A 1,153,433-nucleotide genomic window follows, 5' to 3' on the forward strand; every position below is an offset into this window, starting at 1 on the left:
GGGGGGGACGAGAGGAGAGAGGATGAGAGGAGGGAGGAGGGGGAGGGAGACGAGAGAGGGGGAGGGAGGAGAGGCGGGAGAGGGGAGAGGGAGAGAGAGGAGGAGAGGGGAGAGGGGGAGAGGGAGAGATGGGGGAGAGGGGAGAGGGGAGAGGGGAGAGGGGGATGAGAGGGGAGAGAGGGAGAGAGGGGAGAGAGGGAGAGGGGAGAGGGGGGAGAGAGGAGAGAGAGGAGAGGGGAGAGGGGAGAGGGGGAGAGGGGAGAGGGGAGAGGGGAGAGGGGAGAGGGGAGAGGGGAGAGGGGAGAGGGGAGAGGGGAGAGGGAGAGGGAGAGGGAGAGGGAGAGGGAGAGGGAGAGGGAGAGGGAGAGGGAGAGGGAGAGGAGAGGAGAGGAGAGGAGAGAGAGAGAGAGAGAGAGAGAGAGAGAGAGAGAGAGAGAGAGAGAGAGAGAGAGAGAGAGAGAGAGAGAGAGAGAGAGAGAGAGAGAGAGAGAGAGAGAGAGAGAGTGTTTTAGTGATATTATAATATCAAGTAAGGCTGCTTGCTTGATTACTAGCAGGATTTGCATCATACAGATGAATGTTGGTGCAAGAACCCTGAATACAAAGGGTTTGTTGCCCATTGAATTCTCTAGGGAAAACTCGTGCTGCCAGTTTGGAATTTTTTAGTATTTTTGGAAAATGGTATTTGAACAACAAAAATCAAAATGGCTATATGATTGGAGAGACTGCCTGATTGAATAGAGATAACTTATTGTATCTGAACATTGCCTCATTGAGAACAGATACATGTTAACATTCACAAAATGAAAGTCTGATTTTCTATTCTTGCATTGCAGTAAATTGGTATTGGTTTATATAGAAACGAGGAACTGCAGATGCTGATTTACAAACAAAAGACGAAGAGCTGGTGTAACTCAGATGGTCAGGCAGCATCTCTGGAGAACATGGATAGGTGATGTTTTGGGCCAAGACTCTTCTTCAGACCGATTGTTGTGGGGGATGGGGGAAGAATGCTGAAGGGGAGCAGGGAAGGACAAAGCCTGGCAAGTAATAGATGGAGTACAAGTGTTTGCCAGGCTTTAACCTGCCGATCTTCTCTTCCAGCTTTTTTTCTCCACACCCCCCACATCATAACTAGTCTGAAGTAGGATCCTGACCTGAAATGTCACCTCGCGAAATGCCTTTTTTTTATGCTCCATCCACCAATTCTGCATGATTGTATTACGTAGTAGCAGAAACTGCTCTCAAAAGTTGGATTATAGGACCAAGTATCACAGCCATTGTTTGATTTTTATTGTAAGTTTTATACTTGTACTTTGATATATGTTGCTGGGGGGGTATTAGTGGTGAAAAATGAAACAATTTACTTTTGCAGTGATAATGTACTTAATCTCAGTATAATTCTATTACCACAAATTTAAAAGACAATGGTTCACTTTTTAGTGATCTAGGAAAATGTAATTATATGTTTAAATATATGTTCTGCAGATATGCTGATGTGGTAATTAAACGGTTAAAATGCACAGAAATTATATTTAACTTAATTTTTGAGTTATGTTTCACCCTCAGGACTTTGTGACAAATATACTTCATTTATCACAGAGAAAATAGGCCGCTTCTTTATGGAACATTCAACCTTAGCTAATAGAATATACTTCAACATTTCTGTCAGTCATATGATAAATCATATAAATCTACCTTTTATCTTCAACTTTGTTCATGATATTTTTACTGTGAGTCTAACTGAGAAGAGATGTAAGACTAATACAAATTAACTTCTCTGATTTATGTTTCAGTGCTAACCTTGCCTTCTTTCCTTGCATGACTTTGTGAAGAAATGTACTGTTAATGTATTGAAATTACTTGCTACCAAAGATGGATTGCAATATAATTAGATACTTGATCTTTTTGAAGATTTCCTGTTGGATACGTTTATATCTGTCTCCACGTGTGTATGTTCGCATGTGTATTTTCCTGCTTATGTGTTTGCGTGTGTGTATGTGTGCATAGTGGTCTAATCATAGATTAAATATACTGTACATGTTAACATTTCAGGTTGAAACGAAGACCTAGATTCTGGTGAATGGTTTCAATCTGAAATGTTAAGAATGTTTCTCTTTCCACAGATGCTGCCTGACCTAGTGTCCCCATTTTTCTGCTTTTATTCCTAGATTTCAAAAATGTGCAGACATCTTTTGATTTTTTTTGTTTGTTTAATGTTGAGTTTAATAATGGGAAGCATGTTACTATATATATCTGAGATTGTCAAAATATATATATTTATTTGGTCCTTAGCCTTACAGCATGACGTGGCTGGAGCCACCCAATGTGTGTGACTTTACACTGTTTCTTGTTGGCCCAGTAAAGCATTGAGTTGTACCAAGCTGCTAATAATGATGAAACCGCATTGACTATCTGGCATTTATGTTGCTTTTAGTCCAGTCCTGTAAAATTCCCCTCACTGATATCTGGGAACTCTTTCCAAAGCTGGGAGAACTGTTCCACAAGTTAATCAAGCCAAACATGGACTTATTCACGCTCATGGGATCAGTCATTTCAGTACATTTTCCAGACTCCTTGAGTACTATAGAGCTGGTATCACAAGGTTATACAGTTGGGAGAAAGTCATCCTAGAACAATTCAGCATTGATACCGGAGAATGTGAAATCTTACGGCATGGGATCAAATGTGGAATTGTTTTCCACTAATCACTATCAGCTGATTTATGAATCTGTACTTTTCCGTGCTGATCAACAGTTGGAAGAAAGATGAGAGAAGTAAGAGCAGACAGAATATGCTCTGGGTGAGAGACCTCAGTGTCCATTAGTAGCACTACTACTGATCCAAATGGCTTTGTATCGAAGGAGGTAAATACCAATATGGTCTAACGGCACAAGGCAAGGAAATCAATATGAGATAAAGGCCCTCTTTGCAATCGTCAATCATTTCACCAATAGTTGCAGATATATCTACTCTTCACACCATTGTTAGGAATGATTACCATACACTTCTTATGAAATAAAGTTCTGTTTTTATTCCAATGACACCCTCCATCAGGTTATGTGATTTAAGTGTTTGCTGAAATAACTCAGCAGGTAATCCATCTTGGTCACTTCTGAGGTCCCTGCCAGCACAGAAGTCAGTCTTCTGACAATATAATTCAACATGAAATCAGCAAATGCCTAAGTGCATTGGATGCAGCAATGCACTGTCCTGAACGGCTTCCTGTCCTGCAGCTGTCCGTTTTTTCCCCTTCTTTTTTATTATTTTTAGTTTGTTAAATGTACAGTCAGGGGGTCTAAATCTTTTATGTGTGGGGGGTGGTGGGGGGGAAGGGGGAAACTGCTTTTCTAAGTCCCTACCTGGTCGGAGGGGTTGCCTTCCTCCGAGCAGCGTCTTCGACCTGTCCTCGCGGCCTAGCAGCGGGTCCTGGAGCGACGTTTCCCTGAGGGGATCTGGCCAGAACGTCGGCGTTGGCGGCAGCGCAGAACATTGGCTTTGGCGGCGGCGCAGCGCTGGAGCGCTATTGCGGAGCGGGCGATGCCTTTCCTGGGTCGCCGCGCTGGGACTCCAGTATGCCTGGTACCGCCGAGGAAAACATCGTGGAGCCGCGGTTCTGCGGAGCAGCCAGCTGCGACGTTGAACTTACATCTCGCCGAGATCACCAGTGTGCGGAGCTCCGTCTGGCGTGGTCTGTTGGCTTCGAAGCCGCAGGCTCCGGTGGGAAGGCGGCCGTTCCTGGCACCCCAAGCCGCTGGGGGTTCTCCCGACGCCGGAGTACCATCACCCGGCGAGAACATCGGGCGCCGTGGCGGCGACTGTGGAGGCCTCAATGGGCCCGACTATGGGTGGACAAGAGGATGGGGACTGGACTTTGTGCCTTCCCCCACAGTGGGAATCACTGTGGGGGGATGTTTTGGTGTTGAATTTCTTTATGAATACTGTGTTGTATTTTTATTAGTGTGCTGCATGGACATCAGAATTTCCCCTGAATAAGGGGATTAATAAAGTATTTATCTATCTACAGGTTGTGAAATATCCCAGCTGCAACAGTGTGCTAATCAGATAAATTCAGAACAAAGGTAGGATTTAAAAGCTTTGCTATGGATATCAACAGACTTATCTTTTATGGCAATTTGTATCCTCTTTGCCGAGCACATCGCTTACTCTAACATTACCAATGCACTAGGTAACCAACCCTGGTTCAAACTGGAGTAGAGAAGACCATGCAAGAAGCATTGAAAGGTATTTGAGACAAGGTTTCCTACACAGAGAGTGGTTGATGCCTGGAATGTGCTCCCAGGGACAGTGATAGAAGCAGATATGACAGCAGCATTTAAGGGGTATTTAGACAGGCACATGAACAGGCAGTGAATAATAGTTTCTTCAATGGTTTCTTGATTGTCACATGTACAAGGTACAGTGAAATACATGTTGTGCATACAGCTCTGCAAGGCTAGCCCTGTACATAAGCACATCCAGCCATGAATGGTCATGGACAATAAAACAACCGATAGGAGAGGGAACATCTATGAGCATTCTACCCAGCGGATGGTGAAATCCAGAAAAAGAAAAGGCTGAAGCATTTGACCCCATCTTCAGCCAGCAGTGCCAACTATGTCTACCTTCTCCTAAGGATGCCAATGTTGAGAGACTACCTGCCTCCAATACATCCTTTGGCAGCTGGTTACATACACCCACTACACTCTGTGTGAAAAAGCTACCCCTCAGGTTCCTATTAAATCTTTCTCTCCTTACCTTCAAGGAGAATTCATAGGCAGAAACTGTCTCTTAATCTGGATTTTGCTGTAATCAATCATTTGACTTCAATTTCAGTTGTGGTAGGTGTTCAAATTGCATTGCAGAATGCAGTCCAGACTTCCACTGTTTCCTATCTGCTCATCTTTAATCTTGGACCTTGATTACCTCCAACTTAAACCACTTCAACATGAAGAGTAAGACTTGTAAAGTATATCTGAGAACAGAGTTTGTTTTTTTGTTACTGTTCAATCTTACTTCTATTATTTTTGACGTATCAAGTAACACGAGACACTTCATGGCAAAATAGCTGAATATCTCTTTAATTCAGTACAGAGACTGGTCCATCTGCACCTAGAGAGATCTGTCTTCCATCTGTTTTTGTATATTTTGAGCTCTCTGAAGAATTATTGAAAATTACAAGGTTTAATACATTAAAAGTACATATCGCAAACAAGACATCTTGATATATTATTTACCAAAACTTATCATAAAATTGTATTCATTGTAAGCACTTGTAATTATTTGCTCCAGTACTACTTCCCTGAAAAAAAACTGTTATGATGTAACTGTGCTTAACTGCTTTGAAAAAGAAACTTCATTAACAGTTATTTTTCTGTTTTGCCGTTAAATGACCCGTCTATGTTCATTATTCCAGCCACTAAATTTGCACCTTAATCACCTCTGCATGATATTGTTATTGTTACTTACTTTTGAAACGCGACAATTTCATGACAGTAGACAAGCGATGTTTTTTATTCAGTAATTATAAATCTGTTGAAGAGTTTTGATCCTGAAACGTTAACTCTGTTTCTCTTCCCCCAGATGCTGCCTGACCAGCTGAGTGTTCCCAGAACGTTTTATTTTCATTTCGGACTTCTGGCACATCTTTTTTTTCATTTTCAATTATAAATCATAGATGTTTTAAAATATAAACACGGTTGGTTATTAAGTTTTGCTTTCCCAAGAAATTGTTGTGTAAACTCCATACAGACAGCGGCCATAGTCAGGATCGAACACGGGTCTCCGGTGCTGTAGGGCAGCAAAGCTACCACTGCACCTCTGTGCCATCCCAAAGAAAAGCAAGTAAAGAGTCTTCCATTGCACTCTTGACTTGTTCCCTGTAGGTGGTGCGGAAGTGACAGGTGATGAGTCACTCACCCAAGGATTTGTCAGAAATTGGACCAGTATCAGGAAGTAAAGAAAATTCTAAAAGATGGAAATTAATTAAGTTAGGAAGGAGAAATACAACAATAGAGCTATATTGGGATGCATGGCATATTGTATAAGAACAAAGTAAATGAGGCACAAATACATTTTTCACATGGTAACCATTACTGAAAGATAAGTCTTACTATCTGCAAGATGATTAGGGTTGGTAGGTATATCTGCCAGGTTATAGGGTTTCATGAAATATGGCGACAATTTGAAAAGAGCAAAATTGCTTCAATTATTGAGATTGAAATTACATCAATCATGAGACAAGGGCTGTTGGTGCCGACTCTGATTTGTTATATACATTTTCATATCTCCAGTTTTCCACTCCCCTGACACTCAGTCTGAAAAAGGATCTCGACCCGAATCATCACCTGTTCATTTTCTCCAACGATGCTGTCTACCCCACTGGGTTACTCCAGCATTTTTTGTCTAACAACAAAAGAGGAGTTGTGGATATATGGAGAAAATTGAGGGAACAGAAGGGAGTGGAACTTCTGTTTAAGCTTCACAATTGTAGCTGTGAAGTTGCATAACTGAAAAAGTTGTTAAATCTCCCAAAGATTAAATTCAGTCTAGTATTCAAAAGTCTTTGAGAACAGCAACCAAGGAGGACTAAATTTGGTGGTCTGGGGGAGGATGTCCATAGTATACTGAGAAAATCTGTTTATGGTTAAAATGGCAGAAGATCAATGGGATAATTTAAAAAAAAATTTAATATGATGCAGCATCAGTTCATGTCGTTGAAGAGGCCATGTCGCAAGAGGCCTTGTCAACAAAAGAAAACAAAGGGTGACAAGCAATAAGAGGAAAAAAATGTAAAAGTAAACTATAAAGAAAACACTAATATACATACTGGTGAATTGAGAGGGTGTGCGGGGGTGTGCGGGGGTGTGGGGGTGTTGGGGAGGGGTGTGTGGGCGGGGATGGTGTGTAGGGAGGGGAGTGTGGGGGTGGAGGGGGGGGGGTGTGGGGGATTGGTGTGTGGGGGGAGGAAGGGTGTGGGTGTGCGCAAGGGGGTGTGTGGCGGAGGGGGTGTGTGGCGGAGGGGGTTGTGGGGGAGGGGGGGGTGTGGGGCAGCAGTGTGGGGGAGGGGATATGTGTGTGGGCGGGAGGCATGTGGGGGGGAGAGGGGTTGTGGAGATAGGGGAGGGGGAGGGGTGTGCGTGGTAGGGGGGAGGGGGAGGGGTGTGCGTGGTAGGGGGGAGGGGGTGTGTGTGGGCTCAATGGCTCACGGCTCTGACTGCACTTACCGGTGTCAGGACCCGGCTCCGGACTCACTCAGTGGCTCCCGTCCCCGGCTCCCGTCGCACTCAGTGGCTCCCGGCCCTACTCAATGGCTTCCTGCTCATTGTGGTTGTCGCCCTCAGACACATCCCCACCCGCAGAACACAGCCCCCGCCCGCCCGCAAACACGGTGGGACAAGATTAGGCTGAAACAATGGGTCTTCCAGGCCAATCTTTGAGATACAATTAGTACAGGGCTTAGGACATACTTTTAAGGTTGGAGGTGGTGGTGGGGAGATAACCAGAGCAGAATAAATCAGTAATGGTTTGGGAGGTGGTTGCCTGGTGTTTGGCCGTGGGGTCATGGTTAAGAGGTAGGTGTAAGGGGCTGTTCGAGAGCTTGAACTTGGCCTCTGCACGGTAGAGGTCAACCCGTCAAACTGCAATGGCATCTATATTGTCGGCGGATTTGATAACAATAATAGGATTGTTACAGAATGAGCAGAGGGCTGTGTGTAAAGATGAGGCAATGGGAGCTTAGGAATTGAAAGTTATCGAAGTGTTGAAAGGTTTATGAGGTATCTTGGATGTAGCTTAGAAGGGACTGGGCAAGGAGGGTCTAAGATGAGACAATGGAGACCTATGGGCAGTCACAGTGGCGCAGCGGTAGAGTTGCTGCCTTACATCAAAATGCAGCGCCAGAGACCAGGGTTCGACCCCGACTACGGGTGCTGTCTGTATGGAGTTTGTACATTCTACCCGTGATCTGCGTGGGTTTTCTCCGAGATCTTCGGTTTCCTCCCACACTCCAAAGACGTACAGGTTTGTAGGTTAATTGGCTTGATAAAAAAATGTTAATTGTCCAAGATGGCAATATGCAGAGTACTGCCCTGCCGACTACAAAATTCAGGAGGTTCAGAAGGTATTAAACATTTAAGAAAGTTATTGAGGTGTTGAAGTGTGTATGAGATGTCTTGGATGTAGGTCAAAAGGGTCATGAAAAGGGGGGACAAAAATAAAATGTGCTCTATTTCAATCAATGTAGGTAGAAGCATCAGTTACTTAACAGTCCTTCATTTCTTACGTGGAAAATTGTGAGTCTGCATTGTGAGCAGAAAGTACCATACTTGCAACCTAAGCCGAAACATCTTGCTGAAACGTTTGTGAAGCGGGGAGGGATACAGCACTGTCATTGTTTGTTTGGATGAGACATTGACTTAATCTTTTTTCTGCTCTCTCAAGTGGAAGTGAAACATCCTATGGCACTGAATTATGTCTACTTATCTGATCATTATTATTCTATTGGCTGCTGATGTAAAGAAGATACAAGCAATAATGAGGGACAGCCAGATTGCTGACCATGGCATGTAGGAGTTATTAAAACATGTGGAGGAATGAACAGAAATGACGTATAGTAGCTCTGAGAGATTAATAATTAGTGGACAGGTATCAGGCTTTATAAGCAGAATACAGTCATGTGGTGTGTTGCTGCCTTGTTTCCCAGAGTGAGGAATGGCTTAGAAGGATCTTGGAAAGGCAAAAGGGCAGAACTGATGTTGTGGCCCATTTTGAGAGCATAATCAAGGACGAGTCGCACTTTGGCCACTCTTCTCCCCTCTCCCATCAGGCAACAGGTATAGAAGTGTGAAAATGCACACCTCCAGATTCAGGGACAGTTTTTCCCAGCTGTTATCAGGCAACTGAATCATCCTACCACAACCAGAGAGCGGTGCTGAATCTACCTCTTTGGTGACCCTCGGACTATCCTTGATCTGACTTTACCTTGCAGTAAACATTATTCCCTGACTGGATAGCACACAACAAAAGTGTTTCACTGTACCTCTGTACCTAAGGAGCTTGAACTTGGCCTCTGCTGTGGCCGATTAGGAAAAGGGGAAATGCAACGAGACCTGGGTGTCATGGTACACCAGTCATTGAAAGTAGGCATGCAGGTGCAGCAGGCAGTGAAGAAAGCGAATGGTATGTTAGCATTCATAGCAAAAGGATTTGAGTATAGGAGCATGGAGGTTCTACTGCAGTTGTACAGGGCCTTGGTGAGACTGCACCTGGAGTATTGTGTACAATTTCGGTCTCCTAATCTGAGGAAAGACATTCTTGCCATAGAGGGAGTACAGAGAAGGTTCACCAGACTGATTCCTGGGATGGCAGGTCTTTCATATGAAGAAAGACTGGATAAACTCGGCTTGTACTCGCTAGAATGTAGAAGATTGAGGGGGTATCTTATAGAAACTTACAACATTTTTAAGGGGTTGGACAGGCTAGATGCAGGAATATTGTTCCCGATGTTGGGGAAGTCCAGAACACGGGGTCACAGGTTAAGGATAAGGAGAAAGTCTTTTAGGACCGAGATGAGAAAAACTTTTTTCACACAGAGAGTGGCGAATCTGTGGAATTCTCTGCCACATCAGACCAATTGTAGAATATGAAATACAGCATATTTAAATTCAGTGATAAAGCAGATAATGAACTGTGCAGGTGGAAACATTAAATTACAGATATCAATGAATTAAGTGAATAAATTAAACTATGGCAAATTAACTTCGAAGCAAGCAAATTAAAGGCCATCTAGTGTACGAAAGAACTGCAGATGCTGGTTTAAATCGAAGGTGGTCACAAAATTCTGGAGTAACTCAGGCAGCATTTCTGGAGAGAAGGAATGGGTAACGTTTCTATTATTGATCCTTAAAGTGTAAAACAACTATTGGTCTGTTAATGTGCTGGCGCTTATATGTAGACCAAAAGGCGCTACGTAGCGCTTTTTCAGGTTGGCTGCCAGTGATTAGTGGAGTTCTGCAAAGGTCAGTGCTGGGGCCGCTTCTCTTCACATTGTATGTTAATGATTTGGATAAGGAGATTGAAGGCTTTGTGACCAAGTTTGCAGATGATGCTAAGATAGGTGGAGGGGCAGGCAGTGTAGAGGAAGCAAGGACTCTGCAGAAGGACTTGGACAGGTTAGGAGAGTGGGTAGAGAAGTGGAAGATGAAATTCAGTGTAGCAAAATGTGGAGTCATACATTTTGGTAATAAGTATAAAAGCGTAGATTGTGGAGAGAGAATCCAGAAATCGGAGGTGCAAAGGTACTTCGGAGTGCTGGTACACGGCTCCCAAAAAGTTAATTTGCAAGTCGAATCAGTAGTAAGGAAGGCAAATTCAATGCTAGCATCTATATCAAGAGGTCTAGAATACAAAAACAGAGATGTAATGTTGAGGCTCTATAAGGTGCTGGTCAGGCTGCATTTGGAGTATTGTGGGCAGATTTGGGCCCCATATTTGAGGAAGGATGTGCTGGGTCTGGAGAGGGTCCAGAGGAGATTTACAAGAATGATTCCAGGAAAGAGTGGGTTAGCATATGATGAGCGCTTAACAGCACTGGGCCTCTACTCGCTGGAGTTTAGAAAGTTAGGGGGACCTCATTGGAACATACAGAATAACAAAAGGCATAGATATAGTGGATGTGGAAAGGATATTTCCACTGGTGGGAGAGTCTAGGACCAGAGGTCATAGCCTCAGAATTAAAGGGCACTCTTTTAGAAAGGAGGTGAGGAAGAACTTCTTTAGTCAGAGGGTAGTTAATCGGTGGCATAGATGGCTGTGGAGTCCAAGTCAGTGGATATATTTAAGGCAGAGATAGACAAATTCTTGATTGGAATGAATGCCAAGGGTATGGGGGGGGAAGGCAGGAAAATGGGATTAGGAGGCAGAGATCAGCGATGATTGAATGGCAGAGTAGACTCGATGGGCCGAAGGGCCAAATTCTACTCCTATAATTTGTGAACGTGAAAATAATACAACAGGGTGAAGGACAGTTGTCATTCCATAGCTATATAAACCCCCGTTTTGATCACATTAACACTGTTTTTACTGCATTGGGGGTACTGTCAGCTATTATTCAGGTTTTGGACCACTGGTAGAGGAAAATGGTACATTGACCATCCTGAGACTCTGAATCTTCAATTTTAATGAACAATTACATACATGCTAAATGGAGAAATAAGCTAGAATAAAAATAATTGTTTCCTTCAGGACTGCTTTAAAATTTTCAAGATATTAAAGAGCTGTGCCAGGGTAGACAGTGAGAGATTATTAACTTTGATTTACTTTGAGGTATTGTCAAAGTCAGTCATAAAGTCACACAGCTGTACAGCATTGAATCAGCTTCAGAATTGTTTCATGTGTGGTAATGTTTGCAAAGTATGGTTTGTTTAATTCGACAAATAACAAATTATATTTGATCAATTGTGAATTTTATGTTAAAGGCTGATAGATATTTGTTATTTAAAGATGTGCCGTATAGGTGTATGCAGATTGGTTATAGATAGGCCATTGAATGATGGAATGGGCTTTCTTGTTGGAAATGGGCACTGGATGGGTTTTTCATGCATTTGTTATTACAGTTGCAAAAACAGAATAACCCTGGATGCTGGGTTGATTACACAATAGGTGCTTCTCATGTGAGAAATATTTTCTAATTTAATCAGAAGTGTTAAAGGCTGATTTTCTCTGAATATTTCAATGTTAGGAAACAATAAGATATTTAAACGAGAGACGTCTTCAAAAAAATAAAATAAAGAACTAAAATCCTACCAAAGTTTGATACTTAACTTAAGATGGACACAAAAAGTTGGAAAAACTCAGCGGTCAGGCAGCATCTCTTGGGAAAAGGAATAGATGATGTTTCGGGTCAAGTCAAGTCAAGAGAGTTTATTGTCATGTGTCCCAGATAGGAGAATGGAATTCTTGCTTGCTGCAGCACAACAGATTATTGTAAGCATAAACACAGAACAGTTCAGTGTGTCTATATAGCATGGACCATATATATACACACACATAAATAAACAGATAAAGTGCAATAGGCTGTTATAGTTCAGAGTTTGTTTGATGGCGAGTTTAATAACCTGATGGCAGTGGGGAAGTAGCTGTTCCTGAAACTCGATGTACCAGATTTCAGGCTCCTGTTTCTTCTACCTGATGGCAGCGGAGAGATGAGTGTGTGGCCAGGATGGTGTGGGTCCTTGATGATGTTGGCAGCCTTTTTGAGGCAGCAACTGCGATAGATCCCTTCGATGGTGGGGAGGTCAGAGCCTATGATGGACTGGGCAGTGGTCACAACTTTCTGCATTCTTTTCGCTCCTAAACGCTCAAGTTGCCGAACCAAGCCACGATGCAACCAGTCAGTATGCTCTCTACTGTGCACCTGTAGAAGTTAGAGAGAGTCCTCCTTGACATACCGATTCTCCGTTATCTTCTCAGGAAGTAGAGGCGTTGATGTGCTTTCTTTATAATTGCATCAGTGTGCTGGGACCAGGAAAGAACTTCGGAAATATGCACTCCCAGGAATTTGAAGTTCTTGACCCTTTCCACCATCGTCGGGATATAAACAGGATTGTGGGTCCCTATGCTACCCCTTCCAAAGTCCACAATCAGTTCTTTGGTTTTGCTGGTGTTGAGATCCAGGTTATTGCGCTGGCACCATTTGGTCAATCAGTCGATTTCACTTCTATACTCTGACTCATCACCATCAGCGATTCGTCCCACAACAGTGGTGTCATCGGCGAACTTGATGATGGAGTTTGCACTATGTCCAGCTACACAGTCATGATTATAGAGTGAGTACAGCAGGGGGCTGAGCACGCAGCCTTGAGGTGCTCCCGTGCTGATTGTTATTGAGGATGACACACTCCCACCAATACCGACAGACTGTGGTCTGTGGATGAGGAAGTCGAGGATCCAATTACAGAGGGATGCGCAGAGACCCAGATCTGAGAGCTTGGTAACCAGCTTGGAGGGTATGGTGGTGTTAAACGCTGAGCTGTAGTCAATGAATAACAGCCTGACATATGAGTTTCTGTTGTCCAAGTGGACCAGAGCAGAGTGCAGAGCCAGTGAGATTGCATCCACCATTGATCTGTTGTGGCGGTAAGCGAACTGCAGTGGGTTGAGGTTCTTGTCGAGGTAGGAGTTGATATGCGCCATAATCAACCTCTCAAAGCACTTCATCACCACCGGCGTTAGTGCCACTGGTGGATAGCCATTGCAGCACGTCACCTTGCTCTTCTTGGGCACCGGTATTATTGATGCCCTTTTAAAGCAGGTGGGAACCTCAGACCTCAGAAGTGAGAGGTTGAAAATGTCCGTAAAAAGTCCAGCCAGTTGGTCCGCACAAGTTTTTAGAACACGGCCGGGTATACCATCAGGTCCTGGCGCTTTCCGAGGGTTCACCCCCTGAAGGATCTTCTGACGTTGGCCTCTGTGACTGTGACTGAAATACCATCACCGCGAATGGGGGCTCGGGAAGGCACATCAGTGTTCTCCCGATCAAAGCGTGCGTAAAACGCATTGAGCTCGTCAGGGAGTGATGCTTTGCTGACAATTGAGCTGCCTCCTTGTAGGAGGTGATTGCATTCAACCCCTGCCACAGTTGCCGAACATCCATCTCATCCTCCAGCTTGGAGCAGAAGTCCCTTTTGGCCTTTTTGATGGCCTTACCAAGGTCGGATCTGAACTTCTTGTAGACCTCTGCATCGCCAGACCTGAATGCCCGGGATCTGGACTTCAGAAGAGTGCTGATCTCATGGTTCATCCAAGGCTTCTGGTTAGGAAACAGTCAGAAGGTTTTTGTTGGAATGCAGTCCTCCACACATTTCTTTATGAATTCTGTAACGACTGTGATGTATTCATTCAGGTCTGTTGCTGAGTCCCTGAACATTGCCCAGTCTACAGACTCCAAACAGTCAAGACCCTTCCAAACAGTCAAGACTCTTCCTCAGACTGAGAGTCAGAGGATAGGGAAACAAGAGATATAGTTCAAGTTCAAGTGAGTTTATTGTCATGTGTCCCTGTATAGGACAATGAAATTCTTGCTTTGCTTAAGCACACAGAAAAATAGTAAGGCATTTACTACAGTACAGATAAATGTGTCCATATACCATGATATAAATATATACACACATGAATAAATAAACTGCGAATAAAGTGCAAATAACAGAAAGTGGTTGTTAATAATCAGAATTTTGTCTGAGCCAGGTTTAATAGCCTGATGGCTGAGGGGAAGTAGCTATTCCTGAACCTGGTTGTTGCAGTCTTCAGGCTCCTGTACCTTCTACCTGAAGGTTGCAGGGAGATGAGTGTGTGGCCAGGGTGGTGTGGGTCTTTGATGATACTGCCAGCCTTTTTGAGGCAGCGACTGCGATAAATCCCCTCGATGGAAGGAAGGTCAGAGCCGATGATGGACTGGGCAGTGTTTACTACTTTTTGTAGTCTTTTCCTCTCCAGGGCGCTATAGTGGTGTTATGGTGATATAGAGAGATATAGGACAAATGAATGAAATAAATACAAAAAGTAATGATGATCAAGTAAAGGTGGAGCCCACATGGTACATTAACTGTGGGCTAGGTGATAACGAGTTCTACAGACAGTGAAACTCAACAGGACTGGAGTTTTGAAAATTAAATAATGCTATGAAAATTAACTTGATGCCATGAAAACACAAGGCACTGCTGCTGCTGGAATCAAATTATTGCAGGAACTTGAGCAGCATTTGTTTGGGGGGATGGAATTGTCAATATTTCAGGTTGATACACTGCAGGATCTTGACCTGAAACATAGACAATTCCCTTTCACCCCACAGAGTTCATCCTTGATTGCATGAATTGCTTTGCCAGGTCCAACCTTTGTTGCAGGGTCATTGTAGGAGTCATGGAAATGTATAACCTTCACTTTGAATTTCCCTGGTGAATTACATGAGGAATCTGGCACTGCAATACAATTGTCTTGGGTGGCACAGTGGTAGAGTTGCTGCCTAACATCTGGTCCTGACTATGGGTGCTGTCTGTACGGAGTTTGTACATTCTCCCTGCGACCACGTTGGTTTTCACCGGGTGCTCCAGTTTCCTCCCACACTCCAAAGATGTACAGGTTTGTATGTTAATTGGCTTTGGGTAAAAATTGAAAAATTGTCCCTAGTATGTAGGATAGTGCTAGTGCACGGGGTGATTGCTGGTTGGCTCAGACTTGGTGGGGCGAAGGGCCTGTTTTAAGCCCAAAGTGCAAAGGGATTGATACATCTCCGCCTCTTGCTGGGATCTCAATCATAATAGACGTTAGTCTTCAGACTGTTGAGCAGATCTCCCATATGCTAAGGATGAAGTTCCAATCTACCTCATTGGAGTCCTTGTACAGCTTTTTTATCTGCGCTTAGTCTGAAGGTGTAATACAATATTCTCCGCTTGGTTTAATTTCCATTTTGCACTACCCGATGTACTCATGGGGATGACGTGCCTGGATAATACGCAAAACAAAGTTGTTCACTGCATCTCAATAACATGACAATAATAAACCAATGCCAATATCAGTAATGCACTTTCCTGCCACAGAAACTGCTACAGAGTTGGCAACAGTCAAGTTCATTTCAGAGGTCCCGACACCCAGTTGCATTCACAACGGTGCAGGTGCCCAGATTCACTCAACAATTTTACCAATTTACCTGTTCATTCTCCAGTGCAGTGAATGTTCAGGATTTCCCCCCCAATTCATTTCATAGTTTTACCGATTTCTATTTAACTGTATGACAATTGCCTATTATTCCCTTTTTGGCTGCCCCAGGATCATTCCCTCCTGTTTTACAGAGTCTACCATCATTGCTTCATATTACTTGAGGCTCACCACCATCCTGCAGCGTAACAGAGCCCACAACCCCATCTTGCCAATGCCAACGATCATACGATGTCAGGGATTATGCTTTATTTGGTTTCCTTTCAAGACACAAGAGTTGCAGATTTAAACAATGCCATTATTAAATTTCTACTGGGCAATTGGCTAAATAAAACCAATCTGAATCAGGCAAGAGTACTTGAATGACATTATATGATCTTATCTCTACAGCAAATCAAGTATTTTGTTTGAATTGCACAACTAGTTTTCAGTGTTGTGCGTGACCTATTTTTTAATCTCATTATACTTGCCCTGTGACTTGTGATAATGAAAGATGTGGGTGTCATCCATTAACTAAAACCCATCTGGTATTACTTCATTGTAAACTGATTATAATAAAGTATATGTTGCCTATTGGGAAATAACTTATAACAAATTGTTCAAGCGTAGGAAGTGATTAGTATTATAAAAATAATAATGATGATACATACAATTAAGTTGCAGAAGGCACCAACACATTTCAGATATACTTCGCGCTACATTTTGCTTCGTCATGAAGAAAAGACAAACACACAGGATTTTGAAGTATTTGACACACAATAAAGCTACCTATCTATGGTTATGGTTGGATTTAGTTGGTAGTTCTGCATTGGAAGTTTTGTCATGTCTTAGCACAAACTCAGGTATGCTATTAAATAAACTCCAGCAGAAATTCCTGGCTGCACTCTGCCATTAGACTGCCAATGGAGCTTCTTGAGATTCCCAGGTTTTATACTCAGGAATCTATTATTGGATCCTGTATCATGTTTGACCTCGTGTGCAGGAATATCCTATTTATAAAAATGGAGGCTGTATGGCCTCGAAGAAATACAAGAATGAGGTACGTCGCAGTGTTTCATCTTATTTAAAAAAATCAAGTTCTTTTGATTTTTAAAATTCATTTTTCAGTAAATAATCAGAAATTGGAAAGCTTTGATAGCTATGAGAGATGGAAAGTTGGGGAAGTAAAGCAGCACCTGTAGTTCCTCATCTCTACAAAATGTTTTGCTGTCTGTCAAGGTTTCCAGAGGGGTTTCATGGACGGAGCTTGCTGTGACCTGGCACCTATCACCATGAGGACCATCACCATTTGACTGCAGGACATTCTGAGCTGCAGAGATGAGCCTTTTAGATTTGAAGAAGGCAAGTCTGGAGGAATGGGGGAATCAGAGGCCTAGTCTGGGAAATCCAGAACCTTCGGGGTTTTTTCCAGGTAGAACAAGATAAAAAGAAGACATACATCAAGTCATGGCAAAAAAAAAAGGGACTGAGTTAAGGGGGCAACTTATGCCTGTGTATTTTTACTGCTGTGTTTTGCACCAAAACAGCAGTAACAGACTACACTCCCCAAGGCTTAGTGAACACTGTTACCTCTTAGCCATTTCTGTCGACATGTGCAATGCATTTCGTCTGGATTTGAAACAAGAAACCATGAGAGTATTTACATTATGCATTACGTTTTTTTTAAAACAAAGTGGATTTCCATGTATGCTATTATTTTTCCCAGCACGATATTAAATATTCAGTTCAAGCCTTTGTTGCTACTAAACTAGTACCTTGTAATCTGAATTACGTCTTTGATGTTTAATTAAAAAGGGGACATTTATTTAAAAGAAAAGTTTCGTCTTCTTCAGTTTCCATGGTTAATAATTGATGATACATCTGGTAACATGTTCAATACCTGTAATGCTGCCGTCAAGTAGCCTCCGCCTATACATTGTTCTGCTAAGCAAATAAATCTTTGCCATCCACTAGTAGAATGAATTGCTCAAGAGAGTATTATGAAGCTGTCTCACATTTACCGTTTGCAATATTTTAAATAATTCAGTGAAAAAAAGTTTGCTATTTTCTCTCTCAAACAAAAACTTTTGATGAGATTGTTGCACAGCTGCAGTTTAAGTACAGACCCAAGTTTTTCAATAATTCCAACTTGATGCGTTCAAGATAGGGAAAAGATAAGCCTTTTTCAAACATTAAATTAATTAAACTGTTGAAATTATCTCCCAGGTTCTCTTTTAAATGTAGTTCAAGTTATTGTGAGATTGGGGAATAACCAACATTATTGAACTAGGTAATTACTTCCTCTTAGAAGGACAGCATTGTTAATTCCTTGAGATTCTCAGATTTGTTAACTCCTTCCTCTTAGAAGGAGCAGCATTGCATTGCTCCCCCTACTTACCCCTGGACCATGATCCCACTGACGAGCACCAGGCCACCATCTCTAGCACCATCACCGACTTCATCAACTCCGGCTCCCTGCCCCGGCTCCATGGTTCCCCAGCCCCGCACGGCCCGATCTTACCTTCTCCCCAAAATCCACGAACCTGACTGTCCTGGTAGACCCATTGTCTCTGCCTGTACATGCCCCACCGAACTCATTTCCACATACCTTGACTCCATCCTATCCCCCCTGGTTAAATCCCTCCCTACCTATGTTCAAGACACCTCAGACACTCTCTGTCGTCTCCGCGCATTCCATTCTTTAGGCCCACATCCCCTTATCTTCACCATGGGTGTCCAGTCACTCTACACCTCCATCCCCCACCAGGATGGCCTCAAAGCCCTCCGGTTCTTCCTCGACCAGAGAAGCAACCTATACCCGTCCACTGATACTCTCCTCCGCCTAGCGGAGTTGGTCCTTACCCTCAATAAATTCTCGTTTGACTCCTCCCATTTCCTCCAAATACAAGGCGTAGCTATGGGCACGCGCATGGGCCCCAGCTATGCCTGCCTCTTTGTCGGGTACGTCGAACAATCCTTGTTCGAGGCGTACCAGGGCCCCATCCCTGACCTCTACCTCCGCTACATCGACGATTGCTTTGGTGCTACCGCCTGCACCCACACACAACTGACTGACTTCATCCGCTTCACCACCAACTTCCATCCGGCACTCAAATTTACCTGGACCATCTCCGACACTTCCCTACCATTTCTTGACCTCACTATCTCCATCGCAGGTGATAGACTTCTGACCGACATCCACTATAAACCCACTGACTCCCACGGCTATCTAGACTACTCTTCTTCCCACCCTGCTTCCTGTAAGGACTCCATCCCCTACTCCCAATTCCTCTGCATACGCCGCATCTGCTCCCAGGATGAGGTGTTCCACACGAGGGCATCGGAAATGTCCTCATTCTTCATGGAACAGGGTTTCCCCTCCCCTACTATAGATGAGGCTCGCACCAGGGTCTCTTCCATACCCCGTAACACTGCTCTCTCTCCCCATCTCCCCACTTGTAACAAGGGCAGAATCCCCCTAGTCCTCACCTTTCACTCCACTAGCCGTCACATACAACAAATAGTCCTCCGTCATTTTCGCCACCTCCAACGTGACCCCACCACTCGACACATCTTCCCATCTCCCCCCGTCTGTTTCTGCAAAGACCGCTCCCTCCATAACTCCCTTGTCAATTCTTCCCTTCCCTCCCGCACCACCCCCTCCCCGGTCACTTTCCCTTGCAACCGCAAGAGATGCTACACTTGTCGCCTTACCTCCCCCCTCGACTCCATTCAAGGACCCAAACAGACATTCCAGGTGTGACATAGGTTCACTTGCATCTCCTCCAACCTCATCTATTGCATCCGCTGCTCTAGATGTCAGCTGATCTACATCGGAGAGACCAAGCGTAGGCTTGGCGATCGTTTCGCCGAACACATCAGCTCGGTCCGCATTAACCAACCTGACCTCCTCCATGGCCAGAGTGAGCACCACCGGAAATTGGAGGAACAGCATCTCATGTTCCGCTTGGGCAGTTTGCACCCTAGTGGCATGAACATTGAATTCTCCCATTTCCGGTAGCCCTTGCTGTCTCCTCCCCTTCTCAGCTTTCCCTCAGCCCTCGGGCTCCTCCTCTTCCTTTTTCCTTTCTTCTCCCCACGCCCCCACCCCACCCTCCATCAGTCTGAAGAAGGGTTTTGGCCCAAAACGTTTCCTATTTCCTTCGCTCCATAGATGCTGCTGCACCTGCTGAGTTTCTCCAGCATTTTTGTCTACCAGCATTGTTAAAAGCTCCTGGAACGTTGCCCACTGAAATAAGATTTAAAACAAATTGATAAAAGTAGGTAAATTATTAATCTAAAGCAAATAATTAAAAACAAAATACGTTAAACCATCTGCTGATTTGAAGCAGGGTCTCTTTCTATTCAACCATTTTACACAGCACAATGTCACAAAATACACAAAGACGAATGCACAGTTAGGCTATTTCTTGCACTGTTACGAACAAGTGTGTTGGTAGGTCACAGAGAGACAACGTCTTTCCTGTTTTCAGTGTAGTACCTCTCTGGCACCATTGATATTTCCCTGAGCAAGCAGAGAAGGCTTTGGTTTAACAATTGATCTGAAGACTGTCATTGCTGACATTGGAGCACTCCATCAATCCTACACTGCATTGTATGGATTATGCACTCAAGACCTGGAGCAGATTTTCAATGCATAACCTACTGAGAATACAATCAATTGCGTCATTGCACTGCTCAGTGTGCAGTAATGAGGTGTTATTGCCTGGTAAAATGCAGTGAAATAATCTCAGCAATTTAAATCCTCTATAGGTACTGCCACATGCTTCAATGACTTGGGTTCAATCCTAACCTCAGGTGCTGTTTTGCATGGTGTTTGCATATTTTCTCTGTGACTGCATGGGTTTCTCATGTGGATTCTGTGATTTCCTTCCACATGCCAAGGATGTGCTGGTTATTAGCTTAACTGGCCGCTGTAAACTGTACCTATTGTAGGTGAGTTCCCAGAGTATGTGGGGGTTTTAATGGGTATATGTGCCCACAGGGGAAGTAGTGCAATGGGATCAATGAGATAGCCCTGAGATTTGGTCGGCTAAATAGTGTCCTTCCATTTCATCAGGAAATATAAGAATTTCTACTGTAAATTAAATAATTGCAGGAGAGTTAGATGGAGATATGAAGACATTAAGGGGACAGGGCACTATTTTACAATGTTTTACTACACTCACTGTTATTGCATTGTTTAAGTCTGTATTACGTATGAGGAATTTGTCCCATAGATCTTTATGGCAGTTCATAGAGCAAAATATTGCCCTGAGATAAGCCAGATAATTATCTGAAAATTGGCAGATAACACCCTTCTAATTCCCGACTTGTGGTGCTGGAGGCTGAGGTTTTCCATCTGTTGCACAGACTTATAATATTTCTCCTTGTAAACTAGAGGTTAAGCTGTATTTTAAGGTCTGTGCAGACACCTGGCTTCTGGTTCCTGATTACCAATTGAGCTATGCTTTCAAAGTTCATGTCATTAAAACTGAGATAAATGAGGGAAAATGCCCTGTGGAGAATGGGATTTGAAATGAATTTTGCCCCTTTTTACAAATAACAGGAATTATTTCCAAGACTTGGACATATTCATAAAATGCACTCCATTTTGTTTTTACACTTCAGAGGTGCATAAACTAAATCCATCAGCTGAATAGATGCACCAAACTTTAAGCTGTCAGCAACAATACCATCAGAGAGCCATTCAACATGGAAACCAGCCCTTCGGCCCATTGATTCTGTGCCGGCATTATATCCCATTATATCTCTATACTTTCCCCTCAACATTCGCCAGATTCTGCCACTCATTTACAAGATTGGGGCAATATAAGTGGCCAATTAATTCAGAATCATTGGTATGTGGGAGTGAACTGAAGCACCTTAAATGATAATCACCCAGTTAGATGGTGACGGTATAAACTCCACCAGAAGCACTTGAGTTGATGGCATTGTTGAGCAGTAGCCCAACTAAATATGCCACTGTGCTGCCCAATGGTGGATAGGGCTTTATGTTAATTAGGTGAGAGTTGAGAGTAAAAAACAGCAGGGACATAGGCATCACCTTTGAGGTAAGAAGCCTGTGGGGGAGGGGAGAAAGGAATGAAGATGTATGAGGTTGGGGGGTGGGATGAGGGTCGGGTGGTCAGAGAAGTTGGGGGGGATGGGGTGGGATGGGGGTCGGGTGGTCAATGAGCTGAATAGCATAGGCGACGAGCAAAGACAACGGGCATTAATGATAAATGTTGAACTCAGAAATGTACACTTCACTTCCCTACAAGTCAATGTATACCCTCTATTTTAACAATATACTATTTAAAATATAAGATATAGTTATGTGCAAACTGCAAAATGATTCTCTTATGACATTTATGTGCAAAGTGCAAAATTTGCACACAGGTTGCAAAGTTGTATGGCTAATTTATTTTACTGCCTTTGGTGTGCAGAGTAGGGACCAATCTAATCCTCAATCTAATTCTCCTTCCCACCCCCTCAATAATATAACCTGGGCTTGTTTAATGTTCGCCCCTCCCCTCAAAGCATTGTAGTTTAAATTCTTGCATTACACTACATTTTGGTTGAATGAAGGAAATTGATTTTATTTTACTTGCTGTACTGTAATCAATTCTATCAAAGTCCTCTATCAAAGAGTGTAATGCATGAATTAAAAGCTCCACGCAGTGCGTAGAAAATAACCAGTGAATAAGGTCATTATTTGCAGCAGTGCAATAACTCCTTCAAGCCTGTTCCCTCATATTGCAGTATCAATTGCACTTCAGTGATTAACATTTTAAAATCTATCGACAGAGCACACAGCACACGTGACACATTGATGCAACATGCAAATTTGAGATTGGAAATGTAGGGAGAAGTGATTCTGAGCTAACTCCAGATTTTTGTGTGTGGTTTCCTTCTGCACTGCTGTGTTTTCCAATTTTACCAGGAATTTCCATCTTCCACCTTTGGTTTCCTTGTACCTTTGTGAATTCTGTGAAAACATCACAATATTTCACAGAAACCATTACTGTAATTCAGCAAAACAAACTTTATACTTTTCAACCAAATTCTGCAAATGACCATGTTGTTAAAAAAAAATCTCTACTACATCAGTCATGCAAATCCTTGAAAAATTAACGCTGAACATTTCCAGAAATAATAGTGAGAGATATGTCATACAAAAGTGCGTGTTTGGTCCACTATGGTTGGCTTGGTGAAGTTAGAACATAGAACGGCACAGCACAGGAATGGTCCTTCGGCCCCCAGTGTTCCTGCCAAACATGATGCCGTTAAACTGATCTTGTCTGCCTGTACATAATCCATATTCCTCTACTCCCTGCACCTCCATGTGCCTATCTAAAATCTTCTTAAATGCCACTAATCTGTGTCCACGGACACTCCTGATGATATGTTCCAGGCCCCCATACCCTTTCCTCCTCTCACCTTATAGCTATGCAGTCTAGTTGGACATTTCCATCCTGGAACAAAGGTTCTGACTGTCTACCCTATCTAAGCCTCCAATAATTTTATATATTTCTACCAAGTCTCCCATCATTCTCTGACATTCCAGAGAAAACAACATAGAAACATAGAAATTAGGTGCAGGAGTAGGCCATTCGGCCCTTCCAACAAACCTCTTCCTGTAGCTGAATCCCTCTAATCCAGACAGAACACTGATAAGAAAGACTGACGTTTGAAGAAGGGTCCTGACCCGAATGGTCACCTATCCATTTTCTTCAGAGATGCTTCTTGACCCGCAAAGTTACTCCAGCACTTTGTGTCTACCTTTGGTATAAACCTGCAGTTTTTTTTTTCTACAGTGTGCTGCTAATCCTTATCCATGCCCTTTCATTTAAAAGGCCATAGGATCTTCCTTAATCCGACTGGCCAATGAAATTTTGTGACCCTAATTGCCCACTTGAGTTATTTCCTACTTACTTTATATTCCTCATAAGCCCTGACTGATGCCACCTACTTAAACCTGACATACACATCCTTTTTCTTCCTGACCAAGTTTACATCCTCCTTGGTCACCCACCTTTCTGTCCTTATCCCTTCTCCTTACAGCAAGAGATGCATGAGATAGCCCAGCTGTTGGAGGTTGTGCAGTCGCAAGCAGAAGAAACATGCTAATCCTGCACTTTGATCAGCTGGCTTTTAAACAACTCCCACAAACCATTGTGGACTTGCCCAATAACAACTGCCCTCCCTAGTTCCTGCCAATGGAGTTGTGATCACGATCTCCAAAATGCTCTTCCATTGTTTCAGCTTTACTCACAATACTCCAGGCATTGGTAAGCACATTTCAGCCCTTCATTTTCCTCATGAACCATTCCCAGCCTGTCCTTCATTTGACACTTACTTGTCATAACCTCCACTTTCTCATCAGCCCTTCCATTTGCTGACCTACTTCTCTGGTTCCCACCCCCCCTGCCATCCATCCATCCATCCATCCATCAACCCTTAACTAAAACTCTCATCTTGTCCTCTTCCGGTTGGCGTTTTTTTAAATTTAATTTGGGCAAAAATTGTATGCCTCCTTACTCGCCACCTCTTGTGCTGCAAGTGCACCAAGTTTTCTTCTGATTGGTGGAATATTTCAAAAGTTATAAAGGTTTAAATATCGTAAAAACTGCCCCTTTCCGGCACCCGCTGTCAATTACCGGCGGAGAGGAGAATAAAGCTGAGGGAGTGGACTGAGGCGAGTGTGGAGAGTGAGCGCGGCCGGGAGCAGAGGGAGTGAGTGCAGCCGGGAGCCGTAGAGTGAGTGCGGCTGGGAGCCGGTGAGTTAGTATGGCTGGGACCTGCACCTCCCCCCCACCTGCACTACACTCCACCCCACCCCCACCAGCCCCGACAACCCCCGCCTGAAACTTCCCCCCTATTCCGGACACCCTGCCCCACCCACCCCCCACGGCACCTGACGGCCCCTGCCTGAAGCCGCCCCCCTCCCCCTGGCTGTAGGACGCTCCCACTGCCCACCACCGACCCTCGACAGCACCTGCCTGAAGCCGTCCCCCTCACCTGGCTGCAGGATGCTCCCCCCCCCCCCCCACCTGCACCTGCCTGAAGCCATCCCGTCCCCAGTTGTAGGACGCTCACCTCCCCCCCCCCCCCCCCCCCCCCCCCCCACTGGCCCCCGCCTGAAGCCATCCCCATCCCCAGCTGCAGGATGCTCCCCACCGGTCCCCACCTAAAGCCAGTGGGGAGCGGCAGCGGTTACCATGACAGCGATAGGCCACGACAGTGGCAGGGGTAGGCAGTGGTAGGCCAAGGCAGCGATAGGCTACAGCAGCGCCCACCCCTCTTCCCACCAGCCCCCAACAGGCCCTGCCTAAAGCCGTCCCCTCCCCCAGCTGCAGGACGATCCTCCCTTCCCCACTGGCCCTCGACAGCCCCTGCCTGAAGCCGTCCCCCTCCTCCGGCTGCAGAATGCAACAAGAGACGCAACAAGAAAGAATGGACTGAATAAATCTCATCTTTAACGTTTAAAGTGTTGTTATATTTTAAGAGTTATTCACATTTTAAGCTATAATAAATCCCTTTTCCACTTGCCGTGCCCGTCCGCTGCGCAGTGATACCTGCGTGTTCTACACCCCTCGTGTGCTGCAGCCGAAGCCACCCCCCTCCCCCGGCTGACCCCCCCCCCCCCACCCCCACCCCCCCACGGTAGGCCATGGCAGCAGTACGCCAAGGCAGCGGTAGGCCACAGCAGCATTCCCCACCCCTCCAGACCCCTCCCCACCGGCCATCGACAGGCCCTGCCTGAAGCCACCCCCCTCCCCCGGCTGACCCCCCCTCCAACGGTAGGCCATGGCAGCGGTAGGCCACAGCAGCATTCCACACCCCTCCAGACCCCTCCCCACCGGCCATCGACAGGCCCCGCCTGAAGCCATCCCCTTCCCCCTGGCTGCTCCCCCCACCTCCACCGGTCCCCGACAGCCCCCGCCTGAAGTTGTCCTCCTTCCCCGGCTGCAGAATGGAACAAGAGACACAACAAGAAAGAATTGAACTGAATAAATCTCATCTTTAACATTTAAATTGTTGTTATATTAGAAGAGTTATTCACATTTTAAGCTTTAATAAATACCTTTTTCACTTGCCGTGCCCTTCAGCTGTGCCTGCGCAGTAATGCCTGCGTGTTCCACCTCAGAATGGGAACCCAATGGGCGGGAATGGCTGCGCCACCGCAGCGCCGCCGCAGTGCCGCTAAGAGTGGATGGGAGGGGGGGTTGAGGGGGAGATGGAGTGAGTGCATGTGGGGGGGGGGGGGGGGGGTAATGGCAAGGGGTGAAGTGGGGATCAGGAGCGTCACAACGTGAACCCATCAGCCGCGCCTGCGCAGCTGGGGGCTATGTTGCGTGAGAGAGACACACACACACACACACACACACACACACACACACACACGCACACGCACACGCACACGCACACGCACACGCAGCTTTTTTTACACAAAGACTGGCGGGTATATGAAACGAGCTGCTGGAGCAGGTAGTTGTGGCAAATACAATCGCAACTTTCAAGAAACATTTAGACAGGTGCATGGATAGGATAGGTTTAGAGTAAAATGGGTCAACCGCAGGCAGGTGTAGTTGTTGGTCGGTGTGGGCAAGTTGGGCCAAAGGGCCTGTTTCCCCACTGTATAACTCCATCACAATACCATTAGTTTCAATATAATTATGGAGAGGGACAAAACTGGACCTAGGGTTGAGAGTTTTGATTGGAGAAAGGCTAACTTTGAGGAGATGCGAAAGGATTTAAAAGGAGTAAATTGGGACAGTTTGTTTTATGGGAAAGATGTGGAAGAGAAATGGAGTACATTTAAAGGTGAAATTTTAAGAGTACAGAATCTTTATGTCCCTGTTCGGTTGAAAGGAAATCGTAAAAATTGTAAAGAGCCATGGTTTTCAAGGGAAATTGGACACTTGGTTCGGAAAAAGAGGGAGATCTACAATAGTTATAGGCAGCATGGAGTAAATGAGGTGCTTGAGGAGTATAAAGAATGTAAAAAGAATCTTAAGAAAGAAATTAGAAAAGCTAAAAGAAGATATGAGGTTGCTTTGGCAAGTAAGGTAAAAGTAAATCCGAAGGGTTTCTACCGCTATATTAATAGCAAAAGGATAACGAGGGATAAAATTGGTCCATTAGAGAGTCAGAGTGGCCAACTATCTGCAGAGCCAAAAGAGATGGGGGAGATATTGAACAGTTTCTTTTCTTCGGTATTCACCAAGGAGAAGGATATTGAATTATGTGAGGTAAGGGAAACAAGTAGAGTAGCTATGGAAACTATGAGGATCAAAGAAGAGGAAGTACTGACACTTTTGAGAAATATAAAAGTGGATAAGTCTCCAGGTCCGGACAGGATATTCCCTAGGACATTGAGGGAAGTTAGTGTAGAAATAGCAGGGGCTATGGCAGAAATATTTCAAATGTCATTAGAAACGGGAATAATGCCGGAGGATTGGCGTACTGCGCATGTTGTTCCATTGTTTAAAAAGGGGTCTAAGAGTAAACCTAGCAATTATAGACCTGTTAGTTTGACGTCAGTGGTGGGCAAATTAATGGAAAGAATACTTAGAGATAATATATATAAGCATCTGGATAAACAGGGTCTGATTAGGAACAGTCAACATGGATTTGTGCCTGGAAGGTCATGTTTAACTAATCTTCTTGAATTTTTTGAAGATGTTACTCGGGAAATTGATGAGGGTAAAGCAGTGGATGTTGTGTATATGGACTTCAGTAAGGCCTTTGACAAGGTTCCTCATGGAAGGTTGGTTAAGAAGGTTCAATGGTTGGGTATTAATGGTGGAGTAGCAAGATGGATTCAACAGTGGCTGAATGGGAGATGCCAGAGAGTAATGGTGGATGGTTGTTTGTCAGGTTGGAGGCCAGTGACGAGTGGGGTGCCACAGGGATCTGTGTTGGGTCCACTGTTGTTTGTCATGTACATCAATGATCTGGACGATGGTGTGGTAAATTGGATTAGTAAGTATGCAGATGATACTAAGATAGGTGGGGTTGCGGGTAATGAAGTAGAGTTTCAAAGTCTACAGAGAGATTTATGCCAGTTGGAAGAGTGGGCTGAAAGATGGCAGATGGAGTTTAATGCTGATAAGTGTGAGGTGCTACATCTTGGCAGGACAAATCAAAATAGGACGTACATGGTAAATGGTAGGGAATTGAAGAATGTAGGTGAACAGAGGGATCTGGGAATAACTGTGCACAGTTCCCTGAAAGTGGAATCTCATGTAGATAGGGTGGTAAAGAAAGCTTTTGGTGTGCTGGCCTTTATAAATCAGAGCATTGAGTATAGAAGTTGGGATGTAATGTTAAAATTGTACAAGGCATTGGTGAGGCCAATTCTGGAGTATGGTGTACAATTTTGGTCGCCTAATTATAGGAAGGATGTCAACAAAATAGAGAGAGTACAGAGGAGATTTACTAGAATGTTGCCTGGGTTTCAGCAACTAAGTTACAGAGAAAGGTTGAACAAGTTAGGGCTTTGTTCTTTGGAGCGCAGAAGGTTAAGGGGGGACTTGATAGAGGTTTTTTAAATGATGAGAGGGATAGACAGAGTTGACGTGGAAAAGCTTTTCCCACTGAGAGTAGGGAAGATTCAAACAAGGGGACATGACTTGAGAATTAAGGGACTGAAGTTTAGGGGTAACATGAGGGGGAACTTCATTACTCAGAGAGTGGTAGCTGTGTGGAATGAGCTTCCAGTGAAGGTGGTGGAGGCAGGTTCGTTTTTATCATTTAAAAATAAATTGGATAGTTATATGGATGGGAAAGGAATGGAGGGTTATGGTCTGAGCGCAGGTATATGGGACTAGGGGAGATTATGTGTTCGGCACGGACTAGAAGGGTCGAGATGGCCTGTTTCCGTGCTGTAAATTGTTATATGGTTATATGGTTATATGACAACAATTTAGGGGTAGCAGAACTAGTCTTTAAAAATCCTCACTTACCAATCCTTTCCCACAAATTCAGCATGTGCTGCTTATTAATTATATTTTTATGATCTGTGAACACTAAGGTTCGATTTGTACAATTGAAAACCAAACAACTGCAGATGCTTAAAATCTGAAGTAAAGCCAGAAATCATGGGAAGCATGTCAGATTAGGCAATGTTGTAGGAAATGCTTGAAATTATAAGAAATTTGTAATATGTATAACCCGAGGGCACACAGTACATATTAGGAAGCATAATGGGAAGAGGCCAACATAATTAAGGTAACATAGAGATCATGTCAGGAGAGGCAATAGACAGATTTAGGTGGTGTTGAGACTACAAGACATAGCTAGTTTGAGTAAAGATAAACATGAAATTTTGTGGAGGATATGGGCAATAAAACTAACCATGAGATACGGGTTCTTTGATTGCATCCATTTGTCAGGCAAATAGGAGGATGTATTTTTTTAATTACTAAAGTGGAAACAGATAGTTGAAGGTTAATCCAAGAGAGAGAGATAAGGATGAATGATTGTACAGAACCATTGATATCTGATGAAATATTTATAAAATGGAATATCTGTGTATAACCAGTATATTAGAGGCTGTGTGTGCCGTGAGTCTTTAAAACACTTTGGGTACCCTCAGAATGTTTCTCATGGTGTACTGTTAAAGCTTTGAATAAACCAATTTGTTTAAGAAAATCACCACTACTCTATGCAATGTTCTTTGTACCTGCCAGATCTGAGCTGTAATTAAGAGGGAGACTGGGTCCCATGTGAAATCCACATTTAGGGCACATGTTAAATACACAATTCACTCCAACAGGATGTGTAGAGAGAAACAGACATAATGTTTTCACTCCACTGAAAGGTTATCAAATTGAGGCATTAATTGTCTTTCCCTTCTCCTTCCAGTTTATTGAGTGTTTGTAGCTATTTCTATTTTTTATTTTAAGTTATGCTACGGAGCTTAATCAAAGCTGCCATTGGCCATCTAACATCTAGATTTACTTTTCTTGAATGCCCCTGATATGAAGTCACTGGCACAGACCTTCCACTATGCAGTGCCCTGTGAAAAGCATAGCGATTTGCTAAATGCACCACATTTGTTGCTGACATTCTTTGTTGAAATCTGATCTGGATTCTCAAGAATACAATCACAAGCTTTTGGCTTGAGAGGAGATGCTGGCAGTCTCAGGTTTATCCTGGTGATCTCAGGTTTATCCTGGCAGCTCAGCTCTGGGCTTGAAGAGGCAGCACTGACAGTCTGTGGGTTATCCTGGTGGCTCAGTGTGTGGGTGTGGTCCCTCGTTGTCCATGGCAGGAGGAGATATTGGCATCTCACCCTTGCCCCAGCCACTCAGACCTCGCATCAGTGAAAGGCGCTGGCTGTCTAGGGCTTCTTCCCAGCAGCTCAGTCTTGACCAGATATTGGCACTGATAATCTTGCGTTTGTCCCAGTGACTCAGTCTTCCTCAAACCGGCAACTGCAGAACACAGCTAACAGGGAGCCTCACCTTGCCTTGCCTGGGGGTTTTATACAGAGTAGGCTGACAAGATTCAGGTGGCCAGTCTGATGGTCAGCTAATTGGACCCAGCTGTTACCAATGATGCTGGAGATTGGCCTCTCCTGTCCTGTCAGCCAGTGATAGGGATCAGAGCTGCATCCGAGGGAGGGAGCACTGTCACACAAGGTTTTTGAAAACATCCCATATAATCCAAAAGGTAAAAACACATGGGATCATAAAGCAAGCTGGCTAACTGGATCCAACATAGGCTTTGTTATACATAGCAGAGGGTAGTGGTAGAATAATTATTCTTTAACTGGAAGTCTGTGACCAGTGGTGTACTGCAGGGAGTGGTGGAAGAACTTTTATTGTTTTTGATATATATTAACATGAATGTGGGAGCCAAAAATTAGTAATTTTGCTGATGACATAAAAATTGCAGAGGTGTAGATAGCGTGAAAGGTTGTTTAAGGTTACAGCAGGATTTAGATCAGATAGAAAGTTGGGTGGAGCTTAGGCAGCTGGAATTCAATCCTGATATGTGCGAGGTGATGTATTTTGCGGTCAAATAGAAATAGAACTCATAGTAGAATAGAGGGGCATTTTCTCTGCTGTACAATTCAGTAAGTCTAATTCTATCCCCACTCCCCTATTGAGGATGCAATCAGATCAGCCTGATCTTATTGACTAGTGGATCAGGTTTGAGGTGGCCAAGTAGCCTATTTTTCTTTCTTTGTCTGCAGGTTCACATACATATCTTTGTTTCCACACTAATAATCTTGCAAACAACCCTTGGCCTACTGCCTAACATATTTGATTAAGTTTAGTTTAGAGATACAGCATGGAAACAGCCCCTTTGGCCTTCCGACTCTGTGCCGATCAACGATCACCCAGATACTAGTTCTATCCTGCACACTGGGGACAATTTGCAGAAGCCAATAAACCTACAAACCCGCATGTCTTTGGGATGTGGGTGGAAACCGGTGCACCTGGAAAAAACCCATGCGATCATAGGAAGAATGTGCAAAATCTGCACCATTTCTTTCACAACAACCACACTCCACAAAGGCGGAGATTCTAGAGAAAGTCTTTGTGCATGTTTTGTCATATGTGATAGTATATGTGGCTTTGACATGCATTTTAGGCATGTTACAATTTACTCTGCAATTGGGCAGTTTTCAATATATCCTGGATTTGCGCACAGCATTCTCTGTGATGCACCAATCCTCCAGCACTCCCTTGATTTTACCGACAGGCTGAGCTATTTTTCTGGTGCAGTTTCAGCCACAGTTGAACTCTGCAGGCATTGAAACCACACAGCTACTGTGTACGAGTTGCCAGGATATAGTGGTATTACTGCTAATGATCAGCAACCATAAAAAGCTATAAAGTCACAAGCTATTAGAAATGAGATAAATGGAAAAATGTTTCCAGTGAACTAATTATACAAATGTGCATCTTATTACTGTTGATTTAAATAAATATTAGTTGCATACCTACGATCTATTACTGCACTCATTATTCTTTGCTTAGTTCCACAGACTACTGAAGAACAGGAAACTAATGTAGTTATTTATCTTAGATCACCATAAGAGAATATTAAACCCCTTTTTATTATTTTTCCAACAACACAATTATTTTTTGGTTCTGAATAGCAATATAAACACACTAATCATTTAGTTATAAAAACCTTTTGAAGTCTATTAAGAATGTCTTTGGTTTAAAACTATTCAGACTACCGCAAGACTTATCAAATCAATCTAAGCACCAGAAGAATATTATCTAAAAATATTAAATGGCTCGTGATCAGTTGTTAAGCATCTAATAAGAGGCAGCTGTGGTTTTTAACTTGGCTCTGAAGTTGTTGAAGTCCAGTTCAAGGGGCAGGCACCATTGCATTTAAAATGATCAGCTTTCTTTAAAAAGCAAGCTGTATTTCAGGGCAGCATTATTACTTTGTTTTATGTGTTCTGAAGGAGAGCTTCGGGAATTCATTTAGTTTCATGTGCTAGTTTCTTAACAAGAGTAAGAATGGTTTTGATCATTTGTAATGGATACATCTTTGTGTGATAATCGAGTGTCATAGACTTCGAACAAGTGGCTTTTAAGACACCTGACCCCACAACCCCCTCGATCCTTTCTTTCAGATCTTTCAATTAATTCTCACAGTATTTATTTGAAATTTCTTTATAATGTTGCAGTTCACTTCCAACATTTGCAGAGGGATCAGCAAATAAAAAAGGTCAATTAAATAGAAGCTTATAGATAGTCTCCTTGCCTATTCTGCACTTCAATAGAGGGTGCTGTCCTCAAGTTTAGCTTGAAGTAAACCACAAGGTCATTCCTTCAATTGATAAATCACACTACTGTGATACGTAACTGACAGCTCAAACTAACATCAAACTAGCTGGTGGAGAACAAAAGACTATCAACTAGCCATTTTTGTGACACTTTTATTCAATCATCAGAAGATTGCTTACGACAGGGATAGCAGCTGTTTTGTCTTCATCTTTCCACATTTGATAAAATGTGTCAACTCAATTTTTTGTAAATACTTCACTTACCACCACTGCACACACCAGTAATGCTCAGCATATGTATTCCACGTTGGCGGATTATGGGACCAAGTCAAATCTCACTTACCCAATAAAGGTCGTTGTGATTCCAAAAACAGCATTAAGAAAGCAGAAATATCTCTGAACCTCAAAGATAAAAGGTCACAACATGCATGAATCATAATCGTACATTACCCAGATTGGTACTTTTAAAATAAAATGTGGTACCCATTAAGCTGGTTGCACGCCGACATTTTCTCTTGATACCGATTTAGTAGAAGCACAGGTAATAAGATTAGAATTAATTTTAAGCTCACAGCAAAAAAGAGAGCCTGGATATTTCTCCACATCATAAGACATCTTACTGCATCTAATTTATTGCCACACTAAGTTTCATTAATGATAACATTTGTTCTAAACAAACTATGCGGTTATAATACTGCTGTGGTGTACCTTTCAATCTAAATTCTAATGACTGGGTATGACATTAAAGTGCTTTGTAAGTGTAGTTAGTAGTGATATTTGAAATGATTAATAGAGGGAACAAGACTGTCATGATGTCATAGTTTATCAGTGGGTATTAATCTTGTTATTTCACATTTATAGGATGGGAGTTGGTTATATATTTTGTGAATTGGCAATAATATCAAGTGTCACACAAGCTCGGTTTACCCTAGATCATTAACTTTGCCAGTGGTTTTATTTTGAGCCGTCAAACATGAAAAGACAATAGCACGGCAAATTGCAATAGAGCAGGCATTGAGCATGTTAATTACATATTGGATGGTAAATCAATCAAAGACGCGATAACAACAAACTGCACGGTGGCATGAGCTAGTTAGCAAGGTGAGAAAATAGGTGCTGGAGTTAAGCTGGTGAATGAGTGATGTGAGGAAACCCCAGCCGCCCACATCTGTCACACAGGACTATGATCTTCAGCTTCAGGTGCTGCCATGTCTTAATGGTCACTAATTTTGGAAGCAGAAAGGGAAGTAAAAAAAGGTGCAGCAGAATGGAAAGAAGAAGAAGGTGAGCAGTTTAAAAAAGGAAATCATTTTATCCAAGTTCCTGAAGCATGCTCGACAATTTACGCCCATCCCTACTTAGTGAGTAAAGTTATGCCCCTGTCCCACTTAGGAAACCCGAACGGAAACCTCTGGAGACTTTGCGCCCCACCCAAGGTTTCCGTGCGGTTCCCGGAGGATTTTGTCAGTCTCCCTACCTGCTTCCACTACCTGCAACCTCCGGCAACCACCTGCAACCTCCGGGAACCGCACGGAAACCTTGGGTGGGGCGCAAAGTCTCTGGAGGTTTCCGTTCAGGTTTCCTAAGTGGGACAGGGGCATAACACCATTAAAATCACGGGAAACATCAATTGTTAGATATTATTCTTTCAGATTGAGCTGATATCTGGACATTGTTAACTGGGTTTGCCACCTTTGCTTGGACATATTCATGGATGTCCCCCCCCCCCCCCCTTTCCCTCTCACCTCCTTAACCCATTCCACATTGGCCTCTCAGCTTATTAATCTTTATAAGGGAGAAACCCTTTTTAAGATTGGACGACGACAGAAGCCAACAGTGAGCTACATCGTCTGACACACGAGCAAACGAGGGAGAAACAGAAAATGCTGAAAATATTAAGTGAGGGAGCACATTATGAACACTGAATGCGGTATATTAGATTAGAAAAAGTGAAAATGGATTGACGTTTTACCTGAGAGGACTTCTTGGGATTCTGAATGGTGAGAAAGAGGAGGAGAAAAGGGAAATGTTTCATCTTCTACAGTTGCATGGGAAAGTGCCCTGATACAAGAGATAGCAGTATCTGCTTATCTGCATTTTCTCTCCTTATTTCAGATTTCCAGAATCTGTAGTTTTGAACACATTTTTTTTCAATGCTGTTATAATTTCTCTTGCTGGATCTGTTCACAGTAACCATCTGAGAATTTAATATCAGTAACTGGAAAGTTTAGTCGGAAAGCAATATTATTGTGTACTTCATCCATTTTGTCTATTTTATAAAATGCCTAACCTTAAATAGAAAATCAACTATAAAATGCTGTTATTGTTCCTGATGTCATCTGTGTGGATTATGCTTTTCCTGAAACAATACATGATGTTCCCATTTTCATCTGTTCCTCAGCACATAACATTCCGAACTGTTGTCTTCCACATCACAATTACAAATCACGGTAATTATGAACAGGATCAACATCAAATAAAAACAACCCCATGAGGAGAAACAAAGAGAGTTAAATGGAAAATATATTCTGCAGTCAAGGGAAAGGAGTAGGAAGCACTTTCTGCAATCATCATCAATATGAGGGGACATTTTACAAAGTATACAGTTTTTTCACCGAGCTGAGTCCCAGTCCCTTAAGGATGCCAGTAGATGCATACAATACTGCAGTGCTTGCATGCACAGGACTAAAACGAATCATAAAGTAGTTCTACAATTATACTGGTTGTTCTGCAACATCGCATGTTTCCATAACACAAATTGGATATAATGTGATTGACGAATACAGTTTTATTACTCGAACTAAATTAGTTATAATGTAATTTCAATTGTGAAATAGAGAACCACTTAAAAATTACTTTGGAAATTGACAAGCAGAAAAACAAATGTCTTGGATTTAAACAGTTGTAGGGGTAAAAAATGTGTTTCCATGTAATGTCCCCACAATAATCAGACATAATTGTGTCTTAAGAATATCCTGGTAGTTTCACCGTGGGTGGCCATAAAATTGACAAGCAATTGCTTCTATTGACACTAGTGCAAAGATACTCTATTAAAAATGTAACATACAGCATTTACTATTTCTAGCTTGCAGTAACAAAAATAAACATATTGCCATTGATGGGAATTTTATTTTTGAAAATCTAGCAGGAAAAGTAACTTTATTCTTGCAACTACTAAACTCTCTAGCCCATAAGCCCTCCTTTCCCCCCATTGACACAGTTGTCTTGATAATGTAGTTTTCTTCAGCACATTGTTTCTTAGGGATGCAATTATCATATCATATTATAGCATAACTAGCTATAACGCAGTAACTATTTTTTACAGAAGCTCTTTTAAGGAGTCCGTGCTTCAGATGGTTAGCTGATATTGTGACTATTCCTCAGGAAGGTCCTCCTGTCCCAAGTTGCATATTCACGCTGCATTTGTATTTTGTGCAGTCGCACCATCACATCTAGATCACAGCCACTGGACAATGTCATCATATCAAAAGTTGTGTTATTTAACGATAAACTTGTATCTTCAAGAATAAAACTTGCCCCCCATTACAATAGCAATGCTTAGATGCATTGAGAAAGAACCAGGAATAGGCAGTGGATGGAAGTAGTTATACCACGTACAGGGTGTGCAGTTTAATGTGGTGTCACAGTCCACACAAACATCGTGGGCCAAAACATAGGCTAAAGGTCAGCTACGATAATGACAACAAATATAGGCCAATAGGCGAGGCATTCGAAATCAGCTAGGAGCATCCTGTCTTTAATGAGTTGAGGAAAGCAAACATTGTAAACTATGGTAAAAATCAATGTGTAGTAATGACTACCGATCTCTTTGACACATGTGCATAATGCAAGGTGAATGAACCTGCAGGTTTCTCCACTAATTGAATGAAACAATTTCATGATGGCTGTACAATTTTTGAAAGGACCGAGTGTCTACTCATTATTTTTGTTGGTAACAACCAATATTCCTGGGTAAATAGCTATCCAGAGAAAGTGCATAAACTCTTTCTTATTGCTGGGAAAATTGATTACAGCAGTAACTTTAGCTTTCTGTTTACTATAATGGAGAATCAAACCAGATAAGATGTTCAACCAGCATCACGACTAATGAGATTAATTCCCTGCAGGATGGGTTAGAGTAAGAGCATCCTCAATGTCAGGTTATGGTACATACACTATTCTTTCCAGAAGTTCATCAATATATAAACTATCAACGGGATACGGAGGTTAGAAATTCTTCTTAGTCACTGGCACTGAACAAGTAATATACTAATGGCTGCAGGTTATGTACCCTTTCTAAAATCAAATTGAAAGGAGACTATAGTTGACACATCGCCTCAGATATTGCACTTTAACATTAATGCTCATGGATGAATTTCCACTCCAGGGAATCTTTTTATTTAATGTACTAAGTACAAAAAAAGCCATTGTTTAACAGACACGGGTTGATATATTTTAGAACGTGGGGATGGACCAGAATTAATTGTGCCAAGCTTTCCTGAGGGAGTCATCCTGAAGTGCCAGTTGCTTTTGAAGAACAAAGGTTTCCGTTGATTGCGAATGACTTTCCGGGTGTTAAATAAAACATTGGGAGTCAGGCATGACTGGATTGCGAGCAATGACTGAGAGAGAAAAGCAGCATTGACTGAGGGGCCGTTCATGTCTAACTATAGCTCCACACGGCTTGTGTATTAACATTCTTTTGAAGAGCTGTTAGTAAATGCCACCAAATATTGTTGATTTCCACAAACTCAAGAGCTTGAGGGGAGGGGGAGGTGCATTTAGACAGAACAATACAACAGTATATTAGATGATGAACAATTTGCGTTGTCATATTTCATCATAAGGTCATTCCTAAGTGTATACTCTGTGGTTAGATTTTTGTTCTCAGATTGATGTTGGCAGATAAAAGGCACCAGGTGACTATCCAGTCCTGTCACAAGAATTACTTGGTGTAAGGATGCTATGCAGTTTTGCTTTATATAGTTCACTTGTGAGTAAGTGTTTTTGAATTTTGATGAGCAAATTTGGAACATTAGAAGTTCTTGTGTAGGACTGCAAAGGTTTGCTTTATCCATTAATTGTTTTGCATATTTGAGTTCAATGCTCATAAATTGTTTGGTGAAAGTTGCAGCTCATTGATCTCTGGGCAGCCCAGCAGTCCCACAGCTCTGTGTTTTGGTTTGAGTCTAATTCAAGAGGATAGTTCATTTCTGGAAAATAAGTGGGGAACAGATTGATGGTATTGCTGTGAGATTCAGCATGGACTCAGTGGGCAAAATTGCCTCTTTCTATGTCATAACGAAAACATGAAGAGATATAAAACAGCTTAGACAATGTGGAATTTGAGGTCTTCCAACTGGGATGAGGGTTGGGGGGCAGGGGGGGGGGAGTGGGGATTTGAAGATGTCAGATCATGTGGTGAAACCACCAGAAAAACAACTAACTAGTGTTAGCAATGTTGTTACCATGATAACATCCTCAAATAAATGGGCTTTTGGAAATGTGCCCAGATCTGGAAAACCATCATCTGCTTCTCCCTAGAAACTATGGACAGGAAGCTGCGAACTCCAGTGGTTTTAGCACCTTGATTGGTGATTGAAGACATGCATTGCTGCTCTATAAAATGGCTGTTGCGTTATTGCCTTGCAAACTACTGAATATGGTCACAACAAGTTCTTAAAAGGGAAATGCACACAGCATTCTCCAAGTGAACAAATAACATATTAACAATATCTTGACCATCCTTTGAAATGTAAGTGATCTTTGGGCAATGCACCCAAAGTCTGGTCATAATTTAAATCCCAATAGTAAAAAAATCCTCGTATTAAATATTATTAGTTTATATTATTATTAAAGAAATAGTATTCATTATTATATAGTATTAAATAATATTAAAGTACCAAGTCGGGTGAACTTCAGAATTAAGAATAGATTAGCATAAGTTTTGCAGTAATAATTTGATGCATTGGGGAAAGCCAGAATAACCAGAAAGAGAATTATAGATGTTAAAAGAAAGCATTGGCCCTGATGTAGATAACAAGACACCATACAAAGTACTGGAGTTTAAAATATTGCTGCAGACGTTAGGAATCGCTGCTTAGTAAATGGGAGGACAAGTTAACATGAAGGACAGCTTTCAGTTCCGATCAAGGTTAACTGCTCACTATGTTAACATCTTTTCCCTGCCGTGGCTTGAGCAGCTGAGTGTTTCCAGCATTTTCACATTGGTAATGGTAGTGTATGATTTGATTACAAGGAAAGCAATTTGAGAGCATCTAGTGAGAGCAGAGGTAATAAATCTATGCTGAGAATAATTTATAAAAGGCAGGTCATTACTAAAAATGAACATGGCGGATACAACACATCTTACTTTCAGAAAGTACTTAATAAGGTGCCTCTTTGTAGATTTATGACCTAAAGAACAGGCTTGTGGAATTATGGAAAAAGTTTAAAATGTATTAACTAGCTAATAGAAAACAGAGGGCACCAATTGATCTTAATAAACATCTGCAAACGATGTTCTGTTTCAAAAATCTGTCCTAGGGCCATAGCTTTTCATAAATTGTTATCAGTGTTCAATATGTTATTGAAACAATGATTGAAATATCCTTGTGTTTCATTTATAATGTATAATATCAGATACCTGCTCATTTGGGTCAAGTTTTAATAGTTTGGAATTGCTTATCCTGCCCCCCCCATGACATAAGTAACAATGCTTGATGCAAGTCACTCCTTGTATTCATGTAATTTGTGTTAAGGTATCAAATGTGTTGCCCAGACTACACTGCAATATCATGTATTGTTTTGGCCATAACTCTGCAGAGAAGTTATGTTGACTGGTTTTATGGTGGACCCAGCTCACTGCCTGCTGATGAGAGGGTGATGTCCCATCAAGCTGACCATTCACACGTAGGAGGCACTCTGTGGGGTGGCGTGAGCTCTGGGGAATGAATAGTCATCATAGATCAGATTGCTGAACCTTTGCCCCTTGAATACCTCCATGACATTTGAATAACTTGCCACAGTCACGGTTTAGAAATTGTCAGAGACAATTTTGAATCGTTCCATTAGGCTAATTTAGTTTAGTTTAGTTTAGAATAGTTTCGAGATACAGCACGAAAACAGGCCCTTCCGTCCAACCACATAATAACACTATCCTACACAAACTAAAGACAATTTACATTTATACCAAGCCAATCAGCCTACAAACCTGTACATCTTTGGATTATGGGAGGAAACCGGAGCTTCCCGGAGAAAACATATGCAGATCACGGGGTGAAAGTACAAACACTGTACAGACAGCACCGTAGTCGGGATGACACCCGGGTTTGTGGCACTATAAAGCAATAACTCTACTGCTGTGCCACCGTGCCACTGTTCTATAATGAAAATAAATTTAAAATATTTTAAACGTGTAAAATATGAAATTGAATATAAAAACATAAAACACTATCAAGTAATTAGAACATTAGAATTAAATAAAAATAATTCAGCACTTTACCCCAAAATATTTCCAGCCTTTTCAAATTTTATTTTTGAACACTTTACAGTCTTACTAAGAGAAGGTAAGGGAAAATATATAAAATATTAAATGGTGAACATCAAATAATAACTTCAGTTGCTTCAAAGCAAGTCAAGAGACTGCAAATGGAAATAAGTGAAAGACATCTTTGAAGCAAGCATCAACATCTGAGTGTTTTGGGATAAAGCCAATGATGGAGTAAATAGAGCAAAAAAAAGTTCTGGAAGTCCATCAAAAGTAGATAAAATGATGGGTGTGCTGGGGTAGAGCAGGGAAATTCTTTAATTGGTTCATAAACCTCCCCCTCATTCCTGATTTACTTTCTGTGACTGTTAATTTTCAAATAATATAAATTTCAACATATTTAGATTTCCAAATGTTACTATTTACATTGTCATAAAAATGTGAAGTCTTTCAATATGAAGGTTGTTTGTGCTGCATTCAAACCACTTTCCATTCTGTGAATTGCTACAACACTATTAGAAACACATTGCATTCCCTTTCGGAACCAGTTATCTGTTATAACCATTGTTCTCCTTTGCTCTTTCCACATACCAAATGCCTAGTGGTATCATTGGCAGCATTTCTGTTTAGCTTTTGATCTTTGCTATTTTATTTATAATCCACAGATTGGATCAGCAAAATCTGGCATTCAAATCATAAATTTATATGTAGTTTATGTCAATAATCTCAAATTTTGATTGACTGAAATATAAAATATGGTGATCTGCTCTATTGAAACTGCCCCTGTTTTACTGGCTTTACTAAAATACATTATTTGATCATAAACATACACGTATAATTCAAAAACATTTATCATGCCCTTTGGACATGTGACATTTTGTTATATGATCATAAATCAACAATACAATATTTGATTTCTTTACTGGAGTCATGTGCATCACTACTAAATAGCCCTTTGAATATGACCACTGTGTAGCCTAATTTAGGAACCAAGAATCTGGTAGACTTTCTTAACAAATAGCCCTTCTTTAATATTGTGATTATAATGCAATAAAGGCAACATGAGGTTAGCACAAGAGACAACGATATGAACTTCATAATTAATGATACTCATTTACAATACTAAACATTGTGTAAAAAAAAACACATTATGAGGAACTTCAATAGAAAGATTGGTTATTACTGATTTCTGTGTTCAATGTATCTTGGGTGAAAAATGTCATCTAAATCCTGGAACATTGGGCCACAAATGAATTAATTGACAAAATTTACTGGAGATTTTCACACAGAATACATCATAAGGAAATTGTAAATGTTAATTCTGAAAATAAATGTTAAAACATTTACGAACCTAAAGGTTCAAGAAAAACGTGCTAATGCACCTATTGAGCACAAAACCATAAGTGGGAGAGAGCTATGTTCGCAAGGTGTCAACAGCGGGTCTGCTCTCCATCCAAGGTGCCAAACATGCATTCACTCCTAATGGAGGACAGCTAACTGTCCACACTGCTGATCCTATGGGGTGAATAGCTGTATGCCCTCTCTTCTGGGGTACAGCTGATTGTGTGTTCCCGATCCAGCTGTAGGACACTTCTCTGGGGTATATCTGTGTGCTCATTCTTTGGTGCTACAGCTGTGTGTCTCTCCTCTGGATGATACAACTGTGTGTCTCTCCTATGGATGATACAACTGTGTGTGCCTTCTCTGGGGGTCTAGTTGGTGTCTCTCCTCTAGGGATACAGATGTGTGTGTCTCCTCTGGAGATAGTTGTGTGCTTATAGGGCAGGCATGGTGGCGCAGTAGTAGAGTTGCTGCCTTACAGCGCGTGCAGCACCAGGGACCCGGGTTCGATCCTGACTATGGATGCTGTTGGTACAGAGTTTGTACGTTCTTCCCGAGACCTATGTGGGTTTTCTCTGAGATCTTCAGTTTCCACCCACACTCCAAAGACATACAGGTATGTAGGTAAATTGTCTTGGTATAAATGTAAATTGTCCCTAGAGTGTGTAGGATAGTGTTATTGTGTGGGGATCGCTGGTCGGCGCGGACCTGGTGGGCTGAAGGGCCTGCTTCGGCGCTGTATCTCTAAAACTAACAAAAACAAAAACATTCCTCTGAGGATACAGCTGTGCGTATCTCCATTTGGGGGAAACAGCTCTCTCCTTCCTCTAGGGATCAATGTGTGCTCATTCCTCTGGAGGTATGGCTGTGTGTCTCTCCTCTGGTGATAGCTTTGTGTGCTCATTACTCTGCGGATCCATTCATTGTTCTTTATCTCCCTCCATCATCGTCTATATTTCTTGTTTTCCTTATACATAACCAGTTTGAAGAAGGGTCTCGAGCCGAAACGTCACCCATTCCTTCTCTCCAGAGACGCTGCCTATCCCGCTGAGTTACTCCAGCATTTTGTGTCTATCCACCGGGGATACAGCTGATTCTCATGCCTGGGAGTACAGTTGAGTGCTATATTCTCTAGGTGTACAGCTGTGTGTCTCTTCTGTGGGTACAGTCATTTGTCTCTCCTCTGGAGCTACAGTCATGTGTCTATCCTCAGGGGGTACAGTTGTGTGTCTTCTGTCTAGGGGTGTAGTGTGTCTCTCCCCTGAGGATACAGTTGAGTGCTCTCTCCTCGGGGGGTACAGTTGAGTACTCATCCTCTCTGGGGGTACAGTTGTGTACTCATCCTCTCCGGAGGTTCAGCTGAGTGTCCTTTCTCTGGGAGAACAGTAGTGTGCCACACCCCTGGGGATACAGTTGATTCTCTTCCCCAGGGATACAGCTGTGTGATAATTTCACTGGAGGTACAGCTATGTGCTTCTCCTCTGGGATACAATTGTTTGTTTCTCTTCCAGGGATAGAGTTGTGTGCTCATTCCTCTAGAGGTTAGACAATAGACAATAGACAATATGTGCAGGAGTAGGCCATTCGGCCATTCGAACCAGCACCGCCATTTAATATGATCATGGCTGATCAACCCCAATCAGCACCCCATTCCTGCCTTGTCGCCATATCCCATGACTTCACTATCTTTAAGAGCCCTATTTAGCTCTCTCTTAAAAGGTTCAACTAAGTGTCCTTTCTCTGGGAATACAGCACTGTGTCTCTGCTTTGGAGGTGTAGCTGTGTGTTTAACCCTGCAGAGGACTGTTCCGTGTTCCCTCTTGTGGTGGGATGGCTTTATCCTCACCCCTGCAGAGAGAGAATTGTGCTATTTTCCCCATGGAGGGGACAGCGGTGGATTAGATTGCCATTTTTTCTGGCATATTTTTTGCAAGTTTGTTGGTTCCATTGGAAACACAGGCATTTTTACTCTCTAATGCCAATAGATCTCAATTAAAACTATTTCTCCTAGTTCGTATAGTTAAAAGTTTCCTGAAAAAGTTGTGCATATTTGGTTCAAAGAATAGTTTACATTTCATATTTTCAGTCTGTGAAAATCAGGCTGGAATGCAGAGAAATTGAATTTCTTGGCACTTAACTTGCCTTTTATTGATATTATGTATTATTAATTCAAATTAAAAATCTGCTCCATAATCATAACTAATATTACAGTTTGGCGGTCTGAAGAACGACAACTGTGGTTTCCAACAGATCTTTATTCAAAAGTTCGATTTCCAGTATACAGGTTCTTTAGACACCTCTGCCCACAACGGTGGTCAGCGCTGAACTAACGCGTGCAAGCAAAAAACAAGCGAAACAAGCGGCCTGTCCTGAATCACTTGACCGCTATCCGAACGCCAGGTTCGATCTCTGCGTACGCCAGCAGATGCTGCTTCATTGCCCAACCCAGAATCCGCGGTATGGAAACGCACGGGTAAACGGATGGTTCGACCGGAAGGCGTAGTCCGAGGTCGCGGGGCGAGCGTAACAGTAGGGACCGACAGAACAGGACTGGAGGAGCGCAAAAAATGTGAACGAGAGACGGGCGTAACAAAGGGAACCGGAGAAACATGACCGGGGGTAACAGGTGCAGAGGGCAGTAAAACGGCCGGTGGACGTCCTCTACGCCGCGGAGTAGCCACTGTCATTGGGCTATGCTCGTCGACGTGTGCTGGCTTAAGGCGGCTCACGGAGACGAACTCCTCCTTGCCACCCATGTCCAACGTAAACGTCGAGACACCAGTACTGAGCACCCTGTACGGACCTCGTCCACCCGCTGTAACGGCAAGGTCCGTACAGGGTGTACAACGGAGAAAAACATAAGCACAATCCCGTAACATAGTAGGCATATGCGCCGCAGATGAACCATGCCGGGAAGTGGGAACCGGGACCAAAGCGCACGCCCGCTCGCTAACAAGGTCCGCTAACAACGCTGAAACGGGACCTCTTGATCCTGGGGGACAGGCAAGAAATCCCCGGGAACACGCAAAACCGAGCCATAAACCAACTCGGCCGAGGGGGCCTTGATGTCCTCCTTAGGCGTTGTTCTGATGCCTAAGAGGACCCAATGCAACTGGTCGACCCAATCTGGGCCGGTGAGTCGAGCTTTCAACGCCGACTTGAGGTGCCTGTGGAAGCGCTCAACCAAACCGTTGGACTCTGGGTGATACGCGGTGGTCTGATGCAGCTTCGCGCCATACAGCTGCGCCATACCGCTCCACAGGGAGGACGTGAACTGGGCCCCACGAGCGGTAGTAATATCTGAGGGGACCCCGAAACGAGCGATCCAATTGGAGACAATGGCCCTCGCGCATGCCTCAGCGGAGGGATCCGTTAACGGTATCGCATCCGCCCACCTGGTAAACCTGTCCATGATGGTCAGTGAGTAGCCCCACGCGAACACGGCAAGGGACCTACCAGGTCAACATGGATGTGCAGTAACCTGCTGTGCGGGACAGCAAAATCCTGGACTCGCGGGTGCAAATGTCTCTGCACCTTGGAGGTCTGGAATGGGATGCAGGAATGAGCCCATGTTGCGACCTGCTTCCTTAACCCGTGCCAGACGAATTTTGCCGCGACCAAGGCAGATGTGGCTCGAATGGACGGTTGCACTAGGTTGTGGATAGTGTCGAAAATCCGCCGCCGCCGCCAAGCGACTGGGACAATGGGACGGGCTTTGCCCGCGGAGATATCGCAAAGGACTCGCACGCCGGAGGCGCCACAGGGCACCTTAGCGAGCTTGAGACCTGATTCAGCATTGCGGTAAACCTCCATACCGGCATCTGCCTGTTGGGCAGCGGCCAGCTCCTCATAATCTACGCCTAGGCTTAGCGCTGAAACTTCGGGCAGCGCTGGATGGGTCAACGCGTCTGCCACAATGTTCAGCTTCCCTGCCACATGCCGAATATCAGACGTGAATTCGGAAATGTAGGCGAGGTGCCGTTGCTGTCTGGCAGACCAGGGATCAGATACCTTGGTCAAGGCGAACGTTAGCAGCTTGTGATCTGTGATTGCAGTGAAAGCGCGCCCCTCCAGGAAATAGCGAAAATGGCGGATCGCTAGGTAAAGTGCGAGGAGCTCCCGGTCGAAAGCGCTTTACTTAACTTCGGGGGCTCGCAGCTGCCTGCTGAATAATGCCAGTGGCACCCAGCGACTACCTACACGCTGCTCGAGGACGGGGCCTACCGCGACGTCGGAAGCGTCTACGGTGAGGGCTGTTTGGGCTGACGCCCTAGGGTGTTCCGGCATAGTGGCGTTGGCCAATGCGGTTTTAGCCCCCTCGAACGCCTTCTGTGCCTCCTTGGACCAGACCAGGTCCTTGGGCTTACTGGCCAGGCATTGGAACAAGGGCTGAATGATGGCGGCTGCTGACGGGACGAATCAGTGATAGAAGTTAACCATCCCGATAAACTCCTGTAGACCCTTGACCGATAGGGGCCTCGGGAAGCAACGGATAGCGTCGACTTTCTCGGGCAGTGGCTGCGCACAGTGGGAGGTGATGCTGTGACCCAAGAAAGAAATGGAGCGCAACCCGAACTGGCACTTCGCAGGGTTGATCACCAACCCGTGTTTGTGCAGCCATTCGAAAAGTAGGCGGAGGTGCCTGACAATGCTCCGCTTGTGAGCTGCTGACCACCAGGATATCATCCAGGTAGATGAAAATGAACGGCAAACCCCGACCGACCTGATCCATTAGCCTTTGGAACACCTGAGCAGCGTTCTTCAAGCCAAAAGGCACGAAACAAGCGGCCCGTGGCTTCCAAACGACGGGTTCGATCTCTGCGTATGCCAACAGGCACTGCTACAACAGAATGGATTCTTCTGAGTCACATAAATGGACAGTATATGGACATTGTGCCTTCCCCCACAGTGGTATCCATTGTGGGGGGGGTGATTTTTTTTTTTTTGTCTGTAATGTAATCCTGTTAGTCTTTGTCTAAGATGGCTGCCGTGGAGGGAGAGTGGACGCTGGCGCGCTTTGGCTGCCGCTGCTCTCTCTTCACATTGTGTTTTTGATTTTCTGTTTTTGGACTGAATTCTGTTTTTAGTTTGTGTCTCTGTGATGTCTTTATTATTTATTTTACTCTGATTATATGTTTATATTCCAGTTAATCTATGTAAGGTGTCCTTGAGATGTCTGAAAGGCGCCCAACAAATAAAATTTATTATTATCATTATTATAAATAAACACATTCTCATATTTCCTTCATACATTTTGGCATTTCGAGTCTCTGCCGGTTCACAGAACAATCCCATTCTTCACTAATTTATTTTGTAACCTATTCTCTCCAATTTCCATCAACTTCTGCCTAGATTCACTGGCACAGTAGGGACAGCTCTCAGTGGCCAGTTAATCTATCAACCTTCACATCTATGGGATATGGGAGGAAACCAGAGAACCCAGAAAAAACATATGTGGTCACAACCAAAGATGCAAACTACACATGGACAGCACCGGAGGTCAGGACTGAACCACTGTGTGGCCCAGTGGCAGACTGACCAGGGTGTCAGCTTGCCCAATGGCAAGTGGGCCCCTGATGAAGTGGGCCCCCTATATTAAGTGGGCCCCTGATGAAGTGGGCCCCCTTTGTCTCCTGGCAACTAATATCTTTAGACCCAGTCCGCCACTGGTGTGGCCCAATAACACTTAAGGCATTCAGAGTAACAGAGAGCGACCATTTGCTCCATTATGCTTGCACTGGTCCATTACAGATGAATTAATTTACGATAAACATTTGTGGGAAGGAATGCACATCTGATCAGAAACTTTTACCTCACAGAATTCACCAGTAAAAAATATTTTGATTTCCACGTAGATGTTGGATTCTGCAATTACTAATGTTATTGCTTTAACTGGCGGCACATTTAGGAAGTTGCATTTTTTTTGTCGATTTTGCCCTTTTTACACATACACTGACATTGTTTGGTTTTCACACTTCTGCTGGTTTGCACAATAGTATCATACTCGTTGATTTGCTGAAATCTGGAGAACTGATGAGGTATTATTTTTACAACACCTCAACATAAAATACTTGCGGCAAGATATGAGAGATGCACGAGTTTACTGGCTAAACTTTGGCATAAAGAGTGATTTACAGCCATGACAAATGACATGAAAGCACAATCTTAAATTGTAGTTCAATTGAAATGCATTCTAGCTGGAAGTAAGAGAATTTTCTTGACTGCTGACTTTACAGGATAATGCAAAGATTAGCAAGACAGCTATGACTGATTTTCAGTACAAATAGCTGAGATGATGACAAATAAATGGGAATTAAAGAATAGCAGATTTTTTTTGTTTAATGTGTATATGCATTAAAAAAAACATTTTAATCTTTACATTTATTTGAAATCATACTGTGGAATATTGCCTGATTAACACAATCGATTCAATTGTCCCTTGAATGTAGGCACTAAACCATTTTAAGATAACAACTTCAAATAATATAAAGTCTGTACCTCTGGACATTGATTAGAGCTTTGTGGCTTGCATATTTGGATGCTTACAAGCCTATTGGCGGATACTGGAAAGAACAAGCATTTTAAACATTTACTGTGCAGATACATCATGTCTTGACATACTAAGAGTTGGCCCTAATTTTGAGAGATTTTGCATATTTTATGTACAATTTCTGGCTTTGCAAATTTGAATTTTGGAAAAGAGAAACGGAAAGAAAAGATGTCATAAAGGTAGAAAGAAAAACAAGATAAAGGAGATGAGAAAAATATGACATTTTGCTTGTTAATGATACTAAAATGGAAAACATTCAACTTTCCAAAACAACCCTGTCATTTAACAGGTGACCATTATCTCATGTTAAAAGACATTTAGACAGGTTTGGAGGGCAAAACAGGGCAGGTGGGATTAGACAAGATGGACATCTTACTAGGCATGAACAAGTTGGGTTGAAGTTTCCATACTATATGACTCTATTACTCTAAGTGAATTTAATAACATTATTTTTCCTGAGGCATTACCATAGGTCAAAGTAATGTTTCAAGAGAAGACTGACTTCCTGTCAGCAACCAGTATATGTTCAAAGTTGAAATTCCTGATTTCATGTTCTGACAGAAAAGGATCTGGAGCAGGGGTGGGGAACCTTTTCATGTTGGAATGCCGTATTAAGTTAGCTGTAATCTAATAAGGCCACATCCAAGAAACGTCAATTAGATATACTTCAAAATGTACATTATTTTGTAAAAATCTAATTACTATGCACTAACTTCAAGAAAATGGGAAAAAAATGTTAATTCTAAAGTTAACTAACCTTTTAATTTGTTGTGACTGCTTTTTGTGGGAAAGCATTTGAATATTTAGTTGCAACATGGAGGTACGCAGTTTCAGCTGATCATCTAGATGGGTATCCATCATTTGTGACCTTAAGGGCGTCTTGATTTAGGTAGGAGAATGTAGATTCGCAGCAATAAGTGGTTGAAAATCAAGAAAGCATTTTTCGTGCATGTTGCCGAAGATGTGGGTATTCTATTGCATTTTTCCATATTTCAATCGGATCTTTCTTAGCATCAAATAAGGACTTTAAAGTGTCATCTTCTGAGAGCTCAATCAATTCCATCTGTAGTTCTTTAGGAGCCTTGGAGACATCAGCTAGGTAAGGTTGAAATGCTAATTTGAGTGTGATGTCATGATTCTCAAAGTCAGTGAACCTTTCATTGATTTCTTTAATTAATGTCTGTAACAGCTGCGTATTCTTCAAATGATTCACGTGAATCCTCCTGCTCATCATTGACCTTCGCTAACTGGGGAAAAAGTTCATCTGAAATTTCATTTTGAGGAAGAAGTTTTGAAAAAAGATAGGTTTTTTTCGAAATGCTTGGATTTTTTACCACACAAATATAGACTTAGTTTTACCTTACAAAGAAACATTCAAGTCATTTTGCTTTGACATGATATCACACAAAAATGCAGTATATAGAAATCTTCTTTCAATAATTCACATTGCTGATTCTGTTCTTCATGAAATGTAACTATCTGTTACAAAGATAAATATTTTGCTAACACCTGTCCCTGCGATAGCCAACGGCATGATACGGCAAATCCACACTGAATGCCACATCGTCCAAATTTAGCATATTACGAAACTGACGATGCCGTGTTGCATTTGAACGAATATAGTTAATAATACTTATAACTTGTTGCAAAGTGTCACTTAAAATAGTAGATTTAGCACAGAGATTTTGCTGATGTAAGATACAATGAAAAGAAATGAGAGCATCTGGATCTGATAATACCTTTTTTATCTGTGCAATAAACCCTTCATGTGTTCCTGTCATGGAAGGTGCACCGTCTGTACATACATTCACTAAATTAACCAAATCCAGTCCAATGACATTTATCTTGAAAGTTGTTGAAGAAATCTATTCCTCGTGTTCCACTCGTAAGAGTGCCTAAAGCGCGTAACTCTTCATAGCAAAGAAAATCTTCTGTTATGACCCAAATTAAATATAAAACCTGCGCTGAGCCAGTAGTACCAGTTGATTCATCCAAAGCGATTGATTAATATATATTTTCCTTTTGGAGTATTGGGTGGTTGTTCTGTTACGTTGAGGGCTAATTCATGCTGCCGATCAGATATAGTTCTCCTTGAGTTGTTTGCACTTTGAAACCTTATCGGGGTCTAAGCATCCTACAACTTCAACAAAGCATTTTTTTAAACAATTTCTACATCACTAAATGGCTTCCCTTTCCCCCCCCCCCCCCGAGTATATAAGCTACTTTATAAGTCGCTTCAGTAGCATTACTTCCGGTTCTTACCACTGCTTGAAATAACTGCCTTTGCCTTTGCCTTTGCTTTCCATCCACTAATTTATGCAATGCAACCTTTCGCGCCTCACTCTCTAATTTGAAATATTTGTGGTCCTTATGAGTGACATAATGCTGATGAGCATTGAATTTCTTCAATGTTGATATTGCAGTATCACAAGGCACCGCTATCAAAAGTTGAAAATACTGAAGACTGGACGGCCAGCGGACTCTCCCCGACATTTTCCCTCTCGTCAACCAGCCTCAGGCGGTGGTGGCGCCAGTCAGGCAGGGAGGTTAACGTACATTCTAGATTCACATTAGGGCTAAACCATGAGCATAACAGGTGTTAAAATAGCCCTCATGACTTACTAATGTTTTAATCGTGGCCGTCAGTCAGGGAGGATTATTTAATTGAATCTTCTTTTACTCTTTGGTATTTTAAATACGTTCATTTCAAGATTAAAATTAAAATAATAAAAGATGAACAAAAACATATTAATAAAAATAAAAGGATTTGTTCTACAAAATTTGGATTCATTCAAAAGGCCGCACTTAATGGCCTTTAGGCCGCAGGTTCCCCACCCCAGATCTGGATATTCCAGTGAAACGCTGATGTCTTTGGGTCCTCTGACCATCTTTCCAAAGGATTTCACCCTCCTCTCACCCTATCATCATCCAACTCCCCCAATGAAAGAAAAGCTTGGCCGATGAGGAAGATCACAAAACAGGTTTTAATTACCATGTTTCATTGTGACATAGAAGGAGTCTATTTCAATCCAATGAGTATATGCTGGTTTAACGAGCTACCCCATTTCCCATTATTTTTTCCTTTTATCTATTCTCCCCATATTCCCATTGATGCCCCCATCTCCCCCCCCCCCCCCCCCCCCCCCCCCAGATTTCACTGCTCACCCAAACTAGAGGCAATTTATAGGGGCAATGAACCTATCAACCAACATGTCAGGGGGAAACAAGCATCCGGGGAAACACAGGGAAACACAAAGAAAATGCACAAGCCCACGCAATAATAACTCGAAGTTGGCTTTGACTCTGGGTGAGGCAGCGACTCTACTACCTGTGCAACTGTATTTCCCAAGCTAAGATGGTTAGAAATCTGAAGTGGAGTAGTGCCAGAACTGTGCCAGAAATTACAAACAAGGCACCACCATAAAATGTGGAGAAATTACATTTCTGGATATTTAAGAGATATTTAAGATTGGAGTAGAGAAAATATCTTGGAGTTGAATAAAACTGGAGTAACACCCAAAAGGCAGAGATACAGTTAGGTGACTTGCTAGACGTGTGCTGGAATATTCAAGTGGTGTTGGTGACCCCATAGAAGCCTCTTCCTCTCTCCTGTCAGCACATCCCATTAATTCTCTTTCCATCGCCCCCTGCCACAATATCTCGTTACATATCGCAACGCTATTTACCTCATTTGCAATGCGTAATTGCTTATTTGGTTCTTCCTGTAGCATTTAATCGTTGGCACTGTTAAAAAATACAATTATTTTCAAATCTACATAATCCATATTGTATTATTAACTTGAAGTTTTGCTTCAGAAAGTAAAAATGCAAAACAAGCCTTATGTTTATTAGCAAGTGAGTTATGTTGTTCAAGTTGTTAGTTTACCTGAAATATTTTACGGATTAAACTACTGTTGGTGATATTAGCAGCTGAGTGAAATCCTTTGTCCTCGATCTAAACAGAGGCATTGAACCATTTAAAATAAACAGGCTAAAGCTCTGAAAAATTGGAGCCCTTCTTATATTGTGTCTATTATTCATCCACACAATTGTTGATCTCCCTGGTCCATACTATGGATTAGATGTGTTATGTGCCAGTAATAAGGTAAGCTCACTCTTTTTTCTCTCACAGATTTGACAGCTGACGTTGATCCACCTCCTAATCTGAATTGGTTGTACCCCTCTGATCTTTTCAAGTTTTCCCAATTTGGACCCTTCAGTCAATTAAATCCATACAATCTCTCATCTGGAACCCAGGATTGATGAATTAAAGCACTGAGATTAATAATTTCCAAATGACCCTTTGTGAAGTATTCATAAATTATGCAGGCATACATTCCTTGTCACTTGACCTTTACTTTTACAGAGATAAAACTTTGACATGAACAAAGTTTCAACAATGAATATTTAAATGGTAAAAATCAAAGGGACGATGGAAAGTAATCTGTCTCAGCGCTGATCAATCTGGTAATTTCAAAACTGATTAGTCTGGTGATATTTTTATAAATACTTTTGTTGCAGTAAGATCGGGGAGGTGCAGTCTGCCTCAAAAAAAGCTTTTAAATTTTACATCTTTGTTGGAATTGTTATTTAGATTTTTTTTTTCCAATTACTTTGTTGCTAGCATGTTAACATTTCTTTGCAATGGACATCGTTAAACTGAAAAACAGCCATTTGGGGATTTCTGACTTTCATGGACTCCTCCTACCCAATGGAATAAAAATATTTTAGGAATTCAGAAAACAATAGAAGGTGAACAAAAGACAGCAGGAAGGACATTGTGAAATGCAAGAAAAGAAAGAACACAGGGAAAAATAAAACAGGTGAGAAAAATTGATGTAAACAGGAAAATACACAGAAGAGGAGTGAATTTGAAAAATACAGACTGAAATTATGCAGGATAGTAATTTTAACCTACGGTGGATATAAAAATACAGGCACCTAAGTCAAGAAAAGTCAAGGAATTAGTATTTTTATTCATTAATATTATTTGTATTTGCACAGACATAAGACAACAATTCCAGGGGTACCACTGTGTAAGACTTCTGTTTAAATATACAACATGGAAACAGGCCCTTCAGCCCACTGAGTCCACACCGACCATCATTCACCCATACACAAGTTCTATGTTATCCTACTTTCACACACTAGGGGCAATTTACTGAAGCCAATTAACCTACAAACCAGCACATCTTTGGAATGTGGGAGGAAACCGGAACACCCAGAGAAAACCCATGCAGTCACAGGGAGCATGTACAAATATCTCACAGGCAGCACAAATAGTCAGGATTTAGTGGTACAGCATGGAAATAGGCCCTTCAGCCTACCGAATTCACGTTGACCATCGATCACCCATTCTTACTTGTTCAACGTTATCCCATTTGGACATCCACTCCCAACACCTTTGGGGCAATTCACAGAGGCCAGTTAACCTACAAACCCACACGTCTTTGGAATGTGCATGGCAGCCGGAGCACCTGGAGGAATCCCACATGGTCACAGGGAGAATGTGCAAACTACAAACTGTTAGCGGCTGATATCAGGATCGAACCCAGGTCTAAGGCGCTGTGAGGCAGCAGCTCTACCACATGGCTGCCCTGTCTTGTTGATTTACAGAAAAAACATATTAATGCATGAGCACTACATAACATTTAAGAGAACTTCTGATTAAGAAAAAAGCACCTATTTGGAATTTAGTGAACAGTTCTGATGCCATGCCTTTTGTCAATAATATAACAGATTCTTGTGGGGATATAAATTCATCTAAAATGATTGGATCCCCATTTACCTAGGAAGTCGGCCTATTATATCTACCATTTAGATTCCAAGTACCAACTGCGCCAGAAATGACCATATGAGTATGAACAGGGAATTTGACAACATCATAGTTCTATGGCTTCCACCCTCCATTTCGCAGAATATGTACTGAGTCACTTGATAAGATTCAAAAAAGATTCACAAACCACTTACCAGAACCTAAAGGTTCAAACCATCAGGACAATTGTGGGTTGAGGCTCTGTTTGTAAACTGAACAGTTCACACCTCAGAAAAGCATCCGCAAACCAAGTTCTCATATGGCAGAAGATATGGCTGAGAGCCCTGCAGGGAGGAGCAGTAAATTCTATTCATGCGTGGAATTCAAATCTAGGCACCATGAAATTGAATAGATCTAATATGGAATTCAGAAGAATGGTTTGAATGTGGGGTTAGTGGGAAAGGGTGGATCGAGAAGAGGGGACTGAGACGAGTGGAGTATAAGCATCATCTTAGACCTGAGTGGTCTGTTTTGTTAGAGTGATGCAGTTTAAAGTTGTATTGTAGCAGCCTTGTTACATATGAAACTAAGGACCCTGGAATTAAAGGTGAAACAATAATCCCAAATGTCCCCAAAACTTTTTTCTGTCTATTAACCCTCTTTGCGTATGTACGTAAGTTTGGTCAGGACAAAATTAAGTTCAGCTGCTTTGGTTTACTTGACAGGTAGCCTGCAGAGACTCATAGACCAAGCACTTGTATGAAAAATGGCCACTTGGATGAGGTATTGGAAAACTGTCAGTGACCATGGCATATTGCCTAGGTATTAATCATTCGATTCTGAAAAAGTGAAACTAATATGATAAATAAGGTCGGTTGAGTTGGAATGGTTGGGGAAAATAATTACAAGATGCATTAAAATCCATAGTTTTATGGTAAGGACAGTGTTCATTCAGTTTTAATGTAACATTTTTCTAAAGTTTTAAAACGTCAACATTAACATCTCCAAGACATTATCATTAATATTTTAAGCCTACTGAATAAAATGAACATTAAGTAGAAATTCATGTTATGCCCTGGAGTTCTTTTGCATCAAATATTATAATGCACTAAAGAGATGTAGGGTAAAATTATCCATTTTAATATATTGGTGATTACCACAATCTTAGAAAATTATCTTAAGCATTGAAGGAAAGTGTTATAGGGGTGACTTGTGCCAACATTTAGTTTACCAAGTGCAGAGACCATCTTGGCTTCATTAAATGAAATTAAAAAAAAGAAATCCCATGGTTAGCAAGGACTTGAACAAAGATATGCTTTTACATTTGAAAAAAGTCATATCTAATTCATGCATCTATCAGATTTTCCTCTTCTCGACATAGAATGGAAATGACACAGTACTCTGGCAGCTTGTTAGGCATAAGGATGTAATGTGCATCTCTATTCCAGGCTTAGGCAGCCATTAATCTTACTGACCCTCTATGTTGTTCTTTCCACACCCCCACTGCCTTTATTAATACGCAGCTATGTTCTACTGATATGGACTATTGACACCCAAGTCGGATTATTCACTTTGATGCTGAGCAACTAACAGCATCGTATCTCCATCAAGTCAGATGCTGAGATGGGTTTTACTGTGCCGATGGACTGAGGCTGCATGATTGACCACATCCCAACAGTTGCTTTGTCCTCCAGTCCAGACCATAAGCATAACACATGGGCAGGGGCATGTACAAAACTGTGAAAGTACTAGTTATCATTTTGGTCACGTATAGAGATACAGTGAAAAACTTTGTGTGCTATCCAGACAAATCATATACAGTACAACAGGTGATGCAGAAAGAAAAAATAACCTGAGTGCAGAATGTAGTGCTGCAGTGTTGCAGTGTTACAGCTATGGAGGAAGTGCAGAAAAAAACAAGTGCATGGGCTACAATGAAGTAGGTTGGGAGATTGGGGCGACATCCTTAGTTTACGAGAGATGTGTATACGTAAAAGCTGTTTATGAATCTAGTGGTACCTGCTCACAAGCCTTTGAATCTTTACTTACTAGGAGAAGCGAGGGGAATCACCATGATGTGAGGGGGGGGGGGGGGGGAGTCGGGGCGAGGAGTCTGGTTTGTATGACGGTCAAATCAGTATATGGACTTCATTTCATTTTTGGACCCAAATAATCACCAACAAGTCAACATTTTTAGTTTATTATTTGGGACCTGTCCTGCTTCTAACTCTGCTTACAAGTATGTGGCTAATTTAATCTGGATACAGACCTAGTGTTTATTAAACTGAAGAGAATAGTGTGTAGAAGTTCTGTCCATCATCCTGAAATATCCTCACAGAAAATGATCTTACAGTGTGCCTAGCTAAGCAATTAAAGCAGTTAGACTGGATAAATCATGAATATAATAAATAAAAGAAGCTTTTAATTGCTGTCTGTATTATGACGTACTTTCTCAGGACTGAGACTAGTCACTGAGGAGAGTGTGGGAGTGGTGAATTTGAGCAATGAGCTGAAACCAAGTCACCACCAGATTTGTATGGACTGATTGGTATCCTAAATAGCACTCTTGACATTTTTGTTCAGTGTTGGGCATTAATGATTTTCACGACCACCCAAATACTTCTAGTAGTCCTTTTGGTTGAGCAGTTTCTTCATGATCTATCCTTTTTGATAATGGCTAATGAAAGATCCTGTTCATTGACCAAGTTCCATTTTCTAGCAGCTGCAAATTGCTCAACTTGTCCATGAGAGAGCTGGCCATTCCAAATCTCTTCATTTGCAACCCTCAATTTGAATGATAACTTTAAGTATAAGACCAACCCTTGCTGAATCAAATGTCTCCAGCTAGATGTAAAGGAGTTGGTGGTCAACTTGTTCATTTGTTGATGCAGTGAGGAATAACCAACTGTTGGTAAACTTCCCTCTCTTAAAGAATTTTGCCCAGATTTCTTAATTTAATGCCTAAATCAGGCATAAGAGAGATTTGCATCTGGCATGGTGATGCTGTAATTGGTGAATTAATATGTTTGGGGTAAAGGACAACTTTGGAAAGTTAAAGCTCAGCTGTTGCTGTCTTCCACCACATCTAACTTGATTTTTAAACTGGCCTTAATCAAAATGTCTGTTAGGATTAGTCATCTAGTATTGTTTCTTAGACTCCACTTCAGGCTCTTCTTCAGACCACATGAACTCGGGACACTGATAATTAGAATGAGATTATATTGAGAGGAAATAAAACAATTCCAATTGCCTCCTCTTGGACTCCCCAGAACGGCCTTCTACCCTCTCTAGACCTCTATTTCTAACTGCCGGCGTGACATCAACCATCTCAACTTTTCCACCCCCCCTTAGCTACTCTAACTTCATCCCCTCTGAAAGTACAGCCCTCCACTCACTCTGCAGCAACCCTGACATTAGAATCAAACCCGTCGACAAGGAAGGTGCCGTGGTAGTCTGGCATGCTGACCTCTACTGGTGTCAACTCTCAGAAACCTCCTCCTACATATCCTTGGACCATGATCCCACAGACGAGCACCAGGCCTTAATCTCATACACCATTTCTGATTTCATCACTTCTGGATGTCTGCCTTCCACATCTCCAACCTTAATGTTTCTCAGCTCCGCACAGCCCAGTTTTATCTTCTCCCCAAAATCCACAAACACAACTGCTCTGGCAGACCCATTGTTTCTACCTGCTCCTGTGCTACATAAATGATTTCCACATACCTCGAATCCATCCTATCCCCCCTGGTCCAATCTCTCCCAACCTATGTCCAAGATACCTCACATGTCTCTTTAATGACTTCCGCTTTCCGAGCCCCCACTCCTTCATCTTTACTCTGGATGTTCAGTCACTCTACACCTCCATCCCCCACCAGGAAGGCCTTAAAGCCCTCAGTTTCTTCCTCGATGGCAGAACCATCCAATTTCCCTCTACTACCCTGCCTAGCAGAGCTGGTTCTCACCCTCAATAACTTCACCTTTGACTCCTCCCACTTCCTCCGTCCAAGGCGTAGCTATGGGCACCCACATGGGCCCCTGCTATGCCTGCCTTTTTGTCAGGTATGTTGAACAATCCTTGTTCCAGGCGTACACTGACCCTATCCCCGAAGTCTCTCTCCATTGCATTGATGACTGCATCGGTGCTATCTCCTGCACCCATGCAGAACTCATGGACTTCATCAACTTCACCACCAATTCTCACCCTGCACTCAAATTTACTTGGACCATCTCCGACACCTCCCTCCCCTTTCTTGATCTCACAGTCTCCATCACAGAAAAATAGAGTATTGACTGACGTCTATTACAAACCCACTGACTCCCACAACTACCTCGACTACATTTCTTCCCACCCTGCTTCCTGCAAAGACTCTATCCCCTACTCCCAATTCCTTGGTCTACGCCCCATCTGTGCCCAAGATGAGATGTTCCATATTAGGACATCCCAGATGTCCTCATTCTTTAGGGAACGGGGGTTCCCCTCTCCCATCAAAGATGAGGCCTTCACTCGTGTCTCCTCGGTACCCCACAGCTCTGCCCTTGCTCCCACTCCCCCAAGTCGCAATAGATAGAGACATCACCTATTCCTTACCTTCCACCCCATCAGCCGTCGCATACAACATATAATCCTCTGACGGGATCCCACCACTAGCCCCATTTTCCCATCTCCACCCCTTTCTGCCTTCCACAGAGACCATTCCCTCCACAACTCCTTGGTTAACTCATCCCTTCCCACCTAAACGACACGCTCCCGTGGTACCTTCCCCTGCAACCGCAGAAGATGCAACCCGCTTCGCTATACCTCCTCCCTCGATTCTGTCCAGGGACCCCGACAGTCCTTTCTAGAGAGGACTGTCTAACAGAGAGGTTAGGCAGAGGTTCCCTTGCACCTCCTCCAACCTCACCTACTGTATCTGTTGGTCAAAATGTGGACTCTCATACATCGGCGAGACCAAACGCAGACTGGGCAATTGTTTTGCGGAACACCTTCGCTCAGCCCACCTGAACCTACCTGATCTCCCAGTTGCTGGACACTTTAATTCTCCTTCCCATTCCTACACAGAACTTTTGGTCCTAGGTCTCCTCCATTGTCAAAGTGAGGCTAAATGCAAATTGGAGGAACAGCATCTCATATTTTGCTTGGACAGCTTACAGCCCAGTGATATGAATATTGATTTCTCTCACTTCAGGTAGGCCCGACATTCCTTCTCTCTCTATCCCTCCCCCACCCAAGTTGCACTAGCTTCTCATTTTCACCCGACAAACAGCTAACAATGGCCTGTTTCCTTTATCTTCCTTAGTTTTTTGCATATCTTTCATTCATTGTTGTTTATCTCTCCACATCACTGTCTATATCTCTCTTTTCCTTTATCCCTAACCAGTCTGAAGATAGGTCTCGACCCGAAACGTTACCTATTTCTTCTCTCCAGAGATGCTGCCTGTCCCGTTGAGTTACTCCAGCTTTTTGTGCCTATCTTTGGTTTAAACCAGCAACTGCAGTTCCTTCTCACACAGGTTCCAATTGCTATTCTCTCATCACATTTTTTTTGTGGTGCCATTATGGTGCAGGGCCCTGTATCAAATGCTGCTGCATATTTGTACTATAAAATTGCCCCTGCTTTTTGATTGATTGGCACATAGTTACTGAGCAAGGCGAATGAGATGCTGGATGTTCATCATGTTGAAATTTGTCCTCATTTTGTATCTTTAAGCCATGCAATGATGTTACGTTCATGTATTGAACACTGATTATAATTTCAGTTCTAATGATTTCAATGGACCTGCACTTCAGAAATAAAGTTCAACATAAACAGACAGTACATAACATTATGTGAACCATGGATAGGGTAGATAATCTGAGTCTTTTCCCCAAGATAGGATGTCAACTACCAGAGGATTTTAGTTTAAATTGAGAGGAAGATATTTTAAAGGAGATATATGGGGCAAGTATTTTACAGATAGTGGTAGGTACCTGACACTGATAAGAGGAGGTGATAAAAGCAAACACAGTAGTGAGCTATATGAGGAATTTAGACGGTCCCATGAACAGGTAGGGTATAGAGGGATACAGACTGCATACAAGCAGATGAGATTGGTCAGAAAGCATCATGTTTGGTGTAGACATGGTGGTCTGAGGACCTGTTCCTGTGCTATGCTCTTCTATGTCATATTTAAATGTGTACCATGCATTTTGTATGTATAAATAAATAAATAGATGAATTTCTAAAATATAACAGAAAATATTTCAGGTTAGAAGACGCTTCATCAGAACTGCTTTTGCATGAGCAGACCTGATCAAAAGCCTTCAACACAAAAGAATAACTGCTCCTTTTTCTACAAATGCTGCCTGAGCTGTTGAGTATTTTCAGTATTTTTTGATTTTCAGGTCCTTTGTATTGTTTGAAGACATCCTTTGAACAATACACACAGAAATAATTGCTCCCAAGGGGTTTACTTTAGCCTCCCCTATTTTTTTATGTTCTCTAGGATTTGGGATGGTCCCTAGAACATTTGAATTGGTCCCAGCATATTTTTGGAATGAATCATTACGCCATTAGTAATATTTTCTAATATCCCCATTGCATCTTCAGTGTAGTTCAGTTTAGTTTAGAGATACAGCACGGAAAAAGGCCCTTCGGCCCACCGAGTCCATGCCAACCTGCGATCCCCGCATATTACCACAATCCTACACACTCTAGGGACAATTTACACATACACCAAGCCAATTAACCCACATACCTGTAGGTCTTTGGAGTGTGGGAGGAAACCAAAGTTATCGGAGAAAACCCACGCGGTCACGGGGAGAACGTACAAACTCCGTACAGACAGCCCCCGTAGGTGGGACTGAACCCGGGTCTTCGGCTCTGCAAGCACTGCAAAGCAGCAACTCTATGGCACGACACAGTGTCACCCACAATGTAACATAGAAACATAGAAAATAGGTGCAGGAGTAGGCCATTCGGCCCTTCGAGCCTGCACCGCCATTCAATATGATCATGGCTGATCATCCAACTCAGTATCCTGTACCTGCCTTCTCTCCATACCCCCTGATCCCTTTAGCCACAAGGGCCACATCTAACTCCCTCTTAAATATAGCCAATGAACTGGCCTCAACTACCTTCTGTGGCAGAGAATTCCACAGATTCACCACTCTCTGTGTGAAAAATGTTTTCCTCATCTCGGTCCTAAAAGATTTCCCCCTTATCCTTAAACTGTGACCCCTTGTTCTGGACTTCCCCAACATCGGGAACAATCTTCCTGCATCTAGCCTGTCCAACCTCTTAAGAATTTTGTGAATTTCTATAAGATCCCCCCTCAGTCTTCTAAATTCTAGCGAGTACAAGCCGAGTCTATCCAGTCTTTCTTCATATGAAAGTCCTGACATCCCAGGAATCAGTCTGGTGAACCTTCTCTGTACTCCCTCTATGGCAAGAATGTCTTTCCTCAGATTAGGAGACCAAAACTGCACGGAATACTCCAGGTGTGGTCTCACCAAGACCCTGTACAACTGCAGTAGAACCTCCCTGCTCCTATACTCAAATCCTTTTGCTATGAATGCTAACATACCATTCGCTTTCTTCACTGCCTGCTGCACCTGCATGCTTACTTTCAATGACTGGTGTACCATGACACCCAGGTCTCGTTGCATCTCCCCCTTTCCTAATCGGCCACCATTCAGATAATAGTCTACTTTCCTGTTTTTGCCACCAGTGGATAACCTCATATTTATCCACATTATAGTGCATCTGCCATGCATTTGCCCACTCACCCAGCCTATCCAAGTCACCTTGCAGCCTCCTAGCATCCTCCTCACAGCTAACACTGCCCCCCAGCTTCGTGTCATCCGCAAACTTGGAGATGTTGCATTCAATTCCCTCGTCCAAATCATTAATATATATTGTAAATAGCTGGGGTCCCAGCACTGAGCCTTGCGGTACCCCACTAGTCACTGCCTGCCATTGTGAAAAGGACCCGTTTACTCTTACTCTTTGCTTCCTGTCTGCCAGCCAGTTCTCTATCCACATCAATACTGAACCCCCAATACCGTGTGCTTTAAGTTTGTATAGTAATCTCTTATGTGGGACCTTGTCGAAAGCCTTCGGAAAGTCCAGATATAACACATCCACTGGTTCTCCCTTATCCACTCTACTAGTTTCATCCTTGAAAAACTCTATAAGATTCATCAGACATAATTTACCTTTCATAAATCCATGCTGACTTTGTCCAATGATTTCACCACTTTCCAAATGTGCTGCCATCCCATCTTTAATAACTGATTCTAGCAGTTTCCCTACTACCGATGTTAGACTAACTGGTCTGTAATTCCCCGTTTTCTCTCTCACTCCCTTTTTAAAAAGTGGGGTTACATTAGCTACCCTCCAATCCTCAGGAACTACTCCAGAATCTAAAGAGTTTTGAAAAATTATCACTAATGCATCCACTATTTCTGGGGCTACTTCCTTAAGTACTCTGGGATGCAGCCTATCTGGCCCTGGGGATTTATCGGCCTTTAATCCATTCAATTTACCTAACCACTTCCCGGCTAACCTGGATTTCACTCAGTTCCTCCATCTCATTTGACCCCTGGTCCCCTGCTATTTCCGGCAGATTATTTATGTCTTCCTTAGTGAAGACAGAACCAAAGTAATTATTCAATTGGTCTGCCATGTCCTTGTTCCCCGTGATCAATTGACCTATTACATGTGTGTCTATGCATTGCCACAATGGATGACATCAGTGTTTCTGCTGAAGTGTTGCAGTAATAGATGCTGAGTTCTGACTTTGTAAATTGTTGATGTTGCTAAATATTCAAGATATTATAATTGGGTTTTAAACCTGAGTTAGCTTGGTTTAGAGTATGGAAACAAGCCCCTCGGTGCATCTTCTTGTTCTTGGTTTCTTGGTCCTCCAAAATATTCCAAATGGAATTTAAACTGGAGGTGGTGAAGGGAGGGCTTAAGCCAGAAAGGGTTATTGGGAAGAAAGAGCTACTTTAAATTTAATTGCATCTGTTTGGGTAACTATAGTTGGGTGGAGATTATTCCATGCTTTAATTGTGCGGGGGAAGAACGAATTGCTGTATACATCTGTCTTTGTAGCTGGGATCACAAATTGGATCGAATGCCCTTGTCTGCTCCTAATTGGTTTGGGTTTGGTGTAGGTCTTGTAATCTATGTCGAGCTGACCATTTAACATTTTGTAAAAACAGATCAAACGGTGAGCCTCACGTCTGTCTTGGAGAGGGTTCCACCCCAGAGAATTCAGAAGTTTGGTGACACTCGCTTCTCTCTCATAGGTATTAGTAACAAATCGAGCTGCCTGTCTTTGGACACGTTCGATGGAAGAACTGTTTTTATTTGTGTATGGGTCCCATGCTGCAACTGCGTAGTCCAAATGAGGTCTAACGAGGGTGAAGTATAGCTTCTCCTTGACAGAAGTTGAACAATGATGAAAGTTGCGCCTCAGAAAGTTTAGGACACCTGTTACTTTCACCGTTGCATGATGAGTCTGACCATTCCAACGCAGATCATTCTGCAATTTGATGACAAGATACTTGGTTTGTTTGGATTCTTCAAGGGTGGCACCAAGTATATTGTAAGATGTTTCACCTGGATTCCTCTTTCTGGTGACATGCACAGTTTCACATTTGGAAGGGTTGAACTGCATGCCCCATTGTTGTGACCACTCAACCATAGTATCGAGATCCTTTTGGAGAGCATCTTCATCATCAGCTGACTTAATTGGACGGTACAGCAAACAATCATCAGCGAATAGTCTGGTCGTACTTACGACTTTTTCATGGATGTCATTTATGTAAAGCAAAAATAGGTGTGGGCCAAGTACTGTGCCCTGAGGTGTACCACTCAACACTGGATGCCAATTGGAGATCTTTCCGTTCACACACACACGCTGAAGACGTTTTGTCAGGAAACTGGAAATCCATCGTTTCATGTTGGAACGAATATCATAGAAGTCAAGCTTCCGAAGCAGTCTCTGGTGTGGGATGACATCAAATGCTTTTGAAAAGTCCAGCACAACTAAATCCGTGATGGCGTTACTATCAAGGAGCTTGGCCAGGTCATTTGTCGTCAGGATAAGCTGAGACTCGCATGATCTATGCCTCCTAAATGCATGTTGGTTGTTAGCAAGAATGTTGTGTTTGCTCACGTGTCGCATCAGATTACTATCAATTAAATGCTCTAGCAATTTGCAGCAAGTACTTGTTAATGAAACAGGACGATAATCCACGCTGACCATTGAGCACTCATACACTACTACTTCTATGTCCTACACACCAGGGTCAATTTACAGAAACCAATTAACCTACAAACCTGCTCGCCCTTGGAATGTGTGAGGAAACTGGAGCACCCGGAGAAAACCCATGTGGTCACAAGAAGAACGTACAAACTCCGCACGGACAGCACCCTTAGTCAGGATCAAACCCGGGTCTCTGGCCCTGTGAGGCAACAGCTCTATTGCTACGCCACTAGGATGAAATTGTTTGTGGAACTGTAAATTAACTTGTAATGACAAGGAACTGCTGATGCTGGTTTACCAAAATGAGCACTTGATTTTAGATTAAATTAGTAACTTTTTGCTATTATCACCATTCCACTGCTAAATTGAAAGAATTTGTCAAAGTTAGCACTGGAATTGTTCCTCCGTGTGTTAATATTGGCTAAAATAGAGATATATAAAATGGAGGATCATTGCATCTGCAAAACCTGTTTGGTCAATTTCTGTGCAAAGCTGAAAGCTGCAAATTGGCGCCAGCTAGTCCAGGTCTGAGATTGAACTATCAGATAAGGTGAAGTCCAGATGTCCTCTCTATAGTTAAAATGTATGAGTACTTTGCAGCCTGTACTTGGGATAGAAACAGAGAAGTAAGTACATAGCATTCACCAGGGGGGGGAAGCGCCTAACACCCCCACCCAAAGATACTGAATAAGTTTCTGAAAATGAACAAAAAAAATCACCAAATTTCAGCAACTATTCAGTAACACAGACATCACTGGCGCGACAATGCATCAGCCAATACATCATCCTTGCCACGGATATGCCAGTCAAATGAGACAACCGCAAGGGAAGCGTCTCCAAAGCCTCAGAGTTACTCAGCTTTCCCTGCGTTACTGCCACAGACTACCGTGCCTCCCCCCACATCACCACCCGTGTCAAGGGGGCAGCACCACTGCAGCCAAAACAGGCTTAGAAGGACATAGCTCCGACCCATCAACCTCCACAGGCTCCTTCCTGTCGAACCAGTCCTTCATCCTAGACTGAGCAGAGGCAAGATTACCCATTGCCAGTTCGCATGCCCTCCTCAGTCTAGAGCGAAAAGTACAGACGTGGTCTAAAATACTACGTTTTGTATCCTCCTGCAACCATTTCTCCTTCAGGACCCTCAACGGACCACGTACAGTATGCGCGAACACCAGGTCAGCAGGACTGAACCCTAAAGACTCCTGCACGACCTCACGCACCGCAACCATAACTAGATGAACTCCCTCATCCCAGTCTTTTTCAAACTCCAGGCAGTAAGTCCCCCAGTAGATATTAAGCATTGTTACTCCAGTGCGTATCATCCTGAGAGCCAGGGAGCTCTCGAGAGGTTTCACCAGACTTTGAAATCTATGTTGAGGACTTACTGCCTGGAGTTTGAAAAAGACTGGGATGAGGGAGTTCATCTAGTTATGGTTGCGGTGCGTGAGGTTGTGCAGGAGTCTTTAGGGTTCAGTCCTGCTGACCTGGTGTTCGCGCATACTGTACGTGGTCCGTTGAGGGTCCTGAAGGAGAAATGGTTGCAGGAGGATACAAAACGTAGTATTTTAGACCACGTCTGTACTTTTCGCTCTAGACTGAGGAGGGCATGCGAACTGGCAATGGGTAATCTTGCCTCTGCTCAGTCTAGGATGAAGGACTGGTTCGACAGGAAGGAGCCTGTGGAGGTTGATGGGTCGGAGCTATGTCCTTCTAAGCCTGTTTTGGCTGCAGTGGTGCTGCCCCCTGACACGGGTGGTGATGTGGGGGGAGGCACGGTAGTCTGTGGCAGTAACGCAGGGAAAGCTGAGTAACTCTGAGGCTTTGGAGACGCTTCCCTTGCGGTTGTCTCATTTGACTGGCATATCCGTGGCAAGGATGATGTATTGGCTGATGCATTGTCGCGCCAGTGATGTCTGTGTTACTGAATAGTTGCTGAAATTTGGTGTTTTTTTTTGTTCATTTTCAGAAACTTATTCAGTATCTTTGGGTGGGGGTGTTAGGCGCTTCCCCCCCCTGGTGAATGCTATGTACTTACTTCTCTGTTTCTATCCCAAGTACAGGCCTCGTGGCTGTGAGTCTGGAATCGAGGGGTTAAAGGCTCCTGTACCCGATTGGCCCAGCTGCGTCAGGTGACGGGTGACTCATCTGAAGTATAAATACGAGAGCTTCCCAGGATTCTCTTCTCTTCGTCGTAGACTCTGACTGATGAGCAGACTGTTGGTGGGGGCTGAGGCAGCCTGACCACATGGCATAGAACTTTGTGTATTTTCACCATTCCTTGTTAACAGATATTGTATTGGGACGGATAAGGGCTGACCTTAGAGTTTTCGTGTATTTTGGTTTCAGGGTTGTATCTCTTTGGGCAGGTTTTGGAATCTCCGGTTCGACGGCCCATGGTGTGGCTGGCTGGAGCATTATTAAATTGTTTGTCGGTTTATCCATATCCCTGACTGGGTTGTTTAAATCAGGTTTGAGTTTTGTGTTCCATGAATAATTAAAACTGTTTTTTTGAACCTGAACCTGGTTTTTGACTTGTGTTACGTGGCTCTGAAGTACTTGCATTCGGGAGTCGTAACAGTGGAACTGTAAATTAACTTGTAATGACAAAGAACTGCTGATGCTGGTTTACCAAAATGAGCACTTGATTTTAGATTAAATTAGTAACTTTTTGCTATTATCACCATTCCACTGCTAAATTGAAAGAATTTGTCAAAGTTAGCACTGGAATTGTTCCTCCGTGTGTTAATATTGGCTAAAATAGAGATATATAAAATGGAGGATCATTGCATCTGCAAAACCTGTTTGGTCAATTTCTGTGCAAAGCTGAAAGCTGCAAATTGGCGCCAGCTAGTCCAGGTCTGAGATTGAACTATCAGATAAGGTGAAGTCCAGATGTCCTCTCTATAGTTAAAATGTATGAGTACTTTGCAGTTAAACTCAAAGGTGCTGTAAACACATTAGCATGATAGGCTGGCTGCAGAAGGATTGTAAATACTGTTATTAATGTTGCAAGATGTTTCTGTTACTGTTTGATGATTGGCTGTAGTGTGAAGCCTTGTTTGAATTGTTTATACTCCTCAGGAGAATGTTGCATTATTTGATTGATTGACTTCCTTCCAGAAGCTTCTGTAGAAATATTGTAATGGGATGCTTTGTAATTGCGTTGGGGGACTGTCAATAACACTTTAATGTGATCGATTTCTGTGATTGGTTTGTAGGGGTACCACTCCCATGTCGATCTGCCCCATGGGGTTCGATGACCTATAAAAGGTAACCCCCACGAGGTTTGTTGTCGATCTTCTGGAGGAGCGCTTTGGGCTGCGCAACCTTTTTGAAGTATCTGCTTGCATGGAGCTGAAGGGCTCGGACAAGCAGAGACAAGGATCGATCCCGCGGTGTGGCTAGGTATCGTATAGGGAATTTGTTATTGTTTCATAAAATAAATGATTTAGTGGTCCAGTGCTTGACTCAGTGTTATACTGAACTTGACTAAAGGGCCTGTCCCACTTTCACGACCTAATTCACGACCTCTGCCGAGTTTGCCCTTGATTCAAACCCGCAGCATGGTCGTCACGAGGTCGTAGGAGGTCGTAGGTAGGTCTTGATGCTAGTTGTAGGTACTCGTGGCATCAAGTAGGTCGGGGCATTTTTTCAACAGGTTGAAAAATGTCCACGAGTAAAAAAGGTTGTGAGTTAGGTCATGAAAATGGGACAGGCCCTTTAGGGGGTTAGCTCCAGGAGCATAATTACACATGTACCAGACAGGGACAACCTTTATCAACAAATAGAGGCAGCGTCACATCTGCTATCTCGTATTGCACGTACCCTGTGCTGGAAATTTCTAACATTTGGTATTCGTGCTTGGTATTCCCGCCATCCGAATAGCCCTTCGGCAGATTACGCCATCCAACGGTCTTCAAGCGGGCCCAGACAAGCCTTCGAGCAGGTTCCTGGTCCCGTCAGCCGTCGAGCTTTTGGGCAAGGTCCTGCCACTGACAATTGTTTTGACAAGGGCTCTGCCGTGCGGTACCTTGGGAAGTCCTTCGCATGACAATATGCTCTTGTCCACAACAGCTTGTTGATAATATTAACATCAAGGAACTTGAAGCTCTCAATCTTTTCAAAGAAAATGATTTCCAAGGAAAGCAAGGATGTCTCAATCTCTGACTACACTCCCAATATACACATGGCTATATGGCTCAGTTTGGCTCTAACTCCGGCTATAAGTTTGTAGATGACACCACTGTTGTGGACCAGATCATGAACAATACAAGATAGATTAGAGGTTAAAGACAGAGTAACTTGGTGTCAGGCCATTGACTTCCTCAATGTCAGCAAGACAAAGGAACTAGTTATCGACTTCAGGAATCAAAGCACTAATCAAAGCATGCACCAAAATGCATTACTGGTGCCAAAGTGGAAATGATTGCGAGCTTCGTTCGTTGGTGTTAATATTACCAACAAGCTTTTGTGGATCAACCACATTGATGTGACATCCAAGAAGGCACACCGATTTCCTGAAGAAATTCGGCATGTCTCCAATGACTCTGACAAACATCTACATATGCACCATACTGCTGGGTTACATTATAGCTTGGCTTTTGGAACAGTTCTGTCCATGACCACAAGAAATTGCAGAGAGATGGGAATGTTGCCCTGCCCATCACACAGACCAGACTTCCACCCTTGACTCAATTTACACCACTCTGCATCAGAAATGCAGCCAATATAATCAAAGACTTGAGTAGACAAAAATGCTGGAGAAACTCAGCGGGTGCGGCAGTATCTATGGAGCGAAGGAAATAGGCAACGTTTTGGGTTGAAACCCTTCTTCAGACTGATGCAGGGTGGGGGGGCGGGAAGAAGAAAGGAAGAGGAGGAGCCAGAGGACTGAGGGAGAGCTGAGAAGGAGAGGAGACAGCAAGGGCTACCGGAAATTGGAGAAGTCAATGTTCAGGCTACTGGGGTGCAGACTGCTCAAGCGCAATATGAGGTGCTGCTCCTCCAATTTCTGGTGGTGCTCACTCTGGCAATGGAGGAGGCCCAGGACAGAAAGGTCAGATTCGGAATGGGAGGGGGAGTTGAAGTGCTGAGCCACAGGGAGATCAGGTTGGTTAATGCGGACCGAGCGGAGGTGTTCGGCGAAATGATCGCCAAGCCTACGCTTGGTCTCTCACCGAAGTAGATCAGCTGACATCTAGAGTAGCTAATGCAACAGATGAGGTTGGAGGATGTGCAGGTGAGCCTCTGTTGCACCTGGAATGACTGCTTGGGTCCTTGAATGGAGTCGAGGGGAGAAGGTAAAGCGACACGTGTAGCATCTCTTGTCCGGGAAGGGGGTGGTGCGGGTGGGAAGGGAAGAATTGACCAGGGAGTTATGGAGGGAGCGGTCTTTGAGGAAAGCAGACGGGGGGGAGATGGGAAGATGTGGCGAGTGGTGGGGTCACATTGGAGGTGGCGAAAATGACGGAGGACTACGTGAAGGCTAGTGGGGTGGAAGGTGAGGACTAGGGGGACTCTGCCCTTGTTCCGAGTGGGGGGATGGGGAGAGAGAGCAGTGTTGCAGGGTATTGAAGAGACCCTGGCGAGAGCCTCATCTATGGTGGGGGAGGGGAACCCCCGTTCCCTGAAGATTGAGGACCTTTCCGATGCCCTGGTGTGGAACACCTCATCCTGGGAGCAGATGCGGCGTAGACGGAGGAATTGGGAGTAGGGGATGGAGTCCTTACAGGAAGCAGGGTGGGAAGAAGTGTAGTCTAGATAGCCATAGGAGCCAGTGGATTTATAGTGGATGTTGGTCAAAAGTCTATCACCTGCGATGGAGATAGTGAGGTCAAGAAATGGTAGGGAAGTGTCGGAAATGGTCCAGGTGTATTTGAGTGCCGGATGGAAGTTAGTGGTGAAGTTGATGAAGTTAGTGAGTTGTGTGTGGGTGCAGGAGGTAGCACCAATGCAATCGTCGATATAGCGGAGGTAGAAGTCGGGGATGGGGCCCTGGTACGTCTCGAACAAGGATTGGTCGACGTACCCTACAAAGAGGCAGGCATAGCTGGGGTCCATGTCAAAGACTTGTCCTACCCTGGTCATTCCTCATCTCCCTGCTCCTAAGTGGCAGAAGGAATGGAAGATAGAAAGTGTGTACCGCCAGACTTAGGAACATCTTCTTCCCCACCATTATCATGCCTCTGAACAGTCCTACCCAGGGTACTGTCCGATTCACCTCTTACCCAATGTAGACATTGGACTTTTGTCTATAAACTGACACACTACAATGTTGAGAACTATAGTCTGTGCTCTGTATCTTCCGCTTTGCTCTATTTATTATGCTCACTTTGTTTGACGATTAGATTTATGTATAGTATACTTGATCTGTTTGGATTGCATGCAAAACAACAAAACCAAAACCTATATTTATTGTTTATTTGGCACAGTTTCCCATAGATATCCTTGCATGTATTTCTACTGATGGGGCGTATATTTACTTGCTATGGAAGATATCTTCTACTTTCACATAGTGGCCTCCTAGTCATGGTCTCTTCAATGAGCAAGGATCAGAGCTATAATTTTCTAGTTGTGTAATTTCAGTTCAGTGAGCACTGAATGCTATGGTGGCACAGAGGTGAGAGATGCTCAATTTAATCTTGGCCTTGGGTTCTGTGTCTGTGGAGTTCTCCATGTGACTAGCAGAAGGTAGCGCTTGCAAGAAGTTTCCAGAGCAGCAGAAAAAACACTTCAAAGATGTTCTCAAACTCTTGCCTCCAACCCACCCACAGGGCTTGTTTACATTCTGTGTGACCCTCAGCCTCCATCAATAATTCCATTGACTTTTTTTAATGAAAATTCTGAGCAATTTGTCCGATTGCTGTTTTTTCCTCAGTGAATATTATTTACTAAATGCTCGTACGCACTAGACAGAGATAAAAGAAAACTGTAGGGAGACTATGCTCACGCGTTTTGTTCTGATGCATCTCATTATACTTCCAAGATGTACAAATTAATCATCTGCTGTCCAATGTGCCTGAATTATTGACTTGCAGATGTCTCCGGCTACTGATTCATGACAGTGATGCACAAAGCAAGGCCATCACTGGGAATTTGGACACCTGGCAGAGAAGTCTTTTCATTTGAGCTGCCAAGCATGAGCAGTGTGAGGCGTTCCCATTAGTAAAACACTCCTAATATGCTGCAGTGATTCTCTGTGTATGGCATGTGGCTGCAAAAGGCTATCAGCTTTCTGGCAGCTTTCTGCAAACCTACTAAACTAATTTGCCACTCATCTGAAAAGAAGCTAGAATGGAATAGAACAAGATGTGAGGAGTAGGCCATCCAAAACAACCTTTAGTAAGATAGAATTACAAGAGTTGTCGGGCTATACCGCATGAAAAGACTCTTCAGCCTAAATCATTTATGCCAACCAAGATACACCAAATTTAGAGCTATTTGCTTGCACCTGGCCCATATCCATCTAAACCTTTCCTATCCATGTACCTGTACAATTGTCTTTTAAATGTTATTATTGTTACTGCCTCAACTACTTCATCTGGCAATTCCTTCCCATATACCCACCACCCTTTGTGTGAAACGGTTGCCTCTCAGGTTCCTACTAAATCTTTCCCTTCTCATCTTAAATCTCTGCTGTCTAGATCATGATTCCCCTACCTTGGGAGAAATAATGTGTTTCACCTTACCTATTCCCCTCATGATTTTGTACATCTCTATTAGATCAACCCCAACCTCCTGCGGCTCCATGAATAAAGACCTAGCCTGCCCAATCTCTCTCTATAGGTCAGGCCAACAGGTCATGGCAACATCCTCTTAAATCTTCTCTGCACTCTTCATAACTTAATCATAAAATAAGATCATGGTCAATTTCCTGCCCGATTCGGGACCCTTCTTCAGACTCAGGTCTATGCTCCTTGTAAAGCAATGTCATCAATCCCAACGCTCCACTCTTTCCCCAGTGCTGAACACCATCCTTCCTTATGCCTATCTTGCTCCCTTTTGAAGGTACTGAGTGACTGTGTGCACCACTCCTGGAGGGATATGAGATTTAGAGGGGATCTGAGGGAGATCTTTTCACCCAGAGTGAGGAATATGTGGAATGCACTGCCTGAGTGAGTTCCAGAAGCAATTCCTCATGGCATTTAAATGTCAAACTAAGCAAGTAAATCATCTAGGCAAAGATGTCTACAGGTTAAGTGCTGGGAAATGGGATTAATACAGAGGAAAGTCCACTGGTTGGCAGTAACATGGTGGGATGATTGGCCTGTTTTCATGCTGCATGACTCAATGCGGACCATGGGTTCCAGATCCCAACCAATACCTGAGAGAAAAAAAATCATCAAATCCCCCCTCAACTTTCTGCATAAAAGTTTAATTCGATGCTCCCAATTCTTAAACCATCTGCCAATGGGAACAAGTTCCCTCTATTCATCCTCTTAGCACCTGTAGCAGTTTTTTTTAAATGTCCACCAAGTTTTATTTCATGCCCAAACACTCACAATTTCCAAAAATCAATCAATCTCCACATTTGTGTGGTACAATGTCAACATTTAAAGGATGCTTGGACACGTACATGGATAGAAAATTTAGGGGGATAAATGCAGGCAAATGGGACTCTGTTTCTTGATTCTCCAACCTTCACCTGGTCCACCATGTTTCGACTAATGCAATCAACCCGACGTGCACAAACAATTAGATCAAATGGAACAAGTTGACCTACAACTTTAGGCTGTGCACACCATACGCAAGAAGACCCTGGGTAAAAGACTTTGTACATTCACCCTATCTAATCCCTCATGATTTTATATGCCTCTATAAGACCCTCTCCTTAGCCTCCTGCACTCCAAGGAATAAAGTCCTAGCTTGCCCAATCTCCTCCTACAGCTCAGTGCCCTTGAGTCCTGGAGACATCCTCTTTGTAATATAGTGCTAAACTGAGACCCTACAACAATAATTCCCAAATTTGATATTTTGCGGAACGTTTCCCCATGGTACTAACTCCTCCCGTCAAACAATTCACCATTACCCCCCTCCCCCCCCTCCTCCCCCGCTTCTCCCACCCTGGGGCAAACAAGGGGAAAAAATACCATTTAGGATGATATCAAATCTCGAGAAAGTTCAGATTCTGGTTAACACCCCCAAAAACAGTGTAAAAGGAACAATTTTACAAAGTGTAATTATTTTCCATTGTATCATCTGGCTTCATATTAACCTAAGATATGAAGCATCTGTTTGTATCTACTACTTGTTGAGTGATGGCCAAAGCAGCTTCATAGTCCAGAATCTTTCACTAAGATTGTCAGTGCTTTGGCCTTCCTGAACATTAAAGAAACAAAGGCAGTGATTGTGTTGCTTGGTCCATGCAGTGAAATGTTCTTGATTAAATGTCCACTATTGTATGTACGAAGTATGCATTAGTGAAAGTCTACCCCTGAACACGAGGAATGTAAACACACCTGATGGTTAAAAAACAGTGAAAATATCTAGGACAGACTAAAGATTTATAATGCCACACTTGATGTGTTTTCAGTATTACAGCCATTTGGAAGAATGCCTGGAAAAACATCAAGGATGTCCAGGAAAATGTATGGTTGATCAAACAAATATTCTTGGAACACTGGGATGAGAACACGTCACCTAGACGAATTTGGAAGACAGCCTCACATTGAGTAAATATTCCAATTCATAACTTGTTATTAAAAGAATCTATTGTATTTAAGATGAAGCAAAGCTGCTATGTTGCACCATTTTGTGGAAAGATTGAGGCATTTTTGTATCTTACCTTTAATGGAAAGGTGGGCTCACTTTAATTGGTTCAGAACTAAAATGGAGTTGAGAACTGCAGGGCCCTTGGCATTGATCAGTTCATGTAGAAATGTGAGGAGATACTCCATGGAAAATGTGAAAATATCTTTGGCTTTAAATCTAGAATATGAAAGCAAAGAAGTAATATTTCATAAAAGGATAATCTATTTTTGTCAAGCGGTCCTGGATAGGACAAATGAGGATGATCTATTTTTCTGGTACTGATCAATAGTCTGAATAAATATTAATTAGAAGAGGGATTTAATAGAAGATGGGAAGAAACTGTTTCATTTAGATGGTAGCGTATGGCTGAGATCCATTGCCTGAGAAGGTGGCAGAGGAAGAAATCCTCCCTGCATTTACAAAATACTGGAATAGACATTTGTAATGCAATCATGAACTAGGAAAAGAGCCAAGAGAGGGGATGTGGGATTGATGTAGGATAACTTTTCCTTACTCAGTAAGGACAGGTTGGCAGCATGGTCACCATTTTGTTCCATTAACATCTATGCAGACAGCAGTTACAGGATTATGCAGTATTTTGATGAGAGCTACGGAAACCAGTAATGCAGAGATTCACTCGGGTGCTCCCAGAGACAGATGATGTTTAGGAGGAGAGTTGAAAAATTAAAGCTCTTATTCATGACAACAAAGGAGATTCATGCATAACTGATAAACAGTCTTCAAGTTCTGAGAATGTAAAGAGCAAATGACCAGTTGTCAAGATGTTAATGAGAGGGCCTGAATTTAAGGGAATCATAAAAGAAAGAAAATAGAGGATGGAAGTAAATTCTTTGAATTTAAGACAGTTAGAAGATAGGATATTCTGTCATAAAACTTCATTCATCCAGGTGTAATAAATTCATGTTAGTTCATGTACATAAGTCATAGGAACAGCATTAGGCCATTCAGCCCATCAAGACTACTCCACCATTCAATCATGGCTGCTCTATCTTTCCCTCTCAACTCCATTCTCCTGCCTTCTCCCCATAACCTCAGACACCCGTACTAATCAAGAATCTATCAATCTCTGCCTTAAAAATATCAATTGAAGGCCTCTTCCCACAGGCAATAAGAATGGTTAACGGACTGTGTCCCCTCCCCATATATCATACACCAACATATCTAACCTCGCCCATACTTTGACAGCTAGGCACCTGTCAAAGTAAAGCCACTGTTCGGTCTGAATGTCAATTTTTATTTCAATTTATAGGCCTATTTTTAGATATGATAATTTTTTTTTTTTTAAAGCTATATGTATTTATTCTGTTTTTATTAACCGCACTGATGGTAACTGATCGAGAAACATTTTTTTCATTTCATCTGTGTATGTAAGTACTGGAATAGACATTTGCAATGCAATCATGAATTAAATGACATTAAAGTAAATACTGATACTGATACAGCTTTCTGAGGCAATGAATTCCACAGATTCACCACCCCCAGACTAAAGAAATTCCTCCTCATCTCCTTTCTAATGGGCCTGTCCCATTTAGGTGACTTTTTAGCCGACTACAGGAGACTATGCGGTCGCCACATGGTCGCCGGTGGTTGGTGGGGTATTGCCTGTATAGTCGTGAGTAGTCTCCTCAGTCGCCCAATGAGTTATAGCGTCTGTTCAAGAAGGAACTGCAGATGCTAGAATAATGAAGGTAGACAAAATTGCTGGAGAAACTCGGCGGGTGCGGCAGCATCTATGGAGCAAAGGAAATAGGCAACGTTTCAGGCCGAAACCCTTATTCAGACCGCGTCTGTAGCGTCTTTCTGGTCTTACTTAAAGTTACTGTCTGTCTAGCTCATGGTTGATCTTCTACTTCAATGTCTTTTCCTGCCCTGTCCCCAAATCCTTGGCATCTTGTAAGATTATGAAACCTGTTGATCTTAGTTTTAAATATAATAACGACTGTGTCTCCCTGGCCTTCTGGGGTAGAGAAATCCACAATCATCATCCTTTTAGTGAAGAAATTACTGTCACCTTTGTCTTAAATAGTGACCGCTTATTTTGGGACTAAGTTCCAATCTCCTGAATCAAAGTAACATCCTCACCACATCGACCTGGTTGAGCTGTCTAAGAATGGTGTATGTTTAATGAGGCTATCTCTCAATCTTCAAGTACTCAGGGAACAGTGGCCCAACCCTGTCCATCTCTTCTCCTGTGATATTCCTGTCATTCCAGTAACTATTTTTAGATTAGATTAGATTAGATTCCTTTATTGTCATTCAGACCTTACGGTCTGAACGAAATTATGTTGCCTGCAGTCATACACAGAACCAATAAAAACAAAACATACAATAAACACAAATTAAACATCCACCACAGTGAGTTCACCAAGCACATCCTCATTGTGATGGAGGCAAAGTCTTAGTCTCCGTCTCTTCCCTCCTTGTTCTCCCTCTGCGCTGAGGCGATCGATCCAGGCCGGAGATGCCGCCCTCCAGTCCAGCGGACCTCCGTGGTGATGTCGCCGCCGCCGAAAGCCGGAACGCCGTCTCCGCTCCGAGACGGCCCGCCACAGCATCAGCTCCGGGCAGCCGCCCCAGCTCCAGGCCGCCGCCCCAGCTCCGGGTCCCGCAGTCTCCGCTCCGGGCCGCCGCCCCAGCTCCGGGTCCCGCAGTCTCCGCTCCGGGCCGCCGCCCCAGCTCCGGGTCCCGCAGTCTCCGCTCCGGGCCGCCGCCCCAGCTCCAGGTCCCGGAGTCTCCGCTCCGGGCCGCCGCCCCAGCTCCAGGTCCCGGAGTCTCCGCTCCAGGCCGCCACCCCAGCTACGGGTCCCGCAGTCTCCGCTCCTTGCCGCTGCCCCAGCTCCGGGTCCCGCAGTCTCCGCTCCGGGCCGCTGCCCCAGCTCCGGGCAGCTGCCCCAGCTCCAGGCCGCTGCCCCAGCTCCGGGTCCCACACTCAGCTCCGAGCCCCGCTGCATCAGCTCCAGGCCGCCGTCGAAAGCCAGCAAGTCGGGCCACCGCTGCCTCAGCCCCGAAGATGGCCAGCCTCTCGTTGGTGAGTCCTGGCTGGCTCTGTCTCCGGAGCCAGGGAGACACAGTTGTTATTATATTTAAAACTAAGATCAACAGGTTTCATAATCTTACAAAATGCCAAGGATTTGGGGACAGGGCAGGAAAAGACATTGAAGTAGAAGATCAACCATGAGATAGACAGACAGTAACTTTAAGTAAGACCAGAAAGACGCTACAGACGCGGTCTGAATAAGGGTTTCGGCCTGAAACGTGTAATGGATCTTCACCATGTTCCATTCATGGACAGTATATAGGTTTGAGGATAGACCAAAATTGTACACCTGCATGGCCCTATTTAATTGCAATAAGACTGTTTTTATTGCACTGAAGGCCAATGTTTTTGTTGCACTGAAGGCCAATGTACCAATTGGCTTCCTAATTGCTTGTTGTACATGTATGTTAGTTCCTAGTGATTAGTACACAAAGACTCCCAGATACATTTCAACTTTTCCAACCTCTCACCATTTAAAACCATAACTCAAAATGTCTCCTTTCCTTCAGAAATGGATAACGTGCCATTCTGTATTTGCCAGCTTCTCCAGCTTGTCTCTATCCTTTTGAAGACGATTTGTACTTTCATTACTGTTTACGTCCCCACTTGGTTTGGTGTCATCAACAAGCTCAAAAGTGTTGGATTTGGTCCCCTCAGAGTATTGTTGATCTGGACTATGAATAGCTGAGTCCCAGGTACTGATCATTATGGTACTACACTTGCCACAGCCTGTCAACCAACGAAGGATCCATTTAATCATACTCTTTGTATTTTGTCTGTTAACTAACTCTTGATCCATGCCGGTATACTACCTACAATGCTATATGCTCTACCCTGGTTCACCAACTTCCTGAATGGGATCTTATTAAAAAGTTTCCTAACATACTAAATACTGGTTGGTCCCTCATCTGCACCATTAAATAGATCCTCAAAAACTCCAATAAACTGGTTAATCATGATTTCTCTTTTATAAATCCATGTGGAATCTGCTCAGTCATGTTATTATATTCTAATATCACATCTTTTATTATAAATTTTAGCACATTCCCTCCACTGACGGTTATCAAAAGGTTTACCCGCTCCATGTGTTAACTCTCTCCCTCCTTTCTTAATTAGTGAAGTTGCATTTGACAACCACCATTCAGCAGGGATTATTTCAAGATCTTTAGTTTAGAAGATGATAAACAAGGCATTCACTCTCTCTATAGCCGCCACTTTTAAAACTCTGGGATAGAGATGATCAGTTCCTGGGGATTTATCAGCTTTTAGGCTCATTAATTCATTGTAATATTATTTTATTAATATTAATTTCCTGGAGCCTTGCTTGTCAGTTCAGTAGTTTATTGTCACGTGTACCAAGGTCCAGTGAAAAGCTTTTGTTGCATGCTATCCAGTCAGCAGAAAGACAATACATGATTGCAATTGAAAAATTAACAGTGTATAGATACATGATAATGGAATAACATTTAGTACAAGTTAAAGCCAACAAAGACTGATGAAGGATAGTCCAAGGGTCACCAGTATTTTGGGTTGGTTTTGAAGTGCCTTTTCAGTGAAGATAGATACAAAACTTTTGTCTAATTCCTCTGCCATTTCTTTATTCCCCCATCATAAATTATCCTGTATTTATTTGTAGGGGAGTTGAACTTGCTCTTGCCAGCCTTCTTTTTACATATCTGCAGAAGATGAGCATGGTGCTGCTTGAAGGGAAACAGCAATGTTCACCCTCATGATTTGGAAATTATTTTTTAAATTTCCTTGCTATTTTTCTTACCTTGCCTCAGGAGTCACACTTCAAAAGGGCTGACAACATAAAACATACAAAGCTTGTTCTTTAGTACCTCGTGGAGAAAAATACTTGATTTGCTTCCCATCAACTTGCAGGCTTTTGAACCACCCTGCCAAACTCTAACCACAATCCTACCTCAGCACCGAGCTACTACTATGGACTTTACCAACTAAGTTGCACCATATACTGCGGCTTGCATCACCATGGTCTGAATAATTGATAATTGATTGTATCTTTACTTGTTGTGCTATTACGTTTAATGTGATTGTAAAGCTACAGCAAGTAAAGATTTCATAGTTCCGGTCCCGGTACACATGACAACATAATACTCATGGCTCTTGAATTAGACATGAATGCAAAAGCTATGTATCTATTCATTCAGGCATTTGACTCATCGTAGCCTGTTGGTCTATTGTTATAAAATGCAAAATATTGGAAAATATTTTGAAAACTGAAACAGAAAATACTGGAAACACTCAGCAAGTCAGGCAGTTAACTATTATTCTGTCACTTACCATTGCACTTTACGGTCTTTATTTCTGCAAGAATGCCATACATAACCCTATATTCATAGAGCAATTTATTATAAATCCTAATGAGTAGGTGTCCCTGAAAATTATACTTTGGCATCATTATTATTTTTGCAAGGTCAAAGGCAGTCATGTGCTGGAACTCAATCCATAGTTTATGTAAATTTGTTTACTTAAATTCTGTATTTGACTAGGTTTTAACTTTATATCCACCTAAACTGATAATTCAACAAGCAACGTATGTCGTTTCTCTGCCTTCACATCTGCTCATAAAGTTAAACAACTCCAGCCGTCAGATTCCTGATTGGGAACAAACCAAGAAATTCCAAAGTGCCGACTTACTTATATTCTGCTTGGTATTTTTCTCTGAACTGAGCTCGAATATTACAGTCAACAAACAATGGAAATTCTGAATTCATGGTACTATTTTTACCAAGCAGTAAATTGTTGCAGCCAAAGGAATGTTTTTTTTTTTACACTGGTGAATGCTTTTATGTTCCAAATTTATGACAGCGTTTTCATATACATTGGACTGTTTAGTGCATTTCTTTCATTATGTTACCTTTCTGTTGTATTTTCTTATGATTAAGGGTTCTAACATAATCAGGTATGAACTCTGGGTAGAAATGATAAATAATGAATCTTTAACGTCAGAATTAAAACAAATATATCTTTGGGTATGTCATGTGCTGCAAGATATTGTTCAACTCTGAGTATTGCATTATCTGCAATAAAGCAACCCTGAGAGTGCAGCATTTTCTCAGTACTGCATTGCATAGCACCAGAATAGATTAGATCTCAAGGTCCTCGTATAAGATTTGAACCTACGATTTTCAGAGCCTCAGAGATGGGAGTCATATCAACTTCATCAGATTTGCAGTAAACGCCACTCCTAAATTCCTGGTTGTGCTCCTACTGAAACACAGATTCAAAACATTTATTAGAGTGTTATGATAAGAAACATGATGGGATCTCAATTCAAATGTGTTCCTGCAAGACTATTCTTTAGAATAGTGCACACAGGTCCATATGGGCAATAAAATTATAATATCAATGTAGAGATATTAGTGAGTGGGAAGTGTTAGGGATGTAATGTTGTGCTTTATGCAACAAGAAACGAGACCTGGGTGTCATGGTACACCAGTCATTGAAAGTGGGCATGGCTGCTTAATTTCGAGCTCCCGATAGCAAGTTTAAAACTAGCCTCCCTTAATTCACTAATTGCTACATAATTCACAGTTTTCTGTTTTGGAATGAGTGGGGGAGCGACAACTAGAAGTCAAAAGAAACGTGACGGATGAGAAAGAAAGAATTCACCGGAGATGGACAAAGCTCAAAGCTCAAAAGATGACTCAGCAGAAACCGTGCGCTCAATGCTACACAATATCAGTAAGGAAATACATGACTTCAGGACTGAATATAAAGTGGACTTACATAAATTTAAAGAAGAAATCAAAGAAGACATGAAAACCGAACTCAGAGTACTGAAGCAAGAAATTTATCATAAACTTTCTGCAAACTCCAAACAAATCCACGCCCATGAAACTAGACTAAACAAAGCTGAAGCACGAATTGAAGAGGCTGAGACAATTAACGTGGCTGTGAAAAATGTGCTGTTTAAATCTATGCAAAAACAGAAAGCCATGCAAGAAAAACTGACTGATTTGGAAGGACGGTCTAGACGAAATAACATTCGCATCTACGGTGTACCTGAAGAGAAAGAAGGCAAATCTATGTCTGAATTTGTGGAGCAACTTTTAAAAACTGAACTCGTAATAACAACGGACACCAACGTACGGATCCAGCGCGCGCACAGAGCTTTGGCTCGCAAACCGGAAGGTAATTCACCACCTAGGTCTATAGTGGTAAATTTCCTGGAGTTTAATACCAAAGAAATGGTATTGAAAAAGGCCTGGGGAAAGAAGATAATGATTGACGGGCGACATCTATCATTTGACCACGACTATGCAACGGAGGTTGTCCAGAAGCGCAAGGCATATAAGGGAATAAAGAGGGCCCTGAAGGAGAGAGGTATCCGCTTCCAGACCCCGCTGGACAAGATGCGTATTCACTGGGACTCAGGAACATGCACATATCATAGTGCACAAGACGCAGCGCAGGAATTGAGGAGGAGAGGCTACTCCGTGGAGACACCTGATTACAGCGCTGAGGAGCTGGCGGTCCCAGAGATGGAGCGTCTTCTCCAGGCTTTGACATGGCAGAGAGTTGGAAAGAGGAGCGAAGATGAGAGTGAGACAGCAAGAGAGCGACTACAGGAGTCTGAGCAGACCCCATCCAACTAGCTTTTATTGTGTCACAAATTCTTTTGGACTAAAAAATAAGTGCTATCGGATGACGTTGGACGATACTAGGATGCGTGAAATGGAGTGTTTCACCTCTAGTGAGGGGCCCTCTGGGAGGAGGTTTTCCCCTATACCTGCCAACTCAGGGCTGTTTTTTCTTTTCTTTTCTTTTTTTTATTTGGCACATGTTGTCCAGATGTTCAGACCTGCACAGTTTCAAGTTATCTGGAGATTTATGAATGCAAGACAGGAGTAGGTAAATTAAATGTCACGTAATACTATCAAATTGGTGTCACTCAATGTAAATGGGATGAATAATCCAGTTAAAAGGAGCAAGGTCCTGGCTAAACTGAAAAAAGAAAAGGCCCAGGTACTATTTTTACAAGAAACCCACCTGCCTCAACAAGAACATGAGAAACTAAAACGCTGTGGCTTTAGAAATGCAATTTATAGTTCCTATAAAACTAGCCAAAAGAGGGGAGTGGCTATCCTTATTACAAATGTAGTCCAATTTGAATGCCATAAAGAAGTAATGGACAAAGAGGGAAGGTATATATTAGTTAAAGGAAAGTTGGAAAACAAAGTCGTGACACTGATCAATGTATATGCCCCCCCAGAGAGTACCAAATGTTTTTTCAAAACTCTGTTTGACATTATTGCTTTAGAGACTGAAGGTATTTTGATATGTGGCGGGGACTTCAATGTGGTCATGAATCATAATTTGGATACAAAAAGCCTAAAAAAACCCAAGATGCATCTGACCAAGTTTATTAACACATCAGTACAGGAAATGGGCCTAATTGATGTTTGGAGAGAACTTCATCCTTTAGAAAGGGACTACACACACTATTCAGTACCTCACTCAGTCTACTCCAGGATTGACTACTTTTTAATGAATACGGGTGAAAATCACAGGATCACGGAGTGTAAAATCGGGGTGGCAGATGTATCTGATCACAGTGCGATCAGCTTGACAGCACACCTGAATAGTAGAAAAAGAAATACTGTTTGGAGGCTCAATGTGGGTATTTTGAATAATAAGGCAAATGTGGAACAAATAAGGGAAGAGATAAAAAGGTACATAGAAGAGAATGATAATGGGGATGTGGATCCTGTAATACTGTGGGATGCTATGAAGGCAGTTATACGTGGAAAGCTGATCGCTCTGACATCATGACAAAAAAAAGGCCCGGCTAGCTACGTATGAACATAAAGTAGAAAAACTGAAAGAATTGGAGAAAAACATAAAAACATACAGGATCAGTTGGTACTAAAACAGATTAAGGAAAAAAGGGGGGAGATAGATGAGATCCTCAGGGGAGATATGGAAAAAAGGGCAAGATTCGTAAAGCAGACCTATTATGAAGCAGGTCCAAAAGCAACTAGACTCCTGGCCAGACGCCTGCGTAAACAGCAGGCCTCTAATACAATTCATAAAATAAGAGATCCTAAAACCAATCAATTATCACATGAGCCAGATGAGATAGAAAGAATATTTGAAGAATACTATAAGAAACTCTATTCTAAACCACCATCAGCTGACGAAAGGACAATGAGAAGTTTTCTTAACTCACTTGATCTGCCATCCATTGGTGAGACACAAAATAATACCATTACGTCACAATTTACAGTTAAGGAGCTGGAAGCTGCAATCAGTAGACTCAAGGCTAGTAAATCACCAGGCAGCGATGGGTTTCCACCAGAATGGTACAAGGCCTTTAAGAAAGAGCTAACACCTCTGCTCCTGTCTTGCTTTAACTGGACCCTTAAAGAGGGCAGGGCTCCCCCATCATGGAAGGAAGCAATTATTACCATTTTACCCAAGGAAGGCAAAGACAAAGAGCAATGTAAAAATTTCAGGCCAATCTCAATTTTAAATGTAGACTACAAACTATTTACCTCAATCATTTGCAAAAGACTCGAGACTTTTGTACCAGATCTGATTAATGAAGACCAAACTGGATTTATTCGGGGGCGTCAAACACAGGATAATATTAGAACAACCCTCCACATTGTGGATAATGCTAAAAAAAAGGATACAAATATGGTCCTGGTCAGTTTAGATGCAGAAAAAGCCTTTGATAGTGTTAGTTGGGTATTCTTATATGAAGCACTGAGGAGATTTGGTTTCAATGAAGATGCAATTCGGTGTATTAAAACAATATATCAGGAGCCTACAGCTAGGATTAAGGTAAATGGAAACATATCAAAAAGGATCCAGTTAGAGAGGGGCACAAGGCAAGGATGCTGTCTTTCTCCTACTCTCTTCGTTTTGTATATTGAACCCTTAGCACAAGCAATGGCAGAGAGAAGACCTGCAGGGGGTCAAAATAGGGGGAAAGAACATATAATTGGTCTTTTCGCTGATGATATCATTATTTTTCTTGAACGACCAGATATATGTCTCCCAAATCTAATGAACCTATTTGAAACATATGGATACTACTCAGGGTATAAATTGAATATAACAAAAACACAAATTCTTTCATTCAATTATTCTCCATCCCAACAAATCAGAGATGCATATAATCTGAAATGGAACTAAAATGATGCAGTATCTTGGTGTAACTATAATCAAAACACTTTCCAACTTGTTTGAAACTAATTATAACAAAATTGAAGAAAACATCAAAAAGGATGTTGAGAGGTGGTCGACCCTTCCTCTAGACTTCAGTGCCAGAATACAAACGGTAAAAATGAATATCCTACCTAAACTACTATATTTATTCCAATCTCTCCCAATTAATGTTCCCCAAGATAAATTCATAGCCTGGGATAAAATGATCTCTAGATTCATTTGTAATAGCAAAAAAACAAGAATAAAACTAACAACACTTCAACTGCCGAAAAGCAAGGGTGGAATGGCTTTACCAAATCTGAGGAAATACTTTTATGCAGCTCAACTCAGACCTCTGGCTTGTTGGTGTAGACCTGATTATGAATCTCGATGGAAAGAAATGGAAAGGGAGATACAGGGTTACCAGACCCAGATTTTGGTGGGAGACAAATATCTGAGAGGGGCTTTGAGACATGCTATGGATCCAATAGTAGCATTTACGTTAGAAATATGGAATGTTATAGTGGAAAAATACAAATTAAAAAGAGGGGTTCACGCATTGAATGGTTCGCATATGACTCAAAGTTTAAGCCAGGGGTGTATGATTCAAAATTCAAAGAATGGGCACAAAAAGGCATAACGGCAATGTATACAGTTCAGAAAATGGCGAGTTTATGAGCTTCCAAGATTTAAAGTCAAAGTATGGTCTCGAAAACAAAGATTTTTTTAGATACTTGCAATTAAGAGACTACTTTATAAAAGAGATAAGGCCAGAACTAGATGAAACTTCAAATAATGTGATCAAGGTGATTGTGGATGCATACAAACAGAAGGGGTCTCGGGTCATCTCTGCTTTCTACCAAGCTCTGGTGGAAAGCGGGGGAGAATCAACGCTCTACATAAAAACAAAATGGGAAGCAGAATTAAAGATTCAAATAACAGAAGAAGTATGGTATCAAATGTGTGAAACACAATGTTCATCCACAAGCTCACTAGTATGGAGAGAATTTTGCTGGAAGAATCTATCTCACTTTTTTATAACACCCAAAATAAAAAGCAGACAACTTGCTGTCCAACAACACTGTTGGAGGCTGTGTGGGAGTACGGAGGCAGACCACTCGCATATTTTCTGGAACTGTGTAAAGATAAGGCTATACTGGGAAAATGTTAATGCAGCTGTAAATAATATCTTGGGTTATAAAATCCCAAATACCTGCCCTGTGATGTATCTGGAGCATATTAAAGATAGTGTAAAAATAGAAGATACATATTTGATTAAAGTTTTGCTTGCAGCAAATAAGTAGGCCATTACCAGGCAGTGGCTTAATGAAAAAAGTCCAAAACAGGAACAGTGGTTAGAAATTGTGCGAGACATCTTTAATATGGAGAAATTGACATATTCCTTGAGAGTCAAGGAGAATTCATTTGAGAAGATCTGGGAAAAATGGACTGTTTATTTGAGCCATGACACCAATTAGATAAATGCCGAGCTAGATATGGGAAGATTGTGTTATATAGAACTAGATGGTATGTTTGTATGAATGTTAAATTATCTCCAGATAACTAATCAATGTAATGTTTTTTCTTTTTTAAATTTGGTAAGTGAACCACACGGTCTTATTCCAATTTTTTTACTTATCGAGCTACTTATTTTTTTATTTTGATTGCTGTTTTTCTTACTTTGTTTTATTCATGGTGATGGTGTTGCACTGTTTTGAAAATATCTCTTAAAAATCAATTAAAATTTAAGTGAAAAAAAAGAAAGTAGGCATGCAGGTGTAGCAGGCATTGAAGAAAGCGAATGGTATGTTAACTTTCATAGCAAAAGGATTTGAGTATAGGAGCAGGGAGGTTCTACTGCAGTTGTACAGGGTCTTGGTGAGACCACACCTGGAGTATTGCGTACAGTTTTGGTCTCCAAATCTGAGGAAGGACATTATTGCCATAGAGGGAGTGCACCATTATTGCCATAGAGGGAGTGCAGATAGAGAAGGTTCACCAGACTGATTTCTGGGATGTCAGGACTTTCATATGAAGAAAGACTGGATAGACTCGGCTTATACTCGCTAGAATTTAGGAGATTGAGGGGGGATCTTATAGAAACTTACAAAATTCTTAAGGGGTTGGACAGGCTAGATGCAGGAAGATTGTTCCCGATGTTGGGGAAGTCCAGGACAAGGGGTCACAGCTTAAGGATAAGGGGGAAATCCTTTAAGACCGAGATGAGAAAAACATTTTTCACACAGAGAGTGGTGAATCTCTGGAACTCTCTGCCACAGAGGGTAGTTGAGGCCAGTTCTTTGGCTATATTTAAGAGGGAGTTAGATGTGGCCCTTGTGGTTAAAGGGATCAGGGGGTATGGAGAGAAGGCAGGTACGGGATACTGAGTTGGATGATCAGCCATGATCATATTGAATGGCTGTGCAGGCTCGAAGGGCCGAATGGCCTACTCCTGCACCTATTTTCTATGTATCTATACTCGGTCTAACAGGACCACAATATTTAGTAGGATGCTCATAGCTTTTCTTTTCAGCAATCATTCATCAATTTATAACATCTTGGCATAACTGACAACATCAGCCATCAGCTATTTTGATAGCTGGGACCCCGAGACACTAGATACAAATAATATGTAATCGTTAAACAAAGTATGTATTGGTTTGGATTATGATATGCTTCTAATAAAAAAAATATTATTAAAAAAACCAAAAAACATCAGCATTCAATGCCTTTCCTTAAATCCCCTGGGACTGATGAATTTGGCAAGACGTTATAGTGGGCACTTCAGCTTCCACCAAATGTTGACTTTCTGAGTCACACATTGGCCTGGTCAGGTCAGCAGATATTTATCTGTTAGGCTCCTTGGAAACTCTATTTTGGTTTTTTTTTAGAAAAAAAAATGGCAGTGTTCTGGCCGCCGTTATATTTTAATTCCAGCATTTCACCTTTTGCTTTTAAACCCCCCAACTGTTGGAGTAAAGGGCAACCTGAAGATCATCAATCCATTCCTCTGGGTTGCTAATGCAATAATCCAAGCAGTATGCTCCCAGCATCTGAAGATTATGCCAGTAAACAAAGCAAAATATTTCCATCAGCAATTGGTTGAGTTTTTGTTTGAAGTCTGCAAACAAAATTCCATATACAGAAAGTATATTAATATTATGACTATTCCAAAAATATTTACTGTCAAATACACCTTTCACTCCCTCGTGATTATTCTATAATTAATTATTCTACAGTCCATAGATCAACTGGGCCCGACAAAACAGGTTGATAATTTTTATGAGACAAGTCTGTTGAGAGTAACGGAGCTAAAGTGGCTATTTGGAATGAAGAGGCATAGATCGGGTAGATAATAAACGAGGTATCCCGATAAAAGAGGTAACTAAAACACTCTGGTACGGATTCAGGATAATGTCAGCTGTACAGAAGCGTTGAACCTATTACCTCTAAAGGGCCTCAACTAATATATCAGACAAAGAGAGTCTCAAACTAAAGTTTAGTATAACTTAGTCTTCCTTTGTTTCTTTGACTTAATAGCATACTCACAAAAGCTCTTAATTGTACCCCGGTACACGTGACAATAATAAACTGAACTAAACTAAAAAATGAAAAGTTACTTCAACATGCCATCATACAATTAATTTCCAATAATTCTACATTTCATTCATTGTTGTAGTTTATCACTTCATTGTACTAAATCACAAGACTCACAACTTGGACATAAATACCACACATGCAAGGTAACCTGATAAGGCTTACTCCAATGGGAGTTGCAATCTTCACTGAATTCCAGACTGGGGATTATCCTTCTATGATGGTTGTTCCTGGATTATCATTACTCATAGAAACATAGAAAATAGGTGCAGATGGAGGCCATCGGCCCTTCGAGCCAGCACCGCCATTCATTGTGATCATGGCTGATCGTCCCCTATCAATAACCCGTGCCTGCCTTCTCCCAATATCCCTTGACTCCACTAGCCTAGAGCTCTATCTAATTATCTCTTAAATCCATCCAGTGATTTGGCCTCCACTGCCCTCTGTGGCAGGGAATTCCATAAATTCACAACTCTCTGGGAGAAAAAGTTTTTTCTCACCTCAGTCTTAAATGACCTCCCCTTTATTCTAAGACTGAAGACTGATGTCCTCCATTGCTTCTTCCCATCAATCATCAAGCTCTTGAACCATCCTGCACAATGCTAAAAACAACCTTACCTCAGCACTGAACTACTAAGGACTTTTCACCACTCAGGTTGTACTGCTCAATGAGTTTTGCACTATCACTAGAAAAAATGATAATTTATTGTATGTTGTATTGTTGTGTTAATATGCCTGTAAAGCTGCAGCAAGTAAGAGTTTCAGTGTTCCAGTCCCAGTGTAAATGGCAATGAAACACTCTTGACTTTTGACTCAATGGTCATAAAAATGAAGGTCACTTATTTCTGAAGTAGGAGCTGATGGTATCCATCTCTGGATCTAAGCATTGCATTCCGGAGATCCATCCAGGCACGTTCACTTTCTTTGGAGCATTCCTGGGGATATTAGATCGCATTGTTCTAACACTCCATTAATATTCCCACTTCCTGAATGACGTTACCACAGCGAAATTCTTATTTAAAGGCACTTCTCCTCAACCTGTGCCCCTTTCTCCACGTGTGTAGCCATCCCAAAACTTTGATCTCGAAATCACAATTAAGTTTGCAACTGCAGGCCCCATCTCCCTTTACATTTCCCAGATCCTGCCCCAAACCCACGGTGCCTACACAATCTACACCATGAAGTGAGTCGTGTCTGACACCTTGGGTCTCAATCATTGCAGAACTTGGCAGTGGGTCCCACAATTTAAATGGGTTGTTGCCAAATGCCTCTATAGCACCTATTTAGCGACACTCATCAATAATCTCCAAAATCTCTTGAAAACTGGGTAACCATTTTCCCAGCACAAGGGGAGAAAATGGCAAATCATTGATTGGAACAGGAGGTGAACCTTTCATTTTTGTTCTGCTTATATTTTCAATCAGTGCAGAATGTCAATGTGAGAATCCCCAATTAAATCAGAACGCTGGGAGGACTGGAGTGCATTGCATATGACACAAAGCCAATATATTTTACAATCACTCAATTCAGTCATGAAAGTGCAGCTTGGAAACGCAGCTCCTGTAGCTAAAGCTAACCATTAAATAGGCCGGAACACTTCACTTCCACTGCAGTTACACAAAGCTCCCACAAGATGGAGCTTAAATAGTCACTGAGAAATAATTCATTTTTTTACTCAAACACTCCCAAATTCAATTCCATTCTACTTTAATATATTTCTAACTTTTATGCATTATTCTGCTCACTATGTAATAAGGGAGTTCATTTTTCAAGCACATATTAATTTTGTTTGGGTAAGCACAACCTTTGTGGAATTCTCTGCCACAGAAAGCAGTGGAGGTGGTAGCATGAGGTGGGGAGGTATGTGGGTGGGAGGGGAGGGGGGGTTGGAGTGGATCATCACTGGATGTTTTCAAGAGAGAGTTAGATTTAGCTCTTAGGGCTAAAGGAATTAAAAGATATGAGGGAAAAAACAGGAACGGCATACTGATTTTAGATGATCAGCCGTGATGATATTGAATGGCGGTCCTGGCTCGAAGGGCCGAATGGCCTACTCCTGCACCTATTTTTGCATGTTTCTATGCTTCTATTTTGTTTTTGTTTGGAAGGTGCATTTGAAGATCTGTTGTGCGACCTCAGATTATTTTATCGCCCAGGCCTTAATTCCATCATCTGGGACAATGAATCTTCCTTCAAATATTGGTAGGAGTTCGGCACCCGTGTACTCCTTCAGTTTTGTTCACACCATGGGTGGCTTGTAGGAACTATTTTACTGCCTAATGTGACCCAGGGGTTGATCTGAAGTTCTCCAAGGACAAGTAAAACAAAGAGGCTCCAGATTAAGTAAGTTCCCAGTTATGACAGGCAGAGAGAAATCAGGCCAGAGCCTTAAACTTTGGCCCTTTGGCCTTCCACATTGACCACCCAGCATGCACCTGGACTGATCTGTGGTAGTCACCCCTGCCCCGGCCTGGAAACTGACCATGAGTCCTCATGGCCAGTCAAATCTTATTTGTAGTATGATCCTTGGAAAATTCAAAGCTGGTAAAGGTAGAATCTAGAATTTAGTTCAGTTTAGTTTGGAAATAGAAATGGAATCAGGTCATTTGGCTCACCGATTCCATGCTGACCAATGATCACCCATATACTAGATTTGTTCAGTTTAGAGATACAGTGTGGAAACGGGCCCTTTAGCCCACCGAGCCCGAACCGACCAGCAATCACCCGTATAGTAGCGATGTTACAATACCAACCGTCAGCGGCGCTGCAGTTCTGCCACTGGCCGTGTGCGCGACTTTGGCGCCTTTGAGGGGGGGGGGGCAGGATTAAAATGCCGTTTCCTCCTGCCTGTGTTGGAGTCAAACTTTCTCAGGCTGTTCAGCTGCTGCAGAAAAATCATTCCGACTTCCGTTCTCGGAAGTTTAAAAAAAAAAATCGCGGGACAATTTAATCCCTGGAGTAAAATAAAAAGCTACTTCTAATGCCGTCAACATCGACAACAGGACGGATCTCACATAGGGGACAAAACATAAGGTAAGTTGTTTATTTTACATATAAACTTGCTTCTTCTTAGGATGACTTTAATCCAAATTTCATTGGTGAAAATGTGATTTTGGCCGCATACGACCCGGCAGTGTTTTTCCTGCCGATATGGGGTTCAAATTCACGGCAACCGCAACATTCCAATCGATCGCATTCCACAAAAATCCACTCGCAAGATGATTAAAATGCTCATTAATTTACGGGAATTAAACATTAAATTCCTTCCATTTGGCCTATAAACTCATGATAATGAGATTTAAAAATCATGTTATATTGTGAATTCTTGCGTGAATGTTATTGGGACACTTAGGCTATTTAAAAGATGTTAACCTTTTCTTAAGAAATGGATAGATGTTTAGATCTAGTAATTGAATTTTGTAATTAGCTACAATTAGGTAACTAACTAATTATATGCTTTAATTTCATATCATCCAAGTAAGATTGTTTCATATTTGTTTCTGAATGCTTCAATCTGTAATAACTGAAAGTTTCATTCAGTTCTCTTAATTTTTAAGAAAGTTATGGGATTTTGAGTTAAGTCAATGGAAAAGCAATAGGGAACAAGATGCTAATTTCAGAGTATGAAAATGGCCATTACTTTTTTAATACTGAAGATATGAAAGTGAATTAGGTGTTAACTTAAACTTATTTTTATGCTTTATGATGGGATAAATTGCAGACTTGATTTTTTAAATCTCAAAATTTTGTAACATTGCTACACACTAGGGACAATCTTACAGTTGCCAATTAACATACAAACCTCCATATCTTTAGAGTGTTGGAGGAAACCCGAGTACCTGGAGAAAACCCACGTGGTCACAAGTAGAACATAAAACTCTGTACAGACAGCACCCATTGTCAGGATCAAACCTGGGACTCTTACACAGCAAGGCTGCAGCTCTACCATTGCGCTACTGTGCAGCTGCTGGTCACAGGGAGAACAAACAAACTCTGCACAGACAGCACCTGTAGACAGGATTGAACTACCCGCTGCACCACTGTGCTGCCCAAATATGTTATTGGAATACTCTGATAAAGAGTTGACAACATGTTTACCTTGACAACTGAGAGGATGATTTGGGGGCTTTGTGTACAAACATGGAGGTCATGGGAATGGGGGAGCTACTGGTCTGACCACTGTGCTCTAACAATGGACTCATTTTGATGCCTAGTTGTGGAGCACAGCCCTCCAGCAGATTTCTAGCAGGAAGAAAATGTCCATTCAATTGTTTGGCAAAGGATGACTATTAGGACGATAGGCAAATTACAAGATGATGTATAATTTTCCATTCACTTTAATAATAATAATAATAATAATAATAATAATGGATGGGATTTATATAGCGCCTTTCTAATACTCAAGACGCTTTACATCGCATTATTCATTCAGTCACACTCGGTGGTGGTAAGCTACTTCTGTAGCCACAGCTGCCCTGGGGCAGACTGATGGAAGCGTGGCTGCCAATCTGCGCCTACGGCCCCTCCGACCACCACCAATCACTCACACACATTCACACACATTCACACACAGGCAAAGGTGGGTGAAGTGTCTTGCCCAAGGACACAACGACAGTATGCACTCCAAGCGGGATTCGAACCGGCTACCTTCCGGTTGCCAGCCGAACACTTAGCCCATTGTGCCATCTGTCGTCCCATTGAACGTTAGTTAGTTTAGTTAGTGCAAATAGTTAATTGCTACATTAAAAAAAATTTTTTTTTGATTGAGGCTGAATGTTTATAAATATTAAAGACATTTAAAATATTCAATAACAAAATTCACGCTGCTTTGGTTCAAAGCCTTTGTTAAATGCTTCACTCCAACCATTTTAATAGCAAAATGTGCTCAGCTACAGTATTTAAGATTTTCTGCCAGGTGGGTAGGATCTGTTTTTAGCAGAGTGGGTGAAATGGTATCTTCTTCTATGTTGTAATAAGGTTTGTTATTTTTTAGAACCAATACACATGACACTTCTCAATATTAAATAGTATTTTCCATTCATCTCTTCAGTTGTTAATCTCCTGCTGACTTTCAGTGTAATCCTCATTGGTTCCCCTCAGCTCAGCATGATCTGAAACCTTAGATATTTTATTATCAATGAGGTAATCTACAGAGCAAATTCTCAGGACAGACTACAGCTACCACATGAGAAACACTACCACTGAACTCTATTCTTTGTAACCGACAACCTACCTTCGTAAGGCTGCAATGTGGAGCAGCATTAGAGTTGCTGCCTTGCAGTGCTAGAGACCCAGGTTCGATCCTGACCATGGGGGCTGTCTGTATGGAGTTTGTACGTTCTCCCTGTGACCTGCATGGGTTTTCTCCGGGAGCTCCAGTTTCATCCCACACTCCAAAGACATACAGTTTTGTAGGTTAATTGGCTTGGTTAAATTGTAAATTGTCCCTCGTGTGTGTAGGATAGTGTTAATGTGCGGGGATTGCTGGTCGGTGTGGACTCTAAACTAAACTAAAAAAACAATTATGTATAAAATCGGGGGCTGCATTTTACCAATTCTTAAAATTAATTTAATGCTTAACCAATTTATTTAATGTATCAAAGACATGTTCAAGCATAACACCTAATGTTTATTGTTAAATAGGTTTTTATTAGGAAAGAACATTAAGACCAACTGAAGATGTGAATTTCGCCCAATATTGGAGACTTCTCTCCATCTCCCAGTGCTCAGTGATAGACAATAGACAATATATAATAGTTGCAGGAATAGGCCATTCGGCTCTTCGAGCCAGCACCGCCATTTACTTTGATCATGGCTGATCATCCACAATCAGTACCCCCTTCCTGCCTTCTCCCCATATCCCTTGACTCCGCTATCTTCAAGAGCTCTATCTAACTCTCTCTCGAAAGCATCCAGAGAATTGGCCTCCACTGCCTTCTGAGGCAGAGACTTCCACAGATTCACAACTCTCTGTGTGAAAAAGTTATTCCTCATCTCCGTTCTAAATGGCTTACTCCTTATTCTTAAACTGTGGCCCCTGGTTTGGACTCCCCCAACATCGGGAACATGTTTTCTGCTTCTAGCGTGTCTAATCCTTTAATAATTTTATATGTTTCAATAAGATGCCCTCTCATCCTAAATTCCATAGTATACAAGCCCAGCCACTCCATTCTATCAACCTATGACAGTCCCACCATCCCGGGAATTAACTTTGTGAACCTACGCTGCACTCCCTCAATAACAAGAATGCCCTTCCTCAAATTTGGAGACCAAAACTGCACACAATACTCCAGGTGTGGTCTCACTAGGGCCCTGTACAACTGCAGAAGCACATCTTTGATTCTATACTCAACTCCTCTTGTTATGAAGGCCAACATGCCATTCGCTTTCTTCACTTCCTGCTGTACCTGCATGCTTACTTTCAGTGACTGATGAACAAGGACCCCCAGATCTCGTTGTACTCTCCCTTTTCCCAAATTGACACCATTCAGATAATAATCTGCCTTCTTGGTTTTGCCACCAAAGTGGATAACCTCTCATTTATGCACATTAAACTGCATCTGCTATGTATCTGCCAACTCACCCAACCTGTCCAAGTCACCCTGTATCCTCATAGCATCCTCCTCACGATTCACACTGCCACCCAGCTTTGTGTCATCTGCAAATTTGCTTTTAATCACTTCATCTAAATCATTAATGTATATTATAAATAGCTGCAGTCTCAGCACAGAGCCTTGTGGTACCCCACTAGTCACTGCCTGCCAATCTGAAAGGTATCAGTTAATCCCTACTCTTTGTTTCCTGTATGTCAACCAATTTTCTATCCAAGTCAGCACCCTACCCCCAATAAATGAGTGAAACATTTCTGTTACAAGGCTTCTACTACTGCTCTCATTTCTTGAAGTGCTTTTGGATGCATTCCATCTGGTCCTGATGCTTTAAGGATATCCAAGTACTTTTTAATGACCGTTTCATTACCAAATTTCCTAGTTTCACCTTCCAAATGCCTGTCAGTTCCTTATGAAGGTAGAGAAGAATAGACTGTGCATTCTTGTGGAACTAGCCAGCAATCAGATGCAGTCATTTGTGAAGGAGATGGACAGTCTCTCAGTTGATTTATCTCAATATTCCTGGTTGCCAAATAGCGAGCAAAATGTCAGGAGGCATTTGTTCCTCCAATCTCTTGCAGTCTGTTGGAGAAAGTATAACTTTGCTGATTTTTGGCTTCAAATTGTCCTCTAAAAGACATCCAAAAGTGGAAAACATTTATAATGGGAACTAGACTAAGTGGGACCCGTTGGGTCCCAGCATCACACAGGGGGGCTGGTCATCCAACGCAATATTCCACCTCTCCACCAATTCTAATATTGGTGGCCAGTTGAGGGGGGGGGGGCTTTCTGGAGCGCTAGTATGGGTGTTGTGGGCTGAAGGGACTGGTTTCCAGAGGGCTAGTATGCAAATTGTGCGCCATATGGATTCTTGGGCTGGCGTCTCAGTCAATCAAGCCTGTTGTGCTGGCAACTCACTCACTCACGGCTGGTGGGCTGGTAGTTGACTCACGGCTAATCCTTGAAATTCTATTTCAAGCAGGGTATAAGGCCACCAAATTCAAGTGCAGTTTCTTACCACTTCTAGCAGGGTGCAAGGCCACCAAATTCAAGTGCAGTTTCATACCATTTGAAGTAGGGTGCAAAGCCACTAAAGACAGCGAGTCGTGACCTCTCCCTCCTCCATCTTGCAGAGACTGAGCCACACCCACATTTACAATGCACCCAAGCCACCATTTGCAGTAAGTAGTGCATTTCAACCATGCCACCATTTGCAGTGCCTTTCAACTTAATGCCAAAGCACCCAAGCTACAATTTGCAGTAAGTAGTGCCTTTCAACTTAATGCCAAAGCACCCAATCTACAATTTGCAGTAAGTAGTGTCTTTCAACTTCAAGCCAATGCACCCACGCCCCCATTTGCAGTAAGTAATGCATTTTAACTTCAAGCCATTGCACCCAAGCCACCATCTGCAGTAAGTAGTGCCTTTCAACTTCAAGCCACACCCAAGCCACCATCTGCAGGAAGTAGTGCCTTTCAACTTCAAGTCAAAGCTCCCAAGCCACCATTTGCATTAACTAGTGCCTTTCAACTTCATGCCACCATTTGCAATAAGTGGTGTCTTTCAACTTCAAGCCACACCCAAGCTACCATTTGCAGTAAGTAGTGCCTTTCAACTTCATGCCACCATTTGCAGTAAGTGGTGTCTTTCAACTTCAAGCCACACCCAAGCCATCATTTGCAGTAAGTAGTGCCTTTCAACTTCAAAACTCCCAAGTCACCATTTGCAGTAAATAGTGCTTTCAACTTCAAGCCAAAGCACCCAAGCCACCATTTGCAGGAAGTAGTGCCTTTCAACTTCAAGCCAAAGCAACCAAACCACCATTTGCAGTAAGTAGTGCATTTCAACTTCATGCCACCATTTGCAGTAAGTGGTGTCTTTCAACTTCAAGCCACACCCAAGCCACCATTTGCAGTAAGTAGTACCTTTCAACTTCAAGCCAAAGCAACCAAGCCACCATTTGCAGTAAGTAGTGCCTTTCAACTTCAAGCCAAAGCAACCAAGCCACCATTTGCAGTAAGTAGTGCCTTTCAACTTCATACCACACCCAAGCCACCATTTGCAGTAAGTAGTGCCTTTCAACTTCAAGCCAAAGCAACCAAGCCACCATTTGCAGTAAGTAGTGCCTTTCAACTTCAAACCAAAGCTCCCAAGCCAGCATTTGCAGTAAGTAGTGCTTTCAACTTCAAGCCAAAGCACTCAAGCCACCATTTGCAGTAAGTAGTGCATTTCAACTTCAAGCCAAAGCAACCAATCCACCATTTGCAGTAAGTAGTTTCAACTGCATGCCACCATTTGCAGTAAGTGGTGTCTTTCAACTTCAAGCCACACCCAAGCCACCATTTGCAGTAAGTAGTGCCTTTCAACTTCAAGCCAAAGTAACCAAGCCACCATTTGCAGTAAGTAGTGCCTTTCAACTTCAAGCCAAAGCAACCAAGCCACCATTTGCAGTAATAGTGCCTTTCAACTTCAAGCCAATGCACCCACGCCCCCCATTTGCAGTAAGTAGTGCCTTTCAACTTCAGGCCAAAGCTCCCAAGCCACCATTTGCAGTAAATAATGCCTTTCAACTTCATGTCACCATTTGCAGTAAGTAGTGCCTTTCAATTTCAAGACACACCCACGCCAAGCCAACCAGGGGATGGGAGGGCGCTTTCTGGAGCGCTAGTATGAACCATTTTAGAACCAATAGACTTTTTTTTTTTGCAAGCTTTAGAACCAATAGAGACACTTTTTGCAAGCTTTAGAACCAATAGACATTTTTTTGCAAGCTTTAGAACCAATAGACATTTTTTGGAAGCTTGAGAACCAATAGACATTTTTTTTGCAAGCTTTAGATCCAATAGACATTTTTTTTGTAAGCTTTAGAACCAATAGACATTTTTTTGCAAGCTTTAGAACCAATAGTCATTTTTTTGTAAGCTTTAGAACCAATAGACATTTTTTTGCAAGCTTTAGAACTAATAGAGACACTTTTTGCAAGCTTTAGAACCAATAGACATTTTTTGCAAGCTTTAGAACTAATAGAGACACTTTTTGCAAGCTTTCGAACCAATAGACATTTTTTGCAAGCTTTAGAACCAATAGACACATTCTGCAAGCATTTTAGAACCACTAAGGGCACTTACATTTGAGTGGACATGTGTTCAGTGTTATTCACAGCTCAGAGAAACGTGACCCTCTGCCTTCCTCCATCTTGAAGAGTGAGTGAGGCACACCACTTCCTGGTTTTATAGTCGCTCCCCCCTGCCGCCAGCGGGGGCAGCAGAGAGAATGGGGAATTTTGTAAAAACATTAATATCTCTGTCTTTTGTAATCGACGGGAAAAATCCTCAGCACACATGCGGCGGAGGGGAGCTCTGAGAAAGGTGGCCAAAAAATGACGGCCGTAGGTGGCGGCGTTCTCTCGGAAATCGCAGCACAGATGGCGAAAACCGGTCAAGAACAGACTTTTAGTAATATAGATAATGCTACACAAACCGTTTTACAAAATGCGGATTCCCTTAAATTACATTTACTCTCACTTACAGGAATGAAACAATAAGCGCAACCCCTTTATTGAAAGTGAACATGAAGTCATTTAGTATTTTTTAAAGCACTTTGACCTTTTGAGCATTTCACAGGATTTTAAAACTGCATGATCTGATTAAACCAAAACTGAAGGTACAAATCAAAAGTAAGCGCTGCCTAAACATGATCCTAAAAGAAATCCAAACCTCTTGGGTTTATTCAGATTCGGTCATCAATAAGGAATCCATGGTCCATTGATGGCCGCTAGTGCTGGTAGTATGAATACATTGAATGGTTTATTTTTGGAACCCATTTATCCAAGAATAAGTGATGCTGTCAGAATGTGAAACCCAAATTTTGAAATCTGTTCAAAGCTACAAAAGGATTTATTCGGTTTAAGGAAATTAAATTAAACTTTGATACAAATGCAATTTTAACTTTTACCATTTGGACTGTAGAATGGTGGTTCAGTGCTTGTTCTTTTCAATCAACATTGTAATTCATCCAACAGCAATTGAACAGATTAAATTAAAATTCTGTTGATAGCTAATGAGGAAGGTTATCAAGGCCCCAATATTCTGGTACTGGGTTTATGGAGGAGTCAATGCAAACTTTGAGATTTGGGGTAAAGCAATGTTGTGCAGAGGCATTGTTCCGATAATCGTCACTAATTAGTTCCTGGATTGTAGATGACATTAGATCGTAATCTGAACTGGAGTTAGAAATATTCTTTCCTTCTATGCACACCCACATTGCGTAAAATTTCACCAAATAGATTTCAAGACTGGGGGGGATTAATTGTCCTCTGAAGAGAGATGAAGCAGACTGGAGTTAGACTCTCTGGTTTAGAAGATATAAAGGGTTAGGCAGAGATGGTGTTTTCTCTGACTGTGATGTCCAGACCAGGAGTCGGAGCTTTTTATTAAGGGGTTGATCATTCAGTTCTGGAATTCTAATCCCAAAATGGATATGGAAGCTTCATTTGCTGAGTACATTTAAGCAGAAATCAATAATTATTTGGATGTTAAAATAATTAAGATTTGGGGTTAGCATAGAAAAATGGTGCCGAGGTGAAAACACAGCTGTGAGCTTGTTCAATATAAAGTTAGCATGAGGAGCTGAATGCCCCATACTGCTTCCATTTCTTACATTTTAATGACAATTCTAGGCTTGGTCTGAGACTCCTAATGACAAATCATGGTCAATTTGCTGATGTGTTTGCAAAATGAGAAGGTGTAGACAAAATATGCAAATAGTGCTGAGTGGTGAGGTAACAGATTGCAATGGAATACGATTCTGCATTCAAAGCTTCATTGATGCTCTGCTAAACTTTGTCTATCTCATTTAGCAGAATGATAATGCCACTGGAGGGGCTAAGACAGAACCTTTCTCCAAGGATAGCGGAGTAATCACTTTTACCAGTATTGTCATGGACAAGTCTGGTGGGGATGAGGTCAGTTTGGTTTGTTATCCATGTTGGAGTAACCATCACTTGGTGCAAACCAAATCTGACTACTACAGTCTTCAGGACTTGGTCAACCCACTCAGTGATGTTGCTGCTGAGCCACTGTGGTGATGGGCATTGTTCTTCTGAATGTTATTCAACCTAGAGCCATACATATTATTTGGCTAATAGAGAATAGTCGATTCTAGTCAAGTTCAAGTGAGTTTATTGTCATGTGTCCCTGTATAGGACAATGAAATTCTTGCTTTGCTTAAGCACACAGAAAATAGTAGGCATTTACTACAAAACAGATAAATGTGTCCATATACCATGATATAAATATATACACACATGAATAAATAAACTGGTAAAGTGCAAATAACAGAAAGTGGTTATTAATAATCAGAGTTTTGTCCAAGCCAGGTTTAATAGCCTGATGGCTGTGGGGAAGTAGCTATTCCTGAACCTGGTTGTTGCAGTCTTCAGGCTCCTGTACCTTCTACCTGAAGGTAGCAGGGAGATGAGTGTGTGGCCAGGATGGTGTGGGTCTTTGATGATACTGCCAGCCTTTTTGAGGCAGCGACTACGATAAATCCCCTCGATGGAAGGAAGGTCAGAGCCGATGATGGACTGGGCAGTGTTTACTACTTTTTGTAGTATTTTCCTCTCCAGGGCGCTCAAATTGCCGAACCAAGCCACGATGCAACCGGTCAGTATGCTCTCGACTGTGCACCTGTAGAAGTTAGAGAGAGTCTTCCTTGACAATCCGACTCTCCGTAATCTTCTCAGGAAATAGAGGCGCTGATGAGCTTTTTTGATAATTGCGTTAGGAGATGATTCCCTGTCTTGTCATTAGCCTGAAGCAATGCAGCCTCATGAGCTTTGGAGACAGTTTTAATAACTTTCAGACCCACTCCGTCCTGTTTACTCACCACTCTATTACTACAATTGCCGGGTCAGTCTTTCTGGTGGGATGGTGTTGATAGAGTTTGGGACATTGCTGTATTGACAGGTGCATAGCTTCCAACCAATGTCAGTCAGTCATCACTCCCTATTTAGGTACCAGTCTCAGGATGGTCATTGGAAACTCAAATTGACACATTGAAACAGATTGACACATTATGTCTGAAATGAGTGCTGTGATCATCATCAACTCATCCATTTGTATTTCTTATTATAGTGTTGCAAAACATGGTTTTATTAAATCTGAATGTCTTAAGGAAAGATAGTAGACCAGTTAGGTTTTACTGATGTCTGGTAATTTTATAGATTTAAGTTTCACAATTATTGAGATCAGTTTTTAATTTTATAATTTTATATCAATGATATTTGTACAATTACTATGCCATACTTCAGGAATCGCAAACAATATGAATAATACACTTTTCAGCATAACAATATGAAAAGATCCATGTGCAGCAAACATTTGCTGCTGTCTTCAAATTAATCTAAGCTAGTTCATATTCATGATATCAAACTTCTAGGACAGGAAATTAGTCTAAAAACTAAGAGCTACAATCAACTTTTCGAAAAATAAGCCCATAGAGTGATTACACCCACTGCAGAGAATGACAAGCATTATCAACAAAAATTAATCTGGCACATCTCTTAGTGAACTCAATTAATAATGCGCAACAACAGGGCTCCTTTCTTAGATGAAAATTAATTAGTGGAGGTAAGGTCACTTGGAGACACTGACATCACTCATCAGAAGACTCTGGCAGGTCTAATTATTTGTCTTCCAGGCTTGAGTGATCAAAAATTATTGCAATACCTGGGCAACATTTTGAAAAAGCTTTGTGCAAATCTTTTTTTTAATCAGAGTTGGTATTTGATTAATATCAAAGAGGCATTTGGAGCAACCTCTTATCATGAGTGACTGATACATTTTGAGTAATCTTACAGTGAAAGATAGGTCACTGACACACCTCAGCTCTCTCTATCTCTGTTTTTTTTATCTTCTTCTCCATTTCTTTCTTTCATCTTTATCATGTGCTTTCTCATCAGCATTTTGTTCATGTTTCTGGAATCAGGACAGTTTGGCAGTTTGCTACAACATTACCTCGGAATAAATCAACCACATGATAGCAGATAATAATGTCAGCAATATGAACCAATCCTTAGACTTTTATTTTTAACTAGACATGTGTAAGTTCTTGCCTGAGTTGAACTGAATTGTGCAATTAATGCAGAATTTAAAAGCAGATACACTTTTTTAGATTATATAATGATGTAAAACATTTTTGATTTGGGAATAGAAATGAAATATTTCACTAGTATAGTTTAGTTTATTATTGTCATATGTGCCAAGGTACATGACAAGCTTTTTTTTTGCATTCCATCCAGTCAAAGAAAAGACTATACATGAATACAATCAAGCCATCCACAGTGTACAGATAAAGGATAAAGGGTACAGCATTTAGTGTAAGGTAAAGTCTGATTAAAGATAGTTCGAAGGTCTCCAATGAAGTAGATGGGAGGTCAGAACCTCACTCTAGCTGGTGAGAGGATGGTTCAGTTGCCTGAAAACAGTTGGGAAGAAACTGTCCCTGAATCTGAAGGCATGTGTTTTCAAACTTCTGTACCACTTGCCTGATGGGAGAGGGGAGAAGACGGAGTGACCAGAGTGAGACTCGACCTTGATTGTGCTGGTGGTCTTGCCGAGGCAATGTGAAGTGCAGATAAAGTCAATGGAAGGGAGTTTGGATTGCTTGATGGTCTTGGGCTACATCCACAACTCTATGTAATTTCTTGTGGTCTTGGATGGTACTGTTCACTAACCATGCTGCGATGCATCCTGATAAAATGGTTTCTATGGTACATCTGTAGAAGTTGATGTGGGTTGTTGTGGACATGCCAAACTTCCTATGCTTTCTAAGGAAGTAGAGGTGTTGGTGTGCTTTCTTGGCCATAGCTTTATATTACTAGGCCACTATAATTCACTATGCATTGTATTATGCAATAGGTATGTTAATATTCCTGGAGACAATGAAATACTTGCATTTATCTGCTATCTGCTATCAGATTATTTGGAATCTCAATCATTCAATAGCTGGTTCATCTGTCCCCATTTTTCATTCTCCTTTTAACCCCATTCCTCTGCTCACCTCATTGTTTTTAGTTATGCCTTTAAACCTGCCTGATTTACTGGAAAAAAAACAATCATATTCTACCGTGTAAAACAATTGAATTAAATAGGTGTTGGGGTATGAACAGGAGTAAAATCCAATAGTTCAGAAAACTTGCCATTGTTCCACTGCCAAAGTCTGGAGGGTGCCAGATTATTGTAGTTTGCTGTAATGGATTTAATGACTTTAGGACATTGAACAGCTGATGAAGCCTCGTAACTGTTTTAAAATGGCAAACACGGCATCTAACCTGTGCAGTGCAAGGTACCGCAAACAACAATGTGATATTGGTCAGATAATCATCTCCACTTGATGTTGATTGATGGATATATAATGGTCAGGACAATAGGGTCTTCATCAACATGACATCTTGGAATTCTTAATGTCTTCTGAGCCCAGGGCCCAGAGTTAACATCTCTTTCTGCTCTAACAGTGCAGCACTCCCTTAGCACTGTACTGGCTTAACCAACTGTGCACATAGACTACTAGATTGAAAGTTTGCAAGTATTTATATGTGCTATGATTTATTTAAAGAGTTAGTGGCAATGTTCAGTGATTCTTTCAATGACTATCCAAAAAGCATTTGGAAGCTTCCCATGAACAGAGACCTCGGTTCGGCACCTTCAGGATAATGGTCTCAGCTGCACTGTCTCCAAGCCTAACGGCATCAATTCAAATTACTAGAAAATTAACAGTGCAACACTTTCAACCTGAGAGCAGATTTGATCCAAATAGTCTTTAAATGCCATTTCTGTTCCTATTAACCTAGAGATCTGTGTGGCGGAAATTTAAATGCAGCTGCTCTGAAATACAGGGTGTTAATGGCTGAATTGTGACAGCACAATTCATGATGATTTATGATTCTGTGTATAACTTGATTACTCCTCTGCTGACTCTGAATACTATTTCAATTAGTACACTGAAGGTCACTTCTGAAATATCCCTCCATAATCTATTCCTATTAATACTAATTCATGGACTATCCAAATGTATTCACCCTTGTTGATTCAAATCATCTGCAGCTCTAACAATGGACATGTTTACAGATTTACCAGTTTAGACATCTTCACAGATGTTTGTGTTGAAGCACTTAATTAATGGCAGCAGAAAGATAAGCATTCTTAAAGGTACCACAAAAAATAGGTTCAGTTTGACTTGCATTATGTATTATAACCAGAAATATATTATGTTGTTTCACATGTCATTTACAACAGCAAATAAGTTGACAAAATGTTCATCAGTAATGGGCCTGTCCCACTTAAGCGATTTTTTCGGCAACTGTCGGTGACTGTCATAGTCATAGCAGATCGCCGATAAACCAGCGACTGGACCCCCCTACAACAATGTCTATGATAATGTCTACAACAATCTACCTCCTAGTTGATGTAAAGCTACAGCAACCGGCGACCCATTAGAAGTCCACCTACAACCACACCTACGACAACCTACGCGACAAGCTACAACCCTGTCGGCGACAACTGGACAACTTAAGACAATTCAGTCGCAGGCACCTGTAGCCGATTGATGTAGGTTGATGTAGGTAGTCGCCAATGGAATTCCCCGGTCAGCACCGGCGACAACCTACTTCATCCTGGCGACAATCTATGACAGTATCTACATCAGGAGAAGTCAAGCTATGCTTATTGGCGTCAAGCCAACTGTCGGCAAAAAGTTTTGAACATTTCAAAGTCCAGCGGCGACCAGAAAAACGCTACGTTTTTTTGGGCGACTGAGGACACTACTCACTACAGGAGACACCCCGGTGAACATGTTGCCTGCAGTTGCTTAAAAAAATAATCTGTGGGACAGGCCCATAAGTCTCCCGGTGCCTGTTCATAGGCATCTCCTAAGACCCTATTCCCTGTCTATAAGGTGTAGGACCTGTGTGTCTTCCTGCCAACAAGGGGGCCATTCATTCAGTATGTCTGGCTGCACAATCATTCTGACCCAGTATTTGTACACATTAAAAAATATATATACTGTGGTGGAATACCTTTATTTCAGGTTGAGATATTACAGTGATTTTAATAAAATAGCTGAGAAGGGGGCCCTTTCCTTTCCTCCTATTCCTCTTCATTTATATACATTTATTTATTGTATGTTTATGTTTGATACATGTATAATTTCTATTTGTATGTGTTGAACTATTGTGCAAGACTTTCATTATAACTGTACCTAACTGCACTTGTAATAAACTTACAACTTACAACTGTTCGATCAATCTGCCAACAGTTGAAACATGATTCTCAGTAATTGATTCCTTAAACCTTCATGAACGAGAGGCATTTCTTTTCATATGTAACTCCAATTTCATAAACACCAAAGACTGCAGCTTCTGTTTTGATCTAACACCTAATTTTTCCCATATCCTTCCCCCTTACGCTCCCTTTCAATTTCCTACCTAGCTTTTGTGTCAACAATTTTACAAGATCACAAATTTGATTTCCAGTTCAGATGATTAAACACAATTTCAGCAATTACAATAGTAACACTATACTCCGTAAATGATCTTGGGTGCTAAGGCAGTTGAAGGGAATTACACATTCACAATAGCAATCATTTTATCTGCGGGAACAAAATCAAATCTGAAAATGTCCCAGCACCTGTGTGGTGTTATTGGATCATGCAAACCCCAAACCATGCTTAAACAGACATCTTCTGCCTGCCAATGTTTCAAGCCACAAGAGACTGCAGATGCTGGAAACTGTAGCAAAAAAAAAGAAAGCAGCTGGTGGAACACGACTGGTCAGGCAGCACGTTTGAAAGGAAATGGACGTTTTCGGTCGAGACCCATCAATTAGACTGAAAGAGGTATAAAGTATCAGTATAAAGAGTAGGGGGGAGGGGTGGGTAGAAGTGAGCTACCATTAGTCAGATACAGATGAGAAGAGGTTAATTGGCAGATAACAAATCAGGTGCGGGGGGGAAGTGTAAGTGAAAGTAATCATGCAGGTACAGCAGGCAGTGAAGAAAGCGAATGGCATGTTGGCCTCCATAACAAGAGGAGTTGAGTATAGGAGCAAAGATGTCTTTCTGCAGTTGTATAGTGCCCTAGTGAGATCACACCTGGAGTATTGTGTGCAGTTTTGGTCCCCTAATTTGAGGAAGGACATTATTGCTATTGAAGGAGTGCAGCATAGGTTTACAAGGTTAATTCCCAGGATGGCGGGACAGTCATATGCTGAGAGAATGGAGCGGCTGGGCTTGTATACTCTGGAGTTTAGAAGGATGAGAGGGTATCTTATTGAAAGATTATTAAGGGTTTGGACACGCTAGAGGCAGGAAACATGTTCCCGATGTTGGGGGAGTCCAGAACCAGGGGCCACTGTTTAAGAATAAGGGGTAAACCATTTAGAACGGAGATGAAGAATTTTTTTCCACACAGTTGTGAGTCTATGGAATTCTCTGCCTCAGAGGGCGGTGGAGGCCAGTTCTCTGGATACTTTCAAGAGAGAGCTAGATAAGGCTCTTGAAGATAGCGGAGTCAGCGGATATGGGGAGAAGGCACAAATGGGGTATTGATTGAGGATGATCAGCCATGATCACATTGAATGGTGGTGCTGGCTCGGAGGTCCGAAAGGCCTCCTCCTGCACCTATTGTCTATTGTGTGGAGATAGCAACAGAGCCTAGGAGCAGGAGATATGCGGAAGGTAAATAGCTGCAGAGGAAGATGAAGAATGAAACTGAATGAGGAGGGGCGTTGGCAGCTGGGAACAATAGAGGAAGGGGAGGCAATGTGAGAAGAGGGGAGAGGATCCAGTGGAAGGAATGTGTGGAGGAGGAAGAAGAAAGGAGACCATCAGTATGAAGAAGGGTCTCAACACGAAACGTCACCCATTCCTTCTCCAGATATGCTGCCTGTCCCGCTGAGTTACTCCAGCATTGAGGATCATGACAGAGGCCTCCTCGTGGCGATTCCCGGAAATGACGACACGATGCACTCTGTGACCCATCGGGCGACCAATTCTGTCAACATGTTGGACAACGACAGAAGCCAACAGCGAGCTGTACGTCGTCTGACACACGAGTGAACGAACTCCAGCATTTTGTATCTACCTTTGATTTAAACCAGCATCTGCAGTTCTTTCTTACACGTTACATCTTCTACTGTTGCAGAGGAAAGTGTCTAAGGAGGGGTGGGGTTAGTTAGGGAGGTATGAACAAACTAGGAAGTCCAGGGAAGAGTGGTCCCTGTGGAAAGCAAAAAGGGGTGGAGTGGGGAAGATGTGGTTATTGGGTGGGATCATGTCTGGATATATGGTTTCAACCCAAAACGTTGACTGTCCACATCCATCCACAAATGTTGCCTGCATCTCTCGAGTACTTTCAGCTACTCCCTTTTCCATAAATATTTCTAAACATTTCTAAGGACATCAGCAGTCCATTGCAATATTGTGAATCGTATAGCTGCAGAGCCATAAGACGTTAGACAAATGTCTCTGCCTGTCTATCTTTCTGATGCTCTCACTCTTTGTCTCACATCATTTTTTGGAATTGTGGCACAATACTCCCTTCTGCTGTACAACTGTCAGTACAGTCACGTAGCCCTGGTAAAGTAGGTTCAGGAAGGCACTCTGCCTCATGGCTTGCTACCAAACTCGAGAGTAGAGTTGATGTAAGCATGCCGCCATATGTCACTGTAGCATTCCTCTGTTATTACTATGGAGTAATAATAGGTTTATTACTACAAACTATTCTGACTTGGAAAGATGTTACAGATCCTTCATTATACCTGGAACTATATTCTTGGAGTCCCAACCAAATAATACTTCAACAGAAGGATTGCAGAACTGCTTACTAACTCCCATGTATGAATTTTAAAGAAAATGCCATGTTATACATGCCTTATAAAATTTGAATCAGACTGTCTTCAAACTGGAACGATTTTTAACTGGGTGCCTGCTTGACTTTCACTTGGGTATGGGTGTAGTATTTCCCCTCAAATTTCTAACCTTAAAATGATCGGTTAAGTTTAGTTTAGAGATACAGCGCAGAAACAGGTCCTTCGGCTCTCTGAATCTTCGCCGACCAGTGATCACGCTAGTTCTATTCTACACACTTGGGACAATTAACAGCAGCCAATTAATGCACAAACCCGCACATCTTTGGGACGTGGGAGGAAACCAGAGCACCCAAATGAAACCTACGTTGTCACCGGGAAAACATGCAAACTCCACACAGACAGCACTCGCGGTCAGGACCGAATCCAGGTCTCTGGCACTGTGTGTCAGCCAGGTCAACAAACTACACCACAATGTCACCCAAAAGATTACAGAGGTACATTAAGCAACTTGGCCTATTTACTATAGAGCGCTGCAGAATTGAGAGATGTCTAAAAAATGATTAAGTGGCTGACCAGTAAAAGACTGATCTTGACAAAGGGCCAGATAAGGCGAGTTTTATTTATCAGATTAAACGTTTGGTGACTCTTTCCTGAGAGTGAATGCCTTGTTAATTGGCGAGTTGGACGATACAGGTCTGTATGTCCATATAAGGCGACCTTGGTCCCATTCAGCAGACAAATCAGTTCCTAACTAGAGCAAAGATTGGATCATTTCAAACCTAAGCACCTGTATGAGAATGACATCTTCATCTTACTATATCCCGCTGTGGATATAAGTAGCACATTCTTATTTACACAAGTTAATTCTAAGAATTAGTTAGTTTCCACATTACTTAAATTAAATATTTACCTTCATTTATTGAGCATGCCTGCAATTTAAGTTTCTTTAACTTTCACAATAAAATGCATTGAATCCAGGAACCATTCAGTTTCTGTTTGGGTACCATAAATCATCGATGACCCGTTGTAGCAAAAGTGACCAGAATTAGCTGCATATTTTAAATGGCATTTACATTTTTAAATCATGATATTGAATGTTGCTATAACATGTGCTGACGATTGTTTTCTTTAAATATAGGTGCGAATGCCACTGAGTATGACACTTTTTAATGTATAGACTATTGAAAGGATAGACACTGAAAGAGAATGAAGGGTTTTTGCAAAGTTTTATGTTTATTTAAAACATTTAAAAAATAAATAAATTGAACAGAGGTTCTGAATTGGGAATTCAGTCCGTTGAACATTTCCTTTCACATCAAGTCCGTGCCTCGGTCTGTAAAGTGTAATATTGTCTTCAAGCACCATGCAAATAATTTTATTTCAATCACTATCCGTGTTTCATACTGCACACTTGCTTGTTGTTGGTTTGATGGCAATGGGGATCTTGCCAGAACAAGTGGCAAGAGCAAATAATCTCAGAGATACAAGAACAACAAAGAAGAGAGTGTGTGAAGCCAAGTTACTATAATGAACACAATGTTCCCAACACTGGACATCTTTCTGGTCCACTGAATCATGTTGCAATGCATCTCCACCTTCACAACCAAACCCACCCAGTTAATAAAATATACAGGGTAGAAACAAAATGCTGGAGTAACTCAGCGGGACAGGCAGCATCTCTAGAGAGAAGGAATGGGTGGTCTTTCTGGTCGAGACCCTTCTTCAGACTGATGTCGGGGGAGTGGGTGGTACAGAGATAAAATGCAGTCAGAGATAGTAAGACTGGTAGGAGAACTGGGAAGGGGGAGGGGTTGGAGAGAGAGGGAAATCCAGGGGATTACTAACTTCAAGTAGCCCTTGCTTTTCCTCCATTTCCCTTTTTCTCCATCTCCTTCCCCTTCCGAGTTCTCCAACCAGTCTTCCTATCTCTGACTAAATTTTATTTCTGTATCACCCACTCCCCCGACATCAGTCTGAAGAAGGTTCTCAACCCGAAACGTCATCCAATCGTTCTCTCTCACGATGCTGCCTCTCCCACTGAATTACTCCAGCATTTTGTAACTACCTTCGATTTAAACCAGCATCTGCAGTTCTTTCCTACACAATAAAATATACACGTTAACCCTGAAACAAAACCTCCTACCCTTAAAGGGAAGCTTTTCATCTCAAGTGCTAGTTGGAAAACATTCTTGGCCTCAAAGTCAATCTCTCCTCATCAGAGCATTAACAATGAGATCAGGCCTCATTTGGGGAGGGAATGGGCTTTACTTTTGAACTTCATGTTGAGCTTGTTCAATGTCAATGAAGCATATGGACAGATTCTAGGTTTAAGTTCATTATGGTCACATGTACCCAGATGCAGTGAAAAGTTATGTTTTGCATGCTATCCAATCAGATCTGATAATACTATGCATTAATACAATAAAGTCAAACTGAAGTACAATAGATAGAGCAAAGACCAAGATACAGAGTGCAGAATATAGTTTACAGCATCGTTGCACATTATTTCCATAGTCAAAATCCAATGTCCACAATCGGGAATATTTGCAAGCAAAGTGACTGTCTTATTTGATTTGGTGACCACACCTCAAAAACATTTTATTGACTATAAAGCTGTTGGGTTGATCAGGAAAGATCTGATATTTATGTGCCAAACTTCAAAAAATTAATCCACCATGTTTAGAGATAAGCCGCTGATATTTTCCCGCTAGCAACTAAAGACTAAAGCGCGTGACAAGCACTGGAGCCCTACTCATTGGAGTTTAGAAGGTTGAGGGGGGACCTTATTGAAACTTACAGAAATATGAAAGGCATAGATAGAGTGGATGTGGAAAGGATTTTACCATTGGTGCGAGAGTCTAGGACCAGAGGTCAGTCTCAGAATTAAAGGATGTTCTTTTAGAAAGGAGGTGAGGAGGAACTTCTTTAGTCAGAGAGTAGTTAATCTGTGGATTAGAGGGCTGTGGAGGCTAAGTCAGTGGATATTTTTAAGGCAGAGATAGACAAATTCTTGATTAGAATGGGTGTCAAGGGTTATGGGGAGATGGCAGTAAAATGCAGAGTTCGATGGGCCGAATGGCCTAATTCTACTCCCATAATGTGAACTAAATTTCCCCTCACATGTCCAGGAGAAGTGTCTTTGTTTATGTTTCGATTAAATGTTGGCGTGAACACAAATATCAATGAGAATGTTGACAGCCATGAGTATTATTTAAGCACTAAGTTAATAACCATTGCTCGGTCTAGAAAGTTAAATATTTTACAGTTATCAGAAATACTTACAGAGACTGGAAGAGGTGCGCTGCAGGCAGTTGTAAGATCTATCTTATTTGAAAAGTGCAGCTTCACATCTAACTGTGCTGAAGGTTATTTGTAGACTGAAGGTCTTTTCTTGTCAAGACATGATGAATACCGTGTGCATAGACAGAAGAGCATTGGGCCCTGTATTAACCGGAAAAGCCACTGATCTGTGAATAACTTAAAAAAGAAAACCTGAAGATTAGCAGTGTTGCTTTTTAAAATGATCCATCAAATTCAACCAGCACATCCACAGAGATGAATCATCTGCTGCCTTTGATTTGTACCCATAAGCAGGTCTTATTTTTTTTCTTAGTTAAGGCAATAAAAACACAAATAAAAATAAAAGCAAGGACTTCTCTCTGCTTTTTGGAACTTCTTTAAGGATCATTTTTCACAAGTATATAATTTCTTCTGAATTATAGGTTTCTGCTTGTCTGAAAAGAGGTGGATTGTAGAATCAATCTTCTTCCAGAAGTTTGTTCCATGTTTAGGAATTCTCCTGTTGTTTAGCTTTATAATGATACTTTTACCCCCTGTTTGCCATTTCTAAAATAAGATAATGTTGTTCTTCATCACATTATAGCGATTGACTGACTTGAGAACAGCAATAAGATGGTTGTAAGCTTTGCTGACAATTAGAAACCTTTGCAACTTCAACAGGTGGAATGAGGTAATTCCCTATGAGTTTTCGGATTCATACGCTCATTGACTGACATCTTGGCTGGCTCCAAAGCAATGTTCAGCAAACAAAAGAAACTAGCTAGGCAGTTGTCAACATCCTCTCTCTCAGTACAAAATTGATCGTTGCTATGATAAAAATAAAGCAAATGGGATGCTGAAGGTCTGCTTAAATAACTAAAAGGAAACGAGGGAAAGACTTGCTGTGGGGCTAACTTCAATAGACACCAAAGATTGAGACAGTGATTGTGGTAAGTGAATAATTTGCTGAATGTATCGAGGGCATATTGGGAGTGCACGGTGGTGCAGCGGTAGAGTTGCAGTTTTACAGCACCAGAGAGCTGGGTTAGATCCTGACTATGGATACTGTCTGTATGGAGTTGTACCTTCTCCTTGTGACCAGGTGGGTTTTCTTTGGGTGCTCCGGTTTCCTCCCACACTCCAAAGGCATACAAGTTTGTAGGTTAATTGGCTTCAGTAAAAATTGTAAATTGTCCCTAGTGTGTAGGATAATGCTAGTGTTCAGTGGACTCAGTGGGCCGAAGGGACTGTTTCTGTTCTGTATAGTTATTTTTTTAGTTTAGAGATACAGCGCAGAAGCCAGGTCTACAAACTACACCACTATGTCACCCGAAAGGTTACAGAGGTACATGAAGCAACTTGGCCTATTTACTACCTGTCTACCTATCTTTTTGAGACAGGTGGCGCAGCGGTAGACTTGCTGCCTTACAGCGCTTGCAGCGCCAGTCCCGGGTTCGATCCCGACTACGGGTGCTGTCTGTATGGAGTTTTACGTTCTCCCAGTGACCTGCGTGGGTTTTCTCGGAGAACTTTGGTTTCCTCCCACACTCCAAAGATGTACAGGTTTGTAGGTTAATTGGCTTGGTATAAGTGTAAAAACATTGTCCCCAGTGTGTGTAGGATAATGTTAAGGTGCATGGATCACAGGTCGGTGCGGACTCAGTGGGCCAAAGGGCCTGTTTCCGCGCTGTATCTCTAAACTAAACTAAAGGAAAAGGCAGGATGTGCATGTGCTGAGGCTCAGGACACCAGTGGCCTGCAGGCAAAGCAAGTGTCAAGCTGCCAATACCAGCTTGTTGGAGGATTAGGATGCGCATGGGTTCTGCTGTCTAGGACTCACAATGAAGCTCTCGTGAGGCAATGTAGAGAAGATGTCCAATGGACATGTACAGTAAAGTGCTTGGCGTACTGACAGCCTCTACCCCATGGGCCAATGTTGGGTGTTAAGGAACTTGGTCCAGCAGCACATTGTCACAATTATTTACACGCACCCTATCCTTTCCAGCTAGGAAGAGGTGGCCAAGTGTGTGGGTGAGTGATGGATTCTGCAGGGAGCTGATGGGAATGTGGGGAGAATGTAAAAATGGGATAAAAGTAGGATTCCTGCAAATAGATGGTTGATAGCTGGCATCAGTGGGCTGAAGGGACCGTTTCCATGCTGCATCTGTCTGTAACTTAATGAAGCCCAAGAGGTTCATGGACCATCCAGGATGTGCATTATCTATTGATTCTTCCTTATCTATTCTGCCGGTTACATCCTCAAATTATTCCATATATGATCCCCTTTCAGGTAAGAAACATGAAGGTTTTTTGGCTGCTTGATTATGTTTAATTCGTGCTGTGGCCTTTTCCATGTTTGACGCTTCAAAAGCTGTTTGAACGTCTGAAACAGGGAACGCAGTAGTGGGTCATTAAGGATTATTTTGCCGATTTAAAACTCTGCAACAACCAGAGATGGATGGATGGATGTACAGTGCATTCAGAAAGTATTCAGACCCCTTCACTTTTTTTCACATTTTTTAACGTTAGCCTTGTTTTAAAATGTATTAAAAAAATTTTTTATCATCAATCTACACACAATACCCTAGAATGAAGAAGTGAAACAGGTGCTTAGAAATTTTTGAAAAGTAATTAGAAAGAAATAACTGAAATATCACATTTACATAAGTATTCAGACCCTTTGCTATGACACTCAAAATTGAGCTTAGGTTCATCCTGTTTCCATTGATTATCCTTGAGGTGTATCTACAACTTGATTGGAGTCCACCAGTGGTAAATTTAATTGATTGGACATGATTTGGAAAGGCACACACCTGTCTATATAAAGTCCCACAGTTGACAGTGCATGTCAGAGGAAAAATTAAGCCATGAAGACGAAGGAATTGTCGTAGACCTCCGAGACAAGGTTGTGTCGAGACACAGATCTGGGGAAGGGTATAAAACAATTTCTGCAGCATTTCAGGTCCCGAAGAGCACAGTGGCCTCCGTCATTCTTAAATGGAAGAACTTTGGAACCACCAGGGCCCTTCATAGAGCTGGTCGCCTGGTCAAACTGAGCAATCGGGGGAGAAGGGCGTTGGTCAGGGAGGTGACCAAGAACCCGATGGTCACTCTGACAGAGCTCCAGAGTTCCTCTGTGGAGATGGGAGAACCTTCTAGAAGGACAACTATATCTGCTGCACTCCACCATAGGCCTTTATGGTAGAGTGGCCAGACGGAAGCCACTCCTCAGTAAAAGCCACATGACAGCCCACTTGGAGTTTGCCAAAAGACATGAGAAACATGATTCTCTGGTCTAATGAAACCAAGATTGAACCCTTTGGCCTGAATGCCAAGCGTCGCATCTGGAGGAAACCAGGCACCGCTCATCACCTGGCCAACACCATACCTACGGTGAAGCATGGTGGTGGCAGCATCATGCTGTGGGGATGTTTTTCAGCGGCGGAACTGGGAAACTAGTCAGGATTGAGGGAAAGATGAACGGAAGAAAGTACATAGAGCAAACTTGCTCCAGAGCGTTCTGGATCTCAGACTGGGGTGGAGGTTCACCTTCCAACAGGACAACGACCCTTAGCACTCAGCCAAGACAATACAGGAGTGGCTTCATGACAAGTCTGTGAATGTCCTTGAGTGGCCCAGCCAGAGCCCGGACTTGAACCCGATCGAACATCTTTGGTGGGACCTGAAAATAACTGTGCATCGACATGCCCCATCCAACCTGACAGAGCTTGAGAGGATCTGCAGAGAAGAATGGGAGAAATTACCCAAATCATGTGTGCCAAGCTTGTAACGTCATACCCAAGAGGACTTGAGGCTGTAATCGCTGCCAAAGGTGCCTCAACAAAGTACAGAATAAAGGGTCTGAATACTTATGTAAATATGATATCAGTTATTTATTTTTAATTACTTTGCAAACATTTCTTAACACCTGTTTTTGCTTTTTTATTATGGGGTATTGATGATAAAAAAAAGAATTTAATCAATTTTAGAATAAGACTGTAGCGTAACAAAATGTGAAGGGGTCTGAATATTTTCTGAATGCACTGTATTTGGCTTTCCCCATGTAATACATCTTTGCATGAGAATGAGGAACGCATCAGGTAGAGAGTAGAATGTTAGAATATGCAGGAGGAAGTGGGAGAGAGGCAATGAAATATTATTAATGTATAGTCACAGCTCCAATGTTGGAAACACTCCTGCCAAATGGTACAGAGCAAGATCCCACAAACAACAATGCAGATAAACTATGGCTGGTTGAGGGCACACAGGGGCAGAATTTGTAATAATCACATCTGCAGATCCTGAAATATCCTTAGCTGTAAATTGAACCAGAGGGAATCACTTGCCACAGCAAGAAAATTAAGAAGGGCCTACTGATTTTCTTCAAGTTTTCCTTTAAAGCACATCTAATGTCTTGCATCTATAAGGTCTACTGGTTATGATTAGCTTGAAATTAACTCCACTGGGCTACAAGCATGATGCTGAGCCTTAATTAGCACTGAGTTTTAGTTAGCGTTTGGCATTAATGGCACACTAACCTTTGAACATTAAAAGGCCGCAGTCGTTTGTTCCTGCTGTCGTAGCTATTTCTACATTAATTTTCTTTTCATGAAGTCGGTTTGAATTCAAGCCTCAAGGGCATTTCTACATAAAATGCCTTGTTATCAATGATACCTTCCTGTTCCTGTCTTTCTTCCATTTACGTGATATATCCTCGAGTAGAACAAGTCATCAAAATGAAAACAATAAGAGCAATAACAATATTAATTGTACTTATCATTTGTGGTAAACACTTAAACTGACATGACCTTCACACAACAATATTATTTTTAATTCTAAAACAATAATGGAATGCTTTCCATTCATATCATTCGTACATGAAGCACAAATTCAATTTACCGAACTCATCCAATGAATACAAAACCCATCAATTACCTTGGCAGAATTTTATCAACAAAATGTCTGAACAAACTGTAGGGTTTATGTATTGGTTTCTTCAAAACACTTCAAATAGAAATATTCACAAAGTGTTGAAAGGTTCAAAAAAGACACTAGTTGTTTTTCAAAAAGACTGCTTTGAAAATAACAAAACATTGATTCCTGCTGAACATCCAATGTTTCTCTCAATGTTTCCATATGTTTTCCCTTTGTATAGTATCGTCTGTTTATAACATGTAGTTTGCTTTCATCTTTGAACCTCTTGTTAATCAACCTTTTTCTCATGGGTCCATTTAATAAAAAGAAAATGAGCCTGATCTATTTTCTCCATTTCTCATTGTATTTTTTTTAAAAACAAATTCCATTTGCTCCTTTTCTGGGTTAGAGAGTCCGAGTTGAATATATTTTCAGGTGTTAAAGATCCCTGTGGTGACAAAGAAGGGGTCTTGAGATAGAATGCAGAAGTGACTCACATTTAACATGAGACATGGTGAGGAAGCTGACACTTGTGCTGGGAAAATTGTTCAGAAATTGTGAAAGAGTAAAGGCAATTTGAGTTTGTATTCCGTTCCCTGGCAGCCAGTGAATTTAATTCAATTAATTAACTGGAAAAAATATTCTACGATGAAAAAAGCAAATCATAGTTACCAAGACACTGTTGGATTATTTTAAATCCACTTATTGTTTACAAATGTCCTGAAGGATTAAGAATCCAGAGGTCACCTATTAATTTTCTCCAGAGATGCTGTCTGACCCACCGAGTTACTCCAGATTTTTGTATTTATCTTTGGTTTAAACCAGCATCTTCAGTTCCTTCCTACACAAGAATCTACCAGGCTTGTTCAGTTAGGCCTATGTGTGATTCTTAGGCTTTAGAATGTAATGATACAGCACGGAAACAGGCCCTTCTGACCAACGATTCCGCATTGACCAGCGATCACCATGCGCACACACTAGGGACAATTTACAATTTTACCTAAGCCAATTTACATACAAACCTGTACATCTTTGGAGTGTGGAAGGAAACTGGAACATCCAGAAAAAACACCATGCAATAACAGGGAGATAGTACAAACTCCATACAGACAGTATTCATAGTCAGGATTAAACCAGGGTCTTTGGCGCTGCAAGGCAGCAACTCTACTGCTGAGCTATTGTGCCACACAAAACTCTAGACTCACCAATGTGATTCACACTTAAACATTTAGGAGCTACTAGGAATAGGTAATAAATACAGCAATGTCCACATTACGAGAGCACATAAATAAACATTACCTGATGCACATTAATAGGCACATAGATACTCAGATAGTGGAGCCACTGCCTCACAGTGCCAACACTTGCAGTTTGTTAAGTTAATTGGCCATTTTATCTTGATTACTGCTCCTCTCACAATAATGTCTACCCAAGTATTCCAGCTGTACTTTGACGAGCTACACCTTCTCATCAAAACATGTTGTCGATACACCAGCAATGATCTTTCTCCTATTTAATTGAACGATACATCATGGAAGCAGAGGTCCATGCCAAAAACCAATCATTCCATTCATATTAATTCTATGTTATCCCACTTTCATATCTACTCCCTTCACACTTGGAGCAATTTACAGAGTTCAATTAACCTACAAACCCACAAGTCTTTGAGATGTGGGAGGAAACCAGAACACTCAGAGGAACCTATATGGTCAGAAGGAGAACATGTTAACTTCACACAGACAGCACCCAAATTCAGGATTGAACTCTGGAGCTGTGTGGTAGCAGTTCTACCAGTTGTACCACTGTGCAGCCCCTACTGTGTATCTAGAAGTGATTTAACAGCCCATATCCTTGGGTGGGCGGCGTGACCCACGTTGCAGCAGCCTCTGCAGTCCGTCTGTCTTTTTTTATTTTATTGTCTCGTTTAAGTGTAGTTATAGTGTTTTTTTTAACTGGGTGGGTGGGGAAACTTTTAAAATCTTTTCACTGTACGGAGGACCCGACCTTTTCCCTGTCGGGTCTCCGTTGTCGTTGGGGCCTAGCACCGTGGAGAAGCCTCCAACTGGAACGACCTGGGGCTCCAGTCGCGGAGCTGCGGACTACTCACCATCGCGGAGCTGGCCGAGTTTGGAACGGGAGGAGCTGTGGTGGCGCGCTGCTGCGGCCCGACCCCAGAGATTCGGAGGCTCCAGCCGCCGGCCGGTGGACGGTGACATTGGGAGCTCGCGGGTCCCAGGTGGGAGACCGCTTTTCGGAGCTTCCGCAACGGCAACTTCTCCCGCCCGAGTTGCGGGGTTGAAAATGACCTGGAGCAGGGCCTTACATCGCCCGGCCAGGCTTTAATGGCCGCGGGACTTGCTAGCGCCTGCCGGGGGCTTTAACATCAAGACCCGGAGCACGGCCTTGCATCGCCCGGCGTGGCCAAAATGGCCGTGGGACATATTTACCATCGCCCGCCGGGGGCTTTGACTTTGACATCGGGAGGAAAATGGGGAGAGCAGGGGAGAGATAAGACTCTGCCTTCCATCACAGTGAGGAGGAGATTCGCTGTGATGGATGTTTGTGTAAATTATGTTGTGTCTTGGTTCTTTTTTTGGTTTGTATGACTGCAGAAACAAAATTTCGTTTTAACTTCAATGAGGTTCAAATGACAACAATTTGAAGTTGGAACTTCAACTTGCCACGCCAACTCTCGGATCTCTACAAAGCTGAGGCCACGCGCCAACTCTCGGGTCTCTACAAAGCTGAGGCCATGCGCCAACTCTCGGACACCTCCTCCTACTTACCCTTGGACCATGACCCCACTGACGAGCACCAGGCCACCATTTCTAGCACCATCACCGACTTCATCAATTCCCACGCCCTGCCCGACCAAGCTCCCAACCTCATCGTTCCCCAGCCCCGCACGGCCCGTTTTTACCTTCTCCCCAAAATCCACAAACCCGGCTCTCCCGGCAGACCCATTGTCTCTGTGTGTTCGTGCCCCACCGAACTCATCTCCACATACCTTGACTCCATCCTATCCCCCTTGGTCAAATCCCTCTCCACCTATGTTCTAGACACCTCAGACACTCTCCGCCGCCTCCACGCATTCCACTCTCTGGGCCCTCACCCCCTCATCTTCACCATGGATGTCCGGTCACTCTACACCTCCATCCCCCACCAGGATGGCCTCGGAGCCCTCCGGTTCTTCCTTGACCAGAGGAGCAACCTATACCCAGCCACTGACACTCTCCTCCGCTTAGCGGAGTTGGTCCTCACCCTCAACAACTTTACATTTGACTCCTCCCATTTCCTCCAAACACAAGGCGTAGCTATGGGCACACGCATGGGCCCCAGCTACGCCTGCCTCTTTGTCGGGTAACACTGCTCTCTCTCCCCATCCCCGCACTCGCAACAAGGGCAGAGTCCCTCTGGTCCTCACCTTTCACCCCACCAGCCGGCAAATACAACACATAATCCTCCGCCATTTCCGCCACCTCCAACGTGACCCCACCACTCGCCACATCTTCCCATCTCCCCCCATGTCTGCCTTCCGCAAAGACCGCTCCCTCCGCAACTCCCTCGTCAATTCTTCCCTTCCCTCCCGCACCACCCCCTCCCCGGGCACTTTCCGTTGCAACCGCAAGAAATGCAACACCTGTCCCTTCACCTCCCCCCTCGACTCCATTCAAGGACCCAAGCAGTCGTTCCAGGTGCGACAAAGGTTCACCTGTATCTCCTCCAACCTCATCTACTGCATCCGCTGCTCTAGATGTCAGCTGATTTACATCGGCGAGACTAAGCGGAGGTTGGGCGATCGTTTCGCCGAACACCTCCGCTCAGTCCGCCATAACCAACCTGACCTCCCGGTGGCTCAGCACTTCAACTCCCCCTCCCATTCCCAATCCGACCTCTCTGTCCTGGGTCTCCTCCATTGCCAGAGTGAGCAACAGCGGAAATTGGAGGAACAGCACCTCATATTCCGTCTGGGGACCTTGCGTCCGGATGGCATTAACATTGAATTCTCCCAATTTTGCTAGTCCTTGCTGTCTCCTCCCCTTCCTCCACCCTCTAGCTGTCTCCTCCCATCCGCCCGCCCTCAGGCTCCTCCTCCTCCCCTTTTCTTTCCTACTCCCCCCCCCCCCCCCCCCCCCCCCCCCCCACCCCCCACCCCCCATCAGTCTGAAGAAGGGTTTCGGCCCGAAACGTCGCCTATTTCCTTCGCTCTATAGATGCTGCTGCACCCGCTGAGTTTCTCCAGCAATTTTGTGTACCTTCGATCTTCCAGCATCTGCAGTTCCTTTTTGAACAATTAAATTGTATTGTATCATTGTATCTGAAGGAAACTACTGATGTTGTACTATTTGTTGAAGTCTCAGATCAGGTGAGGGGAGTAGATTTCCATCCTCTAGAATAATAACTGCAATCTAGGGTTTTCATGGTTACCATTTCTGATGCTTGTTTTTATTTGTTTTGATAATTCAAGAATTTGCTAAGTTAAAATGCATTTAAATTTGCCAACCATCATGCTGAGAACCTGGCTTATTCAGTATTGACTTTCTAATTTCCTTTCCTAGTTATATTACTAGAATGCTTTTATAACCATATTCATGGTACTCTAGATTTAATTCTACAAGACACGTCTCTCGCATAGCAACATTGTTCCTTCCTCCCTTCCTGCCATAGAATGATTTGCATAATGACAATGGTCTAAGGCCTATCCTGGTTCTGGAACTCATTTCTGTTGCTGTATTTTAATGCCAACCTTTCTTCTGATGTTTTCTTGATGATAAGCTCCACATCTTACAGTGGAATCCCAATCTGTGCAATTTCTCCTTACAAATAAACCCTTGGAGGTCAGGCATCATTCTGGTAAATTTACGGCATTTTGGTATCTTCCTTTCAGCTTATGTCAACCTTCTTCTTTATTTACATCATGCACAGGATTATTTTTGTATAATTTGGAGGTTTACATAAAAAAAGCTGTTATTGTTTGCAGTTATAATCAGAAAATGTAATTATTCTCACAAGTTTGCATCTTTGTGTCGCATGCATTTTCTACAAAGGTTGTAGTTAACCCATTCAATTCATTATACCTCGTCAGCATAGTAATGTAGAAAATATGAGAGCGTTATAATGCTGCAAGCCTAAAATGTAAAGGATGCTAATATTTCTTGATTGCGCACTGACTTGAATGCTTGTTAAGTTGGTAAAAGGAAAGAATGTTATGAGTGTGCAAATTGCAATTTATACACACAGGTGTGAAAACAGATCAATATGCAATGCTATTTCAATAAATCATTTTAACTTTGTAATTGTTCCAATTTTCATTCCCCATTCTCTGGTAACCTTGCATAAATCAGTGCATTTACAAAATGCCCTTAACCCGAGGACAATACGTGGAAGCAGAGTTTCAAGTATCGAAAATGCACTGATTGGGAAGTCTAGCATCTGTTCTTCTCACCCGCTGAGTTTCTCCAGCATTTTGTGTCTATCTTCGATTTTACCAGCATCTGTAATTCTTCCTTACACATTCTGTTCTTCTCATGCTTTGCTGCCTTATGTTAGAATCTTCCCCCAGTTCAACATTGTTTATCCATCTCTTTAGTGCCTTTTTATTTTACATGTGCAATAACTGGGATATCTTTGGGGCAGGATTGGGGTAAAGGGGACAGATGACTTTGTTTATACTTGGTAACCAAGGTTTCATTGATAATGGAGACCCGAGTATTGTTCTTTCTTTCAAAATTGGTTGCAATGATCTCAATTTATCGAAACTAATTATTGCACATATATTACAATATCACCATGAAATATGGAGCTTCAATTTGCATTTGCAATAACATCGTGACCATCCCTCTCAGTTTTTTTTTCTGCTCAGTTCAGTGAATTGATTGTGAATGCTATCATTATCCTAAAAAGACACAAATTGCTGGAGTAACTCAGAGGGTCAGGCAGCATCTCAAGAGAAAATGGATAGGTGACATTTTGGGTTGGGACCTTTCTTCAGACAGTGTGCAGTGAAAGACAAAAGAGTGGTGGGGGCAGAACAAAGCCTGGCAAGTGCTGGGTGGACCACTACTTCCCATCTGAATCCACCCATCATTTTCCAGGCTTTGCCCCACGCTACCTCTCTTCCAGCTTTCTCCCCCCCTCTGCTCTTGATCTTGTACCTTACTACTTCTTCCCTGCACTCATTCTACATCTGAAAATAGACACAAAATGCTGGAGTAACTCAGCAGGAACGGCAGCATCTCTGGAGAGAAGGAATGGGTGATGTTTCAGGTCGAAACCCTTCTTCAGACTGAAAGTCACAGGAAAATGAAATGAGAGAAAAGACAATGATGTAGAGAGATAAAAAACAATGAATGAAAGATATGCAAAAAGGTAACGATGATAAAGGAAACAGGCCATTGTTAGCTCTTTGTTGGGTGAAAATTAGAAGCTGGTATGACTTGGGTGGGGGAGGGTTATTAAGAGAGGGAATGCTGGGCCTACCTGAAGTGAGAAAAATCAATATTCATACCACTGGGCTGTAAGCTGCCCAAGCGAAATATAAGAGGCTGTTGCTCCAGTTTATGTTTAGTCTCACTCTGACAATGGAGGAGACCTAGGACAGAAAGGTCAGTGTGGGAATTAAAGCATTTAGCAACCGGGAGATCAGGTAGGTTCCGGCGGACTGATCGCCCAGTCTACGTTTGGTCTCGCCAATGTATGAGTCCACATGGGAAAAATAGGTGCAGGAGAAGGCCATTCGGCCCTTCGGGCCTGCACCACCATTCATTATGATCATGGCTGATCATTTAAAATCAGTACCCTGTTCCTGCTTTTCCCCCATATCTGTTGATTCCTTTAGCCCGAAGAGCTAAATCTCACTCTCTCTTGGAAACATCCAGTGAATTGGCCTCCACTGCCTTCTGCGGCAGAGAATTCCACAGATTCACAACTCTCTGGGTGAAGAAGTTTTTCCTCATCTCAGTCCTAAATGGCCTAACCCCTATTCTTAAACTGTGACCCATGGTTCTGGACTCACCCAACATGGGGAAAAATTTCCCGCATCTAGCCTGTCCTATCCTTTAAGAATTTTATGTTTCTATAAGATGCCCTCTCATCCTTCTAAATTCCAGTAAATACAAGTCCAGTCGACCCATTCTTTCATCATATGTCAGTCCCGTCATCCCGATAATTAACCTGGTGAACCTACATTGCACTCCCTCAATAGCAATAATGTCCTTCCTCAAATTAGGAGACCAAAATTGCACACAATACTCCTGGTGCGGCCTCATCAGGGCCCTGTACAACTGCAGTAGGACCTCCTTGCTCCTAAACTCAAATCCTCTTGCAATGAAGGCCAACATGCCATTAGCTTTCTTCACTGCCTACTGTACCTGCATGCTTACTTTCAGTGTCTGATGCACAAGCACACCCAGGTCTCGTTGCACCTCCCCTTTTTCTGATCTGACACCATTCAGATAATAATCTGTTTTCCTGTTCTTGCTACCACAGTGGATAACCCCACCTTTATCCTCATTATACTGTATCTGCCATGCATCTGCCCATCCAAGTCACACTGCAGCCTCATAGCATCCTCCTCGCAGCTCACACTGCCACCCAGCTTTGTGTCATCCGCAAACTTGGAGATGTCACATTTAATTCCCTTGTCTAAATCGTTAATATATATTGTAACTACCTGAGGTCCCAGCACAGAGCCTTGCAGCACCCCACTAGTCACTGCATCTTGAACAATGGGTATAATAGATGAGGTTTGAGGAGGTTTCAAGTGAATCTCTGCCAAACCTGAAAGGACTGTTGGGGTCCCTGGACAGAGTCAAGGGAGGAGGTATAGGGGCAGGTGTTGTATCTTCTGCAGTTGCGGGGGAAGGTTCCTTCCTACTCATTCTATATTCCTTGATTCCCTGAATAATTAAAAAGGCATCAATCTCCAACTTGCATTAACTAAACAGCTGAATCTCCACAGTGCTCTTTGGGAGAGAATGCAAAAGATTTGCCACTCTCTAGGTGAAGACGTTTTTCCTTGTCTTTGCAATAAAATTAACCTACATGAGACAAGCGGTATTCCTGCCTGAGAGAGGGGCAGAACTTCAAGGTGGACATTCCTAGGGGAATCAAAGGAGTGATTTAATCAATAATCCAAAATTCCATTGTGCTGAACTTTCCCTCCATTCTCTGGTCTATTGATATTTCTGTTTTTTTCAGAAATGGAAATCAGATTTCCTGCTGCTTCATTGCTAATGCAACTCAATGACATTCAGCGTGGAAGCAGGCCCTGTGGCCATGCCGGCCTCAAGCATCCATTTTACCTGCCCACATTCCCATCAACTATCTCCACTCATCAATGCCCCATCTGCAACAATCTAGCTAGATCAAGTTGGAAAAGGCCTTCTGGTCCATTCCTCCAATACATATTGCTATTTCCAATAACTCAACAGTGCACTGAGACCTTTGACATTTAGAGGTCTGACCTCAAGTGACGAATATAGTACTGCTGACTCTGGCCATGCTCCTGAACTAAATCAGGGTATATAATATAGGGTTTGATGTGCTCGCGTCAAGTTAAACAATTAAGGAAATGGCCCCACTGAGGGCATTTCTTGCTGAAAAGAAACTGATAATTAGACAAAATTCAAATTGTGTCTCTTCAGTTACTGAGGATTTATTTTAATTGCTGTGACACTTCTAATAAGATGAACAGACTGAAACTACCAACCAGTAGGCTTGCATTAGGCAACCCTCCTCTTCTCATAGTTGTTTGGCAATTAGTTATTTGCTTCCCTTTCCAGCTTGCATATAAAAAACATTTTTTTTGATTTCTCTGCTATTTATAATTGATAGTAATATGTTTATTTTTATGCTCTGTTATTGATAATTATAACCCCCCTTCAATTTGCTGTTTCATTTCTAAACTTTCTTTCTTTGAATGAATAATGGGAAATCTCAAGATAATAAGATTCTTCACAGTTTTCAGAGTTCCCATCCTTTATATGATTGCTGCTCTTGATTTATTTGACTATTTTCTTAACTAAGTTGCTCCCAGTTAAACTACACATTATAAATATTGCTTTGCACTAGGGCTTAATATTCTAATTTGTTGTTTTTTTGGAACATAGATGTGTGCACGTATTTAAATTTGGGTGGGTATGTTCAACATGGGTATTATACACACGCACATGTCATTAATAGGCATTAGCTGTCCAGGTTCCTGCTTGTGCTCCTTTGCAAGGAGTGTGTTCTTAACTCAACATACAATACAATACAATACAATACAATTCAATTTATTGTCATTTGGACCCCTTGAGGTCCAAACGAAATGCCGTTTCTGCAGCCATACATTACAAACAAATAGACCCAAGACACAACATAATTTACATAAACATCCATCACATCGCTGTGATGGAAGGCCAAAAAAACTTATCTCTCCACTGCACTCTCCCCCCCGATGTCAGAGTCAAAGTCAAAGCCCCCGGCGGGCGATGGCGAATTGTCCCGTGGCCATTAAAGCCACGCCGGGTGATGCAAGGTCGCGCACCGGGTCTTGGTGTTAGAGCCCCCGGCGTGCGCTCGCAAACTCCCGCGGCCATTCCAAGCCGCGCGGGGCGGTGATGTAGCCCCCGCTCCAGGAGCTCTTCAACCCCGCAACTCGGGCGGGAGAAGTCGCCGTTGCGGGAGCCCTGAAAAGCGGACTCCCTCCAGGGACCCGCGGGCTCCCGGTGTCGCCGTTCTCCAAACCCGCAGTTGCAGCCACCGAATCTCCGGAGGTCGGGCTGCAGCAGCGTCCACCACCGCTCCACCCGCTCTGGACTCGGCCAGCTCCGCGACGGTGAGGTGAGTAGTCGGCACCAGAGCCCCCGGTCTTCCTGTTGGAGGCCGCTCCTCGTTGCAGCCCCAACGACAACGGAGACCCGACAAAGAAAAGGTCGTGTCTCCCGTGCAGGGAGAGATTTAAAAGTTACCCCCAACCCCCCCCCCCCCCACACCACCCCCACCCCCCCACACACATACCCCAACAAAAAATAACAAAAACTACATAAAAACATAGACATAAAATAATAAAAAACGCAGACGGACTGCAGAGGCCGCTGCTGACGAGAGTCGCGCCGCCCACATGGACATCTCTGAGGTAAAAATATACATTAAAGGTAATTCTGTGTGAATGGTGAAAGCAGGGCCAATAGAATCACCTCCAGGGTTGAGTCATGGGTGCCGTCTCTGTGGCTCCTAAAAATAATTGAAGTAACATGAGAGTTTCCTTGGGTCACGATGGGAGACACCATTGTTGCTGCAACTTCCTGGTGGAAATTGTGATGTGTGACTTGCAGCCCTTGCAGTAGGGACGGTCTTGGTATTAGGGCAACTGAGCAGCTTCCTGCAGGGTGAGAGTAGAAATGGGTCACTTAGATGTCCTTAAACCACTTCTGTAGCTAATCCGACTGGTCAAGGGCTACCATGATGACATGGGGCTATCTTCGAATCCCTGAAACCTGCCATTACGATGAGAGAAAAACCATGCAACCGATTCTGATCTGCTCATTGCCTAGGAATCCGATCAGGACTAACTCATGATTACTGATTTGTCAAGAGTCAAGAGTGTTTTATTGTCAGATGTTCTGAAACGGAACAATGGAATTCTTACTTGAAGCAGTACAACAGATATGTGAATATAGCACTCTGTAAACAGCATGATAAACCCCGTCAACGGAAAGATCTGGTGGCTGAAGATTTGCTATTCTCACAGTCTAGTTTGCAAATTGATACATTGAATATGCATGTTGTCTTCACTGAACAGGTTAACAGGAAATGGTTACCCCTAAAGATGTGACACTAGTTAAATGTGAAGTATCTCTTGATAAAAATGATAAAGAATCGTGTTAATTCAATATAGCGAGGGAAAGCTAGAAATTTAGACAGCATAATGCATTTACAGTGTAAAATGAAGTTTCCATGTGACTGAAAATGAGTTATTGGAATTATGATAAAATCCAATGAATTAGTGCTGAAGAGAAAATGTAATGGCACAGCAATGCGCCTTCTTGACTTCTTAGGATGCCAATGTAGGCACAGTTTATGATACCATGGCTGCTGCTGTTCAGGAACATATTTACTATAAACCGTGTTCACCTAGGAGGCACATTGCAGTACATCAGCATAAATTGTTCTTCCTAATTTCATCAGTGCCTGTAAATGAAAAATAATGATGCTGACACACATGATTAACAATGAAAAATGTAGATTGTTGTAATTACTTTTCTCAAAAACACAAGGAACTATATTCAAGGTAGCCTTCCTGTTATTTGGACTCATGGTAAAACAAAGGATCAGGATTGTTTTTATATTTTGGTCAGATGTAGAAGAGAAGTTAAAATCTTTTGTGATAATGTTTTGCTCAGCTGGGAATTTATTGCTATGCATAATTATGCAAATGTGATTGCAATTAAGCATGAGATCTGTTGTAGGCTTCTATAAATTTATTGCAAAGCTGGCATCTGCATTACTTGTGATGAATTTTGGCAGTACTTATTTGGAAGCGCAATGACATTCAGAAATGGTCAAAGATCTAAAAAAACATTCCGCACGTCAATTAATTTTCCTTATAAAGGCTGGGTATGATATTATTGTAGAAAGAGAATTGTAGCAATCTTAAACTCAATGTCATTTTTATAATGGCAATTCTTTATCAAAAGCTTCATTTTAGGAAAATGGTTCTTGCACATTTGTTGCTTTTTTTGCAACCAGGGTTTATAATGACACATTGAAAGAGATAGAGGGTTATTAACCATTTTGTGTTGGGGTATGTTGTCTCGAACAAGAAGTACAATACATGAATGATGCAGTCATGTTTGAGTGAAGCAGTTCTGGGTCAGGAGTGAAAAATGTTCTGCATTCAGAGCTGCTTCTATTTATACTTAATTCTTTTAAAGCCACAGCATCATTATCCTGGTGTTATCTATGGCTGCATAATACAATTTGCTGCAGACCTTGCACCTGCGGTATATCACCTCAATGAAAATAAGGATCAATAGTAAGGTATGGAATATGATCATGCAACACGGTGCATGTGGCTAGGTGTTCTAAATATTATTTAATGAATTTTCATTGATTCTATAACTGAGCCACACAGAGGATGTCCTTTAATGAATAGTGATATCCCATGTGTGTTATCCAGTGCCTCTGTAGACCACACACATGGTATATAGAAATAACCATTATCATGCAATAAATGGGCACTTCATTACATAGTAATTGACTGAGCTGCATTGAATGATGTCTTTCAATGTGGGGCGGGGGGGGGGGGTGAGGGAGAGAGAATAAGACAAAGGTTTTGCTGACCTGTGCACTGAGAAAATTGAATGTGGCCTCTTTCTCCTTGTGACACTTGGGAACCTGTATCCCAAAACTAGACTAAGTGGGACCCGTTGGGTCCCAGCATCACACAGGAGGGCTGGTCATCCAACGCAATATTCCACCTCTCCACCAATTCTAATATTGGTGGCCAGTTGGGGGTGGGGGGTGGGGGTGGGGGCTTTCTGGAGCGCTAGTATGGGTGTTGTGCGCTGAAGGGACTGGTTTCCAGAGGGCTAGTATGCAAATTGTGCGCCAAATGGATTCTTGGGTTGGCGTCTCAGTCACTCAAGCCTGTTGTGCTGGCAACTCACTCACTCACGGCTGGTGGGCTGGTAGTTGACTCACGGCTATTCCTTGAAATTCTATTTCAAGCAGGGTATAAGGCCACCAAATTCAAGTGCAGTTTCTTACCACTTCCAGCAGGGTGCAAGGCCACCAAATTCAAGTGCAGTTTCATACCATTTGAAGTAGGGTGCAAAGCCACTAAAGACAGCGAGTCGTGACCTCTCTCTCCTCCATCTTGCAGAGACTGAGCCACACCCACATTTCCAGGTTTTATAACCCCTCCCCCCCCCCCCCCCACCGGAAAAGGTGTGGCTTTCATGGAGTGATTGACAGGAGAGAGATTCTCAACATTTAAAAAAAAACTAATAACACATTTATTTTTCATTGATGGGAAGAATTCTCTGCGCCTGCTCAGCAGAGGGGGGACTGAGGAAGATGGCCAAAACTCACAGCCGTAAGTGGTAGCGGTTTTATCTAAAATCAATATACAGCGCAAACAGGAAGTGAGTGCATTTACAGTAGTGCCTTTGAACTTCAAGCCAATGCACCCACGCCACCATTTGCAGTAAGGAGTGCAATTCAACTTCATGCCACCATTTGCAGTAACTGGTGCCTTTCAACTTCAAGCCAATGCACCCAAGCCACCATTTGCAGTAAGTAATGCCTTTTAAATTCAAGCCATTGCATCCAAGCCACCATTTGCAGTAAGTAGTACCTTTCAACTTCAAACCACACCCAAGCCACACCCAAGCCACCATTAGCAGTAAGAGGTGCCTTTCAACTTCGTCAAAGCTCCCAAGTCACCATTTGCAGTAAGTAGTGCCTTTCAACTTCATGCCACCATTTGCAGTGCCTTTCAACTTAATGCCAAAGCACCCAAGCTACAATTTGCAGTAAGTAGTGCCTTTCAACTAAATGCCAAAGCACCCAAGCCACCATTTGCAGTAAGTAGTGCCTTTCAACTTCATGCCACCATTTGCAATAAGTGGTGTCTTTCAACTTCAAGCCACACCCAAGCCATCATTTGCAGTAAGTTGTGTCTTTCAACTTCAAGCCACACCCAAGCCATCATTTGCAGTAAGTAGTGCCTTTCAACTTCAAAGCTCCCAAGCCACCATTTGCAGTAAGTGGTGTCATTTCAACTTTAAGCCACACCCAAGCCATCATTTGCAGTAAGTGGTGTCTTTCAACTTCAAGCCACACCCAAGCCACACCTAAGCCACACCCAAGCCACCATTTACAGTAAGTAGTGCCTTTCAACTTCAAGCCAAAGCAACCAAGCCACCATTTGCAGTAATAGTGCCTTTCAACTTCAAGCCAAAGCAACCAAGCCACCATTTGCAGTAAGTAGTGCCTTTCAACTTCATGCCACCATTTGCAATAAGTGGTGTCTTTCAACTTCAAGCCACACCCAAGCCATCATTTGCAGTAAGTGGTGTATTTCAACTTAAAGCCACACCCAAGCCACCATTTACAGTAAGTAGTGCCTTTCAACTTCAAGCCAAAGCAACCAAGCCACCATTTGCAGTAATAGTGCCTTTCAACTTCAAACCAAAGCTCCCAAGCCACCATTTGCAGTAAGTAGTGCCTTTCAACTTCAAGCCAAAGCAACCAATCCACCATTTGCAGTAAGTAGTGCATTTCAACTTCAAGCCAAAGCAACCAATCCACCATTTGCAGTAAGTAGTTTCAACTGCATGTCACCATTTGCAGTAAGTAGTGCCTTTCAACTTCAAGCCAAAGCAACCAAGCCACCATTTGCAGTAATAGTGCCTTTCAACTTCAAGCCAAAGCAACCAGCCACCATTTGCAGTAATAGTGCCTTTCAACTTCAAGCCAATGCACCCACGCACCCATTTGCAGTAAGTAGTGCCTTTCAACTTCAAGCCACACCCAAGCCATCGTTTGCAGGAAGTAGTGCCTTTCAACTTCAAGCCACAATTTGCAGTAAGTAGTGCCTTTCAACTTCAAGTCAAAGCTCCCAAGCCACCATTTGCAGTAATAGTGCCTTTCAACTTCAAGCCAAAGCAACCAATCCACCATTTGCAGTAATAGTGCCTTTCAACTTCAAGCCAAAGCTCCCAAGCCACCATTTGCAGTAAATAGTGCCTTTCAACTTCATGCCACCATTTGCAGTAAGTAGTGCCTTTCAATTTCAAGACACACCCAACCCAAGCCAAGCCAACCTGGGGAGGGAGGAGGGGAGGGATGGGCGCTTTCTGGAGCGCTAGTATGAACCATTTTAGAACCAATAGACATTTTTTTTGCAAGCTTTAGAACCAATAGAGACACTTTTTGCAAGCTTTAGAACCAATAGACATTTTTTGCAAGCTTTAGAACCAATAGACATTTTTGCAAGCTTTAGAACCAATAGACATTGTTTTGCAAGCTTTAGAACCAATAGACATTTTTTGCAAGCTTTAGAACCAATAGAGACACCTTTTGCAAGCTTTAGAACCAATAGACATTTTTTGCAAGCTTTAGAACCAATAGACATTTTTGCAAGCTTTAGAACCAATAGACATTGTTTTGCAAGCTTTAGAACCAATAGAGACATTTTTTGCAAGCTTTAGAACCAATAGAGACACCTTTTGCAAGCTTTCGAACCAATAGACATTTTTTGCAAGCTTTAGAACCAATAGACATTTTTTTGCAAGCTTTAGAACCAATAGACACATTCTGCAAGCCTTTTAGAACCACTAAGGGCACTTACATTTGAGTAGACATGTGTTCAGTGTTATTCACAGCTCAGAGAAACGTGACCCTCTGCCTTCCTCCATCTTGAAGAGTGAGTGAGGCACACCACTTCCTGGTTTTATAGTCCCTCCCCCATGCCGCCAGCGGGGGCAGCAGAGAGAATGGGGAATTTTGTAAAAACATTAATATCTCTGTCATTTTTAATCGACGGGAAAAATCCTCAGCACACATGTGGCAGAGGGGGGCTCTGAGCAAGGTGACCAAAAATGACGGCCGTAGATGGCGGCGTTCTCTCGGAAATCGTAGCACAGATGGCGAAAACCGGTCAAGAACAGACCTTTAGTAATATAGATAGATAATAACAACCTAAATCATTCACGCATAGGAAGTTTAAAATAAAACAAAATACCAGAATCACTCAGTAAGTCCTTTCATAGCAAAAGGATTTGAGTATAGGAGCAGGGAGGTTCTACTGCAGTTGTACAGGGTCTTGGTGAGACCACACCTGGAGTATTGCGTACAGTTTTGGTCTCCAAATCTGAGGAAGGACATTATTGCCATAGAGGGAGTGCAGAGAAGGTTCACCAGACTGATTCCTGGGATGTCAGGACTTTCATATGAAGAAAGACTGGATAGACTCGGCTTGTACTAGCTAGAATTTAGGAGATTGAGGGGGGGATCTTATAGAAACTTACAAAATTCTTAAGGGGTTGGACAGGCTAGATGCAGGAAGATTGTTCCCGATGTTGGGGAAGTCCAGGACAAGGGGTCACAGCTTAAGGATAGAGGGGAAATCGTTTAAGACCGAGATGAGAAAAACATTTTTCACACAGAGAGTGGTGAATCTCTGGAACTCTGTGCCACAGAAGGTAGTTGAGGCCAGTTCATTGGCTATATTTAAGAGGGAGTTAGGTGTGGCCCTTGTGGCTAAAGGGATCAGGGGGTATGGAGAGAAGGCAGGTACGGGATACTGAGTTGGATGATCAGCCATTGAATGGCGGTGCAGGCTCGAAGGGCCGAATGGCCTACTCCTGCACCTATTTTCTATGTATCTATGTTTCTAAGTCAGCAGGTCCCTACAGAAGCAAAAAATCTTAACATTTTCAAGCCACAATTTTCATTTATCAAGGCTATCAAATTATAAACAGGGACTGATAAATCTCCTTATGAAACAATTCTTGACCCCATCTCAAGTACTCATTCACTTATTTTCAAAGAAGCAGCTCTTCTGCTGTAACTTTATAAAGTATTTTAAGCCATCTTCCATAACTAATCTTATGAGCTAGTGAAATAAAACCATTGAAAATATTACCAGTATTTTTTTTTAACCAAAAGATACAAACTGTTGGGCTCAATCATGTTGAAACTCATGGTAATTTCTTAGAAGTAGCCCCACTCTTTTGATAGACACAAAATGCTGGAGTAACTCAGCGATTCATGCGGCATCTCTGGAGAAAAGGAATAGGTGACGTTTTGGGTTGAGCTCCTTCTTCAGGGTGAAAGTCAGGGGAGACAAACTAGAGATATGAAAAAGTACAGAGGAAATCAGAGCTGGCACGGATGACTCATAAAAGGTGGTTGAAATGTTTTGATAGAATGTAATGTTAAGGAATGACGGACAACAATCAGTCTGACAACAATTGCACGAAAATACTGCAAAATAGAAATTTCTAATTCATTGTATGCCCCCCCTGCTCAGAAGTATTTTGTGAAAATAAAATCACAATATCAAAAGGCATTTTTTTGGTGTGAATTTCCATAATCACTATCCATATGACCTTAATGGTTGAATCTGCTGTGAAATGTTAATGTTTGTTCAACTGCATACAATTTTAAATTGAAGCCTTAAACACACAGAGCTCAACATGTTTCACTTAGAATTTAAAGGAGAACTTAAACATTATAAGTTTCATTACATTTGTTAGGGCGTGGTGATTGGTTGTGATGAGGATCCAATTCTCGAATTTCAAAATAATGTTATTATTAATAATCTGACATGTACATTTATCTCCACACACAAAATATTATCTCAGTCAGTAAAAGCTATATTGCCAATGGCGGATGGGGTGCAGAAATTGCCTGAAAACTTTAAAGCAGCATTGCTTGGAACCTCTCTGTCAGTTTTTCACATGTATCCCAGCAGTGATATTCTCTGCAGTAGTAGAATCAAATTATTGAATTGCAATCCAGAGGCAAGGATTATTGATTTGGGGGCATAAATCTGAATCCAACAAGGCGGCTGGAGAATCTGAATTCATGCAATTACATTTCAAGAATATGGAACAAAATGAGAGCTATGGTAATGTTAATCAAGAAATTATGACGTTGTTGGATAAACCTACACTCTTTTGGGGAACAAAATCTGTCATCCTCGCCCATCTTGGCGTTAATGTCAAGTCACATTTATTTATATAGCACATTTAAAAAACAACTCTCGTTGGCCAAAGTGCTTTACATTTGTTATAAGAATAGTATAAACAAACAAACTACATACATATATACATGTAGCCCTCGCTCAGTGGACGTCAGGAAAGGCTTGGGAGTATAGATAAGTTTTTAGTCTTGACTTAAAGGAGTCGATGGAGGGGGCAGTTCTGATGGGAAGGGGGATGCTGTTCCACAGTCTAGGAGCTGCAACCGCAAAGGCGCGGTTGCCCCTAAGCTTATGCCTAGACCGCGGGATACTCAGCAGCCCCAAGTCGGCCGATCTGAGGGACCTGGAGGTGGAGTGGTGGGTGAGAAGACTTTTAATGTAGGAGGGGGCAAGCCCATTGAGGGCTTTGTAGACATAGAGGAGGGTCTTGATATGTATACGGAACCGCACAGGGAGCCACTGGAGAGAGGCCAGGATCGGGGTGATGTGGTCCCTTTTTCGGGTGCCCGTCAGGAGTCTCTCTGCGGCATTTTGGACCAGTTGCTGGCGGGACAGGGAAGATTGGTTGATGCCAGTGTAAAGAGAGTTGCAGTAATCTAGGCGGGAGGAGATAAATGTGTGGATGATCTTTTCGAGGTCATCAAAGTGGAGGAATTGTTTTATTTTAGCTATTGTCCGAAGCTGAAAGAAGCTAGCTTTTACCACGGCATTGACTTGTTTGTCAAATTTCAGTGCTGAGTCAAATATGACGCTGAGTCAAATGTGCTGAGTCAAATGTGATTTACAAACTAAACTTGATTCTTAAATGCTTCCTATAATGGTTTTATCAAGTTGCAGCACAGGGGCAATTAGGGGGAGGGGGCAATAAATTGTCAAGAAGGCCCAGATCCATGAATGGATACATTTTATAAAAGAATAGCTGGATTAATTATAACTGCTGAACAATATTTACTGTTAATGAACTCGTCAAATTAATTCTGGTCATGTACTTCTGCATTTTCTGTGCCTTCAACTACTTCTGTTTAAAACTGACAATATTTCTAGCCAAACAAATCACCAAACTGATTTGGACTTCATCCCAGTTGGTTTGATTTGTAGCGTTGGACTGTGTAGCCTGGGTTGAGAGTGATCTTATAAATAACCTCTTCTCACCTCCTGCCTAGTGATGGGAAGGCACAGAGCAAATGTTCAAATAATGTATTTGAGTGCCAGTGATTGTGACAAATACACAACTATAGGAGAGAGAACATGAACGGCAACAGGAAAGCTGAATTAGAAGTGAAAACAAAGGAAACTACACGATAAAAATAACAAAATAACCTGGTGTGGAGCTGACCTTTAATTGTAATTGTGCTCCTAGAGCTAACCCCCCTTAGTCTAGTTCAGTAAAACACTGAGTCAAGCACTGGACCACTAAACTTTATTTTATGAAACAATAATGAACTCCCTATACAATACCTAACCGCCCCGGGTCCAATCTTTGTCTCTGCTTGTCCAAGCCCTTCAGCCTTGTGCAAGCAGATACCACCAAAAGGTTAAGCAGTCCCAAGCGCCCTTCCAGAAGATCAACAACAATCCTAGTGGGGGTCACCTTTTATAGATCATCGGACCCTGTGGGGCAGAACTACATGGGGGTGGCAGCCCCTACAAACCAATCACAGGTATCGATTACATTAAAGTGTTATTGACAGTTCCCCAACCCAATTACAAAGTGCCCCATTACAATGTTTCTACAGAAGCTTCTGGAAAGAAGTCAGTTAATCAAGTAATGCAACATTCTCCCAAGGAGTATAAACAATTTAAATAAGGCTTCACACTTCAGCCAATCATCAACAGTAACACAAACACCTTGCAACATTATTAACAGTATTTACAACCCTTCTGCAGTGGGCCAATCCTGATAATGCATTTGCAACACCTTTGAGCTCCTCTGCAAAGTCCTCATACATTTTAACAATGGAGAGGACATCTGGTTCTTTCCCCATCCTGCATATCAATCTTGGGTCTGGTTGAGCTGGTGTCAACTCACAGCCTGTAGCTTTTCACAGACAGAGGCCAAGCAGGCCTTGCAAATGCAATGATCCTCCATTTTATAATAACTCTAATTTAGTCAATATTTACATAATCAGCCTTCTTGCAATATGGAAGGTATTAAAAAAACCTCTGGCTTGCCATACAATGGACATGAACTAAACATATTGTCATGCACTGAACATATACACTCACCTATATTGCAAAAATCAGTTAAAAAAATTAGGCTGGCAATTACTGTGAACGTTTCAAGTATAATTAACGGGTGTTAGAACTTGCTCTATCATCACTAGCAAGACTGACCTGCAGCGAATATTGAGAGAGTTAATTTGTTTTACAATGTAATATCTCTTTCATGGATCAATCCCACATTAAATTTGTGCTTGCTATTGAAGAAACTCAGTGTAGAGGAAAGTAAAATAAAAACCATGGTGTCTGATGGAGATTTATTTAAATACATCCCTGCATAAGCAGATGGATGTTTCAGATATTAATCTGTTAAAATAGAATATGTTCTTCAATATATTCTGAAGTTATTAGAATGAAGTTGTGCATTGATGTTGCAGACACTGACAGAACTCATGGACGATTACATAAAGCAACAAAAATGCAGTAAAAACTCAGTAGGTTTAACACTCTAGGTTAATGTTCATTTGAAATAAGAGTTAATTCCCTGGACTGACTGGAACCTACAAGCTGGATAATAAAAATCATGAGTGTAAATATTTTTCGAATATTGATCCGCACAGCCAAAGCTTTTAGTGAAGCTGATGTTTGCTTTCTTGAGAGATGCCAAAAGACCAATGGCTTCCTCATATCTTAACAATTTCTACAGTTGTGCCATGAAACGTATCCTGTCAGGATGCATCTCAACTTGATTTGGCAACTGCTTGCCAAATTAGTCCACATGAAACTGCAGAGAATTGTGAATGCAGCCCATTCCATCACCCATATTAGCCTCCCCCCCCCTCTTAAAACTACCTTGGGAGCAGTCAACATTATGAAGGACCACCCACACCCTGGTCTTTCTTTCTTCTCCCATCTCCCATCAGGAAGAAGATGCAAAGACCGGAAAGCACATACCACCAGATTCAAGAACAGCTTCTTCCCCGCTGTTCTCAGACTCTTGAACCAATCTCTCATCTTTATTCCTTAACTTCCAATCTATCTTGTTGCAGCCCTTACACTTTATTTTTATCTGCACTCTCTCCGTAGCGAAAACATTATATTCTGCACTCTTTATTTTTCCTTTTGCACTACCTGATGTACCTGTGTATGGCTTAATTTGCCTAGCACACCAAGTTTCTCATTGTATCTTGGTACACATGAACATAATAAGATTAAACCCTCGTTATAACAGACCAGAGAGAGGGGAATGGTGTACATTATTGCTCACTGTCCACTATAACCGAATAATCCAAGGGAGAGTTTTGGAAGGTCGACAAAGATCCTCAGAGGTAGCGTTCATGGCAGAAAATGGAGAGAAGCTCAATTCGATAAAGTCACGTTCTCAGATTTAGCTTAGTTTAGAGATACATCATGGAAACTGGCCCTACCAGCACACACCACATGCACCCACACCACCCCCCCCCCCACACCCCGCGCACCGCGCACCACCCACACACCACATGCACCCACACCACCCCCCCCCACACACCCCCCCCACACACCACACCCCGTGCACCGCGCACCACACACACACGCGCACGCACGCGCACACACACACACGCACACACACACACACACACACACACACACACACACACACACATCTCCTGACTCCACAAGCCCCACTTCTCAGAATTAATGCCGTTTCTCTGTTAACTTTAACATTAAAAGATGATCAGCCAACTGGAAGCAAGACCAAAATATTTGTTTCCAAACTTCAACGGCATGTTCAGGCTAAACGATGGTTCCATCAGTTGTGAGGAGGGAATCCTTGTGGCCCATCTTCTTCTCCCCCCCCCCCCCCCCTCCCCGCACCAGCCCGTTCGCTGTTCCCAGGTCTCTGTCTGCATCACCTCTCCAGCGCACAATTAAATCTCAATTTTTAAATGCCAATGTTTCCTGACCTGCCCAATGTGAATGGACACTTTGGTTACAACAAATTTCATCTGCTATAATCAAAATCCATCATAAAGAGGTCCATAATAACAGGGGTAGACGGTATACCAATATCCACTGAATGGGCTGGATCTGCAGTCCAAAGCAGGCCTTTGGATTGATTTCAATTGCTTAAACTGTAGCGAGGTTTAGACTTTCACCGATGTGCAGTAAAACTTAAAATCCATGACTTACTGACAAAATGTGGATGCTGAGATAGAGTCATAGAGTGATACAGTGAGGAACCAGGCCCTTCGGCCTAACTTGCCAACACTGGCCAACATGTCCCAGCTACACTAGTCCCACCTGCCTGCACTTGGTCCATATCCAACCAAACCTGTCCTATCCATGTACCTGTCCACTGTTTCTTAAATGTTGGGATAGTCTCAGCCTCAACTAACTCCTCTGGCAGCTTGTTCCGTACACCCACCACACTGTATCTGTCGATCCTCTTCAGCACTGGACTCCAATAGTCTCCAGTCTGAGGTTAGTCTCACTGAAATTCCACAACACTAGGGAGTTGCCCTTTGAATCTGGATTTGGGACCACTGTGATTTCAACCTGGATCAGAGGGCTGTGCATTGTGAGACAAAGGAGAAGATATATTACTTTAAAATATTATTTTGCTCTATTTTAATGTTTTTTAACTATTTTAAATGTGCTTGGTACTTTTAATGAACATTTAAAAATGTTCTTTGTTTTTTTTCAGACACTTAAAATATTTCAAATGTACTTTACCCTCGTGTGATAAAGCAGGGCTTTATGGTGACGTTTGAGGGTTAGGGTTGCCTCGTTACACACTTGGGATTCTGTCACTCCTCAGACACTGCTGGAATCCATCACATGGAGGGCTGGTGACAATAGGCCTCCACATCCAGCTCTGGTAAGCACAAATGTGGGTGGTAATTCAGTGGAAGTGTCAGTCCTGTCAAGCTTTAGCTACCACTGGATTTAAAGCACATACAACCAGATTCAATTACAATTTCTTGCTTGATGTTATCAGATCTTAAGTGGACCTCTTGTAACCCAAGGAAATATTCCCAATCTACCTCACAGCAACTCTTGCACTTTTTTTTACTCTGTACTTTTTCTGTTGCCGTAACACTCCATTCTGCATTATACTTTGTTTTCTTTCCCTTCTTGCACTAACAGTTGTACTTGTGCATGGACTGATTGTAATCATGTATGGATGATTTACCTGGATACCTTGCAAAACAATGTTTTGTGACAATAATAAATCAATCCCAAGATTCTCAGTTGAGATGGTTGCTGCTGTTTTCTGAGTTGCTTGGAGTATAAGGTTATCTTATGTAGGCCACGTGGATGTTGTTTGATATGTTTCAGAAGTATTGTGATTTTTAGGTTTTTGGCGGTCTGAGAAACGACTACTGGAGTTTTCAACGTAACTTTATTCGAAAGCTCAAGTTGCAGCATACAGGTTAATTAGACATGTCTGTCCACATCGGTGGTCAGCGAAAACAACAGCCCCTACCGAGTCACGTGACCGCGGCTTCCGAACGCCGGGTTCGATATCTGCGTGTGCTAGCAGGCGCCGCTACAGGTTCTTCATTCATTGTCCAGTGTTAGGCACCAATTTTAGGAAAACTGTAAAGCCTTTTAGAGGGTGTGGAAGAAATTTACTGAAATTATAGCAAAAATTAGTGACTTACTTTTGAAAATAGATTAGAGGATCTCGGGGCTTTCTGCCAGAGAATAGAGGTATATAAAATCATAAAGGATCTAGGCAGACGATGTTGGTTGGGCTTGTGAACCAGAGATAACTGTGGTAGTATCAGAAATGTCGTGAAGGAAATATGTTTTATGCAGAGGCTAAGTAGGGTCTGGAATGCGTTGCTGGGAGTGATGGAAATATTAAAGATGGAATGAGTGGTGGTGATTGATTGCAGTGTTCAAAGGAGGTGAATCAAAGGAAGAACTAGTTGCTGGGCTCTGGGGAGAAGGCAGGGGAGTGAGGCCAACTGTATTACTTCTGCATAACCATACCATGGACTCAATGGACCAAAAGGCCTCCTTCCACTTTGTAAACTTTATGTAATTCTATTTTGTTTGAGTTACTTTTGCATGGCGCAGATTTGCATAAATATATATCAGTGGATGGAGAAGATGCATAAAATAAATTGTGCATAGTCCAGTGAAATGTCATACTTAATGTATCATGCTCTTTCTCATTCAATATCTAATATTCCTCCAAGAGCAGTATTCATGTGCTTTAAAAAAAGTATGTATGTATTTTAAGAAAATTAAGGAAATAGTATATTTAGTAAGTAAGTTTATTGGCCAAGTATTCACATACAAGGAATTTGCCTTGGTGCTCCATCCACAAGTAACAACATGACATACAGTGACAGTTATGAATGACTCAGAAAACACTAAACATTAATAATAATAAAACATTAATGATAAAACACCATTGATCAAGCATGTGAACCAACACAATACCAGATCAAAGGGAGGCTACAGATTTCCGGCTGTTGAGTAGAGCAACTACTCATGGATATTATTACTTATTAACATCTGAAGGAACAAATCATATTATTAAATCATAAGCAATTAAAACTTTTATTCGCCAAGAATTAAAGAAATAAATGTTTTGTTTTGAATTTCACAAAGTAACCAGAATACAAATTAATATACTGTCAGAGATACATTTAATCTTATTTGCAAAATTATATACAGCTTGTTCAAAGTTTTTGTGCAGCACAGTTTTTAAGAGTTATGTTTTCATTTAAGAGAAAAGAAAAGTAGATTGGGATTAAACAAGACATAAAATCATGAGAAATAATTATTTTTAATCTGCCTTGCTTCAAAATATTTACAAAATCTAGCCCAGAGGAAAAAAGATGACAATATATTAATCAAAAGTTAATTTATTTAATTGCATGAGTATTTTGTTTATTTTCCATTTAATTTTTCTTATTTCATTCACCGTACATGTTCTTCCTGTTCACCTAAAGAATAAAATTCATGTTGTAAGCCACAAATCTCCAAAATCACAACAATCTCATAATGGATGCATAATACATGCACTGCAATTATTCACACAGGCTACACATCCTACCACCCAAAACAATTAGGACATCAGGCCCAGAGGAACATCACTTCCTGCTGGTTACCCTCCAGGTAACACACCATCCTATATTGGAAATCTGTTACCGTTCCTTTTAGTCACTGGGTTTGAATCCTGGAGCCTCCTATCCTTCAGCACTATGGGTGTGGCTACACCAGAATGACTGCAGCAATACAGAAAGGTAGCTTGTCACCATCTGTTTCAGGGTAATTCTGAAGGTGTGCTAAATGGCAGCATTGCCATAGATGCCCAGATCCTGAAAATTAATTAAATAAAAAAGCTGAAAAAAAGTCAAATTCCACTTCTGATACTTCGTTCCATTGAAGTTAAAGTAATGTAATTTCAAAAGTGACATTTAACAATCTAGTGGTACTATCTTTTCCATTCAAGGCATGCAATAGAGATTGAATGTCCACCCAGTGATCTTGTGCTTAGCAGGATGGCTCCTGGCTGTTTTGTCTGTGGGTATTTGGCATGATCTGGAATCAGGTTGGGAATCAGATCAATAGAGCTGTATCCATTTCACCTGTAGGCAGTGATGTTCCTCTGGGCCTGATGCCCTTATCCTTCTTGGTGGTAGGAGTCGCAGGCTTGCTGTCCTAATAGTCTGTGTGAATAATTGTGGTGCATGTATTATGCATCTTTCATGAGATTGTTGTGACTTTGGAGATTTGTGGCTTATAACATGATTCTTTATTCTTTACTCCACTCCACGATTACTTGGTATCACGGGTGCTTGGGGATCAGACATTCAGTCCAAAACCTTGCCATGCGTTTCAACAGAGCTAGCCGCAGAATCTCAAATGATCTGCTACATAGGATTTGAAAACATTTAGTGGATCATTTCAGCTGCTGGATGAGCTAAATATTTATCATAAAACATGTCAAAGTAACTGCATGAGAAGTACGAAAGAAGTATTTTTACAGATCATTCCAGAATAGCTGATATCCTTTCTTATACACCAATAGTAAGTAAGTAAGTAAGTTTATTGGCCAAGTATTCACATACAAGGAATTTGCCTTGGTGCTCCACCCACAAGTAACAACATGACATACAGTGACAGTTACAAATGACTCAGAAAACACTAAACATTAATTATAATAAAATATTATAATATAACCCCACTTTTTAAGAAGGGAGGGAGAGAGAAAACGGGGAATTACAGACCAGTTAGTCTAACATCGGTAGTGGGGAAACTGCTAGAGTCAGTTATTAAAGATGGGATAGCAGCACATTTGGAAAGTGGTGAAATCATTGGACAAAGTCAGCATGGATTTACAAAAGGTAAATCATGTCTGACGAATCTTATAGAATTTTTCGAGGATGTAACTAGTAGCGTGGATAGGGGAGAACCAGTGGATGTGGTGTATCTGGACTTCCAGAAGGCTTTCGACAAGGTCCCACATAAGAGATTAGTTTACAAACTTAAAGCACACGGCATTGGGGGTTCAGTATTGATGTGGATAGAGAACTGGCAGGCAAACAGGAAGCAAAGAGTAGGAGTAAACGGGTCCTTTTCACAATGGCAGGCAGTGACTAGTGGGGTACCGCAAGGCTCAGTGCTGGGACCCCAGCTATTTACAATATATATTAATGATCTGGATGAGGGAATTGAAGGCAATATCTCCAAGTTTGCGGATGACACTAAGCTGGGGGGCAGTGTTAGCTGTGAGGAGGATGCTAGGAGACTGCAAGGTGACTTGGATAGGCTGGGTGAGTGGGCAAATGTTTGGCAGATGCAGTATAATGTGGATAAATGTGAGGTTATCCATTTTGGTGGCAAAAACAGGAAAGCAGACTATTATCTAAATGATGGCCGACTAGGAAAAGGGGAGATGCAGCGAGACTTGGATGTCATGGTACACCAGTCATTGAAAGTGGGCATGCAGGTGCAGCAGGCAGTGAAGAAAGCGAATGGTATGTTAGCTTTCATAGCAAAAGGATTTGAGTATAGGAGCAGGGAGGTTCTACTGCAGTTGTACAGGGTCTTGGTGAGACCACACCTGGAGTATTGCGTACAGTTTTGGTCTCCAAATCTGAGGAAGGACATTATTGCCATAGAGGGAGTGCAGAGAAGGTTCACCAGACTGATTCCTGGGATGTCAGGACTGTCTTATGAAGAAAGACTGGATAGACTTGGTTTATACTCTCTAGAATTTAGGAGATTGAGAGGGGATCTTATAGAAACTTACAAAATTCTTAAGGGGTTGGACAGGCTAGATGCAGGAAGATTGCTCCCGATGTTGGGGAAGTCCAGGACAAGGGGTCACAGCTTAAGGATAAGGGGGAAATCCTTTAAAACCGAGATGAGAAGAACTTTTTTCACACAGAGAGTGGTGAATCTCTGGAACTCCCTGCCACAGAGGGTAGTCGAGGCCAGTTCATTGGCTATATTTAAGAGGGAGTTAGATGTGGCCCTTGTGGCTAAGGGGATCAGAGGGTATGGAGAGAAGGCAGGTACTGGATACTGAGTTGGATGATCAGCCATGATCATATTGAATGGCGGTGCAGGCTCGAAAGGCCAAATGGCCTACTCCTGCACCTAATTTCTATGTTTCTATGTTTCTATTAATGATAAAACGCCATTGTAAAACGTCATTTGTAAGTTAATTGGCTTGGTATAAATGTAAAATTGTCCTTAGGGTTTGTAGGATAGTGTTAATGTACGGGGATCACTGGCTGTTGCGGAGTCGGTGGGCCGATGGGCCTGCTTCCTTGCTGTATCTCTAAACCAAAAGATTGATTAATATTCCCAGGATTAAAAAAATTTTATTTTGGATTTCTGCGGTATTTTTTTTAATTCCCAGAAATATTTTTCCCCATAAAGATGAACGGCCATTTGATAAAGAATGAGCTGAATTACTTCTGTACCAACATGAATAGAAAGTGGGTTACAGAAGGACTGTCAATAAAAGTTTTTATACAATCAACAATTGCTGACAGTGTTGATTCTGGTTCTGGTCCAGTTTCCCCTGATTCGAACTCAGAGAATTACGGTAATAGCCGTTCATAGGTACTTAGGGACTCTCGTGGACACTCACCGCACTGTTGAAAAAACTTCATGAGCTTACCGCGTTTCCCAAGTACCTGCCGTTAGCGTTACGAGCCGCTAAGAGACATCCCAAGCTCCGACGTACCCGCTACGTACATTCTATGTACTTACCACAAGTTTGTTTTTTTTTTAAACTCAGGAGAGCTCTGGGGTAAACTCGTATAGTGGGACAGGCCCTTAAGATTCCTCAAGATTAACTGGTAGGTGCAAACATTGAGTGAAACCTCTCACAGTTCCGTTTTTTTTAACATTAGTTGCCTCTGTATTTATGAAGCCATTTTGTTTGGCTGTGCCTAGTCCAGCTGGTAACTAGTTTAGTTCATGGAATAATGGAAAGACCCTTTGCCCTAACTTGTTCATGTTGACCATGAATCCCATCACTGCTAGTCCCATTTGTCAGTCTTGACCCATATCCCGTAAATTTTCCCTGCCATGTACCTGTCTAAATACCTTTTAAATTATATCATTGTACTCACCTCAACCACATCCTATGGCAGCTTCATAGCTTAATGGATTATTTTTTTTGCTGTTGTAATGGTACATTACCTTTGTTTTAGAGGAACTATTGTAAGTTCAAGTTTAAGTTCAAGTGAGTTTATTGTCATGTGTCCCTGATAGGACAATGACATTCTTGCTTTGTTTCAGCACACAGAACATAGTAAGCATTGACTACAAAACACATGAATAAATAAACTGATAAAGTGCAAATAACAGATAATGGGTTATTAATGTTCAGAGTTTTGTCCGAGCCAGGTTTAATAGCCTGATGGCTGTGGGGAAGTAGCTATTCTTGAACCTGGTCGTTGCAGTCTTCAGGCTCCTGTACCTTCTACCTGAAGGTAGCAGGGAGATGAGTGTGTGGCCAGGATGGTGTGGGTCTTTGATGATACTGCCAGCCTTTTTGAGGCAGCGATTTCGATAAATCCCATCGATGGGAGGAAGGTCAGAGCCGATGATGGACTGGGCAGTGTTTACTACTTTTTGCAGTCTCTTCCTCTCCAGGGCACTCAAGTTGCCGAACCAAGCCACGATGCAACCGGTCAGCATGCTCTCTACTGTGCACTTGTAGAAGTTAGAGACAGTCCTCCTTGACAAACCGAATCTCCGTAATCTTCTCAGGAATTAGAGGCGCTGATGTGCTTTCTGGATAATTGCATCAGTGTTCTCAGACCAGGAAAGATCTTCAGAGATGTGCACGCCCAGGAATTTGAAGCTCTTGACTCTTTCAACCATTGACCCGTTGATATAAACGGGACTGTGGGTCCCCATCCTACTCCTTCCAAAGTCCACAATCAGTGCTGGGGAATCTGTGAAAAGTGACTCAAGCCATAACCCACCAAAGCTTTGCCATCAATAAACTCCACAACATACAGGACAGTAATTGCTATGCAATGTACAAGCTTTTAAAATTGACCTTTTCACAATGTGGTTATAATATAAACCTTCTGCAGATTACAGACTAGCAGCTTGCCTTAGAAACCTGTAACATCTGTCACCCAAAAGTATAAAAGGGGAATGCAACAGCCTGTAAGAATCTGCCCCAATTCTGCGGCATCCTGATGTGGCAATATACCACTGAAATTTGTTTCAGTAGGCCAAATGCACATTGGTAAGATCTTCAATTCAGTAGTCTGAAAAGTCAGCTCACCGCCAATGGCCATTTGGGAAGGGCATGAAATGTGTTTTTGTTTCTTCTTCTCATCCCATAGAAATATTTGCAACCCCCCTGTATTTTCAAATCTGAGATGGCACAGTGGTGCAGATAGTGGAGCCACCGACTCGCAGCAGCAAAGATCCAGGTTCAATCCTGACCTCAGGCATGACTGTGTGGAGTTTGCATGTTCTCCCTGTGATTGAGCAAACATTGCTCCAGCTGTCTCCCGCATCTCAAATGGTTGAGGGTAGGTAAATGGCCACTATAAATTGCTGCAAGTGTGAAACCCTGGTTGTAGTTGAGGGGAATATGGGAAGAATACAATTGGATTAGGGTAAATGGTTGCTTGATGATCAGCCGGGTCTCAATCGGTCGAAGGAACTTGTTCTCTGCTGTATGATCCCGGACTCTAACTATGACTGTTTATTTTGATCTTAATAATCCTCTCTTTTCCTGACTAGTAGTGTGACATTAGCAATTCTGGGTCTTTAGCACTATAATAATGATGTAAAAACTGACCGATTATGAGCTGAGCTTTTGATATTTATACCTTTCTTCTTTCAGTAGCCATGGGGTTTTTTTCATCCGACCCAAAGTTCATTAATGCTAATCTTTTTGCAGATCTTTTTATTTTGTTATAACCACCCTCATTGCTTTCATTGTAACCTTTTTGCTTCTTGTTTGAAAACAGATATTAAGGACGTGGCGGCCATGGTGGTGCAGCGGTGGATTTGCCTCTGCAGACTTTGCGCCCCACCCAAGGTTTTCGTGCAGTTTCCGGAGGTTGCTGCAGGTGGTTGCCGGAGGTTGCAGGGAGTGGAAGCAGGTAGGGAGACTGACAAAAATCTCCGGGAACCTCCGAGAACCGCACGGAAACCTTGGGTGGGGCGCAAAGTCTCCAGAGGTTTCCATTCAGGTTTCCTAAGTCGGACAGGGGCATAACAGAGCTTGCAGCATCGGAGACCCGGGTTCGATCATGACTACGGGTGCTGTCTGTACGGAGTTTATACGTTCTCCCCGTGACCGCGTGGGTTTTTTCAGAGATCTTCGGTTTCCTCCCACACTCCAGAGATCTACAGGTATGTAGGTTAATTGGCTTTATGTATGTGTAAAAACAGTGTCCCTAGTGTGTGTATGATTGTATTAATATGCGGGAATCACTGATCAGTGTGGACTCGGTGGGTCGAATGGCCTCTTTCTGCGCTGCATCTCAAAACATAAACTAAACATACTCATTAAATGCATTTTACAAAATATGAAGATTTTCTTTAGGAACCAGAATGAGTCCAAAATGTTCCCTCGTGAGTCATCTGCATTTCATTGACAAATTAATATCTGTGCAACAGGGATTCAAGTTGTCTACATCAAGCTTGCATTTTGATATGCTTTGCATTCAGTCAAATATCAATATGCTTTAATGAAAATATCAGTAGCAAGGTTATGGGTCAGGTCGTTAAACTTTAAGTGATTATGCAAAGTGGAAGTAACCAGTGAATGACAACTGAATGAAGAATGGTCAGTTAAGTGGTGCCTACTGTGTCCCCAAGGAACAACTATTGATTGTTGTGCTGGATTCTTTGCTTCTCTGTAAGCAAGCACAGCACTATATTGAACAGAGCAAGGATAAACAATGAGATAAATGCCAGTTTGCCTGAATTTGTTGGTTGAGGAAAGCCATTGGGGACCACCTCTGTTATTTGAAATTAATTTCATATCATTTATAGGCGGTTGAACAGCAGACAGAAGATTGGTTTATTATCTTACAAGTAATACACACTTCCAATGAAACAGCACTTTTTTTTTAATGAATGTCAAAACACCAGAGGCTGCATTTTGAAGAAGATGTTCTATCTTTGGTGAGGGTGCAGCAAAATTCACCAGAATTAAAGTAAGACTGCAAGAGTTAAATTGTGAGGGTGTGGTACAGAGACGAGAGTTGTATTCCTCTGAGTATGGAAGATTAAGGAAGAATCTGTTTGAGTATTTTAAATAATTAAAGGATTTGTTAGGGTTAAATAGAATAGCCATATTGAAGATGTGAAGTCTGAAGAAGGGTTTCGGCCCGAAACGTCACCTATTTCCTTCGCTCCATAGATGCTGCTGCACCCGCTGAGTTTCTCCAGCAATTTTGTGTACCTTCGATCTTCCAGCATCTGCAGTTCCTTCTTGAACAGAATAGCCATATTGTCCGGTTGTAAAACCCAAATGTGACATGCATTCAATTGTTAAAATTGTGTTTAGGAGACCGTTGAATAAATTGGATACATTAATGGTATGGAGAGATATGGATTATGTGCAGGCAGATTAGGGTTGGGTTTAGCATAGTGTTCAGTATACACATTTTACTAAGGGCTTATTACTGTACTATTCTATGTTCTAACTGGCACAATGTACTAAAATTAGCCTGGCTACCAGATTAACTGTCTGCACAGCTACTTCATTCAGTATGCCAAACCACTCAGCAGGCAGAATTAGCTCAGCCCTAAAACAGTCAGTCTCCACAAAGTAAAATGTTGTCTCACATCTTAATAAGAATGAGAACAATTACTCAGAACTTCCTTGGAAGACCAGGGTGCTAGATCAGCACTTATCTGGAATGGATCCCAGAACAAATTTCTTATTGACGTGGCACTGTTGATCGTTGAGGCTTTGTGGAGTTGACAAAATCCTGGTCATAATCAGGAAGCCCTACCCATAGAAGTGACAGCCAGCTAAGTCCCACACTTAGGCTGAATCGACTGTTAAAACTGTCATGGATGAGGAATGTTGTTGATGTCTAGCACTCCAACACTCAAAACACTGTGAACAATGAATCATACCATTTTAAATAATATAATAATACTAGATGAAGTGGGACCCGTTGGGTCCCATGTTCATATGGGAGGGCTGGTCCCCCAACGCAATATTCCAACTTTCCACCAATTCTAATATTGGTGGCCAGTGGGAGGGGGGCTTTCTAGAGCACTAGTATGGGTGTTGTGGGCTGAAAGGACTGGTTTCCAGAGGGCGAGTATGGACATTGTGGCCCAAATGGATTATTGGGCTGGCAGCTCAGTCACTCAAGCCTGGCGTGCTGGCAGCTCACTCCCTCACGGCTGGTGGGCTGGCAGTTGACTCACGGCTACTCCTTGAAATTCCATTTCAAGCAGGGTGCAAGACCACCAAATTCAAATGCAGGTTCCTACCACTTCAAGCAGGGTGCAAGGCCACCAAATTCAAGGGCAGTTTCCTACCACTTCAAGTAGAGTGCAAGGCCACCAAATTCAAGTGCAGTTTCATACATTTCAAGCAGGGTGCAAGGCCACCAAATTCGTGCAGTTTCATGCCATTTCAAGCAGGGTGCAAGGTTGCCAATTTCAAGTGCAGTTTCATGCCATTTCAAGTAGGGTGCAAGGCCACCAAATTCAGTGTAGTTTCATACCATTTCAAGCAGGGTGCACAACCACCAAATTCAAATGCAGTTTCATACTATTTCAAGCAGGCTGCAAGGCCACCAAATTCAAGTGCAGTTTCATACCATTTCAAGCAGGGTGCAAGGCCACTAAATTCAAGTGCAGTTTCATACCACTTCAAGCAGGGTGCAAGGCCACCAAATTAACGTGAAGTTTCATACCACTTCAAGCAGGGTGCAAGGCCACCAAATTTAAATGCAGTTTCATACCATTTCAAGCAGGGTGCAAGGCCACCACAAAACACCACATAAAAACCATATAAAAAACACATAAAAACCACATAAAAACCACACACAGTTCAGTAGACATTCAGTGTGTTCTGTTGGTTCACAGCTCAGACAGAGAGTTGTGACCTCTCTCTCTCCCCCATCTTGCAGAGACTAAGCCATGCCTACACTTCCGGGTTTTATAGCCCTTCCCCCTCCCACCGGAAAGGGCGTGGCCTTCGTAGCATGATTGACAGGAGAGACAATCTCAACATTTTTTAAACACTAATAACTCTTATTTTTCATCGATGGGAAAAATTATCTGCACCTGATGAGTGGAGTGGGACTCTGAGTAAGATGGCCAAAAATCACAGCCTAAATGGTAGCGTCTTTTCTAAAATCAATATGGAGTGCAAACCGGAGTGCAAACCGGAAGTGGTCAAGTTTAGACTTTTAATTATTAGCTTTTTCAAACCAACCAACCACCACCGCATTTGCTTTACTTTTTCAAGCTCTATTTCAAACCGCATTAAGGGCACTCACAGATCAGTAAAACCACTCACAGTTTGGTAGACATGTGTTCAGTGTTATTCACAGCTCACCCATCGCTCCCCCAACTCACAGAGACTGAGTCAGTCCACACTTCCGGGTTTTATAGTCCCTCCCCCTCCCACCAGAAGGGGCGTGGCCTTCATGGCGTGATTGACAGGAGAGAGAATCTCAATATTTTTTAAACATTAATAAGTCTTTTATTTTTCATCGATGGGAAAAATACTCTTGACCTGCACAGCAGAGTGGGACTGAGTAAGATTGCCAAAAATCACAAAAGTGGTAGCGTTTTTTTCTAAAATCAATATGCAGTGCAAACAGGAAGTGGTCAAGATTTGAGTTTTAATTATATAGATAACAATTAAAATATTTTTAATTCATTGAAGAGTTTTAAAAAATCCCCAAAACATTGGAAAATATTTAAATCGATTAAGTACATTTGACCAAACTCAATGAATTCAAGGTTTAGTTCGTATCTTCATCTTTAATTAAACAAATGATAGACAAGGCCTTGCAGTTCTTGCATGATGCAGGTTCTGTGGGCAGATTTCACAACAAAGCCTATGGAGTCCCACCACTGGTGCACCTACAGAATGACAGCAGCCAAAACCTCTTGCAACATTTGGGACCTGCGCTTCAAACTCCCTGACTGTTACCTGGGGATCCATCATGAATCGGTCTGTCTCCAACTACATTTTATCGCTGTACCGCTCACTCCCCTGGCATCAGTCTGAAGAAGAGTCTCGACCCGAAACGTCACCCATTCCTTCTCTCCAGTGATGCTGCCTGTCCCACTGTTACTCCAATATTTTGTGTCTATATTCAATTTAAACCATCATCTACAGTTCTTTCCTGCACATCATCAATTCTATATGGGCTGCCTCCAAGCTATAGGGTCATACAGAAAACAAACAGGTCCTTCAACCTGCCACGCTCATGCTGAATTGTTTTGCACATTTACAATGATCCTATTTGGCTGCATTGGGTCTGTACCCTCCTGTGCCTTATGTTTAATGCCCATTAAACCGAATAATTGTTTGTGATCCCATCATCTCCTCTGGAAGGATGCAATCAGGAAAAAAACATGCCCAAATATGTCCTGTTTTGAAAATCTGGATTTTTTAAAATCACAAGATACAAGATACAAGATACAAGGTAGATTTAATTGTCACATGTGCCAGATGGCACAGTAAAATGAAATTCCCATACAGCCATACAATAAAAATAAAAATAAAGGACACAACACACTATAGAATTTAACATAAAACATCCCCACACAGCAGAATCAAAGTGTCCTACTGTGTGGGAAGGCACCAAAGTCAGTCTCTTCCTCCACTGTTCCCCGTGGCCAGGGCCTCCCCAAGCCCTCCGCAGTTGCAGCTACGGGCGGCCCGATGTCCAGGACCGCTCGCCGGGGTGATACAAGTCTGACGTCGGGGCTGCGGGACGTCCTCAGTGGCGTGGACACCAGAGTCGGCCCCCTCCTACCGGAGTCGGCGGCTCCCAAAGTCCGCAGGCCGCGCCGGGTGGAGACTGCTGCTGTAGACCCTCTGCAAGGCGCCCCAGGACTCCACGATGTTGTTCAGCGCCGCCCGCGTTGGAAGCTCTCCGCACCAGAGCTCCACGATGTTGGAGCAGCGGCCCAACGCTCCAGAGCTCCAAACGGCGACCCAGGTAGGCATCGCCCGCTCCGTGGTGACTCCAGCGCTGCGCCGCCGCTGTAGCAGCCCTGGTCCGGTACTCGGTCCCCGGCAGGAAAGGCCGCTCCGATCCAGCTGGTAGGCCACAAGGTGGGGGGCGAGGACGCGACTTGGAGAAATAGTCGCGTCCCCGCCAGGAAGAGACTGGGAAACGGTTTCCCCTTACCCTTCCCCCTTCCCCCACATAGAAAAGTAAAAGTTTCCCCCCAAAACAGACTTTGGACTAACTGAAAATGAAAAAATTAAAAAAAGATAGAAATGACTGCCAGTGCAGCGCCCCTAGAGGACCCAACAGTGGGTTAAGAAAACTGAGAGAATATCAAAAGCCACATTCCAAAAAAAGAATCACAGAGGCAGCTTCTGCTATATGTTTTAGGTAAATGTTTTCATTCAGTGTCGAATAAGCATGCTAAAGGATCAGTTTCTATGTAGAGTTCCATTGATGCTTACAGATTTTCCATCTGCTGAAATCTTCAAAATCCTTTCTTTATAAATTTGATAATGATCTACAGGCTTCATGTTTCCCTTTACCATGTAACTATTCTGATATGAATTTGCTTGCCGAGCATTTATACTCATATTATTTTGCACAAATCAGCCAATCAAATACTATCTGAAGAAGGGTCTCGACCCAAAACATCACCGATCCAATTTCTCTAGAGATGCTGCCTGACCTGCTGAGCTACTCCAGCACTTTGTGTCCCTTTGAGTATTAATTTCCTTATTTCTACATTCAAGTACTGTTGTTTTTACTGGAACGCGGAGAGGGAGAAATCTTAACATGGGCAAGGAAAGGGTTAAAATTTAGTTCTGTGGAAGGTGTCCCTGGTGAGAATGTGTAATTGTTGACTCTCATTTTAAGCACCCCTCTGCATATCTGCAAACACTTTGGGGACTCTGGAAATTCAAAACAATTGCAAATGAAACCTATACTTTTCTGCCGTGGGCATTCCGTTAGTGTGTTGCAGTAGGTGATGTTTTTCGTTCTCCTAAAACTCCTCCTCTGTATTGCCCCAGGCTTATCTCTGCACATCAAAGCAGCCTGGTCCAAACTGTCCAAACTGATGTGTCTCTGATATCCCTGGGAGATTTGAAACTCATTGCATCTATAATACTATTTGTCGCAGGCTACACCAAAAATATCATTATCAAATGTAAAGTGTAAAATAATTTCATAACACAGGAAATTGATCACTGAATGATAACAAACTGCAGCAATGTCTGACCTGGACCTACACGTATGACTACCTTAAATCATGTGAGGCTCCACTTCCAAGCCTCTGAATTAGGAGCAGGAATAGGTCCCTTACCACTCAAGCCTACTTTGCAATCTAATAGGATCATTGGTGATCAGCCTATAACCTCGAATGCCTATTGTTTTCTGTCCGAAGTAACCTTTCATACAGTAAAAGCTAACTGCCGGAGGAACTGAGTGGATCAGGCAGCATCTGAAAATTGGATGTTTTGGGTTAGGAGCCGCCTTGGAAACATTTTCTGTCCATTTCCCTCCAGAGATTCTATCTGATCTGCTGAATTCCTCCAGCAATCTTTTTTTCTGCTTAAGATTCCAACCTGTGTAGTCCCTTGTGTAATCTTTTACCCCCTTCCTTATCAATAATTTATCCTACGTCTGCCTGAAAAACATTTAAAGTCTTTGCTTCCTCCACTTTTTCAGGAAGAGAATGCTATGGACTACAACTCACTGAGAGGACAACTAGGGGGCCACGGTGGGGCAGCGGTAGAGATGCTGCCTTACAGCACTTGCAGCGCCAGAGACCCGGGTTTGATCCCGACTACGGGTGCTGTCTGTACAGAATTTGTACATTCTCCCCGTGACCGCGTGGGCTTTTCCGAGATCTTCGGATTCCTCCCACACTGCAAAGACATACAGATTTGTAGGTTAATTAGCTTGTTGTATGTGGAAAATTGTCCCTAGTGTGTGTAGGATAGTTAATGTGCAGGGATTGCTGGTTGGTGCAGACTCGGTGGGCCGAAAGGCCTGTTTCCGCGCTGTATCTCTAAACTAAAAAAAACCCAAAATGCTTCATCTCTGTGTTAGATAGGCGACCCTTATTTCCAGATTCTTCCACAAAAGGAAACATCTGTTCCACATCTACACAAAAAGGGCCCTTCAGGATTTTGCTTTTCAGTCAGGTTGAAAAACATTCCACTCTTAGAAACATAGAAACATAGAAAATAGGTGCAGGAGTAGGCCATTCGGCCCTTCGAGCCTGCACCACCATTCAATATGATCATGGCTGATCATCCAACTCAGTATCCCATCCCTGCCTTATCTCCATACGCCCTGATCCCTTTAGCCACAAGGGCCACATCTAACTCCCTCTTAAATATAGCCAATGAACTGGCCTCAACTACCTTCTGTGGCAGAGAATTCCACAGATTCACCGCTCTCTGTGTAAAAAATGATTTTCTCATCTCGGTCCTAAAAGACTTCCCTCTTATCCTTAAACTGTGACCCCTAGTTCTGGACCTCCCCAACATCGGGAATAATCTTCCTGCATCTAGCCTGTCCAACCCCTTAAGAATTTTGTAAGTTTCTATAAGATCCCCCCTCAAACTTCTAAATTCTAGCGTGTACAAGCCGAGTCTCTTCTAAACTCCAGCAGACCAAGCCTTTCCCTGTAGGACAACCCACCGGGTATTAGTTTTGTAAACTGTCCCTCAAGCTTTATAATGCATCTGGTGGGATGATTCTAATATTTCCAGTGGCATTTACGAGGCTTTTAGATGGGCACATGGATATGCAGGGAATGGAGGGATGTGAATCACGTGCAGGCAGTGGAGATTCGTGTAGCTTGCATCATGTTTGACACGGACATAGTTTGCTGGAGGTCCCTTTGCTGTGCTGTACTGTTCTATGTTTTATATTTAAATAAGAAATATTACCTACTAAAAGGTGCTGTTTGAAGATTGCCCAAATTAATTACAGTAGGAATGGATTATAAAAGCAAGGAAATGTTGCCATAATGCACAGGATGTTATTGAGACCCGAATGTTGAATGCAGGCTTGGTTTTCTAATTTGAGGAGTAATATACTCTGTAGGGGAGGCTGTTCGGTGGTGGTTTTGCTGGTATAAGGGGTTGTGCCTGCACTCATTGGAGTTTAGAAGAATAAGGAGTGATTTTAGTGAAAAAGAGTTGCTATTGATTTCTTTGAGGAAGAAAGGGAAATGAAGGACAAAGGTGGATGTACTATTTCTAAATGATCAAAGGATCTTCAATAAAGTTCAAGTGTTGAATATTGAGCAAGTTCAGATTGTACAGACAGGATTTCGCACAACAAATAGCTAACAATGCTAGGACTAAAACAGACATTTTTTTCTGGGTGCTCCCGCACATAACAGTCCTGGGGTGATTTTTGTTCACAATTTATATTAGCAATCTGGAATTTTGAATGAAAAGCACAATTTATAAATTTTTAGATGTCAGGAAACTAAGACATAATGGTTTCTATTGAGGGAGACTGCAACAAATTACATCAACAAATTTGCAGAACAAATGTAAAATCGGCAGATAAACTTTATTGCAAACAATTGCAATGTATCACATTGTAATGAGATTGTATGTTGCATCGAAAATAAGACTCTAAAACAGGGAAGAGAATAAAAAGATCTCGGAGTACAAATACACAAATCTCTTAAAGGCTATAAAAATAAAGCAATCTAAGAAATGAAAAGTTTGAATGTTATACTAAATTTGATTCAAATCTTGGTGAAATTACTCTTGGAATTGAGTGTACAATTTTGATCACCATATTTGGTCAGATATGTAAAGTTACATCTATTATGAGAAAAATCAAACAGCAGGATTTATCTTCTATGCGATGTGGGTTACTGATTTGATTTTGATTTGATTTGATTCAATTTATTGTCATTGTCTTCAAGTAAGAGACAACAAAATGCTATTTCCCATACAGTCATACGAATAAAAAAAACAAAAACACAGAACACAATAGTCCACAACACAAACATTCCCACAGCGGCACTGTGAGGGAAGGAGCCAAAGTCCAGTCAACCTCCTTGCTGATGCTCCTCGATGATCACCCTTGGTCGTGGCCTCCCGAGCCCACCGCAGTTGCCGCTACGGGCGGCCAGATGCTCAGGCCCTCTCGCCGGGAACGATCGAACCCCAACATCGGGCGGAAGAACATCCTCTGCGGCCTGGACCTCTGAATCAGCCACCTTCCACCGGAGTCCGCGGCTCCCGAAGTCCACAGGCCGAGCTGGGAGGAGATTCAACGCTGGCAGCCCCCGGCAAAGGGTCCCAGGACTCCGCGATGTTGGTCAGCGCCGCCAGTGTTGGGAGCTCCGTGAACCACAGCTCCGCGATGTCGATGCAGCAGACCCAACACTCCGGAGCCTCAAACGGCGATCCCAGGTGAGACATCACCCGCTCCGGGATGTATCCAGCGCTGTGCCGCCGCTGCTGAAGCTCTGGTCCGGTCCCGGCAGGAAAGGCTGCGCCAACCCAGTTGGTAGGCTGCGAGGAGGGGGGCGAGGGCGCGACTCGGATAACAGTCGCATCCTCGCCAGGAAATGACTGAAGGACGGTTTCCCCCTTACCCTACCCCCCTCCCCCACATAAAGTGCTAAAAAAAAAAAAAAAACATACTTTAAACATACTAAAAATAAAATAAATAAAAAGACAAACAGACTGCAGGCGGAGGCGGAGGCAGCCATTAACAGCGCCGCCAGATGTCCCTAAATACTGATGGTAAGCTAATGAGGTCTTTAAAATTATGGAAACGTTGGCAATTTAAAGTGAAAAGAGTAAGTCTCGAGAACATAAATATCAAATAGTCATTAAGAAGATCTAACATTAAGAATGAAGAGGAAACTTACCATCATAGGTAATTGAGATGTTGTGTCCTTTCTCCCAGCCAAGATCTTCAGTGGTAAAGCCTTAAGCCCCTGTCCCACTTACCTGTCCTTGGCACGCTAATTACGAGACCTCGTCATCGCGTTGAGGCGCGACGGTCCCGCGAGAGTCGGGCGCGTCATCATGCGCCCGCACAGCCGTCTGGAGCGCGTTACGACATTTGAATATGGACACAAAATGCTGGAGTAACTCAGCGGGACCTGCAGCATCTCTGGAGAGAAGCAATGGGTGATGTTTCGGGTCGAGACTTCTTCAGTCTCAAAGAAGGGTCTTGACCAGAAGCGTCATCCGTTATTTTTCTCCAGAAGTGCTGCCGGTTCCGCTGAGTTTCTCCTGCATTTTGTCTCTATCTTCAATTTTCTTGACCCCGCTCTGGGAGTAGAAGTGGGGACGGATCTGGATCCGCAACGGCCGTGAGCCCCAGGCTGAGTTCGACGATCGTTTGCCTACTTCTGCTGCTGTTGGAGGTGAGACGTTGCGTTGCGCCAGGGTCCTGGGCCAGCCCCACTTTGGCCGTCAGTTATGCGACAGGCCGGTGGCGCGCGAAGATTTCGTTCGGTACAAAATCCTGGAGCGCCGTGTGAAACCGCGCACAACTCCATACCCCTCCGCGCTTCTCAGTGGGACCGGCCCCGCGCGGCCACACGATGCCCGTGCGCCTCAATGTGATGACGAGGTCGCGTAATTTGCGTTCCAAGGACATGTAAGTGGGACAGGGGCTTTAATTACTTAATTAATTTTGATCAGGCCACATGGTTTGCATGCTAAGCATCATACTCCTGAATGTGAGAATCTCTTCTGAACTTTGCCAAGGGGTTTCCAGCAGGAAAAAGGGAAATAATTCATAGATGTTCTTAAAACCTCCTTGCAACATCCCTTCTAACTACTCTGAATCGTTAGTCTATGAACACTCAAAGTGGAATTTGAGCATTTGGAATGATAATAAGAACCTTGGGTCCATCCTGTTGAGCATTTTTCTAATCCATCTGTGGTAAAAACTGCAGATCATCACCCCATCAGAACCCATAGAGAGAAGTGGAAATGAGTCACCCTCATTCCCAAAGAACTTCCTAAAAAGAGAAAGGTAATTGAGATGCAAAGGGATGTTGAATACGGTATGATGAAGAAGGAATGAGAGGAAAATTGATAGATTGCGGTAAGTGAGAATGAAAGATGAATGATTTAGCATTGTGGCTTGCATGGAATGGTTAGGCAGCTTTACTGCAGTAATTTAAAGCAATTCTTGCTGTAAAAAGACAGCATGGTGATGCAGCGGTAGAGTTGCTGACATATAGCGCCAGAGACCCTGGTTTGATCCTGACCATGGATACTATTTGTATGGAGTTTGTACGTTCTCCCCGTGACCTGCGTGAATTTTCTTCAGGTGCTCTGGTTTCTTCCCACACGCCAAATTGCAAATTGTCTCAAGTATGTGTATAGGATTGTGTTAGTGTGTGGGGATCGCTGGCCAGCATTGCTGGGCCGAAGGGCCAGTTTCCAATCTGTATGTCAAAACTAAACTAAACTGACCATCATTAGCCTCAGATTTTTTTTATTTTATAAAGAAGGAATTATTGGAATAAATGGAGTGAACATCCTCTAGAAAGTAGGAGGCCCGGAAAGTAAAGCACAAGCAGTAAGAAAAGTAAGAAAAAATGCTGAATGTGATAAAAAAAGACTTTCACCTCAAGGACCATGTAAATGTTATAGCCACTTTCCAGCAAAAAAAACTGCCAAAGGTAGTTTAGTGTCAGCTGGTCTGAAAGTAGGCCACACAATGTCTTGAACTAAATCATCTTGATAGCACTTCACTTTGGCCCATTTTTACTGACACAAATGTCCCTGCAGGTTTACGTTTAACATGTACCCTTGTTAGTATTGTACTCAAGCAAAATGTTTTACACTGGAGACTTAACACCAGTATAAATCTGGTGAAATTTCACAAGTCATTGAGAGTTTGAAATTGCGTAGAAATCCAACACAAAGCAGAGTGCAATCATTTATTCCCTTGACTGGGTGAAGAGGTTTGAAAGTGGAATTAATTCTGACAAATCCTCATGGTTTCAGTAAACATTATAAAAGCTTATTGCCTGGAAATTCATCCCTGGTCAGAAGCACTAACCATACATTGCAGTTGTGACAGCGAGTTGTACTCTTTCTCCAGAATTTGGTGTCCAATCATACTGACAATGTGTCGCACGTTGATACACACTGGGCATCAGCTTCAGCTACATCTCATCTCTTGGTCTAATCCTGGATTTATTCTTAAATCCAGGAACTAACTGTACCATATGGCTGGATACATTTTGTACCCCGCCTCTCTACTCTGGCCTACAGATGCAACCCCATTTACTTGAACATGGGACCAACTCTCATAAAAAGTTATATGTGAAAGTAATTACATTTTAACTTTTAAATTAATAAAAAATGTTAACTAAAATAATTTCAGAAAAATGACTTTCTAAGTGAAATGTATTATAAGTTTGTATAAGTTTTTAAATCACTTTCAATTGTTTCTAAATGTCTCTGATCATCAGAAACACAGAGCAAATGTAAAAAGGCCTTTGACAGTGCGAGGTTTCAGTAGTTCATCAGGATAGTCTCCGAGTGGGGCTCTTGTTTCAGCTGCCTTCTGCCCATCCAACACTAGCTGATCGCTTTGCTGAGTGACAAGACCAAGGGTGTACTGTTGGAGGTAACCTTAGGCCAAAAAAAGTAAGCACAACCAGCTCTATGCTAACCTAGAGTTTAGCATAGTCTAACCTTGGGGCTAGCCTCGAGTCAAATGCAATCCAGCCCATTCTGTAGACTTCAAATCAGCTCAATGTCAATTCAGCTCAAGTGTCAACTCCATCCATTGGGGGCTGGCAGTCCTATTGTAAGTTATCATTGAACAAGGAGATGTGGAGTCAGTATGGATAGAACTAAGGAATTGTAAGGGTAAACAGACCCTAAACGGCCTGTCCCACTTTCACGACCCAATTCACGACCTTTTTTACTCGTGGACATTTTTCATCAGGCTAGAAAAACGCCCCGACATACTTGATGCCACGAGTACCTATGACTAGCATCACGACCTATCTACGACCTCCTATGACCTCGTGACGACCATGCTGCGAGTATGAGTCAAATGCAAACTCGGCAGAGGTCGTGAATTAGGTCGTGAAAGTGGGACAGGCCCTTAATGGGACTTATCAACAGGCCACCAAACAGTAACATGGATATAGGGTACAAGTTGAATCAGGAGTTAAAATTGGCATGTAGTAAAGGTAATGCTACGGTTGTTATGGGAGATTTCAACATGCAGGTAGACTGGGTAAATCAGGTTGGTACTGGACCCCAAGAAAGGGAGTTTGTGGAGTGCCTCCGTGATGGATTCTTAGAGCTGCTTGTATTGGAGCCTACCAGGGAGAAGGCAATTCTGGATTTAGTGTTATGTAATGAACTGGATTTGATAAAGGAACTTAAGGTTAAGAAGCCATTAGGAGTTAGTGACCATAATATGGTCAGATTTAATCTATAATTGGAGAGGGAGAAGGGTAAATCGGAAGTGTCAGTGTTACAATTGAATAAAGGGGACTATGGAGCCATGAGGGAGGAGCTGGTCAAAGTTGACTGCAAAGATACCCTAGCAGGGATGACAGTGGAAAAACAATGGCAGGTATTTCTGGGAATAATATAGAAGGTGCAGGATCAGTTCATTCCAAAGAGGAAGAAAGATTCCAAGGGGAGTAAGCGGCGACTATGGATGACAAGGGACGTCAGGGACAGTATAAAATAATAAGAGAAGAAATACAACGTAGCAAAGATGAGCGGCAAGCAAGAGGATTGGGCAATGTTTAAAGAGCAGCAGATGATAACTAAAAAGGCAATACGGGGAGAAAAGATGAGGTACGAAGGTAAGCTAGCCAAGAATATAAAGGAGGATAGTAAAAACTTATTTATGTATGTGAAGAGGAAAAAATTAGTTAAGACCAAAGTTGGACTCTTGAAGATTGAAAAAGGGGAGTTTATTATGGGGAACAAGGAAATGGCAGATGAGTTGAACAGGTACTTTGGATCCGTCTTCACTAAGGAGGACACAAACAATCTTCCTGATGTACTAGTGGCCAGAGGATCTGGGGTGATGGAAGAACTGAAGGAAATCCACATTAGGCAGGAAATGGTGTTGAGGCGTCAATGATGATGGCGGCGTCTCGCGGCAGCGGCCTCTGCTGTCCGTCTGTCTTTTAAATTAAAAAAAAATGTTTTTGTCCTGTTGAGTGTATAGTTCGGTTGTAGTTTATATATTGTTTTTAGCTGTATATATATATACTTTTAAATCTCTTCCCTGTACCGGGGACCTGACCTTTTCCCTCTTGGGTCCCCGTTGTCATTGGGGCCTAGCACGGTGGAGTGGCCTCCAACTGGAATGACCTGGGGGCTCCAGTCACGGAGCCTGCAGACTCACCATCGTGGAGCTGGCTAGCTTCGGAGTGTGGAGAGCTATGGTGGCACGCGGCTGCGACCTGACTTCGGAGCTTCGGAGGCTCCGGCTGCAGGCTGGTGGCCGGTGACATTGAGAGCTCGCAGGTCCCTGGTGGGAGACCGCTTTTCGGAGCTCCCGCAACGGCAATTTCTCCCGCCCGAATTGTGGTGTAGAAAACGACCCGGAGCGCGGTCTTACATCGCCCGGCGTGGCTTTAACGGCCGCAGGACTTTCCATTGCCCGCCGGGGGTTCCAACATCAAGACCCGGAGCAGGGCCGTACATCGCCCGGCGTGGCCTTAAAGGCCGCGGGACATGCCATCGCCCGCCGTGGGCTTTAACATTGGGAGAAGAATGGAAAACAGGGGAGAGACAATGACTTTGCCTTCCATCACAGTGAGGAGGAGATTCACTGTGATGGATGTTTGTGTAAATTGTGTTAATTGTGTGTCTTGGATTATTTCTTGTTGTATGACTGCAGAAACCAAATTTCGTTTGAACGTCATTTGAGGTTCAAATGACAATATTCAAAAGACAACGGTATTGCATGAATTGTTGTATGGGTAGACTAATGGGGCTGAAGGCTAATAAAACCCCAAGGCCTGATAGTATGCCAGGGTACTTAAGGAAGTGGATCTAGAAATCGTGGAAGCATTGGTGATAATTTCCCAATGTCCCATGGATCAGTTCCTGTGGATTGGAGGGTATCTAATGTTATCCCACTTTTTAAGAAAGGCGGGAGAGAGAAAACAGGGAATTATAGACCAGTTAGCCTAACATCGTTGGTGGGGAAGGTGCTGGAGTTAATCATAAAAGATGAAATAGCGGCACATTTGGATAGCAGTAACAACCAGTGGATGTAGTGTACCTGGACTTTCAGAAAGCATTTGATAAGGTCCCACATCTATATTACTAAAAGTCTGTTCTTGACCGGGTTTGGCCATCTGTGCTGCGATTTCCGAGAGTACGCCGCCACCTACGGCCGTCATTTTTGGCCACCTTGCTCAGAGCCCCCCTCTGCCACATGTGTGCTGAGGATTTTTCCCGTTGATTAAAAATGACAGAGATATTAATGTATTTACAAAATTCCCCATTCTCGCTGCTGCCCCCGCTGGCGGCAGGGGGGAGGGACTATAAAACCAGGAAGTGGTGTGCCTCACTCACTCTTCAAGATGGAGGAAGGCTGAGGGTCACGTTTCTCTGAGCTGTGAATAACACTGAACACATGTCTACTCAAATGCAAGTGCCCCTAGTGGTTCTAAAATGCTTGCAGAATGTGTCTATTGGTTCTAAAGCTTGCAAAAAATGTCTATTGGTTCTAAAGCTTGCAAAAAATGTCTATTGGTTCTAAAGCTTGCAAAAAGTGTCTCTATTGGTTCTAAAGCTTGCAAAAAAATGTCTATTGGTTCTAAATCTTGCAAAAAAATGTCTATTGGTTCTAAAGCTTGCAAAAAATGTCTATTGGTTCTAAAGCTTGCAAAAAAAATGTCTATTGGTTCTAAAGCTTGCAAAAAAATGTCTATTGGTTCTAAAGCTTGCAAAAACATGTCTCTATTGGTCCTAAAGTTTGCAAAAAAGTCTCTATTGGTTCTAAAGCTTGCAAAAAAAATGTCTCTATTGGTTCTAAAGCTTGCAAAAAATGCCTATTGGTGCTAAAGCTTGCAAAAAAATGTCTATTGGTTCTAAAGCTTGCAAAAAAAATGTCTATTGGTTCTAAAGCTTGTAAAAAAATGTCTATTGGTTCTAAAGCTTGTAAAAAAATGACTATTGGTTCTAAAGCTTGCAAAAAAAATGTATATTGGTTCTCAAGCTTGCAAATAAAATGTTTATTTGTTCTCAAACTTGCAAAAAAAATGTCTATTGGTTCTAAAGCTTGCAAAAAAATGTCTATTGGTTCCAAAGCTTGCAAAACATGTCTATTAGTTCTAAAATGGTTCATACTAGCGCTCCAGAAAGCGCCCTCCCCTCCCCTCCCCTCTCCTCCCTCCCCTGGTTGGCTTGGCTTGGGTGTGTCTTGAAATTGAAAGGCACTACTTACTGCAAATGGTGGCATGAAGTTGAAAGGCACTATTTACTGCAAATGGTGGCTTGGGAGCTTTGGCTTGAAGTTGAAAGGCACTATTACTGCAAATGGTGGCTTGGTTGCTTTGGCTTGAAGTTGAAAGGCACTACTTACTGCAAATGGTGGCTTGGTTGCTTTGGCTTGAAGTTGAAAGTCATTACTTACTGCAAATGGTGGCTTGGGTGTGGCATGAAGTTGAAAGGCACTACTTACTGCAAATGGTGGATTGGTTACTTTGGCTTGCAGTTGAAAGGCACTACTTACTGCAAATGGTGGATTGGTTGCTTTGGCTTGAAGTTGAAAGGCACTATCACTGCAAATGGTGGCTTGGGAGCTTTGACTTGGAGTTAAAAGGCACTACTTACTGCACATTGTGGCTTGAAGTTGAAAGGCACTACTTCCTGCAAACGATGGATTGGGTGTGGCTTGAAGTTGAAAGACACTACTTACTGCAAATGGTGGCTTGGGTGTGGCTTAAAGTTGAAATACACCACTTACTGCAAATGGTGGCATGCAGTTGAAACTACTTACTGCAAATGGTGGATTGGTTGCTTTGGCTTGAAGTTGAAAGCACTACTTACTGCAAATGGTGGCTTGGGAGCTTTGGTTTGAAGTTAAAAGGCACTATTACTGCAAATGGTGGCTTGGTTGCTTTGGCTTGAAGTTGAAAGGCACTATTACTGCAAACGGTGGCTTGGGTGTGGCTTGAAGTTGAAAGACACCACTTACTGCAAATGATGGCTTGGGAGTGGCTTGAAGTTGAAAGACACCACTTACTGCAAATGGTGGCATGAAGTTGAAAGGCACTACTTACGGCAAATGGTAGCTTGGGTGTGGCTTGAAGTTGAAAGGCACTACTTACTGCAAATGGTGGCTTGGTTGCTTTGGCTTGAAGTTGAAAGGCACTACTTACTGCAAATGGTGGCGGGTGTGGCATGAAGTTGAAAGGCACTACTTACTGCAAATGGTGGATTGGTTGCTTTGGCTTGAAGTTGAAAGGCACTACTTACTGCAAATTGTGGCTTGGGAGCTTTGGCTTGAAGTTGAAAGGCACTATTACTGCAAATGGTGGCTTGGTTGCTTTGAATTGCAGTTGAAAGGCACTACTTACTGCAAATTGTGGATTGGTTGCTTTGGCTTGAAGTTGAAAGGCACTATTACTGCAAATTGTGGCTTGAAGTGAAAGGCACTACTTCCTGCAAATGATGGCTTGGGTGTGGCTTGGGTGTGGCTTGAAGTTGAAAGACACCACTTACAGCAAATGGTGGCATGAGGTTGAAATGCACTACTTACTGCAAATGGTGGATTGGTTGCTTTGGCTTGAAGTTGAAAGGCACTACTTCCTGCAAATGGTGGCTTGGGAGCTTTGGTTTGAAGTTGAAAGGCACTATTACTGCAAATGGTGGCTTGGTTGCTTTGGCTTGAAGTTGAAAGGCGCTATTACTGCAAATGGTGGCTTAATGCTTTGGCTTGAAATTGAAAGGCACTACTTACTGCAAATGGTTGCTTGGGTGTGGCTTGAAGTGGAAAGACACCACTTACTGCAAATGAAGGCTTGGGTGTGCTTTAGTTGAAAGACACCACTTACTGCAAATGGTGGCTTGGGAGCTTTGAAGTTGAAAGGCAATACTTACTGCAAATGATGGCTTGGGTGTGGCTTGAAGTTGAAAGACACCACTTACTGCAAATGGTGGCATGAAGTTGAAAAGCACTACTTACAGCAAATGGTGGCTTGGGAGCTTTGACTTGAAGTTGAAAGGCACTACTTACAGCAAATGGAGGCTTGGGAGCTTTGGCTTGAAGTTGAAAGGCACTACTTACTGCAAATGGTAGCTTGGGTGTGGCTTGGGTGTGGCTTGAAGTTGAAAGACACCACTTATTGCAAATGGTGGCATGAAGTTGAAAGGCACTACTTACTGCAAATGGTGGCTTGGGAGCTTTGACTTGAAGTTGAAAGGCACTACTTATTGCAAATGATGGCTTGGGTGTGGCTTGAAGTTGAAAGGCACTAGTTACTGCAGATGGTGGCTTGGGTGCAATGGCTTGAAGTTGAAAGGCACTACTTACTGCAAATGGTGGCTTGGGTGCTTTGGCATTTAGTTGAAATGCACTACTTACTGCAAATTGTAGCTTGGGTGATTTGGCATTAAGTTGAAAGGCACTGCAAATGGTGGCATGAAGTTGAAAGGCAGTACTTACTGCAAATGGTGGCTTGGGAGCTTTGACGAAGTTGAAAGGCACCTCTTACTGCTAATGGTGGCGGGTGTGGCTCGGGTGTGGATTGAAGTTGAAAGGCACTACTTACTGCAAATGGTGGCTTGGATGCAATGGCTTGAAGTTAAAAGGCATTACTTACTGCAAATGGTGGCTTGGGTGCATTGGCTTGAAGTTGAAAGGCACCACTTACTGCAAATGGTGGCATGAAGTTGAAATGCAATCCTTACTGCAAATGGTGTCTTGGGTGCATTGACTTGAAGTTGAAAGGCACTACTGTAAATGCACTTACTTCCTGTTTGCACTCTATATTGATTTTAGATAAAACGCTACCACTTACGGCTGTGGGTTTTGGCAATCTTACTCAGTCCCCCCTCTGCTGAGCAGGTGCAGAGAATTCTTCCCATCAATGAAAAATAAAAGTGTTATTAGTTTTTTTTTAAATGTTGAGAATCTCTCTCCTGTCAATCACTCCATGAAAGCCACACCTTTTCTGGTGGGGGGGGGTGGGGGGGGAGGGGTAATAAAACCCGGAAATGTGGGTGTGGCTCAGTCTCTGCAAGATGGAGGAGGGAGAGGTCACGACTTGCTGTCTTTAGTGGCTTTGCACCCTACTTCAAATGGTATGAAACTGCACTTGAATTTGGTGGTCTTGTACCCTGCTAGAAGTGGTAAGAAACTGCACTTGAATTTGGTGGCCTTATACCCTGCTTGAAATAGAATTTCAAGGATTAGCCGTGTCAACTACCAGCCCACCAGCCGTGAGTGAGTGAGTTGCCAGCACAACAGGCTTGATTGACTGTGACGCCAGCGCAAGAATCCATTTGGCGCACAATTTGCATACTAGCCCTCTGGAAACCAGTCCCTTCAGCCCACAACACCCATACTAGCGCTCCAGAAAGTTTTCTTTCCATCTGTCTTTTAGAATTTTTAGGCCTAGTTCCTCTTCCCAGTCTCTTCTAATTGCTTCTGATGATAGGATTTCTATATTTAGAAGGGTATTATGCAAATATGATGCTAAGTTATTTGACTGAATTTCTATTCATACATTCGTCTAGTATATCTGGCAGCAAAGTTTGGTAGTCTTGGGTATATGTTTTCAGATAGTCTCGAATTTGAAGATATCTGAAACATTGATTACCTTTCACGTGATATTTCGACTGTTATTCCTGAAATGAGAGAAGAGTTCCCTTCTCGTAGAGATCTCCAAGTTTTTTGATTCCTCGTCTTTCCCAATAAGTAAACGTTTTATTTATAATAGATGGCTTAAACAAAGGGTTATGGGCTATTGGTGAAAGAAGAGATAAATGTCTTAGTTTAAAAGTTGATTTTACTTGTCTCCAGATTCGTAGAGTGCTGTGAATAATCGGATTTTTATCATATAGTGTGTTCTTCAAATTTGTTGGGGAGAGAAGAAATGCGCCTATATTAAAAGGCGAGCAATCCTCTCTCTCCATTATTAACCAGTCTACCTGTTGGCATGAGTTATCCAGTCAGTAAATTACATTTTAAATATTCGTTGCCCAATAATAGTATTAGAAGTTGGGAAGAGCCAATCCGCCCTTTTCTTTTGGCTTACATAGATGCCGTTTATGAATTCTATGTGTTTTATAATCCCAGATAAAGTTTTTAATCAGAGAATCAAGATTTGTGAAAAAAAATTTAGGAAGGTATATCAGTATTGATTGAAATAAATACAGAATTTGTGGGAGGAAGAACATCTTTATAGCATTTATTCTGCCTATTAGAGACAATGGGAGTGTTTTCTAAAATTGTATAAGAGCGTTTAATTTAGTAACTAAAGGCGGTAAGTTTTCGTTGAATAAAGAAGTATATTTTCTGGTTACCTGAACACCCAGATATTTAAATTTTTTCGTAGCAATTCTGAAAGGGAATATTAAAAGGTGTGTCGGCTCTTGAGGTTTTATTGCCATAATTTCACTTTTGTTCCAGTTTATTCTATACCCTGAAAAGGAACCGAATTCCTCTATAAGATTTAATATATTTGGAATAATAACTTGAGAATTGGTGATATATAATAATACATCATCTGCATATAATGATATTTTATTATTGGAGTATTTAGAATTATAGCCGTGAAAGTTCGGATGTACTCTTATACTTTCTGCTAGAGGTTCAATCGCAAGGGCAAATAACAGGGGTGATAATGCACATCCCTGTCTATTGCCCCTGGATAGCTGGAATTTAGGAGAGAGTATATGGTTAGTCAGTATTCTGGCAGTCGGCTTATCATATCACAGTTTTATCCATGAAATCTGAAATTTTTGCAGTACTGTAAAAATATATTTCCATTCTACTTGGTCAAATGCTTTTTCTGCATCTAATGAAATAATTGATAAGTCTTCCTCTTTAGTTCTGTGTGAGTACATTATGTTAAAAAGGTTTCTCAAATTATTAAACAAATGTCTTTTGGGTATAAACCCCGTTTGATCCGAGTGTATTAATTTATTAACGTATTTACTTAATCTTCTTGCCAAAGTTTTCGCTAATATTTTCTGATCTGTATTTAACAGGGCGATTGCTCTGTATGATCCCGTGTCTTCTAGATCTTTATCTTTTTTGGGTATAAGTGTGATAGTTGATTCAGCTAGTGTTTGTGGTAATGTCTGTTCTTTAAATGCGTTTGTATAAAGCTTGTGTAAACGTGGTGAAATTATCTCGTGAAATCTTTTATAAAATTTGTTACTAAACCCGTCTGGTCCTGGTGTTTTACTGTTCTTCAGTGAATTGATTGTCTCTTCTATTTCTTTAATTGAAATCTGTGCTCCTAATTCCTTTTATTCCAGCGGATTAAGTGTTGGAAGTTTACAGTTATAAAGAAAGTTTGTAATTTTTCTCCTTTCTGTTGATGTATATAAGTTTTGATAAATTTGGGCAAATCTTTCATTAATGTCTTTTGGAAGCGTTAACAATCACCTTTATCTGATTTGATTTTTAGAATAGTACTAGACTAAGTGGGACCCGTTGGGTCCCAGCATCACACAGGAGAGCTGGTCATCCAACGCAATATTCCACCTCTCCACCAATTCTAATATTGGTGGCCAGTTGGGGGTGGGGGGGGCTTTCGGAGCGCTAGTATGAACCATTTTGGAGCGCTAGTATGGGTGTTGTGGGCTGAAGGGATTGGTTTCCAGAGGGCTAGTATGCAAATTGTGCGCCAAATGGATTCTTGGGCTGGCGTCTCAGTCAATCAAGCCTGTTGTGCTGGCAACTCACTCACTCATGGCTGGTGGGCTGGTAGTTGACTCACGGCTAATCCTTGAAATTCTATTTCAAGCAGGGTATAAGGCCACCAAATTCAAGTGCAGTTTCTTACCACTTCTAGCAGGGTGCAAGGCCACCAAATTCAAGTGCAGTTTCATACCATTTGAAGTAGGGTGCAAAGCCACTAAAGACAGAGAGTCGTGACCTCTTCCTCCTCCACCTTGCAGAGACTGAGCCACACCCACATTTCCGGGTTTTATAACCCCTCCCCCCCCCCCCCACCGGAAAAGGTGTGGCTTTCATGGAGTGATTGACAGGAGAGAGATTCTCAACTTTTTTTTTTAAACTAATAATTTTTTTATTTTTCATTGATGGGAAGAATTCTCTGAACCTGCTCAGCAGAGGGGGGACTGGGTAAGATGGCCAAAACTCACAGCCGTAAGTGGTAGCGTTTTATCTAAAATCAATATAAAGTGCAAACAGGAAGTAAGTGCATTTACAGTAGTGCCTTTCAACTTCAAGCCAATGCACCCACGCCACCATTTGCAGTAAGTAGTGCCTTTGAACTTCATGCCACCATTTGCAGTAAGTGGTGTCTTTCAACTTCAAGCCACACCCAAGCCATCATTTGCAGTAAGTAGTGCCTTTCAACTTCAAAGCTCCCAAGCCACCATTTGCAGTAAGTGGTGTCTTTCAAATTCAAGCCACACCCAAGCCATCATTTGCAGTAAGTGGTGTCTTTCAACCAAGCCACACCCAAGCCACCATTTGCAGTAAGTAGTGCCTTTCAACTTCAAGCCAAAGCAACCAAGCCACCATTTGCAGTAATAGTGCCTTTCAACTTCAAACCAAAGCTCCCAAGCCACCATTTGCAGTAAGTAGTGCTTTCAACTTCAAGCCAAAGCACTCAAGCCACCATTTGCAGTAAGTAGTGCCTTTCAATTTCAAGCCAAAGCAACCAATCCACCGTTTGCAGTAAGTGGTGTCTTTCAACTTCAAGCCACACCCAAGCCACCATTTGCAGTAAGTAGTGCCTTTCAACTTCAAGCCAAAGCAACCAAGCCACCATTTGCAGTAAGTAGTGCCTTTCAACTTCAAGCCAAAGCTCCCAAGCCACCATTTGCAGTAAATAGTGCCTTTCAACTTCATGCCACCATTTGCAGTAAGTTGTGCCTTTCAATTTCAAGACACACCCAAGCCAAGCCAACCAGGGGAGGGAGGAGTCGAGGGAGGGGAGGGGAGGGGAAGGCGCTTTCTGGAGCGCTAGTATGAACCATTTTAGAACCAATAGACATTTTTTGCAAGCTTTAGAACCAATAGAGACACTTTTTGCAAGCTTTAGAACCAATAGACATTTTTTGCAAGCTTTAGAACCAATAGACATTTTTTGCAAGCTTTAGAACCAATAGACATTTTTTTTGCAAGCTAGAGAACCAATAGACATTTTTTTCCAAGCTTTAGAACCAATAGACATTTTTTTGCAAGGTTTAGAACCAATAGACATTTTTTTTGCAAGCTTTAGAACCAATAGTCATTTTTTTGCAAGCTTTAGAACCAATAGACATTTTTTTGCAAGGTTTAGAACCTGATGTTTGAAGGAGAAAGCATACGATTCTTCAGAGATTACCCAGCAGAGGTGGTGAAGAAATGTGCCCTTTTTACGAAGACCCGTCTGATTCTTAGGGACATTCCAAACCTGAGATATGGAATAATGTATCCCGCCAAACTGAGGGTCACATATGAAGACTCGGAGCGTTTCTTTATTGACTTGAAGCCGCATTCAAATATGCCCAAGACTTAAAAAAAACACTCTAAAGGATAAGTAGAATGCTACGGCTGTGTTTGATTAGCAGGGCTACTGAACGCTTACTGATCTTGTGGGCTAAACCGCATGTTTAATGTACACCTTTTATATATATTTATAAGGGGTAGATTGAGAAAATATGTTTTTTTACACTAAAAGATGTATAAAAGTTGTAGATAAGATGGCCGACAAACTAACACGTGCTTATGTCTAGACACTCTTATCATTGATAGATTGGAATGTAAGCGGATAGAATGTTCAAGGCCCTCATGTTTAATAAGAAAAAGTTCAAGACACTTGAATTATGCAGCATAGAAAACAAATTAAACCGATCAGAACATAATAATCTACTAACAAATTATATAATTAATTATATCATTAACACATAAAAAACTAACAATCGCACCCACCCAACACCCAGAAGGTTGAGTTATTGTGTTGCACCTTCTGAAACAAAGGAACCCATGTAAGCTATAATGCAAGACGACCGCTGAAGAAAACTGGAGGAATTACATTTTGTAGCTGGAATATTAGGGGCGCTAATGAGCCAAATAAAAGGGGTAAGATTCTTGCCCAATTAAAATCACTTAATGCCGACATAATATTTTTACAGGAAACGCATCTTAAAGCACGAGCTCAGACCAGGCTGAAGGTCAATTGGATCGGTCAAACATATCACTCCTCCTATCTCTCCAAATCCAGAGGCACTGCAATTATAATCCATAAAGGCATACCATTTAAACATAAAAACACCATTGCAGACAAAGATGGGAGGTATGTCATAGTCTCTGGGGAGATATATTATACCCCACTTACTATGGTAAATATTTATGCTCCTAACTTTAACAACCCACAATTTTTAAAAAACTTAAATATAATTTCAGATTCCACCCAACTGATAACTGGGGGAGATTTCAATTGCATTTTGGATCAATACCTCGATAAATCTGCTCAACAAAAGAGATATAATATAAAATCAAAATCCAGTGAACTCTTAAATACGTATATAAGAACTACAAATATAACAGACGTATGGAGGATTGCAAACCCACCAGGAAGAAAAGACTCCTTTTATTTATCAGTACATAAAATCTATACACATATTGACTACTTCCTAGTGGACATTAAATTAATACCTTTCACAATTAACCCCAAATACCATAATAGTACTATTTCCGATCATTCTCCGCTAACCTTCACCTTAAAACTCGAAGGAATGTTTTAGAAAAAAATCGTTCTGGTGGTTTAACCCTCAAATACTAAATAATCCGGATTATTGTAAATATTTAAAACATCAGATGGAACTCTTTTTTGAGACCAATGATATCCCAGGTATTTCGTCCTCGTTATTATGGGAATCTTTTAAGGCTTTTATTAGAGGTTCTATCATTTCATATCAAGCATATCAAAATAAAAAGAATTGGACGGAACAATTGCAATTAGAAGAACAGGTCAGACAACTTGACTTAGAAAACGCGATAGATCCGACTATAGATAAACACAACAAGGTAGCAATATTAAAATTTAAGTTAAATCTAATTCTATCTGCAAGAGTTAGTAGATTATTTCAAATTACAAAACAGGAACATTTCGAAATCGGCGACAAACCACACAAACTTTTAGCACGCCAGTTGAGAAAAGTTGAAAAGGACCATCTATCTATCTATCTTTCTTCTATATTACTAAAAGTCTGTTCTTGACCGGTTTTCGCCATCTGTGCTGCGATTTCCGAGAGAACGCCGCCACCTACGGCCGTCATTTTTGGCCACCTTGCTCAGAGCCCCCCTCCGCCACATGTGTGCTGAGGATTTTTCCCGTCGATTAAAAATGACAGAGATATTAATGTTTTTACAAAATTCCCCATTCTCTCTGCTGCCCCCGCTGGCGGCAGGGGGGAGGGACTATAAAACCAGGAAGTGGTGTGCCTCACTCACTCTTCAAGATGGAGGAAGGCAGAGGGTCACGTTTCTCTGAGCTGTGAATAAAACTGAACACATGTCTACTCAAATGCAAGTGCCCTCAGTGGTTCTAAAATGCTTGCAGAATGTGTCTATTGGTTCTAAAGCTTGCAAAAAAAATGTCTATCGGTTCAAAAGCTAGCAAAAAGTGTCTCTATTGGTTCTAAAGCTTGCAGAAAATGTCTATTGGTTCTAAAGCTTGCAAAAAAAGTGTCTATTGGTTCTAAAGCTTGCAGTGTTAGTGTTAGTGGCGGCGCCTAACGGCAGCGGCTCGACTACAGTCGTCTGTCTTTTTTTATTTTTGTCTTGTTAAATGTATGTCTTGAGTTAGTTTTTATTATTTTTTTTAGCTGTGTATATGTGGGAGGTGGTGGGGGGGGGGGCTGTGGGGAAACCGTTTGAATCTCTTCCCTGTGCGGGGACCCGACTATTCCTTGTCGGGTCGCGGATGTCGTTGGGCCTAACATCATGGAGCTGGCGGCGACCTCCGGCCGGGACTAACCTGAGGGCTCCAGTTTCAGAGCCTGCGGAACGGACATCGCGGAGCTGGTCAACTTCGGAGTGGGAAGAGCTGTGGTGGCGTGCGGCTGCGACCCGACTTTTGGAGTTCGGAGGCACCGGCCGCAGACCCGGTGGACGGGAACATCGGGAGCTTGCAGGTCCCTGGTGGGAGACCGCCTTTCCGAGCTCCGCAACGGCGACTTCTCCCGCTGGAATCGCGGGTTTAAGGACATGGAGCCGGGGCCTAACATCGCCCGGCGTGGCTTAAACGGCCTCAGGACTTACCATCGCCCGCCGGGAGCTTTAACATCGGAGCCCCAGTTCGCCTCGACACTGCAGTGGGACTGCTGGACCACGGGAGAAGGAACAAAGGGAAGAGATAAAGACTTTATCTTCCATCACAGTGAGGAGATGTTGGAGACTCACTGTGATGGATGTTTATGTAAAACTGTGTTAAGTGTGGGTCTTGTAAACTGTAGAAATGATATTTCGTTCAAACCTAGGTTTGAATGACAATAAATTGCATTCTATTCTAATAAATTGCATTCTATTCTATTCTAAAAAATGTCTATTGGTTCTAAAGCTTAAAAAAAAAGTCTATTGGTTCTAAGGCTTGCAAAAAAATGTCTATTGGTTCTAAAGCTTGCAAAAAAATGTCTATTGGTTCTAAAGCTTGCAAAAAAATGTCTATTGGTTCTAAAGCTTGCAAAACATGTCTTGGTTCTAAAGCTTGCAAGAAATGTCTCTATTGGTTCTAAAGCTAGCAAAAAGTGTCTCTAGAACCAATAGAGACACTTTTTGCAAGCTTTAGAACCAATAAAGCTTGCAAAAAGTGTCTCTATTGGTTCTTAAGCTTGCAAAAAATGTGTCTTGGTTCTAAAGCTTGCAAAAAGTGTCTCTATTGGTTACTAAGCTTGCAAAAAGTGTCTATTGGTTCTTAAGCTTGCAAAACAATGTCTATTGGTTCTAAAGCTTGCAAAACAATGTCTATTGGTTCTAAAGTTTGCAGAACAATGTCTATTGGTTCTAAAGCTTGCAAAACAATGTCTATTGGTTCTAAAGCTTGCAATAAAATGTCTATTGGTTCTAAAATGGTTCATACCCCCCCCCCCCTGCAAATGGTGGCTTGGTTGCTTTGGCTTGAAGTTGAAAGGCACTACAGTGCAAACGGTGGCTTGGTTGCTTTGGCTTGGTTGCTTTGGCTTGAAGTTGAAAGGCACTACTTACTGCAAATGGTGGCTTGGGTGTGGCTTGGGTGTGGCTTGAAGTTGAAAGACACCACTTACTGCAAATGGTGGCATGAAGTTGAAAGGCACTACTTACTGCAAATGGTGGCTTGGGAGCTTTGGCTTGAAGTTGAAAGGCACTATTACTGCAAATGGTGGCTTGGTTGCTTTGGCTTGAAGTTGAAAGGCACTACAGTGCAAATGGTGGTTTGGTTGCTTTGGCTTGAAGTTGAAAGGCACTACTTACTGCAAATGGTGGCATGAAGTTGAAAGGCACTACTTACTGCAAATGGTGGCTTGGGAGCTTTGACTTGAAATTGAAAGGCACTACTTCCTGCAAATGATGGCTTGGGTGTGGCTTGAAGTTGAAAGGCACTACTTACTGCAAATGGGGGGCGTGGGTGCATTGGCTTGAAGTTGAAAGGCACTACTTACTGCAAATTGTGGCTTGAAGTTGAAAGGCACTACTTACTGCAAATGGTGGCTTGGGTGCTTTGGCTTGCAGTTGAAAGGCAGTACTTACTGCAAATGGTGGCTTGGGTGCAATGGCTTGAAGTTGAAAGGCACTACTTACTGCAAATGGTGGCTTGGGAGCGTTGGTTTGAAGTTGAAAGGCACTATTACTGCAAATGGTGGCTTGGTTGGTTTGGCTTGAAGTTGAAAGGCACTACTTACTGCAAATGGTGACTTGGGAGCTTTGAAGTTGAAAGGCACTACTTCCTGCAAATGATGGCTTGGGAGCTTTGACGAAGTTGAAAGGCATTATTACTGCGAATGGTGGCTTTGGCTTGAAGTTGAAAGGCACTACTTACTGCAAATGGTAGCTTGGGTGTGGCTTGGGTGTGGCTTGAAGTTGAAAGACACCACTTACTGCAAATGGTGGCATGAAGTTGAAAGGCACTACTTACTGCAAATGGTGGCTTGGGAGCTTTGATGAAGTTGAAAGGCACTACTTACTGCAAATGATGGCTTGGGTGTGGCTTGAATTTGAAAGGCACTACTTACTGCAGATGGTGGCCTGGGTGCAATGGCTTGAAGTTAAAATGCATTACTTACTGCAAATGGGGGAGTGGGTGCATTGGCTTGAAGTTGAAAGGCACTACTTACTGCAAATTGTGGCTTGAAGTTGAAAGGCACTACTTACTGCAAATGGTGGCTTGGTTGCTTTGGCTTGAAGTTGAAAGGTACTACTTACTGCAAATGGTGGCTTGGTTGCTTTGGCTTGAAGTTGAAAGGCACTACTTACTGCAAATGCTGGCATGAGGTTGACCGGCACTAATTACTGCAAATGGTGGCTTGGGTGCATTGGCTTGGTTGAAAGGCACTATTTACTGCTAATGGTAGCATGAAGTTGAAAGGCACTATTAGTGCAAATGGTGGCTTGGTTGCTTTGGCTTGAAGTTGAAAGGCACTACTTACTGCAAATGGTGGCTTGGGTGCATTGGCTTGAAGTTGAAAGGCACCACTTACTGCTAATGGTGGCTTGGGTGTGGCTTGGGTGTGGTTTGAAGTTGAAAGGCACTACTTACTGCAAATGGTGGCTTGGATGCAATGGCTTGAAGTTAAAAGGCATTACTTACTGCAAATGGTGGCTTGGGTGCATTGGCTTGAAGTTGAAAGGCACCACTTACTGCAAATGGTGGCATGAAGTTGAAAGGCACTACTTACTGCAAATGGTGGCTTGGGAGCTTTGACTTGAAATTGAAAGGCACTACTTCCTGCAAATGATGGCTTGGGTGTGGCTTGAAGTTGAAAGGCACTACTTACTGCAAATGGGGGGCGTGGGTGCATTGGCTTGAAGTTGAAAGGCACTACTTACTGCAAATTGTGGCTTGAAGTTGAAAGGCACTACTTACTGCAAATGGTGGCTTGGGTGCTTTGGCTTGCAGTTGAAAGGCAGTACTTACTGCAAATGGTGGCTTGGGTGCAATGGCTTGAAGTTGAAAGGCACTACTTACTGCAAATGGTGGCTTGGGAGCGTTGGTTTGAAGTTGAAAGGCACTATTACTGCAAATGGTGGCTTGGTTGGTTTGGCTTGAAGTTGAAAGGCACTACTTACTGCAAATGGTGACTTGGGAGCTTTGAAGTTGAAAGGCACTACTTCCTGCAAATGATGGCTTGGGAGCTTTGACGAAGTTGAAAGGCACTACTTACTGCAAATGGAGGCTTGGGAGCTTTGGCTTGAAGTTGAAAGGCATTATTACTGCGAATGGTGGCTTTGGCTTGAAGTTGAAAGGCACTACTTACTGCAAATGGTAGCTTGGGTGTGGCTTGGGTGTGGCTTGAAGTTGAAAGACACCACTTACTGCAAATGGTGGCATGAAGTTGAAAGGCACTACTTACTGCAAATGGTGGCTTGGGAGCTTTGATGAAGTTGAAAGGCACTACTTACTGCAAATGATGGCTTGGGTGTGGCTTGAATTTGAAAGGCACTACTTACTGCAGATGGTGGCCTGGGTGCAATGGCTTGAAGTTAAAATGCATTACTTACTGCAAATGGGGGAGTGGGTGCATTGGCTTGAAGTTGAAAGGCACTACTTACTGCAAATTGTGGCTTGAAGTTGAAAGGCACTACTTACTGCAAATGGTGGCTTGGTTGCTTTGGCTTGAAGTTGAAAGGTACTACTTACTGCAAATGGTGGCTTGGTTGCTTTGGCTTGAAGTTGAAAGGCACTACTTACTGCAAATGCTGGCATGAGGTTGACCGGCACTAATTACTGCAAATGGTGGCTTGGGTGCATTGGCTTGGTTGAAAGGCACTATTTACTGCTAATGGTAGCATGAAGTTGAAAGGCACTATTAGTGCAAATGGTGGCTTGGTTGCTTTGGCTTGAAGTTGAAAGGCACTACTTACTGCAAATGGTGGCTTGGGTGCATTGGCTTGAAGTTGAAAGGCACCACTTACTGCTAATGGTGGCTTGGGTGTGGCTTGGGTGTGGTTTGAAGTTGAAAGGCACTACTTACTGCAAATGGTGGCTTGGATGCAATGGCTTGAAGTTAAAAGGCATTACTTACTGCAAATGGTGGCTTGGGTGCATTGGCTTGAAGTTGAAAGGCACCACTTACTGCAAATGGTGGCATGAAGTTGAAATGCACTACTTGCTGCAAATGGTGGCTTGGGTGCTTTGGCTTGAAGTTAAAAGGCACTACTGTAAATGCACTTCCTGTTTGCACTGTGTATTGATTTGAGATAAAACGCTACCATTTACGGCTGTGATTTTTGGCCATCTTACTCAGTCCCCCTCCGCTGAGCAGGTGCAGAGAATTCTTCCCATCAATTAAAAATAAAAGTGTTATTAGTTTTTTTTAAAAATGTTGACAATCTCTCTCCTGTCAATCACTCCATGAAAGCCACAACTTTTCCGGTGGTGGGGGGGGGAGGGGTTATAAAACCCAGAAATGTGGGTGTGGCTCAGTCTCTGCAAGATGGAGGAGGGAGAGGTCACGACTCGCTGTCTTTAGTGGCTTTGCACCCTACTTCAAATGGTATGAAACTGCACTTGAATTTGGTGGCCTTGCACCCTGCTAGAAGTGGTAAGAAACTGCACTTGAATTTGGTGGCCTTATACCCTGCTTGAAATAGAATTTCAAGGAATAGCCGTGAGTCTATGTTTCTATGTTTCTATGTTTCAACTACTAGCCCACCAGCCGTGAGTGAGTGAGTTGCCAGCACAACAGGCTTGATTGACTGAGACGCCAGCCCAAGAATCCATTTGGCGCACAATTTGCATAATAGCCCTCTGGAAACCAGTCCCTTCAGCCCACAACACCCATACTAGTGCTCCAGAAAGCCCCCCCCCCCCCCAACTGGCCACCAATATTAGAATTGGTGGAGAGGTGGAATATTGCATTGGATGACCAGCCCTCCTGTGTGATGCTGGGACCCAACGGGTCCCACTTAGTCGAGTAATTATTGTAGATCTCTCTCTTTTTTCTGAACCGTGTCCAATTTCCCTTGAAAACCATGGCTCTTTCCAATTATTACTCTTTCCTTTCAACTGAACAGGTACATAAAGATTCTGTACTCTTAAAATTTCACCTTTAAGTGTCCTCCATTTCTCTACTACATCCTTCCCATAAAATAAAATGCCCCAATTCACTCCTTTAAAATCCTTTCGCATCTCCTCAAAGTTAGCCTTTCTCCAATCAAAAATCTCAACCCTTGGTCCAGTCCTGACCTTCTCCATAATTATATTGAAAGTAATGGTATCGTGATCACTGGACCCGAAGTGCTCCCCAACACACTCCGCCACCTGACCTGTCTCATTTCCTAACAGGAGGTCCAGCACTGCCCCTTCTCTATTAGGTACCATTATGTATTGCTGCAAAAAACTATCCTGCACACATTTTACAAACCATCCAGCCCTTTTACAGAATGTGTTTCCCAGTCTATGTGTGGAAAATTGAAATCTCCCACAATCACTACCTTGTGCTTACTACTAATATCAGCTATCTCCTTACATATTTGCTCTTCCAATTCTCGCTCTTCATTAGGCATTCTATAATACACCCCTATAAGTGTTGCTACACCTTTTCCATTTCTCAGTTCCACCCAAATAGCCTCCCTAGACAACCCCTCTAATCTATCCTGCCAAAGTATTGCTGTAATATCTTCCCTGACAAGCAATGCAACACCTCCACCTCTTGCCCTTCCAATTCTATCACACCTGAAGCAACGAAATCCTGGAATATTTAGTTTCCAATCACAGCCATCCTGCAACCATGTTTCATTAATCACCACAGCATCATACTTCCAGGTGTCAATCCAGGCTCTAAGCTCATCCACCTTTCTTACAATGCTCTTAGCATTAAAATATACACATTTAAGAAACCCACCACCTCTTATTCTCTGTTTATTATCTTTTTCTTCTTTCTCCCCTACATGTTGGGTCTGAGTCGAATTGAATTGAATTGAATTGAATACCTTTATTGTCATTCAGACCTTACGGTCTGAACGAAATTTCGTGCCTGCAGTCATACATACAATAAAAAACAACAATAAACACAAATTAACATCCACCACAGTGTATCCTCCAAGCACCTCCTCACTGTGGTGGAGGCAAAAATCTTAGGGTTACTGTCTCTTCCCTCCTCTTCTCCCTCTGCGCTGAGGCGATTCCCCACCGGGCGATGACACAAACAGTCCCGCGGCTCACCGAACCCCGCGAACGGGCCGGTTCAAACACCGCGACCCGGGGTGGTCGAAGCTGCCGCCCTCCAGTCCAGCGGACGCAGCCGCTGGCCCGCGGCTGAACCCAGAATTCAGGTCGCCGCCGCCAGAATGCCGTCCCAGCCACCGGAGCACCGTTCCAGCCCCGAGCCGGATCGCCCTCACGTGAGTGCCGTTCCACCCTCGGGCTGGGCCACTCCGACGGGAGTGCCGTTCCACCTCGAGCTGGGCCACTCCGACGGGAGTGCCGTTCCACCTCGAGCTGGGCCACTCCGACGGGAGTGTCACAGCCCCTCACGAGAGAGTCTCAGCCCCTCGTCAGACCGCCCTCACGGGAGCGAGCCCAGTGCAAGTCCTGACAGGCTCTGCCTCCGGAGCCTCGAGGTCGCCAGCTCCGCCATTAGGCCACAGCGCAGACGGAGGCAGAGAAGGGGGATACGACAAAAAGTCGTATTCCCCCGAAGGGAGAGACAGCAAGCCCCGTTTCAACCCCCCACCACCCCCCCCCCACGTAAACACAGCTTAAAAACCAAAAGCGTAACTACACAAAACGAAAAAAACAACACAAAAAAGTAAAGACAAACGGACTGCAGGCGAGCCGCAGCCGTTCCCAGCGCCGCCACTTCCGGTTATGTCCTACCCTTCTCTGCCTCCTGCCTCATCCACTGTCTACCAGCTTTTTCTATTTGAGCCCCTCCCCCCAACCGTTCTAGTTTAAAGTCTCCCCAGTAGCCTTTGCAATTCTCCCCGCCAGGATATTGGTCCCCTTCAGGTTCAAGTGCCACCTGTCCTTTTTGTACAGGTCACACCTTCCCCAAAAGAGGTCCCAATGATCCAGAAACTTGAATCCCTGCCCTCTGCACCAGTCCCTCAGCCACGCATTTATCCTCCACCTCACTCCATTCCTACTCTCACTGTCGCTTGGCACAGGCAGTAATCCTGAGATTGTTACTTTTGCGGTCCTTCTCCTTAACTCTCTTCCTAACTCCCTAAATTCTCCTTTCAGGACCTCTTCTCTTTTTCTACCTATGTCATTTGTACCTATATGTACCACAACCTCAGGCTCCTCTCCCTCCCATTTCAGGATATCTTGGACATGTTCAGACACATCCCAGACCCTGGCACCAGGGAGGCAAACTACCATCCGAGTCTCCTGACTGCGTCCACAGAATCGCCTATCTGACCCCCTAACTATAGAGTCCCCTATTACTATTGTATTTGTATTTGGTGCCCTGCACTCTGCTTGACATGGTATGAAATTGCATTTGAATTTGGTGGCCTGCACTCTGATTGAAATGGTATGAAATTGCATTTGAATTTGGTGGCCTGCACTCTGATTGAAATGGTATGAAATTGTATTTGAATTTGGTGGCCTGTACTCTGCTTGTAATGGTATGAAATTGCATTTGAATTTGGTGGCCTGCACTCTGCTTGAAATGGTATGAAATTGCATTTGAATTTGGTGGCCTGCACTCTGTTTGAAATTGTATGAAATTGAATTTGAATTTGGTGGCCTGCACTCTGTTTGAAATTGTATGCAATTACATTTGAATTTGGTGGCCTGCACTCTGCTTGAAATGGTATGAATTGCATTTGAATTTGGTGGCCTGCACTCTGCAAATGGAATTTCAAGGAATAGCCGTGAGTGAACTGCCAGCCCAGCCAGCCCACCAGCCGTGAATCAGTCAACTGCCAGCCCACCAGGCCTGAGTGACTGAGCTGCCAGCACACCAGGCCTGAGTGTCTGAGCTGCCAGCCCACCAGGCCTGAGTGACTGAGCTGCCAGCCCAAGAATCCATTCGGTCCACAATGTCCATAGTAGCCCTCTGGAAACCAGTCCCTTCGGCCTACAACACCCATACTAGCGCTCCAGAAAGCCCACCCCCCCACTGGCCACCAATATTGGAATTGTTGGAGAGGTGGAATATTGCATTGGGGGACCAGCCCTCCTGTGTGAACATGGGACCCACTTAGTCTCGTATGACAATAAAACTCGACTCTCTCTTGACTTTTGAGATTATCCTTTGCTCATCTGAACTCGAGAGCTTGCACTGTAGATGCAGCTTTAAAAGATTGTATATGTTGGAAGCTGGAGTAAAATGCTGGCGGTGACTCAATGCGTCAAGCAGCATCAGTGGAGGTAAATGGACAGACAACATTTTGAGCTGGGACTCTTCATCAGACTGATGGGGTAGAACGGAGAAATCATTGGTTGAATGTGATGAAGGGAAGAGGTGAGGCAAGAACTGGCAAGTGATGGATGGATCTAGGTAAGGTGGTAATTGATTGTCATGTGGGGAGGGGAGGGCGAAGATAGTAACTGGAAGTGATAATTGGAGAAGACAATAGGGTGCAAATATTGGAATCTGATAAGAAAGAAAGGCAGGGAGTGAAATGTAGAACCAGATGGAGGGATACTGGATGTTAAGGAATGGGAGAGGAAAGAAAAAAGGAAAATGGAGTAGGATATGGTGGACAATGAGCAGATGGGGGAGGTGAAAGGAACTAGGTAATAGTGGGGCAGAAGGAGTGAAGGGAAAGGTGTGCACAGGTGTGGGGAAACGATGTAAATGTGACTGGGCAATCACCTGTCAAATTTATCCAAGTCAGTCAATGCTTTCACTTGCTTTTATTCAGACATTTTCAGCAAGGAATCGGTCATCACTGTACTTGTCCACCAAACTGAAAGTGGGAACAATGTTTATCAATTCTGCAAGTGTCTCCTTTTGAATGGCATGTTTGCAGATGTTGGAAGCTGGAGTTGGTTGACTCCTCAAATACATTTGAGCTTTCCTTACTTATGCTGGTGAAGGCATTAACACTTATCTTGGGACCTTTTCCTAATATTGGCTTTGCTCTGATTTTCCTGGCTGCCAATAATGAATGTTAGTAAAAGTAAAACTTGCATGGGGCTTGGAGAAAGAAATGTGCTACTACTGATCTAGGTTAGATAGACGATAGACAAAAGTGCAGGAGTAGGCCATTCAGCCCTTCGAGCCAGCACTGCCATTCAATGTGATCATGGCTGATTATCCCCAATCAGTACCCCGTTCCTGCCTTCTCCCCATATCCCCTGACTCCGCTATCTTTAAGAGCCATATCTAGCTCTCTCTTGAAAGTATCCAGAGAACTGGCCTCCACCGCCCTCTGAGGCAGAGAATTCCACAGGCTCACAACTCTCTGTGAGAAAAAGTGTTTCCTCGTCTCTGTTTTAAATGGCTTACCCCTTAATCTTAAACTGTGGCCCCTGGTTCTGGACTCCCATGATTGACTCTGCACACACCCACACTTCCTCTCACTGACACTCCCTCCCCAACCCTCACTTCACCTGAGGCAAGTGGCACAGCAGTAGAGTTGCTGCCTTACAGTGCCAGAGACCCTGGTTTGATCTTACTATGGGTACTATCTGTACGGTGTTTGTATATTCCCCCTGTGACCGCATGGGTTTTCTCCGGGTGCTCTGCTTTCCTCCCATATTCCAAAGACATGAAGGTTTGTAGGTTAATTGGCTTCTGTAAATTGTCCCTGGTGTTGAGGGTGCGCAAATGGAAACATAGAATTAGTGTACAGGTGTTCCTTGGTCGGCATAGACTCGGTGGGCTGAAGGCCCTGTTTCTGTGCTGTGAACTAAAAATGGATTGGGATTTGCTGCCCTCTTTGTAAGATAAAGCCCGCAGTCAACTCTTAGAGCGTTATACAGGTAGTTCCCTTGTTCCTGAGGCTACAACCATTGTTTAGCTGTATTCCAAAAGGATTTCTATGTTGCTTTGTATCTCCAGTCATCCGAACCTTCCCAACTTCACTCATCACCAGTATTATAGAAAACAGCATATTGAAATGGTGAACGAAGAAAGAACACTTTTTAATTTGAATGTAGTTTTGCTGCTTTTAAATACCTACTCTCGCGTTAAATCCTTTAATTTTCAATTAAAAAAATAATTATTTATTTTGAACAATGAGAAATTAAGAGCAGGAGTAGTCCATGATTCAATGTGGTCATGGTTGACTTCAGTTTAGTTTCAATTTAGATTATTGTCAGGTGTACCGAGGTACATTGAAAAGCCTTTGTTGCGTGCTAACCTGGTCAGCCCCAAGTTTCATCTCCTCTTCTGCGCCAGTTGCCCAACGTCATTATGTTTCAGGTTTCACAGGTGCAGAGCGAGCTTGAATGCCTGTGAGTACTAGATAATATTTTGATGGTGGTGAGCCCAGGAGTGGGGTCAGGGCAGGGGCATTGCCGGTTGGCTGAGCCATTCTTTGAGAACAATCAGTGTCTGTGCTGAGAAGGGCTTCTTTGTTGCGCTGGGTAACACCTTTGAGCTAGGACCAAGAAGATAGAAACTGAATGCGTAAAAACCGAATAGTGAAAGGCTTGGGTAGAGTTGATGTGGAGAGGATGTTTCCACTAGTGGGTGAGTCTAGGACCAGAGGCCAGAGCCTCAGAATAAAATGACTTGCCTTTAGAAAGGAGATGAGGAGGAATTTCTTTATCAGAGGGTGGTGAATTTGTGGAATTCAATGCCACAGAAGACTGTGGGGGCTGTCAATGGATATTTTTATGGTGGAGAATGATAGGTTCTTGATTTGTAGGGGTGTCATGGGGTATAGGGAGAAGGCAGGAGAACGGGGTTGCAAGGGAAAGATAGATCAGCCATGGTTGAATGGCAGAGTAGCTTGATGGGCCGAATGGCCTAATTCTGCTCCTGGAACTTATGAACGTATGAATGGTGCAGAGGGAGGGCAGGTGATTTTGGGTTAGTTAGATCTGCTCCCATATTGTTGAGGTACTGAGATAAATATTAGTATGCTCTCGCATGCTCTTCAATGTAATATGGTGCAGCAATAATTTAGGACTGGCAATTCCTTCCTTAAAGAAACTTGAAGGCAATGATGGTGATCATACAGCGATGGTAATATTAGAAATCACATTGAATCACCAGACCTACACATTTTACAGCCTGAAACCTGAACGACGCAGACATACATTCCCATCAGAAATGGTGGCATGTGAAATTTCCACACTATTAACTTGTAATTGAAGAACCTGTCTTTGCCTTATTTTGCAGTTATTTGCTCATGTGTGTCACCAAGCCAATTATTAATACACTGTTATGAAATCTCTGCTCACATAAAAACACATTTAAACCTTATTACCCTCAGTATTCCACTTGATTTTTTTAATATAGCAGTTATGTATTGATCCTGAAATAATTATATCTGAAGTCTCATTAATTCAATATATTATTATCATTATATTATGTATTGAGAAAAAGAACTTGGTGGTACATCAAGTGGCCCAATTTTCAGATTGAGAGGCACAGATGAGATTAAAGAATTTATTTTAATGTTTATTTGGATCACTAAATATTATTCATTATTTAAGCTGAATGGTCTTAATTAGAATCAATGAATCCTGATCTCTACTGATCCTTAGCTTCACATGGGAATTGGTAAATGTTTGATCTGAAGAATTCTTCTGTCAATTTTATTTTACTGCCGTGTCTATCATTTCCTGAGGGAAAACTGTCATTATATTATTTGTCATAAAAGAGTGTCTAAGAATCATTAAGGCTCAAACAGGAGCCTGCAGCAGGTAGATTTGTTGACACAATCTCAGAATTTGATAGGAAATGAATAGGGAAATGAAGCACTATGATGCACAAACTACTCAGTTTAGACATATTGAGAGGCAAAAAAAATGTGATTGAAGCTCGAAGCAATCTTTTAGCAACTATTTTAATATGCTTATCAAAGCAGATTGAAGATAATAACTTAGGGAAATGGAGCTTAAAATGCACCTTTAGAAATCTAGCAGTATTAGTCCAGTTTTTACAACAGTAATCACGACAGTTATTTCTGATCAACATTATGGCACATTGAAACTGTCAACAACTTTGTACTTTCTGTGTATTTGCGGTCTAACGCAAAGTTCTTTGGGCTGTCAGCAATTCATTACTACCCCAAGATGTACATTGTTTTGCTGCTTTCTCTTAGTTAGCTGAAGAAGTTTCAGGCAATTATTGATAATTTTTGATGTAATATGCCCTGAAGATATTAGAAAATGTCTCAGGATATTACGGGGATTGGAAGGTTTGAGTTCTAAGGGTAGGACAGTGGTGCAGCTGGTAGAGCAGCTGCCTCACAGTGCCAGAGACCCAGGTTTGATCCCGACCTCAGGCACGTTCTGCCTGTGACTGCGTGGATTTCCACCGGGTGCTCTGGTTTCCTCCCACATCCCAAAGACATACGGGTTTGTAGGTTAATTGGCCTCTGAAAAATTGCCCCGGGAATGTACAGAGTGGATGAAAAAGTGGGATAACGGGTGATCGATGGTCCGTATGGACTCAATGAGCCAAAAGGCCTGTTTCCATGTTGTATCTCTAAACGATACTAAACTAAACTAAATAAGGAGAGATTAGATCTGCCGAGAGGAGACCTTGCAGAGGTTTGTAAAACCATGATGGGCATAGATGAAATGAATAGTCACAATCTTTTCCCCAGGATCGGGCTAAATTTACGGTAAGAGGAGAAAGATTTAAAGATGGTCTGAGGAGACCTTTTTTTCAGAGTGGTGGATATATGGAATGTACTGCCAGAGAAAAAAATAGAGGTAGATGCAGCTGTCTCCTTCCCAAGTACTGATGCCAGTGTCCCATGAATCTGAACCCATTTCAGCCACACCATGCTTTCAGCCATGCCCTTACCTCTCAAATTATTTTTACCCCATTCCAGTTTGTATGTGGCTCAGGTAATAATCTGAACATAATCACTGTTGTGGTTCTGCTTCTCAATTATGCCCCAAGCTCCTCATTATCCAACCTCTTTCCACTATCTATGTCTTTAATGGCCCACAACAACGGGACCCTCCCCATCCCACTCCAAGGTCTTCTCCAGGCCACAGCAGATGTCCTTAACCCCAGCACCAGGCAGGCAACACAGCCTTCGGGACACTGGCTTTGCAGGAGAGAACAATGTTTGTTCACCTGGCATCCTGGTTAACTCGAGAGTCATGGGCTGAAGGGCCTGTTCCTGTGCTGATTTGTTCCGCATTTTGTGTTCTAAGTCCTGGTTATATCGCTGGAAAATGGCCTTGATCTTCTTGTTTGGCAAAGCAGATTGAAGAGTTGGATGGTCTACATTAGTATTTAATTCTTACCACCTTATGTAACTCACATGCAACTTAGGAGTCAATTAACATAAATGGTCTTTAAAGGCAAGTAAATCAGTTAAAAAAAAAGTCATGACAAGATGCTTTGTTACTACAATACAAATAGAGAAAATCAACTGCGTTTGCAGACTGACATTGTTATGGCAAAAATAAATACAAAATTGCATTTATGTAATTCTGTATCAAATCCTCAATATTTCAAGTGATGGATTACTTAAAATTGGCCATTACTCATGTTATATGAGGAACTATCACAGAAAACTTCTGCAAGCAACAAATAAATGAGGACAAAGTTATTTGATTTTGGTGAAAATAATTTAGAAATACATAACGTGGAAAATAATTTTGAAGCACATTGTTTAACTTTTTAATATCAAATTTATTTTATATATATATTGTAATCTCCCTTTTGTTCCTTCAGGTGATCCTTTACTGTACACTATTTCCCTGACAACTAAACGTAATCCGCTCCTGTGCTCAACTTGTTGAGATGGGTGCCTTTATCGGCCTGGGAATTAACCTGTGGATTGTTTGGAATCACTGGGATTGAAATGCTTAATCCATTTTATTAACAATGAAAATGCCCGTGAGCAAGATTATGCTAAAGTTCTACACATTGAAATTCCTGCAATGTCATTGACAATCTTTATCTGTTGGAGTTTTAAACCGTTTTCAGAAACGACAGACATGGTAATTCGGTCATTTGTGCTTTTGCTATCCAAAATGCAATTCATGTCCTCTTGTTTTTCACTGAAGCTGATAATATTTTTCCTTCAACTATTTTTCCAATTCTCCTTTGAATTTTGCCATTAATGTCATTTCCGCTGTCACTTCACGCAATGTCACCCAAATCATTCCACGTTTCTTCATGCTATCTCTTGTTCTTTTGACAACAAGCTTAAATCCTTGTCCTACGTTTACTGACCTTTCCGTCAATGGATATGGCTTCACCTTATTTACTCTATGCGCTTGCCTGTTAACTGCCCTTTCAAATGGCTTAGCGAGCCACTCAGCTGTACAAAATCTCTCCAAGCGGTTCAAGAAGGCGGCTCAATGGCAGTTTGAGATGAGCAATAAATGCTGGCTTTGCCTGCAATGACCCTCATCTAGTGCATAAATTAAGAGAAACTCCTGTCATGATCATTTATCACTTCCATTTCACCTTCTCTGCTGCAATGCAGCAATCCCATCTCCTCCATTCTTTCCAGATATCTGAATCCCTTCTGCACCATTCGAGGATTCACTTTCAGCGCCTTTTCTAGGAACATACAACAATACAGCACGGGAGTAGGCCCTTCAATTTACAATGTCTGTGTGGAACATAATGTTTGGCTAAACTAATCTCCTCTTCCTGGGCGTGACCCATATCCCTCCATTCCCTGCATATTTATGTGCCTATCTAAAAACCTCTTAAATGCCACTATCGTATCTACCTCCACCATCACCACCCTCAGCAGGTCGTTCTGGCCACCCACCACTGGTTTGGGGTTTCTGAATCATAACTTCACAGTATTCCCTTTGTGGCAATTTTAATTCTTAGTTTGAAATGGTTGCACTGATAGAGAGACGTGGGGTAGAATTATTGATACGGAGTGCCAAAAATGGCCCTTTGGCCCACTGAGTCTGCACGGGTGTATCCTTTGCCACTAACCCTGCACTTGTTCTATTTTATTCTCTCCAGATTCCCATCAACTCTCCCCAGATTCTATCCTTCACCTATATGCTTGGGGAATTTTACAATCAGCAATTGAACTATGACCTGCGCATCTTTGGCATGTGGGGGGAAACCGGACCCCGCGAGCAGGCACAGGGAGAATGTTCAAACACCACACAGTCAGTGCCTGAGGTCAGGATTGAACCAGAGTCGCTAAAGCTGTGAAGCAGCAGCTCTACTCACTGTGTTATTGTGCTGTCCAAAGTAAGTCTACATATCTACAAATGCAGCAAGTAAAGGTGAGTTTTAAGACCTCCATGGAACCCTTTCTCATTGTTTAATTTAGTATAGTTTATTTTAGTTTAGTTTATTGTCATGTGTACCGAGTTACAATGAAAAGCAATGTTTCCTTCCCTCCAATGCTTCTCTGTCACTTGAAATTGTTATCACTGTGTGTGTATGGCTTAATGTATAGATCTTGACTTAAGGCTAAGTATTATATATTTTTTTTAAATATTTGTGTTTTTTTTTAATTTTAGCTGCATTCTTTAGACTTTAGACTTTAAAGATACAGAGCGGAAACAGGCCCTTCGGCCCACCGAGTCCGTGCCGACCAGCGATCATTCTGTGCTCTAAAACTATCCTACATATTAAGTACAATTTTACAACTTTTTACCGCAGCCAATTAACCTGCAAACCTATACGTCTTTGGAGTGTGGGGGGGGGGGGGACTGGAGCACCTAGAGAAAACCCACACAGTCACAGGGTCAACATACAAACTCCGTACAGACAGCACCCATAGTCAGGATCAAACCCAGGTCTCTGGCACTGTAAGGCAGCAACTTTACCGCTGTGCCACTGTGCTGCCCGGAATTCCCATTAGAATGTTAATGTTGTCCGAGCTGTATATCTCTTCTCACAACATTCTATGTACCTGAGAACTGACGAGGAAGAATATGATTTAAAATGTTTCTTCCTTGTACTCAAACCTTTCCATGGGTCTTGACTTCCCAGCACCTGTGATCTCCTCCGGTCTTTTAATGTCCTATGGAGTCTACACTCATCTAAATCTGACTTCTTACTTAGTTATCATTTTATCATCGCTATTTGCATCTTGAGCTGCTGAGTAAATTCCAGTCCTTTACTTTGGTGCCCCCCTAATTCTTCAAACTGCATAGATTTCTGATCATGGTTCTCTGGTTTAATAGTTCTTTTACAGAATGTGGTTTAGTAGTTGAATTTGGATGTTAACACATTTTGTTCCACTACCTTTATTTTGTGGGGAAGTGATAATATATATAAGTCCAGCCAATTTTCTGGGGTGGACACAAAGACGTTAATGGCACAACTTTGCAAGAGCAAGCGTATAAACCCTGGAATCCATACTAATAGGAAAGTCCAAACCAATATTCCCAAAAGATATTATGCGTTGATCTGATTTTCCATATGTTGAAGAAAGCAAATGTAAATTGGATGACCACTTTATAAAATACCTCCATTCAATTTGGAGACACAAGATACCGCAAACTGAGCAAACATAACGACAGGCAGAAGATGCTAATTTCTGATAGGGAAGGAATGAAAGTGAATTGTTGCAGCTTTCATTAATAAGTTTGGAAGGCTGCAATGTGCTGAGGTTGTAGATTAATTGGCCTCTGTAAACAAATAATTGTAAGTTATCCTTAGTGCAGACTCGGTCATGTTGCAATCTGTAAACCAATTCTAACGCAGTTATCATGTATCATTTTTGTGCCCTGTAACATTGGAAAGCACACAGCAGAAGCTTTTCACTGTACCTTGGTACACATGACAATAAACTAAATTGAACTGAACTGATGGATTATTTTGTTTCTAAGGGACACCTTGCCCTTCTCTTTCTCCGTGAAATGGCATCACAATCTTCCAACACTGAATGCCACATGCTGAGGCAAGGCTGACACCTTACTGCTGGAATTTGGTGGATACATTTTTGTCAGAGACTAAATCTGTTTCCATGTCAAATGAGAAATGGCTGTTTGCGCAAACTGATCCAAACAAAAGCAAATAAAACAAATGCCAGACATTTAAAAAAAAAACTATATCAGGACACCTTCTTAAAATCAATGAACATAAGCATTGACAACAGCAATGTTTGGTGATAAAATCTCAGCTGACATTTCTTTTGACTACTAGAGGGCTACCAGGGATGTAGTGATTTAAATGGGACATTAAATCAAGATTCTATCTGCTCTCTCAAATACTTACAAAAGATTACGTGGTAAAAGAAGAGAGATATCCCTGGTGTCCTAACCTATGCTTGTCTCTTAACTATACCGTATACTTCAACCTGGAAATATATAGAGATATAAAAATCATAATGCCAATGTTGATCTGAGAATATCTTTCACCTAGCAGCATTTCTATTCTCCACTTGCGCTATTTTATCATAATATTAAAGCTATTCCATGCTAAATATACAACACTAAGATATTTGAGGCTTAAAAAAAAAAGCAAATATTAAGGAGCATTAAGTTAAAGCGACCAAAATGCTCACACTTCATTTCTAATTGCTGTTTTAAAATGGGTCCCTATATTGATAATAACAATTATCTGGAATTAATTGATTTATAGTTAATTGAGCATCTTAAATCGTCACAAGACTTATGAATTAATCACTTTTTAATAGATGTGTTATGTATCAGTTTGCCTTGCAATTTTGTATAAATGTATTTTGTAACATGAGTGAAGAATTGCAATCAGAACAAAGGCATGTATTCAGATTACATTTATTAGTGTGAGCTGCCATACTTTAGAGCAGACAGGATTCCTTTGAAGTTGCTGATTGTACTGCTTTGTAAGTACCAAATGGGTCTTACCAAGACTATTTCTTATGTAGTTGAAAATATAACATCTCAGAGTAATGGAAAATGAATAATAGATACAGGCCGCATTATATTCAGGAACGCAATTAATTCTTACCATCATATTACAATGCCAGAAGCAGATCAAACGGCATTGCATTCATATTAGAGCCCAGGATTCATCCTTAGTCAATGACGTGCATTCTATTCCAAGCAGGCACTCCTCTTTTGATTACTGAATTCCATTGCCATCATTAATCGTTTATAGAGTTTGGAAGAAATGAAAAAGTCTCTAAATGGGGATGATTGTACAATTTAATTAAATTGTCAATTAGCTTAATGATAAAGTTAATATATAAATGTATACTCCCTTTATACATGAAGCACAGCACTTGGCATGAAACTTACTTTTAATATTTTATTTTCAGATTACTTTTAAATTAGTACTTTTAATAAGTTTAATATTAAGTTTTCATCTTTTTTCATTGCTTTTAATATCTTTACTTAAGTATGTCTGCATGCACCTACATGCATATATGTATGTGTACACACAACTGCATACAGTCACAAATCTGAATGTATACAGAAGCACATGGGTACACATGCATGTGTATACACAAGTAAACAAACACTCATGAAAACAAGCACTGTGCACTCATGTGCAATACACACACAATTGCACAACACACTTTCTCATATAGAGTCCACGCAGGATTCACACACAAACACAAATGGACATGCCCATAACATACAAATATACAATGGCCCACACACACTTTATCATGTGTGTTTAGTTAAGTGGAAAAAATATTTCCAAATAACCAAGGGAGAGCTGTGCTCACCATTGGATACTATCTCTTTGTGTCTGCAGGAGTTTTAACTATAGATTCAGCTGCCTTGCAGTCAGTAGAACCTAATAATGGGAGTTGAGAACAACCAACAGACAATATTTTTGGAGGCATTAACTCCTTGTGAACTGAAATGAGTTTCTGATATACGAATTTTAATAGGCTCTAACAATCACCGTAATCATTTAAAAGGATGGCAAAAGAGTTAAAGTGATATCTTCTCGACTAGTCAACACTCAATATTCCCCCATTGAATTTAAATTCACTGGAATTAAAGATTGGGTGCTATGGCCAACGAATATAACCATCTGTACTGTAGTATTGTTCAAAGACATAGCTGTATCTTTCCTCACTTGTGGCCAAAATATTACAGCAGGCTGTTGATTAGTATTCACATCATATTTTTAGCCTTCAGCGTAAAAACTCCAAAATATTAAATTAAATAAATAGCGGGGTTGACATTGTTTGCTTATATATTAATTCTGCCAGATTTTACCTAATTTAACATCACAAAAAAGGAAGTTTATTTATTTTTTGGCCATTAATATTCACTTTCTATTCTTCCTGTTTTGTCCGAATCTACCAAGGATACAAAGGATACAAAGGACATTTATTATCACATACACCAATTGGTGTAGTGAAATTTGACTTGCCATTGCAGCACACAGATAAAGATAAGACACAACATCAAAGAATTTAACTGTAAACATAAAAACATCCCCCCACAATGATTCCCACTGTGGGGGAAGGCATCAAAAGTCCAGTCCCGTCCCCTGTTCACCCATAGTCGGGCCTATTGTGGCCTCCGCAGTCGCCGCTACGGCAGCCCGATGTTTCAGGCCCTCTCGCCGGATGATGGAGCTCCGGTGTCAGGTGAACACTCTCAGCGGCTCGGAGTGTCTGGAGCGGCCGCTTCCTCCTTGGAGACCGCGGCTCCCGAAGTCCATGGGCCGTGCTGGTCAGAGCTCCGACACTGGCGATCTCGGCGTGAGATCCCAGGCTCCATGGTGTTTAAAGCTCAGTGTCGCCGGCGGCTGGAAGCTCCGCGGACCACAGCTCCGCGATGTTGGAGTCGGTGGTCACAGTACTCCGGAGCTTACCGCACGGCGACCCGGGTAAGGCATCGCCCGCTCCACGATGGTGCCTCAGCGCTGTGCCGCCGCCGATGCTGAAGTCCTGGCCGGACTCAGCAGGAAACGCAGCTCCATGGTGGTAGGCCGCGAGGAAGGGGCGAAAACACGGCTCGGAGAAAAGCAGCATCTTCGACCAGGTAGGGACTGAGAAAAATAGTTTCCCCCTTTCCCCTCCCACCCACACCCCACATAAAAAGACTAAAAGACCTCCCAATCAAACACTTTTACAAACTCACTAAAAATAAAAAAAGGGTGAAAAGACTACCAGCAGCTGGCAGGGCAGCAATACTCGATGCCACCCCCTACCTCTGTTACAGATATGGTGATAAGATGTCGGGGCTCTCAGGAGCATAAGCGGTGAAGATGTGTGTGTTTTCTTTATACTTTGATGTGACGAGAACTACATTAGGAAGGTTGCCATTTGGAGTCATAAAGTCATACAGCATGGAAACTGGTCCTTCAGCCTAACTCATCCATGCCGACCAAGATGGCACATATAAGCTAATCATGTTTGTCTATCTCTAAACCTTTCCTATCCATGTACCTGGCCAAATGTCTTTTAAATGTTGCTATTGTACCTGCCTCAACTACCTCCACAGGCAGCTCATTCCATATACCCACCACCCTCAGAACGAAAAATTTGCCCCTCAGGTTCCTATTAAATCTTTCCCCTCTCACTTTATATCTATGTCCTTTGGCTCTTAATTCCTGTACCCTGCATAAAAGACACTGTGCATTCACTCTATCAATTACCCTCATCATTTTATATACCTCTATCAAATCACCCCCTAGCTTTCTGTGGTCCAAGGAATAAAGTTATAGCTTGCCCAACCTTTCCCTATAGCTCAGGCCCTTGAATCCTGGCAATATCCTCATAAATCTTCTCTGCACTCTTTTCAGCTTTATGACATTCTTCCTCTAGCAGGGTCACCAAGACTGAACACAATACTCCAAATGTGGCCTCAGCCATGTCTTCACAACTGTAACATAATGTCCCAACTTCTGTATTCAATAGATAGGCACAAAATGCTGGAATAACTCAGTGGGTCAGGCAGCAGCTCTGGAGATTTGTGTCTATCATTGGTGTAAACCAGCATCTCTAGATCCTTCCTACACATTCTGTGCTCAATACCCTGACTGACTGAAGGTCAATGTTCCAAGTGCCTTCTTTACCACTCTATCAACCTGCAATGCCACTTTCAGGGATCAATGTACTTTGCTCCTAGATCCCTCTGCTCCACAACACTCCCCAGAGCTCTGCCTTTCAATGCGAAGGGTCTGCCCTGGTTCAATTTCCCAAAAATGCAACACCTCACATTTAAATGCCTCCTCTGTTCACAAGCAATTAAGAATCAACAAGATTAAAGAGAAAAAAACCTACTGGTGACATTCAGTGGGTTGTTCAACATCTGTATAGGAAAGACAAAGTTTTGGGTTAGGGCTCTTCCTTAAACTCCACCAGCATGTTTTTGTTCAAGAGTCCAGTATCTGTAATCTCTTGTGTCTCTGAGAACATTAATGAGCCTGAAATCAAACATAAGCCAGACTGGGTAAGGACAGGATTTTTTTTTAATCTGCAGGACCATCCTGGGTTTTTACAGAAAGTTGAATGCTTGTTAAGAACTTGTATTAAAACTCCCCAGCAATCCTGGTGAGATTCAAACTTGCATCCCTGGCTCAAAAGTCACGACCTCTATACATTTTCCAGTTAACAAAACTTGGCATTGTATACCATTGCATCTACATACAGTACGTGGGTGTGTATACTTGTATGTGCATGTCTGCAAGCTGTGCACGTGTATGTGTACGGATTTGTGCTGTATCAAGGCTATCAAAGTGAATGAGGTTGCACAGTTGCAAAAGAGGAGGAACAACTATAGCTTTTTCAACTGGCAAGCGCAGCAAGTAGAAATATTCGAAAATTAAAAGTGAGTTTAGCAAGCAAGGGGGCAACTTTCTAAAGGCTTAGACGGGTCATAGGGTCCATTTATCAAGACTCATTCATTGGGGCCCCACATAAGAGTTGCATTTCAGGAAAATGCACTTCACTAGATCTTTGTTGTTGATTCCATCAGGATCTTTAACCACTGGAATGGAGTCATGGAGGATGGTGTATGAGAGGAAAGAAAAAGTGGATGATGACGGCGTCAAGTTGGGAAAAGGGGAAGTACAACAGTATCTGGGGGTCCTTGTGCATCAGCCTATGAAAGTAAGCATGCAGGTGCACCAGGCAGTGAAGAAAGCGAATGGCATGTTGGCCTTTATAACAAGAGGAATCGAATATAGGAGCAAAGAGGTCCTTCCGCAGTTGTACAGAGCTCTAGTGAGACCACACCTGGAGTATTGTGTGCAGTTTTGGTCCCCTAATTTGAGGAAGGACATTCTTGCTATTGAGGGAGTGCAGCGTACGTTTACAAGGTTAATTCCCGGGATGGCGGGACTGTCATATGCTGAGAGAATGGAGCAGCTGGGCTTGTACACACTGGAGTTTAGAAGGATGAGAGGGAATCTCATTGAAACATATAAGATTGTTAAGGGTTTGGACATGCTAGAGGCAGGAAACATGTTCCCAATGTTGGGGGAGTCCAGAACCAAGGGCCACAGTTTTAGAATAATGAGTATGCCATTTAGAACGGAGACGCCTATCTAGCTCTCTCTTGAAAGCATCCACAGAACCTGCCTCCACCGCCTTCTGAGGCAGAGAATTCCACAGACTCACCACTCTCTGTGAGAAAAAGTGTTTCCTGCTCTTAAAAAAAGCGGAGTCAGGGGATATGGGGAGAAGGCAGGAACTGATTGGAGATGATCAGCCATGATCACATTGAATGGCGCTGCTGGCTCGAAGGGCCGAATGGCCTACTCCTGCACCTATTGTCTATTGTCTTTTGAAACAAAAGATGGTCCATCATTGCTGTTGCCCCCCTCTTCTTGGGCTTCAGGCAAGTCTCCCAATTTCTTGTTTCTAATTATTTTTTAGCACAGAAATCCCAAAATACTAATTTCTACCATTAATTTCTCCATCTTTTCATAACATCACCATCAGCCGCACTTGCTAGTGTTTCATCCCAAACAGAGGTTTCCTGAGGAGAGATCTTGCAAATGAGAACTCTTGGCATCTCACTTGTTTTCAACACTTACGCTTCCACTGTGGGCTGTGTCGTCAATTACCAAGGGCCTAAGCTTTGGAATTCCCTCTGTGAATCTCTCCTCCTCTCTACGCCTGCAAGGCATTCTTTAGAAGCCGCTTCTTTGAGATCATCTACTCTCAAATCTACTTACATGGCTTGTGTCAACATTTTGTTTGAAAGTGCTGTAGTGATACACCTTGTGATCTATTTCTACATTTACAGCATTGTACAAATGTAAATACACACTCGTTCAATAATGTCCTATGTAGTATGCAGCTTCTCGATGGCTACGCTTTTCTTTTGTCCTGACTTTTGATTGCAAAAGCACATAAAGTCAATGCACCATCTGCCAGTCTGCATTGCAATCCAACACATTTTCAAGGAAGTACGTCATTTGCATGCCAGTCAATCACTGCTGACATTTTTTCCATTGGTGTTGTCAATAGCAATATGGCATGCCATTTTACCATCCATCTTGTGGGGTAATGAAGTAGTGAGCATTCATTTTCTATTACTTTACGTACTGCATGCCAAGTGAAAGACAGATGTATCTCTCTTGGCGTGTTTCCCAGGTATTCTTCTTTACTCTTAAGGTGGAAAGTGTCTGCCAAGACCATGGCACGATATTCCTTGAGTTTTGAAAATCGGGATTGATGCCCAGGTTATATTGTATTAACCACACATTGCAAGAATGCACAACTTAAGGGCCTGTCCCACTTAGGTGATTTTTCAGTGGACTGCCGGCAATTGTCAAGTTCGCGGCACTCGCCTGAAAAACCGGGAACTGGAACGGCGACTGTCAGGGTGGAACAGACAGACACACACGCACACACACACACACACACACACACACGCACGCATGCTCGCACGCACGCACGCACACAAACACACACACACACACACACACACACCTCTGACACCTCAAGCCCCACTTCTCAGAATTAATGTTGTTTCTCTGTTAACTTTAACATTAAAAGATGATCAGCCAACTCAAGTTCATCAAACTAGAAGCAAGCCCAAAATATTTGTTTCCAAACTTCAACGGCATGTTCAGGCTGAACGATGGTTCCATCAGTTGTGAGGGGGGAATCCTTGTGGCCCATCTTCTTTCCCCCTACCCCTTACCCCCCCTACCCCACCCCACCCCCCCCCCCCCCCTCCCCGCACCAACCTGTTCACTGTTCCCAGGTCTCTGTCTGCATCACCTCTCCAGCACACGGTAAAATCTCCATTTTTAAATGCCAATGTTTCCTGATCTGCCCAATATGAATGGACACTTTGGTTACAACAAATTTCATCTGCTAAAATCAAAATCCATCATAAAGATGTCCATAATAACAGGGGTAGACTGTATACCAATATCCACTGAATGGGCTGGATCTGCAGTCTAAAGCAGGCCTTTGGATTGATTTGAATTGCTTAAACTGTAGCGAGGTTTAGACTTTCACCGATGTGCAGTAAAACTTAAAATCCATGAATTACTGACAAATTTGGATGCTGAGATAGAGTCATAGAGTGATACAGTGAGGAAACAGGCCCTTCGGCCCAACTTGCCCACACTGGCCAACATGTCCCAGCTACACTAGTCCCACCTGCATGCACTTGGTTCATATCCAACCAAACCTGTCCTATCCATGTAGCTGCCTAACTGTTTCTTAAATGTTGGGATAGTCCCAGCCTCAACTACCTCCTCTGGCCAGGGAAAGTGGGGGAGCGCTGTCTGAAATTCTCACGGAGCAAAGCCAAGGTGATAGAGACACACACTGGACAGGAAGGTTAAGACGGTTCGCACAATGTACGGTAAGTCCTTTAAAAGATGGGGGGGGTGGGTGGAGGGGAGAAAGGTGAGGTGGGGGGAGAAGGAGGGGAGACACTCTTAATAAGCCTGAGATACACAGCGGTGAAGTTTGGTGAACATTTAACATTACCAGTCGGTTATCCTTTGTTCTGAATACTCATGCTTATGTTTTTTTTCCCCCCAATGAGCCAATGAAAATGCCCAGTCAGCAAAGGCCAGGCATTTAACTAAAACTACCTCGACTACCCATAACTACATGGCGACCCCTCTACAACTGCACCTACGACTACAGGATTATCGATTTTCTCCATGGCAACCAATTTTTGGTTGCAGAATATTTTTCAACATGTTGAACAATTTGCGGCGACCATACTGAGGCTGTTCCCAGAATGCGGGAACTCCTCGCGACCATGAAGGAGACTCACCAGAACCGCCAGCGAACGTATGGCGACCATGTGGCGACCATGTGGCGATCATGAGGCGAGCGCAGAGTCTCCTGCACTCGCCTAAAAACTCGCCTAAAAACTCGCCTAAGTGGGACAGGCCCTTTAGAGCAATGTTTCCTGGGACTGTAATTGTTAATTGGTCATGGTAGAAATGCAATGGTAATCCTGGTCAATTCTAATCCAACCAATATCCAAAATTAGGTTATCACATCAAAGGATAATGAGAATGAGGGAGAGATGATAAAATGGAATCCATAGAAGAGAGATTTTAGTTAAAGATACTAGAGTAACTCAACGGGTAAGGCAGCATCTGTGGAGAGAAGGAATAGGTGATGTTTCGGGTTCAAGGCACTTCTTCAGACCGTTGGAAGAAGGGTCTCGACCCGAAACGTCATCCATTCCTTCTATCTTCCGTGTCTATCTTCAGTGTAAACCAGCATCTGCAGTTCCTTCCGAGAGTTTTTAATTATCTGGATGATGTTAACAATCATGAAAAGTTAGTGATAAACAAGGATAGGTGGTGAAGTAGGTTACCTGATATGAGATTTGAATATAGACTCTAATGATAGTTGGCTTTAAAGTGGTGATAGGAATACTAACACATTCTTGTCTAAAAAATACTTGTGTTCATGTAACCTTCTGGTGGTTATAGGTCAGGTTACCCGTAGGACCTGCTCTTCCGCATTATATTTGGTTCAGCCCAAACTAGTTTGATAAAATATACACAAAACCAATATTTGTACATGTAAATGATCTAAAGCGTTATCTCTATCAATGTGCCCAATAAATTATTTTGATGCTTATACTAATTGAATGTTCTGGTGACTTCTGACGTGGCTTTCCAAACTCATTAATGGTACCGCCAAGGCAAGATTTTAACATTTACCACACACGGTGCCTCAGGAAGGCCGTCAGCATCCATAACGACTCCTCACACCCTTGTAATGTACTGTTCGAACTACTTCCCTTCGGCAGACGTTACAAGGCCTTCTACGCCCGAACCTCCAGACTCAGGAACAGCTTCATTCCCAGAGCTATAGCGGCTCTGAACTGGCCCTGCTGAGTGCCCCCCAACCCCCCTGGACTGTCTCCCTCGGATGGTCACGTCGCACAGACACATATGCACTTTAGTCTGTTGAACTGTTTTGACTGTTTCACTGTTCTATTACAATCCATGTTCTCGGGATATCAATATCTAAATCCAAATTTTATTAGTTATTTATGTTATGACATCGGTTGGAAGCTGCATATCAAATCTCGTTGCGCTTATGTGCAATGACAATAAAATATGTTTTTATTATTATTATTATTATTATTATATTATTATTAAAACAAGACAGACCACACAAAGAACTTGATTCAGATGGATAAAGTTCTGCTCAGCCCAATTGATTCTATCAAATATACATCACTAAAACAGGGAGAGATGTCCCATGGAGTTATCAAGAGTCATCCTGAAATGCACAGAATCACACTTCTCACTTGATTATGCCAATTCAGTACAAGAACTGTAACAGTTGAAGAAGGTTTAAGGTGTGGAGGTAAAAATGCAATAAGAACCCGAGGGGTAACCTTTTCACACAAAGGGTGGTGGATGTATGGAACGAGCTGTCAGAGGAAGTAGTTGAGGCAGATACTATCGCGACATTTAAGAGACATTTAGACAGGTACATGGATAGGACAGGTTTAGAGGGATATGAGCCAAACGCAGGCAGGTAGGGCTAGTGTAGATGAGACATGTTGGCCACTGTGAGACTCTACGACTCTAAGTCAGCTCACCACCACTCTCCCAAGATCGAGTGCAGAGAGGCATCTTCGACATCACCCTCATCCTCGGAGAGGCAAATACACTGAGCTGTATTCATCAGGCAGAGATGTCAAATCAAACAAGGCAAACTTTCACAGGGAGGGAAGGGAAATCGGAGCAACAGATCTCTTCCCATTCTTCCCACTCACTGACCAATGCCAGAGGTGAGAGAGAAGGTCACCACAATTTGGAATGAAAATCTAAATTTAAGACAAAGACAGGAGATATATAAATTGAATGAAAGTCACACAACATGAATATTATATTGCAGACCCTTTGCTACTGTTAATTCTGAAGTGGAGTAGTTATGGTACGTATCAATCTAGAGGTGGCATGTTAATTTCAATGTCAGATTCCCCTCACAGAAATGGGAAATCATTCAAAGCGATGAAAATGGAAAAAACGGGACATCCATCAATAATAAGCTCTGGCAGCACATTAGACAATTGATTAATAGACTGCTTAACTGAGATTTTCATAAATAATCTCTTTTGTTGTTAAGTGAAATGTGCAGAAAACATTTTATGCTGCATGTTTCAACAGTGGAACTGCTATATAAATATTAACACAGTCTGACTATCAAAGATAATTTTCTCCAACATTAACATTACCATATCCCCTATATTATCCTAAGTAGAACCAAACCTTCTTTAATTCAAGCCTGCAAAATGTTCTCTTTCACTTAACTCAGCATGCTTGGAAAATCTGCGAGCATTAAATAGTGTGAAAAAAGTGCTGATTTATTTGATTTTTACTCTTCTTCCCTTCAGAGACTCTCTCTGTATAATAGTCATGAAGATTGATTAAACGGAATCTCTACAATTGACTGCAAGAAAGTGCATGAAAGGAATTCTGCAGTAGGTTCCTTCCGCTCATGCAGAATAACACTGGATACTTCCTCAGTGCATATTGGTTGAGCACAGTACACTTTTTTAATTCATGAATGTCACTATCATTGGCAAGGACAGCAAGTATTATTCATTCTCAATTGTGCATGAACTAAATGGCTGTCTGGGCGTTTCAAAGGCTAGTTAAGCGACAATATGTTTGCCGTGGTTGTGGAGTTACATATAAACCAGACAGGGTAAGGAAGGCAGATTTCCTTCACACAATAGCATTGATTCAGTTTGATTTTTTTCACAATCCACTCAATTCTTGGTCAGCACTACTCAGGCTGGGTTCATATTTTAACAATGAAGTTAAATGGCTCACTTATTGCAGTGCAACTTGAACTCGTGCCCTCATATACTTCAGCTGGGATCAGTCCCATGATATAATAAATAAGTTGCTATTTCCCTTGAGTGTGGGCACTTAGAAGTAACTTCCATTCTCCAGTAGCATGCTTGCTTTCAGTATTTGTGTGACCATGTGATAATTTTTCAATTTTCAATTCTCCTTCTTTCTCCATCTCACCCTTAATCTTTTATAATATGCCCAGTTACATCTCCAAATAAACCATCTGCAGCTATATATTCCAAGTGCGTTGTTGTATTTGGGCAGCATAGCGGCACGGCTGGTTGAGCTGCAACCTCACTGCGCCAGAGACCCGGGTTCAAACCTGACCTCAGGTGCTGTCTATGTGGAGTTTCAACGTTCTCTCTGTGGACCTGGACCTCTGGGGCCTGTTTCCATGCAGTATCTCTGAAATGTACTAAACCAAAATTGCAGACTCACCACTTTCTCAAATAAAATACACGGATTTGCATGTGAGCGATCTCTTAGTGTGGGTAAGAGAGTAGAAAGATCCAGAGAATTACTCCGAAACAGCTGAGAGCTGAAGTGGGGTTTGGACCAGAAACATTACCTATCCATGTTCTCTCGGGATGCTGCCGGCCCCCGCTAAGTTACTCCAGAACTTTGTGTCCTTTTTTTCTTCTAAATCAGCATCTGCAGTTCCTCTTGTACATTTTACCCCTGCATTTTCATATTGTATACCTAACAGCATTTCCATTAAAGAATACTCTTATTTTCATTTGTGAAATATATAGCAATGTTACAAAATTTTGAGATTTTTAAAATCAAGTCTGCAATTTATCCCATCAGATAAAGCATAAAAAGAAGTTTAATTTGACACCTAATTCACTTTCATATCTTCAGTATTAAAAAAGTTATGGCCATTTTCATACTCGGAAATTAGCATCTTGTTCCCTATTGCTTTTCCATTGACTTAACACAAAAGCTGTGATCAAGAACAGTCTAAAGCCCATAACTTTATTAAAAATTAAGAGAACTGAAAGAAATGTTCAGTTATTGTAGATTGAAGCATTCTGAAGGTTCACCAGACTGATTCCTGGGATGGCAGGACTTTCATATGAAGAAAGTCTGGATAGACTCGGCTTGTACACGCTAGAATTTAGAAGATTGAGGGGGGATCTTATAGAAACTTACAAAATTCTTAAGGGGTTGGACAGGCTAGATGCAGGAAGATTATTCCCGATGTTGGGGAAGTCCAGAACTAGGGGTCACAGTTTAAGAATAAGAGGGAAGTCTTTTAGGACCGAGATGAGAAAATCATTTTTTACACAGAGAGTGGAGAATCTGTGGAATTCTCTGCCACAGAAGGTAGTTGAGGACAGTTCATTGGCTATATTTAAGAGGGAGTTAAATGTGGCCCTTGTGGCTAAAGGGATCAGGGGGTATGGAGAGAAGGCAGGGATGGGATACTGGGTTGGATGATCAGCCATGATCATATCGAATGGCGGTGCAGGCTCGAAGGGCCGAATGGCCTACTCCTGCACCTATTTTCTATTTTTCTATGTTTCTATGAAACAAATATTAAACAATCTTACTTGGATGACCTGAAATTAAAGCATATAATTAGTTAGTTACCCAATTGTAGCTAATTCCAAAATTCAATTACTAGATCTAAACATCTATCCATTTCTTAAGGAAAGATTAACATTTTTAAATAGTCTAAGTGTCCAAAGAACATTCACACAAGAATTCACAATAAAACATGATTTTTAAATCTCATTGCCATTAATTTATAGGCCAAATGGAAGGGATTTAGTGTTCAATTGCGGTAAATTAATGGGCATTTAAATCAGCTTGCGAGTTGGATTTTGTGGAATGCGCTGGTTTGAAACGCTGCCATTGCGGTGAATTTGAAGCCCATATGGCATGAAAGATACTGCGGGATTGAATGGGCCCCCAAGTCAGCTACTCGCAACATAAAATTTTATATAAAGGGATCTTAAGAAGCCCTTTTTAATGTAAAAATAAACAACCTACCTTGCCTTGTCCCCTACATGAGATCCGTCCCATTGTCGGGGTTCGCGGCTTTAGAGGATGATTTTTAATCTACTATAACAATTAAATAACCCAATTTAGTTTAAAAAATAGCTGCAGCGAACGTACCTCGCAGCAATGTTTTGTCAGCAACTAAGTAGGCTGAACAACATCGATTTCAACAGCATAGAGAAAATCCTTTTTTATACCCGCCCCCCTATCAAAGGCGCCAAAGTCGCGCACACGGGCAGCGACAGAACTGCAGCGCCGCTGAAGGTAAGTTTTGCAACATACCTAAAATATGGACATTACTGGTAAGGCTGACATTGCTCATCCCCAGTTATTCTTTAGAAGGAGCTGTACTTCCATCATGAACCATATAGTGTTAGGAATTTTACAAGATTTTGACCAAATTATTATGAATTCAGAGGACGATATTCAAAGCTTGTGACTGTGTTTGCTATTGCCCTTCTGGGTAGGAGAGATTATTTATTTGATGAACCCCTTCAAAAACCATTAGCAAGTAACTTATGTACTTTGCAGATGCTCTGCACTGTACCTACTATGGGCTGGTGTGGGGAAGGGATTTGAATGATGTTTGGGATGCTAATCAAGTTAGTCCAGGATATTGTTGGTCCTGTGATTCTCCAGGCAAATGGAATTGATCAAATCACACTCTTAGCTTCTACCTTATAGATTGTGTAAATATTTTGGGGAAGCCAGGAAGAGAGTCAATCACCACAGGATGGCAACATTTGTCCTGCTCTTGTAGGCACAGTGTTTATGTGACTAGTCAGTTATGATTGTGTCAATGGCGATCTACTGAATAATGAGAGCGAGAAATTCAGCAAGGATAAAGGGCTTGTCCCGCTGCGGCGACCTAATTCACGAGTTTACAAGAGTTTGCCCCCAACTCATACTCGCAGCATGGTCGACACAAGTACATAGGAGGTCTTTGTAATGCCCCTGTCCCACTTAGGAAACCTGAACGGAAACCTCTGGAGACTTTGCGCCCTACCCAAGGTTTCCGTGCGGCTCCCGGAGGTTGCAGGTGGTTGCCGGAGGTTGTAGGTAGTGGAAGCACGTAGGGAGACTGACAAAAACCTCCGGGAAACTCCGGGAACCGCACGGAAACCTTGGGTGGGGCGCAAAGTCTCCAGAGGTTTCCGTTCAGCTTACCTAAGTGGGACAGGGGCATTACTCTCCTTCATGCTTGAGAGAGGCCCCCGTGTACTCGAGGCCTCAGCTCGGTCGCGGCGTTTTTTTCAATATGCTGAAAAATGGCCGTGAGTAAAAAAAGGTCGCCATGGAAAAATATATTTTTTTTACTAGTTGGTTTAGTCGAGGTAGGTCGTAGTAGGTCGGCATGCTATCCTAGATAATCGAAGGCAATTGAAGGTAATCGAATGTAGTCGAAGGTAAAGCTCATTGAGAAAATAAAGATAAGTAAACCGACCGGTAATGTTAAATACCCACTAAAATTTATTAAACATTGTCTGGCTTCTTAAAAGTGTCTCCACTCTTCTCCCCCCCCCCACCTTCTCTCCCCCCCCCCTTCTCCCACCCCCCCCTTCTCCCCCCATCTCTCACACCCCCTTCTCTCCCCCTATTCTCTCCTCTCCCCTTCTCTCCCCCCCTTCTCTCCCCCCCCCCTTCACCCACCCTTCTCCCCCCCATTTTCTCCCCCCCCTTCTCCTCCCCTTCTCTCACCCCCCTTCTCCTCCCCCCCTTCTCTCCCCCCCCTTCTCCTCCCCCCCCCTTCTCCTCCCCCCCCCTTCTCCCCCCCTTCTCTCACCCCCCTTCTCTCCCCCCCTTCTCCTCCCCCCTTCTCCTCCTCCCCCCCTTCTCGTCCCCGACTTCTCCTCCCCCCCTTCTCCTCCCCCCCTTCTCCTCCCCCCCCTTCCCCCCCCCTTTTCTCCCCCCCTTTCCCCCCCCCTTCTCCTTCTCCCCCCCCCCTTCTCCTTCTCCCCCCCTTCTCCTCCCCCCCTTCTCTCTCCCCCCCTTCCTTCCCCCCCCCTTCTCCTCCCCCCCCTTCTCTCTCCCCCCCTCTCTCCCCCCCCCTTCTCCCCTCCCCCCCCCCCTCACTCAGACAGCGCTCCCTGTGCCCCGCCTGCATAACGGGCTGGTGAAGGAAGCGATGTGTGTGTGTGTTCCACTCTGACAGTCGCCGTTCCAGTTGCTGGTTTTTCAGTCGCCGGCAGTCACCTGAAAAATCATCTAAGTGGGACAGGCTCATAGGGCATTATTTTGACGGACACTCGGGACATGCCAGCTGAGATGTACTTGCCACTCAGAGATGCTATGCTTTGCAGAGTAACCTGGATATGTTTGATTAGCCCTCTATATGTTAAGAGTGGTGGAAGTGACAAAGTCACCACATGAAATATTAACACTTTTTTTAGTTTAGTTTAGAGATACAGCGTGGAACCAGGCCCTTCAGCCCACCGAGTCCACACTGACCAGCAATCCCCGCACATTAACACTACCCTACACACAGTAGGAACAATTTACACTTATGTTAAGGCAATCAACCTACAAACCTGTAAGTCTTTGGCGTGTGGGAGGAAACCGAAGATCTCGGAGAAAAACCATGCGGTCACAGGGAGAATGGATAAACTCCGCACAGACAGCACCCATAGTCGGGGTCGAACCAGGGTCTCCGATGCTGTAAGGCAGCAACTCTACTGCTGTTCTCTCTTTTACAGGTATTGCCTATCCTGCAGAGTGTTTCCAGTCTTTTCTGTTTTTTTATTACAGGTAGGTGGAAATGGGTCAGGCACCATGAGTAGTGAATTTAAGCAGTGGGTCAGATCCAGGATAATTTGGCCCACTGTGTTTTGACTGGAATTAATTTGGGTGTAACTGCCTCCTGCTGAGACAGTTACCCAGGCTTACCAGTGAGTAATGCTTCTTTGGGTGACAAGCTGCTCTGGCATGTCAATCTCCAAACTTCAGGAGGGAAAACACAGCAAAGGACACAACATAAGAGATGGGAATTGCCCATGTATGGAATCACTGTGATCGGATTCTTAGAAGAGTTAAAAAAGATCTGATCTTTGTGAAGCATCCACAGATATTTATAGCGATGCCTTTTTATATAAGCTCATCTTGTGATACAGTTGAATGAACGAGTATATTGATTTCTTTCCCTCCCTTTAACAGCACTACAGCACAAATGGAAAATATCAGGCTTGGCAATCACTTCAATCATGTGGAAGTTTCACAAACCGAAGAGTATTTTTTATGTGCCTCCAACTGAATAAATAGAACAATTTTTACCATTTGCAGACATGCCCCTTAACAGCCTAGCATGGACAAAGTATATCCTTGCTCTCTGTAATAAACCAGTGAATCTTTAGTTGAGGCCCAATCCAATGTTTTTCCTGTCACAAACTGAAAGAAGATGGAAGACGTGGACTTGTATAAATGGCCTTGCTGAGCCATCAGTCTTTTAGCTGTGCAAGGTTGCAGTGCCACTTACATTAGTCTGCGCACCAAATAAAATTGAAGCAGGTTAAGTGTGACCTTGGCTTTGACAGTTCAAGTAGAAATAAACTAAACTGACAACAGAAAAGCACAGTAACAAATCTGTCAACTTTGCCCATCCCAATATGATACTTAATACAAATACACCTTCAGAGAATATGTCATTTGTACTGAAGAATACATTTTATTTGGTTCAATGAATATCTGGGTAACTCAATGCACAGGGGCAAACATTTATGGTCATTGGCAAAGGAATTGTAGGGTGGGAGAATAATATATTTCTCCCTGTTCTTGCCTTAATCTCTCTCCCCATAACCTCGAGGTGTGATGGAAACAAATTAAATGAGAATGTTCAAAAGGGTGACGGATAAATTTGAATGGATATTTTGTAATGTTGAAAGGGCATGAGTATCGGACAAATGAGAGGTCTTTCAAAGAACAGACAGGCAAAAATGACAGCAGAGTTTCTTCTCTGCTATATCATGTTTTAATTCTTGTGCTTGCTGTTAGTAAGTGTGCCTTTCTACTGCTCTGTTTCATATCTATAGTATTATATAGTGCAGAAACAGACCTGTCAGCCCACTGAGTCTATGCTGAACATTAGGCTCTCAGTTACACTAATCCCATGAATCCCCTCGTTCCTGCTCACCAGATTTTGCCACTCATCTGCACTAGAAGTAATTTACAGTGACCAATTAAATTAGCAACTTATCCTTGGGATGTGGAATGAAATGGGAATGCCTGGTAGAAGCTCCCTGTGGTCAAACGTGGAGTAAAAGCTCCACACAAACTCTACCATGTCAGGATAGAACCAATTGTCATGATTGAAGCATCACTTCTAATGCTCCAGTTGTACAAGACATTGGTGAGGCCACACTTGGAGTACTGTGTTCAATTTTCGGTCATCCTGCTATAGGAAGGATGTCATAAAGCTTGAAAGAGTGCAGAGAAGATTTACGAGGATGTTGCCAGGACTTGAGGGGCTGAGTTATAGGGAGAGGTTGAGCAGGCTCGGACTTTAATCCTTGGAGTGCAGGAGGGCTGTATACAATCATGAGGGGAATGGATATAGTGAATACACAGTGTGTCTTACCAAGGATAGGAGAAAACCAAGAGAACGTATGTTGAAGGTGAGAAGGGCAAGATTTAATATGAACATGAGAGGCAATTTTTTCACTCAGAGGGTGGTGGGTATATGGAATGAGCTTCCAGAGGAGGTAGTTAAGGCAACACTATAACAACAGTTATAGGACATTGGACAGGTACAGGGGTAAGAATGATTCAGATGCATATGGGCCAAATGCAGGCAAGTGGGACGAGTTTAGATGAGCTTCCTGGGACCAAGATGGAGCTTGGTCGGCATGGATGAGTTGGGCAGAAGACGTTATGACAGTAAAAGAAAGGATATGAATGAAGCACTTTAAATTCCACCCCCTCTCCTGATCAATATCTCACTGTTGACACTTGTACATCGAGCCCTTTTACACACATGGACATAATTTTTTTATGTAAAAAATGGTGGAGAACAGATCAATATTTCACACCATATATTATTGTTACAAACTACCGGAGATCTTTGGGATGTGGGAGGAAATTGAATATCTGGATGAAACCCACGCAGTCTCAAGAAGTCCATGCAATATCCCCATGGGCAGCATCCGAGTTTGAATTTAACCTAGTTTACTTGAGCTATGCAGCAGCAGTGCTAATCACCGCATCACTAACACAAATCATATTATTAACAATGTATTAATTGATTAAATTACATCGTATGCAAGAAGCAGAATTTAGTATATTTAATCCATTTAAATAAAATATTACCTCCCTTCCCTGAAATGAAATGATTTGCTGTCCCATTGCAGAGGAGGAATTTGCAATATCATTGCAAGGAAACTGCTCATGATCCAGGAAGAATCCTTTGCCAAAAACACAGTTAAACTGAGAGCAGAGAAGGCACCTCAGGAAGTTTAGGGTGCGTACATTTTCACAAGGCGGAAAATCCTACGTACTTGGAAAAAGTGTAATGCTCCGTCACCCATGAGTATTCTGCGGGGAATCAAAGGTTTAATCAGTTGGGCTGGTGGACTTCTTGCGTTGCTGTGCAGTAACTGCGCATATTTGTAAGAGTCGTACTTGACCTGTGAACCAACCTCTTTAATGTCCCATCGCCAAAGTGATGGTTCTTGACTTGCACCAATGCAGACACTGTGGGGTGGGTGAGAGATCTATGGAGATCAGCGTATCAGGACCTACCAGCCAGTATGTTGAAACAAGGAACTGCAGGTGCTGGTTTACACAAAAGGGGACGCAGTCCTGGAGCAACTCAGCGGGACAGGCAGCATCTCATGAGAACATGGGCAGGTGACCTTTTGGGTTGGGACACTTCTTCAGTTAGAGTCAGGCCACATGCAAACTGAAGGAAGAGCACTTCATATTCCATTTGGTAACTTACAACCCAACATTCTTTTCTCCAATTTCAGGTAACCTCTAACCACCCCCTCCCCTTCCCCATTCTCCCCCACAATACCCATTTCTCTATCCCCCAATGATGTTGGTGTTGACTGTTCCATTAAAGATTCCTAACACTAAAGATTCTTAACACTAATTCATTGTCATGTTTCTCAGATGCAGAGATGCATCAGTAACATTAAACGATGAGCAGATGTCGCTGTTGTATGCGCAGGATGATTTGTACGTACCTACGTCATATTCACAGGAATGCATGATTATAAATTTTAATATGTAAGTTGTTTGGTTAAAAGTCAAATGATTGGTTTTATGTTTCATTTCAATAAGCCATTAGTCACAAATTTTGCTTAGTAATTAAATTTCCTGTCCAAGCTATTTTTCTGGACTTCATTCTTGTTTTTTGGTAACCCAATAGAAAAGAATGGATGATTTGAAAGATTAACTCGTTAGACTTTAGTCATTTTGTAACAGATTGGGATTCTGAACAATTTGATTGCCAACGAGGCATTTGGTGCAAGATAATTACTATTTTCTCTGAAGGAACATTGAATAACATATTCTAAATTATTAACACAGCCTAATGAAATTGTATCAATTTAACAATTATTACATTTATTTTCCTTTCTCTGAGTACAAGACACCTTTAAAAAGAATTGTGAATTCAGAACAGCTGCATGTTACCAGGAAGGTGATGGTCAGATGTTGAGAATATGAAGATCATTTGTAATGAAAGCCATGTAAGCATGTTAGACAAGTTACAAGTAAATATAGGTAGCATGTAAATTAGGCCATGGCTTTTTTATTATGTCATTCCAGTGAAAGGGATACTATAGATTAATGACTCTATGAGTATGGAGAGACACATGCACCATTTGCTTCCTCCCCAATAACAGTGTTAACTATGATTTTACACTTTGTCATCTTTGGAAAACTGATTAATTAGTTAAGAAAGGGAAATTATCCTATTGAGATGTGAGATTCAGAGGGCGATTTACAAGATGGATTCTGAAAGAGTTATCTAAAACTAGGGTGTGGTTTCGAAATAAAGGGTCTCCCCATTCCAGATAGAAGTGTGGAGGGATTTCTTCTCTTAAAGGGGAATGCTAAACCTCAGTCCTGTGGAGGTAGTGTCCTTGAAAACATTCAAGATGAAGATTGATGAAAAATCAAATTGTAAGGGGGTCGAGGGTTCTGGGGAGATATTGTCTAAAATGGGATTACCCATGATTTTAATCTATGGTGCAGCAGGCTCAAGGGAGCAATTGTTGTTCCTCTGCTCCTGTGTCTTATGCTCTACACACCTTTCTGTACTATCCTCTTCCTCTCTCACACTGATTCTAATAAATACAGAATTTGTTGTATATATTGAGCAATTTGTTGCAAATGTAATGATAAGTAAGTTTGCAAATTACAGCAAAATTCATGACATGGTGGTCTGTGAAGAAGGTTGCCTCAGATTATAACAGGATTCAACTGTGAAAGTGGGGAAGGAATGAAGATGGAATTTAACTTGGACAAGTGCAAAGTGATGCATTCTGGGGAAGTTAAATCAGGCTGGGATGTAAATAGTGAACGAGAGGGCTCTGGGGAGTGTTGTAGAACATAGAGACCCAGGGATTGAAAAAAATGGCAACACAGGTGGACAAGTTGGTTAAAAGAGCATTTTGCACACTTACCTTCATCAGGTGGGACATTGAGTACTAGAGTTATGTTACAGCTGTTCAAGGCATTGGTGAGACTGCACCTAGAATATTGTGTGCAGTTCTGGTCACCCTACTCTCGGAGGCATGTGATTAAACTGGAGAGGGTGCAGAAAACATTCAAAAGGATGTTGAGTTATACGTTGAGACTGGATAGGATGTGACTGTTTTCCCTGGAGGAAAGCAGGCTGAATGAAGACCTGGTAAAGGGATATAAAACTCACAAGGGGCAAAGATTAGAAGGTTTGTTACTGTCTTTTTCCTCAGGGTGGGAAAGTCTAATACCAGGGGTCATAGTTATAAAGTGGAAGGGGAAAGATTTAATGGGTATCTGAGAGTCAATTTACTTTTCACACAGAAGTTGTAGTAGGTATGTATATGGAACGAACTGTCAGAGAAAGTGGTGGAGGCAAGTAAAATTACAATGTTTAAAAAAAACATTGTTACAGGCACATTAATAGGAAAAGTTTAGAAGGAATCACAGCGTTTCTGAAGAAGAGTCTAGACACAAAACATCACCCATTCCTTCTATCCAGAGATGCTGCCTGTCCCGCCGAGTTACTCCAGCATTTTGTGTCTATCTAAGGATCTGGGCCAAATGTGTATAAATGGGAAGAGCATATGGGAAGAGCCTTGGCGGCATGTACAAGTTGGGTCAAAGGGCCTGTTACATTGAACCTGAGATGTGAATTTGGACACAGAAGTATAGGGAATTAAGGTCCATTTATAAATCTGCAATAACTAAAATATGAATCAGTAATTGGAATTAAAACATTGGGTTTGTCATAAATCCATTTGCTTCACGTGTACCCTAAGGAAGATAGCCTGGTATTTTAAACTAACTTGAGTAATTGTCCTCTTTATTGGTACAGCATCTTGGTTAGTCTGGGGTCTATACAGAAATTTACCCAGTGCCACCCATATTGCATGAACAATTCAAACAAAGAATGACATTGAAATATCCAGTTAAGGTATTTGACCCGTAGCATCTAACTTAACCATTGTATGATTGAGCCTATACATAATGTCAGACCTCGTTACTAGCTTGATAATGTTACAACAAACTGGGTCAATTCATTTTATTTTCTTCATTCCTTGGCCTTATATGTGTCCTTGGAAGTCCAAAGAGAAGTATTTCACAACAATTCCTGTTGCCAAGGGATTTAACAAAAATAAATCTGTTATTCTGCTGGACCTCAGTTGTTCCCATGTGATTTAGATACAGATTGTCATGTATTCTGGGTGAGAGACCATTGCATATCAAATGTGAGAGACTGTTAAATATCAAATGAATTGAGAAAGTTTTAAGAATATATAAAGAAAACCCAATGTGACCCATGTTTAAGTCATTTAGGTCTTGTTTTGATTTACGTCTCATTCTTCATGCCAGGAACTCTGAGAATCAGACAGAATGTTTTTCATTTACTAGCCTTGATCCATCTTTGCCGTCACTGTGGAGATTTTAGCATTTTTCTTGCTGCTTTTGCATTGTTTTTAACTCCACAACCTGCAAACTTAATCCGTTTTATTCCAGGAAGATATTTGTCCTCTGTAGGTTGTTTTTAACCTTTGTTAATCCAAGTTCAGGAAAATAAAGATTTTACGTTTGTCTTCTTTTAGCTGGACTTCAACCCTGAAGATATTGGCCTAACACTGTTGTTTTCACTTTTGCTTTATCTTGGTCATATGGTATTTTATGCTGCCAACATTACTGTTGAAGCTTTTCTGTATAATCCTTGCATTTAACAGTATGCATCCCAAATAACAACGTTTTGTTTGTTATTTTCCATTTTTCTTTTGATTGGTTCTTCCTGCCTTTATTCTTCCTTTTCCAAGACTTGAGGCCTGTCCTGACCCATAATTCAGTTCACTCTAAAGCTCTGCACCCACATTATTTATTTGCTTCAAGTTTTTAACTAAATTATTGCTGTTCATGTGCTCATTTAACAGTTTAATTCACATGGTTTTGGCTTTACCTTGTGTTTACAGTACTACTAAATCTCATACAAATCCTCCGTGTATCTTTTGTCAAAATTAATGTTTTATTAGCTACTTCTGATGATTTGGAAAATGTGATGCCCAAAAATATATGTTATGTGTGGCATGTATTTACCAGTTGCTGGTGCAATGAGGGCAACCCATACACTTTGATAGCAATATTGAAAAAGTAAAACAATATTCCAATGGTCCAAGACTGTTCTGTGTTGGCATTCATGTGCCAATCCCTTGGCAACATGACTATTATATATTGGAACTCCTGCTATTTCTTCTCAAACTTCCCACAGTATACTTGAATATATCTGATCAGGTCGTGGAGATTTATCCTGCTTCATATGCCTTAGGACTTCCAGTATTTCCTTGACCATAAATATGGACTACCCTTAAGACATCTCCATAACCTGTCCCAAATTCTCCATCCTCGTATCTTTCTTCATAGTAAAAATGGAGCAGAAAAACTAATTGAAATACTCATTGAAGGCCTTTGATCATCTCCCGCATCTCCACACATGGATGATCACTTTGGTTTCTGAAGGGTCCTATTCTCTTTTCCTTAATATTCATAAAATCTCTTTGGATTTTCCTTAATATTATCTGCCAGAGCCATCTCCTGTCTCCCTTTTCCCTCCTGCGTTCCTTCTTAAGTATGCTCCTCAGCCTCTAAACTTCGCCAGGGATATGCCTGATTCCAGCTGACTATACGTGTCCCATGCCTCCTTTTTCCTGATCAGATCCTTAACTTCTCTCGTCATCCAGGCTTCCTTACTCCCACCTGCCTGCCCTTCACTTTAATAGGAACCTGCATGCTTTAAACTCTCACCATCACACTCTTAAACTCACCCCACTTTCCTGAACAACTGGAAGCTCAACATGTCCTTTGCAGACATAGAAACATAGAAAATAGGTGCAGGAGGAGGCCATTCGGCCCTTCGAGCCAGCACCGCCATTCATTGCGATCATGGCTGATCGTCCCCAATCAATAACACAATCCCCAGATCCCTTGATTCCACCGGCCCCTAGAGCTCTATCTAACTCTCCCATGAATCCATCTAGTGACTTGGCCTCCACTGCCCTCTGTGGCAGGGAATTCCACAAATTCACAACTCTCTGGGTGAAAAGGTTTTTTTCTCACCTCAGTCTTAAATGGCCTCCCCTTTATTCTAAGAGGACAGGAGAGATGTTCTAGGTAGAAGTCATCCTACCTGCTTTGGGTTTTGCCATTCTAGAGAGAGCCGTATTGTGAGCACTGAATTCAAAATACTTAAATTAGAAGTTCACGTGTATTGCTGTTTCACCAGAAAGATCTGTTTAGGTGTCTATCTGGTGGGAAGGGGTGAGGTAAAAAGGCAGTTGTTGCATCTCTTGCAGTTGCATGCAAAACTGCAGTGAGAAAAGGAGTGGATCATGGAGATGAAGGAGTAACTCATCTTTCAGATGCAGAAGTTTCTGATGCAGAAATCCTTTTGGAATTCCTGAAAGCCTAAACAATGGTATGCTCTGGTAGGATGTGTGGGACATGAGGATATGAGGACATTATTCTTGCTTTGGTTAAAGCTAAAACTCAGCTACCTTTTCAGGTGAGGATATCACAGGTCTGCAATCTCCATAGTCCTGATCAATATCTGTTCCATGTTCTTATCAGAACTAAAACAAATTATTTTTTCGTTATTATTTTGCTGCTGCTGTGAAATTTTACTTTGGTATATTTTGGCTGACATATTTTAGGTTACTTCAATGACTTACTCTTCAAAAGTGAGTTAATTGGCTATAAAGTGCTTAAAAATATTATGTGATTGCAAAGACACTATTTAAATGACATGTGAGATGTTTACCCTTAATTAATATCATTTCAATTCAACATTACCAACTCTCTAATGCAACTTTTATTTTGTATATCTGCTTACATTTGACAATATGTCCAAAAATAGCAAAAATAATGAGAAATAGAATATGGTCAGTGTTTGGGCTACTTATGTTTACAGATAAATTGAGTCATAATATTTACAACTTTTTAAATTTAAAGAATTACTGTTAGCGGCCACTACACAGCTATTCATCAATTGTTCAAATATGGTGAGTACAAAGAGAAAATTGTCCATTTTTCAGAATAAGATCATGGTAAAAATGATCAATATTAGCAGCAATTGCTGCTGCGAACAGTTTTGATGAAAATATGGATTGTGTTTTTAAATCAAAATTGCATGTACTTTCAGCAACATGGACCCACCTATCTGTAGCATTCATGATCCACCTTGTTATCACCAATGCATTGTTAATTATTTAATATAAAAGAAAACCTTCCATTGGACATTTACTAATTGCAGGAAAATTAAAACATGTCTTGTTCTGTGTATGCTGTGCTTATAAGATCAGTAAGGCCAATTATTGAAAAGGATACCAATTTATCTTGCAGTTAAGACTGCAAAAATTGATTTCCAATGCTTTTCATTTTCCACATTTAGATTAACCCTGCAGCACAGGATCAAAAAATTGTTAGACAACACAAAGTCAGATCTGTAGCATGTACCATCACATTGTTCAAATTTAGTCAGGTCTTGCTTTTCAACAACATTATTTAGTATTCGACAGCTGGATTTAAATGGCAAAAAAACCTCCAGCAGATGCTGGAATTCTGAAATATAAAACACTATGAACGTACTCAGCAGGGAAATCTTTATCTGTGGAAAATAAAGCAGAGTTATTGTTTCAGGTTAAAGATCTTTGTCAGATCTGGGAAGGAGGAAAACACAAAATAGGCTGTAACTAATTCAGATACTGTCTGGATGTAGATGTTTTTATATTTTATCAACACAATGCATTTTCTATGTGACCAGTTATAGAGGAGAATACCATCGCTTGTTAAATTAATAATGACGTTTCCTAATGATGGCCCAGTGATTCTTTGTCATATCTCAGTTTATTGAAAAGAGATGACAGCTAAGACAGACTTACACTAAGGCATTCTACACTTTCCATTTCCTCTTTGACAGTGTAGATCTCACTTGTTGGGTGTGATGTTTATCCTGGACCAGAACAAATCACTTCTGTTTTGTTGATAGAGTTAGTTCTAGGTTGTTGTTAGTTTCGGACATGCAGTTAGTGTTCAATTGTAAGTCTTCCTTTAAGTATACATTTACAGCTTGGACTTCATCTGTATCTGTATCTGCATCTTGACCATTTATTGGTGTTGATGAATAGCATTATAAACATCAGAACATTTCAGAATCATGGCTAAAGCAAATCATGCCATTGAGCTGTGACTACACATATGACTAGAGATGGCTCCTCCATTCTGAAACATTATTGAATATCAAAAGCCAAGGGTTTTTGCCAAAAGCCAAAAGCCAATAATTGTTATGTGCAGAAAATGGAACAATGAATGTGATCATGCTTAATCTCTTATTATATCTGCCCAATATGTAAACAAGGCAAATATGAATCTGTGAAAATGATTGATTTTTGAGCCTCAGATATCCAGCTACATCATGGAAAGGCAAATAGATGAGGATGTATGATGTAAGGTTAGCGTGGATGTCTGACCTAGTTTTAAGTAAGGAATTGACAACCTAATCCATCACATTGTGATGCAGATGGTTACCTGTAAGAACTTGAGAAAGGAACTTTGAAACTTTTGCATTGTACCATTTGGTTTTGAGGTTCAAATATTTCATGCAAAATGATATATCCCCTTGAAGGAATTGTGATTTGGCAACAACTTAGTTTTGTGAATATGTTCTTACATTTTTCATTGGTGAGTGTTGATATACTGTAGCTACAACAAATCTTTAGGTTAAACAGACCATTGTTAAATTATCAATTTATTTCATTCAAATTACATTTAAAAGTATTTTAAAGATAATTAATCAATCTAACAACCTCTTTCTTCATAATCACCATGTTTTGTCTGAGTGTCACTACTGTAAATCTGTGCCTGCTAATTAAAATGGAGCTCTATTAGTAAGTACACAAATTAAGTTCTGTCATTGCGATTGCTTTTACTATTGGTCACTCCTAAATGCTTTTTTAATCTCCTAAATTATATATTAAAATGCAATAGCTTTATAGTTTTAATCACACTTGGATCAAATTTATCATTAGCAACAGGAAGCCAGATGGTATAATTTTGATTTACCGGAGTTAAGCATGAATTAATGTACTGAGCACCGATAATGAATACATCAAACCTGATATAGCCAAAACTCATCAATCTGGCATATTGAATTAATAATACACACTATGCATGGACTGAACATAATCTCATATACAACTGAAAAGCAATTTATTATGGTACAACATTGTAATGTTCCTCACTCCTACTTTTGGGACAGCATTTAATCATCTTTTCAAGCAGCAATCCAATGAAAAATAATAAAGAGAAAATAATACTGCAGATGAAAAGACTTTGAACAGTTACTCTTTACACATCACCAGAAGTGCATTCATTTTCACGGAGTCTTCTATAATCCAAGACTAAATGTAGACCCACTATCAGTTATCAGTGATGCAGCACAGTTTACTGTCAGCAACTAATGACTCCCAATCTTCTGAATAATTGATGAAAACAATAACATCCTCCATGATTGACAGCTATAATTCAGCCTTCATATCCGTGGACTTAATTGATTAGGTCTTTTTTATTTTTACCAGTTGGCGTCCTCTTTTTAGCTGAATTGCTTTTGCAGTTAAATTTTAAAAAGATTCTACTCTATAACCTAAATTAATAACTCTGCTCAGAATTTTTTTTAGGAGATTTTAGGAGATTTTTAGGAGATTCAGAATGTAACATCAATTTAAGTAATTCCCAGTAATACAGACTGTTTAGCACTGGCCTGGTGCTTGGAATCATTTCCTTCTTTAGTCTTCTTTCAACAATTTGCTTGACTGTGCCTCACACCAGGAATGACACCAAGCATTTCTTCTCCTGCAAAGGGTAAAAGATATAATTAAAAATACCAAGTATGCTTTCTTGGTATGCAGTAGAGTTGCTGCCTTACAACTCCAGCAACCCAAGTGCTAGGTTTGATCCTGACTACAGGTGCTGCTGTCCGGAGTTTTCAACGTGACCTGCATGAGTTTTCTTCGATTTCCTCCCACACTCCACAGATCTACAGGCTTGTAGGTTAATTGACTTTATATAAATGTAAATGGTCCCTAGTGTGTGAAGGATAGTTAATGCGAGTGGGCCGCTTGTCGGTGCGGACTCACTGGGCCGAAGGGCCTGTTACCGCGCTGTATCTCTAAACTAAACTAAACTATAACTCCCACTGTCGCTTCTTCTAGTTTGTTTGTCAGGACTCAATTACTTAAGAAGTATAGACGAGGGTAGTATCGGTAAAGACGAGAAACAGAAGGATTGAGATTGGTAATGTTAATTCATCCACAAGACTTCCTTGAGTGCCCAGCTTGTTCTGCTCTTGACCCCCCCACCCCTTGTTTCATCAATTTTAATAGTAATGATGAGTAGAATAAAACCTGCAGTGAAAACACTGCCCAAAACAGAGAGCTCATTCAAAATTCAATGGCACGATTCTCTGGGGTGAGGCCTGCTACCACGTGTGAGAATGAAGGGGGACCCGGTGGGAGGTGTGGGGGCAGGCTTGCGACCACTACAGTGGCAGGTAGTTCGGTGAACTTTTGCAACTTTGTCGGAGCCAAAATGTGGTGACTCTTGTGTACTGCCCAGGTGAGGTCTGCTATATGATTTTACTGGGTTGCATGCAAAACAAAGCATTTCACAGTACTTAAGTAAATGCGACAGTAAAGAATCATTGAAACATTTAAATGTAATTTAAAACACCACATGCATTTTCCAGCCAGTCTAGGTAGAGAAAGCAGTAGATGTACAGTATGTGGATTTGGTTTACTGTTTACTCCTGTCAGTTCTATTATATGAGAGACTTCCCTGATGCATGTTTAGATACTTTAAACAGCCAGGTTTCAGTACAATTTGACTTCAAAACAGAGATAAAGCCCAATTAAATGAAGCCACTGGCTTTTAAAGCATCAGAATGGATCTCATTTTAGATCTGGGCAAGTGGCCAAGTTGGGCAGATTTATATCATAGGCTGTTTTTGAAGAAGGTGATTGGATCATGGAAATGTTTCAACATGTGGCTATTAAACACAGTCTGACTTAATTTTAAAGAGATTTGGAGAATTATTTTGAAAAGAAGATTACAAAAGGATTTAGGAAACAGGGAGTGGAGGCAGCTCAAGTGAAAAGTTACCAGTGAGTTGTATTCATAAATTAGTTTCCCATTAATATGATTGACTTGCCATGATCAGTTTATGATAATTAAAATGAACATTGTGCATTGCCTGAAAATGATAATTAAACACACAAGGATCACATGGAAACCAATCAATATGGGTGATTATGAATATGTGGAAACCTGTTTATCTGCATACTGAGTATCATTTGAAATTGATCAGGCAGTTTTCGATATGCTTCTAAGCATATTGAAAAACTACAGATGAGCAAAGGGTCAGACCTAGGGTCAAAATGTAACTTAACAATCAATTATCTGGGGAGAATTTTTTTTCACAAATTTGTATTTTTCATTTGTTCTTTTGAAATTAATACTTTAGGTAAAGTATCACATTCTCTGTTGGTTATCTGTAATATAATTTAATACTCCCTAACAAAGAAAATATCTGTACATTTCTGCTTTGGTGTGAATAGCACATTTTTATATAATATGGAATAAACTGGTATATAGAGTCATAGAGCATCGAGTGATACAGTGTGGAAACAGGGCCTTCGGCCCAACTTACTCACACCGGCCAACATGTCCCAGCTACACTAGTCCCACCTACCTGTACTTGGTCCAAATCCCTCCAAACCTGTCCTATCCATGTACATGTCTAACTGTTCCTTAATCGTTGGGATAGTCCCAGCCTCAACTAACTCTTCTGGCAGCTTGTTCCATACACCCACCACCCTTTGTGTGAAAAGGTTACCCCTCAGATTCCTATTAAATCTTTACCCCCTCTCCTTGAACCTATGTAGGAAGTATCTCCCCTATATCAGACTTATTAGCCGAGATTCCTGTACTTAAATCTCTGAAGTAGATGTTTTCTTATTCATTTATAGGATGTGCAAGTCATTCTGACTGCCAGCTCTTATTGTCCATTTAAATACTCTGAGCTGACGAGGCTGTTAAGAGTCAGCCATTTGTTGAGCCTGGAGTTTCATGTAAACACAACAGGCAATATCTTCAGGAAGATGTGTTTTAAATTCTCAATTGATCAAAATTGACAAACGTACTATCAAGCCTGCAATGAGAGACCACAGGACCTTTCTAAAACAGCTTTCCGGAACAAAGAAAAAATCTACAAGCCTTTAGCAGGAAATCCTGTTTTCTTTCACAAACATGATTAACCCAACAACAGTTTACATTGTGAGTAGGAAGGAACTGCAGATGCTGGTTTACACCGACGATAGACATAAAATGCTGGAGTAACTCTGTTAGACAGGCAGCATTTCTGGAGAGAAGGAATAGGGACTTTTCGGGTGGAGACCCTTCTTCAGTCTGAAGAAGAAACGTCACCCAGTCCTTCTCTCCAGAGATGCTTCCTGTCACACTGAGTTCCTCCAACAGTTTACATTACCAGTTTACCCCACAAATAATTTTGCAGTTTGATTGTCAAAGGAACAAATTGAGTAGGGACAAATTTCCCAAGTGCTGAGAAATGCAGAGCTCTTCCCCATTGCAGCTTTTTAATGAAAACTGTGACACTGGACCAATTGGGATAGAGTGTATGATGTTATAACAAATAAATTAGACATTAAAAGTGCAAACACAAAGCAAGAGTTTTAAGACAATTCTTCTGTATTATAAAGAATGTGTGTGTGTGTTTATGTGAATGGATAATTTGGGGGGGGGGGGGTGGCGGGGGAGGAAGCAGAGGTGAGGGAGAGTTGGGAATGAATTAGATAGCTTTCAAAGAAGTTACAGACAGGCCTCATCAATCTGTTTAGGGGAGACCAACACCAGCGTGAATTGTGCTCAGAATCAGAGTTAGAACTATTTGCGTGGCGGTTGAAGTTAAAAGTTGCATGAAATTGTAAGAGCACAAAAACTGAAGTAGTGCACATTATCATAGTTTGTAACTTTCTTATCATATATTATTATTTCATGTAATTCTTCTTTAGTTTATAATATTATATAATGTGTGATAAATTAATGATACGATTAACTATCAATTGGCCTTTATAAAGAAATCTGGGTTATTCTGCACTATTATGCTTGGCTACCTTTATCCTGCCTGGATGTGGTCAGGGTCTGAACACAGGTATCAAGGAGGATAAGCTACACTCCCCTGATAGACTTGAAAGAAATTGAGGTTGTTTTAATGACAATCAATTAGGATCATGGTCACCATTGTAGCCCGAGTTATTTAATTATTTAAAGTTGCATTTCCCAGTTATCAGGGTGGGATCAGGATCAATCATCCAGACCTCATTCAGCATAATCACCAGTCTTCATTATCCATTTTGGAGGCAACAATGGTACAGACAGAGCCATGGCCAACAAGCTAGGCTTGGATAGAGTGGATGTGGAGAGGATGTTGCCACGAGTGGGAGAGTCTTGGACTAGAGGTCATAGCCACAGAACTGAAGGCCATTCTTTTAGGAAGGAGATGGGGAGGAATTTCTTTAGTCAGAGGGTGGTGAATTCTTTGCCACAGAATGCTATGGAGGCAAAGTCAATGGATATATTTTCGGCAGAGATAGATACAGTCGACTCTTGATTAGTACGGGTGTCAGAGGTAATGGGGAGAAGGCAGGAGAATGGGGTTAAGAGGGAGAGATATATCAACCACGATTGAATGGTGTAGACTTGATGGGCCGAATGGCCCAATTCTACTCCTATCACATGATTTTATGAAGCTTTAAGCTTTGCATGTCAAATGTACTAATTTGGTATTTTAAGCATAAGATGAACTAAATTGTGATATATTGTATGAGTGCTCCTAGCTCTCTGGCCAGTCAGCCTGCAGAGAACTGACAATTAACTACAGTCTTCATTTCTGTGCAAACATCGCAAATGCACATGCCTCTCACTTTTTATGCAGGGAAGGACTGCAGATGCTGGTTTAAATCGAAGGTAGCACAAAATGTTGGAGTAGCTCAGCGACACAGGCAGCATCTCTGGAGAGAAGCAATGGGTGATCTTTCGAGTTATAGAAACATAGAAAATAGATGCAGGAGTAGGCCATTCGGCCCTTTGAGCCTGCATCGCCATTCAATATGATCATGGCTGATCATCCAACTCAGTATCCTGTACCTGCCTTCTCTCCATACCCCCTGATCCCTTTAGCCACAAGGGCCACATGTAACTCCCTCTTAAATATAGCCAATGAACTAGCCTCAACTACCTTCTGTGGCAGAGAGTTCCAGAGATTCACCACTCTCTGTGTGAAACCCCTGAGTCGAGACCCTTCTTCAGACTGATGTCTTCAACAGTCTTCAACAGTCACCCATTCCTTCTCTCCAGAGATGCTGCCTGTCCCGCTGAGTTAGTTCAGCATTTTATGTCTACCCTTTCACTTCTTATCCTGCCTGAGATTTCACAAATGGATCCAGGGCTATTCCTTAACTTATTGAGCTGGGGGTTGGAGACAGCTGGTATCAATAGTTGACACTTCTAGCATTCCCGTGTACTTCTTATAAGTTCTGCATATGTATCCTTCACATCTATTTTCATTGGAAAAACAATTTTCAAGATTTTATCCCTATAACCTTATTGTTAATTTTATCGTGAAGCCTTGGTTTCGGAGCCCCTCACCAAAAACTTTCTTATCTCCTGCTTTGACAATGAGTGCCCTTAAAGTGCAAACATTTAAAATTCAAAATGAATCTAAACACTGTGCACCATCTTGCTAGGTGGAAGGGACCATGGGAAAGGTCAGTCAGCCAATGGTGCTAGCGGCAAAAAATAAGAAGGCAATGAGTGAAGGAGGAAGCCAACCTTCCCCAAATGACACTAGGCTCAACCATCAGATAAAGGTTGGAACAGGCCCAAATTCTAAGCTTACCTGGTAACCTCACAATGGACTTTCCAGGGTAGATCTCTGCTGTGACTTCACCAGCATAGAACCAGCTTTTCCAGACTGAGTGGTTGTGAGTGGTTGCAGAGCATTGTGGACAATCACAGCCCAGACAATCACACACAAACCAACCACCCTTCACTTGACTCGATCTATACTTCATGCTGCCTCGGCAAGACCACCAGCATAATCAAGCATGAGTTTCATCCAAGTAATTTCCTCTTCTCTCCTTTCCCATCAGGCAAGAGGTACAGACGTGTGAAAATGCATAGGTCCAGATTCAGCAACTGTTTCTTCGTCGCTGTTATTAGGTAACTGGTCCATACTAGAACAACGTGAGAGTGTTACTATCTGCCTCAATGGAGACCCTCAATCTATCTTTAATCGGACTTTACTGGACTTTATCTTGCACTAAAAGTTATTCCCTTTATCAGGCTTAACTCAAGTGGAATACAAGAGCAAGCTACTGATTATTAACATACAAATCTCTGTCATTGAGGTTTAGGTCACCAACACAATTCTTCATTACTGAAATCTGTGCATGTACGTTCCAAGTAGGAGTGGAGATGGAACAGCGACAGTGATCCAGGACTTGGAAAGGTCAATGGAAGCTCACCAATGGTTTATACAAACAGCACTCACAAGTTTCACTGGTTGAGAAAGATGGAGAGCGTGCTTTAAGAAAATCTACTGAAGGTTCTATTCAAAGATCCTCTCAAGAATTACTGCCACTTCAGAGCAAGGCCAAAGCTCTGAAGCACTGGCATAGTCAGGGTAGGTCTCTGGAAATTCAGCATTTCTACTAAACATTTAGAACTTTGCCCACAGTTTAGTTTCGTTAATTTTAGTGTTGTTTATTGTCACGTCTACCGATGTACATTGAAAATATTTTTGTTGCGTGCTAACCAGTCGGCTGAAAGACTATAGATGATTACAATCAAGTCATCCACTGTGAGTTAAACCTACCAAAGGTATTGCCTATTGCATATTTTCACAACTTTTATCTTTCAAGCTTTTCATTTCAGAATGTGAACGTTTATTAAACTGATATAACGGCCCTGGAACTGAAGAGGCAGTTGAAATTCAACCTCACTGGTGGTCAGAGAGTCATTTGAAACCAGACTGAGTAAGGATGACAAATTTCCTTTCCTGGTAATGAACCAGATGGGTTTTTATTGGCTAGTTACCAAGATGAAGTACAACTCTGCATCTATTTAATCACATGAATTTAAATTCCCATCTGCCATTAGGAATTCAAATTGAATCACTGGATCAATGACTTTGAGAATTGGATACTGATCTAGTAACTTAACTACCATGCTGCCAACATTGTACCAGGTAAACAATAGACTGACTCAGCAAAAAAAACTCTTTTGTCCCGAGGTTCGTTATTGATGTGAATTTTGGACGGGTGTTCATATCCTATGATGTGTTCACTGTTTTCTTGATACTAAATTCTGTGCCAAACTTTGTACATAAATAAGGCACCTTGTTCATCATGATCAGCAGTTTATAAAATGAATGAAAGGTGAACTGAAAGTCCCCTGATAAGGGCAGATCCTGAATAGTGAGAGGAGTGTCACTCCTTTTGATCTGAAATCAACTGGCATTAAAAAAGCTTGCATGCTGCACCGATCGTTTCGAAAAGCCAACTAGAGAAGGATAGGAAGAAGATGCCAAGCTGGATGGAGCTTTGTTTCCTGCCAGAATCACTACTAACGTCAAATAATGTCACTGGAAGGCTGCTTCATGTAACCTCTAAAAACAAGAAGACTATATTTTTCGGATAGCCAATTTTCAATAGGATTTGTGAGACCCATTCCCAATTATGTTACATACAGAGAGGTGCCTGCTGTTTGCCGATCATCCTCTTACACCTAGCACATTATGATGGAACATGTCGAGGAGCTCTCTTCTTTCAATTAGACTAGACTAAGTGGGACCCGTTGGGTCCCAGCATTACATGGGAGTGCTGGTCCCCCAACGCTATATTCCATCGCCCCACCAATTTCAATATTGGTGGCCAGTGGGGGGGGGGGGGGGTGGGGGGGCGGATAGGCGGATAGGGGGGAGGGGGGGGGCTTTCTGGAACACTAGTATGGGTGTTGAGGGCTGAAGGGACTGGTTTCCAGAGGGCTAGTATGGACATTGTGGGCTGAATGGATTCTTGGGTTGTCGGCTCAATCACTCAAGCCTGTTGTGCTGGCAGCTCACTCACTCACTCATTCACGGCTGGTGGGCTGGCAGTTGACTTACGGCTATTCCTTGAAATTCTATTTCAAGCAGGGTGAAAGGCCACCAAATTCAAGTGCAGTTTCATACCATTACAAGCAGGGTGCAAGGCCACTAAAGACAGTCGTGACCTCTCCCTCCTCCATCTTGCAGAGACTGAGCTACGCCCACATTTCTGGGTTTTATAGTCCCTCCCCCTCCCACCAGAAGAGGCTTGGCCTTCATGGCGTGATTGACAGGAGAGAGAATCTCAACATTTTATAAACACTAATAACTCTTTTACTTTTCATCGATGGGAAAAATCCTCTGCACCTGATGAGCGGAGGGGGACTCATACATGAGTATGATGGCAAAAAAATCACAGCCGTCGTACATTTTTTCCTAAAATCAATATTTAAGCGCAAACAGGAAGTGGTCAAGATTAGACTTTTAATTATATAGAAGGCAAGGCAACTTTAATTAGGCAAGGCAACTTTAATTAGGCTAAGCAACTTTAATTAGGCAAGGCAACTTTAATTAGGCAAGGCAACTTTAATTAGGCATGGCAACTTTAATTAGGCAACACAGCTTTAGCATTTCCAAACCAAAGTCAACACAGCTTTAGCATTTCCAAACCAAAGGCAACACAGCTTTAGCATTTCCAAACCAAAGGCAACACAGCTTTATCATTTCCAAACCAAAGGCAACACAGCTTTAGCATTTCCAAACCAAAGGCAACACAGCTTTAGCATTTCCAAACTATATTTTCAAACCACATTAAGGGCACCGACAGGTCAGTAAACCACTCACAGTTTAGTAGACATGTATTCACTGTTATTCACAGCTCAGACTGAGAGACGTGACCCTCTCACTTCCCCATCTTGCAGAGACTGACTGAGGTACTCAACACATCTGGGTTTTATAGCCCCACCAATGGCCTTCAGGAGAGAGAATCTCAACATTTTTAAAACACTAATAACTCTTTTATTTTTAATCGAAGGGAAAAATCCTCATGTCCTGCACAGCGGAGGGGGACTCTGAGTAAGATGGCCAAAAATCACAGTCGTAAGTGGCAGCGTTTTTTTTCTAAAATCAATATACAGAACACCAGGAAGTGGCCAAGATCAGACATTTATTATAGATTATCTCAATAAGAGTGGGAGTCTCCGGAGCTGGATCTTCTAAGCAATTTCCGGAGAAGATTGAGCAGAGATGGTCCTTGGCAACAGTTGTGGTCTGTTCCTTCAACTCTGCATCCTTCCCCTCACCCCAATTTCTCCCTCTGCACCTGGTTGCCTTGGGAAAGCATCCATCATAATCATTTTTCACCTTTGTCATATCCTCTCCTCACCTCTCCCATTAGGCAGAAGATACAAAAGGTTGAAAGCCAGTATTGCCAGTTTCAGGTACAGCTTCTTCCCTGGTGTTATCAGAAAGGTCCTCCCATAAGCTAGGATGAACTTCCAAACTACTTCAATGTGGACTTTGGTCTGTTTCTTTGCAACTAATGCTGTAATGCTGCAAACACTATCTGTACTCTGCTGTTTTACTCTTTGTACTACCTTTTGAACTTGTGAATGGCTTGATTGTGCTAACATATAATATGATTTGACTGGATAGCACGCAAACTAAACTTTTTACTACCTCAGAACACTAGACAATAATAAACCAATAACAATATTATTTACTTGCCAGGCCAAGTGTCTCTTACAGTCCTTCATAAGTAACACAAAAGTCCCCTCTTTCAAAGTAGTCCTTAGTCTTTTTGTGTCGGTCTTGCAGAGACCTTTGGGAACATATGTTCGAGGCTTGGTTGGCCACAGATTTCACCTCAGTAACATGGGAGTTCTGGAATAAATTATTTGCTGAAGTAATGTCAGGCAAACTGAGTTTTTCTTTTGAGTGGGAGCAGTAAATGTTCAGATGCTGTGATCCAACAAAGTCATTTTTCCTTTGTTGTTCCATAAACCTTACATTTATTACCCTAATGTATTACTTTTATAGCTATATGCATTTAGATCAAACAGCTCATTTGGTTTGAATTGGATCCTATGAATGTCATCCTCATCATATACCTCCGCTTTCTGCAGTGTACTGAGAAACGATTCATGTGGTACTCTGCTGGTCACCGGCATTTATGCAAACTTCTTCTGTACATTTTCATCTTTTCCTTTCTTCTGTAAAACCCATTCCAATTTAGATAATTAATGTAATACTAATTCAATGAGCTGCTCTCTTCCTTCAAAGCCGCAGCAATGAGATGTCATCAAATGCCTCAAATCAAAGTAAATTACACCTATCCATTAGTGTACTTACCTTTCCCTCAGAACTTCTGTACATTACTGAAGTGTAACTAGCTTGTTCAAACTATGCCTTATGGGATTTTAGCTCTTTACACAAAGCAAGAAAGAGCACATTTCCCTGGACAAACATAAACCATGTTCCATAAAAAGCTCTTCAACATCTCCATACTATTGATGTTAGATTAACTAGCCTACAGTTTGAAGTTTAATGTTTTGAACATCTGAATAAAATTATACATGCTCCCATTATTAATTTTTTTGGCACTTGCAATAATATTAACCATACGTTTGCCAAATGTTCATTCATTGAAAAGTCTAGGAGCGCATATTAGTTTGCCTCAGGACCTCATGCCCTGTTGACTATTAAGGAGGAAATTTCAGCCTTGATCAAGAACAGGGAACCTAAGAAACAAAAACATAGAAACATAGAAAAGAGGTGCAGGAGTAGGCCATTCGGCCCTTCGAACCTGCACCGCCATTCGATATGATCATGGCTGATCATCCAACTCAGTATCCCATCCCTGCCTTCTCTCCATACCCCCTGATCCCTTTAGCCACACGGGCCACATCTAACTCCCTCTTAAATATAGCCAATAAACTGGCCTCAACTACCTTCTGTGGCAGAGAATTCCACGGATTCACCACTCTCTGTGTAAAAAATGATTTTCTCATCTCGGTCCTAAAAGATTTCCCCCTTATCCTTAAACTGTGACCCCTAGTTCTGGACTTCCCCAACATCGGGAATAATCTTCCTGCATCTAGCCTGTCCAACCCCTTAAGAATTTTTAAAGTTTCTATAAGATCCCCACTCAATCTTCTGAATTCTAGCATGTACAAGCCGAAAAGTAGGAGTAGTCCCCTCCATCCCTCAAAATTTGTACCATTCTAAAAACCCACAGAGGCCTCTACACCACACGTCCACTTCCCCACCCAAACTGACTTCAGTATCCAAAAATGGATCAATCTCTGTCTTGAAAATGTTGCCTTACTTTTAACACAAGCCCTCATTCCAAAAATAATGGGGTCTAAAAACAATTTCAGGGGATGGCTAATACTCACCTTCAATAGTCTGTTGGTAAGGTGGCTTCTTGCAGCCAGTGTGTAACAGGTTTTCCAGTTTTGATTAATACACCTACACCCCAGAGCCAAATGTTAACGCAGTGGAAAGGAAGGACATTAGCTTGGAAGATGTGGAATCGGTATGGGTAGAGCTGCGAAACACTAAGGGGCAGCAAACGCTGGTGGGTGTTGTGTACAGGCCACCTAGCAGTAGTAGTGAAGTTGGGGATGGCATCAAACAGGAAATTAGAAATGCGTGCAACAAAGGCAAAACAGTTATAATGGGTGACTTCAATCTACATATAGATTGGGTGAATCAAATTGGCAGGGGTGCTGAGGAAGACGATTTCTTGGAATGAATGCGGGATAGTTATCTAAACCGGGATAGTTATCTAAACCAACATGTAGAGGAACCAACGAGAGAGCAGGCTATTCTAGACTGGGTATTGAGTAATGAGGAAGGGTTAGTTAGCAGTCTTGTTGTGCGTGCCCCCTTGGGCAAGAGTGACCATAATATGGTTGAGTTCTTCATTAGGATGGAGAGTGACATTGTTAATTCAGAAACAACGGTTCTGAACTTAAAGAAAGGTAACTTTGAGGTGGTGGCGCGACTCGTTGCAGCGGCTCCTACAGCCTGTCTGTCTTTTTTTTATTTTTGTCTAGTTAAATGTAGTGTTTGTGTTTTTTTAAGCTTGGTTTTAAATGTGTATATGTGGGGGGCGGGGGGGGGGGGAGGGGGAAACCGTTTAAAATCTCTTCCCTGTCCGGGAGACCCGACCTTTTCCCTGTCGGGTCTCCGTTGTCGTTGGGGCCTAGCACCGTGGAGCGGCCTCCAACCTGAACGACCCGGGGGCTCGGGAGACTGCGGAGCTGTGGAGCTGCGGACTACTCACCATCGTGGGGCTGGCCGGTCTCGGAACGTGGGGAGCGGTGGTGACTCGCTGCTGCGACTCGACTCCTGGGGCTCGGAGGCTCCAGCAACGCAGCCGCAGGTCCGGTGGACTGGGACATCGGGAGCTCGCGGGTCCGGGGGGAGAGAGAGACCGCTTCCCGGAGCTCCCGCAACGCGACTTCTCCAGCCCGTGTCGCGGGGTTGGAACGACCTGGAGCGGGGAAGTACATCACCCGGCACGGCTTCATGGCCGTGGGACTCACCAGCGCACGCTGGGGCTCCGACCTTGTACTTTCAGACCGGGAGCTGGGCCGTAAATCGCCCCGCGTGGCCTAAAATGGCCGTGGGACTTATCATCACCCGCCTGGGGCTTGGACATCGGGAGAGACATGGAGAGCAGGGGAGAGAAAAGACTTTTGCCTTCCATCACAGTGGGTTCACTGTGATGGATGTTTGTGTGAACTTAATTGTGTGTATGTTTGTAGGACATTGTCTTTGTTTGTATGGCTGTGGAAACAAAATTTCGTTTGAGTCTCACTGGGGCTCAAATGACAATAAATTTGTATTGTATTGTATTGTATTGTATTGTATGAGACGTGAATTGGCCAAGATTGACTGGCAATTAGTTCTAAAAGGGTTGACGGTGGATATGCAATGGAAGGCATTTAAAGACTGCATGGATGAACTACAAAAATTGTTCATCCCAGTTTGGCAAAATAATAAATCAGGGAAGGTAGTGCATCCGTGGATAACAAGGGAAATCAGGGATAGTATCAAAGCAAAAGATGATGCGTACAAATTAGCCAGAAAAAGCAGCAAACCGGAGGACTGGGAGAAATTCAGAGACCAGCAGAGGAGGACAAAGGGCTTAATTAGGAAAGGGAAAATAGATTATGAAAGAAAACTGGCAGGGAACATAAAAACTGACTGCAAAAGTGTTTATAGATATGTGAAGAGAAAGAGATTAGTTAAAACAAATGTAGGTCCCTTGCAGTCAGAAACAGGTGAATTGATCACGGGGAACAAGGATATGGCGGACCAATTGAATAACTACTTTGGTTCCGTCTTCACTAAGGAAGACATAAATAATCTGCCGGAAATAGCAGGGGACCGCGGGTCAAAGGAGATAGAGGAACTGAGTGAAATCCAGGTTAGTCGGGAAGTGGTGTTGGGTAAATTGAATGGATTAAAGGCCGATAAATCACCAGGGCCAGATAGGCTGCATCCCAGAGTACTTAAGGAAGTAGCTCCAGAAATAGTGGATGCATTAGTGATAATTTTTCAAAACTCTTTAGATTCTGGAGTAGTTCCTGAGGATTGGAGGGTAGCAAACGTAACCCCACTTTTTAAGAAGGGAGGGAGAGAGAAAATGGGAAATTACAGACCAGTTAGTCTAACATCGGTAGTGGGGAAACTGCTAGAGTCAGTTATTAAAGATGGGATAGCAGCACATTTGGAAAGTGGTGAAATCATTGGACAAAGTCAGCATGGATTTACGAAAGATAAATCATGTCTGACGAATCTTATAGAATTTTTCGAGGATGTAACTAGTAGAGTGGATAGGGGAGAACCAGTGGATGTGTTGTATCTGGACTTTCAGAAGGCTTTCGACAAGGTCCCACATAAGAGGCTAGTATACAAACGTAAAGCACACGGTATTGGGGGTTCAGTATTGATGTGGATAGAGAACTGGCTGGCAAACAGGAAGCAAAGAGTAGGAGTAAACGGGTCCTTTTCACAATGGCAGGCATATCTATAAAAACTAGTGGGGTACCGCAAGGCTCAGTGCTGGGACCCCAGCTATTTACAATTTATATTAATGATCTGGATGAGGGAATTGAAGGCAACATCTCCAAGTTTGCGGATGACACTAAGCTGGGGGGCAGTGTTAGCTGTGAGGAGGATGCTAGGAGACTGCAAGGTGACTTGGATAGGCTGGGTGAGTGGGCAAATGTTTGGCAGATGCAGTATAATGTGGATAAATGTGAGGTTATCCACTTTGGTGCCAAAAACAGGAAAGCAGACTATTATCTAAATGGTGGCCGATTAGGAAAAGGGGAGGCAGCGAGACCTGGGTGTCATGGGACACCAGTCATTGAAAGTAGGCATGCAGGTGCAGCAGGCAGTGAAGAAAGCGAATGGTATGTTAGCTTTCATAGCAAAAGGATTTGAGTATAGGAGCAGGGAGGTTCTACTGCAGTTGTACAGGGTCTTGGTGAGACCACACCTGGAGTATTGCGTACAGTTTTGGTCTCCAAATCTGAGGAAGGACATTATTGCCATAGAGGGAGTGCAGAGAAGGTTCACCAGACTGATTCCTGGGATGTCAGGACTTTCATATGAAGAAAGACTGGATAGACTTGGCTTATACTCACTAAAATTTAGGAGATTGGGAGGGGATCTTATAGAAACGTACAAAATTCTTATGGGATTGGACAGGCTAGATGCAGGAAGATTGTTCCCGATGTTGGGGATGTCCAGGACAAGGGGTCACAGCTTAAGGATAAGGGGGAAATCCTTTAGGACCGAGATGAGAAGAAACTTTTTCACACAGAGAGTGGTGAATCTCTGGAACTCTCTGCCACAGAGGGTAGTTGAGGCCAGTTCATTGGCTATATTTAAGAGGGAGTTAGATGTGGCCCTTGTGGCTAAAGGAATCAGGGGGTATGGAGAGAAGGCAGGTACGGGATACTGAGTTGGATGATCAGCCATGATCATATTGGGCGGTGCAGGCTCGAAGGGCCGAATGGCCTACTCCTGCACCTATTTTCTATGTATCTATGTATCTATGTTAAGTGTAAGCACAATTCTACTGCAGCTCCTATATTTCCAGCCTGCGCACTTTACAGCCCATAAACCTATTGAACATCACAGAGAATTTACAAAATCTTAAATTCCATGTGTTTGATACTTCTTCAAAGCTGCACAAAATCTTATTAATATCTGTAATACATTCCCTCCGATTAACCATAATCTGCACATTTATGCTTATCCTGGTTTAAAATTTACCTCAGCAAGGGAACATAATGAATCACCTATTGCACTATCATAGGTCAGTTTCATTTGTGTTTCTGCACTAATGTATTATTTTTGCAGTCTTTCTCTTGTCACTGCCTTGTATGTATAATTTACGTATAATTATGTTTTGTGTGTTTGTCTCTATGTGCTTGTGATGCTGCTGCAAGCAAGCTTATCATGAGAGCCAAAATGTATAGGCACTAAATAACACTGGAATAGGCAGGCAAAAAGGCATAATAAAATGTCAAAAAGGCACGAAAAAGGCATTTATTGACATAAAAAGGCATTTATTTCCACCACCAAAAAATATGGTTTAAAACGATAATATACAAGTATACTACATTAAATGTCCAAAATTGCCTGGTTGCCCATAATTACTTACATTTTTCTCAAATTACCTGGTGTTAAACGATGCCGTCTATCAGACAGAATATGCTTCATATAACCATATAATATAACCATATAACAATTACAGCACGGAAACAGGCCATCTCGACCCCTCTAGTCCGTGCCGAACACAACTGCCGACAGCCTTCAGTTGTGAAAAACCTATTTCTACCTCAGCTGAGGTCACTGGTGCATACCCGAAACAAGGTACAGACTCTATATTCATGTTGATATCTTGTGCATTACAAATACCTTTGAGAACTTTAGCTATGTTTTGTATTTCTTCAAGATCTTTGTTAGCTAACATCACTTTCTCACATTTTCCTTGTATGTCTTTACCTACATCGCCAGGAACTTTACGAATATCGTCAGTTACTTTGTTGACAACCTGCAAGTTATTCACTAATGTTTTGACACATTTCTCAAGGGAAGTGTTATCTTGTGAGAAGTTTGCAAAATTGGAAGCAATAAACACAAGATCGCAGTGGGGGAACTTTTTCTGCATGATTTCACTGACGATCCTGACTGCAGCAGATTCCTCTTCTTCAAAACAGTTGGTGATTTATTTTATCTTTTCAAAATTTGAAGCATAGTAGAGTACAGCAGAGAGCCATGTACCAAAATGGGTTGAGGAGATAGTAGACTCTCGGGTGCCATTCCCTTGAACAACTGCACAAGTAACGGTGTTTTGAGGAAGATTTTCTTAACATTGGAAACTAGGCGATCGACATTTGGAAACAAGCTACGTATATGGTTGACAATTCTATGAAGTCCTTGAGCTAAGCATGTCAAATGCAACATTTTGGGGAATAAAATAAATCGCAAACAGAAGAACATTCTTGTGTTTTATACCTTCTGGCCAAAGTACAGCAAGTGTAGATGTAAACAACTGAGCAATAGTTGAGCTGTTTGACTTCTCCAATACTTCTGATGTCAACAAATACTCCTTTGATGGTTGACCTGCCTCCAGTGTACCGATGACCACATTGGCAACATATCTCAGCAACAGCACCGTTTGTCTCGTCTATTGAGATCCATATTTTGTTTGCATGCAACTTCATCTCTAATGTTCTGCACAACAATGTTGAAGTTGATGTCAACATAATTTTTCTGTAATGATGACTCGCTTGGTATATGTTCCTCTGTGTATTTCTCTAAAAAACCTCTGAGAGATTTGTTTTCCAATTTCCACGGTGGAATTCCAGCATCAATGAATGCCTTGCATAGATCACTTAAACTCAGATTTACGACTGGAGCCAGCAGTAAATGTAGTGAGGAAACAAGCTTGGGTAATTTGTTTGGATAGTCTACACCCCAGCGGTATCAACATTAACTTTTAGATAGCCCTTGTCTTCTCCCTCCTCCCCCTCCCCCTTCCCAGCTCTCCTTCTAGTTCTATTGAAGTCTGAAGAAGGGTCTCGACCCGAAACGTCAACTATTTCTTCTCTCCATAGATGCTGCCTCTCCCGTTGAGTTTCTCCAACATTTTTTGTCTACCTTTGATTTTTCCAGCATCTGGTGTTCTTACTTAAATAGATCTTGGAGAAGACTGAACCAGTGGGCAGCGGCATGAACGACTGAATGACTGACGGTGGTGCCCCCGGTTTCGCCTCGGTGGTGGACGTTTTCTTGTAAGTTATATTATGTTAACATGTTAATAATAAAATTAATATTTATGTGTTAACATAGAAAACGTCATTGTAATCACGGTAAAACTAAAGAAAATAGCACGACTTTTTAGCAAAACGTCAGAAAAAGGCTGATTTAGGCACTCAATCATGAAAAAGGCATCACCCTGGTGAAATCATCAAAAAAGGCATTTATGGCAAAATCCTGGCTCTACTTATGATTATACCTGCACCTCATTGCACTTACTGTAATTCTCATTGCAAGTATAAACTCAACTTGACTTGACTAACATTCAAGCATCAGATTTTCAAATCCCATATAGCTGGAGAACATAGGTAATTAAGAATATTTGATGCATCTTCTGCCATTCATACATTTCTTTTATTTGCACTGAACATAAATCTAAAGGGGCTATCTCACGGGCGACCTAATTGGCGAGTTTAGAAGAGTTTAGGAGAGTTTGAAAAAAATGTCATGTTGAAGATCTCCATTGACTATGCAGAAGACCTCCATTGACTATGCAGAAGACCTCCTTTGACTATGTTGAAGATCTCCATTGACTATGCAGAAGACCTCCTTTGACTATGTTGAAGACCTCCATTGACTATGCAGAAGACCTCCTTTGACTATGTAGAAGACCTCCTTTGACTATGTTGAAGACTAGCTTCGACTAGCTACGACTAGCTACGACTAGCTACGACTAACTTCGGGAAAATTGGATACCGAATAATGGAGAGTGAAGACGACCTCCTGCGATCTCCTTCGACCTCCCTTCAACCTCCCTTCGACCTCCCTTTGACTATGATGAAGACAATCTACGACTACCTTCGACTACCTTTGATTATTTCAACATGTTGAAAAATATGCCGTGACCTTGCTGAGGCCTCGAGTACACGGTGACTATCGAGCATGAAGGAGAGTTACAAAGACCTCCTACGACCTCGTGTCGACCATGCTGCGAATATGAGTTGAAGGCAAACTCACCAAAACTCGCCAATTTGGTCGCCCAAGTGGGACAGCAGCTTTAAAACCTCATGTTCCAAATACAATTGTCTTTACATTCTCTTATAACTGCAGTCACTTCAGATTTTGAGATTGGTGTTACATTAAAGGTTTATACATCATTGACTGAGTCTGTTATATAACTTGATTTACAGGATTGTCCTCAAATGACAATAGTTTAGCTAAATATACAAATAAAATATTATGGAGATCTTTTGCTGTTCGAAGGCAGTACTGCTGGGCAAGTATAGAAAGAAGCCTATCCAGAGGCATCACAGCTTGGTATGGCAACTACTCTGCCAAAGACAGCAAGAAATTGGCAAGAGTTGTGGACGCAACGCAGTCCATCACACAAACCAGCCACCCCCCACACTCCCCTTGACCATATGTCCCGAAATGAATGGAACAATGGAATTCTTACTTGCAGCAGTACAACAGATATGTAACCATTGTACTCTGTAAACTATCATAAACACCAACAAAAAGTTTAGTATTAAAAGTTAAGTTTAGAGATTAAAGAAAACAGACAAATAAAAATAGTATTTAAAAGTTTTAAAAAATGCACCCAAATCTATATAGTTCTGAGCATATTTGGTTGTAGTGTTTGATAGCCTGATAGGTGCAGGGAAAAACTGCTTCTGAACCTGGACATTACAGTTTTCAAATTTTTAATCTTTGTTTATTAAATAAAAAAGGCTCCAGTTATCTTTTTCCTAGCATCTGATTTCTCCCATTCATTAGAATGAGGATGGCTGTATTCCAGCCAGGATTAGCCAAGCATGAGGCTTGCATGAGACCTGGGAACTCTACAGTGTTTGTGTGGGCCACTTGTGTTGGTACACCATGACAGACAGAAGCCCTGGTGATTTGAAGAAAGATGATAACATTGGCTTAAGTGACGATCAGCCATGATCACAATGAATGGGGGTGGTGGCTCGAAGGGCCGAATTGCCTCCTCCTGCACCTAATTTCTATGTTTCTATGTTTCTATGTTTAACACAACTGCCAGGTGGCAGAAGTTTGACTGAGAAATATGGACAAGTCTTGGAATAAGGTTCGGCATTAATTAAAGGGGAGGAAAGATCTGTCCCATTGATCCTTTAACTAACTAATTTAATGCCTGTTCATTTTTGGAATTCAATCATTCTGGCAAAACAACATCAGTTTCCAGGATGCACTGAGGTCTGGACAATCAATTACACTTTGTTCAGTGCGAATGGAACGCATCTGCTTACATTTGTGAAACTAACCTGTTATGACACAGCTTCATCCCTGCTCAAAGAAAAGTACAGTTCTCAACAAGAAATTGCTTCTGTGGGTGAAAGGATTCACAGCTGGAAGATTAATAAGTAAAATGAATTTGAACATTAAAAATGTGTAATTCGAATAAGAGGAAATTGTACTCGTGGGTGAAGTCATTGGTTTTATTTTATACCAGTTTTCCTCTCTGATTATAGATTTCTGCTTTTGTAATCTTAGTGGAGAGTGTTGCCAAATTTCATTTAATCACTGTTTAGAACCATGGAGTCACACTACATGGAAACAGGCCCATCAGCCCAATTCGTCCAAAAAATGTTGCCCCTCGAGATCCTATTAAATCTCAACCAACTCACTTTTAACAATACTAAAACCATTTACAAATAGTTTAGAGATAAAGAGTGAGGAATATATGTAACTTAATACATGATTAGATTTGATAAGTCGGAATGAAACATATATATATATATACTGCAACTGGGTGAAATAGAACTTATTTGGAAACGGTACCGACCCCCTAGGGTTTGGGTAATAAAGGCAGCGGGGCTAACCTTTTAACATCTACGCCGGAAGCGATATAGATGTCGTACCCCACAGACGAGTGGGTCACTCACTACGGTGTCCGAAACTCAGACACCGTAAATTTATTTGATATACTTTTTTTTTAAATTATCACAATATGTCACATCTATGTGTTTTCTTTTCAAGGACAATCGCAGAGGGGAACTACCAAGGAAGTCTATATTATAAATGCTCCCAAAATAACCAGAGTCCTGAGGTATGAATGCACCATAATAAATAAGGTCATCAAAATAGGTAGAAATGTATGACGACAATCAAAAGAAAATGGGAGGAATCACACTATGCAGTTGGAATATAAGGGGTATTAATGAACCTATTAAAAGGGGCAAGATACTAGCTCAGTTGAAATCATACAACACGGATATTTCGTTTCTACAGGAAACGCATCTTAAACATCAAGATCAGACGAGACTGAGGGCGAACTGGATAGGCCAAACATTTCACTCTTCATTTACTTCCAAATCTAGAGATACCGCTATCATTATCCGTAAAGGAATTCCATTTAAATCAAAGAATATTATTTCAGATAAGGAAGGGAGATACCTTATAGTAGCAGGAGAGATCAATAATACGCCAATTACGCTGGTAAACATATATGCGCCCAATTTTGATAATCCTCAATTTTTTAATAAAATTCTGAATATAATTGCAGAATGTAATTATCAAAATGTCATAATTGGAGGAGACTTTAACTGTGTTTTAGACCCTTATCTAGATAAATCGATGCAAAAACAAAAAGGTAATAGGAAATCTAAAACCAGTGAACTTTTACATACATATATGGAAAACACAAATATGGTAGATGTGTGGAGGATTGCAAACCCGACGGGAAGGGATTATTCGTTTTATTCAACGGTGCATAAAACATACTCACGGATAGACTATTTTCTTGTGGATACAAAATTAATTCCGCACACTATGAACCCTAAATACCACACTAATGCGATCTCAGACCACTCCCTGTTAACTTTTGTTTTAAAACTAGAAGGAATGTCTATGAATAAATCGTTCTGGAGGTTTAACTCGCAAATTTTAAAAGACCCACAAGGGAGTATATATCTAAAAAAAACAGATGGACCTATTTTTTGAGATAAATGATACACCAGATATATCCCCCACGCTATTATGGGAATCCTTCAAAGCATTTATTAGAGGAGTCATTATTTCATTTCAAGCTTATCAAAATAAAAAGAATAAGAATGAACAAAGACATTTAGAAGAACAAATAAAACAATTAGATACAGATAATGCTAAAGATCCAACTATGGATAAACATAATAAAATCCTATTATTGAAATTCAAGCTAAATAAATTACTGTCAGAGAAAGTTATAACATTATTTCAAATCACAAAACAAGAACACTTCGAATTCGGGGATAAACCCCACAAACTTTTAGCACGCCAACTGAAAAAACGGGAAAAAGAGAATGCAATATTAAAGATTAAATCAGATAGAGGGGAATTATTAACATTACCCAAGGATATCAATAAAAGATTTGCTCAATTTTACCAGAATCTATACACATCTAAAACGTTAATAGACAATAATAAAATGTCAGAATTTCTAGATAACTGTAACCTACCACAATTAGAACTGAGGGAACAAGAGGAACTGGGAGCACAAATTACTTCTAAGGAGATAGAAGACACAATAAAAACACTAAAGAATGGAAAAACACCAGGACCAGATGGATTCAGTAATGAATTTTATAAATCCTTTTATGACATAGTTACTCCACGATTACAGAAAATGTATACATATGCTTTTGAGGAGCAAAGCTTACCTGAAACACTAGCAGAATCAACGATCATATTAATACTTAAAAAAGATAAAAATATAGAAGAACCAGGTTCATATAGAGCTATTGCTTTGTTAAATACGGATCAAAAAATAATAGCGAAAACACTAGCCAGTAGACTAAGCAGGTATGTTAGTAGACTAATAAATGAGGATCAAACAGGATTTATACCTAAGAGACATTCATTCAATAACTTGAGACGTTTGCTTAACATAATGCACTCACATAAATCTCACGACCAAGAGTTAGCTATCATCTCACTGGATGCAGAAAAAGCGTTTGATCAAGTAGAATGGGATTATATGATTAAAGTATTGCAAAAATTCCAATTGGGAGAGAACTTCATTGCATGGATAAAACTATTATATAACAAACCTACGGCTAGAATACTAACTAATAATATATTATCCTCGAAATTTGAACTATCAAGGGGCAATAGACAAGGTTGTTCATTATCTCCGCTGTTATTTGCTTTGGTAATTGAACCCCTTGCTGAAAAAATAAGAACACACCTGGATATTTACGGTTATAATACAAAATATTCAAATAACAAAATATCCCTATATGCCGATGATGTACTACTGTACATCACAAAACCACAAATTAGTATACCGAATATATTAAATTTAATTGAGGACTTTGGATCCTTTTCAGGATATAGAATAAATTGGAACAAAAGTGAAATTATGTCGATAAAACCAAAAGACTCAACACATCTCAGGAAATTCCCCTTTAAAATAGCTACAGAAAAATTCAAATATTTGGGAATTGAAATTACTAGAAATTACCAGGATATGTTTAAAGCCAATTATAATCCCCTATTTAAGAAATTAAATAATTTGATTAAATTCTGGAAAACACTTCCGATGTCCTTAATAGGCAGAATAAACGCTATAAAAATGATTTTCTTACCACAAATTCTATACCTATTTCAATCAATACCTATATATCTCCCAAAAAAGTTTTTCAAAAAATTGGACTCCGACATTACAAATTTCATATGGGATTATAAACCCCATAGAATACAAAGAACACACCTTAATAAACGAAAAGAGTGGGGGGGTCTAGCGCTCCCTAACTTTATGTATTATAATTGGGCAGTAAATATTAAAAATATGATTCACCTGCTGGACAATTCTGCCCAGCAGGCGGACTGGATTGTAATGGAAAAAGGGGATTGCTCCCCGAGTAATATAGGAGCGATTATCCTCTCACCAATAAATCTGAATAATAAAAATTATAATAAAAACCCAATTATACATAGCACAATTAGAACATGGAAACAAATAAAACAGAATCTAAAATTAAGAAACCTATCTCTCTCAATACCAATAGCCAATAACCCATCGTTTAAACCATCAATCATAGACAAATCATTTATACATTGGGAAAGAATGGGAATCAAAACGCTCGAAGATCTGTATGAAGTGGGAAAATTACTATCATTTCAACAACTACAACTGAAATATAATTTGAAAAATAACCAATATTTTAAATATCTTCAAATCTGTGATTATTTGAAAAAATACACAAAAGACTATCATAATATGCCTTCCGACTTACTGGATGAAGCAATGAAGACAAAGGCGGAATCAGCTAACTTAATATCGTACTTATATAATATCATTTTAAACATAGAAATACCCTCAACAGACGGAATTAGAAGAGACTGGGAACAAGAATTAGCTATAAAAATTTCAAAAGAGAGCTGGGATAAACATTTACTACAGGTGCATAAATGCTCGATCAATGTACGACATACGCTTATCCAATTCAAAACATTACATAGACTATACTATTCAAAAACTAAATTAAATAAAATCTTTCCTAATGTTTCACCAATCTGTGATAAATGTCTGTGTCAAGAAGCTACCATAGCGCACTCTTTTGTTTTTTGTACAAAAATCCAAAAATTCTGGCATGGAATATTTGATATTTTTTCAAAATTAATTAAAATAAAACTGGTACCAAAACCAGAATGGATCATTTTTGGGATATCGGAAGGTATCCCTGAATTAAACGTGTATCAGAAGAATTTACTCAATTACGGGCTAATAATGGGAAAAAAGCTCATACTTAAATTCTGGAAAAATGCGCCCACACCAACAATAAAAATGTGGATATCAAATATGTTTGAAACATTACATCTGGAAGAGATGAGATTCCTCTTAGCAGATAAAGCAAACCAATTCCAAAAGACGTGGTCTACGTTTATGGACCTATTACAAGCATGAGGTGCAATAGTAATTTAAAAAATAAATAAATAAATAAATGGTATCAGGACCTGGCATTGGGAGATAAAACAACAAAAACAGACTTGGTTGGTAGTCTTTCTGCGGAGTTTAATGTTATAATAGAGCGATTGTCCTTACTTTCTTTTTCTTTCTTTTCTAGGGTCTACTTTCTTACTTTACTTCCTTCTCTAACTTCTTTTCTAAGGGGCTTTCTTTTCCCAACACTCTCCTGCACTTCACAACTCTTGCGCACCTTCTTTACTTTCCTTACTTCTATCTTTTTCTTAAAGCTTTAAAAAAAAAAAAAAATGAAGCGGTACAAAAAATGTATTAAGATATATGTGTTGTGTGTTATTGTAATTTACCGTACTTCTAATAAAAAAAAATAAAAAAAAAATAAATAAAAATGTGTAATTCGAATAAGAGGAAATTGTACTCGTGGGTGAAGTCATTGGTTTTATTTTATACCAGTTTTCCTCTCTGATTATAGATTTCTGCTTTTGTAATCTTAGTGGAGAGTGTTGCCAAATTTCATTTAATCACTGTTTAGAACCATGGAGTCACACTACATGGAAACAGGCCCTTCAGCCCAATTCGTCCAAAAAATGTTGCCCCTCGAGATCCTATTAAATCTTTCCACTCTCACCTTAAACCTATGTCTTCTGATTCTTGACTCCCCTATTCTGGGTAAAGGACTCTGTGGAATCACCCTCATGGTGTCAAGTTGGGAAAAGGGGAAGTACAACGGGATCTGGAGGTCCTGGTTCATCAGTCAATGAAAGTAAGCATGCAGGTACATCAGGCAGTGAAGAAAGCGAATGGCATGTTGGCCTTTATAACAAGAGGAGTTGAGTGGAGGAGCAAAGAGGCTCTTCTGCAGTTGTATAGGGCCCTAGTGAGACCACACCTGGAGTATTGTGTGCAGTTTTGGTCCCCTAATTTGAGGAAGGATCTTCGTGCTATTGAGGGAGTGCAGCGTAGGTTTACAAGGTTAATTCCCGGGATGGCGGGACTGTCATATGCTGAGAGACTGGGCTTGTATACTCTGGTATTTAGAAGGATGAGAGGGCATCTTATTGAAACATATATGATTATTAAGGGTTTGGACAAGTAAGAGGCAAGAAACATGTTCCCGATGTTGGGGGTGTCCGGAACCAGGGGCCACAGTTTAAGAATAAGGGGTAAGGCATTTAGAACGGAGACGAGGAAACACTTTTTCTCACAGAGAGTTGTGAGTCTGTGGAATCCTCTGCCTCAGAGGGCAATGGAGGCCAGTTCTCTGGATACTTTCAAGAGAGAGCTATAGGGCTCTTAAAGATAGCGGAGTCAGGGGATATGGGGAGAAGGCAGGAACGGGGTACTGATTGGGGATGATCAGCCACGATCACATTGAATAGCAATGCTGGTTCGAAGGGCCAAATGGCCTACTCCTGCACCTATTGTCTATTGTCTATGATTTTATGCACCTCTATAAGATCTTCCCTGAGCCTCCTGCACTGTAAGAAACACAGTCTTAGCTTGCTCAACCTCTCCCTAAAGTGCAGGCCCTCATGTCTTGGCGATATCCTTTGTAAATCTTCTCTCCACTTTTTCCAATTTAATGTCATTGTGAAATTATTCAAGTCAAGGGAGCTTTATGTCCGGAAACAGACATTTTTACTTGCAGCAACACACAGATAAAGATAGTAATCTGTAAACACTATAACAAAACAAAAAGAAAATTCAGCATATAAAAAAACTAACAATAAAAATGCTAAAAGAAAAACAATGCCCCCAATTCTAGGTAGTTCGGTGCTTAGTTGGAAGTTGTTGTGTTTAATAGCCAGATGGTTGTTGGGAAGAAGTTGCTCCTGAACCTGGACATTATAGTTTTTAGGCTCCTATACCTTCTTCCCGATGCATGATTGAAATGAGAGTGTGGCCAGAGTGGTGTGGGTCTCTAACGATGCTGGCTGCCTTTTTGATGTGGGGAGGTCACCCTACAATGGTGAATACCGATGATGGACTGGGCAGTGTTCACCACTTTTTCTAATCTTCTTTGTTCCTGGGCATTTGAGTTGCCAAACCAGGCCGTGATGAAACCTGTCGATATGGTCTCTACTGTACACCTGTAGAAGTCAAGACAGCGTTCATTGACATACCAAATCTCTTCAATCTTCTAAGGAAGTAGAAATTATTTAAACTGTTTTAACTTTTCACCCACACAGCGAATACTGGTTGCAGAAGTCCATGGGAGCTACACTTGATCTTACAGTTTAACTTCAGCAAGATTAAGGCTCAACTAAAAAATGGGCAAAAACCTGTTCATATTAAGACCTAAATTGTCCTGCAATCCAAACACAGGGGAAGGGGGAAGCTACCTTTCCGGGTCCCTACCTGGTCGGAGAGGCAGCTTTTCTCCGGGCTGCAGCTTCGACCCGTCCTCGCGGCCTACCAGCGGGCCTGGAGCGGCGTTTCCTGTCGGGGACCGCCCAGAACCTCGGCTTCGGCGGCGGCACAGCGCTGGAGCGCTATCGCGGAGCGGGCGATGCCTTGCCCGGGTCGCCGTGCTGGAACTCCGGTGAGCTGAGACCGCCAATGAACATCGCGGAGCTGCGGGACTGTGGAGCGACCAGCTGCGGGCGGCGGCGCTGAACTTAACATCGGGAGCCTGGGATCTCTAGATGAGATCGCCAGTTGTGTAGCTCCAATCGGCGCGGCCTTGTTGGCTTCGGAAGCCGCGGCCTCCAGTGCGGAAGCGGCTGTTCCAGGGTTCCCAGGCCGCTGGGAGGACTCTCCCGACGCCGGAGCAACATCACCCGGCGAGAACGGCCTGGAACATCGGGCCTCCGTAGAGGCAACTGTGGAGGCCTCAATGGGCCCGACTATGGGTGAACTGGGGATGGGGACTGGACTTTGTGCCTTCCCTCATGGTGGGAGCCATTGTGGAGGGATGTTCTATGTGTTTAACACTCTCATTGGTGTTATGTCTGTATTCTTTTTTTGTGTGCTGCAAAATGGCAAAAAGCATTTCACTTCACTACACCTAGGTGTATGTGAATGTGACCAATAAAATACCTTTGATACCTTTGATACCTTTGATAACATTCCATCTGAGGCTTTTAATTAGCTTATTGCTGTAGTTTGTAACTTGACTGCTATTCATAGAATTTTTAACATAGTGGCTGAAATCCTGAGGGAAGAACATTAAACTGTGACAAATGTTTCAAATGAACCTGCACTGGAATGGCTTGAAAGGTCAGGCTGTTCAAAGTACATGGAGACACGAGAGCTCTGTCTGTCAGAGCCAGCAGGGGCTCTTGGTTGTCTGGCGATTTTAATTCCCCTTCCCATTCCCATTCCCACACCAAACTGCCTGTTCTCAGCCTCCTCCATTGCTAGATTGAGGCCACATCCAAATTGGAAGGGCTGTGCCTCATATTCCTTCAGATAGCCTGCAAAACAGCATGAACATTGATTCATTTAATTACCCTGCACCCCTCTTCTTTTCATCTACCCAGCTCCCCCCTATCTCCCACACACACACCTTTCTTCCCATACCCCCAGCCCCCCCATCACTCTGTTCCTTTCCTCTCCTCTATCGATTTATTACATACTTCTCCCTACTTCGATCTCCCATTTCCACCCACCCTCCCGCTCCTTTCTACCTACCACCCCTCCTCTGGTTCTACATTTCACTCCACACTTTACTTTCTTATCAGATTCCACCATTTGCACCCTTTTGTCTTCTCCATAGAAACATAGAAACATAGAAAATAGGTTCAGGAGTCGGCCATTCGGCCCTTCGAGCCTGCACCGCCATCCAATATGATCATGGCTGATTATCCAACTCAGTATCCTGTACCTGCCTTCTCTCCATACCCCCTGATCCCTTTAGCCACAAGGGCCACATCTAACTCCCTCTTAAATATAGCCAATGAACTGGCCTTTGGCTATACCCACTTACCCTTATGTCTTCTCCACTTGCCTTGGTTACTATGTCCACATTTCTTTCCTCCACCCTGACTCATCTGACAACTTTCTTTACCACCCTATCTACATGAGATTCCACTTTCAGGGAACTGTGCACAGTTATTCCCAGATCCCTCTGTTCACCTGCATTCTTCAATTCCCTACCATTTACCATGTACATCCTATTTTGATTTGTCCTGCCAAGATGTAGCACCTCACACTTATCAGCATTAAACTCCATCTGCCATCTTTCAGTCCACTCTTCCAATTGGCATAAATCTCTCTGTAGACTTTGAAAATCTACTTCATTATCCACAACCCCACCTATCTTAGTATCATCTGCATACTTACTAATCCAATTTACCACACCATCATCCAGATCATTGATGTACATGACTAACAACAGTGGACCCAACACAGATCCCTGTGGCACCCCACTAGTCACTGGCCTCCAACCTGACAAACAACCATCCACCATTACTCTCTGGCATCTCCCATTCAGCCACTGTTGAATCCATCTTGCTACTCCACCATTAATACCCAACCATTGAACCTTCTTAACCAACCTTCCATGAGGAACCTTGTCAAAGGCCTTACTGAAGTCCATATATACAACATCCACTGCTTTACCCTCATCAATTTCCCGAGTAACCTCTTCAAAAAATTCAAGAAGAATAGTCAAACATGACCTTCCAGGCACAAATCCATGTTGACTGTTCCTAATCAGACCCTGTTTATCCAGATGCTTATATATATTATCTCTAAGTATCCTTTCCATTAATTTGCCCACCACTGACGTCAAACTAACAGGTCTATAATTGCTAGGTTTACTCTTAGACCCCTTTTTAAACAATGGAACAACATGCGCAGTACGCCAATCCTCCGGCACTATTCCCGTTTCTAATGACATTTGAAATATTTCTGTCATAGCCCCTGCTATTTCTACACTAACTTCCCTCAATGTCCTAGGGAATATCCTCTCCGGACCTGGAGACTTATCCACTTTTATATTTCTCAAAAGTGTCAGTACCTCCTCTTCTTTGTATTTCATAGTTTCCATAGCTACTCTACTTGTTTACCTTACCTCTCATAATTCAATATCCTTCTCCTTGGTGAATACCGAAGAAAATAAATTGTTCAATATCTCCCCCATCTCTTTTGGCTCTGCAGATAGCTGTCCACTCTGACTCTCTAATGGACCAATTTTATCCCTCGTTATCCTTTTGCTATTAATATAGCTGTAGAAACCCTTTGGGTTTACTTTCACCTTACTTGCCAAAGCAACCTCATATCTTCTTTTAGCTTTTCTAATTTCTTTCTTAAGATTCTTTTTACATTCTCCTCAAGCACCTCATTTACTCCATACTGCCTATAATTATTGTAGATCTCCCTCTTTTTCCGAACCGTGTCCAATTTCCCTTGAAAACCATGGCTCTTTCCGATTTTTACTATTTCTTTTCAACCGAACAGGGACATAAAGATTCTGTACTCTTAAAATTTCACCTTTAAATGTACTCCATTTCTCTTCCACATCTTTCCCATAAAACAAAATGTCCCAATTTACTCCTTTTAAATCCTTTCGCATCTCCTCAAAGTTAGCCTTTCTCCAAACAAAAATCTCAACCCTAGGTCCAGTTCTGACCCTCTCCATAATTATATTGAAACTAATGGTATTGTGATCACTGGTCCCGAACTGTTCCCCAACGCATACCTCTGCCACTTGACCCGTCCCATTTCCTAACAGGAGGTCCAGCACCACCCCTTCTCTAGTAGGTACTTCTATGTATTGCTGCAAAAAACTATCCTGCACACATTTTACAAACTCCAACCCATCCAGCCCATTTACAGAATGTGTTTCCCAGTCTATGTGTGGAAAATTGAAATCTCCCACAATCACTACCTTGTGCTTACTACTAATATCTGCAATCTCCTTACATATTTGCTCTTCCAATTCTCGCTCCCCATTTGGCGGTCTATAATACACCCCTATAAGTGTTGCTACCCCTTTCCCATTTCTCAGTTCCACCCAAATAGCCTCCCTAGACGAGCCCTCTAATCTATCCTGCCAAAGCACTGCTGTAATATCTTCCCTGATAAGCAATGCAACACCTCCACCTCTTGCCCCTCCAATTCTATCAAACCTGAAGCAACGAAATCCTGGAATATTTAGTTTCCAATCACAGCCCTCCTGCAACCATGTTTCACTGATCGCCACAACATCATACTTCCAGGTGTCAATCCAGGCTCTAAGTTCATCCACCTTTCTTACAATGCTCCTAGCATTAAAATATACACATTTAAGAAACCACTCTCTCTTATTCTCTGTTTATTGGCTTTTTCTTCTCTCTCCCCTCTCTTCCCGAGAGCTTGTGAAACTAAACAGAAAATGCGATGGATAAAGTCGCATGTTAAAAACTGCAAGTTGTTAGAGAGTCGCCCGAAGCAAGAGGTGGGCAGAACTGGGGCATTGATACCCGAAGCGTTTATTTCTACTTTAGTGCCAGCAAAGTTCACAACACGCGAGGATTATGTGTGTCATGTATTCGTGTGAATGAAGCGTGTTGGTTGGCGGGCAGTGTGTAAGGCAAGCAAGATGGATAACAATGCCATGGGACAAACTGGAGTCATACATAAACAATAAAGAATAGGACTCGAGAATAGAAAACTTCGTGTCCTTTTCTCCAGAGATGCTGTCTGCCCCGCTGAGTTACTCTGGCTTTTTCTCTCTCCTCATGGGTTTAAACCAGCATCTGCAGTTCCTTCCCACACGCTTCAACACTACAGGAGAGCCCGGTGTGGGGACTCAACCCAATCGAGGGACGGCCGCTTCTTGCTCAGGCTTCAGGAAGCCGGTACAATGGAGAGGTACGAGGCTGCCATGGTCCTTGGAGCACTCGGGAATGCCATGGGCTATTATAACGTTACGGGTCACGGGTGCAACAAAGCTGGATTCAAGCTGACCGAGTCTGATTTATCAGCAGAGATAGACATCTGCCTGCCCGCTGAGTTAAAGAGTTCCCCCGGTAGACTCACGATACACTAAGGTAAACGCACGGGCCACTACGTTCTTACAACGAGTTAAAATGTTTCAATTCTTAACCACAAGAGTAAATTTGACTCGTGGAAAACTTTAAACATGTTTGATTTTTTCAAGAGTTGACAAGTTTCACGGGTACCTGCCGTTCGCGCCACGAGTCTCTAAGTTGCGTCCACGAGTTCCGACGTTACAGTTACGTTAATCGTACGTTATTACCACGAGTTTTAACTCAGGATTAACTCGTGTGTCAACTCGCTCCATCATACAGGGGTTTAAGTAGGCCAGTGCATTACGTTTATAAATCAGAGCCCAAGCTATTCATTCTGATGAGATGAGAATTTTCTTTATCGCTGGCCTTCAAAGGCTGAGAATAGATCTAGTATGCAGCATAGCAAGGAGCAATTTATTTGCTAATTATGATTTTTATAATCATTAAGAAAGGCACCCTGCCAGATAAATTTCCAAGAAACTTTGTCTTCAAGTCTGAACTCGCCAACAAATCATCAGCAACTTGCAACCACCTGGGTGATTAAAATAATTAATATTGATTGCTGGGCAATTGAAAAAGGATCTGAAACTTCCCTAATGCATTTCTATTTTGCAAATAAATTTGCAGTTGGTTTGAAGTCTCAGAAGCTGCCTTGAGCAAACTTACTGCTGCCTTATATTGTACAGCGAGCCCACTAATTTGAACTGCATCTTTATTTCACTTGCCAATTAATGTGATTGAGGCATCACATAAGGTCATCAATATTTAAGTTTGTAATATGTTAACAGTGGTTATTTTACACATCAGAAATGTGAAGAGAAAGAATGAGCATGTGTTTATATTATCTTAACTATCTCAAAATGTCTTTCCTCACAACAATTCCACACAAAATCTCTCATGTGTCTTTCACTATCTCAAAATGGCACAGTGCACTTATAGTCATAGAGCTATTCAGCACTGTTTTTTTCAGTGCACCTTGCCCATACTGGCCAGGTTGACATACCGGGCAAGTTACATTTGCCTGCATTTTGGCCCATTGCCCTCTAAATCCTTCATATCCATGTATCTTTCCAATTTTTTGCAGTTTACAGCAAGTAAACTATTTTTGAAATGTTTGGAATGTAGGAAACATGGTAGTAGTATTACAAAAATAGCAGCACGGATCCTGTTCCTCTTTAGAGTAATGCCATGGAATCTCTTATATTTAACTCAGGAGGCAGTACAGATCTTGGCTCATCAGCTTAAATGAAATGTAGTGTCTCCAATGGTGTGGCACTTTCTCAGTACTGCACTCAGGTTTGTAGGTTAATTGGCTTGATAAATGTAAAAAATGTCCCTACTGTGTGTAGGATAGTGTTAATATGCAGGGATCGCTGGTCGGTGCGGACTCGGTGGGTCGAGGGGCCTGTTTCCGCGCTGTATCTCTAAACTAAACTAAAAAAAATCACCATGAGGATATACTCAGTTATCCAGAGTTGGCTTTAACTGTCCTACACCAGTCCCATAGTCTATTCCATTGTCAAATAGTGGTTTCTTATCTCTGGGACACAGAATTTCTGGAATTGGTTTATCATCACATTTACCGAGATAAAGTAAAAATCTTTGTTTTGTATGGTAAAAGAGGCAGATCGCACCATAGGTAAGTGTAACAGGTTATGTGAAAAAGAAAATAAGCAGAGTGCAAATTATAAGGTTACAGTTACAGAGAAAGTGCAGATTAAAAAAATTGTACATTGGCTGCAACAAGGTAGATTGGAAGATCAGGAATACATAATTAGCATATGAGAGTTTTTACTTTTTTAGTTTTAGAAATACTGTGCAGAAAGGCTCTTGGGCTTACCGAGTCCACACCAACTGGCGATCCCTGCACATTAATACTATACTAGGGACAATTCACACTTATATCAAGCCAATTAACCTACCAACCTATACGTCTTTACAGTGTGGAAGGAAACAGATCTTGGAGAAAACGCACACAACCACGGGGAGAACGTACACACTCCGTACATACAGCACCTGTAGTCGGGATCGAACCCAGGCCTCTGGCGCTGCAAGTGCTGTAAGGCAGCAACTCTACTGCTGCGCCACCGTGCCACCCACGGTGGCGCAGCAGTAGAGCCAAATAATCCTTGTTAGTCGGTGTAAAAAGAACAAATAAAATCATCGGGAATTACTTTATATTTTAGTCACAACATAGAAAAATTGGATTATTTTCTGTAATTTTTGACATCAATTTTATAGCAAGAAATTTTCTAAATATAAATGTTATCTGATATTCTAGTTTTTGAAGGAATAATTAAATAAAATATGTGAGAAAGCAAAGCAATGTAGATGTTGTAAATCGGAAATAAGATGAAAAATATTCGAACCAGTAGTTTGATGCTGGCTGTGCCACTATGTACTTCCATTGTTTTAGTTATTTGAAAATATTTTTTGGAAACAATAATGAGTGCATATCATTCCATCACAAGAAATTCACCCAGAGAGTTGTGAATTTGTGGAATTCTCTGCCACAGTAGAGGCCAATTCACTGGATTAATTTAAAAGAGAGTTAGAGGAGCTCCAGGGGCTAGCGGAATCCAAGGGAATGGGGAGAATCCATGGGTATGGGGAGAAGACAGGCACAGGTTACTGATTGTGGATGATCAGCCATGATCACAATGAATGGCAGTGCTGACTCGAAGGGCCAAATGGCCTCCTCCTGCACCTATTTTCTATGTCTATATTTTCCATTCAAAAGTCTGATAACTGCAGAGAATAAGCTGTTCTTGAATCTGGCGGTATGTTTAAACGCTTTTATATCTTCTGCCCAACCTAGAAGGGAAGAGGAGAGAACGACCAAGGTGTGAGTGGGCCTCCTTCCCTTGAAATAAACACACCTCGGCCCATCAGCTTCATCATAAGCCTGTCCTTTCTTTGAGACTTCTGTTCCTAACCTCTACCTTCCCTTCGCTCCTTCCAATTTCTGACCTGCTATTCTGTTTTCTATCCCTCTGCCTCTCTAGTTTAACCCCATCCAAGTAGCACAAGCGAACCTCCCTGTAAGGATATTGGTTCCCCCTTCAGTTTAGGTGCAACTCAGATTGCAGTTGGTAACATAATGGCAAGAATTGGTAAGGTTTTCATTAATCAAAGATATTGGATTGATGTAAGGAAAATTGAAGTTAGTGGTTCAACCATGATCTTATGGTTGATAGAACAGGCTGAATTAAACAAATGTTCCCCAGCTAGAACATAGAACAACACGACACAAGAACAGGTCCTCCGGCTCACAATAACTGTGTTATTCCAATGCTTCAATATATTTCTATGTTTCTGAGATCCAGCTCTGGAGTGTTACATCTCAGGAACCAGTCTGGACTGCCAAGCTGCCAGGCATCAGCAAGGGTTGTGAGGATGACTATCTTCTTGAGAGAACAAAACAAGTTTAAGCTGCATCACTCCCATTCCCCCAAAGCAGTACTGCCTAGTGCGGTGTTGGGGAAGGTTTACTGAGGTATTCAGCAAGCCATTTTACAAACTATATTGCACACTGCAGAAATCTAAGCTTGCAATACAATACAAGATATTGGCAGTACAAGCCATTCGGCATTAGATTGCAGATAGGCAGGTGTACCACGGGACAGCAACAGACCCATATTGTGAAGGTTCCACCATCTGCAGCCTCTTGCATCCCCAGTGTAGAGGATAGGGTCCAACCTCTGTACCTTGTGGCAAGTTAGTGCTGAACTCCTGCAAACCCTCAGCGCTCTATGACATGTCTGTCAACGGCCCAAGGATTACATTTTTGCCTTTCCATTAGTCGCTTTCTGCAGCCTGCTTCACTCTCTCATAATTTAAAGATGACAATGTTTAGTGCCCAGTCCTGAATTTTCTATAGCCATGTCTCATTAATCCCTGATATATCTGGTTTCTAACAACCTATTATTTCCCTGGTTTATTATGGACATGGTCTGCATGCTGTATAATTTTTTAACTAAATGTTGATAGCAAATCCTGCCACTTTAACTTTAGCCATCTCACTGCACTCCACGTCAAAATTATATTTGTTCTCCTGCTTTGTTCAGCTGGTTCATTTCTTAGCATGGTGTAGCTTTATCACCATTTTGGTTACTTTGTAATTATTACTGTTCCATTCTTATTGTTCTTTCCTCCTAATTTTTTTCTTTAAATATTGAGAACATATAATATAGAAATGGACAAAACAGGAACAGGCCCTTCGGCCCATAACGTGCTGAACAGGATGCTAAGATAAACAAATCTCATCTGCCCACACAAAATTCGCACTCTACAACTAATAGCCCTGTTTAGTCTCCCGAGTTTGCCCTGATTCGAACTCGGAGATTTACGGTAATGGCCACTCGTCGGTACTCCGGGCTCTTGTGGCCATTTTTCAACATGTTGAAAAATCTTCACGAGTCTTCCCGTGCTTACCTGCCGTTAGCAAGTCTACCCGAGTACCTGCCATTAGCGTTACGAGCCGCTAAGAGACGTCCCCGAGCTCCGACGTACCCGCTACGTTCATTCTCCATGCTTACCACGAGTTTGATTTTTTTTTAACTCGGGAGAGCTCTTGGAATGAACTCATACCGTGGGGCAGAGCTTTAAAGGAAATAGGTTGAAGATGAGAGGAAAAATATGAAAGAGCTTCTGAGGGACAAGTTTTTCCACACAGAGATTGGAGGATAGACACAAAATGCTGGAGTAACTCAGCAGGACAGGCAGCATCTCTTGATAGAAGGAATGGGTGACGTTTTGGGTCGAGACCCTTCTTCAAACTGAAACAGGGGAGAGGGAGATACAGATATAAGGAAATGTAAGGTGTGAAAATGAGACAAAGGGGATATAGGTCAAGGAAAATGTAGACTGGATTGTTGTTGGCTAGGAGAAAGTAACAACAAAGCAAACAGAGATAAAATGTAAATGAGGACGGTCAGACTAGTTAGAGAACTGGGAAGGGGAGGGGGATGGAGAGAGAGGGAAGGCAAAGGTTACTTGAAGTTAGAGAAGTCAATATTCATACCGCTGGGATGTAAACTGCCTAAGCGAAATATGAGGTGTTGTTCCTCCAATTTGTGCTGGGCCTCACTCTGACAATGGAGGCCCAGAACAGAAAGGTTAGTGTGAGAATGGGAGGTGGAGTTAAAATGTTTAGCAACCGGAAGATCAGGAAGGTTTAGACAAACTGAGCGGAGGTGTTCAGCGAGATGATCGCCGAGCCTGCGCTTGGTCTTGCCGATATATAGGAGTCCACACCTGGAACAGCGGATACAGCAAATGAGATTGGAGGAGGTACAAGTGAACTTCTGCCTCACCTGAACAGATACATGGATGGGAAAACTTTAGAGAGAATATGGGCCATTGCAGGCAAACGGTATTAGCTTCATGGGCACGGATGTGCTTGGCCTAATGGCATGTTTCCTCACTGTATGACTTTATGACTCTATGATAGACAAAAATGCTGGAGAAACTCAGCGGGTGAGGCAGCATCTATGGAGCGAAGGAATAGGTGAGGTTTCGGGTCGAGACACTTCTTCAGACTGATGTGGGGGGGGGGGGGGGAAGAAGACCCGAAGAGGTGGAGACGGTAGGCTGTGAGAGAGCTGGGGAGGGGAAGGAGGGAGAAAGCAAGGGCTACCTGAAATTGGAGAAATCAATGTTCATACCGCTGGGATGTAAACTACCCAAGCAAAATATGAAGTGCTGCTCCTCCAATTTGCGGTGGGCCTCACTCTGGCCATGGTGGAGGTCCAGGACAGAAAGGTCAGATTCGGAATGGGAGGGGGAGTTGAAGTGCTGAGCCACTGGGAGATCAGGTTGGTTAATGCAAACTGAGCGGAGGTGTTGGGCAAAACGATCGCCAAGCCTCCGCTTGATCTCACCAATGTAGAGCGTTTGACACCTGGAAAAGCGGATGCAATAGATGAGGTTGGAGGAGGTGTGGGTGAACCTCTGCCTCACCTGGAAAGACTGCTTGGGTCCTTGGATGGAGTCAAGGGGGGAGGTAAAGCGACAAGTGTAGCATTTCCTGCGGTTGCAAGGGAAAGTATCAGGGGAGGGGTGGTTTGGGTAGGAAGGGACATATTGACCAGGGAGTTACGGAGGGAGCAGTCCCTGCAGAAATCGTTTTGCCCAACATTTCCGCTCAGTTCGCATTAATCAACATGATCTCCCGGTGGCTCAGCACTTCAACCCCCCCTCCCATTCCGAATCTGCCCTTTCTGTCCTGGGCCTCCTCCATGGCAGAGAGAGTCCCACCGCAAATTGGAGGAGCAGCACCTCATATTTCACTTGGGTAGTTTACACCCCAGTGGTATGAACATTGACCTCCAATTTCAGGTAGTCCTTGCATTCTCCCTCCTTCTCATCCCCTTCCCATCTCTCCCACAGCCTACTGTCTCTGCCTCTTCCTTTCTTCTTCCCGCCCTCTCCCCCTCCACCCTCACATCAGTCTGAAGAAGGGCCTCGACCCGAAACGTCACCTTTTCCTTTGCTCCATAGATGCTGCCTCACCCGCTGAGTTTCTCCAGCATTTTTGTCTACCTTCGATTTTTCCAGCATCTGCAGTTCTTTCTTAATCATGACTCTATGAAATTAGTATACCACCAGTAGATGGCAGCGCACTGCCCAGTGCGGCTTTCTACTCAGTTACGTATGGTGAATCTCTATGGAAATGGACAAAGATTGTAGTGCCTGAAGAAGGGTCTTGACCTGAAACGTCACCCATTCCTACTCTCCAGAGATGCTGCCTGTCCCGCTGAGTTACTCCAGCTTTTTGTGTCTATCTTTGGTTTAACCCAGCATCTGAAGTTCCTTCTTACACAAAGAACCACAAGGCACAGCCATTTGAGCAATCCTTCAACTGCGTGGATTTGGTGGAAGAAGCCTAGGTACAATGCCTAATAATCAATTGATTGATTGATTGATTGATTACTTTATTAATCCCCTTATTCAGGGGAAATTATGATGTCCTTGCAGCACACTAATAAAAATACAACACAGTATTCATAAAGAAATTCAACACCAAAACATCCCCCCACAGTGATTCCCACTGTGGGGGAAGGCACAAAGTCCAGTCCCCATCCTCTTGTCCACCCATAGTCGGGCCTATTGAGGCCTCCACAGTCGCCGCCACGGCGCCCGATGTTCTCGCCGGGTGATGGTACTCCGGCGTCGGGAGAACCCCCAGCGGCTTGGGGTGCCAGGAACGGCCGCCTTCCCACCGGAGCCTGCGGCTTCCAAGCCAACAGACCACGCCAGACGGAGCTCCGCACACTGGTGATCTCGGCGAGATGTAAGTTCAACGTCGCAGCTGGCCGCTCCGCAGAACCGCGGCTCCACGATGTTTTCCTCGGCGGTACCAAGCATACTGGAGTCCCAGCGCGGCGACCCAGGAAAGGCATCGCCCGCTCCGCAATAGCGCTCCAGCGCTGCACTGCCGCCAAAGCCGATGTTCTGCGCCGCCGCCAACGCCGATGTTCTGGCCAGGTCCCCTCAGGGAAACGTCGCTCCAGGACCCGCTGGTAGGCCGCGAGGACAGGTCGAAGACGCTGCTCGGAGGAAGGCAACCCCTCCGACCAGGTAGGGACTTAGAAAAGCAGTTTCCCCCTTCCCCCCCACCACCCCCCACATTGGGCAGCTGGCACTGCATCTCTGCACCCGAGCAGTTGCAGTGACTCTGTGTTGCAAGCAGAGTCACCACTGCACTCAGCTGCTCATTGCAAGCAACCACTCATAATTGTGTTCCTTTGCATCAATCTGTCTGGTATGCCAGGTAAGAATATTTACAACCTTCTTCTTGGAAAATAGGGAACGATATGCCACAATTCCTCTTGGAGGCTCACTTGCCAAGAATATAAGGATTTTTTTTTTAAATAATGAAAAGAGGTTACATGTACATAGGTGTGGCTGATAATATTTGAGGGCACTGCACAGAAACGGGGCTTTCAGCCCAACTCATCATGCTCACCTTAGTGCCCATCGTCATTCTTCCCAATATGTTTGCCTTTGAATTAATTCTCAACTCATCCTCTTACATAGGGTTCTGCGAGATCTGGTTCTCTGCCATGTTTAAGCAGGATAGGAGAAGTGGTCTAGCATAGGCCATTGCTCCACTTTAAGCCTTTGAAGTCAAATTCCTGTTAACCTCTGGTCCACATTACACCAAGCTCCCTGTAGAGAGTGCAGAGAACTCATGGTTTGGCTCAAGGAATGTGCAAACCAATTCAAGCACTGAAACAGACATTTTGTTGGATTCATCTCTGAATTAATCAAGGTATCTTGGAAAATATAACGGGCCATATGCAGAAAATATGCAACTTGCAAACTATTTCTTTCCAAGTGCTATCAGTATGGAATGCAAGAGGCAGGACAACTTCATGTTGATTGCACAGAGGTACAGCTCTGAAATAGTTGGTTAAATATCATAAAGGTCATGCAATTAAAATTAAACATGTTCCCATGTGTACCTTTCACATCTAATAAAGAAGGTGTAGGGAGGATGAAGCTCCCCGTTCTCATTAGTCAAGTCAAGTCAAGTCAAGTCATGTTTATTTGTCACATACACATACGAGATGTGCAGTGAAATGAAAGTGGCAATGCTCGCGGACTTTTGTGCAAAAAGACAATCAACCAAACAACCAAACAAACTATAAACACAATCATAACACACATATACCTTTACATAATAAATAATGGAAGGAAAAACGTTCAGTAGAGTTAGTCCCTGGTGAGATAGGCGTTTACAGTCCGAATGGCCTCTGGGAAGAAACTCCTTCTCAACCTCTCTGTTCTCACCGCATGGCAACGGAGGCGTTTGCCTGACCGTAGCAGCTGGAACAGTCCGTTGCAGGGGTGGAAGGGGTCTCTCATGATATTGTTAGCTCTGGAGTTGCACCTCCTGATGTATAGTTCCTGCAGGGGGGCAAGTGAAGTTCCCATAGTGCGTTCGGCCGAACGCACTACTCTCTGCAGAGCTTTCTTGTCCTTGGCAGAGCAATTCCCAAACCAGATGGTAGTGTTCCCGGACAAGATGCTTTCCACCGCCGCTGCGTAGAAGCACTGGAGGATCCTCGGAGACACTCTGAATTTCCTCAATTGCCTGAGGTGGTAAAGGCGCTGCCTTGCCTTACTCACGAGTGCTGAGGCGTGTGATGCCCATGTCATATCCTCGGAGATGTGGACTCCCAGATATTTAAAACAGTTCACCCTATCCACAGGATCCCCATTTATCCTCAATGGAGTGTACGTCCTCGGATGATGTGCTCTCCTAAAGTCCACGATCAGCTCCTTCGTTTTTTTGATGTTCAAGAGGAGGCTGTTATCCTGGCACCAGAGTGCTAGATCAGCCACCTCCTCCCGGTAGGCCTTCTCGTCGTTGCCTGAGATCAGGCCCACCACCACAGTGTCATCAGCAAACTTAATTAATGAGTTGGAGCTGAACCTAGCCACACAGTCATGTGTGTACAGGGAGTACAATAGGGGGCTGAGGACGCAACCCTGGGGCGATCCTGTGCTCAGGGTGAGGGACTTCGATGTATTCCCTCCCATCTTGACTACCTGGGGCCTGGCGGTGAGAAAGTCCAGGACCCAGGCACACAGGGAGGTGTTGAGTCCCAATTCCATTAGCTTCCCGGCCAGTCTGGTGGGGACTATCGTGTTGAAGGCTGAACTGTAGTCTATGAACAGCATCCTCACGTAGTCCCCCTTCTGGCTGTCCAGATGGGAGAGAGCGGTGTGCAAGACCTGGGAGACCGCATCGTCCGTGGATCTGTTCGGACGGTATGCAAACTGCAATGGGTCCATGTTCCGAGGGAGGAAGGCGCAGATGTGTTTCTTCACCAGCCTCTCAAAGCATTTCATGACTACCGAGGTAAGGGCCACCGGACGGTAGTCATTCAGACAGGCAGGGGAGGCATTTTTTGGTACCGGTACAATGATGGATTTTTTGAAGCAGGCAGGGACCACGGACTTGTCCAGGGAGAGGTTGAATAATGTAGTGAGCACTGGAGCTAGCTGCGTAGCACAGGACTTGAGTACTCGCCCCGAGATGCCCTCGGGGCCTGCAGCTTTTCTCGTGTTCACCCGTGTCAGAGCCCTCCTCACATCGTGCTCGGACAGCGAGAATGTGTGCACATTCCTCCCTTCAGCTTCGGTAGCCAGCCCGCTGGCGGTATTGTCGATAGTCGGCAGACCTGAGGTGTTGGCATTAAAAGAGAATTGCACTCTAGAATGGAATTGCCAGTTGGAAAGTCAAATGATCTATCTGTTGAAACTGCCAGCACTCATAAAGTAAAGCAGAATGAGCACAAGCCAAAAAATATAAGGAACTGATCTATGAATAAAGAACAAATATAATTAACTCTAAATCTCCATTAATTTCTGTTGAATACATCGTGGATACCGTAAAAAGTAAGTGGAGTGTTATTTGCAACTTCACATAAAGGCAGTGCTGTATAACAAAATGTTATCTGGAAATCATAGAACATATTAAATAAAAACACAATGAATATTTGTGGTCTTTTAGTCCTGAGTCCTAGCTGCCTATTAAATAAACTTTACTGACACCATCTGTGATGTCATGTGTTAATATTGCAGTGAAATGGTTTTGGAATGTCTCAAATGAGTTCCCACAGAAGTCTGTTCTTATCACAATTCCACTCATAATTCAGCAGTAATTGAGCAATTTCAATTGGACAGATCATAAAAGGAGACACGATGTGTGAAAAGAGTCTATTAAAATGAAACCAAATCTAGGTTTTTTATGACTTGCATTTCCAACAGATTATTTCTCACAGATACTGTTTGAATTTTGAATTGCAGAAGTTATGTTATTCATACTTATCAATTGGTCTAATGATTATAAAAATCTATCTACTTGTCATCCACTTATCATCAATCAAACTCATTCAGGAATCCCACACCCGACATTAATACCGGCTCAGCAGTTTAGCCTCTTATACTGGGTGTGGGCAACAATTTCAACTCAAAAGCTACCAAGAAATATGCCTCTTTTAAATTTTAACAAAAATAAATAAAATAACAGTGGTACAATCCACACCATTCGGAAAGTTTGACCTTGTTTGATTGCACAGGCATAACAAAATGTGGCTGCTGTACATTGATGTACACTTCTGAAACTGACCAGGAGCCAAATTTAGGCATGCGGTTCATGAAAATGTAATTACAGATACTTACTGGCTGGTTTGAACAATTAATTTAAAGTAGGAAGAAAGTACACCCGTTGGTACTAATATAATATTTGGTGAATAACTGCAGAAATTCAGCTCATGTGACACGGTCTAAACAGCTTGTAGCTGCATTAAATCATATTCCTAAGTATTAACAGTTATAAACATCGAATTCTCCAATTTTAGGTAACTACAAAACATTCCCCCTCTCCCTTCTTCTCAACTAATCCCCCCCCCCCCCCCGCTTTCCCCCCACCCACTTTTGTGGCCTACCTGGACTCACATCTGTTTCTCCCCTCCCACTCCCCCTCCTATTCCACCTACATTCCTTCCTCTAGCTTCACAATTTGTAACTCTTCAACCCTTTTGTCTCACACCTTCTGTATTTTCATGTCTGGCCTTTGTCCAATATCTGCCTATCAAAAATCTCCCTCACCTATGCCAAGCAATTATTTGCCAGTCTTTGTCCTGCCCCTCCTCTCTTCCAGTTTACTACCCCCACTCCCCCACAATCAGTCTGAAGAAGGGTCCCGACCCGATATGTCACCTGTCCATGTTCTTCAGAGATGCTGCCTGACCCACCGAGTTACTCCAGCAGTTTATGTTTAAACAGCTACAGTATGTTTGCTATATCCAGCATCATTTTGACTTCAATTGTGTGAAATTTCAGAGGTACAGTACAACAGTGATATGCAACGTGATACAAACGTAAGCATATGTGATACAAAATGGATTTCATGCATGTTTTTAATTATGTAATCAGAAGAATATGATTTCATCAGCAATTATTCTGGGAGCTTTTATGGACATCTGTAAATGGAGTTTCTTTAAATCCATTCCAACAACCCAAACTCTACACACTTCATCAAAATGTTAAATACTAAAGTTATCACAAATTACTCACACGATATTCGCACAATATCCATTTCCATTGCAGCCCCTTGGAAAATAAAGTCAAAGACTGCACATTCAGGACCTAATCAATAGACTGATAATTTGACCAGATGAGCAACTGGTATGGGTCTAAGTACCAGTACTTTGGGTCAGGAGGTGGTTGGATTGGCAGAGATGTATGACGATCACTGAACTTTTGCCCTTACGATTTCCCCAGATGTGGTCCCTCACTGTGTTGTTGGGTTCTGGAAAGCTCCCAGATGTCGCAACAGGTCTTGACAATCTATCCAGCACTGACTCTTCTTGGCATATCTGGACTGCTGAATGTATCGGAGGCCACTGGCTGAGTGATACCTTGGGAAGGAACAGGGTCAGTGAGTCACACTGGGATTGGTGTTGTGGGGGAGAGGAGCTTGAATGTAGGATCTCCTACAGGTGGAAGATTTATCGCCTCCTGAACTGAAGCAATAAAATAACTGCATGAAAATCTAACCAGATATGACAGACCTAAACTCTGCCTGAATTATGCTTGCTGATGGCTTGTGTGGCTGTAGTTTGCGTGTGTCTACGTGTGTCAACACCAACCACCCAAGGGTTTTTTGAGCAGCAACAGGGCATAAAAAATGGAGGAATGGAGGGGGATAGAGAGAGAGGGAGAGAGATAGAAAGCGAGAGAGAGAGCAAGGGACCTCTTGCTTTATACTCATTATTCTGCCGTCTTTAAATGTGATACAAGAACCTATTGCATCTGCCCAAGCTCCTTGCCACATGGACCCAGTGCCTCAGAGGCTGGCTCCTTGATCTTTATTCCTCTGTGCCTACCTAAAATTAATTTGGCATTTTCACTGATAAACATTGCAATGTTATTTAAGAAGGAACTACAGATACTGGAAAATCGAAGGTAGACAAACGTGCTGGAGAAACTCAGCGGATGCAGCAGCATCTAAGGAGCGAAGGAAATAGGCAACGTTTTGGACCAAAACCCTTCTTCAGACTGATGGGGGGTTGGGGGGGGTGCGGGGAGAAGAAAGGAAAAAGGAGGAGGAGGAGCCCGAGTGCTGAGGGAGAGCTAAGAAGGGGAGGAGACAGCAAGGACTAACGGAATTGGGAGAATTCAATGTTTATGCCACTAGGATGCAGACCGCCCAAGCGGAATATGAGGTGCTGTTCCTCCAATTTCCGGTGTTGCTCACTCTGGCCATGGAGGAGGCCCAGGACAGAGAGGTCGGATACGGAATGGGAGGGGGAGTTGAAGTGCTGAGCCATCGGGAGGTCAGGTTGATTAATGCGGACCGAGTGGAGGTGTTCGGCGAAACGATCGCCAAGCGTATGCTTGGCCTCCCCGATGTAGATCAGTTGACATCTAGAGCAACGGATGCAATAGATGATGTTGGAGGAGATGCAGGTGAACCTCTGTCGCACCTGGAACGACTGCTTGGGTCCTTGAATGGAGTCGAGGGGGGAGGTAAAGCGACAAGTGTAGCATCTCTTGCGGTTGCAAGGGAAAGTGCCCGGGGAGGGGGTGATGAGGGAGGGAAGGGAAGAATTGACAAGGGAGTTATGGAGGGAGCGGTCTTTGCGGAAAGCAGACAAGGGGGAAAATGGGAAGATGTGGCGAGTGGTGGGGTCACGTTGGAATTGGTGAAACTGACGGAGGACTATTTGTTGTATGTGACGGCTAGTGGGGTGAAAGGTGAGGACTAGGAGGACTCTGCCCTTGTTGCGAGTGGGAGGATGGGGAGAGAAAGCAGTGTTACGGGGTATGGAAGTGACCCTGGTGCGAGCCTCATCTATAGTAGGGGAGGGGAACCCCCGTTCCCTGAAGAATGAGGACATTTCTGATGCCCTGGTATGGAACACCTCATCCTGGGAGCAGATGTGGCGTAGACGGAGGAATTGGGAGTAGGGAATGGAGTCCTTACAGGAAGTGTGGTGGGAAGAAGAGTAGTCTAGATAGCCAGGGGAGTCAGTGGGTTTATAGTGGATATAGTCGGAAATGTCCTAATTCTTGCAGCCATTTTTGCAATCGGGGTGGTGGCCATGTGGCAGTAGGCCATGGTGGCCATTTTGGCGGCCGGCTGCGGCGGCGTTCAAAGCGACTCGAGCGCCTCGCTCCACTGCTGCAGGTAGGGACTCCAGTCACCATCGCTGGTGTCGATGGAGACTGGCTGCGCTGCCGCGCCCTCGGCGGAGGCTGGAAGTTGCCGGGGAATCCGTTGCGAGACCGCTGACTCTCGACTGGCTAAGGCTCCACCCCGCTGTTGGACCGGACGGGCAGCCAGCATCCAGGGATCTTTGAGGTACGCGCCGGAGAGGAGCAGTAGGACGTCTTCGGGCAGCCGCCCCAGGTAAGCCCGCCCTATCGGGTGGCTAGGCCTTGTCATGAGAAATCCTAAATCCCAAATTTGGATCATTAGGGTCACCAATGTGGATCACTTCGGGGTCACCAATGTAGTGGCACCAAACGTGGTGAATAAAACAGTTGCTTTATTCAGTGAGAAAATAGGTTTGAAATACAGTTTGGTCCTCTAACATAATAATGTCATTGCTGCTGCAGCTGAGCGAGGGTGTTGTGTCGAGCTTAGCTACCTGTTGACTGGGATGATCTCAAGGTGAGATATGCTTATGTAGCAGGACACTCCCCTTAACCCATGATGTCACATGACAGCCCTCGTAACCACTGACGAGGGTTTGACCATAAGTGGTCTGACCATCAGCTGACACCACAAAGTTAACTTATTGTCTAAGAACAGATGAGCTTGTGCACATACACGTGTGTGCATGCACAAGGGCACAAAGTAAGAGATGCTGTCTTATAGCGCAGAGACCCAGGTTTGATCCTGACTATAGGTGCACTCTGTACGGAGTTTGTACATTCTCCGCATGAGTTATGCCCCACACTACAAAGACATACAGGTTTGTAGGTTAATTGGCTTCTGTAAATTGTAAATTGTCCCTCGTGTGCAGGATGGTGCTTGTGTACAGGGCGATTGCTGCCCGGCATGGACTTGGTGGGCCCAAGGGCCTGTGCCAATGCTGTATCTCTACAGTAAAGTGCTAAAATATGTGTAAACACAAACACACACACACACACACACACACACACACACACACACACACACACACACACACACACACACACACACACACACACACACACACAATCACACACACAGATGCACACATACACAATCACACACACAGATGCACACACACACAATCACACGCACACACACGCACACACACACACTCGTAAAACAGGCAGATGTACGAGAGATGTGCTGAGCCACCACAGGGCTTAGTCTTTTTGTCACTGCTTCTAAAATTCCAGTAGGTGCCATTAGCATTTGTTTTGGCATAATGCTGAGAGCCTCCTAGATTAATCTTTTCTGAAATGCTGTGAGGATTTTTTTTTTCTTCAGAAATGCAAATCTTGACATTTACCACTTATAGTCCAGATCTGTTTATGGACTGTAAAACTGTGCATATCATTAACTTGGAGCAAGTGAAACAAAAATGTTTACGCAAATACACTTGAATATAATAAAACTCTGATTTATTGTCCATATAATATAAAAATAACTGGCTTTGATTTATGGCGTGTGCATTTCATTAATTTTCATGAACCTAGTCAATGCATTTTATAGAATTTCCTTTATGTCTTTATGTTTTGAACGGTAACAGGAATAAAATTTGCACAGACTCAACCTTGTGAGAGAACTCCCCACCAATGAAACCGTGTCAGCAGTTTTTTTTACACCTTTCAAGCCAACTTTTTGAAAACTATTAGCATTCCTAATTATATCATCTATTTCCAGCTGGCAACATAGCTAGTAATCACATAATTTCCATTTTCATAGAACGCAGATATGCAACGGGAGATTTGGACCCAACAGCTAAATAATTTCTAAGCGTGTCGAGTGTGCAGTTAGGTTTCCTGTGAAAAACGGTAACTGCCTTGTCCTGATTATTTTCTTAAAGTGAAAGCAAAGACAAAGCAAATACTGATTAAGCCAATTAGAGCTTCCACCTTACTTGTAAAAGGAGCAGAGCTATGTCAGTAACTACCTGCTGTGTATTGCGTTTTAAGTTGTGCAGCAGCACAGTGTGATAGTTGCACTTGCTACAAAGGCAGAGGATCACAGCACAGCTTTGGTCCATGGGTCGATTCAGGATGACTGAAAGCCTATGCCTCCACAGCAAAGCCCTCAACTGTCCACCATTCGTGGCCTGGTCTGTCTCAGAAGCAGACCCAAAGTCTAAGTTGAGCGGAGGGTCATGACCTGTGGAGCATGGACAGGGTGGGCACACTTCACATAGGGCTCCACAGCTTTATACCAGGGAGGACTGATGCAACAAATGTGACTCCATACAGTACATTTAAATAGGGTCACCTACTCAGTGAAAATATGCAAATGCAGATTAGCATTTGAATTATTATGCTTTGTTACTTTATTTTAAAGTTCTAATTAATTGTTACCATCACATGTTCATTTGCTTTTCATTTACTTGAGCTGTTTTGAAATGTCGCCACCACTAACAGTCCATCATGAGTGATTAGCATATCATGGAGCAGTTGTTGAGGGGGAGTAGGTCTCACTTAGCTCTGCAAAAACTACCTTTCTTCTTGCGTATGGCGTACACAGCCTAAAGTTGTAGGACAACTTTCTCTATTTGATCTTATTTGATTGTGCACGCCGTGTTGATTGCATTCGTTGAAACAGGGCAGACCATGTGAAGGTTGCAAACTTCCACCCCAAAACTACCTTTGAAAACTTACAGAAACATCTACTGTATCTTCAGATTTTTGTTCCAGAAAGCAGAAAATGGTTCTCCAAGTTCACTGGTCCATATGGATACTTTAACCAGATTACCTCCTGAGGTGCTTATGAGGTAGGATGGGATGTGGGATTAATCTTAACTATCCAGATTTACCATGTACTATGATCACAATGAATGGTGGTGCTGGCTCATAGGGCCGAATGGCCTCCTCCTGCACCTATTTTCTAAAAAATTGTGAAATGTATGTTCCTTAGGGCAAAGGTTTCTTTGCTCACACAAGAGGACTGTGTATCTTTATGATTCATCAGTTGAAAGAAGATACGAGATTCATGTTGGTCAATGTGGCTATGGATTTTTATGGCCTTTTTATAAAAAAATAAAATGTTATGAAAGAAATATCAATGGTACTATTTAAACTGTTAATAAATTCGCATAGTAAAATTGTAAAATTTGCACAAAGGTCAAAATTCTATGGTCTTAATTAAAGTACTAAACTATCTTCTGACTGTCATTTAAAGAAAAATACTGTTACATTCTAGTGCAGTGGGCCTTGTTATTAATATAAACTTTTATTTGATATTATTATGTTTAATGATACTTTTTTGCGTTACAGACATTTGGGTATTGTTAATGACAAGTAGATGACCAGTTTACTTAGGATATCAAAATGCGGAATGCTCAAACTTTCCTCAACTTAATGTTTGTGGAAATGACAGGCGGTGAAATATCCACAGCGAACAAAAACAAACCAGACATGCACACAATAGACAACATGCTGAAGTGCCAACAATGTTCCAAGACATTGTCAACTGGTGGTTTATCTAGCAATAACCCAAAAGACAAGTAAAAATAAATGTAACCAACTGAAAGAAATCCAGACAATTCCAATCCTGCACATTTTGAACTATTAATGACAATGTTAGCCTTGGCACCTAGCAGCTTAATAGTCATCAGTCAGATAGATAATAAAACTGCAGTGTCAGAACCTGCTGAGTCTGTGCCTGGATGTGAGAGCTGATAGCTGCCTCTATTTAATCATTTGATAGCTGGAGTACACATTTGATTGGCACATTATTTTTCTACAGATGTTCTTTTAATTATCTAGAGACACTTGTTTGCCTCTTTAAAGTTTGTGGGTTGTATGGGGGGGTTGGGACATTATAGTTTGTGAATTGTGATAACATGAGATAAGGAACACGTTTACAATTCAAAACAATTTGAATATGCTATATGTTATCTTGAAACACATGCTTGGTTTATGTTCCGCATTGAGTTTCTTCTTCAATCATCTGAGAATATCTGTCTCTAAACAAGAAATAGAATCTAGTAAAATGAACAATATGGTTGTTTCTTGTTCAGAACATGGAAAATAAAAAATCTAACTACATCATGCAGACAGCCGCAGAGTGTTGCAAACAATGCATTAAACACGGTTTACTCTCAGTAGAATAGGATATTACAATTCAGCGTATATTGTGTGTAGAATAAAATTCATGCATTTGTATATCTAATTTCAATCTCTGCAGGGTTTACTGAGTGTCATGACATCTGTGCTCCATTATAATGTTAAATATTTGTTTTGAAATTTGATTAGCGATACTGTTTTTTATCGATACCACAAGTATGTCTTCTGCATTGGGTGCACATGTATAGAGTGTTTCTAGGGAAATTAGGTAATGTCATTCTGTGCTGCACCAATCTTAAGTACTCTCAACCTGAATGTTTTAATTGCATATCCTTTAATGCAGTTGAGTGATTTAACAAAAAACCTTCCTAAGCAGTCCTGGAAAGCTGACTCAATTCGGTCCTCTAATAATTATTTAAGCCATAAAGGCCTGTCCAACCAGCATGCGATAGCATGCGTCTAGCGCGACTAAACGTGGTCGCTTGTGGCGTACGGCCTCGCGGGGCCGGTCCCACTTCGATCGGCGGAGGAGTATGGAGTTGTGCGGGGCTGGTCCTGACATGGCGCGGGACTCCAAAAATCTTGCACTGTCTGAAAATCCCGCGCGACAATGGCTTGTCAGCACGCAGCCGCATTGAGGCCGTACGCAGCGCCTCGACGGGTGTACACAGCATCTTGACGTCGTACGCAGCGTCTTGATGGCGTAAGCCTAGCGCATGCCGTTGCACGATTACGTCACCGCCCGTCGTGCCGTTGCGAGATGACGTCACCGCCCGCCGCCGTGCGACATACAAATTCAGTCGGCCCGACTCCTGCACAGCTGATTGGTGAGTATGATGCCGGGACCAGCCCCGCACAACTCTATACGCCTCCGCGGTTCAAATTGGGACCGGCCCTGCGAGGCCGTACGCCTCAAGCGACCACGTTTGGTCGCGCTAGATGCATGCAATCGCATGCTGGTGGGACAGGCCCTTTAGTTTCAGTGTATGTTCCACTCCATTATAACCAATCTGCATGCTATCCCTCTACCAACTCATGATGCTCACTGGGCACCCAATCCTCTGGCCCACCAAACCCCTGTCACCCCAAACCCCAAACCTCTTACAGGACCTCTGGGTACCAGCTACAATCCCCAATTCAGATACCTCCAGCTGGCAGAGTAGGTGACCACATCACTGGCACTCGGCCTGAGCTCCATTGTGATCCCACGTCCTACCTCCCCACCAGGTCCAGGACCCTCTTCCTTATGAAGCTGTAAAACTAGTGCACAGATTATTATTCAATAAGGCTCAATGGTCTTGCAATCTGTCCCCCAATAGATCACTAGGACTGCAAAGGCACCATTTTGGAGAGTGGCTGTGGCTCAGTGGAGCAGAGATCTGCTGGTTTCTCTGGGAATTTGAACATTTATGGTCTCACCATCAATGCTTTTGCTGTTCATCAAGAACTATTCAACCCACAGTCCCACTCTTGATACAGGAATGCAGTTGAAAAGCAGGCCTTTAAATTTGCAGAGAGCATAAGGTAATCGAAGCAATGATTCATTAAACAAGATTAATTAACAAGATAAAAGTAATAGACAAGCCAAATCAGAAAATACACATATGAAAATTATTTTCATTGTGATTAGATCTAAAAAGAAATTTCTTCTGAAAAGCATGAAGATGTGGAGATCCAAAGAAGAAGAGACACTCGTCAGCATTGATAAAAAAACATCAGGGACTGGCAAAGAGAACCAGCACATGGTGTAACGGAGTACTGCCATTTTGATCTGAATATGTGGAGGTAGAAGTTGTGTCCCAGGCAAACAGGGCACTGGTTAGATCAGTACTGGAGCCCTCTGGGCAATTTAAGGCACCATGACTCAGGAAATATATACAGTCAACTTTTATTTATCTGGTATTTATGCATCCAGAATTCTCATACAACTTTGTATAAATTCTAAGAATATTATACTAATTCATAACATTTTTCAAAAATCTAAATTGAAATTTAACACACAGTCAGATAACTGCATTGCGCTTAAAATCACACTGCAAGTTTGCATGGAGAAGTGTAATTTAGTTTCTCCCTTTATAAGGCTTTAACATGCAACATTGAGACATGTATTGTTTGTTGTTTCCAGTGATATCAAGTGCACCTCAGAAAAACAGATCAAGAAATTGCACAATCTGTGGCTTTCAAACCTATTAAAATTATTAGGCAGAAAATCACAGGCTACGGCTGTACAAGTTTCCATTATGTGCTTCCAGGAAAAATGAAATGGAAAATCTTCATTTCAACATCTTAATTCAGATAATTTGCAGTGGATAGTGCACAGTGTCATTTTATAGGTGGTGTGAATTAAACTTAAAATTGCATTAGTAACATCCATCTGCAGATCATTGATTTAAGGTCTGGTTTCACAGCTTCCTCGCTGGTTTTGCTGAACCCCATTTCAGAGAGATTTCTTCTTTCCAATTTACTCCATTATCCATGCTAATTTTAAACAAAAAATGAATATTTTCACCCAATGTACACTCCCATGTGCACTCTCATGTACATACATTTTACCGTGTGCATCCCCACTAAGCCAGTTTACATGCTAATGATCTATTGGAACGATGGATAGTAATGTCTACATTGTTATGCCAGATTCTATAACACCTTCTCTGGAAAGGTGCAGATTCCAGAACTGTTTTAAAAAGGGAGTTTAAAAGGGAGTGTAGAACAAAGCACCACAAATCCTATACAGATTTAGCGTAGACACAATGGGCTGAATGACCTATTTTGTGCTGGAAATTTCCATGAATCTATCATTGGTCACTCGTGTCTATTATTTTGGTTCAACTGGCTATAATAAGTCCAAGGGAAAGCTACATTTCCTTCAAAAATGCTTTATGGTTTTAAAAGACCTTCTTCTGTCTTCAGTGAATTCATAAGATGTTTAAAATAAATGAATTATTCACTCTTAGGAGGGAGTGGAATGCAAAGAAAACATTCTAAATGTTTGACATTAATATTCCAAACTACATAGAAACATAGAAAATAGGCGCAGGAGGAGGCCATTCGGCCCTTCGAGCCAGCACCGCAATTCATTGTGATCATGGCTGATCGTCCCCTATCAATAACCCGTGCCTGCCTTCTCCCCATACCCCTTGACTCCACTAGCCCCTAGAGCTCTATCTAACTCTCTCTTAAATCCATCCAGTGACGTAGCCTCCACTGCCCTCTGTGCCAGGGAATTCCATAAATTCACAACTCTCTGGGTGAAAACGTTTTTTCTCACCTCAGTCTTAAATGACCTCCCCTTTATTCTAAGACTGTGGCCCCTGGTTCTGGACTCGCCCCACATTGGAAACATTTTTCCTGCATCTAGCTTGTCCAGTCCTTTTATAATGTTATATGTTTCTATAAGATCCCCCCTCATTTTTCTAAACTCCAGTGAATACAAGCCTAGTCTTTTCAATCTTTCCTCATATGACAGTCCCGCTATCCCAGGGATCAATCTCATGAACCTACGCTGCACTGGTTCTATCACAAGGATGTCCTTCCTCAAATTAGGAGACCAAAACTGTACACAATACTCCAAATGTGGTCTCACCAGAGCCCTATTCAACTGCAGAAGAACCTCTTTACTCCTATACTGAAATCCTCTTGCTATGAAGGCCAACATTCCATTAGCTTTCTTCACTGCCTGCTGTACCTGTAAGCCAACTTTTAGTGATCGGTGTACAAGGACGCCCAGGTCTCGCTGCACCTCCCCCATACCTAACCTAACCCCATTTAGATAATAATCTGCCACCTTGTTTTTGCTGCCAAAATGGACAACCTCATATTTATCTATATTATACTGCATCTGCCACGCGTCTGCCCACTCTAAACATTTTTTCAATCACACTGGTTTCAGAACACCTTAAAAGAAGAATATGTGACAGAATGAAATATTATGATAGCATCTATTACTTTCTTTGAAAACGCAAAGACAAGCAATAGAATTAATTTTGAAGTAGTTCCTTGCAAGTTCCTTTTACGTGTATGATATCAGTTCGGATATAATCCGTATCATATAGAAGAGGAAATGACTAAACAACTGGCAGGAGCTGTCACTAGTGCTGAAATTATTTTGGCTCCATTTTGATTTGAGGGCACTGAGATCTATAATGACAACAAAATGATTTTTATAATGGTTCAAATCTCAAGCAACTATACGCTCAATATATTCAGTTCTGATTATCAAATCCATGGAAGTATACACTTCCTCAGAATCAGTTATTTGTTCATATACAATAAATAGTCTGAAGCAAACAAATAATGAAACTATAACATCAACCAGCAGCTGATTTATTATTTATTTTCCTTAATCCTTCGGATGGGGAATTGAAACTATTCCTCCCATCAAAGAAGCCCATCCAGTGTTGCCCCTCAAATTAAACTCAAAGAGATTAAAGTGAAGATTTCTTCAGGTTCTGTCATACATGTTCCCTGATATCAAAAATAAATATATGCCCATCAACTTGGCACTGGTAATAAAATAATTTGAGAAGTTTCTCTCCTTTTCACAAGCATCATTTAGACAAGTGTTAATCTCTGCTGCATCAGAAACCTCAACTGCACATAGAATGCAGGTGATCACTGTGACAAAACCTTGGCTAGAGTCAATGACACATCTCCCAGCTTTGGATATGTCTACCGAAAGATACAACATTACTTTCACCCATTCAAAGCAAAACAGAACTCAAGCACCATTCTGATGGATCGAGCCTTCCTCGGTTTTTGCCATTCTCAACACATTTCTTCCTGTTTCACACTGAACTCCCCGTCATTTCTATAGTTAAAACTACGGAAGATAGTTTCCAAAGTTAATACTAGGCGGTACGGTGGCACAGCGGTAGAGCTGCTGCCTTACAGCTCCAGCAGCACCAGAGACCCGGGTTCGATCCTGACTATGCAGCCTATATCCCTCCTGATGCTAATGCCAAGCTTGCAAAGAAAGAGCTGCATACTGCCATTAGCAAACAACAGACGCACAACCCCGAGGCGGCCTTCATTGTTGCGGGTGACTTCAATCACTCCAACCTGAAGACTGTACTCCCCAAATTCCACCAACATGTCTCCTTCCCCACTAGAGTAGACAAGACACTGGACAAAGTCTACACTAACATGGCTGAAGCTTACAAAGCCGTCCCCCTCCCCCACCTTGGTCAGTCTGATCACCTCTCATTGTTCCTGCTCCCTAAGTACTCCCCACTCATCAGACGGGTTAAACCCACTGTGAGGACAGTTAAAGTCTGGTCAGAGGAAGTGGACTCCACACTTCAGCAGTGTTTTGGAAACACTGACTGGAAGGTGTTTGCAGCCCAGGCCACCCTTGACTCCCACACGGACATTGATTCCTACACATCCTCTGTTCTGGACTTTATAAACTCCACCATCAATAGTGTCACCTCCCTCAAACGGGTGACCATATTCCCGAATCAGAAGCCATGGATGAACAGCGAGGTCAGGCTACTGCTGAAAGCACGGGACACCGCTTTCAGGTCAGGCGATGCTCAAGCCTACAGTTCATCCAGGGCTAACCTGAAGAGGGGCATCAAGAAGGCCAAGCACTGCCATAAGCTCAGGATTGAGGAGCACTTCAACAACAACTCCGACCCCCGACGCATGTGGCAAGGCATCCAGGCCATCACGGACTATAGACCCACCAACACCACCCCCACATCCAGTGACGCCTCCTTCCTTGAGGAGCTTAACCACTTCTATGGCCACTTCGACAGGGACAATCTAGAGACAGCCATCAAGGCTGTGCTCCCTGCTGATCACCAACCCCTCACACTCACCCCCTACGACGTGTACGTGGCACTAAGTGGGACAAATGCACGTAAGGCTGTTGGCCCTGACGGCATCCCCGGGCGCGTCCTCAGGGCCTGTGCTGCGCAGCTGACAGACGTCTGGACTGACATCTTCAACCTGTCACTTGCCCAAGCAGTTGTCCCCACGTGCCTTAAAACCACCTCCATCGTGCCGGTGCCAAAACACTCCACTGCGGCAAGCCTCAACGACTTCCGCCCAGTTGCACTTACCCCCATCATCACCAAGTGCTTCGAGAGGCTGGTCCTGGCACACCTCAAAGGCTGCCTACCCCCCACATTGGATCCCTATCAGTTTGCCTACCGCAAGAACAGGAGTATGGAGGATGCCATCTCAACGGCAATTCACTCTGCCCTCTCCCACCTCGACAACAGAGACACTTACGTAAGAATGCTGTTCATCGATTACAGCTCAGCATTCAACACCATTATACCCTCTAAACTGATCACCAAACTCGGTAACCTGGGCATCGACCCCTCCCTCTGCAACAGGATACTGGACTTTCTAACCAACAGACCCCAGTCGGTTGGGTCAGACAACCACACCTCTTCAACCCTCACCCTGAACACTGGCGTTCCACAGGGCTGTGTGCTGAGCCCCCTCCTCTACTCCCTCTTCACCTACGACTGCAGACCTGTACATGGTACTAACACCATCATCAAGTATGCAGATGATACAACAGTGATTGGCCTCATCAGCAACAACGATGAGTCAGCCTATAGGGAGGAGGTCCAGCTCCTAGCAGCATGGTGTGCTGACAACAACCTGGCCCTTAACTCCAAGAAGACCAAGGAGCTCATTGTAGACTTCAGGAAGTCTAGGGGCGGCACGCACACCCCCATCCACATCAACGGGACGGAGGTGGAACGTGTTTCCAGCTTCAGGTTCCTGGGGGTCAACATCTCCGATGACCTCTCTTGGACCCACAATACCTCAACTCTGGTCAAGAAGGCTCACCAGCGTCTCTTCTTCCTGAGGAGACTGAAGAAGGTCCATCTGTCTCCTCAGATTCTGGTGAACTTCTACTGCTGCACCATCGAGAGCATCCTTACCAACTGTATCACAGTATGGTATGGCAACTGCTCTGTCTCCGACCGAAAAGCACTGCAGAGGGTGGTGAAAATTGCCCAACGCATCACCGGTTCCTCGCTCCCCTCCATTGAGTCTGTCCAAAGCAAGCGTTGTCTGCGAAGGGCGCTCAGCATCACCAAGGACTGCTCTCACCCCAACCATGGACTGTTGACCCTCCTACCATCCGGGAGGCGCTACAGGTCTCTCCGTTGCCGGACCAGCAGGTCCAGGAACAGCTTCTTCCCTGCGGCTGTCACACTACTCAACAATGTACCTCGGTGACTGCTAATCACCCCCCCCCCGGACACTCATACCACAGGAAAAACACTATGACTGTATGCATGTAAATAGATTTATTTATTGAAATCATATTCTATGTCGCTCTTCCAGGGAGATGCTAACTGCATTTCGTTGTCTCTGTACTGTACACTGACAATGACAATTAAAGTTGAATCTGAATCTGAATCTGAATCTGAATCTGAATCTGAATCTATGGGTGCTGTCTGTACGGAGTTTGTACGTTCTCCCCGTAATCCGCTAGGTTTCCTCCAATATTTTCTGTTTCCTCCCACATTCCAAAGGTATGTAGGTTAATTGGCGTGGTGTATATGTAAATTGGCCTTTAAGGTGCAGTGTGATCACTGGTTGGCGCGGACTTGGTGGGACGATGGCCTGTTGTCGCGCTGTATTGCTCAACTAAACTAAACTAAACTCACAACAAAACATTTTCTCTCTCTTCAGCCATCGTTTCCTTCTTTTGACAATGAGAATTAAGAAATGCATCAATCTGGTTAATCTTTTATTGAATGGGTTACTGAGTTCACAGTGAATGCACAATGTAAGAAAGCAGTGTAAGCAGATATTACTCATCAGGTAAAGCGGATTTGAAACCTGTGCTGCTAGTTTGGAACCCAATGATCCATCCCCTCTTAATTAACATAATTCTCACCATTGATCATGCATGTAAGCACTGACAGTGTCATAAATGATTTCTGTTTAAAGCAATCATTATTTACTTACAATTTTTGTCATTTGTTGATTTCCTCTGCGTGTTTTTGTGAAGCCACGTGTTTGCCATTTTCAAGAGTTGTTGGGAATTGCACAAATCTGCAGGGACTGGAGTAGCAAGGACTCTTTCTTGACTTCAAGGTTTTTCTTTTTAAATAACCCAGTTATTCAAGTTGTGGGCAATGTAAAAAAAGCTTTCAATGTGGAATACAGTACAAAGAGAATGCAGACAGAGTTCTGAAAAGCTGTCAGGAGTTTAGCGCAAAATTGAAAGCATTGAAGGATGGAATGGCAAAATCCAATGTCGGATGGGTTAAGAGGAAAAGGCAACAGGAATGAATGAAGAGTTATGATTCCAGAGGAATATGCTTATGGAACAATTTTCTTCTAGCAATAAAATTTAGCATGAGATATCTACATGATATGAACTTCAAGAAGGATTTCTTCAAATACGGTTACCTCAAGGCCATCTTTACACCAGGGCAAGAATTGCATTGCCTGAGGCTGTCAAGTTTTCTGTGGCTACTAATGTTTATATGTATTTTTATTCCTTTGCCAGACAACAAATGAATTGGCAAAACAGGTGACTTTGGAAAATTCTGTATGGAGTAAGTTACAATTGATTGCATTGCATTAGTTTGTTTACATTGTGTTGTTCTCTGCCTGAACTGAAACGTATTCCCCTACCTCCCATCCAACTGGTGGGTTAAATTAGCAATGAATGATATATCCAGAAGATGTACTGCAAAATCTTACTGAGCGACTTCAACAAAGCCTCTTAAACCAGTGGTTAAACATTTTCAAAGGAGCTTCATCAGAACCTCATCAACAACAAGTCCTCTATCAAAACACTTTTTTCTTTCTCATTACTGTGCAAGAAATCTAGAACTAGTTTCCTAGAGGGAATGTATGTGTACCTCTGCTCAGGGATTGCAACAGTTCATTAAGTGATTCATTTGCTCAATGAAAATTAAAGATTGACAAAACAGGAATCTTCACATCTCATTTAAGAGACTACATAGCATAAGACCATAATGAATGTACAAATTCTTGAGAACATGGATCTTGCATTGCAAAATCCAGGTACTTGATAGACACAAAAAGCTGGAGTAACTCAGCGGGACAGGCAGCATCTCTGGAGAGAAGGAATGGGTGATGTTTTGGGTCGAGACCCTTCTTCAGACTGGTTAGGGATAAGGTAAACAAGAGATATAGATGGTGATATGGAGAGATAAAGAACAATGAATGAAAGATTTGCAAAAAAGTAATGATGATAAAGGAAACAGGCCATTGTATGCTGTTTGTAGGGTGAAAATGAGAAGCTAGTGCGACGAGTAGGGGAGGGATAGAGAGAGAGGGAATGCCGGGGCTGCCTGAAGTGAGAGAAATCAATATTCATACCACTGGGCTGCAAGCTGCCTAAGCAAAATATGAGATGCTGTTCCTCCAATTTGCATTTAGCCTCAATCTGACAGTGGAGGAGACCAAGGATGGAAAGGTCTGTGTAGGAATGGGAAGGAGAATTAAAGTGTCCAGCAACCTGGCAATCAGGTTGGTTCAGGCCGGCTGAGCGAAGGTGTTCCGCGAAACAATCCCCCAGTCTGCATTTGGTCTCGCTGATGTATAAGAGTCCACATCTTGAACAATGGATACAGTAGATGAGGTTGAAGGAGGTGCAAGTGAACCTCTGCCTAACTTGAAAGGACTGTCGGGGTCCCTGGACAGAGTCGAGGGAGGAGGTATAGCGACAGGTGTTGCATCTACTGCTGTTGCAGGGGAAGGTACCTGGGGAAGGGGTGATTTGGGTGGGAAGGGATGAGTTAACCAAGGAGTTGCGGAGGGAATGGTCTCAGTGGAAGGCAGAAAGGGGTTGAGATGGGAAAATGTGGCTAGTGGTGGGATCCCATTGGAGGTGGTGGAAATTTTGGAGGATTATGTGTTCTATGCGATGGCTGATAGGGTGGAAGGTAAGGACTAGGGGGAGGGGGAGCAAGGGCAGAGATGCAGGGTATTGAGTAGATATGGGTGATGTTGTAGTATGGAACACCTCATCTTGGGCGTTGATGCAGCGTAGACGGAGGAATTGGGAGTATGGGATAGAGTAGGTATGTTACAAAACTTACCATCAGCGGCGCTGCAGTTCTGCCACTGGCAGTGTGCGGGACTTTGGCGCCTTTGAGAGGGGGGCGGGATTAAAATGACGTTTTCTCCTGCCTGTCGGGAGTCGATTTTCTCAGGCTGTTAAGCTGCTGAAGAATAATCAATCCGACTTGCGTTCTCTGAAGTTTTTATAAACATCGCTGGACAAGTTAATAGCAGGAGTAAAATAAAAGTTGACTTCTAACGCCGTCAACGGGACGGATTTCCTGTATGGGACAAATAAAGGTAATCCGTTTATTTTACATATAACCTTGCTTTTTAGGATTACCTTAATCCACATTTTACGTTACGCAAAGGTGATTGAGGCCTCATACGAACCGGCAGTGTTTTTCCTGCCGATATGGGGTTTAAATTCACCGCAAACCACAACGTTGCAAACAATCACGTTCCACACAATGTCACTCGCAAGATTATAAAAATGGCCATTACTTTACGGGAATTAAACACTAAATTCCTTCCATTTGATCTATAAATTCATGACAATGAGATTTAAAAATCATGTTATATTGTGAATTCTTGTGTGAATGTTATTTGGACACTTAGGCTATTTAAAAATGTTAACCTTTTCTTAAGAAATGGATAGATGTTTAGATCTAGTAATTGAATTTTGTAATTAGCTACAACTAGGTAACTACCTAATTATATGCTTTAATTTCAGGTCATCCAAGTAAAATCTATATTACTAAAACTCTGATCTTGATCGCTTTTGGCCCACTGTGCTGCGATTTCCGACAGAACGGCGCCACCTACGGCCATCATTTTTGGCCACCTCACTCAGAGCCCCCCTCGGCCTTACAGGTGCGGAGGTTTTTCCCATCGATGACAAATCAGAGAGATATTAATGGTTTTTTTTAAATCACAATTCTCTCTGCTGCCCCTGCTGGACGGAGGGGGAGACCCTATAAAACCAGGAAGTGGTGTGCCTCACACTCTCTGCAAGATGGATGAAGCCAAGGGTTACATCTCTCTGAGATCTGAATAACACTGAACAAATGTCTACACAACTGTGAGTATCCTTAATGTGGTTTGAAAATGAAAATATGGTTTGTTTGAAGTAAAAAGACACTGTCTGCAAATGGTTGTTTGGGTGCTTTGGCTTGAAGTTGAAAGGCACTACTTACTGCAAATGGTGGCTTGGGTGCTTTGACAAAGTTGAAAGGCACTACTTACTGCAAATGGTGGCATGAGAGCTTTGGCTTGAAGTTGAAAGGCACAACTTACTGCAAATGGTGGCTTGGGAGCTTTGGCTTGAAGTTGAAAGGCACTACTTACTGCAAATGGTGGCTTGGGTGCTTTGCTTGAATTTGAAAGGTACTACTTACTGCAAATGGTGGCTTGGGTGCTTTGGCTTGAAGTTGAAAGGCACATCTTACTGCAAATGGTGGCTTGGGTGCTTTTGCTTGAAATTGAAAGACACTACTTACTGCAAATGGTGGCATGTAGTTGAAAGGCACTACTTACTGCAAATGGTGGCTTGGGTGCTTTGGCTTGAATTTGAAAGGCACTATTTACTGCAAATGGTGGCTTGGGTGCTTTAGCTTGAAGTTGAAAGGAACTACTTACTGCAAATGGTGGCTTGGGTGATTTGGCTTGAAGTTGAAAGGCACTACTTACTGCAAATTGTGGCTTGGGTGCTTTGGCTTGAAGTTGAAAGGCACTACTTACTGCAAATGGTGGCATGCAGTTGAAAGGCACTACTTACTGCAAATGGTGGCTTGGGTGCTTTGGCTTGAAGTTAAAATGCACAATTATTCAAATGGTGGCTTGGGAGCTTTGGATTAAGGTTGAAAGGCACTACTTACTGCAAATGGTGGCTTGGGTGCTTTGGCTTGAAGTTAAAATGCACAATTATTCAAATGGTGGCTTGGGAGCTTTGGATTAAGGTTGAAAGGCACTACTTACTGCAAATGGTAGCTTGGGTGCTTTGGCTTGAAGTTTAAAAAAATCACCATTCTCTCTGCTCAACGTGCTGGAGGGAGGGGGAGGGTCTATAAAACCAGGAAGTGGTGTGCCTCACTCAGTCTCTGCAAGATGGACGAAGACAAGGGTCACGTCTCTCTGACCTCTGAATAACACTGAACAAATGTCTACACAACTGTAAGTACCCTTAATGTGGTTTGAAAATGAAAATATGGTTTTGTTTGAAGTAAAAAGGCACTGTCTGCAAATGGTTGTTCGGGTGCTTTGGCTTGAAGTTGAAAGGCACTACTTACTGCAAATGGTGGCTTGGGTGCTTTGTCTTGAAGTTGAAAGGCACTACTTACTGCAAATGGTGGCTTGGGTGCTTTGGCTTGAAGTTGAATGGCACTACTTACTGCAAATGGTGGCTTGGGTGCTTTGGCTTGAAGTTGAAAGGCACTAACTGCAAATGGTGGCTTGGGTGCTTTGATTGATGTTGAAAGGCACTACTTACTGCAAATGGTGGCTTGGGTGCTTTGGCTAGAAGTTGAAGTACTATTTACTGCAAATGGTGGTTTGGGTGCTTTGGCTTGAAGTTGAAAGGCACTAACTGCTAATGGTGGCTGGTGCTTTGGCTTGAAGTTGAAAGGCACTACTTACTGCAAATTGTGGCTTGGGTGCTTTGGCTTGAAGTTGAAAGAAGTTGAATGGCACTTATTACTGCAAATGGTTGCTTGGGTGCTTTGGCTTGAAGTTGAAAGGCACTAACTGCAAATGGTGGCTAGGGTGCTTTGATTGATGTTGAAAGGCACTACTTACTGCAAATGGTGGCTTGGGTGCTTTGGCTAGAAGTTGAAGTACTATTTACTGCAAATGGTGGTTTGGGTGCTTTGGCTTGAAGTTGAAAGGCACTAACTGCTAATGGTGGCTGGTGCTTTGGCTTGAAGTTGAAAGGCACTACTTACTGCAAATTGTGGCTTGGGTGCTTTGGCTTGAAGTTGAAAGGCACTAATTACTGCAAATGGTGGCATGACGTTGAAAGGCACTACTTACTGCAAATGGTGGCTTGGGTGCTTTGGCTTGAAGTTGAAAGGCACTACTTACTGCAAATGGTGGCTTGGGTGCTTAGGCTTGAAGTTGAATGGCACTACATACTGCAAATGGTGGCTTGGGTGCTTTGGCTTGAAGTTGAAAGGCACTACTTACTGCAAATGGTGGCTTGGGTGCTTTGCTTGAAGTTGAAAGGCACTACTTACTACAAATGGTGGCTTGGGTGCTTTGGCTTGAAGTTGAATGGCACTACATACTGCAAATGGTGGCTTGGGTGCTTTGGCTTGAAGTTGAAAGGCACTAACTGCTAATGGTGGCTTTGTTGCTTTGGCTTGAAGTTGAAAGGCACTACTTACTGCTAATGGTGGCTTGGGTGCTTTGGCTTGAAGTTGAAAGGCACTACTTACTGCAAATGGTGGCTTGGGTGCTTAGGCTTGAAGTTGAATGGCACTACATACTGCAAATGGTGGCTTGGGTGCTTTGGCTTGAAGTTGAAAGGCACTACTTTCTGCAAATGGTGGCTTGGGTGCTTTGCTTGAAGTTGAAAGGCACTACTTACTACAAATGGTGGCTTGGGTGCTTTGGCTTGAAGTTGAATGGCACTACATACTGCAAATGGTGGCTTGGGTGCTTTGGCTTGAAGTTGAAGCACTATTTACTGCAAATGGTGGCTTGGGTGCTTTGGCTTGAAGTTGAAAGGCACTAACTGCTAATGGTGGCTTTGTTGCTTTGGCTTGAAGTTGAAAGGCACTACTTACTGCTAATGGTGGCTTGGGTGCTTTGGCTTGAAGTTGAAAGGCACTACTTACTGCAAATGGTGGCTTGGGTGCTTAGGCTTGAAGTTGAATGGCACTACATACTGCAAATGGTGGCTTGGGTGCTTTGGCTTGAAGTTGAAAGGCACTACTTTCTGCAAATGGTGGCTTGGGTGCTTTGCTTGAAGTTGAAAGGCACTACTTACTACAAGTGGTGGCTTGGGTGCTTTGGCTTGAAGTTGAATGGCACTACATACTGCAAATGGTGGCTTGGGTGCTTTGGCTTGAAGTTGAAGCACTATTTACTGCAAATGGTGGCTTGGGTGCTTTGGCTTGAAGTTGAAAGGCACTAACTGCTAATGGTGGCTTTGTTGCTTTGGCTTGAAGTTGAAAGGCACTACTTACTGCTAATGGTGGCTTGGGTGCTTTGGCTTGAAGTTGAAAGGCACTACTTACTGCAAATGGTGGCTTGGGTGCTTAGGCTTGAAGTTGAATGGCACTACATACTGCAAATGGTGGCTTGGGTGCTTTGGCTTGAAGTTGAAAGGCACTACTTACTGCTAATGGTGGCTTGGGTGCTTTGGCTTGAAGTTGAAAGGCACTACTTACTGCAAATTGTGGTTTGGGTGCTTTGGCTTGAAGTTGAAAGGCACTTCTTACTGCAAATTGTGGCTTGGGTGCTTTGGCTTGAAGTTGAAAGGCACTACTTACTGCAAATGGTGGCATGCAGTTGAAAGGCACTACTTACTGCAAATGGTGGCTTGGGTGCTTTGGCTTGAAGTTAAAATGCACAATTATTCAAATGGTGACTTGGGAGCTTTGGATTAAGGTTGAAAGGCACTACTTACTGCAAATGGTGGCTTGGGTGCATTAGCTTGAAGTTGAAAGGCACTACTTACTGCAAATCGTGGCTTGGATGCTTTGACTTGAAGTTGAAAGGCACTACTTACTGCAAATGGTGGCTTGGGTGTTTTGCTTGAAATTGAAAGGCACTACTTACTGCAAATGGTAGCGGGTGATTTGGCTTGAGGTTTTAAGGCATTTCTTACTGCAAACGGTGGCTTGGGTGCTTTGGCTTGAAGTTGAAAGGCACTACTTACTGCAAATGGTGGCATGACGTTGAAAGGCACTACTTACTGCAAATGGTGGCGGGTGCTTTGGCTTGAAGTTGAAAGGCACTACTTACTGCAAATGGTGGCTTGGGTGCTTTGGCTTGAAGTTGAAAGGCACTACTTACTGCAAATGGTGGCTTGGGTGCTTTGGCTTGAAGTTGAATGGCACTACATACTGCAAATGGTGGCTTGGGTTCTTTGGCTTGAAGTTGAAAGGCACTACTTACTACAAATGGTGGCTTGGGTGCTTTGGCTTGAAGTTGAAGCACTATTTACTGCAAATGGTGGCTTGGGTGCTTTGGCTTGAAGTTGAATGGCACTACATACTGCAAATGGTGGCTTGGGTGCTTTGGCTTGAAGTTGAAGCACTATTTACTGCAAATGGTGGCTTGGGTGCTTTGGCTTGAAGTTGAAAGGCACTAACTGCTAATGGTGGCTTTGTTGCTTTGGCTTGAAGTTGAAAGGCACTACTTACTGCTAATGGTGGCTTGGGTGCTTTGGCTTGAAGTTGAAAGGCACTACTTACTGCAAATTGTGGTTTGGGTGCTTTGGCTTGAAGTTGAAAGGCACTTCTTACTGCAAATGGTGGCTTGGGAGATTTGGCTTGAAGTTGAAAGGCACTACTTACTGCAAATGGTAGCATGAAGTTAAAAGGCACTACTTATTGCAAATGGTGGCGTGGGTGCATTGGCTTGAAGTTGAAGGGCACTACTTACTGCAACTGGTGGCTTGGGTGCTTTGGCTTGAAGTTAAAAGGCACTACTGCAAATGCACTTACTTCCTGTTTGCACTGTATATTGATTTTAGATAAAACGCTACACTTACGGCTGTGATTTTTGGCCATCTTACTCAGTCCCCCCTCCGCTGAGCAGGTGCAGAGAATTCTTCCCATCAATTAAAAATAAAAGTGTTATTTAAAAAAATGTTGAGAATCTCTCTCCTGTCAATCATGCCCTGATAGCCACACCTGTTCCGGTGGGAGGGGGAGGGGTTATAAAACCCGGAAGTGTGGGTGTGGCTCAGTCTCTGCATGATGTGGGAGGGAGAGGTCATGACTGTCTGAGCTGTGAATCAATTGAACACACTGAATGTCTTCTGAACTGTGAGTTTGGTGTTTTGTGTGGTTTTATGGTGGTTTCACCCTGCATGAAATGGTATGAAGCTGCATTTGAATTTGGTGGCCTTGGACCCTGCTTGAAGTGGAATAAAACTGCACTGAATTTGGTGGCCTTGCACCCTGCTTGAAATGGTATGAAACTGCACTTGAATTCGGTGGCCTTGAACCCTGCTTGAAGTGGTTGGAAACTGCACTTGAATTCAGTTGCCTTGCACCCTGCTCATAGTGGTAAGAAACTGCACTTGAATTTGGTGGCCTTGCACCCTGCTTGAAATGGTAGGAACATGGATTTGAATTTGGTGGCCTTGCACCCTGCTTGAAATGGAATTTCAAGGAATAGTCATGAGTCAACTGCCAGCCCACCAGCCGTGAGTGAGCTGCCAGCAGATCAGGCTTGAGGGACTGAGCTGCCACCCCAAGAACCCATACCAGCACTCCAGAAAGCCCCCCCACTGGCCACCAATATTGGAATTGGTGGAGAGGTGGAATATTGCGTCGGGGGACCAGCCCTCCCGTGTGAACATGGGACCCAACGGGTCCCACTTAGTCTAGTTGTTTCATATTTGTTTCAGAATGCTTCAATCTATAATAACTGGAAATTTCATTCCATTCTCTTAATTTTTAAGAAAGTTATGGGCTTTTGACTGTCCTCGATCACAGCTTTTGAGTTTAGTCAATGGAAAAGCAATAGGGAACAAGATGCTAATTTCAGAATATGAAAATGGCCATAAATTTGTTAATACAGAAGATATGAAAGTGAATTAGGTGTAAAATTAAACTTCTTTTTATGCTTTATCTGATTGCAGACTTGATTTTTAAAATTTCAAAATTTTGAAACATTAATAGATAGAGTCTTTGCAGGAAGCAAGGTGGGAAGAAGTGTAGTTGAGATAGTTGTGGGAGTCAGTGGGTTTGTAATAGACGTCAGTCAATACTCTATTTCCTGTGATGGAGACTGTGAGATCAAGAAAGGGGAGGGAGGTGTCAGAGATGGTCCAAGTAAATTTGAGTGCAGGATGAAAATTGGTGGTGAAGTTGATGAAGTCCATGAGTTCTGCATGGGTGCAGGAGGTAGCACCGATGCAGTCATCAATGTGATGGAGATAGAAGGTAGACACAAAATGCTGGAGAAAGTCAGCGGGTGAGGCAGCATCTATGGAGAGATGGAATTGCCGATGTTTCGGGTCGAGACCGTTCTTCAGACTGAATTCAGAGGTGGGGGTAGGGGATAGGTAGAGGGCAACTTTTGTCCCACCCCCTCCCCTGACATCAGTCTGAATAAGGATCTTGACCCGAAACGTCGCCAATTCCTTCTCTCCATAGATGCTGCCTCACCCGCTGAGTATCTCCAGCATTTTGTGTCTACCTTTGATTTTACCAGCATCTGCAGTTCTTTCTTAAACATAATGGAGATAGAGCTCTGGGATAGGGCCAGTGTATGCCTGGAACAGGGATTGTTCAATGTACAGGCAGGCTTATCTGGGGCCCATGCGGGTGCCCATAGATGCGATTGGAACTTGGAGGAAGTGGGAGGAGTCAAAGGAGAAGTTGTTGACGGCGAGGACCAGCTCCTCTAGGTGGAGTAGAGTATTAGTAGAGGGATATTGGATGGTTCTGCGGTTGAGGAAGAAACGGAAGGCTTTAAGGCCTTCCTCATGGGGGATGGAGGTGAAGAGTGGCTGAACGTCCATAGGAAAATTGAGGGAGTGCGGGCTCGGAAAGCGGAAGTCATTAAAGAGACGAAGTGAAGTATCTTGGACATAGGTCGGGGAAGATTGGACCAAGGGGGATAGGATAGAGTCGATGTACGTGGAAATCAATTCCGTGGGACAGGAGCAGGCAAAAACAATGGGTCTGCCAGGGCAGTTGTGTTTGAGGATTTTGGGGAGAAGGTAAAAATAGGCTGTACAGGGCTGGAAAACAATAAGATTGGAGGCAATGGAAGGCAGACAGCCAAAAGTGATGAAATCAGTAATGGTATTTGAGATTAAGGCCTGGTGCTCATCTGTTGCATCATGGTCGAAGGATAAGTAGGAGGAGGTGTCCTATCCCTTTTTAAGAAAGCATGCTGCCTGGTTCCAGACTCCTCAACCTGGGGGGGGGGGGGGGGGGAGTCTTCATTACACCTAATCTCTTAAACCTTTCAAAAACTGTACACCCCTTCCCATTTTTCCAAAATCAAGGGAATACTGTCCCAGTCTATTTTGATTTCTCCTTATACTTTGGGAACCTATCTTCCCAGCAACCAGTCAAATGAATCTCGCTGCACTTTTATGACAGGTTCTTGAGTAAGCTATCTAAAAGTGCACAATACCCCACGTGCTGTCACACCAAGGCTCCCCATATATTTGTAGTATGACTTCTACACTCTTATATTCAATTTTTTTTAATAATAAAGGCTTAATTATGATCATTTATATGTACTATCATGTATGGTTCTTTTTCCAGATAACCTAAACTGTTATTCAGACTGGAAGCTGCTTTAGTTCAGAATTTGTAAATGGCCACAATAATTCTGAAATTGTGCTATGTTTTATTCTGTTTTGATGACATATAACAAAAGAAGTCTAGCTTGCATTACTGACAAAATATTTCTGCCTTAAACTTACACATATTTTTTTCTTTACAAAGACTCAGCTGTTTCAGGATAATCTAACTTTTTCATCGCTTTGCATGTTTCATTATGATTCATGTCTTTATTTTCAATTTAAAAAATGACCACAGTAAGTTGCTATCGGCAAATAGAGTTCAGGACCATTAGCTTTAGAAATGCTTCAAGATAATCTTGTGCAAAATTGAAAGGGCAGCCTGGATGGTGGAAAGATCTCCTGATGCTTAAAATCATTACTATGCTTGTGATCTATCCTGACCATTGATGCCACCACAGTGTATCATCATCTCATCATGACAGGTGGTTGTGTGGAGTCAAAGTCAACAGATTGCAAGTGTCATTGTTTCAGAGGATTAAATCTACACTGAATAATATATGCCAGTGAGGTAATTTCCCCGTACATCAAATACCAATTACGTTCAAATAAAGCTGCAATAACTTTACAATTGGAATATCCTCATGCATCAACAATGTGATGTGGACTTGTTCCTGGCTTTCGTATAGTTCAGACCAGAAACAGAACTAAAGCAAACAGAATCTTCTGTAGAATTAGGATAATTTATAAATGGCTTCAATGCATGCCACATATAAAGTACTGAAAGTCTAACATTACAATTGTCTAACCAGTGGTTTGCTGGCAATAGATAAATGTAAGAAGTTAAGTTAAGTTAAGTTGTTAACTTAACTTAACTTAACTTAAGTCTGACATTGCAATTGTTTAACCAGTGGTTTTGCTGGCAGTATATAAATGTAAGAACAATTCATCAAAGCCCACTCAAACCAAACTATTAGGTAGATTTTTATTTCTCCATGTCATTTTTGGTTGGTTCTTGCAGACATGAAAGTATAACCTCAGGAAAATCAAAATCTGCAATATTGGAAAGGATGAGACAAGAGAATGAATGTGCAGGGAAAGTCAAGTACATATGTGATAGGTCATGCATATATCATTGGAATATTTTCCAGCTCTTCGTAGACTCAGATATATAACGATGCTCAGATTTCTCATAGTGGTTAAACTGAATTCAGACTCAGCAGTCATTATAAATTTACAATGATTTATAATAGATCTTTAATAATTAATTCTTCAAATGAATTAAATTATATTGAAGCCAATTTGAATTATAAAATGTTCAATTTATTCACACACATTAGACTAAAACAAACCTGCACTTACACAGGGAGTAAATTCAAGAAATAAATCACATTTAAACAATTTTTCTGATTTTCTTTTTCTGTTGATGACTTGCACAAATGGATATGTATTTGATAGTTTATGAATGAGCAGGTGAATCATCTACTGTGTAACTGAAAGAAGCCAGCTTGTATTTTATGCCTAATCTGGTTTGCGGTTTCTTGATAATCACAAAGCGTTTATTGCGCTCCATAAAATATACATAAGTATATTTTTATTTAATAGCCAACACATACAATATTAACATTGTAAATATTGGTATAATGTAAATTACTAAGTGTTATTGAGCATAGACAATAGACAATAGACAATAGACAATAGGTGCATTCAGCCCTTCGAGCCAGCACCGCCATTCAATGCGATCATGGCTGATCATCCCCAATCAGCACCCCGTTCCTGCCTTCTCCCCATATCCCCTATCTTTTAGAGCCCTATCTAGCTCTCTCTTGAAAGTATCCAGAGAACCGGCATCCACCGCCCTCTGAAGCAGAGAATTCCACAGACTCACAACTCTGTGAAATGACAATATAGAGGTGTATGTAATTGCAAGAGGAATAGATCGAGTAGCCCGAATAGTGGAGTAAAATAGTGGAGTAAAATCGACCAGTAACTATGTTGTACAATGGGATTATCTCTTTCATTAGCACAGATGGGGTAATCTTCCTATTGCTTTATGCTTGTTGATGCTACAGTTTCCAGTGAATTATTCACCTGACCCACATAGTATCCAGCTGCCATGCATATTGGATGTCAATAAATACTCATCATGCTTGAGAATAGGAATGCTAATGATCTAAACATTTTGTCAGAATACAATATGACACCTTCATAAATACAGGGTGAGCAATAAAAAGGAACAAAGGTATGTCATTGTGGTCCTTCATTAATCAGTAAATAGGTGTGAGATACTTGCAATCATTAGTAATTAAGTGATTCAGAAGAGAACACAAAATGCTGTAGTCACTACACCAGATCAGGCAGCACCTCTGGAGAACAAGGATAGGTAACATTTGAGGTTGAGACCCTTCTTCAGACTGATGGTGGGGGGAGAAAAAAGCTGGAAAAGGGGAGAGGCAAGGAATCTAGGGTGACAAGTGGTGGTGCAGTAGAGTTGCCACCTTACAACGCCAGAGATCTGGGTTCGATCCTGACTATGGGTGCTGTCTGCACGGAGTTTCTACGTTCACCTGGGGCTGCATGGGATTTCTCTGGGTGCTCTGGTCTCTTCCTACACTCCAAAGACATACAATTTTGTAGGTTAATTTATTTCAGTAAAATTGTAAATTGTCCCCAACGTGTGGGATAGTGCTTGCGTACAGGGTGACCCACACTATTGGGGGTTGTTGGAACGGGTTGGAGCGGACTCAGTGAGTCGAAGGGCCTGTTTCCTTGCTGTATCTCTAGAGTCTAAATTCTACAGTACATAGTTCCTAGAAAGTGCCATTATGGCAGATAGGGTGGTGAAGGCTTTTGGCATGTTGGCCTACATAAGAGTGCAAAGATTTACAATAATGTTGCTGGGACTTAAAGGCCTGAGGTATGAGTGGTTGAGCAGGCTAAGATTTTATTCCTTGGAGCGCAGAAGGTTGAGGAGTGATCTTATAGAGATGTATAAACTCATGGAGGGAACAGATAGGGTGAATGCACAGATATGTTTTTCCAGGGTAGAGAATCAAGGACTAGTAGCATAGATGTAAATTGAGAGGGAACGCTTTAATGGGAATTCGAGGGGCAATTTTTTCACACAGAAAGTGGTGGGTATATGGTATGAGCTGCCAGAAGAAGTAGTTGATGCAGGTACAATAACATTTCAAATATATTTATAAATATAGATGGCAAGGAAGAATTAGAGGGATATGGGCCAAATGTGGGCAAAGTTACTAGCATAGATGGGGTAGCTTGGTCAATATGGACAAGTTGGGCCATGGGGCTTGTTTCCGTGCTGTATGACTCCATCATTCTACGGCTCTATGACTTCAAACGAATGTGACACAATAACCAAATGGGACAGGTGGAAAATATTTTACACTTTGTGTGGCTAAGGTTTGGAATGCAAGTGGAATAGTGAAGCAAGATTCAATTACAGCATTTAAATGGAAGATAGATAGGCAATGGAAAGAATGTGCATGGCTTTGGGAAGAGGGTGAGGGGAGTGAAACTTGCTATCTTGCATATATTTGGAACCAATATGGAGTTAACAAACTTAAATGCCTCAGTTCATGGACACTTTCCCTGAATCAATGACCATGAATCTATCTCAGATTTATAAAGCCGGTTGCCAAGTGCTTCCCCAAGTCCTGGGAAGCAATTTAAAAAAAAATCAAAACTATGGGCAATATCAGCTTTTACAAGTTATATTCCAGAACATTTGCCATTTGTCCAACAACATCTGTGTTTTTCATCAAGCACTTGCTTTTCCACAAGATGGGTTGTTGAGCATGGTTATTTGATTAAACAATATGAAATAGTTTGACCGTAATGCATGATCTGCCAGTTGAGAAGTGACACAAGCCACACTGTTCTCTCGGGACCGACTAATCATTGCTCTGCAGATGCACCCATATATCTGCATCTATCAAAGAACCCCTCAAAGTGCTGCAGATTAAATTGCTTTCTAAATCCTGATCGTTCACGCAGCATCAGATTTAATCATTCTCTGCAGATCTGCAGGACTTCAAAACACACTTTCATGTATCATCTGCCCAATGATTCACTCAGCCCAATGGTAAAAGCAATGAAGCAGAATTAGGCTGAGCTTCTGAAATTCAAGGCAGGGAGCAGGGCAGAAGTACAATCATATCTTTCAACTTGGAGTTAAAATTAGGTTGTGTCAAGTGATGATTGAGCAATATTCTTGGATTTTATGAAATGGGGGAAAGGCCAAATGATTTAGATATCCAACTGTCATAGATCCACACAGAAGCAACAGGACAGTCCACTAATTAATCTCAAGGCAGATGTATCATTATTGTTGAGCACGCTTGCGACAAGCCTCAGTAAACGTTCTCCTCACACTGCAATAGAAAGTAGAAATGTGATTGTTTTTAATTAATCAAAGAGGTGAAAGGTCAGCTTCTGTCTACATTTTTAATGGAGAGGTCAAGTGGGATTCATTTAAATCATTCTGTCTGCCTTGAATTAAAAAAGACACCAACCTGTCTCAATGACAATATAATTACCTATTCATCTTCTCTATGATATTTTAACTGACTGTAAATTCCAGTTTTGTTATCCAGTATTTGGCTGGGTATTTTGTAAATTTAGAGATACAGGCCCTTCGGCCCACCGAGTCTGTGCCAACCAGCGATCACCCGTACACTAGTTTTATCCTACACACTAGGGACAATATTACAGAAGCCAATTAATCTATAAATCTGCACATCTTTGGAATGTGGGAGAATGCCCGAACACCCAGAGAAAACCCATGTGGTCACAGGGAGAATGTGCGAACCCTGTACAGACAGCACTCAAAGTCATACTCAAACCCAGGTCTTTGGTGCTGTAAAGCAGCAACTCTACCGCTGCACCACTGTGCCACCCTTATTGAATAGTTTTATTCAGATAAATGCGAGTCTTTGCATTTTGCGAAGTCAAATCAGGTCAGACCTTCACAGTGATTGGTATTGTGCTGGGGAGTGCTGTAGAGCAGAGGGATTGCTGCTGATGGGTTGTGATTTTTATTTTTTAAGTATTTTCATTAAATGTAGTGTGCCTGGATATACAGAGCAATCTTGGGGGTCCAAATCCATAGCTCCCTGAAAGTGGCAACACAAGTAGATAGAGTGCTGAAGAAGGTGTGTTGTACTTTATGCTTGCCTTCATCAATCGGAGCATTAGCTATAAGAGTCAGGAAGTCATGTTGCAGCTTTATAAAAGATTAGCATGGCCACATTTGGAGTATTGTGTGTAGTTCTTGTTGCACTATCACAGGAAGAGTTTGAAGGTTTTGGAGAGGGTGCAGAAGAGCTTTACTAGAATGCTGCCTGGATTAGAGGACATTAGCTATAAGAAGAGATCGGACAAGCTTGCATTGTTTTCTTGTAGCATCAGAAATCGAGGGGAGACCTGATAAAAGGAGGAAAATGTTTGGAAAGGTTGCAAGACCTTGTAGGACTAAAGGAGGACTGTCACAGATTCTAGCCTCCAAGTGTGGGATCATCCCATTTCAGAAACAATAGATTCCAGATGTGGCTGAGAGAGATACCTCTGCAAAAACAGCAACTTCAAGTATTAAAGTGAGAGGATCCAAGAGAAGAAAATGCAGATATCAGCGTCCAGGATGGAGATGGGCTTGCTGGGAAGTAAATTCCAATCTGAGGGTGAGGGGACAGAAGAATATCGATATTATAATTTCGGAATTGCAATTTTTATTTTAGAAGTATTTTCATTTAAATCGTGCCTGCTCTGCTAGACAATATGGCTGATCTTTCACCTGAGTGCCACTTTCATTCACAATCTCTATATCCCTCAATTACTTTTATACCTAATAATCAATTGATCCCTATCTTCAATGTACTCAGTCACTGAGACCAAAGTTTTCTTGGGTAAAGAATTGCAATGATTCACTGACCTTTGTGAGAAGAAATTTCTCTTCTCTGTCATGAAAGGCTGACCCCTAAATTTGAGATCATGATCCCTGGTTTAAGGCAGCCAGCCAGAGGGAAAGATTATCATTGCATCTGCCCTGTCAAGTCTCATCAAAACTATGTAGGTTTCAATGAGATCACCTCAGGCTGGAGGTCAATAGACAATAGACAATAGGTGCAGGAGTAGGCCATTCGGCATTCGATGTGACCATGGCTGATCATCCACAATCAGTACCCTGTTCCTGCCTTCTCCCCATATCCCCTGACTCCACTATCTTTAAGAGCCCTATCAAGCTCTCTCTTGAAAGTATCCAGAGAACCAGCCTCCACTGCCCTCTGAGGCAGAGAATTCCACAGGCTCACAACTCTCGGTGTGAAAAAGTGTTTCCTCTTCTCCGTTCTAAATGCCTTACCCCTTATTCTTAAACTGTGGCCCCTGGTTCTGGACTCTCCCAACATTGGGAACATGTTTCCTGCCTCTAGCGTGTCCAAACCCTTCATAATCTTCATAACCCTTCATCCTTCTAAATTCCAGAGTTTACAAGCCCAGCCATTCCATTCTCTCAGCATTTGTCAGTCCTGCCTCCCAGGAATTAACCTTGTGAACCTACGCTGCACTCCCTCAATACCAAGAATGTCCTTCCACAAATTAGGGGACCAAAACTGCACATAATACTCCAGGTTTGGTCTCACTAGGGCCCTATACAACTGCAGAAGGACCTCTTCCTATACTCAACTTGTTATGAAGGCCAACATGCCATTCGCTTTCTTCACTGCCTGCAGTACCTGCTTGCTTATTTTCATTGACTGATGAACAAGGACCCCCAGATCCTGTTGTACTTCCCCTTTTCCCAAATTGACACCATTTAGATAATAATCTGCCTTCCTGTTTTTCTACCAAAGTGGATAACCTCACATTTATCCACATTAAACTGCGTCTGCCATGCATCTGCCCATTCACCCAATCTGTCCAATTCACCCTGCATTCTCATAGCATCCTCCTCACAGTTCACACTGCCACCCAGTTTTGTGTCATCTGCAAATTTGCTAATGTTACTTTGAATCCTTTCATCTAAATCATTGATGTATATTGTAAATAACTGCGGTCCCAGCACCGAGCCTTGCGGTACCCCACTAGTCACTGCCTGCCATTCTGAAAGGGACCCATTAATCCTTACTCTTTGTTTCCTGTCTGCCAACCAATTTTCTATCCATGTCAGCACTCTACCCCCAATACCATGTGCCCTAATTTTGCCCACTAATCTCCTTCGTGGGACCTTATCAAATGCTTTCTGAAAGTCCAGGCATACTACATCCACTGGCTTCCCCTTGTCCATTTTCCTAGTTACATCCTCAAAAAATTCCAGAAGATTAGTCAAGCATGATTTCCCCTTCGTAAATTAATGCTGACTTGGACCGATCCTGTTACTGCTATCCAAATGTGCCGCTATTTCATCTTTTATGATTGACTCCAGCATCTTCCCCGCCACCAATGTCAGGATAACTGGTCTATAATTCCCTGTTTTCTCTCTCCTGCCTTTCTTAAAAAGTGGGATAACATTAGCTGCCCCCAATCCACAGGTCTGTTACCACTGGAGTTCCACAGGGATCTGTATTGGAACCTCGGTTCTTTGTGATATATATAAATGATTAGACATAATTGTAGATGGATTGGAGGGTAAGTTTCCTGATGCCACAACATTGGAGGAGTTGCAGACAGTGAGACAGGAGAATGCCATCAGAAGATACAGTGGGATAAAGACCAGCAGCAAAAATAGGTGATGAAATGGCAGATGGAGTTCAACCTGAGCAAGTGTTAGGTGTTGCACTTTGGGAGGCTGAATATAAGGAGAGAGTATACAAGACCCATAAAAGCATTGATGTGCAGAGGGATCTTGGAGTCCAAGTTGATAGCTCACTGAAGGTGGCAGCACAAGTAAATAGAGTGGTTAAGAAGATTAATAGAAAGATTAAACGAGAATTTACCGTTTGAAGTTTGATCTTTATTTTATGAGAAGTTGAAGTGAGGGAATACGTGAAGAGCCCGCCAGCCCGCATGCGCGTCAATCTTCAGAGCAGCTGTATGAAACCATAGACCAGTTGCTGAACTTAAGCTATAGAAAGATTAACGACCTTAGAACTACCGAATGATCTTTATGAGAAATAGGGTTGGGAGTGGAAGGCACGTATTCCCCCACTTCAACTTCTCATAAAATAAAGATCAAACTTCAAACGGTAAGTTCTCGTTTAATCTTTCTATTTTCTTTCAAAGTCACGTGAGTGACTACGTGAAGTCTTCAAAGCACTGTGGTTTCATGCAGTAACCCAATCTGTGTGTGAAACACTTAAACAGATAAACCATTAATGGTAGAAAAACATGGGTTATTAATACCATGATGCTAGCTTGCATACATGGCCATTGTTCTTAACCGGACCATAGTCCCAATTGACTTTGAGTTGGACAATAACGCATGCAACACTGTGCAGAGTTCTATCTGCAAATATCCAGACATATTCAACCAAATTTTTTAATTTATTAACACGCACTATGTAAGCCTCTTGCTGTATGATGAAAGGGAACTATCCATTCTATTGGCTGCTAATGAGCCATCAGCAATATCTTGAGACTATTGAATAACAATAAAGAACGATCTTTCATCTCATAGGTACTAGCAAGCTCAGTTCACTTGTATACCTAATGACACCCCCAATCTCTGCTCTGATGGGTATGCTGTCAACTTCAAATGGACGCAATAATGCCCATTTTGCTTATGAGATAATTCCCATAACAAGCTACCCTAATGTCAGTTATGACCCAGAGACCAAGCCAGAGATTGAGTAAAGACTGTGTTCTTAGTGCTGAGATCAGTTGCTGAAAGCATAATCATCTTAAAAATACTGCTCCCATTAGGAATACAGTAGAAAAAATATTTGCATAATAATTTACTGATATACATCGCACACTACAATGAGTGTAGGCTTAGAGTGGTCATATACACGACACCCTGCATAACATTAGTGAACAGCGGGTGAATAACCAATCATTTATTGTCCCACTTATGGTACTATAGAGCATGACAAAGCAGCACAAGCAGTGTCAATTGTGCTAACATATAAACGGTTCTCTAGGCTCAAACTGAAACCCACACAAACCCCTGTTACTTCAGTTTAAAAGTAACTCAGATATATTGTTCACAAACTTCCCATACAATCGTGCAGAGCTAGCTGCCCGAGAAGACAGGCTGCTTTACCATGGCCTGAATGAATAGTCAAAATTGGCACTATTAATTTTCATGTTGCCTCATTCTTAACATCGCAAGAGGTATCTACTGATAACCCCTAAGTTTTATCAGCTGCAAATTTTGCATATTATCTAAACCTTGATGACACAATGCCCTTAGATCTGAGTAGGGCAGCATTAGCTTCCACCACTGGCTTTGTTATCAAAACACCAGATAATCTGTGCCTCATGTGTATAGATATGGCAAAGTATGTATCTTGAAGATCGATTCTCTGAATCAGTTAAATTGTAGAAAGCCAATCATCCATCTTAAACTGGGTAACTAAACACATGATCAGATTAGCCAAATCCTAACCAGATTCGGCATGCTCCATGTTTCTGTAATCTTGAGAAGTATCAGAAATATACCCCTCTTGTTCTTGGGCAGACCACTCATCCTCCGTGAGATGTCATTGATTCCACTTGGAACCACCGTTCCTCTATTGACGGTAATTTTTTTGACTTATTTTGCCGCGGAAGATGCATTATCTAGTTGTTCATATATTTCGCTGATAACATATAATCAGAACCTTATGACTAGAGCTGAAAACACAGTCTCCCCTTGATGTGGGAACACGAGTTCCCTGTCAACTCTTGACTATAAGAGTCACCACGAATACTCAGCGTTCTTACTCAGAGTGGAATTTAGCATAATGCAAACCTGAATCAGGAATTGCTTCACAGTCCTCTGACTGAAACCACTTGTCTGAATCGGCAGAATGCGCAACACAATCTCTACGACCCGCCACTCAATCAGGAATACTGGTATTGAGAGCCTACAGATTATTATAAATACATCTTTGATTCACAACATGAACCTGCAGGTCAGATAAAAATATTATATGCCAGACCAGCTTCCTGCTGGTAGCTACCTATCACAGAGAGGGTGGCAATAATGTTTCCAATAAACTGGAATTCCACTAACTGAGCTGAAATGTAAACATGTCTTGAGGGAGACTTCAACTACTTCATTCTACTGAGCAGCCTGATAACCTCAATCACAGATGTTGAAACAGTGCTTCCCTGGTCAATATGCCCCATATGGCCAGCCAGATGGTGTAACCTGAACCAGGGTAACCCAGCTGTTCCTACTTGGAACTTCCAGAGGTTACTATGCAAGGCACCCTGCCAATGTCTCTGCATTAACCTGATCTTTCCCAGAGACAGTGAAAATATACTAGATAGCCCATGCTGCCAGTAAACCCAAACCTGGGTAGACAGACTGCTCCATTTCGGAGTTTTACAGAGGTTAATAAAGAGACCTTACCTGCCAGTGCCTCTGAACCCGGGTCGATCTCTGTCTGACCACATCTCCTTCAGCTGGTGTGATGTTAGGTAGCTGAGATCACTGGCCAACTCCTCTTGTAGTGGCTTGCCCGTCCCCGAGGGAACAGCAAATTTAGAGGCAAGAGCAGGGGTTGCCACAGGCGTGTGACAAACTGCCTGTACATGCCTCCATAACAAGGAGCATATTACATGCCACCATCTGATTCATCAGATGTTCCAATTAAGACAAATGGCCAATCACATCTGCCATAGATGTGGGGACAAAATCCCCTTGACCCAAATCGTCCGACAGGACTTGTCTCACAGACTTGGCTTTGACTTTGCCCCGACTCGGGGTTGCCAAGCTGCTCCCTCTAGGAGCCGAATCGGGACTAGTTGTGCAGATCGGCGCTGCCAGCGATTCCGAAGTGGCCGTTGGCTTTCCACACTGTGCTGTCGGTATAGCACATCATTATTTATTGTACTTACCAGATAGGTTGCACCTGCTAGTGACTTTGAGTCCTTGCTCCCTTCTGGAGCCTCAATTGAGTATTTTAGGGAGGAAATAGAGCGCAACCCTGCACCAGGTGTTGCTTCCTCAGACCTCTGGCCCCCATATGACCTGGATGAGCCAGTATTATAATCGGAGTCACCTCTTTCCGATACTCCCCTAGACAGAGTGGGAGTGCCAGGTGTTGTCACAGGCAAATAGCTGGAGCCGTTTGTAATGTCTCCGGTATACGGAACATAGTTTGTTAATATGATTAAAAAGAATAACCTCATTAGATCAAAGATTCGGCTGCTTTATCGATACCCACATGGTTGGAGTCTCTTATGAAAGAATCTCCATCAGTCCCCTCTACTGAGCGGAAATTATCATGCCGCCACCCCGAACCAGGTGTAGCTCCACAGGTGTCTGACAGACACAGCTCAAAAAAGGCTTTCTAAGCCAGGAGCTCTGGACTGCAATGGCAAGTCAAATTTCACTGCACCATTTGGTCCTTTATATTTAATTTAATTCATTTTCAATTTAAAACTTTATTGCATGATAAGATACATCATTATATTGCCAAAGTATTAACATAGAAACATAGAAAATAGGTGCAGGAGTAGGCCATTCAGCCCTTCGAGCCTGCACCGCCATTCAATATGATCATGGCTGATCATCCAACTCAGTATCCTGTTCCTGCCTTCTCTCCATACCCCCTGATCCCTTTAGCCACAAGGGCCACCTCTAACCCCCTCTTAAATATAGCCAATGAACTGGCCTCAACTACCTTCTGCGGCAGAGAATTCCAGAGATTCACCACTCTCTGTGTGAAAAAAGTTTTCCTCATCTCGGTCCTAAAAGATTTCCCCCTTATCCTTAAACTATGACCCCTTGTTCTGGACTTCCCCAACATCGGGAACAATCTTCCTGCATCTAGCCCGTCCAACCCCTTAAGAATGTTGTAAGTTTCTATAAGATCCCCCCTCAATCTTCTAAATTCTAGCGAGTACAAACCGAGTCTATCCAGTCTTTCTTCATATGAAAGACCTGACATCCTAAGAATCAGTCTGGTGAACCTTCTCTGTACTCCCTCTATGGCAAGAATGTCTTTCCTCAGATTAGGAGACCAGGGGTTACAGTGGTTTAGATGGGGTTTACAGGAGGTTACAGGGATTTACAGTGGGTTGGAGGGGTTTACAGGGAATATAGGTGAGTTTAGAGGGGATTACAGATGGCGTAGGTGAGTTTAGAGGGGGTTACATGGGTTCGCAAGGGTTTAGACTAATCTTGAGAGGTTTAGAAGCGTTTACTAGGGTTTACAAGGGTTCACGTGTTTAGAGGGGTTGGGGTGCTTACAGCGGTTCACTAGGTGTGTAGATGGGTTTAGATGGGTTTTGAGGGGTTTAGAGGGGTTTAGAGGGGTTTACGTGGGTTTAGAGGTGTTTACACGGGGTTACAGGAATTTAGAGTGCTTTAGAGAGGTTTAGAGGGGTTTAGTGGTTTAGACAGTTTAGAGCGGTTTAGGGTGGTTAGATGAGTCTACAGTGGTTTAGAAACATAGACACATAGAAAATAGGTGCAGGAGTAGACCATTCGGCCCTTCGAGCCTGCACCGCCATGGCTGATCATCCAACTCAGTATCCTGTACCTGACTTCTCTCCATACCCTCTGAACCCTTTAGCCACAAGGGCCACATTCTAACTCCCTCTTAAATATGGCCAATGAACTGGCCTCAACTACCTTCTGCGGAAGAGAATTCCAGAGATTCACCATTCTCTGTGTGAAAAAAGATTTCCTCATCTCGGTCCTAAAAGATTTCCCCCTTATCCTTAAACGGTGACCCCTTGTTCTGGACTTCCCCAACATCGGGAACAATCTTCCTGCATCTAGCCTGTCCAACCCTTTAAGAATTTTGTAAGTTTCTAAAAATCCCCCCTCAATCTTCTAAATTCTAGCGAGTACAAACCGAGTCAATCCAGTCTTTCTTCATATGAAAGCCCTGACATCCCAGGAATCAGTCTGGTGAACCTTCTCTGTACTCCCTCTATTTCAAGAATGTCTTTCCTCAGATTAGGAGACCAAAACTGTACGCAATACTCCAGGTGTTGTCTCACCAAGACCCTGTACAACTGCAGTAGAACATCCCTGCTCCTATACTCAAATCCTTTTGCTATGAATGCTAACATACCATTTGCTTTCTTCACTGCCTGCTGCACCTGTGTACCTACTTTTAATGACTGGTGTACCATAACACCCAGGTCTCGTTGCATCTCCCGCTTTTCTAATCGGCCACCATTAAGATAATAGTCTGCTTTCCTGTTTTTACCACCAATGTGGATAACCTCACATTTATCCACATTATACTGCATCTGCCATGCATTTGCCCACTCACCCAGCCTATCCAAGTCACCTTGCAGCCTCCTAGCATCCTCCTCACAGCTAACACTGCCCACCAGCTTCGTGTCATCCGCAAACTTGGAGATGTTGCATTGAATTCCCTCGTCCAAATCATTAATATATATCGTAAATAGCTGGGGTCCCAGAACTGAGCCTTACATGAGTTTAGAGCGGTTAGAGTGCTTTCGGAAGGGTTTTGAGGTGTTTCGAGAGCTTTCCAGGGAGTTCGAGGGGTTTAGAGGGGTTTCATTGGGTTATGAGGGATTTCCAGTGTCCAGTGGATTTCCAGTTAAACATGACCTTTGTATGCTATCCGCTATTATAGTCACAAACATGACCGAGCGCCAACCGGTATTAAAAAACCCAGCAACTTTATTTATACCCGCCATAAAAAATAACGCATACACTATACGCTGCTCCATAGTAAGCTGTCGACCTTAGCTGGCTGCCTCTATGATTAAAAAATGCTTGGTGCTACGGCAGCTGAGCTTAACCGGCGGATGCCCTGGCCATGGCTATTTTTAGCTTACCGACTGCTGCTATTTTAAGCAGCGATCGCTGACCTGGCTGTGCCGGCAGCCGCATAACATATCCTAGCTCCTACGGAGCCCCATGGCGGCCTTCAAATCCGGCCGCCTGCTCCCGTTCGGAGCTCCAATGGCGGTAGCCGTAATTTGGAATCCCAGCTCCTTATGGAGCCTCCACGGCGGCCTGCAGATGCGGCCACCTGCTCCCATTCGGAGCTCCAACGGTGGCAGCCGCACAGGCAGCTCTCGTCAGCTGCTGCGCCCGTCAGCTAGTCCGGCCCGCTGTACCTGCTCCTGTTCCGAGCCCGCAGTGGCCCGCTGAAGAATAAAATTAACTTACCTGCCAGAGCAGTTTCGAACTACTCCGACTCGCGCGCCATGCGCCGACGTATTGACGCGCATGCGGGCTCTTCACGTAGTCACTCACGTGACTTCGAAATAAAATGGCATGGTTGCCTTTATTGCTAGGAGGGTTGAATATAAGGGGGTTGGATACAAGAGTTGGGAAGCCATGATATAGCTCTATAGGAATCTGTTAAAGCCATATTTGGAGCATTGCATGCAGCTCTGGTCACCCCATTGAGGAAAGATCTGGAGGCTTTAGAGAAGGTGCAGAGGAGATTTATCAGAATGTTATCATGATTAGAGGATTCCAGCTACAGAGAGACATTGGATAGATTTGGGTTGCGTTCTCTTGAATGTCAGAGGTTGAGGGGGATGATAGAAGTAACTAAAATGATGAGAGGCATAGATATGATAGACAGTCGTAACCTTTTTCTCAGTATGGAAATGACTGACACTAGAGGGCATAGCTATCAGGTGAGAGGGGGCAAGTTTAATGGAGATGCGTGGGGCAAGTTTTTTACATAGAGGTTGGAGGGGGCCTGGAACGTTTGGCCCACTGTGATGGTGGAGGCAGATACAGTGGTGTTTAAGAGGCTTTTAGATAGGCACATAGAAGTACTGGAAATAGCGGGGTGTGGACCGTGTGCAGGCAGATGAGATCAGTTTAACTTGGCATCATGTTCGGCACAAACATTGTGAGCCAAAGGGCCTGTTCCTATCGCTGCACTGTTCTATGTTCTATGTTCTATGTTCTACATTTTAATATGCAGTACAGCAGCCAGACTATAACTCCAGGAAACCAATAATAATCAATAACCAATAATCCAAAGTCAGTCTTCCCCACTGACCATATTCACTCTGATATGTTTTAGAGGTTTATTTATGCAAAAATGTAACACTGAAATGAGTCCTGGTTGTGTAGAATGGAGGCACTGCTGTCGATATAACAGCTTTGTTGAATTAACATTCTATTGGTGAAGGCTGGCTACTATCATTTGCTTAACCAAGAAACTCAACTATATCTTGGTTAAACTAAATTAACATTGACATGTTGTTTTTAATCAGTATCAGATACAGGTATGTATGGAAACTGAAGGAAGAGTACTGCAGATTAGATTAATCAATCATCAAATCCATCAATATGTTAACAATGAGTACAAGGTACTTTATTGCCATTCAATCACTCAGTAAAAATCTTTTTGTCAGTTGTTGCATCTCATCTCGAACCAGCTTCATTCTGTAGTGCAGATAAACTGCAAAACAATTAGGAATCTGATCAACCTTATGCCCCTGTCTCACTTAGGAAACCTGAACGGAAACTGCTGGTGACCTTGCCCGCGACCCAAGGTTTCCATGAGGTCGCCGGAGGTTTTGGTCCCTCTCCCTAATGGTCGAAAGTGGTTTCCGTGTGGTCGAGGCTTCTTCTAGGTTGCTTCGATTGTTTCAACAAAATCAAAACCGGCCTTGACTAAAAATAGGTTGCTGTTTGGTCGAAGCCAGTGGAGTGGGGTCGCTATTTACTTACAGGCAGTCGAAGGCAGTCTCCTTCACTGACCGGCCATTTTGATTGGCTCATTGGAGTTTTCAGGACCTAGAAGACCCGCCAGTAGGTAAAATGCCCGCTAAATGTATTAAACTTCTTAAAACTGTCTCCACTCCTTCTCCCCCTCCCTTCTCTCCACTTCTCCTCCACTTCGCCTCCCCTTCGCCTCCCCTTCGCCTCCCCTTCGCCTCCCCTTCGCCTCCCCTTCGCCCCCCCTTCGCCCCCCTTCGCCCCCCCCTTCTCCCCCCCCCTTCTCCCCCCCCCTTCTCCCCCCCCCCTTCTCCCCCCCCCTTCTCCCCCCCCTTCTCCCCCCCCCTTCTCCCCCCCCCCTTCCCTCCCCCCTTCCCCCTCCCCCTCCCCCCCCCCCTCCCCCTCCCCCCCCCCCCTCCCCCCCCCTTCCCCCCCCCCCCTTCTCCCCCCCCCTTCTCTCTCCCCCTTCTCACCCCCTTCTCCCCCCCTTCTCCCCCCCCTTCTCCCCCCCTTCTCCCCCCCCCTTCTCCCCCCCCCTTCTCCCCCCCCCTTCTCCCCCCCCCTTCTCCCCCCCCTTCTCCCCCCCCTTCTCCCCCCCCTTCTCCCCCCCCCTTCTCCCCCCCCTTCTCCCCCCCCCTTCTCCCCCCCCTTCTCCCCCCCCCTTCTCCCCCCCCCTTCTCCCCCCCCTTCTCCCCCCCCCTTCTCCCCCCCCCCTTCTCCCCCCCCCCCTTCTCCCCCCCCCTTCTCCCCCCCCCCTTCTCCCCCCCCCCTTCTCCCCCCCCCCTTCTCCCCCCCCTTCTCCCCCCCCTTCTCCCCCCCCCCTTCTCCCCCCCCTTCTCCCCCCCCCTTCTCCCCCCCCCTTCTCCCCCCCCCTTCTCCCCCCCCCTTCTCCCCCCCCCTTCTCCCCCCCTTCTCCCCCCCCCTTCTCCCCCCCCCTTCTCCCCCCCCCCTTCTCCCCCCCCCTTCTCCCCCCCCCTTCTCCCCCCCCTTCTCCCCCCCCCTTCTCCCCCCCCCTTTTCCCCCCCCCTTTTCTCTCCCCTTCTCGCCCCTTCTCCCTCCCCCTTCTCTCCAAAGGACTTACCATGTTCTGTGGCAGCCATTTACCTTCCTCTTCATCGCGCAGACAGCGCTCCTCCGCTCCCATGGCCCCCACTTTCACGATGTGTGTGTGTGTGTGTGTGTGTGTGCAGTCTGTAGCTGCAGCTCGCGCTTCGGTCGAGCTAGCTCGAGGCTTTCCAGGCGAGTGACCAAAACCTCCGGCGACCTCATGGAAACCTTGGGTCACGGGCAAGGTCACCAGAGGTTTCCGTTCAGGTTTCCTAAGTGGGACAGGGGCATAAGTTACCTCCATTCCACCACTGAGGTCATTCAGCTTCAGTCATTTTGCAGACAATGATGGCTGAGTTATAAATGGTTGTTGACTCATGCGCTGAAGCATACACAAGAATGGGCCCTACAGCAAAGCAATGGTTGCAGAGTGATGTAGATTAGAAACTGACCTTTTGACCCATTGGGAATGTGCAGATCATTAACCACCCATTCACACTAATGCCATCTTGTTTTTGATAGCCCTAACCGAGGGTTGACAGTCTATCCCAGTGGTTCTTAACCTGGGGGTTGTGACCCCCTATGTGAGTCATTTGGGCCTTTGCCGGGGGTCATGAATGGGACACAAATAACATATCAATTTGTTGAGGCCATGTTTAGGAACCAAACAAAGGTACATACTGCATACAGTATTTTGTTTGCGTATGCGTGTACTTGTGCCAAAAATGTTAAGAACCACTGGTCTATCCTATCTATGCCTCTGATAATTCAATATTCCTCTATCAGAACACCTCAGTCTCCTATGCTGCAGCCTAACCAATCCCTCCTGAAAACTAAAGTCCTCCAATCCAAGCAACACTCTGGTGAATATCGTCCATTCTTTATCCACTGTCACCATACTTCCTGTGGTCTAATAAGTGCTTGGAAAATTGGAACAGAACATCCCAACAATTGTTTTCTATGCCTTGACCTATAAAGGAAAGCATACCATATGCATTTTCCACCACCCTCTCTACCTGTGTTGTTGGTTTTAAGAACTAGGATGTACACTCCCAAGATCACTCTGTTCATCAACATTCCTTGGTACCGTGCCATTTATTATATATGTTCTCTTTTTGCTTCCTAAAATGCAATATCTTGAACATTTTGGGAGTAAATTCCATCTGCCAAAACTCCATCTTCTATTTGACCTACACCTCGCTGTAGGATAAGACTACCTTTCTCCTTATCCACAACACGACCAATGTTTCTATTAAGTGCAAACTTACTAATCATACCTTCTGCATTCACACCTTGTCCTCCAGATCCACTGGCAGAATAAGCAAATCAATGTCTCTGTCCTCTCTCTGGCCTTGAGGACATAATTAACATAATGGGACACATTGAACAAAGTGTGGGTATTCCCACAGTGTGTTTGGAAAGGAGCATCTTCACCAGATGGGCGGCAACCACTAAAACTGGTGGCTTATGACCATCTTCTCAAAGGTAATATAGTCTCACGGGTTAATACAGGCTATACGTTAGTTGGAGATTTCAACATCCTCGATATTTACTGGGTCTCCCATAGCTTTAAAAGGCTTGGCCAGGATAAAATTTGTTAAATGTGTCCAAGAAGGCTTCCTTATCTGAATGGTGGCCGATTAGGAAAAGGGGAGATGCAACGAGACCTGGGTGTCATGGTACACCAGTCATTGAAAGTAGGCATGCAGGTGCAGCAGGCAGTGAAGAAAGCGAATGGTATGTTAGCATTCATAGCAAAAGGATTTGAGTATAGGAGCAGGGAGGTTCTACTGCAGTTGTACAGGATCTTGGTGAGACCACACCTGGAGTATTGCGTACAGTTTTGGTCTCCTAATCTGATGAAAGACATTCTTGCCATAGAGGGAGTACAGAGAAGGTTCACCAGACTGATTCCTGGGATGTCAGGACTTTCATATGAAGAAAGACTGGATAGACTCGGCTTGTACTCGCTAGAATTTAGAAGATTGAGGGGGGATCTTCTAGAACCTTACAAAATTCTTAAGGGGTTGGACAGGCTAGATGCAGGAAGATTGTTCCCGATGTTGGGGAAGTCCAGAACAAGGGGTCACAGTTTAAGGATAAGGGGGAAATATTTTAGGACCGAGATGAGAAAAACATTTTTCACGCAGAGAGTGGTGAATCTCTGGAATTCTCTGCCACAGAAGGTAGTTGAGGCCAGTTCATTGGCTATATTTAAGAGGGAGTTAGATGTGGCCCTTGTGGCTAAAGGAATCAGGGGGTATGGAGAGAAGGCAGGTACAGGATACTGAGTTGGATGATCAGCCATGATCATATCGAATGGCGGTGCAGGCTCAAAGGGCCGAATGGCCTACTCCTGCACCTATTTTCTATGTTTCTATGTTTCTTAACCGATATAGTCAGCCATACTATCGTGTGTGCAACATTCAATCTCCTTGTAGAGAACAAGGTAGGTCAACTATCTGAAGTGTCAATGGACGAGCACTTTGGGACCAGTGACCATAATTAGAATGTAGAACATCGAGCAATACAGCACAGGAACATTCTCTTCAGCCCAAATGTCTGTGCTGAATATAGAAACATTGAAACATAGAAAATTGGTGCAGGAGTAGGCTATTCGGCCCTTCGAGCCAGCACTGCCATTCAATATGATCATGGCTGATTATCCAAAATCAGTACCCCATTCCAGCTTTTTCCCCATAGTCCTTGATTCCCTTAGCCCTAAGAGCTAAATTTAACTCTCTCTTGAACAGATTCACAACTCTCTGGGTGAAAAGGTTTTTCCTCATCTCAGACCTAAATGGCCAAGCTCTTATTCTTAAACTGTGACCCCTGGTTTTGGACTCCACCAACATCGGGAACATTTTTCCTACATCTACCCTGTCCAATCCTCTAAGAATTTCATATGTTTCTATATGATGTCCAGATAAAATAATCTCATCTACCTGCTCTTGATCCATAACTCTCCACTCCCTGATAAATGTGCCTATCTAAAAACCTTTTAAATCCCACTCTTGTGTCTTGCCTCCACCACCACCCAGGCAGCACGGTGGCGCTGCGGTAGAGCTACTGGTTACAGTGCCAGAGACCCAGGTCAAACCTGACCACGGGTGCTTGTCTGTATGGAGTTTGTACGTTTCTCCCCTTCTCCCCATGACCTGCGTGGGTTTTCTCCGAGATCTTCGACTTCCTCCCACACTCCAAAGACATACAGGTTTGTAGGTTAATTGGCTTGGTATAAATGTATATATTTTCCTGGTGTGTGTAGAATAGTGTTAATGTGCAGGGATTGCTGGTTGGCACAGACTTGGTGGACTGAAGGGCCTGTTTCCACGCTGTATCTCTACACTAAACTAAACTTAACCTCCCCTGGCAGAACAAACCAGGCACCCACCACCCTTAGTGTAAAAAAAAACCTGCCCCTCGCATCTCCTTTACATTTTCTCACTTTCATTGTAAACTTATGACTCTTTGAAATTTCAGCCTGGGAAAATGGTTCTAAGTGCCTACCCCATCTTTGCCTCAAACCTGTTTTATACATTTATCAGGTCTCTCCTCAACTTCCAGAATTCTAGTGAAAACTATCCAAGTTTGTCCAACCTCTCCTTACAGCTAATAATCTATCTATCTATTATACTAATACTCTCATCTTGTTTGTTTCTACGTGTGAGTGTGCGTGTGCGTGTGCGCGTGTGCGTGTGCGTGTGTGTGTGTGCGTGTGTGTGTGAGTGTGCGTATGCGTGTGTGTGTGTGTGTGTGTGCGTGCCTGTCTGTGATCTCTGATTTGGTGATGTCGTCAAAATACGCCAAAACGGTACACGATAGTGCTACAATTTTTGGACCACTTTACTCACAATTGTCATTTAGTGGATTGTATCAAGTTTTGTTCAGATTGATGTTATATTTCACAATTTATTCACATTTTTTAATTCACAAAACAAATGAAAAACATTTTCTTCCCTCTGCACTGGCACTTACAACTATGACATCGCAATGGGATTGTAGCCCTGCTCGCTACAATGTTGCTATCGCAGGACACTGAGTCCTGCCAGCCCTAGCAAGTGCAATTGCAAGCTACAATGTTGCAATCCCTTTTTTATATTCTTGGCAGCAAGGATTGTTAAAACAGTTTAATGAGGGAGGGTGCATTATTTTATATTCCTGGCAGCAATAATTTTTTTTAACTTTAATGAGGGAGGGTGAATAAAGGGAAATGAGCTGCCCCTGAGCAGTTGAGGCCTATGGGTGAATGCTAGAATATTGCGTTGAGGGAACATGTTGCGTTGGGAGACCAGGCCTCCCGTGAGGGCTATGGGTGAGTGATGGAATATTGCGTTGGGGACCAGGCACCCCATGTGACAGGGTGCCAATGGGTCCCACTTGGTCTAGTATATTACTAAAACTCTCTGTTTATTTGTATGTACGTGCGTGAGTGTGTGATGATTCAAAAAACCCTCCAAAATGGTACACGATAGCACTACAATTTTTGGCCCACCTTACTCACCATTGTCATGGGATGTAAAAGGGACAAGTTTCATTCGGAATGAAGTTATATTTTACAAGTTATTGACATTTTAAACTTTACAAAAGCCACTTTTTAAAAAAAAATTTCCACTTGCCCTACCTGTCAGCCATATCACAATGACGTCACAGTGGGATCCCGAATCTCATTTACATTATAAAAAATCACGATTTCAAAGGAAATCCGTTTTAATCAAATTCTTCTGTTTTCATTGACAGGTGTTTAGGTTATTCTTTTAAAAAACACGATTTTCATTGAAAATTCCATTTTTTTAAAATCGCGATTTTCATTATGGAGGGAGGGAGGGAGTGACTGAAGGTAAGGGAAAGGAGAGGGAGGGAGAGGTGAGGGAGGAAGTGGTGGAGGGGAGGAGGAGATGGGAAAGAAGAGGGGGGCGAAGAGGAGGGGAAGGGAGTGCTGGGGGATGAGGGAGAATGGAGGAGGATAGTGATAGGAAGAGGGATGGTGAGGTAATGGAAGAGGGGAGGGGGAAGAGAGAGGAGGGGAGGGAGGGGGTGAGGGGAGGAAGCAGAGGAGGGTTGGTGGAGGGTGGGGAGAGGGAGGATAATGGAGAAGGGGAATTGTGGACTGAAGAGGGAGAGTGAGATGCGTTCACTTTGATCTTATACTTAAAAATGTTTTGACATTTTAAACTTTAATAATATCAGCCGCGCCGGCGCAGTTGAGGGCTGTGGGTGAGTGGTGGAATATTGTGTTGGGGGAATGGGACCCAACGGGTCCGCACTTGGTCCAGTACTTAGTATATAGAGAATTAATACTCTAAGGCAGGAACTGTAGGTACACAGTTTGTACATTCTCGCTGTGACCACATGGGTTTTACCCGGGTGCTCCTTTTTCCTCCCACATTTCAAAGACGTGCAGGTTTTTAGGTTAAATGGCTTCTATAAATTGTCTCTAGTGTGTGGAATTGAATTAGGGTATGGATGATTGCTGCTCAGCGTGGACCTGGTAGGCCAAAGGGCCTGTTTCAATGCTGTATCTCTAAAGTAAACTAAACACTGCATTTGATATTTATTTATATTGACTTAAATGGAACTGAACAGTCCAATACAGGCATATTACCATATTATGCATTTTGCTTAAACAATGGCAATATTTCTTTTCTGTGTTATGTGCACCTTCCTGACCTAGTTTATATGCAACTAAATGTTTTTTTGTCTCATTTACCCATAAGAGCTGATATTGTACCATCTCGTGCTTCACTGGTTGTCACTCTGTCGTTGCCTTCATTTTATTGTCCATTATTACCATTACTTGATGACATGAAATTACTTTTTACAATTCACTACCTCTCTTTTGGTTTCTGAAACATCTTATTTTGCAGGTGCTGATGGACTGAGCCAGTTAAGAATCCAGTAGCAGTAGGTAAATGGATTTGTTGAGCTCCTGGTGGCTTCTCTCTCTCTAATAATGAATTCTTACAGAAAAGGATGAAGTTGTATTCACTGTAACATGGGTTAGAATTTAGTGCAACCGAGTGGTTGGTTCAGTTACATCACAATTGAATAAGTTACACTCGTTACCAAAGGTCAGGTAGGTCTGTTCCAGTTGTTAAACTGTTTAATCTGTATTATTACATCTTGCATTCCATAGGGTAGGTTTAACTTTCAGTTAACATGTAGCAAAGCGGAAAATAACATTTTAATAGATGAACAGTAACTGCAAGTAATTACCATGTGTTTATTGCCCAAATAGTCTTAACAGCCACAGACAGTTTGATCCAGTGATTTTTTTTCTAAATAAAATGGATGTAGTGTATCCATTTTATTGGACTTTCCGAAAGCCGTTGATAAGGTCCCACATAGGAGATTAGTGGGCAAAGTTAGAGCACATGGTATTGGGGGTAGGGTACTGACATGGATAGACAGGAAACAAAGAGTCGGTAGGAATTAATGGGTTCCTCTCAGAATGGCAGGCAGTGACCAGTGGGGTACCGCAAGGCTCAGTGCTGCAGGGACGTGCGGTCAGGGAGCCAGGGGAGGCAGATCCTTGTCTGTCATACTCCCAATGAAAATAGCTGTTTAGAAAAGTAAAGATAAATAAAATAAAATAAAATAAAATAAATATAAAGATTTTTCCACTGATCTGTTATAAATGTAATTTCTCTATGAATCGAATCATTTTTTATAGTCAAAATCGCCAAATTTGTGCAGCTCCGCTGCAAATACAGGGAGGGAAAGGTGAGGCAGCGACAACCTAAGCCTCCCCTCTGATTGCGTAACCCCTCGGAAACTGCATGGAGCGCGGGCAATAATCGTGTGCCTGTTGCTATCTCTATGTATGTCACCAATGTAATATGTGTAAACCCCTTCATTACATGTCCTTACCTTCCATAGTCCAGGCAGCGTATTTCACATATAAATATATTAAATTTGTGCTTGCTGGTCTCATCATAAAACTGCAATGAAAAAAAGCACCAGGGCGGACTCTCCTAGTAGCAGCATGCTGTAAGGTTGCAAATTCGTTTGCTCCCTTAACTTTTAACTTTTACTTACCACTCTTTCAATGTTACTTGTTATTACTTGACTTCAAGGCACTGTCTTTTTCATAAAGTGTTGATAACACTTTTATACGCCTTAATTGTGTAAAGGATGGAGACAATAGAGAAAGGAGGCTCTCCAAGGAAGGAACGTGGGAAAGCCACAGCCACAGCTTCTGATTCTAGTATCTTAGTAGCAATATCGAAAATAAACGATGAGCTGAAAAATGGTCTTTAGTTTTTAGTTTTCATTTGTGCAGAATCTGAACTACAAAAAATGTCTGAAATGTCATCACCTGGTTCCGCCCTAGATTTTTCTTCTTCCAGTATCATGAACTATTATGCTTTAATAAATTAACCCTTTACATCCCACATGATTTTTACAAACAATATGGATAAAGTTATTAACTTCCTTTCATGGAATGTGAATGGCTTGAACCATCCCATTAAGAGGCAAACATTTTAAAAGTTATTCGTAGACTAAATGCTCAGATTATTTTTGTTCAGGAAACTCATGTAAGGCAAGATGACAATCAATGATTTTTCAAGTTTTGGAGAGGACAGCAGTTTCATTCAAATTCACAGGAGTCTCTATTTTTATTGACTCCTCAATTACGTTTGTTCATTATGAAACAATTTCTGATCCATATAGTACATTTTTGGTGATTACTGGTGTTCTTTATAACCAAAATGTTGTTATGGTGAATGTTTATGCACCAAATATTGATCACCCTGAGTTTTTAAAACAGCTAATTGCATCCTTTCCTAATTTAAATGAACACTTTTTAATAATGGGTGGAGATTTTAGCTGTTGTTTGAATCCTTCGATTGACAGATCTACATGTGATCATGTACTTCCAAATAAATCAGCTAGTTTTATCAATTCTTATTTACTTGATTCTGGAATGTTAGAAGTCTGGAAATTCTTACACCCAAATGACAAATAATTTTCTTTTTATTCTCATGTATATCATAGTTATTCTAGGATTGACTACTTTATAATAGATTCTCGGCTAGTTTCATCGGTCACTGCATGTGAGTATGATGCAATTGCTATTTCTGATCACGCACCATTGAAACTATCAATCAAACTACCTGATTCCAAGTTTAGTGCTAAACAATGGCGATTTAATGCTACTTTGCTTCAAGATTTAAATTTTGTTAATTTTATTAAATATCAGATTGCTTTCTTCTTCTTAACAAACTCTACTGAAGAAATATCCAATGGTGTAGTCTGGGATGCTTTTAAGGCATATATTCGTGGACAAATTATTTAATACTCCGCGGGATTAAAAAACAAACTCAAAAAGAAATACGTATATTGGCTGATGAGATTAAAGAAATTGATAAAAAAATATTCAAAAGCTCATAGTTTAGAGCTCTGCAAGAATAGAGTTGAACTTCAATTGAGATATGATTTGTCATTAGTATCTCCGATTGAGAACCAGCTACTTAAAACCAAAAGTTAATTTTATATACATGGCAAAAAATCTGGTAAATTACTCGCTAATCAGTTGAAAGCGGTGTCGGCCAAACGTCAGATTATTCAAGTGAGTAAACGGGATGGTACACTAACTGTAGACCATGACGAAATTAATAAATCCTTTCAAGAATTTTATACCTCTGAAGAGCACAGGTTTTACTCATACTTTACTCGTTACTCATAAAATCGTTACTCATACTTTAACGTTAGGAGATTAATGAATATCGTATATACATCTTCAAATAAAACCCCAGAATGTGTAATTTCACTTGATGCCAAGAAGGCGTTTGATAGAGTAGATTGGGAATACTCATTCAATACACTTGAAAAATTTAAGAATGGTCCAAAATGTATTTCTTGGATCAAGCTGATACATCATATACCTCAGGCTTCTATACTTACCAATAATCAGAGATCCCCTTTTTTCAGGCTCTTTCGAGGTACTAGACGGGGCTGTCTTTTAAGTCCTTTACTGTTTGATATTGGTTTGGAACCTTTGGTCCATATTAGGGAATCCCCTAATATTTTTGGTATTGTCCCCGGGAATAAGACACATAAGCTATCTCTTTACGCAGATGATCTGTTATTATTCATTTCTAATCCTGAGAAATCTCTTCCAGCAATAGCAGCACTACTTAATCAATTTAGTAGTTTCTCTGGTTATAAACTAAATCTTAGTAAGAGTGAGCTTTTTCCATTAAACAATCTAGTTTCGAATTATGGACAGTTTCCATTTAGATTGACTACCGAAAGTTTTACATATTTAGGTATTAAGATCACCAAGAAACACAAGGATTTATTTAAAGTTAATTTTACGCCTTTAATTGACCATATCAAACAACAGTTAACTAAATGGTCACCAATGTCCTTATCTTTAATCGGCCGAATCAATGCCATTAAAATGTTTGTCTTACCTAAATTTTTGTATTTATTTCAGACGATACCAATTTTTATTGCCAAATCTTTCTTTGATATTAGTGATTCCAAAATGTCTTCATATATATGGCAGAATAAAAATTCCACACTAAGTAAAAAATACTTACAGAAATCACAAAAAGACAGTGGATTGGCACTGTCGAACCTTAGATTCTACTATTGGGCAGTTAATGTTTGTTATTTAACATTTTGGACAAAAGATTTAGAAGATACCCAATGCCAAGGATGGATAAATCTTGAACGTGATTCTATCATTGGCTTCTATTCTAGGGGCCTCGTTATCTTTTACAATTACGAGATTGAATAAATATACGACTAACCCAATAATAAGACATACATTTCGAATATGATTTCAATTTCGTAAGATTTTTGGATTGAATTATTTAACTTATCGAGTCCTATCATAACTAATTTTCTCTTCCAATCTTCTAGTACTGATCAAGCCTTTCTGTTATGGAAGAGGAAGGGGTTAGTAGCTTTTCGTGATTTGTTTTTGGATGGTTGTTTTATGTCTTTCGAACAACTCTCCAATAAATATAATTTACTTAATTCACACTTTTTAAAATATTTACAATTTAGACATTTTTTGAAGGCTACTCTACCCTTTTTTCTGTTATCACATCAAACCGAAATCTTGGAAACAATTTTTGATTTGAACCCTTATCAGAAAGGATTAATAACGACTATTTATGTTGATTTTGAAATTACAAATAGATATATTTGATAAAATTAAGAATGACTAGGAAAGAGAACTCCAAATTTCTCTATAGAGAAATGGGAGTGAATTCTTCAATTAGTTAATACTTCCTCAATGTGTGCAAGACACGCTCTGATACAATTCAAAGTGGTTCACAGAGTTCATGTCAAAAGATAAGTTACCTCAGTTTTTATGGTCATATAAATCCTACCTGTGACAGATGTAACTCTGAAGTGGCCTCACTGACCCATATGTTTTGGTCCTGCCCACTTATGGAAAAATATTGGAAATAAATCTTTGATACTATTTCTGTAGTTTTAGGTATTGATTTACAACCTCATCCTATTACTGCAATTTTTGGGCTACCAATGTTAGATTCTATTCATTTGTCCCGTTCCGCCCATCGGCTGATTGCTTTTACCACATTAATCGCCAGAAGATCTATTTTATTTAAATGGAAAGACTCTAACCCTCCGACCACACTCCATTGGTACTCTGAAACTATATCATGTTTCAATTTAGAAAAAATCAGGAGTGATATTGTTCAACCCTTGGTTAAATTTGATAAGATTTGGGGAAGATTTATTCAACATTTTTACACAACATAAATTGTTCCCTCTCCAACCGTTATAAAAATTATTTTACCTTTATATGGTGGAACGGACTTGATGACAAACAGAGACTTAAATTGTTGAAATTCTTTGCAGCTCAGATTCTGTTTTGCTTTTTTTTTCTAGTTTAGGGGGTTTCTTCCTTTTTTCTCTTTTTTTTCATTTTTTTCTTTTTATCTTTTTGTTTTGTTTATATATATAAGTTTTCTTTTAAACATTTGACTATATTTACATAGAGGCCTATATTTACACCGGGAGGCCTATATGCAATGTGTATTTTGATACCTGGACTCATATTTAGGTTATGCCTATTATTAATGTAATCCTGATCCCTATGTATCAATATCATTGTTATGTTTATCATTATTCTGTTTGTTTTGTTTTGTTTTTGTTTTGTTTTTATTTTGGGGGGAAAAAAGCTAATAAAAAGATTTTAAAAGAAAGAAAAAGCACCAGGGGAGGCAGCAATCACATCTGCCTCATAAGGGGGCTCAGCCCATGTAATTGACGCTGCCTCTTTCTCTCTCTCTCTCTCTCTTAGAGAGTAGGAGTAGAGAGAGAGAGAGAGAGAAGAGAGAGAAGCAGGACGCGAGGAGAGAGGGAGAGAGGGAGCGAGGTAGAGATAGAGGGAGAGAGAGGGAGAGAGGGAGAGAGGGAGAGAGGGAGAGAGGGAGAGAGGGAGAGAGAGAGAGAGAGAGAGAGAGAGAGCGAGAGCGAGAGAGAGAGAGAGAGAGAGAGGGAGAGAGAGAGAGGGAGAGAGAGGGAGAGAGAGAGAGGGAGAGAGAGAGAGGGAGAGAGAGAGGGAGAGAGAGAGAGAGAGAGAGAGAGAGAGAGAGAGAGAGAGAGAGAGAGAGAGAGAGAGAGAGAGAGGAGAGAGGGAGAGAGGGAGAGAGGGAGAGAGAGAGAGGAGAGGGAGAGAGAGAGGGAGAGAGGGAGAGAGGGAGAGAGGGAGAGATGGGAGAGGAGGGAGAGGAGGGAGAGGAGGGAGAGGAGGGAGAGGAGGGAGAGGAGGGAGAGGAGGGAGAGGAGGGAGAGGAGGGAGAGGAGGGAGAGGAGGGAGAGGAGGGAGAAGAGGGAGAAGATGGAGAAGAGGGAGAAGAGGGAGAAGAGGGAGAAGAGGGAGAAGAGGAGAAGAGGGAGAAGAGGGAGAAGAGGGAGAAGAGGGAGAAGAGGGAGACAGAGGGAGAAGAGGGAGAAGAGGGAGAAGTAGGGAGAAGAGGGAGAAGAGGGAGAAGAGGGCGAAGAGGGAGAAGAGGGAGAAGAGGGAGAAGAGGGAGAATGAGGGAGAAGAGGGAGGAGAGGAGAGGAGGAGAGGGAGAAGAGGGAGATGGGTAAGAGGGAGAGGGAGAGGAAAACGCGGGAGAGGAGGGAGAGGGAGAGGAAAACGCGGGAGAGGAGGGAGAGGGAGAGGAAAACGCGGGAGAGGAGGGAGAGGGAGAGGAAAACGCGGGAGAGGAGGGAGAGGGAGAGGAGGGAGAGGAGGGAGAGGGAGAGGAGGAAGAGGAGGGAGAGGGAGAGGAGGGAGAGGAGGGAGAGGAGGGAGAGGAGGGAGAGGAGGGAGAGGAGGGAGCAGGAAGGAGAGAGGGAGCGGAGAGGAGGGAGAGGAGGGAGAGGAGGGAGAGGAGGGAGAGGAGGGAGAGGAGGGAGAGGAGGGAGGGAGGGAGAGGAGGGGAGGAGGGAGAGGAGGGAGAGGAGGGAGAGGCGGGAGAGGAGGGAGAGGAGGGGGAGGAGGGAGAAGAGGGAGAAGAGGGAGAGGAGGGAGAGGAGGGAGAGGAGGAGAAGAGGGAGAGGAGGGAGAGGGAGAGGAGGGAGAGGAGGGAGAAGAGGGAGAGGAGGAGAGGGGAGGACGGGAGAGGAGGGAGAAGAGGGAGAGGAGGGAGAGGGGAGAAGGGAGAGTGAGAGGGAGATGCTGTGAGAGGGGAGAGGGAGAGTGAGAGGGAAGGAGGAGTGGAGTGGAGGTATGGGAGGGTAGATGGGAGTGTCTCTTATGTCGTATGTATCTGTGCGTTTATCGTCTCTCTTTTTTTCTTGTCTTATTGCTTCTTTCTCTTCTTTAGCTTTATCTTGCTTCTCTTCTCTTCTCTTTCTTCTTATCTTTCTTTCTTTCTCTTTCCTTCTTTCTCTTTCTCTTCTTTCTCTTTCTTTCTCTTTCTCTTCTTTCTCTTTCTCTTAGAAACATAGAAAGTAGGCGCGAGAGCAGACCACCAGGTCCATCGAGCCCGCACCGCCATTCGCTCATGGCTGAACACTAAACAGACACACTTACCCACAAACAGTAGACACAAGACACAGAACACAAGACACTACCCTCCCCTTTTACCGCTATCACCCCTCTCCACCCCAAGAACCTCGTGATCTCCTGGGGGAGGCAAAAAACCGGATAAAAACCCAGGTCCAATTCGGGAAAAAAATCCGGGAAATTCCTCTCCGACCCCAATCCAGGCGATCGACACTTGTCCAGGAGATCACTCAGGTCTTACTATACTAACCATACCTAGGTCCATATCCCTGCCCTCTCCCCGTAGCCCCTTATCCCCTTGGCAGCTAAAAACCATCTATTTTAGTCTTAAATATATTTAAAGTTTCTGCTTCCACTGCTCCCTGGGGCAGTGAATTCCATAAATTAACCACCCTCTGGGTGAAGAAGTTCTTCCTCATCTCAGTTTTAAAAGAGCCCCCCCTTATTCTGCAACTATGTCCCCTAGTTCTAGTTTCCCCGATCATTGGGAACATCCTCGGTGCATCCACCCGATCAAGGCCCCTCACGATCTTATATGTTTCAATGAGATCGCCTCTCATTCTTCTAAACTCCAAAGAGTAGAGTTCCAGCCTACTTAACCTTTCCTCATATGTCAATCCCCTCATTGCAGGAATTAATCTTGTAAACCTTCGCTGCACTGCCTCCAGGGCTAGTACATCCTTTCTTAAGTATGGACCCCAGAACTGTACACAGTATTCCAAATGTGGTCTCACTAATACTGTGTACAGCTGCAGCAAGACCTCCGTGTTTTTATACTCAATCCCCCTAGCAATAAAGGCCAAAACTCCATTGGCCTTCCTGATTGCTTGCTGCACCTGCATACTAACTTTTAGTGATTCATGTACTAATACCCCTAGATCCCTTTGCGTTGCATTACAACGCAGCTCCTCCTCATTTAGAAAATAACTTGCCCTATCATTTTTTTTCCCAAAGTGAATGACTTCACATTTATTAGTGTTAAATTTCATCTACCAAGTTGTTGCCCACTCACCTAGCTTATCTATATCCTTTTGCAGACTCTTCCTATCCTCCTCATCCCCTACTTTTCCTCCCATTTTTGTATCGTCCGCAAATTTGATATATTACACTTGGTTCCCTCCTCCAAATCATTTATATAAATTGTGAACAACTGGGGTCCCAGCACCGACCCTTGCGGAACCCCGCTAGTTACCGGTTGCCATCCCGAGTATGAACCATTTATCCCCACTCTCTGCTTCCTATTTGTTAGCCAATCCTCTACCCATGCTAATATATTACCCCCAATCCCATAATTTTTTATTTTTAGCAATAGTCTCTTATGTGGCACCTTGTCAAAAGCCTTTTGGAAGTCCAAGTATACCACATCCACCGGTGCCCCTTTATCCACCCGGGTTGTTACTTCCTCAAAGAATTCGAGCAGATTCGTTAAACAGGACTTCCCCTTCACAAAACCATGCTGGTTCTGTCCGATGAAGTCATGTTTATCCAAGTGCCCCGTTAGTGTTTCTTTAATAATTGTCTCTAACATTTTACCCACCACCGATGTTAGACTAACCGGTCTATAGTTACCCGCCTTCTGTTTACTTCCTTTTTTAAATATATGTGTTACATTGGCCATTTTCCAATCCACTGGGACCGTTTCTGCCTCCAGGGAGTTTTGGAAAATTATCACCAATGCATCCACAATCCCCACCGCTATCTCCCTCAAGACCCTTGGATGTAATCATCAGGCCCAGGGGATTTATCCTCCTTCAGTCTCATTAATTTCCCTAATACCACCTCCTTGGTGATCTTAATAGTATTTAGCTCCTCCATTCCTACCGCCCCCTGTTTATCCAGCGTTGGAATATTTTTTGTGTCTTCTATGGTGAAGACTGATACAAAATACTCGTTTAATGCCTTTGCCATTTCCATGTTCCCCACCAACAACTCTCCAGTCTCACCCTCCAATGGACCAACGTTCACCTTAGCCACCCTTTATCTTTTTATATAGCTATAAAAACTCTTACTATTAGTTTTTATGTTGTTCGCTAAATTCCTTTCATAGTCTATTTTCCCCGTCTTAATTAATCTCTTAGTTATTTTTTGCTGACCTTTAAATGCTTCCCAATCCTCTACCCTCCCACTATCTCTGGCTACCTTATATGCCCTTGCCTTCAGCCGAATACTATCCTTTATAGTTTTACTGAGCCATGGCTGACTGTTCTTACCCTTACCCCTTTTTTTCTTCATAGGAATAAATTTTTCTTGAAGGTTATACAGTATACCCTTAAACGTACACCACTGCTCATGTACCGTCTTATTCTTGAGTCTGCTATCCCAGTCAACTTTGATCAGCTCAGTCCTCATACCTTCATAATCCCCCTTATTTAGACTAAGCACCCTAGCCTGCGTTTCAACCTGCTCCCCTTCTATTTGAATATGGAATTCGACCATATTGTGGTCACTTGTTCCCAACGAGTCCCTAACTATGACATTTTTAATTAATCCTGCTTCATTACACAGGACCAGATCCAAGATTGCCTCCCCCCTTGTCGGTTCTGTGACATACTGTTCTAGGAACCCGTCTCTAATACATTCTATAAACTCTTCCTCTAGTCTACCCTGCCCAGTTTGGTTTGCCCAATTAATATGAAAATTGAAGTCCCCCATGATTACAGCAGTTCCCTTTTTACATGCGTCAACTATTTGCAGATTTATGTTCTGACTAACAGCGTCACAGCTATTTGGAGGTCTATAAATTACACCCACTAGTGTTTTTTTTCCCCTTATTATTCTCTATCTGTACCCAAGCTGTTTCACTATCCTGATCCTTCAACGCAATATCCTTCCTCTCTATTGCCGTTATTCCCTCCCTTATTAAAAGGGCCACCCCTCCTCCCTTTCTTTCCTGTCTATCTTTCCTAATTGTCGAGTACCCCTCTATATTTAACTCCCAGTCCTGATCCCCTTGCAGCCATGTCTCCGTAATGGCCACGATATCATAACTATATATACTAATTGCACCGTTAATTCATTTATCTTATTACGAATACTCCGTGCATTTAGATAAAGCACTTTCAGATGATTTTTACTACCCTTCCTTTCCGTTTTTGCCCCTTTTACATCTAGAGCTTTATCTTCACACATTCTGTCTCCTGTCACATTTTGACTTTCCGCTTCCCCACTGATACCCTGCTCTATTTCCTCTACCCCTGCCGTTATTACCCCCCTTGATACCTCCCCCCCGCTACTTAGTTTAAAGACCTCTCTACTGCCCTAGTTATATGATTTGCCAGGACCCCAGTCCCAGCACCGTTCAGGTGAAGTCCGTCCTTACAGAACAGATCCCCCCTGTCCCAGTACTGGTGCCAGTGGCCCAAGAAACCAAACCCATTATTCCCACACCAGTCTTTGAGCCACGCATTTAGCTTTTTTAATTTTACGTACCCTCGCCGATTTGGCCCGTGGCTCAGGTAGCAATCCGGAGATCAGTACCCTCGAGGTTCTGCTTTTTAATTTATTCCCTAACTGCTCAAACTCCTTCAGCAGATCCTCCTTCCTCGTCCTTCCTATGTCATTGGTCCCCACATGGACCACGACCACTGGATCTTCCCCCTCCCACTGCAAATTTCTCTCCAGCATCGCAGAGATATCCTTAACCCTAGCACCGGGTAGGCAACACAGCCTTCGGGACATGTTCTGCTGGCCGCAGATAACCTTATCTACCCCCCGAATAATACTATCCCCTATCACTACGGCATTTCTTCTAACTCCCCCCTCTTGAATGGCCTCCTGATCCACGGTGCTGCAGCCAGGTTGCTCATCCCTCCCACAGCCCCTGATCCCGTCCTTACATTGAGTAAGAGCCTCGGTCATGCTCGTCAGGGACAAGGGCTGTGGCTCCTGCCGCATCTCCTCCTGGTTCCCCCTACCTGCCTCGCTTATGGCCACACCTTCCTTTCCTTGCTCACTGCCTACTGAATTAGTTAAACTGGTCGGTGTGACCATCCCCTGGCACAAAACATCCAGGTAATACTCCCCCTCCCTGATGTACCGCAGCGTATGAAGTTGGGTCTCCAGCTCATCAATGCGGAGCTGGAGTTCCTCTAGCCTCAAACACTTACTGCAGCTGTAGGGATCTTCTACATCAATGGTGTCGACAAATTCCCACATCTCGCAGTATTGGCACATCTCCTGACCGCCCATCTTATATAAGTAATTAACTGGTCCTATTTAAGAATCCCCTACTGTATTGATACACCCCTTATTTATATAATCCTACCTCCTATAAATGGGAAAGTACTCACCCCAGCCGTAAATTACCTACTGGTTTGGCTGTCTAGTGGTAATTCCTTCCGCTCTTTCTGTCTGGTCCACTGCTCCCTTGCAGTGCGTGGCAAACCTCTTTGCCTCTGTTAGTCTCTGTTAGTCTCGAGTCTCTCGAGTCTCGAGACGCAGGATCGTCCGTATCCCTCGGCGACAAGCAGAACCAGGTGCAGAGAATCATTCGCGGTATTCAGGGAGCTGAGGGAGGAGGAGGGAGAGGGAGAGGCGGGGAGAGGGAGAGGAGGATGAGGGAGAGAGGGAGGGAGAGGAGGAGAGGGGAGAGGGAGAGGAGGGAGAGGAGGGAGAGAGAGGGAGAGAGGGAGAGGGAGAGGAGGGAGAGGGGGGAGGAGGGAGAGGGAGGGCGAGGGAGAGGAGGGAGAGGGAGAGGGAGAGGAGGGAGAGGGAGAGAGGGAGAGGGAGAGGGAGAGGAGGGAGAGGGAGAGGAGGGAGAGGGAGAGGGAGAGGAGGGAGAGGGGTGAGGAGGGAGAGGGAGAGGGAGAGGGGGAGGAGGGAGAGGGAGAGGAGGGCGAGGGAGAGGAGGGAGCGGGAGAGGATGGCGAGGGAGAGGAGGGAGAGGGAGAGGAGGGAGAGGGAGAGGAGTGAGAGGGAGAGGGAGAGGGAGAGGAGGGAGAGGGAGAGGAGGGAGGGATGGATGAGGAGGAGGGAGAGGGGTAGAGGGAGGGATAGGAGGGAAGGGAGAGGAGGGAGTAGGGAGAGGGCGAGGAGGGAAGGAGAGGAGGGAGAGGGAGAGGGAGAGGAGGGAGAGGGAGAGGGAGAGGGAGAGGGAGCGGAGGGAGAGGGAGAGGGAGAGGAGGGAGAGAGAGAGGGAGAGGGAGAGGAGGGAGGAGGAGGGAGAGGGAGAGGAGGGAGAGGAGGGAGAGGGAGAGGGAGAGGGAGAGGGAGAGGGCGAGAGGAGGGAGAGGGCGAGGGAGAGGAGGGAGAGGGAGAGGAAGAGGAGGGAGAGGGAGAGGAGGTGAGAGGGAGAGGGAGAGGAGGGAGAGGGAGAAGGGAGAGGAGGAGACGGGAGAGGAGGTAGAGGGAGAGGAGGGAGAGGGAGAGGAGGGAGAGGGAGAGGGAGAGGGAGAGGGTAGAGAGAGAGAGAGAGAGACGGGGAGAGGGAGAGAGGGAGAGGGAGAGGGGAGAGGGAGAGGAGGGAGAGGGGAGAGGGAGAGGCGGGAGAGGGAGGGGAGAGGGGGGGAGGGGAGGGAGAGGGGAGGAGGGGGGAGAGGGAGAGGGGAGGAGGGAGAGGGAGAGGGAGAGGAGGGAGAGGGGAGAGAGGATGAGGAGGGAGAGGAGGGGAGAGGAGGCGAGGGGAGGAGGGAGCGGAGAGAGGGGAGAGGAGTAGGGAGAGGGGAGAGGAGAAGGAGAGGTGAGAGGGGAGAGGGGGACGAGGGCGAGTGGAGAGGTGGGAGTTCTGCTTTAGGTCTTTTCTGTCTCTTTTCTACTTCTATTTCCTCTTTCTCTTCTTTCTCTCTCGCTTTCTCTCTCTCTGCCTCCTTCCCTTCTCTTCTCTCTCCCTCCCTCCCAGCCATGGCTCCACCCCTCTCCCTCCCTCCCAGCCTCTAGCGTGTCCAATCCCTTAATAATCTTATATGTTTCAATAAGATCTCCTCTCATCCTAAATTCCAGTGTATACAAGTCCAGTCGCTCCATTCTTTCAACAAATGACAGCCCTGCTATCCCGGAAATTAACCTTGTGAACCTACGCTGCACTCCCTCAATAGCAAGAATGTCCTTCCTCAAATTTGGAGAACAAAACTGCACACAATACTCCAAGTGTGGTTTCACTAGGGTCTTGTACAACTGTAGGAGGACCTCTTTGTTCCACAGTTTAAGAAAAAGGGGTAGGCCATTTAGAATGGAGATGAGGAAAACCTTTTTCACCCAGAGTGCTGTGAATCTGTGAAATTCTCTGCCTCAAAAGGCAGTGGAGGCCAATTCTCTGGATGCTTTCAAGAGAGAGTTAGATAGAGCTCTTAAAGATAGTGGAACCAAGGGATATGGGGAGAAGGCAGGAACGGGGGTACTGATTGTGGATGATCAGCCATGATCACAGGGAATGAGTATAGGAACAAAGCTCAAAGGGGCAAATAGCCTACTCCTGCACCGATTGTCTATTGTCCATTGTCTATTGTCTAATGTCTTTTGTCTATTGTCCAGGATTAGACTCACTTTAAGAAGAACCGTAACTTCTTAATCCAGAGAATTGAACTTTGTACATTAGACCAATCGCTGAAAATTTTGTGCATATTGCAACGTACATTAATGGGAGAGAGTGGAATTGTGGACAGTGACTAAGACATTGGTATAATCGTCGAGGATGTCTAATCCTTAATACTGGAAAGGGTGGAAAGGGATGAATACTTGGACAAAGGAGATTTCTACATTGGGAAGGAGAATCAACTTGGTTGGGAAGCTCCTGGGCAAGGTCTTTGGGTGAGAACAGGCACAATTCTTAGGAAATTTGAGGCTAGTTTTTATGATGCTTCTAGCAGAATACTTTGAGTACTTGTGCGGACTGGGAGGAAAAGTACCAGAAGGGGAATCATGTTGAGAATGGTATTTTAATGTCATAGGATCGTTAAACTAAGTATGACTGATTTTTTTGGGAAACCCAGCCTTCTTGTGAAATATCACCGATTTTGCATATAGAGGATTAATTAGTTAAATCAGAACAATATTAAGTTCTAATGAAGGTAATCCAGAATTACAACAATATTTAAAGCACCCACCACGGGCCCGTCCAACCTCTGGCACCCACTCTGAGGCAATAAAGTGAAATCTGTCTGAGAGGAAAAAATAGAGCTTAAAGGGCCTGTCCCACGAGCGTGCGAACCTGCATGCTGCAAGTGTGACCAAATCGGAAGCGGGGGCCGCGCGGAGGTCTAGTGATTCCCGTACAGGGCCGGTTCCACCAGCATGTGCCTGCATGTGGCGAGCGCGACCAATCTGGAAGCGGGGGGCCGTGCGGACGTCGAGTGAGAGACGTGAAGTTCGAACGAAGTCCACGGGAAGTTCGCGTGTGACATACGGCATCAAGATGTGCGTACGGCGTCGAGACGCTGCGTATGCCCGTCGAGGTGGTGCGTAAGGCGTCGAGGCGGCTGCGGGCTGGCAGGTCGTTGCCGCACGGAATCTTAAACACAGTCAGTTTTTCGGAGCAGCTCCGCACAACTCCATACGGCTCCGACGATTGAAGTGGGACCGGCCCCATGAGGCCGTACGGATCAAGCGACCACGTTAGGTCGCGCTTGCCACATGGAGTCGCATGCTCGTGGGACAGGCACTTTAGTTTAACACTCCATTCCACTCCAACAATGTGGCACTATCCCAGTAATGCATCCGAGTGTCTCTGGATAATGCATTCAAATCAGGTGTGGCACCTGAACTCCGAACATTTTGATGGAAAGAGAGGATAGCGAAGGTGAGAGACAGCTAACTCTAAGCATTAGGAAGAACAGAAAAAAATGCAAAATATGTGAAATAGCAAGATAAAGTTGAGGATAACAATCTAGGTATAGATTGCTGAATACAGTGAAAAATGGTTCACTGTCACTGAAAGAGAAAAAAACAAGAGCTGTTGTGCATTTATATAGCACTATGTATGCCCTATGTATGCCCCACAACGTTTAATGGTCTAGGAAAAATTGACACAAAAATTATTTGTCCTAGGCACCACTGTGCTAATGATCGGGTGATTGGGCTCAGTGGTAATTGAACCTTTATGTCTACCTGAAAAAAGCAGGGAGCTCTGTTCAACACTTTCAGTGAGTTACTTCAGGCAGGGGGAGGGGAAAGTGATTCCGCCTTAAGTAAAATATGACTTACATAAGGGTTCGTGAAAGGCAACCCTTACAAACATAGAGGAGAGCCTATATAGGTTTTACACACATATCATGCATGAAGAAATTACATTATTAGAAATGTCTGGAATTTTTGACATATATCTTAATTTCCCATTGTTTTTAATTGAAATTGGTGAATTTGTACCATTTCCATTGACCTCTAAAGTGTGGTTTAGTCTATAACTATCAATCTGGAAAATTGTATCTTGAGTGTATAACTCAAAAAATTGACCAATTTTGTACAATGCTCTATTTTGTTTCTACTTTATTTTGAGCTGTGAGAGCAATTTTGCAATAAAATAAAGCAACCCTGGGGATCTGTATAAAAATTGCTTCAACATATTTCACTTAGGAGGCTGACAGCCATAATATCTCCAAACTATACAGTGGCAGACTTGCACTGATATAAAAGTATTTCTGTGACACAATTTATCATGTAAAATTACTAGCCTAGATTGATATGATGTTATCCGTCATTCACACCACTTGTAATCTAACCATTGCCTCAGAAACAAAACAAAGGTGTTTGTGAACTCTTCGATTGAATGTGTGTTGGTATAAGCATTTTATCAATGTTTAAACATCCCAGAAGAAGGGTCTCGACCCGAAACGTTAACTATTCCTTTTCTCCAGAGATGCTGATCCGCTGAGTTACTCCAGCTTTTTGTGTCTGTCTTCAGTTTAAACCAGCATCTGCAGTTCCATCCTACACATACCAGATTTGATTTCCTTTGGTTTGGTTTGGTTTGGTTTGGATTGGTTTGGTTTGCTTTGGTTTGCTTTGGTTTGGTTTGGTTTAGTTTAGTTTAGTTTAGTTTAGTTTAGTTTAATTCAGGGATACAGTGTGGAAACAGGCTCTATGGCCCACCGAGTCTGCGCCAACCAATGATCACCCATACATTAGTGTTTAAGAAGGAACTGCAGATGCTGGATAATCGATGGTACACAAAAATGCTGGAGAAACTCAGTGTGTGCAGCAGCACCTATGGAGCGAAGGAAATAGGCAATGTTTCGGGCCGAGTCCCTTCTTCAGACTCTTTTTCCTTCGCTACGGATGCTGCTGCACCTGCTGAGTTTCTCCAGCATTTTTGTGTACCCATACATTAGTTCTATCCTACACACCAAGGACAATTTACAGAAGCCAAATAACCTACAAATCTGCACGTCTTTGGAATGTGGGAGGAAACATGAGAACCTTGTGAAAACCATGCAGTAACAGGGAGAAAGTACAAACTCTGTGCACACAGCATCCGTAGTTAGGATCGAACCAAGGTGTCTTGTGCTGTAAGGCAGCAACTCTACTGCTGCACCACTGTGCTGCACTCAGTTCGTTCGCTCGTGTGTCAGACGACGTACAGCTCGCTGTTGGCTTCTGTCGTCGTCCAACATGTTGACAGAATTAGTCGCCCGACGCGTCACAGAGTGCATCGTGTCGTCGTTTCCGAGGATCGCCACGAGGATGCTTCTGTCATGATCCCCGCTGCCCTCAGTGATTCCAGGTGAAGTCAATAAGGGCTTGTTTCATGGTACCTTTAACAAATCAACATGCCTCAGGTACCTTACAAAGTGAAGTGAGAAATTTCTGCTGAAAAGTGGTTAGAAGACGTAACCAGAATAATATTCAGAAGAATCAATAGTAAGGAAACTAAAAATGCAGAACTCTTATAAAGCCATAAAGTTGTACAGCATGGAAACAGGTCCTTTGGACCAACTTGCCAAACTGGACAAACATGCCCCGTCTACATCAGTCCCACCTGCCAGTGTTTGGCCCAAATCCCTTTAAACGTATCCTATTAACTTACCTGATTAAATGTTTCTTAAGTGTTATGATATTACCTGCCTCAACTACCTCCGCCGGCAGTTCGTTCCATATACCTACCACCCTATAAATAAAGTTGCCCCTCGGGTTCCCATTAAATCTTCACCCCTCACCTTGTACCTATGTCCTCTGGATCTTGATTCCCCAACTCTGGGTAAATGACTTTGTACATTTACCCTATCTATTCCTCTCATGATCTTATACACCTTTATCAGATCACCCCTCATCCTCTTGCACTCCAAGAAATAAAGTCCTAGCCTGCTCAACCTCTCCGTATAGCTTAGGCCCTCGAGTCCTGGCAACATCCTCATAAATCTTTTATGCAGCCTTTCTAGCTTAACAACATCTTTTCTATAACAGTGTGACCAAGGCTGAACACAATACTCTAAATGTGGCCTCACCAATGTCTTCTACTGTTGTAACATGGCCTCCTAATACTCTGATTAAAGGAAGGGAGCCAACTGCAGAGTTGGGAGAATTTAACAATGGAATTTCAGGTAATGGTATTTGGCATCTATTACTGAAGACAAAGGTTGTGTGACACACAAGAGCCTTACAGTACCAGATACCCAGGTTAATACAGATACGGACTACAGGTGCTGAATGTGTAGAGTTTCTACATTCTCCCTGTGACCACATGGGTTTTCTCCTAGTGCTCTGGTTTCCTCCCACATTCCAAAGACGTACAGGTTTGTAGATTAATTGATTACAGTAAAAAAAATGTAAATTGTCCCCAGTGTGTAGGATAGTGCTGATCTGTATGGGGTGATCGCTGGCTGGTGAGGGCTCAGTGGGCCGAAGGGCCTGTTCTGTTAATTGACAGGTGGTGGTATTCCCAAATACCTTCTCTTGTTTTTTGAAGACAATAAATTAATGGATTTCTGAGGTGGTGCTGACATAGCCTAGGCAAGTAATTGTGATGATGGTGTACGCAATAGCCACAATGTGCCAAAGATGGAAGAAATTAATGTTAAAGGCACCTTATGCGGGAATAATCAAGCGGGCTGCTCTGGGGGAAAAGCAGGAACGGGGTACTGATTTTAGATGATCAACCATGATCATATTGAATGGTGGTGCTGGCTTAAAGGGCCGAATGACCTACTCCTGTACCTAGTTTTCTATGTTTCTATGTCCTGGATAGTATCAAGCTTCTTGAGATATTTTGAAGTGGCACTTACCCAGGCTACTGAAGTGTATTCCTTCACACCCTGATTCCTGTCTTACAGATGGTGCAAAGGCTCTTGGTGTTAGTTCACTGCTGCTGGATACCCAACCATCTTCACCTGTCAGGTTTACCTGTCATTCTATTATTTCAGCAATGCATTTCAGTAACTTTTAATCAATTGCATTCAGGCAGATGTGGATGATGATTTGTCCTTCCTTGAATGTGGCACAATAGCAAGTGCGCTGAATGTCAATGGGACTGAATTTTGGAAGTCTAATATTTATGCATTTGTTTAGCGTGACCAGGATAAACTTTCACCGCTTGGATAGCAGCAGTTCAGAAAGATTGCCTAAGTCCACCCTCTTAGGCAGCTATGAATGGGCAAGAAATATGATCCTTATCACTGGGTCTATCATCCTGAGTATGAATCACAAAATATTTTCATCTTTTAACATTGTTGACATATCTGTTTCTCTGTAATATTCTTGGCTGCATTAAGTCTGTATAACAGCTACATGCTTGGTATTGATGACTTTCAAAAGCCACCAATTACTTTCTGATCGCATTCTGTCTCAATTTTCCCCATACATAGATATAAGCAAGAAAAACTGTATACCAAGAAAATGGTATTAAACTAATGTGTTATTGATCTTACATCAAATCATAATCAGTGACAAAATCAATGTTCAATTGCACAATATCTTGCATCACTTTTACTTTAAATGTCCACAAATCCTAAGCAAACCCCAGTGTAGCTAGATAGGCTCACAATTCATCACATGTGCTACTGGAAGTCAAGCAGTTCAAAATGATAAAAGTCACTACTAAGGCACGCTGCACAATTTCAGTTTAATGCTCTAAGTAGAGAAGAGTATTTAAATTAATTCCTTCCCCTAACGTTTCCTTATCTCCAGCTAACTTATGAACAGAATCCTTCGCTGCAACTATTGCAAATTGAGATACTCACATTCCAGCTAAATTTCTTTCCACTAGAGTGGGAGCAATAAAACTCCTTACGAACATCCTCGGCAGAAGTAATTTGAAAGTGCTGTTGTATCAGTAACTTTTATGTATTAGTTAACTGTACTCTGGAGACCTGCAAACTATGTATTCATATACCAAGCAATCTCAGTGTGGGGATCTCATAATTCTGGTTCATGGACTATAAGGTTATTGATTTTGCAATTAAACCACACAGCATTAAGAAAATACATAGCATTCACTACGCCACGAGAGATATAAAGAAGAATAACGCTGCCACTTACTTTTCCCTGATTATGGTTTGCTTAATGTCTGGTAGAACTGCTGGACTGAAAAGTTAACAAAACCTCAAGGAGCTATAAGATCGTATTTTCATGAAATATGCAGAAAATTTTACTGCAACATATGTCTTCTTCGCCAAATGTTATTTAATAACATGAATAGATATTCCACACATGGTTTTCCTTTGACATTTTTTAACACAACATAGTTTTTTTTGTTAGACAGCACAATTTCGCATTAGCATTTACACAGGAAATTTGTCAACCACCAAATTGAGTGTCTGCTGTTTTATGTACAGCAGATCTGCCAAAGGCAGATGCTCACTGGAACGCCATGGTCATTTCAAGGACTTTGAAATAATGTTGTCACGTTAAGAGTGCCAACTATCATTTGGTTACGTGATAATCACAATGTGTAAGCAAAACACATTGATTGCTACTCCACCATCACATTATAATTTCCTGTACCATGCAGCATTGTAATAAAAGTAAACAGAAGATACTGAATTGTTAATAAATTATCATTAAAAATAGACAGTAAGACTTGGTCATGAAATTATACTCTATAAAATATTATGTTTCACAGGACAACATTAATTAACAATTATTTGAAAACTCAGCCAAATATCCCACATTACATGAGAAACCCCATTTCAAGAGTATTAAATTGGCTTAGAAGTAGCTTGAGACATCTGGAGGCTGTAAAAGATACTATGTCAATAGAAGTCTTTCTTTTCATTTAACAAAATTCGCAAGATGGTGAAATTGTGAATGTAATTTAATATCTTCAGAATATTATGTCATTGTCTCAATCCCCGGACTGGATTATTTCCTTGCATTTAACTGACACCAAATCAGACCCCTTTCTGCATTCTGAAATGTCATGCATTGTACAATGATCTACATTGTGAATTTTAAAATAGATACACTGTACATATTTGAAGAGTATCTGTATTCACTGACTGCAATGATTCTAATGGTAAATAGCCATTGCACAAATTGTAGGAAACTATATGAGTGCAGTTAAAGTAACAGTGAGTTTCAAAAAGAAGACAGTGTGACAGCTCTACATTTTCTACATTGATTAGAAAGTTGACTATAAATAATGCATTTGACAATATGGCAGTTCACTGGGGACAATGCACCATTTATAACCAAATAGGATAACAGCTGGAACAGGAGCTAGTGAAAAATAAATAAAGTGGCTCATAGGAACAGCCGCATCAATATCAAATTTTATTTTCCACATTTTATTAAACCTCATTGTAACATGGTTAACAAACACTAAGCAGGCACATATTTTAAGATTACCTAAGGTCATTTGATACTTAAAAATACCCAATCATCTTGCAAATTTAATTCTCTTGTAGTGAATGATGGAACTAATTAACAATTTTTACGTGTTGTCTGCAAAACTCTTCGTTACAATTTCTAGATGTTGTTGAGTTAATGAATTATGTCTTATGATAACTGACATTACCAAAATATAAATGAAAGAACTACTTCAATTAACTTGATTTAATGTGTTTAAAATGTCAAATCTAATAATACAAATGGTATTTTGTTATCAAACTTATGTTGATGCAGAAGATGTGAGATGTATTTGAACATTTCTGATACGTTACGTATTTGTTTGATTAATGTTTCTATTACATTAATCTGCCAGATTTTGAGGGAAAATAAAGCTATAGATATATTTTTTCAAAGCGGCAGAAGGATTAAGATTAAGATATAGTCATATTTGGTGGTTAAGATGTTACATTAATCAAGTAGTTGCTGTTTAGAGTTCTGGAGGAGTCAAGTTAAATATAAAAAGGGCCCATATCTACATTGACCAGACATAATTTTGGCTGCTTCGAGGTAGAGTACGCAGAAAGATACAAGATAAATTGGACACAAAAAGCTGGAATAACTCAACGGGGCAGGTAGCATGTCTGGAGAGAAGGAATGGGTGACGTTTTGGGTCAAGACCCTTCCTCAGACCCAAAACGTCTCAACCCGATACGTCACCCATTCCTTCTCTCCAGAGATGCTGCCTGTTACTCCAGCCTTTTGTGTCTATCTTCGGTTTAAACAAGCATCTGCAGTTCCTTCTTACACAAGAGAAAATTGATTGGTTAACAGTAGTGAGAAGTGGTACGTTTCAGTGATAGAGAAGGGTGGGTCACAGTTACTAAAACATCTCAGATTGTATCTATCCATTAAACCAATAAGATTTAATGACTGAGAATTTTGGTGAAGCAGAATTAAATATACTACTTAAGTTTGCAAAGAAAATTGCAGAATTCAACCATTTGACTCACTTATGGCTGTTTTGCCACATAATAAGATCATGGCTGAGTTTTAACATTGGTGTCACTTTCTTGCACTAACACCTTGATATTTAAAAATCTATTCATCTCCTTCATGATCATATTCACTAGCTAAGCCTCAACAGCCTTTTGGCGTAGAAAATGCTAACGATTCTCCTCTCTGTCCTAATGGTTGACCCATTATCCCTGATTCCAGAGATTAAACCCAACAAAACGTCAACCCTGTATCCATCCTGTCAAGAACCTGGAAGAACATTTTCTGTGTCAATTATATTACAATTACCTAACAGTGGTGCAGAGATTGTGCACATCAGTGATTGGGAAAGGTGGGAAGCTGTTACCAGAATATCTAAGATTTTCTATCTTTTCTAAACTCAACTGATTACAGCCCAGAATGTTTAACTCATCCTCAAAGAACAGTATTCCCTACACATTTAAAACTATAAATATCTCTAACAGCAATTCCCAACCTGCACTGATGGAGTCACAACTTCAATTGCTCCTTTTCTGGCCCATTAAAATTAAATACAATTGTACAAATGTGAATTATCCAAATAAAATGGTGAGACTGTTGTTAAGTTGCCATCCTATCATTGTGATTAGTCTATTGGGTTTTTTAAATGAGTTTAGAATTCTTTTTTTTTTAAATCTTGTGGAAATTGAGGCTTTTCTTGAACCTAGGCTGAAGGAGAGTTGCATAATTATTCCATCGCTTGGGCATATCACTTATTTCTCACGAGTCTTTAGATAATTTGTCTACTATCAACATGGAACTTCATTAAACTGACCCATTATATTGGAAGCAAATTCTGGGTCAATTATCTAAATTAACACATGGATGTAAGACCATAATGGAGATATTTTATTAAGTTCCTGGAGAATGTGATATAACTTGTGGTGTCTCAAAACCACTCTGCAGAGGAAGTAATGAAAAACTTTTGAAAAGCAGAATTAAAATTGATTAAGATCTTTAAGGTAAAAGAGCAAACAAAATATTGAATTATACTTGAAACATGATGTTTTATAGAATTGTAATAAACCAAACATGGATCAATATTCTTCATTACAATATTGTGAGTTCTACACTAAGGGTATACCATAATAATATATATTTTCTTAATATATAACTTTTATATCAACATTACAGAAACATGTACCGAAAGCGTAATGTGTGCTTCTATGACATGCCAACAGATTTATCAGGCAAGATCTCCCCTTCGCAAAACCATGCTGACTTTGGCCTATTTTATCATATGTTTTTAAGTACTTGGAAACCTCATCTTTTATACTCTAAAATCTTACCAACCATTGAAGTAAGGCAAACTGGCCTATATTTTCCCCTCTTTTGATGCACTCTCTTCTTGAACAGCAGAGTAGCAATTGCAATGTTTTAGTCCTCTGGTACAACTCTTGACTAGTGATTTTTGAATGATCATCGCTAATGCCTCCACAATCTCTACAGCTACATTGTGCCCTCAATTCCATTTGACTTGCAAGCACAATACTTTCAGAAAATAATAGTTTTTAATGGCTCAAATATCTCTTACATTGGAAAGACAAACTCAATCAGGAGAATGTAATTTAATCTAACACATATTTAAATTTTGGCCACTGAGATTAAAGGACATGACATGAGTGCATCTACTGACAATATCTCTGCTCTATGTTTTTCTATGCATGTACATTTAATTGAGATTGTAGTTAGAGTGTTGCAGTTTTTCAGATAACATGTTTAACAGAGTCCCCAGCCTACCTTCTCAAACATTGTATGGCATGATCATGAAGAAGAAAGGTGAATTATTCCCAATATCTTGAACAATAATTTTCTCTCAATCAATCTCACAAAAAAAATGATTATCTGATAATTATCTCATTGCTATTTGTAGGAAATTACTGTGAAACATTTCCTTATAGCAGTGACTATATTTCCAAAGTATTAACTATAAGATGCCCTGTGATGACACAGCTGCAAAAGGTGCTGAAGAAACACAAGCCTTCCTAGTTTTTTGTTCTGCCTCTGGTAGGAAAGCATTTTTTTTTCAAGTTCCAGCCATTGGATCACATTTATTTATTTGAGTTTGCGAAGATACAAATATGAAAACAAAAATAGCTGGAAACATTCATGAAGTTAGGGAGGATCTGTGGAAAGAGAACCAGAATTATTGTTTCAGACCCTTTATCAGAACTTTAACTTCAGATTTTCAGATCAGCAGTTTTTGGAGTTTCATTTACTATTGATTTCATTGACACCTTTTTCCAGGAATGCTAACCCTAAGAATGCTCCACAAGGCTCTCTGACTGATTTTTTAAATCGTTTTTTTACATTGCACACTCTCAATGTGTTCTGTTTTCCTTTTCTATTTTAATTTATTTCATTCTCTTGTTATTCCATTTGATTACTCTATTTCATTCTCTTGTTATTCCAGAGTGTTTCCTGCAACTTTAGTTTTGATTTCAGATTTCAACATCTGCAGTTTTATTTTGCTATACATAATGCAACTGCTTAACTGAAGAAAATCAATATTATGGGATAGGAGTGATGAAGTTTAGTAATGAACTGGATCACATTACTGAAGATTCAAAGCCAGTTACTTATATGACTGGCTCTGCACATTTAAAATAAAAGAATAAAAATGTGCCGAGCCAGTTACTTACTCTTATGACTGGCTCTGCACAAGAGGCAGAATTAAAGCAGAGATAAAATGTAACTTCCATCAACCAGCATAAATTAGTGGGTGTAGTCAAAATATTGTTTTCAAGCACTGGAGACAAAAATATAGAAATTAATATGTGACAATGTGAAGCTTTTCATTGTTCAGGCTCTTGTCTAGTCTGGTTCAGATGGGAACTGGCAATTCTATCAGCAGTAAAATATTTATTTATGTTGTGTTCATTCAAACAAATCCACAATAATGCATTACCATTGCTCCTTAGTCAGCCCTGGTTACTTGGCCTGTAATCATCCCTCACACAACAATATCTGACATATTATTTTTTGTTGGAGCTTGCTGTGCCCAAATCGGCCGCCATCTTTCATACATTGTAATAGTTACTAATTTTGCAAGATCCAACAAAAGGCATAAATCACTTTTAGATGACTTAGTATCGTGCAAATCCGATCAAAATACAGTTCTTTGTGTTTTTTTTAATAAACATCTATCCATCATTGATGCACATGAAGGAACAGCTGCTTTCCTCTTACTATCAGGTGCTTGAACTAACCTGCACAATCCTAATTCGATCTCAACAAAAAAACACTGGTCCACCTCTCACACGAACATGGACTTGGGTTGTTTTCTAATTATACACAACAATACGATACAATAGAGCTTTATTTATCCCAGGAGGGAAATTGATCTGCCAACAGTCAGATAAACACAAAATATGTGAAACATGGAATTAAAGTGAAGAGTGGAAAGGATTGGGGATGTGCAAAGATTGGGGAGGGGGGTGGGTAGTCAGTCTCAGTCTACTCCATGACAGAATGAGGAATAGTTGTACAGTTTGATAGTCACAGGGAAGAAGGATCTCCTGTGGCATTCTGTCCTGCATCTTAGAAACATAGAAACATAGAAACATAGAAAATAGGTGCAGGAGGAGGCCATTCGGCCCTTCGAGCCAGCACCGCCATTCATTGTGATCATGGCTGATCGTCCCCTATCAATAACCCGTGCCTGCCTTCTCCCCATATCCCTTGACTCCACTAGCCCCTAGAGCTTTACTAACTCTCTCTTAAATCCATCCAGTGACTTGCCCTCCACTGCTCTCTGTGGCAAGGAATTCCATAAATTCACAACTGGGTGAAAAAGTTTTTTCTCACCTCAGTCTTAAATGACCTCCCCTTTATCCTAAGACTGTGACCACTGGTTCTGGACTCGCCCAACATTGGGAATTTTTTTCCTGCATCTAGCTTGTCCAGTCCTCTTATAATTGTATATGTTTCTATAAGAGTAGGAGTGAACGGGACCCCCTCATCCTTCTAAACTCCAGTGAATACAAGCCTAATCTTTTTAATCTTTCCTCATATGACAGTCCCGTCATCCCAGGGATCAATCTCGTGAACCTACGCTGCACTGCCACAATCACAAGGATGTCCTTCCTCAAATTAGGTGACCAAAACTGTACACAATACTCCAGATGTGGTCTCACCAGAGCCCTATACAACTGCAGTAGAACCTCTTTACTCCTATACTGAAATCCTCTTGTTATGAAGGCCAACATTCCATTAGCTTTCTTCGTTGCCTGCTGTACCTGTAAGCCAACTTTCAGTGACCGGTGTACAAGGACGCCCAGGTCACGCTGCACCTCCCCCTTACCTAACCTAACCCCATTGAGATAATAATCTGCCTCCTTGTTTTATCCGCCAAAGTGGATAACCTCACATTTATCTATATTATACTGCATCTGCCATGCATCTGCCCATCACTCAACCTGTCCAGGTCACCCTGCAACCTCCTAACAGTTCACACTGCTACCCAGATTTGTGTCATCCGCAAACTTGTTAGTGTTGCTCCTAATTCCCTCTTCCAAATCATTAATATATATGGTAAACAGTTGCGGCCCCAAAACCGAGCCTTGCAGCACTCCACTCGCCACTGCCTGCCATTCTGAAAATGACCCGTTCACTCCTACTGTTTGCTTCCGGTTTGCCAACCAATTTTCTATCCATGTCAACACCCTACCCCCAATACCATGTGCTCTAATATTAGTCACCAGTCTCCCGTGCGGAACCTTATCAAAGGCTTTCTGAAAGTCTAGATACACTACATCCACTGGCACCCCTTCATCCATTTTACTTGTCACAACCTCAAATAATTCCAGAAGATTAGTCAAGCATGATGTCCCTTTCATAAATCCATGTTGACTTGGACTAATCCTTTTACTGCAATCCAAATGCCCCATTATTATCTCTTTAATAATTGACTCCAGCATCTTTCCCACCACCGAAGTCAGGCTAACTGGACTGTAATTCCCCATTTTCTCTCTCGCTCCTTTCTTGAAAAGTGGGATAACATTAGCTATCCTCCAATCCACAGGAACTGATCCTGAATCTATTGAACATTGGAAAATGATCACCAATGCGTCCACTATTTCTAGAGCCACCTCCCTGAGGACCCTGGGATGCAGACCATCAGGCCCAGGGGATTTATCATCCTTCAGTCCCATTAGCCTACCCAATACTATATCTCGCCTAATGACAATTTATTTCAGTTCCTCTTGGTGGAACCAGTCTGTTGCTGAAGGTACTCCTCAGGTTGACCAGTGTGTCATGGAGGGTGTGAGCTGTATTGTCCAAGATGCTCCGCAGCTTGAGGAGCATCCTTCCCTCCAAGCCCACCTCCCATCCAACTCCAACTCCAACCCCGCCCCCAGGATGGAGCCAGCCTTCCTGATGAGTTTAGTAATCTTATTGGCGTCCACGGCCTTCGCCCTGCTGCCGACAGTGAAGAAGATGGCACTGGCTACCATCGATTGGTAGAACATCTGCAGCATCTTACTGCAGACGTTGAAGGAGCAGAGCCTTCTCAAAAAGTACAGCCGACTCTGTCCCTTCTTGTACAGGGCCTCAGCATTCATGGACCAGTCCAGTTTACTGTCCAGGTACACTCCAAAGTATTAGTACTCCCTGGTAAACTGCACATCCACCATTGATGGAGACAGGGAGTAAAGTCTACCACTAACTGCTTAGTCTTGTCGGTGTTGAGCTGCAGGTGATTCAGCCCACAGCACTCAACAAATTTGCTGACTACACCTCTGTATTCAGTTTCCTTCCCCGCACTGATGCAGCATTAATATTTTTTTGTGTCGTCTTCTTGTTTGAAGACATTTATGTGTAATTTATGAATAATACATATGTAAATTGTACTATGTGTTTTTTTTAAAATATATTTGCTTGTGATGCTGCTGCAAGCAAGATATTTCATACCTCATCATACTTGTGCATAAATATGACTTTATTTGATTGTTTATATGTGACTAGACCAAGTGCAGACCCGTTGGGTCTGTTCCCCCAACGTGCGGTTGTGGGGGGGAGGCGGCATGCAGCGGCACACACACTAACTATCCCCTCCCTCCCCCCCCTCCGCACTCATGCTAATTACCCCCCTTGATATTATATTAATATTATTAATTTGCTCCTTTTACCCCATAACCACCCTATCTACTGACGCATAGCCCCCAACTTGCAGTCACATCTAGAGAGGGGGGGAGGGGGGAGGGGGGGGGGGGGGGGGGGGGGGGGTAGAGAGTGAGGGCAGAGAGAGAAGGGGCTGAGACAGAGAGAGAGACAGAAACAGAGAGAGGGGCAAGAGGGAGAGGGGGTGGAGAGGAGGAGAAGAGGAAGGGTGGGTGAGGGGGGAAAGGTGAGGGAAGGGGGAAAGGTGGGGAGGAGAGAGAGGAGGGTGAGAGTGAGGGGGGAGAGAGATGGGGTGCTGAGAGGGTGGGAGCAGGGAGGGGGAGGGGGGGAGGGTGGAGGGTAGGGGGTGTGGAGGGGAGGGGAGGGGGTTTTAGGGGAGGGAGGATGTGGGAGGGGATGGAGGGGAGGAGGGGAGAGAGAGAGAAGGGGGGAGAGAGAGGGGGTGAGGGGGGAGGAGAGAGGGGGAGGAGAGAGGGGGGGGCGGAGAGAGGGGGGGAGGAGAGAGGGGGCGGGAGGGGGGGGCTTGGGGGTAGAGGGGGAGAAGAGGAGGAGGGGGTGGAGGAAGAGGGGAGGGGAGGGGGTTTAGGGGGGGGAGGGTTTAGGGGAAAGAGGGGGGGGAGGAGAGAGGGGGGGAGGAGAGAGGGGGGAGGAGAGAGGGGGGGAGGAGAGAGGGGGGAGGAGAGGGGGGAGGAGGAGAGGGGGGGAGGAGAGGGGGGGGAATAGGGGAGGGAGAGGGGGAGGGGGGGAGGAGAAGGGGGGGAGAGGGGAGAGGAGGATAGAAGGGGGAGAGGGGAGGAGAAGGGGGAGAGGGGAGGAGAGGGGGGAGAGGAGAGGAGAGGGGGAGAGGAGAGGAGAGGGGGGAGAGGAGAGGAGAGGGGGGAGAGAGGAGAGGAGGGGGGGGGGGGGGAAGAGGAGAGAGAGAGAGAAAGGGAGAGAGACAGGGGGGGGGAGAAACAGAAAGAGAGAGGGATAGGGAGAGATAGAGGTGGGGAGAGAGAGGAACCCAAACCCCCCAAACATCCATTTGCAGAGAGTGATTGAGGCACACCACTTCCTGGTTTTATGGTCCCTCCCCCTCCCTCCAGCGGGGGCAGCAGAGAGAATGGGGAATTGTGTAAAAACATTAATATCCCTCTGTCATTTTCCGTCGACGGGAAAGATCCTCGGCACCCATGCGGCGGAGGGGGGCTCTGAGCGAGGTGGCCAAAAATGACGGCCGTAGGTGGCGGCGTCCTCTCGGAAATCGCAGCACAGAAGGCCAAAAGCGGTCAAGAACAGAGATTTAGTAATATAGACTTGGATGCAAAGAAAAAACAATTGCAATATATCTCCAGAACTTCCTATATCCGTTAGAATACTGCACTCTACTACTTGATAATTTGCTATCCTTGGGACTTTGGTGATGGCAGAATGGCAGATTTTCTGCTCTACTAGGTGTAACTCATATTAATATGCAAATGCATATTTATTTCACTTTCTTAATCTTCACACAGAAGTATAGTTAGTTTTTAGTGGACCCAGTGAGTTCCAATCCTTGCATTTCTTCTTCTTCTTCGGCAATCCGTCGGAATGGAAGATGATTTACTTCATGCCCAATTTCATGGGTTTTGAGGGGACTATTTAGGCTTTAGGCTCTTTCACAAATGGGGCGGGCGGTGGTCTGTTTCTTCCACTGTTTACACAGTCCTCTATTTGTTCCTGACCCCTGGACTCGAGGGTCTCAATACTATTCCATATATTTCATCTCTATTTTGAGTAGTTTTGAGTTGGAAATTTTCAGCAGTTCATGGGAATGTTACATTTCTTCAAGAAAGCTTTGAGCGCATCCTTGAAACTTGTCCTCTGTCCATAACCTCTTCCCATGACAGAGCTTAGAATGGTTTATTCAGCGAGTCTGGTGTCAGGTATACAAATGACAAGGCTTTCCCTATGTTGCCAACTGAGTAGGGCCTCAGTATAAATATTGTATGATATACGATCTTCACAAGATATAATTAAATGAATATTTAAATTCCACCTGGGGCCCCTCCAATTAAACCCTACTGTGCCAAATGACATGTTATTTATTTAATGGAAAAACAATCATGCTTAAGCAAGCTTTGCAATATGATACAAAGTCAGCAAACATATAAAAGCTAAAGGCAAACATCCGAATTGGGATAAATCACCATGTCTATTTAAATGTATTCTTGGCAAGGCCATCACCTGTTCTACATTATTGACTGCCCTCAAGAAAGTTAGTGTGAGCCTCTTCTTTGGAATGTGACAATCAGTACAATGGTCATCACAAAATGCTGTTGCTTGGGATGGTTCAGGATTTGGACCCAACAAGGATCCGGGACAGGCAATATATTTCAAGTCAAGCTGATGCACGAAGTGAAGGGAGGCTGTGGACAATGATGTTCCCATGTACCGGCTCACCTTTTACTTCTGGATGGTGGAGTTTAGGGTTTGGCAGATATATCAGAGGAGTTATCACTCTGCCTCAGAAGGCAGTGGAGGACAATTATCCGGATGCTTTCAAGAGAGAGTTAGATAGAGTTCTTAAAGATAGTGGAGCCAAGGGATATGGGGAGAAGGCAGGAATGGGGTAGTGATTGTGGATGATCAGCCATGATCACAGTGAATGGCAGTGTTAGCTAGAAGGGCCGAATGGCCTACTCCTGCACCTATTTTCTATTGTTTATTGAGATGCTGCTGTGCAGTTTTCAAATTAATCTGGAATTTATTTAACGTGCTGCATACAACATTCTCCTGAAAGTCACCACATTTCTCTCCTTTTGTTAACATGAGCTTTTAAAAAGCACAAGCTACTTTGAAATTCAGTTTTAAAGGTTATTTATTTTATTCCTTTTGTATTTTTTCTTATTTTTCTTTCCTTTCCAAGGACTTTATTCAGCAATTGCATATTACAGTGTAGCAAAAGTACATACATGTTCAATGGTTACAATACATCAAGCAGTCATTATAATGCAATGGTGCAATCTTTATCTACAATGCTCTCGACCCCCCGCGGCGACCAGTGTTCACCGAAAGCCTCCAGAGTCCCCGTGGACACCGCGTGTTCCCTCTCCAAGTACACGCAAGCAGCGACCTAGGCCCGGAAGAGGGGCAGGCAGCCGACTTTGTTGTGACCATAGACCGCCCGCTGCCTGGTCCCACGAATGTCCATCTTGGCCAAGCTCAGGAGTAAACTGACAGAGAGATCCCACCTTCCCGATCAGCCCTCCCCACTTCCTGCCCTGTGCCCAAACACCAGGATTGTTGGACTAAAATGCAACCAAAACTTGAGGAGCAGCTCCTTCAGATATTCGTACAGAGACAGCAACCTCTCACACTCCATATACTCGAAACACGGTCTCTTCCTCGCCACAGAAGTTACAGGCGAGTCTGTGAAATGACTCAAAAATGTAATACACGCCACGGCTCTGTGCAACACTCTCCACCCCAGGTCCCCGATGTAAAGGGGAGCACTCCCTTGTAGAGAGACCTCCACTTGGCCCGCCCGCACCGTCAGGTGTGGTAACACAGACCGCCATGTTATGTCCGGACGGAAGACGAAGGCAAGGACGGTGTAGAGTGTGCAGAGCATACTGTACAGCACAGTCTCTCTGTGTCACGGGATGGCACTCGGAAAGGAAGCTCATATTGTGTAGGGGGCCGAAACCGGGGAAATAGTCCAGTGCCTGGACCCGATGAAGCAATCCGGCGGAGCGTGGGGATAAGCACGTAGAATCACTCCGAGCACACGCCTCTACTCGAAACACAACGTGAGAGGGTGAGGCTCTCCCTCTCCCTCTCCCTCTCCCTCTCCCTCTCCCTCTCCCTCTCTCCCCCCCCCCCCATGTGATGACCAGCACCCACAGAAGGCCTCCAAAGTCCGCGTGGACACCGCGTGTTCCCTCTCCAGGGACACACGTGCACGGACGTAGGTCCGAAAGAGGGGCGGGCAGCTGAGTCTAGCCTGACCATCGACCGACCGCTACCTGGACCCGCGGACTTTTATATGTCCCGGGACCTCGAGGGGCCCGAACCACATGGGGGTGGTCTCTTAATAATCCAATTACAGATATCGATTCATTCTATACATTTTGCACCTAATTGACAGGGTCTGCAGATGTTCTTATTATTTTCTTGCAAATTGTATCTAGGCACCACTCTGCAGCTTGTCCCAGCTCTGCAGAGAGCAATTCCAAATTGACCAAATTTCCCAGTAGCCCTGAAGCTTTTACCCCATTTTGAAGTCATAGCCTCTCCAATCAGACTTTTAGGCATATTTGATTCAAAATTGCATCCAACTGGATAGGTGGCTTAGTTGAGGATATCATTCCCATGCCTTACACCAGCTGTGTTCAGAAAAGTGGAAAAAGGATTGGTTTCGACGCTGCAAAGAAAGCTGCTTTGATACATTCAGAATATAGTGTCTGAAAACAACCCAAAGATCAGTCTGAAGAATGGTCTCGACCTGAAACGTCACCCATTCCTTCTCTCCAGAGATGCTGCCTGTCCTGCTGAGTTACTGTAGCATTTTGTGTCTATCAAAGATCTTCCCTGCAGCCTCACCTGCTCGAAGAATAGGAAATTCACCAAAAGTAATCAACAACATAAGGTTACAGCAGGATTCAGATCCCACCCTTTCGTTTTATAGTGCAATGGCAATTAAAAGTGTGATAGAATGTTAGCAAGACATATTCAGTACACCTGCACTAACATTTTGAAAGACAGCCGCAGTGCTCTACTCTTTCATCACAACCCTGACATTTTTTTTTGAACCAGACTATTTATGAAATCATCTTCTGAGGGCTAGCAACCCAACTGCTTCATTCTTCCAGGCTGCCCATTTATGGTCATAACAAGTTTTGAATTCTTCTATCCAATTTCCTCTTAGCCTTTATCGCTCGAAGCCTATCCCAGCTTCAAAGAACAAGCATTCCTTAGACATGTTTTCTTTGCGATTCCATTTGGTCGTTGTACATAAACACTGAGCACATCCGACTCGTGCATGGTGGCCTCTACACTGAGTCAGGAACCATGAAAGTTCAAATAAAAAATGACAACAGAAAATATGCTTTAATCAGAGGATCTATGGAGAACATTTTAAACCTTAATAGTGAATCACATCAGTGTTTGCAACTGATCTACTCATTAATTTTGATGAAAGTTAAAATTAGTTTGAGGATTTTGCTACATCTGTGTCTATGGAGAAAAAAATAAGCCCCCTAGGTAAAAAATGCAGTCTGCAGAAGGTACATAATTACCATGATCAATGCGAAATTACATCAGTTAGAATGCAAGTTTAATGTTATCAGCTATACTTAATAAGTATAAAAGTTAAAATTTGCTGGTAGCTGTCACTAATCAGATGATTACTTAAAGAAAGAGTACATTCAGAGAGTGTGCTAATTGAAGATGTCATGCTTAGGGTTGAAGTATATCTTATTGGATAACACACAAGTAGCTCTTGAGATTTACCAGGCCTATATTGTCGTACAATTACAATTAAGTACAATTATCGTGCATAACTAATTAAGTTATTGTGGAGGTCACTGGATATCTACAATCTCTCACTTCAAAACTCATCACACACACACACACACACACACAGACAAATATCAGATTAAAAATTGGTTAAGGAACAGGGTTTTTATACTTTAATCAATATTACGTAGCAATGTTACAAAATTTTGAGATTTTAAAAATCAAGTCTGCAATTTATCCCATCAGATAAAGCATAAAAAGAAGTTTAATTTGACACCTAATTCACTTTCATATCTTCAGTATCAAAAAAGTTATGGCCATTTTCATACTCGGAAATTATCATCTTGTTCCCTATTGCTTTCCCATTGACTTAACACAAAAGCTGTGATCAAGGACAGTCAAATGGCCATAACTTTATTTAAAATTAAGAGAATTTATAGATTGAAGCATTCTGAAACAAATATTAAACAATCTTACTTGGATGACCTGAAATTAAAGCATATAATTAGTTAGTTACCCAATTGTAGCTAATTCCAAAATTCAATTATTAGATCTAAACATCTATCCATTTCTTAAGAAAAGACTTACATTTTTAAATAGCCTAAATGTCCAAATAACATTCACACAAGAATTCACAATATAACATAATTTTAAAATCTCATTGTCATAAATTTATAGGCCAAATGGTAGGAATTTAGTGTTTAATTGCTGTAAATTAATGGCCATTTAAATCATCTTGCGAGTGTTTTTTTGTGGAATGCGCTGGTTTGGAACATTGCGGTTGCAGTGAATTTGAAGCCCATGTCGGCATGAAAAATATTGCCGGTTCGGATGGGCACCAAGTCACCTTCTCGCCACTTAAAATTTTGATTAAAGACATCTTAAGAAGTACTTTTTTATGTGAAAATAAACAGCCTACCTTGCCTTGTCCCCTACATGAGATCCGTCCCGTTGTCGGCGTTCACGGCTTTAGAAGATGATTTTTAATTTACTCTAACAATTAAATGATCCAGCGCTAATTTTAATAAACTTAATAAAATGGCAGTCGAAGCGATTTTTCTTCAGCAACTAAACAGTCTAACAGAGATCTATTTGAATAGGCTGCAGAAAAATCGCATTTTAAACCCGCCCCCCTCTCAAAGGCGCCAAAGTCGCGCACACGGACAGCGGCAGAACTGCAGCGCAGCTGAAGGTAAGTTTTGTAACATACCTATTACAAGGCCACTATTAAACCCCACGGAATGCCATTTTTAAATATGAGACTCGCCGGTTAATACAGTATTTTATTTTCTTATTATCGCTGCATGCTGTTAGGTTCTAGATAGTGGCAGTAATTTTTATATCTTGCCATCAGCCATCAAGATGTTAACAGCAAATCTACTCACTGACTTGTCTTAGATTAAGCAGACACAGTCTTCACCAAAAACTGCAGTTCAATTTCATTCACAAAGTCTCTTTATTAAAAGGGGCAGTAACTTCAGTGAGATCCTGTCTTCTTGGTAGCCTTTCCCCTTTAAAAATGACTAATTCTTTGCATGAACATTTTTGTTAAATTAAATAGCCATTAATTTATTTGTAATTTGTAATCTACACGGATGGTTACAGGATTAGTCGGCATTTTATAATACGTGGCATAAGTAGAATAGTAATTTGAAGCACTTTTATTACAATCATTAATTGTAATAATTGTAATAATTATTACAATCCGGAATAATTTTTGTGTTGTTTTTTTTGTCTAGTTTAGTAAATTTTTTTGGTTATTAGGTGGTGTTATGTGTGTGTGGGGGGGGGGGGGGGGGTGAAACAGGGCTTTCTGTCTCTCCCTTCGGGGGAATGCGACTTTTTGTCGTATCCCCCTTCTCTTCCCCCGTCTGCGCTGAGGCCTAATGACGGAGCTGGCGGCCTCCAACCTGCGATCGACCTCAAGGGTCCGGAGGTAGAGCCAGCCAGGACTTACCAATGCGAGGCTGGCCGTCTTCGAGCTGTGGCGACGTCCGGGCAGCGGCACGACTCGGCCCTCCGGTGAGGGCGGACGGCGCGGGGCTGAGACACTCCCGTGTGGGCGGCATGGCTACCGGCTGGAAGGCGCTCCCGTGTGAGCGGCCTGGGTCCCGGCTGGAAGGCGCTCCCGTGGGGGCAGCCCAGTGCGGGGCTGAGACGCTGCCGTGTGGGTGGCCTGGCTACCGGCTGGAAGGCGCTCCGGTGAGGGCGGACCGGCTCCCGGCTGGAAGGCGCTCCGGTGAGGGCGGACCGGCTCCCGGCTGGAAGGCGCTCCCGTGGGGGCAGCCCGGTGCGGGGCTGAGATGCTGCCGTGTGGGCTTCCAGCGGGTGGAGACGGGTGGAGACGGTGCTCCGGCAGCTGAGGCGGCGTTCTGGCGGCGGCGACCTGGAGCTCCCGTTGCAACAGCTGCATCCGCTGGACTGGAGGGTGGCAGCTTCGACCACCCCCGGGCCGCGGAGCTTGAACCGCGGGACTGATACCATCGCCCGGTGGGGTATCGCCTCAGCGCAGAGGGAGAAGAGGAGGGGAGAGACAGTAACTCTAAGACTTTTGCCTCCATCACAGTGAGGAGGTGTTTGGTGAACTCACTGTGGTGGATGTTAATTTGTGTTTATTGTGTGTTGTTATTATTACATGTATGGCTGCAGGCAACAGCATTTCGTTCAGACCGAAAGGTCTGAATGACAATAAAGGAAATCTAATCTAATCTAATCTAATCTAATAAATGGATCACGATCAATTTGTGGATAATTCTTTCTTTAGATAGCATGATTCATTTTTGAAGTAATGTTCCAAATATTTGGAGCCGCCACATTCATCGGTGAACTCATTGAACACTATTCCTCTACTCTGACTAAAGTTTTCTACAACCTAAATGATGAAACACCATCATAATTCAATACAAATAATTGTTAAATGAAAAAAATTGCACGTGGCAGTGGCATCGCCTACAATGTTTCACTGTCAAACACACAGGCAAATTGTAGTGTATTGTGGGGTTTTGTTAGCTGGTTTCTGAAGTTAAGTTTCACTTGGAGACATGAGAAACTGTAGATGCTGGAATCTTGCATAGGACAAAAAATGCTAGAGTAACACGACAGATTGAGCAGCACCTCTGGAGGACTCTAGTGGATGTAGTGTACCTGGACTTTCAGAAAGCATTTGATAAGGTCCCACATAGGAGATTAGTGGGCAAAATTAGAGCACATGGTATTGGGGGTTGGGTACTGACATGGATGGAAAATTGGTTGGCAGACAGGAAGCAAAGAGTAGGGATGAACGTGTCCCTTTCACAATGGCAGGCAGTGACTAGTGAAGTACCGCAAGCCTCAGTGCTGGGACCGCAGCTATTTACAATATACATCAATGATTTTGATGAAGGGATTCAGAGTAACATTAGCAAATTTGCAGATGACACAAAGCTGGGTGGCAGTGTGAACTGTGAGGAGGATGCTATGAGGATGTAGGGCAACTTCGACAGGTTGGGTGAGTGGGCAAATGCATGGCAGATGCAGTTTAATGTGGATAAATGTGAGGTTATCCACTTTGGTGGCAAAAACAGGAAGGCAGATTATTATCTGAATGGTGTCAAGTTGGGAAAAGGGGAAGTACAAAGAGATCTGGGGATCCTCGTTCATCAGTCACTGAAAGTAAGCATGCAGGTACAGCAGGTAGTGGAGAAAGCTCATGGCATGTTGACCTTTGTAACAAGAGGAGTTGAGTATAGGAACAAATAGGTCCTTCTACAGTTGTAAAGGGCCCTAGTGAGACCACACCTGGAGCATTGTGTGCAGTTTTGGTCTCCAAATTTGAGGAAGGACATTCTTGCTATTGCGGGAATGCAGCGTAGGTTCACAAGGTTAATTCCCAGGATGGTGGGACTGAAGTAAGTAAGTGAGTGAGTGAGTGAGTGAGTGAGTAAGTAAGTAAGCCAAGTATTCACATACAAGGAATTTGCCTTGGTGTTCCATCCGCAAGTAACAACATGACATACAGTGACAGTTATGAATGACTTAGAAAACACTAAACATTAATAATAATAAAACATTAATGATAAAATACCATTGATCAAGCATGTGAACTAACAAAATACCAGATCAAAGGGAGGATACAGATTTTTGGCTGTTGAGTAGAGCAACTACTCGTGGATAAAAACTATTTTTATGTCTGGCTGTGGCAGCTTTGACAATCCGGAGTTGCCTTCCAGAGGGAAGTGATTCAAAGTGTTTGTGGCCAGGGTTATGTTTCTGATTTTCAAACCTGCAGTAAAACTCATTCAGGTCGTTGGTCAGCTGACGTTTGTCCAAAGAGCGGGGGGCTTTCCTCTGGTAGCTGGTAATTTCTTGCAAGCCCTTCCAAACTGAAGAAGAGTCACTAGCTGAGAACTTGCTCCTCAACTTCTCAGAGTACCTTTCCTTGGCAGCTCTGATTCCTCTTCTCAGCTTGTACTTGGCCTGCCTGTAGAGGTCTGCATCCCCGCTCCTGTAGGCCTCCTCTTTTGACCTCTTTTGTCGGAGCTGTCTGAGTTCTGCAGTGAACCAGGGCTTGTTGGTGTTGAACCATGTCTGGGTCTTCGCAAAAGCTGACATATGATGACACAGTGTCCGTATACTTATCGAGGCTTGTGGTTGCTTCCCTGAACACATTCCAATCCGTACAGTCAAAGCAGGATTGTAGGTTCTCAATGCTTTCGCTTGTCCACCTTTTCGTTGTTCTGACCACAGGCTTAGCAGCTTTTAGTTTCTGCCTGTAGGTTGGAATAAGGTGAACTAGACAATGATCAGAGAGACCCAGACCCGCCCGGAGAACAGAGCGATATGCGTTCTTGATTGCTGTGTAACAGTGATCGAGTGTTCTCTCCCCTCTGGTAGGGCAGGTAACATGAAGTCTGTATTTTGGAAGGTCACAGCTGAGATTAGCTTTGTTAAAGTCCCCCAAAACAATGACCATGGAAGTCACTCTCTACCCTCATTACCTGGTCAGTGAGTTGCGTTTGTGCCTCACGTACACAGGCTTGGGGGAGGAATGTAAACTCCAGCGAGAATAGAGGAGTTAAATTCCCTCGGAGAGTAGAAGAGTTTGCAGTTTATAAAGAGGGATTCTAGGTTGGGAGAGCAGAAATTTGACAGTACCGTGATGTCGCTGCACCAGTCCTGGTTGGTATAGAAGCATATTCCACCCCCTCTTGATTTCCCCACTGCCACCACTTTGCGATCCGCTCTGTGAAGTTGGAAGCCAGCCAGTTGCAGCGCGCTGTCCGGGGTCGACTCACAGAGCCAGGTCTCGGTGAAACACAGGGCAGCAGCTCGCGAGAAGTCCTTGTTTGTCCGATGCAGGAGTTGCAGTTCATCCACTTTGTTCTTGAGAGAATGTATGTTTGCCAGAGATGTGCTTGGGAGTGGTGTGCGTGATTCTCGTTGCTGGAGTCGGGTGAGTGCTCCAGGGCGCTTCCCATGGGTCCTCCTCCGTCTCAAGACCTTGAACACATCCACAGCCCCGCCAACGAGTATGTCCAAATAATCCAGCGAGTGAGAGGAATCCGGAACGATGTTTGGAGGTACCGTATGTCCGATGTTTATGAGTACCTCTCAAAGTAATCTTTGTAGGGTTTTCACAGACGACACAAATGAACAAACACATACAACACAGCAAGAAGCAGTACACCGTGGCCAACATCGCTGGCGCCAGCAGCAGCAAGCAGCAGCAGCAGCTACACTGCAAGCAGCAAGCTGTGTTGATAGAATGGAGCAGAAGGGTTTGTATAGAAGGATGAGAGGCGATCTTAATGAAACATATAAAATTATTAACATAGAAACATAGAAATTAGGTGCAGGAGTAGGCCATTCGGCCCTTCGAGCCTGCACCGCCATTCAATATGATCATGGCTGATCATCCAACTCAGTATCCCGTACCTGCCTTCTCTCCATACCCTCTGATCCCCTTAGCCACAAGGGCCACATCTAACCCCCTCTTAAATATAGCCAATGAACTGGCCTCGACTACCCTCTGTGGCAGGGAGTTCCAGAGATTCACCACTCTCTGTGTGAAAAAAGTTCTTCTCATCTCGGTTTTAAAGGATTTCCCCCTTATCCTTAAGCTGTGACCCCTTGTCCTGGACTTCCCCAACATCGGGAGCAATCTTCCTGCATCTAGCCTGTCCAACCCCTTAAGAATTTTGTAAGTTTCTATAAGATCCCCTCTCAATTTCCTAAATTCTAGAGAGTATAAACCAAGTCTATCCAGTCTTTCTTCATAAGACAGTCCTGACATCCCAGGAATCAGTCTGGTGAACCTTCTCTGCACTCCCTCTATGGCAATAATGTCCTTCCTCAGATTTGGAGACCAAAACTGTACGCAATACTCCAGGTGTGGTCTCACCAAGACCATGTACAACTGCAGTAGAACCTCCCTGCTCCTATACTCAAATCCTTTTGCTATGAAAGCTAACATACCATTCGCTTTCTACACTGCCTGCTGCACCTGCATGCCCACTTTCAATGACTGGTGTACCATGACACCCAGGTCTCGCTGCATCTCCCCTTTTCCTAGTCGGCCACCATTTAGATAATAGTCTGCTTTCCTGTTCCCTGGTTCATTGCCACCAAAATGGATAACCTCACATTTATCCACATTATACTGCATCTGCCAAACATTTGCCCACTCACCCAGTCTATCCAAGTCACCTTGCAGTCTCCTAGCATCCTCCTCACAGCTAACACTGCCCCCCAGCTTAGTGTCATCCGCAAACTTGGAGATATTGCCTTCAATTCCCTCATCCAGATCATTAATATATATTGTAAATAGCTGGGGTCCCAGCACTGAGCCTTGCGGTACCCCACTAGTCACTGCCTGCCATTGTGAAAAGGACCCGTTTACTCCTACTCTTTGCTTCCTGTTTGCCAGCCAGTTCTCTATCCACATCAATACTGAACCCCCAATGCCGTGTGCTTTAAGTTTGTAAACTAATCTTAAGGGATTGGACGCGCCTGAGGCAGGAAACATGTTCCCGGTGTTGGGGGAGACCAGAACCAGGGGCCACAGCTTAAGAATAAGGGGTAGGCCATTTAGAACGGCAGATGAGGAAAAAACTTTTTCACCCAGAGAGTTGTGAATCTGTGGTATTCTCTGCCTCAGAAGGCAGTGGAGGTTAATTCTCTGGATGCTTTCAAGAGAGAGTTAGATTGAGCACTTAAAGATGGCAGTCAAGAGATATGGTGAGAAGGCAGGAACGGGCTACTGAATGTGGATGAGCAGCCATGATCACAGTGAATGGCGGTGCTGACTCGAAGGGCCAAATGGCCTACTCCTGCACCTATTGCCTATTGTCCATTGTCCATTGTCTCCTGACTTGGATAGGTGATTCTTCAAGTTGAGACCCTTCTTTGGACTGATTGGAGGGGGGGGGGGGGGGGGGGGAATTGGCAGATAGGTGGACAATGGTTGAGATGAAAATAGAGACAAGAAGGTGACAAAAGGAGGCAAATTTAGACAAGGAGACAAAATGGGATGGGATAAGGTGAGAAAAGGAATGAAATGTAAAGACAGTGGAAGGGATATAGGAACAGGGGGCACAGGGTGGGAGTAGGATAGAGGGATAAATTGGTGTGCAGCAAAGCAGGAGGGATAGGTCAGGAAGGGGTTTTACCTAAAATCGGAGAATCCAATGTTCATAATTATTGAGTTATGAGCTACCAAAACAGAACATGAGCCGCTGTTCTACCAGTTTGCAAGTGTCTCACTCTGGCAATGGAGGAGGCTCTTCACTTGCCCACATTCAGAGAAAGGTCATAAAGTGCACTAAACTTTTATGTGTGATGAGCTGTCTTAAAAATGCACTTCAAACGTGGTTCAAAAAGGTTATGATTTTAACCATGTGACAAGTAAACATCGAAACAGAAAATAGGTGCAGGAGTAGGCCATTTGGCCCTTCGAGCTAGCACCGCCATTCAATTTGATCAAGGCTGATCATCCAAAACAGTACCCCATTCCTGCTTTTTCCCCATATCATCCAAAATCAGTACCCCATTCCTGCTTTTTCCCCATATCCTTTGATTCCATTAGCCTTAAGAGCTAAATCTAACTCTCTCTTGAAATCATCCAGTGAATTGGCCTCCACTGCTTTCTGTGGCAGAGAATTCCTCAGATTCACAACTCTCTGGACGATTTCACTGATTCATGATTCTCTGGGTTGAAAAGGAACCATAAGGTATCACTTTTCCTGAGCAACAAATAGCCATTCGCACCAAGGCGATTGGGAGCTTACTTTCTCTGAATGACTTAGTGGTCCACTGTGCACAATGGAAATCTCAATATCTTACCTTAAATTGCAGTTCTTTATATTGACTTTGCTCAAAATAACTGAAGGCATAAATGGCCATTCATTCCCCAAAGCCTACCGGGTAATTGCAGGGAATAAACAAGACTATTGCTAACTGCAAAAGCCTCTCCCATAGCTCCTCTGTGGGTAGGCCCTAGACAAGGGGTTTTAATATAATTATAGCCAAATCATGCAAGGGTGTTTCCAGAAAGCAGTTCATTACAAGGACAATGGTAATCTGGAAATCTCACCTTCAAAATGCCACTGAGGCTGAGGGATTGGCTGAACATTTTTAACCATCTGATTGGTAGATTTTTTGGGATAAAGTTACAGAAGGTGAGAGGACCAAGTTGAATGGATAGAGTTAAGTTACAAATCAGCCATGATCTGATTGAATGGTTGAGCAGGCTGTGATGTCTGAATGATTTTTTACTGTAGTTGTAAATTGAAATTTTAATTTTGTTCTGTCGTTATTTTAATTCTTCCTTTTTGAAATTCCCTGGGTGCCTTTGTGCACAGTGGACCACTAAGTCATTCAGAGAAAGCAAGTTCCCAATCAAAGAGCTCCCTGGGTGGCCACGGTGGCTCAGCGGTAGAGTTGCTGCCTTACAGCGCTTGCAGCACCAGAGACCGGATTTGATCCCGACTACGTGCACTGTCTGTACGGAGTTTGTACGTTCTCCCTGTGGCCGCGTGGGTTTTCTTCTGTTTCCTCACACACTCCAAAGACATACAATAAATTCCATTGATTCCCACCATCTCTCTGACCTGCTCTCCACCACTCTCCCCCTGGACTCAACCCCCATCTCACCTGATGATCTCACAAACCATCTCAACTCCACCTTGTCTACCTCCCTCAACACTCTGGCCCCCCCTCAAAACAAGAACCGTAACTTTCAACACATCTTCACCCTGGTACACACCTGCACTTCGTAAACTGAAACAGACTGGTCGCCAACTCGAACGACTTATAAAGAAATCATCTCTCACAGTCCACCTTGAAGCTTACAAACTCCACCTCACTGACTACAAAGATGCTCTCATTGCTGCGAAATCTGCCTACCTCTCCTCCATATTCACCGATCCCTGCCTAAACCACAGAACCCTCTTCTCCACAGTGGGCAACCTCCTCAAGCCTCGAGCCAACACTCTCCCTACCTCTACTCCGGATCTCTGCAACTCATTCCTCCACTTTTTCGCTGATAAAATCAGCACCATCTATCAATATTTATCCCCTGTACCCGACTCCCCAGCATCTACTCCACCACCTACCAAGGCCCCTCCTTTCAACATCTCCACTGACCTCCTTACCCCTCCTCCACACTGCTTCCTCTCCCAGTTTGACCTGGTCACCCCTATTGAAATCTCCAAACTCATCAGCTCTTCCAAACCCACTACCTGCTCCCTCGACCCTCTCCCCACTCCCCTGTTGAAGTCCTGCCTCCCCGTTCTCTGCCCCTACCTTACTAATCTCTTCAACTCCTCATTGTCCCAAGGAATTGTCCCCTCCGCTTTCAAAACTGCTGCCGTTACACCAATCTTAAAGAAACCTGGTCTTGATCCCTCCTCTCTCATTAACTACCGCCCAATCTCAAACCTCCCCTTTCTTTCAAAAACCCTGGAGCGTATCATTGCCTCGCAACTTCATTCCCACCTCCTTGCGTATAACCTACTTGAACCCCTCCAATCTGGCTTTCGCCCCCTCCATAGCACAGAAACTGCTCTCCTCAAAGTCCTCAACGACCACCTCACCTCTGCTGACACTGGTTCCCTCAACATCCTCATCCTCCTCGACCTGAGCGCAGCCTTCGATACAGTGAACCATAACATCCTGCTCACCAGACTCAAAGACCTCGGCATTGAAGGCTCTGCACTCAGCTGGCTCCGTTCCTACCTTTCCAACAGATCCCACTTCATCTCTCTCCACAACCACACCTCTGCTACAACCGCAGTCACTCAAGGCGTTCCCCAAGGCTCCGTACTCGGCCCCCTCCTCTTCATCATCTACATCCTCCCCCTTGGTCAGATACTCCGCCACTTCAATCTGGACTTCCACTGTTACGCCGATGACACCCAGATTTACCTTGGCACCAAATCCCCCCACAACCCCCCCCCCCTCTCCCATATCAACTCCTGTTTGTCAGCTATAAAAACCTGGATGCAACATAATTTCCTCAAACTCAACAGCGATAAGACAGAATTCCTCCTCATAGGCTCCAAAGCCACACTCAGCAAAATCAATAACCCCACTCTCACCATCGACGGCACCACTGTCTCCCCATCTCCCCAGGCCCGCAACCTTGGCGTGATCTTTGATTCCACCCTCTCCCTTGAGCCTCACATCCGCACTGTCATTAAAACCTCCTTCTTTCATCTCCGCAACATCGCCAAACTCAGACCCTCTCTCACACCACCCGCTGCTGAAAGACTCATCCATGCCTTCATCTCCTCCCGACTGGACTATTGCAACTCACTTCTCCTTGGCATCAGCTCCACCTACATCAACCGACTCCAACTGGTCCAGAACGCAGCCGCCCGACTCATCACCCACACCAAATCCTGGCATCACATCACTCCAGTCCTCAAACAACTTCACTGGCTTCCCATCTCCCACCGGATCACCTACAAAATCCTGGTCCTCACCTACAAAGCCCTCCACCATCTGGCCCCCCCATATCTCACTGACCTCCTCTCCCCCTACCAACCCTCACGGTCCCTCAGATCCACATCAGCCGGTCTCCTCTCCATCCACAAGTCCAACCTCCGCAGTTTTGGGGACAGAGCCTTCTCCAGGGCAGCTCCCAGGCTCTGGAACTCCCTCCCCCAACTGATCCGCAATTCCGTGTCCCTCACCATCTTCCAGTCCCGCCTCAAGACCCATCTCTTCACCTCTGCCTATCCTTAGCCCCGCGTCCCCGTCCCTTTTCATCTGTGCATTAATTGCCTCATACTGTGTTTTGTATTGAATTCTGTCTTTACTTTGTGTACTAGTCATGTCTCTACTATTTATTTCATTCCCCTTACATGTTTTTCCTCTACATGCTCAATTTTTGTAAGGTGTCCTTGAGGCTCTTGAAAGGCGCCCATAAATAAAATGTATTATTATTATTATTATACAGATTTGCAGGTTATTTGGCTTGGTGTATGTGTAAATTGTCCCTTGTGTGTGTAGGATGGTGTTAATGTGCGGGGATCGCTGGTCGGTACGACTTGGTGGGCTGAAGGGCCTGTTTCCATGCTGTATCTTTAAACTAAACTAAACTATATTAGGTATGGGATGATCAGGTTGCAACTGAGATGACACATGTGCTATGACAGACTTGAGGAAGGGCAAAGTGGAAAAACTGTTTTTAGAAATACTGTACTTTTTTTCCTTTGCTGTACTTTTCTATGTTTTAAAATAAAGTGGTGTTTTCAACTTCCTAAAGTTCCTGCGAACTGTTCTAAATGAATCTTAGCATACATTCCATCAGATTGATTCATTTTAATTACTCCATGGCCATGGTAACAAAGGGATTCTTAAAGCAATTAACATCACAGCATCCAGTTTTGCTTTAGGTTTTAATAAAATATTGTGTCGCCTGGCAGAGAGATAAATTGTTCCTTTTAAAGAAGCAAACGTAATACAGTGTATAATAAAAATGTGAATAATAAATGGCATTAAAATCTCTCATTTTACCCAATACATAGGTAAATAGGATAAGTAATGCAATAGACTGTTTTAAAATCATGAATGTGCACTGCAATGTGCACATTAAATCTGCTTTCCAACAGTACTTGTTTTGTTTACACTCTAGAGAGAATTATATTTTGACACTGCTCATTATTATTTGTTCAATTCTGGCTCCCCTTTGCTCACAGTTTATGTTCTGGTTTCATTCTTTTTTATGTTTAATTACACAGAAAAACAAATGAAAAACCAATTAATCACTTTATTTCTTCAGGGTACTTGATAATTATCATTAAACTTGGTTTCAATTTTGCATATTGATTTTCATCATCCACATTAGCATTATGATACATAAATTGGCATGACTATGAATTAGAGTAATATAATGGTTCACTGAATTTTACTGATTCAGCTGGGCTTCATATAGTGCAATGTATTTGTATGGATTATTTTGGTCACACATTTGCTTAAACTGAAAACAAAGTTAATTAATGCAGAGTTAACTGAATTAATTTAGATAGTTATTCATCATTCAGAGGGCATTCCACTAGCACCTTTACACAACAAACTATTCTACATAATAATCTTTTTCACTTGGATTCCATGAAGTAACCTCATTTTAACTCATTGAAGATGGTAACATCAGGAAATGCTGGAGATGCTCAGTACGTCAGGCAGCACATATGCCTCTTTTCTGAGTTACTTTATACTGGGTTATACTGGTTACCATTTTTAAGTATATCAACATTTAAATAGAGAAACAATACAACGTACATTCTACTACTGTGCTAATTTTTCGGAGATACAGATTTAGAGATACAGTGTGGAAACAGGCTCTTCAGCCACCCGTGATCACCCATGCATTAATTCTATCCTACACACTAGGGGCAATTTACAGAAGCCAATTGACCTACAAATCTGCATGTCTCTGGAATGTGGGAGGAAAACGGAACACCAGGAGAAAACCCATATGGTCACAGAGAGAACATGCAAACCCTTAACAGACAGCACCCATAGTCGGGATCGAACTCAGGTCCCTGGTGCTGTAAGGCTCCAATTTTCTACCATGGTGTGGCCCATGCTTGCAATGGTTTATAGAAGATTTGGGGTTTGTGATATTGGAACTGGCTTTTAATAACACCAGAATGATAACATGTTGAAATTAATGTTGATTTGAATATAAAAGAGCTCTCCCTCAATCTATACAACACTCTCTGTATATAGTCATGAATTGGCTGTAAATAAATAGCCCTCAACATGATCTTACAATCTTATCAACCTCTTAAATTACATAATTTATAACTGATAAACCACATACAGGCAAAGTTAAACAAATACCAATGGAGGAAATGGACAAGCATTGTTTTGGTCAGAACCCTTCGAAGACTCTTTGGGACGCTTTGAGAGACTCCCTTCTCAGCTTTTACTCCCCTCCCCCATGCCCATTCCATCTGCCTGAAGAAGGGTCTCAACTCGAACGTTGCCCAACATTTCCTCCAAAGATGCAGCTTTACCTGCTGAGTTCCTCCAGCACGTTGTGGTTTGCAAAAGATTCCAGCATATGCAGATTGTGTTTCCAACAAATATTTACTCACGTGAAAGAACATTTAAAATAAGCCTTACCATTCTCTAGCCAGTATTAAAGTTGAAATTATTCCAGATAAGGTCTAATACAGATTAAACATTGTATGCCACTTTTGGTTGTCTCTTCCCAACACCTAGCAGAATTTTGCATCCATTTTTATTCAGGGAACAACAATCAATCTCCATATAGTTTATTCACAAATGCAGAACTTCAGCCCAATTGTGCTCTTTAAACCCTTTGCACAGGTTCGGCCTAATGGTTTTCCTAAGCAGGTTTGTGCCAGTTAGTACTGAATGGTGGACATAACTATGTCTACTGCATGGTATGGTTTTGGTCAAATTCATTACACTCAATGAAATCGAGATGTAGCCCCATTTCGTTGAAGGACTTCAGTAAACCAGAGGCAGGGCTGTATTCCTCAGTGGCTGAGGGTGACACGGTGGGGTGGTGCCTTACAGCGCCAGAAACCCTGACCACGGGTGTTGTCTCTACGGAGTTTGTATGTTCTCCCTGCGACCTGCATGGGTTTTCTCCGGGTGCTGCGGTTCCCTCCCACACTCCAAAGATGTACAGGTTTGTAAGCTAATTGGCTTGGCATAATTTTAAATTGTCCTTAGTGTGTGTAGGACAGTGTTAGTGTGCGGGTGATCGATGGCTGGCACAAACTCGGTGGGCCGATGGGCCTGTTACCCCACTGTATCTCTAAACAACTAAACTAAACTAAACATACAGAAGGCAAAAGGTGAAGATTTCTAACACCATTCCACATGTCAGGGCTGGAAATGAAAAGATAAAATACATAAATACTGTACATCAGTTGTGTGCCTTTTTACCTGATCCTCTGGGCTGTATGCAACTTTATGAATTGTTCTGATATATTACTGTATATCCAAATTGTACACTTATACTTACCTCAACGCTCCATACTATGTTTCACACAAGTGTTCCTGAAAGTTAAGAAATCGTCATGAGTTGTAATCAATAAATGTGTAAAATTGTAGTTTTCACATCGTGTCCCATTATGAAATTTGGATCTAATTACTTCAGTAAACTGCAGTTCGGTAAGCATACCTTGCGACATCTTGTGTTTACCATGTGCAACAGATGACACATTACTATTCTATCATATCGTGTTTACCCATTTTGCAATTCTTACTTCGTTCACATTCTTGTCAAGTAACAACAGGTCCCATGTGATCACATATCATGGTTGTGCATCCTCTTTGCTTCTCATCAACATAATGGCTGGCAAATCCTTTTGATGGATGGATTAATTTTCCCTCTATTATCTTTGCCTTTTTGCTTTTGTGCTAGTTCTTTCATCCTGACTTCCTGTGCTATTACTCTTTTATTTCAATGTATGCCTAGCTTTGATCCTATCAGAGCTATCAATTTCCTTCACTCTCATTTCAATTTGACATCAGAACTCGTTTTTAATTTTATCTCAAGCAACATCCAATGCCCACTATTACTATCTAAAACTAATACATGTTCAGGCTGATCATAACAACCCATCCTAATGGATCAGCGCTTCCATAGAACTGAGATTTAGAAATCTCACTTACAGGCACTCACTTACTATTTGTCCTGGCAATCCAATACTCATCGAAAATCTAGCCATTGCAACGTCCATTAAAGCTGAAGAGAGTATCAATGTTTTTTGTATTGTCCTTTTGGGAGAATCTAGGGCAGATGTCCCCAATGATGGCCATATGCACCAAGATAGCTTGAAAAGTGGTGTTATTGTGTGAGATAAGACTGTCCCTGTTGGCTCTCATCTTCCTACTTATAGCCATTAGGTGAAGGTGTAGTTGAAGCATATGGTTGAGCTGCATGGAAGGAGATACTGACAAGTATATGATCAAGAAGAAAATTGAGGATTTAGATAAGGAAAAACAGGCAGAAGCTCGTGGGCCATGACTGTTGACATGATTCGTTGGGCTAAATTATGCATTCTAAGCAGAATAAGGTTGGGAAATGCTAGGAACACACAGCTGGTCAGAAAGTATCTGTGGAGAGAGAAAATTGTTTCAAATCTAAGGCAAAGGTTCTAGGACCTGAATCGTTAACTATGTTTTTCTTTGCACAGATGCTGAATATTTCTAACATTTCTCAGTTTTATTTCAGATTTTTAGTTTCTGCAATTATTGTTTTAAATTTTCATCTTAAGTAATTTATGCAATGATTTGTAGTTCTGAAATTTCCTGGAAAGATTTCCAATGCTTGCATAACTGTTTGTCGAACAAAGAACAAAGATATTTACACATCACTAACCTCTTCTGTAATGCTGAGAAACACCCTTAAGGATCTGTCCCACTAATGTGACTTTTCAGCAACTGTCTTCGACCTTCAAGCTCAAGGGCAATCGCCAGAAAAACCTCGAGCTGGATCGACCGTCAGTGATGAAACCGCGAACCGACCGCACACACACACACAGACACAAACACATCGCAAAGGCGAGGGCCAGGGAAAGCGGGGGAGCGCTGTCTGAAATTCACACCCGCGATGAACAGGAAGGTAAAAGACGGCTGGCACAGTGTACGGTAAGTCCTTTAGAGAGCGCTGAGGGGAGGGTGGGGAGAGAAGGGGAGAGGTGGAGAGAAAGGGAGAGAAGGGGGGAGATGGGTGAAGAAGGGTGGGGGAGAGAAGGAGTGGAGACACTTTTAAGAAGCCAGACATCTTTTAATAAAGTTTAGCGGGCATTTAACATTTTCAGTTTTCCTTGGTTATGAAAACTCCAATGAGCCAATTAAAATGCCCGGCCAGCGAAGGAGATTGCCTACGGCTACCTCGACTGCCTATAACTACATAGCGACCCCACTCCACTGCACTACGAGTTCAAAAGAACAATGCCGACAAATTTTGACTCGCGGAAAAATTTTCAGCATGCTGAAAAACTTTCCTCGACCAAACTGAAGCCGCGAGTATGCGGGGACTTCCCTTGAGCATGAAGGAGAGTTACAGTGACCTCCTAGGACCTCCTAGGACCATATGTCAACTATGCTGTGAGTTTGAGTCGAGCGCAAACTCTTCTAAACTCACAAATTAGGTCACCGCAGTGGGACAGGCCCTTAACTGTCCATTAAGACATGACCTATTGGTGTCACTCAATGGTGCTCAAAACATCTCTTCAAGTCAATGGCTAACTCACGCAAAGTACCAAACTCGATGCTGGTGCTGGGAGTGATATTGACAAAGACGTACAACACACAACCAAAGAGTCAAAAAGTCATATGGCTTGGAAACAGGCCTTTTGTCCCATCATGTTCATGTCAGCCATCGTTATCTATTTTCATCTCATTTTCCAACACTCAGCCTATGGCCTTTTCTATGCCACAGCAATTCATGTGCTTAATGAAGAATAAAACAGGAATGCATTGTTATTGATTACAGACTGTCAGAACATTAACACAGAGACGTATTGAAGATGTTGATCTTCCGAAAACCAAATAATGCCAAAACAGGCTGAAAATCTCAAGCATGTCAAGTGGAAATGGATTTACTGGCTTTCCTACTAGTCATTGACCCATAGGAAGAAGAAAAACATGTAGTTGCAAGGATCAAATTAAATTATAATAAATTTGCATGGCAGCTAATGTTATTGCACTGATTATTGTCTATGGTGAATTTGGGTCAAAACATAATTTTCCTATGTTTCTTAATGCAGGGAAAGCATTCTGGCTGAAAATAATATTGAAACATTGATGGTTAGAATAAGCAGAAAAAGTGGATATTACTTTAGACACCTATGTCTAGGTGGTCAGAAAGACACACAGATAATGCATTCTTCACCAGTAAGAAACAGAGCACAAGATCAACAGCTGAGCTGACATAAAGGCAGCATATTGGCGCGGCAGTAGAGTTACTGCCTTACAGCACCAGACACCTGGGTTCGATCCTGACAAAGGTTGCTGTCTGTTCAGAGTTTGTACATTCTCTCTGTGAACGCATGGGTTTTCTCTAGGTGCTCCGGTTTCCTTTCACATTCTAAAGAAGAGCAAGTTAGTAGGTTAATTGACCTCTGTAATTTGTCCCCAGAGTGTAGTCTAGAACTAGTGTATGGGTAATTGTTGGCTGGTGTGGACTCAGTGGGCTGAAGGGCATGTTTCCACACTGTATCTCTGAACTAAGCAAAACTAAACTAAACAATTGGTTTCATGGAGTAAAGGGCCTGTCCCACTTTCACGACCTAATTCACGACCTCTGTCGAGTTTGCCCTTGACTCATACTCGCAGCATGGTTGTCACAAGGTCATAGGAGGTCGTATGAGGTCGTAGGTAGGTCGTAGGTACTCGTGGCATCAAGTAGGTCGGGGCGTTTTTCTAGCATGATGAAAAATGTCCATGAGTAAAAAAGGTCGTGAATTAGGTCATGAAAGTGGGACAGACCCATAAGAAAACAAATCTACAACCTCTCAGGACTTGTCAAGGTCTGTAGATTTCATTTTACCTCATTTAATCTCTCATCACCATCTGCAATCTCACTGCTCAAAGTAAGAATGTTTGCAATTTGCCATTTTAACCTCTAATTAAACTTCATTTCTCACACAGGCTCTGCACATCTACTCTCACGGCAGTACACCTTAAACATTTGCACACCACACAACTCCCACATATCAAAGATTTACATTCCACTTGCAAGCCTGTTTCCGTGCTGTATAACTCAATGAACCACAGAACGTACAGCACAGGAATGGGCCATTAGGTCCACAACGTTCGTGCCAAACATGACGCCTAGTTAAACTGATCTCATCTGCTTGTATATGATCCATATCCTTCTGTTCCCTGCACTTCCATGTGCTTAACTAAAATCCTCTTAAATGCCACGATCGTACCTCCCTTCACCACCACCCCTGGCAATGCGTTCCAGGCCCTCACAGAGTGGTGTAAAGCCCTTGCTTTGTACATCTCTATTAATCTTCCCCCCTCTCACCTTATATCAATGGCCTCTAATGTTGGACATTTCCACCTTGGGAGAAAAGGTATGATTGCCTACGCTATGTATGTCACTCATAATGATAAATCTAAGCCCATTCAGTTTATTTCTAACGTAAAGTATAGCTGTATTCTGAGACAAGGAACTACTGCAGCACACAAGGTTGGAAAGATGGCCTAATGTTTTAGAATGAACTGAGTGAAGCAAAACCAAGTCTGGATTCTAATCTAAGTACAATGTCTCTTGTTTCTGGTCAGATGAAGAAACAAAAACAATCACATGACCTTTGAAGCTATCAATAACGTTCTCGACTGATAGAAGTGCTGCCAGTAATGAACGCTATTTGCCTGGAAACCTTAATTCAACTAAATGGTAGGTTGCTGTTTCAAAAGAGTTTACCTGATAACATAGTGTGCCCGATAATTGAAATGGAACTGATCTTATTGAAGTGGATTGTGCTATGTAGGTGCTCCAGCATTAATTATTGTTATTGAAATGCCAGGTGTATTTTCTCTACATGTTATAAATCCAAAATAGAAACTCTGGCTACAAAAAAGCATTTCTATGTGATGGGAAATTGATAGGATCAGTGAAATACTGGTTGCACGTTCGGTTTTAAGATCGCCATTATCTCTTGTGATTTTACTGTATTTTTGTTATGTGTGACATGCTTGCTTTAATCCAATGTGGGCCTGGCTTAGTTATATTTTCAGGTACAGGGTGTGAGAGTAAGACAATGAGAAACTCATAAATTCTTGCAACCGGAATTTGTGTACTTTCTTTTTACTCCAAGGAGATTTTAATACTTTGAAAATCAAAGAAAAACAGCAGATGCTGGAAAACTGAAATGAAAAACATAATTAATATTTCAGGACAATGACACATGCCAGACAAGTTCTGATGATGGGTCTTGAATGTGAAGTATTAACATGGTTTCTCTTTCCACGGTTGCTGCATAAACTGCTAATGTTTCCAGCATTTTCTGATTTATTTAAACTATTTGTTAATTCAGTCTTGCTACACATTCTCCCAATGTGCATAACAAAATGCTGGAGACTTGTGTACCTTTTCTCAGAATTTCTGCTCAAGATTTGTTGTAAATGACCAAGCATAAAATCTGCCCTGAACGAGTGTAAAAAACTTTTTGAGAAAAGGATTTTATTTTAACAAAATTCTTTGATGTTTGTAAGAATAGAGGTAAAATTTGATTTTCACAAATGATAAAATCTTTCTTTATGGATATAGGAAAAATTATGGATTTTAAATAAGCGTTCATTCACCACTTGTTTTCCTTGCAATCTCCTGGAAATGCAACGAGAGGAAAAAGGATCTGATCATAGAAGGTGAGCAAAGAACATTAATTAAAACTGAGGGTAGACACAAAAATTTGGAGTAACTCAGCGGGACAGGCAGCAGGAGAGAAGGAATGGGTGATGTTTCGGGTTGAGACCCTTCTTCAGACTGGATAGGGATAAGGGAACAAGAGATATAGACGGTGATGTGGAGATATAAAGAACAATGAATGAAAGATATGTACAAAACTAACAATGATAAAGGAAACAGGCCATTGTAAGCTGTTTGTAGGGTGAAAATGAGAAGCTAGTGTGACTTGGCTGGGGGAGGGATAGAGAGAGAGGGAAGGCCGGGGCTACCTGAAGTGAGAGAAATCAATATTCATACCACTGGGCTGTAAGCTGCCCAAGCAAAATATGAGATGCTGTTCCTCCAATTTGTGTTTAGCCTCACTCTGACAATGGAGGAGACCGAGGACAGAAAGGTCTGTGTAGGAATGGGAACGAGAATTAAAATGTTTAGCGATCAGGTTGGTTCAGGTGGGCTGAGCGAAGGTGTTCCGCGAAACGATCGCCCAGTCTGCATTTGATCTCGCCGATGTATAAGAGTCCACATCTTGAACAACAGATACAGTAGATAAGGTTGGAGGAGATGCAAGTGAACCTCTGCCTAACCTGAAAGGACTGAGTATGGCTTTTGACTCAATATTTTTTAACAACTTTGAACTTGAAGGTTGCAAGATTGTACGGGAAACGTGACAACTTTCTGTGTGCTGTCTCAGTGTCGTCTACTATTCCTACACGCTTGTATTTAAGTATGATTGTGCCTATGTATAATAAGATTTGTACTGAACTGTATGCAAAAGAAAAATAATTTCACTGTGCAAGTGTACATGTGACAATAAAGTACCATTGACTGTAGAATTGAAATATTATCTCTATTTGCCTTTTCACAGATGCTGCTTGACTTGTTGAGTGATTCTAGCATTTTATGTTTTTTGTATTAGATTTGCAGCAGCTAAATATTTTCGATGATTGTCATTCTTTAATAGTCCACCAACCACAAAAAAATCTGAAAAACTGTTCGAGTCAATCAGTGACTTCAAAAATATGTTTACATGGTATGAAAGAGTTGACAGGTAACATGGAATGTTTCTTGCAAGACAATTGAGTTTAGGTTTTAGTATTATGGACTACAGGAAGCTTGCAAGGATTTATTAATATATGACAGTGGTAATTCTGCTTGCTGGCCGGGGCAATCAGGATATCTTAAATCAGACAATGCTGGCAACCGCACTAAAGAATACATACTTGTATTGGTATAACACTTTACTTTATCTTACAACTTCTCTGAATAAATCTCAAGGATATTAACAAACATAATATGAGACAAAGCTCTTGAGACAGGCATGACCAAAATCTGGGCCAGGTTTTAAAAAGCTTCTTAAATATAGAGAGAACTTTCGTAGATTATGGGGGAATTCTGGAGCTAAGAGAATAGATATCTGAAGGTAGGCTAAATACATCCAGGAAGAATTAAAGACCAGATGTACAAGGATGCAGGAATACAAATTCACCCTTGGTAATGAAATGTATGTTAATATTCTCTACGCATAAAGCTTGAATGTTTTTTCTTCCAAGAAACATCCTTAAAGACTTGTTCAAATCTGTTTTTTTTAAATGTTTTTTACACTAATGTGAACACTGTGGCAAATCAGATTTATCTGTGGACACATTGGAATACATTAACCGGTGATGAACCTGGGTGGCACGGTGGCGCAGCGGTAGAGTTGCTGCCCTACAGAGCTTGCAGCGCCAGAGACCCGGGTTCGATCCCAACTGTTGTTGCTGTCTGTACGGAGTTTGTACGTTCTCCCCGTGACCTGCGTGTGTTTTCTCCGGGATCTTCGGTTTCCTCCCACACTCCAAAGTCATACAGGTAAGTAGGTAAATTGGCTTGGCAAATGTAAAAATTATCCCTAGTGTGTGTAGGATAATGTTAATGTGCAGGGATCGCTGGTCGGCGCGGACCCGGTGAGCCAAAGGGTCTGTTTCCGCGCTGTATCTCTAAACTAAACCAAACTTTGGAGACGGTGCGTGTGTGAAGGGAGGAGGGTGAGGGAATTCAAATTGCAAATTGCAGACCATAATGGTAGACTTCAAATGTCCATGTGTTGTTACCAATTTAGTTGTAATTTACTGTAGGAACCAAAAGGCGGTACAAACCCAAAAGATACAGGCATTGAAAGCAGTCCAAAATAGATTCACTAGGATGAAAGATCCTGGGATGAGAGTGTCGTCCAATTATGAGCAGCTAAAAAAAAATATATATATATATACTAGACCAAGTGCAGACCCGTTGGGTCTGTCCCCCCAACGTGCGGTTGTGGGGGGGAGGCGGCATGCAGCATCACACACTAACTACCCCCCCCTCCCGCACTCACGCTAATGGAGGGGAGGAGGGGGGAGAGAGAGAGAGAGAGAGAGAGAGAGAGAGGGGGGGGAGGAGAGAGGGAAGGGGAGGAGAGAGGGGGGAGAAGGGGGGGGGGAAGAGAGGGGGGGCGAGGGAGAGGTGGGGAGCAGGGGTGGGGGTGTGTGGAGGGGAGAGGGGTTTAGGGGAGGGACGGTGGGGGAGGAGAGGGGGGGAGGGGGGAGAGGAGAGGAGGGGGAGAGGAGAGGGAGGGGGGAGAGGAGAGGGAGGGGGAGATGGAGAGGGAGGGGGGGAGATGGAGAGGGAGGGGGGGAGAAGAGAGGGAGGGGGGGAGAGGAGAGGGAGGGGGGGAGAGGAGAGGGAGGGGGGGAGAGGAGAGGGAGGGGGGAGAGGAGAGGGAGGGGGGGAGAGGAGAGGGAGGGGGGGAGAGGAGAGGGAGGGGGGAGAGGAGAGGGAGGGGGGGAGAGGAGAGGGAGGGGGGGGAGAGGAGAGGGAGGGGTGGAGAGGAGAGGGAGGGGGGGGAGAGGAGAGGGAGGGGGAGGAGAGGAGAGGGGGGGAGGAGAGGAGGGGGGGAGAGAGTGCCTTTTTACTTCAACCCAAACCCAAACAACCATTTGCAGGCAGTGCTTTTTTACCTCAAACTAACCATATTTTCATTTTCAAACCAAATTAAGGGTACTCACAGTACTGTAGACATTTGTCAGTGTCATTCAAAACTCTGATTGAGGCACACCACTTGCAGAGACTGATTGAGGCACACCACTTCCTGGTTTTATAGTCCCTCCCCCTCCCTCCAGGAGGGGCCGCAGAGAGAATGGGGAATGTTGTAAAAACATTAATATCTCTGTCAATTTTCATCGACGGGAAAAATCCTCGGCACACATGTGGCAGAGGGGGGCTCTGAGCGAGGTGGCCAAAAATGACGGCCGTAGGTGGCGGCGTACTCTCGGAAACCGCAGCACAAAAAAACAAAACAAGTAGAATGGGATTATATGATTAAAGTATTGCAAAAATTCCAAATGGGAGAGAACTTCATCGCATGGATAAATTTATTATATAACAAACCCACGGCTAGAATACTAACTAATAATATACTATCCACGAAATTTGAATTATCAAGGGGTAATAGACAAGGATGTTCATTATCACTGCTGTTATTTGCTTTGGTAATTGAACCCCTTGCTGAAAAAATAAGAACACACCCGGATATTTATGGTTATAATACAAAACACTCAAATAACATAATATCTTTATACGCCGATGATGTACTATTGTACATCACAAAACCACAAATTAGTATACCAAACATATTAAATTTAATTGAGGACTTTGGATCCTTCTCAGGATATAGAATAAACTGGAACAAAAGTGAAATTATGTCGATAAAACCAAAAGACTCAACACACCTCCGGAAATTCCCCTTTAAAATAGCCACAGAAAAATTCAAATATTTGGGAATTGAAATTACTAGAAACTACCATGATATGTTTAAAGCCAATTATAATCCCTTACTTAAGAAACTAAATAATTTGATTAAATTCTGGAAAACACTTCCGATGTCCCTAATAGGCAGAATAAACGCTATAAAAATGATCTTTCTACCACGAATCCTATACCTATTTCAATCAATACCTATATATCTCCCAAAAAAGTTTTTCAAAAAATTGGATTCAGACATTACAAATTTTATATGGGATTATAAATCCCATAGAATACAAAGAGTACACCTTAATAAACGAAAAGAGCTGGGTGGTCTAGCGCTCCCCAACTTTATGTATTATAATTGGGCAGTAAATATTAAAAATATGATTCACCTGCTGGACAATTCTGCCCAGCAGGTGGACTGGATTGTAATGGAAAGAGAGGACTGCTCTCCGTGTAATATAGGAGCGACTCTCCTCTCACCAATACATCTGAGTAACAAAAATTATAATAAAAATCCAATTATACATAGCACAATTAGAACATGGAAACAAATAAAACAGAACCTAAAATTAAGAAACCTATCTCTTTTAATACCAATAGTTAATAATCCATCGTTTAAACCATCAATTATAGACAAATCATTCATACAATGGGAAAGAATGGAAATCAAAACACTCGGAGATCTGTATGAATTGGGAAAATTACTATCATTTCAACAACTACAATTTGAAAAATAATCAATATTTTAAATATTTTCAAATTCGTGATTATCTGAAAAAATACACAAAAGACTATCATAATATGCCTACAGACTTACTGGTAGAAGCAATGAAGACAAAGGCGGAATCAGCTAATCTAATAGCGTACTTATATAACATCATCTTAAACATAGAAATACCCACAACTGATGGAATTAGAAGAGACTGGGAACAAGAATTAGCTATAAAATTTTCAAAAGAGAGCTGGGATAATCATTTACTACAGGTGCATAAATGTTCGATCAACGTACGACATACTCTCATCCAATTCAAAACATTACATAGACTATATTATTCAAAAACTAAAATAAATAAATTCTTCCCTAATGTCTCACCCATCTGTGATAAATGTCTGTGTCAAGAAGCTACCATAGCGCATTCTTTCGTTTTTTGTACAAAAATACAAAAATTCTGGAATGAGATATTTGACATCTTTACAAAATTAATTAAAATAAAACTGGTACCAAAACCAGAATGGATTATTTTTCGAATATCGGAAGGTAACCCTGAACTAAACGTGTTTCAGAAGAATTTACTCAATTGTGGGCTAATAATGGGAAAAAAGCTTATACTTAAATTCTGGAAAAATGCGCCCACACCAACAATAAAAATGTGGATATCAGATATGTTTGAAACACTACATCTGGAAGAGATGAGATTCCTCTTAGCAGGCAAAGCAGACCAATTCCAAAAGACGTGGTGTACGTTTTTGGAACTATTACAAGCATGAGGTGCAATAGTAATTTAAAAAATAAATAAATAAATGGTACCAGGATCTGGCAACAACAAAAACAGACTTGGTTGGTAGTTCCCTTTCTGCTGAATTTAATGTTATAATAGAGCGATTCTTTCTCCTTTCTTTTTCCTTCTTTTCTAGGGTCTACTTTCTTTCTTTCTTTACTTCCTTCTCTAACTTCTTTTCTAAGGGGCTTTCTTTTCTCAACACTCTCTTGCACCTTCACGACTCTTGCGCACTTTCCTTACTTTCTTTACTTCTATCTTTTTCTTAAAGCTTAAAAAATGAAGCAGTACAAAAAAATGTATTAAGACATATGTGTTGTGTATTATTGTAACTTACCGTACTTCTAATAAAAATATAAATAAATAAATAAATAAATAAAGTTACATTTCGCTGGTTAAAAAAAAAAAAAGAAAAAAAAAAGAAAAGAAAACCAAAACCGGTCAAGAACAGAGTTTTAGTAATATATATATATCACACACCATGCTCTATATGTAACGTGTTTGACCAAAGACAAGTTTCTACCCCATTGAGTTTCTTCAGGGATGAAGAAGGTTACAGAGCTAGGGAAGGGAAAGACCCTGGCACAATGGGAACTAAGGGTCTGAATTTAAAACTTGATGCATTGATGCATGTGGAAACAATGCTGGCTAACCCTTGCAGGGATTGTTCTGTTATGACACAGGCAGCAAGGCTTTGGATAGGTTCTGACATAGATTATATAGATTAGTCTATATAAATAAATCAAGGGAAGCTGTGATTACTGGCTGGTTCGAAGGCTGGGAGACAAAAATACTCAAGTGGACCAATGTGCAGAAAACCTTTTTTACATTCTGGAGCTTGCTAGCTCTAACACTTCTGGACACAGAGTCAATTTGGGTTTTCAAAATAACATTTGCTTAGCATTTGGGAGAGGGTTATATACAGGAATATGGGTAAAGAGTGAGGAAAAGGACTTTGTGGTCCTTTTCCTCAGGAACTCAGGGGGCGACACAGTGGCGCAGCGGTAGAGTTGCTGCCTTTACAGCGCCAGAGACCCGGGTTTGATCCTGACTACGGGTGCTGTCTGTACAGAGTTTGTACGTTTTTCCCCCTGACCTCCCTGAGTTTTCTCCAGGTATTCCAGTTTCCTCCCACACTCCAAAGACGTAATTGGCTTTGGTAAATTGTAAATTGTCCCGAGTGTGTCTAGGACACTGTTAGTGTGTGGGTATCGCTGGTCGGCGCAGACCTGGTGGGCCTGTTTCCGCTCTGTACCTGTAATCTAAACTAAGCTAAACTAAACCTACCACAAACTGAAAGGGCAGATTGGCCTCCTTCTGTCCCCTAACATTTCTATGATTCTATAAATTAATACAGTAGATATGAAATATAAAACGTTACACTGTGCAGACAATGGATCTCAAATGGGTTGCAAGCTAAGCTGCAAGCATCCAAACCACTGGTGTATTCCATCACACATAGATACTGTACCTTTTTAGGGACATGGGATTTGACAGACAACTTATTTCAGTGGAGTTAGTTGTCTATCATCATGTAATTTACTCGATTCAACAGCTTGGGAGTTGTTTGCAAATCATGGACTAAAGTTCTGAGACCATGCTAACCTTTATGAACAAACATTTGATTCCACATTTGGTCAATTGACAAACAGCTGTCAAACAGACCCTATGGCTGCAATGCTGTTACCTTCTGACCCTTTCTCCTTTGAATGCAACCATTACCCTGGGAGTTTCAAGTGCAGAATAATCAATCTTGTATTATATATACAGTTTTAAGTAAAGGAACAGATGTCCGGATACCAGTCCATTTCTGTATGAACTGGTTCCTTCGACCAAAGCTCGATCACGTAGAGACCGCATTTAGTATTTTAAGCTCAGCATAGACTGTCTGTGTTCATCAGCCATTAAACAAAATCAGCACACATTTTTAAGATTTGTTCAGAAAACATGCAGAAATGTGGACTAGAAGAGGATAGAACTGGTGAATGAGCTGGGATGTGGCTGGAGATGAAGAAATGAGTTGGAGTTTCGTTCCAATATGAGAGGATGAAGTGGGAGATGATGGAACATCCATTTTTCAGGAACAAATGTTGATTTGCATCAGAGAATGAGAGTTAAGTGAAAAAAATCTGCTTAACTGCACTAGGATCTCCTGTGAGATAAATTTCCATCTGAATCACTGTAATATTTTTTGAGCCATGAATCATTCAGTGAATTATTGGTTTCAGTCATGCTGCAATGAATGTTATTATTTAAACTACAATTATCATCTTTATCCATTGAAATTAACAATTTTATATCACACTTCAATGAATTACTGCGTTTAATCATTCTGCTGCTAATAGCTTAATTACAATGAATTGCTTAAATTCTCAAAACCTTCTGGTCCCATATATATTTAGAATCTCTTATTCCGCTGCCTCTTCTTTCACCAAGTCTGAAAGCTCGCACATTGTCTCTGCCAGATACCAAACAGTTTGTGTCTGCATTCTTGAATTTAGAAAAATGAGCAGTGACCTTATGGAGGCATATGAAATCCTGAAGGGGAATGACAGGATAATGTAGAGATGTTTTCACTCATTGAAGAGTCCTGAACGAAGGGACATAGTTATGAGATAAAGGGGCAATCATTTAAAATGCATATGCGTTGAAATTTATTTGAACTATATAACACGGAAAACAGGTCCTTCGGCCCACCTTGTCCATGGTCGGACAAGGTGGGCAATTGAGAGAAAATTAAGTTGGCATATTGGGCTAATTGCATTTGGCTGTATTCTACTTATCTATGTTTTTAAAGCCATGTGTATTTTAAACAACATAAATGTATATAGTACTATAGCTTCCTCTGGTAGCTGTTTCCAGATACAGACTATCATCTGAGTACAAAGGTCTCTCTTAAGACTCTCCACTCTGACCTTAAGCTTCTGCCCTCTAGTTTTCACAAAGGGTACTTGCCCAAGTTGGTTGATGAGATCATTAGAATTACCTCAGGTGGAGGTATATAATTTTTGAAAGATTGAAGACTTGAGACAATGGAGAATTGGTGCAGACGGGAAATTGAAGCAAGCATAGATCAGCAATGATCTTATTTAACAATGGGGCAGGCTGGAGGGGCCTGGTCAGCTACTTATGCTCCTGTTTTCTTATGTTCAGGTGGCACTGTGACAAAGTGATAGAGCTGCTGCCACACAGCGTCAGAGACCTGGCTTCTATCCTGACTATGAATACTATCTGTGTGGAGTTTGTACGTTCTCCCTGTGACTGCGTGGCTTTTTTCCAGGCATTCCGATTTCCGCCCACATTCCAAAGACGTGCAGGTTTCAAGGTAAATTGGCTTCTGTAAATCGCCCCTAATTTGTAGCTTGCGAAAGTGGGATAATATAGAATAATGTACAGATGATCAATGATTGACATGGATTCAATGGACCGAAGGGCCTGTTTCCATGCTGTATCTCTAAACTAAACTAGAGAAAACAGCTAAAACAGTGAACAAATATTGGTTATAAAACATTTAGTTAGTAATATGAATCCAATGAGAGTTTGGAGACTTGTGGCTAAGGTAAGCTAGCCAAGAATATAAAGAAGTAAAAGCTTCTTTAGGTATATGAAGAGGAAAAAAATTAGTTGACCCTTGAAGACTTTAAAAGGTGAATTTATTATGGGGAACAAGGAAATGGCAGATGAGTTGAACAGGTACTTTGGACCCGTCTTCACTAAGAAAGACACAAACAATCTTCCTGATATAGTGGTGGCTAGAGGACCTGGGGTGACGGAGGAACTGAAGGAAATCCATATTAGGCAGGAAATGGTGTTGGGTAGACTAATGGGACTGAAGGCTGATAAATCCCCAGGGCCTGATGGTCTGCATCCCAGGATACTTAAGGAAGTGGCTCTAGAAATCGTGGATGCATTGGTGATAATTTTCCAATGTTCTATAGATTCAGGATCAGTTCCTCTGGATTGGAGGGTAGCTAATGTTAGCCCACTTTTTAAGAAAGGCGGGAGTTAGAAAACAGGGAATTATAGACCAGTTAGCCTGACATCGGTGGTGGGGAAGATGCTGGAGTCAATTATAAAAGATGAAATAACGGCACATTTGGATAGCAGTAACAGGATCGGTCCGAGTCAGCATGGATTTACGAAGGGGAAATTATGCTTGACTAATCTCCTGGAATTTTTTGAAGATGTAAAAGCCCTGTCCCACGGTACGAGTTCATTCCAAGAGCTCTTCCGAGTTTGCCCTGATTCGAACTCGGAGATTTACGGTAATGGCCACTCGTCGGTATTCGTGGCTCTCGTGGACATTTTTCACCATGTTGAAAAATCTTCATGAGTCTTCCGTTGCTTACCTGCCGTTAGCGAGTCTTCCCGAGTACCTGCCGTTAGCGTTACGAGCCGCTAAGAGACGTCCCCGAGCTCCGACGTACCCACTACGTTCATTCTCCGTGCTTACCACGAGTTTGATTTTTTTTTAATTCAGGAGAGCTCTTGGAATGAACTCGTACCATGGGACAGGGCTATAACTAGGAAAATGTATAAGGAAGAGCCAGTGGATGTTGTGTACCTGGACTTTCAGAGAGCAGTTGATAAGATCCCACATAGGAGATTAGTGCGCAAAATTAGTGCACATGGTATTGGGGGTAGAGTGCTGACATGGATAGAAAATTGGTTGGCAGACAGGAAACAAAGAGTAGGGATTAACGGGTCCCTTTCAGAATGGCAGGCAGTGACTAGTGGGGTACCGCAAAGCTCAGTGCTGGGACTGCAGCTATTTACAATATACATCAATGATTTGGATGAAGGGAATCAAAGTAACATTACCAAATTTGCAGATGATACAAAGCTGGGTGGCAGTGTGAACTGTGATGAGGATGCTATGAGAATGCAGGGTGACTTGGACAGTTTGGGGGAGTGAACAGATGTATGGCAGATGGAGTTTAATGTGGATAAATGTGAGGTTATCCACTTTGGTATCAAAAACAGGAAGGCAGATTACTAACTAAGTGGCGTCGTTGGGAAAAGGGGAAGTACAACGGGGTCTGGGGGTCATCAGTCTAGGAAAGTAAGCATGCAAGTACAGCAGGCAGTGAAGAAAGTGAAAGGCATGTTGGCCTTTATAACAAGAGGAGTTGAGTATAGGAGCAAAGAGGTCCTTCTGCAGTTGTAAGACCACACCTGGAGTATTGTGTGCAGTTTTGGTCCCCTAATTTGAGGAAGGACATTCTTGCTATTGAGGGAGTGCAGCGTAGGTTTACAAGGTTAATTCCCAGGACGGCGGGACTGTCATATTCTGAGAGAATGGAGCGACTGGGCTTGTACACTCTGGAATTTAGAGGGATGAGAGGGCACGCTAGAGGCAGGAAACATGTTCCCGATGTTGGGGGAGTCCAGAACCATGGGCCACAGTTTAAGAATAAGGGGTAAGCCATTTAGAACGGAGATGAGAAAACACTTTTTCTCACAGAGTGTTGTGAGTCTGTGGAATTCTCTGCCACAGAGGGCAGTGGAGGCCGGTTCTCTGGATACTTTCAAGAGAGAGCTAGATATGGCTCATAAAGATAGCGGAGTCAGGGGATATGGGGAGAAGGCAGGAACGGGTACTGATTGGGGATGAACAGCCATGATCACATTGAATGGCGGTGCTGGCTCGAAGGGCTGAATGGCCTACTCCTGCACCTACTGTCTATTGTCTATTGTCTATTGTCTATATTTATGGCAATCAACCATATCACTTTATAAGCAGCTCTGGTTAGATGAAAGAGTGTAAAATTTAGAGAGATTTCCTAATAGTTAAGAGCAAGGCAGACAGTAAGATATTGATACTATGCTGGCAGGACCACCAGCACTGAGTAATCATTGCAATAGCAGAGCATGTAGGTATTGGTGGCAAGGCTAACAATTATTATCCATCCTCCTGGCTTTCTACGCCATTTTAAAGGACAGTTATTAGTCTGTCATGTTGGTAGTCTGGACTCACTTGTGTGCATGGACATGGACATGGATTTACTTTGTGAACCTGGTGGCTTCTTTAACCAATTTATTAATTCCATAGCCACCATTCATTTTTTTCATTTAAATCCAGTCCAGGGCCAAGCTTTTAAAAAAAATTAAATCAGTCCAGCGCCAGTCCATGCAAGTCCAGTAATGATACCTATAGTTTCAGATCATACCAAGAAAACAATGTTCAAGTGAAATGTTTTGCATCACTGAGGACTTTGGTTGGCTAGATTCTGGACACTAACTGTGAATTCTGTGATAATCTTGTGTGCAAAAGTGCTTTGTCAATCAAATGTAAAATTAAGGGGTTTGTACTGTACTCTGACGAGAGGGAGAGGGAGAGGGAGAGGGAGAGGGAGAGGGAGGGGGGAGAAGGGGAGAGGGGTAGAGAGAGGCTGTGCTTTTTTCTCAGCTCTGCCATTGAGAACGTTTGAAGCAGCCTTTCAATGATTTTGTCGATGGAGAAGGAACAGAGGCAGAGGGGCTACATAGTTTGAATTATCGTTGGACTGCTGAAACTTTCCTTTGCTTAAGGATTCCTCCACCAGTGTGAAATTCCTGAGTTTTCTCTGCATTGCCGAGGGTGTGGATGTCGTTGGCGGACTGCCAAGAGTGCCTGGAGATCGAGGGTAGGAAAGATTTTGGTGTCTTTGTTGTTTTAGCACCGATTCTCTGCCCTAAAATCATTTTGCACAGTGCGGCTGTCTGACTTAATGTGAAGAAGGTACTTTTGCTTCCGGCAAGGCTGTAAAAGAGCTTCCCAAAAGCTGCTCTCAGATGTGGACGAACTTGGGGACTTTCCCTACTTCAGCTGGACGTTTCTGCTTTCTGCTACTTGTCTTAGACTGTGACTGTCTCTGGGACTTCACTTGGAGCTGAGCTGCTGGGGTGCCTGGAGCTCGTTTGTGCCACTGTCAGGATGGCGATGGCTGGGAACGCGGACAAAGGTCCGAAGCTACGCAGTGGTGGTATCAGCTGCGGCTACGAGGCCATTTGAGCATAAGCCTTATGTTGACTTGGATTGGGAAGGATTTGGTATCTCGGTCCAAACTGGGCCCCTGTGGACCAGGGGAGCAATTACGAAGGGCATGAATGACCTTCTTGAGAGGGGGGCTATTGTCTCTTCCGAGCTCGAAAGAGGAAAGGTTGAGATAATACTAAAGACCCGGGAGGATGTGGCCCTAGCGTTAGAGAGGGGGATCTCAGTGGGGGGGCACATACAGGTGGATCCGTGGGTGTCCAGGGTGAGACCGGTTCTCTTGCGGAGCTGTGCAACATGTATTCTGGATGCAACACTTCTTCCACACCTGTCTAAGTTTGGGGAGGTGCGGTCTAAGTGCTTTAGGCTGATGCACCCAGGGGATGACCCGGAAGAAAAAGAGGTCTTCAGTTTCAAGAGGAGGGTGTTCATGAAGGTGGGTGAGGGGAAGGCGCTGAGGGGAGCTTCGAGGTGGAGTGTAAAGGTCTCCCTAGAACCGTGCATTGGAGATGGGGAAAGGCACGGTGTCATGCGTGTGGTGAGTTTGGACATCTCCGTAGGGAGTGTCATAAGCGCGAGGGCGTGGCTAGAAGTTCAAGCGTTGTGGCCCAGGAATGCACTGCTGGCCCATCCGGGGTGGCTCGTCATGCCTCGGTTGTGCGGGGTGGTACTGCTGACCCGGCTAGGGCTGCCGGCTCTGCCTCTGTGATCCGGGGCGGCGGAGATAGCCCTTCTGGGTCTGCAAGTTCCGCCTTGGGGACCCGGGGCAGCGATGGACCCTACCCCCTACGTCCTGAACCTGTGGTGGTGGCTGATGGCGAGGCGCAGGGAGAGGATGTGGGGGGGGGGGGGGGGGGGGGGAATTGGAGATGCCGAAGAAGAAAGGGAGGAAGAAGAAAAAGCCCACCCAAGCGAGTCAAACGCAAGAGGGTGGGCACTTGCCTAGATCTGAGATCACCCAAGGGGTGCCTATCAGCTCCAGTGAGGTCCAGATTGCAACTGCCGTGGCCCAGCAAGGAGCTGAGGTGGTTCGGAAGGGGGAAGGGAAGATAAAACGTGCGGGTGGAAAAGTGGCAGTTGGTAGTGTGGAGGGGGAAGATCCTTCCTTCATGGAGGCCACCGTACCGCCGCATGCCAGTGGGTTAAAATGGAGGCATGCGCCTGGTGTGAAAGAGCAAGGTCGTGGGTCCAAAGCTAGGGGGATGCTTATTTCGAGACCTTCCACCACTGATGTGGTTGGTGGTCTGAACTAGTGTCTTCCGGGTTGGAGGTTGGGCCTCTATTTCTGAGATCATCAGCGGGTAATACCAGATCAGGTGCTGGGGTTGACTCCTCTGGAGTTATGTCCTCTGGGCGGGTGGATGTCCCTTCATCTCAGGGGCCCTCCGAGGGAGTTATCTCATCTGGTGTTGAGGTTAGCTCCACTGGGTGTGTGTCCTCTGGGTCGGAGGAGGTCCCCTCGTTTCAGAGACCTTCTGAGGGTGATGGCATGCCAGATGATGGGGTAAGCCCCCCATGGTAGTGTGCCCCCTGAGGCGGGGGATGAGCAGAGTCAGCCCGAGAGGGGAGGTTTGGGGGCATTGTTGTTCCAGTCTGTGCTCCATATCAGAGCCAGTGGAGGTGCTGGGGGGTGTGCTGTGCTGCCTCGCCAGCTGAGGGTGCCAGTGTACCATGGGCCCTGGGGATGCCTCTTGCTTTTTCTTCCCCAGGCCCAGATGTGGGGGGTGGTGGGAGAGTGCAGGAGCCCGGCTGTTCAGTGGGCTGCGTGTTGCGGTCAGGGGTGTCAGGACCCTCCCCCGGCATTGATCCTGGGGGTGGTGTCGTGCCGGAGGAGGAGGTGAGTGACGAGGCCAGCTTGTGTAGTGGGGTCAGTGAATTTTCAGAGAGTTCTGGTCTTTCGAATTCTGACAACGACCTTGAGCGCTGTGTAGAAGTGTTTGGTGTTTCAGGTGCAGGTGGGTTGGCCGAGTGCCCAGGCTCCAAGGCCATGTCTCAAGCAGTTGTTATCCATGAGGTGCGGGAGTTTCTAAGAACAAGCCGTACCGCCAGAACAAAAGTGAAGGCTGCAAAAAGACGGTGGGCTGATTGGCCAGGTTTGATTAAGACTCTCGAGGCTATCCTTGGCAACAAGGGCAGTGATCTTCCTGAGTCTGAGAAATGCCAGTTTGGGGACTTTTTGGAGTTCCTCAGAGAGAGAGTTTTTGAGTCTATGGGGAGTGCGAGGTTCTCAATCTAGTGTGTTTGCACATTTATAGTAGCCACATCAAACTTAAACGGAAGTCGAGCGAGTTTTTGTAGATTTCAGCATTTATCAGTCCTTAGAGAGGGGATATTTGCAGTGTGTTTTCTGCAGGAGATGCATACTGTTGACAGTGACGAACCTACCTGGCGACTGGAGTGGGAAGGGGGGGTCTACATGAGCCATCTCAGCTCGAATTCGAGTGGGGTGGTCTTTCTGTTGGCCCCGAATTTTCTGCCAGATGTCCTAAAAGTGCAAGATTGTGTGCCAGGATGTTTGTTCCATCTGGCCGTGAGCCTGGATGGCATGCCATTGCATTTCATTAACGTGTATGCTCCTAGCTCCGGCACGATGCAGGCTGGCCTACTTCAGGAGGTGACTGCTCTGTTGAGCACTATTGATAGGGGAGAGTGTGTCTTCCTTGGGGGGGGATTTTAATTGCACACTTGAGGCGTGAGACCGTTCCGGTACTCAGTGTGCCCCTGCTGTAGCGAAGAAGCTGAGAGGGTTGATTGACTCCTTTGAGTTGGTTGATGCATGGCGGAAACTCCACTCTGATTCCACTGCTTTTTCACGGAGGTCTGAGGGCGGTAGTTCCCGCATTGATCTAATATATATTTCCAGAGCGTATGTTTCTCGTGTCTCAGTGGCCTCAATGCGGCTGGTTCTGTGCTCGGACCACTGTCTGGTGTGTGTGGATTTTAATCCGGCGCGCGCTCGGGCTGGGTCCGCGTACTGGCACTTTAACAACAGGCTGCTGGAGGATCAGTGTTTCCGGGAGTCTTTCAGCCAGTTTTGGGTGAAGTGGGGAGAGAGGCAGAGGTGCTTCTCTTTTCTTAGGCAGTGGTAGGATGTGGGGAAAGCTCACATCCGTCTCCTTTGTAAGGAATGCACGTGGGGGTCGACCAGACGGCGGGACTCAGCGGTCGAGAGGCTTGAGAGGGAGCTACTGGATGCAGAGACTCGCCTGGGTTGGGTTGGTGATGACTCCTGCGAATGGGGAGAGTTTCAGGAGAAGAAGGAAGTCTTGAGGAACCTGCTGCTTGAGCGGTCTGAAGGTGCTTTACGTGAGGTCGCGGGTCCAGATGCTGCATGATCTGGACCGAGCTTCGCCTTTCTTTTTCTCTCTGGAGAAAGGGCGGGGAGCCCGCAAGCAGCTCGTGGAGCTGCTCGCAGATGATGGCTCCTCTGTCACTGATCCGGAGAGGATTAGTGCCTTGGTCAGGTCCTTTTATGGGTCCCTGTTCTCCACAGGTGGATTCAGCGGGGAGGCTCAGCGGGACCTGTGGGAGGGTCTACCGACTGTAGATAGGGAGGTGGCCAATCTTCTTGATGGCCCCTTATCACTGGAGGAGTTAACTCGTGCCCTGCACCAGCTCAGGAGGCGTAATTCCCCCGGGCTGGATGGGTTGATGGTAGAATTTGTTAGAGCTTTCTGGGATATCCTGGGGGGTGATTATATGTTGGTTCTTGTGAAGGTTAATAGTGTGTTGTTGGCTCCCTTTCATTTTGGGAGGGGGGTCCATCAGGGGTGCCCCATGTCGGGTCAGTTGTACTCGGTCTGTGTGGAGCCGTTCCTGTGTCTTCTTCGGAGGAGGTTGACAGGCCTGGCCCTACCTGGCCCAGGGGTGGAGGTGGTTCTTTTGGCGTATGCCGATGATGTACTTCTTACGTTCACTGATCCTGGTGACCTGCGGAGGATGCGTAACTGCCAGAGGATTTTCTCGGCTGCATCTTCTGCCAGGGTTAACTGGAGTAAGTGCTCTGGACTTTTAGTGTGTCAGTGGCAGGTAGACTCCCTGCCGGAGGAGATGACAATGTATGTGTGGAGCACCACGCACCTCCTCTATCTGGGAGTGTACTTGAGTCCCACTGAGGATGCTTGGCCAGCAAACTGGCAGGAGTTGGAGATGAAAGTGGTTACCCGGCTGGGGCGCTGGTCAGGCCTGCTTGGAGTTCTTTCCTTTCAGGGAAGGGTGCTGGTCATAAACCAGCTGGTGGCCGCCATGTTATGGTACCGGCTGGCTACTCTTGTCCCGCCTTCCATATTTGTAACTGCTTTACAGAAGAAGCTGGTAGATTTATTTTGGGGAAATAGGAAGCACTGGGTTTCCGCAGCGGTCCTGAGTCTCCCATTAGAGGAGGGCGGCCAGTCCTTGGTATGCGTGCGTACCCAGGTGGCGGCTCTCTGTCGCAGGACTCTGCGGAGGTATATGTATGTAGAGAACCCCCCCAGATGGCACGCTCTGGCCACATATATTTTCCCGTCGGGGTCGTTGCCTAAGTTGTTCCTCAAGTTCTGGTTGCATTTTAGTCCCACGATTCTAGTGTTTGGACACAAGGCAGGGAGTGGGGAGAGCCCATCGTGGGGGGGGGGGGGGGGGGGACACTTCCCTGTCGGTTTGCTCCTAGGCCTGGCCAAGATGGCCATTCGTGTGTCCAGGCAGTGGGCGGTCGATGGTCAGGCTTGAGTCAGCTGCCTGCCCCTCTTCCGGGCCTACGTCCGTGCACGTGTGTCCCTGGAGATTGGTATTGTAAAGATGCGTTTTTAGTTTAGTTTAGAGATACAACGCAGAAGCAGGCCCTTCAGCCCACAGGGTCCGTGCCGACCAGCGATCCCCACATATTAACACTATCCTACACACTAAGGACAATTTTCACATTTACCAAGCCAATTTACCTACATACCTGTATGTCTTTGGAGTGTTGGAGGAAACCGAAGATATAGAAGAAAACCCACGCGATCACAGGGAGAATGTACAAACTCCCTATAGACAGCACCCATAGTCGGGATTGAACCCGGGTCTCAAAAGGCAGCAACACTACCGCAGCGCCACAGTGCTGCCCTTGGGGTAGGGATATAAATAAACATCATCTGCTTAAAAATAAGCATCAAATATGTACCTTTTTCCCATGCATATTCCCAGAACTAATAGACAACAATATCATGTAGATTCAGCCCTTGGAAATGAAACTCCCAAATTGGAGCATGTAATCAGAAAACCATCCCTAAATGTCTGAGTGGTTGATAGAAACGTTTCAGCTTTTGTACATATGAATCCTGGACATGATAAATGTTATGATGGGTATATCTAATTGTTTTTTTTCCATAAAATAACCAAAACCTTTACTGTGGGAATAAGTTATTGAATGCAATTGACCCTCATCTCCTATAAAAGGATGCATTCTTATTGTCCCTTCCTTATTAACTGTTGCAGTGATAGCACGGGTCTTGCCTCCAACTCATGCTTAATGCCTATCGATTGTCTCATGATGCAGAGATATGTCAAAACTATGCAGTAATTGAACCAGGCTAGATACCATCATTGATATCAAAATTAAATTAGAAACTCCTCCAAGAGATTTGAAATCCACTGAAGTCTATCAAAGGGTTATTTCAAACGTTCAACTAATCAGCAAATTAGGCTTGTCAAAAAAGGAAATTGAATGCATATTCAGATTTCTGACAATGGACCAAATTCAATCTTATACATGCTCAGTACTCTTTAAGGAAGATACGTAATTCTTTGGCTTTTCTTTGGCATTGATTTGTACATCACACAATTGTGTGATTATATGAACAGAATGATGTTGCAGGCACATTGATTGATGACAGTGTGATAGTGGGATGTTCACCAGCAGAAGAACATGACTTTGACTTCATAAAGATTTGAAGTTACTGGAAGGTTCAACCTGCAATGTAAAAAGACAACTGTGTGTGCGGAGTCACTGAGCTGACTTATGTGGGTGACATGTTGACAAATGAAGGCGTCATGTAGGACAATCCGAAAGCCTCAACTATTGTACAGAGAAGGCAAACAAAGACTTCTAGCTGTGGGTAATTCTTGAGTTATTTCATTTCTAATGTTTGGGAGAACAGCATAACACTGGGAGAGCTAACACTGCACCAATCCATGTTAGATTTATGATTCATAGCAAGCAGTCGACTGCTTAGCCGAATAAGCCAAGTTACTCAATGTATCTAAACAGGAAACAGGAACACAATCAACTTCTTCCAAGTTCAAAGTACATTGTCCAGAAAATTCCAGTTGGAGATAGTTAGATGTAAGTTAAACTTAAAATTAATCTTAACCACATATGTTCACCAATCATAATTAACAGAGACATAAAAACGTTCCCATTAGTCAAAGCTCACATAAGAGGGAAGTGGAAAAGCCCTAGAGGAAAGGTTTACAAAACTAATTATTTTTGTCCTTGGACCACAATAGATTTTCAGGCTTCTTCTGTTAATGGTTTCACCCTTCCTAATAACAGCCTCCTGCATATATATTTTTCTATCTTAATAAAAAAAATGAATATAAGAAATAGGAGCATGTCTATTGTTTGTCCGCTCTAGTCTGTTAAGTAATTTATTAAAATCCTTGGCTCTACTTCTCTGTCATCCACCTATTTCTTCAATCTCCACATCCGCCCTCTCTTAAAATAGCTGACAGCCTTTTGTGTACATGTTAAATGGCTGAGTATCCACAGATCTTTAGAGCAGAGAATTCCACATATCCTTTCCCCATCCTGGCACCATATATCTAATTCCTTATCCAAATCTATTCCTCTTGGTACTCAAGGAATCAGAATATCAGAATCTTGTATGTTTCAACTGAGTGGGTCCATTCTATTTACCTCCTACCTGACCTGCTCCCACTTACCACAATCACAATCACAAAGAACGCCCATCTACAGCTCCACTCCCTTAGTTGTTTGAGGAGATTCGGTATGACTTCTTGAACTTCTACCGGTGTACACTGACTGATTGCATCACAGCCTGGTTCAGCAACTCGAATTCCCAGAAATTAAGGCGATTACAGAGAGTGATAGACACCGGAAACATCACAGGTACTGATCTCTCCACCATCGAAGGGATCTGTAGGAGGCAATACCTCAAAAAGGCAGCCAATATCTCTAAAGACTAACATCATGCTGGCCATACTCACATTTCATTCTTACCATCAGGAAGAAGGCACAGGTGTCTGAAAACATGACCATCAAGTTCAAGAATAGCTTCTTGAACACTACACACCACTAACCTCAACTATGAAATTCCATAGACTATATTTGGTTTGGACTAAGGACTACCATTTTGTTTCCACCAATACTCTGGTGATTAATTTATTGATGTTATTTTGTTTATTATTTTTTATCTGTGTGTATTGCTTCTACAGGCCTGTTACATTGCTGCAAGTAAGAATTTCATTGTTCCATTGTCAGTTCCATTGGCAATCTCGCTGGCTCTCCACTCCACTCTGGACCACTTGGACAACAAAAACTCATATGTCAGGCTGTTATTCATTGATTACAGCTCAGCATTTAATACAATCATCCCCTCCAAGCTGGTTACCAAGCTCTCAGATCTTGATCTCTACGCATCAATCTTCAATTGGATCCTCGAATTCCTCATTCACAGACCACTGACTGTTCGTATTGGTGGAAATGTGTCAGCCTCGTTAACAATCAGCATGGGAGCATCTCAAGGCTGCGTGCTCAGCCCCCTGCTGTACTCACTCTATACTCATGACTGCTTAGCCGGTCATAGTGCGAATTCCATCATCAAGTTTGCTGATGACACTACTGTTGTGGGACGTATCACTGATGGGGACGAGTCAGAGTATAGAAGAGAGATTGGCCGACTGACCAAATGGTGCCAGCAGAATAACCTGGCCCTCAACACCAGCAAAACCAAGGAACTGATTGTGGACTTTGGAAGGGGTAGAATGGTGACCCACAGTCTCGTTTATATCAACGGGTCGATGGTAGAGAGGGTCAAGAGCTTCAAATTCCTGGGCATGCATATTTCTGAAGATCTCTCCTGGTCTGAGAACACTGATGCAATTATAAAGAAAGCTCATCAGTGCCTCTACTTCCTGAGAATATTATGGAGAGTCGGTTTGTCAAGGAGGACTCTCTCTAACTTCTACAGGTGCACAGTAGAGAGCATGCTGACCAGTTGCATCATGGCTTGGTTCGGCAACTTGAGCGCCAGGAGGGGAAAAGACTACACAAAGTATTGCCCAGTCCATCATCGGCTCTGACCTCCCTAACATCGAGGAGATCTATCGCAGTCGCTGCCTCAAAAAGGTTGGCAGCATCATCAAGGACCCACACCATCCTGGCCACACACTCATCTCCCCGCTGCCTTTGGGTAGAAGGTACCGGAGCCTGAAGACTGCAATGTCCAGGTTTAATAGCCATCAGGCTATTATGAAACAAATGAAACAAACTCAAATGAAACAAAACTCTGAACATTAATAGACCATTATCTGTTTATTTGCACCATATCTGTTTATTTATTCATGTGTGTATATATTTATATAATGGACACACTGATCTGTTCTGTATTCATGCCTTCTATATTCTGTTGTGCTGAAGCAAAGTAAGAATTTCATTGTCCTATCTGGGACACATGACAATAAACTCTCTTGATTCTTGAATCTTGAATCTTGAATATGACAAGTAAACACTCTTGACTCACCAAACAGCTGCTACTTGTTAAAGTTTGGGTGCACAGCTCACCAGTGCCAGCACACAATTCACAATGAGAGGTTCAAATCAATATGGTCAATAGATTTGATGTTTCACTTAATCCTTATATCATTCCACCCCAAATTCAAATCACAATGCAATGTTAAAGGTTAAGATTTTCCCAGCAAAGACTTTTAATAAACATTTTTTGTTAAATTTTGGAGGGATTTCAACATATCAGAGTAACAGTTCTGTTTTATGTGTTATGCTGTAAATAATAACTAATGTATAAACCAATAATCATGAGGACTGTTTCAATTTGAGATCTGTTTTATTATAAAAAAAAGTGAAAGCATATTAAATGTACCATTTATATGACACACTCTCTCAGGCTATAATTGCACTTTAAAGGATGTGGAAAGAAAAGCCATTGTTTTATTTGGACCACAAATGTTTACAACAGAAAATGCAATCATTAGTAGTGAAGGTTTCTTTGTTTCTCACCATTGTTTCTGAAGGACAAGGATTTATATTGAAGTAAACACAGTCATTGAATTGACTGATTTTTGTGAAAGCACATGAGCATTAAGTTGTTGCTTTCTTTTGAATGGCTCTCCTTTCACCAAGTATTCTTCTTTTACCAGGTTAGCTCACATGCTGTGGAAATCTCCCTCATCCACAATGATCAATATGAATTAAACACATTCTCAAAAGGACAAGGTTAAGGAAAAGCAAAACTGTTTTTGTTCACTTCAATTCCAATTATTCTCTGGCGCCTATTGATGGAACTGATAATTTAAGGGCTAATTTAATCCGAAACCTTCGTTGACATGTGCCTGAGCCCATGTAGGGCATGAAAATATGGCAAACATGGAGAAAATCATGGAATCAAATCATTATTTGAAATAGGCAACAATCTTGAACACAATGGCAATACGGGGGATTCTGCTGTAATGCTTGTTTTCATAAAGCAAATTGGATACCCTGCAATTGACAAAATAGGAGCACTTTTTGTAATATACGTAGCAATGTTACAAAATTTTGAGATTTTAAAAATCAAGTCTGCAATTTATCCCATCAAATTTATCCCATCAAATAAAAATAAGTTTAATTTGACACCTAATTCACTTCCATATCTTCAGTATTAAAAAAGTTACGGCCATTTTCAGACTCAGAAATTAGCATCTTGTTCCCTATTGCTTTTCCATTGTCTTAACTCAAAAACTGTGATCGAGGACAGTCAAAAGCCCATAACTTTCATATAAATTAAGAGAACTGAATGAAATTTTCAGTTATCATAGATTGAAGCATTCTGAAACACATATATGAAACAATCTTACTTGGATGACCTGAAATTAAAGCATATAATTAGTTAGTCACCTAATTGTAGCTAATTACAAAACTCAATTACTAGATCTAAACATCTATCCATTTCTTAAGAAAAGGTTAACATTTTTAAATAGCCTAAGTGTCCAAATAACATTCACACAAGAATTCACAATATAACATGATTTTAAAATCTCATTGTCATGAATTTATAGGACGAATGGAAGGAATTTAGTGTTTAATTCCTGTAAATTAATGGCCATTTTAATCATCTTGCGAGTGGGATTCTGTGGAACAGGATCGATTGGAACGTTGCGGTTTGCGGTAAATTTAAACCCCATATCGGCAGGAAAAACACTGCCGGTTCGTATGGGGCCTAAATCCCATTTTCGCAATGTAAAATTTGGATTAAAGTAATCCTAATAAGCACGTTTATATGTAAAATAAACGGCTTACCTTTATCTGTCCTATACGGGAGATCCGTCCCGTTGTCGGCGTTGACGGCGTTAGAAGTCAAGTTTTATTTTACTCCAGCAATTAATTATCCAGCGATTTAAAAAAAAAACTTGATAGAACGGATGTCGGAGCGATTTCTCTGCAGCAGCTAAACAGCCTTAGAAAATCGACTTCGACAGGCAGGAGAAAGCGGCATTTTAATCCCGCCCCCCTCTCAAAGGCGTCAAAGTCGCGCACACGGCCAGTGGCAGAACCGCAGCGCCGCTGAAGGTAAGTTTTGTAACATACCTAATATACTGACTAAATTAGTTATTACATGAAGAAACAAGGAACTGCAGATGCTGGTTTCCAAAAAAAGGTACAATACCACATCTGAAGAAGGATTCCTGAGTCAAAGCATCACCTATCCATGATCTCCAGAGATGTTGCCTGACCTCCTGAGTTACTCCTGCACTTTAGGTCTCTTTTTAGTTAGAACACAATTTAAATTAGAAATGAGAGAATCACTTAAAAGTTACTTTGAAAATTGACAAGCAGAAAAAAAGTTGCTTTGGAAAAATAAACAATCTAGGGGAAAAACCCCCATCATATAACCTCACTGCAGTAATCAGACACCATTAGCTATTAACAACACAGTCTGTCAGCTTCACAGCCGGAGGCCACTGAAATTGACAAGCAATTGCTTGTATTGACTCATGTGTAATGGAACTCTATTAAATAATGTAACACAGCCTTTAGTATGTTGAACTTGCATTAACAAAAATAAATAGACCTATTAAAATACCTTTTTTTAAATCCTGCAGTGGGGGGAAGGAATTGTTATTGTGAGTCTGAAACTCACAAGTCAATAGCCCCGAACTCCCCTTTACCACACATTTGATTGTACATCGCTATTATCTATAAAGCAAGGTTTCTTATGAATGCAACTATTGCATTACGAAAGTACTATCTGTACTTTTTAGTTTAACCACTGCCAGGTAAAATATAGGAAACTCTAAACAGGACCGAGAAACACTTGGTTGCAATGATCACTTCATACATCAGTGATGTGTTAGGAGTTCTGTGAAATGTGACTTTGATACCTTCATCAATCCATGGGCTCCGTAATAACAATTCACCCCCTCATCTTCGTCAAAGACACCCAGTCTCTATATACTTCCATTCCCCATCAGCAAAGCCTTAGAGTTCTCTACAGCTTTCTAGAACATAAATCACACCAATTCCCTTCTACTAACACTCCTTTGCCTGGCAGAACTTGTGATTACCCTGAACGACTTTTCTTTTGACTGTTCCCACTTTCTACACATCAGAGGTGTGCCTGTGAGCACTTGCATGAGCCCAGCCATGCCTGCCTCTATATTTGCTAAATGGAGCATTATGTGTTCCAAACCCACTGTGGCACTACTCCCCAACTCTTTCTCTCAGTGTTCACTCATGCAATCACTCAACAATTTCATCAACTTCGACTCTAACCTTCGCCCTGTACAAATTCCAAATTTACAGACAATTTCTGACATCTTTCTTCCTCCTCAATAAGAGGAGATCTCAGTGAGGTCACTTCTCATTCTTCTCAATGCTAGAGAATATAAGCCTAGTCTACTCAATCTTTCCCACAAGGCAAACTCACCAACCCACCAATCTGGTAAATCTTCACAGCATTTCATCATTAGCAACTTCTAAGTCAGAATTCCAAATGTGACTGGTACTGCAGTATTTCCAGGCACTGTCTCATCGGGCCCCATTTAATTACATTAGGACTTCTTACTCTTATGCTCAAAACCACTTGTAATAAATGCCAACATATCACATGATTGTACTTGTTCCAACAGTCACCATAGGCCATTACAATGTCCCCAAGCCTGGGAAAATGATTAGCCATTGCCTTAAGAGTTTATGAAACATTGGCCAAGATAGACTGGCAATTGTTTCTTAAAGGGTTGACGGTGGATATGCAATGGAAGGCATTTAAAGGCTGCATGGATGAACTACAACAATTGTTCATCCCAGTTTGGCAAAAGAATGAATCAGGGAAGGTAGTGCATCCGTGGATAACAAGGGAAATCAGGGATAGTATCAAAACAAAAGATGAAGCATACAAATTAGCCAGAAAAAGCAACCTACCAGAGGACTGGGAGAAATTCAGAGTCCAGCAGAGGAGGACAAAGGGCTTAATTAGGAAAGGGAAAATAGATTATGAAAGAAAACTGGTAGGGAACATAAAAACTGACTGCAAAAGTTTTTATAGATATGTGAAGAGAAAAAGATTAGTTAAAACAAATGTAGGTCCCTTGCAGTCAGAAACAGGTGAATTGATCATGGGGAACAAGGACATGGCAGACCAATTGAATAACTACTTTGGTTCTGTCTTCACTAAGGAAGACTTAAATAATCTGCCGTAAATAGCATGGGACCGGGGGTCAAATGAGATGGAGGAATGGAGTGAAATCCAGGTTAGCCGGGAAGTGGTGTTACGTAAATTGAATGGATTAAAGGCCGATAAATCCCCAGGGCCAGATAGGCTGCATCCCAGAGTACTTAAGGAAGTAGCCCCAGAAATAGTGGATGCATTAGTGATAATTTTTCAAACTCTTTAGATTCTGGAGTAGTCACTGAGGATTGGATATAGCTAATGTAACCCCACTTTTTAAAAATAGAGGGAGAGAGAAAACAGGGAATTACAGACCAGTTAGTCTAACATCGGTAGTGGGGAAACTGCCAGAGTCAGTTATTAAAGATGGGATAGCAGCACATTTGGAAAGTGGTGAAATCATTGGACAAAGTCAGCATGGATTTATGAAAGGTAAATTATATCTGACGAATCCTATAGAATTTTTCGAGGATGTAACTAGTAGAGTGGATAAGGGAGAACCAGTGGATGTGTTATATCTGGACTTTCAGAAGGCTTTCGACAAGGTCTCACATAAGAGATTAGTATACAAACTTAAAGCACACGGTATTGGCGGTTCAGTATTGATGTGGATAGAGAACTGGCTGGCAGACAAGAAGCAAAGAGTAGGAGTTAACGGGTCCTTTTCAGAATGGCAGGCAGTGACTAGTGGGGTACTGCAAGGCTCAGTGCTGGCACCCCAGCTATTTACAATATATATTAATGATTTGGATGAGGGAATTGAATGCAACATCTCCAAGTTTGCGGATGACACAAAGCTGGGGGGCAGTGTTAGCTGTGAGGAGGATGCTAGGAGGCTGCAAGATGACTTGGATAGGCTGGGTGAGTGGGCAAATGCATGGCAGATGCAGTATAATGTGGATAAATGTGAGGTTATCCACTTTGGTGGCAAAAACAGGAAAGTAGACTATTACCTGAATGGTGGCCGATTAGGAAAAGGGGAGATGCAACGAGACCTGGGTGTCATGGTACACCAGTCATTGAAAGTAGGCATGCAGGTGCAGCAGGCAGTGAAGAAAGCAAATGGTATGTTAGCATTCATAGCAAAAGGATTTGAGTATAGGAGCAGGGAGGTTCTACTGCAGTTGTACAGGGTCTTGGTGAGACCACACCTGGAGTATTGAATTCAGTTTTGGTCTCCTAATCTAAGGAAGGACATTCTTGCCATAAACAGAGTACAGAGAAGGTTCACCAGACTGATTACTGGGATGTCAGGACTTTCATATGAAGAAAGACTGGATAGACTAGGCTTGTACTCGCTAGAATTTAGAACATTGAGGGGGGATCTTATAGAAATTTACAAAATTCTTAAGGGGTTGGACAGGCTAGATGCAGGAAGATTGTTCCCGATGTTGGGGAAGTCCAGAACAAGGGGTTACAGTTTAAGGATAAAGGGGAAATCTTTTAGGACTGAGATGAGAAAAACATTTTTTACACAGAGAGTGGTGAATCTCTGGAATTCTCTGCCACAGAAGGTAGTTGAGGCCAGTTCATTGGCTATATTTAAAAGGGAGTTAGATGTGGCCCTTGTGGCTAAAGGGATCAGGGGGTATGGAGAGAAAGCACGTACAGGATACTGAGTTGGATGATCAGCCATGATCACATTGAATGGTGGTGCAGGCTCGAAGGGCCGAATGGCCTTCTCCTGCACCTATTTTCTATGTTTCTATGTTTCTATGAAAAGGTTCACAAACACCTGTTCATGTGATGATCGCACACCTAAATAAGTTTATGACAGAACCTTTTATTGCCTCAATTTCACTCTTCTGCCTGATCTACAAAACCCCTGGTTTCCCAATAGTTAAAATATGTATCTCAAACTTGAATACAACTTATTGCTCAACATCTATAGGACCATTTGGTGATGGAAGAAAGATAATGTAGATTCTATTCTTTAATCCAATTTTGAGGGAAAAGTTGCAATTACCCAAGCCAATGTACAGACGAATAAGTTATGGCAGAAAATAGATGTGAGAAATAATCAGGGTTTGTGAGGAATAGGGAAGAGAGGCTCGGAGAGAGTAGAGAGAGAGCGGAGAGAGATGAGAGGAGAGAGAGAGAGAGAAGAGAGAAGAGAGAGAGGAGGAGAGAGATAGACGAGAGAGAGAATGAGAGAGAGATTAGATGAGAGACGGAGGAGAGAGAGAGGAGAGATGAGAGAGAGGGAAGAGAGAGTAGAGAGAGAGGAGAGAGACGAGAGAGAGGAGAGCACGAGACGCGAGAGCAGAGAAGAAGAGAGCAGAGAATAGAGAGCATAGAGGAGATAGATAGCGCTAGAGACTCTCGCGATCTCTCATCTCTCTAGCTCTCTCTATCTTCTCTCTCTCTCTCTCTCTCTCTCTCGCTCTCTCTCTCTCTCTCTCTCTCTCTCTCTCTCTCTCTCTCTCTCTCTCTCTCTCTCTCGAGGAAGGGAGGAGGGAGTGAATGTCTGAACTGTTATCTTGGCTTTCAGAGAGGAGAGTGGGGGGTGGCGCATCCAGCTCTTGGTTTTCGTTATCAGTAGGTTCATGTTTTAGCAGGTGCACATTTGTCTTTGGGACGGTTCGAGTCGCACAGCAATGGCAACATTTTACGAAATGGTTACATTTTTTACAGTAGTTGCAATGCCATCTTGGAGGAGGAGGAGCCATCTTGGTGAACGGCTGCTAGCCAGCAGCCGTCCGTTTTAAATTCGTTTTTTTTATAGTTTTTAGTGAGTCCTGTCTTTTGTTTGTAGGGGATATGGTCTTTTTAATGCGGGGGGTAGGTGTAAACTTTATTTCTAGGTCCCTACCTGGTCGGTGTGGCAGCCTTTTCTCCGGGCTGCCCGTCGACCCGTCCTCGTGGCCTACCTGTGGGCTTGGAGCGCCGTTTCCTGGCGGGGACCGCCCAGCACCTCGGCCTCGGCGGCGGCACAGCGTTGAAGCACTGGAGCGGAGCGGAGTGGAGCGGGCGACGCCTTACCTGGGTCGCCGCGCTGGAGCGACGCGCTGGACCGCCGAGAGCAACATCTCCGGGCTGCGGGTCTGCGGAGCGGAGAGGCGGCGGTGCGGAGAGGCGGCGGTGCGGAGAGGCGGCGGTGCGGAGAGGTGGTGGTGCGGAGAGGTGGCAGTGCGAAGAGGCGGCGCCGACTTTTTCATCTGGAGCCTGGGAGCTCCAAACCGGCACGGCCTTCTCGGCTTCGGCAGCCGCGGGCTCCAACCAGGAAGCGGCCGTTCCAGGTGGCCCAGCCGCCGAAAGGACTCTCCCGACGCCGGGGCAAGACCACCCGGTGAGAATGGCCAGGGACATCGGGCCTCCGTAGAGGCAATTGCGGTGGCCTCAATAGGCCTGACTTTGGGGTGAACATGGGGTGGGGACTGGACATTGTGCTTTCCTCCACAGTGCTATACACTGTGGGGGGATCATTTTATTTTTTTTGTCTAATTGTAGTCCTGTAGGTCTGTGTCCAAGATGGCTGCCATGAAGAGAGAGTGGACGCTGGCGCGCTTTGGCTGCCGCTGCTCTCTCTTCACACTGTGTTTTTGATTTTCTGTTTTTGGATTGAATTCTGTTTTTAATTTGTGTCTCTGTGATGTCTTTATTACTTGTTATATTCCGATTTTATGTTATTCCGATTAATATGTAAGGTGTCCTTGAGATGTCTGAAAGGCGCCCATTAAATAAAATGTATTATTATTATTTTTATGCCATTTCTCCGTGCACAGTTCCCCTGCACGCCTCCTATCTGACAACAGCAGTCAGTTCACCAATCAGCTCTTCAGAAACTTTGCTCAATGATGGGACTTTCGACATATCACCAGCTGCCCTGAGTTTCCGCAGTCCAACGGACTCGCCAAACGGGCTGTCCATATCGCAAAACTATTAATGGAGCATTGATCATAAGCAGAATAATCCAACCACATTTTTGTTTGGAAGTGGAAAGAAATAATGGAAATTGCATTCATTGCAACGTGTAAAACGAGTTGAGATACTGTATTATAATTTTGCTGCATGTCATTGTGGTATATATCATGTCTTGATTGGTGAATATGTTTAGTTTTTGATTTTATTTGAAGCAGAAATAATACGTGAATGCTTCATTAAGCATAATTCGACTGGTAACTACGCACTTCGTCCGAGCACATTATCGCACGCGTCATGCATGCTGTCTTAAATGACCACCTAAACTGTCATCTGGCAACTTAAAAAGCTGCCAAGGGTGCCCGGCTAACAACAGAGAAAAAAAAAATTAAGTGAGAGCCCTGCAAGGTGTATAATATTTTTGACACTGTCATAGGCCTTTCTTACTTATGCTGTCACAATGCATTGTAGTCTCCAAACAACCCTTCAGTAATTTTCCTTGCCCTCCATTTCAGAATAATAGTGTTTTAAGCCAATAACTCGACACTAGCACTGGCAATAAATAAATAAATAAATATGCGCAGCTTTCAGGCCTCTTATCTCATTGGCCACGCTCGGCCGCAAATCGGTGTCAATCTGGTGGACCATCTTCCTCTAGTCGTGGGGGTGGGGGATTGGGAGGGGCCTCTCAAGTGGAACAGCTTAGGGCCTCTCTTCATCTAAATCCGGCCCTGACCAATGGAACTGGTTTAGATGGGGCATCTTGGTCGGTATGGACAAGTTAGGCTGAAGAGCTTGTTCCTCTGCTATATGACTCCATGACTGTATATCTAATTGTAACAGGGACTATTTGATATCTGATTAATCTTGTCTTTTATTCAAGTTGCCTCTAAGCTCCATATCCAGTGGTTTTGGAAATAACATAATACTCGCATTTATTTCAAAAGAGCTTGTATACAAAAACAGGGATGTAATGTTGAGGCTCTATAAGAAAGTCTTGAAAGCAAAGTCGCAGCTAAGGTGCTGCAACACAAAGAGGACAGCCAAGTCGTGAAACCAGTCAAACTTTGTGAATCAACTGGAACTGAAAGGTCAGATCTAAAGTCTGAATTTATGAAAATTAATCTGTATGAACTTTGATTAATTTAATTGCACCCTTTCCTAATGTAAAAAAATGAGATTTGGAGGCTGTACATTCACACATTCATTCACTCATTCACTCATTCATTCACTCATTCAATCGCTCATTTACTCATTCATTCATTCATTCATTCATTCATTCATTCATTCATTCATTCATTCATTCATTCATTCATTCATTCATTCATTCATTCATGAAGTTGATGGCCTAAACTATGTGTATCCATAACAAAGTAAATCAATGATGGGACTTTCGACATATCACCAGCAGCCCTGAGTTTCTGCAGTCCAACGGACTCGCCAAACGGGCTGTCCATATCGCAAAACTATTAATGGAGCATTGATCATAAGCTCAATTAAACATTTACACTAATGCCAGCTTGTTGTAGTCTAATAAGTCTTTAACATCTAATCTCGGAGCTGCCTGCGATCACTTACCAAGTAAAAGTGCTCCGACTGCGAGGCCTAGGTACTTAACATAGTGAAGCCGCGGTCTCAATTAAGAAGCGGCCGATTCGCGAACGTGGAGCCACAGAGTGTGTTTGGATCATCTCTGCGGGGGGGGGGGGGGGGAGGCTGTACATAGTGCCGTCCGTAGCGGCCATTTCCAGGCCTCGGGAGAAAAACGGAGGAATATTGACTGCACTTTATAGGCTTCCATCGGAGTGAGAAATGGTCAGAAATGGCTGATGTTTACGTAGAAATGAATTGGTGTTTGTGAACTTGAACTAATTTATCTATGGTGGTAACAGTGTTATTCTCATGAACATTAGGAAGAGGTTGAAATTCTATGAATTGATGTCCATGCAGACTTAATGACTATGAGATTTTTTTTTGTAGCCGCTGCCTGACCCTCCACTTGAACTTGAACTAACTTATCAATGGACTTATCAAAACTTATCAAAAGACTTGGAATCTGATGAAGAATATTCAGATGAAGATCAGATGTAATGTAATCAAATAAATTGGGGAAATAAATGATTATATAAAGTTTTATTTTAATGTTGATCGTTTCACTGTTTATTTGGTCAAATTATTTAAACAATGAGTGAATTACTTATGATAATGGTGTGCTGGTGAATGACAGTGCGACAGTCCACCCACCCATGCACACATACATACATACACACATCCACACACACATCCATCCGTACGCACACTTCCATGCATGCAAACACACACATACATGCACACATACATCCACACATACATCCACACATCCATCCATTCACACATACATACATCCACACATGCATACACACTTACATCCACACATCCACAGATACACGTTTGACAGGTATACACAGACACACACACAAACTACAGATACTCAAACAATGCAACACTTTTAGGGTTATTTTTGGTTAAATGTAATAGCCCTCATTTGCAAAGGCACCATCGGGGTGGGGGGGGGGGGGGTTCTCTAACATAAATATAGGCTCATTGCAGCTTAAAATGAATACTCATCGAGTAAAGACCAGAGCATTCGATTTTATTTTTTTTTTTTTTTTTTTTTTTTTTTTATTAGAAGTACGGTAAATTACAATAATACACAACACATATATCTTAATACATTTTTTGTACCGCTTCATTTTTTTGAGCTTTAAGAAAAAGATAGAAGTAAGGAAAGTAAAGAAAGTGCGCAAGAGTCGTGAAGTGCAAGAGAGTGTTGGGAAAAGAAGTTAGAGAAGGAAGTAAAGTAAGAAAGTAGACCCTAGAAAAGAAAGAAAAAGAAAGTAGGGACAATCGCTCTATTATAACATTAAACTCTGCAGAAAGGGGACTACCAACCAAGTCTGTTTTTGTTGTTTTACCTCCCATTGCCAGGTCCTGATACCATATATTTATTTATTTATTTTTAAAATTACTATTGCACCTCATGCTTGTAATAGGTCCATAAACGTAGACCACGTCTTTTGGAATTGGTCTGCTTTACCTGCTAAGAGGAATCTCATCTCTTCCAGATGTAATGTTTCAAACATATTTGATGTCCACATTTTTATTGTTGGTGTGGGCGCATTTTTCCAAAATTTAAGTATGAGCTTTTTTCCCATTATTAGTCCGTAATTGAATAAATTCTTCTGATACACGTTTAATTCAGGGATACCTTCCGATATTCCAAAAATTATCCATTCTGGTTTTGGTACCAGTTTTATTTTAATTAATTTTGAAAAAATATCAAATATTCCATACCAGAATTTTTGGATTTTTGTACAAAAGACAAAAGAGTGCGCTATGGTAGCTTCTTGACACAGACATTTATCACAGATTGGTGAAACATTAGGAAAGATTTTATTTAATTTAGTTTTTGAATAATATAGTCTATGTAATGTTTTGAATTGGGTAAGCGTATGTCGTACGTTGATCGAACATTTATGCACCTGTAGTAAATGATTATCCCAGCCCTCTTTTGAAATTTTTATAGCTCATTCTTGTTCCCAGTCTCTTCTAATTCCATCTGTTGTGGGTATTTCTATGTTTAAAATGATATTATATAAGTACGATATTAGATTAGCTGATTCCGCCTTTGTCTTCATTGCTTCATCCAGTAAGTCGGAAGGCATATTATGATAGTCTTTTGTGTATTTTTTCAGATAATCACGAATTTGAAGATATTTAAAATATTGGTTATTTTTCAAATTATATTTCAGTTGTAGTTGTTGAAATGATAGTAATTTTCCCAATTCATACAGATCTTCGAGCGTTTTGATTCCCATTCTTTCCCATTGTATAAATGATTTGTCTATGATTGATGGTTTAAACGATGGGTTATTGACTATTGGTATTGAGAGAGATAGGTTTCTTAATTTTAGATTCTGTTTTATTTGTTTCCATGTTCTAATTGTGCTATGTATAATTGGGTTTTTATTATAATTTTTAGTATTCAAATTCATTGGTGAGAGGATAATCGCTCCTATATTACTCGGGGAGCAGTCCCCTTTTTCCATTACAATCCAGCCCGCCTGCTGGGCAGAATTGTCCAGCAGGTGAATCATATTTTTAATATTTACTGCCCAATTATAATACATAAAGTTAGGGAGCACTAGACCCCCCAACTCTTTTCGTTTATTAAGGTGTGTTCTTTGTATTCTATGGGATTTATAATCCCATATAAAATTTGTAATGTCTGAGTCCAATTTTTTGAAAATCTTTTTTGGGAGATATATAGGTATTGATTGAAATAGGTATAGAATTTGTGGTAAGAAAATCATTTTTATAGCGTTTATTCTGCCTATTAAGGACATCGGAAGTGTTTTCCAGAATTTAATCAAATTATTTAATTTCTTAAGTAAGGGATTATAATTGGCTTTAAACATATCCTGGTAATTTCTAGTAATTTCAATTCCCAAATATTTAAATTTTTCTGTAGCTATTTTAAAGGGGAATTTCCTGAGGTGTGGTGAGTCTTTTGGTTTCATCGACATAATTTCACTTTTGTTCCAATTTATTCTATATCTTGAGAAGGATCCAAAGTCCTCAATTAAATTTAATATATTCGGTATACTAATTTGTGGTTTTGTGATGTACAGTAGTACATCATCGGCATATAGGGATATTTTGTTATTTGAATATTTTGTATTATAACCGTAAATATCCAGGTGTGTTCTTATTTTTTCAGCAAGGGGTTCAATTACCAAAGCAAATAACAGCAGAGATAATGAACAACCTTGTCTATTGCCCCTTGATAGTTCAAATTTCGAGGATAATATATTATTAGTTAGTATTCTAGCCGTAGGTTTGTTATATAATAGTTTTATCCATGCAATGAAGTTCTCGCCCAATTGGAATTTTTGCAATACTTTAATCATATAATCCCATGCTACTTGATCAAACGCTTTTTCTGCGTCCAGTGAGATGATAGATAACTCTTGGTCATGAGATTTATGTGAGTGCATTATGTTAAGCAAACGTCTCAAGTTATTGAATGAATGTCTCTTAGGTATAAATCCTGTTTGATCCTCATTTATTAGTCTACTAACATACCTGCTTAGTCTACTGACTAGTGTTTTCGCTATTATTTTTTGATCCGTATTTAACAAAGCGATAGCTCTATATGATCCTGGTTCTTCTATATTTTTATCTTTTTTAAGTATTAATATGATCGTTGATTCTACTAGTGTTTCAGGTAAGCTTTGCTCTTTAAAAGCATATGTATACATTTTTTGTAATCGTGGAGTAACTATGTCGTAAAAAGATTTATAAAATTCATTACTGAATCCGTCTGGTCCTGGTGTTTTTCCATTCTTTAGTGTTTTTATTGTGTCTTCTATCTCCTTAGAAGTAATTTGTGCTCCCAGTTCCTCTTGTTCCCTCAGTTCTAATTGTGGTAGGTTACAGTTATCTTGAAATTCTGAAATTTTATTATTGTCTATTAACGTTTTAGATGTGTATAGATTCTGGTAAAATTGAGCAAATCTTTTATTGATATCCTTGGGTAATGTTAATAATTCCCCTCTGTCTGATTTAATCTTTAATATTGCATTCTCTTTTTCCCGTTTTTTCAGTTGGCGTGCTAGAAGTTTGTGGGGTTTGTCTCCGAATTCGAAGTGTTCTTGTTTTGTGATTTGAAATAATGTTATAACTTTCTCTGACAGTAATTTATTTAGCTTGAATTTCAATAGTAGGAATTTATTATGTTTATCCATAGTTGGATCTTTAGCATTATCTGTATCTAATTGTTTTATTTGTTCTTCTAAATGTCTTTGTTCATTCTTATTCTTTTTATTTTGATAAGCTTGAAATGAAATAATGACTCCTCTAATAAATGCTTTGAAGGATTCCCATAATAGCGTGGGGGATATATCTGGTGTATCATTTATCTCAAAAAATAGGTCCATCTGTTTTTTTAGATATATACTCCCTTGTGGGAGAGCATTCGATTCTTGGTCAGGATGTGACATTTACATCAGAAATAAGACAAGTCTCTTACAGGTCTGTCACCCAGCCTGGCACTGCCCCAGTCCCACTAGGGCCGTGACCCCCACTCTGCACACTGGCAGTCAGTGGGGTTCAGTAAAGGGAGGAACCCACAAGAACTGCCCTCACCCATTAATTAGACTGGTTCAGGAGCAGGACCTCTGCGACAGTGGTCATTAAAAAAACACTCACAATTATATTCATCAAATTATTTTTATATAATATAATTATACTTGATTATATATGATTACAGTCATATTTACAAGTCATATATATATATATTTAGGTATAATAATATATAGTTTAAATGGACTGCAACACGGAAATAGGCTGCCCATGGTGTAAGGAGGAGGAGGAGCCACCTTGGTGAACGGCTGCTAGCAGCAGCCGTCCGTCTTAAATTCGTTTTTTTTTAGTTTTTAGTGAGTCCTGTTTTTTTGTTTGTAGGGGATATGGTCTTTTAATGTGGGGGGGTAGGTGTTACTTTATTTATAGGTCCCTACCTGGTCGGTGTGGCAGCCTTTTTTCCGGGCTGCCCGTCGACCCGTCGTCGTGGCCTACCAGCGGGCTTGGAGCGCCGTTTCTTGGCGGGAACCACCCAGCACCTCGGCCTGCGTGGCGGCACTGCATTGGAGCGCTGGAGCGGAGCGGAGCGGGCGATGCCTTGCCTGGGTCGCCGCGCTGGAGCTCTGGCGAGCTGGACCGCCGTGAGCAACATCTCCGGGCTGCGGGTTTGCGGAGCGGAGAGGCGGCGTGCGGAGAGACGGCGTGCGTAGAGGCGGCAAGGCGGCAGTGAGGAGAGCGGGCGCCGACTTTTTCATCTGGAGCCTAGGAGCGCCAAACCGACGCGGCCTTGTCGGCTTCGGCAGCCGCGGGCTCCAACCAAGAAGCGGCCGTTCCAAGTGGCCCAGCCGCCGAAAGGACTCTCCCGACGCCGGGGCAAGACCACCCGGTGAGAACGGCCAGGGACATCGGGCCTCCGTAGAGGCAACTGCGGTGGCCCCAATAGGCCTGACTTTGGGGTGAACATGGGGTGGGGACTGGACATTGTGCCTTCCTCCACAGTGCTATCCACTGTGGGGGGATGATTTTTTTTTTTTTTTTTTTTTGTCTAACTGTAGTCTTGTAGGTCTGTGTCCAAGATGGCTGCCGTGAAGGGAGAGTGGACGCTGGCACGATTTGGTTGCCGCTGCTCTCTCTTCACACTGTGTTTTTGATTTTCTGTTTTTGGATTGAATTCTGTTTTTAATTTGTGTCATTGTGATGTCTTTAATTACTTGTTTTACTCCGATTATATGTTTTTATTCCGATTACTATGTAAGGTGTCCTTGAGATGTATGAAAGGCGCCCATTAAATAAAATTTATTATTATTATTATTATAATATGGGCATTGGCCACTAGATGGTGTTTACTCTCCCGATCTCATTTTCTAATTAGTTTAATTATTTAATGTGCAACGTTTGGCACTGACGAGTTATGATATCCTTCTCAATTATATTTCATTTAAATCTGTGGAATATTTCATGTAGTTCCATGACGTGGATCACAAAAATGGATTTCTAGACGCATTTTTGATGCTCGGCCCACAGCCTAAAGTCAGTCATACAATAAAAAGCAATGGAACATACATAACTAATTTCAACATAAACATCCGCCACAGTGACTCCTCCACATTCCTCACTGCTCTCCTGCGGTCGGGGGCCTCGAGCCTTCTGTTGACGGGATGATTTAGACTCCCGTAGCCAGCAGCGTTTTGGCCCTCCACATCGGGGCGATCAGCTCCTGCATCGGGGGGGCGTCAGCTCCCCGCGCCGGCGATCGAACTTCGCGTTGGGGCTGATCGAACCTTCCGCAACGTTGGAGCTTCCCGACTCAGCCTCTCCTGCGATTGTGACTGCGAGCTCCCGATGTAAAGTCCGTAGGCTGCGGTTGGAGCGATCCTAGGCAAGGGATCTACTCAACATCAGAGTAAACCTCCAACCACACCCCGCAGTGGGGCCCGGGGTCAGTCTGAGGAGGCCTCCAGCTCCATCGATGTTAGGCCGCAGAGCTACTGGAGACATGATCCGAAAAGTAATCGCATCTCCGGTAAGGTAAGAAGTGGAAAAATAGTTTCCCCCTCCCCCCACCCCCTCCCCCCACATAAAACAAACCGGAGAACATTTACACAAACTTTTAACACACACTAAAAAAAATGTAAAAGACGGAAAAAAAAGACTGCCAATCGTGCGGCTCTGGAGAGGGTCCAGAGGAGGTATACAAAAATTATCTTGGGAATTAAGTTAACCTATGATGAGCGTTTGTTGGCACTGGGCCTGTACTCGCTGGAATTTAGAAGAATGAGGGGGGGGGTGTGTAATTGAAACATACAGAATAGTGAAAGGCTTGGATAGAGTGGATGTGGAAAGGAAGTTTCCACCAGTGGGAGAGTCTAGGACTAGAGGTCTTAGCCCTGCAATTAAAGGACATTCTTTTAGGAAGGGGATGAGGAGAAATGTCTTTAGTCATAGAGTCGTGAATCTGTGGAATTCTTTGCTACAGAAGGCTATGGAAGCCAAGCCAGCTGATATTTTTAAGGTAGAGATAGATAGATTCTTGATTAGTACTGGTGTCAGAAGTTATGGGAAAGCAAGAGAATGGGGTTAGGAGGGAGAGATAGATCAGCCATTATTGAGTGGTAGAGTAGACTTGATGGGCCGAATGGCCTAATTCTACTCCTACTCCTTATGACCTTATGACCATTGTGTTCATGAAAAAATCCACATTATTTTACTTTCCAGATGATGATTCTCCAACTTGCTAGTCTCTTGAAAGTTGATTGGCAGTTCCAGGAGACTCCAGACTTACCCTATAATAGTAGCAACTCTGTGCTTACATTGTCAGAGCACTTATTGTTCTCTTGTGCATATAATGTGCAGCTCTTTCTTTTTCTGTCTGCCAAAAAAATATTACACGTCACCTTTTGGAAGCCGGCAGAATTATTCACTATAAAATTTAATCTTTAAAAGATAAAAATGAAATCCTTGTGTCCCTGGGTCAGAAAACTGGATGTCTGCAAAGTACTAGTCCACTAGTTGATGAGAGTGCAAGTGTTAACACTATGCCACTAATATAGGCAAACCACATCTGGAGACCATATCAGCAATATTATATACAATATTGGCGTCCTTATTTAAGGCAGGATGTAAATGTATTAGAAGCAGCCAAGACTAAAACCTGTGTAGGATGGAACTGCAGATCCTGTTTTACTCCAAAGATAGACATAAAATGCTGGAGTAACTCAGCGGGTCAGGCAGCATCTCTGGAGAAAAGAAATAGGTGACGTTTCGGGTTGACACCCTTCATGAGACTCTTATTGAGGCCTGATGAAGGGTCTCAACCCAAAACCTCACTTTTTTCTTTTCTCCAAACATGCTGCCTGACCCGCTGAGTTACTCCAGCATATGTGACCATTCATGACTAAAACCGTAAGGTAATGGTTTGTCTTTTGAGGAAATGTTGACAGGTTACACTTGTGGGCAGATACTACAGCGTTGGTATGCATTTCTAGGAATGAGAGAGCTAATGAAATTCATGGTAAAATGTGTCATTGTAGTATTATATGCACAGCAATGTCTTACTGACTGTGTGGTTGTGCTGAGAACTTACTGCCAACATTGAACATGGTACCACAGAGAAATTCCCGTGCTGGTGGGAGTCAAGCATCCAAACGAAGAGAACAATTTCCATCCAAGGTCAACGCGCGATGAGAGAGGCTGCAGGATTTGGCTGACATGTCAATATAAGGAGTAGATGCCGCCAGCCTTCAGCAGTGCCCTGCACTCACAGTGACACCCAGGTTGCAGCTCTGTGCCCTATATCTTACCACTGAGTGAGTGTTCCATGCACCACAACCTGCCCAATATCAGTTGTCACATGGTGCCTCTCCTCACTGAGCCATGGGTGATTAGTTTCTAAGATTCCTGAAGAGTAGTGCTCAGTGTGCAGCCTGAGCAATTGTCTTTCTTAATGTGCAACGGGTTACGTAGCACTGAGTAATTTAGAATGGATGCCCAAGAACGTTACAATGCGGTCTCATCGGATGGGACCCCTGGTACATCGGCTGCAGTTTGGAAGATTAAGAGACCACTTGGTTGAAACAGTTAATATCCAGAGGGGTTTTGAATGGGTGTATTTTCTTGTGGGAGAATCCAAGCCAGGAATCACTAATTAAAAATAAGGGGATACCTGTAAAATATTTAATTGAGGTTAAATATTTTCTCAGATAGGGAAATAAGTCTTGTGAATTCTCTTCCTCAATGGTTGGTGAAAGTTCAGTTGTTGATTACTTTGATGGCAGAGGCAGGTAGATATGTGTTAAGGGTGAAAGGTTATTGGAGGTAGACAGGAACGTAGAGTTAAAGTAACAATCAGAACAGCTATAATCGTAACTGATGTTGGAGCAGATGAGTACCCAATTACTACTGCAGATAATTTCTATACAGGTAATAGCATTCTCAACATATTATAATTTTTAAATTCCTTTAATTGTTAAACATTATTCTCAGCCAAAGTTCTGCAGGAGGCTTATTCTATGCAAACTTAAATATGAAATATTGCCATTTGTTGAGCAAGATGATTTTATTTATATGTAGGCTTTGGTTCAATGTTTCTTAAGCACCAGTTATTTTGTACATTTTGCCTCATTTCATACTTTTACTACTGAGTAAAAAAAATGTCAAATCTTTTGTTGCCCTTTGCTTTGATTTTAGACTGTAAAACTAGATGGTATTGAGAGTTCTTAGCTAGGTGAAGCATAAAATTTCATAAGGCATAATTGAGATGAGGGATTGTAATATGTTGCAGATCTTCAAAAAGCAACCGATATTGCATTGCAGGAGCATTTTTGAACAAAATTAAACACCACACAAGGAGATAACACGGTAGGTGGAGAACGTGGTAACATTTTAATGAGAAAAGAGAGCTAAAGAGGTGGAAGGGTTCACTGGGGTATTACAGAGCCTAGGATCTTTGTAACTGAAAGATTAGTGGTCAATGCTGAAGCAAATAAATTTGGGGAAGAGCCTCAAGAAACTGTAAATGGAGACATCCGTAGGTTGCCGAGCTGGTGTAAAATACCAAGCCAGGAAGGAATGAGGCAATGGAGGTATCTGAAATCATGGATTATATAAAATTAAATTACAGCTTCGCTGGGAGGCAACGGTAGTCAACAAGAATAGGAAATGTGCCCGTTACTATACCAAGGACAACAAGTTAAACTTACTGGAACATTTCAGAGGAAGGACATTTTTCTTGCCTTTTCTTCATATGGCAAAGTAGAGACCTCCACATCGACTCAGAAATTCTATTTGAATTATGAAACCCAGCCTTCATGATACCTCATCCTTCCTATCTACTTAGCAGGCATAAGCCACATCGTACAATCTGCTGTGCACACACTTAACAAATAAGTGGCAGCTACTATATTAGCAAGGGACAAATTCTTTGTCACATTCCCGCAGAATCAAGGCATTGGCTAGGTTTCCTTAATGATTAAGTCACATATGGGAACCATGTGGACATTGAAGCATTTGGATGTGAACTCCATGGTCTTAATGAGCAGAAAAGATTTACAGTTAACAAACTTCAGATTAAATCAGACTATATAAACATAGTTATACACATCCAAGGCCATTAACCAGCAGCAATCCATGATGTAAAGGTTCAAAAGGTTCAAAGGTTATTTATTAGTCACATACACCTAGGTGTAGTGAAATGCTTCTTGCCAATGCAGCACATGAAGAAGGAATACAGACATAACATTAATAAGAGTTTTAAACATAAAGAACATCCCCCCACAATGGCTCCCACCATGAGGGAAGGCATAATGTCCAGTCCCCAACCCCAGTTCACCCATAGTCGAGCCAATTGAGGCCTCCACAGTTGCCTCTACGGAGGCCCGATGTTCCTGGCCGTTCTCGCCGGGTGATGTTGCTCCGGCGTCGGGAGAATCCTCGCAGCGGCCTGGGACACCTAGAACGGCCGCTTCCATACTGGAGGCCGCGGCTTCCGAAGCCAACAAGGCCGCGCCGTTTGGAGCTCCACAACTGGCGATCTCATCTAGAGATCCCAGGCTCCCGGTGTACAGTTCAGCGCCGCCGCCCGCAGCTGGCCGCTCCTCAAACCCCCAGCTCCGCGATGTTTTACTCGGCGTTCTTCAGCTCACCGGAGCTCCAGCGCGGCGACCCAGGCAAGGCATCGCCCGCTCCACGATAGCGCTCCAGCACTGTGCCGCTGCCGAAGCCGTGGTTCTGGGCAGTGCCCGACAGGAAACGCCGCTCCAGGCCCGCTGGTAGGCCGCGAGGACGGGTCGAAGCTGCAGCCCGGAGAAAAGCTGCCTCTCCGACCAGGTAGGGACCCTGAAAGGCAGTTTCCCCCTTCCCCCCCCCCCCCCCCCCCCACCCCCCACATAAAAAAGTCTAGAACTCCAGAAACAAAAACACTTTAACTAACTAAAAATAAAAAAAAGATGAAAAGACAGACATCTGCAGGCTGGGCAGCCGCGCACAGGTCAGCGCCCCCTGTTGGTGCTGACCTGTGCACCAACGGTAATTATTATGCAATGAAAGTAAATTGGAAGAAATGGTTTGAAGAACATGTTGACTCAAAGGAAACAGCAGGATTTAGAAAGAGTTGGACAAAATCAAAAAAAAAAGGGTGGAACACCATCAGACAAAAGGTAGTATGTACATAATTATTATACAATCAAAATTGTCAATTCAAATATGAACGGAATGGATTGGCATTAGTCCATCTGCAAGGGATTATGGTACGGCTTTGATGTTCTCCTGCCTGGAGAGGGGAATGTTACATCTGTGGTTGCTTTTCGTGCTGTGGCTGATGAGGCCTATCCTTGACAGTCAGACCCTCCCACAGCTTCAAATAATTAACAATGAGGATAAAGATGGTTGCTGGTAAAACTTATCATAGTCATTGCAAACAACAATAAATCCATTGGAAACAAGCAAATGCTTATCTATATTACTAAAATTCTGATATTGACCACTTCCTGTTTTACTGTTTCATGATTTTGGAAAAAAAACGCTGCCACTTACGGCTGTGATTTTTGGCCATCCTACTCAGTCCCCCTCTGTTCAACAGGTGCAGAGGATTCTTCCTATCAATGAAAAATAAAAGTGTTATTAGTGTTTTTATACAAATGTTGAGAATCACTCTCCTGTCAATCACACCATGAAGGCCACGCCTCTTCTGGTGGAAGGTGGGAGGGATTATAAAACCCGGAAGTGTGGATGTGGCTCAGTCTCTGCAAGATGGGGGAGGGAGAGGTCACGACTCTGTCTGAGCTGTGAATCAACTGAACACACTGAATGTCTACTGAACTGTGAGTGTGGTGTTTATGTGGTGTTTTGTGTGGTTTTATGGTGGTTTCACCCTGCTTGAAATGGCATGAAATTGCATTTGAATGTGGTGGCCTTGCACCCTGCATGAACTGGTATGAAACTGCATTTGAATTTGGTGGCCTTGCACCCTGCTTGAAATGGCATGAAACTGAACTTGAATTGGGTGGCCTTGCACCCTGCTTGAAATGGCAGAAAGCTGCACTTGAATTTTGTGGCTTTGCACCCTGTTTGAAATGGCATGAAACTTCTATTTGGCCCACAATGTCCATACTAGCCCTCTGGAAACCTATCCCTTCAGCCCACAATACCCATACTACCACTCCAGAAAGGTGGAATATTGCATTGGGGGACCAGCCCTCCCGTGTGAACATGGGACCCAACGGGTCCCACTTAGTCTATTTTAATATAGATTTAGCATTGTCATAAATTATAATCCGAGCAAAGGTGATTGAGTGTTTTCCACAGAGCACCCAATTGAGTTTGACACCCATGTTATTGCATTGTCTGAATCTCTGTGCCTGTGATGCTGTTGCAACCAAGATTTTCATTATATCTGTGCCTCAACCATGTGTGTGCTTATGACAATAAACTCTTTTTAAATCTGTTTTTGATGTATCAGACAAAAGCAATGAAATCCATAATAAGGAGCTGGGGGTGGCTAATGCGGGATATTTGGATGTTAAAAGCTTGAGAACTACAGTGATTTGGCCATTTGGATTCAGTGTTGACTTACTCACAGAGGATAGAGGTTGTGATGGAAGGATGTAATTCTGGCTGGAGGTCCATGAACGTCCACAGGGCTATATATTGGGACCTCTGTTGCTTGTGATATATATGTATATAAAATAATTGCGCACACACACACACACACACACACACATATATATATATGCATGACCCTTAACAGCACTGATCTATAGAGGGATCTTGGGATCCAAGTTCAGAGCTCCCTGAAAGTGGCAACACAATTAGATATATTGGTAGATAAGGTGTGTGGTATAATTGGAGCACAGGGTATCAGAGTCAAGAAGTCATTTTTCAACTTTAAAGGACTTTGGTTATACTCCATTTTGAGTACTATTGGTAGTTCTGGACTTTTCAGGGAAGGCTTTGGAGAGCGTGCAGTAGGTTTACCAGAATGCTGCCTGGATTAGTGAGAGAGGTTGAAAATGTTTGGGTTGTCTTCTCTAGAATGCCAGAAGTTGAGGGAAGACCTGAAGTATATACAATTATGTGACGCATAGATAGGATAGACAGACAGAATCTTTTCCCAGGTGGAAATGCCAAGAGGGCATAGCTTTGTGAGAGGATAAAGTTTAAAGGAGATGTGTAGGGCAAGTTTCTTACACCGAGAATGGTGGATGCCTGAAACATGATGCCTGGGTTGGTGGTGGAGGCAGATACAAAAACAGGAATTGAGGTTTTCAGATAAGCACATGGATAAGCTGAGAATGGAAGAATATGAGTGGATGAGTGAATGAGTTGAATGTGCAGATAGCTATTAATGACTATGATATAGTTGGGATCACGGAGACATGGCTCCAGGGTGACCATGGGTGGGAACTGAACATCCAGGGATATTCAATATTATGGAGGGATAGACAGAAAGGAAAAGGAGGTGGGGCAGCGTTGCTGTTTATGGAGGAGATTAATGCAATAGAAAGGAAGGACATTAGCTTGGAGAATGTGGAATCGATATGGGTAGAGCTGCGAAACACTAATGGGCAGAAAACGCTAGTGGGAGTTGTGTACAGGCCACCTAACAGTAGTAGTGGAGTTGGGGATGGCATCAAACAGGAAATTAGAAATGCGTGCAACAAAGGTAAAACTGTTATAATGAGTGACTTCAATCTACATATAGATTGGGTGAATCAAATTTTCAAGGGTGCTGAGGAAGAGCATTTCTTGGAATGTATGCGGGATAGTTTTCTAAACCAACATGTAGAGGAACCAACGAGAGAGCAGGCTATTCTAGACTGGGTATTGAGTAATGAGGATGGGTTAGTTAGCAGTCTTGTTGTGCGTGGCCCCTTGGGCAAGAGTGACCATAATATGGTTGAGTTCTTCATTAGGATGGAGAGTGACATTGTTAATTCAGAAACAAGAGTCCTGAACTTAAAGAAAGGTAACTTTGAGGGTATGAGATGTGAATCGGCCAAGATAGACTGGCAATTGATTCTTAAAGGGTTGACGGTGGATATGCAATGGAAGGCATTTAAAGACTGCATGGATGAACTACAACAATTGTTCATCCCAGTTTGACAAAAGAATAAATCAGGGAAGGTAGTGCATCCGTGGATAACAAGGGAAATCGGGGATAGTATCAAAACAAAAGATGAAGCATACAAATTAGCCAGAAAAAGCAGCCTACCAGAGGACTGGGAGAAATTCAGAGTCCAGCAGAGGAGGACAAAGTGCTTAATTAGGAAAGGGAAAATAGATTATGAAAGAAAGCTGGCAGGGAACATAAAAACTGACTGCAAAAGTTTTTATAGATATGTGAAGAGAAAAAGATTAGTTAAAACAAATGTAGGAACAGAAACAGGTGAATTGATCATGGGGAACAAAGACATGACAGACCAATTGAATAACTACTTTGGTTCTGTCTTCACTAAGGAAGACATAAATAATCTGCCGGAAATAGCAGGGGACCGGGGGTCAAATGAGATGGAGGAACTGAGTGAAATCCAGGTTAGCCAGGAAGTGGTGTTAGGTAAATTGAATGGATTAAAGGCAGATAAATCCCCAGGGCCAGATAGGCTGCATCCCAGAGTACTTAAGGAAGTAGCTGCAGAAATAGTGGATGCATTAGTGATAATTTTTCAAAACTCTTTCGATTCTGGAGTAGTTCCTGAGGATTGGAGGGTAGCTAATGTAACCCCACTTTTTAAAAATGGAGGGAGAGAGAAAACAGGGAATTACAGACCAGTTAGTCTAACATCGGTAGTGGGGAAACTGCTAGAGTCAGTTATTGAAGATGGGATAGCAGCACATTTGGAAAGTGGTGAAATCATTGGACAAAGTCAGCATGGATTTATGAAAGGTAAATCATGTCTGATGAATCTTATAGAATTTTTCGAGGATGTAACTAGTAGAGTGGATAAGGGAGAACCAGTGGATGTGTTATATCTGGACTTTCAGAAGGCTTTCGACAAGGTCCCACATACGAGATTAGTATACAAACTTAAAGCACACGGTATTGGTGGTTCAGTATTGATGTGGATAGAGAACTGGCTGGCAGACAGGAAGCAAAGAGTAGGAGTAAACGCGTCCTTTTCACAATGGCAGGCAGTGACTAGTGGGGTACCGCAAGGCTCAGTGCTGGGACCCCAGCTATTTACAATATATATTAATGATTTGGATGAGGGAATTGAATGCAACATCTCCAAGTTTGCGGATGACACGAAGCTGTTGGGTAGTGTTAGCTGTGAGAAGAATGCTAGGAGGCTGCAAGGTGACTTGGATAGGCTGGTTGAGTGGGCAAATGCATGGCAGATGCAGTATAATGTGGATAAATGTGAGGTTATCCACTTATGTGGCAAAAACAGGAAAGTAGACTATTACCTGAATGGTGGCCAATTAGGAAAAGGGGAAATGTAACGAGACCTGGGTGTCATGGTACACCAGTCATTGAAAGTAGGCATGCAGGTGCAGCAGGCAGTGAAGAAAGCGAATGGTATGTTAGCATTCATAGCAAAAGGATTTGAGTATAAGAGCAGGGAGGTTCTACTGCAGTTGTACAGGGTCTTGGTGAGCACACCTGGAGTATTGCATACAGTTTTGGTCTCCTAATCTGAGGAAAGAAATTCTTGCCGTAGAGGGAATACAGAGAAGGTTCACCAGACTGATTTGTGGAATGTCAGGACTTTCATAAGAAGAAAGATTGGGTAGACTCGGCTTGTACTCACTAGAATTTAGAAGATTGAGGGGGGATCTTATAGAAACTTACAAAATTCTTAAGGGTTTGGACAAGCTAGATGCAGGAAGATTGTTCCCGATGTTGGGGAAGTCCAGAACAAGGGGTCACAGTTTAAGGATAAGGGGGAAATCTTTTTGGACTGAGATGAGAAAAGCATTTTTCACACAGAGAGTGGTGAATCTCTGGAATTCTCTGCCACAGAAGGTAGTTGAGGCCAGTTCATTGGCTATATTTAAGAGGGAGTTAGGTGTGGCCCTTGTGGCTAAAGGGATCAGGGGGTATGGAGGTACAGGATACTGAGTTGGATGATCAGCCATGATCATATTGAATGGCGGTGCAGGCTCGAAGGCCGAATGGCCGAATGGCCTACTCCTGCACCTATTTTCTATGTTTCTATGTTAATATGATCACATGCATGTCGAGGTGATTAGTTTAACCTGGCATCATTATATACCATGGACATTGAGGATCAAAGGGCCTGTTTCTGTGCGGTACTGTTCTGTTTTCAATTTTATTTAAGGGAATTAAAAGATATTATGTTAGTGTAGGGAAATGGTTCTGAGGTAAATGACCAACGACCTAAATGTAGTGACCTTTCTTTTTGAAACTATTTGTAAACATTGTACATTGTTCTATGTGCTTTCATATTAACACAGTTGCGATGGACCAAAGCAATAGATAGCTATGTGCATGGACAAACGAGCCTATCTGAAAAATAGCGTAGTAAATAAATTTACTGTATATATCCTATAGAGGTCGCTTTTATCTCATTATTCAGAGAACTCGCATTGAGGAAACCAGCGAGCGGATCACAAAACTATGCCGAAACTTTCATAAGCTTACACCGTTTTATCCATGTGTTCGTTTAAAAAATCTGCGAGCACACGGATTTATGTGTAAAATAGCATTTAACAAAAGGCAATAAGGAAGCGCTGGGAGTATCTTTCGTTATTTGGAACATTTTGTCAGGATATTTAAACGCCACATGGAATTATAAATTCAGCCCAAAAGTATTTTCATTAACAAAATGTTTAAAATGCAGTCAGAATAATGCGAAATCTCCGCGATAAAACTCCAATATTCGACTTTCAAGAACTGACCACAATATCTCTGAACTTCTCAAACATTATGCGTGCTAGTAATGGAAACGGGTGTTCGGAAACCAGAAAGATTAATGTGGAGAGGCTAAGAGGTAATTTCAAATTCTGCAGAGCTCGGTTTAGTATGATTAATTCCTTTGAAAGGTCGCCTTTTAGCCAGACAATAAAATGAAAACAAAATCGATATTCGCCCTCATGTTTGTTTACTGTTTTAATGCATTTGATATTGGCTGCAAATGTTCCACTCCCATTGTTGTAAGCATACTTTGGAGGCTCAATGAGGCAACAAGAAAAAAACGGACCGTTGCCTATGCGAGTCTGTGGGTACATATTTATTACATTTCAACCATTAAAGGTTTGCACAGTTGTCCCTGTAATTACACCCTGTGCCTCAATGTGCAAGGAGCGAGTCGGCGCTAAATTGATCTTTCATCTGATGTACAGCTGGATAATTCAGATATCCACGCCCTGGTCTTTAGAGCGTGATCTGTCGGAGGGTGTTCCAAAGTAAAGTTATTTTGAATTAGATGTTGGAGCTACAGCAATGCTTCCGGACGACAGTGGTTACTAGTCTTTAAATGGCCTTAGAGGGTCCAAGTGCCGCCGTTATGAGCTGTTCCGGGTGATCGAACTAAATTGACACGTCTTTATTCTTGAAAGTGTCAACAATAAAGCTCAAAAGCGCATCAACATTAGCAAAAAAAAATTAAAGAAAAAAACAGATACACAGTAACAAGTTTTTCTATGCAAATCTCCTTTACACGTCGCCTGTAATAAGTAAGTCAGGGTCCAAGAAACGAGATAATTGGCTTTGAAACTGACGAGGAAATTGCCTGGAAATCGATCAACTGTCAGTGAAGAAATGAAGAAAATTGTCATCTGAGCAACCTGTCCATAACTGACATGGATCATATCTGCACTGGAAGCTAAAGAACCCGCACGTTGTAATTACAAAGAGCATCACGTTAAGAGAGTCCATGTAAACTGCGTTTCGTTTAATTTCTCACTGCCTCTTTTGACGATCGAGCTGAGGGACTAGTATTTGCTATGATTTATAAGCGTGCACGCTGATCAAACTGACACGAGGTTTTCGGATCCTTCGGGGGAGATGTCGAAAATCAACGGGCCTGTGCACAAAACGTAGCGTCTTATTTGTTTGCTTGCTAATCCGCCACAGGGCTGTGGACGAGAAACTGCCACGTTCTTTCGTTTAAGTTGTCTCCAAAAGAGTCAGATTAGTTTGTTGTCGTATACGCCAAGGCGCAATGGAATTCCTGTTGCCATGAAGTTATAGGGCCAAATGGCTTGTTGCTGTGCTGTTCCTCCGCTCTACATTCGCCGAGTATATACATGCAGTAATGATAAACACAACAATACATACACCAACCAGTGAAAAGCAGCAGAACGGTGCAAGATTGGAAGAAGCCACGCTCTTGCAATAGTTTTTGAGTACTCTTAACGTATCTAATGGCTCTAGGTCCAACTCGTTACTCCAGCACTTGGTGTTTTACTCAAGATTCCAGCACTAGTTCCTTGTGCTTTCGTGGATATGTGATTGTAGGTTATTCCAATCCACGCATATAAAATATATGCATTTATGTGGTGTTTGATTAATAAGTGTTTCATACTCAAATAGCACATTGAATCAAAAAACAATCTAAATGTGCATTTACATCCCCTTTTTTTTATTTTCGAGATTGTATGAATAAATTAACGGTCGAAGTTATTTATTGACAAGGTTTGTATTTTTGCAGATTTTGAAAGTGATATGAGTTGTTTCAATAGAAAAATGTCCCTCAGCGGCTCAGATGCTGGACACAATTGAATCTCTATGAGGAGGTGTTTGTTACCTATATAGCCACGTGAGAACTCAAGTTTGTCGAACAGTTCGCTGTTTATAGGGAACCCATAGTCCACACAACGTATCCCGTTGCTTTGTAACTCTCCGGAACCACCACCAGTGTGAGGTGACACATCCCGTGTTCCCATCGCTATTAAAATGCTGAATTCAAGTTCACGTCTGTAGTCTTCACGGCAATAGCGAAACCGGGAAACCACAAATACTTATAAACAATGCTGTGTGAGTGAATGAGTGAGTGAGTGAGTGAGCGTGAGAGAGAAAGACAATGACAGCTGCACAAAGTAGCCACCTTTGGATGAAAGAGATGAATGACTAAATGTATGGTCTGATAATTAAAATAAAATCTGCACCTTTCTAGTTCAAAAAGAGTTTTAAAGTCTTAGATTTTCACTTTCCCTTTGCTCCCAGAGCTGTTTTCTTCACGCTCGATTCTACAACAATCTTTCACCAGAACAGCTCCACATTTTAAGACAAGATAGTGATTGTGGTGTGTGTCGAAAATAAAATATTGTAATAGTTATTGGATGCTGGCTGCTGTGAACGGTTAATGTCAGTTATTTTCGTTTTTTCTTTCCCCAGCACATTGTGAAATATTGCTTGTTTGTCAAATCAACGTCGGCCTTAATCAACATTTCTGCGGTCAAGTCGGTTTTTTCTCTCTCTCTCCCTTCCACATGAATTCAAATGCGAGTTCTTGAAGTGGTTTGGCTTCAATTAAAAAGCAAATACAATTACCATTGGGTCGTGCCTGGAATATCAGTCCGACACTTGCATCTATTAATCATGAGCTTCTTCTGGTCACCATTTAAATGAACTTCATATTTGACTGTCAGCTGCTTTGGGAATTAAGCCATGTTTATTCACAGCTTCTGATCTTGCATGTACAAGCCTCTGCAAAATGACAAACACGTTTAGGGGGGAAATATACGTAACGGGACACGCTCTCCGTACACCGAATCTTTCGAATTACATCGAGTAAGACTAAAATACCGCGCGTGTGTGTGTGTGTGAGAGAGGGAGAAAGAGAGAGAGAGAGAGAGAGTGGATGTGTGTGCGCGGCGACCTGTTGAAAAACAAAACAAACGGGGAACTTTGCGCCCAGATGCACGCCAACGGTTCTGTTCTGGGAGATTTCTATTTGTTTATGAATATAAATGAGTCCCGCATCAATTAACCATTGGTCCAGTAGTGAATAACCAGTAGTGAATAACTCAGCAGTTTGTTCAAATGTTCCTTCACCAATCCCCTCCCTCCCATCCCATCTCCAACCCCCCCCCCCCCCCTCCCCCCCTCCCCTCCACCAAAAAAAAAGGATTGTGTCGAGTTAGCGTTCTTGACAATACCTCGTTGAGACTATAAACTGTGACTAGAGCTTGGCACGTAACAAAAGGACAATTTGAAGACCTCGTCTCGGAGCCGCTGAATTTTAAATGATCTTATTGATTTATTTCGCATCACAATCTGTCGCTTCTGCACTTAAAGAGCAGCAATTCTCTATTTTGAAAGATAATTTGTGGTCTCTCTTTCTAAATTAAAACGGGGGAGGGGTAAATGTATGTCATTGAATTCTATGTGATTGTTTTAGCAGAAGCTCCAATTATTCCCAACGCTGTTTTAGAAGCCGTGACTTTTGAGTCTCAGCTGTCCGCTGAGAAAGAAAAAAATGCTAAGGGAATGAAAAGAAGCGGGTTTCCCCCAATACCCACCACCCGCCTCCCTCCCACACGCACACACACACACGCATCAATAATGCTGCCACTCAAAATATTTTTCATATTTACATTAGAAACTTTACTCTTGTCTCGCGTTAAGAATCTCCCACTCCCCGTCACACACCCAACTTGTTTTTAAATCCACGAACGATGGTTTAGAACCAGTTTACTTGTTAATACGTGCGCTAGTCTCATACAGAATGGTTACATTTCAACCTGTCGTGTTAATACGGCGTGATGCCTAGTTTGTGTACAAAATCAACGCACTGGGTATAGACCTTGTGTCGTTGTTTGCTTGGTGTGTGTGTGTGTGTGTGTGTGTGTGTGTGTGTGTGTGTGTGTGTGTGTGTTTCTGTCTGTGTGTGTGTTAACTGTGACAAAATCCCCTGGCTAAGGTATATTGTTTACCCGACGGCCGCTGAAAAGGCTGACCTGTTCGTTCTGCCCCGCTGTGTTTTAATAACTTTGGTATTTCTTCATGCTTTTCATATAAAATGACAGGCTTGAGCCGAGAGGGACTAGAGGGAGCGGGGGTCCTGCAGGTATTTGTCTCCTGGGTGTGAAAGCTGATTATACCAACAATGTAAGATTCGTCTTAATAGTTACTGTTGTTCTGTGTCCCCTCTTTCTTTAATGTCACATGTTTAGTACAGGAACTGGTAGAAGACCGATAGATGCGCCCCCGGTGTAGAAGCGATTGTGGCTTGGATCACTCTTACTCATAAGTAAATTGATACTCATGCGCGTACACACACACACACACACACAACAAACCCCACTGACGGCGAAGATAGTACAGAGTGTAAGCGGCCCATCGTGTTGTCGCAAAGTTGATCCATTGATGCCTTCAGATCTTTGGCGATGAAATAGTGAACGCATTGATTTCAGTGCAATAATCCGGTTTGATTTATTCAGGTGGAGGGCTGGATGGGGAGGGGGGGGTGGGGGTGGGAGAAGAGAGGGTGAAGAGGTCTGTTTTGTATTTTGAAGGGTTGTGTGGAGAGGTTGCGGATTCGGTGCAAAATGTTGGATGTGTTGCTCCTTGATTAGTATTCGGCTGAAACAATGTCGGCTGCGTGAATCACAGATGTCGGACAGTTGTTCTCTCCCTATCTTTCTGCATATATATATATATATATATATATGAACCGCTGTAAACTGATCTCCAGGAAAGACTTCGAGATCCCCAACACCGACTGTTGATGCCTGCACACATATATCTCGCATTGCAATTATATTAGAGAAGCGAATTGTCGTAAACTAGTTCCGTCCCACTTGAAGCGCTCTATCCCTAACTATTCTCGTGTACGAATCAGCGTGCCTCTCTCTCTCTCTCTGATGCGAGTGGAAAGGGTGCCATTTGATTTATTCCTGACTGGAAACTTAATTGCTCCGCCCCCGGGATACCGTGTGACAAGTCATTTCTCCTTTTGATGTGTATGTGTGTGTGTTATGTGTGTGTGTGTGTGTGTGTGTTATGTGTATGTGTGTGTTTGTCCGGCGGACCTGCTCTCCGAGAATCTTAAACATAACTTCAACAAAGCCTGTGCTGGACTTCTGAGTAGAGAGAGAGAGAGAGAGAAATACAACTTTGATCAAATACAGAGCCAACACTGAGCTTTTTTTTTGTTCTATGATTCTTGGTTCTGATAAAAAGGAGAATTGAGGCGCTTGGGTGTTTCACCAATTTCTATATGTACCAGCGACCATGGCCACGCCGATGGCTCTGATCCCGCCTGCTCCGGTGAATCAGACTCTGATCGCGACCCCTTCGTCCTCTTCCTCCTCCTCATCTTCTTCCTCTTCTTCCTCGCCGGCCATCTCGTCCATTCCTGCGTCCTCGGCGACTGGCGGCGGAGGGGGTGCCGGGGCAGCACAGACTCTATACCGAGCGGACGGGAGCTCCAAGCCGGTTTACTCCACGCCGTCTCCGGTGGAGAACACACCGCAGAACAACGAGTGTAAAATGGTCGAGCTGCGAGCGGCCAAAGTGGCCTCGTTCACCGTGGATGGACACGAGCTCATCTGTTTGCCTCAGGCTTTCGACCTGTTCCTCAAACACCTGGTCGGGGGACTTCACACTGTCTACACCAAATTAAAGAGGCTGGATATTACACCGGTGGTCTGCAATGTGGAGCAAGTGCGCATTCTCCGAGGGCTGGGGGCAATTCAGCCCGGGGTCAACCGCTGTAAACTGATCTCCAGGAAAGACTTCGAGGTCCTCTACAACGACTGTACCAATGCCAGGTAAGTGGCCCGCTGGCGCTGCGACTTGTCTGCCTCAGAGGAAGATCTGGACGGGACAGAGCGAGCAGCCGCGGGCAACCAAGGCTTCTCTCCTCCCCCCCCAGCACTGTGAAAGTGAAAGTTTAATTCTTAATTTTAAATCGGCAGGAACTAAAGTTCCTGAAAAGCGAGAATAACATTTCACACTGAAAGAGAAAGAGAGAGGGGGAGGGGGGGGGGGGGGGGGGCTGCGGTCGAGGGGTGCGAGGGCTTGGTTAGTTTCAGCCCCTTCTTGCCAATCGCATGGTTAAAGTGGTGAGTTTCACAGCGGGACTCTCCGGAGAGATTCAGAGCTCTGCCCTGCCACTTCTTCATAGCAGTTCCCCGGGACACACTTCTGACTCTGACACACTTCACCCACATCCAAGTTCAGCGTTTCTCCGCGAACACGCTACGGGTTCCTGCGCTCTTAACACTATCAGCGCCACCTGTTTGATGTGCTCCCTCCCTCCACTGCAAGTAGCCAGAACTAATGAAGGTTTATAAAATAAAAACTCAAAAGCACGCGCTTCCCGTTTAATCCCCCCCCCCCCCCCCCCCCCCCCCCATCTCCAGTTTAGAGACTAGATCTAAAGAGAGAGGAGCAAAGACTCAGCGGGTCAGGCAGCATCGCTGGAGAAGGAACTACGAATTAATGTTTCCGGTCAATTAGCCTTTCATCGCCTGTTATTATCGGATTTCATCTTTCCAATAGCTGCTGCCAATCTTATCACAGGGCGGTTTTAAATGGTTCGCTTTCGTTCTGTCAGAGGTTAGAACTGATGTGAGGAAATAAGTTTGTTCACAAGTAATGCTCTAATGCACGCAAGCGAAAACATGTTCAGTCAGCTTGCGTGGAAACTTTGGGGATGTTCTGTTCTATGGAGTAGAGAAAGATATCCGAAGAGAACTTTAAGGTTTCACACCCCGCCTGGTTTCTCCAATCTACCTCACACACCTTATCGCAGAACAATTAAACAACTCCGTGCTCACATCGCCATATGAGCCCACGTCTGTCTCCTCTTAGGAACATATGTTCCAACGAGTACGCATATCGGGGAAATTCTGAATTATATTCATGGTACATTTTACTTTGAAATCATTCAAAACACAATTCTTCATTTTTGCTGTTACTTTAGTTCAAACTAATGTTTAATCTGATTTAGGGAAAAAAAATCTACTAAATCCTTGAGTAATAATTAGCCACATCAGTTCAAAGAGAGATAAGATGTAAGCGGCACAAATGCTCGACTTATTTTTCTTATTACTTTTAATGTACGGTTTCATGAATAAATGTTTCAAGTAATAGAAACCCATTGAGTGCATTCTCGCTAATATGATGTGTTGCAAAATAACAGGCTGTACCAGATGGCTGCCAACAATTGTGCTTTTACACCACCCATTAATAGCTTCACTTTGATCTTTTTATGCTTTAGAATATATGGCACATCGCTGAGTTCTGACGTGTACGTTGTACTGTGCCCTTTAATGATCCATATCAATTTAAAAGAGTCTGGCAGTATCACATGTTGCAAGGACAACATTCACAACAACCCACACTGGTGTCTTCCTTTGCCCTCATCAGGTTTCTGTTGATCTAAAGTAATAGGGCCGGCTCTGTGTTTCGTGTTTTTAGTCAAAATGACTTCATGCAAGAGCTAAATTTATAATTTGCAGGAATACAGAGTTAAATTGATACTTTTCAATAACATGCACTATCCCTTATCCTGTTATGTTTCACTGAAGAATCCATTAGTGTATTAAAAGTGTTGGTATCTTTTCCTGAACAATGCGGTCTAATGTTCAGTAAAACGATCTTATCTCATGAAAGAGTTGCTTCAAAATATGTTACCTTGATGACACCTCTGTTGAAAGTTGTCATAGCTTTCGATAAAAGCATGATTAAATGGGTGATCTTTAACCTCCCTTATAAGAGATTTCACATGTTATCTGGCTACTGCAGTATCATTCCACAGATTTAAAACTTAAATTTAAAATTATTCTTGTTGGGGTTTTTTTGAGGGGGAGTGTTAGTTCAGTTTTAAGCATAATTAGACCATGGATAGCTTAAACCAATGAGACAAGGTTACAACATCTTGCTTAGCCACATCTGTCATTTAATGCTCATTGTTTCACAGAGAGCCACAGATCAATTTACCCTTCAGGATGATCAAAATAGCTTAGGCAATGAAATTATTAAAATGAGTCCATGTTATGCAATTCATCAGCGGCTCAATAATTTTTTGCAAAGCATAACTTAACCTGCCTCATATTGACTCAGCTCATAATCATAATAGTGATTTATTTTGGTCCACCAATAAGTGTAAAATACTGTCAAAGCATTTTCTAGATTACTGAGTGACCATGGAAATCTCTACACATCAACGAGCACCTCTTGAATTACTTCATAGTGAGTGGAAGTTTTGCTCATGCAGTTATCACGTAAATTAGCCGTGTGATGCAAGGAAATACAAAATACGGGAAGTCTGAAAATCTTTGTAATATTGAATATTTTTATTGCTGTTAATGATTAGGCACATATTTAATCATCAATGACTACGATTATATATCTTAACCATTCAGTATTGGAATGGTTACGATATGTTAAAAAAACAGCAATGAGATTTTTGAAGATGCATATGAAAATAATAATGATTTCATGCTTAATAGTAGGAAATTGCCTAATATATCATCATAACCCATTTCTGACTACTAAGGTGCAAAAATCTGATTTTACTTATTTTTAACATTAGCATGATAAGACAAGGTGGAATAATTTCTAGAAAAGTATGAATCCTGTTCAGTAACGGTACCCAAGAAATGTTTGTCTGATATGCTGCACACATTATTTCAACAGATCAACGGCTAATTATAACATTCTATATTTGGATAATCTAGGTGAGCCTGAACAAAATGCATTACATCATATTTCATTGGTGTCATAAAGAAAGAGCATTCCCTGTAGGGTTGAGAAATAATATTCTGTTCAATGCACACACTGTACAAATGTTCTTATTAGCAAAGTCGTTTGCCAGATCATTGTACATTTTAGTTTTTGGTCAAAATTAGAATACTACATTTTACTATTAAAACATGTCATTGGAACCTTATTTTCTGTGTGCAGTTCTCAAATGATACAATTTTAAAAATATGTTACATCCTAAAGAAAATCAGAAAAAAACATTATTGAATTTTAGTCGTACTTTCAAAATATTCTTCAGTTGGATATTCTTCAGTATAATTTCAAATTGGTTAAAGTAATGATTGGGAGTCTGTAATCTAGGACCGTGAGCACATTTACTCTCCAGGAATTATCCAAATATGCTAACACATGAAAATTTGTTCCACCAAATGATTCATTCCAAAATAAAATTTTGTTAAAATGTCCAATTTACATGCTTAAAATATTGTATTATCTTTACTATGCAATAACGGATCTAGCAATAGATTACAGAACTTTCAAGTCCTTGCTTGCCCAACATAAGATTGTTATTCTTCCTAAAGACAGTCTTTAAGACATCACCTAGTTTGAAAAAAATCTCCAGAGAAAGGCAAATCTGCTCAATGACAATAGCAACATGTCATGTAGAACAGAACATCTACAAAGAAACAGGCAGCAAATTATCCAATAAGTAAAGATTGCCATGATGTGTGTAGTTGGATTCCAATTGAAATTGATTGCATAAAGTGAGAGACTGAAAATTAGAGTATTTTGTTTGAATTGACACTTGCAGTAACATCAGCAATTTACTTTGCTTGGTCCAAAGTGTTCACATTAGTTTTGCATCAAGAGAGTACAAACAACTTTCCACTAAATGTTACATGTACAAGCATCCAGAGACGTATAACTCTTTCCTGCTTGCTAACAGCTCAGACTGCAATTTAATGCCAAGATGCAAAAAGAATAACCCAAAACAGATCTTAAATGCACTACCTAACATGTTTTCTTGCGCTCTTGTGCTCAATACATAATCTTCATAGGGTCAAGGGTCCTTCTGTGAGGGAAGGAATAGGAAGGAAACTAGTGACAGACTTTGATATAAGTCAATTGGTATGCTATATTTTACATAGTCACTTGAATGTGACATAACTTAAGTTTTTCTTTGTAAAATGTATATAGGAAGGAGCTCTGTTTATATGTAATGAAACCACAACTGACACTAAGAGGTAAGTATGCCTTTGGTTAGAATTGCTGCATAATCTCATATGTTGGGCTTATCTCATACATAGAAATACAGTTTGATTCATGGAGAAAAAGATATTTGTCTAAAAAAAAAAAAAATCTGATTAGCCAACTATTAATAAAGATCAGAATAATGTACGGATGCAAATTGTAAGTTGCCAACAAGTATTTGAGCAGGTTGGACTGCTTTTAGTAAGCATTTATTTTATTACATTAATCAAAAATGTCCTTAACATTTTGGTGCTTTCTGCAATAATCAGCTTTACTTTGACTTTCTGAGTAACAATAAGCTTGTATCAAATTAAAAATTTCAGAGATTTAGAACAACCAAAATATTACTATATTATGTCGTTTTGACCAAATAAACCTCATATTTCATGTAACAGGATTTTGGAGCCATTGTAAGGAGTATAGTTATTAACAGGAAGAGCACTGTGAGGAAACTTGATAGTCGAAGATTACTTGGACCTCATTGAACAAACAATGATAAAACCATTACAAAACTTTTTTTCCTGAACTTGAGTGAGGGTGAAAATTCTTTAAAATTTTCCATCTTGACACAATTTTAGATTTGTGAAACAGACCTTTATGTTAGACTACTTGATAAACTCTAATTGTAGTCATCAGAAAGTGATGTCATGATAAGTGGATCTTCACATATTGCCTAATGGTAACCAAAATTCATAACAAAATATATGATGTACCTGCAAAGTCTGGCTGTTTGAATCCTAATTGTATATGAATATGAATCAGTACTGAGCAATAGGGGAATGATAAGTCTGGAAAAGATAATTGTTACTGAATATGGAGCGAGGGGGAAAAGCGGTAGTGATACTATCTTTTCTTTAACACAATGGCACAAGGGAGTTTAATGATAGGATGGTAGTTAGCCAATACTGTCACACACAAGTCTGCAATTGCTTTTGAAAGCACCTGGTGGTGGTAGATTGAAATCAATCACAATCACAATCGCTCTGGACTATTTCAGGAACCTTTACATCACAATTGAAAGTTTGTTTACACGCACAATCAGAATTCAATTCATCTTCAATCAGATTGTATTCTTGGTTTGTAATACCGTCCGGCTACCATTGGTCTTTCAGAGACTCACTAACTCAGTGATGGTTTCCACTGGGTTATAGATTTGTGGCCAAGATGTATCATAAGAAAGGTTTTGGTTTCTAAGTACTATCACAAATCAAATCACTTTGGAAGGACCTGCTAAAATGGGATAATCTTTAGGTGTCCTATACAAATAGTTGTTGGACCTACCAAAATTAAAGCATTCATGCCATTCATCTGGGTAATTTATTTTGAAGATCGTCCAACAAAGTTTGCAACATTTCGTGATCACATATCTGAAAATACCTCAAGATTGGAGGCAGGCACCAAAATCCTATGCATTCTTAATAGGCTTGCAAATGTGAATGGTATGAACATAACTCAAGATGTTACAAGAAAAAAATGCTAAGTCTGCCCCTTGACTCAAGACTGGCCATTGTAAGCATCAATGGAAAGTAAAGTTGTAGAGATCATGTATTTCTCCAACTTTACTGGCTTCACCTTTAATTTTTAAGGAAGCCAAAACCTCTCAGATAGACTGCTCTATTCGAAAATACAAACATTACTACACGCTGGAAGTCCAGTGCTTACGGGAAAGATCAAGAACGGGAATGTTTATGGAAACAGTGAGGAATAACAGAGCTATTGTGGTATTTTGGTATTGTTGCATTGCAAAGAGTACTATGGTGCTTGGATCATTTTCGGGACTGGCCATTCCAACTCTCATAGGAGAGATTACACTTCAGCAGTGCTTTGGGTGCGCTTTGGTGCATGAGATAAAAAAGTTGAGACAATTAAAGACCAACATTTACTTTGCGATTTAGCAAAGGAGGGAGGAGATGTGCCCTTCATCCAAGAGAGTATAGTGAAAATGAATGCTAACATAGTAAATACACAGCATCTAGGCTAGCAATCATTCACATGGAAGAAACAACGTAAGGTCAGTGGTGTTGAGATATAGTGTGCAGATATGAGATAATTTAATAAATTGATTCAATGTTAGTCAAGACAAAATGACGCAGTCTGATCCCAATTTTCAGAATGCTTTCGTAGATTGGGAATTTAGGCTCTCACTGGAACAAATATAAACAGGGGCATAATGTCTATGAGGAAGCTTCATTCTGTTACATGTATGAGAGATTAAGAATACAGCAATCACTGCAGTGTTTTGGTGCAGCTATGGAAAAATAGAATGAAAAAGTTCATAGTTACCAATGCGCTTTGCTTTTCTACAACGGAACGAACGGGAGCTGCAACATGTACTTTTATACCCTGTGCTCTTTTTCATTTAAACTGCCATGCTGAAAATTTTCATGCTACTTTGGAAGAGGTGATGAACACTTACCTCAAATTTTTTGCTGTCCCAAAGAAAAATGTTATTAATTAATACCGTGCTTCAATGGAAAACAAGTGTTTGGTCCGTACTATTCTGAGTAGTACTCCATTACCTCCCATCTCCTGCCTCCTCCCCTACGCAAACACATTTTACTTGTTTACTTGGCGGATTACTTGTGCCCCACCATCTCTCCCCCACTCCTTCAACATCACTTCCTTCCTTCCCTATCTATTTAGGATGTAATTCGCAACTATGAATAATCCAAATGCGCCGCCAATATCTTCAATTCATGCACTGACCTTCTCAAAATGTCCAATGCACTGTCGTTAACGATTCAGTTGATGCCTGGTGAAATAATTTTTCACGGAGAGGGGAAACCATGACTGCTAATTGCATTGTAATATCACTGTCATGTATTTTTGAATGCATTACTGTTCGGTAGTGAATTAGTGAATAAATCAATTATGGTGACCAAAGGCACATTCTGCGGGTATATGAAGACTGATCAGATCAGCGGGACGTTTTGCACAAATGTGTGCAACTGACCTTAATTTGATTGTTAATTGTGACTACCCCTTCCCAAAACAAAATATTCTAAATGAACACATCTCCACTCCCTTTTATTGCAATATCACTTAGCTGACATCCTCACACCGAGAAGACTTGAAGGAGACAGGAACCGGGTCTTGGTTAGGCGTGTGCTTAATATGGTCACGTACAGAAATTGATTTTCTTCAGAAATTAATTAATTTTTCATATCGCCCTAAGCTGCAGTTAAAAAGAGTGCACACTTGCCTGTTTTTTTTTGCAGAAATATTGCCTAATCATATTAATACGATTGCCCTAAGGGTGGAAAGATAATTGTACAAACGCATTTGGAAATATGTATCACTGAGTATTTATGATTAAATTATGCAAATCGCCCATCTCCCATCCTTTCTAGCTGCGGATCCTCTAATTAGGATTGATATGCTGAATAGATGTTGCTGAATCTAGATACAAGCATGACCAAAAAGCATAAAATTGGAAATGACAGGGCTGGAATTTAAGAAACTATCTCTCCAGTCATTTCCAAACTTTGAGTAGCATAACATGGCTATAAGAATGAATGTTCCAATGAAATGTCAATGTAGCATATTTCAGCATAGGGGAGGTAGTCCACACGCTTTCCAGCTCTCTGGCCCTGGCTTTTCATCTGAGCGATGACGAATTGCTGTGGTTAATACATTTCAGCTTTTGTCTTCGAGTGTCTTGCCGGAGAAAGAGTTGTGGGGGTGGGCAGTCAACAATTTCAGCGGGGATGTCAGAAACAGCTCCTTTCTTATGTTAAAAAAAAACCTTAACCCGGGTAGGCTGAAACCCGGCCTACCGATTGGTCGGAAATGCGGCGACTGCTATGTCGCTCCAGCATTAACCCTTTATTTGAGATGTGAAATAGCGAGAGGACGTTATCATCAGAGATCGCACGGACGTGATTAGCGACCAGTCAGGCTGATTTCCGTAATTTACCATGGAAGAGTTCTGCTGGAATCTGCAAACAGGGATGGACTTCAGAACATCTCCAGATTTTAAAAAAAAAGGAGAGGTGGGTGGTGGGTCACCTAGGCAACTGGAAAACTTACTCTCTGGAAGGATTCAACAATCTCACAACTGGTCAGAAAGATTGCGGATCTTTATTTTGCACTTCGAAATTACAAACGTAAGGATAAGGAGATTTGCTTCTCCGCAGGCAGCTATCCCCCATTCTATCGACATTAGCTCCCTTTTGGTTAGCAGAAACACACAACATACCGCGATTAGCGCTTTAAGGCAAAACAAACTCTAGTAACATACAAGGCGAGTGCACGAAGCTGCAAATATCCCTAGTTACAGAGTGCGGAAGAAATGGTCAGGTCTCACCGCTTCTATGGACGCCGACGTAACTCACATTCTGTTAGCAGAATCCATGCAAAAAAAAAGTAAATATTTTCATTAACTGGGTGGCAGAGGAGTTTAATGCGCATTCTGCTTTTCTGTCGAGAGACTGAAGATTGCCATTTCTTGGTAGCGTGGAGCACTCTTCGAAGCCCTTGAGCCTCGCTTGTTTCCCACCCTGTTGTATCTGAGCAACCGGCAAAGTTGTATTTACAACCACTCAGGTTGGAACCACTTTGCTTGCTGGTCAGACAAGATTTGAGGGAAAGTTGAACGGGATCAACGTTTCGGGTTGATCTTCGGCCTGAATCATTAACTCTGATTCTCCTGAGAGAATGGGTTGGCAGACAGGAAACAACGAATAGGAATAAACGAGTCCCTGTCAGAATGGCAGGCAGTGGCGAGTGGAGTGCCTCAAGGCTCGGTGCTGGAGCCGCAACTATTTACAATATATTTTAATGATTTAGATGATGGCATTAAAAGTAACACTAGCAAATTTTCAGATGACACAAAGCTGGGTGGTAGTGTGAACTGCGAAGATGATGCAAGGAGTTTGCAGGGTGACTTGGACAGGTTGTGTGAGTGGGCCGATGCATGACAGATGCAGTATAATATAGATAAATGTGAGGTTATCCACTTTAGCGGCAAGAACAAGGAGGCAGATTATTATCTCAATGGTGTCAGATTAGGAAAAGGGGAAGTGCAACAGCAGGCAGTGAAGAAAACTAATGGCATGTTGGCTTTCATAACGAAAGGATTTGAGTGTAGGAGGAAAGAGGTCCTTCTGCAGTTGTACAGGGCCCTGGCGAGACAACACCTGGAGTATTGTGTGCCGTTTTGGTCTCCTAATTTGAGGCAGTGCAGCGTAGGTTCACGAGGTTAGTCCCCAGGATGGCGGGACTGTCATATGAGGACATATTGGGAAGACTGGGTTTGTAATCACTGGAATTGAGAAGGGTGAGAGGGGATCTTATAGAAACGTATAAAATTATAAAAGGACTGGACAAGCTAGATGCAGGAAAAACATTCCCAATGTTGGAGGAGTTCAGAACTAGGGCCACAGTCTAAGAATAAGGGGGGGGGGGGGGGGGGGGGGGGGAGCACCTTAACTGAGATGAGAAGAAACGTTTTCACCCAGAGAGTTGTGGATTTGTGGAATTCTCTGCCACAGAAGGCAGTAGAGGCCAATTCACTGGGCATTTGCCACCGCGATGGAATGATTAAAGCATGAATGAAAGTTAGTGAAGGCCAGATACGAGTGATCTCTGATCGTTGAACCACGAGGGTTGGTTGGTGTGGGTGGGGTGATGGAGTTGAGATGGTGGCGGGAGTGGGAGGGATGGAGGCAGGGGTAGATTAACACGAACCAGTGGTGTATGATAACCAAGGTGTTTGATGAACAGAATCGTCAGGATGGCAAAGCAAAACTCCCTGACACAATTGCTGCTTTAACGACATTATTATAGAAGGCCAGAAGGTCCACTGTAATTAAAGTGCTTAAATCTGCTAAAGAAACAGCCGTTTGGATAAATGAACGAATAGGTTAAAAAAATAATTTCCCGCGCACATTAGAATTGCTACCACAATATTTCCCACTAGCAATTACTTGCTAACGAGCAGTTCCATTGGCATAACAATTATGAAAATGACACAAATCGAGAGCAAGCTGGAAATGGACATCACTGCCACTGCACATAGTCCCAAAGACACGGCTGCATTTATTAAAGGAGGCCAGGAAATTAGGAGATTTATGGAGTCACGAGGAAAGTTATCTGGGTCTTTCAAAGTGGCATGATGACCTCACACGAGGAAGAAAGGCAAGCTAATATTTTTAAAGCATTAATAATCGTAATGGGTAAAAGAACATGGTTGTTTAATGCCAAGATAGACGACCCGGATTGTTTTATTTTAATACTCAGCAATTTCGAAGGCATAGACTGACATCAAATCGTTTAAATATATCAGAACGAATGCGAATCGAAGAAAAAATGCTTAAGCAGTTCTTTGGAAAGTGCAGTGGGAATAGCAAAAAATAAAACATGATAAATAAAAGGTCTCCAGTCATTATTCCCCAGTGCCCGGGGAGCCGCTTAGATGGACTTTCCGAAGAGCTTAATGCAACCCATCGGAGATTTCAATTCCTGCCTGGTAAATAGAATGTGAAATCTATCGCTGGGAAATCCACGGCTGAAGTTTAAAGAGGTTCACATGATCCTTCAAGGCTATCATTTAGCAGAGTGATTTATCTGGTGTCGTCCGTGCATTGCAGATTGTGGATTGGTTATTCCGAATCTAGAGAGAATTAAGCCAAACTGACATCGCATGCCAATAAGCATTGTTTCATTATTAAAACAGGATTCATTGCTGGCCTGCAGTGATGTATTGCAAGATTTGCAATTATGACCAGATGACCTACTTCTGCGGAGGAGAAGACAAATTATTTTCATGGCTCAAAACATTTTGTTTTCATTTTGAAGACGCAATCTTTCCATTACTTTGTTTTGCTTTAATATAAGGCCCCTGTTACGAAAAAAAGAATTCCCAGAACACGTGCAAATGGACGAGGGGAGATAATGTTATTAGGCAGGAGTACAACTGTTTTATTTCAGGGCCTATGTTGAAAGTGTGCACTGTTAGGTTAAAATGCAAAATTGTTCCGCGAACTGTGCTATAAAATAGTGTTTTAATGAGAGTAGTAGCGTGAAAAACACTCAGTACACGAGGCATCGAACTAACAGGAGGGGCACGTTGAGTCAACGTTGACCATGTGAATCGGTGCAGATATATGGAATGAGGAGGATACCATCAAACACAGCTGCAAAGAAAGAATGCAACACTACCGGGTTTTAATACGCCACTTTTATTGTGTAGATTGTCTACGTTCTGCATTTAAAATGTCAATTTGGAACCATTTGAAACTAAGGTGCTGAGGGGCAGAAAAAAAGAGTAATCCAACGAGTTCGGTTTTATGGGCATGAGACATCACCGGGGAAAGTTCGCATTCATATAATGCCTTTGAAAACAACCCAGTGTGTTTTATACACACTGTTCTCATTCAGGATTGAGCCCAAACTTGTTTACCTATCACGTCACTTCAACGGACGATAAACCAACTTGCTGGCTGGCCATTATCAGAGACGTCCTTAAGTCGATTTTGTCCGTATATCGGAAATCACACCCAAATTATTCGATATAGTAACAATTCCTCCATGGTATTGTAGTGAATGGCATCAAAAGCACACCAGACGGATAATAAAATAACTACTTAGTGAGAGAGGGAAATAGTTGGGGGGGGGGGGGACCCGGTAGTCCTGCTGTTTCCAGTAACAATACTTGGTAGAGAGGTCCAATTTTGATTTCATTACATAACGTGAGCTCGGGGTTGTCCGTAAACCCGGCGTTCTCAACCCGAGTCAGCCCGTACTTTCAAAGTGCAGTTACAGTTGTGGTGACGACACCCTGCTGCCTGTTTCTGCACAGCAATCTCCCACAAACCGCAACGTGATAGAAACGAATTAATCTTTTTTTTTGGATGCTCGTTGAAGGATAAATGGCTGGTCTAACGACACTGTTCTTATTCTGGATGGTGCCTTAGCTTGTTCACCAATCGCATTACTTCACAAACTGCCCTTGCCTGGAGCTGGTGATCAAAGATCCTAGAGCTCTATGATCTTTGCCGGTGATAGCGTGCATTCTCCCGCTGTAATCTCACTGATCACCCAGGCCCAGCGAGTCTTCAGGTTCCTTGATAGGTGTTGTCCCGAATGCAGTCGGTTATTATGGTGCTGGTGAGCCGGGAGTTTCAATTTTTCAAGTATGCACCTTAATGCATTTTTTTAAAGGGCAACTTTTTGAGCTGTATGCATTTATGCTGGTAACTTGACACTCCTGCAGCAATGCAATAGTGACCGCTACAATGCCACAGTCACCCCATCATTGATTGGACTCGGTGTGGAGTGAGCCAGCAAGCTACTATGCAGATGATGTGAAAGAAGGCCAACGTTGACTGATCTGGGGCAATCCATGCAATCGCAGGACTCCGGGTTGCTTTTCACGGGCGTCGTTATTGCTGGGCACAAGAGAGTGCAGATGCTGGAATATACAGCAACATCCAATCTGCTCAGTGATTCGAGCAGCATCTGTGGGGGAAGGGATAAGATTTGTTGAAGTTTCAGGTTGAAACCCTGCATCATGATTCTTTGGGGACTACTGCTGGGGAATTAGCTGTAGCTGCTCCATGTGCTGCCCCTCTGCCCACTCTGTTGGTTTATGGGCATTGAACCAGTCAGCATAGAGTTGCATGGTCAGAGCGAAGAGAAGGGGAGATTACAGCAACTGTCACATGAAAGTGGAAGTGGGGAAGGAGATCACACGATCTGGGCGGTCTGCCGACATGTGGAGCAGGCACTTTCAACACAGTGGAGCACAAGAGGCTGCAGAGATGGTGAACTTAGCCCAGTCCATCGCGGCACAGTGGCTCGGCGGTAGAGTTGCTGCCTGACAGCACCAGAGATCCAGGTTCGATCCTGACTATGGGTGCTGTCTGTATGGAGTTTGCACTTTCTCATTGTGACTGCATGGGTTTTCTCTGGGTGCTCTGGTTTCCTCCCAAATTCCAAGGACATGCAGGTTTGTACGTTAATTGGCTTCTGTAAATTGTCCCTGGTGTGCAGTATAGAAGTTGTGTTAGGGTGATCACTGGTTGGCGTGGACTGGGTGGGCCAAAGGTGTTGTTTCCACGCTCTATCTCTAAACTAAACTAAACTAAACTAAGCTAAATGAAACTGCCCTCCCCATCATTGAAAATGTCTACATGAGGTGCTGGCTCAAGAAGGCAACATCTATCATCAAAGATCCTACAATCCTGGCCATGCACTCCTTTTGCTGGTACCATCAGATAGTTACATACAATAAGAATCTTGCTTGTGGCAGTATCACCAGCACATGGACTCAGCCAACTGTGTTGCAGTATTGCCAGCAGAGGGGTGGGCCCTATATCAGTTTCTTGGTATAACAGGGAACAACAGTAGGAAGGGAAGGGTAATGCCTCAGGTTCATGGACCAGTAACACCATCAGTGAACATCTGCATCTAAATGCCCTTCTTTAGCACTGATTCCATTAACACTTGTTCCTGGGAATACATTCTTAGCACTAAATGAATTACCTATATGCATGGGTGTTCTAACGGTAACTGGTAGGAACTTCCCTAAAGTAGAGGTGGCAGTTCTTTAAGCTCCACCAAAAACCTACCAGCCTTCAAAACTCTCACTGCCTTTGAATGTCTGTGACATTCACCAATGTTCAAAAATATTCAAAAACTATTTGTTAAATATAAAAGTAAATTACATTTGTTTAAACAATATAAAAATTAAAAATATATTAAATAATGAAATACAATTTAAATCAATTCAAATAAACTAATAGAAAATGATTGTATTTTCTCCTCAATTATATCTTTACATTAAAGTGAACAAGCCTACTATATTAAATGGAAGATAGACACAAAATGTTGGAGTAACTCAGCAGGACAGGCAGCATCTCTGGAGAGAAGGAATGGCTGACATTTCGGATCTCGACCCAAAACATCTAATTCTTTCTCTCCAGAGATGCTGCCTGTCCTGCTGAGTTACTCCAGCATTTTGTGTCTATCTTTGGTGTAAGCCAGCATCTGCAGTTCCTTCCTACACAAGCCTACTATATTGATCAAGGTTAACCTGGCAAGCAAAAGGATTTGAGTATAGGAGCAGGGAGGTTCTACTGCAGTTGTACAGGGTCTTGGTGAGACCACACCTGGAGTATTGCGTATAGTTTTGGTCTCCAATTCTGAGGAAGGACATTATTGCCATAGGGGGAGTGGATAGACTCGGCTTGTACTCGTTAGAATTTAGGAGATTGAGGGGGGATCTTATAGAAACCTACAAAATTCTTAAGGGGTTGGACAGGCTAGATGCAGGAAGATTGTTCCCGATGTTGGGGAAGTCCAGGACAAGAGGTCACAGCTTAAGGATAGAGGGGAAATCCTTTAGGACTGAGATGAGAAAAGCATTTTTCACACAGAGAGTGGTGAATCTCTGGAACTCTCTGCCACTGAAGGTAGTTGAGGCCAGTTCATTGGCTATATTTAAGAGGGAGTTAGATGTGGCCCTTGTGGCTAAAGGGATCAGGGGGTATGGAGAGAAGGCAGGTACAGGATACTGAGTTGGATAATCACCCATGATCATATTGAATGGCGGAGCAGGCTCGAAGGGCCGAATGGCCTACTTCTGCACCTATTTTCTATGTTTCTATGTTTCAGGAATCAGAACTTCCAGTCTAAGTTGGAGCATGAGTATCACTGGATTGCTAATTAGCTGAGATATTTCAGCTATTCCACACAGTTTGTTGGGTCAAATAATTTGGTTCTGAGCAGAAGCACTGGCTTTTAAATGGACGATCCAAGCCAGCACCTCTGATGGCGCAGCACTCACTCGAGCAACACATTTTCAGGATACTTTTTTGTTCTCAATTCTCTGAAGTGGGACTTGAACTCAGAACCTTTTGGCTCAGAAGCAGAAGCACTACTAACTGAGCCCCAGTTGACTAATCTTGGCGTCTGCTCAGAATTGGATTTGGATCAGCTGAAAGGTTCTCAAATTTGTTCAATCAAATAACTAAATATAACACCCGGGCAGACCACCCACCCTCCTTATGCTAGCGTGTAAGATAATAAAGCAAAACATTTTTGGGACAGAATTTGTTTCCTTGACATTAAAGGTAGTTATTTTCAAAATCTTCTTGGTATTTACACCATTCATCCCACAGCATATAATTTTGTTCTTGAGATTGAAAAGGTAGCCTTGTTTTTTCAAAGTTCTGAATAAGTTCTCCAGATCAAAAAAAAAGTATCATTAGAGACAAAAGAGAACTTTGAATTCAGGTTTAAAGAGATTTGTTTCTTATTTTGATTATATGTAGGCAGTGGCTGATTTTAGTATTAAACATTGAAAATTGTTCTCAGGTAGAGTTAAAATGCACAAATTACTTTAAACTTGTATATTTTCCTTGTTACTTTCTTTCACTTTGATAGGTATTAAAATAAAAAAATTACATGGGTTTTGAGCCATTGTCACTATTCTGATATAATTGCTTTGAGTCTGTTACAAAAAAAGTAAAAAAACTGTGAGGTTTTCTATATTAGAGGCCTTGTTTGAGTTTGTTATTTATCACATGATGGAGGCATGTCTAGTCAAAAATTAATTTCTGTTCCTGTGCTTATATTTTAACAACTGCCCTGCAAAGACATTCATCATTTGCAAGCACTAACATTTAATATATGTTCAAATAACTTGAAGGTGCGTCAATTATTGCAAGAGATTAAATCCTCAAAACAAGACTATCAATGATTAAAGCCCCTCAAACTTAAAAAAAAATGGCATAACCACAAACAAACATTCCAACCAGCTATGTATTAAAAAGAAGATTTGCTTATCAGGACAATTTTGCTATCTGACAAAGGAAGAATTGAAAATTAATTTCATTTGGACGTGAATCATTAAAAGAAAGAAAATCTGCTTGTTTGCTGTCTCAACTACAGGGCCTCAGAGCAGTCACTCTTCATTGTCCCAATGAAATTGGATGACTAATTGCATAGGCAGAGTGAAAACAAGAACAGCTCTGTCTCCAACACCCCCCTTCCTCCCATCCCCCACCCCCACTTACAAAACAAAGTAATTTTAATTAACAGAAGAGTACAAAGGTTAGCAAAAGATGTCCCTTTGATGAACGTTGCTAGATACTTTGGGAAAATGTTTTGCATTGTTTCCCACTAACCATTACACAAATGGTAGTTGCGGAGCAGAGCATAGCAATGAAATAAAATTGTACAATTGACATGCAGTAGCTTGAGCGGAATGGGAACCATGAAAGTTTGGAGAAAATTATAACTGAGACAAATGTATGCTTTACATACTTTTAATATTGTTTGCCTTGTCAAACACGCACATTACTGATTTCTACTTTCATGTAGCCTTACACACGCAAATGTTTTCGATAGAGTATCTTTCCTCTGTAGCATCTCCCAAATGTACTTAATATTTTATTTTCACAATTGATTCTTAAGGTTGAATATTGGGAGGATAATAATAACTTCAAAAATGATTACAAGCAGTTAATTAAATGAATTAATGCCCTTGTTTTTTCCTCCAGCAGTTCCTATTAATAACCTTGGTCAATAAGCTCCATGAGTAACTAAGACCCTGGAATGTGCACTCCCTGCCAGTCAGTCTTACATTCCCATGACATCTCAACATTGGGGAGGTGGGTGCAATTTATCAAATCCTCACACATCACCAGCAGTATGAAGCGTTGTGTGGACATGCTCTTCACTTGAAACCCCATGAGAACTGTTTGTGCTGACATTTTGGGTGTGGAAAAATTAGTCATGTGACATATCTTCTCAATGGAGAACAACTGCTTCCATGATACTGCTGTCATAAAATCATGGTTGGTGAAGCTGCATGAGCACATTGTCTGTTGTTTTAAGAGTTGCCATTTCTCGATCTTTTACAGTGCTTGGTTTTACCAAAGGATTAAAGTTACAATATGTTTTCTTGTGCATTTGGAAAGAATGCATTTAAACTGAATTGGAAGCACACTGTTCACTTAGACTATGATTATAGGACTAAAGTAGTTGATTGTTAATCAGTATATTTTCCAAATTAACAAGTTCAAAGCCAGTGCTGCATTCCATTGGGATAAGGAAACTAACCTTGATTTTATTTGTCTGTAGGCCATCCAAGCACATCAAAGATTAAAGCAGGATTTCTATTATTATTTCAGCATAAAAATCAATGGTAAAATGAGATAGTAAACTGGCAACCATTTCAAGAGATAAACCTGGGCCTTTGTAACATTCGTGGCCATGCTGGAAAAGTTTTACCTTCAAGTTCCATCTCAGAGTGAGATCTGATAATCTCTCTGACATAGTAAGGCAGTACCAAGGGAATGATACATTATTTGAGGTGAAGTACAATGGACAGAATGTTAAACAGAGGTCAAATCTTTCTGTTTGGATGGTTCAGCCGGTCTTTTAAGATCTAAACCTTTACTTAAAAGCTGTGTCTTTTGACCAATATGCTTCCTGCAAATAACGACGCCAAGAAATATCTAATTAGGCATTCATCTCATAATAGTTTGAGCAAGAATCGTGGTTTAGAATGGCTGCTGTGTTCATCAACATAATAGCAGTTTTCACACATCAGAAGTAATTAACTGCATGAAGTGCTTTGAAATGGTTTGATCTGATAAGTCCCTAAGTATGATCAAGAACTATTTTTGCCTGGTTTGATTAAACAGACCAGTTTTGTGTTCACATGAATTTTCCACCTGATGTTGCTTCACTCACTAATATTCCTTATGTTGGCCCAAGTTTCTGATGGATTAACACAGATGACATTACAACGGTTATTAAATACAGTGCTCCAGAAGTTATAAATTTCTTTTAAAAATCCTAGGTATTTTCAAGTTGGTAGACTGTGAGAAGTTTATTTTCATAAAAGGTGACATGGCAATATGACAATTGTCTGGTTACGCTGTTTCAGCTATACTGGACAGACTGATGAATTGTATATTGCATTGCCTGTTTTACAAAGCTACCTTACATTTACATATTTCATTTGTTGAATACGTGATTAGATAATTATTTAGAAAAAAATATTATCAGATTACATCATTATTTGAAACTTCAGTGCCAATTGTATATGAAAATGGACAATTGATAAGTTTTGACAACTGTTTCATTTACCATTACAGACAATGGCATATTTTTAATAGACTTGTTACTGTATAAACATTTGCATCTTAACTGAAGTAGATAAAAATTCAAAACCAGTTAATAATTATAAATGAGGAAAATATTATCCAATTTATTTTGCTGCATAAACACTTGACTGGCAAATGATTCTCTAGAGAAAATAAAGATAAATTATTTTAATAAGTGAATAAAACTGCATTGGGAGAAACAACTTTCTCAGAAACCTTCCATTTTGTTCAATCTATGTTGCAGGAAATATGATAGATACATTGAAGATCTGTTTATTGTCCCACAATAGCCGAGAAGGAAGCAACTGTTTACCAAAACTTTTAATTGTGAAGAAGTAGATATAGCTCTTATTTTGGGGAGCAGGAGGATTGGATCAAATTACCCACCTCGTGGAATGTGTCAGCTTAATCACTTTATTTTCCTCTCCACATCCCCATCATCTCTGTTTAGAAGAGCAGATTAGTTTAACTAGATTGGCTTGGGCTTTATTGGTATAATGCTGGCAAAACTGTCAATGCTTGGTGTTATTATTCCACCAATATGAGAGCAAACATCTGATTTCTAGACACACATGTTCAACTTGGAAACGCTGCACTTGCCCTTCCACAGGCTGTGCTGTTTTACAGCCATAATCACGGGAAATGAGTGCAAGTAGGAGACACAAGAAACTACAGATGTTGGAATGTGGATCGAAACACAGTGCTGGAGGAGCTCAACAAGCCTGGCAGCATCTGTGAAGGAAATTTACCTTTTGGGTTGATTGGAATAGGGGAAGGTTACAGCTGGAAAGGAGAGGGGGTGGTGATACAAAGCTTGGATAAGTGATAGGTTGATACAGTGGTAGGATTGACAGATGTAAGTGAGAAAGCTTGGAGGTGCAAAGGAGACAAAAGGATGCCAGATAAGGAAAGGAGAGGAGGAATGAGATATAAAGGTGAAGAGTGGAATTTGGGTGGATTTAGGTGGATATAGGTGGATTCCCATCCCAGTCCCCCATTTTCCTTTTTATCTATCCCAGGGGAGGGAAAGAGTGAGTCATGGAAGGAAAATGAAGGAATGAAAGGGGAAATAGAAAAGCTTTTTTATTATTGAATAATTTGTCCAACACTTATTAACGTCACTAAAGAAAGACGCAAATGCTCATATGTAGGCAGCATGTGCAAGGTTAGCTTATCATTCCAAAGCCCATCAAATTTAAAGTTCGAAATAGTGATGTAGGGTCTTGAACGGAACTGTTGACCATTCCTTTCCCTTCACAGATACCGCCTGAATGGCTAAGTTTCTTCAGTAGTTTGGACTTTGCTCCAGATTTCAGCATCTGCTGTCTCTTGTGCCTCCAACTGTATCCTTGGTAAAATAGACATAAAATGCTGGAGTAACTCAGCGGGACAGGCAGTATCTCTGGAGAGAAGGAATGAGTGAGAATAGCTGATAGATAATATATCATAGGTGATAATATATCATAGACTTTAAAATGTCTATGATATATTAGACCATAATTATTATTTGACAAACCACTGGCTCTAACATTTTGATATTTTTGTAAATTCCAATTCCCTTAGGGCAAGATAAAATTAAAAAATATTTTTTACAGTTTTGTTTATGATATTTCAGCCTCTGACAATCTTAAATGTAAGTCTGACTCATTAATTCATTCAATTTGAAATGTTGATATAATTATCTGTAAAAAAAAATTAACATTTATTTTCTGGTTATTGTTGGTGAGAATTCATCAAAATGATTAGCTACCCAATCACCCTCATGACTTCACTTGTCTTTGAATGCCAATGAACCCCCACTTGAACTGAGTATTATAGTTGATGTTGGAGAAGAGGAAGTTCACACTGCCATGATTATTCGTTCTCTGTGGGCAGGTTTTTGCCCCAGTCAGCGACCAGCGGAGTCAGTTTGCAACTGACTTCTTATCATTTATTTTACTTCTGGTGTGGTCTCAAACTAATAACATAGGCAATACAAGAACCAAGAATCAGATTTATCTAAATTTGAGTGAGAGGGTGAAATGTAGACAGCACTAAAAGCAATTTTTCAGCTTTGGACTGACAAATTTTGATTTATTTTTCAGAAATAAACTGGAAACAAGGAACTGAGTCATGCTTTTACATAGCTGTTAATTGAAAGAGCATTTGTTTTCTGTCATCAAGTTTTGTTTCCAATATGGACAATGTACTGTACTTTGCCATTTATTTTTTGCCTTGCTAATTAATTCACTTTGGATATCACAGAGGCCTCAAACAAAGCCCCTAAGTAAAATGACAGCAAACATTTGCAATCTATTTCCTGATAGATATACATCCACAATAACACACTTCTGCGCATGATGCACCATTGATTGAAGTGGACAATTTCTGTCAGTGAAGAATTAATGATCGCTAGTGCGAGGAATGAAAATCTAACACCAGTGCAGTGTGGATAGTTTTGTCAGGCTGGGGACTTGGGCAATGGTTGATGTGTTATGTCTGTGCGATTAGTATTTCATGTTGGTTAAAGAAGTGAAAATTAAAAATGATTCAATTCTTGATGCAGTCATCTCTCACTTTAAGAATAATAACACCTCTCTGGAGTATCATATTATCTTGAGAAGGGAAGGGAAATCAGAAGAGTCTTTTTAGTGTAGGATAATTTGGCCATTAACAGAATGCTGATGCTAGTTTAAAATTAACTACAGAAGGAGGTGACTTTCTATACCAGAGTATTAACACAATGGATGGTTTGTCCTGCCAAACTTAATTTACCGCTGAATGGAGGTCATACTTACTTGAGGTGAACTCTGCTCTCCGAGGTGTTTGGTCTAGTGGTCTTTGTAATTTTTTTTAAGGTGAAAAAGCAATTTATTTTAGCCATGTTCACTTTTTTTGTTTGCAAATAATGGAATTACTGGAAAAGTAGATTTCTCAGAATATCCGTTTCTCAGCTCTATTCATTATTTTCTACTCGCTGGTGGAAATATCGTCCATTGTCTATCTATATTTGTGTTAAGTTAAATTTCAGTTGGAATAACAGAAGAGCGATGCGTATAGATAATGTGGTGTGTCAGAAATGCTTGTGTGATGACAGACATCCCACTGTGTTGTCACAGCAGGAAAACATCAGTTAAAGTAACAGATATGGTCCTTCTATAAAGTGTGGTCAGTAGTATGGTCAGGGTTTCACAAGATTATTAATCACCCCGGGGTCACTGTTTTCCCACCAGTAGGACTGGGCTGTTGTTTTATTGTTGTAATTTAATAAGTGAAGCAAGCAAAGGACAAAATGAGTCTATTGCCCTGACCTTTGATTGGTTTTCTTTGAAAGTAAAGTGTACAGTTACCTTTCCTCTGATGTGCCGGTTTGTATGCAAAGGGAACACTTTGATCCCCTGTTGCCCTCTGTGACACAAAAAAGAAAGTGAGACTCTATAACATTTCCATTTGCAGCATGAAGCGAATTGCTTGGGAAGGTGATAAACCTTATTGTACAACCCTGCTTGAGAAACTACATTCCCAGCCAAAACAAAAACAGTCCCACTGGCACAACAAGGGTAAATTAAAAATAGCATCAAGCAAGCATGAACAGGAATTTATGCACTGATGTAATGGCATTGGGAGATTTTACAATGGTAATGTTTTTGAAAATTGTTAGCCTGCTTTTAAAATATGCACGATTTTGTTTTAAAAGCTCTACCTAATGTTTGGACTATGACTATAATTATAAAAGATTTTGTGGGATATGTTGCGACTGGTAGGAAAGCAAAGAAAACAGAAGTAAATAGAGCATTCAGTGATTTTTAAATGAACTGAGCAACCCAAGTGTTTTTTTTCCAAATGTAAGCTCAGTTGCTACTTCAGCACATGGTTTTGCTTTGTGCATGGAAAAATTGTGACAGAATCCTGCAGCAGTACTTACTATTCCCAGGGTAGCACAGGTTTAAAAATAATTTTGGTCAACAGCACAGTTCTTCACTGAAAATGTATTTGTCCAAATAAAAAAACCTCACAAACCCTGGACTCCAGTCTGAATCACTTGGAGTGACAGAAAAGACAGGTTCTATTGACTTTTCTCTGTGAAGCTGTGGGGAAAGTTAGGCTTGTGTGAAATGCTGTTTGACTTAAAGTTTCCCCGGCTCGGTGTATTAAAATCTTCAAATGTTATCTGTTCAACTTTGATGGTTAGTGGGTTATGTTAGGAGTCAAACTGACCCCTGGAGATAAACTGTCAGATGTTAGGGTGATTTATTAAATTCTGATTTGTGAGAAGAGATTTTAATGTTGAGAGAATGAAAATACATTGCAGGTGGCTGACAGCTCCAGGCAAAATTTGTGCTAAATTGCATACACCATAGGCAAGTGAGTCAAAAAGAAAAGAAAAAATCCCTGTTGGATTTCAGTACTTTGTTGTGGATGGAAGTGAAAAATGCTTCATGTATAAGTCGCTGCCTTTTTTGATGTGATTTTTATAAGAATAACATTCTGTCTATTTATTTGGAGGCTTTTAAATAAGCAAAGACTTATTAATAGGCCAGTGTTGTTAGTTGTAAAAATGGTTTAAAGTTATTACATATTTTCCTGGGTGGTCTCATGGCTGCTCTGTAAATCACTTGAGGCTTTTAAGGGTTTACTGTAACTCAACTGGGTCTCGCTGACCAAGGTTTGCAAAATACAACTGGGCCACTAGATGGAGCATCAAAAGGCAGAGGACACCACAGAATGGGCTCAGACACTACTCATGGTGGTAGGCCACAGGTCGAATTGCTCCTTGCCGTGCTACCTGATGAACATTGACGCAAGCTGGAGCACACCAATTAGATTTTCATTTCTAATGGGGGATAGAAAAGTTACGTTCATCAAAAATTTACAGATATATTGATTGATCCTTCCTTTGTGGATACGGGTTTTCTCCACTGTTCATTGGAGCAGCTCATTACGATGTCCAGTTTGCTGTATTGCATGGCAGTTGATGTTGATAAGACAAGGTCATTTTAAGGGGTATTGTGAACAAAACAACATGGCAACACTATCCACAAGTATTTTATAACTATGGTAGTCAGTGGGACACCTATGTTTAGTGAAGTAGACAGCATTGTTTATCTAATTATTACTATTGCTTATTATCAAAGTCTCTCCTCATAGGTTTAAAAACAGGACAATGTGGGTAACATAGTCACACAGCACCAGAGATCAAGGTTCAACCCTGACCATGGGTACAATCTGAGTGGAGTTTATATGCTCTCTCTGGGACAATATGGGTTTCCTCGGGGTGTACCAGTTTCCTCCCCCATCTCAATGACATGCAGGTTGGTAGGTTAATTGGCCTCTGTGAACTTACCCTCATTTGTAGGTGAGTGGTAGCATCTGGGGCAATTGATGAGCATGTGGGAAGATAAAACACACAAGATTAATGTAAGATTGGTATAAAGGATGGTCCAAGCCTGGACTTGGTGGACCTGTGTCTACGCTGCATCTCTCTGTGATCCCTAACACATTAATCTAAACACCAAAGGAAAAATAAAAGTGAACTAGGAGTACAAGAGAGGGTCGTATTAAAAATATTATCATCTTTCCAATGCCAAATATCAGACACCATTTCGCCTAAAATCTCCCACTGATTGTATATGTGCAAAGTAGCTTTAAAGTACAAATTAAAAAATAAAGCTAACTGGGAAAATGGGTCAACTTTATAATAATAATAATAATACATTTTATTTTTGGGCGCCTTTCAGGAATCTCAAGGACACCTTACAGAGATTAACAGGAATAAAAAACATATAATCAGAATAAAATAAATAATAAAGACATCACAGATACACAAATTAAAAACAGAATTCAGTCCAAAAACAAAAAATCAAAAACACAATGTGAAAAAGAGAGCAGCGACAGCTAAAGCGCGCCAGCGTCCACTCTCCCTTCCGACAGCCATCTTGGACAAAGACTAACTTTCTGGCACTAAAGTCTACATTTACATGTCTAATCTTCACTCATAATAACGAAGAAGGAGGTCCAATACTTGCCCTCAAGGGAGCAATTCCTGAATCTGAACAAGGTTCCCTACCTGAAACATCACCTATCCATATTCTCCGGAGATGCTGCCTGACTCGCTGTGTTACTCCAACACTTTGTGTCCTTTTGTGTAAACCAGCATCTGCAGTTCCTTGTTTCTACAAACCCTGATTCTTATTCACCATCTCATTATTTGTTTGCAGTTTATCTCACACAAGCCCATCAACTACCCTTCACTAAGGGGTAAGTTTCAGTATCCAATTAACCTACCCAAGGTCTTGGGTTGTAGGAGGAAACTGGAGCACCAGAAGGAGAGATTGTGCAAGCACGGCACAGACTGTACCCAAAATCAGTACTGATCCAGGACCCCTGGAGCTAAGAGGCAGCAGCACTAAATTGCTGAACAACCATGTTGCCCAATGTAACCCAGATATAATCAGAATTTTATGAACAATGTGCTAGTGCAATTCCTGTAGCCACTATTTTTTATTAAAGGGTTAGCAATGTAGATAAATTATTTAAGGAGGTGTGACAGAACTTATTCCCAGACCTTGTTAGCTGTCTGTGGAGCATCCACCTATTCAAGGCTGACTGAGCATAGACTGAGCGATCGTTTTGTCAAACACATGCTCTGTCTGCCAAGGCCTGATGGATCTCCCCGTTGATAACCATTTTAACTCCTCTTCCCAATCTCAGACCAACCTTTTGTGCCTTGGCCTCCTCCGTTGACAGAGTGAGTTTGCATGCAAACTGAAGGATCAACACCTCATATTGCATTTAGCTTACAGTATGAAATTTAAATTCTGGAATTTCAAGTAATGACCCCTGCCTTCCACCTCAGTGTGCATCCATTTCTCCCACCATCTCCCAACCCATCACGGTCACACTACTCATTGCTCCTCCTTCGTACACTCATCGCCTATTCCCGTGACCCCATCTCCCTTTTTAATCTCCCTCTTTCCCCTCCCCTTTCAGCCCATATCCCTCTGTCCATTTTACATGTCACTCCTCCTCATCTCTCCTAATCTGGCATCGCTTTGGTTCTCTTTCCCCTCTAGCTTTTGTCACTCACTCACCCATCTGTCAATTAACCTCCTGGCTGCCACAGTGTACGGTAAGTCCTTTAGAGAGTGCGGAGAAGGGGGGGTGGGTGGGAGAAGGGGCGAGAAGGAGAGAGAAGGGGGGGGGAGAAGGGGAGAGAGGGGGAGAGAAGGGGGGAAGAAGGGGGGGAGAAGGGGGTAGAGAAGGAGTGGAGGTCTTCCTTGGTCCTGAAAACGCCAATGAACCAATCAAAATGCCCGGACAGCGAAGGAGATTGCCTACGGCTGCCCTCGACTGCCTGTAACTAAATAGTGACCCCACTCCACTGCACTACGAGTTAAAAAGACCCATGCCGACCAAATTTTACTCGCGGAAAATGTTTCAATATGCTGAAAATGTTTCAGCTGAGGCCGCGAGTATTTGGGAACTTTCCTCGAGCATGAAGGGGAGTTCCAGCGACCTCTCAGGACCTCCTAGGACCTCGTGTCGACCATGCTGCGAGTTTGAGTCAAGGGCAAACTCGTCCAAACTCGCAGATTAGGTCGCCCAAGTGGGACAGCCCCTTTACCTGTGAAGTAGCTATTCATTCACAAGAAATCACCAATGACCAGTTTTTAAAGCAAAATAATAATTCTCGTATCACTGAGGGATTGCAAACTTCTATTTGGCTTACTCATCAATAGCATCACAGTGTCTCAGTACAACGAGCAAAACCCAAAGTGACAGTCTCTGAGCAAATGAAATGAATTTAGTGCGCCTATCCTTTTAAACTGATTTAAATTGATTTGAATTAGATTTATCCACATTGAGTTGGACCCAGGGCAGGTAAGGATTTAGATCAATCTGCTCTAAGCTTAAACTCGAAGCCATCTGTTACGAGAAACTTAAATTGATCTTAAAAATGCTGATGTGCAGACAAGGCTCTGCAGAATATGATTACTGTAGAAGGCAATAGACCACTTCTCTCACATACAGATCTGAGCACTGGACTCTTTGTTTTTACCCAGCAAGGCAATTGGAGCAATTGTGAATTCATATGGAAATTATTGGTGAGCCGTTGCTGAAATAATCAGTTAGCAAAGGAAACACGTCTAACTGGTGCTGCTCTGGCATTAACTTTAAATGTCATACCATTTTGAGCAAGCATAAAATAAATCTCTCATTGTATGTGTGTGTATGCGCAAGTTTATATCATCTGCTTTAATGAATATTAATGCAGACTAAATGCAAGCAAACCACACTCACATTGAGATTGAACAGATACAAAATGATTGACCAATGAACGTGCATTTGAATGAACGTGCCAATTTTTGACAATTTTGATTCAATGTATTCAATTTGTTTTTATTTGTGGATAAACCGGGTGACCAAGGGGAAATCTGATTGAAAAAGCTTGCAAGGCTCCCATGAATGACTGCTGATCTGTGTCTCTCTACCTTCCCCCTTCAATGGCATTCTTGGAAATACGGTGGCTTTGAGGAACGTGCTTCTTGAGTCCTGTTTCTCTGCACCATGTGGTGCGTTGCACAGACCCACTGCTCATATTCCAAAGGGATGAGCCTGCAGCCCAATTTGTACTTGTGGCAAAGAGTTGTTTTACCTGCTGTGATTGAATGGAGACCATGTGTTGTCAACCCTCAGTACTATTTCCAGGTTTAGTTTAGTTTCGAGATACAGCGCGGAAACAGGCCCTTTGGCCCACCGAGACCATGCCGACCAGCGATCCCATACACTAGCGCTATCCTACAAACTAGGGACAATTTACCATTTTTACCGAAGCCAATTTACCTACATACCTGTACATCTTTGGTGTGTGGGAGGAAACCGGAGCACCCAGGGATAACCCAGGTGGTCATGGGGAGAATGTATAAATTCCATACAGACAGTACCCATTTTCAGGATCAAACTCGGGTTTCTGGCGTTGTAAGACAGCAACTCTACCGCTGCGCCACCATGCCGCCCCTAAGAAAAATTATCCAAATAAAAACCAAGATAAAGTATTGTACACATATTTTAGCAACTCTGAACAAAAGTTGTTTGGACATTAAAAAAAGGTTTAATTTTCCATCCCTTTGAGCACTTTGTTCATCTTTGTAAAAGTGTTGGAGAAAGAATAAAGTAATATATAGGCAATATATGAATTAGGAGATGGCCATTTGGCCCCTCAAACCTGCTTCACCATTCACTGAAACTTAGCTTTGTGTTCCTGTCTCTGTGGTAACCTCCCATCCTATGCTTATCAAATGTCTAAGCGCCTTTAAATTTGTTTAAAAATGATTCTGCTTCCACCACCCTTGGAGGAAAAGAGTTCTAAATATTTACGATAATCAGTTTCCTTATTATCAGATTCGAGCATCTGCTGTCTCCGGTGTCTCCATTTATTACCTCCCAGCCCTTGTTTCTATCTCCCCCTCCCACCCCTCCCCCCTCACTTGACTTCATCTGCCTCCTATTACCTTCCTTATCCATTACTATCTATTACTCAGCAGCTGCTGTCTTCCAACTCCAATCCTCCCCCCCCCCCCCCCCCCCCCCTTCCTGGACCCATATGTTCATCATTCACTTCCTCACCTGGTTCCACCATTGAACCCTACTGGATAATGAAAGGCCTAGATTGAAGGGATGTGAAGAGGATGTTTCCACTGGTAGAGAGTCTCGGACCAGAGGGCATAGATTCACAGTAAAAGGATGTACACTTTGATTGCAGATGAGGAGGAATTTCATTAGCCAGAGGTTGGCAAATCTATGGAATTCATTGCCACATTCAGCGGTGAAATTATTGCTGCACCATTTTGCAACTTCCAAGTTTCTGACAAGCCTGATCTTAGTTTAGGTGATATGCAATTCACTATTTTCTCGCTTTAAAGCCTATGGTCTTGGTGTCACTGGATCAATGAAGTAGCAATTGGTCTAACACAGCACGATGCCGCCATCTCCTTCCACCTCCTCTCCATGTAGCTGCCACGGGCTGTGCTTGATTAACTTGCGCACCTGGCTGCTGGCGGGCCTCCTGTGACCCCCTCCACTGACACCACAACCAGTAACCACCTAATCGTGCTATGCGTTTAGATTAAAATAAAAGCAATCCCCGCACACTAACACTATCCTACACACACTAGGTTACATTTATATCAAGCCAATTAACCTACCAAACTGTATGTCTTTGGAGCGATGGGGTAACTGGAGAACCCGGAGAAAACCCATGCAGGTCATGGGAAGAACGTCCAAACTCTGTAGAGATAGCACCCGTGGTCAGGACTGAACCTGGGTCTAAGGTGTTGTAAGGCAGAGCCTCTACCACTGCACCTCCGTGTCACCACTGTTGAGTTTAATAAAATGCAAGTTTTGGGTTATTATTTCACTTTCAGTGTCTTATTAATCTGAAACAGAGGTCTAGATGAAAGCATGAATAAAATAGCTTTAAAAAGGTTTTAAATAACGTTTAGGATAAAAGAACTAAAAATGCAACTTTTCTATATTACCGTTAAGGGCTTGTCCCACTTTCACAACCTAATTCATGACCTCTGCCAAGTTTGCCCTTGACTCATACTCGCGGCATGGTCGTCATGAGGTCGTAGGTAGGTCGTAGGATGTTGTGATGCTAGTCGTAGGTACTCGTGGCATCAACTAGGTCGGGACGTTTTTTCTAGCATGATGAAAAATGTCCACAAGTAAAAAAGGTCGTGAAAGTGAGACTGGCCCTTTACACTATTAACGAGGTGTTCAACATTTTACTGAGAGTTTGGTTTACTGGATGCCTGTGTTGGTTCAGTATTGGATAATATTTTTTCTTAACCTGAAAAATTTGAATGGCAGCATGATTCAACAAAGTTAAAGCAATACCTTATTTAAAAAAAAAAAGTCAAATCCCCTCAAAGAGTCAGTCTGAAGAAGGGTCTTGACCCAAACAGCACCCATTCCTTCTCTCCAGAGATGCTGCCTATCCCGCTGAGTTACTCCAGCACTCTGTGCCTATCTCCTCAAAGAGAAAGCAGATTCAGATCAGCTTGTTTCAGATTACGGATCATTGCTCAGAACTCTGGTGATGGGTTATTGACCTCAAACTTTAACTCTCTTTCTCTCTTCGTAGGTGCTGCCTGACCTGCTGGGCATTACTCAACATTTCCTGTGTTTATTTGCAGAATCTGCTGTACTTTGCTATTTTTTCTTACATGATTAAATAAATGATAGATCAGACTATTCCACTCTCATTTTGCAATCTCCTAAATGCATTCCTGATGACCAGTATTGATGGATTACATTTAGAAAGTTCAGTGAAGCATCTCCTGTTTCTTTTGATTAAATTGCCGTGCTGATACTTTTGCTGAGTTGAATGCTTTGCTGAATCTTTTCTATAATGCCAGGTCTCAATTAGATCATCTGTATAATATACTACAGTTTATTGCTGATCCCTTCATGACTTTTTCAATCAGAGTGAGAGAATGTCTCAGAAACTACAAGTTATTTGTTAGGCCTCAGACTTATCCGGTATGTCTCTAATACACGTTTTAATTATTTAAAAAAAGTAAAATGGAAAACTAGGAATTCAGCCTCATGTGATTGAAAAGTTAATTCAGGTAAAATTGAGCAGCTCTCATAGATTAAAGAGACTCCTCAGAAGACAATGAACAGGTGACACAGGAAAACAGGGGTTTGTGTTGTTTGGACCGAGTCTGCCTGGTATCCTGGTATCCATTAGGATTTATATGGATTGCTAGGGCTTCTAGTAGTTGGTGCCAATGTAAGCGTACAATGGACAGATTTGCTAGTTGCTGATATGGCTTTGTCCGGCCTCCTCTCAAAAGATGCCCATCCCGTGTCTTATTTGACAGGTGGTTTGCTGCTTGGCTGACCTGCTGAATTTTTAAGGAGATTCTGAGATGTCACATTGTGAAGGCAAGATAAATAAAAGGAGATTAGGCTAATTAAACTGACGTCAGTCAAAAGCCTGTGACAGGAAACTACCTTGGCTTTTGGTCTGTTGGATAGCTTGAAAAATTGTGCTCTGACACCACAGACATTTCTCCCAGTGGCATCTATTATTTTATGATGCTATATGCAGCCAAGAGAATTCACTTTGGACACAGTCACCGATCCAGGCGCAAATTGCTTTCCAAATTGTGCCAAGTTTCTGAATTGAATTTCTGTGCAAGTTTCTACTGAAACTTATTTGCAAACTGCCTAAATTGATTTTATTTTCCCAAATCGGCAGAACTTTGCTTTTTGCATTACAAACTTCTATATACTTGGGAGAGATGTACAGGTGTACTTTGGTTACTTTAATGGAAATGAATTCATCTTTTTTTTTAAATGCCACTTGGGCAGTCCACCACCTTTGATTAGCCTCTTGTTAAGTAACTGGAAATTGATTTTTTTTTTAAACTATAAAGGAAGCCTTTAAGTGTTACATCATGCACACTATTGAGTTTCTCAGTAAATTACGGAAATTTAAAGGATTTGTTGCCATCACCTAATAACAAACATGTTTAATTTTAATAATCTTTTCATGGGCCTGTAAACAGATGCAGTTGGCTGAAACTTGTCATGATGATTGTTTTCTACTGTGAGGGCAGGGTGTGAATTAATTTATTTGTAAAATGACACAATGTGCTGGAGTAACTCAATGGTCAGGCAGTATGTTTGTGGAACATGGATAGGTGAATTATTGAGAACATGCCTTTGCATTAATACTAGATTCCTTGTATTATGAATATATTATATACTAGATCAAGTGGGACCCATTGGGCCCCGTCCACCAATGTGGGGGGGAGGAGACGCGGCATCACACGGGAGGGCTGGTCCCCGAATGTGCCGTTGGCGCATACCTCAGAGACAGGCGCCCCCGGAGCCAATCAACCCCGTCACCTGTTCCCCCAACGTAACCCATTCACCCAACGCAATATTCCACCACTCACCCATAGCCCCCAACTGCGCAGGCACGGCTCATTTCCCCTCATCCCCAACACTCCCTCTCCCTCCTATTCACCATTCCTCTTCTCTCCCCTCCCCTCCTCAACTCCCTCCTTCACCTCTCCCTCTCCTTTCCCCTACCCTCAGTCACTCCCTACCTTCAGTCACTCCCTCCCACCCTCCATAACCTCTCTCCCCTCCGTACCCCCCTGACCCATTGTGCCACGTTTCCCCAACGCAATATTCCACCACTCACCTGTTTCCCCAATGGAACCCATTTCCACCACTCACCCGTTCCCCCAACGCAATCAATCCTCCCCACATGGGTGCGGGGGCAGTCGGCGCTTCCCGGAGCCAATGATTGGGCTTGACTTTTGGGTTGGTGTCGGCGCTCCCTTGAGCCAATCAATCCTTCCCATGTGGTGGTGGTGGGGGGGCAAAAATCTCACTCTCTCCTTACTCCCCGAGAAGCTGCTGATCCCATTGTCTCTCTGTCACCTCTCCCTCCCTCTCCTTTTCCCAACCCTCAGTTACTCTCTCCCTCACCTCTCCCCTTTCGCACTCCCCCATGAAAGACAATGTTTAAATAACATTTCTTCTCCTCCCATCCGCACTCCGTCAACTCTCATAGCTTGTGTATTGGCAGCAGAGATCACATTTTGATGTCATTTTCGTTTTTTGGAATATTCAAGGCAGCTTGTGTAAATGAGATCCCATTGTGATTGGCGGACTGTGAGATGCCATTGTGACATCATCACTGGAAGCTGCTAGAAAAGTCTCACTTTCAGAGGCAGTTAGGCTTTTTTTAAAATAAACTTTAAATATCAATACCGTGAAATTTAACAAAACATGAAATATCAAATGTGAAGAAAATTGCCACTATTGACCACGGGAAAAAGTTGAGTAAGATTCTGCAAACATTTTCACGCTATTGTGTAACATTTTGGCATAGTTCCTTGATCTCACAGCGGACAGACAGACAAACAAGACAAGACTTTTAATAGTATATAGATAGATAGATTTGGAATATAATTATTTGGGAGAGTGCTTAAGGGGAATTTGTTTTCCCCTAAAGATCTCAAATGTTATGGATTCTTGTTTTCATTGAAACTCAAACGCATTCAACTTCATCAGTGAGAGGATTATACAGTAAGGTCCATCCAAATTTTGGTCAAGTGCTAAGAAACCTCAGAGCTGCAGATCAAACTAATTCAGTTTCTTGCTTTTCCAGTCTAAGAGTGGGAATAGGCCACTCAGTTTATTCACTCTTTAACGCTTCTCAACGATTTATAGACTTAGATTTGTACAGCACAGGCTCTTCGGCCACCTTATAGTGCGTGGGTCTCAAAAGGAAGCACGAAGTCCAGTGTTTTGAGAAGCACCTTTTATTATGTTCCTCCCGGTTGTAGGGAAGACCAAAACAAGAGAAAGATGGCACCCAAACCCCTGCCTTTAAACCCTCTGGCTAAGGGCCGCCTCCGGACTGAACCACTCCCATGCCGAGGGGTTCGACAGTATGATGGCACGACCCTTGGGAGCCGCCACAGGACCCCCCCCCCCCCCAGAACCAGAGGCACGAAATGCACCGGCGGGTGCACGACCCGGCCGGCCCGCGTGCAGAAGTCAGCCGATCGTGGGGCTTTCTCTTCTCTCCATCATGACGCCAATGGAGCGTCGGGGGTCACCAATGTAGTGCGTGGGTCTCAAAAGGAAGCACAAAGTCCAGTGTTTTGAGAAGCACCTTTTATTATGTTCCTCCCGGTTGTAGGGAAGACCAAAACAAGAGAAAGATGGCACCCAAACCCCTGCCTTTAAACCCTCTGGCTAAGGGCTGCCTCCGGACTGAACCACTCCCGTGCCGAGGGGTTCGACAGTATGATGGCACGACCCTTGGGAGCCTATCTATAGTTCTTGCCTGCATAAACTCAATATCCCACCTTGCCCTGCCCATTTAAGTACCTTTCCAGATGCCTCTTAAATGCTGTTACTGTACCTGCCTCCACCATCTCTTCTGGCAGATCATTTCAGGTATCATCATCTCTTGTGTGAAACATCTATCCCACCGATTCTCTTCAAATCTTCTAACTCTCCTTATACTTTGATCTTCTAGTTTTAGACATGCCTACAATGAGAAAAAGACACTAGCTATCTCCAGTGGCAGCAAGGAAGTTTGCTGTCCTTCATTGATACACTCTCTAATGATTCATGAAAGGAACAGTGGATCATGGTTAGTGACATTATTTATATTAGCAATTTACCAGGACCTTAACATGTTTCAGCAGGTGTACAAATATTTGCTTTTAAGCTGCCTCCAGGAGAAATGTCTAATGTCTTGAGGACAAAACATAAGAAAAGTGTATGTGCTGTTAATATTTAAGGCTGAATCTGATTGACAAATAATCCAAAAAAATAGCCGTATCTGATTTATCAGTATTAGATTAAGAGCATTTCATAGATAAATTAGAATCTATCTCTGACTCTCTCAGTTTCTGTCTCTTCTCTGCATTTGTTGGACATTGCAAGAAATGCTTACATTTTCCTCACAAGAATACATATTTTTTATTAAATACAAAGACCATTTTGAATTATCTTTAAATGATTGTGGCATTGTTAAAAGATCATTCTGCACAAAGTGCAGTATTTGGGTAAACATGTTAAGGTGGTTGCATATTGACAATGATGTACGGGTGTCACAGTTTATTTACTGTCATTGAGATTGCAATATTCTACAGTGTTACTGATTCCTCCCCAGTGTAAGAGAAAATCTCCCTTTGATATTCCATTGACATAGAAATCAAGCAGTTAAGATCTCGACAATTGTAATGTAGTCAGGGCACCTTATCAGGGTTGTCCCTCGTTTATATCAAGTTGTATGGTGATAAAATAAATTTGAATGACACATGATAAAAACAGTTTGTGATTTTAGACGATGTGAACTCATGCAGTTTACGCTTTTTTAATATTAAGATATTGGCCTCATCAGTCATGAAAGGGACATACGACATGGCCATCTCACCACTATATCTTTCATTCTTGAAACATCAAGGCAACAGAAATGGTGCACTTTATCATATGTACATATTAAACATCATAAGGCCTTTATTTCCTTGAATGGTAAATAGTCAATTAGAAAATTATGCACTTTCACATAATTATATGCCACATTTAATAAATTGTTTGCAGAGAAAGCTTCAATCTATATTTCAGGTACTTCACTCTGCTTTGTATGTCTCAGTTTGAGAAAGTGCATTGAGGTAATGGTGATGAAACAGTCAGTGTTTCTGTCATTGTGCAACAAAATTGGCATTAACTTCTGGAGTACACATATGTGCAGTCATATGTGGAGTATAGAGGTTGTTGCTTGTGTATGCTTGTTACTCCCATGGGTCCAATCTTTTTCAGAATGGACTGATGTATCTTCAGTACCAAACACTAAAGGAGCATGTAGTGCCAGCAACACACTGTATGCTGCTTGCAAGATTATTTCCCATTAAATAGAAGCAGTTGCTATTACTATATTGTGTCCTGGTTGACCTGCACCAAATTCCTCAAGGCACTGGAAATATACCAGCAACATGGTCTCTGCAAAATCCTCCAAAATTATTGGAAGGATAATTGAGTCAATGTCAATATTCTGTTCCAAGCCAACATCCCCGGCATTGTGTTGCTTGTAAGGGGCGCCAAGATGGCACAGCGGGAGAGTTGTTGCTTTACAGCACCAGAGACGCTGGTTCGATCCTGACTATGGGTGTTGTCTGTATGAAGTTTGTATGTTCTCCCCATGACCACATGGGTTTTCCCCGGGTGCTCTGGTTTCCTCCCACACTCAAAAGATGTACAGGTTAGTTGGGTAATTGGCTTTGGTAAAGAATGTAAATTGTTGTTAGTGTGTAGGATGGTGCTAGTCTACGGGGATTGCTGGTTGATGCGGACTCGATGGGCTGAACGGCCTGTTTCCGTGCTGTATCTCAAAACTAAACTAAACTAAATTTGCCATGATTGGTGGGCTATTACATTCACATGTCTGACACCAGACCCTTGAAACCAGGCCATCAGAAAAATAGATTTTGAGATGTCCATAGAGCTTTCTTGAAATAATACATCTCCACTCCAGGGAAACTTTAGCCCATTACCTTTCAAAGTGGAGAACAAGCATTGAGGATGGTATTAAGAAATTCAAGGCCTTGCATTGGGAGCAGACTGAGGCCCCACATAAGCAGCAGAAGGAATATGTCATCCACAGAAGAGCCAATTATTCTCATATTGGCCTCATCAGCCACCTCAGAAGCCACAGAACTGGAGTCATGAGGGACTGCATAAGAGGAAGGAGAATCACGTTAGTTGCTTGCATTGAAAGTTAACTTTTAAGGGTCCATTCAGGAAAAATTGAAACTGAACAACCCTTCTATACTTTTAATTGTGTGGATTGTCATTCCAAAGTTTAAAAAAAGTGATATGCAAAGAATTCTAAAATTACTTTTGCCGAATGTAAGACATTTTTAACATCCACTCTAATTTCTGCATATTTCTGAGTATTTTGCCACTTGTAAAATTAAAGCAGGAAATCTTTACTTCCTCATTTGTTGTCAGTGAAAACTCTACATTATTTGGCTGCTCTTCTTCCTGATGATATCATAGTTCCTGGATGCCAGCCATGTCCTCGAACAGATGCCTAATAATCACCAATATGGCATAAGGGGATTCTTGCCTTAAGATCTTTGGTGCAAACATTGTTTAATGGCAGTGGTAAACATCATCGTTTGGCAGGTGACTATAAGATGCAAGCCAAAAGATGTCACTAATACGGACATTGAAAATAATACAAAGAAGGAGATCATGTTGTATATAAGTGTGGAGCTTTAATTGCAATCTCATAAAGGGACTGATGTCAAATATTCCAATTGTCACAACCTCCACTATTCCTTCACCAATTTCGCAAAAACAAAATACAAAATAACAACATTTTGGTTTTCAATAACACCATCGCTCTTTTTTTGTCTCTCATCACTCCCCAAACAAGAAAGGACTGAAAAACGTTTGCAGTTTATATTTTCATTTTCCAATATAGATTGCAGCCTTCTAATAGGAAAACATTGAACTGAATATATCAAGGGTTCTAATCAAGTATTTATTTTATTTACATTCATTCCCATCTCGATTGTTAACATCAAGCTGAGGTTATTGGTTTTGGGCTTCTGATATTTATTAGATTGCATTATTATGCATTATGCCCCATGGAAAGCTGATGAGTTTGAACATTTAGCAGTAGTGTTCTGTTTCTATTTCTCCCTCTCGCTGTGGAAACAAATTTGGATTGACCTACATTATAGGGGGGAGGTGTAACTTGACCCTCTGTGACCCCATGGAATGCAAAAAGCAAGTTTTATTAAAGAAGCAACAGGGGGTCATTGCAACCAGCTTTGTGCATTCATGTGTCATTCTCTCTTTGGATATGCCTTCTGCTTGAATTTAGTTGCTTCACTCGTCTGGTTCCTTCTGAGTTAATTCCCTTCATCAACATTCACTTACCCGTCTGAATTCAAAATATGAATTGAAAAAAAAAAGAAATACATGCTTTGGGACTCTCCAAACAAAAGACTTTCTACGGGCAGAATGGGAGTTTGTATTCCATTTGAGGATAAAAATAAATAATGTTACTTTGATTGGCCAATCATAGAATGGATTTAATTAGAATTCATCAATATAAATCCCTGATTTTACACTTTACTGGAGTAAACTGGGTCTTTGCAAAATACTAGAGTGATCCTTTTTTTAAAAGTGACAAATAGGATTTAAAGATATTTTAACATTTATCGTAGTTTAAGGTAAAATATATTGTAATGCCAGGGGAGGATTTTTTTAATCACCACGGCAGTTACTTGGCTTGCTTCGTTGTATTTGAGTAGGATGGCGATGGGTTCAAGTTCTTGGCAGAGACTTCAGAATTGGTTCTCAGGTCCTTAACTTGCCAGGCCTGAAGAATTATGTTATGAGGAGGGGAGTGTTGTCTTTGGAATTAATGAAATTGAAGTGAAGTGTGTAACATTATGAGGAGCTGAGAAGGGTAAACAGAAAGGACTTCCTCAGAAGGGAAGTCAGTAACTACATGATTGTTTTTTTAAGTTAATTGGTAGAAGGATTTGAGATAGAGAACAAAAATGATGTCAGTCCATGACTGATGGGGATCTGGAATACACTGCCTGAAAGAGGGATGGAAGTAGATCCCTCCCCATATTAAATTAATACGTTGATGAGCCAAAATCCTGCACAAGAAGAGCTGAGAAATGGGATTCACCCAAATTCAGTTTTTATCTGGCAACTTCCTTTGGAGCCCATTAATTTCGACAATGCTATTGGAAGCGGATCTGGCAGAAGTTTATATTTCATTTAAAAATATAATTCTCTGGCTAATTGTTATATTGGTGTTTGTGTGAACTGGCTTGGTGCAAATTCCTACATTACAACAACAACTGCACTTCAGAAAGTGGTTCATTAGCACGTTTTACAGCACGTTGGGGCTATATGAGAGATACCATAGTGCACCAATTTCGTCTTTTAAGTCTTTCAACTTGCTATTTTCCTCCTACGACAATTGTGGCCTGAGGTGACTGTTGAAAATATCAATAACCTTAGTGTTGGATATATACTGAAACAGAAATATACAACAAATCTCCTAAATATTCACTTTCGTTTTAATTGTCATAAAGTTCAAGGCATTTTAATTGCATTCAGTCACCATGACAGTTGTACTACTGAAATTAGCTCTCATCTTTATTTATGGTTCCATAAACATTATCATGTAGCAATCAAACTAATTTGCTTTTCAAAGATATTCAATCCAAGCCTGAGCATTGGTGAGGGGGAGGGAGAAAGAAAACAATGTATTATGAGGAGATTTAATCTTTAATAATGCAGCAGAGTACTTCATAGAATTTCAACAAGCTGCAAGATCAAAAAAGTGCCCTTTGCATCTAAAGCTCACTCTGTGTTGCAGTGTGATGTTGTTCTGAATGCTGCAGCCCGCATTATAAAGTGTGCACCACAGAGCAACCCAACCCTGAACTGTCGTGAAACATTTCAATGTGAAGCCTTGGATTACATCAATAGCATCTACATGCATTCCCATAAATTAATAATTGGCCTCGGATCCGTTGCACTTTAATCAGTTGCTTTAGGATGCAAGCTGTACACATGACAGTGCTTATTTGCAGCAAAACTGAACATCTGGTTTGTCAAAATAGTTTAAAAGGAAATTGGTTAAAAATAGAAAAAGAAATAAATGCTTCCTTATTTACAACAGAAAGAATAAGCTATTCTGAGTTTAGTGCAAGGAGGTAGAATATATTTACTTAAAAAGCAGACAGTGTGAGGGGATTAAAAAGCTCTCTAATCAGATAGAAATCGTTCGGCCACTTGATTAGGGCTGATTTCCACCATCTGGTGATACTTAAGGAGGATCTACCCTTGCTCATTGAACACTGTAGCTGCTTAATTTGTTCAGTTCCTAGACATTTAAATCTCTCTGCAAGCAAATTAACAAGAGGGGGGGGGTGGAATGGAGTGTTTCAGGTTTTGTTTGCACTGACAGATGGATGGAGGGAGCTCAGATTGAATTCAGCCTAATTACATTGTGCTGTTTTATAATTCTTATCTGCCGTGTGTGCCTTGTTTACAGGTTTCTGACTTCAAAAGCCTCGGAAGTTTCAATGCAAGCTGAAACAAAACGCTGCAATTCTTTATGGCTTGGTATTCATTACCCTGTTTTCCCTGAAGGGGAGACTATTCGAAAGGGCAGAGAATTATTGTGTATGGAGCATTGCACATGGAACAGGCATTCTATCCTCTTCGAAGTGTAACTTGATTTACATTGAATTAGCAGCTGGAAAAGTGGCGGATGGGCCTAATGCTTTCTGTTTCAGTAAAGATTCTGTTTCAGAAGAGGTCACCTTAAAAAGTGACTGTATCCATTTTGCCCAATTGCAAAGGCTATGCTTAACAATGACATAAATAATTTGACCTCACGCAACCACAACAAATGGATGAATGTGTTTCTCTCCTAAATTCTGTACAACTTTTGCTCCTGCCATTGTTGCTTGGTTCTGAGCAAGGATACCATCTTTGCAAAGTCAGTAATTAATACGAAGGTGTTTCCACTTCAGCCAAAATGTTTTGGCCAGATAAAAGGATTTTTTAAAAAAGATGTAAAAATTAACCCTTTTCAGATGTCAGAAAATACTTTACAGCCAATGAAATAGACTACCATCATGTTGTGGACAATCATTTTAGACAATTCTTACAAGGCAAACCTCCACAAATGGAAATATGATAATGTCTAGATAATCTACTTTGGTAATGTTAGCTCCCCTCTTGTTCTTTGAAGTACATCAATGTTTTTTTAAATCCACGCCATAGGATTGAAATGGGACCTTGGTTTAATTGAGCTGGCTTTGTCTCATCCAAAAGATAACATCTCGTGGCAGTGTGGCATTCTCACAGTACAGTAGTCTTGATGTTTCATTGAAGTCTTTAGACCTGAACTTAAAACAAAAACTTTTGACAAGAGGCCAGCATATTATCTACTGAGTCACAACTGATAGTCGCTGGTCACAAATCCAGTCCAATTACATCTTCATTCAGTATAGAGCAAAACCCTTAGCTTATGTTTTTCACCAATCATACCTGTTCATGTTTTGTTAAAAAATAAACCACTGACTTACATCTGAGTGAATATTTGATTATAGATTAATTTTCCTATTTTAACACCACCCACTATAATCCATACAATCTTTTGCAAAATACCCCAATACATTATATGATATATACAGGTTGGTATTAAAATAATGAAATATTTAATGCTGGAAAATAACTTCTGATTTATAACTACCCTGTTGAACAGAAATCTGCAGGTCAGAAAGAAATACAGAGAAAATGATTAACTACATTGCTTGGCAAAGTTGTAAGGTAGAAAAGTTACCCTGTTCATACAAATTTAAAAATAATGTTCAGAAATAAAGGTTCAATGATTGAGAAAGTAAATCACGAACCGTGAGATTTGCTGACATTTGATATACCTCTCAGTGTACATCCAAAGTCTGTAGACTGCAAACTGTTGTCAAACAGTGAAAATGGAGTTAAATGAAATTTGAGGTATTTTTGTTGGATTTTTTTTCATGGAAAAGACAGAAATTAATGGTGACTATGGACAGATGTTACTAAGGAAATACACACACTGGCTTATTGTTTTTCTTCAAATCTTTATTCCAGATGTCCTGTGTGTGGTACAAAGTTAGTTTAAATTTCAAAGTTAGTTTAAATTTGGGTGGCAACATGTCAGAAAGCAGTGCCATCTTACTAGGTCTGTTTTGCTTCATGTCTGATATATTTGACAGGCCAGCCTATATACAGTGTCTTTAAAAAGCAGAATGAACAGCACGTCTTTCACTGTTCTTGCGCATCTGTTTCCTTGAAGGCTTTTTTGAGAAGCAAAGAGATAATTAATGGTGTATAAACAATCAGCAGAAACACAACCTGAAGGACAAGCCAAGCAATAGTGGTGGATCTTTGCTTTAAGCTCCAAAAGCCTGGAGGAATAAGCTTACATCAGCCATTCTGTTCCTAATGTTACAAAACATAAACTTCTTTGGTTCCATTCATTAGCGAATGAACCGAAGTTTCTGACCTAGCAAATATTCAGTCACATAACTAAGCGCCATAATGTTGCAATGGGCATAAAACAAAAGTGCCTTATTTTTTCATATACAGTACTTTGTAGATTTGGCTGGATATATATCCTCTCTCCTTTCTAGAAATGAGTTTGCTGTTTCTGATGCAAGTTTCAATATAAAATGCCAAATTAAAATGTTTAAGATACAGTGAGTTTAATGGAAGGTTGAGTCGAAATTTCACGGGGAAAGGTTGTAGTGGGAAGCAGAGTGACATTTCACTGCTGCGGCAATTTTAGATGGACAAATTGCAGACGGGAAAATTTCCTGACTCTGTAAAATGAGCAATGATGACATCTGTGGATACTGGTCTGTTCATATCTATGTGAAGCCTTTGGGGAAATAAATATCTCTGAACATTCGGTGAAATGAAGCTCACTTAATAAATCAAACTGACACAATAACACTTCTGGCACATGTCTCTCTCTCTCTCTCTCTCTCTCTCTCTCTCTCTCTCTCTCTCTCTCTCTCTGCCAACACCCCCCCTCCCCCCTCTACACACCCTCCGAGCCGTCTCTATTTTTGCACCACCAAATGTTGTGTCCCTGAAGGCACCTAAATCAAATCAGCACAGAACCACGATGGGAATTTATTGAGATCCATTTTTGTTCTATGAGGAAGTCAGTTGCTAAACAGGCTGGGACAATAATAATGTTTGACCCTTTAAATGCTGAGCGGGTACAGGCAACTTCTGACTCTGGGTAAATGGCTGAGTCAGCTTTTCTCTAGGGCTGTTGCTGGAGGAGGATGTGGTGAAGGAAGGAAAACATGGTGTACTCAGGAAAAAGGAAGAATTGCGGACTTGTTGGACAGCTTGCGTTTACATGCATTAAGCCAATAATGCAACAAAGTCATTTTGCATTCATCTCCCCCATTTATGCCATGTTAATTCACACAGTCTTTAAGCGTCTAGAATCCAGGGAAGGAAAGTAATATTCAATGCTATACTGTAACAGCTGATTTTGGGTAAAAAAAACTCGAGGATTTTCACTATATTTGAGGTCAAATAGAAAACTGTGGTATTTGTGTAAGATATAGTTATTATCCTATCCACAGACATCCTTTTGATGAGGTACTATTTGTTTCGGAGCACAAAATTATAAGGCCTGATCTCGAGGGCATAAAATATCCTGAAAGCTGTGATGCATCAAAATATATTCTTTTCTTTCCTTGAATATCACAAAACTGCAGATCTGTATTAAAAGAAATAACAATTATCTTAGTTTTTACTGGACAAAAAATCGCAATATTGGATATCTCACTCTCTCCGTTCTCTAACCAATTTGTGTTTCATAATATTAGCAAGTATGGAACTAAAGTTAAACACCATGTTAGAGTTGTTCCCCTCTGTCACCTCAGAGATATCAATTTGTGACTAAAAATTGCCTCTCGTCAAGCACTAACACTCCAAGGAGGCTGCATTTCACCGGGATGGGGAATGAAGCCAAACTTTGCACCTGTGCTTTGCATAGAGTTCTTTTATACACCTGTGTATCCATTAGAAATCCAGGCTCATTATAATTGTGCTTGTTCAGTTAATATGTTTACAGTTACAATAGCTGTAAATTCCTGGTAAGTAAGCAACTGTTGCTAAGATTTCACATTTAGTCAGATTTACAGCCTATTTGTCACTCAAGGTTAACACATTTCTGCATATTTGGTAGAAGCATGCATTTATTATGTTCCAGGAAATACATTTGTCTGACTGTATATTGGTGTTGATAAAGGGGAGGGATGTCAGTGATGACAAATAGGTTGAGTATAACAATGGTTAGATCCAGATTATTATCACATCCATTGCTCCGTATTATTCACTGTTCACATTTTATAATACCAGTGGAAAGACCTTTAGCAAGAGATGTATCTTTACAATTTTGTTTTGAAGATAGAGAAACTTTTAATGACACTCATTTATGAGTTCCAGCAATGTTCTCTCAATTACCTACATTTAAGCAGACCTATGCCGTCAGGTTTTGAACATAGCATGAGTCATGTGTTGCATAGAATCCTATCAACCTATTGCTAAAATTGGGGATACCTTCAGCTAAAGGGAATACATTTTTAAAAGAGTCCATGTGGCAAATGAATAATTTAATTTGCAACAAAAATGTTGACTTTTGCTGCTTTGCTGAACTCTGCGGTTATTATGCACAAAATCAATATTGAAAGGCAGGGCAAAGTTATCTAAATACTTTGCGGCATTGCTGGTAATCTGTTAGTGCATTCAAATGATTTTCTTAAAGGTTTGAATTGGGGAGTTTCCAAGGAAACTTACTTCTCATAAAATATTCTTTATATTACAACAGGAGTCCATGCATGGTGACAAATTCCCATCAGTGCTGTGTGCTTCAATGCGGCTTCATTTGTTTAATTTTCATTTCTATTAAAATTAATATTTTCACAATCAACAGGAGTGATCAGTAATGTTTACATTTTGTGTCTGGCTGTTGTGTCACATTCCTCAATCCCTCCTCAAATTATTTATTTTACCTTAGCTTAGATTTTATGGTCAATGAAGCAACAGCACTAATCCAACGACCTCAAAGAAAAATGATCATTAAGATGTAGCGATCTCCATAGAGAGGACCTCCAATTTCCCCAGAGTCTGTTACCGTCAGGCATCTGCTGAACTTTAACATCCTGCAATATTAATGCCATCAAACTGGTTGCCCCCCAATCATATTGAAGAATTCTTATAAATAGCAAATCAGGAAGTAAAATGGACACATTTTTAAAAGCTTTATTGAGCATGAAATAAAATCTGAAACTGAGATGAGGTGAAAAGTCATAAGTAAACTTTAAAAAAAAATCTTAAAAAGTGCACAACTGTGTAGAAGGTGTATATGGGAATTATAATCCACACATCCACACATATACAATTAAAAAAAACATTTATAGGGGGGGGGGGGCAGTAGGAATTAAGCAGATAAATTACTTTGAATACCATTAAAATTTCAAGTGTAGCTCAAGTCGGAAAATATCATGGTTTTGTTTCTTTTGCGGGAAGTAGTTCATGAAGATCTGAGGTTTAAGTAAGTTCACAAGTTACAAGTAAGTTCGCAAGTTTTGGCTAATTGTGCTGGAGGAAACCACAAGAGCACTCCTTGCAAAAGACGAAAGAATCACTGACGCAATTTCTGATTAATTCCTCCTTAATGCATTTAATGGTACAAAATGCACCCAGAAGATGCTGTCAGATTCCTGCCCCATTGTAACATTGGCACATGAACATCATAGAAGTAACATAATGCAGTGTTAATGTGCAATTTCTACAAATATGTTGTGCATATGACAATGAACTTTACTTGACTCGACCTTATCGTGATGCATTTAATGGTACAAAATGCACCCAGAAGATGCCCTCAGATCCCTGCCCCATTGTAACATTGGCACATGAACATCATAGAAGTAACATAATGCAGTGTTAATGTGCAATTTCTACAAATATGTTGTGCATATGACAATGAACTTTACTTGATTCGACCTTATCGTGATGCATTACAGAGCTTGGTATGACAATTGCTCTGTGCAATACCACAAGAAACTGCAGATTTGTGGTGCAGCCCAGTCCATCAGACAAACCCGACTTACCCAGATGACCTTCCCCGTCGATGCCTTACACCTCACATTGCCTCAGGAAAGCTACCAACCTAATCAAGAATTGTTCTCTCTTCTTCCCACTCCTATTGGAAAATAATATACAATATTGAAAGCATGTACCTGTAGATTCAAGGGCAACTTCTTCTCCACTGTTATTGGATTCTTGAATGGATCTCTCATAAGCTAAGGATATCTGATCATCCAATCTACCTGCTGTGACCCTTGCACTTATTTTCATCTACACATTCTCTGTAGTTGTAACACTACATTCTGCACTGTTGATTTTTTCATTTTGCATGAACTAATGTACACACCCAGGGTGTGATCCACCTGGATAGTACACAAAGTATTTATCTTACCTCGATACACCTGATAATAATAAATCTACACTAATACCAGTACCGTCTCCACTGAAAGAACACTCAATTCACCAACGGTGCTGGGATCTTTCACTTTCAAGTGGCTGGAATGACAGTTTACTGTTCTATTTTCTACATTTCAAAATATATTTTGTTCATAATATGTACATTAAATACAATCAGTACATGCCTTTCTCTACATTCATTGTGTCGGTAATTCAATATGTTCTCTGACAGAATGATAATGCTATTTCTTTCCTCCTTAAACAATACACTCATGAAGTAAATGAAAAGCTGTTACACCGGCCCCGTTCATCTGTTTCCAGTGGCAGCAAGACTCTGAGGGAGGCACAGTGGTGCAGCGATAGAGCTGTTGCCTTGCAGCGTCAGAGACCCAGGTTCGATCTGACTATAGGTGCTGTCAGGGGTGGAAATCGCTATCCAAACATGGGGGACACACACAATTGTTTGATGCCGTGCACACACACACACGCGCACAAGCACACACGCCACACACGTACACACACACACACACACACACACACACACACACACACACACACACACACACACACACACACACACACACACACACACACACACACACACACGGCTTCTGCCGTGGGCCCTGTGGACGGTAACATCGGGAGCTGACCTGGTTGGTGACCGACTCAGAACTCCAACAACGGCAGCTTCATCCGCCCTAAATCGTGGGGCTTCAATTGGCCCGTTCGCGGGGCCTTTCATCGCCCGGCGCAGCTTAAAATCGCCGCGGGACCTTCCATCACCCCGCAGGAGCTTCAACATCGGGAACCTCGATTGCCTTAGCAATTTGACTGCAGGGCAGTGGAAGATCCAGCAGCCAATTTTATGCCGAGCTGCACAATGAAAAGCCCCACGAACTGGCCGATTCAAGCTCCCACCCACACTGTCTCGCGGAAAACGGAGATTTTTCATAGATTTTTCATAGATTTCACCGTATTTCAAAATCTGGATTATAAAACATGGGAGGGGGGGGGGGGTTGTCCCCCACCTCTCAAAACAGGAGGGGGACATGTCCCCCTCCCCCCCCGAGGGATTTCCGCCCATGGGTGCTGTCTGTACGGAGTTTGTACATTCTCACTGTGACCATGTGTGTTTTCTCCGGATGCTTCAGATTCCTCTCACACTCTAAAGATTTACAGGTTTGTAGGTTAATTGTCTTTGGTAAAGATTGTAAATTGTCCCTATTGTGTCAGATATTGTTTGTGTACAGGGTGATCGCTGGTGAGCCGAAGGGCCTGTTTCTGTGCTACATCTCTAATATCTAAAGAAAATGTCTAGGACATGTCACTCCTCAGAGAGCATTCGCTTCAGTACATCACTCAACATGTACTCCCATACCTTGGGACGTGCCAACCGACATAATTTGGTTGCGGACATCTCTTTACACTGGAAGACCAACCCAAGTATGAAGCACTGTACTTCTAAATCCTTCCTGAATTAAATAGCTTTTTTATTATGGGCAGCTCCTGAAAGTTGTAACTTTCCCTTTTAAATGACAATAGATTTTGCAGTTTAATAAAACAACTGTTGGCCATTTTCTGACTATTTCTTACCTTCCCTAAAGGTACATTCCACAGGCACCAGTCAACCTCAGTGGTCGTGAACACACTTCTCGGTATCTGCATAAAATGGTGTCTGTCTTGCACTTCTTGTGCTTCTTGTGCGTAGTGGGGGAAAGATTGGTGAAAACAGGGCCGCGACTTGAACGGTCTTTCCTTGACCCCATCACCTTGGTGATAGTGAGTAGTCCAATCCCTTCCAACACTCATCTCGATGCGGTTGCCGGGGGTAGCTTCTGACTGAGGATGCAGGGCCTTCCTCTTGTGATTAACAAGCTTCACTTATTTGATACTTTGATAAACCAGGCCACTCATTTTACCACCTGTTAAAACCATCTTATGCGCTTGGAAAGTTTGAAGACAAACTACTAAAACGAACATAGTTTTAAAAAAAAATGACATCAATACTTAAAAAGAATTTTACTTATATAAATAAAAACAATTAAAACACAAGTGCTCAAAAATAAAAAAGAAACAACTAAATATAGAAAATTCAATCTAAATTAATTCAAAGAAATATAAATAGGCAAGTATTTACTGAATCTTCCAAAAACATTATTGTAAATAAAGTTGCTGACGTTGCCTAGTCTAATTTGGCAAAAGTTCAGTTCACAAACATAGCAGAGAAACTTCAAGACATTGGTGGTTGTCTCTTGGGCTCCATTTCATGAAGCTTGGGTCAGATGAATGATGATCAGAAGTGATTGAGGCTATGATTTCGATCCCCCTGCATCTGTGTTGTGCACCAGTGCCTTGCTATTTCTCCTCATCAAGCACTCCAGTCTCTCCTTAGAAAGTTACTGTGAAATGTTCTCCCACTGCCCTTTCAAATATTGCAGCCCAGATTGTGGCAACTTATGATACCATATTCCCTCATGTTAGATTTTGCCAATGACATGTGGCAAGAGATGAGTGAAAATCAGGGGATTGGATAATGAACAGATTCCCTAAGCACCAACTCAGAACTATGTTACAATGCCCCTGTACAATGTAGCAGGTTGTCAGTGCTTGACAAATATTCATTATGATACAGTTTTCTACTTTTGTGAGATTTTTCAGTGGAGGGTGACAATTAGAAAGGCATTTTGGTATTGTACCCTCAATAGTGGATGAAGGATACATATGAATAGGGCAACACAACATATACATCCTCCCAACACAACAGCTTCAAGAAAAATGATTAGTGATGTCTTAAAGAAATCTAAGCCACAAAGCTAAAGAATGAACAATCAATTTGATGACATATCTTAAAACAAAGGACTAAAATTAAGTTAAGAATTAGATTGAAAGATAAAATAAACTTAAAGAATAAATGACATTGTTGTTTTTTTTTTGAATTAGGATGATAGGGTCGGAGAGTAATACAGCATAGAAACAGCTCAATCAGTGTGAAGAAGGGTCCTGACGCAAAATGTTGCTTATCCATGTTCTCCTGAGATTCTGCCTGACTCACTGAGTTACCCCAGCACTTCTTTAGAAACAAGCCTGTTGGACCACTGAGACTGCACTGGCCATTGAACTCCCATTTATGCTACCCTAATCCATTCCCCCCACATTCCCCACAGTTTTTTACCACTCACCTATACTCTGGGGACAATTTACAGTGACCTATTAACCTATCAACCAAAAACAATTACTCTACCAACCAATTCTCCACAACAATTGATATTTAGACAAATGAGCCTCATGACAATGTTGTTTTGCAGTAATAAAAAAAGTTATCATACTATTAAAATAGACATTAGAGTAGGAGTAAACGGGTCCTTTTCACAATGGCAGGCAGTGACTAGTGGGGTACCGCAAGGCTCAGTGTTGGGACCCCAGCTATTTACAATATATATTAATGATTTGGACGAGGGAATTGAAGGCAACATCTCCAAGTTTGCGGATGACACTAAGCTGGGGGACAGTGTTAGCTGTGAGGAGGATGCTAGGAGGCTGCAAGGTGACTTGGATAGGCTGGGTGAGTGGGCAAATGTATGGCAGATGCAGTATAATGTGGATAAATGTGAGGTTATCCACTTTGGTGGCAAAAACAGGAAAGCAGACTATTATCTGAATGGTGGCTGATTAGGAAAAGGGGAGATGCAACGAGACCTGGGTGTCATGGTACACCAGTCATTGAAAGTAGGCATGCAGGTGCAGCAGGGAGGTTCTACTGCAGTTGTACAGTGTCTTGGTGAGACCACACCTGGAGTATTGCGTACAGTTTTGGTCTCCAAATCTGAGGAAGGACATTATTGCCATAGAGGGAGTGCAGAGAAGGTTCACCAGACTGATTCCTGGGATGTCAGGACTTTCATATGAAGAAAGACTGGATAGACTCGGCTTATACTCGCTAGAATTTAGGAGATTGACGGGGGATCTTATAGAAACGTACAAAATTCTTAGGAGGTTGGACAGGCTAGATGCAGGAAGATTGTTCCCGATGGTGGGGAAGTCCAGGACAAGGGGTCACAGCTTAAGGATAAGGGGGAAATCCTTTAGGACCGAGATGAGAAAAACATTTTTCACACAGAGAGTGGTGAATCTCTGGAACTCTCTGCCACAGAGGATAGTTGAAGCCAGTTCATTGGCTATATTTAAGAGGGAGTTAGATGTGGCCCTTGTGGCTAAATTGATCAGGAGGTATGGAGAGAAGGCAGGTACGGGATACTGAGTTGGATGATCAGCCATGATCATATTGAATGGCGGTGCAGGCTCGAAGGGCCGAATGGCCTATTCCTGCACCTATTTTCTATGTATCTATGTATCTATGACATTCACTTTGGAAATGAACAAGTCCTAATTACTTTTTATTAATTCTGGTGAGTTCAGTGGGTATCTGTCATATAAATGCAACAACGTCATATAGTTCATTCTGTTTCATTGTCTATTCCCTTGGGGAAATAGTTGTAAAACCAAACTTTTGGAGAAGCAGGTCCATGTGGACTTCTAACTTCCTGATTGCTGCATTCATCTGGTGCCCCCGTGGATGCGAGAAACTGCAGTTCAGTTTGTCCTTCAATAATGATCAGTCCTGATAATCTTGTTGATTTTTTTTGTTGCGTTGTAAAACCTAACCAAATAAAACTAAACATGACAATGGCCAGTAAACAAATTTACAGTGAGGAAATGAGGAACCAACAACAGACTAAGCTGCCATTATTGGGTTTAATAATATGCTTTTAACAAGGCACATCACAGCCTTTTCGCAGTTAATGAACCACCAGTGAGGCCCTGCATGAAAGTCGCAGCTGGCATGATCAGCCTCTTTTGTTTTCCTGAGGTCAGGAGAAATTCCCATTTCAAACTCTTATGCACCCTGCTCCTTATCTCTGTTTGCTCAGTTGTTTGCATTATCGCACACTGAAAGAATTTCAATAGTGTGTGCCATGAAGTCATTTGTTATCCTTTATTGGGAATTATGCTCTCTAAATTGTGAAGACAACCATGGGAATTATCCATGGCTTAGCTCATAAACATCTGCAAGTATATCCTGTAAGGTTCATATTCCATGCATGTGTTTCAAGACAGGCTAAAGTTACTACTATCAGAAGATCAGATGATTTCTTGCTATTGGGGTCCTACACAACTTCCTCGGGATCCCCAGTGGCACAGACCTTGAGAAATGCTACCTTTTTATTTCCGTGTGTCTCATTAGTTCAATAGAAAAGCAACGGAAAGCTAGAAAATTTGATTACATAGTTTACGTCTGCACAATTGTCTAATGCAGCATCAGCTTGTTGTGAGGAAGTACATATCACTTGTTTCCCAGGCTTTTTTAACATGGAACATAGAACAGTACAGCACCAGGAAAGGCCCTTTAGCTCAAGATGTCTGTACCGGACATGATGCCAAATTAAACTAATCCCTTCTGCCTGTACAAGATCCATATCCCACTATTCTCTGCATATTCATGTGCCTATCTAAAAGCCTATTAAAGACCATTATTGTATCTGGTTCCATCAACACTATTGGCAGCATATTCTGGACAGCTACCACTTTGTGTGAAAAAAATGTTCCAGGCTTCTCCTTTAAACATTTTGCCTCTCACTTTAAAGCTATTCTGTTCAGTATTTGCAAATTTCGTCCTGTGAAAAACAAAATAGTCTCTCTACCTTATTTATACCTTTTAATATTTTATGAACTATCATGTCTCTCCTTAGCCTCTGGTGCTCCAGAGAAAACAATCCAAGTGTGTCCAACCTCTTCTTATAGTTCATACCCTCTAAACCAGGCAGCATTCTAGTAAACCTTCTCTGCACCCTCTCCAAAGCCTCCACGTCCTTCCTGTGGTGGGACAATCAGAACTGTACACAGTTCTTCAAATGTGGCCCAGCCAAAGATTTATAACGTTGCAATATGGTTCCCTGATTCTTATACCCAATGCCTCGGCCAAAGAAGGGACTCCTTCTTCACCACTCTATCTACTTCTGTTGCTACTTTCAGCTATCGGCTTGGACCCCAAGATCCCTCTGAACATCACTGCTGTTATAGGGTCCTGTAATTAACTGTATACTTTTCCCTTACCTTTGTCTGCCAAAGTGCAACACCTCACACATGCTTGGATTAAATTCTTGTTTAATTGACCAAGTTCCCAAATCCATGTTGGAATTGAGAATAAAATTGAGTTGTGAATGCACAGAGGCTTTACCTTCTACAACTAAAGTCATCAACTCTTTCTTTCACTCTGCCATAGACTTGTAAGACAACAATAAAAAAAACAACACCCAGGAATGCAGGAATTTCCCCAGTATATGTAACTACGCAAACATAATTTCATATGACATAATTTCCCTTTTGTTAATGTTAGCATTACTATTATGCTTCTAATTGTGAATGAGAATAGTTTAAAATAAACAGTTGTTCTGATCGGATGTGTTGTTATAAGCATTCAAAACTAATGGCAGGTCAGACCAACTGGTCCTTGAACCACACATCATGTTGGTTGGGCATCATGATTTAAAGCTTCTCACCAGCCCTCTACCCAACACTAAAACCTCTGATGTGACTTGGGCTCAGAAACCTAAATCTGACACTACAATGCAGTACAATACAATGCAATGAATGTGAAGGAGGGTCTCGACCCGAAACGTCACCCATTCCTTCTCTCCAGAGATGCTGCCTGTCCTGCTGAATTACTCCAGCATTTCATGTCTACCTTCGATTTAAACCAGCATCTGCAGTTCTTTCCTACTACAATGCCGTGTTCATTGTTGAAGGTCCTGGCTTTCAGAGATATCAAACCTCATGCGTTCTTGCAGGTGGAACACAAAAGGTCCTATTTTTTATGGAATTCGTGTACAATTATTCCTGATGTCCTGGAAAATATTTAACCGTTATCGAAGATATCTGGAGTAAATTATCTAGTCATTGTCACATTGTATTTACAAGAGATTACCGAGCAAGTAAAAAGTGAAAATGCAGATGATGGAAATCTGAAATTAAAAAAAAACATAGCATGCTGGAAACCCTCAGCTTGTTGGACAGCATCTATAATGAGAGAGAAAAAGTTAGCATTTCAGGTCCAAGGCCCTTCATGTTCATTTCAGACTGCTGTGCATAAATTGGTAGCTATGTTTTCTAAAATGTAGCTGTCTATTAAAAAGTTGTGTAAGTTGCTAAAAAATAAAAATCAGGTTGGCTTTGCAGCTAGTGAAGTATTCTTGAAAGGAGATGGACACTAACTGGTGGAATAACCTAGCGGGTCAGGCAGCAGCTCTGGTGAAAAGGAATAGGTACTGTTTCGTGTTGGAACCCTTCCTCAGATGAACAGTCTGAAGAAGGGTTCCGACCTGAAACGTCACCTATTCCTTTTTTCCTGAGATCCTTTCTGACCCACTGAGTTACTCCAGCATTTTGTGTGTGGCTTCAGTATAAACCAGAATCTGCAGTTCCTTCCTACATGTTCTTGAAAGGAGTCCATTGGTGATAAAAGGGAAAATGGCAATTAATTTATGCATATTAAGATTCCAAAAATGAATTAAATCAAGTTGCGTTTATTTTGCATATGTACCGACAATGGAACAATGACATTTTTACTTGTTGTAGCTTAAACAGACAGTAAATGCAATACACACAGATAATATATAATAATTAAAAAAATCAGTAAATGAATAGCCATAATACTAAATAACCATAATAGTGCAAAAAAACCCAAAACCCTACAAATCCACAGTGCAAGTCCATAGGTTCATAATTGCTGTTGTTAGAGTCTCTGATCCAAATAGTTGCAGTGAGATGCTATTCTTGAACCTAGTGATCACAGTTTTCTGGTTCTTGCACCTTGTTCCAAATGATGGGAGCAAAATGAGAGCATGGCCAGGGTGTTGTGGGTCTTTGATAGTACAAGATTTATTTTTGAGGCAGCTGTAATGATCAGGAATCTTGGAGCTCTCCCCTGTTCTTCTTTGGAAAGCACCTTTTCATCTAAATTATTCACTTGGTTTAATGATTCAAATGTAAATCGCTCTTGTGTTGTTACAATTGTCCTTCCATTCTGCACTGGAATGGTGGCATAGATTTCATTACTTGGGTCTCTGGAGTGGTGCTTGAACCTTTGGCCTTGCATCTTGGAGGTATGAGTGCTATCAAAGCAACAAGGCCCACATCTAATAATTGGTACCTCATTCATGTTCCAGTGAAACATACACTCTGATTGTTTGAGTACTGTGGCCTTCACTTAGATCACCTTGATGCAGTTAGTGATAAAGTCAGGTATAAGGATTGTATACTGCTTTCAGCACTGACCATGCACATGTTACCACAGGCCAATTTAAGGTGTCGCCCATTGACATTGTTTAATGGAGTTCTTTGTCACGGCATTGATGTCCGACTGAGATGTTAGAGTGACATTGTTGAAAAATATTTTGCCTGTGACTCTTTGTGCTGTTCTATTCAGATATTTTCCTTCAAAGTCTTGCCACATTGTCTAACTTGTTTGCTGAAATGCTGTAGTCGTAAATATTCTGAATCAATACTTTAAATGTTTTTCAAATATTGCTTAAATGCTTAACTAAGCATGAAGTCACTCCGAGTAGATACATTTTAAATATTGCTTTTAAATTCATAAATTTTAAATATTGCTTTTGACAGGAAGTTGTTCCCATTTTAAACAGATTATGCAATTGCTCCATACGTAATGATGACTCCGGTTCACTGTTAGAATACTTGCAAAGAATAAGATGCAAAGTACGACAGCATGATATGCGTCGTATGAAACTTTTTCCACCCTCTCATCTTCCCTTATCACCATAACCCTTCATCTCACCTCCCCATATCTTTCTTGAGCTTCTCCTTAAATATATTTATTTGCTCCAGCTAATCTCTAGGGAAACGAGTTTCTTTTTTGTATATCCGATTAGATTTACTTGTGACTTGGTTATATTTATTACCTCCTGCATTGTTCGACGCCAAAGCTGGAAAGTCTCTCTGATCGAATCCTTCCATGATTTTAGAGATCTCTATCAGGTCAGCTGTAAAGTTTTTCTTTTCCAGAAGTAAATGCACTGCTTGATCAGCCTTTTCTGACATGTTTGATCTGTTTTTCTCCTTGTAAACCATTGTGTTCGCAGATTCAGCTCAGTTTCTCCTATTTATTATATAAAGACCAGAACCATGTGCACATTGTCAATTCAGAATCCTTTACGAGTGTTGTATTATGCCTGTTTTTATTAACATAAAAATAGGAGCAGGAATAAACTATTTTGTTCCTCAAGAATGCTCCGCCTTTCAATACAATTGTGGTTGATTTGTTCTTGGCATCAGGCCCATTTTGACCAACCCCGGCTTCAGTAAATAGACAAGTAATAATTCAAAAAAATATTACTGAATCTTTTATAAATAAGAAATTTGATCTTAAAATAGGTTATACTGTAGTAGACAAATGGGAAATAACATTTTCTTTTGCAAAGGAATAAGAGTAAGTTCTGTCCTGGGCCTGATAAACTCCCTTCTTAAGATCCATACATGTGGATACTTTGCAGCAAAACTTACCAATGATTCTGAGTGTGAAACTCTGTTCTATGTTGGGCCTTTACAATGGGAAGATTGATACATCACTCCTATCCTACCCAGAGTTTAACTGGTTGAACTATCATTGGACATTTATTCTATCCAAGTTCAGTGGCAGTGCTAACAAAACCAAAGAGTTATAAAGCTTTCAAAGTGCAGATTTCTTGCAGTGTGCTCCTTTTGTAGTGGGAAACTGTCTGCACAGGTGTTTTTCTGGAACTCTAATCTGCACCTGTGATGTTGACACTGTGCTGCATTACCAACATTCATCTAAAAGGGTAATTCATGGATTGAACTTTTCCATGCAGACCCTGCTTCCAGGACTCTCACTGCAGCACTCCCTCCAGGCACGGTGGAGAATCGATGTCAGTGACCCTTGGCATCTAGGAGTCCAGCTATGAGGTATTAGTGCGGTGCAGGTTTTGGCCTATATTGTCTGAAGTAAAGGTGGAGGCAGGGGCTTATGGCGTAGCTCTCCATCAATTAAACAGGTTTTAAGGCCCTGATATTCAATGACATTAAAAAAAATGTAAATAAGAAAAGTCATTTGGAAAAGGTAGTTGAAACACATCCAGATCAATATAAACTGAAATAAATTATAGAATTCCACAACGCTGGAACAGACTTTCTTGGCCCACCTCATCCATACTGTCCCTCAATATGAATCCCATTTGCCTCGATAAGCTCATATCCTTCTACTCCTTTTCTGTTTAAGTGCCTATCCAATTGTAACTGTAACTGCCTCCACAACCTCATCTGTAGTTTGTTCCAGATAACCACTACCCTTTGTGTGGAAAAACTTACCTCTCAATCTCCTTTAAAATTCCTCCCAACTCAACTTCAATCTGTGCCCCCTTGTTCTTGGTTCCCATGCCCCGGGTAAAAATACTATGACCATCTATGTAGGAAGGAACTGCAGCTGTCGTTTAAACCAAAGATAAACACAAAAAGCTGGAGTAACTCTGCGGGACAGGCAGCATCTCTGGAGAGAAGAAATGGATGACATTTAGGGTCGAGACCCTTCTTGTCTTGACCCGAAACATCACCAATTCCTTCTCACCAGAGATGCTGCCTGTCCCACTGAGTTACTCCAAATTCTTGTATCTATCTTCTGACCATTTATGTTCCGTAAAATTTTATAACCCTCTATAAAGTCAGCGTTCAGCCTCCCATATTCCAGTGAGAATAAACAAAGCCGATCCAATCTCTCCTGATAACTACAGCCTTTCATTCCAGGCAACACCCAAGTGAATCTCAGCGGGTGCAGCAGCATCTATGGAGCGAAGGAAATAGGCAACGTTTCGGGCCGAAACCCTTCTTCAGTCTGAAGAAGGGTTTCGGCCCGAAACGTTGCCTATTTCCTTCGCTCCATAGATGCTGCTGCACCCGCTGAGTTTCTCCAGCATTTTTGTGTACCTTCGATTTTCCAGCATCTGCAGTTCCTTCTTGAACACCCAAGTGAATCTCTCCTGCACTCTCTCTTTTCTGCCACCATATTCTTGCTGTAGTGTGATGACCAGAACTGTGCATTATGCTCCAAGTATGATCTAACCAATGATTGATATGGCTGCAACATGACACACCAATAGTCTGCCCAAGTTTCCCGTTGCTCCATGTCCCACTGTACCCTTAGACAACCTTCTTTGCTATCCACAACTCCTCAATAAAGTAAAATGATCTAAGTAAAGTAAAATGCAATTGCTTATTTTCCAAGTTGGGAATCTACGTTAAGATAAATGGGGTCTTAGATTGTACATCTGTTCTGACAAGCGCAGAGTTGGTGAGGCAGATTCAGCAACTGAGTTTAGTCCTTGTTGCTCGACACATCTTGGACTTAAGGTGGCTCTATCTGAGCCTGGGAATTACCTGGCTGAGGATGGGTGAATGCCGGTGATTCCCTTTGGAAAAGCCAGCCATAGCCAGAAAATTATGTTTTCTGAGGCAAAATGACAGTGGATTATATACTGTAACTAGCATTGGTCTGAAGAAGGGTCTCGACCCAAAACGTCACCCATTCCTTCTCTCCAGAGATGCTGCCTGTCCCACTGAGTTACTCCAGCTTTTTGTATCTATCTTCTAGCATTGGTAAGAAGCAGCCTACAAATCAAGATAAAGGCAGCACACACCAAACAGGATGTACTGGATGAATCTTGTTCTATATTAAAGACCAAGCAGGAATCTTCCCTAAGGGGAAGGAGGAGAAAATGGAATTGAGAAATTTCCTGTCTTGTATTATTGTTCTTTTAAACATGTCTTCTCTAATTTGCTGAATCTAGTGACTTTCACATTGTTTGCTGAGTGCATCTATTCCTCTTGCTGTCAACTGTTCATGTGCTCTTTAAATCAGCACCCACTGTGAACAATCCGTCACCTCAATAAAACTACTGAAGAATCGATGTTTACTATAGCAGTGGCCTATTTACTTTGCTGCTAATGTGTCTGTTCTGTAATGTGTTGATGCCTTAATTTCTAGACAGCTTGCAATGTTCCAAGCATTTCATGTGTTTGCTTGCGTTTTGTGCATGAATTTGCCTTCCTCTCTACTAAAGTATTTCCCAACATTCCATACTTCTGCGCAGGTATAATTAAATCAAACTGTTTGGTAGAAAGCTGTGAGTTATTGACGTACAGAGGCAGGTGAAACATTTTTTCTCCATCTTTTGAAACTGGACAGGTCACATTTCTGATTTGATCGATAAGAGAGAAAATAGCAGATCTGTCCTCAGAACCCTACATGTAAAGAGCAGGGAGTTGTGCTGGCGAGTGCAATGATTTTATGTTGATAGGTGAATTGAGAAATTGTATTCATTTCTAATGGATAAACGTCCTCAGTTTAATATGGGATAGTCATGATCGCTTGCTGGGAGATGAAAGTATGCCAAAGATCATTCTCTCCTCCAAGTCCCGTTTATCCATTTCAGATAATCTAGGATCTTACAGTTCTCATCTTTTTTTCTCTTCCTTCCATGATCTTGGCCTTCCCACCGAAGTTGTAATCCATTGGGATCTCTGTCTCTCCCCAATCCTAATCATCCCCATATTACCGTCCTCCACCACTGGTTACTATGACTTGAAGCTGACAAGGACCCATAGTCTGTAACTAAATTTCTGATTGCCACCTCTTTTCCCCTTTTAGACACTATTAGCTTCTTTGACTAAGCTAATGGACATTCGTCCTTGTATTTCCTTTATTATCCAGTCAAAATTTGTTCAATAATGCAATTGCGCAATATTAAGGATATTTCACTTTGAAGAAAGTAATATTTATTGCATGTCACTGTTTCTGCAGTAATGTGTCTCTGGCCAGTATCTACATCGTCAATCCATCCATAGGCCAATTATCTACTGTCATGGCTTCAGCATTGGCCATTTTGAAAAGACCATGAAGATTTTATTACAAATGCGACTAATTCATCTACTGATAATTGGTTGTTGTTGTCATGATTTAATGATATGTACAATCATGGATCTATGGCTATTTCAGCCATCATCACATGTTTGGCCAAAAGATGAACTAGAACAAAATGGGATAAAGTTTCCCACTAAAATTAAGGCTTCCTCAGACATTCCCTCATTTTGAGACAGGAAAAGCTTAAATTACATTCTGATTTCAAGAACACTGAAAGTACTTTTCCAATGTATCCCAATGAAGTTGTAATAACAAAAATATCATAAACAATATTTGTACAAAACCAGGAGCTGCATAGCAGCAATTAAATAATGACTTTATGCTCTGTTTCAATTATGCTGGTCATGGAAAATGTTTGGCCAGGACATGAGACAGCTACAATTCTTTGAAACTGAACCATAACATATTTTATGTTTACCTGTGAGGACAGACACAACCTCAGTTTAAAGTTTCATCTGAAGATGACACGTTTGACTCAGTCACACACGCAAAGTAAAGCAATGGAAAATTCACTTGGATTTTGCAATCCTGGACTGGGACTTGATCCCGAAATCTCCTGACTCAGAGGATAGTGAGCCATCAACTAATCCATGCAGCTTAGTTAAAAACTGTTAGTCATAAATCCTGTTTTTCACAATTTTTTCACTGCTATGGAATTGAAAATTGATTTTTCAGCGCCAGAGTATAATGGGATAACAGTTAGGTCTGTTCATGGCTATCCAGGAAGTCAGCCAGTTGGAATCTCCCTGCTGTTCCTAAAGCCCATTTCCATCAGTAGCACATGCTGGTATCACTACATGTGCTACACTTCCTTTGGAACATTGTAAGGAAACTTGGACCACATAAGACATTCCCTGGGTTCAAGGCCACATTGCTGGACTAGGACATGAGACAAGTGAGGGAATTATATTCTTTCATTCTTTCCCATCTCCACCATTCTCCACTTTTACCTCCCAATCTCTTACTTATCTCCCCACGATGGCATCAGACTCATTTAGATAGACACAAAATGCTGGAGTAACTCAGCGAGATTGGCAGCATCTCCGAAGAAGGGTCTTGACCCAAAACGTCACCCATTCCTTCTCTCCAGAGATGCTGCTTGTCCCGCTGAGATACTCCAGCATTTTGTCTCTATCTTTGGTGTAAACCAACATCTGCAGTTCCTTCCCAGATATCTTTACCAGCACTGATTTTTTTCCCACCCCTTCCCATCCCTTCCCATCCCATTTCAAGCTGTCCGTGTTATATCTTGCTTCCATTCATCACTGAAATAGTCTATTTGTGTCTGTAGCCACCAATCCTCCCCATTCCCCTAACTCCCTCCATCTGTGTCTGAACTTGCTCTCAGAAAGAACCTACTGGGCTATTTTTTCTCTGGTGTCAAAATTGCGCGCAGGTTCCATCAATATTTTGGAAAGCCTTGGGTTGTGAGCAGGTCACTGCTGCATCTGATGCACCTGCTGGACTGTGTTAGAATTTCCCAGCAGGTTAGCTCATGTGTCAAGTGAATCATCCTGTCTTGCAGTCATTGCAGATGTCCATTATGGGGCTGGATCAGCCTGAGTATCTGCTCATACTCACCGTTCATATTCCCTGCCTACTTCATTTATGATGATCCAGGTATGGATGCCTGAATAAGCTCAACCTCCTTACCCAGGGGTGTAAATTCAAGGGATGGGTAAGCTCAGGCAGTATACAACCAAGAGCCTGCACCCAGTGAGCAATGACTGTCTTTAACCAGAAGGATGGTTGTGAGATGAAGCCTCTCCTCCTCTCAACACAGGGAGGTTTTTCTTTGCCTATTCTTAAATGTCTCTCTTTTTCAGAGATGTCTAACAACTGGTAAAGACTATTCGTTAAATAATTGAAACTTTGACAATTATAAACATTTGAGAAGATAATTTGAACTAATTGAATCAGCACTGAAACAAAGTAAAATAAGTGGAAAACGTATTAACAAAATGTTACTTACTTACATTTCCCATCGACTCGACAGGGCTATGAATCATTGTTTAAATTAGTGGACGGTGCTTCTATTTATAAACGTGGTAAATCAAAGCATGATAGGCTTATATTTGTGGACTAAATTACCTGCCCCTCCCCATACCACACTACATAATAGAGTGGGCTGGTATTGGTCTGACATTGGTCGATTATCGCACCGTATTCTTGCAGTGATGTGCATACAAGGCCTGGACTCACCTTAACTGGAAGCATCTCTATGCCAATGTTTTCCTTTAGAACAGTTGCCCTTAGTTTCATCCATTCTCTGCGACAGTAATTTGCCTTGAGCATGGTGTTTTGCTTTTGTATGCATCCGTTGTCAAGAATTAAGAGTGTTTAATTGTCATATGTACCAGGGTAGAACAATGAAATTTTTATTTGCATCATCTTTACTGGCACATGAAACCCATAAGACAACAAAAAAAGATACAATAAATGATCATGAAATCATGGAAATGATAGGATAAATGCACAGAGACTTTTACCTATGTTATGTGGAATCAAGAACCAGAGGACATAGGTTTAAGGTGTGAGGGGAAAGATTTAATACGAACCTGAGAGGCAGTTTTTTTCACTCAGTGTATGGTGTGTGTATGGAACGAGCTTTCAGAGCAGGTAGTTGGGGCAGGTACAATAACAATATTGAAAAGACACTTGGACAGGTAAATGGATAGGAAGGGTTGAGTGGAATTTGGGCCAATGCTGGCAAATGGGATTATTTTAGATGGAGCACTTTGGTCGGCATAGACAAGTTGGGCTGAAGGGCATGTTTCAATGCTGTTTGATTCTATGAATCGGTTATTCTAGGTAAACTAAACCACGATAGTGCAACCCAAAGGACATGTTGCAACCCATGTAGTGCAAAGTCCACAGAGGTTTGCTGCTGAGGTAGGGTCATGGTTAGGTTGTTTTCTTGCAAGAGCTCCATTGAAATGAGAAAAGACATGATACATGAGAATAAGAACCATTCAGTCCACAAAGCTTGTTTTTGGCTCAGACCACATAATTCACCATTCTCAGTGCACTGCCCACTGCTCCATCCTGGTCAACATCTGAAACTCCCTGCAGTATTTCATCTAATCCCTTGTAACTTTCTTCCTGTTTATCAAAAACAATCCCAGTTGGAGCTTTTACCAATTTGGGGGTTATGAAGGCGGGTTTACTGACTACTGAGACATAGTTGCCATTCCCAAGTTTGTAGTTGTTATCGGGTTACTGAAATGTACCCCAGCCCTATCACTCACCAAAGGCTCCTCACCTCTCGACGTCTCACTAGACTCCCATATTCTACCCTAGGTAAGGCTATCAACTATATGAGCTCCCTGATATGGAAATGCTCCTAAAAAAACTTTTGACTTCCCTTTCCCTTTGTGCGAAAGGTTTGTCAAATCTCATTTGTACAACCCCTTGGGATGTTGCACAATGATGTAGAGGTTTTATAACTGCAACTTGAAGTTGTTAAACATGCCAGACTTCTCAAGGCCTGCTCATTCAAAGCAGAAATTCCAGGCAATGTTGCGGTAATGAAATTGTTAAAGATAACTATTTTCCATGCTTACTTAGTTCCCCACCTGAAAGAACAAGATGGCAGTGTAATAAAAGCAATCGCAAGTAGTAACAATGCTTCATTGTCCTTCTGAGGAAGTGTCAAACCAAAAATCCTAAAACCAGTTGTCCTTGATAGGAGGAACTGTTAACAATTAAAACTCAGAAGGGGTTGTGTTTGTTTGTAAAAGGTAATAAAACCTATCACCAGCTCCAACTTTATTGAAATCTGATGAACAAACCTGAGATTATTTATTATTTCCATAATCTGCGTGAACTGATATCAGTTGTAGCTCCCTCTCAGTCACCGCAGCAGATATCAATCATCTCAGCACAATTTCTCAATTGCATTCTACCAAATGGCTCTGGTTGTTGTGTGTGGTTTGGCATTTGTGCAGTTTTGAACAGAGAATGTAGAACATAGAACAGTAGAGCACGGAAACAGGTATTTTGCTCACAGTGCCTGTGCCGAACATGATGCCAAGATAAATTAATCTCATCTGCCTGAGATCTACTTCTTTCCATTCCCTGCATATCCATGTGCCTATCTAAGATGCTACTATCTTAGTTGCCTCAGTCTACCTTCTTAAATGCTACTATCTTAAATGCTCCTATCGTATTTGCCTCAGTCTCCACCCCTGACAGTGCATTCCTGGCACCAACCACACTCTGTGTAAAAATTTACTTTGCACACCTCCTTTAAACTTTGGAGAAACAAAGAACTACAGATGCTGGTTAATACCTTTGAACAACACAAAGTGGATCAGGGAGCATCTCTGGAAAACATGGCTGGGTGCCGTTTCGGGATGGATGAAAGGTCTCAACCCGAAACGTCACCTACCCATGATCTCCAGAGATGCTGGAGTTGAGTTACTCCAGCACTTTGTGTCCTTCAAACCTTCTTACCTTAAAGCTATGCCCTCTAGTCTTTGACATTTCAACCCTGGAATAAATGGTTCTGCCTGTCTACACTATCCATACCTCTGATAATTTTATATACTTCTATCAGGGGTCCCCTGAATCTTTGGTATTCCAGAGAAAACAATCCAAGTTTGTCTAATCTCTTGTTATGAGTTATGTCCTTGAACCCAGGAAGCATTCTGGCAAGCCTTTTCTGCGTCTTCTCCAAAGCCTCCACATACTTCTTGGGGCATACATTCCCCCCCCCCCCCCCCCTATTATTTCCACTACAAATAAACTCCCATGCCCCCATCTATTTTCCTGAAATCCTCACTGAAGAAGAATCTCTGTGGAAGGTATGACCATTCTGAGAAAATCCTTATGCACATGCAGGCATATACACAGAATCACACACACACACACTTGACAGAAAACACACACATACAATTGTAATGTAATAACTTAGGAGTGGTAGTTACTCCAGCATTTTGTGTCTATATATTATACAAACACAACTTCTGTACATCGGCGAGACCAAGCGCAGGCTCAGCAATCGTTTCGCAGAACACCTTTGCTCGGTCCGCCTCAACCTACCTGATCGCTCGGTTGCTCAGCACTTTAACAACCCCTCCGATTCACAATCTGACCTTTCTATCCTGGGCCTCCTCCATTGTCAGAGTGAGGCCCAGCGCAAATTGGAGGAACAGCACCTCATATTTTAGCTTGGGCAGCTTACACCCCAGCGGTATGAACATTGACCTCTAACTCAAATAGCCCTTGCTTTCCCTCTCTCCATTCTCTCCCCCTTCCTAGTTCTCCCACCAGTCTTACTGTCTCCGACTACATTCTATCTCTGTCCTGCCCAGTCCCCTGACATCAGTCCGAAGAAGGGTCTCGACCCGAAACGTCACCCATTCCTTCTCTCCAGTGATGCTGCCTGACTCGCTGTGTTACTCCAGCATTTTGTGTCTACCTTTGATTTAAACTGGCATCTGCAGTTCTTTCCTACACACACGCACACACATACACATCATCATATCATATCATATACTTACAAAAAGTCTGATCTTGTGCGCGTGTATATGTGTGTGTATATGTGTGTGTATATGTGGTTGTCTTTACATCTACACAGTAATAATTGCATTTTTACACATTCCGACTGACATTTTCCCCCTCTAGGCAGAGAACACCTTCACTGAACATTTTATGCTTTATTTCTCGACTTATTCTCGACACATTACTGATTAAAAATGCCAACTTTCACAAGATTTTTACTGTTAAAGTCATTCCTTCCAGCTTCCAACACACTTCGATCCAATGTTGCGACACAGGAACGCTCTGAACCTTTCACCTCACTGGAGGGGGAGGGCGAATTGCTATTGCAACACACAGGGCAAGTGCAATTGGGGGCTACGGGTAGGGAACGGGTGCGTTGGGCAGCAGACCCACTGAACTTGGTCTAATATATATAATATATATATTATATATATTATATATATATTTTAACAATCTGAATGTATCCATTGACATTTCATTTGATGTTTTGTCATTCCATTCCTCATTTGTGCATGCACATTTGCACAGCACCATTGTTGCAGTAACATTTCAAAGAACTCCACAGGAGATAAATCAGATGAAGTATGAAAGTCAGCTATATAAGGACATGGCTTTTCATGACAGTGAACAAATCATTGAATATCTCTTCAGGGATCTTTTAGAGGAGCAGAGACAGGATAAGACAATTGTAAATGGTATTCTAGAGCTAAGGGCCTCAAAAGTTGGAAACACAGTTGTCAATGGAGAAAAAGTAATCAAGTGTGGAGATTAGAACAGTACAAGAATCTGGGTGTTATAAGGCTCGGGCGGTTCACTGAGTTTGGACAGGGCAGCAGATTGTTAAGCTTTTACCTTTTCATATGAACATGCGAAAAGGAACATGGTATTTTTTTTTATCATTAAGGCATATTAAATTGTAATATTTTATGTGCTGGATTTGCAATCTACTGTTAGATGAAATAATTCAATACATTCTATTTTTCTAATTCCAATATGTTTTGATGCCAACATTAGAAATGAACAGAATCTCTCCAAAGTAAAGTATTAAAATTCAGGCATTTAAACCCTGCTGCGGTTGAAATGCTGACACCAACAATTAGGGCTCATAGATTCAATTACAATAATGTTACTGGCCAAATCCCCATAATTAAATTCAAGGGTCCATTGCTTCCTCCATAAATACAGAAACGTAAGTAGTTTTGAATCTTTTTCAGTAGTTACGTTAGTAACAGGCAGAGGATTCAATTTGATATTATCTGAAGGTCAACCAATTAGTTACAGAAAAATTAACAAGCTTTTGCTGACTTGAAGCTGATCTTTTCTGTGTTTTGCTCTGATTCCATTTATAGTGCACACATTTGTCATCTGCATATCCTAAAGTGGAGTAATTCTCTTTACAGTATTTTATGGCTCCTTCTTTTGGATTTAATGATCAATATCACATCTTTGCTGGCAGATCAGCAGAAATCCAGTGATGCCCTCCTTGTGAGTGTGCTCATCTTTGACATTCTGCCCGTGCTTTGTAAGATGGATGTCAGAGATGTGCTGTAAGTCCGCTGCTGATGTGCTTGTTCAGTCCTTTTGTGCTGGAAGCAGGACTGTATTGAGAGGAGGAATACAAATGTCCTGAGCTTCAATAAGTAGGATGACCTCATTCTCTTTTAACTTAGATGGAGACCATTTGGCCCATTGAGTCTATGGCAGTCTATAAAGCATAAAATAATGTGTGCTTCCACACTTGCCCATGACAACCCCCCCCCCCCCCCCCCCCCCCACACACACACACACACACACACACACAATTCTCATATCAGCCACTTACTGGAGTATATTTACAAAAACTAATTAACATGTAACAAGCACTTTCTGGTTAAATAAGAACGTGTTGATATTGGGCAACTAAAATGCACTTTTTGAATAGGATTGCTAGCCTTAATTAAAATACAAAGTCCAGTGTGTTTTTCTTAATATTCATTTTTACAATAAATTTCTAGCACATAAAATTGTTTTTCAATAAAAGTATTTCATTATTTTTAAAACATGTATTTAAAATTGTTTGTATTATTTCTACATCTAAATGTCTCTGTATCAGAGAAATAAACAGAACTGTGCAAAGGCTATCAACAACACTGAGCCATCAAAAGGCCAATAAACAAACTGCTGGAGAAACTCAGCAGGTCAAGCAGCACCTGTGAAGGGAAGTAGAGAGGTGGCTTTTTGGGTCAGGACACTTCTTCAGATGTCCATTTCACCTCAGAGGTACAGTTTGACCTGTTGAGTTCCCCCAGTAGCACAATTTCTGTTCAGGTTTCCAGCATCTGCAATCTACGGTGGTTCTGCAAAAGATCTTCAAGGTATTACAAGCAGCTAGTTGCTATTTGAGGACGCCTCACAAAGACAGTTGTGACCAAAGACAATACTGACTGGACAGGCAAATGTGGGGGTTGAACACATTGAATCCAATGTCATCAAATTCTGTTTCTGTTACTTAAGGAAGAAATATTTTAACATTCAAGTGTTGTTTTTGTCATACTTTCCTTCGAACTCTGAAATCAATGTTGAGATGTAAACTAAATTCAACAATTGAGAGTTATGAATGGGAAATTACACCTTCAGGGGCAGCAAATCAAACTGCTTTTGCTTGATAAATTCACATCTGTCTAATATTTATATATTCACCCTATTGGAGATCCAGCCAATGATCTGATGGTGTTTGTCGCCATGAGTTACCTTTTTCTTTAAAAGGAGATTTGGTACTTGTGGTCGTAACTTATACTTTGCTCCTTGATCGGAGGAGCTATCTGATACAAATGGTTGTTCATTATCCCTCATCCATGAACGATGTGAAACATTGATGGGAAGATCCATTTTATCCTCACCTTCCTCGCCTTCTGTGACCATTTGTATGTCCCTAGGAGCACCAGTATTACCCTATATATTTCATCAGTCCTGCTCCAAGAAGGTTAATTGCAGGGCTTCATGGTGATCTAAGCAATGATTCTGGGACCTCCTCATCTGCAAGATTGATTAAAGACATACCCTCTACTCACATGCTAAGCTACCAGGAAAACCACAATGATTATGATTGAATCGGGTATTTAAGAAACTTTCTTAACCTTGTCCCATGGTTGAGGACTTCCCTTTGAATTAGTACCTCTGACTAATGAACACTTTCTAGGCATTTGAGAAAACCATGATATTACCATCTTTTTATTTTCTGCTTCATGGTTTGTGTTTATGGTTAACATTTAGGGTGCCATTGTTTTTAGGGCTGAAATATTTAGAAAATGTTCATAGTGACTGTTCGCTTGATCAAGAACAGCGTTTCATTGTTTTATTATTTCTTGAGTGAGATTGTCATCTAAATTGCAAAATTCTTTGGTGGAATCCTGTTTAAGGAAAACTCAACAGCCTGTTAAAGTGACTGGTGAGAATGTTTAAACAGCGAAATATAATGTTCTCTTTCATTTCTGGTTTCTTTGTAGTAGGCTTATTTCTCGCTGGAATTGACTTATTGAAATGAAACAAAAATTAGCAGCATTAAAATTAAAATACTGGGGTTGCTCAGGATCTGAAATTCAAAGCAGAAAATGGTAGAAATGCTCAGCAAGGCAGACAGAGTTTGCAGAATGTGGAATACATCTAGAGTTTTATGTTGATGATTGAGGTGTTCGGCTTTCAAGGGAAAGAGGATGGTGATAGGGACCGACAAAGGGGAAGGTTAATCTGTGCAGAAGGCAGAAAGAATTACATGCTAAAAATATAAGATAAAATGAGGTGATAAGCAAAAGGCTGAAGGATAATAGAGAGGAGTGGCAAATGATTTAGGCAGAGTTGCAAGTGAAGAGGATAGATTCAATGTTTGACCAATATAGAAGCTTAATGTGCTGCTGACTGCTGTCATTAGGGCATTTCGGCTCATGCTATCATGGACACTCTTTTTGCTCCACACATCCCTCCATTACTACTATCCTATTGAAAACAAATTTGTATTTTTTTCTTTCCAAATTCAGATGAAGCAACTCAGACATTAACTGTTTCTCTTTCCACAGATGCTACATAACCTGATGAGTTTTTCCTTCCTAATTTTATTTCAGATTTTCAGCATCTGTAGTTCTTTAGAGTTTTATTGGGGAATGGAAAGGCCAGCAGTTCCCACTACTATCCAAACCCATCCCACCACCAAGGTATTTGCCCACACCTCACCTGGTGGTTGTAGTATAACTCTCTTTCCTAATATGCACCAACTGTCTAAGTGAAAACTGTAGGCATGGGAGACTCATTTTTAAGTTCATTGTTAAGGACTGAAGCTGCTGTGTGCTGAGAATGTTGGGTCACTTTAGGTCTGGCACGAAGGGTCAGAACAGGAGTCTGTGAATAATTCTGTCCTCTGGTGTTTTTCCCTCTTCACCTCCTTCACGTTATCACGTTATAGCTCTATGCTGGGGTGCAGTTTTGAGTTTTGAAAAATGATTGGATCAACATCTAGAGTGTAGCCATTGGTATAGAGTGCAATTAATGCTACTCTCAAGGGCTCACTTTCAGGGCAATTACCTTGTGATTTTGTTTAGTCCACCGAGTCCGCGCCGAACAGCAATCCCTATAGACTAGTACTATCCTACACACTAATGACAAATGTTTAACAAAGCCAATTAACTTACAACTTTGGAGTGCGGAAGGAAACCGGAGCACCTGGGGAAAACCCACGCAGTTATGTTTAGAACAAACAAACTCCGTACAGACAGCACCTGTGGTCAGGATCGAACTCCAGTCTCTGGCGCTATAAGGCGGCACCTCTACCGCTGCGCTGCCGTGCCACCCACAATTGTCACATTGCTCTTTGTGGGACTGTGCCTTGTGCAAATTGGCTTCCTTGTGTCCTACACTACAACACCTAGTGCACTTCAAAATAATTTTGCTGTCTATAACGTCCATCGAATCACACAAAAGGCAATAAAGAAATGCATGTTCATCCTCTCCGAAATCCTTAGTGAATGTTGGGTGTTTATAGACAACAATTGCACCACTTTCATTCTCTCATGTCCTTGTGTACAACTCACCATTCAGGCTACTAATAGTATAAATTAAAGTTTTTTACCCGTGATTTTCTGCACCGTCTGCTTCAACTATCCATCTGCTAATTTTACTCAGCATTTTCGGCACTAGCATTTTAATTGAGTTAAATTTATTGTCTTGGTTAATTATTTAATTTTGTTATCCAATTGATCAATTTCCCCCTGGGATGAATAAAGTTTGTCGTATCGTATCGTATATCGTATCGTATCAAGACTGTTGCAGACTACCAAAATACCAAGTGGAGCTTGCAGCAGGGATTTACTCCGTGAGATCAGAACCATTTATCTGATGCATTGCTCTTCGTGACACATTTCAGGGATAAATGCAGTTTGAAAGTTGATTGTTCAAATATCTTATTATTTCTGATGTGCTAACAGGTTAGGTCATAGGTGAACTCAGAGGCCTAATGGTGCTGCAGAAATGATATAATTTATCAAAACTATTATTAGCCAGCATTTGTTTGCAAAATCAATTGTGACAGCACCGTGTGCAGAAATTTTGTTATTGGTGCGTGGCTCCAATGCAAATAGCCTGTTCAGCAGTTGAGATGCTGTTAGGTGAAGACATTCAGCAATTATTTTTCTTTGAAGCAAGATTGTTTCCTCATATGCAAAACACAGTGGAGGTCTTTGAGCAAACATTGTGAGACGTTCATCAAAGGGACAAGTGTCTCACTGGGGAATTAGGCATGGAGGGACTAACGACTTTCAGTTTGAAATATGTGACTTATAATGAGGAGTCCATTCAGCCCTTTGGGTCAAGCCTTTCTGTATTCCCCCCTATTCAGTTCCAATCAAGAACTACAGGGAATAGGTTTAAGCTGAGAGAGGAAGGATTCAATTAGAACTGAAGAGGCAACTTCTTCACAGACAGGATGGTACATATATGGAATGAGCTGACAGAGGAAATGGTTGAGGCAGTTACAATAACAGTTAAAAGAAATCTGGTCAAGTATGGATAAGAAAGGTATATGGGTTAAACACAGGCAAATGGGATTAGTGTAGATTTGTATCTTGCTCTGCATGGACAAGTTGGGCTGAAGAGCTTGTTTCTGTGCTCTATGATCAAGTCAAGTTTATTTGTCACATACGCATACGAGATGTGCAGTGAAATGAAAAGTGGCAATGCCTGCGGAATGTGCAAAAAACTACAAAACAGAATAGAACAGAATCAGTAATTACATATTGGTGAGGAAAAACCCCCGGCAATTTAAAAAAGACACAACACAGCAGTAGTTTGGTACAGTAAGTTAGTCCCTGGTGAGATAAGAGTTTACAGTCCTAATGGCCTCTGGGAAGAAACTCGGTCTCATCCTCTCTGTTTTCACAACATGACAGCGGAGGCGTTTGCCTGACCGTAGCAGCTGGAACAGTCCGTTGCTGGGGTGGAAGGGGTCCCCCGTAATGTTGCTGGCTCTGGATCTGCACCTTCTGATGTATAGTTCCTGATGTTACTACTTCAAACGTTGCTGTGCTCTACTTATTCCCCCTCACACATACCTAAAAACTCTAAAGAAATGCATTTTATTTCTTTTTTGCCATTATCCAATTCTAAGGGATAATTGAGAGAAGCCAACTATCCTATCAACACATCTTTGTAATGTGGGAGCAAACCAAAGTAAATTCCCATGATCAAGGAGAGATAATGCAATTTTCACACACGCACACACAGCACCCGAGGTCAGGATTGAACTCAGGTCCCTGGAGCTGTGAGGTAACAGCATTAACTGCTGCACTCACTACTGTGCTGACCTTAAAAAAGATGTGGGCAGAACTGGGATATTGTAGCTACAAGATTGGATGGACTGGTTATTTTTTTAGGTTATCGATCACTACTTAATTAAAGACGGTAAAATTATAAGTGGCTTGAATACAGTAAAAAGGCAAGACCTGGCAGAAAGGTTAAAAAAAACCAGGGGACAAAAATTAAAGTAATTGGTAGAAGGATTAACTAGGGATGGGTGGAAGGGAAAGATTTACCACCCGATGAGGTTGGAGGTTGGTTTGTGTGATGTACTGGGATGAGTTCACAGCTCTCTGTAATTTTTTAGTAGATTTGGGCAGAGCAGTTGCCATCCCAAGTCAAGATGGATCTGGATAAAATGTTTTTTTATGATGCTTTTGTAGAAATAAGTAAAAGCTATTGGAGGCATGCCAAATTTTCTTAGTAGAGGCTTCGGTTTGTTTTCTTGGCTATAGGTAGTACCTTTACTTCTATAACCAAATTCCCTTGCAATAAAGATTAATATACATGTGTCTTCCAAAATGTTTGCTCTATCTTCATGATAACTTCCAGCAATTCTTGTGCATAAATATTAAAGTCTCAAGTGTAACAGATTATGCCTTGCATCTGCAAAAAAGAAAATGGGTTGGGGTTACAGGGTAAGGTGGGTCTAGAATTCAAATTTAGTCAGGGGCGTGGGTGGGAAATTGTGACCTCAAATGCCCTTCCTCAAGATCATAAGATCATAAGTGATATGAGTAGAATTAGGCCATTCGGCCCATCAAGAATACTCTGCCATTCAATCATGGCTGATCTATCTCTCCCTCCTAATACCATTGTGCTGATGTTGACTCCAAACAACCATGCACTGAATATCATCCATTCCGGAGGTTTTATTTTTATGATGCCATTTAAACTTCACTTGGATTTTAATCACTTTAATGTAAAAGTAATTGGGAATGGGGAGCATTGGAACAAAAATTTGCCCTCGGTACATATTAACTGTAATATAATAATGTATTCATGTTGGTAGATGCAATCAAAACAAAGATCTTTTTATCATTGTTGTGTTATGAATACCACAGAAAATATTATGTACTCTCAGGATCACATTAAATAGAATATTATTGCTTAAATATATATTGTTATTGAACTTTGCGTATTGGGGGTGAAAATGACTTCAGGAAGGAAGTTTGTTAGGAAAATGAAGGAAATTGTAACAGAAAACTTATACAGCTGAGTGAGTATAGTTTTATGGATGAGAAATTGTGTTCAACCAATTTGACAAAGTAACAAGCATGTTATGGAGCCAATGGATGAAGCCAATGGATGTAGCAAATTTTGTTATACAAAATTTGGACCGTGAAGTGCCCCATAAAAGATTACCACATTAGATAAGCACCTGTGGACTTGAAAGTAATAGGTTAAGTCCAGGGGGTTAGATATGGGGCTTTATGTGTGGGCAGATATATTGTCAGTGCAGAGGGGCTAGGAGCAAGGCCAAGTGTGCATCCAGAGTCATGGTCTGGAATAGTACTAGCTGTGCAGTCAGGGTAGAATAGGGAGCCAGGTGTAAGGCTGGACTCAGGGTCAGGATTGAGAGAAGGTATGCAACTGGTCAGGGTCATGGGTAGTACCAGGTGTGCAGTGAGACCCAGGTTGGTCAGCATGGGCCAAGTGCTTGACTATAATCTGATTTCGATACATGAATACACTAAGATCATTCATGTGCTGCACCTGTTGATCAGAGCCTGGTTCTACTGTGAAATGTAATTAGGAATGTAATTTAGCCTAACCTTATTCATAGCTAATCCAATTTAAAGCATAAATATTGCATTGAAGTGTAAGTTAAAAGACTCGCTACAGTATGCACCAGATTGCACAATTTCAAGCTGAAAAATGCAAAAGCTCCATACCATGGCAGCCCCCTCCCACACCCTCCCAGCCCTCGGTCGCTACGCTCCCTCGGGCTTGGTCTCTCCAAATTTCTCACTCCCCACTCTCACCCAATGTTGGCAGCCCTGAATCTATCCACTGACTTTGCCTCCACAGCCTCCTGCGGCAAAGAATTCCTCAGAACTGGGAAAGATAGTGAATAGGTTAATTTTCTATTGCAAAGAAAAGAGGAATGAGTAAAACAAAGATAATTTCCCTGCAGGAGGAGACCAAATGAATAAATATAGTAGACAGGCAACAGTTGGGATCTGATGTAGCTTCTTCTTCTGTGCCACGTGTTATAAATTACCAGGCTGTGAATTATGCTAAGCAGACCAGTTTGTACAATGAGGAAATGAAAAACTGAATCAAAATGTTGACAGGACGAAAAGGGACAGGTCTCAGCAAGAAAAAGTGAGTTGCCAGAATGTTGCAGAATATAATAATTAGTTAAGAAGGCTGCGACATTCCCATACTGAAGGTGAGGTGTTGTTTCTCAAACTTGCATTGGGCTTCTTTGTATCAGTGAAGGAGGCCATAGACAGATAGGTCCAACTGGGAATGGAATGACAATTGGAGTGAATGTGAGATTGATTCTGGGATTGTGACCTCAGTGGTCAGATGGAGCCATGGAAGGGGGGAGGGGTTATCACTTGAATGGGGTTGTGTAAGGGCTATCAGAAGCGTTCAACATGGTGGAGCTTGGGGATGTGATTGAGCTGTGGTCTGGTGGTGGTGAGTCTAAAGACATCTGTGCAGAATGGAGGAGGAGTGAGGACTATCAGAACCAAAGGGCAAGTAAAAATCTTAAACCCAACAACTTAGTTTATTATTGTCACATGTACCGAGGTACAATGAAAATATTTTGTTGCGTGTATCCAGTCAAAGACACGGCCATACATGATTGCAATAAAACCGTTCATAGTGTACAGATAAAGGATAAAAGGTATAACATTTATTGTAAAGTAAATACTGATTAAAGATAGTTCAAAGGTCTCCAATGAGGTAGATGGGAGGTCAGGACTGCACTCAAGCTGGTCAGAGGACGGTTCAGTTGCCTGATAACAGCTAGGAAGAAAGTCCCTGAATCTGGTGGCATGGATTTTCAAACTTTTGTACATTTTGCTTGATGGGAGAGCGGAGAAGAGGGAATGACCAGGGTGAGACTAGTCCTTGATTATGCTGGTGGCCTTGCATCAGATTAAACTGCCATGGGTCAGGTAAGGCTGGTCCCCTTTTAAGTGACAAGAAAGCTTACCCAGTGAAGGCTTGCTTTCGCATGAGTGGTCCAAATTAATTGTGTGCAAATGACATGATAACAGCGAACTTGGAATATCTGGACAGCTCTGCATCTTATGCATGTACAACCCAAAATTAATATTGTGACCTATTTAACCTGTGCCATGCAAACCTATTACATCAGCAGGTACTTGATTAAATTCCTTTGATCCATGCAGAGAAACCATACAAAATAATGCGACATGCACCTGTTTACCACCCTTTGGATGCCCTGACGTTAACAAGTCTTAGATTTTTTAAATGTAGAGTAATTTCACACAGGCTGGAGCTGTGCCACTGATAGTAAGATTTTTAGTGCCTGTGATTAGGTTTGCCGTGAGATCTACAGGCTGCCTGATCTTGCTTCTCAAAGTAGCCTCTGAGAACTTACAACTGACAATCAATGCTGACAATCATTGCTCAACTTTCCTTATCTTGCTGCAAGCATGACTTGTCTTTCATTTTCCACTGTGTTTGCATTATTCACTTGAATGCACTGTGAGAAAATCTGAATGCATGTCATAAATTTGAATATTTTGACAAACAAGGTTTAAGCAGTTCTGGAAGTGACAATGCAGAGTTCTCCCCCTCCCCCCCCCCACCCCCCTCCTCCTTTCTTCTTTAGATCCCTGTGGAAGCTTTAATTGCATCTGCTCTTTCACAGTGACTGGCTAAGCAGTGTCCAACCTCCCAGCTGAAGCATTCGTTTTTTCAGACCTATTACTCTGTGAAGGATATTTTTTTCTCTCTCTGTTCCAGTCTACGGAGATAAGGCCACAATAAAAGGCAAGGAACGAAGCATTATCTGGGACTGCCCTTCACAATCACAGTTGAAGCAGGAGGCAGGGAAATGCATGACTAACTGCAAGGAGACAAGTGACATGGATTTAGCCAGTACCCTGGGAAAGACGGCCACCAGGTTAATGCAGTGATCAGCACACTGTACAGAATGGAAGCATAGGTTATATTAACTCTTTAGAAAGTGAGGATAAACCCACATCAATCACTTTCAGTCCTCACCCTAACCCTTAAATAAGGTTTCATAAATATAAAGAAATAACAATTTTTGTTAACAAAAAAATATTTTTTCTCAAAAGCCCTTTCTTTCTGTTGACCGAATGTACAGAGTTTGTGATCATAAAGACAACAAAGATAATGACATGTGCCGTAATTGCTTTGTGAAACTGACAGCGACTTTCTACGTTTATTGTGTTTCACAGAAATCCCAAAGTTCCTATTCGTAATCTGGCCCTCCGTCCAAGATACTGTTTGTAGTCTGCTCCGTTCAAATCAAGAGACATCACTTCAATTGATGTGAGATAGTCAGAAAATGTTATTTTGTTTCATAGGTTTTAAGTGACATTTAATCATATATCAAACCATGAAATCTGCTAAAACTCCCTAACCTTAGTAGGCTAAAGTTAACTACACAGATTATGATTCCCTCATATAATAATTCAAGTTGTAATGTATTGTATATCATATATATATATATATGATTGTCAATTTATACCTGAATTGGGTGTTTGTTTTCTGAGTTTATTTAGCAGACTGTTGACATTCCCATCGCTGGTTTCCTCTTTGTGAGAATGCTAAATTGAGTTATCAACTTTCTTGAGAGAAATGGACAGCTGATGTTTTGGGTCGAGACACTTTCTCTGGATCTTTGGTAACTATTTCCCTCCACAGATGTTGCCAGACCCGCTGTGTGTCTACCAAGTTTGTTCTTTTAGTTACATATTCCAACATCTACAGTCTTTTGTGTCTCCTTTGCAACCATCTTGAGGAGTTCATAGCTACTGAGGGTCAGGGCTCTCATTACACAGACCCTTAAAATTAACCAACATTGGGGAAGGGATAATACATATCCCAGAGCTTGGTAACTGTACACTGGCAACATTGGTCAGCTGCTGACTCTAAAATCTGAGCCATTAGTTTTGGGTTGTCATCAAATATTTCTGCGTTTCTTGTATCGACAGTTGGAAATTATTTTTAGATTTAATGACAATATCACAGAAACTGACTCCAGTCAAACCAATTGGAATTCTATGTGAGATTGTGGATCATTATATTGCACCCATGCCTATTGTATTAAAAATATTATCTTGGGTTACACTCCGTTAGCTTCACATATAATTTCCATAATACTTGAATACAGATCTACACACTGTATGGAAAGCAAATCTAGGATGTTTTAACTTCTTTTGAGAAGGGGAAGGGCCTGTGCCACTTGGGTGACCTAATCCGCGAGTTCTGGCGAGTTTGCCCTCGACTCATAATCGCAGCATGGTCGACAAGAGGTTGTAGGAGGTCTTCGTAACTCTCCTTCATGCTCGAGAGTGGTCTCCGCGTACTCGAGGCCTCAGCTAGGTCGCGGCGTTTTTTTCAATATGTTAAAAAATGCCCGCGAGTAAATAAAGGTTGCCATGGAACAAATTGATGCTTTTTTTACTTGTAGGTTTAGTTGTAGTAGGTCGTAGTAGGTCGGCATGGTAGTCGCAGGTAATCTAGGGTAGTCGAAGGTAGTCAAAGGTATTCATAGATAGTCTTCATCATAGTCGAAGGGAGGTCGAAAGAGATCGAAGGAGGTCGTCTTCACTCCACTATTCGGTGTCCAATTTTTCCGAAGTTAGTCGTAGCTAGTCGAAGCTAGTCTTCAACACAGTTGAAGGACGTCGAAGGAGGTCTTCTACATAGTCGAAGGAGGTCTTCAAAATGTTATTTTTTCAAACTCTTCTAAACTCGCCAATTACGTTGCCCAAAGGGGACAGCCCCTTGAGAATAAAACCATGTCAAGCACTCTTAGTCCCAATACTAATCCTTAAATAAGCTTTTACTAAATATAAATAAATATCTATTTTTAAGGGAGTGTGCTACTGGCATGAAGCACCATATACTGTACATAATCATAGAGATATTTAGTCTGGTTCAGGCCCTTTGGCCCACCAAGTCCTTGCTGGCCATCAAGCATCCATATACAGTACACTAATCCCATTTTTTATTCTCCCCACATTTGCTTCAAACTGTGTCAGATTCTAACATTCAACTGTACATTAGGGACAAGTTACAGTGGCTGATTGCCCTACCAACTAGCACATCTCTGGGATCTAGGAGAAACTGAACCCCAAAAAGAAAAGTTTATAATAGTCATCGGGAGAATTTGCACATTCCGTACAAACAGCCACGGTGACCACCGGTGGCAGTGGTCTCTGATGTTTGAGGCAGCTGTTCTGCTGTGCCATCTTCTTCCTTGCCAATAACAAATATGCAAATATTGTAACAAGTATTGTATTCAACTTCCAAAATTCAATTCCAGGCAAACATTTTGTAGAAACAAGGAACTGCAGATGCTAGTTTACAAAAATGGAAAGTTGTAGCCAGAGGAACTAAAGATTCTCAATCACACCTCCCTAGAGTGTTACTGCTTGTGTGGAGCATTGGCCTGGGAAATAAAATGCCACCAAAAAGCAGTTTCCATCATTTTATTCGCTCTGTGAGTCTCTCACTTCTGAATTAGAGGGTTGTGTGTGTGTGCGTGTGTGTGTGCGTGTGTGTGTGCGTGTGTGAGTGCGTGTGTGCGTGCGTGTGTGCGTGTGTGTGTGCGTGTGTGTGTGCGTGTGTGTGTGCGTGTGTGTGTGCGTGCGTGTGTGCGTGTGTGTGTGCGTGTGTGTGTGCGTGTGTGTGTGCGTGTGTGTGCGTGTGTGTGTGCGTGTGTGCGTGCGTGTGTGCGTGCGTGCGTGCGTGCGTGCGTGTGTGCGCGCGCGCGCTACTCCAGAGACTGGAGCACCAAATCCAGGCTAGTGCACTAGAGTGGCACATAAAATAGCTCTCTCTCTTGGGTGGGAGTTATAGTCCTTGGAGCTACTTCAAAGAAGATCAACAAAATATCTCTCATCCAACATTATTAAATTGTCCATTGTCATATTGCCATCAATGGGTTTGTTGTCACGTTGCTTTTTGATAACCTATTACAACAACTTAAATTACTTTCTTAGCATCAAAGCTTCTTGACTGGGTCTAAAGACATGAAAGTTTGTAGAATTGCAAATACTTTCCATGCCAGCACAATTTCTTCTTTACCATCAGCACCTATCAGTTTGCTTGATATGCCATTTGTCTCCACTGCTGCTTGCTTCAGGTTTTTGCAAACTCTTAATGCCATTTATGCTCCACATTTTGGATAGCTTTGAGGAGGAATTGTCTATAGTTTCAGCAGTGAAGGAGTTAAAAAGGTAAAGATGAAAGTTCTTATTGTTCTTTGGAATCTAATTTTAGCTCTGCTTGCCCCAAGATTGACAAATACCTTTTCGTTCCTGCCTTGTAACTTGTGACAAGTAACATACAGGAAGGACAGTGAAGAGATGTTTAGGTTTATTATCTAATCAACTCAACATGCCTTGGTTGGCAAGGATGTGCTAATACTACTTATATGCACATCTTAGGCCCTATGGGAGTGTGGTGCATGCACCAGACTGCACAAAAGAGGTTGCCATGTTTCCCACTGACATGACCTTACCACAAACCTCCTTCCCCAATTGGTTTGATCTCAATCTTGAATAGTGATTGCCTGTGACCACATGGTTTTCCCTCTGATGCTCTGGATTCCTCCCACATCCCACAGAAACAGTAGTTAGGGTAAGTTATCTGACCATTGTAAATTATCCCAAATGTAGGCTGAGAATCATGTATGTGAGAGAGAAAGGGCTACAATAAATGTGAAAATAAATAAGTGAATTAAGTGGAGGAATATTGATGGGAATGCTCTGAACTACAGCATAGATTAGATGGTCCAAATGGTTTCCTTCCATGTCATAAAGAAATATGAGAGTACATGTAAAAATAAAAGGTGAAAATTGCCATGCTGACCTATGTGTTTCTCAGGGGATTTCAGTTTTGCATTTACAATGATATCAGCCATACAAACATGGATTTTGTGTAACTCCTCACACTATTCCTGTAGGAATACCATCACTGGGAATTGTCCCTGCATCTGCCAATACTTGTAAGGGGATTCACAATAATGTTGTTTTTCTCCTTAAAAAAAAGTCAATTTGGCAACTCAACAATTACTAAAGTCCTCACATCGTCTGCTAAAAATTAATTTGTATTCCCGTCAGTGGCCAGTGGCTTAAACAGCCGAGCCTTTAAAGTTCAGTGTACATTGAAGCAGCTAGGATTAGTTAGGATGGAAATATGGAAGCGGTCCAAAAGAGATTCTCCAGGAAATTCTTATGATTAGGCAATAGACAATAGACAATAGACAACTGGTGCAGGAGTAGGCCATTCGGCCCTTCAAGCCAGCACCGGCATTCAATGTGATCATGGCTGTCATCCCCAATCAGTACCCCGTTCCTGCCTTCTCCCCATATCCCCTGACTCCGCTATTTTTAGGAGCCCTATCTACCTCTCTCTTGAAAGTATCCAGAGAACCCGCCTCCACGGCCCTTTGAGGCAGAGAATTCCACAGCCTCACCACTCTCTGTGAGAAAAAGTGTTTCCTCGTCTCCGTTCTAAATGGCTTACTCCTTAGTCTTAAACTGTGGCCCCAGGTTCTGGACTCCCCATCATCGGGAACATGTTTCCTGCCTCCAGCGTGTCCAAACCCTTAACAATCTTATATGTTTCAATGAGATATCCTCTCATCCTTCTAAACTCCAGTGTACAAGCCCAGCTGCTCCATTCTCTCAGCATATGACAGTCCTACCATCCCGGGAATTAACCTTGTAAACCTACGCTGCACTCCCTCAATAACAAGAATGTCCTTCCTCAAATTAGGGGACCAAAACTGTACACAATACTCCAGGTGTAGTCTCACTAGGGCCCTGTACAACTGCAGAAGGACCTCTTTGCTCCTATATTCGATTCCTCTTGTTATAAAAGACAACATGCCATTCACTTTATTCACTGCTTGCTGTAACTGCATGCTTACTTTCATAGACTGATGTACAAGGACCCCCAGATCCCGTTGTACTTCCCCTTTTCCCAACTTGACGCCATTTAGATAGTAATCTGCCTTCCTGTTTTTGCTACCAAAGTGGATAATCTCACATTTATCCGCATTAAACTTCATCTGCCATGCATCTGCCCACTGTCCCAACCTGTCCAAGTCACCCTGCACTCTCATAGCATCCTCCTCACAGTTCACACTGCCACCCAGCTTTGTGTCATCTGCAAATTTGCTAATGATACTTTGAATCCCTTCATCCAAATCATTGATGTATATTGTAAATAGTTGCGGTCCCAGCACCGAGCCTTGTGGTACCCCACTAGTCACTGCCTGCCATTCTGACAGGGACCCGTTAATCCCTCCTCTTTGTTGCCTGTCTGCCAACCACTTCTCTATCCATGTCAGCACTCAACCCCCAATACCATGTGCCCTAATTTTACCCACTAATCTCCTATGTGGGACCTTATCAAATGCCTGATTAAACATAGAAAATAGGTGCAGGAGTAGGCCATTCGGACCTTTGAGCCATATGATCATGGCTGATCATCCAAAATCAGTACCCCATTCCTACTTTCTCCCCCTATATCCCTTGATTCCATGAAGGGGGTTCTCTGACCACAAATGGCTAAAAAATAGATCTCTATTCCTTGGAGTTTGCAAGAATGAGGTGTGATCTAATTGGAATACCTAAGGTTTTGAGGAAAGCATGACAGCATGGATGTTGATATGTTTCCACAAATGAGGGAATCATGAACATGGGCCCTTTGCATAAAAATTTGTAAATTTGAAAGGCCTACTCCTGATCTTATGTCCTTATGAAATAATTGTTTTATCAATCTTGTAACAGACTACAATTAATCCTCCTTTCTGCTCCTGTAACGGCTTGGTGTAAATTCACACTGAATGATGACAGGATTAGAATGCCTACAATTGTCAATAGTCTATTTACAGTCAACAACAAGTTTGGCACATGGAAGTTAATCACTAGATCTTATTTCCATTGGCTGTGAGATTTAAAAAACTTGAATGTTCAGGATTAGCTAGTTAGAAAATTAGGCAAGAAAAATTGAAGTGAGCCAAAAAATTCCAGTGTAGATAATAGACTGAGGAACATTGAATTAATGCTGACTGTCCTTATTCATGAATCTCTATTTCTGTTACTTTATTTGAAGAATATTTCCAATTATTGGACATGTAATAAATGCTCATATGTACCATTTTGCAGCTCACATCACATTAGTTGTAATTTCACTCCAAACCGTTATTTTATGTATATAGTAACTGCCAACCCTCAAACTAACAATCTCATCTACTCATATGGTGCCTTTGGTCGCCAATGCTAAACACATGGAAGTGTATCAGATGATTAATGTATGCATCTTTAAACATTCATTGACTATGGGAAATGAATGTGCAGACGGTGAATATGAAAAACAGTTTGCCAACACGCACGCTAACACGCGATTATTGCTGGCTATTGTAGACACATTTCTCCCAGCATCTTTATCACAGGGCTGGACCACACCAACTAATTTTTAAAATAAATTGCTGCTGTTTAGTCATTTAAATGGCAGTAAGTCAGGGAGTTCACATATGTGGTGCCAAACATGAGTGTTAGATATAGCCTATGAATTTATTTTCTTTATTGAGTTTTGACAGGTTGCAGATCTTTGCCTATAATCTCTTTGCTGTCCTTGTTAAAATGCTAAGATGGTATTCTTTTTTAATTGAAATTAAGACATGAATTAATTTTGTCTGCTCTTAATTATTTTAATTACAGTACCATTCCATCAGAGGAAGAGCAGTGATGGAGTAATGATAGCTTTTAAATACAACTTTGCATTCTGAAGTTATACAATTTCTTTGTACAGATAGCGACACAGATATTGTGAGCTGTAAAGCCTGTTCCTGTGCTGCACTGTCTACATTCTATGTTCTATTAAGAGGATAGAGATTGTTGTTGCTGTGTTGTACAAGTGGAGGGGAAGTTGGGTACACGACAAATGAAATTGAAATCTCTTCAATTTCACCATGACACTATGATTGTCTTTTTTAAATTTCTGTTGTAGGAAAACATTTAGTAAATGAGAACCATGTCCATATTGTGGAGGGAGTAGAGTGAGGGAGTTCAAAGTTAAATTAATCTACACCCATGGAATGGTCTTTATCAATCTGCTTAAGGTCCAATAATAGGTTACACCATAGCTGGGGCCAACTACTGTGACCTGACATTGTGAAACAATATATCTTATTGCTTATTGTTTGAGTGGTTGGATGAAATATTAAATGTTGTCCTACTAGTCAATGGCACGGTGGCACAGCTGATAAAGCCGGCGCCTCAAAGCACCAGAAACCCCAGGTTCAATCCTAACCAGGGGTGCTGAGTGTGTGGAGTTTGCACATTCTCCTTGTGAATGCGTGGATTTCACCCAGGTCCTCCTGTTTCCTCCCACATCCCAAAAGATATGTTTTGGAAGACTAATTAGCCACTGTATATTGTCCCCAGTATGGTTGGGAGTCAAATAATCTGTGTGTGTGGGGGGGGGGGGGGGGGGGGGGGGGGGGGGGGGGTGGCATTGATTAGAATGAGGGAAGTTTTTTAAAAGAGAATAATGTAGGTTAAGTGTAAATAGTAAATAAAATGGTTTATGTGTAATAGTTGGTTTAGTGGTTGATGGTTGGCACAGATGGTGGGCCAAACAGCCTGTTCCATGCAGTATATCTCTATGACTATTTCCTGTAGTAACACTCTGATTAAGTAGGCTGAGTAAATGTCCTGTATTTATGGCTTTAAAACAAAAGTAAGCTAGTGTGTAAAAAATCACCTAAACGTGTTCATCAGAAATTTGCATATCGCCAGAGTAAACTAACCCATCTTCCTCAATGCCAGCTCCTACCCAGTCAAGTTCTGGAGTTTTCGGAGAAACCCCACTTGCTGCTTCTGCCACTGATCCTCCATCATCACTTCTGCTTTCTTCCATGAAGCCAATTTTCTATCCAGTCAGCTGTCTCTCCTTGGATACCATGTGATCTTCCAGAGCAGCCTACCATGTGGAACCATGTCAAATGCCTTGCTGAAATGATGCAGTCAATTACAGTTTTGTAAGCTAAACTAATACATTGGAACAATTGGCCTAGAAGAGGTGTGAGAAATTAGTTATTTCTATTTCCAAAGGGACAGGAGGAGCATGAGTTGACTCTGGATGTCACAGGAACATCTTGGGCCTTTTTCAAGGTTTCCCTGCACCACCCATCCATTTCCTCTACCGCTTCATGCCTTCCATCTAATCACCATGAGCCATTCCTGCTGGTAACCTCCATTTTCTTACCCCTGAATACTTGCCTCATTAAAGTCAGATATACACCTCGTTAAGGAAGCATGAGAAAAAATTAGATCAGTGCAGCAAACCATATTTTAGTCTGAAAGAGGCAAACTTCATTTTACCTGATTATTTCCCATCAATAATAAATAATGAAAATTCTCCCTGATTGATATGGATTGTTTATTAAGGAAATATAATTTTCATGACTTTGCTGTTTCATTAAAACCTGAAATATGAAAAAACTGTCCCTGCTGTTGACTCTGGTAAGCAATTAACCCATTTTGGCAACACATTGTTCCCTTGCTTATGGATATCTGGATGTCCTTTGCTGATTATGATACTTACAATTTTCCTAATGACCAGTAGAGAGATTTTTTTTTAATTCATAGAACCTTTTAAATCAGATAGATGTGCTATTCCAAAGCTCCAATATATTAATGAAATTCAATAATTATTGAATGTGTTGCTTCATCTCCTTCTATTAACTTACTGAATATTATTCCCTAATTGGGACAATTTCACTTCAGTTGGCTGAAGGAAGATTTACTCTCTCCATGATCTCATAGTTAATATCCTTGTAATTCTTGCATGGCTGCAAATGGGTCTTTCAAATGTGACGTTATAAGTCATAGAGCGCAGAAAAAGATCCTTTAGCCCATTGTGGCCTCACTGACAATTGTGCCCATTTGCACCGATGATACCCAAACCCTATTGTATTCTCCCTACACTTCTATTTACAGTAGCCAATTAACCTCACAGGCAATTAATCTTGTGGATGTGGAAGGAAACCAAAATCCCTGTGGTCGAAAGGAGAAAGTGCAAACTTCACACAGACAGTTCTGGAGGTGAAGAATATAGAGTCACTGGAATTTAGAACCTTCACCACTGTCTCGCACAATGCTAATCTGAAGTCTCATCTTTTTTCCCAAGTGAATATTAAACAAGCTGTGGAACTATTTTTAAAAAATGCAGGGAAGGTATCTGCTATGTGACGACTTCAGTGAGGAAGAGATTATTTAGTTGTTGCTGCTTTTGGTCTCTTCACCTGCTCAATGTTGCTGTCATATCTCTTACAATCCGATTTTAGCTTTACTTCAAAGATAATTAGTTACAACAAAAACTTTGGACATCCTGATAGAGATGTCATAGGCATACAGCATTGAAGCAGATATTTTGGCCCACCATGTCGATGCGCCACAGAGGGCTGTGGAGGCTAAGTGAGTGGATATTTTTAAGGCAGAGATAGACAAATTCTTGATTGGAAAGGGTGTCAAGGGTTACGAGGAGAAGGCAGGAAAATGGGATTAGGAGGCAGAGATCATCCATGATAGAATGGTGGAATAGACTCGATGGGCCGAATGGCCTAGTTCTACTTCTATAACTTGTGAACGTGAATTTGTGACCGTCGTACCTAATTATACCAGTCACAAAATGACTCAAGTCCTCATCCAGATGCATCTGAAATGTTATAAGGCTGTAATATGTCTCTCACTGTAGCATCTTAGATAGTACAAACATTCCTTGGCTTCTCAAAATAAATTGTATGATAATCTTCAAAAGTGCTGCAGGAAATTAATAAACATTGAGAATGTACTCGGTTCCTAGGAATAAGCATAACAAAGACATGGCTTCCCTGATTCCTAGATCATTCATAGCTTTGTGGTGGACCATTCTATACTAATTTCCTTGCCTAATTGTAAAATAAAATAAATTCAATTCAATTGCTCAGTTCCCCATAGCAAATGCAGAAACTGTCTTAATGCTGAACACAGCTGTTTTAAGCCATTTGCTTCCTTCTGTCCAAGTTTGGCTTGTTCTAGGGAAGTGCCATGTGTGACACTAATTCCGAGTGGGAGCCATCAGTTGAAAAACACCAGCATTTGTTCTAATGTGCTCCATACTGGGAAGGTGCAAAGAAATCCTGATGCCAACCATCAGAATATAATCACTGCTATCTGGAAGAAGTTATGGGTGATGAAAGGTTTGTGGTACACAAAGACAGAATCCATCAAAGTTGAAAATTATATATGTAGCAGATATATTGTTATAACAGTTTTCAACATCACATATCCTTTTAATTCCATAAATTCCCCTGTAGATTTAGCATCCATGCACACATTACTCTTGTGTTGTAGGGAGTCACAATTTTGGATGTTGATTGGATAACACTTCAATCTCTCTCCATTGTGCTTTCTGAACATATTTTTATGATGAGTTTCTAGCCTTGTAAATATTCCCAGATTTCCATCAACTGCTTATTACTCAGTTGGATAACTGCAAAGTATTTTGTTAATGCTGTGAGCGAGGAACACTGTGGAACTGAAGAGTTGCAAAATCTTGAATGGGGTACAAAGATTATCCTTTGGAGTGTGATAAACAATACCATACCATCGATAATTAAATATGTAGACTTTGCTATCATTACTTTTAATTATTTTCCTTCTTCAATACCAGGGGTAAAATATCTAAAAGTGGTCCCTGTTGGAATTCGCAAGTGTCTTTTTCATAAATATGTATAATTTTTGTTGCTTTGAGGATCCATACTTCCACCGTGCTTGCACAAGGAGGCAGGTTGCATTGAGAGTTGGATGATTATATTATTTAATTCAAGATCTGTGAAGCAGTATAATAGAGCTTAATTATTAATCGTTGACCATTTGCTACAAAACTCAACTTATGACAGCATTTTCTACCTGTTCTATAGTAGTCCAGCCTGTCTCCTTAAGGTAGAGGGCAACTGGTACACCCATTGGATTATCGACCTTGGTTCTGCATACTAACAGCACAGTTTTATGCCAAGAAGTTCAGTCAGGTTCAGTAGGGCTGCCTTTTTCAGCAGAATGTGCAGGAAAATTGATGTTTTCTGGAGTACAATATGGTTACACAGCTTTCAACAAGGAAGCAAAATTGAGATAGGTTGCCATGTTTGCACAGATCGAGTCATAGAGTCATGCAGCATTGCAACAGGCCCTTCGGCCCAACTTCCCCATCCCGACCAACATGCACCATCTACACAAGTCCCACCTGCCTGCGTTTGGCTCATATCCCTTATTCTATCCATGTGTCCGTCTAAATGTGTCTTAAATGTTATGATAGTACCTGCTATGTTTTGTTTGAATTGTTTTCTTTGTGGATGTATACCAATCCCATTTGCAGCTATTGGTTCGTAGTCTTCCATGTTTGGGCAATTCACTTGTTTGTCTAGATATTTCTTAAATGCTGGAATAACTCTGAAGTCTGAAGAAGGGTCTCAACCCGAATAGTCACCCATTCCTTTTATCCAGTGATGCTGCCTGTCCCGCTGAGTTACTTCAGCATTTTGTGTCTATCTTCGGTGTAAACCTGCATCTGCAGTTACTGGTGTAGGAAAGAACTGCAGATGCTGGTTTAAATCGAAGGTAGACACAAAATGCTGGAGTAACTCAGGAGGACAGGCAGCATCTCTGGTGAGAAGGAATGGGTGACGTTTCAGGTCGAGACCTTTCTTCAGACTGATGTTCCTTCCTACACTCTGTATGGGTCAAGACCTACTAATAAGATTGAATCTTTACTGCCTTTTCTGCTCAGGGCCAATTCACTTGTTTGTCTAAATATTTCTCCCCCACCCACTCAGGCAGCATGTTCCATGTTCCAACCAGGCTCTGTGTGAAAAAGTTATTTCACAGAATCCCTAATTTTCTGTGGGATACATTTGTTTGGTCTGTGGTTTTGTACACCTCGGCTACAGTGAAATACTGTATTTCTTGCTACTTACCCTATTGAGACCCTTCAAAATGTTGTATACTTCAGTTTATACTTCTATTTTCCTTGCTGTATATCTCTCTATGTTTCTTTGTACGTTGCCAAGTGCTGAATTATTGTAATAAATAATCTTTGAGGAATAAAGGAAGTCAGATAGATTTGCACTAATATAGTGTTTCCAACACCCTCACACTTTTTCTGGCAATCTGAATGTTTACAACCAATTTGACTGCCAACGAAGTAGCTCTGGAAGTAGACGTATGTTTGCAAACTCTTTTTCTCATCTATAATTTGTGTCCTGATCAGATAGAAAGAAACTTTGGAATAACCTTTAACTTAAGATTTTACATTCTGACACGTTCCAGTAACTTAACCCTATTTGGCAGTGAAATTATGTAAGTTACTAAAGTAGGAGGCAAAGGTCTGAGCAATTAATTCAGAAGCATGGGTTCAAATCGACCATGGGTATTACAATTTAAGTAATTAAATAATTCTGAAAATTAAGTCATCAAATAAATCTGAAATGGATAAAAAATAATGATCACAATAACTATGAAATGACTGGATTGGTGTTTAAAAAATAATCCAGCTTTTTATGTCTATCTTCGGTTTAAACCAGCATCTGCAGTTCCTGCCTGTTTGAGGGGCTGATTGGCCGACACTTGCTCCTATTTCCTTTTGTTCCTGAGGTTCAATGATATTAAGCAAGAACCATCCCTTCAACAACTTCCAAATGTATGGATACTTTCAATCAGGTTTTGAATTTACTTGGTACATGCGCAAACGCAAATACATTTCTCTGCTGAAACAGCAGCTGTAATATCATATGCCACAGACAGCCACTTGATACATGAGATCTGGAAACTGACTAGGATATTTATACAACTAATAACTAGTTGCTAAATGTGACTACTTCAATTTCTACTTTGAAGAAGTTCTTCTCCTCTCTCCGGCAAAAGTTCAGTAATTATTTCCTACGCATGTTATGAGGCATGTGCTGGAAGATGAGATTAATTTGGATCCATTCCCGCTAGTCGATGTGGACATGATGGGCTGAATGGCCTGTTTTCATTCGATATGACTCTGTGACTCAATGATAATGGTTATAATAAAGATAGACACAAAATGCTGGAGTAACGTGGCGGGACAGGCAGCATCTCTAGAGAGAAGGAATGGGTGACGTTTTGGGTCGAGACTCTTCTCTCCAGAGATGCTGCTTGTCCCGCTGAGTCATTGCAGCATTTTGTGTCTATCTTTGGTTTAAACCAGTATCTGCAGTTCCTTCCTACACAATGGTTACAACAATTGGATTAATGATATGTGACAACCTCAACGATTCCAAACAACCTTATTGTCTTGTGTAATAAAATTTATCTTGAATAACAACTTTGCATAAACTGTGCCAAAAGTTGGCATTTGAACAATAATAGGGCATTAGTAGCAATAGAGTTATTTATTGAGTTGCGAATATATGATTCACAAATTTTCACTACAACATCATTGGAATACGCATCTTTGATTTGCGAAGCTGTTTTCTCCCTGACAAATTTCCCATTATATATTTTAGCCAGCCTTTGCTATTTACAAAATTTCACGTAATAAAATGTTTTCCAGAAATATGCCACGTTCTTAAATTACGGAGCTAATTCATGCTACTAAACACTGTACTCCCTGTACATACATGACTGTGTGGCCAGGTTCAGCTCCAACTCCATCATCAAGTTTGTTAATGACACTGTGGTGGTGGGCCTGACCTCTGATAACGATGAGAAGGCCTACTGGGAGGAGGTGGCTGATCTGGCACTCCGGTGTTGGACAACACACACTGCCGCACTGGTGAGTAAGGCAAGGCAGCGCCTTTACCACCTCAGGCAACTGAGGAAATTCAGAGTCTCTCTGAGGATCCTTCAGTGCTTCTACTCTGGGGCTGTAGAAAGCATCTTGTCCGGCAACATCACAATCTGGTTTGGGAACAGCTCAGCCCAGGACAGGAAGGCTCTGCAAAGAGTAGTGCGTTTGGCCGAACGCACTATGGGAAATACACTCGCCCCCCTGCAGGACCTATACACCAGGAGGTGCAGATCCAGAGCCAGCAACATTATGGGGGACCCCTACCACCCCAGCAAAGGACTGTTCCAGCTGCTACGGTCAGGCAATCGCCTCCGCTGTCATGCTGTGAAAACAGAGAGGATGAGACGTAGTTTCTTCCCACAGGCCATCAGGACTGTAAACTCTTATCTCACCAGGGACTAATTTACTGTACTAATTTACTGTTGTGTTGTGTCTTTAAAAAAAAAAAAATTCTAACTTGTAAATACTGATTCTGTTCTATTCTGTTCTGTTGTTTTTGCACAATCCGCAGGCATTGCCACTTTCATTCCACTGCACATCTTGTATGTGAATGTTTTACATAAAGTTGACTTGGCTTGACGACTTGACTTGAACAGGCACATGGCAATTTTAAAATTAGAAATAGATTTCCTTGTTTATATTTGTCGAAGAAATTAAACCACAAACACTGTCTGAAATTCTTGGACGAAGCAACTTGTCTGGTAAACAAAATTTGGAAAATATAACTTCTATAGCGACTGAAACACGTGATGTCTGAAAAACAAAATTATTGCATGCAGTATTTATCTATGTGCATGTAGGTTCGATTTTAAAGGGAGCTTTTCAAATGAGTGATGTAATTGTATCTGACTTCAGATATTGTTCCTTTTGGAGTGCAGCAAATTCTAAACAGATAGTCCGGCTGGTCATTATGCTTGCCAATAGTTCATGATAAAACAACCCTTTAAGCCCCTGTCCCACGATGCGAGTTTACCCAAGAGCTCTCCCGAGTTAAAAAAAAATCAAACTCCAGGTACTTCATCACGAGTATTTTTTTTCTCTTGGAAATTTTTCACAGTGTTGAAAAAACTTCACGAGTTTCACGAGCTTACCGTGTTACCCGAGTACCTGCCGTTAGCGTTACGAGCCGCTACAAGACGTCCACGAGCTCCGACGTATCCGCTACGTACATTCTACGTACTTACCACGAGTTTGAATTTTTTTAAACTTGGGAGAGCTCTTGGGTAAACTCACATCATGGGACAGGCCCTTTAGGCTAATACTGAAAGTTGTTGAGTAAGATGACAGTCTAAGGAAAATCTCCTTAAATACATATTTAAGTTCAAATGCAGAAAAATAAAGGCAACAATCTTTGATTGGACTTTACTGGTTTGACCTTGCACTAAACGTTATTCCTTGAACATGTGTCTATACATGTTTGATTGTATACATGTACATGTGGCTCGATTGTAATCATGTATTCTCTTTGCACTTACTGGTTCGCATGCAACAAAAGCTTTTCACTGTACCTCAGTACACGTGTCAATAAACTAAACTAAAATTTAAATAAAATGGGTTTTAGAAACTGTGTCATAGAACTATAGAAATTTATGGCACAGGTGAGTCATTTGACCAAACCTGTCCATGCTACTTAAAATTGGACTCTCTCAGATCATGATCTGTAACCTTGTATGTTATTGGCTTCAGGAAGTTTGAGTGTCACACCCATCTCTACCCTTACAGAAAGGGAGTGCTGGACCATCATTTATAAAAAAAGGCTTTATCTCAAAATCTTCTCAAATCTCGCATTCAATTTATACTTTAATTGACATTCTTACGATTCGAGCTCTGACTCACTGCTGAGGGAAATCGGTCCATCCTGCTCACATTGTCAAGGCCTCTCAAATTATAAACCCGCTGATTCAATTCCCCCCAGTTTCTTTTGTTAAAAAGAAAATTACCTATCTTCACCACTATTCTCCAGTCCTGACAGCATTTTCCTAGCCTTCCCCCACACCAAACACGATGCGATTACATCCTCCTGTAACGTGGTGACCAGAACTGTATCCGATACTCTGACTAGAGGTTCATTCAGTTTTAGTGTGACCTTCCTGTATGCCTTTATGCCCAAATATGTATTTAGAGATTCGTGAGATTCCTTTGTGAAATTGTGATTGAGAATCATGTAGAGACTGGACCCATTAACATAACTGCTCTTTATTGGATACAAGCAAAAGTATGATAGTGGAATAATTTCCCTAAAAATCAAATATACTGTATTTTATGAAAATAAGACACCAGTAGATGATGGAAATCTGAAATAAAAACAGAAATACAGGTAAGACCCAACGGGTCAGACGGCTTCTGTGGAAAGAGACATGGTTCAGCATGTCCCCAACAATCCTCACCAACCCAGCACTGCAGAAAGCATTTTATCAGGATGCATCACAGCATGGTTTTGGATCAGCTCCATCTAAGACTGCAAGAAATTTCTCAGAGTTGTGAACATTGCCCATACCATCACACAAATCGACATCCCTTCCATTGACTCCATCTACATCTCACGCTGCCTCGGAAAGGTGACCAGCATAATCAAGGAGCAGTTTCATCCCGGTGATTTCCTCTTCTCACTTATCCCATCAGGCAAGAGGTGCAGAAATTAGAAAATTCTACACCTTCAGGGATAGTTTCTTCCAGCTGTTATCAGGCAACTAAATCATCCTCTCACCAGCTAGAGTGTGGTGCAGACCTCCAGCGTACCTCATTGGAGACCTAGAAACTATCTATAATCAGACTTTATTGGACTTGCACTAAACATTATTCTCTAGATTCTGTATCTGTACACTGTGGCAGCTTGAGCCTAATCATGTATAGTCTTTTCGCTGTCTGGATAGCACACAACAACAAGCTTTCACTGTAACTTGGTACACGTGACAATAATAAACTAAACTAAAATAAAACTAAACTAAACTCTCAACATCAGTAAGACCAAGAGAAAGGTGGAAAGAGTCAACAACTTCAAGATCCTGGGTGTGCATATCTCCGAAGATCTCTCCTGGACCTAGCACTTTGATGCAATCATAAATAAAGCCCATGAATGCCTCTTCTTCTAGATGATTGAGGAGACTCAGTATGTCAATAAAAACTCTCTTGAATTTCTGCAAGTATATGGTAGAACGTATATTGACTGGTTGCACCATGGCTTGTTTCGACAACTTGAACGGCCTGGAACCAAATTATACAGATACTGAGCTTCCCACCATCAAAGGAATCTATAGGAGGCTGGCTCAAAAAGGCAGCCAGCATCATCAAGGACCCACACCACCCTGGCCATGCACTTATTTCACTCCTGCCATCAGGAAGGTTTAGAAGTCTGAAATCAGTGACCTCTGGATTCAGGAACAGCTTCTTCCCTACATTCATCTTTCTTATCACATATCACCAACTGAACACTACAAACACCAACTAAACTATAAATTGCCTTAGTTACGTTCGAAACTTTTTAGTTTTTGTTTTGGTGTCACAATATCTTTATTTAATTTATTTAACTTTTTTTATGTTTATTTTATTATGTTGTCTATTGAGTACTGCTGCAAGTAAGAATGTCATTGTTCCGTGCAATTAAACACTCTCAACTCTCTTGACCCTTGATTCTTACTAGAAAATGTGTGGCGGCCTGATTATATTTCTATAGCTTCGGCCAACCAAATATCCCGTAGTTACAGCACATTTACAGAGAAATGTGAGATGTTGGTTTTTGGTAAGTCTAACATGGGCAGGGACTACGTATACAGTGAATGGTAGGGCTCTGGGCAGTTTTGTAAAGTAGAGGGATCTAGGAGTGCAGGTGCATGGTTCCTTGAAGGTGAAGTGGCAGGTAGATATGGTGATCAAAAATATGTTGTTACATTGGGCTTCCTCAGTCAGAGTATTGAGTGTAGAAGTTGGAAGGTCATGTTGCAGCTTTGACTGCATTTCGAGTGTTATGTTCAATTCTGGGCACAATGTGATAAGAAAGATGTTGTCAAGCTGGAACGGGTACAGAGAAGGTTTACGAGGATGTTGCCAGGACTCTATTCCTTGGAGCACAGGAGGATGAGGGGTGATCTTATAGAGATATATAAAATCATGAGAGGAATAGATTTGGTAGATACACAGAGTCTTGCCCAGAATAGGTGAATCGAGGACCAGAGGACGTATATTTAAGGTGAAGGAGAAACAATTTAATGGGAAACTGAAGGTAACTTTTTCATCAAAGTTGAAAGGTGGTGGGTGTATGGAACAAGCTGCCAGAGGTGTTAGTTGAGGCAGGGACTATCCCAACATTTGAGAATCAGTTTGACAGGTATATGGATAGTGTCAAGTTATTCTTATAATAAGGCTCGTACAACGACGTAATCGGAGTCTGTCTTTATTTAGCAACTATGTACAGCAGCAGCATCTTCGTGTGCAGGCCCGGGCCTCTCCTCAGCCCAACCTCCGGTTCCGCCCCACAGCGCCCTCTTCAGCCCGGATGCCGTCACTGCAGCCTGTCCTTACACTATTATTCCATAATACCACATTTCCCTTTCTTTGAGAACAAAGGGTGGACTACCTTTGTCTCTGCAGGTCTTAAGGGGTTTATTCTGCCCTTTTGCTGGAAGACCTGTCCCTGACCTGTCCCTGTTTCAAGCATGCAAACTAGAAATAAAATAACTTACGCGTTACCATACTGTCAACTATTACTTTAGCAGGCTGTGTTCTTCAAAACTTAAACTCTCAGGTTTCAGGTAAATGTAACAGGTTTAGCAGAACAATTTCACAATCACTTTTTCTTTACCGTAGAAAACAAATCAATAAATCACCAATCAAGTCTCTTCGGCTTTCTAACCTCTCTCCCACACCTGGTCCGCACAGTCTCTGTGGTGGGGCCCTCTCTGCTGGGTGATGTTGTCACTGGTGGAGCTGGCTCTGGTGTAGGTGAATCTTCTCCCACCGGTGGCTCATCCGCGTCGACTACCCCACTGTTGGTCTGCAGCGGCACCAAGTGATGCCGGTTCCTCCTCAGTGTGCCCTGAGGCACCTGGACGATATAAGAGCGAGGGGTATTGTGTGTAGATAGCACTGTGCCCTGGGCTCGTGCATCGGTGATCCACACATCCTCCCCAGGTACGAGTGGCTCCAGATTTCTCGCTCCGTGCCTCTTGTCGAAGGATCTTGCGTCGTTCCTCCTCTTCTCCCTTTCTTTGGCCCCCAGCGCGTTGTAGCCAGGCAAAACTGGATTCAGCAGGGTTGGAAGGGCAGGAACTGTAGTGCGGAGGTGGCGCCCCATCAACAGCTCGGCCGGGCTATAGCCGTTCTGTAGAGGGGTTGCTCTGTAGGCCAGCAATGCAAGATATGGGTCTGATGCCTTTGTTAGCAGGGTTTTCACGGTTTGTACAGCGCGTTCCGCCTCCCCATTGCTCTGAGGAAACCTGGGGCTGCTCGTGATGTGCACAAAGCCATACTCTGCTGCAAAGGCTTTAAAGTGGCTACCTGAGAACTGGGGCCGATTGTCACTTTTAAGAAATTCACAAATTCCATGACGAGAAAACATGGATTTCAGGTGCACCACCACATCTGTGGACCTTGTGGGTGACAGCAGCGCAACTTCCACATACCTTGAGAAATAATCTACTACTGTCTTTCAGCGTGAACAGGTCAGCTCCCAAGGTTTTGCCACGGCCTGTCTGGCATCTCCGTTGGCATCAGCGGCTCTTTGACGTTCCTTCTCTCTTGGATGCAGGTTCTACATTTCAGCACCATGTCATTCAGCTGGCTGCTGAGTCCTGGCCACCATACCGCCTGTTTGGCCCGGCCCCTGCACTTTGTCACCCCCAGGTGTCCCTCATGTAGTCTCTGCAGCACATCACCTTGTAAGGCTGATGGGATGACGAGCCTCGTGCCCCGCAGCAGCAGCCCATCGTGCACAGTCAGCACTGCTCTATCAGCCCAGTAATGTCTCAGCACTCCCTGCAGTTGGCTTTTGTCGGGCCAGCCGTCTGTGCAGTACTCCATCAGTGCAGAGCATGTGCTGTCTGCCTGCAGGTGCTCACGTAGGCTGCTCAGATAATCTCCACTGACAGGAAAGTTGCTGATGACAGAGTCTACATAGATGTTGGTGTCCTCTAATAGGCTTGTGTCTGTGTGTGTTCTTGCGGCTCTCAGAGGAGCACGAGATAAGGTGTCGGCTGTCCACAGGCTTTTGCCAGGGACATGATCGACGGTATAGTTGTACCTCATGAGTCTCATCCTAAATCTTTGGACTCTTGGTGGGAGGTCATCCAAAGCTTTCCCTCCCAGCAGACTCACCAACGGCTTATGGTCAGTTTCCAGCTCGAATGGTCTTCCCAGGATGAAACAGCTGAACCTTTCACATGCCCACGTTGCAGCCAATGCCTCCTTCACTACTTGAGCATAGCGCTGCTCTGTTGGTGTCATTGACCTGGACGCATATGCCACAGGTGACCACATGGCATCGCTCTTCTGCAGCAGGACTGCCCCCAGGCCAAAGGAAGAGGCATCAGCAGAGATCTTTAGTGCACTGTTTGGGTTGTATAATGTGAGCACTGGTGTGGATGACAGCTCTGTTTTTAACTGATCAAAGGCGGCCTGCTGTTCTGTCCCCCAGTACCAGTGGTTCTTCTTGGACAGCAGGTCTCGTAGCACTGTCTTTTTCAGCCAGGTTAGGCAAGAAGCGGCCCAGCTGATTGACCATGCCCAGAAAACCCCTGAGTTCGCTGACATTTTTGGGTGCATCCATCTCTTGTACTGCTCTCGTCTTCTCTGGATCTGGCTTCACTCCATCTGCTGAAATCACATGACCCAGGAATCTGACTGTGTGGCGTGTGAGCTCACATTTGTCCATGTTGAGCGTAATGCCGGCCTTATGTGCCTTCTCTAGCACCGCATGTAGCCGCACATCATGCTCCTCCTGCGTCTGTCCCCAGACCAGGATGTCATCCATGTGACACAGTACCCCCTCCAGGCCACCGGTCACTTCTGTCATCATCATCCTTTGAAAGTGCTCGGGGGCTGATGCTATGCCAAAGGGTAGACGGTTAAAATAGTAGCGCCCAAAAGGCGTGATGAAGGTGGTGTATTTGGCAGACTCTTTTGTCAATGGTACTTGCCAAAAGCCCATGTTGGCATCTAATTTGCTGAATACTGTTGCGCCAGCTAGCATGCCCAGAGTGTGCTCGACCGAAGGCAGGATAAACTTTTCTCTGCATACTGATCCATTCATCATTATGAAGTCCACACAAATGCGAACATCACCTGCTTTTTTCGGCACCACCACCATCCCGGCACACCAATCAGTCGGCTCCTCAATCTTGGTGATTACGCCCATCTTCTCCATACGGTCTATCTCCTCCTTCACTTTTCCCATAAGCGGCAGAGGGACTCTGCGTGGCGTGTGGAGAGAGAAGGGCACAGCCTCTGGCTTCAATTTAATTGAGTATGGCCTCCGAACAAGACCCAAGCCGCTACACAGCTTCGGATATTGTTGTTTCACTGATTCCAAGGTGATGCCATCAACCCTGCACACAAGCTGAAGCCGTTCTATGGCAGGCCTTCCCAACAGTGCAGTGTGCAGGTCTTTTACTACATAAATGTTCTCTATGGCTGTCTTTTTGCCTCTGCGCAGTGTTTCTCTGGCTACACCCAGGACAGAGAGTGCATTGCCCCCTGGCCCAAACAATGGGCGTGTCGACACTGCCAGGCGCTTCACATCATGCCCCCCTGTAATGTCATGGTACACCTCGGCTGGCATGGCGGTGACATCAGCACCAGTGTCTGTTTTAAAGCACACTTTTTTTTGTCTCACTTGTAGCTGCACCGTCCACGGGTCTTTTCCAGCATCCACGGCTCCCAGGAAAAAGCACTCTTCTTCCTCTGTAGTGACAGCATTGAGAGATTTTGCCCTGTTTCTGCACACTTTCCCATAATGTCCCTTTTTGCCACAGTTGTGACACACAGCATCTTTAGCAGGGCTTTCCAATATTCCATGCGAGGGCATTTTTCCACATCTATAACAGGCCTTTGAACCTGGCTGTGGCCGTGTATTAAGTTTATTTTTGCCTGGTGTTTGTGGTTGTGGCTGAGGCTTTGAGGGAAATTTGGGTTTTCTGTTGCTTTTTGCATGCTGCATGCTACATTAGAGCACTTGCTAGCACCGCTATTTTCTCCTCTTAAGTCAGACCGCTGTCGTCTAACTTCTTCAGACTGCCTTGTCTTTGTTATAGCAGTTCCAAGGGTTAGGTCTCTGTCTAGCTGTAGTTTTTCTGACAATGAGACGTTTCTCAGCCCGACGACTAACTTGTCGCGGATCAGCTCGTTCTGTAACTGTCCATAGTTGTAGTGTTCAGCTAATCCGTATAGAGCAGTGATGAAGGAGTCCACCGTTTCTCCTGGCAGTTGCACACGCTGATTGAACTTGGCTCTTTCGTAGATTACATTCTTTTTAGGCACAAAAAATGCATCCAAGCCCGCCTTGACATCCGTGTACATCCTCCTCTCTTCTGCAGTTAGCGTTAGCCCCTTTAGCACATCTTCGGCTTCATCGCCCATGCAATACACTAATGTGTTCACCTGGTTCTCTGCCGACGTCGCGTTTAAGTTGCTTGCAAGCCGAAAGCGGTCGAATCTCCTGATCCAACGCTCCCATTCTTGAGGCTTGGTAAAATCGAATGGCTCTGGAGGTTGTATTGTGAACGTAGCAGTTGGTGTAGGTTGCGCCATATCTGCCGGCTCGTCTCCCCTTTCCCGCCAAAACGATACACCCTCCTCTTCTTATTTTTTTTTTCCTACTTACAAGTCTCCCAGTTCTGACACCATGTCAAGTTATTCTTATAATAAGGCTCGTACAACTACGTAATCGGAGTCTGTCTTTATTTAGCAACTCTGTACAGCAGCAGCAGCTTCGTGAGCAGGCCCGGGCCTCTCCTCAGCCCAACCTCCGGTTCCGCCCCACAGTGTCTTCTTCAGCCCGGATGCCGTCACTGCAGCCTGTCCTTACACTATTATTCCATAATACCACAGATAGGACAGGTTTAGATGGATATGGTCCAAACACGAGAAGGTGGGACTAGTGTAGCTGGGACATTTCGGTCGGTGTGGGGACGTTGGGCCGATGGACCTGTTTCCAAACTGTATCACTCCATGACTCTAAAAGGCCCAATGGTTCTTTATAACAAGATTATTGATTGCTGTTTTCAGCCATCTGATGCATTCCACACATCTTAAGATCACATGGATCTCTCTACCCTGAACTCACTGGCTTGGACTTTCAACCTATCTCTCTAGGACTTGGTGGTAATCCAATTAACATGACCCTTGACTCGGTTGGCTTGAGGAGGCCTCATTATATTTCTATAGCTTCGGCCAACCGAATAGCCCGTAGTTACATCACATTTGCTCTGTCTTACTATTGAACAAATATATTTATATACATGTACACATTGAGGAACTAGTTATTAGTTGTATAAATATCACAGTCGGTTTCTGAATCCCATGTATCAAGTGGCTGTCTGCTGCATATGATGTTACAGCTGACATTTGTGTATGCGTATGTACCAAGTAAATTCAAATCTCGATTGAAAATATCTATACATTTGGAAGCAGTTTGAGGGAAGGTTCTTGCTTAATATCATTGAACCTTGGGAACAAAATGAAATAGGATCAAGTGTAGGACAATCAACCCCTCAAACCTGCCCTGCCATTCAACTTGTGTAGGCACGAACTGCAGATGCTGGTTTAAACCGAAGATAGACAAAAAAAAGCTGGAGTAACTCAGCGGGACAGGCAGCATCTCTGGAGAGAAGTAATGGGTGACGTTCCAGGTCGAGACTCTTCCTCAGACTGATGTCGGGGGGGGGGGGGGGCAGGAAAAAGAAAGGAAGAGGCGGAGACAGTAGGCTTGTGGGAGAGCTGGGGTGTAAAATGATTATGGCTGATCTATCCCAGGGCTTTAGTACTCTTTTGTACCAGATCTCCACAGCCCTTAATCTCCTGATCTTTCAAAAAAATATCTACCTATACTTTAAAAATGTGTAATGAACGCACCTCCACAGTTCTATGAGATAAAGAATTCCTGAGATTCACCATCTTCTGTGTGAAGAAATCTCTATGCAGCTTGCTTCCAAACAATGACACCTTATCTTAAAAATATATCACCATGGCCATGGCCCTATCCCCGAACTCTACCTCCGCTACATCGACGACTGCATTGGTGCTACCTCCTGCACCCACACACAACTCACTGACTTCATCCATTTCACCATTAATTTCCATCCGGTAGTCAAATACACCTGGACCATTTCCGACATTTCCCTACCATTTCTAGTCCTCACTATCTCCATCGCAGGTGATAGACTACTGACCGACATCCACTATAAACCCACTGACTCCCAAGGCCATCTGGAATACACTTATTCCCACCCTGCTTCTTGTAAGAACTCCATCCCCTACTCTCAATTCCTCCCTCTACGCCGGTTCTGCACCCAGGATGAGGTGTTCCAAACCAGGGCATCAGAGATGTCCTCATTTTTCAGGGAACGGGGGTTCCCCTCTTTCACTCCAGATGAGGCTCACACCAGGGTCACTTCTATAGCCCGTAACTCTGCTCTCACTCCCCATCGCCCCACTCGTAACAAGGGCAAAGTCCCCGTTGTCCTCACCTTCCACCCTACCAACCGTCACATAAAACAAATAATCCTCCGACATTTTCGCCACCTCAAACCGGTTCCCACCACTCGCCACATCTTCCCATCTCCTCCCCGGTCTGCTTTCCGCAGAGACCACTCCCTCCGTAACTCCCTGGTCAATTTGTCCCTTCCCACCCAAACCACCCCCTCCCCTGGCACTTTCCCTTGCAACTACAGGAAATACTACACTTGTCACTTTACCTCCCCCCTTGACTCCATTCAAGGACCCAAGCAGTCATTCCAGGTGCGGTAGAGGTTCACCTGCACCTCCTCCAACCTCATCTATTGCATCTGTTGCTCTAGGTGTCAGCTGCTCTACATCAATGAGACCAAGCGTAGGCTTGGCGTTTGCTTCACCCAACACCTCCGCTCGGTTTGTAATAACCAACCTGATCTCCCGGTGGCTCAGCACTTCAACTTCCCCTCCCATTCCGAATCTGACCTTTCTGTCCTGGGCCTCCTCCATGGCCAGAGTGAGGCTCACCGTAAATTGGAGGAGCAGCATCTCATATTTTGCTTGGGTAGTTTACACCCCAGCGGTATGAACATTGACTTCTCCAATTTCAGGTAGTCCCTGCTTTCTCCTCCCCTTCCCAGCTCTCCCTCAGCCCACTGCCTCCGCCTCTTCCTTTCTTCTTCCCGCCCCCTCATCAGTCTAAAGAAGGTTCTTGGCTCGAAATGTCGCCTATTTCCTTCACTCCATAGATGCTGCCTCACCTGCTGAGTTTCTCCAGGATTTTTGTCTACCTTCGATTTTCCAGCATCTGCAGTTCTTTCTTAATCACTTCATAAAACATTCCCTCCCCTAGTGAAAACACCTTCTCCACCAAACCCCCTTATGATCATACATGCTTCAAGTTTCAAGTTTATTACCACATGCATGACTACAGTGAGGCACACATACAATGAAAAACTTACTTGTAGCAGCATCACAGGCACAGAGACAAACATAGAAACATGGAAACAGAAAAATAGGTGCACGACTAGGCCATTCGCCCCATCGAAATACACAAAATTGAATTATACTAAATTATACATAATATTCTTTAATTAAAGCGACTGTGGAAAAGGAAACAAGACATTCATTCAAAAACTTAATGAGAAAATAAAATAAAAATAGCTCGCTGGTGCAAAAGGTGAGCTGCAGTGTTCCCTTATTAAGGTTTCAGTAAGATCCCTCTTCAATCTTCCTATATTGGTTCCTATTTGACTAAATGCCCTGCAACTGTGTCTCTCTACCCCCATCTCCCCCCAGACTGGGTTGTAATTTTAGCTGTTCAGGAACCGATTCCGGAAGAGTTTTCAAATACTTAGCTGAAATTACATGCTGAGCTTGAGACTTTTATTTAAAAACATTGATGCAGAAATGTAACGTCAATTTTAAAATGGATCCTATCCCTTTAAATAAGGACACAAGCGTTTTTTCCTTTGCAATTGTTCAAAAGACAGTAAGTAATGATTAAAATAGCAATGCGGAATGCTGTGAGATTAAAGTGATGCTAATGATAACTGAAAGAAGAAAAGGCCAAGCAATATTTTAATCCCTGAGAGAATGGTTAATGACTTCTATTGCCTGAGATTAAACTAAACCTGTCTCATCCGCTTTTCCTGCTCTACAAAAAAGCTTTCTACATTTCGATATATTGAAGTCAGTTCTGATGCATTGCATTTAAACATGGAACTACTTAAAAGCTGCACGTAGCTTTACAGTGGCTAGATTATTCTGTGAGTATCTTATTCTACACCAGAGGCCTGTTCTTGGTATTATAAACTTTTTATCTCAGAAGCTAGGAATGATAATTAGGAATGTGATTGATTAAAGTGAAAAACCTTTATGTTGTTCAAAACATCCTTCCCTTTTACAAAGAGTAGATGTCGATGGCGATTAAGTTTCTCTCTGATTCTTGTACATTCTGAATAATTTCTGTTGTGAGAATCTGTACTATTTGAAGCAGTCATTTCATTAGTAATGCATTGCTTCTCCCTCAGACCAACATGCTTTGAATAGTACAATGGGTGGGTGGGTGTGTATTTAAATACATTTCCAGTCATTTAGAAAGAGTTCCTGTTATCTCACTGGAAAACCTTTCCGTTTACTTCAGATGCATTTCATTTTAATAATTAAAAATGAACAAAAAAATGTATTGAGTTACAGTATGGAGAAACAATTCCATTCTGTTGCCAACCACACTTTCAACAGTGTCTCCTAAACCTGTCACATCTAATATCCAAAATAACAAAAGCAGGAGGAGCAGGTATCAAGCTTTCTTCTCTATTCACACACGAGACTGACATGCTAATTCATTGCCATTCTTTCTTCATTGCTAGGTCTAAATCATGGCTTACCTGATTACACCTTCACCAAACAGACAGTGGTTGCATAAAGTAACTCACAATCACTTTATCAAGCAGTTACCACAGGCAATAAAGGCTGGCTTTGCCAACGATGACCACATCCTGAAAAGTAGAGTGGATGTGGAGAAGATGTTTACACTGGTGGGAGAGTCTAGGACCAGAGGTCTGAGCCTCAGAATTAAGAGCCTGTCCCACTTGGGCGTCATTTGCGCTTCACGCAGATGGCGCGCGAAGATTTTGTACATCCCAAAATCCTGGGGCCCCTCGCTCGACCGCACATCACTGCCTACATCACCATGCGCGCCTAATGCGCATCATGTGTGCGTCACGACATGCGTGTCGTGTGTCGTGACGTGTAAACGATGTCGCACAAATGGCGCGCAAATGATGCCCAGGTGGGACAGGCCCTTTAAAGGACGCTCTTTAAGAAAGGAGATGAGGGTTGTGAACTTGTAACTGATATAATTTACTTTCGAATTGCACTCTTGTGTTATTGCCCAATTTAAAAAAAATAGATAAGGTACTTATTGAAGATACATTTATAGAAATCTGTTAATATTGAGTACTAAATACTTTTGGTGATGATTACCACCCACCTAACTTCCAACAGGCCATTGGTCTAATTGCAAGACAAAGGTCACATCGCACGATAGATCAGAGGTGAACCATATGTAATCCGAGTTGTCCCAGCAAATCAAGGCAAGTGCTTGTATCAATTTAACTCTGGAAATTGAACATATGTTATTACACTTGCAGTTTGACACTAACTAACTTGACAATGCACCAAATTACATATATGTTTAGAAGGGGAAGGTCTAGGATATTTTATGCTGCATGTAAATTTGAAAGAAATGAAAATGTTTACTGATGTAAAATGCGCTTTGAGTTGAGATTTCACTCTTTTCCTTTATGCAGTGTTGTTCAATCCAAGTGGACTGAATCCAAGTGTATTTTGCTAGATTTTTGAAGAGGTCCGCATTGCACACAAAATGATTGGGCATTAAAGTCATACATGATTCAACAGATATTTATTTCATTTTCTTATACATTTCTTTTGCAAAACTGCAATTATTCATTTAAGCTTGAGGCATGATGGCAATGGGCTTTCTGAGGATGCTCACCATCAGAAATTATTTTTAAAGTTGAACACCTGCAAACATAGAAACATAGACATAGAAAATAGGTGCAGGATTAGGCCATTCGGCCCTTCGAGCCTGCACCGCCATTCGATATGATCATGGCTGATCATCCAACTCAGTATCCCATCCCTGCCTTCTCTCCATACCCCCTGATCCCTTTAGCCACAAGGGCCACATCTAACTCCCTCTTAAATATAGCCAATGAACTGGCCTCAACTATCTTCTGTGGCAGAGAATTCCACAGATTCACCACTCTCTGTGTAAAAAATGATTTATCTATTGAATGATTTGTCTAAAGAAAGTCTATTGACTATCCATGGTTTTGGACAACAGAATAATTGTTTTTGGGATGGCTGCTTTGTAGTCAGTTATGGTATGGGGAGCCTTCTTCTTGCGTATGGCTTGCACAGCCTAAAGTTGTAGGACAACTTGTTCTATTTGATCTTATTTGATTATGCACGCCAGGTTGATTGTATTCGTTGAAACAGGGCGGACCACGTGAAAGTTGCAATCTCCCACCCCAGTATAGGGAGTGGGAAGCAGTGTGAAAATATTTCCACAGGCTCTTTCAAAATGACATGAATCTAATTTCACAAAGCATTTAAGGAAATTTAAAATGCATTTCTTATGCCTTAACTTGGAAATTTTCCACAAATTAATTCTCTCAAAAAGTGAGGCACTAATTGTGCTTGTAGGTGAAGCTGACTGGGGGTCCGTAATATTTTGATATGAAATTTTCGGATTTAATGTTGGTGCAAGTTACCCAGGGTTATGAAACTGACAGCAACTTAAAGATTTCAGCACTTGTAGTTGAACGCAGAAATCCTGATGTTTCTGACAACGTCCATAGCGTTTGCAGCTTTCTCAGACTGAATGAAAGGAAATCATTTGATCTGCCACAATTTGAGCTACTTATGAACTGGGCCTGCTGTGAAATACCTTAAAATTACTAGACCTTGTTGAATGAGGTCTAGGTGAATTCTGAAGGGTGCAATGCACCATTCATTGCTTAGTACACAATCTTACCATATGAAACTAATTATGAATGACAAATAATGATATTATTATTATTTAACACAAGGTAAGTATGATGCAACATTACAGCTTAATGGTATTATACATATCTTTGCATGATTGACATGAGAAAGCCATTTGGTCCATTGAGCATGTGCGGCTCGCAGAGCAATCCTATTCCCTGCAATCCATTCTTGGTCCTACCTCCCCGATGCTCCTGACATCCATCAACACCAGCGGTAATTTATTGTACCCTAGTAACCTGCTAACCAGCGCATCTTTGGGATGTGGTAAGGACTGGAGCTGTTGGGGGAATTCCATGCAGCCTCAGTGAAAACGTGCAAATATCACACAGACAGCACCATAATAATAATAATAAATTTTATATTTAATGGGCGCCTTTCATACAAAATCTCAAGGACACCTTACATAGTAATCGGAATAAAAACATATAATCGGAGTAAAACAAGTAATTAAAGACATCACAATGACACAAATTAAAAACAGAATTCAATCCAAAAACAGAAAATCAAAAACACAGTGTGAAGAGAGAGCAGCGGCAACCAATTCGTGCCAGCGTCCACTCTCTCTTCACGGCAGCCATCTTGGACACAGACCTACAAGACTACAGTTAGACAAAAAAAATCATCCCCCCACAGTGGATAGCACTGTGGAGGAAGGCACAATGTCCAGTCCCCACCCCATGTTCACCCCAAAGTCAGGCCTATTGGGGCCACCGCAATTGCCTCTACGGAGGCCCGATGTCCCTGGCCGTTCTCACCGGGTGGTCTTGCCCCGGCGTCGGGAGAGTCCTTTCGGCGGCTGGGCCACTTGGAACGGCCGCTTCTTGGTTGGAGCCCGCGGCTGCCGAAGCCGACAAGGCCGCGCCGGTTTGGCGCTCCTAGGCTCCAGATGAAAAAGTCGGCGACCGCTCTCCTCACTGCCGCCTTGCCGCCTCTACGCACGCCGCCTCTCCGCTCCGCAAACCCGCAGCCCGGAGATGTTGCTCACGGCGGTCCAGCTCGCCAGAGCTCCAGCGCGGCGACCCAGGCAAGGCATCGCCCGCTCCGCTCCGCTCCAGCGCTCCAGCGCTCCAATGCAGTGCCGCCACGCAGGCCGAGGTGCTGGGTGGTTCCCGCCAAGAAACGGCGCTCCAAGCCCGCTGGTAGGCCACGACGACGGGTCGACGGGCAGCCCGGAAAAAAGGCTGCCACACCGACCAGGTAGGGACCTATAAATAAAGTAACACCTACCCCCCCACATTAAAAGACCATATCCCCTACAAACAAAAAAACAGGACTCACTAAAAACTAGAAAAAAAACGAATTTAAGACGGACAGCTGCTGCTAGCAGCCGTTCACCAAGATGGCTCCTCCTCCTGAGGTTAGCCTGAGGTTAGCCTGAACCTGGGTCGCTGGAGCTTGAGCCGATACCTCTACCAGAGTGTAGATATACCTATAGAGATTTGGTTTAGTTTAGTTGAGAGATTCAGCGTGGAAAGAGGCAATTCGGCCCACTGAGTCCGCCCCGATCAGCAATCCCCGCACATAACACTATCTACACACACTAGGGACAATTTTTACATACCAAGTAGCCAATTAAACTACAAACCTGTACGCCTTTGGAGTATGGGGGAAACCAAAGATCTCACTGTCACGTGGAGAACGTACAAACTCCGTTCAGACAGCACCGTTACTCGGGATTGAACCCACGTCTCTGGGACTTGCAGCAGCAACTCTACCGCTGCACCACTGTGCTGCCCTGAGGTAGGCAAGTTTTCAGTGTAAATAAATAACACACTAATAATAACCTTTGTCCTGCTGGCTCACTGGGAAATTGATTTGCTTCTAAGTTGGGGTTAATGGGTTCAAGCCTTAACCCAACAACAAGAATTTTTAAAATCCCTTCTGATGTCCCTGTATTTTACCATCAGAGGCTCTGCATTTTAGCTGAGATATTAAATTGTGGTCCAGACTGCTCTATCAGGTAGAAGATCACATGGTACTGCTCTGAATGATATGGACAAGTTAATTGACCCATATTTAATCCTAGAGAAATTGATGACCCTTTGGGAACTAGGTGTGCAAAAATTAGCTGTTGTATTTTCTGCGTCACTTCAAAAACACGTAAATGGTTGTGCAGCACTTGCGAACATCCTCAAGAGGATGGGGAAAATGCTGTTGAAATGCTGTTTGCTTCATGGGTCCTTTAATAGGAAGATGGCTCAGAACACTTTATACTAAAGGACGGAAAAGCAATTGCATTGGTATCCCGACTGGAGTAGTTAGTTGAGGTTTTGACGTACTTAAATTGCCATTTCATCATGACCCAGCATGGGAGACCACAGCATGCACAGCAGAAGTAATTTGCCATGCCTTATCATGAGACAGTACCTGCACTGACAAGAGGACAATCTAACAACTAAGGTTTATTGATGTGAACACAATTGGGAAAAAATCATCCAAAATAATACATTACAAAATAAGTAAAGTATTGGGAATTAGAATTGATTTGTTACGATTTGTAATCATTCTAATTATGAATGATGTTATAATTATGTGCTAATTTTGAAATAACAACGGTTTATATATAATCATAGAGTCAAAGAGGCATTACAGTGTGGAAACAGGCCCTTTGGCCCAACTAGCCCACACCGACTAACATGTACCATCTACACTAATCCCACCTGCCTGCATTCAACCCATATCCCCCTAAACCAGTCCAATTCATGTACCTGTCTAATTGCTTCTTAAATGTTGCAATAGTCCCTGCCTCAACTACCCCTTTTTGACCACTCTATCTGTGACGCCACTTTCAAGGAACCCTGTACCTGCACTCCTAGATCCCTCTGCTCTACAACACTTCCCAGAGCCCTACCATTCACTTAGTTCCTGCTTTCCAAAATGCAACACCTTATCTTTCTCTGTATTAAATTCCAGTAATATGGTAAAAGTCCAATATTCTTCTATCCCATTACTCAGAAATCCTGATGGTTCAGCATTTGCCTCATCTGCTTCTGTTTCATGTGCTTCCTTAAAACTCACAGGGCACTACTTCCCAAGCTGCCTTTAATCTCATTGGGGTCTGATATCCCATGCTCCCTTTAAATGTGCTCCCTTTAAACATAACAGAATCAGTGGAAAATGTATCATTCCAGGTGTGACACGGGACAAAAGTGAATTGTTCATTAATAGTAGCAATATTGAGTAGTCTAATAAAATCTGCCATTCCAGCAGCACCAAAGTCCCGAGGTGGTGATTACCAGAGTTTTACTGTATCTTCCCTTTAAGCATCTCTGCTCTGCGCACAGGTTTATCATATTTGTTCAGACAGTAGCTTGTGTGTACACACAAGAATACCAATTTGCCATATATAGTGAACATCCATGATTAACCCTAACTGGACATGTACAGATACACAATAATTACACATGTGCATATTGTATAGCTTGCACGTGCATGTCAACAACAAATGATCGATCTATGTTGTTTTTGGATCTGAAAATACAAGGAACCAGGAAGGGAGATGAATGAAGCTCATAATAAATGCTGTACAACTGGGAATATATTTGGAATAACAAACGTGTAAGATCTCTGCATTTCATTGGGCATGAGGGTCAGAAATTAAAAAGGAATAGTATATGATAGTAACATTTTTTCTTTCCTTTTATATTTAGATTACTTTAACAGGGGAGGTAGAAATTTTAGCCTTGATGTTTGATTGGAAATCTCAATGTTTATGTATGTCATAAAGTTCTAGAGTCATGCAGCATGGAAACAGGCTCTTCGGCCCAACTTTCCCATGCTGACCAAGATGCCCCATCTAGATTAGTCCTACCTAATCACGCTTGGCCCGTATCCCTTTAAATCTTTCTTATCCATGTTCCTGTCTGAAAGCCTTTTAAATGTTGTTATTGTATCTGTCTCAACCATATCCTCTGGCAGCTCATTCCATATTCCCACCACCCACTGCGTGAAAAAGTTACCTCTCAAGTTCCTATTAAAGCTTTCCCCTCCCAGCCTAAACCTGTGTCCCTGGTTCTTGATTTCCCTCCTCTGGGTAATATTTCAGAGTGTGCTATGCAATGCAATCTCTATGAAAAGAACTAGTAAACAGAATCATAGACATTCTTCCACAGTCCTTCTGGATACTCCATGCATTTGTCCAGTGCACCTAGATGCCCTGTTAACTGCAGTTCACCCACACCCCATGTTTCTTGGCGCAGTGAACCTTGTGTGAAATTGAGTTTCCTGTCAGTGGGCTCACCAACAAAATTATGCTGCCATATGAAGAGCATAAACTGTAATAGTTGTTTGCAGACCGCAATCTACTCCTTGTGCTTGTTTCTGATTGCAAAGACGTTTTCACATGTGAAAATGGAGAAAATTATATAATCAACAAATAGAGTTTATTATCTGCTAGACTTCCCTGTTTTCTGTTGCCTTTGTAATATCATAAAGAATAAATAAGGTAGAAATTCTTCCTTAGCCAAAAATGTTGGGGTACATGAATGACTATATGTTCTCTTCCACTTCTAAACTTCTATCCCAAATGATAGTAATGGAACTGGATTTGGGAAGCAGGGTTCAATACGTTTAGGGAAGGTGACTGAGAATTAACTTCTTCCTCGTAAGAAATCTGTGGGCGACACAGTGGCGCAGCATTAGAGTTGCGGCTTTACAGCGCTAGAGGCCCGGGTTCGATCCTGACTACAGGTACTTGTCTGTATGGACTTTGTACATTCTCCCCAAGACATACTTGGGTTTTCTCCAAGAGCTCTTGTTTCCTCCCACACTCCAAGGTTTGTAGGCTAATTTGCTTGGGATTATTGAAAATTGTCCCTAGTGTGTGTAGGATAGCGTTAGTGTGTGGGAATCGCTGGTCGGCACGGATTCAGTGGGACGAAGGGCCTGTTTCCATGCTGAATTCTCTAAACTAAATTAAACTAAATTTAAAATTTGAATTTGTGCTTGAACCTTGTTCCATTTCATTTTAACACTGAACACCCACATGAAGCCAAGCTTGCAAAATGCTACTTGCTACATGTCTCAAAGGAGTGTGTCTGTTATGGAAGTGACACAGATAGGGTAAACCATGCTTTTTCATTCATTGGACTTATAATGCCATACTATCACCAGAACGCTGTGGCACTCTTGGGATATTCTGTACGTTTGCCATTGTTCTACATGTGCAGATATTACCACTGTGTAGGGGAAGATGCATGACTCGGATCTGAACAACTGGAGAAAGATTAACTGCCAGTTTGACTCTGTCAAATGGTATACTTAGTATTGACCTTGTGTTATGCTGAGGACTGTTTTTGATAACCTGTCTTGCAATTTAAAATACATTTGATAAATGCATTCTTCAAATGGGTCATTTTCTATACTGGACTACATGGTGATCTAAACTCATCTAAAATAGAATGCTCTCCCTTGCAAAGCAGTATGCTTTAAACATCTAAAAATTGGTTATTCGGAAATATGTGGTCAGCAAATGAAGAAGGGAAACATGAGGTGAGCAAGGAGTGGCCATTAGCTAGAGTGGTGTAATAGGAACAATATCAATTAGCATCAATCATTTGCTGTGAGTACTAACTGGGGAGCAGAACTGGATTTTAAAGGAATGATTAAGTAGATTTTTGTCCTCTGTTGTATGCTGTGTAGTAACATATGCACATCAGAAATTCAGTTCCGTTCCTGATGCATTTGATGAAGATGGAGGTTGGTGGGATTAGCTGTGGAAGAAAATCTGCAGAATAGCAAGTCAAAGAAAGACTTAAGTAAAAGTTGAATGATTCAAGGATGGAGGAGAAGGAGATTGGGGCTTTATCAATTCTAGAGATAGTTCCAATCTTTGAAGCCAAAGATACTGTACAGTATGTCCATTAATTTCCAGACATTAAAATGAAGCTTGTTTAATTTAAAACCAGCCTTTTTCATTAATTCATTAAGGTTGTAGCCATTGTTTTAAATAGCTCGTTCTAAGCTTTCCCCCAGTCTAGTTTCAGTCAAAAATCACTGTCAAGCACTTGCGCATCTACATTTTATTTTGACAAAACACAATTACAGTTCCCACTACTGTACCTAACCACCGCAGATTCAATCCTCGTATCTGCCTGATCAAGCCCTCTTTAGCCTCGCTCAAGCAGAAGCACTCCAGAAGGTCATGCAGTCCTAAGCGTTCTCCCAGAAGATCGACACAGGACCTTGTGGGAGCGGTCTTTTATAGGTCCCTGAACCTTGAGGGGCTGATCCACATAGGGATGGTCACTTTACAGTCCAATAGCAGTTATCGATTAACACAGTATATGATAGACATTTCTCTAACCCAATAATACAGTGACTAATACAATGTATTCAAATGAAACTTCTGAAGAGGAAACAAACATTGCAACATGTGCCTTGATATTCAAGAATCCAAGACAAGGCTCAATACTTAATCCAATCAACATCTAGCAAAGTAAAGCTTTGCAACAATATGTACAATGTGTATGTCTGTTTTGCATTCATCCAATCCATTCCATACAATTTGCACCTAATTTTCAGGATCTGCAGAAGTTTCATTCTCTTCCAGCAGCTCTTATCTTGGCTCTAGACAAACTGGCACCATTCTACAGCCTGTCCCATTTCTGCAGAAGAAACATTTAAATTGACCAAATGGCCTGGCAGCCCAAAAGCCTTTACTCAATTTTAGTGTCCTGGCCTCTCCAATCTGGCCAGAATTAACATTCCTTCCTTTTATCTTGTAGGATAAACCATCATTTATGGTAACTAAATAGTCAGATAATCAAATAACCAGATATACATATGTGTGTCTATTAAATTCTCCATCTATTAACAACAACAAGACGATGATGTTTCTTCCCAGAATCTTGTCCAGCTTCCCGAATTTTCGTGACCGTAGCTTCACAATTTCCGTATGATGAGTCTTCACCTCCCGAGTTTTCGTGGGCGCGAATTTCCTCCATCTGTGTTGTTGCCCATTCTTCCATCCCTTTCCATTCTCGAACCTATAACTTATAATTCCTGAAAAACTTGGGACAAAGTAAGTTACCACTCATGTACTAATGCTTTCCCATACATTCACTGTAATTCTGCAATACTATCCCTTTTCCATTTCACTATTCTGCTCTATTATATTCTACTCTATCATTGTATTCCTATTACTATTCTGTTCTATAATATACTCTAGGATCAACACTAATCAGCTCTCTCCGTATTCACACGATGTTATAATACGTATATCTGATGATGGTTTCTCATATAAATATCGGCTGGGTTCAGATCAGATTTCCCTATAGGCGTGACTCTTATTTAAAGCAAACGATGAAAAATGTTTCAATTCAACCAAATTCAGTCTCAGCCTTCAATTTAATATTTTAAATTTCAGTGTCATCCTTCTCATTCTACAGCATTGTGGCCGATAACACAATTCCATTCCAATTCTTGTGGAATTCCCAGCTGTTCAAATGTAATCAATCAATTTCCATATGTTGTCAATTTTATCATAAATCCAATTAAGAATGCCATTTCTAGGGACAATTTCTTTCCACCTTGATAATAGAAGCCGATTTACTATCAAGGGTTAAACAATTTAGATCCATCGGTCAAATACATCGACTCTGATATCTCCACACCCATTCAAGTTTCTCCTTCAAATTCAATAGACTTCTCCTCCAGTATTTCTTCCTTAGTATGTTGGCTCGGGTATTTGGCCAGAATTAACATTGTTAACAGAGGCAACATTTGTTAGTCCACTCCAATGCAATTTTCATTTCCAAGGACAGTTCACAGTAAATCAAAATAGTCACAAATAAGACAAGCGACAAGAGTTCTGATCCAGTCATTTATTTCATGACATTTTTGTGACATTTTTTAAGGTGAGGGGGTAAAGATTTATATACAAACCTGAGGGGCAACTTTTTTTACACAAAGTGGTAAGCATATGGAACGTGCTGCCAGAGCAGTTAGTGCAGTCACAGACCATCACAACAATTAAGAAACATTTGGACAGGTACATGGATAGGAAAGGTTGGGAGGAATATGCGTCAAACGCAGGCAGGTGAGACTAGTGTAGATGAGGAAAGTTAGTTGGCATGGGCAAGTTGGGACTAAGGGCTTGTTTCCATACTGAGGCTCTACAGCCCTATCAGTCTGTTGTTTGTGTTGTTGTTATTTCAAAGATTAGCTTCATAATACTACACTTTTTGAATTAAATTTAAACTCCCGAGCTACCTTTGGGGTGATTTGTGTCTGTGTCTCTGAACTTTGATTCCGTGTTCAGTGATACTGTACAACAACCATGTTACCACTTGTAGTCAATTGTTGGCAGTTTTAAGCTTTCTTCAGACTTCTGAAGCTGTTTTTTTCTTACTTGGCTCAAGTAATCTCTCAGCAATGTATGTAATTATGTATTTTGATGACTTGCATGTTCAACATGGAACCTCAAGCTCTTCATTATTACTATCTCACCAGAGTGAACAGCAGGCTTAAGCCCATCTTTATTTTTGTGGTCGCACAGGCTTACACAGTTAAGATGTATTTACAAGGGCTACGGAGTCTGAAGTACTTTGAGGTACTGGCAGCAACATGATTGGTTGAGGTTGTCATAGAAACCGATTAGCTTTCATTTCTGTGGCAGTGTCAAGTGTATTGTACTTCTGCCATAAATTATACTTGAGAAAAGGTTCTGACAAAACACTACAGTGAGGCCATGGTGCCTTCTGACGTTGAATAGAAGAGGCCTTTGCAAATGGCAAAACCTGTGATAACAAGTACCAATGTAAAAACAGCCTCAGTGGCTCCTGTTAAACACAATAAATAATAGATGACTGAAACTTAAAAGACTCAAAGCGAATATGCTTTTCTTTAGGTCTGTTTGTCGTCATGCAGCATAGCAAATATATATTAACTTAAATGAGTCATTATAACCCATGGAATCATTTTTGTCTTGCTGGTGGAAAAGTCTATCCTGTATTGAAGGGAACAACTTCAGACTAATGGCCAAATAAGCCTGCAAGAAAGAAGAAACATTTCCACAGATGTCATAGCCAGGAAAGGTCTGGGTTGTGCTAACGTAGGAATCATTGAAACTGGTTTGCTTACAGCAAGATGATAATGCCATATAATCTGTTTAATTCATGTTGAATGAAGGTTAACTATTAACCCCTGCTCTTCTTCAAAGTAGTGCAGTGTGTTTGGAGTCCATCCAAGAAGGCAGATAGGGCATCAGTTTAAAATCTCATCTGAAGGACAGCAAGGAATTTAGCAGTGTGTCAGTTAGATACTTATTCCTCAAGAATTCAGGGGCCTGAGGCTTTTCACATGGATGCAAGTGCTACCATTGATGCAAGTGTGCCTAATTTGGATCATCAAATTGATGTAGAAGTAGGTCAGTACAAACAGTGAGACGTTTTCTGGAAGGATGCTACATGGAGTCGACATGGAGAAGTACAGACATACAGATGTACCATATCAAAAGACCTGAAATGCCTATGGTCTGCTTGAACATTGAAGATCGGCCTCTGATCATCTCTTTAGGGCTTAAAAGTTCATCCCTGCCAAAGACTCACTGCTAAAGGACCATAGGGTGATGCACAACCATCACAGAATAGTAGAAATAGACAGCGGATCAGGCAGCAGCACTGGAGAAAATGGATAAGTCTTCAGAACCAACCCGAAATGTCACCTATCCATTTTGTCCAGAGATGCTGCCTGACCCGTTGAAATACTTTAGAATTATGTGTCTATCTTTAGTATAAACCAACATCTGCAGTTCCTTATTATTACATATTAACAGAAAGTTGTAGCATAGGAAGGGTACATTGACTCCATATTGACCAAAAACAGCTATTTTAGATAAACACATCTCCTCATTTTCCATCTGTTACCCTGATGATTTTGGTTCTATCAATGCCTATTTAGTCATTTGGCTGCTATAAGCGGATTGTCTTTTATAAATGAAGTAACCAAGACATTCTTTATTCTTGACTCCTAGTCCCTTATGATGGACTCTGATAGAATCTGGAGCAATAGCAAGGAATGAAGGAGCTTTTAATTTCACACAGTAAGCTAAGTGTTAAAAGGGTTGGAAAAACATTATTTCAACATGCCTGTTCCATTAGAATTCACTTGGGTAGTTGAGAAAATGGTTCATAGATCCAAGAGAAGTGTACAAGCAAAAACATTCCTATCCTTTATATGTACTAAATTCCCCAAACTCATTTCTCACAAATCTGGGCTAAAAATAGCCATGCTTTTTTTTTGTTTTTGAGAGAGAGAATGCTGGGAAAAACACGTACCAAGACATTTGTCTGCAAATGACTCAATGCATCGTGAACTGACTGAATGTTAAATATTATTTGCACCCTTTTGGAAGGCACCGTACCTTCAGATGGAACTGAAAAGACTGCATTTTGCAAACTCAGCTTTGTCAACGCTGCAGAAGTCAGTGAGGCAGAATTAATCTGTAGTTTTCTGTCAATAAGTGACAGGCAAGGGACTTGAGACAATAGGAAGACACATAAAATGGGAAGTAAAACAATTGCACTTCACTGCTTCTTGCCATTCACTTGCCATTTTCTGTGAAGAATATTTTTTTAAACGCTTTAGAACACTTGGCACTGTAAATGTTTTACACATTAGTTAGATGAGCAAGGTATATTGTTTAAGAAAAATATTTTTACATTTTCTGTGAGGAACATGAAACGACTAATTCAGAAAGTGCGTGTGCATGAGTTTCTTGTGTGCAACTGAAATCAGAGTTCTGGGAGATTTGCTTTCTTATTAGTTGGGACTGCTCATCTATTACTTTAAAAAGGAACATATTTGGTGAGCAATTAAATTGTGTGCTGTTTTACTTTTCAAAACAACACATGATGCAGCTGAAAATTGCGCTTTCCAGGAATGAAGCCCCAAAATTACCATTTTCAAGTTATGGTAGACAAAAATGCTGGAGAAATTCAGTGGGTGAGGCAGCATCTATGGAGAGAAGGAATAGGCGGCGTTTCGGGTTGAGACCCTTCTTCAGACTGTCGGGAGGGGGGTGCGGGAAAAAAGAACGGAAGAGGCAGAGACTGTAGGCACCTCCTCCAACCTCATCTACTCCATCCGCTGTTCCTGGTGTCAACTTCTCTACATCGGCGAGACCAAGCACAGGCTTGGCGATTGCTTCGCCCAACACCTCCGCTCAGTTCGCACTAACCAACCTGATCTCCCAGTGGCTCAATACTTCAACTCCCCTTCCCATTCCGAATCTGACCTTTCTGTCCTGGGCCTCATCCATTGCCAAAGTGAGGCCCAGCACAAATTGGAGGAACAGCACCTCATATTTTGTTTGGGTAGCTTACACCCCAGCTCTCCCACAAGCCTACTGTCTCCGCCTCTTCCTTTCTTTTTCCTGCCCCCCCCCCGACATCAGTCTGAAGAAGGGTCTCGACCCGAAACGTCACTTATTTCCTTCTCTCCATAGATGCTGCCTCACCCGCTGAGTTTCTCCAGCATTTTTGCCTGCCTTCGATTTATCCAGCATCTGCAGTTCTTTCTTAAACATTTTCAAGTTGATGTGTCACTCAGAAAATTTAACTAAGCATTTCCTGTCATTATTTACCCTTGCAATCCTGATGTGGTTTCCCTGTGAGGGACACAAGTTGATGTTATTCTCCTGGGAGCATTGCAGGGAACTTGGAACACATTGCCCTGGAGAATTGGCATTAGGTAATCCCAGGACAATGAGGTCGCCACACCACAGCATAAAAATGGAAGGCCTAGGGAGAAATAGGATTCTCATCCTTTTCTTAGCCTGTAGGCCACGAGCATGCTAAATGCTTCTCCACCATAGCCTGACTTCTAGGAGATCCCCTAAGCTCCTCTCAGTCTCTACATCTGTATCTCCTCAACCCTGTTATTCCTCAGCCTGTTTCCCCCTTGCAGTTGTCACCTACTTTCTGATGGAAGGTTACTGATCTAAGTGTTCTTAAATCGTATTCATGTGGATTGGTACTTGATGGTTGTCATCGACATCGTGGGCTGAAGGGCCTGTTTTTGAACTGTATGACTCTTTGACTGTCTCTGTCAGAAGAGTTCAAAGAAAATGTAAATTATTTTTTTTTTAATTCCACGTTTAAATTCTAGGACACTTTAAGTTATATACTCGAGATTCATCTTTCACATTTAGATACTTCAGGCTAATTCTGGACAACATAAAGGGAGTTTGTTCAAGTTGAGGAAAGGAAAGCAATTAGCAGAAACTGTCTTGTGAGTGCAGTCTTTTTCCATTAGTGACATCAACGGAGAATGTGAATAAATAACTCGGAACTGAATGCCGTCTGTATGGTGTTTTTTTGGTTTAAGCTGAATAATCGAATATTGTGAGACCTTTTCCCACCGCGGGAGTGTTAAAAGGCCTGATTATGGCGGCAACTAAACTGCTGACTCGTACTATGAAAATAAATGGGGAAATAAATTTATGGGCTGCAAAATGAGAAATTGGGGGAGGAAGACAACAGAAATAGGACTCTTGATTCGAGTCTTCATTACTTTCCTAAGTGGAACAATGGTGAGGGAGTTTTCGGAATATGTAACGCTAACTGTAAATCCAGCAGACCTTACGATATAATTCTGTATAGAGTTTAGGCTGAATTGTGAGTGGTAATCAAGATCTTTGTTTGAATGGGTGGATGCCTCTTCAATAGTTCTGCAATAGTTTAAATAAAAATCTAACACAGCATTTTTGACTACATTTATTGATGGATGCCAGGACACCATGGTGGCTGTGTGCTAAATCAATGACATGGAATAGAAGGGGAGAACCTAACCTTCATGTCTGCTGCCCCCCTTCCAATTCCATGACACAATAAACTATTGTCTTAGAGAGTGATAGTGTAATGCAGCAAAGGGGAAAACTACTGCTCAGATTGGGTAATGCTGTTTATTTCCAGCATTGCATGATGGCTGATAATTTTTAATCCCCAAGGGGAAGCACAATAGTGATTAATCCTCCATCTTTTATACATCATTCCAGAAATTCACCAGGATGTTTTGAGTGTACCTTTCACACATAAGATAAGGTGATAGATAGGATCACAACAGGTAGGGTGCATGCACAGTTTTTTTTTAAATCAAAGAGAAGGGGAATCAAAGACCAAAAGACAGAGGTTTACAATGAATGTGGAAAATTTTAATAGGAACCTGAGGGACAACGTTGTTTCATTCAGCGGGTGGTGGGTATATAGAACGAGCTGCCAGAAGAGGTAGTTGAAACAGGTATTATAACAATATTTAAAAGACACCTGTACAAGTACATGGATAGGAAAGGTTTAGCGGGATTATAGGATAAATACTGGCCAATGGGACCAGCTTAGATGGGGGGCATCTTGGTCAGCATGGATGAGTTAGGCCAAGAGGCTTGTTTTCATGCTCTATGACTTTATGACTATATTATCGTTCCCCATAAAACGCTCTTTCTGGAGCAGTATGGAGGAATTTTCCAAATTGTCCTCAGAGGTTAGACCATTGGGATAGCCGTGTGTTCATTCTGCAGTGCTGAAATGGGGCTCTTTTAAGATTAATCCCATATTTACTTGATCTCTTGGGACCTTCCTCCAACATAACACATACATGTTAGCTCTTTTTGGGTTTCCACAGATGATACTGACTTCCTGAGTGATTTGAGCATTTTCTATTTTTGTTTTGTGCTTTCAGCAGCTGCAATTGTTTTGACTCTCTTATACAGACCCTCTCCCCACTATCATATTTAGCACCAAATGCCACTGATACTTCGAGGCATATGTATGTTCAAACAAGCAATACCACCATTAAGGTCTGTGTGGTACTGCTCTGAGTTAAGGCCTGCTATGTAGTCGGATTAAAATGGAAGATGCTTTTTTCGACTCTGGTACTTCTCAGCTAAGAAGTTTATTATAGGAGGAGAGAAAATTCAAGACTGAGTTGTCTAAGGATGTACTTTTTTGTACCCCAAAGAAATAAGTCATCTCAGCATCAGATAATAATTTGCATTTCTTGATAGGGATCTGAAACATCCAAAGATGTAGAATACATCTTCCAGAGAGTAGCAAAGGGAACATCACATTTTGAATGCAAAATGCTGTCAGAAGTATAAATCTTAGGAACAGAGAAAAAAAAATTACAATAAACCTCCAGATTCTGTTTGTGAACTTGTTTTTTTTTCTCCATACAAAATGTACTAAGCATATTCACCAAAACAAAAACTTCTGAACTTCCTGTTTCTTTAAAATAAATATTCTCGCTATTCTGTCACCAGTGTTTAATTTTAAGGGAAGGCTCTTCCATCTATAGTTCGGGATATGTATAATTCAGCCTAACCGTGCATAAAGTTGTTAATTTCACTCTTGATTAGGAATCTGTTATGGCATCTCATGGGGTTAGCATTTCCACAGCTTCGCACTCCTCTTTTTTATCCGTCCTTGCTTTAAAAAAAAACTCAACCAAATCCTCACTCATCCTGTCCTTGGGAAATGATTGAGGATGGAAAAGCTATGGTTGTTAATGCCCAAGGAACATAAATGTGTGTAAATGGGTGTGTGAATGGGTGCGTGCGCACATGTTTGTGTCTATGTGCTATAGTTATATTTGGTTGTGGCTTTGTATGTGTTTGTGTATCTGTTTGCAGAGAGTTTTATCATCACTCTCTCTCTCCCCTCTTTCTTCCTTGGGCTCTGTTTAAATCTGTCTACATTTTTAGGGGAACGGCATATTTGGCTTCATTATCAGAAACGCTGCCCACATTCCTTTGGCAACAAAAGTTGAACAATGACAAAAACTGACAAAGCTATAATCTTTCAGTTATCCTTTTACTGGCCCTGTCTCTTCTCTGAGACTTTTCTTCCATTTTTCCTTTTCAGCCCACTTCCCCTTTAGATTGATGTTTATTTGGATTATATACTTTTTTGAAGTAATAAGGATCAGCAGGGATAATGACTGGTTTGTCTCAGAGCTTCGGTTAAGTTAGGGCCGCTTCTTGTTTGAGTACACTGTGTGTTTGTGTGTGAATGGGTGCGTGCGCACATGTTTGTGTCTATGTGCTATAGTTATATTTGGTTGTGGCTTTGTATGTGTGTGTATCTGTTTGCAGTTTGTGTTTTCATATGTGTGCGGTTGAGTGTGTTTATGTTGAATGTTTATTTGTGTGTGTTCTGGGGCATTTTGTGTGTGTGCATATGTAATATGTATAATTATATGTGTGTGCGCACTGAGTGTGTGTGGAATTGTATTTGTTCTCCTGTCTGCTGGCTGGTTGCTCTCCACTGGTTATTTTTCTGCAGATAAGTAGGCCCAGCACTGGACAAACAGTCAAAATGAGAACCACTGAGAATCATTCACTTCTTGTTTTCCCATGGCAGATTGATAGACGCCCAGTCACAAACCAACACCCCTACCACCACCCCTCCCCCCAACTTTAGCAAAATGATTTTGTCACCACTAAGCAAATCCAATTGAGAATTTCCCCAGGACAGTAAGGCAATACCAGTTGTCAGAATCAGCAAATGTAATGAAAGGAGGCGAGTGGAATAAATTGGTGTCAGGTACAGCAGTCTGTGTATGATAGGCTGCTGCATTGTGTCTGGTAGACATTCAACGATTTCATATATAATGGGAGAAATTAATGCAAATGAGGGGATGGAATTGAAATGTATTTTAATGCAGATTCGTTGTGACCTGCTGACTGCTTTGATAACAAGTTGCTTCAGGAAAAGGACAGCATTGTGCTGCATCATTTTTTCCCCATTTCTTGTCACTTGTGCCTTCTAAGGATCCATTGTTCTGCTAAGTAAACTCTTTTAAGCTATTGACATTGCTCATTTATTTGAATTTCAGATGTCCCCCCCCCCCCTCCCTCTGTCTCTCTGCTGACACTGTTGCCACAGGAGATCTGGGAAAACATTAGTAGCTAGAGAACAGGGGCTCGATCTGCGACATAAGATGAAATCATTAAGTGCAATGTTGTCGCTGTCCATGTCTCAGTATAGCCTGCAATCCAGGCAATAAACTATACTTTTTCCACAAGTAGCTCCCCGAGTAAATGAATTACTGCAGGCGTGGGACAGTTTAAAGCGACAAGATGCTTTATGTTTACAGAGTAAAATTAGAGCCATTACAAACATTGCTCTGTTTATTAATAGTGCATTATTTTTCCCATCTCTACCATTCCCTATCTCAGTGGGTCCCAAACATCTTTTTACTGCAAATTACATAAGATTTCCATATCGGGCTTGGATTTGTGGAGGAAGATTGAGATGCTGAAAACTTAAATGTACACAGCACCCAGTCACTGTGACCACAATGTAATCACTATTGTTAATTGCACTGCTATTGTTAAGCCACAATGTGTCCTTGCAACAACTTCCCTTTATACGATATTAACATACTGAAGCAACTCAGCAGATTTTACAGGAGTGCTGTCAAATAAAAGAGTAACACCAAGCCACATGAGATACATACAGGCAGATGGCAAAAAGCTTAATCAAGGTGGTAGATTTAAAGGAGTATCTTAAAAGATGAAGGAGCAATGGAGAGAATAAAGACACAAAATGCTGGAGTAATGCAGCGGGTCAGGGAGCATTTCTGGAGAAAAGGAATAGGTGACGTCACCTATTCCTTTTCTCCAGAAATGCTGCCTGATGGGCCTGTCCCACTTAGGCGATTTTTCAGGCGACTGCCGGCAACTGTCAAGTCCTAGCAGGTCGCTGAAAAAACGGTGACTGGAACGGCAATTGTCAGAGTGGACCACGCACACACACACATCCTTTACCAGCTAGTTATGCAGGTGGGAAGGTGGGGAGCACTGTCTGAGTGAAATTCACATGGTGCAAAGCCAATATGATACAGACACACACCCTGATGAACAGGAAGGTTGGTGCTGTAATTAAGCCGGTGAAAGCACAGTGTAGGAGAACGGTTACTTAAGTCCTTTAAAAGAGAGGGGGGTGGGGGGGGGGAGAAGGGGAGAGAAGGGGGAGACGAGGTGGGGAGAAGGAGTGGAGCCAACATTTAAGAAACCAGAGATACACGGCTGTGAAGCTCGGCGGACATTAATATTACCGGTCGGTTATCCTTGGTTCTGAAAACTACTGTTTACGGTTTTTTTCCCAATGTCTGCTCCGGCGACAACCTACGACAATCTATGACAACCTACGACCTCCTGGCAACCCACTACCACTGCAGCCACCTCACGAGAATTCTCGCTACTCTCTATGGCGTCAAAATTCTGGCCCAGAATGAAGCTGCGACTAGTTACGAGAATGCGGGAACTAATCACCATGCAGGCAACGCCCTGGCAACTTCCGGCGAACATGTGGCGACCTTGTGGTAGGGGCCTAAAAAGTAGCGTATGTGGGACAGGCCCATGACTCGCTGAGTTACTCCATCATTTTATGTCTATCTTTGGTGTAAACCAGCATCTGCAGTTCCTGCTCACACAATGGAGAGAATACGTTTGGGGAGGCAATTTGGCTGTTTGGCATTTAAAAGATACAGCTGCCAATACTGAAGCTCGTAAATTTAAGGATGAATTGTAGATCAGAATTAAAGGAGCAGAATTAAAAGTGTTATCTACAGACCCCCAAATAGTAGCCCAGATGTAGGGTGTAAGTTGCAGCAGGAGTTAAAACTGGCATGTAACAAAGGTAATGCCACTGTGGTGATGGGGGATTTCAATATGCAGGTAGACTGGGAAAATCAGGTTGGTTCAGGACCCCAAGAAAGAGAGTTTGTAGAGTGCCTCCGAGATGGATTCTTAGAGCCGACCAGAGAAAAGGCAATTCTGGATTTAGTGTTGTCCAATGAACCAAATTTGATAAGAGAACTCGAGGTAAAGGAACTGCTTGGAGGTAGTGATCACAATATGATTAGTTTTAACCTGCAATTTGAGAAGGAGAAGGTTAAATCGGAAGTGGCAGTGATGCAGCTAAACAAAGGGGATTATGAAGGCATGAGAGATGAGCTGGCCAAGGTAAGCTGGAAAGGGATACTAGCAGGAATGACGGTGGAACAGCAGTGGCAGGAATTTCTGGGCATAATCCGGAAGACGCAGGATCATTTGATTCCAAAAAGGAAGAAAGATTCTAAGGGGAGTAGGAGGCAACCGTGGCTGACAAGATAAGTTAGGGATAGAATAAAACTAAAAGAAAAGATGTATAACACAGCAAAGAGTAGCCGGAAGCCAGAGGGTTGGGAAACTTTCATAGGACAACAGAAGGAAACAAAACGGGCAATACGGGCTGAAAAGATGAAGTACGAAGGGAAGCTGGCCTGGAATATAAAGAAGGACAGTAAAAGCTTCTTTAGATATGTTAAGGGAAAAAGAGTAGCAAAGTCAAATGTGGGTCCCTTGAAGGCAGACACGGGTGAAATTATTATGGGGAACAAGGAAATGGCAGAAGAGTTGAACAGGTACTTCAGATCTGTCTTCACTATGGAAGACACAAACAATCTCCCAGAAGTACTAGAGGACAGAGGATCTAAGGGGGTAGAGGAACTGAAATAAATTTTCATTAGGCGTGAAATAGTATTGGGTAGGCTAATGGGACTGAAGGATGATAAATCCCCGGAGCCTGATGGTCTGCATCCCAGGGTCCTCAGGGAGGTGGCTCTAGAAATAGTGGATGCATTGGTGATCATTTTCCAATGTTCAATAGATTCTGGATCAGTTCCATGGATTGGAGGATAGCTAATGTTATCCCACTTTTCAAGAAAGGAGCGAGAGAGAAAACGGGGATTTACAGACCAGTTAGCCTGACTTCGGTGGTGGGAAAGATGCTGGAGTCTATTATTAAAGAGGCAATAATGGGGCATTTGGATAGCAGTAAAAGGATTAGTCTAAGTCAGCATGGATTTATGAAAGGAAAATCATGCTTGACTAATCTTCTGGAATTTTTTGAGGATGTGACAAGTAAAATGGATGAAGGGGAGCCAGTGGATGTAGTGTACCTAGACTTTCAGAAAGCCTTTAATAAGGTTTGACACGGGAGACTGGTGACTAAAATTAGAGCGCATGGTATTGGGGGTAGGGTATTGACGCGGATAGAAAAATAGTTGGAAGACAGGAAGCAAAGAGCAGGAGTGAACGGGTCCTTTTCAGAATGGCAGGCAGTGGCGAGTGGAGTGCCGCAAAGCTTGGTGTTGGGGAGATGGAGTGGAGACAACTTTTAAGAAGGCAGGGATACACGGCTGGGGAGCTCGGCGGACATTAACATTACCGGTCGGTTATCCTTGGTTCTGAAAACTACTGCTTATGTTTTTTTCCCCCCTGAGCCAATGAAATTCACCGGTCAGCACTGGCTACAACCTGCGAGAACCTACGACAACCTTCGACCTCCTGGCAATCCACTACCACTGCACCTACGGCACGAGAATTCTCGCTACTCTCCATGGCAGCTTCATTCTGGTTGAAACATTCGCGGTGACCATAATGAGGCCGCGACTAGTTCCAAGAATGCGGGAACTTCTTACGACTATGAAGACGACTCCCTGTCAACCACCCGCGAACATGTAGCAACCATGTGGTGACCGCATAGGCTCCTGCAGTCGCCTAAACGTTGCCTATTGCCTTCGCTCCATAAATGCTGCTGCACCCGCTGAGTTTCTCCAGCACTTTTGTCTACCTTCGATTTTCCAGCATCTGCAGTTCCTTCTTAAAGACTTTGGAACAATTTCAGGCTCATCTGGAAGGGAATGAGAAAGACCAGTAAAGAATGTGTTGTACCAGTCTACACCTGAGGTATCGTGCCATGCATGTTTTACATACCACAGCATGCAAGATGAGTCGATTTAAACTATTTTCCCCATGGAAAATAAATCCATCCTGAATCCTACAATAAAACAGATTTTTTGGCAATTGTATTTAAATAGAGGATGTGTACAGCATAATAAACAAGCAAGTCCATCTGTCTGTTGGATAAATATTGTATCTTGTGGGAATCTGGCAGCTCATTTTCTACTCAAAACATAATAAAAGTGCCTTCAAAATAGTTGGATTGCTGACTAGGAGATCTGATGCATTTTCAGTTCACAAAATTTGAACTATTTCTTGCAAACTTTATCTACTGAGGCATTACCTAAATAATTTAAGATGGTTTCATTTTAAGGAAGATAAGCATTCTTAGAGTTTCTGGGGTAGATAATCATCAGCTGCTAAAGGTGGGATACCTTCCCTTACCTCATTTTCCATTAAATCCATCAGAAATTGAAGTTGTGCAGTTTCCACTCAATATTCAAACCCGTGTGCTTTGTAAATTCCTGAAGGGTGAGGGATGATTCCACAGAGGGTCTAAAACAGCTATGTGGAGGACTGCCACTTTATCCCTGGCTCTTGAAGCAAGTAGCTCCATCAGCTCTGCCCTAAATATGCAAGTTATCGTCTTGAGTGACAGTCCCCTGTTTGCCGATTCCACCATCTGGGAGGCATCCTCTCAGCAACGACCCTGTCAAGACTGGCATTCTTTAAATAGATTGCCTTTCATTCTTCTAAACACTTAATGCCATATTTTCCAATTATTTCACACTTCCCACAGAAAACAATTCCTTCATTCCATCCTATTGACCGTGGTCCTTTGAGGTTGAATACATAACATATACCTGATCTAGACATTTATTCAGAAATAGTAATAATGTGACATCTACTCTTGTTTTTTACTTGTTCCAAATGGAGGAATTTACAGGCAGTGGGCAGGAACTTTATTCCTTGGGATGTGGAAGACTGAAGGTTGACCTTACCAAGATAGCATAGAGGAGGGGCTTAAGGTGAGAGGTGAAAGATTTAATAGAAACCTGAGGGGCAACCTTTTCACACAGAGGGTAGGAATTATATGGAATAAGCTGCCAGAGGAAGAGGTTGACGAAGATACTAAAGAACATGTAAAAGACATTGGGACGGTGGCCCAATGGTACAGTTGCTGCCTTACAACACTTGCAGCGCCAGTGACCTGGGTTCGATCCCAACTACGGGTGTTGTCCGTACAGAGTTTGTACAGTACATTCTCCCTGTGACCGCATGGGTTTTCTCTGAGATCTTCGGTTTCTTCTCACACTCCAAAGTAACAGGTATGTAGGTTAATTGGCTTGGTGTATGTGTAAAATTGTCCCTAGTGTGTGTAGGATTGCGTTAATGTGCGGGGATTGCAGGTCAGTGGGGACTCGGTGGGCCGAAGGGCCTGTTTCCGCTCTGTATCTCTAAACAAAATTACATGGATTGAAAGGTGATATGGGTCAAAAGCAGGCAAATAGGACCAGCATAGATGGACAGTATGGATAAGTGGGCTGAAGGTCTTGTTTCTGTGGTATATGACTCTATGACGTGATGTGTAGTTATGAATACACATTATACACATTGAAAGAAAAACACTTCAACCCTTTGAAACTATTCTTAAAATCAGTGCCCCTAGTTTGTTCTCTTGATCTTGCAAATGCTAGTCGGTGGGGGCGCTGCGAGCCGGCTGCTCTGCCAGCAGCGTTAGGTTTTTCTACATTTTTGTTTTTTTAGTGTGTCTCAATGTGAGTTTTTAATGTTTCTCTGTGTGTCTTGTGTGGGGGGGTAAGGGGGAAACCGCTTTGGTCGCCTCCTCCAAGGAGAGGCGACTTTTTCCATGTCGCCTCCCTCGTGGCCTAACATAGAGGATAGGTGCGGCCTTTCTTGGAGACGCGCCCGGGGCTTCAGCAGCGGACGCAGCGTGGACTCTTTCGTCGCGGAGCGGGTGCAGCGGGGACTTACCATCAGGAGCGGGATCCCTCGCCGGGGATCCCTGGAGAGGAGCTCCGACCGCCGGCCCTGCGGTCTGCGGTGCTTCTGGCCGTGGCGGAGACTTTAGATCTTCCACCACCGGCCTGTGGCCTACACCACCTTGAAGCCTAGGTGCCCGGTGGGTAGGCACCGATTCAGGACTTACCTGGACTTACCTTGTCTGCACATCTGGACGCCCGCAGCGGCGACTGCGGAGGATTGTGGTTCAAACCACGGGGGAAAATGGAGGAGGTCTGACCAATCTTTGTGCCTTCCACCACAGTGATGAATGCTGTGGTGGTTGTTTGTGTTAAATTTTTATTGTGTGTTCTTTATCATTGTACCGCTGCTGGCAAATTCATTTCACTGCACTTTATGTGCAATGTGACGAATAAATCTGACTTGACTTGATCGGTGATATATTTCAACAGGACAACTGCTTCATTCTTTAATTTTCCAGTATGTTGGCTCTGTGAAGGAATTAAAGAGACACTTGGGTGAACTGTTTGAAGTCAACGAGTCTCCAGTTCAAAGATAAACACAGATTCGCAATCCTTGCAAGTTGTTATTGAGGGATTAGATTTTTAAAGTTTGAATATGAGGACCATTGATAAAATTCTGACCTTACAGATCTCCTCCCTGAACACTTAAATCTGTATGTTAAATTCCACTTCTGAAATGCGATTCCATTCGTTAGAGGAAAATTACATGTCAGAAGGAAATTTCATTTTGACAATTATGGCTATCATTGATAGTTGCAGAAAGGTGTGCGAGCTCCATTGGATTGCTTCATGTATGAGAGATTTTTTCCAGCGTTCATATACCTGCACAATCTTCCTTCTCTTAACTTAGTTTAGTTTAAAGTTGCAGTGTGGAAACAGATCTCTGGCACTGTAAGCTAGTAACTCTACCTACATCTACCGACATCTACTACAAACCTACTGAATCCCATGGCTATCTTGACTACACTTCTTCCCACCCTGCTTCCTGTAAAAACTCTATCCCCTACTCCCAATTCCTCCGTCCACGTCGCATCTGCGCCCAGGATGAGGTGCTCCATACCAGGGCACCAGAGATGTCCTCATTCTTTAGAAAACGGGGCTTCCCCTCTTCCATTATAGATGAGGCTCTCACTAGGGTCTCCTCGATATCCCGCAGCTCCGCTCTAGCTCCCCATCCCCCCATTTGTAACAAGGACACAGTCCCCGTTGTCCGCACCTTCCACCCAATCAGCCATCGCTGATTCTACCCAATCAGCCATCGCATGCAGCATATATTCCTCCAACATTTTTGCCACCTCCAACAGGATTCCACTACTGGCCACATCTTCCCATCTTTAGGTAGACAAAAATGCTGGAGAAACTCAGCGGGTGCGGCAGCATCTATGGAGCGAAGGAAATTTGGCAAAGTTTCGGGTCACAACCCTTCTTCAGACATCTTCCCATCTTTCCCCTTTCTGCTTTCCGCAGAGACTGTTCTCTCCGAAACTCCCTGGTCAACCCGTCCCTTCCCACGCAAACCACCCCCTCCCCAGATACTTTCCCCTGCAACCACAGGAGATGCAACACCTGTCCCTTTACCTCCCCCTCGACTCCATCCAAGGACCCAAACGGTCTTTCCACGTGAGGCAGAGGCTCACTTGCACCTCCTCCAACCTCATCTACTGTATCCACTTTTCCAGGTGTCAACAACGGCGAGACCAAGCGCAGGCTCGATGATCGTTTCTGTTCTCCCGGTGGCTCAGCACTCCCCCTTCCATTCCCAGTCTGACCTTTCTGTCCTGGGCCTCCTCCATTGTCAGAGTGAGGCCCAGCGCAAATTGGCGGAAGAGCACCTCATATTTCGCTTGGGTAGTTTACACCCCAGCGGTATGAAAATTGACATCTAACTTCAGATAGCCTTCTCTCTCCTTCCCCTTCCCCTTCCCAGTTCTCCCACCAGTCTTACTGTCTCCGACTACATTCTATCTTTGTCCCGTCCCCTCCCCTGACATCAGTCTGAAGAAGGGTGTCGACCTGAAACGTCACAAATTCCTTCTCTCCAGAGATGCTGCCTGACCCGCTGAGTTACTCCAGCATTTTGTGTTTACCTTCGATTTAAACCAGCATATGCAGTTCTTTCCTACACACTCTATCTACACGACTGTGTTATAGAAAAAATGCATTTCTGAATTAAATTTCAGATCTACGATTATAACTGCAATTGACAGTTGCAGGAAGGTGTGTGAGCTCCATTAGAATGCTTCATGTATGAGAGTTTTACAGTGTTCACATATCTTATCTACACAACCTTCCTTATCTTAACTCTGTAGCCGACTAGTGCTTTAAAACTGTGAGAACCTTGTGGTTCTTCAATGGGCATCCCTGATTATCTTTGAGACTTTTGTAATTCCCTCCTTAAGCCTTCCCAGCTTGCTACCTCCTTCGATTAAACTGCTCTTTCAAATCTAAATCTGCGGTCCACTTTTTGTCTTATTCTGTCACCGGTTGTGAATAAATATACGGGGATTTTGTTTTACTGCATTAAAATCACAGAATAAAGGCAAGATGTTGTGAACAAACAACAGCCTCAGCAGTATTCGCAAGGGCTAAATACATTGCAATAATCTCTTGAAAGAATCTGCTCGCAATGGAAATAAAACTGCTACAAATATATATTGCTGATCCAATGGATTCGGGGACAATACCAGCAGAAGAAAGATGTAACAGATTTGCTTCTGAAAGTTACAGAATGTTGATTAATGTGTGAGATAATGGACTTGGGAAATGAGTAAACACTCCTGTGCTCCCTGCTCTGTGCTTGAATGACTCAATGACAAGGGCAGAGCAAGGTGAGAATTTAACAGGACTGCGGAAAAGCAGAATGATGCAAAGGATGACTGAACCTGGCAACAACATTATCTGAGTGGGAGGCTTTAACTTAATGAAAGAAAAGTGCAAGTTTTTAGAACACATATAATTAAAATAGCTCAAGGGAATGTGGTGTAATTTCTCTTGTAAGCCTATGCAGATTTAATTTGCAGCTTTAAAGAATCTTTCAGGCTACCAGGAAAGATGTCAGTTTAAAAGACTGTAGGGAACAATCTCAAGTTTCAATTACTTTAACAGATTTTAACAGCTCAAATATATTTTGGGTGTTTAATAGATAAGAGCTCATGACATCCTTTGAATGTATTAATTTACTTATTTTTGCCTGTCCGGTAGATTGCAGAAAATCTTCCTCTTTTCAGGCAGTCCCTTGGGATTGAGGAAGATTTCCATCCTTGCTGTTTCTGTGGGCTCTGAGATGAAGCCAGTATGGGGATTGCAGTTTCATCCACCGATGGGTCAGGAGATGGCTGATGGGCTGAGAGTGGGTAGTTTGTGAGAAAGGGGTACTCCTTGGGCCACTGTGTGCTTTGGTTTGTGTTCCCGAGGTTTTCAATATTATCCTGACGGTTCCTTCTTCACTTTGGCCATCATGGGACAGAGATTACCAGGAATAAGTAGCAAGGTTGTATTTCTATGGAGAGGCTTTGAGCACTTTTCCTCTAGTCGGCTGTGACAAAGCTTGCTGTAGTGTCTCGTTTGGAAGGTGGATTGTGCCTGTGGCCTAGAATGATACATTTGTTCCTCCTTCAGAAAGTAGAATTAAATATTTGGAAAGATGATGAGAAAAAAGTGAAATGTATAGGCATGCCTACTTCAAATGGATAGGGTGATGGAATAAAGTTAATTAAATTCTTACCTCTGATTTTATTTCATGTATAGCTTAATTAATCCTTAGAAAGATGGCAACAATTACACATAGAGCCTCCTTCATATTGCAGTGTGATTTAACAGTGGTGAACAACTGGCCTTGTCATGCTGACACAAGTTGGGAAATCTTTTGTGTTCATCTGGACATATGTGGATACTATCTGTGCAGAATTCAGCAGTAGATTCTGATTGTTCTTCCTTTACTGGCAGTTTACTGGAAAATCTGCTTCTGCAATCTTGTGGCTGCCATGCCTGGAGTAGGATCAGAATCCCCCTTCATTTAGACATCAGAGACACAGTGTAGAAACAGGCCCTTCAGCCCGCCAAGTCTGCACCGACCAATGATTACCCCGCACACTAGCATACACCACATATAGAACACACTAGGGAAAATATACAATTTCCAGAAGCCTTTTAAACTCCAAACCTGTGCATCTTTGTAGTGTGGGAGGAAACCTGAGCACCTTAACAAAACCTACATGGTCACAGGGAGAACATACAAAATTCATACTGATAGCACTCATAGTCAAACCCGGCTTCTGGCGCTGGAAGGCAGCAACTCTACCACTGTGCCACTGTGCTGCCCCTATTTGAATTAGGATATCTGATCTGGGATTAGCAAGAGAAAGGAAAGTTATCTTATTTATTACCACAGTTATTTTGTTTTAAGCTTATTTTCTAAATTATTTATTCATGTTTTAATGTCTTTCATCAATTATTTAAATACTTTTTACCGATTTAAATTAGTTGTTCTCCATTATATGAAACAATTTTAGTAGTACTTAAACATCTCAACAGCAAGTTACCCCTCCCCTCCCCAACACCTTTCTCCCACCCACCCGAGTTAAGCTTCCCATCAAAGGCTGTCAGAGTGTGCCAGTGGTTGGAGCTTCTTAAATAGATAGTCTGAAGCTCACTCACCACCAAAGTGCCACTTCACCTTACCAGGCACTTCCCAGTTGAGTGTGCGTGTGGGGGGATGGCTTTCAAATCATTCACTCTCACCACCCAGATCAGGTAGGTTTTGGGTGGCCACGTGGGTGTCAAGACCAAGAGGTAGTTCCAACAACATTCAACCCAAATAGCACTTGCAGGATGACGAGAGTCTTAGCCACAATGTTTAAGGGATTGTTTTTGAAGAGTGTTAAGACAGCAAGCAGAGGCGTTTGATGAAACTGCTCACTGTGTGCAAGGATGTGTTGCCATCACATTTACAGTGGAAGCAGGGATCATGAAGAATTTGGAGAGACTAAAGTTTGAAACACACTGGAGGTAGTGCTGAAGGTTTTGAGAGAACTGTGAGGGGATTTGAATGAGACAAGATCAATGCACTCAGGGTCTGTTAGAAAGATAGAGGATGAGGATGTGGGAGCTAAGGAGTGCTGAATGAGTGAGAAGGTCCTTACTTATGTTTCCGAGCTAACATTGGGAATGTTGAACGATGAACTATTGACATCTTGTTAAAGAGAAGCCAGAGAATTTCAGTAACAGAATTCCGACTGCAAGCTTTGGAAGCTCGGAATTAGCAACCTTAGTAATGGATTGAAACTATCTGGGACTCAACTGGGCTGAGCAGCTGGGAACCGAAATAAGATCACCGCTTAATGCAGTATGATTCTGGCAAGGGACAAATAGGATTACTTCAGCCCTGTTTATTATAAATAGAGATAGCTCTAATAGGTTCAGACATCTGAACAGTGGACTGCCAGCTGGAAAAGAAAGATGGACACAGACGCATGGTATTAAGTATCATCTGTGTTCTATGGAAACAGTTGCCATGTTTGCAGACTGTTTTAGCATATGAATGGGTGTAGCTTATGTGAATAAATGTGATGTAATTTACCATATGTGCTAATTATGTACATATATGTAGTTTAAGAACCTGAAGTAAATCTGTCACATCATTGGGAACCACTGGGATCTGACACAAATAAATCTTTTTGGAACTATCCATGTTTTCTATGTTTTATTCTACACACTCTGCAGGTTCCTGTCATAAGAATTTACAAAGAACGTGCATTTCAATGAGGAATACAGGGGTGCCAAAGATGAAGTCTTGGGTTCAAGAGATGCATGAGTAAATGCAATGGGAGAAATGGTTTTTGAAGGCAAATTGAGATCGGCATGAAGTGAAGCTGGTGGAAGTACCGCCGTGATATTTCATGTACGTGCACCAGCTGATGGGCTGAGTGATGGGATCCTATCCCTGCTACAAAATTCACCCGAATTAGAAGATTGTGGGTTTGTTCCCCTCTTGAAGAAAATTGGTAAAAACAAATTTGGCAAGATGACTTTTCCTTGGTTAAACAAATGCGGAGATTATGCAGTAGTTTTGGACCGGTAGTGAGGTTAAGGGAGGATTTGACAGAGGTATTCACAGGTTTTGGTTGAAGAGTTAAAGGTAATACTGTTTGCTGGAGAAGTGGTGTGGCCTCCTCGATTTATCCTAATGTCAATGACACAGGAAAATATTTCTAACCTTGCAAGTTGTGACTTAGCATTCACGTCCTGGAAGGATAACTTGAAAGTGGCATCATATTAATATTTTACGGGGAATGGGATGCAAATACTCAGAAGCTCTAACTGCAGAAAACTGTGGGAAGAGATCAGAGGACTGAATGGTTGGCTCCTTCCAATTCTGGCACAGACTAGTGGGCCAAATGACCTCCTATTATGCTTCCTTGTTCAACGATTCTGTGGTGTCACTTTTACCACTAGCCTTGCTAGAAATGTAGCAGCACAGTGTTCACATTGCAGAATTTCCCTGTAATTTTCATGTAGCCTGTGTGGTCTGCTTATCTTTACATTCTTTAGAGATTTTCTCTTTATTTATAGTTTTAGTTTGGAAGGAGAAGTTTCTGGTAGAATTATTTTTTTAACAAAAGAAGATTAAACAGTAGGAAAATCTTCTGGGAGTTTCATTTGCCAATATTTTGTCTCCCACAGGACGCCCTTTTTAAATTCCCATTGTGCGAGTCTCAGAGTTCCAGATTCAATGAGAATGTAATAAAAACTTTGGAAAAATAGATATTGTTTTTAGTTTGTCTGAGGTTGTGTTTTACTTTTGCTTGATTTCCATTAATTAACAAAAATGTTGGCACTGACTTCCATGACACGGACCATTATCTGAAATCCTGCAGCTTTCTCGTAGGTGCTTCCCTGATTGTCTGCAAATTATATCTCCTTTCATCTCACGCACACAAATGCATGCCAAGTGAAACCTTTCCAGACATCCAGGCAAATTAGCAGGCTCTATCTGGTGTTTGAGTATTTTGTACTCATCAGTCCCTAGTCAACCATAGGCAAGTTTGCAGAGATGGGAAAAATATACTCTTTTAATAGCATTAAACGAGCCATGACAATTCACAACCTAGTGATTCCTTTACCACTTACAGCTGTGTCTGCTGCTGTGTTGAAGCAAAAATTTGTTTCCTTGGGAGACCAGGGAGAATGGAGTTCTAAATGCTCTTGGCTATTTACAAGATATGTACAGTATGTACATATGCTGCAGTTCAACATGTTCAAAGATCGGTTTCTTCTTTGGTTTAGTGTTTCCCAGCGAAGATAGACACCATATTGACATTAGTTTACAGATCATTTCAGGGGGGATTTTCTAGAGGCAGTGTTCATGTTTTTTTTCCCAGCACTTTGAGATGCTCATTGTGGGTAGTTGGAGTCACAGAAATAGATAGAAGACCAATGAGAATTCTGTTTCCTCAGTCAATCAAAGGTGATGCTGGCACACCAATGTTGATGAATGAATGAATGAATGAATGAATGAATGAATGAATAGGTTTCTTGGCCAAGTATGTACACATACAAGGAATTTGTCTTGGTGCTCCGCTTGCAAGTAACAACACAACATATAGTAAACTATTAAGAATAAAACATAAAACATTAAAACATTAAGATAAAACATAATAGTTTAAACATGTGAGTGAAATAAAATACCAGAGCTACTGCTCGTGGAAAAAAAGCTGTTTTTATGTCTGGCTGTGGCGGCGTTGACTGTCTGTAGTCGCCTTCCAGAGGGAAGTGCTTCAAAGAGTTTGTGGCCAGGGTGAGAGGGGTCAGAGATGATCTTACCCGCTCTCTTCCTGGCCCTTGCAGTGTACAGTTAGTCAATGGGGGGGAAGGTTGCAGCCAACAACCTTCTCAGCTGATCAAAGGATTTGTTGCAGCCTCCGGATGTCGTGCTTGGTGGCTGAGCTAAACCAGACCATGATGGAGAAGGTGAGGAGAGACTCTATGATGGCAGTATAGAATTGGACCATCATTGCCTGTGGCAGATTGTGTTTCCTCAGCTCGCAGGAAATACATCCTCTGTTGGGCATTTTTGACTGTGGAGTCGATGGTGGCCTTCCATTTAAGGTCCTTGGAGATTATGGTTCCAAGGAACTGAACAGACAAGCTTAGACACAAAATGCTGGAGCAACTCAGCAGGTCAGGCAGCAGCTCTGGAGAAAATGGATAGATGATGCTTCGGGTCAGGACCCTTCTTCAGATTGCTTTCAGTCCCAACCTGAAACATCACCTATCCATTTTCTCCAAGTTGCTGCCTGTCCTGCTGAATTACTCCACCATTTTGTGTCTACCTTTGTTATAAACCAGTGTTTACTGTTCATTTTTATTACATTGACGGTGAGCTTCATCATTGATGAAGTTTTAGAGCAGTGGGATCTAGGAATAAAAGTACATAATTCCCTGAAAGTGTATCACAAGTAGATAACATGGTGAAGAAGGCTTTTGACATTTTGTCTATCATCAATTTGGGAATTGAGTATAGAACTTGAGATGCTGTGTTATGGTGTACATGACATTGGTGAGGCAACACTTGGGGTGTTGAGTTCAGTTTTGGTCACCCTGTTATTGGAAATATGTAATTAAGCTGGAAAGAGTGAAGAGATTTATGAGGATTTTGGTGCATTCATGTTGGGCTGCATTTGGAGTATTGTGTACAGTGTTGGTTGCCTTATTACTGGAACAATGTGGAGACTTTGGAAAGAGTGCAGAGGAAGTTTAGCATAATGCTGCTTGGATTAGGGTGGTATAGGATACAGGGAGAAGTTGAACAGACTTAAATTGTTTTCATTAGAATAATGGAGGTTGAGGGGAGATGATGGAATTATATAAATAATGAGAAGCGTAGACAGGGTAGACAGTCAGAACCTTTGTTCCAGGGTGGAAATGTCAAATACACGAGGTCATAACTTTAGGGTGAGAGGGGCAATTTAAAAGAGATGTTCATAGCAAGATTTATAATGCGTGGAATGAGCTACCAGGAGTGTGGTGGAGGCAGATTTGATTGTGAAATGTAAGAATCTTTTGGATAGGCACATGGATGTGCAGGGCATATGGATTGTGCGCAGGCAGACGAGTTGGTCTTGGCATTATGTTCAGCACAGACATTGTGTGCTGAAAGGCCTGTTCCTGTGCCATATTATTCTACATTATAAGTTGCCAAGACTCAAGTGCCTATGCTAAAGGGAGATGTTGGGATGCTAAGATTTTATTCCTTGGAGCGCAGGAGGCTGAGTGGTGATCTTATAGAGTTGTATAAAACCATTGGGGGAATAAATAGGGTGAATGCCCAAAGTCTTTTTCCCAGCCTAGGGAGATTGAGAACTAGATGGCATTGGCTTAAGGTGAAAGGGGCAAGATTTAATAGGAGCAACTTTTTCACATGGAGAGTTGTGGGTATATGGAATAAATTGCCAGATTAAGTCGTTGAGTCGGATGCAATTAAAGAAACATTTGAACTGGTTGATGGAAAGGAAAGGTTTATTGGGATATGGGCCAGGAAAGACAAATGGCTTAATGGGACATTTTGGTTGGCATGGTTGAGTTGGGCTGAAGGGCCTGTATTTCTGCTGTATGACTCTGTGATGCTATGCCTGTGCTTGCTCATACATGATCCCCAAGATATGAGCAGTAAGCCATGAGTCATTATTGCTGGAGGGAATAGTATTGCCTTGCAGATGATGAGTGTAAAGACCATTCTCTTGTATGCTTAAGTGAATGAGTTGATGATGACTTGGACTTTGACCTCCAAACATGCAGGTATCCTCTGAAAATTGTAACTTTGGTGATTTTAGTTCTGGATGTAGGTGTCATATCGTGATCATTCTCCCGTTCATTCCATGGAGCCTATACTTCTCCCAGAGGTGACGTGCACTTTCACCTTCTCTGGAGTACACGCAGCCTACTCTGTTCAGCAGGCTGCAACATTCACATGCTCAACACCAGATTCTTGAAACAGCTACTCTATTCCTGACTAAAAGCAGAAAAAGCTGGAAGAACTCAGCAGGTCATACAGTACGAACTTTTTCCCAGCATTTTCTGTTTCCATTTCAGTTATGTAGTTTTCTTGATTTTCATTCTATTCTGAGTGTCACGAGAAGAAAATGTCAGGCATTCAGAGAAAAAAAGATTCAAGGTTGTTCTCAAGGTTTTTTTGAAAAAATCTACATCCCTATTAGCTTCTGTGAATTCCTAGTCCAAGATGACTCAAAGTGGAGAAGGAATATTTCAGACGGCACTGAGATGCAGGAATGAATATGTTAACATATGATGAGCGTTTGATGGCACTGGGCCTACATTCGCTGGAGTTTAGAACAATGAAGGGGGACCTCATTGAAAAGTACAGAATAGTGAAAGGCTTGGATAGAATGGATGTGGAGAGGATGTTTCCACGAGTGGGAGAGTCTAGGACTAGAGGTCATAGCCTCAGAATTAAAGGACGGCCTTTTTGAAGAGGAATTTCTTTAGTCAGAGGGTGGTGAATCTGTGGAAATCTTTACCTGACTTTACCTGTGGAGGCAAAGTCAGTGGTTATCACTAACCATCACTAACAATAGCAATTGAGGAGGTGGAAAAGCTATTCAGGAGACAGAAAAGCCGGAACTCTCCAGGACCGGGCAGTGTTTCCCCCTATACCCTCAAGCTCTGTACCGAACAACTGGCATCAGTCCACACAGACATTTTCATTCAGTCCCTGCAAGCCTGCACAGCCCCTGCCTGCTTCAAAGTCTCCACTATTGTTCCCGTACCGAAAAAGCCAAGGATTACTGGTCTTAATGACTACAGGCCTGTCGCACTGACCTCTGTAATCATGAAGACCCTTGAAAGGCTTCTGCTGACCTACCTGAAAAATATCACAAACCCCATGCTGGACCCCTGCAGTTTGCATACTAGGCAAATAGATCAGTGAATGACGTAGTCAACCTAGGCCTGCACTTCATCCTCCAGCACCTAGACTGCCAGGGGACCTATGCAAGGATTTTGTTTGTAGATTTTAGCTCTTCATTCAACACCATTGTGCCAGAGCTACTAAACTCCAAACTCTCCCAGTTGACTGTGCCTGAACACCTCTGACAGTTGATCATGGACTTCCTGACATGTGAGCAGCATGTGAGGCTGGGAAAACTCATCTTGGACCCACAGACCCTTAGCATAGGAGCACCGCAAGGCTGCGTTCTCTCCACTCCCCTTTACTCTCTCTACACCAACAGCTGCACCTCCACAGACTCCTCTGTCCAGCTTCTCAAGTTTGCGGACAGCACAACCCTGATTGAACTGATACAGGATGGGGAGGAATCTACCTACAGACAGGAAATTACACAGCTGCCGTCCTTGTGCCATTGCAACAAACTGGAGCTCAATGCTCTTAAGATGGTGGAATTGATATTAGACTTTAGGAGAGCTCCCCCTCCCCTCCCCCCACTCACCATCAACAACACCACAGTCACATCTGTGGAGTCATTTAAGTTCCTTGGAACCATCGTCTCTAGGGACCTTAAATGGGAGGCCACCATCGACTCCACAGTCAAAAAGGCCCAACAGAGGATGTACTTCCTGTGGCCACAGTTAAAACACAATCTGCCACAGGCAATGATGGTCCAGCTTTATACTGCCAACATAGAGTCTGTCCTCACCTTCTCCATCATGGTCTGGTTTAGCTCAGCCACCAAGCATGACATCCAGAGGCTGCAGCGCATCATTCGATCTGCCAAGAAGGTTCTTGGCTGCAACCTTTCCCCCATCAACAAACTGTACACTGCAAGGGTCAGGAAGAGAGCGGGTAAGATCATCTCTGACCCCTCTCATCCTGGCCACAAACTCTTAGTAGCAGTTCCCTCTGGAAGGCAACTCCGGACTGTCAAAGCCGCCACAGCCAGACATAAAAACAGCAAAGTCTCTACTCAACAGCCAAAAGTCTGTAGCCGCCTTGTGCTCCGGTAATTTATTTCATTCTTCACGTGTTTAAATTATAATGTTTTATTTTTTAATTGTCTACTGTATATCGTGTTGTTACTTGCGAGCAAAGCACCAAGGCAAATTCGTTGTATGTATATATATTTGGCTAATAAAATGTATTCAATTATATTTAAGGCAGAGATAGATCGATTCTTGATTAGTATAGCTGTCGGAGGTTATGGGGAGAAGGCAGGAGAATGGGGTTAGGAGGGAGAGATAGATCAGTCATGATTAAATGGCAGAGTAGACTTGATGGACCGAATGGCGTAATTCTACTCCTATCTCGGATCTTATAGAAACTTACAAAATTCTTAAGGGGTTGGACAGGCTAGATGCAGGAAGATTATTCCCAATGTTGGGGAAGTCCAGAACTAGGGGTCACAGTTTAAGGATAAGAGGGAAGTCTTTTAGGACCGAGATGAGAAAATCATTTTTTACACAGAGAGCGGTGAATCTGTGGAATTCTCTGCCACAGAAGGTAGTTGAGGCCAGTTCATTGGCTATATTTAAGAGGGAGTTAGATGTGGCCCTTGTGGCTAAAGGGATCAGGGGGTATGGAGAGAAGGCAGGGATGGGATACTGAGTTGGATGATCAGCCATCATCATATTGAATGGCGGTGCAGGCTCGAAGGGCCGAATGGCCTACTCCTGCACCTATTTTCTATGTTTCTATGTTATGATGTTATGATGTTATGATCTTTAAGGTCATGCATCGGATCGGCATCAAGTCCAGTAGGTAAGGCGGAAAGAGAGCACCATATCTGTAACTAAATACTCACCTGTTCTGTCAGACTGCTCTGCCCCATCCGTGGGAGTATCTGCCTTCCTAGCAGTAGTTTCAAAGGTTTCAAAGAATTCAAAGGTCTTTTATTGTCAGATGTACCAATTAAGGTACAGTAATATGTGAATTACCATATAGCCATACGATTTAAAAAAGCCAAAAGAAAATGCAGAATAAACAGCACCAGAATCATCCTGGATTCTGAGGGACTGTCTCAGAAGAAGTGGGACACGATCTAAAGTACCTTATAATTTATTTGTTTAGATGTGTGTTTGTTTTAAGAACTATTAACTGCATTTAGCTGCAAATTGAAATATGAATTAATTGAAGGAATGAATTAAAACCAAACTAACTCGTTTTTGGAAATAACCTGGAATTTATTTTCTATGTCGAATCCATCAAGACATTGTTTAATTTCTCAGTTTAAGAAAGAACTGCAGATGCTGGAAAATCGAAGGTAGACACAAGTGCTGGAGAAACTCAGTGGGTGCGGTTAATTTCTCTGTTGGGTCTCAATATAGCTGTGATAAATGGAGGCTCAGGAATAGATCAACAATAGTGGATCCATGGTCAGATATGTAACAAGCAACTAAGTTTTATGCAGTACTTATTTCCCTGAGTGTACACATCACAATAAACCAGTCAAAGTATCAGCAAGGTATTTTACCTGCATTCGTCAAGGGTTTGATGCCTGATGATTGAATGGTTGAATAACACTTCTTGTTTTTCCTTATCAAATATAACAGGTGAAAAAGTTCAATTGAATGCAGGTTCTTGCTTCTTACTGGACATCTTGGGGCATCAAATAACCTTCTATGCACCCCAATTTCTAGAGCATAAATTAATAAATAGCTTTCAGTCTGATGCCTTGAGAGAATTAATGCACATCAAGAATCAAGAGTCAGGAAGGTTTAATTATCATGTGTACCGAGACCAGGACTATGACATTCTTACTTGCTGCATCTTTACAGTCACTTTATTGTAACAATACAATGCATACCTATGGAATACATTTTCAGTTATTCTAAGTTATGATAGTGATTGTGCAAGCCAAAGTAGGTAGTGCAACCTTAGTCATGTAAAGTCTAGTATACTGTATTATATATATATATATATATATACATTAGTTCAGTTAGTTTAGTTTATTGACACGTGTACCCAGGTACAGTGAAAGCTTTCGTTGCGTGCTCACCAGTCAGCAGATAAACAATACATAATTCAAAAGTCTGATACTTGATGGGAATTAACTGTTCTTGAACATTGATATAACGTTCTTGGACTCATGTACATGTGTCCCATGATCCAAAAGTTTTTTGTGTACTGTGTGCAATCACTGACTTAAACACGCTTGGTATTTCTGCAAGTAATTTTTGTTGTTGTGGGAATTTCATGGTAAATACAAAGGGGCCTGTTTCCATGTTGTTTGACTCTATGATGATGCCTATCTGAAAGACAAGGCCTTCAACACTTGCTCGGTCCAGCATTGTGGTAGCATCTGATCTGTTTTTGTTTGTGAAAATTTGGAGCGAGACTTACAGTAAACCCACAATCTCTTGACAGGAAAGTGATAATATTACCAAATTAACCGTTGCTAGAAATAGTATTGATATGAAATATTCCGTGATTCATATTTACCAATACAAATGTCAATTTCAAATGTGCTCCACTGTTATGCTGCACATGTGTATCTGTATTGCACTTGATTTCTTTGTTAAGCCTATGGTTAGAGCAAGACATAAAAATCATTTGAAAAAGTATTTTCATCAATTTTCAGTATACCAATAGGAAGAAATACTGATGGTTATGCTTTTCTTGGATGTTGAGTAAGACTGTCTAATCAAGGGCATGTTACCTCATGGAAGACCTCATATTTACAGAGGTGTTAAACCAGAAGTCCCTGGCATTACTTGAAAAGATGGGAGGGTATTATCTTTGGTGTCTCACCCATTATTTATCCTGGAATCAACATTGCTCAGACAGATAACATGTCTCATTGTTTGTGGGAACTTGCTGTGCACAAATTGACTGCTGCATTCCTCACTTCATAAGTATGCATACATTTTAATAAGTATTTCACTGAAAGCACCATAAGACCTCCGGAAGGACGGTTGTTCATTGATGTCGTAGAAGATAGATATTATTGAATTTCATAGAATTTATTGAAAATTCATTGTACATTGGGAAAATCATTCAGCCCATTGTGACTAAATCAGTCAAGAATTACTCATCTTAAGCCCATCTTCTGGCATTAGGTCACTAGCACCCTAAACCTCAATAAGTAAGACCATAGACCACAGGCATAATTCAGTGGGTCAGGCAGCATCTCTGAAGAACATGGATAGGTAACATTTTGGGTTGGGACCTGGACAGTCTGAAGTAGGGCCCCAACCCAAAATGTCACCTATTCATGTTCCCCAGAGATGATGTCTGACCCGCTAGCACTCTGTATCCTTTTGTGTAACTCAGCTTATGTGGTTCCTTGTTTCTACGCATCTAAATACTGTGTATTTTATTTTGGAGCTGTACTTCACTTCATCCTTATTGCAACACCTGGTCGAAGCTGACTGTGTGTTTCTGAGGGACTGCTGCACTCCCAGCAGTGTTCACTTTCAGACAAAAACTTAAACCCTCAAAGGAGACCATTTAAATCACTGTATTATTAAATGAAACACAGGGGAGTTCTCTTGGTGCTCGAACAATATTTATCCCTCAACTATGAATAGCTAAACAGTTTAGCTGGTCAAGTTGCTCATTGCTTGTTGTGGGATTTTCTAAAATGCAAACTGGATGCCGAGTTTCAGCCACACTGCAAAAGTAATTAACTGGCTGAAAAAGGTCAGGAAAGGTCCTATATAAATGCACATTCTTTCTTTCTTGATGTGATGATAATTCCACTGACATTTGTTAATTCGCCACCCTACCTCTCCTGTAGATTGTTGTGAACTTTTTCATCAATCTGTCGATTTAACAATGGGGAACAACACAATTCTGACAAAATGATTTAAGGATAGATTCAGAGTTGTGAAACTTTGCATGTTGCATTTTAAAAAGGACAGAGCCTCATTTGAAAAGCATGATGTCAGCTTGGGGACATAGAAACAAAATATCCAATAGAAGTCCTCGATTGTTTTCCATTTAATTATTTCAGCAAAAATGATGTGATGTTTCAAATTGTTCAAATCTTAAATTTTTTCGACTTTCCAAATAAAATAAAAACAAAATGCTTTGTCCAAGAAGTAAGCAAGCATGATGGGATTGTTATATTATTAAGACCGCAATTACTTTGTAATGGTGCCTTCTAGACATAAGCAGTTACTTAATTAGAAACAAGAAGAAAGTCCTGTGGAGGATTGCCCTCAAGCATTGCATTTTCCCTGGAACCACATCTGAAGCAAATGCTATTTCTGGAGAGGAGCTTGACACACGACATTGTCCCTCTGCTGTTATTATACCACTGGTCTTGCCCTGCTTTCTACTCCCAAGTCTCTTGCTTTACTCTGCTACTGCATTGGATTTGGCTTGATTCACATACCACACAAATGAGACATGTGTTTGAGCAATGTCATTCAACCATATTACAAACCACATTGAAGTAGTTTAGTAAAGTACTTGCTCTTGAAATCAGGAAAGGATGGCAGTCAATTTTCACACAGCCACTCTCAAAACACCAACTGATATTGGCTCGACAGTCATATTTGGCAGGGTGGATTCAGGAGTATGTAGTGAGCCAGCATAGTGAGTTTAACTCTTCAACTCCTTAAAATGGTGACATGTTATCTGTTAAGTTCTCCTGAGAGGCCAGACTGGACCCTGGGGTAATATCTCACCCAAAAGATGTCTCTCCAATCATGTAGCATGATCCCCTAGCACTGCACAGCTAGGTATGTTTGTGCTCTGAGTGAGACCTGAGCCCACATCATCCTGATCCAGAGGTGACTGTGCCACCTATTGCTCCACAACAAAGCTCAATTGCCTCAAATTGTGCACCAAATATTTATAATTTCTTTTTTCACATGGTGTTCTCCTCATACGTCTGTCGACATCATAAGAAATCTCTCATCTTGTCCTGTCATTTGTTGGAATGGTACTGTCTATCTTGAGCAAGACTGCCAGGATTGCATAAGCAATAACATGCCATGCCCAAGGTACTTTTCACAGGCAAATACCCATGCAGATTTTTGTGCCAGCTCCTTCCACCATGATCTCCCACCATGGAGGAGATGTACAGTTCAGTGGAGCGGAAGAAAATTGTGAGGGTTGGTAGAGGATGTGAAGATAGAAAATCACTTGTGGGGGAAATGATTTGATATGGGAGGAATGGGCTGAACAGACGGAAGAATTATCTTATTTCCAGTATGCTATTCTGTCTCTCCTTGCTTATCCATCTCCCCCATTTTCAATTTGTTTGTTATTTTGAATCTAGGCCCTGGGGCTCACTGAGATATCCTCCCTCCTTTACTCCTCATGTTTACACTGAAGCTTGCACCATTCCTATCAGGAAAGGACAAAAATGGCAGTAGGAAAGCATTGTACACAATGGTCTCCAAGGTTGAAGATACTTTATCCATGGCACGGTGCTTGTGACAGAAAGGGAGAAAAATGACAACAGTACAGCTATTTTTTTTACTACAAAGAACGCATGGAAAAATATGCAAAGGGATCAATTGGGGTAGGATTTTATTTCATGACTAATAACCCAGCAAGGTTACGCGCCAATAAAATTGTGTGACATTAACATTTTAACTGTCCCAGTAGAGGTGTGATTGCAGCTCAGGGACATTCATTAACAAAAATTCACCACAATGAAACTCTGCTCTGACAGTAGGTTGTAAAATATCATCATTGTTTCCATAGCACATTTTTAACTGAATTTGTTGCAACCAATGTCAAAGAATAACATTAATAAGACTGACAAGTAATTTTAAATATGTGCTTATGATTTTGTTTCACTTGACAAACTGGGGTGATCTTGCTTTGGCGTATTAAAGGGAAGGTTGAAAGGCAGACTGTTGTTGCTTTCTGGAGGATCAATATGTTATACAGTAGGTGGATATATGGTCTCAAGATCACAGTCCGATGCATTTCCTCCCTTACTTCAAAACTGGTCTTGCAAAGATGTCCTATGTCAGCGAAGCAAAGAGAAATATTAGGATGAATCATTTAAGGTCCCTGTATGTATCCAGATAGTCAATTATTGAACTATAACTTCCAGAATCAGCTCGGTGGAATTTGTGGAAGATAGAGATTTCAAAGCAACAAACGGATGAACTTTTCATGCGAAATGTGAGGTATTCAAGAAAGAGTTAGATATAGAATAAAGGGGAGGCCATTTAAGACTGAGGTGAGAAAATACTTTTTCAGAGAGTTGTGAATTTGTGGAATTCCCTGCCACAGAGGGCAGTGGAGGCCAAATCACTGGATGGATTTAAGAGAGAGTTAGATAGAGCTCTAGAGGCTAGTGGAATCAAGGGATATGGGAAGAAGGCAGGCACAGGTTATTGATTGGGGACGATCAGCCATGATCACAATGCATGGCGGTGCTGGCTCAAAGGGCCGAATGGCCCCCTCCTGCACCTATTTTCTATGTTTCTATGTAGCTCTTAGTGCTAACAGAAGCAAGGGATATGGGGAGAAAGCAGGAATGGGGTCTTGATTTTGGATGATCAGGCTTACTCCTACACCTATTTTCTATGTTTCTATGAAATAGTCTGTTAATTCTAATTGTTCGTGGTTAGCTCTTGTTCAAAACACCAAGTGCTGGAGTAACTTAATGGGTCAGGCAACATCTGTGGAGGAAATGAATAGGTGTTTTTGGGTCATAACCCTTCATCAGACTGAGTGTAATAGGTGGGAGAAAGCTCCCAGGTCACGGAGTGTCACGGAGGGGGAGCAGTGAGAGATGATCTCACAGAACTCCTATCAGTGAGATGAGAACTTCTTCAAAGTGGCCATTCTTTGAGGAGATTTCACCGTAGAGTAGTAAAATGGAGTCACAATGAACTGAGGATGCTGGAATCTTAAGCAAAGTACATATTGCTGGAGTAACCCAGAAAGTCAGGCAGCATCTGTGGAGGAAATGGTTAGGCAACATTTCGTGTCAGGACCATTCTTCAGGCTGATTGTGAGTTAGTTGTAAGTTAACATTTCACTTAAAAACGTAATCACAAAATCCAGGTTCCCCCTTCACATCATACTGCTGCATTGTGGGAACATCAGGAGACGCATGATGAGATGTGAGTTCTTTATTATATTTATCTTTCAACTTTACAACCTAGCAGATTTGTCCAATTTATGCTTTTACATCAACTGAGGTGCTAGACAGATCCAATTATGCGACTGCACTGTCTTAAACTAAGGGCAGGAAGACACTTGCAATTAATTGGTCCATCTGCAGAGACACAACTCTACCTGGGTTTTAAAATGAATGGTATGGTGTGACAGAGTGCAACTTGGAGGCAAGTGTTAGATCAGGCAGTGGGTTGGATCAACCATGTTACTCTCATAAGTCGTTTTTGTAAAGCTTTGGGTATTTACGCAGCATCATTAATGGTGGACTAAAACATTTTGGGTTTTTAAAGGAGACAAGTAAAATTGAAGAAAAGTCATATTTACTTTTTTTTAAATTTAATTCAATAGATAAATTTGTTTCAGTAGGAAAGAAATAGCTTAAACTATAAAACATGATATATATATATATATATATTTATATACAGATATTGTGCCCTTATATCATGTGTTTGGTAAGCTTCATTTTTATAATCATGTTTTTTTTCAATAATACATTCTGTATTACACTGCAATATATTGCTCCAGTTCAGGGATGTGATTGATTTGTTTGCACTATTTACTGCAGAATCAGGTAAGCTTGGTCTCTGACTTTGGCTGAACATGCAGCAAGTTCTGAAGGCAACCCTAAGGGAGGCTAAAGGTTGATTAAAATAGATGGACAGAGACCCTGGGAGAGGCTGAGGAGGCCAGGGACATCTGGAGCTGTCAAAGGTGAGGTTGGGTCATCAGATGCAGTCAAGACTGGCCTTCAGGAGTCTGGCCATGATGGAGGTCAGAATCATGCGCACGCTAAGGATAAACACGGGAGTCCCAGAAAGTGGGATCTAGCCTGAGAATCTGGCCCAATGTGGAAGAGCTCAGATATTAGAGAGTTCACGGTTTCTGCATTATTGAATTTAGGTTGGGGCTTCAGCATCAGTGCACAATTTTCATTTAAATAGCCAAGGTTATTTCTTTCTGCCCAAGGTTCTATTCTATTTTTATTCTATACTTTGTCACCAGTGACTTTGTTTAGGGATTGTCAGGCACAAAGAGTGTCATGATGCAAGGCATTTACTGCTGCTGTCTCACAGTTCCAGGGCTCTGGGTTTGTGCCTGACCTCAGGTGCTGTCTGTTGGTCATGTACACATTCTTCCAGTGACTGTGAGGGTTTTTGCTACAGGCCGCAGTTTTTTCCCCACATCCCAAAGACATGCTGATATGGTTATTAGGCTGCCGTATAATACCCTATGTTCAGGTAAGTGGGAGAAAAAAAATAAGGTTAGTTAATGGACACATGAAAGAAGATAAGTTGTAGGGTACAAAGGGATGGGGAATAGAACAAATGGAATTGTTCTGCTGGGAGTCAAGGGACTAATTGGCCTCAATATGTGCTGTTTTAAGTAAACAACGTTTCCATTGTTTTCTAGCACTAATATATTGATCAACACGTGAATTGTATACACTATTCATTACAATTAATTAATCAAGAACAGAGATAATACATCATGTCAATTTGATGCATTTTTTGAGTCATAGAGTGATACAGTGTGGAAACAGGTTCTTCGGTCTAACTTGCCCACAAAGCCAACATGTCCCAGCTACACTAGTCCCATTTGCCAGCATTTGGTCCATATCCCTCCCTGTCCTATCCAGGTACCTGTCTAACTGCTTCTTAAATTTTGGGATAGTCCCTGCCTCAACTACCTCCTTTTGCAGCTTGTTCCATACATCCACCACCCTTTGTGTGAAAAAGTTACCCCACAAATTCCTATTAAATCTTTTCCCCTTCACCTTAAACCTATGTCCTCTGGTCCTCGATTCACCTACTCTGAACTCCACTGCAGCCTTTCCAAAGTCTTGTACAACTGCAACATAACGTCCCAACCTCTATCTGACGGATCTCGACCCGAAATGTCACCCATTCCTTCTCTCCAGAGATTTTGCCTGTCCCGCTGAGTTACTCCAGCTTTTTGTGTCCATCTTTGGTTTAAACCAGCATTTGCAGTTCCTTCTTACACACTATATACTTAATTTCCTGACAGATGACAGCCAATTCCCAGCTGATCAAGATCCTGGTGTAATTCTTGATAGCCACTTTCACTGTCTACTATACCACAAATTTTAACGTAATGTATATACTTACTAATTATATCTTAAATATTATCATCCTGGAAGTGGCCCTGGACTGAACCCTGAGGCCCACCAGGCCTCCCGTCTGAAAAAGAACATTGCACCATCACGTTTAAGAAGGAACTGCAGATGCTGGAAAATCGAAGGTAGACAAAAATGCTGGAGAAACTCAGCGGGTGAGGCAGCATTTATGGAGCAAAGACAATAGGCACCATCACACTCTGCATCCTACTGTGATGCCTGTTTTGTATCCAGTTATCCTAGGAACCTCCAAGGTTCCAGGTTGTCCTTGGATCCCATGTGATGTGTCCTTCGAGAGCAGTCTGATATATATATAGAGCCTAATCAAAGGCCTGCTGGCATCCACATAAACTATGTCTATGGCCTTGCCCTCATCAACCTTCTTGACTTCTTAAAACAATTTAATCATAGCCGTGAGACATGATCTCCCACACACAAAACCAAGTTCTCTATCCCTAAACAATCCCGTCTTGCCAAATTTGTGTATATGTTAACCCTCACAATCCTCTTCAGTAAACTTCACACCACAGATGTTTGCCCTTTGGGTCGTTTGTGAGAATGATAAATTTCTTGAGCTTACTGCAAAACTGGGGCTCTGGCCTTCCCCACACGATTGGCAATTCTGCCACAAGCACTGTCTTTAGTAGTGATTGTGAGGCTTGCAATCCATGCTAAGTCTCTGAGTGTCTTATGATCTATATAAATTGTAGGACAGGTCTCTCAAGACTCCCATTGTTGCTGACTGATTGGATTCGAGTGACTCCAAGAAATTTGGGGAAAATAGAAAATTGAATCTGTTGAACAGCTTTCTATGTGACCCAGCTGTAAAGGAGGCTGAAGAGGACAACAGCAAATTGGATGGATAACTTATTGTTTCAGATCATGATGTTGATAACATAACGCAGGGTGAAATTTCATGCACTTGACTGTGGACTCTACATTTACAGGATGCAGTTTTGAGATTTATGTGGCATTTGTAACAAAAAAGGTGAAATATTGCACGGAATATGGTACCAAAGGTAAACCATGTCAATGTAGGACTTTATTTAGGCCACATTTGAAGTATTATATGCAGTTCTGGTTGTCCCATAACAAAAAGAATGTGGAGGCATTGGAAATGATGTAGAGGGGATTTACCAGAATTATGCCTGGATTCGAGGATATTAGCTACAGGGAGTAGTTGTATAGACTTGCATTGTTTTCTCTGGAATGCCAGAGATTGCGGAGATATAATAATGAAAGGTACAGTCAGAACCTCTTTCCCAGCATGGACATATCAAATACTCTAGGGCATAGGTTTAAGATGAGAAGGGAAAAGTTTAAAGGAGATGTGCAGGCCAGGTTTTTTACACAAGGAATGGTGAGTGTCGGGAATACATTGCCAGGGGTGATGGTGGAGACAGATATAATAGTGGAATTAAAGATAATTCTGGTTGAGCACATGGACATGCAGGGAATGGAGGGATATAGATTGTGCAGGCAGATAAAAGTCAGTCTTGACATCATATTATGTAGATATTGTGGGTCAAATGGCCTGTTACTGTGTTGTACTGTTCTATGTTCTATTAAATGCAGCTATCATAAAAAGGAAATAGTCTTGATAAAACAACTTCCCTTTAAAATAATTAACCTTCAGATAGAGGTAAATGGACATTTTAATGGTCAATTGCAATAATCTGGTGTGACTGTTTGGATTTCAGTGATTTGCTGGGTTTAAACAGCACAGGAAATACTTGTTAAATTTAAAAGATATAGCAGCAATAATGTATGCAACATTTTTGAAGGGCAACATCTGTTTGTATAGTAACCCTTGAATAAAGTCTGCCTCATTTGGAAGACAGTGCTGTGTCAACCTCGTTAACGTTGATCCCGTATCCATGTGGAATGAAATGGATTGTTGGAGGGAATTGGTGAGGGACACCCAGCATAATAATCACACAGATCCCTTCCCAGTCCTTCATGCTAAAGATAATCTTTGCATTCCTGATATGTGTCTTTTTACAATACTGCACACAAAAATGTGACAATTGGGGTCAAATTTCAAATTCCTTCAAAAACGTTGACAAGCACTTTATTGGGTTCATGACTAACATAGTATCAACAACAAATATAAGAAAAGATAGCATATTGATGGCAAGTTTCTAAAAATGGCATCAGAATACACAAATACATTTTGTGTAACCGTCGTTGCGTGGTGTCCACCAGTGACCTGGTTGGCACAGTAAGTGCACGTATTTCTTATTCCTTTCAATGTTTATGAATACCACATGGAACAATAAAATTGCAAACACCATTTCCACTTCATTTACCTGATCATGTAGTAGAATGCTGCATCCATCTGAGTGGACACCGCAACACGCGTCACACATCATACACACAAACGTACGTTGCGGTGGACACAAAAAAAAATGTTTGTTTTGATGTCCCAGCGAAAACCAAGCATTTTCAGCGATGCGATCTAAACGGTACATTACCTTATGGATCTGAGCGACATCGATGGCCAATGATTCGTCAGATCGTTTGATTTGTGCTGATTTTATTGTAAGTAAAATGTCTCCGTAATGATCATTGCGGAGTGTCCCGAAGTTGACACGAAGGAATGAAGTTAGCGACTTGGTCCGTACAAAAGGTAAACAAGAGACAGTGTGTTGCCAAATTGTAGATTGACTCCGTTTCTTAGTTTTGATGACCAATTTATGTATTTTTAAAATTTTAAAAAGTCGGGAAATAAATCGTAAACGAACGTTGCGTTTTTGACATCACGATGTTTTTGATATATTAAATTGCAAAATAAGAAAAAAATAATTAACTCACGCAAAGATTGCTACTACCATAGGATACCTCGTTAGGTGTTTGAAAAGCTTTAGGTTTGGAGCCTCCATGGTTTGACTTACGGAGGTACCGACCCCGATAACTGACGTTGTGACAATGGACACCAAGCACAACGACCGTTACGGGATCTTTACTGTACTGTATTACCTTTATGTTACTGTATTTTTCTCCTAGTATAGATGAAGATATTTCCCTAGACCATTATCAAAACGTATTTGTATGAGGGGCCATATGAAGTTTATTTATGAATTAATTATTCATGACTAAATGCGGCAGAGTTTTTAATGTCACACTTTTAGTGTCCAAAATGATGGGAAAATGATGAAAATTTGTCTATTATGAAAAAAAATTTTGACTCGGTCTTGAGGTTATCTAAGTTATACCTGCTATTTATAAGGTTTCACATGATGGGTAGATTATTTGTTAAGAACAGTGTATTGGTGTAAAAAAGTGAATACTAATCTTGTTCATCAAAAACTCTCCAGTATTGTAAAAAGACACATATGGTGACCAGACTTTTGTGTTTGAATGCTGGTATAACCCTTGCACTTCTATTGATAATTACACACAAGCACATTAGTAAATTATCAGAGTGACAATTGTTGGATTAAGCCTTCCTCTGGGCTGAAGAAGTGAAAGGGAAAGAACATAGTTGAATTATAAGTTCAGCATGAATAAAACTGACCTCATCAGCAACACAACAATCCTTCCTTTCCAATATGGCCAGTAGAGTTGCTGCCTGACAGCGCTTTCAGCGCTGGAGACCCGGGTTCGATTCCGACTACGGGTGCTGTCTGTATGGAGTTTGTATGTTCTCTCCATGACCTGCGTGGGTTTTCTCTGAGATCTTCGGTTTCCTCCTACACTCCAAATACGTACAGGTTTGTAGGTTAATTGGCTGGGTAAATGTAAAAATTATCCGTAGTGTGTGTAGGATAGTGTTAAGGTGCGGAGAACGCTAGTCGGCGTGGACCTGTTGGGCTGAAGGGCCTGTTTCCGCGCTGTATCTCTAAACTAAACTAAACTAAACTAAACTAAACTAAACTAAACTAAACTAAACTAAACTAAACTAAGTGTTGATCAAATAATCTAGTGCCATATTGGAGCTAACTGTCATGGTATCTGTTATACTATAATTTCTTAGTTTTTGAATATGGCTTAACCCTAACCCTAAGCCATTATGCCTGAATTTTTTGAACATTTTATGTATTGGTGTTTCTTTTAAGAAAAAGTAGGAATCGTTGGGTTTTGTTCATCTTGTTCTTTAAGCAGATCAAAAGAAGCTTAATCTAGCAAGGAGCTGTTTCCTTTTGGCCTGTTGTTTTCAGTAACGGTGATGGAAAAGGTCACCTGAATCATATATTTTAATAGAGGTCACTTTAGTGTCCAAAGTGAGTACTGACACAATGCCATCATTATTGCATTGAAAGATAATAAAGAAGTAGAGTGTTATTTGTGAGTCAGTACACTAACTATATACACCATTCGTTCTTGGTGAAAATTGAATGTCTGTTAAACTTAAAAGCAGGCACACCACATGACTCCTGTTCAATAGGATCACAATATAACCACATACATAAATACTGAAAGAGCAGCGGATACATTAGAAAGGTGTCTGCAATCTGCTGAGCCGATATATATATAGGAGGCCACATTGAGAATATTGGATGCAGTAGATGGGGTTAGAGGAGGTGCACATCAATATCTGTCTCATCTGAAGTGACTGCTGGGTACTGGTGGAGGTGAGGGAGGTGTCGGAGCAGGTGTTGCATCTGATGAGGTTGCAGGGGAAAGTACTTGGGGAGGGAATGTTTTGGGTGGGAAGGGATGAGTGAACCAAGGAGTTATGGAGTGAGTGGTCTCTCTGGTAGGCGGAAAGGGATGGAGATGGAAAGATGTAGCTGGTGGTGGGATCACGTTGGAGGTGATGGAAATGTCTGAGGATGATACATTGTATGTGGAGGCTGGTGGAGTGAAAGGTGGAGATCAGGATGGGAAGGAAGAGTAGAACTATGGGACACAGAAGTAACAGGGGTGAGGGATCCATCTGTGACAGCAGGAGGGATACCCTATTTACTAAAGAAAGGAGGAACTGGAGGAACAGCACCTTGCATTCCCCTTGGGTGACTTACAAACTAATGGTATTAACATTTAATTCACCAATTGTAGGTAACCTCTAACATCCTCCCCTCCCCTTTCTCCCCCCACAAACCCCCTTCCCTCCCCCTCCTCCCTCCCCCATATCCCACCAGGATGTACCTATTTCTCCCCTCCCCCTCCACCTACATTCCTTGCTCTAGCTTCATAATTTACAACTCCTCAATCCTTTTGCCTCACGTCTTCTGTATTTTCACCTCTTGCCTTTGTCCAACCATCTGCCTATCAAAATGCCCTCTTGCCTGTGTTCACCAATGACCTGCAATGCTATGTCTTGCCCCAGCTCTCTTCAGCTTTCTTCCTCCTCACCTCTACAATCAGTCTGAAGTAGTCTCCTGACCTGAAACATCACCTCCCCATGCTCCACAGTGATGCTTTCTGACCTACTGAGTTCCATCAGCACTTAGAAACATAGAAACATAGAAAATAGGTGCAGGAATAGGCCATTCGGCCCTTCGAGCCTGCACCGCCATTCAATATGATCATGGCTGATCATCCAACTCAGTATCCTGTACCTGCCTTCTCTCCATACCCCCTGATCCCTTTAGCCACAAGGGCCCAATCTAACTCCCTCTTAAATATAGCCAATGAACTGGCCTCAACTACCTTCTGTGGCAGAGAGTTCCAGAGATTCACCACTCTCCGTGTGAAAAAATGTTTTTCTCATCTCGGTCCTAAAGGATTTCCCCATTATCCTTAAACTGTGACCCCTTGTCCTGGACTTCCCCAACATCGGGAACAATCTTCCTGCATCTAGCCTGTCCAACCCCTTAAGAATTCTGTAAGTTTCTATAAGAACACCTCTCAATCTTCTAAATTCTAGCGAGTACAAGCTGAGTCTATCCAATCTTTCTTCATATGAAAGTCCTGACATCCCAGGAATCACTTACTGTCCTTTGTAAACCAGCGACTGCAGTTCCTTGTTTCTACACTAAGAGAGGTGATGGTTTGTTAATTGCTTCTAATCTGTTTGCAAGGGTGCAAATAAAGGGAGAAAGAGAAACAAAGATGCAAAACAGCTGATTCTGAAAGAATGCTGGAAATAAATAAACAGCAGAACAGACAGCATCTGTTGGCACCATTTTTCATCCTGGACATGCTGCTTCATTGTACTCTTTCCTCTATGGACAGTGATTCTAGCAAATGCTCAACACCAGTTTGGTTTTATGTTGTGGCATATCCTAGCATGCGGTGCAGCTCTATCTAAGTAACCACCCATTCATAATACAATACAGACAGATCGTATTTGTACATAATAATAATAATAATAATAATATATTTTATTGTCATTGCACGTCAGTGCAACGAGATTTAGTATGCAGCTCCACCGATGGATACACATTGGAGCCAGAATCAGGATGTTTTCATTCAAAGATTTTTGCTACAGTTACTCTGCATTCACATCTTCAGTGTTGGAGCTTGTCATGTGTTTTGTAGTGTTAGACACTGTCAGGGCAAACAAGACTTCTCTTCAACAGAGACCTTTCCAGATGAAAGCCTCATCAGATTACAACAAAGCCCTGTGAACGTTTGTGGTCGGTCCATCTCAGGTGCAGAAGCCAGATCCAAAGATAGATACAGTCATCAGGTTTAATGAGAGGCCTCTTCATCCCATGTTATGGGCAAGCATCTAATAAGAATAGATAAGTCTGTGGAAAGTGAAATTCATCAGATAGAGTACAAGTAAATCAAGAATAGACTTGAATCATCTTGATAGAGAGATGACAAGGTTTCTGAAGATCATAATGGTTATCTCTGTGTTTTTTTTACTCTTTTTTTATTCAGAGAAATGGTAAAGGAAGCTCCCTTTATTTATTAGCTTTCCGTCTCAGGTTCCAGTGAATTATGCTTCATGAATGAAGAAAAAAATGTTTATTTTTTCTCTTTGGAAGAACATCCAATAGCCGAAAGCAGTTCTGTTCTGATGAAAAGATGCGACTAATTTTATCTGTGAATGCATTTGGGTGCTGTTAGGCAGCTGGTTTTACCAAGTGTAAATGCAAAGTGAGGGTATTACAGTAAACAGCACTTAAGCACAGCTGGCAGAATTGATCAGGGCCACATTAGAATGTATTTCAGTAGATGACTGGAGTAGCAGAAACAATAACTAAATATGCAAACAGTTTCCAACAGCCAATCCTCTGGGGATGTGGCACCATTATTTCTGACTTTGAAGATGGTAAAGTGTGCAAATTTGTAACCTTCGTCTATATAAAAAGGTTCTGGGTATTGTGCAAGCATCTGCCTGTGATTATACTGTCATAGTTAGCAATTTCAAACTGTTAACTCCCTTGACTGTATTTACATTTCATTAATTATTAAAGAGGTAAGACAATAAACACTGGTATATTTGTGTTTATAAGAACCTATCGCTACGTTGCAAGGCCTCAAACCAATCAATATTAATCAGAAAGGATTTCCTGTTGAACTCAAATGCAAAGGCATATTAATTGTCTCTATTTTGAATATCTGTTTTCTTTCTATTTCCTGTGTGGGGATCTACAATTGAACACAAAGAGATTTTCCACTGAGTTGAAGGAGAAAAGGGAAATTGCAAAATAATTTTAAAACATACCGATTTCTTAATTGTCTGAGTTGATTCTGAATTAGTGCAGAATATATTTGTGCTATGAAAAGCATGTTAGATATGGAATCATGTGGTCCAGTCAAGGACAAACCTACTGAGCATTTTTTTAACTTGGCTCGGTGCCCCCAACAGTTTTTATTACTATTAATTTTAATGAATACAAATTTAAGGAGAGCTCAGATCTCTGCTGCATGTGCAGTCTTCCTCTTATGTAAATACATTTCATGTCTTGAATTATTAAATGATTCAATGTAGATTTTATATCATCAACCCAATAATCTATGATTATTAATGGTTAGGAATTCTTATGTTTGTAACTGAAATCCTCGGAGATGTATTTTAATGCAGCATTTCATTTATTATCATTGATGATTGATTTCTTTGCAACACAATGGACCTCTTAACACAAGGTCAACCATTTGGAATGTCCAACTGCAGCTCAAGCACTTAATATGACACTTAATATCCCATCCCAGTTTGAATGGATCTGAATTTTGGAAGGAACATTTAACACGGGAGAGATGCAATTCTGCCAGTGTGGCAGCATCATAACTGAATGCTTTTGAGGGCTAATTGCTGAGTGATTGGCATCAAGTGTCTCCGCCTTTTAATGGATGCAAGTGCAAGTCATAAGCTTGAATATTCAAACTGTCCTGACCTGCACCAAATCTGCTGGTAACATAACGGCATGCATATGCATTCAGCTGCAAAATAACTTCACCAAGCCAGATCTACAAGCAAGACACTTCGAATTTGAAGAGCATCACCATTTGGTGTTCAGTTGTTAAGGTATCAGCTTTACAATTTCTATTAAAACCATGTACAGTACAAACAATTTTTGCATGGTTGTCAATAGGTCTCTTCAGCTTTTAATTTCTTAGTTATTAATGTTTAATAGGTAAGAAGTTGTTCAGTGTGTAACTGCTATTACAATATATACTGTGTGCAATGCTTGACATTGGGAGTGCTGATTCAAGGTTGCTTCAAATGTAATTTTGGGCGGGACAGTGATGCAGCGGCAGAACTGCTGTCTCAGAGCACCAGAGACCCAGATTCGAGGGAAAGAACTCGAATGCTGGGAAAGAATGATGCTTAATTTGACACGCTTGTATATATCAGAAGTTACCGCACTTGTTTACAGTGTCTTGTGATACAGTCGATTAGCTTTATTACTGCATTCATGAGCTCATTTTGTTGGATGTGTGAACTGATAGAGTTGTGGTCAGGATAAACAGGCCATCCGTGACCTCAGTGTGAATTTAACCAACACTTACCTCCTTAATTTAATGGAATTTAGTGACCTGAAAAAGGAAAAAGAAAGAGGAATAACAGAAGGGGTAGGTAAATTATATTCACCTCTCCAAAGGAAACAGCCTGATACAGTAAAAGAACCAAAGGGGGCCGGGGGGAAAAATCGAATGTATTTTGGGATCCAGATTTTGTCCCACTGATTTGCAGACAAGGTTACCCCAGGCTAAACTTACAGTGCCCTCCATCATTTTAGGGACACAGGCCCTTAATTTAATTATTTACCTATGTACTCCACAATTTGATTGTAATTTTAAAAAATCACACATGGTTAAAGTGCACATTGTCAGATTTTAATAATGGCCATTTTTATACATTTTGGTTTCACCATGTAGAAATTACAGCAGTGTTTATACACAGACCCCCCCATTTCAGGGCACCATAATGTTTGGGACACAGCAATGTCATGTAAATGAAAGTAGTCATGTTTAATATTTTGTTGCATACCCTTTGCATGCAATGACTGCTTGAAGTCTGTGATTCATGGACATCACCACTTGCAGGGTGTCTTCTCTGGTGATGCTCTGCCAGACCTGTATTGCAGCCATCTTTAGCTTGATTATTTTGGGGGCTAGTCCCCTTCAGTTTTTTCTTCAGCATATAAAAGGCACGTTCAATTGATTTCAGATTGGGCGATTGACTTGGTTATTTTGGAGCTGATGCTAAATTTTAGCTCAAAACAAAGCTTTCCATGAACTTATTCATCTCATAAATGTGGTTACTTTATGACTTCATTTAGTGAAACTCCACAGAGTTCATTTTTGGTGAGTAAGGTACCTGAAATGATAGATATTGAAGAGCATCACCATTTGGTGTTCAGTTGTTAAGGTATCAACTATACAATTTCTATTAAAGCCATGTACAGTATAAACAATGTTTGCATGGTTGTCAATATATCTCCTCTACGGCTTTTAATTTCTAAGCTATTAACTTTTAATAGATAGGAAGTTGTTCAGTGTGTAACTGCTATTAAACTGTGTGCAATGCTTGACATTGGGAGTACTGATTCAAAGTTGCTTCAAATGTAATTTTGTGCGGGACAGTGATGCAGCAGCTCTGAGCACCAGAGACCCAGATTCGAACTTAACTACAGGCGCTGTCTGTGTGGAGTTTATACGTTCTACCTGTGACCACGTGGATTCCCTCTGGGTGCCCCGATTTCCACCCATAGTCCAAAGATGTGCAGGTTTTTAGGTTAATTAGAATCTGTAAATTGCCATGATTGTGTAGGATGTGAAAGTAGGATAACATAGAACTAGTGTGCAGGTAATCAATGGTTAGCTTGGAATCAGTGGACCACAGGGCTTGTGATAGCTCTTGATTCCACAATGTAACTCTAAACAAATGTGTTTTTCCATGGAAGGAAGCAGACGGTGATGGTGGAAGGTTGCTTCTCAGAATGGAGACCTGCGACTAGTGGTGTACCACAGGGTTCGGTGCTGGGCCCGTTACTGTTTGTCATCTGCATCAATGATTTGGATGAGAACATACAGGGCAAGATTAACAAGTTTGCTGATGATATAAAAGTTAGTCATTTTGCAGATAGTGAAGATGGTTGTGAACAATTGCAGCAGGATCTGGATCGACTAGCCAGGTGGGCGGAGGAATGGTTGATGGAATTGTATACAGAGAAGTGTGAGGTGTTGCATTTTGTGATGTCGAACAAGGGCAGGACCTACACAGTAAATGGTAGGCCTCTGGGTAGTGTTGTAGAGCAGAGGGATCTAGGAGTACAAGTGCATTGTTCCTTGAAGGTTGAGTCGCAGGTAGATAAGGTGGTTAAAAAGGCTTTTGCCACTTTGGCCTTCAGAGTATTGAGTATAGAAGTTGAGAGGTCATGTTGCAATTGTATAAGACGTTGGTGAGACCGCATTTAGAATATTGTGTTCAGTTCTGGGCACCATGTTATAGGAAAGATATTGTCAAGGTTGAACTCCGCACAGACAGCACCCATAATCAGGATCAAACCCTGATCTCTGGCGCTGCAATGCAGTAACTCTACCGCTGCGCCACCTGTGCCCATGCCCATCGTGGGATGATCAGCCATGAATGTACAGAATGGTAGAGAGAGTTGGAAGGACTGTATGGCCTACTTCTGCTCCTTAGTTTCTATGTTCATTGAGACAAGTTTCAGCTAGGCTGTCTATAAAAGTCTAATGAGTTTCATTTTGTTGCTGGCAAAGACAAATATGATGATAACAGGAAGAAAATCCAGCCCCTAACAGTACCTTTGCTGCTGGATTTTGGGAAAGGTTAACATTCATTGATGAGGGAAGTATCAGAATGTTTCTTATCATCACTGTGTTGAGCTCCTGCAATTTTGAAACAGATCCTGTTATAATTTTCCATTGCCATGTTAAATAGCTTCCATCTTAGGCTTCCCGTTACAGCTTTACATCTATTTCCATCGACTTCCAGTTTCAGCATCAACTTGCATTACTTTTGGATCTCCAATACCAAATCAGGAAGCTATATTTGTGATTCTGTTGATCTCAATGGCTGGCTTGTTCTGTCAGATAACCAATCTTGGGGTAGATTATCACTTGTTTGAAGTCTCAGCTGAGGAGTCTTTGACAATAGGAGGTCTGCATTGGTTTAAAATAAAGACAAAAAATAAAAGAGAGGTGATAAAATGTATGGAAAATGATTGCATCTTCTGGTGCTATCTATTTTCCTAACACACAAACGCTATTGAAAAACATACAGTTGCACAGTTGCCATTTAGATCAGACTTTCCTGGCAGATGAAACAGTGACATTTGACTTATTAGTTAGCTGCACTGGGTAAAGCTCCATACTTCCCCAGCTGGTGAAGTTTCCAAGCAAGGACTGGTACTGTGCAACCTCTAAATATACAGCTCTTATTTTCCACAAGAAGGATGAATAAACAACCCTGTAACTGCAGCCACACTTCTAATTCTACCTTTCATTAAAATGTTTCAGACACAGCCTGATGTCTTGTTTCCCCGCTCCCCGGTTTGTGTCGTTCAGCAGAGCAGGTGGTACAGATTGCTCGAAATGAAATAATGTTCCTTTTTTTATAAGCAGGAAAATTATTTTGCCATTGCAACACAGCTTGGGCCAATTCTTGTAGACAGCTCATGCTGGGAAACTTTGGAACCAAAAATCTGTCTACAATCAGGGGAAATAAACAGCTGAAAATTAGTTTTAGTAATATTTCATAAACCAAACATTCTGATTTATTGGAAGTACTGAGGTTGTTAATGTCGAGGGAGGCACTGGGAGAGGGATTGTGTTGATTTTGCTTGTGGTTAGAAAGTTTTCTTTAATAATGCGTATAAATGATTACATTGTTCTAGTTATAATTACACAGTTGATGGATTATTTTTCCAGGGTATGCTGCAGTAGTTATAACTGCATATTCTTCTCTCGAGACTTGTTTCTCATGTGATATGGAGCCATGAAAATTAACGCAACTGTGCTCAAACATGCCCAATATGCTTACAATGGCTTCTGACCTCCTCCAAAGTAGTGAGGTACTGATGGCACAGAATTACTAATGGGGCTTGAGTGCGTGCATGAGTGCGTGTGCGTGTGCGTGTGTGTGTGAACGTGCGTGTGAATGTGACAATACTCTCAACACCTTCATTAAGATTTATTTCCATTAAAATCTCCATCAAAATCATTTGGATTCAAACACATGTATTCATTTTTTAAGAATTATAATGGAAAGGTAATTGGGACATTTGATTTGGATAATAGTATTGGTAGAAAGCAAAGCAGCCCACTCAACCTAGTAACATATCTGCACACATGATTATTTTGCAGGTCTCCAGATATATTATAATGGGGCGATGACAAGCCCATCAGTTACTACATGTCCTTGACAAAATAGTGCGACTCTTCTGGTCCTGTGGGTCAGATTGTACCGCTGCAGTTTGTGGTGAAGATACTCATTGTTCTACTGTGATGTTGGTTAGACTTCTGGGTTTTGACCCAGAGACCTCACAATGGATGGAGAGCTGAGTAGGATGCATTTCTGAGTAGGATGTGTGCAACTCAAGAGTGGAGCCCACAGGTTATCCCGTGTGCCTATTCTTCTTGGCCTTCAAGGTACTGAATGCCACAGGTCTGAGAGGTGCTGTTGAAAAAATCTTGAATGAATTGCAGCAGTGAATCCTATGAACAATATGTGGGATTGCTGGTGTGCCCTGGGGATGGAGGGATGGAAGGTTTAGAGCAGAGGAAGTGGCTCCAATCAAGCAGGCTGTTTTGTTCTCAGTATAGTTGTTTCTTAAGTGTTGTTGGAGGTCCACTTATCCATGAGAAAGAAAAATATTCCATCATTGTGATATGTAAATTGCAGATGATGAAAAGGTTTTGGGCGGTCAATAATTGAGTTCACCATTTTCCATCTCTTGGGAGCCACTTGTAAACAAAGGTCAGCATTGATGATGGAAGGTGTCATTGCCTTCTGTGCACTACCACAATGTTTTGCCATCTGAGTTAGAGAGTCTTTGAAGATCAAGATCTTAAATCCAACAATGTTCTTTCCCTGCTAGGTCTCTCTATAACTCCATGATTTAAATGGCAGAATAAGAAAATCAAACTCAGCATCATGTACCAGCCCCACAGTCTGAAGATAGAAGAACTAATTACTCTAAGTGGGCAGGGCATATAGTTTACATGCTTGATGCTAATTCCAAAACAAAAACTCCACTTGGAGTATTATCTGGGTATGAGATTACTAGGTAAACAGCCACCAGTGATGAACGCCACCTCCTCTATGGACGTGTACCCCCGGCCCAACGGCTGAAGTCCAGGAGAAGCTTTCTCAGCCATGTCCAGCCCCTAATAACATCACGGGAAGAAACCAGACTCCAACTATGGACAAAAAGGCTTGAGGACGACCCCCCTCCTACTGACATGGGTATCCCTCCTTCTGAAGTCCTCCCTCCGGGCTCAGAAGCACCATGGGTCCAGTGGAAGACGCTCAACCGCCTGAGAACAGGAACAGGGCGATCAAAAGCTGCCATGGCCAGATGGGGCTATGAAACTGGCCAAACCACCTGTGAATGTGGAGAAGAGGACCATACAATGCAGCACTGCCTTGTCTGCCCCCTACTACCCAACCAGTGCAGCTCAAAGGATCTTGCAGTGTTCAACAAAAACGCAAAGGACTGTGTAAAGGACTGGGAAACTGTCATATAGTCAACCAGCTTCAAAGACACGAAAAGAAGAAGAAGAAGGTAAACAGAATAAATTATTCAACGATGTTCTCACAGCTTTGCTGAGAAAGTGTAACAACCCCATTGACTTGAGAAGAAAATGCATTCAGAATGGCATCAAAAACACGACCACATGTCAGGATCCTGTGGAAGCTGAGATTAAATCGCAGGAGTCCCAAAGCTCACATCCACCTGTCCTGTTCATCACCTGTTGGCAGATTCCACATGTCCCATTTCCAGGTCAATACCATTCCTGTGGTATATCTAAGACAACGAACCATAGCAACTTATAACTGTGTAGGAGAAGACTGCTCTATTGAGCTAACTTTCTCTAATGTTGGGAAAGAATGATGCTTAATTTGACATGCTTGTCTATATCAGAAGTTACCACACTTTTTTACAGTGTCTTCTGGCGGGAAGATGACGTCATGAGTCATGGGTGTGCCCAATTGCAATTGCAAGGACTCAGTTAGTGCTCACTCTCAGCACGTGCGTCTCTGCCTATGTATCTGCCAATAAAGATCACTTTGTTCTCAAATGTATGTCTCGCCATATTGGTGACCCCGATGATCCAAAACGGATTTTCATGATGGACGCAGCTTACAACCTACCTCAGCAACCCAAAGCAGCCGACACCCGGCTCAACAGAATGCCGTTTCTCTCAAGCTGCCCGTGTTCTGGACGTCGCAGCCCCAGGTGTGGTTCCAGCAGGCTGAAGTCCAGTTCCATGTTTGATGCATTATGGCCGATGACACAAAATATTATTATGTGGTCAGCATGCTGGATCAGGACATGGCCTTGTACATTTCCTTTGCCAGACGCCATCCGCTGACATGTACGAGGGCCTCAAGGATCTCCTCCTGAGGACTTTTGGTCTCAGCCGCCACGATCGGGTGGCGAGGCTCATGGGGGAGTCTCGGTGGGGGGGTCTCGGTGGGGGGGTCTCATGGGGGGGTCTCGGTGATCGCAAGCTGTCCATGTTAATGAGCGAGTTGCTCACTTTGATGGATGGTCATCAGCCCTGTCTCCTTTTTGAGCACGCTTTCCTGGAGCAGATGCCCGAGGACATCCGACTACTCCTTGTGGGTGAGAATTTTGACGATCCCCTGCAGCTGGCTGAGTGAGCCGATGACCTGTGGCAGACCAAACAGCATTGTGGTGCTGCTATCGATCGGGTGTTGGCAGTGCCTCGGTGGGCCCAGCGGCCAGTTCCTGCATCCACCGGGGGTTCGGCTGTGAAGCCGGGCCCGAGCAACGCCGGTAAGGAGTCGTGGTGCTTCTACCACCAGCGTTGGGGTTCAGAGGCCCGTCGGTGCCGCTCACCCAGCACGTTTCCGGGAAACGCCTCGGCCAACTGCCAGTAGTGGCTGCTACGGTCGGCCTGAAACATCGCCTCTACGCCTGGGACCGTCATTCAGGACAGTGCTTCCTCGTCGACACGGGTGCAGAGGTCAGCATTTTGTCCGTGTCGGGACTTGGCACTCATTCCGGTAAGCGGGGACCTTCCCTTACCGCGGTTAATGGCAGCTCTATCCGGACGTTTGGAGTTCGCACGGTCCCTCTCATCTTCGGCTTTTTACTTGGACTTTTACCATTGCTGATGTCTCCCAGCTGTTGCTGGGCACCAATTTCCTCCGGTCTCAATCCCTGCTAGTCGATGTGAAGGGGCAGCGCCTCTTTCGTCTGCCTGTTCGTTTTCGTTACTCTGGTTCTGCGGGGCGGGGCGGGGGGGTCATGTGGCGTCATCTAGTGGTTGGGCTATTTATAGATCAAACCCTAGGTACACAAAATTGCTGGAGGAACTCAGCGGGTGCAGCAGCATCTATGGAGCGAAGGAAATAGGCGACGTTTCGGGCCGAAACCCTTCTTCCATTTTTCCATCTTCCATCTTCCATCAAACTATAGATCAAACCCTTATTAGTAGAACTGGAACGGGCATGTGATTGCGTTAGCCGGGAAGATTACATCATTAGTCACGGGTGTGCCCAACTGCAACTGCAAGGACTCAATTTATGCTCACTCTCAGCACACGAGTGTCTGTCTATGTATCTGCCAATAAAGATCACTTTGTTCTCAAATGTGTGTCTCGCCATTTCATCCGTGACCTCAGTGTGTGTGTAACCAACGCATACCTCCTTAATTTAATTACCTGAAAAAGAAAGAGAGGAATAACAGGAGTGGAAGGTAAATTATAGTCACCCCTCCAACGAAAACCATCCGATACAGTAAAATAGCCAAAGGCGGGGGGGGGGGGGGGGGGGGGGGGGGCGGGGGGGCGGGGTTGGGAGTAATCTAATATATTTTAGGATCCAAATTTGTTCCCACTGATTTGCAGACAAGGGTACACCAGCCGAAACCTACCTGCACTTTGAAGTCAAGACAAGGCCTGGCATGGTGACACACTGGTAGTGTTGCTGCCATACAATGCCGGAAACCCGGGTTTGATCCTGACTACGGGTGCTGTCTGTTCGTTCTCCCCGTGACCTGCGTGAGTTTTCTACAGGAGCTTCGCTTTCCTTCCACACTCCAAAAAGGAACACGTTTGTTGGTTAATCTGCTTTGATAAAGGTTGGAAATTGTCGCCAGTTTGTAGGATGGTTCTAGTGTACAGGGATCAATGGTTGCCGGACTCAGTGGGCCAAAGGGCCTATTTCGAAGCTGTATCTCTAAAGCTAAAACTAAAACCAATTTAGTGATTGGTGCAAGAGCTGGAATAATGTAGAAAACCCCCCCACCTTTCCACCCTTCAAATACACATGTTAACATTGAGCGTTGTGGTAATCTTAGCAGCATTATTTTTCCAGGAAAGTTTAATAAATGTTATAAATGATATTTTACCAAAACTGTATGACGTCACTTTCACAGGGGTAAAGCCAATCACCTGCAAATGACCCCACCAAGTTGTAAACCATCCTGACTTGAAAATATATAATTGCTTGGTAATAGTCATTGGGTCTAAACCCTGAAACTCTCTACCCAACAGCACTGATTAAGAACTTCCACCAGAAGGACTGCTGCAGTTTAAGAAGATGGTTCCCCACTACCTTGTGAAGGGCAATAATTGCTGGCTTTGCCACCCACTGCCAGATCTTGAAAAATAAATTAAAAAAAATATTTATAAAATGATCTGAATATCCAAGCTGGTTATTTTTAATACAGGATTTAAAGTATCTGTCACAAACTGCTCCAAAAATTTGAACTGCAACTGGTAAGATAAAAAACACAAAAATGCAGTGGTACGTTTTGATACGGAGAGCACACTGAATGATGCTTTGAGCCCTTTGCTTGTCAAAGGTTTGTAATGAAGGGATAAAGATTACAGAAAGCTAACAGCAGACAGTCGGTGGAAAGTTTGCAAGAACGTGTGACAGGCTTGCACTCTCCCTCATTTCAAATGTTGGCAGAGGAACAGGCAGCTCCAAGGGAAATACGATGCTTTCATACTTGAGTAATTGATGAATTGTATGCAATATGCAAATGAGAATACATAAATCTTATGAATGACAGCTTAATTTATGTGAGCCTTAATGAATGCAGGATTAGATTTTAATTAAATATCCTCAAAGGCACCCTGACTTGTTTTCTGGCCTTCTTTTTGAAGACTTGTTCCACATTTAATGGATTCTGTGAAAAGTAGTGGATCAGTCAAAACAGGTTTTTCAGATTTGCTTTTTGCTTTAATGAGATTCGGTGTTGCCTGTTGTTTGAGTAGACAAGCATTTAATATCTATCAAAAATCAGATCTACATAAAGAAATGCATTTTTGTTATTTCTCTGCCAAATTTCTTATGAACCTTGTTACATCAAAGAAACAGCGAGTGAATATTGTTTTAGAACTATAAATATTTATTTCACTCCAGTGGCAGTCAGATATGCAGAGCAATTGGATTTGTTGCCAAATCCTTGTAAAGCTAAATGCGATAGAGTGGGATATTTTTGCCAAGATTTCTTACTGGGCACTACTGGAAAAATACAATAGCATGGCATTTATTTCTGAGTGTATGTATTCGCATGTACAATGTATCACTCTTATGTTGCCCACTCTCAGAATGATGTCTGCCATCAATCTGTTTTATGTTATTTTATCCTTAGACGGCAATAAGCCCAGTGGAATAGTCATCTGCTCGATTGTATGAAAACACCTGAGCCCTATTAGGACAAACCATTCTGCGAGGAAGGCATGGAAATCTACAACTGCAAAATGATACACATGTCTGTGATCGGACAGCGAATAGCAATGATATTTGTGTGAGGGAGAGGACAAGTACAGGTTATTAGAACACCAAGGAACACTGAGGCAATTCTCAACCTGCTAATTCAGCTCTGGAAAATCCAACCATTGGATTAGTGGTGGGTTACAAATTATCAATATATTTAATTGGATCCAAAAGCAGATAGCTTGAGGTGGTATTTTCCTTTAAATAAAACATTAAAAAAATATCTCCATGCCTTTTGCAAGTGTTGCAAATTAAAAGGAGAGCATGACAGATCCGTAGCCAACATTTTCAGACCTAGGTAGCAGCAGCTGTCTTTTACCTGTTCTCTTTAAACTGATTTTTGTCCATATAATGTCTCCAGTTGTCTTAAAAAGAACAAGATGCTCACTGCCAAAAAAGAATGTGATTCTCTTTGAACAGTGGTAAAGAACTTTTCTTTACATCTGGGCCTGTCTGATAATCCGACCATGATTCTATGGAGTTGCTTGCATCCTGACAGTTTAGAGAGATGGATGATTGATAATACGTTCTTTTCTCTTCAGTATAAATCAACTGTTTTATAATGCTGTCACAGCATGTACTGATGAAAACACATTACGTTACATAACATCTTGCTCAGCATATAGTATCCTGATATGGCAAGGGTTCGGGTCTTATGATTCTGCATAATATAACCTTTTAAAGCACCAGTCTTTTTCAAAAAACAAAATAAAGTCTTCATTTCAAGTCGCAATTTATTAGTAGATGTTGCTCTTCAAATGGCCACAAGAGATGAAGATTATGCAGTAACCTGTCTTATTGATAAGTCTTTCTTGCCAACATATTGACATTGAATAGATTTGAGCTCTGAGTGTAAAAGTAGTTGTGTTTCAATATCTATCTGTCGTAAATGGAATACTGCATCTTTTTATCTCCTCGGCTAATTGTAGCATAACTTGAACCCACTAGTGTTAACCAATTCATTGTTCATTGGTATCTGTTTATTAGAAAACAGCCTGAGAAGATTTAAGTCTTTTAGGAGGATTATGCCACCCAATCTTAATCAGGAGTACTATCCCGGTTTGATGACTTTGAATGACCATACAGCAAGTGCAAAATTGTGAATTAATTGCAAAATCTGAATGGCTCTTACTTTTTCCTTAGGTACATAATATTCTGAAAGGATGTGTCACTTATCTGGACAAAAAGAATGATCACTGTAGTGTATGAGATCATAATCGTCATTCATTGTAGTACTTCTGTTCAGATTCCCTGAAACAAAGGCAGGGTCAAAAGTCTTTCTTGGATTCTATTACTTCAAGTGGTACTAAATGGTTCCATCACTCAAATGGAACTATGTATTTAGTAGACAGGACCATTGTTTCTCATTGGCATTCAATGATGACTTTCAACTTCTCTCCCCTTCCCCCATGATATTTTTTTCACAGAACCCCAAAGGAAATGTGGCGGGGATAGTTTACATGCTCGCTGGCACTTCCTGGAGACCAGTGGTATTAATGGAGGTCTCTAAGCAGGTCTGAGTAAAATATTTTAAACAAGATGGGTTTTCCCTAGGATGATGCAGTTCATCCACTCTTTACATTAGTATTTGGTTCATGAAGAGAAATTGAATGCAAACATTGAGCTAAAATTTGAAGGTAAGCACTGAAATAATTATGATTTCTGCCTTAAAAACTCCTATTAGTTTTCAGAGGTATAACATATTGTGACGTAAGAACACAGACATGTACTGATGTTGCAATTATAGACATTTATTCAGTCGCACATCGCCATACAACCGCAAGATGTGAGAATCAGTGTCATGGATATATTTACATTTTTCACATGCTAGCTCTTACTTTTATGGCTCTCAATAAGTGCACCATGATTGCTTTGTACATTTTAAACAATATAGAAATTCCTCTTTGACTATTAGTGCTGATGAGTACCCATTATACTCTCAACCCAGTGGCTTGCAATCAAATATTGGAAATGAGTTTGCCTTTCAAGATGAGTCAAAAGTAGCAATGAACAATGAAACTCAATCCACAGTACTTTTCCACACTTCTGAAACTGGGGAAAATAATAATGGAAAGGTAGGATTGCCCTGGAATATAAATACCTTTAAATACTATGCTCCAAAATTGAGAAATATTAACATATTGTTTTGCCTGCATTGGTGTTTATTGATCTGGGTTTCATCGCATGTATTGGTGTTTACTGATCTAGGTTTCAATTTATTAGATATAATTTTTTTGTGACAATCTGATTTAATTTCAATTCAGAACCAACTGGGTGGCACAGTGGTACAGGTGGTAGAACTGCTGCCTCAGAATGCCAGAGAACCAAGTTCAATTCTGACCTCAGGTGCTGTTTATTTGGAGTGTGTATGTTCTCCCTGGGTTATATGGGTTTTCTCCAGGTGCTCAGATCTCCCCCCACATCCCAAAGACTTACAGTTTGTAGATTAATTAGTGTTATATTCTGGATGGCAGAATGAATAGCAACTTACACGCAGGTTGCCTGGATCACGAGAGAGAGATTTATTACACAACATTCCCTGCTTATATAGAACACCAACTCATTAACATATACATGAATATGTATGAATACATTACACTGAATACACTGCTCTCCTTTTTTAAAGTATTAAATCTAAGTACTCAGTTAAAATTTTGTTGTTGTGATACTTGATTTAAACTGGTATTTATGAAATCGTAAATGATAAACATAATATATTTATTTTACATATCTACACATTTTCATTTTACTTATACAGTGAATTACTTAACTTACAAACCTAATCTGACTACTGGTTTACCGATCCTGGCTGATCGTCTAACAGTAACAGGTGTAACAGGTTTAGGTGTTGACTCAACTGTTGGCTTATTTGGCTCTGTTATAGTACCCTGACTTTGACCAGAGGAATCTGTTCCTTTGTCTGTACTAACTGAACTTTGTGTTTCAATCACAGTGGTCTCTTCCAACTCAATTTCAGATAGAAAAACTCAGGGATTAGGACTTCATGCTCAGTTTTTGGTTCATCTTTGGCTGGAATCATTTGATCAACATGAATACTTTTGATCCTATCTCCAACTACAACTAAGTATCTTTTTGTTCCATACACTTCCAGTATTTTCCCAACATCCCATTTGTCTCGACTGGACTTGTTGGGAGGACTGAGAACACAAACCTGCTCATCTGGCTTGAAGTACCGCTCCTTTTTGTGGGAGTCAAAATGGCATTTTTGACTTAACTGTTTTTGCTCAACGCTTAAGGCCAAATTGGGTTGAACTGGACTTAGATGCATTCTTAGCCTTCTCTTCATCACAGTTCTGCAGGTGAATAACCTCTTGTGGTGTGTTGTGTGGTTCTGTACTTCAGCAAGAAACTAGCCAAACAATGTTTCATGCTGAGCTTTGAACTACCCTGCAAAACCTGTTTCTTGAGAGCGACTTTGACAATTCTTTATTTTCTTTTTAAATCTTTTTATTAATTTTTCAAAAACAAACAAAATGATAAACATAACAGTGATATTGATACATAGGGATCAGGATTACATTAACAACAAATGTAACCTAAATATAAATCCAGTGTCAAAATGCACATTGGTTATAGACCTCCCAGTCTATATGTAAATATAGATAAACAGTTAAAAGAGAACTTGTATATATTTTTTAAAAAAGAGAAAAAAAAAAAAAAAGGAGAGAAACGAAACCAAGCAAAACTAAACAAAACAGAATCTGGCTGCAAAAAATTTCAACAGTTTAGACCCCTGTTTGTCGTCAAATCCGTTCCACCGTATGAAGGTAAAAAATTATTATAACAGTTGGAGAGGGAACAATTTATATCATGTGAAAATATTGAATAAAACTTCCCCAAGTCCTATCAAATTTCAACAATGTCACTCCTCATTTTTTCTAAATTTAAACATGATATCATTTCAGAATACCAATGGAATGTGGTAGGAGGCTTAGAGTCTTTCCATTTAAATAAAATAGATCTTCTGGCAATTAATGTAGTAAAAGCAATCAACCGATGGGCTGAACGGGATTGACAATTCTAACAGACCTTTCCGCTGCCCCTTTGGAGGCTGGATGGTATGGGGGAACATGTGTGTCTTTTGCACCATTCTGCTGCATGAACTCTTTGAACCGTTCTGGAAGGCCCGTTATCAGAAACAAGTTCTTCCGGTAAATTATGGCATGCAAAAATTGATCTCAACTCATTTATGGTATGCTCAGTGGTAGTGCTTGACCCCATATGCTTAACCTCAATCCATTTGGAATGACTATCTGCTAGTACCAGAAAGTGATCATTACCCTTTTCACAAAAATCTACATGAACTCTCTGAAAAGGTCTGCTTGGCCATGACCAGGTTTGCAGTAGTGTTTTTGGTGGTTTACTCCAGCAATTTTGGCAGATACTACATTTGCTCACCAGTGACTCAATGTCACTGTCAATACCAGGCCAATACACAAAACATCTGGCAAATGACTTCATGCTTACTCTGCCAGGATGTTCGGCATGAAGTTCATTCATAATTTTGTTTCTCAAAGACTCTGGTACAACCGCTCTGTAACCCCACTTAACGCATCCCTGTTAACATGATCATGGAAAGGCTTCAGCACTGAGTTCAGAACTGAGTTCGGTCCACTTTCGATTTCAGTCCAACCGTTTCTGCTGCAACTTCTGTTGCAGTCACAGGTAAGTCTTAATCTACAACTTGCAGTGTGTAGATTGAGTTCTCATTTCCCATGTCAGAGTTCTCATGGGGCAACCAGGACAACGTATCTGCAACTGCATTGCACTTGGAGCTTCTGTACTCAACCTTGTCATCGTACTGGGACAGCAAAATTGCCCAGCGCTGCATCCTTGATGCCGCCATGGAAGGTACAGCTGATTTGTAGCGGCTTGTGATCAGTCACTAGGGTGAATGGTCTGCCGAGAAGAAACAAATGGATTTTCTTGATTCCGAACATGATGCTGAGTGCTTCCTTTTCTATTTGTGCATAATTGCGTTCACTCGGTGATAGGGTGCAGGATGCAAAAGCAATAGGCTCTTCCTGTCCGTCATTCATTACGCGGGAGATCACTGCACCTATACCATAACTTGAAGCATCACAAGCAAGTTTCATCTCGCGTGTCGTATCGTAGTGAACAAGAAGTTTGTCACTTGTCAAGTTTTCCTTGCAGATGTCATATGCACATTGCTGTTCCTTTCCCCACATCTATTTCACATCTTTTTGTAGCAGATGATTATATTAAGGTAAAGTACGATATTAACTTATTTGAATCCGACTTTCTATTCATGCATTCATCTAGTATATCTGGACAATAGAGTGACAATCTTGGGTGTGTATTTTCACATAGTCTCGTATTTGAAGATATCTGAAGCATTGACTATCTTTCAAATGATATTTCGACTGTAATTCTTGAAATGAGAGGAGGGTCCCATCTCATAAAGATCTCCAAGCTATTTAAGCCCTAAGCTTTCCCATTGTGTAAATGCCTTGTCTAAAGTAGACGGTTTAAATGAGGGATTGTTGGCGACTTGTAAGAGGAGAGATAAGTTTCTCAATTTAAGGGTTGATTTCAACTGTTTCCAGATTCGTAAGGTGCTATGGATTATCGGATTTTTCTCATACGTTGATTGCTTCAGATTTATTGGAGAGGGAAGAATTGCCCCTATATTGAAAGGCAAACAATCTTCCCTCTCCATTTTTAACCAGTTTACCTGTTGGCATGTATCGTCCCTCCAAGAAATTAAATTTTTAATATTCGTTGCCCAGTAATAGAAAAGAAAATTAGGAAAAGCCAGTCTGCCGATTTCTTTAGGTTTGCATAAATGTCGTTTGTGAATTCTGTGAGTTTTATAATCCCAGATAAAGTTTGTAATCGCAGAGTCGAGTTTTAAAAAAAAGTTTTTAGGGAGAAAAATCAGTATTGATTGAAATAAGTACAGGATTTGTGGAAGGAAAATCATCTTTATGGCATTTACTCGACCTATAAGGGAAATGGGAAGTGTTTTCCAAAATTGAATGAGGGCATCTAATTTGGTGATTAATGGTGGAAAATTTGCTTGAAATAAAGAAGAATATTTTCTAGTCACGTAAACTCCAAGATATTTAAATTTTTCCGTAGCAATTCTAAAGGGAAATTTTAGAAGGTGTGACGGGTCTTGAGGTTTTATCGACATAATTTCACTTTTGTTCCAGTTTATTTTATACCCTGAAAAGGAGCCAAATTGTTCTATAAGATTTAGTATATTTGGGATACTGAATTGGGAGTTGGTAATATATAATAGTACATCGTCTGCATACAACGATATCTTATTTTTAGAGTGTTTAGTATTATAGCCATGAATGTTCGGATGTACTCTTATACTTTCAGCTAAGGGTTCAATCGCAAGGGCAAATAAGAGTGATGATAATGCACACCCTTGTCTATTGCCCCTGGATAATTGAAATTTAGGTGAGAGTGTTTGATTAGTCAGTATTCTGGCAGTCAGCTTGTTATATAACAACTTTATCCATGAAATAAAGTTTTCTCCTAGTTGGAATTTTTGCAATACTGTGAAGACATATTCCCATTCTACTTGGTCAAATGCTTTTTCTGAGTCTAAGGATATGATTGATAAGTCTTTTATTGTTCTGTGTGAGTACATTATATTAAACAGGCATCTCAAGTTATTGAACGAGTGTCTCTTGGGTATAAACCCAGTTTGATCAGGGTGTATTAATTTACTAACGTAATTTACTAACGTCTTCTTGCCAGGGTTTTAGCTAATATTTTCTCTGTATTTAAAAGAGCTATTGCTCTATATGATCCTGGCTCATCGAGATCTTTATCTTTTTTGGGTATCAGTGTAATAGTTGATTCGGCTAAAGTTTGTGGTAGCGCCTGTTCTTTAAATGCGTGTATATAAAGGGCTTGTAAACGAGGAGAGATTAAATCATGACATTTTTAAAAATTCGTTACTAAACCCATCTGGGCCTGGCATTTTACCATTAATCAGTGATTTAATAGTCTCTTCAATATTTTTTATTGTAATCTGCGCTCCTAGTTCTTCACGTTCTGCCTCGTTAAGTGACGGAAGATTGCAATTGTCAAAGAAGTTTTTAATCTTTATAGTTTCTACTGATGTTTTAGATGTGTATAAATTTTGATAGAATTGTAAAAATCGTTCATTGATATCTTTAGGGAGTGTAAGCAGCTCACCTTTATCTTATCTAATTTTTTGAATGGTATGATCTTTTTCTATTTTTCTCAATTGACGTGCCAGACGTTTGTGCGGTTTGTCACCGAATTCAAAGTTTTTTTGCTTAGCATATTGAAATAACTTGATAACTCTTGCAGAGAGAATTTGAATTAACTTAAATTTTAATACTGCTATCTTATTGTGTTTGTCAATAGAAGGAACGGTAGCATTTTCTAAATCAAGCTGTCTAATCTGTTCTTCTAATTCCAATTGTTCCATCCTGTTGTTTTTTATTTTGATACGCTTGATATGGGATAATAGAACCTCTAATAAGGGCCTTAAATGATTCCAATAATAAAGAGGCCGAAATACCTGGTGTGTCACTTGTCTCATAAAATAATTCCATCTGTTGCTTCAAATATTCATAGAAAGCTTGGTTGGTTAATATTTGAGGATTAAATCTCCAGAACATTTTTTTATTATGCATTCCTTCTAATTTTAGGGAGAATGTTAATGGACAATGATCGGAAATAATATTATTATGATATTTGGGATTTGTTGTAAAAGGGATTAGTTTTGTGTCCACCAGAAAATAATCAATACGTGTATACGTTTTGTGCACGGCTGAATAAAAATAATATTCTCTTCCGGATGGATTCGCAATCCTCCATACATCGGTTATATGTTGTATTTTTGATATAAGTGTTTTGGAGTTTGCTAGATTTTGATTTTGTACCATATCTCCTTTGGTGTGAGGATTTATCCGTATATTGGTCCAGAACTCAGTTGAAGTCTCCTCCAATTACCAGATTTTGCTGGGTGAAGTCTGAGATTATATTAATTATTTTATTAAAAAATTGTGGGTTGTCAAAATTGGGGGCATAGATATTCACCATAGTAATTGGGGTTGAATATAACTCCCCAGACACTATAATGTACCTACCCTCCTTATCGGCTGTAGTGGCTTTGTGTTTGAATGGTATGCCTTTATGAATTATGATTGCAGTACCTCTAGCTTTAGAAAGAAAAGTAGAATTATATAGTAGGCCAATCCAGTTAGCCTTCAGCCTGTTATGAGCTCCATCCTTGAGATGCGTCTCCTGTAAAAAATATTATATCAGCATTCATTGATTTTAGATGGGCTAAGACCTTACCCCTTTTAATTGGCTCATTAACGCCCCTAACATTCCAACTACAAAAGGTAATTCCTCCAGTTTTCCTAAAATGATCGTCTTGCATTAAAGCTTACATTGTTTCCCTTGTTTCAGATGGAGTAACACAATATTTAAAATAAAAAAATTGGTTACTGGGTGGGTGAGCCCAATTCCAAAGCCCTGCAGGTATCTCCCAAGAAAAAGTGCCTTAAAAAGAATAGAGTGGTTAATTTTTTTTTTTTAAACGTAAAAAATCACAGCATAAGGATATACTTTGGTGTGACCCACCCCCTGGTGGGATAATTCTTGTAAACTTCCATAGATGTCAGTTTCAATTAGCTCCGCCCCTTGCAGAGTAATACTAAAAAAAAAGGGACTGAGCAACATAGAGTATAGCAAAGAAAAAACAGAGGAAGTTCAGTAAATAATTTCCTCTGGGAGAATTAGATATCTTTTTATATAATACATACTAAGTGAATATTTGATAATTAGATTAGTATATAAAACTTATTAACTTGCTTAGTGAGATTGATATGTTAAATACATAGCCGATTTAAAATCGGTAGACTTAAAGGAATTTATTAGTACCTCCAACAGTTCAGCAGACAGAGCGAGATATCTCTTTCCTCCCTTCTCAAACACCCACCAACTTCCCCAATCATTCTATTACCATCTCTGACCTTCCGCGCATCTTGCTGCAACTTACTCAGTGCCTGTCTACACTTGCTTGACCCCTCTTTCTCTATTGACCTCTGCCCGCTCCCTGGGCATCCCACTTTCCCGACGAGACCACGCTGCGTCCGCAGCTGTAGCCCCGGGCGCATCTCCAGGAAAGGCCGCACCGATCCTCAATGTTAGGCCACGGGGGATGCGACGGAAAAAGTCGCCTCTCCGCGGAGGAGGCGACCGAAGCGGTTTCCCCCTTACCCCCCCACACCACCCGTTGGGTCCCTGTCACATGGGAGGCCTGGTCCCCAATGCAATATTTCACCACTCACCCATAGCCCCCTACTGCACTGACGTGGCAATAACGTGTAAAAAATAAGATCAATGTGAACGCATCTCACTCTCCCTCTTCAGTCCCCTGTTCACCTCCTCCATTATCCTCCCTATCCCCACCCTCCACCAACCTTCCTCTCCTTCCTCCCTTCACCCCTCCCTCCCCTCCTCTCTTCCCCCTCCCCTCCTCGATTACCTCGCCATCCCTCTTCCTACCCCTCTCCTCCTCCATTCCCCCTCATCCCCATCACTCCCTCCCCCTCCTCTTCCCTCTCCCTCTTCTTTTCCCCTCTCCTCCTCCCCTCCCTCACCTCTCCCTCTCCTTTCCCCTACCCTCTGTCACTCCCTCCCTCCATAACCCCTCTCCCTCCCTGCACCCCCACTCGTCACCTGGTTTTTAAAACAGAGTTTTCGTAAATTAGATCCCATTGTGATGTCATTGTGGAGTGGAACACTGCTGATGGGCAGGGCAAGTTTTTTAAAGTGTTTTTTTTTTAATATCCCATCAATCTGAACAAAACTTGTTTAATTTAGATCACAGGACAATGCTGAGTAAGGTGGTGCAAAAATTGTAGCGCTATCGTGTACCGTTTTTGTGGAAATATAGGAACAAACCGGGAAAATAAATATATGTTCCCTTGTTCCCGATGTTGGGGAAGTCCAGAACAAGGGGTCACAGTTTAAGGATAAGGGGAAAATCTTTTCGGACCGAGATGAGAAAAACATTTTTCACACAGAGAGTGGTGAATCTCTGGAATTCTCTGCCACAGAAGGTAGTTGAGGCCAGTTAATTGGCTATATTTAAGAGGGAGTTAGATGTGGCCCTTGTGGCTAAAGGGATCAGGGGGTATGGAGAGAAGGCAGGTACAGGAAACTGAGTTGGATGATCCTGCTCCTGCACCTATTTTCTATGTTTCTATGTTTCTATATAGAAACAAGATGAGAGTTTTAGTAATATACCAGATCAAGTGGGACCCGTTGGGTCCCTGTCACATGGGAGGCCTGGTCCCCCAATGAATCCCGTTCACCTAATGCAATATTCCACCACTCACACATAGCCCCCATGGGAGACCTGTTCCCCCAACGCAACCCGTTCTCCAATGCAATATTCCACCATGCACCCGTTCCCCCAGTGCAACCCGTTCCCCCAACACAATATTCCTCCACTCACCAATAGCCCCCAACTGTGTAGGGTCTGCTCATTTTGTCTTATTCACCCTCCCTCATTTTAAACTATTAAAAACATGTGCACTTGCTAGGGCTTGCCGGACTTAGTGTCATGGGACAGCAACATTGTAGCGAGCAGGGCTACAATCCCATTGTGACTTCATAGCTGCATTGCCAGTGCAGAGGGAAGAATTATTTCTTAAAGTGGGGTTTTGTAAAGTTAAAAATGTGAATAAAGTAAAATATAACATCAATCTGAATGAAACTTGACACAAAAGACTACAGGACAATTGTGAGTAAGGTGGTCCATACCGTTTTGGCGTAGTTCCGGGATCACATGTGCAAACATCCATACACGCGCACACACACACACACGCACACACACGCACGCACGCACACACACACACACACACACACACACACACACACACACACACACACACACACACACACACACACACACACACACACACACACACACACACATGCATTGGGGGAGGTCAAGGATAGAATGGTCAGTATGTGATTGTGAAGGGTGCTAAATGATCACAATAGGGAGATGAACTTTATTTCTGAGGAGCTTTATTCTCTCTCTAGTTACTCTTTTCAGCTTAATATATTTATCAAATATCATTGAATACTCCTTAAGAAGGAACTCAGGAGACCAAACAGGGGCATGAGATAAACTGGCAGAGTTTATCTCATGCCCCCTTTTCGTCTCCTGAGTTCCTTCTTAAGTATGCTTCCCAATCCACTATACTCTGCCAGGACATACCTGATCTCAGCCATCTATACATGACTCATGCCTCCTTCTAGTTTCTGACAAGAACCTCAATTTCTCTCATTACCTCGTCTTCCTAACACCCACCTGCCTTGACCTTCTCTCTAACAGGAATATGGGTACATTGGACTTTCACTATCACCTTCTAGATGTCCCTTTGCCTGCAAACAATCTACTCTGACATTGTTAAAATTTTGGGTTGAGACCCTGCATCAGGACTGAAAATCAAGATGGATAGTAGCCAGTATAAAGTGGGGAGCAGATATGGTGAGAAAGCAAACAGTAGATGAGGCACAATTCTTCTTCAGGAAGCCCTTCCCTCTACCCGCAACACCTGGCACTGTTGGAATTTACTGATGGGCAAGGCAGACATTCATTTCCAGCAATCTGTGTCTGCAAGATATCTCCTGTGTTAACAGGCAAATGATAACGTTGCTTCTTCTCAGGTCTCTACATGCTGAAAGCCTAAACAAAGATCAAGTAATGCTGGGGGGAAAAAAAATTGTTTTCAACAGTGGGGAAAAAAAAAGTGAACACAGGGATCCTTTGTAAATGTGGAATGCTTAGCTTGCATAGAATGATTATCATCAGTGGGATTCTTTCTTTTGACACTATCATAGAATGAAATATATAGATTTAACCCATTTTGATCCTGGAGTTCAGGATAGTGTTTTGAAAATGAATGGATGTTGAGTTTCATTTTTCTGAGCACAACAGGCATTAAAATACATTGGAGCTGTTTGTGACTTCTTAGATTGATGTTTTTTTTGTTTAGAATAACGTTTTAATAAATTGAATTATATGTGCAATAAATTTAGAATAGTTGGATAAATTCATTGAGGGTAGGTGGCAACACCTCCTCCACAATAATCGTGGGGCTCGTTGTTGGGGCCGCAACTGTTTACCATATATATTAATGATTTGGAAGAGGGAATTAGGAGCAACACTAGCAAGTTTGCAGATGACAGAAAGCTGGGTGGCAGTGTGAACTGTGAAGAGGATGTTAGGAGGTTGCAGGGTGACCCCACAAGGATGCATTCTCAGTCCCCTACTATACTAAAACTGTCATGACTGTATGGCCAAACTTTGGCTCTAACTCCATCTACAAGTTTGCAGATGAAACCACTGTGCTGGGTGGGATGAGATTGGTGAGATTGAGTACAGGAAGGAGATAGAGAACTTAGTCGATATGATGTCAGGACAATAATCTCTCCCTCAATGTCAGAAAGTCAAAGGAGCTACTTAGCGACTTCAAGGAGCATAGTGGAGCACATGAACCAATCAACATCAATTGTGATGAATTAGAAATGGTTGATAGCTGCAAGTTCCTTGGTATTTGTATTACCAACAAACTGTTGTGGACTAACTGCTTTGATGTGACAGCCCAGAGGGCACACAAATGCCTCTACTTCCTGAGGTGACTGAGGAAATTTAGCATGTCACCAATGACTCTTATTAACCTCTACAGGTTCACCATGGGAAGCATGCTGAAAGCATCATAGCTTGGGTTGATTGTATTAATATATCGTTTTATCGGATCTGTTTGTAATGCAAAACAATGCTATTCATTGTACCTCAGTACATTTGACAATAATAAGCCTAAACACGAGCCAAGAGTCAAGAGAGTTTTATTGTCATATGTCCCAGATAGAACAATGAAATTCTTACTTGCTGCAGCACAATAGAATATGTAAACAATATGATCAAACGAGAGAGGAAAAAAAAGGTCAGTGTATACACACACACACACACACACACACACACACATATATATATATATGCATGTATATATATATATATATATATATATATATATATATACACACACACACACACACACATATATATATATATATATATATATATATATATATATACGAGATTAAGTGGGACCAGTTGGGTCCCAGCTTCACACAGGAGGGCTGGTCCCCCAACGTAATATTCCACCTCTCCACCAATTCCAATACACTCACACACATACACACATATACACACATACACTCACACACACACACACACACACACACACACACACACACACACACACACACACACACACATTCACACTCAAACATACACAAACACACACTCACTCACTCACACACATACACACTCACGCACTCACTCACACTGTATGTATATATATATTATATTTACACAAACACGTACACACATACTCAAAAACAAACACTATTAGTGCAACAATAATAATAATAATAATAATAATAATAATAATAATAATAATAATAATAATAATAATAATAATAATAATAATAATAGTTTATTGTAGTTCAGAGCTTATTTGAGGTTGTAGTGTTTAATAGCCTGCTGGGTTTATGGAGGTAGCTGTTCCTGAACCTGGACGTTACAGTTTTCAGACTCCTGTACCATCTTCCCAGTGTCAGTGGTGAAATGAGTGTGTGGCCAGGTTGGTGTGGGTCTCTGATGATGTTGGCTGCCTTTTTGAGGCAGCAACTCCAATAAATCCCTTTGATGGTGGGAAGATCAGATCCGGTGATGGACTGGGCAGTGTTCACAATTTTTTGCAATCTTTTCCGCTCCTGGACGTTCAAGTTGCTGATCCAGTCCATGATGCAACCAGTCAATATGCTCTCTACTGTACACCTGTAGAATTTCAAGAGAATCCTCTTTAACATACCAAATTTCCGTAATCTTCTCAGGAAGTAGAGGCGTTGATGTGCTTTATTTATAATTGCATCAGTATGCTAGGTCCAGGAAAGATCTTCGGAAATATGCACGCCCAGGAATTTGAAGTTTTTGACTTTCTGCACCATAATTCCATTGATATAAACAGGATTGTGGGTATTCATCTTTCCTCTTCCAATGTCCACAATCAGTTCATTGGTTTTACTAATATTGAGAGCCAGGTTGTTGTGCTGACACCGTTTGGTCAATCGGTCGATCTCACTTCTATACTCTGACTCATCACCATCTGTAATTTGTCCAACAACGGTGGAGTCATCGGCAAACTTGAAGGTAGAGTTTGCATTATGTTCAGCTACACAGTCATGAGTATAGAGTTAGTAGAGCAGGGGCATGAGCACGCAGCCTTGAGGTGCTCTCGTACTGATTGTTAATGAGGAAGAAGTATTTCTGCCAATTTGAACAGACTGTGGTCTGTGAATGAGGACGTCGAGGATCCAATTGCAGAGAGGTGCAGAGACCCAGTTCCGTGAGCTTGGGTAGTTTGTTTTAATTCATTAATGTATTTTTTAATTTTTTTTAATCAAAAATATTTATTTAAATATTAAAATAATATTTACAGCACAGTAAAAAATATAACAGAATCAACCACCATAATACACGACAAACGATAAACTATTATACAACTATCTTACATTCCTTGTCAACGATGCATTCAACCCCCCGCAGTGCCCAGCGGTCCTGTAAATCCCCCAGGATGCACATGGACAGCGTGTAGTCTCACTCTAACACCAGCCAGGTGTGGATGTAACCCCGGAAAAGGGGCAGGAGCCGGCTCAGGCAGAGCCCTCTTCCACCTGGCGCCATGACTTGGCTTGGCCAGGCCCAGGAACAACCCAACCAGGACATCCTCGGCCCTACCATCTCCCCTACGCACAGGGTGTCTGAAGATGGTAACCAGCTTGGAGGGAATTATGGTATTGAACGCCGAGCTGTAGTCTATAAACAACAGCCAGATATAAGTGTTTTTATTGTCCAAGTGGTCCAGTGCGGAGTGGAGAGCCAGTGAGATCGCATCCTCCATTAACCTGTTGCGATGGTAGGCAAACTGTAGTGGGTCGAGGTTCTTGTTGAGGTAGGAGTTGATATCCACCATAACCAACCTCTCAAAGCACTTCATCACCACAGACGTTAGTGCCACTGGTCGATAGTCGTTGAGGCACCTCACCTTACACTTCTTGGGCACCGGTATTATTGATGCCCCCTTAAAGCAGGTGGGAACCTCAGACCTCAGCAGTGAGAGGTTGAAAATGTCTGCAAAAACCCCAGCCAGTTGGTCTGCACAGGTTTTGAGAACTCGATCGGGTATACAATCAGGCCCAGGCGCTTTCCAAGGGTTAATCCCCCGAAGGATCTTCTGACGTCGGCCTCTGTGACTGTGTCTGTAATACCATCAAGGCATATGGGGGCTCAGGAAGGCACATCAGTGTTCTCCCTATCAAAGCGTGCTTAGAATGCGTTGAGCTCATCAGGGAGTGATGCTTCACTGTCGCTTGAGCTGCCTCCTGGTTTTGCCTCAAATTAGGAGACCAAAACTGTACACAATACTCCAGATGTGATCTTACCAGAGCCCTATACAACTGCAGAAGAACCTCTTTACTCTTATACTGAAATCCTCTTGTTATGAAGGCCAACATTCCATTAGCTTTCTTCACTGCCTGCTGTACCTGCACGCCAACTTTCAGTGACTGGTGTACAAGGACACCCAGGTCTCGCTGCACCTCCTCCTTACCTAACCTAACCCCATTGAGATAATAATCTGCCCCCTTGTTTTTGCTGCCAAAGTGGATAACCTCACATTTATCGAAGGGCCGAATGGCCTACTCCTGCACCTAATTTCTATGTTTCTATGTTTCTATGTTATCTATACTATACTGCGTCTGCCACGCATCTTCCCACTCATTCAACCTGTACAGTTCACCCTGCACCCTACTAACATCCTCTTCACAGTTCACACTGCCACCCAGCTTTGTGGCATCCGCAAACTTGCTAGTGTTGCTCCTAATTCCCTCTTCCAAATCATTAATATATATGGTAAACAGTTGCAGCCCCAACACCGAGCCTTGCAGCACTCCACTCGCCACTGCCTGCCATTCTGAAATAGCTATACCACACAAAATTGCTACGGTTAAGTTAAGCTTCAAATTACAGCACCACCTTGCAGGAGGTGATGGCATTCAAACCCTGCCACCGTTGCCGAACATCCGCCCCATCCTCCAGCTAAATCACAATTTTGCACTGTCATTATGAGGTAAGTGTCACTCTGTAGGCAATGAGAAGCCCTATCCAGAGATATCAACAACAAAAAACCAGGGTGATGCTGATGTATATGTTAAATTTATATTTTTGTGGCTGTGCGTCTTGTTGCTTTTTGCTTAGTATGGTAACTCAAATATCACTGTACCTAAATTGGTACTTGTGACAATAAATTCGAACTTGATGTACTATCCTGATGAGGTACCCTGCCTCAGCAACAAACTGCTGTGGAGGTTTTATAGGTTGCACTATATTCTTTGACTGTCACTTTTATAATCTCATATCCTAGTATAACTGATAATTTATTGTTGATTGTATATTTGTCTGTTGTGCTGTTCTGTTAATGGGCTTGTAATGGTGCAGCATTGAATAATTTAATAGTTCCATTTCCTGTGCATATGACAATTAAATATTCCTGACTCTTGACCCTTGACTCTTCACCCTTGACTCTTTAATCTGCCCAATCAGAGATGCTGACTTTGGATGAGATCCAGCTGAAGCTCCATCTGTTCTCATGCATCTGTTTTGTGGCACAGCAGGGGAGTTACAGTATCTCTGTTGTCTTGGGCAATAACTACTCTTTCTCAATATTACTGGAGACAAGGTTATGTGCTTGTAGGTAGTGTATTTTGGTGATTAACTAATAATCAAGTAACTTAGCAAACCCACCTCTTCTAAATATATCAATGATTACTTTCCTATCAGAAAGACAAAACTCAATATTATACTCTGCAATCTTTGGTGTGAAATGAACGCAACGTTTCGAGTCGGGACCCTTCTTCAGTTTGGCCTTTAACGTAATCTCTTCATTTCATTCAACAGATGCTGTCTGACCTGTTAAGTTCTTCCAGCAGTTTGTTATTTTGCTCAAGATTCCAGCATCTGCAGTCTCTATTGTCTTTGTCTTTATATTCTACAATGCTGCATGATTGTGTTTGGTTCATGGAGATTTTATGTTAGTTAATGTACAAATGAATTATTGCTGTAATTTGAAGCTTAACTCAACTGTAGCAATTTTGTGTGGTATAGTTATTTGATTGGAAATTCTAACTCATCTTTCCAAACTGACTATGGTTCATATATTTTAATTTCCTTGCTCTCAATGGTCAGTCCTCACTCGCAATCAATTGACTCACTGAACAAGTAGCATGTGATCTTTGTATCTCCTGACAATTTTGGTGCAAGTTGCTCTAGATTGACCAGGAATTATGATAATGTAATGATTAAATTTTGCTGAAGAATGATTTTCCCATTTAATCCTTGGCCACTCGTGTTAATAGATAACGTTTTGCAGGAAATCTCCACTTGACAGTATCTTGGTACTGTGTAACTAAAGTTAACTTGCCCTGCATGACCCAGGAGTCTCAGTATCCAAGAAACAGATTTCTGCACAAATAGCATCTTATATTTATGACTCTCTCTGCACATGTGTGTACTCCCTCCCCCAATTGTGACAATAACTTAGAGACCTTGATTCCATTTTTGGTCAGAAACTCAACAAACTAATCAATAGAGTATGAAGTGTTACCTACTCTAAAATAAATGAAAAATAAACTGGAGATAATGGTTCTGTTAAAAGGTTACGCTGCATGACAAAAAGCTATTCTGTTAATTTATTTGCTTACTGGTGGAGCGAGATAACATAGAGAACAATTAGGGAATATTTGGCAAAGCATTTGCAAAGGTAATTACTACTCCTATTGGATTAAAAGTTTCATTTTGCAGCTGTGTTTAAAAAGCCCCAAGGAGAATATTCAAAGTGCAAATGTTATTAAAAGTGATTGGAGCATTGTTTACTCATTTGGTCAGCAATTTTTAAAATTTGAGCAGCTTTGCATACTTGAAAACTGCAGCAGGGAGAGAATGCTGTAGAACCATTCATTGAATTTTGCACATAGAACATTAAACTAAAGGCTTTCTTTCCTGCTTCTTCTTCTTTCGTGTCCATCTTGCTACAAATGTTGACCTTGTTGTAATTGTCCGTCCTGAAAAGGATGCAAGCTTCCAGCGACAATCAATGAGAGCCATCATTTGTCGATAGACGATGGTGGTAGCAGAATTAGCTCAGGATACTTCCAGTTTCCAGCCCCGCGACGTGGACGCTTCTGCAATGGGGCTCAAGTTGATTGAAAAGAAACTGTGGCTCTATTTAAAAATAAGTTGCAGTTTTTTTTTTATTCGGACCATTTGTTAACTTTTAACTAGTATTCCAAAATAATCTGATACTGGGCACGGCTGCCTAACCTGTTGAGTTTTTTCGGTATTTTTTATATTGATCATTATTTCAGTTTTCTTGCATCTGCAGTTTTCTTTTTATTACCAAAGCAATTTATCTGGTCATCCTCACATTGCTCTTAGAATCAAAGAGATATAAAGTTATAAAGCATGAAACAGGTCCTTTGGTTAAACTCATCCATGTCAAACAAAATGCCTTCTCCATGCTAGTTCCATTTGCTTGCGTTTGGGCCATAACTCTCTAAATCTTTCTTATCCATGTACGTGTCCAAATTAATTTTAAATGTTGTTATTGTGTCTGCCTCATTTACTTCCTCCGGCAGCTCATTCCATATTCCCACCTCCCTCTTTGTAATACCCTGATATGTGAAAATCACATGCTACCCTTCGAACACACTGTGGCTATGAATGTGTTGTGATGGTGATGTTCTCATGCATCGCTATCCTTGTCCTTCTTGCTAATTGAGATGGTGGGATTGGGATGTTCTGTCAAAGTTTCAAGGATGATAATGCTGGTTACCATCTGTGTATAATGTAGATGGCACACACTGCAGCCGTGGGGCACTGGTGACGGAAGGCAGTGGGTGAGGTGCCAGTCTTCTTTGTCCTGGATGTTATTGAGCTTGCTGATATTGTTGAGGCTCCAAAGCAAGTAGATAGCATTCTATCTCACTCCTGACTTGTGCCTGGGAAAAAAGGCTTTTCAAAAGCTTTTGGGTGTTCGGAGCTGAGTCAATGGGTTCATTACCTCGACCAAAGACATGCTGTTCGGGTCAGAGTATTTAGGTGGCTGGTCCAGATTAATTTGGGAAGTTATCATGGTGCCACCCAGAATGTTTAAGGTGGGCGTTATTTCAATTGTAATGTCATTAAATACCAAGATGGTGGAGGTTATAATCAAGTGTGTTAACCGGGTTTGGTTGCACGATTGGTTATGGAACCATGGCACACTTTATTGGTCCCTATGATACCTGCTCTTCGCGATGTTTATATTATGGCTGTCAAACTGTCTCCGCACTGTAGAACTGCAATAACTTTAACATATTGGTTTATTTCAGTGTGACTGCTCATGTTTGAGTGTTGTGGATTCCACATGCTAGGGATATTTTACTCAATATGGAGAACACCTCTGAGTAATTTTCAAGAAAGTTAGAATGCACTATAATTTAGCATTGTGAAATAATCTTACAATATGTACAAGGCACTTACCATTCATTCCACCTGTTTACACATGCTAAACCTGATGTAATTCCAGCTTCAGGCTTAGTTTAAATAGTGCACTTAAGACCAGCAGTGCATGCTGACTAAATTAACTCTGTCTGTGCAAATAGGACCTCAAAGAATTCCACTATATTTTCTTAATGAATCAAAGCAGCGTACTGATAGAAATCACTTCACAGGGATTTGATGTTTCTTTTGCAATTACACTGCATCTTCCAGCACGGATATTGAGATGCCAATTTAAAAAACTTTTATATTTTGGATGAATGGAATGAAAAAAAATGAATATTGGAATGAAAGGAAGAATGGAAGAGTAAAAGAACGAATAGAAGCCTGAGGTGACAGGTAAAAGATGCAAAGTGGATCAGTGCGCAAGGAATGGGTGCTTCAAACTATGTTATCTCAGGGATGTTGAGATAAACATAGTTCAGTCATACAAGATGAAGGTATTATGTGAACATTCTAGACAGTGGTTTATGCATCATTGATTTGGGAATTCTTGATAAGACACTGTGGAGGAAACTTTTACCCCACATCAAACCCAGTGTAAACTTTCCCTGTGATTACTTGACGTGTTGTGTAAAAGGAGTATTATCCTGTGTTAATGCAGTAACCCGGTAAAGATTAATTTGACATTGCAAGGAAAAATCTGAATTGGATCTGATATGCACAGCCCTGGTTATAGAAGTACAGGATATTCAATGCAATGTGCACTCAACGATATAACCCTATTAAATAGCAGACCCAAGGCAGTTTAAAGAAAATTCATAAAACCACTAGTAAGGCCACTACTTTATGCTGTAAGGGAGATTGTAGTGTGTTTCCTTCTTGCACCATTGCAAACTGTGTTATGTTTCTAAAGAATATTCCTCACATGAGTCTTATAGATGGTAGAAAGGCTTCGGAAAGTTAAGAGATTACTTATGCATTTTGATGGGCAATGAAAGAGAACTCCAAATCACACACAAGCTGTGATTCTTTGGATCTGGCAAAGGCTAATGAAACGGTTTTTTTTCCCCTTTGATGTTGCAAGATTTCATTTCATGGACTGAACATGTAATGAGGACTATTGAAAGCCACATGTGTGAGATTCAAATCCTCCCCTTAGTGGAAGGGTGTCATTAAGATGACAGTGCTGACCTTAGTGCTCCCTGCAGATTACTCATTAGGAGATTGTTAATTTACCTTGACCGGCATTGTGGATCAGCTTCCTTTTTCAGAAGGTACCTACTTCCATTTCCCTTGAAGTGAAAGGTTGATTCATTTCTCTAATGCATTGTCACTTTGAATCATCATATTATTTGATCTTTTTAGTTTTTAGTTTTAGAGATACAGCGTGGAAACAGGCCCTTCGGCCCACTGAGTCCACACCAGCCATCAATCCCCGCACACTATCCTACACACACTAGGGACAATTTACATTTATACCAAGCCAATTAGCGTACAAACCTGTACTTCTTTGGAGTGTGGGAGGAAACCGGAGCACCCGGAGAAAACCCACACAAGTCGCGGGGAGAACGTACAAACTCCATACAGACAGCACCCGCTGTGCCACCATGCCGTCCTTGTGAACCGAAAATATCTACCATTTGTGTAGAATGGTTTGAAAAGTTGCTGCGTTTTCTGTGGTGGAATAACACATCACAATTATCTGGTTATAGTCAATCCAGGGGAGAATAGTCTTGGTTTAATTAGTTTTAAGTTTTGCAGATACAGCAAGGAAACAGGCCCCTCGGCCCGCCGAGTCCGGAATGACCAGCGATCCCCTGCATATTAAAAATATCCTAAACACACGAGGGACAATTTTATACTTATACCAAACCAATTAACCTACAAACCTGTATGTCTTTGGAGTGTGGGAGGAAACCGAAGATCTTGGAGAATACCCATGCGGTCACGGGGAGAATGTACAAACTCCATACAAACAGCACCCATAGTCGGGATTGAACCTGGGTCACTGGCGCTGCAAGTGCTGTAAGGCAGCAACTTTACCGATGTGCCACCCTGCCGCCCTAGATGCATGGCAACTTCCTATATTCAGCAGATACTTACTGAAAGCAGTTTGGTAGATTTATTCATTATGTTGTGTAGTTCCATGATTCCAGAATTATTTGATTATTCAGTCAATTAAAAAAAACTGTAGTAAAATACCAACTAAGAACTCGTTCTTTATGGAGATACAGCAAAAAAAAAAGAACTCTGAGTTTCTTAAACCCACACACACAATATTGTTTGATTAATTTTATCTGGTTGGAAAGTACTAATTATGACTGTTTGCTGGTTCCTTTAGATGTCATGATTACAATTTAAAACATGGATTAACGGTGTGTGTTTTTTAGTAGTTCAAAGCTTCTGTACACCTTACTTTTTCATTGATCATTCTACTTAATTGTACTGCTTGTTTAAAAGAATACAAAAAAAACAGACAGGAAAAAAATAGTGATTAATAGATGTAGTTCATCTTGCTTTAATGGCAATGACTTTGTTGTGTTGAAATTAGGAATGTAATTGAGTGTAGTTTCTCTTTAATCTGATTGCTTTACCAGCAGTTTGTGTGATGGTATCAGGTTCAAGCCTGTATTGCTAGGTCAACATGGACCCAGTCCATTAAAGGAGCAAGGTTCAGCGAAAGTTCGGGCTCTATTGCTTCACCATGGTTACCAAACAAGAAAATAGAAATCCTGCATTTATAACTTTCTTTTGCAATGGGCCCTGGAGGTACAGTAGCTTGTTATTGTTAAAAAAATTATAGCAAGAAATATAAACCTCACAATTATCTCCTATGTAAACAAGATGACTATCTTTCACTTGCTGTGTAAGCAGTGCACAGATGTTCCTAGTTTAATCTATTATAAATAAGTTAAAAGCTTATATTGCTTCCATTTTATCTCCGCTACCTTTAATAAAGTTTAAACAATATGCACCCTAGTCAATTGCATATTAGCATTTTGCAGTTTAACAGTTTTACCGTGTGTGATTTGGGTATAAGATGTTAAATTGAATTGTTTGCACAGCCTAGAAATTCTAGTCCCCTTTAGATGTGCTAGCTCTTGGAAATTCTAGTCCCCTTTAGATGTGCTAGATCTTGGTTGTTGATGTGGTGATTTCTTATTCGGGAGCATGCACCAGGTCACACCAGTAAGGACATGACTTGCTTCCCACACCACATAACACTAATCACAGTAAAGATGTGCGAGTTGTTGTACATGCCCATTACAAAGCGATCAAATTTTAATTCTTACCTTCAGAACTGTCACATATAATATCCTGTTTCAAATCTCCCATGACATAAAAGGAGGCCATTTGGCCCACCGACTGGAGGCAGTAATCCCTTCAACCTCCTTACAGTCTCATACCTATTAACTCCACTCTTACTAAGATTAACTTTCAGTAGTCAACTAATCTACCATCCTGCACGATAATTTACAGAAGTCAATTAATCTATCAACCAGAACATCTTTGAAATATTGGAGGAAACCAGTGCACATGGAGGAAACCCACAGGGGAACATGTATGAACTGCACACAGATAGCACCGGAGTCAGGATTGAACCTGGGACATTGAATTTACAGCAGTACTGTGTGCTGGTCCATTGTATTCATATGACAATGTTCCATTGCAAGATGCAAATATGTGATAATACCAATGGGTAGTATTATCCCTTTTACTGAAGAGAGTTGACATGATGTTGCATTCAAAATTGTCAAATTTGATTTGAAAAAAGCAAACCCATCTAATAATTTGGCAGACATGATCTGATGTTTTAATACTAATGCCATAGGATAATTCAAAATTGTTGAAATTGTTTTGAAAGAAGTAAACCCATCTAAAATGTTGATGGACATCATCTAATGTTTTAATACTATACGCCATGGCTGGTATTATGTTCTGGTGACCAAGCACTATTTGTTAACAGAAGTGAATCTCAGAATAACTACTGATCAAATAGTATGTGCAATGTAATGTGATTGGCCTGCAATGATATCATTGCTCTCGAGCAGTCAATCACCGAGGGAAATGTTTTCCCATATAACACTTTCTCATGAATATACATGTCACTTATCAGTGTCCGATCCCGCACTATAAAATGTCCAAGAACGCCATGACAAAGTGGCTCGATGTGTTGGGTTTTTCAGCATGAAAATGTCCGTGGCAAACTGTGGGAATAAAAAGAGTAAAATAAAAGTGGAAGTAGATTCAACAGAAACACGGATTGATGTGTTGCTTGGAATGTGCAGTGTGCTACATGTTTTAGCAGTAGCTCGTTTTGATACTGCGGGATACAATTTATTTTACTAAGCATTGCGGTATTGCATGAGGCCAGCCTATCTCAGAGGCTGCAGCACTGCATAATTAAGTTAAAGACCCTGCATAAATATGTTATAGGCTCTTAAATTTCCCAAGACTGGAGAATAATATTTTCTTGCCTGAAGAAAATAAATCATAAAAAGTAGTCACCAATGAAAGATTTGACCATTATATATATATTTTAAAAAACCATTTTGCCATGTTGAGCAACTTTATCATGGCAAGATGTTTCAAACACTACTTGGCATTGAAACTCTTGGGGTTTCTAACAGATAGAGACAAGTTTTAAGCAGGTTCTAAAAGATGAAAGAGGAAATGGAAGGTTTGGCAATAGAAATTCCAGAGTATTTGTTTTTCTGCTTTGAGATGTCTACGTCATAGACAATGCCAGTGTTTATTGTTCATAACTTTCCAGAAGTCTTGGAAGGCATTCCCAAAGTTAGACCTGTAGTTCAACAAGAATAATTCTGCAATGATGAAAGTTTGGCAAGACAGGTCCAAATTTAGGACAGTATGTACCTACCTTGTTGTTGTGCCTGTAGGTGTAGATGGTTCATGTTGATTTAGGTAGAGGTTGTGGTTGTTACAGCTTCTATAGTAGAAGAGACCTTGCACAACACTTAGAATTGTTTAGTCCAAGTTCTGTTCCAATACCAAATCAATCGAGGACAAAGTTGCATTTAGAAATTATAGTGGTGGACTTATCTTTCCACCATTAGATTGTGCGGGTTATTCATACGGAAACACACTATGTTTAAAACTCTACTCAGCAGTAGAGTTGCTGCCTTATAGTGCATTACAGTGCCAGAGACCCGGGTTCGATCCGCAGTGCTGTCTGTACGGAGTTTGAACGTTCTCCCTGTGACCTTGTCGGATTTCTCCGGGTACTGCAGTTTCCTCACACACTCCAAAGATATACATATTTATAGGTTAATTGGCTTCAGTAAGAATTGTAAATTATTGTCCATAGTGTGTGGTATAGTGCTTGTGTACTATACTGTGGGTGCGGACTCAGTGGGCTGAAGGGCCTGTTTCTGCACTGTATCTCTGTATCTCTAAAATTAAGGCAGGTGTTTGTCAATAAATCTGGGGTTGAGTTTCACAAAGTGGTAGATTTTATACTCCTAACCTTCTCATCGTGGGTGGGTGAGGAATAGGATGGAGGTGAAATCGATTCTACTTGAGTCATGCTCCCTGGTATTATATCGAGAGCATAGTAACTGAATCATTAATTAGCTATTAAGAAACAGTGGTATGAAAATATATAATCTGTATGGCTGCCAATATTCTCATACAGGAGAGGATCCTGGCATTTGCTAAAAACAGGAACATTCCACTGCTGCCCATTGCTTCTGCTGTTTGTCACTTGTTTGTTTAGGCTTCAAAGCCAATCACTTCTACAGGTGTTTAAAAAAAAAAGGAAATGGGTGTGCTTTAATGAAAATAATGACGGAAATTCAGTACTCACATGGATATGTGTGCCTCAAAGAGGTCAGGAATGTACAAATGAAGGGAACAAGGCATATTGTTCATCCACTGCTGTCTGAAATGTAATGGGATTTTTAACAATAGCCATTGTGCAAATGTTCACTGCAAACAGTTCCTTTAAATCTTTAATTATCATCTCTAGGATCACCACCTTTGCAGCAGGACAATACATAAGTTATAAGTTAAGGTATGTGGGTAAGTTATAAAGTAAGGTTTAAAATGTGTTGACATTTAAAATGTGTTGACATTTTAAATGCCTCCGTGGTTTAACTGGTAAAAAATAAATTCCTAAAATGTACTACGACCATCGGGGGCTAAATAAATTTGACTTTCAAACAAAAGCCATCAATGTCCCTTATTGTACAGAAGGCAGAGAATCAGAAGACAGTAAATGGATAAATGGACTGAATTTTCAAGGGATATAAGGATAAATGTTATGAAAGACGTCCACAGCTTATTGTTACATGACGGTGCCATGAAGTGGCATTTATTTGCTAATAATCTGCTGAACTGATTAATTTAATGAAGGGTCTCAACCCAAACCATCGACTACCCATCCCCTTCCACAGATGCTGCCTGACCCATTGTGTTTTTCCAGCTGCTCTGCTTCCATTGTTGTAAAACAACAGATGTTGGAAATTTGTGAAAGGAGATCAGTACACCCAACATGTAGACTGATTGATACCTTGCTTGCTGTAGATTCATTACTTGATAAGGCTGTAAGGCTGTAATTCATGAATCCAACCCAAAGTCTTATTGTTTGGCACTGTTCTGTAATTTACTTTAGCATGTATTTGGTACATTAAGAATACTATAGAAATGGAAATTGTTGTTGAAACATTCTCATAATGAATATTTTGACACCAACATTAATAAAGAAGCACTTAACAGTTAAATTATTAAGAAATACGGATTATTTAGTAGGTTTACAATGAAGTGCTTTGTCAGAAATTTTAATAAATGTACTTCAGCTTTGTATTCTTATACCATGTATTAATTCAAAGAAGAACTGCAGCAGTTCCTCTAAAAATCCCCCGGGCAATATTCATTATGAAAATAATATCACAAAAAAGAGGTGATCTTCTGGTCATTGTTTTTTTGTTCTTTGTGCGCACAAATTAGCTGCTTGTTCCGAATTATAACATTGAATACAATTTTGATCAGTATTTAATTAGATGTGATGTCGCTTGGGATATTTGAATGTAAGCAGAAAGTAAAGATAATTTTAACTTTTCAATGATAGGCCACATTGAGCTGGATTTGGCTTACAGCCATGACTATATTCCATGACTATTTGCACTCACCTACTCTAGATGTGGAGGGATAATCAAGCCAACTTTGTGGAAGATGTTGGGATGGGTGCAGAGCTCTTGCCTCCTGTCGAAGCTAGCAAAGTGTTTGTAAAATTAATGATAGAGGACTTCTACAGAGTCTAGAAGGATGAGTTCTCATTGAAATTTAGAAAATTCTTACAGGGCTTAACAGAAGGGATGCAGTGAGAAACTTTCCCCTCACTGAGAAACTATGGACAAGGTGCCACAGTCTCAGAATATGGAGCAGATCACTTACAATTAGATAGGGTGGACAATCAGAACCATTTTCCCATGGTGGAAATATCAAAGACTAGAGGGCATACTTTTAAGTTCAGAGGGGAATGTTTAAAGGACGTGCTGGGCCTGTAACGCCATGCCAGAGGTGGTGGTGGAAGAAGATGAAATAGTGGTATTTAAGAGGCTTTTTGATAGGTACATGAATATGTAGGATATGGAGGGATGTTGGTCACATTCAGGCAGAGGAAAGTAGCCTTAGTTTTATATCATGTTCGACACAGACACTGTGGGCCGAATCTGTGTCAGAATGCATCCATCTTGCAGTGCCCTGTGGGAATTTTCTAAATCTCAATGAGACCACCACTCATTTTGTTATGCAAACTGAAACCCTAATATGATGGATGTTGTCTCGAATTTGCCATGTGGAGCAATCATCAAACATCTTCGACTGTATGGTTAAAGACTCAAGATCTAGTTGGCGGCTACCATAATGGTGGTAACTGGAAAATAAATAGCAGGAGGCTGAAAAAGAGTAGAAAACAACAAGGTAAACAGGAAAGCTGACCATCAGAACATATATCACTCTTGACAGTCCTTGGTAGCTGGAGGCACAGTACAGACCATGGCTGAATTGTTCCGGGTTTTCAGATCATATGAACCATGGTGAATAAAACTAAGAAAACTCTTACCTTGTTATAAGCTCATAACATACTCTCTGCCTCACATGTTTACTTTGCTTTAGGCAGGCAATTTGAAAAAGATAGACCATTTTGCTTCAAAATTGATGGCAATGTATCAGCGAATGTGCACACCCATTTCATGACAAGTTAATAGCATCCTCAAAGGATTGACAAGTTCCTTACCACACACTGCTCTGAGGACAATGTTTCATTTCATGATGTCAAGCAACGCTATTTATTAATGCATCATAAATCTTGACCATATATGATCTCAACCATTTGGATCCCTCCCATTCTTTTCTGTGCATGACCTCAGTTACATGTGTGAAATGGCTATCAGACATACACCACACACTGCGAACCGCACTCAAAAATATATTTTGTTTTTTGCTGTTGAAAAAGGCTCCGATTGCCGTTATGATTTATAATACACTTTCAATGTTTATCTTCTTCTGAGAGCTATAGCACTTATACTTAGGATGAAAATGATATCATTGGCACATTCAGAAACATGTAAAATGATATTGCAGAACTCCTGGTTATGGCACATTTGAGTCAATAAAATATTCATGGTGTAAATCTACCTTCATGACCTTTATTAGAATTACTGTAAAACAGGATACTTACAGACATGCAAGTTTTTCCTTAAGTTCTGGATTTGATTGTTTTTAAGTGGGATGGGGGTTGAGGTCTGAATCACAGCCTTTTTCTTCCAAACACCTATTCAACGGAAGTAAGTAGCAAACATTGCCAAAAGTAAATTAAAAACCTACTTGACTTGAGGTGTACTGAGTGTCCTTCTACTATTTTGTAATCTAGCACTAAAATATATGTCAGATAATGCAATGATATTGTTGTCAGCTGCCTGTTTGGGAAAGGATTGCTTTCTGTTTTGTTTGAATCAGCGAAGGAACTATCTTATTTCTATAGGTACACAAAATTGCTGGAGGAACTCAGCGGGTGCAGCAGCATCTATGGAGTGAAGGAAATAGGCGACGTTTCGGGCCGAAACCCTTCTTCAGACCTTATTTCTATACTCTGCAGCCTCCCAGCATTGATATAAATCATAAATATTGGACAAATTGATTTAATTTAGTTATGAAAATTAAAATGCTGGAAAAACTCAGTAGGTCAGGAAGTATCAGTGAGAAAAGAAACAGTCAACGTAATAGGTCTTAAACTCGTCATCAAAACTGGGTAAGAGAAAGATACAACTTTCTTTTCAGTGGGAGAGAAAATGTGGGAGAGATGTCTAGAATAATGAAAATGTCCATGATATGACAAGTGCACAGTAGCATAGCTGGTAATTCTAGCGGAAACCAAGTACAGCAACTTGGGTTCAACCCTGACGGGTACTTCTGTGTGTATTCTCTTTGTAACCCCATGGATTTCCTCCAGATTCTCCGATATTGGAATGTTCGGATAAATTTTGCTGAGCTACTTCATTTTTTCATTATAATTACAACTTTATTACAATTATGACTTCCAAAAGACATTTGGACAAATATATGCATAGGAAAGTGTTTAGAGGGTTGTGGGGCAAATACAGGCAAATGGGAAGAGTCCAGAATGGAAACATCATCAGCATAGAAACATAGAACATAGAAAAATAGGTGCAGGAGTAGGCCATTCGGCCCTTCGAGCCAGCACCGCCATTCAATATGATCATGGCTGATCATCTAAAATCAGTATCCCATTCTTGCTTTTATCCCATATCCCTTGATTCCTTTAGCCCTAAGAGCTAAATCTAAGTATGGATAAAGTGGGTTGAAGAGTCTGTTTCTGTGCCTTATAACTCTATGTCTCTAAGTAGAATTGTCTTAATGGCAGCAATTATTGGCACATTGGGCTTCTTAGTATGTGCAATTAGTTATTAATGGTAATGTATTGGGATCTGGCTGGCTGACATAATTATTTGCAGAACCAACATGATTTAAAAACTGAAAATGGAAAATGCTGGAAAAATCAAATATTTTTTCAGTGATGTCTCTCTCAATAGCAAAAAGAATATATTAAAATACTATATGAAAAGATGTGAAGAGTTGGACAATTTTTAATATTTCAAGTACTTGCCTAACTACTCCGACCTCAGCTAATTTTAGTTAGCTAAAGCCCCTGTGCCACTTCGGAAACCTGAACGGAAACCTCTGGAGACTTTGCGCCCCACCCAAGGTTTCAGTGCGGTTCCAGGAGGATTTTGTCAGCCTCCCTACCTGCTTCCACTACCTGCAACCTCCGGCAACCACCTGCAACCTCCGGGAACCACACCGAAACCTTGGGTGGGGCGCAAAGTCTCCAGAGGTTTCCGTTCAGGTTTTCTCAGTGGGACAGGGGCATAAAGAAGCAATAGCAGTGAGTACAAAATATAGATGGACACAACCTCTGCATACACAACATCTACTGAGTATTTCCAGCATTTTGTTTTTATTTTTAATTTTCAGCATCTGCAATTTTAAACTTTTGCTTTAAACCACTAATTAGCCTTTGCTCTCATCTGAGTACTAATAAATCTCAAATCCTACACTGATTTAATTCTCTACTGTGGCTAAATTAAGAAAAATATCCCCTCGGTCTACACTCTAGCTTCTAGACTAATTTGTAACACCTCACAGGTGGCATGCTGTTATTTTTTTTTGTCTTGACACCTACAATTGCTTTAATTAGATCAAATGCTCTCATGCACATTTTTACATTTGAAGAATAATGGTCGACCTTATCAGATGAGTTTTCTTAACATTGGGGAACAACTACTGTGTGAATCCTCAATGGCTGTAATGCAAGCATGATTTTGTCTGCATGTTTGTAATGGTACTTCTGCTACTTGTGTTATTCGACAAGTGGTGGCGTGTTGGTTTTAACTTGTGCAAACAGCAGATTGGCTTAGCATCTCGTGCCCCACCCAATTTTCCTTTTCCTTTTGATGTTAATGTTTCCTGTCAGTGATAACAGATTGGACTTGTCAAAGTACGTACATGGAAAAATGCAGTCTCAAGAGTCACTAATAAATACTGTAGTACAGGTTCAATCCCCATTACATGTTTGACCTGGGTCCTCTCCCGACTGCGGGTGCTGTCAGTACGGAGTTTGTACATTCCCCCATGGCTGCGTGGGTTTTCTCTGAGATTTTCGGTTTCCTCCCACACTCCAAAGATGTACAGGTTTGTTTGGCTTGGTATAAGTGTAAATTGTCCCTAGTGTGTGTGCAATAGTGTAATTGTGCGGGGATCGCTGGTCAGCGCGGACTCGGTGGGCCGAAGAGCCTGTTACCCCACTGTATCTCTAAACTAAATAAACTAAATGACGGTCTGAATCTGCCGCGTATTGTAGACCCAACCCCCTCCCTCATTTCATTCCTCCTCCTAGCTAATTGCCAGATTTAAAAAAGTATAAAGAACAGGGGACAAATCTCCTAGGACTGACATTGTCTTTTAATTTTCTGCAGAATCCTAAAATAGCTTTCATTTAAACTACTACATATATTTGGCTTTTAAAAATCCCATAAATCAATATCAAGCTAACTGCAGTAATTATTACAAGTTAGAGCATAATTTTCAAGCTGAAAGCTCCATGTCGAATTTTAGCATATGCAAACTAGGCAATTCTAACATGTATAGATATTAATATTGAGGATCAGGTAACGAGGTACGAGTTATGAATAATGTATTAGCAGTAGCTGTTCTTTATGAAAGAAATGAATTCAGCATGTAATCTAATTAGTAAAGGCAGTCTATTAAATCCAGTGAAAAAGCAGCCGTCCTTGAAATAAGTTTATTTACAGTCTCTCCCAGTACTTCCAACAACTTCAAGAACGTTGCCATTGAAGTGGATGTTCACTGAATTTTGCTGTGCATTACAACGCCAGCTGGGGCTCATTTTGTAATACACTCACCTCTGAGTCCAAAGATCGTGGATTCAAATCCCACTCCAGGAAAGTGTAATACATAATCCCATTTGGCACTCTAATAATAATGTGCCAAAGGATCACTGCACTGTTGAAGGTGCTGTTTTATGTTATGTTGTCCTGAAGTCTACTTGGGCTCTTAGGTTGACATGCAAAATCCCATATCAATATTTCAAAGGAGGAGAGGAGAATTGTCCCTGGACTAGTGACCTATTATCTGGTCACTATCCAAGTTATTGTGGCCGCTTGCCATTTGGAAATTATTTTTGTGTCCATCCTGTTCTGTAACACTCGTTACATTGGTGTGCCACAATGGTGCAGCCTCGCAGCTCCAGTGACCTTAAACCCTGATATAAGATGCTCACATTCTCACTGTGACTGTAGGCCTCCCAATTTTGGCCCATATCCCAAAGATGTGCAAATTGGTTGGCTAATTGGACACTGTAAATTCCCTCTAGATCGTGCTTGAGTGGTAGGAAATGAAGATTTAAAGGGAATGTAGGGTGAATTAAATGGGGTTAATATCGATAAGCGCTTGATAGTATTGACTCAATGGATTGAAAGGTCTGTTTCTGTGCTGTATAACTTCATGACTTCATTATAGTAGAACTTCATTGGTTATAATGTGTGTGGGACAGGCTGAAATACTGTAAACCTTAGTGTTGCCTTCATTTCCAACCAGTTCCCTATTTTCTTTTCCAGTTCCAGGCCAGGAAGACCTCCAAAACGATCCCAGAGTGTTACATCCCCCGAGAATTCCCACATCATGCCGCACACTGTCCCAGGACTAATGTCTCCAGGAATGATTCCACCTACAGGTAATGGGTTTCATTTTGACCTCCACTGCGTAGTTGCGTAGTTAATTAATCCAAAATTATGTTTGGATTCTCCGAAGCTGTGCACTTCAGGATTTGATGTAAAATTAAAGAACGCGTCCTCCCTCTTTGTTCTGGTGAATGGGTCTCTTTCCAGTTATGATCAATAGAACTTGATGGCTCACTTCTGCTTCATCGTGTACTGAGAAATTCAAAAAATATGTTCTTCTTGCTTTTCACTTCCCATGTGGGAGGATCGACTGCCTCAGAAAATTAAAAGAAATGTTAAAAATGGGAAGTCAATGGGAATCCTATCTTATTCCTTCCAATATTTAATATGTAAAAGAATATGTGTGTGTTTATGATTGTGTTTATAGTTTGTTTGGTTGTTGTTTGTTTGTCTTTTTGCACAAAGTCCGCGAGCATTGCCACTTTTCATTTCACTGCACATCTCGTATGTGTATGTGACGAATAAATTTGACTTGACTTAACTTGACTTAGTCAATTAATCAGGGCACCACCAGAGTGAAAAATCTTCAGCCTCAGACATGTTAGAATTTATTTAACTTCTTCTGAGCTATGGTGGGGAAGGGAGAGAGAAAATACTTGACTGTTTGTTCCTAATCAATGCCCAAGATGGAAAAAGCAGGGTTGGTTCACACTTAGACATGTTAGACATGGTGCCCCTCTGAACTGCTCAAATGCAGTGGAATTGGTTGGACTCATGGCAGAACTAGCAATTGGACACACATCAGTCTCCATAGGAATGAGGTTTAGACAAAATTATGATGGCCAGTTTGTCTTTGAAGCAAGTTCAGCATTTAAATTTAAAAACGGGTTTATTGATTGATTGTTTGAAGGCTGCAGCATGGAAGCAGGCCTTTCAGTGCACAGAGTCCATGGTGACCATCAATCACCTATTCACACAGGTTCTATCTTAACCCACTTTTGCAACCAATCACTGCACATCAAGGGCAATCTACAGAGGCAAATTAACCTACAAACCCGCAAGTCTTTGGGACGTGGGAGGAAACTGGTGCGCTTGGAGAAACCGGCGTAGTCACACGGAGAACATGCAAAGTAACAGATAGATGGCATTCATTGTCAGGATCAAACTCTAATCTCTGGCATCGTGAGGCAGCCGCACATCTGTGCATTCGCATTTTAACAAAGAGTCTATTTTTAACCACATCAGACTGGGTTTATAAGACCCCAAAGGAGCCAGGAGATGAAATAAAAAACAACAGGTATGAATTACTCTATTACTGTTTCAGGAGAAGCAAGGGTTTCCATGTGCTACAAGATAATCTGTAAACATTCCAAATCCTTCAAGTCTCCCTGGATCTTCAGCCATTGTCTTCTTTCCATTGATCATAATTCCATCCCAACTGTTATCTCTTCAAATCCCGGCCTACCAACAATAAGGGCATTATCACCAGGATTTGATTCTATGGGAATTATTTCCCAGCTATCAAAATCCAAAACCTCTGATATGGGAATCCAGATTCCAGGCTTCATGTCATGGAACCCAAACCCATCACCTGGTATCGCTCTCGCTCTTCCTGTCTTTCCCTTCCTCACTCTTCCTCACTCTTCCTCACTCTTCCTCTCTCTTCCTCCCTCTTCACCCCTCTTCCCCATCTCCCCCAACTCCCCTCATCTTCCCCCATCTCCCCCTCCCCCCCTCCTCCTCTCCCCTCTCCCCCTATTCCTCCCTCTTTCCCTCCTTCTCCCCACTCTTCCCCCCTTCTCCCCACTCTTCCCCCTTCTCCCCCCCTTTCCCCCCTCTTCCCTCCTTTCACCCCCTCTTGCCCTTTCACCCCTTTCACCTCCCTCTTCCACCTTTCTCCCCCCTTCCCCCCATTTCTGCCTTTCTCCCCCCTCTTTCCCCCTTTCTCCACCTCTTAAAACCTTTCTCCCCCTCTTCCCCCTTACTCCCCCCTCTTCCCCCCATTTCTCTCCCCTCTTCCCCCCATTTCTCCCCCCTCTTTCCCCATTTCCCCCTCTTTCTCCCCCTCTTTCCCCCTTTCTCCCCCCTCTTCCCCCTTCCCCCCCCTTTCTCCCCCCTCTTCATCTCCCTCCATCTCCCTCCCTAGCAGTGCCCTCAATGACCAAAAGAGAAAAACAGCTCAATGAGGATTCATTCACCCCCTCCCCCCTTTTTCCTTACTCTTCCCCCTTTCTCCCCCCTCTCTCTCCCCTCTTTCCCACCTTTCTCCCCCCTCTTCCCCCTTTCTCCCCACTTTTCCCCCTTTCTCTCCCCTCTTTCCCCCTTTCTCCCCCCTCTTTCCCCCTTTCTCCCCCCTCTTCATCTCCCTCCATCTCCCTCTCCCTAGCAGTGCCCTGCATGAGCAAAAGAGAAAAACAGCTCAATGAGGATTCATTCTCCCCCTTCTCTCTTTTTTCCTTACTCTTCCCCCCTTTCTCCCCCTCTTTCCCCCTTTCTCCCCACTCTTCCCCTCTTTCTCCCCAAAATATGGAAACAGCTCTCAGTTAAATGAACATATTTACCTGGATTAAACATTGTGGAGAACAATGTATCTATGGCCAAAATTCACAGAAAATGTCATGCCAAATTCATCTGATCATCTCAGTGGACTCGGTCCCATTGAACCAACTGCAAGAAGGTGAGTATAGTGGTGGCCACTGCTTTTGCTTATATTCTTTGCTAACAATTAGAATCAAATTTGTCTTCCTCAGCTTGTCAAAACCTCTTTGGTCTTGCTGTAGATCTTGCCAAGATACATGAGGACTTCTAACCACCAATGTTTGAAATCAGTTGGAATTTAAATAAGAATAGTTTATGGATCTGGAATAAACAACAATAGAAAATGCAGGATTGATGAGATGTTCTATTTTTGCAAAAGACTTTGAGGACATCCTTGAATCTTTTCTTCTATCTATATGATAATTTCTTGTACTACTGGAAGTCGATAAAAAATGCCTCTTCTCTCTGGAATTTCGTACGGAGCATGCAACTGGTGGCAGGAAAGGCGTTGCAGCAGGAAGAGTTGAGCACAGAGTGGAAGTAATGTTGCAGTCTTCTCCACTGACCCTCTCAATTGTCAGAGTGATGGTCTTTAATTGAAATAAATTCACTTGGAGTCAATATACTGAATCTTAATTTGAATTCTGGAAATTCATTATAACTTGTGTAGTAATGTTATTTCTACAATAACTCTTCATTGCGATTTCCTGCCAAGCAATTGTATAAAATATTTTACTTGGAAAAAGTAATAAAGATGCATTCCTTCCAGCTAAGAACATTTGTCAGTCTGCAGATGATTAAATAATTAGTTTAATTCCCAAATTCAAAACTGAGGCAAAAAGAAAGTCAATAAATGTCCAAACTTACATTACTTTAGCTGTCTTTTGAGTGTAAAATATTCTGAAAATACATTTTCCTTCCACCGCTGCACAGGAAGACAATCGAAAGTATTAGTAGAGATGTATGTTTGAGTACTTCTCAGCTGGGATTCCCTGATCGTCAGGCTTTCTGAAGGTCAGTGAGAATCTGAACGGCAGATGTAACAAGGCTGAGAGAGGAGAGGAAAGGTTTTTTCTCTGCATGTGGTACCGAGTGCCCTTTTAAAAGCTCCAGTATATCAAGGGGATAAATTTCATCAGGTATCTATTGCTATCAAATTATGCACTTGAATCAAACAAGCCAATAATTTTGCTTAACCTTGAGTAGCTTTTGATATTAACAGTTGTCAAGAAGTGCCGCTGATGTATTTTACTGAATTGCTGGGCATTCTTATATTTTTGTTCAATGGCCAAATCATGAGAACAGCCTTTCATAAACCTTTCCTCAAAGAAACATCCAAAGCCAGTGATGAATAGTGCACTAACACTGCTCATGGAGAGGGCAATGGGAAAATGCATATACAGACCTGATCCTCAAGTTTTTTGATTCTCTAAATAGACTGAAGAAAAGAAGGAAAAATGGAAATTAAACATAACTTCGCCTCCAAAGGTTGTTATGTGTTTTAGTTATTGTTTCACATGATTGGGTTTAATGTATTCAACAAAGATTAAGCCAATGATGGTAATTGTGTTTGCACAAAAAATGTACTGTAAGTATTTTGCTACTCAATCAGCATCTGAAACCAAATGATAACAATGCTAATTGGCAGGTTATCAGAAATCCTAAAGTTATGGTGTTTATAAAATTATGTTCCCTTTCAAGATTTTTCCATGTTGATACAACATGTTTTTTTGTGCATTTATAATGAAAGATAAAAATCTTGGGGAGCGTAATAAACAATGGATTGGAACAGTATGTGAAGATTTATGCCAGTTGCTTAATTTTGTATAAGTACCTTGTGGAAAAAATAGGGAGAGAAATGCATCACTTGTTACGGCGCAGATTGTATATATCGGTTGTAATCACCATGTCATATTCAGCCCCCTTGACTTCATTGGAGCCTGATGTGCAAAGATGAGTTCAATCAACAGTGATATTCCCACATACATTTACTACTGATACTCCGGAAAATATGGGCCCATGGAATCAATGTACATTATACTTATATTCAGTAATCTCTGTATGAAAAGCCTTTCGGAAGGCCAAATTCTCCCAGCACATTAACCTATGAGTGAAAAAATTTGTTCCTGAAGTCCCTCTTAAATCTCTCACCTTAAGCCCATCCTGCTAGTTTTTGATTCCTCTACATTATCCATGTCCCTTATGATCTCGTACACCTCAAGAAGGTTATCCCTCAGCCTTCTACACTCAAAAAAATGTCCTTGCCTATCCAACTTCTCTTTATAGCTCAAGCCCACAAGCTCATGTAACATAATGGTGAATATCTTTGCATTTTTTCCAACTTAATGAGATTCTCCTGTAGCTGGGTAACCAGCACTGTGCACAATAGTACAAGTGCGGTCTCATCAAAGACTTGTCCCGATGCATCATGATGTCCCAATCTTTGGACCTAATATCATCTGTACATAACTAAAACTCTGATCTTGTTATCTTCCGGTTTGGCGGTCATTCTATTTGTGCAAAAACGGTTTGTGATAGCACTATGATTTTTTGCCAGTTCACTCACTGTTCTCCTATGCTGCGAGTCCACCAAGTTTCGTTCCAATCGGTTGAATGTCATCAAAGTTAGCGAGGTTTAAATAACCGCGCGTGCGCAGATCGATCTCTTCTCCTGCCTTCCAGCGCCGCGTGGGTTAGTCTCTTCCCCTGTCACTCCCCGGGATGGTCCACCCCTTCCTGCGCCATCGCATCTTTACTGGAGCTGAGGACAGCCGGCGGAGGTTTCCAACTGGACTTTCGGAGGGATCCGAAGCAGCCCCGCCCCAAGCAGCAGTCCAGCAACCCAGTAGCGCAGTATGGCAATGTCGCCAAACGGAAAGCGGAGAGTCTGATCCCGGCGGAGGAGAGCATCTAGCGCCCGCTGTGTGTCCCAAACGCACTGCTATTGCAATGCCCCGCAGCTCCAGCCATTTCCCCTCTGGTCCCCCTCACTGGCTGCTGCTCCCTCCCCCATGATACCACCCCTTCTCCCCCATGGCTCTTCCCCCTTCGTTTCTCCGAGCTCCCCCCCCTTCCCGCTCACACGCCGGCGCGGCCGTAGCTGCTGGTGCTTCTGGGCCAAACCGAGGCCTTGCTCCTCCGGTGCACGGAAGAAGGGAGAGGAGCAGCAACCTCGAGATTCTGGGGAGGGAGAGTGGGGGAGGAGATGGGATAGAGGGAGAGGAGTTATGGTGGGAGGACGGGAGTGACTGAGGGTAGGGGAAAGGAGAGGGAGGGAGAGGTAAGGGATGGGTTTGGGGAGGGGAGGAGGAGAGGGAAAAGAAGGGTGCGGAGGTGAGGAGGGTGAATGGGGTAGGAGGGGGAATAGAGGGAGAGGAGGGGGGAGTAGAGGAGGGGGGAATTGGGGGGGGGGTAGGGAGTGGGGAATAGAGGGAGAGGAGGGCAGTGGGGCAAATGAGGAGGGGTCGTGGGGGGATAGGGGGTGAGGAGTGGAGGAGATGGGGATAGAGGGATAGGAGGGGGTAGGGAGGGGAGATAAGTTATGGAGGGTGGGAGGAAGTGACTGAGGGTAGGGGAAAGGAGTGGAAGAGGGAGGTGGAGGGATTGGGGGAGGGGAGAATGAGAGGGGAAAGAAGAGGGAGGGTGGAGGAGGGGGAGAGCGTACTAGGGATGAGGGGTAATGAGCTGCACCTGTACAGTTGGGGACCAGGGGTGAGTGGTGAAATATTGCGTTGGGGATCCAAGCCTCCTGTGTGACAGGGACCTAACGGGTCTCACTTAGTCTATTCCCAATAAAGGCAAGGTAGTTTCCACTGTGTCAACAGAACAGCAACTACTGGAGGTAAAATATAACGGAAACATTGATTGTCCATGTTGAGTAACCAAGGGTGGACAGTGTATTTGTCAGTTCCCTTCTGGAAAAAAAGATTTCTAAGATTTAGGCTGCAATACTCACCTTCTTTGAAATTTAATACAGACAAATCTGCCAATGTATTCAGCTTTTCATTGTGCATTCCGATCTGCCTTTAAGGTGTTCCTTTGAAGTTCTCAACTAAGTCCCATGCAAAATAACTCACACAGATACTTCTCAATTTATGATAGTTCAATCGGCATATTTTTGGACAAACATCATTGAGTCTTACAGAACTTTAAAAAAATATATTGGATAGCACACCACTGGATCAGCATTGAAATATGGTGAACAGAAGTATGCACAGTGCATTTTGGCTGACCTTTATGATTTATGGAATTTTGCTGAATACTATATGTTCTGTTTGGCAACCTGAAAACTGTGTGTAAGAAACAATGGATATTACCCTCTGAGCCTTGAATCTAGACTAAAGTTCTCGTGGCAACGGAGTGCAGCATTGCTGGAGGATTCGCCTTTCAGATGAAATGTTAAATTATTCTCCCAATTGGAAGTATTTTGAGTGAGAAATCATTTAATTAGTTTATAAATTGTGATAATGGGAGTTAACACTGCTGTCTCACAGCTCCTGAGGTGCGGGTACGATCCTAACCTCAGGTACTGCCTGTTTGCACATTCTCTCTTGGACCATGTCAGTTTCCCCAGATGCTCTAGTTTTTTTCCTGCATGCTAACGATGTGCAAATTGGTAGGTTAATTGGCTACTGTAAAAGTAGGATATAATTGTGAGATGGTTGGCACAGATGTGGTGCGCCAAATGGCCTGTTTCCACGCTGTATGTCTTTGGTATAACAAATCTGATTTTGCAAGCATGTACAAAAAAATGGCAGCTGCATTTTCTGCATTACACAGTGGTAACACTTCAAAAGCACCTCTGTGTTCATAGAGTACTAAGCATAGCAGATACAATTAGTGAGTTTCTATATATCACTATGGTGCAGCAGTAGAGTTGCTACCTTACAGCAGCAGTGACCTGGGTTCAATCCTGACTCTGGGTGCTGACTATACAGTTTTTGTACGATCTTCCTACGACTGCGTGGGTTTTCTCCAGGCACTCCGGTTTCCTACATTCCAAAGACGTGCAGATTCATAGGTTAAATGGCTTCTGCAAATGTCCCTAGGGTGTAGGATAGAATTAGTGTACGCGTGATCACTGGTCGGTGCTGACTCAGTGGGCTAATGGGCCTGTTTCCATGCTGTATCTCTAAACTAAACTAAACATGCACTTTTCCTCAAAAATATACATGGCCTATGAAAGTATGGACGCAGCAGCAACATGTAGCAAAACATCATGCACCACTGACTCTCTTTAGAAACAAACACCCATCTCAGCTGCCTTCCAAGCCTTTAGGAAGGTGACAACCAGACAGTACTAATGAATATAACAAAACATAAATCTGACACTGAGCCATGTAAGTAGTTTTAAGATAAATGACCAAGGGCTGGCTCAAAGAGCTATATTTTACAGAATGTCTTAAAGAGAAAGAAAACAAAGTGGTTTTGGGTAGAGATCATAGATGATTCATGGATTCAATAGCTGAAGTCAAATTGACAATGGTGGAGCCATTAAATATGTGGATGGTCAAGAGAGCAAGATTGGTAGAGTTTACTAAGATATAAAGGGATTTTCAATGAATCATGAGATTTATGCAATCCCTCATACATGTTTGGTAGTGTGAAACGATTCATTGATTGAAAGGTAGAGCCACGACCACCTAGTCAATGCTGACCATTGATGACCTATTCACTAGTTCTATGTTATTTCACTTTCACATCCACTCACTACACACTCAGGACTATTTACAGAGGCCAATTAACCTATAAATCCATGTCATTGGGATGTGGGAGGAAACTAGAGCACCTGGAGGAAACCCACGTGGCTCACAGGGAGAACGTGCAGACTCAACATAGACAGCATCCGAGGTCAGGATTGAACCTGGATCTCTGGTGCAGTGATACAGAAGCTCTACCAGATGTGCCATTGTATTGCTTACTTTTTTTTTCTGTTTATTAACTTGATTAGAACTTCTTGTCTATCCCCATCACACCATATATTTTTTTTACTAACAAAGTTAGTGTTTATTGCCTATCTCTATCACCCTTGTGACATCAGTGGCCACCACCTTAAACCACTTTAGATCACAAATACTCTAACTAAATATTCAGCAGCAAGTGCTGCAAGTACTACGTTGGTCAAGCACCAACTGTAGTGAGATAAATAAACATGATTGCTTCAAGATGATGTTGATGCTTCATCTCAATTACTGGTGATGGGTCATTGACTAACTAATTTCCTTTCTCCACAGCTGCTGCCTGACCTGCTCAGTATTTTCAATACTTTTGTTATAATTTACAATTTACAACATCTGCAGTTTAAAAAATATATATTTCCAACTTAATAGAACAGCTGGTGAAATCCATTCAGGGCCATCCTTGAAACAGAAAGCGTGGGCTAAACAATATTCCCACTGGGGGAGGCAGTATTTTAGGACATATTTGAAGCAAAACGCAGGCAAATCATAACTATGTATTTACCCAGCGCTATATCCAGCATCAGTGTCTCCACCGTAGACCTCAATACCAAAATTGTTCCTTTCAACATTGACATTAACATTGGCATAGGTTTAAGGTGAACGGGGAAATATTTTTCACCAAAGGGTGGTGGGCGTAGTGAGTTGCTGGAGGAGGAGGTAGTAGAGGCAGGGACTATCGCAATGTTTAAGAAGCAATTAGACAGGTACACGGACAGGACAGGTTTAGAGGGATATGGGCTAAACGTGGACAAGTGGGACGTGTATATGAGACATGTTGGACGGTGTGGACAAGTTGGGCCGAAGGGTCAGTTTTCACACTGCATGCCTCTACGGCACTATGACTCTATCAACCTGTCTTGCTTCTTCCTCTTAAAGTGTGGAAATATCCATCTTGCCAAGGGTCTTCCGCTGTTGGAAATTATTTGGAGAGACAATTTTTGAACAATATGTTGTGCGTGTAATTTAATATTGAAAGCATTTGGACTCTTTGTTGTCATTCTGCTCCTTTCTCAAGTTGAAACAAGAGTAAAATGGTTCCAGGTTAGTGGCCATGTTAAACCGTTTCGGAACAAAACGCAGTAACAAATCTCTCGAAAAAGACCACAGGTCACATTGAACTTTAGCGGAGCTTGCAGTGACTCCATTGTAGCTGCTTTGTCTCGTGCCAAGGCACTCCTTGATGTTGCCACAAACATAAAGTCCTTTATACCAATTATTACCAGAATAACGCATCAGTTATTAAATCATCGTTGTTAAATTATGTATGTTAGTTTCTGGTAAACTGCATAGAAACACTAATCATAAGATGTATAGAGTGCCATTTTATTCAGCAGGTGTCAAATTTGTCTACATTAATTATTATAATGTTAAAAAAAAATTCCCTCGATATTTTAAATGCAAATCCTTTTTAGAGTCATACTGTATGGAAACATTGGACAACATGTCCCAGCTACACTAGTCCCACCTGCCTGCATTTGGTCCATATCCCTCCAAACCTGTCCTAGCCATCTACCTGTCTAAATGTTTCTTAAATGTTGGGATAGTCCCTGCCTCGACTATCTCCTCTGGCAGCTTGTTCAATACATCTACCACTCTTTGTGTGGAAAAAGTTACCCCTTAGATTCCCATTAAATTGTTTCCACTTCACAATAAACCTATGTCCTCTGGTCCTTGATTCACCTACTCTGGGCAAGAGACTCTGTGCATTTCCCCGATCTATTTCTCCCATGATTTTATACATCTCAATAAGACCACCCCTCATCCTCCTGCGCTCCAATGAATAGTCCCAGCCTACTCAACCTCTCCCTCTAGGTTAGACCCTCTAGCCCTGGCAACATCATTGTAAATCTTCCATGTACCCTTTCTAGCTTGACAACATCTTTCCTAGAACATGATGCCTAGAACTGAACACAATACTCTAAATTCGGCCTCACCAACATCTTGTACAACTGCAATATAACCTCCCAACTTCTATACTCATGTATATACTTCTATACTCATTCTCTACTCATTCTCCTCTATATTTTTGCTTGCCCCTAAAAGGGTGCATTCCAAATTGGTGGTCACAATTCATTTGAGGCATTTGGTTGCATTTGCATTTTGAACACCACATCAACTGCAAAATAAAGGAGCACAAAATAGTCAACCTGTGGTTTATAAATGGGACAAGAGTTTCCCCGAATTGTTGGTTTCAAGGCTTTGTGCGTTTACTTTTGTAAAATATGCATCTCAAATGTTCAGGCAGCAGATGGTTTTGCATTTGCTTCTGCACACAACCACAATTAAAACCCAATAAGATCATTTGATATGGTGATTACTGTCCAAAGCAGTATTCAGTTTTACTTACGTATTGTTCCCAGTTGGGTGGGGATAACATTCAGCTTCAATAATGCATGATTGAAAATTATTTGTGCGCTTAATGCATGAGATCCTATCAGGTTTTGAGCACTGGCTTTTTATTGTAGAGAACATTTATTTCATTTGGCAGTTGACAAGAACAAATCTTGCGACCAGTGCTTTAGACCTTTCGAGCCTGGGCTTGTTAGATTTAGTTAAACGATAAAGAAAATGTCTTGTTATTCTATTAGCTGGATACATCCTTTTACCTGAGTTACAAAATTTCTCTCAAATATCCAGTTTAATGCAGTGTGACCCCACACCTATAAAACGGTGCATTATTCTGATCTGCTTATTCAAGGACAGAGGTAATATAGTAAAGATTCACCAGGTTATTAATAGTTTTTTAGAGATACAGCGTGGAAACAGACCCTTCGGCCCACTGGGTCTGTGCCGATCAGCGATCCACACATATTAACACTATCCTGCACACACTAGGGACAATTTTTACATTTACCAAGCCAATTTACCTTTAATTCTGTACGTCTTTGGAGTGTGGGAGGAAACCGAAGATCTCGGAGAAAACCCACGCGGTCACGGGCAGAACGTACAAACTCCGTACAGACAGCTCCCGTAGCCATGATCGAACCCAGGTGTCCAGTGCTGCAACGCTGCAAGGCAGCAACTTTACCGCTGCACCACCATGCTGCCCTATTATGTGTAGAAATAGCCAAACATTTGGATAGCATAACAGGATCGGTCCTAGTCAGCATGGATTTACGAAGGGGAAATCATGCTTGACTAATCTTCTGGACTTTTTGGAAGATGTAACTAGGATAATGGACAAGGGAGAGCCAGTGGATGTAGTGTACCTGGACTTTCAGAAAGCATTTGATAAGGTCCCACATAGGAGATTAATGGGCAAAATTAGGGCACATGTTATTGGGGGTAGAGTGCTGACATTGATAGAGAAGTGGCTGGAAGACAGGAAACAAAGAGTAGGGATTAACGGGTCCCTTTCAGAATGGCAGGCAGTGACTAGTGGGGTACCGCAAGGCTCGGTGCTGGGACCGCAGTTATTTACAATATACATCAATGATTTGCTTGAAGGGATTCAAAGTAACATTAGCAAATTTGCAGATGACACAAAGCTGGGTGGCAGTGTGAACTGTGAGGAGGATGCTATGAGAATGCAGGGTGACTTGGACAGGTTGGGGGAGTGGGCAGATGCATGGCAGATGAAGTTTAATGCAGTTAAATGTGAGGTTATCCACTTTGATAGCAAAAACAGGAAGGCAGATTACTATCTAAACTGTGTCAATTTGGGAAAAGGGGAGTACAATGGGATCTGGGGGGTCCTTGTACATCTGTCTATGAAAGTAAGCATGCAGGTACAGCAGGCAGTGAAGAAAGCGAATGGCATGTTCGCCTTTATAACAAGAGGAATCGAATATAGGAGCAAAGAGGTCCTTCTGCAGTTGTACAGAGACCTAGTGAGACCACACCTGGAGTATTGTGTGCAGTTTTGGTCCCCTAATTTGAGGAAGGACATTCTTGCTATTGAGGGAGTGCAAGGTTAATTCCCGGGATGGCGGGACTGTCATTTGCTGAGAGCATGGAGCAGCTGGGCTTGTACACTCTGGAGTTTAGAAGGATGAGAGGATATCTCATTGAAACATATAAGATTGTTAAGGGCTTGGACACACTAGAGGAAGGAAACATGTTCCCGATGTTGGGGGAGTCCAGAACCAGGGGCCACAGTTTAAGAATAAGGAGTAAGCCATTTAGAACGTAGACGAGGAATCACTTTTTCTCACGGAAAGTGGTGAGTCTGTGGAATTCACTGCCTCATAGGGTGGTGGAGGCAGGTTCTCTGGATGCTTTCAAGAGAGAGCTAGATAGTTCTCTTAAAAATAGCGGAGTCAGGGGATATGGGGAGAAGGCAGGAATGGGGTACTGATTGGGGATGATCAGCCATGATCACATTGAATGGCGGTGCTGGCTCGAAGGGCCAAATAGCCTACTGCTGCACCTATTGTCTATTGTCTATTGAATTGCTGGCATAACGCAGTGGGTCAGCAACATCTCTGGAGAAAGAGCATGGGCGACATTTGGTTCAGAACCTTTTTCTCCAGAAATGTTGCCTGATCCACTGAGTTACGCCAGCACTTTGTGTCTGTCTTTGCTATAAACCAACATCCGCAGTCATTTTTTTCTACTCTCACAGGAGTGTCAGTTTCAGGTCAATCTGAGGGTGGGTAGGTTAGAACTACAATGCATTTATTAATAAAACATTAGTTAATGTGTGTGTGATGTAAGATGGCACATTGATTATTATCTTAAATTCCCTTCTCAATGTAGAACACAGGACATAGAACAGTATAGCCCAGGAACAGGCCCTTCAACCCATCATGTTTGTGTTGAACATAATGCCAAGTTGAACCAATTTTCTCGGTCTGCACATGATTCACCTTTCCCTGCATTTCCAGGTTCATCACAAAGCCTTGTAAGCACCACTATCCAATCTGCAAATAAGAAACACGGCAACAAACGTTTAATTGGCCATAGGAGGTTTCTGTAACTGACTTCTGGCCTCAGTAGATCACAAACATGCCAGGTTTGTTCTAAAGGAAGGAGCAAGAATTTGTTTGGATTTTACACAATGAACATTGTGACCAGAGCTTTGTGTCTTTGAAGCATGTGTTCTTTGAATTTATTTGTGTAATAAAGAAAAAATTGCTTTTATTCCAATTGCCAAATCTGCCCCAGCCATTTGAATTATTGATTCTATTGATAACTGACAAAATAAAAATACAAAACAAAAAGATCTTTATCTCACATCACCATCATTCTAACTCCAACGTTACAGCAATTAAGTTTATTGGAGACATTTGGGCCTGCCACCAACAGAAAAATGCCCATGTTTGGCATTATTAACATGTGAATTTGTGTGCTACCAGAATGGGAATCAGCCTGTTAGAACTCCATATCTGGAGTTAATCAGCATTTGGGTCAACTTGATCAGCTGGTAGAATTGCTGTCTAACAGCACCAGAGAACTAGATTCGATCCTGACTTTGAGTGCTGTTTGAATGTTCTCCCTGTGACCCTGTGGATTTCCTTTGTTGCTCTAGTTTCCTCATCCCAAAGGCATGTGGATTTGCAGGTTAATCAGCCTCTGTAAAATTGCCCTTAGTAGGGACTGGATGAGAAAGTGTGATAACATAGAAACAATCCCAACAAGGTGGCCATCCCCCTTTTATTTCTCAGTTCCACCCAGTTAGCCTGTCTGGAAAAAAACATCAGCAATGTAATCTGGGACTACTGTTGTGGATTTCTCCTTAATCAATTTAATACTCCCTTCTCTTTCCCCCCCACACCCATCTTACCTGTAGAGCCTGCGCCTTGGAAGCTTAAGCTGTTGGTTCTGTCCATCCCTTAGCTAGGTTTCTATAAAGTCTACAGCATCCCAGTCGCATGTACCTATCCATGGCCCATCATCAGCTTGCCTGATAGGTTCATTTCATTGAAATGAATCCAATTAAATCCTACAATCTTTCCTTACTCCCTGCCATGCTCCTGCCTTTTCCGCCTATGCTGTAATTGACCTGTATCGACTTCTAGCCTCCCACCTGCCTCACTGTGCCTTGTGTACGAAGGTACACAAAAATGATGGAGAAACTCAGCGGGTGCAGCAGCATCTATGGAGCGAAGGAAATAGGCAATGTTTCGGGCCGAAATCCTTCTTCAGACTTCTTCACTGATGCATTGTCTAGTTTAATCCAATCTAGTTTAAACTCTCCCTAAACTAGACGCCAAGTCTGAAGAAGGGTTTCGGCCCGAAACATTGCCTATTTCCTTCGCTCCATAGATGCTGCTGCACACGCTGAGTTTCTCCAGCATTTTTGTGTACCTTCGATTTTCCAGCATCTGCAGTTCCTTCTTAAACACTAGTTTAAACTCTCCCTCCTGAGTGGTACTAGTAAACCTGCCCCCCCAGGATTCTGGTACAATCCATCCCTCTTATACAGGTTACCTCTGTCCCAGAAGAGATCCCAATTGTCAAAACATTCAAACATTCAAAACATAGGGATGATTTGTCAATAGAAGCAACTGAACATATGACAGAAAATAAGTGAGATATATGTGGGGGGTCGATGGGGAGTGGTGTGGGGAGAGGGAGAGAGGTCGAGGGAGAGAGAGGGACAGCCACTCAGACAGCGATAAAGAGAGAGAGGTAGAAGGAGAGAGTGCGAGAAACATAAACAAGAACATGCAACACCCTTTCAAGGCGCCAGTTAATAAACATGGCTCTCAGGAAAATGTGCAATGCATGTTGCAAAATAATCAATCATTGCTGGCAATAAATGTGAATCTGTGAGGAGCTGATTGTGTTGTACCTGTCAGAGGTAGTTTCTGTGTCAGAAAATATCTCAGGTTAGAAAATATTCCACTTTAAACCAACTTTAGCAAAGCAATGTTTACATCATGGCATTTTGACCACATTATGAGAAATGAAATTTGGCTTTAATTCAACATATTAAAAATAAAGTGAAATAACCTTGATGGATTTTATCTTCCTGAAAATCTCTGTCGATTCACCGGCAGGATTTTATTTGCTCCAGTTGCTGTTCAGCAAAAGTAAACTCCATAAATCATTCAATAATGATTAAACAAAATAAGGTGCTGCAGAAACTGGATATTTCACATGTCATTGAAGTGGCTGGAACTATTCTGTCACACAGCAACTGTAAAGAGATGATTTTAGATACAATTTCAGTTTGATAATTGTATAGGTCAGAAGGTCATACGTGATAGGAGCAGAATTGGGCCATTTGGCCCATCAAGTCTGCCCCGCCATTCAATCATGGTTGATCTATCTCTCCCTCCATCCCTGCCTTCTCCCCATAACCTCTGACACCCATATATCAGAGTTAGAAGCAAACATGCTGACTGTCATTTTTAAAATCAATTAGACGGACCTCAAATGGATGTGGTTTTGAACACTGAGCCGTGCAGATCAAGTCAACCTTGCATTTTAATTCTATACAAGTTTTGTATAGAATTAACGTGCATGGTTGAGTTAATTATAGTGCAGTATTAACACAATTGACAGTTGCTCCTTGCACAGATGCTGTCTGACCCACTGAGATTCTCCAGTATTTTGTGTTTTGCTGAAAGATAATTAGGTTGAAGATCCAGTTCCACATTTTGCATGCACATGCTTGCATGTTTGTGTGCTTGTGTGTATGGGTGTGTATTTTTCTGTCTGTGTGAACATGTGCGTGCATGCCTGCATCCATGTCACTTTTACCTGGCGGTTGAATAATCGTTAGTGGAAGGTAAGGAATCATCCACATCTCTGTAAGTCTGGAGTTGCATGTAACCTCAGACTGGATAAAGAAGACAGATTTTCATCCATAAATGAGATTAGCAAACCAGATGTGTTTTTATGACAAGCCGGTATTTCTTGGCATTTTCTCTATTGTCAGCTATGTACTCCAAATTTCCTTAACTAAATTAATTGAATGCATGCAAATCATTTGTCCAAGCTTCTCAGATTGCAATTCAGGTTAGTTTATGCAACAGGGCACAATAAAATTACTTGTTCACATGAAGTTCACATAGAGTATATACAGTATTGATAAATGCAACAATAAATATGCCAAGTTCAAAACAGTAAAATAATGCAAGATTGTAGTGCAATCCAAAGTACTGCAAAAAAAAGTACAATAATTGAATAACCATATGGGATAAAGTTGCAGCACCTCAATTAAAGGGATATGAAAGGGTTATTTGACCAGGGGGTTGATAGCAGTGGGGAAGAAGCTGTTTAAGTCTGGACGTCTGAGCTTTCAAGCTCCTGTATCTTCTCTCAGAAGGTAGAAGAAAGGAAAGGAATGGCTCGGGTGGCAGGGATCCTTGAGGATACTTTCAGGCTTCCTGATACAGCCCTTCGTGAAGATGGACTGCATTGAAGGAAGTGACAAGACTGTGATGGACTGAGCTGTGTTCACCACACTCTGCAGGATCAAGCTCAAAGACTTGTTCAGGAGCACAGCCATAATGTTATGGTACCTGGGTATTCTGGACAGTGATATTGAGCTCTTTGCATATGCAGTGCATATGTTTGATGCAGAATACACTGTTGCCTACTGAGAGTATTGCAACAGGGAATGTTGATCAGCTCAGTAACAAAGTAAATTGACATACTTCGCTCCTGGGAAGGAGGAGGTGTGGATTATTGCATCCAATTTCTGGTGCAAAGACATTTCAATCATCAGTTCACTTGGCAAACTTGGCCAGGATAAGAAGTAAATATAAGAAGGAAGATCAATTTGTGTTCACCCTGAACAGTTCCCCAGTGTACCTGGACAGGAAATACACGAGAGGTCATTGCCAACTGAGCTAATAAATATTTGGCTCAAAATGAAGCGGTTAATGGAGGAAAGGAACCAAGTCATTTATACCGTGACAACCCACAAATCCACTCGCCACATCACTCCAAGAAAGACCTCAGTCAAAATGGCACACTATTTGCTTACAGTATTTCAATGATTTATTGAGCTTACAACCTGAAGCCAGAGGTTTCCATGGATTGGAATGAAAACAGAAAATGCTGAAAACACTGAACAGGTCAGATGGCATTTGACAAATTCACCCCTTTTCTCTGCTGCCTGACCTGCGGAGTGTTCCCAGCATTATCTATTTTTATTTCAGATTTCCTGCATCTGCTATTTCTTGAGTTATTTGTTTTTGTTTCTGGGGATCAACTGCTTCTAAGACTGATAAATAAAATTGCAAATGTTGTTTTAAGCTGATAATTAGTGGTTTCTGTTTTATATAAGAGGCAGAACAATATTTGTGATCTCACATCCTCAGAGCTGCAGGTACAATTATGGAATCATTAAATTTCCTTCCTTATAACTTAAAGGTAACAATCCTCAATGCCAAATTTAACCGCATTCCATTAGGCCATCAGGACTTTAAAAAAACCCATATTTGAGGACTAAGGCCCACAATGTCCAGCAGTGAGGGACCCTAGACTGCGGTCCTTCCCATAGAGTTAACTAAAAAGCATCAGTGCATCAATCGAAATGCACTCCTACAATCTGGAATGGGCCAGTTGACAGCTTTCCCTTACAGACATATCGCTGAGTTGGAAGATCAACAAATTTCGGGCAGACATAAGTGATGGTTTGCATCTTTGGACTTGCATCTTTCTGGAGTTTAGAAGAATGAGGGTGGAACCTCATTTGAAACACAGAATAGTTTAAGGCTTGGATAGAGTGGATGTGGAGCGGATGTTTCCGCCAGTGGAAGAGTCTAGGTCATAGCCTCAGAATTAAACGATGAGGAGTATTTCTTTTGTCAGAGGGTGGGGAATCTGTGGAATTATTTGCCACAGAAGGCTGTGGAGGCCAAGTCAGTGGATATTTTTAAGGCAGAGATAGATTCTTGATTAGTACAGGTGTCAGAGGTTTTGGGGAGAAGGCAGGAGAATGGGGTTAGGAGGGAGAGATAGATCAGCCATGATTGAATGTCAGAGTAGACTTGATGGTCGAATGACCTAATTCTACTCCTGTCCTTATGACCTTAATGGTCTTCCAGTGTCTGTGACTGAGCGATCATTTCGCGGAACACCTTCACTCAGCCCGCCTGAACCAAGCTGATCTCCCAGCTGCTGGACACTTTAATTATCCTTTCCATTCCTACACAGACCTTTCTGTCCTCGGTCTCCTCCATTGTCAGAGTGGGGCTAATGCCATACCTGCATGAACTTGGAGCCCCGAACAACTATGGAGATAGAACTGGGACACTGATCATGCACAGTGTAAAAAGAACTATGCGATCTTCTTCTTGTCGTGTCGCTACACGTTTCCAAGCTACTGCATAACACAGGCTCTGGCACGTGGGTTGAAGACCTTGAGAACTTCTGGTTTGCAGGGGTCCGGGAGGAGGGGGCAGGTAAGTCAGTGCCCCATAGTTTGGGTTGCCTCCCCGCAGTCACATTCGGTTGGTCCATTGTTGTTGTACCCCCACTTCTGCATGAGGGCTTTGCACCGTCCGACCCATGTTCTGAGGCGGTTGAGGCAGAGCCAGACTGGCCATGTTTCTGTCGCTCCCAATGGAAGGGACTCCTCAAGGTATAGTGTCAGACTGGTTCACCAGGGTTCACCAGGGACTCCTCAGGGTATAGTGTCAGACTAGTTCACCAGGGTTCACCGGACTTTCATATGAGGAAAGACTGGATAGACTTGGCTTGTACTCGCTAGAATTTAGGAGATTGAGGGGGAATCTTATAGAAACGTACAAAATTCTTAAGGGGTTGGACAGGCTAGATGCAGGAAGATTGTTCCCGATGTTGGGGAAGTCCAGGACAAGGGGTCACAGCTTAAGGATAGAGGGGAAATCCTTTAGGACTGAGATGAGAAAAACATTTTTCACACAGAGAGTGGTGAATCTCTGGAACTCTCTGCCACAGAAGGTAGTTGAGGCCAGTTGATTGGCTATATTTAAGAGGGAGTTAGATGTGGCCCTTGTGGCTAAAGGGATCAGGGGATATGGAGAGAAGGCAGGTACGGGATACTGAGTTGGATGATCAGCCGTGATCATATTGAATGGCGGTGCAGGCTTGAAGGGCCGAATGGCCTACTCCTGCACCTATGTTCTATGTTTCTATGTTTCTATGTCAGTGTGTGGGGTTTTGATTGTAGTTACGCCACCCAAGCATCTATCCTCCAGGAGCGGGGGTTATCATTCAGGGGTTGAACTGGATGTAGGAAGCTATTTCTGGATTTTAACCTCTTTGGTGCCTGGACGTGTTGGAAGAGTGGGTGCCGAGGATCATCCTCCTGCTTGGTGCGATCCATTTTGAGGATTTTCTGATTGGAGGGGGTGCAATACCACACAGCAGGTACAGGTTGTCAACTTAGCGATGTGTTAATGCCTTGCTGTACCTCAGCAATGTCAAGGCAGATGTGACTTTTATGCAAGAGTGTGGGCTGCCATACCTCTGCACCTATCAGAGATGGTTGCAATGGTGGCCCCACAGACTGTCGAGATGTTTGGGTAGCAATGACTAATGCACTCCCTGTTAATAATTGGTAAAAACGTGATCATGAGGTGTGCGGTCTCAAAGCTGCTGTACTCGGTGCAGATGTGGCCCGTTCCCCGCTCTTCTGCCCTGGATATCACCCAAGTCATCTTCCAGGTCATCAGGACTAGTTTAATGTAAATCTCCAACAGCTACAACCGAAAGCCTGCAATTTTATTTGGTTTCAGTTAAACTCCTAACCCTCCCTCTTAATTTGTGGTAGCTCATGAAAATAATATTAAATAATATTGTTAATATACCCTATTTATATAAAAAAAGGATTCCCAGAATGGCGCGTAAATCTTCTGTATCCTTTGGGGGCTATTTATCAACTACCCAAATCAGATAATTTGCCATCATTGTCCTTTGAGAATTCCAAAGCAGTTGTTTATAGAATTCACAATAATTACACAGAATCCCTAACAAAATATTCCTCATTCCATTTAATCAGAATGTTTCTTGTTGAGAATTTTGAGGCCAGTGTATGATAATGATATCTCGAGTTGTAATTGGAAAATTTTAGCATGTGCTGTGTGATATGCCTTTCAACCTGAATCTGATGGTGAGTGAGGATGGGGGTGAGGGTGGAGGTGAGGGTGTGGCTGAGGATGAAGGTGGGGGTGGGGGTGGGGGTGAGGGTGAGGGTGTGGCTGAGGATGAAGGTGAGGGTGGGTGTGGGTGTGGGGGTGAGAGTGGGGCTTGGGGTGAGGTTGCAGGTGAGGGTGGGGGTGGGTCTGGGGGTTGTGTTCCTGGGAAATGGTTCATTTCACAATAGCCATCAGGCTATTAACCTTGCCATCAAACAAACTCTGAACTATAGCAGCCTATTGCACTTTATCTGTTTATTTATGTGTATATTCTTCTTCGAGTCCGTTGCAATCTCAGATGTCGTTCTGCCAGTATCTGGCGCAGGTCACAGCTGGTCGGGTCGGTTCAGCCAGGTCCTGGGGCTGCACTGGGGGGCGTCGTATATATACACATATATATGTGTATATATATATGGTCTATACTATATAGACACACTGAACTGTTCTGTATTAATGCTTACTATATTCTGTTATGCTGCAACAAGCAAGAATGTCATTGTCCTATCTGGGACACATGACAATAAACTTTCTCGACTTGACTTGACTTGACTTGACATGTAGTTGAATAATCTGCACTCGCGCCAAGAAATACAAGTTTAAAAAATGTGCTTATGTGTTTACTTTTTCATGTAAATCTATTGAGCGAATATTTATTCCGTATGCCAATTTTTGTAGTGATTTGTGAGTTACTTAAGGGTGAATTTCCTTTACCCTTACTGTCATAATGTGGAGGTTGCATGTAACAGTTTAGCAGATAGTTTAATACATTCAGCTTGCATTAACAGCATATACCTTAATATTCAATGAGTTGTCCTGTGTTTTCAACAAACTCTTTTGTGGAGCAGATACCTTTAAGACATCACGTGTGGGCAGGTTGGTATTCAACAGATACTTCAACAGATAACAGTACTAAACAGTGCAGATCCCATTGAAGTATAAATCTTACTTGCTACCAGCAGATTAAATAAATGCATTTAATTACAACAGATTGTGCCAGGAGCTACTGTCGTGTTGCATTAGAAAGGTTCCGCAACTAAAATGCAGACCAACATTTGAGCTCCGCAGGACACAATCATCCCCTGTAATTTGCTAATTCTTTTTTTAAAAGGGCAGTAAAGTTCATCTTGCTGTCCTTGAAAATATTTATTCTTTCACCAACACGGATCAAACAGATTATCTGGTCATCATCATGCAATTTTGTTTAAGAGCTTGCTCTGCAACAACTGGCTACCACATTCAATACAATAGAGCTAAGTCTATGATTTCAGAAATTGTTTGCTGCAGTGTTTTTGGTGTCCGGAACTTGCTGTGCAAATTCTTTCTTTTAAAGTAAAATTCATCACATTAAACTTTAATTTTCTCTCTCTAAAATAAAGTTAGTATGCTTGTGCATCATGGCAGTGAATATTCCTGAGTGGGGATAACTCTTTACCCAGGAATCTATGCATAACAAGGAATGTGTTCCTCCTCACTCATGCTAAAATAAAACTTAATAATCCACCTTAACCTACGGAATAACGATAGGACCATGAACTACTTGAAGGTTGTCTTATTGCTCAGTATTTTACATATGACACATGGGGACAATTAATACTTTGTTTAATTCACATAACAGGGCTGGCATAGTGGCTCAGCTGGAAGACCTTCTGTCTCACGGCTACAGTTGCCCAGGTATAATTCTGACTCTTGCTGTTCTCTATGTGGAGTTTGCTCCTTTTTTTCTGACTGTCTAAAAGTTTGCAAATTCTCTTGTGTCCACATAAATTGTCCCTAGCATGTAAGCTAGAATGATGGAGTGATAAAGTGGTTGATGGAATTGATGGGAATGTTAGGCAAATAAAATAGGATTACTGTAAATGCGTGCTTGATGGTTGGTGCAGACTCAATGGGATGATTGGACTCTTTCTGCGCTGTATGAGTGTATAATGCCCCTGTCCCACTTAGGAAACCTGAACGGAAACCTCTGGAGACTTTGCGCCCCACCCAAGGTTTCCGTCCGGTTCCCGGAGGTTTTTGTCAGTCTCCTTACCTGCTTCCACTACTGGCAACCACCTGCAACCTCCGGGAACCGCACGGAAACCTTGGGTGGGGCGCAAAGTCTCCAGAGGTTTCCGTTCAGGTTTCCTAAGTGGGACAGGGGCATAACTGTGTCAGTGCCAACACTTTGCCAGATGAATTCAAAACTGACCCCAAGACTAGTGAAGAGAGGTGGGGATAATGGATGTTGTCAATGGGTGATGGGCAGAGAAGTAGATGATCTTGTTTATTTTGTTAGTGGTATCTTGAAATTTAGATTTGCCGAAACTGGAATGGAAACAATCTGAGAAAGTCCCCACATTTGGTTTAGTCATCCAATTGAACATCTTTCATACAATATAATGGTGATTATGCTTCAAGAGGACTTCAAAAGGTTGTGAATTGCTTAGTGACTAGCTAGAATTACAAAATATAGCTTATAAATACATATCTTTCTCAGCTTCACTGACAAAAAGGTACATCAGTGTCGAGCTGAAATAAATCCAGTATAGCACACCTTAGGATTTATTATCTCTGAATAAAGACATTTCTTGTTCTCTTAATAACCATGTTATGATTATGTCTCTTCATCGTGGCTTCCAAAAGAAAGGAAATTCATTTGTAACTAGGAGTTCAGGACTTCAAAGTTATCCATTTAATCTTTGCTTGTTCAGTTGAAATTCACCCTTATATCTTGAATATCTCTTCATGACTATTGATTTCTATCCTTGGAACCATAGTGGTCAACGCAAGTTCCACTATTTGGCAAAATGCAGAGTAATGCAGCTTATTTATTTGATATTTTGCTTCACTGTCTTTTAATAGTTGGAGTATTAAATTTGCAGAATCTCGGAAGATTACATCAATTGAATTGAATGCACAATGCATCAAATTATACATGGCTTATGGAAAAATCAAGTTTGATGAGCAAAATTGCTCAGCTTGTCAATTTTATTCATTCCTTATCTTTGCTAACCTACACCAACGCTAGTAAAAGAATCAGGCTGTTGGAGAAACTCTCGTAAGAATGGTGCCTGACCAATCTGGAAGTGGCAGCGCTGCCCTAGCTGCTGCGGCTCGCCTGCAATCCGTTTTTTTTTTTTTTTTCTTCTGTTTTCTTGTCCCGTTGTCACATTTTGTTTCAGTTATATTTTAGTTATGTATGTATGGGGGGGGGGGGGGGCGGGAGAAACTGTTTTAGTCTCTTCCTTTGGGTGGATGCGACCTTTTCTTGTCGTATCCCCCGTCTCCGTCTCCGTCTGCACTGAGGCCTAATGGCGGAGCTGGCGGCCTCCAACTGGGACCGACCTTAAGGCTCTGGAGGCAGAGCCAGCCAGGACTTATCAACTTACCAACTGGCTGACTTCGGGGCTGTGGCGGCGGCAACCCGACTTTGGGGCTGTGGTGGCGTTGTGGCGGCGGCGGCAACCCAACTTCGGGGCTGTGGTGGCGTTGTGGCGGCGGCGACCCGACTTCGGGGCCTTGGAGGCTCGGCCGCGGGCCCAGTGGACGATAACGTCGGGAGCTCGCAGGTCACAGTTTGGTGACCTATTCTCCGGAGCTCCCACAACAACAGCTGCGTCCGTTGGACTGGAGGGCGGCAGCTTCGGCAGCTTCGACCGCCCCGGGACGCGGAGTTTGAACCGGCCCGTTTGCGGAGCTCGGATTCAGCCGTGGGACTTACCATCACCCGGTGGGGTCACAACATCGGAAGCTTGGATCGCCTCAACGCAGAGGGAGAACAAGGAGGGAAGAGACAAGTACTTAAGACTTTTGCCTTCCATCACAGTGAGGAGGGCCTGGTGGACTCACTGTGGTGGATGTTAAATCTGTGTTTATTGTGTGTTTTGTTATTTGTATTATATGTTAAAACTGCAAGGCACGAAATTTCGTTCAGACTGAAAAGTCTGAATGAAAATAAAGGATACTTGATACTTGATACTTGATAGGTCATAAAAAAATAAAATTTAATATATTTTTTTGAAAGCTTATCTGAAAGTTTATTGGATTTTGGCAACAATGCATTTATTCAATGCGTTTAACAGTATTGGATCAACAACAGATGTCCTACCATGATTAATAAACATTCCATGCAGTGTAGCAGCTCCCAGGAATTCAATGATCCCTGAAACTCTTCAGATTTATGGTGGATAGTCTGAGAAATGTAAGTAAATACATCCAGAAGTTATTCAAAAAAATGAAACCAAGGGAAGAGAATAATTAGGCAGTTTGCAATGGAATTGAGTCAACTTGTCATATATTGATCATTTATTATTCAAATATTGGCAATAAATGTATATGTCTCTTCTAAATGTCAGATGAGGAACAAATTATGAGCTACAATTGTTTCAAGTATGCTGATTAAACCATATGGATTAAAAATGGCTTTTGAGATTGTGTTGTGTGTTTAGTATTTGTGTGTTGTACATCAAACTTTCAAGGGACAATTATACAGAGATAACAAACATAATTTTCAAATTGGGCAATGCAAGCAGCAGTGAAGGTGGCAATTAAGTGAGACTGAACTGGGGATTATTCAGATAACTGACTTGCTTTTCACCACCTTACTTGTGATGTTATGCTTAAAAGGACCACATCACTCTCCAATGAAACTTTACACCAGGTCCAGTCCATTGGACTGCCAGAGAACTTCCACACAAATCTGCTGTGATGGTTAAAGCATAGGGGTTAGCTATGGAGAGGGATTCAGAAGCTGTGTTTTTATTAAAGGAGATGACTCAAAATATTACATTACCAGTATTTTATGGTTAACATATAGGTCTTCGTAGACTTTTACATAATTCTCAGATGCAAGGAACATTACCGTAACAAGACTAATTTACACTGGAATTTAAAATTCCACATTTGTTAGACTCATGATCAATGATATTCATTCATTATGTTATGTGAGATTTTTACATGTAGTTACTTAATTTACATTATAGGATGTTTATTTTGAGTGGATGTTTGGTGGACATATCTTTAACAATATATGGTCTTTATGAATTTTGCATGGCTGAATAGCAGAGTCAATTATATTTAGATGACAGTAGAGAAACAGGTCATTAGTCCAACTGGTACATGCTTGTGGCTCACACGAGTCCTTTACTGAAACAATTCATCTTCTTTTGTCAGTATTGGCTTTTATTTCTGCCTCAAGTACCTTTCCGTGAATTCCTCATATATCTAACTTTCCAAACTGAAGGTTTTTGTGGTCATTCACCTTTTTCGACATAGGAGGCCATTCAACCATCAAATCCATGCCCGCTTCCAGCAGAGTAATTTCATCTGTACCATTCCTCCTCTCCTTATTTCTTTGTAGCTCTGCAATATTTTCTCTCTCTCTCTCTCACATGCCCGTAAATCTCTCTTTGGTTCTTTTGCCACTTTGTTATATGAAGGGGTAATCATTGGGATGTGGACAGAAACCAGAGTACCCGATGAAAACTCTTGGTGTTGTGGGAAGAATATGAAAACTCACACACAAGTTTGGGTTGAACTCAGGACCATGCAGCAAGGAGTTGGAAGTGCTAACTTCTGTGCCACTGCAGCAACTATCATTACAGACCAGAACAAAATAGGGCCTGGCATAAAGTAGGAGCGGCATTTTGGTACAGCACTAGAGTTGCTGCCTTGCAGCGCCAGAGGCCAGGGTTTGATCCTGACTACAGGTGCTGTCTGTACAAAGTTTGTATGTTCTCCCTGTGTCCATGTCGGTTTTCTCCAGGATCTCCGGTTTCCTCCCATACTCCAAAGACGTGCAGGTTTGTAGATTAATTGGCTTGTGTAAATTGTCGCTAGTATGGGATAGAACTAGTGTAAGGGTGATCATTGGTCATGCTGGATCTCTAAACAAAAATTAAAGTACTACCATAGAATGAAGAAGGGTCTCGACCTGAAACGTCACCCATTCCTTCTCTCCAGAGATGCTGCCTGTCCTGCTGAGTTCAGGGTCTGTCCCACCAGCATGCGATAGCATGCGTCTAGCGCGGCCAAACGTGATCGCTTGAGGCATACGGCCTCGCGGGGCCGGTCCCACTTCGATCGGCGGAGGCATATGGAGTTGTGCGGGGCTGGCTCCAAAAATCTTGCACTGTCCGAAAATCCTGCGCGACATCGGCCTGTCGGCCCGCAGCCGTATTGAGGCCATACGCAGCGCCTCGACGGGCGTACGCAGCGTCTCGACGTCGTACGCAGCGTCTTGATGCCGTACGCAGCTTGATGCCATCTCGACTCCAGATTTTTGTGTCTATGTATAGAATAATGGGATCCCTTTGAAGCATAAACATGTGGTGAAAAGCAATCAGCAGTTGTGCAAGTAATCCCCAGTTTACTCACACTCAATTTCCATCAACTTCTGTCTGATCTTAACCAAATTGCATCATACTGGGTTTTTTTGCAAATGCACTGTTATATCTGGAAAGTTTAATGTCCAGATAGGAACAGATTTTGCAAAGTACATCGTTAAAGCATTTTGCTGATAAGGGAGACTGAGGGAGGAAAGTAATTACAACTTAGAACAGCCTGAAAATTATCAGTGATAATTTCGTCAAATAAAACTTTGAAATCCGCAGTCAATTACTTCATATTTGATCATAACAATCGTGGTTTTTCAAATTAGTGATCTTAAGCAACTCAAAGGAACTTTAAGAGAAGCATTGCGGTCTCTAACTCTCACTCACTAGATCCCATTTACAAAAAGCTGAAATATATGCCTATGCTCATGTTGATGGAACTAAGGATGCCAGTGTGTACATTATCTGTCCATATTAAGCACTTCCCAATGGGGCAACCTATTGGAAAACTCTATCTACTCTTTCCCAGCTCAATTCACAATCATAGAAAGGAATGTGCCTTTGAAGTAATGCAAACCTACATATTCTGAGTAAATGTCAAATAAGTGAAATTCTGTGGAATTTCTTTTCAGCAGTGCATGCGTGGAATGAGTGTGGAAGATTTTGTCATGTAAAAGCTGAGCAGACAACAAACTATAATAATTGTTCCATTAGTATGGGCTGAAATTGTATAAACTATGTGTGTCCTATGAATGTATAACTACTGATCATTTTTGTCCAGATCAGTTTGTTCACATAATTCCCTCACTATCCTTTTTAAGGATAAGGGGGAAATCTTTTAGGACCGAGATGAGAAAAACATTTTTCACACAGAGAGTGGTGAATCTCTGGAATTCTCTGCCACACAAGGTAGTTGAGGCCAGTTCATTGGCTATATTTAACAGGGAGTTAGATGTGGCCCTTGTGGCTAAAGGGATCAGGGGGTATGGAGAGAAAGCAGGTACAGGATACTGAGTTGGATGATCAGCCATGATCATATTGAATGGCGGTGCAGGCTCGAAGGGCCGAATGGCCTACTCCTGCACCTATTTTCTATATCATAGTCATAGTCATAAAGTTATACTGTATAAGTGTGGAAACAGGCCTTGTAGACCTCTCTGTGCCACAGATGAAATTGAAAATATACACATCGCTTACCAGAGGTAGATTTGCATACATCACTGTCCGACAGATGGATTTGTGTACCAGTCTCCCAGAGATGTATTTCTACATTTCACTGGAATTGGAGGGAATTGGGAACTGCACTGTCCCTTGGATACTTTGTACACCTTATTGTCACACAAGTAAAGGCCTTTCATCTGCACCCTTCACTAATATAGAGCATAATAAGGCAAACCATTGGGCTGAGACAGGTATGATGGGTCACGAGAAAGTCTGAGAAATGGGCGAAGAGTTATGGAGCAGAGTTGGAATTATGGTGCAAAGCTCACTTTCTGGAGCAAGGGAGTGTTTGAGATAACGTTGATAGTTGGGGGGGGGGGATTGAATTAAGGGGGATCCAGGCCTAAATCGGCATTGGCAAGGCCATGTTAGCTTGGTACTGATAAATGGGTGGTGACCAAGTGGTCGTTAAGGATGTGGGATTATGAGGTTGTTAATGTTGGGGAATTGGGATTTAGAATAAGGGCACAAAAGTAGACAAACGAAAAATGGGGCCCACTATATTTGGTCCTCAGTGCTCTACTGAGTTGTGCCTAGGGAGATATTTTTTTAAATGCAGAGTTGTGGAGCAAGCAACTCTATTAAAACCTAGTGTGATTAAGAGTGTCCAATGGCAGACTTACCTCAGAACTACATGGTCTAACTTCTGGTATAATTTGATACAAAACAGGGCTAAAACATGCTTGTGTGACTTGTAAATGGCCGTTTTCTAATTCCAATGTTGCTTATTTTAGCTGGGGAATCACACAGAGAGCCATTGAATATTCATAGTACTGAAAAGTTTGTCGTTACTGGACTGAATTATCAGTCCGCTATGTTTTCAAGCAATCATTTGTGGCCTGCTGGTCAGTAAGGTCCCATAGCAATACTTACCAACTCTCTTTATGAATATATTTGCAAAAAAAGTTTCCAGAGGTCAGAGCAAGACGTTGGCTTATTTATATGAAAAACGAGGAGCATTTAGAGCTTATTAATATCAGATTTTATCTTTTTCTATTATCTACAGCTTACATGATGACATCCAGCATGTGGTTTGTTGTGTGTTGTCTATGTATGGTGCTTGTAACATGCATATGTATTCACCCACAAACTACACAAAGCATTCTGTTTAAACAGCTATATCCCGTCTGTTTGACCGCGACCCTCCTTAACATTGAGCAGGTAACTCAATTAAACATAAATCAGGTATAAAGTGCTCTACATGGGCAAGTGCAGTGAATCAAACAAATCATCAAATGGCAAACGGATTTTTTGCTTTGGGCAATGTAAGCTGCCAATGCTTATACATCAAAATTTCACTCAGTGTAGGATTGATTTTATTTTATTTTGTTTATTTTAATTCCCTGCAGCAAGCTGCATTTATGAAGCAGAAATCTGTCAGGATTACTGGAGTCCCTAGAAATGATTTTCATTTATGACCAATCAAAATCAATCTAGCTGGATTCTGTTTCACAACCGACAATATTGAGAAAAACCACCATTTTAGCGATGGGTGCTGGAATCAGAGAGCATATTTTAATAGATTTTGTTATTCATTCATAACACAGAGAACGAAGGAAGGGAAGGATTTAGTGCCCATCCCTAAATTATGAGAAACAACTAATGATCCATCACCCTGAGATATTACAGCCCATCTGGTGAATGTACCCCCACTGTTGTAGAATAGTGTGTTTCAAAGGTTTTGCCAAAGTAGCATTGAAGGAACATTGATCTATTTGCAGGAGCACCTTCAGCAACAGACTATTTCCACCAAGATACAGCACAGAATACCACAGGAGATCCTTCTCCCCTGTGGTTATCAAACTACAACTCCTCCCCGTTCTGTCATGGGGCAGACTGACTCCCTTTCCACCCTCCCCAACCTTTGAACATTCTCATCCTGGACTATCCAAATCACTTTAATTTAATGTTTCATGTATCTTGTTGTGTTTTATGATTGTTGGCAGACCAATTTCCCTCCTGGATTAAATAAAGTTCTATTGTATTGTATCATATCGTATCATATTGTATCATATCGTATCGTTAGGATGTCATGTGAGGGGAGGTTGGAGATAGCAGTATTCCCATCTATTTTCTGTACCTGTCCTTCAAAATTGAAGAGGTCATTGGTTTTGGAGATGGTGTCAAAGTAGGCTTGGCTACCTGCTGCAGAGATGTCGTAGATGATATAAACTCCAAACCAGTGTGCCTGAGGTGAAGAGGCTGAATGCATACGATGCGGAAATAGGTGCCAATCAAGTGGCCTGTTTTGCCCTGCATAGTGTTCAGTTTATTGAGTGTAACTCCAGCTGTGTTCATTCAGGCTATTGGAGGTTATCCCATCACACTCCAGCCATACTGTAATTGATGGAAAAGCTTTAGAAACTTGGGTGGTGAAATACTTTCCTCAGGTCTGACCCTCTCATATAGTCAAAGTATTTGTGTTGTTTGTTTCTGATGAATGGCAACTGTCAGAGACTGGTGACCATGAAGATAATACCATCAAATATCAAGGGTAAGTGGTAAGAATTTTATTAGAACTATCCTTGCTCATGAACCTTTTTCCCCTTCAGCAACCACCTCCACCCAACCTGTAAATTTTGCAAGATCATTTCCAACAAATAAGTCTCCCACCTACCTTCCACAACTCTGCAATGACACATTTCTGAGTTCCATTCAATTTTGGACAAACCTACCAAATCTTTTCCTACCAGTCTTTAGTAGTTGTTGGAGAATCTTTGCAAGATAATGACGTCTTCTCTTTTCATGCAATTTATTTTAGTATACGTCAAATTAATTGGCTAATAGGATATGTAGATTGCTGATCTGATGCCTTAATCCCCTCCATCTCAATGATCTCCCAGTACAACACTTGTTCCTACTCCTTTACCAATTAATAGTAACTTGCAACAACCCTACAGGGCTCCTACATGAAGCTCCAACTCATGGTCCTCCCCAACTGATGTCCTTGCCCGAAACCAGCCTCCTCTTCCCCACAAGTTGCCCTCATCCCTTCAACTTGGACCTGATTTCCTTTCAGCATCTGCAATGACACATTTCCCAGCTCCATTCAGTTTTGGATAAATCTACCAAATCTTTATCTATCAGTCTATAGTTGTTGGAGATCCTTTGAGAGATTTCCTATCTTTTCATGCACAGTTTATTTCACAGTACATCAAATTAATTTGTTAATGAGATATGTAGTTGCTTTCCCTCGTCACTCAGATGTATTGATTCCCTCATAGCGATAGTATTGAATAATCATGAATGAACATTATTTGACAGATTTGCTATTTGGGGCTTATCATATTTACAATTAAGTCATTACTTCCTGAAAATTTACTCATTAATAGTTATATTATAGCATTTTGAAACTGCATGTGCCAGTGCGTGATGGTATCTATATAATTGTTCAGGTTGGTTTCCAACTGTTGTCTAAATCATCATTGAATGTCTTTATCACATTTGCACATTAGATACCAATTAATCTTGCAGCAGGAAGTAAAACGTTTTCTATCAATGGAAACGAAGACCTCTATTTTGAATATGAACTATTGCAAGCACGAAGATTCCTTTCACCAAATTTTAATTGTTGTTGTTGTTGTTTTAAAATATAGCATTTTCTTCTTGATCTTGCAAAATTCATGAAACAGATTGGTTGATGAGCTGTTTTCTGCTCAAAGGAAACAGATTCTCTGTTTCCCCTGATACGTCAGCTCACACTCTCCACAATCTGCCAGGTATAAACATTTTAAAACAATTAACACCTAGCTAAAGCCAGATGTATTGGATGTTGTGCTTAAACAGCATCTTTCCCTTTGTCCTTTTTGAGAATAAATGTAATGAAAACTGTTTCTTCACCTCCTCCCATCCCACACTCCCACCATAATTCTTGGTAGTACGGGCGTCAGAGGTTATGGGGAGAAAGCAGGAGAATGGGGTTGAGGGGCAATAGATCAACAAAGGAGAAGAGTGAGTTCTGCTTATCCTGCTTATTCCAACATTAATAATCAACCACATAGGTGGAACAAGAGTAATGGAATCACTCCATCTTGCTAACATCCTCCAAGGGATGTGCATTCCTACAATTTTGCCTTCTTCTGCATTCTGCTGATCATGAGGGTCAGTTCATTAAGAAGTAAATACATTTATGAAAGATCAGTGAAATTGAGGGTCACGAACTGTCAGGGAAGTGGAGATAAAGCCCAGGATAGATCAGCCATGATTGAATTGAATAGGGAGTTAGGGCTGAGAATCTAAATAGTCAACTCCTGCTCCATCAGTCTGAAGAAGGGTTTCGGCCCGAAACGTTGCCTATTTCCTTCGCTCAATAGATGCTGCTGCACCCGCTGAGTTTCTCCAGCATTTTTGTGTCCCTTCCTGCTCCTATTAATTCAGTCATTACTCCTGATTTTAACCATGCCGATATTAACAGTCGGCTTTCCTTTTTTACTTCCAGCATTTGTAGTGGGGTTCAGAATGCATTAATCTTTGTGTTTTGTAGCATATTATCAAAGATAATTTAATTTTAGTTTAATTTAATTTCATAATCGGGAATAGGATTGACTTTGACCTGTATTGGTAGACCAATGCCATAACCATAAAGCTACCATATTCAGAGTGACAATTAGACCTCTCTGGACCTTTGGAGATTATTTTCTTGGACACAATTACCATTTCAAAGCATTTGCCTGCACAATAGATCAGTTTACTTGACTAGGGAAAATAGTTACAATGAAACAAGACAATAATTTGATTTGAGCTTCACCCTGCAGATAAAAGAAATGAATGCTGCTATTCTTGAATTGTTGTTGATTATATTGCAGCTAACTAACACATGATGCCACTACCAATTACTATTTTTAGGGAACGCCAGTTGGAAAAAAATACAAGTAAATGGTTAACCTCATTGTCAGTTGTTTATAACAATAAATAGTTGAAAGTACTAGGAACAATGGTAGAATGAAATAATGAAATTATTTCTTGTTTGATCACCAGCTGGGAATGATTCTAATCCATCATAGGAACTTGTCATTGTTATACACCTGTGATTAAAATTCACAGACACAAATTATGATTAAATCACATGACACCTGTTCCCTGGTATTGCATCTCTGCGTAACTTATGTGTGCCAGGTCACACCATAATTGCAGCATGGGTGTAAATTCTGCAACGTTGTTTCTGTTCCAACAGCTTGCACAACCTAACAAATCCTCATGTGCACTATAAGCCTGCTAGAACATTATTGTCCTGACTGTAAAAGTGAACAATAAGACACCTTTGGGACCAGCAAAATGCCGACTTACCACAATCAGTCTGAGTTTTGGCACTTCTCTGCACCTTTAGATATAATTAGCTGTCGAATAAATAATTCTCATCATCCTTTGCCTATTGCTGTTACCATTTATATCACAGCCACTTATAATAGGGTGTAAACATGAGGTCGAAGTTTGTTGACATCTCTGTTTTGTGACAAAAAAGAACAGTGCTGTAGAAACTGTGCTGGAGTAATTCCGCGGGTCAGGCAGCAGCTCCAGAGGACATGGATAGGTGACATTTCAGCTCCGGAACCTTTCTCCAGTCTGAAGAAAAGTCCTGACCTAAAACATCACCTATCTATGTCCCCAGAGATGCTGCCTGACCCCACTGAGTTACTCCAGAACTTTGTGGGGTTTTTTTGTGTTTTATTTGCGACTCTTGTTGACCATGAAATGATTGGAAATTAGGAAAACATCCAAAGTTGCTTGGAGTTTTGACAACTCTGATTGCATTACTAACAATGTTATAATCGCATGACTTTCTACCTCCAACTATCCTACCCACCACCCTGCCCGCCCCCCCCCCCCCTCTCTTTTAGTTGTTTAGCATGCTAACAGTTTATGCCTCTTCTTTCCTATGCCAGTCAAAATCAAAGCATTGTTATTAACTGTCTAATGCATGAATCTTATCTGTTAGTTCAATTTAATTACAGGGACATGCCATTGTCCAGAGTCTACAAGGATCAAAATATACAGAGTGAGAAACATAATTGTTATTGCCTCTATGATTTTTGTACGAGGCACCATGTAGTATTGTCTTGAAAATTCCAGGACAATATTAGAAGGTTGCTAACTGTCACTGGCTGAAGAAGGGTCTCGACCTAAAACGTCACCCATTCCTTCTCTCCAGAGATGTTGCCTGTCCCGCTGAGTTGCTCCAGCTTTTTGCGTCTATCTTTTGTGACAGGCTTTATTGCTGTGCCCTAGGCTGCAGTAATACTTCAAGTATATACATGTATTCAAGAATACTTTCCAGAATTTTATTGTTAATATTGACACCAAGGAACAGAATGCGCTTTACTGAAGGACATGAACAGACCTAACCAGCTGAACAACTTGAACAAGAATCATTTGCATGCTTAAGACAAGAGAGTGCAAATGCATTCAGGTTTCGCCTAACAAATCGTTTCAGTAAGCAGACACAAATGCATGTTGAAAGCATGTGATTACTTAATCCTGATTCCAGTTAAATATGTGCAGGTGTGGTTGAAATGTATATTGAGCAAGCTCTGTGCCTGCCTCACAATACATTTAGGGCTGTTTTGTTGCTATGTTAAGTTCTTAATCACGTTCGTACTACCCTCAGTAGAATAGGCTATTGTTTGACCATTTTTACTAATATCTGCTACTGCTCCAACTCTTTCTTGTCTCCCTTCATTTCACAGTGGGGGATAAGGGAAAATGGATATTTAATCAGCGCTGGGTGGCTTTCTCCAGCTTGCTGGATCTAAAAGAAAGGGGCTAGAATTGAGAATATTTCCATACTCTGACAACAAGAGATTTGTGTAGAAAAGGATTAAAATAAGCTTGCCTTGCTATAGATGCCTTGCATGTCCTCAGCTAATAAATTAGTTCTGAAGAAAAGCAGTAACTTATAGTAAAACATTTAAGGTGAATTTGTAAAATTCAAATTTGCTCCAGCAATAAAATTAATTGCTTAAGATGCCAGTTCCTTAAATAATAGTCCCCCCAATTGCCGTGTTCTTCAAATTGTCAATATCATTGCCATTCGTAGGAAGTATGTTAACAACTTTAGTTCTCTTCATATTAAGACTACCCTTTCAAATCTCTAAAATCTTTTTAAAGCACATAAACTTGGAAATTAGATTAGGAAAGAAAAATAAACTTTTTATGTGCAAATAGCACACTTTGTTGTATGTTTTGGAGTATTTAGCACTCAAATATTGGATCAGACCATTCCCATCACAATTCACTTAATGTGAGTGCCATGTCCCAACTGTATTTTATGCATGTGTTAACATCATCAGTGTACACGATGCCCATTAGTTACTTGCTGACAGAAACTTTCAAACGATTGTGACTTACAACCTTCGCAATTAACTCACATCTCAACAAGGAGCACATCAAGGTGAAAGTAGTGAATCACACTTGATTTAAGATGTCCCCCTGGGCTACATGTTAAAAATCATCCCCCTGAGATTTTTAGTTGTATTAAACTTTGTTGCCAGCAGCTTTCAGTACAGATCTAGACTTCTGTGAATTGAGAGCTGCAGTTGATCTAAACACTTGATTTGTGGCCCCAACAAGGCCACTGATTGTAGGTAGACACTGATTGTAGGAGACCCGAAACGTCACCCATTCCTTCTCTCCAGAGATGCCGCCTGTCCTGCTGAGTTACTCCAGCATTTTGTGTCTACCTTTGATTTAAACCAGCATCTGCAGTTCTTTCTTTCACATTAAGGCCACTGATTGTGGTGGGTTGAGACCACCCATGGACATGATGTGAAATGGCCCCTCTAGACAAGCCCAGAAGAAGGGGAGGAAACACATGTAATATTACCCCCTGTTTTATGCCGTTTCCCACCTTTCCCTCACCCACCTTATCTCCATGATAACGTGATATTGCCATGGAAGAATCACAATAATGACACTGAAATATTACCCATGTGTTAGTGTGCAAATAATCATAGCCAGTGTGTGTGGAAAACACTGAATTGGTGTTTCTTGCTTCTTTAATGGAGAAAACTGCAATCATGGTAGCTTAAAGTAAGTATATTCAATTTTGCTTCTTTTATTCTCAACTTGCAATTTGGCATTATTGCCTCATAGTGTCAAATTGGAACATCAAATATAGGAGATATCTGGCCAATAAATCATTACTCGTCTGCTTCATTCAAACTTGATGACAATTATCTTAAACGACAACTGTACCATTAGAATTATTAACATCTTGCAACTTCCTAACAATAATAGTTAAAATATAGGTCTTTAATTTAGGAAAAGAAATATCGTGCGTGGGTCTCAGAATGAAGCACGAAGTCGTGTTTTGAGAGGCACTTTTTATTATGTTCCTCCCAGTTGTAGGGAAGACCAAACGAGAGGAAGATGGCACCCAAACCCCTGCCTTTAAAGCCTCCGGCTAAGGGCCGCCTCCGGACTGAACCACTCCTGTGTCGAGGGGTTCGACACTATGATGGCACGACCCTTGGGAGCCGCCACACCCCATTTAATTTTAGCAAAACAGAACACGTCTGCAGTGTTTTTGGATTTATTAATGGTAATACAGGAATTTTCAAAGATATTGAACATAAGGAGATATTAGAACTGCAAACTCAAAGCTTGGTCAAACGACCTTCTTATAGAATTTAGAAGATTGAGGGGGGATCGTATAGAAACTTACAAAATTCTTAAGGGGTTGGACAGGCTAGATGCAGAATGATTGTTCCCGATGTTGGGGAAGTCCAGAACAAGGGGTCACAGTTTAAGGATAAGGGGGAAATCTTTTAGGACCGAGATGAGGAAAACATTTTTCACACAGAGAGTGGTGAATCTCTGGAATTCTCTGCCACAGAAGGTAGTTGAGGCCAGTTCATTGGCTATATTTAAGAGGGAGTTAGATGTGGCCCTTGTGGCTAAAGGGATCAGGGGGTATGGAGAGAAGGCAGGTACAGGATACTGAGTTGGATGATCAGCCATGATCATATTGATTGGCAGTGCAGGCTCGAAGGGCCGAATGGCCTACTCCTGCACCTATTTTCTATGTTTCTATGTTTCTATGTTATGGGAGGGAGCAGGAGTGGAAAGGTGGAGCAGTTTGGGGATAGAAATCCAGATCATAAGGATTTTATAGCTAAACTCACTTCGTGTCTGAAGAAGGGTCTTGACCCGAAACATCACCTATTTCTTTTCTCCAGAGATGTTGCCTAACCTGCTAAGTTCATCTAGTTTTTTGAGTCTGTCTTCGGTTTAAACCGGCATCTGCAATTCCTCCCTTCACAAACATTAATGGTGTGTACACAAAAATGCTGGAGAAACTCAGCGGGTGCAGCAGCATCTATGGAGCGAAGGAGATAGGCAACGTTTCGGGCCGAAACCCTTCTTCAGACATTAATGGTGTTTTGGATATGCAAAGTGGCTTAATTTGGAAGTGTTCAAAGATCTCAAGATTATTGTAGGGCGAGAAGAGATTAGAAAAAATAGATGCAGGATTAGTCCATTCGGACCTTCGAGCCAACACCGCCATTCAATATGATCATGGCAGATCATCTAAAATCAGTACCCCGTTCCCGCTTTTTCCCCCGAGCTGGAAGGGTGAGACTAATTTTTAGGAAGGAACTGTAGATGCTGCTTTAAACAGAAGATAGACACAAAATGCTGGAGTAACTCAGCGGGACAGCCAACCTCTCTGGATAGAAGGAATAGATGACTTCTCTTCAGAGTAGGTCTATATATTTCAGCTTGCACTATCATGGTCTGGTTTATTTAGAATAATTGATAACTTATTGTCTATTTGTTTTGTGTTGTTGCATTTCATGTGCCCATAAAGCTGCAGGAACTAAATATTTTGTTGTTCCAATCCAAGTGTATATGACAATTAACCACACTTCACTATTGACTCTTGAACCATTGTAGGTCAGGAAACAGAAACATATTTAAAATGGGATATTATGAATAAGCATAGAGGTGGCAAGGTGATACAGCAGTTAGTGCTGCAGCCTCATAGCTTCAGCAACTGTGGTTCAATCCTGACCTCCTGTGTCTGTATAATGTCTGTGTGGAGTGTGCATGTTCTGCCGGTAACTGTGTAAGCTTTCCTGAGTGGGTGTTTTTTTCCCATATCCCAGAGATGTGTCGATGGGTAGGTTAATTAGCTACTGTAAATTGTTCCTCGTGTAGGTTTGTTGTAGGAAAATCAGGAGGTGGGTAGGGTGGAAGGAAGTTAATGGAAATATGAAAGAAAATTGGTTGGTGCCTAATAAGCAGAGGAATTGTATTGCTCTGAAAATTGCGTGAACGCCAAATGGCCTATTCAGTGTTGCAAAGAAAATATTAATAACATATGGACAGATGAGGCTGATTTTGATGGTACATTGAAATACTTTGCCTTTTCTCCACATCATAAATAATATACAAATTAACTTTGTGTTTTATAAGCATTTAGGCTGTTTACTTTGCTAAAACTTTGATGCCACACTTCAGTTCCTTAAAAATAATGAGCTGACGTATTCATTGAAGACAATCTACATTTAAAATCCCAGGAGTTCCAATAGACCTGATGCCATCAAAACAAGTGGAACACTGTTCCCACCAATTAGTCTAGGAGGCAGACTCCCACTGATTTTAATAAGACCAGACGAGACGGGGGAGAAGATTAGTGTTTAAAACAAATAAAGCTCCATACAAATTATTCTGATATTTGCAGAACTGCACTTTAGAGTTAATGAGTTATGATATGTATCATAATGGGTACCAAAAATTGATTAGAGGATGGTGATCTAATGAAGGGGTTTAACTGAGGTTCTAATCTTACTTTAATTAACTCAGCTCTGTTACTGTTAATTTTACAATAACACTTTATCCAATTTTGCAATCTGTTTTAATGTTGACCATTTTGTATTGGGCTTAATCCTGTAAGGCAAAACAAGACAGTAATAAAACTGGGAATACTCTGAAATGCACACTGACAATTATAGAAACATACAACTCCGAATGAGAACAGAGGGGACAGCAAGCTGGCATTTTTATTTGTGGACTGGCTTGGCTGAAGTGTGACCTGACAGAAGTCTTTGAAATTAGTTTTGTGGATTAGATGTAAAGAAGTGGGTGGAAATTTGCCTCAGATCTCCTCATTATACTGTACCTCTGACATTTCCTGTTATGCATTAGCACAAGTCACATGTAATTGTTGGATTTTCACTCCTGGACATTTGACTTCAGTGCCGGATTTAGATGAAGAAAGGCCCAAGGCTATTCCACTTGTGAGGCCCCTCCCAATCCCCCACCCCCACATTGAAGTTAACCCTCGCTTTCTTGTTAAAGTAGGCCAAAATGGCATTCCTGTGCTTCTCTGAGTTTTCATGAGTTTGGATAGGACAGGGGTTTTGCCAATCATCAAACGCTTCAGAAGCTAAAGATGTAGCAGAAGATGCAATGTTTGGAAAGAGTTTGCAAACAAAGCAATATATACGGCCTTTTGAGGGAGAATACACAAGCCACTCTCGGCTATATGTTTCTCCATTGACTTTTGTTGAATAAAAAAGAGCCTTTGTGCAAAAACCGTTTACAAAACAAGTATGCTTTTTCCTATTGTTAACAAAGATGCTACAAATAAGCTTAGTTTTATTACTAACCTGGCAGCCACAGCACTACACAGTAGGTTTCTAGCAACGATTATCAGCTCTACCCCTAGCATTGCTCCTTGCCAACTTCCTAGTTCAAATATCTTTGTACTTTCCTATTTACCCCTGAGTTTCGAGTTTTGAAGCATGCAAGTATCCAAAGATGTTCCCTGCACCCTCCATCGCTGCTTACTGGAGCACTTGTGAACGTTTGCTGGACCCCGGTGCCACCAGATTGATACCGATGCGCAGCCGAGCATGGCTAATGAGATAAGGGGCTGGAAAGCTGCACTTTAAAAAATATATATTTATTGCCTGTGCTAGTGTTGAGTTATCAGCTTAAAACAGTATTATTCTGAAATGGAGGGCAAGGAAAATTACTGAAGGGTTGTTTGGAGACTTCAGTGCATTGTGATATCATATGTAAGAAAAGCCTATGACAGTGTCAAAAATATTATACACCTTGGCCGGAGGCCCCCTAGATTTTGAGGCTCTAGGCTTCAGCATACCAAGACAATGGGTAAATCCGGCACTGTTTGACTTGCTTGTAAGACAAAATCCCAAAGTCAGTAAAGTATAGTAGTCACCTGTCCTTCTATTTAAAAAAACGAGGGTCATTTATTTTTCCCCAAAACAGTGAGAACTCACTACCACAAGGAGCAAATTATACAAATGGGAGGTGTAGAGATATAACATATGGTCCCACTTCATCTTTTCAATTTGTTTGGCCACATCAGCTTCATTTTGCAGAATTTTATTATTGTTGATTTGAATGCAAAGACCGGAAAAACATAAATATAACAACCGAAAATGGTGCAAACATGCAGCAGGTCAAACAGCATCAGTGGAAGGAGAAACAGTGAATGTTTTAGGTTGGGCACCTTTCATTGGAACAGGGGAAGGGAGAAGGTGCAGAGAAAATGGCAGAAGAACTGAATGGAAAATGAACCCTGAGTGGGAAATACACTAATAGATGCAACTTTTGGTGAAAATACAATGTCCAAATACCTTTGTTTTATTGAAAGATGATGTCCTGGTAACAGTATGACTTTGATCTGACCCAGTGGACAAATATCTACATTCAGAACCTTTAAAACAGAACCCTTATTTAGTTGGCTATTAAAGCTGATATTTCTAACATTGAATAACCATCGAATAACTAAATGCATCTCATCTTCACTTGGTCAGGCACTTTCTGCCCCTTCTGCAGAAGAATATGTCATCCTCATACTGGCTTCATTGACCACCCAGAATGTACATAACTGACTGCCTAAAGAAACACAGTTGCAAAATTTAATTTCTGTTTCTGATGTTTTCCCATGTTAAATATAACAAAATGTATGGGCAAGAACAACATAATTTATTTTCCCTTACTGGATGTTGGCATTGTTGAAAAAGCCTGCGTTTATTGCCCATCCCTAATCTTTGCAAAGTGGTTGTTTGCTACTTTTTAAATGACTACAGTCCTTTAGGTGAAAGTGCACCAACTATCTTGGTAAGTTGCTTAAGGCATCTTTTGTGGCTAGTATGATAGTTTAGCTTAGTTTAGTTTAGAGATACAGCATGGAAACATGCCCTTCAGCCCACCGAGTCCGCGCCGACCAGTGATCCCCAAACATTATCACTACCCTACACCCACTAGAGACAATTTTACAATTATACCAAGCCAATTAACCTACAAACCTGTACGTCTTTGGAGTGTGTGAGGAAACCGGAGATCGCTGAGAAAACCAACACAGGTCACATATAGAACGTACAAACTCCGTACAGACAAGCATCCATAGTCAGGATCAAACTTGGGTCTCTGCTGCTGTAAGGTAGCAACTCCACTGCTGTGCCACCTTGCTGCCTAGTTACCAAGAACATAGAATAAGAGCAGCTGGAAAGGCAGCATTTACAGCTGTCTTGCAGCCCTTTTTGTCTGATTATGCCCATGAACAAATCTGACAACAGTTCACTGAAATCTGAGAGTTGGCTAATTTATTGAGCAGTCAACATCAAATAGTAACAGCAGAGGTGCAAATCATTTGCACTGGTTTCTCTATGAATGTATGGGAAATCAAAGTGCCAGAAGCAATCTCTGTAAAAAAGGAGCCGCTTTCAGTGAATAGTTTTGATGTAGTTTGATTTGCAACAGGTGTAGTGTCAAATAACCATTGAGAATTGTTTCTGTTATCTCTTCGATATCTACGTACGTCTTGTTCATTGCTTCCCCTGACAAGTTATAGCTTGCGGTAAAGACTTCTTCAGTCATGATTACTTTGCTGTGGTGATCACGACATGTCCAATGCAGAGTACACTCTTGTCCAAGGCTGTGCATGCAGTCACTAAGGTAAAGTGTGTAAAACCCTACGACCAAATAAAGCCATAACATAAAAAATATCACCTACATGCACTGATAAGGCAACACGTACATGGAAACACCACCGGCACCAGCAGATTCCCTTCCATGTCAAACAACATTCTAACTCTCAAAAAAATAATTGTTCCTTCAGAGTCCATATTTCTGGGGCTTCCTGGGAAATTGCACTTGGGAGAATCTTCACTGCAAGGAACCACAGCAGTTCAAGAAAGATTTGCCAGTGACACCTGTATCAGGCAAATGAATAAATTAAATGAAATCAATAATATTTCAAATAAGAGTAGAAACAGGGAACTGCAGATGCTGGTTTACACCAAAGACTGTCCCGCTGATGGGTGACATTTCAGGTTGGGACTCTTCTTCAGACTACCCGCTAATTTACTCCAGCACTTTGTGTCTAATATTTAAAAAAGACTGAACAAAAAACGGACAGCTGGAGCAACTCAGCTGGCCTGGCAGTGTCTGCAGAGGGAAATGAACAGCAGCCATTTTGGATCAGGAAATGTTGTCTGTCCATTGCCATCCACAGATACTGCTTGGCTCAGTTATCTTCTCCAGCAGTTTGTTTTTTCTTCAAGATTCCAGTATCTGCAGTCTCTTCAGCCTCTTCGTCTTTAATAAACCGATTGCCTTAAAATATAGATTGGAACCATTGGAAACCTGCCCACAATTTAGTAAATTTGTAGAAATCGTTTTGGAGCATCTTTTTGTCCCTATTACAACTGACAACTGTTAGTGGATAAAATTGAACCAGAAGGGTAGATTTTGTATTTCCGATCTTCAAGCTGTGCAATAAAATAACAAATGTTCTGGAGGCTACCAGCAATAATCTAAACGGGTGACGCATATGAAACATTTTTATTTCACTGTGATGGCTGATGGCTTTATTTGCTCAAGGGCAATAGTCCAAATCCCATAAAAGACTGAGTCATGTTTTTTTAATCTCTACTTTTCACTGGAATTTCAAAGAGCATGAAGATCAAACTGAAGCCCATCTGAATGAGGATAGGTTCAGTTGCAGCAAATCAATGAGACTCAACATTTCCTTTAGAACATTTGGGATCATTCACCAATTCCTCCTTAATTGATCATGCTTCCTGAGCATGATTTGTAGAAATGGACGGGGAATGTTGGGGGCAGGGGGTGATGAGAGGGTGGTGAAATGACAATTGACAAATGGTGCAGAATAGAGATTTATATTTTTGCAGCTCATGCAGTTTAGGAATTTAAAAGAAAATGAGAGTAGAGTCTATATAGTTTAACTATTTACTTTCACCAAAGTCTTTCATTCCCAATTTAGCAGCTTTCCATAACCATGCTTCTGCCCTGAAACACAAAATCATTTGGGAAAATCATTTGGCTGATTTATCAGTAGTATGAGCAAAAACCTTAAAAGCCACCAATTTACTGGGAAATTATTATATTTGTTCAACACACTGCAGAAGAAAGCAACTGATTTACCATCAGTTTTGTAAGATTAGATAGGAGAAAAGAATGTGGGATGGTAAAATCTTTTGCTTAGATTATTTTACACCTTTGAGATTTGATCATTTATGTTGTTCAGAATAGCCTTTATTTAATACATTATATAGGCACTGACTTTACATGGGAGATTTATTAAGTGCAATAAATGTGTCCTGTTTCCTGAGTAAAGCAATTGGCATCTCAGATTGAGACTGCATAACCTACTCTTCTATAATCCACAGGTGGCATTTAAACCAAACTTAACTTCACCTTTGAGTTCTAGATAAACATATCTCTTCTCTCAGGTATTGCTAGAGTTTTTGCCTTGAGGTTCTATTTCGTGGGTACAATGAGTGCTTCTATGCCTCACCAAGTAGGCATTTTCTATTTTATAGCCTAGTCATTGTTAGTGTTAGATTTAATAATGGTTGTCATTGTACTCCCGGCCAACTACATTCTCCCTGGCTCTCTAGGGAAAATATATTTTCATAAAAATTCTCTGTGATGATCAGGAATACTGAATATTTCCTTGTGTCATTTTGCTTCTCCACTGTGTAAGGTCATTCATAATGCTTCACATATTAGGCCAGAACTGGTTCTTAAATTGTAAAACACTCATATTCCCCACAGACCCATCAGCTGGTCACAATTTATTCCAGATCCATCAGGCTTGACCCATGGCCTTTTGGCATTCCCTTCCAAAGAGGCAAGGCGCACTACCCTTACATGATGCTATGTTTAATGTGGACCTTGCCCACTACATAGCTGACAAAGCCTTCAGCAGCAACTGGCAAGGGGTTCTTCCAGGGTTAACCTTTGAGGCAGTCAAATGCTTCTGAATGACCCTGACATTTGTAAACATTTGGAACACTTTAAAGTCAATAAACAATTATTTTTAAGGGATGCGTAAAACTGAAGATTAAATATGTAAAATAATCATCACCTACTCACTTACAACCATTCCTTTCTATTGAGATGAATGTCCTTGCTGTTCCTGCATAACATACAAAATAGTGCAGGATCAACAAGCAACTTGCCCAGTGGTGGTATTGGGGAATTGCAAAAGTTCATGTTCAGCTTCAGTGCTCCATCAAGAACGTGATGTTGGGAATTCAGGTGTAAAAATCCGATCCAGGGAATATCTTTGTGCAAGAATCCTTAACTTGGTGACAAACTCAGCACCTTCCAGCCTAATTGTTCAAGAATCTGGATGTGGAACATGAACTATTTTTTGGACAGCTGATCCACCTATGAAGTATTAGTCAATAACGTTCAAATGTTCAAAGGTTCAAAGGTCTGTTTATTGTCACGTATACCAATTAAGGTACAGTGAAACTCGAATTACCATACAGCCATACTAAAAAAAGAAGCAACAAGACACACAACTACATGAAAGTTAACATAAGCATCCACCACAGCGAATTCCCCACATTCCTCATTGTGATGGAAGGCAATAAAGTATGATCTTCTTCTTCCTTATTCTTCCGCGGTCGGGGCAGTTGAACCATCTGCAGTTGGGGCAATTGAAGCTCCTGCAGCCAGCGATCGAAGCCCCCGCGTTGGGGCGATCGAAGCTCCCACGATCAGGGTGGATAAAGCTCCTGCTGCTTGGAACTCCCGAAGTCAGTCCTTAACCAAGGACCGCCAGCTCCACAATGTTAATTTCCGCAGGCTCCCGCAGTTGGAGTTCCAAGGTCAATCCCCGACAGGGATAGCGAGCTCCACGATGGTGTCTGCAGGCTCCCACGGTAGGAGCTCCTGAACTCGGTCTTCAGCTCCTCAATGTTAGGCAGCAGTGCGGATGGAGATATGATATGGAAAAAAATTGCATCTCCGTCGAGGTAAGAGATTTAAAAAAAGTTTCCCCAACCTCCCACCCCCCACCCCCTACATAAAACAAGCTAAAGAACACTAAAACATACATTTAACACATACTAAACAACAACAAAGAAGGAAGGGACGAGACTGTTGGCGAGGCGGCTATTGCAGGTGCCACCTGGTGGTTTGCCATCTACTCTCACTTACGTGTGAGGGTGTGAGGCACAAACTAGTCATTTGGCCTGTTCCATCCATGCCACAGTTCATGCATCATGAAAAACCACATTCCTTCCTTTGCCATCCCACCCCAGGGGAAAACTCTCATTCCTTTTCTCTCCATACAGTCTATTTATTTGGTTTCCCATCAAAATAATCCATATTATTTCTCAACAATTCCTTGATAGTACGTTTCACATTCTACATTACTTTTATAAAGAAGATACTCCAGGAATTTATATTGAAATCATGTGTCTACCTTATATTGTTGCACAAATTTAGATTTTTGATTTCTTTCTTATTTCTTACTTGGATCATCTGGTATTAAGTATTGCCTCCTCTGAGAAGGAATTTAGAGAATTGCCTTCCCAAAATCCCCCATTAATCTTCACTTGCATGGACTGGAGAAGTTGAGGCATCAGCTTATTCACTTTGTATGCTACCACAGTTACTGTTGTAAATTATGGTGTTTAACAGCACATAATATACATTAGCGCTATTTAACACATTATTGCACAACGTCTTTTGCCAAATCAAAATACCAACTAATCTACCGTGCTCCTATTGTGCAATGAGCAGATCAGAGAAATGCAAACTAAGTGATTTGCAATTCATTCAGAGATTTCGGCAGCTGTTTTTATTGCAAACCCCAGTCATTTGTGGTTACTTTATTAATGATAGCAGGCTAGATGTCAACATGTGATATTGTTTTAAATTGCTAATAAGAAATTTCTACTGCTGTAGACATTTGTACTGTGAGCAGGTGGGAAGAAAACTTCTTGCATAATAATAAATAACTTGTCCAACCTTAAATGGGTATATATCATTGATAGATTTGCAGGTACTTTCCCAGTGTTTCGTTCAAAGGTATGTGAGTGAGTCGTCTTGGAGAGGTGTCCACTTCATTAGCATTGTTAAATCTGTCTTCCACCTGCAATTGGGAGCCTGGTTTGTATTTAACTATGCCCGGCCATAATTCACAATTATTGGGAAAGTCAACAGTGAAGCAGTGACACTTTAGTTATATTACCATATTGATCATCCAGAGGCTTGGAATACCAATATTGGTAAATTCATATCATAAGGTCATAAGTGATAGGAGCAAAATTAGGACATCAAGTCTACCCCACCATTCAATCATGGCTGATCTATCTCTCCCTCCTAACCCCATTCTCCTGTCTTCTCCCCATAACATCTGACACCTGTACTAATCAATAATCTATCTATCTCTGCATTAAAAATATCCACTGACTTGGCCTCCACAGCCTTCTGTGGCAAAAAAAATCCACAGATTCACCACCCTCTGCCTAAAGAAATGTTTCCTCACCTCCTTCCTAAAAGAATGCCCTTTAATTCTGAGTCTATGACCCTATATCCATGGCAAATGTGCAATTTAAATTCAGGTGGATAAATAATCTGAAATTTAAAAAAATAAACTTGCCTCTGTAATGGTAATCCAAAATCTAATGGCTTGTAGAAAAATCCCATTCATTCCCTTCAGGTTAGGGAATCTGCTACCCTAGCCCGCTGATTTGACCTTTACATAACTCCAGATAGTCTGAAATATAGTTGCCTTTCAGACTCCTTCAGACAATGACCCCTCCAAGTCAATCAATTGTGTCATACTTTCACGTTAATATTGTCCTGCAAGAATTGGTATTGATATTGTTTTCTTATTGTCATGTGTACCGATGTACAGTGAAAAGCTTTTGTTTGCATGCTATCCAATTAAATCAGATAATAGAAACATAGAAAATAGGTGCAGGAGTAGGCCATTCAGCCCTTTGAGCCAGCACCGCAATTCAATATGATCATGACTGATCATTCAGAATCAGTACCCTGTTCCTGCTTTTTCCCCATATCCTTTGATTCCATTAGCCCTAACAGCTATATCTAAAGAGGCCGTCCCACTGTGGCTTGAATGTCGAAGACAGTCGCTGAAAGGTCGCATCAGTGGGACAGGCCCTTAACTCTCTCTTGAATACATCCAGTGAATTGACCTCTACTGCCTTCTGTGGCAGAGAATTCCACAGATTCACAACTCTCAGGCTGAAACGTTTTTCCTCATCTCAGTCCTAAATGGCCTAATCCTTATTCTTAAACTGTGACCCCTGGTTCTGGACTTCCCCCAACATGGGGACAATTTTTCCTGCATGCATTACTCATGTAAAATACTATACATGAGTACAATTAAGCCATACACAAGTGCCATAATGACAAAAATACCAGAGGGTAGAATAAAGTTTACAGCATTATCGGGTTATAGTTCCAGAGAAAAGGTCCACTGTCTGTGATGAGGTAGATTTGGTAGATTGGGACTTTATCCTAACTTGTGGGAGATCTATTCCACAATCTGGTAACAGAGAGGAAGAAGCTGTTCCCGACTCTGGTGGTACGTGCTATCATGCTTTTGTATTTACCGCCCAATGGGAGAGGGGAGAGGGGAGAAGAGCTGGTGACCAGAGTGAAAAATAATTAATTTGGCTGCTTTTCAGAGGCAGCATGAAATGTAAATGGAGTCGATATTGGGAGTGTGATTTGTGTGATGGACAGGGCCTCATCCACAACTCTGTAATTTCTTGTTGCCTTGGACAGTTTTTCTCAAACTAAGCAGCGATGCAACCCTATGGTAGGCGTTCTGCAGTGCTTTGGATAGAAGTTGATAAGTGCCATTAGAGATATGCTGAACCATCCCTGTCTCCTGAGGAAATAGAGGCATTGGCATGCTTTTTTTGCTGTAGCTTCTATGTGGTTGGTCCCAGACAGATTGTTAGAAATATTTTTGTCCAAGTTCTTGAAACTCTTGGCAATTTCCACATCAGCCCCATGGATACTGCTTGAGACATGTACTTCACCACACTTTGTGAAGTCAATAACAACCTCCTTCATCTTGCTGACATTGAGGGAGAGGTTGTTGTCCTGACACCATGTTACTAAGCTCTCCACTTCCTTCCTATACTCCGTCTCATCATTGTGTAAAATCCAGTCTACATCGGTGATGTCATCTGCAAACTTGTCGATGGAGTTAGCGCAGAATTTGGCCACACAGGCATGATTGGATCCGGAGTATAGTGAAGTGCTGGGAATATGTCCTTGTGGGGCAAAGGTTAAAGAATTATTGCGGAAAATGTATCTGTAGTCGCATGTAGGTGAAGACAGTCAGCAATTGACCTTGCCAGCAAAGGCCATATCCTGAAAAACAAATAACGCAAAGCAAAAGCTATTAATGTCTTCTGTGGAACGATCCAAATCTGACAATAAATAACAAACTTCTATGAATGATTGTAATTTGTGGAAGGTGTGTGTGTGTGTGTGCGTGACAGACAATGCATTGGCACTTATGTGTAAATGTTACTGTGTATATTTGTGTGTGTTTATGATAGAGTGGGAGCCAGTGTAAGAGAACATACGTGTGAGACTGTGTGTATGTGTGTGAGAGAGGGTTTATATGTATATGTGTGAGAGTACGTGTGTATGTGTGAGAGAACATGCCTATGTGTGTGGGAGTGTGTATGTTTATGGTTCAATGATTCTTTATTCTCATGTATGCACAGCATAGTGACATTCTTTTGCACAACCACAAATGCACAGTTTTCTGTGTAATGATGAGTGGAAAAAATCAAGAGGTTTAGAATGAGGACATTGGTGAGACTGTAGCCAGCAAGATTTGGTCCATTTGTACTTGCCATCAGTTTACAGCAAGCAGATTTGTTGCCAGGTCATCAGTGATAGATAGGTTGCTGCCTTGTAGCCCTGTTTTATCCATATGATTGCTAGCCAATTGGCAGTGGGCTATGAGGATAAATGTTGTTCTGCCTGACTGACTTCCCTATTGACAGGGCCAAACCATGTGGATTATGCCCACAGGCCAGTTTGCATAAAGGAAACCATAACTGGGGTTATGTTCACTTGTGAATGGGCCAGATTCTTGAAGCATTGTACTTGGGTCTGAAGTTTATAAAATTAATAAAGCCTCTTAAATGGAAATGGACTCAGGGGAGCAGGACCATAAAGAATCAAAGTATGTACAGTGCCCTCCATAATGTTTGGGACAAATACCCATCATTTATTTATTTGCCTCTGTACTCCACAATTTGAGATTTGTAATAGAAGAAATCACATGTGGTTAAAGTGCACATTGTCAGATTTTAATAAAGGCCATTTTTATACTCTTCAGCATATAAAAGGCATGCTCAATTGGGTTCAGATCGGGTGATTGACTTGCCCACTCAAGAATTGATCATTATTTAACTTTGAATAACTCCTTTGTTACTTTAGCAGTATGTTTGGGCTCATTGTCTTGCTGTAGAATGAACTGCCAGCCAATGAGTTTTGAGGCATTTGTTTGTACTTGAGCAGATAGGATGTGTCTGTACACTTCCGAATTCATTATGCTACTACCATCAGCAGTTGTATCATCAATGAAGATAAGTGAGCCAGTACCTTCAGCAACCAAACATGCCCAGGCCATAACACCCCCACCACTGTGTTTTATAGATGAGGTGGTGTGCTTTGGATATTGGGCAGTTCCTTCTCTCCTCCATACTTTGCTCTTGCCATCACTCTGATATAACTTAATCTTCATCTTATCTGTCCACAAGACCTTTTTCCAGAACTGTGGTTGCTCTTTTAAATACTTCTTGGCAAACTGTAACCTGGCCATCCTATTTTTGCAGCTAACCAGTGGTTTGCATCTTGCATTGTAGCCTCTGTATTTCTCTGCATGAAGTCTTCTGCAGACAGTGGTCATTGACAAATCCACACCTGACTCCTGAAGAGTGTTTCTGATCTGTCGGACAGGTTTTTGGGGATTTTTCTTTATTATAGAGAGAATTGGTCTATCATCAGCAGTGGAGGTCTTCCTTGACCCGCCAGCCTCTTTGCGATTAGTCAGCTCACCGGTGCTTTCTTTTTTCTTAATGATGTTCAAAATAGTTGATTTGGTAAACCTAATGCCCCTATCCCACTTAGGTGATTTTTTTAGGTGACTACAGGCGACTAGGCTGTCGCCACATGGTGGCCGGGGTGTCACCTATGTGGTCGTGAGTAGCTTCCTCAGTCGCCCAAAGAATCGTAGGGTTTTTCTGGTCACCGCTGGATTTCGAAATGTTCAAAACTTTTTGACAACAGTCGGCGACAGTTCGCTTGACGCCAATGAGCATAGCTTGACTTCTCCTGACGTAGGTGCTGTCATAGCTTGTCGCCAGGATGACATAGGTTGTCGCCGGTGCTGACTTTGGTGAATTCCGTTGGTGACTACCTACGTCAACCAGCAACAGGTACCGGCGACTGAATTGTCTTAAGTTGTCTTCAGTTGTCGCCGACATGATCGTAGCTTGTCGTAGCTAATGGGTCGCTTGTTGTCGGTAGCTTGCCGTAGCTTGATGTTGACTAGGTGGTAGGTTGTTGTAGACATTGTCGTAAACATTGTCGAAGGGGGGTCCAGTCGCCGGTTTTTCGGCGACCTGCTACGACTAGGTTAGTCGCCGGCAGTCGCCGAAAACATTGCCTAAGTGGGACAGGCCCATAAGGTTTGGCTGATATCTCTAACAGTTTTATTCTTGTTTCTCAATCTCATAATGGCTTCTTTGACTTTCATTGGCACAACTTTGGTCCTCATGTTGATAAATAGCAATACAAATGTCCAAAGGTGTTGGAAAGACTAGGTGCTGAGAGCTCTCTTACACCTGCATTAAGGAGGCAATTAAACACACCTGAACAATTCCAAACACCTGTGAAGCCATGTGTCCCAAACATTATGGTGCCCTGAAATGGGGAGACTATGTATAAACACAGCTGTAATTTCTACATGGTGAAACCATAATGTATAAAAATGGCCTTTAATAAATCTGACAATGTGCACTTTAACCACGTGATTTTTTTAAATTACAAATCTCAAATTGTGGAGTACAGAGGCAAATAAATAAATGATGGGTCTTTGTTCCAAACATTATGGAGGCATTGTAATTTCTGACACAATGGAGCAAACAATTATGTCAGGTCGTCTTAGCATCTGAACACCCTCAAGTATTTCTCTGAAGAAATGACTGCTGCTTATAATGGTGAGTAATAGTGTTCTGTTTTGAAATATACAGTGCGCATTTGCACCTGTTTTCTCTCTAATCAAATGTTATCCCCAAATGTACAGTGGATTCCCAACAGCTTGAGGTCTACATTGTTTTTGCATGAAATAAAGAACGCAGAATACAATCAGTCTGTTGTTTCTTCCTTGGTTAGAATTTGAGATGAAACACAATGTCAATTTTAAGGATTGAATGTGGGTGTAATTCAAGATATCTTTTTTTTGTTGACCTTTCATAGTTGAAAGAAACCCTCAATGAAACTATATTAACTGGCTCAGATCCTCAGGCAATGAAAACTCATTTTTTAATCAGTCTGTTGCCTGTTTTGCTTCTCTATTTTAGCCATAAAAATGATCTTGTAAGATAATACTTACTGAAACAAAACCTTTGACCTCTCACTGAGATGGTGCTCCATTAGCATTGAGGGGAGACAGTCGTGGGAAGCTGTTTTTAACATGACCTGGATTTGAACATTAGGTGAGCAGCCCAGGTGACTGACTGTTAGTTCTGAAAAAAACCCACATTATTTCCCTGGAGCAATTGAGAAATAGTGACATGATGATTAAAATAAACTGCAATTAAGCATGTTTGTCTAGCAGGGCGCATTTAATTTGTCAAAAAGAAAATATTCATTTTGTGCAGTTTTTTTAATAAGGGCACCACTCTCCTTTGATCACCTCTAAACAATTTTTGAAGAATGAATTTGTGCTGAAATGAGTTCTGACTGAAATCTAATGCCAGGTATTGATATTTCTTGGTGCAAAACTGTACTCTGCTGTCATGTTTAATTGTGTATGCACATGTTGATGTGCATGTGTGTTTGTGTGCGTATGTGTCTGTGCATGTGTGTGTACATGTGTAAATATACAAGTGTGTATGAACATGTATGAGTGTGCATGTATATCTGCATGGGTTTTATATAATATATATGTAGTCTGAAGAAAGTCACAACCCAAAACATCATCTATCCATGTTCTTCATGGATGATGCCTGACCCACTGTGTCACTCCAGCACTTTGTATCTTTTAAAAAAATACATATGTTTGAGTATGTGTAGGTAGGGGTACGTGGCTGATGGGGAAGAAATGGGAAATGGTTGGGGGTGTTGCCAGGTATCGGAGTGTGGTGGAATTGTTAGGAACAAAATGTTTAAGAATCTGAGGTGAACATCAGCTGTCAAAAAAAACAAAAACTGCAGGATGATCTAACTTCTGGCTGCCAAGGGATTCAAAGAGGGAAGGTTAAGTAGTCCTTTGTATTTTAATGATTGAGTAAAGGTACATGAATTGTTATTTCTACACATTAAAACTTTTAATCCCTGAAATTAGTTATTTTTTCAACTGTGACGATTTGATCTGCTGTTCCTTACACTCAGACCAAATTAAGGACTGTTTGTTACATAATGCATTTTGTGTAACGTTTCTAGCACCCAATCTTATCGTTTCAGCCATTTTAAGGGCCACTGTCGATGCATTGCCTAGTTTTCTCTTGAGATTCTTCTTATAGACAATAAATGCCCAGGAAATGAATTAGGTAACTCCATCAGGTCAAGGGGCTCTCAATTGTTTTTCAATGATGTAGCAACTATCTTTGATACCTGATCAGCATCTTCACCACCCATCCCCCCACCTTAACAACATATTTGCACATGTGGGAGATTCATAGAAAAATACTCCTTGACACAGGTACATACACAAAGGCACTCTGAAACGTTTAAATATCCACACAGACATACAGACTGATCACACAAATGTTTGCGCAGGAGGTGACACATACAGAATTGCATTATCTCTCCCTCTCAGTCTTTATCACAGGATAGATGATTCTATAACTAGAGTGCATAATTTTAAGGTGAGAGAGGAGGGATTTAAGAGTGATCTCATGGCAAGTTTTTTATTCGGAGTATAGACCATAGATAGACACAAAATGCCGGAGTAACTCAATAGGTAGTCCGATAGCAGCTGAGAAGAAACTGTCCCTGAATCTGGAATTATAAGCGCAGGTCAAGTCTTACAAACTCAATTATATTTTTTGAGGCGACACCAAAGGTAATTGTTAAGAGTTGGACAGTAAATGTTGGTTACATTAATTTTAGTGAGGCATTTGGTGAAGACCCTCATGGTAGGCTGATAAAGAAGATTAAGATGTTTGGGAAGCACAGTGACTTCAGAACTGGCTTACCCATACGTGAGAGGGTGTGTGGTGGAAGGGCGTTATTCTGGCTAGAAGCCTGTGGCCAGTGGCGTTCCGCAGGGATCTGTGCTAAGACATCTGCAGTTTGTTATAGATATAAAAATGACTTGCTCGTAAAGGTAGATTGGTTGGTTTGCAGACAATACCAATATTGGTGAGGTTGCAGATAGTGAGGAAGACTATCATAAGATACAGTGGAATTTAGATTAATTACAGATATGGGCATAGACATGGCAAATGGAGTTTAATCAAAGCAAAATGTGAGGTGCTCCACTTTGGGAGGTCAAATATAAAGGGAAAGTATACATTTAATAGCACGAGCATTAACTGCATTGAATTTACAGAGGGAACTTCGGGTCCAAGTCGATGGCTCCCTGAAATGGCAACACAAGTGGATAGAGTGGTAAAGTAGGCAAATTGTGTGCTTGCCTTCATTGATTAAGGCATTGAGTATAAGAGTCAAGAAACCGGACCAGAGATTCAGCAGCGGCGGCACAGCGCTGGATACATCGCGGGGCGGGCGATGCCTTACCTGGATCGCCGTTGAAGCTCCTGAGTGTTGAGTCTGCTGCTTCAACATCAGAGCTGTGGTTCGTAGAGCTTCCAGCGCGGGCAACATCGCGGAGTCCTGGGGCCTTTTGCCGAGTGCCACCAGCGTGAATCTCCGCCTGTGGACTTCGGGAGCCGCAGACTCTGGTAGGAAATGGTCGATTCGGATGTCCAAGCCGCTGAGGATGTCCTCCAGTCCGAATGTTGGACTTCCATCACCCCGGCGAGCGGGCCTGAACATCGGATCGCCCGTAGCGTTGACAGCGGGGGGTTTGGGAGCTCCCTGACCACGGGAGGACAACAGAGGAGTATGACTGAATTTTGGAGCCTTCCCTCACAGTGGGAAGCTTTGATCCTACTGTGTGGGGATGTCTGTGTTAAAGACTATCGTGTTCTGTGCTCTTTATTGTTTGTATGGCTGAATGGCGACCACACATTTCACTGTACCAATTGGTACATGCGACAAATACATGTATCTTGTATCTTGTATCTTGAAAGAAATAATGTTGCAGTGTTATAAAGTGCTGGTTAGACCACTTTTGCAGTATTGTGTGGAGTTTTGGTTGCCTCATTTCAGATGGATGTAGAGGCTTTGGAAAGGGTGTAGAAGAGGTTTGCCAGCATGCTGCCTGGATTAGAGGCTATTGGCTACAAGGAATGGTTGAACAAACTGGAATTGTTTTCTCTCTGGAGCATCAGAGTTTGAGGAGAAACCTGATTGAAATATATAAAGTTTGAGAGTTATACAAGGTAACCAGTCAGAACCCTTTTCCCAGGGTGTAAATGTCAAAGAGTAGAGGACACAGCATTAATATTATACATAGTCCCGCCATTTCAGGGCACCATAATGTTTGGGACACAGCAATATCATGTAAATAAAAGTATTCATGTTTAGTATTTTGTTGCATGTCCTTTACATGCAATGACTGCTTGAAGTCTGCGATTTATGAACATCACCAGTTGCTGGGTGTCTTCTCTGGTGATGCTCTGCCAGACCTGTGTTGCAGCCATTTTTAGCTTATGCTTGTTTTGGGGGCTAGTCCTTTCCATTTTCTCTTCTGCATATAAAAGGCATGCTCAATTGGGTTCAAATCGGGTGATTGACTTGGCCACTCAAGAATTGATCATTTTTTAGCTTCAAAAAACTTCTTAGTTGCTTTAGCAGTATGTTGGAGACCATTGTCTTACTGTAGAATGAACCCCGGCCAATGAGTTTTGAGGCATTTGTTTGAACTTGAGCAGATAGGATGCGTCTATGGGTGTTTCTTCAGTAAGTGTCTACTTTGGTGTCCCGCTACTTTGATGCTGTATATGAGGAAAATTCGTAATTCTATCCCATTTCTTCTTTTTCTATATTGTTAATAAACATAATCCTCATAAATAAATATGAAACCCTAAATGAATAAAGTGTTATTTTTTTATTTTTTCCCGATGTTCAATGCCCCCCCGAAGACCACATGTCCCGATGGTTACTTGTGAAATTTCAAGTCGGCATATTTATTTAATAGGGGATCCATCTGAAATAAAAATACTTTTAAACGGTAGGTGTCAATAATTAAAATATTTATCACCCGTAAAGAAATTCCTCTATTTTTGATAAAATGATTAATCTTACCGTTTTTTTCAAAAATTCCTTGTCCCGATGATTATAGCCATTACGGTCACGCAGCTTTGTTGAGCCGTCCCACATGGCTATAAATAGAATAGACACAAACATCCGACCTCAAAAGACCGTAGAATTCAAGTCCCCTACCTTGTGAATTTCTCCTGATTCGTGGGACGAGAAGCATGTGAAAACTCAGTTTTTTGCTGCATAACAGGTACATTCCTTTAATCAGTGCCAACTCCGAACGGTGCTGAACTCTTAGAAAATAATTTTTTGGATTTGTTCTGGAGAACAAATCGTGCCACGTGCCATTCTGGAAATGATATGGCCAGGCATGGCCTTCCGGGCTAAAGGCTTGTGCCACAATATCTGTCATGGCCACATCTGCAACTTAACCCCCGATATCCATCCAGCTCCAGCTCCCGGCCCTCTTCAGCCCTTGTCCCCCCCCCCCCACCGGGGAACAAGGGCTGAAGAGGGCCGGGCGTGGAGAGGGACTTTGGGTCATGGGAAGATGCGACGGCTGCAACGGGCCTTTGTGTCCAGCTGGAGCTAGAGATGGAGCTGGAGCTGCTGGAGCAGGAGTCTGGGAGATCTAGGGAAAGCCCCAGCCCCAAACCCAGCCCCAACTCTAGCCCCAACCCTAGCCCTAACCCTAGCCCTAGCCCCAGCCCCAGCCCCAGCCCCAACCCCAGCCCCAGCCCCAACCCCAACCCCAGCCCTAACCCCAGCCCCAACCCCAGCCCCAACCCCAGCCCCAACCCCAGCCCCAACCCCAGCCCCAACCTTAGCCCCAACCTTAGCCCTAGCCCCAGCCCTAGCCCCAACCCTAGCCCTAGGCCTAGCCCCAGCCCCACCTCCAACCCCAGCCCTAGCCCGATCCCTAGCACTAAAGATAGCTATAGTCATCTCCATCATGTAACGCTTCCAAACTTGATCATCCCCACCATGCTGAGTCTTATCCATCACATGAGTATTTTATGCTCATAATGTGTAAAACAATACAACAATTACCATAATTATCAATTGTAATTAATAAATGAACAGTATGCTTCTGCCTATTCATCTGAAGTTAATATTGTTTTAGAGGAAGTTGTTGAAAGGTTATGTGAAGGTTACCATTCTTGCTGAAAATCACCACTTTTTTGGCAGTAAACTGTTACGAAGGTCTAAAATCAATGTGTTAGACTGAAAAAGTTTTTTTTTGGTGGTTTATTTGAGGAAGATACTCTATAATTTGAAAGACGGTGACAACATTTGATTTTATATACTTAAATCAGTTATATTTTGCAGTATTGTTCATCATAAAAATGTGACGGATATGACTGAATGCAAGGGCAACCTGGAAAAAGAAGAGGAAAAAATAAATTAAATTCTCTGAAAGATTGTATCAAAAATATTTTTCCCATAGTAGAGATCTTGATCTATGTGAAACAATATTCAAAGTTGCAAAAATGTAAGTTTTGTTTTTGGGTTTCCAGAAACTTTAAAGTTGACACTTACTGAAGAATCACCCCTATACACTTCAAATCATTATGCTACTACCATCAGCAGTTGTATCATCAATGAAGATAAATGAGCCAGTACCTTCAGCAGCCCAACAAGCCCAGGCCATAACACACTCACCACCGTGTTTCACAGATGAGGTGGTATGCTTTGGATCTTGGACAGTTTCTTCTTTCCTCTAAACTTTGCTCTTGCCATCACATATAGGTTAATCCTCATCTGATCTGTCCATAAGACCTTTTTTCAGAACTGTGGTTGCTATTTTAAGTACTTCTTGGCAAACTGTAACCCAGCCATCCTATTTTTGCGGCTAACCAGTAGATTGCAAACTGTAGTGTAGCCTCTGTATTTCTGTTTATGAAGTGTTCTGCGGACAGTGGTCATAGACAAATTCACACCCGACTCCTGATGAGTGTTTCTGATCTGTCGGACAGGTGTTTGGGGATTTTTCTTTATTATCGAGAGAATTCTTCTGTCATCAGTTGTGGAGGTCTTCGTTGGCCTACCAGTCCCTTTGTGATTAGTAAGCTCACCAGTACTCTCTTTCTTCTTAATGATGTTCCAAACAGTTGATTTTGGTAAGCCTAATAGCCCTGTCCCACGGTACGAGTTCATTCCAAGAGCTCTCCCGAGTTTGCCCTGATTCGAACTCAGAGATTTACGGTAATGGCCACTCGTCGGTACTCGGGGCTCTCGTGGACATTTTACAACATGTTGAAAAATCTTCACGAGTCTTCCCGTGCTTGCCTGCCATTAGCGAGTCTTCCCGAGTACCTGCCGTTAGCGTTACGAGCCGCTAAGTGACGTCCCCGAGCTCCGACGTACCCGCTACGTTCATTCTCTGTGATTACCACGAGTTTGATTTTTTTAAACTTGGGAGAGCTCATGGAACGAACTCGTACCATGGGACAGGGCTTTAAGGTTTGGCTGAAGCCTCTAACAGTTTTATTCTTGTTTCTCAGTCTCATAATAGCTTATTTGACTTTCATTGGCACAATTTTGGTCCACATGTTGATAAACAGCAATAGAAGTTTCCAAAGGTGATTGAAAGACTGGAGGAAAGATTCTGTGCTGCGAGCTCTCTTATACTTGCATTAAGGAGACAATTAATCACACCTGAGCAATTACAAACACCTGTGAAGCTATTTGTCCCAAATATTATGGTGCCCTGAAATGGGGGTCTATGTATAAACACAGCTGTAATTTCAGTACCTGGATGTGGCATCGAAGGACGAGAAGCCGAAGCAATGAAGTGGAAGCTAAGTAACCAAATGGAAACAAAACCGAAAAACCAACTAACCAAAAGCCTATGAAGCCGAAAAGCCAACTAACTGAAAAGGCGGGATTGGATTGGATTGGATTGGATTGGATTCCTTTATTGTCATTCAGACCTTTTGGTCTGAACGGAATTTCGTTGCCTGCAGTCATACATATAATAATAAATATCGAAACATATAATAAACACAAATTAACATCCACCACAGTGAGTTCACCAGGAACCTCCTCACTATGATGGAGACAAAAGTCTTATAGTCTCTGTCTCTTCCCTCTTTGTTCTCCCTCTGCACTGAGACGATCCAGGCTTCCGATGTTGTGACCCCGCCGGATGATGGTGAGTAAGTCCCGCGGCTCAACCGAGCTCCGCGAATGGGCCGGATCAAGCTCCGTGGCCCGGGGTGGTCGAAGCTGCCACCCTCCAGTCCAGCGGACGCAGCTGTAGTTGCGGGAGCTCCGGAAAAACAGGTCACCAACCTGTGACCTGCGAGCTCCCGACGATGTCGTCCACTGGGCCCGCACCCGTGCCCCGAATTCAGGCCGCCGGAATTCCGCCACAGCTCCGAATTCCCGAAGCCGGGCCACCGTGTCGGAATGCCGGAACGCCGGAACGCCGCCTCAGCCCCGAAGCCGGGCCACCACCACCGGAACACCGGAACGCCGCCACAGCTCCGATTTCGGCCAGCCTAATGTTGGTAAGTCCCGGCTGGCTCTGTTTCCGGAGCCTCGAGGTCGGTCGCAGTTGGAGGCCGCCAGCTCCGCATTAGGCCTCAGCGCAGACGGAGGCAGAGAAGGGGGATACGACAAAAAGAGTTGCATTCCCCCGAAGGAAGAAACAAAAAAACATGTTTCACCCCCCCCCCCCCACATATACACAACCTAATAAACTAAAATGTAACTAAAACAAGACAAAAGAAAGCAACAAATAAAGTAAAAACAGACGGATTGCAGGCGAGCCATAGCTGTCAACAGCGCCGCCACTTCCGGAATGCTGAAATTTCCGAAATTAGGTATGCCTAAAAGCCAACTAACCGAAAGGGTGGGATGCCTAAAAGCAAACTCACTGAAAGGCCGCTATGCCGAAACGCCAACTCACCGAAAGGCCTTTCTGCTGAAAATCCAAATAACAGACATGATGTCGCCGGGGGGGGGCGGGACAGCGATTGGCCCAGACCCCTGCATCCATCACATCACTGGCCGGTGGAGACAGGAGGGTGAGGGTCATTTTCCCACACAAGCCATAGGTGACTGGGCACTCTGAACCCGAGCACCAAGTTGTAAGCGGCCGAAGGACAGCCCCCACTCTCCCATGGCTGCTCTCCGCCTTGTCTCCTCTGTGCGGCCGCACTGTGATGGACTGCGAGTCGGCAGCACATGCACACACACGGGGCCGGGTGGAACAGAGGTGTGGGACAGGCTGGTCCCATCCACCCACCCAGAGTCACTGACCGCAATGCACCGCCATCGGACCCCAACCCCCACACCAGGGTGATTCACCCCCCACCCATGCCGCGGGGACAGATGGCACAGGGCATTGGCAGCCATAGTAAATCGCTTTTAAAACATGTGGGGACACACAAATTCCCTGGCGGGCTGATGACAAGTGTGCATGACAACAAACTATTTTCTTCCCTCCCATTCCCCCCACCCCCCCCCCCCCCTTGACAACAAGAAGCACGTTTTATTTATTGTTTAAACACAGTAATACCGTCCGTTTGCCTATGTAACGCACACAAGCTCCCACGCTCAAAACACCAGATAATCTGTAAACTGTTTTAACCGAAGATGGACACAAAATGCTGAAGTGACTCAGTGCGACAGGCAGCATCTCTGGAGGGAAGGAATGGGTGGCGTTTCGGGTCGAGACCTTTCAGACTCAGTCTTCAGGTCTGAAGAATGGTAATGAGAAACCCCAGTGGACCAAACACAGGTGGTCTTCATAGCAATGACCTAATCTGTGTTTGTTTTTTCTGATATGGGAAGAGAGTGCATTATTTGATTTCCAGCATCACTCGTTTTTAAGTGACAAGGTCGTTACCTGTTATTGAGACTCAATGAGTCTAAAACGCTTGCAATTGATAGAACAGGCTTGAAGGGCTGAATGGTTACATGTCCTGTGTTCCATATGCATGCTACCTTTCAGCCCATGATGCAGAAGATATGTTTATTGAATTACCATCTCTGCTTAGCTGCTGCCTCTGGACAGGCCCAGTATATCTGGAGAGGACACAGAGACACAATGATTTTGCTGAGTTGTCAGTGAATTATTTGATTGTATTGCGTCTAACTCTTAAATGCTGCTGAAATTCAGCATACTAATGTAATTCCTTGATCGAAGTACAGGAATTGACATTCATAAGAAGAAACAAAATCAATGCCATGCGCCGTGTCAATTTCAGAAAATCCTGCCAGTGGCAGGCTCAATTTGTTTATGACCTCTGTGTGTTGCTGGTTTCCATATTTATCTGTTAAAATGCAAACAAGGTTTTACATGATGAGACCCTTCTTTTCAAATGGAAAATCAGCTTCACACCATCTGCCTATCAGATGTTTAGAAACCAGGACTGCGTATTAATGCCACATGTTTGCCAGGTCCCATCCCCCCCCCCCCCCCAAAATGCACTTCCCCACCTCATCCAATAGCTGCGAGATTCAGATTGCTCAGACCAAGCCCTGAATCATGTTGTTGCAATGTGTGCAAAGGTTGCCAGATAAGATATATATATAAAACTGCCCACATCTCTGAATAAACAGTGTGCAGAATGCCAGACGTTAAACGGTTCCTTACATATATTTCTAAACTTCTGTGAGATGACAGTTGATAAGGGAAGTCTTCTCCCTCTGTTTTATAACCTTGATACCGTTTGTTTATATTCTGTCATGAGATCGTGCTTGCCATTGACCATGTCAGTCAGCCCTGTTTGCTCCTGAACTGAGGAATCAGTTAAGGGCAATCACACTGTGAGTCTGGAGTCACATATAGTTCGGCTGAGTAAGATTTTCTCCCCTTAAGGGCACTAAGGCACCAGATGAACATTTACAACAAGCGCTATGTTATGGGTGCTGTTATTGAAGCCGGCTTTGTATTTCAGATTTATTTAATCATTTGATGCTTTTTTGTTGATTCTCCAGCTGCCGGGGTGGGATTTGAACTGATATCTTTGGATCAGGTGTCTAGACCTCTGATGCCAGTCAGTAACTTATCCACTGTTGTATTGTGCTTTAAATTAATCTCTCCCTGGTAAATTGCACAGCCTGACATGCACAAAAGGATCAAAACTACCCTGTTAAAAACAGAGTAATTTGGAACTATGTTTATATTGTTTTTCTCTACATTTTATTTTAAATTCTGCCCCAACTATAACTATTCAGAAATTATAGTTCACCACAAATCCAATATCACAATTTACATCACTATCATATGTTCCTTGGCAAACAGGATAAAATATGGTTAAGCTGGCTAGCTTTAATGTGCAATGAAATGTTTCTTGAATTTTATTTTCACACAATTTTCTGTGCTTGGATGGTCCTATCATAGAGGGCTATAGAAGTGGAACAAACATCCATTAGCATAGCATATCTAAGACACCAAAAGAATGTCCCAAGTTGATTCGCAGGAAGATAATCAAACAAAACATATTGGGAAATATAAAGCATATGTTGAAGGGTTAGTACATAGAGCACAGACCATTGAACAGCATAGCATAAGAACATACCTTTCAGCTCACAATATATTTGCCAAACATGACGCCAACTCTTATCTGCCTGCACATAATCCATATCCCTTCATTCCCTGCATATCCATATGCCTATGTAAAAGTCTTTTAAATGCCACTATTGTATCTATCTCAACCACTACCTGTGGCGGTGTGTTCTAAGAACTCACAACCCTTTGTGTAATAAAATGCCTGCATATTTCCTTTAAATGTTGCCCCTCTCACCTTAAAGCTGTGCTCTGCAGTATTTGATTTTCCATCCTGGGAAAAAGGTTCTGACTGTCAACTCCATCTATGCCTCTCATAATTTTATATATATCTATCAGGTCAGGTTAGCTTTTCTGGAGTACCTTGGACAAGAAAAGAGGGTTAGAGAGGTGGAGAGGAACAGGTTGGGAATTCCAGAACTTAAAATCTAGACATTTGAAGGCATAGTTACCTGTTGTGAAAAAGTAGGACATCAAATGTAGAGGAGTGCAGATATCCTGCAGGGTTATAGAGCAGAAGAACATAGTTGAGATAGGGTGGAATGAGACTGAGGAGAGATTTGCAGATTTTATATGGAGGTTCAAATTGCATAATGATCTGCGTTGGAATGGTCAGACTCATCATGCAACGGTGAAAGCAACAGGTGTCCTAAAGTTTCTGAGGCGCAACTTTCATCATTGTTCAACTTCTGTCAAGGAGAAGCTATACTTCACCCTCGTTAGACCTCATTTGGACTACGCAGCATGGGACCCATACACAAATAAAAACATTTCTTCCATCGAACGTGTCCAAAGACAGGCAGCTCGATTTGTTACTAACACCTATGAGAGAGAAGTGAGTGTCACCAAACTTCTGAATTCTCTGGGGTGGAACCCTCTCCAAGAGAAATGTGAAGCTCATTGTTTGACCTGTTTTTACAAAATGTTACATCGGTCAGCTCGAATGGTCAGCTCGACATAGACTACAAGACTTACACCAAACCCAAACCAATTAGGAGCAGACGAGGGCATTCGATCCAATTTGTGATCCCAGCTACAAAGACAGATGTGTACAGCAATTCGTTCTTCTCCCGCACAATTAAAGCATGGAATAATCTCCACCCAACTATAGTTACCCAACCAGATGCAATTAAATTTAAAGTAGCTCTTTCTTCCCAATAATCCTTTCTGGCTTAAGCCCTCCCTTCACCACCTCCAGTTTAAATTCCATTTGGAATATTTTGGAGGACCAAGAAACCAAGAACCAAGAACTGGGGGCCAGTGTAGTCATACAGCAATGGTTGAACAGGACTGGCAGTGAATAATGCAGCAGAATTTTGGATGAGCTCAAGCTCACAGAGAATAGAACTAGTTAAAATTGTTAGGAGTGTAAAGGGCCTGTCCCACCAGCATGCGACTGCATGCGGTGAGCGCGACCAAACGTGGTGTCTTGAGGCGTACGGCCAAGCGGGGCCGGTCCCACTTCCAACCGCGGAGCCGTCTGGGATGTGCGGGGCTGGTCCCGACATCATGCTAGAGTAATTTGGAACTATGTTATATTGTTTATTTGCCGGCCTTCTGCTCACCAATCAAAATGATTGGGCCTGTGATCTTGCATATTTCCCCAGCCTCAACCTGTGTGATCTCTGAAACTGTAGCTCCTTGCTGGGGAAAACCAATTGTAAATAGAGCTCCTAATCTGCACATCCAGCGGCAGACTGATTTATGGTTGAATATGCTCCACAGGTTAATGGAAAAGGAAGATATTTAAAAGTGAATTGATCTGCCAGGTGCTCAGTTCAAGTGGGCATTTTGCTTATAATTCACCCTCATTGACTAAATGTTGAAGAGTCCGTCCCGTCTCACTCTCCTGCTTTGTCTTGTCTTCTCTCTGCCAGGTCTTGCAGCGGCGGCCGCAGCAGCAGCAGCAACCAATGCAGCCATCGCCGAGGCCATGAAGGCAAAGAAGATCAAACTAGAAGCCATGAACAGCTTCCACGGTAACAATAACCAGCATGGCAATGAGTCTGAAAATGGTGACGTGAACTCTAGTATCGGTGAGTTCCCCCAAGGCGATTAAGCTCTGAATTAGAATTCCCATATTTATTAATGTCAGAAAAGAGACGATCAATCTCATTGACATATTAGTTAACATAAACAATGCTGGACTTGTCACATTTATATTGAACGAAGGGGCCTAAAATTCCATGAAACACCATGCGAGTGTATTGACTTCCTGGTGTAATAACATAGCTCATTCCAGACAGAAAAGCCATAAGTCAGCAAATTATCTGCATTGAAACCATCTCTAACTGGATGAAAAGTGACATTAAAAGTGCACCAAGACCCAAAGGCACTATTTTTGATAATGTTCAGTGATTCTTTTCAAGAATTTGAGCTGAGGAATGCCTGAGTGTCAGATTTCAGCAGGTTGAAGAGGACGGTAACTTTGGGAGTGCACTAATGCTGAAATCCAAAAGTTACTGTCAGCATTTCCCAGTTCCTCCACAGGGTGTGCTGTTTCTCACCCTTCTACAGAGTGAATCAATAAAAGAAAATGAAATTGTCATCTTGTTGCAGGAGCCTTTACTGAGATTTCAACAGTGTCCAATACTATAATTATTATTGAAGATTCGCTTTGAGAAAAATTAAACGTGCGTGGACTGCAATCTATAAAAATATTCCAAACTTCTGTGCTTTTCAAATAATAGTTAAAAATAGGTTTTGCTTTACCTTACTCATACAGAATGTTCATATCCCCATTTCGTACTGTTTAAAATATTTAAAAATCTGGATTTTACTTGCTGTATGAATGCTTCAATTGTCTGTTTAGCATACCCGATGACTTACTGCAGTGGGCATGAGAAATCCACTGAGATTGATGCACAATAGGTTTCAGCACTGACAGAGGGGATTCCCATGCCAGGTCTTTGTGTGGTGTTTTTCAGAGGTCAGCAGCAAGCCTAGTTACCTCTGGGTTGACTGCAAAATCTGGGATATAAATTGCATAATTGTACTGTTAAATGCTTGTCTTTTACAAAAGAAACAAAATGGCCTATTTAAAAGACATAAGTTTGACCACTATTTTTTTTTAAATTACTGTGCATAATGTGCCTAAATATTGTGGTTTCATGTCTTTAATTTGACACCATTATTCCTTCCTTTAGTTTCTGCCTGTCATACACATGGCTGTTTGGGAAGTTGAGGTGTAAGTTTCTGTCATCTAGATTGGTGTACTAACCAGTCTTGTTTTCACTTCATGACTGTGTATCTTTAATGTTTAAAGGGAAATTGCTATGATATGTAGAATACATTCATTATTAAACGTATACTGTTAAGATTTTAATTTCTGGTATTACGGATGCAAAGGTCACTGCTTCAATAACCATTCCATCTTTCCCTCCCCCTTATTCCATCCAGTTTTAGTCTTCCAGCTTGACATTGAAGGTTAGAGACTCAGGATCCAAAACATTTATTGTTGTTAACCATGTTGTTAAAAGAAATGTGGTGTAACTAATTCTGGTTGTTTCATTGACTGCTATCAACAATTGGCATTGATAGTAAGGACATTTTTAATGGCCCGGTGAATAATTTCACAGTCATAAAAACATTTAATCCCGAACAGTTATAGGAGCAAAGTGAGATTTTTTCTTTTACAGCTTTCTTTACAAGTTATTTTCTGGTCTCATGCTCTCATGTTACTGATTTGACCGGGTGACTGGCTCCTGATGGGAACCTCATCCAAACAACCATTAGGGTATGAGTGAGATATTTGTCCACTTAAGCCTGAACACAATTTAACCCATACTTGCTTGCTTCATTTGGCATTGGAAGTGGGAATTGTGATGGATTTCCTGCTTGCCTTATCTGTGCACTAAAGTTAATCCTGGTGTAATTTATTGTATAAAACTCAGGACATATCAGTGGTCAGAACTGCAATGTTGATGAATGAAGTTGTTGAGCCTTTGGGCTTGCTGTTTTAAATAGGATAAGTGAGAATGGACAAGGCTCTGCATAGTTGACGAACATATTGTGGAGAGAGGTGGCACAGGGTTCTCTGTATGAGGGAAATATAAACCAATGCTTACCAATTCAATGTTCTGCAGATACAGAAAATCCCTGGTGACTGGCAAATGTGATGTAATTGAATTGGATGAGCAACCAACCAGAGTAAAATATATTCACAGATAGAATAACATGGAGTAAAAGAATACTTAACTTTTTAAAATGCGGATGCTGTTTTGCAAAGAAAAACAAAGTGCTGGAGTAACTCAGTGGGTCAGGCAGCATCTTTGTAAAATATGGATGCGAGACGTTTCGGGTTGGGACCCTTCTTTAATAAAATTTGTTTTGCATATTCATCAGAGTGAGTTACAACTAATGTACTTAAATTTAGAGTTTTGGTGAGATTGTTGTGAATTATTGCACAACTAAAAGCTATATCATCAGCATACGATTTTCAAGGTAATTTATATGGTTTGTTAATCGTTTCAATTCAGGTTAGTTCAAGAAAAATTTTTTGGACTTCAGTGGCTGCAGTCTCGCATGCAAAAGAACAATAAATGAGTCACAGGAACGATGGGATTTCCAAGTAAAACCACATGCACACGGAAATCTTAAATCTGTTCATGTTTTCATGGAGTAATGACAATAAACATTGTTGGTTTTTGCCATGAGTGCCATGGTAAATTTGGCCAGTATAACCACATTGTCAATTTAAGGAGACATTTACTGCTTTAGAAGTTCCTGCAAAGTGTTGTGTCCATATCAGGTAATGGTGTGGCATCAGCCTTCCAGTTTCTGTCCGGAAGATTTAGAGCCAGACGATGAAAAAATTGTTTTATTTGAAATGCAAACTCCATTCTTCACTTCCAGAGCAGTGATGATTGTCACTTCTAACAATCTGATTTCAGTTTTCATAATGGCAAAACCTCATGTTGATTTACTTTGGATTCAGATAAACATTAATAAAGCTATACAATGTACATACCCTGAATTAATCTGCATTTCAGATTTAAAATTACAGTGAAAGTCACAGTACTGATATGTCTTTAACTGTACGTCTCAGTATGGGTAGTAAAGAGTTTTGTTGGAGGAACTCAGAGTCGAGCAACATCTGTTGGTGAAAAGTAATGATCCATAATTCTGGTCGAAACCTTGCATCACAACTTCTTGGTCAGTTCTGATGCAAGGTTTTGACTAAAAATATTGACCATTCCTTTCCACATGCAGATGCTGCTTGACCCTCTGGGTTTCTGCAACAGATTGTTTGTTGGTCCAGATTCCACCATCTGCAGTCTCTTATGTCTCCATATAGGTGGAGGTGAGTGATACAGCTTACTCGGAATATGTAACAGGGTTTGGTTCAGCAAGATTAGATTTATAGGACTGGTGAGGCACTTCTGAAATGGACTGAAGTTTGGCTGAAGCAGAAATAATGAAAAATGACAGTCTCTGTGCAACAAAATAGATGTCCAAATGATAGGAAAGGTACAGAAAAGGCTGGTCAGGTTGACAGGTGGGATTAGGTGTAAAACATTGCAATGGCTGAAAATGTTTACATCAGAGAGAAGAAATCTTATGGAAATGGCCGAGATCATAAACGGAATGTTAGAAATAACACAGTGCCAAATCCCATGATTAAAATGCATGACTTCAAAGTTGGACATGTGGAGGGGAAAATCAAGTTTTGATTTAATTATTTATGAATGATGTTGAGTGGTGATCAGCCACAGCATGGATGTGCTTTTGAAGCTAAAATGACTCTTGCCCCAGTCAATTGGGAGTTAATCTAACAAGAAATTTAATGGTTCCTACAAATCAAATGATGGAGATGTGCAGAACTTCTTAATTATTGTTTCTATGGATCCCATTAGATAGAGTCATAGAGTGATACAGTGTGGAAACTGGCCCTTCAGCCCAACTTGCCCACTTCGGCCAACATGTCCCATCTACACTGGTACCACCTGCCTGTGTTGGGCCCATATCCCTCTGAACCTGTCTTATCCATGTAGCTATCCAAAGGTGTCTTAAACATTGCAGTAGAACATGCCTCGACCACCTCCTCTGGCACCTCGTTCCATGCACCGACCACCCTTTGGGTGAAAAGAATTACCCCTCAGGTTCCTATTAAATCATTCCCCCCTCACCATAAACCTATGTTCTCTGGTTCTTGATCCCTACTCTGAGCAAGAGACTCTGTGCATCTACCTGATCTATTCCTCTCATAAGACTCAGATATAGAGATTGAATCTCTATTAATTGGGATAGTTTATAGCAGAATCTACACCTTACAATCAATGACCAAGAATCATGGATTGAGAATCAAATTGTTCCTATCTAATATTATGAACATGGGACATATGCATTGGAACAGGATTAATTTGATGTTTCCGCCAGAAAACTGAGATGGAAATGATGGGATGAATGACATCCTCAGTATTGTATAATTCACAGACCATGTATTGCAAATTCTGTAAAATAAGTCAGTCCACCTTCTTGATTTCGATGGACCACTTGTCCATGACGACATTACACAGAAAATCTGGTGCATGCCATTCAAGATTTGTCAATGATATACAGAGGTCAGCATAGGTTTTGCTGTGCCCTCGCTGCAGTCGTGTCTCAGCTGAGAGTAAAAAGTCAACTGATTCCTCATCTTCTCATTATTTTTTTCCAAAATAAGATCAGCCTCTTCTGAATAGGACATGGCTGTCATTGCCATCTGCCAGGAACAGGGAGAAGTCAGGATATTGCCACCATGTGGAAAACCTGTCACTGGGACAGTCTGATCAGCTAGATTACTTTGTCCATAATTGCTTGAAGGCTACTTCATGATTCACCAGCTGGAAATGTAATTTGAGACACTGTGTGATATCAACAAATGAACTTGAAAGATTTTTTTTCCTCTTTGCATTGTTAATTAACTTGTTTTAAGCAAATTTTGCAAATAGTTTTACCAAATATTTTTAAACTGCATTTTACACGAGCTCGTGATTGAGTTTGTCATAAATGTTTATGCACTGTGATATGGAGGTGGGGTGGGATGTAGTCAGATGACATTAATTTGAACTCCGATGAAAATGTAAAACGTTGCTTATACATGACGTTAATCCTAGTAATCAGGCCGGGTACAAAACCAACTGACCAGAACATGTGTGCATGCATACAAACATATGAATTAGAAGCTTGAATAATTCACTTTGCCCTTTAAGCTGACTCTACCGTATAGTAAAATTGGACCTGACCTGGTTATGACCTCAACTTTGTACAGTCAACAAATTTTGCAATCATACCTTCTACTCCTTCATCCGAATCATTGTACAAAGTTGAGGCTCCAGCACCAAATTGTGTGGCCCATAAAATTGTACCTGACCTGGTTATGACCTCAACTTTGTATAGTCAACAAATTTAGCAATCATGCCTTCAACTGTTTCATCCAAGTAATTGTACAAAGTTGAGGCTCCAGCACCAAATCTTGTGGCACATTATCTGGTACATCTTGCCAACCGGAAGAAATCAAGGATGAACATGAGGATTCACTCCCTGCTAAAGTTCAGACCTGAGGCTTTCAAGAAATATGATCCTGCGGTGTATAAGAAGGCCAAGTAGAATTTCTGCAAGGCTATCAGAGATGCCAAGGGAGACGTGCAAAAGAGGCTTAATTCAACAAAGCAAATGCCAATAACTGTGGCAGCAGGGCCTAAACACCTCATAGGTTACATGCTGCAATCACGGGGCGGTCTCTGGCAACAATGCATTTCTGCAGGATGAGTTTGTTTGTTGCCTTCTACTCTATTTTAAACAGGCAATCAAAATTCTATACAGGTGCAAGCCTCCCATCCCCCTCTGGCTTGAATCTCGTGTCAAATCGACTTACACATGGGTGAACTGTTGGAGAGTGCCTGGCCTGGATGGAGTCCCTGTATGTACAAATCATGTACCAATCAACTGGCCACAGACTTCACTAACATCTTCAACCTCTCACTTCAACAGCCTACAGTCCCCATCTGCTTCCAGTCCCCAAGAAATGTAATCTGTCACAATGACAGATTTGCCCGGTAGCACTAACATCAAACATAATGAAGTGCCTTGAACAATTGGTAATGGTCCACAAATGCACCAGTCCTTTGGATAAACTAGACGCCTTGCAAATTGCACGCAGCGAAGTTTGGTCTATGGAAAATACCCCATCTCTCATACGTTACATTAAGCTCTGGCTCATGTTGACAATAAGACTACCTATGTCAGGATGTTATTAATTGAATACGGCAACAACGTAATACCAAATAAACTCATCTCTACACATAGTTCAACTCCATCCTATCCCCCCTCCCCCCAGTCCAATCCCTCCCTACCTCTGTCCAAGACACCTCACATGCTCTTTGTTAATTTCATTGCACTTAGCTGCATATGACAATAAACCAATCTGAATCTGTGTAGCCTCTTGAAATGAAATACAGCATTAATGAGATTCAGTGACGGAAAGGGATCTCATACTTTCATTTTTTTGTGGGACCCCACATTTTATTGATTTACCTGGGTATTAACAAGGATTAAAACCCTTCTTAAAAATGTGGATTTTTTTTTTTTTTTGTTGGATGTTGTATTGACTTTACATCACCGTGCCATAATGAGGACAATGAATCTATTCTGTTGCTTAATGCCAGGATTAATGCAGTCGCATAGCTTCAAAATAACCTGGACCCTGTAACAAATATGAAGTTAAAGAGATTCAGAATTCCCTGGACTGTTGTGGGTGAATGTTTCTGTCAGACTTCAGCTTCAGAATATAGTAGCTCCCTTCACCATTGTACAGAATGTTTGCAGGAGGAATAAAGGGGATCGATCAGACCACAATTTACAGTATCGGATGGAGCATCCCCCGTCTCTGTCTCCGTCTGCACTGAGGCCTAATGGCGGAGCTGGCAGCCTCGGGGCTGGTACGGCGATCCGACACCGGCCCAACTCGGAGCTGTGGTGGCGTTCTGGCAGCAGCCCGACACGGAGCTGTGGCGGCGTTCCGGCAGTGGCCAGACGGAGCTGTGGCGGCGTTCTGGCGTTCCGCAGCGGCCCGACTTGGAGCTGCAGCGGCGTTCTGGCGTTCCGGCGGCGGACCCGACTTCAGAGGTTTGGCCGCAGGCCCAGTGGACGGTAGCGTCGGGAGCTCGCAGGTCACAGGTTGGTGATCTGTTTTTTCGGAGCTCCCACAACAATAGCTGCGTCCGCTGGACTGGAGGGCGGCAGCTTCGGCAGCTTCGACCGCCCCGGGCCGCGGAGTCTGAACGGGCCCGTTCGCGGAGCACGGTTGAGTCGCGGGAATTACTTACCATCGCCCGGTGGGATCACAACATCGGAGGCCTGGATCGCCTAAGTGCAGAGGGAGAACAAGGAGGGAAGAGACGAAGACTTTAAGACTTTTGCCTTCCTTCACAGTGAGGAGGTGCCTGGTGAACTCATTGTGGTGGATGTCAAATTTGTGTTTATTGTGTGTTTTTGTTATTTTTATTATATGTATGACTGCAAGGCAACAAAATTTTGTTCAGAGCAAAAGGTCTGAATGACAATAAAGGATACTTTGATTAGTCTATTGTCCTTCACTCTTCTTCAGTCTACCGATAACCTGCCATTCCTCTTGCCTCTCCCCTTCTACTCTTTACTGATGTTCTTCTCTCCCCATCCTCAGTTCTGATGAAGGGTCTTGACCTGGAAGGTGAACAATCCCCTCCCCACTGATACTGCCTGACCTGCTGAGTTCCTCCATCAGTTTGTTCATTCCTCTGGTTTCCAGTATTTGCAGTCTCTTTGGTGGTTGATATGTTTACAATCAACAGCATTTTAAAATAGTCATTGTTTAACCTCTGCCCCACCTCTTTCAACACTCCCATCTCCCCATCCTTCCACTCTGGTTCAAAGACAACCCAAGAGCATTGTTACAATGTCTCACACGGCTTGACTGAATGCCTGAAGGATTTGTGACACAAGCTCCCCCCCCCCCCATCTCCATTATGCTAGTGTGGTTGAAAAACAAAAATCTGTAAATGCTGGAAACCTGAAATAATAAAGAACTGAGAATTCTGGAAGTACTTATACAGATCAGGCAGCACTATAGAGAAAGAAAGAGAGTCATTGTTTCAGGTTGACGACATTTGGTTTTGAAGAGGAATCATTGACCTGAAACATGAATTTTGTTTTTCTCTTCACTGATGCTGTCTGACATGGTACTGCCTATTGTAAGTATACTGCCTATTGTGAAGTTAACCTACCCACTTACAGAACATTTCCCTCTTACGAACAACATGTACAATTGTGAGCATGTGTGATAGAATGTGAGGCAACAATCAAAAAGCATAGAGGGCTCCACTTTAAAGCAGCAAAACATATAGTTCATTATTAATATCTAAACTACAATTGCCAGAACCTCACTTCAGCGTTAAATTTCTGCCTTGGTCATTCCATGTACTCCTATTTATCCAAGCCAATTGGCATGTAAATGGGGTCTCCTTCAATCATTATCAATGTTAAAGAACCATTTTAAGCCATGGAAGGAAATGGACAAATAACATTTTGGGTCAGGACCCTTCTTCAGACTCCACCACTTTGTTTTTACTCAGGATTTCAGCATCTGCAGTCTCTTGTGTAGGAAGGAACTGCAGATGCTGGTTTAAACGGAAGACAGACACAAAAAGCTGGAGTAACTCAGCGGGACAGGCAGCATCTCTGGATAGAAGGAATATGTGACGTTTCAGATTGAGTGAAGGGTCTTGACCTGTTCCTTCTCTCCAGAGATGCTACCTGTCCCGTTGAGTAACTCCAGTTTTTTGTGTCTGCAGTCTCCTATGTCTCTTTAAAGCATTTTAATCCCGTTTCTGATACTTTCAGGAAATATCAGGCAGGAATGAAGGTGCTGTGAAGGCAGTGACTGGGAGATTAATCTTTCATTCCTGTACGTTCCAGAACAAATATGGATAGTGGGCAGTAATTTTCAATGAGTACTTAACACAGCCCAAGCTCAGCATTCAGCGAGATTTACGGCATCCAGTCTTTACAAAGGTCATTTTACTTAATTCTTGAATTTGTTAAAAAGATCTTCGTTCTACATATTAATAGCTTTTTATCTTACACTTACAGTAACCAATAACTACTTACACACAGAGGGATAATGTTGGACAGACATTCAGATAGGGTTTGATTGTGTTTCCTGTTAACAAGAAAATAATTCTCCAAAACCTGTTGTTTCAATTTGTACTTCATTGACTATGGGTTACCTTTTTAACTCCCATTACAATTTATAGTGGTTTCTTTTAGTTGTAAAATTTCACCTTACTGTGTCCAAAGTCAGATAGATATTGTGTTTCGTCGTGGTTTTCTGTGAGCTTATTGGAATGATGACAACAACTCAGTCAACTTATAAAGACCGAATCATACACTGACATTTTCTTTCAACAAAACTGAACCATTTTCCTTTATTTTGCTTAGTTTGGTTGAATGCTTACTCTTTATTTGATGAGAGTCTGACTGAGACAAAATTATGTAACAGGAACACTTCTGTTAAGATGTTTAGTTTTCTTTTCATAGGGCAAATTGTTATAACATGGGATAGCATGTGGATAATTAACAGCACAATGCAAAATCATATGACCTAAATAGTTTATAATCCATACAAATGGCTTCCCACACTACTTATTTTTTTAGTATGTCTTAAAGTATGTTTTTTGTGTTTCTTTGTGTGTTTTGTGTGGGGGGTGGTGTGGGGGGGTGAGGGGGAAACCGTTTTGGCCGCCTCCTCCATGGAGAGGCGACTTTTTTCCAGGCCGCCTCCCCCGTGGCCTAACAATCAGGATCGGCGCGGCCTTTCCTGGAGACGCGCCCTGGCTTCAGCGGCGGGCGCAGCTTGGACTCTCGCCATGGAGCGGGTGAGCCCTCGCTGGGGCTCGCCAGAGGGGAGCGCTCCGCTTTGCTGGCCCGCGGCAGCCGGCAGCCTGAAGCCGCAGTCTGCAGAGCTCCAGCTGGTGCGGCGTCTACAGCCCGGGATCTCACGTTGGGGACCCGGGGGGAAGAAGAAGCCATCACTGCCGGCCCGCGGACAACTTCTACCGTGGGTCCGGCATGGACTTACCATCACCCCTGGAGGGGAGCTTCGACCGCCGACCCTGCAGTCTGCGGTGCTTCTGGCTGCGGCGCGGCAGGAACTTTAAATCTTTGACCGCCGGCCTGCGGCCTACACCATCCTGAAGCCGCGGTCTCCGGTGGGGAAGAGCCGATCCTGGACTTACCTTGACTTTACTTTGTTCTTTACCATCTGGACGCCCGCAGCAATGGCTGCGGAGGTGGAGGTCCCGACCACGGGGGAAAATGGAGGAGGACTGGCCAATTTCTGTGCCTTCCACCACAGTGATGAATGCTGTGGTGGATGTTTGTGTAACATTTTTATTGTGGTTGTGTGTTCTTTATTATTGTACCGCTGCTGACAAAAAATCTGAATTTCCCTGAGTAGGTATGTTGCAAAGCCTACCTGAAGCGTCGCTGAAAATCTGTCGCTGTGGGTGTGCGCGATTTTGGCGCCATTTAGAGGGGGGCGGGTTTAAAACGCGATTTTCTCTAGGCTGTTCAAATCGAAGATGTTCAGCCTAGTTAATTATTAACGAAAAATCGCTGGAAGACCCCGTCGCAAAAGCTATTATTAGTTTTAAAGGCCTCGTATAATAGTTATAGTAGTTTAAAAATCAATCTCTAAACCCGCGACCGCCAGCAACCGCAGGGTCTCATAAAGCAAATATCTGAAGGTAGGCTGTATATTTTTACATTAAAAAGGGCTTCTAAAGATCCCTTTATACAAAGTTTAATATTGCGAGTAGCTCATTTTAGGCCCATTATATCCCGCAGTATCTTTCTCGGCATTTGGGGGCACAAATCTACCGCAATGTGAACGTTCTAAACCAGCGCATTCACAGGATCCCACTAGAAAGCTGATTTAAATGGGCATTTATTTACAGCAATTGAACACTAAATTCCTTCCATTTTGGTCTATAAATTAATGTAAATGAGATTTAAAAATCATGTTTTATTGTGAATTATTTGTGAATATTATTTGGACATTTAGGCTATTTAAAAATGTTAATCATTTATTAAGAAATGGATAGATGTTTAGATCTAGTAATTGAAGTCTGAAATTAGCTACAATTAGGTAACTAACTAATTATATGCTTTAATTTCAGGTCATCCAAGTAAGATTATTTTATATTTGTTTCAGAATGCTTCAATCTATGATAACTGAAAATTTCATTCAGTTCTCTTGATTTTTAAGAAAGTTATGGGCTTTTGACTGTTCACGATCACAGCTTTTTTGTTATGTCCATAGAAAATCAATAGGGAACAAGATGCTCATTTCCCAGTATGAAAATGGTCATAACTTTTTAAATATTTGAGATATGAAAGTGAATTAGGTGTCAAATTAAACTTATTTTTATGCTTTATCTGATGGGATAAATTGACTTGATTTTTAAAATCTCAAAATTTTGTAACATTGCTACCCTGAGGGGATCAATAAAGTATTTATTATTATTATTATTATTATTATTATTATTATTATTATTATTATTATTATTATTATTATTATTATTATTATTATTATAATTATTATTATTATTATTATTATTATTATTATTTTATCAGTTTAACTAAGTCAAATTAATGAGTGTATTCAATTTTCCAATTTTAATATGTTCGAAAGCAGAATAAACTGCACATTGGAACAGCTAGTAGAGCCAGTCACTTGCGCTCAATCCTGACCTCTGGTGTTCTCTGTGTAGAGTTTGAGCATTCTCCCTGTGACCATGTGGATTTCCTTTTGGTCCTCTTGTTCCCTCCATCCCAAAGTCATGCAGTTTGGTTGATCACTGTAAGTTTTCCAAAGTGTATTGGTGAGAGATTGAAGGAGGTGAATTGATGGGAATGTGGAATGGGATTTGTGTAATTGGTTGAGTTGAGTTCAGTTTATCTGCTACATTGCTATACATGGCCGTCCGAAGGGTGGGGTGCGTTGGGTGCGGTCACACCACCCCTTTCCCAGAATAAAAACAAACCCCGAGAAAAAAGAATTCAGCCCGCGGGATGATTTTGAAAAAAAATATTTGCGACCTGCGCAGTTGGGGGAAGCTGGTGACGTGGTAGCGACGTAAAATGACTCAGTCTCTCCGCATGCGCGCAGTGGGTGGGATTAGACGCCGCCATTTTCAATGCATTGCCTCGACGTCTCGGGCCCAGTTTGAGTGAGTGGGACCGTGAAATATTGCGTTGCGTTGCGGGAGGGAGAAGCAGTTTGTTTTTTTATCGGGGGTGTTCAACTACCCACGAATGGTCCAACCCGACCCGCGGGATGATTTGGGAAAAAAAGGAGTGCCTGCTTCTCCGTGCCCGGGGCTGCGGTGTCTCCCAGCATGGTGCATCGCCTCCATCTGCAGCAGCCATGGAGCGGGTCCGCTGCCGGCGGGCGGTCCGGGTAGACCATTCTCCCGTGGCCGGGCGGGAAGCGGGTAGGACAGACTCTGAACAATGCTGGCAGCGGCCGTGACCCGACACCAGGCGCCGCTTCGGCCGGGTCCATGCCAACTGCGCCCCCCCCACCTCCCCGCAACCGCCGGTCCCCCTCCCCACCGCGGGCCCTCGCTTTGGTCGGCGGAGGCTGTAGTGCGGGGTGACCGAGGGTTGGAGCGAATGTCGGGCCTCGCATAACATCAGTAGCGGCCACTATTTGCCACTCCGGAGGCGAGGCGGTGGCGAAGAGATCCCAACTGCCTCCCCCTTTGGTGGCGGCACTTAGACAGGGACGGCCAAGGCAGCAGGACGTTGATGCCAGTGTTGTCCGAGGAGCCCTGGCCTTCCTTCCTCCCCGCCTTCTCTGCCCCTTCCCCTCTCTCTCTCTCTTGTACGCCTCCCCCCCCTCTTTCTCTTATACGCCTCCCTCCCCCCCCCCCTTATCCTGGGACCCCTCTTCTCACGTCACTTATTCTTTTTCTCCAGAGATGCTGCCTGGCCCGCTGATCCCCATTCCCGCCTCTATTCAGTCCTCACAAACATCCCCTGTGCTCCCCTCCCCATCTACCCCCCCCCCCCTGATCTATTCATCCTGCACTGATCACCCTACCCACCTCACATTGATTCTCCTGCCATCCCCCATCCATCCTACACTGGACCCCCAATTCATCCTGCATTAACCCCCTTTCCCATCGATCCTGCACTGACTCCCCCATCCTGTACTGAACCCCCCATCCATCCTGTACTGATCCCCCCATCCATCCTGTACTGATCCCCCCATCCATCCTGTACTGATCCCCCCATCCATCCTGTACTGATCCCCCCCCCCCATCCAGCCCATACCGATCGTCACTGAAATCCCCCGCGCTTTCCCCTCACAATTTTACCTAATCCAACCGACACGTACTAATTCCCCTGCCTCAATCCATCCATTCCGCACCGTCTGTGGAATTCTCTGCCTCAGATGGCAGTGGAGGCAGGTTATCTGGATGCTTTCAAGAGAGAGCTAGATAGGGCTCTTAAAAATAGCGTAGTCAGGGGATATGGGGAAAAGGCAGGAACGCAGTGCTGATTGGGGATGATCATTATGATCACATTGAATGGCGGTGCTGGCTCATAGGGCCGAATGGCCTACTCCTGCACCTTTTGTCTATTGTCTATTGATTGCCTTCTCAACCCCCTGCCATCTATCCATCCTGCTCTGATTCACCCACCTCCCCCCCCGCCCAACCCCCCACCCGACCCTACTGCGCTGGAAATGTCTTCAGAGCGAACATTGACTATGTTTGATAATGGAATGCAATCAAGTGTGTTTTAATTCCCAATGTTACTATTTGATTTAATCCATAAAGATGGATTCTTGAATTGTGAACACGTGAAACATTAAAACTGCAGTGTTCGATTGTCACAGCTGCCGATGACACGTTATTACGGAATTCATTTTAACAGCAAATCAATGCTTTTAATATGGAGTATCAGTACTGTAGTTATTTATTGAGCAACATTCACAACTATACGTTGGATTTATCCAGGTTTTACTTTTACAGTTGGTCATATACATCATGAATTTGGTCAGGAGATATTCCAATTGTATTTTCCAAAATCCAAGGGCAACAGGGAGTCACCGTGCGTCACAACGCATCACGCCGCATCACAACCCGACCACGACGCCACAACCTCTTTTCAGGCTGACGCAGAAAATGTCACCCAAGTGGGACAGACCTTTCACTCTGCGAAACTTAAGGGCAAGGCTTTCGAAGGCGGCGTCGGTGGCAAACTTCTCCCTGGCCAGGTCCACGATCACCTCGGGCTCGAGTCCGCAGTGCTCGAAGAAACTGTCCAAGCCCGAGCAGGCTCAGGAGAAGCGGCAGCTGATGTCGGAGTGCGAGCGCCGTAATCCACCTTCATCAACCTGCCGCTTGAGCGGCACCTTGGGATGACCTGTTGCTTATTCTCGTGGAACTGCTGGCGTGGTTACTCGTGCACCCTGAGATGCTGCTGGTGTGGTGACTGGTGCTTCCTGGGGTGCTGCTGGTGTGGTTACTTGTTCACCCTGGGGTGTTGCTGGCGAGGCTGCTGTTTCTCCCTGGGGTGCTGCTGGTGTGGTTACTTGTGAACCCTGGAGGGCTGCTGTTGTGGTTACTTGTGCACCCTGCGGTGCTGTACCCTCTGCTAACTCTCTCCTTTCCGACGTTGCTGCTCCCGTTGCCGGCCCCTGCTGCTTGTCGCCCCGGCCGCTAGAGCCGGGCAACAGCCGCAGGACTAGGCGGCCACTGCCCTTGAAAATGCGGGCGCTGCTGATGGCCGCCGCTCCCCGCATGAACTCGCACTTCTGCCGGTACATGACCAGCGACTCGGGCCTGAGTTACCTCTTGGAGCTGGAGCAATGCACAATGTCAGGCGGGAGCACCAGCTGCCCGCTCTGCTGGGGGCCAGGTAAGTCTTTGTGTTGCTGCTGGCCCCGCTGCCTTCCTCAGGGGCAGAGCTGCCCAAACCATTGGGCTCCACTTTGCACCCCCTCGCTGTCTGGCTCTTCAAGTACTTGGCCTTGTTGGCAGCCAGCCTCACCATGGCGCTCTGCCGACCCTGCCTGTCCCCCTCCATTTGACTGCGGAGGTAGCCGGGACCCTTGGTCATGAGCCTTAGTGGCAGAGAGACGCTCACCTCGGGCGACATGCTTTCAGTGGGCGCGATCTCGCTCGGCATCTTACTTTGATCCAGTCAATGTGGACAAACACGTTTTCTCATCCACGAAGAAGCAACGACCAGGACTTCCATGCAATCACCTGTCTGCAGTCACCTTAATCCCCATTCACTATGACTTTGCCCATAACTTGGACAAAATCGTGACTAGGTTTACGCAGTTACATTCTTGGAAAATGGAACTGGAAAACATGAATTCTGTCTAAATGGCAATATATGTAGGCGTGCCACGAGTTTCCGTCGCCTGCAACACTACCCAGGACTTCCATGAGCAATGACAGGCTGTCTGCACTTGCCTTAATGTACATTCACTGTGACTTTGCCCATGACTTGGACAACGTGGTGACTAGATTTGCACTATTACATTCCCGGAAAATGGAACTGGAAAATGTGATTTATGGCTAAATGGCAATATATGCTGGTCTGCCAAGAGTGTTGTCAAAGTCTGTGAGAGGAACCATGCTAATCCCCTCACACTTTGGGAGCCCAAACAGGGCACTGCAAGAAGAGGTAGAAGTCGGGCTGCCTACATCAGTGTACTAGCTGCAGAATGCCACAGGCCTTGGACAGCGTTAACGAACTGAACACTGCCATTAAAGATAAAGTCACACTTCGGGAGACCAAACATGGCACTGCAAGAACCATATAACCATATAACAATTACAGCACGGAAACAGGCCATCTCGACCCTTCTAGTCCGTGCCGAACACGTATTCTCCCCTAGTCCCATATACCTGCGCTCAGACCATAACCCTCCATTCCTTTCCCGTCCATATAACTATCCAATTTATTTTTAAATGATAAAATCGAACCTGCCTCCACCACCTTCCCTGGAAGCTCATTCCACACAGCCAACACTCTCTGAGTAAAGAAGCTCCCCCTCATGTTACCCCTAAACTTCTGTCCCTTAATTCTCAAGTCATGTCCCCTTGTTTGAATCTTCCCTACTCTCAGTGGGAAAAGCTTATCCACGTCAACTCTGTCTATCCCTCTCATCATATTAAAGACCTCTATCAAGTCCCCCCTTAACCTTCTGCGCTCCAAAGAATAAAGCCCTAACTTGTTCAACCTTTCTCTGTAACTTAGTTGCTGAAACCCAGGCAACATTCTAGTAAATCTCCTCTGTACTCTCTCTATTTTGTTGACATCCTTCCTATAATTAGGCGACCAAAATTGTTCCCCATACTCCAGAATTGGCCTCACCAATGCCTTGTGCAATTTTAACATTACACCCCAACTTCTATACTCAATGCTCTGATTTATAAAGGCCAGCACACCAAAAGCTTTCTTTACCACCCTATCTACATGAGATTCCACTTTCAGGGAACTGTGCACAGTTATTCCCAGATCCCTCTGTTCACCTGCATTCTTCAATTCCCTACCATTTACCATGTACGTCCTATTTTGATTTGTCCTGCCAAGATGTAGCACCTCACACTTATCAGCATTAAACTCCATCTGCCATCTTTCAGTCCACTCTTCCAACTGGCATAAATTTCTCTGTAGACTTTGAAAATCTACTTCATTATCCACAACCCCACCTATCTTAGTATCATCTGCATACTTACTAATCCAATTTACCACACCATCATCCAGATCATTGATGTACATGACAAACAACAGTGGACCCAACACAGATCCCTGTGGCACCCCACTAGTCACTGGCCTCCAACCTGACAAACAACCATCCACCATTACTCTCTGGCATCTCCCATTCAGCCACTGTTGAATCCATCTTGCTACTCCACCATTAATACCCAACCATTGAACCTTCTTAACCAACCTTCCATGAGGAACCTTGTCAAAGGCCTTACTGAAGTCCATATATACAACATCCACTGCTTTACCCTCATCAATTTCCCGAGTAACCTCTTCAAAAAATTCAAGAAGATTAGTCAAACATGACCTTCCAGGCACAAATCCATGTTGACTGTTCCTAATCAGACCCTGTTTATCCAGATGCTTATATATATTATCTCTAAGTATCCTTTCCATTAATTTGCCCACCACTGACGTCAAACTAACAGGTCTATAATTACTAGGTTTACTCTTAGACCCCTTTTTAAACAATGGAACAACATGCGCAGCACGCCAATCCTCCAGCACTATTCCCGTTTCTAATGACATTTGAAATATTTCTGTCATAGCCCCTGCTATTTCTACACTAACTTCCCTCAATGTCCTAGGGAATATCCTGTCCGGACCTGGAGACTTATCCACTTTTATATTTCTCAAAAGTGTCAGTACTTCCTCTTCTTTGAATCTCATAGTTTCCATAGCTACTCTGCTTGTTTCCCTTACCTCACATAATTCAATATCGTTCTCCTTGGTGAATACCGAAGAAAAGAAATTGTTCAATATCTCCCCCATCTCTTTTGGCTCTGCAGTTAGCTGTCCACTCTGACTCTCTAATGGACCAATTTTATCCCCTGTTATCCTTTTGCTATTAATATAGCTGTAGAAACCCTTTGGGTTTACTTTCACCTTACTTGCCAAAGCAACCTCATATCTTCTTTTAGCTTTTCTAATTTATTTCTTAAGATTCTTTTTACATTCTTTATACTCCTCAAGCACCTCATTTACTCCATGCTGCCTATAATTATTGTAGATCTCCCTCTTTTTCCGAACCAAGTGTCCAATTTCCCTTGAAAACCATGGCTCTTTCCGATTTTTACTATTTCCTTTCAACTTGGGACATAAAGATTCTGTACTCTTAAAATGTCACCTTTAAATGTACTCCATTTCTCTTCCACATCTTTCCCATAAAACAAAATGTCCCAATTTACTCCTTTTAAATCCTTTCGCATCTCCTCAAAGTTAGCCTTTCTCCAATCAAAAATCACAACCCTAGGTCCGGTTCTGACCCTCTCCATAATTATATTGAAACTAATGGTATTGTGATCACTGGTCCCGAACTGTTCCCCAACGCATACCTCTGCCACCTGACCCGTCTCATTTCCTAACAGGAGGTCCAGCACCGCTCCTTCTCTAGTAGGTACTTCTATGTATTGCTGCAAAAAACTATCCTGCACACATTTTACAAACTCCAACCCATCCAGCCCATTTACAGAATGTGTTTCCCAGTCTATGTGTGGAAAATTGAAATCTCCCACAATCACTACCTTGTGCTTACTACTAATATCTGCAATCTCCTTACATATTTGCTCTTCCAATTCTCGCTCCCCATTTGGCGGTCTATAATACACCCCTATAAGTGTTGCTACCCCTTTCCCATTTCTCAGTTCCACCCAAATAGCCTCCCTAGACGAGCCCTCTAATCTATCCTGCCAAAGCACTGCTGTAATATCTTCCCTGATAAGCAATGCAACACCTCCACCTCTTGCCCCTCCAATTCTATCATACCTGAAGCAACGAAATCCTGGAATATTTAGTTTCCAATCACAGCCCTCCTGCAACCATGTTTCACTGATCGCCACAACATCATACTTCCAGGTGTCAATCCAGGCTCTGAGTTCATCCACCTTTCTTACAATGCTCCTAGCATTAAAATATACACATTTAAGAAACCCGCCCTCTCTTATTCTCTATTTATTGTCTTTTTCTTCTCTCTCCCCTACATTTTGGGTCAGAGTGCTACCATTCTCTGCCTCCTGCCTCACACACTGACTGCTAGCTTTCCCAATTTGAGTCCCTCCCCCCAACCATACTAGTTTAAAATCTCCCCAGTAGCCTTTGCAAATCTCCCCGCCAGGATATTGGTCCCCCTCGAGTTCAAGTGCAACCCGTCCTTTCTGTACAAGTCACACCTTCCCCAAAAGAGGTCCCAATGATCCAGAAACTTGAATCCATACCCACTGCACCGGTCCCTCATCCACTCATTTATCCTCCACCTCGCTCCATTCCTACTCTCACTGTCGCGTGGCACAGGCAGTAATCCTGAGATTGTTACCTTTGCAGTCCTTCTCCTTAACTCTCTACCTAACTCCCTAAATTCTTCTTTCAGGACCTCTTCTCTTTTTTTACCTATGTCGTTGGTACCTATATGTACCACAACCTCAGGCTCCTCTCCCTCCCATTTCAGGATTTCTTGGACACGTTCAGACACATCCCTGACCCTGGCACCAGGGAGGCAAACTACCATCCGGGTCTCCTGTCTGCGTCCACCGAATCGCCTATCCGACCCCCTGACTATAGAGTCCCCTATTACAATTGCCCTCCTCTTCTTTTCCTTACCCTTCTGAGCAACAAGACCTGTCTTTATGCCAGAGGCCCAGCCGCTGTTGCTGCCCCCAGGTAGGCTGTCTCCCCCACCTTTACTCAAACATGAGCACTTATTTTCAAGGTGTACAGCCACCGGGGTACTCACCAGTCCCTGCCTCTGCCCGTTGCCCTTCCTAACTGTGACCCAGTTTTCTGTCTCCCGTGGTCTTGGAGTGACCACCTCCCTGTAACTCCTATCTATGACCTCCTCACTCTCCCTGAGCAGACAGAGGTCATCAAGTTGCTGTTCCAGGTTCCTAACACGGTCCCTTAGGAGCCCCATCTCGACGCACCTGGCACAGATGTGGACGTCTGGAGGACACTCAGACTCCATGACCTCCCACATCTGACATCCAGAACAGTAAACTGCCCTGGCCCTCATTCTCCCCCTTATCCCAATACAATAAAGCCTTACCCGGGATACAAGCCAATCAGCTGCTTCCTCTAGTCCGTTTGACCAATCAGAGGCTTCCACCAGACTCCTTCTCTGGAAGTGAGATCTGCAAATGGAACGTTGCAGATTTTGGTCGCTCCTCCATCTGTCACGGCTCCTGGGCCTCTGTTGAGACAAGCCCCGCGATGGGTTTTTATCTCACCACACGAAGGTCGCTCCTCCCTCTGTCACGGCTCCTGGGGCTCTGTTGAGACAAGCCCCGCGATGGGTTTTTATCTCACCACACGAAGGTCGCTCCTCCCTCTGTCACGGCTCCTGGGCCTCTGTTGAGACAAGCCCCGCGATGGGTTTTTATCTCACCACACGAAGGTCGCTCCTCCCTCTGTCACGGCTCCTGGGGCTCTGTTGAGACAAGCCCCGCGATGGGTTTTTATCTCACCACACGAAGGCCGCTCCTCCCTCTGTCACGGCTCCTGGGGCTCTGTTGAGACAAGCCCCGCGATGGGTTTTTATCTCACCACACGAAGGCCGCTCCTCCCTCTGTCACGGCTCCTGGGGCTCTGTTGAGACAAGCCCCGCGATAGGTTTTTATCTCACCACACGAAGGTCGCTCCTCCCTCTGTCACGGCTCCTGGGGCTCTGTTGAGACAAGCCTCGCGATGGGTTTTTATCTCACCACATGAAGGTCGCTGTTCCCTCTGTCACGGCTCCTGGGGCTCTGTTGAGACAAGAAGAGGTAGAAGTAGGGCCACCTACATCAGTGTACTGCGGAACGACACATGCTTTGACAGCATTAACAAACTGAGGACTGCCATGCTAGATAAACTGGACTGAGGTGCTATATTCGTGGAATGGCAAATAGGCTAAGGCCAACTAATGCCTTTGCATTAGTAGTAGGGGTAAATGGCAATATACATCCAGGAGCACCTGAATGATTATGCAGCATCATGCCAGCATGTTTGATTGTTTGGTAAACTATATGATAAATTGCGAAATTTATGTATGTTATTATATATTTTTATGTTATGGAATCAAAATCAAGAATTATAAATTCACATTTCAAAAATGGTTTCACAATTCAGTAGTACTGATTTTCAGTATTCCATAATGATATTTGAGAATACATGAGGTTGCATGCAAAACACTGATTTTCAAAAATCCAGTTTCTGTGTAGTACGTTCCCTTGCATTTAAGTGAGAAATACCGATTTCCCCAACAAAATACAGATTTTTTGATCAAAATAGATAAAAAATACGGAAATGCTCGTTGAAACTTGGCAGCTCTGCAATTATTAATCTTGACCAACAAAATTATTTCTGAAATATTGGTCATAAATTTGGTGCAAAAATGCTCCAAATTAAGGCTCAGAGTGCAACAGAGATCATCTAAAACCCCGGCCGCGAGGGGCTTCACACTTGTGATGTGTGCTGTGCGCACATTACTTCACATAACATTTTTGTAATCCTGTCATGCCACCCCCCTTTTTGAAAAGCTTCGTACGGGCCTGCTTTATTGAATTTCCTTTATTGTCATTCAGACCTTTCAGTCTGAACGAAATTTCGTGCCTGCAGTCATACATACAATAATACAATAATAGACAACAGAACAGACAGTAAACACAAATTAACATCCACCACAGTGAGTCCACCAAGCACCTCCTCACTGTGATGGAGGCAAAAATCTTAGGGCTGCAGTCTCTTCCCTCCTCTTCTCCCTCTGCGCTGAGGCGATACCCCACCGGGCGATGGTAAATCAGTCCCGCGGCTCACCGAGCTCCGCGAACGGGCCGGTTCAAACACCGCGGCCCGGGGTGGTCGAAGCTGCCGCCCTCCAGTCCAGTGGACGCAGCTGTTGACGGCATCGTCCACTGGCCCGCAGCCGAACCCCAGACTCAGGCCGCAGCCGCCAGAACGCCGTCTCAGCCACCGGAGCACCGTTCCAGCCCCGAGCCGGGTCGCCCTCACGGGAGCGTCTCAGCCCCACGCCAGGCCGCCCTCACGGGAGCGCCGTTACCCTCGAGCGGGGCTGCCCTCACGGGAGCGCCGTTTCCCTTGGGTTGGGCCGCCCTCACGGGAGCGCCGTTCCACCCTCGAGCTGGGCCGCCCCGATGGGAGCGCCGTTCCACCCTCGAGCTGGGCCGCCCCCACGGGAGCGCCGTTTCCCTCGGGCTGGGCCGCCCCGATGGGAGCGCCGTTACCCTCGGGCTGGGCCGCCCACATGGGAGCGTCTCAGCCCCTCACCAGGCCGCCCTCACGGGAGCGTCACAGCCCCTCACGGGAGCGCCGTTCCAGCCCCGAGTTGGGCCGCCCTCACGGGAGCGAGCCCAGGGCGAGTCCTGACAGGCTGCCTCCGGAGCCTCGAGGTTGCCAGCTCCGCCATTAGGCCTCAGCGCAGACGGAGGCAGAGAAGGGGGATACGACAAAAAAGTCGCATTCCCCCGAAGGGAGAGACAGCAAGCCCTGTTTCAACCCCCCACCCCCCCCCCACATAAACACAACCTAAAAAAACAAAAACGTAGCTAGACAAAACGAAAAAAACAACACAAAAAAGTAAAAACAAGTGGACTGCAGGCGAGCCGCAGCCGTTCACCAGCGCCGCCACTGATATCACCATCATGCCAGCAGTTCCCTTTGGTTATGCTGACTAGAGTACAACAACATTCTTGATTTTCTTATTTATACTGCTCACAGTTCCTCAAATTAATGTGGACAGTGGAAGATATATTGTTGTGAATAAAAAGACTTAGGACACAGCACAAAGATTTACAGTGTAATCTTCGGGGTGGAACACCGAAGAAATAGCTGGCCACAAAGTCTTGACAAGATAACATAAGAATGGACAGGTACATGGATAGGAAAGGTTGAAGGATATGGGGCAAACGTGGGCAGGTGGGACTAGTGTGGATGGGGCAGATTGGTTAGCGTGGGCAAGTTGGGGCAAAGTGTCTATCTCCATGCTATATGACTCTATGACTGTATAATCTAAGAAACAGGAGAAGGAGAGGCCACACTGGCCATTTGACTGCTCTGCTATTTAATAACATCATGGCTGATTTTACAAGTGTAGCCTGGTTACCTAGTATTGCCGATAATTTGTTTTATTATTGATTATTATATATTTATTTGTTGTGTTGTTTCCCTTAATGTGCCTATAAAGCTGAAGCAAGTAAGAACTTCATCGTTCCGTTCCCAGTACATATGACAATTAAATACATAGGAAAGAACTGCAGATGCTGGTTTAAATCGAAGGTCGACAGAAAATGCTGGAGTAACTCAGCGGGGCAGGCAGCATCTATGGAGAGAAGGAATGGGTGACATTTCGACCCGATGCTGCCTGTCCCGCTGAGTTCCTCCAGCATATTGTGTCTACCTGACAATTAAATGCTCCTGACTTTTGATTCTCTTGACATGTCTCAATTACAGTTTACTGACTCTTGAGATCCTCCATAAATTCTATAAATTTTATATCTGAATTTTGATTATAATCAACGATTAATCCTCCACTATCATCCAGGGAAGGGAATTCCAAAGATTCATGATCTTCCTCCTCATCACTGATTTTTTGGGTGATTCCCTAGCCTGAAAATGTATCCCTTGTTTTTGGATTACCCGAGAAAGGGAAGCATCCTTTCATTATAAAGTCATTGAGCCATAGAGTGAAATAGTGTGGAAACAGGCTCTTCGACCCAACTTGCCCACATTGGCTAAAATATCCCAGCTACAATAGTCCCACCTGCTAGTGCTTGGTCCATATCCCTCCAAACTTGTCCTATCCATGTACTTGTCTAACTGTTTCTTAAATGTTGGGATAGTCCCAGGCTCAACTACCTCCTCTGGCAGCTTGTTCTATACACCCACCTTCCCTATCCTTAGAATCTTGCATGCTGTGATAAGATCATTTTGAAAACCCCATGCATACATGCTGAACCTGCGCAAATCTTCCATCAGACAACCCCTTTATCCCAGGAATCAATCCAGTGAATACACCTCTGCACTGCCTCCAATGACATAGAAACATAGAAACATCGAAAATAGGTGCAGGAGTAGGCCATTCGGCCACTCGAGCCTGCACCGCCATTCAATATGATCATGGTTGATCATCCAACTCAGTATCCTGTACCTGGCTTCTCTCCATACCCCCTGATCCCTTTAGCCACAAGGGCCACATTTAACTCCCTCTTAAATATAGCCAATGAACTGGCCTCAACTACCTTCTGTGGCAGAGAATTCCAGAGATTCACCTCTCTCTGTGTGAAAAATGTTTTTCTCATCTCGGTCCTAAAAGATTTCCCCCTTATCCTTAAACTGTGACCCCTTCTGGACTTCCCCAACATCGGGAACAATCTTCCTGCATCTAGCCTGTCCAACCCCTTAAGAATGTTGTAAGTTTTATAAGGTCTCCCCTCAATCTTCTAAATTCTAGCGAGTACAAGCCAAGTCTATCCAGTCTTTCTTCATATGAAAGTCCTGCCAACCCAGGAATCAGTCTGGTGAACCTTCTCTGTACTCCCTCTATGGCAAGAATGTCTTTCCTCAGATTAGGAGACCAAAACTGTACGCAATACTCCCGGTGTGGTCTCACCAAGACGCTGTACAACTGCAGTAGAACCTCGCTGCTCTTATACTCAAATCCTTTTGCTATGAATGCTAACATACCATTTGCTTTCTTCACTGCCTGCTGCACCTGCATGCCTACTTTCAATGACTGGTGTACCATGACACCCAGGTCTCGTTGCATCTCCCCTTTTCCTAATCTGCCACCATTCAGATAAAAGTCTACTTCCCTGTTTTTGCCACCAAAGTGGATAACCTCACATTTATCCACATTATACTGCATCTTCCATGCATTTGCCCACTCACCCAACCTATCCAAGTCACCTTGCAGCCTCCTAGCATCTTCCTCACTGATAACATGGGCCCCCAGCTTCGTGTCATCCGCAAACTTGGAGATGTTGCATTCAATTCCCTCATCCAGATCATTAATATATATTGTAAATAGCTGGGGTCCCAGCACTGAGCCTTGCGGTACCCCACTAGTCATTGCCTGCCATTCTGAAAGGGACCTGTTTACTCCTTCTCTTTGCTTCCTGTCTGCCAGCCAGTTCTCTATCCACATCAATACTGAATCCCCAATACCGTGTGATTTAAGTTTGCATACTAATCTCTTATGTGGGACCTTGTCGAAAGCCTTCTGAAAGTCCAGATATTAGAATTAGAATTAGAATTAGATCCTTTATTTGTCATTACTTGTCAATTGTTATTTCTGAACGAAATAACCCATCCACTGGTTCTCCCTTATCCACTCTACTAGTTACATCCTTGAAAAATTCTATAAGATTTGTCAGACATGATTTACCTTTCATAAATCCATGCTGACCTTGTCCAATGATTTCACCACTTTCCAAATGTGCTGCATCTTTAATAACTGACTCTATCATTTTCCCCACTACCAATGTTAGACTAACTGGTCTGTAATTCCCCGTTTTCTCTCTCCCTCCTTATTTAAAAAGTGGGGTTACATTAGCTACCCTCCAATCCTCAGGAACTACTCCAGAATCTAAAGAGTTTTGAAAAATTATCGCTAATGCATCCACTATTTCTGGGGCTACTTCCTTAAGTACTCTGGGATGCAACCTATCTGGCCCTGGGGATTTATCGGCCTTTAATCCATTCAATTTCCTAACACCACTTCCTGGCTAACCTGGATTTCACTCGGTTCCTCCATCTCATTTGACACCCGGTCCCCTGCTATTTCCGGCAGATTATTTATGTCTTCCTTAGTGAAGACAGAACCAAAGTAGTTATTCAATTGGTCTGCCATCCTTGTTCCCCATGATCAATTCACCTGTTTCTGACTGCAAGGGACCTACATTTGTTTTAACTAATCTTTTTCTCTTCACATATCTATAAAAACTTTTGCAGTCAGTTTTTATGTTCCCTGCCAGTTTTCTTTCATAATCTATTTTCCCTTTCCTAATTAAGCCCTTTGTCCTCCTCTGCTGGACTCTGAATTTCTCCCAGTCACCTGGTAGGCTGCTTTTTCTGGCTAATTTGTATGCTTCATCTTTTGTTTTGATACTATCCCTGATTCCCCTTGTTATCCACGGATGCACTACCTTCCCTGATTTATTCTTTTGCCAAACTGGGATGAACAATTGTTGCAGTTCATCCATGCAGCCTTTAAATGCCTTCCATTGCATATCCACCGTCAACCCTTTAAGAATCAATTGCCAGTCTATCTTGGCCAATTCACGTTTCATACCCTCAGAGTTACCTTTCTTTAAATTCAGGACCCTTGTTTCTGAATTAACAATGTCACTCTCCATCCTAATGAAGAACACAACCATATTATGTTCACTCTTGCCCAAGGGGCCACGCACAACAAGACTGCTAACTAACCCTTCCTCATTACTCAATACCCAGTCTAGAATAGCCTGCTCTCTCGTTGGTTCCTCTACATGTGGGTTTAGAAAACTATCCCGGATACATTCCAAGAAATCTTCTTCCTCAGCACCCCTGCCAATTTGAACAATCTTAAACTTTTGGCCTTTTGTCATCTTCCCATACTTCAAACTGGATTTGTCAGTGTCAAAATCAAACTTTGCACATCATTTACTCCCTTGAAATAACATTTGCTCTGAATTTGTTTGTTTTTCTGTCATCTCCCAGCTCCAAGTAATTTTCCTCTTTATTTTGTTCTGTATGTCTTGGTTTGAGCACTTTTTAAAAAGCGATTCCAGTTGATATATGTTTGCAGCAGTTAACAAAAGAAAGCTGAAACCTCTTGGGTGCAAGTATAAACAGGAGAGAGAAGTGATAGCAACCTATGAAGTCCAAATACATTTTTGCTCTGATTAGAGATTGTGAGGGTGGGTGGGTCGATAAAGATTAATCTCAGTTGGAGATAACAAATTAAGATTCCACAACACACTGACTGCACTAACACAAACTGAGTCAAAAGTGAAAAATAAAACATTATTAACTCAGCTCTCACTTACAAATGAATTAATCAAGCAAAGGCTGGTTTCATTGGCAGTGACATATATATTTCAATATTTTTTTTCAATTTTTCAATTTAAAAAACTTTATTGGCATGATAAGATACATCGTTATATTGCCAAAGTATAAAACATAACATACATATTTTAAATGCATAAATATAAATACAAGCATACAATGCATGGATAGATATGCCCCTGTACACATATATATATACTCGCAATACACCTATAGCCCTTTATTGATTGCGACACGTTCTTGTAGCTGTAAGCAGTACAACAGAATAACAAATTTAGCAATTCTATATTAATTTCACAGTATCAGTTAATGTAAATTAGTGTGTGCGTGCATGTGTGCATGTTGGTCATTCACCGTCTCTCAGGTTATGGCATGCTGTTACGTATTGTGGACCAAGATGTGCCGTATTTCCTTCACCAAGGATTATTCTTAGTTTTGATATATCATCTAGTTCTTTAACATCTAGAAAATCTAATCTAAAATCTAAAAATCTAAAATCTAAAAATTAAAACATTTAAAATATATAATCGTTCTTTAAAATCTTAAAAAACTATACACACACACACACACACACGCACGCGCACACACACACACACACACACACACACACACACACACACACACACACACACACACACACACACACACACACACACACACACACACACACACTTAAAAGTCTCATCTTGACCACTTCCTGTCTGCGCTGTATATTGATTTGAGAAAAAACACTACCCTGTATCGCTGTGATTTTTGGCCATCTTAATTAACAGTCCTCCTCCGCTGAGCCAGCCCAGAGGATTTTTCCCATCGATGAAAAATAAAAAAGTTATGAGTGCTTAAAAAACCTTGAGATCAGCTGATTGATCCTCTTGCCTGTCAATCACCGCGATGAAGGTAACGCGCCTTCCGGGGGGTGGGTGCAGGACTATAAAACCCCGGATGCCTGGATGTGACTCAGTCACTCTACAAGATCATGAAGGAGAGGCCACGACTGTCATTATAAGCTGTGAATCAACTGAACTGTGAGTCTGCAATGTACTTGCAATAAATGATTTGTTAGCCTTTAATGACAATGCCATGAGTTGTTTGACCTGCTGCCCTGCTTGTCCTTGAAAGTGCAATGCTTAATTGGAAATGAAATGAAATGTAATTACAATGCCATGAGTTGTTTGGCCTGCTGCCCTGCCTGTGCTTGAAACTGCAATGTTTTATTAGGTCCGACTGTGCTTGGAAGGAATAAATGCTTTATTAGGTCCGACTGTGTTTGGAAGGAATAAATGCTTCATTAGGTCCGACTGTGTTTGGAAGGAATAAATGCTTTATTAGGCCCGACTGTGTTTAGTCCAAAAGTCCCGCTCATTTCGTGACTTCCGCTTAGTGGACAGGTCGCACTCATTGCGTAATTTCCGGTGTGTGCAGAGGTCGCGCTGATTGCGGAAGTGCTGCTTACTGCGGAAGCCCACAGTGGAGAGGTCACACTCAGCCGTGTGAGTAGATTCAAGAAGGTTTACTGTCATATATATGGTGTGTGAGTGTATGTGTGTGCATGTGAGTGTATGTGTGTGCATGTGAGTGTATGTGTGTGTGTGTGAGTGTGAGTGTATGTGTGTGTGAGTCTGTGTGTGTGTGAGTCTGTGTGTATATATGTGTGTGTGAGTGTGTGTGTGTGAGTGTATGCATGTATGTGTGAGAGTGTGTGTGTGAGTGTGTGAATCTGTGTGAGTGGGTGAGTGTGTGAGTGAGTGTGTATGTGTGAGTGTGAGTGTGTGTGTGTGTGAGTGTGTGTGTGTGAGTGAGTATGTGTGAGTGTATGTGTGTTCATGTGTGAGAGATGGAGGGTGTGTGTGTGTGTGTGTGAGTCTGTGTGTGTGTGTATGTGTGTGCGAGTGTGTGTGTGTATTGGAATATGCGGAGAGGTGGGATATTGCGTTGGGGGACCAGCCCCCCCGTGTGAAGCTGGGACCCAACGGGTCCCACTTAGTCTAGTGTGTATATATATATAAATGCTAGCTGAGATCCACTGATTAACAGAGTGCTGACATGTTCCCATGGCTGAACATAGGTTAGTTACCTGCCCTATTATATTTGTTTTTTGCATGGTATCAAATTTATTTTGAAAGTCCTCCTGTGAACTGTCTTGGGACATTTTACTACACTATTGTCTATTGTCTATTTGGAGTCCGGGGATATAGGGAGAAGGCAGGAACGGGGTACTGATTGGGGATGATCAGCCCTGATCACATTGAATGGCGGTGCTGGCTTGAAGGGCCGAAGGGCCTACTCCTGCACCTATTATCTAATGTCTATTGTCTATTGGAGGCTGCAATGTAAATGGAGGAAACCTGCATGGTTGTATAAAACTTTCGAAGCTGAAAAAGGTTTATATTCATAGAATGGATGGGGTATTCAGTGGGTAGAGATTGACTTTTAGAAACATAGAAACATAGAAATTAGGTGCAGGAGTAGGCCATTTGGCCCTTCGAGCCTGCACCGCCATTCAATATGATCATGGCTGATCATCCAACTCAGTATCCCATACCTACCTTCTCTCCATACCCACTGATCCCCTTAGCCATAAGGGCCACATCTAACTCCCTCTTAAATATAGCCAATGAGCTGGCCTCGACTACCCTCTGTGGCAGAGAGTTCCAGAGATTCACCACTCTCTGTGTGAAAAAAGTTCTTCTCATCTCGGTTTTAAAGGATTTCCCCCTTATCCTTAAGCTGTGACCCCTTGTCCTGGACTTCCCCAACATCGGGAGCAATCTTCCTGCATCTAGCCTGTCCAACCCCTTAAGAATTTTATAAGTTTCTATAAGATCCCCTCTCAATCTCCTAAATTCTAGAGAGTATAAACCAAGTCTATCCAGTCTTTCTTCATAAGACAATCCTGACATCCCAGGAATCAGTCTGGTGAACCTTCTCTGCACTCCCTCTATGGCAATAATGTCCTTCCTCAGATTTGGAGACCAAAACTGTACGCAATACTCCAGGTGTGGTCTCACCAAGACCCTGTACAACTGCAGTAGAACCTCCCTGCTCCTATACTCAAATCCTTTTGCTATGAAAGCTAACATACCATTCGCTTTCTTCACTGCCTGCTGCACCTGCATGCCTACTTTCAATGACTGGTGTACCATGACACCCAGGTCTCGCTGCATCTCCCCTTTTCTTAGTCGGCCACCATTTAGATAATAGTCTGCTTTCCTGTTTTTTGCCACCAAAATGGATAACCTCACATTTATCCACATTATACTGCATCTGCCAAACATTTGCCCACTCACCCAGCCTATCCAAGTCACCTTGCAGTCTCCTAGCATCCTCCTCACAGCTAACACTGCCCCCCAGCTTAGTGTCATCCGCAAACTTGGAGATATTGCCTTCAATTCCCTCATCCAGATCATTAATATATATTGTAAATAGCTGGGGTCCCAGCACTGAGCCTTGCGGTACCCCACTAGTCACTGCTGCCATTGTGAAAAGGACCCGTTTACTCCTACTCTTTGCTTCCTGTTTGCCAGCCAGTTCTCTATCCACATCAATACTGAACCCCCAATGCCGTGTGCTTTAAGTTTGTATACTAATCTCTTATGTGGGAGATTTTTGTATTTTCCCTGGGGTTGTGTTTTAAAATTGTATTCATTAGGCACAAATTGGTAACTTTTGGTTATTAAATTGAAGATGCATCCACATTCACTCTCATTGTGTACAAAATAATAAAAGGTATTGAGTTGATGAGATTTATCTGTGCATTGATTTTACAAGATCCACGGTGAAGCTTTTCCGTGATTTGAAATCTACTTGTCCTGATTGTACAGCAGTACACGTGCGAGACTCCTGACATTTATTAGACATGGTGATAAAGACTGGCCTTATCTCTGCTTCTTTGAAGGAGCGAGCTGATTTCAGCATTCAAGATGCACATTATTCAAACGTGTGCAGGAGATGAAGCAAAACCGCTTTGCAATCTGCCAGGAAATGGGCTTGGCACCCAAAGTGATCGGGCCAGTCACAAAATCTCGTTAGTTCTATTTAACAAGCCTGTTAGCTGCTTGGATGATTACTGGAGGCTGTTCAGAAAATTACAACCAGGCAAAAAAGCCTCAGGAGCAAACTTCCACAGACTGACCAACTTTAACCAAGTCTTCATTTTCTTTCCTGTAGGCACACATACCTTTGGTTCCTTGCCCCTTTCCCAGTTGGGCTCTAATGTTCCCACCTTTTTCATCTCACATCACTGACCAGTGCACCCAATTAAAATAAAATGGAATCTGTCATGATCTGCAGTTTGTTTTGAAGACCATGTGGGGTATTCATAAAGCATAATGCATGGTTGTAATTTATTTCCAGCAATTTTTATAGGTGGAAAGTAAATAAAAAACATTTGTTGCCATGAGACTTTATTTTAACCCTTGGTGAGTCGTGCCAAATGCAAATAGCTTGAACAATGTCAGTACATGGCTACCATTTATGATATTTGTGAATCCAAGAGTGTCTGCAGTCTTGTGAGCTTGACTAAAGGAGGATAAAGCAACTGATACATGTGCTGGAATAGGCTCTTTGTGATGGCTAAGGCTGTTTAACTCCTTCCCTCAAACCTCTTCTGTGGGTGCTTGACTATCCTTCAGTTCCATGGGTGTCTAAGCCTTCTTAAGTTAATGTAAATGGCACTCTTCACCCACTACTCTAGATTTAATTGTTCTTCAGTCTTGGTTCATTTGGCACCAATCATGCTTTCCAATTAAGGATGTTGACTCAGGCCCCACTCCAAAACATGACCATAAATTGTGCTTTGACACCCCACCTGAGAACTGAGGCAGTAGGCACTTCTCTCTCAGAGATTTAAGTTTTGAGTTCATGTTTTATTGTCATATACAGCGGCGGACTGGCCAGGGTGTCAGCTTGCCCGATGGCAAGTGGGCCCCTGATGAAGTGGGCCCCCTTTGTCTCCTGGCAACCAATATTTTTAGACCCATTCCGCCACTGGTCATATACACTAGCTCAGGGAGGTACAGGTACAACAAACAACATGCTTTTAACAACAGACTCAGAACAGACTCCATGCAGCATGGAATCGGAAAAGCCTGCAAAAACATGTTATACAAAATGACATATGAAAGTTTACAACACAGTAAAAAGGAAAATGACCAGTGCAAAACACAAATTGATAAAAACAATCCATCGTAGTGCAGGACGTATCCAGTGGTATTCTGTTATCAAGGAGTGTGCGGGGCACGTTTTTTACACAGAGGGTGATGGCTGCCAGGAATATGCTGCCATTGAGGAACAAACTAGACTAACATTCTACTCAGGGAACCAATTCATATTCCCTTCCTGAGCAGCACAGTGACACAGCCGATAGAGCTGCAGCCTCACAGCACCAGAGACCCGGTTCGATCTTGACCCCAGGAGATGGCTATGTGGGGTCTGCATGATATTGTTGTGACCAAGTGGGTTTCCTCCATGTGAGTGGAGGCAGATATGATAGTGGCAATTATTGAGGCTTATAGATAGGTACATGGATATGCAGAGGAGGGTATAGATCAGGTGCAGGCAGAGGTGATTAGGTTATCTTAATATTATGTTTGCACAAACATTAATGGCCGAAGGGCCTGTTCCTGCGCTGTACCTTTCTATATTCTATTTCGTATGTTCATTACTTTTATTAAAGATACAGAATGGAAACCTGGTCCACAATGACATTTGATTACCCATTCACATTAGTCTTGTATTATCTGCAGTACTACTGTGCCACTCAGGAAGGGAACGTGAATAGATACCCCGAGTATAAGACCACCCTGGACTGGTGTGAGTCCAGATTGTTCCTCAATAAACCATTGTTTATCACTGTACGTTCTGTTTATGCCATCTCCAATTATATATTTTTTTCTGATTGAAATTTTGCACCTCTACCTGCATGAATTTTGCTTGAAGTTATTGTGATCAAAATCACTTGGCCATGCTGGAAATAAACATACCCGTGAGTGCAGACGAGAAATATGTCCAGCAGAATTTTCTTGATGAAAAATTTGTTAAGGAAGTTGAGATGGAGAAGCTGTTACTACAGATAAGCAAGCTGACAGGGGTCAGACTAATTGGCCTAGCTGAGATCCACTGATTAACAGAATGCTGACATGCCAATGAAACTAATAGAAAACTGTTTTATCTATTCCCGTTTGCACAGTAACCTTGAGCCACAGCCCCAAGCAGCATTATAATTCTAGTAAATGAGGCGCAGAAGGCATGGAAAGTGAGGCATTAGCACTTTGAGTAAAATATATGGTGGTGATACCTATCCTCCTCCATTCACAATCAATTGGACTCCTTTGCTTTAATATTTACTTGCTGGGATGAGATGGCTGTTTGCATGATGAAGAATGGCCTGCCGGTGGCACATGAAGGTGACCTGTCAATTGAGATGGACAAATCTCCCGCTTTGTGAAACATACAAAATAAATCATTAAAGCAGCTAGTCACACAGTCCATGGTTTAAATCGCCTCAGATTTATTATTAAAATTAATGCTTCATTTGGTCAGAAAAATGGAGAGCAGAGAAAATCACAAGCACTTGAGGGGCTTCAATTCCGGAGCCGTCCTACTATTGATTACCAGGAATGTCTTTGTGATCTCTTGTTTATATCAGGCACAGCCTTGTGACGGATTTGCTGATCTGAGTTAATGACTTCCAGATAAGGTGGAAGAAATGCGGTGTGTTACAGCGGACTGGACCTGACAGCAATACAAAGGGCGTTTGAAAGTATGCCTCAGAACTTTGAAAAGCTCAGAACCTTTGCAGTGCGGTAACATCGCAAGGCAGAGCTTTTATTTACACGGGAATGCACTGACATTAACATCAGAAGGGCACAGAATTCTCAGAAAAAAGCAAAATACACCAACAATGCTTCTGGTGTCTAACTGTACATGAGGATACATGCTGATTACCCTGAAGGGTTTTGCCGGCTAGTTGCAGCGTATGCTTGGCCAAATGCATGATGAGCTAGAAGGTCAGGTGTCCAGTGCAATGGATGTCAACCCCTGTTCTAACATTGGAACCACCATTGCACCCAGTGAGGGTTATAGTGACATTCAGAGGGTAAAGCTTGTGTGCACTTTGCATCTGCCCTGTCAGCTCAGCACCATGGAAGGCAGGTGTGAGGACAACAATCCCTTCTACCAATCCTGTGGAAAAGCATTAAGGATTTTTCAAGCATTTTAATTATTTGATAGCATTTTCCATGTTTTTAATTAGATGCTTTTACTTTTCTAAGTACCTGTTTTTTAAATATTTAATTCGACTGATTATCAAAAATACATAAACATTTTTAAAGGCTTTGATGTTTACAGTTTACAGTTTAGAGTTTTGTTTATTGTCACATGTACAGTGAAAAGCTTTTGTGTGCTATCCAGTCATTGGAAGACAATGCATGATTACAATCGAGCCATTTACAGTTTGCAGATACATGATCAGGAGATAAAGTTTAGAGCAAGGTAAAGTCAGTTAAATCTGATCAAGGATAATCTGAGGGTCATCAATGAAGTAGATAGTAGTTTAGGAGGCTCTCTGGTTGTGGTAGGATGATTCAGTTGCGTGATAACAACTGGGTAGAAACTGTTCCTGAATCAGGAGGTGTGCATTTTCACACTTCTATACCTTTCGCCTGAAGGGAGAGGAGAGAAGAGGGAAATACAGATAATGTGTTTGAGGACAGAGCCTTGGGATATACCGCTTTAGGCCTGGTTGTTGTTGGCCTTAAGCCTTGACCCACTGCATCTAAATGTGGGCGGGTGGGTAGAGCAGACAGCAAATCCAGGGACTGGCTCTGTTATGCCCTTGTCCCACTTAGGAAACCTGAACGGAAACCTCTGGAGACTTTGCACCCCACCCAACGTTTCCGTGCGGTTCCCGGATGTTGCAGGTGGTTGCCGGAGGTTGCAGGTAGTGGAAGCAGGTAGGGAGACGGTCAAAAACCTCCGGGAACCTCCGGGAACCGCATGGAAACCTTGGGTGGGGCGCAAAGTCTCCAGAGGTTTCCGTTCAGGTTTCCTAAGTGGGACAGGGGCATTAGGTACCCAGCTTCTTTGCTTTAAGTACTTCTATTCACTACAGCAAATAAAGAGTCAAGTCAAGTCAAGTGTATTGCCATATGAGATAGATAGATAGATAGATAGATAGATAGATATGCCTTTATTGTCATTCAGACCGAAGTCTGAACGAAATTGCAGCAGTCATACATATAATACAATAAAAAAACAACAATAAACACATATTAACATCCACCACAGTGAGTCCACCCAGCATCTTCTCACTGTGATGGAGGCAAAAGTCTTAGGTCTGCAGTCTCTTCCCTCCTCTTCTCCCTCTGCGCTGAGGCGATACCCCCCTGGCGATGTTATAAATCAGTCCCGCGGCTCAAACACCGCGGCCCGGGGTGGTCGAAGCTGCCGTCCACCAGTCCTGCAGACGCAGCCGCTGGCCCGTGGCCGAACCCCGGACTCAGGCCACCACCGCCAGAACAACGTCCCAGCCACCCTCACGTGAGTATCGTGCCGTCTTCAGCCTCGGGCTGGGCCGCCCCCGACATGGGCGCCGAACCTCCCCCGGGCCGGGCCGCCCCAACATGGGCGTCGCTTCTTCCCCGGGCCGGGCCGCCCCGACTTGGGCGTCGCTTCTCCCCCCGGCCGGGCCGCCCCGACTTGGGCGTTGCTTCTCCCTCTGGCCGGGCTGCCCCGACTTGGGCGTCGCTTCTCCCTCCGGCCGGGCCGCCCCGACTTGGGCGTCGCTTCTCCCTCGGGCCGGGCCGCCCCGACATGGGCGCCTAACCTCCCTCGGGCTGTGAGCGCCGCACCTCCCCGAGCTCGGCCGCTCCGACGGGAGCCTCGTTCCACCCTTCGGCTGGCCGCCCTCACGAGAGCGCCACAGCCTCTCACGGGAGCACTGTTCCAGCCCTGAGCCGGACCACCCTCACGGGAGCGAGCTCATGGCGAGTCATGACGGGCTCTGCCTCCGGAGCCTCGAGGTCATCAGCTCCATTAGGCCTCAGCGCAGACGGAGACAGAGAAGGGGAATACGACAAAAAAGTCGCATTCCCCTGCAGGGAGAGACTGCAAACCCCGTTTCAACCCCCCACCCCCCAAAACACAAACTAAAAAACAAAAACTAGACTAACCAAAACAAAATAAACAACACAAAAAACACAAACAAACGGGACTGCCGGTGAGCCGCTGCAGCCAGTGCCGCAGCATAACTATAGCGAGGTACAGATACAATGAAAATCTTTCTTGCAGAAGTATCGCATGTACATAGACAACATACAAAAATATAAACTGTACATAAATCACACATATATTGTGTAAGGCAGTGAAAAAATAGCCTGTGCAAAACAAAGACATCAAGGCAAAAATACATAATTAGAAAACAAGTCCATGGTAGTGAAAGAGGTGGTCCATGGTGTTCTGTTGCCAAGGTAGGATGAGGTTGTCAGGTTGTTTCAAGCACTGATAGTTGTAGGAAAGTAGCTGTTTTTGAACCTGGTTGTGTAGAACTTCAGGCTTAGAAAATGAGCCTTTGAAATAAAAACCCAAATGTGGGAATTCTCAACATGACAGGCTGCATCAATGGAGGGAGAGAGATGTAACATTTCAACTTGATGTTATGTAATCAGAGCAGGAAATAGACATCATCAGCTTCATGCAGCCAAATATTTCCTTTTAATATTTGCTGAACTTTGATTGACGAATGAAAGATACAGCATCAAAACAGGCCTTTTGACCCACGAGTACATGCTAACCATCAATCACCCATTCGCATTACTTCGATGTTATACCATTTTCGCATCCACAAGGGGAAATTTACAGGGGCCATTTAGCATACATTTTTAAAATGTGGAAGAAAACAGGAGCCTCTGGAGGAAACCCATGCAGTCACAGAGTACATGCTAATTCCACACAGACAACATCCAAGATCAGGATCAAACATAGGTCTCTGGTGCTGTGAGACAGCAGCTCTACTAGCTGCGCTACTGTGCCACCCTTTGTTGAATTGCTTTCATCAGTGCAGTGCTTAGAATGATCATGTGGTACTATTGATGTTTATGTCCTGGACTCATTCAGTGGTCATAGTTCCTCAGTTAAGCTTGGATGTTAATTACCAGTGGTCAAATGGCTTCAATTGCCTGGGTCCTATAGTCCAAATCCTCAACCTCTTTCTTCCTGCAGACACTAATTAAAACCTAAGTCCTGGACTTAAGTTAGACTTAAGCAAATAAATTACAGGGCAACAAGACAATAAAAAGAAGGAAAATAGAGCAGATAGTATTAATCTCATGGAAGCTGGTTGGTTGTATCCTTCTGTGTCCTAAATAAATAAGTTGCTGTTCCTAGGTTTGGACAAGGATGTCAATGTTATAGTTAATTACAGGCATAGTTTCTCTGGAATTTCAATGAATACTTTCCTTCCAATGAAAGACCAAGGGACGAAGGCAGAGAAGCAACAATAATTTGCTTATTCTCCAATCCAACATTTATCTTTAGTGTGGGTCATGCTCAGATTGCAGGATAAGAAACATTATACTAGTATCTTCCAAAATGGATAAGGTAACTTCAGAAATGCCTGTTAAATTAGTGACAAATAATTTACAGTAAAATACCAGCTTAGTCTGTTCAAGTCAAATTGAGTTTATTGCCATATTCACAAATACATGAATTACAGGTGCAGTGAAAATCCTGTTTGCAGCAGCATCACAGGCACATAAACACAGTCAAATGCACTAAAACATAAATTATATGTGAATTACACCCAAGATTCTACAAAAATTGTAAATAGACTGTACAAAAATCAAGTCATTAATGCAATACACACAATAAAAAATCAAGTCCATGGTAGTGCAAAAGGAAGTCTGTTTTCTGTTGTTGAACATATTGCCTTTTGTAATGGTCCCACCAGACTTTGTACTTGCAGTGGTGATCTTCATTGATCTTTTCCAATATCAACGTCAAAATTGTATCACTGATATGATGAAAGGAATGTGAAATGATGTATTATTATTGCCAAATATCCAATGCCATTCATTTCCAACCTAAACATTGGAGTGAGGAACACCTGAAGAAGAGCCTCAACCCGAAAGAGCCTGAATAAGGGTCTTGACCCGAAACGTCACCTATGCATGTCCTCTAGAGATGCTACCTGATTTGCTAAATTACTTCCTACCTTGTGTCCTTTATGTACCATGCTTTATCTGTAAGTCTCACGTGAAATCTCTTGTTTTAATAAGGCAGCAAACATTACCAGCAGAAGATCTGCTTGTTTGGAAATTAGACTTGACATTTCTGGTTGTGATTCACCTTAGCATTGTAGAAGATTATCTGGTAAAATCTACACACTTTTCTGGTGGAAATTAGAGCAATAATGTACAACTTTCACATATCTGTACAAATCCCGGTTAAATGATGTGCAAACTCCACAGCAGGTGAGAGATGTGACAAAGAGTCTTTAACCTGAAATGTTGACTCTTTTTCTTCCCACATATGTAATCTAACCTGCTGAGTATTTCCAGCATTTGTTTTTTATTTTATATACATGAATTGATTTTTCCTTGTTAGGAACATTGACAATTTGCTGTTTGCTTTGGCTTGCCTGAGTTTTCACTACTGTGCATGTTTATTGTATTGTTGTTGGGCTGCACAATGCTTACTGCATGCTTTCAACATACTGTGAGCAATGAGCCCTTGACTTCCAGTGGAGGGGGCCTCTCATGGCACAGGTCTTTGAAGTCAATCCTAGGGCATGAGGGCAAGCAGCCACACACACTGTAAACATGTTTCCTTGCTCCCTACCTTTTCCCTTGCCGCCATGGCAATATTTTATGCTATTTCATGGTAGCTGTCATGGAGAGAGATCTTTTGAACTGCAACCTACTCCCATGATTCCTAGTATCTGCATGAGCATCAGCTGCCATCTTTGTGGTTAGTTACCACTGGGAATCTTGCAGGTTGCGTTTTAATGCAGTGGTCTGCCTAACAACCACCTCAAAGATTTTTTTTTAACATAACTTTCCCCAATGTTGCAAAGCTTTGGGCATATATCGACTGGATGTTCGTGCTACATGCAGCAACAATTTGGAGTATCAAATAAGGATGAGCTTTTAGTGGTCTGATAAACAACTCCTGGAAAAACCGCGCAAAAACAACAACCCCTCCCGAGTCACGTGACCGCGGCTTCCGAACGCCGGGTTCGATATCTACGTGCGCTAGCAGGCGCCGCTACAAGCTCTTATTTTCGGGCAGATGTACCTTGCACTTCCAAAAAGTTTGTAAGGCTGACAAAGTATGCAGTGAACAGAAGTATAATGTCACAGATGGTGGAAACCTGAATTAAAATGGAAAATGTTTGAAAGGTGGGTCAGTGGAGGATCTGTGGAGAGGGGTGAAATGTTCTAGGCTGATATTCAGATACTATCACTAATTCTGCTTCTTTATCCTCATATATCTTCAGCATTCTGTCCTGCTGAACATTTCCAGAATTTCTTGCCCAAGTATAATACACCAAACTATTGTCAACAACTCTACCAATAATCTCGTCATCCCCTTCCCAGCATTTCTAATAACAAGCACAACACGAGCATTCGTAAATAAATCCAATTTCAAATCTGAAAAGTACAGCTTTAACTTTCTGTGAAAAATTGAAATTGTGTGGTAATAATAATAATAATGGATGGGATTTATATAGCGCCTTTCTAATACTCAGTGTGGTGAGGTTGACAATCGCCACAAGCCCAGTATTTGGTCTTTTAGGTTACTTAATTGCTCTTTGGAGCTAGGATTTAGCAGGGGTTAATCAGTCTATGCAGAGCCATTTATTGTCTCTATTTCTCCTTTTCATATTTTTGACCAAAAATATTTACCTTGGAGTATGAATTAGTTTGAACGTGGAAGTTTCCAACCATAAAGACTGAGAAGCTGGAACTGCAAACATAATTTGGACATCACAATTCCTAGCAGGTGAGCGTGATTGCAATGTTGCATATTTGTAAAATATTATTACAAATGGCAGTATTACAATAAAATGTGAGGATGGAAATACCAAAAGATTTGGTACTTTCCAAGTACCACATGGAAAGAGCAGATTTGAAAATTAGTGGTCCCATGGGTGAATTTTCGATGTTAAAAAAAGTTACTTGAAATTCCAATAATGCACAATAGTGGACGAGTCGCACCCTGACCACTCCTTCTTCTCCCCACTCCCATCAGGCAAAAGGTATAGAAGTGTGAAAACGCATGCCACCAGATTCAGGGATAGTTTCTTCCCAGCTGTTATCAGGCAACTGAATCATCCTACCGCAACCAGAGAGTGGTGCTGAACTACTAGCTACCTTTTGATGACCCTCAGACTATCCTTGATCTGACTTTGCTGGGTTTACCTTGCACTAAATGTTATTCCCTTATCGTGTATCTCTACACTGTAAATGGATTGATTGTAATCATGTATTTCTACTGACTGGTTAGCATGCATCAAAAGCCTTTCACTGTACCTCGTGACAATAAACTAAACTGAACTGAAGTGGCGTTGTACAAGTTTCCACTAACTAATTTGAAGGATAACAATTCCTGTGAAACATGCTCACCTTCGATGTATACCCCAGCTGTGCAAAACTCTTGTCTTAGAATCATCATTTCATACATATAATCCCAACCACCCCAAGCAAAGACTTTCAGATCAAAAGATTAGAATGCATTTAATAAAATTGTTCTAAAAGTTTGCTACATTATACAAACTTCAAGATAATAATTACATGCATTTAATCCTTGTCATTATTTGTTAGTTCTGGAGCTTATTAGGCTATTTTTGAACCAATTAATAGCCTTCACAAAGCTATGTAATTAATAATACAGGTCATCCAGGTTACAAATGACCAACTTATGGACATCCCTACATATGAACGAGATAAAATTATTAAATTCATAAGTCTGATGTGCGTACATACATTTTTATTCCTACAACAGGCAGAATTAGTTTCCTCTCTAAACTTTGCGTAATTGTACTTGTTCAGCTATCTTATGTGCTTTTGATGTTATTCCTTACAATATCGTGGAGGTACGGTTACCATTCTGAATGATATTTGTGTATTTTCTTATGGACAAAATCTACTTATTTAACTTCTGTGAAAATGTAAAATGTTCATAGAAACATAGAAATTAGGTGCAGGAGTAGGCCATTCGGCCCTTCGAGCCTGCACCGCCATTCAATATGATCATGGCTGATCATCCAACTCAGTATCCCGTACCTGCCTTCTCTCCATACCCACTGATCCCCTTAGCCATAAGGGCCACATCTAACTCCCTCTTAAATATAGCCAATGAACTGGCCTCGACTACCCTCTGTGGCAGAGAGTTCCAGAGATTCACCACTCTCTGTGTGAAAAAAGTTCTTCTCATCTCGGTTTTAAAGGATTTCCCCCTTATCCTTAAGCTGTGACCCCTTGTCCTGGACTTCCCCAACATCGGGAGCAATCTTCCTGCATCTAGCCTGTCCAACCCCTTAAGAATTTTATAAGTTTCTATAAGATCCCCTCTCAATCTCCTAAATTCTAGAGAGTATAAACCAAGTCTATCCAGTCTTTCTTCATAAGACAGTCCCGACATCCCAGGAATCAGTCTGGTGAACCTTCTCTGCACTCCCTCTAGGGCAATAATGTCCTTCCTCAGATTTGGAGACCAAAACTGTACGCAATACTCCAGGTGTGGTCTCACCAAGACCCTGTACAACTGCAGTAGAACCTCCCTGCTCCTATACTCAAATCCTTTTGCTATGAAAGCTAACATACCATTCGCTTTCTTCACTGCCTGCTGCACCTGCATGCCTACTTTCAATGACTGGTGTACCATGACACCCAGGTCTCGCTGCATCTCCCCTTTTCCTAGTCGGCCACCATTTAGATAGTAGTCTGCTTTCCTGTTTTTGCCACCAAAATGGATAACCTCACATTTATCCACATTATATTGCATATGCCAAACATTTGCCCACTCACCCAGCCTATCCAAGTCACCTTGCAGTCTCCTAGCATCCTCCTCACAGCTAACACTGCCCCCCAGCTTAGTGTCATCCGCAAACTTGGAGATATTGCCTTCAATTCCCTCATCCAGATCATTAATATATATTGTAAATAGCTGGGGTCCCAGCACTGAGCCTTGCGGTACCCCACTAGTCACTGCCTGCCATTGTGAAAAGGACCCGTTTACTCCTACTCTTTGCTTCCTGTTTGCCAGCCAGTTCTCTATCCACATCAATACTGAACCCCCAATGCCGTGTGCTTTAAGTTTGTATACTATTCTCTTATGTGGTACCTTGTCGAAAGCCTTCTGGAAGTCCAGATACACCACACCCACTGGTTCTCCCCTATCCACGCTACTAGTTACATCCTCGAAAAATTCTATAAGATTCGTCAGACATGATTTACCTTTTGTAAATCCATGCTGACTTTGTCCAATGATTTCACCACTTTCCAAATGTGCTGCTATCCCATCTTTAATAACTGACTCTAGTAGTTTCCCCACTACCGATGTTAGACTAACTGGTCTGTAATAGACTTGTTTGCAGTATTATTTCTCTACAGGTATCGCTCTGAGTAGTACTTTATTTAACTGCCAAAAGATGTCAAAGCAAAACTTTATTTTGATTTTTACCATAAACATAAAAGTTATTTTTAAATGAATTTAAATAATTTCCAGTATGTTGATTTTCAGAGGAACTTTTCGGAACTGGGCTAAGTTACCTTATGATAACAGTAAGGGCAGCACAGTAACACAGTGATAGATTTGCTGTCTTACAGCGCCGGAGACCCAGGTTTGATCTTGACTACGGGTGCTGTCCATAAGGAGTTTGTGCGTCTCCCTGTGACCATGTGGGTTTCGCTGGGAGGTCCGGTTTCCTCCCATTCAAAAAATGTGCAGGTTTGTAAGTTAATTGGCTTCTGCACATTGTCCCTAGTGCGTAGGATAGAACTAGTACAATGGTGATTGCTGGTCGAAGTAGACTCGTTGGGCCAAAGTGCCTGTTTCTATGCTCTACCACTAATGTAAACTAAACTAATTTATATTAAACTATAAACATTTTGTGCAAATACAGTCTCAGTGTATGATAGATTTTTTATAATCCCATTCTTTAAAAAAAAGCAAAGCAGATGGCAGTTATATGTTTTAACACTAAAATATGTAGGATAAACTTAAAGTTGTGAAATAGAAATTGTGCATTGACCTTGACACTGTCAAGTCAAGTCAAGTCACTTTTATTTCTATAGCACATTTAAAAAAACAACTCTCGTTGACCAAAGTGCTTTACATTGGTGGAGGTGCTAACGTTACACAACAGTGGTTCATAGATTAAGTACATACATAAATACATACATATAGCCCTACCTCAGAGGACGTCAAGAAAGGCTTGAGAGTAAAGATCAGTTTTAAGTCTCGACTTAAAAGAGTCGATGGAGGGGGCAGTTCTGATGGGAAGTGGGATGCTGTTCCACAGTCTAGGAGCTGCAACCACAAAGGCGCAGTCACCCCTGAGCTTATGCCTAGACCGCGGGATGTCCAGTAACCCCAAGTCGGCCGATCTGAGGGACCTGGAGGTGGTGTGGTGGGTAAGCAGACTTTTGATGTAGGTGGGGGCAAGCCCGTTAAGGGCTTTGTAAACATAAAGGAGGATCTTGAAATTTTTTCGGAACGGCACGGGGAGCCAGTGGAGAGAGGCCAGGATCGGGGTGATGTGGTCCCTTTTTCGGGTGCCCGTCAGGAGTCTCGCTGCAGCGTTTTGGACCAGTTGCAGGCGGGACTGGGAAGATTGGCTGATGCCAGTGTAAAGGGAGTTGCAGTAATCGAGGCGGGAGGAGATACATGTGTGGATGATCTTATCGAGGTCGTCAAACTGGAGGAATTGTTTTATTTTATCTATTGTCCGAAGCTGGAAGAAGCTAGCTTTTGCCACGGCATTGACTTGTTTGTCAAATTTCTGTCCACGTCTACCATTGCTCTTTTGCATATAAAGGGCCTGTCCCACGAGCATGCGACTGCATGCGGAAAGCGCGACCTAATGTGGTCGCTTGAGCCGTACGGCCTCGCGGGGCCGGTTCCACTTCGATCGCCGGAGCCCTATGGAGTTGTGCAGAGCTGGTCATGACATCGCGCGGGGCTCCGAAAAACTGACACTGTTCAAAAATTCCGTGCGGCAACGGCCTGCCAGCCCGCAGCCGCATTGAGGCCATACGCACCGCCTCGACGGGCGTACGCACCGTCTCAACGCCGTACGCACCGTCTCAACGCCGTACGTAGCGTCTTGATGGCGTATGCCTAGCGCGAACTTCCCGCGGACTTTGCTCGAACTTCACGTCAACTCGTACGGCATCTCTCGACTTCCGCGCGGCCCCCGCTTCCGGTTTGGTCGCGCTAGCCGCATGCGGTCGCATTCTCGTGGGACAGGCCCTTAAGTCACTTAACACTTAGTATACTGTTTACAACAGAGTTTACACGGAGCTTGAAAAAGCTGAGAGTGTTGTGGGAGTTAATGGGGCTCAGTTAGTGTGGATCTTCTTTGGTCCTTTTCATACAAGTCCAGCAGCTTTAAAAAAAAATGGTTTAACATTTAAACTTGATCTTAATTTAACATTCCTGCCTGTTCCCCATAACTCTTGCTCCCTCAAAGGTTCAGAAATCTGCCTTAGCATTGATAATATTCAGCAACTCTACCTCTGTTACTTTCCAATATATAGAATGCTGACATTTTTTATCCAGGTGATCTGAACCTCTCTTGACCATTCGTGAAGGAGGAAAGATTTAATAGGAAACTGAGGGATAACTTTTTTACATAAAGGGTGGTGGGTGTATGGAACGAGCTGCTAGAGGAGGTAGTTGAGGCACGTACTATTACAACTTTTAAGAAATATTTAGACAGGTACATGGATAGGGTATATTTAGAGGTATATGGGGCAATGTTGGTCGGTATGGGCAAGTTGGGCCCACGGGCCTGTTTCCATGCTGTATGACTCGATGACTGAGAGAATAAATCCTCTCACCCGCATGAATGGCCCCTTATTATGAAACTATGTCCCATAATTCTAGAATACTGTATAAGAGGTCTTCAGCATCACCTCTGTGTCAAGTCCTCCCAAATCTTATATGTTTCAATGAGATTGTCTTTCATTCCTCTAAGATCCAATGATCAGAGGTAAAAATCTGATCAACTCTGTTTCTAAACATATCCCCTTTATTCCAGGAAATCAATTAATGAATCTTCTCTGAAATGCCTACAATGCAAGTATACTCCGCTTTACATAAGGAGAGTGAAACAGTATACAGCTCTCCAGGGGCTGTCTCATCGACGTCCTGTATAGTTGTAGAAATACTTCCTACCTTGGTTTTCCGACCCTCCCTGCCATAAAAATCTTCCTAAGTACTTGCTGTACTTGTAAGGAACTTATCTGTGTTCTTGGTATGACTTCACTCAGATCACTCTGAATGGAAGCATTCTGTAGCCTCTCCCCAGTTAAACAATATTCTGCTTTTGTATTCATCCCACTGACCTTCTATCACAATCTCCGGATATCCCCAAGCACCTTGCAAACAAATTAAGTAAATTTGAAAATGCTGCAACGTAGGAAACGTCGCCCCAGTATTGTTAAACAAACTAAGTACAAAGCACTGGTTGGAAGGTGCAGCTTATTCTGACAACAGCAACCTCAGCAGAGAACCTCAGTCAAAGAAGGACTTGCAAATGGATTCCTTTTTGCAAAACTCCAGGCATCCTGGTAAAAGCCAGGGAACTTGCAGGCCACAGAGCAAAGCTTGGCACTTTCTCATCCAATTCCCTGCCTTGTTGATGTTAATGAACCTGAAATCCTCGCCATAATTAGATATGGGAATTGTTTATATTTCCAAACAGATGATGCGCTTATAATGAAGCGAGTGACAGGGAATTTGAGCCCCTCCATGGTGCTCATTCCCTTTTAGTTTTGAAGGTTGAAGAGAAGCTTTTAAACAAAATAGGTATAAATTTCTTTTTTTTGTTAACGGATGGCAGTGAAGAGATTTGCATTTATATAGTACCTTTTACTGCATTAGAAGCACCAAAACACTGCCTTACAAAAGTTTCTCAATCTCCACAGATTTACTTGAGAAACGTATGACTTCTACGGGAAAAGTTGGGAGGAAATATTACGGTGCTGCCAGGCCTGGTGTACAGGAAGGGCCACTCTTAAGGGGAGGCTCCAAGTTGAGAGCACAGCTGTAACAGCCGAAGAGCTAATTGCTCCTTATCTCTCCATCCCATTCATCTTCATTTCTTCCCAATTACTGGGAATTATTGGTGTTCTCCGATGGATGTGAAAGTTAATCCTTTTGGCTTTTGTGGTTCAACTCACAATTTTAAGCAGCTAATTTCCCAGCAAGAATAAGACAAATACAGCACCAATTTATAAAGTGGTGTAATTCAACAGTATGGTTTACTCTGACCCTCTAAACGTTTTATATGTTATTTTTAAAAAAAGGATCTAAATAGTTTTCTTGGATAAACAAAATTAAAATGTTGTTTTAATTTAGGCAGGTCCTCCCTAGCCCGACTTATGGATATTCCATACATATGAGCACGTGTTTGAGAGACCGATAGGATGGATTTGCCTGCTGCTGTGGGGCTGCAGGCATCTCCTGCATGTGGAAACTTGGTTTGTGGCAGCATCATTGCATCTTGCAAACATATCCAAATGGTTAAACATCCTGGTTTCACGACACGTTGCCCTTGGTTGGTCTATCTGTTTATTTAAATAGAGTGTTGCACTTGTAAACAGTTCAAATTGTTGGGATGTAATGTTAAAATTGTACAAGGCATTGGTGAGGCCAATTCTGGAGTATGGGGTACAATTTTGGTCGCCTAATTATAGGAAGTATGTCAACAAAATAGAGAGAGTACAGAGGAGATTTACTAGAATGTTGCCTGGGTTTCAGCAACTAAGTTACAGAGAGAGGTTGAACAAGTTAGGGCTTTATTCTTTGGAGCGCAGAAGGTTAAGGGGGGACTTGATAGAGGTCTTTAAAATAATGAGAGGGATTGACAGAGTTGACGTGGATAAGCTTTTCCCACTGAGAGTAGGGAAGATTCAAACAAGGGGACATGACTTGAGAATTAAGGGACAGAAGTTTAGGGGTAACATGAGGGGGAACTTCTTTACTCAGTGTGGCTGTGTGGAATGAGCTTCCAGTGAAGGTGGTGGAGGCAGGTTCGTTTTTATCATTTAAAAATAAATTGGATAGTTATATGGACGGGAAAGGAATGGAGGGTTATGGTCTGAGCGCAGATATATGGGACCAGGGGAGAATACGTGTTCGGCACGGACTAGAAGGGTCGAGATGGCCTGTTTCCGTGCTGTAATTGTTATATGGTTATATGTTATATGGTTAAATTGTGAATAGTTCTCAAGACTTGTATCTAAATACTTTCCCAAATGGCATCTGCTTCCCTGCAGCTTCAAGGGTAAGCAGAAGTGGCCTAGACTTTGGACTTCCCATGCGTGGTTTGGAAATCACTCTGCATTTTCTGCTTTCTCCAGTTAGGATGGGCATAGCACTTTCACCTCTTTGTTCTGTGCATTTACCTCAATTCAGCAATTTACTCCATCTGGTGGCATGCTTGAGAATTGGTAGAACTTGCCCACCTGAGGCAGGTGTATGAAAACATGGGCCGAGAACTTGTCCACAATGGTCACGTTCTTTGGTGACTGAGCAAGAAGCCTGACTAATCTACTTCAATTATATATTTTATTCATTGAATTTTTACAGATACATTACAGATTGTCACATTTGGCATAGTGGACCACAGATCAATTAGGTTAAATACAATACAGGGCACTCCAGGGTACCGTACTCCACTTACAGTGCAGATTGCATCAACATTTAAATTACAATGAACACTTTCTGATATATACAGCCGGAGGGTTGGTTCCAGACTCTCGCTGTACAATGGGCAGTTATTTATGAAGTCTATTTCCTTTCTGATTGCCAATGCAAAGATTTCTTTAGCTGAGGGAAAGCAATTAATTGCCCATGTATGCAAAGTAACCAATTATCAATTTGTTAGATAGAACAGTAATAATTGAGAATGAATGCATCGATTTTTAGAAAATTTGAATTCTACTTTACCCAGTCGGAATCCAAAGCTGATGTAGCTAGGGGCTAGTGTAGTCAAGGGATATGAGGAGAAGGCAGGCATGGGTTATTGATTGGGGACGATCAGCCATGATCACAATGAATGGCAGTGCTGGCTCGAAGGGCCAAATGGCCTCCTCCTGCACCTATTTTCTATGTTTCTATGTAATCTTAAAGAAAATAAAGATTCACTGGCATAATTTAGAAAATTGGGAGAGAACTGCATCTGTGTGGAGATTTTGTATATGTCATTGAGTTACAGAGTAAAACAGCACAAAAACAGACCGTTTGGCCCAAACTGCACATATACTTAGAATATATAAAGGAAACCTCCCTAATTATCTGTGGACAGAACATATTGATGATACTAGCTCCCAAAATTTGGAAGAATAAGGGAATCTTTAGAAAACGGGCTCTCCCTCTTAAACTGTAATAACACCATGAATTGTGTATCAAACCATGAAATCATGCACAAAAGTTTATATTTAATCTAACCAGAGCAAAATAAAATTGACTACCGCAAACAATTGTTGACCTTCGTCTTTCAGGTGAAGCTCTATGCATCCCTGACTTTGCAGTATGTTCCCTGCAATATACCAAAAGCAACACAATTTTATTTAAATTGAGGGAAAACACCCAGCATGAACTCATTGAAATGCATCCTAAATTAGCAAGGTTGGACATTCTCCAATTCAGATCAGTTTGAATTTCAGTTGGCAGCAATGCTCCGTTCATTACTGCAAAAATAAAACTGCAGCAACAATGTGTTCATTCAGGTCCATAAGTGGTGCAGGGAGAGCTGCTTTGTGGTCTACAGCACTTGTGGACCACACGCCAGCAACCTAGTTGACTAGTGCTGATGCAATGGAGCAGTACGGGACAACACTTCTAGGGCTCTGGCAGCTGTGGTAGGAATCAGGTTATGACACTTGAATACATGCAGCTCACTGACTTTAAATAAAAAAATACCACACAGTGTGCACCACAAAGCTGCTTGGGGGAAAAAAAAACAAGGACAAAATTGAGGTTTCTCGGTCCGTGAGGAAAATCAAAACCCATAAGTTGGAGGAAGTCACCAATCTTGCCTGATGTCAGATGCTGAAGGCCATGAAAAGGAAAAAAAATATTCACCTCAAGTGATCTGAACTGAAGAAGGAAACCAATGAGCAAGTATGATTTAATCAAAATAATAAAGAACAAATATTATTGCCCTCAAATAAGAAAAATATAAAAACCTAAATGCAGAAAGCTACCTCTACTTTACCTGAGACTTCTACTCTCCCCTCTTACCAAATGGGAACATTTCCTTGGACCTGCCCCTGTTCTCTTACCCTCCAGACAGCTGGGACTTTTACCAGGGAGCTAACCCTGAGACCTTCAACGCCCCAGACAATAAGCTTCAGCTAGCGCATGGCGAACACTGTTCTCATGAACACTCGCACCAATTGGAGCCTGTAACTTGAGAGATCCATGGAGCCTAATTACAAAAGTCTCCATCTGTGCTCTTGATGTTTAGTGGATAAGATTACGCTTTCTGGTTGAATTGATTCCCAAATTTTTTGCCACCATTCCTCTACCACTAACTAAAGTTCTAGTATCAGTTTAATTCAGAGATACAGCGTGGAAACAGGCCTATCGGCCCACCGAGTCTGCACCGACCAGTGATCCCTGCACATTAACACTGTTCTGCACACTAGGGACAATTTTCATTTATACCAAGCCAAGTAACCTACAAACCCTGTACATTTTTGGAGTGTGAGAGGAAACCAAAGATCTCAGAGAATACAATATGCAGTCATAGGGAGTGCATACAAACTCCGTACAGACAAAACCCTTAGTCATGATCGAACCAGGGTCTCTGGAGCTGTAAGCACCGTAAGGCAGCAACTGTACTGCTGCGCCACCGTGTCGCCCAAGGTGGCTGGACTCTATAATTTCCAACTAAATGGTTTCTGACATCAATCAACAGCCTCCATTCAATCTCCAATAATTTTTGCAACAAATACAAAAAAAGTATTCAAAGTAGATGAAAGAAAGCATTCAAGTAATTATTTTAATGGTATATGAGTTTTCTCATAATATATTTGAGACAGTGTCCTGGAGAAAAATCTTTACCAGGCCAATTTGGGGGATTGGCACCCATGATAATACTAAAATATTTTGTTCATAAATGAATGAATGAATGAATGAATGAATGAATGAATAAGTTTATTGGCCAAGTATTCACATACAAGGAATTTGCCTTGGTGCTCCGCCCACAAATGACAACATGACATACAGTGAGAGTTACGATTTTGCTCTCCCCCCACCCCCACCCTTACAATTATCTTTTACCAATCTGACTTTCACTCCTAGTTTACAAATCAAGGCCAGAAATGTTGCCACTCAATCAACGAAGTGGAGACAAGAATAGATTTAGTGGCATGATGTACACTTATTTGGACAGGGGAAGTTACATTAATGGGTTCTTGCATGATGCACTACTTGTAAGAATTCGGTATAACTTTACCACCATAGTTCAAAAAGGCTCCTACCACCACCACCACCTGAAGCTACTAGGGATAAACAATGAACACTCATCAATCAGCAACATTCAAATCCACAAAAAGTGAATAAATGAAAAATATCCTTAGTCTTTCTTGCCAGTTTAATATAATGACCAACTCCCAAGGATTTATACATTGCCAGTTAAGCAACAGTTGATTATGCCACTCAGTAAAGGACAGGGACTTGTTTATCCAGCAATCATACCAGACATGACTACTTTCTCTACCATTTGTTTCTGCCTAAATTGAAATAATGACAACCCAATTACACTAATCCACAGTTTAAGATACTATTCGCTAGCCCATGATGATTTGTAAATAAACACTACAAAATTAATAATTGCATTTCACATTAGTTCTGCATCTTGGTGGCAAACATTTACTTCTGAAGCTGAATAAAAACAGTTAAGAATACAGCCTGCTGCTGGTGTGAATTAATTGCAGTGATTATTGTTTTGATCATGCTGGGCTATGATCTAAACAATGAGTATCCAGGAGTGAACTGATTTTGTTATATTGAGAATTGAATTTCAAGGATGAAAATTATGAATTTTTATCCAACTTTAGTTTGTTTTAAAACAATTAATCTGAAACAAGTTACAGGCTAGTCTGAATAAGTGTCTTGACCCGAAAAGTCACCCATTCCTTCTCTCCAGAGATGTTGCCTGTCCTGCTGAGTTACTCCATCATTTTGTGTCTATCTTTGGTTTAAACCAGCATCTGCAGCTCCTTCCTACACAAAGTATCAGTAGCCTTGACTATGTACTCATACTCCTAGATTGCGCTACTTTAAAAGACTCCTCAGGGTCCTACTTTTATTGTGAGGACCCTGCCCTGGTATGAATGCTCAAAATGCAACACTACACACTTACCTGAATTAAATCCACTGGCCATTTATCGGCCCACTGTCCAGCTGATCAAGTGTCTGCTGTAATTATTGATAACCATCTTCGCTGTCTATTATATCAATTTATGTCATCTGCATACTTACTGATCAAGCCTTGTATATTTTCATCCAAATCATCGCTGTAGATGACCTGTAGCCACCTCAAAGGACTCTGGTCCTTTTCCTTTGAAATATAGTCATAAAATGCTGATGTAAAATGAATCAGGTGGAGGAGAGTCTGTTCAAACCTTGAAACTCTCTTATCCTCCTTTGCCACCATGTCCTTTATCACACCAAAATGCAGACTGCTGGTGGAACTCAATGGGTCAGGCGGCATCTGTGGAGGGAATCGAGCAGATGACATTTTAGGTCAGGTCCCTTCTTCAGACAGAAGAGTCTCGACCTGAAACGTCATCTAATTATTTCCCTCCACAGATGCTGCCTGATCAACTAAGTTCCTCCAGTTGTTTATATTTTCCTCAAGATTCCAGTATCTGCAGGCTCTTGGGTTTCCTCTACTACATGAGGTTGACTTGTTATGAAACTGATTGCAAACAGTGTTAAACTTGTGGTCACATCCCAATTACATAATTGGACATGGTTACTCCCATTAAAAAAATGACGGCCAACAATTAAAGGCTTTTCAGTCGATTCAGTTGAGCAGTTTAAAGTGCAAAATATAAAGACCTCGCACAGATAAATAACCCGAGTAATGTTACTGCTTACTAATCCAGTTTTAATTGGGTGGGCAGGGTTACTGTTGGTTCCCAAGTTTATTTCAATAAACACTGCAAAATTATTTTAAACTGTAAACTCCCAGGAGAGTGGAACAACATGAATAGTGTAAATGATGCTGTTAAATGCATGATCACCAATGATTTTCTGCCCAAACAACAAAGGTGTAGACCAAGATAGCAGTGCAAAATAACTTAATTTATCAGACGGTATTCATTAAGTTGATATTGAAACTCATTGGACTGTTTGGAAAGTTCACATTAAAGTATAACTATATTTTTAACAGTCAGTAAAGAGTGTAAGCAAGGGCACAGATTCAGAAGATGTTTGGTTCAAAATAAAAACTTGCTATTAAATTGCAATTCTAGCTACTTGAGAAGCTGAAGAAGGCTCTTTATTAAAGCTAAACACAAAGTGTTGGAGTTACTGCTGGTTAGGCTGCATCTGTGGAGGGAAATGAGAGGCAACATTTCAGGTGGGACCCTTCCACAGACTGATTTTTATTAAGGCTATTTTCCTCATCAGTTCTTCTAATATTAAATAGGCTGTTCATCTCAGTGTCTGTGCTGGCTCTGAGAAAAATCCCAGTCCCTCACCTATTATCTCTCATAGACTTTCAGCTCCACACTGATTCTCCTGCCAACAATCTACATTTGAGCAACTTATAACAGCCAATTAACCTACCAGCACACATTTCAATTGTGGAAACGGGCGAAACAGGGTTAAACCATGTGGTCACTGGGAGAATGTATTATTTCCACATACAGTGAGCACCGGAGGCAAGGATTGAACTTAACTTGCTGAAGTTGTGCTATACCACACTATCATTGATACCCAAGATTCCAAATATAAAAATGACTTATTATTGAGATTTAACAAAACAATAGCAATTATCAAACAAAATGTTGAAAGTTTCTTTCACAGTGTGTTCTTGAAAAATGCGTACAGAAGGAGTGGAGACACTTTTAAGAAGTTTAATAAAGTTTAGCGGGTATTTTACCTACCAGTAGGATTTCCTTGGTCCTGAAAACTCCAATGAGCCAATCAAAATGCCCGGTCAGCGAAGGAGATTGCTTACGGTTGCCCTCGACTGCCTGTAACTATATAGCAACCACACTCCACTGCACTACAAGTTCAAAAGAACCATGCCGACCAGATTTTACTCGCAGAAAATTTTACAACATGCTGAATAAAATTCTGTGACCTAGATGAGGCCACGAGTATTCTGGAACTTCACTCGAGCATGAAGGAGAGATCCAGCGACCTCCTAGGGCCACATGTGGACCATGCTGCGAGTTTGAAGGTCGAAGCCACTTTTCTAAACTCACAGATTAGGTCGCCCAAGTGGGACAGCCCCTTAAGGCTGTTTGTAAGTCTTAGACCAACTGCTGTTTAGGTAGTGAATGTTGCCAATAAGCAGTTGGTTTAAGGGCAGCATGGTGATGTAGCAGCTCTCACTGTTGTATTACAGCACTGTGGACAGATTCGATCCTGACCTTTGGTGCTGACAGTGTGGAATTTGCAAGTTTTCCCTGTGATTGCTTTGGTTTTTGCCAGATGCAAAAAAACAATCTGATAGATGTGCTGGCTGGTTAATTAGCTACTGTAAATTATTTTAAGGTGTAGTATGTGACAAAGGAACCAAAGGGCAGCCGATGGCATGTGAGAGAAGGAATAGTTCCAGAACTGCAAGAAAATGAGGAGGGAAGATTGGCACAGATGTAATTGCTTAGCTGAGAGACACCATGGATCTATTAAACCAAAAGGCTTGTGCTAAACTTTCTTATTCAGTACAACACGGGAGGCCAATGGGAATGAAACGAAATACATGCAGATGATGGAAATCTGTAATAACAACAGAGAAAGTTGGGAACATTTAATGTCAGGCAACAATTAGAGAGAGCGAACCTGTTAACATTTCACTTCAAAGCCCCTTCAAAATGAATCGTTACCTCTCCTTCTCTTTCCACAGACACTGCCTGATCTGTTGGGTGTTCTTTCTTTTATTCCATTGCTTGCCTTCCATGTTGTGATACGTAGAAATGTTCTTGCCCAGCATTCAATGAATGTGCACATTTGCCTTGTAACAACCTGTTAGTTGCGAGTTGCTGTGCAAACTGTGTAGAGTGTATCTGGTGTCTACTAGCCCTTGTATTTTAGAAGGAGACTGGGGCTGCATCTCCTTCAAGCCTTTGGATGTTTTTTTTTTGCCTGTGGCGGTCACAGGTGAGGTGCCTGATTCCATCTGCAAGGCTGATTTCCCATCCACAATGGACGAGGAGGTGAGTATCATACTGCGATAGCCAGCTAGTAGTCCCAACTCCCATCAGAGATTCTGCCTCTATGACAAAGGATAGATCTCTCCGTTAATGGCACTGCTGTCCATTAGTTTTACTCACACCTCCCAGTGTGATCTGCAAAGGCCGTTTATTCTTCCCTGAAAGGATCCCCACTGCTGAAGGATAATGAGGTTATTACAGTTTTATTTCAAGGCAAGTAACATCCTCTTTAAATGCCCTTTCTTCTGAGCCAAAAGAGGGCAGATACAAAGAGAAAGACATTCTTCTTTTTTTTTAATCAATTCTACTTCAGAAATTATATGGTATTATTTAATGCCTTTGCAGGCTAGCCTGAAAGCACATTACAAAGAATGGATTAGAAGTGAAGTGCACCCTGCTTGCAGATATGGATCTGCTCGGTCACAGGCAGTAACAGCTGTCATCCCAGCCACACTGCTGTGATTTAATTAGTCTGTTTATGTCCTTTCTAATAATAATTCTGTCTCTGTGAAAGGGCGAATGTGGATATTGTTTTTTTTTTCCACTGGCACTGTAAATTCTGGAGATTGGCCTACATCTGATCCACAGAAAAAGGCCATAATGTGGAATAGAATCACTATCCCAGTCACTTCCAACTGCTGATAGGTCGTGGAAAGGAAAATTAGGCTTATTTCCTTAGGGGGTCATGCAGAGGCCGGGAGCATAAAAATCTCAGTGGATTATAAGAATGTGTATTGCTTATGGTTGTATGAATCTTGAAGCATACACCTTTTAAAAATGTTAAGCTTTTTACAATTGTACAAACCAGTGAAGCCATTTTATCTAAGTTCTCACAACAGATAGGACCAAAAGTTCCCAGTGACATCAAAGTTGTCATTTTCCTCTTCCGGGCACTTGTGCAACTCTAATTTTAATCCTCCAACAATTGCAGCCATATTTTCAGTTGTTGTGACCATAAACTCCCTGGAATTTTCTTCCTATCCCTTACTTCCTTTAGGCTTCTCTTTAAAATCTACTTTTGTGATGCAAGTTATGGAATTTTTTTTTCCTATTATTTTTTTCCTGTGGATCAGTGTCAAATTTTGACAATGGTTTGTTTGACAGGCATCTGGGATGAATCAATTTGTCAAATGATGCTATATAAGAGCAGGCTATTTTGAGGAAAGGTGCTTCCTGATTACCATGCATGAATTGATTAGCAAATTTAGGCAAAGAAGAAATAACCCACAAGCTATGAACATGCAGAAATCATTGGCTGATCTTACACTTCTTGACCTTTCCTTTACACAATTGGCATCTCATTCTCAATTTTTCCATTACTTTCAGAAACACAGTTGATTTACACACTGAAAACCCAAACTGTACACCCTGTAGAAAGATAAGTATTAGTGGTGCAGATGATAGAGCTGCTGCCTCACAGTGCCAGAGACCCGGGCTCAGTCTTGACTTCCAGTGCTGTCTGAGTGGAGTTTGTGTGTTTTCCCTCTGACAGTGGTTTCCTCTGGGTGCTCCAGTTTCCTCCCACATCCCAAAGATGTGTGGGTTTGCAATCTAGGTTTGCAAGGTAGAATCTTGGGGAGTTGATGAGAATGTGGAGAGAATAACATAGCATGAATGTAGGATTAATGTAAATGGCTATTTGATGGTCAGTGCGGTCTCAGCGACTGGCCTGTAACATTTGTTGCCCTGAAATTGCATTGAAGTATTATTCACCTGCTTTAATCCTGAAGAATAATTTAAATAAAATTCTGCATGTACAACATTCTTTAGATTAAAAATAAATCTTCTATAGGTTTTGTCTTATTATACCTTTCTCTTAAACCACATTTTTCCCTCCCTTTATCTCTCTTTCTCTGGTTCAACATATATCTGTTGCCACTTTCCACTGGCAAAGTTGCTTCTCCACCAAGACTCAACTGAAATGTATCCAATAGCCTTCACTTCATTGTCTTTCATCGGTCGAAGAGAAAAACCTGTCAGTCCCATCATCCCCAAAGCTTCCTGATGCCCTTATTATTGCTTCCACTTTCAGCAAGTTATGTGACAAAAAATAAATTAGTTGAACGTTGCAGTAAAATGTTTACCATCCAGGTGTCCCAACCAAATAGATTTGTGTTGCAACATTTTTGGATTAAAATCTTGTCTAATAAAGCACATTTACTCTAATTGTACTTCCTTCATTCCCTGCCTCACAGAGCCAGAGACCAAGGTTGTACTGACTCCCATTGCTGTCTGTGTGGAGTGTGTGTATGCTCCCTGACAGCGAAGGTTTTGTTTATTCTCACTAAAAATCGCACTGAAAAAAAATCAAAAAAATCTTGCCTCATCCCATGTCAGTTATTCTAAATCTATGTTGTCTGATTATCAGTCTGCCTGTCAATGGAAACAGATCCTTCTGATTGATCAGAACACTTGATTGTTTCTACTATATCTTACCTGAATACTAATGTAAGCCATTACTCAGTGCAACTAATGGGGCATCACTGTGGTTAGGTTTAGGCCAGCAATGGCTGCCTCACCAACAGTCTGTCTGTCCCTTCGTTCTTTGTTGTATTAATAATATGTGTTAAATGTATGTTTTAGAGTTCTTTAGCTTGTTTTATGTGGGGGGTGGGAAGGGGATCCTTTCTGGGAAGAATAACTTTTTTAATCTCTTACCTCGACGGAGATGCGATTTTTTCTCGAATCGTCTCTTCGTTCACACTGCGGCCTAACATCGAGGAGTTGGCGGCCTCTTGCTGGTGATCGATTTGGGAGCTCCAACTGCAGGAGCCTGCGGACTTTAACATTGTGGACCTTGCGGTCTCTGGTTAGACCGACTTCGAGAGCTCCAAGCCGCAGAAGCTCCAACACTGGAGCATCAATCGCCCCGACGCGGGGCCTTCGACCGTCGTCTGCGGGAGCGTCGATCGCCCCGACGGATGGTTCAACTGCCCCGGCCACTGGAGAATAAAGAGGGAAGAAGATTGGATAGCTTTCCATCACTGTGAGGAACGTGGGGAATCCGCTGTGGTGGATGTTTATTTTAAATTTTATGTAGTTGTGTGTCTTGGTGCTTTTTTTAGTATGGCTGTTCGGTAATTTGAATATCACTGTAACTTAATTCGTACAGTGACAACAAAATAACTTTGTAACCTTTGAACTTGCACTGAAAGGCTTGGGCTACTGAAGCTGTGGCATGAACTTGAACCCCACTCTAGGAGCTGGGAATGTAAAGCTAGATGTGGCAATAGTAACCATGAAACTATTCAATTGTCATGCTTTACTAAAGTTATTTAGGGAAGGAAATTTGGTGTTATTACCTAATATGCTTTCATTGTGACTACCAACCCACTATTGTGGTTAACTCTTAATTGGCCCCGGAAATGGCCTAATAAACCATCCACTTTAGAGGATCAATTAACGATGTAAAATTATTGATGGCCATACTATTGATGTCCACATCCTGTGAAGGTATAACAAAATACAAAGGAATGCATTATATTGTTGACATACACAAATAAATGAGCATAAGAGAGATTTAGTTTGGGTAGAATTTAATTCAAATAAAATAGTTTTTTTAGTCCTTAATTACATAATCCAGTTTTAGTTTAAATGTGATTTTGAATGCATTCGGATTAAAATGTGTAGAGTGATTTCTGCTATTGGTGTTTGCATAAGATATAATGCACAGCACAAAAAGAGCTCAAGGACATTTCTGCTTCAGATCCCCATGACACTTTCAGCTGCACTGTGAATGTTATCAGGAAGCACTTCATGTCCATGATACATATGGGAAAGCTGTTAACAGCTGTCAGAAAGCAGGCTTGTCTGTGTCCATTTAAAGCCAGAAATATCTCCTTGCCTGTCCTATTTATCATATTTCTCCTTAAATGCTGCAACCAGATTGAAAACTAATGGGCATTGCGAAAAATGGGTCACTTTGCACCTGAACAGTAGGCTTTTGCAAAGCATGCAGCAGATTAACAGTAGATGAAGATGCATAAGCATATATACAGCTACAAAGAAAAGTCATTCAGATGGTAATGTGGACATTTGTTTTCTTTTAAAGGAAATCTCATTGAAAAAGTGGTAACCTTTTATTTTGCTGCAGAGGAAATATGAGGGAACATTTTATTCCAGATTGGATTGTCACTCTTAAACACATGCACTGCACTTTAATTTGATCTATGGAAGACAAGCTTATCACATTTTCAAACAGAGTGGTACTTTGAACTTTACAATGTAATATTTTTTATTTAACATACTCGGCATGAAGACCTCAATGAAACACTTCCTTAATCTAATCACTCTTCTTTGTCCAATGAAAACATTGCAGTTATTTAATATCCATTAATTTTCCTCAGGCTTTAATTCTTTATGAATCTCCGTGTGCCAAATGCTTTAATTTTTGAGTTGCAAGTAATATTATCTCATTGTAGTAATATAACACACTCTGGTAAATTATTGCTATCCTACGCTTTAATTCAATTACATACGTATAGTAAATGGCCAATCGTTTGTTCCAATTAATTAGATTGATCTGAAACATGTATAGTCCAATGTTATAATTTGACTGATATTTAATAATACAAGTGATATGTAAGGTATTTGAACCAAACCAGGACAATGTATATTACATGCATTCTTCAGAAATTGGACTGAAGGAGAGTGAAAACTGATCCTCAGTGATTGTGGAGCAAGTTCATTGAATGCTTGGAATCTTGAGCTTTCGGGATTTATTCTGCATCTCTAATAGTGACTGTACATCAGCATTGCATCCAAAGAATAAAACCAAGCAGTGATCTGTTAAACCCAGATTTATGAAGAAAATATTTAATATCAGGACTATAGTCATATTTTATTTCAAAATAATGAAAATGGCAAAGCATTATTAGAATCCACAATGCATGCATTGCTCTATTTAGACACGAATCAGTGATTTTATTGTATTTTTTTTTATTTCTTGGAATTTACATGCTCTTTTGTGGGACGTGAGAATTTGCAGGTTACTTTTCCTGGTGTCTAGCGGCACCCTTAACCTTTGTCAGTTTAGGGCTAATGTTTTGACACTGAAGTCTGCACAAGGATATCTGAGATCCCCATCTTTTTTTTTATTGCTTTTCATTTGATTATTTTCAATCATTGATTGCTGTTCGTCTAAGTGGAACAACAGTGCTAGCTAATGCCAGGCTGAGGTCAGGGATATCTCTGATATCTGCCAGTCTAGAAACAAAGACTGCTCATCTTCCTATCAACTTAACAGCTGAAAATATAGTGAAAAGAATGCACATGCATAGTGCTAATCAGGTACTTGGGATGTCTCTAGCAACCATGAATATAATGTTAGCGCTGCAACTTAGAAACCGTGGAGTAATAAGAATCAGAGGTAGTCCTACCTAAGCAGAGTGTCTGGGAACCTGAGATAGTTAAATGTCCAAGCACACATAATCTATATATACTTATAAAACTCTCATCTTGTCCACTTCCGGTTTGCGTTGTCTTTGCATTTGCGCAAAAACGGTACCTGATAGCGCTACGATTTTTCACCACCTTACTCGCCATTCTCCTGTGCTGCAAGTGCAACAAGTTTTGGTCAGATCAGTGGAATAGAACAAAAGTTAAGAAGATTTAAAAATTGTAAAAAACACCCCTTCCGGCACCCGCTGTCCATCACTGGCGGCAAGGAGAATAAAGCTGAAGGAGCGGAGTGAGCAGAGTGTGTTTAGCGAGTACAGAGTGAGCAGCATGCAGAGAGAGCAGCGTGCGGATAGAGCAGCGTGCGGATAGAGCAGCGTGCGGAGAGAGAAGCGTGCGAGCTGCATCTGTGGAGACCACAACCCCCCCTTCCCACAGCCACCACCCTCCCCCCCCCCCGCCCACACACCCCTCCCTCTCCCCCAGCTCACACACCCCTCTCCCTCCCCCACACACCACCTCCACCCTCACCACCTTCCCCCACACCCTCCCTCCCCTACACAACCCCTCCCCCATCCTAATCCCCCACCCCCTCCCCCTCACCCAGGTGCAGGATGCTCTCCCCACCCTCCTCCCCCACCCCCCACCAGCCCCCGACATCCCCCGCCTGAAGAACATAACAAGAGATGCAACACCTAGACACCTCCCATCTCACCCCACACCCTGCCCGCCACACCCCCCCGTCCCCCACACCCACTTTCCCCATCTTCCTCCCCCCCACACCACACTCTCCCCCCCAACTCCACCCACCCGCCCGCACACACCCCCACTCCCCTCCACCCCTCCCACCGCACACCCGCCTCCCCTCCTCCCCTCCCACAAATGAAGATGAAGGGGGGGGAGGGATTGCTGGGGGATGAGGGGAAATGAGCCGCGCCTGCGCAGTTAGGGGCTATGAGTGAGTGGTGGAATATTGCTTTGGGGGAAACGGGTTGCGTTGGGGAACAGGTGAGTGGTGGAATATTGCGTTGGAGAATGGGTTGCGTTAGGGGTCCATGTCTCCCTTGTGACTGGGACCTGACGGGTCCCACTTAGTCTAGTGTATGTATATAAATGAATGACATTAGGGGGTCATAGAGTCATACAACACTGTTACAAAGTTCTTTATCCCATTGTGTCCATGCTGACATTCATGCACCCATTTACACTAATCCTACACCAAGCCCATTTTATTCTCCCCATATTCCCATCAACACCTCCCCTAGATTCTACCATTACATTTTCACACCAGGTGAATTTGCAATGGCTATTTAACTTACCTACCCACATATAATCGAGAATGTGAGAGGAAACCAGAGCACCTGGAAGAAACTCATGCAGGAGAACATGCAAACACCACACAGATTGCACCAATGGTCAGGAATTAAAGGGCCTATCCCACGAGCATGCGACTCCATGTGGCAAGCGTGACCTAACATGGTCGCTTAAGTTATACGGCCTCGCGGGGCCAGTCCCACATCGATCGCCGGAGCCATATGGAGTTGTGCGGAGCTGGTCCTGACATCGCGCAGGGCTCTGAAAAACTGACCGTGTTCAAAAATTCCGCGTCTGCAGCCGTACGCACTGTCTCAACGGGCATACACAGCGTCTTGACGCTGGGCATGCTCGTCGGACTTCGCTCGAACTTCACGTCACTCACTCGACCTCCGCGCGGCCCCCGCTTCTGGTTTGGTCGTCTCACCGCATGCAGGCGCATGCTGTTGGGACCGGCCCTGTACGGGGATCACTTGACCTCTGCGCGGCCCCCGCTTCTGGTTTGGTCGTCTCACCGCATGCAGGCGCATGCTGGTGGGACCGGCCCTGTACGGGGATCACTTGACCTCTGCGCGGCCCCCGCTTCTGGTTTGGTCGTCTCACCGCATGCAGGCGCATGCTGTTGGGACCGGCCCTGTACGGGGATCACTTGACCTCTGCGCGGCCCCCGCTTCCGGTTTGGTCGCGCTTGCCGCATGCAGGTTGCATACTCGTGGGACAGGCCCTTAAGAAGCTTTTCTTCTACTACTATATTATTCTACTACATTTTGTGTTTGATTTCCGTTGCACACCAACTCTTGAGATGCCATACAACGGTATTGTGGATAATCTACACCTCAGCTCCACATCCATCCTGTTTCCTATTATCCTTGCCTCCTTTACAGATTTAAAATTTGGCCATTTCATCCTTGAATGGATTGAATAATTCAGCCACCACAGGTCTCTAGGTCACCGAGACATCCAGAGTTTCACAACTCAGAGCGGAAATTCCTCCTCATCTCAGTCCAAAATAGATAGCTCCTTGCTCTGATACGGTGCTCTCGTTTTTAGGTCCCCCCATGAGAGGAAACATATTCTCAACATAAAAGTGCTTCCTTTTATTAAAGGATCAGAAAAATGATGGCTTCATAGGGAGCACTGGAAGTTTTATTCTCATTATAAAAATTTTCACTATAGTTATTGACAACAACATTTCATCATCCAGGTCAGCTCTGTTAGACACGTTTTGGAATATTAGACATTATAATACGTTTAAAAAAAATGACTGTCACCTGTGGGGGAATATATCAAGCTTCAAGGTTTTGAAATAACTCACATTTTGATGGTTAATAATAAAGCTGAACATTCAGTGACTGACTCACATTTCAGGAAAACAGATTGTTACTCTGCATTTGATTGAGATACAACAGATGTTTTTAGATCACTGTTCTTATGTAAATGGAACAGGTGGAGTTACAGGAGGATTTTATGAGAATTTTGGATAAAAAATGTTCTTACTAGTAAGTGTAAGGCCTTCAAAGTACTCAGAATTACTTTATCCAAATTGATAATCTAGTTTTCAAGAAGCGTTGTGGGGAAACAATGGGGATGAACATTGTTTTCCATTGCTTAACTTTATTTATAAAGAACTGTGCATTATTTTGCAAAGCTTTTCACATCAGCTGCAATGACACAACTTCTGTTCACTCACAAAATCATTTTTAAATAATATATATTTTTAAGAAAGGAATGTGTATTTATGGTTCAAGTACCTCAAGAGCATCCTGCAATTAAGAATAATATTTACGTAGCATCTTTCACATTCCTACACAGCCAATGTAATATTTTATTTCAGGAACATGGGCACTGATGTAATATGCATATATCAAGATCACATAAATAACCATGATAATACCCAAACAATTTTGATTTTGTTTTAGAGATACAGTGTGGACACAGGCCCTTCGGCTCACCGTGTCCGCACTGACCAGTAATCCCTGTGCACTAACACTATTGTACACTTTAGGGACAATTTACAATTTTTATCAAACCCAATTAATTTACAAACTTGTGCGTCTTGCAGTATGGGAGGAAACCAGAGCACCCGGAGAAAACGCACACAGTCACAGAGAGAACGTACAATACAATACAATACAATACAATATACAATACAATATTTATTCCATGTCATTTGAACCTCAGTGAGGCTCAAACGAAACTCTGTTTCTACAGCCATACAAACAAAACAATTCCTACAAGACACACAAACAATTCAATTTGCATAAACATCCATCACGGTGAATCTCCTCCTCACTGTGATGGAAGGCAAAGTCTTTTCTCTCCCCTGCACCATTTTTCTCCCGATGTTGAAGCCCCAGGCGGGTAAGTCCCACGGCCATTTAAGGCAGCGCCGGGCGATGTACGGCCCCACTCCATGTCTAAATGTCACAAAGTTGGAGCCCCCGGCGGGCGTTGGAATGTCCCACGACCATTAAAGCAGCGCCGGGTAATGTACGGCCCCGCTCCGGGTCGTTCCAACCCCGCGACATGGGCGGGAGAAGTTGCATTGCGGGAGCTCCGTAAAGCGGTCTCCCACCCGGACCCAGGAGCTCCTGATGTCACAGTCCACCGGCCTGCAGCTGGAGCCTCCGAGCTCCGGAGTCAGGCCGCAGCAGCGAGCCACCACCGCTCCCCACGTTCCGAGGCCGGCCAGCCCCACGATAGTAAGTCCACAGCTCCGCAGGCTCCGCGACTGGAGCCCCAAGGTCGTTCCGGGTTGGAGGCCGCTCCACGGTGCTAGGCCCCAACGACAACGGAGACCTGACAGGGAAAAGGTCGGGTCTCTCATGCAAGGAAGAGATTTTAAAAGTTTCCCCCTCCTCCCCCGCCCCCCACATATACACAACAACTACATTTAACTACAAATTCCATACAGACAGTATCCATAGTCAGGACCACTGTTGCACCATGCCGCCCACTTTCCTGTAATATTGACCAAAAGATAGTCTATACACCAGCGATAACACCCTGCTCTTCTTCATGGTAATCTTATTCAACTTTTTTCCATTTACTTGGGATGGCAGAGTCTTAGTTTAAGTTGAAATCATTTTTGACGGCATTACTCTCTCTCAGTCATGCCAGCTTAGATTATTCTAGCTCATGTCTCTAAAGCACGCATTCAACCCACAACGTTTTGGCTCAGTGATAACTATTGAGCCACAGATGGAAATCATTGTGCAATGAAACAGCTTGGACCAAGTGTAGGACTAAAGAATCTGAGTTCTAAAAATCTAAAGTTGGCAAAAGTGATAACATCGTTCCACAGGATGGAATCATACCAAGCATTAATGAAGGCTTATGATGATAGTAAAAGGCTGATCATTTCAACTTCAGAACATAAAAAAAAAACAGGTTTGGCAATACTGGATCACTGACAAACCTAACATATTAACCATAAAACCATATAACAATTACAGCACGGAAACAGGCCATCTCGACCCTTCTAGTCCGTGTCGAACACATAATCTCCCCTAGTCCCATATACCTGCGCTCAGACCATAACCCTCCATTCCTTTCCCATCCATATAACTATCCAATTTATTTTTAAATGATAAAAACGAACCTGCCTCCACCACCTTCACTGGAAGCTCATTCCACACAGCTACCACTCTCTGAGTAAAGAAGTTCCCCCTCATGTTACCCCTAAACTTCAGTCCCTTAATTCTCAAGTCATGTCCCCTTGTTTGAATCTTCCCTACTCTCAGTGGGAAAAGCTTTTCCACGTCAACTCTGTCTATCCCTCTCATCATTTTAAAAACCTCTATCAAGTCCCCCCTTAACCTTCTGCGCTCCAAAGAATAAAGCCCTAACTTGTTCAACCTTTCTCTGTAACTTAGTTGCTGAAACCCAGGCAACATTCTAGTAAATCTCCTCTGTACTCTCTCTATTTTGTTGACATCCTTCCTATAATTAGGCGACCAAAATTGTACACCATACTCCAGAATTGGCCTCACCAATGCCTTGTACAATTTTAACATTACATCCCAACTTCTATACTCAATGCTCTGATTTATAAAGGCCAGCACACCAAAAGCTTTCTTTACCACCCTATCTACATGAGATTCCACTTTCAGGGAACTGTGCACAGTTATTCCCAGATCCCTCTGTTCACATACATTCTTCAATTCCCTACCATTTACCATGTACGTCCTATTTTGATTTGTCCTGCCAAGATGTAGCACCTCACACTTATCAGCATTAAACTCCATCTGCCATCTTTCAGCCCACTCTTCCAACTGGCATAAATCTCTCTGTAGACTTTGAAACTCTACTTCATTACCCGCTACCCCACCTATCTTAGTATCATCTGCATACTTACTAATCCAATTTACCACACCATCGTCCAGATCATTGATGTACATATTGGCCAAACTGAATTGGTTACCTGCACAGGCAATGGACGGAATGGATAGTTAGGTCAGTAGATGTAACGCTAATCAAGCAAGGAAACTGATCGATGCCTTGTATGATATTGAGCAACTTCAGAGTTGTCAGAGGTGTACTCAGCCAGGAAAGTGGACAGTATTCCATCATGCTCCCAATTTCTGCTTTGCAAAAGGGGGTGAGATATGTTGAGGTGTCAACGTGTGAGCAACTCAGAGTAGGTCACTCAACCTTTGATCTGCTGGAGTAGCAACATATTTATGTGTTTTAAACAGTTGAATTCTTAACCAAGTGACATAGAAACATAGAAACATAGAAATTAGGTGCAGGAGTAGGCCATTCGGCCCTTCGAGCCTGCACCGCCATTCAATATGATCATGGCTGATCATCCAACTCAGTATCCCGTACCTGCCTTCTCTCCATACCCTCTGATCCCCTTAGCCACAAGGGCCACATCTAACTCCCTCTTAAAAATAACCAATGAACTGGCCTCGACTACCCTCTGTGGCAGGGAGTTCCAGAGATTCACCACTCTCTGTGTGAAAAAAGTTCTTCTCATCTCGGTTTTAAAGGATTTCCCCCTTATCCTTAAGCTGTGACCCCTTGTCCTGGACTTCCCCAACATCGGGAGCAATCTTCCTGCATCTAGCCTGTCCAACCCCTTAAGAATTTTGTAAGTTTCTATAAGTGACCCCGGGATGTTGACGACAGGAGAGGCAGCAGCGATAATATGCTGATTGTATTACAGTATACTGATATATATTAGTGTCAAGGGTAGATTGTGCAATAAACAAGATGTTAAAACAAAACACAATTAGAATACAAATCCAAAAGTAATGCAGGAGATAGTCCATAGTATTCCTAGGTTGTGGTAGGATTAGGGTTGTGCAGGTTGTGCAGACTGATAGATTTAGGAAAGTATTTGCTCCTGTATCTGGTGGTGTGGGACTTCAGGCTATTGCATCTCCTGCCCAATAGTAATGTCAAGAAGAGGGCATGCCCCAGAACTGGGGAACCTTGACGACAGGCGCTGATTTCTCGAGGTAGCATCTCATATAAATACATCATGTCAGTACAAAATTCCATTCAGTGAAGCACTATCCAAGAAGTCAGCAATCCTCCATTTCAGGATAACGAAGGGTGAATTATAAATGTCAGCCTCAGCAGCAATATCCACATAACTGCATGAGATTTAATGAAACATTTCTGCTGTCCTTTTATTTTGCAAGTATTTGTTAATTGGGCATGCATAAATCTGCTCATCTGCCACGTTGAATTTTACACTAGAAATGAAAGATTTGCATAACTGTACAATTCTTTATCACTTCTTGATGTCGAAGTATTTCAACACAATTTAAGTATGTCTGTAATGTTGGAATCCTGGCAGCCAATTCACATATAGCAAGCTTTCATAAATCGCAGTGAGATCAAAACCAGATAATCTGTGTTATTTTTTTTTCTTAGAGTTACACTGATTGAAGGTTAAATACTGACCTTCACTGCTTCTCATTTAAATATTGTCATTGAATCTTTATTGGTTTGAGTTCACTTGAAGACTGCCTTTCTAACAGTGCAGCGCTAAGGCATAAATGTAGACCACGTGCTCAAGTATTTTGAGTGAACCTTGATCCCACAATTGGACTTGGAGGCAAGGGAGCTATCATTCAGCAATTGCTATCACCTTAAATGATTTCTCACAATGATTTCACATTGAACAGAATAGTGTTCAACTATGTAGATTAACTGATAATAACCATTGATGACAGGAAAAACAGAGTCCTGTCAAGCAATATTCACTTTGGAAATCCTTGGTCATTATGGCAGCCAGGTATGGAAGGTGCATTACCATAACTGTAGCCCAACATTGAGTCACCATCCTGCAGAGAGGTATGAGTGAGAATTGAACCATGCCAAATACAAGTTTGAATGTTGGTGAGCTATAGAGCTACACAACATACCCAAATGCACCCATCAGAAATCCATTTGCACTCATCCTATTCCATTCCAAGTTTAATCTCTTCACATTCCCCTCAACTACCTCCCACCTATACTCGGGAGAATTTATAGTTGCAAATTAATCTAGCAACACCAGTGCCTTTAGAATGAAGGGAGAAACTGGGACATTTTGAGGAATCACACATGATCACAGGGAGAACATGCAAACTCCACAGAGACAGCACTGGAGATCCAGATTGATCCTAGGTCACTAGAGCTGTGAAACAGCAGCACAACTAGCACTTGCATTGTGCAGTCCTTTTATTATATATTTTTCAAAGGAACCTATTCCAAACCAATCATCTTATTCTGTCTTTCATGCCCATTAAAGCCCCTTGGATTATTTTAGCACTTACATACATTAGGGAGTAATGATTAGGAGTGTCTATGTAAGGCGCAAGGAAGCGGGCAAAATCCCAAATGCTAAAAATCATGCAAACTTCATACATACAGCATCTAAAATCAGGTTTGAACTGAAGCTGAAGGGAACGGTGCTAACACTTGCACCACCCCAGTGTTGGGGCGGTTTATATGAGTATGTTAACCCTATTTTACTTATAAAGCATCAATGATCACGTTAAGTTACAAAACCATTGGGTTGCTCATTGCAATTACTAATTCTTTGCCGGATGTTAGAAGCACAGAAAGCACTGCCCATTGACATGGTTCATGAAAGTTGCTGGAAAATTGTCTGTAAACAGGAATTACTGCATCTTGTGAATGATACATATTATTTAAATCCAAAAGGAGTTAGTTTCTAATCTCTTCACAAGGTTGAGGTCTTATACCAATCTTTTATATCTCTGTTTTGGCTTATATTTTCTGATGCCCACTGTCTTGTAATTGGCCCACCTTTGCCTCTCTGCAATGTATATTTTGACACCCATTTTCGTTCATCCTTGAAATAGTCAGCACTTCATATTCCAAATCTCATCTGCAAGCATGGCATTAATCTTGCGTTTCCATTAATGATCTGTAATTGACTGACCGTTCTATTTACTGATTACCCACATGTGATGCTGTGTACTTTTGCCCCTTGACAGTCTGACTCATCATAGTCATTTCTACAACAAAATCACACAGACTATACTTTTTTGACACAATGCTGTTTTATTCTTTTAATCTTTGGACAAGGGACATGTTGTTAACAAAGGGGGATCAGTTTTTGATTTTGAAAAATATACAAAATATTGAAGAATGATATGAAAGGTTTAACTGTCCTGCGCAAAAGAAATATGTAGCAAGCCAATGAGAGACTGCACATCATAAAGGAACATCGATAAGATGAAGTGGGCACCAGAAAATGCTTTAAATTCATAACCATCCCAACAGCATCTGAAAAGATCAGGTAATGTTTTTGACAAATGGCCTTCATCACAACTACCACAGGTAGCTTTTTCCAAAGTTAAATAGACCAGGAGAGATTAGGAGAACAAGATAATTGTTTGTGAAAATCTACTTAAAAGGCACAACTTCAAAATAACTCTTCTTTGATCTTGAAGTAATAAACATGAACATAACGCAAAGAATTTTATTATTCAGAAATCACATCATCTTTTTTTTATATATATGTTAGTGCAGGTGAACTAAATCATTCAGCCTTTATACAGGTTGAGAAGAATAATGAGCTCAGGTGGCATCTAAGACTTTCAATCATTAGTGATCTGCTGTTACTCATTTAGAGTTATGTAGTCTCACTGCACAGAAACAGGCCTTTCAGCCCATCAAGTCCGTACTGACTTTCAAACATCCATTTATACTCATCCACCCCTATTCCACTTTATTCTCTCCATGTTCAAACTCAGTTTCTATCACTCACACACTAAGTACAACTTACAGCAGTAATTAACTGACTGACCTATATGTCTTCGGGATGTGGGAGAAAACCAGGGCACCCGGAGGAAAACCATGCAGTTACAGGAGAATGTGAGAACTCCACTAGTCAGCACTGGAGGTCAGGATTAAACACAGGTCACTAGAGCAATGAAGCAGCGATTCTTTAGCTGCACTGTTGTGCTGCTCTATCTGCAGTTTTGCATTAACTACCCTTCCATGTGCTTACACATTCACCATGAAATATCCAAGTCTGCTAGGAATGTTTCATAATCGTTTAAATTCAATTCATGTTGAAGAATTTAGGTTCATCACAATTAAATGCATTTCAAATTGTGAACGCTTTTCAAGATTAATGTCACATGTATGCTACATTATATCAGAAGATAATTGAACATTGGCTGTTTTGAAGAATAACCATTCTATTGATCATTTTAGAGCTAAGATTTGTACAAGATGTAGATTTTTTTTTTAAATCCAAATAAGAACATCTAATGAAGTGACCCCAGGCAAGGCATATTTGTGTGAATCTACTAAAATTCTATTGTTGATGAGAGGCTGTGAAGTGCTAGGTGATCTAAATACAGACAATAAACTAAGCTGCTGGAAGGAGGAGCAGTGCAAAAAGACTATCCAGGAGAATGAAAACTGGTTTACCACTAAATCATGATACCACATGAATTCACTATGTTATTATGTATGTGTGTTTTCTGCTAACTATAACAGTCTATTGTTTATCTTTAACGTACCCCTCATGACCAATTTCCAATACTTTAGTGGAATGTAATCAGTGATTCACCAGAGTTTGTAAATTAATCACTCAGTTCAGCTGCTTGTTCTCAGATCTTAAAATCATAAATCATCTCATGATCAATACGACAGCAGCCGTGCCTCATTTTATGGTAACAACATCATTTCAAATGGAACTGCAAGCTCTTGCGCAGCACATTCACCTTCGATGCACAAGGCTTTGGGTCCAAATCCCACTCCAGTGACTTGTGCAGGTAAAATCTTGACACTTTTTCTGATTCCTGCATCGTCAGTTGCTGTCTTTCAGCTAAAACGTAAAATCAAGATTTTTGTCAGGAATCTCATTATCAGAAAATGTTACCGCTGGTGTCCTAGATTATATTTATCTTTCAGCCCCGAGTAGAAAGGAATCAAGTGATCTAGACAATAACACACATTATTGAAATAAGGCACTGCGGATACTGGTTTACAAAATGTATAGGTGACGATTCGAGTCGGAACCTTTCTTCTTCTGAAGAGTTCCAATCTGGAACATCACATCAATTTTCTCCGAGAGATGCTGCCTGACCCGCTGAGTTACTCCAGCATTTTGTGTATTTCCTTAATCATCAACACAATGCTAGTTGCAGGAGTTTGTTGAATGTAGATTGGCTGTTGACCTTTCTGCATATCTACACAAATGCCATTGACTATGAAGTTATCTAGGGTATTCCGAAAGGAATGCGAGAGGTGTTTTACTAATGCAACTCTTGTTTTTCTTCCTTGGCAGTTCTTCAGCTTCCTATCTCTATGGGGAATACTTAATGCTAATATAAAAGCACTGGGAGTTTACACACAAGACTTGAATAAACTAAATGGTAAATGGATGTCGAAAATGAATTCCACAAAATGAGAAGTAAACAGTTGTAAGTGGGCTGAAGGGGAAAACTGGGTGATTTTGAAGGGGGCAGTGAAGTTAGAGGTAGGTCAGGCCAACCCAATGAATAAGATTAAATATATATATATGCAAATGTATCGTCACTGAATGATATTAGATTTTATGCATTATTCTGCACATATGAATAATTTGGGAAAAACATTGAAATACTGTAACTCCATATATTGCTCCTTTTTCTGTATGTTGCTTCACTCAAGGCATACACATTACACAAACAACAGGGCCAGAATGAATGAGAATATGAGTTAACCAAATGAGCACAATTTTCAAATACATTGAATGACTGTAATGATCAAAGTAGTGGAATTTCAGCAGTAACTTCAACTAACAGACTTGAAATGAAAACAATCACTGGAGAACTAATGAGTCATGCATGCTTTGGAACTATGCAAACAAAAATGGACAAGATGTTATTTTTCTGTAGAACAGGTGGAGATTTCTTTGGGGCAAAATATGTTAAAATTGAGACAGGAGAAGGAGTGTTCCTCCTGAAAATTAGGACGTAGAAGATCGCAAGGCAGAATCTCATTAACTGGGATAGTCTTGCATATGAACAGCTCCTCAATATACTACCAGAAAAGAGTGAAACTCTCATTCATGTAGTGTTAGAGAGATTGCTGAATCTCTTTATCCATCATGTTTGGAGAATGCAGGTATTTGCAGAGATAGGACCAGGCACAAGGTTAATTCAAGACCGTTAGTAATAACATAGTTGTGCTGAAGAATCTGTCACAAAATCATCATTGCTTCTGAATTAAGCAATGCAGGACAACTAGGCTTGTGCTTTAATATTGGAGTAATGCACAAGGATTACTATGGAATGCCTCCGCTTAACTGGATGGCCACCAGAGATACTGGCTACTTAGGCCCTTGTGCAGTGTCAGTCTGCATGTAGGGTTTGGGCCAGTGGCTTCAGGCAAGGTGGCCGCCACTGACACTAAGCTGGAGTCAGGTGAGTGAGTTAGCAGAAAGATGAGAATGGCGGGGCAGTCCTGATGTACAGTCTTGAGCCAAATCGTCCCTTTGCCTTCACAGATGCTGTTTGACCACTGAGTTCCTCCAGTAGCTTGTTTTTCACACTGCACAAGTATGCCAGTTTGAAGAAGGCAAATATTTTAATTGCAAAAAGGAACGGAATACAGTCGTAGTCAGGTTAGAACCTGGATTGCAAGTTAAAATAACATCAGGGAACTGTATTCTGAAGCTGATAGCAGTGCGTGATGCAAAGGTTAAACAACATGTGTGCCACTGGAGATGATAATAGATAAGCAGCACTTCTAAAATTAAAATGAAAGCTAATGGTCAGTATATTGATCAGAACATCAATGCAGCTGCTGACTGCTTAATTATCGGCAGAGGCATGCACATCAAGAAATTCAGCAAAGCATCATTAACAAAAAGCACGCTGCTTCTGAAGACATATTCTGTTGAGATGCTGAAACCTCTGGAGTGGTCTGATGCGTAGTTTCTCACAATGGTCAAAAAGTCAAGCTACCACAGCCAGCTACATAAACAGGTCAACCCTATTAGGAAACAACTGAGTCAAAGAATTAAAAATGGATTAGGAGAATATTTTTTTGGTGTGAGGATTTTGCAATAATTAACCGCATTGAGATAAATTGGGTGTACATGCACATTAAAGCAAATGCTAAGACAATTGTTTGCTGACCAAAGAAAGATCTAATAGGAATCTGAGGAGCCATTTTTTCACACAGGCGATTGGTATATGGAATGAGTTGCCAGAGGAGTTAGTTGAGGCAGAGATAGACAGATTTTTGATTAGTACAGGTGTCAGAGGTTAAGAGGTTATTGTCATATGAAAGAACAATGAAATTCCTGCTTGCTGCAGCACAACACAATATGTAATTGTAAATAATATTACAAAAACTCAGAAAAAAAGAACAAACAATAACAGTGCAATAATAATAATAATAATAATAATAATAATAATAATAATAATGATAATAATAATAATAATAATAATAATAATAATAATAATAATCGTCTATTGTAGTTCATAGCTTATGAGGTTGTAGTGTTTAATAGCCTGATGGCTGTAGGGAAGAAGCTGTTCCTGAACCTGGACGTTACAGTTCTCAGGTTCCTGTACCGTCTTCTCGATGGCAGTGGTGAGATGAGAAGGCAGGAGAATGGGGGTAGGAGGGAAAGATAGATTAGCCATGATTGAATGGCGGAGTAGACTTAATTGGTCAAATGGCCTAATTCTCCTCCTATTCCTTATGACCTTATAACCTTACTCATAGTCGTAGGTCCCCCTCGGTCATGGCTGACCATGGGTGATGCATCCTAGTTGTTGGCCGCTTGCTCCAAACCTCGGCTAAAGCAGCGTCGCTTGTGGCTGAAGAGACCAATGCAGGAGTGGCAGTCCCTGTCGCAAAGGTCACATTTGTGTGTGGTCTCTGGTCCATTGAAGTTGCTGCGCACCTTTCTGCGTGCCTGCTTGTTTGCCGCTGCGTTCATCAGTTTCTCTTCCCCCGTTTTGAGATGTTGGTTCAGGATACCTCTATAGCAACATTTAAAAGACGTTTGGACAGTACAAGGACTCGAAGGGCCAAATGGCCTCCTCCTGCACCTACTTTCTATGTCTAGGATAGGAAATGTTCAGGGGGATATGTTTGGAGGGAAATGGGCCTAATGCATGCAGCTGGGATTAGTGTAGATGGACCGTACACAAAATTGCTGGAGGAACTCAGCGGGTGCAGCAGCATCTATGGAGCGAAGGAAATAGGCGACGTTTCGGGCCGAAACCCTTCTTCAGTGTAGATGGACCAGCTGGGTTGGCATGGGCAAGTTGGGCTGAAGGGCCTGGTTCCATGCTGAAAGTCCCAATGACTATGACTAAGACTGGTACCATGCACACTAAAAAGTCAAGCAGAGGCAGTTGAACACACATGAACAATTTAACAAGCTGGTCAAAAGAGCATAGAATAAATGGGTGATAGACATTGTTGTGGTATCCAAAGGAGACAAAACTATTTTGCTTTGCAGAAACTACAACATAACCCTCTTCCAAAGCTTGCATGATAAACAATATACGTTAGCCATGTTGCAAGATCTGTGTGCTGAATTAGCAGGGACCAAGGACTTTACCAAGTTTAATCAGTCCCTCATGTATGCACAATGAACAGCAGATAAAGAAAGTCAGCACAATTTAAAATTCAAAGGCCAGAGGGACTACATTTGTGTAGCATATTAATCTAAATCATTGACAAGAAGACATCACCCAAAATATCTCAGGGCACCATGTACAAAATGTTAAACATAGTGCAACCAAGTTGATGTGGAGGAAGAAAATCTCCAACACTTAAAGAGATGTTCAGGAAGCTTAACAAGTGCAATGTTAAGTGCACTCAAAGAACAACTGCATTACGTTGTTATGTTTCATTTCTACTTTTTGACACTATTGAAATCCTCCTCAGAGACTTTTAAAAGTAACTCAAAAGCACTTAACAGCTACAGACTGCCAAAAGCCTATCAAAGCCCTCTGGGGTAGAACCTCAGAATCCACTGCCTGAGGCCCAGCCACCATATGTAGACTGTCAACATGGCTGTTTCAATGAGGCCCACAATTTGTAGAAATGTCAACATATAAACGTGATTGCATGAAAAGTGAGTGCAGGGGCGGGTTGGATCAAACAAAGTCAGACCTTGGGGGTATCATGGGGTTGTTTTCAGACGAGATCTCAAGTTTAATGGCAACATCTATGTTCATGCACCATTTCCTCAATATTGCACTGGAATCTTGTGTCTTGTTTCCCTGGTAGAGGTTTGAATCCACAACCGTCAGAATGAAAGGCAGGAACATTACAAACTAAAGCTTGACGAGTAAACAGCTGGTTTTCATCAAATATTGGTAATTATTCAGGATGATAATGAGAGTAACAAAGCAACCAAAGTTGGAATTTAATGCAATGGAGATACAAGGAACTGCAGATGCTAGAATTTTGAGTAAAACACAAAGTACTGGAGTAACAATAGGCCAGGCATATCTGTGGCAGGTGACACTTCTTCAGACGTCACGACCTGAAACGTCACCCAGAAATTCCCCACTTTTCTCCAGAGATGCTGCCTGTCCTGCTGAGTTACTCCAGCTTTTTGTGTCTACCTTCGGTTTAAACCAGCATCTGCAGTTCCTTCCTACACATATCTGTGGCAAGAATGGATAGGCAACGTTTCAGGTCTGGGCCCTTCTTCAGATTGTGGTAAAATGCTGCTTCTAGGTAAGTTTGCTTCATAGAATAGGCATGACCTCATTTCCTCATTTGCATTACCCAAATGATATGTGACATACAGCGAGCAGTGACTATTAAGCACTAAATTAGCTGATTAATGATGCTAACTGTCTGATCAACTAAAATGTTGTTGAAATTTATAATTGTGAAGGACTCATACATATTTATTTTTTTAAACTGTCTACTGCAATTTTGTGCTGATGTGACAAGATGAATAGTGTGGTCCATTTGGTAAGAGGTGGAACAGAACTGCTTTGAGGTGTCTCCCTACGAGAAGTGGTTGAGACTGCTCATACCTCTGATCTCTCAAACTCCAACAGTCCTTATAAACTGGTGTACAAGCCAACCACTGATCTAGACTATGTTGCAACAGGATCTGCAGGGAGATTTTACAAGGAATGGTGAACACAAAATCATGTAAGCAGGATTAGAGTGAGGAATGCAGACCAATGTGAAGTAAAGGTCCTAGAAATGGTCGAGGGCAACGGAGTGAGGAATACATTTCAAGTTTAGATCTTTATTTATATTATATTGTAAGCTATTATATTTAGAAACGATTAAAAGATCCTGTGACATAATGTTTATTAGGGGACGTTAAATAGAGAATATTTGAATGGAGAAACAAAACAGCAAATGGCAGAAACATTCAGCAGCTAAGCTTCATCTGAGGAGATATGAAAGTGTCATGTCAATGACCCGCCGCATCTGTTCCCAGGATGAGACATTTCATACCAGGGCATCGGAAATGTCCTCGTTCTTCAGGGAACGGGGATTCCCCTCCGCCACCATAGATGAGGCTCACACCAGGGTCTCATCCATACCCCGTAACACTGCTCTCTCTCCCCGTCCCCGCACACGCAACAAGGGCAGAGTCCCTCTGGTCCTCACCTTTCACCCCACCAGCCGGCAAATACAACACATAATCCTCCGCCATTTCCGCCACCTCCAACGTGACCCCACCACTCGCCACATCTTCCCATCTCCCCCTATGTCTGTCTTCCGCAAAGACCGCTCCCTCCGCAACTCCCTCGTCAATTCTTCCCTTCCCTCCCGCACCACCCCCTCCCCGGGCTCTTTCCGTTGCAACCGCAAGAAATGCAACACCTGTCCCTTCACCTCCCCCCTCGACTCCATTCAAGGTCCCAAGCAGTCGTTCCAGGTGCGACAAAGGTTCACCTGTATCTCCTCCAACCTCATCTACTGCATCCGCTGCTCTAGATGTCAGCTGATTTACATCGGTGAGACCAAGCGTAGGTTGGGCGACCGTTTCGCCGAACACCTCCGCTCAGTCCGCAATAACCTACCTGACCTCCCGGTGGCTCAGCACATCAACTCCCCCTCCCATTCCCAATCCGACCTCTCTGTCCTGGGTCTCCTCCACTGCCAGAGTGAGCAACAGCGGAAATTGGAGGAACAGCACCTCATATTCCGTCTGGGGTCCTTGCGTCCTTATGGCACCAACATTGAATTCCCCCAATTTGGCTAGCCTGTGCTGTCTCCTCCCCTTCCTTCACCCTCTAGCTGTCTCCTCCCACCCTCCCATCCGCCCGCCCTCGGGCTCCTCCTCCTCCTCCCTTTTTCCTTCTTTCTTTCCCCACCCCCCATCAGTCTGAAGAAGGGTTTCGGCCCGAAACGTCGCCTATTTCCTTCGCTCCATAGATGCTGCTGCACCCGCTGAGTTTCCCCAGCAATTTTGTGTACCCTTTATCAGAACCTGTTCATTGGCCTGAAGCACTATTCTGTTTCTCCCTCCACAAATGCTGCTTGATCTGCTGAGTATTTCTGGCACTTTCTGCTTCAAGTTTCTGATCTACAGCATCTGAAGTATCTTGCTTCATCATTTAAATTGGACCCTTTTATCGATAATTTCCATGATAAATAATCCAAACTCCAACTATTTCCAGTCATACACCTGCAAAGCATTCATATAAGCTGTAACTTGCACCTGAAAACTTTTATAAACCGGCGTCTTTGAAATGTTCCCAAATTATCGTGAAAACAAGACCTACCTGCGATAATTAAGTGATGCAGAATAGACTGAGCATTGGGTAAGTCCTAATATGATGTGTATGTTCTTTCAACATGCCTCATGAATAGAAGTTTTCTCTTTGCAGAACATAGAACACAGAACAATACAGCACTGGTACAAACTCTTTGGTCCGTGATTCTTGTGCCATCCATAGAAGCCATGCTCTCTAGTTTAAGACATTTCAACCCTGTGAAAAAATGACTTTGATGGTCTAAGCCTTTTACAATTTTATACACTTCTATCCAGCTTCCAATGTTCCAGTTTGTCCAGTTCCTCCATAAGCTAATGCATAGTAGGAGAAATTACACATCGTGGAAGAAAGCTCCAATCATAGAATGATTTCTTACCATGGTGAAAATTAGTGCAGAGCTAATGAGTATAAGAGCAGTACAGAAAGAGGACAGTGTCCCTGAAACTTAGGACTGTTACAATCTCAACCATATTTATAAATTCTGATAGCAATACTTTCCAACTTGTCATCTATGCAAAAATTGAAAACGTCAATTTAACAGTAATGATAGGTGCCGACTGTTATTAGTATCTTCAATAATAAAGGAATTGCCAAATGGTTTCTTCACAAAGACAATAATTCCACAGTATTTGTCTGTTGATGGCACATTGATGTACTAAAAAAAATCATACAATATACCTGAACTGTAGCCTCACAGCTCCGGTGACCCAGGGTCATTCCTGATCTCGGGGACTGCTTGTGTTGAGTTCTGCATGTTCTCCTTGTGATCAAGTCGGTTTCCACTTCCCAAAGACATATGTGTTTGTAGGTTGTTTGACCACTGGAAATTGTCTCTAGCATGTAGCTGATTGTTAGATTGTAGATTCTAAAGGGAGTTGATAGAAATGTGGAGAAAAATTGAAAATTTTGGAGTTAGTGTGGGATTATTGTAAATGGGTGGTTGATTGTTTACATGGACTTGTTGGATCAAATGGTCTGTTTCCATTCTGTATGACTCATTATATTGTACAACTTTCTCTCATTCATGTTCTAAGAAAAGACGTAGCATTGTTGAGGCCTTCTTCTTAACTTACAGGAAATCATTTGTATGTATATTTTCATTCAAAGGAATATTGAAATAACCTTCTGGTGTAAGAAAAAGTTGGATGAAGTTGAGGCTAAAGAATTAGAACAGATAAGACATTTGGACAGATATATGGATTTGAAAGGTTCATAACCTCCAAAGTTTTGACTAAAAGCTGGTGCATGGGATGAGGCAGGTATGGGTGATGGTCTCATTTTATACCATAACCATCTCTGATTCTATGACATTTGGACAGGCAACTAGGCATAAATTCTGGAAGAGGGTTCCCTGTCTGGTTTTACTGTGGTGTTAGCTTCCTTCTTCTGTAATGACCACTAATCCCGCAAACAGGTTGGTTAACTTAGCTCCTTGTACCATCACAACCTGTAACTGTGAGGGGGTAAGGTTCAAGTAGGTAGATGGAGGTGGTTTTTACTCATCAGTGGGTAGACAACAGTGGAACAACCTTACATGAAACTGCTCTGAGTTCATAGAATATGATCTGGTCATTTTGTTCAACTGCTCTGTCTTGGTTCTTTCCCTCCTTTCCTACCACTTTTCTTCATGGCCACCGATCAACATTTCATATCATTTAAAAAGTGAACTGAGTACTTTCTTTGTATTTTGTCTTCCTCTGTTATCTTGAGCTGATCCTTCGAAGGAAAAAATGAAGCATTGTGTATAAGTTTTACTCCATTTGAAATCAATAGCAGCTGCAATTGTGTTCTTTACTCACTTGTGAACTAAATGACATTACTTGCCATCTGCACCCAATGGTCCCAATTCTTGGTGCTCAAACACATATGCATTATACTTCAAACATGGACTGTTAACAAAAAGTTACTTGTTCACAAAATTCTTTTGAAATGGCAAAATAAAAATAAACTATTTATCATACCTATAAATAAAATTGATGGCTGTATCCTGCAGGGCTGCTGTGGATATTTTTGACTGATTTATTTACAATACTCTGAGCAATCTGACAAGACCTGGATCACTGAAAGACATTGATGTATAGGGACCTTGATGTTTGCAGTATAAAAATCCAGCTCTGTATAGGTCAATGAAGAGAGAAATTGTCTTTTTAATCAATCATACCAAACTCTGTCTGCTGCATTCAATTGATTCTTGCGTCTAGTAATTCAGAGCTCCCGTTCTGTTCATCATCATTCCTTTAAGAGTTGAAGAGAGATGCAGGTGGTGGCGAAAATTGGGAGGGATGTAAAATTGGTGAAGGATATGATATTGTCCTTTTGTGTTCAATCAAGCAAGGTCAAAGTGACCCCTGGTGAAGCCGAACAAATCAAACTGCTCTAAATGTGTCACACTAATGCTGTGTTCTTGCTCTGGGAGGAGAGGAGGATTGAGTAACGTGAATGTAAACATGATGTGTTACAACCAGGAGCATCAGAGGAGGGTATATATATTGTATTTGACCTGTGCAATTCCCAGGGTCAACAGAAACATTTGGTTGCATTTTTGTAACCCATAAGTCTCATGAAAAAAGCTTATTTTCTTTATCTGTATAGAATCTCCCTAATCCCGAGCTTTAAAAAAGAAAATTAAAAGTAAATGCATTGTATGGTAGGGGTTTGGAAGATAGATTACAAATTCAAGGCAGAAATATTTTAGGATAAATGGTGGTTAAATAAAAGAGGCTCCTTTATCATCATCTGTCCCTGTTTGTGAATGCTTGGTTAAACTTTCATCCTCTCTGCTCAAGGCTTAATGTAATGTATGGTTTGCAGTTGATTGGAAAGCTCCTTTGTCTGACTTTATTAGCACCATATTTATCAAAAGGAAACATATTTGATTAAAATGTTCCCTGCAAAATAAATGTTAAACAAGTTTCATACTCAAGTATATTAACTTGTATATACTCACTTGGGTATATAAGCCTCTTGATTTTTCAATGCTAAATCATGACTGATTTGTATATTAACTCCATTGGCTCACCACCCTTGGTACCCATGCTCTGGGGTAAGGCGGAAGGGAGGGGAGGGGGGGGGGGTGCGGAGCGGAGGAAACAATTTATTTTTATTTATTTTCATTTGATTATATCTTCAGGGAGACATTTCTGCCGCCCACTTAAAAAATGAGATTGAAGATTTTATTTCATGTGTTAGGTATGTTGTTTTATAATCATTTGTCTGTTAGACGTTAAAGGGGATTTGAATTATTATGAAGCCGGTGAACTGATGGAAACCAATGCCCTGTCACAGTGCTGTTATCCAACAAGAATCCCAAATGCCTGGATTATCAGCAGCTTGAGTCTTTGTAAAGGAAAATGTATGTTTATCTGGATCTTATTGACAATGACTGTGGGCATCAGCTCCTCCAGGTTCATCACAGATTTCATAAAAATTCCCCTTAAGATTTCACCGACATTTTGGACTAATTTCTCAAGTCTGGTAATAATCTGCCTCACTGACTCAGTTCTATTAATGGATAGAAGGTGGCTGAAAGGTGGGCTTCCATCATCTCTCACCTTGATGATCAAGTGGTGTGCAAAATAAATCAGTAAAAAGACCTAGCAGTTCCCCGTAGGTGTAAGGGAACCTATATTAAAAGACATAAGATATAATTTGTTCCACGGTATTTAGTCATCGTATTCAGACTTCAAACCAGGAAACTTACACCTTCTGCCACAATAACTGTCTTTAAATATTGCTCCGTTTTTAATATCCTTAGTGTAAGGGTTCATTTTAACTTATTCTTATGGAAACTGCATATCTATGTGATAAAAGTGTTCCTTTCCGTAATACTTTTAACACAGTACATTACCTTAATGTAGTTTACAATAGAGTTAAAACGTGTTAAATATTTAATTTCAGCCTCTCTACTGGAGCACTGTAAAGCATTGACCTCAATCATTGTTGTCCATTCAAGTTTAGGAGGGACTGATAGCGGTTTTGAGGCAATGGCAGCAGCCGATGCTAGCAGGTGGCTCCTTAATCTTGCTGATGTTGCTGCTTAATTAAAACAGACATTGTATGAAATTAATTGGCTGCTTAATCATGTTGACTGCACGGCCAGGTCACAATTGTATCACCACCATATTGAACTTAGCGAATCAAACAAAGGTAAACTCTAATTTGAACAACGATTTCATGGAAGACATCAATAGGAACAACAGCAATAGAGAGCTACTTGACAACATTTGAAAAGATGATTCACTCTGCATTACAACATAATTCCCTCAATGTAGGGATGTCTTGCCAACTAAAGATGTTTAAGATCTCCTTGTTAATTAGAGAAATTAAACTCTACATAATTATCTACATTATGCATCGGTATTTTCCCCTGTATTAAAGAGTACGCAGTGGGTATTTGCTGGGATTAAAACGTTTATACTCTAATTGTAGATTACAGATTATAACATTTGTTTAGTTTCTGAATAAATTACTTCTCTCAGTGGTCTCCACTGTATGGATTCTATTAACGAGCTGTGACTACATTATTCTGAATTAATGTGCAGTATATTGCTAGTAGGTTTACTGGTAGTCTATAATTGATGTTGACAGCCAGGTTGTTAACATTGCGATTCCACCACCAAACAATGTAATAATTAAAGTGCATATTAATTTAATTTTTATTGCCAGCTGATCTACGGTTGGTGATGCTCACTAGAAAATAAAACTTGTCTGGCTCTTGTCCTGTAATAGTTGGATTTCTGCTTCCTGATTCGAAGGTTCAAAGGTTCTTTATTAGTCACATACACCAATTGGTATAGTGAAATAAGTATTGCCAATGCAGCACATAAAAAAGAATACAACATAACAATAATAAAGAAATGTAAACATAAAAAACATCCCCCCACAATGGTTCCCATTATGAGGGAAGGCACAAAGTCCAGTCGCCATTCCCATGTTCACCCAAAGTCGGGCCTATTGAGGTCTCCGCAGTCGCCTTTACGGAGGCCCGATGTTCCAGGCCGTTCTCACCAGGTGATGGTGCCCCGGCGTTGGGAGAATCCTCACAGCGGCATGGGAAACTTGGAATGGCCGCTTCCTTACCGGAAACCGTGGCTTCCGAAGCCGACAGGCCGCGCTGGATGGAGCTCCACCACTGGCGATCTCGGCAAGACATCCCACTCCCGATGTAAAGTTCAGCGCTGCCGCCCGCGGCTGGCTGCTCCACAGACCCGCAGCTCCGCGATGTTTTTATCGGAGGTCCCATCATACCGGAGTTCCAGCGTGGCGACCCGGCAAGGCATCGCCCGCTCCGCGATGGTGCTCCAGTGCTGCGCCGCCACCGAAGCCGAGGTTCTGGCCGGTCCCCTCAGGAAACGCCGCTCCAGACCTGCTGGTAGGCCGCGAGGACGGGTCGAAGGTGCTGCTCATAGGAAAGCCGCCTCTCCGACCAGGTAGGGACCCTGAAAAGCAGTCCCCCCCCCCCCCCCACCCCCCACATAAAAAAGACTAGAGCTCCAAAAAAACAAAACCACTCAACTCACTAAAAATAAAAAAAAGATATGAAGAAACGGACAGCTGCAGGCTGGGCAGCCATACCCATACAGGACGGTGCCCCCCTGTATTTGTGTAGTAGAGATCACCACAAATATCTCAGTTGACACCTCAGTGGAGTGTCAAAGGAGAACTGGTATATTGGAAGATTCATCTGTAAGGTAAGATGTTGAAATGAACAGCCACCCTAAAAACATAGAAACATAGAAAATAGGAACAGGAGTAGGCCATTTAGCCCTTAGAGCCAGCACCATTATTCAATATCTCTTGATTCCGTTAGCCCTAAGAGCTATATCTAACTCTCTCTCGAAAACATCCAGTGAATTGGCCTCCGCTGCCTTCTGTGGCAGAGAATTCCACAGATTCACAACTCTCTGGGTGAAAATATTTTTCCTCATCGTAGTCCTAAATGGCCTTCCTCTTATTCTTAAACTGTGACCCCTGGTTCTGGACTCCCCCAACATGTCCAATCCCTTAAGAACTTTATATGTTTCTATGAGATCTCCTCACATCCTAAATTCCAGTGAAGAAAAGCCCAGTCGATCCATTCTTTCATCATATGACAGTCCTGCCATCCTAGGAATTAACCTGGTGAACCTAAACTGCACTCCCTCAATAGCAAGAATTTAGGAGACCAAAACGGCACACAATACTCCAGGCGTGGTCTTACCAGGTCCCTGTACAACTGTAGAAGGACCTCTTTGCACCTATACTCAACTCCTCTCGTTATGAAGGCCAACATGCCATTAGCTTTCTTCACTGCCTGCTCTACCTGCATGCTTACTTTCAGTGACTCATATACAAGGACAGCCAAGACTCGTTATACTTCCCCTTTCCCTAACCTGACACCATTCAGAAAATAATCTGCCTTCCTGTTCTTGCCACCAAAGTGGATCACCTTACATTAATCCACATTATACTGCATCTGGAATGCATCTGCCCACTCACCCAACCTGTCTAATCACCCTGCATCCTCATAACATCCTCTTCACAGTTCACACTGCCACCTAGCTTTGTGGCATCTGCAAATTTGCTAATGTTACTTTTAATTCCTTCATCTAAATCATTAATGTATATTGTAATTGGCTGCGGTGCCAGCACCGAGCCTTGCGGCACCCCACTAGTTACTGCCTGCCATCCTGGAAGGGACCCGTTAATCCCTACTCTTTGTTTCCTGTTTACCAACCAATTTTCTATCCATGTCATTATCCTACCACCAACACCATGCTCTTATTCTGCCCACTGATCTCCTGTGTGGGACGTTATCAAAGGCTTTCTCAAAGTCCAGGTACACTACATCCACTGGCTCTCTCTTGTCCATTTTCCCAGTTACATCCTCAAAAAATTCCAGAAGATTTGTCAAGCATGATTTCACCTTCGTAAATCCATGCTGCCTTGGACTGATCCTGTCCAAACACGACGCTTTTACATCTTTAATAATCAACTCCAGCATCTTCCCCACCACTGATGTCAGGCTAACTGGTCTATAATTCCCTGCTTTCTCTCTCCCCCCTTTCTTGAAAAGTGGGATAACATTAACTACCCTCCAATCCACAGGAAACATAGAAACATAGAAACATAGAAAGTAGGTGCGAGAGTAGACCACCAGGTCCGTCGAGCCCGCACCGCCATTCGCTCATGGCTGAACACTAAACAGACACACTTACCCACAAACAGTAGACACAAGACACAGAACACAAGACACTACCCTCCCCTTTATACCGCTATCACCCCTCTCCACCCCAAGAACCTCGTGATCTCCTGGGGGAGGCAAAAAACCGGATAAAAACCCAGGTCCAATTCGGGAAAAAAATCCGGGAAATTCCTCTCCGACCCCAATCCAGGCGATCGACACTTGTCCAGGAGATCACTCAGGTCTTACTATACTAACCATACCTAGGTCCATATCCCTGCCCTCTCCCCGTAGCCCCTTATCCCCTTGGCAGCTAAAAAACCATCTATTTTAGTCTTAAATATATTTAAAGTTTCTGCTTCCACTGCTCCCTGGGGCAGTGAATTCCATAAATTAACCACCCTCTGGGTGAAGAAGTTCTTCCTCATCTCAGTTTTAAAAGAGCCCCCCCTTATTCTGCAACTATGTCCCCTAGTTCTAGTTTCCCCGATCATTGGGAACATCCTCGGTGTATCCACCCGATCAAGGCCCCTCACGATCTTATATGTTTCAATGAGATCGCCTCTCATTCTTCTAAACTCCAAAGAGTAGAGTTCCAGCCTACTTAACCTTTCCTCATATGTCAATCCCCTCATTGCAGGAATTAATCTTGTAAACCTTCGCTGCACTGCCTCCAGGGCTAGTACATCCTTTCTTAAGTATGGACCCCAGAACTGTACACAGTATTCCAAATGTGGTCTCACTAATACTGTGTACAGCTGCAGCAAGACCTCTGTGTTTTTATACTCAATCCCCCTAGCAATAAAGGCCAAAACTCCATTGGCCTTCCTGATTGCTTGCTGCACCTGCATACTAACTTTTAGTGATTCATGTACTAATACCCCTAGATCCCTTTGCGTTGCATTACAACGCAGCTCCTCCTCATTTAGAAAATAACTTGCCCTATCATTTTTTTTCCCAAAGTGAATGACTTCACATTTATTAGTATTAAATTTCATCTGCCAAGTTGTTGCCCACTCACCTAGCTTATCTATATCCTTTTGCAGACTCTTCCTATCCTCCTCATCCCCTACTTTTCCTCCCATTTTTGTATCGTCCGCAAATTTTGATATATTACACTTGGTTCCCTCCTCCAAATCATTTATATAAATTGTGAACAACTGGGGTCCCAGCACCGACCCTTGCGGAACCCCGCTAGTTACCGGTTGACATCCCGAGTATGAACCATTTATCCCCACTCTCTGCTTCCTATTTGTTAGCCAATCCTCTACCCATGCTAATATATTACCCCCAATCCCATAATTTTTTATTTTTAGCAATAGTCTCTTATGTGGCACCTTGTCAAAAGCCTTTTGGAAGTCCAAGTATACCACATCCACCGGTTCCCCTTTATCCACCCGGGTTGTTACTTCCTCAAAGAATTCGAGCAGATTCGTTAAACAGGACTTCCCCTTCACAAAACCATGCTGGTTCTGTCCGATGAAGTCATGTTTATCCAAGTGCCCCGTTAGTGTTTCTTTAATAATTGTCTCTAACATTTTACCCACCACCGATGTTAGACTAACCGGTCTATAGTTACCCGCCTTCTGTTTACTTCCTTTTTTAAATATAGGTGTTACATTGGCCATTTTCCAATCCACTGGGACCGTTCCTGCCTCCAGGGAGTTTTGGAAAATTATCACCAATGCATCCACAATCCCCACCGCTATCTCCCTCAAGACCCTTGGATGTAATCCATCAGGCCCAGGGGATTTATCCTCCTTCAGTCTCATTAATTTCCCTAATACCACCTCCTTGGTGATCTTAATAGTATTTAGCTCCTCCATTCCTACCGCCCCCTGTTTATCCAGCGTTGGAATATTTTTTGTGTCTTCTATGGTGAAGACTGATACAAAATACTCGTTTAATGCCTTTGCCATTTCCATGTTCCCCACCAACAACTCTCCAGTCTCACCCTCCAATGGACCAACGTTCACCTTAGCCACCCTTTTTCTTTTTATATAGCTATAAAAACTCTTACTATTAGTTTTTATGTTGTTCGCTAAATTCCTTTCATAGTCTATTTTCCCCGTCTTAATTAATCTCTTAGTTATTTTTTGCTGACCTTTAAATGCTTCCCAATCCTCTACCCTCCCACTATCTCTGGCTACCTTATATGCCCTTGCCTTCAGCCGAATACTATCCTTTATAGTTTTACTGAGCCATGGCTGACTGTTCTTACCCTTACCCCTTTTTTTCTTCATAGGAATACATTTTTCTTGAAGGTTATACAGTATACCCTTAAACGTACACCACTGCTCATGTACCGTCTTATTCTTGAGTCTGCTATCCCAGTCAACTTTGATCAGCTCAGTCCTCATACCTTCATAATCCCCCTTATTTAGACTAAGCACCCTAGCCTGAGTTTCAACCTGCTCCCCTTCTATTTGAATATGGAATTCGACCATATTGTGGTCACTTGTTCCCAACGAGTCCCTAACTATGACATTTTTAATTAATCCTGCTTCATTACACAGAACCAGATCCAAGATTGCCTCCCCCCTTGTCGGTTCTGTGACATACTGTTCTAGGAACCCGTCTCTAATACATTCTATAAACTCTTCCTCTAGTCTACCCTGCCCAGTTTGGTTTGCCCAATTAATATGAAAATTGAAGTCCCCCATGATTACAGCAGTTCCCTTTTTACATGCGAACTGATCCAGAATCTATAGAACATTGGAAAATTATCACCAATGCATCCATGATTTCTAGAGCCACTTCCTTGAGTACCCTGGGATGCAGACCATCAGGCCCTGTGGATTTAACAGCCTTCAGTCCCATGAGTCTGCCAACACCATTTTCCGACTAATGTGAATTTCCTTCGGTTCTTCCACCACCCTAGGTCCTCTGTCCCCTAGTACATCTGGGAGATTGTTTGTGTCTTCCTTAGTGAAGACAGACCAAAGTACCTGTTCAACTCGTCTGCCATTTTCTTGTTCCCCTTAATAAATTCGCCTTTCTGCCTGCAAGGGACTCACATTTGTCATAACTAATTTTTTCCTCTTCAAATATCTAAAGAAGCTTTTACTATCCTCCTTTATATTTCTGGCTAGTTTACCTTCGTATTTCATCTTTTCTCCCCGTATTGCCTTTATGGTTATCTTCTGGTGATCTTTAAAAGTTTCCTAATCTTTTGGCTTCCCGCCCATCTTTGCTATGTTATACGTCTTCTCTTTTATTTTTATACTGTCCTTGACTTCCCTTGTCAACCAGATCTCCTTTAAGTCTTCTTCATCTCACTTTAAACTTGTTTTCTTACCCCTACCATAGGAATAATATTTTGTCTCTCATCTTACAATTGATACATCTCATCTCATCTAACAATCCCTGTTACAATCTGCATACTTTAGTTCTTTGTTTCTACTTCTTCTAAGTCTGCCTTCAGCCTCCTTCACTTCAGGGAAAACAAGCATAGCCTATCTAATCTCTCCTCAGACCGAAAGTTCTCTAATCCAGGCAATACTTTGCTGAATTTCATCGGCATAACCATATCCTTTCTTTTCTAGCTTTCTCCCCTATCAGTCTGCAGAAAGATCCTGACCTGAAACATTGTCTGTCTATTCCCTCCACAGATGCTTCCTGACCCGTTGAGTTCCTCCGGAATTTTGCTTTGCTCAAGATTCCAGCATCTGCAGTCACATTTCTTTCTTTACCTGATTTGTCTCTTTCTTTGGCTAAATTCTCTGTTCCTCTCTTTTTCTCTCTCTCTCTATGCACCTTCTTTTCTCATTCTTGCCACTGATAGTTTGTGGAACAAACATTGCAAAGATGCTGATCAAGAAACAGCATGCATTGTTTGCAGGCTGGCATGGTTCAAAGAGAAAGGGAAGGCACAGTGTTTGGTGCCTTGCTGAGCTACATCGTATTTACACATCAAAGTGGATTTCAATTAAAAGATGTTCAAGTTTCATGTTTCCTCTTTCATGTTTTTTATGACGATTATTGTTTTGTTTCAGAATTTGCATTTTGAGTCACATATTTCCTAAGGGTTGGAAGTGAAATCTTCATGGATTAGTTGCAAAATGGTGTGAAAGGATTTCAAGCAAGGAATTGGGAGCATCCGGTCTCTAATAAGTGATGGAGAAGGGTCTACAGAGAGTAGTTATAGCCTAGGTTGCTTTGGGGAACAAAGTCCATTGGCTAAGTCTGCATGCATTGTTAATAATTGAGTCATTTTAAATAACCAGGAGCCTCTTGCATCATGGGACAAATTTGGATTTTTAAAGGGTGGGGGGACTTGGTTCTGATTGCTAAACCATCCCAACACTTGCAGCCTGTGTTTCAGGCTCTGGGTCAATAACATAGAGTGTGTGGACACCAGCAAAGTAGCAATGTGTAGAAAGGAACTGCTGGTACTGGTATATACTAAAGATAGACGCAAACTGCTGGAGTAACTCAGCGGGTCAGGTAGGATCTCTGGAGAAAAAGGATGCATGTCATTTCAGATCAGGATCCTTGTTTCACTTTGTTCTCACCTTTGCCCCAGCCAAAAATGGGCCACTATGGGCTCCACCCTTGGTCTTCTGTTGCCAGTCCTGCTTTGTTCTTGTCTTTTCTTACCTCCAGTTCCCTCCCTACTACTTTCAGTCTGAACGTCATCCATCCTTTTTCTCCAGAGATGTTGCCTGAACCGCTGAATTACTTCAGCACTTTGTGTGTTTATGTTCAGCAAAGTAGCATTGTTGTCTGAAGAAGGGTCTCGACCCAAAACATCACCCATTCCTTCTCTGCAGTGATGCTGCCTGTTCCGCTGAGTTACTCCAGCTTTTTGTGTCTATCTTCGGTTTAAATCTGTATTTCTTTCCTACACATTGTTTGTCATTGATCTGATTGTCTATTTCCCTCAATTTACCTCCTAGCATAAATTAAGTTCTATCGTACCTTATTGTATCGTACAATATCTATGCTCCTCATGACTTTATGCATTTTTATTAGGCCTTCCATCAGCCTTACACACTCTGTCTCTTAAGGTGAAATATTGTGATTCCGGCAAGGAAGCCAGAAACTGGGAACTTAATTTTCTTCACCTAATAATGCACTCCGTTTAATTTTAGTTTAGTTTAGAGATACAGTGCTGAAACAGACCATTCAGCCCACTGAGTCTGCTAACCCCACACACGTTAACAAGCCTACTTACACTAGGGACAATTTACATGTATACAAACCCAAGCCAATTAACCTACTAACCTGTATGTCTTTGGAGTGTGGGAGGAAACCAAAGATCTCGGAGAAAACCCACAAGATCATGGGGAGAACGTACAAACTCTGTAGTCGGGATCGAACCCAGTTTTCTGGAGCTGCAAGCACTGTAAGGAAGCAACTCTACCGCTGCGCCACCGGGCCACCCATTATCTATCAGAAATTAGCTTACAGGAAGCAATGAGCAGTTAGTGTGCTTATGATTAATTAAAAAATTGAGTCGATTGCGGGGCCAATCAGTTATCAATTAATCAACTGATTATTATAACCAAGGTGAAATTGACTCAATGTGGCACAGGTTCAAACTGAAACAGGCCTGTTACAGGTATCTGATGTGAAGTTGCTTAAGAAGTTGAAACTAAAGTGCTGAATCTATATAAATATTTTAATTAACTAAATCACTATTTTGGTTTAATTGAGTGTTACAGACGTCAAAGCATTTCAACTCTTGTTCTGAATTAAATAGAACTTTAATTTCTCAAACCAAAAATCCTGCATCTTGGTTCAAGTGCTATTTAATCACCACATGCATGTATTTATGGTATTGCAATTTCAAGCCACACCCTTAATATGCATAGCTCATTAGTCATACTTCTATCATTCATCTGAAGGTGCTTCAGGCTTGTTGCACACATTCTGAAACTTATTTATTGCGGTCTCGATTGCAAAGTTAGGTGTAAAATAAAGGATCAATTATTCCCATGAATATTTAGTTTGCAACGCAGCAGAATTAGTTAAACCAACGAAAAAAAGGGTGGGGAACTGTAAATGCAAATGAGTTGGGTCCCAAACCACTTGTATTTCATTACTCATGATCTCTGAGACTGCTTCAAGATGCAGTTCATCAAAATCAGGCCCTTCTCCAAATCAGCCGAGCGCCCATTTTCACATTACCAGGTTCCACGTGTATTGTTGATTCAGGAAGGCATTTCAAATCACCTATCCTGCTGATGCTGTTAGGCTTAATTTAAAAGCTCATTGAAAACCTCAATTACTATATTGTTTTCTCCTCAATGGAAGCAACATTGTGGAAGTTCCAAGCAGTAATATTTAGTTTAGTTTAGTTTAGAGATAGGGCGTGGAAACGTGCCCTTTGGCCCACCGAGTCCATGCCGACCAGCGATCCCCGCACATTCCAAAACTACCCTACACATACTAGGGACAATTTACACTTATACCAAGCCAATTTACCTACATACCTGTGCCTCTTTGGAGTGTGGGAAAAAAAATAAAGATCTCGGTGAAAACCCACCCAGATTAAGGGGAGACCGTAAAACTCTGTACAGACAAGCACCTGTATTCAGGATTGCTTGTCACCATGCCACCCTATGGTCTGTAATGTTGTGGAGTAGCATCTTAGATCTTCCACAAGTGAAATTCAACCATCAGAGAAAAAAATAAAAAATGGAAAATTAACCACTTGGGTAACTTGAACACACAACATATTTCATTTTGGCAGCCTACAACCCACAATGGCACAACAATAAAGTGCACCAGAGACCCGGGGTCAATCCTGACGATGGGGACTCTCTGTATGGAGTCTGTACATTCTCCTTATGACTGCTTGAGTTTCTTCGGGGTGCTCCGGATTCTTCACACATTCTAAAGACATGCTGGTTTATGGGTTAATTGGCTTCTGGAAATTGCCCCTAGTGTGTAGGATAGAACTAGTGTACGGGCGATCATTGGTTGGCACAGACTCGGTGGGCCGCCGGACCTATTTCCGAGCTGTATCTCCAAACTAAACTAAACTAAACTAAACAATGGTATGAATATTGAATTCACCAACTTCCTGTAATATCCATATCCATCCCCTCTTTCTTTTCCATGCCCCCATTCACGTGTGACCCTAAACCTCCTCCCCTCAGTCACTGTGCTCCTTTCTCCTCCTTCATGTACTCATCTGCCATCCATGAGTCCTCCATTTCACTTTTTCCTTCCCTCTTTCCCCATCTCTGACCCCTTCAACTCACACTTTTACATTTCCGACCTCCCCTTCTTTCTTCTTCTGACAATCTTTTGTCTCCTTTTCACCTCCAACCTTTGTCACTTACGCCATCCATCTGCAATCAAACCCCTTACCTGTGTCCACCTATCACTGCCAAACTTTGTACCGTCCCCACCTCTCATTAGCACCTTTCTGCTCACTACTCCAACCAGACTGAAGAAGAGTCCTGAAATGTTGCCTATCCACCCCCCCCCCCCCCCATAGATGTTGCCTGCCCTGCGACGTTTCTTCAGCACTTTGCATTTTGAAATAGAAAGTTGTTATTTTAATAAATCATTTTAGTTTTTTTTTAATTACTTATGTGTTTAAATGTCAGAGGCATTTAAACATATCAATTAAATGGGTCTCACTGACTTGGCAGCCAGGGAAGCTGGGGGGAAGGCTTTGCAAGCCGTCAAAGCCCATTGTGATATTTTGAGAGGAGGGCCTTTACAGTGGCATGGCAGAAGTCATGCTGTTGTTCAAACCACACTGCTAAATCCAGGGACATTTTTGAACCAGCAACTAGTGGGTATCCTGTCTTGGAGATTTTGACTCTCATTTTGTAAATTGCTTGTTTCTAAGCTTCCCCCCAGTCTAGTTTCAGTAAGAACACTGAACCAAGCACTTGAAACAACTAATCTTTATTTTACCAAATGCGCGTTGCAGTTCAACGACTGTACCTATCCTACCGCAGGTTAGAACCTCATGTCTGCCTGTTCAAGCCCTCTAGCCCTCGCTCAGACAGAGACACTCCAGAAGTTCACACAATCCAAAGCGCTCTCCCAGAAGATCGACGCTGAGCCTCGTGGTAGCCGACTTTTTTATGGTCCGGGACCTCGAGGGGACGGACCACGTGGTGGTGGTCTCTTAATAACCCAATTACAGATATCGATTAACCCCATAGAAAAGAGGAATTCCCTTAACTAATGATACAACAGCTCAATACATTGTATTCAAAACGGACTTCGTATGGAAGCCAACTTAGAAATATTTACCCTGATTTACAGAAAACTCAGACAAGGCTCGACACCTCATCCAATCAACACTCGGCAAAGTCAAACTCTGCAACATTATTTACAATTATTTCCAAGATGTATGTCTGGTTTGCAGCCATCTAATCCATTCTATTTTGCACCTAAATGACAGGGTTTGCAGATATTCCCATTCTTTGCTTGCAAATTGTATTTAAGCTCCAGACTCTGGCACCTCTTCGCAGCTTGTCCCAGCTCTGCTGAGGGCAACTCCAAATTGACCAAATGTCCCAGCAACCCTGAAACTTTACCCTATGTTGAAGTCCTAGCTGCTCCAATTTAGCCAGGATTAACAATTTCGAAAACCCACATTTTGAGTGAGTTTGAGTTGTATTGATAAAAGCTCACCAAACTGCCACGGTTAAATACGTCAAGAAATGCTTTTTAAAGGAAATTTGACAATAGACAAAATTACGTTTTATTGAGCTACTGAACTGTCCTGGCTGAAAGCTTTTACTTTTTTTGATAACACAAGCAAATTACAGCCAAATCCTAGAGCCTGGTTTGATCTGTGCATTGTGGATACAGTCGCTGATTCATGGAGGTGAAAATTCTTGAACTTGGATTAAAGCATTCGTCAGCTGTTGAAAAACTGTTTCGCAAAATGCATTCCCATTCTGCTGTTTGAATACAAGGAAATCTAGACTAGCAGTGTTCTGAACATAGTGACTGCCTTGAAGTCACTGATACATTAATAAAATATTTTCATAGTCAATTAAAAGGCTCCCATGTTAGAAGCTGAGTATTTCTGTTTCTTCGCCTTTGTGCAATTAATTTCAGCAATTGAAATACAAATTAGATTAATGTTTAATGAAGTACGATTGAACGGAAGAGGGAAATAAACCTGCTTATTTTTACTCCCTTCGCAATCAAAGGTTTGTTGGATTTTTATTGTGCCCCTGACAGTGCCTGTGTTTGTCAGGCTTTGATTGGAATGATTGTCAGGCATCTGCTTGCATTCAAATTTTGCTGTTGTACTTGCTTGGTTTGCAGGAAACAAGGACAGCGGGAGGGGAGGATGGAATATCAGGTGTCTTTCTGGGGAAGGAGAGGACACGCGTCTTGTGACAGATATGCTGCATGTTTAAAACGCTGCTGCCAACTGTGATGGGGGAAGGAGAGATAATGCTGCATTTTAATAATATAAAGGAAATGACATTGCAGAGTTATGTTAATTTCACTGACTTGATATCTTGAACTGTGCGAGGGAGTTATTTGCATTAAAGAGATGAGTCTCATATCAATGTTACGGCTTTGTTGCTGACCCAGATAACAATGTTGCTGGCATCCGTCCACCTCCGTGCGATGATGGTTATAGAGCTCTCAACCTTTGGGGAGGTCATATGATATGCCACATTCTGCAAAGTGAGAGTATCTCATAAAGTTCCAGAACTGAAAGTGTCTTTGACTGTCGATGCAGCTTGTTCTGTGGTTAAAGCAAGTGGAAGTAGAAGAATCCATCGACAGCAAAAACAATCGTATTCTGTTTGGGGACTTAATACAAACTCCATCTTTTAAAATGTAGAATGATTACTGGCACCGTGTCAGCCAGTGTGTAGGAGGCAAAGTAAAGCATGTAGCAGGACTTGCAACCATTTATCAAACATGAAGCCAATAGAGCCAATTTACTTCAAATGCAGTGTCAATTTAAAGAGCAGAGTTAAAGGGGAATGTAGCAACTTATTCTCGTAACAGCAGCACAATTTCTCCCAAAAAGTTAATTGTATTGTTAATTGTTAGATAAATGAATGAAATCAATAATTAAGGGCCTACTTTTGAGCTGCATTTTTCATTGATTTATTGATTCTAATCTTAATCACTTACTGTAGTATGACCAATCTGGCAACTCTGTCTCAGCGTACTACTATACACTTGTACTGTATCTAAGATCTATGTGTTTATGTATAGCGATATTTGTATTGATCCTTATACAAAAATGAATTTCATCGTATCTCAGTACATGTGACAAAGTATAATTGAACCGGAACGGTGGCGCAGCGGTAGAGTTGCTGCCTTATAGCGTCAAATATCTGGGTTCGATCCTGACTACGGGTGCTTCTCTGTACGGAATTTGTACGTTCTCCCCGTGACCGCGTGGGTTTTCTCTGGGATCTCCAGTTTCCTCCCACATTCCAAAGACGTACAGGTTTGTAGGTCAATTGGCTTCATATAATTGTAAATTGTCCCTAGGGTGTGCAGGATAGTGTCAGTGTGCGGTAATCGCTGGTCGGCGTGGACTCAGTTTGCCGAAGGGCCTGTTTCTAAGCTGCATCCCTAAATTAAAACTAAACTAAACCATCGATAGGAAGTTGCTCCATCATCTCAACTTTGGTTATACTGTGAACGGTATAATCAATATCATCAGTCAATAAACAATTATAATTAAATTGTATGATCTCCACCAGAGAATTTTGATTTGTAGTCGCGATATGTTCTCATCAGACATTGAATACTATCTATTTAAGAAGGAACTGCAGATGCTGGAAAATTGAAGGTAGACAGAAGAAAGGTTTCGGCCCGAAAACGTTGCCTATTTCCTTCGCTCCATAGATGCTGCTGCACCCGCTGAGTTTCTCCAGCACTTTTGGATACTATCTACCATGTTATCAGTATAAACTTCATAGGAACTGCTTGGTTACAAAGGTTTGATAGTCAAGTCAAGTTTATTATCATATGTACTGGTATGGCAAGGTACAGGTACAATGAGAATATTGTCTGTGACAGCATCAAGAACTTGATGGCTGTAAGAAAGTAGTTATTTCTGAACCCGGTGATGTAAATATGTCGGAATCTTAGAACACAAAATTGCTGTCGCTCAGTTTCTGTGTACACAAAATGCATTGAAGCATTAATATCTGTCTAAAGGTTGAGTCTTCAATCTAAATGGCATCAGTGCTTTTTTAGGAAAATGAATCATGCTCATGCGTGCATTTTACCAAGTTATATGGATAGTCCAGTGAGCATGATGACCAGGATTAGAATCAAGGTTAGATATCCCATTGGTTTGTGTGGAATCTAAATAAGCCCAGATGAGTCATGCAATAAAATGCTTTCTCCAGGAATAATTTATGGTCTTGAGGTAAATTGCAGAAACTAGTCCCATATGCCCGCATTTGGCCTACATCCCTCATGAACCTACCCAAGTGCTTTGAAATGGTGTTATAGTATCTATCTCTATCACCTGCCCTTGCAGTTTGTTCCATATTCGCACCACCCTCTGAGGGAAACAAGTTACCCCACAGGTTCCTATTAAATCTATCTATTCATAGATACATTGACAATAGGTGCTGAAGTAGGCCATTCGGCCCTTCGAGCCACCATCGCCATTCAATGTGATCATGGCTGATCATCCACAATCAGTACCCCGTTCCTGCCTTCTCTCCATATCCCTCAATTCCGCTAGCCCTAAGAGCTCTACCTAACTCTCTTTTGAAAGCATCCAGTGAATCAGCCTCCACTGCCATCTGTTGCAGAGAATTCCACAAATTCACAACTCTGTGTGAAAAAGTCTTTCCTCATCTCAGTTCTAAATGCCTACCCATTCTGCATCTAGCGTGTCCAATCCCTTAATAATTTTAAATGTTTCTATGAGATACCCTCTCATCCTTCTAAATTCCAGTGAATACAAGCCTTGTTGCTCCATTCTTTCATCATATGACAGTCCCGCCATCCCGGGAATTAACCTTGTGAAACTGCGCTGCACTCCATCAATAGCAAGAATGTCCTTCCTCAAATTAGGAGACCAAAACTGCACACAATACTTTAGGTGTGGTCTCACCAGGACCCTGTACAGCTGCAGAAGGACCTCTTTGCTCCTATACCCAACTCCTCTCATTATGAAATCGATGTTCTCTGGTTCTTGATTCCCCCTCTGGGTAAAAGACTGAATGCATTCATAAATATTGTCCCAAAAATACTTCACGTATTCATTTGGTGTCCCACTTTCTGTGAAGAATTATTCCTGAGCTTATATAGTTAAGGGACTGATTAGTATTTGTAAGGAAAGGAGTGACCTAAAGATTTGCTCCATTTCCATATTGAACCGACTTTATACCTGTTTCTCATTTAGCAATAAGGCATGGATATAGATATCCTCGGTAATTTGATGAAACTGAAACAAAATAACTACTTATATAAAATGGGAAAAATTAGTGAGCTTAATGTTGAGTTCAAATAGTAGGCGACATCTACCCAAGTTACCACGTAGGGATTAGGTTTCCAAGTGAATATTTAATCATAAAACTCTTTGGAAGTTTGGTTATGTATTCAAATACATCAGTGGTTTCCGAAGAATATTTTAATTTGTAATGTGTTTAACCATAAATTTAAGGAATGGTGTAGTTTAATGTGGAATTGCAGACCTTATAATCAATGACATCCTGCTCCTCCGCATGGTGTGCTATTGCAGTGTCTTTTCCCGTGTAATCAGCAGAAATCAGTGATCTGACTAGAGCTTCAACTTTTTATGAACTCTCTCCTGTAAAAAAAAACTGAAAATTTAACACCTTGTTAAATGGGCCGCATTGGTGTATGAAGTTGTGATTATTGTGGAATAGCCTCTCTAACCATGGAATATAATTTTTAAAATATTTGTAAATGCCATTTCCTGATACATTCAAATTTAATAGATTTTAAAAGAATGCAAGTTAGTTTTATTATTTCCTGCCAGTTTATGATAGTTCTGCTTGGAAATTAATGTGTACAAATATATCTGTCTTTATTTTGTTCTTTAGAGACTTTTTACTTTCTGATTTGTTGCCTGGGAGAATTTTACCAAGATAACAAGTGGCTCATTTGTGTGATGATAACACTGTTGCGAGGTGTCATAGATCCTCCAGCACTGATGGCTAATGCAGCCAAAGCCACAGGAGGAACTGGATGCCACAGAGCCCATTAGACTTATGTGGACAACTCCAAGAATTGTGCAGATCAATCTCTTTTCCAGTAACCACAAAGTCCTGGACAATATTAATTTGTATAACGTAGTTAGTGGACAATGCATAATAATATAGTAGTCTTTAGTCAAATAAATTGACTCAGAGGCATGCATTTGGCCCATTGTTCCTATGTCAGTCTTGAAAGAGATACTTGGCTTAATCTCACCTTCTAGCACTGGGTCCATTCTCTTGTAAACCATGTTTCTCAAGTATACACGCAGGCGCTTTTTGAAACATTATGAAATAATTCTATCTCCATCACCCTCCCTTTTAGTTAGCAAGTTTCAGAACACAATGCCTCTCAAAATGAAAATTATTGTTCTCAAATCATCCCCGTCATCCGACTAATTACTTTTAATATGTGTTCACTGGTTCACTCTTAAGATTATGGATATGGATGCCTATTTATCTGGGCCCCTCAGGATATTTGGCACACCTCCCCTCATCCTCCTCCCTTCCAAAGAAAGCTACCCTTCCTCTTGAATTATTTTAGTTTAGTTTAGTTTAGTTCAGAGATACAGGGTGGAAACAGGCCCATCGGCCCACTGGGTCCATGCGAACCAGCGATCCCTATACACTAGCACAATCCTGCACACAGCCTTACCAAAGCCAATTAACCAACAATCCGGTAGATCTTTGTAGTGTGCCTCGGAGCACCCGGGAAAAACCCATATGATCACGGGGAGAACGTACAACCCCCCGTGCAGACAGCATCCATAGTCAGGATTGAATCAATATCTCTGGCACTGGAAGCCAGAAACTCTACCACTGTGCCACTGTACCGCCCTATGATCTTAGCTCTGTGTTCTTTCCTCACAGCTGATTATTTCAAAATATCTTGTAAAGCTAATCTTTATCATTTTTTGGCAGAGTTCAGAAAAATAGTTATTTCTTGTGGAGTCACTTAGAATCTGTTTATTTCCTTGTTCTCTACGCTGTGTCCATGTAATTGTTTATGCACTTGGATCATTCCATATGTTGCAAGCAGCTTTCACTGGAAACATGCTCTAAGCTTAACTGATTAACACATATTTTAACATCAACAGCAACCTGGTGTCAGATAAATAGTAAAGATGATCAGAAATTCTGGGCTACAAAATATTCTGCACATTGGTGTTGTAATTGATTGCAAAATCAAAATAAATCTCCAGTTATTTTTTTCCCTTTCCTGCTCCCTCACAAAGTTTCAGAAGATGGAGGTTTGACAAAATACAATATCTGAATTAAATCACAGTTCTAGTTTAACCTTGAAATGAGGGAAGCTCTCACTCAGAACATCTATATGAGTGATTTATAGTATATTAGAAACTTGATCGCTGTAAATCTTTACAGAGGAACGTAGGACCACATGTACAGGATTAAACCATTTCAGCTTTCAAATCTTTTCCACCATTCAATAAGACTGCAACAGATCCAATTCCATAACCATGTGTAGGAAAGAATTGCAGATGCTGGTTTAAATCTAAGGTAGACTCAAAATGCTGGAGTAACTCCGCGGGACAGGCAGCATCTTTGGAGAGAAGGGATGGTTCACATTTTGGGTTGAGATGACCCCTCTCTCCAGAGATGCTGCCTGTCCCACTGAGCAATTCCATAACCAATTCCCCATGACCTTTAAGAGTTAGGAAAAATTCTATTAGTCTTATATTTTTGTAGACTTTAGACTTTAGAGATACAGCGTAGAAACAGGCTCTTCGGCCCACTGAGTTTGTGCTGACCAGCGATCACCCCATACACTAGCACTATCTTACACACTAGGGATAAATTACAGAAGCCAATTATCCAACAAACACACGCGTCTTTGGGATGTGGGATGAAATCGGAGTACCCACAGGAAACCCACAAGGTCACGGGAAGAATATGCATTTCATAGATATTTCATTATGAAATGCATAATTTTGATTTATTACTATATTATTATTTTTACATTTATTTACTTTGTTGTATTTATAGAGGAATGCATGTGTAAATAAGCAAATTATTGAACATGTATTCAGAAACCAGAGTTAGAAGTTTGGATCACCAAGCAACACCAGGGAACTACAGCAGTGTTGAAAGTCCACTCTTTGAAATTAAACTTTCATTCTGTAATTCATTTGGTGTAAATGAATCCCTGCAACCATTGTGAAGAAGATTCCTTGACCAACATCACCCAGACAAACAAATGTAGTTGTCATTTGGTCATTGTTTGTAGGAGTGTGTAAATGGATTTCAGTGTTTCGGCACTGTAACAAGAGATACAGCATTGAAGCAGGCCCCTCATAATCAAAACTTAGTCAAAACTTTAATCTTTTTAGGTGTAACAGGGGGGAAGTTAATACTGTTTTACTTTGCTTACAACAAGAAAATTAAGCTTCCATGCTTTCCTCTGTGATTAGCCATGTCTGATTACCACTGAATATTTACTAGATGGCATAACAGTTCAATAGCATTTAACCACTAAATGACTTGCCTTCGATGGGTATTAAGCTCCATAAGTAGTCAGATCCCATTCAGGTTTAAATATGAGGGACGTCGACCATGTGTTCTAGGTCTCAAATGACGAAGAAGTGGTCTCCAGAATGTTCCCTTGGATGAATTCAACAATGACAAAACAGTTTTCTCTCCAAGAAATTTATATTAAGATCAGTAGTGCTAAGCATGTAAAGCAGTAGCATTCTGAAATTCAATGGAAACATATTTCAGATATGGATGGGGACAAATATATAATAAGGATTTTAGCCCCACTGATCCAAAGACAAATTCCTTCCCCCAAACTTATTATTTTTGCATCGTTGTGGGCTTGGACTGGAAGAATGTAAGTGCATTCACATCCTGATGCTGATTTCCCTTACTTCCCCTCACCCACAACTAAACCAAAACCCAATGTGCCAACAAGCTCAAGGCGGATGAGATCAATGCACTGCCCTGTCCAACATTGAGTTGAATTAATATGGTCTCCACCTACTTCTGAATGGGTATAAAAGATTCCATGGCACAGCTTTGAAAGAACAGCAAGGGTCTCCGGCGCTGCATTCACTGCAACTCTACCGTTGCATCACCGTGGCCGCCTTAATTTATACTGCCCTGCCCGTTATACTATCACGCTCTGCTCTGTGCCAACTGGTTGCTGCATGCCAACATTACAACATTTCAGAGATACTGTATTTGCTGTGAGGCACTTTGGGATTTTCCCAAAGGGATTTTCAGGTGCAACAATGTGCAAGTTATCTTTCCTTTTCAATAAAAAAAAGTTTATTCTCTGCAGTTAAAATTCTGATCTTTAATTAAAATCTGATAAATGTGCAGCATTTTAAACGGAAACAGAATTTAAATGCTCCTTTAATTTCCATTCATATTTCAACTGAATGATAAGAAAGTATTCCTCACAGAAAATAAATTAAATGCAACCTTTTGTGTGATTAGTTGGACAAACTATTGACAACTTGAAGAACAGATGTTGAGGATTTATAATCTTGGCATCATTCACGAAGCTGTGTGTGATTTTAACAATAAATCAGTTTTGAAAGCCAAAGGTGACCTGTCATGCAAGGAACGAATTGATAGGAGAGATAGAGATAAAAATTTTTGTTGATCGCCAGCCTTGGACATGATCACATGCCCTTAAAATCAGTAGCTGATGTTCAGGAAAGGTGAGAAATACTACCTTATGCAGTTTAATAGAAATATAGAACCCTCTGTCCTGATAAAGCAGGAGATACTATCTTAATTAAAATATTAATCCATAGTCTGATTAAATCTGGTAGCCAAGGAGTTTAAGAGAAATTAAGTGAGTTTATGTATTTAAGATACTTGCTATCTCAGCAAAAGGCAGAACAGGCAGTATAAATTAAGTGTCTTTTCCTCATGTATAAGTATACTTGTTCTTTCCTTATTTAAAGATATATTTGGGGGGCAATACAATGATTCCTGGGGTGGGATTATAGACAGAAAAAGACTGAGTGCAATGGGTAATTATTTTATGAACTTTTAAATATGTGAGATGATCGCATTGAAACAAATAAGATTCAGTGTAGATTTAGTTGCTTAGATCCAGCGAGGGAATTTAGAAAAGGAACTTAGTTTCAGAATATAGGTTGCCCATTTAAGACTGAAATGAGGAGAGAACTTCACAAAGGGTTGTGAATCATTAGAACTTTCATCAGAAGAGAGCTGTGGAAGTGAAATCATTGAATATATTCAAGACAGGTTTGTAGATTTTGTACCTACCTCCCCTCCCATCCCATCGACTCCATTTACACTTCATGCTGCCACTGAGCAGCAGCCAACAAATTAGGAACCATTCTCACTCGAGTCATTCCCTCTTTTCCCCTCTACCGTCGGGCAGAATGTGTAAGAGCTTGAAAACTCATACCGATAAATTTAGGCCCAACTTCTTCCCTACTGTAATCAGACCAATCAATCAATCAATCAATCAATCAATCAATCAATCAATCAATCAATCAATCAATCAATCAATCAATCAGATTTATTCATCACAGGCACAATAAAGTGCAGTGAAATGAGCTTGCCAGCAGCAGTACAATAAAAAAGAACAAAGGTTCATTTATTGTCACATACACCAATTGGTGTAGTGAAATTCGAGTTGCCATTGTAGCACATTAATAAGAATATAACATAACATTATAAAGGAATTTAACATTAAACATAAAAACATTTCCCACAATTGTTCCCACTGTGAGGGAAGGCACAATGTCCAGTCCCCATCCCCTTGTCCACCCATAGACGGGCCTATTGAGGCCTCCGCAGTCACCACTACGACGGCCCGATGTTTCAGGCCCTCCTCGCCAGATGAAGGTGCTCCGGCGTTGGGAGAACCCTCTCAGCAGCTTGGGATACCTGGAACGGCCGCTTCAGAACCGCGGCTTACGAAGCCAACAGGAGCTGGACGGAGCTCCACCACTGGCTCCACCACTGGCGATCTCAGCGAAAGATCCCAGGCTCCGCGGTGTTAAAGTCAGCGCTGTCTAGCGCTGTGCCGTCGCCAAAGCCGTGGTTCTGGCTGGTCCCCTCAGGAAAAGCCGCTCCAGACCCAATGTAGACTGCGAGGACGGGTCGAAGATGCTGCTCGGAGAAAGCCGCCTCTCAGACCAGGTAGGGACTAGAAAAAGCAGTTCCCCCCTCCCCCCCCCCCCCCCCCCCCCCCCAACCCCCACATAAAAAGAATAGACCTCCAAAACAAAACACTATTTTAAGATACTAAACAAAAAGAAGTGAAAAAGACGGACAGCTGCCGGCAGGGCAGCCATACCCAACCGGACGGCGCCCCCTAGCACAATACACAATCAACATTTAACACAAACATCCACCACACCATTCTTCACTGTGGTGGAAGGCACAAAGTATAGTCAGTCCTCCTCCATTTTCCCCCGTGGTCGGGGCTGCGGGCGGCCAGATGACAGGCCCTCTCATCTGGAAGGTAAGTCCCGAATTGGTGCTTCCCTACCTGAGACCGCGGCTTCAGGATGACGTAGACCGCAGGCCAGCGGCCGGAGCTCTTCTCCAGGGATTCCCGCCAAGGGATCCCGCTCCGGATGGTAAGTAAGTCCCCGCCGCGCCCGTGGCTGGAAACTCTGCAGACCACGGCTTCAAGGTGTTGTAGGCCACGCGCCAGCAGGTAGGTGCTCTTCTCCTCCGGGGGTCCCCAACGAGGGATCCCAGGCTCCGGACACCACTGAACGGTCCTCCCATTAGCTGGTGTGTAGTCTTGATCCTCCAACCTACCTCAATGTGCACTTTGTACTTTTTCTGCAAATGTAACGCAATGAAGCTGCAGCACTGTATTGCGCATTCTGGTATTTGCCTCTTTGCATTACCTATTGTACTCATGTGCGGCTTAATTGTACTCATGTATAGTATAATTTGACTGGATAGCAAGCAAACAATGTTTTTCACTGTATCTCGATACACAATAATAAACTGATACCAATGCACAAACACATAAAGACAAATTATATATAAATAGTGCATAAATTACACATAACATTTCTGAAAGCAAAAAGACTGCAAAAAATCAAGCCATGAGCACAAAACAAAATTACAATAATAAATAAGTTCATGGTAGTGCAAGAGGTGATCCATAAAGTTCCATAATCGAGGTAGGTGCAGGTTGATACAAGAACCTGATAATTGTAGGCACTACTTTCTGCGTAGATAAAAAGTTCTGGTACACATATAACAATCCATGCAATGCTGTTGCCGCTGCACATCAATGTAGTTTTTTAATTTGTAGAGTTGCCAGCACGTCGTACCAGTAAAAGCACTGGTTGGAGGAAAGTAGTCAAGTCAAAGTCATAGTCAAATGTATTCGTCACATGCACCCGAAGGTGCAGTGAAATGAATTTATTGCTGAACTTTATGGTTGAGATGTCATGTTTCTGTAGCTCCTGCCAAAAGGTAACAGTGAGAAGAGGGAATTGCCACTCTGTACACTCTGCACCTTCCACAACGACAGAACAAGAGGATTTCAGTATAGCAGTAGAGAGGTTCCTCTGCAGTTTTGGTCTCCTAATTTGAGGAAGGACATCCTTGTGATTGAGGCAGTGCAGCGTAGGTTCACGAGATTGATCCCTGGGATGGCGGGACTGTCATATGAGGAAAGATTGAAAAGACTAGGCTTGTATTCACTGGAGTTTAGAAGGATGAGGGGATATCTTATAGAAACATATAAAATTATAAAAGGACCGGACAAGCTAGATGCAGGGAAATTGTTCCCAATGTTGGGCGAGTCCAGAACCAGGGGCCACAGTCTTAGAATAAAGGGGAGGCCATTTAAGGCTGAGGTAAGAAAAAATGTTTTCACCCAGAGAGTTGTTAATTTGTGGAATTCCCTACCACAGGGGGCAGTGGAGGCCAAATCACTGGATGGATTTAAGAAAGTGTCAGATAGAGCTCTCGAGGTTAGTGGAATCAAGGGATTATGGGGAGAAGGCAGGCAGGGGTTATTGATTGGGGGCAATCAGCCACGATCGCAATGAATGGCGGTGCTGGCCCGAAGGGGCGATTGGCCTTCTCCTGCACCTATTTTCTATGTTTCTATGTAACTACAACTCCATTTTGTCCAACATCAATCATTCAGTCACACTATATTGGCTGAGTAATATATGTGCAATTCAGGCCTGTCTGAGTGAAAAGCAAACAGATGACAGCAGAAACAGTTTGCTCCCACTTGCTTTGGCCCACATCCAACTCCAACTTTGCAAAAACTCTAGAAAATAAAATTGTACAGACTGCCAATGACAGAGAGACCACAATTTCATCTGTCATAGGCTGTGAGACAGTATGTGGTGCTGCAGTAAAACAATCCAGATGCTTACATACAAAAAACTCTGACAGGCCATTGCATTACCAAGGGAGATCTGCTGTCTTTCAGAAGAGATATGAGCTATGGTTCCATCAGGTTTATTTGGTGATGTTATGGCACAATTGCAGTGAAGAGTTATCACAAGTATCCTGTCCAATATTTATCAATCAACATAGGTAGAATAGACTATCTGCTCATTTTCACATCTGTTATAAATAATAGGCTGTTGTATTCCTCACATCACAGCAATGACTCCACTTCAAAAGTACTTAATTGGCTGTAAATTACTTGGAGATGTTGCTTGGTCACAAGAGGAAGTGAAAGTCTTCACCCTTGAAACGGAGGGAAACAAACCCTGTTTACAAACTTCACCAGTGATGTACTGGAGATATAGCAAGTTAACTGAAGGATCTGTTTGCATCTGTACTAGGGAAACTGTAAGTACTAGGCCAATTGAAATAATCAATTTGCTTGTGTATTTTTATAACAGGACTCCTCGAATATCAAATGTTTCAATGTAGATTCATTTGTCTTCAATTCTCCAGAGTCTCCAATGCCGTTCCCACACAACTCAAATAATTCATGTTTAGAAATTATCAGTGAAGTGCAATAGAGCTCTCCTTGTTCAAAATCGATGTATGGGTATTGGGAAAAAAAAAGTACTTGAAATGATTTCTGTCAGGTAGCTCTGCAGAGATGCTGACTAGAATTTTCCTTTCTGTAACCCACCCTTCTCCCCATTTACCCTCGGGTTTAAAAATTGGTGATATCAAGAGACAAGAATCAAGATTTAAGAGTGTTCAGAAAGGAACATTCAGTATGTGTACACATACGCACACATATATACATATATATATAATAAAACAAACAAACAATAATTGAGCAAAGTACAAAAGCAATGCCCCTTAATCTACATAGTTAGGAGCTTATTTGGAGATCATAGTGTTTGATAGCTTGATGGTTGTAGGGAAGAAACATAGAAACATGGAAACATAGAAAATAGGTGCAGGAGTAGGCCATTGGGCCCTTCGAGCCTGCACCGCCATTCAATATGATCATGGCTGATCATCCAACTCAGTATCCTGTACCTGCCTTCTCTCCATACCCCCTGATACCTTTAGCCACAAGGCCACATCTAACTCCCTCTTAAATATAGCCAATGAACTGGCCTCAACTACCTTCTGTGGCAGAGAATTCCAGAGATTCACCATTCTCTGTGTGAAAAATGTTTTTCTCATCTCAGTCCTAAAAGATTTCCCCCTTATCCTTAAACTGTGACCCCTTGTTCTGGATTTCCCCAACATCGGGAACAATCTTCCTGCATCTAGCCTGTCCAACCCCTTAAGAATTTTGTACGTTTCTATAAGATCCCCCCTCAATCTTCTAAATTCTAGCGAGTACAGGCCAAGTCTATCCAGTCTTTCTTCATATGAAAGACCTGACATCCCAGGAATCAGTCTGGTGAACCTTCTCTGTACTCCCTCTATGGCAAGAATAGAGGAAGAAGCTGCTCCTGAACCTTCTTCCAGATGGCGGGAGTGAAATGAAACAGTGGCCAAGGTGGTGTGTGTCTCTGATGATGCTGGCTGTCTTTTTGAGGCAGCAACTTCTGTAGATCCCTTCAATGGTGGGGAAGCTTGACTGGGCAGTGTTCCCCACTTTTGCAATCTTCTTCATTCCTGGTTATTCCAATTGCCGAACTAAGCCATAATGCAGTCAATATACTCTCCACTGTACATCTGTAAAAGTTCAAGAGAGTATTCATTGCCATACAGAATTTCCTCAATCTTCTCAGGAAGTAGAGGCATTGATGTTTTTTTTGTAATGATTACATCAACGTGTTGGGTCCAGGGCAGATCTTTAGAGATATCGATTAGATTAGCAATTTGATTTGATTTTTTAAGAGTGTCAGGGGTTATGGGGAGAAGGAATGAGAATGGGGTTGAGAGGGAAAGATAGATCACCCATGATTGAATGGCGGAATAGACTTGATGGACCAAATTGCCTAATTCTGCTCCTAGAATTTATGAACATATATGCACGCCCAAGAAATTAAAGATTTTGGCTCTCTCTGCTGTTGTCCTGTCAATTAAGACAGGTTTGTGGATCCTCAACTTTCTTCTTACAAAGCCAACAATCGTTTACTTTGTTTTACTGACGTTGAAAGTAGGTTACTGTTCTGGCACCATTTAGTTTGTCGATCAATCTCCCTCCCTCCTATACTCGGACTCATTGTCATTTGTAATTTGTCCAACAATAGTTGTGGGTGGGTTAGCTGCTAGGTTTCCTGCATTATAAACATACTTTCATTTCATAAGTATTTTATTAGCTGAATAGTGTTTTGGAACATTTTGGTATCATGAAGTTTGCTCTGTAAATGCAGGTTTGTTGGTCTGTTGATTACTTTTATGGTTCCATCTCATCGGAGTGCACCCAGCAACTTCCTCACCCACAACAAGGTTCCATAAATAGCAGTGTGATAGTCATGAGAAATTCATTCAAAGTCAATAGCTATAATTGTGCTATCCTGCACATAGATGTGCCACATTCCTCTATGAATGCAGTGGAATGCATTTTGGATTTATCTGTGTAATTTATCTAATGTATTATCAAGCTACACACTTATCTGTGTAGCTTGACTGATGCTGGCATGCAGGTCTGCATTTATTGATACATTTTGCTTAGGCTAAAGAGACTGTGCAGAATATTTGGAGTAACAGCTGCTAAGTCTTCGTTCATTGCAAAAGGTATTCTTTAATTAGCTCTGCATCTCAGCAAATCTCGGCGAGTGCAACTCTGCTCCCAAGCAGAGCTTCACTATCAAACCACATAAAAATATTACAGATGAGAAGAACAGAAGGCAGGATGTGTGGCTGGGGAAAGCAGGTTAAGGAGAAGGAAGGTTGATGTATTGAAACCAGAGAGAGCAGAATAATCAGAAAAAGTATTATTTTGAGTCAGAGTTAGTACTGTCTCAGGATATTTTTAAATCTATGTAGCATAATATATTTCTGCAATCTATAAGAATCAAAATGTCTGACGTTAGTGGATTTTATTTCAATACAGTTGAATTATTGATTTTGTTAGTTTGCGTCACAGTTTTTGATCCTCATGCTGATATTATTTTTATGTTTACTTCTAAATGACTTTGCTTATGATATTATCGTTCGTTAGCATTCTGCTTTCTTCACAAACATTGCCATGCTTGGATTTATAAAGGAAAGGAAAACTTGCAAAGGGTTGATTTTTTGTCAGCAAAATGTTCCTTCCAAAATAATCAGCCATGAGGAATGACCATAATCCAAAATCTTTTGTTTATTTTTTTTTCTTTAAATGTCTTTCAAAGGCATCAGGATTGGAGGAGACACAGAACATGAGAGATAATGAGCTCAATTAACATCAGTGGAGATGCTCATTAAACCAGAAGCGATTTAGTAATGGTCTCATTTCAACTATCTGCGCATTTATGTGCATGGGCACTAATTGAACGCCCTTGATTGTAAACTTTATCAACTCTTTAAAGTCAATTCCCTCACTATAAAAATGAAATGAGTTTTGCAAAGGCTCTGTTCATTTAAATGCAGGCAGGATTTTCCTCATATTGTGGAGTCCCGATACTCAGGTTAATGTTTTGGAGGACAGGTTCCTTCCAGCTTTAGCACACAGCAGCTTGCTGAGTGTGGTACTGTGTGTTCATGACTCAAAATAGCCTTAGGTAAGGATATGTGGGAAGGAACTGCAGATGCAGGTTTACAATGAAGAGAGACACAAAATGCTGGAGAAACTCAGTGGGACCGGCAGCTTATCTGGAGAGAAGGAATGGGTAACATTTCGGGTCTTGACCTGAGATCCTTCTCAATCCTTCTCTTCAGAGATGGTGCCTGTGCCACTGATTTATTCCAGCATTTTGTGCCTATCTGTGGTAACGATGATCAGTTGACCTTAGAAGACATTGGTAAATGGTCACCAATGCGTCCACGATTTCTAGAGGTCCTGGGAATTTATCAGCCTTCAGTCCCATCAGTCTACTCAACCTGTTTGGGGGCCTATTATCTACAGGCACCCATACGGTAGCCTGGATATAGGGTGCATGTTGAATCAAGTGTTAAAATTGGCATGTGGCAAAGGTAATGCTATGGTGGTTATAGAAGATTTCAATATCTAGGTAGTCTGGGAAAATCAGGTCGGTACTGGACCACAAGAAAGGGAGTTTGTGGAGTGCCTCCGAGATTAATTCTTAGAGCAGTTTGTACTGGAGCCTACCAGGGAAAAGGCAATTCTGGATTTAGTTTTGAGTAATGAACTGGATTTTATAAGGGAACTCAAGGTAAAGGAGGCATTAGGAGGTTGTGACCATAATATAATAAGTTTTGATCTACAATTTGAGACGGAGAAGGGAAAATCGGAAGTGTCAGGATTACAGTTGAGCAAAGGGGTTGATGGAGGTATGAGGGAGGAGCTGGCCAAAGTTGACTGGAAAGAGACCCAAGCAGGGATGACAGTGGAACAACAATGGCAGGCATTTCTGGAAATAATACAGAAGGTGCAGGATCAGTTCATTCCAAAGAGGAAAAAAGATTCTTAGCCTAAGGGGAGTAAGAGGCGACCGTGGCTGACAAGGGAAGTCAAGGACAGTATAAAAATAAAAGAGAAGAAGTATAACATAGCAAAGATGAGCGGGAAGCCAGAGGATTGGATAACTTTTAAAGAGCAACAGAAGATAACTGAAAAGGCAATACGGGGAGAAAAGACACGGTACTAAGGTAAGTTAACTAAGAATATAAAGGAGGATAATAAAAGCTTCTTTATATATGTGAAGAGGAAAACATTAGTTAAGACAAGGGTCCCTTGAAGGCAGAAGCAGGTGAATGTATTACGGGAAACAAAGAAATGGCAGACGAGTTGAACAGGTGCTTTGGATCTGTCTTCACTAAGGAAGGCACAAACAATCTAACAGATGTACCAGTGGCCAGAGGACCTAGGGTGACAAACGAACTGAAGGAAATTCACATTAGACAGGAAATGGCGTTGGATAGACTGATGGGACTGAAGGCTGATAAATACCCAGGGCCTGATGGTCTGCATCCCAGGGTACGTAAGGAGGTGCGCTAGAAATCGTGGACACATTGGTGATCATTTTCCAATGTTCTATAAATTCAGGACCAGTTCCTGTGGATTGGAGAGTAGATAATGATATCCCACTTTTTAAGAAAGGAGGGAGAGAGAAAACAGGGAATTATAGACCAGTTAGCCTGACATCGGTGGTGGGGAAGCTCCTGGAGTCAATTATAAAAAATGAAATAGCGACACATTTGGATAGCAGTAACAGGATCGGTCCTAGTCAGCATGGATTTACAAAGGGGAAATCATGCTTGATTAATCTTATGGAATTTTTTGAGGATGTAACTGGGAAAATGGCCAAGGGAGTGCCAGTCGATGTAGTGTATCTGGACTTTCAGAAAGCCTTTGATAAGGTACCACACAGGAGATTAGTGGGTAAAATGTGAACACATGTTATTGGGGATAGGGTACTGACATGGATAGAAAATTGGTTTTCACACAGGAAACAAAGAGTGGGGATTACAGCAGGCAGTGAAGAAAGCTAGCGGCATGTTGGCCTTCATAACAAGAGGAGTTGAGTATAGGAACAAACAGGTCTTTCTGCAGTTGTACAGGGCCCTAGTGAGACCACACCTGGAGTATTGTGTGCTCTCCAAATTTGAGGAAGGACATTCTTGCTATTGAGAGAGTGCAGCGTAGGTTCACAAGGTTACTTCCTGGAATGGCTGGATTGTCATATGTTGAATGAAGAGCGACTGGGCTTGTGTACACTGGAATTTAGAAAGATGAGAGGAGATCTTATTGAAACATATAAGATTAATAAGGGATTGGACATGCTAGAGGCAGGAAATATGTTCCTGATGTTGGGGGATTGCAGAACCAGGGGCCACTGTTTAAGAATATGGGGTAGGCCATTTAGAACGGAGATGAGGAAAAACCTTTTCACCCAGAGAGTTGTGAATCTGTGGAATTCTCTGCCTCTGAAGGCAGTGGAGGCCGATTCACTGGATGCTTTCAAGTGAGAGTTAGTTAGCAGAGTCAAGGGATATGGGGAGAAGGCAGGAACAGGGTACTGATTGTGGATGAACAGCCATGATCACAGTGAATGGCGGTACTGGCTCGAAGGGCCGAATGGCCTACTCCTGCACGTATTGTCTATTGTCCATTGAACTGAGACATGATATTTTAAGCCACCTCAGTGGAAAATTTCCTGTGAAAGCTCTCTTTAAGAGGTGGTTACATTTCTGAGTTAATAGACAATTGGTATGTGATTTTTAAATAGACTTTGAAGTGTTTCATCTTTTTTTATAAATGAGCTGAGCCTACTCGGCCTACTCAGCAAAAATCTATTTTCAGCCATTCCAATGGTAGCGAAGCTTTGATATTTGGGTGATTCTTGTCTACTTTCGTGTCCTGCTATTTTCATGCTGTATATAAGAAAAATCCGTGATTCTATCCCATTTCTTCTTTTTCTATACTGTTAATAAACATAATCCTCATAAATAATGATTAAACCCTAAATTAATAAAGCGTTATGGTGGCCCAAGACTTTAGCCCAGCATGGCCTTGCCGGAAGGCCATGCCTGGCCATATCGTTTGGACAAATGGCACATGGCAGGAACACATCTCCACGTACAAATCAAAAAAGAATGATTTTTTTTTCTAAGACTTCAACGGCATTCGGAGATGGCGCTGATTATAGGTACTTACCCATTATGCAGCAAAAAGCAGAGTTTTCACACACTTCTCGTCTCGCAAATCAGGAGAAAATCACAAGGTAGGTAGCTTTCGCATTCCGAGGTCTTTTGAGGGCAGAAGTTCGCGTCTATTCTATTTATACCTATGTGGGATGGCTCAACACAGGTTAGTGACGGTAAATGACTCCAATCGTCAGGACAATACATTTTTGAAAAAAATGCTAAGATTTAAAATTTTATCAAGAATACAGGAATATTTTTAAGGGTGATAAATATTTTAATTATTAATACCTACCGTTTAAAAGTATTTTCATTTCAGATAGATCCCCCATTAAATAAATATGCCGACTTGAAATTTCACAAGTAACCATCGGGACATGCGTTTTTTTTTCCGGGGGGGGGGGGGGGGTGCATCGAACATTGGGAACAAAAATAATAACACTTTATTTTGGGTTTAATCTTTATTTATGAGGATTATGTTTATTAACAATATAGAAAAAAGAAGAAATGGGATAGAATTAGGATTTTCCTTATACAGCATCAAAGTAGTAGGACACCAAAGTAGTTACTGAAGTATCAACCTTTAGTCATCTCCGTCACGTGACATTCCTGACCTTGATCATCTCCATCAAGTTGAGTCATATCCGTCACATAAGTATTTTATGCTCATAATGTGTAAAATAATACAATTACCATAATTATGAATTGTAATTGATAATTAAAGAGTATGCTTCTGCCTATTCATCTAAAGTTAATATTTTTTTAGAGGAAGTTTGTGAAAGGTTATGTGATGATTACCATTCTTGCTGAAAATCACCACTTTTTTCGGCGTTAAACTGTTACGATGGTTTAAAATCAATGCGTTAGACTGAAAAAGTATTTTTTGGTGGTTTATTTGAGGAAGATACTCTATAATTTGAAAGTGCGACAAAAATTTGATTTTATATTCTTAAATCAGTTATATTTTACAGTGTTGTTCATCATAAAAATGTGACGGATATGACTGAATGCAATGGGCAACCTGGAAAAAGAAGAGGAAAAATAAATTAAATTCTCTAAAAGATTGCACCAAACATATTTTTCCCATAGTAGAGGTTCATCTATGTGAAACAACATTCAATGTTGCAAAAATTTAAGTTTTATAATTGGGTTTCCAGAAACTTCAAAGTCGACACTTACTGAAGAATCACCCATTCACAGACCCACCTAAAGAGTAAGTGGCACAATAGTGCAGTCGGCAGTGTTTCTCCATGGATTTGGCTTCATTACTGACCTTGGGTGCTGTTTGTGTGTAGATTGTTTAGTCTACCTGTGACCAAGTGAATATCCTCTGAGTGCTCTGTATTCCTCCCATATCCCCAAAGACATGCGGTTGATTAGGTAAATTGGCGATTGTGTTAAATTAGCCTCATGGGAAGGTGAGTGTTAGACTCTGCAGGCAGTTGATGGGTATTTGAAGAGACTAAGGCACATGCAAAATAATTCTCTCTGGTTGGAACAGATTCAGTGGGCCAAAGAACACATCCCAGTCTATAACAGGATCAGCATCTTCTTCTATCTAGTCTATCTGCATGGTGAATAATATGGAGGCTGGAGGAATTGATCAAAGAAAGCTATCACATTGACTATTCCCTTTTCTCTCTTCTGGGAGAAGATGGAGTAATTTGAAAACCCGAACATCCAGGAATAAGAACAGCTTCTTCTCCACTGCTAAACCAATCACTTAATTCGCAACCCCTTTCCAGAGGTGCTACAACGTACTCTTACTCTTAACTCTACTTCCTTCAGCTATTCCAGTGTTCTACTTTAATGTTTATTTCATACTAGTTTGGATTTTGTACTACAATCTTGCAGCACTGCTGATTTACACTTGATATTGTACTTAGTGTTGTATTTATCATTACTGTGTGTATACTGTTTAGTCTGTGAGCATCATGTGCACATGGAATTTCATCACACCCAGTGTACATGATGACCAACTAATCTGAATCAAAATCTGAATCTGAATCTGAATCTGAAGCCTACAGGATGAATATATTGCTATTTGAAGGACGAACCATGCAGATTTCAGACTGAAAGTGTTACACCATATGACACATTGCATAAATAAAGTTTATACACCTGACAAAGCAAAAAACTAAGGGTTGATTAAATGAAAGAATAGCACTTTTGACCAGATTATCACAATATCTTCCTTGAAATTGATAGTGGGACGTTGAATCTATTGGCATCTTGGTCAACATGACTGATACTTTAATTTACAGTCCCTATTTATTTTAATTTATTTAATGGTATTTAAATTCCCCAGAAACTACAGTGGGATTTGAACTGATGATTTTTGTTTTATAGTCCAGCAATGCAACCAGTTTGTTAGCAGTGCTCCATGTTGGAATAGATAAATAGCCATGTCAAGCAGTTTCATTAGATAGCCATAGACAATTGTAAGGTACTTTACTGGTTAAATGACAGGCTTGTACCTGAAAGCAAACAATAAGCCCAGATCAATTATACCTGACATCAGAGTTATTCTGCAAGTACCAGTGGGCTAGAACTGGAGTAAGTCTGCTCTGGTGTGAGGAATGCAATTTCCCTCCTCCCTTTCCTCCCTGTTTTCACCTTGCAAACCATAAATCATTCTGCTGAAGAGATAACAGAGCTGTAACCGGACACAGTTTTAACTCTTGTCAGGGGAGATCTTCAATATTTGCTGAAATAATGTGATAGAAAAAGGTCAGAGGTGATGGGGTTAAAAAAACTGCCCTGATTGGAGAACTCAGTGTGGAGAAAATGATGGATGGCGTTGAGTTGTTTGAAAAAGAGGTAGAGGAAAGAAATAAAGTAGAAAAAAATATAATTGGTTTGTTTCTGTCGAACAGGAGGGAAATCTATTTGCTCGGAAGCGTCTGAGGTCCACTGGGTTTGTTAGTTAATTCAATGTGAGCTGGAGGCTGACTTACCCACTAGATGGAAAGCCAAACAGAGACTTGTTTGCTCTGAAGATTGCTTGGTAGAAGGGGCAACTTAGACACCGGCTGAAAGCAAAGAATTTGTCAGCAAGGAAGCATTAAAAGGAAAGACTTTCACATCATCCCAAGGTGCCTTCCACCCCGTGAATGTGTTGTGAAATGTAGCAACATTGTGGTACAGAAAATTTGACAGCACATTTTGTGAGCAGCAAGCTCCCACAGAGGGCTTAATTGAATCGCCAGTCCTCAGCTGCTCTGAAGGAAACCATCAATGTTCGGCCCCTCTTGCCTATAGTAGTCTCAGATTAACCCAGAACCATCTCTGGACTCCACATTAAGTCCGATACAACAAACCTGGCCACTCTGATCCACTGTCAGTCAAGCTTTGTAAATTAGATGGAAATATTGTCAATTTAGTTATTTGTTCTTTACTTATGTTAGTGCATTATTGTATATCACTCGCTTGCATTTCAATTTAAATTTATGTTTTTAGTTATTTTGAAAAATATATATTTTAGGCAATCTCAACACTATTAATCATAAACTATTTAGAAGGTGATATTCATTGTCAGCCTCAGCTGATACGTAGTGTGTTCCTGGGGCTGGTCTAAGGATGATGCAGGCTTAGGAGAATGAGATATGATCACATTGAAATATTTAAGAACCTGGAGGATTTTTCAAGATGCTATTTCACCCTGTGGAGGAGATTTAAAACAAGGGAGAATTGTTTTAGGATAATGGACATCCATTCAAGATGTTGATGAGAATGTATTTCTTCTGTGGGAGGATCATGAGTCTTTGATATCCTCCAGAGAGCTGTGGAGCTTGCATTATTGAATATATTCAAGGCCAAGATAGATTTTTTTTATCTAGAGAAGCCAAGGGATATGGGGATCAGGCATGAATCTAATAACAGCTGCAATCTTATTGAAGCTCAGAATAGCTGGCAGTCTGTAGAGGGGTTCATCTTACTACTATTTCTTCCACCCTTACATAAAGATTACACAATTCATTAGATCACACCCTATCATGGAGATTTAATGTTGCTGTTTTATCTCTTACCCCACCCCCCCCTTCTCTGTCTGAGAGTCACTAAATTGGATCACTAAATTGGATCAAATGGTCATAAGGTCATAAGGAATAGGAGTAGAATTAGGTAATTCGGCCCATTAAGTCTACTCCACCACTCAATCATGGCTGATCTATTTCTCCCCCCAACTAAGAACCTACTCTCTGTCCTCTGTCTGTCCTCAAATAATCCATTTTCAAAAATAGAAAAGAACTAGTAAAGAAGCTTTGAAAATAATCTGAAATAATGATGCTTATTGTGTTCGAAGAATTTTACCTTTTCAATAAGGTCAGATGCAAAATTTGCCATAAATCATTGTAATTAGGCTAAGTAGTAAGAAGCAGCTATTTTTGAAAATAAGATTTGCTTTTCAAAATAAACTTGGGAGTAAATAGATTTATTTAAAAAACAGCATTTTATTATTTCTTTTTTTTTTTTTTTTTTTTTTTCTTTTTTTCTTTTTTTTTAAATTATTATTTTTTATTTTATTTTTTTATTTTATTTTATTAGAAGTACAGTAAATTACAATAATACACATCAGATATATCTTATTACATTTGTTGTACCACTTCGTTTTTCGAGCTTTAAAAAAGATAGAAATAAAAGAAGTAAGGAAAGTGAGCAAAAATCGTGAAGGTGCAGGAAAGTGTTGGGGAAAGAAAGCCCCTTAGGGAAGAAGTTAGAGAAGGAAGTAAAGAAAGGAAATAAGACCCTAGAAAGAAAAGAAAAAAAAAGGAAAAACAATCGCTCTATTGTAACACAAAACTCCGCAAAAAAGGATATACCAACCGTATATTTTTTTTATTTTTTAAAATTTTATTTTATACCTCCCGTTACCAGATCCTGGTACCATTTATATTTTAAATTACTATTGCACCTTATGCTTGTAATAGTTCCATAAATGCAGACCACGTCTTTTGGAAGTGGTCTGCTTTGCCTGCTAGGAGGAGTCTCATCTCTTCCAAGTGTAGTGTTTCAAACATGTTTGAAATCCACATTTTTATTGTTGGTATTGGAGCATTTTTCCAAAATTTGAGTATAAGCTTTTTCCCCATTATTAGCCCGTAATTAAGTAAGTTCTTTTGAAACACGTTTAATTCGGGGTTACCTTCCGATATTCCAAAAATGATCCATTCTGCTTTTGGTACAAGTTTTATTTTAAATAATTTTGTGACGATTTCAAATATTTCGTTCCAGAATTTTTGGATTTTTATACAAAAAACAAAAGAGTGCGTTATGGTAGCTTCTTGTGACTGACATTTATCACAAATGGGTGAGACATTGGGGAAAAGTTTATTTATTTTAGTTTTTGAATAATATAGTCTATGTAATGTTTTATAATGAATTAGAGTATGTCGTACGTTGATCGAGCATTTATGCACATATAGTAAGTGTTTATCCCAGCTCTCTTTTGAAATTTTTATAGCTAGTTCTTGTTCCCAATCTCTTCTAATACCATCGGTTGTAGGTATTTCTATATTTAAAATAATGTTGTATAAGTATGATATTGGATTTGCTGATTCAGCCTTTGTCTTCATGGCTTCATCCAATAAGCCTGGGGACATGTTATGATAGTCTTTTGTGTATTTTTTCAGATAGTCACGGATTTGAAGATATTTAAAATATTGATTATTTTTCAAATTATATTTCAGTTGTAATTGTTGAAATGATAATAATTTTCCTAATTCATACAAGTCTCCGAGCGTTTTGATCCCCATTCTTTCCCATTGTGTAAATGATTTATCTATAATTGAAGGTTTAAACAACGGGTTATTGACTATTGGCATTAAAAGAGATAGATTTCTTAATTTTAGATTCTGTTTTATTTGTTTCCAAGTTCTAATTGTGCTATGTATCATTGGATTTTTATTATAATTTTTGTTATTCAGATTCATTGGTGAGAGGAGAGTCGCTCCTGTATTACACGGAGAGCTATTATTTCCTTTCTACATCTCCGAGTGATTCCAATATTAGATTACTGAAATTGCCTTAAAAAAAACAACTTAAATTTATATCTGGATGTATAGTTCAAATCTATAGCAAATCTAGAGCAGCACATTCATAGGTAGACTTTCTAACAGTTTTCATGAATGCTATTGCAGCATTTATTAAACAAAAATGCAGCTAAGGAATTGGAGCCTCAATGAAAACTTACAAATGGACACAATTAATAGAATTTCCCATTGGTGATTGTTAACTTGTGGGGTGGCCTGAGTTAGTTTAGTTTAGTTTACAGATACAGTGCGGAAACAAGCCCTTCGACCCACTGAGTCTGTGCCGACTAGCGATACCCAACTATTAATACTGCCCTGCACACACTAGGGCCAATTTTTACATTTACCAAGCCAATTTACCTACATACCTGTACATCTTTGGACTGTAGGAGAAGATCTTGGAGAACACCCACGTGGTCACAGGGAGAACGTGTAAACTCAGTACAGACAACACCTGGGTCTCGATTGTAGCAACATTTTTTTTAAAGGGAGCAAAAAATTATGTTATAAAGTTTGATGGAAATTTATCTGAAACTCAATTGCTAATAGGGGCCAGGGGTAAGTAGCATTCGCACAGTGAGTCTTTGGATTTTTGTTCTTGATACTCCATGTGCAAAATTCATCTTTGCATGAAGTTCACCTCATGCATACAATGGCATCTGAATTCACCGTAATGTCAATGGTGTAAACATTGAATTACACATGGCACACCAAATCTGGATTTAATCTTCTATGGTTACCTCTTCAAAAACTCAATGTATTTTGTAAGACATGATCTTGCAGGAAAAAAAACATGCTGACTCTCCCTAATCAGTCCATGTCCATCCAAATGCACAATATCATCCCTCAGAATTCTCTCCAGTAACTTGCCTACCACAGATGTTAGGCTCACTGGTCTTTGAGAGAGATTTATTAGAGAGTTTATCAGGAAATGGTTTTTAGTTGATACAATAAAGCTCTAAATGGTCTATTTAGCAACCATAGGAATGATGGATAATAGGGATCAATCTATTGATAATAATGGGTACCTGGAGATGAGTGCCCGAGGAACATGTTGTGACTATCTAGGAAGTAATGAATACCCAGCTGTGAGTGTAAAGTGAACATAGTTATCTTGGAGTGTCAAAAGAGGAATAGTATACATTTGAGTGACAACAGACTGAGACATTTTGCTGTGATGGAGAATGAAAACTGGATGCCTGGTTTCACTCAATGCATGTATAACGTACTCAAAATCTTGCAGGTGGTTTTAATCTGTTTTGGTTCATTTATTTCCTGACACTAGATGTTGTGACTAATGCCAATGACCAGCAATCGTCCAATAATATTCCTGGTGAAGGATTATGTCATAATTGCTTCAAGGGAAAGTCAACATTGGATAAGCAGAAAATATCAGGGTTATCGCAAATCAAAGTAATTTTATGCCTTGCATAGCTCAGTAGGCTGGAGAGTTTCATTTCTTATGCTCGCTCAGACATTTCAATGTTGTGAATGTAAGTACTTTTCATCAACAACTGCTGGAGCTTTGCATTTCAGATGGCGCAATAGCTACGCAGACAGCGTGTGAATAATCATCCATAAAAGTGGATTATTCATCCATTTGCTGAAGGAAATGCTGATTATTGGAAGGTTACAAAACAGGGAATGTTTCAGTAGCCATTACAATCCACCAGTAAACCTTCTGGCCAGTTGAACTTGATAAGGTGGTTTGGTTGTATGTTTCATGTCATAGTTACTTCAAGGTATTTATTTGTTGTAATTATTTATAGGAATATGTCCATTAATTTGCTTTGCTTTTGTCCTTTCTGTGTTTAAAAAAAACCCCATACCTTTGTACAACAGCTTTCATGGACTCATTCCGTGCACTTTGCAGCCAATGATGAATTGTTGTTGGGCCTGTGAGGAATTGTTGTTGGGACATATGAAATACATGAATCATCTTTTTTGGTGATGTTGACCGAGGAAAACAAAATATGGCAAGGACTCGCCACTTCTTCGAAGTAAAACCAGGGTACCTTACACTTCCATCTTGACAATGTTGTCTCATCCTTAAGCCAACATCTCTAGTGCTGCAGCGCTGCCAGACTGGAATATCAGTCCTAAAGTACTCTGGTCTTCTCTGCGCTCTTCCACAAAATCACCCACAGCAGATAGTTGCAATTGTCACATTATCATCTTTGGTTCTGTAGTTTAATCTAAAGACTAAGCAAAGCTCTTGAATATCATTGAATCATACAGAAATATACTATATTTACAGCCTGGAACCCTGGTGATTGGCTTTCCTTTATAATACTTTTACACCTAAAAATGGCTTACTGATCTTGATGCATCACCACTGTAGCACAGAACACTCATCTGAGGATCTCTTGGGGCTGGATGTAAAACTGAGGGAAATGCCAGCAAATTTGCTATCAAGGATGGCATGCTTTACCCCCATGTGTCATTGCACTATACCATACTGCAGAAGACTATTCATCCCATCTTGCCAGTGTTACCTATTTGGTCTTGCTCCCTGAATTTGGCTGCAAAACGTTTTGCTGCAAATGAGTGCAGATATTTTTTTTGTTAAAGACCTGTTTCCTAAATAGAATTGCATTATAGAATTTCAGTCTGGACTCAAATAGTTCAAAATGCATATTTCTTATATAAACTTACAATGAGTGAAATGGAACCATGCCATGTGGTATTTGTTAGCATATTAATGAAATATAAGAAGCAGGACAAAGGTTGAACTGCTTATTAAAATGCTTACATCACCAGACCTGTTGATTTATTTAAGATAGTTCTGATAGCCTGGAAGTTGCCCTGTGAAGCATTATTGTATGAATGTATAATTCTTCAGTCTGTTAATTCATGAGAGTTATTCATTTATTTTGGATTAAAACCTCATTCAACCACTTAACAAAAGTGCTTGAAGGGAAAGAAGTTATACTGTACGGTATAATTTCCAGGCTAAAATTGCTAGCGTAATGGAATTGAAACTTGGTCAGTGTATTTAAAATATTTATCTCAAGACAACTGAAAAATATATTCACAAAAATGTAAACCCATTTTTGACTAAGGTCATGACAGGTAAAAATATTGCCATAAAATAGCAACAGTGGGGGTGAGAAACAAGGTCAACATTTCAGGACCATTTCGTCAGGGGCTTGGTAACATCAAATGTCCAAAGGGCAAATTGGGTGCGGTAGGCACATGTTAGAATAGTCATATCCAGAGGTTACAAAGGCATGTAAGATTATTTCAGCATCAATAGAGTGATTGATTTTACCAAGGTATAATTGATGGTCACAACACAAATCATAAGCCAAGACTTGAGTTTGAAGAAAGGTCCAGACCTGAAATGTCACCTGTCCATTCCTTCTCCAAATGCTGCTTGGCCCATTGAATTCAGCCAGCACTTTTGTGTGTTGTTCAAGATTCCAGCATTTTGTGTCTATGATTGGTGGTCTTAATAATATCTCAGATAGGTGACTGTACAAATGAGAGTGAGTTTGAAATGTGAAATAAACTATTAACTGGTGCCCACAAGCAGACTTAAATCAGAAACTGGGTTTAGTCTTCAATTGTAGTTAGTTTAAATGCCTAACCCTCTGGTGTTCACTGGAAACTGGCTCTCAGTATCTGTGGGAATGTAAATTCAAGGCCAACAATGTCCTGAAATTCCTATCAGCAAACAAGGTTGCACAGGAGACTGTTGTGCCATAGGCAAATGCTATTCTGGAACTTTAGCATACATATATTCTTATGAGCCTGTCCCACTTAGGTGATTTTTCAGCGGACTGCCAGTGACTGTCAAGTTGCCGGCAGTCGCCTGAAAAACCGGGAACTAGAACGGTGACTGTCAGAGTGGAACACACACACACACACACATCGCAAAAGGCGGGGGTTAGGGCATGCAGTGGGAGCGCTGTCTGAAATTCACACAATTCAAAGCCAAGATTATAAAGACACACACCGCGATGAACAGGAAGGTTGGCGCTGTAATTAAGACGGCTAGCACAGTGTAAGTTAAGTCCTCGGAGAAATTGACTTCTTATTGTGGGGGTAAGGAGGTAACCTTACTTCTAGGTTCCTACCTGGTCGGTGAGGAACCTTGAGATTTGAAAGGCGCCCGAAAATAAAATTTATTATTATTATTATTAATTTAATTTTTAATCTTTCCACATTAGCTAGAACTGGTGTGTCATAAAACAGGGGAGCAGCCCTTCTCTGAATCTAGTGGAAAGGAAGCGATTAAACTGATTTTCACTTTCTCTTTCTAGATTCTAGAAACAAGTTTAAACCATGTGCACAGAAGAATTATTTGGTATTCTTCCATAATACGACATACATATCATTAGCGTTTGCTATTGTGGCTCCCCATCAGATCACTGTTCCTACTTCAAGGAATAAGGAATATTTATTTTCTTAAAATATATCTATGATAAGTAACAAAACAAACCTGTTCGCTACACTACAGTGTGTTTGTCTTTTGCTTAGATGCCTTGAAAGTTTAATTTGCCTGGACAAAGGCACAGCATTCACTGAATGAGCTGGTAAAGGAGCATTTAATGTGCAATTTCAAATTAGAGTTGACAATTGCAAATACACACCAACCGACACAGTAATAAAATCAATCCACACGTTTCCCTTGGGACTACTATTTACTGATAGCAATGCCATTTTCTTAATGGGATGACATTTATGCTCTCAGAAGCCTTGTAAGTACTACTCGTACTTTAACTAACCAGGCATTGTTGGAAATGTGCAGGAGAAACTCTTACCTTTTTTATTCAGACACCTTCAATGCTGTTTGGTGTTATTGTGGTGTCTGTGTAGTCTTTGATACTGGCCTTGAATCTCTACGTCTTTTACTTACAGTATTTTTATTTCACAAAACAAACCTGTTTGATGTTTTGTACGTGGCTTAGTTATCATGTGTTACTTTATTGTCAGATTGTATTTGAAAAAATAATTGAAGGCCTTTTTATAATATACATGTGAAAAATATATTGAAGATGGCAGTGGAGATTTTCATAGGAATGTTTACTCAAGCTGATGGTCATTATTTTGTGACACTCATGCCACTTAATATATGGTTTCAACGACAGCGAGTGAATTGGAAATAAACCACTTTTCCTAAATTGTTCTGGTTTTGAGGCAAAAGGCTTTTTGTTTCAGCCAGGGGTAAAACACCTCAATCCTGTCAGACTACCTGTGAGATGCAAACACATTCTGAATCTTAGAAGTGGTTCCTCGCATAACTACTGCTACATTGTGCATTCAACATATGTGAGCAAGGAAGAATTTCTATCCCACTCCATCGAACTCCATCCTGGAATAGCCAGAAGCTCTTCTGTGTTTTCTGGTGTTTTAAGCCCAAGGGATCATGTTTTAAACTGTGGGTTTAACTAAGATTTCACCATTGCCATCAGGAAGAAGGTCCAGGAGCCTGATAACTGTATGTCCAGGTTTCAGGAACAGCTTCTTCCCTACAGCCTACACAATAACGAATAAGCTCTGAGCTCTGAACTGCAAAATATTATATTATTATTGCACTATATTTGTTATTTATTGAACTTTTTCTTTTTTTTTCTCTTCCTCCATTATGTACTATGTTTACATATTCACATATTCTGTTGTGCTGCAGCAAGTAAGAATTTCATTGTCCCATCTTGACTCTTGACTCTTGTCTTGAGATTGCAGTTGTTCAGACATGAACCATAGAAATGGGCCTTTTAGCCCATTGAACATGTGCTGGTCATCAAGTACCCAGTTATAACAATCCCATTGTATTTTCCCTATAATCCTTGCAACATTCCATCCCCCCTCCACAGATGCTACCATTCATTTACTCATGATAGGACAATTTACAGTTGTCAATTAGCTTACTAACCAACAAGCTAAATACCTCACGGAAACATGCACTGTCACAGGGAGTCCATGCAAACCTGCACACAGACTTGACCAGGGTCAGGTTTAAGCCTGCATCGCTGCAGCTGTAAGATAGCAGTCATACTAGCTGCATCACTGTGCTGCCCACTGATCTCTGCCCACAATTCTTCAAGTATTACATTTAAAATGTGAGGGGTTGTATGTGGGGTTGTACAACTGGCAGCCAGCACTCAAGCTTGTATGAAATATTGCCCAACTAGAGTTATAGAATAGAGAACATAGAACAGCACACCACAGGAACGGGCCCTTTCAGCTCACAATGTCATGATGCCAAAATAAGCTAATCTCATCTGCCTACACAATACACATCCCTCTTTGTCTGTCAGTGTCCCTATCCAAAAGCCTTTTGAATGTCATTCTCGAATCTGCCTTCACCACCATTTGTAGCAAGGGATTCCAGTCACCCACCACTCTCTGTGTAAAAAAAACTTGCCCTACTCTCTCACTTTAAAGCTATGCCCTCTAGTCCTTGGGGAAAAAAGTCTTGAATGTCTATCCTATCTTTCCCATTAATAATTTTATATACTTTTATCACTTGCCAAAACCCAACATGAAGCAAATACAATGGTATGGTTTCCATCTCTGGAGAATGTCCTTAAGGACTAATGAGGGACTTCTGCGATTCCGCCACTGTTTAATTGAGGCAATAATGGGATGATACCAATATAAACATTGCAGTTAATGTAAAAATAATGCATTGCAAATAACTGAAATAAGTACAGAAATTGCCAGTTGTACTCAGCCAGTTAATGAGAGAGAAACCAATTGAGCATTTTGTATCGATCATTGCTCATCAGAACTATGATTAGATAAATTGGGAAAGAAATTTGGAAAGATTGTTAGAAACTGAGACTTTATTCTTTGAGTGCAGGAGAATGAAGAGTAATCATATAGATGTGTTTAAGATCATGAGGGAAATAGATAAGGTAAATGCACAGTATTTTACCTAGAGTAGGGAATCAAGAAGCAGAGGACATAGGTGAGTGAGGAAAGATTCAATAATAACCTAATGGGTATAATTTTTACACAAAGAGTGGTGGGTATATGGAATGATCTGTCAGAGGAGGTAGTTGAGTCAGGCACTATCACAATGGATAGAATGGGTTTAAAAGGATATGTACCAAATACAGGCATGTTGGAACTAGTATAGATGGACATGTTGATCAGCATGGTCAAGTTGGGCTGAAGGGCCTGTTTCCACGCTGCAGAACTCTATGACTCTATATTCACTTGAAATGTTATGGCACATAAGCTACATGATGGCTGCCAAATGGATTCAGTGGGCCGAAGAACCTATTTAAGTGCTCTCGGGCTCTATGATTCTATAAAGCTTCTCATCAATTTTTTTTCTGGTCTTTTATTGTTTCAAAATAAAGCTTTTATGAGCTTTCCTATTGAGTCAAATTACATATGTAACGGGAGACATTTAATAATACAAAGTTTCTCCTTTTAGTTTTTATCCAACAACTAAAATGTGTCAGCCTGCACTGTGTTTTTCTTCAGCTTCTTCATTCAGTCAGAAATTGATTTTTCCCAGTGTGAAAATGTTGACAGCTATTTCCTTTCTTTCTTTCTTTTAAAATCTTTTTATTAGTTTTTTTTCCAAAAAAACAAAAACAAAACAAAGAACAAAACAAAAAGAATAATGATAAACATAACAATGATATTGATACATAGGGATCAGGATTACATTAATAACATGTATAACCTAAATATGAGTCCAGTATCAAAATCAACATTGAATATAGACATCTATGTAAATGTAGTTAAATGTTTAAGAGAAAACTTAAATATGTAGAAAAAAAACAAAAAGATAAAAAGAAAAAAAAAGAAAAAAAGAGAAAAAAGGAAGAAGCAGAAGAACTAGAAAAAAAAAGCAAAACAGAATCTGAGCTGAGAATTTCAACAATTTAAGTCCCTGTTTGTCGTCAAGTCCGTTCCACCCTATAAAGGTAAAATATTTTTTATAACGGTTGGGGAGGGAACAATTTATGTTTTCCCCAAGTCTTATCAAATATAACCAAGGGTTCAACAAAGTAATTCCTGATTTTTTCTAAATTTAAACATGATATCGTTTCAGAGTACCAATGGAGTGTGGTCGGAGGTTTAGAGTCTTTCCATTTAAGTAAAATAGATCTTCTGGCAATTAATATGGTAAAAGCAATCAGCCGATGGGCGGAACGTGACAAATGAATAAATTCTAACATTGGTAGTTGTCATAGATTGAAGCATTCTGAAACAAATATAAAACAATCTTACTTGGATGACCTGAAATTAAAGCATATAATTAATTAGTTACCCAATTGTAGCTAATTCCAAACTTCAATGACTAGATCTAAACATCTATCCATTTCTTTAGAAAAGATTAACATTTTTAAATAGCCTAAGTGTCCAAATAACATTCACAAAGAATTCACAATAAAACATGATTTTTAAATCTCATTTACATTAATTTATAGGCCAAATGGAAGGAATTTCGTGTTCAATTGCTGTAAATTAATGGCCATTTAAATCAGCTTTCGAGTGGGATCCTGTGGAACTCTGTGGAACGCGCTGGTTTAGAACATTCCCATTGCGGTAGATTTGTACCCCCATATGCACAGAAAAATACTGCGGGATTTAATGAGGTCCCTAATTAGCTACTCGCAACATAAAACTTTGTATAAAGGGATCTTAACAAGCGCATTTTAATGTAAAAATAACCAACCTACCTTCCGGTCCCCTGAATGAAATCCGGCCCGTGGTCGGCGGTCGCGGGTTTGGAGGATAATTTTTAACCTATTATAATAATTAAATAAACCCATTAAATGTAAAAATAGCTCCAGCGAACAAACCTCCAAGCGATTTTTCAGCAGCAACTAAGTAGGCTGAACAAGCTCGATTTGAACAGCCTAGGGAAAATCGCGTTTTAAACCCGCCCCCCTCTCAACGGCGCCAATCGCACACACGGGCAGGGACAGATCTGCAGCGACGCTTAAAGTAGGTTTTGCAACATACCTACGAAAAGCTACTAATCCCTTCCTCTTCGATAACAGAAAGGCTTGATCAGTACCAAAAAGTTGGAAGAGAAAATTAGATAAGATAGGACTCGATCGATCAGTCCAAACAAGTTACGAAATTGAAACCATATTCGAAATGTATGTCTTATTATTGGGTTAGTCGTATATTTATTCAATCTCGTAATTGTAAAAGGTAACCAGGCCCCTAGAATAGAAGCCAATGATAGCCCTTGTATAGAATCACGTTCAAGATTTATCCATCCTGGGCACTGGGTATCTTCTAAATCTTTTGTCCAAAACGTTAAATAACGAACATTAACTGCCCAATAGTAGAATTTAAGGTTCGGCAGTGCCAAACCACCATCTTGTCTTGATTTTTGTAAGTATATTTACTTAGTCTGGAATTTTTATTCTGCTATATATATGAAGAAATTTTGGAATCAATAATATCAAAGAAAGATTTGGCAATAAAAATTGGTATCGTCTGAAATAAATACATAAATTTAGATAAGATAAACATTTTAATAGCATTGATTTGGCCGATTAAAGATAAATTGGTCACCATTTAGTAAACTGGTGTTTGATATGGTCAATTAAAGGCGTAAAATTAGCTTTAAATAAATCCTTGTGTTTCTTGGTAATCTTAATACTTAAAAAAGTAAAACTTTCGGTAGTCAATCTAAGTGGAAAATGTCCATAATTCGAAGCTAGATTGTTTAATGGTAAAAGCGCACTCTTACTAAGATTTAGTTTATAACCAGAGAAACTATTAAATTGATTAAGTAATGCTACTATTGCCGGAATAGATTTCTCAGGGTTAGAAATGAATAATAACAGATCATCTGCATAAAGAGATAGCTTATGTGTCTTATTCCCGCGGACAATACCAAAAATATTAGGGGATTCCCTAATAGCGATGGCCAAAGCTTCCAAAGCAATATCAAACAGTAAAGGACTTAATGGACAGCCCTGTCTAGTACCTCGAAAGAGCCTGGAAAAAGGGGATCTCTGATTATTGGTAAGTACAGAAGCCTGAGGTATCTGATATAATTGGATAGGCATATGGATGAGAAGGGAATGGAGGGTTATGGTATGGTATGATATGATATGGTTATGGTATGAGTGCAGGCAGGTGGGACTAAGGGAAAAAAGTTGTTCGGCATGGACTTGTAGGGCCGAGATGGCCTGTTTCCGTGCTGTAATTGTTATATGGTTATATGGTTATATGATATATCATTTTGATCCAAGAAATAAATTTTGGACCAATCTTAAATTTTTAAAGTGAATTGAATAAGTATTCCCATACTACTCTATCAAACGCCTTCTCGGCATCAAGTGAAATGACACATTCTGGGGTTTTATTTGACGCTGTATATACGATATTCATTAATCTCCTAACGTTAAAGTATGAGTAACGATTTTTAATAAAATCTGTCTGATCTTCAGAAATAATTTGCGGTAAAATATTTTCCAATCTCATAGCTAATATTTTGGAAAGAATTTTGGAATCTACATTTAACAGTGATATGGGTCTATATGATGTCACTTCAGTAGGGTCTTTATCTTTTTTAAGAATTAAAGAAATAGATGCTTCATAAAAGGATACTGGTAATCGATTCCTTAAAAAGGCTTCTTTTAAAAACTTGCATAGCCAGGGAGACAATAAACTTGAAAAATACTTTAAAAATTCTACTGTAATTTGGCAAGTTCAATTTCTTTAAAAACTCATGCATTATATTGGAATCAGTAGGAAATTCTGATTGGTATAGGGAGGTATAAAATTCCTGAAAGGATTTATTAATTTCGCCATGGTCTACAGTTAGTGTACCATCCCGTTTACTCACGTTAGTAATCTGACGTTTGGCCGACACCGCTTTCAACTGATTAGCGAGTAATTTACCAGATTTTTCGCCATGTATATAAAATTGACTTTTGGTTTTAAGTAGCTGGTTCTCAATCGGTGATACTAATAACAAATCATATCTCAATTGAAGTTCAACTCTATTCTTATAGAGCTCTAAACTAGGAGCTTTTGAATATTTTTTATCAATTTCTTTAATCTCATTAGCCAATATACGTATTTCTTTTTGAGTTTGTTTTTTTAATCCCGCGGAGTATGAAATAATTTGTCCACAAATATATGCCTTAAAAGCATCCCAGACTACACCATTGGATATTTCTTCAGTGGAGTTTGTCAAGAAGAAGAAAGTAATCTGATCTTTAATAAAATTAACAAAATATAAATCTTGAAGCAAAGTAGCATTAAATCGCCATTGTTTAGCACTAAACTTGGAATCAGGTAGTTTGATTGATAGTTTCAATGGTGCGTGATCAGTAATAGCAATTGCATCATACTCACATGCAGTGACCGATGAAGCTAGCCGAGAATCTATTATAAAGTAGTCAATCCTAGAACAACTATGATATACATGAGAAAAAAAAGAAAATTCTTTGTCATTTGGGTTTAAGAATCTCCAAACTTCTAACATTCCAGAGTCAAGTAAAAAAGAATTGATAAAATTGGCTGATTTATTTGGAAGCACATGATCAGATGTAGATTTGTCAATCAAGGGGTTCAAACAACAGTTGAAATCTTCTCCCCATTATTAAAAAGTGTTCATTTAAATTATGAAAGGATGCAATTAACTGTTTAAAAAACTCAGGGTGATCAACATTTGGTGCATAAACATTCACCATAGCAACTTTTTGGTTATAAAGAACACCAGTAGTCACTAAAAATCGACCATATGGATCAGAAATTGTTTCATAATCAACAAACGGAATTGAGGAGTCAATAAAAATAGAGACTCCTTTCACCTTAGCCTGTGAATTTGAATGAAACTGCTGTCCTCTCCAAAACTTGAAAAATCATTGATTGTCATCTTGCCTTACATGAGTTTCCTGAACAAAAATAATCTGAGCATTTAGTCTACGAAGAACTTAAAAAAAAATGTTCCTCTTAATGGGATGGTTCAAGCCATTCACATTCCATGAAAGGAAGTTAATAACTTTATCCATATTGTTTGTAAAAATCATGTGGGATGTAAAGGGTTAATTTCTTAAAGCCGAATAGTTCATGATACTGGACGAAGAAAAATCTAGGGCATGCCAGAAGTGACGACATTTCAGACATTTTTGTAGTTCAGATTCTGCACAAATGAAAAACACTAAGTAAGAAACAAAAGACCCCTCTCCCCCACCCACCCATGTAAAGCCCAAAACTGACCAATAGACAGTCAGTAAACTACTTAATGCCTTCCCTACCCCCATCTATCCTAACAACAGCACCCAGCGTTAAAAAAAAAAGCATATTTGATCCTCAATAGCCAAAACACGGTCAATGTTGTGGTTTGAAAAAAAAAGGTACATGTTGGCAGTGGAACACAAGAGCAAGAGCTACTTCATATTATTCATCCAAGGTCAAAATATGAAAAACAAGAACTGCGTTCACTTAATTTGTCTAAAGTCAGGGGGAAAACAAATTCCTTCGATTTTAAAAGTAGAAAAACTAACAGAGAAATTCTTTAAAATTAATATACATAAAAGAAAAACAACTCGTCCAGTTAAATTCTTAATTATTACCAAACGATATATTGTCAAAATAGGAATAGTAAATGTCCAATTATAACTTAATCAGCTATCAATTACTCCCCTTCACCCTCGTAAGCCTCCAGAAAGCTGGAAGCGTCTTGAGGATTGTTAAAAAATCGAATGTTACCATTAAAAAGTCGTATACGCAGTCTAGCTGGATAAAGTGAGGTTGGGCGCAACTTTTTCTTAAACAAATCAGACATTACATTATGGAAAGACTTTCTTATTTCCAAAAGCTCGTAACTATAATCAGGAACAAACCGAAACTTGCATCCTTCATATTCAACCACGCCCAACTTTTTTGCTGCCCGGAGAATATTCTCCTTCATTTGCAAGAAGTGAAACGGAACAATCAAATGTCTCGGTTTATTACCAGATTTCTTCCCAAACCTGTGTGCGTTATCCAAAAATTGAAGATTTTCATAGTGTTCAATGTTGAAAGTCTCCTTTATCATTTTAGAAGCATATTTTATAACATTATCTCCTTCTTGACCTTCCGGAAAACCAACAATTCGCAAATTCAATCGACGGCTTCTGTTTTCTAGATCCATATTTTTGATCTTGTATTGCTGGAGTGCTCGAGTATTTTCATTCATTCTCTGTTCCAGTTTTTCAATCTTCAAATCTCTCTCCTGGTCCAGGGTTCACAAGTTATCAATTTGTTCCTTCTGTTCACGAGATTCATCTTGTAACACATTCAGCTTTTCTTGAACTTCCTTCAATTTGCTCGAAACTCCTTTCACAATCTCTTCCAAACTGCAAAATCTTGGTTTCATTTCATTTTTCAGTTCATCGTTCATTTTCGATATTGCTTCTAAAATATTAAAATATTAGAGTCAGAAGCTGTGGCTGTGGCTTTCCCACGTTCCTTCCTTGGGGAGCCTCCTTCCCCTCTTGTCCCCATCCTTTTCACGATTAAGGCGTTTAAAAGTGTTATCAACACTTTATGAAAAGTTAGACCATGCCTTGAAGTCAAGTAATATTGAAAGAGTGGTAAGTGAGGGTTAAAAGTTAAGGGAGCAAACAAATTTGCAACCTTTACAGCATGCTACCACTAGGAGAGTCAGCTATTTCCAAGAATCACTCTGGAAGTTCATCTTGGTAATTCCCAGAATGTTTCACATGTGTCATTCCTAATGCAATTCATTATAAGGAGCATTGCAAGGGGCTTCCCATTTGGAGTGGCCATCATTGCACTCTCCTGGTGGATAGCGTTGGATTGGGACCGCTGTCATGTAGGTCCCATGCCATCTTTTATCCTTCCATTACTCTTCCCTGCCCACCCCCACATGGACCATTTATTCTACAACCCATCCATCGAATGAAGTCATGACATCCCCTGGCCCAAGTTCCTTTTCTCCATTCTCCCAAATCCTTGACTAGTGATCCCTTACCTCAGGACATTGATGGAGCACTCAATCTCTTGCACACTCTCCTCCAACCTCCCCTCTTCAGTACTTGAACCAGTCCTTGGCAGCCTCCAATCCTTGGACTTCAATCCACCTTTGACCCCAATCCATCCTTCTAGTTCGGGATGACACAGTGGCACAGCAGTTGAGTTGCTGCCTTACAGCACCAGAGACCTGGATTCAATCCTGACTTCGGGTGCTGTTATTGAGTTTGTGCGTTCTCCCTGTGACCACGTGGGTTTTCTCAGGGAGCTCCGGTTTCCTCCCATACTCCAAAGACATACAGTTTGTAAGTTAATTGGCTTCTGTAAACTAAATTGTTCCTACTGTGTAGAATAGTGCTAGTGTACTGGGAGATCGCTGGTCAGCGCAGACTTGGTGGGCCGAACGGCCTGTTCCATGCTGTATCTCTAACATCTAAAGTCAAAAGTTCCTTGACTGCTAACCAGGCATAATCTTCAACAAAGATTCACCCACACACTCAACCACTAACCTTCCTTGCCATTTGACCTCTTTTATTCCCCCATCGAAACCTCATTCCTAATATGACACATTTTTCAGTATTGTGTTACTAACATTTTCAATCAGGGACTCTGACCAAAGCTTTAATTTGTGTCCAGTTGTACTTTCCTTCCAATGCACTTGTTTGAATGCTCTAGGATAACTGTGTTTCTTGTCACATATATAATTTATTTTATACACGTCCAGTATGTTGACAAAGCCAGCATTTATTTCCCATCTCTGGTTGCCCTTGAGAAGACACTGCCTTCTTGAAATGCCACAGTCCTTCTAGTATAGATACTCCCATACTGCTAATGGTTAGTGAGCGGCTTGATTGGATCTAGTGATGATGAATGAACAGGATGGAATGCCTCAGAGGGCAACGTGTGCATGTGGTTTTACTTTCAGGTTCATGAATTTGGGAAGTGCTATTAAATAACCTTTAGCCATATGTTGCAATGAATTTTGTTAATCCTACAGAACACGGCAAGAAATGGTTGAAGGGAGAGCTTAGGGTAGTAGATGATGTGTCAATCAGGTGCATTGCTATAAACTGGTTCTGTTTTATACACAAGTTCTTAATGCAGCAATTGTATGTCCATCTGCAAATGATTATTCCTTTGCCGTGCCAGCAATGCCAAGTCTAATTGCTGCCCCACTTCTGTTGCCCATTTGAGATCAGTCGGCATTTTAATTGCAAGAAAAATCCGATTAGAATCTGTAATGAAGTTAATTTATTTTATTATCTTTATTCAAATCAAAGCAGCTTTGTACTGTTCTCAAAGGAAGAATATCATTTGGCTTTCTTTTCAGCCTTGAAAGGTGAATTTGAGTCAGACTAACAAACTGAATTTGCTTTTTACCATGTATTAAGTATTTCACATTCATGCAGCCTGTAAGTGAGCTTTTAATTGAGTCTAACAGAGTGAGCCGTAATTGATACAGAATCACTGTTCGATAAGAGCTGTAATAACAAGGTAGTGCCATAGTTGTTTAATCTCCTTGCATCCTTGGATGTATTTTACATCATAATTAATTCTGTTGTAGGTTAGTAAGGTAGCTTTTATATGGAAATGAATCTTTTTAACAGTATTTAACTTTCAAGCATTAATGCCTGATTATAATTCAACAGCATACAATTTAGAAGGTATTTCATTTTAAGATTTTTCAAAAGCAACGAATCTCCAAAGAGACACCCTAATTGCACGAAGAGTAATGCAAAGACTGGTAAAAATTCAAGTGAAGTTTATGTATCTCTCAGTCCCGTTTAGTTAGATGATGTATGCAGTTGATAATCTGTGTGGGTCAAGTCATTTAATTTAATTCATCATTCTGGTTGCTGCAGCTTTTGAGTAAACAATAAAAACTCAGTTAAGGGCTAAATATGAAATCTGTAGCAACTTTTCTTTCATGCTTGTCAAATAAATGTTGCAAATGAAGTGAAAAGTGCAATGCTGTTTCCACAATAGGATCTGCCTTGCATTGCAGTGGCTATTCTGTCCCTCTATCCTGTTCAGTCCTTTAGTTGAATCTATATCCAATGTTGGTATATTTTATTTTATGTCACATCAGTGATGAGAGAATAATTACAAAATAAATCATAATCTTATTCTCCAGCACCCCAAAGTTTATCCTGGTTAATAGGTTTCCACAAGGGCTCAACATATTTTTTTCCAGGTTTGGTTCGAAGTCTTAATTGGAATAAACATAGAAAGGTGAACTGTCAAATGATTTATGACTGCAGCCTTAATGTTGAAAATGATAATTTAATCCTTGATTTATAATGAATCAAGGCGTAATGAATAATTAAGCCAAAGGCATTTTGCATCACAGATTTAACGTGGATTCAGATTAGTTTAGTCACATTGGGCTACCTCTGAGCGGCCTTGTTTTTCCTGTAAGATGGACCTGTTTAGTATTTCCTCCTTATTCTGCATTGAAACTGTCCTGACACTCTATGAATCAATACCACAGCAGTGACGTGATCTGTGAAAGCTTCTGTTTGGAAAGGTGACAGCTATGCTGCCCACAGGGTATACTCCCAAATCTGCCTGTGACCTTTTGAAGAAGGATGCACATGGTAGAAGTAGTTTCGGATCCCACAGGAGCTTTCATAATGGAATCAGACATATAGGGTGACGGCGGGATAAAGCTGGGTGTGCGATTACATCAAGGAGTTTTTTTCAAAGAGCTGGCACAGGCACAATGGGTCCATTGATAGCCCCTGTGCTCTCCGGGTAGAGAAGTATCCTCAATTGCTTGTGTTAAACGGCAGTACCCAGTATTGGCCGCACATTATACTCTTCCTCACAGTCGCAAATGGTCTTTCTTCCTTGCGATCTTTGTGGAGAGCTTATAATGGCCGTGGACAGTGCTCCTTAAAGCAAATATAGGCAGGTATTTGGGTTAGGGTTAGGAAGAGATAGAAATGCCATGCACAGTCTCTCAAGCATTATAGCCCTTTGCCGAAATTTATGTTCCATGGATATGAATTTGCAACCTCTGACACATAGGTGAGGGTGCGACCTGATGGAAACATGTCTAATGCATGCATTTTGAAGGAAATTTGGCTGAATGTATCCCATTTATCACCCCCGGTTACATAATGTCAGCATTATGCTCTGTCTGAAAACCAAATTAGTCACACATCTTTTCCAAACACATTACTGTAAGTCTTAAGTGTTGCTTTGTAGTGCACTTTACAGTTTTAATCAATATTCCCGTTTAAAATGATAGAACAATTTGGGATGACAGACCTGGTTTGCAATGGAAACAGTTCTCTGATTAGAGTAAAATAAAATCGTATAATCCCTGCATTATTTTTATTTTCTTTCCAAAAATAACATTAATATCAGTGAGCAAATAAAAATTAATTTAATACTCCTCTTGGGTCAAAATAATCTGTCACTGTGTGGGGGGGCTTGGCAATAGAGGTGGGAAGGGGGTCGTCATTTAAGAAACCAATTAAAAGATGCAATGTCTTGTAATTATATAAATTCTACATAAATTACAATTTAATGAATAAGTTTTGGAGGCTATATTTTATATATTATTCAAATGCATACACTCTGGGGGTATCAATAATTCATCGCACATAAAGGCCAAACTAATTTATTTATTCAGCAAAAAAATAGGATTTGTGCTTTTCTTTCAAACAATGAAAAGTCAGCATAAAAAGATTCCTGGGGCACAGCTGGCTTGTCATCCCTGTCAGAGTCGCTTTGAATGTTCATCTGATGTATATGAAGATTGATGCCAAATTTAGCATGCGAGCATTAGGTACAGGAAGCATCAGTAGTGTTGCAATCAGGATTTGGACAAGGGATAAACAAATGTAAAACAAGGACATATATTCCTTAAAGGCAACTTAATCATCAATAAAGAGATAAAAAAAAGGGTCAATGACAGCACTATCAAGCACCACTTACTCACCAATAACTAGTTTACCAAGATTGCCAGGAATACACTAGAATTTAGAAGAGAACAAGAGATTGAAGCAGGTAAAATCTTGAGAGCTATTGACAGGGTGGATGTGGGGGTGGATGTGGAGGGAATGTTTCCTATTGTGGGAGACTTCAGGACCAGGGTTCACCACGATAAATAGAAAACAAATTGCTAGAGGAGCTCAATGGGTCAGGTAGTATCTATGTGTACTTGTGTACATCGTGGAAAGGAGCAACCTTAATGACTGAATGAACCAGGTCGCATTGGATCTGGCCTGTAATTCTTGTGGGGTGCCCAGAGTTGTGCTTAGCTTTTGTGGGTTCTCAACGCCAACTAGACTAAAGGCGGCAGAAGGTCTTTTGACTGCCTGCACTATCAACGACTTCATGTTTTATAAACAGGTTGCATGAATGAATGAATGGATAAGTTTATTGGCCAAGTATGTACACATACAAGGAATTTGCCTTGGTTCTACGCTCGCAAGTAACAACACGACATAGAGTAACAATTAAAAATGACACATAAAACATTAAACATTAATAATAAAACATTGTAGTTTAAATATGTGAATGAAATAAAATACCAGAGCAAAAGGAGGCTACAGACTTTTGGTTATTGAGTAGAGTTATTACTCGTGGTAAAAAGCTGTTTTTATGTCTGGCTGTGGCGGCTTTGACAGTCCGGAGTCGCCTTCCAGATGGAGGTGCTTCAAAGAGTTTGTGGCCAGGGTGAGAGGGGTCAGAGATGATCATACCTGCTCACTTCATGGCCCTTGCAGTGTACAGTTCGTTAATGGGGGGAAGGTTGCAGCCAATAACCTTCTCAGCTCATCAGATAATAATAATACATTTTATTTATGTGCGCCTTTCAAGAGTCTCAAGGACACCTTACAAAATTTAGTAACAGAATAAAAAACATGTAAGCAGAATGAAACAAAACAAAAAATAACGACAAAAAATATTTTAAAAATAAATAATAAAGACATCAACAATACCCAATTCAAAGACACAATTCAAAGACACAATTCAAAGAGAGAGCAGCGGCAGCTAATTGCGCCAGCGTTCACTCTCTCTTCCAGCAGCCATCTTGGGAACGGAACAAATTAAGAATCATTTAACATAGAAACATCCCCCCACAATGGTTACCATTATGAGGGAAGGCACAATGTCCAGTCCCCAACCCCAGTTCACCCATAGTCGGGCCTATTGAGGCCTCTACAGTTACCTCTACGGAGGCCCGATGTTCCAGGCCGTTCTCACCGGGTGATGTTGGTCCGGCGTCGGGAGAGTCCTCTCAGCGGCTTGGGAACCCTGGAACGGCCGCTTCCTTACCGGAGACCGCGGCTTCCGAAGCCGACAAGGCCGCGACGGTTGGAGCTCCACCACTGGCGATCTCATTGAGATAATTCGTTGCAGCCTCCAGATGTCGTGCTTGGTGGCTAAGCCAAACCAGACCATGATGGAGAAGGTGAGGACAGACTCTACGATGGCAGTATAGAATTGGACCATCATTGCCTGTGACAAATTGTGTTTTCTCAGCCGCCGCAGGAAGTACATCCTCTGTTGGGCCTTTTTGACTGTGGAGTCGATGGTGGCCCCCCATTTCAGGTCCTTGAAGATGATGGTTCCAAGGAACTTAGATGTGACAGTGGTGTTGCTGATGGTGAGTGGAGGGAGGAGGAGCTCTCCTAAAGTCTACCATCAATTCCACTGCCTTAAGAGCATTGAGCTCCAGGTTGTTACGAAGACACCAGGACACCAGCTGTGTCACTTCCTATCTGCAGGCAGATTCCTCCCCATCCTGGATCAGTCCAATCAGGGTTGTGACATCCGCAAACTTGAGAAGCTTGACAGAGAAGTCTGTGGAGGTGCAGTCATTGGTGTAGAGAGAGTAAAGGAGAGGAGAGAGTACGCAGCCTAGCGGTGCTCCTATGCTGAGGGTCTGCGGGTCCGAGATGTGCTTTCCCAGCCTCACATGCTGCTTTCTGCCTGTCAAGAAGTTGGTTCAGGCACAGTCAACTTGGAGAGTTTGGAGTGTAGAAGCTCTGCACAATGGTGTTGAATGCAGAGCTAAAATCAACAAACAAAATCCTTGTGTAGGTCCCCTGGCGGTATAGGTGCTGGAGGATGAATTGCAGGCCTAGGTTGACTGCGTCAACCACTGATCTATTGGGCCAGTATGCAAATAAAACTGATCTATTGGGCCAGCAGGGGGTTTGTGATATTTTTCAGCTTGGCCAGCACGTCTTTCAAGGATCTTCATGACTACACAGGTCAGTGCGACAGGCATGTAGCCATTTAAGCCCCTGTCCCACTTACGTGTCCTTGCATAAACACAGACCTGTAGGTGACCTCGGGACTTCATTCACCCGCACAGCTGTCTGGAGTGCGTGACGTCATTTGAAGATGGACACAAAATGCAGGAGTAACTCAGCGGGACCGGCAGCATCTCTGGAGAGAAGAAATGGGTGATGTTTCTTGTCGAGACTCTTCTTCAGTCTGAAAGAAGGGTCTTGACCCGAAACATCACCCATTGCTTCTCTCCAGAGATGCTGCCGGTCCCGCTGAGTTACTCCTGCATTTTGTGTCTCTCTTCAGTTTTCTTGGCCCCGCTCTGGGAGTAGAAGTGAGGACGGATCCGGATCGCAACGGCCGTGAGCCCCAGGCCGAGTTCGGCGATTGTTTGCCTGCTTCTGCTGCTGTTGAAGGTGAGACGGTGTGTCGCGCCAGGGTCTTGGCCCTGTCCCACTTTGGCCGTCAGTTCCGCGACAGGCCGTTGGCGCACAAAGATTTCGTTCGCTACAAAAATTTCGGAGCCCCGCGCGATGTTGCGCACAACTCCATACCCCTCCATGCTTCTCAGTGGGACCGGCCCCGCGCGGCCATACGATGCCCGTGCGACTCAACGCGACGCCGAGGACGCATAATTTGCGTGCCAAGGACACGTAAGTGGGACAGGCCCTTAAGACCGGTAATCCTTGTCTTTTTGGCGACAGGGACAATAGTGGAGACTTTGAAGCAGGCAGGGTAAGCACAGGTTTGCAGGGACTGGTTAAAACATGTCTGTGAGGACCGGTGCCAGTTGTTCAGCACAGAGCTTGAGGGCAGAGGGGGAAACTTTGTCCGGTCCTGGAGATTGTTGGCTTTTCTGCCTTCTGAATAGCCTCTCCACTTCCTCAATTTCTATTGTTGGTGATGGAGAAGTGGCCAGTCTGATGTTGGGCAGCAAGGAGGGGGTGGGTCATATACGAGGGCCCAGTCTTTGCAGACTGGAGTCAGGCTGTAAGTGGATGTTAAGTGGTGATTGGAGAGGGGTGGGTGAGAAAGGGCCCAGTCTTTGCAGACTGGAACCAGGCTGTGAGTAGGTGTGAAGTGTTGGTTGGGGAGGGGGTTCCAGGGTTAAGTTTCTGTTTATTGAACCTGCAGTGGAACTCGTTCAGGTCATTGGTCAGCTGGCGATTGTCCAAGGAGCGGGGGATTTTTCTCTTGTAGCTGGCGATTTTTTGCAAGCCCTTCCAAACTGAAGAAGAGTCACTAGCTGAGAACTTGTTCCTCAACTTCTCAGAGTACCTTTCATAGGCAGCACCAGTTCCTCTTCTCAGCTTGTACTTGGTCTGCCTGTAGAGATCTGCATCCCCGCTCTTGTAAGCCTCATCTTTAGACTTCATGTTTTATAAACAGGTTAGAAATATTTTACGAATTAAAAAATAATGAATAACAAGTGATAAATTCATTTGAAGCCATATAACCATATAACCATATAACCATATAACAATTACAGCACGGAAACAGGCCATCTCGACCCTTCTAGTCCGTGCCGAACACATAATCTCCCCTAGTCCCATATACCTGCGCTCAGACCATAACCCTCCATTCCTTTCCCATCCATATAACTATCCAATTTATTTTTAAATGATAAAAACGAACCTGCCTCCACCACCTTCACTGGAAGCTCATTCCACACAGCTACCACTCTCTGAGTAAAGAAGTTCCCCCTCATGTTACCCCTAAACTTCAGTCCCTTAATTCTCAAGTCATGTCCCCTTGTTTGAATCTTCCCTACTCTCAGTGGGAAAAGCTTTTCCACGTCAACTCTGTAATAATTAGTAACATTAATACTAATTCAAAAAATTTAGAAAATTCAAAAAAACACTCGCTCACATTTAAAGTTCACTTGGCGCAAGGCTGAGTATCTTGATATGAAGTATATCCAGTCATTCAGCTCAGTCGGTTTCGGAACAGCTAGGTCCAGAAGGGGAGTGGGAGGTCACACCTCCAGGGAACTCTGTACTTCCACAATATACTACACAGGTGCAACAGTCAGGTGCAACAGTCAGGAAAGCTCTAACAGGTCTGAAGAAGGGTTTCGGCCCGAAACGTTGCCTATTTCCTTCGCTCCATAGATGCTGCTGCACCCGCTGAGTTTCTCCAGCATTTTTGTGTACATAAGCTCGAACATTCTTATTGGGCCTCGTCAGCACTTCCATATGGAATTGCTGGGTAGCAGAGAAAAGGGTTCCTTAATTTCTAATATCCCCTTTTTTCCATCTGTGTTTATGCATAGACGCTATAATTTTTCTTTTGCAAATGTGAAGGCCTTTGGGACCTCAAAACAACAAGGAAACCAACCCAAATAAAGCAAATGTAGTGTACACTCCAGTGTATTGAAAGTTAATGTCTGTGCTTTAAACTGCTTGAGGGATAATGAGTAAATGGTGGGAGCTGGTTGAAGCAAGACCATCATTTACTTGTGGGTGGGAATGGGTCAGGTTTAACATTTAATAAAATCAGGAAAGCAGTTTATAATTATTGAACCTTGAGATTAATTTTGTCTTACAAAAGCTTTGCTGCGTTGTATATTTTTCAAATGGGGCCAGGAATTCGACAGGAATATGGAGACTTTAAACCTTCGATAGCTGCTTGAAAGTGGTACCTACGGTGATATAAATAAAGAAACAAGTATTGAGGTGACAGTGAATTATGCTTTGTCCTTAATGCCGGCCATGGTTTGGTGGTGGAAACAGCCAAAATTCAAAACCCGTTACAGAGCCCATCATTTGACAACATATTTATGGCATTAACCAGAATAGGAATACATCGTCAGAAATAATAACTCTGTAAATCCAGTGCTGAATACAAAGATATATCCACAGTCCTCTCTAAATGAACTATCTTACTTTGTATTTAATATTCATTCAATTATGAGTGAATTACAGAAACTTTAGTCGATGCAGAATGCCTAGACATCTAACTGCATGACACATTTTACTTAAATATTTATGCAAAGGAAAATAGCTGTTGTCAGTGTATAGAATATACAGTACTTGCAAATGGCTGGAGAAATAGTCACAGTTTAGGTCGAGGTTAGCAATCCATCCAGTGGTTTCAAGGTGAGACAGTGTGAATGATTGTGATGTCCCTGACAATTAGTCTCTCAGAACAGAGGTACAGTGTTTAGGTGTAGGAAGGAACTGCAAATGCTGGTTTAAACCGAAGATAGACACAAAAGGCTAGAGTAACTCAGCAGGTCAGACAGCATCTCTGGAGGAAAGGAATCGGTAACGTTTCAGGTCGAGGTCTAAAGAAGGGTCTCGACCCGAATCATCACCTATTACTTTTCTGCAGACATTCTGTCTGACCCGCTGAGTTACTCCAGCTTTTTGTGCCTATCTGCAGTGTTTAGGTGTCAGGCCACACATACTAATAATAATAATAATAATACATTTTATTTATGGGCGCCTTTCAGGAGTCTCAAGGACACCTTACAAAAATTTAGCAGGTAGAGGAAAAACATGTAAGGGGAATGAAATAAATAGTAGAGACATGACTAGTACACAAAGTAAAGACAGAATACAATTCAAAACACAATATGAGGCAATTAATGCACAGATGAAAAGGGAGGGGGACGTGGGGCTAAGGATAGGCAGAGGTGAAGAGATGGGTCTTGAGGCGGGACTGGAAGATGGTGAGGGACACGGAATTGCGGATCAGTTGGGGGAGGGAGTTCCAGAGCCTGGGAGCTGCCCTGGAGAAGGCTCTGTCCCCAAAGCTGCGGAGGTTGGACTTGTGGATGGAGAGGAGACCGGCTGATGTGGATCTGAGGGACCGTGAGGGTTGGTAGGGGGAGAGGAGGTCAGTGAGATATGGGGGGGGCAGATGGTGGAGGGCTTTGTAGGTGAGGATCAGGATTTTGTAGGTGATCCAGTGGGAGATGGGAAGCCAGTGAAGTTGTTTGAGGACTGGAGTGATGTGATGCCAGGATTTGGTGTGGGTGATGAGTCGGGCGGCTGCGTTCTGGACCAGTTGGAGTCGGTTGATGTAGGTGGAGCTGATGCCATGGAGAAGTGAGTTGCAATAGTCCAGTCGGGAGGAGATGAAGGCATGGATGAGTCTTTCAGCAGCGGGAGGTGTGAGAGAGGGTCTGAGTTTGGCGATGTTGCGGAGATGAAAGAAGGAGGTTTTAATGACATGGCGGATGTGAGGCTCAAGGGAGAGGGTGGAATCAAAGATCACGCCAAGGTTGCGGGCCTTGGGAGATGGGGTGACAGTGGTGCCGTTGATGGTGAGAGTGGGGTTATTGATTTTGCTGAGTGTGGCTTTGGAGCCTATGAGGAGTAATTCTGTCTTATCGCTGTTGAGTTTGAGGAAGTTATGTTGCATCCAGGTTTTTATAGCTGACAAACAGGAGTTGATATGGGAGAGGGGGGGGGGGGGGGTTGTGGGGGTATTTGGTGCCGAGGTAGGTCTGGGTATCATCGGCGAAACAGTGGAAGCCCAGGTTGAAGTGGCGGAGTATCTGACCAAGGAGGAGTATGTAGATGATGAAGAGGAGGGGGCCGAGTACGGAGCCTTGGGGAACGCCTTGAGTGACTGTGGCTGTAGCAGAGGTGTGGTTGTGGAGAGAGATGAAGTGGGAACTGTTGGAAAGGTAGGAACGGAGGCAGCTGAGTGCAGAGCCTTCAATGCCGAGGTCTTTGAGTCTGGTGAGCAGGATGTTGTGGTTCACTGTATCGAAGGCTGCGCTCAGGTCGAGGAGGATGAGGATGTTGAGGGAATCAATGTCAGCAGAGGTGAGGAGGTCGTTGAGGACTTTGAGGAGAGCAGTTTCTGTGCTATGGAGGGGGCGAAAGCCAGATTGGAGGGGTTCAAGTAGGTTATACGCAAGGAGGTGGGAATGAAGTTGCGACGCAACGATACGCTCCAGGGTTTTTGAAAGAAAGGGGAGGTTTGAGATTGGCGGTAGTTAATGAGAGAGGAGGGATCAAGACCAGGTTTCTTTAAGATTGGTGTGACAGCAGCAGTTTTGAAAGCGGAGGGGACAATTCCTTGGGACAATGAGGAGTTGAAGAGATTAGTGAGGTAGGGGCAGAGAACGGGGAGGCAGGACTTCAGCAGGGGAGTGGGGAGAGGGTCGAGGGAGCAGGTAGTGGGTTTGGAAGAGCTGATGAGTTTGGAGATTTCAATAGGGGTGACCAGGTCAAACTAGGAGAGGAAGCAGTGTGGAGGAGGGGTAAGGAGGTCAGTGGAGATGTTGAAAGGAGGGGCCTTGGTAGGTGGTGGAGTAGATGCTGGGGAGTCGGGTACAGGGGATAAAGATTGATAGATGGTGCTGGTTTTATCAGCGAAAAAGTGGAGGAATGAGTTGCAGAGAACCGGAGTAGAGGTAGGGAGAGTGTTTGCTCGAGGCTTGAGGAAGTTGTCCACTGTGGAGAAGAGGGTTCTGTGGTTTAGGCAGGGATCAGTGAATATGGAGGAGAGGTAGGCAGATTTTGCAGCAATGAGGGCATCTTTGTAATCAGTGAGGTGGAGTTTGTAAGCTTCAAGGTGGACTGTGAGAGATGATTTCTTTGTGAGTCGTTCAAGTCGGCGACCAGTCTGTTTCAGTTTACGAAGTGCAGGTGTGTACCAGGGTGAAGATGTGTTGAAAGTTACGGTTCTTGTTTTGAGGGGGGCCATAGTGTTAAGGGAGGTAGACAAGGTGGAGTTGAGATGGTTTGTGAGATCATCAGGTGAGATGGGGGCTGAGTCCAGGGGAAGAGTGGTGGAGAGGAGGTCAGAGAGATGGAGGGGATCAATGGATTTTAGATTACGGAAGGTGATTTCTCAGATGAAGCGGGGGCGAGGTGTCGGAGAAGGGATGGTGAACCATATAAGCTTATGATCAGAGAGGGGGAAGAGGCAAGGATGGAGGTCGAGTACCGGTTGATTTGTGGAGCAGACCAGGTCAACGATGTGACCTTTGTCATGGGTGGGAAAGGTGACGTGCTGAGAGAGAGAGAAGTTGTCAAGTAAAAAGGCGAATTCAGATGCGAGCTTGCAGGTGGGGGAGTCCATGTGAATATTTAAGTCACCAAGTAGCAGCAGACGTGGGGAGAGGGATGAGGCAAGTGTGAGGAGTTCAGTGAAGTCAGATAGGAAGGAGGGGTTTGGTTTAGGTGGCCGGTAAGTGAGGATGACTGTCATGGAGGAAAGGGTTTTGAAGGCGAGGAATTCAAATGATGCTACTGGGGGGAAGGTGAGTTCAGTGATCCGAAAATTCTGGTTGAAAATAACAGCGAGGCCACCTCCATGGCGGGAGGGGCGGGGTTTGGAAATGTAATTAAATCCAGGTGGGGATGCTTGATTGATACTGTTTAGGTTGATGCTCATATCTCACTTGTGGAGTGGGTGGAGATACCATCCCGTGCCTTTCTGAAGCATTTGATGGTAAACAATGCTTTCCGTGCATGATTACATGAAAGCTTGGGACTCCATCACCTGATCCATGAGTGGGAATGGCTACAAGGTGCATAATCAACAGGCTGACGTTAGTTGTGTTCAAGGATTTCAAACAGGCTACCAGGTGTCCTTTTTCAGATTAGTGTGCATCGTTGGCTACAACCCATTGGTATTCTTCAAGGAGAATACCTTCTCTGCAGTCTGCAGGAGGTTCATCGCAGACTTAAACATGTAGACATTCATTGCTTTCAGAGATGGCTTTCTGTCATGTTTATATGAAGTCCCTGATGCCATGTTGGTCTTGAACAGACTACAGAATCGAGTATGTTGAATCTGCTGCCCCAGTGATATCGGCTGGTTTTCTCTATGATGTTCACTCTTGTCAGGATCCTGGCTCTGATATTCTGGAGGTGTTGCTGGCAAGGCAGCATATGGTCAAGTGTGATGCCTCAGTATCTTGGTGTTGGATCATGAGTGAGTGGGTAGTGCAGAATTTGACAACAATCACTATTTCAGGGTCACATTGTGTCATTCTGGGCACCACTGGGTCAAATTGCCATGAGTTCCAAAAGGGGAATAATGGAGCATTGCAGGGGATTGTGGACCACATAGTCATAAGGATCTCTTCTGGGAGCTGCTGCATTAGATAAATCCTCTCCTCGCCTGCCTTTCAAGACTCTACTAAATGCTCAATCCCACCTATCCATACATACTCAAACACTGTCCCCTTGATTCTGCCTACATGCCAGATTAGTAGCACACCTTTGATCCCAGAAATCTACAGCTGATGTTCGCAATGGGTGTCTCATGACAGAAGAAGTTGGTAGCTCTTAGTGAGGCAGTGAATCTCATTGATCTGGGATGAACTTGGTTTGAAATCATTCTTCCACCCTGTTTATATCATTCAGGAATTTTAAATAGAGGCAAAAGTATTTACCCCAACTCCAGAATTCTCTGATAGAATCCATTTATGCTTTTGCATTTCTGTCCTCTGGCTTTGCATACAACCTACCTCTAGGAGTCCAGTGCTAAACTCTCGGCCTGTGGCTCAATGTAAATCTTTGACCTTGATTCAGCTCTGGGCATTTTATTGTGTTTAAAATGCATGCTGCTGTAAATGGTAAGAATTCAAATATCAACATCCGCCATCCTTCCACAGTTATCCCCTGAATCAACTCCCATCCTATTGATTTGGAATGGGATTTGGACAGGCGTGTGGATGGACATTTTATAACACTTCACTTCCAACAACAGAACTTAATTTATTTTTAATTTAGAAACAAAGTCACAAGAAATTAGCTTGTGCCAAATTGAGCTGCTACCTTAAGAACGTAAAAAAAATCAGCTTTTTGTACAACTTGCTCAAATGCTATCAGTGTTAATTTATCGGTCTCTCTCTCTCTCTCTAACTCAGAATGTTGGATTTGCTGCAAATAATGAGTGTAATCTGCGGTCTAAATTAATCTAAAGCCTATTCATTTTTAAAGCAGGTTATCTCAGAGCAGTTCATAGTTAATATTCATTAAGGCTCACAACATACTTTGTACAGACTGGTTTTATCTGTATTAAGTCTTAATTCATATTAAATCTAAATTAATAGGTTTTGTGTCATTGGAACTCGTAGGCAATTTGGATTGATTAAAATCCAGTATAATAGTCTTAGACTGTTGATGTGGATTTTAAGTTATCCTGCCATACAGATGTCATTTAAGCAGTAGAGTTGAACAAAACTGGAAATTAACACATTTAGTATTCTCAAGACATAAATACACATCATTTTGTGAAAAGTGCATACCTTACAGGAATGTTAATGTTGATTAATAAATGGTGAGGTTAAGCTTTTACTTAAAACAAAAGACAAACTGGTAACTTTGAAATACTGGGTGAGAAATCATGTTATTGTCAGAGCAGAAGGTATAAATAAGGAGACCAATTTTTAGAGTAATGTCCCATGCCTAAAATATGGGCTGAATGTTTTTTGGCCATGGTCAAACTGGTCTTAACTGTCAGTATTCATTTTTAAACTTCTCATAATTTGGTGCACTGCATTCAGTGCTGCTGGAGACACAAAATGAAAATTGGGTGACTGTATACAGGACACCTCCATTGAGACAGCAAGCCAACCCTGAGCAACTCTGTCACTTTAATCTTTCCATCCACTCCCACTTTGACTTCTGTGTCTTTGGCCTCCCACACTGTTCAGATCCCGGCACATTTTTAAGTATTACCCTCTCACTTTAAAGCTCTGCCCTCTAATATTTGATTGTTTTCCATTCTGGGAAATAAGATTCTGATTGGCTACCCTATTTATGCCACTCGTAATTGTATATACTTCTATCAGATCGGCCCACCACCTTGGGCATTCCAGAGAAACAATCCAACTCTGTCCAACCTCTCCCTGTTGCTACTGCCCCCTAATCTAGGCTTCATTTTGTAAACCTCCTCTATACCCTTTCCAATGCCTCCACAAAGTTCCTTTATCGCTCTCTACTTACGTTGCCATCTTCAAGGAGTTATGGACTTGGATCCCAAATTCCCTTGTACAGCAATGTATATTTTCCCCTTCCATTTGTCCTCCCAAGGTGGAATACCTCACACTTGCTCTGATTAAACTCCATCTACCATTTCTCTGCCCATTTATGTTGCTGATCTATATCATGCAGTATACTTTAATACCCTTCCTCACATTCCACATCCCAGCAATCTTGGTGTCATCTGCAACTACTAACCAACCCTTCCATGTTTACATCCAAGTCGGTTTTATATATCACAAGCACAGATCCCTGGTAAACTCCACTGGTCACAGACCTGCCTGAATATTCTCCGTCCACCACAATCTTCTATCAGTAACCTAGTTCTGAATCCATATAACCAGGTCACTATTAATCCTGTGCAATTTAATGTTCTGGCCCAGCCTGCTATGAGGGAGCTTATCAAATACCTTACTAAATTCCATGTGGACACCGCCCTACCCTCATTAATCAACTTTATCATCACCACAAAAACATAATAAAGTTAGTAAGATATGACCTGCATGTGCAAAGCCAAGCTAACTATCACTAATTAACCCATTTCTCTATCAAGTGGGAGTAGATCCTATCCTGAAAAATCCTCTCTAATAGTTTCCCTGCCACTGATGTGACACTCTCTGGCCTATAATTCCCTGGATTCTCTCTACTTTCCTTCTATCTCTCTGTATCTGTCATTCCTCATCCCAGAAAATATTCTTGTAAATCTTTTCTGAACCATCTCTAATGCTTTCACATCTTTTCTAATATTGGCAATAAAGATTGAACGCACTACTCGAGTTAAAATTGGAATAGTGTTTCATAAACGTTCAGCTGTTTTCGTACTCAATATCTCAATTGATTATACCCGGAATCAAGTATGCCTTATTACCTGCTTTCTCAACGTGCCCTGAGTTGTCAATTACTTGGGCGCTCATACCACCAGGTCCCTCTGCTCCTGCACCCCTGTTCGAACAGTATCCTTTGTCTGGATTGCATCTCTTCATTCTGTCTAGCAAAATTCATCACTTCACATTTCTCCACACGAAACTTCACCTGCCATGAGCTTGACCATTCTGCCAGTCTGTGTATATCCTGAACCTATATCACTAGATCCTATAATATTATCCTCTTCGTGGCTAACGCTTTGAGTCATTTGCAAATTTTGAAATTGTGATTTGCATTCTTGATCATTCACTTAAAATCTATATGTTTTATAGGTCTAAAAATCATTTGTCCCAACAGTGATCCCTGGAGAGCTTTACCATTGTTCATCTTCTCTTATTTTGTAAAATATTAGACCATGTCCCTTCTATATCTGTTACTTAGCCAGCATTGTTATCAATGTCAATTTTAGGTCATGTGCTTCAGCTTTGCTAATAGAGTACCTTATCAAAAATCTTAATTGGTTGCTCCAAATTATCCTAAGTGTCAGTGAATGGTAGGAGAATAATGATTGTATCTATCTATTTCGTCCTCCATGGCCTTCTCTTCTCCAAAAATAACAGAAACAAGCTCTCTAAAGTGATCGTGTTGACTGTAGTCCTTCATTCCAAGAAGCTATATTGTAACATTTCCTGGGCCATCTCAATGCCTTCATATCTTCTTTATGTTGACAACAAGAATTTAACATAATTCTCCATTTGAAGCTAAGGTAATGTTTTTATAAACTTTCAGTATAGCCTCCCTATCTTTACACTCAGTGCTTCTGTTGATAAAGTCCACAATTGTGTATGTCTTTTTAACCACCATGTCAACCTGCTCTACTAAAGTATCAAAACACTTAGTTGGTGGCATTAAGATAATCCAAGTGTAGTTCAGAGAATCAGAAGGGTGTTGATGGGCATGTAACAAATAATTGGTTACAGGAAAATAAAGTGGGAGATGGAATTGATGGGGTCACTCTGCAAGCAGGCTTAAACATGATGTGCTGAAAGGATTAATTCCAAATCATATAAGAACACCTTTCAGGTGCTATATGTTATTCCATGGAGTGAAAATACATCACTGCTACAAAAGCAAACCAATATGTATATTGCTGTCTGGGGTTATGGGGAGAAGACAGGAGAATGGGGTTAGGAGGGAGAGATAGATCAGCCGTGATTGAATGACGGAGTAGACTTGATGGGCCGAATAGCCTAATTCAGTCCTATCACTTATGACCTTTTGACCTTATATCTCTAATAAGATGCTTGGCCACTAAAATTCCACTCATTGATGCCAATTCTGGAAACACAGTCCAAACCATGTCAGCTGTGATTTTCTATTTCATACCCTCTGTCTATAAGCATATATGAATGTAACAAATAATTGGCACTATTTGGTCACCATTTATATATCTGTCTAACCTGAACTTCAGTTGAGCTATGAGGAAATGTAACACATAATGATGGAAGAATTTGTTCAGTAGTATATGTACCCTAACACTGTAATAATGATAGGCACAAAATGATTGAGTAACTCAGCAGGTCAGGCAGCATCTCTGGAAAAAATGGACTAGTCACATTTAGTATCAGTTCAGAGATGCTGCTCAACCTGCTGAGATACTCCAGCATTTTGTGTCTATCTTTGGTATAAACTTGGCATCTGCGGCTCCTCTTTATTACATTGCTGTGATTATGTCCTGGGAACGTCTTAATCGATCAAACGGAATAAGTCTTAATCGATCAAACGGACTTAACCTGCAGTCTATCAGGAAACTATTACTCTTGCAATATCTACCAAAATACATGATATTTTTTTCTTTGGGGCAGGAAAAGCGGCATTGCTTAGATCACTCTGTTGGTAATTAACAGAATCAGTTCTACATGCAGTCCAATCCCAGCAAAGGCGCAGGTTGCTGAGCAGTTGACACTGGGCAGAGGACAAATCTGGTGAAGGTCAACTCACTCACAATGTGTTCTATTTCCTATCCTACAGGTAGCATCGATGGCTCCTGGGATAAAGAGAAACTGCAGTCTCCCACTGCCCCATCTACACAGGCTTCTGTCAGCCATGCTGCCCTCTCCAGCCAGCACAACCTCGCAGTAAATCATTCCCTCAACTCCCTCCAGCAGAACCACTTACTACCTAATGGTGAGGACAACTTGCTGTGTCATCAGATGTCCTTGTATTTGCCAGTTTTGTTTTGTAAGTACAGGTATACCCATGTTGGATGGGAATGCTGAGCTAGCTGTAAATTAACTATGTGCCGCAAACAACTTGCATGGGTCAAAGGGAGTCAGCACCTATTTAATTACTGTACAGATAGCTATGTCAACTGCATCACAAGGGGTATTCATTGCACAAATAAAAATCACAAATTAAATCACACTTAAAAAAAATGTTTGAGGTACATGTAGAACAGATAATTGATAGCACAAGGTTATGCACTTCATCCTTGGATTAATGCTGATCTATTCTTTCAGCATCATTGTACACCTTGTATTAATCCTTTTAGAATGTTGGACAATTTAATCGAATGCATGGCTGTTGCTAGTGATAATTTATCTCCCCTTGTTGCCTTGCATCTGTGTGGTGTGTGTCCACTTATTTTGAGGTTTTATCATTTGCACGTTTTGTTTGAGCGATGACCAGTTTGAGCACTTTTGAACTGTAGGATGATTCATAAGTGTAAATGTCATTGTTTGAATGATACATTTGTTATTTGGCTGATTTCAAAGTTCCTCACTTGTATTTTTGGCCTTTTTTCTCCAAACTTCCAGTGCTGTTCAAATTCATTTATAACTTTTCCTATCTATCATCTGCTAGAAGGGAATACAATGGTAAACCTCGATGAGGAACACAACTCGACGGACATTTGCTGTTGGGAGCTCAGGGGTATATAGTCAGTGGTATTGAACTGTTTTTGGATACTAACTAATCCTTCTGGTTGCTCCAAGTATGGGATGTATACTTAGTATCCATGGCTCAATTCATTTCAATGAATATCCAAATGGATGCAATTAACCATGAGTTGTAACAATTTGAACAATGGATCTGATGTGAATCAAACTCATCAATTCCTCAATGCTCCGAGTAGGTTTGATCACTGCTATTCAGCTCAAAGAATTAGAAAGGGACCCATTACATATGTGGAAGATTTTTGAAATGGCCTATTATATATATTGTGTGGAAACTTGAAGGCAAACATTGACGATTGTAAGGCAGAGTCACAGGTTGATGATTGGTGTTTGGTTTAGCCGCATTGTCAGACAGATCTTGAAATGCTAATCAAATCTATTCATGAAAACTGACAATACAATGAAAGGTGTATTTCATTAAATATGAACATCTGACAATTAATAATATACCTGCTTATTATTTACCTTGGCATTGGATTTTCCCATCCAGCGTAATCTCTGTCATCCTATTTTCAGTTTTTTAGATTTTTATGTTCATCTGTTTGTTCCTGTAGCTCTATAGTTCCTGTAGTTCCTGTTGTTCCCAAGCTCTATAGTTTGGTGCCTGCAACATGAAACGATTAAAGTAACTGAGTCAATTTGGTCTTACATGGTTAAGATTGCTTCTGTCATGCTGGTCTAACTTATGAATCGTGGCATGAAGCAAAATTTATTCCTAAGTAGGTAAAATCTGATACTTAAGGGCAAAACTTATTCCTCTTTAATCTCATTTTCAGGATGGATATCGTAAGAAAAAATGTATACAAAAATATAAAATCCTAATGATCTTAGCAGGGTGGTTGTGTAGCGGTGTTTCATCATGTGAAAGAATTTAGTACTGAGGGCCATACTCTAAAATAAATATTTGCCTATCTAAAGAGATAGTTGAAATGTTATCTCTCAGATTGTTCTGACACTTTGTGACACCTGCAGTTCTTCCTCTGTGGGTGGTGAAACCAACGATAGATATTTCTCAATTAAACAAAGGGTAACAGGAATGCGAGGCTGAGCTTATAATCTGAGCAGCTCCACAATTTGATCAGCTAAGATCTGTACAAATGGTGGAGCAGTGGCCTACTACTGTTCAAAACAAAAAATGCTGGAGTAACTCAGCAGGTCAGGCAACATCTGTGGAAGCAATGGATAGAAGATGTTTCAGGTTGTGACCCTTCCTGCGACCCAAAACATCAGTCCATTTCCTCCACAGATGCTTCCTGTCACACCAAGTCACTCCACCACTTTATGTCTTGCTCAAGATATCAGAGTCTGTAGTTCTTTGTGTTTCCAATCTGCTCCTGTTTCTGGTTTGTAGCATTCATATATTTACATGTTCCTATATAACAAAGCAACTAAATAGACATGACTGGCATGAGAATGCACAGAGATCCATAACTGACTTTGCAATCCTATTGCATCAAATAAGGGGTCGGGCTGAGACACAAAACTTTGTAAGATTGTTTATCTGTATCAGCACCATACAATGTTTGTGCAAGGATTAAAGTGCCATTATATTGCTATGTCCTTCTCTTAATATGGATGAAGTTTATTACTAATGATGCAGGTGACAAAATGTTCTGGGGGATATGCACAATGTTCAGACTTGATGTGACATAATTCTTCGCAACTGATTGGTGCCTTGCTTTGCTATCTGGATGGTGAGTCTATTCTAATTGAGACTAGAACAGTTTAGAGGGAACTGGGCCAAACACGGGCTGATGGGACTAGTGCAAATGAGGCATTTTGGTCGGTTGAGCCAAAGGGCCTGTTTCCGTGATGTATGACGAGAACACTGTGATTAATTTTGAAAGGATGATCAGTACCTGTTCAATGTTTGATGCTTATTGAGCAGGCTATATCTAAGCAGGGGCATCAACCAAGAACTGGGGTGGCTGATGGTGAAATTAACATGAAATTCCACGGTGAGTGAAGTGAAATGAACAATGACTCACTGACAGTCATTTTGCTCCGTTGTTGAAGCTGAATTTCACTCCCTTGAGTTTTATATTTCATCAGTGAATAAATATTATTCTTGTTAATATATTGTCTCTTTGCAAAATTAGCTATTATTGTCAGGATAATCCCACCAATCTGTAAATGAAATATAAAATTAAAAAACAAAAGACCTGCAGATGGTGGTTTATACCTAAGACAGATACAAAATGCTGGAATAACTCATCAGTAAAGAAAATATTTGGATTTGACAAACTGACCTTAAGACTGGAAAACTATCTTCATTGGCTGCAAGGAGAATATTTTGGATAAACGAAAAGATAACATTACTGTGGAAAATTTTAAAAATTGCAAACTGAGAATGAAATTTCAGTGGTAACCAAGGTCTTCTGGACTTGAGTGGATTCAGCCTTTGAAATCATGCTTACACTTAGGATATCTGTGGATTTCTTTGCAACAACAAAATGAAGGAAGAACACAGAGGGACAGAAATACTGAATTACAAATCACTGAATATGAAACATCCTCTTTAAACCTTATTCCTAACACACCTTACTCTCAGAGTCAGTTGTACTAATAATTCCTACATCATTCTAATGACTATCTTCCTTTTCAGGTCTGGAGCTCCCATTTATGATGATGCCCCACCCACTTATCCCTGTTAGCCTACCTCCGGCATCAGTTACCATGGCAATGAGCCAGATGAACCACCTTACCACTATTGCTAATTTGGCAGCTGCAGCACAAGCACAAAGTACCCCTTCCAGGATGGAAACCTCAGTTATTAAGGTAAAATCACCCTACTTTGAGCACAGTCCCATTGCCTGGAATGTGTTGTTGTTTTGTGTTGAGGATCTGTGTCAAGCAGTGCTGGAAAGTATTCAGCAACATGTTATAAAAGGTGAGGATGTTTATGAGCTGTCCAAGCCAACAGCAAATAATAAGAACTATGATTTTTCCGAGCTATTTAATTCATTATTCAGGGTATACTTTTCATCACAAATCTGCTTTTGGGATAATAAAAACTGTCTGCCAGTAAATATTGTTCACTCTGACACATTTATTCGGTAAGGTTAAATAAACAGGGTAAACTCTCCCCTTGAATTTCCAAAGATTGTTTCTTTGGTGTGTTTGTGGATTGTCTTAATAGCTTCTTCTTATTGAGTCCACATCACAAGAGTAGAAATCGTTCAGCCAGAGCTAAACACACTTCTCGGTATCAGCATACAATCGCGTCTTGCTCTTCTTGTGCTTCTTGTGCTTCTTGTGCATAGAGGTGGAAAGATTAATGGAAACAGGGCCGCGACGTGAACGCTCTTTCCTTGACCCCATCTTGATAGCTGACCTCTTGTATTAGGAAGGCTCCAAGATTCATCTTCAGGCTGTATTATTTACATTCAATCATTTGATGTGCAAATTTTGTGATGATCTGGATGTGGGGTTGGCCAGTACATTCCCATCTCTTATCTACAATTCCTGGTGAACGTGTAGACATGTGAGTGTTGGACAAGGAGTAGGTGTAATAATGGATCCTTCAGTGCTCAGTGCTGGGACCCCAGCTATTTACAATATATATTAATGATTTGGACGAGGGAATTGAATGCAACATCTCCAAGTTTGCGGATGACACAAAGCTGGGGGGCAGTGTTAGCTGTGAGGAGGATGCTAGGAGGCTGCAAGATGACTTGGATAGGCTGGGTGAGTGGGCAAATGCATGGCAGATGCAGTATAATGTGGATAAATGTGAGGTTATCCACTTTGGTGGCAAAAACAGGAAAGTAGACTATTACCTGAATGGTGGCCGATTAGGAAAAGGGGAGATGCAACGAGACCTGGGTGTCATGGTACACCAGTCATTGAAAGTAGGCATGCAGGTGCAGCAGGCAGTGAAGAAAGCGAATGGTATGTTAGCATTCATAGCGAAAGGATTTGAGTATAGGAGCAGGGAGGTTCTACTGAAGTTGTACAGGGTCTTGGTGAGACCACACCTGGAGTATTGCGCACAATTTTGGTCTCCTAATCTGAGGAAGGACATTCTTGCCATAGAGGGAGTACAGAGAAGGTTCACCAGACTGATTCCTAGGATGTCAGGACTTTCATATGAAGAAAGACTGGATAGACTCGGCTTGTACTCGCTAGAATTTAGAAGTTTCTTATAGAAACTTACAAAATTCTTAAGGGGTTGGACAGGCTAGATGCAGGAAGATTGTTCCTGATGTTGGGGAAGTCCATAACAAGGGTCACAGTTTAAGGATAAAGGGGAAATCATTTAGGACTGAGATTAGAAAAACATTTTTTACACAGAGAGTGGTGAATCTCTGGAATTCTCTGCCACAGAATGTAGTTGAGGCCAGTTCATTGGCTATATTTAAGAGGGAGTTAGATGTGGCTCTTGTGGCTAAAGGGATCAGGGGGTATGGAGAGAAAGCAGGTACAGGATACTGAGTTGGATGATCAGCCATGATCATATTGAATGGCGGTGCAGGCTCGAAGGGCCAAATGGCCTACTCCTACACCTATTTTCTATGTTTCTATGTTTCTATGTTTCAGAATTTACAGCTCGAAACACTATGTTGTTTGGTTCTATCAAGCCTCTATGTGAGAGAAACTCACCACCAGCACTGACCGTGCTCTGCAGATATTCCGCCAATCTCCCAGTTTAGCTGGGTGGAAGAATGGCAAAATCCTGTGGAATTTATCTAATGGAGAGAAGGCAATCAGCAGTAAAGGAAAACAAAATTTGAAAATCCTTTCTCATACTGCAGGAATCAAGGAAATATAGAAACTGTAACCATCAGGGAACATCTGTGGAAAAGGAAAAATTAGTTAAATTTCAGGTCAAATACCCTTTCATCGATTATATTGAATGATATAATTTTGTTGAAGGTAATACAAAAGATATCACATGACTCTGCTCCTACCTTCTATTCTATGCTACTGGAATGCTCACCCACGCCATTTTCAATTAAGCCTTGATCCAATACATTACTAGCCATCCTCCTCCTACTCCCCATAAATGAAGATCTGCCATTCTGACCATATTAACACAAATCTCTGTTTGTCCATAAGTGCCCACGTGCTGAACCCCCTCCCGCACCCCCATTCATGCTTCTTGGCTTTCACTGGTTTCAATTAAACCACAAACTAATTGTGATATCCTCTGTGTTACGTACAATACTTTGTTTTGACCCTCTCTATTCATAGTTTGCCTTTTGCAAGTAGGAGAATGTTACAGTTTTCTTCTTTTTTTAATTTCTGACTTTATCATTCCCTAGTTTTATGGCTTCACTGTTGAAGACAAGCCTTCAGCCAACATTGTCCTAAACTGTGGACTTCTCAAACTTCTCTTCTCTTCTCTAGAATAATATTTAAAGCCTATGACTTTAACCAAGCCCTTGTTACCTGTTACAGTATCACCTGATATGGTATTCTGTCTAATTTGGATTGATGAAGTTCCTGTAAAACATCTGGGAATGTTTCTGCACTGTTATAAATGATATATAAATGCAGTTATTGTTGATGTAAAGCTATTGACCAAATTATTATTCAGCATTATTGAGTTAGGCTGAGATTTTACATTTTGTTATTTTCCACACAACAAAGAACAATCTCATTCTGTATGAATTTTCTTGCAACCCATGAACTCTGCCCAGATTCCACCACTTACAATTATACAAAGGTCAATTAACACACTAACTTTCACATCTTTGGGACATGGAAGGGAAATGTAACACCCGGAGCAAACCCATGCCGTCACAAGGGGTACATGTAGACTGCACCAAAGGTCTAGATTGAATTGGGTGACTGGAACTATGAGGTAGCGGGTCTCCCACCAACTACCCCTCTTTGCAATTGTATTGGTATGCCAGTCTTTCCAAAATGAAACTCGGGGGAAAATTGTTTTGGCTCTCCTTATCCTCGCTTTCACCGCTGCTCTAAAAATAACTGTTAAATTGGGGTTATAGAACTGATATTCATCCCTTTACTGGTATTCATAACTGTCCCTACACCTCCTTCAGGCATATATAAAAAAAGCTCTTGTTTTGTTTTGTCCTCAACTGGGAATGGGCACCCATGGATCACTATTTCCATATTTGAGGGTGACTAAAGAATGGGCATCAACCAGCTTAATCTAATCCTTTTGTAAATTGAAACAAAATAGCCATATCATTTTTGCAGCAGCTGGATAGAGGTTTCAGTTTCTGCAGATTAGATTTCAGATACCAGACGTCATCATCAGATGCAAATGGCCCGTCATGTCTAACCCCCTCTCGAACTTGCCAACAGAACATTAATTTACATTAATTGTTTACCAATCATCCGATGTAAATATAATAGAAAGGGTAAATTTTGAAGAGTGTCTTTGATTCACAAAAATAAAATCAAGAAATTGAATTTGTCACACCTGTCTTGAATAGGAGGGAAATGCAGCAAATATATCTATCTATCCTTGCTTTAGATCACCTGATTTAAAGCCTGTTTAAGTCTAAACCCACATTTGAAAAACATTATTTTTTCAATCCAATCCACATAAAGATGTGAGTACATAAGGTCTGTGTGAATTCAGAAGAATGAACGTGTAGTACTGTGTAATATATACATTCACAGTGACTAATGATGGGCTTGTTCCCATATGTGAGTAAAACCTGGATTTCTCAGAAAGGTTTGTCACTGATGATTTATGAGGCCTTTCATACTTGCTGAATAAACTGTGTTAATTCATTGTCGGGTAGGATGGTAGTGGCGCTACACTGCTCCAGGCATAATGAAATATGAAGAGGATTAGTTGAAAAGCATGGGGGTGATTTTTAACCCAATCTGCCTGGTGGAAAACTAATGGATTGGGAAGTTAACTTACCATCCTATTTACAAATGCACGTTCCTGAAATTGATCAACTTTTTATTTAAAAAATGTATCTGACCTAAGCTTTGAAATAGGTGGCAGTTAAAAGTTATGCAAGTACTGAGCTGGATGCAGATGAAGTTGGTCCGTGAGGGGTTAAATAATTTGTGGATTAGTTGGGATAGAAGAGATGTCTTGGCACTGAACTCCTGTTGTCATGAATAACTCCCATCCCATTCTGCAGAAAGCTAGTCTGTGCCTGAATTTCAGTGTCAAACGACTGTACAAACTTTCTAGGCTGACACTCACTTTCCATCCATTCATTTCCCATCCATTCATCCCTTCATATTTCCGTCCATTCTCCCCTGGAAGTTCACCAATACTGCAGCCGTCAGTTAGGCCAACATCAAAATCCTGTAGCCAAACGTGACTGGAAATTTAACCAGTACAAATCAATGGATTATGGCTGCGAGGACAGTTCAGAGGCTGGGTAAACTGATGGATGTACCTCAGCAAAGTCTGACTCTCCAAAGCCTCCCCACCACTATAAAATCCTGAATGTGTAATGCCCCTGTCCCACTTAGGAAACCTGAATGGAAACCTTTGGAGACTTTGCGCCCCACCCAAGGTTTCCGTGCGGTTCCTGAAGGTTTTGGTCAGTCTCCCTAGTGGTCAAAAGTGGTTTCTGCTTCTTCCATTTTCCGGCAATTATTGCCGCGACTAAAAATAGGTTGCCGTTTTAAAAATCAGTAATTTTTTAGTCAAAGCCAGTTGCGATGCTAGTTGAAGGTGGTTGCCGGAGGTTGCAGGTGGTTGCCGGAGGTTGCAGGTAGTGGAAGGTCTTGCGATGCTAGTTGAAGGTTGTTGCCGGAGGTTGCAGGTAGTGGAAGGTCTTACCTTCCACTACCTGCAACCTCCAGCAACCACCTTCAACTAGCACCGCAACCGGCTTAGACTAAAAAATTACCGATTTTAAAAATGGCAACCTATTTTTAGTCGCGGCGGTTTTTAATTTTTTGAAATTATCGCCGGAACATAGAAGAAGCGGAAACCATTTTCGACCACTAGGGAGACTGACAAAAACCTCCGGGAACCGCACGGAAACCTTGGGTGGGGCGCAAAGTCTCCAGAGGTTTCCGTTCAGGTTTCTTAAGTGGGACAGGGGCATAAGTGGGACAGGGCATTAAACTGCTTTCCTCAAGATTGCATTGGATTATTTCAAGAAGCCTATCTGCTTTGATGGCCAAAATGACTTGTTAATTGGCACTCATTCCACCTTCCAATATATTCACCAGTGGTACACCATGGTTGCAATGTTCACTGCCTACACATTTCAGTGCAGCAATGTACCTCAGCTACTCCAAAGACACCTTCCAAATTCATGCTCTCTGTCACTAATATGGTCATAAACAACATGCACATTGGAATGCTTTCACCTACATGTTCCCCATTCAAGGCCAAGAGAATCCTCCCTTAGAAATTATTAGCCATCCGCACATTTTTATCAACCCTGGGAACCACTGCCCAGGGGCATCTTGACCAGAGCACTGCAGTGGTTCAAGCAGGCAGATTATCAGCAACTTCTCCAGGTCGACCAGCAGTGCCATTATATTGTGGTCTTATCAGTGATGCTGCCCTGCCACAAATTAATTTAAAATGTGGATTGACAATGTATCAAGACCTGGGGTTAAAATTACTGCGGTCCTCTGTAGAATCATGTTTGCAAAACTACCAGGTCAGATTGCTACCTGCTGAAACTTGTCAGCTAAAATTTTGCCTCATCCACCTGCTTTCCTCATTGTTAATCTGCTCCAGCACAAATAGTAGTTGTCCTTGTTCAAATGAGATGCACATGTCAGTCGATCAGTGCCAAGGCTGGGGCGACTGTACTAACAGAAAGACGGTCTTAAACTGGCACCACCTTTTATGGCAGATACAAGTTCCAGCAATTTTCATGGTTATTTTCTGGTAAAGAGATTTGCACACATTGTATTATAGCCTTGGGATACAATGATACATTCAGAATTGTTAATGGATCAGAAACAGGACATGAATAGAGCTGGGACTGAATATCATGTGGTAGGAGACTCATTACCAACCTTGCCCCCCTCTAAACCCTTCTCAAAGCCTTTTGGTAAATAGAATGGATGAAAGAGTGTATCGCAATATACACTCAACCTGTGTGGAAGGGTAGAGTTCCAATGACACTTAATAAACTCAACACTTTCAAAAGCAAAATATCCTGCACCACTCCACCAACCATTCTAGACATCCATACCTTTTACCCAGTGTAGAGTAGCTGCACTTTTTATCATTCACAAAGAAGTAAGGCTTCTTCGACAGTATTTCACAAACCTATGACCAATAACACAGAGAGTGACAAAAGCCACATAGGAACAGCACTGCCTATAACTTACCCTCAAATTGACAAAACATCCAGTATGTTGCAATGCTTTCATTGTCACTGGGTCTAAGTTTAGGAACTCTACCACAAACACTCTCTGAGCTCCATCACTAGATGCAGTTCAAGAAGGTGGCTTTTATATGACCCTTATACTATAACCACTGAGTAATATTATCCTAATATTAAGTTCCACCTCAGGAACTGCAGAATAGTAATACAGGCCAGCATCATCTGACCTAAGTAAATCTGAGCTGGGCTGACCCAAATGTTTATATCGAATATACACCCTGACTTTGCTTAGTTGGATCAAATCAGGTTCAGGTCAGCAAGCTTGCTGGGGTGCTGTTTCTCAAGGACCTGTATGAGTCGCATCCTGTTGTGATTGTTTGCAGGAACGTGTTCCTGACAGTCCTTCACCCACCCCATCTTTGGAAGATGGCCGTCAGCCAGGGAGTCATCCTTCTTCCCACCGCAGCAGCAGCGTATCAAGTTCACCAGCTCGAACAGAGTGCTCTTCCGACAGAATCCGTGAGTTTCCTCCTGTGAGAATTTCTGAACTAAACATAATGCATGGCGATTATATACCTCAAATGCGTTGTGACTATCTGTAACAGAAACAAGTGCAGGTGAAGTACCCGTCCTGGATCTTTGGGCTGGAGTTTCTAGATAACAGCAATTGTTGTAAATTTATAACAGGTATTTAGCTACTTAAATGTTCATGATTTCCAAAAGGAATACAGAATCTCGACATTCACTCCGCAGATAGGTATATAACAGGCCAATAGAAGAAGTCACTCTTGTTGGGGTGCCCTGGGTGTACGAGGAATAATCACTGGGATATCATGCGAGGTTAGAACTGCTACCAGATCTAGGACTCTAGTGATTACACTGGGGATCATCAAACAGTGATTGAGGAAGCAAAGAGGAAGGCAAGCAACTTAATTATTGGTATTTAATGTAATTTTTTTAATTACATAAGTGATTTTCAGAATTTTTTGTCCGTAAAATAATTATCATTTTTAAGAAGTAGATTTTAAATTATAAATGTAAATTTTAGTGCATTTTAAGCATCACTGAATTTCAGAGATATTTTTAAAAACTATTAAAAATCTCTCATGACTTTTAAAGTTGACATATCTAGGGATGGGACTTTGCTGGTTGTCAGAGCTTTCAGCAGTTTTCCGAGAAGGGGCTTCTTCATTATTCCGCTCAAAACATTGCTTCTGCATAAGCCATAATGTTAGACTCCAGGATGTTCTGGGTTGTGGTATTGGCCCTCTGGACCAGCTATGATTGTATATTCCTTGGGAGACAATGAACCCATTGTCCATACGCTATAGAAGCAGATGTAGGCCATTCACCCATCAAGTGTACTCCACCATTCAATCATGGCTACTCTATCTTCCCTCTCAACCCCATTCTCCTGCCTCCTCCCCATAACCCTTGACAACCATACTAATCAAGAAACTATCTATCTCTGCATTAAAAATATCCATTGACTTAGCCTCCACAGCCTTCTGTGGCAATGAATTCCACAGATTCACCAACTTCAAAAAACATTTCTCCTCATCTCCTTCCGAAAGAAACATCCTTTTATTCTGAGACTATGACCTCTGGTCCTAGACTCTCCCACCAGTGGAAACATCCTCTCCACATCCACTATATCCAGGCATTCACTATTCGGTAAATTTCAATGAGGTCTCCCCTCATCCTTCTAAACTCCAGCGAGTACAGGTCCAGTGTCGTCAAATGCTCATCATACGTTAACCCAATGATTTCTGCAATCATTCTCGTAATGGAAGCACATTGCCTGAACACTACAATCTCTCTTAACTGTAGATTTGTTACTTTACTTACTAGGCAATGTAGTGCTTTATTATTATAAGCTCTGCCTACTACCAGACCATTCATATTATCACAACCCGACATGTACTGGTAGTCAGTACTGCTGCATGGTAGGAGTAACATGCTGTAGTGTGTTCTATACGTTACTCAATAAATACTGTTATACCAGATCTGTGAGTATGTGATTTACTGAACATGGTGTCAGAAGTGGGATAACAGTAGTTATTAAGTTTCTGCATGGTCTTGGTATCCACAACCCCAGAGGGCATTGGAAATCCTTAAATTTCCAGTGCCCCTACCCTCGCTTATTTCGACTTAAACCTACTGGTGACACTCACTTGTGATGCCTCTCAATATGGACTTGGAGCTGCTTGCCTACAAAATTCCATTGAAGGAGACTACAGACCTATTGCTTACGCCTCCTGTACCTTGTCTGTGACTGAACAGCGATACGCCCAGATTCAAAAAGAATTACTAGCCGTGGTTTTTGCCTGGACTTTATTTTTGGGACGTCCGTGGTAGTTGAAACTGACCACCAATCGTTGGTCACTATTCTGAACAAACCCATTCATGCTTCTCCTGCTCGCCTGCAACAGATGATGATGCAGTTGCAGAGTTTCGATTTCACCTTATTCTGCAAAAGGAGCAAGGACATGCATCTGGCTGACACGCTATAAAGAGCCCCAATAACAACCTGCGAACACCAGAAGTCTGAAAATGACCAGTTCACAGTAATGATGGTGTCGTACGTACCTACAGAATGCCTAAGCGATCTGGCAGAGCATACGGCTGTGGATACAACTTCACAGCTACTGTCTTCAGTCATCCGGCATGGCTGGCCGGATAAACAATATCGCGCTCCACTTCCTATTCGCCCATACTACCTGGTCCGCGACGAACGGGTGCTGCAGGACGGTGTCATAATCAAGGGTCACAAAGCAATCATCCCAACTGCACTACGGGACAAATATTTTGATGCCGTCTACAGGGGTCACCCCGGTGTGGAAGCAACCATACTCCGAGCAAAGAACATGTTTTTCTGGCCCAGAATGACCGAATGTGTGCGTGAGAAAGTTAAAGCCTGTGCTACCTGCAACAGCCTGATGCCACACCAACAGAAGCAGCCCTGCTCTCACATCCTCTTCCTCCTCTGCCTTGATCCACGGTTGCTACTGACATATTCGAGTGGTGTGGAAAACAGTATCTGGTTCTCGTTGACTCATATTCGGGCTGGTTCGAAATCGACCTGCTCCAAAGCCCAACATCCGCTGCAGTAATCCAAAAGCAGGCACGCCATTTCGCTGTACACGGTGCCCCTGCACGCCTCTTGTCAGATATCAGCAGTCAGTTCATTAGCCAGTGTTTTAAAAACTTTGCTCAACGATGGGATTTTCACCGTGTCACCAGCAGTCCAGAATTCCCACAATGAAACAGACTTGCAGAATGTGCTGTCTGGAGCGCCAAGCAATTGATGGAGCGCACACACCTTGCTAAATCCGATATCTACCTGGACCTGCTCAACCTGAGAAACATCGCCCGTGACCCAATACGGGGGTCTCCTGCCCAACGCCTGATGTACCGACAGACCCATACTGCACTGCCTGTGCCCCAACAACTACTGCATCCACAGGTTCATTCACCACTTGCCGTCCAGAAGTAACTCCAACTGAAACGCGATACCCAAAAGCGATTTTTTTTTTGATAATTCCAGCAAACCACTTAAACCTCTCTCCAGTGGCCAAGTCGTTCGCCTTCAAACCACCAAAAGCTATGGCCATTTGGGTTTCATCCACAGTCCCACAAAAGAGCCATGCTCATACCTGGAGAGTGCAGATGGAGGGATCTACAGATGCAACCGTCAACATCTTCCTGTGAAGGAACCACGTCCTGCTGTCTCGTATCCTGATGCGACGCGTCCAATCTACCTCTCTACTGATGGACTTTCTCTTCCCTCACGACCTGCAGCTGCAGACCCACCCCTGGTTGTGTCTCCAGCTCTCTCACCACCACGCTTGGTGCCCCACTCGCCTGCTTCACCATGTTTGTCCCCCGGGTCCCCAGTGCTCCCACCGCATGGGACCCCGGCATTCTCGCCGGTGAAGGGAGGAGATGCGGATCTGCACCATATGTGTGCGGGACGGGTTTGTAGGCCGCCCCTTAGATACGCGGACTTTGTTTGAACCATCTGTACTTCCCTGTATGCGCTATTAGCGTTTTGGTTACATTATTAATCGGTCATTGTAGATGTGTTCCACTTTTCATTCTTACAAGGAAAGATGTAAATTGGTTACTTTACTTACTAACCAATGTAGTGCTTTATTATTATAAGCTCCGCCTACTACCACACCATTCATATTATCGCAACCCGACATGTGCTGGTAGTCAGTACTGCTGCATGATAGGAGTAACATGCTACAGTGTGTTGTACACGTTACTCAATAAATACTATTATACCAGATTTGTATGTGTGATTTACTCAACATTAACGGATTGCTTATCCTCTGAGAAATATTTTATCCATGAATCCAAAGATGGTTGATGAGACCAATCTAGGATTTGAAGATTCTGTTGCAAGTTATTTATTTCTCAACGACAAAGGTGAGTTTGCAGTGTTGATATGGTTATAAGACACTTTTTCTGCACTTCCTGATTTTTTAGATCCCATTGGAGTGCTAGAGAGATATAACATGAAAATAGACCCTTTGGCCCATGAAGTTCATGCCAACTATCAACCTTACATTTACATTAATTCTACATCAATCCATGTTTTTTATTCTCCCCACATTCCCAGCAAATCCCCCAAGATTCTACTGCTCACTAGGGAAAATTGCCACACCTTTCAATCCATATGTCTTTGGGCTATGTGAGGAAACCAGAGCACCCAAAGGAAAGCCACACAGTCAATGGGAAAACATTCAACCTCTACACGGACAGCACCAGAAATCAGGAACGAACCCGGCACTGTGTGGCAGTGGCTCCACTTGCTGTCGCACCCTGCTGCCATCCTGCTGCCATCAACACAGTTTAGATGTGCAAAGCTCCACGTAGCAAGGTTTCAGTTTCCTGGAGCAATCCTGGTTTAATGTCAATAGAGACTGACTAAAGAGCTACAAAGATTACAGCCTTCTGGATAGCCGGCATATTTGCAAGACCACTAGCTGTGTCCCAGGCATATTAGCTCAGGAACAAATAATAGATCAGTACTGCTTTTAGTAACAAATAAATAGGAAAAAAAAACATTTTAATTCTTCATTTTTGTTCAGTGCTCTGTGAATAATTGTTTGAGTTATAGGCGCAAATTATCTTGGCTAGATTATTGAGCCCAGGAGCATCAGAAATTCACGGATTGCTGAATACCTACCTAACCACTGATGTCAACCCAACTTTGTTACGTTACATTTCTCCCAATAATATCATTAGCCTCCAGAGATTGTGTAAAACTGAAAATGTCTTGCAGTTAGATTTGGTTTATTAAAAATGTTGTCAAAGCAAATTAGGTTCAGAGATGGGAATGCACTGATGAAGCTAACTTGTTTGATAGAAATGTAGAAAATAGGTGCAGGAGTAGACCGTTCAGCCCTTCGAGCGAGCATCGCCATTCAATTTGTTCATGGCTGATCATCCAAAATCAGTTCCCCATTCCTGCTTTTTCCCATATCCTTTGATTCCGTTAGCCTTAAGAGCTAAATATAACTCTCTCTTGAAAACCTGCTCGGTTACTGAATATTGTTTGTTTTAATCAACAGCTGTCCATCAGAATGGATTGTCACTTAACCAAGCACTGCTTGGTTTGTCCCCCACTATCCAGCTTGGTATCAAGGAAGGTGATCTTGCCTGTCCAGATGGAGGACATGAAATGAAAAGAATACACACTGAAAAAGGTAAAGCCCAGTACATCAAATATGTGTTCCTGCATCTGTCCAGCAGTCATTCCCAGGAAGACTCCACTGGTAGTCTGTGCAAGCAGGCAACGGTTTCTATTTATCTTAAACTTTGTCATGAATCCTAGCGGCATCCTAGTTTAAACTGGGCTGCATTTATTGACTCGTGACCTTGACAACGCTTCCCCTGTGCGGTTTCACCTTGAAACTTCCTCTGCTGTTAACTACCAGCCTTAACTTATTGTACTGTGTTAATAGGCAATTAATATGTAAATCAAGGAAGTTTCAAAACGAAAATAACACAGTGATGGTAATTATATAGAATGCATAAATCAAGCTGGAAATTCCGGTTATTCTCAACTTATGGTGTATCTCTTACCCACTTAATCAATTAATTAATTACTTCAATTGTCTCAGGCCTTCAGAATGGAGGTTAAGGTGGCTTGGATCTCAAAGAAGAGATAAAACAAAGCCTTTTTTTGGACAATGCAATATAAATACACCCTCTCTTCAAGGTGCTTCCTTCTCATTGTAATGATGTACATAGAAATAATTCTGTTTCTTGAAATTAATTTTATTATATCCATAGAATTGATTTTCAGTTGAATTCACACTTCTTCAGAACAAATGTTTGTGAACATTTTTCTCCATTAATGGTCCCTGTTAAAAACACTGAGCTCTGGATAGAAGTAAAATCCCAGTAACGTCTGGTGCTGCCATGTAACCAAGTGGCTTTACTTCAGGTATGAGCTTAGGCAACAGGCTTGGTCAGTTTATTACAAAATGAATATCATCAAAGTTGTTCTCCTGTCACTCATCTTTAACTATCAATTGCTAGAATTGCCAACCAGTCTTCTAAGCTCCCAGTATGGATGCGAGTAAGGTGATAGAAGGAACTGTACATGGCCGTCCGAAGGGGGTGGAGGGGGTTCAATTGGTGCGGTCGCACTCCCCTTTATTTCCCAGAGTTAAAAAAAAAATCAGAGTAAAAAAAAAGTTGGGGCACAGTATTTTTTTTATTCTACACCAGGACAGAGGGAGCCTTGCCTTTGGGCTCCTTGGCCCTCTTGTAGCTGTACAGCCACTGGATGACCCTGGTGTTGTGCTCCATGACCGAGAGGGCAGAGGATGGGGGCTTGTTCTTCCCCCGGAGAGGCTCGTTGCCACTATCGCTGCTGCTGTGCCTGGATGCAGCTCTTGTTGCAAAGCTTGAGGACATGGCTTATGAAAGCGGCGTCAGCAGCAAACTTCTACGTGGCCAGGATCTCGATCACCTCGGGTTCAAGTCCGCAGTGCTCGAAGAAACTGTCCAAGCTCGAGCAGGCTTGGGAGAAGCGGCAGCTGAGGTCGGAATGCGAGCGCCGTAATCCACCTTCACCAACCACCCGCTTGAGCGGCTCCTTGGGGCGACCCGCTGCTGCTTCTCGGGGCGCTGCTGGCATAGTTAATTGTGCACCCTGGGATGCTGCCGGCATGGCGACTGGTGCCTCCTGGGGCCCTGCTGGAGTGGTTACTTGTGCACCCTTGGGAGCAGCTGGTGTAGTTAGTTGTGCACCCTGAGGTGTTGCTGGTGAGGCTGCTGTTTCTCCCTGGAGTGTTGCTGGTGTGGTTACTTGTGCACCCTGGGATACTGCAGCCTCTGTACCCTCTGCTAATCCTTCCCCTTCCGACATTGCTGCTCCCATTGCCAGCCCCTGCTGCTTGTCGCCGCGGCCACTAGAGCCGGGCAGCAGCTGCCGAACCAGGCTGCCACTGCCCTTGAAACTGCGGGCGGTGCTGGTGGCCGCCGCTCCCCGCATGAACTCGCACTTCTGCTGATACATGACCAGCGAGTCGGGCCCGAGCTGCCTCTTGGAGCTGGAGCGATGCACGATGTCAGGCGGGAGCCCCAGCTGCCCGCTCTGATGGGGGATGCCGGAGGCAAGGTAAGTCTTTGTGTTGCTGCTGGCCCCGCTGCTGCTGCCTCTCTCGGAGGCACAGCTGCCCAAACCATTGGGCTCCACTTTGCAACCCCTCGCTATCTGCCTCTTCACGTACTTGGCCTTGTCGACAGCCAGTCTCTGCACGGCCCTCTGCCGGCCCGCCTGTCCCCCTCCATTTGACTGAGTAGCTAGCCGGGACCTTTGGTCAGGAGCCTGAGCGGCAGAGAGACGCTCGCCTCGGGCGACATGCTTGCAGTGGGCGCGAACTCGCTCAGCATCTTACTTTGATCCAGCCAACGAGGACAAACACGTTTTCACATCCGCGAAGAAGCAAAGACCAGGACTTCCATGTGCAATTGTAAATAGCTCGTTCTAAGCTCCCCCCCCAATCTAGTTTCAGTCAAAAATCACTAAACTTTATTTTGGAAAAAGCACAATAACAGTTCCCACTACTATACCTAACCACCGCGGGTTTGAGCCTCGTATCTGCCTAGCCAAGCCATCTTAGCCTCGTTCAAGTAGAGACACTCCAGAAGGTCACGCAGTCCCAACTTTTTACCCAGAAGATTGACACAGGACCTCGTGGGAGTGGCCTTTTATAGGTCCCCGAACCTAGAGGGGCTGAACCACATGGGGGTGGTCTCTTTACAGTCCAATAACAGATATCGAGTAACACAGTACACGATAGACATTTCCCCAACCCAATAATACAGTGTCTAATACAATGTATTCAAACATCGCAACATGTGCCTTGATATTCAATAAACCCAGACAAGGCTCAATACTTAATCCAATCAACATCTAGCAAAGTAAAGCTTTGCAACATTATTTACAATGTGCATCTCTGGTTTGCATTCATCCAATCCGTTCCATTCAATTTGCACCTAATTGTCAGAATCTGCAGATGTTCCATTCTCTTCCTGCAGCTCTTATCTAGGTTCTAAACAAACTGGCACCATTCTGCAGCTTGTCCCATTTCTGCAGAAGGCACATTGATCAAATGGCCTTGCAGCCCAGAAGTCTTTACTCAATTCTAGTGTCCTAGCATCTCCAATTTGGCCAGAATGAACACAATGACATGCTGTCTGCAATCATCTTAATCCACATTCACTATGATTTTGCCCATAACTTGGACAAAGTGGTGACTAGGTTTGTGCAGTTACAATCTTGGAAAATGGAACTGGAAAACATGATTTATGGCTAAATTGCAATAGATGCAGCCCTGCCATGAATACCTGTTGCCTGCATCACTACACCAGAACTTCCATGAGCAATGACAGGCTGTCTGCACTCGCCTAAATGTACATTCACTATGACTTTGCCCATGACTTGGACAAAGTGGTGACTAGGTTTGCAAAGTTTCATTCTCGGAAAATGGAACTGGAAAATATGATTTATGGCTAAATGGCAATATATGCTGGTCTGCCAAGAGTGTTCTCAACGTCTGTGAGAGGAACCATGAACTGTCTGCGAATCGCCTCACACTTTGGGAGTCCAAACAGGGCATTGCAAGAAGAGGTAGAAGTAGGGCCAACGACATCAGTGTACTTGCTGCAGAATGACACAGGCCTTGGACAGCGTTAATGAACTGAGGACTGCCATTAAAGATAATGTCACACTTTGGGAGACCAAATGGGGCACTGCAAGAAGAGGTAGAAGTAGGGCCACCTACATCAGTGTACTGCGGAACGATACATGCTTTGACAGCATTAACAAACTGAGGACTGCCATGCTAGATAAACTGGTCTAAGGTGCTATATTCGTAGAACCAGGGATGGCATATAGGCTAAGGCCAACAAATGCCCTTGCATTAGTAGAAGTTGTGGTAAATGGCAATATAAATTCTGGAGCACCTGAACGATTTTGCAGCATCATGCCAGCATGCTGAGTGCTGAGTGACAGTTCCAGTCATGCTAGTCAGCATGGCTCAACAATAGTAACACTGAGTGATTGTTTTTAAATTGTACTTACCATTATTATATATATATTATGTTATTGAATCAAAATCAAGAATTATAAATTCACATTTCAAAAATTGTTTCACAATTCAGTAGTACTGATTCCATACTGATATTTGAGAATACATGAGGTTGCATGCAAAATACTGATTTTCAAAAATCCAGTATCTGTGTAGTACGTTCTATTGCATTTATGTGGGAAATACCGATTTCACCAACAAAATACTGATTTTCAGCCATCAAAATATGGAAATGCTTGGTGAAACTTGGCAGCTCTGATATTATTCACAATCACATTGTGTTTGAGAATTCAAAATGTGATTTGTGATCTTGTTTAGGAGTCTTCATGGAACTAGAATTTGTTATAATGGTATGACAGTAAAAATAGGTTAGTTTGAAGGTGATCATAGTAATGTAAATGCAGCATTTAGTTTTACTTCAATTTTCATGATGGAAATTGAAGTCGAACTAAATGTTGTATTCACATCACTATTCCATGTTGAAATTGATGTGGTGAAGTTGTTAGGTCAGGAGGACCATTAAAGATGCACTGCACACACTAACACAGTCTAACAGTAGCAGGCAATCAAATCAACACACAAAACATTTTCTAAAAAAAGGTTTTCTTTACTGCAAACACTTACAGTATTATATTTGCAGTTTTTGCATGCTCCTTTATAACATTTTACATAACATTTTACAACAGTACAACTTAATTATTAAAACAAGGACAACTTCAATTCTTGATTTAAAAAAATGTATACAACAATGATCCCAATCATCCCATTCCACCCACTCATTACTTTTGACAACCAAAATTATGTCTGAAATATTGGTCAAACATTTGGTGGAAAAATGCTCCAAAATAAGGCTCAGAATGTACCAGAGAGCATCTAAAACCCCAGAGCTTCCAGGACCCTTCAGCGGGCCCTGGACCCCAGCTGCGAGGGACTTCGCACCGCGCTTGTGATGTGCGCTGCATGCACATTATTTCACATACATTTTTTGTAATCCTGTCATGCCACCCTCTTTTTGAAAAGCTTCATATGGGCCTGCTGCAGGTGCTGGTTTAAACCGAAGATGGACACAAAAAGCTGGAGTAACTCAGCGGGACAGGCAGCATCTCTGGAGAGGAGGAATGGGTGACGTTTCGGGTTGAGACCCTTCAAGAAAGGTCTCGACCCAAAACATCACCCATTCTTTCTCTCCACAGATGATGCCTGAGTGAGAATTAGCATTGGTCATATATTGTACTCAGATATTTTGTGCTCTCACAGTGTGGGAGATCATAATGCAAAAATTTGCAAGGCATGTTTATTAAGCATTGTTGAAGAGCAACTCAGATGAATCCAAAATCGTGTGTAAATACTTAACCTAAAAAAAATATTATTTTTAGCCAGTTGAAACCTTTAAATAGAAAGTGTGGTTGCAAAGTTTTTAAAGACTGCAGTTGATCAGCTTTACAAAGTGTGATATTTAGGGAGAAAAAAATCAAAAATCCATGTTGAGATGGAAGTTCCTGATGGGATAGAAATATTTGCTCTGTGTCGATGGGTGTGAAGGGCTGAATGCCAATAGTGATTTAATCCTCGGAGATTCAAGAGATCACAGATGCTGCAATTTTGAGCAAAAAAAAATTGCTGGTCAAACTCAGTGGGTGAGACAACCTCTGTGCAGGGAAATGGATTAATGGAAGATCCTGACCCAAAACATTTTGCTGATTTCCCACCACAGATGCTGCCTGATCGGCTGAGTTCCTGATCCAATCTTTTTGCTTGAATACTACTGTTTACCAATATTGGTGTAGAAACATGGAAATGCAGATGATGGTTTACCAAGGAAAGACACAAAATGCTGGAGTAACTCCGTGAGTCAGGCAGCATCTCTGGGGAACATGAATAGGTGATGTTTTGAATAGGAACCGTTTTGAGTTGGGAGTCAAGAAGGGTTCTGACCTGCAACGCTACCCATCCATGATCTCCAGGTATGCTGCCTGACCTGCTGAGTTATTCCACCATTTTGTGTCTTTCCTTGCTTGGTATTGGTGTGTAAACCTGTGAAATTAAAATTCCAATTTATGCTTTATGATTATTTCATGACATGACGAAGCGAGTATTTCATTGCTTTTTAAAATTACCTTTTGTTGAAAGCTTGCCTCAAGAATTAAGTTTCATCCAGCAACAAGTTCCAACATTTATTTCCACCTATTTAGTCATGATATTTCGCATGATTTATTTATTGCTTGTGGGGATATTTATCAGATAAATTAGGAATTTATGTAAATTGCATACTATTAGTTGGCATACTGTATAACAATTGGTTTTGGGTATGATTTGCCAAGCACTACACATTTCCTAACAGTTTGGTTTCTGTGTTTGCAAGTTTTAAAAACAAACCTATGTTTTTACTGGTGTAACCTTACTTTATTAGTTGGGCTATTTGCCAAATAGGCTGTTGCCAAAGACAAAGTAAAGCATCCCGTTCTTCCACATCTCTGATCTCTCTGGCTGTACACTTGAGGAGTATTTTTGGAAGGTGAGAATCCTGGCTTGCTTTCATGCTGGCTGGAAGCAGTTGTCCCAGAATAGAGCCTGAACTCAATGCGGCCAAACGTGCTATGAAATGGCATCAGGTTTCTGTTGAACTGCTAATATTTCTTCATGCAAATGCAACCAGGTTTGGCATTTCTGCACGGATGAGGAAATCACAATTTAAAAATCACAATCAACGCTTTCCAAACAGCGCAGCTCGTGGATTTAAACAGTGAACCATGAACCCATTACAATTCAGGGTGGCACAGTGGCACAGCAGGTAAAGTTGCAGCCTCACAACGCCAGAGATTAGTTATGATCCTAATCTCGGGTGTCGTCTGTGTGGAGTTTGTATGTTGATTAGTACGGGTGTCAGGGGTTATGGGGAGAAGGCAGAAGAATGGGGTTAGGAGGGAGAGATAGATTAGCCATGATTGAATGGCTGAGTAGAATTGATAGGCCAAATGGCCTAATTTTGCTCCTATCACTTATGACCTTATGTTCAGTCCATGTGGCTGTGTAGGATACCTCCAGGTGCTCCAGTTTCCTCCCACATCCCATACTACATTTTAGATTCAGTACAAGTGGTTAGGAATAGTACACTGAGACAATATACAAGAGCCACGTGGTTTTGGTACCATTTCCAAGTTCCAGTTGTTATAAGTGCAGAGTTCTTAACCTACTCATAAAGGCCCATTGCCCTGGCAGCATTTCCATGTCAGCCTGGCCAAGCGTAGCCGTTGGTGCCCTCCACTGCTGGTCCACCACTCCGTGCAGCTGCAGGTCGTGACCAGTCTGCATGCTCGGCCCTTTGGAGCAGTGCCCGATTTAGGCAAGCCCCAGGCTGCTGCAGGCCTCCAGCGGCCCATTCTACCGTCAAGGTGCACTGCACTGCTTCCCGTGCATTTGGCCTCTTGGAGCGGCGCCCAATCCTGTTAAGCCCCAGGCTGCTGCAGGGATTCCAGTGGCCCACTAAAATCTTTGAGGTGCACTGCAGAGCCTCTCGAGCCATACCTTTGTTCCTGGTGCCCGCTGCCATCTTGGAACTCTTCACCCTCCTCAGGGACCAGCCCTGAGGGTTGATCCCTGAGGAACCAACCTCTTGGGGGTTGCCTCTTGGGGACGACGGGTGAGCCAGGCCTGCTGCCGCGGGATATACACGCCACCACACTCAGCATAGCAGAACCAAGGTATAAACGGGTGATCAATGGTCAATGTGGAATCGGCAGGCTTCCATGCTGTATCTTTCAATTAATCAATTCCCCAGTAGTTGCATTGGGGCAGCTACCACTTAACCTGCACCATGTTATTGTCAGCATCGGTAATGGGAGCCCATTCATTTCAATGGAAAGGAACAGTTATGAGAGAAAAGGTTAAGTATTAGATAGTTTACAATGCTGTAATGAATTAAGTTTAGATGAAACATACTATTTAACATTTTCGTTTTTTCAATAGTGTTTATTCTTTTTCAATTGCTTCATTGCTTTATTGATTTAATGTCTTTAAATGCTTTTTAAATATTTTAATAACGTACAGATTCAGAAATATTCATAGACAAAGATAGTTTTCACAGGCGGCTAATGCTGGCGATGTGACTTGGTTGACCATTTTTTTTGGTTGTTTTCTGGGACACCCATATTATAGCATTATCCTCATGGCCATGCAAGCTGCCTTGTTATTTAGAACCAGGAAACCTGCAAGTTAACACCTGGATTGTGGTAAAGTACTTTTTAGGTCAGCAACAAATTCCAACCTATTACCTTCAGCCCTGACAATTAAAGTACCAGGACGATCTCTTGTTATTCCTCACTTCATCTGAATTTGTCGATTAGGAACACAAACAGAAGAGACAGTGGTTATACAACTTGACTAGACTGGTTGGTACTCAAGTGCTCACTTATAGAGGAAATAAATTATTGAGTAAATGAGTAATCTAGCAATTACAAGCACCTTTGCCTTGGAAGTTAATGTGTCCAGTGATCAGAAGGCTCATATCCAGTACTAATACTTACCAATCCTGAATATTGTTTTGTTTCATTTTGTAGCTTGGCTCTCTAGTGAGGGTCCTCTGACTAAGTGGAACCAATAGATCATACTCATGGTCAGATCCCAAGTCCTGTAAAGTACTGTGAATATACCTTCATTGCATAGTGAGTGTTAACATCTGTAATCAAAGGCATATTCTGACAATTCCATTCCTGTTGGGTAGGACATAAATCCTTAGACCTCATGCTCTTGACCACTACATTGGAATAAGATAATAAGGCAAGGACCTGGTTAGTAATGGATTGGGTATCTTTAAAAAAAAAGCTGCAGAATTTGTTTAATCGTATTATCTAATTTTATTTTTATATTTTATTCAAACCGTTTTCCCTCATTTCTCCTTCTATACATGACTTGACATCAAAATCACTCATTCCAATTCCCCCACCTATGACCTACTCAGTATCTATTCTTTGGCCTTTAATTCTCCTTTGTTCAAAACATATCCTGTGGCTTCTCATGGAGTCATGGAGTAATGGGAAGATGCAATGCTGAGTCCCCACTGACAATCAGTTTTACACTAATCCTACCCAAACTCATTTTATTCTCCTCACCTTCCCATCAATCCCCTCAGATTCTACACTCCCCAAACTCTATGGGCAACTTACAATGGCCAATTAGCCAAACCAACCTGCACATGTAGGAAGAAAGCAGAGTACCCAAAGGAAGCCCATACCGTCACAGAGAAAATCTACATAGTCCATGTAGACAGCATTGGAGGTCAGTAGATCAGAATCGAGGTTCCTGATGTGAGAGGTGGCAACTACTAGCTGTGCCACTGTGCCAACCTTCTACATCTAAATAAGAATTTGGGTGTCCTGTAACACTGCCTTTGTTGTTATCATTTATGCACTTCCAGCAACAATAGAGGGTTAACATGCTTTGCAACTGAATGTACAGGATAAGGCCTAATCAATAGGGTATTCAATGAGATACCCTGTTCAAGTAAATTTTGTGCCAGGTTGCTTACCCCTTAATAAAATACATGGGACCAATTTATGTTTTCTACATCCTGCCCATATATTATTAGCTGCTTGGCAAATTAGTTATCATACATCCTAATTATAAACATGGATATGCTTTTTAGAATTTGGTCAGTGTAATGTAATTGTCCTATGAATGAGAACATTCCTACAGTATCTTACAGCCGGTCTGCTTCCCTGTAAAATGATTATTTTAAAATGTCCTTATTGATAATGCAGTTAAATATGATTATAATTTAGAATAATCTGAAATGCTTCAGCCGAACCGTGCCTGTTTAAAAAAATGAGTACTTTTTGTCTAAGAAAATAATAACCCATTAATGCAGAGGAACGCAAGCAAATTGCTTAGCAATTTGCTGAGGATGAATTAATGAAAGGATCTTCATCCAGCTCCCAGAGTTGTAATTTTCATAATAACCTCAGACCTCCTTTTTGGCAGATTGTTTAAGTTTTTTTTATTTGAAGGTTTTCATTAGTCTAATGAGTACTGTGGAAGGGCAAGCAGTGAGGGCCATTTACATTGGATTGCTATTGTAACAAATGAGGCAATTTGAATAACGTGCATGGGTTTTGCAAGAGGTTGTAGAGAGGACCTGCAGTTGACTGCTACATTAGATCAACTAATGAAAGAAGTAATCCAGATAAAAGGGCGTTGCTGGGTAAATTTAATAATATGTACACAGCCAAAAGGAAATGATGGATTGTGTGTAGTTTTCTATTAAGCTATGGCCACACCTGCTCTCCCAGGTCATAAAAGACCACACAACCACTTTTTTTTAATGTAAAGGCAGTGAAGTGGTAGTTGTACAGGACAGAAGCAGGCCCTTCAGCCCAAAATGTCCATGCTGACCATCAGGTATCTATACTAATCCCATTCTCCTGGTTGTCTTGCCTAATATTTAGTCCAGAATCAACAGTAAAAAAGTGGTTGTTGTGGTGTTTGTGGGATCTTGCTGTGTTCAAATCAGCTACTGTGTTTCCTACATTTAGCAGAATGGAGCAAAAGTACTTCATTAGCCACAAGCATTTCAGCACATCCTGAAGATGGAAGGTAATTTATAATTTATAGAGAAACAAAGAACTGCAGATGCCGGTTAATACCAAAGGTATTACCGTAGGTACTCGGGTCTATTTTTTTACTCGTGGACATTTTACATCATGCTGAAAAAACGTCCCAACTTATCTGATGCCCCAAGTACCTACGGCTGGCATAACGAGCCGCTACGATATATCCACGGCTTCCTACGGCCTCCTACAGACTCGTTACGAACATTCTGCGAGTTTGAAAACTCGGGAGAATTCGTGAATAACTCAGGAAAGTGGGACAGGCCCTTAAGTCCCGAAAGAACTGCCAACAACCAAGTGAGGTGGTGGACAGTTGTCAATGGCCTATGCTCCCTGGAGGAGCAAAGGATTTAAGAAGAAGAAGATGGTAGTGTAAGAAGTGATTGGGAGTGTTTCATTGCTGAGGTCAGATTAGGGTTGAGTTGGTCAGTTCAAGAACCTGTTAGTTGGTTTAGGTTTATTATTGTTACATGTACCAAGGTACAGTTTGTAATGCATACTATTCAAATAGTTGCGATATTGTTCCACAGACGGTAGAAAATAGATTTTAAAGAGTAGAGCAATTGTATCATGATAGCAGATCCTTCTCTGGGAAGCACGCAAAGAGTCTGCTCCAGCATCGTCTTGCAAAGGTGTTAGCTACTAGATGAGGATGGACAAGTTGGAGGAAAGCAACTCCTGAACTTAGTAATGTGGGACTTCAGGCTTATGTACCTTCTGCCCGATCGTGATAGCGAGAAGAGGGCATGGACTGGATTGTGGGGGTCCTTAATGAAAGATGTCGTCCACTTAAGGCAGTTCCTCATATATGGAAATAAGCTGGGATACTCGCTCCACTACAATCTCAGGAATGAAAGCTTTGGATTCTGGCCTTCAGGTGACTCTGACCAAAAAAAAAAAAAGAATTACAGGTGTTGAATATCTAAAGTGTAAACAGAAAATGCTGGTAAAACTCAATAGATCAGGCAACATCTATAGAAAGAGATACACAGTAGTTTAGTTTAGAGATACAGCGTGGAAACAAGCCCTTAGGCCCACCGAGTCCGCACCAACCAGCGATCCCTGCGCTCTAACACTATCTTACACACACTAGAGACAATTTACATTTATACCAAGCTAATTAGCCCACAAACTTGTACGTATTTACAGTGTGGGAGGAAACCGAAGCTTCCCAGATAAAAAAAAAAAATACAGGTCACATTAAGAATGTAAAAACTCTGTACAGACAAGCACCTGTAGTCAGGATCAAACCCGGGTCCCTGTTGCTGTCAGGCAGCAACTCTACCACTGCGCCACCGTGCCGCCCATTGTAGTATTGGAGTATTGAAACCCTTTGTCAGAACACGAAAGTATTATTTTCTTAAATGTGGATTTCAGTTGCAGAGAGGTGATGGGTGTTAGATACAACAAAGCGAATATCTAAGGTAGGTTGAGGCCGTCAAATGGGGCAATTTGAGAGTGATTACACTTCTTTTTGTCGGTATTATGTTTTGTTGATAGCAGGTCAGTGGGTTATTCCTTGTAGGTCATGCTGTACTAATGGGGTGAAAGAAGCCAAAATCATTATTGGATGACTTACAATGCAAAGCCACTTTTGATACAGACAAAGAAAGTCACTTACCTACTGTTGGAGAATTCAGTGTTGAGTCTGGATAGCTGCAACATGACCAGGAGGGAAAACAAGTTGTTTTTCTCAAATTTGTCTTGGGTCTCACTGGAGACCAGAAATTGATAGGTCTCTGACTCTCGAGACTATATATGCCTGACTTCATCACAAATAATGGTCGCTTCAGAAAAAGCCAGCATCAAGCATCCAGAAATGTTCCTAAGACTTTCCAGCAGACTGAGTCCAGATGGTGAGTGAAATCTGGTGTGATACTCAGCAAATCGAAATTAAGCAATAACTGATCTTTCTATTTATTTGACCTGGTCCAATCGCTTGTCTTCTAATGATTAATATAAAGTATATAGAAATAACACCAATTTGCTAAAGATAAATATTGTGTGTCAGTATTATAATTGAGCGGATGGTGTTTTCTTAATCCTAACCAGGTGAAGTTACAAGGGTGTAAATCACATTATGTGTGCTTTGATAACCAGAAAGTGCCATGGTGCATCATTGAGCCAAGGATTCTTCCACAGCAGGAAGATATGCAATAATCAATGGAGTTATTCACACTCACATCTAGATAGAATTATAGATTAAACACAAGTATGCTGAGCTGGACTTAAACACTCGAAATGTAAGTAAATGTATGGTGTTTTATGTTTGTTGAGACAGCAAAGGTACAATGAACTGAATGGCTGCCATCTGTGCAGTTTCAGTACTCTATGTATCATAGCTATTAATCATTCACTAAATAGGGGAATCAGCTACATTGATCAATCCATATCACTTGCATGCCCAGCATCTATTCCGAACACTGTCATGGGAGAGATAATCAGATAGGTAGAGGAAAAGGTTCAAAGCCATTAATCCATGGACATTATTGCATGTAAGCAATCACTGACTACTTTTTCTGCTTTGTTGGCAGTCTCTCAGTATTGTCAATGACTTCAGCCTATTCTGATTTTCTAAGGTCTGAAGAGGCTAGTGAGGGCATTTTGGGAACCATAGACTCTTCCATAGATGGGCCGGAAGGAGGCCAGCATAATTGAGTAATTTGTGACTCGGTAGTTCCTCCTACTGCTCATCTCCTGCTCCAGACACATGGCCTTGAGATTCGCAATACTGTTCCAAAAGCTCATCTCCATTTTAAGCAGTCATGGATCAGAGATTCCCAGGACTCTGTAGGAACATTATATTTCTTGAATGAGATTTTGAGCTCATCCTCAAATTTATTTTCCTCTGTTCACTTGCTAATCTCTCCCCGCGACAGAGGTTGGATTAGAGTCTGTGTAGAAAGGAACTGCAGATGCTAATTGATATCAAAGATAGGAGTAACTCAGTGGGTCAGGCAGCATCTCTGGAGAAAAAAAAAATCTGTATTGAGAGTCTGATGTCGGGCAGATGGCCTCCAGTGGCTGACTCTCCTATTGAGGGAGAGATTAAGAGTTGTGTGTGATGATTGTAAATGAGTCTTCTGAATTTTTTAGAAAAGGTTCATTTACATTCTTTGGACAATTGTGTCCCTGAGGCAAAGGTTTACAATGTGATATTTAGAGGTTTTTTTTTGTTTTGCAAAGAGCTCCTCATAAAGAATTGTTGATGAATTTACATGAAAACTTTTTTTGGATCCAAACATACATAATCCATTTGTTCCATTATAACAAATATTTTATTGATAAGCAAATTGATATTTCTCTTTAAAAGTCTTCAAATGGCTAAGTTAACTTCAGCTGATTGTATTTGCAGCATGATAAATATCCTCTTGAAACTTTGACAGAAGCTGGGACTGAATGCTGTGAAACAATTATCATCAGCAAATTTTAGCCGGATTCCTTATGTGGAAAGCTTTACCTTTTGCTATATTTTGTAGTAATGTCCTTTACTGAGGAGATGCTTGGGCCTGGGATATTACAGAGATGGTGATCTTTTGGGCATTATCAAGTTAGGCCAAACATTTACTGCACAATACATTTGTTTTACTATGTACATTGTGCATGGAATGGCAATATTGGAAATATTCATAAAGGGTGTGAAGAAATTTGATTACACAGCGTGTTTTTTTTTTCCAGAGGGCTTCCAATGCAAACTAAGATTAGAAGAGAAAGAGGTTAGGGTACAAAAAAGAAACTGCTGGAAGAACTCAGCAGATCGAGCAGTATCTGTGGAGACAAAGGAATCGTTGGCATTTTGGGTCGAGATCCTGCATCAGGGCTGAGAGTGCAGAGAGAAGATAGCTAAGAAGACATGAGAGGCGAGTTGTGAGACTAGAGTAGGTTACAATGATTGGGAACACCAAAGCTATGAAGGAATTTATATATATATGTGGATGCGATTTCTAAACAATATACACTGAAGGGCCAAAAACCATGCAAGTTGGTCAGATCGGGGTAACACTTGTTTTAGGAGATACTAAATAGCAACATTGTTGAAACTGGGGAATTTGAGAGTGGTGCGTGCACTTTTTGGAAAAGTTATGCTGATAGGTTAAGCTAAGAAAGGACGGGAAGTGGCTCAAATGGAATTGCGTCTTATTTTTGTAGATGGGGAGCGGTTAAGGAAATGTGGACCGAGCTCATTGGTGCTTCGGAACATTGTTAGTTGAGAAACCGGAGGATTTTACTTGATCTAGTTGAGTTAACCGTGCCATTATCCCATGTAATTTCAAGTACATACATTTCCGAAACAACATATAATGCACTGTCTGTTTCATATCACATATAGTGCATATGACCAAGGACATATTCTACTCCAATTAATATGGAGACAATAAACAGAAATGTGAGTTGGTTAAAAGATATCTATTGTATTTATTTTATATCTTTGGCTGAACATAAAGACCATTGTTGATGTAAGGATGGATTTTAGTTCCAGAACTCAATAAATGATGGACCAAGACTGTCAAGATAATTTCTAACCTTTGTTTCGTTTTCTAATTTATGTTCACATTGCTTTTTTGACCAAGCGTAGGCTTGGTGATCGCTTTGCCGAACACCTCCGCTCGGTTTGCAATAACCAACCTGATCTCCCGGTGGCTCAGCACTTCAACTCCCCCTCCCATTCCGAATCCGACCTTTCTGTCCTGGGCCTCCTCCATGGCCAGCGTAAGGACCACTGTAAATTGGAGGTGCCGCACCTCATATTTCGCTTGGGCAGTTTGCACCCAGCGGTATGAACATTGACCTCTAATTTCAGGTAGTCCTTCCTATCTCCCCCCTTCTCAGCTCTCCCTCAGCCCTCTGGCTCCACTTCTTCCTTTCTTCTTCCCCCCCCCCCCCCCCCCCCCCCCCACCCTCACATCAGTTGAAGAAAGGTTTCGGCCCGAAACATTGCCTATTTCCTTCGACCCATAGATGCTGCCTCATCCGTTGAGTTTCTCCAGCATTTTTGTCTACCTTTGATTTTCCAGCATCTGCAGTTCCTTCTTAAAGATTTTTTGAAAACTCTGTTTTAAGTGTCCCATCACTTTTGTGATAGTTTCTATTGTTAAATAGTATCACAGCCATCCCTGTAATCAATGTTTTGACTCATTATGACTAATTTATAATAATAATTCTTGCCAACTTTTTCCTATCCGTACCACACAATTGATGCATTGACTCTATACACTGTGACCATATTGTGAGGCCAGAAGTCAAACAATGTGACTTTTAAGTCCAAATTTAAATATTTTTAAATTAAATGTATCTAGGGATCCAAATTAGGATGCAGCAGTGCAAGTTATTAGGAGCAAAGAAGTTGTCCAGAAATCTTGTTTGCAAAATGTCAGATGAACCATTCTACAGTCGATCCTTAATTCTGAGTTATCTATGTACTATCAGAAACGTTACCATAGGTAGATGATAATATGGAGTTGAGGTTACAATCTGATGACCCGTGATCTTATTAAACGCGGGAAAGATTTGAGGTATCAATTAGCCCAGTCATGTTCTTAATTCCTATGTTTGTGCTCCCCACTTCCCCAAGCCTTCAGCCACACTATTTAAGCCACTGGGATATGTTATTGCATAAACAGCATGGTATTGGCGCAACTGTTGCGAATGCACAATGTGAAGATCAGGCAGAGGTTGCAAGGCAGAAGTTTCAACTTATCCGGACCCATCATCCTTTCCCTTCAAATGTAAAGTTTTATATTTTCTATTGAAATGCCCCAGGGAGAGAATTCGTACACCATGTAAACCAGGCAGTCCATGTTGCATTTTCATCTAAGATCACCTTCATTGTAGCTCTCTCTCCTCAAGGCCATGCTTATATCATGCTATACGTACACTCTGCTGCAATAAACCAGTGCATTTTATAAAACGGTGTTGCTGTATGTTATTAGTGTGGATTTCTGCCCATAAAGGAATGAGATGTCAGTCAAAGGTAGACAAAAATGCTGTAGAAACTCAGTGGGTGAGTCGTAAAAATGGTCTCTACCCGAAACGTCGCCTATTCCTGTGTCTAGGCGACGTTTCGGGCATTTTTGTCTACCTTCAATTTTTCCAGCATCTGCAGTTCTTTCTTAAACGAGATGTCAGTCAAAAGCTGTTTTCTGCCTTCAGTTTAGATGCATTTTTCAGCATTATTTAATGTAACTGATGTCTACCGCACCAGTCAACTGACTGATTTTAAATTGTTCTGGCAATGGAAAGATGCTGTCCAGAAACTTCTGTATCACATTTTCAAAAATATATATATATATACAGGTGCTGCAAGCAAATGGATCAAAAACCCAATCGTTTTCACACTTGGTAGACTCAGAAAGGCGCAAACCACCCAAGTGTTCATAATTGATGCCTCATTACATTCTGCTTAAAGGGTTCCAACCTATTCCAGTCCATGGCCATAGACAAGGGTGCACAGCTCCTCCTAAGGCAGGTGTGCAGTAGAATGTCTTATCCCTTGCACCTTGCCCCAATTCCCCAATACCCATCCATTAATTTGGATGTCTTTCATGACCACACTGCTAATCATTTCCCAAACTATATCCTCTCAGGTAATCACAACCCCAGAACTAATGCCCCAATCTGCAATGCCCAAATTCCTTATCTTTTTCCTCCCACCTCAACTCTAATTGATGCTCCACATTTTCTTATTCCCTTTTGCACTTGCCTGCCATCCCCTTGGTATTTCTCAAACATCCCCATTCCACATGCCAGCATCAATGTTTGCTCATTCACATGCTTTAGGCCTTTTATATTGTGCTGAAAACCTTGGGCAATGTGAGCAATAGAATGTCGTGAGGCTGACTGGACGGAGTGCCTTAGTATACAACGTGCGGTAGTTCCCTGTCAGAGCTAGTTTAACATGCCTTTTCACAAAGAAAACTTCGAAGACTGGCTGGTTTGAATAGTTTTCTTGCTATCCACATCAGTATGGGGAAAATAATAAGAGCCAAAGAATTGTTAATATTCTGCTCCTTATGAGTGGTATGGGAGCTATGTTTGGAGAAGTTACAGAGTGGTAATGTCCATTACATTCTATAGCCATTAGAAGATATTGCAATGAAACATTGCCTGCATATGTAGTCATCTGCATAATGACTGATCGGTTGATTATACTCTTGTTAAGGTACAGCATTGAAATATCTGTGGCCAGTGCCCCTCATGTGTTTTACAGATGTAAGCGTTTGTGCTGGAATCAAATTAAATGAGGTACATAACTCATTCCAGGGCTATTTCCTGCCTTGATTTCTGAAGTAGACAAAGCAATGAGTGATTTATTTGAGGAAAATATAGATTATCAGCACTGTAGCGCAGTCAAACTCATCAGAGCAAGCTTTCCCAGCTGAAAAGGCAAGTTAAATTCATATATTCAGAAGATGTTTTTGCTTAAAATATTCTGGCTTTACAGTACCATATATTGTGGTGCTTAATTACCATATATATGCCAAAACAGCTAATACTTGAATGTGTGATAGTTTGACTTTATCAATGCACATTGCGATGCTAACTCAAGACATACAGGGTTTCTGTGAAAATATTCTGAATGAATGGAATTGTTTAAAGGACACAAAGAAGATTCATCTCTATCAATGAGTTGGATTACAGTTTGCATAGAAAAAACTGGAAGAAGCAACATTATAGTTCATTACAGGATGATGTTAATCAAGCACTGGGCTTAAATTTATAGTTATCCTGCAGCATTGCATGAAACTCTAGTGCGTAGAATAAATATAATATTGGATATACCCACAATTCTACCGTGGCTGGAAAGTAGGGAGTATTTGAAGAATCTTGTAAGTCTGTGGAGAGAGAGAGAGATGAAAAAAGGTTAATATTACTAGTGCCAATGACATTTATCAATTCCATGATGGAATTAATAAGCATTTAAATTTTAGAGATGCAGCATTGAAACAGGCCCTTCGGCCCACCGAGTTCACATTGACCATCAATCACCCGTTCAGGCTAGTTCTATGCTATCCCACTTTTGCATCCTACACACTAGGGGCAATTTACAGAAGCCAATTAACCTACAAACTTGCACATCTTTAGCATGTGGGTGGAAACGAGAGCACCCCAAGGAAACCTACATGGTCGCAGGGAGCACATACAACCTTCACACAGACAGCACCTGCAGTCAGAATCGAACCCAGGCCTCTGGCACTGTGAGGTGGCAGCTTTACCGTTGCACCACTGTGCCCCTTATTGTTATTATTTCCATCACTAAATCAAATCTTTGCCAGCTCTTGGGGCCTACACTTCAGTCCCATCCATATACTTGCCTCCATACAACCCATGTTCAAGAAGGAACTGCAGATGCTGGAAAATCGAAGGTAGACAAAAGTGCTGGAGAAACTCAGCGGGTGAGGCAGCATCTATGGAGCGAAGGAAATAGGCAACGTTTCGGGCCGAAACCCTTCTTCAGTCTGAAGAAACGTTGCCTATTTCCTTCGCTCCATAGATGCTGCCTCACCCGCTGAGTTTCTCCAGCACTTTTGTCTACCTTCCATACAACCCATTCTCTCTCATTTAGTGTTATAAATTTCTAGAGCATGGAAACAGGTTCTTCAGCATGACTCATTCATGCTGACCAGGATGCCTCAGATAAGGTGCCTAATTTTCCTCATTGAGCCCATCTATACTATTACTAAAACTCTCATCTTGACCATTTCTGATTTTTTTTTTTTTAAACCCCACAAAAACAGTACCCTTTATCGATAGGATTTTTTCACCACCTTATTCACCGTCCTCCTCTACTCCAACCCACCATGTTTTGTTCCGATCGGTGGAATTATACAAAAGTTATGAAGGTTTAAAAAATTGTGAGATCAGTAGATTGGTCTTCTCACCTGTCATTCACCATTTACGCCTCTTCCGGCACCCGCTGGAGAATAAAATCCCGAAGGTGGGGCTGAGTAAACGAGTGCTGATTGAGACCGCAAGAGTGGGTTCGGGAAAGTCGTTGCGTGGTGTCGGGAAAGTTGCTGCGTGGTGTCGGGAAAGTCGCTGTGTAGTGCCATTGAGTGCAGTCCCTCCTCCCTCCCCCACACCCCCATTCCTCCTTTCTCCCTCTTCCCTTCCCCCTCCCCCTCCTCCCCGCACATCCCCCCTCCCCAACACCCCCACAACCCCCCTTTACACCTACCCCGTTCCTGCCCCCAACACCACCTCAACCCCAACGTCACCCCCCCCACAATGACACACCACCACCTCAACCCCACCCGACTCCCCCCCCAAAGCCACCCCCACCCCCCCACATCACCTTTCTACATTTTCCAGAGATGTTGCTTGACCTGCTGAGTTACTCCAGCACTTTATTTTTATTTTTTTGTAACCAGCACCTGCTGTTCCTTGGTTCTTTCTGAAAAAGGTGCCCCTCAGGTAGAAAGGGTCTGCTCCTCCCACCTTAAATATATATCCTCTTGTTTTTGATTCCCCCTACCCTGTGTCAGTGAAAACATTGTGCATTCACCCTATCTATTCCCCACACGATTTTATACACCCATATAAAATCACTCCTCAGCTTCCTGCACTCCACGGAATAAAGGCCTGGCCTGCCCATCCTCTCCCTATAGCTCAGCCCCCTCAAGTCCTGGCAACATATTTGTAAATCTACTCTGCACTCTTTCCAACTTAATAACATCCTTACTATAACAGGGAGACAAACATTGAACACAGTACTCCAAGTGTTACATCAAAAACATCTTGTACAACTGTAACATAACATCCCAACTTCTATACTCAATACCCTGACTAATGAAGGCCCCAGCACCAAAAGGTTTCTTCACCCTATCTACCTGTGACATCACTTTTAGGGATTTATCTGCCTGTATCCTATAGATCTTTCTGCTCTATAACCCTCTGCCCTACCATTCACTGTGAACGTCCAGTTCCTGTCCGAGTTTGACCCAAAAAAAACAACACCTTTTTTGCATTTGCATTAATCTCCACTCACCATTCCTCACCCCACTTGCCCAGCTGATCAAGAGCCTGCTGTAATTTTTGATAACCATCTTCACTACCTACGATACCACCCACTTCAAGGGTCATCTGCAAACTTAAATATGCCAATCAACCTCCTCTACTTCTCCTCCTAACCACTATTCTCTCACATTTTGGGCAATTTACAATAGCTACAAGCTAGCAACTGGCATGTCATTGGGATGTGGAAGAAAACCAGAGCATGGAGAAAACCCATGGGGTGACAGGGAGAATGGGTAAACTACACAAGGAAGAATGTGTGGTGCTGTTATACATGATATTCAATGTCTCCTTCAATCAAGGAAACTGATACTGTCATGTTCTGAAAGCTTTTTTTCTATTGTTCTACCTAATATTTTGCTCAATCAGGAAGAGATTGGTGATACCGCACTTTAAATTGTTGTGGAGAAAAGTATTGATCACAATTCTGCTGTGAAGAAACAAGTTGCCTTGGATCCAATCTTATCTTGTCCATTCACTTGTCAGTTGGCAGTTGCCCAATTATTGGTATGTAACTTCAGTGGGAATATAAACAAGGTTGTTGCATGCACTAAATAAGTGTGAGAACGAAATTTTGAAAGGAGAGTTCAGAACCAAATTATGGATGAAGAGAACAACTTCTAGGCACCACAATTTTACTTGTTCAAAGTATATAAGCTGGAACAAGGTGCCTCGAAGGTATTAACCTGGCATTAGGAAACCATCTCTAAATAACACTGCCAATGGATTTGATGCTTCTGATTCATGGTGCTGACTACTTTATTGATCAGTCTGAAGAACGGTCTTGGCAAAATACGTCACTTATTTATGTTCTCTGGAGATGCTGTCTGACCTGCTGAGTCACCCTAACACTTTTTTGTCTTATTTAGTAAACCAGCATCTGCAGTTTGTTGTATCTTCTAATTGAAAACTTTCCCTCAACAAAAAATATGGCAACAGCTTCAGAATATGTGGCACTTTGAAGAGAATATAAAATATTCAGGAACCATGTGAACAGGATTGGTTCAGACATGAGAACTGTTTTCCATTTTGCACCAAAGCACCTCCTGAGAACACGGGCTATGTTTTTTAAAAGGTATTTCTATTGATTGCCTGAGAGTTGTGTAAATAGGTTCCTCTGGAATACACCATTTAGTTTTGCTGATTTGAGTGGGTTTTTCGGAAACAAGGAATCAACTTAATCGAAAGGAGAAAATGTTGGAAATACTCAGCAGGTCAGGCAGCATCTGTGGAGAGTGAAACAGTCAACACTTCACGTCTGCAGCTTTTTGTCAGAAAATCATTTGTGCTTGGTTGCAAGCATTAAATGAGAGATAAAACCAAATTTTGGCAAGTTGCTAGGTTCAGCATTTTGGGAAAAGAGTGTAACTACTATTTTGTTTGTTCAGTGATGAAGGAGGTTCACAGACCTGATACATTGACTTGTTTCTTTCTACACAGATGATGCTTAACCTGCTGAGTTTTGCCAGCATTTTCTGTTTTTATTTCAGATTTCTAGCATTTGTAGTTTTGTGTTCATATTTTCATTTAGAATTAATGCAACGCATATTAAACAGACCTGGTCTGTTGTGCTACGATGTCAGCAGTGCAAGTGGACAGTAATCGAGAGAACCACAAGATTTTTCATTGTATGTGGAGTTTGAATTAGACTTGGAGCTTATGCCTTGGGCTTGCTGTGCTGTCTGGAGAGAATAGATGAAGTGGTTAGACTCAACTGCAGGCTCAGTCACAGTCATTTGTCTGTGCACAATAGAGGATGATTCTAAGGCTATGGGTGAATGCAGTGCAGTGATCAGGTTAACAGTAGCATTGTAATGAGCAGGTGTTTAATTAATCTGACAATTTTTTGATATAATAAGATTGTACTTCAGGCATACTCATGTAAACCTCTTGGTGTAAAGTTCTTCAAGAAATATTCAGTAGATCTACCAAAATATTCTCCCCATGTGAGATAAATTAAAACTCATTGACTGCGCAGAAGGCCAGATATCCTAATGGTTCCTGTTAGGGTTTTGTTCAAGGTTGCAGCTATTCATGTCTTATCATTGTGGCATTGTATGCATTAATATTGTTTCAGAAATTTTAGTAGAAGTTTTTTAACATTTTCTGAAGTTGTTAGTTTTTGTTTGTATTTAATGGTAATGTCAAAAATTAGTACTTTTGAAAATGTATGACTTCTGATGACACTTGAGTTGCACTCTATGATGGTCCATATTAGCTTCACCCCCAAGCTTATTGCTACATGATATTGCCCATCCCTTCCTCCGACAGCATATCCTCCAGTGAACAGTTCAACCCTACCTTTCCTTAAATCAATGTTCATTTCACCAATCTGAATTCTTCCATCTTCTGTAAGTACGAATACACCTGAAACTTAGTTCTCCCACTCCTGGACCCATTCTGGTATGCGTGCCACTATTATTAGTGTCGTATGTACTGGGATACAGAAAATATATATTTTTCATGTTATCTAGTCAAATCATACTGTACACGAGTACGTTCAGGCCACATCCCAGTATAACAGGTAGTGCAAAGAGAAAAATAACTTAATGTAGTGTTAGAGGATTACAGTTACAGAGAGTGCAGATAAAAAGGATAGTTGAAGACCATAATCGGTTAGGAGATTGGAGCTACACCCTAGTTTATGAGAGGATCATTCAGTAGACTGATAACAGCGAGGTAGAATCTGGTGGTATGTGCTTTCAAGATTTTGTGTCTTCTGCCTGACAGGAGAGGGAATAACCGAGGTGAAAATGATCCTTGATTATGTTGGCTGCTTTCCTGTGACATACTACCATAACCACATAAGCATGCATGATCCAACAACACTATCGATTCAAAATTCCGCTCTGCAAGCTCCATAGGTTTCACTCCTGCCTAACTACCACAAATCACTATAACTGCCTCCAGCCCTACAAGCCTTAGAGCTCTTCACATTCTCCTAATGCCTGATTTTTTTCATATCTCTGAATTCCTCTGCTTTCGGAGCTATGGTTTCAGCTGCCTGGAGTGCAAATCATTAGCACTCTCATTTCTGTCTCTCCCTATCCTTTTCAGCCACCCTTTAATACATATTGACATGACCAAGATGATCAACCTTTTAGGCGCTCATCCTATTAGTCTGTTGTGTGATTGTATTTCAAAATCTGACAGATAATGCTCAGGAGTTTGTCCTACATTAAGGCATTTGATGTACCTTAATGTAGGACTTACCAACTGTGTGTCCATAGATCTCCTAAATTCACTGGAAAAACAAATAAACCCAAGCCAATATCTCTACCACCCCCACTCCCACCCCCTTTACCACACCCCCCCCCTCCCAAATATTAAGGCCCTGATCATATTCAGTAGGTACCATTGAGCTGACGACATTGATTACCTGCCAGAAACATTGCAATCGAGACAGGCACTTTATTCCAAGTTCTGTCATTTGAGGAGATTGATGGACAGACAGAGGTAACGCTTCTAGGATGTTCCCCAAACCTGCTTGAGGACATGCAATGCGCTCACTGGCACTTGGAAATCCATGGCTCATGACGGCGCAAAATAAAGGATCATAAGCGTTGGCATCGTGAACCTTAATTTTATGTATTTGGAGTGAACGGAAGTCCTGTAGTAGGAATGTATCACCTCACAAACTGCGCACTGTCCATCCTGCCAATCACTTCCTGCTCCATCTGTGAAAGAATCTGAGCTTCCAACATTGGTCTCATTTGACATCTTAGCACCCACAGAAGCAAATCGTATGCCTCGGTATTTCAAATGTTTGCGTTGTTCGGACTTATTTTCATTGTTGATACTTTTGTTAATATAAATCTATATTTGTTTCACAAAATGCCTTGGCAAATACCTCAAAAGTTCTTTGGAGGATATCTTTCTGCAGTCTGTTCCTTGTCCCAACCTCACTCCTCGTCAATATATTTGATTTGTAAGCAATGTTAGCAGGCACCTTCATGTCATTTTGTCAAGACATATCACTCGTGCTAAAACCGAACAGTAATTTCTATGAAGTACTGATTAGCGGATTGAATGCAAATGCAACTCATCTGATTCTGGCTACTTTCAAATTTTAGGCAATGTTCCGCATTTATAAACCTTCACAGCTCTCCAATCTTCCACGTAGTCATTTGCATCCTTGGACGGCTCTCTTTGTGAGCAAGACATTACATTTATCAGAAGGCATTACTGAATACTGAAGAGCCCCTATTTATTTATTTTTATCAGCACATGTAACAACTAATTCATTTTGAAACACTTACAAAGGAACACTCCATAAGGAAATACTCTCTCCATTGGAGAGTGAAACTTGCCAGTATAACTGATGAAGATGTTGATCTCTCGTGTGGAACATAGGTGAATTTGGGAATAAATGTTTGAAATCGTCACTTTGAATACAGAAAATAAATTATACTCACAAAAAATTCATGTTGAATTGAAAATTCTCCAGCTAAAATGTACACAAGATGAAATTATTTGCAAGGATTTTTCAATGTTTAAAGTATAGCAAGGAAGGGAGTTAGAAAACTCAGTAGTAATGATTCAAGAACTAGGCAGTTAAAACTGCATAGATTTATAGAATTACGGGACTTGAATTGAGATTTGATGAAAGCATGGAGATATCCATGTATGTGAAACGAGCCCATCAGAAGAGGACAAACAACTATGTTCAAATTAAATCATGTATTGTCCGTCTGCTGACTGGATCGCATGCAAGAAAAGCTTTTCACTGTACCTCGTTACACGTGACAATAATCTGAATTTAAGTGAAATAGGACAGAGGACAATAAAGTACAGAAATAAGCTTTATGGCCCACAATATCTGTACTGCACATTAATGAAATGTCTCTCGTGTTTCCTGACATCATAAATGGACGTGAATAAATGAATAAGACCCATTTTTAATGAAATCTATCAGAAAAATTCAACAGTTAATGTTTTAAGGTTTTGTTATTTGCATCATAGAGCGTGGGGACAGGACACACTTTATTTTGTCACTTAGCCAAGTTTGAAGAATAACACTTAGACAGATTTTCTGAAATTAAGCAATGTAAATGTTGATATATAATGCCTTAGAATCAAATTAATCAGATTTACTTCCTGGCAGACGTTAGTCATGAGATTTGTGATTTCATTCACACAATAGATGACTGTCAGCACCAAAATGTACAAAATCATGAGAGGAATAGATTGGTTAGATGCACAGAGTTTCTTGCCCAGAGAAGGTGAATTGAGGACCAGAGGACATAGGTTGACATGGATAGAAAATTAGTTGGCAGACAGGAAACAAAGTGTAGGGATTAACAGATCCCTTTCAGAATGGCAGGCAGTGAATAGTGGGGTACCACAAGGCTTGGTGCTGTAACCGCAGCTATTTACAATATACATTAATGATTTAGATGAAGGGATTAAAAGTAACAATAGCAAATTTGCAGATGACACAAAGCTGGGTGGCAGTGTGAACTGTGAGGAGGATGCTATAAGGATGCAGGGTGACTTGGACACGTTGGGTGAGTGGGCAGTTGCATGGCAGAAGCAGTTTAATTTGGATAAATGTGACGTTATCCACTTTGGTGGCAAAAACAGGAATGCAGATTATTATCTGAATGGTGTCAAATTGGGAAAAGGGGAAGTACAACGAAGGTACACAAAAAAGCTGGAGAAACTCAGCGGGTGCAGCAGCATCTGTGGAGCGAAGGAAATAGGCAACGTTTCAGGCCGAAACCCTTCCTCAGACTGATCTTTGTATGGTAAGTACAACGAGATCTGGGAGTCCTTGTTCAATAGTCAGTGAAAGTAAGCTTGCAGGTACAGCAGGCAGTGAAGAAAGCAAATGGCATGTTCGCCTTCATAACATGAGGAGTTGAGTATAGGAGCAAAGAGGTCCTTCTGCAGTTATACGGGACCAGAGTGAGACCACACCTGGAGAATTTTGTGCAGTTTTGGTCTCCTATTTTGAGGAAGGACATTATTGCTATTGAGGGAGTGCAGTATAGGTTTTTTCACACAGAGGGTTGTGAATCTGTGGAATTCTCTGCCTCGGAAGGCAGTGGAGACCAATTCCCTGTATGCTTTCAAAAGAGAGTTGGATCGAGCTCTTAAAGATAGCGGAGTCTGGGGATAAGGGGATAAGGCTGGAACGGGGTACTGAGTGTGGATGATCAGTCATCATCACAGTGAATGACGGTGCTGGCTTGAAGGGTCAAATGGCCTATTCCTGCACCTATTGTCTATTGTCTATTGTTCAAGGTGAAGGGGAAAATATTTGGAATCTGAAGGGTAACTTTTTCACACAAAGGATAGTGGGTGCATGGAACAAGCTGCCAGATGAGATAGTTGAGGCTGGGATTATCCCAATGTTTAAGAAACAGTTAGACAGGTGCATGGATAGTACAGGTTTGGAGGGATGTGGACCAAGCGCAGGCAGGTAGGACTAGTGTAGCTGGGCCGGTGTGGGCCAATTGGGCCAAAGGGCCTGTTTCCACACTGTATTACTCTATGACTATAACATTCTCTTAAAAGCTGCAAAATAAAGGCATCAGCTGCATAAGATCATGCAGGAATGATCTAGCTCACAAGTTATCTACAAATTAGTTGGTAAAATTCTTTAAAATGCATTAAGTTAATGGATGTTGGCCTAAAAATGATCTGTGCCATTAAAGTGGTGTGGGGCAAGAGATGGTTTTGTTGCTTGCTATCCATTCAGCTGAAAGGCTATACATGATTAAAATCAAGTTGCCCACAGTGTACAGATACGTGATAAAGGGAATAATGTTTAATGCCAGCTAATGTCCATAAAAGTCTGATTTAAGATAGTCTGAGGTAGATGAGGTACTAATAAGGTAGAAGGTAGCTTAAGACCACTGTCTTTGGTGATAGGATGATTCAGTGGCCTGATAACGGTTGGGAAGAAACTGTCCCAGGTATGCAGGAGGTTTCCACACTTCTGTATCTTATACCTGATAGGAGAGGGGAGAAGACGGTCACGGTGGTGCAGTGGTAGAGTTGCTGCCTCACAGCGAATGCAGCACCAGAAACCTGGGTTTGATCCCGACCACGGGTGCTGTCTGTACGGAGTTTGTATGTTCTCCCCATGACCCGCGTGGATTTTCTCCGAGATATTCGATTTCCTCCCACACTCCAAAGACGTACAGGCTTGTAGGTTATTTGGCTTGGTATAAATGTAAAATTTGTCCCTATGGGTGTAAGATAGTGTTAATGTGCGGGGATCGCTGGTTGACGCGGACCTGGTGGACCGAAGAGCCTGTTTCAGCACTGTATCTCTAAACTAAACTAAACTAAACTAAATGTGCCGGGGTGAGAAGTTGGTTTGCGCGATTGTCTGGGCTATGCCCACAACTCTTTGCAATTTCTTGTGGTCTTGGGATGAGCTGCTCCCAAACCATGCATCCTGATATAATGCTTTCTATGGCACACCTGTAGAAGTTAGTGACCAATGTAGGGGACAAGCCAAACTTCCTAAGCCTTTCCAGGAAGTAGTGGTGTTGGTGTGCCCTCTTGGCAATTGCTTCAATATGGCTAGTCGAATATTGCTGGTGATATTTACTCCTAGGAACTCAAAGCTTTCAATCATCTCTACTTCGGTGCAGTCAATGTATACCGGGATATGTGTATCGCTGCACTTCTTAAAGTCAATCACTATCTGATTTGTCTTGCAGATATTGAGATAAAGGTAATTGTCCTGACACCTCAATCTCCTTCCTGTACTCCATCTTGTCATTATTTGATTTCCGGCCCACTAAAGTGGTGTTGACCGCAAATCTATAAATTGAGTTGGATTTGTACTTGGCTACAGTCATGGTTGTATAAGGAGTAAATAACAAGGCTGAGAATACATCCTTGCAGAGCACCAGTGTACAGGGATATCATAGAGGATGATTTGTCACCTATCCTCACTGATTGTGATCTATTGATCAGGAAGTCAATGATTCAGTTGCAGAGATGAATGCTGACTCCAAGTTCCGTGAGTTTGTAGATGAGCTGTTCACAATGCAAACTCTTCCTTTAAATAGTGGGCTCACTTTAGACAAGCTTGACCTTGGATGGTGGGTGAGAATGGGGCTCTGATGATCAATGGGACATTTCACTGCTGGCGATGACATGGGGGAGTAATTGCAATGGCCAGAGCCCCCTGCTGACAAACCGAAAGGGCTGGTATCCAATGTCAGAAATATGCTTGAAGCTTTTGAGTCCAACTCAAAGATGGTTTGCTTGTAATCCATTCAGACAGGGCAGGCTGACACAGACCAAGCCTTCCTCTCTTTCCCCTCCAGTGTAGGGCAGCTCCACCTTGGAGTCATAAAGGGACGGAAACATGCCCTTTGGCCCATTGAATCCGTGCTGACTATTAACCACCCATTTACACTAATCCTGCTTATTCCCATTGTCTATTCTCTCTACATTCTAATCGACTGTCAAATTCTACCTCTCTCCGACACAGTTGGGGCAATTTACAGTGGCCAATTAGTGTACCATCTTTGGGATCTGGAAAGAAACCAGAGTACCTGGAGGAAACCCATACAGTCAACAGTAGAACATGCAAACCCCATGCTGACAGCACCAGAAGTCAGCATTGGCACTGTGGGACAGCCGTTCTACTAAATATGCCCAGGCCATTAAGAAGCACATTTCTACAGTAGAATATTGAAACAGCGACCACAATCAGGCATTGCAGCTTGACTGATTTCAGTCAAAGATAGACCCAAAAAGCTGGAGTAACTCAGGACAGGCAGCCTCTCTGGAGAGAAGGAATGGGTGACGATCGGGTCGAGACCTTTCCAGTCTAAAGAAGGGTCTTGACCCAAAACCTCACCCATTCCTTCTCTCCAGGAATGCTGCCTCTCCCGCTGAGTTGCTCCAGATTTTTGTGTCTATCTTTGGTTTAAACCAGCATCTGTAGTTCCTTCTTACACTGATCTCAGTCAAAGCTGCAACTTCCTGAAGCAATTACACACACATCTCTTTTTTCAGGTCATGAACCATACCATGATGCATGAATCTTTTGCATTATGTAATAGATTAATTGGGCTCTGTGCTTGATGGAAGCTCTCATTGTTTCAGGTCATTGTATCTGTTATGATAACTGATGCAATTATGGTAGTGAGTGAAGGTGCTATATGATACTTTAAAGATGTCAGATTCAGTTTCTCCTTTATGCTGAGGTAACTTGCAAGCCAACACAAAAAGTACAGTGATTGGCTTCAGCAGCTTTTGATGAGGGAAAAGAAAAATCATCGGGGGTTACAGCTCCTAATTGCTCCCATTGATTCCTATTGCAAAGTATAGATGAATGTCCGAGAATGTAATTGGTTGGACTTGTAGTGTTCCAGTAGTGAGGGTTAAGCTTGAAGAATGTTTTTAGGTTATGGATGTGAGGCAATTCAAGTCAGCGGGAATCAATTAGAACAGTAAAGGAAAAAAAAACAGGCAGCGAAAATTTCTCTGTCTAAAATCAGACTTTAATTTTACATAGAAACATAGACACATTTAAAATTATGAAGTCTTTTATTTTTGTTCCAATTCAGAAACTTGCGTTGGGACAGTTGGGAAACAGTAAGGGGTGGTCAAGAGTTTGAGCCAAGCTGACAATTGTTTCTTTATAAGGCTGTTCTGAGTCATTTGTTGTAGAAAAGAATGTTTGTGTTGAAAACCAGTGGGAGACATTTATTCATGAAAGGCAAATAAAATGAAGTTATTTACTTTGGATTAAGCCGATCTAAACAGACTGCTGTTATCCCGTGGAAGCAAAGCTTAAAAATGCTAAATTATCTTTGGCAGCCAACAGTGTATGCACAAGTTTTCCAGTATATAGTATATTCAAGAATGATAAAATGTAATGAGCAATGTGTACAGAGCTCCTGATGCATGCAACCTATTTCCTTTCACTTCTTCACACTTGAACATTTTGATTGGCATGAACACTCCTTTGAGCATGCTTGTAACTTTTTATGATTTTATTTTTTCCTGAGCTTTTTCTCTCTCTTGCCTTCTATTCCTGAAGGAGTGATCCTTTGTCCGCAGTTCATTGAGGAGAAGTAGCCCATGTTATCAACATTCATGTTCTTCATGTGCGCTCTCTATTTATGAATGTTGGCAGGCATCATTGGATTGAGGAGAGGAGCTAAGGCTTGAAGCTAAACTGTGGACCTTAGTAATTACAGGGTGTTTGAAGTGTTTAAAACAAGAAGACAAAGATTTACAGTGAGAGGTAGAAGGTTTTGAGCAGATCTAAGGGTATTTTTTCACACAGAGGTTGGTTGCTCCCCAGAGAATGGTGGAGACAGAGAATCTCACAACATTGGATGGCCAAGGATTTAATTATTTTCATAGTGTATAGAGACACTATGTATAGTATGAACATGATGACCTGAAGAGTCTGTTTGTGTGATGTATCGCACTATGGGTATTTACAAGAGAATCTGTGGTATGGTCAGGAGGAATAATATGTGGCACTTTCTCCCTGATTTAAAATCTATATGCTCATCCGAACACCCCCACCATTCACTCACTCCACCACGAGGCCCTCATGGCTGCAGATGGTGCCATCTACAGAGGACACCGCAATTACTTACTATCTACTTTGACACAACTTTGATGACTATCATAGCAGATTGTAGAAGCACGGAAAAACAGAAATTTTTGTAGCGAACAAAATCTCCGCGCGCCAACGGCCTGTCGCGGAACTGGCAGCCAAAGTGGGACAGGCCCAAGGCCCTGGCATGATGCAACGTCTCACCTTCAACAGCTGCAGAAGCAGGCAAACGATCGCTGAACTTGGCCTGGGTCTCACGGGTGTTGCGGTCTGGATTCACCCCCATTTCTACTCACCGAGCGGGGCCAAGAAAATTGAAGATAGACACAAAATGCAGGAGTAAATCAGCGGGACCGGCAGCATCTCTGGAGAGAAGCAATGGGTGACGTTTCGGGTCAAGACCATTCTTTTCAGACTGAAGAAGAGTCTCGACACGAAACGTCACCCATTGCTTCTCTCCAGAGATGCTGCCGGTCCCGCTCAGTTACTCCAGCTTTGTGTCCATCTTCAAATGACGTCACGTGCTCCAGACAGCTGTGCGTACGCATGTAATTGCGCCCGACATTCGCAGGACCATCGCGGCTCAACCACGAGGTCGCGTAATTTGCGTGCCAAGGACACATAAGTGGGAAAGGCTCTTAACTATTGTCAGTAGTTTGTTATTGGAATCAATGGTCTTCGTCCAACATGTAGAGCAATGCTCAATATGTTGGCACGCACAGGACGATGTGTATAGGTTAATTGTACACCAAGACTTAGCTGCCACTTTTGAAATCTTCCAAAATATGTCTGGACATAACCTGTTGTCAGGTCCCGATGATTGAGGTCCTATCTTTCATACGGTGAGAGGATGTGGTGAAGCCTTATCTCTGGAAAGGATATAAACCATTTTATTTTGAAACACCGGGGTGCTATTCTTAGTGACCTGGCCAATAATTATCTCCTGATCCATGGCACTGAAACAGATTGATTAGTCATTATAACAGGGCCACAGATGGGAGTGTAGCGGCGCCTAGTGGTGGGGTGGAGAGGTCTGAACCGTCATCAATGGTCGGTTCGGTCACATGACCGCGGGGTTCATTCAAGGGTTTTTAGAGTGTGTCCGTTAGTCAGTGCTCCTCCCAGCAACAGGAGCCATTATTGATAGTTTAGTCAACATTTTTATTGAAAATAAAAATCACTTTGCTCGACCTGTCTGGCCTCACTGCGTTTGATGACCCTGACGATCCGAACATTTTTTGGATTTCTTCTCGTCATGTACTCTGACGAGAACTTCGACGACTCGCCCGCCCAGCAAAACGCGGTCGCACTTAAACTGCCCGTTTTCTGGGCGGCGCAGCCTCATGTGTGATTGTTACACATCGAGGCCCAGTTTGAACGCCGCCAGATCGTCGCGGATGCGACCCGCTATTTCAACGTGGTGGACGCTCTCAGCCAGGAGACGGCCTCGCGGTTGCTGCAGTTTCTGCAGAATCCGCCCACCGTTGGCAGATATGAGGCCCTGAAGGTGTTGCCGCTACGCACCTTTGGGCTCAGCCGCCGCGATCGCGCAGTGCGGCTGCTACACATGGACGGTCTGGGAGATCGTGTCCGTGGTTCGCCTCAAGCCCACCCATCTGGATGTTGACAGCCCGGTGGTGGTGGCCCAACCCTGGCGTCCGCTGGCCATGCCCTTTTCCCCGGTTGCACCTGTTGTGCCTGTTCACCCTGTCCCACCGGTTGGCCCTTTCCTGCCTGTTGGCACTATCCCGCCTGTTCGGCTGGTACTGTCTGTTCACCCTGTTCCGCCTGTGGCAACGGTTGTGTCAGTCCCTCCTGTCTCCACTTGGTCTGGTCGTGTCATTCGGATGCCTGCTCGTTGCCTTTCCTCGTGTTCTGCGGGGGGTGGGGTCCTGTAGCGGCATCTAGTGGTGGGGTGGGGAGGTCAGACCCCTCATCATTGGTCGGTTCAGTCACGTGAACACGGGGGTTCGTTCGAGGGCTTTTATGGTGTGTCAGTTAGTCAGCGCTCCTCCCAGCAACAGGAACTATTATTGGTAGTTCAGTCAGACACACGTACTTCACGAGTTTTGTTTCATTTTTATTGAAAATAAAAATCACTTTGCTCGACCTGTCTGGCCTCGCTACAGGAGCTTCCTTTATATAAATTAACTTTGTGTTCACCCTGTTCTGACATTTCAGAACATTTTCAATGGTTGAAAAGTTAAATGGAACATCCTGAAATAGATGTGAAAGGAGCTATATAAATACATGTTTCTTTAGCAGGATGCTTTCCAATGTAAGATTGAAGTCGAAAAGAAGCAAACAACTGATCGACTTTTGTAATGTGAAGACATTATTTTAGGTTTAGTTTATTATTGTCACATGTGCCAGGGTACAGATAAAGCTTTATTTTGCACTGTAGCCAATCAAATTATTCTGTCAGCTTTGGAGGAGCAACAGTCAAATGTGATAAAGCAGATATTGAATATTTGATCCAATTTTGGTCAGCAACAAGTATATCCAGAATATAACACAGTTTTATTTCACATGCCAGTTAAAGAGGAAATAGAAAGTAGAAAATATCGAAATGGTCTGTTAGATGGGACCATTGGAATTGTAACCTGAACGAATTGCAGATAAACTTGGAAGTGCTTGTTTATTGGACTAAAACACTGCAGATGCTGTAAATCTGAAACAAAAACAGAAAACACTGATAGTTCTCAGTAGGTTAGACAGCATCAAGGAGAAGAGGAAGAGAGTCAATATTTTTGGGGTCAAGGACCTTGCATTTGAACTGGAAAAGTGAAACAATTGTATTTTAATTTGCAGAGAGAGGGGAGATGGTAAGGACAGAGGGAATGTCTTTAATAAAATGTTTATGTGTTCTAAAGTAACTGATGCTCAGCGAGAATTTACACGTTGCAGTAAATTATTGAACAGAACCTTCTTCTCCATTGTCTGGTTCTCTTTATTGATATTGCTTGGCATTGGCTAATCCTCGTTAAGCCACAGTTTCAATTGACAATTGGGAGAGGTTTCAGTGGCTGACGGTGTTGTCATGTCTTCTGTTTCAAATGTAGAATAGCTACTTTGAAATCAGTGTGGATTAAAAGTGTCATCATGACATCAGAAAAGCCAGATCAAAATCTGTCCAAAAAAGGATAGAAAGGGCAATGCATACTTGAGAATGGTTGTTTATTAACCATATTTTTAGAATTACGTGTTTCATAGTCCTTTGCTTTCTCAGAACAACATGTGTTGCATCTTGGTTATCTGCTGGTGAAGTAGGCAGTCACCCTGTAGAAGAAGAAGAATTAGAATATATTTTCTATTCATATACTATTTCACACTGCAATAGAGAGCAATAGATCCCTGGTTCCTCAACCAGAATATTGTTTTTACTCCGTCAATGTGGATAGTTGACCTATATTTGGACAGGCAGTTGCAACGGGCATTGAAATGGGCAGTTCTCTCCTTTTGCTGCACCCCTTTTGTGGGGTTAGGAGGGAGAGATAGGTCAGCCATGATTTAATGGTGGAGTAGACTTGATGGGCCGAATGGCCTAATTGTGCTCCTATCACTTATGACCCATATGAACGAATTCATTAATTTTCAGCTGATCACTGGAAGCACAGAAATTCTACTTTATTACCCTTCCATCAACCTTTACCTAATACAGAATATTAAAACACCTCTGGTATGAGTTCAACATTGTGTGACAATTGAAAATCATTGACACTTTTAGTATCATAAGTAATTTGGGTGATCACTTACAGAAATGTTTATTATATTATACTCATGGGCACAAAAATATTATTGGAATTGTTATGCTGATGGAAAAGTCATTGAATACTTACAGTAAACAGGCATTAGAGTATCAAGCCTCATTACTTGTTACTCTCAGTCATCTATTCTGTTGACTTATTTGGAACTGAATAAATCCAAAAGGCATTAGACCAGTTCACCATAAGTGAATTAACTGGAATTTTGCTCTCCCCTATTCACTCCTAATCCTGATGTGAAATCTCAACTCAAAAAATTATATATCCCTTTCCTTTCACATATGCTGCTTAACCTGCTGAGTTCCTCCAGCATTTTTTCTTTGCTCCATATTATAATATCTGCAGACTCTTGTGTTTCCATTTCATAAGGAAGTTATCTGGATTGGAGGGCTTGAATTATAAGGGCAGATTGGGTAAACTGGGTCTGTTTTTGCTGTGATGAAGACGATTAACCGGTGACTTTATAGGGGTATATAAAATGCAAGGCATACGTAGGGTAGATAGTCATGTTTACCATGGTAGGGGTGCTAAAACTAGAGGGCATAGTTTTAAGGTGAAAGTGAGTAGGTTTAAAGGGAACTTGAGGTGTAGATTTTTCACACACGGAGTAGTTGGTATCTGGAATGAGTTGCCAGAGGAGGTGGTGGAGACAGAAAAATTAATAACATTTCAGAGTTATCTGGGCAGGTACCTGAATGATATAAAGACATAAGGTATAAAGAGATATGGAACTAATGCTGGCAAATGTGATTAATATAGATAAGTATGATGGTCAGCATAAACATGGTGGGCTAAATGACCTGTTTCTTTGCTGTAAAACTCTCTGACTCTATAAACTACATATCTGTTAGGATATAAAATGGTGGAAGAAAATGCAATTTGGATTAGTAGAACTGAATTTGTACATGTGCTGGAATAACTCAGCAGGTCAGGCGGCATCTCTTCATCAGAAGAAGGATCTCGACCCAAAACGTCACCTATCCATATTCCCTAGAGATGCTGCCTAACCTGCTGAGTTACTCCAGCATTTTGTGTCCTTTTGTGTATTAACCAGCGTCCGAAATTCTTTGTTTCTACATTAAGTATGTTCAATATGGCAAAGCACCTTTTTAGTATACAGTATGATACTGCTTACTGTAATTTGAGCAACGGCCAAATAGTGCTCTAATGCAATGTGTAACTTGTCCCATCTCTGAGCATTTAAATGTGAATGTCTTGCAATCTGACTTTCAGCTAATCATACGGCAAAGTTCAGTTAAGAGCCCAGGAATACTGATTTGTATAGTTGCACCAACAGAGTTCATAATAATGTGTGAAGCACAAATAAATGACACAGCTGTAGCATTGATCAAATTGAAAATGGATGTATGCAATCCAAAGTTTCAATATATGTGATACACACTTCAAGATCCTGATCACATTTGTGATTAATTTCACACAAAAATTCAAGCACATTGCACATACAAGATTTTTACCTGCCCAAACAGGTTGTACTTCAAGATAATAACAGCACTTAAACCTACATTTATGTAGCACTTCTTACACCATATGTTTTTATTAAAAGTGACCATACATCGCACAGTGATGTTGCTGTAGATAACCAGAAATTGCTGAAAGATGTAGGTTTTAGAGACAGAGATGAGGAAGTAGAATGAGTGCAGGATGTCTGAAAATGGGACAATTTCACTGTGCTTATTTTTTACCTATATTTCTCATATATCTGACTGTGTTATATCTTGCCATATTGTCCACTGGCATATAGATCTTTAAAAAAAAACCATGCACTAGATCATTGCCTATTCTTATTGTCCTGTTCATGGTTTCAGTGCAACCAGCCATTTGTTTTTCATTATTATGCAAAATGTATCTGTTCTTTATACACTATAACCTGATGTGTTCAGAAAATGTGACATGTTCAGCAGTTTATTGTATGACATTTTGCAATATGGCTTTTAGGAACTCTGGGATATTTTAGATACACATCATTGCTGAGGCTGTCTCTTGTCAGCATTTTAATATTAAATATTGCAAGAAACTATAACGTTTAATTTAACTCTTGGATTGCTTGAACTTTTCAACCGGAACACAATATTATTTTTTTGTTGGTTTGCCCTTTACTTATGAACTTAAGATGGCTAGTACCATTCATATAAACGGCTTGACCATCTCTCATAGAAACTTTGGCATAGTTATTAACCACTCAGTGACAGTACCTGTAATATGGCACATTTGCAAAAAGATATATCCTCAATGGTTTTCAGAGTAAATGAACAAATCATGAGCGCACAACGTTGGAGATTTAAAAGGTCCGTAATTCGGAGATTTGGAATTTTAGCCAAACTCTTTGAAGAAATTAATGTTTTATAATTACTCCTATGCCTAATTAGTTATTGTATAATCACTCTCCGCTGCAATACCCCTTACCCTTTTTGTAATTGCTCCATTAATGATGCTCTAATCACTTTTAGGTACCAATTCTTCTGTAATCACTCCCAGTCCATTATTGCTTCTATAATTATTCTTGGGTTTCCATTTATCATTTTGTACTTCTTCCTGGTTATCCATTATTCACACCCAGGCAATATAAGTTATTCTCCAAACACTCTTGCATGCTCACAAGTCCCCATATAATCACCCTCAGGTACCCATTTGTCATTCCTAAATTACTCCCAGGTATGTTAACTGGACCCTAATCATTCTCAGACAATCGCCATTCTCTCTGAGAAACTCTACTTTGATGACATTTATGGGAAATTGTGCTCATTTATTCCCTGAGTGGAGTTCTTTCTGTCGGTACATGGAGGATCAATACTTCACACACTTGAAATCAAATCACAATTTGCTCTTGCAACTAAGCATCACATCAAGTGGCATAATGCTGTGTTCCATAATTACTATGCAGCAAATCCTATCAATGTCATACCTTTTTATGTGACATAAGATCTTAGGGAAATATTGATCAATACCCCTCTTCTTACCCCAAAACATTTCAAGCCCTTCCCCAGAAACTTACTTACTTTACACGTATCCACAACTTTTATCTTGTCTATTTTTACAGTTTCTAATCTTTATACTTGCTTTTAAGATATATACACACTGTGTGTGCTCGCAGAAATCTGTGTTGTATGACTGCTTATCAGTACATTGTCCTGGTTGTATGTTGAGCCACGTCAAAGAAGATTTTCTGTTACGATAGACAATAAAGTTTTCTGAATCTGAATCTGAATCTGAAAGAGACAACGTTACCGAGAAGATTAAATACAGAAACATTTAGATAATTCGTTTTTAACCGGGTGGCGCTGTACGATGGCAGCCTCGCCAACAGTCTGTTTTGTTCCTTTTCTTCTTTTGTTGTTTTTAGTCTGTTGTTAAATGTATGTTTTAGTGTATCGTTAGTTTTGTATTATGTGGGGGGTGGAGGAGGAATTTTTTTAAAAATCTCTTTCCTCGACGGAGATGCGACTTTTTCCGTATCGTATCTCTGTCCGCACTGTGGCCTAACATCGTGGAGCTGGTGGTCTCTTTGCTGGGGATCGACTTCAGGAGCTCCAACCGCAGGAGCTTCGATCACCCCGACTGTTCGACTACCCCGGCCACGGGAGAAAAGGAAGGAAGAAGATAATACGTTATTGCCTTCCATCACAGTGCGCTGTGGTGGATGTTTATGTTAATATTATGTAGTTGTGTGTCTTGTTGCATTTTTGGTATGACTGTAAGGCAATTCAAATTGCTTGTATGTTTTTACATACTTGGCTAATAAATTAATTACAATTGCAATTACAATTACAATTGAAGATATTGGTGGCAAAAACTCAGATGACATTTGTGTACACATCTGAAGAAAAATCATACTTTCAGAGGGAGGTGCTATTTTGAAGAGTGCATTGCATTATCATTAATATTATCTGTCAGCAAACATCCCTGAAACTCTGTTTTTTAATTGATGTGAACATCACTGACAATGGCAACATTTATTATCCATCCATAATTCCTCCTGAACTGATGAGGCAGTTGTTGTGAGACCAGCATACCGGTGGTTTTGCAGTCACATATAGACCAGACTGCGTTGGCAGGCGGTTTCAGCTCTGGATATACAGTATATCAGTAAATCTGGTTAGTTTCCATCACAACTATAGTTTCATTGTCACTATTAATTATACCAGTTTCTTGTTTTTATTTTCTATTTGATACTTAAATGTAACTTCTCTGGTTAGATTAACCTGGTAGATTAACCAGATCACTAGTTAACTTATTAGCTGATTTAAATTCTAGCCCGGTCTTCTAGCCGCTACTGCAAGTCCAGCAACGTAATCAGATCTTTGTCACATTATCAGCGACACAAGAAATAGCAGATGCTGGAATCTTGAAACAGGTAGCTTTTGAGGAGAGAATTGACAAGAAGAAGGGTTCCTACTTGAAACGTAGCCTGTCCATTCTGTCCTCAGATGCTGCCTGACCCACTCAGTTCCTCCAGGACTTCATGTTTTGACATATTATTGTTTGTGGAACTCAGTGATCACAAAATGGTAGTTGCATTTCTTGTATTACGGTGTTCTTTACCTGTCAAGCTCTTCCAGGGCCCTGAAGCTGTATAAATGCAAGTTTATCTTGCTTTACAAAAGAATGAGTTGAATTTAGATAAAGTTTTTTGCAATGTTGGCCAGTCAAGAATGTGTCCAATCTTCAAGATAATGTTTTTCATACGAGCCCAATGCAGAAGTCTGAGTTACCATTCCAATAAAATACCTCACTGGTGTATTGCAGGTGGAGAAATAAGACTGCAGATGCTTGAGCAAAAATGCCTTGTGGTTACAGTATATTGTAGATTTTGTCATGACACATTGAGTTCTCGATCATGGTTGCATGTCTTTAAACACAGTTAATGCTGTTGGGACCCTTAGGTTATAAATGAGCTTAGACAAAAAATATAGGTCAAATAACCAGTGCTTCTGTTGAAGGTTTTGATCTAAAATAAGCAAGTTTCCTCAGTCCCTCTTTTTAGTCCATATGCTTGTGCCTTTTGTATGATTGTGTGTCCTGGATTACATTGCCAAAAAATATTGTTGCTGTGCTGTTTAAATATGAATGGTGAGCAAGCTGCTCCTGGAACCCAGGGAATGTCAAGCTGTCGTTCAATTCCTTATATCTCAGCACTGAGTTAAAAGCAAACAGCCCAGAATACAGCAATGAAAGATGATAATTGTAACAGTTGTAAGCAGATTGAAGGCATTCGCTCAGCAATAGAAAAACAAACATCTCTGTTATCTTCCATTCTGATACTATTGACAGTGGGTGAGGAAAGAGTTAAGTGTGAGTAGGGGTAGATGTGGGACAGATTTAGTGTGATTGCAAATTAACTTGAATTTTAGTAGGAAATAAGACAAATTAACAATTTGAAAGATGCTTAATGCAAACTGTGTAATTCTACACCTGCTATTGAATGTAGCAAGGGAAAATAATGCTTTGATTATTTGCATATGTGCAGTGCAAGTTAACATTGTCTAAATAACAAATCTGCTAAACGTGATTCCTGGCCCTGACTCCAATTTTTCATTAGTGGTTACAAAATCCATTTTAGCGCTTTTCTCCCGCATACCTCCTCCCTCAGGCTCATCCAGACCAAATTTCACAGCCAGCTTCAGCTTTTGAAATGGAAAAATGGTTTCAAGTCACCGGTACAGCTTAATGACTTCTGACTGCAGAGAAATGTTAATTTAAGCCAGACCAAATGTTCCTCAGCTGCAAATATTTGGTGTTGTTCACTGGGAATGGGGAAGATTTATGACAACCCAGTGGCAAAGACTCTACACTCACATGCTTTACATTACAATTGGTTTGCATATTAGCAGATAAAAGGCAATCAGAGGGGGTGGGAGTTGCGGGGGGGGGGGCGGTTGTTGTGGGTGGAAGTGTGGGGTGGGAGGGCGGCAGAGGAGAAACGTGCAACAAAAAACGCAGGCCTGAAGGCATAGGGATCAGAAAGACAGCTGCCAGGGGTGCAGCTTACAGCTTTCATCATCTGCTACTGAATCTGATCAATTCAGTGCTGAATAAATAGACCTCACATTTGCCTCTCTGTATCTATATTTTGTCTCCTTACAGTCATCCCACATCCATGCCAATTGGAGGGTTAATAATGTTCTGGCAGATGTGGCACTGAATAATGAGTTTATTGTGCTGTTGGGAGGGTTGATCGATTTTCTGAAGCAGCGTAACATTGTGCTTTTGTGTCATTGAGCAAAGTATCTTTGATAATCTTTGGCATACTGTTTGTTCCCACTTATTGGGCTGTTACAATAAGCTGATGTGCTTTGCCACTATTGGCCTTTTCTTTATTCCTCTTCTGAAACTGCTGATTTTATTCTCATAAACGTCCAACTTTCGACAGACTGCGTGTCGCTAGACTGCTCCACAACAGAGACATTGCAGACTAATCCAATCTACTCAGTGCATTCATTCTCACACATATACTTTTCAGGATTGAGTTCGGGAGTAGGAACTCTGGCTGAATAACACTCCATTCATTCATTTGGGAAAACACAAGCAATCAAAGCTATTGCCATCCAGGCTCATCAAAACATATTGGCCTATCAGGACCTATTCTTAAATGAATGCTTTAAATTGATAATTATAGAATTATTGAACTCTGTTCTACCGGTTAAAATGTCTAAATATTGGAGGTAACAAAATTATTTTGCCCTCGAATCTAAAACATAATATAACATTGATGTACTTTTCGAGTAGAACAAAACTAATTTCCGGCTTGTTCCGAGGTTGTCCTTTTCTCGATAAACTATGTTAATGTTCTCATATTTGTCAGCAAAGGAGTCTGTGTGTGATACAATAGGATCACGGGTCTATGCTGGTTCTCAGTATAAACTCATCAGGCACAATCCACAAATATTTCCTTGGAATCTATTCTCTCTCACATGCATATCATGTTTCCCCTGAGTCTTCTGTCAACCACCTACACTAGAGGCAATTTATGGGGCGAACTAAAATGCCCACATGTCTTTGGGATATGGGAAGGTACTAGATATAACAGGAGAAGCCTATTTGGTCACAAGGGTTGAATTGGCGACGCTGGATGTATGAGGCACTGCATTAACCTGCTGCAGTATTATGGTGCCCTATGAGATGTGGCTGAGTAGAATGAACTATATAAAGGAATGGGAGGTCATTTTGCTTAGTGATCCAAGCCCTGGGATGACAATATCACTACAACCATATAATATAACATATAACAATTACAGCACGGAAACAGGCCATCTCGACCCTTCTAGTCCGCGCCGAACACGTATTCTCCCCTAGTCCCATATACCTGCGCTCAGACCATAACCCTCCATTCCTTTCCCGTCCATATAACTATCCAATTTATTTTTAAATGATAAAAACGAACCTGCCTCCACCACCTTCACTGGAAGCTCATTCCACACAGCCACCACTCTCTGAGTAAAGAAGTTCCCCCTCATGTTACCCCTAAACTTCTGTCCCTTAATTCTCAAGTCATGTCCCCTTGTTTGAATCTTCCCTACTCTCAGTGGGAAAAGCTTATCCACGTCAACTCTGTCTATCCCTCTCATCATTTTATAGACCTCTATCAAGTCCCCCCTTAACCTTCTGCGCTCCAAAGAATAAAGCCCTAACTTGTTCAACCTTTCTCTGTAACTTAGTTGCTGAAACCCAGGCAACATTCTAGTAAATCTCCTCTGTACTCTCTCTACAAGGCATGTATCTTCGCATTCTTTACAAGGAGTGACTCTTCATTAAGCAAGATCTGAATCTTTGAAGTTTCATTGAACTTTGAAAAGTGAATACTGGAAAATTAGAAATAGAAATAGAAAGCACAGCAAATTGGGGAGCATCAGAATTTTCTCCCTGAATCTTGTTACCTCTCTACCTTTCTTGCCTTTTATTTAGGACACTCCTTAAAACCTGGCTCTTTGACCAATATTTAGCTTATCCATTCTAACATCTCTTCGTGGGGTCAGTGCCATTTCTTTTATTTGACAATGCTCCTGTATTTCTTTGAATGTTTTTGACATATAGAAGTCATTGCGTAACAAGAAACTTGTTATAAAAAGCCAGTCACTATATCCTGTGTTATTACCTGGAAAGTTTTCTTTGGACATCATACTCTGTAGATTTAATTTCTGCTGGAAATGAATCACTTTCCATGCACTATCTGCCCTAACTATCAACACATCTGGCAAGTTTTATTCCAGTACAAAGAGCTCTGAACTACCTTAAGAAGGATTTATAAGTTTAAATGCAGAAGTTAATTAATAGCTGTCCAGTTAATGGGAAACTTCATTTTTCTTTAGTCTCATTAAATTCCTGATACATTCCGCGGTACTCATTCAACAGGGCTCACTGATTATAAGGAGTATTTTCTCCAAAATGAGAAGTTATCAATTCTTGCATTTGTGTGTTAAAATTGGAAAAAGGCCTTGCTTTTAATAGCTTTTGTTTGACCATTTTCCCGAAGACAACCAATTCACTTTGGGTAAGGATTTAAATAGGTTGAGACCATTTAAAAAGCTTTCATTGTGGAACAATTTAAATGAGCATAATTTATAATCTACAGCTCGTGTGTCCAGTAAAAATCTGAGATAACAGAAATGTCCATAATTAAATGAATGCTGCAAACTATTGTTAAGGAAGAGGTAACATGCCATTTAAACAATAATGAAAGGCTAAAGCATAGTATAGATTCATGAGAGGGACATGATATTCGGCACATTTATTTGAATATTTTGTGGTTGTATGCAGCACAATACATAAGGGTGACCCATTTGATATCATATATTTGGACTTTCAGGAAGCCTTCAATGGGGTGTCACATAAGAGGCCTTCAAATAAATTATGATGGTGTCTTTGGAATTCTATAATCAAGAAGGTTGTGGAACGTTGCAGAAGGCATTAATGATAGAGGCCAATAAAGCTATTTGTGAGTTCAGTATAGGAGCAAAGAGGTCCTTCTGCAGTTGTATAGGGCCCTAGTGAGACCACACCTGGAGTATTGTGTGCAGTTTTGGTCCCCTAATTTGAGGAATTCTTGCTATTGAGGGAGTGCAGTGTAGGTTTACAAGGTTAATTCCCGGGATGGCAGGACTGTCATATGCCAAGAGAAAGGAGCGGCTGGGCTTGAATACTCTGGAGTTTAGAAGGATGAGAGGATATCTTTGTGAAACTTATAAGATTATTAAAGGGGCTGTCCCACTACAGCGACGTAATTGGCAAATTTAGAAGAGTTTGCCCTCGACTCATACTCGCAGCATGGTCGTCACGAGGTCCTAGGAGGTCTTTGTAACTCTTCTTCATGCTTGAGAGTAGTCTCCGCATACTCGACGCCTCAGCTAGGTCACGGCGTATTTTTCAACATGCTGAAAAATGCCCACGAGTAAAAAAATGTCGCGATGGAAAAAAATCAATATTTTTTTTACTCGTAGGTTTAGTCGAAGTAGGTCAGCATGCTATTCATAGGTAATCGAGGGTAGTCGAAGGTAGTCGTAGATAGTCTTCAACATAGTCGAAGGGAGATCGAAGGAGGTCGTCTTCACTCTCCACTATTCGGTGTCCAATTTTCACGAAGCTAGTCGAAGCTAGTCTTCAACATAGTCGAAGGAGGTCGAAGGAGGTCTTCTACATAGTTGAAGGAGGTTTTCAACATGACACTTTTTCAAACTCTCCTAAACTCTTCTAAACTCGCCAATTAGGTCGCCGCAGTGAGGCAGCCCCTTAAGGGTTTGGACACGCTAGAGGCAGGAAACATGTTCCCAATGTTGGGGGAGTCCCGAACCAGGGGCCAGAGTTTAAGAATAAGGAGTAAGCCATTTAGAACGAAGACGAGGAAACATTTTTTCTCACAGAGAGTTGTGAATCTGTGGAATTCTCTGCCTCAGAGGGTGGTGGAGGCCGGTTCTCTGGATATTTTCAAGAGAGAGCTAGATAGGGCTCTTAGAGATAGCGGAGTCAGGGGATATGGGGAAAAGGCAGGAACGGGGTACTGATTGGGGATGATCAGCTATGATCACATTGAATGGCGGTGCTGACTCGAAGGGTCGAATGGCCTACTCCTGCGCCTATTGTCTATTGTCTAATGTGATATGGTTTAGTGCATGAAATTCATAATCTTACAGAACGGAGGGGCAGACATGAGAGTCAAAGCAGCCTACTCCTAATTGTATTTCTTATGTTCTCATGCAAAACAATGTATAATTTAAGGAGCATGATGCAATGGTTGGTTTTTGTCTTTCTTCTCACACTATAAAGGTGAAGTATAATGGAAGATGACCAACAATTTATCCTGTTTGTAAATTCTGCTCTGAACCTGCCAATTAGATAATATGGCAATATTTCTAAAAAACAAAAAATCTACTTCAAAAAATATCACTTGAGATATTTAAGACTGGTATAATTGATGCGGTCTGATTAATGCCTATAAAACACTGAAGAAAACCTACAAATAGAATGAAATTGCTTTAATCAGGATGTCATTCCATCACACGTGAGGGAGTTGATTTTAAAAAGTAAAAAGTAAACTTAAACTCAGTGCCCATGAATTCACAACTTAATATATACTCTCACCCAGTTGTATGTGGAACTGACTAAAGATCATAATGGTCCATTCTATTTGTGGATGGAGCTAGTATGATGTTTGTTTTAAACTAGAAGTGATCACAGAGAACTAGCCAACACAATGGCACAGCAGTAGAGCTGCTGCCTTACCGTGCCAGAGACCCGGATTCGATCCTGACTATTGGTGCTGTTGGCACGGAGTTTGTAAGATCTCCCTGTGACCACGTGGGTTTTCGCCAGGTGCTCCAGTTTCCTCCCACAGGTCAAAGACTTATAGGTTTGCAGATTAATTGGCTTTGTTAAAATTGCAAATTGTCCCTAATTTGTAGGATAGTATTAGTGCACAGGATGATTGCTGGTTGTCGAGGACTCAGATGGCCGAAGGTCCTGTTTCCGTGATGTATCTCTAAAGCCTCAAGTCTAAAGAAAGAAAAAAACAATTTCCATTGAATGTAATACACAAACAAATTTACACAATCTTTTGGTCAATTTGGGATAAGGTGCATTTGATATAAAAACAGCTCAACTGAGATAAAAAGAAAAGACCACAAGCCCACCTGAATTCAGTACACAAAAAGCAAACTTGATTTGTTTTTAAATATACGAAAACTATATTGCTAGAAACTTTAAATGGAATCCTCATGAAATTTTTTGATAATATCATAATAGATCTCTTTACTCTTGAGAAGAGACGGCTGAGAGGATGTCCTAAGAGATATGTATAAAATAATGAAAGGTTTTGATAGAGTGGATGCAAAATAATGTTTCCTCTTGTGGGGATGAGTATAACTTGAGCCCATCGATATCAGATAGTCTCAAATCCAATTGGGAATTCAGCAGAAATACTTTTAGACAAAGATCTGTAAGAATGTGGAATTTGTTAACCGAGGGACTAGTTGAAGTGAATGATACAGAGGCATCACGGAGGGGTTGAACAAGTGAATCAAAGGTTCACAAGTTATAGGATTAGAATTTGGCCATTTGGCCCATCGAGTCCACTCCACCATTCAATCGTGACTGATCTCTGCCTCCTAATACCATTATCCTGTCTTCTCCCCATAACCCTTGACACCCTTTCTAATCAAGAATTTGTCTATCTCTGCCTTAAAAAAATCCACTGACGGCCTCCACAGCCCTCTGTGGCAATGAGTTCTGCAGATTAACTACTTTCTGACTAAAGAAGTTCCGCCTCACATCCTTGCTAAAAGAGCGCCCTTTAATTCTGAGGCTGTGACCTCTGGTCTTAGACTCTTCCATCAGTGGAAACATCCTTTCCACATCCACTGTCAATGCCTTTCATTATTCTGTAAGTTTCAATCGTCTAAACTCTGCGAGTAGAGGCCCAGTACTGTCAAACGCTCATCTTATGCTAACCCATTCATTCCTGGATAGGTTGTACTGCTAGAATCAGAAGAGGATAGTTGGAAAAGGCTTGAGTAGAGTATAAGCACTGGCATGAACTGGATGGAACAAATGGTCAATTTCAGCACTATGCATTTCTTGTGCTAAATAAAGTAACTCGATCCTGCCCCTGACAAGTTCTCCATTAGCCATTTGCTTGAAAAAATGCAGCAGAAACTAACGAAGCTAAATTTGCCCTTGGAATACTCAGGGATGTTGATATGCTGCTCGATCTGTGAATTGTCAACTCGCAACACTTAAGTTTAACAAACTCCAATGCAGTGCTCTTAAAGAAAATGACTTTGATCTTGTGTTTTGGAGAGGAAGCTTATCAATTATGTATTCCAAAGTGTGACATTTTGAAACGGCTCCTCAGATTGAATTCTATGTTGACTGACTGTGAGCTCAGAAACAATATGGAAAGGTACCTTTATTTGTTATCTTTAGTGCTGTGCACAGCATAATCTTTGAAAAGTTGCAAAGACTTTTAAAACACATCACGATTCTCTCCTGAAACATTTTTTCCAACGAGGTCTAATTCAGACTTCAGCTGCTTGGTCCATATGATCAGCAAAGTTTATGTTTAGGTTTAGGTTTATTATTGGTGTACCATTATTGGTGTTCCATATTGTACAATGAAACAGGGGCGGAAATCGCTAACAAAACATGGGGGGGGAGACGATTTCTTGGCGGCCGCACGCGCATGCGCACATACGCGAGGCTTCAGAGGCTTCGGCCGTGGGCCTTGTGGACGGAAACATCGGGAGATGACCTGATTGGTAACCGACTCCAAACTCCAGTAACAGCAGCTTCGTCCGCCCCAAATCGTGGAGCTTCAATCGGCCCGTTCTCATGGCCTTTCATCGCTTGGTGCAGCTTAAAATCGGCCGCGGGATCTTCCTTCGCCCAGCGGGGGCTTCAACATCAGGAGCCTCAATCGCCTCGACGCAGCAATTTGACCGCGGGGCGATGAAAGATCCCGCAGACGATTTTAAGCTGCCCCGGTCGATGAAAGGCCCCGCGAACGGGCCGATTCAAGCTCCGCTCTATGATCTTTGCTCCACCAGGACGTCTCCCTCCTCCAATCACCACACTTTATCCTCAGTCCCACCCCCCTACTTCTGCCTCTGACTGACACTTCCCTCCTCCAATCATCGCGCTGAATCATCATGTCGCGACACCCCCCCCTCCCACTGCCTGCTGACCGATGTCTCCCTTTTCCAATCATCGCCCTCGATCATCAGTCCCACTGTCTCGAGGAAAACGGAGATTGTTTTATAGTTTTTTTCACCGAATTTCAAAATCCGGATTACAAAACATGGGGGGGATTGTCTCCCACCTCTCAAAACATGGAGGGACGTGTGTTCCCCCCCATCCCTCCGGGATTTCCGCCCATGCTATCCCCTACTCCCACTGAGTGAAAAGCTTTGTTTTGCATGCCATTCCATACATAACTGCAATAAAGTCAAACTCAAGTACATAAGGCAGAGCAAAGGGGAAGGTATAGTGTACAGAAGTTCTCAGCATTGTAGCACATCAGTTCCATAGACAAGATCCAATGTCACAATGGGGTAGAGGTGAATCGGACAGTACCCTAGCTTATGGAAAGAACATAAGGATAGGAAAGGATAGGTTGTATAGGAACGAACTGCAGATGCTGGTTTACACCAAAGATCGACACAAAATGCTGGAGTAACTCAGCGGGTCAGGCAGCATCTCTAGATAGAAGGAATGGGTCACGTTTCGGGTCGAGGCCATTTTTCAGACAGAGAGTCAGGGGAGAGGGAGACACAGAAATAAGGAAGGGTAAGGTGTCCACATATCTGTTCTCAATTGGGAAATCTCTTTTAAAACAGCATCAACATCTATTGAGGAGGGGAGACTCCCAGAATTCCATCAAAATGTCTTCACTTTAAAATGGCTGAGTACTAATTTTAATTTTATTTAGCTGCTTCATATAGCTGGCACAGTTACTCGGCTGGTAAAGCTGCAGACTCAGGTTCAAACCTAATATTGGGCGCTGTCACTGCCTGAACTTCTCCCGGCATTCTCTGGTTGACTACCAGATCCCAAAGATGAGTGAAAGCAGGTTAATTGGCCACTATAAATTCCCCCTAGTGTGCAGATGAGTGACAGAATGTATGTGGAGTTGGCAGGAATGTGCGAGTAATGAAATAGGATTAGTGTAAGCTTAGTGAAAACAGGTATTTGATGGTCAATGTGAACTCAGTAGTCTGGACCGTTTCCATGCCGTATGGCTCATGATCGTGGTAATGAAGTGCTATCTGGCCTATCATGACCTTTAGTCATTTTGATTAGATACTAGACCAAGTGCAGACCCGTTGGGTCTGTTTCCCCAACGGCGTTTGGGGGGGGGGGGGGGGCTGCAGCATCACACTCACATTAACCACCCCCCAAACACACAGGTGGGGTGAGAAGAGGGGAGGGAGGGGAGAGGAGGAGGAGGAAACGGGACAGATTTGGGAGGGAAAGGAGAGCAGGGTAGGGGGTGAGAGAGGGGGATGGGGAGAGAGGAGGGGAGGATTGGGAGGGAGGGGAGGGGGAGAGGGGTGAGGGGGAGAGAGGGGAAAGAGTGGGGAGGGAGTGGAGGGGGAAGGGGGGAGAGAAGTGGAAGAGTGGGTAGGAAGGAGGAGAGGGGTAGGGGGAGTGATGGAAGAGGGACAGAGGGGTAGGGGAAGGGGGCGGGTGGAGAGAGGGAAGGGGGTGGGGTAGAGAGGGAAGGGGGCTGGGGGAGAGAGGGATGGGAGAGGGAGAGGGGTGAGGAGAGGGGGGAGGAGAGAAGGGGGAGGAGAGAAGTGGAAGAGTGGGGAGGGAGGGAGGGGTAGAGGGCACAGAGGGGTAGGGGAAGGGGTGAAGGAGAGAGGGGAAGGGAGGGGAAGAGAGAGGGGTGGGGGAGGGAGAGGGGTGTGGTAAGGGGAGAGAAGTGGAAGAGTGGGAAGGGAGGGGTAGGGAGAGGGAGAGGGGGAGGAGAGAAGAAGGAGAGAAGTGGAAGAGTGGGGAGGGAAGGAGGGGTAGAGGGATGGCGGGAGTGGTGGAAGAGGGACGGGGGAGTGGTGGAAGAGGGACAGAGGGGTAGGGGAAGGGGTGAAGGAGAGAGGGGAAGGGAGGGGAAGAGAGAGGGGGAGAGAGGGAAGGGGGTGGGGTAGAGAGGGAAGGGGGGTGGGGGAGAGAGGGATGGGTGGGAGAGGGAGAGGGGTGATGAGAGGGAAACATAGAAACATAGAAATTAAGTGCAGGAGTAGGCCATTCGGCCCTTTGAGCCTGCACCACCATTCAATATGATCATGGCTGATCATCCAACTCAGTATCCTGTACCTGCCTTCTCTCCATACCCCCTGATCCCTTTAGCCACAAGGGCCACATCTAACTCCCTCTTAAATATAGCCAATGAACTGGCCTCAACTACCTTCTGTGGCAGAGAATTCCAGAGATTCACCACTCTCTGTGTGAATTTCTTTTTTCTCATCTCGGTCCTAAAGGATTTCCCCCTTATCCTTAAACTGTGACCCCTTGTTATGGACTTCCCCAACATCTGGAACAATCTTCCTGCATCTAGCCTGTCCAACCCCTTAAGAATTTTGTAAGTTTCTATAAGATCCCCCCTCAATCTTCTAAAATCTAGCGAGTACAAGCCGAGTCTATCCAGTCTTTATTCATATGAAAGTCCTGCCATCCTAGTAATCAGTCTGGTGAACCTTCTCTGTACTCCCTCTATGGCAACAATGTATTTGAGCATTGGGCATTGTGACATCACACGATGGAACGTTCACCAGGGACTGGGGCTCCTGCAAAGGCATATGTAAATGGATCCATTCCGATTGGACATCTGTGAACATTGGGCATTGTGACATCACACGATAGAACGTTCACCAGGGGCTGGGGCTGGGGCTGCTTCTATGGGTATTTTTTTTTTGAAATATTGGGGGGGGGGGGGGGGGTGGGGGGGGGGGGGGGGTGAGAAGGATTTGATAAAAATGTGTTCATAAACACGAGGAAATGTAATCAGGTGCGGATACTTAGAAAGAAAGGTAAAATCTCTACCGAAAAGGAAAAGATCTCGGCGATTCTGCGTCTGGTTTCGGCGTAGCAAGGAATCAAAGGAAGATAGGCGGCCGGCAGCCGGACGGACGGACGCCGGCAGGCACACAGTTTTATATAATAACTAGACCAAGTGCAGACCCGTTGGGTCTGTTTCCCCAACGGCGTTTGCGGGGGGGGGGGGGGGGGTGAGAAGAGGGGAGGGAGGGGAGAGGAGGAGGAGGAAACGGGATAGATTTGGGAGGAAAAGGAGAGCGGGGTAGGGGGTGAGAGATGGTGAGAGAGATGTGGGGGATGGGGGATGGGGAAGATGGGGAGGAGGGAGGGAGAGGGAGAGGGGTGGGGGAGAGAGGGGAAAGAGCGTGGAGGGAGAGTGGAGGGGAAGGGGGAGAGAAGTGGAGGAGAGGGGAAGGAGGGAGGGGTAGGGGGAGTGATGTACCTGCCTTCTCTCCATACCCCCTGATCCCTTTAGCCAACGCAGCCGTTCCCTACCCGTAGCCCCCACTGGGGGGGGGAGGCATCACACACACTAACCACCCCCACACACAGAGTTGGAAAAGTGTATAAAGACCGTTCCCTACCTGTAGCCCCCAGGGGAGACGTGGTCGTCGAAGTCGGGTCCCGGCCGTCTTAAAATAGCATATCGTGAAGTCGTCGAAGTCGGGTCCGTCTCGGCAACGGGGGGGGGGGGGCGGTTGAGGGGCGGCATCACACACACGAAGCATCCCCACACACAGAGCCTTAAAAGTGTAATGCCCCAACGCAGCCGTTGCCTACCCGTAGCCCCCACGGGAGACGTGGTCCTCGAAGTAGAGCCGTTCCCGAAAGGCCGTTTTTAAATGGCGTCGCTTGAGGTTGTGCTGCGGGCGCCAGCAGCCGTTATGGTCGCTGGCCAGCAGGAGGCGACAAAATGAGTGGGGGGGGGGGGGGGGGAGAAGGTTTTAATGAAAAAAATGGACATAAACATAACGAAATGTAATGAGGAGTGGATAGCTGGAAGGGAAAGTGAAATGTCTACCGAAATGGCTGCTTGTATGGGTGAGAAGAGAGTTTTTTGTTGAAAAACTGGGGGGGGGGGGGGGAGAAGGATTTGATTAAAAACGTGTACTTAAACACGACGAAATGTAATGAGGAGCGGATACTTAGAAAGAAATGTGAAATCTGTACCGAAATTGAAAAGATGTTGGCGATTCTGCTTTCTCCCTTATCCTTAAACTTTGACCCCTTGTTCTGGTCTTCCCCAACATCCGGAACAATTTTTTTTGCATCTAGCCCGTCCAACCCCTTAAGAATTTTATACGTTTCTATAAGATACCCCCTTAATCTTCTAAAATCTAGCGAGTACAAGGCGAGTCTATCCAGTTTCTCTTCATATGAAAGTTCTGACATCTCAGGAATCAGTCTGGTGAACTTTCTCTGTACTCCCTCTCTATGGCAACGATGTCTTTGAGCATTGGGCATTGTGACATCACACGATGGAACGTTCACCATTGGCTGGGGCTCCTGCATAGGCATATGTAAATGAATCCATTCCGATTGGACATATGTGAACATCGGGCATTGTGACATCACGCGATGGAATGTTGACCAGGGGCTGGGGCTGAATCTATGGGTGAGAAGCCAGTTTATTTTTGAAATATTGGGGGGGGGGGGGGGGGAGAAGGATTTGATTAAAAACGTGTACTTAAACACGACGAAATGTAATGAGGAACGGATACTTATAAAGAAAAGTGAAATCTCTACCAAAATGGAAAAGATGTCGGCGATTCAGCGTTCCCCCTTATCCTTAAACTTTGACCACTTGTTCTGGTCTTCCCCAACATCCAGAACAATCTTCCTGCATCTAGCCTGTCCAACCCCTTAAGAATTTTAAACGTCTCTATAAGATACCCCCTCAATCTTCTAAAATCTAGTGAGTACAAGGCGAGTCTATCCAGTCTTTCTTCATATGAAAGTTCTGACATTCCAGGAATCAGTCTGGTGAACCTTCTCTGTACTCCCTCTCTATGGCAACGATGTCTTTGAGCATTGGGCATTGTGACATCACACGATGGAACGTTCACCATGGGCTTGGGCTCCTGCATAGGCATATGTAAATGAATCCATTCCGATTGGACATCTGTGAGCATTGGGCATTGTGACATCACACGATGGAACGTTCAGCAGGGGCTGGTGCTGAAGCTGAATCTATGAGTGAGAAGCCAGTTTAGTTTTGAAATATTGGGGGGGGGGGGGGGGGAAGGATTTGATTAAAAACGTGTACTTAAACACGACGGAATGTAATGAGGAGCGGATATTTAGAAATAAAAGTGAAATATCTACCGAAATGGAAATGATGTCGGCGATTCTGCGTCTGGTTTCGGAGTTGCAGGGAATCAATGGAAGAAATGCGGCCGGAAGCCGTACATGTAAATGGATCCATTCCGATTGGACGTCCGCGAGCCTCGGGCATCGCGATTGGACGTCTGCGAGCATCGAGCATTGTGACATCGCACGGCGAGAACGAATCGAAAGGCAGAAAGGCAGCCGGACGGATGTCGGACGGATGGGGCGAGAGTTTTATAGAATAATAGACTAGACCAAGTGCAGACCCGTTGGGTCTGTTTCCCCAACGGCGTTTGCAGGGGGGGGGGGTGCTGAGGCATCACACTCACATTAACCACCCCCCAAACACACAGGTGGGGGGAGGGGGGGTGAGAAGAGAGGAGGGAGGGGAGAGGAGGAGGAGGAAACGGGACAGATTTGGGAGGGAAAGGAGAGCGGGGTAGGGGGTGAGAGAGGGGGATGGGGAGAGAGATGTGGGTGAAGGGGGGGGGGGGATGGGGAGGGAGGGGAGGAGGGAGGGAAGGGGAGAGGGGTGGGTGGAGAGAGGGGAAAGAGTGGGGAGGGAGAATGGAGGGGGAAGGGGGGAGAGAAGTGAAGTGGAAGAGAGGGAGGAGAGATGGATGGGGAGGGGAGAGAGATGTGGGGGGGAGGGATTGGGACAGAGAGGAGGAGGGAGGGGTAAGAGTGTGGAGGGAGGGGGAAGAGTGTGGAGGGAGAGAGGTGGGGGGAGAGGGGGGAAAGAGTGGGGAGGGATAGTGGGAGGGGGAGAGGTGGAAGTGGGGAGGGTCAGAGGGGTTGGGGGAAGGGGTGGGGGTGGAGAGGGGAGGGAGGGGGAAGGGAGGGGGAGAGGGGTGGGGGAGGGAAAGGGGTGGGGTGAGGGAGAGAAGTGGTAGAGTGGGGAGGGAAGGGTAGGGGGAGTTTTGGAAGAGGGACAGAGGGGTAGGGGGAAGGGGGCGGGGGAAGAGAGGGAAGGGGATAGGGTAGAGAGTGAAGGGGGTGGGGGAGAGAGGGATGGGTGGGAAAGGGACAGGGGTGAGAAGAGGGAAACTTGGAAACATAGAAATCAGGTGCAGGTGTAGGCCATTCGGCCCTTCGAGCCTGCACCTCCAGTCAATATGATCATGGCTGATCATCCAACTCAGTATCCTGTACCTGCCTTCTCTCCACACCCCCTGATCCCTTTAGCCACAAGGGCCACATCTAACTCCCTCTTAAATATAGCCAATGAACAGGCCTCAACTACCTTCTGTGGCAGTGAATTCCAGAGATTCACCACTCTCTGTGTGTAAAATGTTTTTCTCATCTCGGTCCTAGAAGATTTCCCCCTTATCCTTAAACTGTGACCCCTTGTTCTGGACTTCCCCAACATCGGTCTCTATAAGATCCCCCCTCAATCTTCTAAAATCTAGCGAGTACAAGCTGAGTCTATCCAGTCTTTCTTCATATGAAAGTCCTGACATCTCAGGAATCAGTCTGATGAACCTTCTCTGTACTCCCTCTATGGCAAGAATGTCTTTGAGCATTGAGCATTGTGACATCAGACAATGGAACGTTCACCATGGGCTGGGGCTCCTGCAAAGGCATATGTAAATGGATCCATTCCGATTGGACATATGTGAACATTGGGCATTGTGACATCACACGATGGAACGAATCAAAAGGAAGAAAGGCAGCCGGCAGCCGGCCGGCCGGACGGCAGGCGACAGGCACACAGTTTTATATATTAATAGATAGATAACTAAACCAAGTGCAGACCCGTTGGGTCTGTTTCCCCAACGGCGTTTGCGGGGGGGGGGGGGGGGTGGGTGGGCTCACACTCACATTAACCACCCCCCAAACACACAGGTGGGGGGAGGGGGGGGGGAGAAGAGGGGAGGGAGGGGAGAGGAGGGGGAGGAAACAGGACAGATTTGGGAGGGAAAGAAGAGCGGGGTAGTGGGTGAGAGAGAGGGATGGGGAGAGAGATGTGTGGGAGGGGAAGGATGGGGAGGGAGGGGAGGAGGGAGGGAGGGGGAGGGGGAGAGGGGTGGGGGGAGAGAGGGGAAAGAGTGGGGAGGGAGAGTGGAGGGGGAAGGGGGAGAGAGGGATGGGTGGGAGAGGGAGAGGGGTGAGGAGAGGGAAACATAGAAACATAAGATTCTATAAGATCACCCCTCAATCTTCTAAATTCTAGCGAGTACAAACCGAGTCTATCCAGTCTTTCTTCATATGAAAGTCCTGACATCCCAGGAATCAGTCTGGTGAACCTTCTCTGTACTCCCTCTATTGCAAGAATGTCTTTGGGCATTGGGCATTGTGACATCACACGATGGAACATTCACCAGGGGCTGGGGTTGGGGCTGGTGCAAAGGCATATGTAAATGGATCCATTCCGATTGGACATCTGCGAGCATTGGGCATTGTGACATCATACGATGGAACGAATCAAAAGGCAGAAAGGCAGCCGGACGGACGGACGGCGGCAGGCACAGAGTTTTATATAATAATAGATAGATAGATAGATATCTGGAAGTTGTTAAACTCAAGAATAAACTTATATTTTGCGTTTTTAAAAATCATGGAATTATTTTGCTGAATTAATGATATGCTATTACCAAGGATACCACTTCCTTCCTGAGGTACTGCACCCAAAATTGTGCATGATCCTTCAGGTGGGAGTTGGTTAAACATCCTATGCAAGCCTCCTCCTTACTTTTGCAATTCATTTCTTTGCTCAATGATTCAATAACTACTGACCTCTGGCACTATTGTTTGTAGTGATGAAGTGCTTTGAGAAGTTAATTATGATACACATCAACTCCTACCACATCAAGGACTTGGACCCACTACAATTTGCTTATCACCACAATAGATCAATGAAGGACACAATCCAGCTGGCTCTACACTCTGCACTGGACCAATTGGGCAATAAAACCATCAGTCTGTTGTCCACAGAATATAGCTCAGCGTTCAACACCATCATCCCCTCCAAACTTGTTTCTAAGCTCAGGGAATTGGGTCCCTGTGCATCCCTTTGCAACTGGATCCTCAAATTCCTCATCAACATCACACAATCATTATGAATTGGCAACAACACCTCCACCTCGATAACCATCAGCGCAGGAGCATCTCAAGGATGTGTGCTCAGTCCTTTGCTCTGCACACTCTATACTCATAACTGTGCAGCCGGACACGGTTGGGGGAGTCCAGAACCAGGGGCCACAGTTTAAGAATAAAGGGTAGACCATTTAGAACTGAGATGAGGAAAAACTTTTATACTCAGAGAGTTGTGAATTTGTGGAATTCTCTGCCTCAGAAGGCAATGGAGGCCGATTCACTGGATGTATTCAAAATAGTTAGGTAGAGCTCTTAGGGCTAGCAGAATCAAGGGGTATGGGGAGAAGGCAGGAAAGGGGTACTGATTGGGGATGATCAGCCATGATCACATTGAATGGTGGTGTTTGCTCGAAGGGCGGAATGACCTACTCCTGCACCTATTTTCTATGTATCTATGTAACTCCATCATCAAATTTGCCTGAATTATGGGTAATGATGAGACAGAGTATAAGAAGAAGATCGATTGCCTGATGAAATGGTGCCAGAACAACAACCTTGTTCTCAGCTTCAGTAAAAGGAAGGAGCTGATTGTTGCCTTAAGAAGAGGAAGACCGAGGATCCACAAGCCAGTCTTCATCGACAGTTCAGTGGTGGAGAGTCAACAACTTCAAGTTCTTGGGCGGGGCATATCACTGAAGATCTCTCCTGGACCCCACACATTAATGCAATTATAAAAACAACCCATCAACACCGTTACTTCTTTAGAAAATTGAGGAGAATTGGTATGTAGACAAATATTCCCTTAAACCTCTACAGTTCTACGGTAGAGAGCATATTGACCGGTTGCAACATGGCCCGGTCATGTGTGGGCGGCACGGTGGTGCAGCGGTAGAGTTGCTGCCTTACAGCACTTGCAGCGCCGGAGACCTGGGTTCAATCCCGACTATGGGTGCTGTCTGTACATAGTTTGTACGTTTCTCCCCGTGACCGCGTGGGTTTTCTCCGAGATCTTCGGTTTTCTCCCACACTCCAAAGAAGTACAGGTTTGTAGGTTAATTGACTTGGTGTATGTGTAAATTGTCCCTTACATGTGTAGGATAGTGTTAATGTGAGGGGGTCGCTAGTCGGCACAGACTCAGTGGGTCGATGGGCCTGTTTCCGCACTGTATATCTAAACTAAACTAAACCAGGTTCAGGAACAACTTCTTCCTAACAACCATCAGGCTGTTGAATACCATGAGCTCCAACTAAACTCTGAACTATGAACTGCTTTGGTTGCACTGGGAATTTTGGGCGTTGTATTGTGCATTGTATTGTGTTTTTTTTAATTGAACTTCCTTGTTTTGGTTGCTAATTATATTATCTATTGAGTGGTGGCCTGTCATAGATGACGATTGCATGGTTATGCAGTCTCATGTCTTGCGGGATCATGAGTCCGATGCGCAAGCCACACACGTGGGAGCAGTGGGGGCATATGAAGGCCACTGTGGGTACTGTGTTTACAAACCTGTTGTACTGCTGCAAGTAAGTATTTAATTGTTCTGTTTCAGTACATATGACAATAAAACACTCAACCCTCTCTTTTCTTGATGACAATTGCTTTATTCACATTTAACATGTGCCACCACAATGTTAACGTGAAAAAGCTGCCATAAATGAAAAAAAACACATTTACAAAAATCACTGTTATGCTATGTGTATACTGTCATGAGTCCATAGCATATTTTTTTTTAATTTACTTGTTCAATTCCAGTACAGTCAAACTGAAATGTGCTAACATGAGAAAATATTAATGGCATTTAGATTGTGGGGTAGGTTTATAAATGGATATTTGACGGTCAGTCTCAGACTCAGTGGGCTGAATGGCCTGCTGCTGTGCTATATTACTCCGAGACTCTATGTCTCAGCAGGTCAGGTTAGCAGCTTCGGTGTACCAGAGGTTTTGGGTTGAGACTGCGTCAGGACCAATGCAGTGCATCAACCATCCCATTCCCTCTACGGATGCCTCTTGACTTGCTTAACTTTCTCTGTGTGTCTTTCATTTCCTGGCTTTGTTTCAGGTTGCCCACATCAGTGGTCTTTATGTTAAATTTATTTTTTATGGCCTTTATGGCCTTTCCTTTTTAAGACTAGTTTTACAATTAGGAAAAATAGAATTCCCACTTTATCACCCTGGCAGAGTACAGGATTGCCTCTGGAGGCAACTTTGCATTGTAACACCAATTGCAATGGATCCATGGTAATCCGTAAAATAAAGTACCTTTACCATGGAGAGTAAATAAGTTGTACTTTTCATGCTCTAATATTGGATTTCCATTTAAATGTAACATCAGTGGGCGGAATTCCATATTTTACGGATTTCAAACCCATGTGCCTCGAAGTTCCCAAATATGCAGTGCCTGAAAACCTGATGTTTCTGGTGAAAACGTCACTGGTCATTATTGTAGCAGAGAAAGGCTGCACCTGCTGGTGTGACAGAAAATTCTATTCTCTAGGCACACAAAAGCTAGTAGAGCTGCTGCCTCACAGTGCCAGAGTCCTGGATTTGATCCTAACCTTAGGTGTTGCTGGTGTGGAATCTGTATGTTCTCCCTATGACCATATGGGTTTCTTCCGGATGCTCTGGGTTCCTCTTACATCCCAAAGATGTGCAGGCTGTTGGGTTAATTGGCCTCTAAAAAAGAGTCCCAGGGAATGAATGTGAAAGTGTGATACATAGAACTAGTGTGAATGAATGATTGTTGGTCGGCGTGGACTCAATGGGTCGAAGGACTTGTTTCTATGCTCTATCTCTAAACTAAAACTAAACTTGCCTTTGTTCTACCCATACCATCATGATCTCCAACAGTTATCCTGTGATGTGGGTCATCCTGCAATTGATGACTTGGCCTCAGACAGGAGATTCAAAGGCCCTGATGAGGCTCTCAGAGACTTTTGAACTATTTTTAATGTATTGGATGGTTAATGGTTTAATTAATTTAACTAAGAATTAATATTGGTAAAGGAAAGAAAAAATAATTTAAAACACTTGAACTAATTGAAATTAATTAAAAAAAAATATATATATATTTGCCTCCATTTACCTTCTTACTTAAGGTCAATAACACAATTCAGCTCAGTGTTTGTCTAGCACAGCTGCCAAGTAGTACGGATTTTCCGGATTTTGTATGGAAATGCGATTAGAATATGGATGTACGATTTTGTGTTGTTATATACGGATTTTAAATACGGAGTTCAGTTCAGTCTGAAGAAGGGTCTCGACCAGAACCATCACCCATTCCTTCCCTCCAAAGTCGCTGCCTGTCCCGCTAAAGGTTTAAACAGAGCGCTGTCAGTATAACGTGTGGGAATTTAAACCCAGCACTGTGGGTTCTTAATATAGCGCTACCGGCTGGAGCGCTATGAGATTTACAGATAGCGCTATGGTCACAGCACTATGGGTCACAGACTGTTCAGGAAAATTCTCGTATAACAATGAGTCTCTGGAATTCTCTTTCTCAGTGGAAGTTGAACCTTTGATTATTTTTCAGGCAGTGGTAGAATTCTGGATAAGCTTAGTGGTGAAGGGTTACCAGTGGGATTGCAGTTGCATTGAGATTGGCCTTGATTTTACAGAATGGTGGGTGGGCTCAAGGGGGAGAGAGGGAGGGGTGGAGAGAGAGAGAAGGAGGGAGAGAGGGAGAGAGAGGGAGGGAAGGACTAAAGGGAGGGAGAAAAAAAGAAAGGAGGAGAGAGGGAGGAAGAGAGTGCGAGGGTGGGAGGGAAAGGGGAGGGGGGAGGGAGAGAAAGAGGGAGGGGGAGGAGGAGAGAGGGACGGAGGGAGGGAGGGAGGGGGAGAGAGAGAGGGAGAGAGAGGATGGAGGGAGAGAGAGAGAGAGAGGAAGCGAGGGAGGGAGAGGGAGGCTTCCAAATGGCTTCTACATCATCATCTGGTGCTAAAAGCAGGAAGCAGCCATTCAAACAGCAGTATACAAAGAGATGGCAATTAATGCACTGTCAAGTAAGGCGCATAGAAGACATGTCAATTGGTAGCAAAGTTATGCATTCTTGTACTCTTACATGACTGCACATAAAAAAATAAAAACATTTCAGCAAAATGGCACTGCATAAAAATACTGAATTTCCTCAGCAAAATACTGATTTTAAGGTACTAGAATACTGAAATGCTCTGACAAAACTTGGCTGCTCTAGTCTAGTGCAGGTGTGAGGTCAGATGCACCATTATCAAACCCTAGTTTGTCTTTGCCTTCCCCATTTCAAGTCACAGTGTGAAAGTCACAGATTAACTAACCCTAAAGGTAGAAATAGCCAGCTAGAGGAGAGCTGGTTTTTGTTCCATTAAATTCACTCTGTGCAAGTCTGGTGGAGTTAAAATCAGCTACCTTTCCACTTATTTCCCCATATTATTGATGATTTTAGTAGGGACACTGCTGGAGCATTTTGTAACTTTCTGTAGATGGCCTTAACATGAATCTGACATGAAATGTTTAATTAGTTGGTACCAGTCATGGTGTAGCTAGGTCTTCTACTATTCCGAGAAGAGCGGGATGAGTCCTTGAGATGGGGAAATCACACACACGCACACACATGCACATACATATTTACAACACAAACATATTTGCAACACATGGCAACATATGCTCTCACTCATGTACAAGTGATTCATATTCTCACTCTCTCAGAAGCACATTTGTATTTTCACATGCAGATTTATACACACTCTCATACATTCTCTCGCACACTAAACATCATCTCAAACATACATTTAAATGCATTTTCTCGTGCACGTTCTCACATGCTCATAAACACACACCAATCGCATGTGCACATGTACTCACACACCTCTACATACACGCTGACATAAGCATACAAATTACATAATCCTACACACAGAAAATACATACATGTCGTAAGTTTGCATCCTATTTTCAACAAGATCTGAACCATTATAATGATCATTAGCTGCCAATTAATAGATTTATTTGGATTGCCACAAAACAAAAAATAAACCTTAGAAAACTACAATGCAGTAAAAGAAAGATGGAATGGACTTTCATCTAGCTCATTAACAGCTGAAGCTTTCATGTTATTCCTGTGCAAGACTGGCTGTTGGCCATTAGTTGTGCATTGGTTGAATACAGAAATTAATGTTGCTGCTCATTATCTACCACAATTGCATATCTTCAACAAAGCCATCCGATCACAAAACTTAATCAAAATAATTCATTGTTGCATTATTAAAGAGAAGTTTTTTCAAGGGGAAAAGGAGAAAATTTATAGATTACTTCTACTTTAATGTTCACTTTGAGCTCTGTAAGAAAAATATGGATTGAAAATAGAGCATTGACCTGTGGAATGTTAGGACTATGCACTTAACATTATACCCGCAGACTGAACGTCACACTGCAAGTAGGCCTGACGTACTTGTTAGTGCTACGTCAATATTTAGATAGCTGATAAAAGTCGTGTCTTGAACTGTATGGACCAAGATCCATCCAATATTTTGATTATTAAACAGAATTACTGTGAAGTATTATTGATCCGAGGGTGAGTAGACTTATGCTGGGTTCAAGTTGTACAAAATAATCCATTTGTATAAGGCACAAAAATGTAGTCTTTTCCAGTTCTCTGTTTCCCTTGTTCCTCCACTCTATTTCTGTTGGCCAGTTATGGAATTTAAGGGATTATTGTAAACTCTCTCTTGCCAGTGGAAATGGATTTGTGGAAGAATGAAGATTGAGGCTACCACTCCAAGAGTAAGGGAGTTATTGGGTGACATGAATGAAGAAGCAGCAGAATATGATTAAGGGGATTTAAGAGACTTTTGGGGCACATGGATATGCAAGGAATGGAGGGATATGGATTACGCGCCGGCAGGGGAAATTAGTTTAACTTGGCAGCATGTTCGGCCGAAGGGTCTGTTCCTGTGTTGTACTGTTCTATGTTCTATCATATCATATGCCTATTAAAACTCTGATCTTGTATGTGTGCATGTGTGTTTTTACATCCATGAAAAAACTACACGGCAACGATCTAATATTTACTTATTCCGGTTGCCATTTTTCCCGTTGAGTCCAAAAATCACCTTATCTGAAAATGTCATGCTTTATTTCTCGACATTACTGAAAATGTTAAAAAATTTCAAAAGACTCTGAATTTAAACGAGCAACTCTCGCTGAGGACGTCACAATGGGTCTGCTCGGCACCCTCACACACAATCTTCCACACACTGCGAGTGACGTCACCCCCCCGACATCCCCCCCCCCCCCCCTGGTTATTCCAAAGGCCCAGAAATAACGCCCAGAGATGAAGTCAGGCCCTGTACTGGAGCTTCCGAACTAGCGGTCCTCGGTCCTCAGGTCGACACCCACCCGCCGCGCCAGCTAGTCAGACCTGGGTATAGCGGCAGCCTCTAAGCCCATATAAAAACAAGCCCAGGAACAACATCTACCATAACCACCACGTACAGCCCGACATACAAACCTCCCATCATCTATACCTTCCCCCTCCCTCTCTCCCTCCATCCCTCTCTGCCCCCTCCTTCTCTGCCCCTCCTCACTCTCTGCCTCCCACCCCCTCTCTGCTCCCCCTCGTTCTCTGCCCCCTCCATCTCTGCCACCCCTCCCTCTCTGCCCCCTCCCTCTCAGCCCCCCTCCTTCTCTGCCCTGCCTCCCTCTCTGCCCCCCTCCATCTCTTCTCCCACCTCCCTCTCTGTCCCGCCCTCTCTGACCCCTTCCCTCTTTGCCCCCTCCCCCTCTAGGGAGCGGTGTGTATTGGGACATGTGTGAGTGGTGGAGTATTGCGTTCGGGAACCAGCCCTCCCATGTGACGCTGCGCAACCCCCCCCCCCCACTCCTCAAACTCTACTCCCCTCCCTCTCCCTCTCTACCCCCCTCCCCCACCCTCTCCATCCCATCACCTCTCTTTCTACTCCCCTCCCTCTCTCTCTCTCGCTGCGCCTGTGCAGTTGGGGGCTGTGCATGAGTGGATAGGGCGGGGGATGGAGTGAAAGGAGCAAATTAATAATATTAATACAATATCAAGGGGGGGGGATTATTATGTGTGTATGTGGGCCGTGGTTGTGTGTGTTTGTATGTGATGCTGCAGCCCCCCCCCCCCCCCGATGGGTCAACCCTGGTCCAGTATTCTATGAAACACGTTGCTCAAACTGCCCAGAGAGCATTAGAAATGTAATGCAGCTCAGGCAACACTGGGTAAAACTTAAAGGAAGAGCAATCAGCATTGGGCATTTTAGATCATCTCCTCATGGAGGTGTGGAAAAGGAGGGATGATCTTTAGGATCTACTAAGAATAATGTGTGGAGAGGGGGGGTTGTGTCTGTTTATGAACTTTTCACCAATCTGAGAGAAAAAAATGAATGAGCTCACCAGGACAGGGAGCCTCCCAGACCCTTCTGTGCAAACATTGGGACTGAAGGTACTGTAGATGTCACCTCTGAGATCTGAAACTGTATATTCAAATCTCAAGCAAACTGCACGAAAAGGAAGAGACTATGGATGAATATCTACCTTGAGTAATCTGAGACAGGAGCAAATGATCGTTATGTAGTTCCTGCCAACTTGGGTGTTAATATCCTGGATGTTGTTCAGTATTTATAACTATAGTCAGAATCTCAACGCAATCTCACATTTGATTTGTACTGTGAGTGAAGAACTCAGCCTGCCAAAGGACAGTTGTTATTGTGTTTGGCTGATTAGTGGCAGGCTAATTTTCAGTGGATACAACATTCCTTCCTTGCCTTACTGAAACACTGCTTTCTTAACATTTTCTCTTTCCTTTGGTCCACAGACAGAGAAAGCTATATTATGTCAAGTGTTAACCAAAAGGGTAGACTGGGAATATGGCTTTCTTTGCTACAAAAAAACCTGTTATCCCCTGACACGAAGAGAAATAATTGCATGCTACTTTCTTGCCTTTTCACCCATTAGCCTTTCCAACAACAGTCCCTTCATGTGGTGCCACCACAGAGGACAAATGACTGACTCTATAGATGTGTTCTCTTGCATAGACCAATGTCATTAATGAATGCTCATTGCTCTCTATATTTATCTATTTATTTATTTATTTAATTATTTATTTTGAACAGAATAAAAGAATAAAAAGCAAGTGTGAAACAGCATACAAAAAACAAAACAAGAATATTTATAAAGTGTCATAAACAATATCTATAAATAAATGAAATTGTATGTGTCCGAAAATATTAGATCAGCGATTTATGGATGGATGTTATTTATTTTTATTTGTAAGAAGAGCAATTGTAAGTCTGGTGCTGAAAACAGCAAACAAAACGAAACTTGATTGAATTGACCGATAAACAACTTACTTCTCCATCTCTGAAATGGGGAGGGGTGTGAAATGGGTGTCGGCAAGGTGGGGGCATCCCTGAATTGATTAAACTGAAACTGTCAAGGGCAATAAATAGGCTTTTTTTTGTTAATGAATGCACACTGGTACAGCTGGGATTGTTTAATATTTTACGAGCCTTACTTTGTTTTGCTCTGAATGATCTCGGGCAGTGCAGGATTTATGAAACATCTTTTTTTTTGCAACCCATCTGTGATTCCTATCTTTTGTGGCCTTGAGAATATGTTTAAATTTATTAAAGAGAAGGAAAGGCTCATTACTTCAAAGTAGCACCAAAGTGACACTGTGAATTGGTTATTAATGGATAGGCACTGCCATGGGGTAGCTGGAGTTTAATGATATCCTCCAAGAAAATATGAGGGTGTCACATTCTGAAAAGTCATGCTAAATGTCAGCTTTTAAAGTCACGTCACTAATTTTCTGTTGTGCCACTAATGTTTCCCATAGCATTTAAGAAACACGGACCAGTGCATTTGCCGATTATCCTTTCACCTTCTCGGGCACTGGAAATATGCTTGCACAGCCTGTCATTTAATCTCTAAATGTACTAATGGAAAAATAACATGTCTCTTTCACACTCGGCTGTGGAAGCTTGCGTGACCTCTTCCCCTCAGCCCCCACATGATCCTCAGTAGCTGAACGTGCAAATAGAGCAGCCTCCGAATGTTCTCTCTCAATTCTGACGACTGTTGCTGTTTGCTTTTAACGGAGCATTGGTATAACTGAATTTCCCTCCCAGAGGACTGGTTGAATCTATTTGTTGCTCTCCTTTTATTCTTTTGTTGATGGTCTTGCTTTTTTTGTTTGTCATGAGGGATGATGGCAGTACGCAAGACTGAAAGATTTTTATTTTGATTTAGATAGAGAGATAGTGAGAGAGAAGGAGCAACAGATCAGCTTGTTGAGGATTGTGCCAAAAGCTGAGGATATTTTATACATTTTATTTAGTCACTGTGGTTAGTTCACGAGGGGCGTTATTACTGACGTAGTACACATGCAGCGAGGTTGTAAATTTTGATTGTGACTTATTTTTAGCTTCAATTTGACAATAACCACATTTTGAATAATTTGTTAAATGATCAAAATTCTACCATTGGCCAACAGAACCACTTAAAGCTGTAACTGGGTGTGGACAAATTTGCAAATTTTGGCAGAACAGAAGAAACCTATAATAAAACTCAAATGTCACTCTTGTTCACAATTGCTCTGTGCACCAAGACAACAATTCCAAAAATGCTCAAAAATAAGAGCTGGGGGCTTACCATGCATGCCTACATATTTGGCACAGTACGATCCCAACGTTGTGTGCAAGCAGAATCAATCAGAATTAGGCTAAGTTTCATGGAAGCAGGGGGTAACAATGGGCAACTTTGGAACTACTTTAAAGTAATGGGCCAACCATACTCTTTAATAAACTTAAATATCCTCTGCATTTCCTTGCATGGATATTTTTAAGGCAGAGATAGATAGATTCTTGATTCGTACAGGCGTCAAAGGTTATGGGAAGAAGGCAGGAGAATGGGGTTCAGAGGGAGAGATAGATCAGCCATGATTGAATGGCAGACCTGATGGGCCGAATGGCCTAATTATACTATCACATATGACCATATGATAATGAGCACACGCATTACTCATTCTGTATGGGCAGGAGAGAATGTACCCTCTGGATTTCACTGAATTTCATAAAGTAACATTAAAGATGAATCTCAATGCAATCTACTTATTTTTTTTAAATACAACAATCTTTGTATTCAAAGCAGGAGGGCCTTTTTTTGCAAAAAATAAAATCACTTGACAGTTGCACTGAATTAGAAAGTGACATTCCACAGCAGAGATTCTGAAAGGGGGGCATGATCTGTAAACAGAAAATGATGACCTGAAAGCTTCAACAGAGGCTTGGAGAAGTGGTACAGTTAATCATGTCCACTAACAATCCATAAATAAAGGGATGAGGCCCATCCAACTATATAGAAACAGTGACACATCACACAGTAGTTATTAGAACCTAGGGATCATCGCAGTACAACGATACAGACCACAGCATTAATACATGGATAATTCTAGTGCTCAAGATGGTTTTACTGTGCGTTAGTATTAACAGGTTTTTCATTGTCATTTTCTAATGTTTATACACTGTCATTCTTTCTTTGACTGGCCCTTTTAACGGTAAACCTCACAATGAGTGTGGAGACAATTAATCGGAAGGTTATTTATCAATGCCAAGATCTGTCGCGCCTCTGTTGTAACTGGAGGAAAAGCAATTTCACATTATGGCATTTCATTCTGAATACATTGTATTTAAAGCTCTCCATTTCTCTTTTGCAGCCTATTATCAGGTGAAAGAGTTGCGGCTTTAATGTTGTTTGTGACACAGGTGACCTGTTAGGATTTGATAAGTATTTACTGCAGAACACCCTGAGGGTTGTCACATCTGCTGTTGGCAGAACTGATGGATAAAAATAACCTGGAAATGAGGCGTTTGATTTTTCTGGTTCCTACACTCAAGCATCTGTTGCTGTAATTAAGTGGTGCTCAATAATTGCAAACTGATGGTCAAATAAACATGCATACAACTCGCTGGATTGCCAACATAGAATCTTCTGTTCTTAAAGCAATGAAGGGAACAAATATGTTGACTTTTTTTTGGCGACAGCTGCCTGACTTTAATAATTAACTTTCCCAGATGATTGCCCTGTTTGTATAATTAATTACTAACTTAAAAATCAGGGCTGGTAAACTATGGACCGACTATCGTCAAAATTATTGAGTGTCATTTTAGTCAAATTTCAAACTAAGAATTGCATCACTTCTGTGTTAAAAGTCTACTGGTAAACAACCCCACCCTCAGTTAAGGATTTGTGCAGAGTGAAGAGGCAGAAGCAACCTGAGCTGTTTAATGCAAACATAATTGACACTGCTCTGGTGAAGATCCAACTCCATTTTTATAGATTTTTGAATTTTTGGTCAAGATAGAATTACTTATTGACTTGCAGTGAAAATTACATGCTCTCACTCACACAAGTGAATGCACCAATGCACATATGTGCACATTTACATTCAGCGATACAAACAGGCACACTCATATTCATGACGACACAAATAAATACACAGGTGCAGATGCACACCACCCATACACTGCACATACACCACACACACATACCACACCCACCACACATGCACACCACACATACACTGCACATACACCACACACACATACCACACCCACCACACATGCATATCACACACACGCACATACAACACACACTCACATCACACACACACAACATACACACACACACACTAGCGCATGCACACACTATCACACACACACACCAGTACACACACACGCAATGTAAGTGATTCCTTTTAGTATTCAGCACTGGCTATGGTGGAAAGATGAATGAGAATGAAAAAATAATTCCAATCAAAGTCCTCATTATTCTGCACAAATGGAAGTCCAACAAATGAATCTGTTTCCTTTGAAAATGATTGTCTGGTAAATAGAGTACTTGTCTATGTAGCTCAGAATGACAGGCTAATCAGTAAATTTGGAGCAGTGTTGCACCAGTTTCAATAAGTGTGACATGGTGGCTTGCAATCATTTACATCTCCATCAAGATGCTGATTTCACACATAAACTAAGCAATAAACTTCTCCTGAATGCGTGTTTATTAAATACAGCCCAAGTTATTTGGAGGTATTTGCAAATTAGGATTTCCTTGAGGTATTTCAACTAACCAAACCTCATAGCAGCTATCTGCTGATTAAAATATTGCTTTCTGAAAGGCAGTTTCAACTGGCGGGTAGTTCTTAGGATGAGGGGGACAACCTTTTACCATTGAGGTGAGGAGAAAAATTAATAGACAGTGGCTTCTATGATTTTGGAATTCTCTGTACACTGGGCCGTGGATGTTCATCTACTGAGCGATCAAGGCTATGGTCACATGAGTTGTTAACGTGAATGGGGAGAGATGAGGAGTGGGCCGGGTAAGACTGATGGAGGAATTAGATATGGTATTATTAAATGGTGAGTGGGGTCAAGTGATTAAAAGGCTTATATTTGGTTCTTTAGTTTAGTTTAGTGATACAGCATGGAAAGAGGCCCTTCGGCCCACCAAATGCACACCAACAAACAATTGTTCGCACACAAGTTCGATCCTCCATACTAGGGATAATTCACAGAAGCCAATTAACCTACAAACTTGCATGTCTTTGGAATGTGGGAGGAAACCGGAGCACCCAGAGAATACCCACATGGTCACAGGGAGAATGTACAAACTCCGCACAGACATTGCCCATAATTAGGATTGAACCCGGGTGTCTGGTGCTCTAAGGCAGCGACTCTACCGTTGTCCACTGTACAGCCACTGTTTCTCTTTTTCTGACAGGCCATAACACCAGTTAAAATGCAATATATGAATAATTTATATTTTTTATATGATTGTTAAAATTATTATAAAACTTAAGATAGATACAAAATGCTGGAGTTATTCGGTGGGACAGACAGCACCTCTGGAAAAAAGGATAGGGTGACATTTTGGTTCGAGACCCTTCTCCAGACTCAATCAGACTCAGGTCTGAGGAAGGGTCCTGACCCGAAATGTCACCCATTCCTCCTCTCCAGAGATGCTGTCTGTCCTGCTGAGTTACTCCAGCATTTTGTGTCTATCTTTGGTTTAAACCACCATCTGCAGTTCCTTCCTACACATTATTGTAAAACTTACTGTATATGGGCTTCTTGATCTTTATGTGTGTACCCACTGCCTATATTCGCTATTACCTCCAATTTAACTTTCCACATTTGGAAGACCAATCTCAGCTATCTAGTTGGTCTTGGAACCAAGGCCCTAAATGACAGGAGGGACCCTACATGTATGGAATACTCACGTGGGTGGGCAAGAACAACCCACTGATTTCCACTGACTCCCTTAATATATGCAAAGCCCTGTCCTCAGATCTGAAGCTTTATCAATGTTTCTGATGTAAAGTTTATTAATAATCAAAATACCTCAAAATAAGCAAATAAACATTAAACTAAACATAAAGAGTTAAAAATAATGTACCTCATCCCATCCGCACAACCGCACTTCGCTATTCAAGTGAATCTGCTTGTGGTCTCAGTTTCTGCACCAACCTCATGTGAGATCTCAGAGTAGATTCCCAGAGCAATAAACTTGGCAAGTTCTAGCTCAGCCAAAGAAACCCATGCAGGTTCAAGGAAAGTTGAAGATCTTAACCAGTTTGATCTATCTTTAATCGGACTTCATCTGACTTTATCTTGCACTAAATGTTATACCCTTTATCCTGAATCTATACACTGTGGACGGCTTGATTGTAATCACGTATAGCCGTTTTGTTGACTGGATAGCACAAAACAAAAAGCTTTTAACATTACCTCAGTATGCGTGACAATAATAATGAACTAAACTAAACTAAAAATATATACCCATCAAGTTAAAAAAGATAGGTGCATTGCATTTGGTTTAATGACTTAAATATGAATATCATTTACTTTGGCTAGTAATGAGAAATGCTTCAACCTTTTTAAGTTCTCTATTAGATAATGACTAATATTCAAGTACTGGTAACTAAATACTTACAGTGTATGTGCAGATGCTGGCATTATCTACAATGTTTTTACTCAATCTGCTGTAGAAATACATGAAGTAATAGTATAACTAATTAACACAGCACCAGCTGTTCCCACTGTTTGGCAGACATCTGTAAATTGGGAGCTGCAATATTTTTCTGCGTAATTTAGTTTGTAGTGGTAGTCATGTCCTAATATTAGAGGTTTTAGAGTCTGTTAATAGCACATTGGCGTTGTGCAGTCTGTTATCTTGTGTGTGTGAAGGAGGGAGAGAGGGAGGAAGAGAGAGAGAGAGAGCGAGAGAGCGAGAGAGCGAGAGAGAGAGAGAAGCGAGACGAGAGGAGAGAGAGAGAGGAGGAGGAGAGGAGAGAGATTAGGAGACGAGAGAGAGAGACGAGATGGAGAGGAGAGAGAGGAGGAGAGAGAGAGAGAGAGAGAGAGAGAGAGAGAGAGAGAGACAGAGAACAGTTATCATTGCAGATGGAACAGATGGCAGATGTACAAGTGTGAAAATTGATGGATGGGATATGATGTCATTACTTAGAGTTACCAGAGGAACATATTTTTTTTAGGTATTTGACCTCTATGTTTTGGCTCGAGCTAATCTTAATTTTTAATTCTGAACTCCTTTGACATATTATTCATGATTTAAAAAGTGTTGCTAGCATCCTTTTATGTTGTCATTTAACCATTGGGTATGGGAGGTTACCTTTAATGCATCGCAGATAAAGGCAATTTATAGAAATTATGCTCGTGGTGCTCAGTATATATTTGCTTGTCCTATTTCACTGGGTTTTTTTGCGATTCGAACCATATGTCCTGTGATTGAATTACGGCTAAACTAAAAAGCACATTTATATGAAAATTGGTGGCTCCCGTAATCTGTGAACAAGGCCAGGAAATGATAAATACAATCTGCAAACAGATTAGAATTCATTAGAAAGGCCGTTAAACTGATTTAGGTGGCTATAGCTTCCTTTGTGAATTGTGAAATTGTTTATTTTGCAAAGTCTCACACATTTCACACATATTCACCTTGAAAATCTATTTATCTTATTTTCTTATGATGACAATAATTGCAGACAGTCATCAAGGGTGTCTCTGGGTGCAGAATATGTGAGAGCCTGGAACAGAATATGCAGTTTACTTCATTTGTAAGAAGAGGTAAGAATCTGCAAATGCAAAATGAGAGGATATTGTTCAGATTTGTTTTTAAATAGTCACCTATATCAGCATTTATGTTCCAATCTATTCAGTCAATGGCAATAGATGCACTGTTTTAGATTTGAACTTCTTTGTCAGAATTTGTGGCATATTGTGTAGAGAAGATAAAATATAAGATAGGTATATTTGTGCTCACTGATTTGACTGTGCCATATGGGCCTGGTTCTGGGAGCAGGACCCTGGGCAGCCTTAGCTTGCCATATGGTTGGGGTGGAATAGAGAGGGATAGAGCCTAACCCAAGCTGAGCTTGCCATATGGGCTGGGTGGAGTTGAGTGCAGGCTGGCTGTTGCAAACACATCTGCACCCACGCATCTCAAAGAAAATATGCACAAGGATATATAAATAATAGAACTTTTGTTTTAGAAAAGATCGGCCGTTGGCTCAGATGAAAGTGGGTAAGCTGATTTCCACTGCTTCTTCCACACACAACAGTGCCTATTTAATAGATGAATAATCAACGTGAGCCGGAGTTTGTTGAAGAATGGCATCAATCATTTATAGTGGTGACATTTTCACATTGCATTTAACATATGGTATACAAGAACACTTTACAATTGTATGCTAAAGATAGACAAAAGAACTTCTTACATTAATTATTGTATGTAAGAAGAATTAATAATATATTGTCAATTTTGTACTGAAATATAACTTTGCTTTGAGCTTATATATGCCTTATTTATGACATATTTATAATAAATGAACACAGAGCTTGTTTCTCCTTCCCCGCCAGTTAATTTGTGTCTTTTTTTAAAGGAATAACTTAAAATGAGCATGTGATTTTATAATTTAGAAATATCAACTTTATAAATTCATGAAAGTGTCATATTAACAAAATCACAGGGAAAGAAGACATAAACTCTCTGGACTACCATGCATCTATAGTTAAAGCGACATGTGCATGGGGCTGTGACCATTTATAATGAGTAAAGATATTTTGTTACTAGTTTCTAAGGCCTTTATTAACTGCAGCCTTTTCTATGATTTTACAGCAGATAAAAGTAACCATGGCATGAGTAGTTACCACATAAGGAGTTTGGCTAGAATTAAAATTAAGCCATGGAGAGTCCAGACCAGGGCCTTATCACAGCATGGGAGTGGATCTGGATGGCATGATGCCCTTGGCATCTTTTGTAAGGTCATTGCCAAAATAGGAAAGGAAGAGACCATTTCAGAGTCTTATCTCTGCAAAAAGGAACTAGATAAAACAGCATAGTGGCCAAAGTGAGCCAACATGTTTTTCATTTCTAGTCAAGTTACCTGTGCTGGTAGTGGAGGTGAGAACGACGTGGGTCTTCAAGTTGGGATTGTGGCTTGTGGTCTCCCAAAGCTTTGCTATAAATTCTCAGCCCACCCCTCCCCCCCCCCCCCCCCCCCCCCCCCCCCCCCACCGTACCACCATTATCCTGCTGACCATCAAGTATCCATCTATGTTAATCCTTTTACCAACACATGGTGCATAGTTTTCTTACATTGTGTTCTTTTTTAATCCATTTCATGGGATGTGGCTGTTACTGACAATGACAATGTTTTTCATTGCCTTTGAATCAAGAAGGTCTTCTTCTTCTTGCATTTGAGACAGCAGACGTCTGCAGCAGGGTGATGCCATCCGGTTCGACATCCGTAGGTGCCCGCCCTAATAAGAGTGCCAAACTGCGGCGCTGCTGCTGTCTCTGTTTGTTGTCGTTCGCCTGACTGAGGTCAGTTGACAGGGCTCACCACGGGGAGGTCGACAACATGAGCCCCAATCAAGAAGGTGGTTTAGAGACAATCATATTGCTAGATATGAAGCAGGTTCAGTTAAGGATAGCAAATTTCCTACCATATGGGCTTTTATTAGTCTGGTAGTTTCATAGTCACTGTTATAGGTTTGAGCTTTTTAATACCAGAATGGTATAATTACAAATTTAATTTCCTCAGCTGCTATGGTGGGACTTAAACACATGTCCCCAGATCACTGGTCTAGGCCTTTGGCTATTAGTAACTTCACCACTTGCTGCTACACAGCACAGCAACCTACTTGCAAAAATAGGGACAGGAAGTTTTTAATTGAATTACAACACTCGCCACCCCCCTCCAAACCTCCCCACCCCCCCTCCCCCCCCCACAACATCATCACCACATTCATATTGTTTTCTGTGTGGTTCAAGTTTACACCTGGGGGAATGGGCCTTTGCTGTTTGCAGGAAAATCCCACTGAATATCCCACTGATCTCACTATGGTCAGTAGTGAATAACCTTGGGGAATGTGATGTGGTTGTATCTTTACAATAACCGACTCACTGATTCTGTCAGGCAAAGTCCTCCTGAAAAAGTAAAGTGGAACAAGTTGTGAATGAAAACCAAATGTCTATCCGTTAGATACATCAAACTGTTTAACCAATTTACTTGCCATTTAGTGTGTACTTTTGAATGATTGAAGAAGAAATAATCTTTGGATAAATTGTGCTGATTTTAGAACTGGACCTGGTTTAAGATATGTGCATGAAACTCTCTATCCAACTAAGTTGTGAGGGTATGTTGCTAAAGGGACTAGTGGTTCGAGAAGCCAGGTCATCATCCCCTTAAGAGCAAATGTAGAGGGGAAATAAAAGTTGGGTGAATGAACACACACTGTAAAAAAATATTTAAAGAAAATTAACAGGGCACGTCATATATTGACTGAAGCTAATTTAAAATATATACTTTTTTGATCATTGTTGAAACGTTAGTTTGTAATAAATCACAAGGGTTACTTTATGGATTAGTATAGAGTCTGGGAAGTTTTACATTCAAGCAATATTCATTTGCACCCAATATTAATTTAAGTCAGATACCGGTTGCTTTCCACTGTTTTCATATTGATTGACATAAAATGTCATAATCTCAGAGGGGTGGCATTTAGCTATTTAGTATCAAATTGCTATTAACTTGAATTAGTGACTATTTGATCCTGAGGAAATTGGAATTACCACCAGCAATATTACTGTCAGAATGTTTAAGAAATCTGTGCCAAAATCTTCTTTCTCTGAATGTACTGACTAAATTACTTTTTAGTCTCATTATATCATAAAGAATACAATAAAAGCATGTTTAGAGTTTGAAAGGGATACGAATAATTGTAATTCCTGATTTGACAGTTCAAGCAAAGGATAGAACACAAGAATGCCACAAGAATGAAAGAGTAAGCCTCTCAGGCCCTCAAGCTGGGCCACTGATCTGCCCCAGGGTGTATGCTATTTGAGTGGATTCAAGTATATAACCTTTAAACTCAATTTCCATCTAAGCCAACTCAGTGGAGGTGTTCCACAGTTACTATGAATTGAGAAAATATTATTTTCACAAATGCCAACTAAATTCTGCATCAGTTCCCACTCTGCACAATTCCATGTTGTGTGAGGCAGAATACACCATGATTTGGATAGGTTTCATGGATGGAGGAGGCAAGTAATGTGAAAATTGAATGGACTTTACATCCCTTTGCCCTCGTCACTACGGGAATTGTTCTCGCTGCTTAACATAGGATAGTCAAAGGTTTTACCGTCTTGATTTTCTGTTTGGTATATACTGCACAAAAAATATCAATATGGAAGAATTGAACTTTGAATGCATTGGGTTGATTTCAAAATTAGATACATTTGGGATATGTATGTGAAACTCTCTCAGTGACTGTGGCTTTTGCCCAGGAGGTCCAATTTCTTCCCATATCCCAAAAGTATGCTGGTCAGCACTTTGGAACAGCAAAACAATATTGTGAAGGAACTCAGTGTGTCAACCAGCATCTGGGAATAGATAGGAATGGTGGATATTTCAAGTTGAAGCCCTACCTCAAATGTTGACCATCCCTTTTTATTCACAGATGCTGCTCAACCCACAGATGTTCCTTCAACAAATTGTTGCTCCAGATTCCAGCATCTGCAGACTCTTTTATATCCTGGTTTGTACTTTAATTGGTCACAGTAAATTATTCATTGCATAGGTAGGTGGTAGAAGAAGCAACGTAGAGATGATGGAAAAAATATATCATAAGGGAATAAATGGGGGAATGGACTTGATGGAAATGCCCAGTGATCTAGCATGGGCCAAATATCCTTCTCCAATCATACAAGAAAATGTCAAACCCTACAAGAAAGTGCGCATTTTGAATATCAGCTTTATTAGGGGGATGGAAGCCAATATCAGAGGTTAATGGCATTGTGATGTTGCATTTTTGACATAATTATTCTTGGAAGCTAAACAATTGGACCCCTTATAAATGATAGAAAATGATATCAAAATGACAGCAGGCAGCCTTGGAAGCCTTACCCCACTACTCAAACCTCACATCAAAAACCTTGGCGTGATATTTGACTCAGCACTGAAATTTGACAAACAAATCAATGCCGTGGTAAAAGCTAGCTTCTTTCAGCTTCGGATGATAGCTAAAATAAAACAATTCCTCCAGTTTGATGACCTGGAAAAGATCACCCACACATTCATCTCCTCTGGCTAGATTACTGCAACTCCCTTTACACTTGCATCAGCCAATCTTCCCTGTCCCGCCTGCAACTGGTCCAAAACGCCGCAGCGAGACTCCTAACGGGCACCCGAAAAAGGGACCACATCACCCCGATCCTGGCCTCTCTCCACTGGCTCCCTGTGCGGTTCCGTATAAACTTCAAAATACTCCTCCATGTCTACAAAGCCCTCAATGAGCTTGCCCCCACCTACATAAAAAGTCTTCTCACCCACCACTCCACCTCCAGGCCCCTCAGATCGGCCGACTTGGGGTTGCTGAATATCCCACGGTCCAGGCATAAACTCAGGGGCGACCGCGCCTTTGCGGTTGCAGCCCCTAGGCTGTGGAACAGCATCCCCTTTCCCATCAGAACTGCCCCCTCCATCGACTCTTTTAAGTCAAGACTAAAGACTTATCTATACTCCCAAGCCTTTCCTGACGTCCTCTGAGTGAGGGCTACATGTATATATGTATGTAGTCTGTTTTGTTGTGCTATTCTTATAACAAATGTAAAGCACTTTGGCCAACGAGAGTTGTTTTTTAAATGTGCTATATAAATAAATGTGACTTGACTTGACTTGTGACTTTATAAACCTATTTGATGATTCCACTTTATAATATTGTTTGATGAGGAAGTTACAATCTATAGAAAACATGGGTGGATGTTCAACCAACCAAAACTGAGATATTGGAAAAACTTGGAATAAATTATAGAGTCAGAGTGTTATACAGCAAACAGGTCCTTTGGGCAAATGTCCATGCTAACCATATTGCCTATCCAAGACAGATCATTGTGCCTGTACCTGGTCCATTTCCCTCCAAACCCCTCCTATCTGTACACCCGTATGTGTGTTTTAAAAATAGTAATTATACCTACCCTATCATTTCCTCTGACAGTTCATTCCGTGTACAATACAATACAATACAATACAATACAATACAATACAATACAATTTATTGTCATTTGAGCCTCAGTGAGGCTCAAACGAAATTCCGTTTCCACAGCCATACAAACAAAGACAATTCCTAGACATACACACAATTTAGTTCACACAAACATCCATCACAGTGGACCCACTGCGATGGAAGGCAAAGTCTTTTCTCTCCCCTGTTCTCCATGACTCTCCCGATGTCGAAGCCCCAGGCGGGCGATGATAAGTCCCACGGCCATTTTAGGCCATGCCAGGCAATTTACGGCCCCGCCCCCAGTCTAGAAGTCTCGAAGTTGGAGCCCCCGGCGGGCGCTGGAATGTCCCACGGCCATGAAGCCGCGCCGGGTGATGTATGACCCCGCTCCAGGTCGTTCCAACACCGCGACACGGGCTGGAGAAGTCGCATTGCGGGAGCTCCGGGAAGCGGTCTATCTCTCCTCCCTTTACACCACCTTCAGTGTAAAGAGGTTGCCCCTCAGATCTTTTTTAAAATCTGTTCCTTCTCATCTTAAACCTGTGGCCTCAGCTATTTTTTTAAAAGAAAAAGACTGTACAAGGAATAAAAATAAACATATAATTTTCTACTTTGAGTAGGAAGAAACTGCAGATTTCTACTATGAGTAGGAAGAAACAGCAGGTCAGACAGCATCTCTGGGGATGCTCTTGGATCCTTGTGCCTATTTTCATTTTCTACTTTGTTGAATAACCTCATACTGAATTATATAATGTAATTTCTTCAGTTAAACTGGAAAAAAATGCATGCCACACACTATTGGTTCATGTTGAAAATCATAACTTTGATTGTTGGCACTTTTCATAGCAAAGTAGTAAAATAGGAAATCATGTACTCCTTCTGTTGTTTGCAGATGAAGTCCTGATGTCAAATCCAACTGCAAGAGACTGTTTTGAGAAACTTTCCCTGGCTAGCCAACATCTACCACCAGGCTTCCCAGCTCCCTTCCTCTTCCCAGATGGACTTTCTTCCATAGAAACTCTGCTGACAAATATCCAGGTGAGTGTAGCTAGAACTGGTGTGGTGATCTGGGTACCAAGATATTTTCACTGTCTCAGGTTGCTGCAACCTTTTATGTTATTATTATATTATGTGTTCTTGCATTCACTTTAAGAAAGTAGTGTGGTACTACTTTAAGAAAATAGTAGCAGAACTTCCTGCAAACACTAAGAAAGGTCAGGCAACATTTGATATGGTCCACATCCTTCCAAACCTCTGCTATCTCTGTATCTGTCTAAGTGTCTTTTAAATGTAGTGATTATACACACCTCTACACTTCCTCTGGCAGCTTGTTACATGCATTCACCACTTTCTGTGTGAAGATTAAGACAGAAAACAAATTGGTTTTAAATTGAAGAGATAGAGGAGGAATCAAAATGATTACATTACAGTCACAGAATTGTACTACACAGACATGGTCTCTTCAGACCACCATATGTGTATCCATCTGCATTAATCCCATTTATCCTTGATTGAGTATGCATCCTTCTATTGCATGGCTACTTATTTATCTTGCTCAAATGCCTCTCCAACATAGTAAGTGCATCTGATTTCACCACCTCCCCTGAATCCTCTAATATCAACATCCTCTTGGTTAAAAAAACAGACTCCTCAAATACCCCCTTGGAAACTCATTCCTCTTTCCTTAAACCCACAGCCTCTTGTTTCTGATTCCCCTCCTATGGGGAAAAAAGAGTTTGACCATCTATCTATGCCTCTCATTATCTTATATCAGGCCACTCTTAGCTTCCCACACTTCAGGAAAACAATCCAGCCTATTTAATTTCTCCCCATAACTAAAGCCCATCCCGGTTAATCCCCTTTGCACTCTGTCCAGCAGAATTGCATCTTATAGTGTGGTGACCAGAACTGCACACAGTGTTTCAAGTGTAATGATTAGGTTACTGGTTGAGAGGCTAACTTCTGACTCATTGATTTGGGCACATGAGGTTGAGGCAATATGATTTGAGTATATTTCCCTATTCAGAACATAGTATGTGCAGCAACTCTGACAAGATCATAAGGAAGCAGCTGTAATGACTCCATTTTACTGAGCATCATTGATGGTTGAAATAAATGAGTTGTTGAAGTTTACAGCCACCATGATTTATACACACATCCAACCTTGGTTCAATAAGGAGTGCAGGAGGGCAAGCAGAGAACATTGTCTGTCATACCAAGAATTGGGATGCTAGTTTGTGAAGCTTTGATAGAGGACATCTTGCTTGCTAAACGCTAAAGATAGCTTATGATAGACGAAACTAAGTAACGTCACAGCCAACAAATCAGATCAACAAATGTAGTTATTCACTCAGGCTGCACTGACAACACCACCAACGGCCTTGATTACATCCACTAAAAAGGCAAAGCATTTGATGCAGGAAACCATCGGCTATAGTTTCCCTTCCACATCACACACCCTCTTGACATGGAATAATATTGTTGAAGCTCCATTGACTTTGGGTTTAAATTCAGCACCTATCTCCCCAAAGCCAGGAGCTTTACTAAAATTAAGGAGGTACAAGAAGGCAGTTCACCAACACATTCTCGAGAGCAATTTGGGGATGAGTTTACTGGCATTGCTAACGATGTTCAGGTAACAAATATATATTTTATTAAACTGCAAAGGGATGGGTAATGGGTCCTTAATACATGTGACATGCCCAGTGCTTCAATATGCTAGATTTTTCCAATAACAAATACAATCATTGAACAAATTATTCACGCCTAAATGAAAATCATTGGCCATGTCCTTTGACTTTGTCCCTTACCATCTGGACGCCCACAGCAACGGCTGTGGAGGGTGGAGGTCCCGACCACGGGGGAAAATGGAGGAGGACTGGCCAAGCTCTGTGCCTTCCACCACAGTGATGAATGCTGTGGTGGATGTTTGTGTAAAATTTTAATGTGGTTGTGTTCTTTATTATTGTACCGCTGTTGGCAACCCAAATACCACCGACCTTGGTTGTGTGGCAATTAAATTATTTCAATTATTTCAATGTGAATGCAAATATATCTCATTTCTGTTTAATAGATATCTTACACCATAAAATGAGACTATACAATCCACTTTTCCTGTACTCGTTCCAAAAATCTATCCTATCCTTCCCTAACTTTGCAGCCCTACAACAATTTCCTTTTTAAATTTGGAACACATTTACTTTTAATTGGTGTTACTGAATCTGCTTTGATTCTGATTCCAGGCAATGCATTCCAGACCAGAATGAAATTCACTGTTTTTAAAAAAAAACTTCCCTTCTGCTTGTTCTGGCAATTATTATAAATCACAGTCCACTGGTAACAGAGTCTATCACAAGTGGAAACAATTTATCCCTATCAACTCGATCAAAGTCCATGATAATTTTTAATACCTTTATTAAATTTTACATTAACCTTTCCTGCATCTCATTACTGCTGGGTTATTTACAAAGACTGTGCAGGTAACTTTTTCCTTCGTTGAGTTACTGCTGTAATTCCTGGCAATGATTTACTTTTATCTCTTCAGCCAATCTCGTTATTTAGTGTTTGTATAAAATGTTTTCAAAATTATGCGAAATAATGAGTATTATAATTTATTAGGCGACTAATTTATTTTAATGCAAGGTCACTTACTGAAAGTGATAAGTGGCCCTGATCGTAGCAACTTTCATAGTTAAGAGTTAGTTGAGATCTACTTTTAAACAATGCATTTTTCAGACTCTATCTAAACCACTAAAACCCAGATATTGTGAGTTTACTCACCTTAAAACATTTGGATTCTGTTGTAGTTATTTGAACAAAAATGTGCTTTGAAGACATTGTTGTCAGCTTGGATATTTGTCCTCAGACACTGGTGTTAAATGCAAATATGGTAGAACCTGGATGTTTCCTTCCCAAAATTCATTTTAGATCCAATCAAAATTCAGAAATGAAGTTATATATGATCAATGATGAATTGTGTTTGTATGTGCAGTGTCCCCAGTAGATATGTCAGCCACTGTAAATTGCTCGTTCTAAGCTTCCCCCCAGTCTAGTTTCAGTCAAAAACCACTGAATCAAGCACTTGATCAACTAATCTTTATTTTAGCAAAACACAATTACAGTTCCCACCACTGTACCTAACCACCGCAGGTTCAATCCTCGTATCTGCCTGATCAAGCCCTCTAGGCTTTGATCAAACAGAGACACTCCACAACATCACGCAATCCTAAGCGCTCTCCCAGAAGGTCGACGCGGGACCTCGTGGCTCGGACTTTTATAGATCCCGGGACCTCGAGGGGCCAAACCACATGGGGGTGGTCTCTTTACAATCCAATTACAGATATTGATTAACCCCATACATAACAGACATTTCCCTAACCCAATAATACAGCAGTGAACACATTGTATTCAAACAGGGCTTCTCAAGGAAGCAAACATAGCAACATTTATCCCGATCTGCAAGAATACCAAAGAAGGCTCAATACCTCATCCAATCAACATTAGGCAAAGTAGAACTCTGCAACATTATTTAAAATTATTTACAAGGAGAATGTCTGGTTTGCAGTCATCCAATCCATTCTATGCATTTTGCACCTAATTGACAGGGTCTGCAGATTTTCTTATTCTTTTCTTGCAGCTTGTATCTAGGCTCTAGACAAACTGGCACCACACCGCAGCTTGTCCCAGTTCAGCAGAGAGCAATTCCAAATTGACCAAATCACCCAGCAGCCCTGAAGCTTTTACCCCATTTTAGTCCGAGCCTCTCCAATCTGGCCAGGATTAACATTCCTTCCTTTTTTAAAAAATCATATATGATAACCCATCATTTATGATAACCAAATAGTTCAATAATCAGCTAACCAGATATACATATGTGTGTACATTACATTTCCCATCTATCAGCAACACAAGATGATGATGTATCTTCCCAGAATCTTGCCAAGCGTCCCGAGTTTTCATGGGCGTAGCTTCACAATTTCCGTCTGATGAGTCTTCACCTCCCGAGTTTTCGTGGGCATGAATTCCCTCCATCCGTGTTGTTGCCCATTCTTCCATCCCTTTCCATTGTCGAACCTAAAACCTAAAATTCCTGAAAAACTTGGGACAAAGCAAGTTACCATCATGCACCCATGCTTTCCCATACATTCACTATAATTCCCTGTCATACCTATCCCTATTCAAACCTATTATATTCTACTCTATCACTGTATCCCTATTGCTATTCTGTTCCCTAATATACTCTTTATTATCCTAGGATCAACACTAATCAGCCTTCTTCATATTCACACAATGTTATAATATGTATATCTGATGATGGATCCTCATATAAATTTCAGCTGGGTTCAGTCCAGACTTCTCTACAGGCATGACTCTAATTTAAAGTAAATCATGATAAATGTTCCAATTTAACCAAATTCAGTCTCAGCCTTCAATTTACTATTTCAAATTTCAGTGTCCATCTCATCCTTCTCATTCTACAGCATTGTAGCCGATAATACTATTCCATTCCAATTCCTGTGGAATTCCTAGCTGTTCAAATTTAAACAATCAATTTCTATATGCTGTCAATTTCATCATAAATCCAATCAAGACTGCCGAATCCAGGGACAATTTATTTCCACCTTGATAATAGAAGCCGCTACACCATCAAGGGTTAAACAATTCAAATCCATCGGTTAAATATGCATCGGCTCTGCTATTCCTACACTCATTCAAATTTCCTTCCTCTACAATTTACTAAGTCTCTCCTCCAGTACCTCTTCCTATTTATGTATGTCTCCTCACTATGTTAACCCGTTACTATGTTGACTCTCTACTATGTTGACTTTCTTCAATCTGGCCAGGATTAACACCACCATCAGTTAACTACGCAGTAAAGTCAAAGGGCTTGCTTCTGGGCTGTATGACTATGACTCTATTTAATTATTTCATTGAAGGAGACCCTTACACCCCATGAAGTCTATGCCAACTCATAGAATAATCCCATTCCACATTATTTTTCCATGTAATTGATTCTCCGCACATTCTGATTAACTCTCCCCCATACCCCATCCCTAGATTTTACCACCCAAGCCTACTCCAGTGGCAATTCACGTGGCCAAAAAACCCTACCAACTTACATGTTTTAGGACTGTGAGTAACCAGAAGAAACAATCCATCACAGGGAGAATATGCGTACTCCACACAGGCAGCAGCAGAGATCAGGATAGAACCTGGGTCACTGGATCCATGAAGCAGCACCACTAGGCTGCCAAAGGACATCAATATTCATTCCATTCCAACATAATATGGAGCTGTCTCAGTAGACCTCGGAATGTAATGAGCGAGCTGCTTTTTTTAACAATAGTCATACAAAAAAATGTCACATTGCTGTCGAGAAACCTGACTTGGCAATTTCAGAAGTGTTGAAAAGCTGATCAAACACCAGTATGTACTAAAACAAACAGAAAAAAAAACTTTCCCTCTCCAGAGATGCTGCCTGAACAAAGGAGTAATTCTGCCATTTTCTGCCTTTAAGTTTGTTTAAGTTATTGACTGTTTCAGGTTGGTGACCTATCATTGTAACCTGGAAAAGTAAAGAAAAGCTCATTTTAAGTTTCCTTGAAAGTTAGAAGAGGTAGAGAATGCAAAATAATAGGTCTGTGATGGGAAGGAGACCAGGGGACATTAGAGTGAGGTTGGTGGCAATGAAATTAGAATGTTTGTTGTCAGTGAGTAAAATAAAAGTCACCTGGAAACACCAGAAGAGGTTACGGAAAAACTGACAACTTGAAGATACAACAAGAATATAATGGCTGATTATTTTCAAGTTGCTCCAACGATAAAAATCTAGGCAAAAACTCTGGGTGGTATTGCATTACTGGAGCTGATTTTCAGACTATTTCTGCACTCTCGAGTGATCTTTAAAATCAGCACAGTGGTACAGCCAGAAGAGTCATTACCTTGCAAATCTGGGTTCAATCCTGACCTTGGGTGTTGCCTGTGTGGTGGATTTTACACATTCCCTTGTAACCATTTGAGGTTTTTCCAAAATTCCAAAGGCATGTGAGTTGATAGGTTAATTGGCCACTGTGAATTCTCCCTGGTTTATAGGTAAATAACAGATCTGGGAGATTATGGGAATGGGAGATGATTTAAAAAAAAATTGATACATGTAAGATTAGTATAAATAGGTTGTTTGGTGTTTGAGTTTAAGTTATTATCACGTGTACCGAGGTATCATGAAAAGCTTGTGTTGCGTGCTCACCAGTCAGTGGAAAGACAATACATGATTACAATTGCGCCATCCACAGTGTACAGATACATTATAAACAGAATAACTGTGTTTGGCATGGACATTGGAAGGGGGGGGGGGGGTTAAAGAGTCTATTCTTGTGCTTTATCTTTCCATAACTCTATGGAGCTATGATTTTACAAAGATCCCAAAGATGAATGAAAAGTTATCCCAAATATTATTATTAATTTTTTAGGGTGTGGGCACCATTGGCAAAGCTCTCCCTAATTCCCCCTTGGACCCAATGGTTTCCGAGGTCATTTCAGGAGGCATTTAAGCATCAGCCAAACTAGCAGGTCTGGAGTCGCACAGAGGGAACTCTAGTATGACTACATTGAATGACTCTTGTGATCCAATATTGAAACAACAATCCAATAATTTTGTAGTCATCATAATTAAGATCGTATTTTTGTGCTGATCATTGGCTAAATTTCATTTTAGTCTGAAGAAGGGTTTTGCCTGAAACGTTGCCTATTTCCTTCGCTCCATAGATGCTGCCTCACTCGCTGAGTTTCTCCAGCATTTTTGCCTACCTTTGATTTTCCGGCATCTGCAGTTCCTTCTTAAACAGCTACATTTAAATGGTGGGATTACAATCAAACTGCTCATCAGAACATTTAACCACTGCACCATAGCTCCATCTTATTGATATTACAAAGATCAGGTCAATATAATTTGCAGTTGAATACAAACTGGCTTATATATTTCCTTCATTACATTAATGTCTGAACTTTAAAGGAAGCAATTCATTGGGTGTAAAGTCCTTTGGGATGAGTTGAGGTTATATTAATACAAATCATTTCCCTAATACCGATTGATATAAGAAAACCTACAGTGAATATACTTGGAATGTCTCTAGAGTGGATATTTTGAATGAATTTGTTAACAGTTGCAGTCTGCATTGGTGTTGACAGGGACTGCTGAAGGTTGCCATTGACAATGCCAGGGCACAAGAAAAACAAGTCCAAATTGAAAAGACCGAGTTAAAGATGGAACTGTTCAGGGAGCGGGAAATGAGGGAAAGCTTGGAGAAGCAGTTAGCCGTGGAGCAGAAAAACAGAGGTAAGTGGTGAGGAGACAGAGCCTATCCATTGCCCCTGATGGAGGAACGAAAGGTACCATCAGATTGTGCTGTCACTGTTGTTATCCATACTATAGTAAATGTTCTTCAGCCCTCTCCACTGAGGCCATTCTCTGAGTTAGAGAGGTCCGTGAGCAATAACCCCCAAAGTGCCATGATGGCCTTTTGACAACAAATGCCAAATACATTTCCACTGATTTTAAACGCCCCTGATAGTCTGGTATGTACACACAGATCAACAAGAATTACATATTAGCCACAAATTACTTCAAAAGTAAAACAATAATAAGTAAAAGTTTCAACATTTTGTTATGGAAATTAAAACAAAAGAATACATTATCTTTTGTTATGGAAATGAATTCAAATCATTCAGATTAATTGAAACAGAATCACAGTTGAACTTACCTTTGCCATCAGACTGCACTACATACATTGTGCTGGTGTGAAGGTGTGGGACAAAGCGCATGCACCCAACATTTGGGATCCCCCATAACCAGTGGTGAGCTCAACAGTGGAATAGACAGTCAGCTGGGACGATATCTGACTTGCTTGTTGCAAAAGTCAGGAAGGCAGAAACAAGCTGAGCCACACATTTCGGATGGCTTGCAGTTCTCAACACAACCCCAGCTAGTGACTAATGCATTTGAGCCTCAGAACACAACATGCCCATAACATAAAAAAACATTAATCCAGCCTGAATTTGTGTCCTTGTTCCAGCAATAATTCAGAAACGGTTAAAGAAAGAGAAGAAGGCAAAGAGGAAATTGCAGGAAGCACTTGAATTCGAGACCAAGCGTCGAGAACAAGCTGAGCAGGCATTAAAACAAGCTGCCTCTGCGGACAATCTCAGGGGCTTGAACGGTAGGAGCATAACTCAATCTAGTGCACTTCTGCAGATTCCTTAACCTTATCAATCTCTCGTAAACTTCACTTTACCAGAGGTCTGCTTTCTCTGCATTGCCAGAACAAGTTGTTATCTCTTGTCATAACTACTCCAAACTTCAGACAGCCCCCTTGTTCCACTTTTTATAAACTTTAACTGGTCTCAGACTTTTTTGCCTGACTCCAAACTTGTATTAAATATTGTTCACTCATCAACATCGAGCCTTAGTAGCTCGCAAATAATGTCTCATTTTAAAATGTTTGTCCTTTTTTTCCAAATCCTTTTCCAGTCTTAGCTCTTTACAACTTATTCCAACTCTCTGATACCTTTCCTCTCCTCCAATGATAGCCACTTGATTATCCCAGAACTTAATATCTCTACCATTGGCCAGCATGTCTTTAACTCCCAAGTCCCAATAGCTCCATCATTTCCTCCTCGATCTCTGCATCACTCCCTGCACTTAATTCCTCTTGCAAAGTGCCTCTTAAAATATAACTGTTGGTTCATTCTTTAGACAATTATCATTAATGGAGATGACCTCACCCCTACCTTCCTTTTCCAGCTTCTTCCCCCCAACTCCACCAGACTGAAGAAGTATCCCAATCTCAAATGTTCTCTGTCTATTCCTGCCACAAATATTACCTGACCTGCTGGGTTCCTCTGGCACTTCGTTTTTTTACTCAAGATTCTGGTATCTCTGCACCCTACCACCTTACTTTTTTTATTTCCCATTTTAAGAGTGGAAAATATTATTGTGGAACAACCTTATTAAGACATTGAGAACAGAATCAACTAGGCATTATGGTACACTGTTTTTAGAACATATGAAACATTAATAATAACTGTCTGGCCTCCGTGTCTCAAAGTGAACTGAATAATGGAAAGGTACTTTGTAGAAGTACTATTTTGAAAACTGACCTTAGTGCTCTCATCTGCTTCTGTTAGATTCAGTGACCCAGGAGCTGGAAGCTGATCGCAGCACTGGACGAACAGATGCTGAAAGGACAATACAAGGTATTTGTTGACAACAACAATAAATCTAGCTCCTCACAACACTTCCACTTGCAGGTTACCAGAGCATTCACATCAAAACAAGTTTTGGCAATGTCGACCTTGGTCTGTGTGTTTAAGCAGAGTGACGTTGATCCAAAACCAGAACACCCTTTCCATTAAAAATCACCAACCCCTTTACGTTCCAGAATTAAGAATTTTCAGCACTTTGAAAATAATTGGGTACTTTTCTTCTTCATTAAACTTGTTGACCTGGTTAAACATTGTCGCTATCTGAGTTTAATTTAATACACATAATTTGCATGTAGTGTTCCTCTGCTCACAGCAATATTTTTGAAGAAATTCCCCTACACTGGTGGAATATGTTGCCTACAAATATACCGTTCACTATTTAAATTCAATTTGATTGCTGAAAAGTAGAAGGCTCACGTACCACAATCAATTCATTTGGCGATGCAGTGATGGCTATAAATACACTGTCAATATAAAGTTACCTTTTATCTTAGATTTTCACAACACCAGGCCACCCCAAAGTGCTTTCTGACCAATTAAGCTTTTTATTTGCCTTCAGAGTCGAAATGGAAGAAATGTGGCAGCCAATTTGTGCACAGCAAGCACTCACTGAAAAAGCAGTGTGACGAGACAATTTATGTTTGGTGATATAGTTGAAGAATAAATACTGGCTACTCCATCAGGGAGAACTCCTCTGTATCTCTTCAAAACATTGCCTTATTTTTCAAATTATTTTACTCGAGCAAGAGGACAGGGTCAATGTTTTGTGTCTGATATTCCACATAATGCTTGACTTAGTCAACAAAGTTTTATCCTTTCCTCCTTTAAAATCAACCTCTTTACTCAACGATTTGGTCACCTCCTCTCATACCTTCTGGTAGTTAAGGGGCAAATCTCCGAGTAGTTAAGGGGCAAATCTTGTTTGATAATTCTACTCTGAAGTAGATGAAAAGATTTGCTATGTTAAAAGCGCTATAAAGTTGGTATTGTGTCCAGTGAATAAGTGAAGCCCAATCAAGTGTCTGTCAAGTAGATTCAGCTTTGAAAACAATGGTAACTTTCATGACTTTGAAGAGCCCTGGAGTGATTTGCTTGCATAGTCATCTCTGATCTGCATCATGGTTAAATGGTTGGTCCTTTCGCTCCTATTCACAGATCATGTTTTGCTGAGGTTGTACGAAAGCATTATACACCTTTGCTAAGGGTGTCTGTAAATTCTAGAGCATAGGTGCTCTGGAATCATGCATTTAAGAAAGTCCAGTGATGTGGAAAGGCAAGTTTGAAGTTAACCTGTTTGCTATAAGCATTTGTTACTACATTATTTTGAATTTATGGACGTAGAAGATGTTTCATAAACCTTATTTAACCATCCCAAATCCAGAAATGACTCTTATTCCACTCAAATTACCATTCTGAAATGGTAATTCACAGCTCTCCATGACCTTGGTTCAGTCTTGGCCTACAGCACATTGTGTGGAGTTTGCATGTTCTCCTTATGATTTCACATCCCAATGCAAGGTGTTATTGTTTCCAGATGAAACATTACGGCTGAGGCCACACTCACTTCCTTACTTCCACCTAAGCAAACATGTGACAGAACTTAATGAAGAAGATTAAACACATTATCTTCACTGTGCTGGTCATTATTTATCCATTATTTAAAGAGATTAAGGTATGCACTTTATGTCATAGAAAGTCATAAAGTTTTGCAACATAAAAAAAACCCCTTTGGTCCATCGATCAATGCTGATGCTAATCCAACTTGCCTGCACTAATTCAATTTCTCTCTATTCCTTGCTCATTCAAGTACCTGTCCAGATACCTCTTAAATACTGTCTCTGCCTCCACCATTTCCCCTGTCAGTTCATTCCAGATCTCATCTACTCTTTGGGTGAAAAACGTATCCCTCAAATTTCCTTAAAATTCCTCCGTCTCACCTTTAAATGTTTGCTTCGAGTTTCAGACATTCTTACCATGGGAAACAGACTCAGGCTATTTACCCTATCTCTGCCTCTCATAATTTTATATATCTCTATGTCTCAACCTCCTTTGCTCCAGGGAAATCATCGTAACATATCTATAGTGCGTGCGCACATGCGCGTACACGCACACACACACACGCACACGCACACACACACACAAACATAGTTAGCTGGATATTTCTTGAACACATTTTTACATTAGTTTAGTTTGGTTTAGAGACACAGCACGGAAACAGGCCCTTCGGCCCACCGAGTCTGCAACGACCAGTGAACCCCGCACATAATGTGGGAGGAAACTGGAGATCTCGGAGAAAACCCACGCAGTCACGGGGAGAACATACAAACTCCATACAGACATCACCTATAGTCGGGATTGAACCCGGTCTCCGGCGCTGCAAGCGGTGTAAGGCAGCAACTTTACCGCTGCGCCCTTGAACTCTTGAAATTACTGAAAAATATCTTATTATTACATTTCATTTTCTACCATATTTTATTTATTTTTGAATGTTCTGACTTCCTCCATTATGTTTACCACATAGTAGCTACAGATTGTTGGAGCAAAGAGCCTTTGATTTGCTCTCCTTGCCCCAGATTGGCTCAGTTGCCCCATTTCCGCTGGAGGACATTGGTGTGAATCATCCAATCTGCTCCCTTTCCAGTAATGCTTTCTGTCTTGCTCTCCCTTCTCTCCCCAACTCCACACAAGATTTCAGCATTCACAATATTTTGACTTCTGTCCTTTCTCATACATATATTAATGTTGTCCCTGTTCCCTAGAATGCTGTCGTCGTTCTTCTCTATTTTGGTAATATTCTTTAATGTGGCTTCGTCAGTAAACTCCCTTTTTGGTTTTCGTAAACATCGGGCTCACATGGTTTACTTACGACAAGACAAATAGCCTAATCCTTAACCTATCCTTTGGGAAAATTGTTGATAATATCTTATTCATTGGACCAATTGGGACACATTATATTTCTGGGGATCTTCTCCAGCTTCTCATACACAGAACTGTCTGTTCATAATAACGCAAATCAAGTTTTCAACATGAAGGTCATTAAATTGGTTTTCAGGATGGGTAGAAAGGAATCTGATGCAGAGGCTGTGTTTAGTTAAGGGCCTGTCCCACCAGTATGCCATTGCATGCGTCTAGCGCGACCAAATGTGGTCGCTAGAGGCGTACGGCCGCGCGGGGCTGGTCCCACTTCGATCGGCGGAGGCGTATGGAGTAGTGCGGGGCTGGTCCCGACATCAGGCGGGGCTCCAAAAATCTTGCTCTGTCGAAAATTCCGCGCACCAACGGCCTGTCGGCCCGCAGGCGCATTGAGGGCGTACGCAGCGTCTCGACGGCATACGCAGCGTCTTGACGTCGTATGCAGCATCTTGACGGCGTACACCTAGCACGTGGCATTGCGCGGTAGCGTAACTGCCCGGCATGCCGTTGCATGATGACGTCACCGCCCGACGCCGTGTGACGTCCAAATTCAGTCGGCCCACCTCCTGCCCAGCTGATTGGTGAATTTGATGTAAATTACGTCACGCGCGAACTTTACGCGTACTTAGCGCGTACTTACCGCGAACTTAGCATGAACTCATGCAATCGCATGCTGGTGGGACAGGCCCTTTACTTTCTGAAGGTTCATTGTAGATACAAGGGGTTGAATGGGTTATTCCTTTCTTTGTAGTCTGTTTTCGTGTGTACCCAAGCTGGGATTTGCACCTATCTCTTCCATACCCAATGCCATCAGATCCATTGAATATGGTGGGTGGTGATTATGATGTAAACATTTTATTAGCAATAAGTAATTTCAAGCATGCTAAATTTATTTGGCAATCACTGCATGACAAAACCCAATAATCGCTCTGTACTAAGGGTTTGCAAAGGTTAATTAGCATTGGCATTGGCTTTGTTAATGGCAATAGCATTTATTTCTCTTAATAGTTAACAACAAAAGCTCCTCTGAACTGTGGCTTTTTTGGTACCGCTGCCTTTGCTTTGCATTTCCAAAGCAGTCATCTTATTGTCAGCATTTCACACATTAACCACTTTAATTCTCCACCTGAATCTCTTCCTGTCTCCCCCACCCCTGTTCCGCACAACCTGTGACCATCTCCACTTTATTTCATTCCCAGGATAACATTATCGCAAATGCCTTCCTTTAATGTCATCTCCGCTCCACTCACTCTGACACCTTTGATCTATTTGTTGCCCATCACTCATTTTCATGAGGAGAAGAAATCCTCGTAATATAATGTCACCTTTCAAGAGAAGGTGAGATCAGTATGTTAATGAGCTGTAACTGATGCCAAGAGGCAGGAAAGAAAAGTGCAGGTGCAAAGTGTTTTATATACCGCCTCCAGGGTATCTATAAATCAAAGTTGAGGTGGAAACGCTTTGTTGCGGACTGACAATGATGTCACTTTTTATTACCAGTGGATCCACAGTGACTGAGTTGGAAGCAGCACATCGGCTAGTTTCTCCTTTTACTTTCAATTAGCTGAGATGTTTGAAAAGACAGAGCAATTTGATATACACCATTTAACTCAGCTAATTCAGGCACATTGAAATAAAGGTGCCATCATTTTAAATCACACTGAGGGGGTAGATTTTCAGCAATCCTTCCTTCAGCCTCCACTCCATACCACTGTCAGACATTGCTGTTGAGCTGCCTATTTTCATTTCTTTCTCCTCCTATATCTCCAATTTTCCTTCACTCTTCTGTCTCTTGCTCTGTTTTCCCTTTTGCTACCATTCTCTCTAACTCTTTTTATCTTTCTAAATCCCTCTTCATCTCTCTCTTTCTCATTTCAACATTTTATTTATTTCTCTTTGTTTATCTATTGCTAGTTTTAATGTCATTCAGTTTATCTCAATCTATTGCGATCTTTCTCCACTAAGTCTCTTACTTTCCACTATGTCTCTTATCTCATTCTAACCGTTTCATTTTTTCATCTTTTTTTTAGCACCATCTTCTTTTCATGGCTTAAATCACCCTCTGTTCACCTGTTTGTTTGGTCTCACTCAACTCAGTTATTCCAGCCCTCTCCTCTCCTCACTGTCATTCCACTACTGCATACCTCATAAACTATGTCCACATCCAAATTATTGCTGCCCTGGCCAATATCTATCTTTCAACCAACATCACACAAATGAAAACAGGTTAGTTCATAACCAAATCGTTCTTGTGAGAGTTGACTGTTATATCTCTTACAATGCCACAGTGAGTATCTTTTCAAAGTGTTTCATTGACAAAAGTGCATTCTTAGATCATAGATGGCATTTCAGAAAGACAAGTTTCATTTTGGCTCTAACCCAATTCATATTCAGTCTGTTTACTGATCGTCTCAGCGGCTATTGCTTCTGAGATGCTTTCAAAGCCTCACCCCTCCCCTTCTCAGTAACAATTCCCAGCATTACAACCCTTCTATTATGGCCTGGTGGCACTAGACTAATTGTCACCATATCACCATTAAAGAAAAGGCTTAAATTAATTTAACACCATTTTCCCAAATAGTTTATAAGGCAATGTAATATTTCATGAGGTGGGAAAACTGTTCTGAGTTTTGTTCATGTAGGAGATTACCAGGCAGAAAAAAAGAAAGGATTCTGAGAATGTTGTCGAAGTCTCCTTGAAAATATACAACATCTTCAACAACTCCTGGAATCACTACCTCCTGGTTGCTCAAAGTGTAGCAGGAGCTTATCGGTTAACCCTGAGAACCTCAGACCCATGCATGACAAAAACTCGGAAGCATGTTTTAAACAGTAGCAGGAATACACTACCTCACAAGCTACTTGTCCGCCAAGCATCTCCTGCGATATAGTCATCAGGATCCACATTGCGTCATCAGTCACTGCAGAACCCAAGGAACCAGAGTCATCTTAAACCCGAAGGGACTCACGAAGAAGAAGAGGCATTGGGCAAGGACATTGTACCACGATGGTGGTGATAACTCTGTATGGCAATATGATTTAGAAGTCCAGATCTTAAACTTTAGAATCCCCTTTCAAAATGGTCCCTCCTCCCATTCCGCCTTTAAAACATACCATTTTAGCTAAATATTTGGTCAGACGCCTTAATAGCTCTTGGTGGCATAGTTTTGACTGTGATCTGACTCACCTGAAGATAATTTGTTATGCACGTATTATACTTGTAGACCATGTTTCATGGGTTGAAAGAGGAGAAGTTAGTGCAATGGGCAGAATGGACTACACCCCCAATTCCTAGTTTTTTGTCACATAAAATGTGTTCAATGTTGCAAGGCAGAGGAAGTGGGTGGTGCACTTAGTTCCTTTCTACTACTTATTTTACTCTTGTACTTCAGATTCATATGATAATGATCCATTCGGCCCATCAAGTCTGCTCCAGCATTCAGTCATGGTGATCTATTTTTCTCTTTCAACCCCATTCTCCTGCCTTCTCCCATACCATTTACACTATTACTAATCAAGAATTTTTCAATCTCCACTTTAAAAATACCCATTAACTTGGCCTCCACCTCTCTGTGGCAAGGAATTCCACAGATTTTCACCACCTTCTGGCTAAATAAATTCTTCCTTATCTCTATTCTAAAGGTCCGTACTTTTATTCTTTTTTATTTAGGCCCTGTGGTCCTAGACTCTTCCACTACTGGAAACATCCTCTCCACATCCACTCTACCAAGGCCTCATTATTCAGTGGGGTTTCAATGAGATCCCTCCTCATCCGTCCAAATTCCAGTGAGTACAGGCCCAGAGCCATTAATTCACTTGGTGCTGAATGAGTTAATTGAAAAAACACTGCTAAATCTCCTGGTATTATGCTTAATGTTAGACTATAGTTTGATTTTCCTGTTTATGTAGCTAACCATAGTCCACCTAATCCCTATGGTCTTGGACATATATCATCTGTAATATCATTCTTACTGTTTAGACAAACTTGCTTGTCATGAATGCAAACCTTTTCCTTTCAAAAGTAATCAAATATAGCATCATCTGGACATCACACACAAGTCTGGGTTTTAATCTAAACTTCTCTTACCGATGATTAGAAATAACAACTGCTGAGTCAAGGCTTGTACCTTAGTAGTTACTATACTGTAAGCATTTGTATTTTTGTTAAAATCTGACTAATCCCCGTTTTTCTTACTAGACAATTCCCGCACATTACTAATCTACTTCACTGTTCCACAAATTACATACCATTCAAAATGCTGTTGTACTTCAACCCCCATTCAGATGTTGACTGGCCAACATATAGTCTCGGCAGCTGTGCAGATCATGAAATATCTGGTACAGGTCCAGATGCTGCCCGACCGACTGAGTAATTCCAGCATTTTCCATTTTTATGAATATAATAATTATTTGTCAAGCATAGTGTGAAAAGGCGTAAGGGAGAGTCCCATTTTTTTAGTTCTTTAAATGAACTAAATAGATCAATTGCTGGAGGAACATGATACCTTCTCGCAGTTTGTCTTTTGTTAGAAATTCCAGCATCTGCAAACTCTTGTGTCTATAAATAGATACGTTCCCAGCAAACCCTAAATTTGTGAAAGATTTAGGTTCACAGCTGAATTTCCAAGGCTGGGTGGAACCATTTTGAAAGAAGGATTTGTATTTACAAAGTATTTCTCAAAGCTCTACCACTCTAAATGCTTGACAATCAATGAAATGTTTTTGAAATGTCATCACTGCTGTATTATAACCGTCAGTTTGTGCATAGCAAGTTTCCATGAACGGCACTATAATAATGGCCAGATATTCTGTCTGCGATATTTTAGATCACCAGGGATAAACTGCCTATTCTGTTTCAAAATAGTGGATTGAGATTATTAGTTGACTTTCAATGGACTTCGGTTTAACCTCAGCCAAAGGACTGCACCTCCAATTAATTGTGCAATGCACATTTGGTATTGCACTTGAATCTACATTTTTGTGATCAAGTTTTTGGAGTGGAATTTGTACTGAACACCTTCTAATTCAGAGGCAGAATATCCACAAACAAGTTAACAGCTGTCAGTGTGAGCAAAGGATGATTAGCTCTGGAGAAAGATGGTCAATTGGAGGGTGGTTTCAATTGGGTGGATTTTCATTATTGGAGATTTATATTAATGCTGAGACATTTATTTAGACATTTATTGGAAGTTGCATACATGTCAATCAGACACTACACCAACTGCTAATGATGTCTCAGGTTATAAACACATTGCTTGGAAATTCAGTACTAGTAGCATAGGTTCCAATTGTCAGTCAAGTCACAGAGCCAGAGAATAAGACAGCACAAAAGAATGCTCTTCATCCCACTGAGTGTGAACTGACCGCCAGGCATCCATTTGCACCAATTTTGCATTGGGCCCTTTTTATTCCTCACATTCCCGTCAACAACCCCAGATCCTATCACTCACTAAAAGAATGGGCACAATTCACGGTGGCCAATTAAATTCTAACCTGCATATCTTTTGGGATGTGGGAGGAATCTAGAGCACATAGTGGAAACCCACATAGTCACAGGGCGAATGTATAAACTTTACGTAGACGCATCCAACCCAGATTGCTGGAGGACTGTGCTGTGAGAATGAAGGAAAATCACTAAGTTTTAAATTGGGGTTATCTCTGGGAGGGAGTTGGGATGTGACAGGGTCAAGGAGTAAGAGTATCAGGGGATAATAGAAGGATGTAGATGGGAAAGGACAAAAACATGAAGTCAAAGATTGGTGGTTAAGAGAATGTAATTGGTCTCTGATTAGTGTTGCTTGTGGGGTAGGCATGTATCATGAGAGGGATGTGCCAGGATATGCTCAGTATCTCATCCATTAGTAGCTACCCTCATGAACGGGCCTTTGTGGAAAAAAGAATGTTACTGGAAAAAAACAACAAAGTTCTGCATAGCACTTTGATGATTTTTCTAAGATAAAATCAGCACACAACAAGGATTGCAAATAATTGAAATGCAGAAGAAAAGACAAATGCTGAAAACCTGAAATATAAACATAAATTGTTGGAAAAACTCAGCAAATCAGACAGCATCGGTGGAAAGAGAGCTCACTATTTTTTTTCAGATCCAGGACTCTTCATTAGATCAGGTTCCCAGACCTGAACCGTTAAATGATTCCCTTTCTACTGATACTGCCTGAACTCTTGAGTGTTTTTAGCATTGTAATTGAATTTGCAATAAGCTATTGGGAACCATAGTCATAACTTTATTAAAACTGGGAGAACTACCTCACCACAGGGATGTGATTTACTCTCTCAATGGAACAACATTGGGAGTTGAGTACAGATAACCACTGATCCTCACACATGTAGCACACGATGAAAGATACATTTCCTCCCCTAATTCTGAAGCTTTATGGCTGCATCATAGTCAAAGCTAACATGCACTGTGACCTAAACAAAGTCACCTTTGACTGTTCACTCAGTGAGTTGTATTTTATTTCTCCATTGCTTCCCATCAGAAGCAAATTATGGGAAATGCTCCTCCCTAACCTATCCCACGTCTGGGACTGTACACTTAAATCAGGTCGACACAACAATGCCATTCTGAGGGAGTGGTAAACTGACAAAAGCTCAAACGGCCCTGTCAAGTAGTTGCAAACATTCTCAAGCACCATGCATAGATAAAGGAGTCATTATATTTGATGGCCATGGCACTTTTTAAAATCCTTCAACCTAAATTTACAAAAACAGGTTATCATTACCAGTATTACATTGCCATTGTGCAAACTTGCTGTGCACAAATTACCTGCCACGTTTCCTACATTACAATAGTAACCTCATTTCAAAAATAGCTGGATTGGAGATTGAGACCAGCTGAGGATGTGATAGCTACCATTTTAAGTGCAAGTTGTTTCCTTAAAATAAAATTCTCACTAGCCTCGTGCCAGACATTGTGTTGGGAATAATTTCATGTTAAGATTTTCACTCGGAGCACAATGTCCACTGGAGAATTTGATTGAAATACAAGTGTAAATTGGTAACAAAGAAAAAAAAAATATAGTCATGGCTATATCTTGCTTTCTGAAGCAAGTGACATACCTGACAGCATTTATTTTATAAAGAGAACATCTGATTGCAATGGGCTGATAATATTATGATCTTTGTTGATGGGTTGGGAAGAGGACAAATTGCTTATTTTTGATGATCATTTTTATCATCTTGCCTTGAAATTCTTCAGGGACCTGTGTGATAAAATGTAATCATACAATCTCTATTTATTGGAGTCCTGCATGACATACAGTGAGTCCGCCTAGGGTTTTATCCTCCTTTTTGTTCTTGGTTGACAGAATTTGTGTTAGTGACTGAAATTGTTGTGATTAATTAAAGTATGCACCACCCAGTTAAAATGTACAGTCAGGCTTTACAATCCACATTTATTGATACATGAAATATTTAAAAAACCTCCCACAAAATGATGCTGTGTAAATATGTGCAAGTTGTAAGGAGGGCCAATAATCCTTTCGGTATTTTCTTTTAATGAAATGTACAAGCCCCCTCTACACAGGTTTGCATAAAATACATTGAGGCCAAATTCTCCTTGATACCATAACCTCGATGCTGAACAGTTTATCGGATCCACAAAATCCAGTGACTAAAAGATAGTTTCACATAAACAAAGGCACAGTTCATTGCAGGCCTTAGCAGAATTCTTTTTTTCATAAAAAAGGGGATGATTCAGTGATATGAAGATTGCCATTAGGTGAGAAGCTACAGTTATGTCCAGCACAGTAATTGCCGAGCCTGGCTCCATTCTGAGAGACCTGAACAGCAAGCAGTTTTGAGAACTCTATACAGCAGTGACCTCGAACCTTTAGATTTGTATTAAAAAATATGACACCACTCATAAAAAAAATTCTTAATTTAGATGTGTACTACTTCATCACGGTCATTGTGACAGGGGACAGAATGTAGACACGCTGCAATAATGTTTTTGCACTGTTAAAACTGCATTAATGAGAACATCATTTTGGAGAACTAATTATTTCTATTTGTCTTGTGTCACGCTTTATAATTCCACTATATTAGCACAGGCAAAGCAAATTAATTGCTTTTGCAGAAGTTGAATCATTTCCAAGAATGAGCTCAAATTCACTTCTAGAATCTTAATTACTGGCAGTGTGTTGTATCAGAAAATTCTGATGATCATTCACACTGTCCCTGAAATAGACATATTTTGAAATAGCAATATATGTGTGTTAATATTATTTAAACAGGGTTAATTGTCTAATGTATTTTTTTACGTGTGTGTTAGTGCATGTGCGTGTGAGAAAGGTGACGGGTGGGGTTGGGTGGGCAAGCAGTCGGTCATGGGACTAATCCAAGAGTTTCACACTGAAAGAGTTAAACTGCAAAGGCAAAAGAGAACCAATTTCATTGAAGCAAAAAGGCAGTAATTAATGCCTCCCTTAATTGTCTTCATAAAATATTTGCATGTGCCTAATTTGCATAATGTGCATGTATTAATTAATCTTTCAAAGGTATTTTATTCTGAAAGAGGCCAAAACCATTTATTTGTTTTATTCAAGATCTAATTGAATATTTATTCTTTATTTAAAGAATATTTACGGCATCCATTGGCCCTGGTTTGTTCTTAATTTTCCCATGAATAGCTGTGGGAACTGCAAAACTCCAAATGACCTTTTTAAATGAATATACTGAGTTTATGTTCGCTCGTATGTTTCCGGCTAATGATTAATAGACCAGGCTGCAATGTCTGTCTATTCCAAATTGTTTCTATATTTACCCCAGTAAATTCCTCCCTCGTTGCATAACACACAGCTTGATGTTTATTGAGAAACATTGGTCAGAGGAGGTAAAGAGACCAACTGCAGCTCGGAGCTGAGTCTCACTAATTAAATGCATTACAATTCCAATTACAAATAATTAATTTTTCTTAAAATAAACTTTGAGTATGGCAAGTATTCCTTTTAATTAGCCTCCGCAGACTATTTTGAACTCCTGATTGTACATTAAACTCTTTCATGAAGTAGATCCTTGAAATATTATAAGCTGTGTTCTATTTTTTCCTTGTGATGCCATCCCTGATTCTAAATGAATAAATTCTGCTTTTCTGAAATCCAGCAAAATGTTAAATGTTGATAATTTCCGTTCCATCAAATACAAGTGGGAGAAGCTTCAAATAACATAATGGTGATCTACTGTATCGTGGACTTTGGGGAACTATATACCTTTAACTGCTTTCAAAAGCATAGACTTTCACTTGCCTTTGTGTAAAACATTTCAACATACATTATGGCAGGCCAAACAGGAGTGTAAGGTTGATGCACCTTCCACTTGCCCTGTGGCCTTTGACAATGTTTTTCAAACAATTTACTCTGTGAAACAAAAACTGTCAACTAGGCAACCACAAGAATTTGATGCCTTAATAAAAGTTTATGTCTGAGCATAATAGGAAATGGAATCATACTTGTCTGTTCCATGGGTATTGTAGCTTAGGTTCATTTCTTATCCTGCTCTTTTTGTTTGTTACATAGAAACATAGAAAATAGGTGCAGGAGTAGGCCATTCAGCCCTTCGAGCCTGCACCGCCATTCAATATGATCATGGCTGATCATCCAACTCAGTATCCCATCCCTGCCTTCTCTCCATACCCCCTGATCCCTTTAGCCACAAGGGCTACATCTAACTCCCTCTTAAATATAGCCAATGAACTGGCCTCAACTACCTTCTGTGGCAGAGAATTCCACAGATTCACCACTCTCTGTGTAAAAAATGATTTTCTCATCTCGGTCCTAAAAGACTTCCCTCTTATCCTTAAACTGTGACCCCTAGTTCTGGACTTCCCCAACATCGGGAATAATCTTCCTGCATCTAGCCTGTCCAACCCCTTAAGAATTTTGTAACTTTCTATAAGATCCCCCCTCAAGAAAGAGTGAGAACTTTGCTTTAATGTGGAGTTGTGTGGAATCAGTGTTTTTTTACCAAAAAGATGCTGGTACGCATATCGTTCCTTGATGTTAGTGTCTATGGCAGATTGTCATCTAGAGGCTGCTTAAGCTGTTTGAGGGCCTGACCATCTAATTCAATCTTTTAAACTTTTGTAATCTTTTTGTAATATAAATGTTTTAATTAAAAATCGCTACCTAGTTGTTTTACTCTTTCGACTCACTGCACCAGCATGTACCATAAAAAAAGTATTGTGCAGAACTGACTTTGGGGTGTCAGTACATTAGCCCATATTTGGAGTTCAAAAGCCACATCTTAACTTTGGAATGGCACAGCTGCCATAGCTACAGAATCCTTTGCTCAGTCGTAACGTGTTAATGAAATATGAATCAAAGTCCAATATGATTATATTCATTTTGAATCATAGTCATAGAACTATAGAGTGTGAACAGAGGCCTTTCAGCCCAAATCATCCAGCCCGAACAAGTTGCCTAACCAAGCTCGTCCCACTTGCCTGCATATTTCTTCAAACCTTTCCGATCCATGTACCAGTTCAAGTGTCTTTTAAGTGTTGTAATTGACAATAGACAATAGACAATAGGTGCAGGAGTAGGCCATTCAGCCCTTCAAGCCAGCACCTCCATTCAATGTGATCATGGCTGATCATCAACAAACAGTACCCGTTCCTGCCTTCTCCCCATATCCTCTGACTCCGCTATCTTCAAAAGCACTATCTAGTTCTCTCTTGAAAGTATCCAAAGAACCGGCCTCCACCGCCCTCCGAGGCAGAGAATTCCACAGACTCACAACTCTGTGTGAAAAAGTGTTTTCTCATCTCCGTTCTAAATGGCTTACCGCTTATTCTTAAACTGTGGCCCCTGGTTCTGGACTCCCCCAACCTCGGGAACATGTGTCCAAACCCTTAATAATCTTAAACGTTTCAATAAGATCCTCTCTCATGCTTCTAAATTCCAGAGTGTACAAGCCCAGCTGCTCCATTCTCTCAGCACATGACAGTCCCGCCATCCGGGAATTAATCTTGTGAATCTACGCTGCACTCCCTCAATAGCAAGAATGTCCTTCCTCAAATTTGGAGACCAAAGCTGCACACAATACTCCAGGTGTGGTCTCACTAGGGCCCTGTAAAACTGCAGAAGGACCTCTTTGATCCTATACACCACTCCTCTTGTTATGAAGCCAACATGCCATTCGCTTTCTTCACTGCCTGCTGTACCTGCATGCTTACTTTCATTGACTGATGAACAAGGATCCCCAGATCCCGTTGTACTTCCCCTTTTCCCAACTTGACACCATTTAGATAATAATCTTCTTTCTTGTACCCACTTCTACCAGTTTCTCTGGCAGCTTATTCTATATACGCATAATTCTCTGTGGAAAAAGTCTCCCTGGTCTCTTTTTAATTTTTCCCCTCTGCCTTAAACCTTTGATCTCTAGTTTTGGATTCCTTACCTTGCGGAGAAGACAGAGGCCGTTCATTTTATATGTAGCTCCTTTTCATTTTAGTTTCAAGATACAGCGTGGAAACAGGCCCTTTGGCCCACTGAGTCCGCACCGACCAGCAATCACACGTACACTAGTTCTATCCTACACACCAGGGACAATTTACCAAAGCCAATCAACCTACATACTTGCGTGTTTTCTTGTATGTGGGAGGAAACCGGAGCACCTAGAGAAAACCCAGGCGGTCACAGAAAGAACGTACAAACTCCTTACAGACAGTACCTGTAGTTGGGATTGAACCCAAGTCTCTAGAGCTATCAGGCAGCGACTATGTGCCACTATTGTGCCACTATGCCGCCTTTTCATGCTGAGCCACTTCACAGAAGCATTGTCAGAGTTAACTGAACATTTAAAAAATATCAAAACTATTAAAAATCACATTGTTTTAATAAATCACTTAAAAATAATAACACTTTTAATCAAAGACAATTAGTGTAAAAATAATGTGAATTAACCTGCCCTTGTCCCACACAGCAGTTCTCTATTCAGATTCCGCAAAGTAAGTTACAGAGGGTATTAGCAAGTTGATGCACCACCATATGCAGAGATTAACACTAAAAAACAACACTAGCAAATCGTAGCCAGGTAGGTCTGCCCTGGACTCTACATATTACTGACACCTATGAGAGGAAATACCAACAGTTCACTGTAACAAATCTGGCAGCTCCAACGTGTTCTGGCCCATTACCATTCAGCAGTAAATTTCAGCAAAAGCAATGTGGTTAAGGCAGCAAACCAGCCAACACTTAACTTTGGAAATTGCTGTCAGTGATGTTAGTGTACAAATGCTGAACATGCTTGTACAACATTCCTCTCACTGCACTGTAACAGAGGTGTCAAACAGTCCCAAGGACAGAAAAGGCTTGTCCACACATGAAGTCGGCATTAATTTTTCCAGATTTATTTCCTTCTCCGCTTCACCGAGAATGCTTCAATAATTCCTTTCCACATAACTTACAAATTGCCATGTAAGGTAATTTTTGATGAAACGGATACTGTACCTCTCAAACACTAAGGAAAAATAAAAGATATATATAAATTGGTCCAAAATCTAATGATTTTTTTGCATATTAATCCTTAACATCAGGTTCAGGAAATATAGACTTGGGTGTTGCATTAGACATGCTCTAAAACGTTGGGACTAGTGTGATTTGATTATTAATAAGTTTATAACTATGTATAGCATTATCAAAATCAGAACATGAGTCTAATGGCAGGGTTTATACATTTTTAATTACAGTGGAGTAATGCACTATCTATCATCTTCATCTGGGGCTAAAAAATCTTTCTTCGGAGCACAACAGACCAAAATATTAACACATTATATTTGTAGCTGAAGCTCCAGTCTCATCAGCTGCAGTCTTTACTTTTACCCCTTTTCAGTAAATCACAGGTTATTTTTGTCCATCGTCTTATCCTGTCCCTCTTGAATGATTGATTCCAGGGAAGAGGTGTCAGAGGTTATGGGGAGAAGGCAGGAGACTGGGGTTAGGAGGGAGAGATGGGCCAAATGGCCTAATTCTAGTCCTATTCATTATGACCTTAAGAGGACAATGTTCTTTGAAGAGAGGTTGAGTTCCATTTTTTAAAGCAAATGCTGTGTGCCTGAATTTCTGCTTGAGGACATAAGAACATAAGAAATATGAACAGAAGTAGTAGATGCTCCAAGATTAAGCAAGACCATAGCTGATCTTCAACCTCAACATCATTTTCCGGCACTGTCCTATATCACTTATTTACCTTCATAGCCATAAATCATCAGCTAGTCTGGATTTAGCTAGTAGGTTCAAGGGCCTGTCCCACTTACGCCACATTTTCGGCGACTGCTGGCACCCGTCATCGGTCGTTACAGGTCGCCGAAAATTTTCAACATGTTGAAAATCCAGTGGCGACCATAACAAGGTACGACTCTTCAGGCGACTACTGACGACCACACAGGCTGCACCCCGTGACATGCCGCCAGGGTGTCGCTTGTATGGTCGTGAGTAGTCTCCTAGTCACCCAAAGAGTCACAGGGTCTTTCTGGTTGCAGCTGAATTTTCAACATGTTGAACATTTTCGGTGATGGCCTGTGTTCACTGGGGCTTGGAAGGGGGAGACGTGACCACATTGAGATATACAAGAGTCTAAGAGCAATTAACATGGCAGACGCAGAGAGGCTGCTTCCTCAGACTGGAGAGCGGACAGAATGTGAGCGCAGTTTCAATTTACAGAATTGGTCATTTAGCACTGAGATGAGGATGCATTTCTATAGGCCGAGGATTAGAATTGTATGGATTTTCTGAGCGCTCTGGATGCTCTCCGCAGAACCTATAGGTGAAGGCAAAGCTGATATATTCTTGTTAGCTCCTCATAAAGACAAAGGTTCAAAGGTTTCAAAGGTCTTTTATTGTCACGTACCAATTAAGGTACAGTGATATGCGAATTACCGTACAGCCATACGAGGAAATAAAAAGCAATAAGACATACAACTACATAAACGTTAACATAAACAACCACCACAGTAGATTCCCCACATTCCTCACTGTGATGGAAGGCAAAACAGTCCAATCTTCTTCCTCTTTAGGGTCATTTACAGCATGGAAACTGGCCCTTCGGCCCAACTTGCCCACACTGACCAACATGTCCCATCTACACTTGCCCCACCTGCCTGCATTTGGCCCATATATGTGTCAATCTGTCCTATCCATGTACTTGTCTAACTGTTTCTAAAACGTTGCAATAATCCTGTCTCTTTTGTTCTTTCCAATTGTGAGAAACCCCAGTTAATCGGCCAAAGACATTTGTGAAATTGCATTTAGCTAGAAAATACTGTTTTGCAAGTTCGAGTGTGATCATGGCATTGTTCTTATGTGACAGATGCGACATGTTCATATAGTAGCACAATGTTTATGTTTCTGGAATAGAATTCCAACTGTCTGGCAGTACAATCTGGAGACGGGAGCTCCAATTGTACAATGGAGAATGAAGATTAACTTAAAAGCTAGTCTTTGCATGTAGCTATAAAATTACTCTATTGTTATAAAACCCATCTGGTTTACTAATATCCTTTAGAAAAGGAAATCTGCTGTCCATTTCCACACAGGCCTATATTTAAATTCATAAGTTCATAAGTTCAGAAGTTATAGGAGCAGAATAAGGCCATTTAGCCCATCAAGCCTATTCCACCATTGAATCATGGCTGATCATCTATATTTCCCTCTCAATCCCATTCTCCTGCCTCCTCCCCATTACCATTAAAAAATCCATTGACCTTGCCTCCATTGCTCTCTGAAGCAATGAATTCCACAGATTCACCACCCTCTGTCTAAAGAAATTCCTACCCATCTCCTTTGTATAAATGTTGTTCCCTTTCATTACAGGAAAATAATAGATTGTCGCAATTACACCATCACATTAAAACAATAAAAATAAAATTTGCCAATTGCTTTTCAACATGTTATAGTTCAGTTCCATGGCCTCACTTTCTAAGCACCCAACTCCTTTTTGAGATAGGTTCATCAGCATATTTATCCCTGTGAAATTTGGGTTTGTCTCCATTGTTAGGTTGCATTTACTAATGACTCTCGAACCTCAACCCGCATTTTGAGGGTAGATTAAAGGACATGTCCCACTTGGGCGACATTTTCGGCGACAGCCTGAAAAGAGGTTGTCGCGTCGTGGTCGGTACGTGATGCAGTGTGACGTGTGGTGACGCATGTAGTGACCCAAGGTGATGAGCAGGCGATGCGCGGTGTCTCTCTGTCGTCCCTGGATTTTGGAATGTTCAAAATCCAGGGTCGACATCTGGGTGTCTCATCATATTGTGCGCTCTGCCACATGTAAAGTAAAAAGTAAAGTAAAGTATCCTTTATTGTCATTTTACCCCAACCCTATCCCTATCCCTAACTGGGCGTCACCCACAGGACAGCATACGTCAACATCAGAATGAATGTTCAAAATCCAGGGTCAACATCTGGGTGTCTCATCATATTGTGCGCCCTGCCACATGTAAAGTAAAAAGTAAAGTAAAGTATCCATTATTGTCATTTTACTTTACTTTACATGTGACAGGGCGCACAATATGATGAGACACCCAGATGTTGCCCCTGGATTTTGAACATTCATTCTGATGTTGACGTATGCTGTCCTGTGGGTGACGCCCAGTTAGGGATAGGGATAGGGTTGGGGTTAGGGACCACAGATGGGCTGTAAAATATTCTTCCTTCAATGCATGGATTTTAAACATGAATATATTAAAATTAATACAATAAAATCAATTGTGCAAATGAAAAGATGTCCGAGTCGTTCAGTTTTATTTAGAGATGTATTGGTCTGCTTCCAGATCCAATCACCATCTCTAACTTTTCAAAGGGATTGATTCAGTGAGTGTAGCATGAACTCCCCTCTCCCCTCCACCCCCTTCCATGTATTGAAGGAAGAATATTTTACAGCCCATCTGTGGTCACCCGCAGGAGAGCATACGTCATCGTGTATGTCGTACAACTTGACGGTTTTACGTGCGTCAGGCACTGATGCTCGCAGTTGCCGAAAAAATCTCAAAGTGGGACAGGCCCTTAATGTAGCTGGAATGCTGGATACAATGGGACCTTTGAGTTCCAGTGTAGCCTTGTTTGATGAATTTGCATTGAAAATTGGGGAATACAATAACATGCATAGCAGGATAATGAAATGAGCCTCGAGCACTGTGGTACACAAACACTGCTCAGGTAACATACTGTATCACAGATTTTAGCTTGTAGGTGTTTTGAAATATTAGGATGCTTGTGTCAAGAAAACTCTCCTTGGTTAGTAAAAGTTCCATTGTTTAAAGACACCAAAGAACAGCATACAGCTTCAGAAATGACAACCTCATTTTTTATTCTTTCACATAAATTAGAAACTATTTCCATTAATCACTAATTACTCAATTATAAGAGTTACAGCAGTCTGCATGGATAATTTATCTTTCAGAAAATTTGGATCAAGGTAATTACACCACACATGCACTTTGCATTTACTACTTTCTCACTATGGCCCTAAACTTGATGGACAATTTAATTTCAATATGGAGCACGCACTTTGCAATGAGTCCAAAGAACACAGAGATTCACTATGTAAAATTCTGTTCACATATCCTTACTGCCATGCTTATGGAGATCCCAGTCAAAATTACACATAAAGAGGCATTGACCATATTTAACAGTCATATCTGGAATAGCACTTCAAGGTTTGAGATTGTCCAAATCAGGTGTGAAATTGGAAGATGAGGCAGTGGTGGATATTAGTGTAGGGCACAACACTAATATACACCCTTAGTGTAGGTGTTGGGTGAACAATAAGAGAATGTCAAACTAATGGAACAATTAAAGAAGCACATAAAGTTATATAGACTACAAGCATAGAATCACTTTTTTGTGGCAATTTTGCATGTCATATTTTACTCTCTGTGGGAGCAAGTCCAACTAAATCTTTCACAACGACTCTCTTATACTTTCCTTCTCAGACTGACTTACTTTCCCCATAAATACTGTTGTATTACTCACTGTTAGTTCTTGTGACATTCTCTAACTGACCTCAGGGTATCAAAGGACCTCATACGATCCCTGTTCAATTCCTTTGGTGAAGGGGACTGGGGGTGCTCATGAAAGGTATTATTTATCAGCCTTCCCACATCCAAACTATCCCAAGGATACAGACCCTCCCCAATTCACCAATATCTCCCAAATGTGCATCTGACTTGGGCACAGACCCCTTGCCTTAATCGTCCTGCCACTCTAACCCTCCCACCTTCAAAGCCCTGGTGTCCTGTCTCCAACCATCTAACTGTGCAATCTCCTAAGGTTATATCACACCACTAGCAAGCAGATCACTTATCATTCCTCAAGCTCCAGGTCACTCTCACCATCAACCTCCTCCCTGGTCAACCAGTTAATCTTCTGTGGCACCAACACTGCCAATCTATGAATCTGCCTGCCCCCAATATTTCAATCTCGTGACTCCACATCCCACTTCCACCAGGGCTGCCAACATTGGGTGAGAGTTGGGTGTGAGAAATTTGCGAGAGACCAAGCCCGAGGGAGCATCACGACCAAGCCCGAGGGAGCATCGGGGGGGGGGAGAAGGGTGCCCCCTCCCAGTGGTACGGAACATTTGCATTTTTCAGCTTGAAATTGTGCAATATGGTGCATACTGTAGCGAGTCTTATAACTTACACTTGAATGCAATATATATGCTTTAAATTGGATTGGAGTGTTTTTGAAAGGGGGAGGCTGCACCCCCCCCCGTTTATTCTTAAACTGTGACCCATGGTTCTGAACGCCCCCAACATCGGGAACATTTTTCCTGCAGTTACAGTAAGTGAAAATCTAGCAGGCAAGCAGGATGCTTTCACCAACCACCCCCATTTGAAGTCCACTACCTTCCACCATTTCTACCCAGTGCTTGGTACTTACTTCCAGCAGCCACTGGTTGTCCTCCAGGATGCACCGAGCTGCAGCCTGAACCATGCCGGTCAGCTGGGCAAATTCGACACAGAGACACTCTCTCTCTCTCTCCCCCTCTCTTAGAAACATAGAAACATAGAAAATAGGTGCAGGAGTAGGCCATTCGGCCCTTCGAGTCTGCACCGCCATTCAATATGATCATGGCTGATCATCCAACTCAGTATCCTGTACCTGCCTTCTCTCCATACCCCCTGATCTCTTTAGCCACAAGGGCCACATCTAACTCCCTCTTAAATATAGCCAATGAACTGGCCTCAACTACCTTCTGCGGCAGAGAATTCCAGAGATTCACCACTATCTGTGTGAAAAAAGTTTTCCTCATCTCGGTCTTAAAAGATTTCCCCCTTATCCTTAAACTGTGACCCGCTCTCTGCTCTTAGTAAACTCTTCCGCTCTCTCTCTCCTCTCAACCCCCCTCTCTCTCTCTCTCTCCTCTCTCCCTCTCTGTCTCTCCTCTCACCCCCTCTCTCTCCCCTGTCTCCCCCTCACACTCTCTCCCCTTCCCTCTCTTCTCTCTCCTCCTCTCTCTCCCCCCCTCTCTTTCCGCCCTCTCTCCCTCCCACCTTACTCTTCCCCCTCTCTCTTGTCCCCTCTCTCCTCTCTCTCTCCCCCCTCTCCCTCTCATTCCCCTCTCTTTCCCCTAACTCTCTCTCCCCTCTCTTTCCCCTAACTCTCTCTCCCCCTCTCTCTCCCCCTCTCTTTCTTCTCTCTCCCCCTCTCTCTCCTCTCTCTCCCCCTCGCTTCCCCCAACCTCTTTCTCCCTCCCTCTCTATCTCCCTCTCTCTCTCCCTCTCCACATATTCTCCCCTCTCTCTTTCCCCTCTCTCTCTGTCTCTCCTCTCACCTCTCTCTCTTCCCCCTCTCTCCTCCTCTCTGCCCCACTTCTCCCTCCTACCTCACTCTTCCCCTTGCCCTCTCCCCTCTCTTTCTCCTCTGTCTCTATCTCTTTTTCTTTGCCCCCATCTCTCTCTTTCCCCATTTCTCTCTTTCCCCCTCTCCCCCTCTTCCCCTCTCTCTTTTACTACCCCTCTCTTCCCCTTCTCTCTCCCATTCTCTCCTACCCTCTCCTCCCTCTCTCTCTCTTCCCTCTTTCTTCCCTCTCACCCCTCTCTCACTCCCCCCCTCCCACCTCACTCTCCCCCCTCTCTCTCTCCCCTACCTCTCTCTCCCCTCTCCCCCCCCTCCCTCTTCTCTCTCTCCATTCACTCTCCCCCTGTCTCTCCCCTCTCTCTCCTCTCACCCCCCCCCTCTCTCTCCCCACTGTCTCCCTGTCTCCTTCCCCTCTCTCTCTCTCCACCTCCCTTTGAGAGTCTGTCTCTTCGGCACAGAGACTCTCGCGGCAGCGGCGCAACGCTTCCGACGCCTCCGACGCCCAGGACATGCACTGTCCGGAGTGCTCCATGGCCAGAGCTGCAGCGAGCGACACGCCTGCCCCGGAAAACACTCCTCCGTCCCGGCTCCCCGCATCTGTTCCAGCCGCTGGTTCTGCTCCCATCCATCCCGCAGCCCCTGCTTTCCAACACCCGCGGACCATGCAGTTTATCCGAGTTTTTAAATTTTCGTTGATCACAAAATTTCTCACCACTGAGCGTGAGAAATTTCTGATGAGCGTGAGGGCGTGAGAGTTTGCTTGAGGGCGTGAGTCTCATGCTCAAAGTGTGAGAGTTGGTAGCCCTGCTTCCATGCTGATCTTAGGCTCAAATCCTCAGAACCTTGGACACCTCCTACCACAGATCTTCCCCCAAAATTCGAAGTCTTTCTCCCTAATGTCTGACCTCATCAGAGGATGATTTGCACCAGCATCACCTATCAACCTCACTTTACACCCAATTCTGGGATCCGCTCACTCAAGCATCAAACCCCATCAATCAATCATCATCCCTGTCCCTCCAATTGTCCTCATGGGCTCAGTTGGCTAATTGAGCACATACTTGGCTTCAGATCCCAGTGAAGCATTGATATCTGACCCTAATCCTGCATTTTGCCACACTCTTGGGTGGCACATCTATGCTTCTAAAAACTTACGATATCTGGGTTATTTTAGCGCTCAAGACTATGAAGTTTGGCTGATATTGAATTTCAGTGCAGTTAATCTAACAGCCTCTCTTAGATTTCAAGACTTCTATTTCACCCTACATTTTGTGACAATGTGAGATATCAATTACAACATTTGTTTATTTTTGGTTTAGGATCATTTAAGGCACATTCTGAGCTTATAATTGATTATTCATTCTGTTGTCAAACAAAAATGTGTCGCGGGGACGTTTTTCTCACAGTTTTGCTCTCTGAACATCCATTTACATGAGGTGAATCAGATTTTGGAAGTTAAATTTACAGTCTATACAATGCAGTACGCCTAATTTCTAATCTTACATTTGAATCTCTTTCTGTGAACTATAACAGAAGAGATTTACTGAAATCAGAAAATGGAATAATTTCAAAATCTTTTTACAATATGCATTAAACTATCATTGAAGGAACAGGTATCCAGTTTTGAATGAGTTGCCCGAGCCATTTTAAAGGTACACAGAAAACATGAGGCGTAAAACCTACAACTCGAAGCACTTTTAAAATTTTGAGTAATTAAAATAAAAATTGATTAATTTTACTGCTGTTACACAGTGTTCTTCATAATGAGCATGTTAGTCTATCAAATAGTTCAACATTATTGTTGCACCCTATTGCACCCTATCATGGTTTTTTAAAACATACAGTATATCACCCTTTAATGGATGTTGCACTTGTGTGTTGTTTTTGTTGCATATGCCTGAATAGAGAATGCAGGAATGAGGTGCCTTAGAGGTTTAGAGCAATATTCGTTAATCACTCCTGTTGTCATTTCTTGCAATGGCTTGCTTTCTGTTAACATAAGTATAAAAATGGTGGCCAAGTTCATAAGGAAGTAGAAACTATTTATAAAAGCAGGCTGACAGTTGTTTATAATATGGCCTTCTGAGGTGGATGCAACTTTGTTATGGTATCACACACTCTTAAAATTCACGAGGTAAATTTCATGAGGTATGTACATTATTGGTAAAGCCAACAATAATTGTCTGTCTCAATTAGCCCTGTGACGTTCAGAAGCAGCAGAATTTACTTACTAAACTAAGCTCAGAAGACATCTGAGTTTCCACCCTGTCCAGTCATTTAACTGAGATGCTGCCTGAATGAGTCTGGAAGGTTTGCGTTATTAGGAAAGGCTGGATAGGCTGGGTAGTTTATTTCCTGGAGCATAGGAGGCTGAGGGGTAACTCTCTAAGACTGATCTTAGGGAGACATATAATATCATGAGTGGTATAGATAAGCCCCTGTTTAGCCACTGTATTTTCTCCAGGATAGGAGGGTCGAAAGCTAGAGTCACTGGGGGGGGGGGGGGGGAAATGTTAAAGGGTCCTGGTGGAGACGGCACAGTTATAAGATTTGTAAAACACTGGAATAACTTCAAGTTACATTTATTGTCACATGCACCAATTGGTACGGTGAGATTTGAGTTACCATACAGCCATACAATAAAAAGAACATAATACACGATAGAGTTTAACATAAACATCCCCACACAGCGGAATCAACGTTCCCACTGTGAGGGAAGGCAATAAAGTTCAGTCATCTTCCTCTTTGTTTCCTAGACATGGATAGGAAAGATTTGGAACATAATAGGCCAGGCACAGGCAAATATGACTAGCTTAGATAGGTAGCTTGGTCGGCATTAATGAGTTGGGCCGAAGGGCCTGTTTCTGTGCAGTATAGCACTATGACCCTGTGCATCTGATATTAGCCAACTTGATATACTCCCTTTTGTGGTCATACTTCTGAAATATTTTCCCAAAGTGTGAGGCATCCATTCACCATCCTGCTTTACTGTAATTCCAGAGCAATCCTGTATACATCTTTCCCTTCTCGATCTCTGCGTAAAATTGTGAAAGATTTGAAAGCAAAGCCAAGCAAAAAAAAATAGCTTTCATAATCCTGTAGATCTCTAATTAGCCATTTCCTGCCTTAAGTAATCTAAATTAATGGGATTAAAAATCTGCATCCGGTTATGGGTAGATGTTTGTTTGCTTTTTATTTTGACTTATTCTAGTCTGTTATCAACTCTGATGGAACATTACCGCTTGTTTGTCATCAGCTTCTTTTGCGTTGTGTTCAGGAAAAATGATTAGCGCACCAGGTTAAGGCATGACTGTGAAATGAATTATGCTTTTCTTTTTTCTCTAAGGCACAGTAGTGTTTAAAAATAAACCGCAGCCTTCAGATACATCAAAAGGAGGAACGTCAGATCTAACAGCTGCTGTTAACGGCTGTATTGCAAGTGGTGTTATAAGCATTCAGATTTGCACGTATGCCTGAGCTCACAAATGGTACTTTCATTTGAGGTGTTAAGGAGAGCAAGTTAACTGTGGTCTCTTGCTAAAGCCTCAGCATTTATTGCTCGCTGTTAGTGGCTGTGCTTATGACACCCAAGGCTGTAGTTCTTCAAATAACCACCCAAAACATTGTTCCCCCACCAATTCTTCTTCCTACTTCAAGACACTTCTTAAAACCTATCTCCTTGACCAAGATTTTGACCATTGGTCATAATGACCCACATGTTACGTTAAATAACCTGGTTCCCATTCAATGTTCAAACCAAAATGGTTGATATTAAGGAGTGCATCAAATCAAAGGTAGGAAAGGGGAGGAGTAGAAATATTTGGTGTCCTGGGAAGCAAGTACACATCTGCTGGTGGTGATCAAAGGAAACTGAAGACTTTGGAGATCACAATTAACTTGTGTCTTCCAGTATTTTTCTAAACTCATGAAATAAAAGCAGCATTGGAAACTAGGGAGTGGTCCTGACCTACCATCTACCTCATTCGTGATCTTTGGACTGTTTTTAATCGGACATTACTGAACATTATTCCCTTTATTCTGTATCTGTACACTGTGGACGGCTTGATTCTAACCGTGTATAGTCTTTTCTTTGACTGGATAGCACGCAAATCAGAAAGCTTTTTACCGTACCTCGGTACACATGACATTAATAAGCTAAACTAAAACTAAAACTAAACTAAACTGAATAAACTGAAACTAAATCGGTGCAGAGTACAGAGAGAGGAGTACAGGAGGATGAGGGGTGAACTTATAGAGATGTATACAATTATGAAAGGAATAGATCAGATGGTGTCTCTTGCCCAGAGTAGGGGAAATCGAATACCAGAGGACATAGGTTTAAGGTGAAGGAAGAAATATTTAATAGGAACCTGAGGGGTAACATTTTCACACAAAGGATGGTGGGTGTATGGTACGAGTTTCCAGAGGAGGTAGTTGAGGCAGGGACTATAGTCATATATTTTTATTTATTTATTTTTTTAAATTTTATTAGAAGTTAATACAGTACAAAACAATACAGTGGCACCTAATTTTAGGTGCCAACTATGTCATACCGTAATCCATTCTATGTACAACCTCTAGTTTTATGTTATGAGAAGGAAGTAAGCAAGACAAGAAAAAGAAAACAATAGAAAGGGGAAAAAGTGGAAAAATAGATGGTAGAGAGTAGAAAAACATGAAGTGTGTATATAAAAAATAAATAAATAAAAGAAAAAAGAAAAAGTAGAAAGTAGAAATAGAAGAGAAGGCCCCTTAAAAGAGAATTTTTCAAATCTATATTCGGAGATGTAGATCTATCCACGTCATGAACTGAAATCAGCAATCCTTATGGTACCGCTGCATCACATGATTCCAAAAAGTCGATGAAAGGAGACCAACTCCTTAAGAATTGGTCATATTAGTCGGAGTCTCATTTCTTCAAGGCGTGCTATGTCCATCATATTCCTAAACCACATTTTAACAGTTGGTATGGTTGTATTTTTCCAAAATTTAAGTATCAATTTCTTTCCAATTATTAACCCATAATTAAAAAAAACATTTTGGTCTTTATTTAAATTGGTATCTTCTCCTATTATTCCAAATATAATCCATTCCATTTTGGGTTCTATTCTTGACTTGAAGAGCTTTGTAAATATATCAAATATATATCAAATATATCACTCCAAAATTTGTTCAACTTTGTACATCCTACAAATGAATGTGTTATATTAGCGTTTTGAAACAAACAGTTATCGCATCTGGGAGAGACGTTTGGATAAAATTTATTCAACCTCGTTTTTGAATAATATAGTCTATGTAATAATTTGAATTGAATTAAATTATGTCTTGCATTAATAGAACAGTTATGTGTATTCATCAAATACTTTTCCCATCTATCCTTCGAGATCTTTATCATTAGCTCATGTTCCCAATCTTCCCTTAGTGCTTCTGTTGAGGGTGATTCTCTATTAATATATTATTATAAAAGTATGATATTAATTTTTGTGAATCAGCCTTAATATTCATTGCTTCTTCTAAAGGGTCTAAAAATATAGTTTGAAATCTATGTGTATATTTCTTCATAAAGTCACATACCTGTATATATTTAAAATATTGATTATCCTTCAATTTAAATTTAAATTTAAATTGTTGAAATGATAACAGTTTGCCCAATTCATACATATCCCCTACTTTCCTAATCCCCAGTCTATCCCATTGTTGATATGCGTTGTCGATGAGAGAAGGTTTGAATGCGGGGTTGTTCAATAGTGGGGTTAGTACTGATAAATTATTTAATTTCAAGGATACTTTTATTTGTTTCCAAATTCTTATTATATTGTGAATAATTGGGTTCTTCTTATATATTATACTATTCAATTTTATCGGTGAGAGCAGGATCGTTCCTATATCGTGCGGATAGCACTCCTCTTTCTCCATTCTTATCCACTCCAACTTGTGAGTGGAACTATCCAGCCAGTGCATTATGTTCTTAATATGCACTGCCCAGTACTAATACATAAAGTTAGGTAATGATAAACCCCCAACTTCTTTAGATTTGCACAAATGCTGGTGGCGGCGCGACTCGTTGCAGCGGCTCCTACAGCCTGTCTGTCTTTTTTTAAATTTTTGTCTAGTTAAATGTAGTGTTTGTGTTTTTTTAAGCTTGGTTTTAAATGTGTATATGTGGGGGGCGGGGGGGGGGGGGGGAGGGGGAAACCGTTTAAAATCTCTTCCCTGTTCGGGAGACCCGACCTTTTCCCTGTCGGGTCTCCGTTGTCGTTGGGGCCCAGCACCGTGGAGCGGCCTCCAACCTGAATGACCCGGGGGCTCGGGAGACTGCGGATCTGCGGACTACTCACCATCGTGGGGCTGGCCGGCCTCGGTGCGTGGGGAGCGGTGGTGACTCGCTGCTGCGACTCGACTCCTGGGGCTCGGAGGCTCCAGCAACGCAGCCGCAGGTCCGGTGGACTGGGACATCGGGAGCCCGCGGGTCCGGGGGGAGAGAGAGACCGCTTCCCGGAGCTCCCGCAACGCGACTTCTCCAGCCCGTGTCGCGGGGTTGGAACGACCCGGAGCGGGGTCATACATCGCCCGGCACGGCTTCATGGCCGTGGGACATTACAGCGCCCGCCGGGGGCTCCAACTTTGAGACTTCTAGACCGGGAGCGGGGCCGTAAATCGCCCGGCACGGCCTAAAATGGCCGTGAGACTTATCATCGCCCGCCTGGGGCTTGGACATCGGGAGAGAAATTGAGAGCAGGGGAGAGAAAAGACTTTGCCTTCCAACACAGTGGGTTCACTGTGATGGATGTTTGTGTGAACTTAATTGTGTGTATGTCTGTAGGACATTGTTTTTGTTTGTATGGCTGGGAAACAAAATTTCGTTTGAGTCTCACTGGGGCTCAAATGACAATAAATTTGTATTGTATTGTAAAAATGCTTTCGTTGAATTCTATGTGTTCTGTAATCCCATATAAAATTAGTGATAGTGGAATCTAGTTTTTTGAAAAAATATTTTGGAATATATATTGGGATCGCTTGAAACAAATATATTAATTGTGGTAAGAAAGTCATTTTTATAGCGTTAATTTTACCTATCAATGAGAGCGGAAGCGTTTTCCAAAATTTAATCATATCATTCAGTTTATTTAATAGTGGTATAAAATTGGCACTAAATAATGATTTGTGTCTTCTCGTAATTTGAATACCCAGATACTTGAATTTTTCTGTTGCAATTTTGAAGGGGAATTGTGGTCTCGAATCCTGTGGTTTTAAAGACATAATTTCGCTTTTATTCCAATTTATTCTATATCCTGAAAAAGAGCCGAATTCCTCAATTAGTGTTAATAAGGTGGGTATACTCGTTTGTGTATTAGTAATATATAAAAGGATATCATCAGCATATAGTGAAATTTTATTCTTTGAGTCCTTAGTGTTATATCCGTGAATATTCGGGTGATTTCTAATCTTTTCGGCCAACGGTTCTATCATAAGGGCAAATAGCAATGGTGATAAGGCACACCCTTGCCTATTACCCCTTGATAAGTAAAATTTTGAAGATAGCGTATTGTTAGTTAGTATTCTTGCCGTAGGTCTATCGTAAAGTAGTTTAACCCATCTAATAAAATTCTCTCCCATATTGAATTTTTGGAGTACCTTGTATAAATACTGCCATTCTACTTGATCAAATGCCTTCTCTGCATCCAGCGTGACAACTGAAATATCTTCATTGTCCTCATTATGAGAGTACATTATATTGAAAAGCCTTCTCAAATTATTAAATGATTGTCTTTTGGGTATAAATCCCGTTTGATCCGTATTTATTAAATTGTTAATATAATTATTTAGCCTTCTAGCTAGAATCTTTGCTAAAATTTTCTGATCCGTATTTAGTAGTAGAAATAGCTCTATAAGAACCCGGTTCATCTAAATCTTTATCTTTTTTTGGTATAAGTGTTATTGTTGCTTCTGCTAGGGTTTCTGGTAGTTTATTTTCAGTATAAGCCTGCGTGTATAAATTGAATAATCTTGGTACAATTGACTCCTGAAATCTTTTATAAAATTCATTACTAAAACCGTCTGGTCCTGGGGTCTTCCCATTTTTCAGTGAGTTTATTATTTGTTTTATTTCTTCATTAGTAATCCGTGCTCCTAATTGCTCTTGTTCTAAACTATCCAATTTTGGGAGCTTGCAATTATCTAAAAAATTTGTAATTTTACTTACATCTGTATTTATTTTAGATGTATATAAATTGTGATAAAATTGGGCAAACCTCTTATTAATATCCTTAGGCAGTGTTAAAAACTCACCCTTATCCGATTTAATTTTAGTAATAGTTTTTTCCTTTTCTCGTTGCTTCAGTTGCCTCGCAAGTAGTTTATGTGGCTTATCCCCAAATTCGAAGTGTGCTTGTTTTGTAATTTGGAATAATCTTATTACTCTAGCCGATAGTATTCTATTGACTTTATATTTCAAAAAAAGTTATCTTATTATGTTTATTTATGGTTGGGTCAGTTGCATTGTCCAGTTCTAGTAGTTTTATTTTCTGTTCTATCTGCTGAAGTTCTCTTTTATTTTCCTTATTTTGAATATCATATTTAGGAAACAATCAGACAGGTACATGGAAAGAACAGGTTTAGAGGGATATCTGCCAAACACAGGCAAGCGGGACTAGTGTACATGTCCCATGGTCAGTGTGGGCGAGTTGGCCTGTTTTCATGCTGTTTGACTTTATGGCCCCATGGCTCTATAAATCCCCCTGTGTGTACCACCACTTCTTACACTACCATCCATTCTCACCACGTTTGTGCCTGGGGATGTACACTTGCCAGCTGAAAACAACCTTGAAGCTCAGCAGAGAGATCCTGAGAGACACAAAACTTATCTGAAAACTTTCGACTGAAAGCAGAGCCACATGTTTACTGATGTCTTCCGGCAAATCAGTCAAGATTTACAATACTTCGAAAAAAAATCTGAAAGCAATTAAAACTGAAATAAACAAGTTGAAAACCGTTTAATATTATTACAGTTTTAGAAAATGAAAATCTTCTAAAATATATTTATGTATTTAAAATCATGAATGTAATAGAAATATTGTTTTATTGACAGAGGATCATAAAGTCATATTGTGTGGAAGCATATCGATCCAACTTGTCCAAGCTACTCATTTGTCTGTGCCTGGACTACATCCTCTCCAAACCATTTTTACCCATGAAATTGTTGAAATTTCTTTAAAATGTCATAATTGTACTTCCAGTACTTTATTGCTTCAAGTGTCAACTGTGATTCAAGGAGTCTCTTCTGGTTCCTGTCTTTAATTTATAGGAGGTACACAAAAATGCTGGAGAAACTCAGCGGGTGCAGCAGCATCTATGGAGCGAAGGAAATAGGCAACGTTTCGGGCAGGTTCTTTCATTATCCTTCATTATAGGATTTGAGTTCAAGTGACAATCCAGAAAATGTTTAGTTTAGTATAGTTTAGTTTAGAGATACAGTGTGGAAACAGGCCCTACGGCCCACCGAGTCCGCATGACCAGCGATCCCCGCTCATTAACACTATCCTACACACACTAGAGACAATTTTCACATACACCAAGCCAATTAACCTACAAACCTGTACAACTTTGGAGTGTGGGAGGAAACCGAAGATCTCGGAATAAACCCGTGCGGCCATGGGGAGAACATACAAACTCCTTACAGACAGCACCCGTAGTCGGGATCGAACCCAGGTCTCCGGCGCTGCAAGCACTGTATAGCAGCAACTCTACCGCAAAAATTCACTTGCCCGAACTGTTGTTATTTCTGCTCTATCAGGATGCTGCATTTTACAATAAAAAAAGCAGAAAACATTTGAAACACCTTTTAGAAGAAGAAACAGAGTAAATGTTTTAGGTTAAAAACTATTCATCAGTTTAGTCTCGTGAGATTTTGGCCAATCTTCACTACAATATTTTGCACTGTCATTACCAATGAGTATTTGGGCAATGTGAGGATTTGATAAATCACAGAGAAAAAGCAGTTGCAGTGGGGAGAATAGCTTCCTGAGAAAGCCAATTGCTTATAAAAAATATCTAGATAAGCAACTTATTAAGTAGTCCATTTTGCAATGGGTATATTTCTTATTTTAAGCTAAATGGCTGTTAACTCTGATACGTCTGAAATTACAATGCCAAAGAACAAAGGGACCTTATCTATTGTAATCAAAGCAAGTAGGATATATTTCACACAGCATCTTAAATATATAGTGCATTAATTTAACTGATAGGAGCTTTATATACAGATAGAGCATATACTGTATTATCATTTTCACCAAACCCATTGACAGAAGATTAAGACTCTCTATTCTCGTTTATTACATTTATTATTGGTAATTTTTATGATTTAACTAATGGTATCCTGCAGATTAAGTAGGTTATATTGCGCCTAACTTGAATGTCTCGAACCAATTGATGGAGAGAGAGTACAGTAAATCGCAAAGGAAAGCCAATCAAGATGTTTTGATATAATGTAAACCACAAATAGCATCACATTAACTTTCTACTTTCTCTGGGATAATCGGATAGCATTTCAAAAACCAGGATAAGTACAATGGGTCAAATAGCCATCTCCTTTGATTAACCTTTCTATAATTCTTTTACGGTAGACAACATTAGAATTGTGCTACACAAAACAGGTTCTTTGGCTGACCAAGTCAGCATATAATGACAGCAGCCAATTAACCTACTATTCTACATGTCTTTGGCATGCAGGAAATCCAGATGGACCCAGAGTTATTAACCCACTGTAACCCCTCTATTATTACCATTAAGACAATTATTGTTGGTATAAATTAGGAAACACTGGATGTTTTCATTTGTAGCTATGCTAAAAAGGGTAAAGGGTACATATAGAACTATAAATGGAATAAAACACCCTGACCTCTGAAGTTGGGAACATCCATTGTTGATTAATGTTTCGTCAAGAGAAATTGAAACTTATGTTTTTCTTATTTATTTTTTCAGATGGAAGGATGTATCTGAAGTCATCCGTAATGTACTAAAACAACTGCGCCATATGACTCGAAAATTCAACCAGGATTATGAGAAAAATAAATTGTATAAAAAAGAAAAATAAAGTCCTCTACTAACATGCGGGTTAACTGCGTTTTTGAGACAGCTTTACCCAGATTGCATAACTGTGTTACTTTGCCATCCATGAAATGTTTGATGTATTGCGATGATATTCCTCTCCAGCAACTGACTTCAATGGCAAAACTCTCTGAAGTAGACAATCCTGATGAGTACGAAACACCCAGACGCAAATAGTGACTGTCATCAGGAGGTCACTGCTGACACTATACGCGTCCTTTTTGTGGACTAGACTCTGACCAGTGCTGACAATTGCAATGTTAAGCACATCACGCAAAAAAAAAAACAACTCAGCAGTAGTGAAAAAGAAGCGAACAAACTCTTTTTTAAATGTTTATTGTTCCCCTCCACTTCTCATTTGTTATAGATGGCATGTTCAGACCAGCAAGAAAGCTTCTCAACCCTTTCTTTCCTGGATCCAAATGAATTTTACTTATAGGGCTGCCAGGTCAGTACGTCAAATAATATTGCAGGGACATTAATGTTTCAACAGGGAGATTAAAAGACTGGGTTGAAGGAATAGGTAGAGAGAGAGAAGTGAGAAAGTTGTGTGTTGAGTATACAGACAAAATGTAACCCGTGGAAGATAAACCTGGCATTGAGATTCCTCTGCTAAATTTAAAAATAAACACACTCAAATGAAAGTGAATGTAAGTTTTAAAAGTCACAAAAGATATATATTTGTGCTTTCCACCCAGACACATATTTGTGAATACTGTTTGCTTCTTGCCAAGCTGCTGGTCGTGTGTATATAATATGACACAGGGAGGTAATGTGTATGCAGTAGATTATTAGAGAAAAAACACAGTACTTTTGAGATTTAAATGCTGATATGTTTTGTCACATTGTTTGTTCCAGACACTGCAATTTTTGGTTATATTGCTCATTAACAAAGCATGCAGGCATGTAAATATTTGTCCTCAAGTCACAGTATTATTGAACGAGATCCTTGGCGTCTGTTTTGCGCCTTTTTAAGGTCAGTGTGGCAGGTGGGAAGCCCTGTCTGCCCAACATTCAATGAGGGGAGCCTCTTGTCTCTGCTCTCTGACACAGAACTGATTAAATTAATTGAGATTTGCGGCGTTACAGCGTCATGGATTAAAAAAAGCAACAGAAATGTTTCTCTCTTTGTTTCTTCCTATAATTATTATTTTTGTGTCATCTTGAGGCATTGCTCTTCAAAAAAAAAGGAACTTTGCGACACTTGATGTAATGGTTGAAACAAAAAACCTAGATGAGTGGTGAGTTAAAGTCTGTATTCTCCCTGTGTAATAGGGAAGGATGGTTTTGTGTAATTATCAATGTCTTTGATAAACTGTGTGATCACCTTTGTGCAAATAATTGAAAGTAAACTCCAACACAGTGCTAATTTGCTAGTGTAGCCTTTTCTCTTCATTTTGCCTTTGTTCACTGCCATGTTAACCATTAAAAGACCATCCTTGCAGAGAAAACAATCCCCACTGGCATTGTTGACTACTATGGACAGAGTAGGTCAACAGTAGAACATAAGAACATGAGCAGGAGTAGGCCATTTAGCTGCTTGTGCTTGCTATATCTTTTCATGTAATCATGGCTGATCTACTACTTCAGTCTAACCTTCCTGCAATAATCCTATTTCCCTTATTCCTTTCATAAAAATCTTTTGGTCTCTGTTTTGAATCCACTCAGTGGCTGAGCCTTCCCATTATTCTTTGGTAGAGAATTCCAAGATTCACTCCCCTTGGGTGATAATCATTTTTCTCGTCTCAGTTCTAAATGGTTAACCACAAATTTTGTGATGACAACCACTGATACTAGACAATCCAGCCAGGAGAAAAATCATTGTTCCTTCTCCCATTCAATTCCAAATATAATTTTTTGTTTCAATAAAATCACCATATGCTCGTGTACGCTCGTGTATATAGCCCCAGTCATTTTAACCTAATCATATGACTATTCTCCCACCTTCATACCAATTTCCCAGCAATCAATCTGGTGAACTTTCATTGGATTCTCTCCAATATCCTTCGATAAAAATACCAGTACTTTACACAATAATCCAGATGCAGTCTCACCAGGGCCCTACATAATTGTAGTTGAACATACTTTCTTTTGTACTCATCATCTTGCCATAAAAGTCACATACTGTTTCCCTTCCTAATTGCTTGCTTTACCTGCATGTTATCTTTCAGTGACTTTTGTGTACTAAGAAACCCGAGTCTCATTGAACACTGACTTTTCAACCTCTCACTATCTACAAAGTATGCTACCTTTCTACTTATTTCTAGCAGAATTGTTTTTTTGCACACAAATCATATCTTTCCACATTATAATCCACGTGCCAAATCTTTTTACGTGACCTATCTATATCCCGTGAAATGTATTTGTATTCATTTCAATATCTACAATGGAATACTGCCTATTTCATCATGGCAGGTCACTGTTTATAGTTATTGGCAAACTTTGTCCTACCAGAACAGAGACTGCTCTCACGATGTTTTCAATGTTACAACAGAACATATTTTTTTATTTGTCAACACATTTGGCTGATGAAATTAGGTTATATTCTTTAGAGTGTATCTGTATTAGCAAAAAATACAAAAGCGAGGTTTACCAAATTTTAAATCACATCAAAGACATGAAAAATTCACCATTGAACTGGTGAAATAAATAAAATTAACAAATGCTGTTAAAAGACTGACTAAATCCACTAGCTTGTTCATTATAAACCAAAATGATGCCCAGCTATACAAATTGATCAGAGGGTGGTTTTACATTAGCCTAATCCAGGAATTTGGCAACAAGATGTCTTTCTAGCACACACTGTAACAGCAGGAGGTTTAGTCTCTGGGGATCAATATGTCTTGACAAATATCTTAAAGAAGGTTAATATGGAAATATAGTAAAATGAGACATCTTCAAAGATTTTAACTGGCGAGTGAAGGAATAAATATTTTTTCCATGCCTTCTCTATTTTATATTTTCCAGCATTGCATTACAAAGCTTGCAAAAGGGAGGGAGAAAAAGTGAACTATTTGTTTCTCTGGCCACGATGGTCTTGAAAGGGTTAACAACTGAGATGATGCAATTCTGTCAAATAAAGCATCCTTACTTGTCCATGTGATCTTTCTTTAAAAAAAACAAAACATCTTGAAAAAAATTGTATCTAGCATTTGTTGTTCCTCTGCACCTTGCATAGAGTCTTTAAGTTAATGTAGATCACCTTGGGACAATTAGATTACAGAATGTTCCCCTGTCCCACCTAAATGTAGTTCAAGTGTGGTGATTTGCATCTCAACAAGTTAGCTAGCTATTGGCAGGATAGTAAGATTAACTATATGCTGCCAATATAAATATGGCATTCTCTTAATCCAGTGATTTTAATGACTGGTAATTTGATGGTTGATAACCGGTTGTCTTTTGTTGACTTGTTTGAGATACCAAATGCATTGAAAGCAGAAATATGAAAGGTAAAAGGAAGCTTACGGAAACCCAATACTAGAGGGGATTTTAAGAGAAAAAGCTCTCTAGAATAGAAATGCAGGTTTTCTTTTATAAAGTCAAAGAAAGGTTTTTTTTTTAACATAATGGGATTACCCTAGTTCTGTTGTTCATTAAACTGTCCATTGCCTCTCAGTACAATACATTTTCACTTTATTGTTTATATACTTTTTATCTTGAACATGTATGTTTTGGTATCCTGTATTATAACCACATTTGCGCTCTATGCAAGCCCTTGGAACAGAACACACTCATCTTCAACTAGGACATACGAAAATTGTCTATTTTTATCTATATATTTAAAGTTTTCTAAAAAAATGGTTATTACAAATTTTGTTGTACAAAATCTGTACAAAAAGATCTGTTTTTACATCATAATGCAAGAAATCGAGATTTTTCTATGGTAGCATAGTTATTTGAGCCTGGTTTAAATGTGAGAACCACGTTTACTGTATTGTATTTAATTTTCTTTCTTTTCAACAATCTGCTAATAAAAAATGTCTGAAATCTCCAGTTGATGCCAATAAAGTTATTGTTTTCACTTATCAATCCCTCAGATAGATGGCATTTCTCACATTAAGGTATTTGTCTTGGCCAAGATTTATGGTGCACTTCACAAAAAGCATTGCAGGGATATGAGCAAGGAAATGGAAACAAATTAGAGTGATCGGTCAAAGAGTTGGCAACAACAAGGTGGCCTAGATGTCCTCCTTTATTAAATGAATGATTCTGCAGCAGTAGAAGGTTAGTCCATTAATTTTGGTGTGGTTATAATGCAGGGACTGCTTGGATTAATCGTCTGGCTCTGCCTCTATCTCTTACACATGCAGAGAGCTCCAGCCACTTATCATTCTGCAACACTCCATCTCAGACAACATCAAGATGAAGATAGACACAAAATGCTGGAGTAACTATAGGGTCAGGCAGCATCTGCATCTAGCAGGAATGTTGATGCAAAGGTTTGAATGCATCTGGTCCAGACACATTGGGAAGGAAATGTGGAAGAAAGGCAATTGCAATAACACCAGCATCATAAAACATACTGAAGGGGAAGAGGATGGGACCATATTATAAAGCTTATGTCCTGAGAGCATGAGATAGATCACAGATCGGGAGCTAAAATATAAGAGAAACTATAGAAACATATGGTTCTATACCTTGTAAGAGTGGAAGTGCTTCAGAAAGATACACATAAACTGCTTGATATCGAAATAGACATCTAGGAAAATTGTAAGTTTAAATGTTTTCACAAAATCCTATAGTTTCTGAAGTTGGCGACACAGAATCAAAGACAGTGACAATCAATGTCCTGATATGGATGATGCATTAATAATTTGCTGAGTCATCAGGATGAACAGGAATAATATCCATATGGTTACAGAGTCCAAAAAGAATATAAAACCCAGTTAAACTGGTAAATATTTGATGCTGTCATGGGCCTGTCCCACTTGGCCGTCATTCACATGTCATTTACGCGACCTGCTAGCATGTGGGTAGCACGTGGGTAGCGTGTGGGTAGCGCGGGACGGGCACAAGGAGTGGTGTGGAGGAGTGTGGATTTCGTCCTGCACTAAATCTTTGCGCGCTACCAGCCTGTCGCGTAACTGACGGCCAAAGTGGGACAGGCCCAAGACCCTGGCGCGGCGCAACGTCTCACCTCCAACAGCAGCAGACGCAGGCAAACGATCGCCGAGCTCGGCCTGGGGCTCACGGCCGTTGCGGATCAGGATCCGCCCCCACTCCCACTCCCAGAGCGGAGCCAAGATGATTGGAGATAGACACAAAATGCTGGAGTAACTCAGCGAGACCGGCAGCATCTCTGGAGAGAAGCAATGGGTGACGTTTCAGGTCCAGACCCTTCTTCAGACTGAAGAAGAGTCTCGACCGAAACATCATCCATTCCTTCTGGCCAGAGATGCTGCCGGGCTCGCTGAGTTACTCCTGCATTGTGTGTCAATCTTCAAATGACGTCACGCATTCCAGACGGCTGTGCGGACGCATGATGACGCGCGCGACCGTCACGCGACCGTCACGCATCAGTCACTGTTGCGTAAATGACGGCCAAGTGGGACAGGCCCTTTATAAACTGCTTTTCTCTTTTCATTGGGGAGTATAATTCAGATCCAGATTCAGATTCAGATTCAACTTTAATTGTCATTGTCAGTGTACAGTACAGAGAAAACAAAATGCAGTTAGCAACTCCCTGGAAGAGCGACATAGAATATGATTTCAATAAATAAAACTATTTACATGCATACAGTCATAGTGTTTTTCCTGTGGGAGAAGTGTCCGGGGGGGGTGGTTGGCAGTCACCGAGGTACATTGTTGAGTAGTGTGACAGCCGCAGGGAAGAAGCTGTTCCTGGACCTGCTGGTCCGGCAACGGAGAGACCTGTAGCGCCTCCCGGATGGTAGGAGGGTAAACAGTCCATGGTTGGGGTGAGAGCAGTCCTTGGTGATGCTGAGCGCCCTTCGCAGACAACGCTTGCTTTGGACAGACTCAATGGAGGGGAGCGAGGAACCGGTGATGCGTTGGGCAATTTTCACCACCCTCTGCAGTGCTTTCCGGTCGGAGACAGAGCAGTAGCCATACCATACTGTGATACAGTTGGTAAGAATGATCTCGATGGTGCAGCGGTAGAAGTTCACCAGAATCTGAGGAGACAGATGGACCTTTTTCAGTCTTCTCAGGAAGAAGAGACGCTGGTGAGCCTTCTTGACCAGAGTTGAGATATTGTGGGTCCAAGAGAGGTCATCGGAGATGTTGACCCCCAGGAACCTGAAGCTGGAAACACGTTCCACGTCCGTCCCATTGATGTGGATGGGGGTGTGCGTGCCGCACCTAGACTTCCTGAAGTCTACAATGAGCTCCTTGGTCTTCTTGGAGTTAAGGGCCAGGTTGTTGTCAGCGCACCATGCTGCTAGGAGCTGGACCTCCTCCCTATAGGCCGACTCATCGTTGTTGCTGATCAGGCCAATCATCGTTGTATCATCTGCATTCTTGATGATGGTGTTAGTACCATGTACAGGTGTGCAGTCGTAGGTGAAGAGGGAGTAGAGAAGGGGGCTCAGCACACAGCCCTGTGGAACGCCGGTGTTCAGTGTGGGAGTTGAAGAGGTGTGCTTGTCTAACCTAACAGACTGGGGTCTGTTGGTTAGAAAGTCCAGTATCCAGTTGCAGAGGGAGGGGTCGATGCCCAGGTTACCGAGTTTGGTGATCAGTTTAGAGGTGTTGAATGCTGAGCTGTAATCGATGAACAGCATTCTTACATAAGTGTCTCTGTTGTCGAAGGGGGAGAGGGTGGAGTGAAATGCCGATGAGATGGCATCCTCCGTACTCCTGTTCTTGCGGTAGGCAAACTGATAGGGGTCCATTGTGGGGGGTAGGCAGCCTTTGAGGTGTGCCAGGACCAGCCTCTCGAAGCACTTGGTGATGATGGGAGTAAGTGCAACTGGGCGGAAGTCGTTGAGGCTTGCCGCAGTGGAGTGTTTTGGCACCGGCACAATGGAGGTGGTTTTAAGGCACGTGGGGACAACTGCTTGGGCAAGTGACAGGTTGAAGATGTCAGTCCAGACGTCTGTCAGCTGCGCAGCACAGGCCCTGAGGACGCGCCCGGGGATGCCGTCAGGGCCAGCAGCCTTACGTGCATTAGTCCTACTCAGTGCCACGTACACGTCGTAGGGGGTGAGTGTGAGGGGTTGGTGATCAGCAGGGAGCACAGCCTTGATGGCTGTCTCTAGATTGTCCCTGTTGAAGCGGCCATAGAAGTGGTTAAGCTCCTCAAGGAAGGAGGCATCGCTGGATGTGGGGGTGGTGTTGGTGGGTCTATAGTCCATGATGGCCTGGATGCCTTGCCGCATGCGTCGGGGGTCGGAGTTGTTGTTGAAGTGCTCCTCAATCCTGAGCTTATGGCAGTGCTTGGCCTTCTTGATGCCCCTCTTCAGGTTAGCCCTGGATGAACTGTAGGCTCGAGCATCGCCTGACCTGAAAGCGGTGTCCCGTGCATTCAGCAGTAGCCTGACCTCGCTGTTCATCCATGGCTTCTGATTCGGGAATATGGTCACCCGTTTGAGGGAGATGACACTATTGATGGTGGAGTTTATAAAGTCCAGAACAGAGGATGTGTAGGAATCAATGTCCGTGTGGGAGTCAAGGGTGGCCTGGGCTGTAAACGCCTTCCAGTCAGTGTTTCCAAAACACTGCTGAAGTGTGGAGTCCGCTTCCTCTGACCAGACTTTAACTGTCCTCACAGTGGGTTTAACCCGTCTGATGAGTGGGGAGTACTTAGGGAGCAGGAACAATGAGACGTGATCAGACTGACCAAGGTGGGGGAGGGGGACGGCTTTGTAAGCTTCAGCCATGTTAGTGTAGACTTTGTCCAGTGTCTTGTCTACTCTAGTGGCGAAGGAGACATGTTGGTTGAATTTGGGGAGTACAGTCTTCAGGTTGGAGTGAATTGAAGTCACCCGCAACAATGAAGGCTGCCTCGGGGTTGTGAGTCTGTTGTTTGCTAATGGCAGTGTGCAGCTCTTTCATTGCAAGCTTGGCATTAGCATCAGGAGGGATATAGGCTGCAGTCACAACAGTGGAGGTAAACTCTCTGGGCAGATAGAATGGTCTGCATCTAACCAAGAGGAACTCAAGGTTAGCTGAGCAGTGACTCTCGATGATGGTGGAGTCCGTGCACCATGCTTTATTTACATAAATCCACAGACCCACACCTCTGGTCTTACCGGAGTTTGTTGTCCTGTCCGCTCAGAGTAAATAACGCCCCGTTAGCTGGATGGCGCTATCAGGAACGTCGATGTTGAGCCAAGTTTCCATGAAGATCAGGATGTTGCAGTCTTTGATCCAGTTGTGGGAGGTGATCCTTAGCCGCAGTTCGTCCATTTTGTTTGCCAGTGAGCGCACGTTGGCGAGGAAAAGGCTAGGAATTGCGAGCCTGTGTGGGGCTAGCTCTAACTTGGCCTTTAACCCACCTCTGCGTCCCCGGCGGTGCTTTCGTACGCGTCGCCGTCTGTTGGTGCTTCCGGTCGGCCGAGCTGGCTTGGTGCGCGCTGGTGTTCTGCCGCTACGTTGCTCCGCGCCTCCGGTGGCGGTCTCCAGCCCCGCTGCGCCGCTGGCGTTCTCCAGCCCCGCGGCTCCGCTGGCGCTCTCCAGCCCCACTGCTCCGGTGGTGGTCTGCCGCCCCGCGGCTCTGCTGGCGTTCTCCAGCCCCGCGGCTCCGCTGGCGCTCTCCAGCCCCACTGCTCCGGTGGTGGTCTGCCGCCCCGCGGCTCTGCTGGCGTTCTCCAGCCCAGCGGCTCCGGTGGAGTTCTGCCGCCCCGTGGCTCCGCTGGCGTTCTCCAGCCCCATGGCTCCGCTGGCGTTCTCCAGCCCCGCGGCTCCGCTGGCGCTCTCCAGCCCCACTGCTCCGGTGGTGGTCTGCCGCCCCGCGGCTCTGCTGGCGTTCTCCAGCCCCACTGCTCCGGTGGTGGTCTGCCGCCCCGCGGCTCTGTTGGCGTTCTCCAGCCCCGCGGCTCTGTTGGCGTTCTCCAGCCCCGCGGCTCCGGTGGAGTTCTGCCGCCCCGTGGCTCCGCTGGCGTTCTCCAGCCCCATGGCTCCGCTGGCGTTCTCCAGCCCCGCGGCTCCGCTGGCGTTCTCCAGCCCCGCTGCTCCGGTGGTGGTCTGCCGCCCTGCGGCTTCGCTGGCGTTCTCCAGCCCCGCGGCTCCGGTGGCGGTCTCCAGCCCGCGGCTCCGCTGGCGTCCTCCAGCCCCGCGGCTCCGCTGGCGTCCTCCAGCCCCGCGGCTCCGCTGGCGTCCTCCAGCCCCGCGGCTCCGCTGGCGTTCTCCAGCCCCGCGGCTCCGCTGGCGGTCTCCAGCCCCGCGGCTCCGCTGGCATTCTCCAGCCCCGCGGCTCTGCTGGCGGTCTCCAGCCCCGCGGCTCCGGTGCTCCGTTGCTCTGACGAGCTCAGGAGCGAGACGGAGATCGCCCAGAAAGTTGTTGCAGCCGCAGGAACCGAAGTACAGAAGTTCCTGTCGGCTGTTTGAAAGAGATACAAGACTGCTCCGTGTGAGCAGCCTTGAGACAGGTAGGGGAATTGTCGCTATTTCTCCAATTCTTGGGAGACACGGGGCGTCGCGATGTGCCCGCGCCGCCGCCATTTTGTACTTTAATGTAAATACATATGAGATCACTGAATGACAGATTTGAACAAGTCTGCATCATTCATTATGAGCAGTTTGACAAGAACTTTGAATAAACCATAAATTCCTTCTCTCCTAGTAATACTTTTCATAAACTAAGTTACTGCATAAGGGGAGAGAAACAAGGCAGATACAGCATATTATTTCTAGAGCATCTGATTCTCCGCCATTTTGAGGAAGGCCATAAAATCTAACCCATTCATCGCCCATTGGATTATACCATGATCATATTGATCATATTTCACTTTTACTGTAAAAATCTAGCTATTTTTTATTTGTTAACAAACAAAGTAAGAGAACTGTTATATCCATTTTATTCAATCTTTTGGGTAATTTCTGTTTCATTCAAACAATAAAATCTGTGGATGTTAATATGTCTATTGGGATGATATTATTTAAATGCTTATACACAAAAATGGATATGGTCTTGCGCTCAATCTCTTTCTGGTTCTTTTAATTATTTCTCCTGCCTTTCCTCTCTAGGGGTGATATAAACTCTAAAAGTTTACCCCTTGTACATTTGAGTGAAACATGGTTTGCTCATCCAGAAATAAGGAATCAACCACATCTGACAAAGTCTTGACCTGAAATGTTTACTCTGTTTGTCTTTCCATATATGTAATCTGACCTGCTGACTCCTTCCAGCATTTTCTTTTCTAATATCATATTTGCAGCATCTGCAGATTTATTTTTGGATTTTCAAGTCTACCATGGTGCTTTTTCATTTATTCACTGCAGTGCACAATGCTCTTGAAAGTAAAATATACAGTGTTCTTAAAGTACATAGAATTAATAATGTAAAATCATGTAGGTAACATTTACTTTCTTGTGGTGTGGTTATATTTGATGTGCCATTTATTTTTTTGGCTCTATGTTAGCATAATCGCGTAGATTAGTTTAGCTGCACTGACAGCATACAGAGATATCATTAGACTGGAAATGACCACTGTCTCATCATCTCAATCAATTGGTATACATTGAGATACACTCACAATATGTTGCTTGGATGTGTGGTGGGTGTACATTCAAAATGTATTGTCAAAGTTTTGCTGAACAAATCTCCAGATGAGATTTGCTGTGAGGAGGATGCTAGGAGGCTGCAAGGTGACTTGGATAGGCTGGGTGAGTGGGCAAATGCATGGCAGATGCAGTATAATGTGGATAAATGTGAGGTTATCCACTTTGGTGGCAAAAACAGGAAAGCTGACTATAATCTAAATGGTGGCCGATTAGGAAAAGGGGAGATGCAACGAGACCTGGGTGTCATGGTACACCAGTCATTGAAAGTAGGCAAAGTGTTCAAGAAGGAACTGCAGATGCTGGAAAATCGAAGGTACACAAAAATGCTGGAGAAACTCAGCGGGTGCAAGGAAAAAAAGGGAGGAAGAGGAGCCCGAGGGCTGGGGGATGGTCGGGCTCCTCCTCCTCCCTTTTGTTTCCTTCCTTCTCCCTGCCACCCCCTATCAGTCTGAAAAAGGGTTTCGGCCCGAAACGTTACCTATTTCCTTCACTCCATAGATGCTGCTGCACCCGCTGAGTTTCTCCAGCATTTTTGTGTACCATTGAAAGTAGGCATGCGGGTGCAGCAGGCAGTAAAGAAAGCGAATGGTATGTTGGCATTCACAGCAAAAGGATTTGAGTATAGGAGCAGGGAGGTTCTGCTGCAGTTGTACAGGGTCTTGGTGAGACCACACCTGGAGTATTGCGTACAGTTTTGGTCTCCAAATCTGAGGAAGGACATTATTGCCATAGAGGGAGTGCAGAGAAGGTTCACCAGACTGATTCCTGGGATGTCTGGACTTTCTTATGAAGAAAGACAAGATAGACTCGGATTGTACTCGCTAGAATTTAGGAGATTGAGGGGGGATCTTATAGAAACTTACAAAATTCTTAAGGGATTGGACAGGCTAGATGCAGGAAGATTGTTCCCGATGTTGGGGAAGTCCAGGACAAGGGGTCACAGCTTAAGGATAGAGGGGAAATCCTTTAGAACCGAGATGAGAAAAACATTTTTCACGCGGAGAGTGGTGAATCTCTGGAACTCTCTGCCACAGAAGGTAGTTGAGGCCAGTTCATTGGCTATATTTAAGAGGGAGTTTGATGTGGCCCTTGTGGCTAGAGGGATCAGGGGGTGTGGAGAGAAGGCAGATACGGGATACTGAGTTGGATGATCAGCCATGATCATATTGAATGGCGGTGCAGGCTCGAAGGGCCGAATAGCCTACTCCTGCACCTATTTTCTATGTTTCTATGTTTCTATTATACCAATATGACATAGGTGCATACTTGGGTACTTTTAGTCATGGTTGACTTCGAATCCTCAAATGTCAGGGTTGAATTCCCCAGAATTTGAATGGAGTCTGGATCTTATATTGTTAGAGCCATAGAGCAAGGAAAGAGACACAGCCACGTTGACCATCTATTGACACCAACCTGCACTACTTGCAATTTGGTTCTTTCCACGTCCCCATTCGTACTCCCGAGATTCCATTCTCCTTCACATTAGGGACAATTTACAACGGCCAATTAACCGATCGACCTGCACATCTTATGTTGTGCTTCTATTAAATGTGTTTGGACACACAGATGGTGAAAGCAACTTACATTTATATAGCGTTTCAGGAAGTCCCAAAGTGCAAGATTAAACAATAGTTCATGCAAGACCACATATGGAAATGTAAGGGCAGTTGGCCAAAGAGAAAGATTTTAATGCAGGAAGAGTGTAGTGAGGGAAAGAGGTTCTTGCTCAGGCAGTCGTTGCCTGGTCAACAATAGTAGAATTGGTGAAATAGAAGTGCTTAGGTGTGGAGTAAAAGGGAGCAGATGGGCATATACTGAGAATACAGGGCATTTGAAAAAAGACAGAACTTTAACACTGATGCGGCGCTACACTGGAATCCAGTGTAAGTTAGGAAAGAGAGGAGTGATAGCAGATTAGGTCGTGGTGTGGCCTGGAATACAGACAATAATGTCAGGTGTTTATGGTGGATGTAACACAGGTGACGAATGCAGTGGATGCAATGAAAAAATGGGTTATGGTTGCAGAACAAGTTGAGCTGAGCCAGTGACAAAGGCAGACAGTGTTATAGAAGTCAGGATAGACTACCTTGCTGATGGCCGATCATATGGCCAGAAGCTTAGGCGGCAAATGGTGGTTTGCAGATCCATATGCTGAATTAAACTAAGAATCTGATTTTTTTTTTACGTGAAAGTTTGTTACTTTCGATAATTAGACATTTACTTTTCATAACATGTTTGCAATATTCCGTAGTTGCGGATTCCCAATGACTCAGTCGGCATTACGTCTACCTTTGAGATTTCAAGCATAAAAAGGAAAATGGTGAAGCAACAATTTATTTTCCCTGACAAAGAAGAACATTAGGAATAGGATTAGGAATACTTTATTGACACATGTGACTAGGCACAGTGAAATTCCTTGCTTGCATACAAAATTATACAAATAGTGGCCACCTACATAGCTGACAAAGTTACAAAGCACGCCGGTTCCCCCTTTTGTCCCCCACCTCCATCTCTTGCCCCCCCCCCCTCCCCCCCACAGTTCCCCCATGCCCGGTCCCCATTGTCCTTTGTCCCTTCCCGTCCCCTCCCCCCTATTGTCCTACTGACACTGTACAAAAATTCCGCGTGGCAACAGCCTGCCAGCCTGCAGCCGCATTGAGGCCGTACGCACCGCCTCGAAGAGCGTGCGCAGCGTCTCGATGCCGTACGCAGGTTCTTGACGCTGTACACAGCGTCATGACGGCATACGCCTTCGCTCGAACTTCACGTCAACTCGTACGGGATCACTCGACCTCCGCGCGGCCCCCGCTTCCGGTTTGGTCTCGCTCGCCGCATGCAGTCGCATGCTGGTGGGACAGGCCCTGTACGGGGATCACTCGACCTCCGTGCGGCCCCCGCTTTCGGTTAGGTCACGCTTGCCGCATGCAGTCGCATGCTCGTGGGACAGGCCCTTTATACTGGAGCTTATACCAGAGCTGTTGATTTGCCACTTCTTCTTGGCCTGGTAATTAAATTATGAGCTGTGCAGAGGCCCTGAATAGACATTCTTAGGATGTAACAAAAAAATACAAAATTCCTTATTGTCAGATGAAACACTTTTACTTGGGGTCATGAGATTATACAAATCTTTCTGGAACAAGTAACACAAGGCCATTTATCTTTACCTCTCTATGCCACGGGCCGAATGTTACGCACATTTGCAATTCAATTACAGATAATTTTTGATATTATTGATGGGAATAGATTTGATAGGAATCTAAGGGGTAACCTTTTCACCCAAAGGGTGGTGGATGTATGGAACAAGCTGCCAGAGGAGCTAGTTGAGGAGGGACTATCCCAACATTTAGGAAGCAGTTAGACAGGTACATGGATAGGTCAGGTTTGGAGGTGATATGGACCAAATGTTGGCAGGTGGGACTAAGGTAGCTGGGACATGTTGGCCGGTGTGGGCAAGTTGGGTCGAAGGGGCTGTTTCCACACTGTATCACTCTATGACTATGATTCTATCTAACTCCAGGTTTCAGTATCTACACTCTACCACTAACCCCTACAACTGATTCCCATCCAGGCCTGAGCAAATAGGCATCAGCTATTTTACTCTTTTACAGTCTCTATCTCAAAAATTCTGAATTATATTCTTTGTGGTCAAACACAATTTCAGAAGTTACAATGGGTTACTTCACTTTGATAGGATTCATATGAGAATGTTCATCCTTCGAGCTAAGCTACCATATACTGATATGAGATACCATGTTTAAGGAAACAAATCTTTCAGCATAGTCATAAAGACATACAGCATGGATACAGGTCATTCAGTCCAACTAATCCATGCTGATGAAGATGCCCCCTCTAAACTAGTCTCATTTCCTATCCATGTACCAGTCCAAATATATTTAAAATGCTATTATTGTACCTGCCTTAACTATTTTCTCTGGCAGTTCTTTCTATATTCTAAAGTCCAGCCTTGGCACTCTGGTTAAAGCTTCTATTTCAATAATTTCATAGTATATGTGCTCCCTGGGCTACAATTAATTTAAGAAAATTGTACTTTACACAAATTCTCCCATACATTTTTAAAACATATTTCAAGTAGTAATAATGAGAATGAAATATTTCATGATATTTATTATTTATTTGATGCAATATATATTCCATTAATTCAATTAGGGTGATAATTCAAATAAATGAAAATATTGTAGCGTGTATGTAGAGCACTATGTATGGGTTACTATAGAAAATCTGCTGACAGATAGTTCGCGGGAAACGGTTATAACCCAGATACTGCCTACATTAGCATGTCCAAGCATTGGAAATTAGTCCTTCATCCATGAAGCCCCTATTTTAGAAACATAGAAAATAGGTGCAGGAGGAGGCCATTCGGCCCTTCAAGCCAGCACCGCCATTCATTGTGATCATGGCTGATCGTCCCCTATCAATAACCTGCCTTCTCCCCATATCCCTTGACTCCACTAGCCCCTAGAGATCTATCTAACTCTCTCTTAAATCCATTCAGTGATTTGGTCTCCACTGCCCTCTGTGGCAGGGAATTCCATAAATTCACAACTCTCTGGGTGAAAAAGTTTTTTCTCACCTCAGTCCTAAATGACCTCCCCTTTATTCTAAGACTGTGGCCTCTGGTTCTGGAAGACTGTGGCACCTGGTTCTGGAGGCTTTATGACCATATTGCGAATATTATAGTTCTTTTCGACAACCATAAACTATCAGCGGTCAGAGAGAAATAGATGTTCAACGCTGTCTCTGTCATTATGCCACAAAGTGTAAATTCACAGCCATTCTGGGAGATGATTCTTTTGGTCAATTCCTTGATTCCGGGGGCAACAGTCTGGATTTACCATACAGTCGCCCAACCCTGTTCATCTAGGTACAGTTACCCACTCCATCTTCAGGTATTGCTGCACTCCAATTTATTTCCTCCTGCTCATGAAAAGCTATGATCCTATTCCCTATCGTAACAGACTAAGGCAGTAATTTAGACCAGAGTTACAGACACCCCAATTTGATTAAAATATAGAACAGACATAAGAGGTTGAATGACCTACACCTAATCTTAAGTTTACAATCATATTTTTTAGAAGATAGTCCCATTCAACTGAGCAATAATTCTGGTTTATACTTTGTAAGAAAAGAAACATAATTTGAGAGTGTTCACCTTCAAGCTGTCTGCAGTGCTGCGAGCTTGATTTGTTCACACATGCTGAGATTGCTTTGTTTGTGAGTGCGTGTCGTGCATAGGAAATACCACTTGGTAGTTTTAATGTTCGCGTTTGGTCTCAAACTCAAACCTTATGTGAATCATATTAATAAACCCGAATAGTACAATAGATGAATTGTACGACTTTTCTTAATGCCACTGCAGTTAGGAAGTGTAAGCTGATTTTGCAGAACAACACAAGAGAATAACTAAAGTCATTTTAATGTTATTTTGTAGGCCTCAATAACTGGTGTTGACAGATGGATAATGGTTCCAACAAAATATTCCTAGCACAAGTAGGGCTCAAGAAAACAGGACTGCATATGCTTTGCTAAGTTAATAACCAATTGGCAGGGAATGGAAAATCTACCATGGGCAAGTGCAAGAGGCTAATTCTTGCTTTGGGCTCATATGCCAGATATTTTGAAGTTGCTGGTTACTAAAGACAAATGGCAGACATGGCATTTTAAGGGAATGTTATGAGGGGAATTGGGCGCGTGAGACCACACATAGGAATTGGCAAAGTCCAATAAGCAAATGGAGACTAATTTCACTTTGGTCAGCATCATGTTTGGCACAAACATGGTGGGCCAAATGGCCTGTTCCTGTGCCGTATGGTTCAATGTTCCAAGCTAATTATTGAGCTGATCACATGAAAATGTGGCACGTAATTGCACAAAGAAAGTGAAAGAACTGCACATCCACAACACTAAATACACTGAACAAAACAAATAGTGTAGGACTCTTTATTCAACCTCGAAAAGATCTTATGCAGAATTACTTTGTGTGCCATAAATAGTTCACTGTGGGAATGTACCTAAAACCACAAACTGAACAAATTTACCATGAAATATAATTTAAAATGTTGAAAGAGCTCACTAAGTCAGGCAGCAAGTTAAGAGCGAGGAACTGTTAACGTTGTTAAAGTCACAGTTATGCCCCTGTCCCACTTAGGAAACCTGAACGGAAACCTCTGGAGACTTTGTGCCCTACCCAAGGTTTCCATGCGGTTCCCGGAGGTTGCAGGTGGTTGCCAGAGGTTGCATGTAGTGGAAGCAGGTAGGGTGACTGACAAAAACCTCCGGGAACCTCCGTGAACGGCACGGAAACCTTGTGTGGGGCGCAAAGTCTCCAGATTTCCTAAGTGGGACAGGGGCATTAGAGTCTTTTTCCCAGGGTTGAAGTGAAAATACTGGAGGGCATAGGTTTAAGGTGAGAGGCAAAAAAGTTAAAACGAGATATGGGGGACAAGTTTTTTACTCACAGATGGTAATGCCTAGAACGCGCTGCCTGGGGAAGTGAGAAAGGCAGATGGGATTAGTGCAGGCAGATGGGATTAGTTAGATTAGAATCTTTGTCAGCATGGATGAGGTGGGCTGAAGGCCTGTAATACTCTATAATTTCTGTTCTATGTTTTAATATTACAGATCAATGACCTTTCCACAGAACCAGTTCAGTTCAGATGAAAAGTTATCAATCTTAAACTTGAACTCCTCTAGCCACAGATGCTGCCTGGCCTGTTGAGTATTACCAGCACTTTCTATAATTATTTCAGATTTTCAGCATCATTTTCTTTAGTCTTAATTTACCATCATCTCACTGAGATATGCAGCAAATTAGATGATATGAAAACCAGGGAAATTATTACAAAGAAGAATCCTTGGTTGGCAGCACTGAATGAGAAAGATGGCCGTGTCAACCCATTGTAGTCTCATACAAAATTCAATTCATTGCAGTTAACAGAATAGACTCAGAGACAGAATACAATATGCTGATGTGTTTATTTAGTGTGTTTAATGTGAGTGACTGATGTTAAATTTCTAGGCATGTGTTTTTATGAGGTAAAAGATAAAACAAATAGTAGGGAAACAATTGAAGAAGATTCTAACTTTAGTAGTGTGAAAATGAGGGCAGTGGGCAGGTGCTATAGACCTGCACGGGAAGGTAGATGCTCCCGCCCCCACGAGTCTCGGGCAGATGGGGCTCGTCAGCCTGGGAAGGCAGTCCATCTAGGAGAGGGAAAACTCTGATTTAAAACCGCCACTGCCTTGTGGCCATATCCAGTCATGGAAAAGGCTCCAGGAGTAAACCTCAAGAAAATCCGGAGTCAGAGCCCCTAAGGCAGTTTGTCGTTGTCTACAACCTTGCTCTGGCAGCTAATGTGACGGCGCTGGTGCCAAACTGTAACGGCCCTGCTGTTCCTTTGGATCGATCAGCGACGTGGAGAGGGGGGACGTGCTGCATGGGCAACAGCCTGTCCTCCATATGACATCGCCCAGGCTTGCATCCGACCAGGATGCATCACCCATGGTCAGTCATGACTGAGAGGGGCCTACTACTACTACTACTACTAATGTGAAAATAGGGCAGACTGATTGGCCATGCATGAATTTACTTTCCATTGATTTATGTGAAAAGGGTAGTGACCATAGCCTCATGTAGTCATTGAGCCATACAGGATAGAAATAGACCCTTCAGCCCACCGAGTCTATGTCAACAATCAACCACCTATTCACACTATTCTTATTTTATCACATTAACTACTGCCAGATCCTGCCTCTCACCTGCACACAAGGTGTGATTTATAGTGGCTAATTAATCTTCCGACTTGCAGATGCTTGACGAAATAGGAGCAACTAGAGGAAACTCAAGCATCACACAGAGAATATGCAAACAGCAAATAAGGAAAATTGGTGGGGAAAGGAATTACACTTTGAGATTCGAATGGACTCCTTCATTGTCATAAAAAAAATTACTCCTGGGTGTGGGTGTCACTGAGCAGCTTAGATTCATTCCACATCATCGAATGGGTTTGAACTGAGGAGCTTGGTGGGTTATTTCAGTGGCACACTTTGACCAGGCAAGTTAAGTGCAAAATTAGTGAAACATTTCAATGCAGTGTTTATTTCAGCACCATCAATGTTACATTTTCAAAATTCTAAATTATAACCAAGTTAAATTCCTCAGTTACGAGGACCAAATTTAATTTCATGTTAGTCTCATCTTCAGGATTGCTTGGCAAGTTAAATGATAATTATACCAATCTACTCCTGCTATTGGATGCCTGATGTACAGTATATGTATGGCTGTTTATAACTGTGTTCCACAGTGCAATAACAATTATTCTGTTACAGTCCGTAATACATTTCACCTGCAATATTAATATTGATATTGATTTAACAGGAGAAAATATTACATCTACAACACTAACAGTTCTTGGATTATGATGAGGAAAACATAGAGGTTCATATATTTGTTTAGATGCAGTACTCATTTTATGTTACATGTAGCCTGAATAGAAAATGTCATCATCTTGACTGTATATTGCAGATAAATACCTGATGAATATGAAATAACTCAAGTATCTTTGCCTATTTTGAATTAGGTCAACATTTCACACAAAATAAGCATCAGTAATGGGCAGTCTCGCATTTCAATATTGATTTATTGTTAGGGTTTTGATGCATCAAGAAAAAATAACTGCTTTAACGATTAAAAATCATTTTCTATTCCACTTGTCTTGTCCAATACCTGTACTAACCCAGTTCTCTGCATTAATCAGCAGTAGAATTTTGCTAAAGTTAACACAATTTTCAATTTTACAATGTGCATAAATCCAAAGAAAATATCCTGAGTGCTTAACAAAGAAGGAAGAAGGCTGTGCAGTTAAATTGCAAACCATAGGGGGAACATGAAAAAGAAGACAAAATTAAGTATTTTACCTTTTGAAGATGGATAAATGAAAGGCACTTTGGGAGATAACTCGATTCAAGATTGGCCTTGAATTAAATGGTAATCTGCTACATGGACGATAATATCTGGGATATTTTCAATGGAAGTGGTGGATCCATTTGGCAGAGCAGATTACTCAACTAGGATGGAAATTATAAGAAAGACCTGCAGCTGAGAGAAATCTGTAATTGAAACAGTAAAGACTGGAAACATTCAGCAAGTCTGTGGAAAGAGAAACAGAATTTCAGTTTGATTTGTCGTTTGACTAAACGTCTCTGACCTGAGAGATTAACTTATTTCTCTTTCCACAGATGCTGAATGGTACCAGCATTTCCTGTTTTTACTCAACCAAGATGTATTCTGAAGATATTGAAAGACGGTGTCGCAGGACTTTAGTTGCGAGAAAAACTTGAGGCAATGATATTTTGTTTGATACTGGCTAATGCAGAGCTATTATGCAGGGAAAACATGATCCAGTGAATTATGACATAGATAATGTTAGTGGCAGAAATGAAAAAGCATGATTGAACATTTGTGCAGCAGTGCAGAGGAGCAGATATAATCAGAAGATGGTCGCCAGGAGATAGAAAGTGATCTTGAACAAAAGGTTATGTTGTTCTGGAAAGAAGTCTGGAAATGTCACTGGTTGCAACAAACAAAAGTGATCCATAAAATACTCATCTGAGAGCTAGAGGTTAGGAGGTTGATGTATTTTGAATTTACAATAGAGGTTATTAGAAACAGAGAAAATAGGTGCAGGACTCCCTCCCTCCCACTCACTCAATCACTCCCTCCCTCCCTCCATAACTCCTCTCCCCTCCTTACCCTCCTCCTATACCTCTATCCCCCACCTCCCCCACTCCTCACCTCCCCCTATCCGCAAATTTGCTAATGTTACTTTTAAATCATTCATCTAAATCATTAATAAATATTGTAAATAGCTGTGGTCCAAGCAACGAGCCTTGAGGCACCCCACTAGTCGCTGCCTGCCATTCTGATAGGGATCCATTAATGGATTAATCCATTAATAAAAATTAACTCTTTGTTTCCTGTCTGACAACCAATTTTCTATCCATGTTAATATCTTAACCCCAATACCATGTGCTTTAATTTTGCCTACAAATCCCCTGTGTGGGACATTATCAAAGGCTTTCTGAGTCCAGATACACTACATCCACTGGCTCTACCTTATCCATTTTACTTGTTACAAACTCAAAACATTCCAGAAGATTAGTCAAGCAAGATTTCCCCGTCATAAATCCATGCTGACTTGGACCGATCCTGTTACTGCTATCCAAATGTGCCGCTATTACATCTTTAATAATTGACTCCAGCATCTTCCCCACCACCGATGTCAGGCTAACTGGTCTATAATTCCCTGATCTCTCTCTCTCTCCTTTCTCAAAAAGTGGCATAACATTGGCTACCCTCCAATACACAGAAATGATCCAGAATCTATAGAACATTGGAAAATTATCACCAATGCGTCCACGATTTCTAGAGCCACCTCCTTGAGTACTCTGGGATGCAGACCATCAGGCCCTGGGGATTTATCAGGTTGCAGTCCCATCAGTCCATCCAACACCATTTCCTGACTAACGTGAATTTCCTTCAGTTCCTCCGTCACCCTAGATCCTCTGTCCCCCAGTACTTCTGGGAGATTGTTGTGTCTTCATTAGTGAAGACAGAACCAAAGTACCTGTTCAACTCGTCTGCCATTTCCTTGTTCCTCATAATAAATTCACCTGTTTCTGTCTTCAAGGGACCCATATTTGTCTTAACTAATCTTTTCCTCTTCACATACCCAAAGAAGCTTTTACAATCCTCTTTTATATTCTTGGTAAGCTTACCTTCGTACTTCATTTTTTCACCCCGTATTGCCATTTTAGTTACCGTCTGTTATTGTTTAAAAGTTTCCCAATTCTCTGGCTTCCAGCTCATCTTTGCTGTGTTATACGTCTTCTCTTTTAGTTTTATTCTGTCCTTGACTTCCCTTGTCAGCCATGACGCCTCTTACTCCCCCTAGAATCTTTCTTCCTCTTTGGAATGAAATGATTCTGAATCTTCTGGATTATTCCCAGAAATTACTGCCATTGCTATTCAACCGTCATCCCTGCTGGGATCGCTTTCCAGCCAACATTAGCCAGCTCCTCCTTCATGCCTCCATAGTCCCTTTTGTTCAACAGCAATACCGACACTTTGAATTTACCTTCTCCCTCTCAAATTGCTGATTAAAACTGATCATTATGGTCACTACTTCCTAATGGTTTCTTTACCTTCAGTTCCCTCATCAAATCTGGTTCATTACACAAAACTAAATGCAGAATTGCCTTCTCCCTGGTAAGCTCCAGTACAAGCTGCTCTAAGAATTCATCTCAGAGGCACTCTACAAACTCCCTTTCTTGGCGTCCAGTATCAACCTGATTTTCCCGGTCTACCTGCATATTGAAATCTCCCATGACTGCCGTAACATTACCTTTGTTACATGCCAATTTTAACTCCTGATGCAACTTGCACCCAATATCCAGGCTACTTTTGGGGGCCTGTAGATAACTCCCATTAGGGTATTTTTACCCTCACAATTTCTCAGTTCTATCCACAATAGCGCTACATCTGATTCTATGTCAATCCTCGCAAAGGACTGAATTTAATTCCTTACCAACAGAGCTACCCCACCCCCTCTGTCCATCTGTCTGTCTTTTCAGTAGGACATATAACCCAGAATATTCAGTTCCCAACTCTGATCCTCTTGCAGCCATGTCTCTGTAATTCCCACAACATCATGACTACCAATCTCTAACTGAGCCTCAAGATCAGTCACTTTATTTCTTACTAGATTAAGTGGCTCGTTGGGTCCCTGTCATGCAGGAGGCTTGGTCCACAAAACAATATTCCACCGTAGCCCCCAACTGCACAGGCACAGCTCATTTCCCCTCATCCCTAGCACTCTCTCCCCCTCCTCTTCACCCTCCCTCTTCTTCCCCTCCCCTTCTCCAATCCCTCCCTCACCTCTCTCTCCCTCTCCTTTCCCCTACTCTCAGTCACCCCCTCCCTCCCTCTATAATTCCTCTCCCCTCCCTACCCCCCTCCAATCCTATCCCCCACCTCCCCCACTCCTCACCTCACCCTATCCCCCCTCCTCACCTCCCCCACTCTCCTCCTCTCCCTGTTTTCCCCACTCCCTACCTCCCCCACTCCCCCCCTCCCCCTCTATTCCCCCTCCTCCCCCACTCTCTCTCCTCACCTCCTCCCTCTTATTTTCCCTCTCCTCCTACCCTCCCCCAATCTTTCCCTCATCTTTCCTTTCCCCTACCCTCAGTCACTCCCTCCCTCCCTCCTTCCATAACTCCTCTCCCCTCCCTACTAGCCTTCTCTCCCTCTATCCCCTCTCCTCCCTCACTCTCCCTCCCCAGGATCTCGAGGTTGCCGCTCCTCTCCCTTCTTGCGTACCCCAGAGAAGCATCAGCCGTCGGCGCCCTCAGAGCTAGGCCTCAGATCGGCCCAGAAGCACCAGCAGCTATGGCCGCGCTGACATGTGGGCGGGAGGAGGGGGGGAGGAGCTCAGAGAAAAGACGTGGGAAGAGCCATGAGGGAGAGGGGGTTATCCTGGGGGAGGGGGCAGGAGCTAGCGAGGGGGACCAGAGGGGAAGGGATGGAGCTGTGGGGCGTTGTGATGGCGGTGCATTTGGGACTCGGAGTGGGCGCTGGACGCTCTCCTTCGCTGGGATCAGATTCACCACTTTCCATTTGGCGACATCGCCACGCTGCGCCACGCCACTTCCGGTCCCTCCAAAAATTGTGTCCGGTTGGAGACTTCCGCCTGCCATCCATGGCATCCCTCAGCTCCAGTAAAGATGCAATAGCACAGGAAGGGCTGGACCGTCCCGGAGAGTGATAGGAGAAAAGAATAATTACGATTTTTAAACCTCGCTAACTTTTACAATATACCACCAATCGTAACGAAACCTGTTGCACTCGCAGCACAGGAGAATGGCGAGTGAGCTAGCATTACTAGTTAGCAGGTTCCAGAACAAGGGGTCACAGTTTAAGGATAAGGGGGAAATCTTTTAGGACCGAGATGAGAAATACTTTTTTCACACAGAGTGGTGAATCTGTGGAATTCTCTGCCACAGAAGGTAGTTGAGGCCAGTTCATTGGCTATATTTAAGAGGGAGTTAGATGTGGCCCTTGTGGCTAAAGGGATCAGGGGGTATGGAGAGAAGGCAGGTACAGGATACTGAGTTGGATGATAAGCCATGATCATATTGAATGGTGGTGCAGGCTCGAAGGGCCGAATGGCCTACTCCTGCACCTATTTTCTATGTTTCTATGTTTTTATTAGAAAAACAGCGCAAAGCAGATGAGCACATGGATGGAGAGATGGATGGATGGATGCATGAATAGACGGATAGATGGATAGATAGGTAGATACTTCGCGCATTCATATATAACACTTTTAATTCGGTATTCACCCCCCTCTCACACCAGTTCTTATTTCACCTGACCTTACTCTCTTATCCCTTCTTGAACTTTCCGTCCAATTAATTGGGTGTCTTTCGTAACTTTCCCTGTACTCTCTTTCCCTTTAACTCCATCCTAATATTTCCAATTTGTCGACCCCTCCCCCCCACTATTTAGTTTAAACCCACCCGTGGTGTAGCACTAGCAAACGTGCCTGCCAGAAAGTTAGTCCTCCCCCAGTTAAGGTGCAACCCGCCCCTTTTGTACATGTCACCCCTACTCCAAAAGAGATTCCCGTGGTCTATACATCTAAATCCATGCCCCCTGCACCAGCTCCTCAGCCTCACATTCAGATCCCCTATCTCCCTGTTCCTGCCCTCACCAGCATGAGGTACTGGAAGCAAAGTGAGTTGAGTTGATGTATTTAGTGAGGTTGTTGATGTTGTTAAGTGAGTTGATGTATTTAGATAAGATTTTAATATTTTGCCTGCAGATCCTACGATTTGGCTTTAATTTTAATGATGATGGAACAATCAATGCCAATTCAGTTACAAATACAGAGTACAAAGCATGAGAGTAAATGATTTACAGGACTAACGCTAACCAAACTATCAGTAAGAACGTCTCATTTTTCTCTTTAATGGCATTCTATTGATGTGGTATCTCTCCAGCCCATATCTGATGTTAGCAGTTCAGAGGTTGTGTGTCCTACAGTGAGCAAATCAATTATTCACATGTGAAAGCCTTTCTACCTTATACAAAGCACTTCAGGTATGAAACGTTGCCTCAAAAAGGCAGCTAACACCATCAAAGATCTACACCAATCTGGCCACTCTTTCATCTCACTGCTACCATAGGGGAGAAGGTTCAGAAACCCATGAACAGTTACCTCCAGGTTCAAGAGCAGTTTCTTCCCATCGATTATCAGGCTTTTAAACAACCCTGCACAACCCTAACCATGACTCTACCGCAGCAATGATGTACTGCTAAGGATGCACTGTGTAATTTGGCTTTCACTGTTATGGTTGGTTTACCTTGCATAATTGATCGTTTATTGCCCATTTCTTGTTGTGCTGTTGTGTTTAATGTGCTTGCAAATCTGCAGCAAGTAAAAATTTCACTGTTCTGGGCCTGGTGTATATGACAATTAAACACTCTTGATCATGATGGATACTCTCCACTGACCTGGATGAGTGCATTTCTAACAATGTAAGAACATTGAAACCAAGACAGGAGTAATCCAATCTGCCCCTTGTGCATAGTTCATCAATCAGTAAGTTCAGCGCTGATACAACCCTATCCTTAATACCACTTTTCTAATCTTTTCACATACCTTTTGTTCCCCTTGCAATGCAAATGTAGTTAATTTCCACCTTGAAAATACCCAGTGACTCCACTTTCACAACTCTCTGGCACAAATAAATCACGACATTGGGCAGCACAGCAGTTGAGTTGCTGTTTTACAGCACCAGAGTCCAATTCTGACTACGGGAGCTGTCTGTACGGAGTTTGTATGTTCTCCCTGTGACCACGTGGGTTTTCTCCGTATGCTCTGGTTTCACTCCAAAGAGAGTGGCTTTGGTTAATTGTAAAATTGTCCCTGCTGTGTGTAGGATAGTGTCAGAGACCACTGGTCAGCATGGACTCAGTGGAAGGAAAGGCCTGTTTCTGTGTTGTATCTCTGAAGACAAGTAAAGATTGATGACCTGGGAAGGAATTTTACCCCTCCATCTATATGAATGATTAATCGCTTGTTCTGAAAGTCCCTTAGTTCTAGGAAATCCAGATGAATACTCTTCTCAGCAATCACTCCGTCTATTGGCCACAAAATCAAATATCTGTCAATCTTCTGCACTCCAATAAATGTACACCCAACCTGATGAACCTTTCTTCATATATCAACCTCTTCATTCTAGGATTCAACCTAGTGAATCATTTTCAATGTGTTATGCACATGTTGTTATAGCAGTAGCACTATTTTAATCAAAGATTCTTGTTTATCAGCTATTGATTGTACATTACTTATTCAAAGTTCAAAAAAGGCAAAATGCTGACTTTGTTTTCTGATGCTCTGTTATTCCCAACCCAAAACGTCACCTATTAATATCTCCAGAGATGTTGCCTGACCCACTGACAAAGTACTCCACCACTTTGTGTTTTTTGTGTAAATCAACATCTGCGGTTCCTTGATTCTTCATTTATTTAAGGTCACTTAATTCATTAGCTAACTCCAAGCTCAACATTTTTGGATCAGCTAGATTTAGGTAATTTAAACGTGTATAAAAATCTGTCAAAATTCCGATACCAAATTGAAGCTGCTGATTTTCTGTGAAAGATTAGTGGATGTAGACAGGAATCGTGTAATGAGGTGAAAATCAGCTCAGGAAAAATAATAGTGAACAACTGGACAGTTTTGCGAGTTTAGCAGTGCACTACTGTTCTTAAATCATATGTACATTTGAAACTCAACAATCCAAATCTCAAGCCAGATGGGGTCATTTAGAATGGATGCAGTAAAATCTATTCACAAAGTGTCAACATTTTTCAACCTTGTAACCTCATGGCAATTCCCACCACCTCCACCCCCCCAGTCAGACATCATCCAAATGCAGTAAAACACCATTGTTCCTTCATCGTTGCTGGGTCAGAATCTTGGAACTCCCACTTACAGTATCTGCCTGCTGAGAAGATCTGCAGCAGAAGGGCTGTATCATCACATGAATACTGCTCCCCTTCTTGAGGGTAACTAGGGACAGATATTAATGCCGTCACCGGCAGTAACTTTTGCATCTCATTTTTGAATATAAAAACTAGTGTGCAGTGTGGTACCATTTTTGACACTCAAAGCCAGGTGAGGGTCCCGATTCAAAATGTCATCTATTCATGTTCTCCAAAGATGCTGTCTGTGGTTGAGATACTCCAGCACATTGGGTCTTTTTTCATGGAAAACGTCCCTTGCATTATGTGTTTAAAAAAAAGACATTGCAGAAAATTGCAGTACCCACACCATGCAGTAAATATCCTCCAAAGTACTTTATTTTGCATAACAGGATATTCATAATATGTTCATCTGTGTATTAATTTAACAGATTTGTAAAGACATCTGCAAACATGATAAAAATGATAATGAAAAATATTGACATACATTGCAGAATATCTGAACACCAGACTGAAAACAATGCTTTAAATTCTTCTTGATGGGTTGAAGAAAATGACATAATTAAATTCCTGATTTTTTTTTAAACACAAAGAAACCTCCGGTCTTGAAAATGTTGAGATGCATAAACAGCATGAACTTTAATTCATTGCAGCACCGAACTGTGTTTCCCAATTTAAATGCTGATACAATGTAACACCAGCGACCATGGAGAAATTAATGCTTACCTTTTGAATTAGGGCCCAGGGGTGTTAATTTAAGGGAGGGCACTTTTTATAAAATAACCACAGCACACCATAAATCATGTGAGCTGAGAAATTATTGATATTAATGATCTTTAAGCTCACCTCTGCAATGAACCAAACCTTGGAGATGCAGCACTAGTTACTGAGTAAAAGTGGGATTCTACGTTATCGCCAGCAGTTTATCTTATTACCAATCCCAGAAAGTGTTCCTTACCACTCCAGGGAACAATTGCCCAATAAATTAACCGTGAGCTTAAGCAACCCACAGCCTTTTAGCACATGTTTTTCCAAATGAGACTAATGACTACAGATAGCCTATCCTTTGTGATCCAATTTACTGCTGAACTGCATTTTGCATTTTGTTCTTTTAAAAAGCCGAAGCATTTTCTCTTCACAGGCTAGATGCAGAAAAAATATTCCCCGGGAGACCAGAACCAGTGGTCACAGTTTAAGAATAAGGGGTAGGCCATTTAGGACTAAGATGAGGAAAACGTTTTTCATCCAGAGAGTTGTGAATCTGTGGAATTATCCACTGCAGAAGGCAGTAGAAGCCAATTCACTGAATGTTTTCAAGAGTTAGATTTAGTTAGGGCTTAAGGAATCAAGGGATATGGGGAAAAAGCAGGAACGGGGTACTGATTTTAGATGATCAGCCATGATCATATTGAATGGTGGTGCTGGCTCGAAGGGCCGTATGGCCTAGTCCTGAACCTATTTTTCTATGTTTTTATGTTTCTAAGTTTCAAAAAAGAAAATTGTTCCACTATTAAACCAAGTATTACTGTGAGGCTGAAGGCAGCTAACAAGATAGAGGTTCTGCAGTACAAGCATCGACAGAAGGTACTGGGAGTTTTCAGACTGGGCAGAGTCTCAAACTAAGGACTGAATTATTGAATCGTTAAACCTTCAAACAAAAAGGAAGGCCTTTCAACCCATTTTCACCATGCTGGCTAAAAATACATTTTAGTTTAATCTCACTTCCCAGCTCCTTTAGTTTAATTTATCTTAGAGATATAGAGTGGAAACAGGCCCTTCGGCCCATTGAATTTGCACCAACCAATGAATGGCCATATACGACTTCTATGTTATTCCAGTTTTGCATCCTACACACTAGGGACAATGTTACAGAAGCAAATTAACCTGCAAACCTACACATCTTTGGAATGTGGGAGAAAAACCATGCAGTTACAGGGAGAATCTGCAAACCCTGTACGGGCAGCACCCATGGTCAGGATTGGACCCGGGTCTCTGGCGCTGTAAGGCAGCAGCTCTGCCGCTGTGCCACAGTGCCGGTCTTGTTCCATCTCCCTGCAGGTTATAGCTCTAGATGCTCATACGAAGGTATGAAAGTGCCCATATTGAACACCAAATGGGGATTATGTAAATATTTATCCAGAAATTGTACATTGAAGATAAGTAGGTCGGGGGATGAAAGCATGCAAGGTGATTTAAGCAGTTGATGATGTGATGTATCTTTGTCGAGCTGATGACAAATTGATAGCAGTGGAGTTGCCGGGGTAGGAAAGCCATGAAGGTTCACCAAGCTGGTTCCTGTGAGGCGGGGTTTGCTGTATGAAGAGACTAGATCTGTATTTTCTAGCCTTCAAATGAATGTGAAACGTTCAAAACACTTACAGGTTTCAGGAACTGGATAGAGGGAGAATGTTTCCTTTGGCTGAGATCTCCAGAACAGGGATAAGTCAAGAGTCATGGGTGTTTAATTGTCATATTTACGAAAATGCAACAATGAAATTCTTACTCACAGCAGCACAATAGGCTTGCAAACACATTACTCAATAAATAACATAGTAAAAAACAAAAGAAAAGAGGTTTGATAAATAAAACAAAACAATATGGTGCAAAACAAAACAAAGCCTTAACTCCCAAGTGCAACTAAGACAGTTTGTAGTTTGAATTTAAGTTGTAGTTTCTTTAGTTCAATAGCTTGATAGTTGTTGGGAAGAAGCTGTTCCTGAACCTGGAGGTTACGGACTCCTGCACCTTCTTCCTGATGGCAGGAGTGAAATAAGAATGTGTCCAGGGTAGTGTGGGTCTTTGTTGATGTTGGCTCCCTTTTAAACGCAGTGACTCCTCTCGATCCCTTCAATGATGAGGAGGTCAGTGCCCATGATGGACCAGGCAGTGTCCACCTCTTTTTGTAATTTCCTTTGTTCCATGGTGTCCAAGTTGCCAAATCATGTAGTGAAGCAACCATGCACATAGAGGTTCAAGAGATAGACACAAAATGGTGGAGTAACTCAGCAGGACATGCAGCATCTCTGGAGAGAATGAATGGGTCATGGTACGGGTCGAGACCGTTCTTCAGATTGTGGGGTATTTTTCAACATACCAAATCTCATCAATCTTCTAAGGAAGAAGAGGTGTTGATGAGCTTTCTTTGTGACTGGGCCTAGGACATATCTAAGGTATCTAGGATATGTACGTCCAGGAATGTTATGTTGTTGTCTCTTTCCACCGCCACTGGGCTATCTCACTCTTAGAATAGTGAGAATATCAAAGTGAGAATATCTTCAACATTTGCTCTCCAGAAATGTCTTGTTTCTCAAATCTCCATTCACTCCTTTTTTGGTTTTGTGCTATTGTATTCAAGGTGATAACTATTATAGAATAGCATGATAATGTAGAACTATTAATTTAGTGTATATATATATTGTTGTTATTGTTGTTGTGTCTAATGGGGTTTTTAAGCTGCAACAGATAAGAATTTAATTGTTCCAAATCATATCTGGTGCATATGACAAATAAACATTCTTGAGACTACATTCAAATAGGTTGGTTTGAAATCCAATAGGTCAGAGGGAGACACAAGGAGACTACTGATGCTGAAATCTTTAAAAAAAACTATCTGATGGATGAAGTTGGCAGGTCAGGCAACACCTGTGGAGGGAAATAGACAGCCAATGTTTTGGATTGGGACACTCCTTTGAATTGAAAGAGTACTGAGGTGGCATGAGTTGCTGCCAACAGCGCCTGAGTCCCAGGTTCGTTCATGACTACGGGTGCTGTCTGTAAGAAGTTTGTACTTTCTCCCCGTGACTGGGGTGGATTTCCCCCGGGTGCTCTGGTGTCCTTCCACGCTCCAAAGACATACAGGTTTGTAGGTTATTTGGCCTCAGTAAAAATTGACCCTAGTGCATAGGAAAGTGCCAGTGTACAGGGATCACGAGTTTGTGCGGACACGGTGGGCCAAAGAGCCTGTTTCCGAGCTGTATCTCTAAATTAAACGAAAAGTAGAGTGGAAAAAAGCACTATAAAGTGGAGGGAGGGTGCGTCTAGGTTTGTAATGAACCATGGTCAAAGAGCAGGAGAGCAGCAGAAATCACAGGGGGAGAGTGGGAGAATGACACATGGGATTCCTGGTGAAGAGAGGAGAACATTTTCAAAGTGGGAAGTCTTTTAGGAAACTACAATAAGATCGTAAAATGCAAACATGTTGTACTGCAGATGGTGTACCCTTGAGCAAAAATCAATCCGCTGGAGGAATTCAGTGGGTCAGATTGCATCTTTGGAGTGAAATAGACTTAGGTACACAAAAAAGGTGGAGAAACTCAGCGGGTGCAGCAGCATCTATGGAGCGAAGGAAATAGGCAAAGTTTCGGGCCGAAACCCTTCTTCCGACTGATGGGGGTGGGGGGGAGGGGGGGGTGCGGGAGAAGAAAGGAAAAAGGAGGAGGAGCCCGAAGGCTGGGAGATGGGAGGAGACAGCAGGAGGGCTGATGAAGGGGAGGAGACAGCAAGGACTAACAAAATTGGGAGAATTCAATGTTCATGCCCCCAGAAAGCAGACTCCCCAAGCGGAATATGAGGTGCTGTTCCTCCAATTTCCAGTGTTGCTCGCTCTGGCCATGGAGGAGACCCAGGACAGAGAGGTCGGATACGGAGTGGGAGGGGGAGTTGCTGTTCCACCGGGAGATCAGGTTGGCTATTGCGAACCGAGCTGAGGTGTTTGGCGAAATGAACACTTCTTCTTCTTGCATTTGAGGCAGCAGAAGTGGTGAGGCCTTCCGCATTCAGCTGCAGCAGGGTGATGCCATCCGGTTCGACATCCGTAGGTGCCCGCCCTTAGAAGGGCACATGCTTCGGTTTGGCGCCAAGCTGCGGTGAATAAGGTTGCATTAGGGCTTCTGCTTCTGCTGCTGATTTTTCAGCTTGAGGCCCTTCCTCTGGACTGAATGAGTGGAGGGGAGAAAAGTAAGTGATTTTGTCACAATGGGTTAAAATTGAAGCACTTGACATGATTTCATGGAAGGATGTTTAGCTACTAAGGAAGGGTAAAAACAACACAAGTCAGCTATTTACAATGGCAGGCAGAAATAACAATGCACTCAGGACTGGGGAACATTTGAATGCTATTTCCTTGAGATGAATTACTACAGGGCAAAGCAGCATAAAAGCAGACTCGATAGTTCTTGTTAAACAAGCACATTTTCCATAATTGTACTGCCAGCAAAGCAAATTGTGTACATTTACATGATTTATTTATGTACATTTCTGTATTTATGACACTGTTATTTGTATTTTCATTTCAGCTTTTCATTCAGACGACAGAGCAAGGAATAATTCACCTCCTCAGTAAGATGCCTGATCTTAGCTCAGTCGGAAGGATTTTGGATGAGTCCTTCTACTTGAGAAAACAAGTTTAGCATTAAGAAGGATCATGATAAATATTAGTTTAAACATATTTATGTTGTAAGGTTCAATATGTTTTTAATGCATAACAGAAGCCTTAAAAATAGAAAGCTGCTTACCATGAGATTTTATTTCATCATGTGAAATATTCTACTTGATTTTCTGATACATATTAATCAGTAATGCAGATTAACCAAATAAGACCTTTACAAAAGCTCTGGTGATATAATAAAGTAATTTCACTTTAACAGCCAACAGACTAAAGGCTGGGCTTGATCTGAAGCAGGTACCTTATTACAGACCAGCATGAAAAAAAATAGAATCAATGTTGAAACAAAAATTTGTCTTGTAAGCAATCTGGAGTGAAATGTGTTGACACAGCATACATAGCATTCTGCAAAGCCATTTCTGCATGCTTTTCAAGCACGGGCATTTTGAGCTGGAAGAGATGAATAATTGACTGAATGCTGCATAATTCAACGTACTGTTGTAAAATTCAAGGTCTGGAAAATTTGAAGCTTTTTTTTATTGAGACTAAGGTTAAAGTTTCAATCAACCTTGAAGTAAAGTTCTTTAAAAAGGCAGGGATTAATTATTTATTCTGGATTTATTTATTTCTGCAAACCAAAGGTTTTTCTGTAAAACTTTCCTGAGGCTGAGCTGCTTCCCCACCACCTTCTCCCGCCCCCAATATCCATTTCCATCCTCGCAGCTATCAACTCCCCCCCCCCCCCCCACACACTCTATCACTATTCCAGTGTCTTGTTCAGCTGTTATAGTCTTCAGGCAATAGTAATTTCTCCCCCATATGTCAAAATGTGTCAGGATTAAAATGGTGGAAGTGGCATTCAACAGTAATTGACTTTGCAATCAATAATGCAATCAATATATTTCACAGATATTTTCCCATATCTAAATTACTTCACCCTGATGATGTGCACTGAGTGAACGTTTTATAATTCAGGAGAGTGCACTGCCAGAGGATGTTTGATATTGTTACTTCAAGGAGTACGGAAGCTGGGATTGCTTAGTGTGTGCTCAGCAGATAAAAATATATTTTATCATACACAGCAAACTTGTCTTTTATTTTCTTTCATTCAGCATTGACCACACTAACCGTCATGATCCTCTATAGCGCATTCTTTTGTTTTTGTACAAAAATCCAAAAATTCTGGTATGAAATATTTGATACCAAAACCAGAATGGATCATTTTTGGAATATCGGAAGGTAACCCTGAACTAAACGTGTTTCAGAAGAATTTACTCAATTACGGGCTAATAATGGGAAAAAGCTCATACTTAAATTCTGGAAAAATGCGCCCACACCAACAATAAAAATGTGGATATCAAATATGTTTGAAACACTACATCTGGAAGAGATGAGATTCCTCTTAGCAGGCAAAGCAGACCAATTCCAAAAGACGCGGTCTACGTTTTTGGAACTATTACAAGCATGAGGTGCAATAGTAATTTAAAAATAAACAAATAAATAAATGGTACCAGGATCTGGCAACGGGGGGGTAAAACAACAAAAACAGACTTGGTTGGTAGTCCCCTTTCTGCGGAGTTTAATGTTATAATAGAGCGATTGTTTCTCCTTTCTTTTCCCTTCTTTTCTAGGGTCTACTTTCTTTCTTTACTTCCTTCTCTAACTTCTTTTCTAAGGGGCTTTCTTTTCTCAACACTCTCTTACATAGAACAATTGGACCAAGGAATTCATCAAGCAACAAAAGCATTCAGGATAGCCACAAAATGCTGGAGTAACTCAGTGGGACAGGCAGCATCTCTGGAGAGACGGAATGGGTGACGTTTCGGGTTGAGACCCTTCTTCAAACTGATGTCAGGGGAGTGGGTGAGACAGAGATAGAATGTAGTCAGAGACTGTAAGACTGGTGGGAGAACTGGGAAGGGGGAGGGGGTGGAGAGAGAGGGAAAGCAAGGGCTATTTTGATGTTAGAGAAGTCAATGTTCATACTGCTGGGGTATAAGCTACCCAAGTGAAGTATGAGGTGCTGTTCCTCCAATTTGTGCTGGGCCTCACTCTGACAATGGAGGAGGCCCAGGACAGATAAATCAGATTGGGAATGGGAGAGGTAGTTAAAGTGCTGAGCAACCAGGAGATCAGGTAGGTTAAGGAGGACTAAAGGAGGAGTGCAGGGGAGAGATAAGACTTTGCCTTCCATCACAGTGAGGAGGAGATTCACTATGATGGATGTTTTGTGTAAATTGTGTTGTATCTTGGTTCTTTTTCTTGTGTGTATGACTGCAGAAACCAAATTTCGTTTGAACCTCAATGAGGTTCAAATGACAACAAATAAATTGTATTGTATTGTAATTGTACTAGGCGGAGGTGTTCTGCGAAATGATCGCCGAGCCAGTGCTTGGTCTCGCCGATGTACAGGAGTTGACACCTGGAACAGCAGATACAGTAGATGAGGTTGGAGGAGGTGCACGTGATACTCTGCCTCACCTGAAAAGACTGTCATGATCCTTGGATGGAGTCAATGGGGGAGGTAAGGGGACAGGTGTTGCATCTCCTGCGGTTGCTGAGGAAAGTACCTGGGGAGGGGGTGGCTTGGGTGGGAAGGAACGAGTTGACCAGGGTGTTGCGGAGGAACGTCTCTACAGAAAATAGAACGGGGTGGAGATGGGAAGATGTGGCCAGTAGTGGGATCTCGTTGGAGGTGGCAAAAATGTTGGAGGATTAAATGTTGTATGCGACGGCTGATGGGGTGGAAGGTGAGGACAAAGGGGACAAGTTACAAATGGGGGGAGGGGGAGCAAGAGCGGAGCTGCGGGATATTGAGGAGACCCTAATGAGAGCCTCATCTATAATGGAAGAGGGGAACCCCTGTTTCCTAAAGAGTGAGGACATCTCCGATGCCCTGGTATGGAAAACCTCTTCCTGGGCGCAGATGTGACATAGACAGTGGAATTGAGAGTAGGGGATAGAGCCTTTACAGGAAGTACGTTGAGAAGAAGTGTAGTTTAGTTAGCTATGGGAGTCAGTGGGTTTGTAGTTAATGTCAGTCAATAGTCTGTCTCCTGTGATGGAGTCGGTGAGATCTAGAAATGGTAGGGAGATGTCAGAGATGATGGTACCATCTTCGACATCTCCGTACCGTTTCTAAATCTCACCATCTCCATCACAGGAGGCAGACTATTGACCGACATCCACTACAAACCCATTGACTCCCATAGCCATCACAGCACCTCATATTTCGCTTGGGTAGCTTATACCCCAGCAGTATGAACATTGACTTCTCTAACATCATATAGTCCTTGCTTTCCCTCTCTCTACACCCCTTCCCAGTTCTTTTACCATCCTTACTGTCTCAGACTACATTCTATTTGTATCCCGCCCACTCCCCTGACATCAGTCTGAAGAAGGGTCTCGACTCGAAATGTCACCCATTCTCTCCAGAGATGCTGCCTGTCCCGCTGCGTTTCTCCAGCATTTTGTGTCTACCTTCGATTTAAACGAGCATCTGCAGTTCTTTCCTATACAAAATCATCCAGGATCCTGGTGACTGTGAGCTGTTTTTTGGTGGCTGCGTGACAAAGGAAACTGCAGTGGTTTGGGGTCCTGATGGTAAAGCTTAAAATCCTGCTCAACACCATTACACTAGGCACAGTGATGTGAATAATATAAAGATGCGCACAAGGCGGTGGGTGAGCAATGCTTAGGACGGAATAGAGATTCATCTGATAGTACAGGCAAAGCTAGCCAAGCTGCGATGGAACAAACCACTGTGCAACGTTGGTAGGGGAGAGTTGGTAGAATGGATTTGTTGCAATGGTCCCAACTGTGAAATCCTCATCAAACAAGCACACTGGTGCAGCGGCAGAGCTGCTGCCTTACAGCACCATAAACTTGAGTTTGATCCAGACTATGGGCCCTGTCTGCATGGGGTTTGTACGTTCACCCTGTGATGCGTGGGTTTTCTCTGGGTCCTCTGGTTTCCTCCCACATTCCAAAGACGTGCAGGTTTGTAGGTTAATTGGCTTCTGTAAAGGGCCCCTAGTATATAGGATGCGAAACTGGGACAACATAGAACTAGGGTAAGGCTAATCGTTGTTCAACATGGGCTCGATGGGCCGAAGGATTTGTATCTCTGCATCTCTTAACTAAACTAAAACTAAACTGAAGTATTTTGACTGACATGATTATAGCATCTGTCTGTTTGCATACATTCCTCAGTCCGATCTCCTCCCATAGGTGTGTAGAATAGCATTAGATAAAGCAAAGTCACTTCCTATTCCATTGCTTCCAGTGCTCCCTGAGGAATAAATCATTTAATCCATGTGGTCATCCACTGATAAATGCCCAAATGTACATCAGTAAGAGAGGTTTACCAGGTTATCAGCACCTACTTTTTTTTAAAGTAGAGCACCCTTTTTAACTATCACACCATTGAATAAGACCATGAAAAATACAGATTGATTCAGAAGAAAAATTCTGAAATATATTGGGGAAAAATGTGTTTCCTGGCAGATTTACATTCCAGCTTTTGGTGATTTACTGGTGTTGATGTGTTGGTGAGTGCCAGGCAGATGCAAAGTTGGGAGTACATGCGCGATCGTGCACAGGGTAACTCTGTTACTATCAAGATGGTGGTTGAGGGGGTGATGTGTGCTTGAGACATGATGATTGCCGTTAAATGTCTGAAAAATACTTCAGCAGCTGGGAAAACCACCCCAAAGGCTTTCAAAACTGCAAAGGACTTGAAATGCTTCTATTTGTCACTGTTAAAGTTCAATAAGAATATCAAGTACATAGTCATAGATTGATACAGTGTGGAAACTGGCCCTTCGGCCTAACTTCCCCACACTGGCCAACAATGAGTTTAACCTGTTCTATAACAGGTTTGATTTGGTATCCCCTCCCACCTCTACAGGTGCAGCCTCTCTCCCCCACCATCACCTCCACGAGGCAGCCCCCCCCAACACCACAGCTGCAGCACCTCCTATGCCGGCATCTCCTCAACTGTTCTTCACGGCGGACGAGGTGAGAGCTGAGCTGAGGAGGTTGCGCCCTGGTAAAGCAGCTGGCCCTGATGGTGTATGTCCCAGGCTACTAAAAGACTGTGCGGCTCAGCTGGCGGAGCCGCTCCAGACCATTTTCAACCTGAGCCTCCAGTCAGGGAGGGTACCAGGTCTGTGGAAAACATCATGTCTCGTGCCGGTTCCCAAAGCAGGGCGGCCGACCGAGATCAACGACTACAGACCGGTGGCCCTTACATCCCATATCATGAAAATAATGGAGTGGCTACTCATCCGTCTCCTGAGACCACAAGTCCAGCACGCACTCGACCCACTACAGTTTGCATACCAGGAGAACATTGGGGTGGATGACGCAGTCCTCTACATGCTGCACCGGATCTACTCCTTTTTGGACAAACCCGGTGGCTATGTGAGGATTATGTTCTTCGACTTCTCAAGTGCGTTCAACACCATCCAACCCCTGATTCTGAATGACAAGCTTAAGAAGATGGGGGTGGATTCCACATTTATCTCCTGGATATACGACTACCTGACGGGTCGACCACAGTTTGTCAAGCTGGGGGACAGTGTCTCTGGCACAGTGGTGTGCAATGTTGGAGCCCCACAGGGAACGGTTCTGGCCCCGTTCCCCTTCACCCTGTATACAGCAGACTTTAACTATAAGTCTGACACATGCCATGTACAGAAATATTCAGATGATACAGCGATTGTGGCATGTGTAAGGAATGGGCAGGAGGAGGAATACAGGAACTTGACCAGTGCCTTTTGTGCCTGGAGTGAAGAGAACTGTCTCATCCTGAACACAACTAAGACTAAAGAGATGGTGGTTAACTTTGGCAGGTCCAATCTCCCCCTTCAGCCGGTCAACGCTGCAGGGGCTGGCATTGAGGTGGTGCAGACATATAAATACCTTGGAGTGCACCTTGATAACAAACTGGACTTGTCTGTCAACTCTGACTCCCTCTACAAAAGAGGCCAGAGCAGACTCTTTTTCCTCAGAAGGCTCAAATCCTTCAATGTGTGTAATGATATGCTGCACATGTTTTACAACACTGTGGTTGCAAGTGTTATTTTCTACGCTGTTGTCTGCTGGGGCAACGGCATTAGTGCAAAAAACAACAAGAAGCTGGTCAAACTGGTTAAACGAGCTAGCTCAGTGCTGGAGGGGAGAGTAGACTCTAGGATGGATGTGCTTGAGAGGCGTATGAGGCACAAGGTGCAGGTCATCCTGAAAAACCCCGGGCATCCTGTCCATGTAATTCTGGAGAGTCAAAAGAGCACTCGGAACAACAACCGGCTCCTCTCCCTGCCCTGTAGAACGGAGCGGTTCAGGAGATCCTTCACCCCTGCAGCCATTAGATTTTATAATTCGGACCGCTAGGCTGTAGGGGGATGCATTTTGCAATTTTTAATTTTTAACTGTTAATTATTGGTCTTTTTAAGTATTTATTGCTCTCAGGTAGTGTCCACATTGTATTCTATGTATTTTCTGTCTGCGTTCATTTTGAATCTGTGGGTTTGTTAGTTGGGGGCTTCTGGACATCTGAATTTCCCTGAGGGGATCAATAAAGTATTTTTTATTATTATTATTATTATTATTATTATTATTATTATTATTATTATTATTATTATTATTATTATTATTATTATTATTATTATTATTATTATTATTATTATTATTATTATTATTATTTCTCAGCTACACGAGTCCTACCTGCCCGCCTTGTGCTCATATCCCTCCAAACCTGTCCTATCCATGTGCCTGTCTAACTGTTTCTTAAATGTTGTGATAGTCCCTGCCTCAACTACCTCCTCTGACAGCTTGTTCCATACCCCTACCACCCTTTGTGTGAAAAAGGTAACCCTCAGATTCCTGTTAAATCCCTTATCCTTCACCTTAAACTTATGTCCTTTAGTCCTCGATTCGCCTACTCTGGGCAAGAGACTCTGTGCATCTACCCAATCTATTCCTCTCATGATTTTATACACCGCAAAAAAAATCATAAGTACAAATGAAAGCCAAATTAAATCACTTAAATTTTCTTATTAGATTAGATTAGATTAGATAGCCTTTATTGTCATTCAGACCGAAGTCTGAACGAAATTGAAGCAGTCATACATACAATACAATACAATAAAAAACAACAATAAACACATATTAACATCCACCACAGTGAGTCCACCCAACATCTCCTCACTGTGATGGAGGCAAAAGTCTTAGGTCTCCAGTCTCTTCCCTCCTCTTCTCCCTCTGCGCTGAGGCGATACCCCCCGGGCGATGTTACACTGTCCCGCGGCTCAAACACCGCGGCCCGGGGTGGTCGAAGCTGCCGCCCACCAGTCCTGCTGACGCAGCCGCTGCCCGCGGCCGAACCGAAAGTTATACAACCTTTAAAGAAAATAAGCATTCAGCAAACTCAAATAATCAACAAAATGTAATTTACCCCCATTTTAACCCTTCTCCCATTCTTTTCTATCCAAGTCTAATCTGGCACAGGCTCAGCTAACAGATTGCCCAGTGTAGTATCCGGGTAACCGAAGGAGAGTCACTGGCCTGCATGAGAGAGCCAACTGGGGAAGCACTATCTGATCCTGGGAAGCAACATTGCGGCATTTATCTTTGTGTGGGAATCTTGAACTCCCTGACACTTCCATGGGCAAATCCCAATGGTTCTTCACGGAACTGTTAACGTGCCAGCAGATACCAGTCCAATACTAACAATTTTTTAGATCATCTGTTCATTCTCCTAGTTGATGTTCTAAAGTTGGTGTGCCTGCCAGATAGGGTAAATAGAATGGATCAACCAATAACCCAGAACAGATTACTGCAGATGCTGGAAAGCTGACATAAAAATGTGCTTGAAACATTCTGTATGTCTTCTTCCAGCAATCTCTCTCTTATTGTAACTGATAATGAAGCACAAGTAAGTGAACGTTGCCATTTACAATTAGCTGTCAAAATCCCATGGTGAGTAATTTATTTAAAGAACAGGATGATGTTTGTTTTGTAGTTTGGTGTTGTTTGAATGCAGAGCATTACAAGGGAGTAAATACAATGCATCAGTCAATGTCAGTTTGATATAACAGGATAAATAATATTTTCTTCAACTCTGCGGGAAGCCAGTAGTGGTATGGGTGCATATTTATTCCGGTGACTGCACAGACATGAATATTGTTGTGCATTGTATCTGTGTCTTTCTGACAATTTTACACATATTTACATGGTCAAAGGAATTGTGGAATTTGTTTTAGTAACATAGAAACATAGAGAATAGGAGCAGGATTAGGCCATTCGGCCCTACGAACCAACACCATTCAATATAATTATGGCTGATCATCCAAAACCAGTACTCCGTTCCTGCTTTTTCCCCATATCCCTTGATTCTATTAGCCCTAAGAGCTAAATCTAACTCTCTCTTGAAAACATCCAGTGAATTGGCCTCCACTGCCTTCTGTGGCAGAGAATTCCACTTGGGTTTTTTGCAACTCATGAATGCTTTACTCAACCACTTTGACAAACTTGAATTTTGTTCATGTTTTATATTTTATAATGGCCAATATTAGGGCTTGGCAGGGTAGATCATGAGAGGGTGATTGTCTATATTGGGTTGCGCTGAACTGAGGGAATAGTCTTGGAGTAACTCATCACCTATTTAATAACAGAAGTGAGGAGGAATTTCCTTATCTATATTACTAAAAGTCTGATCTTGACCGCTTTTGGCCCACTGTGCTGCGATTTCTGAGAGAACGCCGCCACCTACGGCCGTCATTTTTGTCCACCTCGCTCAGAGCCCCCCTCCGCCTTTCGGGACAGGAGTATTTTTCCCATCGATGAAAAATCAGAGAGATATTAATGTTTTTTTTTAAATTGCCATTCTCACTGCTGCCCCTGCTGGTGGGAGGGGGAGGGACTATAAAACCCGGAAGTGGTGTGCCTCACTCAGTCTCTGCAAGATGGAGGAAGCCTGAAGGTCATGTCACTCTGAGCTGTGAATAACACTGAACACATGTTCACTCAACTGTGAGTGCCCTTAATGTGGTTCTAAAATGCTTGCAAAAAGTGTCTATTGTTTCTAAAATGGTTACAAAAAGTGTCTTTTTTGGTTCTAAAATGGTTGCAAAAAGTGTCTCTATTGGTTCTAAAAGGCTTGCAAAAAGTGTCTATTGGTTCTAAAATGCTTGCAAAAAGTATCTATTGGTTTTAAAATGCTTGCAAAAAGTGTCTCTATTGGTTTTAAAATGCTTGCAAAAAGTGTCTCTATTGGTTCAAAATGCTTGCAAAAAGTGTCTCTATTGGTTCAAAATGCTTGCAAAAAGTGTCTCTATTGGTTCTAAAATGCTTACAAAAAGTGTCTCTATTGGTTCTAAAATGCTCACAAAAAGTGTCTCTATTGGTTCTGATGCTTGCAAAAAGTGCCTCTATTGGTTTTAAAATGCTTGCAAAACGTGTCTATTGATTCTAAAATGTTTGCAAAAAGTGTCTCTATTGGTTCTAAAATAGTTGCAAAAAGTGTCTCTATTTGGTTCTAAAATGCTTGCAAAAAGTGTCTATTGATTCTAACATGCTTGCAAAAAGTGTCTATTGGTTCTAACATGCTTGCAAAAAGTGTGTCTATTGGTTCTAACATGCTTGCAAAAAGTGTCTCTATTGGTTCTAAAGCTTGCAAAAAGTGTCTATTTGTTCTAAAATGCTTGCAAAAAGTGTCTATTGGCTGTTGTTGTGGTGGTAACTGCTTTGAAAGGCTGCACTGCAAAACATTTTTGCTGTTGTTGGTGGTGGTAACTGCTTTTAAATGGCTGCACTGGGGAAAAATGGCTGTTGTTGGTGGTGGTAACTGCTTTTAAATGGCCGCACTGGGAAAAAATGGCTGTTGTTGGTGGTGGTATCTGCTTTGAAAGGCTGCATTGCAAAAAAAAGGTTGTTGGTGGAGGAAACTGCTTTTAAATGGCTGCTCTGCAAAAAAAAATGGTTGTTGTTGGTGGTGGTAACTGCTTTGAAAGGCTGCACTGCAAAAAACAAATGTGGCTATTGTTGGTGGTGGTAACTGCTTTGAAAGGCTGCACTGCAAAAAAAATGGCGGTTGTTGGTGGCGGTAAATGCTTTGAAAGGCTGCTGCACTGCAAAAAAAAATGGCTGTTGGTGGTGGTAACTGCTTTGAAAGGCTGCACGGCAAAAATAAAAAACGACTGTTGTTGGTGGAAACTTGACAACTTCCTGTTTGCACGAATATTGATTTTAGATAAAACGCTACCACATACTGCTGCGATTTTGACCATCTTACTCAGTTCCTTGCCACTCATCAGGTGCAGAGGTTTGTTCCCATCAATTCAAAATAAAAGTGGTATTAGTGTTAAAAATGTTTTCGAGCTCTCTCTACTGTCAATACTCTCTCTACTGTCAATCATTCCATGAAGGCCATGCCCCTTCCAGTTGGAGGGGGAGGGATTATAAAACCTGTAAGTGTGGGTGTGACTCACTCTGCAAGATGGGGGAGAGAGAGGTCACAACTGTCTGAGCTGTGAATCAACTGAACACACTGAATGTCTACTGAACTGTGAGTGTGGTGTTTTGTGTGGTTTTATGGTGGTTTCACCCTGATTGAAATGGTATGAAACTGCACTTGAATTTGGTGGCCTTGGACCCTGCTTGAAATGGCATGAAACTGCACTTGAATTTGGTGGCCTTGCACCCTGCTTGAAATGGCATGAAACTGCACTTGAATTTGGTGGCCTTGCACCCTGCTTGAAGTGGTCGGAAACTGCACCTGAATTTGGTGGCCTTGCACCCTGCTTGAAGTGGTATGGAACTGCACTTGAATTTGCTGGCTTTGCACCCTGCTTGAAATGGTAGGAAACTGCATTTGAATTTGGTTGCCTTACACCCTGCTTGAAGTGGAATTTCAAAGAATGGCCGTGAGTCAACTGTTAGTCCACCAGCCGTTAGTGAGCTGCCAGCACATCAGGCTTGAGTGACTGAGCTGCCACCTCAAGAATCCATTTGGCCCACAATGTCCATACTAACCAGTCCCTTCAGCCCACAGTGTCCATACTGCATCGGGGGACCAGCCCTCCCGTGTGAACATGGGACCCAACGGGTCCCACTTAGTCTAGTTATATTATGAATCTTTGGAACTGTTATCCCAGAGCCCCCCCATGCGGAATCATTGAATATATTGAAGGTTGAGGCAGACAATAGGCGAGACAAGACATAATTCAAGAATCAAGATTCAAAATTAAATTTAATTGTCACATGTACCAATTAAGGAACAGTGAAATTTGAGTTACCATACATCCATAGTAAGTAAAAAAGCAAAAATACACAGCACATAAAAGAAAGTTTAACTGAAACATCCACCACAGTGGAATCAACATTCCTCACTGATGGAAGGCGATAAAGTTCAGTCATCTTCCTCCTTTGTTCACCCGTGGTCGGGGCCTTGAACCCTCTGCAGTGCCGCTGCTGACGGTCCGATGTTCAAGCCCTCTCGTCGGGATGATCTAAACTCCGGCGACGGATGGCGCTCCCGAGTCGGCCGCTTCTTACCAGAGACCGCTTCACGGTGTTAAAGTCCACAGGCTCCACGCTCGGACCTCCAACGCTGGCGGTCCTCAGCAAAAGATCCCAGGCTCTGCGATGATCCCAGGCTCCGCACCCGCGGCCTGAAGCTCCAGGCCGGTCTCCATGAAAGGCCGCACCACTCCATGTTGTAGGCCACAGGGGGGGGGGGGGGGGGCGGCGGAGAAGCGACATGGAGGAAAATCGCATCTCCGTCGAGGTAAGTGACTGGAAAAAAGGACAAGACAGACTGCTGGCGAAGCGGCCAGTAACAGTAATAAGAATCTGCTAGCTTGTCATCTGTGCAGGAAATTGGAGCTGAGGTAAAAGATGGGTTTTGATCTTAATGATATGATGGATTTTCACTAACCTGGCCCAAAAGGCTTATTGCTGACCTCAGCTTCCTTGCAAGATGCTAAATGGCATTCTTCTGCTTCTATTTCCTATTTCCTATGTTCTTGAAGCTCATCATGTTCAACAATGCCCTACTGTGAAGGATAACTGCAGTCCTTAACCAATCTAGTCTCTATATGACTTTAGGTAACAATGTGGATGACTGTTTAAGAATAATTACGAGTGGAAATTAAATCTAAGCCTTGGCACCAGTGTCCACATTCCATTAAATGAATTTTTTAAAAAATGATAAAACCTGGCAAGCAACCTCTGGTTTCTGTCATTTCATACAACCTAATATGTATTTAATGCCAACAGTTGTCCCCTTGTTATGCATCATTGATATGACTTGGGGAACTGTGGTGAATAGCACTTTGTAACATATCATCCAATGGATCTGCAAGGAAAAACACTGACGTTCGTGCAGAGGATGCTTTGGATAATGGATTATCCAGAATCCATGAAATTTAATTCCTACAATTGTTCACATGCCATCATACATGGATGTACTGTGATGTAATGGAAGTCAGCTATGGCTCATTTGTTGGTGCTCACAGGCCAGATGTTTGTGGGTCCGAGTCCCACTACAGAAGTCTTGAACATACGAATATACTGTGATATTCCAGTATAGTTGTGAGGAACTATAGTTGTTCCATCTGGAGAGTCATGGAAGTTGTGTTATTGGAAAATATTCAAAATAAAGGGTCAATGAGCCCCGAATAAAGGTATAAAAGTTATATTGAGGCAAAATATGATCAGCCATGATTTAGTTAGTGAATGGCAAAGCAGGCTCAAGGGCAAATTTTCTGATATATATATATATTCATGGAAGGAGGCCATTCAGCCCATTGCGTTGGCTTTCAGAACAACCCAATTATTCCCATACCCATGTAATCTATTTTCCAACCAATGACTGGTCCTATTTCTAATGTAAGGGTCATATAGTTCTGTGCGTTACTTTGTGGATGAGATGTTACATAGATACTCTTTCTCCTTTCTCGAAGAACTATTTGGGATGGGAGATTGCAACTTTCACGTGGCCTGCCCTGTTTCAACGAATGCAATCAACCTGGCGTGCACAAATAAATAAGATCAAATAGACCAAGTTGTCCTACAACTTTAGGCTGTGCATGCCATATGCAAGAAGAAGAAAAAAGAACAATTTCAAAGAAGGGCAGGGAAATTATCCCTGGTACCCTAGCTATCATATATCCCTCACCAACATCACTGAAAGCAGATTATCTGGTTATTATCACATTGTATTTTGTGTGCAGTTTCTGTGCATAAACTGTTTACCCAAGTTACTTAATTAAAGGCATTAATGGATTAAAAAAATATGCAATTGGTTGCAAGATGTTTTAAAACATCTTGGTAAGAATGGGAAAGATACCAGAGATATCCCATTTTTTGCAGGGTTAATTTCATTGTTTTGTTGAGATGGACAGTTTAATTTGGTTGCTGTAAGAAGTTGCATTGAAAAGCAGTTAAATCCCTATCTAAACAAAAATCCCAGTTCCTGACCTCTTTTTCCCCCCCATTATAAATGTAGTTACAATGCCCTTGAGATGACCAGAGAAGATTAGCCCAGGTAATACACAAGGACAAATGCATAACAGGCCATTTGACCTCTCAACCTGCTCTACCTTCAACTAGTTCATGACTAACCTACCTACACATATTTTATACTGATAGTCCTCTAATATCCAGAAATCTTTCAAGCTCTATCCTGAACCTCATCAAAACTTGACTTCCAACATTGAATGTTGAGAATTTCAAAAGGTCACCACGTTTTGAATGGATGAATTTCTCCTTGCTTCATACTACTCCTAATTTTGAGACTATGAAATAAAGTTCTGGACCTCCCCCCCCCCCCCCCCCCAACCTAAGAAAACATCCTCTTTACAGTTGCCCTGTTGATCTTAGGGTGGCACAGTGGTGCAGCAGTAGAGGTGCTGCCTTTACAGCACCACAAACTTGGGTTCCGTCCTGACCATGAGTGCTGTCTACATGGAATTTGTACGTTCTCCCTGTTACATCCTCCGGGTGCTCCAGTTTCCTCCCACAATCTAAAGATTTATACCTTTGTAGGTTAATTGGTTTCAGTAAAAATTGTAACTTGTCCCTAGCGTGCAGGATATTGCTAGTGTAGGGGGTGATCACTAGTTGGTACAGATTGGTTGGGCCGAAGGGCCTGTTTCCATGCTGTTTCTCTAAAATCACTTAAAAATAAATATTTTTTCAGAACATTATACTTTCTGATAAGAATACCACTTCTTCATTCACACTAGAATTCACAGACCGAGTCTGTTCAATCTCTTCTCATTTGACAGATCCGCAATGCCCAAAATCAGGCTCTTGAATATTTTTGCTGTACTCCCTCAAAAGCAAGTATACCCATTACAAGTAAGGAAACCAATATTAATACTCCAGGTCTGGTCACACCAAAGCATTCTATAGTTGTAGTAAGACATCTCAATGTTTTTTACTCAGATCTCTAACTATATAGACATATACCATTTGCCATTCTAAATGCCTACTGAATCTGAATACAACTATACCTATGATCAAATGCACATTTGTTTTTCCCAGTTCTACACAATTTTAAAAATATCCAACACGTTCATTGTTTTCTCCACTGGAGTGGATAAGACATTTTCTCATATGTTATTGTCTATTTATAATGTTTTTGCATATCCCCTTGACAATTCTTATCAATAGATAAGGATATGAAAAATGTGAAAACTGGCAACTTTGCTGGAGATACATTGCTCATGCGGGAAAATAAAATGGCCTATCTCAAATGTTTGTTGGGGAATGGATGATCGTTTCACAGAGCACCTACACCAAACATTTAAACTCCCCTTCCCATTCCCATACTGACCTTTCCGTCCTGGGCCTCCTCCACTGTCACAGTGAGGCCACATGTATTGGAAGTTGGAGGAGTAGCACCTCATATTTCGCTTTGGCAGCTTACATCCCAGGTATGTTTAATTTCTCAACTTCAAGAAATTGTTGCATTCCCGCTCTCCACGTCCCTACCCCGCCCTAATCATCCTGCTAGTTTTACTGTATGTTTTCTCATACCTCTAATTCTGAAGAAGGGTCTTGGCCTGAAGCGTCACCTATTCCTTTTCTCCAGAGATGCTGCCGGTATTCCAACATTTTGTGCAAATCTCCTGTTTAATTTTTGTTATGCAGATAAAAGTGAAAATTTAATTCTTATGATTGTCAGTTTTATCAATGTACTATTATTTTTTTACTACTACAAAACTATTGACCATTTCAGCTTAAAACTATTTCCCTCCTGTATAATATGTTTTTGATAGCTTATTTCAAATGGTATCGTTCAAATGTATTAGGATCCCAATGTTAATGGCCTGTCCCATTGTACGAGGTAATCCAAGAGTTCTCCAGAGTTTTCCCCTGATTCGAACTCAGAGAATGATTGTAGCGGGTCCATAGGAGTTCGTGGATGTCTCGTAGCGAGTAAAAAGTAACAATTTTTTCCATCACGAGTATTTTGTTACTCGTGGACATTTTTCACAGTGTTGAAAAAATGTCACGAGTTTACCGGATTTCCCGAGTACCTACCGTTACTCGTACGAGCCTCTACGAGACAACCACAAACTCCTACGGACCCGCTATGGACATTCTCTGAGTCTGAATCAGGGGAAAACTCGGGAGAACTTTTGAATTACCTCGTACAGTGGGACAGGCCCTTTAGAGTGAAGAATGGAGATGTTGCTGGTAACCTTCTAGGTTTCAATGGATGACTGGTTTTCACATTTTTTTTTCATGACTGATGATTGTTAATAGAAAATGAATTAAAATATATATAATTTACACTAAAATTGTCTGGTCGCAGCTGCAACAGATTGGTGAGGGTTAGCAGAAATTGATGAGTTAGCTGACCAGTAAGCATGCGTTTCAGTTTTGATAAAGCAGCATTTATGGTCTTTGGTGACACATGACAAGAAGCAGTTCTATATCTTTTTTCATGGCTTGAGCTACCTAACCGTAAAAGAGAGTATAGTTTTCAGTACTAAACTATGGCACACTTTGCTGCTGTGATGTTTAATTGATTTTATTTAAAAAATCTATCTAGAAGTTAATCATTTGCCCTACTTAACTCAATTATTTCTAATTGAAAGTGCACTTCAGATGCATTCTCCATGGAGGCCAAGTTAACTCTTAATTTCCTCTCCAATGCCTGCATTTTTCCTGCTAAAAGAAGGGAAAAACTACAGCATCTGCATGAGAAAGCAAATACAATTGAAGGTCAACATTTCTGTTCTTTAAGAGAGACTTTGAGCCTTCTTGTTGCAGAATTGGCCTAAGGTCTGTGGGGTAACTCACATCTTTCTGGATCAGGGGATCATCATTTAAGGTCCTGTTCCATGTAACTACTAATGAGCAAGTGAATCTGCAATGGTGCAAGTGTCAACTTTTGATTTAGGCATTGGAGATGTCAGATTTCCACACAATTTACAGAGAAGAGTAAGGCATCTGTTTACAGAGAAGCATTCTTATTCATCGTCAGTAGAACAACCTAATCGATTATTAAGTGGCTTCTTTTAAAAGGGGTTTGTCAGAGATGAAGTCCATTGAGTCATTCGGGATGTAAAAAGGCCCTTTGGCCCATTACGTTTGCACTGACCATACAACATCCATTTACACTAATCAAACTTTATTTATTCTCCCCACTTTCTCCCCATACAGACTTTATGACTCAATTCCATTAACACTTCACAGATTTTATTCAATACCCACATACTAATGGTATTTTAACAGTTAATAGCTAACTACCAAGCTGAGCACATTTGAAATATGCGGGGAAATTGCAGCACCCATAAGTAATCGACACTGTTAATTGCAAACTCCAATGGTCTGAATTGAAGCTGGATCACTGGAGTTATGTGGCAGCAGTTTCTCTGGCTCTGACACCTGGTCATCCTTTGAGATCAGGAAATATATTATATTTGTTCCTTTGATGACACTGTGGATCTTGAGTGTCCAAATCAAAGATTCCCGAAGAGACACCAGTGAAATGGGATATCTAGTAAAAGGCACTAACTGATCAAGATGTTTGCTTTGAAGTTGAGTATATTTTTAAAAATAACATGTAAAACTTTGTGTTTGAGAACATATTCATTGAATCTGAAATACTGTCTGTGGAAAATAAATTTATAAACTACAAAGCAATAGATTTGAAGCAGAGTGTAATCAGATTTGACCAGATCTTGGTAATTCTGTCATGAAATCATGACCCAGAGATAAGGGAGTTGGAATGTACAGCACAGAAACAGCCCTTTGCCACACCATATCAGTGTCAAGCATCAAGAAACCATTTTTGCACTCATCCTGAACCCATTTTAATCCCTTCACCTTCCCATGAACTCCCCCATCCCCTAAAATGTTTACTACACGTCTCCATACTAGGGACAATTTAGAGTGGTTAATTGACACCACCTTGCACCTTTTTGAGATGTGGGAGGATACTAGATCATACAAAGGAAACCCATGTGCTCACAAGGAGAATGTGCAAACTCAACATAGATAGCACTGGAGGTCAGGATCAAACCAGGGCTGCTGAGGCTGTAGTGTAGCAGCTCTATTAGTAGCACCACTGTGCCATCCTTGATCTGTCTATACCATATCTTTCTATTTCCCAGTTGTTGAAAATTGTTGTTTGTGAATTATTCGAGGGAATACCTAATTTCTGGAATGGTGGGTGCAGATGTAAGAAATCAAAACTCAAATCAGGGATAAGATATTCTAAGAACATTGCCATGGAAAATAACAATGTTTCATTTTCCAGGCAAAGAGAAACAATTTGGGAACATTTTAAAAAATATCAGAAAATTATTGAAGGTGATCAGATGAAAAAAAAACAGAATTGTAGATCTGTTAAAACAGCAAAAACAAATGGAACAAAGAATATAAGAATATTGTCCTTTAAAAGACTTACATCTTTGAAAATTCAATCACTTTTGAGTGGTGATTCTTACCTGTATTTCAGCATTGAATAAATACTTAATAACACCAAAGATGACAAGGGGCTAAATAGGGAAACCTTTGAAAAATGGACTGGAGCCAACATTTACCATATCCTTTCAATTCAATGCAAGACATGCAAGGTAACTTGTGTGATGCTGCTCATAATGATTATATCAGGGGCAAGAACAACTATCCATGTGCTTTGCGAAGGGTAGGTATAGTAAATGGGGGACACCAATACCAGGTTGTTGAGGAAGGTGCAAGGTAAGAGATGTGAGTTGTAAGAGCAGGGAGATAGAAGGTCCTTCTGAATCATATTCAATATATAATGGGATATTAACTGGGTGCATCTCGGCCTGGTTCGGTAACTTGAATGCCCAAGAGCGAAGAAGACTGCAAAAAGTTGTGAACACTGCCCAGTCCATCAACGGCTCTGATCTCCCCACTATCGAAGGGATTCACCGGAATCGCTGCCTCAAAAAGGCAGCCTGCATAATCGGAGAAGCACACCACCCTGGGCACACTCTCACTTCACCCCAGCCACCGGGAAGAAGGTACAGCAGCCTGAAAACTAACATCCAGGTTCAGGAACAGCTTTTTCCCGACAGCCATATGGCTATTAAACACGACAACCTCAAATCAGCTCTGAACTACATACTGTAGACTATTGTTATTATTGCACTATTGTTGTGTTTTTTTGTGTGTATGTATGTGTGCGTGTGCGTGTGTGTGTATATATATATAAACAAATATATATATGTGTGTGTGTCTCTCTCATTGATTATATTGTATACAGTACTATGTTTACATATTCTGTTGTGCTACTGCAAGTAAGAATTTGGGACATATGACAATAAAACACTCTTGACTCTCTCTTGACTCTTGAGACATGCCTGGAGTGGTCCCAGGTCTCTGGATACGGCTGTTAATGAAGGTCCCAGGCCTCTGGATACGGCTATTAATGACACTGGGGGATGAAAGTCAGTTAATGTGTCTTCAAATGTGATACCCCACCAACCATATTACAAACTAGAGGCACTGTTTCATTTACCAATATCTCTTCACTCAACTGTGAACAATCTCCATGCACCAGAACACAAATCCAACATTTGCCCTATCACCCATATTTGCACATCACATAATGATAGGCACATCACTCAAACACGCTGCATGAGATTCATTGACTTGTCTGTCTTTTGTGGGAGAAGACAGCATAAAGTCAGGCATTACAACAATTAATGTGGGATATTCATATGCCCTCATTTTCGAAGAGCCAATTTTTTCTACCATTTTTGAATTACTGTTGTTGAACTAGTGACAAGTTGAAGCCATCGGGAGTTTCTCTTCCTTCTTATATAATATCTTCCTTTCAACCCACACTCTCTTCTCTGTTTACAACTTGACAACGGTACATATTTGAGACTCTCAATATCTTCTCTGTTGGATTTACAACCTCCCCTTATCATGTTCACATTTCAGATCCCTAAACCAGAGAATGGAGGAAAAACAAGAAATGATAATGATCTGACATCCACAGCTATCTGCTCAGGTATTGGGACAGTGTTGAATTCAATTGATAATTTGAAGATGATATCTCCATGGTGAGATCTGTGGAGAAATATAGCAATAGAGACTGGTTTGAATCTGGAAGATGCTGCCTAAGGAGGTAATGGAAACACATATTCTCACAACATTTACCATATGATACGATAGAACATTATTTATCCCAGAAGGGAAATTAAAGGTGTTTGAATCACCAAGATTAGATATAAAAAGCTACAGACCCAACACAGTAAGCACTATGAGCTGAGGGTTTTGCTTCTGTGCTTTGTAACTCTATGACTATGAGATAATCAGGTTGCTCACCCTGTGTGAGCTATTTTGGCATGTAATGTTTCATGTCAGTACATGTGCGAAGAACTCAGGTTTCGGAGGGGAAGACAAAAGAAGGGAATGTATAGTAAATAGTTCTGAGCCAAGGAGTGAAAAGTTTGAAATCACTGTGAGGAGCAGCAGCGATTTAAACACCAAGTGAACAGTTGTTCAATTGATCAATGGTACTTTATTAATAATAATAATAATGGATGGGATTTATATAGCGCCTTTCTAATACTCAAGGCGCTTTACATCGCATTATTCATTCACTCCTCAGTCACACTTGGTGGTGGTAAGCTACTTCTGTAGCCACAGCTGCCCTGGGGCAGACTGACGGAAGCGTGGCTGCCAATCTGCGCCTACGGCCCCTCCGACCACCACCAATCACTCACACACATTCACACACATTCACACACAGGCAAAGGTGGGTGAAGTGTCTTGCCCAAGGACACAACGACAGTATGCACTCCAAGCGGGATTCGAACCAGCTACCTTCCGGTTGCCAGCCGAACACTTAGCCCATTGTGCCATCTGTCGTCCCATACACCTAGGTAGAGTGAAATTCCTTAGGAGGTATTGCAAAGAGTTTGGAGTTCATCCTTTCCAGTGATGGGCAGCTGCAATCTTTCCAAAAATAAACTTTATTCATGAAAAATATACAAGCACAAAAAAAACAGTGCATGACACTCTTTACATCCGTACTGTCTTTCAGTCTACACATCCACAGTGTTAACAGTTCTATACATTGATAATGTTCACACATTTTGCATGCAGAGCACCATTATCACTCACATTACTTTCTGAGGTGAAACAAACTTTAAGTGTATGAGGGGATTCTATGCCAGATTAACCTCTCAAAGTCTGGTGGGGACTGCAGTCCTTCCCCACAAAGCTTTGACAGGCATGGAGCCAACAGCCATGCATAACTGCTGAAGGATGCCGCAGCTTCCATTGCAGCACATAAGGAGGTGTGGCACCTTCACATCAAGGTGCCACTGTTGGAGACATCCAGGCTCTAGGCCCACCCTACTGCCGCACAACCTCAGGCAATTCACAGTGTGCAACATAGTTTTCAAGATGTCACTGCAGCTCAGAGACATCAGGGTAGCTTCTTCTTCTTGTAGTTGAGGCAACACTAGAGAGAGGGTTTATAACTCAGAAGAGCCCAGCCCACTATTCTCTCTCAGAATTACTGCAGTTTCCACCAATGCCAAAACACCTTATTGTTATCTGTCAGATGGCATGTACACACCAAGATGGTGCACTGTATGACCTGGACCTCCAAGGTTAGATATGCTCACAATTGTTCTGCACCCACCCATATCCTCCCTCACGAAGACACTGACTTACATCATTAAAGGAGTTCTGTGTAGAAATGTCGTGAGACACGCAACACAGTTATCAATGGATTAAAATGGCATGAAATGGTTGTATGGAGGGAGGTACAGCTTGGTTTATACATTTTTCGTGAATACTTAGTTTAGTTTTGTGTAGGAAGGCACTGCAGATCCTGGTTTAAATCGAAGGTAGACAAAAAATGCTGGAATAACTCAGCGGGCCAGGCAACATCTCTGGAGAGAAGGAATAGGTGATGTTTTGGGTCAAGGCCCTTTTTCAGACTTTTGTTTTGTTTTGTTGGCCAAGTGGATGAAGGGAATGAAGAATTTGTTATGGTTCACCAGTGAAAGGTTGGTTCAGGACCCCAAAAAAGGGAGTTTGTAGAGTGCCTCCGAGATGGATTCTTAGAGCAGCCGACCAGAGAAATGGCAATTCTGGATTTAGTGTTGTTTAATGAACCAGATTTGATAAGAGGTACAGGGACTGCTTGGAGGTAGTAATCATAATATGATTAGTTTTAATCTGCAATTTGTGAAGGAGAAAGTTAAATCGGAAGTGTCAGTGATGCAGTTGAACAAAGGGGACTATGAAGGCATGTGAGAGGAGCTGGCCAAGGTAGACTGGAAAGGGATCCTAGCAGGAATGATGGTGGAACAGAAATGGCAGGAATTTCTGGGCATAATCCGCAAGACGCAGGATCATTTGTTGGGTGATCGGTGTTGGGGCCGCAATTGTTTACCATATATATTAATGATTTGGAAGAGGGAATTAGGAGCAACACTAGCAAGTTTATAATAATAATAATAATAATAATAATAATAATAATAATAATAATAATAATAATAATAATAACTTTTATTGTCATTGCACATAAGTGCAACGAGATTTGGTATGCAGCTACCATTCGATGTCATAACTTACATAACTAATAAAATTTAGATTTAGATACCTCGAGAACATGGTTTGTAAAAAGAACAGTAAAATAGTAAAAACAGTTCAAACAGACTAAAGTGGGGATGTGTCTGTGCGACATGACCATCCGAGGGAGACAGTCCATGGGGGGTGGGGGGAACTCAGCAGGGCCAGTTAAGAGCCGCTATAGCTCTGGGAATGAAGCTGGAATGAAGTTTGCGGATGACACAAAGCTGGGTGGCAGTGTGAACTGTGAAGAGGATGTTAGGAGGTTGCAGGATGATCTGGACAGGTTCAGTGAGTGGGCAGATGCATGGCAGATGTAGTATAATATAGATAAATGTGAGGTTATCCACTTTGGCGGCAGATTATAAACTCAATGGGGTTAGGTTAGGTTAGGTAAGGAGGAGGTGCAGCAAGACCTGGGTACACCAGTCACTGAAAGTTGGCATGCAGGTACAGCAGGCAGTGAAGAAAGCTAATGGAATGTTGGCCTTCATAACAAGAGGATTTCAGTATAGGAGTAAAGTGGTTTTTCTGCAGTTGTATAGGGCTCTGGAGAGACCACATCTGGAGTATTGTTTACAGTTTTGGCCTCCTAATTTGAGGAAGGACATCCATGTGATTGAGGCAGTGCAGCGTAGGTTCACGAGATTCATCCCTGGGATGGCGGGATTGTCATATGAGGAAAGATTGAAAAGACTAGGCTTGTGTTCACTGGAGTTTAGAAGGATTAGGGGGATCTTATAGAAATATATAAAATAGTAAGATTAAACGAGAACTTACCAGTTTGAAGTTTGATCTGTATTTTATGAGGAGGAACGTTGAGGGAATACGTGAAGAACCCGCTTCCAACGCATGCGTGTCATTCTTCAAAGCAGCGGTGTGAGGTCACAGAAACTATAATGACCTAAAATAGTAAGATTATCAAAGAGATACCAGTTTTTGATATGATCATAGGAGGGTGGGAGTGGAGGGCACGTATTCCCTCAACGTTCCTCCTCATAAAATACAGATCAAACTTCAAACTGGTAAGTTCTCGTTTAATCTTACTATTTTACTTCGGAGTCACGTGAGTGACTACGTGAAGATTTCAAAGCTCTGTGACCTCATGCCGTGGAACGAGTCCATGCTTCACAACTGCCTTGGGTATTGGGAGAGAGTATCATTAGCAATTTTAGACACACTTATACAAAGACTTGTGTGATATAACGAGAAAATAAATTTATTAATTGAAATCATAGCCCTGTAACCCTTCCGGCAAATTATAATATTGAACGTAAAATGCTTTCCGAAAATGATGATGGCTCCAAAACTGGTTTATTATAAAACCTTTGGAAAGTCCTTTCGGATGACCATCCTGCTATTCTGAGGATTTGGTCCGTGGGTACCTCCAGAATTTTTGCTGCGGATGTTGCTGCAGCCCTGGTGGAATGAGATTTAAAAACATTAGTGTCTATTCCTGCCATCTTTAGGACACATTTGAGCCACCTTGAGATAGTTTGGGTCGTGACCCTTTTGTGCGGTTTCTTGTAAGAAATTAACAAAGCCATTTCCTGACCTCGAATGCTCTTAGTATATTCCATGTATAATTGGATATGTCTTGCTATACACAGACGTTCGTCATATGGATATACCATAAATTCAATCACTTGACCCGATGAACCTGGTCTGTTTTGTTTTATTAACTCATGTATGACAAACACCAGTTTCTCTGGTGAGATGATCAAGGAGTCCAGGCTCGGTTTGCTTAATGACTGGACTCGTTGTGCAGTAACTAACGCCATGAGCATAACCATCTTCATGGTCAGTTTCTGCAGTGATAATGCTGTTATGGGCGACCAGCTCCTCAGCATGTTCAAAACGACACCCACATCCCAAATTTTGGAGTACCTGGTTTTAGGGGGATTTGCATTGAATATGCCCCTCATAAGTTTTGTTACCAGGGCGTGCGTTCCCACCGTGTGCCGCTCCGTTCCTTGTGATAGGTAATTGGAGAGTGCACTTCTGGCACTATTGATGGCACTGTAGCCCAATCGTTTATCATAATGGAGGTTTGTTAAGAATTCCAATATGGCCGGAATGTTCTTGGCCCTTTGGTCGAGGTTGTTGTCAAAGCAGTATATGCCCCATTTCTTGATGTGTCCGAGGTACTGCTTCCGTGTTGACAGTCTTTGTGCGGATGTGATGAGATTCATCGTCCTGTCTGACAGCCCCATGCCATGTAGTGGGTCTTTCAGACTCTACAAATCAACAAATCCATAGTCTTATGGCATGGGTGACTGCCCCCCCAGTTACTGGATGAATTAATAAATTCGGGCTATGTCCAATAATGGAACATGGTTCTAACACCATCCCCTGTATGACCGAATACCACGGTTGAGTAGGCCAATCGGGTACTATGAGAATCCCAGATGCCGAATATTGTTGAATTTTCCTTTGTAGCAGAATGGGGGAAAAGCATAAAAAACGCCATTTCCCCCAATGCAGTGAGAAAGCATCTGTAGCTTCTGCCCCAGGGTCTGGTTCCCAGGACACATACCTTGGTAATTGGTGATTCAACCTGGACGCAAAAATATCAATATCTGGTCTACCATATTTTGCTGTAATTTCAGCAAATACATTTTTATTTAACATCCATTCCGTGTTTTCATTAAATTTGCGTGACCTGGTGTCTGCCACTGAATTTAGCTTACCTGGTAGGTATGTTGCCGATATCCAAATGTTTCTTTGGATACACCAGTTTGTAATACCATAGACGGGTTGTCAATAATGATGGGGTTGGAGCAATACCTAATGCTATGTTCCCACCACTGTAGTTCAATTATAGCTTCCGTAGGCAGCTCCATAGGTCTATCAAAATGACCTTTGTTAAATTTGAGTGCTCTAATTTTTGCTCTTTGCAAATTTTGATAATGTAATGGCCCAAAATGTGTGGCCGGGAATGTAGCCACAATCTTCCCAATTATCCGGCCTACCCATCTAATGGAGGGTCTGTTGGTGTTAAGAAGCTCGCTGCAATCCTCCTGTAGGGCTGCGGCTTTATCTATTGGTAAAGTTACTAACATATTGACCGTGTTAATGGTGAATCCTAGATAATCCATATTAGTTTCTGGTATCAATTTACACTTAACTACCGTCTGTGTTCCCCTCTGATGGGTACTGTATAGTATGCATCTTTTAAGTCAATGCTTGCCATATAGAAACCAGCTGATACTAATTCTTTAGCAGTGATAAAGGTATCTATCTTAAAATGAACATATTGAACGAATGTGTTTAGGGTTGAAAGGTCAATGATAATCCTGCAACCCCCATCTTTTTTATTTTTATTTTTAATAAATATGTTTGATACAAATTTTAATTGTTCATGAGTAGTATGCTCAATCACACCTTTTGTATACAATCGTTGTAGCTCCATGTGGGCTTTAGATTGTTCGGTTTTTGTAAGGACGAAATGCCTTTCTGGTGTATGTTGTACTGGGGGGTTATTGGAATGAGTAAATTCTATCAGATAACCCTGAATACTGCTTAGAATATACGAGTCTGTAGTGATTTTACACCATTCATAACTGTCGTATTGCAACCTCCCCACTTTTTTTTTTTACAAAAGAACCCCACCCACCTACCTCCATGGTTACTGGTGGTTGTATTATTGTCTTGGTTTTTTGAAAAAGGGGGGTTCTGTTTTTATTGATTGTGTTCGAGGTTGTACTGGAGGTTGATGCTTCCGCATCTTCCAGGGTGGCCGTCCCTGGCCATACCCTAAAAAAGGCTGCTGCGGGTTGTATTGGTTTCTGGCAGTGCCACTGGTATGAGCCACACTTATCGCTCTTACATGTGGCTGGTACCGTGATCCAAAATAAGCCTTCGTGCTGGCTTTGATGAGCCCCAGTGTCTTGGCTTCTTCGTCCAGTTTCTTGACCTGTTTGGACATCTCTTGCCCAAACAAAAGGGTTGAGGTTTTAACGGCTCTTTGTTTGCAAATTGTTGCGTATTTGGGATCCAGTGTCGGCTGAATAGCAGCCTTCCGCATGCTATTCAGCTCATATTGTACATTACAAAACAGAGCTAGTGCGTCTTGGTGGTCTTTAGTTAGCTCTGTTTTGTCCAGGGTGCGGGTGTAGGCTGTGATCCCTGCCGTAAGCCCCTTTAAGGTTTTCTGGATTTTGAGGTCCTGGTTCCTGATGTCCCTCCCCATATGCTTCCAAATGCATTGGTTGACACTGGGGATTTGTAATGCATCACAGTTACCAGGTGGCAGATGTCTGGCCAGTGTCTCTGTGAATATTTGTTGTTGGAGTTGATGGCCAGACATGTAATTAATACTGGCTGCCATCCTGGAATCCAAGTCTGCCCCTGTTTGACTTGGTTTGAAGTAATCAGCCACCATGTCCAGCAGTGTATGTTTTTCTGCAGATTCAGGATCATGGGATGCTGTGTGATCAGGGTCTGGCCCATCAGGGTCCTGCCCACTCTCCTCCGAAGAGGTCGAGATTTCAGGGAGTCCCTCACGGGGTACCCATATGGGGCTTGCCTGCCCACTGTGGCTAGTCTCCACATTCATGGGACTGCCACTGTAAAGGAGCTCCTCCAGCAGCTCCTTTAGACGGTCTCTGTGTTGAGCTGCACTTGCCATTTTTGGCTGCTCCCATTCCTGCAGCCTTTCAGCAGTGTGCTGCTCTTCTCTGTATCCCCGCTGTTCCCGTCCCCAGTACTCACGGGTGCTGGTTTGCGGGCTTTCCTCGTCCCGCCGCTGGCCACACCGGTCTTGACTGTCGGTCCACGTCTGTTCCCGGTCAGCTGTTTCTCCTGGCTGCTCCGTATGCAGCCACTCATAGCGGGTTTGTTCCGTCTCCTGCACCCGTTCAGCCCTGGTCCGATATTGATACGGGCTGGTCGCCCGCCGCTGCTCCAAGTCGGGCTTTTCTAGATGGTGCGTTTTCGTTTGAACTTTGCCTCCCGGCCGGGAAGTAAGTTTCGTCGGTGCCAGAATGATTTCTGGCCCAGCTGATTCCTCTACCGAGGCCTCTAGAGCCGACGGCTGCTGTCTCTGCCGTTCATCCACGTTTACAACGCGTTTCTCGGGCAGCTTTTTAGCAGACCGCTTCCTTTTTACTCTGTCCATTTGTGTAAACTAAAAATGCAGAGTCCTTACCTGCCTTTTGCTGGTACTTTTATCTTCTCCCGTTACTGGGGGACGTCCTCCCCCCTCCTGTTGACTCGTGCAATGTGTGTAGCGATATGACACGCATGCGTTGGAAGCGGGTTCTTCACGTAGTCACTCACGTGACTCCGAAGTAAAATTATAAAAGGAGTGGACAAGCTAGATGCAGGAAAAATGTTCCCAATGTTGGGCAAGTCCAGAACCAGGGGCCATAGTCTTAGAATAAAGGGGAGGCCATTTAAGACCGAGGTGAGAAAAAACTTTTTCACCCAAATAGTGGTGAATTTTAATTAATCAATCAATCAATCAATCAGTTTTATTCGTCACTTGCACATAAAGTGCAAGTGAAATGAATTTGCCAGCAGCGGTACAATGAAAAAAAGAACACACAAAAACACAATAAAAATTTAATTCAGAGAGAGTAAGGTAGAGCTCTAGGGGCTAGTGGAATCAAGGGATATGGGGAGAAGGCAGGCACGGGTTTTTGATTGGGGACAATCAGCCATGATCATAATGAATGGCGATGCTGGCTCAAAGGGCCGACTGGCCTCCTACTGCATCTATTTTCTATGTTTCTATGTTTCTAACGGTTAATAAAGGTTGTGGACACACTGAGATGAGATTGTCATAGAAAGTTTGGTGGAAAGGGAAGGACGCAGTTTACCTCATTCCTTTCTCTAGTTTAGTTTAGTTTATTATCACCTGTACCAAGGCAGTGAAAAGGATTTTTGTTGCATGCTATCCAGTCAGTGGAAAGACTATACATGATTACAATCAAGCCATCCATAGTATACAGGTACAGGATAACAGAAATAATGTTTAGTGCAAGATAAAGTCCAGTAAAATCCGATTAAATATAGTCTGAGGGTCTCCAATGAGGTAGATGGTAGTTCAGGACCACTCTTTATTTTATGATAGGATGGTTCATTTGCCTGATAATAGCAGTGAAGAAACTGTCCCTGTTTATTCCCTACCTCTTCCTGTGGACTAAATGACTGACAGCAAGATATCGCTGTGGTGGCAAGGTTGTGCAGCATGTACCAGATCACCACAAGTCTTGAAACACACTCTGCCAAAGGATCCACCAGTGTATTCAGGCAGTGGGAGCATTACTTACGCACACTGGCGCCCTGCTCCATCTGATCTACTATATGAAGTGCTGCCATATTCAGGGAAATAAGGAGCAGGGAGAGTGGGACATGGAATTCTTCTATTCAAGACCAGCATGGACCCAACAAACTCACAGCACCCTTCTGCATTGTACTAAGTAATTAAGTGCATGCAGATTGTGTGGCAGTCATCAGTAATCTCATCATTCCAAGTTGGCCAAGCCAGATTTGTGTTGCAAACTGAAATGCAGTTGGCAACACAAAATATATTGTGCCTTTTGCCAGGGTTGCCAGGCATTGATGCGCCCAATTTGCTGCCTCTGCAGATGCAACAGCTGAACCTGCAGGATAATGGAAACTCCATTCCTGTACTGGGCAAAACAATCAGCCAACACCAAGCAAACATAATGGAAGTGATGGGTAAAAACAAACTGCTAGTGCGAGTCAAGCAGCATCCGAGGGTGGTGACCCTTAATCTATTGAGTGCAATGTCCCCATTTTTATAACTTTACTTTCAAATTCAACTTCCAAAAACAGGAACACTTGAACAAAAACATAAAATGCTGGAAGCTCTGATCAGATTAGAAAACATGCATATGCCACAATAAGGTGCAGGGTTTTTCATCTGAAATTACAGCTCTGTTTCTCTTTACCCAGATGCTGCTTGACCTGATGAGTATATCCATTATTTTCAGTTTCTGTCTCAATCTGCAAAGAAATGCATTCAACCATGTTGAAATCCGCTGTCAACCCTGAGTGGGAACAGATACGACAGGCCTAGGATTGGCAAATGCTTATTTAAAGGGATCTCCAGGGCATTTACTAGGACCCAATACTTTACACCCCTTTCACGGTGGAAATTGAATTGGCTTCCCCTGCACATGAATGACAGTCAACGGCTGAGTCTGAACAAGAATCAATTCCGCACTAGGAAAGTGATAGGCTTGATTTAACAGAAGATAAAGGTAATGCCAGCTAATCAGAACAGACCATTACACATTAGTGAGACCTGCAAAATACAGGATTGCACAGCACGAGGGCAAGCCACGTTATTTAAATTAACATTTTGCAAGCATGAACATGAAGGGCTAGTGAGGGGAAAAGAATTAGGGCTGAGGAGAGATGGCCTGCATTAACTCAACCTGAAGTAATTATTAATCTATGCTTGTCTATGGCCTTAATGAAAATGCGAGCTGAGAAGAATGAATGGGAAGGGATAATGTGCCATGAAATTGAGTTCCACATGAACAGGAGTTACCTTTCCTTTATGCATGTTTTCCTTTGGTGAAAGGGAAATGAGAACTGGGAACTAATATTTTGGCTTTGCAAAATCTAAGGGGAAATGAGGGAGACAGGGAGCTGGAGCTCAAATAAAAACAAGCACATGCTACGGATTGAAATTTTGTAGCTTTTTTTCCCCTTTATTTTATGACAGTGTCATAGCCAAGCGTTGCAATGTCACCATGCAAAAAAAAGCACTGGAGCTATTAACCTTTCCCCAGCCCATCAACTTTACTTTGCAATCTTCCCTGTGAACCATTAGAATACCCTGAAGAAATGACTTTCAAATTAAAGAGGATCTTGGAGAACAGCACCTTTTTAATGTATATATCCCTGTCTCTTGGTATTCTTTTATTCCAATAATTTAAATTGGAATTGATTTTTCAATTTGGACCACAAAAGCAAAGGACACGCATCCAGGAAAGTCCGCATAGAGCTGCAGAGTGTAATCTTTGTCATGCTGATGCTGGCCTCGTAAATTCACGGGCCCCTGACTTTTTAATGCATTCTGCTCCTGCATAAGACAACAGACTTTCAGACCCATGCATACTGAGACTGAGTAAACACCAGGTAAAGCCTTGAGACCCTCAGGCACAATTACCTCATGATACTGTGTTCAAGAAGGAACTGCAGATGCTGGAAGATCGAAGGTACACAAAAATGCTGGAGAAACTCAGCGGGTGCAGCAGCATATATGGAGCGAGCGTCTGAAGAAGGGTTTCGGCCCGAAAAATCGCCTATTTCCTTCGCTCCATAGATGCTGCTGCACCGGCTGAGTTTCTCCAGCATTTTTGTGTACCTACCTCATGATACTGGTGGTTTTAGTTTTTGCAGGTCTGTTTGTTCTGTGGCAACGGTTGAAATTTTATGTTCAAACACTCACTGTGTCAGATTGAGAAAATAGTCCTGCAAAACATTAGCCTGACATTTACGGGTTTATTTCAGCAAACGGAGGTAAAATTCTGTAAATGTTTTAAATATGTAGAACATAGAGCAGTCCAGCAGAGAATGAGGCCCTTCAGCCCATGATGTCTGTGTCAAGAAACTTGCTGCAAATTTACAATACAATATACAATACAATACAATATTTATTCAATGTCATTTGAACTTCAGTGAGGCTCAAACGAAACTCTGTTTCTACAGCCATACAAACAAAACAATTCCTACAAGACACACAAACAATTCAATTCACACAACCATCCATCACAGTGAATCTCATCCTCACTGTAATGGAAGGCAAAGTATTTTCTCTCCCCTGTGCACCATTTTTCTCCCGATGTTGAAGCCCCAGGCAGGCGATGGTAAGTTCCACGGCCATTAAGGCTGCGCCGGGCGATGAACGGCCCCGCTCCAGGTCTAAATGTCACAAAGTTGGAGCTCCCGGCAGGTGTTGGAATGTCCCGCGGCCTTTAAAGACCCGCCGGGCGATGCACCGGACCTGCAACTGGAGCCTCCGACCTCCGTAGTCGGGCTGCAGCAGCGAGCCACCATCGCTCCCCACACTCCGAGGCCGGCCAGCCCCACGATGGTAAGTCCACAGCTCCGTAGGCTCTGCGACTGGAGCCCCCAGGTCATACCGGTTGGAGGCCGCTCCACGGTGTTAGGCCCTAACGACAACGAAGACCCGACAGGGAAAGGGTCGGGTCTCCCGTGCAGGGAAGAGATTTTAAAAGTTTCCCCCGCCCCCACATATACACAGTTAAAAACAGTATATTAAAAAAAAGACAACAACTACATTTAACTAAAACAAAAATTTAAAAAAGACAGACAGGCTGTAGGGGCCGCTGCAACGTGAGTCGCACCGCCGCTTAATGAAATTTATGTAAATCCTATGTGCTTTCACATGGTCCAAATCCCTCTATTTCCAGCCTGTTCATTTAATGTCTACATTCCTTTGAAGTGTTGCTATTGAATCTGCTTCCACCACCTCTTCTATCAGCATGCTCCAAGCACCTATCACTTCCCGTGTACAATCCTTATGCTTATCAATGGGCAAATTCTACACAGACAGCATCTGAGGTCAGGATCGAACCCGGATCTCTGGTGATGTGAGGCAGCAGCTCCACCATCTGCGCCACTGTTCCACTCTAGGAGCAAATCTCTGTTGACCCTGGCCAATCCGGGAACAACTCAAGGACTTACAATGATTTTCTTCTTCTTGATGAAGTGAAAGACATGATCCTAAACGAAGGGTTTATAACAGACTGAATCTTAGTGGGACCAGTGTCGCACAAGTCTGATACTTTATCAGTCTTCCTTGCTGCATTGTTGCGCCTTTTTTGCTTTAGTTCATTTAGAGATACAGCATAGAAACAGGCCCGAGTCCGCGCCGACCAGCACTCACCCGCACACCAGTTCTAGCCTACAAACTAGGGACAATGTACAGAAGCTAATACAGAACCTACAAACCTGCAAGTCTTTGGAATGTGGGAGGAAACCGGAGTGTAAACTCCGTACTGACAGCACACGTAGTCAGGATCAAATTCGGGTCTCTGGCACTGTAACGCAGTAACTATCGCTGCAGCACTGTGCTGCCCTAAATTCTGGTATGACATTCATCTCTCTGACTTGCATTTCATGAGCATGGAACTGATTGTACTGGACTAATGGGAACATGGCCAACCGATGATAGATAGTTTCCAGGATGTCAGTGGTAGAGTTGCAGTGCACTGTTGACACCTGTGGTTGCGATCATTTAGAGGGCTTCGTCAACACATTCACTGAAACATATGTAAGTGTGCTTTGCATTCAACATCCATAAGGCATCCACCAATCTGTCTCCACATGTTCACGGTGAGGTTTTGGACAGAGGGGTCCACTTCCATATCTCAGGAGCCACGGGGTCGCCAAGGCGGACATGAATGATGAAATTCATCATCCTCATTGAGTAAGCAGAGCCTTTGGCTGACTGAGGTAAAAGGTGTGCAAATGAATCTATCTCTGTAACCAGTCTCCAAATTAATGCACTGTAAATTTACGGGTGGAATGGTTATTGTGTGAGAACGTGTGGTTTGTCTGAGCAAGGAAACAATTGGCCAAAGCTCCTTTGTTGCTATACATTACCACTGGCAGATGGTCTGCCATCATTCATTAAGACTTGCACCCTGTTAATGAACACTTGGACCTTTGTGCAATTTTAACCAAACAAGAGGTAGTAATATGCAAATCTCAGCCTCATTGCAAAAACAAGCTTAACAACTGGGTTGACAAGCTAGATAACAGCGAGAGAACTAAATAACAGCTCTGGTTACCACAATACAATGCAATCTTTGTACAAAAATACACAATAGAACTGTAAACCCCCAAGGTTTACGGCATTAAGTCACCGACTTGGTTCGAGGCTAAGGGAATAGGTCAAGGCTATCGGGAGGGTATAGAGGTAATTAGAATCATAGAAAAAATGTGCAGAGGTAGGCCATTCGGCCCTTCGGCCATTCAATATGATCATGGCTGATCATCCAAAATCAATACCCCGGTTTTTTTCCCCATATTCCTTGATTCCCTTAGCCCTAAGAACTCTCTCTTGAAAACATCCAGTGAATTGGCCTCCACTGCCTTCTGTGGCAGAGAATTCCACAGATTCACAACTCTCTATGTGAAAAAGTTCTTCCTCATCTCAGTCCTAATTGGCCTACCCCTTATTCTTAAACTGAAACCGTTGGTTCTCAACACCAACATCAGGATTATTTTTCTAGCATCTAGCCTGCCCAATCCTTTAAGACCAGCACTCATAGTTAGGATCGAACCCGGGTCTCCGGCGCTGAAAGCGCTGTAAGGCAACAACTATATCGCTATTTTGGCCTGGTCCCCCTTTATTCCTTCCCCCTCCCCCTCCCTCATGCCAGGTCCCCCTTTGCTCTCCCCCCCCCCTCATCCTCACGGCAAGAGACCCCCCATGCCAGGTCCTACATTGTTCTTCGCCCTTCCTCACGGCAGTCCCCCCCATTCGGCTGCGGCGTCCTCACTTTCACATGGTCCGTCCTCGTCCATTGGCTGAAATGCTCTCCAGAGATGCTGCCCGACCCCTTGTCATTTTCAACAAGACAGTTCTTGATCCCCTTGGTAGAGAAGCCAAGAGTCTTTCACAAGTTCCATTTCTGTGGATCTTCAGGACAGCTCATGATCCATGGACAGATTATGGATTCTCCTTTGAAGAACCTCATCACAGCGGGCTTTGAATCTTTGAAGTGAGAAGGTTTGTGAGAGTTTAACGGATATTCTGCTGCCAGTAAAATTATAAGAAAAGGATAGTTAGATTGTTTTAGCAGCATTGGGTTAAGGCAAGGGGGATTTAAGAAGCACAGGAGGGAAAACATGTATTTATAACATAGTGAAATCTGGTGTAGGCCAGAGATTAAATATTGATTTAAAACATTGATATTGTCTGTTAAATGTGCTGTTCCTACATATTTCAGTTCTCTTTTGTAGAATCTTATCATTTTTATTTGTTGATTGCAAATAGTTTCAACAGATGAAACAACATCCAACATTGTTAAGTGCTTTTGTATTAGTTTAGAATTAAGAGGTATGATCAATATATTACTTCACAAATCAATTCTTCATTATTTAGATTTGTGTTGGCGTATCACATTACTGCTTGCCAAATTGCCGCTTTTATGAGAACTATTGAAACATTTCAATGCTGGAACCGTAGAACCATAAAATAATTTATCTGAGAAGCACAACCTTTCTGTTCCCCTCTTCACTTCCTCAATCTGCTCATCTCCATCCCTCCTAACTCTTTCCGCTTGCTGGTTAGCATGCAACAAAACCTTTTCACTGTACCTTGGCACAAGTGACACTGAACTTACTTGCCTCCCATTTTCTTTCACCCTCACCCTCACCACCTACCTCCCCCTACCCCATTCTTTCCCACCCACCATCCTTCCCTCTGTTTCTACATCTAACTGGCCATCTTCCTGTCATCAGATTTCCCCACTTACACCCTTCTGCCTACTCCACGTATGACCTCCAGCCTTGGTTATTATCTCTATGCATCTCTTCCGCCATCTGACTCATCTGCAAATCAACATCTCTACACCTGAATCCACCTATCACCTGGTCGTTCTTGCCCACCCCTTCCCATCATTCCATCTACCTGTAATCTCATCTCTACATCAGTTTGAAGAACATTCCCAACCCAAAATGCTGTCTGTCCATTTCCCTCCACAGATGTAGCCTGACCCTTAACGGTTGGGGGGAGGGACTCAAATAGGGAAAGCTAGTAGTCAGTGTGTGAGGCAGGAGGCAGAGAAGGGTAGCACTCGGACCCAAAATGTAGGGGAGAAAGAAGAAAAAGATAATAAACAGAGAATAAGAGGGGGTGGGTTTCTTAAATGTGTATATTTTAATGCTAGGAGCATTGTAATAAAGGTGGATGTGCTTAGAGCCTGGATTGACACCTGGAAGTATGATGTTGTGGCGATCAGTGAAACATGGTTGCAGGAGGGCTGTGATTGGAAACTAAATATTCCAGGATTTCGTTGCTTCAGGAGTGATAGAATTGGAGGGGCAAGAGGTGGAGGTGTTGCATTGCTTGTCAGGGAAGATATTACAGCAGTTCTTTGGCAGGATAGATTAGAGGGCTCGTCTAGGGAGGCTATTTGGGTGGAATTGAGAAATGGGAAAGGTGTAGCAACACTTATAGGGGTATATTATAGATCGCCTAATGGGGAGCGAGAATTGGAAGAGCAAATATGTAAGGAGATCGCAGATATTAGTAGTAAGCACAATGTAGTGATTGTGGGAGATTTCATTTTTGCACACATAGACTGGGAAACACATTCTGTAAATGGGCTGGATGGTTTGGAGTTTGTAAAATGTGTGCAGGAGAGTTTTTTGCAGCAATACATAGAGGTACCTACTAGAGAAGGGGCAGTGCTGGACCTCCTGTTAGGAAATGAGACAGGTCAGGTGGCAGAGTTATGTGTTGGAGAACACTTCGGGTCCAGTGATCACAATACCATTAGTTTCAATATAATTATGGAGAGGGTCAGAACTGGACCTAGGATTGAGATTTTTGATTGGAGAAAGGCTAACTTTGAGGAGATGCGAAAGGATTTAAAATGAGTGAATTGGGACATTTTGTTTTATGGGAAGGATGTGGAGGAGAAATGGAAGACATTTAAAGGTGACATTTTAAGAGTACAGAATCTTTATGTCCCTGTTCGGTTGAAAGGAAATAGTAAAAATTGGAAAGAGCCATGGTTTTCAAGGGAAATTGGACACTTGGTTCGGAAAAAGAGAGAGATCTACAATAATTATAGGCAGCATGGAGTAAATGAGATGCTTGAAGAGTATAAAGAATGTTAAAAGAATCTTAAGAAAGAAATTAGAAAAGCTAAAAGAAGATATGAGATTGCTTTGGCAAGTAAGGTGAAAGTAAATCCAAAGGGTTTCTACAGCTATATGAATAGCAAAAGGATAACGAGGGATAAAATTGGTCCATTAGAGAGTCAGAGTGGACAGCTATCTGCAGAGCCAAAAGAGATGGGGGAGATATTGAACAATTTATTTTCTTCAGTATTCACCAAGGAGAAGGATATTGAATTATGTGAGGTAAGGGAAACAAGTAGAGTAGCTATGGAAACCATGAGATTCGAAGAAGAGGAAGTACTGACACTTTTGAAAAATATAAAAGTGGATAAGTCTCCAGGTCCTGACAGGATATTCCCTAGGACATTGAGGGTAGTTAGTGTAGAAATAGCAGGGGCTATGACAGAAATATTTCAAACGTTATTAGAAATGGGAATTGTGCCGGAGGATTGCCGTACTGCGCATGTTGTTCCATTGTTTAAAAAGGGTTCTAAGAGTAAACCTAGCAATTACAGACCTGTTAGTTTGATGTCAGTGGTGGGCAAATTAATGGAAAGGATACTTAGAGATAATATATATAAGCATCTGGATAAACAGGGTCTGATTAGGAACAGTCAACATGGATTTGTGCCTGGAAGGTCATGTTTGACTAATCTTCTTGAATTTTTTGAAGAGGTTACTCGGGAAATTGATGAGGGTAAAGCAGTGGATGTTGTCTCTATGGACTTCAGTAAGGCCTTTGACAAGGTTCCTCATGGAAGGTTGGTTAACAAGGTTGAATTGTTGGGTATTAATGGTGGAGTAGCAAGATGGATTCAACAGTGGCTGAATGGGAGATTGCAGAGAGTAATGGTGGATGGCTGTTTGTCAGGTTGGAGGCTGGTGACTAGTGGGGTGCCACAGGGATCTGTGTTGGGTCTACTGTTGTTTGCCATGTACATCAATGATCTGGATGATGGTGTGGTAAATTGGATTAGTAAATATGCAGATGATACTAAGATAGGTGGTGTTGTGGATAATGAAGAAGATTTTCAAAGTCTGCAGAGAGATTTAGGCCATTTGGAAGAGTGGGCTGAATTTAATGCTGATAAGTGTGAGGTGCTACATCTTGGCAGGACAAATCAAAATAGGACATTAATGGTAAATGGTAGTGAGTTGAGGAATGCTGTCGAACAGAGGGATCTAGGAATAATTGTGCACAGTTCCCTGAAGGTAGAATCTCATGTAGATAGGGTGGTAAAGAAAGCTTTTGGTGTGCTGGCCTTTATAAATCAGAGCATTGAGTATAGAAGTTGGGATGTAATGTTAAAATTGTACAAGGCATTGGTGAGGCCAATTCTGGAGTATGGTGTACAATTTTGGTCGCCTAATTATAGGAAGGATGTTAACAAAATAGAGAGAGTACAGAGGAGCTTTACTAGAATGTTGCCTGGGTTTCAGCAACTAAGTTACAGAGAAAGGTTGAACAAGTTATGTCTTTATCCTTTGGAGCGCAGAAGGTTGAGGGGGGACTTGATAGAGGTCTTTAAAATGATGAGAGGGATAGACAGAATTGACATGGAAAAGCTTTTCCCATTGAGAGTAGGGAAGATTCAAACAAGAGGACATGACTTGAGAATTAAGGGACAGAAGTTTAGGGGTAACATGAGGGGGAACTTCTTTACTCAGAGAGTGGTAGCTGTGTGGAATGAGCTTCCAGTGGAAGTGGTGGAGGCAGGTTCGATTTTACCATTTAAAAATAAATTGGATAGGTATATGGACGGGAAAGGAATGGAGGGTTATGGTCTGAGTGCAGGTAGATGGGACTAGGGGATAATTTACCATAGTGTTCGGCACGGACTAGAAGGGCTGGGATGGCCTGTTTCCGTGCTGTAATTGTTATATGGTTATATGGTTATATGGTTCATCCAGCAGTTTAGTTTTTAGTATCTGCAGCCTCTTGTGTCTCTATACCACAAAGGATGTAGCGAGCTACCCTATCCTGATATTGGATGACATTACTTCATCTATTTTTGCATGATCTGGGTCAATTTCAATGGAAGACAATTACAATCGAGAACAATGCACAAAGACTGTATTTTTTCCTTCGGATCCGTTGTGCAGCTGAGGCACTGCTGTCCAATGGAGCCTATGCACACATATTAGTATCCAAACACATACAATATCTGGTTTTAATTACCACAACTTTTTGTCAGTCAGATGTGGCAACATGCTATTCCCAAACCGTTTGCCCTTGGATAGAGTCCAAAGTGCTCAGAGTAAGGACACATTAAGATTGAGGAGAACATTTTCCATTTCTTGTCTACCTCTCTGACTTTGCTGTTTCATCCACACTTTGTGGGTTCTAGTGGGAGGAGAGATTGCTATGAGTCTATGATCGTGGGGGCTACTGTTGCAAGAGCAAACCTTATTTCAGTGTTAGATTAAGGACACTCGCTTGAGAAAGGCTCAGGCCATGGAGACATGAGGGACTTCAGATACTGGAATCTACAGCAATAAATAATCAGCTGGAGGAACTCAACGGCCACAGCCAGACATAAAAACAGCTTTTTTCCACGAGCAGTAGCTCTACTCAATAACCATAAGTCTGTAGCCTCCATTTGCTCTGGTATTTAATGATGAGGCAGGGGCCAGTAGGTGATTGATGGACCAGGAAGGGAAGAAGGAGGACACGGGGGAGACAAGGCTGAGGCCGGCCGTGGCCGTGGGAGAGTGGGGGCTGTCCTGAGGGATGTGCTCCTTTTGGCCGCTTACAACTTGGTGCCCAGAGTGCCCAGTCACCTATGGCTTGTGTGGAAAAATGACCCCCACCCTCCCGTCTCCATCGGCCAGTGATGTGATGAACGCAGGGGTCTGGACCAATCGCTGACAAGTCCAGCCCCCCCCCGCCCCCCCCCGGTGACGTCATGTCTGTTATTTGACTTTTCAGCAGAGCCGCTATTCGGTGAATTGGCTTGTGTGCGACGCAGCCTTTTGGTGAGTTGGCATTTCTGCAGAGCGGCCTTTCGGTGAGTTTGCTTTTAGACATCCCACCTTTTCATTTAGTTGGCGTTTCGGCTTCTTACGCTTTCCGTTATTTGGCATTTCGGCTTTGTTTCTGTTCGGTTATTTGGCTTCCACTTCTTTGCTTTGGCTTCTCCTCCTTCAACGCCATGTCCGCACACATTTTTCAGCTATAGCAGGGTGACCAAAACTGAACACAATATTCCAAGTGCTACCTCACCAACATCTCGTACTTAACTATAACATAACGTTCCACCTTCTATTCTCATTTCCATGATTGATGAAGGCCAACATGCGTTATCTACCTGCGGCACCACTTTCAATGAACTACGTATTTGTAAGCTTAAATCCCTCTGCTGTACCACACTTCCAAATGTCTTATCTGTAAATGACCCTCTGGTATGACTCCTCAAATGCAACAACTCACCCTTATCTGGGGAGATAAATGCCAACAGTGAGGGAGTTGAAATGCCAACATAAGGAGGAGGCGGGTAATAAATGGCAACAGTTTTTTGCAGAATAGCAAGTATTTTCAGGGAATTCCAGTCCAACGCGGGTCTTACATTGTTTGGGAAGAACTCACTGAAAATACACGCATCATTGCAAACAGTTTTTACTTTGCTCTGAAGAGGGCATAAAAGGCTCATTTAAAGATAATGAGGCAAGGTGAATGTGCACCAGATGTTTCTTTGACTTTCAAAGCTTTCTGATTCCAATTGCCATTGATATAACGAGCAGTTGTTACTCACTTCATGCAGCAAAGAATGTTCACAGATCAGATTCTTGGCAATTTATGACACAATCCCTGTACATCTTATTGAAGAACATTTTGAAATGCTTGAAGGCATAGTTCAGCTCTGTTTGTTTGTGCTTGTCTGTCATATTAACAAGTAAATTATTGTTACTGACTTTTTTTGTTTTGATGTCTATGCTTTTTAATTCAATTTATATTTGTTTTGGCAAGGCTCTGTCTTTTATTTAAAGCATAGTTTATATTCATTAAAATTATAAAGAGTACCATGTTGGCAGTTTTATTCAGTAATGAAACAGAGCAGACCAGTGCCATCTGTCCAATTGCTTCCTGCGGAGCTTAGAAATTACGCAACAAAGAATCATCTTTTCTCATGTAGTGCTGGAAAACTTTTCCCAGATTATCTGTGAACAATCCACCTGCACTTGCAGAACCTGGGAAGAAGGGATACCAGAGGTAGTTAATACCATGCATCGTTAAGCATGGAAAATGATGTTGCCTTTGAATGCATGTGCAAGTTTATATACTGATACTGCAATTGATCTACTTCTCAGTCATGTAACAATTTTGCAGGTATTCAATCTACCAGCAAGTATTAAAGGCACAATGTGCAAATAATTTGAATGGCACTGTTTTGCAAATGTATAATTGGATGTATATTTTGCAAACCATCTTGATGAAGACAAGAAGGTCTTCATCTTTTCTTGAAAAGAAGATGAATTAAGGTTTGGGAACGAGATTTGCATATTTTAATCTATCCCAGAATATTAGTGGAAAACTCTCTTTCAATAATATTGATTTAAGGACCCAAGATATCAAGCATATTCTCTAAAATAATGATGTACAATTGTCTACATGCAGCTGAAAGAATAACCTTTGTTTAAGATTTTAAAAGATATATATATATATATATATATATAGATGTGACCTTTATTGGCCTTTAATAATACTGGAGCGGCACCTAGTGGTGGCTTGAGGCAATGCGAACCCTCGCTATTGGCTGGCGCTGTCACGTGATCGCGGGTGTGTTTTTCGTGTGTTTTTGGTTCCTTAGTTAGTCGAGCTCCACCTATGTAGCAGGAGCTTCAAGATATTTGGCTCTCCCAGCACACTGTTGTGTAATACACTTTGTTTGTTGTTTCAAATAAACATAGAAACATAGAAACATAAAGAAACTTATTTTACTCAACCGGCTCGTCTCGCCAAAGTGGTGACCCCGCCGGTCCGATCGTGAATTCGGACCCCGACAATGAATGCCGCCGCTAACCCCGACGCCCAGCCCGCCCAGCAAAATGCGGTGGGCCTGAAACTGCCTGTTTTCTGGGCGGTGCAGTCTCAAGTTTGGTTCGCCCACATTGATGCCCAGTTCGAACTCCGCAATATCGTCGCGGACGCCACTCACTATTTTTACATCGTTGGGGCGCTCAGCCAAGAGACTGCCACCCGTTTACTGCCTTATTTGCAGGATCCGCCTGCGATTGGCAAGTACGAGGCTTCAAGGCGCTGCTGCTCTGCACTTTCGGGCTCAACCGCCGCGATTGTGCCACCCACCTTCTCCATATGGATGGCCTTGGCAATCGAAAACCTTCCGCGCTCATGAGCGAGATGCTTGCCCTGATGGATGGCCATCGGCCCCGCCTGCTGTTCGAGCAGGCTTTCCGGGAGCAGATGCCCAACAACATCCGCCTGCTCCTCGCTGGTTTGGACTTTGCCGACCGCCTGCAGCTCGCCGAACGGGCCGACGAACTGTGGCTCGCCAAGCAGCAGGACGGTGGGTCCATCAACCGGGTATCCGCACCCACACACCAGCAACCTTGCAGAGATGTCCAGCCCTCCGCTGCCATCGTCGCACCGCTGCTGCCCGCCGGAGACCATGGTAAATGCCAGTGGTGCTACTACCACCAACGCTAGGGTACCAAGGCTCGCCGATGCCGTGCCCCTTGCTCGTTTCCGGGAAATGCCTTGGCCAATCGTCAGTAGAGGCTATCGCGATCGACCAGAATCACCGCCTCTACGTTCAGGATCGCTGTTCCGGGCTTCATTTCCCACTTGACTCCGGGGCTGTGGTGAGCATCCTCCCCCCGACTGGATTGGACACCAGTGCCAGTAAGCGCGGCCCCGTCCTGACCGCCATCAACTGTAGCCCTATTCGCATGTACGGCTCGTGGACTCTTTCCCTCGTTCTCGATATATTTGTGGACTTTCACCGTCGCGGATGTTTCCCAGCCATTGCTGGGCACCGATTTCCTGCGAGCCTTTTCGTTAATGGTGGACGTGCGGGGCCAGTGCCTCGTCCCTCCGGATTCCCCTAGGCCCGCGATTCCGCGGCTTGCAAACCTTTCCAGCCCACAGCTGGGTACGGTGGCTGATGGGGGCGGCACGTACACCTCCCTGCTCACTGATTTATCAGAGATCCTGACCCCCGTTTTTGCACAACTGCTCTTAAGCATACCACATCCCGACCGCTTGTCCCCCACTGCATGCACAGCTGCGTAGGTTCCCGTTCGACAAGCTGCGGATCGCGAAGGAGGAGTTTTGCCAAATGGAGGACATGGGAATTGTGCGGTGCTCTGACAGCCCATGGGCAACCCATTACACATGGTCCCTAAATCATCTGGGGGGTGGAGACCGTGTGGAGATTATCGGCGCTTGAATGCTGTTACGACAGCAGACCGCTACCCGGTTCCGCATATTCAAGATTTTACGGCCCACCTGGAGGGTACCACCTTCGTTTCCAAGGTGGACTCGGTGCGAGGCTACTACCAGATTCCCGTCTACACCAATGATGTGCCTAAGACCGCTATCATCACCCCATTGGCCTTTTTGAATGGCTGCGCATGCCGTTTGTGTTAAAGAATGCTGCGCAGGCTTTCCAATGGCTCATGGACATGGTAGGCCGAGGGTTGGACTTTGTTTTCATATACCTGGATGGTATTCTGGTCACCAGCCGCTCCCACCAGGAACACTACACGCACCTACGGGTGCTGTTCCAACAGCTTCAGTACCACGGGGTTGTGATCAACTCTGCCAAGTGTCAGTTTGGCCTGCGCTCCATTTCCTTCCTGGGGCACCATGTCTCCTCACAGGGCGTGGCCCCACTACCCACTAGGTGGAGGACATTCGACAATTCCCTCGGCCGCTCACCGTCAAGGGGCTGCAGGAGTTTGTTGCTATGGTGAATATTTATCATCGCTTTGTGCCGGCGGCTGCCCGGATCATGCAGCCTGTGTTTCAGTAGCTCGCCGGTAAGCCAGTGGACCTCATGTGGCATGACGAGGCCATGTCTCCGTTCTACGGTGCGAAGGAGGCGTTGGCCAAAGCCACCATGCTGGTGCACCCCCCGTCCGCCCTTTGATACAGCTTTTGATACGGCTGTCGGAGGGGTGCTCGAGCAGCTCATCCGCGGCCGCTGGCAGCCGCATGGACATTTTTTTAGCACATCACCTGCGACACCCCAGGGCGAAGGTACAGCACTTTCGACCAGGGAGCTTCCTGGCCCTTTATTTGCTGTCCGCCTTTTTCAATAACTTTCTAGAGGGACAGGCCCTCATGCCTTCACAGACCCCAAGCACCTGACGTTCGCCTTTACCAAGATGTCCGGCCCCTGCTCAGCTCATCAACAACGGCACCTAGCTTTTGTGTCAGAGTTCGCCACCAACGTTCAGCACGTGGCCGGCAAGTTGAACCTGGTCGCGGATGCTTTGTCTCATCCTGCGGTCACGGTTATGGCGGCTGTGGACCCCGGCATGGATTATGTGGAGGGTGGCGAGATGGACGTCTACCGGACGGCTGCCTCAGGTTTGACATTGGACGATGTCCATTTCGGCCTTGCAAGTGTGTCAATCCTCTGCGATGTGTCCACCGGGAAACCACGCCCGATTGGCTCCGTGGGTTGGCGGCAACAGGTTTTCGACACTATCCATAGTCTGGCACACCCTTCCATCCGGGCGACTTCTGCGCTGGTGGCGGACAAGCTTGTCTAGCAAGGCCTTTGTAAGCAGGTTGCGGCCTGGGCCACGGCCTGTATTCCCTGCCAGACGTCGAATGTCAGGACAGGTTGCGGCCTGGGCCACGGCCTGTATTCCCTGCCAGACGTCGAATGTCCAGCGACATGTGTGAGCACCGGTGCAGGATTTTAGTGGTGCCCTCTTGCCATTTCCAGCACGTGCACGTCAATTTGGTGGGCCTGCTGCCGCCGTCTTCCAGTGCTACCCATCGTGGATTGCTTCACGAGGTGACCAGATGCAATTCCGCTCATCGACACCTCCGCCGTATCTTGTGCACGAGCTCTCGTGGCACACTGGATTGCTCGTTTTGGCATGCCTGAGGACACCTCTACTGAGCGAGGGGCTCAGTTCACTTTGGCTTTGTGGTCGGCTTTGGCGCAGCTCTGTGGGGAGCAGTTGCATCATACCACCGCCTATCACCTTCAGGCCAGGTTGGTGGAGCGTTTCCACCGGCATTTAAAGTCGGCGCTGAAGGCATGGTTCACGGGCCCGGACTGGGTTGACCATTTGCCTTGGGTGCTGTTGCTTATTTGCACGGCTCCGAAGGCGGATTTGGACACGTCGTCCGCTGAACTTGTATATTTGTATACTCCTATTCCAACCTCTCAGCATGGGACAGCTCCGGTATATGTGCCGCCGGAGCTTAAGAACTGTTTATTTGTATTTCTCCGCAGGGACTCACAGCTGACATCGCTGCAGCGGATTTATGAAGGTCCTTTCCGGGTGTTGCACCCTGGCGTTGCGATTTTTCTGTTAGATGTCGAGGGCCAGGAGGTAATCAGTCGCTCGCCTCAAGCCCGCCCACCTGGATATCGATAGCCCAGTGGTGGTAGCTCAACCCCGGCGTAGAGGTCGTCCGCTGGTTGTTCCCATTGCACCTGTTGTGCCTGTCCCCCTGCACCTGTTGTTCCTGTCTCCCCTGCACCTTTACCGTTTGCTGGCTCTGTTCCGCCAGTCCCACCTGTTGTGCCCCTCATTTCCATCGGACTGGTCGCCTTATTCGGCCTCCTGCTCGGTTCCTTACCTCGGGTTCTGGGGGGGGGGGGGGTCCTGTAGTGGCACCTAGTGGTGGCTTGGGGCAATACGAACCCTCGCTATTGGCTGGCACCGTCACTTGACCGTGGGTGTGTTTTTCGCGGGCTTTTGGTTCCTCAGTTATTCGAGCTCCACCTGTGTAGCAGGAGTTTCAAGATACTTGGCTGACCCAGCACGCAGTTGTGTTATACACTTTGTTTGTCGTTTCAAATAAAGAAACTTATTTTACTCAACCGGCTCGTCTCGCCAAAATACAACAGTGATGTTTAAGAGGCCTTTAGACAGGCACATGGATATGCAGGGAGTGGTGGGTACAGATTCTGTGCTGGCAGAAGAGATTTGTTTATGTTTACATTATATTCAGCAAAAACATTGTGGACCAAAGTTATGCCATACTTTTCTAAGTTCCATAACCTCTAATACCAGTCTAGGAATGATCAGCCTTCCCTGTGGGACTATTGTGAACCATATGGATTTTTAAACAACACTCCAGTAATTTTAGTTACCAATTCCAGTTCTTAGGGTGGCACAGTACTCACAATCCTCCAGACCCGATCTTGGGTGCTGTCTGTGTAGATTTTGCACGTTCTCCCTGTGACTGCGTGCGTTTCCTCCGGGTGCTCTGATTTCCTACCACATTCGAAAGATGTGCGGGTTTGTAGATTAATTAGATTTTTATACTATTGCCCCTAGTGTGTTAGGAGTGGATGAGAAAGCGGGATAATGTTGAACTAGTGTGAATGGGTGATTGATGTCTCAGCATGGAGTTGGTGGGCTGAAGGACCCAAAGTCCAAAACCTTTGGACAAGAGGAAAGACTACTATTTCCTAAGCCACAGCTGACACTGAGCAACAAAGGAAACATCCGCAGAGATCAAAGCAGAACTAATGTTACATGTAAATGATCTTTTATCAGAACTAAGCCATATTTAATTCTGACAACATTGATTTTGACCTGAAACATCAATGTTGTTCTTCTCACTAAAGGGGCAGCTTGAACTGACAAGAATTTCCAGCATCTTTATTTTTTACTTCAGATTTCCAGCATCTGCAGTTTTTTGTATCAGATACAGGGGTTTTGATCACACCTGATGAACGGTCTTTGCATGATTCATTAACTTGGTTTCTCTTTCCACAGATGATGATGATTGCTGAGTATTTCTCACATTTTCAGTTCCTATTAGATGAAAACAAAACTCCATCCTTATCATTGCATCAGTAAATTAAGTAGAAGATACCCAGTATTAGTCAGTTACATTTAATTAGTTCTCTGTGTTGCACACCATCCACTAATAAATGATAAATCAGTGTTATGTGCTGTGTCAGAAAGGCATATTTTATTTCACAATCTCTTACTCACGATATAAAAGGGTTACATTTTTAACCATTACAACATCTTACTTTTTAATAACTACCTTCATTATCATGTGTATTCAATTAAATTCGAGCTATGACCTGTTGCTAAAATACAAGTACGTTCATGACAGTTTGAATAACATGCTTCGCATTAATGCTTGCTAATCATGCAAAATTGAATAATTTCTGAGAGACCATATCCTTCCACACGTTGCAAGTAGAACAATGAACATTTATACTGGTCCAAATAACTGTGTAAAATAAAGGTACGTTTATCATGTAGATGGATTGAAGCATGGCAAAATTAATACTATGTTATAAAGATTAATTCTAGATAATATACAGTACACTGATAAATGGACATTCTAGGTTTATAATGCACCAAGTAAAATAATGTAAATAAAATTGTGTTTAAATTTGTCTTCTTTTTAAATTATTTAAGGAAATGGGCTTTAATAGCAAGGCCAGCATTTATTATCCATCCCTAATTGGCGTTGACAGTTAAATACATTAATTTTTATTCCACATAATAATTACCAGTAAATTCTGGCCTCAAAATTCATCAGTTCCAGTGGAACTCTGCCAGAACGTTAATTACTTTTCAGTTAGGGGCCAGGAACTGCAAACTTCCACAACGTCCACATTAATGGAAGTGTTAGGTAAATTCCAGCTTTGGGGTCAGATCAAGGTTTACCTGAAACAGAGAACTGGGGTTTAGGTTTGAGATGACGGCCTTGGTCGAGGGTTGAATCAAGAATCCAGGAAATGACTGGTGGATCAGCAGTACTGTTAACAGAATCAGTAGATTGAGGGAACGGTTTGGTTTCGAGATACAGAGCGGACTAGGCCCTTCGGACCACTGAGCCCGCACATACCAGCAATCCCCATACACTAGCACTATCCTACACATTAGGCACAATTTACCAAAGCCAATTAACCGACAAACTTGTACGTCTTTGGAATATGGAAGAAACTGGAGCACCCGGAAAAAAAACCACGCGATCATGGGGAGAACATACAACATCCGAACAGATTGCACCCTTTGTCAGGATCAAATCCAGGTCTCTGATGCTGTAAGGCAGAAACTCTATCGCTATGTCACCATGTCACTGTTGATCAGTGAGCTGTGGATGATAAGCATGGGGAATTATTTGTATGATAGGCATCGGGAGCTAGTTAAACGTTTGTAGGGATATGGACCAAACGTGAGCAATAGTAGAAGATTGTAAGCAATTTGGGTTCCCAGTTCTAAGACTGAGATATGTCCAAGAAGTAATAGAAAAAACTCTATTAAATTTGGTTGCTATGGGAATGCCCAATAACAGACAAAACTCCATGCAATATGACCCAATCTTGCATGTAATGCTAAATAGCTGCATTGCATGGGAATGCGATGTAAAAATTGCATTGTTTACACAGCATAATTTGCAACCAGAAGTGCATGATTGAAGCTCTTCAGTGGAATAATTCAACCCAAACTTTTCACAATCATGTTCTACTCCAGAAAGAACCATATTAGCATTCCTCACTTCTGTCTCAATCTTCTTCATGGAAAAAATATCATCCCAGTCCCCAAGAAAAATAAAGTAACCTGTCTCAAATGTCAATCACGCAGTAGTTCCAAAATCAATTCTAATGAAGAGCTTTGAAAGATTGGTAGTGGCCCTCATTTCAAACCATTTTCCAGATAATCTTGACTCCCTTCAATACACTCGAACAAATAGAACTTCAGAGGTTACCATCTCTCTTGCACACATTCAGCCCTGGATCATTTTCATAATAAGAATACCTATGTCAAGATGCCATTCACTGACTAAATCAGCCTTCAACTCCACTATCGAATGAGCTCAACTTCTAGATCTTGGCCCTGGGGTCTCCATCTGCTACTGTCTTCTGAACTACCTGACTGGCAGACCTCAGTCATTTAAAATAAAGTCACAGCATTTCTCCCACCTTGACCCTCAACACTGCTGCCCCTCAGGGTTCTGTTCTTCGTCTGTTGCTCTACTTCCTCTACACCCATGTCTTTGGTGGCAAGTCCAATGCCATCTCGATCCTTAAGTTTGCTGATGCTGCGATTGTTGCCAGCCAGATCTACAATAATGATGAAACAAAGTACAGAAAATAAATCAAAAACCTAGTCTCATGGTGTCAGGACAATGACCTAGCACTTAACGGCAACAAGAAAAAACAATTGATTGTTGAGCAAGGAGGGGTGAACACAATTCTGTCCTAATGAACTGAAATGTTACAGCGATTGTCAATAGTTTTCTGTCCCATGGCATCCATATAATCAGCAACCTAACATCATCTCTTCACACAGATGTGGTATCAAGAAAGTGCATCAGTGCATAATTCTTTTGGCACACAAGAAGATTCCACAAGGATTCTCTTGAACATGTTACACATGTACCTGCGGAACAGGCTCGAAGGGCCAAATTGTCTCTTCCTGCACCTATTTTCTATGTTTTCTATGTGCTATAGAAAGTATTCTGGCAGGTGACATCTCAGGCCAGTGTGGAAACTGCTCTACTCTTAACTACCTGAATCCATACAGAGTGGCGAACACAGCCAGTCCATCACAGGCTCGTCACCTTCTTCCATCCAGTCCATCTTCACGGTGCATTGCATCGAGGATGTCTGCTACCCGGCCATTCCCTTTTCTATCTTCTACCTTCTAGGAGAACAGAAAGGAGCTTGAAATCTCAGACACTCAGATTTAAGAATAAATTCTTCCCTGCTGTCATGAAACTCTCGAACAAATCTCCTCTTTCACCACCCCTTTGTGTTGATGGCCATACACTAACCCTAACTCTACCTCATTCAGTTTTTTGTTATTGTACCTATTTATTTACATTACTTTGGATTGCACTGCAATCTTGCACTATTCTGCTGTTTGCACACCATGTATTTATTGTTATATTTATCACTACTGTGGGTGCACTATTTACACTGTGAGCTTCATGTGAACAAGGAATATTGCATCCTGGTGTATGTGACAATAAATTAGTTTGAGCATCTGATCTGATTAGATAATGATGTAAGAAAATTTGCAAGACTGAGTCAAAATTTTCAATCTATCTTCCTCTACTTTATCATAATGTTCTTGGATTTTCTCTTCACATATCACAGACCTTTAAACAGACAGCTCATGTTAACTCCAGCTGAAATATGCATTTTGGATGAGGACTGTGCTTGTCAAGCACTTTTCCAGATTAAATGTGTCCTTTACTTCTACATATCCTTATCATAAGAACATGCATTCATTTACTGATTGCGAAGCAATGTTTCCAAAATTATGCTCGCTTCTGAGTAGGACAACAGATGCCACCTTGCCATACTGTGTAAGTGAATCCGTGGCTGTTTGAAATGTATTTAAGTAATTATTATTCTGTATGCAACATCCTTGTCTACTCCCACTTATCATGCACAGAATTGCATGCACTCACAATTTTGATTGAAGGTCATTACAATGAATTATTTTATTGTGTAAAACCAAGAGAAAAAGAATTTAATAAAACATGTTTGAGATGGGATTACCTTTGATCACCTACTGATGTAGTTGACAAAGATTGGTCATCAATGTTCACAAGGATGTGCTTTGTAAAAGAGAGGCAGTCAAACCAGAAATTGCCTATATTTGGGCTGCACTCAAGTCTTTAGGAATAAACCAGCTAGGAAAAATTTAGGCTGTCAGTTTATTTATTTTTCTTTCACCTTAAAGAAACCAGAATTGGCCTATGCAATGATTTTGTCTGGCTTTAATTGAACTGGATCTCGTCCAATTGGCTTCCATTTCTGCTTTCAAATCAATCTAGACTCTTCTCCTGCAATAAATCGCAGAATATGAACAGGTAAGAAAAACTAGCAACATAATTTCTGTACTGAATAATGATTTTTGCATACCTTGTTGTCAGTGACTTATGTTGATTGCTATTTTAAATTCTTAATAGAATAGGTTGAGAAAAATATCATCCCTTTCACCTTGGGTGATTATTCTCAAAATTTCTGTGGTAACAACCATGGATAATTATTAATCACTTAGTTATAGGCAATGATTATTACCATCTCCCAGCAATTATTCATGGGCTCAGCTAAAGCTCGGCTGTGTGATGATGTATTAAATTGATTGGCTTATTAGTTGGAGATGTACAAAGGGAAAAGATACAAGCTTGCAAATTAAGTTATGTGGTATCATTGATCGTGTGTTTACTTTGTTCTTCACAAACTCCTTCATCTGTTATTTTAACAGAGGTATTAGCTCAATTAAAATGAAGAGGTTAACAACTCCATCAATGTAACAGTCAGCAGAACTTGCTGTGAATGTATTCAATGTTTATGTAATAATATAACACAGCAAATTTTCATTAGGGCCAAGCAATAAATGCTATATTTCATATTGGTTATCATAATAGGCAATGTTACAGTGTGATAATGGTAGTAAAATACAACTAGAGCTGCAAAGCAGACTTTGTTCAAGGGTTAAACCTATTTGCAACTGAAGTGCAGCAGCAGATGGATATCGGTATTTGGGTTCTCAATTATATCGATAGGTCTCTGCATGGATAGATACACAAAACAGAACACCGTGTGACTTCGATAAGTAACTAATGACTGGTGTCCGTAGCCCAAAATCTGTCAAAGATTAATGTGGTAATAAAGGACAAAATAATTTTAAAATATCTGATATTATGTCCTCTATAGGAGAAAGGGCTGCAACTGTGACGGAGTATTCAGCATCATGCAGGTGAGATCTGGTTAAAGTTCCTCCTGGTCTTGATTGATATTTACCATCATTCTTCACAACGGCCTTTGGCCATCTGAGGGAAGAACTGCTTGTGGATCAAGATCTCAAATATGGAACAAATCTTATAATGTACTGTGCAATAATGATTCCTGCCCTCCTGAACACTTCTGAGGCATGGGTTCTTATTAAGCAGCGCCAGAGGATTAAGGGTGACTTTCATTTGCTCTGGCATTGTGTGTTCTGAATTGAATGATACAGTCAATGTGGGAACAACGTCGCTACTTCTGATGCAGCAGTAGGTATCTGATGAGCTGGGTGGGTATACGGTTTATAAGGGGGTGGGTTATTTAACTGTTAACATTGTACTACTTATTTGGACATGACAGAACACTCCATTCAATCCTCCAAATAATCTGGCAGGATAAACAAGCCAATATCTGTACTCTTATAATCTGAAGAAGATTGAAAAAGGGTCTCGACCCAAAATGTCATCCATTCCTTCTCTCCAGAGATGCTGCATTTCCCGCTGAGTTACTCCAGTTTTTTGTGTCTATCTCCTATAATCAATACCTTGACTGATGACCAATGTATCAAAAGCCTTTTTTACACCGTATCAACCTGAGATGCTACTTTTAGGGAAGTATTCCTAAATCCATCTGGTCTACAAGAATCCCTGGTGCCCATAATACACTGTGAAGGTCCTGCCCTTGTTTGAATTCCAAATCTTCCTTTGGATTATGATATCACTGTTGATTATCAGAGCATGATCATCCAGACAACATCTGGAGCGCTAGTATGAACCATTTTAGAACCAATAGACATTTTTTTTGCAAGCTTTAGAACCAATAGACATTTTGTGCAAGCTTTAGAGCCAATAGTCATTTTTTTTGCAAGCTTTAGAACCAATAGTCATTTTTTTTGCAAGCATTTAAGAACCAATAGACATGTTTTGCAAGCTTTAGAACCAATAGAGACACTTTTTGCAAGCTTTAGAACCAATAGTCATTTTTTTTGCAAGCTTTAGAACCAATAGTCATTTTTTGCAAGCTTTAGAACCAATAGTCTTTTTTTTTGCAAGCTTTAGAACCAATAGTCATTTTTTGCAAGCTTTAGAACCAATAGACATTTTTTGCAAGCTTTAGAACCAATAGACATTTTTTTGCAAGCTTTAGAACCAATAGACACTTTTTGCAAGCTTTAGAACCAATAGTCATTTTTTTGCAAGCTTTATAACCAATAGTCATTTTTTTTGCAAGCTTTAGAACCAATAGAGATACTTTTTGCAAGCTTTAGAACCTATATACATATTTTTGCCAGCTTTAGAACCTATAGACATATTTTTGCAAGCTTCAGAAACAATAGATATTTTTGCAAGCTTAGAACCAATAGACATATTTTTGCAAGCTTTAGAACCAATAGACATATTTTTGCAAGTTTTAGAACCAATAGACATATTTTTGCAAGCTTAGAACCAATAGAGACATTTTTTTGCAAGCTTTAGAACCAATAGAGACACTTTTTGCAAGCTTTAGAACCAATAGACATTTTTTTGCAAGCTTTAGAACCAATAGACATTTTTTTGCAAGCTTTAGAACCAATAGACATTTTTTGCAAGCTTTAGAACCAATAGTCATTTTTTGCAAGCTTTAGAACCAATAGAGAAACTTTTTGCAAGCTTTAGAACCAATAGGCATTTTTTTGCAAGCTTTAGAACCAATAGTCATTTTTTTTTGCAAGCTTTAGAACCAATAGAAACACTTTTTGCAAGCTTTAGAACCTATAGACATATTTTTGCCAGCTTTAGAACCTATAGACATATTTTGGAAGCTTTAGAACCAATAGATATTTTTGCAAGCTTAGAACCAATGGAGACATTTTTTGCAAGCTTTAGAACCAATAGAGACACTTTTGTAAGCTTTAGAACCAATAGTCATTTTTTTTGCAAGCTTTAGAACCAATGGACATTTTTTTCCAAGCTTTAGAACCAATAGACATTGTTTTGCAAGCTTTAGAACCAATAGACACTTTCTTTGCAAGCTTTAGAATCAATATACTTTTTTTGCAAGCTTTAGAACCAATAGACATTTTTTGCAAGCTTTAGAACCAATAGAGACATTTTTTTGCAAGCTTTAGAACCAATAGAGACACATTTTGCAAGATTTAGAACCAATAGACACTTTTTTTGCAAGCTTTAGAACCAATAGACACATTCTGCAAGCATTTTGGAACCACTAAGGGCACTTGCATTGAGTATACATGTGTTCAGTATTAATCACAGCTCAGAGAAACGTGACTCTCTGCCTTCCTCCATCTTGAAGAGACTGTGTGGCACACCACTTCCTGGTGTTATAGTCCCTGCCCCCTGCCGCCAGCAGGGGCAGCAGAGAGAATGGGGAATTTTGTAAAAACATTAATATCTCTGTCATTTTTAATCGACGGGAAAAATCCTTGGCACACATGCGGCGGAGGGGGGCTCTGAGCAATGTGGCCAAAAATGACAGCCGTAGGTGGCGGCGTTCTCTCGGATATCGCAGCACAGATCGCCAAAACTGGTCAAGAACAGAGTTTTAGTAATATAGATAGATATTTCCTGTGCTTCTATTCTCCTCTGGCACAGACTGAGAATAGAGTTCTCCTGGTCCTCACCTTCCACCCTATCAGTCTCTGCTTTCAACAGATTATTCTTAATGATTTCTGCCTTCTTCAAATAGGCTCTACCACCAAACACATAATGCGCCCTCTTCCCATTTCAACATTTTGCAGGGACTGTTCCTTTGTGATTCTCTGCTTTACCCTTCCCACCAACAATCGTGTTTCTTACAGCAACTGCAGGTAATGCAACACTTTTCCTTTCATGCCTTTCCATCCCACCATCCAAGGACAGAATTTGTTGGTGAAGCAGTGTATCACTTGCACTTCTTCCAATCTGTTGTACTGCAGAATAGACCACAATGTGATTTATTCTGCATTGGAAATACCCAACACAGATTGGCTAATCACTTTATGGACCATCTATGTTCAGTTGCCAGGGGAAACACTGAGCTTCCATTTGCCTGCACCTTTAATTCACAATTCCTTTGCCACTGACCTATCTATATGTGACCTCCAGTGCTGTTCAAGTGAGGTCCAACACAAGCTTGAGGAAAAGCACCTAATCTTTTACCTGGGCATCAATATTGAATTCTACATCTTCGGTTAACTTGATTTATCTGTTTGTATCATTTACACATCTGTGATATCACCTCATCTTGCGTCTGAAGAAGGGTCTCGACCCAAAACGTCACCTATTCCTTCTCTCCAGTGATGCTGCCTGTCCCGCTGAGTTATTCCAGCATTTTGTGTCTACCTTCGATTTGAGCCAGCATCTGCAGTTCTTTCCTACACACCTCATCTTGCTTATTGTTTTCTCTCAGCGAGTGGAGTTCATACCTAGCCAGATCAGTTGGTTTTGCCCTTTTGCTCAATATTTCACAACACCCGCATTCTTTCTGGTCAGGTTAATTGTCTATGTTCACATTCTCCAACTGCTTCCATTCACCAGATAAATGTGTTAACCACTTAACCCCATTATATCCTATCGGTGAGATTGGCCCTCAGTGGAGCTTTATAAGATTCTCATTCATAATTCAGATGAAGGGTCTCCGACCTGAAATGATGCTCTGTTTTCCTTTCCACAGGTGCAGTCCAGCGCGCTGACTATTTCTAGCACAAATTATTTTTATTTGAGAGGTAGACATTTTATTTTGAGTTTTGTCATGACAAGACACTTCCAGGTGGATAGAGGATGTGTTTCAAAGGTGTTATGAAAGCCTCCTTGAAAAGATGTAATATCCTTATTGATTCATGAAACTATTTCATAACTGCTCAAAATGGAAAAGAAACATTCGGAGTGTCTAAATGCCATAAGAAATACACCACGTCCCACTTTAGTTTTGTTTATTGTCACGTGTACCGAGGTAAAGTTAAAAAATGTTGGTGCGTGCTAACCAGTCAGCAGAAAGACAAAACATGATTACAATCGAGCCATTTACAGTGTATAGATACATGATAAGGGAATAACGTTTAGTGCAAAATAAAGCCAGCAAAGTCCAGTCAAGGATAGTCTGAGGGCCACCAATGAGTTAGATAATACTTCAAAACTTAAGGGCCTGTCCCACTTACGCGTCCTTGGCTTGCAAATTATGCGACCTCGTGGTCGCTTGAGGCGTACAGGCACCGTAGGGCCGCGCAGGGCCGGTCCCACTTAGAAGCGCGGAGGGGTATGGAGTTGTGCGGGGCCGGTCCGGATATCGCGCGGGGCTCCGAAATTCTTGCAGTGAACAAAATCTTCGCGCGCCAACAGCCTGTCGCGGAAATGACGGCCAAAGTGGGACAGGCCCAAGACCCTGGCGCGACGCAATGTCTCACCTTCAACTGCAGCAGAAGCAGGCAAACGATCGCCGAACTCGGCCTGGGGCTCACGGCCATTGAGAACCGGATCCGCCCCCACTTCTACTCCCAGAGTGGGGCCAAGAAAATTGAAGATAGACACAAAATGCAGGAGTAACTCAGCGGGACCGGCAGCATCTTTAGCGAGAAGCAATGGGTGAAGTTTCGGGTCAAGACCCATCTTTTCAGACTGAAGAAGAGTCTCGACATGAAACGTCACTCATTCCTTCTATCCAGAGATGCTGCTGGTCCTGCTGAGTTACTCCAGCTTTGTGTCCATCTTCAAATGACGTCACGCGCTCCAGACAGCTGTGTGTACACATGTAATCGCGCCTGAACTTCGCTCGACTGTCTAGGCTCAACGCGACCACGAGGTTGCATAATTTGCATGCCCACGTAAGTGGGACAGGCCCTTTACCGTGTTGGATGCTTCCTGCCCCACCTGAATTAGAATCTGTGAATCCCTCATTGACCTCATTACTCCCTGGGTTGGAGTGGGAGCAAGACATCCCCAATCCCAAGGTAATACCTTAGAGAAACTCCTTTGGACAACCTGCCATGGTTATCAAAGTATCAAAGGTATTTTATTGGTCACATTCACATACACCTAGGCGTAGTGAAGTGTAATGCTTCTTGCCATTTTGCAGCACATAAAGAAGGAATACAGACATAACATTAATAAGAGTTTTAAACATAAAGAACATCCCCCCACAATGGTTCCCATTATGAGGGAAGGCACAAAGTCCAGTCCCCAACCTCAGTTCACCCATAGTCGGGCCCATTGAGGCCTCCACAGTTGCCTCTACGGAGGCCCGATGTTCCAGGCCGTTCTCGCCGGGTGATGCTGCTCCGGCGTCGGGAGAGTCCTCTCAGCGGCTTGGGAACCCTGGAACGGCCGCTTCCTTACTGGAGTTAAAGCTGCTGCATTTGAACTGGTGTTATTATAGGCTCTTAGCACTCCATAGAAATTAAGATCAGCGCTCACATACTCACCTCAGAATATATTATCGAAACCTTGTAGATTCAATTTATTATTGTAGGTAGTCTTTTCTAAGAAAACATCCACTATGATGCCAATGAAAATTATAGTCTTCATTTATTAAATTTATATCTATAGATTTTCATAAGCTTAATTTGAAATACATTTTAATATCATTTGCTAATAAGAATATTAAGGATGGAATATGGGTTAAATTATTGCTATTAATGATAGCAGATGAATGTTTGATAACATTTCATCATCCGTTATTATAAAGGAAGAATTAACCCATTTATTTAATGGTAAAATATGGTTTAACCCGTAACTGTGATAAATTCAAAATGCTAACTAATCTGTGTTTTCCATATCAGAATATACTCAGACAGAGATTGTGTTCCACCAATAGAATTGAAATCTATCATGTTGCTCTTAGCTTAAGATGTCTCTGAACACTTAATGAGAATTTGCATTCCAAGTACCTGAGAAATGACAGGAGATTTCAAAGCATTTTGACAGACATAACAAAACGTAAGCACTTATTTAGGACAAGCATTTGCATTTAACTGGGCCTCTCATTAAAATACCCTGAGACAAGAATTATTCTGTACGCAAAGACCATCTTTAATAATATGTGAGCTTCCCAATATCACCTGAGAAGCAATAAGAAAATTTATAGCGATAATACTGAGGGAAGCTAAACCCTTTGACCCAGAGATCTGAATAGAATGGTAGGATTGGTAGGATTATTTTACTGAAGCACATCAAACACTTATATAAAAAACCTAATACTCTGTGTCAGCAGAATTATTTAGAGAGGATGATTCAAAGTTACAAGTAACATGGAAAAGGACATGAAACACACTTGGAGTTTAAGGCATGATAGAGTATCCAAATAATGCCAGAGAACTTGAAGAATGATGACTGTTAGTGTTATCAAAGGTTAGTAGCAGCTGGAGATCATTCATTGATTTTCCTCTCAACTTTTCAGAATTTAAGTATACTCTTGGTACCTTCTGTACAGCTCAGCCCTCACATTGCAAATAAGAGGAAGGTATGTTCAAAAACAGCAATTTGATTTATGAATAAACTTAAAGTTATTGTTGCTTTGAAACTCACTAAGTGATTTCAAAACAATTGTGCAAACAATTTATTTTCAAGCATGTTATGTGACACCACAGAACCTCTAAAGAAGAGTTCCTATAAAGAGATGGGGGGAATTTTCTCTCAAATGTTTATAAATCTTTGGAATTCGCTATCTCAGAATGGTGGTAAACTAGTTAATTGGAAAGTAAGACTTAGATTGATAGATTTTTGATCTAGAGGAAGTAGATGCTTTGTGAATTGAATGGAAAAATTGAATTGAGGCCAACATCAGATCAGCCATGATTTTACAAAAAGGCAGGACAGATTTGATGGGGTGAGTGTCCTACTCCTGCTCCTACATGTTATGCTCTTATATTCTTATACTGTTCTTCGGACCTCCCTCTCTGCATTCTGGCCAACATTTATCTCTCAGGCAAAATGCACCATCTCATATTACTGCTGGTGGGACCTTGCTCTACATACACTGGCTGCCACACGCACATTATAATCATTCCTAGATTTACACTAAAGAAACTTGGAATATCCGGAGAGCATAAACAGAATTATATAGGTATAAATACCATAGCTTTCTTTTTAATGCTAATCTTCTTAACATTAAAAAGATAGTGAGCACATACAACATTGGAAGGCATCATATGCATCACTTCAGAAGTGGCACAATAAAACGTGGCCCATGAGAGATCCATGGACTGTAGCTGCAACCCTTCAATGGATTCTGTTCTCAAACAATTTGCCTGTGGTACAAATTATTTCATGCGAAAAATACTGTGGAAACCTCAGCAGATGTTGAGACTGTAAAATTGTAGCATGCAATTAATCTCTCATCAGGTTACAAGTAATGACATAAAGGTAAAATACCTTCATGAATAAGATTGTGAAACCCCCTACTTTCCTTCATTATTTGTGACCAGCTGACAAAATAGTAGAATTATCTACCTTCGATACAAACATTGTTTGTTAAATATAATGGACAACATTATTAACTTCTAAGGGAAAAAAAACTTGTTTACATATTTCTATATATGTCATATTCATATATGTTTACAATATCAATTACCTTCATTTCCTTAATGGCCTCATCATTCGTTGCATACCATTATATTTCTTATGGCATCATACTGCTCAGAAATAAGTCAATTGGCCCAGCATGTCTACACTGACCATCAAGCGCCCATTTACACTGATCCCAATTTTTCCTCTTGCATTCCCATTAGTTCCCCCCTCATCACCCTCTACTCATCTATGTGTGGGGCACTTCACAGAAGCCTACCCACAAGTATGTCTTTGGTATGAGGGGGGGGGGGGGGGGGGGGGGACAAAAGCAGCCACAGAAAACACACACCATCACAATGAGAATGGGAAATTCCACACAGACAAGAGTGAACTGTTGTCTCCAGAGCTGTGAGGCAGTGGTGCTAACCCTTATAGATACACCTCCAGGTTTGTAACATTTATAAACAAGCTTGATATGCATTGATCACGTACCTTTCCTACATTCTAGATTTTTTAAAGGAGGAAATGAAAATTGCTATTTCCACAGTTGCTTGAGCCCATTCACCACATAACCTTCTTAAATGTCCCAATAACTCATTATGACCAAAAATAAAAACTGGCTGTAAAATGAAAGGAGAAACAGAGATAATGTTCAGATTGTCAGCATTGCAGTTAGAAATATGCTCATTTTAAGATGGGATGTGGGAAGGAGAAAAGGGTGTTTCTGCCGTCTCCATAATAGAATCCATTTAGATTGCCAAAGATAAAACTATTTTATTTGATTGTGGTTTATTCTTGGTGTATCTTTCTGTTTTATTGATATTTCCTGTTTTTGCAGATTTGCCTGCAACTATTTCTCTAATAAATTTGGTGCAGAATTATTTGAGGTAAAAACACTTTGGCACTTCCATTGCCTGATTCATGGAAACAAAAATTCTGAGCTTGTATCTGATACTCATTGCAGAAGCAGTTTAAGATCTCGTAATTATAAAACAGATTCTTCATGCAGCCAATTTAATTATGTCAACAGTTTCTAAAGGCAGCTTTCCTTATTACAATTCTGATACAACCGTGTGTTGAAATTAAATATATATTCTGCTAAGTGTTCCAGTAAATGGAATATAAACTAAAGAGAAATGGAATGTATTAAGCCCTGTGCAGTTGAGTTATACTGGAGCTCTAAATTGTATTCTCTCACTCCTTATCATGAATTCTCATCAATATTAGCGCCTTTTATCCTTTTTATCTCAGCTGCATATTAATAACCTGCATTTCCAATGACCTACACACCATAAACTGTTTTTTATGCATTAACTGTGCTCCCAAATGAAGCGCAATCAAAGGACTCATCCTTCCTCGACAGCTTGGATCAATATGCCAAAGGCCAAGGGAAATATCTGCAACAAATGGATATATATATCGATAAAAGTGAAAAAAAGGCTTTCCCATCAATTAAAATGCGAAAATGTAAGGCACAATCCTCTTTAAAATAAATTCCAAAAACAAAGCCCACCATGTTTCAGAGAATTGGTCAGTTGTGTTAAAAATTGAAATTCACATTAGCAGATTAATTTATGCTAAGGTTTCATTAAAATTTAGCTTGCTTCCGCAGTTTATTGAAACTGACTCAATCAATAAAAAATTCATGCATAGAACATTCATGTAACACAGCCGCAGAGTATACAAAGATAACAGTTAAACAAAGCAATATTTTAACTGCTGAAATCTGTAATAAGCATTGCATCATTCATTTGTGCAAAATTGGTATATTACTTTGGATTTAAAACAAATCAGCAGGTTTGGGTGGTTTCTTTGGATTTGTAGTGAAGGTAATTTTTACTTTGAAGGAGCAGTAATAACCTTATTTATTCACAGCTGGCAATAAGTGAATAAGTAGAATGTTATCCTGAGCTTGTGGTATATGTACACTTTGTATGTGTTATGCCAATAGTATAGACATAAGCACTTTGTGTTATCCTGCACTTCGAAAATCAGTTCCATTGTCATTTCAGAAGCAGATTGTGGTTCAGAAACGGAGTACCAGTGCAGTGATTAACATTGCTGATTTAAGTGTGAGCAAACAAGCATCTTTCACTCCCAATTGGTTGAAGCCAATGGAATCGTGTCACAAGAGGAAAATGCACGGGGCCGATAACATTGTCCCCTGTTTTAGAACAAAGATGAGTTGTACCTCACAGACTTTCCTTCATAATTTTCTGAAATTAACATAAAATGTCAAATGATTAGTACTTGTATTGAGATTAGGTGGATAGAGGAGTTCCATCTACTGGCATTTGTGATTTATTTGCAACAAAGAAGTAAATTAGTCTTGACCGTTATCAAAGTCTAACCCCATCTAACCACATTGTTGTCTTATTGTTGTATCCTATCCATGGAAGGTATAGGTGTTGAATTATGTAGTAAAAGCAATAATATAAATTACATATTGCAATGAAATATTATATAGAATATAGATTATATAATATATTATATATGCAGATTATATATTTGACAGCAGTGGTGAAAATTATGGTAAAATGCTTTAATGCAGTCACACATAATTATCAACATAGAATTAGAGATTCTTACATCAGAATACATATGATTACATTGAGAATAATACACAGAAACTGGCCATTCAGCCCAATAAGTTAATGTTGGCTTTTTTGCTCCACTCAAGTTTCTTCCCATTTTATTGCGTCTGTAGGAGCCATTCATGCTTAGACTAGTAACTGTTAGCATATCTTATTATTTTGTCGAGATATTTCTTGCAGAATTATTTTGAACGCTTGAGGGTGGGCTTTTGATCCGTAGATGAACATAGGTAGACAAAAATGCTGGAGGAACTCAGTGGGTGAGGCAGCGTCTATGGAGCGAAGGATTAGGTGAGTATTCGGAATAGGAGACCCTTCTTCAGACTCTTCTTCAGACTACATATAGCATAGTCACAGGGAGTGGCCAGATCGGACTGGAGCAAGCACGGGAGAAAGAATACAGTTTTTATCAGATCAGATAGTTTATTTATTTAAAATTTTTTTTTTAATTAGGATCAATTGTACAAAGATAAAGCATTCGGCATCTAAAATTATATAATTATTGTACAGCTTCATTTTTAACCTTATAACATGAAAATGAAAGAAGAAAAGGAAAAGAGAACAAGAAAGGGAAAGAGTGAAAAGTGAAAAGATAGATCGAAAATGAACAAAAGAAACAACCCTAAACTACCAAAGCAATGTGGCCAAAAAATATAGAAATAAGAAAAAAGAAAGAGAAAGGTGAAAGAAAGAGAAAGATGGAGATATACCTTGCCCCTCACCCACTCCCCCCCCCCCCCCCCCCCCCAATGCCCACCTCACTCAACTCGGCGTCGGATTTAAATTTACATTTGTGTTGCACCATGCTATTCTTGTAACAATTTGGTGAAGGGTGTTCATGTCTTGAGAAATTGATCTGTTTTTTCCGCCAAGACAAGCCTAATGTTTTCCAAATGTAGTGTCTCGGACATGTTTGTAATCCACATCTTCACTGTAGGGACTGGTGTCTATTTCCAAAATTTTTGTATTTGTTTTTTTGCCGTTATCAGGCCATAGTTAAGGAAATGTCTTTGAAATAACGTTAGCTCAGAACAGGCCTCTGACATATCTAGTGTGATCAATTTAATGTCGGGATCCAATTTTATTTTAAGTATTTTAGAAAAAATACTAAAAATCCCCCTCCAGAGGTTTTGTAATTTTGTGCAGGAAGCAAAGGAATGGGCTATGGTTGGTTCTTGGAGGAGACATTTATCACAAATAGGAGAGACATTTGGGAAGATCTTATTCAATTTAGACTTTGAATAATAAAGTCTGTGCTGTATTTTAAATTGTATTAGCGAGTGCCTAACATTAAGAGAACAGCAGTGTATATATAAAAGACTTTCCTCCCAACTATCCTTTGAAATTGTTAGACCCAATTCGTCTTCCCAAGCTCGCCTAATTATTTCCGATGATGGGATATGTAAATTTAAAAGGGTATAATAGAGTTACGATATTAACTTATTTGAATCCGACTTTCTATTCATGCATTCATCTAGTATATCTGGACCCATAGAGTGACAATCTTGGGTGTGTATTTTCACATCATCTCGCATTTGAAGATATCTAAAGTATTGACTACCTTTCAAATGATATTTTGACTGTAATTCTTGCAGATCAGATAGTACGAATGGAAAGCTACGATTTGTATAAGGATAAAGAGGATCTGGTATGTTTACTTCTTTGTCTATACAACTACTTCAATAAAGAATCAATTAAACTGGAAAGAACATCTGGAGGATCAGTTTATTTTATCTTCTGCTTATAACCATATAACCATATAACAATTACAGCATGGAAACAGGCCATCACGACCCTTCTAGTCCGTGCCGAACACGTATTCTCCCCTAGTCCCATATACCTGCGCTCAGACCATAACCCTCCATTACTTTCCCGTCCATATAACTATCCAATTTATTTTTAAATGATAAAAACGAACCTGCCTCCACCACCTTCCCTGGAAGCTCATTCCACACAGCCACCACTCTCTGAGTAAAGAAGTTCCCCCTCATGTTACCCCTAAACTTCTGTCCCTTAATTCTCAAGTCATGTCCCCTTGTTTGAATCTTCCCTACTCTCAGTGGGAAAAGCTTATCCACGTCAACTCTGTCTATCCCTCTCATCATTTTAAAGACCTCTATCAAGTCCCCCCTTAACCTTCTGCGCTCCAAAAAATAAAGCCCTAACTTGTTCAACCTTTCTCTGTAACTTAGTTGCTGAAACCCAGGCAACATTCTAGTAAATCTCCTCTGTACTCTCTCTATTTTGTTGACATCCTTCCTATAATTAGTCGACCAAAATTGTACCCCATACTCCAGAATTGGCCTCACCAATGCCTTGTACAATTTTAACATTACATCCCAACTTCTATACTCAATGCTCTGATTTATAAAGGCCAGCACACCAAAAGCTTTCTTTACCACCCTATCTACATGAGATTCCACTTTCAGGGAACTGTGCACAGTTATTCCCAGATCCCTCTGTTCACCTGCATTCTTCAATTCCCTACCATTTACCATGTACATCCTATTTTGATTTGTCCTGCCAAGATGTAGCACCTCACACTTATCAGCATTAAACTCCATCTGCCATCTTTCAGTCCACTCTTCCAACTGGCATAAATCTCTCTGTAGACTTTGAAAATCTACTTCATTATCCACAACCCCACCTATCTTAGTATCATCTGCATACTTACTAATCCAATTTACCACACCATCATCCAGATCATTGATGTACATGACAAACAACAGTGGACCCAACACAGATCCCTCACAGATCCCAACACAGGCACCCCACTAGTCACTGGCGTCCAACCTGACAAACAACAATCCACCATTACTCTCTGGCATCTCCCATTCAGCCATGTTGAATCCATCTTGCTACTCCACCATTAATACCCAACCATTGAACCTTCTTAACCAACCTTCCATGAGGAACCTTGTCAAAGGCCTTACTGAAGTCCATATATACAACATCCACTGCTTTACCCTCATCAATTTCCCGAGTAACCTCTTCAAAAAATTCAAGAAGATTAGTCAAACATGACCTTCCAGGCACAAATCCATGTTGACTGTTCCTAATCAGACCCTGTTTATCCAGATGTTTATATATATTATCTCTAAGTATCTTTTCCATTAATTTGCCCACCACTGACGTCAAACTAACAGGTCTATAATTGCTAGGTTTACTCTTAGACCCCTTTTTAAACAATGGAACAACATGCGCAGTACGCCAATCCTCCGGTACTGTTCCCGTTTCAAATGACATTTGAAATATTTCTGTCATAGCCCCTGCTATTTCTACACTAACTTCCCTCAATGTCCTAGGGAATATCCTGTCCGGACCTGGAGACTTATCCACTTTTATATTTCTCAAAAGTGTCAGTACTTCCTCTTCTTTGAATCTCATAGTTTCCATAGCTACTCTATTTGTTTCCCTTACCTCACATAATTCAATATCCTTCTCCTTGGTGAATACCGAAGAAAAGAAATTGTTCAATATCTCCCCCATCTCTTTTGGCTCTGCAGATAGCTGTCCACTTTGACTCTCTAATGGACCAATTTTATCCCTCGTTATCCTTTTGCTATTAATATAGCTGTAGAAACCCTTTGGATTTACTTTCACCTTACTTGCCAAAGCAACCTCATATCTTCTTTTAGCTTTTCTAATTTCTTTCTTAAGATTCTTTTTACATTCTTTATACTCCTCAAGCACTTCATTTACTCCATGATGCCTATAATTATTGTAGATCTCCCTCTTTTTCCGAACCAAGTGTCCAATTTCCCTTGAAAACCATGGCTCTTTCCAATTTTTACTATTTCCTTTCAACCGAACAGGGATATAAAGATTCTGTACTCTTAAAATTTCCCCTTTAAATGTACTCCATTTCTCTTCCACATCTTTCCCATAAAACAAAATATCCCAATTTACTCCTTTTAAATCCTTTCGCATCTCCTCAAAGTTAGCCTTTCTCCAATCAAAAATCACAACCCTAGGTCCGGTTCTGACCCTCTCCATAATTATATTGAAACTAATGGTATTGTGATCACTGGTCCCGAACTGTTCCCCAACGCATACCTCTGCCACCTGACCCATCTCATTTCCTAACAGGAGGTCCAGCACCGCTCCTTCTCTAGTAGGTACTTCTATGTATTGCTGCAAAAAACTATCCTGCACACATTTTACAAACTCCAACCCATCCAGCCCATTTACAGAATGTGTTTCCCAGTCTATCTGTGGAAAATTGAAATCTCCCACAATCACTACCTTGTGCTTACTACTAATATCTGCAATCTCCTTACATATTTGCTCTTCCAATTCTTTCTCCCCATTTGGCGGTCTATAATACACCCCTATAAGTGTTGCTACCCCTTTCCCATTTCTCAGTTCCACCCAAATAACCTCCCTAGACGAGCCCTCTAATCTATCCTGCCAAAGCACTGCTGTAATATCTTCCCTGATAAGCAATGCAACACCTCCACCTCTTGCCCCTCCAATTTTATCACACCTGAAGCAACGAAATCCTGGAATATTTAGTTTCCAATCACAGCCCTCCTGCAACCATGTTTCACTGATTGCCAAAACATCATACTTCCAGGTGTCAATCCAGGCTCTGAGTTCATCCACCTTTCTTACAATGCTCCTAGCATTAAAATATACACATTTAAGAAACCCACCCTCTCTTATTCTCTGTTTATTGTCTTTTTCTTCTCTCTCCCCTACATTTTGGGTCAGAGTGCTACCATTCTCTGCCTCCTGCCTCACACACTGACTGCTAGCTTTCCCAATTTGAGTCCCTCCCCCCAACCATACTAGTTTAAAGTCTCCCCAGTAGCCTTTGCAAATCTCCCCGCCAGGATATTGGTCCCCCTCGAGTTCAAGTGCAATCCATCCTTTCTGTACAGGTTACCTTTGCAGTCCTTCTCCTTAACTCTCTACCTAACTCCCTAAATTCTTCTTTCAGGACCTCTTCTCTTTTTTTACCTTTGTCGTTGGTACCTATATGTACCATAACCTCAGGCTCCTCCCTGCCTGTGTAGTAACGGCAATGGAAAACTGAAGCTTGAAATAATTTGAAATTGCCATTACAGCATATATATCTATACTGCTCTGTTCCCTTCTCAGTCATTTGCTTGCCTAGCCTTCCCTTAAATGCATCTATATCATTCCTTTCATCCAGTACCAAGGTACTGAGTTTCATATTTTCACTACTCTTTGGGTAGAAACATTTCTTCTTTATCCCCTATTGGATTCCTTAGTGACTACCTTATTTTCTTGGACACTAATTATGATCTTCCCTGTGTGGAAATATTCTTTCCATTACCATTTCCTCAATATGTTTCTTCATTTTAAAGGCCTGGATTAGGTTACTATTTGGTAATGTGGAAAAGAGTTGGTGTATTCACCTTCTCAGATAGTCCCTCTGAGTCAAGAATATATTGCTTCTATTAGTTCAGTGGGTTTCCAAGATAACTGATGGAGATCCACAGATTCTACAACAGGAGTAAAATGGAGTGGGTGGTTGGTTGATTGTTTCCTTTGCTTATGTTTGGCCTCATGTATTCCTGTCAGAGAGACTTTAAGTCTTCAATAAATGGTTTTGTATGAAGGAAAATTCCACAGTAAAACAAAGCAAAATAAAACACATTCGCCACTGCCACTCAATATGATCCTGACGGTTTTCTATATCAAACCCATGTTTCTGATCTCTCCCCATCTTCAGCCCACTGCATATTGTGTTCAGAAGTCCATTGATTCCTTGCACGTATTCAAATTTCTATTATCTTCCGTGGTAGAATATTTCACAGGTTGATCAAAGTCTGAATGGTGAATATTCTCCCTACTTCAGACCTAAATAAGACATAATAACAGAATTAGGCCATTTGGCCCATCGAGTCTACGCCACCATTTGATCATGTCTGATCTATTTTCCCCTCAACTTCATTCTCCTGCCTTCTCCCTGTAACCTTTGATGCCCTTACCAATCAAGAATCTATCAATCTCCCCTTTAAAAATATAACAATGTCTTGGCCTCCATTACCAATAAATTCCACAGTCACCACCCTCTCGCTAAAGATATCTTACCTTGGAGTCTGGGATTGTGATTATCAGTTCTAGACTCAACCTCAGACAGGGAAACATCTTCCCTGCATCCAACACAGATAGTTATACTAATACCAAACATTCTAACTCAGTGAGGATGCCGAGAAAAGAGAGCACACGTTCATAGTGAGAAACGGATGGTTTTAATGGGATCTGCGGGGATATTTTTTTTCCTGTCAGAGTGTCTGGGATATGTTGCATAAAGGGGTGGTGGAGGCAAATAGTCACACCATGTTTAAGAACCATCTGGGCAATTATTGAAAAACAAATATTGGTATTGATATTTGTATTGGTTCATCATTATCACATGTACCAAGATGTAGCGAAATACTTTGTTTTACATACTATCCAGGAAAATCATCCACACATGATTACAATCAAACCATAAGCCAAAAGATAGTGCAAAAAAAAAAAGCAAATAGAGTGTAGAATATTATGTTACAGGTGCAGATTATAAAAACTGTGTATGGATTGAATTATCCGTAGATTGGGAGAGCATGAATGCCCCCTTAACTTATGGGAAGTCTGTACAAGAGTTTCATAATAAGGATGTATCTAGTTGTACATGTCTTCAAACGTTTATATCTGTTCAAAAGGAAAGGGCAGAAGGTAGGATAACTGAGGTGTAAGTGGTATTTGATTATGTCGGCTGCTTTCCCAATATAGCATGGTGTAGACAAGGAGGGGGGGAAGTGTTTTGCATGATATACTGGTTTGTATCCACAATTCACTGCAATTTCTTGCACTCTTGGGCAGAGCAGTTACCATCCCAAGCTGCGATGTATTTTGATAGGACGTATTCTATAGTGCTTATAAAAAGCTAGTATGTACGTTGCTGACCTAATGGTGACAATTAAACTATTAGGTTGTTGCAAGAGGCTGCCAGGTTTAATGCTGTCCTTGCACGAAGGAATCAGCTGCCCTTACTCAGTATGAACAATATGTGACTCCACAATCAGTATGTGATTGACTTCTACCAGCCCCCTGTATCTGGTGTGATGTATACATTCATAGCTTGTGATAGAAGATTAGGACAAGGACAAAGGACAAAGGACATTTATTGTCACGTACACCAAATGGTGTAGTGAAATTTGTCTTGCCATGCAGCACATAGATAAAGATTAGACATAACATTAAAGAGATTTAACAATAAACATAAAAACATCCCCCCACAATGATTCCCACTGTGGGGGAAGGCACAATGTCCAGTCCCCATCCCCAGTTCACCCATAGTCGGGCCTATTGAGGCCTCCGCAGTCGCCTCTACAAAGGCCCGATATTCCAGGCCGTTCTCGCCGGGTGATGTAGCTCCGGCGTCGGGAGAATCCTCACAGCGGCTTGGGACACCTGGAACAGCCGCTTCCGTACTGGAGGCCGCGGCTTCTGAAGCCAACAAGGCCGCGCCAGATGGAGCTCCACAACTGGCGATCTCGGTGAGAGATCCCAGGCTCAGCGATGTTTAAGTTCAGTGCCGCCGCCCGCAGCTGGCCGCTCCACAGTCCCGCAGCTCCGCGATGTTTTTCTCGGCGGTCTTCAGCTCACCGGAGCTCCAGCACGGCGACCCGGGCAAGGCATCGCCCGCTCCGCTCCGCGATAGCGTTCCAGCGCTGTGCCGCCATCGAAGCCGAGGTACTGGGAGATCCCCGGCAGGAAACGCCGCTCCAGGCCCGCTGGTAGGCCGCGAGGACGGGTCGAAACTGCAGCCCGGAGAAAAGCTGCCTCTCCGACCAGGTAGGAGACCCTAGAATTAATAATCGATATGAGGACCATAAAGACTGTTAAGCATCCTCTTCAGTAACCTGGCAGTGATGAGGACAATACCATTGCTTCAATTGCCACCCACAAATAAATTAACCTACACAGGTCCAAATTTGATCTTCAAACCTTCTCTTTGTGTGGTTAGTTGCTATTATCTAGTTTGTTAGAAAGTGACGTCAAGAAATGTGGGGCTGGTTTTCTAACTGAAAGCCAGTTTCATCATGAGAGCGTTTAAAGTCCGAATCAAACCGATGCTCTGATGATTTCAGGATGATTTCTATTGTCCTTCATTCTACTATGGTTCATATTATTTCACTAAAAGATAATTCAATTCCACTAGCTGATGGCAGAATTTTGAATGGATATTTAAATTTTTTTTAAAGGCAAAAGAAAACACTTGGGTGAACAAAAACTATATATCTATTGGATTATGAATAACTCATGCTGCCACTGACTTCTAGTGTTTACCTTTAATATATCTGATCACTTTATGAATAATTATTTAAACTTCAGTAACGATCTCTGGAGCATCGGAGGCTGGGGTCACCAACAAATTCTCTTGGACCTCCGACATTGAAGCAATACAATACAATTCAATACAATTCAATTTATTGTCATTTGGACCCCTTGAGGTCCAAACGAAATGCCGTTTCTGCAGCCATACATTACAAACAAATAGACCCAAGACACAACATAATTTACATAAACATCCATCACATTGCTGTGATGGAAGGCCAAAAAAACTTCTCTCTCCACTGCACTCTCCCCCCCATGTCAGAGTCAAAGTCAAAGCCCCCGGCGGGCGATGGCGATTGTCCCGTGGCCATTAAAGCCACGCCGGGTAATGCAAGGTCGCGCACCGGGTCTTGGTGTTAGAGCCCCCGGCGCGCGCTCGCAGCCCGCAGCCATTCCAAGCCGCGCGGGGCGGTGCTGTAAGGCCCCGCTCCAGGTGCTCTTCAACCCCGCAACTCGGGCGGGAGAAGTCGCCGCTGCGGAAGCCCCGAAAAGCGGTCTCCCTCCAGGGACCCACGGGCTCCCAGTGTTACCGTCCGCCAAACCCGCAGTTGCAGCCACCGAATCTCCGGGGGTCAGGCCGCAGCAGCGTCCACCACAGCTCCACCCGCTCTGGACTCGGCCAGCTCCGCGACGGTGAGGTGAGTAGTCGGCACCAGAGCCCCCGGTCTTCCTGTTGGAGGCCGCTCCTCATTGCAGCCCCAACGACAACGGAGACCCGACAAAGAAAAGGTCGGGTCTCCCGTGCAGGGAGAGATTTAAAAGTTACCCCCAACTCCCCCACACCACCCCCACCCCCCCACACACATACCCCAACAAAAATAACAAAAACTACATAAAAACATAGACATAAAATAATAAAAACGCAGACGGACTGCAGAGGCCGCTGCTGACGAGAGTCGCGCCGCCTACCGGATGACCAAGAAATCACACCAACGCCTCTACTTCCTAAGAAGGCTTAGGAAGTTCAGTATGTCGCCAACAACCCTCACCAACTTCTACAGATGCGCTGTAAAAAGCATTTTATCAGGACGCATCACAGCTTGGTTTGGGAAAAGCGCCATCCAAGACCGCAAGAAATTGCAGTGAATTGTGGATGTAGCCCAGACCACCACACATACCAACCTCCCTTCCATTGACTCCATTTATACCTCACACTGCCTCTGCAAGGCCAGCAGCATAATCAAGGATGAGTTGCACACTGGCCACTCTTTCGTCTCCCCTCTCATATCAGGAAAAGGGTATAGAAGTGTGAAAACGCACACCTCCAGATTCAAGGACAGTTTCTTCCCAGCTGTTATCAGGCTACCACAACTGGAGAGTCAAGTCAAGTCACTTTTATTTCTATAGCACATTTAAAAAACAACTCTAGTTGACCAAAGTACTTTACATTGGTGGAGGTTCTAACGTTATACAACATTGGTTCATAGATTAAGTACATAGATTAATACATACATATAGCCCTCCCTCAGAGGATGTCAAGAAAGGCTTGAGAGTAAAGATGAGTTTCAAGTCTCGACTTAAAAGAGTCGATGTAGGGGGCAGTTCTGATGGGAAGAGGGATGCTGTTCCACAGTCTAGGAGCTGCAACCGCAAAAGAGCGGTCGCCCCTGAGCTTATGCCTAGACCCCAAGTCGACCGATCTGAGGGATCTGGAGATGGTGTGGTGGGTAAGCAGACTTTTGATGTAGGTGGGGGCTAGCCCGTTAAGGGCTTTGTAAACAAAAAGAAGGATCTTGAAATTTATTCGGAACCGCACAGGGAGCCAGTGGAGAGAGGCCAGAATCGGTATGATGTGGTCCCTTTTTCGGGTGCCCGGCAGGAGCCTCCAGTTGCAGGTGGGACAGGGAAGATTGGCTGATGCCAGTGTAAATGGAGTTGCAGTAATCGAGGCGGGAGGAGATAAATGTGTGGATGATCTTTTTGAGGTCATCAAACTGGAGCAATTGTTTTATTTTAGCTATCATCCGAAGCTGAAAGAAGCTAGCTTTTACCACGGCATTGACTTGTTTGTCAAATTTCAATGCTGAGTCAAATATCATGCCAAGGTTTTTGACGTGAGGTTTGAGTAATGGGGTAAGGCTTCCAAGGCTGCCTGCTGTCATTTTGATTGAGTCCGAGGGGCCGAGAAGGATCACCTCAGACTTACTCTCGTTTAGTTGGAGGAAGTTCTGGGTCATCCAACAATTTATATCCTCGAGGCAGTGGATAAGGTTAAGTAGATTTGATTGGTTGTTGGGCTTCAGGGGGAGATAGAGTTGTGTATCATCTGCATAGCAATGGAAAGAAATGCCGTGCCTTTGAATGACTTGGCCTAAGGGGAGCATATACAGGGAGAAGAGAATGGGGCCAAGGATGGAACCTTGTGGAACCCCGCAGCAGAGGCTAGCTGGGGAGGAAAAAGAGTTTCCCATGTTAGTAGAGAAACTCCTACCTTTGAGGTGGGAGTAGCCCTGTACTACAATCTACCCCCTCAAGGGCCCTCAGATTATCTTGGATCGGAGACTTTACTGGCTTTACCTTCAAGTTCAAGTTCAAGTTCAAGTGAGTTTATTGTCATGTGTCCCTGTATAGGACAATGAAATTCTTGCTTTGCTTAAGCACACAGAAAATAGTAGGCATTTACTACAAAACAGATAAATGTGTCCATATACCATGATATAAATATATACACACATGAATAAATAAACTGGTAGTGCAAATAACAGAAAGTGGTTGCTAATAATCAGAGTTTTGTCCGAGCCAGGTTTAATAGCCTGATGGCTGAGGGGAAGTAGCTATTCCTGAACCTGGTTGTTGCAGTCTTCAGGCTCCTGTACCTTCTACCTGAAGGTAGCAGGGAGATGAGTGTGTGGCCAGGATGGTGTGGGTCTTTGATGATACTGCCAGCCTTTTTGAGGCAGCGACTGCGATAAATCCCCTCGATGGAAGGAAGGTCAGAGCCGATGATGGACTGGGCAGTGTTTACTACTTTTTGTAGTCTTTTCCTCTCCAGGGCGCTCAAATTGCCGAACCAAGCCACGATGCAACCGGTCAGCATGCTCTCGACTGTGCACCTGTAGAAGTTAGAGAGAGTCTTCCTTGACAATCCGACTCTCCGTAATCTTCTCAGGAAGTAGAGGCGCTGATGAGCTTTTTTGATAATTGCGTTAGTGTTCTCGGACCAGGAAAGATCTTCAGAGATGTGCACCCCCAGGAATTTGAAGTTCTTGACCCTTTCAACCATCGACCCGTTGATATAAATGGGGCTGTGGGTCCCCCTCCTACTCCTTGCACTAAACATTACCCCATTATCATGTATCTGTACACTGTGAATGGCTCGATTGTAATTATGATTTGCTTTCCCCTGGTTGGTTGGAACTGGACAAAGTTTTCCACTGTACCTTAGTAGACGTGACAAACTAAACTGAACTGAACTGAACTGCACTGAGGGGTGAGCTAATATCTATATTACTAAAAGTAAGATCTTGACCGCTTTTGACTTACTGCGATGTGATTTCCGAGAGAACGCCGCCACTTACGGCCGTAATTTTTGGCCACCTCGCTCAGAGCCCCCCTTCGCCAGACTGGACCGGAGGATTTTAATTGATGAAAAATCAGAGAGATATTAATGTTTTTTAAAATTTCACCATTCTCTCTGCTACCCCTGCTGGCGGCAGGGGGGAGGGACTATAAACCCGGAAGTGTCGTTGCTCACTCAATCTCTGCCAGACGGAGGAAGCAAGAGGGTCACAGCTCTCTGAGATGCGAATAACACTGAACGCACGTCTACTCCACGGTGAGTCCCCGGGATGTGGTTTTCAGCGAATGTGTTTGAAACGTGTTTGCCCAATTGGGTTGGCTTTTTAAGTGGCTTTCAGCAAATGTGTTTTGTTGGCTTGCAAAGTGTTTTTGTCCAATTGGCTTGGCTTTTAAAGGGCTTGCTTGCAACAGTTTTCGGATGGATAAAGCATGAATAAACATTTTATTAGATCAGGACTGTGTTTAATTTCAAAATTGGCGCTCATTCTGTGATTTTCGCTTAGTTGCAAGATGGCGCCGATGACATCATTTCTGGTTAGAAGCATGCTGGAGCTGAGTGCGTCATTTCTGGTTCGTGGCAAGAAGCGAGAGAGTGATGTCAAGATGGCGCCGAGTACAGGCGCCATTGAATAATTCAAGAGAGCTTACTGCTCTGTCTATGGTGAGTGTGTTTGTTGGATGTTATTTAAAGTACGTTTTTGCTTCAGCACCAGCAGCCTCTACAGGAGGCTTTAAACATTCGTTTTACACACTGTATATTCAACACATTCTGAAGTTACTTGGCATTTTTGTATTGGGAGAGTGTGAGTGTGAGAGTGAGAGTGAGTGTGAGTGTGTGAGTGTGTGAGTGTGTGAGTGTGAATGTGTGTTAATGTGTGTGAGTGTGTGTGTGAATGTGTGTGAGTGTGTGTGTGTGAATGAGTCTGTGTGTGCTTGTGTGTGAATGAGTCTGTGTGTGCGTGTGCCCGTGCACGAGCATGTGTGCGTGTGCGTCTGCATGTGTGTGTGCGTGTGTGTGTGAATTAGTCTGTCTGTGTGTGTCTGTCTGTGTGTGTCTGTGTGTGTGAATGCATCTGTGTGCGAGTGTCTGTGTGAGGTGGAGGGTGTGTGTGATCAACAAATAACAAATAGTACGAACAAGTGCAACAGAAACCCCCCCCCCCCCCCCACTGGCCAGCAATCTTGGAATTGGTGGACAGGTGGAATATTGAGTTGGGTGACCAGCCCTCCCGTGTGATGCTGGGACCCAACGGGTACCACTTAGTCTAGTTAGTATATAAAATTACAAGAGGCATAGATAAGATACAGTCAGAACCTATTTCCTTGAATGGAAATGTAAGACTCAAGGGCATAACTTTAAGGTGAAAGGGCACGTTTTTTTACAAAAAGTGCGGTGGGTGCCTGGAACACTGCCGGGGGTGGTGGTGGAAACAAATACGATAGTGCTATTTAGGAAGCTTTTTGATTTGTGCATGGATAAGCAGGGAATAGAAGGGTATGGATCATGTGCAGGCAGCTGAGAAAAGTTTAGCTTGACATTATATTTGGCACTGTAATAGTGGGCCTAAGGGACCACTCCTGTGCTACCTTTTCTTTATTTGTTATTGCAAACAAGGACAAAAATGAAAGATTGGTCATGGATATACTCCTTTCTGCCTTTGTGTATTCTTCAGCCATTTTTTCACCCTTCCTTTCTTTGTCTCTCTTTGTCCATTTCTGTGACCATGTCTTTCTAACCATTTTCTGTCTAACTGTTATTGTACCTCTGCTTTCATATTACTCTATATCTATCTCAATATATATTTCTCTTTACCTATCGCTTTACATGAGATAAAGTGATGGAACAAATTCTTTATTAATTACGAGAGCCAATGAATCAATATTGGAGTGAACATTTCCTTATGGTTTTGAGGGTAAATATAATTTGCTCATTGGTATTGACATATTGAAGTAATCATAACATTTCTACAAACAACAGTTTAAATAAAAGAAGCTCATAATAAAATGGTCTCTATTCATAATATTTATACATGAATAGGTTTTTCATTACAGACCACAGCAATCTATTAGACTGTGTTTATTGATGACCAGATAAAGCCAAGATAAAGCACAGTGATGATTAAAGAAAATTTACAGGACTGTTCTACTTCAAAAATTGGAAACAAAGGGATAAAAAGGAAAATCGCCAATGCTGTATATGTAACATTTCTGCATTGATTTATTTTTGAACTACCTATTATAGATTCCTTTGTCTGCACTTATAATGGAGACTGCTTATGTAAACATAAGCTTACTTATTGAAGTGTTTGCAGCATTATTGGTGGAAGAACAAGGGCATTACTGTATGAAAGGTCATGCAAGTAGATTCTCTTCAGAGCAGTGACCTAGAAATATTCAGTGGAAATATTAAATGAGAACAAAATGTATAAATGTTTGCAAAATATCAATTGTCTTTAGTCAGCACCTATCCAATTTTACCTTCACTTCATCCAGTGACCATGTTTGTTTGTTTTTTAAAGTAAAATGTTAACATTCATTGGAAAAACATTTTTGCTTTGAAATCAGTGGAGAATAATATTGCATGGGGTATGTAGAATTGTGTGCAATTTCTGGATATTTTATATTATTGTGTTTTTGCCTAAAATCTATGTGCTGAAAGCAAGTTTATCATTGTACCTATATGCACTATACAAACCATTTTGTGTTAAAATTGGTTTGGGTAAAATGGAATACTTTGTAACTTTGTTGCCGCCCTTTATGTGGCAACTCTTTGCATGCCACTGTGACTTGTCACGTGTTACAATAAAGTATCATTCATTAATTTATGTACTTGTGCTTATGACAATGCTATCAACTTGACTTGAAATATTTTCTGGTTGAGTTACCATTAGTCAGTCAAGAAATGGGTCTATCTTTCCCTCTTACTAACATATTACCTTTTCTTTGCCTCTGGCTTCTCCTTCTCCCCTATATTTGCACTGATAACTCATCTTCAATATGTCTTTATTTTATGGTTCAACGGTTCATGTACTTAGGTACAATTAAATTACTTTTTTGCCTACAGTTCGGTAAAAATCTTTCTATACATGGGCACAATCATACTCAAGTCCAAGAATGTCAGAAAAATAGAAAACACTAAGGTAGTACACGAGTCACCTCATTTCCAGCACCACCTTGAGCCCTTCAAGTTCAAAGTTGTTAAAATGTCAGTCTTCACTTGGCATAACAAAATTCACTTTGGTAGTAAAAACAGGAAGGCAGATTACTATCTAAATGGCGTCAAGTTGGGAAAAGGGGAAGTACAACGGGATCTGGGTGACCTTGTACATCAGTCTATGAAAGTAAGCATGCAGGTACAGCAGGCAGTGAAGAAAGCAAATGGCATGTTGGCCTTTATAACACGAGGAATCGAATATAGGAGCAAAGAGGTCCTTCTGCAGTTGTACAGAGCCCTAGTGAGACCACACCTGGAGTATTGTGTGCAGTTTTGGTCCCTTAATTTGAGGAAGGACATTCTTGCGATTGAGGGAGTGCAGCGTAGGTTTACAAGGTTAATTCCTGGGATGGCGGGACTGTCATATGCTGAGAGATTGGATCAGCTGGGCTTGTACACTCTGAAGTTTAGAAGGATGAGAGGATATATCATTGAAACATATGTTTGTTAAGGGCGTGGACACACTAGATGCAGGAAACATGTTCCCGATGTTGGGGGAGTCCAGAACCAGGGGCAATAGTTTAAGAATAAGGAGTAAGCCATTTAGAACAGAGACGAGGAAACACTTTTTCTCACAGAAAGTGGTGAGTCTGTGGAATTCTCTGCCTCAGAGGGCAGTGGAGGCAGGTACTCTGGATGCTTTCATACAAACATAGGAACATAGAAAATAGGTGCAGGAGTAGGCAATTCGGCCCTTCAAGCCGGCACCGCCATTCAATATGATCATGGCTTATCATCCAACTCAGTATCCTGTACCTGCCTTCTCTCCATACCCCCTGATCCCTTTAGCCACAAGGGCCACATCTAACTCCCTCTTAAATATAGCCAATGAACTGGCCTCAACTACCTTCTGTGGCAGAGAATTCCAGAGAGTCGCCACCCTGTGTGAAAAATGCTTTTCTCATCTCGGTCCTAAAAGATTTCCCCCTTATCCTTAAACTGTGACCCCTTGTTCTGGAGTTCCCCAACATTGGGAACAATCTTCCTGCATCTAGCCTGTCCAACCCCTTAAGAATTTTGTAAGTTTCTATAAGATCCCCCCTCAATCTTCTAAATTCTAGCGAGTACAAGCCGAGTCTATCCAGTCTTTCTTCATATGAAAGTCCTGACATCCCAGGAATCAGTCTGGTGAACCTTCTCTGTACTCCCTCTATGGCAAGAATGTATTTCCTCAGATTAGGAGACCAAAACTCTACGCAATACTCCAGGTGTGGTCTCACCAAGACCCTGTACAACTGCAGTAGAACCTCTCTGCTCCTATACTCAAATCCTTTTGCTATGAATACTAACATACCATTCGCTTTCTTCACTGCCTGCTGCACCTGCATGCCTACTTTCAATGACTGGTGTACCATGACACCCAGGTCTCGTTGCATCTCCCATTTTCCTAATCGGCCACCAATCAGATAATAGTCTACTTTCCTGTTTTTGACATCAAAGTGGATAACCTCACATTTATCCACATTATACTGCATCTGCTATGCATTTTCCCACTCACCCAGCCTATCCAAGTCACCTTGCAGCCTCCTAGCATCCTCCTCACAGCTAACACTGCCACCCAGCTTTGTGTTATCCGCAAACTTGGAGATGTTGCATTCAATTCCCTCGTCCAAATCATTAATTATATATTGTAAATATCTGGGGTCCCAGCACTGAGCCTTACGGTACCCCACTGCCTGCCATTCTGAAAAGGACCTGTTTACTCCTACTCTTTGCTTCCTGCCTGCCAGCCAGTTCTCTATCCACATCAATACTGAACCCCCAATACCGTGTGCTTTAAGTTTGTATACTAATCTCTTATGTGGGACCTTGTCGAAAGCCTTCTGAAAGTCCATATATAACACATCCACTGATTCTCCTTTATCCACTCTACTAGTTACATCCTCGAAAAATTCTATAAGATTCATCAGACATGATTTACCTTTCATAAATCCATGCTGACTTTGTCCAATGATTTCACCACTTTCCAAATATGCTGCTACCCCATCTTTAATAACTGACTAGCAGTTTCCCCACTACCGATGTTAGACTAACTGGTCTGTAATTCCCCGTTTTCTCTCTCCCTCCCTTTTTAAAAAGTGGGGTTACATTAGCTACCCTCCAATCCTCAGGAACTACTCCAGAATCTAAAGAGTTTTGAAAAATTATCACTAATGCATCCACTATTTCTGGGGCTACTTCCTTAAGTAATCTGGGATGGAGCCTATCTGGCCCTGGTGATTTATCGGCCTTTAATCCATTCAATTTACCTTACACCACTTCCCGGCTAACCTGGATTTCACTCAGTTCCTCCATCTCATTTGACCCCCGGTCCCTTGCCTTTCAAGAGAGAGCTAGATAGGGCTCTTAAAAATAGCAGAGTCAGGGGATATGGGGAGAAGGCAGAAACGGGGTACTGACTTGGGATGATCAGCCATGATCACATTGAATGGCGATGCTGGCTCGAAGGGTCAAATGGCCTATTGTCGATTGTCTATAAAGCCCCTTTGTCCTAGCAGTGGCACAGGATTGGATTTGCTGGGTAGGCCTGGCCAGGTGATAATGTTGATTGCCTCCAATGTTGCTGTACCAATCGGAGCCAATGCAGGCAGCATCTAATCCACACATTCGTCAATTTGGAGCGGTGCCCGATATAATAAAACCCCAGGTGACTGCAGGGTCTCCAATGGCCCACTGCACGAATATAACGATCCAAACATGTTGACCCGCGAACACACTGTCCCTCACCTTCATGCGGCCACCGTTCAGCCTCCGTGCCCTGGGGCGTCTCCTGCTGCTGACCTCAGATCACCCAAATCATGTCCAAAGGCACAGGAGAAGAGCTCTCAGCTTGCTCACCGACAGCCAATGCCACCATCATCTTTTCTATCATTTCCTTCCATTTTGGGTGAATAAATGTGGGTGCATGGAATACGATAATTGGCAATGGATGCAACTCACATTTTGCGTTGAAATGTTTTGATAATATGGTGTTCTACATCTTTTTTATACACGCCTTACATACAAGCCTACTACATTACCCCACCAGTCACTACCCATGCTGCCTTATCCCAACCTTCTCACTCCCAATATCTAACCAGTTTTCTACTTTTTCTTCAATCCATACCTCAAAATGTTATGGATATTGCTGCTGTTTATTGTCAATTCCAAATTCTCTGGAAGTGTATAGCTTGCATGGCCATTTCAGAGTCCAGTTAAGAAATGCCTGGATTCATATATCTGCAAGAATGGCAAATTTCCTATCTCAGAACCCATTGTACACAAATGAAGTTCCTCCAAAAATATTGGATTATTTGATTTTAATATCTACATCTCCAGTGGTGGGATTTGAAATTGTTTCTTTAATTGAATAATCCAGGTCGCTGTGCCAGTGAAACTAGTACACTACCACCAGAGCTAACTACCTTTCTTCAACCCCTTCAGTACCAACACTAATCCTGCCTTTTTCAGCTGGGAATCACAATCAACTCCTTTCTTCTTTCCTTCCTTCATCTTTCTTTGATGTTAAGTTGACAAGTGGCGTTTACTTCTATATACACAAGTATGGTTGGGTACAGGAACAATGAAAATCTAGCTTGAAGCAGCATCACATGCACATAGGCTTTGACAACATACCAAAATATAAAATATACATCAAAGTGTACATAAATTACACATAAATTCTGTGAGGCATTAATAAACAAATGAAAAAGACTTTGAAAAAAAAAGACAAGTCTATAGTAGTGCAAGAGATGGTCCGCATTCTTCCATTGCCAAAGAATAGTCTTCTTTCTATGGGCCTAAAGAAGTCCATGAGCCCTTCTATCCTTGGCCAATTTCTTATTTATTCCTGCTCTTTACTATCTTTTAAACTGAGATTTAAACTAGCAGCCTTAGTGCTTATTAGGAAATGCAAGCCTCGTCTACACAAACCTTGATACATCCAAATCCTTGACTTGTGGTGAAATCTTAGCAATCTCTCCAAGGAGTCCTATGGATATGGATGGATGTGGGTGTGTGTGTCTATGTGTGGAGGAAGAGTCGGTGGGGAAAGGGGGCGGACAGTAAGGTATTCTTTGGGTTCTTATACAGCAGACATTGAGAGAGTGTTGGGTGTTTCCTACGATGAATGTTTAAAATATTTCAGAAATATGTTTTTTTTTCGCAGAGATTCTCGAGTCTTTGGAACATTTCAAAGGAGAGTGAATGCATCTTTTCGTCTTTTTTGAGGCTGAGATCATTTGTTAATAAATAAGAGGGTCAAAGATTTCCATGGGTAGAAAAGGATTTTGGTTTATGGTTAAAATCAGGTCAGTTGTGATCTTACCGAATGGTAGGATCTGTATTATTACTGAATAATAACCAACTCCTGCTCCACTGAATGTATGCTTTCTGCTAAAATTACAGTCTGGCTTTGATTAAATAATTTGCATATTTAAGAATGGCAATGTTTTGCAGTGTTTTTTGAGCAAGATTCTGAATATTATGGGGAATAAGATTCTGAGGGTAATATGCGAAAGGGTTCTGAAACACACAAAACTGTAGCTGCTGGAATCAGGAGCAACATATAATTTGCTGGAGCAACTCAGTGGGTCGAAGAGTATCAGTAGATGGAAAGGAATGTTTGCTGTTTCAGGTCAAAACCTTGCACCAGTTCTGAAACTGAGTTTGGTCTGTAATGTCGACCATTGATTTCCACCCATTGATGTTGCTTGACCCATTGAGTTCCTCCAGCAGATTGTTTGTTGCTCCAGGATTCTGAGGGTTGCGAGGAATAGACGAGATGGAATCAACTCCAGGATCAAATGGATATAGATCACATTTTTTATTGGAGCCAACTCAAGAGGCTGCATGGCCATCACCTAAACTCATTTCTTACATCTCACCCACCCGTGTGAGTGATCTCCATAGGCTACGTAATCTGGGGAGCAACATTTGGGGAGGGAATGGACAGGCAACACATTGGGTCAGGACCTTTCTTCAGACTTGAGAAGACTGAACTTCACAATGAGTCTGCAGAAGGGCCTCAACCCGAAATGTCATCTGTCCATTTCCTTCCCAGATGCATTTTGTCTTATTGAGTTCATCCAACATTTTGCATTTTGTTCAAGATTCCTGCATCTGCAGTTTGTTGTGTCTTCTCGAAACAATTTATAGCCCTGTCCAACGGTAGTAGTTCATTCCAAGAGCTCTCCCGAGTTTGCCCCGATTCGAACTGGGAGATTTACGGTAATGGCCACTCATCGGTACTTGGGGCTCTCGTGGACATTTTTCAACATGTTGAAAAATCTTCATGAGTCTTCCCGTGCTTACCTGCCATTAGCGACTCTTCCTGAGTACCTGCCGTTAGTGGTACGAACCGCTAAGAGACGTCCCCGAGCTCCGACATACCTGATACGTTCATTCTCCGTGCTTACCACGAGTTTGATTTTTTTTAAACTCGGGAGAGCTCTTGGAATGAACTTGTACCATGGGACAGGGCTTTTAGTTTTCATTAGGCAGTCAGCCTAAATGTGTCCTTTTTGTTTGCCCTCAAAACCTAGCATATTTATTTACAATGAAAAAAAATTAGTGAGGAAAATAAATGGCCTGTCTTCTTATCTTTCCATCTGTCCCTTCTGTATGGTTGTTTACGTTCTCATAAATGTTAGAATATAGAATCTCTGTCATCCAGGTGGGCGTGATTAGATTTGATTCTTTGTAACTGTGAACAAAGGCCCAGATGAGATCATTACTTGGCTTTAGCCTTCAACTGATTTATTTTGAAAACTGAGGAGACATTAGATGTGAAATGGTTCACTCTCTCACTTTCATTCTTTCTCTCTTTCTTTCTTTCTTTCTTTCTCTTTCTTTCGTTTCGCGAGCCTGGAGGGAGGGAGAGTAGGGAGATGAGGGAGAGAGGAGAGAGGGAGAGAGGGATTAGAGCGACGAGTAGTGGAGAGGGAGAGAGGGAGAGAGAGGGGAGAGAGGGAGAGACGGGAGAGAGGGAGAGAGGGAGAGAGAGAGGGAGAGCGGGAGAGAGAGAGAGAGAGTGAGACGAGAAAGAGAGCGAGAGAGCGAGAGAGGAATCGAGAGGCGAGAAGTGGAGAAGAAAGAGGAGAGAGAGAGAGAGGAGAAAGAAAGAGAAAAGAGAAAAGAGCGAGTAGCTCGAGATGAGAGATAGAGAGAAAACTCGATCGCTACCTCTCCCTCTCTCCTCTCTCCCTCTCTCCCTCTCTCCCTCTCTCCCTCTCTCCCTCTCCCCCTCTCACCCTCTCCCCCTCTCCCTCTCCCTCTGTCTCTCTCTCTGTGTGCCTCTCTCCACTCCACTACAATTATCTCTCACTGTGTCCCAGTGTTGCTCTGCACCAGTGTTCTGCTTAACACATTGTGAAATTTATAAACAGGACCCACAATCTCCCCTGGGTCTGAAGTTAGAACACGGTCATTTTCTCTCCTCGTGTCCTTTAAGTGTCTCATTGTCAACATTGAATTAACATTAATATTCTCTGTTCATTTTATATATATAAATAAATCAGATGACATTAGGGATGATCTGTGAAAACGCAATGCTCAAGTTGTGTAATTTCACTTACTGTCCAGAGGCAGTAAATATGGAAATAATGAGAAAGTGAGGACTCAAAAATTTAACAAAATGAAAATTATTCGTTATTGGATTATTCAGTTATGAAAATAAGAATGTAACACGTGTTATTAATGATCATAAATTTTCAAAATAAAATTATGACTCAACACTGCATGTAAACCAGTTCTTGTTTAATGAGGGTGAATAATTGAGTGCATTGGAATATTATATTTAAATCTTTATTGTACTTGAAAATATGACTTTTTTAATCTTGATCCATAGTTAATGTTATACTGCATAAGATAATCAAAGATAAACTGGAACCAAGATCATATATAGAAAGTAATTATCTAGTGTAATACAATCATCATTGATTTCTGAGCATTGTGACTAAAAACAAGCTGTGGTTTTTAACACGCACCAGAGATGCTCTGGGTTTGTTTTGCACAATTCCTCTTTTCTATTAAACTGGACGATGCTAATAGGCTTGTGTTCAATTATCTTCAAAATATATACCTGCATTTCAATTTTGTGAATCACTTTTCGTTCCTATACAGGCTTACCTAATAGACAAAGTACATATAACACAGCAAGAAATGCCAATCAATAAAGTACAATCATTAACACTTAGAATTGGTTAATTCAGTAAAGCTGTTGTTTATTACAATGAGGTAATGTTGGTATCATAGTGGAAAGTCTTTGTTAAATCTCCAGTGCAAGCAATGTCAGGAGTCCAATAACAAAGATTAATGTAGTTTACTTCTACAATAGAGTTTCACATAATCAATATATATACACACACAGAATTGTGGTTACAGTCTAATCTGTCTTGCATGGAAACCCTTCAAAGAAATGCATCTCACTTAGCAATGCAAATAAACACAGGTAAACCAGTTTACATAATTTATTCCAATAATAAAGCCTCCGACAATTTGAATATACTATATCATACAAATAACAGTTGAAAATGGCAAAATATGTTTCTGTATTGCAATAAGGTGCCTGCATATGCATTCTCCCAATATAGTATCATGGTATCATGAATTGTACAGTAATAGAAATGGGTCTGTAAGTCCACTCTATCTATATTGGCCTTTTTGCCATTTGCACTAATACCATTTGTCCATGTTAGATCTATATCCTTCCATGCCTTACCTGTCTAAACGTCTCTTACCTACAGTGATTACATCTTGCTCTACCATCTTCTCTGGCAGTGAGTTACAGATACCAACCACTCTGTCTGTAAATAAAATGTTTTTCCCAAATCCTCTTTAAAATTCCTTCCTTGTGCCTTAAATGTATGCTCTTTTGCATTTGATATCCCCATCCTCAGAACAAAAGTTTCTGATAAGTTTTAATTTTATGTACCTGTATACTTTTATGTACCTTGACCAGGTCTGATATCTCTTCATTTCAAAGAGAACAAAATTAGTGTGTCCCAATATCTCCCATAAAGGAAGTCCATCAATCCAGGCAACATTATAATGCAACATCTCCTCTGCACTCTTTTCAAAGCACATACGTCCTTCCTACTGTATTTTGTGCAAACAGAACTGCACACAATACTCCAAGTCCGGTCTATCCAGTGCTTCATAAGGTTATAACATAATGTCCACATTTTTATATTCTATACCCTGACCTATGAAGGCAAGCATACATATGCATTTTTCCTATCTCTACCTGATCCATTCATGGAACATGTTTGCACCTCCTCCAATAATAATAATAATTTAAAAAATGGATGCAATGCTTTAATAGCAATTTTAATTATTTGGCCAATAACCATGTCTTATTTGCTATTTTATTTAATTTGGAAGTGTATGATAACAATTTGGTAAAATAGAAAGATTAAACGAGAACTTACCGTTTGAAGTTTGATCTTTATTTTATAAGTGAGAGTGAAGTGAAATGAGAGACTACGTGAAGAAACCACCAGCCCGCATACGCGTCAATCTTCAAAGCAACTGTATGAAACCACAGACCACTTGCACCAAATTAAACTATAGAAAGATTTACCGATTGATCTTTAAGAGATTCAGGGTTGGGAGTGGAGGGCACGTAGTCTCTCATTCCAACTTCTCATAAAATAAAGATCAAACTTCAAACGGTAAGTTCTCATTTCATCTTTCTATTTTATATCGAAGTCTCGTGAAAGACTGCGTGAAGCCTTCGAAGCTCTATGGTTTCATGCAGTAAACCAATCTGTATGTGAAAACACTAAACAGATAAACCATAAATGGTAGAAAAGACATGGGCCATTAACAACATCATGCTAACTTTACATACATGTACATACATTTACATACATGGCCCTTAATTGGACCAGATTCCCAATTGCCTTTGGGTTAGACAATAGCTCATGCAACACTGTCCAGAATTCTATCTGCAACCATCCAGACATGTTCAACGAAATTTTATAACTTGTGAAAGTGCGCTTATCTGAGCCTCCTGCTGTTGCAAGAAAGTGATTAAAGGAGATTATCCATTCTATTGGCTTTTGACGAGCCAGTCACCCTGGTAGAGTGAGACATGAAATGATTTGAATTCACTCCTGCTTTCAGCTGCTTACACTCTATCCATCTTGAAATAGCCTGCACCAACAATATCTTGTGAAACAATTATATAACTCTGAATAAACTTTTCTTTCATCTCACAGGTTCTTAGTGTACATTTATACATAATAAATACCCCCCATCTCCGATCTGGTGGGTATGCTGTCAATTCCAACTTGTACCCAATCGTGCCTGTTTTGCTTTATCAGTTCATTCACATAAAATGCTACCCTCTTGTCAGATATGACCGAGAGATCCAGACGGAGATTGTGTAAAGACTGTGTTCTTCGTGCTGAAATCAGTGTCATAAGCATGACTAACTTAAGAGTAACTGCTCCAATGTTAGGGATACAGCTGGTGATAATCTGCATAAAAAGGTATACTGATTACACATTCCACACTACTTTGTATCCAGGCTTTAGAGTGTTCATATAAAAGACACCTTCCATAACCTTAGTCAACATTGGGTGAGAGCCAATCATTTATTGTCCCACTTATAGTACTAGATACAACAACAAAGCAGTACAAGGCATGTTAATTGCACTATAACATAGTCACTTCTCTTAAACCCAAACTGAAAGAAAACCACAAACCTCTGCTACTTCTGTTTAAAAATAGTAGCTCACATGCGTCTCTTCACAAAACTTTCCATACAACCATGCAGTGATAGATGCATGAGAAATAGGTTGAACCAGCCACCGCTCGTGTGTTCGAGCAAATATAGGAGCTTCTTTCAGCTGACTTGTTTACAATGGAAGCCATGGTTGAGTAGGCCAATTTGGCGCTACTATAATTTATGTTGCCTCGTCTTGAATTATCTTAGGCGGCATCTACTGATAAATACCCTGAGTCTTATCTGTGGGTAAGGTCCGAGACATATCTGCAGAGTTTATGACAAAACCTAAATATGTAATAGATAATGCCGGCTCCAGTATGGATTTTCCTGGATGAATAACAAACCCTAGATATACTAGGAGCGCCTTGGTTGCTGAAACAGCTAACTCTGTTACACCTGATCTCATCCCTACAATAAGCATGTCCTCTATAAACTCCATGACAAATTGCCCTTTAGATCTGAATAGGGCAGCATTGACTTTAGAATATTTGTAAATAGCCTAGGACTGAAGTCAACCCCTGAGGTTGAGCCTAAAATCTCCAATATGGCCTTGCCAGATAAACCTCAGATATATCCTGTGACTCTCATGTGTTGATATGGAAAAGTATGCATCTTCGAGATCGATTGAGGCCGTAAAGCAATCCTCTGTACTCAGCTATTTTGCTGAATGAAAATTATCCATCTTAAAATGGTTATTCCAAGCACATGTTCAGACTAGCCAAATTCTAGAGTGATTTGGCATCCTCCAATTTTCTTCAACCTTGAGAAGATATTAGAAATATATCCCTCTTGTTCATGTGCAGACTGCTCATCCTTTTGTGAAATGTCTCTGTTTTAACGGATAGCCATAGTTTCCTCTTTAGACCGTGTGTACGGAATTCTAGGCTTCTCTTGCGGTGGAGGAAATTGATCAGCCAGAAATTGAATCTATAATGTTTATGATTTGTAAAATGGAAAGATAGGAGGTTGTCTGTCCCACCTGTTGTTGAACAGTCTCGACCTATCTCCGACTTGAATATCGTCAGCACATCTCATGCGACTGACAGGGGCCTGTGTTTGAGCACAAGAAGCTCACTAATGCAAGGTATAAGTATGCTGTTCGCTTCATCTGTAAAAATGAGCAAGCTATGAGGGCTGATTCCATGGCTAAGAAGCTGCTAAGTAACAATGCTACAGATTTTTGGAAGGAAGTGAGAGCTCTTAGCAGTTGCAAAACATCTCTACCATGTACTGTAGATGGAATCTCCGGAACAGCTAATATCGCGGAGTTATGGCGACAACATTATAGCACTTTATTCAACTGTGTCCAAGGTGACTTGTATAGGGTGGAAAATAGTGAGAGTAATGACTCAATGGTGATTATGTCACATGAGGTGTATCATGCCATGAACAAGCTGTCCAACAATAAAGCAAGTGGCTTGGATCATATCTCTGCTGAACATCTTAAGTATGTGAGTATGAGGATAGCTCCTCTCCTAGCTATTTGTTTTACTGGCTTTATGATTCATGGCTTGTTACCAGACTCAATGTTGTCTGTCCTGTTAGTGTCATTAAGGACAAAGCTGGTAAAGTAGGCAGCCTAAATAATTACAGGCCCATAGCTTTAGCCAGCATATTGTCAAAAGTCTTAGAAAGAGTTCTGCTGGATAGAATAAATGAGTTTGTTAACTCCACAGATAACCAGTTTGGCTTTAAAGCTAAACATGGCACTGACTTATGCATATATGCCCTAAAGGAGATTGTAAACAAATATAGAGGCAAAAACTCTTCAATCCTTATGTGCTTTATTGATGCTTCCAAAGCCTTTGACCGTGTTAATCACAGAAAGCTGTTTGGTAAAATGAGTCAAAGAGGGGTGCCTGAATACATTGTTAGAATTCTGGCCTACTGGTATGCCCACCAGACTATGCAAATAAAATGGGGCAATAGGGTCTCAGCCCCATTTGGGGTTAGCAATGATGTTAGACAAGGGGGAATTTTGTCCCCAGTCCTTTTTAATCTATATATTGATGATCTGTCTAAACAATTGAAAGCCTGTAACACTGGGTGCTTGATTGGTAATATTTTAGTGAACCATGTTATGTATGCAGATGATCTTGTGGTCTTTAGTCCATCTAGCACTGGTCTCCAGCAGCTCCTTACTATATGTTCCGTGTATGGTGTGGAACATGATATTTAATATAATGCTAGTATGAGTGCTGTTATGGTCTGTAGAACCAAAGAGGATAAATGCCTAAAATATCCTGTTTTTAAATTGTCTGACAACAATCTTAGTGTCTGTAATAAGATAAAATATCTAGGGCATATTATTACAGAACAAATGATAGATGATGAGGATATTTATAGGCAACGACGCATGCTGTATGTACAGGCAAATATCCTCTTGCGTAAATTTGGTGCGTGTGCAGATGTGGTGAAGATGTCGCTATTTAGAGCATACTGCACACCACTCTATACTGCGCGCCTGTGGTCGAACTATTTAAAGACAGGTATGCAGAGACTAAAGGTGGCATATAACGATGCCATGAGAACACTGCTAAGGCAACCTAGATGGTGTAGTGCCAGTAATATGTTTGTGGCTGCAGGAGTCAGTACTTTAGAAGCTATCCTAAGACACCACATGTATAAATTCATTTGCAGGATAAATGACTCTAAAAATTTGCTTATTGTGGCCTTGACAAACATAAGGGTTAGCACTACACGCTACGAATCCCAGTTGTGGAGACACTGGTATCCTTGTCTCGTTGTAGGACATTGATCATCTTTTAATCTGGATTTTTAACTTAAGTATTGTGGGTTTTTGTTAAATATAAATTATGGTGTTTTTATGTGATTATACCATGGTTTTATATATATTTATGATATTTGATATGCAATGCATTTTTAATGTAATGTTGCCCCTTGTCTGGACCTTGAGTCTGTAATAAAGTTTATTATTAATATTATTATTATTATTATTATTAATAATATTCTCATACCTCAAAGACCTCCACCTCATTGTCGCTTTCCTGTCTATGACGTGACAGACAGTGGCTGTAGATGTGATCAAAGCAGTTTCTAAGAAAGCACTATAAAAACCTCCAAGGCTGCCAATAAAATAATAGACGAAAGGTGATTATCACCCCCCCCCCCCCCCCCCCCGCCACCAATATCCAGCAACCCCTGAGACTGACACCACCAAAATTGGCCTTAGGCGGATGGTCAAACAGTCAACTGACCCTAGACTTTGCTCTGTCTCCTTGGCTCAGGCATCGTGGCCAGCTGGGGAATGATACTGAGTATGTGGAGTGTGCTGCCTCCATGATAAGCGCTGAAAACCTGCAAATAAAAAGCCCTATGTCTTGGCTTTAATTGTGTAGGCCTGGTGCTCTAACCAGCCCCAGTGTAGTGGTATCTACCACTAGTTTGGTAGGGATGATATTTGTGCAGGTAAACAGGAGTCTTATCCTCAAAGGGTGTACTTATCACACCCACCGCAGCTTTGAATTCCTCTTGCAAGTCTTTTACTTGCTAGCCCAAGTCTTCTCGAAAGTGATACTTGCAGACTGCACACACTAGCCTTGCACAAAAATAGCATATATTGGGTTGATCTCTAGCCTATACCATCCTAGCACAATTGAGTTTAAACTGTGTATTACACACAAGTGCTAAGGCATCTACTGCAATTCAGACAGCTGAGTTCACTCCACTGACCTTGCAAACGCCGTAATTCTTCTTTGAGAATTCTCTGAACTTGCTGGATTTTAAAGCCTTTTGACATTGTTTTACCCTTCAGATGGCCCCAAATGGTAGCATTAACCTACGGACCTCCAGTGTCTGGCAGAAATCAGGACTAGCATACTATCCAGCTGTGTCCTGCATGATCTCCTCAATCAACTGATGAGAAGTCAATTAACCAATCCTACTGCCATTTCTTCCTCTATCGGTTCTCCTATCCCCGAAGGGATGACAAATGCCAGCAGATCCTTATACAAATTGAGTTGACGCATATCATCCACTTGATGTGGGAATTCGAGTTCACTGTCAACTACCTCACAGTCCGAGTCTCCACGAATAATTTTCAAAACACCCCTCCTCAGAGTGGGAGATATCATAATGCAACCCTGAACCAGGTATTGCTGCCGCAGACCTCTGACTGGAACTACCTGTCTCGGTCGCCAGTGTGCACAACACATTCCCTTCGACCAGCCTCTCAATCAGTATTTCCCGTATTGAGAGCCTACAGATGACATCGTCAATGGATGTTGAGGCTGTACCTTCCTGCATAATATTGTCCTTTTGGTCATTTTGCCGTTTGGAGCCCCAGTTGATGCTGCAGTTGGACTGCTGGACCGCGGGAGATGAACAAAGGGAAGAGATAAGGCATTGCATTCCATCACAGTGAGGATGAGTTGAATGTGCAGATAGCTATTAATGATTATGATATAGTTGGGAACACGGAGACATGGCTCCAGGGTGACCAAGGCTGGGAGCTGAACATCCAGGGATATTCAATATTCAGGAGGGATAGACAGAAAGGAAAAGGAGGTGGGGTAGCGTTGTTGGTTAGAGAGGAGGTTAACGCAATGGAAAGTAAGGACATTAGCTTGGAGGATGTGGAATCGGTATGGGTAGAGCTGCGAAACACTAAGGGGCAGAAAACGCTAGTGGGTGTTGTGTACAGGCCACCGAACAGTAGTAGTGGAGGTGGGGATGGCATCAAACAGGAAATTAGAAATGCGTGCAACTAAGGTAAAACAGTTATAATGGGTGACTTAAATCTACATACAGATTGGGTGAATCAAATTGGCAGGGGTGCTGAGGAAGAGGATTTCTTGGAATGTATGCGGGATAGTTTTCTAAACCAACATGTAGAGGAACCAACGAGAGAGCAGGCTATTCTAGACTGGGTATTGAGTAATGAGGAAGGGTTAGTTAGCAGTCTTGTTGTGCGTGCCCCCTTGGGCAAGAGTGACCATAATATGGTTGAGTTCTTCATTAGGATGGAGAGTGACATTGTTAATTCAGAAACAATGGTTCTGAACTTAAAGAAAGGTAACTTTGAGGGTATAAGACGTGAATTGGCCAAGATTGACTGGCAATTAATTCTAAAGGGGTTGACGGTGGATATGCAATGGAAGGCATTTAAAGACTGCATGGATGAACTACAAAAATTGTTCATCCCAGTTTGGCAAAATAATAAATCAGGGAAGGTAGTGCATCCGTGGATAACAAGGGAAATCAGGGATAGTATCAAAGCAAAAGATGAAGCGTACAAATTAGCCAGAAAAAGCAGCCTACCAGAGCACTGGGAGAAATTCAGAGACCAGCAGAGGAGGACAAAGGGCTTAATTAGGAAAGGGAAAATAGATTATGAAAGAAAACTGGCAGGGAACATAAAAACTGACTGCAAAAGTTTTTATAGATATGTGAAGAGAAAGAGATTAGTTAAAAACAAATGTAGGTCCTTTGCAGTCAGAAACAGGTGAATTGATCATGGAGAACAAGGATATGGCGGCCCAATTGAATAACTACTTTGGTTCCGTCTTCACTAAGGAAGACATAAATAATCTGCGGGACAAAGGAGATGGAAGAACTGAGTGAAATCCAGGTTAGTCGGGAAGTGGTGTGGGGTAAATTGAATGGATTAAAGGCTGATAAATCCCCAGGGCCAGATAGGCTGCATCCCAGAGTACTTAAGGAAGTAGCCCCAGAAATAGTGGATGCATTAGTGATAATTTTTCAAAACTCTTTAGATTCTGGAGTAGTTCCTGAGGATTGGAGGGTAGCTAACGTAACCGCACTTTTTAAGAAGGGAGGGAGAGAGAAAACAGGGAATTACAGAGCAGTTAGTCTAACATCGGTAGTGGGGAAACTGCTAGTCAGTTATTAAAGAAGGGATAGCAGCACATTTGGAAAGTGGTGAAATCATTGGACAAAGTCAGCATGGATTTATGAAAGGTAAATCATGTCTGACGAATCTTATAGAATTTTTCGAGGATGTAACTAGTAGAGTGGATAGGGGAGAACCAGTGGATGTGTTGTATCTGGACTTTCAGAAGGCTTTCGACAAGGTCCCACATAAGAGATTAGTATACAAACTTAAAGCACACGGTATTGGGGGTTCAGTATTGATGTAGATAGAGAACTGGCTGGCAGGCAGGAAGCAAAGAGTAGGAGTAAACGGGTCCTTTTCACAATGGCAGGCAGTGACTAGTGAGGTACCGCAAGGCTCAGTGCTGGGACCCCAGCTATTTACAATATATATTAATGATCTGGATGAGGGAATTGAAGGCAACATCTCCAAGTTTGCGGATGACACTAAGCTGGGAGGCAGTGTTAGCTGTGAGGAGGATGCTAGGAGACTGCAAGGTGACTTGGATAGGCTGGGTGAGTGGGCGAATGTTTGGCAGATGCAGTATAATGTGGATAAATGAGGTTATCCGCTTTGGTGGCAAAAACAGGAAAGCAGACTATTATCTAAATGGTGGCCGATTAGGAAAAGTGGAGATGCAACGAGACCTTGATGTCATGGTACACCAGTCATTGAAAGTAGGCATGCAGGTGCAGCAGGCAGTGAAGAAAGCGAATGGTATGTTAGCTTTCATAGCAAAAGGATTTGAGTATAGGAGCAGGGAGGTTGTACTGCAGTTGTACAGGGTCTTGGCGAGACCACACCTGGAGTATTGCGTACAGTTTTGGTCTCCAAATCAGAGGAAGGACATTATTGCCATAGAGGGAGTGCAGAGAATGTTCACCAGACTGATTCCTGGGATGTCAGGACTTTCATATGAAGAAAGACTGGATAGACTCGGCTTGTACTCGCTAGAATTTAAGAGATTGAGGGGGGATCTTATAGAAACTTACAGAATTCTTAAGGGGTTGGACAGGCTAGATGCAGGAAGATTGTTCCCAATGTTGGGGAACTCCAGAACAAGGGGTCACAGTTTAAGGATAAGGGGGAAATCCTTTAAGACCGAGATGAGAAAAAAAATTTTCACACAGAGAGTGGTGAATCTCTGGAACTCTCTGCCACAGAGGGTAGTTGAGGCCAGTTCATTGGCTATATTTAAGAGGGAGTTAGATGTGGCCCTTGTGACTAAAGGGATCAGGGGGTATGGAGAGAAGGCAGGTACGGGATACTGAGTTGGATGATCAGCCATGATCATATTGAATGGCGGTGCAGGCTCGAAGGGCCGAATGGCCTACTCCTGCACCTATTTTCTATGTATCTATGTATCTAGGAGGTGTTGGAGCTCCTCTGTGGTGGATGTTTATATAAATTGTGTTAAGTGTGAGTCTTGTTTTTTTTTGTAATGTAAGACTGTAGAAAAAGCAATTTCGTTCAAACCAAGCTGTTTGAATGACAATATAAGGCATTCTATTCTATACTATCATTTATTTATTTATTTACTTTTTACAAAACGAACCTGCAAGACAGTTAAAATGTTACATGCCAGTTCAGCCTTTACTGGTTTACCTATCCCCGAGAGGATGGCAAATGATGTTCCAGCATGCTGGCAACTCTTATTAGCCATGCTGAAAGAATTTAGCATGTGTTGAGGGATTCCTCAAACTCCCTGCCTCTAAGCAGGAGATATCCTCAAATATCTGAGTTTAACTGCCTCTGTCAATGAAATGCACCTTCCTCACTCTTGTGCACAGATGTTGAGACAGTGCTTCCCTGGCCAATATGATCCATTTGGACAGCCAGTTTCGAGTTGGCCTACTCTGAACCAGGGTAGACAAACTGCTCCTTCTGGAAGCTTTCACAGAGGTTGCTGTGCAGGCCACGCTGCCAGCGTCTCTGAGCCCTGGTCGCCAACCTGCTCTTTTTCAGAGCCAGTGGAAGGTACTAGACATTGATACAAATACATCGATAGATGCTCCTGAACACAGTGATGTAACCTGGGGTCATTGGGTATTTCGGGTCTTTCAACATCAGACACCCTCACCGAGGCGACCCAGCCGTGGTTGATCAGACCACGACTTGTGTTCAGGTGGCATTCGCTCCTCCCCATGGACCTCCTCTCCTGATCCAGAGCCATCTTGAGGCCTTCTCCGCTGCCTCTGTGGTGTTCTTGATGGCCCTTCTCCTTGCCACTCCGTTGATGCCCAATGCACTCAAGGCTTTGTAGAGCGATTGCCCTGCAAAACCTCTGCAGCCAACCTCGATGGGCATACTCTTCGCCTTCCAGCCCTGCTTGCGGCAGTCTATTACCAGTTCTTCATATTTGGCCATCTTCCTCTCGTGGGCCTCCTCCAGCCGGTCCTCCCACGGCACTCTGTCAGTTCCAACAAGACGATGTTTTTGGTCGCCTCTGAGACCAGGAAGATATCTGGCCTCAGGGTGGTCGTGGCAATGTGCTGTGGGAACTTCAGCTGTTTCACCAGGTCTACGGAAAGCTGCCAGTCCTGCGCAGTCGCCAGGATTCCTGATGGATTCCTGGCTGCTGTGGTTCTTGGCAGCTGCACCCCGGCCTTCACGAAGGTGATCATCTGGGTGGTGGGGGTTCTCGTCTGCAGCTGCTGATTCCCATGCTGATGGCTTCTGCAATGGGTTTGAGAACCTGGTCGTGACGCCATGTGTACCGGCCCTGCCCAAGAGCCTTTGGGCAACAGCTCAAGATGTGTTCCAACGTCCCCTTGCCTGAGCATTGCGGGCAATCTGGAGATTCCGCTTTGCCCCAGATGAAGAGGTTCGATGGGCTGGGCAGGACATCATACACTGCCTGGACCAGGAACTTGATGCACTGTGGTTCAGCCTGCCAGAGCTCAGTCCATGTGACTTTTTGGTCCATAGACGGACTATGCTGCCAGTGTTTCCGAGCCCGGGTCGCCAGGCTGCTCCATTTCAGAGCTTTCGTAGAGGTTAGTAATCAGACCTTACCTGCCAGCGTATCTGAGCCTGGATCGACCTCCTTATCGGAGCTTCAGTGTAGTTCCATTTGCAGGCCGTTTCTGTTCACATCTTCGGCCCCACCCTTGCCAAACTGCTCCCTTTCAGAGCTTTAAATGGCATTGGTGTGCAGGTCGCACCTGCCAGCGTCTCTGATCCCGATGAGACAGACTGTTCCTTCGGAGCCTTGGTGGAGCTTACTGTGCAGGTCGCGCCTGCCAGTTACTCCGAGCCTGGTGTGATCAGGCTGCTCCTTTGGGACCTTGGCGGAGCTTACTGTGCAGGTCACGCCTGACAGTTTACTCCGAGGCCGGCCGTCTGCTCCCTTCCGGAGCCTCAATGGTGGTAGCTGTACAGGCCGCGCCTGTCAGCCTCTCCGAGTCCGCTGCATCGATGTTCGGATCCAGCGGGCCATTCCTGAAAGAAAAACGCCTTACCTGCCGGAGCATTTACGAATGGCTCCGAATTCCGTGCCATGCATCGACGTATTGACGCGCATGCGGGCTATCGGGCTCTTCACGCAGTCTCTCACGAGACTTTGATATAAAATTGATTATTGTTTAACTTTGCCGACAGAGCAAAGGTTGACCTTCCATTTGATACTGAGCCCATAATGGGTGCTGCCGAACAAACAAATAATTATTGAAGAAGGGTCCTGACCGAAAAGGACACCTATCTGTCTTTTCCAGAAATGTTGCTTGATCAGCTGCGTTACTCAAGCACTGTGTGTCTATTTTTATAAACCAGCATCTGCAGTTCCTTGTAGTTAAAGATTTACTGTTCATTCAGTTGCAGGGTAGAGGAAGTGTCCATTCATTGTACAAATGATCCATAGCATAATTAGTGGCTAAGACTACACAGCATCATTATATTGTAATTACAGTATCTATGAGATCATCAATAGAAAGTGAAACCCACTGAAGTAGCTGATACATGTCTTACATTTCAATATTCATTATATCAGAATATTACCTTCTCTGGCAGTGAGTTTCAGATACCGACTAAGTATATATATGCTTAACCACCAGTTCAACCTGAGACTACCAATGTTCAGATTTGGAGGAATTGAAAAACGATAAATATAAGGCTCTGACCGAGCAAATCATTGCATTTATCATGATTATATCATGTTCATCAATTAAAATTATGATCTTTTAAATGTGCTAGATTGCAGAATTGTTTACTGATCTTTTGCAACTGGGTAATGTTATTAAAATTAACTTATATAATTGTATTCATAAGTTTTCTTTAGGCAAATAAGATTAATCCTTATTTGCATATTAATTTACTGTGTGCGTTTCTATTCTGCTTGGCTCCTGAGTTGTTCCAGAAACGTGTATTGCCCAACATCTGGGATTTTGTCTTCCTTATACAATGGGTAAATGTTAAGAGTTTAAAGCACATATAGGAACAGAAATATAACTGTAAACGTGCTAGTATCATTTGAGATTATAATTACTTTGGTGATGGATCCACCCCTGACATTCCTCAGTTTAGCTCCAAACAGCAATCTCCAAACGTTGGAAACAGTTGGAAGAGACAAAGACTTTAAGACTTTTGCCTTCCATCACAGTGAGGAGGTGCCTGGTGAACTCACTGTGGTGGATGTTAAATTTGTGTTGATTGTGTGTTTTTGTTATTTTATTATATGTATGACTGCAAATTTTGTTCAGACCAGAAGAGAGAGAGAGAGAGAGTGTGTGTATGTGTGTGTGTGTGTGTGTGTGTGTGTGTGTGTGTGTGTGTGTGTGTGTGTGTGTGTGTGTGTGTGTGTGTGTGTGTGTGTGTGTGTGTGTATGTATCTATATGTGTGTGTATATATATATATATCTATATTACTAAAAGTCTGATCTTGACCACTGAAAGGGCTTTCTCACGGTGCGACCTGACGCAAGACTTAACAAGAGTTTAACATTGTGGGAACCTCCTGCGATAACAGTACGGCATTTGTGGACCACCGAGGACCTTCGTGGCGCTAACGGCAGGTAGTCGTGTAACTTTGTAAGGTTGGGAGAAAATTCAAACATTTTTGAATTTCTCCAAGAGTGACGAGCACTTTTTGGTGAGCGTTGCAACATTGTATGAATTCAGATGCCAGCGCGATATCCGTGCGATATCCGTAATGACTCTTGCGGGTACCGTGGGAACTCCTGCGAACGGTAAACCCGGAAGCTTGACAGAGGGGACATAAGGTGAGTAAAAAAGGTGGTCTCAATATCGCCAATGGACCATGTGTCCATCGAGGACGTCCCACCTAATTGTCATTGTTTGAGAATCTTTTTCACAGTAAGACTTGCAGAGATGCCTCTCAGAAAAGCGCAAAGAAAGGGGTCAAAGAAAGTCAGAAAGTTTTTAGCCATGCAGGTAAATGAGGAGGAGACTCAGCAAAAGAGACAGGTAGAGAGGCAAGAGGAGATGCCAGAGATACCACTGCCTGTGGGCTCCTTGGAGCAGGGAGAGGGTGATCAAAGTGGATTTGAGATTACCTCCCCAGTAGCTGTTGCCTCCCCAATAGCCTCAGCAGACGATAACATAAAGGGAAGATGGCAGAAGGTAAGGCCATATAACTTCAACAGGGAACAAGAGGGGGAACTGGTGGAGTGGTACCAATGCAATGAGATTCTCTATGACAAATCCAGAGAGGATTATAGAAATAGGGAGAGAAAGCGCAACCTGCTGGAGATGAAGGCTGCGGAGTATCCGGGTGCTCATGTGAGTATCTATAAGGTCTCCGTTGAAACATGGGCTTAACCCTGTGAGACTTCCTCTTAATTCTCTTTTTAATTAATCTCACCCTTCTGCCTTCACGCAAGTGTTTTCGATGCACATGTTGCGCTAATGCATACAGCGCGTCAATGAAAATAACAACCAGCCTGTACTCGAACCAACTTTCTATAGGCATGTCTGCAAATGAGCCAATTCTACGAACAGAGGATATTTATATAGTGTGTGAAAAAAAGTGACATCATTTGTGCCACGTGATTAACTACACTACAGTCCACGATGTTCATTCACGATTAACGGGAAAGATAGGGAGACGGGCAAGTCACTCGCACAAATGACAGAATTGCCGAGTCCGTGGGAACTCTTTATCTACCCCCCGTTATATCGTGCGGAACTCGTGCTGGACCACGACCACTTCACTCTGGTGACATCTTGCGTCAGGCCGCACCGTGAGAACCGGCCATTACTGTTGTTCTGTATTTTGATTTTAGAAAAAAAGCTGCCACTTACGGCTGTGATTTTGGACATCTTTCTCAGTCACCCTCCGCTGCGCAGGACGAGAGGATTTTTCCCATCGGTGCAAAATAAAAGTTATTAGTGTTTAAAAAATGTGGAGATTCTCTCTCCAAAATGTGGTTGGTTTGAAAAAGCACAGAAAATGGTTGTTGGTGGTGGTTGGTTTGAAATAAAGCACAGCAAATGGTTGTTGGTGGTGGTTGGTTTGAAATAAAGCACAGCCAATGGTTGTTGGTGGTGGTTGGTTTGAAATATATCACATAAATTGGTTGTTGGTGGTGTTTGGCTTGAAATAAAGCACAATTAAAAGTCTAAACTTGACAACTTCCTGTTTGCACTGTATATTGATTTTAGATAAAACGCTACCACTTATGGCTGTGATTTTTGGTCATCTTACTCAGTCCCCCTGCGTTCATCAGGTGCAGAGGATTCTACCCATCAATGAAAAATAAAAGTGTTGTAATGGCCATTTGGCCTATTTTGCATGTCATTGTGGATGGCATGTTCCTTTAAATTTTAGCCAGCCCGTTATAATGTGGGTGGGATTTTATGACGTGTCTTGGGGCGTGTTTATGCAGCTTAACTGCTTGCGTGTTAGTTTAGTTGGTAATTCGTTTTGGACAGGAGAGGGAGAAGGTTTATCCTTCGACCATGTCAAGCATGTCAAGCATGTCAAGCATGTCAAGCCTCATGTGAAGAAGAAGACACGAAGAGTTTTCTAGTATCTGAAGCAATGCGCTGGAGTTCGAAGAAGATTGCTGGAACAAGTCGGAAAACCTTGGATGTATCTTACTGTTTTATATCTACAATAAAGAAAATATTCATTAAAAGACTGTGTGCTGAAGCTTTATGAAAGTAGAAGCTCTGTAAGTCTCTGAGGCAGCTTGCATGCGTACCGAAGATATTCCCCTTATCCCCTCTCAACCAATTAGTGGCTAGGGAGTTAATTTCCTGAAAGATCTGAAAAATCTGCCGCTACATTAAGTCGAAGGATACCTCCGGCAGGGGGTAATTGCCAGTCCCAGAGATTGGGACAGAAGAAGAAGAAGAAGAAGAAGAAGAAGATAAGTAAAAGCGAACCTCCGGCGGGGGTAAATACCAGTCCCTGAGATAGGGACAGAAGATCGAAGTGCGAAGGCTAAGACCTAGGAGAGGTGCGGCCAGAGCAGGACGAAGGCTAAGACCTCGAAAAGGCGCAGCCAAAGAAGATTGGTTCCAATCGTGGAACTGAAGAAGATCTCGGCCAGGAGGAGCCTTGAGGTCTATCAACAGCATCGGAACGCATCGGAAGACGTATCACTGGATTGTGAGTACGAATTGATTATTACCTTTTGAATTAAAATTACGGTTTTAATTGAAAGAATTCTGTAATAGAGCTCAACAAGCTGTTTTCTCCAGCGTGTCTGGGAAAGGCAGACCGACCTTGGATTGTTTTGAATCAAAGAGATAAAGGAGTATTCCATTGGAATTAGCATCATTTATTTTGCACCTGGAATTAGAGAGAGGTTCTCTACATTATCAGTATGTTTTAGTTTTGGAAGAAATTGTTGATAATAACAAAGTCACTCAGAAGCAGAGACTTTTTTTTCGACTAATTTAAAGACTTCGCAATCTGCCAAGACCTCTTTTAAATCATGAAGGAAGATGAGGGCAGAGCTATGCCAGAAGAGCCACATGGTGGTGAAGAAAGACCAGCCAGACAACTTAAACTCACTGAGAAAGGTCGAAGTTATGTTCTCAAGGAGGCTGAATTGGATAGGAACAAGTTGGGGAAGAAGATTAGAAAGCTGTTTGAAAGTGTGAAGACACTCATGGAATCAGAAGAGAACCAGGACAAGGTGGAAGAGAAATTACGCCTGATAAGTAGCCTTAACCATGAGCTGAAAGAGAAGCAGGACACACTGCTGGAGGCAGAGCGTTCTCCAGAGGAGCGTGAAAGACATTTTAAGTGGGATTGTGAAAATACGGAGTATTATGATGAATCCAAAGAAGTTGTAGAAGGATGGTTAGAGCAAGTTAGCAAAAGTAAAGGTAGCAGAAAAGAAGATAGCCAGCCAGAAGAAGAAGGTGATGAAATAGAACCGGAAGATAGTATCTCAAATGTATCTTCACAAAGATCAGGCCGTAAATCTGGTAGCTCAGCCAGTTCGGTTTCGAGGGCTTCTGCTCGTTTGGGAGCAAAGGCTGAGTTAGCAGCGCTCTCAATAGAAGCGGATGCTATGAAGAAAAAACATGAGATGGCCCGACAGCAAGATGAGACAAAGCGACAGCAAGAAGAGATGATGCAACAGATGGCCCGACAGCAAGATGAGACAAAGCGACAGCAAGAAGAAATGGCGCGATGTCAGGAACAACTGGAATTAGATACAAAGTTGAAGGTGGCTAAAGCCAGAAGGGACATACTGGAAAGTGAAGGGTCTAGATGCAGCTCTAGATCATCAAAGGCGATAAGCTCTAGACAGAGAGCCAGACCTGCTCAGAGTGAATTGGCAGTTGAATCGATTCCACGGTCAAAGTCCACAGGATACCTTGGATTGGAAAACCTAAATAGGTTGAGTGAACCTTCAGCTCAGCAAATGGGTGCTGGACCGAAACTAGCTACTATAAGAACATCCATACAAACTCGAGAAGGACCAGTGGACCAAGGAGAAGGGAATCAGGTTGGTCTATTGGCACTGCTACATAAGCAATCTGAATTCAACGAGATTATAGCTCGACGAAATAAATCTCTCATTTTGCCACCAGTTGAAATTCCTACGTATGCTGGAGATCCTTTAGAATATGAAACTTTCGTGAGGGCACTGGAAGAGGTATTAGAGAAGAAAGTTATGGATGAAAAAGAGCGCTTACGGTTTCTGGTGAAGTACACACAAGGAAAGGTGAAGGGGCTTGTGGAAAGTTGTCAGATGGAGCCAGACAACCAGGGCTATAAAAAGGCGAGAAGTTTATTGAAGGAACGTTTTGGTGATGAACAGAGGATTGCGAATGCATACATTGAAAAGGCCCATGATTGGAAAGAAATCAAGCCAGAAGATGTGGATAAATTGAGTGAATATGCAATATTTCTGAGAAGATGTTGCAGCTCGATGAAAAATCTTGGCTATATGGAGGAAATTAATCTTTCAAGTAATATGAGAATCATCATTAGCAAGTTGCCCAGAAGAATGAGAGAAAAGTGGAGAGATAGGGCAGGTGAAATACGTGATAAGAGCAAACAAGTAGCCAGGCTACCAGACCTGGTGGAATATTTAGAAAGAGAAGTACGGTACATGTCAGATTCATGCAGCGGGATTATTGAAGAAGCCAAGCCACTTGCAATTTATAAGGGTTCTACCTATGTCAAAACTAAACAAAAGACAGGGCCTAAGAAAAGCAATTTTGCTACCAATATAATACCTGAGAAGGTGTTAGGTGGTGCAAAAGAGGATGCACCGACCAGAAAGAATGAATTCTGTCCATTTTGTGATGAAGTAGGTCACACCATAAGATGGTGTCGTAAATTTAAGGAAAAGAAATATGAAAAAAAGATGGACTTTTTAAAAAGGAATGGAATCTGCTATGGATGTTTAAAGAAAGGGCACATGGTAAAAGACTGTAGGTGTCCAATAATTTGTGACAAATGTAAGCAGAATCATCCTGATGTGCTTCATACTGTAAAGAAAGAGTCAGATCATACTGAGCAGAAAAAGGAGTCAGCGGATGTAAATGCTATCACCTCGCCTCAAGTAACTGCACATATTGGGGCCGGAGAGAAAGCATGCATTTTCTCTATTTTACCAGTACAAGTGAGAAATAGGGAAACTAATGTAGTGTTGCAAACATATGCATTTCTGGATCATGGGAGTTCAGCTACTTTTTGCACAGAGAATTTGATGAGAAGGTTGGACATTACTGGAGAGAAAGTTAAAATTCAAATGCGTACCATGAATAAAGAAAAGGATTACCAGAGTTATTATATAACACATATGGATATATCCAGTTTGGATGAAGATCATTTTATTCCAATTTCAGAGGTTTTCACACATGAAACAATGCCTGTTGGTCGTCAAAATGTACCCAGATGTGAAGACTTACAGCAATGGCCTTACCTGAAAGAAGTCAAAATAACAAATATAAATTCTGATATTGACTTACTTATTGGAACGAATGCCCTGAGAGCATTAGAACCTGTACAGATAATTAGGAGCCAAGGGGATGGACCATATGCTATGAAGACCCTACTAGGATGGGTTATTTATGGCTCCTTGGGTAAGAATAAGGAAAGCACCAGCAAAATGAATTGCCGTGCTGTTGCTGTTAACCAAATATCTACAGGTAAATTGGAAAAGCTGTTAATGAAGCAATATAATCATGACTTCAATGAAAGTACCAGCCAAGAACATGAAGAAATGTCTAGAGAAGAATTGAAATTCTTAGATATTATGAACCATTCAGTTAAGATGGAAAATGGACATTATTGTTTGGATTTACCTTTCAAGAAGGAAAGTGTCAATTTACCAAATAATCGCTATATGGCTGAACAGCGTATTCATGGTTTGAAACGTAAATTTGTTAAGAACACGAAATTTCAAGAGGAATATACATCCTTCTTACAGAATATGATTAATAACGATTATGCTGAAAGGATACCAATGAATCAACTATATCGAGATGATGGAGAGATCTGGTATATTCCGCACCATGGGGTGTACCACTCGAAGAAAGGGACATTGAGGGTGGTCTTTGACTGCGCGGCAGTCTTTAAAGGGACATCACTTAACAGTGAATTACTGCAAGGTCCAGACCTTACTAACTCGCTCCTTGGAGTTCTCATCAAATTTAGGCAAGAACCGATAGCTTTGATGGCTGATATCAGAGCAATGTTTTATCAAGTGAAAGTAACTGGTAAACATATTGATTATCTGCGATTCTTATGGTGGCCTGAAGGGGATGTGCAGCAAGACCTTGTTGATTACCGAATGAAAGTACATCTTTTCGGAGCAGTGTCATCTCCAAGTTGTGCAAATTTCGCTTTGAGGAAAACCGCAGAGGATAATAAAGATTATTTCCCAGAGGAGGTAATTTCCACTTTGAAAAATAATTTTTATGTGGACGATTGCCTAAAATCCGTATCTACCGAGTTAGAGGCAATTCAAATAGTGAAGCACCTAACCTTTCTCTGCAATAAGGGAGGATTTGTACTTACCAAGTGGGTCAGCAACAGTCGTGCTGTTTTGGAAAGCATTCCACCAGATGACAGAGCCGAAGAAACCAAGGTGATGGATTTAGACAAAGACAACTTGCCAATGGAAAGGGCACTGGGACTGCACTGGTGTGTGGAAACGGATGTGTTTAAGTTTAAATTGTCAATTCAGGAACGACCATGCACAAGAAGGGGTATCTTATCTGTGATTGGTTCAGTATATGATCCTTTGGGATTTCTGGCACCATTTACACTGCCAGCCAAGTTAATTTTACAGAATCTGTGTCGAGAAAAACTTGGTTGGGATGAGAGTATAACTCAAACATCCTCGCACAGTTGGACAGAATGGTTAAAAGACCTCCAAAAAATGTCAACGTTTAAGGTAGATCGGTGTATAAAGCCTAAAACCATTGGTAATATCGGAAAAGCGCAACTGCATTACTTTTCGGATGCCAGCGAAAGTGGTTATGGGACTGTTTCATACTTAAGACTACAAGATGTAAACAAAAGAGTGCATGTTGCATTTGTAATGGGAAAAGCCAGAGTAGCACCATTGAAGCAAAAGACGATTCCCAGAATGGAACTTACAGCAGCAGTCTTAGCTGTGAAAATTGACATAATGCCTGAAGAAAGGAAACGTCCTATCATTCTCGCTAAGGACTTTTACATAACAACATTATTATTACGGCATATTCATGAACAAATTGGGCATGGAGGAAGAAATTACATGCTATCCCAACTTCGTAAAAAATATTGGGTTACCAAGGCTAATTCAGCAGCAAGAAAGATAATAAAAAATTGCATCATATGCACGCGAGAGCGTGGGAAACTTGGTATACAGAAGATGGCAGACTTGCCTTTGGAGAGGATCACTCCAGACAAACCTCCATTCACAGATGTGGGGGTGGATTATTTTGGTTCTATGGAAGTTAAGAGAGGACGTAGCCTTGTGAAAAGATATGGAGTGATCTTCACTTGTATGGCGAGTAGAGCGGTACATCTTGAAGTTGCATCTACACTCGACACGGACTCATGTATTCAGGCATTAAGGAGATTTATTTGTCGACGGGGTCAAGTTACTTCGTTAAGATCGGATAATGGTTCGAATTTCGTTGGAGCGGATAGGGAACTAAAAAAAGCACTCAAAGACTTAAATCAGGATAAAATCCAATATACTATGCTTCAACAAGGCATAAAATGGAACTTTAATCCTCCAATGGGTTCCCATCATGGCGGTATTTGGGAACGATTAATTTGTATGGTACGAAATGTGCTGCGCTCCGTTCTGAGACAACAAGTTTTGGATGATGAAGGGTTACAGACACTGTTTTGTGAAATTGAGGCGATTTTAAACGATCGACCTATTACGAAAGGTTCTGACGATCCTAATGACCTGGAAGTACTCACACCAAATCATATTCTTCTGCTGAAAACCATTCCAACACTTCCACCTGGGCTTTTTGTAAAAGAAAATTTGTATATGAGACGTAGATGGAAGCAAGTACAATATATGGCAAATCTTTTTTGGAGGAGATGGATACAAGAGTATTTGCCTTTAATCCAAGAACGACAACGATGGCTAAGGATTAAAAGGAACTTTGTTCCAGGCGACATTGTGTTGGTGGCTGACTCTACAGCATTTTACTAGAATGTTGCCTGGGTTTCAGCAACTAAGTTACAGAGAAAGGTTGAACAAGTTAGGGCTTTATTCTTTGGAGCGCAGAAGGTTAAGGGGGGACTTGATAGAGGTTTTTAAAATGATGAGAGGGATAGACAGAGTTGACGTGGAAAAGCTTTTCCCACTGAGAGTAGGGAAGATTCAAACAAGGGGACATGACTTGAGAATTAAGGGACTGAAGTTTAGGGGTAACATGAGGGGGAACTTCTTTACTCAGAGAGTGGTAGCTGTGTGGAATGAGCTTCCAGTGAAGGTGGTGGAGGCAGGTTCGTTTTTATCATTTAAAAATAAATTGGATAGTTATATGGATGGGAAAGGAATGGAGGGTTATGGTCTGAGCGCAGGTATATGGGACTAGGGGAGATTATGTGTTCGGCACGGACTAGAGGGGCCGAGATGGCCTGTTTCCGTGCTGTAATTGTTATATTGTTATATGGTTATCTAGAGGTTCTTGGTTAATGGGTAGAATACTGGAAATCATGCCTGATGTTCAGGGTTTGGTACGTATAGTGCGACTGAAAACAAAAAACAATGTTTTAATAAGACCAATAACTAAGTTGTGCTTGCTTCTAGAAGGCGAAAGCGAAGATGGAAGAGTCGAGAAAGAATTGTGATTGCAGATATATAGTGCATGCTATTTTTTCCTCATTAGTATGGTGGTTAGTATCCACGCCTGGCATGCGGGCGATCGCGGTTTGATTTCCTGACGAGGGAGCCACAGGGTTTTATTCCCTGATATTTTGATTTTGATTTTGATGTATGTTAAGCCTTAATGGCCATTTTTTTGATGTTATTTGGTAATTGCCTCATTATGTATTCGGAACAATTAGGGGCCGGTATGTAATGGCCATTTGGCCTATTTTGCATGTCATTGTGGATGGCATGTTCCTTTAAATTTTAGCCAGCCCGTTATAATGTGGGTGGGATTTTATGACGTGTCTTGGGGCGTGTTTATGCAGCTTAACTGCTTGCGTGTTAGTTTAGTTGGTAATTCGTTTTGGACAGGAGAGGGAGAAGGTTTATCCTTCGACCATGTCAAGCATGTCAAGCATGTCAAGCATGTCAAGCCTCATGTGAAGAAGAAGACACGAAGAGTTTTCTAGTATCTGAAGCAATGCGCTGGAGTTCGAAGAAGATTGCTGGAACAAGTCGGAAAACCTTGGATGTATCTTACTGTTTTATATCTACAATAAAGAAAATATTCATTAAAAGACTGTGTGCTGAAGCTTTATGAAAGTAGAAGCTCTGTAAGTCTCTGAGGCAGCTTGCATGCGTACCGAAGATATTCCCCTTATCCCCTCTCAACCAATTAGTGGCTAGGGAGTTAATTTCCTGAAAGATCTGAAAAATCTGCCGCTACAAGTGTTATTAGTGTTTAAAATATGTTGAGAATCTTACTCCTGTTAATCACACCATGAAGGCCACGCCCCATCCGGTGGGAGTGGGGAGGTTTCATAAAACCCAGAATTGTGGGTGTGGCTCAGTCCCTGCAAGATGGGGGAGGGAGACGTCACGACTCTGTCTGAACTGTGAATCAATTGAACACACTGAATGTCTACTGAACTGTGAGTGTGGTGTTTATGTGGTGTTTTGTGTGGTTTTATGATGGTTTCACCCTGCTTGAAATGGTATGAAACTGCATTTGAATGGGGTGACCATGCACCCTGCATGAAATGGTATGAAACTGCATTTGAATTTGGTGGCCTTGCACTCTGCTTGAAATGGTATGAAACTGCACTTGAATTTCGTGGCCTTGCACCCTGCTTGAAGTGGTAGGAAACTGCACCTGAATTTGGTGGTCTTGCACCCTGCTTGAAATGGTATGAAACTGCATTTGAATTTGGTGGCCTTGCACCTTGCTTGACGTGGTAAGAAACTGCACATGAATTTGGTGGCCTTGCACCCTGCTAGAAATGGAATTTCAAGGAATAGCCTTGAGTCAACTGCCAGCCCACCAGCCGTGAGCTGCCAGCACATCAGGCTTGAGTGACTGAGCTGCCTCCCCAAGATCCCGTGGTTTCTCCGGGTGCTCCGGCTTAAGCCCTCAACACAAACTCATGGCGGTTGAAACGTTAGTTCATTGCTGGGAATTCCCTCTAATGCAGATGGATGGTGAGGGAATGAGTGACAGTAGCTGACGACATGTGTGACAGAAAAGGTTTCAGGGAAATAACAGAGGAATGGGATTGATATAATTGCGCTGAGATGCAGCCGAGAATTATGGGAGAATTATTCAGAAATATAATGTGAAATGATCCACCACTGGAAGGCCCCCTCTCTAATTTAACAATGCCAAGGTAAGCTTAGGTTATAGAATGTTTCCCCTCAAGTTATAAGGTCACCTGGAGCTCAATGCTCTTAAGTCAGTGGAATTGATTGTAGACTTTAGCTCCCCCTCCCCTCCCCCCCTCACCATCAACAACACCACAGAATAAGCTATGAGCTCTGACCTGCAAAATACTATATTATTATTTGTTATTTCCACTATATTTGTTATTTATTGAACTTTTCTTTTCTTTCCCATTATATACAATGTTTACATATTCACATATTCTGTTGTGCTGCAGCAAGTAAGAATTTCATTGTCCCGTCCGGGACATATGACAATAAAACACTCTTGACTCTTGACATCTGTGGAGTCAAATGACTCCTTGGAACCATCATCTCCAGGGACCTTAAATGGGAGGCCACCATCGACTCCACAGTCAAAAAGGCCCAACAGAGGATATACTTCCTGCGGCAGCTAAGAAAACACAATCTGCCACAGGCAATGATGGTCCAGTTTTATACTGCCATCATAGAGTCTGTCCTCACCTTCTCCATCAGGGTCTGGTTTGGCTCAGCCACCAAGCATGAGATCCAGAGGCTGCACCGCATTGTTTGATCAGCCGAGAAGGTTGTTGGCTGCAACCTTCCCCCCATTGACGAATTGTACACTGCAAGGGCCAGGAAGTGAGTGGGTAAGATCATCTCTACCCCTCGCACCCTGGTCACAAACGCTTTGAAGTACTTCCCTCTGGTGTGCGACTCCGGACTGTCAAAGCCGCCACAGCCAGACATAAAAGCAGCTTTTTTCCACAAGCGGGAGCTCTACTCAACAGCGAAAAGTCTGTAGCCTCCTTTTGCTCGGGTATTTTATTTCATTCTTCGCATGTTTAAATTAAAATATTTTATTCTTAATTGTCTATATCGTGATATTACTTGCGAGCAAAGCACCAAGACAAATTCCTTGTAGGTATATATACTTGGCTAATAATATTTATTCAGTTCAATTCAAATCAATAAGTGATTGGAGTAGAATTAGGCTATTCGGCCCATCAACGCCATTCAATCGTGGCTGATCGATCTGATTATCTGAATGGTGTCAGATTAGAAAAAGGGGAGGTGCAATGAGGCCTGAGTGCCCTTGTACATCAGTCACTGAACGTAAGCATGCAGGTACAGCAGACAGTGAAGAAAGCAAATGGCATGTTGGTCTTCATAGTGAGAGGATTTGAGTATAGGAGCAAGAAAGTCCTACTGTAATTGTACAGGGCCCTGGTGAGACCACGCCTGGAGTATTATGTGCAGTTTTGGCCTCCTAATTTGAGGAAGGACATTCTTGAGGGAGTGCAGCGTAGGTTCACCAGGCTAATTCCTGGGATGGCGGGACTGACGTATGATGAAAGAATGGATCAACTGGGCTTATATTCACTGGAATTTAGAAGCATCAGAGGGTATCTTACAGAAACATGTGAAATTCTTGAAGGGTTGCACAGGCTAGATGCAGGAAAAATGTTCCCGATGTTGGGGGAGTCCAGAACCAGGGTTTGCAGTTTAAGAATAAGAGGTAGACCATTTAGGACTGGATGAGAAAACACTTTTTCACCCAGAGAGTTGTGAATCTGTGGAATTCTCTGCCACAGAAGGCAGTGGAGGCCAATTCACTGGATGTTTTCAAGAGAGAGTTAGATATATTGGTCTTAGGGCTAACGGAATCAAGGGATATGGGGAGAAAGCAGGAACGGTGTACTGATTTTGGATGATCAGCCATGACCATATTGAATGGCTCTACTGGCTCGAAGAGACAAATGGCCTATTCCTACACCTATTTTCTAAATGTCTAAATTTCTATGTTTCTATCTCTCCCTCCTTATCCCATTCTCCTGCTTTCTCCCCATATTCTCCTGGCCACAATGCACCTTTGCTTCAATAGGTGTATATTGGCGATAAGTAGTGCAGACCAGCTTTAAGAAGTGCTGGTAATTCATGATACTGACCTGCTGCTGATGCAGTAAACCAAGTTACAGCATGGTTATTGTAATATTATAATTTTGTGCTGGCTGCAATTGTGCTCTATATATTTTTTGTTAGTTAGCTGTTATTCCCATTAATTTTTTCAGGCTTCATATTTACAATTGTTTCTCCATGAAGCTGCTAATTATTTATAATTAATTAAAAATACATTGAATAAGCATTGGTTTGTGCACCCTCTAAACCCAGAATTATATTGGTTGTTCGAACTGTAGGAAAACAACATATGTTCTTAACCAAACAGAAAATAAATCTCTTTCCACATTACTCATGTAACTGTGGAGTATTGATCCATTCCTTATTTTTGTGATTTACACTGATGTATTGTATATTTGCCTTTTTTGTTACATTGTTCAGGACACTAACACTGTCTTGTTAAGAAACCCAGCCATGGACTGCTGATTAGTGCCCAGGTAAGAGCTCAGAGACTGGAAGCATTGACCAATAAAACAGAGATCGACAAAGACGAGAAACTGCAGATGCTGGAATCTGAAATAACAATCTGCTGGAGAAACTCAGTGAGTTAAGAAGAAAGAAAAATGTATTTATATGGCAACCATTCTCAAGATGTTCCAACATAACTCTGCATTAAATTGTTTCTTTATGTAAAATATCATAATTTTCCCAATACAGAAAACTTGTTCCCCAATTTATATCAAGTGAAGTACAAAAAAAGTAAAAGATTTTATTTGTTTCAATTACTTCCTCTTTAATGTCAAATGCACCAGATGTGAACCAAATCAACAAAATTCATATTTGCTGTTATGCAGGTACATTAATGCAACAACACAACAAATAAACATACAATGAAATATCAGTTATTTTAAGTAAACCAGATAATTACAGTACAAAAAAGCCACAGTACGTAGCTGCGCAAAGTCTGCAGTGAATCAGTGTTGAGTTGGTATTGTAGTTGGGACAGTTGATGGGAAGAATGTGCAAAGAAAGGGAGCTGGGCAGCACAGAGGCACAGTGGCAGAGTTGATGCCATACAGCTCCAGAGACCCGGGTTCGAGTTTGTAAGTTCTCTCCATGACCTGCATGGGTTTTCTCCGGTTGCTCCAGTTTCCTCCCACATTCCAAAGATGTACAGGTTTGTAGGTTGATTGAGGGGTGGTCAATGCCTGTGATGGACTGGACAATGTCCATCACTTTCTGCAGCCTTGTTTGTTCTTGAGCATTCAAATTACTGAACCAGGACGTGAAGCTCCACTGCCATCCCACCAGTGAAGATGCAAATGAATTATAAATGTCATTCAGAAATCATTCTGATTGCCCAGATTGGATGTACAATGGTGAGAGCAATATTTCACTCATGGATTTGTAATTGAGTTAGGAAAGAGTTGAAAAGGAGCTAGCCCTCCTGGGGAAGCTGTGTTGCTGAAACCACATATCAGAAATGTCAGCAGGCTCTGAGGATAGTTTCCACACTATTCAAACTAATTACATTTGGACTAGTATCCCGGTGGTGCCTTTCCACTGTCAGCTACAACAACCATAAATTAACTGAATTGGAATAGCCTCAGCTAGATTCCAATTGTTGCAAGTCTGCCGACAACACACGGATTTGTTTTATCCAAGTTATTTTTATGAATGATAGGTTACTTTTTGGGGGCTTGATTTATGCAGAGCTAGCAAAGGTAGGGATATAAAAAAAAAAAGTGTGACATTGTTGTTTTACTATCCAGTCAAACATTTGGAATTGAAAAGAAGGATATGTTCCTGGCACATTCTTCAAACTGACTTCGAAAGGAAACTATTTAAAAAACTTGAGCACAATGGGCATAGAACATATTTATGGACCCACAAACATTTCAAGAGTTAAGATGGTTTAATATCATAAGTATTAAAAATGGAAACTGAAATTCTTACTTGCTGAAGCATAACAGCTCTATAAGCACATAGATAACATAATAAACAATATTAGTTCAATCATTGAAAAAAATAATAATATTGGAGGAAATAAAACATGAAGTCCCCAGTACAACCAAGACAGTTCATAGTTTAGTTGGTGTTTGTAGTAATCAAGAGCCTGACAGTTGTTGGGAAGAAGCTGGTCCTGACCCTAGAGATCACAGTTTTCAGACTCCTAAACCTTCTTCAAAATGGTAGAAGTAAAACGATAGTGGAGCCATGGTGGTGTGGCATCCTGAAGATTCTGGCTGCTTTTTTGAGGCAGTGCCTCCACTAGATCTCTTTGATACAATACAATACACATTTATTGTCATTACAATACACATTTATTGTCATTTGAGCCCCAGTGAGACTCAAACGAAATTTTGTTTCCACAGCCATACAAACAAAAACAATGTCCTACAGACATACACTTGTTGGGGAGGTCAGTTTGCATAAAGGCAGTGTCCATCACTTTTTGTGATTTCCTTCATTCCTGGGTATTTAAGTTGCCAAACCAGCCCATGATGCAACCAGTCAACATGGTCTCTACTGTACAAGAGAGTATTCGCTGACATACCAAATCTCCTCAACCTTCTAGTGAAGTAGAGGCATTGATGGATTTTTTTAAATGATTGCATCAATATGCTGGGTTCAGGACAGATCTTCAGAAATATGCATGCCCAGGAACATGGAGTTGTTGTTTCTCTCCACTATCGTCTGGTCAATGAAAACAGGTTTGTGGGCCCTTGAACACACTCTTCTCAAGTCAGAAATCAGATCCTTGGTCGTATTGATTATGAGAGCAAAGTTGTTGTTCTGGGTCTATTCAATCAGATGATAGACCTCCCCCCTATGACTCTGACTCATCATCACCCAAAATTTGTTGAACAATGGTGGTGTCATCAGCAAATTTAAAGATGGAACTATTTCCTGCTACACAAGCATGGCAAAAGAGTGCGTGGGGCAGGGGGCTGAACACACAGCCTTGAAGTGCCCCTTTGTGGATGGTTATCAAGAAGGGAGTGTTGTTCCCAACATACGGATTCGTACAATTTCCAGGAAAGATGTGTGATCTCTATATATTTAGTGTTCAGCAGCAAACTAACCCAAGGTAGCAAAATATTAGTCAAGCAATGACTAAGCTTTATACATTAACAATACATTAGAGCATCACAGTGGCACAGCTAATAGAGAGCCAGAGAATATGGTTCAATCCTGACCTCAGGACTATCTGTTTTGAGTTCACATGTTCTCCCAATGACTGTGTGGGTTTCCTCCGGGTGCTCTGTTTCCTCCAACATACCAGGTTTGTAGGTTAATTGGCCACATATTTACCTCTTGTGGGGTGGATATGAATGTAGGATAACACAGGGATTGGATGTGAATGTAGGATTACGTAATACTATTGTGAATGGGTGAATGATGGTCAAAATGAACTTGTTGGGCTGAAGGGTGTGTTTCTAATGCTATGTCTGTCAATCTTTCAAAAACACAGCTGGCCACTTTTGATATGGGCAACCAAGTTATTATTCTGATAATCAAACATCATCTTTGATTTTTGTGTGCATTCAAATAGAATTTCAACCCCATGGCTATGAAACTTAGATGTGCACACAGTAAACTCATATTACAGTATAAATATCCTTATATTTAATTAACTGTAATTTTATTTCGAAGTCTCGTGACGAGACTGCGTGAAGAACCCGCCAGCCTGCATGCGCGTCAATATGTCATCGTATGGCGCGAGATTCGGATGCATTCGAAAATGCTCCGTCAGGTAAGATGTTTCTGTTTTCAGGAACGGTGCAGTGGGCTCGGAGAGGCTGACAGGCGCGTCCTGTACAGCTACCACTGTTAAAGCTCCGGAAGGGGGCAGATGGCCCAGCCGGTCTCGGAGTACTGGCAGGCGGGACCTGCACAGTAATCTCCACCAATGGAGCAGCCTGTCGCATGAAGCAGTCTGTCGCACCGGGCTCGGAGACGCTGGCAGGCGCGACCTGCACAGTAATCTCCACCAAGGCTCAGAAATGGAGCAGCCTGTCGCATGGAGCAGTCTGTCGCACCGGGCTCGGAGACGCTGGCAGGCGCGACCTGCACAGCAACCTCCGTTTAAAGCTCCAAACGGGAGCAGTTTGGCAAGTGTGGGGCCGAAGAGGTGAACAGGCGTGGCCTGCAAAAGGAACTGCTCTGAAGCTCCGATAAGGAGCAACTCGACCTGGGCTCGGAGACGCTGGCAGGTAAGGTCTGCATATTAACCTCTGCGAAAGCTCCGAAATGGAGCAGCTTGGCGACCCGGGCTCGGAGACACGGGCAGCATAGTCTGTCCAGTATCTTCTGCTAGCTCTGAAAAAGAGCAGGTTGGCGACCCGGGCTCAGAGACCCTGGCAGGGTAGCCTGCACAGCAAACTCTGTGAGAGCTCCGAAAAGGAGCAACTTGTCTACCCCGGTTCAGGGTAGACCAACTCGAAACTGGCTTTCCAAATGGACCATATTGGCCAGGGAAGCACTGCCTCAACATTTATGATTGAGGTTATCAGGCTGCCAACAATAGTGAGGAAGGTGCATTGTATTGATAGATGCAGTTAAATTCAGATATTTGAGGATATCTCCTGCTTAGAGGCAGGGAGTTTGAGGATTCCCTCAACACATGCAAAATTCTTTCAGCTCATGGCTAAAAAGAGCTGCCAGCACACTGGAACATAATTTCCCATCCTCTCGGGGATAGGTAAACCAGTAAAGGCCGAACTGGCATGTAGCATTATTACCTGACTTGCAGCTTCGTGATGTAAAAAGTAAATAAATAAATAATAAAAAGCAAAAGCTCTGTAAGGGAGCAGTTTGGCGATCCAAGTTCAGGGAAGGCCAAGGCCAAAACGGCAAAATTTCCGAAAGGACAATATTGGGCAGGAAGGTACTGCCTCAACACCCATTGAGGATATCATCTGTAGGCTCACAATACTGGAAAAACTGATTGAGAGGCTGGTCGAAGGGAATGTGTTCCGCACCCTGGCGACCGAGACAGACAGTTCCAGTCAGATGTCTGCGGCAGCAGTACCTGGTTCAGGCTTGCATTTAGATATCTCCCACTCAGAGGAGAGGTGTTTTGCGGAATATTCGTGGAGACTCTGACTGTAGGGTAGTTGATAGTGAACTCGAATTCCCACAAGTGGATGATATGCTTCAACTCAAGTTTAATAAGGATCTGCTGACACTTGTGACTAAATTTATCATCCCCTCGGGGATAGGAGAACCGTTAGAGGAAGAACTGGCAAGTAGCATTGGTTACTTGACTTCTCATCAGTTGATTGAGAAGAATATGCAGGACACTGCTGGAAAGTATGCTAGTCCTGATTTCTGCCAGACACTGGAGGTTCCGTAGGTTATTGCCACCATTTGGGGCCATCTGAAGGGCAAAGCTAAGTCAAAAGACTTTAAACTCCAGCGAGTTCAAATATTTCTCAAATAGGGTCTACGGCCTTTGCAAGGTCGGTGGAGGGAACTCAGCTGTCTGAATTGCAGTAGACGCCTTAGCACTTCTGTGTAATGCACAGTTTGAGCTCAATTGGGTTAGGATGGTATAGGCCTGAGATCAACCCAATATATGCTAATTTTGTGCAAGTCTAGTAATGTGCAGTCTGCAAGTATCACTTTGGAGAAGACTTAGGCAAGCAAGTAAAAGAGTTGCAAGAGGAATTCAAGACTGCGGTGGGTGTGGTAAAGACACCATGTGTGGGTAAGACTCCCGTTTACCTACATGCATATCATAGGTATATTGCAAAACCTACCTGAAGCGTTGCTGAAGATCTGTCCCAGCCCGTGTGCGCGATTTTGGCGCCGTTTAGAGGGGGGCGGGTTTAAAATGCGATTTTCCCAAGGCTGTTCAAATCGAGCTTGTTCAGCCTAGTTACGTTAGTTGGTGACGAAAAATCGCTGGAAGATTCTGTCGCTTGAGCTATTTATACTTTTAATGGGTTTATAGTATTGTTATAGTAGGTTAAAAATTAACCTCTAAACCAGCGACCGCCGACAACGGGCCGGATCTCATACAGGGGACAACGGAAGGTAGGTTGTTTATTTTTACGTTAAAAAGGGCTTCTTAAGATCCCTTTATACAAAGTTTAATGTTGCGAGTAGCTAATTTGGGGCCCATTAAATCCCGCTGTATTTTTCTGGGCATTTGGGGGCACAAATCTACCGCAATGGGAACGTTCTAAACCAGCGCGTTCCACAGGATCCCACTGGAAAGCTGATTTAAATGGCCCTTAATTTACAGCAATTAAAACACTAAATTCCTTCCATTTGGCCTATAAATTAATGTAAATGAGATTTAAAAATCATGTTTTATTGTGAATTCTTTGTGAATATTATTTGGACACTTAGGCTATTTAAAAATGTTAATCATTTATTAAGAAATGGATAGATGTTTAGATCTAGTAATTGAAGTTTGGAATTAGCTACAATTGGGTAACTAACTAATTATATGCTTTAATTTCAGGTCATCCAAGTAAGATTATTTTATATTTGTTTCAGAATGCTTCAATCTATGATAACTGAAAATTTCATTCAGTTCTCTTAATTTTTAAGAACGTTATGGGCCTTTGACTGTCCACTATCACAGCTTTTTTGTTATGTCCATAGAAAATCAATAGGGAACAAGATGCTAATTTCCGAGTATGAAAATGGCCATAACTTTTTAAATACTTGAGATATGAAAGTGAATTAGGTGTCAAATTAAACTTCTTTTTATGCTTTATCTGATGGGATAAATTGCAGACTTGATTTTTAAAATCTCAAAATTTTGTAACATTGTTACATATCATCCCTACCAAACTAGTGGCAGATACCACTACACTGAGGCTGGTTGGAGCACCAGGACTACACAATTAAACCCAAGCCAGAGGGCGTTTTATTCACAGGTTTTTAGCGCTCACCGTGGAGGCAGCGCACTCCACATACTCAGTATCATTCCCAAGCTGGCCACATTGCCAGAGCCAAGAGGACAGAGCAAAGTCTAGGGTCAGTTGACTCTATTGATCAACTGCGTAGGGCCATTTTTGGTGGTGTCAGTCTCAGGGATTGCTGGAACTTGGTGGTGGGGGGTGATAATCACCTCTTGTCTATTATTTTTTGGCAGCCTTGGTGGTTTTTACAGCAAGAGCTTTCTTTGAAACTGCCACCGTCTGTCTCGTCATGGACAGCAAAACGACAAAGAGGTGGAGGCCGTTGAAGTATGCAAATATTATTCCATCAGTCGCATGAGATGTGCTGACGATATTCAAGTCGGAGATAGGTTGAGTGTTCAAACACAGGTTGGGACAGATAACCTCTGATCCTTCCATTTTACAAATCATAAACGGTAGTAAGCACAAGGTAGTGATTGTGGGAGATATCAATTTTCCACACATAGACTGGGAAACACATTCTGTAAATGGGCTGGATGGGTTGGAATTTGTAAAATGTGTGCAGGATAGTTTTTTGCAGCAATACATAGAAGTACCTACTAGAGAAGGGGCGGTGCTGGACCTCCTGTTAGGAAATGAGACGGGTCAGGTGGCAGAGTTATGCGTTGGGGAACAGTTCGGGACCAGTGATCACAATACCATTAGTTTCAATATAATTATGGAGAGGGTCAGAACTGGACCTAGGATTGACATTTTTGATTGGAGAAAGGCTAACTTTGAGGAGATGCGAAAGGATTTAAAAGGAGTAAATTGGGACATTTTGTTTTATGGGAAAGATGTGGAAGAGAAATGGAGTACATTTAAAGGTGAAATTTTAAGAGTACAGAATCTTTATGTCCCTGTTCGGTTGAAAGGAAATAGTAAAAATCGCAAAGAGCCATGGTTTTCAAGGGAAATTGGACACTTGGTTCGGAAAAAGAGGGAGATCTACAATAATTATAGGCAGTATGGAGTAAATGAGGTGCTTGAGGAGCATAAAGAATGTAAAAAGAATCTTAAGAAATAAATTAGAAAAGCTAAAAGAAGATATGAGGTTGCTTTGGCAAGTAAGGTGAAAGTAAACCCAAAGGGTTTCTACAGCTATATTAATAGCAAAAGGATAACGAGGGATAAAATTGGTCCATTAGAGAGTCAGAGTGGACAGCTATCTGCAGAGCCAAACGAGATGGGGGAGATATTGAACAATTTATTTTCTTCGGTATTCACCAAGGAGAAGGATATTGAATTATGTGAGGTAAGGGAAACAAGTAGAGTAGCTATGGAAACTATGAGATTCAAAGAAGAGGAAGTACTGACACTTTTGAGAAATATAAAAGTGGATAAGTCTCCAGGTCTGGACAGGATATTCCCTAGGACATTGAGGGAAGTCAGTGTAGAAATAGCAGGGGCTATGACAGAAATATTTCAAATGTCATTAGAAACGGGAATAGTGCCGGAGGATTGGCGTACTGCGCATGTTGTTCCATTGTTTAAAAAGGGGTCTAAGAGTAAACCTAGCAATTATAGACCTGTTAGTTTGACGTCAGTGGTGGGCAAATTAATGGAAAGGATACTTAGAGATAATATATATAAGCATCTGGATAAACAGCGTCTGATTAGGAACAGTCAACATGGATTTGTGCCTGGAAGGTCATGTTTGACTAATCTTCTTGAATTTTTTGAAGAGGTTACTCGGGAAATTGATGAGGGTAAAGCAGTGGATGTTGTATATATGGACATCAGTAAGGCCTTTGACAAGGTTCCTCATGGAAGGTTGGTTAAGAAGGTTCAATGGTTGGGTATTAATGGTGGAGTAGCAAGATGGATTCAACAGTGGCTGAATGGGAGATGCCAGAGAGTAATGGTGGATGGTTGTTTGTCAGGTTGGAGGCCAGTGACTAGTGGGGTGCCACAGGGATCTGTGTTGGGTCCACTGTTGTTTGTCATGTACATCAATGATCTGGATGATGGTGTGGTAAATTGGATTAGTAAGTATGCAGATGATACTAAGATAGGTGGGGTTGTGGATAATGAAGTAGATTTTCAAAGTCTACAGAGAGATTTATGCCAGTTGGAAGAGTGGGCTGAAAGATGGCAGATGGAGTTTAATGCTGATAAGTGTGAGGTGCTACATCTTGGCAGGACAAATCAAAATAGGACGTACATGGTAAATGGTAGGGAATTGAAGAATGCAGGTGAACAGAGGGAGCTGGGAATAACTGTGCACAGTTCCCTGAAAGTGGAATCTCATGTAGATAGGGTGGTAAAGAAAGCTTTTGGTGTGCTGGCCTTTATAAATCAGAGCATTGAGTATAGAAGTTGGGATGTAATGTTAAAATTGTACAAGGCATTGGTGAGGCCAATTCTGGAGTATGGGGTACAATTTTGGTCGCCTAATTATAGGAAGGATGTCAACAAAATAGAGAGAGTACAGAGGAGATTTATTAGAATGTTGCCTGTGTTTCAGCAACTAAGTTACAGAGTTAGGGCTTTATTCTTTGGAGCGCAGAAGGTTAAGGGGGGACTTGATAGAGGTCTTTAAAATGATGAGAGGGATAGACAGAGTTGACGTGGATAAGCTTTTCCCACTGAGAGTAGGGAAGATTCAAACAAGGGGACATGACTTGAGAATTAAGGGACAGAAGTTTAGGGGTAACATGAGGGGGAACTTCTTTACTCAGAGAGTGGTGGCTGTGTGGAATGAGCTTCCAGTGAAGGTGGTGGAGGCAGGTTCGTTTTTATCATTTAAAAATAAATTGGATAGTTATATGGACGGGAAAGGAATGGAGGGTTATGGTCTGAGCGCAGGTATATGGGACTAGGGGAGAATACGTGTTCGGCACGGACTAGAAGGGTCGAGATGGCCTGTTTCCGTACTGTAATTGTTATATGGTTATATGGTTATAAGATTCAGTTTCTGGCTGACCAATTGCCTCCACGGCAAGAGAAGCCAAGACTTCCGTACGTACGGTCTAAAGGGGAAACTATGGCTATCCAAGTTGAAACAGAGAAATTTCACAAAAGGATTGAGCAGTCTGCCCATGAACAAGAGAGGTATATTTCTAATATCTTCTCAAGGTTGAAGAAATGTGGAGGATACCGAATCAATCTAGGATTTGGTTAGTCTGAACACGTGCTTGGAATAACCATTTTAAGATGGATATTTTTCATTCAGCAAAATAGCTGATTACAGAGGATTGCTTTAGGGCCTCAATCTATCTCAAAGATGCATATTATTACATATCACTACACGAGAGTCACAGGATATATCTGAAGATAGGCTCTACCTATTTACAAAGATTCTAAAGTCAATTTTGCCCTACTCAGATCTAAAGGGCATTTTGTCATGGAGTTTATCAAGGACATGCTTATTGTAGGGAAGAGATCATGTGTTACAGGCTTAGCTGTTTCAGCAAACAAGGCACTCCTAGAATATCTAGGGTTTGTTATTCATCCTGGAAAGTCCATACTGGAACTGGCATTACATATTACATATTTAGGTTTTGTCGTAAACTCTGCAGATATGTCTCTGACCCTACCCACAGATAAGACTCAGGGTATTATATCAGAAGATGCCTCCAAAGATAATTCAAGACGAGGCAACATGAATTATAGTAGTGCAAAAATGGCCTGCTCAACCATGGCTTCTATTGTGAATAAGTCTGCTGAAAAAAGCTCCTATATTTGCTCACGGACAAGAGCAGTGGCTTGTTCAACCTATCACTTATGCACCTATCACTGCATGGTTGTATGGAAAGTTTTGTGAAGAGACACATGTGAGCTACATTTAAACAGAAGTAGCAGAGGTTTGTGGGTTTCTTTCAGTTTGGGTTTATGAGAAGCGACTATGTTATAGCGCTATTAATTGCACGTAGTGCTTTGTCATCATATCTAGTACTAGAAGTGGGACAATAAACGATTGGCTCTCACCCAACCTGTGACTAAGGTGTCTTTTATATGAACACTATAAAGCCTCAATACAAATTAGTGTGGAATGTGTACTCAGTATAAATTTTTATGCAAATTATCATCAGCTGTATCCCAAACCTTGGAGCAGTTACTCTTAAGTTAGTCATGCTTATGACACTGATTTCAGCACGAAGAGCACAGTCTTTACACAATCTCCGTCTGGATCTCTCGTTCATATCTGTCAAGATGGTAGCATTTTATGTGAATAAACTCATAAAGCAGAGCAGGCATGGTTGTGTACGTTGGAATTGACAGCATACCCACCAGATCGGAGGTTGTGGGTGTTTATTATGTGAAAAGGTACATTGAGGTTACTAAGAACCTATGAGATGAAGGAAAAGTTTCATCATAGTTATATAATAGTTTCACAAGAGATTGTTGGTGCAGACTATATCAAGATGGATAGTGTGTAAGCAGCTGAAAGTGGGAGTGAGTACAAATAATTTCAAGTCTCACTCTACCAGAGCTGCTGGCACATCAGCAGCCAATAGAATGGATATTCCCCTTTGATCACATTCTTGCAACAGCAGGAGGCTCAGATGAATGCACTTTCAGAAGTTATAAAATATTATTGAACATGTCTGGACGTTTTCAGATAGAATTCTGGACAGTGCTACATGAGCTGTTGTCCAACTCAAAGGGGTTCAAATTAGGGCGATGCACATGTATGTAATGTTAGCATCATGTTGTTAATGACCCATGTCTTTTCTACCATTTATGGTTTATCTGTGTAGTGTGTTTACATACTGATTGGTTTACCTCATGAAACCACAGAGCTTCGAAGGCTTCACGTAGTCTCGTCACGAGACTTCGAAATAAAATAGAAAGATTAAACGAGAACTTACCGTTTGAAGTTTGATCTTTATTTTATGAGAAGTTGAAGTGAGGGACTATGTGCCCTCCACTCCCAACCCTGAATCTCATAAAGATCATTCGGTAAGTCAAGGGATATTAAACTTTCTATAGTTTAATTTGGTGCAAGTGGTCTGTGGTTTCATACAGTTGCTTTGAAGATTGATGCGCATGAGGGCTGGTGGGTTCTTCACGTAGTCTCTCACTCTAACTTCTCATAAAATAAAGATCAAACGGTAAGTTCTCGTTTAATCTTTCTATTAAATCAGCCATGATCATATTGAATGGCATGGTGCTGGCTCGAAGGGCCGAATGGCCTACTCCTGCACCTTTTGTCTATTGTCTATTGCCTAGACATTTATCTTTTTAAATATGCTCTTAAGAGAAGTAATCATAACACACTGCTTATTTTGAAGATTAAATCATCTCTTGATCCAACATCCTGATCACTGACCCCCTGACTCCCTGAACTCCCTGAACTCCCCTCTCTCCTGATTTTTGCCTCTAGCACAATCGCTGAAGCCAAATATCATGGAGTGGACAGATTCATATTGAACTTAATCTGCTTTTGGATCTGGAAGCGCTCTTGTCTTGATCTTCCTTGTTCAATTCCATATTTTAATATATAAGTCATGAAACCGGAGATAGGTTCACAAAAAATGGAACTAGCAAACACTATAATTCCCAATAGAAATCCATTTCTAATTCTATGGAGAAAATAAAACCAAATATGGATGAAATATATAAATGGCATCCAATGCATTATTGCTCGGTTTGTGTCCTCATTTACACCTGATTTTAGAAAGCTATGAGGAGTGGCACACGGCGGCACAGTGGCATAGTGGTAGAGCTAATGCCATACAGTGCCAGAAACTCGGGTTTGATCTGGACCATCAGTGCTGTCTGTACAGAGTTTTTATGTTCTCCCTGTGACTGTGTGGGTTTTCTCTGGGAGCTCCAGTTTCCTCTCACACTCCAAAGACGTATAGGTTTGTAGGTTAATTGGCTATGATAAAAACCATAAATTGTCCCTAGAGTGTAAGATAGTGTTAATATATGGGGTTATCACTGGTCGGCGTGGACTCGGTGGACTGAAGAACCTGTTTCCACACTGTAACTCTAAAGTCTAAAAGTCTAAGGCGCCCACGTTGTAACATTGGAAATTGATCTGTCTGTCTGTCTGTCTTTCTAAATATCTGTTTATTTATATCTGTCTGTATCTCTGTCTGTCTCTGTGTCTCTCTGTCTGTCTCTGTCTGTCTCTTACTGACTCTATTTGTCTGTCTGTCTCTATCTACTCATCCCTCGCACATGATCTTGCACTTTGACCTGAACTGGCTGAATCATTGTTGGGGAGGATCAGTCTGAAGAAGGGTCTCGACTTGAAACATCACCCATTCCTTCTCTTCAGAGATGCTGCCTGTCCCGCTGAATTACTCCAGCATTCTATGCCTATCTTTGAATCATTGTTGGTGTGGATATTGGTAATTGGAAGGTATCAAATGGTCAAAAAAAAAATCCAATGATCTTTTGAAAAGCGGAGATTGAGGTGAACAACTAAAGTATTAAGGGATGTTGTGAATGAGGGCATGGCCTTTTTAATGAAATTTGATGAGGACTACCAAAGTTCCAGAATTTTTCCCTCATTGAAATCACAGGCATAGTTTTGTTTAGACACATTAAATCCACAAATTATGATTTTTCACAATCACAATCACAATAATACTTTATTAGGCAAGTATGTTTTGCAACATATGAGGAATTCAATTTGCCAAGTCAGTTATATAATTGAAAAGCAATGGAACACACAAAACACATTTTACATAAATATCCATCACAGAGACTCCTCCACATTCCTTTCTGTGATGGAAGGCAAAATAAGTGAAATCTCTTCCCTTTGGTCTCCCGCGGTCGGGGGCCACGAGCCCTCCATTGAGGAGATGATCTTGACTCCCGTAGCCGGCGGTGGGCCCTCCGCATAAAAAGGACCTGCTCCTGCATTGGGGGGGATGTCAGCTCCCCCATACTGGACGATCGAACCTCGCGTCGGGGCTGGTACGAACCTTCCGCGATGTTGGAACTCCCGACATCCACGGCCTCTTCCGAGACTGCGAGCTCCCGATGTAAAGACGCCAGGTTGGAGTGATCCCAGGCAAGGGATCGACTCCGATGTAAGTCCATGCCCCGCAGTGGGGCCCAAGGTCAGTCCTCCATCGATGGTAGGCCGCAGAGGGACCGGAGAATGTGATCCGAAAATTCATCGCTTCTCCGGCAAGATAAGAAACTGAAAACAATCGTTTCCCCTGACATCTCCCCCCACATAAAACAAACCAGAGAACATTTACACAAACTTAACAGACTACAAATAAAAAAAAGACAAAAAAACAAACAGACTGTTGGCGGGGCTGCCAATCGTATGGCGCCCCCCTGGTGGTCTTTTTAAATATGTTTTCATTATAATGCCATTGATTCATCAATTAACAAAGTTGTTTTATTTGAGAATAAATGACACACATGCATGAATAAAATTATACCAAAGTTTCCAAAATTATTTTTCCCATTCTTTTACATTTTCTATAAAGTATATCAAACTCCACATTGACAGTACTGAAGGTTGTTGTCAAACCCAGGTCACTGGAGCTATGAGGCAGCTCAATTTACACAATATCACTTCACCTGAAATGTTTTCCAGAAACTCATCCTTTTTATAAATTGAAGAATGACCAGAACCTTTGACAGACCAAAAATGGGGTGACTTAACAAAAACTGCTATTCTGTGCACTGTGAGTGTAATATTCCCAGTCTCCAGGAAACAAACACTAATTTGTAGAACAGTGTACCCAGTAACTCCAAGAAAATTAGGACAGGAGCTTAAAAATAATAGAATATTCACTGCCAAATCTGATTCAGCCCAAAATCTGACACTGGGGTGTGGTCTATGACTCATAGAAACATATCAATTTACTTCATAAACCATCAATTTAAAGAGCAGAAGAAACCAACTACAGAAACCTGTTCTTTTAAAAGCAGGTAATATTCCCAGAAATTACAGTGAGTGAGGATAATTATGGGAGATCAGAAAAGGATGGCAATTAGACTATTATTTACATTTAATCCAATGCCACTAAGTACCAAGAAATACAAGAGCTTTACAATTGGCCATTTGAGGACAGTTGCCCTGGAGGTTGGACATGTGGTGGTAGGGCAGTTCAGAAAGGGAAATCATATGATGAAATCCTCAGGAACTGAGCCCCCATTTAGCAACTCTACGTCAATGGTATTCACCCAGCTGAAGACCAAAACTGCACTGGGGACTCACAAAATGTGTTGGACATAGACTGAGATCTTTCAAATGTTATGTTTCAGGAATGCAGATTCACTGTTTTTAGCCGTCTCTAGACACAGGGAGGCACGGTGGAGCAGCAATAGAGTTGCTGCCTTACAGCGCCAGAGACCCGGGTTCGATCCTGACCGGGTGCTTGTTTGTATTGAGTTTGTATGTTCTCCCCGTGACTTGCAGGATTGCTGTTTTCCTCACATACTCCAAAGATGTACAGGTTTGTAGATTAATTGGTTAGGTATATTTGTAACATTGTCCCTAGTGTGTGTCGGATAGTGTTAAAGTTCGGGAATCGTTAGTTGGCGTGGACACAATGGGTCTGGTTCTGTGCTGTATCTTTAAACTTAAACTAAATTAAACTAAACTAAATATATTAAATCAGGTAGTCATTGGATTGTGAATGATTCATACATTGCCTATGATTCATTACTCTTCAACTGGGTCTTTTGAAAAGGCTGTCAAGCGTTAACCACATAGAATGGCAGTATTTATACAAGGTACTCCAAAAATTTAATACGGGAGATAATTTTATTAGATGGGTTAAACTACTTTACGATAAACCTACGGCAAGAATATTAACTAACAATATGCTATCTCCAAAATGTTACTTATCAAGGGGTAATAGGCAGGGTTGTGCCTTATCACCATTGCTATTTGCCCTTATGATAGAACCGCTGGCCGAAAGGATTAGAAATCACCCGAATATTCATGGATATAACACTAAAGAATAAAATTTCATTATACGCTGATGATATTCTTTTATATATTACTAATACACAAACACGTATACCCACCTTATTAACACTGAGGAATTCGGCTCTTTTTCAGGTTATAGAATAAATTGGAACAAAAGCGAAATTATGTCTTTAAAACCACAGGATTCGAGACACTTACGAAAATTCCCCTTCAAAATTGCAACAGAAAAATTCAAGTATCTGGGTATTCAAATTACGAGAAGACACAAATCATTATTTAGTGCCAATTTTATGCCACTATTAAATAAACTGAATGATATGATTAAATTTTGGAAAACGCTCCCGCTCTCATTGATAGGTAGAATTAATGCTATAAAAATGACTTTCTTACCACAATTAATATATTTGTTTCAAGCGATCCCAATATATATTCCAAAATACTTTTTCAAAAAACTAGATTCTACTATCACTAATTTTATATGGGATTACAGAGCACACAGAACTCAACAAAAGCATTTGTGTAAATCTAAAGAAGTTGGGGGTTTATCATTACCTAACTTCATGTATTACTACTGGGCAGTGCATATTAAGAACATAATGTACTGGTTGGATAGTTCCACTCAGCAGTTGGAGTGGATAAGAATGGAGAAAGATGAGTGCTATCCGTACGATATAGGAACGATCTTGCTCTCACCAATAAAATTGAATAGTATAATATATAAGAAGAATCCAATTATTCACAATACAATAAGAATTTGGAAACAAATAAAAGTATCCTTGAAATTAAATAATCTATCAGTACTAACCCCACTACTGAACAACCCCGCATTCAAACCATCTCTCATCGACAAAACATGTCAACAATGGGATAGACTGGGGATTAGGAAAGTAGGAGACATGTATGAATTGGGCAAACTGTTATCATTTCAACATTTAAAATTTAAATTTAAACTGAAGGATAATCAATATTTTAAATATATACAGATTTGTGACTTTATGAATAAATATACACATAGATTTCAAACTATATTTTTAGACCTTTTAGAAGAAGCAATGAATATTAAGGCTGATTCACAAAAACTAATATCATACTTTTATAATAATACTAGACTAAGTGGGACCCGTTGGGTCCCAGCATCACACAGGAGGGCTGGTCATCCAACACAATATTCCACCTCTCCACCAATTCTAATATTGGTGGCCAGTTTGGGGGGGGGGGGGCTTTCTGGAGTGCTAGTATGGGTGTTGTGGGCTGAAGTGACTGGTTTCCAGAGGGCTAGTATGCAAATTGTGCGCCAAATTGATTCTTGGGCTGGCGTCTCAGTCAATCAAGCCTGTTGTGCTGGCAACTCACTTACTCACGGCTGGTGGGCTGGTAGTTGACTCACGGCTAATCCTTGAAATTCTATTTCAAGCAGGGTATAAGGCCAGCAAATTCAAGTGCAGTTTCTTACCACTTCTAGCAGGGTGCAAGGCCACCAAATTCAAGTGCAGTTTCATACCATTTGAAGTAGGGTGCAAAGCCACCAAAGATAGCGAGTCGTGACCTCTCCCTCCTCCATCTTGCAGAGACTGAGCCACACCCACATTTCCGGGTTTTATAACCCCACCCCCCCTACCGGAAAAGGTGTGGCTTTCATGGTGTGATTGACAGGAGAGAGATTCTCAACATTTAAAAAAAAACTAATAACACTTTTATTTTTCATTGATGGGAAGAATTCTCTGCACCTGCTCAGTGGAGGGGGACTGAGTAAGATGGCCAAAAATCACAGCCGTAAGTGGTAGCGTTTTATCTAAAATCAATATACAGTTCAAACAGGAAGTATGTGCATTTACAGTAGTGCCTTTTAACTTCAAGCCAAAGCACCCAAGCCACCATTTGCAGTAAGTAGTGCCTTTTAACTTCAAGCCAAAGCACCCAAGCCACCATTTGCAGTAAGTAGTGCCTTTCAACTTCATGCTACCATTAGCAGTAAATAGTGCCTTTCAACGTCAAGCCAATGCACCCAAGCCACCATTTGCAGTAAGTAGTGCCTTTCAACTTCAAGCCACCATTTGCAGTAAGTAGTACCTTTCAACTTCATGCCACCATTTGCAGTAAGTGGTGCCTTTCAACTTCAAGCCAACACACCCAAGCCACCATTTGCAGTAAGTAATGCCTTTTAACTTCAAGCCATTGCATCCAAGCCACCATTTGCAGAAAGTAGTGCCTTTCAACTTCAAGCCAAAGCAACCAAGTCACCATTTGCAGTAAGTAGTGCTTTTCAACTTCAAGCCAAAGCTCCCAAGCCACCATTTGCAGTAAGTAGTGCCTTTCAACTTCATGCCACCATTTGCAGTAAGTGGTGTCTTTCAACTTCAAGCCACACCCAAGCCATCATTTGCAGTAAGTGGTCTTTCAACGTCAAGCCACACCCAAGCCACCATTTGCAGTAAGTGGTATCTTTCAACTTTAAGCCACACCCAAGCCACCATTTGCAGTAAGGGGTGCCTTTCAACTTCAAGCCAAAGCAACCAAGCCACCATTTGCGGTAAGTAGTGCCTTTCAACTACAAGCCAAAGCAACCAAGCCACCATTTGCAGTAAATAGTGCCTTTCAACTTCAAGCGAAAGCAACCAAGCCACCATTTGCAGTAAGTAGTGCCTTTCAACTTCAAGCCAATGCACCCACGCCCCCATTTGCAGTAAGTAATGCATTTTAACTTCAAGCCATTGCACCCAAGCCACCATCTGCAGTAAGTAGTGCCTTTCAACTTCAAGCCACGCCTAAGCTTTAGAACTAAGTCATTTTTTTGCAAGCTTTAGAACCAATAGAGACACTTTTTGCAAGCTTTAGAACCAATAGACATTTTTTGCAAGCTTTAGAACCAATAGACATTTTTTTGCAAGCTTTAGAACCAAAAGACATTTTTTTGCAAGCTTTAGAACCAATAGACATTTTTTTGCAAGCTTTAGAACCAATAGACATTTTTTTGCAAGCTTTAGAACCAATAGACATATTTATGCCAGCTTTAGAACCAATAGACATATTTTTGCAAGCTTTAGAACCAATATACATATTTTTAGCAAGCTTTAGTTCCAATAGAGACACTTTTTGCAAGCTTTAGAACCAATAGAGACACTTTTTGCAAGCTTTAGAACCAATAGAGACACTTTTTGCAAGCTTTAGAACCAATAGACATTTTTTTGCAAGCTTTAGAACCAATAGACATTTTTCTGCAAGCTTTAGAACCAATAGACATTGTTTTGCAAGTTTTAGAACCAATAGACATTGTTTTGTAAGCTTTGGAACCAATAGACATTGTTTTGCAAGCTTTAGAACCAATAGACATTTTTTGAAAGCTTTAGAACCAATAGACATTTTTTTGCAAGCTTTAGAACCAATAGACATTTTTTTGCAAGCTTTAGAACTAATAGACACTTTTTTGCAAGCTTTAGAACCAATATACACATTCTGCAAGAATTGTAGAACCAATAGACACTTTTTGCAAGCATTTTAGAACCACTAAGGGCACTTACATTTGAGTGGACATGTGTTCAGTGTTATTCGCAGCTCAGAGAAACGTGACCCTCTGCCTTCCTCCATCTTGAAGAGTGAGTGAGGCACACCACTTCCTGATTTTATAGTCCCTCCCCCCTGCCGCCAGCGGGGGCAGCGGAGAGAATGAGGAATTTTGTAAAAACATTAATATCTCTGTCATTTTTAATCGACGGGAAAAATCCTCGGCACACATGCGGCGGAGTGGGGCTCTGAGCAAGGTGACCAAAAATGACGGACGTAGATGGCGGCGTTCTCTCGGAAATCGCAGCACAGATGGCCAAAACCGGTCAAGAACAGACTTTTAGTAATATAGATAATAAATAGAGAATTACCCTCAACAGAAGCACTAAGAGAAGATTGGGAACATGAGCTAATGATAAAGATCTCGAAGGATAGATGGGAAAAGTATCTGATGAACACACATAATTGTTCCATTAATGCAAGACATAATTGAATTCAATTCAAATGATTACATAGACTATATTATTCAAAAACGAGGTTGAATAAATTTTACCCAAACGTCTCTCCCAGATGCGATAAATGTTTGTTTCAAAACGCTAATATAACACATTCATTTGTAGGATGTACAAAGTTGAATAAATTTTGGAGCGATATATTTGATATATTTACAAAGCTTTTCAAGACAAGAATAGAACCTAAAATGGAATGGATTATATTTGGAATAATAGTAGAAGATATCAATTTAAATAAAGACCAAAACGTTTTTTTTAATTATGGGTTAATAATTGGAAAGAAATTGATACTTAAATTTTGGAAAAATACAGCTATACCAACTGTTAAAATGTGGATTAGGAATATGATGAACATAGCACGCCTTGAAGAAATGAGATTCCGATTAATAGATAAATATGACCAATTCTTAAGGAGTTGGTCTCCTTTCATCGACTTTTTGGAATCATGTGATGCAGCGGTACCGTAAAGATTGCTGATTTCAGTTCATGCCGTGGATAGATCTACATCTCCGAATAAAGATTTGAAAATTTCTCTTTTAAGGGGCCTTCTCTCCTATTTCTACTTTCCACTTTTTCTTTTTTTTATATACACACTTCAGGTTTTTCTATTCTCTACCATCTATTTTTCCTCTTTTTCCCCTTTCCATTGTTTTCTTTTTCTTGTCTTGCTTCCTTCCTTTTCAAAACATAAAACTAGAGGTTGTACATAGAATGGATTACGGTATGACATAGTTGGCACCTAAAATTAGGTTCCACTGTTTTGTTTTGTACTGTATTAACTTCTAATAAAATAAACAAAACAAAAAAAACAAAAACAAAAAAAGAGTTAACCACATTGAGCTGGATCTATAGTAAAATTCAGTCTAAACTTAAGGATGTTGGAAATTGTACACCAGTAAGTAATTCCATCATCACTTTACTGATGCTAGCATTTTTTTTTGTAAACTCAAGATTCTCTGAAGTTCCTATTCTGTGATTTGAAATCTTATCTCCTGTAATTTCTCCAAATTTCTCAATTACAAGACTAGTGACTTAACTACTACCACACTGCGTTGCTTCTCAGGCTGTTGAAAACACACAGCTGTTACAAGCATGAGGTGCAATAGTAATTTTAAAAATAAATAAATGGTACCAGGATCTGGTAACGGGGATAAAACAACAAAAACAGACTTGGTTGGTAGTCCCCTTTCTGCGGAGTTTAATGTTATAATAGAGCGATTGTTTCTTCTTTCTTTTTCCTTCTTTTCTAGGGTCTACTTTCTTTCTTTACTTCCTTCTCTAACTTCTTTTCTAAGGGGCTTTCTTTTCTCAACACTCTCTTGCACCTTCACGACTCTTGCGCACTTTCCTTACTTCCTTTACTTCTATCTTTTTCTTAAAGCTCAAAAAATGAAGCGGTACAAAAAATGTATTAAGACATATGTGTTGTGTATTATTGTAACTTACCGTACTTCTAATAAAAATTAAAAATAAAAAAAAGAAAACACACAGCTGCAACCACACTCAAGAATGTTTCTACTTATGCTGAAATAAATTGAGGCCGCATGCCAACTCTTGATAGAGATGGTATCATCTTTGTTGTCTTTTTTGCTTTGATAGTACTTTTAAAGCAAGGACAAGGGTCCCACTTTATATTTTGTAATATTATGTTATTCACGTAATAAATACAAATCCAGATTTTACTCTTTTAAAATCATATTGCATTTTGATGTTGGTTTGTCTGATGCTTTTGTCCCATCACTAAAACAATATTTGTACAGATATTGTCAATTCTCTCCTCCAGAAGCTGGTAAACTAGAAACTGTGAAATAAAAATAAAATAAAAATGATTTGATTTGATATTAAAACAGAAGATGGTGGAAATACTCAGCAGGTAACATCTACAGAGAGACAAACATAATTAACATTTCAATTCAGGTTAAGATAGACTTGTTCTGATTTTAAAAACAGATCATCTACCTTTGATCTGCCATGTATTTCTGGCATTTACTTTTCATTTCAGATTTTCCAGCATATGCAGTCTTTTGTTTTTATTCCAGAACAGTACTTCAGATGGGTGACTGCATGTCATTAAATAGCTGATCCTATAGAATCATAGCCATGGAGTCAAACAGCACGGACATAGGACCTTTGACCCAATTTGTCCATTCTGACCAAGATGCATCATCTAAGCTACTCCCATTTGCATGCTTTTGGCCCACATCCCTCAAAACATTTCCTATCCATGTACCTGTCCAAGTGTTTCTACCTTAACAACCTCCTCAGGCAGCTTGTTCCATATATAAACCACCCTCTGAGTGAAAAGGTTGGCCATCAGTTTTCTTAAAAATGTCATCCCTTTCATCTTAAACATATGACTTGTTGTTGTTTGATTTGCCTACCTTGTGTACAAGACTGTGCATTCACCCCGTCTATTCCCATCTTAATATTATACAACTCTATAAAATCGCTCCTCAGCCTCTTGCGCTCCAAGGAATAAACTCCTAGCCTGCCTAAACCTTCCTAGGAGTCTCTCAAGTCTTGGCAACATCCTCGTAAATCTTCTCTGCACCCTTTCAAGCTTCTTTCAGGACATCTTTCCTGGAGCAGGCTGACAAAAGCTGAACATAATACTCCAAGTATGGCCTCACCCACAACTGGTACAACTGTAACATAACATACCAACTTCTATAATTATCACCTCTACAGATGAAGGTCTATGTTCTAAAAATCTCTTGACCACCCTATCTACCTGTGAGGCCAAGTTCAGCGAAATATATACCTATACTCTGAGATTCCACTGCTCTACTACACTCCCCAGGGTCCTACCATTCACTGTGAAAAATATACATATATATTATGATATACATTTATTTTGCACAGACATTGCAAAGTTTGGGGTTCCTGATCTGCAAGGTTAGACCCAGCACATGGTCCGATAGAATAGCTATCTTACTACCTGCTTTCAGCTTCATTTGATTATCAGCACAATTTAAATGAAAGTACTGCTTGATTTTGGAGTGTTGTAATTGGTGTCTTATACACTGCAACTGACTTTAGGTGCCATTTGATGAAGTCTTCAGTGTGAATAAAGACAATTATTATCCACAGTGGATAATGTAAATATTTCTCAAAATTCATCCTGGTGCAATATTTCAGCTTCTATTGTAATGAATATCAGTATACCTGACAGTATGTATAATAACAAGCCATGGACTTTGTTTATGCAAGTAGAATGACAAATTTTTGCACAACATTCTGAGTAACCTGCCAATCCCTTCTGACTTGCAATCTCCACCAACTAGGATAGAAAGTACAAAGGGTATCTTGATCTTCAGTTTCATAATCAAGGCACTCTTAATATGAGTGAGAATCAGTTTCAATGTCCAATAAGAGAGCAGCTAGTACACTTCCCTTCATCTCAAAAAGATCCTCCTTCCGTTGACCAAGAAACCAAGAACCAAGAACCAAGACACATCATTACATTTAGCAAGCAGAAGAGCTTAACATTTGTATTGATATCATACATCAGGAGTTGCCCAGACCACTTTCTAAGCAAAATAAGTTATAATGTTTGAAGCAAGACAGGTCATCTTTTTTCCACAGCCAGTCCCACAAATGGGAATGTTATAAATACCAGATAATGTCCATGAATTATACTGTGCAATGCAATGTTTATAGGTGCTGTGTGATTGGAGTCCATTGGAAAATCAATTAATAAAATTAATTGGCTACTTACGGCATTGTTCCTGACGGGTGGAGAATTGATTCTGGATCCTTCAAAAAGCTAATGCGTAAACATAATTCAGAATATGCAAACTGACTTTCAATGGTGAGAAATATCTCTTTGCATGCCATTGCAACAAAATTCCATTCGGGACATGGCTTGTGCACAACATGGGCCATTCAGGCAGGTTGGCCTTTACATCAAAGATGAGGCCTACCTTTTGTCTCAGTTAAAGGGAACTGGCTTACTTGGAACATCACCACAGAATTCAACACCCAGATCTTCTCGTAGGTAGATTCTCGTGAGGATTTTAATGTATGCCTTGTAACTGTGACACTAGTCTAAATCCACATTTTCTTTTGGCCATCCTCTATCTCTGGAGTTGATTATCAACCTTGCTCTCACCTACATCTCAAAAAACAATCAAACACCAAACTCATAAAACTTCCATTCCTTAGTGTTATCCATTTCCCAAAGTTTAAGGCTTCAATCTCATCAAATTGAAGCTTCAGGTCTCCAAACTTTTTAATACCCATTTAATCACCCTTCCCTGTGTGGAAAATAATCTGGGACAACCTATTCTAAGCATGTTGATGAAGGGATCAATAGTTGCCCAGTACATTGGGGACAACCTCATTATTGCTTTTAAAAATGGCCTCATGGAATCTTCTACATAAAGCCAAGAGGTAAACAATTTAACCTCATCTCTGACATTGTGGCATTTCTGATCCACACTGGAAGGTCAGCTGCAATTATTATCCTAGATTTCAGTTAAAAAACCCGGTATCTATGCACTTCAGAAATTTGGTTTAGATAGATAGAGCAAACAAATGTGATACAAACATAACCTGATAAATTATACCAATAAATAATTAGTCTTAACAAGTGTGAGTCTCAGTATATTGACATTGTTTTGTCAAATTGCCAAAGATCGGTAGGTTGCTCACCATTAATTTGACATATACCTGGGGTCTCTGCTGATGTCCTGCTAAAGTTGCAACAATCAGAAGAAACAACATTAAACAATGTAATCCACCCTCTCCGTGTGTATATGATATTATGTTCTATCTGCTGAGTTGATGTATAGATGAGGAATGTTTCAATCAACCAGAAAGTGTTACCCAGTTGGTCGGTGTGGGCAATTTGGGCCAAGGGGCCTGTTTCCACGCTGTATGACTCTATGACTATCCCAAAGATGTGCATATTTGCAGGTTAATTGGACTCTGTAAATTATCCTGAGTGTGTAGGGGGTGGATGCAAGTGGGATAACAGAATTAGTGTGAACGGATGATCGATGGTCAGCATGATTCAATGTGCCGACGGGCCTATTTCAAAACTGTATCTTTCAATCAATCAATCATGGGAAAACGTAAACTTCACAATCCTAGATTAGGGTAGAAGAAGCACCAACTACAGGTGCACAACCTTTTATCCGAAGTTCCAAATAACGAAAAGCTGCGAATAGCGGACATTTTTTCGGTCCTTGAAGAAAGGTCCTTGAAGACGTTCACCGAGGGCGGCCCGCAGAGGTGACAGCGGAACCTCCGGTCGGTCCTCGAAGAAAGGGGAACTAAATCCCCATTCATAAAAGAGAAGGTGAGGGTATATTGCGCGGGAGGGTTAATAATTGACAAACTGCTGCTGCCTGCCCGCTGAGTTAAAAAGTTCCCACGGTAGACTCACGATACACAGTGTATCGTGAGTCTTGCGTGGGAACTTTTTAACTCAGCGGGCAGGCAGCAGCAGATTGTCGCTCCCTTCAGTTTCACCCCACCTACACCCCTCTGCTTCCCGGCCATGTGTGTGACCCCTTCCCTCCCCTCTCCAGCTCCCCGCCCATTGCACCGGCGCGGGGGCTTTGCACTGTCTTCATGTCGGCGATGCCAGCAGGTCAGTGCCAGTCACCGGAGACGTCAGGACCAATGGGACACCGACCCCCAGGCCCACTGCAAGCACGGAGATCCCAGAGACCCACAGCCAGCAGCAGCCCAGCCCCGTTCCAACTCCAGAGGAACACGCTCCCCGTAGGGACAGAAGCTGATGGTGTGCAAGGTACGTCTTGGTCTTGGGGTTGCGGATGAGGGGGCGCAGCTCGGGCTGTGACGTCTCCGGCCACCCCCCTGTACAGGAGCTGAGACTGGGAACTGTGGGGTTGTTTGCAGTTGCAGAGGGAGAGGGCAAGGGCGGTACAGTTCACAGTCTCAGCTCCAGTCCAGGGGGGTGGCCGGAGACGTCAGGACCAACGGGACACCGACTGCAAGCACGGAGATCCCAGAGACTCACAGCCAGCAGCAACTCTAGCCCAGCCCCACTCCAACTCCAGAGGAACCCGGGTTGCGGATGAGGGGGCGCAGCTCGGGGTGTGGGCGAACTGCCACTTGTCGCTGTAGCGGCCCATCGGGGAGCGGGTTCCTGTTGGTCCTGACGTCTCCGGCCACCCCCCTGGACAGGAGCTGAGAGACGTCAGGATCACCAGAAGCCGCTCCCCGATGGGCCGCTACGGCGACAAGTGGCAGTTCGCCCACAGCCCGAGCTGCGCCCCCTCATCGGGACACCGACCCCCAGGCCCACAGCAAGCACGGAGATCCCAGATCAGCAACTCCAGCCCAGCCCCGCTCCAACTCCAGAGGAACACGCTCCCCGAAGGGGCAGAAGCTGATGGTGTGCAAAGTACGTCTTGTTCTTGGGGTGGCGCAGCTCGGGCTTTGGGCGAACTGCCACTTGTCGCCGTAGCGGCCCATCGGGGAGCGGATTCCTCTGGAGTTGGAGGGACAGGGAGAAACAGCGGCTTTTGAGAATGGTGGGCAATCACTTCCAAAGTTCTGCCCACACAGTCAGTACACCTCTCCTACACTTGTCTCCCGCACTAAGATCATCTCGCAGAGAATGATCCCAGCCTAACCCTCCCTATTCTCTCCTATTCTGCAAGAAAAAACTACATTGAAGACTCAAACTCGTGATCGAGTAACTGCCGGGATCGAGGCGCAAACTTGCGACCTTGCGGATATGAGCCGAGCACTCTACCACTGAGCCAGCCATTAAAATCTACGCTAAAAATCTTCCATTCCGAAAGCCGAAAAATTCTGAATTACGAAAAGTGTCTGGTCCCAAGGCTTTCGGATAAAAGGTTGTGCACCTGTACTAAAATAAATTAAAAACAAAAGTCTACTTTAATCTTTGAAAATAGAATTTGGAAGATAATGATAACAGTGTTACATCTTATGCACAATTTAAAATTAAAAGAAGCACTTTTAACTCAGACTACTGTTAAAATGTTGGAACATAAATGGAAGTGAAAAGCCGATCCAAGCAGTGTTGTCAATGCATCGCTTGGAAGATGTCAATGGGCTGTAGTAATGACATAGTTCAATTGTTTGGATTTGGCAGAATCAACTCGACCTCTTTGGTAACCATCAATAATCAAGATTGCTTTCTGGTGAGACAGGCCATGAGGTGACAGGAGAGTGGTGCAAATAACAAAACAGTGGGGAGAAAAAGCTGAGCTAAATCACTGTATCATAGCAAGAAATCTAATTTTGCTGAAGGCTGCCGGGAATGTAGTTAAGTTAAGTGGAGTGGACAACAACAAGGAACATGGAATGCAATGCACAAAAATCCATTTCAGCAAAAAATAAAACAAATATGATTTTGGGATTGGGAAGTGTTGATGTTGATGTTGAATTTGATCTGGGCTTCCTTGTACACAAGTCCCCGAAAGCTAAGTTATGAGTGCGGCTGATATTTAAGTGACATTTGTTGCAGGAGGATTTGAGAGCGAGAGTGGAGATACATGATTACAATTACAAAAGAGCTTGGTGAGACTGCAGCTGGAACATGGTGTTAAAGTTTGATCTATTTATATAAGAGTGAATAAAGGTTGTTGAAGGAGTACACTGAAGATTTACCTTAATGATGTGTGGGATGACAGGCCTCTCATATGAGAAGAGATTATGTGAGTTAGGCATTTATTCTTTGTTCTTTAAATGGATGAGGTAACCTCACTGAAAATTATAATGCGCATGGAGGCCACAGCAGGGTGCAGATGAGCAGAACATTGCTTTTCAGTTTTAAGCAAAAATTTGCAAGTGCTTTGCTCGTCAAACAGTTTTGGCTTTGGCACAATCTCAATGAAAAAAAAGAGATCCTTGTACACCACTCACTGAAAGTTAGCGTGCAGGTACAGCAGGCAGTGAAGAAAGCTAATGGAATGTTGGCCTTCATAACAAGAGGATTTCAGTATTGGAGTAAAGAGGTTCTTCTGCAGTTGTATCGGGCTCTGGTAAGACCACATCTACATAGATAGAAACATAGAAACATAGAAAATAGGTGCAGGAGGAGGCCAATCATCTGGAGTATTGTGCACAGTTTTGGTCTCCTAATTTGAGGAAGGACATCCTTGTGATTGAGGCAGTGCAGCATAGGTTCACGAGATTGATCCCTGGGAATGCGGGACTGTCATACGAGGAAAGATTAAAAAGACTAGGCTTGTATTCACTGGAGTTTAGAAGGATGAGGGGATATCTTATAGAAACATATAAAATTTTAAAAGGACTCGACAAACTAGATGCAGGAAAAATGTTCCCAATGTTGGGCGAGTCCAGAACCAGGGGCCACAGTCTTAGAATAAGTCTTAGAATAAAGGGGAGGCCATTGAAAAAAACGTTTTCACCCAGAGAGTTGTGAAATTGTGGAATTCCCTGCCACAGAGGGCAGTGGAGGCCAAATCACTGGATGGATTTAAGAGAGAGTTAGATAGAGCTCAGGAGCTAGCGGAATCAAGGGATATGGGGAGAAGGCAGGCACGGGTTATTGATTGGGGACGATCAGTCATGATCACAATGATTTGCGGTGCTGGCTCGAAGGGCCGAATGGCCTCCTTCTGCACCTATTTTCTATGTTTCTATGTAAGAAGATTATTCCAATGCACAAAATGGTTCTAAGGGCATAGAACCATTACATCATTGGTTTAGTCCATCTTTCATCTACCGGATCTGGGATAGACCCTGACATGGACATCCAACATCACACTTGTGATTAGGCAGTACAGATGTTTGAGGAAGCTTGGAACTTCTGTACCTCTGCACATGAATGTAAGACTTCTTGGCAGTTATATGGGGACATTCTCAAAGCTCCATGTAGATTGATTTTAAATGTCTTTTCCTTGTAAATTCTTTTAAATAGTCAGGAAAGTCCAGGCCATTCAGTTAACACTGTGCCTCCATACCCCTCAGGTTTTCCCATAGACAGGTATGAATTCCATTAATTTGAATGAAGTTGCCAAACTCAGTTAAAAATAAATGCACTTAAGGTTTACTTATCTTTATTTTGTTATTTAACAATTTAATGATCTTTTAATTATAGTTTAGACATACATTGATTTATATTTTTTTAAATAATGTATGGCTATTCAAACAGTTTTTTGTTTAAAACCGTTCGAAAGCCACTAATAAATAAGGTCAAAATGCTATCAGGTTTTACTGAGAATGGGGTTCCAGGGTTCATCTCCTGAGACCCAGTTGACCCTTGCAGCCTGCTCAACCTCACAGAAAGGCCCACAAGTATGGAAATTCAGCCTGGCTCTTCCCAATGTATTAACAAATGATATGTGTGAGTGCGTGACAAGCCTGGTCGCAAGTCCACGTTGAAGGGTTTCAAAATGCACACCTCCAGACTCAGAGGTAGACAAAAATGCTGGAGAAACTCAGCGGGTGAGGCAGCTTTTATGGAGTGAAGGAATAGATGACGTTTCGGGTCGAGACCTTTCTTCAGACTGATGTGGAGGTGGGGAGGGGGGGGGGCGGGATAAAGAAAGGCAGAGATAGTAGGCTGTGGGAGAGCTTGGAAGGGGAGGGGAAGGAGGGAGAAAGCAAGGACTACCTGAAATTGGAGAAGTCAATGTTCATACCGCTGGGGTGTAAACTGCCCAAGCGAAATATGAGGTGCTGCTCCTCCAATTTGTGGTGGGACTCACTCTGGCCATGAGGAGGCCCAGGACAGATATGTCAGATTCAGAATGTGGGGGGGAGTTGAAGTGCAGGGCCACTGGGAGATCAGGTTGGTTAGTGCAAACCGAGTGGAGGTGTTGTGCGAAGCGATCGCCAAGCCTACACTTGGTCTCACCGATGTAGAGCAGCTGACACCTAGAGCAGCGGATGCAATAGATGAGGTTGGAGGAGGTGCAGGTGAACCTCTGCCTCACCTGGAAAGACTGCTTGGGTCCTTGGATGGAGTCCAGGGGGGAGGTAAAGCGACAAGTGTAGCATTTCCTGCGGTTGCAAGGGAAAGTACCAGGGGAGGGGGTGGTTTGAGTGGGAAGGGACAAATTCACCCAGGAGTTATAGAGGGAGCGGTCTCTGCGGAAAGCCGAAAGGGGAGGAGATGGGAAGCTCTGGCCAGTAGTGGGATCCTGTTGGAGGTGGCGAAAATTTCGGAGGATTATCTGTTGATTCCAGATTTGAGGGACAGTTTCTTCCCAGCTGTTATCAGACAACTGAACCACCCCATCACCAACCAGAGAATGGTCCTGATTTACCATCTACCTCATTGGAGACACTCAGTCTATCTTTTATTGGACATTACTTGACTTTAACTTGCAATAAACGTTATTCCCTTCATCCTGTAGCTGTACCCTGTGGACAGCTTGATTGTAATCATGTTGTCTTTTCGCTGACTCAATAGCACGCAACAACATTTTTTTTCATTGTACCTTAGTACACACAACAATAAACAAAACTATCAAACTATCAAAGATCCAGAGGGACCTCGCCTATGTAGATCAGTGGCTGATTTTGAATATATGTTTTACCTTGGATGTGCATTTAAGGCGCAGTACAATGACAAGTTGTTGTCATTTTCTTTAACACAAGAACATTAAATAAATAGGTGCTTTCCAGAATTGCCATAAGACAGATTTGATGCAGTCCTTTTCACCCTGACCTCCTTTGATACTAAAATAAACCATAACTGAATTTTGTCTTTGTTTCTTTCTCCCATTAAAGGATACCCAGTAAATCAACCAATCAAATCAAGGTATTAGACCGACACAAAAAGCTGGAGTAACTCAGTGGGTCAGGCAGCATCTCTGGAGACAAGGAATAGTTGATGTTTCAGATTGAGACCCGTTCTTCAGACTCTGCCTGAAGAAGATCTGCCTGAGAGATGCTGCCTGACCCGTTGAGTTACTCCAGCTTTTTGTGTCTATCTTCGGTTTAACCAGCATCTGCTGATACTCTTTACACAAATTGAAGTATGATATCTTTAGACTTTAGACCTTAGACTTTTGAGATACAGCGTGGAATCAGGCTCTTTGGCCCACCGGGTCCACGCTGACCAGTGATCACCCCGTACACTAGCACTGCCTTACACATTATCGACAATTCACAATTTTACCAAAGCTAATTAACCTTCAAACCTGTATAATTTTAGAGTGTGGGAGGAAGCTGGAACCCCACACAGTCACAGAGAGAATGTGCAAACTCCGTACAGACAGTACCCGTAGTCAGGATCAAACCTGGGTCTCTAATGCTGCAAAGCAGCAAAATCCACTGCTATGCCAACTGTGCCGCCCCAAAAACATATGAAAACTTACATTGTGCAAAGGACCATTGTGGTGGTCATCTTTACTATACTCTCTATACACTCACAACTGTGCGGCCAGATTTTACTAAAACCATATTTACGAGTTTGCTGATGACACCACCATAATTGGCTGGACCTAAAACAATGATAGGACAGAGTATAGGGCGGAGATAGAGTTCTTAGTAACATGGTGTCAAGACAATGATCTCTCAGCAAGATAAAGGAGTTAAGGGCCTGTCCCACTGTACGAGGTAATTCAAGAGTTCTCCCGAGTTTTCCCCTGATTCGAACTCGGAGAATGTCCGTAGCGGGTCCGTAGGAGTTTGTGGATGTCTCGTAATGCTAACGGAAGGTACTCAGGAAATCCGGTAAACTCGTGACGTTTTTTGAAAACTGTGAAAAATGTCCACGAGTAAACAAATACTCTTGATGAAAAAAATGGTTACTTTTTACTAACGTCACGAGTTTACCGGATTTCCTGAGTACCTTCCGTTAGCATTACGAGACATCCACGAACTCCTACGGACCCGCTACGGACATTCTCCGAGTTCGAATGAGGGGATAACTCGGGAGAACTCTTGAATTACCTCGTACAGTGGGACAGGCCCTTTAGCTAACTTTATCATAAATCTATTCCCTTTATCATGTATCTATACACTGCGGATTGCTCGATTGTAATCATGTATTGTCTTTCTGCTGACTGGTTAGCACGCAACAAAGTTTTTCACTGTACCTCAGTACATGTGACAATAAACTAAACTAAACTAGTTACTAGCTACAGGAAACAAAGTGGTGCACAATACCATTCAGCATCAATGGTGCTGAAATGGAGATGGTCGGGAGCTTCAAGAGATCATTGGCATAAATATCAGCAATAATTTACCATTTTAAAACAGTTCATCTGTTGCTGACACTGATTTGTACTGGTCTTTTCTCACCTCCAGTTCTCCCACTTCCACCCCCACTACTTTCAGTCTGTAAAAGGGTCCCGACCCAAAATGTCACCCATCCATTTTCTCCAGAGATGCTGTCTGACTGACTGAATTACTCCAGCACTTTGTGTCCATCATTGCAGCCATTGAATTGTTTATTTTTAACCTGTACTTTCTCTGTAACTGAAAAGCTAAAACACTGTAACACTATATTCTGCACTTTGATGTTTTTTTCTCTTTGCACTGCCTCTGCCCTTGTGCAATGGCTTGAATGTACTGATGTATAGTATGATTTGATTGCCTAGCATGCAAACAAAGCTTTTCACTGCATTTCGGGAAATATGAAAATTGTAAACCGATACAAATATCGGCTACGTGCCTCAATAGTTAAAGTGACGTCAGTCAATATTAGGCAAGTTATATTCCTGGTTAATAATGATAAAAAATAAGAAAAAAGGGAAAGAAACATCAATCAAGGTAATCATCCAGACAAACAAAGCTGCAGAGATGTCCAGAACTAGGTTGGAACCAGGCCAACAGAAGGAAATATATGTGGTAAAGCTTGAGACAAAGGCACAACAGGGAACATACAGTCAAGCTGGCTTAAGTGTTGCAAGTATGATGGAACATGAGCAGCTAAAAAAAGCAGGATTGCCCTGAGCAGGGGTCAAGATGTGTGTGCGATTGTAAAATGATTTCTACCATCAGTGCACAATCAAATAGATATTTGAAATCTATAGAGTGCATGAGTGCAACATTCTAGAGAAGACTTTCTTTAAACAAGTGGCATCAGCACAATGTACTAATTTATCTTTATTTTTTGCACACTTGGTGACTAATTTAGGAGTGCGTATTACTGAAGCAATTTGGATAATACCCATTTCTTTCTGTAAATTCAGAGCTGTCATTAATACTTTCTTTTTGGCAGTGTTTTGTTACAGAGGCACATCCTGGAGGACAGGGTGATACTGTCAGCACCAGCAGCTGGGTCACATCATGAGAAGCTGAGGCACTTCCTCATTCCCACTGTGTGACAGGATTAATGAGATACTTCCCTGTCTGGGTTTAACTCTGATCAGTGGACAGATGGATACCAACTGATACAGCCGCCCCATAACAATAACTCGGAGAACGTCTGTGTTTGTAATTTCGAACTAATTAGGGCAGTCATGTGGGTTTAATCTCATCTGGACTTTAGTGCTATAATTCTGTTGCAGCTCCTGTTGGAAATAATTAGAGCCCCTACCTGTGTAAAAATGACAGGAATATTGCCTAGATACTGCAACATATTTGGCACAGTGAAGTTTAATATTTTGGTATCAGTGTCAAGATGACAGTTCAGGGTCACTAGATAAATATAGCACAGCATTTGATGATTTCTATTTACTCCATTACAAAGGACTCTGACCTTGCATGTAATATTATACCATTTACACCATTTTTCTGGTGCTTTCTTTTTTTCTGTGTTACTGTTTGGCTTTGTCTATGAGATAGGAATCTCAAATAAGTACAGACATGAATAAAATGAATAATACAATATCAGAAGAAACTAAAGCACATCCCTGACTGGATTCATTTTACAAGAGAGCTAGTTATTCTCTACAAAACACTGTTTAACTCCTTTGAACCCTTGCAGTTGTTTTCAGGTTCTGAAACAGAACACATATGCCCTTGAAAATATGTTAAAATTACACTGTAGAAAATCAAGTAATTAAACATATGCATCATAAAAGTGAAGTCTGGATATAGAGGATTTTCAGTCAGAACATGAATTCATGTTGTTCCCATTGACTTTAGAAGGTTAAATACTGCATTGCACAAGGTAGTTTGAACTAAGTGAAGTCTTGCCAATCCCTTCATGTCACAAGTAACTATTAATCACTAACAACAATTCTGAAAGTTGCAGTGCATGTTATTTTTGTATGGGGATTGGTTGTAAAATGCCTTTCTCACTCCATCAATTCAGTACAAAACATCAGAACATTTAACACTGGCATATTAAAATTCAACAGTGCTAGCAGAAAAAAACTCATTAATAAACACTTGCAATATCTCCAATCATCGCACCAGATCTTATGGTGTTATTCAGGTGATAAAGGAAGCATGTAAAATTCACACAAAAATACATTGTATGCACTCTCATGTGAATTTACATGTTTTCAGCAAAACAATTTACACTTACGGTTTTAAGAGAATTAGTGGAGCATAACATAATAAAGTGAAAAAATAAAATTATTTATGCAATTAATTGCAAATCAATTTTACTGTTATCAATATCATCGACATCAAGTTTCATTGCTTAACACTGTTACCTATCTCAAATGTCAATTATTGTTATGCTATATTGTTGAGCATTAGTGGGCACAGAATTGACATAGTCCACTAAGTAAAGTCAAAACACAATATATTAAATAGGAAAGGGTCAAATGATAATGGAGATGAAGTGCAATCATGGCTGTTGGTGGAATCTGTACAATTGGGATTCTCTCTCTTTCATAATTCACTTCCAATGTGTTTCTAAAATCTTTATTGCAGCCAACAAGGATGCTTCCCAAGACTGTATCCCATTTGTCACCATTAGGGTTGCTTTGGGGATGACAGTGAAAAGGAATAATATTTTACAAATATTGGGTGCATAGCTTACTCTGAAGAAGGGTCTCGACCCAAAACGTCACCCATTCCTTCTCTCCATAGATGCTTCCTGTCCCGCTCCAGCTTTCTGTGACTTTCTTCATCGGAAAATGTTGATTCCCATTAATTGGTGTAGGTTGTAGTGATACATTGTGAAATGGAATGATAGGAACACATTATCATTGATACAGCATTACTTTACCATTGACTTACAAATCCAATACTACTAGGATGCTTTTGTAATTATCCTTCCTGTCATCCACATGCATTGTTACTCTGCTTTCAAAGAGCAATTTTCCATGCAAAGGTTTGTAGAAAGCAGTAACTGTCTAACCTCTTCCTGTTCCTTTCCTCCCTCAGATTATTGCTTTGGGCGTAGGTGTTAAAGCGCGTGCAGCAATGTAAGGGGCCTGTCCCACTTTCACGACCTAATTCACAACCTTTTTTACTTGTGAACATTTTTCATCAGGCTAGAAAAAAGGCCCCAAACTACTTGATGACATGAGTACCTACGACTAACATCACGGCCTGCTACAACCTGCTACAACCTCCTACGACCTCGTGACGACCAAGCTGCGAGTATGAGTCAAGAGCAAACTCAGCAGAGGCCGTGAATTAGGTCATGAAAGTGGGGCAGGCCCTTTAATTGGTTGTTTCAAAAGGGGCATCCATGAACTAGCTAGAGGGGTGAATGGCTTCCTCCTGTTCTTAATGTTCCTGCTTTGTCTCTTAGGTATGAACTGTAGAAAATGCATTTGGGGTTAGAATGGAGAAACTGGAAATGGAGGGAGTCGACATAGTTCATGACTAGTTTAGATATGGTAGGAAGATAAAAGATGCTCCCATTAGCAAATGATTTTGGGAGTGGAGGTGGGCACAGACTTAACATTTGAGGGGGAAAAAAAGCAAAGTGGGGTATGGGGAATGGAGAATGTGTGAGTAAAACCTTACTTTTATGCAGAGAGTGATTCTCAGTTGGTTGGAGTAATAGAAACATAATTATACAATGAGAGCGAATAATTTGAAGATCCATATGGAAGGAGCATGGTTAAATGGGGCTGATTGAATTACTCTATTAGGAGCTGGCATAGACATGATGGAACAAATGGCTTCCTTCTGTACTGTAACAACCCCACGATCCATTGATTTTATGATTCTCCAAGATCTCTAAACTGCAGCAGCTACAACCTCAATGTACATCCTTGATTTAAGAATTGCAATGTGGTCAGCAATATCTTCAACTGTCTGGACCTCAGCTCTGGAATTTCCTTCATAAACACCTCTCAGATATGCTCTCTTTCCTAAGGACTCCCCCCTTGACACACACCTCTTTGAACAAATGTTTAATCTCCTGTCCCAGTATCTCTTTATGTAGGGTAGTATGTATGATACATTTTCTGTGAGTGTAGAAGTTCTTTAAGGGTAACGCATAAATGCCAATTCTCGTAGTTGTTCATCAGCACCATGCAAAAAAAATCATACATTTTGATGAAAGGTTGTTTCACAGAATTCAGAAAAATATCTTTAATAGTTTTAATTTCAATTGCCACCAGTACATCCTAATTAAGGAAGGGATGAAGTTTAAGATTTGAGTGCTAATCCTATTGTTCAAATTGTGCCCGGTTTGAATTGCATTTATTCAAATATAAAGGGAGTGATGCTCACCTGGGAATGATTACCATACTGTAACCTAATTGAAGGAGGATAAAGCTGTAGCCATGGACTGTAAGAGCTAGCCTTAAGCAGTTTATAATGTTACCTGAGCCTTGAGATTAGATTACTGCTTTGAAATATTCCAAGTACCTGTATTGTTCTAATATATATTGCAAACTTCTAGGGCGATTTTAATCAATTTTCGTCTCAATAACATTTCCCTTTGCCGAGTTGCATATTAAACCTAAATTGTTGACTGGTATCAATTACTCTGAAGTGAATTCTCTGCTGTCTCAATCATTTGCATGTATCAGCCTGCATAATGGGCAAACTTTAGTTGAAAACAACTTGTTGTCTCATCTTGAGTTAACGCTTAATTGGTGTTTGATTGCACTCACGTTGAAAGATGAACCATTGCAATTTCAATAATGTTAATTTATCAAGGACTACATTGCATTCAAACCATAATGATTAATTCTGACTATTTTCAAGACACATATTATAGCAATGTTACAAAATTTTGAGATTTTAAAAATCAAGTCTGTAATTTATCCCATCAGATAAAGCATAAAAATAAGTTTAATTTGACACCTAATTCACTTTCATATCTCAAGTATTTAAAAAGTTATGGCCATTTTCATACTCGGAAATGAGCATCTTGTTCCCTATTGATTTTCTATGGACATAACAAAAAAGTTGTGATCGTGAACAGTCAAAAGCCCATAACTTTCTTAAAAATTAAGAGAACTGAATGAAATTTTCAGTTATCATAGATTGAAGCATTCTGAAACAAATATAAAATAATCTTACTTGGATGACCTGAAATTAAAGCATATAATTAGTTAGTTACCTAATTGTAGCTAATTTCAGACTTCAATTACTAGATCTAAACATCTATCCATTTCTTAATAAATTATTAACATTTTTAAATAGCCTAAATGTCCAAATAATATTCACAAATAATTCACAATAAAACATGATTTTAAAATCTCATTTACATTAATTTATAGACCAAATGGAAGGAATTTAGTGTTCAATTGCTGTAAATAAATGCCCATTTAAATCAGCTTTCTAGTGGGTCCCTGTGGAACGCGCTGGTTTAGAACGTTCACATTGCGGTAGATTTGTGCCCCAAAATGCCGAGAAAAATACTGCGCGATATAATGGGGCCAAATTGAGCTACTCGCAATATTAAATTTTGTATAAAGGGATCTTTAGAAGCCCTTTTTAATGTAAAAATATACAACCTAACTTCTGCTATTTGCTTTATGAGACTCTGCGGTTGCTGGCGGTCGCGGGTTTAGAGATTGATTTTTAAACTACTATAACTATTATACGAGGCCTTTAAACCTAATAATAGCTTTTGCGACGGGGTCTTCCAGCGATTTTTCGTTAATAATTAACTAGGCTGAACATTTTCGATTTGAACAGCCTAGAGAAAATCGCGTTTTAAACCCGCCCCCTCTAAACGGCGCCAAAATCGAGCACACCCTCAGCAGCAGATTTTCAAAGACGCTTCAGGTACGCTTTGCAACATACCTACATATTAATTCATTCAGTTTCCCATTCCCTACTTCAATATCTCCTGATAAGAATCTTGGATTAGTTGATAAAACCTACAGAATACTTAATATGCTTGCTGGGTACATGGAAAAAAAACTTTAATTTGTATTCACAGGAAACGCAATGCTTATATAAATGTTATTAAAAAAATATGACAATGAATAAAAGCAACATTTGTTTCTACTGTAATAATTTTAATGACACATCTGTCACATAGATACCAGGACTCCCACTGATCTGACAACTGCATTAGACAAAATGGATCTTGCAGAAATCTGACAAAATAAAAGACACAAACAGCTTCTACGATGAGCACTATAAATCACAGAATCAAGACTGGAAGTATATGGGACGGCAGAGTGAATATGTAAATTCCATGTCTTTCAAATCTACTTTTATATCTATGATGCCAATAGTCATCTGAAGGGAAAGGATGAGAGTGAAGTTTTATTTTGATATATTGCAACTTCAGGACAAAACTAGTTAAAGAGATTGTTTTAGTTTAAATAAACAACTTTGTCAAAGTGCTCTGAATTTTTATTGGTGTTTATACCAAAATACCATTTATACGACGGCACAGTGGCTCAACTGGTATAGCTGCTGCCACACAGTGCCAGAGACCTGGGGTCAAGATTGACCCCAAGTTCCATCTTTGTGGCCTTTGCACATTCACTGTGACCATATAACCATATAACCATTACAGCACGGAAACAGGCCATCTCGACCCTTCTAGTCCGTGCCGAACACATATTCTCCCCTTGAATGTTTCCCAAAGACTTGCAGGTTTGTAAAATGCTGTATCTCTAAATACCAAAATTCAAAAAGTACTGCGTTTGTCAGAAATCTAAATTAAAATAGAGAAATATCCTGAATCTTTGTGTAGAGAATAGCTGCCAACAAAATGTAATTGCCCTAAAACTTTAACCCTCTTTCTCTCTCCAGGATTCCTATGGAAGTTTCCAGCAGTCTCTGTTTATTTTATACTAAAATCAACATTCCGTCTCTTCTGCAGGAATTAATAACTGTAATTTAAATAAGTTTGTATTAATTATATCAACACCAATCTCTATCCCTTATTTTCTTGGACCTTGATACATGAATTCAATATTACTTTTGTGTGATAATGTCCAAGTGGCAATTTTCAATGGGGGAGCCTATTGTAAATATGCATGTATGTATGTGTGTGTATGTTTTCCAGATGGACATCTAATTGTGAGCCTGGGATGTGTGTGCGTGTGAATGCCTATGTGTGTGCGTGAGCGTATGCAAATGTGTGTTTGTGAGTGTGAGCATACTGTGTACTGTATAATGTGCATGAATCTGAATGTCTGTATGTGTGTGAGTAACACACATGTGAACATGCGTATTTATGCATGTGTATGTGTGTGTATTTGTGAATGTCTGCTGTGGATTTGTGGTATAAGATTTTGCTCGCAACCAGGAAAGCGCCATCTGCTGTCCATAAAAAATTAGACAACCCTTCTGAATGTATCGTACCTAAAGCAACCAAATCAAAATATTATTGCCAAAATTATGGTTGACGCCTGCAAGTGTGCATTGATCCTACCACCAGAAAACCCATGTGCACAAGTCCCATGATGTGGTTTGCCACTGAACTGGGTTTACACACACACAAACCCTTTTCTTGTGCTCTCTGCCTTTGTGGATTAAATACGGTGGGTCTGAGGACAGGGCTCACACCTTGATTAGGTTATTTTTGTGGAAATGAGAGGCCTGAGAGTGTGATGATGTTCAGTGATGGAGATCAATGAATGAGCGATTTCGGGTTAAGGCTCGATGCCCAAAGATTGCTGGGGATTAGGATCATACATCAAGAGGAGAACTATCAGCAGTATGAACAGTATGGCCATGCCCCTACCTTATGCTAGAGAAAGACATTCATATTCCAGTGATGTTGAAAATATATTCATTAATCTGTGCATCTCCATGCAATAATTTGATAAATTAGTATTCCTGAGGCAAGTGAAATGGCTTAGAGGACTCATGCTGTTTAGGCATTCTATCTCCACTGGTACTCCACAGGGATTGAAGAGGGCATCAACATTAACTACTTTACAGAGTAAACATTACCTTCCACTCACTTAATGTTATTTCTGATACCATGTCCCTGATGTCATTAACCTAGAGGTACATGACTGGTTGTTGAGATAAGTAGGATCCCCTTTTGCTGCAGATTGAAAGAGCTTGCACAGTCAGACCAGTTCCACAGGTGAGGGAATAGAAGGGCTTTGATTGGCAAAAATCGACCATGGGGATAAAGTCACCAAATCTGGTTAGATGGTTTTCTGAAGATTTCATCACATAACTTCCTCCCCCAATCTCTTTCCCTTTCTCTCTCTTTCTCTCTCTCTCTCTCTTTTTTTCCCTTCCATTCCAAGTACATGCATTACAAATGTTTAATTGTCACAATGCATCAAGCAGTCATTATAGTACAATGGTGCAATCTTTATCTACAATGCTCTCGACCCCCCGCGGCGGGCCTCCAGAGTCCCCGTGGACACCGCGTGTTCCCTCTCCATGGTCACACGAGCATGGACGTAGGTCCGTAAGAGGGACAGGCAGCCGACTCTGGTGTCACCATCAACCGCCCGCTGCCTGGGCCCGCGAATGGCCATCTTTTTTTTGTATATAATCAAACATAATTTATTTAATTACTATCATGGTACAAAACAAAACCAAGGTGGCACACCCACCACCATATTATAAAATCATCAAATTATTCAGACAATAAATTTCCTAACAACTATGTTACAAATATACTAAATAACAACAATAAACTATGTCCCTTTCTAACACCAGCCGGGCATGGACATAACCCTGGTAAAGGGGCAAGCAAATGGCTCGGGCAGAGCCCTCTTACGCCTGGTGCCATGACTTGCGGATGGCCAGCTTGGCCAGGCCTAGGAGCAAACCAACAGGGAGGTCCCACCTTCCCATCGGCCCTCCCCACTCCCTGCCCTGTGCCCAAGCACCAGGATCGTGGGACTAAAAAGCAACCAAAACTTGAGGAGCAGCCCCTTCAGATATTTGTACGGGGGCAGCAACCTCTCACTCTCAAATACACCGTGGAACACGGTCTCTTCCCCACCGCCAAAGTTACAGGTGGCTGGCGAGCCTGTGAACCGACTCAAAAGGTTATTACACACCACGGCTCTGTGCAACACTCTCCACCCCAAGTCCCCCATGTAAAGGGGGAAGACTCCCTTGTAGAGAGACCTCCACTGGGGACCGCCCCCATGGTCAGGTGGTAACACGGACCGCCATTGTGTGTACAGGACTGAAGACAAAGGCGAGGAGGTGTTGAGTGTGCCGGAGCTCAAGTAGCCTGAGCCGGCGTAAGCTCAGTCAGAATCACTCCGAGCACACGCCTCACCTCGACACCCACCATGACAGGGTGAGGAGTGGCCCCCCTCGCAGTTACAACACACCCCTCCGCCTGAGGAGCAACGCACTGGCTGAAGATGACCAGATTCCTCACTCCTAACACATCACGGAAGAAGCTAGACCACGAAACCCCCCTTAGGCAAAAGCCCCGGTGGAAAAAAAACATGGTCAGAGCGTGCCATCTGGGAGGGTGCTCTGGGTACATGTACCACCGCAGAGTCCTGAGACGGAGATCCGCAACTTGGGTACACGTGCATACCAAGGACTGGCCACCCTCCTCTAACGGGAGACTCAGGACTGCTGCCGAAACCCAGTGCTTCCTATCTCCCCAAAAGAAACTCACTAGCCTCTTCTGTATCATGGTTGCAAAGATAGAGGGTAGGACAAGAGTGGCCAGCTGGTACCATAACATGGAGGCAAGCACCCTAACCTGGAATAAAAGAACTCTAATGGGCCTGTCCCAATTAGACAACTTTTTATGCGACTACAGGAGACTATGCAGTTGCCACATGGTCGCCACATGTTCGATGGGAGGATGCCGGGGAATCGCCTTCATGGGTGCGAGTCATTCCCACATTCTGGGAACTAGTCGTGCCTTAATTCTGGTCACCGCAAATTTTTCAACATGTTGAAAAATGAGCGGCGACCAGAATGAAGCCGCCATGGAGAGTAGCGAGAATTCTCGTGCCATAGGTGCAGTGGTAGTGGGTCGCCAGGAGGTCGTAGGTTCTCGTAGGTTGTAGCCGGTGCTGACCGGTGAATTTCATTGGCTCATTGGGAAAAAAAACGTAAACAGTAGTTTTCAGAACCAAGGATATCCGACCAATAAATGTCCGCCGAACATCACAGCCGTGTATCTCTGGTTTCTTAAAAGTTGTCTCCACTCCTTCTCACTCCTTCTCCCCCCTTCTTCCCCTTCTCCACCCACTCTACCCCCTCTTTTAAAGGACTTATGTGACCCTTTGCGTACTCTGTGCTTTCACTGACTTAATTACAGCGTCAACCTTCCTGTTCATCGTGGTGTGTGTCTGTATCACATTGGCTTTGCACGTTGTTTGGCGGCGCGACTCACCCGTTGCAGCGGCCCCTAGCTTTTTTTTATTTTTTCTCTAGTTAAATGTAGTGTTTGGTGTTTTTTAATACTGGTTTTAAATGTGTATATGTGGGGGGGGGGGGGGGGGCAGGGGGAAACTGTTTAAATCTCTTCCCTGTCTGACCCGACCTTTTCCCTGTCGGGTCTCCGTTGTCGTTGGGGCCTAGCACCATGGAGCGGCCTCCAACCTGAACGACCCGGGGGCTCGGGAGACTGCGGAGCTGCGGACTACTCACCATCGTGGGGCTGGCCGGCCTCGGAACGTGGGGAGCGGTTCGAGACTTTTAGACCGGGAGCGGGGCCGTAAATCGCCCGGCATGGCCTAAAATGGCCGTGGGACTTATCATCGCCCGACTGGGGCTTGGACATCGGGAGAGACATGGAGAACAGGGGAGAGAAAAGACTTTGCCTTCCATCACAGTGGGTTCATGTTTGTGTGAACTAAATTGTGTGTATGTCTAGGAATTGTCTTTGTTTGTATGGCTGTCGAAACAGAATTTCGTTTGAGCCTCACTGAGGCTCAAATGACAATAAAATTGTATTGTATTGTATTGTATTGTATTGTATGAATTTCACTCAGACAGTGCACCCTCCGCTTGCCCTGTCCCCCGCCTGCATAACTGGCTGGTGAAGGAAGCGATGTGTGTATGTGTGTGTGTTTTCCACTTTTGACAGTCGCTGGCAGTCGACTGAAAAATCGCCTAAGTGAGACAGGCCCATAAAGGGGCTGTCCCACTTGGGCGACCTAAGCTGTGAGTTTAGAAGAGTTTGCCCTGGACTCAAACTCGCAGCATGTCGAATCAGGTCCCTAAAAAGGTGGATGTTATCTTGAATAGGCCGGCCAGGGACTGTATAGGACTGGTCCGGGTGGATCAGTTGGGACAGCACGGAGCCCAGGCAATTTGCCATTGTCCGTGCAAAGACTTTATACTCTATTCAGAGAAGAGAGACTGGGTGCCAGTTCTTCAACAGGTGGAGTTAAAGGACAACGACTGCCCTGCACCAGGGGAGGAGCATCTCCCCGGTCGCCAGGACATCCTAGAAGGCTCTAACAAACTCCACCGTCAGCCCATCCAGCCCTGGGAACTTGCCCCCCCTGAGCTGGTGCAGGGCACCAGTCAACTCCTCCAATTATAACGGGTCATCAAGGAGTTCAAACATCGCTCTATCTACAGTCGGTAGACCCTCCCACAGGACCCGCTGAGCCTCCCCGCTGAACAGAGTCCCATAAAAGTACCCAACTAAACCTCTGATCTTCGCTGGATCTGTGACAGAGAAGCCATCATCTGCGAGCAGCTCAACGAGCTGTTTGCGGGCTCCCTGCCCTTTCTCCAGAGAGAAAAACAAAGGTGAAGCTCGGTGCAGATCGTGCAGGATCTGGACCCGCGACCACACATAAGCACCTCGGGACCGCTCAAGCTGCAGATCCTTCAGCCTCAGCACTTCCTTCCTCTCCTGAAATTATCCCCACTCACAGTAGTCCTCACCAATCCGACCCAAGTGTGACTCTGCGTCGAGTAACTCCCTCTCGAGTCATTTGACCGCTGCGTCCCACCTTCTGGTCGACCCCCACATATATTCCTGACAAAAGAGACAGATGTAAGCCTTTCCCACATCCCACCGCTGCCTCTCTCTCCATTTCATCCAAAACAGACTGAATGAATCCTGGAATCGGCGATCCTCCAGCAGCCGGTTATTGAATTGCGAGTATGCGGACCCAGCGCATGTGCACGCTGGGATAAAGTCCACTGGCAGGAGGCAGTGGTCCAAGCACGGCACCGGCCACATAGACGCCGCCGAGACACGAGAGACATACACTCCGGAGATGTACAGCCGATCGGTACGGGAACCACCCCACTCAGACCTCCAAGAAAAATTATTGAAATCAGGGTGGAGATTCCGCCACGCATCAACCAACTCAAAGGAATCAATCAAACCTATCAACTTGTTCAAGAAGGAACTGCAGATGCTGGAAGATCGAAGGTACACAAAAATGCTGGAGAGACTCAGTGGGTGCAGCAGCATCTATGGAGCGAAGGAAATAGGCGACGTTTCGGGCCGAAACCCTTCTTCAGACTCGTTCGCTACTGCAGGGGAAGACCGAGTACCAGAGCAATCTCGCACCTCAAGGGTGAAATTGAAATCCCTCCCAAGGAAGACACACTCTGCAATCAATAGTGCTCAGCAGAGCAGTCACCTGAAGTAGACACGCCTGCATCGCACAGGTGCTGGGGGCGTCCACGCTAATTAAATTTAACGGCACACCTTCCAGGCTCACGGCCAGATAGAGCAAACGTCCGGGCACATCTTCCTGCAGCCCACTCGAATTTGTGCTGAGGTGGCTCATGTGGACCCCCCCTTCCTACTCCAGGAGCCAGGTGGGTTCATCTCTGACAATGTATGCGGCTCTTGCAGAAAGCTCACTGCATGCTTCCCGTCTCTCAGGACTGATAGATGGTGAAATCTACGAAGGTCCCCCCTTCTGCCATTTATGTTTAGCCTACTGTGATCTTCATGTTGAAGACAAACTAGGGTTTTTTTCTCATATTCCTCACGGGAGTGGAGCCCCACTCCCTTAGGAGCTTCAAAAAGTCCCCGAACTGATGCTTCTCAAACTCAAGAATATCACCATCCTTGCGTCAAATGATAGCTTCAAGTGTCCAGATACGTCCCGACAGGTCCAGCCATCATTAGACAGCTAACTGGACTTTAATCCTACTGGCCTTGGATTCTTTCAGAAACTCGCAAATCTTCCAGATACCGGCCCCTCGAGACACAGCACTGGAATCTGGGCATTCTGCCAATCCACTGACGCCTGAAGCAAAATCTTACCCCTCACTGCACTCAAGGTCTTCGTCTGAGTTCATTGAAGGACTGCTCGCCCGACTGCGCAAGCTGGCTACACGACACTCCCCCTCCTCCGACATGATCCCACCCACGGGATCAGTTTCAAGGGAGGGTCCCGATACCCCTGACAGCGAAGAGCTGGCTAGTGAATGGCCAGGCTCCTGCACTCTCCCACTGTGTTTGGGAAAGAAAAAAACAAGGCATCCCTAGGGCCCGCAATGCGCAGGCACTCTTGGAATCCGATTGATGGACACAAACCAAAGCAGCCCCGTCCCTACCCGCTCCCAGGGTACCTGCTCTAACAGCATCACCCAAAGAGTTTCCAGCCTCCACCCCATGGGAGTAACCTCACTATGGCCGACAGAAGGAGCTGGTGTTTTTGGAGTCTCCCCTACTTCCTCAGCCAGTGGGGCAGCACACCCCTCAGCTACTCTTGTAGCTCTAATGAGGAGCACAGGCTGGAAAACCACCCCTACACTCGAGACTCCCCCTTCAGGTAGTCTCTGCTCATCCTCCATCCCAAGGGACATATTTCCAGGGGAGCCAACCCCAACAACTGGTGAGATAACACCCTCACAAAGGCCCCTGAAATGAATGGAAAACATCTGGCCCAGAGGACACTAGACCTGGGCCACTAGCCTCGACAGGGGTGGAAGGTCTCGAGGTAGGCTGCCCCCTCGATTTCTCACTTAAAACACACATCCATACTCTGACCATTGTTCCATCTTAAAGATGTATTGCCCTCCCAAACAAGTTGGAACTAGAACCCGGTTGTTGGATCCAATTGTGCTGTTGGATCCAACCATCATGCTAATTAGTGCAGGGCCTGATGGATTTTTTGAGCTGGTCTGATTTTAATGTACTTAACTGCCACTATCAGAGATATTCCCTTTGTTTTCTCCATTCCTCCCCCACATTCTCTGATTTGCCATGTTCATAAGTTATAGGAGCAGAATTCGGTCATTTGGTCCATAAAGCCTACTCCACCATTCAATCATGGCTGATCTTTCCCTCTCAACCCCATTCTGCAATCTTCTCCCCATAACCCCTGACAACCTTAGTAATCAAATAATCTGTTAATCTACACCTTGAAAATACCCAATGATTGCCACCACTGCAACCTGTGGCACTCTTAGTTCTTATATTCTCTTGTTCTTTTCTCTTTTACAGTTCTGATGAAAGATTCCAGACCTGAAATGTTAGTTGTTTTGCTTGCAATTGATGTTGCTTGACCTGCTGAATGTTTCCAGCATTTCATGCTTGTACGTTGTTAGGGTCAAGTCACAGTGAGTGACAAAACTAGATTTTAGGGGTTCCCCTTAAATAAAGGAACAATTTTGCAGAGGGCGTCACCTTGAAGTTAACATTTTTGTCTGCAGCCTTCAGTTCAGCCTTAACTTGCGTACGGGCAAACTCAAGGTTGTACAGGGGAAGCAATGGGTCCAATGGGATCAGAGGTAAAGGGGAGAGTAATAAAAGCATCAAGAGTGCTTAATTGTCATATGAACTGACAATGGAACAACAAAATTCTTAGTTTCAGCAGCACAACAGGCCTGCAAACACAATAATCAAAGATAACATATAATAAATAAAAACGTAATAAATTAATACACCTAATACTAGAACAGTGGGTGATGGGTCCCACTGATTGTAGCTGGAATCTTGTGTCCTTTTCGGGACGGACGATGACAGCGATGTCAACATTTGAAACATGGAAGATGGATACGAAAGAAGAAGAGTGCAAAAATGCCTGATGTCCTTAGTGGAACAAAGACAGTCCAAAGTTCATAGTTTAGTTTGTGTTACAGTATGCCGTGTTCAACTGCCTGATAGGATCACAGTATTAACCTGTGAGAGATAAAGAATGAGAAAGACAAAGGGAACAATGAGGAAGGCGAGTGAATGAGTGTTAAATCTACTCCAGAAAAAGAAATAGAAAAAAGAAAAGCTTAGATTATAAGAGAGGAATAGTGATAGAAAACCAAGGATCGAAATTGAATAATTTTAAATTATCAGTTGCTTTTAACAACACTACTACATGGGGGAAAGAGACATCTGTTCTTTTTCTGGGCTGGTGTTATAATTCTCTGATCTTTAATGCTGGTTGGTAAGATTTCAGTAACAGTAACGAGGAGAAATCCAAGACCCCATTGATATGTAGATACATGATCAAAAGAACTCTTCAAAAATATATAAATGTTGCCGGACCAAGAGAGGCCATTTGACCTGGTCAATCTGTGGCTTCTAATTCACTTATGACTACAACTTTTATGTAAAAGCATGCACAATGGCACACAGTGGAGTTGCAAAGGAAATGCACTTTGTCGCAGAATTTGATCAATTATAGGAAGTCAGAGAACAGATAACCCAGAGCAGATCATTGTGAAAATGAAAATCTGCTGCCAAGTCTTGTTAGATTAATGCATTAGCACTTCTGACCACAACATTATTAATCTAATTTGTTCATTATACAGAACATGTCAGTTAACTGTATTTGAGGTACCAATTTAAGGAAGGAAGAGGGAGTGGGATTGTTGAAGTGTGGTGTGATCGCATCTTGTTGTTCTAAATAGATGTCACATTTTTTGTGCAGTGAAGTAAGGGCTAGATTGGCAGTCTTTTTACACAAAGCTAACAACAAAGCTATCACCTTCAACTTTTAAGGGGTAACAATGTAGATTGACAACTGATCTCACACTATTATTTTACCAGAATCCTCCTTACTAACCTTGGGCTGGTTTCATATATTTCAAACAACCAGCCATCTCTCTTTGTGAAAGGCCACAGTATTTGAGTAAATTACCACAGAAATTAATGAGTCTAATAAAGCAATGGAAAAAAATACAATAAATATTTTAAAATAAAAGTTTGCCAGAAAATAATGGCAATCATCAACTTAATTATTTATTTTAATTGATCTTGGTTGTACATCTAGAAATAAGGTGGGTCAGATTATATACGAAAGATGTAGAGATAAATTTAAAATCAGGCTTAGTGATTACATTTCATGTATTAAATGTGCATAATCCATCATAAACTGCATAATCACCCCATCATATGCATAGAATTTTGCCACACACGACTTGTAAATGGAAAGAATACCTAATTATGGCACAAATCTTGTCATTCTGTATTTAAGAATTGTTTTGAAAAGGCTGCACAATTAAATGTTTTCTATTATGGTGAGGTCAGGAGTTGGGTTAAAATTCATGTTTTAAATAACACTTCTGGGGTGGGGTGGGAGAAAGCTGAGAAGAGCATGATGTGTGTGGAAGATAAAATGCTTCTAGGTCCAGAACTAATATTATTGAATTTCTGACAAGAATAACAGAAGATTTGTGAGGTATTTTCTGAGATAGCAAAAGAGCTTCTGCATTATTTATGTGCGCTAATGGTGTTGCACTATTTTCTGCAAGGAATCAGAAGCACCATGTGTGTTTATATCATTTTGATGCCTTAAAAGCAAATCTATTCTGTTCTGACCCCCTTACACTATGTAATAACATATGTGATTCATTTCACTCCTGTCAATAATGTTTTTGAAAGTGTGCTTTACGTCTTATTTTTCACTATTTTTTCTTAAGCGTTTCATTGAATTTTTATTGACAGTATAATCATAATGAATTCACATAATTAAATTGATTTGAAGTCATATTAAAATAATGGAGGTAAAAAATCAAACTAATATATCTACTGGATACACTGGATGAATTCTGTTTTCCCATGAACTTTAGAGACAGCAAAAATTAGACTTCATCCTGAAATGTGAAAGATCCAAATCTTTCCATAAAGTCTGTACATAGTGGTGAGTCGATTAGAGAAACACTTATTTCTTTCTGTTCGCTCAATAGATATAAACATTGGTGGCAATGCTAGCATTTATTCTCCATTGTAGTGGCCTGGATGAGGTCAGGAGAAGGCCAGATGCCAGGCAGGTTCAGAAGTCGTCTAATGAAAACATCGCAAACAACCAGAAAGCCCGTGAGCAGGATCCGGGAAACTCCGTGGGCAGACAATCATCCCTGCCCCTCAAGAGCCGAGCGGGGTGACCCAAGGAGTGGCCTAACCCCCAGAGACCGCCACAGAACACCCCCAAGAACCAGAAGCACAAAACAGACAGGAGGGTGCACACGGCGACCAGCCCGGGTGCGCACCATGCCCGGCACAGCAACCGACCAACAGGTGCAGGGGGCGGAGTAGCCACTGGAGGAGATACCCTAGACGGAGGGCGCCCTCGCTTGCGGGGCCGCGCTACCAGCACTGGCTGATCAATTTCAATATGCGCCGGCTTCAGCCGCGCAACTGAAACAGTCTCATGCCGACCACCCCATGTCCAGGATGAAAGTGAACGAGCCATGTTCCAAGACCCGGAAGGGACCCTTGTATGGCTACTGGATGGGTGCCCGATGAGAGCAACCCTACAAAGGAAGATGAACTGGCAGTCCATCAGAGCAGAGGAAACGTGCGGACGGAAGGACCCATGACGTGCCAGCTTGCCCACCATCTGCCGAAGACGTTGCAGAGCGTCCGAAGGCTGCTCCACCTGGCCCCGTGCCGGTGGGATGAACTCCCCGGGCACCATCAATGGGGACTCATACACCAACTCGGCGGTGGAGGAGGCAAAGTCCTCCTTGGGTGCGGTGCGGATCCCCAGCAAAACACACGGCAAAGCGCCCACCCAATCCGGATCATTGAGCCGTGCCTTCAGGGCATCCTTGAGTTGGCGATTAAACCACTCCACCAGTCCGTTCGCCTGTGGATGATACGCCGTCGTGTGCTATAGGCAAACCCCCATGAGGCGTGCCATAGCCGACCACAGTTCCAACGTGAACTGAGGCCCCTGGTCGAATGTTATGCCCAGTGGCACCCCGAACGGGGCGATCCAGTGCGCCACCAAGGCCCGAGCATAAGTGGCCGTTGAGGAATCAGTCAGCAGAATGTCTTCAGGCCACTGCGTGAAGCGGTCCACCACGGTGAAGAGGTAGGTCATGCCCCGGGACGGCGGCTGCAGCTCCATGATGTCCACGTGAATGTGGTTGAACTGCTGCCGAGGGATGGTGAACTCCTGCAACGGCGCGTGCACGTGTCGCTGCACCTTGGCGGTCTGGCACGGAATGCAGGTGCGCGCCTAATGTCCAACCTCCTTGCGCAGCCCATGCCACATGAAGCGGGAGGCTACAAGGGCCGTTGTCACCCTGATAGAGGGATGAGCAAGTGCGTTGAGCTCCTCGAACACCCTGCGTCGCCAGGCGACAAGGACGATGGGTTGCGGAAATCCAGTGGAGACATCGTACAGCAGCGTTGCGCACCAGGACCACAGACAATGTCTTCCAACTACAAGCCCGCGATAGGCAGCCATTTCCTCATTGACCAGCTGTGCAGCTACCAGGGCGGAATAATCAATACCCTCAGCGACTTGACAAACGGCGTGAACCGCAGGTCGCGATAAGGCGTCGGCCACCCTGGTGTACTTGCCCTCGACGAAACGGATGGAGGTGGTGTACTCGGTCACGGTGCTGAGCACCACTGAGGTGCCTGCTGAAGAAGGCGAGTGGTCACCAGCATCTGTGAACGAGCTTCTCCATCACCGCCTCAGAAGCGTCCACCATCAGGGCGGTCGGGGCAACCTCTCGTGGGTGGACGAGCATCGTGGCCCCAGCCAGGGCTTCCTTAGCACTCTCAAATGGCGCTATTGCTTTGTTGGACCACTCAATCTCCTTGCGATGACCAGCGATCAGGTGGAAAAGCGAGCGCAAGATTGTGGCCGCCGCCGGCAAGAAACGGTGATAAAACGCAACCATCCCCATGATTTCCTGGAGGCCTTTAAGTGTGGTCGGACGGGGGAACCGGCGATCAGCATCCACCCTGGTCGGCAGAGGCACCACCCCTTGTGGAGTTACGTGGTGGCCGAGGAAGTCGATGGCCGTCACCCCAAAACGGCACTTGGACGAGTTGATAGCCAATCCATAATCACTGAGGCACTGACACAGCTGACGGAGGTGGATGCAGTGCTCCTGTTGCGAGTGGCTGGCCATGAGTATGTCGTCCAAGTAGACAAATACAAAGTCCAGGCCACGGCAAACACATTCCATAAGCCGTTGGAGGGCCTGCGCGGCGTTCTTCAACCCAAACGGCATTCTCAACTATTCAAACAGCCCAAACGGTGTAATAATGGCTGTCTTAGGGATGTCGTCGGGGTGGACCGGAATCTGTTTGTACCCTCGCACGAGGTCCACCTTGGAGAACACCGATGCTCCGGCCAGATGGGCATTGAAGTCCTGAATGAGCGCACATCTACAGTACCTATCAGCGACAGTCGCATCATTCAGGCGACTGTAATCCCCACACGGGCTCCAGCCCCCTCCCGCTTTGTGGACCATCTGGAGCGGTGACACCCATAGGCTATAGGAGGGGTGCACGATGCCCATCGCCTTCGTCAGGCGGAACTCCTCCCGAGCTAGACGGAGCTTCTCTGGCGCGAGTCGACGCGCCCAGGCATGCACGGATGGGCCAGTAGTCAGAACATGGTGCTCCACCCCATGCTTGGGGGCGGAGGAGTGGAAGTGGGGTTTGAGGATGTCCGGAAAATCCACCAGGATGCACGCGAAAGTCGCATCCACGGACGACA

At 42.0% G+C, this 1,153,433-nt stretch overlaps 1 protein-coding gene across 5 annotated transcripts; it reads left to right on the top strand.

The window, feature by feature from the left end:
- The first annotated feature begins 412,294 nt into the window (after positions 1-412,294).
- On the top strand, positions 412,295-964,528 carry dach1 (dachshund family transcription factor 1). Of its 5 annotated transcripts, none has more exons than XM_033023029.1 (13): positions 412,295-413,283; positions 610,406-610,521; positions 674,768-674,926; positions 824,741-824,896; positions 828,269-828,441; positions 835,292-835,427; positions 840,491-840,625; positions 918,327-918,472; positions 925,622-925,769; positions 926,506-926,649; positions 927,617-927,685; positions 934,278-934,393; positions 960,412-964,528. In XM_033023029.1, the coding sequence occupies exons 1-12, from the start codon at positions 412,745-412,747 to the stop codon at positions 934,364-934,366; spliced, it is 2,010 nt and encodes a 669-aa protein (XP_032878920.1). In that variant the 5' UTR covers positions 412,295-412,744; the 3' UTR covers positions 934,367-934,393; positions 960,412-964,528. The 5 variants fall into 5 exon arrangements, with proteins under 5 accessions (XP_032878920.1, XP_032878923.1, XP_032878924.1 ...); XM_033023032.1 differs by having other exon boundaries at positions 674,768-674,869; XM_033023033.1 differs by lacking the exon at positions 824,741-824,896 and having other exon boundaries at positions 412,296-413,283.
- Positions 964,529-1,153,433: the final 188,905 nt, after the last annotated feature.

The sequence above is a fragment of the Amblyraja radiata genome, chromosome 6 (assembly GCF_010909765.2).
Source record: "Amblyraja radiata isolate CabotCenter1 chromosome 6, sAmbRad1.1.pri, whole genome shotgun sequence".
In the NCBI taxonomy this organism is placed as follows: Eukaryota; Metazoa; Chordata; class Chondrichthyes; order Rajiformes; family Rajidae; genus Amblyraja; species Amblyraja radiata.

Coding starts and splice junctions, on each gene's coding strand:
- dach1 (XM_033023029.1), top strand. CDS start 412,745: ATGGCCACGCCGATGGCTCTGATCCCGCCTGCTCCGGTGAATCAGACT. Junction 610,522..674,767: donor AGGAATGATTCCACCTACAG/GTAATGGGTTTC, acceptor TCTCTCTGCCAG/GTCTTGCAGCGGCGGCCGCA. Junction 840,626..918,326: donor AAGAATACACACTGAAAAAG/GTAAAGCCCAGT, acceptor TGTTGTTTGCAG/ATGAAGTCCTGATGTCAAAT.